The following is a 955,856-nucleotide window of genomic DNA, read 5'->3' as shown; positions in this document are numbered from 1 at the left end:
CACCTCTATTAGGGCCTCTTTACCTCTTTCTAGTCAGTTGCCTGTCCGTGCCCTTTGAATTAATATGGGAAGACATTCATACAGGATGAAATGGAGACAGTTGTTAAATCTGACATATTTTTTGAAACCTGGAGCTGGAAAGTAAGGAGATGGGAGGGTTTAAAATAATTATATCCATAGAGATTACTGTAAATCAAGTGATCTCGAGTCAAGTGAAGACAACCAACAAAAGCAAAGTCTTGGACAGAAATGGAAAACACCAGGCACATGTGCAGCCCCTCCTAATTCCCGCTTCCATGGCAGGCATTATTAACCCATCATGTCCCCTTTTCCTATTGGGACCAAAAATAACTTCAGAAATAATCTTATTACTCCCAACAGCCATTACCTGTTGATTAAGAACACTTGAAAAGGCATCCATTGGCCATCTGTAGTCTGTTATATTAAGAAACATATCTGGTGCCTTTTGCACAGGTGCCCACAGATGCAGTGTTGAGTTTATTACAAACTCTGAGATTAAGTTCCAGAATGGGGAGGCTACCACCACTGTGCAGGCCAGGCTCAAATCCTTTATATTTCCTCCTTTAAAACCATATTACATTTATATTGAGGGATTTTTTAAATTACCAGGGCCGATCCTTAGCAAAAAAAAAAAAAAAAAAAGGTAATAATAATAGGAAGAAGAGTGCTAGAAGAATTGGCCTTACTTTCCAACCTTCTCCATATTGTAGAACTCTTGAGAACTCTTAGGGCCCCTCTCTTGTCCTAGCTGAGTTAGCAAACTGAGGTGTTAGTTTAGAAGGTACGAGCTAAGAAAGGTAATAGGGCCAGACCTTCCAGAGACTAAATTATACCCATAAGTAATAGAAAAAGCTCTGAAACCCAAAACTGGCATTACTAAAGATGGGATTGCAGGAACCGTGGAGAAACCTCACCAACTTCCCTTATGTCAATCCTAATACCATGTCTGCCTTCACTCACCATCTTCTATCCCATCCCTATATTCTCCACCTGAGCAAAGATTCCCAGAGGCTGGCTTTCATCTTCAGATCCTCATATTCCATGGAGTTCTCTGGGTAAAGACCCACCCAGACTCCTCCTCACTGTCATTCAAACTTGTTATTTGTAGAGGATATTACACAGAAGAGGCTGCTTGATTGCTGGCCAGCCCCGGGCTCACAAACAATGTGTAATTAATAGACTTTTCTCTAGACTTACTGGAAGCATCAGCTCTATCCATGCAATGCAATGCACTGATGCCCAGTTCCATTTTCTCCTTGGGAATAAACTCCTTGTCACCTCCCTTCAGTTATCTACTTGGGACAATGGAGTACTCAAGAGGAGGTGTCTCTGAAGCACTGCTGTATATCCACAGTCCAGGGGCCCTAAGATGCTTAGGAGCTCTGCATCTGAAGAAGTATTAGCCTTTTAGCAGCAAGAAAGAAAAGAAGAGGGGGACAATTCTCTAAACTGTCCTGGAAAGTCTTTCCAAACCACAACCTTAACTGTCTGTTCAGAGGATTTGCATTACCCCCAAATTCTGTGCCAGCCATCTTGCAGGCAATCCAGTCCTTGGTCAGTCAGTTTGGGTTGGCAAATGGGGTGTAAAGGAAGAGAGAGACTAAGATCAATAGCAGGCCTTTGGAGATGGAGGGTATCAGCTGCTACTTTTGGCTTTGGCACATTGGGTCACTGCCTAGATAATTCTCTTGGTTTTATTCCCATCTTGGCCAATGGTTAAATGCTATTTGTTGAAAATAATTCTTTGAGACAGATTTCAGCTACCTCCCTTCCAGGTTTGATTTAACTTGGTTGTAACTGTCAATTTGTTATAGGTCTTACCTGTGTTTAAAAAGAAAAAAAAAAAGAAAGTGAATAAGAGAAAGAAAGAAAGAAAGGGAGAAAAGGAAGGAAGGAAACCATAAAGTCAAGTTAACAGTTTTGAGGTTTTGTGTTTTTTGTTTCGTTTTGTTTTCTCTGGAGCTACTTCAAGGGAGAAAATATAGAGAAGGAATTGATGGTGACAGAGCTGTACAGATAGAAATAAATAGAGAACAATTACATTAAAAAGGAAATAAAAATGCATGATTAACAACTAAGAATAAAACCCTATTTTTATGTTTCCTAAAGAAAATAGTTTATTCTACAGACCAAGTAGTTAGATACAGCATAAAGATTTCCGTAGAAAACAGAGAGTGGGGTTTTATAACACTGTTATTTTCTGTACATTGTGGTAAGTCCAGTTAATATGGTATTTCCCCCTTGGTGTGTTGTTGTTGTTGTTGGGGGGGGTGCTTCTTGCAGTTGTTGGGTGCAGTTGGGATAGCAGGGCGTGGGGAGGGCTTTTATTGGTTTTACCCAATGTTAAGGAGAGGTACCATGTTGCTCTGCTTTTCATGCTATGAGGTGTTTGTATTCACCAGTGTAGCACAGGGCTTTATATAGACTGCACTCAGGAGCACACCGCACAGGCCCATTTCCTAAACAGCTGCTACATGACCAGACAGGTAATTCCAATGTGCTTTGAGCAACAAAACAAACCAAGAAAACAAAAAACATAAAAGGTAAACAGCAGATGAATCAAAAGCCTCTGTATAATTTTTTCAAATTTTGCCAAATTGCTACCAATTATTTGCTTTTGAAGAGCAATATATTCATAGCCAAGAGAGGAGTGAGGTCCCCACCATAGGGACCTCGAATTCTCGACTCCAGGTAGCAGTTTGTTCAGTGATCTTGAACAAGTGATCAAATTGCCTCTACATTTTCCTCAGTTTCTCTAGCTGCAAAATGAGGATACTACTACTTACCTACCTCACAGTGGGAGGGCAGAGGATTGTGAGGCCCTGAGGTTTGAAATGGGCTGTGGCAATCTGTGAGGACCAAGTTCTGACATGAAGTTCCATGGTTATTTTTTCAACACATGGATCCATTGGCCTTTGAAGAAAGATAGGGAGTCCTGTTGATATTCCAAAGCATAAAGTTAGAGCCCTGGATTACTGCCCCCCTTAAGAGAGAGACTTGTATTGAGGAATACTTCACTTTTTAGGTAAGCCCCTCCCCCACCCCCTTATTCTGGCCTTTACTGGTTCAATGATTTGATTACAGGCCAGTTACTTCCTACAGAGTAAAAGTCAGTTTACTGTTGTCTATTGAAGACTTAGGGGCCATTTCCACCTTAGAGAGGAAGGGAGTCTCTAAGGTCTCCTCCTCCACAGACTCCTTACTTCTCACACTTCAGCTTCCACATCAAGTGTTCCACGAAAAAAAGAGACGGCATTCTGAGTGCAAACCAGTCGGGCTTCTTAAACTACACACCAGCAGTCAGTGAGGGGAACTTCGAACAATTACTGAGTTGCTTTCTTGGGTCTCTATAATCAATAACCCGTCTGCAGATATCTATCTATATAAAGATATTATATATAAATATAAATTTACATATATATGCACATGTATATATAGTTGTACATATATGTGTGTATATATATACTTAAATGTAATATTTACAAAATAAAACTGTGATCTCGTCTAGAGAAAATGTATTCATATTACAAACTGCTCTTCCATATTTATGTATCATATTATGCCTTTTTATTATTGTTATAATTATTATGGGTATTTCTAATTATTATGATGTTGAAATTGGGCACCTTCTGGAAGCTACCAAAAAATGACTCCATTGAAGTGCTTAAAATCTGTTCTCATGAGAATTCTACTGGCCTACTGTAAAAAAAAAATGAAAGAAAGAAAAAAAAAAAGAAAGAATCTAAACACCAAAAACTAAACACAATTCCAATCCTTTTTCTGTACCTCACGCGCATAAATTTGCTGCTCCTATTTTGGGTTTTATTATTTTTTCCTGTTTATGTGTTTTTATGGATCTAAGTTAAGTCTTTCAGCAATATAAAAATGTAAATAGTAAACTTTATTTATTAAGAATGTCATCTTTTTTAATTTATATTTACACAATTGTTCATCTAATTTATTTTTTCTATACGGTTTTAAATACTCAGACATATTTTGCTGTTCATGATATTTTTTATCCTATTCTCATGAATTTGTTTTTCCATACCGTTTTCTCTGGTCTCAATTACAGGTTGGATCTCACAAAAAATAATAATAATAATGTCAAAGACAGAAATATTTTGCCACTGTTGATTACTATACTTTAAAGTTCTATATTATGAAAATATATAATAGCTTGTATGCTTCAATGTGTGGTTGTGTGTTTTTTCTTTTCCTTGTTTTTATTTATTTATTTTTATGGTGCTAAGGATCGAACCCAGTGCCTCACCCATGCTAGGTGAGCGCTCTACCACTGAGCCACAATCCTAGCCCTAAGGTTGTGTGGTTTTTGTTTTGGAATTTTAAATGACTGTCATTCACACTCACATGTGCCTGTGCACACACACAGACTTATATGGGGGGAAAAATTCCAGTGCCTAGAATTAGAAAATCAATGATAGCATGAAGCTGAATCTAACATACATCCCAATCTTCCACGTAATTCCTGAAAAAGAATTTTACATTTAACATATGAAAAAATTGGAAAACATTCTTATATAAGAAAGTTCTACTTCTGGGGAGTTCACTTCTAGTTATACCTTGTATTTGAATTTTCTGCAGCAGCATATTTCAGTATATTCTTTATTTTTATTTTTTTTTAATTGAAATCTTAAATCACTCAGTTCTTCAAATGTGTCGGCAGTCCAAACTGAACTGGTTGCTGCTTTCTATCTGTTTAGTGTATCTCATTGCTCATTTTGTCATCACTAAGTAGCTACATGATCTTTGGAAAGTTATAAAATTGCTTTGGGATTTTGTTTTTTCATCTGTGAAATGGAAATTTAAAAAGTACCCATTTAATAAGGCTTTTACTAAAATTAAAACAAGATCAATATGTAAGGTGATTAGAATAATCCTGGGACAGATTGTGATAGCTCTTACTGTGACTATCATGAGACCCAAACTGCTTATAACAAGTATTAACAAGACATGAATTTTATTGATATCCTCTTTTAAAAGAATAAAAACAGGATGCACTAAAGCATCCAAGTCTTGGCACAGGTGTTTCTATGGTATGAATTTATTGTTAGGGTATATGGAGCTGTTGGCTAGCAGTACACCCTAAGCCAAGTCAAAATATCTATCTGCTGATTCTTGAAAATTTTTGAATTTTGCAGAAAGGCATTTTGGGAACATCAGTAAGAATCACATACAAGAGTGAGGTAAAGGAAGTTAAGAACTATCCACAATGCATTTTATCAAGTTTTTTAAACATAATTCACTGAAAGACATAAGGGAGGCCACCAGAAAAAAAATTGCTAAATTTTCAAGGTAACTAGTTATTTTCAGAGTAAGACAAGTGATAAAAAAAGAAAGCAGTTATGTAGTTCTCTTCAATTTACTATGAAGATCAAGACAAAAATTTATTGAACAGGTTCATGAAAAGAGATAAACTTTTTCCAAATAGAAAGATTAAGAGAGTATTAATAAGCTTTTTAACCTCCTTTGTTTAGTGTGTGGAGACAGAACATCACAGGCCAGAGAGCTTTCTCTCAGAAGATGTGAGCTCTTGGGTACAGTGTGTTCCCCTGCCCACCTCCCCCGCCACACACACACACACACACACACACACAGTAGGTTTGAGTTCCCTAATCTAATGGGAAAAAATATTCCTCTCTCACTTCAAAGAAGGCAGAAATGCTCAGCATTGAGCTACTTATAGTTATCACCTAAGTTTCAGAATGTGTCTAAACAAGGAAGATGTCATTAACATTTAAAAAGTGCAATGTAGGTATTCTAACAGGCTACACTGACCCCGACAAGTCTCCCCACTTTTCCACTTCAGTATGGCAACCAGAATCTAGGAAAAAAGCAGACTTTCAACCTTCAACCCAGGAACCTTGCTTTTTTGACTAGATGTTTAAAAACTCTAAAGGGATGAGGTTTGTACTACTGTACAAGGATAAGTAATCAAAGAACAAGTTCAGGGGCCCCTCGGCCCTGTGACCTTGAGCAAGTCACTCACCCTTGCTAAAGCAAGAGGAGTCGGCAGTGAGAAAAAGCAGGTGCAATGTGGAAGCAATGGGATGCATCATTCTTGGAAAAAAACAAAACAAAAAGGGCACCCTCAAGGAACTGAGAGACAAAAGGGAGAGGGCTGATGGGCTTAGATAGTTGAGAGGGTGATATGGCCCAAGAGGATGGAGAGGTTATCATGAGTCACACTAAGGACACCAAGGATTTCAGACTTTATCTTGACAGCAAGATGGAACTCTGGAATGGTGTTTAGAAATTTACAGAATCAGATCTGTGGTTGAGAGAGACCCCCACCCCCCACCCCGCCCCCGCCTTGGATGCAGTACAAAGGAGAAAGTTGAAGCAGTTCAGAGCAGATGCATATTAAGAGTTCAGAGGACATTATGTAGTCCAGGAAGGAAATGATGGCTGTTTAGATGAAAGTGGTAGCAGCGGGTGGGCAGAGGACATTTTCTGGTAATATGTGGTGAAGCTCTTAAGAGTCTCTACATTCTGCAATTCTAGAAACTTTCATACACCACTGCCTTACACTGATTTAGATTTTTTTTAAATTAACAGATATTGTTTTTAAGAAAAGTTCTACGTTGACAGAAAACAAACAAACAGAAAGTAGAGTCCCCACTAGTTTTCTTTTGATATAGTAAAATCTCAGATCAAGAAAACAGTCATTTTTGTGGACCAGCTTAGAAACTAAGATCAAGCCATCAGGCATGGAGATGTGTAAATTCAAGTGACGATGATGCCTCGGTGGTTTCATCAGGAGCTCTCAGTAGGAGAGAGGAAGACTTTGGGGAAGGGGTCACAATGTTGGTGTCAGGTGGGATCTGGGATCATAGCTACAGACATGCTGTGTTATCCTGAGCAGTATCCTACCTCTCTGACTCTCAGTAGCATCCTCTTTAAAATGGGGTTCAATGTCACCGTCTGAAACCTGACTGTCCTAGGGAAAGTATGTCATAATTTAAGTGCTATCAGGGTGCTTTTAGATAGTAGGTAATTGTTAGATACTAGTCCTGACCCTGTCCCCTCCCACTTCTCCAGCCCATCCTTGACTCCCACAGCAGGCTACACTCTGTAATAGCCATGGTGTGGAGGGGAGGAAATCCAGTATGCCCAGCTCAGTTTCTTAACATGTGCCTGGGGATAATATACATCACTATCACATCACCCATTCTGCAATCCGTTCAACTTGCCTCCGTGTCTGCGATACGGGACACATCATGGTTACAGGCCCAAGTTATGGAATTGGTCAAAATAGAATGAAGTCAAATCTTAAGAACTTTAAATCAGCACATTTTCATACTTTCTGACTTGTGCTTCAAAGGGCCAATAACAAAGATTGGGTGTGAGAGAGGTGCATCTTAAGATACATCTTAAAAGTTTCTCTATTAATTCTCACACAACACTATGATATGGGCATCCGGAGACGATCTTTGCAGGTGAGAGTCAGTGACTTTTTGTAGTGAGAGGACCTTGCAGCAAACTTGAACTTTTTGAGATTTAGACTCTACACTGATTCCTTCTTGTCATGTCTATTTTGAGTCTGTTTAAACTAAAAGCATGATTATTTAAATATTCCAAGAATGGGAATTGCTTCAACGTCACATCAGCACAGATTGACTGATAGTAGTTTTAATGCTCAGTTGAGAAGAACTTTGAGAATGCAGCCAGACTCTGGAAAAAAAGATAATGTGACCTCAGGCAATTCTCTGAATTTCAGTTTCCTTATCCATAGCCCCTTGTAATAAAATGAAAGCTATCTGTTTGGTCTCTATCCATAGTTTCTGATGTAGAGCTCCTAAATCCCCTGGAAATTCCTGGGTGATAGGAGCATCTTTTGTTCTAATGGTGTGACTCATAGTGGTCTCCTGGATATGAGCTCATCACCAGAAAAAACTAAGCTGTGATTAGAAGCTTGAAACTTTCATCCCCACATCCCATCTTTAGAGGAACTGAAGATGGAGCTAAAAATTGGCATGTCTGTGTGATAAAGCTTCCGTAAAAATTCCTACAAGATTGTAGGCTTGGTGAACACATGCAGGTGCCAAGAGGGTGGTGCACTTCAACTCCACCAAGACAGAAGTGTCTGCTCTTGGGAACCTTCTGGACCTTAATTTGTTTCTTCCACGGGATGTTCATTTATTTCCATCAAAATATTCTTTATGGTAAATTGGCAATAGCAATTAAACTGTTTCCTGGGTTCTGTTAACCACTCTAGCAAATTTTGCAACTTCAGAAGGCAATCATGGGAACCCCCAGTTTGCAGCCCAATTGGACAGAAGTTTGAGTAACATGGGGACTTGTGATCAGTGTCTGAATTAGGGGATAGTCTTTGGGGCCTGCCTGTGGAGTCTGTGCTAGCTTTAGTCAATGTTGGAATTAAACTGATTCATAGGACTTCCTGCTGGTGCTGGAGCATTGGATAGTGAGGGGGAAATCCCCATAAATCTGGTTGCAGAAGTGTTGAGTGTGAGCATGGAAGAAAAAATAGTTTTGTTTTTCCTGTATACCATCTATCATGGACATGGGAAAGAGAGCGCTAGTATAAATGTTATATTTGTCTTTTTGTATTTGGTATAACCTCTTTATATGTCCAATGAGGAGTTGAGGTTTGGGTTGGGGAAAGGGGATTCCCCAGAGATATATAAGAGCCCCAATTCTCCCTCCCTGGAGAGTACTCTCTCCCCTTGCGAGAATGACTCTTGCTGGAACACACACATCATCATCTTCACACCATCCTGTCTTCCTTGTACAATTTACCAATGTATTTAATCACTTGTACTAAGTAGAGTATTTTTGCCCGAACTTGACTTCCATGACTTGCTGAATTTTGGTTCTTTAAATGGCACTGATCTCCTCCAATACCTAGGAGAAAAGCAGACTTTGTGTACTTCTTTAGCTATCCTATCCTCTGTTGACCGCTAGATGTGGCAATCATCCCTTAAAATAGTTGTTAAACAGAAGCTGCAGTTACTCGACAGTCACTCTCTATGCATTCTTCAGGACTCATGTTAGGGGTATAAACGTGTATGTTTAAGTCTGTTCCATGAGTAAGAACATTGAGGTGCAGAGAGATAAAGTGCCTTACCCAAATTACACAGCAAATAAGTAGCAGAGACAGGATTTTCATCGGGGAATGGCAGATCTTCAAACCAATGTTTCCCAACGGCTCCCTGTGCTATCTTTTCTCCTTGCCATGATAAAATGAGGGGAAACGATTTGTTCCAGTGTTCCTGATGGCTAGAGAAAATCTCCTTTCTCTGGTCCTCAATCTTCCCTATCACTTCACAAAATGGTAGTAGAACGTTTGGGTTTCTAAAGATTCTTTTATCTCTGATGGTAGGTGTTCTGTGGTGGACAATCTGGAAGGTTGCAGACATGAAGGTAGAGTTTACTGAAGGTAAAGGGGGATTTTAACACATTCCAGTTCATTTGCTCTGTAGAAAGGGCAGTCAGGGTTGGTTTGTAGAAAGAAGAAACATTGCACAGGGCAAGGGGGAACGTTAAGTTGAAATTAAAATACCTATTCGGGAAATAAGTTTATTTCCAGCTCACCCAATTTTCATAAGTCTATCTTCCCCATTTCCTATTTCCCATATGCAAAACACAGAGAGGATAATTATTCCCAAAGAGAAACATGAAAAATTTCTTTAAGTCTTTTCCTAGTTAGAAAGGAGCTATGATATATTTAATGCTAAATATAAGTATACCCTAAGAGCTAGCAATTCCACTTCTATAAGTGCATGCTACTAAAATATACACATATGTTTACCAAAAGACATGTTCTAGAATATGCATAACCATATTCATGATAGCACAAACCTGGAAACTACTCAAATGCCCCCCCCAACAGTATGAAGTGGGGAGGCATTTGAGTATATCAAATACATTGACACACTATAACAAGGGCTAGGATGTAACTCAGTGGTATAGCACTTGCCTAGGATGTGTGAGGCCCTGGATTCAATTTCCATACTGTAAAAAATAGAGAAATAAAAGAATAAATGAACTACAACCTCATATAACAACATGAATTATCCCACAGAAATGACGCTGACTAAAAGAAACACAAAAAGGATAGACCATATAATCTCCACTTTCATGAAGTACAAAAATAAACAAAGTAGAATTAATAGTGCCAGGACAACTGAATATCCACACATATGATGTTTAGCCCCCATCTCATATCATATATGCAAATTAACTCAAAATAGATCACAAACTAAGTAAAAAAATAAAATCACAAAACTCTTAGAAGAAAACATAAGGGTAAATTTCCATGATCTCACGTTTGGCAATGAATCCTTAGATATGACACAAAAAAGAACAAGCCACTAAAGAAAAACTTAACTTAAACTTCAATAACATTAACAGAACATCACCAAGAAAATGGAGAAAATATTTGCACATCACGTATATTCTAAGGTTCTAAAATGTAGAATAAAGAACTTTTACAAAAAGACAAATAACCCTATTAAAAATGGACAGGGAACCTAGACAGATATTTTTTTTTCAAAGAGTAAAGCCAAAGGTTGGCTATTTATTAGTTTTACAAAATGGAAAATAACAAGTGTTGCTGGAGATGTGGAGGAATTGGAACCCTCATGCATTATTGGTGGGATGGTTCTTTTGTTCATCAAAAATTCAAATGTACGATTATCATATAACTCCAGGATTCTCAAAGACATACACCCCCAAAACAGATATTGAAAAAGTGCCTACACATACATATTTGAAGAAAGTTATTCATAATAGCTGAAATATAAATCAAACATCCAATAACAAGCTATGGTATTTTAAATCGTTTTGCTGACTTGAAAATAACTTAAGTTCTAATTTTTTGTGGCTGAAAGTAAGTGGAATCTCAGTCCTCTTTCCCAAACTGCTTAAAAAAATGTCTTCTTTCTATGGGGAATTTTTGCCTGGGACAAAACTTATATTGATACATGATACACATACAGAAAAGAATGTAAATTTCAAGTGCCTAATGAATTTTCGCAAGCTGAATAGAATTAAGTATACTTACATTGAGAAATAGGAAATTACTGGTACCCCAGAATCCTATTGTCCTTTCAGAGATTACCATTACCATCCCTCTAAAGGCCAACCCCTATCCAGATTCTAATGACATAAATGTTTTGTTTATTATTATTTTGCTAATTGCTCTAGTTTGAATATGGTCATCCGCTCTGAGAGTCATGGTGAAGTCTGACTTTTACCGTGATAGTGCTGCGGAGCAGAAGCAACGTGCACTGGTGCTATGAAAATACAAGCTGGTAGGGTCCTGCCTTATGTCACTGTCATTATGAACAAGCCACTTCACCTTTGAGCCTCATAATTCCTTGTGTAGGCACCAGGGATAGTGATGACCAGGAAGAAGATGGAAAAGCTGGTCTGGGACTCTTGTGGTCAAGCTGATTGGATTGAATTGAATCCATGATGGATTCCCAAGAGATGCCACGGGAAAGTGGTGCAGAAACAGTGAAGGGAATGAGGCTGGAACCCAGAGAACCTCATCCTAACCCAGACTGAGCCAGATGGTTCTTAATCCACTTTACCCAAGAATTGTCGGGTGTAATCATCACCTACCTGTAACAGTACATTCCAGTACAGTGTCTGCCTTTTCCTTCTCTGGTTTTCATATCTCTGTGAGGCTATCTCAGATGTAATCAAATCAATCAAGGATTCTCAAATCTATTTGCCACGTCATCCATTCTTTGAGTGCAATATTTATACGAAATGTCAACAAATCAAAAGAGATTCTCTAATCAAAGTAAGGAAGAGAACTCTCCTAGATAGTCTGCTTTAATTTTCTCTAACCAACCCAGGGTAGCCCCAGCAACAACTGTCTAGGGCTTTGGAGTTCCCAAGAGCGTGATGTCAAAGCAAAAGATCTGATCTGCTCTATTTTACAGAAAGGAAAATTGACAAAAGTTCATTCAGAATTTGAACTTGTTTTTTGCCCAGAGCCCACAAGTAGAGAACAGAGACATCACGGACCTACCTGCTTTGCTGCTTCCTGGTCTCTGAGTTCTCCCCACAGGAGTCTTGATGGGATGCAGAGTTCTATAAGGTCTTGGAAGCCTGGGTTCCAAGATACAATGGTGGTGGTCAGTAAAGGCAGCCAAGGACCCCAGTTTTGGGGGTGCTCCATTTTCTCTCTTCTTGACACTAGCCTAGCCGTGGTCCAGCCTGGGGTGGAGGGATGGTTATCCCCATAGTTCTTAGAGAGTATTCTCTGTGTAAGCATAGCTTTCATTTATCTCTTTAAATCCGTGGCACTCCAAAGAGAATTGCTCCCAGAGGTTGCAGGGAAGGGGACAGACTCCCTCAGACAACATCTTTGTAATTGAGACATTACGAATAATTTCTTTCCACATACACACCACAGTAAACACAACAGAATACATGTATCATTTACTCAATCATGTGTTGAACCGTTATTTCCTGAACATTACTGTAATGTAATGCGTTGGACTAAAAGCCCTGATACGAGTGGTGCCTGCTTCAGACATTGACAGCCACTGATGTCACAGAGTTTATCAACCATATTTAGAGACAAGCATGTAGCTCATGGCCGTGCAGCATGTGAAGGGTTGTAAACGGAGGAAGCCATCATCCCAGGGGAAAACAATACATGCTGCAGGCAGAGATAACATGCACAAAATCTGAAAAGGTGATGTAGGGTACGACTGTGTGGGAAAAAGCTCATGTTCAGACCAGTGGGATTTGGACTGGGGGGTGAAAAGGGACCTAGAAGCCACACTGGGGAAGAGAGATGGTAGAGAGTTGTACAGAGACAAAACCACCAAGAGCTTTGCAAATGTTTAATCTGGGTATCTTCATAAGATGACCCTGAGGCAAGACTCAAATACAAGCAGTTTATCAAGATGATGATCCAAGTACCTACCAGAAGCAGAGATGTCATGTGAAACTAGGATATGAATATAGCCAAAAAGAGGGTGCATTAGCAAACAGGTTACCACAGTGAGCAGCGGCAAATGAATCTTCCCAGGAGAGAGGCAAGTCAGTGGATAGTACACTTCTGAGATGCTAGGCAGCTAGAGGACTTGCCAATCTCTCCCATCAGTCACTGGTCAAGGAATTCCTCGGGGATTAATCTTCCAACAATCCCCTTTTCACACTGGTGGGCACAAAAGGTTCAGGCCACCTGGAAAAGCTCTCAGGCAAAGATGCTGATGCTGACTGGGATCAGGCCAGCAGATGTTATGGTGGCAAGAGATGTGCACAGAGAATGAATGGGATCTGCTCTGGCAGGCATGTGGTTAGACACTGTTCTGATTGTGATGCACCCACCTGGCAATTTTTAGGAAATAGAATATCATGAACAAATTTCAGTTTTGAGAGGATCCCACTGTGTGGACACAGGTTGCCAGGGAGAGCTAGGATTCACTGAAACCAAGTAGGGACCCGGAGTGGTGAAAGGCTGGGAGCCATCCAGGTGAAAAATGACCTGTTGTCCTGTAGCAGCAGCTGAAAAATGAAGTTGGAATCAAGAGAGTTACTGGAAGTGGTAGAATATTGTCAGTGATGAATTAGATATTGAGGGTGGAAAGAAAAAGAAGTGGGATAATTTAGTTAAAATGCACATACATGCAATTAATATTTTAGTGTTTAGGGACCACAGAGTAGCCAGAAAGACTGTGAGGAGTCCAATCCATTCCAATTCATTTTTTATAGGAAAAGAAAATTGTATGCAGAGATATATGTCACCGTAGACCTGGATAATCCATGAGTTTTTCTTACAGTTTATATCCACAGAGAATTGCCCACAGAATCCCCCATTTTATCTCCTACTAAAGAACTTTGTATCCACAGCATGATGCCCTTGAGTTCTATTGAAATTGGATTACACAGAAACTCTTAGGAGCCTTGGTGTTCTCAGTACAGTACACCAATCCACTCTTCTAGACTAGGGGTTCTCAAACATTAGCATGCATCAAAATTCCCTGGAAGATTTGTTAAGAACACTGATTACCAGGCCCCACTTCAGAGTTTCTGATTCATTGGTTCTGGTGTAGGGCCCAAGAATATGCATTTCTAAAAACTTTCCATGTGATATTGTTGCTGCTGATTGATGAAGAGGAGCCCACTTTGAAAACCACAAATGCAAATTCCTTCAAAAGTTGGTGTGTGCATGCATCTAATATGCTAGGTGATAGAGGTTCCCCAGTGAATAAGATAAACACCACATGGCCTCTGCCCTCAGGGAATTCCCTATCTGTGGAGATAGGAGAATGAGCACATATTTAAATTCCAATGTCAAAGACCAAGTCTGGGAAAGACCTCAGGGTAAGAATGTGATGCTCAAGTGGAGTTTTGAACATGCGTGGGAGTCAGGAAGACAAAGAAGAGAGAAGGGCGTGTTCTAGGCAGAGGGCATAGCTTAGACCAAGGTCTGCCGATGGATAATGCTCAGAAATACATTAACAGAACTATAAACTATTAGGTCTGCGCAGAAGATCACTTACATGTGGGTAATCACCAGAGATGGGGCTGGAGAAGAGCTTGGGAGGCAGCATGTAAGCTAAGCCTTGAAGAATAAGCATGTCCTCATTTCCCCTTCCTCCTTCAAGCGTCTGAAGAAGCATAGATAAACACAAATTTGTCTAGGAGGTGGGGTTCTCCCCTGGGGCTCTGGGACCAAGGGGAGGCTGGATTAGTGAGAAGTAGGGGGGGGTGCCCAAGTGAGGAATGACTTCGTGGTTCTGGGGCAGTAACTGAAACAGGAAGCAGCAGATGGATTACCCATCTAATCCATCCCTGTTGGTACCCCACTATAGCCCTGTCTGGGCTTTGCACGAAAAGAAGCAGTTCATTCTCCTTGATACCCTTGCACCATACGGAACACATTCCTTTTCTTGACTAAAAATATGTCAAGGTAATACAGACCATGTGTAGGAAAGGAGGTGACCAGATGTCCCATTTCCTACAATTCCTGAAGCACAGACATCAAGTGCATCCATCCATCCATTAATCTGTGTACACACACACACACACACACACACATCTTTCTATCAGCACAGACCAGGAAAGCAAGGTTTCCAAGGACCAACTTTAAAATCTCATTTCCATGGAGCTAAAGAGAGACCTTAGTTTCCAAACATTTAGTGCACCATCTCAGACCTAAGTACAAATCTTGATATTTCTCCTCCACTAGCAGAATGGCTTTTCCTGAAAGTTTTTACAAATATTTCTCTGTGTTGATATTTTAAAAATAGTTTCCACAAAGCTCTCTGCCAAATGCTTTCATCTCAAACATTTGCAGCTCTCCTGGAACTCAAGTTAACACATACAAAGCACCAGTTGTTAGGACTCCATTCACCTGTAAATTTAGGTTGTCTTCAGAGCCTAAAATCTGTAGGTAAGCTCACTTCTCCAAAAATATTGCTGTCCAAAGTCATAGCTTACATATTATGCCTATCTTGCTAGTCTTGTCTTTTGCTACCATCCTCATCTATTCTCTCCTCTTCCCTCACTTTAAGATCTTGCCTAGATTTAATGCAATTCCAATCAAATCTCAGTGACATTCCTTATAAAAATGGAAAGAGCAATCATGAAATTCATTTGGAAAAATAAGAGACCCAGAATAGCCAAAGCAATTTTGAGCAAGAGTGAAGCAGGAGGCATCACAATACCAGACTTATACTATACTACAGAGCTATAGTAACAAAACAGCATGGTATTGGCACCAAAACAGACATGTAGACCAATGGTACAGAATAAAGGACATAGAGACAAACCCACATAAATATAGTTATATCATTCGAGAAAAAGGAGTCAAAAACATACATTGGAGAAAAGATAGTCTCTTCAACAAATGGTGCTGGGAAAACTGGAAATCCATATGCAGCAAAATAAAATTAAACCTCTATCTCTCACCCTGCACAAAACTCAACTCAAAGTGGGTCAAGGACCTAGGAATTAGACCAGAGACTCTGCACCTACTAGAAAAAAAAAAGCAGGCTCAAATCTACATTATGTTGGCTTAGGACCTGACTTCCTTAACAAGACTTCTAAAGCACAAGAAGTAAAATAAAGAGTTAATAAATTGGATAGATTCAAACTAAAAATCTTCTTCTCAGAAAAATAAATGATTAATGAAGTGAAGAGAGAGCCTACTGAATGGGAGCAAATTTTTACCACACACATATCAGATAGAGCACTAATCTCCAGGATATATAAAGAACTGAAAATACTTAACACCAAAAAAACAAATAACTCAATCAATAAATGGGCTAAGAAAATGAGCAGACACTTCACAGATGAAGATACACAATCAATCAACAAATTTGTGAAAAAATGTTCAACATCTCTAGCAATTAGAGAAAGGCAAATTAAAACAACTCTAAGATTTCATCTCACTCCAGTCAGAATGGCAATTATCAAAAAAATCAAGCAATAATAAGTGCTGGTAAGGATGTGGGGGAAAAGGTACACTGATTCATTGCTAGTTGGATTGCAAAATTGTACAACTACTCTGTAAAGCAGTATGGATGTTCCTTAGAAAACTTGGAATGGGGGCTGGGGATGTGGCTCAAGCGGTAGCGCGCTCGCCTGGCATGCGTGCAGCCTGGGTTCGATTCTCAGCACCACATACAAACAAAGATGTTGTGTCCGCCGAAAACTGAAAAATAAATATTAAAAAATTCTCTCTCTCTCTCCATCTCTCACTCTCTCTTTAAAAAAAAAAGAAACGAAAACTTGGAATGGAACCACAATTTGATCCAGCTGTCCCACTCCTTCGTCTATACCAAAGGACTTAGTTAAATCAGCATTCTATAGTGATGCAGCCACCTCAATGTTTATAGCAGCTCAATTCACAATAGCTAAACTGTGGAAACAGCTGAGATGCCCTCCAATAGAAGAATGGATAAATAAGCTGTGGTATCAATTCTGGAATACTACTCAGCCTTAAAGTAGAATGAAATTATGACATTTATGGAGAATATCATGCTAAGTGAGGTAAGCCAATACTAAAAACCAAAGGCCAAATGTTTTCTCTAATAAATGGATGCTGATCCATAATGGAAGGGGGACCAGAGAAGGAAGAAACTTTGGATTGAGCAGGGTGGGGGTGGTGAGGGAAGGGAAGTGTGTCGACAGGAAGATGGTAGAATGATGTGGACATTATTACCCCTGTGTATGGATATGATTGCACAAATGGTGTAACTCTTCATCATGTATAACCAGAGAAATGAAAAAGTTGTGCTCCATTTGTATTAAAACATTAAATTAATTTTAAAAAGTAAAAAGAAAAGAAAACGATCCTGCCATGAGGATCTTCTTCAGTGACCCTAGTATGCCATGCTGTCTTGGTTCTGAGTTTGGATTCAGATTGCTCCCTCTACCTGGAAAAACCTCCCTACCCATGCAGAGCTCACTCAGTTCCGTTCTTCATTTTTCAGCTTAGAGAAGAAGCTCAATTACTTAACAGGCACAGTAATCCACGGAGACAGGTGTAATGATGTATAGTACTCTCATTTTACAAATGAGGAAGTTGAGGCAAGAGATTTTAAATAACTTTCCACATCACATGAAAAGCAAGGACATGAAATATGAATGCAAACTCAAGCAATGTGAACTCCCAAACATAAATATGCCCAATGACACTCCTCATGGCCTTCTCTGAGTTGGATCAAGTCTATCAGCCCTCTGGATCCCCATTGGTCCCCATTTCTTCCACAATTGCCTTAGGCATACTACAATAATTTTCTATTCGCTTCTATTCCTCAGAAACATGCAGACACTGCCACTTATTCAATTTGTATCCTCTGGCACACAGTAGGTCTTCTGTGATTATTTGAGGGAGATGTGAGTAAGTTTGGACTGAGTTAGATACCATCCCTCAGTACACGTGCAGATCTGATGAATGACATAAACTCTAGATTGTAGCAAAAGCAACGAAGAGAACAAAGTATGTCAGTACTTTGGAAATGTTGCCCACACAAAAATTATGTATTGAATACCAATTGCTACAGTTTAGAGGTGGTGTCTCCCAAAAGCTCATGTGCAAGGCAATGCAAGAAGGTTCAGAGGAGAAATGATTCGGTTGTAAGAGTCATAACCCAGTCAGTGAATTAATCCCCTGACAGGGATTAACTGAGTGGTAACTGAAGTGGTAGGGTGTGGCTGGAGGAAGTGGGAATTGGGGCGTGGCTTTGGGGTATATATATTTGTATCTGGCCAGTGGAGTCTCTCTCTCTCTCTCTCTCTCTCTCTCTCTCTCTCTGCTTCCTGATCATTATGTGAGTTGCTACCCTCTGCCACACTCTTCCTTCAAGAAGTTCTTCCTCACCTCGAGCCCAGAGGAATGGAGCCTGCTGTCTATGGATTAAGACCTCTGAAACTGTGAGCCTTCAAATCAACTTTTCCTCCTCTACAATTATTCTGGTTGGGTCCTTTAGTCACAGCAGCAAAATAGCTGACTAAAACACCAATCTTTCTCATTTTTCATTAAAGAAGGCAGTACCCCCCAACCTCCCCCCCAAAAAAAATTTATTGTGAAGATTTCCTGAGATGAACATTTGTTTGGAGACAGAAAATCTGATTTTAAAAAACAAACAATAATTCTAATAGTACATTCCAATTACCTATGTCTGGAAATAAAAAGTTAAATATGGAGGAGAGTTTGGTTGATAAAGCAGAAAGCTAGTGTATAAATTTTGGTGCTAGGTAGGGAGGTGGGATTGACAGAAGGATGCTTAAACACCTGAGAAGGCAGGGGTGCAATCAAGACTAGGACCCCCTCCCCAGGATGTCTGGTAAGTTTCACTGGAAATTGGGTGTTAGTCTTCCCAGGCCGTGATGAGGGGTAGCCAAGCCCCTCCTCCTCAGGTGAGGATGGGGTCTGCAACCGGAATCTCCAACTGACAGCAGGGAGGTGAGTGTGATGGTCTCCTCGATTGACCTGCCTTTCTTTTGACATCCCTGGGTTCTGAGTAAGAAGGTTTCGGGTTTCCAGTGAGTTGCAGAGCTGATAAGCAGCCAGGTTTCTAGGCTCAGGCTCCACTGTGAGACTGCATTCAGACAACTGACCTCCTGATCATCACCACTCTAGGCCAGTTAGAAAACCTCCAAAATTGAAAATACTAGCGTTTCTCTTTCTGGAACAGTTTTTCGATACTTCTCATCTGTCCTTCAGGGTAGAGTTCAGATATTACATTCTTAGAGTAGGCTGGTGTGTTGTTCAGCCTTGAGAGCTTGGTCTAGTGGCCCCTCTCTGAGACCGCATGACCCCTCTGCTTCTCCTCCACCAAAGCACTTGTCAGGCTGCTACAGTTGATCTTCTAGCCCCTCAAGACTGTAAGCAACACAAGTTGCTATCGCCACTGTATATGGTACAACATAGGTGTTGAATAAATGCTTAAGGAGTGAAGGAAGGAAGGAAAACTAATCATACTACATCAGTAGCACCCGAAACCCTACAGCAAGCATCAGCAGATTATAGCCCACAGGCCAAATCCAGTCTTCTGCCTATTTTTGTCAATAAAGTTTTCTTGGAACACAGACATGTTCGCTCTTTCACATACTATTTGTGCCTGCTTTCATGAAGAAGAGGTAGGTAACTATGACAGAAGCCATATGTCCCACAAAGCCTAAAAGATTTACCATGTGACCTGTTAAAGAAAAAAATTTGCTTGCCACTGCCCAATAAGACAACGCCCAATTTTTCAGGACATGTCCCTGCCTACCTGTCCAGATATCTGACAGATACTCCACCTACAATACCTATTTCAGCTGTGCTAAAATATTGGCAGTGCCAGAAAATTGCCCACACTCTGGTGCTCATCCAGCCCATCTCAGACTCCACTATAGATTTCAAAACTCTCTCTGACATATGTCATGATTGCTACATATGTGTAATGAAAATAAATATATATCTACATGTAAGTCTTTCTCCTCTACATCCTGAACTACTAAAAAGCATGGACAATCAATTTATTCAACACATATTTATTAAGTGCCCCAAATGTGTCAGGCTAGGTTTCAAGACTAGAGAGAAGAGTGGTCACCATGCATGTGGCACATGTAACCAAGGGAAATAGGGTTGTAAGGCCATTCTCCCTCTACACTGTGTCTCCACCGAACAACAGAGTGCCTGGAATATTATAGTCACCCAGCAAATGTGTTTGAATGAATGAATGGTCTCATAACCAGACTCATACTCTTTTTTTTTTTTTTTTTTTACATAATACACTAAACAGGGAAGTGAAATTAGGAATCAACTTGCTTCTATTTCCACCCTTGATAGGCATTGTATATAGAAAAGAAATAAAGGTTAAAAACATAGATTTGGGGACACGGGGTATAACTCAGAATGTTACCATGAGCATGGTTCTGAATTCTATCTCTAACAACAACAACAACAACAAAAACCAAGCAAAAAGAATATAGGTTTGGAAAGAAACAGCCTGCTTGGGTTTAAAGTATGCCAGTGGCCCTGATCACGCCCTCAAGCAAATTGCTTCCTTGTGTGACTCATTATATTTGTCTGTAAAGTGGGGATAAAAATGTCTACCGCAAAGAAACGTCACATTGATTAAATGAGCTAATGTTATAAAAGAGCTTAGACTAGAGTCTGGCCCATCGTGAGGCTTTATTAGTGTTGATGATCAGTATATTCATTGCCATTTTTATTGCTACCTAACCAAGACCTCGTGAAGTCTCGGGAGCCCCCTTGGTAAAGTGGGCACCCTATGGGCAATGCTGAGGGGATCCGACTAGAGACATCACTGAGAGGAACTCGTAACCTGTGAATTGCTCTCCAGATGTGAGCTGTGGTCTTGATGCCCTCCAGATGTGTGGGACAAGCCCTTGGTGACCATCTGTGAGGAGCGAACATCTGGAGGCCTGACATACCATCATCCCAGCCTCTGCCGCCCCGTCTCCCGCAACCCCTTCTCCCACCCAGCGGCAGCCTGCCAGTTCCGAGGTTGCAGTGTGAAGAATAACATTCTTCTGTTCTCCGTCCAGTGTGGAAATTCCATCTCTTTGCAGTTTCCATCATGTCAGAACTGCACTGAGGGTCCATTAAGGCTTCTTGTGGAAAGGGAGGAGGGTGTGGAGGGAGGGAAGGAATGGGAATCCCTTTTACTGGGCTTTTTACTAGTACTCTTAGATGAAATCTTTCCATCCAGTCACCAAAGTGCTTATTGGGTCATGGCTACTGCTAGAAGGTGATTTTTTAAAAATAGACCAACAGCGAAAGAATGCCTCATTGAAGCTAAGCACACATTCACGGCCTTTTTTTTTTTTTTTTTTCCTATTTGCTTTCCCAAACACAACAGTGTCTGGGTTAGTTCTCAAAGCACTTTTGGATTTTTAAGGCAGAAACTGCTTTGTAGGGAGTCCCCAGAAGTCAGTCAGTTCAGCACAACACACATTTATTTAGCATCCACTTTGTGCCAGGCACCATGCTGGCATGAGAGGCCTGGAGCTAAATGGAGTATTGCAAGGTCTTTGGAGATTTCACAGGCTCCGGGGGAGACGAGTCACAAAACCCAGAGCTTTCCAACATAGTGTGTTAAGACTACCATAGGAGTGATCCCTGATGATTGGGTGTATCAGAGGAGGGGCAGATAGGCAAACTCTAGGTAGCCTGGGCCCAGCACAGAACCCAGCACATAGTAGGTCCTCTATAAGAAAATCATGAATGAATAATAAATCCTGTCTCTTAGCATACAAAAAGGACTTCCTAAAGAAAACAGTACTGGATGATGGTTGAATATCTGTGCCAGGGTTCACAGATTGCAAAAGGAGACCACAGAATTGGGCCCAAAGGAAACTTACTGCAAGCATTTGGGGGAAATTGGCTCATGGGTTTCAAGCTGTAGGGGGAAGACTGAAGAAGACTTGAATGAATTAGAAAATCAGGCTGTTGCAGGGGCTGAGTAGCAAGAAGAGCTCAAAAATCTCATTGAGTTTTTACAACGCAATAAACTCTAGATGTTCCTTTCCTGCTTCTGTCTGCTCAAGGTGCAGGGTACTGGAAGTAAGGCCCCAGATGACCACACACAGGCCAGGTGGCTGGGTAGCAGAGGAATCACCTGTAGTGGGAGAACACAACACCATGACCATACCCAATGGAGCTGTGCAGAGATGGCTCTCCCCTCCCTCCAAAGACATCAGGGTGCTTGGGGGAAGGAGTCATTGTTGCTGAATAACTAGAAAAGAAATTAATACTGTCCACCACGGTAAGACAGAGGGTAAAAGATGCTAAGCGTGATTAGCATTAAGTGATTTGGGAAGCAGAATGAACAAAGGTGTAAAAGTCTCAAAAAACAAAGGGTAGACAGGGAATTCGAAGCAGATTCGGTGCTTGGGTATACGGCATAAGACAAAGGGTCTCAGGCGCAGGGTATGGAGAGAACACAGGATTCCTGCACTCGTTGCACCTGGAGTGAGTTGGGATAATAAAGCAGGAGGTGGAATCCAGTACCATTTTTACCTGTGTGGCTGCTGCCTGGAACACAGGGACGCTTTTGCTCAGCATAAAGGACTGCTGTGTGTTTTGCGACTGCTACATCCCACTGACACTGGGATATGCAAATTAAACAAGTTTGAATACTATTAAACCAATTATAGTGGTACTGAGTGAGCTCTGAGCTTAGCCCATCCCCAACTGAAAGTTTCACTTGAAGACTTAAAAGGAACAAGGGGAGAAAAGTTTCAACTGTGGCCCATGCCCCAAACCCCCAGTCAACTAAGGAAAACCACTACCCTTAAATCATCTTTTGTTCTGTTTTTCTTTTATGATTTTGTTTTTGGTGCAAGTCCTCAAGTCTTACGTAATAAAACATGAGGTTGGGTGAGAATCTCTTTCTCCCTGAAGTCAAGTTTTGTGGGAACCAATACTGATGTCAAGGGAATGCACAAGAAAGTAACTAAAGAAAGAAATGACAAACCACAAGCCTTTACTGAGCACTTACTATGTACCAGGCTCTATGCCAGAGTCTTTCTTATTTATTTATAATGTCTTCCCAGCACACTAGTTAAATAGATGAACCTGGTGATAACTTGTTTTTCTGGTGAACAAGTTGAATTCCAAATCTGTGAAGATCCCATGTTTCAGAAGCTAGTATTCGCACTCAAGTTTCACTTGAGTAAAACCACCTATTCCTCAGAATTACTCTACCCTTAATGATTCCTTCGGTAGGTATTTTTCCCTTGTCATATAACAGCCATCTCAACTTGAACACCTCTCTCAATTTGCACCTCTTTAGTGATGGAAAGTTCACCTCAGACTTGTCCACCACACCTATCCCTCTCCCAACAAGCCGTCCTTTATATGAGTCTCCCTGAGTGACCCTCATCTTGGGTCATCTCTGTTCTCTTGAGCCCCAACAAAGGAATCCATGCCTTCAGCTTCATGACTGATTGCAGTGTTTGAAGATGGAACCTGATCTTAGTATATTCCCAGTGTAAACTCCACAGGCTGAGTGGAAATTCTCTTGTAAATTATCTTGACCTATGGTTCTCAAACATGGCGCCCAACATAGCCATCCTAAGAAACACACAAAAATACAGATTCCCAAGTCTCTTCCAAGAGAATCTCAGTGGAAGCCCAGGAATCTGTGTTTTCCTCCAACCTTCTGGGTCCTTTTGATGTTTCATCCCAGTTCTCTAAATTATGGAAGATCAAGATTCTAACACGCAATGAAATTTGCCCAAGGCTACACAGCCAATCAATCATGTTTTTGTTTTGTTTTGGTTAGCTTTTCTGGTAAGGCAAACTTGCCTTGGTAATCGCTACAGATGGGCCCCCAAAGCACTTGCTTCTTGTTTTGCCCCAAGAAGGTCATTGACTGTGAAGTTGAATAGCTTGCAAGAGAAGAAACTACGTCATTTCTAATCGTAAAACCTAATGAACCACAAGCAGGCTGGTATTTGTGCTGCAAAACCACCACGAGAGGCTGGCCTGATTTGGCACTTGCGTTGATTCCTGAGGAGTGGTCAGGCTTTCTCCCTTTCCTTCCCTACCTGCCCAAAGTTCAGGAAAACGGATGGGCCTGGGGTTACCATGGGGTCAGGAATGCACTGGAGATCAAATCAGGGAATAACCCAGTCTCCCTTCTGCCACCAAGACTGTTGGTGGCTACTAAGTGGGGTGAGCACAGAGACAAGGGGCAATGTCACAACAAGCCTGGCACAGACTCTGCCATTGGAGAGTGCTCAACAAGTGGCATTGACTGCCCTTGTCATTGAAATCTCTTCTCCTATTATGAATCTCTGAGACCAGCCTCTCTGACCAAGGCGGAGAGTGTTTTACATTTGAATAGTTTTCCTCTTTCTGTAAGCAGTATCCAGTCCCCCAGCAGTGCTTCAAAAATCTCACAAGTGGGCCTCTTGGAAGACTCCAAAGGGAAATAAGTGGTCAGGCATTCAGGAGAGAGAAGGCCCCAGGACTGCTTGGACTTGGAGGTACTATGTGGACACGGATCCTTAGCCTGGCCTTCATTTTTTCATCAACAAAGTGCAGATCCTGAGCCCTGCTCTAGAGGAGGCAAGGAAGAATTGTTTTGAGACTACACCAGCACACGGTTTTTTTTTGGTGCTGGGGATTGAACTCAAGGGCACTCAGCCACTGAGCCACATCCCCAGCTCTATTTTGTATTTTATTTAGAGACAGGGTCTCACTGAGTTGTTTAGCATCTCGCTTTTGCTGAAGCTGACTTTGAACTCACCACCTTCCTGCCTCAGCCTCCTGAGCTGATGGGATTACAGGCGTGTGCCACTGCACCAGGCTCATCAGCACACATTTTGAGCGCCTACCATATGGTTCAATCTATTCTCACTCCTGGAAACATAAAACTTGGCCAGATTCAGGAGCTCGCATCTTTAGGGGGTGGGGGAGATGGGCATCAGATCCAATGAGCTGAGTAGAAATATCAAAGAAATATGGAGATTGGGAGAACCAAAGGAGGAACCCCTAACCTGAATTTGGGTAAGGTCAGAGTCACTTCCCTGGAAGTTTACAAAGCAAACTCCCTTCCAGGAGTTTGCTTTGTAAACAACAATGTCCTCTTAAAATCTATAGGAGTGTTTACCCACTCCTTTTCCAGTGCAGGCCACGGGAACTTGAAAATCCTAGAATACGAAAGCTGAAGGATTTCACAAAGAAGTTCAAGTCCAACCAACTTGTTTATGAAGACACAGTGAGGGCACTAGTGGGAAGAAACTGGTTCTGGAGAAACCCAGAGCTGGCTAGTGCCAGAGCTGGCTGTGTCCAGAATCCGAGTTCTTAACTACGCATTTGGTGTGCTTGCAACTAGCTGAACTGACCCCCTTCCCACCCTCCTAAATGTATGAGCACATACGTGCACATACACAAACACACACATACACAGACACACATGCCTGCTTGTCCAGCAGGGCACACCTGTGGTGCCTCACCCTCCCCTGCTGCCAACTCTTATAAAAACGGGAAAACAGAACAGCTTGGCTTTGGCTATAACGTGTACAAACACATGGAGCAAAGTTTCCAAAGACAGACAGACAGTGAACACCTTTCAGGGTCTGGCAGTTTTACGGGCAGAGGCCAATTAAAAGCACACCCCACACAAAGCCTGTGGGTTTTGTTTGGCCGTGGACTTCTCTGCGGGCCCCTCACATGCCGTACTGATGGCGCAAATTGCAAGGACCACCGTTCTTGAGGGATCCGGGCAACTGTGGTGCTGCTGGTGGTTCCTACCTGAGGGTTCCCTCCGTCGAGGTATCAAGCTCAATTTTATTGGGTGCTGGCTATAAAGTCCATTGAAAGGGTCCAGCACACAGAGGGAGTCCTATGCAGCTGATGCTTACAATCCCATGGAAGAGAATGACCTAGAGTTATGCAACAAAAGCAAGGAATCCAACTATGAGAGTCCAGAGGCAAAAATCACCTGCTGCTTCTGAGAGAGACAGAAGGCATCAGGAGCCATCGAATGACATTTATGCTGGATCTCCCAGCTGCAAAGCCATTCCTAGGAGAGGGGCACTACTTGCAGAGGCCTGAAGAAGATGTGTGAGAAGGCATTTCCAAGACTTCTGGATGCTGGAGACTGGGGCACTGGGTACAAGAATGACAACGTATAACATTTATATTATACTTGTTGCATGTTGGTATGGTTCTAAGTATCTGATACACATTGAGCCCTTTCATCCTTCTGTGGGGGACTGCTATTTCTCCCAAATGCCAGAGGGGAAAACTAAGGCCTGGAGAAGTTGCCATGCTCGGGCTGTTGGGCCATTAGTAACCAGTGGTTTGTTGACCACAACAGGTGACAGGGATTATCTCTAGGGAAGTGCGGGTGGAGTATTACAGAAGCAGTGGAAAGTCAGGGAACCCCAGTTCTCCAAGGCCTTCCATTGAAACCTCCATCCTCTCTAGACTGGCCAGGTGTGCAAAATCATTGTGCTGCTGTCAACCTCAAAGAGAGACAGTGAATAGAAAAAGGAGAAGGAAAAGGTAATCTTTGCACACACGTCATCATCTAAAAAAATCCTCAGGCCCATGACACGTATTTTCCCCAGTGTAGTGGGGGTTTGTGGGGAACTCAGAACTCAGAGAGGGTGAATGGCCTGCTCCAAGTCATACAGCCACTGACATCAGAGGCAAGATTAGAACCCAGAGCTCTCCAGCTCAAGATGAAACATAGTAGTAAAAATGGTGGTGTCAGGTGAGATCTGGAGTGGAACTTGGTTCTGTCACATACTAACTGCCTGAGACTAGAAAGTTTCTTAAGTTCTCTGAAGCTCACTTATTTTATCTATAAATGGGGGATGATAATTTCTACATCACAGAGTTGGGAGAAGCATATGAAATAATACTTATGTAAAAAGATCTGATAACCACTAAGAAATGAATTAAGTGATGATATCGATAAAGATAAGGATACTGATGATGAAGATGATGATGAGAGGAAGGGAGGGAGGGGTGATGGTGGTGAAGGAGAGGGAGGAGGAGGACTCGTTGCCTAAGTCCAGTGGTTCACTCTTTGGAATAACTGTGCGTGGTTACACACAAGTCCATGCATGGTTTCCACATAAAGCCAAATGATATTCTTGGCTCTCTGACTTTCCAGTTATTATACCTGCAAACCATGCCTCATCTATGCACTGCCCATTAAACCCATGTGATTCATCGTCCACTTCATGCCCCAGCTAGTTCTGCCCAGTCAAACACTCAAAGACAGTGGAAAAGAGAAAACCCAAGTCACCAGGCCAGTTAGTTAACAAGTCTTATTGAATCAACTTCCTGGACACCTCTCAGATGGAGCCTCACCTTGCAATGGCCCTAGCCCAGCCCTCCCATCTCCCTTCTAAAAACTCCTACAGTCTTCAACCTAGTCTCCAGTGTCTCTCTTCCTTCTATTTGCTAATTATGGAACAAAAAGTTCTCTCCAAAATGCTTATCTAGCTACATCACACCTCTCCTTTCAATGACCAATGTGATATCACTCTGACAGCCTCTTCATGTCGTAACCCACACACTTGCTCATTGTCCCTCAAACAGGACACACTCTTACTGATGTGCTGGTCTGTCTGCCCACAGGCCCTTTCTAGACTGCTGTACTTTCTTAATTCTCATACATCCTTCCACTGTGAAGGTTTTCCTGATGATGTTTGCCTTCCAATGACAGAATTCATGACACCTCCCATTATCATAGCTATCATAGATATTTACTGAGAACTTTTGTGGTAAAGCACCAGATGGCTTTATATGCATTATCTAATGTAATCTTCCCAGCAGTCTTTTGAAGGGGTGAATTTATCCCTTCCACAGATGAGGAGAGTGAGGTTCAAAGTACTTAAATTGATATGTGCTAACCTGAGCTTCCTAGCAAGACCCAGTTTCTCTCAGTGTCCAGCCCCTCCTCACTGTAAATAACATAGCCAATATTTAAACTCGGGTTGGCTTGACTCCAAAGTGTCTGATCAAATCACACTGTATTTAGTTAACCAAGTTCTGGGAGTTCCCTAAGGGCAGGAACTAAGTCTTCTTCACCTCAGTATCCCAAACCTGGAAATCAATACTCAGGTATTTGTTAGAAGTTAAACTTAGCTTTGGACTAAAGAGGAAGAAAGGGAGTGTTGCATCCATTTGCCTGGGAAAAAGTAAGTACAGGGCTCATGGTTTGGAATTCCTTTGTGTGCCCAAGTTTAGATTTCATTAATTCAAAAATCTTCCTTTATGAGCTACAGGATTTGGGGCAGGTAATTCAATTTGCCTAAATCTCGGTTTTTTTCAAGTTGTGATCACAACAGCACATGGCTGTTTTGCACATGGTTAAATGAGATAAGCATTGTAGAGCCACTGATATACTGAGGATTCCCTAAAGAGTAGTTATTGGCATTTGTCTCTGCAATGAAGCTTGCCTGGAGGAGATATTTCTTGACCATACAGGAGAAGGGATTGGGGTTGGGGATATAACTTGGTGGTAGAGCACTTACCCACCATGCATGAGGTCCTGGATTCAATCCCTGCACACACACACACACACACACGCACACACACGCACACACACACATACACGCACACAAACAAAGCTGAAGAAAAGGATTCATTTAAGGGTGACTTCTTGTGCACCTAGGGGTGCACACACAGCTCCTGAAGTTCACAACTTATTTACTTGATGGTGGAAACCACACTAGAAGTCCCATCCTTGCTAGCACCTTGGGACATGAGCTGCCCTGGTGTTTTCTGAGGCAGCAGAAAACAATGATGAACCAATGATCAGTCCTCATCCTGCATCGGCCAGGGCCCCAGACCTAGAAGCCTCATTTGCTCTTCAAGATTTTTCTTTCTTTTTCTGGGAAAACATTTTTTACAAGTATTGGTCTAACTCCCTTTGATGGCAGAATCCAAGCATGTGAGCATGTGTGTGTGCGCGCACACACACACACACACACATACACAGCTTCCTCTTCTTGAGAGCCCTATGGTGGATGGAAAGGGCAGGACTACAGTGCCAGGAAAAGGAAGCTGAAACCAGAAAGGGGTGTGGATGGAGAATGAGTGTGGACAACTGGATGGCAGATATTCTCAAGGACCACCTCTGTCTCTGAGAGCTTCGGGAAAAATCATACACTTCTTCTTGGACATCTTGCTGCTGCATTAAGATCCACATTATGACCATTTTTGTTTTAGTTAAATTTTTATATTACTTATGATTAATATCTCACAGAGCTGTCGGTCATTAATTCCTTCTCTTACTCCAAATTCTCTCGACTTTCCCAGATACATTCTCTTAGTTATCTCCCTTCGATTCGTAATATGGTGGATATTTTCTCTAGTAGGAGAAAGCAATCATCTACTGCATGCTATTAGATATTGGGTTGGACATATCCTAACCAAATATCTCGAGATGCACAACAATCCCGCCAGGAGCCGGACTACCAATGACCCCATTTTGTTGGTGAGGAAACTGTTAAGATGTCAAGCTCCTTACCTAAAATCAATAGCTGATAAACAGCAATGGAGTCAGATTCAAAATTAATCAGGCTCAGATCACCAGCATTTGGGGCAATTTAATTTTCTGCAACTATTGAGCTAAAATTTTCCTCAGGTTGAGCCAAGAAAATGGAAAGCTGTAGCAATGGATTGGCTCAGCAAAGGCCTGGGACCCAGGATTCAGGGAAAGATGTACATGAGAGGCACTCAGAACGGGCTTGTCACATGGCAAGTACTCAATGAATGGTGAATATTCCTTTTCATTTTCATTTTCTGGTAAAATGTTAGTTCCTCTTGGAACATACTATCTCTGGGAAGAGAGGAGACATCAACAACAAAGAAGGTGTTAAACTCCAGCTGTATTTTGTAGAAACATAAACCCAATAATAATAAGATGACTTAAAAGAGCACCCATAGCTTAGATGGTTGTAGATGAGGCAGCTCTGCAGGCACCTGAGTTGTCTGGAAGAATGAATCTCTGCTTTCTTTTCATTCAGATTCCTCATTTGCCTCTTGTGGATCAGATTACTACAGAAACAAACCTCAGCATAGAGATAGCGGATCTCATTTACACTTATTAACACTCAGCAGTAGACCGTTTGGACTGTTTGTATTTGACTGATATTCGGTATTCTTTCCTCCTCTGAATCTCCACAGTCTCTACTCTCCTAACAAGTGTCCTCGTGGGCTTATAATATACCTGATCCACATCTCATTTCCTCCAGCCAGGTGGCTCATCTGTGCTAATACCATAGCGTTGAGAATTCAAAATTCCTCCTTGTCCCTACTACCCTCCCAGGGAACACGTGGATGACAGCCCGATTGCCATTTAAAAGGAAATTTCAATTATGCCTCAATAAAGCAGTCTAAACATAAACAAATAAAAGGAAAGCCTAGTGTTAGAGCACCTCCCCCATGACCGCAGGGTCCATTCTGCCATCAGAATGGAAAATGACAGTGGTCACCCTCTCTTTGGGGCCTTCTCCCATCCATCTTCCACCCTGTAGCTGGAACGATTTTTCTTAAAGAGCAAGTGGGCTGTTTTACCCTTGTTAAAGTCCTTCAGTGGCTCCAGGTTACTTCAAGATAATGTCAAACTTCTTGTTCAAGACTAGATGCTCTGCTGAGCTCCTAGCTACTCCTCTTGCCGTTCCTACTTCAACCCGTGTCCTAAATGAAAGTGCTCCAAACCTTCAATGAGTTAGACTTTCTATTTTCTCTCAGCGTGGAGCCAATCCCATCCTTCCCAGCTTTGTCTGGCTTATTCCTCCCCTTCTCCTCGTTCTTGGGGCTTCGGTTTCACAGGAAGCGTTTCTCCGCATCCCACCAGTGGGTCTCATGACCCATCAAGGAGTTCAGAGAACCTCCATTCTTCCCTCTGGTACAGTCTGAAATCACCAGATTGCTTCTCTCTAATAACTACTAGACCCTATGTTCCCTGAGTGCCCAGAACTCCTCTGTCTTCAGTTACTTGTCCTATGCCCGGCACATAGTATCTACTCAATAAATATCTGTTTAGTGAATAAACAGAAGTCCTCCAAACACACTTCATTAGTAGTAAGAAACATCACCCAAGCAGAAAGAGAGACAATAGGAATTTTTAATGCACAGAAAGTCCTGCAGGGACTCTGGGCAGACAGGAAGAAGCAGAGGTCCTGCAAACTCAGTAACGTCCAGAAAAAAAAGAGAAAGAGAGAGAAGTCCTTAAAGACCCAAGCTTCCTCACTGCAACAATCCTTAGGGCTTCCTTCCTGATGCCGAAGAGGTCAAACTGTCTCTCCACAGGTCTCCTCCGGGGGTCCGTGGCAGGAAGGAAGCTGGGCACGGCAGGAAGGAGGAAGAAAAGGAAAGGCCGCTTGGTCTCCACCTGAAGGCTCCTGCCACCCGACTGACTTCCATCCATAAGAAAAGTTTTAAAAAGGAGAGACGTTTGATAGAGTCAAATAATATCTTAGAAAAAAATAAAAGATAGAGAAAATGAATAATTCCATTGGTTACAAAGTCCTCTGTCCACTATCCACAGGAGGAGCAGTTTGCTTTGGCCTTGCTGGCAAGCGTCATCTGCCAGGCCCATCCTCAGCTGTCCCCCAGCCCACCCAGGCCCCAGGATCCATCCACAAGAGTACTGCTCCCCCTAGGAGAGTCTCTGTGCTCGTGGAGGGCAGCACCCTCCCTCACCGGCCCTTGGACTCCCCGTACGTGTTTCGGGCCATGGACACCATCTTCTCCTCGCAAGTGATTTTGGTGTCCTTGAGGACGCTGTACCACACCATGCCCGCAGGCCGGACCTCCTCACTTCGGCAGAAAAGGTAGGGCACCGTGTCCACGCGGCTCTGGATGTAGGCGCTTCTCAGGAGGCTGGAGCAGTGGCTGCTCACCCTCTCCAGCCGCCGCAGGATCAGGTGGGCCTTCCTGAAAATTCAAGGAGAGAGCAACGGTTAAGGCAGAAGTCCAGAGCAGGGGCTGCGAGGCCTTTGCAGTGGCAAATAAAGGTCAACAGTCACACGAAGACATCTTGCCCTGAATTCCTAAGTGTGATATTTTAAACACCTATTAAAAATCACCTTACAACATACCCTCCTTGGTTTGCAAGCCTAAAAAATGAAAGTGGCATAACCTTTGAACCAGTACTTTCAGCTCAAGAATATGGGAACCACCCCTCCCCCCAGCAATGAGAAGGACACCAGTTTCAGGATTTTAGCCAAAGAGAAATTATTACATAAATGGCAAAACATCACGATAATAATAACTAAACTTTGTCATTTATCATGTGTTGGACACCGAGTCTGTACTTTACATGTGTTTTAAAGCTTGTATTTAACCTTTACATCAGTCCTGAATATCTGTTCTCTTTACTCCTATTTAATAGGAGAGGAGAAGTGACATTATTTGACCAAGGCCAAATGCCAAGGGGACAACTGGAGTTGGGCAATGGAATCTAGGCCTGAATCCATGTGCTCTTTCTCCAACTCTTTACTTTATTGCTTCTCTCATTCTCCCATCACTTTCTTGCAGTCACAAAATTTGGAAATCTTGCCCTCTGTGCTTCTCTCTCATCAGAAGCTAAAGAAATATAAATGTACCCAAATCATAGCTTCTCTGTGTTCCATTTTCCCCATCTCTAAAATATCGATGACAGTCTTACTCTTACAAATTGGCTGGGTGAGATTGCGTAGGAGAAGGGCCCCATGCTTGTGACTCAGCTTCCCTGGGGGCTACCGTTGTTATAAAGATGATTATAGATGGATGCCCCAGGATCAAGGACAGACTGAACGCTCATCTTAGCAAGAACCATTCTGTACTCTGGTGTCATCGTTAGGAACTTTATCTGGAACCCTTTATCATGCCCTAGAAAGAGGATCCACAAGATCTCCTGGCTGGTGGTCAAAGCAAGGAAGGATCTTTGAGATCACCTGGTTGAGGATTTCTCAATGGTGGCACTGGAAGGCCATTGTGTAGGAGCAATTATGTAGGATATTTAGTAGCGTACTGGGGCCTCACACGCCAGATAACACCAGCAGTCCCATGCCAGTCAGGAAAATGAAATCAGCTCCAGACGTTGCCAAATGTCTTTTGCAGGACGGCAAAATCCCCCCAGTTGGGGATCAATGACCTCCTCTCATTAAAATATGGGAACTGAGACTTAGAGAGGGAATGGAATGTCCTTTTCCAGGTCATACTACAAGTCAGCTCCACTGTCCAGGTGGGTGCCTCTCCTTCTCTGACTTCCAGCATCTTCAAGATGCCCGAGGATCTTGTGAGGCTAAAGGAGAGTCTCTCTCTCCTGCTGCCCTCTGTATGCCCTTCTGGGACCCCAGGAGGGAAGGAGTTTTACGACAACAGACCCCACAAATGGGAGACTGTGCTAGGCACCTGTGTGGTGGCTGAAAAAAGGGCTGGGCTTATGTGTTATGTTTCGTGGGCATGATTTATGAGGTGCCTTTCAAAAAGTCCTCTTTGTATAGTTCACCACTCGGGTGGAATATTTCCTGAGGTGCCAAGAATTCACCACTTCATAATCACACTCTATCCACATCCCCCCTCCTCTCGGGCAAGCACACCCTGCTCCCCCAGGAGGAGCTGAGGAGTTTGTTTCTCATCTCTCTTTGTTTGAGTTCCCACTCTGTTCTTGGAAATTTTACTGAACATCTCTAAACCTGCCTCTTTGAAAAACGGAGCTCCTGTGAAGTTAAAGGAGACAGTGTAATACCTACTCATTAACTGAGCATGTATTATACGGGAGAACTTCCATTTGGCAGGATTCAGAAAGACAGATGAGTGGAGACGACAGTATAGGAGACAAGAGTGTTGACTGGGAAAAAAAGTCACAGGAGGCTTCTGAAGACATGGGATTGGGGATGCTGAAGAAAACTTCCTAGTTGAAGGGGAAGTTGTGCTGAACCTCATAAATGAATAGGAGTTAGATAGAGAAAAGGTCAAAGACCTAGCAGGCAGCCCTGGCAAAGGCATAGAGCTAAGAGACTGCACAGAAGTTCTGAGACTCTGTGGCTGGGATACAGTGCACAAGCTGGGACCGCGTGCAAAATGGCAGGAGGAGGAGCCAGGCTGTTGGTGTTCCCTCACATGCCGATATTATCTCTGACCTAGCAGGTAGTGAGTGGCGCACCTTCAGTCTCAAGTTCAAATCCCAGCTCAGCCACTTGCCAGCTATGTGATATTGAGTGGACTGCTTCACCACTTGTGCCTCTGCAGCCTTGCCTTTTCTTTAAAATGGGAATAATAACTTCCCTTAGGGGTGTGGGTTACATTTTTCTCTCTGTGTTAGTAAAAAGCTGTTTATGCTGTTTTCATATCTATGAAAAGGGAATAGCATAGTACTCACCTCAGAGGGTTATGGAGAGGGTCAGACAAGTTAATAGATGTAAAACTCTTAAAAAATTGTCCCACGGTAAGCTCAGAAAAGCTTACATAGTAAGCACTTGAAATTATCATCCCCAGAGTCCTCACTACGTAGCACTCTTGTGTTACTGGGTGCTCTTTGTATACCAGGCATTGGGACAGAGATGAACTGGTTTATGCCTTATGTGTCTGAATAAGGCAGTGGCAGGAGCCTGGGTTGGAAAACAGGTGAGGTACCACTGGAGTATATGAGATGGATACCTAGTTATCAATTCAGGGTATCAGAAAAGTCTTCCCAAATAATATAAAGGCTCAGCTAGTTCTTCAATCATGAAAAAAATGTTTCAGATAGATAAAAATGCAGAGGAAATAGATCATTCCAATTTATACCAGAGAGAGCATAAACCATCAGTTGATAGAAATGGCTGGGGCAGTGAACAGGTAGGAGGCCATGAGCTTGGCAGAGATTAAACCATCCAGACCTTTCAGTGCTATGCTGAAGGATTTTGGATTTTCTCCTTTGGGCAGCAGGAAGCCATGGGCTGGCATTCACCAAAATAATCAACAAATACAACATGAGATTGGAAAGGGCATTCTTCCAACATGCTTTGCCTCCAAAGGCCTAGCCATTTCCTCAGAAAGAATTTTAGGGCGACTGGGTTTGTGGCTCAATGGTAGAGCACTTGCCTAGCATGTGTGAGGCACTGGGTTCGATTCTCAGCACACATATAAATAAATAAATAAAATAAAGATCCATCAACATCTAATTAAAAAAAAAACAAAACAGAATCTTGGAACACAGCTAGGCAGAGCCTCCTTTCATAAGGATGGGGAAACAGGTCTGGAATGAGAAAACTACTTGCCTCAAAGGAACACCTCAGTTTAATAACAGACAAATCTAGAACCACGGTTTCTGATTGCATAGAGTCAAGATGGAGTGTTTAGCTCTGGGGTCCCTAATTCAAGTCCTCACTCTCTAACTTAACAGCTAAGTAGATCATGAGCAAGTTCTCCAATGCCACTAACCAAGTTCCCACATCATTAAAATGTGTTATTAGCAAGATAACATGGGTAATAGATTAGCTCTAACTAAATGTTAGCCATGATTCAAAGAAGCATTGAGAGTAGGAAAGATACAGACTTTGCAGCCCAGTCTGTCACTTCTCCTCCTTGAGCCTCAGTTTCCTAACTTGTAAAACATAAATAGAGATATTTATTTTACAGGACTGTGAGGCTGTAATGGAACAATTATCAGAGGCATTCACAAGTACTGTAAACCAACATTTGCATTTTAGGAAGACAGGATGATTCAGAAGGGAAAGGTATGAAGAGATGGGCTGGAAATGCTCTAGGGTGGGAGAGGAGGAAGGGTGAGTGAGACCAAAGGCAAGAGTACTGGGCAATAAATCGTAGGGAGTGGAGACACATAAATCAAAGGCCAGGCATGCTTCAGGCTTTCCCTAGAGAGGAAATCATAGGTCAGAGTGACCACTTTTCTCAAATACCGGAAATGAAATCTTCCTCATTGGAATCAGGACTCAGGCCCACTGGGATAGGAGGCAAGAGGTGAAGAAGGGACACCATATATGAATTTATCATGTATTAGCAGGCAAGAATGAGACAGTGATGGCTTGTGGAGGAGTAAGGGGTTGGACCTGAGGCCACTTCTCCGGGAATTGTAGGACCTTTGACCCACCATTCTGTTCCCAGCATCATTACCCAATCAGCTGTTGACAGGGTTATCGGACAGAGACCTAACTTCTAAGGGTGCCCTGAAATGGAGAAAAGGAAGAGTTGGAGCACAGAAATGCTCCATTGGCTGCTTTTCCTCCTCTCTGCCTCCTGGAGTTGAGCTGAAATGTCTCTGTGTGAGCTGACCCTAAGCTTAATGAGAGTCAAGGGCATGACGTGGTTATGAAAATTTGGAACACAACCTCTCGATGTGGAGGGGTAGTCTAAAGGAAGTAATGACTTCATTCATGCTGTTCTGGCCAGGCCACAGCTGGAGAACCCCAGTCTCTTCTGGTAAGATGGACATTTACAAACTGTAGCTGGATCATGATGCTCAAGGGCGGACTCAAAAGCAAGCCTGCTAAGCAGGAATGGAGGAGAAGACTGGACATAGGCAAATGGTTATGTTGTTCTAACAGCTGAAGACACACAGGGAAAATCTGAGGGTCAGGGATGACGAGAGCTATAACTGAGCACACACTAGGTGGGTACCCAAGCAAGGTCATCTAAATCCAACCCTCACGATTCTATTGTGTACACTTTCTTCCTAGTCTTTAGCTGGTAAAAGTGAGCCTGTGGCTCGTCATGTGACTTGGCCAGAGTGACAGAGTGAAGAATAGGATCTCAAGTCCCTGCTGTAAGACGTTTCAGTGTTATTGACAAAAAACCACCCTAAAATTAACAGACATCAATTTTGGTTCAATATTATAACTTATAAAAAAACTGTTAAAACTAGAATCATCTAAATATAGAATGGATCCTTCAATATGGTGGTGGATTCCCTGTCACTGGAGGTGAGCAAGCAAGTATGTTTTAGAAAGGAGTTTTCTGGCAGTGGGAGTTGGAGTATGAGTCTCTTGTGCTGGTGTATGTGTGTGGGGGGGGCGGGGGAGTGCGGCGGTGGGGAGGGTCGGCACCAAAGCATGGAGTTATTGAGATGAGAGGGCCGTAGTTACTGGGATTCCATCCATACTTCAAAGTCATGCTGAAATTTCATCTTCAGGGAATCTTCCAGATCTTCCCAGTCAACGTAACTCATGCTTCCTCCTTTATTGCTGAAGCATTTTATTTCTGTTGAGAATCATAATGTATTATCTAGCTGTGTAGTCCTCTTAAGGTACAATGTATTATACTGAACAGGCAGCTGGTTTGACATCAGAAGACGAATTTTTTTTTGGATTTGGGTTTCAACTCTTAATAGCTGTGTAATCTCGAGCAATTTATATAACCCCCTGATTTTTTTTCCATTGCTTAATCTTCAAAATCTATTGTTCAGGAGATGAAATAATACTTAAATGACTGGTCCATAATAGCTGCTTCTTGGGCCATGTATGGTACTCTGGTATCTAGAACCTGGTTCCACCAGAAGGAGGATTAATACAGGTGAACTTGAACTGAGGACATTAATTTTCAAAATCCAGTAATTCTCTAGCAGGGGTTGATAAAGGGAATGAAATTGCACAAGAGCCTCACGTGGACCTAAGAAAATAATTAGGCAGGTGGACAAAAGGCTTATGCAAGTTTGTTGATAATAGTAAAGAAATGGAAAGAAATCCAGTTGGTTCTTAATAGAGAACTATACTAATATGTGATATAGTCACATAATACCCAAATAAAAGGTCCTTCAAAAGACAACACATTTCTATAGGGGAAAACACTTGACCAGTATATTGTTAAGTGCAAAAAGGCGCATAACAGAACATACCATATATATATATATATATATATATATATATATATATATATATATATATATATATTTAGTATATATATTTGCTAAACACAGTAGAGATCGTGGAGATGTAAGTGTGGTTATTGATAAAGATATTAGCACTAAGCTCCTATATGTATAATGTAAATATCCATGCCTATATCTATATCTATACCTGGAAAGGTATTGTACCCTGTTAACAATTTTATCTTTGAAATAGGGTTGGGATTATAAGGTTCAGATGTCAAACTTTACATTTTTCATTTTGTATAATTCTGTACCATTTATATGCTACATTTATATGCTAAATCATTTTGGAGTATAATAAAATAAATATATTTCCATTTTGAAAACATGAATATACCCATGTATATTTAAAGATGTTCTAATGAATTTATTTAATAAAGCCATGGTTTCATAGCTTCTCAGTGGTTTACAAGGATCATTTACCCAAATATCCTCAATAAAAAAAAAAAAAAATTAAGCTTCAGTCATCTCCCTTCTCAAGCAGAAGGCTCAGGGACTGCCTGTGGACATAGATCCTCAACATCAGATTTGAAATAGGATTTGTAATGTTACTAGTAAAAATATTTACATTTGAATTCCTCTCCTACTCATTGCATCATAAAAAAAAATCATGAGGCCTTTTTAAGAATTAATTTCTTGACTGACAGCAAGAATTACTGACTCAAAACCATTTCATTTGGAGCTGATATGGACTTCAAGATGATAACCAACCTTGCTATACTATCAGCAAGGAAATGGGTCTTTTTGACACTATTGTTCCAAGTAATAGTGTGTTTTGCTAGTATTTCTCTATTCCAAGATGCAAGAGATGTGATTGCTTTCACAAACCCACCATATGATCCAACAATCCTACTCCTTGGTGTTTATCCAAAAGAACTAAAAGAGCATACTATAGTGATACATGCATACTAATGTTTATAGCAGCACAATTCACAATAGTCAAGTTATAGAACCAGCCTAGGTGTGCCACAATAGATGAGATGAATGGATACAAAAATGTGGCATGCATACACTATGGAGTTTTATTCAGCCATAAAGAAGAATGAAATTATGTCATTTGCTGGTAAGTGGATGGAATGAGAACATTCTGCTAAGTAAAATAAGCCAGACTCCAAAAGTCAAGGGTCAAATATTTTCTCTTGTATGTGGCAGTTAGAGAAAAATAAGGAATTTTTTAAAAAGAGAACCTCATGAAAATACAAGGGAGAATAGCTGAGTAGAGGAAAGGGATTAAGGGGGAGGAAAGAGGATTGGGAAAGGAGAAAAACTGCAGAATGAAACTGACCAAATCATGCTATGTGCAAGTACAAATATATTACAATGTATTCCACTTTTATGTAGAACTATAGTGTACCAATTAAAATAATAAATTAATTGAAGTACAACAAAGTAGAGGAAGAGGTTTGGGGGAGAAAAGAGGGACGGGAAGGAGGTAGTGATGAGTATTAAACAGAGCAAATTATGTTAAATACATTTACAAAAATGTCACAGTGAACTCCACAATTATGGAAAATTATAATTTACCAATAAAAATGTACATGAAAATAATAGCCTTTTGAGAAAGAATATAATGAATGTGAATCTTCATTATACACAATCCATCCTGATTTCAGAAATGTTAAAATATGCAGAAAAAAATAAAGTCATCTGAGCCTAAATCTGTTCTTTTCCCAATATCTTAAAAATTGGAAGAGAACATTTGGTCTTCGGTGTTTGGGAATTAGCTTGTTTCATTTAGCATGATAGTCTCCAGTTCCATGTTTACTGGCAAATGCCATAATTTCATTCTTATTTATGGCTGAGTGTTCTCTTTGATATGTGTATGCTAGCACACAATAAGCAGGGTGGGGTAGGGGGCAGAATAGAAATTCTTTGGATTAGATAAAGGGAATGAAGAGAAAAGAGAGGGAGGGGAATAGCAAAGACAGTAGAATGAATAAAACATAACTTCCACACACCCAGTGAAACAAGAGTGGGATCCTAATTACAAAAAGTTATACTCCATCTATATATAATACATCAAAATACACTTTATTGCTATGTATATCTAAAAAGAACAAAAAATAAACAAAACACATTTTTTTAATTGGAAGAGAGTTAACCCAAGATATCTAAGGAAGAGATGAATGCAATCTTAGAAGTCCGTACAGTGATACCCCAAGTTGCTTATTTTCCCTAAGATTATAGCAATGGATGTGCCAACTCTTTTCAGATGGGAAAAATGCCTTGCCTTGCCATGTTGAGAAGGATTTCAGGCTGAACCATGCCTAGAATAATTTCTGTAATCTGTTAGCAATGTCTGCCATGGAAGCATACCATTCCTACTCTAGGATAGATCAGTTTCATTGAAACCAAATCTCTTCAAGCACTTGCTCTTTTCTCCCTACCCTATCATTTGGATCAAACATAACTGAAAATATAAAGAAGCCTAAGAGTGGTCAAGGATGCTCTGACCGGAGCAAATTCTGGTCCCTGGCCACCTATGAGCTCAGTTTTTCAAGTCTCCTAATAGGAACCTTATGGCTGGGACAGCTGGGTGTCAGCGGGCCTTCTTTGAGCAGCTGTTTGCAGTAACCTATAGTTGTCATGAGAACTAGGCTCTGGGGAACACTTCCCTGATAGATTTATTAGGCAGAGGTAAGAAATGCCCTTTTGTCACTAAATTTTATGGGGGGGGGGGGTGCGTATAACCCCAGATCCAGGGAGGAGTTCAAAACATTTTGGGATTTGGTGATTACATAGTCCAAGAGAATCCTAACAGAGTTCATCCCATATCTGCTTGCCCCTGGGAAAAGCTCTCCTCTCCCTAGCCAGCTTGGGTCCCTGAGAAACAAGACATACTGGACTGGTGGTGAAAAGACACTCTACACATATTGTATCCGTTTTCTGGTCTCCATGACCTTCAGGACTTTCTGGTTCCTTGGCTTCCCAGCTGGAAGGGACTTTGTAGGTAAGCCCTTTTATGTACAAATGAGGTCCAAAATAGGGATGGAATGTGTCCAAGGTCACACAGCAAGTAGGTGACAAAGCTCCCGGTCATGAACCCTAGGATCCTGGCTCCAGAGAAATGTCTTGCTCTCTCTCTCCTTTACACTTTGATGTTTTGTACACTTGGGAACCCTTGAGAGGCAGAGAAAATTTATTTAAATTTCTCCCCTTTTGAAAACCTTTACTCGGCTTCGGAGAGAAGAAACAAACTCCTGAACAGGACTCACAAAAGCCATTATGATTTGACCCTTGCTAAACTCTGCAGCCTTGTTTTTCATTTTTCCTTTCCCTCTCACCTTGAACTCTCTGCTCTAGAGATATTTATAGTTCCTGACTAAAGTATTTTCTCTTACCTTACCCTCTCTCATCTTTGCACTATTTGTTCCTTCCAATGAAAATACCCTCCCCCTTCCACCTGGAGGACTCCTGTTCTTTCTTTGATTCTATGCCTCACCCTCTCTTTCTTCTCCAGGCATTCTTCCCTGAGCTCCAGGTCTGGATGAGATCATCTAGCTATCCGCATCTAAAACCTTGTCACCCAGGTGTGTTTTCTGGACCAGTCACCTTGGCATCATCTAATAGCTTGTTTGAGATGCAGAATCTCAGGCCCATCCTGGACCACTAAGTTCATATGAATTTTAACAAATTCCTCAGGTTTTTCTCTTGCACATGAATATTTTAAAGGAATTGCTCTGAAATATCTTCCCATCCCCCTTTTAATAACATGCATCTTATGACACGTTCCCTCCAACTAGATGCTGAGCTGTGTACAAGGTATTATTTGACTTCTTCACTCTTCTATTTCCAGCCCCCAGCACAGGGCCTGGCACATAGCATGTTAAATGAATCAATAAATCAATTATTAAAGTGAGGTCTGTTCAAGTCTTTTAATATTTGCAAGGACACTGCATTGTTAGAATGTCAGAAAACCTTGAAGCTCGTGGAATTCAGTTGTTTCCAACTGCAATCAATTATAGAATCTTGAGTGGTGGGACAGATGTAGGGATCCTTGGTGTGGGGGTACAGCACACAGAAGGAGAGACCCAGGAGGTAGGATTCCAGGTCACCCACTCTAGCTTCTACCACAACCATTCTGTAATTATCTGTCCACTCACTGACAGATCGCTTTCATTGTTCAGTTATTTAGTAAGAACTTATTTAGTACCAACTTTCAAAAGTGAGTAGAACATCAAGGATCACTGTGCTTAACTTACAATGCAGTGGGAAGAGAGGTAATATGTAAGTAAATACATAAGCAAATATAAGACACAAAATCTGGTGATTCCAATGAAGAGAATTAAAACATGAGAGTGTAATAAAGGAAATAGGCTACATTTTAAGGAATTCTCTGAGGGGCTGGCCTTCTAAAACCTGTGGTTCTAGGTAAGATTGATCTAGGAAAAATAATTCCACTAATAATAATTTTTTAAAAAGAATTCTACTGCATCTCTTCACCCAGATCATCTTAGAGAAAGAAGACTGAAGGCCAGAAAGGCGCAGAGCCCAGGATTGCACAGTGAGTTTAATAGTAGGGCCAGGATAGATTAGGATGCAGTTCTTTTGATTCTTGTTGACATACCAGTAGGGGATGTTCATGCAATCAATGGGGGATGTTCCTGCAATCTCAGATCCCGTTTGGGAGACTAGAAAGACCAGAAAATGAGAAAGCTGGGTGACATGGATGGGGGTTGGTGGACAGTGGCTGAAGACTGGCTGAGTGGAGGCAAGCAGGTTATCACAGTCCCATCACTGAATGGGTTGTCCTGCCTCTGTGGGTGGCCAGGAGGCCTTTCTGAAAGATTTATGTTCTGGAGGATCATAAAGAATCCTAGCAGGTTGTAAAGGCAGAATCAGGAGTGGAGCTCTGGTTTAGCTTCCACCCAAAGTCCCCGAGTCCTGTGGGAAAGCCCAATAAAGTGGAGCACCTTTCCCAGTCCAGGGGCAAGATGGCAGCCAAGATGACTCATGAGTGGCTTTCATCTGGTGCTCAGGGCTTCTGCCTGCCAATCTACCTTCTTTTAGCTTTTATCTAAAGAACCTTCCTTTAATGTGAAAGGGAAAAATTTAAGGTTCAGGACCCAGCAGAACTGATAAGGCTGACCAAAGAAGAGATCCCTTTTATCCTTTGACCATGCTCTCAGCTCATCCCTTGAAGGCCTCAAATTCTCGGAAGTCATTGCAAGTGTTACAAGAGCTCAGGGTAAGAGTTTAAGGCAGGAGTGACCTCCATGCCAAACGCTGTGCAATTCTGGAAAGTTCATTGAACCCCATAAGACTTAAACTTCCTTATCCAAAAAATAGGAAGAATCTTCTACAGGGGCATTTTGAGTTTTTAAAGCCTGGAGTATTTCCGCAAGACATGCAGTTCTCTCCGATACTACCAGTGCTGCCCTGGCTGAGAATACTGTCCCATTTCCCGGGGCCTATCATCACAACAGCATTCAGGGCCTCTCTCTTGTCTTAACTCCTCTACTCCTTACTTCCAACTGAAGTCAGAGGATCTTTCTTCCTTGAAGATCTGATAATATCACCTCCCTGTGAAAAACACTTGAAAAGCTTGCCATTACCCAAGCTCCTTAACCCTATTTAAAGGGCATTCAGGATCTGGCCCCCACTGACCTCTGCCTTCTTATCTCTTACCACTCCTGCTGGCAGGCACTTTGCTGCAACTGTTCGGAAATTCTTCAGTTCCTCCAAACACAATGCTTACCAAAGGGTAGAAGGAGAAGGAGTTCTTCTGGCTTAGGCCAAAGGATCATAGGTGGTACTCAAGTTGATCACAGATGACATTAAATAACAATGAATCACGTTTGAAAAAGTGGTTAGATTACCTCCTTCTGTCTCTGCCTCTCTTTCAGAAGAAGAATAGTTCTGGAACTGTGTTTTTAACATTTCTCTTGTTGATCTCCCTTTTATAGGGGAAAATCTCATGCTCGATGGAATTGAACAACATTTTTGCTTTGTTCATTTTTTGTTGTTCTACTCTATTGACTGTTTAATTAATCGTTGATTTTCTATTAAGGGCAGATAGTGCTATTTTTCCCATTACAAGATGATTTGAATATATCCCAATGCATTTTCAGGAAGAAGTGAATCTTGCTGCCCCTTTTCCATCTCTAAAGATGACATGCCTATACCGATCATCACCTTTATTTATTTGATAAAGTTCGTTGTAAGTCTATGAGAAAAGGGTCCAGAAAAACCAATCAGAAGCAGGAAGCGCCTGCCCCTCTCCTCAGGCTCCTAAACCCATACCTGGGCCCCAGCTCATCCTCGCTCCTCCAGACGAAGTCACCAAACTTTTCATAGTGGGAGTTGTAGTGGTGCTGAACTCGGAACAGCATGGAGGCCGAGACCTCCATCAGCGTGTTGTAGGCCGTCTGCTGCTCCTTTCCGCTCGTGTACCCATTGTACAGATTGTAGATCTTGTCGGCTATCTCTGAGAGGAAAGAAGTACAGAAACAGATCACTGCACAGTGGGGAAAAGTGAGGCAAAGGCATGGCTCATAACAAGGAGGTCACAGTTGTGCAGGACTTCACTTGCATGGTCTCTGTGGACACAGACAAATCTTAAATCTGCCCTTTGTATGTCAATTGATTGCATTTGATTTCCTACCTAGTAACCAAAGATAATAATGGCTACTCTGGAGGTGCACTGGAAGAATTAAGTCAAAACTGAATGTGGGGCTTGCTGTATTTCACTGGTAGAGTGCTTGCCTAGTATGTATAAGGCCCTGGAGAAATAGAACAAAATGACTGTAAAACACTCAATACTCAAATACAAATTATTGATATGATTATTGCGCTCATGATTTAACAGAGAATTCCAAACAAATGCAGAGGTTTCAATAAATTGACTTGGTTCAACCCAGCATCCTCATTCTACCTCCCCTCTGTAATATTTCCAACACATTTCTGTAATCAGGTCTGATAGGCCCCTGTTCCAAAACCTTTTAAAGAAAATTCTGACTCTTCTGCTGGCCAAGCAGGGGCATTCCCACTCCTCCGCCATTTCTACTAGCCAGTGCAGTGTGAATTTGTCATGAGTACAAGGAACAGTTCTTTTCCTTTGAAGGCTCAGATCAAAATCTTGATGGGTTCCCAATCATTACTAATAATAGTTACCTGTAGGAGAATCTAGAGGACCTTAGGACCAGGAAAAAAGATTCACTTTATATTATTTTTCCCTCTAATTTTTATTCTTGTTTTATAATCATGTGTATATGTTATTTTAAAGTAATAATAAAAATGTTATTTTAAAATAACAATGATTAAAATAAGAAAATATCCCAAATCTCCTTGCTCTTGAGGTCAATTTCCTCTTGTCTGATAATACATGAAATACTTATTATCAAGTTTCTTATTAAGTCATGTCTCTCCATCCAGAATGTAAACTCCAAAAAGGTAGAAATCACATCTTCACAGCATTACTCACACCAGGGTTTTCGGGAAATATTTGCTCAACTTAAAGTGGGTGACCAGGACCCATGAGTTCCTGTTCCTTATTTTTATATATAACTTTGTTTTTATTTTTATTTTTTTATGTGGTGCTGAGGATCGAACCCAGGGCCTCATGTGTGCTAGGCAAGCGCTTTACCACTGAGCCACCACCCCAGCCCCCATATTCGTTATTTTTAATTTGCCGGTCTAGATGCAAAAACTGTATCAAAACATTTATATAGTGGATTTGATTGATGGGTTATATTTTTTAGGTGTTTTTGTCAAAATACCAGGAGCAGCAAAAAAGTTTAATCTTGGGCTGGGGTTGTGGCTCAGCGGTAGAGCACGTGCAAGGCGCTGGGTTCGATCCTCAGCACCATATAAAAATAAATAAATAAAATAAAGGTTAAAAAAAAGATGAAGTCATTGCCTTAAAAAAAAAAGTTTAATCTTTCATGCTAACTTAGACAGACAGTCACGGAGTAGCTCTATGATGAGGATTTGGAGGCTACCATTGAGTCAGAGGCCACAGTGTGCTGTGATCAGTTAATGATGTCTGCCAAGGCACAAAAAGGGTGAAATAGTGTTCTAAATGCCACTTATTTGCCAGCTCTAGCATAGACTTAAGTAGAAGAAAGTGATTGGCCCCTAAGAAGGCTAGACTAAAGGGCTCCGGCGCTCTAACACTCCTTACCTACTAGTCAGTTTTCCCACTGACAGAGATATTACTAGTCAATATCAATTTTTTCCTTCATACCCGTGATTAATTTAGTTCCATGTTCTTCCTGCTCCCTTAGTTCCTTTGGTTTCTTCTCTCTGTGCTAATATGTGTGCGCACACAGGCACACACAGTGCTCGTTAGTGACTGTTGGATGGAGAACTTAAGAGAGAGGAAATGTGTAACCTACTTGGAAAGTGAAGAGAAGGGTCACCTACCTTCTGCCTTGTTGTCATCCACCAGTGGACAGGCGGTTCTCAGGGTCACTGTGCTCAGCTCAGAGTGCCTCCCCCGTGTATCCACAGCATAGAGAGTGAACCTATATCACAGCAAGCAAAGAGAGTACAGGGCTCAGACTTCACAGAAGTGAAAGGAAGGAGCACAAAGTTATGGCACAGGACCAGTGGTACAAAGAACTCAGGGATGCTTACACTGTAAGGAAATGATATTTTTTTTAAAAGAAGGATAATTGTAAAACATTGATTGAGCATTGAATGCCTGCTGGGCACTTGGCACGTAGTCTCCTAATTTGCAATTAAGCAAGCCTAAAAGGCAGAGAATTATTGTCACTCAAATTATATCAAGGAGGATATGTGTAGCTTTCTGTGTTCTCATAGTCACTGGGGGACTGAATAGGGGTTTGAACTCAAGCAGACTGAGTCTAGGACGTGAGAAGTCAGCCCCATTGCGGCCCTCTTGGCTCTACACACACATTCATATGTTCATTCATTCACTATGAATGAATTAGTTTAGGTGCTAAGGTTATGAAGGTGAACAAGGGAGTTAAATTTCCTACTTGCTGAAGACTAATCAACACATAAACAAAAAAAAATCAGATAATGATAAATATGATAGAGAACAATACAGAATAATGTGAAAACGTGGAATGCACGTGCATTAGACATGTAATTCATGAAGGCCTTCTAGAAGAGGGAAAGTTAGAGCTGATGACTGAATACTGAGAAAGAATCAGCTTATGGGAGAAAGACCTGGCAGAAGATCGTGCAGTGCAGGAAGATCAATAAGTGCAAAGGCCCTGAGGAGAGGAGGAGCCCAGACTGTTGAAGGAATAGATAGCTGGAGTGGATAGAGAAAGTAAGGGCAGGTGGAAGGTCAGCGGGGACCTTGTATGTCATGAGAGGGAGCTGGGAGCTATTCTAGGTACAAAGCGTGTCCCTATGCTCCTGTGATGTCATCTGAAGCCCCATGCTGTGTTGGTGGTAGTGGGCATAACCCGTGCAGCCTTAGAATGGGGAAATGGTAAATGCACACCTGGTGGATTCAGGTCTAATCAAGAGCACAGAATTTTTTTAAAGCAGTCTCTGTCTACCTCCAGGGACACTCTGTGACTTTTCATATCTCCAGACTCTGAGTTCTGTGGTTTATACAAAGTTTAAGGAGGGAGCAGAGACTTTCCAGAGGAGGTAAGGTTTAGAGGAAAGGAAGTTGGAATAGAAGTATCTTCCATCCAATTGGTCTGTTCTTGTCATGTTATCCTTTGTTGCCAAGTTTCAAGGTGAAGAGTAGAGACAGTGATGTCCAGTGGGTAGAGGACTCCCTATATTAAGAAGACCCTAAACTCCTAGTGTTCCCATATTTTTGCCTCTTTCTTTAGTACCTCAACTGACTCATGCTATATAATGGGTATATCACTACAATCGCCAAGATTTAGAATGAGAGAGCACTGATTGTAGATATTAGGCACTTAATAACAATGAGTTTGTTGTATAAATTAACATGTGCTAAGATTTTAATATGCATTAAGCATTATCTAAATAGTCTTACCTACTTGCTCACAGCCAATTCCCTCAAGAAATCCTTCAAGATAGGCATTATTACTCTCTCTATTTCGTGCCTGAGTCTCTAAGAGGGAAAGCAGCTTGCCCAGAGTCACACAGTAATTCCTGGACTGGCATTTAAGCCTAGGCTTGACTGACTCCAATGCTCAGGCATCACACATGAATCAAAACTTGGAAAAAAAAAAGAGAGGTGTGACAGAGGAAGGAGCCTGGTCTTGGAGATCGTCATACTTGGGTTTATATTCCAGTTCTACTCCCTTACTCTGTGACCTTGGGGAAGCCACTTCACCTCTCTAAGCTCACTTCACCTCTCTGTACTGGGCATCTGTGATAGGCAGACTGGGATGTACCTCGCCAGTTTGGGGTGGACGGATGTGAAAAGTGAGCCTTTTCTGAAGTGAGTTATCATTGGTAAGCCATGCAGAAGCATTGGCAACAGGACCACAAAGAAACTCAGAGATATGAAAACATGTATTCTTGTACAAATTGTGTGATGAGTGGCAAAGTGAGGAGGTCAGAAGAGCACTGAGGAACATTGGGAAAGCATTTACCATCCACACAACAACTCATCTAGAAAGCTGCAGAGGCAGGATCCAAACCCTAGCCTGCATGCCCAGGGGTACTCCTCAGTCTGAGTATAGCTATCTCCCTCATTCCATTAGGCATGTGATAGGCAATCAGTAAAGATTCGTGTGAAAGAATGAACTCGAATGCACTGCATCTCACTTTTCAACGTTTCTCCATCAATCGAATGGGGAACATCTGACAGACAGTGCATGGCTGTCTCAAGGATTACGCAAGCCAGGTGTGAGGACAGGTCGTAATGGCCAATTCTTACACTCCTCACTTTCGTGCATGATTGTAATGCACGAAATTGAAAAAGTAAGGGCAGCAGAGGAAAGGAATCAGGGGGGATGGGGAGGGAAAGAGGAAGTACTGAGGAATGAAATATGCATTTCTGGATATGTCACACATACACTATTATGTGTAATTGCAATGCACTAATAAAAATATAAAAAATAAAGATCACACAATTTGTACAAGAATATATGTTTTTTAAAAAAATGTTTCATTAGAATCTGAAGAGAAAGAGATGCATTTCAAGGAACACATGGAAGGTTTGTAGTGAGTGAAATAAACAAATGGAGCCTCCAGGTGGAAGGCTTGGAATAATGTTTAACAGGGCTTTCCCTTTGGCCACTTATGTTTTGGGGGGTGCTTCTGCAATACATTTCCTCCACCAGAGGAACAGGGTCAACTCCCTGCTTCACAGAGAGCACAAATAGCAGCCTGCTGGTGCTAGAAGCAGTCTTACGTTTTTTAAGTTATAAAACCTGGGTATAATTCCTGTTTCTTCCTATTGCAGGCTGAGCATTCTTTGGGAAGTCACTTCACTTTCTCTGAGCCTGAGTCTCCCTACCTGTAAAACAGGTTGAAAGTATTCATATCTCACAAGTTGAGGATCAAGACTCAACGAGAGAGTCATCATCATAATAGGCCTGGTTCACTCTTTGTTCCTTAAAAAGTAGGTTCTGATTTTGTTACTGAAATAATCAAACATGTCAGTGGAAGCCTCAGGATGCAGGAGGCCACAGGCTGCCCTGCTTGGGGTGGGGGGCGAGCCGAAGAGGAAGATGTCAACCTCACAAGCTTGGGTCAAAAGTCACAAGGCCATACGCTTTCTGCCTGTCTCAGCTGTAATTGTAGAACTGCTCCAGACACATCTGAAAGCTGTTAGAGGATCAGGCTGGGCCTGGAGGGGCTCTCTGTGAGGGGGAGAAAGCTATGGTCCTTGATAATGAAGAAGTGGCTGGGAGAGAGAGATACAGAGGAGGAGGGAGGGAGAGGGAGGGAGGGAGGGAGGGAGGGAGAGAGAGAGAGAGAGAGAGAGAGAGAGAGAGAGAGAGAGAGAGAATCTTTGTGTTGCCCAGAGCATCAGGAAGGGTGTTGGCTACCTCTGTAAAGCACCCTCTCTGATAGGCAGTGATAATGTGAACTAACACTCCTGAGTCATCACCTAACTTTGAATCCTCATTTCGGGAGTGGAAAAAGCAAGGCCCAGAAGGGAAGGTGACCTGTACAGAGAGCCACTGCCAGTAAATTCAGAGGGAAGACACCAGCCTGCCTGGTCCCTCCTCCCGTGTTCCTGAACACGCTGCTATCATGCTTCTTGTGCAGCTGGTGACCTAGGTCCACATCTACTTATGGGAAGCTTTTATTATAAAAGAGGTGGCTCAAAGGGTCAAGTTGAATGGATGTTTTAGGAACATGAACCTCAAGGCCCAACCCATTACTATTCTTCACCCAACCTTGTTGCAGAGAAAAGAACACTGGCCTCAGAGGCTGAGAGTCTGAGTGTGAGCCCAAAGTCGGTGGAGTGAGATCTTAAGTACCTAAAGTAATACGGTCTTAAAACACTGAGAAACATAAAGGAGCAAGCAAATAAACAAAACACCGTGTGGGGAAGCCTTGGAATGGCTTCTCCGATGCATTTTCAGGGTGTCTTCATTCTCATTAGGACTTTGCCATCCCTTCTCAGCCTCACCATCCCCAGGACAAAGTCTATCATTCTCAAGAGAAACTCCTAACTCGGAGCCCCCATTACAGCTCCTGGATGTCCATCCATTCAACATATTCTTGAGCCCCAAATAATCTCTAGCTACAGGTCCAGGCTTGTCTGTCCATCTCTGCTCCCTGCTGTGTCCTTATGGGATGCATCCAATAGCCAAGACTCCAGAACACAGCTCCCACCTCTGCCTTGGCACAGGCTGCACCTGCTGTGTGGGCTGCTCTTTCCCTTCCTCAGTTGACCCCTCCACCTTGTCCCTGAAGCATCTTCAGACCTCATCTTCTTCGGGAAGCCTGTTTGGGCCCCTCTGAAGAGCTGCTTAGCCTTTCTCTTTCACAAGCTTCACCTACCATGTGGCTGGGTGAGTGCCCATTTGCTTCTCTCTTGCCCCTATGAGTCTGTGAGTGTCTACAGGACCAGAAGATGCCCATCTCTAAACACCTACACCAGGTGTACCAATGCTGAGCCAACACCAGCCAGAGTGAGTGACAGACTGAAGGGACAGCACAATTGTTTTGGCAGTTTCATTTCCCTTTTTCTGGAAATCAGATTTCTCATCTGTAAAATGAACCCAGGGTGATTACATTGAAGGGTTATCAGAGGGAAGGGGAATAGCAGAAAGGCTAAAGGTTTTAAATTGTGCTCCCCCCGTTTTTGGCTGTGTGGAGCTCTGTCTCACTTGACACACCTGTAACGGGGGATGACAATATGACAACCTACCAGGCAGGGTAGTTGTTGGGATGAAGGGAGACGTGGCATGGACGTGCTCAGCATGATGTCTGGCAATCAGTGAGCCACAGCCATGGGCATTATGATCATGGGCTGCCCTAGACACTGACTTCTCCCCCACTTGGAGCAAGTGGCCCTACTAGAGATCAGGGAGAGTGGCTGGAAAGGGACCGTTGCTGGTCCCATTCAAGACCCCCAGACCTCCTCGCGGCAGGGGTGAGAAAATGAAACCGAGAAGTTAATTGGCGGTGAGAGCTTCTCCCAGATCTGACAGGGGGTAAGAACAAGGACAGAACCCCAGAGGCCCACGTCAAGCCCAGGTCCCCGAGAGTACAGGAGAATGCGTTTGAAGTCTCCAGGCCAACGCCTGCTCTTCCCCAGCCGCCACATGATTTAGGCATTATGGGGAGGCACAAGTCTCCTTGCTGATTTGAAGGGAAACAGATGTTTCCAGGCCAGAGGCCCTGGTCTTGTAAAAGGCTCCTTCCCCCCACACAGCTTTGGCAAACAACTTCCCATTAGCTCACCCTCCACCTCCACCACCATCACCGCCCCCCCCCCCAAATCCCTGCTTTCCTAAAGCACAATGCAGCAGTCAGGGGTGGTGGGAGAACTGAGAAGTCCCAGTGCCAGCTCTGGGTCTGAGCAGCTGGATGTCCGGGGACATCTAACTAACAGTCCTTCTCTGAGTCTCTGACCCAAGATCACCTCTGAGGAACAGGTTAGTTCTTATAGTCTAGGGGTATTCTCCATTGGAGACTGTGGCCGAGAGTATGGGCTTCCAAACCAGACGGCTCTGGGTTTAATCTGGGCTGTACCAGCTACTGCACAAGTAGCAACTTAGCCACTAAGCCTCAGTTTCTGTGTCTAAAATATGAGGACAAAAGTTTCATCCAGTGGGATTCAATCTCCCCACTTGTATTTAAGCTTCTTGTAAACAAAATTGAGTAGCATCCCTTTTACCTGGTACTACCCACAGTACCCAGACAGTGTGCATCCATATTTAAGGCAGCAGGAATGTCTACAATCGGCCGTTGGTAGGAAAACTGCTAGACACCCTGTACTCCAAAGGCTCAGGTTTCCACTTCAGCTCTACCCAAGTGGTGGAAAGAGTATTCAGATTTTCATGACATGAGAGGCAGGGCCCACAGGGCCTTCAGGGCTTGCCACCCACTCCAAAACCTGATTACCTGAATTAAAATGTTGATTCCATAACCTATTGTCTTCATAACCCCAGGCATGTGAATTCACCTCTCGGTTCTTGTCCTTAAAGTGTGCATGATAGTATTACCTATCTCAAAGGGATGCTAGAGGCATAACATACTTAACACGGTGCTGGCATGTGGTAGGTGCTAAGTAAGTGTTAACTATGATTCAATGTGTGTATAGTTAAGTTATTCATCTCTCCTATAATGGATTTAACTCCCCCCAATTTTTTGATATTTCACCTTGAATGAGGAGTGAGCTCATGAGTGCTTTGACTAACTGAAACACAGTGAAAGAGATACTCTGTCACTTCCAAGTCGGGGTCTTACAAAGCAAGGCAGCTAGCTTCTACCTCGCTTGCTGAAAATTTCTGGCTCTGAATCCTGAGCCTCCGATAAGAAACCTGGGTATACTCTGGGGCTGCTGTGGTGTGAGGAAGCCAAGCCACGTGGAGAGGTCATGTGTAGGAGCTCCAGCAGGTCTGGTGCTGAGGCTCCTGACAGATTAATGCAGGAGACTTCAAATAGTTTCAATCCAAGGACTTGAGTCACCACAGGATTGAGTGCTTGCAGCTGAGGCTGCACACTTCAAGGAGCAAATGTAGTCCAACCTGCTGTGTCCAGTTTGAATTTTTGAAACACAGAATCCATAAGGAGAACAAAATTTGTTTGAAGCTGCTAAGTTTTGGGGTCATTTGCTATGTCATCAATAGTAACTGTAACAACTTCCAAGCATCCAGAGCAGGGTCAGCAAACCACAGCCCATGGGCCAAACCTGGCCTGCCGCCTGCTTTTGTAAATAAAGTTTAATGGAAAACAGCCACGCTTCCTTTTTGTTTGTTTTTAATGTATTTTCTGTGGCTGCTTTCACACTAGAGAGACTGTGACAGAGACCATGAGGTCCACAAAGCCTAACGTACTTACTTTCTGGTCCTCTGGAGGAAATTGTGCAGACCTTGATGTAGAGTTTTGGCAGTATTTGAGGCATTAGCTCTTTCTCACAATATTTCATTTGCTCTCAGGGTTAGAAATCATTTCCATCCTATCGATAGGCTTAAGAGTTCAGGTGACTGGTCCAAGGTCATAGCTCTTCCATGGTCACCTGATCGGATGTCATAACTGCCTGTTGGAAATCTAGACTTCAGTTTGGGTGCTGACATTGAATGATGAGCAGTGTCCCTGGGCAGGTCCTACTGAGCTCTTTTCTGGCCTGAGACATGAGGACACTGGCCAAGGTGATCTGCAGTGGCTGCCAGAACTCAGATATCCAGGTTCCTTCATTGGGAGCTGACTACCAGGCAAGATGTCTGTTTCCTTTAGTTCAGGAATATCAAAAGGAGCCTTGGGAATGAGTGGGCAAGGGATACTACAGGTTACTGCTCTGATCTACAAGTAGCCCACTCGCCCCCTAGCACCCCAAATTCACCTTCCTACCTGCCAACTTAGACTGACAAACTTATGATTTCTGCCAACATAAATATTTAATTCTAGTGCCCAGCATAGAGATATTGACTCAATTCTAGTTACATTTCTACTCCAAACAGCCCATCTGAAGAATGATTGGGAGGCTCTGGCTAGGACAGAGTTGAGGCAGTCTGTGGTTGTCCTCTAAGCACCAGCTTGCCCCACTGGCATGCCCTTCAACCCCTCCAGGGGCATGAGCTGGCAGGGAAGTGGGGAGCTGGCAAGGAGAGTTCTCGGGGAAAGCCAAATCTGGAGACCAATGTTGGTGCTGAGCTCAGACAGAGGTGACAGCAATCTACAATCAATTCAACGATCACTGCTTTACCAGCCCTAAACTCACTGCCATTTGCACAACTTCCCAAAATTCACAGTGCCATGAACACTCCAACTCTGAAATAAATCATTACAGAATCGCCATGTAAAATTAAATAGACATCAATTAATTTACAACTCATTCATGTTGAACGTGTTTCTAGTACCTGATGGAAGAGTGAATGAATATTTATTCCAGCACCTCCCCTGTGTGTTCCTCACCACGAATAAAACATCTCCTGAGCCAGACACTCTACTAAAGCAGTGGAGTATAAAAATAAAAAAGAAGAGTTCTTGCTTTCATGGGACTCACAGAACTGCAGACAGATGGGCAGGTGGATAAGAAATGGGATGCAGTAGCACAAAAGTTTTTAATAAAAATGCACTTGAGGCTATGTGTTTGCTTTAGATGTTTCCCTTCTTCCTTCTTCCAAAGCAGTGGACTAAATCTTGAAATAGGTGCTACCTGGATGGACTCTTCTTAGGTTGCAAACTGGGGTTGTCAGTTCTCTGCAGGACTCATTGTTTGCTCTTTTGAAAAAGTGGAGGCAATTCTTGCTCTCCCATCTGGAAATCCTTTGAGAAGTGAATAAGCCAGTGGATTTAGATAGACAAAACCCATGCAAATGGTCATTCATTCACTTTCAAATAACCTAACCCCTTTTAAAGAAAAATTCAGTCTAAAATTTAGGTTGGCTTTAGTAGTAGTCAATATCCTTGACCTTCATTTTTTTCCCCCTTCTTGGCCCTCTCCTCCTATGTTTTTTTCCAGGGGGTGGATCAAATAATAACACATAGTTGGATCAGCCATTGTTCTTAGTTGGAATATGTTCACTGCTTAATAGGTTGATTCAAAGCAAAGTATGCAGATTAACTTTATGGTCTCCAGATAAAGAATGAACCATGCACAGAATGTCCAATTATCCCCCTCCAACCTGTATTCCTTAGATCTTTGAAGCAAATTGTTGACGTATCCTATATCTTTATTGTATACTGGACCCACCTCTCAAAATCAGATAGAATTTTTAAACAACTTCAGTTATAGACACAATTTTGTGCCAAGCGTGGTGGCACAACGTTTGTAATCCCAGATATTCAGAAGGCTGAGGCAGAAGTTTTAAAAGTTTGAGGCCAAAGTGGGCAACTTAGCAGAACCCTGTCTCAAAATAAAATTTAAAAGACTGGGTATGTATCTCAGTGTTAGAGTACTTGCCTGGCATGTACTAGGCTCTGGTTCAGTACCAGAACTTGTTCTAATTATTGAAAAAAAACTGCAGAAAGGCATAATTTGAAAGTATGTTCAATTGCAAGACAGAGAACATGATTTGTGAAGAATATAAAGAGAGCCTAGAGAATGGGAGAAAATGTTGGCCACCTGCACCTCAGATAGAGAATTAATCTCCAGGGTATATAAAGAACCCAAAAAACTTAACACTAAAAAAAGAAATGTCCAAATTAATAAATGGACAAAGGAACAGACACTTCATAAAAGAAATATGATAGGTCAACAAATATATGAAAAACTGTTCAACATCTCTAGCAATTACAGAAATGCAAATTAAAATTACACTGAGATTTCATCTCACTCTAGTCAGAATGGCAATTATCAAGAATACAAGTAATAGTACATGTTGGCAAGGATGTAGGGGAAAAGGTACACTCATACATTGCTGGTGGGAGTGCAAATTGGAATAACCACTATGGAAAGCCACATGGAGATTCCTCAGAAAACTTGGAATGGAACCACCATTTGACCCAGCTATCCCAGTCCTTGGTATATACCCAAAGGACTTAAAATTAGCATACTATAGTGATGCAGCCACATCAATGTTTATAGCAGCTCAATTCACAATAGCTAAGTTATAGGAGCCAACGTAGGTGCCATTCAACAGATGAATGGATAAAGAAAATGTAGTAGATATACATAATGGAATATTACTTAGCCATAAAGAACAATGAAATTATGGCATTTGCCAGTAAATAGATGGAACTGGAGGCTATCATGCTAAGTGAAATAAGCCAGTCCCCAAAAAACAAAGGATGAGTGTTCTCTCTGGTATGTAATGCTAACACACAATAAGGGGGGAGGGAAGAATAGGAGTTCACTGGATTAGACAAAGGGGAATGAGAAAGGGAGGGAGTGGGAATAGGAATGAGAAGAGTGAACCAGACATAATTTCCTATGTTCATGTATGAATACATGACCAGTGTTGCTCAACATCATGTACAACCACAGGACTCGGAAGTTATACTCATGTATGTGTGATATGTCAAAATATATTCTACTGTCATGTATAATTAAAAAGACCAAAAAAAATGTTTAAAAATAAAATAAAAAAGAACATGATTTGTAGGTATTGCTTTGTCATTAACTGGCCATGTGGCCTTGATCAGATTATTTGGCCTTCTGTACCTATCTGTTGATAACCCCACAGGGATGCTGTGACAACCAAATAGTCACTTTGGATGTAAGTGTGTTAGAGATTCCACCCACATTTTTTGGGCAACTACTTATCCAGTGACAGTGCTGGCAGCTTTTGTTTGTCTTCTGTTCTCTTTACAATTACCTAAGAGGTGTGTGGGATTAAATCCATTTTACAAGGAGACGAGTGGAAATTTGAATTTACTTTTTCAAGGCTTCAAAGACAGTAGTAGTAGTTCTTCAGGACTCAGCATAGGTCCACTCACTCCAAGACCAGTGTTATTTCCAAATCAACAGAATTATTATTATTTTCTGCGTAAATCTGTAGAACATCAGGGTTTTATTTATAAGTATAGAACCTTATTAAGTTCCAATAGGAGTCCTTTTAGCAGACACAGTGGAAATAGTTTATAGAATGGTACACTAAAGAAATCAATCAGAATTATTATGCAGTCATTGGTCCAAACTAAGTCTTATGTCTCAGTTCAGAGGAGGTTAGAGTTTATTAGGAGGATGAACTACATGTCCCCAACTTTTGATAGAAGCAATATCACTGTTCTTCCCAACACTGATATTGTTCCTCCTCCATGTCTGATCCCAATGCCCTTTTTCTTTGATGGTGCCTTTGGACATCATATTTTGTCAGAGCCAAGCCCAGAGAAGGAGAGGCCAAGCAGAGACCACTGTCTTGGATTCGCCCTTGGATATTAAGCTAGCGAACACTGTAGACAGGGTAGTTCTTACAGATTTTAAGCTAAGCTCAGTCCCCACCTCAGAATCAAGCTCTGCTTTCCCACTGGTAGAGAGGTAGGAGTAGGGGGGGATGAAAAAGTCCTGTACTTCGAGTCTGAAGGACTAAGTCTGTAAGCTTTGTCTATATCCTGTTTCAATCATCTCTGAGAGCCTTAGTTTTCCCATCTATAAAATGGACTCAACAATATTTGTTTCACAAGGCTGAGGTAAGAGTGAAATAACATGGGTAACACCTAGATAGAGCTTGGTACAGTAAATGTTATCTTGATGATCTTGCTCAAGTGGGATAAGTGGTAACAGTGCTGTTTGAAGATCAAATCAAGCCAAATCATTTAAAGGTAATGGTCCTGGAGGGTGTTGGAAGCAATAAAAGCATTTTGTTTTATGGGATTTGATTAGAGCTCCAGCTGAGCCACTGGATGTGTAGGCAAGTTACACCATGTCTACAAGCCCGAGCTTCCCCGTCAGTTCCAAACCAACAACCATACCTACTTTCAATTGTAGTAAGTATGGAGACAAGAAAGTGCAACACCAGCTGAGCTAGGATCTTGACCCTGGGCTGCCTGACTCTAAAGCCCTAGTTTGGACTGTGATCAACACTGTGGCTTTATGTAAATCCTTCCCTCATGTATCTTGCTTTCTTTTCCTATTTAACAACACGTCACCAGATGTCCTCACTGGAGAATTCTACCAAATGTAAACACCAATTAGCACCAATCCTCCACAAACTCTTTCAAAAAATAATAGGGGGGAAACAGAAAACTAATTCAACGAGGCAAATTACCTTGATACTAAAGCCAGACAAAGACATCACGAGAAAACTACAGTCCAGTATCCCTTATAAATATAGACACAAAAGAAAATGCCAACTAAATTGAACAGTTGTAGAATGGACTATGCCCCATAATCAAGTAGAGTTTATTCCATGAAAGTGAGATTGGTTCTTTATATGAAAATAAACCCATGTACTCCACAATACTAATTAAATAAAGGATAGAAATTACATGGTCACTTCAATAAATACACAAAAAAACTTCAAGAAAACCAATACCCTTTCATAATAAAAGTACTCAACCATGAATAGAAAGGAACTTCCCCAATACAATAGAAAACATCTATGAAAAACTCACAACTAACATCAAACTTAACAGTAAAAGACAGAAATCTCCCCCTTAAGATCAGTAAGACAAGGATGTTAACTTTCACCATTTTCATTTAATATTGCACTGAAGCTTTTAGACAGGGCAATTATCAAGAAGAATAAATAAAAGACATCCAAATATGAAGGAATAATGTAAAACAATCTCTATTTGCAAACACATGACTTTTGTATAAAAAATGAAAAGGGAACCCCCCAAATTACAGATATTAAAAAAAATTAGTAAGATTGCAGGTTATAAGAGTAATATATAAAAATCAATTGTATTTCTACATAGAAACAATGAACAATAAAAAATGAAACTAGGAAATCATTCCATTTATAGTATCACCAAAAATAAATATAAATAAAACACTTAGAATATAGTCAACAAAAGAAAAACAAGACATGTACACTGAGAACTATTGAACACATTTGAAATAAATTAAAGAATGCTATTTAATGAAGATATCCTGTGCTTATGGACTAGAAGACATACTATTGCTCAAATGTAAATACTACCAAACTTATCTATAGATTTAACAAAAACTCTGTCAAAAATTTCCAGTGATTTTTTTTTTGGTATGTGTATAAGTTGAAAAGCTATTCCTAAAATTCTTATTGGAATGCAAGGTATACAGAATTTCCAAATTATCTTGAAAAAAAGAGGACTCACACACCCCATTTTCAAAACTCACTGCAGATCTATGGTAATCAAGATTTTCTGATATTTGTATTAGGATTGATATAGGCTAATGGAATAAAATTGGGAGTACAAAAATAACCCCATATATTTATATTCAATTGCTTTTTTAACCAGGGTGCCAAGACAATTAGATGGGAGAAATATTTCCAATAAATGGATTCATATGGGCAGCCATATGCAAAAAAGTGGATCCCTATTGCATACCTTATACAAAAATTAATTCAAAATGAACCAATGACCCATAAAAGTTAAAACTATAATATTCTTAGAAGAAGACAGAGAAAATATAACCCTAGATCAGGCATTGGTTTTCTTGGATACAACATCAAAAGCACAAGCAACCAAAAACATAGGCAAATTGAGTTCATCAAAATTAAAAATGTTTGTGTTTCAAAGAACACAGTAAGGAAAGTTAAAAGTCAATTCATAGAATAAAAGAAATTATTTGCAAATCTTATATCTGAAAAGGGTCTAATATCCATAATGTATAAAGAAGAATTATAGTCTAATATTATAAAATGAATAAAAAACTTAAAAATGTGAAAAATATTTTCATAGACATTTCCTAATAGAAGGCACTCAAGTGTCCAGTAACTACATGAAAATGTGTTCACTGTGATTAGTCATTAGGAAAATGCAAATAAAAACCACAACTAGATGTGAGTCCATTCGCACTAAGATGACTGTAATCAAAAAGACATAAAATTAAAAGTGTTAGAAAGGATGTGGAGAAATTGAAATTCTATGTATTGATGGTGGAAATCCAAAATGGTGCCATACCGGGAAACAGTTTGGCAGTTCTTGTCAGATAAACATGGAGTCACCATATTACCCAATAGTTTTTCTAGGTACATACCAAAGAGAATTGGAAACACATACCCATGGAAAAACTTGCATTCATATTTCCCTATCAGCATTTTTCATAACATTCAAAAAAGTAGAAAATGACCCAAATATCCATCAACTGATGAACAGATAAGCAAAAGGTGGTACATCCATATAATTGAATATTATTCAGCCATAAAAAGAAATGAAGTTTTTATTCAAGCTACAATTTCACTGAACCTTAAAAACATTATGTTAAATAAAAGAAAGCAGGCACAAAAGGCTTTTATATTGTATGATTCTATTTATGTGAAATGTCCACAATAGGCGAATTCCTATAGATAAGAATTAGATTAGAGTTGTCAGGGGCTAGAAGGAAGGGGTAATGGGAATGACTTTTAATGTTCTACAGAGTTGCTTTTTCGGGTGATGAAAATGTTCTGGAATTGGTTGTGATGGTTGTGCAACTTTATGAATATCTGAAAAACAAAATCCACTGACTTGTATACTTTGCAAAGGTGAATTTCATAGTATGTGAATTCAATCTAAAAATAAAAACTATTTAAAAATAAACAAAAATCAGTGGAGAAATTGAGGGTATTGCTCACCAGTAGAGCATGTGCTTAGCAAGGGCAAAGCTCTTTCAATCCCCCGCATCTGTAAGCACGTGCGCGCACAAGCATATGCGTGCGCAAACACACACACACACACACACACACACACACAAACATACACACACAGTGAAAGACTGGAGTCAGTCAGAAGGAGCCTGCCTGGATAATGGTGGCTTTGGCAGGAGTTTGGAAGCTGGTTCTATGTTTAGCTTTCTGATTTCTGAGTTTGAGCAAGCACCTCCGTCCCAACCCATGCCATATTTCTTCCTGTAACTAGAAAGCATTACTTAAAGAGAAAACAGGAAACCTTCAGTAAAACCTTAAGTGGATAGTGCAGCTTTGGTTTATTTGTAAAGGTAGGAGTCGGAGAACTGCAATGGAACTATTGCAGTCCCTTAGTATAGTACAGCCCTTAGGGGTAGGGACTTAAAAGAGAAGAAAGTTCTATGTTTAAATAACATCTCTGTTGCTTAAAGGCTGCCAGACACCGGGCAAGTACTTCACCTCCACCAGCCTTAGTTTTCTTGCCAAGGAGATAAGCACAGTCCCACCTGACTCACAGGGTTGTTTGAAGGGGGTCTTCCAAAGTAAGATACACTTATCCCAATTCTTGACAAATGGTAGCAGCTGCTCAGTATGTAGCAAGAATTACTATTCTTTCTTTTATGTTTTTATTAGTGAATTATAATTACATATAATAGAATTAATACCCTTAATGATTTCATCTGCATTTTCTATCTCTGGTACACAGAAACAAACAACTATTTTCAAGCTAGTAGGGCTTCACTTTGAACCTTAGACATGCTCGTAACTAACAACATTCACTTTTTTCTCCATCTGGAAACTTCCCTCCCCAGTTTCTTCCCTTATCTCCTTCAAAGCCATTTTGAGGCACAAGGTTTCCTTTTAAGATTTCAACCCCATTCCACATGCTATACTTCTAACACCATTTATCTAGCTCTCTTTTCAAAATATGTATGCTTTTCTGTATATTTATTTATTTGGTAAATCAATTAGTTTTATATCCCCACTTGAACTTGCAAATATTTATCTGTGTGTGTGTGTGTTTGTCTTTGTATACACAAATATTATCACTTCCAGTACAGTATTCAATAAATTACATGAGGTAGGATAGTCTAAGTTATGATATCTGGTAGCTTAGATGTATTAAGTACATTTCTGACTTATGATACTGATATTTTCAACTTTTGATGGTTTTTGAGGACAAAATGCCAATATAATTAAACAAGTTATCAATCAATCAATCAATCTCTCTATGCATCTATCCATTCATCTATGCACTTAGATTGTGGCCTTTCCTACATAAAACCTATCCATGGATTCTCAGCTCCTAGGATATAATTTCCTTCCCTTTTAGCTAGTCCATGTGATTCTTCCTATCCATGAAATGTCTTCTCAATCCCTCTCTTCCATGAGGACCCCATAGGCCAATGCATTGGAGCAGGGATAGTGCCAAGATGAAGGAGCTTCCACCTGTGTGGTCCTTAAGTGACTGGTAGAAAAGTTTCCTATCTGTACTGAATATGCTGAAAGAGAATTAAGTCTCTGCTACATTATGCACTAATATTTTGATGTTGTTAACTTTGGCCTATCCTGACTTATACATGATTCATTCACTCGTGGATGATAACAGGGAAAAACTGATTCAAGAACTATAGATCATGCAGCCGTGTATTTTGCACACATTTTAGTTCAGGCATCTTGTTAGGAACTTTATATGAACTGCCTCTGATCCTCCCTTTGTCCTACTAAATAATAGTTATTATCACCATTTTATAATTGAAGAAACTAAATCTGTGGTTTGGCATGATTTGCCCAAGCTCATCCATCCACTAATTAGCAAGCTAGGGTTTGAACTCCAATCTGTCTGATTCTAAAGACTACTTTCTTTCTGTTACAATAGGATGCCCTCATGGGACATTTTCAAGTACTACACCTCAGATGTATCACCTTTGGACTAATCAACTGCTTATAATGTCCTTAAAAGGCCTAACTAGCTTCAACACAGTCCCATAAGGTAGGTTTTATTATTGTCCTCTTTTTACAGATGAAGAAATGGGAGGTCAGAGAGGTTAAGTAATTTGCCTGTGTGTTCTGTCTAGAAAATGGCAGAGCTAGATTCAGTCCTAGGCAACCTCGTTTCAAAGCCAGATATTTTTTTTTTTTTTAAGCCAGGATTCTTAATCCTTGGCCCTTCCACATTTCATTTCTTCAGGAATTCCTGTCTTAATTCATGCTGTTTGATAATAATTCTGTATCCTTTTTGAAAAGGACAGAGAAAGGACAATTTCTTCCATGAGAGGGGTGGGTGTTGGAAAATGGCCAGAAATATACTTTGGTATAAAAAATGGCTAGAATAAAAGTTCAATGTGCTCTAAATTCGCTACTGATTCCCAGACTATTTGAGCCAATTAGTTCCTTTTAGGAGTGCAGTAGGTTTGGCTATAATACAGGGACAATAGGATAATATTCTCTTCTTAGGGTTAAAGGATAGTTCTATCTTTTCACATCATAATGGTTATACACCTCTAGGTCTGGTGATAATATGTATCAGGTTGGGTGAGTGTGGTAGACATGTATGTGAGGTGCTGACAGAATACATGGTGATGCATCTAGTTTTATACAGATTTTTTATGAGGATTACATTTTTGCTATCAACTAATTGTGAGATCTAGATATAATAATATTCTCTCCCTTAGACTGATTTCCCTCAATTGTTCAGGGCAAAATTGGATCCTTTTTCCAAGATTCAGCCTTGGAAGCCTGGGGAAAGCAGGATGCGGAGAAAGAAGACAAGAAGGAATCATAATTTTCAAACTCAATGACTTAGGAAGTCTGCTCCATCTGCCTGTGGAAGTGGCCATTTGTTCACCCCACAGTATTCTAGAAATCGACCTATACCCAAGGGTCATTGCTAACAGTTGCTATAAAAGCAGATGTTGTCTAGCAACCCTATGCACTGATAGACAAAAAGGGAGAAGGAATTTGAAGGAAATAGAAAAACCAGAGGCTGCCTATCAAGGAGTGCCCAGTTTCTATCTCTATCATATGTCTATGTATGTATACATCTAAATATATGTCCAATAAATTGGGAGATACGTGTGTGTGTGTGTGTGTGTGTGAGAGAGAGAGAGAGAGAGAGAGAGAGAGAGAGAGAGAGAGAGAGAAGGAGGGAGGGAGGATGATGATAAATCATCCTTGCCAATCATTGACTACAGGTTTTCTAATTTACTTCTTATAATCATAAGTAGTAGGCCATATTATCTATATTTCTCTGTATTAACAGATGAAGAAAGAGAGAGATTAAATAAGCCCTGAATCACACAAATGCTTGGTTCCAGGGCAGGGTTCAATTCCAGACCTTATCTGAAACCAAATTTGTGGTTTCGGGCTATGAAATTCCTATGCTAAACCCAAAGGCAGTTACAACCTTGCCAGCATAGGTGAGCCACATTCACATGAACAGACAGTGACTAAGACAGGTTAGGAAGCTAGACACTGTTAAAAGACTACTCAGAAAAAGTACACAGGGTTGGCAAAGCCTTTCCTGAGGTGAAATCTGGGAGTTGTTGCCCTCACTGATCTAGGAAGGGCAAAGCAACACCGTGTGAAGTTGGGCAATGCAAATCGTTGATGTAAAGATGGATTATTTGGTCCAGGCTGCCAATGAAACATTAAAGATGATGAAGCACAATGGGTTCCGAAATCTCGGTAGGATTCTCAATGGAGGTGGAACATGCAGGAGGATGGAAGCAGCTGAGGGAAGCCTCGTCTGTCATCCCTGGGTTCTAAAAGAAAATTCAAAGCACTCTTACAGCTGAGGAATTGCTAGCTCCAGGATACAGTCTGTCAAGTTGCACATTCAACCTCTTCATTTAACTAAGGCTCAGAGAGGCAATCAGTTTGTCCTAGATCACACAGTGAGCTCAAAGCAAATGCAAGATGGGATGCTATATGGTAAGGACTGACAGCAGTGCAAAGAGAGGGGTGGGTGGACATCTGCCTGAGATGCAGCAGAATGTAGGATTCAACCCTAGGTCTCCTTCATCCACCACCAGGGCCCTGTGCTCTTCACCATGCTATTACCTCTTTGTTTTAGCCAGCAGGTTTGATTGCTGTTTTGAACTCAGGCAACCCTTCACAGCCTTCATCTAATATCTCAGAGCCCCAGTCACCATCCGGCTTCCTTTGCCCTGTGAAGATAAGCCTCTCTGGTCGACTGGACACATCAGCCTTAGAAAACCTTGAGTTGCCAGAATGGAGGCAAAGGCTGGCCGGGCACGGTTGGGGCATCCGGCCCTGATAAGACCTTGCCACGGCTGGACAAGCTCTCAGGGACGTAAGGCTTTGCGTAAGCAGGAGATTAGAAGAATACATTATTAAAATATTTATTTTCTTACAGGTATTGATATAAAAAGGGGGGAAAGTTTCCCAGGAGAAAGATAAGACCCTGTTGGCCTTTCTGTGCCTTGGTTTTGAATATATGGTTGTTAGAGGAATTAAATTGGTACTAATAGTAAACAAGAATGATATAAACTGAGAGTGTCAGGTGAAGCAGCTACAATTTCAACTGGGTAACAAGTGCACCCAGGGATGGTGGTGGAAATTAAAGAACCAGCAATCAAATAAACCTTCTTTGCTCTGCAGATCGGACTAATACACATTCAGGACATTGCTTGTGTTTTTAGAGGAAAAGGAGGAGCAGAATGAGATAGATGAGGGGGACAGAGTTGCCTGCAAATGTACCATCAACTTTAATTTCTTTTAGGGGAAAAGGAAGAGTTCTGAAGCAAACATGACTAAGTATTGCCATGCGTTAATCCTGCACAGTGGCTCATGGTGGATTATCATGCTTTCCCCATATTTTCTGCTTTTCATTTTAGTTTTCATGATTAAAACAAACAAACACATCCCTGACACCTATCAATTTACACTTTGCAGAGCTTATTGCACAAATAACCTTGAAAGCAAGACAAAGCAGGGTTTATTACCCACATTTTGCATTCAGAGAATTTGATGCTTGAGGGGAGGGTGGCATGGGGGCTTTTAAATCAAGGACACGGACACGTAGTGGGAGAGTGATAGAGCTGGCACTTAATCAGTCACTGGTCCAGGGCTCCTTGTGCTGCATTCACCTTGACTTTGAAGACAAAACTTCCCCTTTTGCAAGAAAAAGTCTCTGTGAGATTTGCAATGGTCCAAGGACTAAGATGGCACCAAAGCACTTCTGATCTCCAGCTTCTTGGCCACCCACCTTCGCATTCACTGCCCAACAATGATCTTTGAAGTCATTGGCTCAGCAAATGTTTCCTGAAGTCTGGATATGGGGTTGGAACTTGGAGGCAGCTGGCTTTACAATTCGTGCCAGCCCCTTCTCTGTGTGACCCTCCTCACCTATTTCCTTTTCATAAGCCTAGTTCCTGTACCTTGTAGGGCTTCCTACCTTCCTCAGGCAGAACCTGAAGGAGAAGCTGAGGAGTGCAGTGCGGCTGTTAGGCATTCAAGGCATTGGCATTAAAAAAGACCCAGATATGGACTCTGTTCTGTACTTCAGCCCTCTGAGTTTTCCTCATCTGTATAATGATATAACAAGACTCTGAGGACAATAGCTTTTGTTTTCAGTTTTCTTTCCCTTACCCTTTCTTCTAGAACCATGGTATCTGTGTATCCACTGGAGAATCTTTTCTGCAATTCTCAATATGGTTTGGGTGGGACTGTTCATCCCATGTCCCTACCTTTCCCCACAGGAGTGGTGACATCATCCCAGCAAGGCCACTAAGATCTTCCCGACTTGTTTCCCACAGTTCTGTCCTATCTCTTGTCCATTCTCAGTATATCAGCTAGAATGATCCACCTCAAGAGTAAATCTCAGCAGCTGGCTCAAAACCCCTAACAGCTCTCAAGTTCATACTCCTTAAATAGCTTGGCCAAAAGTCTCTTTATGATTTGAGCTTTACCAACTTCTTTAGTCTCATCATCCAGATTGGTTCCCTTGCACCATGACACACTGAGCATGGTTTATATACCCACCAGGTTGCCTTGCTCTTCAGTTACTGAGCATATATGGCTTCCTCTCCCTGAAAAACCATTTCCCTCCTCTCCCTAGCCTCCTCTTACTGATCCTAATCATCCTTTCTAATTCAATTAAAATGTCATGTCATTCTTTGGGGCAGCTCTCACTGGGCAGAGAGGCATTCCCTCGTGTTCCATTGGGAGCTCCTCTGAGCTCTCATATCTCTGACCACATTTTATTGTGAGTTCTGTGGAAACAGGAACAATGTCTTGTTCATCTCTGGGTTCCAGGGATGTAGTACAGAACCTCACAGAGAAGTGGTCATTCAAAAACTAATGAAATAAATAAGCACCAATGCTAATAGAGAGGACGACGTCACATGTGAAGATACCCTCAGAGAATAAGCGTGCACTGATAATAGAGAAAGGCAGGAGGACGTCACTCCTAGCTGTGAGAAAACTTCCTTTTTCTCCCAAGCACTTTGTCCATTTATATTATAGGTCTATATGAAATTATAAAGTCAGTTCACGAATTTAAATTGGACTGTGGAATAGAGGTTTTTGCACACATCTGTCTTCTTTCTGAAGAAGTGAAAACGTTTGAGGCAAACACTGTCCCATTCTTCTGTCCCTTTTAGGACGTAGCAGGAGGTAATATAGTGCAGAGGGTCAGAGCATGGGCTCTGAGGTCAGGAAAGATCTGCTTTCAAATATTAGTTTTGTCACTTACTTCCTTAGTGACTTTGGCCAATTTATTGAACAACTGTGAGCCTTTATTTCCTTACCTCTAAACCAAGAAAAAAAATGTGCCTACCTCATAATTCTAGTTATGATTAGGTGTAACATATACAGCCATTTATTTATACATTATTTGTTATGAAATAAATATTGCATGAGAGTCTTCTGTATGTGAATAGTTAAGTAGACATAGATAAACAAAACAGATTCCATTTTTACCCCATGAATTGTTAAGTCTAACAGGGTACATACAGTAACACATGTGTAAATATATGTTGCAAAGTTTTACCATTACAGCAAAAGAAAGGGATAAAGTACATAATTTAGATTCTGAGTTCTGGGAATTCCATTCTGAGAAATCAACAAATTGGCAGAGAGCTGCCAAAGCCCTGTGGTGACTGAGAGCTCATGCTCTGGTACCGAGGAGGTTCATCAAATGGTAATGTGGCCTCTGGATCAGTCAATGATTAGGCAGTGGGCTCTGAAGCTAGCCTGAGTTCAAATCCTGGCTCTGTGACTGATCTGTGGCATGACCCTTGGCAATTTTTTTTTTTTTTTTACTTTTCAGGGCTTTGATTTTCTCAATTGTAAAATAGGGATATAGAATACTGTCCTCATTGAGAGGACTTGATAATTTATGGGAAGCAGTTAGGATGGTATCTGACATGTTGAAAGTACTTTTTTAAGTAGAAGCTACTCATATCACTGATTCTTTTATTTGAACTCCAGTGTTTACATGGGCATTTCAGGTTAAGAACTGGAGAAGAATAATGGGAAATTAGGGGAAGATGTTCAATAAAGAGGCAGGGACTCCGTTTGCCCCTCCTCTCTATAAATGGTGCAATCCTTGCCTAAAGAAGCAGCATATTTCATCATGCCAATGGTGTTCCAGAGTGACCTCTAGGGGTGTCCTCTTGGCTTCCCACTGGCTAGAGATTTGGACAAGGGTGTCACGATTCCTGGAGGACAGTCATGACTCCAAGAAAACATATTATTCAGAACTTCACAAAATTAAAGCAAAAACAAAGAAGAAAGTCTCAGGGGGCTATACTCCTGCTTTTTTAAAAAGGGATGTTTTTGTGGATTTAAGATCCATCAAGAAGCCAGCAGAAGAGCTGTTTGTTTATCCTGTAGTTTTTGAGTATCTTCCTTGCTCCTGTGCTCTCTATGTCCCTGCTACAGGACATAGACGTGATCCAGAAAGATCTATTTATTGGTTCTCAGTTACTGCACACCTTGGAAGAGAGATTTCTGGGGACAGGCCTGTGATAAGGGTGAAAGGAGTTGGATACAGCTGTGGGAGTCTGATATGCAGCTCACCCACCCACAGCCTCTCCACAAGCAAAGCAGCTCCTTTGCTTGTTTGAATCTGTGAATGTTTCCCAGAAAGAAATAGTAACTTCTCCTTTTTCTGGCAAGGGTGCCTGATGAAACTCCCTGAAAACCGGGCCTCTCCCTCCCCTTCAGGCTGGCCTCACACATGCTAATGCAAATCAGTCCTGACCCAGCCAGGGGTCTGCGGGAAGGCTGCCAGGAGCTTTAGAACAAACACGCAAAGAATGTTATTTCATTTCTGGCATCCTGGGGAAAGAGGGACAGCGAGAGGGAAGCTGGGCAGTGAAGGGGGTGGAGAGACAGGGAATTAATGTGAATGTGTACTGCAAGAAGGGCGAAGAAAACAGAAAGAGCAGGAGGAAGTTCGCGGGAATAAAGGGCCTACTAGGTGCCAGAAATTAACACGTGGGACATTTAAATTTGACATGGACATTTTGAAGTAGAATTCATTATTCTCACTTTTAGATGCAGGATAAAGGTTGGCCTTCAAAGTTGACAATTATTTCAACGGTCCCTCACTTACAAATTGGTAGAATCAGGATTGGAACCCAGACTTTTTAATTTCAAATCGTGAGCTGTGTCTTCTCTCTGAGGCACACCTTATTAGTAGTTGTCCTTTGATAGATTCCCAAAATATACTTGGAGCACAACAACCCCGTATCCTATGACTCAGATCATTTGTCTGTTCTTCTCCATCCTCTGCCACTGTTCTAATTCCAGATCATCTCTTATGGAATTGCTTTAAGATGGGCCTAACTCATGGCCCTACCCTAGTCTCTCCTACTCATATGTTCACCCCACCCCCAGATCTTTCTAAAATGCAAATGTGGTCTTCTAACTGGTGCTCAATACCCATCAAGGGTTCCTTAGCCTGCATTACAAAGTCTTATAAATCCTGCTTCTCCAGTTTCATATACTGTATATCTCAACTATTCTGTCACCCATGTTTTCTTTCAATTTATCACCTCCTTGCTTTCATTTCAACCACTCCTTCTGCCTGTGATAAAAAATAACTTCCCTAATTTTAAATGTTCAATGGTGACCTCTTCCAGAGTCAGCTCAAAGGCTCTTATTCAAGGGGTACCAGCTGTTAGAGATCACATCTTCCTCAAAACTGTCAAGCCTTCATTATGGGGCAAATTACTTTCTAACTCAAGGAGAATTAACTGCTTGCAAGTTTGTCCCTCACACTGGGCAAAGCCCTCTCCATCTGAGTCACAAGACTTCAAATTCCAACTTGACCAGTGCCTAAGAGAGAAATGCATAAGAATATACAGGTGTGGGCCCTACAGCCAATTTGTGATAGAATTGTAGTTCTGTCATTTACTATTAAGTGACCTTGGCAAGTCATATTTAGACTTTCTGCCTTAATTTCCTTAGCTATAAAATGGGAAATCATATTACCCATCATTGTGGATATATTGTTAAGAGTACTATATTGTTAAGATTCAAACAGTCAGTGGACGTAAAGATGTTAGCACAGTGCTGGCATGTAATAGAGTTCTATAAACAGTCCACAATGACAGTGATTGGCAGGTAGAGAACACACCATTACTATGTTCTTGGCTAATAGCTACAGTTGTTTACATGAAAGACTGACTCTGTCCATTCATCTTGTAATGCCTATTATTAATCTTTGGTGCTCACTGAATAAAACACCTACTAAGTGCCAAGGTATATGCTAGAAATTTACAGGTCTTATATTTGGATTTTATTTATAAAATCCAAATATAAGACCTGTATTTATACAGGTTTATATTTATACAGGATTATATTTATACAGGATTATATTTATACAGGATTATATTTATACAGGTCTTAAACTTGTCTTATATTTGGATCACTGGCAATATTAGTTCACTATGAGCTATATTAAGGATGGGTTCAAAGAACAGTAGAACCCATTTGTTATGTCAGATGTTTTGGAAAATTGATCCTTTCCCACATTGGTCACATCTCTTGTCCAAAGGACTCCTGGGAGATGTTCAACGAGAACAGAGAAGTGTGAGCAAGTACACAGAGGGTAGAGCATTAGACAAGCAAAAGTCCCCTGGTCATTCCAGATGAAGACCTATCAAAGAAAAATCTTATATATGTACTTGATATTATGCTGGAGACCCAGTTCCTTGGAACTTTGCATGTACCACTCTGCATTTGTTTCACACCAAAATTCTATCATAGGAGTAGCAATATCCCTACTTTACATATATAGAAATTATGACCCAGGGAAAATAAGTATCTTGTGCAGTCAGAAAGTCTGAGATTTAAATGAACCTAGGAAAGTGTGATTCAAAACCCCATGTTCTTAATCTCTCACATACTCAAGAGGATAAGGGGTGCATGTGCACTTGGATCTATCACAAGAAGCAGCAGGTGCATTATAGTGAACTTAAGAGCCCTGGTGCAGCCCAGCTCTGCCCCTGGCTGTCTGAGTGACCTGGGTGGGGATGCTGGTCCCTGCCCTGGGCTTCAATTCTCCAAAAAGACAGCTTTAAAGTCAGTGATCCTGTGGTCTCAAGTGCTACTAATCTGTGTAATTCAAATATAAAAGCAGAATGGGGTTGTTGGTGATGGAAGAGTCTGTCCTTGGGGAAAAGGAGAAAAGAGCTTAAAGAAAATGCTAGAAGTCTGGATTCTGTCTTGCCTCTGACTTTCTACACATCATTAATGGTGATCTAACACCTTCCCAGTGATGACCTCAAGATGGCTTGTAGTGACAGCCTCTTTCACAGATGGAGTGGGGAATAAGGGGTGGAGAGACAGCCCTCACTGTGTAGTGATGAGCCTGCAGCCAGGGTAATGGGAAAAGGGAAAGGTTAGGGCCCAGCCTCTAGTTTGTGCTATTGTTAGAATTCCAGATGCTAAGAGCAGGAAGGGACTTTTCTGTTGATCCCATCATAATGGTGAGGAAGCTGAGGTTCAAAAAGCAAAGCTCTTTGTAAACCCTAGGTGGATGCTCAACAAAGCTGGGCACAGAGTCTAGGTGGAGCTCATGACCCCACCACAGAAATCTCTCCCTATGCAGAGATATCTTTGTACCTTGTTCCTAACAAGGTGATGCTGAGATAGAAAGCAGCCTGCTGGAAAAGCCATGGATTGGGAGTTGGGGTTCCCAAGTTCTAATCCTGGCTCTACTTTGACTATGAAGCCTGCAGGTTTCTTAGGCTTCTTTCTATATATATACTGAGATCCAAAATAACAAACTGCAGATTAATTACTACCTTCCGAATTGGTTTATTTGCCCAATTGTAAATTGGTTGCTAATATGTATTAATTGGGAGATTTCACTAAAACATCTGGCTTAGAAGATTTGTCAATACAGGACCATCATTCTCACATAGTAAGGAGTAGCTGGAGCTAAATTCACCATGTTCGTAGCTCACCACTGGCCCCAGTTCTCCCTGTTATCAAGCATTTGGCCACACTGACCCGATGACATCACTACCAAACTCCTCCTTTCAAAGCCTGGCTGAACGCTTGCCTCATGTCCATGAGCATTCTGCTCTCCTCGGCACGGTGTTCTCACAGTTATCTGAGATCACCAGCCCACTAAGGGCCAGTGATAGAATGTTTCCTGACAGGGAGCTGAAATCCACCTCCCCTGTAGCTTTACAGTGCCCTGCAGCTCTCTGGGGTCAGAGTGAACACATCTGTGCCCTTTAACCCTGCACAACTCTGCAGAAGGCTAAAGACATTGGGCTCAGCCTCCCATGTCTTTTCTGTTTAACATGAATAAACAATCCCGGGCACTCAAATATTCTTTAGAGGCATTATTTCTAGGGCCTTTGGTGACCTGCTTCCTTTCCCCTGGGCATTGTTCAAATGCTTCATCTTTCTCTTACAAGTCCCTTGTTCTCTGTGGCCATGAAGCACATTACACTATTATCTCCCCTGAAGCTTTCCCATGCTCCTCATGGACCCATAATATTGTGGACAAGGTCCAGCCAAGGTCCCTGCTCTGTATTCAGCTCTCCTTCTTTCCCTTGACCTCCGTGTGCCAGTGACCCTCTCTGCTGTACCATGCTACCTCTTGTTTCTCAGCCAACCACAATCTGTCCTCTGCCTGAAACCCTCTTCACTCCACATGAGCTTCTGATGATACCATAAAATGAGTTTGGTGGCTTGAAACAACAAATATATTGCCTTATAGTTCTGGAGGCTAGATGTCTGAAATCAAGGGCCATCAGAGTCACGCTCCCTCAGAGGGCTCTCAGGGAGCATCCTTCCTAACCTCCTCCAGCTTCTGATGGGCCATCCTTGGCTTGGAATAGCATATCTAAAATCTCTGCCTCCCTCCTCACATGCACTCCTCTCTGTTGCCTTTCCTTTCCTCTTCTTAGACTGACACCAGTCATTGGATTTGGGGACTAACTTAATCCAGTAGGATCTCATCTTGATCCTTAAATCATTACATCTATAAACACTATTTCCAAGTAAGGTCATATTCTGAGCTTTCCCTATACATGAATGTTGAGGCAACACAATTCAACCCATGACAACCCCTCCTCAATTCTTTGAGAGGTTGTAGCAGAGAATCCCGAGGACAGGTTTGGAGCTCTTCCTTTGTATCTCCACAGCCCGAGGGCATTCCTATCAGAGCATGAGTTTGGCATCATATAATAGCCTGGTCCTTTCTGTTTCACTGCCATAGCTGTGAAATACTGTGGCTGCGGAGACTTTGCTGAGCTTGGCTATTTCTGTATCCCAAGTGCCTACCTTAGCATGAGGCACCTTGTAGATGGCCACTGTAATCAGTTGTGAAGAAAAGGAAAAGCTATTTCCAGATGTTTGCAGAACTGAGCTAAGACTATGCTACTCTACTTTGGCCCAGCACATTGCTCACTCAGGGACAGACTCATGGAATCCCAAATTATGAGGGCCCTACCCTTCCCTTTTTACCTGGACCCAGTGGCCTCCCAGATGCTCAGCTCAACCCAGCCTGTCCTCTACACCATGATCAGGATTGTCACCATAAAGCACAGGTACCCTGTCCCTCCCCAAAAGTCTCATCTAGCTCCTCATCGGCTGCAGAACAAAGTTAAGGCCTTTGCTTGGCATTCAAGGTCGAACTCTGCAGCACAGCCTCAGCTTACCATCCCCCTCCAAGTTCGAAGGAGCAGTCTGTGCCCTGTCCCCCTAAAACCCTGGCTGGTGTCCCATTCCTGGATGAAATCCTGATGCAGTTTGAGGAAAGAAACAGCCTGCTTGAGAGTCCCCAGCAGGTTTTAGGAGCCTCTCTGTCTGTCGGCTGAAAAACAGCGTTATTTTTCCTCTGCAAGTCTCTCTTGGCTTAAGATACATGGCTGTATTTGCTTCTGGCTTGAGCACAGCTTTTCCCCTCTCAGGGCCCTCAACTGCGCACTTTGGAGAGGTCAGTATGACCTGATGTTAAATGGATTTGAGCCGTTAGATTGCCCCCCTTAGTCTCATTCCCTGACCAATAGGACTGGCACCAAAGCCAGGGAAGTTTATATTCTACCCAAGTTTGGGGACATTAGAGTTCCCTGGATCCTGGTGACCTCTTGGATCCTTGGTCACACTCAGCTGGCTGCTCAGCTCAGAGCCTAAAATAGGCACAGACTCTTGTACTCAGGCTGGGTGTGAGGTGAGGGATATAAGGGTATAGGAAGGAAAGGAACAGGGGATGGAGGGAAAGAGATCCTAGGACTGAGCAAGATAGACACAGAAATGATAAGAGAACAAGAGGTATAGTCATGGAGAGAGCAAGGAGAAGAAAGGGACCCAGAAAGAAAAAATCCAAAAATAGACTGACACAGAATAGGAGGTAGCATTTATGAGAGAAAGGGAGAGAGAGAGAGAGAGAGAGAGAGAGAGAGAGAGAGAGAGAGAAGGCAAAAGAAAACAGAGAGAGCAAAAATAACAAAGAAAAATCAGACAGAGGCAATAAAAATGGACAAAACAAGAAAGCAGAGATGTTGAAAATATGGAGAGCAGTTTAGAAAGGAAGGAAGAAGGGAGGGAGAGATGGGGAAAAAGAGAAGGAATACAAAAATAAAGGAAGGCGGGAAGAATGGACAGAGTGGGGGACAGAAAGAGAAAAGAGGAATGAAAATTAAAAAACAAATAATTATGGTAAAATTTTACAGTGGGAAAGAAGTCAGAGAAGAGCAGGACAGGAACTGTGTCAGGCCCTCCTGGCCTCTTTCCCTGGTATGTCCTGGATCCACCTTGGGTGGTGGCTTCAGCTTACATTGGTTCAGAGGCTGCAGTGACCTAGGCACTGGTCAGCAGGGAAAGCTTCCTCACTGCATATCTCCTTTCTCAAAGGAGCTGGAAGTCCCCTCCAAGTTTGGCTGGTTTACATCTGGAATTTGAGCCAGGAAATCCACTGAACAGATGGGGTCACTGAAGCTAAGGGAGAGTATATAGCCATAAGCTGAATGAAATTCTTTCACCTGGCTTCAGACAATTAATTGCCTCACCAATTACCAGAGATGTGGTCTTTCTCCTTGCCTCCATCACTTCTTGAGATGCACAGCCTCTGAATTCTGAAAAGGTCCTTTGATATGGATCCTTTCAGTTCCTCTTTAACAAATGGAGAAACTGAGACCTCCCAAGTAGAAATCACTTGCCCAAAGACCAACAGCTATTCAGGACCCGTGGCAGATGACCCTGGGTCTTTCATCTCCCATCATCTGGGCAAGCACTTTTGAAAGACAGCCTGGAGGGCTCCCAATGAATTTCATGTTACTTCCAGTAAACTTTGTGCTGATTTTTGGCACAAAGAGAAGAAATGAAGAGGGTAGGATAGGAATGTAAATAAAGAGAAGCATTGGGATTTCATCTGATACATAATTATAGTATCTGTGGTAGTAGCCCTGGCTGCTTCAGCAGTGTGCTACTCAGGCTGCACCTGGAAAGGGATGTGGTCCATACCCCTTGGGCTTTAGGAATGGTATCTTTGGGCCAGTGACCTGAATTTCTTTTCAGAGATGTGGGAATCTAGAGACTAGGAAACAACAGCAGATGAAAGTTGGAGATCAACAGCTACTAAAAACAAACAAACAAACTAAAAAACAGCACTGTGAGTCTACGCTTATGGAGAAGTAGGTATATTCAAGATCAGAATTCAACTCTTCGCATAACACTGGGAGGGCTGGAGTCAAAGACAAAGTTTGGAATTTAGGGTAACCACTTAGCTTTTGGTGGGAGAACTGAAAATTTGTTTTGCATGTTTGTTCCAACCCATCTAGGCATAGGTCTTTATGTAAAAGATCTCTTTCCTACAGCTTCTACCTGCTGACTCCTGTCCCTTCAACATCCCTAATTCTTACCATAATATAGTGTGGTAAATTCCTGTTTAGGCATTGGCCATGAATTGGCTGGGTGCAAATATTGGCTTCTCCACCTATTAGCTTCATGACTCTGGTCAAGTTATCTAACCTCTCTGTTCCTTGGTAGACTTTAACTGTTGGATGATAGTAATAGCAACTGCTTGAGATTATTGTTTTGGGGACCAAATTACGTAAGATTTATGAGACAAAGAAAGAGAGGAGGAGGAAGAAGAAGAAGAAGAAGAGGAGAAAGATGTTATAGTTTAGATAGGAAGTATTTTTTAAAAGAACATGTGTGAGACAATGCAAGATTTTCAGAGGTGAAATGATTAGGTTATGAGAGGTATGCCCTCATCAATGGATTAGTCCACTGATATAAATTAACCGGAAAGTAACTGTAATCAGGTAGGGTATGGCTCGAGGAATTAGTCACTGAGGGTGTGCTTTTTCAATCTATATTTTGTCCCTGATGAATGAATATCTTTCTATGGTTCCTGGTACCATGTCCTGAGCTGCTTCATCTGCCATGCCCTTCCATCATGATGTTCTGCTCCACCTTGGGCCCAGAGCTATGGGCCCAAGTTGACAGTAGACTAAACTTCTTAAGCTGGGGGCCAAAATAAACTTTTCCTTCTCAACATTTTTTCCTCTCAGGTCTTTTGGTCACAATAATGAAAAATATGAATAAAACAGACATTGGTATTGAGAAGTGGTTTTTTACTGTGTCTAACCTGACTGTGTCGTTCTGAAGCTTTTGAAGGTGGTTTGCAGGAAAAGATGAATTTTGGGAAGTTTAGAGATGCAAGCTAGAAAAGCTTTAGTATGTTGTAAGTGGAGCTTAATGGGTGATTCTCGTGGGAGTTCAGAAGGCCAGAATGCTGATAGGACTATGGATGATAAAGACTAGGCTCATGAGGTTTCAGAGGAGGAGGACTATTGGAAATTGGACTAGCATGTTATTTTCTGGCAAGGAAGTAGGCTATATTTTCCCAAGTCTTGATACTTTTTGTGAGACTGAATTTAAAGATGATGTACTAGGTCATCTGGTGGAGGAAAGTTTAAGGCAGCACAGCATTCAGGCAGTGGTATGGATTTTGTAGCAACTTTTAACCAAGTTTACTGTGAAAACAAGAAGCAGAGAAGAGAGTGTAAAAATACGAAAAACTTACAAAATTTTGCCAAGAAAGTAAAAATAAAACTGGGGACAAGAATGATTTGGTTGTTGAAGACATTACAACCACTAAAGAGCTGCTAAGTACTTTACAAAGAGACAATAGGACAGATGGTTTGAGGGCATCTCAGGAATTGGCAAGACCATACCCATCTCAGTCTCAAGGATGTAAAAGAAAAAATTCCTTTGAAAGATACCCTTGTAGTGCCCTACTGCACAGGAGGGCCTAGGAAATTGTTTCACTGTGCTCAGTTGCCCAGGAGGCTTGGCTACTGCTCAAGATGGTAGCAGACATTAACATCAACCATATGGTGCTGGTTCTGCAGAACTGAAGGGTGCTGGAGTTAGGGGTAATGAAGATTTCCACCAAGATTTCACAGGGAGTCCTGGGAGAGCAGGCAAAGTGCAGCAGGGCTGAAGTACTTGCAGTCTTCACCTGAGAGTGTGATGCATGAAGATATGAGAAGGAGAATGTAGCTACAGAGGAGATCCCTGAGATTAAAAGATGCCAGTAATGTGAGATGTCTGCTGAGGAAAGCTGTAGAAATAGGGCAAAAATAAGCAGAAAAAGGGTATGGAACCACCATTTGACCCAGCTATTCCTCTCCTCAGACTATATCCAAAGGACCTAAAAACAGTATACTATAGGGACACAGCCACATCAATGTTTATAGCGGCACAATTCACAATAGCTAAACTGTGGAGCCAACCTAGATGTCCTTCAGTGGATGAATGGATAAAAAAAAAATGTGGCATATATACACAATGGAATTTTACTCAGCAGTAAAAAGAACAAAATTATGGCATTTGCAGGTGAATGGATGGCACTGAAGAAGATAGTGCTAAGTGAAGTCAGCCAATCCCCCAAAAACCAAATGCCAAATGTTTTCTCTGATATAATGATGTTGACTCATATAGTGAGGTAGGGAGGGGGAGCATGAGAGGAAATAGATGAATTCTAGATAGGGAAGAGGGGTGGGGGGGAGAAAGGGGGCAGGGGATTAGCAAGGATGGTGGAATGTGATGGACATCATTATACAATGTACATGTATGAAGACCTGAATTGGGTGACAACATACTTTATATACAAACAGAGATACAAAAATTGTGGTATATGTGTGAATTAAGAATTGTAATGGAAAAACAACAACAACAAAGTACATGTATAAAGGCATAAATTGGTGTGAACATACTTTATATACAGAGAGATGAAAAATTGTGCCCTTTATGTGTAATAAGAATTGTAATGGTTTCCACTGCTGTTGTGTAGTTAAAAAATAAAAATAAATAAAAAAATAAAAGAAAACAATTATTCAGAGTAGGAAAAAAAATAAGCGAAAAGAAAGACCCTGTGGGTAGGAATCAGCAAAGCCATGGGGGCAGAGTTATACAAGCCCTTTGGATAAAACATCAAATCATTGAACAAACATTTATTGTATTTATTGGATTCTTAACTGGTATCTCTGCACTCTATTAGGCATCAGGGATAGAGGAAGAGCAAGAAAGATGTAGATCCTGCTCTATGTTCTTTCAGTGAGAAAACCAAACAATAAACAAGTAAACAGATACTAAATAATTGCAACTTTGGTAAGCACCGTAGCTTTGACTGTCTATATGAGGCAACCGGGATGTATGGTAGAGAAAATTTTCAAGGAAGTTCTTTTTAGAAGGCGATATCTAATCACAGACTTGAAGGAAAACAAGAAATCAATAATGGGGAGAGCCAATGGAAGACCCTCAGAGAAAGGAAACAGTAGAGATAAAGAGCTTGAGGGAAGAAGAGACTGGCATATTCTAGCAAGAGTGCCTGGTGAATGATGAGTAAAGGGGCCAGAGTGAGAGATGAAGACCTAACTTGTTCTCCTACCAGAATGCTAAGAACATGATGTTGTCAACATTCCAGGTGTAATTGCTAAGGTAAAATATATACTTGCAAATAGTAATCACAGTGGTTATTCCTCCTCTTGCAAAACACCCACAATAAGCCAGGCAGTGCTTTGGTCTTTTGCTATGTTTCAGCTCATTGTATGTTCACAACCCATGAAATAGGAACTATTATAATGCCATCTTACATATGAAAAAATGAAAACACAGAGAGGTGACAAAACTTGCCCAAGGCTACACAGAGGGAAAGAACTAGAGCCAAGGTTAAAAAAAAAAAAAATCTGTGGCCAATTGAAAAGTCCTAATTTAAAAGTGGGAGTATGTGCATGTATGTGTGATGGTGGTGGTAATACTGGGAGTGTAGATTTGAAGAATTTATTCTTCTTTTTATTGCTATTCTTCAATAACATGGAGTGACTCTGATAATCCTTTACAGATGCTCAAATCCTGATGAAAATATCCAAGCATTTTCTCATCTATGATCTAGTTTAATCTTTGCAACAACCTTGGGAGGTATAATTATTTGTGTCCATTTGATGGATAAGACTACTTATTTCCATTTTACAAATAAGAAAAAACATGAGGCAAGAAGTTCCTTCTCCCAGGACCTGTAAGCTATAATCTGGGCCTGCTTGTCCCCATGTCTGGTCCTCTTCTGTGGTAAACAGTGTTGCCTGCAGTTAAAAATCCCTTTTCAACTCCAACCCTCAGCAGGTCCTTCTAACAACTCCACATGTGTGGGAGGCAGATGTGGACAGCACGTGAGTAGAGGGGAGGATGGACATCAGAGTCAGCTTGGCATGACTCTCAACTCTATCTCCTTTTCATGTGACTTTGGGCAAACAAATTACTCCTTTAAGTCCTGAGTGTTCCCATCTGTGATATGGGAATGATGAGAATCAGCTACCATTATTGTAGGGTTTGGGTGAGGATTAAATGAGACAGCACATGTATTTTGCATGGTTTCTGGTATAAATAAATTCTCAACAAAGTATTACAATACTATTTTCCAGAAAAATAAGGTGGCACACTTAGAATCAGAATCTTGGTTTGAACTCTCCATCCTTACCTTTGACAAGTCTTAGCACTGACTGACGTCAACCTTTCCTAACACAGATGTGAACATGAAGGCCAGAGGAGGGGAAAGAAGTGGCCCAAGGTATGGCTGAGAGTAGTCTGACACCTGACCTCAGCTTCATTGTTTGTTTTGTTTTGTTGCAATGCCCTGCCTTTTCCAGGGCCTTGGTTTTCCACTATTCCTCTAACCCCACTCACCCCTGCTAAGGAGTTTTCCTCTAAAGACTCTGTTCCCACCATGGATGTTGGCACTTGGCTGCAGTACCCAGGCTCCCTTGGCACTCCTTCCCTAGGATGAAGCCAGGGTGGGCTTGGTGCAAGCGTCTGGATGTGTGGGAATGCGTCCCCCACCCCAGGAATCAGGCCTGGCTGCTGCTGGTATGTTCGCTGAGGACTCTTTGGCAGCCATCCATGATTCGAGACAGGCAAGCCAGCCAAGACAAGACAGAGGCTAATTACCTTGGGTAATAGGAAATTGGACAGCAGCTACAAGAAGGGTGTCTAAGCCTCTAGCCAGGCAAGGACAGGGACCACAGATGCCCAGACTGGCCTCAGTCACTGGCACTGAATAGAAACTCCTGTTCAGGGTCATCCCTGGATTTCAGCACCCCAGGGGAAACAGGGGCTGGCTGCGCTCGCAGACCTTCAGGGTACCCACCCCCTCTCTCTGCTGTTCTTGTTTGTTTTCATTCAAAGCAAAACAAATGAAACAAACAAGGAAATTCAATTTAAATAGGGCACGGGTGCTGATGTTTCTGTTTTGTTACACCAGGGTGAGCTTAGGACAGAAAATCAGACTTGACTTTCACTCTTCCAATTGGTCTCACCCTGAGGCACTGTGTGAAATTACATGGATGAAGGGGCTGCAAAAGCAATTTGCCTTTCTAGATGGGTGGAGAGAGGGAATGGGGCTGGATGGGGGGCGGATTGGAAGAGAGAGAGAACGTAATTCAAGTGTGAAATGGAACAGAGACCGAGACGCACATACAGAAGCAGAAACTAAGAGGATAACAAATAGAAAAAAAGGAGTAAGGGCTGGGGTTGTAGTTCCATGGTAGACTGATTGCCTAGCTTGTGAGAGGCACTGAGTTCGATCCTCAGGACCACATAAAAATAAATAAAATAAAGTCATTATGTATGTGTGTGTGTGTGTGTGTGTGTGTGTGTATTTTGTTTGTTTGTTTGTCTTCTTTGTTTGAACCAAAAAGGCCATGTGAGGCAGTGGAATGAACATTTTTATATATATAAATTTTTATATATAAATTATTTTAAAATATATTAAGAAAAAAGAAAAAGAGAGAATGTCAGACGAAGATAGGACTCTGTAAAGAAATACTTTCCTGAAAAGGTTTTAAAAGATACAGAGATACAGAGAAACAGAGAGGCACAGGTGGGGCAAAACAAAAGTTAGAGAAATTGAAAAGACAGGAGCCCAGGAGGAGGATAAGGAGAGATGGAATGAGAGTAAGTCCCATGGTAAAAGTATGCAGAACTCTCAAGCTGTGGGGGATCTGGTGCATCTTCATTTTAAACATGCTGAATTGGCACAGCAAATACAATGATAGGAATGTTTAGCCCAAGGTTCCAGAGGCAGAAATGGTGGCAACAGGGTGTGAACCCAGGCTTCCTGGTGGAGAGCCGGGGGCTCCAGTCTCCTGACACCTGAATCTCTGTGGAAGCCTACATGGGGGGACTGCAATCAGGCTGTGTTCAACTAAGTTCTTTTTGAGCCTTCTCTCATCTGAATCCACTCTCTCTTCTTTCTTTCCAAAGGATTCTGGATGGTCGTTCCTTTGGGGGCTAGTGGGATTTCAAATTGCTTCATAGGGACAAGTTCCTCCAGGGTTGTTCTTGGAAGAAAAAGACATTGATAACCAAGGACTGAGTCAAGAAGAATAAAATGAGAAGAAAATTGTTAACATTCCTGCAGGCTTCCTCTGCGCCAGGCATTCTGGTAAAGCCTGTTCTTGTAGTTTCTCAACTCAATCCTCTTCTCCATAATTCTATGAAATAGAAGAGATCACCAACCTTCTTTTCCAAAGAAAGAAACTATCATGTGGAACAGTGTAAAAATGACTTGCCGGGGGTCAAGTTAGGAGTGTGTACAGGGCAGAATCAGGATCCACACCCAGCCCAGTCTGTCCCTCAAGTCTGTGCTCATTCCACTGCCTCACATGGCCTTTTTGGCTCAAACAGAAGAAAACAAATTTTGGTAAGGAAACTAGCAAGAAGAAAAGGAGAAACCCCAAGAAAGAACACCGGGAACTATCTTAAAACACAAGACCACGTTGGTCCGACATCATAGGAGGAGGGCCGCCAGTGGGATGAGAGAACATTCCGAATAACCCTCTGGCTCCTGGTCAGAGTGGCCCAGATCCCAGGGCCATTAACAAAACCAATCTCAAAAATAAATCAATGAATATATAAATAAATAAAATAAAGAAGTGTTCAGAGATAGGGAGGACACACTCATGACAAGCACATTTCCAGGACAGAGGAAGAATGTTCCCTACTTCAAGAGGTGAGTAGGAAAAGTGCCAGGCAGTGAGGAGAAGAAGGGGCACAGGAGTGTGTTCATCATATTTGGAGGATGGCAACTGATATGGCATCTCTTGTGTTAATTGCTTTTCTGCAGATCCATAAAACTTTCCATTGCTGTATATAACGGATCTCTAGACATTATCCAACACAAGTCCCCGACAGTGCCACCCAGAGATATGGTTACTCCTTCTGATGGGACTCTGACCCTTTCTGCTAACTACTCTCTCTCCCATCACTTGAAGAATGGATAGGGAGGAAGTTGAAATTAACAATCACCAAGGGCAACAACAGCAACAGGGGTAACAGCTGACGTTTCTTAGACTCCTTCCAGGAGCTCATCACTAAGCAGAAAGCCTTTGCACATTATCTCACTGGGGCCTCCTAGAGTCCCAGTGAGCCAGACACCATTTCATCTACTTCCCACAGGAGGAAGTGGAGACTCAGAAGTTGAGCACCTCATTCAGTAACTTGATAGCACACATCTGATAAAGGGGAAAGCATGGATTTCAACTCAGGTCTGTCTGCCTCTGGTCAGAGGAACCAGATAACAACCACCAAGAAATTCTGAAAATGCTATTTTCTTCATGGGATCAAAACTTTTAGAGTTGGAGAGGACCCTATGCCTCTTAATCTAGTCACAGTGGCAGGGCTTACTGGTCAGGATGTAAAATCTGAACTCAGTTCCACCAATCACTATGAGAACTGCAGTCATTCTTTGAGGCCTGAGGTACATTCTACCCCCACTGTGAAGTTTGTCTAGATGCTTCACAAAAGAGTTCTGACAGCACAGCACAGGGATTCCTGTCATAGAATTCACTGCTCCCAAGTGATTTAAGAGAAATCTTGAAGCCCAATGCCTCTGAGACACTCAGTGGCGGAGCCAGGGTCAGAAGGTCCAATTCCCAGCTTACAGTGATGTTCTTGAGTTTGGTGCACTAATTTGTTGAACGTTAGCAAAAAGCCTGAATATGTCAAACATTCAAAAGGGCAACATGTTTTTTGGAAAAGTCACAGTATTTTCATAAAGCAAGCAGAAATGGGAGATTCAATGTGCTTTAGAGGTAAGAGAGTTTCAGAGATTATGGAGAAGCTAATATTTATTGAGCATATACTTAGGATACTGTGCTAACCCCGATGTTTAATTAATGTTTAATTATCATTTAACTCTATAAACTAGGTTTTATTATTTCTGTTTTACAAAGGCAGAGCTTAGGTCATATAAGTAAAAGGACTAAAGTCAGACTTGAATACAATGTTTATGGCCTTTTACACTATCACTAGGTTCTAAGTTATCTAAGAATAGGACCTCTGGCTAATTTAACATTCATACCTAAAGTCCATAATGCAGTGCCAAGACATAAGAAACCCTCAGAAAATGTCTGTTATATAAGTAAATGAGGTATGATGAGTAAATAAAAATGTAAACAAAACAATTGCTAAATGAAAGAATGAATAAAATGAAGAAATATAAGTGAGGATAAATGGACACATGGGATGGATAGAGAAGGGAAAGAGGGAGGAAAGATGTGAGGGAGAGATAAATGGAAGATGGCAGAATGTTGGGTTGATGGATAGGTGAATGGGTGAGTGAATGAATCACTGAGTGATGAAATAAAAGAATAAATGAATAAGTTGGATAATTGATGAACAAGGCTTAGCTTCTTAACAAATGTAGCTTTCTAGGCTACTAAGGAGGTGGCCTATGGATCCATAATTAGGGTATATGAAGAGAGTCAGTCTCTAGAAAGCCATCCAGATGTAGCAATATTCATCAAAGTAGGAAACGATTGAAAAATTAGCCTCTTTTATTTTCTGAAATTAACAAATGAATCTGAGAATGACTTCATCTGCAAAGGTTTAAATGCAGTGACTTACGCATTGTACCATGGAGATGTAATGGTACAGATACTTCTGTGTGTGTGTGTGTGTGTGTGTGTGTGTGTGTACATATGTCTCGGATATATAATGTTTCTAAAGGGAAACAGCATGAAAGACAGAAAAGAGCAGTAGGCAGGGGTTTCCATCCAGCTCTCCTTGATAACTTGCTCTGTGATCTTGATTCCCCTCTGGGCTGCAGATTCTCTGTCAGTAGGATGAATAGTTTTGAATTTCTGCTTTCTTTACCTGGGCTCTTGAGCACACTGATTTTGTGACTCCCAGTGACCGTACTTCCCAAATGGACACTTCTAACCCTCAGAACCTCAAGGTACACACACAGGTTGTCTAATGAAACATTCGGCTGACCTGAAGAGCATAAGTGCTACCTTCCCTCCCAGGCTTGAAATCATCCTGCCATTACTCCCCACATACCCATCACATCTTACTTGTAGAGACCATCGGGCTCCAGGCACTTGAAGATGACCGAGTAGATGCTGACTTCAGGGACCTCTCCGTGGCTTCGACCAGCTGCTACACAAGATGTGCCCAGGCCAGAGAGTAAGTCATCAGCAAAACTCAGGAATTCTCCTGGAGGGAGACAAAAACAGATGAGCTCCCCAGCTCAGGCCTTGATGAGCCAACATTCATGCCCTGCTGTCCAAACCCACTGAAAGTCTGGATACTATCTTCAGGATGATTAGTGGGCAGAAAAAAAACAAAACACAAGATATGAAAATGTTACTGATTACTATCTAGCCTTGATGACTCTTCATTCAAATTTATGCCTGAGTTTTTATGCCTATAAAGTGGGAATGCTAATACCTACCTTTATAAGATTTTTTTCTTAGAAAATTATAAATTATAAAATTTTATAAGATTTTTCTTATAAAGCTTGTATTAAGCTTAAAATGAAGTAAATCAATATAATAAAATATAATAAAAATACACAAAAAGAAAACAAGGGGATTATGCTTCCTTTCTGCTAAAGTAACTATTTTGGCCTTGTCACTGTCATTAACCATTAATTTCTTCCTAACTCCTTAGACAAAGTCTTTCTTTTTTGGGATTGCATTTTTCTTATTTGCTTAACAAAAGGTTGGACTAATGAAAAAAGAGATTTTATATCACGTAGCTATTCTTATACACTGTTACAGCCTTCATGGAGAGTCATGCTGTGATGGACAGAGATGTAGACAGTCAAGGGCAAAGAGTCCTATGAGTGATTAGCAATAAAGGTCATGAGTATAGGAAAGGACAGTGGAAGAAGTATATGCTGTATATATACACACACATATGTATATATACAGCATATATATTTTGCTGTATAGCTTTGGGCAACAAAATTCTTGTTTTTGTGACTTAGTTTCCTCTTTTGTAAGATTAAGGTGCATTTTATGAGCCTTGAAAAAAATAAAGTAAAATAGCATGGTTAATTTATAAGGGCAAAATTAAGATAGAACGGGAAACACTATAGTACTGGTGATACATAGCAAAGATTTAGAGATAACTCAATGTTTAACAATGTAGAAACGGCTATATCAATTCAGTTATAGTTCAACGATGCAATGGGGTATTTTATGGCCATTAAAAATAATTTGTGAAAGAACATGAAGTTATATAAAAGGATACTCATGGCATATTATTAAGTTAAAAAAACAGGTTATAATATTACAGAATAATCTATTTTGTGGAAATTTTACATATATATGAATTTTAAAACAGAAGAAAGAAAATGTTGCAAATGCTTAATAGTTGCTCTGTCTGGAGGATGAGATAACAAGCACTTTTTAAATCTTATTTTTTGCTCTATCTCTACTTTTTAAATTAACTTCAATAAACATATATTGCTTTTCAAACAAGAAAAAGATATCAATAAAAATTACTTAAAAATAGATAACGTGAATGAACCAGACGAAATGGCCTCTAACTTTCCTTCCAATTCTAAAATGGGATGATTTAGGAGCAAAGTAGGCATGAGAGGTATTTTACAGTGCACAGTATAAAATAAAATGGGGCCTTCCAACTCTTATTTCTTTGTTCCTCATCATACCTTCTGTGGAGTTCTTTGGGCTTTGTATTTTCATACATTTCTAGTAATAATGCTGGTTCAATTATGTCCTCCCCGTTGGGGATTATAAACAAGCCAATGAAATGGAACTGTTATGGAACCACAATGTTGGTTAAGAACTTGAAAAGATTAGAACTCAGAAAAGACACGTGGGCGTTCTTGATCAAGAAGCTGGTTGAGCAGAATATACCTACAATTCCTATTGCTCTTTCAAAGAAAGGTTTCATTCTTAAAAAAGTGCAGTAAAAAAATAAAACAAAAACATTTTATTCTTCATATAAAAAGTGAGTCTTTTAACATTTGTTTAGTTGAATTGTTTGGATTGTCCTGGGATTCAGTCAAACTAACTCTTCTATAACATTTGTCCCTATAGTCTAATATAGCAGATCTGATGGGTAACTTTTTGCAAAGGATATGTACAGTTCATTGACTTGGCACCAGGATACTGTATTCAATGTCTTAATCAGAATTATGTCAGCAATATGCATTTTCAGCTGCAACTATAAGACAGACATGGGCTGAAATCTATTGCTACTATTTGTTGAAAGCCGGTAAGCCTCTCAAAGTCTCAGTTTTCCATGACAAGAAGTTAATATCTCTTTTGTGTGTTTTAAGTTTAGAAAGTAAAGCCAAGAATCTAGAAAGAAATAAAGATTTCTAGAACCAGAGGTTTTTCAGTAAAATGAAGAGGTAAATAAAACATATTTGTCATGACTTTTGGCATCCCTCATTTCATCTGCAAGCCTCTTATGGTCAATTTCTTCCATGGTTACAATCATAAACCAACAATATCGCCATTCCAACAGATACCAAAGCAGAGCAATGTATGTGATAAAAAAAAAAATTGAAAAGAGGGAAAAACATGGAATTATTCATTGGATGGAGTGAGGGTCTTGTTTCATTTGGTTTCCCAGGATTTCAAGTCTGGCTGCTTTTATTTGTTTTCTTTGAGCTTGGTTCCACGTCTGTCTGCTTTTCAATTTATTTCCAGATAGCCATTGAAAGAGTTGGCTCTTCATGAGGGAATTCAGTATGCTTGTGGCCAGGATTAATTAACTGCCTTAAAGCCAAAAGATGGCTGACATTCATTTTCAAATGGGCATAGCTTTCTAGATATTTCCATGAATTTCAGAATAATTTGGACCATGGATAAAACTCCCATAAACATGATCAGGTCAGTGAGAAAGTTCTAAACAGTTTTAATGTTCATAGGTTTAATTCAAGTGGAAAAGCTGGACAACTTGAAGTGTAACTATTCCTATCAAGGGTACTATAGGTGCATGTAAGTGTCCAGTTCTAGTTGGGACTAGATCTGTATAAAGATCTCAAGGAAAGTTCAAAGGAAAGGAACCTGTATTTAGTACAAACTTTTTTTTTTCTATTTAATCCTAACAACAACAAAACAAGTTACATGTTCTTATCCCCAAAGTAAAGATCAAGAGTATAAAATGAGGACGGGATAGAGCTGAGATTTGAACCCTTATTCTAACTCCAAAGCCTTACCTTTTCTTTTATACCATGCTGCCTCCTACAGAAAGTTTCAAAATGAGGGTGTTAAAAAGTGAGCTTCCTCAAAGCTATTCAATTTGCAATTGAATATACACCACTCTTAGTTCTATTGGCCTGAAGAATGAGACCATAAAACAAATGGTCCCTGACCTTCTACAGCTTGTAATCCAACAACAGGAAGGGTTGTTAAATACATGAACAGACTCATATGATAAATTGTAAGATTGCTTTTCTTGGCACTCTTTCAGAAGATTTAAATGCAATGTAAATGAAGACAGGTGAATGAAGTGACCCCTCAGTCCCCTTCCTCATCTCGTGGAGGGGATACTAAAAAGGTCTGTGAGCATCTCTGTGTTCAAATGCAAATCAGTGAGATTCAACCACAGTATGGTGGTTCTACAATGTACTATACTCCACATGTGGCCACAGTACAGTCTTATAAGTAGTAATTCAGGGCAGTGGCTAAGAACATGCACTCAGAATTCACACTGCCTAGGACTTAATCCTGGTACAATCCCACTTAGTGCTTGATTTGGACAAGTTCTTTAACCTTGTACATCTATTTTCTTATCTGCTAAAATTAATGGCATCTAATATAATTTTGTGAATATCATATAAAATATTGTATATAAACTATTAGCAAAATGCCTAACACAGTAAGGCCTCAAAAATGCTGTCATTATTGTTTTTGTTGTTATTCTTGTCATGGTAACAGAGATAAAGACTTAGACATTTTTTAATCCACACTTCGCCATTCATAGATGATAAAACTGAAGGTCAGAGAAAGAAAGTGGCATGACCACGGCCATACCCAGAGTGGGAGGTAGATATGGAACAAAAACTTGGTGTCTTCACTCCTATGGTCTAGGATCATTTATATCAGCCTGCCTGTGAGATATTTGGAGAATTAAAGGGCTTTCAAAGCTGCCAGAGGAGCCCTTTCTCTTCAATTTCTGGCCACTTTTTTCAGCATGAATGATATATATTTACTGGGCATTGACTATACACCAGGTACCATGTTGGGTCCATGGTTCCTTTCTGCCATCTTCTTAAATCTGGAATTCCTGAGAAAGATACAAATCTGAGAAGAAACAGAGGGATTCAGTAGGTTTCCAATATATAATATATTCTAACAGCAGTTTACCAATTAGAATATATATAACCCCAAAGGTAAGGATGAACACTAATGATAGAGGGGACTAGAGTGCGTCTCCTCTATTAACCTCCAACCAGATCAACTCTGACTTGATCTAGGTCATATGCTAATGGTCTGTGTTTTATTTAGTTTTAAAAGACTGTTTATAGAAACCTGTTTTAAAAGTTTCATGGCTAAATAGAGAAGAATGAAATTATGTCATTTGCAGGAAAATGGATGGATCTTGAGAACATTATGTTAAGCAAAATAAGCCAAACTCAGAAAGTCAAGGGTCATGTTTTCTCTCATGTGAGAAAGATAAAGAGAAAAAAAAATGGGGGAAAATGTGTAGGAGAAATCATGAAAATAGAAAGAACATAAAAGTAGAGTAGAGGAAAGGGACCAGGGAGGAGAGAGGAAGGAAGGGAAAGGGGAGATACTGGGGAATGATACTGATCAAATTATATTGTTTCATTGTGTGTATGTACGAATATGTAACGCTGAACTCCCACTACAGCATGTAACTATAATGCAACAATAAAATATGAAAAAAATTAAGGCTAAGCTAAAAATGTTTGAATTCTAAAACTATGCCACATCCCATTGTTGAAAAAGGGGATCAGGAATACTGCACCCTAATTTAAGGATTTACAGCTACTCAGGGGCCAGAGTCCAGAGCCAAATCCAGCTCTCATGCAACTGAGCTTCATGAGCCTTTCCTTGGCCTACTCTGCCTGGGACGCTTCCTGGGTACAATGCCATGTTCCCATTGGAGAACCCTCCATGAACCCAGGATGCTGCCCCCCCTTCACCCAAGCCTTACCAGGTCTCTAACAATCTTTTTTCTGTTTTCCATTCCTTGAAAACAGGGAGTTGGAAGTCGCTGTTCAGGAATGTGCCTGTTCCCCATTACAGCTCTTCTGGGGCTGTAACCCGAGTGGGCTGGGACCAGACCCCTACACATTTCTTTATCCCCTCAGACTCCAGCCCTACTCTCATTATGTTCCACAGAAGAGGTTAATCGTGATTCTGTTGCAGCTTCAGAAAGAAGCAACAAAGCACAGAGCAATTTTCCTAAAGGCTTCACCCCCCTCCTCAACTCTCCCTCTCCTTTCAGCACTTCCACAACCCTCTCTCTCCTTGTTTTCCCTCTTTTTCTCCCCTCACCCTCTTCCTTCTGATTGGGTTGAGGTCATAGTCAAAGCTGGCCACAAGAACAAATTGAAAACAGGTTGGGAGAAAAGCAGTAAGGAAATTCCAAAATGGAAGGGGGTATGCAGTGAGTTATTTAGCTCAGGTAGGGAGAAGGGTTCCAACTCAGGACTCTGTATTCTTCAGAAAACACCAAGGGAACTTAGTGACTGCTCTGAGGCTGGGCTCTCTGTAACTTGCACATACTCCAAATAGGTATTTACTATGCACCAGGAACTGCATAAACAATAACTGGGCATGACACCCAAGGAGAAGCAGGGCTTTCTGTGCACTTCCCCATCTTTCCTTCACTTGGGCAAATGTAGACATTCAGAGATTAAGGGCCTCACACCTAACACTTGCAATTAGCTCTTTCCTTCCAAAGCATAATGTTACTTAAATTAAAAAAAAAAAAAAAAAAAAAAAAAAAAAAAAAAAAAGACAGTATGTAATGATGCTCACCTTTAAGGTACAGATGTATGAGTTAGTGGAAAGACAGTTGGTTTGTGGGAAAGACGAGGCCTGGTTTTGAAGCCAGGCCCATCACTCACCAACTATGTATTTTATCTAGGGATGAGTGATTAAATGTGCAGAGTACTTCTTCATCTGAAAAGGACATGGTCATATCTATTTCAGAGAACCAGGTAAGGAATCAATAAGATGACATATATAGTATATCCTGTCCATAGATGGCTCACAAATGTCAGTGCTCCCCTGGCCCCTTCTACTTTACTTCCATCAAATCTCATCAATCTGTCTAGAGGCTACATTTTTATTTATCAAATTCATTTGCTTTTAGACACATTATATAACTTCTAACTCCCAAGAAACTTCCATTTATTTATTTATTTATTTATTTTGCAAAGGGAAGCAATTTTGGAAGAAAAGAAAAAAGAAGAGAGAATATAGAAATGTTTACTTGCCTCTTACTATGTGGTATGAACTCTGCTTGACATTTTTACCTACATTCAAAACAATCTATCTGGATTAAAGTTAAATACAACCAAATGGATCAGGTTAATTGTGCTTTTACAGGAGAGGAAATAAGGGTAAAAGAAGGTTTTAAATATCTTGCTTATAAAGATCCGCCTAGGAATGAAAAAGGCTAGAACCAGAACTTTGGGATACGAAGTTGGGCTTTTCCTACTACATGTTTGACTCCAGACTATGAGATGTTTAAGGTGGAAATTGTGTTTTGATCATACCTGAGTTACCAGAACCTCGCACAAGGCTGGCCATGCAGCTGTTTATAGAGTTCTGTAAAATTGAACTTAAGTGTTTGAATCCTGGATCCACTCCCAACCCCTCAACACCAATACTGGGCATTTGAAGTCTCTCTTGGGAGAGCCAGGCTGTTTCCTGCATGAAATGTTAGCAGTAAATGGGACTCTCGTGGCACTGGGAAGAAGAGATTGGCATGAAAACAAGAATTAAAAAAAAAAAAAGAAAGAAAAGAAAGAAAGAAAAACAGGCAAAAGGGGAATATCTACTAAAAATTCCCACGAGCCAGGTATTGTACTAAGGGACTTCTGGTTCATCTTCAAGTCCACACTCCAGTGGATACCACTGGGTTGACTTGCTGAAATGCCCCGATTCTTTCTGCCAACAACATGCCGGTGTTAGAATGGGTCATCAATTCTCCTCAATCTCAGTCTACATCATTTATGAGGCAAAGACCTCTTACATCCTTCTGAAATTGCCATGTGATGGTCAGAGATCCTATGACAGATGCCAAAAAGAAAGTGATGCAGGCTTGATCAATTAGGCTAACTCCTGGGACAGAGACTGAGTCATTGTGACATCATTTGAATCCGTGGAGCCAGTCATGTCTAAAACTTGATCTATCCTTGGATATTTTAGATACACAGGTCGGTGTTTTTCCTTTTCTGCAAAAGTAGTTTCCATTTTATTTCTGCTACTTGCAACCAGGAGTTCTATCAGACACAAATGATTTTTTTTTTATGATTGACATTTTGTAAATAAAAAAAAATCAAGTGTTCACAGATCTAAAGTCATTTTCCCAAGGTCTTACTTCGCATACTAAAATTCAAATCTAGATCTGTCAGACTCTAAAAATCTAAGCCTTCATATGATAAAAATATAGGATATTTGCACCTATGGTTCCAGTGTCTGGAGGGCTCACTTCTTCTCCGTACTAGATCCTTGCTTATATGCCCCTTCTTCAGAAAGGACTTATCGTATTCACCCTATCTAAAGGAACATCCATTGTCAAACTATGCCCCCTTTCCCTACTTTATTTCTTTTCACAAAATGTACTGCTATGTCTCATCTACTGATGAATTGCTGTGTTGTCTGCATCCTCTACTATTAGCCTTATGAGAAAACAATTTTGTTCACTTATAATAGGGCCTATACACATCAGGTTCTCCATAAATATCTGTCTAGTGAGTGACTGTCTATTGCATGTTGTAAACTGAGTTAATGGCTGGGAGCACAAAGATAAAGAAGAACATTTTAGTTTGAGCTCTCTCAAAAGCAGAGTCAATGACTTGGGTGCAAATAATTTATATGGAAGGTTATCCTAGGAAGCAGGCATGGGGGAAAGTGAAGAATGAGACAAAGAACAGAAAAAGTCAATATAAAGATGTACCATTTTTGTAAGCAATGAGAGCTTCATTTTGCAGGGATGTTTTAAAAAAAATTAGCTAAATGAGTCCCAGAATATTTTGCTGGAAATCAGGGAGATGAAGTGCTTATCCACCAGATTCAGATCCCCATTTGTTGATCCCCTACCCAGAGTGCTAATTTCCACATGCACTGTAGCTGTGCTTGCTAAGGGATCTTTCTGTGGGGCAAAAAATGCAAGTAAGCATTTGTGATCACTGGCAGCATAAGGTGAGCCTCAGTGTACACAGAATTGCAGTTGAAATGGACATGGACCAAGAGGATGTGGCATAACTCCACAGGCATCTGCTACGATGACTGGATGCCTCCCTTTGAGGAATTTGCAGAAGGAACAACTGCTATGTCTTCCTCACTGAGGTCTAGGACAAACTTGTTAGCCTCGCTGTTGAAATAGTTCACAAGAAGTTACTAGACACCCACCCACTAGGTGCCAGGGAAAGGATTACAATAGTGGACACTGCTCTCAACCACACAAACAAAGCCCTTTCCCTGTGGTGTTCACAGCTTAGCAAGGAAGAGGGAATTGCAAGGGTTGCTTTTACATGAGACCTACCAAGAAGTCCTGCAACTTATTATTAATACAGAATTTAATAACATTAGCTCCAGCATTAATATGCATTTGGCTAATAGAGCTTTCCTTTTCTACAGTTGGATTAATTTTTAGGGCCATAAAAGCCCTCGTCATCCCCACAGTCCCGAGGACAAATGATGCTAATGCATTTGGCTGGAGCGGGTATTGCTAACATGTGTGAGGAGAGTTGATTTGGGGACTGGACTGAGGAGGAGGAGAGAGGTGGAAAGAAAGCCAGGCTCCCTCTGGTCTTCTATCACTCTTTCATGGACAACAGGGCATGGTCGCTGCCTTAGAAGCACTTATCCATAGAGGATTTCTTTTCCTTTCTTTCCTTTTAAAATCACATTTCCAAATGGTATACTATTGTGAAGTGGAAAGAATCAACTCTACACAATGTGCTTCTCATCAGATTCTCAGTTCCTCAAACACTTCCAGCTTTCTCTGAGCTGAACACTTCATTCAACATCTCCTTCTCCGCGCAAAAAGGGAAAAACCATGAAGTTGCTGATGGTGGGTCCTAACAGTCCTTTGTCCACAAATGTGATTAAACAGCACAATCCAGTTTAGAGCTATTGTTCTCATTTTGTGAAGAAGAGATGCTTAGAGAGGAGGTAAGTTGCCCAATCACACAGCTACTCAATAGTGAATCGAGGACTTGAACCCAGGGTGAACCTTGTGTGCTTTGGTTTTTTTTTTTTTTCCCACCAAAAACACATAATCTTTTCCTTGATTTTTCTAAAGTGAGGATGGCAGTATCTACTCGACAAAGGGCTTATAAAGAGGGAATTAAATTAAGTCTGCAAAAATACTTCATAATCTGCAAAGCATAATGCATATATAAGGGAAATAGTTCACAGTTCAAAACAGTTCACATAGTTCAAAGTAAGAAGATAAAATGTCAAATGAATACCTCTGGAGTATGTGTGTGTGTCAATAGTCAGGCTGAAGAACAAACCATGGCAGACAAAGTGTGTTAATGACAACATTTACCCACCTGGAAATCCATCCTCCCATGATACAGAGGAATTCCAATGCCAGCAAGTTAACTCACTTCTCAGCTGGAGAAAGGAATTGGGTATTGAGGGTGCTCTTATGAGGAATTTATGGCTAATTTGCTGAGATTGAAGCTAATAAAATTCTTCTCTTCCCAGTTTTCTGAGAAGATGGCTTCCTCCCTTCCTTCAACTCAGCCAGAGTTCAACCTCTTAGAAACTCTGCACACTACCCCATCTAAAGCAAATCCATACCACCTCTTCAGCTATACCTCTTCATACAATTCTTCTATCACTAGTGACAGCTTGCAATGATCAAATTTGTCAGTTTATTTACCTCTTTTCATTTTATTACTAAAATATTAGTTCTGTGAATTCAGAAGGCTTGTCCACCTTGTTCATGATCTGCCCAGTATCTAGAGGAGTGTGGTGAACACAGTAATTATTCATTAAAAATCCACCAAATTGGACTGGGGTTGTAGCTCAGTGGTAGAGTGCTTTCCTAGCATGCATGAGGCACTGGGTTTGATCCTCAGCACCACATAAAAACAAGTAAATAAAATAAAGATATTGTGTCCATCTACAACTAAAAAAAAAAAAAAAAAAAAAATTAAATCCACTGAATGAACTGAGGGAGGGATGATGCTGGAAATAACAAATGACTTGGCCAAAACTTTTTGTAAAACATGTTGAGAAAACACATGCTCATTTAATTTTTGGCTCATACCTATTATCTTTCAAAAATCTTTTCTTTGCTACTCTTTGCCTCCATCCAGCAAGATTTAGGGTCCTTCAAGTGGGTTGCCAGAGTTTTACGCTCCTCTCTCCACCATAATTCTTAACTCATTGTCCTGTAATTACCTGTTGGCCATCTTTCCATGCAACCATGAATCTGGAGGATCTATGAAAAAGAACCTAGCCTGACCTATTCAACATCTGAGCTCTAGTGCCTAGACTTACGCAGAATGAGTGAGTCAGTGAACAAGCATGGCTTCCTTCCAGCTGGAAGAAAACCCATGGGGTGGGAGGTGGAGATGCTAGGGTTTCCTTGTGCATCAATCTTTGAGTAATTCCATGAGGCCCCTGGATCTTAAGTGAAAGGGCACTGATTAAAGACTCAAAGGATTGACCTGCTTTCCTGTAGGAATCAGTACGAATCAGTCCATCTCCTTCTGCCAAACCAAATGTCTACCATTGCGTGTTTATTAGGTTTTCTCTCAACCTTTACTTGATTTGGCCCCAGTGTTCAGTATTTTCCTCTTTATTTCTCTAGCACTTTGCTTCCTCATTTCCGGTGTCCCTGGGCTCTTTGTTTAGATGCAGATCCCGGCACCCTAGGAAATTCCCTTAATTGATATTTTTGCTTTTTTGAGGGGTGGGTACTGGGGATTGAACTCAGGGGTACTGGATCACTAGGCCACATCCCCAGCCCTATTTTGTATTTTATTTAGAGACAGGGTCTCACTGAGTTGCTTAACACCTCACTAAATTGCTGATTCTGGCTTTGAACTCACAATCTTCCTGCCTCAGCATCCAGAGCCATTGGGATTACAGGCATGCACCACCGCACCTGGCCATATTATTGCTTCTTGCTGTCTGCTCAACTCTCAGATTTCTACCTAGCCAAACCTCTTCTACACCCCTCAGCCATCCACACTGGCTACCTGTTAACCCTCTGACTCCTTTCAATTTGCAACAAGAAATGCCTTTATCTTTCTGCAGCCCCCTCCTTCTGTACAGTGTTGCACAAAAAGATGAAAGTACAAATTCTCACTTCACACAAGGGGAAACCGAAGCTCAAGAAAGAAATGCATCTACCTGAAGAGGCACTGGGACCAAATCAGGCATTTTCTAACTCCTGACCTTGGGTTTTAGCCACTATGCCATGTGTTCTTGTCTCCTCATTTAAACTGTGAGCTGACCCATGACTAGTACACCTTTACAGTCAGTCCTGTGGTGCCAAACCAGGAACCTGGCCATACTGAGCCATTTGCAAGTCTGCCAAGTTAGATAAATTTACTAAGACACTAACATCAAATTCCTTTGGAGAAGAAAAGGCAACATTGTGTTCTGCCTGGGTTTGAATCCTGATTTTGCTAAACCATTGTAAGCAACTATTAGACTTTAAGAGTGCCTTAATGTTGCTAATCCTCATTTTCAATGTCTGTAATATGGAGGTGAAAGGACCTGTCTCAATGAAATCACATTGAAGATTTATTTAGTGTGTGCAAGGAATTTAGCACAGTATGTTGTACGTGGTAAATACCAAGAATGTATTGTTTTTAATGCCGTTATGAAAAATACCAATTCATGAAATACTTCATGTGTGGTAAGGAGAAAGGGAAAACTCCACCAACCAGGAAAGTGAGTTATTCTTGTGTATTTAGCACTTCTTGTTCTTTTCCAATCAGAACTGCACAAACTGTATGCCCAGAGTTTTGAAAACTGCCAAGTGTCCAAAGCTTCCCTACCTTTTCTAAATATAAGCCTCAAAGCCTGTAGTGAGTAGATCACTCAGATACCTTCAATATAAAGGAATCTCTGTTTTTCTTCTTCTCCTCTAGAGTAGGAGAAGAACCAACTTTCAAACATAAATCTGATCACCACCCTCCAAAGACAGCCTCTGTAGACCCCCAGGGGGATTGAATGAGATCCTGAGTCCATTCTATTCTCTGAGCTTGCTTCCTCCTCACATATACATGTGTGCATGCACACACAACCGTACTGTCTCCTCCCAGGTCCATCCCAGGAGGCCATCAGCCTCCAGAAAGGAAGAGGAAAAGCCTGGGCAAAGATGAGTCAGGCTTTCTGGTTGTGCGAGCAGCATCATTTCACTGGGCTGAGGTGAATCACTGAGAAGGAGGTTGGACCTGGAAGGTGACAGAGAGAGAGATTTCTGTGTGTGTGTGTGTGTGTGTGTGTGTGTGTGTGTGTGTAAGAGAGAGAGAGAGAAGCACAGAGAGAGAGAGACAGAGAAAGGAGAACGTGAGTAAAAGAGGGGAAGAGAGAGAGAGGCAGAGCAAGAAATCAAACTACAGAAGAGTCCATAGTTGAAAAGAGAGGGTCAGGTACTCAAAGAAATGGAGATAGAAACAGACAGGAGAGACAGTGGCAGTGTGTGTGTGTGTGTGTGTGTGTGTGTGTGTGTGTGTCAGTGTGCGCGTGTATGCATCAAGGGTCACAGGTAGAGATAGAAACAGAGAGAAATGGAGACAGAAAGAGGCCAAGGCAGAAAGGAAGAAACCGAGGGAGGGAGGGACAGAGGCGGGAGGGAGGCCAGGAAGAAGAACCAGAGGAGCCTATGCTGACGATGGATGGCCCTGAGCATTTGACCAGGGCAACAGTGCGTGAGTGACCTCTCACCCTGACTCTCCCTGGGTCAAATGATCTGGAGGGAAAGGAGGGAAACTTAGGGGGTGACCACCGTTTTCATCGAATTCCTCTTATCCATCCCTCCTACCCACGTAGATATTTTTTTTCACTCTCTATTAAAATGACCCCTACCTATCCATTTATATTAAAATTTTCCTTTAAATAGAAAAGAGGAACAAAGTTCTCTCTTCAATCCACAATGAAAGCTATAAAAGGGTTTTTAAGCTTGGAAAACTTGGCTGGTCAGTTTTTCCTACTGTTTAATACCCGCCTTGGGTTACACTGAATGAGTAAACATGTTTTATTAGCTTCTATTTCATACCTAGCCCTGTGGTAAGTTTACAGCTTTACATACTACACACACGCACACACACACACACACACACACAATTTAATGTTATATACACATAAATACACATACAAGAGCGTATTTGTAAAAGTGTATTTGTGTGTGAACATAAATTATCCCTTGAATTTGAACAGCTCCTTCAGCTCTGGGAAGCACTCTCTTTCCTCACTTGATCCTCATGACGACCCTGAGGTCACAGGTAGGATTACTACTCTAGGTCACAGGTACCTATAATTAAGGCCAAGACTCCAGGGACCCAAAGATCTTCAAGGTCTTCAAGGTCTTCAAGGAGTCACAGCTTCTATCACAGCTCCTGTCTCTACAATCACACAGATTGATTTCCTGAGTGGAGGTAGTACAGTGCCCACTTTTTGGAACCCAAGGCCAAGGGGAGCCTGAGGCAACGTCATTTTCTGGGCTTCATTTTATAGACTGTGAAACGGAAGTTCAGAGAGTCACTATTAGCCTGTATGGTACTTCTGTGCAAATCATAAAAATGAAAAAGAAAAGTAGTACCCCTTCGTTAACGATGCTCCACATTGACACATAAGAAAAATATTTCTGAAAATTTTATTTGCTAGAACAAGAACACGTGATGAATGATTAATATGTGTCTCTGATATATACAATTAGAAGTTTTCAGATGCAAGAGCGTTGTGAATTACAACACCTGTGAAAGTGTACCTGCCCTTCCTGGGAGAAGTCTCAGCCAAGGTCAGGGCAGAAAGAATAGCAAGAAAGAGAGAGCAGGGAAGGCACCGTGAAGAGGTCCTGACCTGGATTTCTGAGATCTAAGAAGACAAACCATTTTGCCTGAAGAATTGAGAGAATAATCACTAATTATTTATTAAGATCTTATACTTTCTGACACTTATAGTAACCCTGTCAAGAATGGGATATATCTATAATTACTGCTTGTATCTCTGTCTTGTCTTCTCAATTAATAATAATAACAGTAATAATAGTACATGTGATTTAGCATTCAGTTTTAGGTACTATGCCTAGTTTCATGTATTTTGCCTCACTTCAGCTTCACAACAACTCTTAGGCCCAGTTTAACTATTTACGCAAATTCACAGATGATATACATCAAGATCCAGAGAGGTATTTAACTTGCCAAATGTTTTAAGGCAAATGGCAGAGCCAAGATATGAGTTTTATGAGAAAAGAGTGGAAGTTAGATATACTTTCACATACTAAACAAGTGATGGAAATGCATTACAATCTCAATAAACACTAGATCCTAGAACATCAAGTGAAATTCACTGTACAAGTGGAACATCAATATCCAAAAAGGGGAAATTATTTGCCTAAAGTCATATCATGTGAAACATCAACCAAGAATAAGAACAGATCTCTGACTTCATATTCCATGTGCTTTCCAGTATCCAATAGTCTATTTATTCCTTTAATCACATTAAAATTGATGATGAATGGAACCACCTAGACATATATCCATGGACTCTGCTCTTGAACAACTTCCCCCAGCACCCAGCTTGCCTCCCTGTTTCCACTAAGTTACCAATGGATATACACGGATAAGGATACTCATCACATTTAGTTTTTAAAACAACCATAAGTCTGCTAAGCACTGTCTTTGGAGTCCAACAGAACTGGGCTTCTTGCCTTTTATGTCCTCTTTGGTAAAACAGGAATAAAAAGTAATCCAAGTTTGATGGGATTCAATGTGATGTAACATGTCTAGCCAAGTGCTTTCTCTTGATGCATAAAATATGTTCCCAAAATAATGAGAAGTGGCTCTGGCTCAGGGGCACTCATGTTGGTCTAGTGTAGGTGTAGGTGAAACTTAAGTTCATCAACTCCTCACCATGGTCTGGAAGACTCGGGAAATCTAGGAGCTCACTACCACTCCAGCTACAGCTTCTTCAGCTCTTATTTTCTGATGACATGTCAATGACTGTGCCTGCTTGATGTTTCTTAAGCATACCCTGGGGCTTTTGTTACTGCCATGTCCTCAGCCTGGGGAAGTCTTCACCCAGCTAGACACATGGCTCAATTCTTCATATCATTCAGGTCTCTTTTCAACCTTTACCTTCTCAGAAAAGGATTCTCTGATCTTCTTAACTAAGAAAGCATCCCCCAAATTCTGTCTCATACCCTGGTTTAACTATCTTTTAGGTACATATTACTATTTGACATCATATTGCTCATACATTATTTTAACATCATCCCTACCCTCAATGGAACATTCACTTCATGATAGCAGCTTGTTACTGCCCTATCCTCGGTTTCTAGAATAGTGTTTAGTTCAGAGTAGGTATTCAGTAAGTAGTTATTGAATGATTAATGTGTAGCTCATCATGAAATCCTAAGAGGCTGATTCTGTTTCACACTTTTAAAAGGAATAAACCGAGGCCCAGGTTGCTGCAGAATCATCTCTAAAACCCTTCAGCTAGTAGGTGACCAAAGGGAGATCTACAATGAGAGCTTCCAGACTCAGATCTAAAGCCCTTTCTACTCCATCAGCTTCTATTGCCTGTTATTACTCCCAAATTCAAGTCTACACTGGGAAAGAGATGTTATCTGGGACTCTCTGTCTTAGGTGGGAAGCCACAGGAGTTGGAGGTGTGAGGAGTGATTTCTCCATGTTTTCTCCACCAAGGCACAGAACTTGCAAAAGCCTGGTGCACAAACAAAAGCCCTGGCCCTTATCTGGAAGTAGGCAGCTCATATCCATATGCTAGACCAGCCACAAGCAGCCACAAAAGGAAGGATTTGATATCGAGTTTGAAATGTGTGGGAGAGGACAGGAAGAGTATTGCTTTGGCCATCTCTAAGCTCCAGAGAGCCAGGAAGCAGAGGTCCAATTACCCTTCAGAGTCATTTCCGTTCTTTGAAGAGGGGATGACTTACTTCATGGCCCCAGGGTTTCCATTTGCCTACAAGTTATGGCCAAGTCCTGCAGGGGAGGAAGCAAGTCATTGACCCTTCAGTTCTCTGGAGAGGAAAGAAACCTGGGCTTGGACTTGGGCTGTACTCTGACTTACTTTTTACTTTGTGACTCACCTGCCCTCTCTGGACCTTGATTTTCCCATCTATTTAAAGAATTATTGGTCCTAGAGGAATTCTGGGGATTACCACCCATAGGCTGAGTATCGAGTTCCTTGTCATATGCCAGCTGCTGGGCCTGGTGCTATAAATACAGGATCTCTCTAATCCTCACAGAAGTGCCAAGAGGTTGGCATTATGATCCTCACTCTGTAGTTGAAGAAATGGAGGTGCAACAACAATGAGTATCTCCAAACTTGCACAGACAGTGAACACCAATTTTGGGAATAAAACATAAAGCTATTCATGTTTTTAATAATTTGTGCCCCTCAAATGCAGAGTTGAGATATTGTCACTGGGCATTTTTAAAGTCAGAGCTGGGCCCTTGGAGACTGTTGAAGTGATTCTTCTGTTTTCTAAATCTACATTCATAGAAGTACAATACACATAAGTAGAATGAGAAGGAAGCAGAGGAAGAAGAGGAGGAACAGGAAGAAGAGAAGTGGAAGAAAGTGGATGATTCCCATCATTCAGACCTGGAAAATGAATCTGAATGACTGACCCCTGTTGCACAGCAAATAAATTCCCCAGCTAATTCACAAATCCATGTCTGTTATTAAATTCTATAATCTGCCTTATAAAATACACTATTTTCAGTGAGTTGGTACAAGTATTAACTATGAATAAACAATACTATTTAGAAAATTTAGGAATTCCAGGGTAGACTTATCTTCCAAACTAAGGCTAACTTCTTGCTTCAAAAGTACCTCATGTGCCCTGACAACCTCCCCCCCAAAACATTTTCATTTGCAGAAACAGCAAAAGATCTTACAATTACAGCAAAAATTATCCATAGAAGTCAGGATAACTATCCAAGAGTTATAGGAGATTCTCATGATCTCAACTGAGAATTATTAACTTGTTATTTAAGATAAGTTTGACTTTGTCATTGCCAAGCCCATCAAAAAAAATTCAGAGACTATTTTTTTTTAATGACAATCATAAGAAGTGACAGAAGGCAGTGTGCTAGCAAAGGAAGATACAGAAAGTCGATTAAGAGCAGACACAAGGACACAAACTTGCTCTTGAGGTGATTTAAACACTCTGACATGGACATTTTGATCAGAAGGAAAGGGTAATGAAAGTGAGAAGAATAAGCCTGCCTATTGCTGAGAATACACCAAAACCACAGTCACTGGAAGCACTGACTCAGCTTCCTGCAATGGCCTGGTGTAAACAGGGAACAATGTGGCCTGGGGTGGGTTTGAACCCTCTGGAGCTTCCATCACTTCAGCTTTAACACAGATGTCCCCAACACCTTCCTTGGTGAATTATGAGCAGAGGCAATATGATAAAGATCCTAAGAGTCCATGGTCCAAAGTAGGCTCTAACTAATAGGGAGCTCTTGAAATTTTGACAATGATGGACATATATGAATCAAAAAGGCTTAAATGGAATGCACTTGATTTGGGTTAGGTAGATTGAGACATTTTTGTTTAACCAAGCATGTGACATCAGCTTCAAACGTTATTTCCTAAAGTCACAATTTGCCAAACCATGCAGTTCATGGACCTTAATTCAAAATTCTTACTTTGCTGTTTCAAAAGCCTTCCATAACAAGAACTAGCCCTTCACAAAGCAGAGAATCAGAGCTGAGTCCCATGAGGAAGATTCTTTCTGGGGCTATAGGTACATGGCATAACTTTTACAGACAGTGCTGGTAGAACTTTTGGTGAATTGAGAAAAGCCAAAATGTTAAAAAAAAAAACCAAACAGTCATACAGTGGCAAAGCTTACATGCTTAGAGTTGGACTAAGATCTGTCTTGCTCTATAATTCTATTGTGGATGTTTATTCCCCCATTTCATTGACAAATATTTCTAATGCGGGTTGTGCTGCCTAGTGAAAGGAAGAGAAAAAGTGAGTCACGATGGGAGAAGTATTAAGGGGCTCCTACTTCTGAGTAGCTTCTGTGTATGTTTTCATCTCTCACCAGATGGGAAAAATGTCTTTTTCTATTTAGTTATAGCCTTACCTCGTAGGTGCTATGTGAAATGTAACTAGATTGACTGGAAGGCAAGTGAATTGCTAAAACACAGTACTTTACTATTTGAGCCATAGATCATAACCAGCATGGATGAAAATGTTTCCATGGGAAAATGTGCTCAAAGTTCCCTTCTGTGCTGAGATGCCAGAAACACCTTTCCCTTGCAGGCTGCCACTGATTTCTGGGAGGCAGCATGGGGTAATGGAAAGAGGTCTGTATTTAGAACAAGATGACCTGAGTTCCAGTCCAGTTTTCCTGCTCTATGAGTTGAGTGGCCTTTAAAATCTCTGAGTCTCAGTTTCCTTATCTGTCAATAGGCATGAAAATTCCTATTATGTTGGGGGTCTGTGAACTGAAAAGAAAATATCAAGCAGAACTGCTTTGATAATTTTAAAGTTTCCTGTGCAACTTTTAAGAGTTGAGTTATGGTCCAGTTGACCAGAATAAGCCCCTCTACACATCTTCCATATGGAAACTTATATTTGCTTCTCAGGGTTACATGTAAAAAGTTCCCATTTTTCTCTGTAGAGATGTGCCTGCTTCTCTCTCTAAGCTGTCTTGGCATCTCTGATCTACAACTCATAAGCTACTAGAAACAGAGGACTAAAATAGAACAATAATTGGAACATATGTGGACAATATAGATTATGCTCCTTTTGGGGCTCTTCTGACAGATTTTCAGATTGAAGGATGAAAGGTGTGGCATGTGCAGCATGAGCCCAGGATCAGGAGAATTCCAAGGTCAGGATTAGAACTTCCTCATCTCTTCTCACCTTATCCAACCTGGGAGCTTCTGTATAACTACCTTCTTCCCTTTATGACCAGCGTAGCAAGTTAATAAATCAAGTATCCTATAAAAATGCTACTCATTTCTTATTCTAACACTGATCCCTGTATTTGAGGAATAAGGGTAACCCAGGACAATAGCTACCGGATAATTATTAAGGCAAGTCACCTATATTCTCAACAGTGGCAGAAGGATGTACTGAGAATTCCCATTGTGAGTTCTTATTCCTTTCTCACTCCAACCTAAACAAAGCTCTTACCATATTGGTTCTCTACTAAAGGTCCTCAGTGATTAACCCTTTTGGACTCAGAAAAGGGTTAAAGACTTTAGGATTGCCCTAGACAATGCAGTTCCACCACCATTCCAGACCCACTCTCTCCATAAAACATCCTCTCTGCCATATTCAGACACCAAACTTATGGCTTCATCCCTTTGAGCTTATTCTTGGGCTGTTGCCTCAACTTGGTAGGTTATTTTACCTCATCTTCTTCCCCCAAACAAAAGTGAGACCCTCCAGAGCCCTCTCTAGTCCTCTGCTCTAACCTACACATACTTCTATTATTTGGTGCTGATTTTTCTTTTTAATTTGTAGTTTTTGGTGCTAAGGATTGAACCTAGGGCCTTGTGCCTGTGAGGCAAGCATGGTACTGATTTCATTCACACAAAAAACACAGGTCCAGCATGACATATATGCTTTCAGCACACATACTACTTGCGCATGTGTGTGCCATGTCACAGAAACATCTATCAGCCCCTCTTTTCTATCTGTGATATGAAATACACAATATATATACCGTGATACACAGACCCAGAAGAACACCTTTGGCCGTTACCAAAATTGTCCATGTTATAACTCACACTATGGGGCTGAGTTATAACATGAGATAAAGTAAAATTTAATATCAGAAAAAAATAATCATTCAGTCATTGTGATCTTTCCTAGGCCTTCCTAATAGAATTTTTAAAGTCTTGGTGAGCTCAGTCTGATATCTGTATCATAGGTGTTCAGATCCAATTCTGGCCCCAAACAAGTGATTAGACAATGTCTGATGACACACAAATCAGTGGAATGGAATAGAGACCAAAAATAAATCCACTCATTTGAGATCATTTAATTTTGGGGAAAAAAATGCTAAGAATACACAATGGGGAAAAATAGTCTGTTCTATAAATAGGGAGCTGGGAGAACCAAATATTCACATCTGAAGATTGAAATTAAGCCCTAATTTCACAGCATATACAAAAGACAACTCAACATGGATTAAAGACATAAATATAAGGTCTGAAACTGTAAGACCACTGAAGGAAAACACGGGGAGGGGGGGTTCTATGATAGCCATTTGAATCTTTTTGATACAACACTCAAATATAAGTAACAAAAACAAATGGGGAAAATAGACAAATGAGTTGTATTAAACTAAAAAGCTTCTACATAACCAAAGGGCAGGGGAGGATCAACAGAGTGAATAAACAAACCTACGGAACTGGAGAGCATATTTATAAGTCTGATAAGGGGTTAGTATGCAAAATATATAAGGAACTCAAACCAGTAAGTAAACAAGTCAATTTTTAAAAAATTAGCAAAAGACCTGAATATACATCTCTCAAAAGAAGACATGTGCATGACCAAAGATTCATGAGAAATGCTCAAAATTGCTAATCAAGAGGGAAATTAATGTAGAAACCACTATCAGATGTCACACTGCACTGTTAGAATGGCTGTTATCCCAAAAGATCAGAAAAAGTTCTGAGAGAATATGCTAATTTCAGAATGATACTGTTGGTGGGAACATGAATTGGTACAGCTGTAATGGAAAACAGTATGAGGGTTCCTCAAAAAATTAAACATAGAACTACAAGCAATCCCACCAGTGCATTCAAATCCTAAGGATATGAAATTGGCATATCAAGGGGACATCTGCATGCTCATGTTTCTCACAACACTATTCCCAACAACCTTGACATGGAATCAATCTAAGTGTCCATCCATTGGTGAAAGAGAATATGTGGTACATATACATGATGGGATCCTCCTGAAACTTTAAGAGGAAGGAAATCCTGTAGTTGGCAATACAATGGATGAAACTGGAGGACTCTATGTTAAGTGGAATAAACCAGGCACCGAAGGACAGGGGCCACAAAATCTCATTTAAATGTAGACTCTAAAAATACAAACTTCATGGAAACAAGTCAAATGGTAGTTACCAGAGGTTGGAGTAGGGGGATAGTGGAGAGGTATTAGTCAAGGATACAAAATGTCAGCTAGTTTGAAGAATAATCTTGAGACATCTATTGTACATCACAATGCCTATAGTTAATATAAATATGTGTATACTTAGAAATTGTACAGAGTAGATTTCAAGTGTTCTCATCATACATACAAACACACACAAAGATAAATAGGAGAGGTATGCAAATGTCAAATAGTTGAATTTAGCCATTCCACAAGGTATATGTTTATCAAAATGCCACCTACCATAAATATACATAATTTTTATTTATTAATTAAAATAAAAAGAAAATATTTGATGAATGAATTAATTCAATAGTCAAGAAACAGAAGATTCTTTTTTTAAGGGGGAGAGAGAGAGAGAGAGAGAGAGAGAGAGAGAATTTTTTTAATATTTATTTTTTAGTTTTTTGGCGGACACAACATCTTTGTTTGTATGTTGTGCTGAGGATCGAACCCGGGCTGCACGCATGCCAGGCGAGTGCGCTGCCGCTTGAGCCACATCCCCAGCCCCAGAAGATTCTTTTCAATATGAGAACACTAAACTAAATAGGTTCCTCCCTAGCCTTCATCCTAACATCTAATTCTTCCCTTCATAGTCCTTATCATACTATGAATTGCCTACATGTCTGTCAGGTTAATATGCAACAGATCAATCTGACAGTCCCTCGGTAGTCAGGACCAGTTCTCTTTGTTCATTGAATACTCAGCACCTAGGACAGAGCATGGCATGCGACAGGCACTAAATACATAGTTATTAAATGAATGAATGCACAGATATTTTTATTTTATTTAAGAAAACAAAGAATCCTGCTGAGATGGAAAGTGAAATCAAGATGATTTTATTCAATAAGTACTACTAATGTGAGCAAGGAAACCTTCTTGCCCCCACCTCATCCCTTAGTCTGGGTTGAGGTACAGTTTAGGCTGCCATTGCTCTTTGGCTTCCCTTGCCATGGAAACCCTCATCACCAGGGTAGGTATTGCTGTGTCCTTGGCTGCTAACTATAGACCAACCTCCACAATAGAGCCACCTTTCACTTGCATTCATGTCCTAAATGTACAGCCATGGGTACTACAACAGCAATAGAGTGTCGCTGCACTTGAAACAGTTTATCTGTCATGTGGTCCAAAGTCCCGCTGCTTGTTGGTGCTCATAGATACTTCTCTTTCATTTGTCCTTGTTGCTCACTAAAATTTCTCCTTGTTTACATACCAGTGGAATAAACAGAATTGTGATTTTTAGTTTTGCAATTTATATTGGTAACTTCAGGTTCACTTGGCAGTTCTATCATATATCTGACAACTGCAGATTTCCCCTCTATCTGGGACCTACAGACATGATATGAAGCAGAGTGCCATGTGTAATATGTATGTGTGATATGTATGTGTGGTAGGGACATTGAGAACTTTAAATATACCGGAAAATGCTAGGAGGTAAATAACGGTACTTCAATGCAAACTGACTGAACTTAAGTTTCCAAAGCCAGAAAATCCAAGAGTTTCTTGGAAAAAAGTTTTCAATATGACAGTAGAGTGTATTTTGACATACATACTTGGAGTATAACTTATCCAATTAGGATGCCATTCTTGTGGTTGCACATGATGTGGAGTTATACTGGTCATGTATTCATATATGAGCATAGGAAAGTTCTGTCTGATTCATTCTACTGTCTTTCCTATTCCCATCCTCCCTCTCTTCCCTGCATATCTAAAAAGAACAAATTTTTAAAAAAAATTTTAAATATGGTTCAGGCTTTATGAAGATGTCCCCTGCAAAATAGTGGCTATCAGAGGACTCCATTGACTCTCTCAGGAACAGAAAAGTGGGGCAGATGCCACATGGGAAAAGAATCCTAATACATAATCAGGAAATCAAACTTCAGGACAAAGGTGTTGAACTAGGCTGGTTTTTTTTTTGTTTGTTTATTTGTTTGTTTGTTTTTCCACTGAGGATAAAACTGGAGCTCAGAGAGGTTTAGTAATTTGCACAAGGTCACTCTACTTTCTCACTTGGCCATATCAGAATTTGAAACTAGATCTATGACTCCAAATTCAGGATTGAAGTTATTATATAACAACTAGCTGTGACTTCTTTCTTTCTTTTAAGAAATCCATCTCTTTTTAATAATTTTTTAGTTGTAGATGGAATGCCTTTATTTTATTTATTTTTATGTAGTGCTGAGGATTGAACCCAGAGCCTCACACTCACGAGGCAAGTGCTCTACTAAGCTAGAACCCCAGTCCCACTAGCTGTGACTTCTAATATTCCTTCAAGTTTCTGGGCTTTGTGTCCTAACTCTGTGCTTACTGATGCTCAGAGTAAGAAATCTTCATGTTGACCTAAGAAAAATTATCTAAAGATAAATGTCATGGCAGGGCATGATAGTGCATACTTCTAATCCCAGCTATTTGGGAGGCTGAGGCAGGAGGATTTGAGTTCAAGGCCAGCCAGTGCAACTTAGAAGGAGCCTGTCTCAAATTTTGAAAAAAGGGCTGGAGATATAGCTCAGTAGTAGAGTGCTCCTGTGTTCAATCCTAGAACCTTAAAAAAAGATACTTCATGTTTTATTAATTATAAAATGAACACTTTTGCCTTAGGCTATGTCTGAAGTTGATGTGTCCTACAAGTGATAATGTTTTACAATGTCCATCAATCAGGCAGCCGGTGTCACCACCTGTGCCGGTGCCAACTTGGCTGTCGTTCTTACTGATATGACTGGATAAGTACAACCTTTGACACTTTAGGCCACAATTTACTAAAGAAATAATTGTGGAAGGAATATGAATCCTGATATTGTCAGACAATATTCACCAACGGGAACTAGAAGACCAGAAAAGCAACTTCATTAAAAACTGCATGAAAAATCCTAGAGATATTCATAGGATCTTCTTTTAAGGACTACAACAACATAAATAAATGGTGTACTGATACATGCTATATCATGGATGAACCTCTAGAATTAAGTGAAGGAAGTAAGTCACAAGAGACTGTGCATGATATGATTCCAATTATATGGAATGTCCCCAATACAATAATCTATAGAGATAGAAAGTGGTTTTGTGGGGTTGAAGAAATAGGAAGAGGGAAATAAGGAGTAACTGTTATCAGGTATGAGGTTTCTTGGGAGAGTGTTGAAAATGGAAAGTGGTAGGCTGGGCCTGGATGTTCATACCCATAATCCCAGTGATTTGGAGGCTGAGATGGGAAGAACCTGAGTTCCAGGCCAGGCTCAGCCACTTAGAGAGTGTGTCTTGAAATAAAAAATAAAAAGAATTGTGGATATAGCTCAGTGGTAAAGCACCCCTGGGCTTAACACTTAATATTCAGTAAAAATAAAAAGAAGAAAAAGGAGGAGGAGGAGGAGGAGGAGGAGGAGCAGAAGGGAAAGAAAAAAGGACTGTGGTTATAGTTACACAATTCTGTGGATGTGTATAAAAACTATTAAAGGAAACACTTGAAATGAGTGGATTCTATGGTGTGTAAATTACATCTCGATAAAGTCATTAAAAAAATGAGGGGGGAAAAATGCAGTATTGCCAGTTCTCTGTTTGCAGAAAGGATAATAGTAAAAAGAAAAGAAAAAACACAAAATTCAACTATCTTAAGTCAAAAAGAGATTCGAAAAAGGCAAATTCCAAATCTGAAGAAATTTTATGAATAACCGAACAGTCATTTTGCTTTATATCATAAGAGTGATGTATTATAAAATATAATCAGAATACGTGAGCTCTTTCAATAAATATAAAGTATAAATTTCGGTTGATAAGAAAACATTGGATTATAGTTCAGCTGGCAACATTTTCTTTGCTTTCTTATTGGCACCTAAAATAAAGTGGCTCTTAAAATGAACATCCTGATGTGATAAAATAGGATATGTAAGTCTAGTGAGGTGTGTCTAGTTTTTCTAGTCAGTGACTAGCTACAAAACACTGGGTATCTCTTTTGCCAGCTCCATTTCTAAGCTTTCATATCTCTATAATGGATTTATTTCTAAGGATCCTCTTGGCTCTGAGGTATTCTGGCTCTAGTTTGAATTTTTATTCATGTCTGATGGAAAAATTCACCATTCATTAGATCCTGCACCAGATCACAGTCATGAAAAAATAAGGAAAAGCTCACAGCTGTTTAAATTCATCTTCCACTGAAAGAAATAAGCTGGAAGAGAATTGCAAAATGATTTCTTGCCATTTTCCCCCCTAATTATATGTGGAGCTTCATTTCTTAATCCTCGCTGAGTCCTAGATCTCCAGAGACCTGAGGATGAATGGAATAACACATGAAGAAGGGAAACTCTGGGCCTGTGGTCAAAATTTGTTTGCCAACAGTTTGGCCACCAGCTTTTAGCCTCAGTGGGTTGTCCAGGACCAATGATCATCCAGCCTGTAGTCCCTCCTGATGGTCTGTGTGCAGGATATCTGCCAGGCTGTCTAAAGCCACTGGTCCTGAGGAGGGCACACCACAGATGTGATTTGCAGAAAGAGAAGAAGCAGAATGGAAGAAGAGAAGAGCTATTTCTAAGTCCCATCAGGGAAATGCATTTTTAAAGTAGATTTGGAAATTCCTTCCAGTTGCCAGACTTTATAAAACATGAGTTTTTGTCTAAAATGCAAAGACCCATATTTTTTTAGCAGTCTTCAAAATAAGTGAGAAATTGTTAATGCCTAAATGTTCAATGCTGGAGAAATTATCTGTAATATCTGGGATTATCATAGGATGAAACAGCTTATATGTATACACACTAAAATATCTACAAAAGGCAATATTCTGAGGAAAATCTTGAACTCCACATTGAATGAGAAAAATAGAACACACACACACACACACACACACACACACACACACCAACCATACTCTCAACAACATATGAAACAGGCCTTCACTGTAAAGGAAATATGCCCAAATCATGCCCATCTTAGGCTGTTACGGTTCTGAGTCATTTGTCCCAAGTCTCAATATGCCCATTCTATAGTAAATAAGGGATCTCCTTTCCCATCATGAAAATTAAATTTATGCCATTCTAAACACTTTTGTTGTTACAAAAGATAAAATATATTCATTACAGAAAATTCAGGGAAAATTTAAATCTGCCATACATCATATGGCAGATTTAAATATGAAAATATGGGAATATTTTGGAATATACTTATGCAGTCCTTTTTGCTTCAATAGATAACACACACACACCCATAAGAGAAGGGGGATCTTCATTATATAAGCCACTGTGAGTTCTACCAGTTCATAACTCTGCTATCTGAGAACCTACCCTGGCACACATACCACTAGACTCTTTGCATCATGAGTTTTCCTAGGAAACTTTATCCCTTTAATCACAGCTGATTAGATTTGATAGTGAAAATGACACAAGGTGGTCCCAAAATATTTTCTCCCCAGGGATTAGAGCTGAGGTGTTATGAAGACAGGGAGCAAGATGAAATACTAGATGATAGTAACTACACTGTCTAGTGTACCCTGCGAAAATAGAGGAAGAAGGAGACTGGGCTGATGGGATTCTAAAAGATCTAAAAAATAGTATATGTTGTCTCAACAACTCCCCACTTCCTCAGGCTTCTTGATTTATGAGATTCCCTTCAGTTCTCAAAAAAGACATCTATACCCTACAATTAGAAGTACTTTAATTAAGGTACCCCAAATTCTATTTTGTAACCAGCTTTCTTCAATAGTAATATTTAAATAATTTTCTTTTATTTCCTTTCTATCACTATCACAGACACTCTTTTATGAACAATTTTTCTCCAAAGAAGTCTTTTGATGTATATTGCTGATTTATCTTCAAGAAAGTTTTGCAAACTTAAATTAGCACCAACTCTGATAGTCTTATTAATATTATTTTATTTTTTGGTACTAGGGATTGAACTCAGGGACACTCGGTCACTGAGCCACATCCCCAGCCCTATTTTGTATTTTATTTAGAGACAGGGTCTCACTGAGTTGCTTAGTGCTTCACCATTGCTAAGGCTGGCTTTGAACTCATGATCCTCTTGCCCTTAGCCTCCTGAGTTGCTGGGATTATAGGCATGTGCCACCATGCCCAATATAACATTATTATTTATTTTTAATGATAAAAAAGGCTACATAAACTTTTCAAGTGGTTTATAAGATTATATAAGATCCATTGTCTATAAGATAATCTAATAAATCTCAACACTTTAATTGAACAAATTGTTTTAAAATCAGGTCATTTCATGTTGATATGTTTAATATTTTTGGTCAAAGATCATTGCAAGGGTGACAAGGAAAAAGTAAGTTTAATGTTAACTTTTAAAGCAATTTAGAAAAAGCTGAACAAAGTCAAATTATATATTCTGGGGAAAACAGATAACATTTTGGAAGTATGGAAGTATTAGTCCCATTCGTAAAGTATTGTTTTAAGGTTGTTATTTTTGGAATAATCTTGGTGTCCATTGTTTGACTAATCCAGTCCAAAAAAAGTTATATAGTGTCTGTGTTGACAGCACAGACTAATTTGACTATTAGCTTAATTGTATAAGCACCCTAAAGACCATCTGCAAGTATTTTTGATGAATAGAAAATATCAAAAGGAAATGAGAGGAGTCCTTGATAGCTTTAGATTTAAGGATTATAGTATAAAGTGGTCAGATTCACCTTGTTCTTGATCATGCCATAGTTTTTTTTTTTTTAAATTGCCACTTGACAAAAAGCTTAAAATTGATTATAAAACAAAAGTTCCACAAGGTAGAATAACTCACTGCTATTCCATCCACTATGTTTCTTAGTTGGACCAGTGATCCCTTACAGATTGTGTTCCCGTAAGATAATAGTCTTTTTTTTTTCCCTTATCCCCCTCTCCAGTGACCTCTCTAGAAAAAATTGTACTCATCCACAGATGGTCGACATTATCATGGAATTTTGTTTTCCTCTCATGTGAATTTGGAGCTGATAGAAGCTTCTCGGCAACTTACTGGGACCTGCTGACCAACTCACTGGCCCCAGAACTACCTGTGACGTCAGAATGATGCTTGTGAAGTTCCTGTTGGTGTCTTCTGCCGAGCCAGTGGACAAGCATTAATGAGAACATGGAGTTCAGGCCTTGTCCTTTCCCCTTGAAAATCTAACATGAGCTGAGAAAGATGACTAAAACCCACTAATGTGTATTAGGATGTGAGATAGTCCAACGGAGAAAACAGGGGTTGAGTTAGCAATGTTCAAATTCCCTGTAGAAGCTCTCGGGAAGAGGCTGCCAAAAGAATCTCATTTTCAGACCAAGGGATTTGCACTAAAGACTCTCCAAGGGCACTTCATGGCTGACATTCTAGTGTTTTATGATGAATCAACCCTGAAGTTTGCACTGAAATAGTCATACTAAGGAATATATAGTGTACGGGGAGAAGGAAGATATCTGAATGAAAAATGGAGAAGAAAGGAACAACCCCAAAGTCCTCTGTGTCTAATCAAGTGACTCACCTTGTGAGAAGATCTCTCAATCTACTGCCCCCCAAAGTTGTTCAGTATCAGAAATCTTTGACAAGGACACATGTCTTAGTTTTGAGAGTGGTGGGTCTTTCCCTAAAATGGTCCACCTTTATTTTTTTTTTCCCTTCCATTTTTATAAGTGATTTTCTATGTTTTCACATCTTAGAAAAAGAAGAAAGGATGACTTGGTCCTGCAACTTACACAGATTCCATGTACTTTTGACAATTCTATCACATTTCCAACAGTTCTATGTTTTTATTCACGGGTTATTTGGTCAACTGGTTCTTGGGGATATCAGAAGTTTATACTGGAACCCAGTAAGGGCAAGGAGACCTAAAAGACACCAAAGGTCACACTCTGAATTAGGTACTGGAGACCATCCCTGTAGACCACAGCAGCAAACAACAGCAATGTTCCAGGAGCCAAATCAATGGGAAACATGGCACAGAAGATGAACTGGGAGACATTTTTGTGGCTGTTTTAAGGACATAAAAAGCCATGAGGCATAAAAAGGCCTCAGAGGGATTCCCTCATCTTCCCAGCTGTGGAAACATTCTGCCTCGCTTATTTTGGAACCTGAGCCAGAAGACCCTTAGTGAGAGTGCCAGTGGCCTGCTCCTGGCCCCACTACCTGCTCCCTTCTCTGCCTTAGAAAACATGGATGGACCCTGTTGCTCCAGAGCCTCTGGGACAGTTCCTCCCGGCTTCCCAGCAATGTTCTTGGACTGCACTGGCAGCTCCTGGCTCCGAGTTAGGCCAAATGCCCTGATGCGCCAACTCTGAGCCGGGGATGCCAGACCTGGCATGGGGGGCCGCCTGCCTGGGGCCATGGGCTATCCTCAAGAAAACAGAGTCTGAAAGAGCCTGGGGCTCCAGCTCCTAGCTAAGGTGCGGTGCCACTGGTTTCTGTGATTACACAGGTCTTAAATACTTGTGCAAGTGCCCTAAAGATTTATATAGAAAGTGTTGCTCCCAAATTGAATGAAGTACGGACTGAAGTCTTCATGTGCACTCACTCTCCTATATGCAGTGTCTCAGTTGGGAATATCCCACTTCCTTTATATTACTTCAAAGCACTCAGTTTTCAAACATTTTCAAGGTGGTAAAATTCACCTTTGAAAATTCTTACGCATACATCTTACAGGAATGTACATGGGCAGAAGGGCATCAGATCACACCCACCCCACTCCATACTGTCAGCTGTTCCATTGTACAGCTTTCCATCCTGAGGTCTAGCCATGGATTACTTAAGCTCTGAGAGAAACTTATTCAAAACCTATACTTTAAGGAGTTTCATTTTAAAAATCATTTTTTTAAAAAAATCCAGTTTTACAATTACCAATTTTTAACAGAAAAAAAAGATTTTTAAGTCTAATCCCATATAATCAGTATTAGAAGGCATTCAACAAACATTTTCTGAATATAGGATGAAGGCCAAATGCTTTCTCTAGACAGCAGAAATGAAGAGATAGGTAACATACAAGTCTAGCACCAAAATAAACATTGCTGAGTGGCCTGGAGAAAATGATTGGCATCTCTCTGAGTCCCTGTTGATTTATAAGCTTATGAAGTAAAAAGTGCTATCCATGTGAGAGCTGATCATTTCTTTTCATGGAGGGTCTCTTCATTTTACATTAAAAGAAGCTGATTTCTAGAGTGGGAACCAATTTCTAGCCTCTTGACTTCTAGTAGACAGATTTGAGCATCCCTGACTGCAGGTATGCAGAGGTCAGCAAGGAGATACATGAGGACAATGACTTGAGAATTATCAGGTGACACCTGAATCTTCTCATCCAAATGTGAAAACTGAAGATATTGAGTCTTACAGAATGGCAGAAAAAGGCTCCAGAAGTAGGGTATTCAGAGCGCAGTGGAAATGACACTGTAAAATCAAATATACCCGTCTAGTATACAATGAGTTCCCATTATAAATGACAGTTATTTTATTTAACCCTCTCAACAAAGACCTAGATGAGGTAGAAATATCCCCATTTCAGAGATGGAGAAGCAGCAGAGCTGGACAGCTCAGCTACTTGGGGTCCTGTGCTACATACTTTCTGTTCCAGTTGAGTCATATATTGAGTTAGAGACAAAATTGGATCTGCATTTTGACCTAGGAGTAACTCTGAGAGGACTACAGGAGAAACACATTGACATTTCCTGAGCATATCCCATCTTGTCAGAATGAAACTCGGCTCTATGCATTTTGGAGCTCTACAGTAGAATGAGGAAGACAGACATGTAAGAGGCAAATAGCGTCTGTGGTGATAAGCCGTGTACCAGAGATATGTACAGAAACTTGTCTAATTACTATTACAGTCAGGTAATAGATACATTTTTTTTTTTTTTTTTTTTTAAATTTCCAACTCTCTGGTGAGGAAGATCCCAAGCAACCAGTCCCTCAGTCAGGCAACCAATACATGGACGGAGCAAAGCTGAAGTCTTGTCACCAACTCCAAAGCCCACATTCTTTGTACTTTCTCAAACTGCCCTCAGCTTCGATGCCAGTGTCTACAGGCGTGCCGGCTGGAGGAGGTATAAATAATATTATTTCATTTATGTTTTATTTATGTGGTGCTGTGATATTTATCTAGAAGCTTTCATCTGGGCGATGTGAAGTATTTTATAAACAGGTGCTTATTATTTTCTCTCCCTTCCATTCCTCCACCTGAGTCCTTGGGAACCAAAGAGGTTGCCAGAGACGGCCAAGGTCACAAGTGTGGACAGGTGTACAAGGGATGGTGGTTCCCCACATGTGGACACAGCTGTGTTTGGTGATAACAGCAATAATCTCTTCCACTTGTCTATCCCTCTGTTATTTGCTAACCGCTTTCATGTCCAACTTTCATTTGATCCTCACACCCGTCATGTGCAGTAGGCAGACAAGCATTAATTTACAGAGAAGAACATCGAGACTCAGAAAGGTCAATTAGCTTGTCTTAAGTCACATGGTCTGTCATGAAAGGAGTGGAGATTCCAACCCAGGTCTGCTGATTCATAGGAAAGCAGTGTTGTGGAGTGGTGGAAGCTGCCCTTTGGAATGGGCCTGACCTGAGTTTGAATTCTGTATCTCCTATGCAATGTACCTTCAGGGCTACAGAACTGAGACAACAGACTTGACCTCTGTGATCTCCTTTCCTCCTCCGTGGGGTGGGCAAATTAATCATTCCTAGTTTGCCACTAGATCTGTGAAAAAGCCACCTGAGAGTTGACTATAAAGTATAAAGAACTAACCACAGTGGCTGGAAGGTTGGGAGCTTTCAATAAATAGCAGCTACATCTAAGATCCCAACTGAGGCCTCTTTTTACTGCAGTAAGTATCTAGGAGGAAGATTTGGGGTTCAAATACACCTGAGAAGCTCTGTTTGGAGTCAGCTCACATGGCAAGTTTTCCCTGACTGCCACCCAAGGTGAGGTTCTATGCCCCACTCCCATTTAGGCTCTGGCTTCCACGTGCGGTGCCTTCTCAGGCGGCCTGCTGGCGGCAGCTCTGGGAGGTGTACCCTGCTCACGCACCCCCACAAACTCGGCCCACCTGTCTCTACTCTTTGCCTCTGGCGGTTACACTCTGCCTCAGAGAAGAGCAGCAAACCTGCGTCCTCAGGTGCTCCCCTCCCAGCTCCCCAACCCAGGATACAGCCAAAGAAAACCAAAGCATTCTGTTTGTTCTCTAAGCTGGAGCCAGGAGCGATTCCCGTAAGGCACTGCTGGGCTTAATGGGGCTGTGTCTGGGTCTTGCCTCAAAGCCAGGCTCTGGCAGAGTCAGGAGGCTGCTCTCCTGACTGGCTCCACCAGAGGCCGTGGCATTTGCTTAAGATGATTCAAAATCAGGGCCAAGGGGACAGGGATGGCAGAGGAGGTTTTGTTCTGGTTCTGTCTACACTGACTCACTGTGTGACTCTAAACTGCTCTTTTCCAGCTCTGGGCCCCAAGTGCCTCAGTCTCTCCACCTTAACCAAGTGACAGATGCTTCTAAATCAATAGTTCTTGCACAGGAGAGTCACCTGAGGATCAATCATTCAAAAACTGAATGCCTGAGTCACATTCCTATAAATTCTCTCATATTGGTCTGGTGTAGAGGTCCAGGCAATAGAACTTTTTAGAAACTTTCTAGTAGGCAGCCAGCATCTAGTTTCATGACTCTAAATAAATAAATGCTGAGATTCCCCCTATGAGTGCTGTCATTTAGCAAATTAATGAAAGAGGTGACCTAGTGTAAAGCAAAGGATTCTACAGTTTGTCTAACTCTATTGCTAACTAACTCTAGCTCACTAACTACTGCTAACTAGTTAACTCCAGCTAACTCTATTGCTTCACCGGACAGTTGGGAAAATCAAGGCAGAAAGGAAATGAGTGAATATAAAGTCACCTAATGAGTTGCCAGTGGTTTGTCAAGAACTTGGGTCTCCTGAATCCCATTGCATGTGACAAAACAAATGACAGGATTCCGAGGAAGAGGAAGAAGCTGAAAATAAAGAAAAGCAGAAGACAAAAAAAAAATGTTTTAAAAGGAAAAAAAGCGAAGGAAGTAAAAGAAAAGAATAGGAAAGAAGGGAAAAGAATGGGGTGGATCATACAGGAGGAAGAAAAAGAGGGATGGGAGCCAGGAGAGGGGCACGAGCGGCTCGGGTCGTTCCAGTGAGTCAGGGCAGCTCTGAGCCACTCTTGGCTGTACAGCCCGTATTCAGCAAATGCAACCGGGCCAGAGCTCCCATCCCAGCTGGGGCCCCAAGCCCAGGGCTGGAGCCTGCGTGGGGGCAGTCTGACTCACAGCTGGGGCTTCCTCACTCTGCTTCCAGACTCTTGCTCAATCCAGGCAGCAGGCAGGATGGATGCTCTTTTGCAAGGTGATGCTGCAGAGAGGTTCCTAAAACCTTGACCAAAAAATTCAGGCTAGGGATAAGGAACAACTGAAGGTGATCCTGTGTGCCTGCCATGGGTGAACATGTGGGTAAACTCCTCCAAAGACCTCCCCTTTTCTGCCTGCAGACCTTTGTTTAATGCCCACTTCTGCCTGAGTCCCTTCCCCAAGACACCCTGCCAGGCATAGAATTTGAGGCCTCCCACATCTGTCTCTGCAATGTGTCCACACTCACGGGTCTTCTGCATGCTTCTGACACTACCTGTAAGACCATTTACTTTCCCACAGGTGAGTAGGAGTTTCCTACCTCCTCATCCTTGCCACTGATATGTTCGCTATTCTGTCCAATTGAATACATAGACATCCTTTGCCTCATACAACCACACGGATCCCATGTGAAACATCCCTGTTTTATTTCCATTTCTTCTCATCAGTCTCCTCAGACCACCAAAGTCAAGAGTCATTCCCTCCTTCTACAATTCCACATCAAGGGCCCTATTCATCCCCTGTAACACTTAGCACTCTGGCCCCTTTATATCAGATGAAAAAGTTGGAGGTTCCTAAGCAACCAGATATATGTCTAGATGATGATTCTGGCTGTGGACTCAGGTAGACTTAGGTTTAGTCAAGATTCTGCCACCTGTTATCCATCTACTTGGAGGGACAGCTTCCTTGTCTGTAATACAAAGATGTAAGTTTTTTTGTTTTGTTTTGTTTTGTTTTTGTTGTTGCTGTTTGTTTGTTTGTTTGTTTGTTTGTTTTGCCTCCAAGGGTAGTTATGGGCACAACAGAGGTAATAAGTGAGGACTACCTAGAACACAGTAATGACTTTAAAGAAAATATCCTGCATTTGTCCTGACCTGGAGTGACCTTCAGAGGTATGGCTTATATTACTCAAGTGAAGCTCAGTCACCTTCTGAAAGTGGTGTGGACAAGGAGGAGATGCAGAAAGTTCAGAAGGAACCCTTCAAAGCTGTAGTTCAAGGATGCTGTTATGCCCTGAAGAAACAGAGGCTGGGCCATCTAGAGCAACTTCACATGCAAGGCCTCATTCCTTCCTCCTAAAAACCCTGTGAGACAGGCAGGGATTTCTGTTCTAAAAATATGGCAGAAGACCCTAGGTGAAGATGAAGGTTGGTGAGAACTCAGAGTCTCTTGACTTACAAGGTGCCTGGTCTGCTGTAAGGCTTTGTAGCCTGATGGGAAAAGAAGCAGTCTTGGCCCCCATGTGAACAAATAGTCTTGTGGCCACAGTGGAACCTGACTGTGTGCCTAAAGGAAGCCCCGTGTGCCCAGGGAAACCCTGTCTGCTCTGCCTTTTACAGGAAACCAGGATGTGAAGCCAGGAAAAAAAGGGGGCATTTAAAGGCCTCAGGGAGCCCTTTGGGAAACTAATTTGGTTTCATCATCACCAGGAGATTCTTATACAGGTGAATCTTGAACACTGGACATAGGATTACCTTTAGAGAGCATAAAAGCTCAATTTTCCCAGAACTTCTGGCTCAGTAGTTTGGGGGCCAGTCCAGGCATTTGCATTATAACATGCTCTCCCTGGTGATTCTGATGTAAATGGACCACACACTGCAAAACACTTCAGTGCATTGCTGGATTTAAATCAGCTCTCCTTCCTCCCAGCCCCGCCTGCATCTTTTACTGAGAACACAGAGTAAATCAACATGTGTATCCCCTTTCTTCTGCTATCACACATAATTTCCTCCTCTCCTGTTTCATATAGGCCCAAGACGAGGGGAGGGGTGTCCTTTAACCTCCATAAAACCAGTCCCTGCCATGGGTTCCAGAATCTTGAGTCTCCCCTTCCTGACTGCTTTGGGACTTTGTTCTCCAGTCACTCCATTTCCTTTCCTCCAGAATTGCTTCTCCCCCACTCCTCTCAATTTAGGGGATGTCCCTATCCTCATGGTCAGTAGTCTTGATTCAACTGTCAGTGCTTTATCTACTTTGCCCATACTGATTTTCCCTCCAGCAACCACACACACACATACACAAAAGTGGGTTCTATCTCTCAGCACCTATCCCCTGACTCCCATCCATCTGGTTTAGTCCTTGTTTCTCCCTAGAGTGCTCTAGTTCAAGAAGGCTGGGAAGTAGGGGGTAAGAAGTCAGGCTGGAAAGTGAGAGACTAGGACCTCCTGCTCTCACAAAATAGGGAGAACTCTGGACAATTAGAAAGAGGTAGAGAAAAGGAAGATGATGTCTCATCAAGTGTGCAGTCCTAACCCAAGTTATATAGTCAAAAGATTTTGAAATAAGTAAATATAGTCAGACTTTTCGGAGAAACAAAAGACATCCATCAGTATTTTGCTTCCTTTTCCCTGTAGCTCACAGAGGACAACGTGGGCACCCTGAACTCTCCTGACAACAAAGATTCTAAGGTTCTTCTGTCATGGGACATGAGAAAGTGGGGATGACTGAGAACAGTATTCTCATAGTTCAGTTCCTTCCCATACTTCAGATCTGACATCTAAAATGGGCACATTACTAGGGAATTAATGTTTTTGTTCATTTCATTTATTTCTTCTGGGGGAACTGGTGTGTGTGGGGGTATGCAGACAATAAATATTTTTCATTATTTTTTCTTTCTCTTTCCACAGTTTTTATTGGTACATTATAGTTGTACACATTGATGGAATTTGTTGTTCTGTATTCATACGTGCACAAAATATAAAAATATAACAAAAAAAAAACCCTTTTATTTAAAAGGAGACCATTTATTTGCAGTGAAATCTCATAGGAATGCCCAGCAGACAGAGGCAAGGCGTTCTGCTGCAACAGGATGTGAGTGGGCTCCAGTTCCTGTCCACTTCAACTTGCTTCCTCAGTGACTCCTGAGACACCTCAAAGTATCCCTAGGGTATAATAACCTGGGTTTGGAAACTGCTAATCTGGTCCAAACTCATTATTTTGAGATCCAGAGAAAGAAGAAACTTGCTGGGGCTTATATCTCAAACCACAGAAGAACTGGAATTTGAGCCCTTGATTTCTTGCTCCTCTGATCAGCAATTCTGCAGCTAGGTGACTCTGCTGTGTGTGCTGCACGTCAAACCAACCAGCACAGGGCTCAGGCAAAGATGAAGATCCCAAGGCCTGGCATCCTGAAACTTGGCTTCTCCTGGGACCAGGTTTGGGGCCAGCCACACAAGCTGCTATGAGCATGGTTGTGGTGGGTCCTATGTCTTCCTTTATACATCTATGACATTATGGTTGTCGTGAAGAGAATGGGGAAGGTCTCATCTGGGGAGGCCAGTGGGACTGAAGGTGCCAGGGCCTAGTACAGAAAAGATCATGCAGCATCAGAAGATGGGGCCAGGAGAGACAGAGTTGAAGACTCAGGAAGGAAGAGGAGGAGGAGGAGGAAGTAACTCCTCTTGAAAAACACCCTCCCCTCACCCCCTTTTTAAACATTTTGAGGGTTTGGGGAAAATTCTGTGAGTTTTGAGTTTGCAGACATGCCAGTGAAGAGGCCAGAAAGTCTACCTTTGCCTCTAAATCAAGACTGATCAATAACCCATCTGACCTCACTTCATTTTAGTTCCCAAATTAAAAATAAATAAAAAGATGCAACTTTAGATGTTTGTAGAGTTCACCTCAAAGTGGCCGCAGGTGAGGGAGTGAAGTCCAGAGAGCACTGGGGCAGTAGCCAGTGCTCGCTTTCCTTCCCCCTTTTCCTCCGAGCCTCAACTTCCCCCCATCTGTTATGTCACCATTACCCTCAGCATATACTTTCTGTGCAGCAACCGTCTGTCCAACACAGTGTTCAGCTTTGCAAAGAAGTAGAACATACATGTTAGAAAAATGTTCTGCTGCCAAATGCTTATAAAGCATGTAGCTCTGAAATGTGGTGGGAAGGGAGAATGCTGGCTTTGGAATCAGGAAGACTGAAGCCCAGGTCAGCTTTCCTCCAGTTTTTGCTCACGCTGGTATGACCTGGGCAAAGTGCTGATCTGAGTCTCCACTTTTCCACGCAGGAGGCAGGACAATAGCACTTACCTAGCCAGGTCCTGCACACATTGTCAGCACTTAGCAAAGGTTATAGCAGTTTTTCTCTCTCTCGGGAAATCTTAGGAAGTCAAATTTTGGGTGAGAGTTCTGTTTTTTTGGCTCTGATCCTGGGCAAAAATTAAAGTTTTAGGAAACTGCTATAGAAGTACAGGATATCTAGCTTCAAAGGGTCTTCAATTTGCTACAATTAGATGCACCTAGTATATATTTGCTAAAATGAGGGATGAATGAATGAACTAACTATTCATAATTGAAGTTCGGTATGCTCCTGACTGATTCACCTTTTAGTTCTTACAGTTTAACTCAGACCACTTTATTACCTTATCATTATACTAATCCTTTTATTTCACTTCATCTTAATGAACTTCTTAAGAAGGGTGGAAAAGTATGAAGTGATAGCAATAACACTAAAAATAATACCACAGAGACAATGTCATAAAAAACACACACACACATCACACTCACACACACCCCACGCCAGAAGGACTTGCTCTGGAGTTTGGTGTATTTGGGTCTAGTCCCACTATTTTCACAGATTTAAAAATATACCATGTAAAAAAATTCTTCTGTTGGGCTACATGATGTCAAACACATCCAGATTCAATTGTTTAATGCAAACAGAAAAAATTTTAAAAAATAACACAACCAGTGTAACTACACATCATTTACTACCACAAGAATGAGGAGTTATACTCCATGTATATGTGTCAAAAATACATTCTACTGTTATGTATAACTAAAAATAACAAATAAAAAATAATACTTCCTACATTTCTTAAAGTCTTTCAAATTCAATCATGGAAAATGGCTTGACTTAGTGTTGATAAGATTTTGATACCTCTGTAACATTTGTAGTTTCCCTTTTTCAAAAAAAAAGAGATATAGTACTTCTAAGGGGCAGGATGAAGATGAGGAGAGGGGAGGGGAAGGGACAGGGGAAAGGTTGGACAATGGATATTATCTAAATTATGATTAGATAGTTGCAAGAAGTTATGGTGTGCTCTTGTCCAGGAGCTAACAATATTGCACTATGCATTTTGAAAAGCTAGAAGAAAGGATTTTAAATGTGCTCACCATAAAGAAAAGAGAAATGTTTGAGAAGATAGATATTTCTCCTGGTTTAAACATTATACAAAGTACACATGTATTCCAACATTACATGGTTACCCGTTAGTATGTATAATTTTATGTTTTTATGATTAAGTAAAAAGAGAGAGCAAGCCTCTGGCTCAGAACTTTCCAGAGGTCACAATGTTTGTCTAGAATTTTATGAAATTATTTTGCTTTCACAGTATTGATTTTTAGAGTTATTTTCTATTTATGGAAAATAATCCTGGTTTTCCATTTACCGGTAGTGATAAATTTCCATTTTGAAATCATTGATTTTAACCAAAAATAAAGAAATAAAGAAATGAGTCAATTTCAGGAACAAATTAAGTTATAAAATCCTGGGTATGGTAAAATTGTGAAGGTGATGCTCAAAAAAAAAAAAAAAAAAAAATAGGAGAGACTTTAATTGATGATTTTCCATTGTCTCTCAAGGAAGGAGACAGATTATCTGTGCTCTCCAAGCCCTAAAACTGCCAGCTAGAACATTCTAATGGGGATCCAATGAGCTTCAGTTTGTCAGCACAGAACTTCTGGAAGACCAAAGTGATACCTGGGCATTCAGGAGCAGCTGTTGTCCTCCATCAACACCCCTAAGGAAGAAAAGCAAGCTTACAGACAACCTGAAAAGAGTAAAGTGCCCTTTAATGGTGGAGGCCAGAGAAAACAGCCCGCAGCTGCCCAGAGGCCACCCTAGCAAGAGGCCCTGTGATTTCTCTGAGCTCCCCCATTCTGAGCCTCTCTGCTCCCTAGCCAAGAAGACAGGCAAGGCCAGCTGCACAGGCCGGCCTACTTGCGCACAGCCGGCTTCTCTGAGCCAAAGTGAGTCAGGGGCCGGGACACAGGCCCCTTCTCCTGCACTGCCCTCAGCTCCCAGCCTGAAATAGAGCAGAGCATGAGGGTGAAACCAGGACAAGCCAAACCTGCAGAGAATGGGCTTAAGTGGGACAGAGCTGTCCTCCCCTCCTCCAACAGCTCAGTGCACTCCACCACTGGCCCCTGACCTCCAGGCCATTCCAGCTCACAGAAGACCTCAGCTGAAGCTGACCTCTGGGAACTATTGGGCAGTGCTCTGAAGTCCAGGAGGAGGAGGATGACGAGGAATTTGTTCTTGGCTCCAGAGGGGGAAGGGGAAAGAAAGGAAGATGGATTTCTTTGTGGATTTTACATTCATAGAACAATAAATGGGGTCAGCTGAATAGAAAAGAAGAGGAAAAGGAAAGGAAATCCTCAACCCAGTGTCTCTCAGCTGAGCATAGGGCTTCTGGGATGGACAGGCCTCAGTATGCAGGGCTATGAGGTGGGACTGATTATGATTCAGGAAAAACAGCAGCTCGGTTCATAGGCTGCTAGTTCTGAGATGCCCCTGTGTGAGTGAGGATATGGACCCATCATTTGGAGGCATCATAAACCCTGGCCTGGCCGCAACTGGTGGGGCAGAAAGTGTCTACATCCATCCACCTGATCACCTACTCAGTGGCACCATATTCAACACCTGCCATGTAGGTACCGGGGATGCAGTGGATGATGGTCCAGACACTGTCCCTGCCCTTCAGTTTCCAGCAGAAAAGATGAGAAATGGGAACAAATAAGTGAAATCTAGTACAAAGAGAGCCCTGAGTCAAGTGCTCAAGTCCCACTTCACCATAGCAAGAAGTTCCTGGGAGACACAGAGAAGTGTCTTCATGTTCTTGCTGGTGCCTGAGGCCGCTGAGAAGGAGGCTCCAAGGAGATTCCTAAGCCATCTGTTGTTATCACATTGGGCTTTCCTAAATTGCGTTTGAACAAGGGATTTATTGACATAGAAGGTGTGGGGAGAGGAAGTTGACAAAGACTCGACTGAATGATCACCCACAGTCCTTCCAGCTCCGGCTGTCCAGGATTGTGGGAATACAGATGCCCCTAAGTTTAACCAAGTAACTGGGTCATAAGCAAACATACTGCAACCATACACAGAAGTTGAAGTAATTTTCCACCCACTTTAATTAATTTTCTGTAAATACCTAGAAAGCTGAAGTTATGAACTTACAAGTATATAGGTATGCATGGATGGGGTAGGATGAGTAGGAGGGTAAAGTGGAGGAAGGATGTAGGGATGGGAATGGAAAAACAGTACAATGAATCGGACATAATTTTCGTATGTTCATATATGAATACGCAACCAGTGTATCTCTACATCATATACAACCACAAGAATGAGAAGTTATACTCCATGTTTGTATGATATGTCAAAATATATTCTACTATCATGTATAACTAAGAACTGGGAATGTGGCTCCCTGATTAAGTGCCTTGGGTTCAATCCCTCATACAAAAAAAAAAAGGGGTGGGGGGTGGGAGAATGTAAAAAGAAAAGAAAGAGTGCCAAGCACATGATAGGCTCCCTAATCCAGAACAGAACACTGGAAACATCTTCCTTTTCTCTGTATGTAATAAGTACTCAACAAATGAAATTTTTAAACCTATTACAAAGAAAGAAAGAAAGAAAAGTAGTATAAGTTGGAGGATCCTAGGTGTACCTTCACATTCCTATATAAATTGTGTAAAACAGGTTTCTCCACTGAAATGGTGGAAAGTATACATAAGAGAAAAAATAATAACATTTTAAATTTATGTAGGACATAATATTCTGCACACTTTGCTTAAAAAAATCTGCTAACATATTGGTGTGTATTTTCCATACTTTCATACACACACACACACACACACACACACACACATATACACACACACTACTTTCTGTGTCTTTGAGCCACTATAAATACCAAAGTTGAAATAGGCACAGTGATAATACAGACTAAAAGTAAAACATAACAAACAAGTAAACATACACTTACACACTTATTTTGTGCTTTGGCTTCTTAGTAGGTCTGAATTTGTATTTTCTTCAGGCAGTGTCCATGTTCCAAAGGAAGGAGTATACACTCTAGTATTTTCGTGTTTGCAGAAGCCTGGTTATTGAACTACAAGGTGAACAATCATGTTCACCTTGCTAATCAGTCTTTCTTTCACCTAATCAGTATCAGGAGTCTACTATGGGCCATGTCTTCTATCTGGGGGACTGAGATGAAGGGCAGAGTCCTTCTCACAGAACCCTCAGATTACTGTCAACACAGTTCCCAGGCCATGTTAGGTCCCATAGTCAGCTAGTGATGTGGTGGACGAGCTGGAGACCTTTGAATAAAATACCAATGCAAGGAGGGGCAACAGTAGCAGCTTCACCTTAGGAGGGCTTACAGATGTTTCAGAAACTAAGCAAAATATTTTATACTCAATGTCTCTGATTCTCTCTGTACCTCTGAAAGGTAATTATTTTCACCCTTTTTTCATGCACTGAAGGGAAAAACCAAAAAACATGATTCACCCAAGGTCACACATGCAGTGAGAGGTTGAGCAAGAATTTACCTAATAGGTTTCCCTTCTGCTCTTTGGACTAAGAAAGCTTATGGAAGGGCATAGACCATTTCTCAGAAGGATGAACCCACAGGGTAGCAGTGGCATTGCTGTGGCGCAGGAAGTTCAGCTCAGGGAAGCAAACCCAAGCAGTCCAGGAATATTAGGTCTGAGAAAGTTTTCTCTCTCCTCAGAAACTTCCAGGCTTGCTTTGGTCAACCAAGGGTTCTGGATGGGTTGTTCTCCCTCAGACTACCTGGCTCAATCTATATCTCAATTCCGATCCAAATTTGCCCTGCTCTGCTCTGCTCTGCCCTGCCAACGGGAGGAACCTGCCAGATCCCAGGTTAGCTTCGGTGTCACAAGACACTGGATATGGTGGGACACAGAAGAGTGAGCTCGGGCTAAAGCCAAGATATGCATCCTGCCGACTTGAGCTTATCTGAGCCTCCACTTCTCAGACGGAAAAAGATGATTATCGACTAGATGTGGAGACATGGTTGATGTCTAACAAATGCTTATTCTAATTCATTTCTTCATTAATTTAGTGAATATTTATTGTCTACTATGAACCAGTCACTCTTGTTGGTGCTTAGACGATATCAGTTGACAAGTCAAGTAATCCAGGGTTGCCTTTGTGCAGGTTCAATGCCCGGTAGAGGAAGAAGTTCTTACTCCACCTGCCTGATTTTCTTTCTTGCTGACCAGTGACAAAGTAACTGGCCTTCTGTGTGAGGCCCAAGCCTTGTGGTGCCAAGGGCGCCCGCCCCTCCTCTTCTCTCAAGTGTTAAATGTGGAAACTCCTCTCTGGTGCCCTTGTTCCACTGTAAATCCCTTGGGCTAACCTTTTCTCATTCTACAAGCCAATTCAGAGAATGAAGGCCTTGGAAATCTCATTAGACCAGATGAACATGAAAATCATCTACGAAGAGAGAATCTGACAAACACATGCTGTGCACATTCTATGCCAGGCCACTGTGGCTACGCTGAGAAGTAAGCTAGAGCACATGTCCAGTTTTTTAATTTTTTTTCCAGAACTTATTTGAAGGCAAATTCCACTCAGAATTGATTATGATCCATGTTCTTTCCCCCCCTTTTCTTTAACTCAATTAGCATATTTGTGTAAGTATATATCTCACTGCAGAAGTAAGAACTTTGATTACAGGGGTGTTGTCCATAAAGCCAAATGAGAACATTACAAATTATAAAGGTCTAGGTACTGCATTACCTTTCTGAAAATCCAAACAAAATTTGGAGTCTCAAACACGTCTGCTACTAAGGATTTTAAATAGGGGATTGAGGACCTGTAGTACTATTTCTCTTATTTTACAGATGAGGAAATAGCTATGGATAACCTAAAAAAAAAAAAAAAAAAAAAAAAAAAAAAAACTAATCAAAGGTTACATAGCTGGTAACAGAATCAGGATTTGAACCTAAAAAGTCTGACTTAAGAACCTGAACTCTTGGCCTCTATGCAATGCTGATTTCTTACTAAGCTATTATATATCAGGCAATTTATCATTCTTCATGTTCTTCTTTTCTCAGTTATTGGATCTGTTCTGTGGATAAAGGAACAACTGCTCAAAGCAATACATTTGCAGTCATACTGGTCATGGTTGCAGGACTGAGATGTGAACCCAGGGCTGCCTGGCTCTAGTACTCTAACTGAACCACATGACCACAGCCCAGTGAGTACTACAGTGTAATTATGTATAACTTAAATATTTCTTCTCCTTATATGCATCCTCTCTCTTGCCTCCTTGCAGTTCATTCTCCACATAACAGTTCAGATATACTGGTAAAATAAAAAGTCTCATTACATCACAATCCACTATCTCGCTAAATGAACAATTTTTTTTTAATCACTTTAATACCAGGTACATTTCTGGTCACTAAAGTGATGATGAATAAAACAGTCTTGTCCCCAAATTTCTATTTTATTTATCTATTCATTTATTTTTATATACTAATATATATACTAGATATTTATTTTAAGGACTAGGTTCATACTCCATTATATTTAAAATAAAATCCAAAAGCTTTACATCAGAGCCAGGGGAAACTGGATCTCCTCACCCTTTCTCCTCCTCTGTTCCTCTCCTTGCCTCTTCTTCTCTCCCATTCACAGGGAGTTTCAACAAGCTCATCATTTAGATCCTCGTTCCAGTTTTGCTCCAGCCTCAGACTTTAGCACATGAAAGTTCTCTTTTTCTGGACTCTCATTCCTTACCCATTTATTAGTTTTGTAATTCAGTTGATGTGTTCTCCCTCTACTAGGCTGCCAGCACTCAGTGCCGTCTATCCGAATGTCTCTGGGACCCGGGAGACATCCAACAAGTATTTGTTGAATAATGGAAGTGATAAGTATTATTTTAGAGACACAGAATTCAAGTATTTCATGTTTTGGGTCTGGAAGAAGGGCAGAAAAGGAAGACGGGAAAGCTTTGCAGAGAAAGTGAAAGTAATTCAAACTACAAATCATGACTGGTGTTTGCCAGAGGAAGGGAAAAGGAAGTACAGGAGCAGAGAACAATAGGCCTGTGTTGTTATGCTATAGGGTGAGCATGCAGGTGACTGTGTAAACCCCGGGTAGTTTGTAAAAATGAAACTGAGAAAAGATATTAGGAAAATCAGCCAGAGAAGCCATACATGTTAAAAAAACAACATAGATGTTAAAATGTTGATTTCCATGAGCATAAATCATCCAAAAACCCCCACCTGGATTCCCCTCTTGCCTTATATATCCTGATCTAATATACAAGGTGATGATGCGTTTGGTCACCTTTCAGTTTCTGTTCCCCTACTAAAGTTCTTGTGAACAATGGCTAGGACTTACTCATCTTTGTTTTCTCCATGCCTGTTATAGGGGTACTGGTAGAATTTCAAGAAATCTTTACTTATTGGAACAGAACTGAGGTCAAATAAAATATATTCACATGAAATAAGTTCTGGTTTTTTTTCTGTACAATGCCAATTACCATCTTCTCCTTCCTAAAGTCTAGCTGTATCCTTAGATTCCAGGTTGGAAAGTCATTCCAAATTTTTGAAACAAAGGAGACCACTGAAGAGAAAAAAACAGAAGCAGACAGTGATTTTGAGAAATACACAGACAAAATGAGACAGAAGAAACCCAGTCTTCTTTGTCAAAATCTGGAGGGGCCTGTTGGCATCCCCTATAAGCCCTAGGGAGAAACAGATAAAGATCCTGTCCTTATGGGTATCAAGCTGCATCCGTTACATACCACCACTAATTTAATTTGTACAGCACGAACAAAACCTGCCAAACTTCTATTGTCCAGACTACTTGAGAGGTATCCATAGAGGATAAGAAAGGAAAAGCCATGCCCTCTTTCTCAACAGGAGATGATCATATCTGTCCCTGTTTAATTCCATCAGCTTCCTCTCTCCCTCCCTTCCTCCCTCCCTCAATCCTTCCTCTCTCTTTCCTTCCCTCCCTCCCTCCCTTCCTTCCTTCCTTCTTCCCTTCCTTCCTCCTTCTTACATTTCATTAGAGGCTCTCTATTAGCTAAGAAAATTATAAAGTCTGAGAAGCTTTTTTCTCATCAGGCAAGTGGGAGGTAAAAACCAAAACCAAGGTGGCTGTCCTGGGTCATAAAGCTAGAGAAAAAGAGGTTAGATGAGGGTAGACCAAAGAGCATTGCAGATGATGGGAGAATCCCAACCAAGGTTCAACTTAGTATTTCTTAAAGTGGGTTAAAAATCATTCCTTTAGAGAAAAGCTGCACCATAGTCAAATACATCTAAAAAAACATTTCTTAACCAACTGTGAGATTCATAATGACCTTTAGCACAAAGTCACTGAATGAAGAAGCCCACTCACATTTGATTAGCCAACAATCATCTAAACTAACTGATCTGAGAACTCGTTTTATGTTCTGTGGCTCTTTCCATAAGACTGATAGTCTCCTGAGCAGACTTTGGAGATCAGCTCAAGGAGAGGAGAGTATGGTCTCTGCAAGCTAACGATATTCCAGGGAAAATGCAAAGCCTTTGCACGACCTTGAAGGTTAAAGGTTGAACGTTGAAGGTTGAAGGATGGGGAGGCACTGATTAAGCAGAAAGCTTGTGTGTACATTTAATGGCACATTCAACTAAATGTTCCTTCCAAGCCAGCATCCTTAGTGTTGAAGACACAGAACTGACCAAGGAAAGTATGGGCCTTGCCATCATGGCCTAAAGAATAAGGACAGATACAAGCATATATCACAGAGAGCTTCATCTGCCCAGGATGGCCAAGAAAATTACCTGGGGCTTGAACTTTATTTATTTATTTTTTTATTTTTTAAAGAGAGAGAGAGAGAGAATTTTAATATTTATTTATTTTTTTTTAGTTTTCAGCGGACACAACATCTTTGTTTGTATGTGGTGCTGAGGATCGAACCCGGGCCGCACGCATGCCAGGCGAGCGTGCTACCGCTTGAGTCACATCCATAGCCCCTGGGGCCTGAAATTTAATTAAAAATTTTTCCCAAAAGAAATAGAGTTACACGAACAGTGGTGTTCCTGCTGTCCTCCTGATACATCAGGCACGTGCCCACCTCTGGCCTTTGCATGTGCTCTTCTCTCTGCCAGGCAGACTCTTCCTCCAGGTCTCTCATCTTTTTCTAGTATCTGCACTCATGTTGCTATTTTATGACCATCTTATTTTAAATTGTGCAGGTCACCCCTTCTGTTTTCTTTTTTCATTTTTTCTGTATCATTTATCATCCTCTGAAAAAATATACATTTGGAAATTTAAAAAGCTGTCTCACTCTCCTTCTAGAGTCATCCCTTACAGCTATGTGGATGTTTTCCCTGTAACTCTGCAACCTCATGTTCCAGAATGTTGGCTCCATGACGGCAAAAAGCTTTGTTTCTTTGGTTCATCACCCCAGTGCCTGGTACACAGTTGTTGAAAGCTTTCAACAGATATTTGTTGAATAAATGAATTAATGAATGAATGAAAAGCATGGGAAGGTTCAAAAAATAAAGAAGGGAGGAAGAAAGCAAGCATCATCTGCCATAAACTCTTTCCAAAGCACATGGGTTATCAAAATAGTGCAAGGTGGATCTTTTGTCCATTTTATAGAAAACTGAAACTCAGAAAGTTAAAGTGACTTAACTCAGTGTCACGCAGCAAATAATTAGAGAATCCCGGATTCAAACCTAAGTCTGATTCTAATAGTTACAATGACTTAGGCTTGGTTAACTTTTAGTGATCTCAGGTGGCTCTTTGGGTTCTTATTCTTCACTTTAATGCACTTCTCCCTCGAACTAATCATGCAGTGTTCTGAGGTGGCCAAGAATACATGAAACTGATTGGCTTCTAGTCATGGGACTGATGAATAATGGCGTGGCAGCACTCAGGGCTGGGGATGACTCAGCAGACCAGAGCTGGGGAAAGAGCCCATCTCTCCCCACCCCAAACACCTCATTCATTCTCTGATGTCAGGCGCCTTGCTACCCCCATGCTGGGCCAGTTAATAGCTCACCCAATAAATGGGTGCGTAACAAAGTCTACTGCGAGGCCATCATCACTTGGTCAAGTTTGGCTAATGTCTGTTCTGGCCACATGATTAATACCAACTGGCTGTGGTCCCCTGCCTGGGGTCATTCAGAAATCTTTCACTCTTTGGCTGGGAGTCCACAGACTCAGTCTGTAGGCTGCCCTCTCTTGTTCCTTCTCATCCTTCTTTTCCTCTTTGCAAAGCACACGGATTACCAAAATACTGCAAGAGGGATCTTTTGTCCATTTTATAGAAAACTGAAGCTCAGAAAGTTAAAGTGACTTCATCCATTCTTTTCATAGTCATATATTCATCTAGTAATTCATTCATGAATTTATCTATTCCCTTGGTCACTTACTCAAGTAATTGTAATATATTAATTAACAATCTGTGTTCATTTATGAATGCACACATAGGTGTACTCATTTTCTTACTTAACCCTGGTCTGGTAAGGCACATTATGAGGGTTATTTGATTATGGAGAAATCACTTAACTTCTGTAAGCACCTTTTCCAACTGAAAGACAGAGTTGTGCTTAGATGGCACAAGTTTTCTAAGTTAGCTAGAACCAAAGTCCTCCTCCAACTCTGTATTTATTCCATGAGTTTATGAGGCATAAGACACAGCTCTGCTCTATAAGAGCTCATAAACTAGAGCTAGAAAACTCTTTTCACTATGATTCACATATTTTCCATCCCAATCTAGTACATACATGCATGTGTATATGACTGAAATACAAACTATGACATAATCCTTACCCTTGCTACATGTAATACAATCTAGTATATAATATGCTTTACATTCTTTAACATGTTGACCACGATGCAGTAAATTGAATTCACAGTCCACTAGTGGATTATCACTGGAAGCATGAAAACTGTGATCTAGAAGGTCTATAGAAAGACCTCTGGTCACTAGTACATATTACATAAGTTAGATAGTTAAAGACCATCTTATACTCTGCACTCTAATCTTGTGATTCAGAGGCATCTGCTGATGTAGGCTGCATCTGCTACATGCCCCTTGACTTTCTTTCCCTACAGTCGCTGTCCCTGCCTCCTTCCCCGGTGGATCAGCTTCCTGATGCTATTTCTTCCCTCCTGTCTTACCCCTCCAGTCTAGCCTCCAAATTGCAGTCAGCGGTCATTCAAAGATATAAATTTGATGAAAAGTCAGGAACATTCCTCGCTTGTCTATACTCTACAAAGTAAATAATTGTATCTGATTCCTTAGCTTTGTCTGGCCTTGATTCCTCCTCCAGGGTCATTTCTCACTAATTTCACTCTTAACAATTATGCTGAATCAATGTTCACTAGTCCTTGAATCTTCAATGTTCTTTCATATCTCTGGGCTTTTGATGATTTTTCTGCCTAAATTCCCATTTCACCCGATACTGAGCTCATTCAAGGACCAGTTCAATCACTTATTTTTCTATTCAACCCCCTATGCATCTACTTATTTTTTTTGCACTACCCTGAAATGTTTGTTTACTGGACAGTCTCCTCTGTATGAGGTCTAGAAATTTAAGGACAGTGTTCTTGAACATTTGCTCTTCCCTTGAACTCAGCATAGTGTTTGGCATACGTTAGGTACTTAGAAAACATTTTTAAAGGTGCATGATGTGATCTAGATGAATGAGATTTGATATGTTACCATCTATGGCAGCCATAAGAATGTACCTTGCAGAAATCCAATTACAGGGGGCTTAATTAACCAAAATCCCTCGTCTGGGTGCTCTGAATTTCATCTCTGATTTGTGTGGAAGCCATGTTTCCTTATAAGCTGATCCTGCACAATGACTAGACATGGTAAGGATACTGAGGTGGTTCTAGGAGATACAGGATCCTCCTTGGATGGTTCACTTCCCTGAGGACTCCATTAGACTGTGTGACAGTTGGAAATACTTCTGCACCTTTTTCCTCCCTATTCTTTCTCACTCAGGGTCACTCCCCACAGTCTGATGGTTCCCAGTCTTCACAGAAAACCCCTGTCTTCTCTCACAGAGAGACCCCTTTCCCTTACAACAATTCTTGGATGTGTTATCCCATCTCAGCATCTATTTCTTAGAAGATCCAAACTATCACATTATCCCTAATGCAACTTATGAAGGAACTGAGACTCAGAGAGGCCATGTGACTTGCACGCAGTTGATGAGACTGAGGTTCATTTGAGTGCTGGTCACTGTTTAACAAATGGCTCTCTAGGGGGAAAAAAAGGTGCTGATTTGTAGTATTGGCTGATTTCCAGAGTGTAAATACTTCCACCCTGGTCAAATTCACACAGCCAGTGAGAGTTCACTAAAAATGAAGTTGGGAAGAAAAAGTACATGGTTGATCTCAAGAGCCAGATGATCCCACACTCACACATCTCTTGCAAGGCTTCAAGCCTAGGTTCCTGTTCTGTGTGGCATCTTCTGACGGTTCTCCATAGTTTCACTGCAATCCTGAGCACTCTTCTCAGGAGAGACTCTGTTCTTTGTCAGGCCACTGAGCTGGAAACCTTGTGCATATGCCCCTCTGTGTCCCTAGAAACATAGGTTCCACTGGTAGGGAGCACTTACAGAAGACCTGTAACACCAAGGCCTTGGATGGCCCTTCTTAATGTGGTATGAAAGTCAGATTGAAGGAAAAAAAAAGTAGAAAACAGCAAGAACAGTAAGAGGTGGTTTACATAAGAGACATAAATTCAGGCATAGTGACATGCACCTGTAATCCCAGAGACTTGGGAGGCTGAAACAGAAGAACATCAAGTTCAAGGCCAGATTCAGCAATTTAGAGAGGCCTTAAGCAACTTAGCGAAACCATGACTTGAAATAAAAAATAAAAAGGGCTGAAGATGTAGCTCAGTGGTAAAGTGCTCCTGAGGACAATCTAGTGTGTGTGTGCTTGTGTGCGCACACACGCACACACACACACACACACACACACACACACACACACATATTAATAAATAAAAAGAAGAGTCATGATGTTAAAATGAAAGATTATAGTGTGATGACTGTTTCATAAAAGGAAATTGAGAAAAGAGAGAAGGAGGAAAGAAATGAAGGAAGGAAGGAAGGAAGGAAGGAAGGAAGGAAGGAAGGAAGGAAGGAAGGAAGGAAAAAAGCTACCAGTTATTAAAATGTTGTCATCTGCCAGGCATTATTCATTTCATTATTTTTTTTTCATTTCAAAACCCCTCCACCCAAATGCTAAGGTAAGAATTGTTATCTTTATGTTACACTTGGAAATTGAACTTCAGATATACTGGCTTTTGATGATGGTGCTGATGATAATGATGATGATGAAGAAAAAGGAGGAAGAGAAGGAGGAGGATGAGGAAAAGATGGCAAAAGTAGCTAAGGAGCACCAACTCTTTGCTACATACATGGGTAACATTATTACCCCACTTTAAAGATATGATTAAGTAATTTAAAAATGGTGGAGTCGCAGCTATTATCCAAACACTTACATTTTTTGACCTAAGTCTAACATTGTTCTAGGTGTTGCTTACAATTCAGATTAAGTCCCCAAATATGAGATACACCTTTTCCATTTCTTTGTTCCCAGATCAGAACAAAGATTAGGAAATGCACAATTTAAAAAGAAATAATTCTGAGATCCAGTTTTCAAATGTAAAGCCTGAGGACCCCTCCTTGTTGGGACCAAGACAGTTGGTATTTCAGTTCAATATTGTACAAGTGGATCAACCTAGAGTGAACTCATCCCAAGGAGGGGGTTTTGGAGATGTTAACTAGACTGAAGACCAAGAAAAGCTGGGGAGAAAATTAAATGTATTTGAGAACAAAGGCAGCCATTAACCTTCCCATCCTGGGAATCTGAGTCTGTAGCCAAATCTCAGCAGACAGAGCTGGATAATGCCAGCATAAATCCTGTTGTTGAATAAGAGACAGAATAAACAACAATATTTGAACACTGTGGCCTCCCAGCTTTTGCAGCCAGCCCTCCATCCTCAAGACATAGAACCGTGGTGCGGAGACTCCAGGCAATTATTTCGCCAAGCTGAGACTGGCCCCTCTCTGACCCAGGGCCAACTATTCAGTTCAGGCTTCCACTGAGGAAAGTTCATGCTTTTTAGGTGAAATGAGCTTGACCAAACTGAGTCAGGCGACCCTTCAGGGGTTGGGGGCTAGAGGGTCCCCTTCCCAAAGACGTCAATTGGGAGACAGCAATTAGGTAACAGTAAAGAGAGGAAAGGACCAGGACAAGGAGAATGGCACTTTCTAGTATTTCACAGAGACACTTTCTAGGCAAAGTGAAGCCTTTTTTGATTCTTACATCAAACTTCAATCAAAGTGATAGGGCCACCCCTGCTCCAGGAACAGTAGGAAGGGAAGCAAATGAGGGGTCCAGAGCCCTGGAGCTTGGTAACTGGTTATGACTTTGCACAAGCTCTTCTTCTTTGCACTTGAGTTCTAGTCATCCCTGGACAATTGTTTCTTCCCATTTCTCAAGATGGGTCAGGAAGGCAACAGACCAAATACTTAGGACTGAGAGTTAAGAGTCAGAGACTTGGTTCGCATCTCAGTGCTGTCACCAGCTAGCTGTGAACTCATGGCAAACCACTGCACATCTCCGAGCCTTGATTTACTCAAGAGAGTAACAAAGGGCCTACTGAACTAGAGCATTGTAAGTCCTCGAAGCAAAATGAATGCAAAATGCTTAGCATCGCTCCTGGTATGATATTAAGTATTTAATAAGTATTTGTTTTTTTGATTATCAAACATAATATAGCAGTAACACAATAAAGAATGTGATCGGATCCCAGCTTTTCTACCTATAAAATGACTAGAGAATCCCAAATCCCATTCCTTCCAACTTTGCTGTTATTTGAGGACCCATAACAGAGACTCAGTAATATGGAAAGGGAAGGTGGATTCCAGACCACATGATTGGAGAAAGAAATTCAGTTCTACTCAGTCTCTACTCACATTTACCCTCACCAGTTTGGCTCCCCTTTCTTCTGCTTTCTACCTATAGACACCTTGAGAAACTCAAGGAACAGGAGATTCATCTGGCTGTACCAGGAACTTAGAGAATCAGCATGTCAGCACCTAAATTGAGACCTGACATCAGACACAAAGGCCACAGCACAGAAGGTCTTGGGGAAAGGACCAGCAACTTTATAGCCCAAGGAGTCTCTTCGCCTTGACTGTATCTCCCTTCTGTTGGTTCTTGCTTAAGATTTTAAAAGCCTAAGGGATGCTTAGTTATTACCACACAGTAGGAAAGACAGGGGCTTTGAAGTCAGAGTGCTTGGTTTGAGTCTGGACTTTGAGTCTGTCTTGGGCAGGTGGCTTCACATTCTAGCTTTGGTTTCTTCGTCTCTAGTATGGAGCTGATAATCCTGTTTTGCAGAGTTTGTTTTATGAGTTTTCATTGAGATAATGGATACATAAGTATCCTGCACAACACATGTCCTAGATTTTCAAATAATGTCCCCCTTTCCTTATTAATATAAAAAGAACTACATTCTATATATTTACTTATCACTGTACCCTTCATTGTGTCAGTTTTACATTATATATCTCTATGCCCATTAGACATTATGCTTCGGAAGGTAGGCTTTAAGTCTCTTATCCCAGCAACCTGCATTGGTCTGGGTCAGGTTGGTTTCTCAGGAAAGTTTGCTGATCTGAATCTATTTCACTGAAAATCCTGTGATTCCAAGAAAGGAGTTTTATTTGAGTAGTTACATAATAAGCAAGCCTTGCTTGAGTCCTGTACCCTCCTGACCTGTACAGCCCTCTCTGGTAGGATAATCCTTCTTAGGATAAGATCACTCAAATTCCACCTCATTTTTAGAAGAAATATACTTTAAATATACACCTTCAGAGAGTTTGTTTCTTTGCAATACTTGCTGCATAGAGAGAGTCAAATGTGGACTATGAGCAACACATAGATGAAGACTAAATGTGAAGGGGAAGGCTGGATCACACCTCCCTGGAGAGGAGCTACAAGCTGCAGGGATTCTGGGAGATGTGGCTTGGTGCTCTTGCCCCGGTTGAGGCCCTAGGCTCAGCTCTGCCCCAGGCTGGTGGCTCACTCTCCCAGGGACACCATCATCCCCTGCTGTAGCCGCCAAGTCTGTGTGGCCTCCCCAAGAGCACCACCTGAAACCAGCTTGCTCTTTGCTATGATGGAGGTGGAAAGAGGAAAAGAGGCAAAGCTGAGCATTAGAACTGGACTCCAGTCTCCTTGGGTCTTCTCCTCACTCTCCTTTTATTCCCTGTCCCCTTTTGCACGGTTCACAACCTTCTTTTTCTTCTCTTTCCCACATCTGGATCCTCCCCCTTCTCTCTTATAGAAATACTACCTTCTGAGTGTTCTAGATGCATGTGGACAGTGTCACACTGGTGGGAGGGTTGACAGTATGTGCTGGTTGCATGGATGCCACTTAAGGTGTTGTATCATCTGTGGCTCAACATGGCATACGGCACATATGTCCTTATTGCTATGCTGGTGAGGAGGCAGCTATACTTACACATCTGCCAGTCTCTGCTGTTTATGTACCATGTGCCTTCTGGTGTACCTGTGGGGTGGTGTTAGGGCCCTGCATTGTCCTTGTTTCTCTGTATGTTCTGTGATGTTTATTGTATGTACCTGCACACTTTCTGTGTGTGCTTCATACACTGTACATGGATGGCTTGAGGTCCCTGAGGGTGAGGTGCTTACACATATGTTTACATATTTGTGTATCGTCTTCTTTACTATTTAGCTGGGTGAGGTGATATATTGTGTACAGTCATTTCTATACAAAAACAATATTCTATATCATGGAATGGACTGCATTTATGGTGTGGTTCTGCCACTTATGATGTAAGAAGAACCTCTTGATGCAGGCTGTATCTGCGTGGGGTCGGTTGTATTTGTTGTTTGCAAGTACAATGTGCACATTCTTTGTGTTTCCCTTTGCCTCCGTCTCTGTGAAATGTGTCTCAGTGTTTTCCCTGCCAGCTCTTCCTCCCCTTTCGGGTGCCCCAGCCCCAGCCTCCCTCCCTTCCTTCTCCTCCCTAAGCTGTGACCGCTCTCAGCTGACACCTCCGCTGCTCTGGCAAACCCAAGAACAGCCTGGAGAAAGGTCAGCTGGCCGCCTTCTCCCTGGGTCGGCCCAGATCTTTCCCCTCCTCTGTGAGGTGGTGTGGGAGCGCCCTCTGTTGGCTGCATGAACCACGAACGGTGCTAGAAACAAACAGCCTTCCTCTTCCCCTTCCTGATAGATAACCCCCAGGCCTCCATACTCTTTATAGAATGGAAAGACAGAGACTTCTATTTCTCCTTTGGAGATATAGGGTAGGGTCCTCATATAACTTTTTTTTTTTTACTCAAAATGACACAATTTTGACAATGAAATATATTTCTATTAAGAGCACTGAGATACTGAGTACACAGCAGCTGTGTCCAAAGCAGGTGAAGAAGGCTTTCCTGATCACCTATGCAAGTCACAGCCCCGTGGAAATGAGTCTGTAAAATGTGTGCTAGTCCTCACTAGTGAAAGAGCCAGCGGCTCTCACATTATATTCCAATGAGAATCACAAACCCACATTTACCTGATGACTTCATGCTCTCCTCCAGGGAATAATTTCCCAAGTCTCAATTTCCTCTTTGCAACAGGGACTCCAGGTTGACAGCCAAGGGTTTCAGGTCCAGGAAGAAGGAGGGGTCAACTGTGCAAGATGAGGACTGAAAAGATTCCAGTGGATTTAATAAAGGGGTCAAAGGCACCTTTCTGAGAAAAAGGACCAGACATAGAGGTACCCAGGACTTAAATGGTCCAAGTATGTGTTTCTTAGAGGGGAAAGTGTGCGTACAGCTGGTACACACACACACACACACACACACACACACACACACACCAGGAGGCAGAATGCTCAAAAACTAGTGTGGATAATATCCCTTGGATTTGGGGACAAGCACATTTACTGCTTCTGGACTTATAAAAGAAACAGAACCAAGGCAACATTTCATGCAATAACATCAGTTTTTCACTGCATTCTTTTTGCTTGTGATTAAAGAGGAGGCTCTGATAAGCAGTGTCTATTCCTGTAAACCCAGGATGACAGCGACAGGAAGACCAAAGGACCACTTGGTCCACTGGTCCAAAGAGTGTTTTCCAGAATATTATTTCTCATAAGTTATTTCAAGATACAGCTAAATTTGAAAGATGAAGGGTTAAATAAAGTTAAATAGATATCATTCCCACAGAGCAGCTCAGTGCCCTTGATGTATCTTATGAATTTCTGAAAAGTGGGAGACCGTATGCACTCTTTCACGAAAGACATGGACAACAGAAACATTTTCCCCTCCAGAATTCTCTGAGAGAAAAATCTGTATGAACATATGGGCAAAGCAAGATCTCAGGCAGCATAATTCAATTACTATCGAATCCCAATTACTACAAGAATCATGCTTTATGTTTTTGTTTTTGCTTTTGTGAATTTGTTTCAGCTTATCTCTTTGGACCCCAAACTAACCTGCATAGGCAGGTACTATGTTATTATGCTAAGTTAGAGATGAGAAAAGACTCTGGTCAATGACAGAGGAAAATGACACCAGATGTCTCTCTAAAACATAGACACTTCCACTTGGCTAACACAACTGAGCATGACTTTACAGAAAGTTTAAAATTTGTCCTCACTCAAAAGAGGTTCACATTGTTCTTAGAGAAAACTTTTTAAAGATACATATGAAAGGAGAGAGGAGTGTGGTACTTCAAAAAAATAGTGGATAATAGGTGTCCTCATACATCTGAGGTAAAAGAAGTCAGCAGGAATTTTCCAGAGGAAGTGGATTTAAGCTATGTTTTGAAGGACAGAGGAAGCTTAGTTAGATCAAGGGTCAGTAACTTTTTAGTGTAAAGCAACAGATAGTAGACATTTCCTGCTTTGGAAGCCATACAGTCCCTTGCAAATGTTCCACACTGTCATTGTAGCAAGAAGGCAGTCCTAGAGAATATGTAAATGAAGGACATGGCTGAATTTCAATAAGACTTTAGCTGCAAAACAGGCAGGCAGTACATGGGCCATAATTTTCCAACTCTGGAGTTAGAAGGAGGGGCAAGGGATGAGGCCTTCAGGAGCTAGTAGAATACCTTTTACAGAAATAGCTAAGGATACACTGAAGAACCAGAGCCAGGCCCCAGGCCTGCTCATAACTGCTCCTGTTTGGTCCCCCACACCACCTCAAGCCCACTTCAATTGTGTTCTAAGCCCTGAGGGCAAGCTTATTGCAGTTATGCAGAGAGAAGGCTGCCTGCATTTGAGATAAGCTGAATAAACAGCTCCTTGATCCCAGTGGAAGATGCCCTGAACATGTGCCGGGACTTTGTCTGTTGGGAAGGCTGAGAAAGACAACAAACCTACTTCCCTCTTGAAAAAGGGATTGGCTCTTTTTTTTTCCTTTCAGGAAGTCAAGGCTAATTCTAAAATGTTTGCCCATTTCCATAGATTGAACATGGACCACCTGTTCCTTTGCCGATAGCCAAGCCAATAAGTAGAAGCCCCTGTTTCGTCAGATGTAATATTTGAAAGCAACATCTCTGTTCTTTTATATTTAGGACAGACCTTACAATGTTAGTCCTTTGCAGATTAAATGTCAATAACTGCCCACTTGGTACAGGATCAAACCAAGTGCCACAGCCGAGCATTCAAGGGAAGGCACATCAGACCTCAGTCTAATTCCCTTCAGCATCCACTCCAGCTAAACTATACTCTGTGTCCCTATCCTTGTGTATGACTTACAAGTCCCGATCTTCAGACGTTCACATGTGTACCTAGAATGCCTTCTGTCTTCCTTTCACCCAAGTAGCATCATGTACTTCTACTCAGAATTCTGCCTGTTTGGCGAATATATCACTTTCTTACCTCTCAATTGCCACAACCTAGAAACTGTGCTTCTTAGGAGCAGTGTAGCTTTCCTTGAGGTTTTTCTTTTATTTTCTAAAATGAAATTTAGATGATTATAAAAATACAAATTTACTGCATGAAAGACAGAAGCATTCTAAAAACCTATAACAAGGAAAATAAAAATTCAGAAGGATAGCAAGATTCAAAAAAAAAAAAAAAAAGGATAATATGGCACAGTCTTTCAGGAAGTAGAGCTGCACTGGTGTGGCTGAGTAAAAGGTCCCAAGAGAGCAGTGAGTTTGGAGAGCTGGCAGGATCCAGACCACCTTAAAATCTGGAGGTTTCATAGAGTCAATTTATAGCTTGTCAGAGAAAAAGCAATGCATGGCATGCCCCAACTAAGTGCCTAGCTTCACACATAATAGGTAATCAATAAAAATTTGTCAAATTAATATAAAGCTGGTTTGAAGGTCTTAGCCTGAGAAAGCAACCCTAACTAGATTTCTTGATATTTATCCCTAAGGAAAAGGCCTTGTTCGCAAGAGTGTGCAAAAAGGCTCAGGTGGAATGGTTCCTGCAGTTGGTCTCAAAAACAGATTCCTTAACCATTTCCCCTTGAAACAGTGACTGGTGGCCTTCCATTTGGCTTGTGTTCCAAAGCTAGGTAGGAGAATTTGGATGTTTTCTCACCGTGAGTTGATGAGGGAAGTCAGAAGTATACATGATGGAGAATTATTCTACTTAAGTGTGACTCTGGCTGGGAGAAAAGCTCAGAGCACTGGAGCAAGGGAAGAGGAGAGGAGGGGAAGAAAATTCATAAGAGGCTCCCTTGTCCTCCCACCAACCTTCTCAACCTGGAAGCATTTTACAGCGAGCAGAATTATACAGTTCAATGAACCCTAAAGGTCTTTGGGCCTCACCCCTCCATTTACATTTGGGCCATTTGGCCCCACTTTGAACACTCCCCATTACAGGAAAACTCATCCTATGTCCAGGAGGCTGGTGTGAAAGGGTGTCCAGGTGCAAGTGTAGACAACGAAGAGAGGAAGCAGGACTAATCCCCTAAGACGCACTTACAATATGTCAGGTGCTGACTTGGCAAGCTACCTGCGGTGTTTCACATAACCCACATGACAACGTTGTGAACGGGGATTAATATCCCTATTTTACAGGTAAGGAAACGGGGGCTTGAGGATATTGAGTCATCGGACCTCCTTACAAATCTGTTCAGTAGTAAAGCTGGAATTCAAACTCACGATGCTCTACCACCCAGGCTCATGGTATTTTAGCCACAAAGAGCTTCCGATTAGACCAAGAAAAGGCAAGACGATTTGGGTAGCACCCACAGGGGGCTGGTAGAGGAGAGGATGATCTTGCGGGTTGATAGGGCCTCAGGGGGAGCGTGCAAGGGTGCCAGGCTAGGCCGGGAATGCAGGAAGTGCTTCAGGACAGGATTACCGCACACTGCCAAGGACAGCCCTTCCAGCTCATGTGTTGTCAGTTCTCTGTGTGCCTGTGCCCGTGCCTGCCCCACACTGAACATTTTGGGCATCCTCCCCTTCTCACTCTCCATCCCAAGTCTCAAACAAAAGAGGAAGAGAATAAGGCTCGGGGGATCAAGAGTGTCCTGGCTTGTTCCCATCGTCACATAAAGCAAGCCCCGCCTTGTATCTATTACCAGTTCTCCTTTGAAAACCATCAGAAAGCTCATCCCTTACTCCCTTTGCCTACAAAGCACTTTGATCCTGTCAACAATCATTGCCTTTTCTCTGGGGCAGGCACTAGGGATACAGAAACAATAACACCAACAAGAACAGCAAAAGTGTACAGAGGTCTGTGTGCCAGGAACTCTGTGCTAAGCACTTTATGTGCATTTGCTTACTTAATGTTAATGGCGACTTTGTGAGATAGATGCTGTTGCTATTCCCATTATTTTTAGGTGAGACCACTGAGGCTCAGACAAGTTCATCTAGAGTCATGCACTGTGAGGGATGGGACAAGAATTTGAAATCAGAACCCAAGTGCAGAACCACGAAGACTCTCAAGGAACTAATTCCCTGTCCTGGAAAAGAGAAAGGCACAACAGTGTGTTGGTGTGATCCAGGGTGATGAGCAATTAGTCTGCGACAACATGGAATCTGAGTTAAGAAAACAGAAAGAGGGAGTACTAAACCAGCAAAAAGCAATCATTTTATGCCAGGTAGTTATGTCAGTCATCTCATTTAATTCCATCTTTGAAAAATGTGGTATATGTACACAATGGAGTATTATTCAGCCATAAAAAAGAACAAAATTATGTCATTTGCAGGAAAATGGATGCAGCTTGAGAAAACTGTTTTAAATAAAATAAGTCAAGGGTTTTATGTTTTCTCTCACATGTGGAAACTAGAGAGGAAAAAGGAAAGAAAGATGTGTATTCAGGGGTGGAATCTCATGAAAACTGAAGGGAAACCAGTGGAGTAGAGGGAAGAGACCAGGAAGAGGAAGGAGGGGAGAGAAAGGGAAACCTGGGGAATTATATTTATCAAGTTATATTGTCACATCATGTGCATTTATGAATATGTAACAATGAATTTCACCATTTTATATAATCATAATGCACCAATAAAATATGGAAAAAAATCATTCTTTTTTTTTAACTTCATGGAGAAGGGACTAATATCCCATTTTACAGATGAGCCATTTAGACCAAAAAGACTGAGTCAAGTGGTCTAACTTACAAATCTGTGGGGGTTTTTGGTTTGTGTTTTGTTTTTTGGTACCAGGCATTGAACTCAGGGGTACTTTACCACTGAGTCATATCCCCAGCCCTTTTTAATTTCTAATTTGAGACAAGGTCCCAATAAGTTACTTTAGGGTCTCACTAAGTTACTAAGGCTGGCTTTGAACTTATGATCCTCCTGCCTCAGCCTTCCAAGTCACTTGGATTACAGGCAAATACCATCACCCCAGGCTAACTTATAAATCTAATAATTTGGGGGTTTGTAGGTAAAATTCCTAAAATAGTTGCAGACTGAGGTGGAGGCTCTTGGAGAGATATGCAAGGACATTTTAACAGAGAGATTACAATTTGCAGTGGCAGAGATAAAACTGAGTCAGGGGCAGGATCAGAGGATGTAAGAAGACAAGTTTGAAGAGAAGAGAAGCTATTAAGATTCTGGGGAACTTTATAAACCACACTATGAAATGAGGACTGTATTTAAAAGCTAAGAAACTCTGATGGGTTCTAGGATCTTCCCATTGGACATGAAAAGTAGATCAGAGAGGTAACAGCAGAGAGGACTACTTATTAGGAAAAGATGATAATAACCCAGGAAAGCAATGAAGATCACCGGGTCTAAGGCTAAGCTGAGTACATCCAGAGAAGACTGGACAAGCTTCAAAGGCACCATATTGAATTCCATTTCATTGATTGGGAAATTGAGGCTCAGAGATGTAAGTCCTTGTCATCGTTGAAACTGAAATCCAAACTCTGATCTGCTGAGTCTGAGGGTCCCTTCTGGAACTACTTGGATCCTTTCTTCTAGAATTCTTTCTTTCTCACTTCTTTGAAGGTGTGAGGACCTGCCGTGAGCTACTACATGTTTGAAGAACATTTTTTTAATTTTCACAATGATTACCAGGTAATTTTATGAGCTTTTATCATTTCATTTTGAAATTAGGAAACCAGAAACTCAGAAGAGTGGGAAAAGAGAGTTGAAAGTCATACTGACAGCAAGTAGCAGAGCCAGGATTTGAACCCAGGATGTCTGACTCCAAAGCCTGTGCTCTTTTTATTCTACCATGCCAATTCCTAAAACAATAATCTTGCTTCTTCTTCCCCAAGCCCTGCCCCCACCCACAAGCCCCAGCACATTTTATTTTTAAAAGTTGGGTTTTCAAATGGAAAAAATACTGAGGAAACATAGTATGTAATACATTCTTGGATAAAAGTTATTTTTGTCCACAGAACTTTCTCCTCTTTGGAAGAATCACAGAAGTTTCAGATCAGCAGAAAAGCAGCCTGGAAATTTCATGCTTTAATAAGTTCCAAATATTTTTGTATTATTATTTACTTATTTTTTTAGGAAGTAAATTCTATACTTGGAGAAAGGGGAAGCCAAGAAATGGTCACATTCACAGGTTTTTCCTCAATTTCAAGAAGTAAGGCACCTGGAAAAACTATATCCTCCAATTACTGAGTGGCTACTATGGGTCAGCTATACAAACCAGCTCGGTTAGTTGTCTCAACAATCCTAGGAGGGCAGTACTTCTTTATCCACCCCCCCCCACCCTTTGTTTGGGTGGTTAATGCCTAGAAACATGTGAAGAGTTGCTCAATTCACCCAGATGAAAATGGATGGAGATAAGATTCAAACCGAGGATCTGTCACCAAAGGTTTTCTCCTTGTAATGGCATCTACCAATGATTAGCTCAATGATTAGCTGAGCTCTGCTCTTCCTTTCTCTGTAACTTAATTTAGGAGAAGGTAGTAGATGCAACCATCACTAGGGTATAACATGACTAGCAAAGCAAACATCATCCCCCAACACACACGCAAAGCCTATGACTTTTTCTCCCACCATCTTGCTGTCTGGAATTCTAGTGTTCAACAGTTATCTTTATGCTGGGCATGGTGGTGCACACCTCTAATCCCAGCTACTCGGGAGGCTGAGGCAGGAGGATCACAAGTTTGAAGCCAGTCTCAGCATCTCAGCAAGACCCCTTCTCAAAATAAAATTAAAAAGGACTGGGATGTAGTTCAGTGATAAAAACAACAACAATAACAAATACTCCTAGAATCAATCCCCAATATGAAAAAAAAAAAAAGAATTTGTAAAGTCATCTTTAAAAAATGAAGAAATAGGAAAAATGCTAAAACTGCATGTTCCTGGGGGACTAGCTTTGGCTCTGTTGTGCCATATCTGTGGATTATGGACAAACCATTCTCCTCACTAGTCTCTCCATCTATGAAATAAGAAAATTAGAAGATAACCTGAGCCCTTCTTGATGTCACATTTTAGGAAGTTATCATTTCAGGGAAAACTCAGAGGGTAAGCTCAGTGCAGGACAGAAGAGGCAGAGGCATGGAGTGGGGGCAGAGGGAGCAAGAGCTTGAACAAAGAATAAATCTCTAATGGAGGGTGTCAGAGACAGTTCAGGAAGACAGCCCACTCTGTCTTCTTGTTGAGACCCTCAATAACAAGCTTTCCTCCAGATCAAGGACCCACAGCCCTGGGAAAACATCACCTGAGGGTTGAGTCAAATCTAGGCTGGGAACAGGGAGCAGAACACAGATAGGGACATATCTTCCAGTCACTCTGAAAGCCCTGTTTTAAAGCTGTTCTCTGATGTGGGGTAGATGAGTTGGTGGCACAGGACAGCCAGATGTAATAGCAGAACCAGCCTAGCCTTCCCTCTCTTTCCCTGGCTGCCATTTTCACATGAAAACCATAAAACATCCCAGAAATGGGAGGTGCGCTTAATGGGTTTTTTTGGCACCAAGAAATTAATCTTTTTTAAACCAAGAGGAATTTTTTTTTTTCCTAAAGATCTTTGGCAAACAGGAGCTAAATTGCTTCCAGGCCTCATGAAAGGTATTTTGTGCAAACGAGGTGTGATTTACACTTCCTTTAATTAGTCTGAACCCTGGAAAAAGAGAGAAATAATAGAAAACAAGAGTTATGTAGAAAACAAGTCCAAACAGCCCTAAAATAACAGTTTTGTAAAAGCATCAGTTGAGGGTGTTAGAAGGAGACCAACAACAAAAAAAAATCCTTCTAATTCTGGGAGTGGAGCAATTATAAGTGAATTGAAGTTTTGTTGGACTCCTTTCCCTGGGGATGGGGGTGGGGAGAAAGTTTGGCAGAAAGGAGCTTTAGTGTTCTCAGAGTGAGTTTCAAGTTCTGGTTGACCTTCCTTCCGTTAAGCCTCAGTCTTTTCTGAGGGCATTTGGGGTCTGGAGAGCTGGAGAGTCAGGGAAGGAAAAGGACAGCTCTGCTTGCAATAATGGGCATTTGACCATCAAGCCAGCTTCATGGCTGGGTGGCAGCACACAGCAGTTTAGAAGGAGCTTGGCCTCAGGAATCATAAGCCTGGGTTCAAATGTTGGCTATGCCATTTTGCAGCAGAGTGACTTTGGAAAATTCAGGTTTTCAATCTGTCCTCCTCCTCCCCCTCCCCCTCCCCCCCTCCTCCTCCATTTTCAATCTGTTATCACCCTCCTCCTCCTCCTCCTCCTCCTTCTTCATCTTCTTTTTTTTTTTTTTTTTGGTCCTGGGGATTGAACCTAGGGTCTTGTGCATGTGAAGCAAGCACTCCACCAACTGAGCTCTATCCCCAGCCCTACTCTTTTACTTCTTGAAGCTTTCTTTCACTAGCTGTCCTGTTCCCCAACTCTTCAAATTGTTCCCTCAGGTTACTCCTTCTTAATCTCTACCTATAGATTGTTGCTGGAGGGGCTGAAGGCTCAGTCTCCAGCCCATTTCACTCAGTCAGTTGACTTCATAAAGAATCTGTATGTTTTACCCATGATAATCCAACTCAAAATTATATTACCTGGGAGGTTCTGCTCCCTTAGTTCTGGTCCTCATATCTGTCTGTCTTGCTACATCTTTATGTGATGTTTCCAAGTACCCCAGTTTTAACATATCTAAAATGGAACTCAAGATCTTCAACCTTAAGCAACTCTACTTCCCAAGGCTTTCTTCTCAATGAAGAAGCATACTCATCCATGCAAATGTCATCTTTGATCCCCCCCAATTCTCCTTCTTCTTCTATATCTTGTACAATGTCAGATCCAGTTGATCTCATCTTTGCACTGGCATAATACATGATCTGAGCCAACCCTATCCCATTTCTGTGAAAAATGGGAAAGTGGAACAAGATAGTCTGTAAACCTGTCTTTGCTCTAACCCTGAAGGATGATGCAAATGTGAACATTTTAATTAACCCACCATTCTCTCCTTAATGGGCTCACTTATAATCTCCTACAATCTCTGGACACCTCCTCACTGTGGTCCCAGGAGTCTTTGGAGGAGTGTAAGTTTGGGGAGATAATATTGGACACAGCAAGAATGTCCTCTGTCTTCACTGACACCATTCCTCTGACCCTTCCTCGCCCTTGGGGAGAAAAGAAAGGAAAAAGAAACCCCCAAACAGCTACCTTTAGGGCAAAAGGGATGAAACAGCCACATCCACATTCTTTTCTTTCTATTTATTTATTTTAATACTGGAGGTTGAGCTCAAGGGTGCTCTACTACTGAATGACATTCTAAACCTTTTTCATTTTTTTTATTTTGAGACAGGGTCTCACTAAATACCAGCCTGATTTTGAACAAGTGATCCTCCTGCCTCAGTCTCCCAAGCTGCTGGCTTTATAGGCCGTCATGCCTGGTCCAAGCTCACACATTTGACACAAGTCATGAGAAAAATTTCTTTATTTCTGTGTGTGTGTTTGTGTGTATGTGTGTGTGTGTGTGTGCGCGCGCGCGCATATTGGGAATCAAACACAGGACCTTAAGCATCATGCTAAGTATATGTACTAGCACTGAGCTATACCTCTGACCCTCACAAAAACAATTTCATTGTGGTAAAGGTGAAGGGCCTAAAGTTTCATTAAATCTCTTGAGTACAGTGATAATTTCACTGTCCATCCATGAAGACTAATGAACCAGTGAACCTGAGCTCAAGTCTGCCTCTAACTGGCTGCAGGACCTAAGATCAGTCTCTTCCTATCCCCAGGGCTTGATACACTCATTAATCAATGAAGGGTTTCAGGTGGGTGGTTTACAAGGCAGCTCTAAGGTTTACAGGACTGTATTACAACCTGTACAGAGAATGACAGAAAGGTCCAAACAGTCTCCTTTGCAGCTTTCTGAGAAAATCATGCCTCCTTGCTATGACAAGAACATGAGTAATGACGGGCGAGAGTTATTGAGTGTCCTGACACCAGAAACAAAGAAAAAAATTGAGTATCATTCTTAATGCCACATGGATAATAAGTGATAATATGTGAGATTTCACATCTCTGACTGATTCCAAGCCTGTGTTGGACACTGCTCCTCATCTTTCTAGCCATTTTTGTGGTTTTTGCTATTGTTGAGTCTTTGTTTATTTGTTCATCCATTCATGCTACAAACATTCCCTGAGTGCTTTCTCTGTGCATGAAACTCTGTAAACACAAGTGAGCGTGACTAAAGATCCATCGGGAAGCTCACAGTTTAGCTCACGGTTTGATCAGGAGGTTTAGAAAAGTTATCTTTCTTCCAAAGCAACTCTGATCGTGTTTATGATCCTCTTCAAAAGGCTTCAAAGCCTCTCCTTTGCCTACAAGTCCAAATAGCTTAGCCTGTTTTCTAATCCCTCTGTGATCTGACCCGTGGCTCATATCCTATCAACCTCATTCATGCAACAGCATTCGTTAAGTGCTAACCACGTGCCAGACACTGTACTGGGGTCTAAGAATGCAACGTTGAGTGACAAAAGCTTAGTCCCTGATCTCTTGGATTTTACAGATATTAATCAAGTAAACAAACACAGAATTAGGCATTCCCTTAAACTTTCAGTGGCCCAGTCCCTCTAGATGCAGGGTCCTCCATTCCAGCAGATGCTTCCAGCCCAATAAGCATAACGTTCTCCTTAGACTAATCACCAGATAATCAGCTGACTTTGAACAATATGATTTGTCCTATTAATCAAGCAGAAATATCTATTTTTAAAGAGAAAAGGGTTTTTTTGATCCCATGAATAATTGTTTTAATTCCAAAATAGTTTTTCAACAGTAGCTCCTTGTCATTTATTATGGAATGTCATGCTCCCCGTCCCTAGAAGTCACTGTGCTTAAAGTTAATTGCTTATTGTCTATGACCTTTATTCAACTCTAAATTTCAAGAGGACAGAACTTTTGCCTATTCTTGTTCACCAGTGAATTCCCAACACTCTGTCCAATGCTTGGCCCACCGCAGACATTCAGTATGTGTGTTGGTTAGATTGAATCATCTTTAACTGCGTGGAACCTTAATTCAAAAGGAGACTGTGGTATAGACAAAGATTCCTACCTTTTTTAAAAATGGGGAAACAGAGCCTGAGAGGAGAAGCAACTTTTTCAAATACCACGGAGAAAATTGCTTAAGCAAAGCCAGAACTAAAGACAATTGGATGTCCTGAACTTCTGCTAATAGCATACCCACTCACAAACCTTGACACCAAAATGACCGGCGAGACATGGCCTCAAAAAAAGATGACAAAAACCAGTGCATAACCTGGGGGAGACACAGTCTCCCTAGATTTTACTACACAAGAATTTACCTCAGTGAGACTGAGTGGAATAGTCCAGCTACAAGGGTCCATATTCATGGGAGAAGCCCTTGCCTGCCCCCAAACAGGGCCTCGACGGAGGAAAAATATTCAATCACTCCCTCTAACCCAAACTCTCCAAAGTATCACTTCCTATTATGTCTCAATAACCAAATTGAACCCAACCACTTTCTCAAGATTAGATCTGTGAGCTCACAAAGGCTCAATCACTCAATTAAGAGGAGGGAAAATATGATCCTCTCCAAACAAAGCGAAATGTGACATAACCCAGTTGTTAGGATTATGTCTCACTCAGGAAGAAGCAGAGGATCTGGGAAAGAATGGGTGGGTCATTCATTACTGGGAATTTTCCAGGGAACTTGAATGGTGTAGCCCTCTAGATCTTGATGTTCCAGGGCCCAGAACAAGGCTAAAGGAAGGCCCTTGCTTTAGGAGGACCTTATATCAATGATGAACTTTATCCCCAAGCCCAGAAAAATCCAATAGGGAAATGTCAGCTTTAAAAACCTACTCTATTAGGCTAATGCAGGGTGCAAAAATTCTTCTTAATAAACAAGCTCTTTGTATCCACTGGGTATTAATATCGATATCGTTAAAGTGGGAGCTGATCAAAAACTGACCTGGATAACATCTAAAGTCTCTTCCATAAGTGATGCTTCTGGCTCAGTAAGAGAAAGTTTGGCATACCAGAAATAGGAAGGACTCTGATAGTCCTGGGTTCAAATCCCTTTCTTCCTTAGAAAAACAACTTTTCCTGATTAAGTACCAGTTTTCCATTTAAAATGGGAATAACAACCTCTAGTTCACAGAATCACTGTAAGGATTTGAGAAAGTACATTTGATATACTTAGCACAGTCGTCTGGCATACAGATGTATGCAGTAAGTGGTAGTGATTACTCCAAGAAGGTCTTAGGACTTTGACTAATTAATCAAGAATGTGACCTTTATGGATAAAATCTTAATAGAGACTTTGACTTTTGAAAGGAGCTATGTTCTCAAGTTTAAGATTCTGCCAACTCATCAGCAAATGCTCATCTACAAGAGGCCACCAATTTACACCTGGAGGAACCTGCTCTCCTAAGATGAACTGGCCATGTTTAAAGGCAACACTGTTCCGGAACATCCACATCTTAGGCTAGACCCATATGAAGGATCATTAAGAAAGACCTAGGTACTGGCTCAGTGTAGCCAGGGGTAACTTCTGTTGGTGACTGAGCCATATAATTACTTTTGGGCTATACATATTGACAACCCAGATTCAGTTTCCCCGTTTATATATTAGTGATAATGATATAAAATTTTAGGACTTGCTGAAAGGATTGATTGATATTACTTGAAATCCTTGCAGAGTAGCTGGTTGTCAACAAGAGCAGGCATCCTTAGTAGTTTGGTACCAATTATACCTCTTATTAGCTACATGTCCTTGCTTAAAGTGCCTTCCCTTTCTGACCTCATTTACATAACTGGAAGATGAATCCAAGGGTACCTCATACTATAGAACTTTGGTAAGCAATTGATGAGACAATGAATAACAAGAGTTTTTAAAAATTTTTTAGACATTGATTATGTCTTTATTTTCTTCATTTATTTATATGTGGTGCTGAGAATCGAACCCAGTGCCTCACATATACTAGGTAAATGCTTTACCACCAAGCCACAATCCCAGCCCAACAACAGGAGTTTTTAAAGCAGGAAATGTTATGGAAAGGCAGAAGGTGATCATTCCTATGCCTAGTATCTCCCTCTTATTCTTCTAGTATTAGAGTGATTGTACTTCCATGTAGACAAGAATGTGAAGCCTCCATTTCCATCTCTGCTCTGTAAAAAGGTTAACCATATTTTTCTACTTGTCATTTAGAGTGACCTGAGGGGAAAACTGGCCAGACTTTTGTCCTAGGTCCAGAGACTTACTACAAAACTGAAACCCCACCCAGAAACCTGAGTCAACTAAAGAATGAGGCACTGGGCATAAATCATGCCAAAAATATCCACCCTCTGCTTTCCAGGATCCCAAATGACATTGGTCATTGAAAACCCTTCCCTCTAACCCATAGGGAAAATTCAACTCTGCTTAAGATGAATGTAATGCCCCAATTTAGTCTTAAAACTCAAAAGATCCTTCCAGAACTGTGACCTTCTATTGAAAGACTTGCTTTTGTTTGATGGTATGTTGTAAAACACTTTAGCAGCAAACTTAAGGCTTGTAAAATAGGGCAGAGCTGGAAGCTGGAAGCTCAGTGATAGAGCATGTGCTTAGCATGTTTGAAGACATGTAAGTTCAATTCCTAGCACAGGGTGGTAAGGGGGCAAAATGACAGACTCAGGGATGTAAAGACTATTTATTCACCTAGCAGACACAGTGAGAAAAGAAGCAATTGACAAAGGTTCCCAGGGTTAGGAACAAAGATATCTCAGAACCTGGAATCTTAATGACTCCAAAGGTAAGAATTAGGAAAGACTCCATGGAGAAGTTAGAACTAGTTATTGCAATAGACTTTGACGTGATGGATTAAAACTAAATACTACTTGACCTTGGACATATTAATCTCTCAGAACAATAATGTCTTCATCAATAAAATGGGATGATAGACTTCATACTTCATGATTACTGAATATTATGCTAGAAAGTTTGATAAGTGGAAGTTTTCTTCTCCAACATCTATATACACTGATTTAAAAAAAAAAACACAAAATGTTAGGAACTTAAAGAAAAATGAAAAATCTTAAGTATATAGTTAATACTTCAGTGTTTTGAAAAATGATTGTATTATCCATTCACATGAGTGGCTGTCTCATGTCCTAGAGATATATATAAAGTAAGTAAAGAAAAAGAAATTATTCTTCTGAGATCTAGGAAATACAGATTTATAAGGGAATTTGATACAAACTGGTCCAACAACTTTGTCTTTTTCTTTCAAAGTAGGAAAACTTAAACTCACAGAATCAACTTGAGGAAGCCTGTGTAAAGGAAGGTTATATAGTTTATACTATTAATAGAAATGATCTCAACATGCCAGCATTGAGATCTTGCAATAGCAATAGTTTTGTGTAGTGTTTAATATCTCATGAAGATAACACTCCCCATTAAACCCTTCATCAACCAGGAAGGCACAGAAACAAGAAACCTTTTAATCATAGCTGAATACAATGGTTTTATTAAGAGAGGTAGGAGAAATGAAGGAGTGATAAAGGAACAACAGATGACAGTCAAAGAAGTGTTACTTCTAAATGTTCCAAACATACTGAATAGAGTTAATGGAAATTCAGTAAATAATTTTTGAACAAATGATGTCACAAAGACAACATGAAGTACAAACACTTAATATTGGGACTAGTTGTTTCACATGGATACAATGTTGAGAACTCCAGTGTCTCTCTCAGAGCTAACCTCTTTCCCTTTGGAGTATAAAAGATATCCAAAAGTTTACTCAGTTGAGGTTTTCTAATACCCTATTATAGAGAGAAGCAAGAATTGTTATCAGATCTCCCATGCCAGCCTTTTCTTCTTTACCTGAAATCCCTGAATCTACCAGGTGATATCCACACTGAAAACAGGGATTCTGCAGTGCTGTATGCTAAGTCAGGAAGGTGATGGCATCAGAGAGGAGCACTGGCTCTCCCAAACGGAGTCATATCACTCTCTCAAGAGGGGCAAGCTTTAGCCCACCCCTTTAGTTTGGTTTATTCCTCATTCTTATGTCGTACCCACTCTGCAAAGGTGGCTGTGCAGACTGTGGCTTTGGATCAGACACACCAGTCAGACTTCTTCCTTTATCCTGATGACTCCTAGATGGTGAGACAATCTTAACTTGCCTGATCTTCCACCCACTTATTCTCAGTAGGTCCTGGATGATTTGTAATCAAATTTTCATAGCTTCTCCTCAGAGACCTTTGAGGTTTACATACTCATTGTGGAGGTCACCAAAGGGGCAGCCTTTGTCAGGCGACAAAATGCTCCCATTAAATTCTGCCCCATGCGTAATCTACTGGCCTTACCTTTATATAACTAAGAGAGGTCATTCCCAAGAACTTTTCTAGACTAAAAGCTCAGCTCCAGGATAACTTGCTATCTTTACATTTCAAAAAATTTAAAGCCTTTTAATGGTATTTTCCCTGAAGAAGAAATTAGAGGAGAAGGAGAAGGAGGAGGAGGAGGAGAAGGGAGGAGAAAGGTGAAAGGGAAAGAAGAGGAAGACAACGAAGAGAAAAGTAGAGAAGAAGAGGAAAAACAAATTACTACATCCAAAAATATGAATCTCACAGTACAATTAACAAAAGAAGCCAGACACAACAGAAGGCAAATTATGTGACTTTTTGCATAAAGTTTGAAAAAAAGGCAAAAGTAGTCAATGTTAGCATTTGATGTCAACAAAGTGTTTCACCCTTGAGAAAAGGGTTGTGACTGAATGGAAGTCCAGGTGGGCTTTGTGATGTCTTGCTTCTTTATCTGGGTACTGGTTACATGGCTGTGTTAACTTCAAGAAAATGCATTAATCTGCACTTATGATTAGTGCACTTTTCTGCATGAACATTATATTCCTATAAAAATTTCAGAAGGTATTGCCACAAAGGAATGAAAGAGAAGAGACTGGCATAAGTGTTTAATAACCCTAGAGACTTAAAGTCATATAACATGAAACATGTAAAGGCCCCAGAAATAACTGGTTTAACTACATCATTTCACAGTTAGAAAAACTGAGGCCCATAGATAGAAATACCAAAATCACAAAGGGATTTAGGATCAGTATGATGTCTCTTTGGACTTCATGTGTTCCCTTCCTTCTTCACACGATATAGGGGAGATGTGGAGAAAGCCTAAAATGAGCCAGGCATCAGAAGGTCAAAAAATTCTACAGCGTAAAATTTTTCAGATGCTGATTAATGTTAATATCTGCCTTGCAAATGGCCTCAGTGCCTGGACAAGGCAGATGTGGCTGCACAAATGTGTTGCCCATGACACATGAGTTGAAAGACTGGGGTGGAGGCAGCTCTTGACTGAAGGAACAAAAGGAGAGTTTATCTGCTTGGAATGCAATGGTAATGAAGATTCCAAGGAGGTCATCCAGGGAGAAGCTGTGCCTGAACCCCAGAGAAGGCTGGGTGCATTTACTGACATTCCAAACATCTGTGCTTTTGCAAGGGAGATAAAAGGGAATCTGCTTCTCTGCCTCAAGGCATGATATATGGGCTTCTGAGGCACTGGGTGTGGGCTGCTGTTGAAGGCATGATGCAGGGTTTGATGGATGAAGGCTGAGGCAACTTACTAGGCCACACATTAATAAAAATTATCAAACTGTCCTGGATGGTGGAGTAGAATGCTAATGCCATTCCCATGGGGATGTCAAAGACAGAGAATGTCTGGAGGGAGCAAGTTGCTTTACATCTTCACTTTGATTCTACTTGTCCAAAATAAATCCTCTGTTCTTCTGCCAAGGCTGGTGAGGTGCACTCCATACTGAAACCACCATGATACCTCACCTGCCTCTAGCCATTTTTGACAGAGAATAAAGAGGTATATTCTAATCACAGCCTAAACCCATAAGCACCTCCCATAACTCTAAATTGGCTAAAGAATGGAGTCCAGATATCTTAACCTGGCCTTGGGCTTTCACTTGACCAAAACTCCATTCTCTCTCAGACTACCTTTCTCCAGGCACTTTTCATTTCCATCTCCATGTTTTCCAGGTTTATATTCTTCCCTCTGTCTGAATTTCTTTTCTTTTCTTTTTTTTTTTTTTTTTTTTTTTTGTTGTTGTTGTTCTCTACTATTGAAATGCTTTCCATCCTTCCAGGTAAAGGTGAAAAGGTGAAAGATTACTTTCTCCAGTTCCCCAGTTTCTATCAGTTCCACACCCCCAACCAATGCTTCTTCCAATAATTTATTTCAACTATTTAGTCGCATTTCCTTTTTGCCATGCTCTCCTCAAGACAGCTGTCCAAATAGTTAATGGTAGGTGAGAAACATTAGGAGGACAGAGTCTCACTGACACTCAATTCTGCTCTCACTTTGGGTTCAGCCAGTTGACCACACTCCTCGGATCTCATTTTCCTATCATACCTTGTCTGCCTATGCTATAGGCCTGGAACTCCCTGGAGAAGCTTAGCTGCTGCAGTATGACCAGATTGGAGCTTCCTACAGCATGACTCATCATGCACATGACAATCGGACACCTGCAGCCAAGGTATAAAACATGGTGACCTTTAGCCCCTGACCCAGAATATGACCCCAGTGGCTCAGAGCTCAGGTTTTCTCATGATTCCTTACTTGGAAACAACACCCAGGACTACCATTTCTATTGTGCCATCAACCAAAAGTATACAGCCTAAAAGTTCACTTATTTTTTATTGTACTCTTTTGTCCTTTATTTTTTTTAAAAATCACCCTTCAGGGAATCCTTGGAAACTATCAAGAGTACAGATAAAGAACATGGGCTTCTAAGTGAGAATGAGCTTCAAAACCCAGCTCTGTCATTTCATACCCTCAGTGTTCTCATCTATGAAATGAAAATGATAAGAACTACTTTTCAGAACAATTCTTTTATTTATGTATTTATTTATTTGTTTGTTTGTTGGTACTGGGGATTCAATCCAGGGCTACTTTACCACTGAGCTACATCTATTTTTTTTTTTTTTATTTTGAGACAGAATCTCACTAGATTGCTTAGGACCTCACTAAGTTGCTGAGGCTGGCCTTAAAATTGTGATCCTTCTGCCTCAGCCTCCCAAGTCACCATGCCTGACTTTTCGAAACAATTCTGATGATTATATAGCAACACCTGGTATATAACTCACCTCCTTCCCTTTCCCTGTAATTGCTTTATACTTCTAAAAATGCTTGAAGAATTCCTGGTATGAAATAAGTTGCTTGGGCTTTCTTTATTTCAAATACTTTTCTGCTTCCTAATTTGTAGTATGACTGGTTTCATGACCTTTTATAATAACAGTTTATAACTTGATATTGGGATATAACATGGAATAAGACAAGCAAGGTCTTCATTCATGTTGAGCTTCTCTCCTAGAGCAGGGGTCCCTTGTACAGTGTTGGGGGGAATGTATAATGGTATAGCCACTATGGAAATCAGTACAAATGTTCCTCAAAATTTTTTAAAAAAATTATTATAAGACTCAGTGATTCCACTTTGGGTTATAGATCCAAAAGAATTAAAATCACAATTTCAGGGATATCTATACCCCCATGCTCACTATATCATTATTCTCATTATCCAATTTCCATCAACAGATAAATGGATAAAGAAACTGTGGTGTGGGGCTGGGGATGTGACTCAAGCGGTAGTGCGCTTGCCTGGCATGCGTGCAGCCCGGGTTCGATCCTCAGCACCACATACAAAAAACAAAGATGTTGTATCCACTGATAACTAAAAAATAAATATTAAAATTCTCTCTCTCTCTCTCTCTCTCTCTCTCTCTCTCTCTCTCTCTCTCCTCTCTCTCACTCTCTCTTTAAAAAAAAAAAGAAAAGAAAAAGAAACTGTGGTGCATGCACACAACGTAATAGCATTTAGCCTTTGAAAATAAAAAGGAAATCCTGCCATTTGCAACAAAATAGATGAACCTATAGGGCATTATATAAGTTAAATTAGCCAGAAACATAAAAATAGTGAATAATTACAATTACATTAAGTATCTAAAATAGTCTAATCCAAAGAGACAGAGAATAGAAAGATGGTTTCCAGCCGCTGGGCAGATCAGAAAATGAAGAATTGCCTTTGAATGGGGTACAGACTTTCTGTTAGGCAGATGAATCAGTTCTAGTACTCTGCAGTAAAACATAGTACCTATGTTAACAATATGGAATCATGCACTTTAAAATATGTTACAAGGATATATGTCATATTAAGTGTTCTTCCAAAAACACATACAAACCAAAGGAAATTGGTGGAGATGAGAGGTATATTTAGTCTCAGTTGTGGAGATGGCAATATGGATGTTACATACATGTTCAAACACATCAAGAAGTATACATCAAATGTGTGCCATTTTGCATATCAGTTATGCCTCAGCAAAGCTAATTTTAAAAAAGAACAGGAAAATAAATAAATAAATAGGCAGATACATAAATAAATGTGCTAATTTCATAAAATGCTAAATGACATGAAGGTAGTAATATGGGAAATGTGGCAGAGAAGATCCTTATATTTGGGTAGTCAGGAAGGTCTGTCTGTGAGGATGAGAATGGGATTAACGCCAACATTATAAAAGAGCTATCAATCCTAACAACTGTGGAAGGGGAACAGTGAAGAATTCTAAGCAGAGGGAAGTAGATGCGAAGTAACCAGCTTAGTGTATAAGAGACTGAGAAAGTTGGTTAGCGTTGTTACTGCCCTCACATGTTAAGTTGGCCTGCACTTCCCAAAAGTCAACTCACAAAGAGAAAAAGGTTTGGTTATATTGGTCTTCTCTGGTAATAAAACGACCCATTGATATACTACTGATCCCCAAAATACCACATAACTCTGTCAGGCATTCTGCCCCTACTCTTTCCTGTGCTCTAGGAAGGTGTTCAGGCTGTCCTAGGGATCTCACCTCTTTCTAAATATAAGATAAATATCCCTTAAGATGGTTATATAAAGGAAATGCAATCTTGTTCAGCCTTTTAAATGATGTTCTCTTTCCCTGGAAGTAATTCTCAGCAGAACTCAGATTCCCACAAAGGATGCCTAAAGCCCAGGAGTCTAAAATAATCAGTGAATGAACTCAAAGCCATAGTCATCATGACCTGATTCTTTGGCATTTGAGTTGTCAGGGTTGAGAGCAGGAATCATTCCAAAATTCCTGATCTGTCTTCTAGGGTCTACAGGATTACATTCTGTAGGAATTCTGAATGACCTCCATCAACTCATTTAGTTTGTCTGAGCCATTTTCCTCATCTGTATGATGTGAGGGAGAGGTAAGGGGTGGGTGGGAGACATTGGGTAGAGGAGCATCTGAGATTGCTATGGTTCCATCCAGACTTTCTGTGATTCTAAAAGTCCTGTTGAAAAACTTGGAGTGAATTCCTCCTAGGGAACACTGGTGTGTTGGAAAGCTCCACTACATCACTGATGTCACCCATGCCTGAGGCTTTCAAATAGGTCAACAGTCTCCAAAGGTGAGTTGGAGGAAAACCTGGCAATTATAGATTAAAGGGCAATTACAACAGGACCCATAATTGTTCTCTTATAAGCCTGTCCTCATTGTTGGTTAATAACCAAATCCTCTATTTCCAGAGGACTCCACCCTCACCTTTCCCCACTGGGTTGGGTGAGGCTTCATCAGAACAAAGTAGTTGAATTTTCCCTGTGGAAGTTTGGGGTCAGGTGAGCACCACTCCTTGATCTCCTCTCAGATGGCTCCAGGGATGTCCCCAGAGTCTTTCCCTTGGGAGGCAGGACATCGTGACTCACGAAAAAGGACGCTAATTGCAAGAAGTGTATGAAGACTGGGAATAAGGTTGGTGGAAAAACCCAAGCCTTGCTGTTGCCAGCAGCAAAAGGTATGAGGAACCAACCCCGTGCTGGGACTCAGGAGACCCTACCTATGCGCTGGCCATAACTTAACTTACCAGGAGACTGAGGGGAAGTTCCTTGACTTCTGGGTTTCAGTCCCCTCATCTGAGGAGGTTGGCTTAACTAACGTGCAAGCATCTTGTGAATAGGACATTTTAGAATTCTAGACCTGTGGCTGAGAGGGCTACTTCATAGCCTCAGTTTCTTCTTTGGTGAAAATGAGGATAACGATAGTAACTCCATCATAGTGTTGTGAGGATTAAATGAGTTTAAGACAGCATTGTTACCTTATTCATTCAGGGCACTCATTTAATAGATATTCATCAGGTTATTCTTATAAATCAGACCCTGTGCTAGGAGAAGACGAATAATAAACATCTAGAGAATATCCTCAATACCTCACCAAGCTATCAGTTGTGTAGGATATGTAGAAAATATTCAAGAAATTAAAGCAATTCTAAAGAGCCATTTCTCTTCTTATTAAATAATTATTTCAAACTCATTGGCCCATGTTACGGACAAACATCAGGCACAAATACTCCAAGATATGGTGAGGATCTCATGGGAAGATCCTCTCTATACCTGGTCTAAATTAGAGATAACACATTCAAATATCTTACAGAGCAAAGCAGATCATGTACTTTGCATATATTAAATAATATGTAATATACCAATATATTTTAAAGTAGTGAGCTGGATGTCAGAAAATCTGGAAGAGGGGGGCTATGACAAACCATAGAGTTTACATGTATGCTCTAAAGTGAACAGTTCCTACCCAACTCCCCTGCCAACTGTGGCCATGTGGCAATGTGAGCCCAAGCCTGCCAGAACCTATTTTTCAGCAGAAGGCAGGGATTCACATTTACATATTAAAAACATCTAGATTTCCAATGATAGCAGTTTATTTAAATATTTCAAAATATTATGTAGCTACTGGTTTCCTCGAACTAGTTTAAGACCAATAGAAGATTAGAAAGGAAAGGGGATGGATTATTATTGAAAATCTACTATGTGTCAAGCATCCCACATATAACAGACATCGTTTCAATGGTCGTTCACAATAATGCTGAAAAGTACTGGTGTTTATTTTGGATTTTTTTCCCTGATGCTGTTCTCATATAAGGAAGTGTTTGGGGGAACACGGTGTAAGCAGATATGACTGGTAACCTGAGGAAGCTTAAGTACAGGGGCAAGACGAGAGACAGAATGCTAGGTGAGGAAGTCATCATAAAAGTATATGGGGTGGCGGCTCTTGGGGGGAGAAAAATAAGGACAGATTTTGAGATGAAATGGAGCAGTGATTAACATTTCTGGAAGTCAACCAATGAAGTCTAGGGTGAGAATTCTAGCTTTCTTAACCTCCCCATGTCAAGTAAAGTGGGGAAGGGTCAGCTGTACCCTGCCTTCACTTCTCTTGTGTCTTCCTCAGGCCATCTCTTTAATGTCTCTGCTCACTATCAGCCCATACCTCCAGGTGAGCAATGGAAACTGAGCCTTTGTCCTACAGATTTGCATCAACTAGTCACACAGAATAACTACAGGAGCTGTGATATTCCGTGGAAAAGCCCACTCCATCATTCTTGATCCCTGAATCTGGGGGTTTCTTCACTCTGGCTGTATTACTGCAGCAGTGAGCAGTGAAAAGGAGTGTGGATTAGAAGCAGAGGGAGCTGACTTTATATAGTACTAGGTTGAAGGAAAGTGTCAGGTACATTTCAAACCCTCTCAGTGCTCCCGACCCCAGTGATACAGAAGGCTGAAACAGGAGGATTACAAGTTTGAGACCAGCCTAAGCAACTTAGCAAGGCTCTAAGAAACCCTGTCTGAAAATAAAAAGTTAAAAAGGGCTGGGTCAGTGGCTCTGTGGTAAAGCACCACTGGGTTCAATCCCCAGTACCCCGCCCCCAAACCCTCTCATGTCTATACATACGATTGATGTTAGACTGTAAATCCTGCAAATTATTTTTAACCCAGTTTCTTAAGTTTATAAGAAAATGCCTTCATCATTAAAAAATAAATGTATCTTTCATTTATAATGAAGTATAGATTAAATAGTCAGGAGACACGAAATCAATTCTTGGCTGCTCACTTCTCAGAAGTTTGACCTTCATCTATGAACTTCACAAGCCTGACTCAACTCCCTCATCTGTAAATGAAGACAGTATTTCTCTTCTATAAGAATTAATTTTTGGATAAAATAAGGTCATAGATTTAAAGGTTGTTCAATTCATCCTTCATTGAGCAGTCGTGGAGATAAAACCTTCACTCTTTAGCAGGTCTTAAACAACTCTCCATAGTCTCACCTCTTCTATAGTGTCTTCTCTTTTAATCCCATCACTCAGAATTTACACTCCAGCCATACCATCATCTTATTCCCTAAGGCCACTAACTGGATGACTCTCCATTCCCATCCAACCCCAAACCTTTCTTTTATCTCAACTTCCTGCTCACAATTCAGGTCTTTATTGGATGCTTATCAAATGCCTACCACTGTAGGAGGCACTGGGGATAGAATGATTAAAAAAAAAATAACTACACCCTGAAGAAGGTAATATTGTGATAAGAAAAGCAAATGATGAATCCCTGCCCCCTGATCACCAAAGCTAAATATATTCAGTATGATTATAAACAGCACTAGCCAGGAGATGTATAAAATGCTAAAAGTTCACAAAGTCAAAGAGGGGGGCCAAAGTTTTAGATAAGTGACATTTAAGCTGAGACATGAGTTCATAGCTCAAAGTGGGAAAGAAAATCAGTGTCATGAAGAGTCAAACTAGGAGGGAAAGTAAGTGAAACAATGCATAAATTTATAGGTCATTTCAAGAAGTATCATTAATTAGAAGAGTTATAGAGGCTCTTAATTTTTAAATCAGGAGTATAATACTTATGAATTGTGATACCTATATATTGAATAAGTATTGATGTATGTGTTATGCCAGGGGTTATTGTATACACTAAATGTTATTAAATGTATATTTTAAATGGTAACTCTGTAATCTCAGCATTGGGGGAGGGGGGCTAAGGCAGGAGGAACTCAAGTTCAAAGCCAGCCTCAATAAAAGCAAGGTGCTAAGCAACTTAGTACCCATCCCCCCCCAAAAATGTTAATTCTGGCTTTAGAATTGAGAACTGAGAGGGAGAGAAAGTGTAATCTGAGGACTAATTAGAAGGTGATTTCAGAGATAAAAGGTGGTTTAGATAGACAATGGGAATAAAAAGAAAGAAGCAAATTCAAGAGCAAAATAACTTTGTTATGAATTGAATATAATGGTGAATAAAAGAAAAGAGTTGGAGACAGTGCTTGTCATTTCACTTTAAGAAACTGAGTTTACAGAGGCACTAGTTACACAGGGAGTAAATGAACAGTTGGGAAGGAGCAAACTTGTAGGGAGATGATAATAAGTATTATTTAAGATGTTTTGAGTTTGGATAGCTTACGAAACATCAAATAGCAGATGTCTATAAAGGTTAGTTGGATATGAGTAGGGAGCTTATCAAAATGAAGTGGAGACAAAAAGGAAAACTCTAAGAATAAGAAATATGCTGACCTTTCCTATGGAAGTGGATTTGGTAGCCCAGAGAATTTAAATTAAGAAAAGAAGATACAGAACCAAACCATATGGAGCCTTAAAATTTTAAAAATAGACAAGGGGCCTCAGCAAGAGAGACTGATTTGAAGTCATGGAGAAAAACAGAAAACCAGGTAAAGGTGATATAAAAAGAATTAAGAAAATCAAATGTTTTGGAAAATAACGGTCAACACTGTAGAATGTAAAAAAAAATCAAGTTTGTGACAAAAAAAATAGTCATTGGATTTAATGACATGGAGGTCACAGTTGCTCATGAAGAAAAATGTGTCAGAAAGCTGGTAGTAGCAGAAGACATAGTAGAATGAGAAGAAAGTTAAAAACTGGAGTCAGCCATCATAGACTGTTTTTTCAAAGTGTGTTTACAAAGAAGAGAATGGGGATTATTATCGTGAAAAATGAAGTATGTTGTTTGTTTCTTTGTTTTAAGAAGAAAAGTTGAACATACTTAAAGGATAGTAAAAGCAATCTGCTGAAGAATGATGTAAGCAGAGAATTTACATGTTGTTTCCAAAAAAAAAAAAATTAGGAAGTCATAAGAAACAGTGTAGTACAAGGACTAACTTTAGAGAGTAAAAAGGGCACCTCCTACATTATCTGAGAAGAAAAGGGGGGAAGTATGTAAAAAAAAAGCATACAGACTTACAGCTCTTATGGAAGTAAATTGAAGGACTCACTGTTAATATTTTCTCTATGGATGAAGGAAGGTAGGTTTAAAGCTGATGAAGAATATAAAAGACCAGGAGAAAGATTGCCAGAGAGCACACAGAGCCCAACTGACACTGGTAACTAATGATATACTGGCAACCTTATTCTATACTGTATGCCGTTCTCTAGCTGTTTGTCTATATTATCACATAAGATGGAGAACTGCATGCATTTAGGTAGGTGTTTACCAAGCAAGACAATTAAAACACAGGCAAAGGAGATCAGAAGGTTGGTGGGAACATTGGTTAAAATATGAACTTCAAACTCTACCGTGGATGGATTTGGTCTTCACAAAGTCTCTGTATGAAAGCTACCTGGCATAATTATTACTTGTCTAGTAGGAGATTCTGGTAGGTATGGAGGGGACTCTAGTTTTCCTTCACTTGGCATCTGTAATAGGTAGCTACTACCAAATATAGGAAGGGCAACAGATGCAAGCTGAGGGGTACTAAGACCAGAAGTGCAGTCTTTTCATCCAGGTGGGGACCGGCTGTCTTGAATATAAGGAGTTGAATCAGTAGGCTAATTTCTAATACCAGGATCTCAAACAGTTGCTTACTTCTCCTGAGTACATTTTATTGATACCACCAGACTGGGTTAGAAACCACTTTTCTATGTTCCTACAACATCTGAGTTATCTCAGAGTCTATTACACTATCCCAGAAATTTCTCCATACTTTTTTTTCTCTCTCTTGGTAGACAATAAGCTCCATGAAGGCAGGAATCAGGGCTCTTTTGTTACCATTCCATGTCCGGCATGAATTGAAGTACCTGAACCACAGCAAGAATTCCGTACACATTCATCGGGTGGATAAGTGTATTTGTGACTGGTAAAGAACTCTGTGAAATGGAAGGCAGACTGGGTGGCATGGGGAAATGATAGAATTAAGATTCTAAATACCTGTTCTATTTGGAGGCTCTTGACTCTTGACACCTCTCACCCAAGGAGAGGCTGAAGGAATAGAAATATTTTTTCTGAGACCTTCATATCAGTTTCAGATGTTTGCAGTCATGTCATTTTGTAGTTCACCCTATAAAACTTATTTCCTACCCACCCTCCCTCCTCTGCTCTTGTGGAGGGAATGGAGTCTAGTCTCTATTGATGTCACCTCCCTCAAGCTAGTCCAGGGCAAGCAGATAAGGTGAGAGCCCCTCTACTTTCACAGACAAAGAGCATGGTTCAGTTATGGCCACATGCCTTGAGAAGCCATGAGTGATTTCCACAGGATTTCATAAACACCTTCAATATAATTTCTCCATCATAGTCACATGTCCTCTCAGCTATTGGAGAAAAGGGGTCTTGCCACCTTCACCTTAAATTAGTACCCATGTGTAATCACCTCCATAACTGCTCTCCTAAATTCAAGAAGTTCTTCATTCTAAGTTTTAAAATGGAATGGTGTATGGGTTGTAACAGTGACAGGGAGGAGGGATGTAAATGTAAATGAGACATGTTAGTAAGGAAGGAAGAGGATGTGGGACATGGTTGGGAGTGGACAGAAATGTCCTCTGAACTTTTGGACATCCTTCTTGACCCAGATCCAAATCTCGATGAGCATCTCATCTCTGAGCCAACTTGGAGAGACAAAGACAAAAACGGTAGGCTGAGTCATGCGAAGAAAATGACATGGAGTGAAAATAGGAGATAGATAGATAAGAAGAGAAGGAGACACATAGAGAGAGAGAGAGAGAGAGAGAGAGAGAGAGAGAGAGAGAAAGAGAGGGGAGAGAGGAAAGAAAGAGCTAGAAAAGGATAGAGAAAGGAAGAAACAGAGACGAGAGTTGAGAGTTGGCAGGGGACAAGCCTGGTATCAATCAGCTGGGTGAGGCCCATCAGGCTCCCAGATGGCAGGGCAGAAAGGGACACTGGTGGACTCCAGATGTTGTGTCTTTTGTTAGGCGCGGTGGGGGAATAGCAGAAAGGGCCTGCTGCCTCAGTGGGAGCCAAAAGAGCCAGCTGGCCTTCCAGCCCTGAACTAAACCAGTGGAAGCTAAGAATCTCATGGTGAAAGAGAGAAGCCTTTGGGCTTTTTATTTTTATTTTTTAATTTTCAAATAGTTTTTTAAAAAGGCCCAGCAGAAGAGGCACATATAACCAAAAAATCTGCATAGGAATGTGGCAGGGACATACCCAGATGGGGAAGGCGGAGGGGGATTATGATAGTAGGTGAGACCCTTCCCCTTGTTTCTCACTATTCTCATCTTTACATCAAGGATGGTGGAATCAATGCCTTTGGTCCTTCTGCTCTGAGCTTCCGGGATTCTAGAATTTGGCATATGATATGATTCTCAGAAGTTGGCAAGGGATAAATTTGATAGTCTCTTCTCCCCACAAGATCACAACCCTCTAGTTGCTTTCCAGTGGCTAGATACCCAATTCTTCCCAGCCATTCAGATGTCTCTAGGTTTATTCTACCAGAATAAAATCATACCAGATATAATATGCACTGGTGGAAATACCCATTGGTGGGGAGAGCAATTCTACCTCTGGCTTTGCCCCCAATTCACCATGTATGAAACCTTTGGACAAGTTCCTGTCCTCTGAGTCTTTTTCTCCACAGGTCAAACAAGGGATTTGGATTCATTAAATCTGCTTGTGCCTCAGCCCCCCTTCTTACTCCCACCCTCCTGGGTCTACCCTGCCCAAGAGGCTGAAGCCCATGCCAATTGTCCTGATGAGGACATGTGGGAGAACCAAACGTCTGTTTTTAATATTGATGACAGATTAGCGTGCGGGAAATTCAGCCACCCCCCAAAACAAAACCCATTTCTGCTCAAAACAACTGGAACAGGAGGCTACTTATGCTTGGCTTTCCCAACAGTCCCAGAACCAACAGAGCAATGGTTTCTCTGAAGGAAACAAAGAGGGCGTCAAAACCAGGGGAAGGCAGGGCAGGACGGAGTGAGCATTTTAATAGTGGGAAAGGGTGTGGAACACATGGTAGCCATAAAGAGTGTGTGTGTGTGTGTGTGTGTGTTCATATGCACACATGGGAGAAAAAGAGAAAGAGAGATTCATGTATGTACCTATGTCTGTGCACACATGCACATGAGGCTCGTGAATAAGTAAATAATGCCAGCCCTGGACGTGGCTGTCAACAAAAATCAAGAGAGATCAAAGAAGAAAGCCCACATTCCTCTATTCTGGCCTCACCTGACCAAATGTGTGAGCAATCCTAGCTCTACGCTAAACAAATTTTAAAATTTGTTGTTTTCTTCCTGACATTTATTTTTCTCTTTCATTTTTTTTTAAATTTATGGAAATCGTAAAGAAACAATTAAAAATGTTAGTATGTTAGTTTCTATTATGTTCCTCAAAGAATGTGATAGTTGCTAGTTTCTTAGTTGCTTTTCTTTTCTTTTTTTTTTTTTTAGCCACTGAGCCACATTCCCAACCCTTTTTATTTTTTATGTTGAAACAGGGTCTCACTAGGTTCTTACAGCCTCCCTAAGTTGCTAAGACTAGCTTTGAACTTGTGATCCTCATGCCTTAGCCTCCCAAGCTGCTAGAATTACAGGTGAGCGCCACCACACCCAGCTATAGTTGATTCTTAAAATAGCTTTTGAAATTTGTGTCATTTTTCCCATTCCCACAAAAGGAAACTGAGACCAAGGAAAGATATCGACTGCTCTTATATCTTTCACTGAGAAGAGGTAGAAACTGAAACTAGAAGTTAGCTTAGGTTTTCCTTTTTGCAGTACTGTGGATTTAACCAATGACCTACACCCAGGCCTTTTTTTTTTTTTTTTATTTTGAGACAAAGCCTCACTAAATTGCTGGCCTCCAACTTTCAATTCTCCTGTCTCCATCTCCTGAGTTGTTGAGATTACAGATATGTGGCACTGTGCCCTGTAGAAGTTAGCTACTCCCAAATTTGTATTCCTTCATGAAGGCAATAGATGAGGTGAATGCTTCAGATATCCACCTCCAATCATCTATAGCACCGATTGGACAGGATACATTTTAGAAGGTTGACTATGCACTCAGCTAAGCTCTGGGACTACTTAAAATCCCATAAGACTACACAGTGCTCAGGGAGTTAATGTGAGAGTTGGAGAAAAGTTAAGACACTCAAATGCCTATCCATATACAAAATAATTCAGTGAACATTATACACCCATATATGACAGGTAGTGTGGAAAGTTCCCCAAAGACGGTTGCCCCACCAAGAGCTAATATGGAGAATGCACAATGAAAGTCAAGTCCTAGAAGGAAGTTAAAAGAACCTGCAAATTTGCAGACAGATATGTCATTGTTTTCAACCTTGTGAATGGCTGCAGGAAGAAGAAGGAGTCAAAGCTACATCAAGTGACCATAGGCCACATAACTAAAAAAGAAACAAGTTTTACCTTAGTTAAGAAAAGGAACTCTTGTGTTAGAGCACTGTCTCTTGGAGAATGAAGAATAAATCTTAGGTTTCCATTTCTGGACCACAAGGAACATCATGGACTAGATTTACTTACCCCACTGCCTGAAACATTAAGAAAAAAAAAAAAACACAACGCAGAGGAACATATATATGACAAGTTTTCAAAGAATTGGAAATCAGGCAACAAATGACAGGGATCCTGAAAGGTACAAAACAAGTCATGTGAGCCCTAAAACTTCCCTTTGCCTTTAGAAGGTTTCTAAGTCACAGTGCAGAGAGAGAGAGAAAGCCTGGCAAATTCTGAGCCTAAATTGAGAAGACAGAGTTCTGAGTCCAGGGAGAACAAAGGGACTAGAACTTGCAGGACAGAGTGATAAGAAGGAGAAGAGCTGCATAGAAAAATATGTGAAGAGAACTCTGGAGGATTTTCCTTCAGTATTCAGCACAGTACTTATTGATACATGGATATAAGAAAACTACCAATCCAAGAGGATTAGAAGGAACGGTGCCCAGTGCTTACACAAGGACCAGTGACAGTTCCTGTCACTATAAGCCATACTGGAAAAACCTCTTAATTCATGGGCTATTGTGTAAAATACATAGAAAGATCTCCCTTCAGTAATATGGAATAATTAACCTTTGACTGCACATTTCTCCAGTTCCACATAACAAATCTTAAAAGCAAGATCAAACTGCAAGGTAACTTACCTGTCTCCTAAAATGGGGTACAAAATTAGTTTTAGGAATTAAAAAGTATCTAGCATCCAATAAGGCAGAAATCACAATGTCTGACAGTCAGTCAGTTACCAGGCATGAGGATGTGGGGAAAAAGGCATACTCATATATTGCTGGTGGAATTGCAATTGGTATAGCAAATAAGGAGCAGTATGGAGATTCCTTGGAAAACTGGGAATGGAACCACCATTTGACATAGCTATCCCTCTCCCTTTTTTTAAAAAAATTCTGAAAAGAGAAGCATGCTATAGAGATGTAGAACATCTACATGTATAAACCCACCATCAGATAACTTTCATGTCTCTTGGTATCTGTGGTCTACAAGTATCTGCTATTATAAAGTAGCATTTTACCCAGTAGACACACACACACACACACACACACACACACACACACACACACACAGATACACGCTCACCCAATCACAGATACTGGCAAATCTCAACCACATAAAAATAAAAGTGCATGCAAATGAACACAAACACACATTCCTTAAACTTACACATGCACATGCTCTCATAGTCTTGAATAAACACACAAGCAATACATACATAGAGTCAAAAAGTAGAAAAAACTAAGGAAGCAAAACAGGTTGCCCAGTGATTGTTCCACGACTAGCTCCTCAGTGAACGTGACACCTCCTCCAGGCCACTCTACCCCTCTAGTCAACATCATCAAACAGGCCACATCCATCCCAATATCCCAACACTAGCCAATGTGGCTTCGTCCATCCTCTGTAACCTGTACCTTTATGACCTATTTCACACCCACAATCTCACTGTAGTAGTTTCTTCTCAATTTCAGAGAAAGCAAAGCAAAAATAGCTCAGAGATGAAAGTGAGAAAGATTGAAAAAACAAAAGGTGGAGAGCGACAAAAAGAAAAGGAAACATTAAAGAGAATTTCTTTCACTCATTCATTATTCATTCATTCAACAAATATTTGAATGCCAGAGTTGATGGTAGGTGTTGGGAATTCAACCTGGTTTAAAACAGACGAGTCATTTTTTCCTCCTTGTGCTTATATTCTAACTGGGCAATGAATAAAGCAAGAATACTTTTTAATTCTTTTAATAACCCAGTCATGGTTCAGGATTAAAACTGTGAACTTAAGGAGATATTACTAGATGGACAACCTTGAGTAAGTCTCAGTTTCTTGATCCTTAAAATGGGCACAATAAGCACCAAGCCTCTTAAAGTTGTGAGGACTTAGAGAGACACTGAACAAAATACTTAGTTCAGGTCCTGGCAGATAAGTACATGCTCAATTAAAGTTTTCTGGCTGGAAAAGAATAATTACGCAATGGAAGTTGCAAAAGAGAGCAGGAAATGTAAGCCTCCAATACAGATCACAGGTGAATGCTTAGTTTCTTGGCAGTGTCAGGAATTTAGAAGAACTCAGAGGAAACATTCTGAGTTACAAGCAAATATAGACTTCTGAAAAGCCATGTTTTGTAAATGTTCCTGCATACTCAGATCATTTCTAATTCTTGCTTTCCCAAAGTACAGTTCATGAAGACCCATCATATTATTCTTTGAATATCTTTGAATAATATATTTACAGACCAAAGTTTTCAAACATGAGACCTATAAGCCTTCCCCAAAAAAGAAAGGCCAAATCCTCTTCAAAATCAACTAGTCCTTTTCATATATGTTTTCGAAGGTCCTACTCAGGGAAACACTTTCCAATGACTACTTGCTATCTTACCTTGTTCAAAATCATACAAAACAAATCACTTATTGATGGGCACCAGAAAAATCAGCAAACAAGGAAATTTCTTAATGCTTTCCCAAGCCAAATCATACCAAGTCCCCAAAGACATTTGAAAATCAAGTTTCCCTTCTTTGTCATACTAGTCCAGTGAAATGGGAAGTCACATGCTTACCTGTGTAAAGGTCGGTGTCTGTGTATTCATCTACTTTCTTGTGCTGCAGAATATAGTCGGAGACCTTGGTCCCAATAGCTGGCTGAACATCCACCCACTCCAAGGAGACCACAGTGCTGGAGGGCTCCACTGTTGGGGACAGCCGCAGCCTACAGGAAATGACAGGAAAGGTCGCTTGTTTTCTAGCCAACATTAGCTGGGGTCCAAGAGTCGGCATGTGTCCAGATGAAGCAAAAGTTTCAGCTTAGATTCAGATCCTCATTCCATCCACCACCAAAACCTTGCCCTGCCCTAGACAGATTATTTCACTTCTCGAGGTCTCTGTTTTCTCATCCATGAAACGGGGATACAAAGAGCTGCATTTTAAGATCCACGTGGAATTTAACAAATTAATCCATGAATACTGTATTTGCTCAAAGAAAATGGATTAGTTTTCCATTTATTTAAACTATATTCTCAATGATGCTCATTTTCTAATAAATTAGCAGTGATTTCAAACATGGGAACTTTCAATCTTTCTGCCATTCCCTTCAATTCCACAATGTCTTAGTCAACTGTCCAATATCCTTAAGTCTCTCAAAAGGAGACTTAGTACTTAAAATTCTCTCAAAAAGAGCCTGAATCCTGGAATGAATCCTCTAGTAAAGCAATAAAAAAATGGCTGAAGGTTATAACTGGATTGATCCTTAGAGATAATAAAGTCTATAATTCCCTCATTTCACAAAATGGGGGAAATAAGGCCCCAAAAAGGGAAAATGGCTTGTACAAATTTACACAGCAAGTTGGAGACAGGATCATAATGGTGACCTTGCTCATCCCCAGCCCAGATTCTTTCTTTTTCACACCATCTCACACTATTTCTTCAAGGACTGTCTTGGAATAGGATTCTTCTCGTCCTGCAGAAGTGCATCATGGGACTCTGCTTCATGTTATGGGCTCCTACCGACTTCATTGTTTTTCACACAAATTCGTAATCATGCTCTTCCAATCAGGATGACCTTCTTCTGCTTCCCCAAGTGAAGTTCCTGTATCAGGGCCTTCACATACACCATTCCTTTTGCCTAAATGGTGATTCTTACTACCGGTTAACAGCCAGGTTGGCCCCTACTATAATTAAGGCCTCTTCAGAGAGGTTTTCCTGCCTATTCCTCCTCCTTTCCACTTAAAGTATACCCCCATTACTCTCCCTATGGACAACTCTTTGTGTTTTCTTATTTAAATTTCTAAATAAATCATATTTTCCTTTGGTATCTGTCTCCTTCACTCAAAATGCTCCCTCCACAAATGTACAGACTGTGCCTCTCTTGTCCATGGATGTGTTTTTTCCCCAGTACCCAGCACAAAGCAGGTATTCAAAATTAGATGAACAAATTAATAAAATGAAGTTCCTTAGGAGAGGTTCCACATTTTCTTAATCTCAGTAGCCCCAGTGCTCAAAATAGGAACTGACAAAACAGTAGTACTACAAAACAGTCATCCGTGGCCCAGCAAACCGCTGCTGAGTAGCTGAGTGAAGAAAGGAATTATGGTCTAAACAGCTTCATTTACAATAGCACACGCTGCTGGGTGTGGTGGTACATGCCTGTAATCTGACTGACTAGGGAAGTAGAGGCAGGAGGATCACAAGTTTGTGACTAGCCTCAGCAGCTTGTGAGGTCCTTAGCAACTCAGCAAGACTCTGTCTCAAAACTAAAGTAATAAAAATAAAAATGGGATGTAGCTCAGCCATAAAGTGTCCTCGGGTTCCGTATCCAGTACCAAAAAAAAAGGGAAAAAAAGAAATAACATGCACTTAGATATCAGCATCTACCCCTGTACCATGCCTCCATTCTGCCACAGGTCCCTTCTCTCCCAAGATCCCTGGAGACTTCAGGAATCTGTTAGGTATCTGGGAACAGAGCCAAGATATCCCAGGCTGTCTAGGTCAGAGTGAGTCCAGGAAAGGAGTGGCCAAAGGAAGAGGGGCCATACATACGTACACCGGCTGCGGAAGGGGGCTGCAGCTGGGGAGCCCACTGGCATCAAAGGCACTGAGGTCACACCTGCACCAGTCATCGATCACGTCCCCTTTCCCTGAGCACCAGTAGGAACTCATCAGTGCACTCTTGAAAGCCTGGAAGAAAGGATGACAGAAGAGATGATAATGACGATGGTGCAGAGACTAAGGTCAAGGTGCCCATGGCCGTGATGGCAGCTTCGGGGGATTCGGAGCACTCTTCCTAGGCACAGGACGCCATCTTTACTTAAATATCTAGTATTCTACCACAAGGTTCTCCCTTCCTAAGCAATTCCTTATCCAGGGGCCAGAATGATCATTGAGACACCATCCTAACAGGATCCACTGAGAGAACCTTCCCTGATCCTGAAACTCCATCTACATTAACTTATTCCCCCTTCACAGTAACCCCACATGAGAGATACCATGATCATTCCCACCAGACAAACTAGAACACTGAGGCACATAGAAAGTAAGTAACTTGTTTGAAGTTCTCAGCTAGTATGGGACAGAGCTTGGATCCTGCAAAGCAGTCTGACTCCAGGACTTGCCCTCTAAAATACCTTGCTCCAGTGCATCCCACCAAAGTCACTGCCTTGCTTCAAGCCCTACAGAAGCCTCCCACCGTCCTCAAGATTCAGTCTCAACTCCTTGCTCTCACCACTCTTCTGACCTTTTTTGACACAGTACTATCCACTCTCATGCAACCACTAACATTTCCACCAACAGTGAGTTTCTGTCTAAACAGGAGACAACAAACTGCGTCTATAAAGGGCCACAGAATAAATACGTTCAGCTTATGGCCAGGTGGTCTCTGCCACAGTTACTTAACCCTGCCTTTATAGCCTGACAATGATACAGACAATAATTTAAATAAACAGGCATAGTTGTGTTCCAATAAAATTTTAATTACAAAGATAAGCAGCAGGCCATTAGGGGTCTGATGGCCATGTTTTGCTGACCTTTGTTCTAAATGATGATAAATGTTCTATTTAATTGCAATATTCTTCACTGTCTTTTTTTTTTTTTTTAATATCCTGTCCTCTGCCAAGAATATTCCCCTTCTAGCACTCCAGCTCACTCTTTTGGTCTCAAATGAAACATCTCATTCTCTGGGAAACCCACCCTGACTTTCTTTCACTAGGTGAGGTGTATTTCCCAGGTATTCATAGGAATACAGAATCTGGGCATCACAGATATTGGCAAAGCAGTGTTTGGCCTCGTCATCCTAACAGTGGTATAGCTAGGACAATGAGAGGAAAGTCTTGGCATTGTCCACAGAAAGAAAGAGGACCAAAGCAGGTGAGTGAACCACAGTGCTCAACAGGTGGCAGGTGGCTGTTTGGCCACGGAGTGGCACGAGTCTTTGGATGGCTAGGCCCTGTCTGTCTCTCAAGAGTGTAGTGTGCTATGACCATCACAGCATAGAAAGCACACGCTGTCTAATTACAAATGCTCCTTGGCTTTCGATGAGATTATGGCCTGATAAACCCAACATAAGTTGCAAATGCACTTACCATGTCTAACCTACTGAACACCATAGCTTAGCCAGGCCTACCTTAAGCTTCTCAAAACATTTACCTTAGCCTACAGTTGGGCAGAAATATTTAACACAAAGCCTATTTTATAATACAGTGTTGAATATATCATGTGATTCACTGAATCCTATACTCAGAATCTGTGACAGCTCTCGTTAAAGCTCTTGTTAAAGAATTCCAGAGAACATGGATCTCCTTGCCAGGTGTGTGTTTTGCCAGTTCTTTGTACTTTCTTTCATTTTCTTCTGTATTTTTCACTTTTTGTGTCCTTTTTCAATGAAAGTTGTATTCTATCTATCGCTGAGGACACCTGATAACCCAGGTGTCACTTTTTCCATCTTGCAATATTCAGGAGACTCAAGTGCAGAATGTGGTCTGGGGTCTCCCTTCATAATTACCCAGGAGGCAGAACAAGAAGTACAATGCGTGTATCAAGAATGTTATTGTATAAGTTTCCTTCACATTTCTCCCAGAGGTTTTGACAAGAAGATTCCAAGTATTCAGACCACATGTTCTTATACATATCTCCTCCCGGGGATAAACACATTATCTAAGTTCACCTGAGAAAAGTATAGAACCCACAGAAATGAAAAAGAATTATAGTAAGTCTAATGACCATGTGGCACCCAGTTAGGCAGTTCGAAGTACTTTAAGTGAATTAAAAAAATATAATCTTCTTAACAGCAGTCCTGAGAGACAAATATGAGCCTCATTCACAGATGAGGAAAATAGGAATCAGAGTAGTGAAGCAATTTTCCCAAGATCACACAGCAAGAAAATGGTGGAAGCATCATACCAGACAAGATCTCTGTTTTTCCCAAGTACAGGTCTTTTCCATTCAACCATTCAGAGCACTGGGATTAAGTCAAGTAGGGTGGCCAGATTCAGTAAATAAAAAATATAGGGTACTCAATTAAATTCAAACTTTAGACATTTATTTTTGGTATAAGCATATTCCCTGAAATGTTTGCATATAAGTGTCTGAGACAGAGTTAAACACACAATAAGAACTCTGTTCCTACTATGTGCCAGAATCTATGCTGGGAACATAGTCCCTTCTCCTACCAGCACCAGAGGGAGATAGTCTCTTGAGGACAGAAACCAGATGGTATGGCATGAGGTTATGCTGAATGTCGGATATTTTCTCCCTCATTTGTAGGTTCCCCCTTAGTGAAACGAATGTGTATAACTGTGCAGAGCTTAAGATTCAGTAACATCTCCAGCCGGTGCTAAGGTCTTAATTACCATAATGGTGAAATCCAGGAAAAGTGACACAGATGGTAAGATTGCACTGGACTCCAGCAATGGAGAGAGAACATCCTGTCTTGTGTGTGTATGTGTTTTTGTTTTTGCGTGTGTGTGTGTATGTGTGTGTGTGTGCGTGCACGTGCGTGCACATGTTGTATGTGGTTTTTGTAATCAATAGGCGCTTGGGCTTGTGGAAAACAAAACAAAACAGGAAATCTCTCTGGACTTTGTGAATTTCACCATCCAGGCAGCTCTTGGGAAGAAATCCTGCCTGTGAGTCTCCACTGGCTCTTTCCCAGAACCCTGAGGAACAGAATGGGGACTGGTGCAATGGCCAGGCAAACCCTGGATAGAGCACAAACACGCTCTGATAAAAGGCTGACATCAAACAGGGAGCCCTTGCAAAGCTGCAGAAGCCAGCATTGTGTCAGTGCAGGATCACTCTTTCCTTACGTCTCAGCCCTTGCAACACTCTATCCACAGTCCAATTAGATCCCAAGGGAGGAGAATCGTAAAATGTTCCAACTTCACAAGACTGTCTGCAAATCATCTAATCTATCCACTTAGAGATGCAGATACAGTGGCCCAGAGAGGCTAGCTGGCTGGTTCAAGGTGATAGAGTCACTTTGTGATGAAACCACTCTATTCCTCCAGTTAATGCTCAAAAATCACCCTCTAAGGTGGGTTTCCTATCCCCGTTTACACATCAACACGAAGAAGGGAGGAACTTCATGAAAATCCATTGGAATCCTGGCACCCCTGACCTTCAAGGTCACAGTTAAATGCTAAAATTTCACCCCCAAAATACTTTTTCAGCTGCTCAGCTTTGAGTCATGTACTTGTGTGTGTGTGTGCGTGTATGCGTGTGTGTGTGTGTGTATGTTTTCTGAGAGGAAAACAGAACCTTTCATTGGGGGCATTTCATTGGGGGCATTATTGACTCCTGGTTTATGAGGAAGTAGAGGGACCTAAAAAATAAATCTACTATAATACAAGGGCTCCGTTTGCACGGTCATTGGTTTTCATAACAAAGGTTTACATTTCCAGAACTTGTAAATGCTTCCAACTTCTAGCTAATTAGTTAGCAAACCAAGTAGGTCAGGAGGAGAAAACAGCCACAAAAATGTTAAGCAATCAAAATAAAGTAGGATTTATTCCTGACTCTATTGTTATTTGAACTTGCATAAGTGATTCTACTTTCTAAGCCTTAATTTCCCCATTCTGCAAAATGAAGGGGCAGAAGATATATTTTTGAAGGCTTAATAAGTTCAATAAACATTCATTGAACTTCTTACTCCTGCCCATGTGCTGTCTAAAAGTAAAGAAAGGGAATGAACAAGACCCAGTGGCTAACTTCAAAGCACTTATGGTTTAATGGTAAAGACACACAAATAATTAAAATTACTATGGTTTGAATGCTATGAAGAAATACACACGAGAGACTGTGGGAATACAAAGGAAGGGGCCCCTCCAGCTCTAAAAATTATGACAAAGTCTTAGGAATCTTAAACTTTAAACATCCTGTATTTGATTAAGATATTTGGGGCCATCTACACAGGACATAACTAAGCCTGTGAATTAAATCCCATACTCCATACTTCCAATGACTGTATTTTTTTACATTAAAAATGAGTCTCATGTGCTGACACCAAGTCAGTTATTTTTGATATTGAGATGGATATGATCTGCAAGACTCCAAAAAGATGCCCTTAAGTGCTCACTCTAAGCCTCATGGACTTTGTTATCTCCACAGTACTAATAAGCTTGGTCATATGGCAGCCTGATCCATACCAAATAAGGAAGTGAAAGCCTTTCTAAAGACAAAATAATCTATTATCTTTTGATCCTCTGGCTCCATTCCAGGGCCCAACACAGTAACTAACGTGAAACATAAAGTCAGTCAATATTTGTTGAATTGAATTAAAAGTTCATATAGAATGCTGAACGAAACAAACCAATTTATAAATGCCCAAAGCTAAGATAACGTGTATATGTGGGTATGTCTGTGATGCTCTTGTTCCCCAAGACTATTTGTATCATCCATATTAATTTGGTGCCGCCAGTCAAAAATTGAAGGTTATCTCAGCTCCTCCTTCCTTCTCAAAACCAAACTTCCTTCCCTGAAACCCCTGCTATCTCTAGTGAAAGTTAATAATGCTTTTTCTACAGGAGATGTCCATCCCTCTAGACTGGACTTCCTGCTCCAATATTACCAACTCCAGAGCATCCTTTCACAGATTCCTAAATATCTGCTTCTTCCATTCTCTTGTTTGAACTTCTTCAAACTTTCCACTACTTTCCTCATTTGGTGTTTCTTCTCCCATCTGATCCCCACTGCTCCACTCTAAGATCCAGAATACTCCAACTTCTTAAACTAGTGCACTAACTTTTTCTTACCCACATGCATTTTTTTCCTGCTGTGCCTTTGGTCCAAAGTACCGTACTCCCACTTCTTCCTCCTTGCTGAACTCCAGGAAATATTCCCTGCCATCAGGACCTTGGTATATCTTGAGAGATTTTTTTTCTCTCTCCCTGGTTTCTCCTTTCACTCAATTTTTGCATCTTACACATTCCCTTGCAATTTTCTTGTTTGTGTCCTTCTCACTTATCAGACAGTGAACTCTTCTAGGTCAAGGTCAGATATATGAATCATCTCTGTGAACATATAATAGGTTCCAAAAATAGGTGTTAAGCTTCATAGATGTGGAACAGGATGCTGTGACAGAGATTAAACTTGTATTTTTATTGCTGTTGTACTCTTCTAGCAAGAGATGACAGAACCGTAATTGGTCACCATAAAAAGACCAAATTACATTGAAGGCATTGAAATGTGGTAAGGTGAATAATGAAAGTAGAATTCCTTTTGGAGACAACTGAGATTATTGCCTGGAGGAGTGTGGGTTGACAGCTTTTTTCCCAGGAAATGAATGAAGGTATAAAATAAGAAAGCTTCTATAGTCCTGAAGAGAGATGGGAGGTTGCTGCCCCTGACTTGTAGGAAAACTAATTGCTGAGCCCATATTGACAATATGTTTAGTAGATCAGGAGGGTGAGGACTGCTGAACATAAGAAGGATTGAAGAGGAATCCTAGCAGAATCTGCACAAAAGCATAAATACATGCTTCTAGCCACCCTGGAACTCTGGAATAGGATCTCCCCAGGTCATGTGCAATCGAAGCATCAACATACCCTCTCATAGCGACTGCAGGAGATTTCAATCATTCATTTCTCTGGTAGATATAGGAGATAAGAGAAAAAAGCTAGGAACAGAATAAAACATGTCCACGTCCTCTGGTATTGAGGAGACTAATTGGTCATCCTGTTAAAATCAATGACTGCATAATTAAGTAGCATGTGTAAAAACACACTGAGAGAAGTGAGTAGTGTTACTTAAACTTTAGTCTTCTTAATCCCAAACAAAGCCGGAAGGTAGGTATGGTGAGCGACCTCAATGACTATTTAAAGGAGGTTACAACTAATGATTATATAAAGGAGTACTGAACAAAAGGAAATAGAAACCTTCAACTACATACATGTCTAGAGGGCTTTGGTGTGAATACAGGCATTTTCATTGACATAGATCTCATAATGCCGTAGCATATCATTATACATTTGTCAAAATTCATAGAATGTACAGTGGCAAGAGAACTCAAAAATTAATCATGGATTTTGAATGGTAATGATATATCAACACTGGTTTATCAACTATCACAAATGCACTACTCTGGGGGGGATACTGAAAGGGGGTGAGGCTGTGGGTATACATGGGTAAGGCATATATTGAGATTTTCTATACTCTGCTCAATTGTGCTGGGAAAATCAAACTGTTTTTTAAAAAGTCAATTTTATGTCCTGCCAGATAACATCTCCACATATGCTGTGGATAGTTTGACAAATGAAGGAGTGAAATGAAGAGAATAGACAACTATTAATCCTTTCCTAATTATAGGTCTGTTGCTTCTCAACCTTTTGGTTAAAATGAAATGCAGTGTCTAGTTCTAGACCTGTGGTAGGGCATCTGCCTACTAGCTTCTGGAAACCTCTCAACAACCTGTGGATAAAGCAGCTCTCAACAACCCCAGTGAATCTTAAGACAGAACCAAATAAATGGTCCTAGAAGATACTGGGCCCAGATCACCTACAGCAAAGGGTCTAGTTGAAACACAGCTCCAAATCCCAATCTTTACCCCTGGCCTCCTTCAACCCATCTCTTAGTTTCAGTCTCAGTTCCCGCTTTCAGTGAAGAAGTACCAACTGGCAAAGACCCATTTCCTACATGAGAAATGTGCGACTCAATCTAAGGCTCTGTAAATCACAGAAACGACACCTAATTTCCACTGTCAGGATAAACTTCACTCTTCAAGCCATTGTCCCCTGAATGATGAGAGCCCAACAGAACAGCTCCTTAATCTAGGTGACAGAATAAGGTATTTAGAGCCAGCCAAACCCCCTTCCTGCAACACTTACCTCTGTTAATGAAAAAATATTAGAGAAATAAATATACATCCCACTGAGACACCTACATGGGGCTCTGTCAGCTGTCTGTTTCTCAAGATGTACAGAGGCAAGATGATAGGGTAGGTTAAATGATCCTCAGGCAAGAAGCTATTTTTCTTGTCAATTATTCCCATATTTCAGCTCTCATCATCTCATGTAGAGGATGAAGTATGAGGTTTTAAAGCGTTAAAAATAACACTGTGCATTTTTTTAAACATTTTTATATGCTAGACATAGAGTTCAGTGTTTGACATATAAGGACTCATTTAATTTGCACAGTCACACCATGAATTGGATACTCCTACTGTTCCCATTATGTAGCGGGTATGACTGAAGACCCAGGGAACTTGAGGCACTCTTTATCAGATAGTCTGTATTTAGTAGGGTTAAATTTAAACTCATGTTTCACAAATTCCAAAGTCTAAACATTTAACCCTCTGTTAAGTTGTTGGTTAGGTTGAATTGTCTCCTGGCAACTCTTTTTTTTTTTTTTTTTTTTTTTTTTTTGGTACCAGGGATTAAATCCAGGGGTCCTTAACCACTGAGCAATATCCCCAATCTTTTTTTTTTTTCTTGTTTCATTTAAAGACAGCATCTTACTAAGTTGCATAAGGCCTCACTAAGTTACTGAGGCTGCCTTTGAACTCACGATCTTCCTGCCTCAGTCTCTGAAGCCTCTGAATAAGAAGACTAAAGTTTAATTCATGTGTGAACCGCTGTACCTGGACTCCTTGCAACCCTTAAAATGTTGAAATTTAAAAATTTTGAGGCTCCTCCAATTGGGTAACTTGATGAATGTCACAAATCCAGAATGATTTGGAATTAGGATTCAAACTCATCTTGTTCAGAACACAATCTTCTTCTGTGTCTAGTCTTCTTTCCTAAATATTGAGGAAAGGTGGTAATTGAGGGGCATCACTTATTCTCAGGAGGGGAGGGTATGATTGGTATGGTTAGCTTTGCTCTGAGAACTCCCAAGTCTTTATTGGCCAGAACAACATTCCAAAACATGTTTCTAGGAATCTCTTAGTTCATTGAGACATTAATTGACTTTGAGTTAAATGAAATTGGAGTGGAGGGTGGAGGTTATTTCTGTGATCAGATATAGTTGGGAAAGACTACATTAAACAAAACTGCACAGATTATTCTATGTAAAACTTGAAAGCTGCTAACATGTTAGCAGTCAGTGGCAAGTCCTGAGAAGGTAAGTTATAAAATACAGCATTTGACAAACATACTTGTCCAAGGAGCTTTTTGACTTTGAGGTGGTTCTGACGACATCTGGGAGTGTGGAATTCTTCTTCAAGTTCTGCAAGTCTAGCTTCTAGGCCTACATAAAACCCTCTATCAGCCAGGAGCTGACCAGGAAAGAGAGCTCATCCCAGTTCTGTCAGTAAATATTCAGCCTTGGCCAAGTCAGTCTTCTCTGGCCCTCAAATACCTTGCATGTACAAAAACGGTACTAAACACTCTTCTTTCTGAGGGCTTTACCTTCTGGTATCACCATGAGTGTATGAACCATGTGAAGCTATGGTTTCCAAACTAGACCCTGGGCTGCCTTGACTATGTGAGCCCACCATGATTATGGTCACAGATTCTGCCACATCCTACTCAACTATAAATCATTTGGAGGCCTTTGTGCTGAAGCCAGGTCCCCCAAGTCTTTGGCCTTTATTTATCCCCCCACCTTTACTTCTTCCCACTGCCCATTTAGCATTCTATGCACCAGGCAGCAGCTTCTCACTTCTGCTAGATTTTTAGTGCTATTTCCTCTCCTTGGAACACCTTTCCCTCCCTCTGATAATTTTCTTCCATCATTAATCCATCAAGTCTCAGTTTAAAGACCACCTCTTCTGGGTAGCAAGTCTCTGACTTCCTAAAGCTGAAGCAGACACTTCCAGTTGTGATGCACCTTCTTCTATCTCTTCCTATAACAAAATTTATTGTACTGTGTTATACTTCCTCGTCTATTTAATTGCTTATCCATCTTTCCTAATAGACTGTGTACATGCTGAGTTTGGGGGCCCTGTTTTATTTACTATTCATTCTCTCATGCTTAATATAGTATCAGAGCTCAGTTGTTGATTAACCAATTGGTCTATCATAAATTAACTAATATCAAGAATCCTAATCCTTTATATCTCTCCCTATCACTTTCTCTTAGCTTAGAAAACTTCTCTGTCCAGCTTTGGGATAATTCTGTGCTCTTAATTTCTGCCTCATTCCTATTGATACCTCCTTCCCTCCTGCGAAGAGCCAGGAATTCTGAGATAAAGTTCTTGGCTTAAAAATCTTCCATACTCTCCAAAAGAATATGGAAGTATTTTCAAACTTTTTGTTATAAAATACCTTGAATAACAAGATACAAATGGAAAATTTCTCTAAACACATTTTTGTCTTAAATAATTATACAAATTATACATTTTACTCTATAATAGATGGGTTTTTAAATATAAACAACTTTTTTTTTCCCCACAAAATGACTCTCATGGAAAAGTCCCTGGGCCTTATTTCATCAATGACATGGAGTGCCTGCTAGTAATTCAGATTCCCAGGCTGAACTCACCCTCTAAATCACAATCTTAGGAGAGATATTTCAGGATCTGTGATTTCATAAATTCCTAGGAGATTCTTATATAATAAATATTAAGTTCAAGAATCTCTTATCTTTTTTATCCTATGGCTTTGGGTATAGATAGGTTGGTTTGTAATAGTGTATCACCCTGGGCTTGGATACTACAGTTTAAAAATTTAAACACCTACAGGATGTTAATAGCTACTTCCCAGGTATCAGAGTATATAGTTTGTGGTTAAATCTGAACTAAATATCCCAATTGCTTTGAACAAGGCTAGTTGGGCCACAGCTAATTAACTGATATAACCTAGGCCAATCATAAATTTTCTTGGTAATTTAGATTTACTTTCTCTTTGGTCTTTCTGAGGGTTTGAATTGATTTAGATATAAAACTGGACTTGGCTAGGCTAGCCATGATGTGTTTAGCTATGTACCTGGAAGCCAGAAAAGATAAAGGGGGGCAAAGAATGAGAAAAAAGGAGGGAAAGTGAGAGAAGCAGAGAGAGAAGCAGAGAGAGAAGGAGAGAGGGAGAGAGGAGAGAGAGAGAGAGAGAGAGAGAGAGAGAGAGAGAGAGAGAGAGAAAACAAGGCAGCCCAAGCACAGAGAGAAACAGTCTCCAGGATTATTGCTGAGAAGCAGTTTGTGCTCTCTCCTTGAGTTACATGAGAAATCATTACTTTATCAGTATATAACCTTTTTTTTGCTTAGAAAGTTGCAATGAGTTTCTGTTTCTTAGAATTAGAAGAGCTTTGATAAGTCTAAATAGTAGGCTTCTTAGCTTGACACAGGGCTCTTCACAGTGATGCCAATCTCCACAGCTTTATGTCCCACCACAATAATCTGGCCCCATTCTGCTTACCAGATATGTTGAACCACCACTAATCCTGGACCAGGCAGGTGACAAAATTTTATGCCACTGCCACTGTGTCTTCATACATGGATTCTCTTAGTCTGTGTTATGTTTCCTCTATCCTACTTCCAATCAAATTAAACTCATTCTTTAAGATTCACCACAACTGTAATCTCCAGAAACCCTCCCCTGATTTCCCAGAAGAACTGAAGACCCCCATTCACACTGGACAACACATTTGTAAGTGACCTCACAACAGTTTCTTGAATTGTCTATCTTCCCTTTCCCATGGAGTCTGAGTTCTTTACCTTACTGAATCAGAAATTCTTCGTACAAAGCATAATCTAAGGTAGGTGCTCAATAATTGCTTCTTGTATGAAAAGTATTGAATGGATGAATGGTAAAATCTGAGGAACAGATTATGCGATCCTAATAGACTGACTCAGTCATCAGAGCAATAGATTTCGCTTACGTTGTTCTAAACTATCTCCAGACCATTTGTCCTGCCTGTCACTGAACTGATAGCAATTGTGAAAGTGATGAATAGCAGACCAATTATGAGCAATAGGAAACATCAGTTATAACTCCAGGGAGAAGATGCAGCCATATCAGTAGCCTCATCCATCTAACTGTGAGTCATCTTCCCAAGGCATCTTGCCCTGTGACCTTGAATTGCCAAGGGCTTCTTAGCTTTGGACAAATCCAAGTTCTTCACAGGATGGCTCCTCCTCCCAGCTTGTCCCCTAAAAGGCGTTGCTCCTGGCTATTCACTCCTGGAAGGGAAAAACTGGATAGAACCCATGAATTTTCCCAAAGGGAAGTCCTTAGCCAAAGATCCCAACTCCACCCAATAGACAAGACCTGTCTTCTAAGGCCTTCTCTCCTTTGACAGATAGTAACTCCTCTCCCTTGTGGTGAGAACATCTGGAGATGAGAGGAGGATGGAAAGGTTTCATGTGGAGGATTTGTCCAAAACTGTGGAGTTTACATTGCTAAATGCTAGCTTAAGTTAATGGCAAGTTCCTGAGTGAAGAACTAGACAATTTCCCTTCTGTGGTCTTGGTGATCTCATTTTTCCAGTAATGTTCATGTTCCCTTAGGAAGCATCAGAGGGAAGAAGCCTCTCTGGCTGATGGGGCTTCCATGGATGAGGTTTTGAATGGAGGCAGGGAGAGACTATTGGGAGGATAGGAGAGGGTGTGCTTGGTCTAGACCTCTACTGAACTTGCCTTGGGCTTTGAAAGGGAAACTTGAAAATGTGGCTGGGGAAGTTATGCAAGGGAGGTTCATCAGAACCTTTCCATCATGGCAAATTAGAAGTCTAAATCACTTAACCCAGAACAAGATGCTACACATGCTGGAGGACCAGCAGAATACAGAGGTTAAGAGTGCGGCATTGGAACAAGACCCTAGGTGCAAACCCTAGTGTTATCACTATGCCACAAGTTAATTGTAGAGACTTCAGTTCTCTAAATGTTGAAGTATTTCACTTGCTGCATGTTAAATGGGAATATATTAATATCTACCTCAATAAGAACTGCTAGAAGTATCATTTGTAAAGTGTCTAAAATAATGTCAAATATATATATATATCCATACACATGCATATATTTGATGATTAAATGACTATCGACTAAGCCCTAAATGTGAATATTCTCTAGATGAAAGTAAATTAATAAATATATAACAATAAAAAGTAGTTAGGCATGTTTATTTATGTAAAAAGAGGGTCTAAACAAATCTACCCTCGTCTAGAACTATTGTATTCTTTTTAATATTTTCTATTGGGGGCAAAAAACTGTCATAGTAATCAACTCTCTGAGATACTATTTGCCTTTGGGGAAGTGTGACTTTCCTTGTCTCTGTGAACTGATTATCCATTTGTTTCTCAAATTGGTATATACCTGAAGGCAAGACAACCACTATTTATCTTATACCCACTCCATACTGGATACTTTAATCAGAAACAAGAGCAGAAGACAGGAGGACAAAAAGGAAAAGAAAATGAGGGGGGAAGGTAATGAGAGAAAAGGAAGAGGAAAGAAACCATAACTAATATTTATCAATTTTTAAATTACATAAGGCATTGCTAAATGCTTTACATGCATAATTTGCTTGAATAACAACTCTAGTGTTAAAGGGCATCATGATTCCCCTGGAGAGCCTGAGCAACTAAGTTATATCCCCCATAGTAGGCAGTCAGATGAGCACTTAAATCTCCATCCATTGGGTTTTGTACATCTCCTTATGTGATATCTAGAAGAACCCTATGAAGCAGGTCCTCTTGTTATTTCTATATTCCAGATAAGAAAAGAGAGCTCTAAGGCTGGGCTGTGGCTCAGTAGTAGAGTGCTCCCCTAGCACATGTGAGGCACTGGGTTCCATCCTCAGCACCACATAAAAATAAATAAAATAAAGGTATTGTGCCCAACTACAAATAAAAGAAAGAAAAAAAGAAAGAAAGAAAGAAGTATGTGTGTGTGTGTGTGTGTGTGTATGCACATACATTTTTAAATATATATATATATATATATTTTTAAAAGAGAGCTCTAATAGACTGTTGCATCTAATAAGTAAGATGAAATTAGATCTGGTTGATTCCAAAACCAAGATCTTATCTATGACATCTCACTAAATCCCCCCAAATTATTTCTACCTGAATATAACTAATACCCTCAATAAATAAAAAAGTAAATAAACTAATCTACAGTTGTACCTATATCTATGTATCTATATACATCTATCTTCTGCTCCATTCAAAATGGGTATCTGCATATTTGAGAAATAAGAACCAGGGAAACATTGTGGAGGAATGAGAAGAGCCCTATTAACATGTACCCTGACTCCCAAGAAGCCACCATGCTTCCATTTAGCGATGCTCCCTCTGATGTTTTTAAGAGAACCAATAACTATCCCCACCAATAAAAGATGTAGCTGGAGAGCAAGCTAAAGTTGAAGGAACCAAGTTCAAGTTCTTCTGAGAGTGGATACATGCTGCCTTAAAAGGGGTTAACAAGAGGGGTTTGAATGGCCTCAACAAAAGTTCTTCATTGAGTTTTCAGTTAAAAACTTCAAATAGATGTTGCAATAGAATCTAGCTTCCACGGGGCTGAAAAGTGACTAAAAGGTGAGAATGAAGTTTTACCAACAAGGAAAAATGAAAAAGATAACAGTGGCAGGAGGGGCTCTAGAATCTAAGAAATGCTGTTTGATGACAGAAGAGGCTTTTCAAAATGTGGGGAAAGGAGCCAATGATGATGGAAGCTGTATTATTTACATGCTGAGACCAAGGCATTAGAACCAGAAAAACAGAGGTTTATGTACTAGCTGCATAGCCCACAGGCTGCAAGACATTCCTTCTCCTGAGCTTTAGTCTCCTTTAGCCAAGAAGGAAAAAAAAAAAAAAAAAAAAAAAAGTTGTGCTTTGAATACCTACTATATGCACAACAATCAAGATAAAAGCTATTATGACCAAAGACAAATTCAAAAGTCTGAAATCTTAGGTTCTATTCTTAACTCTATAGGCAACTAAAGCAGTCTCTGTGTGTTCTAGTTTCTCTCTCAATACATCATATGTATGAATTAAGAAAGACTTAAATATACTAGAGTTATTTCAGGGGCTATAATCAGGATGATTGAGATAAGACCAGTCTACTAGTATTGTAACCCAAATTCCTCTTGAAAGTTAATTACCAATGCAATTAACTTTCAGGAAGTGATTATAAGGGCTCTGCCCTCATGAGTGGGATTGATACCTTCCCTAAAGGTTTTGACCTGGAAGGGAGTACTCTCTTTCCTTTCCATCCTTTCTACCATGTAAGGACACAGTGTTCCCCTCCAGATGTTACAGCAACAGCATTTACAAGACACCAATCCTGCTGGCACCTTGATCTTGGATTTCCCAGCCTCAAGGACCATAAGAAAATCAATTTGTTTTCTTTATAAATTGTCCAGTCTCAGACATTTTGGTGCAAACAGACTAAGACAGAGTCTAAATGAAGACTTAGACTCGTGTGATGAAAAACTGTTTAGGGAACCAGGAATGGTCAGCAGGTGAGAAGTAAAGTCCTACTGAGACCTAAAATGACTTCACATATCTGAAAGCCTATCATTTAGAACCAGGAAATAAGACGATCTTCTATTGAGCTTCTTTTTATGTCAAGCATTATTACTAAGCATCCTACATGGATTATCTGAGCTAATTTTCAAAACAATTCTATAAGCAGACATTACTAATGAAAAAACAAAAATTTAAAACAGAGAAGTGTGCAAAAATACCCAAAGGCACATAAATTTTGTGGCCAAGCTGATATTTGAATCCTCATTTCTCTGATTCCAGAACATATGCTTTGCCTAGTAAGTCAATAGCTAAGACTTGCTCATTAAAGTGTTGATGGATGGGACTAGAAAAAGGAAGAGAAGAAAATGTATAGGAAAATATTTTGACTCAACATTATGGTCCTCTTAATTAGGGAAGAAGCTGCTTAGGGTCATGGAGCAAGTCATTCCTATGAATATTCAAACACATGCCCTTATAGAGTAGAAAAGGATCAAACCTCAGGTAAGGGTATCACTTCTATGCTTTCCTTCATTATGGACATGTATGTGATCATAAAATAATTAAATGTAGAGAAAGAGGAGAAAGTAGAGTAAGAAGAAGCAAAGAAAGAAGAAAAGTCAATTAGGCGTTTGTCTAAGCATATACTATGCTCCAGGCATGCAACTGATCATGGTATCACCCAACTCATTTAATACAATAAGCTTAGAAATTAGGATATATTATTACCAACCTTATATCACATCTGAGAGAATTAAGGCTCAGAATCCCATTGCCAAAAGTCACATTGGAAAAAAATAACCAGGACTTGACAGATTTGACCAGCATCAGACAGAAAGAAACTCTTAATTACTAGAGGAGAGAGCATAAGTTCTCCTATATGATCATTTTGGTCTACAGGCCTATTAATTCTGGCTGTGCTGATTGTCAAGAAATGATAATAATCATAATCAAGTCCCATAAAACTTTTAGGCCTAGCGTGGTGTGGGGTGGCGCCTGCCTGTAATTCCAGTGGGTCAGGAGGCTGAGACAGGAGAATCACCAGTTCAAAGCAAGGCACTAAGCAACTCAGTGAGACCCTGTCTCTAAATAAAATACAAAATAGGGCTAGGGATGTGGCTCAGTGGTTGAGTACCCCTGAGTTCAACCCCAGGGCCCAAAACAAACAAACAAACAACAACAACAACAACAAACACCTTCTAGGCCTAACTATCAAGTTGCAAGAAATACAGAGCCAGAAGATCTTGCTAAATCACACAATGGGGATTCAATCACAATGAAAAAAATCCAGGCTCTTGGGGATTTTAGTGAAGAAACAACTCAAGTTTATCAAAGCAATATCCCAAGAAATAAAAAAAGGAGATGGAGGGAGGAACCTATAGATTAAGAGACCTACTTAACAGACAAATGTAACCTTTGAGTCTTATTTAGATGCCACTTGGAACAAACAAACTGGTACTAAAGACATAAGACAATATGGTAAACATGAATGGTGACTGAATGTTTAATACATAGAAATTATTGTTAATTTTGAAAAGTATCTTAGTAGTACAGAGGCTACTTTTTATGCCTAACATTTAGAGATATGGACTTCAACATTTACCTGTACAATTATATAATGTTTGAGGTATTTGTTCAAAATTACCACTGCAGAGGGGAAACGGATGAGAGCAAGAGATGCAGTCTTGCCATGAGTTGATCATTGATGAAAGTAGGTGATAGGAACAGAGAGTTTCATTATGCTGTTCTGTCTTCATCTATGCCATGCTTTTCTAAACAAAATTACTTTTAGAGTGGGTAGCAGATCCTGGGATTTAACAGTGTTCTCTAAAATGGTATATGCTGGAGATAAAGCTAAAACCAAAAGACATAAATGACCCATGAAGAAATGGCATTCCTTGTAGTCTTCCCCTCCTCTCAGGGTAGGAACTTACGGCAAGGAACCCTTCTGCTCTGTGGAATCGGGAACAGTCAGGCTCTGTTGACCAGAGAAGGCACCACACAGACTATTTGTGAAATGGTACAAACTTATGCTGTTCTCAGAGGCACATGCCTGATAAATGTGGAGAAAAATCTGGAATGAGTTATTTTTTTTCTTCTTCTTAGATTTGAGAGAAATACAGAAGAGAGTTGGATTGTTTGTGCATTCTCTGTGCCCTTCACATCACTGCTGACTGAAGTTGCCTAATGACCCAAGAAGAGGTCTCTGTGAACAGGGCTAAGCTCCAACACTGGTGGGGCCTGCAGCTCGCTCTGTTCCTGGAAGCCCAGCACTGCCCTGGCGGGGACAGTCACCACATGACACCCTCAGATAAATGATGGTGGTGGAATGAAAGACGGCGAGGAAAGGAAATCCAGACTTGGCTCTGATATTAGCTAGCCCTGTGTGGCTTCAAGGGATGGTTGCTTACACTCTCTGAGACTAAATTTCCTTATCATTAAAATGAAGGTAAATATTGCTAACTTCTTAGCACAGTTGAGAGGATTAACGGGGAGGGTGTATGTGTGAAAGCACCATGTTAGCATGCCAATGCAGGTTGGTGCCCTTTGCACTCTCTACATTTATTCTTATTTAAATATATTCATGGAATTTCTAGTATGTATCAGGTACTATGTTATAAGCTATTGGTACAATGCAGAGCAAAATTTGGTCCAGTCTCTGATCTCATGAGGATTACTCCCTAATATACTGGAAAATACTTTGACTCAATGTAAGGAAAAGTATTCTCTCAATGAGGGAAACAGGATGCTCAGGAGTCACCAAGCCAACCACTGGAACACTGGAAATGTCCACACACAAACTCTACAATCTCTTGCAAGGTGTGGAAGGAAGGACTCAAAAAACAGACTAGCATTGAACCAAATGGCTGCATAATCTCTTCTGTCCCTGAGGCCACTAAGTAACTTTCTCATAAGCACTGTAAAATAAAAAAGTAAAATAATCACAAAGCAAGATAATAAAAGGTAGAGGAAGTGACGCAGACATCAACCAAATAATTACAAAAAAAATAAAAAGCATATGTAGAAATTAGGATAACTGCTATAGAATCAAATTGAAGAGACTTGAAAAAATAAGTGAACAAAGAAACATACGGGAGGATTTATCAACTCGAGAAGGCTTGGCAATCTGATGAGTGTTTGCTTAGGGGAAAGAAGGAGGGAAAGGAGTGAAATGAATGCCAAGGATGGGGAACAGCCTGTGCAAAGACTCTTTGGCAGGATAAAACATAGCATTCCCAGAAACCGGGAAAAGATCACTATGGCTAAAGCAGAGAAACAAAGGAAGGAGTTCAAGGTAAGTTTTAAGAAATTAGAAGGGTTCTGCACAAGGTCTGAGAACATAGCTCACCAATAGTAAGTTTGCCTCACATATACGAGGCCCTGGATTTGGTCACTAGCACAGCAGAAAACAAATAGAATTTTTTAAAAGGGTTCAGTCCAAGCAGCCCCTTGTAAACCATGGTAAGAACCTTGGTCTTGATCCTAGGAGATCAGTTGAAAGCCTCTAACCGTTTTTAATTAGGAAAATGTTGTTGAGTATATTTTAGTTCTTAAAATATCACTTTGGTTTCAAGAAAGAGAATAGATTAGAAGGAACATGGGTCAATATTAGCCAGTTAGGAGGTATTCCAATAGCACAGGAAAGACTTGGATCAGACTGGGTAAAAGCAAACATATTTGAGAAATTCTTAAGACAAACCTATAGGATTTGTTAATGAATTATATGTTAGAAGAATGCATGCAGGCAGAGAGAAAAGACATGCATCAAGGATGAACCCCTGGTTTCAGGATTACAAAAACCGAGGTAGAAAACACTATCAAAAGAAAGGCCAGGGGGGCTGGGGATGTGGCTCAAGCGGTAGCGCGCTTGCCTGGCATGCTTGCGGCCCGGGTTCAATCCTCAGCACCACATACAAACAAAGATGTTGTATCCGCCGAAAACTAAAAGAAATAAACATTAAAAATTCTCTCTCTCTCTCTCTCTCTCTCTCTAAGGAAAAAAGAAAGAAAGAAAGAAAGAAAGGCCAGGCCATTCATGGCAAATGCAGTAGATTGGTCTATAAGGAATACAAATGATGAAAAGCCATTGCATTTCCACTGAGAATTAATAGGGATAAATCAATGCAGACAGCAGATGTAGTCTACTTTTTCAAGAAGTTTGGCTCTTAAGAAAAAAAGAACTACAAGTTGGGAAAGATAATGGAATGAAGTGATAGTGCTTTTAGTACACTTTAGGCCTCCATAAACTACACGTTATTTTAAAAGCTGAAGAGAAATTGTCAGCCACAGTAATATATACCTCTAAACTCAGTGATTTGGGAGGCTGAGGCAGGAGGATCACAAGTTCAAAGTCAGCCTCAGCAACTTAGCAAGCCATGAACAACTTGGCAAGACCCTGTGGCAAAAAAAAAGATATTAAGGGCTGAGGATGTGGCTTAGTGGTACAGTGACCCTGGATTCAAACCCCAGTAAACAACAACAGCAGCAGCTGAAGGGAAATAGCTAGTAGAAGAGAAAATACCAAAGAGAGGCAAAATGTAGGTATTCAGATTAAACCTTTGCTCTGCCAGTTCTTTCAGAACCTTGGGACAAATGATTTAACTTCTCGATGCCTCAGTGTTCACATTCTAGAAAAGAAAGGCAATAATGATCCTCATCATATGAAGTGGAGGAGAGGTTTAGTAAGATAAGCCTATGCAGTGCTTTAGCTGAGCTCATGGTACCATTGCAGAAGTACAAGGGAAAGACATTCTGCCTTTCTCTTTCTTCTTATGTTTTACATCTGAATTCAGTGTTCCATAAAAAACGCTCTACTCTTTGACATTGAAAAAATGTTTGCATTTGCTAAGACTGTATGTCTTGTATATCTTGATGAATCTGCTAGTTTTCTAGTCCCATGAAAGAGCCGTTTCCCAGTTTCACAAGTAGACAAGCCAAGTATTAAGTTCCTCTTTTGTAATTGACCATGAGTGTGTTGAGTAATATGCGGATTATTTCCCCCTACTTTTCTTTGATCTTCCCTGTTGCCAAGGATTGCCTGACAGTCTGATTCCTAGCCAGTGCACCTCCTTTTCAGAATGCACCAAGATGGAGAGGAAGGGTTCCACAATAGTAGAGAAGAATTAAGTTAGATTATAAGAAGTACTTGATTTTCTTAATCCCTATATTCCCTGAAGAAATTTCAAAATAGAAAGAATTGTGAACCATGGTTTTGGTTGGTGGTTCTCAAGCTCAGTGTACATCAAAATTACCCGAGGAGGTAAGAAAAGTGCAGATTACCAACTCTAACCCCCGAGAAACAGAAGGAGGAAAGCCAGGAAGATGCAGTTAACAAACACTGTCCTTATCTCACCCCAAGTGATGATTCTCTTTGAGATATTCTAAGATCCAGATATGTACTAAACACTTTCTTTTCAGTATTATTGATTGAACCTAGGAACTCAAATATGCTAGGCAAATACTCTACTATTGAGCTGCATCTGCATCCCTTTTGTTTATTTTGAGTCAGAGTCTTGTTCAGTTTCCCAGGCTGGCCTCAAACGTGTCATCCCCCTGCCTCAGCCTCCCAAATGGCTGGGAATCCAGGATTATGCCATCACACAAATGTGATTGATCTCTCTTATTTGGTTCTACTTATTTTTTATTCTATTTATTCTATTTATTTATTTATTTAATTTGGTACCTGGAATTGAACCCAGGGGCATTTAACCACTGAGCCACATCCCCAGCCCTTTTTTTAATGTTTCTTTTCTTTTTTTTTTTTGACAGGATCTTACTAAATTGTTGAAGTTGGCTTTGAACTTGCAATCCTTCTGCCTCAGCCTCCTGAGCTGCTGGGATTACTGGCATACACCACTACACCGGGCTTTATTTCTTTTTTCTCACCTTTTCATATTATTTACCAAAGTGATTTCTATTTTCTGTCTCTCACATATACTCCAGTAGAGACTAAATTTCCAGATGGTAGAGATGTATGCCTTCTTTGCTCCCTGAGGTATTCCAAATGCCCAACACAGTGCCTGGCCCTAAGAAACCCTTAATTAATATTTGTTAAAATTACTTGAACTGATTTTCCACTATCCCCAACTATCTCATATATGGACTTCTGCAGGAAACCCCCCTCCCAACTTAACTGGACCTCTTATTTTAGTAATTTAACATGCAAGTCAAGAACATTCAGAAAATTGCTGATGCCATGAATCTGTCTCTCAGAAGGAAAAAATTTACAAATAAATGCATAATTCTGCATAAATGTTTTGAGATTGGGGGTCCAAAGACCCCTTAAAGTCAAGGATATACAGACTTCAAATGAATAACTTTTGCCCTAAAACCATATTTAATCCCTGTCATGATTAGCCTAAATCCTACCTCTCTCCCTCACATATCTCTTAAATCTTACATCTTACTTCCTACATCTCTCCCTTGGCCCAAAATCTTGAAGGACTCTTTAGAGTTTATACAGTACACATCTCTCAATGCAGCATTCAAAGTTGCCCACAAAACAAGTGCGTTGGTATGCACCTGTAGTCCCCATTACTCGGAGTTTGAGGTGGGAGGATCACTTGAGGCTAGGAGTTCAAATCCAGACTAGATAACATGGGGAGACCCTGTCTCCTTGCTACACCAAAAAAAATATTGCCCACAACTTAACCATCTACCTATCATATTTCAAGTTTTCCTCTCCAAATATTTTAGATCTGTTGCAAAAGTAACTAAACTCCTAATTTTCTGACTCAGACATCTTGGGTTTGAATTCAGCTACCCTACATCTCACTAGCTGTGTGATTTTAGATATCATTTTCCTCTCTATAAGTCTCAAGTTTGTGTTTTTGTCTTTTAATAATAATAGTAACATAATAGTACATACTTCAATTAATGTAGGCTGACAAAAAAATGAGGGAATACATAGTATTACATACAAAGCAACTTTTAAAATTCTAGGAACTTAGTAATTGGTAAGTTTTGTTTTTCTCTCTGCTTGACAGATAATCTTTCCATTCTCCTTCTTTTCTTTTATGCCTTAGTCTAGAGGAAGGTTTGGCAAACTTTTTGTGAAAAGGGAAGAGAAATTTACAGCTTTCTCTGCCATCCTATTTTCTATGGATAGAACTCAACACTGTTGTTGTAGCAGGAAAGTAGTCATGGATATTATGTAAATGAATGTATATGGTGGTGTTTCATAATCATTAAAGAAGCAGTAGGTTGGATTTGGCCTATGGGTTCCAACTAGGTGAGGTTTGATTGCTCACATAAGTTAGTTCAAGAGTCTCTGGGCCTCACTCACCTGTTAAATTGGGGTAATAATAGTACTTCCTTCATAAAGTACTAAATGGTTAAATAATATAAAACATGTACCCTAGCACAGTTTAAATTATTTTTACTACTTTGTTAAATATTTTGTTATCATACTTAGTTTAAATACTTTACAGGTATTATTCACTTTATCAATAGTCTTTCCTCAGCTCTTCTACTATCCAATACCCACCTTCACTTCCCCAAGATATTTTCCAGATTCTCCCTTTCAGAGTTTTTTTTTTCTATTTGTCTTCTAACACTGTTGGAATGCTTCCTATAGTATCTGAAAATAAATCATGTATTAATGCAGCATATGTAAATAATTATAGCTGCTTATGTGGCTTCGGCCTCATTCAGTAGACTGTGAGCTCCTTGAAGACACAGTCTGTACCTTACTGTCCTCTGCATCACATTTCTTAGCAAAGTATCTGGCACCCACTAAGCACCTAATGCAAGGAGATGGTAATGACAGGCTATAACAATAGTGGTGGAAGCACAGTGATGATCCTGGCCATCACAGCCGTGGTCACAATTGAGATAACTGTGGTAGTAAAAGTGGTGGTGGTACACTGATGGCAGTGGTAATGGTGGTTGTCATGGATGTGGTGTTGGTATTGGTGGTAATAATTAGGGTGAGGGGGCTTGCTTGTTAATTTCTTTTCAAAGAGTATCATTTGGAATTCTCTTCTTACTTTGGGCCAAGTAATGGAAATGAAGGAAATAAATCTTTCTGGCAGAAGGAAAGGATCTGCAGGAAGACTGGGCAACCGCAACAAGACCAAAATTATACATGATTCTTCCTCGAGCATCTTAAGAACAAAAATGCTCAGAGGACTAAAAGTCAAGAGATTTAAGGATTAGGGTTAGGGATGTAGTTCAGTGGTACAACACTTGCCTAGCATGTGTGAAGCCCTGAGTTCAATACCAAGTACTAGAAAAAAAAATCCAAGGGCTAGAAAAGAATTGTCCAATTTTTAAGAGTATTTTGTTCTTCAAAATATTAGCAAATGGTCTCTTAATTTTTCTACATGAGACCATGGGGGACATTACCATTATCTATCTGAAAGATGAGGAAACTGAGTCTCAGAGGGACAAATCATATTTCTGAGGTCTTGCCTGTTTCAAATACAGATTTGGCTGTGTGACCTGGAGAGAGTCATTCCTCATCTCTGGGCCTTAGTTTTACAATCATAAAATAAAGAGGTTGACCTGCAAAATAAATAGGACAAGATTTTAATCTCTCTTTCTCGGCCAATAAGTGATTTATCATTGGAATGAAGTGAAAGATATGTATTCCTTTCTCCTGATAATACTATATTTAAGGTTGAAACTAGGTATTGTCAATAAATACTGGCAAGGATGTGAGGGAAAAAGTACATTCATACATTGTTGATGGGACTACAAATTAGTACAATCACTCTGGAAAGCAGTATGGCAATTTCTCAAAAGACTTGGAATAGAACTACCATATAACCTAGCTATCCCACTCTTCAGTATTTATATAAAAGAACTAAGATTAGCCTAGTTTAACAATATAGTCACCTCAATGTTTATAGCAGCAAAATTCACAATAGCTGAATGATGGAATCAGCCCAGATATCCATCAACAGATGAAGAGCTTAAGAAAATATGGTATATATACACAGCGGAGTTTTACTCAGCCATAAAGATGAATGGAAAGTATGGCATTTATCTGTAAATGGATAGAAATGAAGAATATCATGCTAAGTGAAATAAGCCAGACTCAGAAAATCAAGGGTCAAATGTATCATCTCAATATATGGAAAATAGAGTACAATAAGGAAAAGAAGGGCAGAGGAAATGGATACCATTAAGATAAAGAAAAGATCATTGGAGCAGAAGAAGGCGATTGAGAGGAAGGAAGGAGGGATGAGAAAGGGAAGGAAAGGTGGACTGAATTAAACAAAATCACATTATGTGCATATATAAATATACGACAGGGAGTTTCACCTTTATGTGTTGTGGAAACACCAATGAAGTATGTATAAATGGATGAGCAAGGGGAGGATCAATGGAATGGGTGGCAGAGGGGGATGTGAAAAGAGGGGGTAGGAATGGAGACTGAAATGGATTGGGTCAGATTCCATGCACACATGATTTTGTTGGGATAAACCAAGCTACGTATATAACTATAATGCTCTAATAAAAAAAGTAAAATAAGAAGGAGGCATTATCTCTGGATGAGAATAAATTGTAGGTGATGGGGTGCCTCTTTTAATCTCAAAATAACTCTTTCATATTCCATTTATAAGTTAGATCTGATCTTCTCACAGTGCCAAGGGGACCTTAGATGAAGTTAGCCTTATTTCTCATCATATAGATAAAGAAATAAAGACCAGATGTAGAAAGTGAAAGTATATTCAAGACCATATAACAATCAAGGGCAGAGCTGAGTTCAGATCCCTGGTGTTCTAATTCTCTAGTTCATACAGAAAACTGCTAAACCTGAAATGGAAAGGGATAGATACTATAAAGCTCACTTTGCAGAGAAGTAAAAGAAAGGACACATCCACGGTAAAAGGCAGAGAGCTATCTGGCTCTTCACTGAAACTCTCCTTTGTCTTCCCTGTATGGAGACTACTTCACCCACAGGCTAAATTAACAACCACACAAAGTCATGTACATTTAAGCACTAGTTTTGCTGAACCAAGTCTGTGGCTTTGGGCTGTATAAGGGCATTTAACAGGTGGAAGGAGGAGATTTATACATTAATCAAATTCTCCATCATAAAGACTTTTTCCCCCTGCTTTGCTTGTTCAAAACCACAGCACAAAATTTAATTAAGTGCTCCTTTCCAGCTGAGGCAAAAGGCACATCATCCTTTCCAATGTGTTCACTGGAATATACCCAAGGAGACCCCAGCCACCCAAGAAGTTAGTGTCCAATTGTTCCCAAGGCCATTCAGAGCACACCCTGGCCGTCATCCAGAATCAGGCTAGAAGCATCTCACAAACTTCAGGCAAGTCATATCCCTCTCTGTTGTTCCTTGACCACACTACAAAATGGGCCTCAAGAGTTTACCTAGTACCTTGCACATCTCAAGGAGTCAGGGCTCTCATATAAAATTTCCATTCTGCATTGGAAGATCTATGGGAGAAGAACAACCTTTTACTTGGGTGTAACCCCAACTGTGGCATGTTTTATCCATAGTGTGAGTTCCAGAAATGTTTATTAAGTAATAAATGCTCCTAAAATTGCTCTACTTTTGGGGCCAACCAATGGTTTCTTCCACACAAAATGCAGATCTTACTTTAAAATGTCATGTTCCTAGTACTTTAAGCATCAATGAAGTAATCAAGTACTACCAAGAAGAGGAGGTACCAGGGGAAGCAAAGAAACAGGAAAGTACAAATTTAGGTAAAATTTATTTTTATTTAATCTTAGATAATATTTGTCTGTTGCATGCTGGGCACCGTGCACTCATTATCTCATTTGATTCCTAAGAAGTAGGAATTATGATATTATGTTTTATATACATAGAAATTGAGGTTTGCAGATATCATTCAGCAGCACACAGTGAATAGGGGATTGAGGCAGGATTTCAATCCAAACCAGTGTAGCACAGAGCGTACAAGGTTTGCTTTAAATCTTGTACTTTCTACGAAGTTTCTTGTAGAAAACTTAGGAAAACTGGTTCTCCAGAGAGCAAAAGAAAGGCACAAGACGATGTCATTACTCAGTATCAGAGGCCAGGCCCATCAACTCCTGGTCAAATCCCTTTCCTCAGAGATGGCAAAGAAGTCTCCCTTTCTACATGGGATGTTCTCATGCTCTTCCTTCTTCCCCCAAACCAGCCTTCCACATTCATTTTATGCATTTGACCACAAGGACCCAGTTTAACTGCCACTTCCTCAGGGAAGCCTTCCCAGTCCACAAGGCCTTCTGTCACACTTTCAACCCATTGGCCTAAACATCTCCTTGTCATTTTGCACAATATGATTTTGCACTATATGACTTACTTATGTGATTATTTCATGACTATCTGTCTGCTCCACCAATCTGGCAACTCCATGAAGTTAAAGACTATGTAGGGGCTGGGGATGTAGCTCAGTGGTAGAATATTTGCATAGCATGCATAAGGCCCTGGGTTTGATCCCCAGCACTACAAACACAATAAAAATGAAGACCATGTCTATCTGTCATACTGTTCATTTTCCATAGCGTAACACAGTAGTTGGCATAGAGTGGATATCCAAAAATACTGAATTAATGAATGAATGACTAAAGCTTCCAGCTCTCCAGGTCTCCTGCAAGGAGAACAGTGACATCTAGTGACCGTTTTCACACTCTTTAGATTCTACAAATACTGCACTGGATTTCCAAAATAATGAACACCTATCTCAACAATGCCAAGCGAAGCTGGCATGAACTCCAGACTTAGGGAATTCTGATTCCTGAGCAAAAAGGAAAAGGACCCCTACTTTTCCTGCTGCCACACATGCGCCAAGAACACATTCCAAAAGTCTCATGACTTTGTTTGTATTGTGCCCCATTGCAGATAAGGAAAATTTGACCAAAAAGGCAGCCATGGGGACAAAGTCACAGAGCAGCAAATGGGAATATTCAAAGTATCATTCACAAAGTCCTTGATCCATAGCCACCAATGTGCTGTTTTTTCTCATCCAAACTGATACACTAACCAGAACACCTTGTTATTTGCTGAAAGCTGTGGCTCCCTCTTCCGGATATCCCTGTGTCCACTCTTATATTCCCACAACCTGTTGTCACCCTGCAGCATACTTGGTTCAGACTCAAGCACCTTGTTGTGTCATGCTCAGTCATAATTTATTCACTTGGTTAGCTAATAAGTGAGTTAGTTTTAACGTTCAACTCCTTAATAGACTTCTACAAATTGACCACCATAAAATCCAGCTAGGAACTTGACTACCTACATGTGACCTATGCCCTCTTGTGTCATTGTACTGGCTCCCTTGACTCAAGGTTATCATTTCCTATGTTCACAATTCCTTGCTTCCCTTTTAAAATGGTTATATTTTATATGCATTTATTCCTGAAAGGTAGTGTATTTGGTATATGTGTGCTTTAACTTTTAAAAGCAGATCCCATTCTGCTATATAAAATCTATCTTTGGGATTTATTTTATTCACATAACATTATGATTATTCATTTCACATTGACAGTTGTTACTGTCATTCATTAATTTTGGCTGCTTCAGTGTATTCTATCTAAATAACCCACACTATATTTAACTGCTCCAATGGTGATTCTAATAGAGGCTCCTTCTGCCACATAACTCTAATCCCATCAACTTCCTTCTAATAATGGGTCTTCATCATCTCATTGCTTTAAGAACAGGGCCCAAACTCCATGATCTGCTTTATAATATCCTAAATAATCATATCTCTTCTAATTGCCCTGGCCTCATTCCTGATTCTCCCTACATCTCTCGGTCTTAATTATGGGGAAATGATTTGGGTCTCTGCACAGACCTTGTTCTTCCTTAGGTCATCTATCTGATACTTTTCCCACTTCCTTGTTACCAACCTATTTCTGTCTTCTCTGAAGCCCTATCTGACCTTCAGCTACCCTTCAGCTCTTGGCTCTATGGGATGCTATGGAAGGGGCACATAATTCATGGAGTTCTATTGGACGCAATCAATCATCTGCCACCCTGACTTTCTTTCTTTTTTTTTTTTTTTGGAGGCCCCGTTTTTCTGGAAGCTGCTGTAGAAGGAAGAATGAGAACCAAGTAAGCGATGCTCTTATCCATGTTCCTCTTCCTCACTGAAGTAGAACCATCACTATTCCTGGTTTCATCAATTGGAGTTCCTGGAATATTGCATTTATAGAAAGTGTCCCATGAATATAAGTTTACAAACCAGTGAGCCAATTAATTCACATGATTCTTTAAAGTCCTAATAAATCCTATAAAAAAAGTGAGAGACACGAGGAAAAGAAGAGATATCATTTCATAGTTAGGCATGGAAGCTCTGAAGCAAACTAACTTTGAGTAAATCACTTAACATCTTTAAGGTTTCCTCAACTGTTATTATATAGACATGACATTAGGATTAACCCTACAGAACTTCCATATTTATAATTAAAAAGATGGCCACATGCCAGCAATTTTAAGCAAATATGCCCAATATTTTTAAGTAAGTCATAGAACTGGGATGCAATTTAGATGAGATAACCCAAGTATAGAATCGAAGCAGACACTGCTAGGTTTTCACCAAACCCACATCTACTTCTAGGCACACAGAATATATTTCTCTGTCTTCTTGCAGACTGGTGTGGACAATGTCTGAGCTGTGATCCATGGAACTGAAGTTGAAATGACATTTGCTACTTTCAGGCTTGGACCATTTAAACTTTTCATGAGCAGTGCTCCATATCCTTTCTCCTTTTACAGTGACCATGGAAACAATGGTTTGATAGAGTACAAGATGGAAAGGATTGGGTCCCTGTACTGCTTCTCAGAGTAAAGACACCCATCAATCAAAAATATCTATCAAGGACTCTGCACAAATAAAAACCTCTGTTGTATTGAAACACTAAGATTTAGAATATAAGGAATCAATAAATGCTGGTAATCACCATGATGCTGTTGTTGATGATGATGATGATGACAATCCCCATGGACAAAGAGTCCACAGGTAGGAGGGTTTCTCAGGTTTGACTTGGTGGCTGGGTCAGGGGAGCTCACCTCCTTTGTGCCATTGTCTTGAATGAGGGTGTAAAGTGGGACCACGTGGTTGATTTCCAGCAGCACTGGTGTGGGGCTCAGCTGCTCCTTGCCCGGCCGCCGGCAAAGGTGGCAGGTAGAAGGACAGCGGCCTTTCTCCTCACAGCGAATCTCCACACCTGAGATGAGCTGGTCATCAGACAGCATCTGTGCCGTCAGCAGACCTGAAAGGTAGGTGATGAAGGGCATGGACTTGAGCTCCTTCTTGCTGCCCAGTTCTGTGGTCTCTGGAGAGGCACAAAATAGGAAGAGGTAGAGGTGAACTTAGTATTATTTAAAAGGCCAGATTCTTGAACCCACAAAGAGCATGTCCTAAGGAGCTGATATTCATTGGAAATGAAAAAAAAGATGATAAAGTGATTTTTGCATGATGTCTTGAAAAGATCACTAGCCTGAGCGTTCAGAGATCAAAATGGTGTCTTTCTCCTGCCACGTATACACCTTTTACTCTCTCTAGTCCTCAATTTTTCCATGTTTCAAGTTGGTAAGTTGGGGTTAAGTGTTTTTCCAAGCAATTTGAAAGATACAAATACTCAAAGATATTTTCCCCAACCAGAAATTCCTTTCTGTCTACTGTCAACTTACACAAACTATACTCTTTCTTTACAATTTTTCTCCAGTTCTACATTTTCCTTGAAACTCAATATAATGAAAGAAACATAAGCTTTGGGTCAAGTCAATTTCAGTTTAAATCCCAGTTCTGCCTGATAACGCCTCCTCAACCTTCAAAAAGTGTCTTGAGTATTCAGGAGATTTTCATCATTGATTCTGTGAAATGGGTTTAATGACCCCAGTGGAATCAGTTGTGAGTGGCAGATGATATAGGAAGTGGTACTGCTTGGAAGAGACATCATTTCCCCTTTATTTCTGTGCTTACCTGTTCCCTTGTTCAAATTTCTTTTCCTGCACATTTCTTCATGTGCACCTTGAGATGTGATTTGTATGTGCTCCATGCTCTGCTTTGTCTTTCTTGACCTATACAACTAGTATTTCCTATCTCTCCTGCTTTTTTGCCTCTCCTGCTTTTCCTCTGTCTCAGTGAATCTTTTCTAGCCATTTATACTCCATTCCAATCTTATCCTCTTCGGGAAGACTTTCCTCATTGCCCTGACCCTCTTCTTTAAATAAATATTTTTACTTATGAGACCTTATTTTAAGTTCCTTTCCCATTTTCTCCTGCCTTTTCCAACGGTATTATCAACTCTTGGAGACTAGGGGTTATGTCACCCATTCCTTCCACCTCAGTGCCTAACACGAGTCTTGATGTACCTAAGACTCAGTTAAAGATGGATCTTATAAAACTTTGATTGGCTAAAACTATATTCATAACTCTATTCTAATGCCTCCAAAATTCTTAGAAATTCAAGAATTTCTAGGAAGCACCTGAGCAACTGCTTCCATAGGGCAAAAGGAAAACTGAGTAGTCAGGGCTGGAAACCTCATATCAGCTTCAAATAGAGAAATCCTGTTTTTATTTCTCTAAGACCAGCTTTCTATATAAGATTTCTTAAAAAGATGGGGTTCTAAGTTCTATCAAAAAAGCTTGAAGATATAAAGTGATCTGAATAACCCAGAGGGTTACATTTAAATCACAGACTGTATGAATGGTGTCCTCCAAGATGCACCATGCTCAATCTGAGTGCCAAAAAAGAGTGATCCTGTACTAAGATACAGAGCTTAATTCAGACAGCAGCTTCTACCAAGCCTGGTGAAATCAAGGTAAACCCTTATCTCAGTGGGCACAGGTCCTGGGCACTGAGAACTGAAAGTACAATGAGTTTTCTCCTGCTCCTGCTCTCAGCTTGCAGTGACATGCAGCTGATCTGGAAATGGGCTTGCCAATTAGAAATACAAATAAACGCAGCCTTCATTCATTACTCTCTGGGCCCTCTAGCCTGGGATCTGGGCTCCACCTTTTCTGTCTGGCTGTCAGCAAATGCTCATGAGCATCAGATCAAAGGCTCCAGGGGAGGAAGACAAGGCAAATTCCAGCTAACCAATCCTTTAGAGGGATTAAAGAAGGGTAGTTACTAAGATAAACAAAACAAGGCTGTGAAGAAGGCAGCCCAGCAGCTGGGGAGATGGAGACAGCCTTATACACAGGCATGTCAAAAGAAGATGATGATAACTTTTGAAACTGCAGGCCAGAGGAATAGCTTTTGGACAAGGGTGACTTCAAGCTTGGAAGGGAATAGTCATTTGGGGAGAAGATCAGGAAGGAGTCAGAGCTACAAGGATACTAGGAATCGGCCCACGCTGTGGTCTGCAGGTCAACAAAGTGCGGCCCATGGGGAAATTCATCCCACATTTGTTTTTGTAAATAAAGTTTTATTGGAACACAGCCATTCCCATTCATTAGTGTATTGTGTATGACCACAGTGGCAGAATGGAGTGGTTACAATAAAGAGTCTCTATGGCACACAAAGCTAAAATGTGTACTGTGTGAGCCTTTTCAGGAAAAGTTTGGCAACTGCTGCTCTAGTCCCAATTAATATATGGCAATATGATGGATCAGTTAAAAAGTAAAAACAATGGAAGCAAATAGGTTATTGATACACATGTATCGTGAATCTCCAAGAGTGGAAAAGTGGAGCCTCTTTTCTCCATATATAATATAATATATGTGTGTGTATGTATATATTTTGAGGGCTTGGGATGTAGTTCAGTGGTAGGGTTCTTGCTTAGTGTGCATAAGTCCCTGGGTTCGATTCCCCACACACAAATAATTGAAAGAACATATTTTTGAATATGACTATCTAGTACAAACCCTCCCACTTTAAGTAAGGAGAAAATGCATCCCAGAAAAGGAAAATTACTTTCCAAGGTCACACAGTGAGTAATCTTCTCAGCACATAACTGTGCAATTCTGATAACCAATGCATCACCTGAACTACTGTCATTTCATATTTCAACACAGAGGGTATAACCCTTATTGTACCATGCCATGTGCTTAATTGGGAAGAAATGTAACCTGTTGCTGGGAGTAAAAATTCTCTTGATCAAACAAACATTCATAGACATTGGATTAAAGATATAATTATCCATTTAACAATTATCCATTTGTAGACTTTTGCTATTCTTCTTTATAATTCTTCAGCCGTTTCAGTCCATCTTTCCTGTAAGTGGGAGTTAAAAGCCAAAAATTGTGGCTGAAAACTGTACCTACAATAGCAGCATAGAATTAATAGCCAAACTTCAGGGCTAATTTTGCAAAAAGAGGGAAATCATTGGGTCCAACTCTTTTTGCCAAATACTTGAGGAACTGGAGACCAAAAGAGAGAAAGGGGCTTACTCTAAGTCCCAAGAACATTTATTGATAAGATTCTTTTCCTAATGTTATGCTATGGCTAAGTTATGATTTAGATGAGAGTTATAGCAGGGATGCCCATTAACCATTCCATTACAATTGTGAAAGGTAATTGCTTCTGATCCAACCCCACCCTGTGGCTAAAGTTATCTTTTCAAAAGACAAGTCCTATAGTCCTAAACTTCCATGACATTATTTATACTTAGAGTAAAGATCAGAAGCCAAAAGGTGAGGCACAGACAATATAGGATTCTAGACAACACACTGTTTCTCCAGTCTGATCCCTTATCCTGCTCTACCTAGTTCTTCTGCCTTCAGCTATGATGACTTTTAAGTTCCTTGTATACACCTTATATCTTTTTCTCTATCCTGGAACAGACTTCTCTTGCATAATGCTTCCTTCCATCCCACCCTCAGCCCCTAACTTCTCTTGGCTAATTTCCACTCATCCTTCAGAACTTATTTCAAGTGCCAATTCTTCAGAAAAGTCTTCCATAAACTTCCCCCACTATCAAAGTGTGTTCCATTTTCACATGACAGATTCTCATAGCATCCTGATCTGTCATCAACTATTAATGTATCAAGAGTATAAACTCCATGAAGACAAAGATAGTATTAGTTTTGCTGTTTCCTACATCGGCCTTACCCAATTTCAAGAAAACAATAGGCTTAAAAACATTTTTTTTCAACAAAAGTCTGTGGAATATATGCTATGTTTACATACACTAATCACTATGCTACCTTATCAAAGCATCAATGAATCTAAAAGCCAGGATTTGGGAATTACAAGGATGACAACTAATCACGATTACAATCAAGATACAACCCAAGGTAAAATAAGCTTTTCCAATCCAAATGTCAACAGATGAAGGGCTGATCTTGTCTAGTTGTTCTGACCTCCTCTAGGCTTTCATTTAGACTCTTGCCATTGGGGAAAGGGGAGAGTTAGGTTAAACCAGGCTGCCTTTAACAGGCCAAGGATAAAGAGCATTTTCTGAAGAGACTTATCCTCTGTTCACATTTCCCATCCCTCTGAACAATGCGTCCAAAATAGGATCATGTCTGGTTTCAAGCCCGATTCAGTTCCAATGACACTACAACCCATTCATTTGAGAACCTGCCAAGTGAACTCTCTTTTTTCTCCTCCCAAATTCCTGCTGGGTATTATTTTGTTGCCACCAAAAAAAATTTAAAAAGCCTCAGTTGAAGTGACAACTCCTTGTTGGGAGGGCAGCCAGGGCTTTTCGGCAGGAGGTGATGGCACTGCTTGCCCTCATCCAGAAAACAAAACAAAGGCATCAGACGAAGGACTTCTGGGAGAGCCAAGGCTTCGCGGATGTTTGTTCAATATTCGGCAACAGTGCAGGGCGCTGCCTCTCCAGTCAGACAGGCTTGCTTTGGCAATAGGCTCGCACTTGAAGCATTTAAAGGCTCCACAGGGACCAGAGGGGCTCAAATTAGAAACGTTTAGGGAGGGGGGAAAGGGTGAGACTTTATATCATTAAAGAATGGCCTTTCTTACAGCAATGGCCTCCCAGGAATTACTGAAACGGGCTCATTTCTTAGGTGGAGTTACTGTCTGCTGTTGGAGGAAAGCAGTCACTCTGAGGTCTGACTCAAGGATCCTCACAAATATCCTTAACAAAGGGGAAACAGGCGGCTGAAACACCATCAGCGAGGCCTGTGTTGCTGTGTTGTGCAATCCGACTTCTCAGCCTCACAGATGAAAGTCCAGCGTCATCAGTGTGTCCTTTATAAATAACAGTACCAGCCGAAAAGAGTCACTGTGAGGATTAAATAGGGTGCCTGGCACAGGTTAAGCCCTCAATTAATATTAGTTGTTTTTGTTGTTGCTGTGGTTGTTATAATTATGTTGCTGTTATTGTAACAGGATGTTAAAATTGAAATTTCTATTGAGACACCATAAGGTAATAGAAGTAGAATCCCGAAGTCATGCCCCTAGATGCAGAACTTACAAAGGAGATGAATTCTAACTAGTTTCATAACTTTAGAAACCTCAGCCAGAACAAGGAAATAAAAAGAGATCAGAGTAAAAAGGAAGGATTTAGGGGATATTTTATTTGGAAAGAACTATTACCATGTTTAGAGTCAACAGCACCCCGGGCAGGATGTGGAATATGTTATCTTCTGACCTCAAGTTTTGTGACAAGGACCCTCATGAGTGACACTTGAAGAGCTTGTTTGTTGTTAGCAATTGAAAAGATAGCGGACTAGGGTCTACCTTTACCTGTCAAAAGTTCTGGTGGCCTGTGTTAAAAAGAACAGAAGGGGCTGGAAAGGTATTAGCACAAACTCCCAGAGATTTCCAGAAGAGAAATACTTGTTTCCCCTGGACCAGATGTGGAAATAGAGCTAGCCTGAAACTGTTTTGAATTCTGCCAAAGAAGAATTCTAACAGAGGGTGAAGTATCCCCACATTGGGTCTTCATAAAGTGAGCAGCCAGAGAAATAGGAGTTGGGGGATCCATAGCAACCAACCAGAGAAATTGCATGACCCAGGTCTTGGGAGAAGTCCCTAGTAAAGTGTATTTTATTGAAAAACCCTCTAAGAGAAATATATATTATTCATAGATTATTATGACTATTCTCAATTCCTACTATCAACTGAACCATTGATATCATCATTATCATGATGTCATATTTATAATTTTAGTTAATATGTTAACATTAACAAAATGTTAAATGAATATCTGTCTTGCCAAGTAAACTTTTAGTTTCAAAGAGAACAAGGACAATGGCCAGTTTTAATGAGCATCTGTATTCTTAGCACATAGTTCACTGTATAATATCACATACATAGGTAAGTATCTGAGTAAATTAATTAATACATGAATGTGTGAATATGACTCCTTTTCCCTTCAATTTTTCTATTTCTATAACATTTGTTAGATTCCAAATCCACTACTTGATCAATGAGTCCTTTCCGATTAAAAAAAAAAAAAATGGTTCTCCCTATACCTACTGTGCCCAGGCAATAACCCCAATCCTCACTCATTTCCATGGACTAATGGGTTTTCATGGGTGGAAGACTATTAAAGGTTGGGTGTGGTGGTGTACATCTATAGTTCCAGGAACTCCAGAGGTTCAGGAAGAAGAATCCCAAGTTCAAAGTCAGTCTAAGTAACTTAGTGATAGAGTACTTACCTAGTAAGAGTTTAGAAATCACCTGTTTGGAAATCCCCATCTAATGCTCCATTTACTACCAAATCATCCTCCAAGTTCTTCTTAAACACTTCTAAGCTAGGTGCGGTAGTGCACACCTATAATACCAGCAACATCAGGAGTCTAAGGAAGAGGATTGCAAGTTCAAGGCTAGTCTCAGCAACTTAGCAAGGCACTAAGAAACTTAATAAGGCTTTATCTCAAAATAAAAAATAAAAAGGGTTGGGGCTGTAGCTCAATGGTAAAGCACCCTTGGGTTCAGTCTCTCGTACAAAAACAAAAATCAAAACCTTCTAATAATGTGGAACTTTTTAGCCTTCCAATTCATTCTGTGAAAGCTCTGTTAAACTTAGACTGACTTCTCATCCAGGAATTGCATTTCTCATCCTAAGTATCAAACCCAAACCAAGACTTATGCCCTTTATGCTGTCTGCATGTCTTATCTGCAGTATGCAAGCCTGTCCACTACTTAGAGGTCATGCTAAGATTAACCAGCCAACTAGGTGAGTGAAATCCCTGTCACAGAAACCGTGGGGCATTCTGATAATGTGTATGTCTTATGTGCTATGAGTGTGCACATTTAGCAAACAGAAGTAACAATGGAGTTCCAAAATGAAGAGGGTAGGTTAACAAAACTGCCAAGAAAATGATCTGATATAACCTACTTAGCTTTTTCCCTAAATACACAATCAATAAGAACAATTATAAAAGAGGCAGCTATAACACAGTGGCTAACTTGAGTTTGAATTCCAGCTTTTTCACTTTCCAGCTGGAAGATCTTGGACCAGTTGCTTAACCTCCCCAAGGCTCCATTTTATCATTTGTAAAATGTCAATAACATGAGTACTTAAATCTTGGATTATTTAGGGATTAATGAGAAACAGAACTCAACGAAGAGTTTCCAGCTCTACAGTGTCAACAGCATCATCAAAGTTCTTTTGTTCTGGCTCTTGGACTTCATCCCACCATTATTCAATTCTTATGCATGTCTAAATCTATAAACCATCCCTTCAATCCTGGTTGGTGCTTCAACTAAGAGGAATTTCTCTTAAACCACCTGCTTTCTACCTATTCTGTAAACTGTGGCAGAATTTACCATTTCAAATCATACGGAAGTCATTACCCCTCTCCAAATATTACAAATATTACTTTACACAATATTATGTGTAAAGTAGAGATCTTAATTTCTCATTCAATGTTCTAAGACTCAAATGCTGTATTAGCTGATTTATACCTATGATCTCATATGGTCTTCATTATTACCCTACAAATTAGGAATTGTTGCCTCTAGTACCCATGAGGGAACTGGGGTTCAGAATGATAAATACCTGTCTTCAAGTGAAAGCAGTTACTCCTCTGAGGAAGGTCATACTCTCTGTGGGAGAAGAACGTCAGCCACTTCCCAGTAGCTCAGTAGTGGCTGATGTCTTGGCCAAAGTCAGAGACCAGTTAGCACTGAATCATAGTATTTATTTCTGCCTCCTGAGACAAGGTAGGCTGCGACCAGTAATGGGAGGCTGGGGGAAAAAACAAAAAGGCCATGTGTGATCTCCTGCTGCCCTCTAGTGCCCACTTCAGATGTTTGCTCTTGGGAAATTTGTTAGTTCTGATCCTTCCTACCAAAGAATAATTAGTGTGTGCAAAGCAACTTGCTGGGCACTGAGGACCACAGGAAAGATGGTAAAGGCTTATCTAGTCTACGAGAAAAAAAGAATTTAGAATGAGCCTTTGCAAAGAAGGCCTGAATATTCAGTTCCAGGCTTGGAGCTACTCCCTGGGACGGGGGTGAAAATATGAATTAAAACTCATTTCAATACTCGTGGTACTGAGTGTAGAGATTCCAGTTGGGAAGGAAAAGCCAAAGAGATGAAGGAGAGGCTGAAGATATATCAGAGAGAGAAGACAGTAGAGCAAGAAATTAAAGGAGGCAGAAAGAGGTGGCAGTGGAAAAGGAAAAGATACAATATGACTGTCAGATAGATATGAGTTTGAATTTCAGGTTCGGCCAAAACTGAACATGTGACCTCTAGGGTCTCTGTGTTTAGTTAAACAAGTTGAGCTCTGTAAAAGGGTACCAAGGCAAGAGGGCGAATAGGGATTGGATTCAGTCTCAGCTCTATTTGTCAAGTCTTTGCTCATTTAACTGAATAAAAGAGCAGGAGCACCTTTATCTAATCCATATAAAAGGCTAGCCACAAACCTGCATGTGACCGTGGACAAGTTAGTACACAAATACAAGTCTCTGTGTTTTTATGTATATAATAATAGTGATATCAGTGAAAACATAAAGTTAAGATAATTTAAGATAATTTGTACCTGTGCCAGACATTTAGTACACACACAAGAGATGTCAGTTCCTACTCTTACTTGTATTATTATAACAATATAGTTGCCTTTTTATGATGCAGTGGATAAGTGCTTGAAACAGGGAGAGAGTAGAAAGGAAACACATTTTCCAGCCTTCTAGTCTTTGCTACACATAAGATATTGCAGATCTCATTGAATCTGCTTTGGACTAGGAATATTATAATTTTTACAAGCATAATACAACTGAGAAAATAGAGGTTCTGGGAGGTGACATTCAGCCAAAGGCCATTAGTCATTCAGCATCTAATTCCAAAGCCTCTTTTCTGTTCAGTGGAGGTCAAAGCATCTGTCTTCTCTTCCCTGGGATCCAATTATTCCACTTTCCTAAGAACTCTGCTCAAAACTCACCCCCTCAAGGAAGGATTCAGATTTCATTTCCTCCCCAATTCCATTTTCTTCTTCCAGTCACATGTAGAATTCAAAGGAAAATGCCCAGAAGGGATCATTCTTAGACAGGCTTAGGGAACAAGAGGTCTCTGAGATGCTAATGTCCTGCTATGGATGAAAACTGCCAGATTGTGGTGTCTGAACATGACCTGGAGGTAGGAGAACAGGCCTTCAAGGTTGGTTGCCAAGTTAAAACATCCAAGAGGGTGTGCACCTTAATGGGGTCAGCTGGAGGCTTTGGTAAGAGAAGCCCTTAGGAAACAAAACTGTCACCCTCAGCCAGTGAGGTGGTGTACTGTGATCACTGAAACTGGGGTGTGGGGGGGAGTTGAGGCAAGAGGATTGCAAGTTCAAGGCCAGTCTCATCAACTTAGTGAAACCTTGTCTCAAAAATAAAATTAAAAAGTGCTGGGGATGTAGCTGTATGGGAGAGCACACCACCCTCTGACTGCTTTCATACTGGAATCACAGTCTCACTTTCATGCCTTTCTGTTTTTATCAAAATCCTAACAAGACGCAGGTTAAAAGTTCACCTTTAAAAATGTTCACAGGCATTTCATAACATGTTCAAAGGTGAGTTAATTCCTTTTTTAGCTCCCCTCTTTCCCATAGCTGTGCTGCTTGGGACAACAAGGACTAATGTGTCCATTCAACAAAAAGTAAAATTAAATTAAAACAAAGGGTCAAAACCCATCAGAAATTCCCTGTCTTAAAATTGTGGTAATCAGTAAAGTTAACATCAACAACTGCTACAATTTTACAGGAACACATTCCAGGCCAGATATTCTGCTACTTGTTTTACATGATCAAACTTGGTCTCAATAAACCAGAACATCAATGAAAAGTAGGTTTCATTAATGCTTTTTAAAGATAAGGAAGTGGAAGATCATAGGAGTGAAGTCAGGAGTCCAAAAAAGAGCTGGACTCCCACTCCCATCTGTACTATTTCTGACCACTTTTCCACTATATTAAGTTCTCTCCCACTCTGCTACATCACGAGAGATTCAGGTCTATGCAGTTATAAATTCTGGAATTTGAATAAACAATTCCTGTTACTTCTGCCCATTATATCATGGTGATCAGCAATAAAACTCTTGAAATATGAATCTATGGGCAATCAATACAGCATTGGTTGAAAAATTGTGATGCATCTAAATGGTGAGGTAGGTACTATGTACCAAAGAAAATAGAGAAACTTTTTATTATATATGACACACAGTAATTATAAATATAAATATAAAAAATATATAAATATATATACATGTATATATAAATAAAATAGAAAAAACAATGTGCAGAGAGTGTTTACAGTACATTCTTTTGTGTAAAAAAGAGGGGAGGAATACTATATATATATATATATATATATATATATATATATATATATACACACACATATAATATATATGTGTTTCCAGTTACTTTTTTTTTTTTGATACTGAGGATTTAATTCAGGGGCACTTTACAACTGAGCTACAATCCCCAGAACTTTAATTTTTTTTTAAATTTTCTGATAGGATCTCATTAAATTATTTTAGAGTCTTGCTAACATGCTAAGGCTGCCCTCATATTCATTGTCCTCCTGCCTCAGCTCCCTGAGTAGCTGGGATTATAGGTGTGAGCCATGGCCCTGAGCTTCTATATTGTTTTTCACTAAGAAATAATAAAAAGATTAACCAAACTAATAAAATGGTTACCTATAAGGGGAGCAAAAAAGAAAAGACCAAGGCCAGAGTTTTTCAGTATATCTTGCTGAGAGCCATAGCCAAGTAGGAATGACGCATGGCAATTTCCTTGTCAGCCTACCCGATGTTGCTTAGAGGGAGGACTCTCCATTGTGAAAATGGGCTTGCCTTGGACCCAGATCATTTGCAGTGACATTGCATGAATGTTTTAGTGTTTGGTTGAAAGGTGACCCTGCTCAGGGATTAGGGTGGATCCGGGTGAAGGGCGGTTCCAGGTTTAGGGTGGATCCTGCTGGAAATAGGGCATAATCCTGCTGCCTCAGGCACCCGCTCCTTGAGTTCCCGTTGAGTTCTTGCAGAGTTCTGAGAGAATTGGCGTGCGGAGCCTGGTGAAGGCAGTGTATTTTCCCAGAACGTGCGTGTAGAGTGCCAGTGAGAGTTCAAGAATAAAGAGTTGCTGTTTGAATCTACAAGGCTTTTGTGGTGGCTTGGTTATTTTGTGCCCAGACAGACTGCGGCATTTGGCGGCCCATGCGGGGAACGTCTGAAGCTTGGAGGTAAGTGAAATTGCTCGCCCCTGAGGGAAGGCGAGAGAATGGGTGACCATTTCAAAAAACAATGTTGCCGCAGTCTGGCTGGGCACAAATCACGAGCCACTCACATCTTTGTAGATTCAAACAGCAATTCTTTATTCCCGATCTCACACCGGCCTTCTACAAACACGTACTGGGGAAATCCACGTTCTCTGCCCAAATCCACACCTCCACTGGGCTTCTGTCTCCCAAAAATACTGTCTGAATCCCTAAGAACTCAAGAGGAACTCTGGCAGCAGGATACGCCCTATTCCCCCAGCAGGAATAATCTTCCTAAATAGGGAATGCCCTAAACTCGGATTATCCTAAACCAGGAACACCCTAAACATGGATCCACCCTGGTCCTTGAGCAAGGTCACCTTCCACTAAGCAACATGGGGGTACGCTGGCAAGGAAATTGTCATACCTACTTGGCTAATGGCTCCCAGTACAATGTGTTCTTGTTTTGATTTATTTTGTTTTTGTTTCAAGCTGCCTATCCCTAGAACTTTCTCAGGCAAACTGGGAAAAATGGTTAGCTCAAGGTTTGAAGTTTGTCGGCCCGGAGGAAGAGAAAATTGATGCAACGATTTTTTATTCCGTTTTTGTTTCATTCAGTTTCGGTTTTGTTTTGTGTTATCTTATTGGGTTGTGTTATCTTTATAGTAGATTAGAAATTAGTAAAAAACAAACCGAAAGAGTGTTAAGTAAATTGTTAGAGGTTCAGACCATGGAGAAAGACATTTTAGATCAAGCAAAAAAGAAGGTCTCTCGAGCTAGTCAGACAGAGGAAGAAAATTTGAAGGAAAAGGGTCTATTAAGAAAAAGGCTACAACAGGAGGCTGCTACTAACTCCGTTTTATCACCAGAGGGCGTAATTCAACCAAAAGCTCCACCTATGGAGACAGCTGAGTGGCCCTCAAACCCCATAGTTGATAAATGGGATCCTGAGACAGGACCTCAAAGATTAGCATGCCCTGTTCTTGAGCAGGCAGGAGGGCAACAAATTCACCGTGCTTTAGATTTCAAAACAGTGAAGCAGTTAAAGGAGGCTGTTGCAACCTATGGTCCCCAAACACCCTTCACGGTAAGCATGGTCGAATCCATTACCAACTTGGACATGACGCCAGCAGATTGGGCTAGCATGTGTAAATCTGTGCTAAATGGAGGACAATATTTGTTTTGGAAGTATGCCAATGAGGAATTTTGCACGGAGACAGCTAGGCGAAATGCAGCAGCCGGTTACCCTCAAAGAAATCTAGATATGTTGTTAGGAAAAGGACCTTATGAGGGTCAACAGCAACAAATTGAATATGATCCTGCTATATATGCACAAATTGCTGCAGATGCAGTTAGGGCATGGAAGACTTTACAAGGACATGGAGATTTACAAGGTCAGCTATCTAAGGTAATACAGACAGCTAATGAACCTTATGCTGAATTTGTAGATAGGCTTATTCAAACAGCTGTCAGAATTTGGGGGATACAGAACAAACAATGCCATTAATAAAACAACTGGCTTATGACCAAGCAAATCGTTGCTGCAGAGAGGTTATTAGACCATGGAAACATGAAGATTTAAACATATATATTAAATTATGTAGAGACATTAATGAACAAGGGCAAGTCTTGGCAGCTGCAGTAAAACAGGCTTTAGATGCCAGGCCAAAAACATGCTACAATTGTGAACAAACAGGACATTTTAAAAGGAATTGCCCCATAAGAAAAGGGTTTAACAAAACTAAGTATCAAAGGAATAGAATACTGGGTATTTGCCCACGATGCCATAGAGGGAGACATTGGGCTAATGAATGCTGTTCTCAAACCACCATAGAGGTACTCCCTTATCAAAAAACCGACAAGGACCAGGTATTTACCCATGATATCATGGAGAAAGGCATCAGGCTCCATTGCCAAAAAACAAACTGGGGGGCCCAATGCTCCGGGGCCCACAACCACAAATATACGGGGCAGTGGAGGAACCCAGCAACATCATCAGGGTAGTGCCCAGGACACATTGTCCATTAAATCCCTCATAAGACAAACCAGAGGGAGTGCAGGGTTGGACATCTGTGCCTCTGCCAGAGCAGTACTAACTCCAGAGATGGGAGTTCAAATCATTCCCACAGGAGTAAAAGGACCTCTTCCCCAAGGAACAGTAGGCTTATTATTGGGACGCAGTTCTTTTACACTAAAAGGACTTATGATAAGTCCTGGGGTAATTGATCCGGATTATGTAGGTGAAATAAAAACTATAGCTAGTTCTCCAAGAGGTATATCAGTAGCTTCACCAGGAGATAGAATAGCACAGTTGTTAATAATACCCAGCCTACATGATAAATTTTCCAGTCGTACTGTGGAAAGAGGTTCCAGGGGCTTAGGCTCCACAGGTGTAGATTGTGCTATGCTGTCTTTAAATTTAGATTCTCGCCCAATGCTAAAACTAAATATTCAAGGACATGAATTTAATGGGCTACTGGACACAGGTATTGACCTTAGAATCATATCTCGTCAAGAATGGCCAAAACATTGGTCATTACAACAAGAGACTCAAACGCTTCGAGGCCAAGGAGTGGTGACTAATCCCCATAGAAGGGCAATGGTATTAGATTGGAAGGATCCTGAAGGATGTGAAGGAACTATACAGCCATATGTATTGGATCATCTTCCTATAAATTTATGGGGACGAGATGTCCTAGATCAATTAGGTTTGACATGAACAAATAACATCAATCCTAATGCACCCACTACTAGGGCTAGACAAGGTTTTAGGAAAGAAAAAAGATTAGGAGAACAAGAACAAGGTATAGCAGCACCAATTCAAATAGATCAAGGAATAAATAGACATAGATTGGGTTTTCAGAAGGGGCCACTGAGACAATCAAAATTACTTGGAAATCAGAAAGACCAGTATGGGTTCCTCAGTGGCCCCTGACTAAAGAAAAGATACAAGTAGCCCATGATCTGGTCAAACAACAATTAGCGGAAGGACATATACAACCTTTCATATCTCCCCATAATACTCCTATTTTTGTCATCAAAAAGAAATCTGATAAATGGAGATTATTGCAAGATTTAAGAGCCATTAATAATGAGATGGTTATTATGGGACCTGCTCAATCAGGGATTCCCCAATTGTCTGCTTTGCCAAAAACCTGGAATGTTTTAGCTATAGATATTAAAGATTGTTTTTTTTTTTTTCAATTCCAATTCATCCCGAGGATAGTCCACGTTTTGCATTTACTATCCCTGCACTAAATCATGAAGGTCCTGATCAGAGATATGAATGGAAAGTACTCCCTCAAGGGATGGCTAACAGTCCACCTATGTGTCAAATCTATGTTAACAAAGCAATCCAGCCACTTAGAAATCAAAATCCTGAACTACAAATATTTCACTATATGGATGATGCATTATTAGCACATAAAGATAAAAACACATTGCTGGAATGTTATGCCACACTTACAAACTTATTAAAAAATTATAATCTACAGATAGCAATAGATAAAGTACAATTAAATTTTCCAATTAATTATTTAGGAGTTCTATTATCCTCAACCATGGTCCGTCCACCAAAAATTCAAATACGAGTAGATCAACTCAAATCACTTAACGACTTTCAAAAGTTATTGGGAGACATAAATTGGATAAGGCCTTGTCTAGGCATACCAACAGGAGAGTTGGGACCTTTATTTGATATCCTAAAAGGTCCATCAGATCCAAATTCACCCCGCATGTTAACTCCTAAAGCAAGAAAGGCATTAAAAATTATTGAAACATATATGGAAAATATGCATTTGGATAGAATTGATATAAGTTTGCCTTTATTATTTATTGTACTACCAACAAAAAATATTCCTACAGGAATATTTTGGCAAGAAGGTCCATTATTGTGGATACATTTATCTTATTCTCCTAACAATATTTTTACTAGGTATTCTGAGGCTGTAGGACAATTAATACTCAAAGGAATAAAAGCAGCCAAGGGAGTGTTTGGAGATTTCACCTGTGTAAAGCTACAAGGCCTTTACTATTGTCTTATGTGTTGTATGTCATGTGTGCACACTTCTGTTTTGTGTTGTATGTCTGTATGTGCGTATGTCCATATTTCACATATGAGGAGCGCTCATGAAAAAATGGATCCAAATTTTTTTTTTATTCACGTGATTTAAATGGTTTAATTTAAATTAGGTAAACAGCTGTTAAGGATTGTTTTTAAAGGTGGTTAACAGATCTGTTTGTTTACTTTCACCTTTCCTTTTCATTATATTTAATAATTCTATTCAGGATAATGTAAATTGTTCAGAAAATTGTTTTCTTAGTACCTGTTGGAATGTTACATAATTTCTTTTTAGCATCATTGCCAGAATTCCTATCTTCATCCCAGTGCCGGTGAAGACAAAGATAAAACCAAACTTCAGCTTCTATGATAGCTATCACAGTAAACTGTATAAACTGATGCATCAATGAATAATAACTCAACAAGTAATGCTCAATCAAGGAGTCGATTTACTTTGGGAGGAAATGGACATATTGATAGATTCCTCCGCTTTGAACTGCTTGCAGAACTTGCCTGGACTATGTATCACTTGTATGCATTGTGAACTATCTGTTGGTGCAGCGAATTGTGGTAGTGCTGGCGTATCTTTGCTGATGGTGTCACGGGTGATACAATTTTTCCAAAGGAGCCGTCAATTGGCTTGGTGTCATGGCATTTCTGTATCCTCCTCCCTTCTGTTAGTGATGGTCTAAAATTTGGGGGCCAACATTGCTTGTTGTTTACAGAGGTGAGGCAAAGAACCTCACCCCCCCCACACACTGGCACCAAGGCCAAATTTGGGGACCAACAGAGGTGAAGCAAAGAACCTCACCCCCCCCCCACTGGTGCATAGGCCTATACACAAGTAATTAATCAGAAGCAGAGAGATGCTGAGAGCCATAGCCAAGTAGGAATGATGCAAGGCAATTTCCTTGTCAGCCTACCCAATGTTGCTTAGAGGGAGGACTCTCCATTGTGGAAATGGGCTTGCCTTGGACCCAGGTCATTTGCAGTGACATTGCATGAATGTTTGAGAGTTTTGGTTGAAAGGTGACCCTGCTCAGGGATTAGGGCGGATCCGGGTTTAGGGTGGTTCCAGGTTTAGGGTGGATCCTGCTGGGAATAGGGCGTATCCTGCTGCCTCAGGCGCCCCGCTCCTTGAGTTCCCGTTGAGTTCTCACAGAGTTCTGAGAGAATTGGCGCGCGGAGCCCGGTGGAGGCAGTGTATTTTCCCAGAACATGTGTGTAGAGTGCCGGTGAGAGTTCGAGAATAAAGAGTTGCTGTTTGAATCTACAAGGCTTTTGTGGTGGCTTGGTTATTTTGTGCCCAGACAGACTGCGGCAATATCTTATTTTATAAGTTTTAGCTTTGTGTTTTACGTAAAACACAAAGTTTTGCATAATTTTTTAAAATCAAAAAAGACATAATTATTTCTACAAATTATATATGAAGTGAAAGAAATAGATCTGAATCTACCTTTAAGTATTGATAGAAATAAATGGAGAAAATAATAGTTTCAAGTGGCTTTAAAATGTAGTATTCAGGCCAGGTATGGTGTAATCTCAAAGGAAAGAAAGAGAGAAAGAAAAAGATAAAAAGGCAAAATAAAAAGAAGGAAAAGAAGAAGAAAGAAAATGAGAGAAAAATGTAGTGTTTGGAAATTTCACTCCCCAGTACCTCCCCTTTTCCAAATTATGATGTGTTCAGGAACGAATACCTCACAAATATCTCACAGTGACTTTCCAACTATTACATGTAATTATGATGCACCTAAAGTAATTTTAATGCAGTATTTGGGTGTTATATGCTTTGTAAAAAGTATTCAAAATAAAAGATGATCTGCAAGTAAGTCTTCAATTAGATTAATGTGGAACACTGTTATTTTGAAGCCACTATGTGTATATTGTGTGGTGTTGCAAACAAGCTTTTATTTTATTGTCTTTAAGATTTTCAACAATCCAGGTATAAAGTCAAAGAAGCTAAGAAAAAAATCTGTGAACTGAAATTTCAATTGGAAGTCAACATTTCACAACTCTGTCCCCGAAAAAGCCTAGAAAAAAATGACCTTACTACAGAAAACTAGTCCTAATGCTCAGACTCTGTTTCCACTGAAAGGAACAAAGTATTCTTTAATAAAAATTCCTGATTCAGTTCTGGAACAAAATGGTATAAAGCTAAACCCAGGATGTTTGCTGTACCAAAAAGCAGGGTCAAGACCAATGGGGTCATTTCAAAAGGGCACAGAAACCAACCTAAAGTAGCTTACATCAGCCTTACATGAAACAATATGAACACTAAAGAGAATAACGATTGCAAGAAATTGAAATTTATCAAATAAATTGCCATTAGTTCATAATATTACTCACACTAAAATCAACACCCAAAATAACTAAGTAAATTAAAAAGTCAACAAAACTCATTGGTCACTATTAGCGATTGCTTGGAGATAAGCATACTATTTTGAAAAGTGTAACAGAATCAATTATGAATCATATTTTTATTATATGAACTGAATTTCTGGGCAACTACATTTTTCCTTTTGGAAATATTGTAAATAATAAAGACAGGAAGAATGATAGAATTATAAAATCACTCTATTAAAATGTCTAATAAAATATTAGATCTAGACAACTATAATCAATAAATCCAAAACCATTAGGAGAAAGGCTAATGGGAAAATTTCTAATGGATAGATCACACTGATAGCAACTGAAACTGCTGATCATTTTGATCATGACTAAAAGTACAATGAGACATTAAATCCTGGTCTGATGCTATACGATTCAGGTGGTAGTTCTTAAATCCATGAATAGAATGAACTTATGAACTTGTACTGAGAAAAAATACATCTTTATTTTCAGTTTCCTATAATTGCAACTTAGCATTTTTAAATTATAAATGCAACTAAAAGAATATAGTAGCAATAAAATTTTCTATGACTTTGATAGAATTTTAAATATTTGTATCACTTTACACTTGTTACAAATATTTAAAATATTTATGTTCAACACTACTTAGAAATTCTGATGGATATCTCTCCACTACATCTTGTCATTCATAAAGGAGCACATATGTTGCTATATTTTTAATATTTTGATGACAGTATATTGATACAATTTCTTTCTGTTATTCTTGCTATGTATTTTCTTACATGCCCTCTGAAAACATTATTCAGAGAAGTGATTTTATCATTCCATAAAAGGATTCTAGAAACAAAAACTTCTAGGAACAAAAAATTCTCCAATTGATTCCCTAGGATAAAGGAATAAGTTAAACAACACCATGAGGAAACAATTGATTAAGTTTGCAATTTGGAAAATTCTAAAGGACAAATAAACCAATGTCTTCAACAAAAAATAGTACGGGCAAAATTAAAGGACATAATCATTACAGATTAGGAGACCAAGTACAATATATAGGCATCTTGGTCATTATTTAAACATACTGACTATAAAAAAGATATTTTAAAGCCAAATTTTTATATTCAAATTTTAAAATTTTGAATATGAACTTCTAGATAGGATAATAACATTGAGATTATGTTTAAAATAATTATCTGTTAAAGGTACATGCTGAGGTATTTATAGGAGGAATGCTATATCTTGGATTTGCTTTTAAATATCCCAGCAACAAAAAGCAAATTGGGGATAAGCAATAGCTGAGGTGAAAATAGGAAAATATTGACAAGAAGCATTACTGAGTAAGGGGCACACAGAGATTCACTATAACATTTTCTTTCTCAATGTGTATACTTAAGATTTGTTTAAAGAAATATTGAGACACCTTGCAGAAGGCTTATATAAAGTTGGTAAAGACCATTATTGATGGCTAGTAGAATAAGTGGGATGATGTGGGATGATTTCAAATTTCATATCATGTACTGTTTTGTTTCTTTTTTATAATTCATATTCACTTGTATTTTTAAATACTATTGTTTTAGAGCATTTTAGGGCTCATGGCAAAATTGAAATTCTCCATATACTCCGTATTCCTACACACACATAGCTTCTCTCATTATTGGTACTCTCGCCAGTATGGTCTATTTGATGAACCTGTATCATAATCGCTCAAAATCCACAGTTCACTTATCATTCTATAAGCACTATATATTTGGACAAATGTATAGTGACATGTATCCAAATGATAGTATCACACACAGTATTTTTACTGCCCTAAAAATCCTCTGTGCTCTACCTATTCCTTCCTTCCTCTTATCCCTAACCCTTGATAACCACTGATAAGATTTTTAACTTCAGAATGTTATACAATTGGAGTCATATGCAGATTAGCTTCTTTTGCTTAATATATATATTTATTTCATGTATTTTCATGACTTGAAAGTTATTTCTTTTTAGCACTCTATATGGTACACTTTCTGAATATTCCACAGTTTATTTATCAATTAGCCTACCAAAGGATATCTTGATAACTCCCAAGTTTTGACAATTATGAATAAAGTTGCAATTTAAATGTCCATGTGCAGACTTTTGTGTTGATATGTTTTTCACTTCCTTTGGTAGATATCAAAAAGTACAACTACTAAATCTCATGGCAAGAGCGTGTTTTTGCTTTGTAAGAAATTACCAAAATGTCTTCCAAAGTGGATGTTCCATTTGGTATCACCAGCAACAATAAATAAGGGTAACTGCTGATCTCTGTCTTGTCAGCTATTTGGTATTATCAGTGTTAAATTGCTAATAGGCATACAGAGGTCTTTTGTTTTAGTGGGTATTTCTCTGATAATGTGATGTGGAACATCTTTTTATATGTTTATGTGACAGCCATGCATTTTCTTCAGGGGGATGTTTATTGAGGTTCTGACACATTTTTTAATCAAGTTGTTTATTTTCTTATTGTTGAGTTTTAAGAGTTCCTTGTGTACTTTTACTGACAGTATTTATCAAATGTATCTTCTGCAAATATTTTCTCAAAGTCTGTGGCATGTCTTCTCATTATTTTGATATTGTCCTTTGCAGAGCAGAAGTTTTTAATTTTCATAAGATTCACCTTATAAACTATTACTTACATATTAGATTTTAAATTTTAAAATAGCATTAAAATTTTCCTATTTTTAGGAAAAATCAAAATAGAGCATTGGGCAAGCAATGATATAAAAAGAATATGTAGAATGGAGGTGAGAGTATTCCACAACTAACCCTCTGTCTGCAGTTGGACATTCTTACAATGTCAGCTGATGGACTGGTTAGTGGTAGTTATCAGTTAGTCAAGAAAACTTGACTAAACTACTAGACCCAAGAAGAACTGGGCCCTAGGAGCAAGGCTGAGAAGCAGGGCTTAAAAGAAATAAGGAACATGGAAATTATCCAGCAGCTTTCATTTAGCAGTGAATTGAATTGTGGTTGTGGACCCCACACTCTGTATGCTTTCAAGGCAAACCTTCAATCTACAGGGATGTATTAAACACCTGCTTAGCCAGTGTTCCATAACTGCTCCCCTTTTAATCAATCACACTAGTTCAAACCATTATAAACTGGGTCTGGTTAATGAATATAAATGTATATGATATTAAAATAAAGCTTCAGAATTCTGAATCAGTTGTTACCATTTCGGCTCAAGGAAATAAATCAAAAAAGAAAAAAAAAACTCCCTACACAAGGAAGTTTATGGAGTCTTATTTGTTCAAAGACGGGTTTGTCAACTTGACAAACACATAGCTGGTTTGATAGCTATGAAGGCCAGAGAAAAAAAATTTCAAATACTTTTCAACATTAGGTAAATAAAATATCAAAATTTATATTTATTGAAAAAGCACTTGTTATATTCCTAGCATTATCATAACTATGTATAAATGGATTACAATGATCTTCATAAATGGTTAATGTTATATAAATATAGCCAATATAATAATTACATTAAGATGGTAGATAAAGTTGTTTCTGTTCAGATTTTCTTCTATATATTTAATTTAAATTGAATTCAAACACCTAGGTTTAGGCTAGACTGAGAAGCATATAGGTATTAAATATGGCATATGGAGGTTAGAGTCAGTTTTAGCAAGAACTAGAACTAACTAACTAGATAGATACAAATAAAAAATAGAGAATAACAGAAGGAGAAACAGAAGTTAATGGAATGAAAGGAAGGTAAAAGGCAGGAAAAGAAGCCTTTAAAATCCCTCAATAATCCCACCTCTTGATATTCACTGCCTGTTACAACCTCCTGTACTTGAACAACTGGCTCCTGACCAATAGAATATGGCAACATGAAAAGAATGCTGCTTCTGTAACTGGCTTACAAAAAAATTGTGACTTCCATCTTGTTAGCAGACTCCCTCCTGCTGGATTTGATGAAACAAAATGAAACATGGAAAGGTTCATGTGATAAGGTACTGAGGGAAATCTCCAGACTATAGCCTGCAAAGAACTAGGCCCACAGTCCAACAACCCTTAAGGAACTGAATCTAGTCAACTACATGAGGGATCTGGAATTGTATTCTTTCCGGTTCCAGACCTCAGGTGAGATCTCAACCCGCTGCAATAACTTCATCACAGCTTTGGAAGACAAGGTAAATAAAGTAGAGGATCCAGTAAAACTATGCTTGGATTCTTGTTTCAATGAAACTGTGAGACAATATGTGAGTAATTATTTTAAGTGGAAACATTTTAGGGGATCATTTGATATATAGTGATAGACAAGTAGTAAAGATAGACATATATAATTTTATGTTATTTCATGAAAATTCTAGTAATTGTAAACTTCTAGACTCAGACAAATTTGGTTAGGAAGTAGTGAGAGTTTTAACCCTGAACAATTATCTCCCCTATATTCTGTAAGCAAAAAATTCCTCCTATCCTTCAAAATTCAGTTGCTAATGACAGAAGAAAAGGAGATATTTTGAGAATAATAATAATAATAGCAGCTAACATTTACAGAGCACTTATTCTTTACCAGTAAAACTTTAAACACTTTATATCTAATGTCACCTTATATTTACATTTTATGTTGTAAATAACTACTATTATCCGTATTTTGTAGAGGAGAAAAGTGAAGTACTGAGATGTTAAGTAAGTTGCCCAAGGTTACAAAGCTTTGTCAATTCCAACAAGTTATCTAGGCTTATGTTAGATCATCTTCTTATATATTCCCTAAAATAACTTTCTGGGGAAAATGGGGCTGATTCCAGAGCCCTTGCTCTTTCTAAACAATGGTGTACTTAAATGAGTAAATTTATTTTTAAAAAAATAATAAACGCAAAATAAACACTCCAACACTGTAGACCAAATGCTAAGTGTTTTACTTCTAATATCTCATTTTTTTCTCAAAATGTTGCCAGTTATCAATCCCTGTTTTAAAGAGAAAAGCACATAATGTTTGGTGGTGTTATCAGTAAAACTGTGTCTCCAAAAAGGTATGTTGAAAGTCTAACTCCCAGAACATCAGAAAGTGACCTTATTTGGGAATAAGTTGCCATAAATGTATTCAATAAAGAGGACATCAACTGGAGTGGCGCAGGCCCTTAATCCAATATAACTAGTGTTTCAAGTCAAGGAATGCCTGGGGCTACCAGAAAATGGAAGAAATAAGGAAGGATCTTTTTCTTTTTTGCTTCCTATATTTTTCAGTGATGCATTAGAATTACACAGAATAGTGGGATCTGTTGTTACGAATTTCATATATGCACATAATATAACAAGATAATTTGCTTAATATAATTGCAAAGATCTCATAAAGCCTACAGAGAGCATGGTCCTGCTTATACCTTTATTTCAAACATTTAGCCTCCAGGACTGTGAGAGAATAAATTTTTCTTATTTTAAACCACCTAGTTTGTGGTAGTTTGTTCCCACAGCCCTAGGAAACTGATACAGGTGATTTAAATGTTAAATGAAAACCCATTATATTAAAATGCTGAATAAAGAGTATTTAAAGGGCTCCACAAAGAGTATTTTAAAATGTCTCTGTGTAAGAGGACTGCTAATATTGTGTCAGTGTATGAAAAGCCACAGAATAAAAATGAGTACAGTTCCAGAGTGCTTATTTTACTTTGAAAAATAAAGAGATTTTATGTAAAGCATGGCAATTAATTCAATTGGTAAGTAGTTTAAATTTTTTTAAAAAACACAGTCAAATAAACACTTTTTTTGTAACAGAAAGAAATGATTTTTTTAAAGGCATGCTTGAGCTTTATCTTCAGACTTTCAGGAGCACATTCCACTATTCTCTGATGCTGCTGCTCAGAACATCTCAAATGAGAATCTTTTCCTTGACAGGATTATATCACATTGTCATAAGGGCTGCCACAAATTCCTTGACTTCTGAGCACTGACATTTCTTTTGAGTCTTATAAACAAACCTTAATAAAATAGAGAGATAGCACATGTCACAAACGTGGGTAATTTTGGCATGGTGGTTCATAGCCAACTGGACTAGATGTTTACTCTAGTTCTACCTCTTTCTGAGCCTTTGTTATCTCTTTTGTAACATGGAACTACTACTATCTACTTAAGGAACTGAAGGAATTAATTGTAACATGGATATCTATGTAGTGCCTGATATATTATGGTGCTCAAAACATGGCCAACACTTAATTGAGTGATCCCAGTGAGTCATTTTGCACTTAGAATAACTCCAGGACAGTCAGGCAATTTGATTTGCCTAAGGTCACATTTCTGAGTCTGCTTTACTTACTCAACAGATTTTATATGCTGGGCATTGTGCTAACAGATATGACTACAAACAGGCAATGTCCTTCAGGGAAGTTCATAACCCACAGGTAAAGATGACAGGCAAAAGAATAAAGACCAACCTGTATGTGGTTTGTGAAAAACGATCAGAGTTAGAAGCAGGTACATAGGAAAGTAGGAAGAGTAAATACCCCTCCCTCCTGTTCCCCGAGGTTCTCTCTGTATCCACCAGAGGCCAATTTTGACCAAAATCTGTTCCAGGCCTTTTAGTCTCCAATGGGGCTCCCTTCTCCATCTAGTTTTGACTCAATCTATTTTTACCCTGCCTGTTCAAACTCCATGCGGCCCTGAATTGCAAGTGCACTGTTGGTCTCAGGAGGTCATGAAGTATGTCAAGTGAACTTCCTGTTTTCCCAATATCTGAAATGCTAGGGATTATGGATCCAGCAGCCCTGAATGGGTAAGCCAATTACAATTTTTAAAAAACTTCCATTAATTGACGATCTAAATTCATCCTCATAGCAAATCTCACCTTCATTTACAGATAAAGAAATGGGGAGAATGGTTACACAAGATTAAGAAGTTGAGTTTTCAGGATTGGGTTGAACTCTTAGGTTCTGACAGGTAGTACCTGGTGGCCTTGTTATTTAAACAACTTGGCATCATTAATCTTCTCTCAAAGAGAAGTTCTGAGGATTAAATGAGCTATGGAGGTGAATAACTTAGTTGTCACCAGTCAGCAAGTATTGTCTGTAGTTTTATCATTGTGCACTGTCACATAGCAAAGCAGAACTTCAAAACCAGCACATACTACTTCAATACCCCTTCACTCTTAAACTGTACGGTATGGTCACCTTCAGGAGCAGGTAACTGGCTCCAAGCTATTTTAGGGATTGCAGGTCCTGGTCACCCAGTAGGCCAGATGAGCCTTTACCTGGTAAGACTTCACCACCCACCCAACTCCCCAAAGCCAGACTCGGGTTTGGGTTTCGGAGTAGCTTCAGTCTGCGAGGAGAGAAGCTGCAGTGTTTCCCCATATCTCTCTCTGCTGTCGGCCTCCCAGCTGAGTAGGAAAAACTCTTCTTACCAAGAGCAGCTTTTTGCTCAGATAATGTCTCTAGTAAAGGGTGTGTCACGAGCAAAAATAGAGAGCTTGAGGTAGGGAGTTGGGGTTCTGGGCTTGTCTTCCCTTGTGCCATTTCGCAGATGGGAAAGCTGAGGCTCCGAGGGCCTTTCTGTGAGGCGCTGAGGCATTCTTGGAAACTACCAACTGAAGTCAGTTTACAGAAGGAGCCGACACGGAGTCAAACCCGGAGCTCTGGATTGGTTTCCGTCTCCCTGAGTGAACAGACTCCTGTCCCGGGGGCCTCAATTTCTTCATGGGTCCAAAGGGGACAGGAAGGAAGCTGAATAAAACGATGTTAGCCCTACTGCGCCACAGGGCCCAGAGCGATCTGCCCTCTGGCCTACAAGCCCCAGCATGCCTCGGGGCGGGGAGGAGTGCCATGACGGACAGGCGGCTCTGCGAATTGGAGCCCGATAAGGGGGCGTGCGGTGGCGCGTGCGCAGTGGGCGGCGGGCGGGTGGGCTGGCGGTGGTGGACGCGTTGGAGCCGCGGGCGGTCAGGTAGGGGGCGGGAAGGAGGGCAGGGGACCAGGGACCGCAGCCGGCGTCGCAGGCGGTGTTTGAGCGGCTGGGCGGGGACCCACGCCCCAGTGGCAGGGTCTGGGGAACGGATCCGAGAAGCAGGACGGGGTGGGGGTGGGGCTGCGAGGGGCAGGCTCGGGAGGGATTGGGGCGAGAATCGCAGGAGATGCAGCTGGGGGAGGGGAGCGAGTGGTTCTTCGAAGATTCGCAGTCGCAGCGTCTTGGTCTCGGGAGGTATGAGGTAATGTGGGGGCCCCGAAGACAGACGGGTGCAGCATCTGGGTGATGGGAGGGAGTCTGAGGCCCCCAGAAGGATCTGGGTGCAGAATTTTAGAAACGTGAAGGAACTGGGGAGCCTTAATGAGATTCGAGGGAATGTAGGAGCGCTAGGCGTTTGCGGGGTAGGGGGCAAGGTCTAAGATCAGAGGAAGCGGGTCTAGGGCGATCCTTGCTAAAGAGAAAGGAATTTCCGGATTAGGGTCTGGGAGAGATCGAGGGGTGAGTTCCTGGGGGAAACTGTAAGAAGCAGGATCTATGGTGTAGCAGAAGACCTGGCTTAAGGTTTGAAAGCAGCACGTGAGGCAGGGTCAATGAAAGAAGGAGGAGTATGGTTTGCGGGCTGCACTGTTCCTGATGGAGTTGAGCGCTCAGATTGAAGGAGGGAGGAAATTTGAGGTGCAGGATTGGGGTGTTGAGCTGAGAAGAAAGGTTGGAGCCTACAGAGATTTGGAAACGGGGATTAAAGAATATGTCAGAGGGATTTAGGGCACATGAGTGAATAATTCATGAGGTTTGCAAGGTTGCAATGTACAGTGCAATAGGTTGAAATTCTATATTGTGAGTTGGGAACAGGATTTGGAGAGGATTGAATGCTGGGGTGGGGATGTTGTAACTGGGCTATAGAATTAAAGGCCTCTGGGGAGATTTGTGGGTTGGTATCTTAGGCTACTAAAGGAATTCTGAAGTCTCTCATGGGAAGTGGAGTTCTGGATAACCAAGGACCTTAAAAGTAACCTGTGAAACTATATGTGAGTGTATATGTATGAAGTTTTGCATAGTCATGGGTTGAGAAATAAAGTCATAAGTCTTCAGAGAATCTGAATGTGATATTCCCTGAAGGCGGGTGTGGGCAGAATCTTCCTCTATTGAGACCTCTTATCCTGAGACACTGAGACTCCATCTGACTACTACATTGCTGAAAGTGTTAAGACTTTGGGGAAGAAGAGTAGTCAAGGGTGAGGGGTGAAGCAGGGAAACTATCCTTCCCTTTCTCTGTTCCCCCAAGCAGTTATAGTAGATGTATGAGATCTCTAGGGAATTGAGTGGACCATTATCTCAATCTGTTAATCCCAAAAGGTCTATTCTAGTTTAAAGAGGCAGTGGCTCTGTGAATGAGGTTTTTTGGGCTGGGAGAGAAACAAAGGAAAAATCATGTATTGAAGAGCATTTAGCCCTATGCCATGTTATAAAGCAGTGTTTTTTAAATTTATTTTTATTGCTGCATTATTAAAGCAGTGATTTTTTACCAGGGTGATTTGGTTCCTCAGAGGCAATGTATGGAAACATTTTTTAGTTGACACAGTGGGATGGGGATACTATTGGCCTCTAGTGGTAGACACAAGAGATACTGTTAAACATCTTATAATGCATGGAATGGCCCCCACAAAGTAAGCATTATTTGGTCCAAACTATAGTCCTAAAATTGAGGAACCTTGTTCTGAAGTCAAATATTCTGGGTTCAAATATTGGCCCTATTTCTTCCTGACTTTGTGGTTTCGAATGACTTAAAGAGTAAAGGCACTCAGAGGTTTTCAGTAAAATGGGGTTAATGACAGGATTTATGCCATAAGATTTTTGTGAGGATTTAGTGAAGTAAATTAGGGTGCCCAGTGTCTTATACATGGTACTCCAAATTTATCAAGTTTTAGTTCTTATATGGACTTTCTTGCTTAGTTTTCATAACAACTCTTCTAAGTAATCTCTGCTGTACACAGTTTTACATATGAGGAAACTAAGGTTTAAGAAGTGACTTGTCCAGTGTCCATAGGTAGGAATAGCAGAGTTAAGCCATTCCTGTAACTTCGTATATTCCCTCTTTCCTTAGTCTTATTTTCTAAGCCCATTCTCCTTTATTGAAAAGGAGGATTGCTCAGTTAGTATCACTGAATATTAGGTTAAACTCTAAAGGTGGGTAAATCTCTCCAGATTAAGTAGGGAGGAACCCTGTACTTTGTTCTTGGTTTGCTGTTAGACCTGGACCTTGAATAGATAAAGAGAGGTACTTGAGGATAGCAAGGAAAAAGACTTGCAAGGGATTATACAATAAGGTTTGGAGGCCCTTGGCTTAAAAAAAAACACCTCACTGCAGGGCCTCAGGCGAAAATCATCTGTACTGTGAAGGAGGGTGACTACTGTTCTCAATGATCTCTTTTCGCTTCTTTCCTCTGGGAGAGAATAGTAATAGCATTGACTCTATCAGTTCCAAGACTAGCTACAGCATTGCCAAAGCCAGTTTAGAAACAAAGCTGGACTGGATCCGAGAGCCAAGACTTTGCTGGAATACCCACGCTCACCCCCAGCGAAAATATGTAACAAAAATTGAGTAAGCCTTGGAATCAGAAGCTAGAAGTACAACTGCTTTGCTGCTTATTTTCTATGTGACCTTGGTCAAGCACTTGTCAGCCTCAGTCTATTAAAAATACAAATAAAATGCTTAGTATGTGCATTATCTCAGTAAATCTGGCCAGCAATCTTGCTGATAATCTGTTATTCCTTATTTTGGTAAATTAGAAAACTAATAGGTTTAAATGACTTACTAGGCTACACACAAGTGGCTAAGCAGAGATGCAAGCCCAGATCCATCTCCTAAATTAGATTATACTAGTTTTATTAAAAGAGCCCTGTGCCTATGTCTGGAGAATGGTTAGAAGCAAACATTTACAAGCTATTTGTTGTTGTTGTTCTGGTACTGGGGATTAAACCCAGGAGTGTACTGTGCCACATCCCCAGCCCTTTTTATTGTTTGAGACAGGTTGTCACTAAATTGCCAAACTGGCCTTGAACTTGTGATTCTCCTGCCTCAGCCTCCCTAGTTGCTGAGTACAAGGCTCTTGAAGTGGACCATTTTCCATACACTGATGTGATCCTGCCTCTGTTTTTTCTGGGGTGGAACAATCAGATTTAAGTCATTCCTAGATGCATTTGCCAACCTTTCAGCCAGATTCTGCCTAGAGGTAATGGTAGTCTAGTCAGCTGGGGAAGTATAACACATCATTTGAGTCAATGTGGTTTTATGGCTGGGAGTTTACACATGAGTATTTGGGTCCCTGATCATCTCCTATTTAACTGGCTTTGAGATCTTGGACAGGTTACTTTTTTTTTGGAGCATTGTTTTCCTTACTTATAAAGAGGAATAAATAATAGTCTTTACATAGTTTTGAAAATAAGAGTTATGTACGAAAGGTACCTGAAGTTCAATAAATAGTTGTGTCACGAAAGATTGCAATTATAAAACAAAGTTAAAGCTGGAATGTTGTTTTCCCAGGTTTGAATGACCCTAATGTGGTCTTTGTCAGTATCATCCAAATTCCTATCACCAGATGTACTTTTCCCAGTGTCTGCTTCTTGATCCTTTAATCAAGGTGGGTGGGGTGACCTCATGATTAAATGAGCATGTATCATATGAAAAGAAAGAGTTGGATGGGTTCAGTTGAATTGGACCTTCCTCAGAAAAGGTTGTTGACTTTTCCCTTGTTTGTATTCTTTGAGTCAGATTGGCAGCATAGGTATTACCAAAATATTTGTAGAAGATGCAAGAGATCTTTTTTTTTCTTACTCCTGGGGATTGAACCCAGAGTCCCTGACCTATTACCCAAGCAAGGGATACTTTTTAACTCTGACAGTTTTTGAGAAAATCAGAAACAAAGGTCAGACTGTCTTTTTTTCCAGCAAACCCTATTGTTGATTTAACCTATCCTTGACTTGTTTAGCGAAAGCTTCTTTTTTCACAAACATATTTTAGAAATATCCTGGGATGTTACTTATGTGTCCCACACTGGTGCAACTTTGGGGACATTCCTGTGTCTCACTATAAGCCCCTATTTTTCAGTTTATTTTAGTTGTTTCCAGGTTCCGTGAATGCCCTGAGTAATCTAAATTTAATCAGAATTTTCTTCCACACAGATAATTAGGTGAATATCAGGTGGTAACTGTAGTCTTGCTAGTATATGACCATTGTGGCATGGAGATAATTATGGAATTGAATAGCATTGTGTTAAAGTGTATGAGGAATAAATATAATTTAGAAAGCTGACATAAAAGGAAATGTCATAAACTACAAAAAAAAAAGGAGTGTGTTCATAGTACAATATAGAATAGACTATGTCTTGTGAAAGGAAATATAGTATTTAGACATTGTCTAGTTTTTGGTTGAAAACTCTTGTTTCTTTTTTTCTAAAAAAAAAAGTATTTCCAACCTTGCATAGGTCTGCACTCAATTTAGGTGCTCAGAAAAATGTGTTGAATGAATTGCCTAGGGATCTCCAGTTTTGCGTGGTCTAAGCCTACAAGAGGCTGATAATGTATATAGGATACGGAGACCTCTAGACAACTACCACATGATAGACAACTCAAGCATTGGATGAACACTTGAAACCTTGGGTCATCTGACTTTTGATTGTATAATCAAGAAAAACAATCTCCAAGGCGGCTCAGAATTTTATTATTTAAATCATGTATCTGATGCCTTAGGTACAGTCTACCTATTGAAAAAGGCCTATTCATTTCTTCTTGTAGGCTGGGTGGTAGTGGCAGGCAGTTGCTGCTGCTTCTTTTGTCACTGCTACTAATAACAATAAAAGCTATTTTTTGCACAGTTAATTGTATGCCTGGCTTAGTACTGTACTAAGTGCTTCGCATACATAAATCTCATTTAATTTTTATGATAACCTTGTGAAGGAGGTACTATTCTAAAGCCCCTTTTCATGGATAAAAAACTAAAAAAAAAAAAAAAATAGAGAAGTTAAATAACTTATCCTAGTCTCTACAATAAGTTATTAGAGCTGGGATTCAAATCCAGAATGCCTGATTTTTTAGCCCACTTCCTTAATCTGTAATAATGCTTATTTTTAGCTTCTTCCTTTTAGTGCTAGTTCTGCCCTAAGATGTATGAGTTATTAATTTCCTTCTCCTCATCTCAGTTTCCTCATTTATGTTACTCTTTGAGATTACTACTAATTCTAGTATTTCATGTTTAGTCTATGCTAGGAGGAATGGAAGCAGTTTATTTTTTGGTCACAAGAAGATGTGAATTCATTTACCCATTAGTTTCTAGCCTGGATATCCAGCATTCTCAATCAAATCCCTCCAAAGCTGACCAGTCCTTTTATTAATCTTTGTGTCTTTACATTCCATGAAAGATTCTTCATCCTTTCAAAACTCTTTGTTAATACTAGTACTGGTTATTGTTAATGCTGTTTTGATTGTTATTAAATATATGGTAAATAGCATTCTTTTATTGCGTATCTACCAGTATCAGGTTAAGTACTTCATATGCAGTATTCCTAGTCATCACAGGAATCTTTTATGAACTACAAAAACAAGTCAAGAGGATAAATAACTTGCCACTGTCCCACAACTTGCAAATGACAGTGCTGTTATCCGGTTCTGTCTGACCTCCGGGGTTTGTGGTTTGTTTTGCTTCTTTTTTTTGTTTGTTTTGTTCTGTTTACTTTTTGCTTTTTCTATTTACTTCATGGACTGGGGAAAACCTAGTGGTGCCACATGATATTAGACTAGGCTGGGATATAAGTACAGAATTTTCCTAAGTCTTAAGAGCAGACATAGCTTAAGGGAAGTCTTCTCAGGAGCCAAAGAGATATGCTAATAAAAGTGTGAGATGTGCAGCATGAATAATTACATCAAGAGAGGGTAAGGGGTGGGGATAAGCTGAGGTTAGATCAAGCGACAGGTTAAGACTTTGTAAGGTTGTACAAAGTGCCTGCTAGGAAATGTGTTCAAAGGATTATGAAGGCATACAAGATCATAAAGAACATGGTAGGGTTTCATTCTGGTTGGCCACATGTTTTATAGCTGGCAGAAAATGGGCAGCATAAAGACTTGAGATGATAATTCCTTTTATAGTCTTCTCAGGGAAACTGATGTCAAATTGAGCTTCCATATAGTCCTTCTCAATTTTAATAGTAATGACCAGATGTGTCCATCTGGAGGAATGAGACTATATCTGCCTGTTTCTAAGTTCCATTTCAGGCTGAGAACTTTCTGAATGTTGTATTCCCAGGTCATGGTCATGTAGGAACAGCTGTCCAGACTTTTTCCAGATCTGAGGCCCTCCATACCTCCAGTGATGGTAACTTGTGTTTCCCTGGAAAAGCATGGCAGCTGCAGGGCAGGAATTTCTGACATCCTTAGAGATAGTAGATAGTTTAGATAATTTGGGGTATGGATGTGGGCATAGTAAATTCCTTTTTTAAAGGTGATGGCTTAGATAGGGAAGCAGAAAGCTTTTTAATTGAAGGAGGTGGTATGATATTCCAGAAAGCTAGGGGAAGAATTTGCTGGTACTTTTACAAGCTGGCAGACTTTTTAATTAGCTGATCTGCAGTGCCAGCTCTGGGAAGAACAGATGTCCCTGCACATTGTAAGGTAACATGCTCTGGATCCAAACCAAATGTTGCCCCCAGTCTGTTGTCCCAGATGACAGAAGAGAGAAGGAAGCTATCAGTTTAGCATTGAGATAGTTTGTATGAATCCTGACTTGAGGTTTCTATCCGTATTTGTAGGTTATTGTCCCCAGACCCATAGCATTTAAGAATTCGGCCTCCACAGATTCAGATATCCACATGTGGCCCCTTGGGCTCATGATGCAGTAATTTGTCATTTTGTTGAGCTATGGATTTGTGTCATAATAGGTTGTAAGGCTAATGTATGGGAGTGGGTCACTCAGCTAATCAATCTAACTTACTCTATAGCAGCTGAATCTCATACCTATATTATTGTTCCTTCTTTATTAAGAAGAAAATTATGTGTTATAAGGCAACATTTCCCAGCTCAGTCTAGAGGACACTTGTTAGTAAATGTTACATGACTATTTAAAAAACAAACAAAGGGGCTGGGGTTGTGGCTCAGTGGTAGAGCGCTTACTTTGCATGTGTGAGGCACTGGGTTTGATCCTCAGCACCACATAAAAATAAGTAAATAAATAAAGATATTTTGTCCATCTACAACTAAAAAAAATATTAAAAAAAAAAACAACGAAGAAAGCTTGGAAGTAATGCTGTGTTAAACACAAAAGTAAAAATGTCTACTCTGTAAGGTTCCACCATGTTTAAGCTGTATGATCTTGAGCTAGTTTTTCTGAACTTTAGCTTTCTTCTCTGTAAAATAGGATAATAAAAATACTGTGATTATGAGGATTAAATGAGATTAAGCATATGAAACTCCTGACATGGTATCTAACACATAGTAGGAACTAGATGAAATCTCTTACAGTACTAGGAATATCAAGAAAGTAGCACTGACCTTAGATAAATTGCGTATCTCCTGCTCTGTCAGATTGCATTTCAAAGCTAAGTTAAATATGATGGAAATTTGTTGTAATCTCTCAGTCTACATTGACTTCCCTTCTATGTGCCTGGAGAATGTTGATGAGGTAGGCAAAGATTTTTCTGAGCTGGCTTCACTATCCTTAAAATTAAACTAACTTGTCAGTGGCGGCTGCCTCCTCCTCCTCCTCCTCCTCCTCCTCCTCCTCCTCCTCCTCCTCCTCCTCCTCCCCCTCCCCCTCCCCCCCTCCTCCCTTGACAATTGACTATCTGCATGTCACAAGACTGCACAGGTGCAGCTGTAGGATTTGCATTTAAGAAAGGCTGTATTTATCCACATGCCTTACCTTGCTAGATATAGTCATTCTAATTTTGGGTATAAGCTGGTAGTGATATAAGGCTCCAGAGCACTGAGATTTCTTGAAGTCTGCTTCATGAGCATATATAGTATCAAAGAAGATGGGAGTGTTCATATTATGTACTGAGTAAAGCAGTGGGTATTCCAAACTAGAAATTATCTGTCTTGATAAGGAACTACTATTTTTAAAAAATATCTGGGCTTGACTATTTAGCCATCTTAGCTCATTGCTCTCCTCCCAGACCCCCTGCCCTGCCTCTTCTACCATAACCCACTGATTTTCAGATTTTACTGATTACCCTTCTGAATAGTGCTCAGATATATATTCTCTCCATTTCTACCTGGTCCTTAGTTCAGACTCCCTAATACCTCACCCAGGCTATTTAGCTATAGTTTCCAAACTAGTTTCTCTGATTTTTTATTTCTCTCACTTCATTCCAGCTTTTTTTGCTTCAATCTGCCCTTCAAAAGAAATTTCAAAAAGCACATATGGATTCTAAAGACCTTTTATAATTATTTTCCAAACTCTTTACTCTGTTTCTCCCATATGCTCCCATAATTTTAACCTAAGGTTGACAAAAAAGAAAACTTTAAGATTTTTCTGAAGCAAAGCCACATCTTACTGTTCAATGTCCTACATATATTATTTTTTATTCCTTACATTAACCTTGCAGTATTATTTCTATTTTACAGGTAAGGAAAATAAAACATGGAGAGGCTAGTGTTCTGTTTTCTTTCCAATACACAAAACTTCTTGTATCCTCCCCCACTTTATAACTTTAATAAAGGCTGTTGTGCCCTTTGCCTGGTGCCCCTTTCCACCTTCACATTTCTCTGCATTCTTCTGTGCCCATATCAAGTTCCATTTCCACTCAGAAAATTCTGTTTCCCTTCATTTTAGAAAGAATCCATCTTAACCACTGGCAAACTTAGTTATACATACCCTGAAAACCCCTGTGTTGAGTATAGTACATGATACCTAGTCTGAGAGGGTATGTAGGTGAGAAGTTGGAAAAGAGATGAATGGAAGATGTGTATTTTCTGGTCTGATGTTTTGAAGATCACCTAAAACTAATGAAGAGAGTGTTCTATTTCTCTGGATGATTCCTAGGTCCCCAAACATGACACAATACACTCTATGACATAATAAGACTTCCACAGTTTTTTGCTCAAGCCGTGTTCTTTGCCTAAAATATCTTGGTCTCTCATTGACTCATTGCTTTCATGACATTCCTTAGGAATGGTACTGCTGGGCAGCCTTCCCCAATTCCTTTAGGTAAATCCATCACTCCATGCACATAGACTATTTCATGGACCCTCCTGTCATATATTCCTTTTAATGTACATATTTTTTCTGTGCTTTTCTCCTAGTATAAATTATAAGTTGTGAACTTCACTTTTTATGAAGTTAATCACTAGCATTTATTACTAGTGTATTACATGCCAGTTTCTGTGCCAAGGGCATCTTGTTCATCATGTTATTTAACCCTTACAATAACTGCAAGGGAGACAGCATTGTGACATATTTTGCAGGCGAGTGTTGAAGAAGCTGCTTGGGGAGTTAGGTTACTTGTTGGATTCCTGCCCACTGTGTGAAGCTTTGGCTGCTTTGTTTCCCTATGTGTAGTCAACACCTGACACATGATAGACCTCAATAAAATATTTGTTAAATAAGTGAATGACTGACTGACTGTCGCTGTTCTCAATGTTTCTTAACTGGATTAATTTATATAAGCAATGGAAAATGAATAATGGTTTCTTTTTCTCTGTAGCAGGAGTCCAACTCTCTGCGGCATGAATGCTAAGCTGTTCAGTTCTGGGCTGTGCTAGCAGGATCCTTCAAAGAAGAGCAATGGCTTCAGCAGCAGCTTCTCACCTGAACCTGGATGCCCTCCGTGAAGTGCTAGAATGCCCCATCTGTATGGAGTCCTTCACAGAAGAGCAGCTACGGCCCAAGCTCTTGCACTGTGGCCATACCATCTGCCGCCAGTGTTTGGAAAAGCTACTAGCTAGTAGCATTAATGGGGTTCGCTGTCCCTTTTGCAGCAAGATTACCCGCATAACCAGCCTGACTCAGCTCACAGACAACCTGACAGTGCTGAAGATCATTGACACAGCTGGGCTCAGCGAGGCTGTGGGGCTGCTCATGTGCCGGTCCTGTGGGCGGCGGCTGCCCCGGCAGTTCTGTAGGAGCTGCAGTTTGGTGCTGTGTGAGCCCTGCCGGGAGGCAGACCACCAGCCTCCCAGCCACTGTACACTCCCTGTCAAAGAGGCAGCTGAGGAACGGCGGCGGGACTTTGGAGAAAAGTTGACACGTCTGCGGGAGCTTATGGGGGAGCTGCAGCGGCGGAAGGTAGCTTTGGAAGGTGTCTCCAAGGACCTTCAGGCAAGGTATAAAGCAGTCCTCCAGGAGTATGGGCATGAGGAACGCAGGGTCCAGGAGGAGTTGGCTCGCTCTCGGAAGTTCTTCACGGGCTCTTTGGCTGAAGTTGAGAAGTGTAATAGTCAAGTGGTAGAGGAGCAGAGTTACCTGCTTAACATTGCAGAGGTGCAGGCTGTGTCTCGCTGTGACTATTTTCTGGCCAAGATCAAGCAGGCTGATGTAGCCTTACTGGAGGAGACAGCTGATGAGGAGGAGCCAGAGCTCACTGCCAGCTTGCCCCGGGAGCTCACCCTGCAAGATGTGGAGCTCCTTAAGGTAGGTCATGTTGGCCCCCTCCAAATTGGGCAAGCTGTTAAGAAGCCCCGGACAGTTAACATGGAAGATTCCTGGGCCATGGAGGCTGCAGCCTCTGCTGCCTCTCCCTCTGTTACATTTAGAGAGATGGACATGAGCCCCGAGGAAGTGGTTGCCAGCCCCAGAGCCTCGCCTGCTAAACAGCGGAGTTCTGAGGCGGCCGCCAGTATCCAGCAGTGCCTCTTTCTGAAGAAGATGGGAGCCAAAGGCAGCACTCCAGGCATGTTCAATCTTCCAGTCAGTCTCTACGTGACCAGTCAAGGTGAGGTGCTGGTTGCTGACCGTGGCAACTACCGTATACAAGTCTTTACTCGCAAAGGTTTTTTGAAAGAGATACGCCGCAGCCCCAGTGGCATTGATAGCTTCGTGCTAAGCTTCCTTGGGGCTGATTTGCCCAATCTTACTCCTCTCTCTGTGGCCATGAACTGCCATGGTCTCATTGGTGTGACTGACAGCTATGACAACTCCCTCAAGGTATATACCTTGGATGGCCACTGCGTGGCCTGTCACAGGAGCCAGCTGAGTAAACCATGGGGCATCACAGCCTTGCCATCTGGCCAGTTTGTGGTAACTGATGTGGAAGGTGGAAAACTCTGGTGTTTTACTGTTGACCGAGGAGCAGGAGTGGTCAAATACAGCTGTCTCTGCAGTGCTGTGCGACCCAAGTTTGTCACCTGTGATGCTGAAGGCACCGTCTACTTCACCCAGGGCTTGGGCCTCAATCTGGAAAATAGGCAGAATGAGCACCACTTAGAGGGTGGTTTCTCCATCGGTTCAGTGGGTCCTGATGGGCAGCTGGGTCGCCAGATTAGCCATTTCTTCTCGGAGAATGAGGATTTCCGCTGCATTGCTGGCATGTGTGTGGATGCCCGTGGTGACCTCATCGTGGCTGATAGTAGTCGCAAGGAAATTCTCCATTTTCCTAAGGGTGGGGGCTATAGTGTCCTTATTCGAGAAGGGCTCACCTGTCCAGTGGGCATTGCCCTCACTCCTAAGGGACAGCTGTTGGTCTTGGACTGTTGGGATCATTGCATCAAGATCTACAGCTACCATCTAAGAAGATATTCCACCCCTTAGAGGATGAGAAATACCAGTCTTCTGCTCCCAGCCAATTTTCCTTCCCTTAGTCCTTCCTTGGTTGTTGGCAGTATTATAGAGTAGATTTGGCCTATGTACTGATTCCAGCAGGGTTGTTCTAGCATTTTAGAAGTTCTGTTTTTTAGTGTTTGTTATTCCCCTCTCCACACCATATCCTACCCCCTACCTAAATTTAGAGCTTTAACAGATGCATTTCCCCAAATAGAACACATGATGGTGTTAGCTCATGTTTGATTAGAAATTAGGCACTTCTAAGGCTTCAGTACATAGCCACTTTAGGCTTTTGCCCCTGTGTTTGAAATTTGCCCCCCTGCTTAAATCCTTGTTAATTTCTTTGGGCTTTGATGTCCTTCCGTGGTTCATTGTTTCCTTCCTATTATAATGTGCTTCATCTATGATACTTTCTCTTCAACTCTGGTTGCATTCTGGGTGCATGCTCCAGTTGGATCTGCTCCACATTTCAGTGACATTTCAGACATTGCATCCCTGTAGCATGATGTTCCAGGTTTGATCACCTTCACCAGTGCAAAAGCACATTCATCAAGTGCCACCAAGGGAGAGAGAACACAGTCTCTTAGGGGAAGCAGTACCTCTTGGCTGAGGAATTTGTGTCATCTTAGGTTGGTCTCCATTGCAGATGTGCCAGAGAATGGACTGACTCTAGTTGGTTGGTGTTGAAGACTTCAGCCTGAAAATTGCTTGCCTTTTAAAGGATTGGAATTACACCACAGCATAGGAAGATAGGAATAAGCAAAGAGAAATGTTTATGTAGTCTGCAAACTTAATAGCCTTTGGGGCTTTCTGGTTTCTTTTTTCTTTTTTTTTTTTCCCTCTTTCCACTGAACTGTGCTGAGTCGTATGAGAAACTGTACAACACAGGCCAGGGCCAATAAAGCAGGGAGGTGGACACATCCATTTTCATTACTAAAACAAACATCAAAACTGTTGGATAGTTACTCTGTATTTTTCTCCAGTGAGTGTATATTGTTTGGCTTCAGAATTTATTTCCATTCTTCTATCAGGCATTAAATAATTGATAACTTTCGTCATCACTGTTGTTCATGTCTTTTAATTAATTATGGGATTTGGGTACAAGGAAAGGGATGATTTGTGCTATGCTGATTTGACAGTTCTTTGAGATCACAGGAATCTACCCAGGTCAAAATTCAGCCAAAAGCATCATTATGTAAAGAGAATCCAAATCTCACTCCCATGTACATGGGAACCCACTGCCAAGGTGTCAGTCACAAACACCCTATTCAAAACTGAGCCTCCACCTTATTTCTTTAATTTCAGTTCAAAAACGGAAGAAAGTCTTATGCCTTTAAGATGACCAAAGGTGAGAGAATTTGTGATGAGATTCCACAAAAGATAGGGAAAGAGGTAAAGTGTTGTTGAACTAGTTTGTCTTTCACTTTTCACCTGGAGAAAGCCCCATGATGAAATTGCATCCAGTTTTCAAAGACTGTGTAATTAAGAGGAAATTGATTCAATTAAAAGTGCATCACAAGCAACTATTAGTTATTAGAGCCGTTTTATCTGTGGTGGCACCCAGCAGCAGGAGCTCTGTCTTTGCCATCAGTGGGGGACTTGCTGAGGCATTAACACTGGTGAGGCTTTTGCCACATGGTTTGTAGTAGAAAGATGCATATAACATTGTGGGCTGGCCTGAGGTAAACAAGACCAGCAATACTACAGCTGCCTATACTTTTGGAAGGAAGTGCTGTCACTTGATGGCATTCATCATCTACTTCAGTTGCCATCTCTCAATCACAATGATTCCTTGGCCCTCAAGTAAAGAGGGTATGTGCTGATTCAAAGTGCAGTCTGAATGTTTTTGTTTCTTCTTTGATGTGAATATTTTAGGCTGTGTGAAGTACAGTTAATTATCTGCCATGTTGACTAATTTGCAGAGTATGCCTCAGAAACTATTTTCTCAATTAGGTGGTTGTGGGTTTTATTTAATGCAGCAGTACCAAATAAAGTCTTTTGTGTCCCATAAAATAGATCAAAGAGCAGCTGCTCTGGTTGATGCAGGTTTGTGGAAATGGAGAATTGGCTACTTTCTCCTCTCCCCTGATCTCACCTGTGCTACTAATGCAAAACTCTTGGGAACCTACAGAATACTTTCTGAACACCATTGAACTACAGCAATGCTAATCTTCAGAAGTTCCATCTTATTGGCCATGTGGCCTTGGGCAAGTCACTTAACTTCCTCTTCTAGAAAATGAAAAAATGACCCCTGCCTCCTCCGGGAAAGGTGTGAGATAACAGATGTGCAAATGCATGGTTCAGTTCAACAAATGGTGGTTGTTATTAATTTCTTCAACTGAATTGCTCTAAATAATTCCTGGTGGCATGGGGCGGTCCAGCCACTCCAGTCAGTTATTTCCTTCATGCCTACCTTTTTGCTTTTCAATTTCTACTTGGTAACAAAAACCTTTTTCCAGTATACCCTCCCCCTACCCACACGTATCCAAGTAAATCTGTTCACCTGTTTCTTTCTACTAGTTGTTTTAGCTTTCTAATATTGTATGAATCACTGTGTTTGTATTATTTGTCTATATGTCTAATTAATGATAGTATCTAATTAATCTCTTGCTACTAGCACATATTATGGTGGCTTGTATATGGTGTTCCTCAGTTGTTTAATTCTTTCATTTATCTGCCTGACTTGTTGGCCGGTGTATACTGAGACTTCCTAGTGCAGCCCCCTTACATTGAATAATGAGGGAGTCTGAGAAAAGCCCTTTTAAAGGAATATAAAATAGTGGCAAACGATTGATTTACGTTGGTTGACCCCCTTCTTTCCTGTGTCATTCTGAATGATTTCACAGAATTTAAAATACTAGAACATTGATTTGTTCAATTTTTATTCGGTGCCTATAGTAGCCCATGCACCCTCATTTCTCATTGTTTTTCTTTCCTAAAATGTTGAAAAATGATGTTAATATATTTACTTTTTCATAAATTATTCTACTATCTTTCGTATTTGACTAAAGTATTTGAACTCTAGTGTTCTGTCACTCTGAACTTCTTCAAAAGCCAGGTGCAGAGACTGGGTCTGAATGATTGTAAGGGTCAACTGCAGTGCAGTCTGAGATAGTCTACAGAGGGGACACTCATTGTTCAAATCAAATAAACTTGGCTTGAGTTTTACATATTTCTGTGATTAAGGCAAGTAATGCTTAAGTAGTTGTATTTCTTATCTAGTATTAATTAATGGCCTCTTAAAAGTGGAGTGCTACCCGGCTCTATAGGAGGGAAAGAGAAGGCAGAGCCTGATGTGAGACTTAGATCTCTATCCTACATGTGACTGGGATGCTGATTTACTCTCAGGATGTGCAGCCCCTCAAGGGATCTTAGAACAAATTACAGATATGAAACAGCAGATGCTTGAATGAATTTTACTAGCAGGGCAGTATGAGGTAGAAAGCTGCTTAGCAAAATACACATTTTGACTCTAGACCTATGGCTTTATCTTGTCAATATCATTAATATTCATGGGTCCCTGTCTTATGTGCAAAGTCAGTGAGGCAGCTCCGAGACTGGCAATGCATTCTAGTGGGAGGACCACTGAAACTTGGGAGTTAGGCCTCTGTCTGAATCGCAGCTGTGCCTCTCTAACTAGCTAGCTGTGGGAACTTTAACCATTACCATGTCTCTGAGAAGCAGTTTCCTATCTATAAAATAAGAATATTGAACCAGATTACTAAAATCTCTTCTAGTTCTATGATTTTAATTGTTCACCAATATGAATTGTAGTTAAGTTTTCACCCAACTTTTTGCATATTTGTTATAACATTACTGTGTATACATAAGTAGGAAAAAACCTATACTTTGGAATCAACTCCACCTTGGTCCTCTACCTCTCTAAGTGTTGTGACTTTGTTTACTTATTAGGAATTGTTACCTTGCTGAGCTAGTTTTCTCATCTGGTAAAGGATATGACAATTTTTATTTATTTATTTATTTTATTTGCCAGTATTAGGACTTCAACCCAGGGTAGCTCTACCACTGAGTTACATTCCCAGCCTGTTTTGTTTGGGAGAAGATGGGGGTGTAAATTTTGTTTTTAATTTTGAAATAGTCTCTCTAAGTTGGAGATGCTGGCCTCAAACTTGGATCCTCCTGCATCAGTTTCCCAGGTAGCTGGGATTACAGTTGTGCACCACTCTACCTGCACAGTTTACATTTTAAAAGGTTGAAGATGTGAGAATTGAAAGATATTAGTAGGATAGTATATGTAAAAGTACCTAATTTAGAAAATGTGATTTCAATTTTAGAGGACAAAATCTTCCTATACTTCATGACCATCTGATATACATTCTTCAGGTAAATGCTGGGGGAGATCTCAGACCTATATTGGTGGGTGCCACAGCATGTCCAACACTGCCTGGCTTAATTAAAAAGCCCATTGGAAGAAGATTTGGATTGCTGGAGGGACAGAGGGAAATACAGAGTAACTATCCAACAAAGCTCATTCATAGCTATGTACCCTGCTAGGAAAACTACACATGAAACCTAAAGTCTAATTATTTGATAAGCAATTGAGAGGTAAATGGAATCAGAATTTTTAAGAGTATATACAAATGCATATCTATGTAAATATGTAAAGAGAAAAAAATATTTAAGCTTATAAATGTGTGTGTTTAGCTATTCACATAGATGGATAGCCTGAAAAGATTTTTTTCCTCTATGTTATAATATTAATTCAAGTAATTATAAAATAATGACAAAAATAAGTCACACATCTCATTGTTAGGTAGAATTAATAAATCATGGTGGTAGAAACTTGGATTTTAGAAGCAGGGGGTCCTGAATTAGGCCTACTCCCTTGACTTATTTTACCTCTGTGACCATTAAGTGCTTATACTTTCAACCTCAGTTTCTTCATTGGTAACAGGATTGTCTCACACTTCACTGCACTATTGTCAAGAGATGATACAAAACACTCTGCAGGCTACAAGGCATTTTTAAAATGAGTAAACATTTATCTGAAAGCCACCCTCATTTTTGAGATACAAGGAACACAAACCCAAAAGAAAATTATTTTGTGACTCAACTGAAATCCTCATTGAAAACATGAAGAATCTGTATAAGTTAAAAGCATGTATTCTCCTCTACAGGTAAAATCAGGATTTTCTAGTGATTTACCCAGTAATCTTGTTTATAACTAATGGCATTACATATTCACAGAAAAAAGTAATATCTGAGATTCTGGTTTTTTCTGATTAAACACATGTAAGCCATCTGTTTATTATTAGCAATGCTTATATGAGTAAAGGATGGAAAGATGAATCAGCTATAAATCTTATAAGTCAGATAGCTGTGGTCTGGCTGCAGAGATAAGATATGTAAACAAATAATACAAATACACTGAAGAATAAGATAAATGGTGCAAGATAAAAGTGGCATGACAGGTGTTTGAGCAAAGACTATTTCTAGCTGAGATGATCTGGTTGCTCAAGGGCCTTGAAAGTAAGGAGAACACCACGAATCAAGGTATAAGTTTAGATGAAAGAGTGAGAAATTTGTGCCCCAAGTTAAACCATACCAGTGAGGAATGTTACATTCAAAGGTCCAATGTCCATGACCTTTCTTATTAGTAATAATTCAAGTGGTTCTTTTTTCCTCCCCTAGGCCGTTGCCATTCCTGTTAGTAACTGTGACCCGTGAGACTCCATTCTTACAAAGAATGATAGGGCATGGATCAGATTCTCCTTGGAGTCCTAGAGGTAGAGGGCAAAGGTGCAGTTTGAAATGTATCCTCTCCTCAATTTCTAATATATCCAAATAGTAGGAGCCACTGATTGACACTGTCTCATAAGTCAATTTTCTGCCTTTTAAAAATCCCTAAATAAGCTAGGTGTGGCAGTGCACACCTGTAATTCCAGCTACTTGGGAGGCTGAGGCAGAAAGCCAGCCTTAGCAATTTAATAAGACCCTACCTCAAAATTAAAAAAGTGCTGGGGATGTAGCTTGGTGGTAGACAGTCCCTGGATTTAATTCCCAGGACTGTAATGATAAATTCCTGAAATAATATCAAATTGCTTCCCTTAAAAGTCTAATCCTGTAACATGTATAACTATATAAAATGAGTCTGACTCATTTTTTGATGTTTGCTGATAGTTTCCTTTTCTGCTGCTTGTCTGGACACAATGATATGAAGTACTTCCATCTTTGGTACTAGCTGGAAGTTAAAAGCACCTAAGTCACAGCCCCTGCATGGGAACCCTCACTCTAACCCTACCTCCAAACCACCAAATAGCCAAGCTGGTCTCCTTTACCTGCCCAAGTCATTTTGAACCAGAAAGTCTCATTATGTGAATAATAAACCTTAACCTACTTGATGTGAGAATAGCATCATCGGTGTCCACATCTGTATGATGCTTTCAGGGGTTTCACCCTGTCTCTGTAGGAGAACACAAGTGGAGTCTAGGAGATGACCACCACCACTAGAGGGCTTTCTGTTTTTCTTTGATTTGCTAACTGGTTCTGTTCCTGGCTTACATGTGTATTTGCTTGCTTGGTTTTTTTTTTCTCTGTCTGCTGACAAACTTGTGCTGTGAGCTGGGCTGGTTTGCTGCATTTGCTGAACCCTACAGATTCACTATTATAGATATGCTCGGCTAAGTTGGAAGTTTTGATAATTGGCATTTAAAGAAAGGAGAAAAGAAGCCCTGAGTCATGTGTCTTGGTTGAGACCTAAGTGTATCAAATTGAACTTGTGACTGGATTCCAGCAGAACTCTTACTGACACCAGGCTCACAGGAATGACCCTGAGCCTATGGGTTTTGGTTATTTGTCTCAATCAGGCATTACCCATTCTGTAGGACACTGATGGGGACTCCCAATGCCCTGGTGACTAATGTGGAAGAAGGTTATGTGGAATGCTCTGGCCCATACTCTTAAAAGCAGATGGCTCACCAGGACTTTAAAAAATGCCCTTGTAGCTGCTATTCTTTAAGCTGTGGTCAAATAAAGATCCTGATCCTCAGGGTTACAGGAAAAGAGTAGAGCCAAGGTGTTGGTTCAAACCTGAAGTAAGCCTAGAGTCTTTCAACTACATAAAGCAACTGTTGCCATGGGAGGAGACCCTGTTCCTGATGATGAGATCTGTGACTGGAGGAAGCAACATGTAAGAACAGACCAGCGAGGATGGACACACATACTAAATCACATATAGTAATTAAAAAAAAAAAAAAAAAAAACAACTTTGATATAGAGAGGAAGCAAAACAAAATTAAAAAACTGAACCAGGTCCAAAATTGGACTCAATTGGAAATCCGAAAGTTACTTTAAAACTTTACATGGCAACAGCAAAGGTAAAAGTTTGCTAATTGGTTTTTGCACCTCTACTACCTGGGTTCTGAATTAACATTTAACATCTGCCAATACTCACAAAGGTCAAACCTTTGTGGCCTTAATACTGGGGCTCAAATTCCAGTTACACCTGGGAATTTAAACTAAGTAGCCCTATCATCTTGGAGGAGTTACCGAGGACAGTTCAGGACATGTAAGGAAGACATATATATGCCTAATCTTAATCATCAGTACTATTACCTGACTAAATTCCCCACAGCCCCCGTTACACTAAATATCCCACAAAGGAAATGGATGTTTTGACCCAAGGAGTAATAAAAGTTTAATTAAATCTTTGTCACTTAACAATTGTCTTCCCAAAATGTACCTTCTCTTCTTCTTCTAGTTAAAATAGTTAATATGTGCTGGTTTAAATTAAAACAAGATCTTAAGGCTTGAATCCCATATACTACACCTACTTAGAGAAGAATTATTATCTACACTGCTTTGAAATTTAATGGCTCAATTTAGCCTATTCTTAAACCTAGAAATAAAGAATGGCATCTTGGTGGGTTGTTGCAATCTCAATGCTGAGATCCAACCTAATAGGTTATTTAGCTGAGTGCAATTTTACCCCTGACACTGTCAAGAAACCACATCCACAGTGTTAAAATAAGTCCAATATCTTGTAGGCCTTTTGGGTTCTAGAGATAACATATTCCTCGTTTATAAAATTCACTAAAACCCATACATACTATTACAAATTGGCTTACCTTGGTTGAGCTCCTGTGCAACAAAAGGCTCATTCATACTAAAGACTTTTGCAATCTCCTGTCATACATCTTGAAGTCTCAGGACCATACTTGATGGCTATAAGTTGTTCATGGACATCTGGTGCAAGAAACTGTTCCTCAGCCGTAAGCTGTAGGATATTAAACTGCAGTTGCTGGGCTGGGGCTGGGGCTCAGTGGTAGAGCGCTCGCCTAACATGTGAGGCCCTAGTTTCCATCCTCAGCACCACATAAAAATAAATAATAAAGGTATTGTGTCCAACTACAGCTATAAATAATTAATTAATTAAAAAAAAAAAACCTGCAGTTGCTGGCTGCATACTGGGCTTTCCTGGAAACAGGTTGGTTGTCATGCTCAAGGTTCTTCCATATCCAGCTGCCCATTTTGCGTTGGATCATGGAAACCACACCCAGAAATTTTAGTGTAGCTACTGAGACCTCTTTACTGTACCACAGAGCCAAGCTCAACATAACCATCTGTAGTAGAGGGTCCCCCACGATTCCTAGTACTTTGTAAATGGCATGGTACTGGTGAAAGTTGCCTGTTTCCAAGACCAATTGGATATCAGGGGTAGTTTCTTGGAGTCAAACAAGTTAACTGCAAATGGAGTTCAAACACTTCAGAGTTGGCATCACTGCCATCATATGTGATGGAGTTTGCTAGAAAGTTGCTAATGTTTAGCCCTTAATTGCAACATCCCTGGTAAGGAGCCAGGACTCAAGAGTAGCACAACTAGCCAAACATCATGTGGTCCTTTTAGCACAGGGTGCCCTAGCTAACAATCAGCCCCATCTGCATAATTCTATTGACTCTTGGACCATTGCCAATGATCTGCTCAGCTCTTCCTGCCAATGATAGCAAAAATAGTTCCCAATCCAAGATTGTCTCTTTGGGGACAAGAAGTCTGTGGGTTTTTTTCCTCAATGATACCTAAAATATAAATCAAGGTCAGCTCTGTACATACTAAATCCACACTAAGACATTCCTTGTTCCCTTCAATGTTTCAAACATTTGTGATAGTGACCAAGGCACTCATTTCACTTCTCCACATATATAGTGATGTGGTGGGCTTTTGTAAGGCACTTGATGGACTTTTCACCTTCCTTACCAGTCTCAGGCTTCTGGACCTCATAGAAAGGTCTAATGGCTTACTTAAACAAGTTCAAGTTGAAATCAATGAAATATGGGGCACATTTCAGCCATCAATCAAACATCGGTAGTGAATTGTAATAAAGATTCTGACTCCATCTTTGATATTAGATTGATAAAAGCCTTCAGACCTCACTATTCCTCCTTCCCCTTCAGTCTCACATCTGAGCAAGCTGATAAGAAAGCCTAGGAGCTGCCACCTTTGGTGCCAGAGGAAACTTTAAATCAGGCAAGGCCCAGAGAGCACTCTGGAACAAACTCTAACCTAACCCAAACCCTGCCCCACCACACACACACTATATAGAAACCAACCGAGTCTCCTTTCCCTGTTCTCTGAAGCCACTGTGGACCTATTTGGGAGCTCCCTCTAATGTTCCCAAAAAAATTCATCAGGGGTATGATACATTTTTAATATCCTCTTGATGTATATATAGTATTATTAGTCACAATATCTGAATCAAATATTGGTTGGGGGGCCTATCCTACTACTTAAGAGAGACAGCAGATATTTAGAGTTAAATGTTGAAAATAACTTCATAATATGATAAGTGAAAACAATACAAGTTATCTACTGTGTTAACAGCAAAGGGAGCAATCATGAATAAAGCCACGTTTTGTGAAATGGCATTTCATATTTAAACTTAAAAATAATAAATCAATAAATCTCTCAGGCCTCAGGATATGAAATTTGGAACATTTAATGATTATTTAAAAGTGTCAGAAATAAAGGTAAATGGGGAGTATCATGGTTCAAAGATGGAGAGGGCTTTTCTGTGCATATCACCTCACCTGATCCAGGGTCTAGGGAGAATAAACTTGCACCAATAGGTACACTGGAAAAAAGTCACATAAGAGTGGGGCACATATGCCCTGGACCTTTCATAGAAGGCTAACTTTTAACTAAATAAACCTGCAAGTAATTAAGTAAAACCCCTAAAATCATATAATTTTCTCTTCTGCTCTTGTGACAATGGCCACAGATACATTGATACAGAATTATTATGATACAGAATTATTCATTCCTGCCATTTAATATGTTCTAGAACTATTTTTCAATGCCTATAACATTTTACACAAGTAAAAGCTAGCCAAAACTGAGCAGAAGGTGTAGTCTTTCTGAATGCAATAAAGCATCTAAATAAAATGTCAGAAATGATACTGGTATGATGAGAGAAAACAGCTCCCCAAGGAAATAAAATGCAAAAGAGGAACTTAATTTCTATTCTGGAAGATACCGTCTTCTGTGATTTCAACTCCCTATGCATCTAGGTCCCAAACCAGAATTTTTCAGGTCAGACCTTTTTGTTCCCCCAGCAGTATAGATCTAGGTACCCATTTTGTATGAGCAGTTGTATATCCTTCGGGAACGGATTTAACATTTGTAAAGCTCAACTCAGCTCCACCATCCCTATGCTCCTCCTTTGCTCCATCTAAGGAACACCAGCATCCTCTTACTTAAGGCAGAAAGCTTGGGACCATCTCTAATCATTACTGTCATCTTTCACTTCCCCCTTCCATCATTCAGTCACAAAGTTCTCACCTGCTATAATCATTTCCAAAGGGTCCATTATGATTGAAGGTGTGGTCTTCAGAAGGTGCTGTGGGGAGGTGGTGAAACCTTAGGGAGATGGGGCCAAGTGGAACATCCTTAGGTCACGTTGGGGGGTGGGGGGTCACTGCTTTCTGAAGGCAGTTCTTCTGGGCCACCTTGGTAGTTTTCTCAAGAGGATTGCTATAAAAGCCCAAGTTTGGCCTCACCCAACTCTCTCTGGCTCCTAGTTCAAGGTGTGGCTGCTTGTCCCAATGTGAACTCCCACAATTGCTGAACACTGCCCTCACCAAAGACTAAACCTATGGGGTCTGCCTGATTTTAGACTTTGAACCTCCTAAACTGGGAGCTAAATAAACCTCTTCTTCATATGTTGCCTGTGTCGTGTATTTTGTTTTAGTGATGCAAAGCTGAATAATGCAGCATCATATTAGCAACTTAATATTTTTCACATCAAATTATATTTTGTTCATCCTCATAGCTACTAAATTATAAGCCACTGTTATTTTTCTCCTTGAAACATTGCTGTGGCTTCCTCACTGATCTTGACTCTAACATAGCATCCCACATATATTTTCTCTGATCCCCAGTCTACCTAACACTAGACAAAGTTAAATTTAAAAATGCAAATGCTAGCAATAATACATAAAACCTTTAAATGACCTTTAATTGCATCTACTAAAGTACAAATTCCTTAAATGGTCTACAAATCCTGGAGAGATTTGGTTTCTGCCTATCTTCCTAGATTTGTCTCATTGTTGTTTCTTATCCTCCTGAGACTCTGCTCCATTTACATTTTTTTGTTATATTGTGACTTTCCCATTACCTATCTAATACTCTCCAAGGCTTGAATGAGCTCTATGAAAGCAGAAAAGCATTTAAATTACTACTTCATCCACAGCATCTAACACAGGACCTGAAACAGTGGGCACTAAAATTGTTTTCTGAATAATGCCAGAGTAGATCAGTCAGCTTAGATCATATGTTCATACATACATACACACACATTCATATACACTTTGGGTAATAACTAGCGCCAGCCAGTTTTGTCATTTGCTCCTCCCACCAGCTGCCTCTCTGAATCACAAAGTCTAGCTGCAACAGAAAACAGGCTATGATTGAAAGGTGTGAGGAATAGTTGAGAATCTTCTCAACTATGAACTAATTGACAATCATGTTTGCTTCTGGATTCACCTGACCTTTTTCTTGGTGTAAAGTTACCACTGGAAGAGAAGACTCAAAAATATGCCTTCCAGGGGCTGGGGTTGTAGCTCTGTAGTGGAGTGCTTGCACATGTGAGTCACTGGGTTCAATCCTCAGCACCACATAAAAATGAGTAAACAAAAGAAAGGTATTATGTCCATCTACAACTAAAAAATTTTTTTTAAAATATACTTTCCATTGTGTGGGAGATATATATATCTCAATATAAGCTGTTACAAACACAAAAGAGATAGCTTTGGTCTATTGAATTACTTCTCAATGCACTTCCTTGGTGAGGAAGATGGAAGAGAGAGTCAATTTTATGTCAGGCTGAATCCTGCTACTAATTTATGCTTCCCTTTGAGCAAATGTTTTCTCCCTCCATTCCCTACATCTATATTGATAATTTTATTAAATTAAGGATCTTTCTAGTTGTAAATTTCAATTTTTCTTGTGCCCCAGACCTCAGGGAATTTCTGAGCCAAGATCTCCAAAAGGAACCTTCTATCTCCCTGAGCAGGTGTACAATGGTAGGGAATAGCGAGGACGATGCTGAGGACCACTATTTTATGGAGGACAGCTTTGGGTCTAGGCTGGTATATCAGATGGAGACAACCAAGGCCAGTTCCAACTCAGTGATTTATCAATGGTCAAGCCAATCCTGAAGATCTGGTTCAAAGTCTGTGCTCTAACCCAGAACATGTGTTTCTTGGAATCTGGGTCTAGATCCATGTCGACTTAAATCATGCTGACCTTCCCGTCTTTTGGTCACTCTCCTTGACTTGGTACGTCTTGGTTGCAGTGAGAAGAGAAATGCCTCTTAGTACACTCTCTGAAGTGCCTACCTATGGCTAAGTAGTAGTAAAATGTAAATGATTACAGGATGGGAACTAGAAAAGACAGAACAAAGAGAAGGCAAGAGATACCATCTCCCAGCTCTGTGGCTTTGGATTATATTTTATCCCTACCTAGCCCCAATCTTGGTTCCCTAGGCATAAAGATGCCAATTTTAGAGGGTCGCTTTAGGAATTAGATGAAATTACTTTATATACAAAGATATGAAAAATTGTGCTCTATATGTGTAATAAGAATTGTAATGCATTCCACTGTTGTGTATTTAAAAGAATAAAATCAATTTAAAAAAGAGAGAGAGAGAAGGGAAATTGCATGGTAAAGGAAGGAGACCCTCATTGTTATACAAAATTATATATAAGAGGAAGTGAGGGGAAAGGGGAAAAAAACAAGAGAGAGAAATGAATTACAGTAGATGGGGTAGAGAGAGAAGATGGGAGGAGAGGGGAGGGGAGGGGAGGGGGGATAGTAGAGGATAGGAAGGGCAGCAGAATACAACAGACTAGTATGGCAGTATGTAAAAAGTGGATGTGGAACTGATGTGAATCTGCAATATGTATACGGGGTAAAAATGGGAGTTCATAATCTGCTTAAATCAAATGTATGAAATATGATATGTCAAGAGCTTTGTAATGTTTTGAACAACTAATAATAAAAAAAAGAATAAAAAAATAAGAAATAGAAAAGCAAAAAAAAAAAAAAGAGAGAGATGTGGGGATTGAAGGGAGAGAGCAATGTACACTGAAAAAAAAAAAGAATGAGATGAAATTTTATATGTGAAGTGCCAATATACCTCCTGGAATATAGCTCTTGGCACAGGGCATCTGAACTGGAATTTGTAGACCATTTAAGGAATTTGTACTTTAGTAGAAGCAATTAATCGTTTAAAGGTTTTACGTATTATTTGCACCTCTGCTCCCCATCTGTCATCATGGGGAGGTGCAAAGCACATGGACTATGGGGCCGGACAGTCCTAGAATGGAATCCTGCCTCTGCCTATTATCAGAAACATGGCCTTAAGAAAATGAGTTTCCTTTTTGGAAGACAGAGCTTAGTCTAGGCTTTATAGGGTTACAGAGATGATATGTGATTAATTGACCCCTCACAGGAACTCAAACATGTGAGTCATCGTTGCCCTTTCCTCTGTCACCTCCTACACACACACACACACACACACACACACAGAACATACCCTACCTATTCTTCTTAAACATATAAACTTGGTATTCAGCTGCACAAACATACTCCCTGGGCCTTGCTGCTGGGCTCCAGATTATGCTATCCGATAATATTACTTTCTATTCCCACTTCCAGGTTCTGGCAGGGCAAATTCAAAAATGGGCAGATTAGACTGGGATGTGTGGCCAGTGGAGGACTAATGGAAAAAATACTAATATGAATAGTGATCATCATTGGTTTAATTATGTCTCACAGTGATAATAAATAATAATAATAATAATAACTAGCATTTCCTGAGCATTTATTATATGCCAGGAGCAGGGATAATGACTCTGGAAACATTGTTTCCTGCCATGGATTGAATGTGAGGTGTCCCCCAAAGCTCATGTGTGAGGCAATGCAAAAAGTTTTAGAGGAGAAATGATTGGCTTATAAAGCCTAATTCAATCAGTGAATTAATCCCCTGAAAGGGATTAACTGAGTGGTAACTGAAGACAGGTACAGTGTGGTTGGATGAGGTGGGTTCTGGAATCATGGCCTTGGGGTATAAATTTTATATCTGGTGAGCTGGAGTGTCTCTCTCTCTGCTTCCTGGTCATTATTCGAGACACTTCCCTCTGCCACACTTTTCCATCATGATGTTCAGCCTCACCTTGAGGCCCAAGGAATAGAAACAGCTGTCTATGGATTAAGACCTTTGAAACTGTGAGTCCCAAATAAACTTTTCTCCTCTACAATTTTTTTGGTTGAGTCTTTGGTCACAGAAGCAAAAAACTGACTAAAACATTCCCTTTAATTCTCCTAACAGTACTGCAAAAGAAGCATTTATGCTAATTTTAATGATAAAGAAATTGAGACTCAGAGAATCAAAATGGCTTGACCCAAGTCACACCTCTGGCAAATGGGACAAATGTCTCACAAACAACTTGATGTGTGTTGTTACTGATTGAGACTTAGGCCTTTAGTAAGGAGAGGGCACAAATGAGTACCAGTGACTCACTTGTGTTGAGCTCCTACAACAGACCAGTTAATCCAGCACAGGAGCTCGTGTTGTCTTCATAGCAACCTGTGAGGTCCTGAGGCTTTTACCAGCTGTTCCTCTGTACTTCCTGGACTGGGCCATTGTTTTTACTTAATTTGCATCTGGAGATTCAACCTTTCCTGTTTGTAACATTTCTCAGCAATGCACAGAGGCAATGGAAGTTTCTCTAATGATCTAGGAAACTTAGGCATGGGGACATTCAAAGTTCTATCAGAGAAGCCAGTAGCATTCCTCTGGACAACATGAGGGGATCTAGGTGCTACTGTTCCTAATTGGTTGAAGACTTCTCTGCATTCCTCAAGGGTGCCAGGCCTCCCTCCACATCCAGTTTTACATCTGAGACACCTTTGCCTGGAATGTCCTTCCTCTCCACCTCCCTCAAAGGCCAATGCCCACTTACTCTCTAGGGCTCTGCTTAGACATCTTTTCCTCCAGGCCATCTTAGCCACCCTAGATGGGCCAGGGGTCTGTGTCTCAGCCTTGCCCCTTCCTTTATCACCCACCATGTACGTAAGCACACCTTACTCTTTATTTGGTCACCACATTAGTAAAAGGATCCTTCTTAGGATCTGTGCCTGGGTTTTCCCATTTGAGCTTTTAAAGAGCAGGGACCCTGTCTTGCTTACTTGTCACTTAGCACTTCATACAGGGCCTGGCAGATATTAGGGGCTCAAAGCGCCACGACGGAATGATGGGGCAGTGAGAAAGTACCAAGAAATGCCACAAAGGGTGGAGGAAGAAAGGAAAGTGCCCTTGTGGTGGCATCTCAGAGGACTGCTGAGGAGGGAGGGCACTCTCGGGTTGGCTGAACCTACTGCGAGTGACCTGGGGAGGAGCAAACCTTCAATGTGTGTGTCTGTCTCTCTAGACCACTTTGCTCTCATGAAGGGGCTGAAGTCAGAGAGGCACCAAAAGCTGCACACTCACGTCCAGGGAAATCCCGCATTCTTAGTGCAAGACCTCCTGACAGAGAAGCATCCTACCTAAACCCTGCTCCCCGGTCCCTACACCTCATGCCTGAGACTGGAACTGGGTCAAGCAAAAGAGTATGTTTTGGCTCCAGTTTGAAGGAAATCAGGGTAACTAGTTTTCAAGTGTCGTCTCTTTTTGTTTTCCTTAAGGAGAAAGACAATGGGAACAGTCTTCAGTGTTTCAGGTGATGATGGTGATGATGATGATGATGATGATGAGTGTGTGTGTGTGTGTACACGTGTGCATGCTCTGTGCATGCATGCACATACACATGCATGTGCACAGACATGCACATATATCTCCTAAATAAGAAAACAGGCAGTCTGCCAACCAATGACTATCATCTGTGAGTGTGTGGTGGGGTAGGGGCAGAGGGGCTGGCAGTTGGGAGTCTGAATTTGTTCAAGTGTTTAGGAGGGTGAAGACAAAAATTACTTCTAGCTGTTATACTAAATTTCTTCCTTCTCAACTGCAATTTCTAATATTACAGAAACTGTCCTCAACTTTACCATCTGTAGAATAGCAACAAATAACCTAGACAGGAATAGAAAACATTTTACATATGACTCATCCCTTCTTATTCTCATCCCCATGACAGTCATCACTAAGCAATCGCACCATCCTTTTCCACAGCCTGGCCCTGGCTCAGAACATCTTTCAATGCAGACCTCTGGGTAATCACTACCATTTGCTCATAATGGTACAAAGAGAAGTGCACACCTGGCTTGGTGATTGTTGAGGCCTCTTCCAGCTCTGGCTTAGGGTTTGGTTTTACCTCATAATGCTTCCTCTGAGCTAAGATTTGGAAGCAAGCTGTGCAGAGGGGTATTGGTGAGTAAAGAGAATATTTCCACACCTGCCCAAGCTGTGATCTAAACTCCGAGTGTTAGCTTTCTTCACTTCTTTTAACTATGATAAGAGAAACAGAACAAGAGAGCAAATGGTTCCCTTGAGTTTGATGCCAATATCTAAAAAGTTCTCTGAGGCCACTGTGGTTTAGTTGGATGAACACCGACTTCATGATTAAAGCAGCCTGGGTTCAAATCCCTACTCTGCCAAGTTCCCTGGTGTGAACTCCGACAAGTCACCTCACCCTTCTGAGTCTTAGTTTCCTCAAGTGTGAAATGCAGATGCCAACACCCACCTTGCAGACTTGTTGTAAGGAGTAAATTGGATGAGATAATGTACACGAAAGTGCTTTGTGAGATGTGCTGCACCGAGCACATGCGAAGGATTATTATTCTTGGTGCGCACCAATAGGAAAAAGACTAGGGTGTTCCGTTCCAGATGGACTCAATCTAAACCGGGGAACAAATGCTTTTTTTGGTAATTTCATCTTGTGGAAATGGCAATCTCATGGGCCTATTTGTGTTTAATGAACCACATCCTGTATCGTCTTTTTGCATGGTTCTGAGAAGAAATAAGTTGGCTCTCTCCTCTGGCATGCTGCAGACTACAAAGTGTCCAGCTTGTATTTAACCTCCTCCAGTCTCCCTGTTTTCTCCAAGAAAAAGCTTACCCCAGAGCTAGACTGATCCTACAATTAGCTACCCACGAGCTAAAGTGAAAGGGGAAAGGAAAGGGAATGCATTCAACTCCCACCACCAGGCTGATCCCCAGGACTGTGTCCAGGTTGAGATTTTTAACCCTACATGTTGCAGTTAAGGAATCTGAGGCTCAGAGATGACTGTCTTAAGGTCATGCAACAAGGACATGGAGAGGCCAGGCTTATCGAGTCTAAAGTCAGGCCTCTCAGATCTTCATCAAAGTGCTTCTATACATGAGTAACCTTTATCAGTCTTTAAGTCAGAGAATGCTCCAGGGCTACAAAAAAAGCTATGAAAACTTTCAGTGCTCAATAAAACACAAATGCTGACATATAACATTTTATCTACAATAGTAAGACATGCGTGACCCTTCCAGGTGCATTCATTCATTCAATAAATATTACTACAGGGAATCTACATGCCAGGCACGAGCTAAGGATGATGATATAATGGTGAGACAAGAAGAATGGTCCCTGTCTTCATGAAGCTTCTAGTGAGGTAACAGAGATACACTCGAACTAATGAATGAATGAATGACACAAGGTTATGTGCAACACAGGCCAAGTTGTAGGACTGCAACTATCCCTTGTTCTAAAATCTGAAAGAAGGTTGGTACAACTGAAAAGCAGATAGCAGGGGGCACAGGAGGCTGAAGAGGTTGGGTAGGGACCAGTCAGACCTGACCGGGCCTTGAAGCCATAGGAAGGAATTTGGAAATTATCTTCAGGGCAGTGTCAAGGCACCCAGGCATGGTGACAGGCACTAAGGAAGAGCGCAGAAAGGTTCTCCATTTCAGACACAGTCTTCACAGTTAATCTGATGTGGCCACTTGACTGGGCTATGGAAGCTCAGATATTTGTTCAAATATTCTCCCAGGTGTGTCTGTGAGGGTGATTTTGGGTGAGATTAACATTTAAATGTAATCTCTGACTATGTAAGGCAGATTGCCCCTCCTTTATGAGGGTGGGCTTCCTACAGTTAAGTTTGAAGGCCCGAGCAGGACAATGAGGCTGACCCCTCCCACATGAAGAGGAATTCCTCCTTCCCGGCCTCTTGGGCTGGGAGAGTGCTCTTCCATGGCCTTCACACTCCAACTGAAACATCAGCTCTTCTGGAACCTCAGGCCTGCCAGGCTTCAGACTGCAACTGGCCAGGTCTTCTGGTTCTCAGGCCTTTGAACTCAAGACCTGAACTATGCTGTCAGTTCTCCTGGGCCTCCAACTTGTCTTTGATAGATCGTGGGACTTCTCAGACTTCATAATTGTGTAAGCAATTTATTATTATAAGTCTACACCTATACTGATTTACCTATTTCTCTCACTATTTCTGTGGGGCCCTAATACATGTCTTCAGAGCTGCTGTGTCCTTTGGATTGATGAGGACCATGAATGCTTCAGGAAGAACAGGTAGGGAGCTAACAGTGGAGTCCCCAGAAGCTGTGATGGTGACTTGGGATGTGGTGGCAGCCATGCGATGGAAAGAAGTGGGCAAATTCCAAAGGTATTTGGGCATTCCAACTGACTTGGGATGGAAATGGGGGGGAGTCAGAGAGAGGGAGGGTCTGAGAAGGATCTGAGGTTTCTGGTTCTGCTCTAGACAGACAATGGTGCTTTCACTGGGACATTAGAAAAGTGTTAGGCTGTGCGGGGTGGAGTTCGGGCAGGCAGGGGAGATGGTGGGATGACAAATGTCAGAGAACAGCTGGAAACTGGAGGTATAGAGGTCAGCTCTACAGGGGTGGCAATAGAGCATGATGGATTCTCACAGGGACAGCCCAGGAAGAGGGCCCTCTAGGACAGGCTTCCTGTAGATCAGCATTTACTGGATCCATAGAGGAGGATGAGCTTGCAGAAGAGACAGGCAGCAAAGGAGGGAGGTGGGAACCCAGGGAGCCTTGGTTCCACAGAAGTACAGAAGTGTCTAAGGCTAGAAGGGAGGCCACTCTCAAATGCTACCAAAAGGTCAAGCAAGATGGGAAGTAAAAACTGCCCCCAGGTTATTAAATCACTGGGGAAGTCAAGGAGCACCCTGCAGGTCTCAGATCCTGAGAACAAGTCCTTTCATGTCAGTTGCTGTCTTTGAAGCAAGTTCCCCCAGGGAAAGCTCCAGAGAGTACCCAGGCTCACATCTGCCCCTTGGCCACACCTGTCTGCACAAGAGGAGGTGACATTTGACAACATCTCTCCTTTCTTCTCTCCACACTACAACCCCCTAATCTGTCTTTCAAACAGCCAAAAACTCCTTTAAAAAAGCAGTCTAAGAATGTTTCACCTGACATTCAAAAGTGCATTGTAATTCAAATGGAAATGCAAAAACACATTCCCTCTCGGACAGTCTTGGAAAATTATGATAGAGATAAAACCCCTTTTAAAAGTGATGACAGGTATTTAACTGGGGGACATCTCTTTATCATGGATCCTCCCAATCAAAACTGAAGAGCAGTGCAAGCTTCACATGGAGAATGCCCTTTCCCAGGCCTGGCATGCTGTGCACTTGGAAAAGGAATGTTAACTGTGTAAATTCCTGCGCTTCTAGACTGTCTTTATCTCTCCATTACTCTTTCTGGGTTCTGATTTGCCTTTGTGTATCTCTCTCTATTTTTCATCTCTTCTTCACTCTCCTTGCCTGTCTCAGCCAGCCCCCCCCCCCCCGACACACACACACTATTCCTTCACATACACACACCTGTCACCTTACGGAGTCATTTTCTCCATGAAATAAGAGGCAACTAAACATTAAGAAACCTAATCATCTGATCATTTATGTACCCATCACTCTCCTCCCCAAGTAGAAAACTAAAGATGGCCAAAATCACAGATCCCTTTCAATACTTCTTGAGTCCAACTCCACAGTTCTCTCACTTCACAAGTGTAGTTAAATTCTCTGAGGCCTTCCTCACCCACCATGATTTAAAGCTCTTATATCAAGGTCACAGCTAGGCAGAGTATGATATTATCAAGCCAAAGCACAAAAAGGAGTCTGAATCAGGAGAAAGGTAACTTTCCAAAATATAGAACTATCAAGAGCCTAACAGCATACGGTGCAAGTCTTACCCTGGGGCAGGACGCTGGGAACTTCACGTGGTGCTTGGGGAGTGTCTTGGCAGGCTGAACAGCCTCCACGCTCCTCAGGGCTGGGACCTGGAGCATCCAGGGATGACTTCAGCCACTCTGCCTGCCTCCTGAGGCCCACGCTCTCCTGGATTAGGTCAGCTTCCACTTTATTGAGCTATCCAGTGCTCCAGTCCCCCCAGGACTAGTGGAAAGCCCAGGGTCTCCACCTAATAATAGAAAACTCCTCCTGCTTGCTTGAATCTTTCTAGTTATTCCCGGCATGCCTGAGATGCCCTATGGAATGAGCATCAGAAACCAGACGTCTATATTCTAACTTTTAATTTTTCTCTATTACAGAGAAGGAAATTCACAGATTATGGACCACCATACCCCCTTCTGTATCCAGAACAGATACCACAATGGATCTGAGCTCTTTCTCAAGGATCCAAATGACCTCCACCCAGTGGTCTAGACAAGCCACTCTTCAGTGAAAGCTCAGGCCAAAACATGATAAGGACTAGGTGTCCTACTGTGTATCAGCTCCTTCCCTCTTCCCAGTTGTCTACCAATGCGTTTTAAGAACCTGTAAGGTAAATGACGACCTGCTGAGAGAATGAAGTAGGCTGGTGATGAACGACTCGGTAGGTAAGATGTAAGAGCCTACATCTTACCTACTGAGAAGCCCAGCACCCACCAGGTGCACAGAGAGGAAATACTTGAGAAATGCTCAGTGAACCAAAGAACAAATGAATGATAAATATGAATTCTTCTTTCTCCTATAGAATGCACACTTAGAAGCCCTTAAGGGAATGAGAGGAAAATCTCTCATGGGACATACTTTAATCAGGCACATTCACCCATTTCCCTCGGCTTTCCAGTAGTTTCCATTGGCTCTCTCTGCATCATAATAGCAGCCAGGGGCCCATCATTAGTAAATCTGGAAATCTGGGACATTTGTTCCCAGTATTGAGGGATGCTGGGTCTATGGGGAAGGAAGCTCTGGGCTTGGGTTGGGATCCAACCTCCATCTCCCTCATTGATGAACCTGATGACAAGGAAAGCCCCTTCTCTTCTCTGAGCCCCAGGTCTCCCCTCTACGAAGGAAGTATATTACTTACATATAAAAATATGTCATGAGAAAACCCTTTATTCTGAAAATTAAAATGTACTAATAAAAAAATTTTCAAAAAAATGAAGGCATAAGCACTCTTGCCCTCTTTGATGTGGGGGCAGATGGAAGAATCACAGGAAGGCCATCTTTCAACTGTAGAAGGCCAAACAGATCTCTAAGATGATTTTCCATGCCCTATTTGGCCTGTTTTCCCCAGACCAACTCTTCCAAGGTTAGTGCTTCCAGTCAAAGAGAAACTACTGTTTAAGGTTCAGATTTCATGGATTTTAAAGAGACTTAGCATCCTTCTACCCCCCACTGTCTACTGAGTCGAAAAGACATTTGCAGAGACTGTCCCTTCCAGAGGCATATATAATTCACAGGGAGAAGAGAGGGCTGGGGTCATACATTATTAGAAAGGGCTGGGTCCAGAGCTAGGATCCTCAGCCAACGCTCATGATTTTTCTTTTAAGCTACCATTTTTCACACACCTACTCTGGGTCAGGCATTTTATCTGTGTCATCTCAGTTCATTCTCCCAAAAGCCATGCAAAGGAATTATCATTCCTCATTTCACACACGAGGAACATGAAATTAGAAGCTACTTTGCCCAAAGGTCATCTGGCAGGTATGGAAGAAGGGGGCTCAGACGTGAACCCCCAGCTGCCCCAGTTTGGCACCTCACTCCACTCTTCTTCCCAAAGCTCCAGAATTACCAGCTCCAACCTCACATTTCATCCTGGTCTGGGGTCCACTGTTTAGCAGATGTTTATGACACATAACTGATGAGTTGGGAGAGGAGGTACACTGATTGTCTCTGAGTCCAAAGGGTTCTTCCAGTTCTGCATTTCTCACCTCCTCACTTCCTAGCATCACTCTCAACAACAAAAAATAAAGACGAGTGCCTGATGTACCATCTAGGTGCTCATCACAGGTGAAGATGGAGAGGACAATGGTCAAGGTGGTTTTGAGGTATCCTTATACGCCTCTTGGGATTAATTACAGATCATGGAAGGAATAAAGGTGCTTTTGCAGTCTAGTAGACCAGAGAGGGAAAGCCACAACACCATGTGAACCCAGAACGTTTATGGCAAAGCCAGGCCATGAAGGAGGACCTCCAGCTACCATTTCAGCATTCTTCCCACTCCCTCTCCCATCTTACTTGTGACAATTCCATCTAGCCACTATATAAGAAATGGAATTTTCTAGAATGAGAAAGTCTAAGCCCTGGAAACAACCAAGGATGGAGATGGAGTGAAATTTAGCATAGAGAGTGTCCCAGGCCCTTCATGTTTGGCATGAAGCAAATTAGCTCCGTGGCCACTGTGAGCGAAGGTTTTTATAAACATAACCTAATTGTATTACTTCGAAGTCCTGAAGCTTATTGCCCTGCTTAATGATGTGTCACATTATTTATAGGGTAGCGCAATGAGACTTCTATTGATTTAATGCACTTCCTTAAAGACTGTCATTGTCACAGCCATAAAACCGAGCTATTCCCAGACAACTCAATTATGTCCCCTTGCCTATAAACCACCCGTGCCCCACACAGTTGCACACGGGCAGCAAGCAAGAGAGCAAGCTTGACTGGGGATGTGAAGCCCCCAAGGCGAAAGGGAAGGTTCTGGAGATGGCAAAGACAGGTGGACAAGGGCTTCATCCATTCAGGAATGTACAGAAGCCAAGAAGCTGTATAAAGGGGTCTGAATATCCTCCTGGGCAGATGAGTGGAATAGTGTGATTTGAAGTAAGTTTCCTGCTTTCTTACAGCCTTAATTTCCCCCATGCAAAACTGGAGTGCTGAACCCACTGGGACCTTTAAGGTCCCTTTAGTGCTCATATTCTGTGGTTTTGTGAGTTGAGACTGATTTAGTTCTTGGAAACAGGGTGGCTGATCCCCATGCAGAAGACGCAAGCATGAGGGTGTAGCATCGCTCCTCATTGTTTCCAATTAGCTGGTGCTAACAGTACTAATTACAACATGAAGCACTTCAGTATAGTCAGAAGAGGGAAAGGACCAGGGCTTCTGCAGCCAGCACGGGGGTTCTGGCACTGCCCCTACTTATTAGCTCTGCGTCCTTGGGCTCTTGACTTGCATGTCTGAGGTTCAAATTCTCACGTGTGAAATATGGAGGGATGAATGTATTGATCTGTTAAAACACATATATCCACATTTTCAATGTGTCTAATTTTCTCAAAATGCTATTCCAAAAATCACTCTCCCCTTTAATGCGGGAAGTGGACAAGAATAGCTAATTAGGGTGCCATTTCATAGGAAGGGAAAATTGAGCTGGGGAGGGGACAACGTCCACAAAGTGAATGGCAGAAACTAGTCTCCTGCTCCTGGTCTGGGGAGTTCCAGGTCTGATAAGAGTTGAAAATCTGAGGGAGAGAAGATCTGATGACCCTCCATGGAGAGAGACTTGAATGGGTCCTCCTGGATGTGGTCTCTTCCAGAGGACTCGGAGCCCCTCCTGGGTTCTCCCAAGAAGCCCGGAGAGAGGAAGGTGTCAAGGAGACTCCACGCCCATTCCCTGCTCTGAGACCCAGCCTTTGTTTGAAGGAGAAAGAAGGGTAACAGGGTCTGCAGAAGTCAGGACCGATGCAGCCCAGAACGTCAACTTGGCGCTTCAGAAAATGCCTGAACTTTAAGAATCCTGAAAACATCACCTACCTCTGCCCGTGGTGACAGTGACGCCCAGAGAGGGACAAGGACTTGCCTTACACACAGCTTCTACGTAGTAGAGCCAGGCTTTGGTCTCCCCAGTCATCTTCCCTCTGCACCAGGTCAGCTGCCCCCTCCAGTGAGCACTCCAGGCTTACCTTTCTGGTACTGGAGCCACAGCTGCTGCTGGACCTTCTTGCTGGGGAAGTGGATGATGCAGGTGAGCTCTGAGCCGTAGAGGGCCTCTGCGATGTAGTGGGAGCCGTAGTGCTGGATGAAGGACAGGAGCTCGTCCCGGGTGCTCTCTTTGGTCAGGATCTTGAGGACATTGGTGAAGCCTGCCGGGAAGGACAGCAATGGGTAGGCGGTCAGACTTCAGAGGAAGGTGGTCACAAATGACACAATGGCAGGGGCTCTTTCCATCTTGGATCTGGTGCCTTACTTCTGACCACAGTGGCAGCTTGCTGGCTGCATCCGTCCGAACATGCACATCATTCCCTCACATACATAGCTCTCTCTAGAGGGACACTACAGAAAAGGAGGGCCAAAACTCAGTCATCGACATGACCATAACTTTATTTATTCATTTATTTATTTGGTACCAGGTATGGATCCCAGGGCTCACTACGTTGCTAAGCAGAGACTCGCTAAGTTGCTGAGGCTGACTTTGAACTTGAGATCCTCCTGCCTCAGCCTCCCGAGTTGCTGGGATTGCAGAGATGCACCATGGTGCCAGGCCATAGTGGTGACTTTAATGTCACAATCAGAAAGTCAAATCTGATGTCTATTGACTGAGCAAAGAATTCGTACTAGGTACACCATTAGATGTATTTACCCTTTTAATCTAATTTAATCTTTGCCATAACATCATTATCCTTGATAACAGCCCCCATTGAGCAGATGAGCATGTCAAACCCCCGAGATTGTAAATGACTTGTCTTGATCCTCCAGCTAGAGGAGCTGGGTGCAAACCCACTTCTGTTTACTCTCCCAAGTGTATGCACCAAGTAAACTAGGGCCTGAACTGCCCACAGCTGGAGTTCTGCATCTGTATTCGCCCAGGCTCTGCATCTTCTCTGGCCACGGACCTGACCTCTGCTCTAGCTTCCCTTGCTACCTCTGCCCTGGCCTCCCGATGCAGTGGTGTCTTCTCTCTCCCTGTATTGCCACAGAGGTGCTCTATTTCTTAGTCCTTAGTCTTCAGCACCTGGCACAGGGCCTGCTCAGCAGTCACTCAGTAACAGCTGCTCTCCTTCCTCCTTCAACAGGCACGTGACCAAGCCACATGTCAGGGATGCTCAGCAATGGGAGGCTGATTAGTGAGAGCCCTTGCCACCTAGAGACTGGCTGAAACCCTTATTTTGAAACTTCTAGGGAAGTTTCAGAAAGGGGAATGTGGAACTAAGAAAATGATACCCCCAAACATGTTGCTTTGTAGTTCAAAGAGCACCCGGGGAGCCACCAAAGTAGGGACAGGTGTTCTCTGAACTTTCTTATAGACCTCAATGGCTGCATCCTCTGAAACTATTTGAATACTGCAAACTCCTTCTCCAGCTCCATCAACCCAGCGTCACTGGCACACATGGCGGGAAGGAGGCCAGAGTCGACACTGCACCCAAGACTAGGCAGACTTTGTCCCAGGCTCCTGTCTGTCCTTTGGGCTCTCTGATCCCCTGCCACTGCCAACTACCCTCCTCTAGAGTTCCTACATCTCCTGCTCACAGCCTTCCCGAGCTGCGCTCCCACCACGGGACCAAGCCCACTGACCTCATCTGGCATTCAGGTCACCTCCCAGCAGCCACAAACACGGGATTTTTGCACCAACCAGTTCACTTTTCTTATCGGTCCCAAGTGTGAGCTGGGATTTCCACCAGCCTTTTGTCCTCTGTGTACTCACTACCCCCAAACCTACCCCCTCACATACCCGAAGTCACCTCCTGCTTCCTCCCTAGGTCAGACCCATGCTCCGAGGCCCCAGAAGTCACCCCCCTCCAGGAAGCCTTTCCTCTTGGCCAGGAGCACCTCCTCCCAGCCCGAGCAACAGGCACCACCTGAGAGGCAGAAGCCTGCCTCACTGACCCCTGGCCCCGCACAGCCTGCTCCCTACACCCCTCCCCAACCAGGCACACGACACCCTTCCTGGAAGACAGCAAGCGCCCCAACCACAACCACTAAAAGAACAACGGATTCTGCACCACATCAAAGAGCAAGCGCCTCTCCAACACTGAAAATGAGCTTCAATTTGCCAACATTTTGATTTATAAGGGGGCTTCCAGGAGCATCGTTACTGATTAATTAAAGCAGGTACATCTTTGTAGTTCTATTAGGAACATCACAGTTATATTCACAAGTGCAAGGTGAGGGGGGATGGGGAAAACAGAAACAGGGCTCAAAGAATGGGCGCTTGATTAGAACAACCTCTCTCCATCAACCTGTTAACTCATATGACTGGGTAATTAATACAGCAGTATTAATAATGAGATAGTTTCTGTTAAGTAATAAATAACACCTTGGAGAAGCCTTGTGGATCTTTATCCAAGCAGACAAAGAGACACTCAAATCCCTGCTCTGCTCCTGGTTCTGCCACTTACTAGCTGTGCAACCTTGGGTTAAATACTTAACCTCTCTGACCTTCAGTTTCCTTAGCTGAAGAAAAATAGGATAAATTACGCTTTTCTTGTAGGACTGCTGTAAGTCACAAGACATGAAACACTATAAAGTGCTTGACAGATGTCAGCAATAATTACTATTTGTACTTCCAAGAGGGTGAAGTCCTCAAATTCCCAATTAAAAGAGTTCCGTTTTGCTGGTGAACAAAGTGATATTGAAAAAGGGAAAAAATTAAAAAAGATAAGAACTCATGGATAATTAGCAGGCACACAGACAAGAAGCCTGTGACAGTGTTACAAATAGGATCCAGGGGAGCACACCTGAGGCCAGCGCTCATCTTTCCTGAGTCCTTCATTTGTGTCTTATTTTTTGGTGTTCATTGATTTATTTTTTAATTCTCCCGTGAATCCCACAGATGAACAATGACCTCATTGCGTGTTAGTTTCCAGGGAGACTGCAATAAACAAGCCCCAGACCCTGCACCCAGGTCTCAGTTCCGTGGGGCAGACAGACGCGGTTCAGGGATGAATGGAGTCCTTGTGGGCACTCTGACACAGGGGATCAAGGACAGAGGATTCCTGGAGGTGTTGGGGGAAGGGGAGAGGGGAGCGGGCATCAGAGTACTTTAATCTGGGGTCCCCAGGGAAGGGGATCCAGGCAGAGGGAACAGCAAAGGCAAAATCACAGTCATGAAAAAAGATGTCTCAGTTTGAGAAGTTCAAGTTGCCCCTCTGCTGGAGCCAAGGGTCCACACAGATAAAGTGGGCGGTGCCTGTGGGTGGGGTGGGGTAGGGTGAGAGAGGGACAGGAAAAAAAATCAGCCCAGAGAGAGAAGCGCTGGTGCCAGAGGAGAACGTACAAGCCACAAGCCTCAAATACTTCCAGAACACGCACGAACAACTGTGAGTGTTGGTTATCCTCCTCCCTGTCCATCCTTCCACACCCACAGACACCCCTTCCTCCAGGAAGCCTCTCTGGCTTCCTGTGTCCCACAGCTGTCCTTTACTGTGTCGACCTGACTGCTGTGTGTCGATGGCATTGTCCATCTGCCCTCCCTGGCAGCCCCTTCGGCATCCCCAGGGCCAGCACAGGGCTTGGCACACCCGAGGTCCTTGGGAACATGTGTCGCATCACTCCAGGTCCCCTGGCTGCCCCGACAGTGCTCCTCACCTGCCGAGAGGGTGATGGTGCTGAGCTTCACCCTGTAGAGGTTGCTCCGGACACGCCACTGCTGCACCATGGGGTACCCCATGGCCTCATCGTACCTGATATCTCCTGGGGGGAGAAAGAAAATGCCACGTGAGCTTGGAATTCAGCTGCTTCGCACCCAGCGCCCACCCCCAAGCTCTGGGCTCGGTTTATGGTCACCTCTTCAGTGAGCAGAGACTTGGTCTTGAGTGGACTTTCATTTTATTGGGACCCACCTCCAGATCTTACTATTTTTCTCTCGCTCGAAAGTTCCTTTCCTCTCGTTTAAAGAGCGATCTCAGGTCAGCTCTACATCCCACATGACTCCACTGGCAATTTGCCCCGGGACACTAGACATCTCTGTGTGTCTCCGTTTCTCCTGTACCACTGCAGCTGTCTCTGCTGACCTTGTCTGTTGTGAAGACAGTGACCCAGGTGGAAGTCCTTTGGTAACCTAGATAGTCCCTTAGGGGAGACCAGGGCTCTGCCAACCTCAGCCTGTTCATTTCCTGCTATCCACTGGTGCTCTTGCACTAACTGTAACAGAGTTGAGCAGCTGCACAGAGGCCACTGGAAAAGCCTAACGCCTTTATTATCTGTGCCTTAATGTTGGTTGACTCCTGTGTAGACCACTGTGCCTTTTCTTTTCTGTTATTTGCAGAGGCACAAGAAGGCATGGAGACATAACAACAGTAATTGCTGACGTGCCCAGCATTTCTTTTTTAAAAATATTTTTTTAGTTTTAGGTGGACACAATATCTTTATTTTATATTTATGTGGTGCTGAGGATCGAACCCAGTGCCTCGTGCATGCTAGGTGAGCGCTCTACCACTGAGCCACAACCCCAGCCCCCAGCATTTCTTTTTTTAATGTATTTTTTCCCAGAATATAAAGAAGAGTTTTCTTTTTTTTTTTTTTTTTTTTTTGTACCAGGTATTGAACCCAGAGGCACTTATCTACTAAGTCACATCCCCAGCCCTTTTTAATATTTTATTTAGAAACAGGGTCTCGCTGAATTGCTTAGGGCCTCACTATGTTGCAGAGGCTGGCTTTGAACTCGAAATCCTCCTGCCTCAGCCTCCCAAGTTGCTGTGATTATAGGAGTGCAACTGTCCCTGGCTAGACCACCATTTCTTGACATGGACATGTACATTTCAAGGAAGAGTGAGATATGCTGGCTAAACAAACTAATTCCTCAGCACCTTTAATAGATGCATTTCATGCTCCATGAAGGCAGCATGCAAACTTCTTTGATCATGGGACTCCTTTCACACATAGGGGTTCTAGAACTGATGTTGCATAGAATTCATTTGGGAAATATAGGTACACATAAAGAAAGAGAAAACACAACAAAATATTAACAAATGGTTAACTTTTGGTAGTGGGTGCGTGCAAAATTCTTGCTTTCTGTCATATTCATTTCCAATTTTCTAAATTTTCTACCCTAAGCTTTGCAAACTCTTCTTTATAATCTGGGGAAAAAATGCATTAGAAAAGAAATGCTGGGCACGTCAGCAGTTTTTATTATTGTTGTTATGTCTCCATGCTTTCTTATGCCTCTGCAAATAACAGACACATTTCCTATCCTCTTCTCTTGTCCCCTGGTGAGGAGGCACTTAAAGAGATATCTGATATCAAGATTAAAATGAGAATCTCACTGGAACAAATGATTTCATCCTGGACATTACGACAGTATTAAAGTTGTCCATTATTGGCAACTTTTTCTTTCCTCCTTAGCCTTTTCAGGAATAATATAATTTTTTAGAGGCTTTCATTTTAAAGTAAAATATTCATGATGCCAAAGATATGTCCACTGGAGCAAGGTGGCTTGATTATCAATCTGTCCTCTGTTTATCTATTCTGCTGCTCCTGTCCTTCCTTTGCAGAGGCTGGGGAGAAAAGAAGAGTGGGAACGGGGGTGTGGAGGGGAGGACAGGGTTTCTGACTTAGGGCAGAGAAAACAGTTTGCACAAAAAGACTCAGACACCAGGCCAAGGTCATCGCTGCATCCCTTACTATCTCCCTAGTCCTTCCTCCATTTCTGGAATATTCTCCAACGGAATGTCAGCCTCCTGTGGCCAAGGCTGTGGTCTGTACTATTTTCACACCACCTGTAAAGTCTAGAACAGACTCTGGCACATAGAAGTCCCTCAGTCATTACATGTTGGCTGACGACTGACTGACAACACTTTCATTTCCATTCCTGATCATAAACCTATTCCAAGTTCTTACTTCTGGCTACCTTCTTCCTAATCTGCTCCAGGTCCTGGGGTCCTTGGGGTCCTTGGGGATAGGGATGGAATAAAGCTCTGGGGTGGGGGAGGAATCTTTCTTGGCCATTAAAAATAATAATAATAATAATAACAACCACAACCCTTGAACTTCAACTGTTCCTTTATTAGGAAACTGGCAAAGATCCCTGAGTCAAAACAATCTTAAAAGGATATGCCACTACCAGAGAGCCATAGCGGACCAAGCAGTTTAAGTGCATAAACTCCATCTCTCACCATAATCCTGAAATTTTTGTTTTAGCCCATTTTTTGGAAAGGGGAACTGAGACTCAAAGGGAGAAACTGATCAAGGACATACAATGGTCAAGGATTGTTCCGGGGGCCTTTCTGTTAGAACACAGTGCCTCCCCATGAACCAGGGAGAAGTCTACTCTCAGAGGTGGTAAACTGCCCACCACTGGGGGTATCCAGAGAGGGACAGTCCCCCAGCAGGGATATTGCGATGTGATTCCTCATAAGTAAGGGAGATTCACTTACTAAGTGAAGGTGGAATGTAAGTGGCAGTCCACGTTAGCTCAGAAATTCTATGATCTTAGCACAAATAAAATATGAAGGAAGGTATAGAAGTTTTTAGGCACATTTTACCAAGAACTTTTCCATCTGGGATTTCATTTGGTCTGGATCTGGGTCCCTCTTTGAAGTAGGACAGGTCAGAGAGGTGATATAAGATGGTGGATAAAGCAAGACTGGGCTCAACCCCGACATATGTGTAGACAGCCAGGTGGCCTTGGAGAACTTACACATGGGACAATGCACCAAAAGACCTGGGCCCTCAGCAGGCCCTGCCCCCAGGTGCATGTTCTCCTCCATCTATGCCTTTTACCTGACAGCTCAACAGAAGTTAGCCTAAGGTCTCCCAGAGCTTGCAAGTGATAGGGAGGATTCAAAACCCAAGTCAGCCACATTGCCGGGTCTTCCCTGGGGCCCAATTACCACCTACGTGAGAGAGCTCCTTTATCCACTGGGATGCCCACTCTCCTTAGGCAGTGGATGCCACCCAATTACTGTATCACAAAGGCCCAAATATCTTAGGAAAGCCCCCATCATATAAGCAGGAGAGGAAGACAAGAAGGAGTAGAAAGGCAATCTGTAATGATGCAAAAAATGGGAAGCCTCAGGAGAACTCACATAAGACATATTTCCAGTAAGCAGGGGGAGAGAGGTTTGGGTATGTGAGAGCTGCAGAATGGAGTGGAGTGGAAAGGACAAAGTACTTGGTGCTGTGGCATCAGGGTCTAGTCCTGGCCGTATGCTGTGTCACCTTCAGCTGGTCCTCGCCTTTCTGAGCCTACATTCCTTATCTAGCAAATGGGGAAATTACTCTCAATGGCTCTGGCTCATCTACAAAAACCAGTTGTGTGACTCCAGTGCTTTCAGGAGCCAGGAGTTCTTATTGGACAGTACACTGATTTCATGTTAGAAGGAACTAAAACTGAGCCCAGAAAACAAATACTGAAAGTAAAAGAAAACACAAATCAGAAAATTGTCAGAAGAGTGGAACAGGTTTTGATGGATACAGCGGCAAAGGCCTCAGTGAAAATGGTTGAAAGGTCGTTCCTATTCTCAGAGACGCGCCTGCCTATCCTTGAAGATTGCTCTGGCCCAGAGCCCATGGTCTCAGCAAAGCCCCCCCCCCCCATTCTACATTGCTTGCAGTGGAGCCCAAGAAATGGAGCCCACCCCATCCTCTTGAAGGAGAAGGTCTGGCTGGGTCCCTCATGGGTCTGCTGATACCACCTGGAGGCCAGGCGTGCGCTCAGGGAACCTGGGGAGGCTCTGGCACGTGTGTCTTACCAGTGAGCAGCTGGAGGTCCGGGAGGGGCTCGGAGAGGACCCCCCTGCACTGCTCCTCCACAGGTAGCGGGATCACCAACAGCCCGTCGGCCAGCTGGGGGAAGTCCTTGATGAAGTTGTTCTCCCTGTGGAGAGGAGCAGAGAGACCACCACGTTGAAGGAGCAAGTGGAGCCGCTGGGGGCTGCAGGGCCAGGGGGCAGGTGGCTGGTGGTCAGAAGCACTCATGCCTGGGTGGCTTCCTGTGACGCCTCTGGCTTCCAGAATCCCAGCTCAGAGGACACGGAGCTCATGACAGGGTTTAAATCCTGGCCCAACCACTGAGGGCCTGTGTGCCAGCAAGCTATTGTATCTCTTGGAACCTCGGTTTCCTTGTCGATAAAGTAGACCTAGATTTCAGGGCTGTTGTAGACACTTAATGGAATAAAGCTGCCCATTGCTGAAGACATTCTCTGGTGCTCTAGAAATTGCATAGTTGGCTGGTGACTGTCCTGTGCACATGCAATAACAAGGTTGACCAGGATGTGAGAGAACCAAGAAGAACATGGAGTGTTTGAAGACCAAGACTAGAGAAGGAAGGCTTGGAGAGGTAGACGTTGGTTAAGGTGGCAGGGTTCTGAGAGATATTCGACACATGGGGAAACTGAGGCTTGGAGAAGGGAGTGACTTGCTCATGGTAATCCGTGGGTTACTCAATCTCCAGTCTCCCGATTCCCAGGCTAATGCTCTTCCCCTGCCATAACCTCTTAGGAGCCTCCCTCCATCCCTGTCCTGAGGGTTAATCCCAGGAAACAGAAGTCAGACCCCTGGAGGAAGGAACCCTCAACAGAGGACAGGGGTGACAGAGCAGAACAGGGAGGCTCCATCCTGCTAGACAACAGACCTCCCTCAATCCCAACAGCCTGCTGAGAGAGTTGGGGAGCTTGCTGTTACTGGGGGTGTGCAAGCAGGCACCCTGATAACCAGTTGGCATGGACGGAATGAAGGGCATGTCCGCATTAAATCTAACTTGGGAGGTCACTTCATAGTCAGAGATGCTCCCAGTTAGAGACACTAATTATAATTTAGAGAGGGAGGGGGAGGGGGAGGAAAAGAACAAAAGGAGGAGGATGTTTACCACTTCATTTTGCCACCTGGAAGGGGCAACCTTGAAATGAAAATCAGAAAGACCGAACACGAAAACACGCGACACCAAAGCAGTGCCTTTGAAGCCCGGACCTCAGGCTGTTCAAAAGCAGCTGTAACAGTGTCAGGTGGCCTGGGTCACCTTCCTGTCTGTCCTACACATCTCCACTCCATGCTCCAGGCACCTTGGAGGCTCATCACCAAGTCATCCGTTTAGAGAACATGTTCTCCACGTCTGAGTCCAGAGGAGGTGACATTATGACCATCTGCAGCGTCACCAGCATCACCAGCACTATCTTTGTTACTGTCCTCTCTATTATTTACAGCATCCTTCTAATTTTCTAGGATTAAATCTAAAGTTTATCACTTAATCTTCACATGAACCCCCCCCCCCAAGGTGGGTATCATTATCTTTAAATTACAGGTGAGTGACAATGAGATTCTGAGTTAACAGGGATAGTTAATGGGGCTGGGGATGTGGCTCAAGCGGCAGCATGCTCGCCTGGCATGCATGCGGCCCGGGTTCGATCCTCAGCACCACATACAAACAAAGATGCTGTGCCTGCCGAAAAAAAAAAATAAATATTAAAAAATTCTCTCTCACTCTCTCTCTCTTAAAAAAAAAAAAAAAAACAGGGATAGTTAATAGAGATGTTTGAAAGGGTCCCCGATTTGAACCCAGTCTGGCTCCACCTGGGGCTGCTTGCCCAGGACATGATTATGCATCGTGGTGAGTTTCTAGGTCTACACCTGCCATTTAAGCAAGCTCTTGGTGGGCGGCATGTCTCTCTGTAGAACCAGTCTTGCTTATGCCTGTGGTTAGATGTGAACCTGGGTTCCACCGAGATGGTTGCTCATGGGTTTTTCTGCCAATCTGGGGGCATGGAAAGCAATGTGAATAGAAAAGACAGCCTTCCGGGTAAAGGAAGTGCCACCATGTGTCATGCAACAGCAGCCAGAGCTAAAGGGACCGAATTTCCTCGTGCCTCTCTTGCAATCTCCTCAGCTGTGTGGTGGGCTGGAGGGGTATTCCAGGCCCTCTCCAGTTAGGAAGCACCTGCTGAGCACGTACTCGGGGAGGAGCTGAGGGCTGGCTGCTACTGACACAGAGAGAGACTGGATTCATTTCTTGTCCTCCATATGTTCCCAGACTATCCAGAGAGACACAAATCAGCCATGCAGTACAGTCACTGGAGCCGACTATCAGGAATCTAGATGGGCTTGATGCTTCTGTGCAAAAGTCCCTTCCTTGTGAAACCCACACACTTGTTTTCTGGGTAGGAGAGACCAGGTGTTGGGAGGTGGTGATGGCTCTGGACCCAGGGCTTCCATTCTGCCCACACGGCTTCCTAGCTGAGTAACCTGGAGGAAAGGACCCCAAACTCAATGTTCTTGTCTGGAAAATGGGGATCAAAAAAGCTGCACAACCTGCCTAGTGGAGTAATCATGACTTTACTGAGCACCTATTATGCACCAGGTGCAGTTGTAAGTATTTTGCATTTAATCTTCACCCAATCCTATGAAGTAGATGCTGTGAAGATCCCCAGTTTAAGGATTAAAAATATGAAGCTGGGAAGTGGGAGGGCCCAGGTGGTCTGGCGCCAGAGTCCACATTCCTGCATCCTGCTCAGATGCAGGATGCTAAAAGTTCTCTCCACAGTAGATACAGGGTGTCCAAGCAGGAAGGGCATAGCACCCATGGGTGCACTGAGCCCAGTTAGGCTGCTGCTAAGAGAAGAGGCCTCAGGTTCATTGCAACCTGACTGCACCAGGGCTCTGTGCTCAATGTGACCTCATGGATCTTTATGTCAACATCATGAGCTGAGTGTGGTTATACTCCCCCATTTAAGCAACAGGGAAATGGAGGTTCTGCAAGATGAAGTTATTTTTGTGGATTCCCACGCTGAGTGGGTTTGGTAAGCACATTCTGAGGGCAAATCTACCCTTTTCACTTTCCCATCCAGGAGTCTCCATTTTCAATCTCCTATGGAAATCTCCTCTTTCTAAGTGCAGTGTAGGGAAGATAATACTGCCCTCCCTCCGATCACCTTCCTGTCCTCCAATTCCTCTGCTTTCTGGCCAAATCGTTTTTGTTCTATAAGAAAATGTGACCCCAAATGAACGGTGGAAGGAAGCACAGGAGACAGGGGCCTGGCCCTGGCGCCCCTTCTTGGATGAAGGTTTTCCCTCTGAGCTTCCAGGAAGCACATGAGGAGGGAGAAGATGGAAGGGAGGGAGTTACTGGCTAGTGCACACGGCTGGGAGGGAGAAAGGCAGAGGAGGATGAAGCCCTGAGTAACAGGACAGCTATTGCAGTCTCCCTGGCTCCTGGGTCCCTTGCTGGCCGCCTCAGTGATGCCTCGTCCTGCATGGCCTCTGCCAGCAGAGGGCGCCCAGGGCCTTCACATAAATCAGATCTTTGGGAGGCAAAATGTAGCTGGGAAAAGCAGCTGCTGGGAAAGTTCTGCTGAGTCCATGACCTCAGAAGGAAATGCCAACAGCAGCTTCAGAATCCACCCACTTGGGGAAGGTGGCCAGGGAGCTGGCAGGATGCTGGATTGAACTCAGGTGGTCAGAAACTGCCATCTTTCTCAAATCTCCTGTGCATGTATGTGTGTGTATAGTAGGGACTATTAGGAGACAAGGGGCCCAGTTCAAAAACCACTTCTTCCATGATGCCAGTCCAATTCTACCCAGTTTGAATAAGTCTTTCCTATCTCCTTTCTCTCTCGTTTGTGAATAGATTCCTGAAGTGGACTTAGGATCTGGTGGTAGAATGTGCCTGGGCTTAGATGTCATACAGACATGAAAACAAATTCTGGCTATAGTTGGGATCACTTCATTTCTATAAGCCTTTGTAACTTCATCTGCAAAAGGGTACTCCTTTAGTTTAAGAAGTCGGGAGAAGGATTTATATAAAGTTACTTTTAGTTAATGGCAGTTTCTTTTCTTGAATCCCATGAAGATTCTGAATCACTTAGAGGGTCTTGGAGAGTCCAGTACGGTGCCTGCCTCACAGCATTGGCCTCTGAGCATGTGCTGAAACATGTGTGGAGTTGAGGGGCCTCTACCTCCAACATCACTTGCACATCACCTGTAAGCAAGCAAATCCTACAGTCCAACAAGAACACACTCACCATGCCCAGCTTCCTTCTGATCAGCCATGTTTACAAGAACAAACAAGATGTGGCTGCCTTTCCCACCCTCCCCCACCCGTTCCCAGGCAATCCCTCTCTCCCTCCCCCTCTTAAGAATATGTGTGAGTATTCTGGATACATTAATATACAGCAACCAGCAAGCAAGAGCCATCACCCTCAGTTCTGGGGAAATTAGCATTTAAATTGAGGTATTTCTGAGAGGTAAATCACCCTGGATCAGCCAGACTGTCTGCAGCCTTCTCTTACTTGGGAGAAGCTGGGAGCCTGGGTCTGAGAGCTGTTCAGTGCTCAGGGCTCATTCTCCCTGCCTGTCTCTCTGGCTCTTCCCAGGCTGCCCAGAGCCTCCCAAATGGATCACCTCAAACTCATAATGCTGAGGAGGGCCTCTGCCTCACTTGGAAACTGTGCCCCATCCCTCATCTTCAACTGAACTGAGTCTTGTGCCAAGTGAGAGGTGTGACATTGGCTGAGATCTGGTGTCCTTCGTAAACAGGGCGTTGGGAGATCTGTATCCCACCTGGGCTCTGCCACCCTGGCTGTATGATCTGAGGTAGCCACCCACCTCCTCTGGAACGGAGTCGGGGGAGAGGGAGGAGCTAGTGCAGAATGTCTGTGTGAACCCTGGCTACGGGATGCAGAGCTCGGGTGCTGTCCTCTGGGTGCTGGGTCTTCAGGGTCTGGCAGTGACAATAAAAGGATGCTAACACTTGCTCCTGCAAGCCCACTCTGAAGCTGCGCCCTTCCAGGGGAGCCAGATCATAGTGGCTCTTAATTACAGATCTTAGTTGAAGGCATTCTTCCCTTCTCCTTCCATTCATCCAACCATCTTTCCTATCACGTGCCAGGCATTGGAAAGGAACAATCAAAAATCATGTGACTGTCCAGTCATTCACGTAATACGACACACACATGTGTACAAATGCTTACTACAGGTGTGCAAGGTTAATGATATTTTTGAAAATGTAAAAGCAATGCATTTGTCACTCCCCAGAAATCACATATGTCTATAACATGCTGAAGTAATCACGGTCAGCCCTTTGGCAGAAGAGCAGATTCCGGCCAGAAAAGAAGGGGCTCACTGCTTCGCACCTCAATGCTGCCTGTGCAGTATCTCCAGCCAGGCTGTGCTGAGGGTAAAGGTCCCCTTCTATATCAAAAGCCAGGCCTGGCCAACTCAGATATTGGTTTTACTTTACTATACAGACTGCACAGTGTGTTCCTCAGGGGAGTTCTCACCGGATAGGGAAACACATTAAAAAAACCCTTCTTTCTGCTACTAGTGGCTGCAAGAAATTGCTGCAGAGAAAGGTCAAGAGACTAAGAGTTCAATTGTAACATCCCAACAATCCCTCTTCTGGCCTTTTGGAAGTGAAAACACCTCCATTTACACACACCCAGAGAGGAAGTGAAGTCAACAAATGTTTAAGATACTAACAAGAGGGGGCGGGGGATCTTGGGGCAGGTGATCCAGGGCATTGAGGTTTGCTCCCCCAGAATCAGGGCATTTTCTGGGGATTTTATAAGCCCCTTCCTTCTGTAACCAATGAAAATTCACAGGAGAGTCAGCACTAGGTGAAGAAAAGGGCTTAAAGTCAGCACCTTAAGTTCTATATCCACAGCATAAAAGGGGTAAAGCTGTCAGGACTTGTTAGCACAGCACCCTGCTCCCCTGGAGACAGTGCAGGAGGTCAGCAGGTAACACCTAGTGACCTTGGACTTTGGTAGTGAGTTCTAACCCACTGCCCCTCTCAAAGACTACTTGCAACTCCTTATCACAATGGATACCAGTGCAAGGGCTCAAACAAGAAATCACATGGTGATTTCGGTACCACACGTGCAGCAAACACCTCCCCAAAGGAGTGGGGAGACAGCTTGACAAGAGAGAGACAGGCTGGTGGGGAGTTCAACTTCGAATGAACTAAATGTTTACTCGACATAGAAGGTTTTATATCCCTAATTGGAAAGTAGAAATACTTTTTTATTTTCTGTTAGTGGCATGAAAACTTGAGGGAATGTTCATGCTTGCCTGCTGCAGAAAATGAAGACGACAGTGTTTTGCATATTGAGTGGTAGCAAAAAAATATTTGAACCCTTGACTGTAAGCAAATGGTTATAGGTCAGAGTGGAAAAGTTTAAGGTTTACAGGAGAAGTTCAGAGACCAGAAGAGTACTGAGGGGGAGCACTTGATGGAGACCAGAAGTGAGCCTTGAAGGGTTAGGAGGCATTAGCCAGGGAGAGGGCAAGGAAAGGGGATGGGGGTAGGGTCCAGGCAGAAATAATAGCATGTGAAATGGTCAAAGGGGGGTGGGTTGGGGAATAGCATGCTCACATGGTACATTCTGGAAATTCAAAGAAACTAGGATGTAAGATGGCAAAGCACTGAGTGAAAATTAGGAATGGGTAAGGAAGGCTCAGCTCTTATGGGTCTTCTAAGTGATGCTGTAGAATGTGGGCTTTATTCTGAGGGCAAGGAGACCCACTGCAGGGTTTTCTGCAGGAATGTAATGCCATAAAATTGGAAAGCTCATCAGGCTACAGGCTGGAATATGAACTGGAAACAAACAAAAAGCAAGGCTGGAAGGAGGAAGGACTGTTATGAGCTTTTGCAGTAACCAGAAAAGAAATGAGGGAATCATTGCATAGCACAATACAGAGGAGAGGCCCAGATTTGAGAGGGACTCAGGAGGGAGAGCCTGCTGGTCTCCATCACCGACCACATGTGATAGGGAGTAGAAGGAATGGTGGGACCTATCAGGCAATTATGAATCCCCAAAGTCAAGCTCATGCCCCTGAGCTGACTCTAGCGGCATGTTTTTCCAGTCTTCCCCTGTCACTGAACACCACAACCCTCTACGCATGCCTTCGTGTGTTGACCATGGTCAAAAGACAGACCAGTTTGCACGGGTCCACCTCAGAAGTCCTCAATCAGTCTTCTTTGTGCCTCTACTAGCATCATCAGTCCATCTCTGTCTCACTGCTATCTGTGACACCTGCTGAAAGATGGTCAGATCTCAAGCCACAGTCTCTGCTGCCCTTGGCATTTCACACAAGCTCAGTCACCTCCAGGATGAAGGTCCTCTCAGCAGCCATTTCTTCTTTGGCACAAAGGACACAATGTGACTCCCACCTCCCGGGTAGTTTCAAGGATCATGGCTGCTAAGTCACTTCACTAGATGCACAATGACCCACCTGTACCGGGTTGTTCTCATCACAGCAATGCCCCCAGAAATGAGAAGCATCATCCTTCCAACTTTTATTTCTGATACCGGTAATTAAATCCGGGTCACATACATGCTAGGCGAGCACTCTGCCACTGAGCGCTATCCTCAGACTCTTTTGTTTTGTTTTGAGACAGGATCTCCCTAAGTTGACCAGGCTGCCTTCTGACTTGTTAGCCTCATGTCTCAGGCTCTCCAGCAGTTGGGGTTACAGGGGTGTGCTACCCTACCTGGCCACTACTGCCATTTGATGGGAGAAAAGACAGAGGCAGTCTTCTTTGGAAGCAATGTCTCTCCGCTTTCACAAAACTCAACTCTGGTCTGATCTCAAGATCACTCACTCTGCTGGGGATGACTGTGCTCTGCGTGTCTGCCTCCTGTGTCAGACCGTGGGGTTCTCTGTCACAGGGATCTACTTGGCTGGTTCTCCTCAGCGCCCTCCTCCCTCCTCAGTCTGACTCCAGGGTCTGGAACAGGCACCATGCATAATAGCCTTCTGCTCTGGTGGAGGCCACTGGCCCCTCTCATAGGTGCTCCTGCAACAGCCTGTTAACTATGCCCTCTGCGTTCAGCCTTGCCCTCCCCAAGTTTTACCATCATGTGAAGAGGAAGATTTTCTAAAAAGAAAGTCCTGAGCAAACGTGTCATTGGACCTCTGTGTTAGTGTTCAATTGCTGCCATAACAAATCACCATAAACCTGGTTGCTTAAAACAACATAAGCCTACTATCTTAGCGCTCTAGAGCCCTGTCAGTCAGAAGTCCACCAGGGACTTCTGCGCTAAAACCAAGGTGCTGGAAAGCCTGCGTTCTTTCTGGAGACTCTAGAGGAGAATCAAGTCCCTTGCAATCTCCTGCAGATTGAGGCTGCCCACATTCCTTGGCTCATGGTTTATTTCCTCCATGTTCAAGGCTAGTCAAGGCAAATCAAATCCTTCTCACATCACCCACTCTGACTTCATCCTCTGCCTCCATCTTCTACTTTAAGGACCCTGATGATTACGTCAGGACTGGGTGGACACTCCAGGAAAATCTCTCTCTAAATGAGCTGATTAGAAATCTTGTTCCACCTGCCCGTTTACTGCTTCCTTTGCCACATCAGGCGACCTATTCCCAGGTTTCAGGAATTAGGACATGGACATCTTGGGGCCACTGTGCCCACTCCACTATGGTTTCTTTCTCTTTCTCTTTCTCTCTCTCTTTTTCCTTCTTGCAGGAAGACTTTGTCACTGTTTGTCACTGCATTCCACGGTGCCTGTTCGGCCCTCCTGCTAGCATTTTTACCCTGAACTGTTGTTCCTGGTCACTGCCTGTCTTGGTCACGGGACCATGAGTGCATGAGGGCAAGGACCATATTGTTCTTCTTCACTGCTATACATTCAGCCCCAATGCAGTAGCTGATGCATGCACCAGGGGCTCCGTAAGTGCTTATTCAGTGAAGGAATGAACACCACTTGGCCAAATGGGAGTGTGGGGGAGGCAATCAATTCAGCAGTGCACATCAATCTCCTCCCATTGGGACTAGGTCATTACCTCAGTCATCTGAGCCTCCCTTCCCATCCCTTTCTTCTCTAGGTATCCAGCACACAGAACAACAAGGACTGTTTTTACAGCTAATATCAACTGATTGTTTACAATGTGCTAGACATTATTCCAAGGGCCTTTACACATATTATCTTATTTCACACTCACAATAATACTGAGTGATAAATATTCTCATATTTTTTTTTTTTTTTTAATGAAGGAGCAGGGACTTAAAAGAGGTCAAATGCAGAGAAGCTACAAGCTGGGTTTTGAACAGTGTTAACTCCATGGTCTTTGAGACTATGCAAAAATATGCTAGTGAGTGTTTAAATTTGCTCACAAATGAAAGGTTGACTTGTTGAAAATACCAGTGTGCTGGCTGCATGTCCCAGATGGAAGCCCACATTAATAACAGTAACTACTGGGTACGGAATGCACACCATGTGTTAGGTAATCTGCTGGCTTTGTTTCCAACCTTCTCAACAATCTTGTAAAGTGGATATTATTATCTCCATGATGGAGGTGAGCACATGGAGCTCAGAGAAGTGAGGTCACCCTCCTAGACTCATGTACAGTTGAATTGGGGCTGTCGCTTCACTCCACTCTCTCTCTCTCTCCAACCACGATCATCCCTGTCTTTCTTCCCTGCCCTGCCTTGATCTACACACAGGTATCATGAACGCACACAGGTACACACAGAGTTAAGCCTGGGCTAGCCCCTGCACATGCCTCCTCTCTCTAATGCAAAACTGCTTCCACCGGTAGCACCAAACTCACTTAAGCATTCCAGGCATGGCCGTTACTAACTCCTGCCCTGGTAATTGCGATCCCTGAAATTGAAAGAAATTGCAGGCTAGAGAAACATTATCTTCTCCTCAGCCACTGCACCCTCCATCTCCTTGCCTCTGTCAGCACCGGGATTCCTTGTCCTGTCATAACACTGGGAACAAGCCGAGTTGCTGTCATCACAGCCTCGGGAGCGTCTTCCCCAACTTTCCCCTCGAGTTGTCAAGGAAGGGAGTCAAAGGCCCTGATACCTTGATATGAAACTTTAGAGCTGGGGGTGGGGAAAGTTAGACATCAGCAGGCTCAACCTCTACACTTCTCCCACAAGGTTCCCTCATTATCTCTGGGTTTTAGATGCTATCAATGAGATTCAAATAGGAAATTCAGCCTTGCCCTAGATCACAGAGCCCAGATGCAGCTAGAGAGTCAAACCTAATGCCTGCTCCCCTACCCGGATCTGTAGGGTCTGGGGGAAGGCTTCCCTTATTCCAAGGGGCAGTGAGTAGAGCCTTGTCCTAGAGGTACACCTCCAGTAGAGCTGTCTCTCGCTCCATCTCCAGGCCTGGGTTACTTCCCACAATCCCTGAGGGGTCTGGCTGCATGTTTTATCAAGGTCAACGGCGGAAGTGTTCCTTTAAAAATGTTTCAATCCAGTTAGGATCTTCATATTCTTGAGTTCAGGGCATGTTCTGTTCCTAAGAAAACCTTACCTCATGCAAATGTTTCATCATACTCTCCCCAGGGGCAGGGCCCGGACTCAATTCACATGGGTCCCTAGAATATAGCATAGAAACACACACACACACAGTAGGTGCACAAAAGCACCTGCTGTCTAGTGATACCAGTGGCGGAATCTTAGGGCCTGTCTCCCTCTTTCCTCATGCACCTCAATTCTGCCCTGGATAGGCAGTCAGGGCACCCGAGTCCTGTGAAGCTGTGCCGCTCGCTTCTTATGTAGTCTGTAGCAAGTCATTTCCCCTCTCTGGTGATTTCTTAAGCACTGAGGTCGTTTCTTCAACTAATAATACAGGTACCCCAAAAGGCTCCAGCACACAGGGACCAAAGGAAATGGGGAGGCCTGTTCTCATGGGGCAACTTGTGTCTTCTCTGTCACCTCTTGAAGTCCTCCTGGCAGTCAGACACATTGCCTTCTGTGACTTTGGTTGGGCACAGCATTGCAACTTTCCTGGGCTTTTGTTTCCTCACCAGAAAAAATGGGAGTAATGATCATCCTTGCCTCACATACTTTTTGAAATGATAAAAAGTGTCTGTAAAGTGAATCGCTTAACATAAGGCCTGAGAAGAGCAGGCTCTCAGTAAACGATAGTTATTGCTGCTATAGAATGTACTACTCTATCAAATTTTTAATTTAACATCCTCAAAAGGCTTTTGATTAGCAAGAAGAAAAATTGAAACTTGAGAGACACATCCCCAGCCCTTTTTCTATATTTTATTTAGAGACAACTCACTGAGTTGCTTAGGGCCTTGCTTAAGTTGCTGAGGCTGGCTTTGAACTCATGACCCTCCTGCCTCAGCCTTCTGAGCTGCTGGGATTACAGGCCTATACCACCATGCCTGGCTCTTTTTTCTTTTTTGATGGTAACTTTGACTGTCTTTTAACCACACACGGACATTGCTGTCGTGTAAGTCTGTTTCCTGAATCTAACTCCTGAGACTGTGCCCTCTCTCTCCGTATCCAGCTCCTACAACATATTTGGCACACAGGAGGTGCTCAAAAATGTTTGTGCAATTGAACCTTTAATAGATTGGAGGGCAAATTAAAGGGAAGGCATATTTCAAAACTTCCAACTTAAAGCAGCACATAAGAAAAAAATCAAAGCCACATTTTAACTAACCCTGCAGCATCGATTCATTTGTAACTTCATTCCTGGTAATAGTTAGAAAGGGAGAACATTTTTATTTTTACGTTCGCGTTTAAAATTAAATCATAAAGTGGACTTTGGAAACAGAACACATGGCCCTTAGACAGCTGATTCTGCTATGAATTTGTGGCTGGGTCACATCTCTGAAAGTTTCCTTTTCCCTTTTGTCTTTTCCATTTTCCCTGGGGCACCTTGGAAGTCTTTCCGTACAGCCACCTCTAATGAGCTTTTGCAAAATGAGAAACCTGCTGTAGTAGAAGAAAATCTAATAGCAATTGCTTTCTTGTTCACTCTCTCTCCTCTTTCTCTTTCTTTTTTTTTTTTTTTATTAGTCATTAGCAATGGAGAAAGAAAACAGCCAAAGGCAGTAGAAAGGCAGCAATATTTGCACATGCTTTCTGCAAAGCTGTGCTAATGAGGAGCCCCGCCATCTCTCACATCCCTTCTCGCTCAATTCCAGCCCACATCAGTTACAGTCAGATCCCGAACGGAGATTGTGTGGACTTTAGCTGGTTTGCTTCATGGCCAGGGTGCAGTGTGTATATCGTTAGAGGACAGTTGAAAATTATTTTTAAGTGCTCCATAAATCCAATGTATGTCACAAGGAAAACAAAAAAACCAATTAATGAGCACCATTTCTGGTCTTCAATTCGACATAAAAATGTAATTGAATTCAGTTAGAAACACCAGTATCTGGTCTCCCAGCTTGTTAGCAACTGGTGATGCTGTCATATGCAATCACATGATTAGGCTGAGCCTCAGGTTTTTCTGTAATAACCTTCCCACACTCTCCATGAGAGGATCTTGAGCTGTACCTGTTACTAAGTGTGTGATACTGAGCAAGTTACTTGACTTCAGAAGCCTGCGGTACCTCATCTGTAACAGGAGGATCACAATAGAACCTACTTTTATAGGTTCAATTATGAGGATTAAAAGGGACAACAGATATAAACAGCCTGTGTGCACACTGGACTGTGTAGTTACTGTTACCACAGTTATATTTTTTTCCTGGGTAAGAAGGACTAAACTAAAGGTCAGTCTCTGCCTCTTACAACTTTGGACAGATTTCCATACCTTTCCAGCCCTCAGTGTCCTTATCAGTAGTAACTTATGGAAATAATGAGAAGATTCATTTCATAAAGCTCCTGACACATTGTAACATGTGCTCTTAAAAATGTTAATTTCTTATTTTTAAGTATTAATGGTAATGTGGTTTAGGGTTTTCAAAAATAATATGCAGTAAAAATCCAAAAGAATCACCAGGCCAGGTGGCCCATGCCTGTAATCCCAGCGGCTCGAGAGGCTGAGGCAGGAGGATTGTGAGTTCAAAGCCAGCCTGAGCACTGGCCAGGTACTAAGCAACTCAGTGAAACCCTGTCTCCAAATAAACATACAAAATAGGACTGAGGATGTGGCTCAGTGGTTGAGTGCCCCTGAGTTCTATCCTCAGTACAAAAAGAAAAAAAGTCCAAAGAATCAACATTAACAACAACAACAAAAATCTCCTGGAACTAAAAAGTGATTCTGACAAGATTGCAGGGTACAGGTTCCATACAAATTGCTGTCCTGTGTGCCAGTGAGGAACAATTGATATTTGAAATAAAAAACACAGAGCCATTTAAATTAGCACCCCAAACAATTACATACATGGGTATAAATCTAACAGAATACATACACCATCTACATGAATAATACTATACAATTCTGATAAAAAAAAATCAATGATCTAAATAAATGGAAAGAGAGTTCATGTTTGTGTTCAATATTGTTAAAATGTCAGTGCTTCACAACTTGATCTATAGATTCAATGAAATCCCAATCAAAATACCAATTGGGTATTTTGTAGAAGCAACAAACTCATTCCAAAGTTTAAATGAGAGGTAAAAGATCTAGAATATCCAACACAATATTGAAAAAGAAAGCAGTCAGAGGCCTGATATTACCTGACTTGAAGACTTATTAGAAAGCTAGAGTAATCAAGACAGTGTGGGACTGGTGGAATAACAGACAGATAGATCAATAAAAAGAATAAAAAAGCCCCCCAAATGGACCTACACAAAACTAGTCAACTAATCTATGACAAAGGAAGAAAGGCAATTTGGTGGAGAAAAACAGTCTTCTCAACAAATGGTGGAGGAAAATCAGACATTCATGTGCAAAAATGAAGCAAACCCAAAAGGAAAAGTAAAGAGACCAAAGACTAAGTGGTGATGTTATAGTTTTCACAAAAAATTAAACCAAATCACAGGCCTAAATGTAAAACCAATACCACTCACATCCTAGAAGATGTATGGGAGAAAATCTAACACCAATGGCATGATCCACACAAGAAAAAAAATGGTATGTTGAACCTTATTAAAATTAATTTTATTAAAATTAAAACTTCAGCTCTGTCAAAGGCACCATTAGAAGAAGACATGCCATAGACCGGCAGCATATGCAAAACATATATCCTGTAAAGGGACTCCTATCTAAAATGTACAATGAATACTTAAAACTCCAAATAAGAAAACAAACAACTCAGTTAAAAAGTGAGCAAAGGAGCTGAACATGTACCTCACTAAAGAAGATCAACAGATGGAAAATAAGCAGATGAATGTATTCACAGCATCACATGCCATTCTGGAATTGCAAATTAAGCAACGAAGGAACACTACTACACAACTACTAGAATTGCTACAACTCAAAATGCTAACAACACCAAATGTCGGCAAAAATGCAGAGAAACAGGACAAGTTTATGGCTGGTTCGTATGTGAAATAATACAGCCACTTTGGATGATAGACTGGCAATTTCTTACAAAGGTAACCAGTCTTACCACAAAGTTTAACTATTGTGCTCCTTAGTATTTATTCAAAGGTGTGAAAAAACATGTCAACACAAAACCCCGAAGATGAATGTTAATAGTTACCTTATTCAAACTTGCTAAAGCAATTGGAAGCAATCAATATGTCCTGTAATGGGTGACTGAATAAACAAACTATGGCATACCCATACGGTGAAATATTATTCACTGGGACTGGGGCTGTGGCTCAGCGGTAGACTGCTCACCTAGCATGTGCGAAGCCCTGGGTTCAATCCCCAGCACCACATAAAAATAAATAAATAAAATAAAGGTATTGTGTCAACTATAGCTTTAAAAAAAAGAGAAATATTATTCATCAATAAGAAGAAGCTTGCTATGTAGCCACAGAAGGACATGGAGGGACCTTAAATGAGTATTAATAAGAGAAAGGAGCCTGAATAAAAAAATCTTCAAAACTACATGAAATTCTGGAAAGTCCAAGCAGTAGTACCAGTGGAAGGATCAGTGGTTGCCAGGAGTTCAAGGAGAGGGAGGCAGGCAAGAACAAACGGGGCCCAGGGTATTTTAAGGGCAGTAGCAGCATTCTGTACAACCCTGGGATGGTGGATATAGGATGCATCTGCCAAAACTCAGTGTTGAACTGTGGACTTGATAACAGCTCATCAATTGCAACAATTACAGTAAAGAAGGATGTTCATATCAGGCAAAACTTAGGGAAGTAGTATATGGGGACTTTGTATTTAATGCTCAATTTTTCTATAAACATAAAACTGCTTCAAACACAAAGTCGGGAGTGAGGGTACATGCCTGTAATCCCAGTGGTTTGGGAGGCTAAGATGGGAGGATCTTCAGTTCAAAAGCCAGCCTCAGCAACGGCAAGGTGCTAAGCAATTCAGTGAGACCCTGTCTCTAAATAAAATATAAAATAGATCTGGGGAATGTGGATCAGTGGTTGAGTTTCCCTGAGTTCAATCCCTGGTACCCCCACACACAAATAAATAAAGTCTATTAACTAAAACAATAATTAGATGCCTAGTCCAGGTATTGTATTAAATCCTAGTGCTGTAGAGTAGGAGTTGACAAATGATAGCCCTCCAGTCAGTTTGACCCACACCTATTTTTACAAACAATGTTTTACTGGAGGACAACCCCACCCACTTATTTTCAAATTGCACTTGACAGCTTTATTTCACTGGCAGAGTCGAGTATAATGATGGAACCCGTATGGCTTGCAAAGCTGAAAATATTTACTAGGGAACTTTACAGAAAAAGTGTGCTGGTCCGTGATTACAGAATCCAGACTTCGGAAGCTGGGAAGTTGTTGAGTCCGATTACCTAATAAGTGCTGCAATCTTTGCAACCACATCATCCTGGAAGGAAGAGCTCCCTAGTCTTGCCTCTCCAGCCGGCATGAACTGTGGCACATTAACCTGACATTAGAAACCAGCCTCTCTTCCTCGGCTATCCCTTGAACCCACCAAGCCCATACTCTCTGATTTAGAAATAACAAGTCAGGGTGGAACTTAGGCATGTACTCATTACTCACAGTCGTCATCCTAAACTGCCCTTCTTGACCCAACACCCTCCTGCTTCGCAACTGCCTGGTTCTGACCTTACCCTTTATCCCCCTGCTCCCCAGCTCTTGCTGCTGATTTTAATTTCAGTGCCAGATGGAGTTGCTCCAGCTGTTAGCCTCCTTCCTTTGCTGCCATATAAACTGAAGTAGTGCGGCAGGCTAAATCATCACCTTCAAAGAGAGCCAGATCCTAATTCTTGGAACCTGTGTTAGCTTACGTTAGGGGTAAACTGTACACCTCCCCTGCAAACAAACAAATAAACAACAATAACAAACATCTCTTATGTTGACATCTTCACAGTCATTTCAGCTGATGTCTTCACTCTCCATCTCAGAATATGAGTGTATTGGAGGTAGGGTTTTAAAGAGGCAATCAAGTTAAAATAAGACCATCACTGTGGCCCTAATCCAATTTGGTATTTTTTTAAAAAGAGGAAATTTGGACACATGGATACCAGGAAGGTGCACACCTGGAAGAAAGACCACATGAGCACAAAGGGAGCAGGCACCATCTGCAAGCCCAGGAAAGAAGCCTCAGAAGAATCCAAACCTTCCGACACCTTGATCAGGGGACTTACAGTCTCCAGTGTTGCTGGAAAATTGCTGAAGATGCCGAGTCTGTAGCATCTTATGTAGCTGCCCCAGCTGACTTACATATCTTATATGGCAAAAGGGACTTGGAAGTGAAATGATCAGCTAGTCTAACCTCTCCATGCTCATTAAATTAAAGATCTTAAAGCAGGGAGATTATCCGGAATTATCTGACTGGTCCCTAAAGGCCAGTTCTACGTCTGTATGAGGGAAACAGATGGATATTTGTACATAGAAGGGATAGAAGATAATTAAAAGATGGAAAGAGAGTTCAGAGCACTGTGGCCACAAGCCAAGGATCATCAGCCTCAGGAAGAGACCAGCAATGGATTTTTCCTGGTTTCCTGCAGAAGGAAGTCCACCTAACACCTTGATTTCTCACCTCAAGACTCACTATAGCTGTGACATCTGGAACTGTGAGAGAATAAATACATGTTGTTTTAACCACATCGTTTGTAGTAATTTGTTACAGCAGACACTCAAAACTCATACATGCACTTTCTCAGATAAGTGCCAATTTTGGCTTAGTTTGTCTCAGACCCTTCTCCTCCATGGCCACCAGCTCTCAGGCAGGAGTTATACAGTTGCTCAACCTTTGTGCTGTCCACTTTGCTGATGGACTCAGGAGCACAGGCTTTGGCACAACCATGAATACGTTTGAATCCCAAACCATGCCAGTCTATGTGATCTTAAGCATATCATTTAACCCATCTAACTCTCAATTCCCTAATCAGTAAGTGGGCATGAAATTATGAACCTTCTAGACTGATAGTGAGGATCTTAAATAAGTAAAATGAAGAACACACTCTCTGGAATAAAGTAAGTTATTACTGTTCTCAATCAGTAATAGGAATAATTGCTATAATTAGTTGTTTGGGGTCATGCAGTCTAATCCTGCATCTAACAGATTTCCATTTCCCAGAGCCACTAAGAGAATTTGGAAGTCATGAGTAGGAGCTTAGCTTTGACACTGATTTAGTGAGTTTGTACACCTACTTCCCTCACAACCCATAATTATAGTCCTGCCATTGTTGCAAGAGATTGAATGACTGACTTAACTTCAGAGATGCGAAGCAACTGACCCAAGGTCACACAGCTAAGTGACAACCCTGATTTAAGTCCAGGTTTCTAGTGTTGTGTTCATTATGCCACAATTTTTCTCACCTGCTAGGGCTATCTCTCCAAATCCTCTGCCCAACACTAGAGTGCTTCCAGGCTATAGCCTATCGTGCTAAAATGGGCGAAGGTGTTTCCTGTCCATGTGGTCAGTACCCTCCCCTTCCCTCTTTGGGAACTCCTCCTTTCCCCAGGGCATCTTCTAGTGAGGAGCAGACGGGAGTACTCCAAGCAGGTGGTGGAAAGCCCCGAGTCTCTGTGCCCTTGTGTTGGAGAACGTGGCAACACACCTAACAGTCCTTCCTCCCCCCTGACCCCCAGAAACCAGGAAACCAGGGAATCCAGCACTTACCCAGAGTGCCTTCCCGCTCCCAGCAATCCAGACCATATGGTTAATTAGCTAAAATTTGCGACCACATCTGTGATGCTATTTCTCTTTTTGGCATGTGTGAAGTTAATTACTGAAACCGTGGGAAGCTCCTGGCCTTCTGGGAGCACGGTGCTCGCGGGGGGTCACAAAGTATGCCAACGGTTCAGGGGTGGGATAACGTGGACAGAGAAGTGGAGGGTCGGGAGGACCATCTGATCAGCTGATGGGGGGTCTTTCTGGGGTTTGCATCATTGTGAGTGGGCTGCAATGTCCACCTGTGGATGTGGGCCAGCATCCTTTAAGAAAAATCAACCTCCACGTGTGGTCCAGGTTGTCCTCGGATCACACACTGCCCTTCAGGTTCCATCCTCAGTGACTCCCAGCATGTCTGTCTCCCCAGCACATGCCTTGGTCTTCCCCGCACCCAAGGACCTAGACCATAGATACGCATCCAAAGAATGAACTCAGCCTTCTGAGCCTGCAGTTCCTCAGCTGTAGAATGGAGATGATAAACGTTATATCCACATTTCATTAAGGATCAGATAAAATACAGGCAGCACAATCACAGTCCCTGACATAATGAGAGGTGTTCAACGAGAATTTGTTGGATGGAGGAATGAATAAATGTATGCACGAATACGTAGCAGAATCGAATAGCAAGAGAATATCAGTCTGAGAGATCAAAGTCCAGTCCAGTTCTCCCTCCATGCCTCAGTTTCCTCATCTATAAAATGAGTCCAACAAAATAACCTTCTTTTTTGGGTTGTTGGAGGACTCAAATAAATAGCACTCTGACTTTTAGAAGACTGGCTGGAATGTAGTAAATAAGCATTCAATAAATATTGCTGTGGCTACCATTAGGAATAAAATGGGAAAACCTATTGCTGTTAAGGGAAAAGGCCTTGCCCAAAGAACAGCAGGTCGTGTATGTGCTGCATGACAAGAGAGACCGCTCCTCTCAGTCCAAACTGCTTCTTCCTGAGCAGCATTAACCTGCTGCCACGCCCAGAGAGTTCCAGGGCTCATGGCACAGACACTCGCCGGCTCTCAGAAGTTAGTGGCATGAAGGAGGAGATGGAAACCCCACTTTGGGGAATACCTAGGTTAATAAGTAAGATCCAGAGGTGCTTCCACTGATGGTGACAAGAGTCTGGTCCATTAGGAAGCTCCCTGGGCCTTCCTCATAGGGCTCTGCAGACTGTGCCAAGGCTGAGAGGGCAAAGGGAGACTGAAATTCATTCTTACTCACAAGTCAAGCTCCGTGCCCGTGTGGAGTGTGTCTCCTTTGCCTGATTCTCATGCAGGCACTGTATTGGAAGTCGTGGGCTTTGGGATTTCTCTGGGGTCTGTGGGCAGTTTTAGGACAGATCTTAAAGCTCCAGAACACTGGGGCAGGAATTTTTGTGACTCAAGGATCGGTGTTTGTTTTACTCGTCTCCATTCCTATATTGGCAGGCCAAGTGCCCACCCTAGTGGACACTCAAGCAGATACATATTGAATAAGTGAGTCATTGTAGCCTTAATCTGCCGCAAGACCCTCTCCTGTGGTGCTCAGGGGGTGCTGGAGTAACGTATGGCTGAGGTAGCTGGAGGAGATAAACAGGTAAGAAAACAATGACTTCCTCAACCTTCAGTCCCATTCAGCAACAGCAGCTAATGTACTGAATGGCACCATGTCGGGCAGAGTATTAAGAACTGTATATGCGTTCAATCTCCAAACAGGCTCAGCAAATTGTTTGCAATTTGCAGGTGAAGGTGGGCTCGCGGGCTGGCCTGGGGTAAGAGATCTGCCTGTGGTCAAGCAGCACTGATATTAAAACTCATCTTTGCTGCTCCATGGCTCTTCTCTCCTGGGTCACTGACTGGCAGGTGAGCTATCGGAGAGGTGTCACTCCCTCTGTCCACTTTGCTGTCTCACTCCCCTCGTTTAGTTCCCACCCCTTTCTTTCCTTCAGGTTTCTGCTTAATGTCACCTCCTCCAAGAAGCCTGCCTGATCACGTGATATGGAGCAGAGCTTTCCTATTCGCTAACCTGCTTTATTTTTCTTCATACCGCTTACTACCACCAGAAATGTATGTTGATTTCCTCTCAGCCTTCTCAGCATCCCCATCTCTGCTTGAGGGGGGCGAGGACTCTATCTGTCCCGTTAACTGCCATTTCACCAACATCTAGAATGGCACCTCACACACAAAAGTGCTTGCCCCGTGTTTAGGGATGCTGAGGGTGTGATGGAACCGCATCAGGTTGACATGTAAGTGTATGTATGCTTGATGTCTGATGTTTTCTTGGTCCAGGTTTCTTCTACAGTAAGAAAAGATACAGATGCCAGACCTGAGGTTTCCCTGAATACGTAGGAACAGCCATCAGGACAGAACCCAAATAGTGTTGACATCTGTGTATACATAGCTCTTCTACTTTGTCCAGGTATAGAAGCCTAGGTCATGGTCAAGGTCTTCTGCTTTGCCCAGCCTGGGATACACAGCCTATCTCAAAGCCCCAGTTTTACCACGCCCAGGAGGACAGCCACCATACTGACATATGCCAGCCCAGGTGGCATTTACTGTTCTGAACAGAGAAGGAGGAAGAAGTTTTCCTGGCGCCAATACTTGGGGGCCATATCATATTGGGTGATGAAAACACAGAACTTAGAGGCATTTGCTAGAATCAAGCAACCTAATGATTTTAAAGGCATTGTATGAAATACAAACCTAATGCCCATGTAAGGCCCTGACCTTAGAAGGTAAAAGACAGGCTGAGCAGCTCAGGTCAGAATGAGTGATGGGAACACAGGAGGATCTAGAGCACGGAAGAAGGGCACTAAGAAATCATCTTCGGGGGCAAATCACTAGTGTGTACAGATGGGCAGAGCCTCCGGGGTTCTTTTCTTTCCTCTTGGATTGTGCCTCAGAAAGAGGGAGGGCACTGAAGAAGAGTCTGCAGGGTGGGGAATCCTACTTCTACCAGGCAGAAGGAGGTGGGGGTGGCAGGGAACAGGCCTGGGTGACAGGCACCACTTGTGCCACCCTGATTAGCTGAGAAAATGCAAATCTGCACTTCCTTCCCCGCCGCAGCTAACAAGATAATGAATATTTTCATCAGCTGCAGAGAATACAAACATCTGTAGGAACACCAAACCTACTCTCGGAGGTTGGGGGAGGAGGGGAGGACGTGGAGGTGGGGGAGTACAGTTTCTCAGCAGTTTTAGGGAAGAGGAGTTGAACTGAGATGCTAGAAGGATGGCTAGGAGTCAGAAGCTCCATCTGGAGCCTCCTGTTCATGGCACTGTGGGGAATAGGTAACTGTCCACCACCCACTGCACTGTGGCTCATTCACATTTGGCAGCATAACCCAGATAAACTTCATTCATCACCCACAGCTCTATCCACCTGCACCTACATCCATCCCCTACCCATCCAGGTATCAGTTCACTAAACATTTAGTGAATCCTATTTGTACCAGGTATAAAATGAGGCTCTAGGGCGAGACAGGTAAGTAAGACAGCCGTTGGCCTGCCTCTTGTCCTCAGGAAACTCATTCATTCATACACTCTATTATTAACTGTCTATTCGAGTTCTGACTGTGTGCTGGTCCCTCATACTAGAGTTGAGGAGACAAGCACGGAACCTGGATCCCTACTGAAAGAGAGCTCTGAAAGAGAAGAGAGCAGAGGAGGATGGATAATCTAACTTTTGGGGGGAAAAAGATGTTCACAAAACATTCCCATTGGAGGCAACAGAAGACAAATTGGAGTATTTGAAGCAGGGGAATTAGAAGAGCATTCCAGGTAGAGGGAACAGCATGTTCAAGGTCAAGGAAGTGCAAGGAATTTGAGGGAGGTACAAGGAAGCAGGAGGGACTTGTGGCCCGGCAAGCAGCTGTTCAGAAATGGAAGATGGCAAGAAAGGTGAGGGCCAGGAGCAGTGACAGAGGATGTTTGAAACATGGGCCTTGTCCACTGAGCTAAAGTGGTTCGACTTGATTCTGGGCCCAGTGGGGATATATCAAGGCATTTTAAGCAAGGGAATAACTTGATCAGACTTGCATTTTAGAAAATCACTCTGGCTGCTACATGGAGAGTGGGTTAGAAATAAAGAGTAGTAAAGGGGCGGTTGAGGATTCCAGTTCAAGCCAGCCTGACCCTTGTGCCACACTCTAAAAGGCCCGGAGGGAAGATACTCTAGGCCCTGGCAGAGACCTGCAGAGGCAGACATATAACTTTACCATTTAACTGACTACAACTTTACAGGATAGGACTCAGTTTTTTGAGAGTCAGGGGCTACCAGTAATCTCTCCTTCTTGGAGTTTCAGTGAAGAAAGAAAATGATGTAATAATGTATGCCAAAATGACCTACAAGGTCTAGGGCACTGTAGGAATCTTAGTTATCAGTGATTTAATTGTAGCAGTAATATTAGATCTCATCATTACTTCATTCTGTCACTCCCACAGCAGCTATCCAGTAAGAGAAAAGGGTACAAAACTCAAGACTTAAGGCCCTGGCTTTGTCACTAACTATCTGTGAGCTGAGAAAGTTCCCTGGATCTTCATGCTTCAGTGTCTGCACCTCTGGCGTGGGGGTAATATTCTTATCTCGCCTATTGTGCAGGGCCCCTAGGAGAGCTAATATGAATGGCTGACATCCAAATCTGAAAACACATCAATCTTCAGCAACCTGAAGTGGAAAGCAGATGTGAGCTCAAATCCACCAAGCACCTTCCACGGGTTCCCTATTTTAGATGAGGGTTTGGCAAACAACCATTTGCAGGCCAAATCCAGCCCTCCACCTATTTTTGGTATACACTATGAGCTAAGAACGATTTTTTTAGATGCCTAACTGGTTATTAAAAAAAAAATCAGAAAATGAATAATATTTTACATGACAAGGGGGAAATTAAAGAGATTCAAAACTTATTATCTATAAATAAAGATTTACTGGAACACACCCACCACACACTAAGGGGATGGAGGAGGATGGATTCATTTACACATTGTCTGTGGCTGCTATCCCACCACAGCAGAATTGATTACTGTATTTACAACAAAGATCATACAATAGCATGATTCAAAATATTTAATATTTGGCTCTTTGTAAAAAAAGTTTGCTGAACCCCCACTTGAAATATCTTGGTTTATTTTGATTAATGCAATCCTACGGAATTGGGATTACTTCTCCCACCCATTCCACAGGTGATAAAACTGAGGCCCAGAGAAATTGAATCACTTGCTCAAAGTGCTGGAGAATGAAAACTGCCTTAACTTTATGACTATTTTAAACCCATACTCTTTTTATCTCATCCTGATGTTCAGGGAAGGGGCCTGGATTTCCATCCAAATCCAACACCTGGCTATGGGACTTAGGGTTCTGCACCTTTTGGAAACTCAAGGTTCTTTGCTTCTCTGCATTTTAGTTTCCTTATAGGTAAAGTGAAAGTGCTAAAACCCAGCTGTCAAGGTCATGGGCAGGACTTAAGGGCTCACTAGTGGAGAAAATGCCTTTCAGTGTCTGGCCCATAGTAGGTACTTAGTAAGCTCCACTCACTGGAGTTCTCCTTTCTACCACATGCAAAGCACTCTAGTAAGCTCTAGGGAGTGGAACCCTTTAGTGGAGCTCAAGAGCACAGTGCCAGTCAGAAGAGGCACAGGGAGAGGGAACCAGGAATGTACCTTTTACTAGGGTCCCTTGGGGGCTGAACACTGTTGGGTACATGCTGACAGAACCTCTCAATTTTTCCAGCATTTCTATTATATAAGGCATATGCCCTTAATTTCATGATAACAAAGCAGATCAAAAAAACTCAGGACTGGGCCAAGGTCATTACTGGAGCAGAAACTGTGCTCTATTCCCAGGTCCCTTTCAGATTGTGAAGGCTTGACCCAGGTGCCTGCAGCTGTCAACTCTCAGCCCCTTAGGGGCTGCATGGCCACAGAGTCACCTGACCCAGGTCCCTCCCCTGTCTGATGCAACGGGGCATTGTCGGGGACAGGGGGGTGAAGGTCTAGAGATCTCAGTCCATCTTTGGACAGTGCTGAAGGGTCACATCAGCCCAGAGTTCCCCAGAGGTCAGTGGAGGCCATCATCAAGCCTGTAGCAGCTTATGATGTGACTTCAGTCTGGGCCCTTCCGTGGTGTTACACCCAAAGCCACACTCTGATAAACATTCTGCCTGTTGAAATAAGACTCTGCACCTTTTGCAAACTCAACCTGCCACTATGGCTCCTAAGTGAAGGAGCTCACGTTTGAACCACATCATTTAGTTTTCAATTTTTACCTTTTTCTGTGCATAACTTCACAAGGAGCTAAAGTCTTCCATTCATTCACTTCTTTGAAAACTTTGTGGTTTCTGGGGTAATTGTCTTCCCACCTTTATGCCAATGCTGACACCTGGGTATTTTCTGCTTCTGTTATTTTAATTGGAAGCTGAAGGGGTATAAATTTTTTAAAATAATAATGGGTCTGGTGCCAGCATCCACCTGATCCTCAGTCCTTCTGGGAGGCCCTCACAATGCTTTGTATCTGCATTCAGCCCCACTGCTCTGGCTTTTCTCTCCCCTCTTCTCCCCTCATTTAATTCTGAATCATTCCTCTTTATCTATGAGTGAAGCAGTGTGAAATGCTGATGCCTCTACAGTATGCCTGCTAATGACAAATTTGAGGACTGAGACAGCATGGGTTTGAATTAGGGTAATTCAGCCCAAGAGGGTTCCTCCTGAGTGGAAGCCAAGTTCTACCTGAGAGCATCCTCTGATGTGCGAGAGCCACCTAATGAACCTTCCATGTTGAGAAAGCCCTGTTCTCCCTCCCTGTCCTGCACAGTCTACCAGAAACCTGCAGCTGAACTTACAGATGCCTGGTCCCTGAACCTGGACCAGCCAAGGTCCCAAAGTTATTCAAAGCCCCCTCCCACAACAGTGTTTGGAGTTAAATGAGGACCCCAGACAATGCCAAGTGCTGGCTCAGGACCTTAGTTAAACCACCACTTCAGGGATTTAAGCAAAAGCTGGCTTGCTTGACCTTTCTTAAGGTCATGTATATATGTATTCATGGATGTGCTTTTGTGTGTGCATGTGTAAGTGTGTGTGTGTGTGTGTGTGTGTGTGTGTGTGAGAGAGAGAGAGAGAGAGAGAGAGAGAGAGAGAGAGAACACCTGTGGGCCCAAGAGGGATAAAATGTGGCCCTGTGGATTGTCACCTCCTTGTCCTAGCTACAGGCCATTGTTTAGGCTATTCACCCCATTCTTGTGACGAGCACTTTAGATATGTTTTTATTTAACATTTAGTAGCCTCATTAGTAGGTAATATTAGCTTCCTTTTTGCTAAAATTGAAAGGAAAATTCAAGGCCACATAGGCTGTATCACCCCAACTCCTACCCACCACCCTATAGTTAAAACTGATTTCTGTGGAAAAATCCAGCAATATTTAAAAAAAAAAAAAAAAGATAGAAACTTAAAAATCAACTGAAGTTTCATCTGCTGATGACCACCTTCATATTTTATAAATTTCCTTCCAAATGTCCCTCTGTGCTTGCAGTCTCACATTATGTATAGAAAATTCTGGAAAAGGAATTGCAGCATATGCTAGTCTTTTTCTCACTGAACAGCATCCCCTAGGGATCTTTCTCTTCTAATTTGTAAAAATCAGCTGTATGTTTTTTTCTTGTCGCCACAGAATTCCATTATCTAGACTTATAATTCATTTAATCAATCCCCCATTGATAGACATTTAGATTGTTTCCAGCTTCTCACCATCATAAACCATGTTGTGGTAAGCATCTTTGTAAATACAGCTGTGCACATCTGACTGCTTAGGATAAATCCAGAAGTAAACCCTTCTGGGCAAGCGGTATGCACATTTAAATGTGGATACCCAATGCCACATGGCTTTAAGAAAGGTCAAGCCAGCTTTTGCTTAAATCCCTGAAGTGGTGGTTTAAGGTCCTGAGCCAGCCAGAGAGGAGGCACTTGGCATGGTCTGGGGTCCTCATTTAACTCCAAACACTGTTGTGGGAGGGGGCTTTGAATAACTTTGGGACCTTGGCTGGTCCAGGTTCAGGGACCAGGCATCTGTAAGTTCAACTACAGGTTTCTGGTAGACTGTGCAGGACAGGGAGGGAGAACAGGGCTTTCTCAACATGGAAGGTTCATTAGGCAGCTCTGCCACATCAGAGGATGCTCTCAGGTAGAACTTGGCTTCCACTCAGGAGGAACCCTCTTGGGCTGAATTACTCTAATTCAAATCCATGCTGTCTCAGTCCTCAAATTTGTCTTACACACACACACACACACACACACACACACACATCATATTCACACAGACACACATCTACACTACAAAAACACACATTCATACTTACATATATATAAACACTCACTTTCATATTCACATCCCCATAAACACGCACAGTCATACTCAAAAACCTTTAAAGATTCACTATCACTCTTGAATATACAAATATACAAACATTCATGCTCACTCCTATTCACACCACATGCACACAAACACACATTCATATTCACACACACATTTAGGCAATGTGTATATGTCACCAGACATACACTCACACACATATGTACCTACAAACACACACACACACAGTGGTGCAATGGTCAGGAAATGGAGAGGGGTAAGCCTGCAGAACTGACCTAGCAGGAGTGCCCCTCTCCCTGCCCACCAACCCACTCCCACCCTGTGTCCCCTCTGCACAGACTCTGGCTGCTCTTTGCTGGTTCCCAAAGCTCCTCTCCCTGTGAGGAGAGGGAGGGGTGGCTTGAAAGAGGAGAGGGAGAATGTTCCAGTTTAATTAAGCATGACGCCCAGAGACAGGCGGGGAGGATGCACTGGAAGACACATTCTGCTGAACTCAGAACCCCTGTTCTCTAGGCGTACGCAGATCTGACAAAACATTTCAAAGCAGAGGAGAACATTAGGAATGGAGGGAGCTGACAGCTCTTAATAGCACAGTAACAAGGAGACACGAATTCAGTGTAGGTCTGTGAGCTGAGCAGTTCCAGAGACAAAAGACACTGGGGGACTTCAAAGGCATGTTGGTAATGCAAGGGACTTGTTTCTGGTGCTGTCTGTCCCTCACACATCACATGCCAGGAACAGAAATCCCTGGAGAATTTTGCGCAGAAGCCCCCTCTGTGAGCAGGGGTACCTGCCTCATGGAGAGCCCTCTTGGGTGACAGTGACTTAGCCACCACAATGGAGTCAGGTGAGTATCTCTGGAAGGAAGGAAGAAAGGGAGGGAGAGTGGGAGGAAGGGAGGAGGAAAACCCTCCATTTCCTAATTGCATATCTACAGTGTAAAAGAACTCATTACTTCCATAAACAACCTGCACGATTGTTGATATTTCTAGTTCTCTTTTCAAGACAAAAGTTACTAAACATCTACTTTGTGCCAAACCCTAAGCACTGAAGATAAAAACGAAACAAAACAAAGCAGAAAAACAAAGACCCTGTCTTCAAGCGCTTAGCACATTAGCAGAGGAGTCAGATAAGTAAAAAGACAACTAAAATACATGGCACACTCCCATCTCCAGTGCTCTGTCTCCACTTTTGAATAAAATTCTGTCGCTCAAAAGGTCATTCCCCTGACTCTAATTTCTCCCCTCACCCTCACTCAGCCCACTGTACTAGTGATCGGTCACGTTTCTTCTACACGTCCTGCTTTACCATGGTTACTGATTATCTCCAATTTGCCAAACCCACTAGTCTCTCCATCTTCCTCTTAGGTGACTGGTGAGGAGCATGTGATGCAGATGACCCAACTCTCCTCACGAAGCATGGGAGACTCCATGATGTCTGACCCTCTCAGGTCTCTTCTCACCTCATAGCCACTCCTCCATCATGTTGGCTGGCTCTTTTTCTTGTTCCCATCTCCAAATCTCCTGCCTGGGCTCTTTCAATACTCATACTTCAGCTGGGAAATTGCTCTGTTCTGAATGTTTTTGTCCCTCTAAACCTCCCAGGTTGATATCCCAACCTCGACGTGATGTGATGGGATTAGGAGGTGGAGAATTTAGGAGGGCAGGAATCCCTTCATGAATGGGATAGGGGCCCTTATGGAAAAGATCTGAGAGAGAACCCTTGCGCCTTTCTAGAATCTGCCCTTGATGAGTCAGAGGTGAGCTCTCTCCAGACACCGACTCTGACTCCATCTTGGATTTCCCAGGACTCCAAGAAATAAATGTCTGTTGTTTATAACTACCCGGTTGATGACATTTTATTATAGCACTCCACATGGAAAAGGATGACAATTTCATCTAAAATGATTATTTTAAAATTCATCCATATTCTGGTGACTATCAAATGGGTAAATTGGAGATTCATCTGAGAGTTATATTTTTCCCATCAAGTAGATTTATGCTGGCCAGTTGGATACTCCTGTCTTTAGCTCTGAAGGAAGACACAGGCTGGGGATACAGATTTGGAAGACAGCATGCATGGGATGAGCTGGGAGTCTGTAACCCAGAGGGAAGGGATATAGGGAGAGAAGACATGAGTACTGAGCATAAGTCCCAGTAAAGCTGGAAGGTATCTAAAATGCAGAAAGAAAACCAGTAATGTACTGTACACAGAAGCCAGAGAAATTTTCAAGAGAGTGAACAACGGTGCTAAATAGAGAAGAGCTGAGATGAAGTGACACGCGTGTATTGGTTAGAACCAAGAACAGGTGCACTTTTGGCCTTGGAAGAGGCAGTGCCTGTGGGTGATAGGTGTAGAAGCCAGACTGTGGTGGGTGGACAAGAAAGTGGGAAGTGAGGAAATGGAGACCATTTGCATAGACTCCTCTTTCCAAAAGGCTGGCTGTGAATGGAGACATAAGGTAGGAGCTGAAGGCAAATCAAAGTTTGAGGAGGAATGAGATTGGAAAGATGAGCATATTTGTGGGATGAAGGGAGAGACTGGGAGAGAGGGACATATTTACGACAAAAGGGAGTAGGTTGCTGAAGACATCGGGCTACCTGAAAGATTCAAGGGCACAGCAGGAGCATTAGGCAGTGGAAGACATGCCCCGTCCCCGTCCCTGAGGCTGGAGTGGATGCAGGAGTGGGTGTGCACCTGGACACAGTGGGGGATGCTTGTAGTCATGTAGTCATGTCCTTCCTTGCCTGATGGCTTCATGAATTCATTTTTTCTTTGAAATAGGAGATAAGGGAAGGCTAAGGTTGTGCTGGGAACTTAAACAAGGACTCTGAAAGTTTAAAAAACAAAAAACACTGCAGGATTAGGAGACGGAGGGGACCCGCAAAAAAACTACTTTCAGAGGCTGGGGTTGTGGCTCAGAGGTAGAGTGCTCACCTACCATGCATGAGGCACTGGGTTCGATCCTCAGTACCACATAGAAATAAATGAATAAAATAAAGGTCCATCAACAACTAAAAAAAAAAAAAAAAAAAAAAAAAGAACAACTTTTAGTGTGGAGGATTTGACACTGGGGACAATGGTGCAAGTTGGTGCCAATCTTCAGTGTGATGGATATGCATTGTGCAACCTGAATAGAAGAGAGTTGATTTATTGATTCAGGCCTGGGCATCTATGCAAAACTAGTCTTTCCTTCACCTATACATTCTCCAGGATACGAATCACAGTAACAGCAGCTACCATTTGTTGTGTTACTGAAATAGCAGGTGCCTTATATACAGAATCTTTGATTCTCAAAGTCATGCTGAAAAACCACATGTCCCCCCCTTTTGCCTTGAGGACCCAGGCCCCAGAGGGGGGGTGTAATTTCCCCCAGGTACTGCCAGGCCTTGTGACTCCCCCTCCCTGCGCTCTTCCTCTCTACCTTCTCACCACCTTTGAGACTCACATCGACTCTCATTTTCCCTCTGAGCATTTGCTTCTTTGGGATAAACAACCTCTCCGTCTTGGCGCAGTTCCTTCTCCAGCCCTGTTTCCCGTCGTCCCCTCCCTCACCTGCCTTCCTCTCCAGTTTGTTCGCTTCCTGTTCTTGAACACAGGTACACTCACATGCGCTATTTCAAGTTGGTAATGAGCTCCCCATGGAAAAGTCAAGACTCCTCAGTAAAAAGCTCTTGAGAAGGACTCTGTAGGAGGCTTTCCCTAAGGGCCCCTTTATACTCTTCTATCTCGTTTTCTCCTTAAGCCAATTTGCCAACTAAGATGTCCTTCAAGGAAGTCAAGGGCGGCATTACATGGAGCTCCACCACCTCTCCAACCCTCCCTCCAAAGATGGACCCTCGTGTTCCGGAAAAACCAAACCACTTGCCATCTTATGTGTTTTCATCTCACTTTTTGTACTTTGTTTAATGCTGATCTCTCTGCCTAAAATGTTCATTCCTCTGTCCTTTCCTTTCAAGATTCAAATCAGGCAGCACTTCTTAGAAACCTTCCCAGGCAGCCTGGCTACATCAAGTTGAAGCCAGAATTAGACAGGCAGGCAGTACAGGTAGGTAAATCGAGTCAGGTCAGATCAAGGAGGCCGATTTTGAGCAAGTCTGGCAAGTTGGAGACTGTCCCCTGAGGGATTGAGATGTTAATTCCTTCAGAACCTTTCCTCCACACCTATCAAGAACCTGCCCCTGCTCCAACCTGTTGCCAAGGTAACCTGTCCCAGGAATTGCCCTTCCCTACAGGGAGCAATAAGGTTGTTAATGTGTCCTTCCTGCCCTTCCCCTTCAGCCCACCTGTTTCCCACCTTTGGGCCTCACCACCCAGCATTCCTGGGCCTGGTCAGGTACACAGGAAGGAGAAAGATAAGGGGGGGGGGAAGGCAGGAGAACAAAGGAAGCCTAGGACATATTAAAAAGGGCCGAACACCTCGCTTCTTGGGATACCAGGACACCAGCTATGACCCCTTAACCCTCCTGGGAGAAGTCTGTGTTGCCCCTTTTTAAATAAACCCTGCTTTAGATGCTTGCCGCAGCATGCTTTTCTAACATTATACTTCAACATGTGAAGAAGCAGGACTCGTCACCGATAACTGGCGGTATCATACTGACCCTTGTATTCCCTGCTTCTTCTATCATAATATAGAGCTAGCAGGGCATGATGATTAAGAGATTGGGTTAATAGGTTTGTCAGTCAGACTAGACATGTCCAGATACAGAGCACTTATTTTGTATATCACTCCAACTCTCAATATTTCTGGGTGCTCTGCTGTAGAATGGGTATAGCAACTATCTGCATCACAGGGCTGTTTCGACAAAGAAATGAGCTGCTCTATGTAAAAGCACATGACACAGTACTCAGCACATAGTTAGTGGTAGTTATTATTGCAAGACTGGTCAAAAGTACTATATTTTATTTATGTTGATATTCTCTGTTCAAACTCATGAACACCAAGAGGGTGTGGATAGCATTTGACTCATGGTCTCCTTGGACCACCTCACACAGAGACTGGCACACAGTGGAAGTTTATGAAGAAACAGTGGATAAATCTAAGTCATCTCAGTGTGTGGCATCCTTATAACCACATTATCTGAAATACTTATATAAATTTCATTATTTGGGGTTAAAGATGAGGGATAAGAAATTCTTTCTTCATTTCAGGGCCAGGTGGCCTCTCCAGGGACTGAATGGAAGATGAAGAGGTTTGTGGGTCAACTTCCAGGCTTAATGAAGAACCATGGACTATGGGGGGGCCATGGCAATTGGAATGTGGTTTAATTCATCTAGAAATGGTCAAAGTCAAGAGGCCAGGCAGCCAAGAGTATAGGCAGACAAGAAAACATGTAGGTGGCATGGAGTTTTGGGGACTAGCATCAGAGCTAATGTAAGAGTAAAAGAAATTGAAGTTAAAAAGTGAAGGACCAGGTATTGTTAAATTCCTCTGCTACACCCTGAGGCAGTTAAGACAACGCCCTACTAGGCTATTTTGCTGATTCATAGCCTAGAGCATGCAGGGCCTGAACCAATCAGTTTGAATGTGTACCTGCTTAGGAATAACCAATCACCCCTGCCCAATCTGTTCCCGCTAATAAATGTACAAATCATGTCTCAGATTTGTTGTTCAATTTTCCCGCGCCTCATGCTGATTTGTTCTGATGTATGCAAAGCCCCCGCCCTCCCCAAGAAGTGTACTTAAGCTCTGCTCAACCCCTGCTTGGGGCTCTTGGCTGCTCACCCTTCTTGAGTGGGCCGGGAGCCCCAGCGCGTTGGAATGGATCCCCAATAAACCCCCTTCTGCAATTGCATGAGTCAGTCTCTTGGTGGTCTCTTCCTCCGACGTTTCGCCAGACCCTTACATTTGGTGCGTTGGCCGGGAACTGCGCATCGCCGGACAGGGAGACCCCAACGGACTCCTTTTAGGGGGTAAATAAGTAAGGCGCCTCTTCTTCTTCTTCTTCCTCCTCTTCTTCTCCTTCTTCTCTTTCTTGTTTTTCCTTTGCGATCGCTCAGGGCTTGGTATTTGGCTCAGTGGAGTGCGTGAGCTCTCAGAGCTTTTCTGGTTTTTCGGTTTGGGTTGGCAGGGTGGCTGCCAGCGGAGAGCGTAAGTTCTCCCTGGTGGTGGTGGACAGACGTGTCCTGAAGCCACAGGCCACGTTCTCCAAGGGACGCCTTGGAGGACTCGGGGAGGGACGGAAGAGCCCTCATCTGGTAAAGGGACGGAAGTGCCCTTAGAGGGACGGAGGCGCCCTCGTCAGGTGTTCTGCTGCCAACCCGTCTGGCTTTGCCGGCTATTCTTTTTTTTTTTCAGGTTAAGTTGACTATCTGTCTTTAATTTTTGCTTCTGAACTTGTGTTAAACGTTTACTGTGTGTCTGTGTCACGTTTGTATTGTCTCTGTTTGAGCAACATCCAGTATGGGACAAAACCATACCACGCCTCTGTCCCTGACTCTTGAACATTGGACTGACGTCCATTCAAGGGCCCAAAATCTTTCTTTTTTCAGTGAAACACCAGACCTGGCAGACACTCTTGCACTTCAGAATGGCCCACCCTCGGAGTTAAATGGCCCCAAGGAGGGTCCTTCTACCTCCCTCTAATCTGCAAAGTCAGGGATATTGTCTTTCAGCCGGGACCGCGTGGCCATCCAGATCAACAGCCATATATTTTAATCTTGCAGGACCTCTGTGAATTTCCTCCCACGTGGGTGAAGCCTTTTCTTGTCCCAGCTCCCATTCCAACCCCCTCCCCCACGATCCAATCACTCAAACCTTCCGCTCCTCCCCCTGGTCCCTTCATTCTCCCTGAGTCACAGGACTCTTCTCCCCCTCCTTATCCTCTACCCATGCTCCCAAACCCCCAACCCATCCTAGATGACCCTCCCGCCGCTGACTCGGTTACCCCGCCACTAGAGGTAATTGGGTCAGACCCAAGCCCTCCCAGGGATTTCCCCGTGGCAGCGGCAATGGCAGCAGCGGCAGCAGCCCCTCCCCCACCGGAGGAACCTGAACCAGCTAAAGGAACCTGCAGGCGGCGGATAATGGAGAACTCGGAAGCCCTGGTGATGCTTCCTCTTCATCCCTATGGGCCCACGATAGATGATGGGCACGGGGGGAAAATGCAGGCTTACCAATACTGGCCTTTCTCCTCCTCAGATCTGTACAACTGGAAAAATAACAATCCCCCTTTTTCTGAGGACCCCAGCCGACTTACAGGTTTAGTCGAGTCGCTGATGTTCTCACACCAGCCCACTTGGGATGACTGCCAACAGCTTCTGGGGACTCTCTTCACAACAGAGGAATGGGAGAGAATCCTCTTGGAAGCCCGAAAGAATATTCTTGGACCAGATGGGAGACCAACTCAACTCCCTAACATCATAGAAGCTGGCTTCCCCTTAAACCGACCCAACTGGGACCCTAACACCTTTGAAGGTAGGGAGCATCTGTCCACTTATCGCCGGGCTCTTGTAGTGTGTTTTTGAGCGGCCGCTAGGCGGCCAACTAATTTGGCCAAGGTAAGAGAGATAATTCAGGGACCCAATGAATCTCCCTCCATGTTTCTGGAGAGAATTATGGAAGCATATAGGAGATACACTCCCTTTAATCCTCAGGCAGAGGACCAAAAGGCATCTGTTGCAATGGCTTTTATTGGGCAGGCTGCCCTAGATATTAAGAAAAAGTTACAATGTTTAGATGGACTACAAGATATGACCTTAAGAGATTTAGTCAGAGAGGCTGAGAAAATATATTATAAGAGAGAAACTGAGGAAGAGAAGGAACAGAGGAGGGAGAAGGAAAGGGAACGCAAGGAAGATGAGAGAAACATAAGGCAGACTAAAACATTGGCTAAGGTCCTGGTCACAGCCGCAGACAGGCCAGAAGTTAGAAAGCAGGGAGACAGGAAGGGATACCTGGGCCCACGCCAAAGGCTGTCCCTGGCCTCAGATCAATGTGCCTACTGTAAAAAAAAAAAGGACACTGGGCCAAAGAGGGCCCAAAAAGAGGCAATCACGTCAGCCCGCCATGCTGACTCTAGAAGATGATTAGGAAAGTCAGGGCTCGGATCCCCTCCCTGAGCTCAGGGTAACTTTTGAGGTGGAGGGGACCCCAGTGAACTTTGAAGTAGATACAGGAGCCGTATATTCAGCCCTCAAGGCCCCACTGGGCCCTCTATCTAATAAAAGATCCTTAGTTCAAGGGGCTAATGGCAGTAAATATCGGGCTTGGACAACAAAAAGGACTATGGACCTAGGAAGGGGAAAAGTTCACCACTCTTTCCTAGTAATCCCAGAATGCCCAGCCCCATTAATGGGCAGGGACCTACTCACCAAGCTCAGGGCTAAAATAACCTTTATCCCGATGGTCCCCAAGTGGAGTTTCTAAACCCTTCAGTAAAGACCCCCATAGTCACGGCTCTGACTATGTCAGTAGAAGATGAACATCAACTCTTCACGGCCCCTGGGACCGATCAAACAGGTAGACTACCCCAGAGATGGATAAAAGATTATCCTAATGCCTGGGCAGAAACTTCTGGGTTAGGTCTATCCATAAAACAACCTCCAGTAGTAGTAGAATTAAAAGCCTCTGCCTCTCCAATCAGTGTTAAACAATACCCTCTAAGCAAAGAAGCTAGGGATGGGATAAGACCCCATATTCAGAAATACCTGGCTCTTGGGGTCCTAAGGCCCTGTCAATCGGCCTGGAATACCCCCCTGTTACCAGTAAGAAAGCCAGGAATTGGGGACTACCGTCCTGTTCAAGACTTAAGAGAGATCAACAACAGAGTGCAGGACATTCACCCCACGGTGCCTAATCCATATAATTTGCTTAGCACTCTGAATCCGGAGCAGAAATGGCACACTGTGCTGGACTTAAAAGATGCTTTCTTCTGCTTGCCCCTGCATAAGGACAGTCAGTTGTTGTTTGCTTTCGAATGGATAGACCCAGAAATAGGAACATCTGGCCAACTAACCTGGACTAGACTCCCACAGGGGTTCGAAAACTCCCCCACTCTCTTTGATGAAGCTCTCCACAGGGACCTCAACGACTTCAGAACTGCACACCCCGAAGTCACCCTACTCCAATATGTGGATGATCTGCTGCTGGCAGCCAATACCAAGGAGAACTGTGAGTCTGGGACCCAAGCACTATTATCCGAGCTTGCTCAGCTCGGATACAGGGCTTCTGCCAAAAAGGCCCAAATTTGTCAACAAGAAGTAATCTTCCTGGGTTATTCACTTAGGGGTGGCAAACGATGGCTTACTGAACCCAGAAAACGAACTGTTGTGCAGATACCGCCCTCATCTGATAAGAGACAGCTCAGAGAGTTTCTTGGGACTGCCGGCTTTTGTAGGTTATGGATTCCTGGGTTTGTGTCTTTGGCTGCCCCTTTATACCCGCTGATAAAGGGGAATGCCCAATTCCAATGGACCCCTGAACACCAACAGGCTTTTGATAATATCAAAAAGGTGCTGCTATCCGCCCCAGCCTTAGCTCTCCCAGATGTAGAAAAACCCTTCACTCTCTACATCGAGGAAAAGAAAGGAATAGCACGGGGAATGCTCACTCAGACTTTGGGACCTTGGAAAAGGCTGGTAGCATACTTATCAAAAAAATTGGACCCAGTGGCTAGCGGGTGGCCCCATTGCCTAAGGGCTATAGCAGCGGCAGCCCTTCTAACAAAGGATGCTGATAAGTTAACACTGGGGCAGAAGCTAACCATCATAGCCCACCATGCCCTGGAGAGCATCATCCGTCAGCCTCCAGACAGGTGGCTATCAAACTCCAGAATAACCCATTACCAGAGCCTCTTGCTTGACAAGCACAGAATAACGCTGGGACCCCCTGCTCCACTCAACCCGGCTACACTGCTGCCAGAAGAATCATCAGGACCCGTCGCTCATGATTGTCAACACATACTGGCAGAGGAGACCAATGTACGATGAGACTTAAAGGATCAGCCACTGCTCCGCCCTGAGGTCATATGGTTTATGGATGGGAGCAGCTTCCTCCAAGACGGTAAGCGGCAGGCTGGAGCGGCAGTAGTTAGCAAAACTAATGTTATCTGGTCTTCTGGTCTTCCAGAAGGAACATCAGCTCAAAAAGCAGAGCTAATTGCCCTTACAAAAGCATTGGAGCTAGCATCAGGCAAAAGAGCCACCATATACACTGATAGCCACTATGCATTCGCCACTGCTCATGTGCATGGGGCTACTTACCAGCAAAGGGGGCTATTAACCTCCCCTGGGAAGGAAATAAAGAACAAAGATGAGATCCTCCACCTTCTCTCGGCAGTAAAAGGCCCTAAAGAACTAGCTATAGTGCACTGTCGGGGCACCAGAAGGGGAATGACCCCGTGGCAGTTGGAAACAGACGGGCAGATGAGGAAGCTAAGCTGGCAGCCCTAAACGGAGTGACCCTGTTAACTGTTTCCACGCCGGGGGAACAACAACCAGGAAACTTGGCTGCGCGGGAACATTCAGGCAACTTATGGCCTGGGGACATGGACACCGAACTCCCGGGATCCTACAGAGCCAAGTTCACAATTCCAAAAAGCCCAACTTTACATCAAAGATGTTCACCAGCTCACCCATTTAGGCTCAAAGAAGTTACAGGCACTCTTGAAGGACAAAAGAACAGAGCCAAGTTCACAATTCCAAAAAGCCCAACTTTACATCAAAGATGTTCACCAGCTCACCCATTTAGGCTCAAAGAAGTTACAGGCACTCTTGAAGGACAAAAGAAAGGACTTATTGTTGACTGGCTCACAAAAAAAAAAAAAAAAAAAAAAAAAAAAATAGCTGAGCAGGTGACCAGAGCTTGTCAAGTCTGCCAATTAGTTAATGCATACCCATCCAAGCTTCCTGTAGGAAAGCGCTTATGAGGGACCAGACCCGGACAGTTCTGGGAAGTGGACTTTACTGAAATCAAGCCAGTAAGGTATGGACTTAAGTATCTCCTAGTCTTTGTAGATACTTTTTCAGGATGGGTCAAAGCCTTCCCCACGAAGAAAGAAACTGCTCAGATGGTGGTCAAAAAGATTCTGGAAGACATCTTTCCAAGATTTGGACTGCCTAAGGTAATGGGCTCCGATAACAGACCTGCATTTGTGGCCCAGGTAAGTCAGGGATTGGCCAGGACCCTGGGGATAATTGGAAGTTACATTGTGCCTATAGACCCCAGAGCTCAGGACAGGTAGAAAGGATGAATAGAACCATCAAAGAGACCTTAACGAAATTAAGCTTGGAGACCGGCATAAAAGATTGGACTATGCTCCTACCTTATGCACTGTTTCGTGCAAGAAATACCCCCTCCATCTCTTTGTGTAACCTTACCCCCTATGAAATTCTCTATGGTGCCCCTCCTCCAATCAGGGACTTGACCCCAACCCTGAGACTTAACGATTCCTTTCACACCCCCTTGCTTAACAGACTTAAAGCCCTTGAACACACCCAGCGATACCTGTGGAAACAGTTGGCCACTGCTTATCAGCCCGGAGACAAGGGAACCCCACACCGATATCAAGTGGGAGACTTCGTCTTCGTGAGACGACATCAGGTGTCATCCCTGGAACCCCGCTGGAAAGGACCATACCAGGTGCTGCTTATAACGCCTACAGCGGTGAAAGTAGATGGGATCACTCCCTGGATCCATGCCTTCCATCTCAAGCCTGTGCCCTGTCCAGACTCCGGCTGGAAACTGGAACAGACTGGTAACCCTCTCAAGTTGTGTGTCCGTCGTGTGGGTAGGGCTATGGATTCTTCCCCTGACCACCTGCAGCCCTAATCCCCATCAGCCTGTTCAACAACACTGGCAGATTATAAATCCCACTGGACAAGTAGTATGGTCTATTTAACATATAGCCCCCCTATGGACTTGGTGGCTATCTCTCCATCCGGACATTTGTCAACTGGCCATAGGCCTCTCTGACTGGGACCTCCCTGACATAGAGGACCCCACACAGATCCCGTTTGACCCCAAGCCAGGGCAACATTCCCCACACCATATGTATCATGGATGTCATTGCCCCTATCATAGGTGTAGACTAGCCAGTCTTGATTATTATGTGTGCCCAGCTGATTTCCGAAGCCGCAAACAGGTCCGAATCTGTGGAGGGACCAATGACTTCAATTGCAAATCTTGGGGTTGTGAACAAACGGGAGCTGCATGGTGGAAACCAAACTCCCCAGACAGGATGATTCAGGTAGGGCGAAATGACACCTGGATACACCCTAGGAACTGTTTAACTAGCCGAGTGTCAAACACTCGCTGTGGAAAAAAATATTCTATGTAACCCCCTCAATATAACTTTCATCTCCAAAGCAAGGGGCTACCTCAGGACAACATGGCTTACAGGAAATAACTGGGGAATGCGGTTCTATGTTTATGGCCCCACTTATGACTTTGGTCTCTGGTTCACCAGACTTAAGCAGGAAGAAAATCCCACAATAGGGCCCAATCCCCTCAAGCCAGGAATTAAACCCCTCTTCTATCTCAATCCTCCAGGTTTCCGTCTTAGTCTACTTCCCCAGTCCGGAGTATAGCTGACTCCTCCTTCTGGGAATTAATTAAAGGAACCTTCGCGGTACTGAATTCCACACAGCCAGACCTCACCCAATCCTGCTGGCTATGCCTCTCTGCCGCGCCCCCTTATTATGAAGGAATAGCAGTTAATGGGACTTATGCTGTGAAGACGCAGAGTTCCACCTGTAGTTGGGGCAAAAATCCAAAGTTAACTCTCCCAGAAGTAACCAGGACAGGTTTATGTCTAGGGTCCCCACCCAAAAGTAAACAGCACATATGCACCCAGATAGGAGAAATCAATGTCATGCAGGGCTTTCTAGTCCCTGAGAAAGGAACCTGGTGGGCGTGTGACTCAGGATTAACTCCTTGCATTTCAGTCCAGGTGTTTGACAGCTCAGTAAATTATTGTGTGATGGTGCAAGTACTCCCCAGGGTGCTTTTTCATGATGCAGAATCATTTGAAGGTCTAGTAGGGGGACAAATAACCCGTTTCCACCAGGAACCAGTGTCCCTCACTCTAGCCATATTGTTGGGGATAGGAGCTGCTGCAGGAGTAGGTACGGGAGCAGCTGCTATGATCTGGGGGTCACAACAAATGGCCCAGTTAGAAACAGTGATAGATCAGGGCTTGAAAACATTAGAGACTTCTATCACAGCCTTGCAAGAATCTTTAACCTCTCTCTCTGAGGTTGTTTTGCAGAACAGGCGGGGGTTAGATCTTCTCTTTATGAGGGAAGGAGGCCTCTGTGTAGCACCAAGGGAAGAATGTTGTTTTTATACTGACCATACTGGAGTTGTAAAAGAATCTATGAGTAAATTAAGAAAATGCCTTGAAGAGCGCCAAAGAAAAAGGGAAACTCAACAAGGGTGGTTTGAGTCTTGGTTTGCCCAGTCCCCCTGGTTAACTACACTCCTATCAGCCCTAGCCAGACCCTTGATCATTCTTATGCTGTTACTGACTGTGGATCCCTGTGTGCTTAACCGCATAGTTTCTTTCCTCCAGGCACAGATAGGACAAGTGTAACTCATGGTAATCAGGCAGCAATATGCTCCACTGGCAGAAATGGAAAATGAGACCCCTCAATAATTATGATCTATCACTTTTAAGATTAAAAGTAGTTGGAAAAAGGAGTGGGGAATGTAAGAGTAAAAGAAATTGAAGTTAAAAAGTGAAGGACCAGGTATTGTTAAATTCCTCTGCTACACCCTGAGGCAGTTAAGACAACGCCCTACTAGGCTATTTTGCTGATTCATAGCCTAGAGCATGCAGGGCCTGAACCAATCAGTTTGAATGTGTACCTGCTTAGGAATAACCAATCACCCCTGCCCAATCTGTTCCCGCTAATAAATGTACAAATCATGTCTCAGATTTGTTGTTCAATTTTCCCGCGCCTCATGCTGATTTGTTCTGATGTATGCAAAGCCCCCGCCCTCCCCAAGAAGTGTACTTAAGCTCTGCTCAACCCCTGCTTGGGGCTCTTGGCTGCTCACCCTTCTTGAGTGGGCCGGGAGCCCCAGCGCGTTGGAATGGATCCCCAATAAACCCCCTTCTGCAATTGCATGAGTCAGTCTCTTGGTGGTCTCTTCCTCCGACGTTTCGCCAGACCCTTACACTAACATTCCACACATGCTTATGCACACACTTTTTTCTTGTTTATGGCTGACAGTTTAATGTGATAACTCTGGGGTCCATTCTAATTGTTTGGAAGCCATGCCATTGTACTTAGGCAATATACTAAAAATTCTCTTTCTCAGAAACACCAGGATCCTGTGTTCCTGGCAGGACCAGGAAGAGTGAAGAGAAATATATTTGGTGGATTGCAAACTCAAAGAGCAGACATCTTGTGGTTGCAATCTAAGTGCAAAGAAGCCAGGTAAAGGTCAAGCCCAGATAAAGTTCAGATCAGGTGAAGGCCAGCCAGGCAGCTCAGGCAGTGACTTAGCCATCTGAGTGCTACCATGTAAACTGCTCCTTAGGGGAACTGTGTCAGCCAGTGGCTCACTGTGGGTTGAAATGCTCAGCCCCATTTCCAGGAGTGTCCTCCTTCTGAACTACCATCTCTTCACCTGTCTTTTCCCTATGGCAGAGCTACGTGACTTGGCCCGCAGTCTCATCTCGGACATAATCACTAGGACCTTATTCCAGTCAAAGGAAGTTTATGAAGCCCTAGGCCAGAGCTCAGGGGATTTAGCTTTAGGTTAGCAGTTGGCACTCAAGTCTGTAGAGTACACACCCAATAGTATGCCCATTGTGTCTTTATGGATGTGTCTTTCCTGCAGGCCTCAAGCTTTCCTAGAAGCATCAGGACAAAAGAAAGGCAGTAAAGATAAAGGAGCAGAAGGGGAAAAAATTAAGCCTGCTTCTGGTTTTATGCTCTTCCTGGGAGCCAGTTTTGGACACTGGACCTCTGTCCCACTTTCCCATATAGCTGTCTTAACAGTCGGCCCAGCATGCCATGTTCTTTTGTTCCTTGATGCTTTCCCATTAGGAGAGACAGCTCTATCTGTCCATTTTTGCCCCATCTCTGTGGCCTTTAGCCTTTAGAACATACCTACTTCCCACTGTAAAGTCCTGAGTCCTGTCTGTGGGGGAGGGGGGTTCTGCATTACAATTCCCAACCTGATGCCATAGAGCTTTTCCCTTTCTGAAGTTCCTCTTCACAGTGTTTCCATTCCTACCAAGGTCTTGCCCCGGAGGTCTGTATGATCTAGTGAGGAGGTGCTATAGCTGAGCAGGGAGTTCACGAGGAAGCCAGAGCCACACAAAGGGTGATAGCTAATAACAGGGAAGGCAGGTGGGGCCACGCCTCCCTTGTAAGGGAGTATTTGACTCAATGGAAGACTTTGAAGAATTGCAATAGACACAGAATCTAAAATTCAGGTGAGGAAGATGGGAAGAGAAAACTTGCATTGAGCATATAACTCATGCCAAGCAATGTGAAATTACACATGTCCCATCATCCCTTGTCACTGGAGCCATTATCCCCATTTTTACACATGAGAAACTTAGAGAGGTCAAGAATCTTGCTTGATATCACCAAGCAAGTGAGAGGTGGGACATGGAATTGAATTTTCTCTATTGGATTGTAATGTGTCTTCCCTCCTACAGAACCATGTCTCCAGTCCAGACGGACAGATCGAAGACATCCCCATACTTTTAAGGGATGCACTGTCCCCAGACTAGCTCCACATCTTAGAACACCTTTCTTTCACAGTCTGAGAGGAAACTGCCTCCTCTGCTTGTCTGGATCCTTCCACCAAGAAGTTGTGGAATCATAGGATATTAAACCTGCATGGACATTGTGAAATCATAGGATATTAAAACTGTATGGACGTCAGTAATCTGATGCAGCAATATTTTAAAAGTTTCTTTCCTTTTTTTCATGGCAGAATCCAGATTTACTGTTCTTATACACAAAGCAGATATTGCTGTTCTACCAGAATCTCTCTGGGACTAAGTGGTTCCTGAGGCCTTTCTGACGAACACACACCCCTCCAAGAAACACGGTCTGACATACTTTGACCCTCTCATTTGATGAGGAGACTGGGAACCAGGGTCAAGAAGGAGTTTGCTCAAGGTTACTCAATGAACTTGAGGCAGAACAGACAGGAACATACATCTTCTGCTATTCTACATGGTGGCCAAGTTACAGACATCAGCAGGGAAGAGGAGGTACCCTGGGTCTGTCAGGTGGGCTGTTTGGGAGCACACTGGAGACAGAAGCTCCCTTTTGGCAAGGAATCATCAATACAGGTGGCCAAAACATTTCCTGAGAACCTTCTGTCATTCAAGGCACAAGGCTCAGAGCTTTGCTTGCATTATTCCACTTAATTCCCTCATCAGATTAGAATCCCATTATGCAGTTAAGGAAGGTGAGTCTGAATCCCCCAGCACTAGGTAATTCAGGTGGTAAACAGCTTCGGGAGGATTTGATCCCTGGCCATCTTTCTCTAGAGCCCAGCTCCCAGCCAGTCTGCCGTCCTGTCTTTCTAGGAGCAGGGATAATTCAGGGAAGGCTAGAAGCTCATTCATATTTGCCAGCACATGCTTCCCTCCCCTCCTGCCAATCTCTCAACCAACACTTTGCACCATCAGACACCTCATTTCCCTCACTGTGACCGTCAATATGCAGGGTCTTAGGTATAAACGCACGGCATCCCACCCCTCCCTCCAACAATCCCACGCACACACCCCGTGCACACACAGGCACGCGCTTATGCATAATGCATGACGGGCAGTCTCAAATCCTGCTAAATTGAGATTCAGCAGGCTGTTGGGGCTGGAGACACCTCAGTGCCTGCGTCATTAGCTGAGCTCTGAAAGCTATCATTACTGTAGCCACTATGGCTGAGTCACTGAGACCGTGAACAGGTAATAGAATTGCGAGGACACATAATAAAAGGGAATGGAATGGGACTCAGGCTGGAAAGGAGGACAATCTGTTTTCCAGTTCTGAAGGGTGATAGGTAAACAAGGGGCTCCAGGTTGCCGAGATGGTGGTTCCTCTGAGTCCCTCAGCAGAGAATAATAAACGGCCCAATTATAACCTCCACACTTGGAGGTTTCAAAGGAAAAGGAGAAAACAAAAATCGATGAGATTAATTTCATATGGACTCATTCTTTATGTTGGTTTTGCTCCAGCAGTTGGATGAGATACCCTATAGCCCTGCTCATCTTTCCCCACCCAGTGTCTTTACCCATGAGAGCAAAGGACAAAGAAAGAATGAAAAAAAATTAGGCCTTTAGGCATATTTGTTTCTTCCATCTCAAATATGTGTGTGTGGGGGGGGGGGCGGGGATGAGAGAAGGCCAGGGCTAGAAGAGGCTCTCAGATCTCATCTCTCATGGCACAGGGGAAGATTGGGTTTCTATCAACATCAGGCTTACTGGATTTTCCTATGAACGCAGTGTGCTCTGCAGAGTACCTCATTGAAGGGCGAGTGTGCATCAAGATCTGGTTCATGTTCTAAATGGACAGAGAGTGATAGGCATCTATCTAAGTAAGTACCTGGAGGAGCCGGGTAATTACAAAATGGAAAATGAGTTCTGCCTTTGGTCAGTTTCACAAGTCACCACTCTCTGACCTCCTGCCCCTCCATCACCGACGCATCAACTCCTCTCACATGATGGCCTTAGTTGTTTGACTGAGATAGCAGCAGTATTCCTCCGTTTGCACCCCTGTTCTGTGCCCCCATGTCCCAATAACCAAGGCCATGTTATATATAGATTCAAAGGAAATTAAAATAATAAATCACTGTAATGAGTGTTGGATCAGCATTCAAAGGTCAGCATTCCATGGGATTCAAATTCTAAGTGGCCTTTCCTACATCTCCTCTCCAGATATATCCATGCCCGTGTAAAAGGGGGTGTTAGGTAAGGCACACAGCAAGGGGACTGCTGCTAACTGGGCAAGGGATTCCCACCAGGTTAGATACTGAAAGCAGAATGTATTTGTCCTTTCAGTAATTCCCCTTGAGATTTACCGAGTCCCATTTTACAGCTGGAAAAGAAAAACAAGGCTCAGAGAGATGTAGTCACTTGTCCCAGGGAATAAAACCCTCGGATGGAGAAGCAGGATTGAAATCCAAGCTTGTCTGGGGATGAAACTTGTGCTTTCCCCTTACAAAGTTCCTCCTCTCAGAAGCTATTTCCACCTTTAGTTTCCTTTGAATCTATCTATGACATGGCCTTGGTTATCGGGACATAGGGGCACAGAACAGAGGTGCAACAGAGGAATATTGCTGCTATCTCAGTCAAATAACTAAGGCCATCATGTGAGAGGAGTTGATGGGTCTGTGATGGAGGGGCAGGAGGTCAGAGAGTGGTGACAGTGAAACTGACCAAAGGCAGAACTCCTCTTCCAAGGAGGTTAATGAGAGGTAATTCTGGAAATCACCATCCAGTGAGCCTGGTGTCAATATTTAGTAAAATAATTGGATGAATGTGCCCAGAGAAAATCTGTAAGCATCTAGGAGATAATGGAATAGTGAGCGATAAGGAACACTGGAGGTTCATGCAGAACAAATCATCCTGGACAACTTGATAGCTTTTCCTGACAAAATCATAAAATTAGAGGATGCAGGAGATTTAGTAAAGGTTGGGGATCTGAGCTCCAGCAAAATACTGAATAGCATTGCATGTGATGCCCAACTTGCCAAATTAATTCAAATTGCCTCTGAGTCAGGCTGCATGGTGTAGGTTGGTACAACTGAATCTGGTTGAAGAATAGAGCCATCAGGTGCTGATATATGGTACTGCTCCACGAGTCTAGGGCCAGAGACTTTCTCACCCCCATCTGTGGCTTGAAAAAGAGGGTCAGAAGGGCTTTTAGGATTCCAAGTCAGAAATGCAGACATCTGAATGGTGGGTGTGGGGGGATGCTCTTGGAACATTGTCTTCATCACCAACTCTCCTCATAATTTTACTTATAAGAACCTGTATGTCAGGGAGGGGGTGGCCTCCTGCATGTGGAAAGTGAAGGTACTTGGATTCTAACCCAGATATTAACTAATGTCTGGTGTCCTTTCTTCTAGGCCCAGTGATCTCAAACTCTGGTGTGTATTGGAATCATTGTGGACAGAATTAAAGTTGGAGCCAGGCGGGTGGGGGTAGAGTAGAAAGCATTGTTGAAGACATATCACTGGGTCCCACCCTCCAGAGCTTCTAACTCAGAATATCTGGCGTGGGCCCCGAGAATCTGCTTATACCAAGATCTCAGGTTATTAGTCTGGTGATCCCATGTTGAAGACCACTGCTTTATGGGAGCCCTACTCAGACATTGATTTGCATAAGACTCACATGAAGATCTTATTAAAACACAGGTTAGGATTTAGTGGATTTCTGGGGATTGAGGGATATTTCATTTCTGTTAAACTCCCAGGTGAGGTCCATGCTGTGGAATGCAACCACACCCTGAATACCAAACACCTGTGCCATAATGTTGGCAAGTGAGAAATCTAGAAACAGCACCACGATTCAAGAACTTACGCTGAAATCTAAACATAGAGGAAACAGATTTTAGGACAAAGAAAAGTAAGCTGTGGAAAGGATATAATTTGGGAGATCTGAGTTCAATATTTGGCCATGTCTTTATTATCTTTGTGATTGCAGTAATTCCTTTAGCCTCTTTAGCTGTCTGAGTGATTATTTGAAGGTGGACTTCTTTTTTAAAAGTCCACAGGGAAAATATCTGGGGGAGGTGCTTCTCAAAATACTGTGGTATCGCACAGCATTTCTTGGGTAGAGAGCCTTGAATAAAACCATTCCCAGGATGCTGTGCTAACTAGTTTCTCTCTCCTCTGATGACCAGCTATACCTCCAAGCAGAACATAGTGTTCCCCTACTTCTCAAAGTAGTCCCTGACTCAGCACCCATTTATAGCGACTTCATTTGCTCAGTGTTCTAGAGCAACTACACCATCAAACTTCAAAACAATGTCTACCCTGCTGCATTAAATACTTCACTATTTGTATGTGATTGATTGTCACCTGTCTGAAGTCCCTTAAGAGACCAGAAAGAGCCTAAATCTAAACTATTGATTGAATGAGCACAAATGGAAGGAGCAAACACTCCTGGCAGCTCCCTCTGAGGCCCCTGGGAAGCTCAAGAGAGAGAAACCAGGGGGGACAATTGTATACTATTAGGTACAGTCAGGATTAAGTGGTGAATTACTGTAGTGATTATCACACATTAAAAACTGATTACACTTTATATTTGATATTTAAAGATCTTGTAACAAGTAGAACTACAGAACTCCACCCGATACAACTTCATAATCTATCATTCCTTCCTGTAACCTTGATGGGTCCTCCCACTGTGATCTGCTGTGTCCCCTAAATGAGCTAAAAACAAAGCCACAGTAGGAGGTGGGACCCTTTGAGAGGTGTGTAGGTCATTAGGGCTGTGTCCTCTTGAATGGATCAACATCATTGTAAAAGGGCTCAATGGGCCAGTGCGATTCCCCTTTCCCCTTCTATTATCGGAGGACACAGCCTTCCTCTCCTCTAGAAGAGGCAGAAACAAGGTTCAGTCTTGAAGGCAGACCAGCCCTGCACCAAACACGGAGTCTTTCATTGCCCTGATCTTGGACTTCCCAGACTGCAGAACGGTGAACAACGACAACAACAGATCTGTTCTTTATAAATTACCCAGTGTCAAGTGTTTCACTACATCATCACAGGACACCTCTCTTCTCCTTCATCTACTTCTTCATTCATTCATTGCTTCACTAACCCATTCATAGGACCAATTCATTCATGCATTAACTACATAGATATTTATCATACAATCATGTATACATATATATATTAATTCATTGAGGAGTTAATTTCAATTCTCATTCACACATTCACTCATTCATTCATTCACTAAATAACCACAATCTTCACTGATTCTGTTGCCCAAGCTCTTAGCTGCTCCGCTTCATTCACTGTTAATATCATTGGTGACCTTAGTTTAGAGTAGCATTTCTTGGGAGCAATGTGGGAGAAATCAAATTAGAAAGGTATGATGAGCAATTGGAAAGTGAGAAAGTGGAGATGATACATTTCTATAAGCAGTTTGTCCGGTCACAGGAGGACACAGAAAGTTTTAATCAAAAGGGGCTTAAGACTGAGGGTCAGACAGGGCACTATAAGGATGTCATGAGTTTGGAAAAGCATATCTATCTTTGTAGGTTTCTTCTATGTTTCCATCCAGTTGTGCTCATTTCTGTGGTCCCCCCCATGACTGTAAACCATCTCATTTATGTCTATAAATACCAGGAATTAGCACTGGATCTTCCAGGACATGGTTGATCAAATAATACCAGGGAGATGAACTTCAAGGGCTCTAACATGGATTCACACATTATTCAGAGTTGCATTTTGCAGAAAGGAGGCAGGAGTAGGTCAGCTTAGTAGGGCTTCCTACCAAGAAGCTCATGAAGTTAAGTGAACTGAAAGTTGTCCTTCCCCTGGGTTCTGGAGGGTTGATGGTACAGACAGAGTGATTCTGATAACCAGAATAATATAGTAGGTCAACATTAATAAGATATAGATTCAAACACAGGAGAAGATGGAACTCAAGTATAAGCAAAGGGCAGGATCAAAGTTGAGGACAGGAGTAGGAAAGGAGGACTGAATTGATGGGAAACTGGCCACGGCAAACTCAGACCCAAGGGGCAAATGTCTCATGTCTATATCCTTCAGATATTTGCACAATTTTCCAACAATTAGCATTGGGCCAGGAGCCCCAGCAGAGAAAGCAATCTCACAGGTGTGGAGAAAATGAAAGTTTGAAGCTTCAGCAGGGTGAGTTTCAATAGAACTGTTATTAGTTGGTTATGCAAAAAGCTCATTTAGAAACTCATTGGGGCTTTCCAAAGTGTTGGGCAATTTTTTAATTACATACTTTCTGAATCTTCGGTGGGTTTCTTGATGCAGTGTGAGCATTAGGTCTATGAAAGCTGTTTAGAAGGGATGGCTTTCTGTTCACTTGTCATATGAGTCCAAGGCCTGCAGTTCAAGTCTTGCATATTGTTGGGGGAAAATAAAAAGGTACCTGGCAGGTGGTGAACTGGAGCAGATGCTTTGACATGTATTATTTTATATCACAACAACCAGAGGATCAGAAACCTCAAGTAGCCTACATAATGTTACACAGCTAGTTAGTGGTAGTTGTCAGTATCCAAATGCCAGGTGATATAAATCCAAGGTTGGTACTGTTTTCAGGGACCCCTGCTGGCTGGAACAATGGGTCTCTTTGTAAGAGAAGGGATTTCTCACTACCAGCTGCCAATCTATGATTTGGAGAAAGGAGGAAGGAGGGACCAGGAGGAGAAAGGGAGAGGAGAGAGAATCATCGCACACCAATTTCAGACTCAAAGATCACTCCCCAGCTGTCAGCTAAAGCCCACAATCACTGTGGAGTTTTATTAAGGAGCAAGAGTTGTAGAAGAGTAAAGTGACAGATTTAAAATTAACTTGCCAAACTCCCCATCAATATTATGACAGTCCCCAAGTACCAGTTCAGCGACCCAGTGCACCAACTTGACAATATTAACATAACTTTGTTGGAACAAAAGCTTCCCCTCTGACTTTTCAAGAGAAGCTAATTTTGGGGAGATAGGCATTCTCCTGCCTCTTTTTTGGCACCTCTGTGACAGGTCCCTTTGGGCCAATCCTACAGAGCATGTTTCATGAACCTCCATTATCCTTCTACTTCCCCTGGGGATTCCCTCCCACATGGGATGCTTCAGTCAGTCAGAGATGTGCTTCTCTTTAGGGATCTACCAAGTGAAGAAAGGTGAGGAAAGAGACTCTGCATCCCCGTCCCTTTCTGAGCAGTGACTTGAATTCTCTCTCACCTTTGTGTTTGCAACGAGGATCCACGAGGACCAACCCAAACAAATCAGCACTTAGAACAATGTGCTTTCTGTACCGGCTCTTATTGGCTTGCTAGTCTGTGCCCCGCTTTCCTTCCTCTATCAACCGAGTATTCACCCTTCACCCCTCAGCTTAGACATTGAGGAGCACCTGCCTGGAGTCTCAAAGATCATGCATATTGGCTCCCATGGCTCTCTGATTTCCACATGTCACCCTGTGTGGGTAACTTTACTAAATGTCACTGAATAAGCATCTTTCCTTTGTTAGATTAGGAACTCAATATGTAGAATCACTGTATAATCTGTCATCTAACCCAGGCAACTTTTGTCTGGGATAGTGATACACTGGAGACAACTCCAGGACAAGTGTCATAAATAAGGACTATCCTAGTTGAACTGAGATATACGATCACGTTATCAATAGGAGCACATACCGCTGCTGTCAAGTTCTCCTTTTATATCTTTGTCACCTGGCACAGATGTTAGCAGTTAGTCGGAACAGAATTTTGAACGGATGGATGCATGAATGACTGAATGAAATGGTTCCTTTTCTTATTTAAAAAAAAAAAAATCCTATAAGCAAACTCAGTGAAACTTCTTGGCCAGCCTACCTACCCCCGCCTTTCTCCCTCCGTTTCTTTCCTTCCTCTTTCCCTTTCCTTCTTTCCTGCCTTCTAACTTGTTAATTAACTTCTACACAAGCCCTGTTTATTTATTCATCCATTTGTTTGTTTTTATGGTGCTGGAGAATCAAACCCAGTGATATATGTAACAGCGGTGTAGGACTATGCAAGCACTATACCACTGTTTTATATATATATACACATATGGTGATTTCTGGTTCTTGGCATGCGGGTGATATAAAAGAGGAGCGAGATGAACTCACTAGGGTGTAAAGAGGAAAGGAGAGCCTGGGCCCTCAGTCTTATGGTCAGAGAGATGAGGAGCTCCCATCAAGGAGACTGAGGATGATCTCTCAGTGACATTAGAGGGGAACCCAGGGAGCAGCTTCACCTGTCTAAACGAATTCAGTCTGGACAACCTATGGCAACCTTTCTTTCATCAACATAGGCTTTGGGGTCAGTCACGTCTGCAGGGGTTCAAACTGCAGCCTATGTTGCTCTTCCTTCCAAGTCCCTCCCCATGGCTTCTTAAGCTCCCTCAGCCTCAAGGTCTTTGTATGCAGAATGGACGTAACATGACTTCTTGCACATAAACTCATCATGAGAATTAATAAAGACACAGCATGTAAGCACTTTGCAGAGTGCTGGGCCCATAGATATCTGCTTAATACATAGCAATTATTACCAGTACTAACATCATTAATATTATTAGGCAGTACTGAATTGTTCACTAAGACCAATTGGTGGTCTGTTACACATGCAGCATCCTGTGTTATCAGTTAACTTTAAGTTAGGCATATTTTCTTCACATTTTGCTTTCCTTTCCTTTCCTGACCCATGGACCCCTCAGCCTAACACACTGATACAAATGGAGCAGAGAGTGTCACCAGCCAAGTAAAGGAAATGAGCGGGGGAGGGGGGGTACTTGAGGGTAGGTCTGGAGCTGCACTTCCTAGGATCTAATGCTGGCTCCACCATTTCTAAAATGAATGCCATTGAGAAAAGTATTTAACCTCTCAGCACTTCAATGTCATCATATTTTAGAAATAACTGTGTATGCTGTATGCATGGGAGAGTAACCAGGGCCTTTGACCAAGTCGTAGGTTGTATAGATGAGAACCTGGGGATTCACTGCACTATTATCTACTTTTATAAATGATTGAAAATCTCCACAATCAAGTTCATATTTTAACATGTTCAAAAACAAATTTTCATTTCTTCTCCTCTTTGTTGGGCCTATTCTTCCTGTAGTCTTTCCTGACTCCAACCATGACACATCCATCTGTCCCATGATTCAAGTCCAAATTGGGGAGCCAATGTTGCCTTCCTGCTTCCTCCTCCTCATCAGTAAACTTGCCCTACCTTCAGAATACACCCCAGAATCTTCCCACCCATCAGCATGGTAACTCCTGCCAGCGTGTTTCAAAGCACCAATGTTGCACCTGGGTCACGGCAAAGGCTGAGGATTACTTCGATGCAGTCCCAGCCTTTTAAGACATAAGTCAGATCACAATCCCCTTTTACCTAAGCAACCCACTGGCTTCTCTCTCACTTTTTACTCAGAGAAAAATCCACAAATGATACAAATGGAGCACAAAGTGTCACCAACTGAATGATGTAAATGGGGGAAGGAATGGATAATTGAGGAGAGGTTTTGGAGCTGGACTGCCTAGGTTCCAATCCTGGTTCTACCATTTATAAGACAAATTACACTGAGGAAAGTATTTAACCTCTTAGCACTTTGATGTCATCATCTGTTAAAAATAATTATGCATGGGGGGTGGGTGTTAATAGTGTCTTTGACCAAGCTGCAGGTTGTAAGGAGGAATGGGTTTAGAAGACTCACCACTACTGTATTTACGTGATTCATAGAACCTATGCAAACTGCCCATGTTCTCCACCTCGATACCCACTGCTTCTTCATCTATAACCTTTTCTCCTATTTGCTCCCTCTTTTAATACATTCTATCCACTCAGGCTTCTTTTGTTCATGGAACATGCCCAAAAACCTCTGTACTTGCTGTGCCCTCTGCCTGGAAGCTGTTCCCCAGGTACCTGTATGGCTCACTGCCTCACTTGTTAAGATCTTTGTCAGAATGTCGCCTTATCAAAGGAGTCTTCCGTGTCCAGCCTGTATAACTCAGAGTCCCCTGTACAGCTCACTCCACTCACCTAAACTAAATCTAATCTTCTCCCTAGGTTTATCCACCTGACAGAGTATAGACTTACTTGTTCATTATCACCACACTAGAATATAACTCTTAAAGACAGGGTTTAAATACATTGTATTCCAACTTCCCTAAAACAGTGAGTAGCTTATAATAGGTTACTCACAAATTATTTTGACTGAAGTCACACGAGTACCTGGTGCAGGGTAAGTACTGAATGTGTGTTGTTGCTAATTGTTACTCTTTTAATTACTACTGCCACTTTTATTGGGACTAGGTTCCTAACAATTCAGCTGTCTCACAGTGCTCTGTAATCACCCTTATTTTCTGTATGTGGAGACAGAAACGGAGAAAGGTAAAATCACCCCTGTGATCCAAACAGCCCAAGAGTTGATGTCACTTGCCTAAAAAGCACAGGTCTTTCTGCCTCCTGGGAAGCCCTTTTATTCCACAGCAGGTGGTGTTCATCCGTGGGATCCTGCACCCCTGTATCTGAATGATGTCTGTAAACTTATTGTTTGTGGAAAGAGCTATCACTAAGTGGAGGAAAATTTAAGAAACAATATATTTTAGGTACTATTTGTGAAAGAAACAGGAGAAATATTTAATCTCATTTACTTGTATTTACATAAAGAAACAATGGAAAGACATCCAAGACACTAATAAAAGTAGGGATGGACAGAGAGGGACATACAGAAACAGAAATAAGTAGCACTCCTCATTGGATGTCTTTGGTATGGTTTTTAGTTTTTAATTTAATGCCTGTAAAAAATATCACTTAAAAATAAGCCTACCAAACTGTCACAGCCAAGAAGAGCCCATGGAGACAGACGCTGAGTGCGCGGTGGGGACCAGGTTGGTCTCAAGCCCCGAGACAACTTGGACAACTTGACTAAACTCCAGACAGCCTTCTTCCAGACTCCGGGTCCCGGAAGAATTCCCTTTTCTTAGAGCACTTACTTTAGAAATTTATAATTGTAAATTCTCTCTCTGCCCCTTTAACATGTAAACCTTTTTAAAATCTTCTGGCCAGTTTTACAACCCAGGACTATCTTTCTGAAGGACGTGGGCCATCTCCAAAATGTAATCATGCAGGCTCCGTGGAGGGTGGGACACAACTTGTGTGGGTGCCCGTTAGGAAGCACAGCTGGCTTAATAGCAGAGAAATATGCAAGGACAGGAGTAACTCCCTGGGGCGGGGCGGGGAGCAGGAAATGGCACCCACAGCTCAGCCTCCACTCCCACCCTCCAGGGCTCTTCCACATGTTCACCTAAGTGCTTAAAGCCCCCTGCACTTTGTTCCAATAGAACAGAGTTCAGACCTGTCTGCCGGATTGTAGTAGCTTTGAACAAGACTTCCTTACCCGTTTAACCTGGCCCAATGCAACTCTTGCTTTCAAAATTACTTGCTGATTCACAAAAAGGGATGTTAGGTGAAAAGTTAGAAAATCTTAACTGAGTATGGATTTTGGTTAACAATTAAGAATGAAAATTTGTTCATTTCCATATTAATATACCAGGAAAAATTGGGTGCAGAGTATATGGGAAATCACAGAGGACTAACTTTGTGGTTTTGAAAAACCAGCCTCTACCTCAGAGCAAAGCCTGTCCAAGGAAGGGACATCACCTTTGTCCTTGGAAAGACCCACAGAGCACTCCTAGGCACATTCCCACCCTGCTAAGTTGTTTATCTACAAATACCAGGAGAGATCTGCTGCACCAGGTGTCCCTGACTCAGTCAGGCTAGGTGGGGACCCATAGCAACCCCCAGCAGCCACCAATCAGCATGAGACAGGGAAATACCTGGGATGCCAGATGACCCTCCCAGTAGTTTATGGTGGTTGATAACATGTTGGGAAACCATGTATTTCAGCAGTACTCCCCTCTTGGCTTAAACCAATCAGTTCAAATGAATTCCCCTCTTGTAGTAACCAATCACCCCTACCCAACTTGTTCCCGCCAATGAATGTGCTAACCATGTTTTAGAGTTGTTATTTGATTTTCCCGCGGTGTGTGATGATTTGCTAAGAGATGCTATGATGTATGTGGGGGTCCCTGCCTTCTCCAAAGAATGTATAAAGCTTCTGCAAATCCTGGGCTCAGGGCCTCTCAGCATCACCAGTTGCTGTGTGCGCACGGAGGACCGAGCTAGCTCGCAATAAACACCTCTTTGCTGCTTACATCGATCTTGGGTCTCTGGTGGTCTTTGGGGGTCCCGAATTCGAGCATAACAGTTTATCTATAAATCTGGGACCATTTAAAATAAATAAGATTATTTAAAAAATAATCCTATCTGAACCTGGAGGACATGATGCTAAAAGGAATAAGCCAGACACAGGAAGATAGATATGCATGATCTCATACATGAACTCTAAAAGGTCCAATTTCTAGTAGACAGTAGAATGCTGGTTACCAGAAGTAGGGGGTGGAGTTGGGGGTTGGGCACTGAGGAGATGTTGGTCAAAGGCACAAAGTCTCAGGAAGGAAGAATTGCACAGATTGGTGACCACAGTTAATAATAATGAATTATTTTGTATATTTCAAAATTGCTTTAATAAAGGACCTTTTAATGTTCTCAACACAGTAAAATGGAATGTAAGGGGATAGATATGCTAATTAGCCTAACTGAACCATTTTATATATATAATAACATCACATTGTATCCCATAAATACGACTATTATTTGTCATCACAATAAAATCACATATATGTATAATTATATACACACACATATACATGTGTGTCTACACATACACACTCCTATGAAGCCAGAATTAAAAGATGCAGTCAGTATAGATAGACCAATCAAGGGAGTCCCGGATGTTGGAGAGGAGTTGAAATGCTAATGCTTTTAGAGCCCTTCCTCCACCCTAATCAAGATAACCTGTCCCAGCTCCAATGGTTGCTAAGGTAACCTATCCCAGGGATGGTACCTACAGAGAGTTGTTCATTATGCCTCCCTCCTGCCCAGATCACTCCAATTTGTCCCCTCCAGCCCATCTGCTTCCAACCTTTTGGCCATCCCACTGAGCATCTGTTGAGGGTCTAGTCACTTACTCAGGAAGGAGAGAGATAAGGGAAAGAGAACAGGAGAAGAAAGAAGCCTAGGACATATTAAAAAGGCAAAACACCCTCACTTCTTGGGATTCTAGGATACCAGCTCTGGCCCCCTTCTCCCTCCCTGTATGCTTCCTCAGTGTGCTTCCCTAATGTTATACCTCAACATGTGAGGGCACAGAACTCGACGTGGGTAACTGGTAACCAGTGGTATCATTATCTGGGTGGGGTATGGCAAAGCCATTCATTGTGATGCAGGGGCCATCCAAATGTCAGAAAGGCCCAGGTGAGCCAGGCTCTGGCACTAGCTCTGTGACTCCAGGCAAGTCTTCAGACCTCATTTGAGTCTGAGTTTTCTCATCTGTAAAACAACACTTGTAAATCTCCTTACATCATGCATTCTTAGTAGTGGCAGAAATTGTTCCTTGGTGGGCAAAACCATCTTAGACATTGGAAAGGCTCATATTCCTTAAAACCTTAAGCCTGCCCAACACAATTATATCCCATGGTGTTTCACTTCTCTCATTAGGGGGAGAATTCAACCTGAACTTAACTTTTCTTCATAGGAGTAAGGTGATATCCAAACACAAAGTTAAACAAGGACTCAGATGACACCAACAAGTAGCATACGTATTTTTTCCCCCTTCACACCAGTGGTAGACGCTGAGTTTTGTTCAGCTTGATCCCCAGAACCTGGCAAAGAATAAGCATTTGATGAATATTTAAGGGTTGGATCACAAGCCTGAGGAAGAAATTAATTGCAATTTAGTTGCATTTTAAGCTATGTTTCTACCTCCTTTGCAAACACAGATATAAAGTGAGCGAATGGCCTCTGGGCTCATATGTTGCTAGTGTATGGTCCTCATGGACTACTAAAAAAAATGGGAATTAATAGAAACTTAGGGAGGGTATTCTTTGAAGCAACTTTGGATCTCTGAACTAGGGCATAACAAGGAAGACAGATTCCTTCCTTGAGTTTCCTTCGTCCTACTCTAGAAAGCATGTAAAAGAAACTGAAGAAGATTCAAGGTTGCAGGGACCACTTGGGAAAACGGAAAGATGGTTGGATGCTTCAGTGTCACAAGGTATGCACTGAATTAACCAGCCCTGGGCTACCGAAAAGCCTGCAGCTTGTGCCTGTAATTAACTGTCCACTCAGATTCCACTGACAGTCTTATGTGACATAAAGATAAATGCTCATTTTGGACTCTTAAAAGCCACCTTTGAGGTGTTCACTAGATTATCATTCATAGTAATTATTCAGTGGTGATGTTACATAAAACCCCAGCCACTGCCCTTGGAGTTTTCTGTATTAATTTACATCCAATAAACTGTGATCATATCTTTCATTGGAATTGTCACTAAGTACATTTCTATTCAGGGCATCTCCCTGAGATGGAAATATTTCCCTAAAAATTAATTTTCTTCATACACATGCATAGGCTTATTAATGTGAGTTTAGAATAGACTTTTTCATTTCTCTGGAAGGAATTCAAAGAAAGGAATGCTGTTGAATTTGCATCTCACACAACCTCAAATGTGACAGAGTGCACACTACAACAGGGTATTTCTGGATAAGTGGTACCTTCCAGATCCTTGGATTTGTGTTAGGAAAATGTCACTAACCTTTGCACATGTCTTCACAAAGCATCTTAACCTGACTTTTCTCATTACCTCCTCTTGATAATTCTCCTGAAAGGCAGGTACTGTTATGTTCCCTGATTTAATGGTGAGTAGACCAAGGCTCAGGAAGCTTAGACTGTACAGTCTTAGAGCTAGTGATGGTCCTCTTACTTTGGTGCTTACATAGCCCTTCCTGAAAGTCCACCCGCCATTCCATCATGGTTGGCTTAGCTCCACAACACCACCCTCCCACTCTCTCTCCTTCTCTTTCTTTTTTTAATGCTGGGGATTGCACTCAAGGCCTTCTGTGTACTAAGTACACCTTCCACCCTTCAGTTACAACCCGGCCCCCAGCCTCCTCTTGATCCACTTGAAGTTCTTGTCTGTAGACCCTCTGCTAAAACTCTCCTGGAAAACTCTTCCACATAGCTAATTTCCTCATCTTCCAGGTCTCAATCCACACCTCTTCCAGGAGCTCCCCCCTGCTGCTCCTTTGTTCTGAGGTATGGAGTGCCTCCACTATCTTCCCTCAGACTGGGAGCTTTCTTCCATCTTGACCCATAGAAGATACAGAGTGAGTTTACTCAGTAAGTGGTTCATCTGCATAACAACAGAGCCTTTGACTGCCATCAAGGTGTTTGCATCCCCTGGGCTTAGTGGCTCAGTCCTTAACAGTTATCAACACAAACTTAACCAACAAAAGGGAAGAGTGGTAAAGCTACACCTGTAACCTCTGACCTCAAGTGCATTCCACACTTGAGTGTCATCTCAGGCCTTCTAGTAATTAATGCAACAATAATCAATGACTTCCAAGGTGAGATTTGTTCTTAGAGGAAGTTACGAATGTTGCCTTAGCTTGATGTGAATATAGTAAAATTTCAGTGGTGTGGACTCCATTAATTAAGGAGGCATGTTATTTGGTCAGGAGGTGGGCTGGCCTGTACCCTTGGAGTATTTATTTATAAAAGAGATTGCTAAGCACATTATTGTATTAGCAGTGTAAACAGGATCTTGGGGGGAAAAGGCAGAAGATACTTAAGAGAACAAACTGCCTGGAGTCACTTTAGAAGCACCCATTATGAGCAAACAATCACTATGCTAATTACAATTGCTCTGCTAATTACAATTACTGTGCTAATTACAATCTATCCTTATCTGTTCCCAGGTTCCCTATGGACTTTTCCTTCAGAGCGCTTAGACCAGCCTGAGTTACAGCCTGCTTTCAACATAATGAAATTGCACTTCTTTAAAAATTGTCTTCGCTTCAGATGTCTCAATGACTTGGGTAGGCATCCCCGCTCCTAGGAAAAAGGACAGCATCAGGCATTCTGAAGCCAGAAATTTTAAAACAAAAACCGAAAGGGGGAGGGGCTGGGAAGAGATGTGAAATGGACCTTGTTAACTTCTGTTGTCTTAGCACCTTTTGTGGGCTAGACAGGCATCTTGAAGTTAGTTGGAGAACCCTGAAAATATGTTATGTAAAATTTGTTTTTCTCGTGAAATGACCACATTGGGTATATTTAGATATGCAAACGTTAAGAATGAAACTTAGAATTAAGCCAGCTATTTTTCCTTCTTCTCTCACTATAAATAGAGGGAAAGATTAGAGAGGCCTTGTTTAAAAGTAGACTGCAATTCCCTGGTCTCCCCCACATATACACGCTCAAAATAAAAGGCGTCTTATGCTAGATTTTAACTTTACTACTTTTTTTTTTCCTGTCCCCAGTTAAACTAATGGATTGATGGTTCTAAGATTTTGATACCAGTGTTTAAGAATAATAGTTTCACTCTGGTCAATGTTCCCTCCCAATGGACTTTTCAGGAGTTTATGTCTTCTGCCTTTGACCTAAAATACTACACCCCAGCTCCCCATTGGTAAGTAGCTTTCTGCTGCCTCCAATCATGGCTGAAATCCCAGAATGGGCATGTAGACAGTGTTCAGATCCAAGCACCCAATGACAGTGTTGGACCACTGAGGACAGGAGCCTGTCTCTCATAAGTCCCCCGCCCCCTGACCATCGGCACTGATCTCTGAGCATCCTCATGCCCTAATGAGCAGAAAGATGAACTGTACAAAATACACCCAGGACCTATTGGATTGGAACAGGACTGTCTGTCCTGGCTGCTGAAAACAGAAATGTACTTTCTGCACTTGGTCATGTGGGAGAGGATTATGGGAAGGAGGCTCTTGTGGAACTTCATGGCTCTCTGGTGCCTCTGGCCTTGTGTCTTGGTTCCTGCTTTCAGACAGGAACATGGAGGAACAACAGGCCCTCTCCATTCTCAGCCATAATTTGGGCAGCTTTTTGTTTACACTGAGTATGAACTTTGATTTAGCACCTTGTTACTCAAAGTAGTCCTCAGACCTAGGAGGAGCTCATTTGAAAGGCAGAGGCTCAGGCCCTACCTGTGAGCTACTGAAGCAGAACTATATTTTAGCATGGTTCCTTGGTGACTAGTATGCACATTAGAGTTTGAGAAGTGCTGGTATAATTCATGTGTATTGAATTCTGACTAGAGGGAGGCCCATAAAAAATCCTACCTTTCGATAGGGTTTTCATGTATAATAATGAAGATGAACTATGATGTACTTTCTTGATCTTAGAAGATCATGTAGTTTGAGACCATACACATGTGCATGAGCTCACAGGTGGTCTAGAGACTGCAGAATGGTTCAGAGGGCAGGCCTTGAATCCTGGCTCCATTATTTACAAACTATGTAACTTCAGATGCCACACCTCACCTCTCTGAGATTGTTTCCTCATATAAAAAGTAGACTAGTGGGAAGAGGGGGGGAATAAAAGGAAAAATACTAGAGAATTAGATGGGTCCAATTACATTATATACATGTACCCATATGATAGACTGAATCCCACTATTATGTATAATTATAATCCACCAATAAAATTTTTAAAAATATAATAGTGATATGGAACACCAGTGCACTAAAAAACAAAAAAAAAAAGTATGATGGTATGTCTGCTCCGTCCACACACATATCACAGGAAAAAAATCTGCTTCTGCTCCTCAAAGACAGGCTTTAAAAAGGACAGAAAATATAGTTTTATAATGTCAACTATGCATAAAGGCGTCAGAACGTTGACCAGAGGAGTTGATAAGAGGATAGTGGGAAAGGGAAATCAGGAGGTGAGCAAGATGATATGCAGCCTGGTGCACAGAGATTCATCTTCATTCTGTCTGGATGAACTTTCTTTCCTCTTGGTCAGTGTTACCCCTATGCCAATCATTAAATATCTGTAATATCACCCTGAGGTGAGAGAGTCCCATACCACCAGAAGTTCTGGATCTGGGCCCAGGCTGGTTATTAGATTACACACAGTAGACATGACTACCACCACCCACAGTAGACACGACTACCACCCACCTAGCAACTTGTATGTCACTGAAGACCACTCAGACAGATATAGGGATGGCCCTATAAGACATAGGTGATGTACTACAGCAGAGAGATTGTTTTCCCTAATGCTGGGTTGAGCATCTTAGTGGGGAAGGAAACCCTGAAATCACATTCCCAGCAGAACCGCCTGCCTACAGACTCACAAAGCATGAGAACTGGTGCTTCTACCTCAAACCTGGCAGTTTCACTAAAACCCTGTTCACAAAAATGTCTGTTGTTTGGAGCATATTGAGAGTATGACTCTGGCTCCAGGCCAGAGATGAGTTTTTGAGGAATGGGATAAAAACATCTTCATCTACTGGGTGGCTTCTGGAAATGGGGGTGAGGGGGAAGAACGCAGTTGAAGGAGAGAAAATAATGTTTATTGATGACCTAATATAATTCTTGCTCATTAGTCTGTCAAATTTTTACCATAATCCTTTCAGGTTATATTGAAGTAAAATCCCAACTCAGAGTCGAGGATCTTATAATTCCATCAGTATAGAAGGATTTTAGGCCGTGGCAATCTCCAGGTAGATGATTCTGTAAGAACTGGTTCCTATTCCCAACTGGGACACAGCATAGAATGGTAGATGTGGTCATGAAAAGCTAACAGGTTCTAAATCCCACATCTGCCATTTTCTACAATACCATTCAAGGAAGAACATAAAGATGATTCTCCAGTTATCCCAGATATCCAAATACTAGAAGGACCAGGACTCTGCTATTCTGTAAGAGGCAAGTGTTATAATCAACTCAATTAACGCTTTCATGTCAAGTCATTGAGGCCTTGGAAATTGCTCTGAAGGCACAAACTAATTCACTGATTTATTTTTGTAAAGCCAAGTTGTTGCTGTTTACTTCATAATAAGTGTTGGAAAGATCATATGAGAAAACACCTAAACTATGTGGTATAAATGGTATAGGACATGACATAACACACACACACACACACACACACACACAGGCATGGTTCAAGAGGGAAAAGGCGAAACAGGATAAAAGGGAAAAAGGAAGATGCAGAATAGCATGTACCATCAACCATCTCTCAGGAAAGCACCAGAAAACCAAGGACCAGACAGCTTTGGAGACACTTAATCGGATCTCAGTCTCCTGAGATGGGGAACAAGTGCCACTAATGAAGACCAGCTTTCCTTGAATTCCTAAGGAGAGTCCTTCTGTCTTACCAAGCATGGGTTGTGGGCGCATAATCCTGAAATTCCACATCTTATCCAAAATTGTCCTCTTATACTATATAATGTGCACATCTGATAAACCAGACTAGATTGGAAAGTTCCTTTCTAGTAAACCTTGCAGGAACTCCTCATATTGTTTGGAGGTTAATCTTGAGGCCTGTGAACAATTGTCTGCGGCCAGCAGGACTGTCTTATTTTGATGAAGCTTTTGCAAAAGGTACCATTGTAATTTGCAAAGTCCCCATTCTTAAGCAATCTCTCCTCACTGCTGTTTCTGAGGCTCTGAGCTCAATAATAGTTCTTTATGGATGTTTATCTAAATCCAGGCAATCTATAACTTAGGTTGATCTTTCGTCTTTATAGAAATGAAGTGGGATGAATAAAGACAGAAAAGGGAAGAAATAACAAACAAACAAACAAACACCAAATATCACCAAGCTTTGAGGAGCTTATCTCACTCCAACAGTCCACTGATTCCCACACTGATCAAGAGCTGAGGAAAGGGGATTCTGATGGTGGGTCTTTATGACCAGTACTGTGCCCTGAAAGGGATTAGACACAGAAAGCCCGATATTATTTACTGGGTTTAGGGACAATTCAGACATGAGATCATTGACTCCTCACATTTTCCCAGAACTTGACATTTTAGCAAAGGCTTTTACATCCATGCATGTCCATTTGAACCTCATTCCTAGTCTTCTGAGCACCATCTAGTCTCTTAAAACATTCTGCATTGCCTCTCTGAGAATAAGTGTATTTTGGCTTTTTTTCTTTTTGATGAACTCTTTGTCCTTCTTTCTCTATCTATCACTTTAGATCTCTTCAACTAGTCCATCTTTCGTAGTGTCTCTACTCCTCCACTGGTTGCCATCTGCCTCCTTATGTCTTTCAAAGCTCTCTTCCTTGTTTTAAACTTTTCTCTGGGCTTGCTCTTCCTTCCTGTCACTCAGATTCTTCTTTAGTATCTCCCATCTTTTGTTTCTCTACCCTGCCTCTGCTTTGTCTCTCTGATTGCTTCTCTGGACACTCCTTCCCTGGGTCTATCTTTCTGCCTCTTTGTGTGCATCAGGCTTAGTGTTCACACATGGTGCGTGACCCCTGGCCTAGTCAGGGGTCCTAAACATCTCCACATGGGCATTGCTGTCAACACCCTGCAACCTGAAGAGGTGGCCTCCCACCTCTTGGCTTTTGCCTAGGATTGCTCCTTAGATATAACATTGGCATGCTCCTATAGCACCTGGGTTCTATCTCTGTACTAAAAGTAGGCATGCAACATGTGGCTGTCCTGGCCAGAAGCTAATATGGGATATAACGAAGTTGCAGACATTAGGGAATTGGGAACAAGGGGAGTTCTGATCTGGGAGTCAGGAACTCTTAACTTTTAGCCGCAGACAAGTCCCAAATCACTGTGAGCATGGGGCAAATAATGTATTTCTAGACTTCAGTTTCTCCTTCTACGCATCAAAGAGACAGGATTAAACTAATTGATCTTTAAGCATTTGTCTAGTTCAGAATTTTAAATTTAATTTTTTTTTAATAAAGCAGAAGTCCAGATTGCTTTTTCAGGGCATTTTGAGAGAGGAAATGAAAATACAGTCTTCTTTTGATATCAGTAATTGTTAGGTGTGGTCATCTGGAGAAGGTTGGGGGGTGGTGGGATGGGGGACAAAGCTGAGCTGTAGCTGTCACATGGAGACTCTGTAGCTGGTAGTGATTTGGAAATTCCAGGCCAGGCGGTTGTCAGGAAATGAGGCATATGGCAGGCCGGCTGGTGGCTGTGCCTTTTGGCTACTCTCGAGGGCTGGACCGGAGATTGCTTAGAAGAGGAAGGAAAGGAAGGAGGCGGTGGTGAGAAATGACAATTGCTTTTGATGCTGAAAAACTTGCAGGCCTTCTGGAATGTGGAGGACATTGAAGCTCCAGCCTCTCTCTCTGGGGCTCTGGAAGGGAAACTTGAAAGAAATCAATACAGACTCACTCCATGTGGCTTGCCTTCCCACAGTGAGAAGTCAGGTGACTTAGTATGTGGATCCAAGAGGTGACATGGTCTGGGGATGAAAAATCATTACAAAGGAAGCTTAACTGAGGCCAAGGATGAGAAATCTTGAATGGATTGGATAATTCCAACATAGAGGTAGTTTAAGAAGTTCCCCAAATCTTGAGGCTATCATGAGAAGAGAAAAGCCTGCTCTCTTCACTATTTCCCCCTCCATGAGCAGATCAGGGCAGACCCAGAGCCAGCTACCGAGGCAGCCCAAAGTTTAACAGTTGGGAACAATGAGCAGAGTGCTTAAAGCAGAATGAGGACCCTGATGGAGCTAAATTCCACCTGAGCCTGGCTAGGCACAATCAGGCCAGCCTTTAGGTTCCATGATCCTTATTACTGACCAGTCTGTTGGTAGTGGGAAGAGAAGTATTCTGGGAAATCAGGAGCCCTTAGACAATAGATCAGTCCAACAACGACTTGCTTTGTGATGGAGGTCCTCCCCTATATGTAAAATGAGAGTCAAAGATTCTGTGAAGTTCTTTCAAGATTTGGCAACTTAATACCCGTGAAAGACTTCCCCTTGAAGCATGCTAATCTTCACAAAATAGAACAGGAACTAGTACATTTGATCATTGATCACCTGGCAGTCATTCTGATAGTTGCCGTGAGAAATCAAATTACATCAACATGCAATGCACTTAACACAGTAGCTGGCATCTAATACAGTACCCCACTTAAAAAACGGGGCATTGGATAATGCTTTCCATGCAAGGGACTGAGATTTGAAGCAAAGTTTATCTGAAGGCCCATTTTCCTGACTCCCCTCCTGTTTACCCATATGCCTAGGCCTTTGAGAACTCCTTCCAGGGTAGGAAAATGCCCTTATAGCTCTCTTCCAAGAGACACTGTTCTTTACTCTCACTGCAAACTCCAACTCACATGCCATGTCCTCAGAGAAACTCTCTGTTCTTCCTCCTAATTCCTTTCAAAAGACTTCACATGGTAACTCTTGAGAAACCATGGGCATTCCTTAGAACACTGCTTCACAAATTAAATTTCACTATTATTTTTCAATTGTGCATGTCATCTTTCATGCTTGTCAATTCCTTTTCAAAGGGAAGGGATAATTTATTTGCTCTTTCTTTTGGATCCCAAACAACATTTTCTATCCATCATGATGCTCAAGGCAGAGTTTCACAGACTATTAAAATTATAGAAAACTGGCAGTGTAGAATCTCAGCATTGTGTACAATTCATCCAGACTATCCTTAAATTTCTTCCAAGCTTTTTCAAAAAAGTTTCCCTCAACCTTGGTTTGAGCATATGCATACTAGAAAGAAACTTTCTTGGAAATTGGAGGATCCAACTCTGCCAATCAATTGCTGTGTGGCTGCCAGTCACTTCTGTCACCCTTGAGTTCTCTCTCAGCCTTTCCCTTCTCTTGCAACCACTCACTGGACCTCACAATGATCTCTTCAAATCCCCTTTCTCTCCAATATTGTTTCTGTCATCCTATTTGATTAAAGCCACCAATGTGCTCTCACAATTTCCACAACACACATCCAAATTGACCCCCCATTTCCACTTTCTTCCATGCAATCTGTTTCCAAACTGCCACCACGAGGTTGAAAAATGCAACCCAGGCACCCTACTCCCTTCTTTAGTGAGTTAAGAGTTCTCTGACAGGTGTTAGAATAGATTTGGCTCAGGAGACACATATGCTCCACCCCTGTTTGGGCTCCAGCCCACCATTCATCTTACTTCCCTGCTCAACACAACTTGACTCTAATCTCCTGTAACCATCAAGTCTTTCCCTTCTTAGAATATTTGTCTCTGGTTGATACTTTCTCCAATGTTAACTGCCTCTCACCTTCTAGGTATTAGCTAACAGATTCTTCATCTGAACTGTAGACTCCAAAAGCCTACTCTTGCCATCTAAAAATCCAACAGTGGCATTCTCAACACTCAGCTGAAATTAAATTAGATCCCATTGTTAATGGCTTCCCTGAAGCCCTGTATCTTTACCTTATTAAGCAAATTAAATATATATACAAGATCCCTCTGTCAACTGTTCCTAAGTGCCAGGGGGTTCGAGGCCATTTACATCTAATTTTCCATTGAATTCCTCAATTACCATCATGGCACTTGGGACATCGTAGGTGCTCAGAGAGCCTGAGATGACCACAGAATGAACACTTTTAGGATTCATAGTTTGATTCTCATTCTCTAAAATGAGAGATGAGGTGGTATTCTGAATTCAAAGGTAAAAGCAAGGCTTTAGAGTCAGCCTTACATCCGAATGGATGACTTACATCACTGGATGGTGACAGTGGGAAAGTCACTCAGTCTCTCTGGCATTGACATTCCATTGTGACATGGAGATCCTAGTTGCCCAATAAAGATGCTAAAGTGCATTATCCTGCCTCTCTCATTTCTGAGAAGGGGGTCTTGGGAAATTACCTTAAATTTCTGATTCTCATCTGTGGTCAGGGGATGATAAAAGTCTCTGTCCCACAGGACCAGTGTGAGAATGACACAAGTAGATGATGGAAAAGGCTGGAATGCCCCAGGAATGTGCTGAATTAACTTTATTCGTCATCATCATCATCACCATCACCATCATCATTATTATCAATAGTAGCAATAGTGAAAAGCTTAAAATAGAGTAATTCTTAATAGGTGATAACCACATTACCACTCCTAGTGCAATGATACACTAATAATAATATGATGAGGAGGGAGACAGTTATGACCATAATAGTGATTTGTTACTAGTTCTGCCTTTTAAAAAATATGATTTCAAATGATTAGGAGGTAGCTTGATAATAATACCCTATTCCTTAATCATGCAAAACTGTCTAAACATATAGTTTTTGGTTTTAGAAATCCATTGTAATATACTTATTCTACCATCTTGCGGCTCTTCAGATTTTGAGGCATGGATAAATTCCATGAATGGCCCTGGTTTCTTTAGCTGTCCAAGGAGGCCTTTCGCCATTAACCTCCCTGTCCAATCTTCGCATAGCCTGTCAACAAGCTTGATTCCTCTCATTTGATGAGCATGCCTTTTGATTTTTAAATTTCCCATGCACCACCATGTTATTAATGGAGAAAAAGGTCTGTGACATATTCCTGGGGAAAAAAGCAATTTCTAAACAGCTTAATTGAGATTTGAGGTGTGTGCGAGCATGTATAAACAGACAAATAGGGAGAAAGGGAGGGGGGAGAGAGAGAAAGAGAGAAAGAAAGAGAGAAAGAGAGAGAGAGATGTTTGAAGAATGTTCAGGAAAATATTAATGCTGGGTATTTCTAGGGGATGAAATTTTTATTTTTCTATTTCATTAAATGTCTTTATTTTTTAATTGCCTGAATAGCATCCATAGGATACTTTTAATAGACTGAAAGATTAATTAAATTTAAAAAAATCCATTAACTATACCTACAGGATGATTTAAAATTCAATTTCAAATATGTGGATAGAGCTAGAAAAATGTGTAACAAGGAAGTGCTAGGTCCATGGAAAAGGAATCTCACAGAATGAATCTTGGTACCTCTGAGCACTCCTTGGGTGGGTATCAGTGATCTTAGAGAGTTGCTGGCCAGTACCACAAGTATCTGTTCCATCAGGCCCACACTTCCTCCCCCTGCCCAGCATCTGGGTCAATGACCAGCAATGTGCAAGTGTCCGTCCCATACCTAAAGGTCATCTGGAAGACTTGGCCTTGGTTCACATGCTGGGTCCGGTTGTTGTAGCCATGTAGCATCTCTCCAAAGAGGGTGTCGTTGAATTTGGAGTCAGGTTTGAGGCACTTGGGGCCCTCGCAGACATCTGAGAGCATTAGGCAGGATTTTCCATCGGGAGCCAGTTTGTACTCCTCCACACAACTGCATGATAAAACAGAGTCCAGAGTTAGCTCCACATCCTGGATGTCCCCATTGGAGGTGACCTAAAACAAAGGCCTCCTTTGCTTGAAAAACAGGTCAGAGTTTAGGATTGGAGACAGCTCTTCTGGCTGAAATCTATCTAGGGCACAGGTGTCTGGAGAGAAGCATATTAATCCTGCAAATTGGTAAATTCAAGGAAAGTCATTTGTGACATTTTGGAGGCGCCAAGGGGGATACCTGCATGCACATCCACGCACAAAGCAAATTTAAAAACGGTTTTCCATGAACACACAGACTTAAGAGAGCATGACAGACCAATTCACTGGGAATTATCAACTAGTTTCTCAAACAAGAATCTATTCCCAGTGTCTCTGTCAACAAAGGTTGAATACTGTAGCAAAAACAAGGTTTTTATTGCTCTTGGAGTACAGAGGTGACCTGTCCAGGACCATGGACAGCACACACTGCAGCGGCCAAGGTTTCTGTTCAATTATCAATGCTAGCAGCCTCTGTTGGTCTCTTGTCACCTTCCTGACAGCGCAGAAGGGCACTTGATATGCCTCTGAGGCCGAGATGGGTTCCTCTATGGACCAATCAGGCATCTGAATGAGGTACAGAAATAATATTTGCAAATTGGGAGTGTTTGCAATAGGTAAAGGATTTCTTAGAAAAGTATGGGGCAGTAGGGTGGGGATGAAGTCAAGGAAGACAAAGGTCTCAGCATCTGACAAATAAAACCAGAAATGTCTACATTTTCATGGTCTTGTGCTAGGCACAGGGAACAGGACACATATAAATTAATAAGAGACAAAAGAATACGCAACACACTTGAAAAATCCCATATAAATGTCATCTTTGCTCCTTGTGACCTTCGTGAATCTAATAAGTCATTTAACTTCCTTGTTCCACAGCTTCCTCATCTGTAATGTGGGATTGGCCCTCCCATCTTACTTAATTCAATAGAATGCCATGAGGTCACAAGATACACTGGCTACAAAAATATTAGATTGTACTTAACAAAATCATTACTACAGTGGAAGTAATAATGGTATTTCTAGTTATTGAGCAGTTCTACCCACTGGACAATGTGCAAATTTATTTCTTAAGCATGAAGAAGAATAAAATTCCTGCTATTCACACAATATGAGAACCCCCAAATGAAGAATATCACGCGGTGAGTGGCAAAGTTAGCATTCAAATTCAGACCTGTTTATCAGAAAAGAATATATATATATATATATATATATATATATATATATATATATATATATATATATATATATATATTTTACTCGTGTCTCCTTCAAATCCAGTGGTTTCTCTTTGCATAATTTGTCATGGTTAGATTTTTAAGTTTGAGTCTGTATGAAGCAGACTCTCTCTTATTTGTCTTTTTTCAAAGGATGGAATGAAGATCCATTTAATCTGACTGCAAAGAGATTTGGGAACTCATAGGATCAGGTAGAGGCTCTGGGAGGTGGTTTGGAAAGAAAGTATAAGGAAGTTGCTTGGACCAGTGGCTGATTGATACAAGAGTCATAGAATCAAACTGGAGGCAGAAAAAAGAAAGGTGAAACTGGGCGTGGACCTGTAATCTCAGTGACTCTGGAGGCTGAGGCAGGAGGACTGCAAGTTTGAAGTCAGCCACAGCAATTTAGCAAGACCCTGTCTCAAAATTCAAAATAAAAAGAACTGAAAATGTAGCTCAATGGTAAAATGTTCCTGGGTTAAACCCATAGTATCGAAATAGGGGGGGAGGGAAGGAGGGAGGAAGGGAGAGAGACAGGAGACAGAGAGGAGAGGAGAAGAGAAGAGAGAGAAAGGAAAAAAGAAATAGACAAGCAGAGCTGAAAGCATGACCCAAAACCACTTTAGTGAAAATCCAGGAACTTCTCATGCATGAAGCAAGCTGTCAATCTTTTCCTTGGCTTCCTCCTATGCCCCTGTGTACTACACTGATGCCCTGATTGTCTTTCTAATGTTTGCAAGTTCTTGCTCAAAGTAGAAGAAAAAGCCTCTTGGAAGGCAGCCCTGTCCTCAAGCCTTGGTAAAATCTATCCTTCCTTTTTGCTTCTGTAAATTCCTCTTACTACAGTTGCAGTGGAGAAGAATTGAATGCATATGAAAGTGTAGAACACATGTACATGCTCTATCAAATCTAGCTCCCTATCTATCTTAGGAGGCCCTCAGAAAATAGGAAGAAATCGTTTCCTGGGTAAAGTAGATAGAATTCTCTCTCTGTCTCTGTCTCTCTCTCCACATACCTATATACATGCATGCCTCTGCACATGTGAATAGATTATTGTTGTTAATGAGTAAACATTATCAAAGTCTATAGAATAAGATGTGGAAGTTCTTCACTTGTCACTCCACACATCCTGTCCCAGTGATCATCACTGTCATCTGTTTTGTATTCTTCCAGGACTTTTTTTCCAATGCATTTAAATACACATCCACAGCATAGACATTTAATAATAAACCCATCAAGAGAATTGCACTATGCATTGCTATGAGACATGCAATGACAACTAAGGCAATTTTTTTTGGAGATTCTTTTTGTCAAGTCTCTAACATATAGATCTGTTCTTTTAAAACGGCTATCTGGCACTGCACAGTATAAATGCAACATAATGCTTTTAACTAATTTTTATTGATGGGCACTTTGGCTATTTATAGCTATTTGTTATTACAAACAGTGCTATAATGAAAGTCTTTATACATATATCACTGTGCACATGTGTGTGTTTCTATAAGACAGATTCTTACAAGAGGAATTGCTGGGTCAATGTTTTATGAATTTTAAAATTTTGATAGATCTACTAAATTGCCATCTGTGGAGGCTCACCCAGTTTACAAGCCCATCATTGATGAATGAGAGGTCCGATCTTGCCACATCATTCATATGGATATTGCCACTCTGGGATGGGAAAATTAACTCATATTTTGTTTGGACTTGCATTTCCCTGATTACTGGTGAAGTCCAGCATGTTTTCATGTTATGGTCATTTAGGTTTCTCCTTCTGCAGGCTGTTTGTTCATGTGCTTTGACCATTTACTACTATGATATCTGTCTTTTCTTATTGGTTTGCATATGCTCTGCATATTTTCTGATTAGTTATTCTTCACTCTCCAATATGTACTAGAATCTTCTTCTAGTCTGTGCTTGTATTTTAATCTTGCTTTTGATGGCTTATAACTTCTATATTCTAGTCCTTTATTACTTCTGAATTTTATGCAATGTTTAGAAAGCTACAAGATGATAAAATATCTTTCTGTACATAATTCTAGAATTTTTATAATTTTTTGGTTTTGATTACTTAATATATATGGAATTTATTTTTGGGTGCTGTGAGAGTTGTTATTTTAACTGAAATATTTTTTAAATCAGGAAGACAATTACCTAAAAAGTTCATCTTTTTGCCAACTAATTTGAATGTAATTTTATCAGATTACTAAATCCCAATGTATAGCATGCATACGTGGCTGGGGATTTTCCTATTTCCTTACATATATATTCCTGAAATAATTCTCTATCTTTTAATTCCTCTAGCTTTATGACTTGTTTTGGATAGGATAAAGTAAGTCCTCTCTCCCTCATGAATGCTGATTTTCTATTTCAAACTTTTTAGAGTGCTCTTCCTTATTTTCCCCTTCAAATGAATTTTAGAATTAGCTCACCAAAGGCCAGGTAAAACCCTCATGAAAATTTGGAAGGTGGTGGATTAATTTTAGGTGGTAATGTATTGAAGTTGGGGGAAAGTTTTAGTCTTCAGTTAAGAATCATTCATATATATATGATTGGAGAGTCAGTCCTGTGCTGGGCACTGTTGAGGGCTATGCCAGAGACACTTTCTTGCATTCATTGCACTGTTCCTCTCCCTGGGTGCGCCCTGTAGACTAAGCTTTTCTTGCAATTGGCTGGAGAGGGAAAGAGAGACCTTCTGTATTTTTAGCAATGGAACCAGTACTGATGAGACTTAGCCCTTCCCCAACATCCTGCATTTTCCAGGCCCCTTTTCTTCTCTTGCTCTGGTCTACTTGGAGATCATGTGTTTCAAAGGCATATTACAGGATGAAGGCAGGTGGCTTCCATCACAGCACACCTTGCACGAATAAGAAACTAACTTCTGTGTACATGTTTCTCTTTGGGGCAGGGGGTCTTCTCCTGTTAGAGCTACAAAGCTTATCTCATCTTAACTATTATAGCTTCTTTATAAATTGAAGTCTTCTCATTCAGAAAAGAATTTATATCTCCATTTATCATTTTTAAAAAAATTTTGAAGTTTTAGACTTTTTGTCAGAAAGGTATGGCACATGTCTTATTCATAAACATTTATGGGAGGTACTACCCTCTAGAGGTTATAAGCATGTGTTTTAGATCCAGGTCAACAGAGTCTAAATCCTGATTCCATTACTTACAGGCTGTGTGTGACCTCAGACAGACTGCTTAGCTTCTCTGAACCTTGTTTGTTTATCTGTAAAGAAGTCCCACTTTAAAAACCATTGTGAGAATTAAAGGTGTCATGTTTGGAACATGGTGTGTCCCTGGAGAGTGAAAGCTTCTATTATTATACTTTATCACTTCAAGAATATGATCATATTTTCACTTATATTTTCTAGTTAGTGATTTGAGAAAATGAATTGATTTATGTCAGTTGATTTGGAATCCTACCAATACAATTAAGTCATTACTTCTAATGTGTCTCCCCAAATTTTCTAGAAGGATGAACACATATTTTCTCAGTTTGGGTTTTAGGATTAGAGAATAAATTAGAAAGCTGTCATTTTTTTTTTCTCTAGCTCAGTTTACCTAAGTTAGAGGTTATTGGTTCCTAGATGATTTGACAGGACCTGCCTATCAATCTCCAGGCTTGATGTCTTCTTCTCAGTTGTTGATACTTAGCTTTCTTGTCATTTATTTCCACTTTATTTGCCTACTTAGATTTTCTATATCATCATGACTCAAAATTGGCAATTTGTGTTTTCTAAGAACATAATATATTTCACCAAGACTTTCAAGTGTGTTGGCATAAAGTTGCACACAGCATTCTCATAAAATTTGTTTTATCTTCTGTGCTTCTATAGTTATGTCCCTAGCTCATTCCTGATGTGATTTTTAATCTCTCTTCTCTTCTCTCCCCTGTCTCTCTCTTTCTGCTTGAAGGAGTCTTTGTATTTTATTGATGGGACTCCCTTTCCCCTCCCTGTTCCAGTTCAATTCCTTCTTCTGCTTTCTTTATATTGTTTCATAATTCTTTCTCTGGCTTTTTAATTCAAATGCATCATTTGTTTATTTTCAATCTTTCTTGCTTCTTACAAAAAGCTGTGGCCTGTCTGACGGCTGCTTTTCCTACATCCCATGAGTTCGACATGCAGCTTTCCTGCTTCTCTTTATTTCTAAAGCGGTTTTCAGCCTGACTTTTTTTTTTTTTTCCATACCCAAGTGGAACTTAGAAGGTAGTTATTAAAAAAAATCCCAATAGATTTGTTCCCCCTTCATTGTTAATTCTTAATAAGAAAGTAGCATGTATGATTTCTGCTTTTGTGAATTTATTGAGATTTCATGCCCCTTTACTTAAGGGAGGAACAAGTGTCAATTTTGGAGCTAATTTAATCTGAATTTAAATAGAGGTTGTCCCACCTACCAGCTATGTGACCTTGGCCAAATCTCCTTCTTTCCTAGGAGTCAGTATTATCATCTATTAAATGAGGTAACTTCAAACCTCATTATACAGCAGATGTGGGAATTAGGGAGAACTTAAAGAACAAAACTGTGTAAAGACTGGGGATATAGTTCAGTCGGTAGAGTGCTTGCCTTGCATGCACAAGGCCCTGGGTTTGATCACCAGCACCACAAAAAAAGTAAAAAACAAACAAACAAACAAACAAAAAACTGTGTAGTGGCCAAGTAATGCACCAGCAATTGTGTAATTATTATTATTCATGCTATTATGAATTATCTGATTATTAGCCCAGTTATACTTTAGGGAGTATAAATTTTGTTTCCACTAGTTCTCAGATCCCAGTTTTTGGTTTCTCTCTAGACTTCATATTTATTTATTTATTTATTTTTGCTTCAAAGCAAAACTTTAGAACATAACTTGTTGTGTTTCCTTCATTGGAAAATAATACATCAGACAATGTACATTTATGCACACGGCATCATTATATGTATTGCATAAATTTTAAAAAGTGCATTACATACCCCCACACATACGATATATGCAATGCTCAGGCCCATGTTTAAGATTTCATGATCAAGTGGACATTTTGGGATTTGTTTCTTATTATAACCTCTAATAGATAGAATAATGTTCCCTAAGTGTCCATATCCTAATCCTCAAAAGACCCCAAAGGCCCACATATTAAAGGCTTGGACTCCAGCCCATGGCTTGACTGGGAGGTGGCAGAGATGGGGCCTAGTGGAAGGAAGTTAGGATATTTTGTCCTCTGTCCCTTTTGACCCCCCTTCTCTTTCCAGCCTCCATGAGGTGAGCAGCCTCCTCTGCCTCATATTCCCACATTCACACACTGGGTAGCCACAGGCCATGAGCAATAGGGACGAGGGACCATAAACTGAAACCTCTGAAATTATGAGAAAAAAATAAACCTTTCTCCTTATAAGAGTATTTGTCTCAGGCATTTTGTTATGGAAACAAAAACAACAAAAAACTAACAGACACATCTGCAAATGTGTAGCAAAAGAGACTGTGCAGATGTGACGGACTAAAGAATTTTGAGACTGGAAGATGATCCTGGGTTATCTGTGTGGACCCAATGTAACCCCCTGTGATCTTCATAAGAAGGAGACAAAAGGATCAAGGAATACAGGTAGTTTCTACCAGCTAAAAAAGAAAGCCAATTCTCCACTAAGGTCTCTAGCAGGAATGCAATCGTGCAAAGCCTAGATTCTAGGAATTCTGGCCTTTAGAATTGTAAAGAAATAGATCTGGGCTGTTTTGTGCCACTGAGTTTGTGGGGATGTCTGCAGGAAGGTTAGGACATGCACAGCTTTCTTAGGGAGCTCCTGCTCCCATTGAGGATAAGGAAACAGGTTTGGAAAAGCAGAGTGATCAGTCATCATGGTGCTGGGAATGAAACCGAGGAGTTCAAATCTCCACGTGTGTATGAGTGCATGTGAATGTATGTATGTATGTATGTGTGTGTGTGTGTGTGTGTGAGAGAGAGAGAGAGAGAGAGAGAGAGAGAGATCCTAACCTGGTCACACTGTATGCTCTCATGGTGATTTTCTTTTGCGTGGGGTGGAGAAGGATTATGGGTTTGCAGGAGAGGAAGGAGGAAGAGTTAAAAGGCCTGGTGTATGCGCAGTAAGACCCTTAGAGACAGAGTGGTAAAAACACAGGGACTCAGGAAGGCGAATGATCCTCTCTGAGTTTCGAAATATAAGCAAATCTCTCCCCCAAGCCACCTCGGGGCACAGGAAGATTTACGTGAAGGTCTGTTTAGTTGTTGGTTTCTGTTTTTGATTTTATTTTCATATGATGCCACATAATTATACAGCTCCTGCAGAACATTCTGTTGTCTGGGAGATTTTCTTACAGAAACTCTAAAGAGCGTAGGCTTGCCGGAAACGAGCCAAAATCCACAAGAAATTATATTTATACATATGCCAAAATGCAAAACATAGAATAAGTACCAAGACAGAAACTGGGCACTTTAGCTGAAGGCAACCAATGTGTCACCCTGACACACCCCTCACATGATGAGTAACACTGGGACTGTGCAGACGGTGGCATCAAGCCTTGTTATGTGTCTACCCAGGAGCACTTTTTCCTTAATCCTCACAGCAGGGCCTTCAGATGGATACTTCCATTCCAACATGGCCATGGAGGACCCTGAGGCCTGGGACATCCAATCTTCTTGACTAAGGTCACATAGGACCTGGGAAAATCCAGGATCTGGACTTGGACCTTCTTACTCCAAATCCACTGTTCTCTCCACTTCAACACAAATGACTTTCTCAAATCTCCTTGTTTTTCAAAGGAGGAAATTGGGACCCACAAAAAAAAAAAAAAAATGGCATTGTGTACAAACCCTCTGTGCAAAGAGCATTTTTATTTATTTGCTTATTCATCCGTTTCTCAATGGTCTATGGAACCAATAAAATGATTTAATGAAATCCACAGACTAGAAATTATTTTTTAAAAATAAGGAAGGGAATCAAATCCTAAACAAAAATAAGAACAGAGAAAAGGTACGGGTAAGAACAGCTCAAGGAGCTAGACAGACTTGAACGCAGGTGAGCGTCAGCCTGCGTACCCGTCATCAAGGTAAGAGAGGAGAAGGCTGCTCAGAGCTGACCCTGACACCTGACACCATGAGAAATCCCACCTGGGGTCATCAGGGCCAGGACCAGCAGCTGAGGCTCTCGATGGCATTAACCCCACTAACCAATGCCACCAGAGTCCTTCCCATGAAGGCTCCCTGGACTGTCCCCACATTAGCCCAAATGAAGCTCAGTAGAGCTGTTCTCTGTGAGGTCTTGGTTTCCAGGCTTCACCCGAGGATACACTGCGTTCCCAGGAAAGCCATTTTGGAGGTTCTATAAGCAAGGCTATTCTGTTGAAAAGGGGGAAGGACACAGGAGTCCATGAGGACTCTGGGCTAATGTATTCGCATATTTGATCTACTCTAAGAGCCACCCAAATGGTAAGAAACACTAGCATTTCATTTAACACTGTGGAAGAAAAGAAAGAAATCATAGAAAAGAAAGACTGCCAATTAAACTCCATCAAACCATTGACAATAAGATAATCCTCATTTCAGAGATGTTAAAATGCAGAAAATATGGCATCCTACAATCAAAGAAATTTGTTTCCCCACCCAGGACCTTGTCAGAGCCTTTACTATCCCCTGGTGTCCTGGGAACTTGCAGGAGGCAGTTACTGAGCGCAGACTCTCCCACATGGGCCTCGTCACTCAGCTTCTCTAGTTTTTATTTTTTACTTTAAAAAAATCTCTGGGTATGTTACAAAACCATGGGAATTATACCTAGCTGAAGAAAAGGTGGACATTATGTGTTTCTCTTGATTCTTTGTGAATAATTCTTACACGTGAGCTTTGGCCAATGTTTACACAGCAGAGAGCACAGGTTGTAATATTTGATGAGAATCCAGCCTAAAGGTATTCAGTGTGAACTATTAGAGGGAAAGTCCACATCCTCTAATCAAAAGTCAGAAGGGGGACAGCCCAGGCACTAGCTTAAAAAGGCTTTTAGGCAGAAACCACCAAAGAATGTTTGCCTGAAGAATGCTTTCCACCCTCTGCAACTGGATGCTGACTGTCAAAGTCAAAGTCATCGCCCCCATTCCACCAGACCAGACTTTGACAAGGACAGAAGTGGCTTCCAGTTATTTGTGGACATTAAATACCTGAATTCATCTCCTCCTAAAATCACATGAAAGGGACATTAAACAGGCTAATAAGGATGAGTTTAGACCACACATGCTCTTTGAGCTCGTATTTTGAATATATTTTCATGAGAATTAGGTCCTAAAGATACTTGGGATGTCCCCAGTTCCTACCCCAATTTTATTTGCTAACTGGTTTTGAGAACTTTGGGCCTCAGTTTCCTTCTCTAAGTCACTTGGGAGATATGGAAACTTTTAAAAAGTTGATGGAATTCTCTCCCTTACATAAGAATACGTGGGAAAATCTCTTAGCAGATGACATCAGGGAAAGGTGTAGACCCCCTGAAAACAAAACAGAAAATCAGAACTTTCTTTTTCTGAAGTAAGGATGACGGTATAATCCACTATGTCTTGTTTGGGTATTTTTTTTTTTTCTCTGTTTACTTTGGTTGCCAAGAAGCACAAAGTTAAATTTGCCTCATGTTGAGCAACTCTCAGACTCCTGAAACCATTTTCTCCCTTTCCTTTTCGCTCCTTACAAATGGCTCTGATCAGTCCTATCTTTATATTAACAGCTTTTTTAAAACCGTGCTGGATTTATGTGGATAAAATTAAGTTCTCTTGGCAGTGTGCACCGCAGACGTTGTAAACACACCCACACAAATGAAACCGACAAACTCGGTTGCTAGGTAACTTGTCAGGCTCTTCACAGAAGGTAATGCTTCTTCACCTACAAGATCCTTTCTAAATACTTCAGCTTAGTATCCAGTGACCTTCTCAACCTACTTCCAGTTGACCTGCTTCCGCCTACCATATTGGTACCTGTGAACATCCGTCAGGACCAAGTGAGGCTCAGCCACCTGCTCACAGTACCCTCTTTGCACATGGTGGGCTAGGACTTGATGATTCGTGGCCCTCTTAGCATCTCCTTAAAGGTCGGGCACAGAGTGGGTGCAACAAACCTTAGGTGGAGGAATTCAACCCTTAGAGTTTTGAAGAAGCCCTTAGGTAAATTAGTATGGAAAGATAATACAGACACACAGGTGACTAGGGCATTGCCCTGCTCCTGAGGAATTCACAGTGGGGCAGTACCAGTGAGTCAACCAGGTAATGGGGCAACCACAATGGAGAGTCAGAGGAGTGGTGGAGTAACCCTAGAGATTGGATGCTTTATCCATTTGGGGGGAACTTGGCTTGGTAAGGGGCTGATAATCAGGGCAGCTAGCAGAGGTCCAATCTTTGGGAAGTGTCAGAATTTCATTGGGATAAGTTAGAATATAGGGCAAAATATAAGCAGCCTCTTCTCTTTTAATAAGGCCCCCTGTGTAGAAATGAAAAAATATATATATATATAAACAAAAATAAGACAAAGAGAAAAATTATTTCCATACATATCCTAATCCCACTTGAGAAATGATGGGTATTGGTTCTTAGATTCAGGGTAGCTGCCCATCTCATGCTGATCCCGTGGGATCAGGGGAGGGGACTTTCTGAAGAAAGCGACACTTGTACCAAGGACAGAAGATGAAACAGGAGTCCAAGTTAAAGGTTCAGGGACACGTGAGTGGAGAGGGTATACAAGGGAAGGGAAGAGGAGACACAGAAAGTAGTGTCAGAACACAGAGGCTGAAGCTAAGAGGCTAACACAGGAAGAGGGATATAGTTGGAAATGCAGCTGGAAAGGGTGAATAGGAACCACTCCTTTGGCTCCATTATTTGAGCAACTTCATTAAACAGTTACTAATTGAGCACTTGCTATGTGCCAAACACTATTCTAGATACTGGAGATAAATTGGCAAGCCAGACATCAAATCCAGTAATTAAATAATTGAATGTGGTGGTTTTCCACCTGTTAGACTAACTACTACTATGGTTTACTGAGGGCTTAATTAAGTATGACAGCTCATTCTTGCTCAGGTTCACTTGATCTGCATAGTGGGGCTGTAGTCACTTCTGATGGTACATGAAAACACACATGCTCAAAGAAATTGAGTGAGTTGCCCAAGACCACATGACTAGATGTGTCCAGAGGCCAGCAACTGACATAAGATCTGTCTTGATTGGCACCCGAATCACTGGGTTTGAATAATTGACAGCCACCATTTACCAGCTGAGTGACCTTTGGCAAGTCACCATGTTTGGTTTTCTTAACTGTAAGATGAGAATCATAATAGCACCTCTCTTGAAGAATTATTATGACAATTAAATGAGTTAATGTGCACAAAGCACTTACTATAGTCATGACACATAAGAAGTGATTAGTAGGGCTGGGGTTGTGGCTCAGCGGTAGAGTGCTCACCTAGCATGTGCTAGACGCTGGGTTCCATCCTCAGCACCACATAAAAATAAATAAATAAGATAAAGGTATTGTGTCTAACTACAACTAAAAAAATATTTTAAAAAAGGAGTGCTTAGTAATCTGCTAGCTGCTATTATTTTTACTTATTTTTTGGTACTAGGGATTAAACCCAAAGTTGTTATTATTAACCCAGGTTGAAAACAGAATTATTAAACCTGTCCTTATTCAGAAAACTCTCAAGTTTACAGAGCTTTCCACAAGTTGGGAAGGTCTCCTTGAGTAAGTAAGGATTTGCTTTGTTTTCCCTGCTTAATTCAATAACTTCCCACTTCTCCCTCAACCAGCTCTCTCACAAGCACCTGCTAATAGCCTTCATTGTTTACAGTGTTTCAAACAAGTGTGGGTAACTTCTCATTTGCATCCTTAATAGACAATTTCCAAAAGCGTATTAAAACTGCAGTTGGTGTTTGGAGACCTGGGTTTCATTTCCTCTGTTGTCCAGTTTATCTGCATTGGATGGGTCCTAACAGCACACAACACACTCTGGCCCAAATCAATTCTTATTTAACACTTCCACAGACCTTCCATGGCAGAAAAGGTAAGAAAGTCCATTTCAGAGATCCAGAAACCAAAATGTTGAGGGCATGAGGTCCCTCAGCACGTGATGGGTGCCTGTCATTAGGATCATTCACTTGAGTTACTTTAGTGAACGAACATATATAGTGCTAACTTGATGCAGGGTGCTGTTCCAAAGCACTTTAAATATTTATGTAAATCATAATGTAAGCAATGTTTTTAGAGTTCATAACAACTCTATAGACAAGGGACTATTATTCTGGTGTTTTTAACAGATGAAGAAACTGAGGCCCAGAGCTAAGAGATGTCAAGTAACTTGTTCAAGGTCACACAATTAATAATGTGTTTCTCAGATGTGTTTCGTAGACCTTGAGCATGTTGCTTAGCTTTAATGGAATAATAAATGTTATGTATTTTGTACTGTTCATAGATATCATTATATTGAGGTAGTAGGTATTGAGGCAATTGAAGGTCAGGGGTCTTCAGTCCTAATGGGATTAAAATCTCAGCATTACCAAATCCAAGGTTCCCTATCGTGGGCTCTGGATGGAAGGTGATGATAGTTTCCCATGTCAAAATCCATTAGTGCTGCGGCTGCGGCTGTTCCTGTTGTTATTTTCCACAGAAGAACACCCTCCCGCCAAGGAGACCGAGAGGAAAATAACAATGATAAGGACCCAGCTGATTCTGTATGCAAGCCTGCAGATCCAAGTCCATGTATAATTTAGTCAACACTGCCCTGCAGTCACTTAGGCTGAGGAGAGACCGCCATAAATTCAGGTCCGCATAGGCTAATTTATTTCTTATTTATTTTACTGATACATATCTAGGACCTCCAGCGAGCTGCCCCAACACCTGCTTCAAGGCACCTGTAACCCTGAGCGTGACTGGGGCAGGAAAGGAGACCCTGTAATAAATACTAAACTCTGTGTACTAGAACTGGGCAAATTCAATCAGTTTTCTGGTAAACTGGGATAAAACTCACCTCCCTTTTCTGTGATAGATGGATTTCAGAGGTTGCTAAATCTCATATTCTGCTTTCCTACCACAATGACGAGAGCACTGAGAATCCTTCTCACACAAGCATACGACTGTTTTTCTGAGTCACAGAATGTCAAAGATAAGCAAATTTTCTAATGTGACGATATAACCAGAGAAAACATGAGAAGAACAAAATGCTGCTATTTTCTTGAGTGGTTACTGAGGACCAAACGCTTTGCTAAGTGATGTCTGGGGCGGAGGTAACTCTACTACACATAGAGAAAACAAGGTAAGTTGGAAGAAATGGGAGCCATAGTTGTGCAGTGATTTCTTTGCACAGACAGTTAAACTGTGGCCCAGAGACAGAAAGCAAGTTGCCTGATTCCACTCAGCAAGTTTAGTTCCAATGCGCTCCCTTTTTTTGTTCTCCTGCTACTTTTAATATTCAGTTTAAGGGACTGGGCATGTAGCTCAGTAGTAGCATGTGCCCGGTTTGTCCAAAGCCCTGAGTTTCATCCCCAGGACTGTGAAAATGAGAAACAACAACATCCTTATTTAAGTTCTTCCTGAGCCCCAAGCTATGCCACAAGCTTTGACTGCATTGTTTCCTAGGCACCAGCTGTCTGCGATTAATCGTCCTCACCTATGGGGCACTAGGGCCACAGATACTGATGCTGGACTCAAACTGCTGAGTTCCTTCAGAATCTAGGTTCAAACCTGGGTTAAACCTATGGATTTGCTTGTGCACCACACCTGATGTTTCCTTTGTGAACACCTTCTCGATCCTTGCTTTTCTCTCCACACAGCACTGCCCAGGACTGCAGGAGGGCATGCAGAAGGGGCAGGAGACCTCACATGGAAACTATTTTGACCCTGGATGAAAAGGGGGCAGGGGTTCTATTATTGCATGTATTAAGCCATTATTTACTTTTCCTCTGTCATTCTTCTCTTCAACAGGTGATACTCTTGCCTTTGACATCTTGGGCTGAAGCAGAATAGAAATGAGAGGCCATTTCCCTGAAGGTCAGCCCAGGCTGGAGAGGCAGCAGTTCCTGACCATTTTCCCACCCATACCCCATGGCCTTGTGGGAACACCTGGGCCTTGGGGACAGATAGACTCACCCGCAGAACATGAAGATGGTGCTGGAGGTGGCATCGTAGGGCAAAGGAAGAGTCTGCTGCAGGCACAGCTGCTCACAGCCACCGTTAAAGCCATCAGAGCAATCAATGCCTTTGGAGTGGTCGTAGCAGCCAGAGCCGTCCTTCATGGGCCTGAGCTCCTCTGGGCACTGCTCAGAAAGAGGGCAACAGGGTGGTTATGGCACAGTTGGTGGCTGGCCCCAATACTCCCTCCTCCCACCTTCTGAGAGCCTCGTGTGTCAGACACCAACAGAGACAGTTTGAAGTCTCATTTGGCCAATTAATAGCTAGGTGGCTTTGGGAAAAAAAAAACCCTTTACTTCTCTTGAACCTCAGCCTTCCTGCCTGTAAAAGAGGATGTTTGTGACTATCTCCTTCATAGTGTTGTGAGAATGGAGGGAGATAGTGTCTGCAAAGTGTTTGGAAAGTTATGGATACTGTTGGGTTGTCTTCAGTCTTGTTTGGATTGCTATCACCTGATACAGTCTGCTGCTAGCAAGGTCATTCATGGAAGCCGGCAGATATAATTTAAAGAGACCCTAAAAATATGAGCTTAAGTTCCAGCTTTTGTCCTTCTCACTGTGTGACCCTGGGCAAGTTACTACCCTCTGTGATTCTCAATGTCCTCATCTACTTAATGGGCCTAACACAACTATAGATTTTTAGTGTGGCTTAAATTCTGAACTTAGTTCAGAATTTCCAGCAAGGGTTGGTACTCACAAAATGAACGTGAGTTATCTTTGTGTCTTGAACTGATCTCTTCTCCGCCCTTGTCCCTTGAACTCTAAAGGAATCCTGGGAACAACCAGAAGCCTCCTAACTAGCCTGCTGGTCTCTAGCTTGGCCTCCTGAAATTTTCTTCCAAAGTGATATTTCTAAGTAGCATCCTTAGCTTAAATGAATATATGGATTTTTTTTTAAACTCAGATCTTCCTTAAACTAATAATGGGGTTCCTCGACAGAAATGTTCAGATGCTCTGCTCAGCCCTGTGCACATTCCTCCTCTGGTCTCTAAGCAAACCCCAAGAATTCCCACCTTCAGTGACCTCAGCTGTCACGTTCTCCTCAGTGTGTCTGGCACCTGCTAAGTGCTCTGGGAGTGGATGATCTGATACTGGGGACATCTGGCCCTTTATTTAGTTTTCCATCATTTGCTGAGGCTGAGCTCATCTTCTCCAGCGCAGTTGATGGAGAAGCAATAGGAGCACTCCTGCCTTCAGAAGAGTGAGGACCTAGGTTTTAATTTCATTCAACCTTCTGGCATTTCCTGTCCACAGAGATAAACACCCGGAGCCCAGCCCTCCTCATCCATCACTGGACATCACTGATTAAAATGCCCTCCCCCTGACTCCGGTCCAGCCAGCTCCCTAGCCCCCTCCCCAAGCCGTCCTTCTGAATGACATCAATAAATACGCACACATACACACACACGCACACACACACACACAAAATTAATTTCCAAAACCACCACAACAAAACACGAGGTCAGCCCTCTTGGAAATTAAATTTTGCCTAAGAAGAATTTGTAATTACGAATGCACAAGAGAGTTCTTGGAGACATTTGAGCATTTGAGACTGGCACCAGGAAGGGTGATGGAGAAAGTAGGTTATAAATGGCCTTTGTCAAGCTGCAGAAAGGTTATAAAACTGCTACGTTTTGTGCTTAAAAAGCAAAATCAATTTTCCATGTGAGTGAAGTGCTGTACATATTAATACAAGCTCAGAGGAGTCCCCTGCTTGTCTCTGAACATTCTGTCAGACAGAAGGGCACCTGGTCACAGGGTCATTTGGAGCCATTTGCTGGCACTGGGGGCTGGGTTCTGTCTGTCTGCAGAGACTCAGGGATGGGGACTGGACCATCTCACTGGGAAACAAGAGAGACCTGGGGTGGGGTAGTAGTCCCACTTCTTTCCATCTGCCGCTGATTCCCAACCACCTTGGTTTTTCAAATCCGTGCTCACTGCAACCCGCAAATTATCTGAGCACATGACCTGTTTTACTCATTCGGTCCTTATACAAATAAATGAGCCAGTGAAGTACACAGATAATGACTCCCCAAGATGCTTCCCTGTCTTAAGCCCTGGAACCTGGAAGCTGTGAGTACGTCTGTCTGTGGTAAAGGTTTTGAGATGTGATTAAGCTAAAGCTCAGGAGGAGAGTTTCCTGTATTTTACTGGCAGACCTAAATGCTATCATGTCTTTATAAGAGAAGCAGAACAAAATTACCCACATAGAGGGGAAGACAATGTGCACTTGGAGCAGAGATTGGCACGCCCGTGGCTATGAACCATAACTGTTGGAAGAAGCAAGGCTTAGATTCTCCTGTAGGGGCCCTAGGACCTGCTGACACCTTGATATAGGACTCCTGGCCTCCAGAACCGTGGAAGAATACATTTCTGTTGTCTTAAGCCATCCAGTTTGTGGTAATTTGCTACAGTAGCTTGAGGAAATAAATACAGCAGGTCCTGTCATTGTTCTCACTGAACAGATGAGGAAGCTGAGGGACTCACACACAGAGTGTGGCAGGGCAGGGCCTGGAAGGCTTGCAGTCTGTAGCTCTTTACTGCCTCCTGGGCAAGTCATTTCACTCACTGTTGCTTACTAAGCATATCAGTCTTAGAGAGCAGGGCAAGGCAGGTCTTGGAGCTGATCTGACCTCCAGGCTTTAACACTGAGGGTCAGAGAGCAGCAGCACACCACACAGAGTCCCTTAGCACAGGAGTGGAGGACACAGAGGCCAACTCCCCTTGTCTCAGCTCAGGGCTCTCCATGCTACTCACTACCCTTTAGGTTAAAGCATTTGACTGATGAAGACAAACTTGCAGAGCCCCTGTCTCTTTCCCCAAGATGATTTACAGCTGAGGAACTGAGATTCAGAAAGGGGAAGGGACTTGATTAATATCACACAGCAGATTAAAGGCAGAGCTAGAATTATACCTAAATTCGATCATGAACACAGGAGAGACTATCTGAGTAAGTGGAGCAGACGTATCATGACCCCCATAGGATCCTCCCTTCATCTGCCACAGGCTTCATGGCTTCATGCCCATGTCTTAGAAGGCAAGGGGGGCAGATGAGGTCCCCCTTTGCCACTATTTATTATGTGTACATTGTTTCAATTATTCCATTGCTCATCTTCTGTCTTCTCCACCAAAATGTAATATTTGTCATAGTATAGGCTACCTTTGGTTTGTCCTCAGCTGCCGCAATAGTAGGTACTTGCTATTTGTTGAATGAAACTGCAGAGTGCCAGACAGGGTATCTACGGATTCATGAAGGGTCTGCAGTAAAGGAAGCGGATCAGGGGAGAGAGGAGGCAGAGGAGGGAAAAGGTAGGTACTGAAGAATGAAATGTACCAAAGCGTGTTGTGTGTATGTATGAATATACAACTGCAAATCCCACAAACATGTATAATTAGGTGCCTATGAATAATGGGTCTGAATTCAAGCTGAATTATTAATTATTCAAACCAAATTCAAACTATTACAAGCTGTGTAACCTTTGGTCCATGACTTAAACTCTCCTAACTTTATATGATTGCTGTGTGGGGGTAAATGTGTCATAGCTAGCTGCAAAGAATGTCCCCAATGATTCCTGGTCACCCTCTTGTATAGGCCCCATCCCTCATGGCACTGTACCAGGGTTGGTGTATGTGACCGAAAACTGATGGTAGGAGAGATGCTGTGAGGTTTTGTAGTGGGAAACTGAGGCCTGCAGGTCTAATAACCAGAGAAGCCGGGCCTGTCAAAGACTCAGGTGCAGGTTTGGAGGTGAATTCTCCGGCCCATTCAAGCCTGCTGGGATGACCGCAGCCCCAGCCTACATCCTGATTGCCACCTTGCCAGGGCCACACAGCCTAGTTACTCTGACTCTCCAGAACTGCATGATGTAATAAATGTCTTTGTTTGTTTGTTTTAGGATGCTTGATTTAGGATAATCTGTCACACAGTAATGAATAATAATGTGAGACAAATGTTATCAAGTACCTAACCCAGTGATCAGCAAAGGGTGGCTGCAGTTCTGAGTTTGTAAGGGGCTTAGGATCTAGCTTAAGAGGTAAGAAGGGCACACATTTGGCAGACAAGAACTAGTTCTAGAGCAAATATTATAAAATATGGGACAATTTGGCTGGGAAAAGGAAAATTCTGGAAATGTGAGTGAATGGGGAATATCAGAGTGAGGAAATGTTAGTCATGGAAGCCTTCCTGGAAGAGATGTGATGGGAGAAGGGAGATGTCTAGGGTACTGACATCTCCAGAGGGGAGGCCTGAGGTCTCCCTCAGTCACCATCCCTTATTTGCCCTGTGACCTTGGACAATCCATGAACCTATTTGGGCTCCAGTTTCCTTTATCTATGTGGGGACACAGCTTGGAGATGACGACGTGGGCAGTGAAATCAGGACTGAATTCCACTGCAGGCTTCCTGGCTGCGCATCTGGGAAGGCTGGTTCACCTGGGAGAGAGCCCCCCACGTTCTCATCTCCAAAATGGGAAGGACAGTGCTCCCCCAGAGGCATTCTGGAGACTCTGTGAGATAACACTTCTGGTTTTCTGTGTCTGGCTTTGGACCTAGCACACCACAGGCACTTAATAAATGAAGGATAAATTAACAAATGACAAATAAATGAACCCAACCTTCCCAGAGAAACTTAATGGAAACCACTAGTTTATTATTTTTCTTTCTTATCTTCCCAAGTCCTTTATTGCACCACTTAGCAAATACTTAAACTGCACACCTACTCAGTGCCGAGCAGATGTTTTAGTTGGTATAAGGGTTGTAGTAAACAAGACAGCCAAGAAACTGCTCTCGTGGAGCTTAAACTCCAGAGAACAAATGATTAATAATAAAACAAGTAAAATGATTATTTCATAGAATAAAACAGTGCTCTGAAGAAAGAATAAAGTATAAGGTGATAAAAGGTTAATAAGGATGAGGCAAGGGAAGCATGAACTTAGGGTAGAAATAGGAAAGAAGACTTTATTTCCACTTTATTCTTCTTTTTCAAAAGTAGATTTCCTTATGGTACGTCTTTGTCTTTCTGTATAGATTTTAGAAAAATATTTTCTATATTGGTAAAAATCATGTGAGGTTTTGATAGGAATTGTCTTAAACTCTGATGTCAATATGAGAAATATGGGTATCTTTATGATGTTTGTCTTCCATTTCATGAATATATTATGTTTTTCCATTTATTTAGATTTTGTTTGGTTTTTTTCATTGGCATTTAATTTCAGCATACATGTTTTGCTAGATTCCTATTTAAGTATTTCATTGTGTTCTAGGGATTGCAAATGACATTGAATTTTAAATTTCAGTGTCTACATGTTCATTGCTAGGCTATAAGAATTATATATAATTATATAGAATAAATTATATTCTATAATTATACCCTTGTATCCCGAGACCTTGCTGAACTCTCTCATTTCTCTTGGAATTTTTTCCAAGGTCTCTTGAGATTTTAAATGTAAACAAGTATGTGATCTGTTTAATTTACTCCTTTCTAAGTTGAACCTTTTATTTCCTTTTTCTTGTGTTATTGCATTGGCTAAGACATTTACCATTATGTTCAATAATAATTATTATTATTCCTGATCTTTGAGAGAAATCATTGAATTTGTTACCATAAATATGTTAGTTGTAGGGTTTTTATTTTTATTTATTTATTTTAAGTATTTTTTTAGTTGTCAATGGACTTATTTTGTTTATTAATATTCCATGCTGAGAATCAAACCCAGTGCCTCAAACATTCAAGGCAAGCACTCTACCACTGAGCCAACAACCCTAGCCCCAGGGTTTTTATTGATGTTCTTTATCAATATGTGTAAGTTCTACTCTATTCCTATTTTTATAAAAGTTTTTTAAAAATAATTTTGGTTGTTGAATTTTGTTTATCAGTTGGTCTGATTCCATTATTTTTTTTTCTTGTTTTGCCCATAAATATATTGACAGATATTTCAAATTTTGGTCAAGTAGCTCGTCCCTGGAATAAAATCAAGTTAGCCATGGTAGACAGTTCTTTTTTTATGTCTTTTTAAATTCTATTTGCAAATAATTTGTTAAGGATTTTTGCAACCATATGCCTGAGGGTTATTGGTCTTACTCTATCATTTTCTGGTTTTTCACTGGGTTTGTCTTGTTTGGTATCAGTGTAATGCTATTACCAGTTTTGGGGAAAATACTTTTTAGAATCGGTGTTAATTTCTCTTTAAACACATGGTATACTTTTCCAGTAAAACTATTCAGGCTGAGATTTGAAGGTGTGGGAATATAAAAGTTACAAATTCAATTTTCTTATTGGAGCTGTTTAAATTATCTATTTCCTACTCATGAGGTTTTTAAGAAACTTGTCCACTTTATCTAAATTGTTAAACCTATTTGTGAAAAGTTATATACAGAATTCTCTTATTTTCTTTTTTTAAATATTTTTAACCTTTATTTATTTATTTTTATGTGGTGCTGAGGATCAAACCCAGTGCCTCACACGTGCTAGACAAGCGCTCGACCATTGAGCCACAACCCCAGCCCTCTTATTTTCCTTTTGACATCTTCAGGGGCTGTAGTGATATCATCACCTGTTTGATTTCAGATATTTTTAAATGGTGTTTTTCTCTCTTTTATATATAAGTCTTCCTAGATTTTTTTTCATTTTTTATTGATATTATCACAGAATCAGAATCTGGAGGGGTCTTTTTTGGGTCTTTAAAATTTATAATTATTAACTCATATTAATTGTGCCAATTAATAGGTTTCCCTGTGACATTTCCATATCTGCATATGTTATGCTTTGTTAGACTCCACCCTCCCATATCCTGTCTTGACCACCCTTTTCTCTCACTTCCTTTTGGTTCTCTTCCACTTCCCAATTAGTTTCCTCTTCTACTTTAAAATGCTCTTTTTTGCTTATTTCTATATTGAGAGAAAACATGCAGTTCAGGGCTCAGCTTATTTCCCTTAACTTTTATTTTCCTGCACATGACAAAATTTCATTCTTCTTCATGACCGAAAAATACTCCATTGTTTATAGAGATCATATTTCTTAATTCATTTATCTGTTGGCCAAAAGAATCAGCTTTTGTTTCAGTAATTTTTATGAATTATTTTTCTATTTTTCAATCACACTGATTTCCATACTTTGCTTCTTTGAATATATTTTGCTCTCCCTACTCTTGGTTCTTAAGAACTTAAATTATTGATTTTAGACTTCCTCTTTATTGATGCATGCATTTAGGAGACCACATTTCCTTTACAAATATGAAGCTGTAGAAACATTGACAGAAAAGGATGAATTAATGTGTGTACCACACATTATATATTTATTTTTTTTCATTCAGTTCAATTTTTTACTTCTCTTGACACTTTATCTTTAACTCTTGGGTTCTTTAGAATGCTGTTGTTTAGTTTTCAATAACTTAAAAGAGATTTTTCTGTTATCTCTGTTTTGGATTTCTGTCCCCACACTATTTATATGTTGAAATCTCACCCTCAAAATGGTATATTAATTTCATTGGGGACTTTTAGGAGGTGGTTAGATCATGGGGTGGAGCCCTCATGAATGGGATTAGTGTCCTTAGAAGGAAGAGAAGCTCCATCTCTATCCATGACATATAAAGACACAGGAAGAAGAAAATTTGTGGAGAGTGACATCACTAGAGAATCGAATCAACTAGAAATTGATCTCAGAATTCTGGCCTCTGGGAGTATAAGAGAAAAATGTCTATTATTTAAGCTACCTAGTCTGTGGCATTTTGATACAGCTGACAAAGACCCTCTCTGGTCTTGTTTTCTTATTAGAGCCTGTTGTGAATCTTGAGGGGTCTTTTTGGGGTCTTTAAAATTTGTATTAACTCATATTAATTGTGCCAATTAATAGTTTTCCCTGTGACATTTCCATATCTGTATATATTATGCTTTGTTAGACCCCATCCTCCCATATCCTGTCTTGACCCCCTAATCCCATTCATGAGGGCTCCACCCCATAAACATACTTTGTATGACATGAATTCTTTAAATGTAGTGAAACCTTTATTGTAGCCCCCGATATCATTTATCTTGCTATGTGTTCTGCAGGCTCTGGAGAATAATATGTAGTTTATTATTGTGCATAGTATTCTATAAATGTTAACTATATCTCTTGCATAACCATATTATTGAGTTCTATAATGTTACAAATTTTCCGTCTAGTTGTTTTATTAAATGTGAGAAAGAGAAACTAAAGTATTTAACCATAATTATGGATTTGTATATTTTTATTATCAGTCCCATTAGTTCACACATTTTTCACACATTTTTCTCCATTGTTTGATGCATAAATATTTATAATTATAATATCTTCTTGGTGGAAGACCTCTTGTTTTTTTTACTACATGTTGTTCCTCCCTAGTAATTTTATTTAAGGGTTACTTTATCTAATAATAATATAGTGACTCCTGCTTTTGTTTCATTTACATTATATGTATTTCTTCTATCAATTTACCTTCAATCTATATTATTATATGTGAAGAGAATTTCTTGTAGACAAATATAATTTGGCCATACTTTTTAATCTAGTCTTCCAACTTTTATTATTCCATGTGTGCTTTGATCATTTAATTTCATAAGATAAATGATATGTTAATGCTTATGTATGCCATTTTATATTGTCTTCTTGTTTCTATTTTTCAATTGTTTTCTTTTCCTTGCTTTTCTTGCAGCTTGCCTATACATTTGTTAGATTTCCAATTTGATGCATCTGTATTTTTTTAGTGTATCTCTTTGCATAGTTTTTAATGTGTATAAGATGCTCCAGTCTATTAATCATTTTTCCAATTGAAGTGATGTACAGTATCTATACCTCCCTTTATGCTTTATGTTTCTCTCTTTTCTTCCATGTGATGCAATTTTCTTCATTATTCCTCTACATGCATTTATGACCACATCAGACAGTGCTATCATTTATTTTTGCTTTAACCATCAATTGTAATGTAGAAAAATCAGGAGTGTAAGAAGGGTTTATTTATATACCCATATTTTTGCAATATTCTTCCTTTCTTCTCAGTGTTCTAAGATTTCTTAGTTTATAATTTTCTTTTTGTTTAGAGAACTTCCTATAAACATTCATTTAGAGAAAGAGTTCTAGCTATAAATTTTCTCAGTTTTTTTCTCTCTGATAATATCTTGATTTCATTTCCATTCCTAAAGGATATTTTCATTGAACATAAGATTCTTACTCAGCACTTGAAATATGTGCCACTTTTTCCTGGTCTCTCTGGTTTCTTGTGAGAATTCTTCTGTCATTAAATTTGTATTTTTTTCTATAGATAAGATATAATTTCAAGATTTTTTTTTCCTTGAAGAAATAAAGAAAATTGACTATTAAGTTTTGGTGTAAATTTCTTTGTTTTTATTCTGTCTGGAATTTGCTCAGTTTCTTGAATCTCCAGATTTTCCAAATTTGATGAGTTTTCAGTTATTATTTCTTTGAGCACCATTATTTTCTTCTGGGACTCCAATGACAAAAATGTGGTTTTATTTTATTTTATTTTTTTAATCAGTTTGACAGACCCTTCGGAAGGTATTCACTTTCCTTTTCAATTTACTTTTTCTTTGATATTCAGAATAGGTAATTTTGCTTATTCTTTTTTAAAGTTTAATGATTATATGTCCTCTGCAATCTGCTGTTGAACCTATCAACAGCATTTCTATCTCATTTACCGTATTTTTCAATTCTAGGATTTCCATTTGGTTCCCCTTTATAATTTCCATTTCTTTGCTGAGGCTTTCTGGTTTTTTAACGTTTGTTTCAAGAGTGCTCATGGTTGTTTGTTGAAGCATTTTTAAAAGATGGGTATTTTTTAATATCTTTGTCAGAGAATTCTATTATCTTTCATTTTGGTGTTGGAATCTATTGGTTGTCTTTTTCACTGAGTTTGAGATTTTGTCCTGGTTCTTGGTATGACAAATGATCATCAATGGAAAGGTGGACATTTGGGGTATTATGTTATTATGTTTTAACTTTGGATTTGTTTAAACTTTGTTTCATCTGGTTTCTTTTGACACTGGTCCAGCAGGAGAAGGGAGTTTGTCTCTGGCAAAAGCAGACAGAAGCCCGGGTTCTCCACTAAGCTCCCACGACCGCCCAGAGGGAAAGCTCCTCTGTGCTGCTGGATGGGGGTGGGAATCTGCTCCCCATATGACTTCAGTGATAGTTTCCTGGATGGCAGTGGTACATATGCCTTGTTACTGTCCCCCACTTGAACTCCACTAACACCACACAGATGGGAGATGGCCTCATTATTGCTGGTCAGTGGTGACTGTCCTCATTTCCTACCAATGGCAGCAAGAAGAAGGGGAAACGGACCTCCTCATTGTAGGTTAGGGGTGGACGTCATGTGATTGCCACTGACAGTGAGTGGCTCCAGGATGGAGGTTCTCCTTACTTTTGATGGAGATTAAAATTTAGACTCTCCACTTGACTTTTGCTGGCATGGCTGGGAGCAGGTCCACATTTGTTTCTTCCTGTGGGATCTGTCTGGAGCACAGCAGTTACTGTCTAAAATTTTGCCTTGTGAGGATGCCCTTTTCCCTGATACCTTGGCTAGAGAAAGCAGAGAAAGTATGCTTTGGGGATTTTTTTTTTCTTCACATGCCTATTGGCATTTCTGAGCTTCTGCCTCCTTCAGTTCCAAATCCAAGACATATAAGGCAAAGAGAAAGCTTAGTGCACGGACCACCTTGTCTTTCCTTGGGTCCCAATGTCCCTAGTGGGTCTGCTTCCTCTTCACCTTTCAAAACTGTATGTTTGTGTCATAGATAATGTGCAGGGGTTTGGGTTGTGTTTAGCCAGAGGAAGAGAAAAAAGATGTCTACTCCCCCATAGGCTGTTTTTGCACAGCCCTAAAGCTAAGAATGACTTTTACATTTTTTAAAAAAGGAAACAACATGAGACCAAAAAAAAAAAAAAAAAAAAAAGACCCATGTGACTTGAAAAGCCTGAAATATTTACTATATAGTCCTTTATACAAAAAAGCTGCTGACCCACGGCTCCAGCCCCAGGAAGGCATCTAGAGTTTATTCTAAGTGCAACTGGAGGGCTTTGGAGGGCTGTAGGCACAGGAATGAAGTGATTTGATTTGCTACTTTGAAGAGATTACCGAAGTTACTGAATTCAATTATCTCTAAGCATTTTCTTAGAGCTCATAAAAGGAGCCCGGGGAGGCAGGCTCTGTGAGACTGGGAGTGGGCAAGAGAAAGAGGGTGGGTCTGTCTAACAAGGACCCCATCCATTGGAAGGCTGCTCCTTTGCCGGGAGGCTTTTCGGTATGTAGGTGAGATAGCCAGGTCGAATCCAGGTCAGCTGGGATCCAGAGCATGAGAGCCCAGTTCTGCTCCATTTCAGAGGACACACGGGAAGACTCTGGGGCTAAGTCTTAAGTCCTGGCAGTTCTAGTGTGGAGAAAGAGGAGGGGGCCGGGGCACGCTCCCAGCTGTTCCACCCCAGTCTGGCCCCACCCTGCTCCCCTCAGCCTCCTCCTGAATCCCTGGCACCCACTCTTGCTGTTTCCAGGCCCAGTTCTTCATCATCACCAAGCCATTTGTTTCTGTTTATAATTATGCATTTTAATGTTCATTAATTATGGAATGCAAATTGCTCCGAGTGCAAAATTTGTAATGAGCTGTTCTGCCACCCCACCCCCAGGTCTAGAAGGTGGGCTGGCTGCTCCACGCAAGAGAAGGGAAAACAACAACTTACAAATCAGAAACCTTCTCCTGGGGCTTGAGTGAATCCAAAGGTAAGTCAGGCTGAGGGATTTCTTTGTGGTGCCAGAGGAGGGGTCCCGTCCTTCCTGGGGCCCAGGAGACCTCAGTGTGGCATCTTCTTTCCTTTTTGCAATCCCCAGAAGCAGGGTACAGTAATGGAAAGAGTTCTAGCTGGGACCAAGCCTCATACTGACCTTGAACTAGTCACATGGCTACTCTGAACCTCAGTTTCTTCATCTAGAAGGCAAAGAAATGAGGAAACCACTCTCACAGTGGATGTGGCAGGCAACTGGGGTGCTGAAGACAGTATGTCAGTTCCCAGCTGGCCCTAGATAAGTGCTGGGAAGAGCTCTCCGAGAGCCGAGTTCCAGTTCTGCGTGGACTTGTTGTCTAACTGGCTAGGTGTCTTCAGGATAGCACATGGAACCCTCTGAGTCTGTTTCCACCACTATGAACTGAAGACATGAGACAACAGGAGGTTGGAAAAGCTTTGCAGTGCTTGATTTTTGTTCAAGCCAACTATGAACTATGAAAAGGGGGAGAACCACTCTAAAGTATTTGAGAGAAAAAATGGAAAATTCCCTTGGAATTGACTGAACATGTTTTAAGATTTCATAAGGATGCTTCTGACCCTGCTGACCTATGGGAAAAGCTTGTTGTCCTCCAAGGGCTCAGCTAAGATTTGATTTCTTTGAGTTCCTTCACTTTGAGACTTAGAAGCAGCATAATCTCAGTGTACCTCGAAGGCATAGTGCCTCCGAAGATCGTGGTAAAGATTAAACGAGTGAGTGAGGCCAAATGCGTGTGAAAGGCTGAGCACACTGTCTGTCACACAGGACACACATAGCTGGAATAAGGTCTGGCCACTCGGTCCATGTGTGCCCTTGTGGCTCTGAGTCTCAGTTTGCACACTGATACCTTGGAGAAAGCAACTCTCTCCCCACTTGGCTTATGAGAGGACCAGCCAAGATCACATGTCCTGATAGAAATCTGAGCATGACGGGTACTCCCAACAGGTACCTGTGGTGGTCTCATACTTTCTTCAGAGAAGAATCACATTCTGGGAGAAATACAAGGGGTCCACATAAACAGAAAAGATCAGCAACATGTAGCAGTGTTTGTTCTTCTCAACAATTCTAAGATAGGACCTGTATCTACCTGACCACATTGCAGATGAGAAGCCAAAGCTCAGAGAGAGCAGGCGACTGCCAGAGATCACACAGCAAGTAAGAGGCAGATGCAGCCCGCCACGGAAGATCCCCTGATTGCACATGTGTGCTCTCTTCCCCTGATCCACATGGAGATTGCCTGTCTGTGGTGTCACTGTTATTTAGGCTGGTGAGTGCCACATTATGATTGTGAGATATTTTCGGAAAAAAACCCTCTGATGGATTACGAGGGACCCTGGAAGCATTAGGAACAGAGAGGTTATTCGTAACCAGCTTGGGTATACAGATCAGAAACAGCATCTTGGAAAGACGACGACGTAGGAAAAGCAGCAAATGAAGGAAATAAAATAGATATTTACTGAGCACCTACTATGGGTTGGTATTTACCCACAGACTATCTTTTTAAATCCCCACAAAACTCAGGGACACCTCTAAGATGGATCCGTTTTACAGGCAGGGCTATTGAAGATGACATGAGCTAAGCAAGGGTTGCTGAATTCTTCAAGTATGAACCATGGCTTTGATAACAGACTGAATGGGCTTGGTTCTCCTGGTCCCAGGGAACCTCTGGTGTGCTGCCTGGAATGTGAGTGAGAGGGAAGAGCCCTCCAGTCCCCAGCTCGCTGCCCCTCCTCGCTCAGCCTCAATCTGTCAGCAAGGCCCGCTAGTCCAGCTATTAATGCCGACATTGATTTGGACAACCAGGCCAGTAAGAGCCCATAATTACTGGGAGTTTTAATCAACGCAGGCCAATTCAGCTGCCGTTCAATTTGTGCTGGGCTTCGGCGCTGACAGGGAGGGAGGGACTGGGAGGGCAGGCAATAAAGACTACAGGGATCAATAGTCCTGGGCAATGTAGGACAGCAGCTGCAGCCACCACCAGGGGGCACCAGACCTCAGCGTGGAGAAGGCAGAGCCTGCTCTGGCTCCAACCATCAGGCTGCCTGTGTCTCTACCTCCACCTCCACCTGGAAACCCCTTAGGTATCGCCAAATAGCGCTTATCCTCCACACCATCCAACCTCAGCCCCTTTGTCCATGCTCTGCCCTCAGTCAGACCTCTCCAGTCTCCCTAAAAAAATCCTACATGTCCCCCTCTGTGGATCCCTTCCTGATTTCCCAAAGCAGAAGAATGCTGAGGAGACAGAAATGAAATGAAATCTAGGCCAGACGTCACCACTTCCTAGCTATGAGACTGTGGGTAAGTCATGCAACTTTCTGATTCTAATTGCTCCATTTTAAAATGGACTTGATAAATAACTGCCTCCTGGGGTTACACAGGAAAGATTCAGGGCCATCGTGGGAAAAAAAAATCCTCATATGCAATTTCCTTTTCAGTGTGTGTGTGTATTTGGTGCATGTGGTGTGTGTGTGTGTGTGTGTGTGTGTGTGTGTGTGCGCGCGTGTGCATGCAGTGCTGGGGATCCAACCAGGACCTCATGCATACATAAGCAAGTGCTCTGCCACCAAGCCACACCCTCAGTCCCAGGGCGTCCTTCCTTTTGCTGCACTGACTGGTCAGAAAGTGTCCTTCTTCCTCCTCCTCTCCCACACTACCTGGGAGGACTTGTGCTCACAGCCTGTCTCTCCACCAGTCCATGGTTATTTGAGAAGGATTGTGATACACACAGCTTCCTCTCTTCAGCCCAGGATGAGGTGCGAGTCAAGTGCGGCTTGTAGGTCAGGCAGGACTGGGCTTGAATCCCACCTGGGGCTGCCACTTACATGCATGGAATGCCAGCTAGTCCTTTCAATAACTTTTTTGAGCCTCAACTTTCTTGATGTAAAATGAGCCTAATTAGACCTACACAATTGCTATGAGGGGAAAAAAAATAAGGTATTTAATGTCCCTAGCATGTGCCTGGCACGCAGCAAAATCCCAACTGTTAACAAATGTTATTACGATGATTATCACTCTTAATATTTGATCTTGGTAAATATTTTTTTGGAATGTAGCAAAATGTCTGGATGCATTGCTTCGTTTTGGCTTGAGTTCCAGTGAAATACCAACCGGCCACTCTCCCTGCATGCCAGCCATCTGTGCAGCACTCAGTACACCCGCACTGAAGGAGGACAAGGGAAAGGCGTACTGTGGGCCAGCACTACACTGCATGTTACCCTAACACTCCCTTTTTCTTTTTTTTTGAACATTTATTCTTTAGGTGTAGATAGACACAACACAATGCCTTTATTTTTATGTGGTGCTGAGGATCAAACCCGGGTCCCGCCCTTGCTAGGCAAGCGCTCTACCGGTGAGCCACAATCCCAGCCCCCTAACACTCTCTTTCTAAAAGCCCACCATGACTTGCGAACTTGCTCTAGTACCCACTTTCTGCAGAAGTGGAAACTGCGTTTCTGAGATAGAAATGCCTTCCCCTTATTCCTCAGTTCGTGGTGAGTGGAGCGCGGGTGAAAATGTGATAGCTTCCGACCCCCCGCCAAAAAAAAAAAATAATAGAATCACCAACAGGAAGGACTAGGTGATTCCTAAGAGGTATATGGGTCATGAGTCAAGGTGGGTTATGATCAAGGATTTTGCTGAAAAAAAAAAACCTGAATTAAAAAAAAATGGACAAAAGACTCGAATATACATTTCTCCAAAGAAGCTATAAAAATGGCCAACAGAACATGAAAAGATGATCCACATCATCAAGCACTAGGAAATCACAAACCAGATCCATAATGAGATAGATCTTCCACCCATTAGGATAGCTACCACCAAAAAACTAAATAATAAGACATGTTGGGAAGGTTTGGAGAATTAAGACCCTGTGCGCTGTTCGTAGGGTTATAAAATGGTGCTATATAAAAAAGTATGGAGGTTTCTCAAAAAATTAAAAAAATAAAATGACCATATGATCCAGCAGTCCCACTTCAGGTTACATATCCAAAATAAATACAAGCAAAGTCTTGAAGAGACAGTTGTATATCGGTTGTTCAAATGGCAATTATTCATAGTAGCCAAAAGGTAGAAGTGGTCCAGGTATCCATGGATGGATGGATGAATGGGTTTTTAAAAATGTGGCATGTGCATACAATGGGATATATTAAGTCTTTAAAAAAATAAAATTTGACACATGCTACACAGTGGATGAAATCTTGAAGACGTGATGCTAAGCGAAAAGTCAGTCACGAGAACACAGACATTATGTGATTTCATTTTCATGAGGTACCTAGAGAGGACAAGCCCAGAGACAGAAATAAAAGAGGTTTCTGTGAGATAAGGGAAAGGTCAGTAGAGGGTTGTTATTCACGGGTGTAGAGTTTTGTTTTCCAAGATGAAGAGTTCGGGAGATGGGTGCACAAGGATGTGAAGGCAATGAATGCTACTGCTGTACACTTAAAAATGGTTACATGGTAAAATTCTCTATTATGTGTACTCATCATGTAAATTTTTTAAAAAAGTAGAAGGCTTGATGGTTCTGAATTTCAAGGAGAAGCCAGACCAACTGGGGGACTGGGTAAACCACAGAGACAGGCATGTCACGGTTCAATCAGCTTATGATCAAGAAGAGTGATGGCATGGCAGCCTGTCACTGGATGTGGAGTTGTGCACACAGCTGTTGGCTATGGTGGCTGGTTTTCTGAATAGGTCACTGCCTGCCCCTCTCTTTAGAGGAGCCTCAGGGCATTAGCATGGCTGCACTGGGCACAGCCCTATTCTCTGGTTCTCAGTCTTTCTGACTGTCCAGTGAGGAAAATGCAGCTGGTCTCTAAGGGTCTTTCCAGCCTGGCAACCAGGGTTCTCTGCAGGAGGCTGACAGTGACTCCCAGGACGTCGGGTGGTAGGCTGGGCCATCAGCACACCTGAGTTGGGAACCATGAAGCAGAGTGGTTCTAGGGATAGGGAGATGGGTGAGAACTTGGCCACAGCTTGCCCCTCAAATCCCTGGTCAGCCTTCTGGTGAGTGCCCAAACTACCTCTCCATCTGGAGCTCTCTTAGGCTCTGCAATGAGTGGGTGTTTAGTTCATCAAATGCCTGTTCAGTTGACTGTCCCCCAGCCTCATGAAGCAGCAGCCCTTGTCCTTAAGAAGTGTCTAGTCAGATGGGGACCCGGGGAGTAAGCACGTTCTTCCAGCTCTGGATGTTTTATATGGCAGAAATAGAGCCAAGGGCTGAGGGAGGGGAGGCCAGAAATGCTTTCCCAAGAAAATCTGCCAGGAGTCCTAAAAAATGTCTATTCAATAGCTGTCTGGCGATGATAATAAATAGCCTTTGTATAGCTCATTAATAAGAATAATAGCTAACACTTAATAGTGCTTACTGTGTGCCAGGCAGTGTTTTAAATATTTTGAATATTAACTCATAATGTGAACAGCGGCCTGGCAGTACAGGTATGGCTATCCTACTCATTTTACAGAGAAGGAAACCGAGGCACTGACCGTTTTGGTAACTTAAGGAGCCACACTGTGCTGACTTTCACAAGGGTATTTATGCTTGTAAAGGACTTCTACATCTCAGGTGACTGCAAGATAGAGATGTAGAACCTGTTTGAAAGAGGAGGTCCCTAAATACAGAGATGTAATGGGTCTTCTCAAGGTCACATGGTGAGTCCTGGGGGGTACAGCTGAGGCTCAGCTCAGTCTGCACCACTCCAGAGCTGGGCCAAAGGCCTTTCCACTGAGGAAGCCCTCTCTGCTGCCAAGGCGGGGGCTCTGACCACCTTCTAGCCAAACTGGGGAAGCTTGCAGTTTAAGGGTGCTGGTAGGGAATGGCTTCTACAGGGCACTGGGCACACATTACTAGCACACATTACTTTACTCAGTCTTCCCAACTATTCAGAGAAAGATGCCACTTCTTTAACCACTCATGGTGGGAAACTGAGGCATGGAGAACTCTCTTTAGGTTCACATTCTCAGTGTTTGGAGTCTTTAAAAATTTCAGAGACCTGTGTACTATTCTGTCTATGTGAGTGGCATAGAGCCAAGGGGATCTGGGCAAGGCATGCATGAGACAGACCTGTGCGCAAGGGGCCGCTTTGAGAAAATGACTTAGTGTGACTGACACTGAGCACTTATGAGGAAGGAATTCTAAGCACTGGATGGGCATTAACACGTTCTTTCCTTGTGGCCACCCTGGGTAGTATATGTCATTGTTGTGATCACTTAACAGATGGGGACTCTGAAGCCCAGTGAGGTTCATTAAGGTTTCCAAGGTCACACAAGCATGAGGTGTTAGAGTCAGGAAGTCACTGACCCCAGGTGTCTTTTCTTAACCCCTCAGCCAAACCTCCTCCTCAAACAATCATGTAAGGTAGTGTGATTTAGGAAAAAAAAAACTCCATTGCTTCTTTTATACTATCTCACAACTCAATTAACATAGAACACTTCTGTGACCTCTGGTCACCTGGAAGTACGTGGAGCTTTCTTTCCACTTGCAATCAACTCTCTGTTGGATTCTTCATAGGATACCAATGGGGTGTCTTTAATTTTGTTCAATTCAGACACCACTTTGAGATAGCACCAGATCCCACAGGTTGAGGGCTGAGTGCCACAAGACTGACGCCACCTCAGAGGTCAATTGCAAGCCCTGGGTTATTTTACCTGTGATCTGACCGACTGGCTAGAAATGGAGGTTCTCATGACACCTTCGTCAGATTGATTAATCTGCATGAGTAGCTCTCAAAACTCAGCAGAACACATCCACTGGCTTATTATAAAGGATGTACTTCTGAGTGCCAAGTGGAAGATACACACAGGGCAAGGTATGTGGGAAGGGACATGGAGCTGCTAAGTCCCCAGGTCTGTCCCCTTCAGGAACCTCCATACTGTCAACTATCCCTCAATTCCCTACACCAAGCCCTGTTAAGCTTTATGGAGGCTTCATTACATAGGCAATATTGATTAAATCATTGGCCATTGGAGATCGACTGAACCTTCAGTCCCTGTACCCTCTCCAGAGGATGGGAGGTGAGGCTAAAAGTCCTAATTCTCTAATTCTACCTTGGTCTTCTTTCTGACTTGCACCCTCCATGAAGCTACTTAGGGGCTGTCAATCACCAGTCAACATGACATACAAAAAGATGGAAAGTCCAAGGATTTTAGGACATATATGCTAGGAAAACAGGGAAGACCACCAAATGTATATTACAATAGAAATGATAAATTTTATACACACACATATACATATATATATATATATATATAGAGAGAGAGAGAGAGAGAGAGAGAGAGAGGCGCGCACGGGGGCGGGGGGCGCGGGGGCAGAAGAGAGAAAGCAACCATGGATATTTAAAACAATCTGTCCAATAAGACAAAGTCAGTGGCAGGGGCAGGATTTGAATCCAGACAGCCTGACTCCATAGGACTGTCCTTAGACACTACTGTACCTGGTAGCGAACTGCTTGTCCTGTGGTCAGACCAGGCCTGCACTGGGGCTGGAGACATGGTACCCTGTAGTCCTGCTGGGTTTCCTGGCAGGTTTCCCTTTCTTGTCCTTTGTAACTGAAAACTCAATTTGCAGCTCCAGGCTGCATCCTCATGCCGCACCTTCTCATTGATCGCCGGGACTCTTAGTGAGAAATGATTTTATAAGCTAGTTGGCTTTGAAAAGCATAGAGCAGCAGCCATTGAACATATGCTTCTGTGGGTATATATTTATTCAGCTTATGTTGAGTGTAATTTTGGATGGTTTGCATATTTTTTTTTTTTTTTTTTTTTTTGTCGCAGAGAGCAATTTAAAAGAAAGTAGAAAAAAAATCTCTATCCCTAAATGGAGAAAGTTGCCATATATGTTGGGCTCTCAGGGAATTGGAAAGGATGAGACTCCCCAAGACCAGCGTTCCAGGAATGGAGGTGGGTGGAAGGAAAGTCATAGGCACTGAGAATCAAGCATCAACTCAAGCCAATGGCAAGGCACCCCACCCAGGCACAGCCCTTGAAGGCCTCTCCATGAGTCTGTCTAATTCTGTGTTCTAGATACTATTTACTGAGTAATAAGTGCTGGCCACAATCATACTGAAATCCGGCCACCCCATGCTGAGGTGCAGCTGTACAAATGAGAACACTGATGTATCATTGACCAATGTCATCAGCTGCCGCAGCAGGAATCTCTATGGGAGTCCAGATCCAGAACTAGCGCAACCAAAGTTTCTGTCAACCTCCTGTAGTAGGCACTGGGGTCCTTGGATTGGAGTCCTGGCAATGACACTGCTGTTCTTATCTGAGGGACTGTGGGCAGGTCATTGCCCTTCCTGAGATAGGCTCCACACTCAAAATGCAGATGGCAAGACCATTTTGCTGAAGTGCTATGAATATTCAGAGATCCAAAGTTGCATTTAAAAGTCACTCAAGACATTTGTTCTCTCTCTCTCTCTCCCTTATTCCTTGACTCAAAGGTTCTCCCCTTACCCAGCATGAACTCAAGATGTAGCATTTTAAAAAGAGCCTCAGAAAAAGCCTGCAAGGTTTTAGACCAGCTGGAGGGGGGGAAATTATGTTTGTCTTGGTGCCAAAGACTCAAAGGAGAGAAGCAGCAGCCCAAACCAGAGTTTACACCAGAGGGAATTTGCATGAAGGGAGAAGTAGCCCCATGTGTGTAGAAAGAAGGCACCTGGTGAGTCCAGTGAGAGGGTCCTAAGAACCACCCAGTGGCTGAGCAAGCAGGTCTGAGCTCTTGCTGGTCAGTGCAGAGTTCGTCTCTGTAACTTAAGAGCCCAGAAGTGGGTCGGACAGCTAGTCAGTACTTCAGTGGTGAGCTCTGAATCCAGAATTTTAAAATGCAAATGAAACTGTAGATTGGCTTATAATCAATTTTGCCTTCAACGAAAGGCAAAGGTTAGTTTTACATATGTTGGTGAGATGCACTCTATGCTGGAGGATCCACCATCCACAGTCAGAATTAAGATAAAAGGATGTCTCTATGCCTCCATAGGTGATAAAACTATAATGAAAAGATAAAAGGTACACCATCAGCATAAAGGTCAGAATGGTGGCTACCTCTAGAGGAGAAAGGGGTTAAAAGAGAAAATGGGGATGCGGTGGGTGTGTTGGGGAGGGGTTCTGGAGCGTGGGCAACATTCTATCCTTGATTTGGGTGATGCTTTAATGGGTATTGCTTAATTAGTATTGATGAAACTGTAAATAATGTTTTATACATTTTTCTATATACATTGCATTTCACAATAAAATTGCTAAATAAGTATATCACATAGAAGAATACCTAGAGAAGATATCAAAATGTTGTTGTAGTGAGTGGAGGTGGTATGAGTGATAATTGTTCTTTCCTCTCTAAGTCTTCTAAACATTTTTTGCATGTGCTTATGTAAAAAGTTCATCATTCAAAGAGGTTAAGATTTTTAGTTGAAATGTTTTGTTACCTAAACAAGGCACCTAAACCAAAACAACACAAAGGTTGGTTCCACCACTCCTGCCTGAAATTTTTCCAGATGGAGAACTTCTTCTCCCTATGGTTTACAGTTCTCTGTAGCTGGGGGCATCATGTCTCATTGGCTCCAATGCAGGCTGGACTTCAGGGTCTTATGATCTATAGATGCAAGTACAGCTTTGACTTATGGACAGTTGGTTGAAAGAACAGAGCCTCAGGGAGAAACAAGTTCAACTCTGAAATTGTAGAAAGGGTTCAAGCTTAGCTAAGGATGCACTGAAGTAAAGTTATGTGGAAAAACACTTCAGTCTAGATTTTTGCCCATGATCATGGGCTTCTAAAAGAATCCTTGCCTTTCCATGATGGTGAAAACAGTTTCTGAAAACAAACAAACAAACAAAAGCCAGAAAGTGTCCTAACTCACCATAGCATCTTCTTAATCCAAAGAAAGAGACTTTGGGAAGGGTGATTATGAAACCAATTTAGGCTCATGCATGGTGGTCACATTGCACCCTGCCAACAACATTGTAAGGTACAAGGATCATTCACAGTTTATGGAAAAGATAGGAGCGTTTCAGATACATTCAACCATGTGTCCAGTATCACACAGCTTCCCCTTGAGAGGTATGGGACTTATACCCAACTCTGTACCATAGCCAAGACTGCTCTCTTCCACCAGACCATAGCTCTAATGAACTAGCCTGTCTCCCTCTAAAAATGCAGGTCACTCTGCTCAGGTAGTATCTTCTCAGGAGAAAGGCTACAAAGTGTCTGATGAAACCTTTCCAGTGTTTGCTACCTCCAGTGAAATGATCTGGGCTCATGGGTGAAGAGTTTTTGAGGCAGGGGTAATGGAGAATATATGGGAAAATGACTTTATTCGTGCAATTAATAATGATGATAATAGGATGATAATGCCAATTCTCATCCTCTTAGTCCCAAGCCTATGACAAAAGATGAAAGAATAATGATTAAAGTAAAAGAAAAATGCTATAATAGGTAGAAGAGAGCTCTAGCCTGGAATTTAGGATACTTCATTTCTATGTAACCACAGTTCTTGTACTCTTTGGTCTCAATTTGATTTAATTTATTTATTTGTATTTATAATGCTAGGGATCGAGCCCAGGACCTCCTGCATCTTGGACACATGAGCCCCTAGCAGTTCATCTTTATTTTTGACAAAAGGAAAATAATTATACATGGTTAAAATGAAGCTAGAGAGCCAGTTGTCTTTAAAGTGGAGGAGAACAAAGGGGAATGTTCTTTGAAAAGCATGTACAAAGATACGTTATGTTATATGCATATACCAGTATGCCACAAACTCACCATTCTGTATAATTAATATGCACCAATTAAAAAAATACATGTAGTTCTGACATGGAAAAGTGTCCCAAAGAAATAAACTGAATACTTTTTATGTATGCATTTTAAGCTTTCATATATGGATTCTTATTTATATTTACATATGGATAGGGGATAAATGTATAGGAGTTCTATATACAGACCAGCCATGGCATAATCACCTCTAAAGTAGGTGAGTTGTAGAGAAAAGGGACTTTAAAAAAACTCTTTATACCCATCTCAGCCACATTGTCTTTGTTTCATTGTACAGAGAACATTTGCGCGCGCACACACACACACACTCACACACACACACACACACACAAAAAAAAAAACCCACAAAGAGTAAATAAATAAAACCTAAGATAAAAGGAAACTAAAGACCAGATGGGAAATAAAGCTAAAGATAAAAGAAAACTAAAGACCATATGGGGAAAATACCTTATAAATATAAAAATTCTATTATTATAATTAAGAAGAATACAATCTTTCCAGTTTTTCATTTCAGAGCTACGGAAAAGTTGTTCAAATATCAACATTCTGGTGCCTCAGAATTCACAGAGCTCAGCAGAGACCAAGCACAGCCCAGAATAGCTCATGACCTCCTCCAGCCTGAAGGAGACCTAGGCCCACTGCCTCATTGACTCTTCTCTGCACCGCCCCTGCAGTTGGACTCTCTCCCACACGCATCTTGCACACTTCACTGGGCTCCACTCCCTAAAGTACCACTTTCATTTTATCACTCCTCTGCTTAAGGACCCTTGTGGCCAAACACCCTAGCCTGTCCTTGAACTGCAACCTGAAGGAAAAGCAGCACCCTAAACCAAGAAAATACTGGGAAATCAAGTGCAGCGCTCTGTCTCTCTCTCTCTCTCTCTCTCTCTCTCTCTTCTCTTTTTAAATTTCCTCCCCCATTTTTACCTAAATCCTGGAACACTAGAAACTTGTCCTTTCAGACTTTGGGGAATCTATTCTAAAGAAATAACTCAAAGCAGAGAAGATGCTCAGAGCAATGGGTGTATTCGTGAGCTTGGAAGCAATCAAAATATTCAGGAAGACAAGCAACCAATGGCATCTTCCTCTCCATGCAGTATTGGACAACCATTGCAAATGATATTCATGAAAAATTTGCCCTGGTTAAAGATAACAGTTCTAGGATTGGGCTGTTAGACCTACATTTCCTGCTCTAGATCTCAGTAACTGTGCAGACCTGAGTGAAGTCAGTTAGGTTGTTACCTGCTCAAGTCACAGGATGGCCCCCACCCTTCCAAAGTGATGGGTTTTCACCCGTTGCTTCCTGGTGTCGGGGAGAGGAGCACCAAATTGTAGGCTGGAAAAGGGTCCTGATCCTGCTACTGGGATAATAATGGGGCCCATCTTAGGTGCTCTGGAACACAGTGAGCACTTAAGCAATCTTAGTTCTCATCACTGTCACCATTACCACCATCCCTGCAGGAGATATCAGATTATAATAATAAATAGCAACCATGTTTCCTGCCTGTGCAGGGCCACACATGGGCCATTGAGTATGGATTACCTCCATTAGTCCTAAGAGCAGCTTTGTCAGGTAAGGATTGTTATCCCATTTTACTCAACAGGAATCTGAGGCTCAGAGGTCTTAAGTAACTTGTTCTAAGGTCATGTGGCCAGTGAGTGAGAGAGTGAGATTTTGACCAGGTTTCTCTGAAGCCAGAAATTATCCTCTCAAGCATTAGAATGACTTCCTGAAAGTAGGGGGTGATACCTTTCCAAAAGCAGAAAGGTGTTTGAGGCCTATGCATGAAACGTACAATTCAAATGTCAGTGGTCCGTCCAGAGATGCCCACAAAAGAGAGGAACAGGGATGGAGATCTCCCCTCCTGTCCATTTGCTTTTCCACCAACCAATGAGGTAAGCTCTGCCCTCTGCCCCATGTGCCCTTCCTGTGTTAGAACTAGGTCCTTCCAGCATTAGAACCACCATCTTCAGCGAATACTTACCATGAGATCGTGGATTCCAGAACTGAAAGGACCTGTTCAATGCTTTGGCCCCTCCCCAGGCTGCTCCCACTCGAGGTTCCAAGATGTGACTAGGTAGATGGTGCTGACTACCTGAATACTTAGTGTTTGCAGCCAAACAGGCAGCGGGACCAGCACTGTAGCCCCTATTTCCTGCCTTTAGTTTGGTGCTCCTTTTCCTCACACCAGGAATCAAAGGGTTAAAAGCCATCACTTCGGAAGGGTGGGGGGCTGTTCCCTGACTTTATCAGATAATGACTTCTACCCCATAAACCCGGCTGACCAGAAATACCATCAGACCCAGAAAGACCAGGTCCCAGAGAAATCAAATGACGGGAGAAAATAGACAAGCCTTCAAATGTCACGGGAAGAATAAAATATTTAATGTCATAAAAGGGTGCATAGGCTTTATGAGAAAGCCATACAAAATAATCTTGGACTCTCTTCCTGCCGGGCTTGAAGGGAAGAGGGCTCTGCTGGAAATCTCAAAGGAAAGATGCTGCGCATAGCCCCTTCTCTTTTCGTGCTCCCAAATTTGAGTCCTGTGTACAAGCACTGAATCAGCTGCCGTCTCAATTTATACCTGTTACTAATTTCCCTTTTCTAAAACCATTCTCTTTTAGCTTCCTCTGGATCTGTTGAATCCAAAGAAGGGAGAATGAATTCTGAACATTGAGGGTGGAAGGGTTGCTCCCTGACATGGGGACAGTCACTTTATCATTGGGGAACTACACTCAGCTTCTGAAACCGGTCATCTGATATGTTAAGAGATGGGCTTTAGAGTTCGATAGACCTGGCTTGAATTGCTGCACTGCCTTGACCTGGCTGGTTGGACTTGGGCAAGTTTCTCATGCTATTTGAGCCTGTTCTTCATGGATAACATGGGAGTTAATAATGACCGTGCTTGCCTTTATAAGGTGGCTGTGAGGATTCAGTGTGATGATATGTTTCAAGCACTTATTCCAGGGCTTGCAACATAATCAGCACTCCAGCATTCTCTGTAGGTATCTTCACCAGCTATACTGGACTGATATTATGTATGACATTCATTTATTTATTTATGGACAGCATTAGTATCAGTCCTGGAGAAGGAACACACAGAGATTCTCCATCTGTGGACCTGATAGACCGGAGGGCTCTCTGATGAGGACACAGGAGAGGGGATGCTCGGCAATTACAGTTTCCCAACTTAACAGTCTGAAACAGTCCCCCAAAAGATGCCTGTCTCCTGTCTTTTTTTAAAGACAAATATGTGAACATCATTCCTCCCATTTTGGATGCTGGCAAAATCCATCCTGGTTATACTCTAAATCCATCGCACCTGTGCTGCTAATCTGAAGGGACATGTCAGCCTTGAAAGTTCACTTCTGGAATGAAGGGACCACTGCCTGGGGGCCAAGACCCCACGGAGGCACAAGGAGGGCTGGTCACCCAGGCAGATGGGGTCCAGCCTCCCTTGGTCCTAGTGCCTGGGCAATGCTCCAAAGTGATTTCTCACTCTGCTAATTCTTCTTTCTTGTCTTCCCTGACCTCTTGAGTATTGCTCCCTTTAATTACAGCCCAACAGAGTCATTAAAAGGGAAAGAGGATAAGGAGCGAAGAAAAGCAGGCTTGCTCTCCCTTACTGAACCAGATTTCAATTCCTGCCTCCCTCTGAGCCGCGCCATGAGGAGCCTGACCTAAAATAAATGAAAATTCTTATCTTTATTCATCTTCACTTTAAAAAGGCAGCATTTTGTTCCTGTTGTTGCCTCTCAGCATCTCTGGGCCATCATGGATCCTGTGGTCCTTCCTAGCATCTAGAAGGCCAGATGGCTTTTTAGGTCAAAATAGAAGCAAAGAGATGAAGCACGGGAGGCAGGAATGTGAGTGGTGATTTGTAGGGATTGGGGAATGTGGGGCTAGTTTCAGACTAGTCTCGAATTCAGAGAAAAGCCTGGCAAATGACATTGGAGGCAGCTCTGAGAAGATAGCATCCCTCCCTAGGATCCAGGGAGGATGCAAATCTGTCTATCATCACCCTCCTGTCCAGCCTCCTACCCGCTGTGGTCCTCCACTGACCCCCGTTTCCTCCCAGTTTCATTTTCTCACATGTAAAGTGAAGGCCACAACAGTATTTAGCTCAGAGAATTACTCTGAGAACTAAACTGGTTAAAATAAGCAAAGGGCTTAGATCTGTGCCTACCACACAGTATGTGTGCTTGCTCTGATATTTTAGCACTTCTCTTTTCATCAACTGGATATAATCGTGCCAATCTAGGAGGGCATTCGTAAGTAATACATGGCCATGAAAGTAAGCCAGCGAGCACATAGTTGGTGTTGGTGTTAGTCATCATCACTACCACCTCCCTCCTTAATACTCACACAAATCCTCTTGTACAGTCTCACACACAGAAAAAGTGACTTGTTCAAGGTCATGCCAAGACCCTGCTAAAGTCAATCTCATCTTTTGGAGTAGCTTATAAACAAGATGGGGCTTTCATTTTTCTATCTCCTATTCCTTTCACAGTGCTGAATACAGGAGGGTTGCTAAACACATATTTGAATAAGATTCTGGGGCCTAAGGCTATCACCATTGAAAGGTGCTACTGGAAGGAAGGAGTCCACCTAGACTCCATCACTACTTCTCTGCATAAATCTGAGTGATTTCTAGTCCTTTGTTTTCCGGTTTATAATGAGAGAGGTCCTGGTCTGTATCATAGTATCTGCACAGTCCCTCTGTATTTGGGCAGCCCTTATCTGTGACTCAGTGCTATAGGTAAATGGGTACATAAGAGAGCCACAAATTCTTTGCAATTCTTCTCACTGACACATGAAATGCACTTTTCTCCCACTGAATGTGGGTTGACCTTGATGACTTTAAACAGAATGTCATGGAAATGACTCTTCAGGCTAGATGCTAATAGGCCTCCGCCTAGCCTCTTTGAACACTTGATCTTGAGATGGTTCCTTTGCAAGTCCAACCTCCAAGGCATGCATGAGAAATGGAGAGGCCCCATCCAGACACTCTAGTCAACAGCTCCAGCTAAGGCCAGCACAGCCTGTATCACCTGACTGTTTTTTATCACCTCTAGCACCAGAACCTGTGAAAGGTCCCTTTTGAAAATGTATTCTCCAGATCCACATAAACCATCTGTCATGGATCAGAGGCAAACCATCTGCACCCTTCCCAAATTCCTGACTCATGAAGTTGCAAGCAGAACAAAGCAGGTGTTCCAAGCCACTGAGTTTTGTGGTAATTTGTTATGCCACAATAGAATGTTGGGTAGGTGAGCTGTGGACTGGCAGTTCAAAGGAGCTGAGGAGGATGGATTTGAGAGCAGGATTGTCTGCACTGGGTGGATCCAAAGGCTTTCTTCCCATGTAGGGAAAACCAGGACACCAAAGGAAAAGGATGCTTCAGGCAGCAGAGGTTACTTAGACATGGAGGTGGATGTGTCCTCTAGGCAATGCCGTGATTAAGTGCTCACTGTTTTCTTTATTTTTGTCCTCTATCTTTATTAAAATTGTGAATGCTTATACAGAATAAATAGGCCTGTAGTACATTTAAAACTGTGTCTTGCTGATATCATTATGTTTGTCAGATTTATAACATTTCATTTTTCACTATTTAGGGTACTGAAAGGAAACTTGGGCTCCTATCCCTTTCTGATGCTTCATTCATTATGATATCCTCTATCCCTGGTCAAGAGGTGAGATTTCCCTGGAAATAACTGAAAATAAAAATTCTAGAATAATTCTTTTGGTAATACATATGTATCAGCCTCCCTCCTCATATTCTTTCATCCCACATTAGTATTGAATTACTATTATGAAAAATCACTACAAACATAAAGCAATATAAATTTGTTATCTTGCACTTCTCTGGTGTAGGGGTTCAATAAGGCTAGAGTCTGAGTGTCAAGAAGGCTGTGTTCCTTTCTGGAGGAGCGACGGGTGAGTCTGTGCCCCTTTTTCCAGCTTCGAGAGACCCCTCCAGAGACACACCTTAGCTTGCAAGCCCCTTGCTCACTCTTCACAGCCAGCAACATCACCTCACTCTGATGCACTCTTCTCCTCTCCCCTTCCACAATGAAGAACCCCCGTTATTACACAGGTTGCACCCTGATAATATAAGACAATCCCCTTCAAGGCCAGCTGATTAGTAACCTTGATTCTATATGCAAATTTAATTTCCCTTTTTGTCATTAAGTAAGGTGATGTAACATTCACAGTTTCTGAGAATTAGAATGTGACCCTCCTTGGGGAGGATATTATTCTACCCACTACACGCCTTATGACCGTTCCCAAATTGAGCCACGATATGCTAGGGGAACACATGGTCTCAGGGGAAGGTCACCAAAGCAGGACCAGAAAACCAAGCGAAGAAGTCAGATAGTTTATTTTGTGTTTCAGATGTCAAAGTTGACATAGAACGTAAAGTAATAATAATTTAAAAATAACAAAAGAATCTGTGATGGATTATAGAATCAGTCCCCCTCTCAGTCATGAAAGTAAAGACTATTTGAGTTGCGGGGAGAGAGGAGTGTTGAAAGTCAAATAAGGTAAACAAGTCTCCTTAAAAGGGATCCCATTCCCTACTCCCACCAGGCTAATTTCAGGTACGCTGAAAGGAGATGAAGGACTATAGAAAACCAGGTGGGTCTGAGCGGGGAGAGGGCAGGGCATCTGTGTCTTACTTGCCCAACAGCATCTGGTCAATGACAGGCATAGTCAAAAGCTCTTTCCAGGCAGGAAAACAGCTAACTGCAGATACCTTCAAGGCACATTTAAATCAACAGGGCTTCAGAGAGCCTTCCTGGGATCCTCAGGGTGGGTAGAAAAGCTGTTGGGTATCCCTCAGGTCCTCAGAAATGTGAGAAAGCTCCCCCATGGATAGAACCAGCTAGCTTAAATGATAGCATGGTAGAATGAAGAGTACCAAATAATATATGCTAAAATGGACTCCACACCTGTGAATCAGGTGGGAATGGAGAGGTCCTTACATATAACAGGAAAGACAGAGACTGATGGGTAAGGGCCAAAAGAAACAGTGGGTACCAGATTGAGAGGTGATGACCCAACACCCAACATCCTCCATTCACTTATGCCTTAGGGACATGTTAGGCCCCTTGATGACCTTAAACAGAATGTCATGCAAACGGCTCCTCAGGCTAGATGCTAAGAGGCATCTGCTGAGGCTCTCAAAACACTTGATCTTGGATGTAAATATTCAGGAAGAGGTTAGAGCTTGAAAACCAAAACTGAATAGAATTTAAGTTTCCATTACCAAATGGATGGAACTGAAAGGGAATGACATTCAGTTATAAATACATTACAGAAAATTGGTGCAGTTATGCCTCTAAATTTGTGTGGCTGCAAATATCACATATACGACGTACAACTATCAGTGATATGGTCATATCTCATTTAAAAATGGCACTTTTAAAATCTCAAGTTATCACCAGTTGTATTCTTTGATTTTGCAGAAAATCTGTAAGTTCAAGGATGGTCGTTCCTTTTTGAAATACTAAGAACCCCAGACTAAGGAGTCAAAGTTGAGTACATAGCTATCCAATGACCAAGTCAAGGCTTAAGCCCAATCCACTTCCACCAACCTTCTTTCCGTGGTTCTTGCCTCTCCTTTCAGCCAGCTCTCAAGTGGCCCTAGCTCTGAAATGTGACATGGAAGATGTGGTCCTGGTCCTCTCTCTTGCCACCTGGTGGTAAGACCTTGGAAGTCATTCTATTCTGGAGGGAACCTATAGTTCAGCTTTGTTATGACCATTGGCCATAGACACGCTTCGGAAACTCTATAAAGTGTTTTTAAAATATAAGCTAGGATGATTTTTATGCCAGATGGAGTTTCTTAGAGGGGAGGCTATGAGAAAAAAAAATTCTCTTTGCAGGCATAATGGAGTCTATAGAGAAATGAAAGAGATCTTAAATCTCAGGTGAAGGTGGGGATTATCCTGTCTATTCTACAGAGAAGAGCTGGCCTGACATCTACCAAACCCTAGAGTTGCAGTTTTCACATTACGGCCTTCATATAATGAAGGTCTCTGACAACCTCATCAGAATTTTGAATTTCCTCTTAATCTCCAGGGAATGAAGGTTCTTTCTATTTTTATTTTCCCAGTATGTATATGTATTAATGAGACAGAGAAAGTGAGAGACCTTCTATCTACACACACACACACACACACACACACACACACACACATACCCCTCTGCATTCTGAGGTTTCGTTCTTCTGGGATATCTCCCCTAAAGGAGAGACGCTTAAATATTTCAGGAAAGATAACTAATGCTGAGGAGGGAAGAGGCAGACAACTTAATCCTCTCCTAAAGGTCAGATTCCACTCATATTTTGGAGGTACCATGGCCTCAGGATACCCTTTGAAGTGTTGTCCACTTCCTGACCCTAAGACTTGGGCAAATCCTCCTTTCCCTCAGGAGCCCCACTTTTGCACACTGGAGAAGGAAGGCTTGGTATGCAACACCCTGAAGGAGATGTAGAGGAGGGCCTCCGCCCTACAACCCACCAGCTCCTTTTCCCGCGTTTCCTTGCCTTCCCCATCTCAAGGCCTGCACTCAAGTTGCAGCTGCTTCCTACCTGAAGCTCCCACGGTGACTCATCCAGAGATGAGTTTGGTCGGTACAGGGACGGGAGTGAGAATCAAGATGGCCCAATGACATGACCTATGACCGTAGTTGGAGGGACTGATTGTTCTGTAGGACTCATTGACTGGAGGAAGCCCAGCTGGAGACGATGGTGTGATGCTAAGGAAAGCAGAACTAAGACATGGAGCGGGACCCCAATGACGTTGTTTTTTTGCCCCTTGATCCAACTGGGCCTAAACTCCCACTTGGGAACCAGTATATTTTTCTCTTATACCTGAACTACTTTGTGTTGAGTTTCTGTCACTTACAATCCTAAGAATTCTAATTAGTAACATCATGAATTGCCCATCCTCCTCTGAAGACCTGTTGATCTTTGAGTCTAAAATAATTTCATTGTATAATATTCTCTTATCTAGAAGCTTCTTAGTGCTTTGGTCTCCTGGTCTCTATTTCCCCAGCTGGTATGAAGGTACTTAATAGACAACACTGGTGTACCGATTTTCCTTGGGTTTCATTCAGAAAGCTTAATCCAAAGCAGGGATTCCCATTCCTGACCCCATGCCTCCCCTCTTACTTTTCCTATTTACTGAAATGGGTAGTTTGGGGGTACTGAGCTGAGTCAACAGATTCCCTGCATTTTCCCTCTACTTATTGGGAGAGAGAAACTCTAGAGCCAATATGTGCTGTGAAGCATTATAGACAATATGAGAAATGTGGGTACAAAAACCAGTAATGATGCCAGAAAGAGCATCACCCCTTCTCCAGGGGAGAAGGGAAAGACTTCCTCTAAGAGATGGAGCTGGAAACATTCTCTGCTCCATGGGCCAGCACAGCAATTCTCTCTAAGCAGAAAGGACAAAGGACAACCTAAGCTAAGGCCATGAGGCATTCGGTGGGCAACATGTTCAAAGAACTACATCCAGGGCTGGGAGTGCAGCTCAGTGGTAGAGTGCTTGCCTAGCAAGTGCAAGACCCTGGGGTCCATGGCCAGCATTGTAAAAACAAACAAATGAACAGAAAACCCTATGCATAATCAGCTCCATTTGGCACTGGTGGAGAATGAAGTAACATAATGAGAGATGTGCCTGGAGGGGGTGGAAAGGGGCAAGACAAGGGGCACTGATATCAGGCCAGGACTGACCATGGGGCAAGGCTTTCCCAGTGTGTTTTCAAGACCTCTATCTTTTTTTCACATGTTAAAGATTCAGATTCTTGGGACCTAATCCCTTTAGGGCTGCAACCTGGAACATGAATTTTGAACAACTACCCTAGGCCATTTTAATAAAATTGTGAATCCTGTGTGCCCTTCTGTAGGGAAATCCCAACAGGGATTTCCCTTATCTTCCCTGGTACCCTTACTCATGCAAAAATGGCTGCATCCCTGTCTTGGCAGATGCAGCCATTTTTAGTCAACTCCTAAAGTAAGTTGACTCCTCTTTGTCTTTGTGATACTGGCGATTGAGCCCAGTGCGGCTCTACCACTGAGCTGCATCCCCAGACCTTGTTACATTTTATTTTAAATCAGAGTCTTGCTAAGTTGCTGAGGCTGACCTTCAACTTGCAATTTTTCCTCGGCCTCATGAGAATCTGGGGTTACAGGTGTGCACCCCTGTATTTATAATCTTAAGAATTCTAATTAGTAACATCTCCAGTTGCCCATCCACCTCTGAAGACCTATTGATCCCTAAGTCTAAAATAGTTCCATTATATCACCTCATAATCTAGAAGCTTCTCCGTGTACTGATCGTTGGATGTGTGATTTATCTTTTGAATCCACTTCCAATACCAACTTCCCAAGGCACCTATTACAAACCTTAGGTTTCAAATGAAATTTTCCCTTCTAGGCCACAGCAAATCACCTAGGTTTTATACTATTTATAGCTCAGTGATCCTCTCCCCTACCCCTGAGGTATTCACAGGGCTAAGGCATGCTCTATCTTACTCTCCAAATGACTATAAGCTTCCAGAAATCGGGGCCTCTCAAGGACCTATTATATGGTAGGTGCTTGAATCACAATACCCCAAATCATTATTCCAACAATTCAAAGAGGTAGGTTTAATGATCCCATTTTATAGATAATGAAACCAAGGAAGCCAAATGTGCCAGAGGCCATGGGGCAGGAACTTTGAGTGCTGTGATCCTCCCTGACAGCTTCCCCTCACAGGGAGCAACCTGAACAGGTAGCCTTGGTACCTGGGCAGGAACCATGTGCCTGGGCCAATGGGCACTCACCACGCATCCTGAAGAGTCCACCTGGCGGTCAGACACGCACTTGAAGTTGCGCGTGCAGCCCCCGTTGTTCCGAGAGCAGTCACGAACTGGCCCGAAGGAGGACAGCAGGTCATTGATGGTTTCAAAGTACGTGGACAGCATCGCTTCTTCCCTTGGAGAGAAAGGGGATGGTTAAACCCCGAAGACAACTACGTTTTGTATTCAGAAAAATAAATGTGAATTCATTCTACTGGATATCATCACTTATTTGGCTTATAATCAGGAAGATAATACAAATAAATATTTCAAAAGAAAGAATTAATAATAGGTGTACCATCATGGGGCATGGGACTGAAGTCCTATCATAATAAAGAGAAATGGATGTAGAACTTTGTTTCATGAATCCTCATAATTTTGAAAGATAGGTGTGAGATTTCCATTTTATCACTAGGTGAACTGTGGCTCAGAAAGGCCAAGTGTCTTGTTGAAGGCCACCCAGCTTGTGATGTGATAGAATTAAAGTTTATACCAAATTTTCTTCCGAGTCCAAAAAGAAAGCTCTTCCTACTTATACAACTCTGACCTTGATCATATTTGTTTTGCAAGTTCTAGAACTTCCTAGAATAACTCTACAAATGGGTGCATTTCTATTATTCTAACACCAGTATTCTAACCTGATATTCAATTTATAAAACTGAAGCTATGAAAAGCTGTGAGGCTTTTCCCAAGTCCCAGACTGCAGACATCAGAGCCAAGAAACACAGGAGTCTGGCCCTGGGGCCCAGATCAGATAGCTGTTTTTTTCCACCATTGCATAGAAGTCACACTGTCAAGATTGTCGGCAACAAGCTAGTGGAAAGGTCATGAGATTCAGGGAAACACAGGCTTTTCCCAAATGAGGTTCCCAAAAGATAAGAGTGGACTAGATACCATAAGCCACGGATCTGCCAAAATTCTGCAAGATAGAATTCTGTAAGTTGGATTCTACAACATAGGGATGCAGAAGAATGTTCCTGGTGCAATTTTCTGGAGAAAGGTCCTCAAAGAAGAGAATCCCTCACACGGGGGTATGCGGGATCCCCATAGCAACAGGGGATGTTAAAGGCACACCAAAGACTGTGGGAAGAGGCACCATTTCTTCCATGGTATATGGCTCATTGAGATGGTAGCCATGAAAGAAAGGTTATGCACATGCTGCAGGAAGATCCAAGGGTACTGCTAGTAATGTCTCTGGACCATCCTTCACAGCTTTTCTCATTCTAATTCTCTGCAGTCTTGGAGCTCTAGGTTTGGGTCTTGGGTCTTCTAACTCATGTCCTGCCTCTAATTTTATCCCCTTCGGTCCTATCTTTAATAATAACAATAACAACAACAACGTATTGTTGTTGTTGTTATTGTTATTATTATTTGCAGTTTTGGGGATTGAACCCAAGGCATTGAGCATGCTAGGCAAGTACTCAACCACTGAGCCTCATCCCAGTGCTTCTGTCCCATCTTTCCACTGACTGCCATTGAGCCTGATAAATCCCAGCTCTGATTAGACACTCCTCTCATCAGTGGCTCCCCAGTACTTGCAGAACTCAGCCTAAATGAGTTTCTTTGGCCTTAAGGAGTCTCTGTGATCTGGCCCCTGACCACCCATCCAGCTCAGTCCACCCCATCCTCACACTCTAGCCCCCGGCCACATGCCTCTTTCCATTTTTTGAATGCAGGGTATTGGGTCAGGTTCCCTGAAAGCAGACTATGAAAGGCAGTTAAGTGTTAAGCAACCTTTAGAGATGTATCTGTAAAGAGTTATCCTGTGGGGAGCTCTGGGGCTGGGGTGGCCCTTTATGGATGTACAGGATTAAGGCAAGGGATCCAGGGCTTTGCATGCCCACATTAGCCAGCCATTGGCTGAAGGCTACAATCTGGAAGCGGATATCCTTGGGTGAGGCGGTTCCTGTGGCTGAAGGCCATGCCCAGGGGAGACACACCTGCAGGCCAATAGCCACTGATCACCACAGCTGAGGGCAGGGCAAGTTGGCCCTGAAGAAGGATCTGGATCAGTCTATACGGCTTGAATACGGCTTATCCAAGATACTTGGGACCAGAAGCATTTCAGATTTGGGAATTTGGGGGATTTGGGTATATGTACATGGAGTTTCCCTGTTGAACATCCCTAATTAAAAATCTGAACTTCAAATGCAGCAGGAATGGAAATTTTGAGTGTCATTTTACCTTTACCTCTCTGAATCTTTAACTGCATTCTTCCTGTCTGGGATGCCCAGCTCTGAATTCTGAAAATGACCTTCCTAAATGACTGTTCCTATTTGTTCATTCTTCATTCACATAGTGCCCATGCTTATTGAGTGCTTACTACGGACAGGCGCTACTCTATCTACTGGGGATTCGGCAGTGACATTGGCAAGGTCCTTACTGCCCAGGGCTTATTGCTCCCTGGTTGGTACAGCCTTCTCTACCTTCCCCACTTGCATTAATTCCTTTTGCTTTGGAACATATTTTTTAAATCTCTTGTCTTATTGATTTCATAGATTGGCTTCATGGTCACCCAGAGAAACTGCAAGCTTTTTTAAGAAACAGGGCTAAAGATTTATTCATCCTTCTTCAGTCCCTTGCACAGGGAAGAACAAACACTAGACAGATATTTTCAAAAGAAAGAAAGAAAAGCAGAAGCCGCAGATGCAGTCTCCACAAGCAGGAGACTCTCCTCTCTGTCCCCATTCTGGGTTCTCATTTCTCATCCTTCAGGTTCAGGGCTACAGGGTGGAGACAGAGGAGAACAAGCAAGGGGAGCCACCAGATTGTCCCTTGTGAGGTGACAGGTGTGGGGGCTTCACAGTTCCTGAAACGAAGCTCGCAGGAGACTTGCCACTTTTGAATCATGGCAAGAGTTGAGGATGCTGGAAAGAGATTAAGGCTATGAAAATATTAACCACCCCAGAGGGAGAGGAAGCAACAGAGAGTGAGAGGGGGAGACGAGACGGGGGAGACGAGACACGGGAGAGACCATCTGAGAGAGTGAGAGAATAAGAAAAACTGCCAGACAGAAAGAAGAGCAAAGGAGAGGGAGAAACACATTTAGACATCCACAGGAAGACAAATAGGGGCAGAGGAACAGATGGACAGACAGGTGGGTGGGCAGACAGATGCACAGAGACACACATGTCGAGGACAGACACAGAGACTAAACCACAGGCAAATGGAGACAGAGAAGGCCCAGGAAAGGGTGCGGGGGAGGAGACAGGGGAGGGAAAGAGAGAACAGAGGAGTTAGAAGTGGAGACGGAAAGAGGAGAAAGCATCCAGCTAAACAGAACCCGGGCTTAAAGTAAGGAGGGGAGAGGGGAGGGGAGAGAAGTAGAAAGACTGAAAGTGCACAGAAAGACACAGGGAAAGAACCCACAGAGAGCCGCAGAGGCAGAGACTGAGAGAGAAACAGAGGGAAGAGAAAAATAAGCAAAGGATGCCGGCTTCCTGTGGAACCCCGAGACGGCTCAGGCAATACAAATAGGAGGTGGTGAGCTTTAGAAAGACCAGCTCTGCCTAAACCTCAGTTCCAGGCTGCATGTAAGCAGTGCCCCTTACAACACAAAGCCCCGGCACAGGGCTGTTTAGCCAGGGAAGTGACTGCCTGTCGGCGATGAAGAATCTGAAGATGACAGAGGAAAGGAACCAGGCTGCGCTGGATAAAGGCATTTTTCTCAACAAGGGCTCACTCTACCATCCCAGCCAGGGTGTGGTGTCTGTTAGATCTCACAGCTGCCCCGATAGTGGGGGGAGAGAGAGAGCAGCTCTGGGGACAGAGTCCAAGTGGACTGAGGGGTGTAGCATTGGTGCATCAGGGGACCTGGGAGAGATCCAGGCCTCCCCGGGAGTCAACTCATCACGAAGGTCATCTTCGCTCTGTATGATGGCCTGAGCACCTGCCATGTGCCAAGAACCGTGCTCAGCTCCTTTGCTGGGCAGTTTCCTTTGATTTCCATATAACAGCCCTGGGAGCTACACATTTCCCTTCCTATTGGGCAGCTAGGGAAAGCAGGTCTCAGGAGCGGCAAGGTCAGGCTTCTGGTCCTGAGCTTTCCTTATGCCACCATTAAGGGTCAGCAACTGTGTCTTGTGTCTTGGGAGGGTCAGAGTTCTCGTGATGGTACATCCAGTAGGAATCTGAGTCCAGTTCCTTTTTGTCTAGAGGAGGAAGGAAGGGAAGGGCAGAGCCTGTGTCCTTTGTGTAACCCTGGTGCCTGACTCCTGGCCTACGCATGTAACCCACAGTAGCCCCGTCCATGTTGGAATAAAAGGGGAAACACTGTGTATTCGTTTACTAGAAGCTTCATCACAGGCACCACACACTAGGTGCTTTCAAACAACAGAAACTTATTCTCTTACAATTATGGACGCTAGAAGTCCAAACCCAAGGGAAGAGTCCCAGAGCTATGGAGTCAGCTGACCATGGACTGAACTTCTGAAACCGAACCAAAATAAACCTTTTGTCCTCTACACTGTCCTTGTCAGGACTTTTGGTCACAGTGACAAAAAGCTGTGAGAGGAGAGGAAGACTTTGTGAGTGGGAGTAAGTGTCCTTATCAAAGAACTGGACAGAGGGAGTTTGTCCCTTTTGACCTTCTGCCTTCTGTGCGAGGACACAGTGTTCCCTTCCTTTGGAGGACGTGGTGCTCAAGGCACTATCTTGAAAGCAGAGATGACTACTCACCGCACAATGAACCTGCTGGTCCTCCCAGCCTCCAAAACAATGAGAAATAAATTTCTACTCATTATCAATTACTGAGCCTGTGTATTTTGTTATAGTAGCATAAAGAAACTAAGACAAACATCCTCCAGATTTAGGGCGGTGAAAACCTTGAAGCCGTTTTGGAGTTAGGACTTGAACCCAGGCATACTCAATTCCAGAGGCCTCATTCTTTCCCCCCTGTGTGAAATTTCTCCTGAACTTCAGACTTCTCATTTATAAAATAGGAACAATATCTGTCTTGCTGCCAAGCCTGCACATTATTTATTGCAGGAATACAATAACATGATACATAAAATGTGTTTTCCAAATTCTAAAACCCAATGCAATTTTATTCATTGTTCATTCATTCAATAAATATTTGATCCAGATACTGTTCTGAGCTGATTATTATTCTGTTTTTTTTTGGGGGGGGGGCGGGGTTCTCTCTACACCTGTTTCTGCACTTAAGTCCAAACTTTTTCTAAAATGTTTTCAGGCGTCTCTAGCTCTGACATCCTAATTCTTTTTTTTTTCCCTTCAAAATGAAGTCAGCCAGACCCCACCAGACCAGTTGAGGCTGCCATCCTCTCATTACCTGAGTGGCCAAGTGCAAATGCATCACCTGGGTTCCAGTTGGCCCGAGCCCCATGCAGGGTGAGCACTAGGCAGGGCAGCTGGGAACAGATGCTGACATGGCCTGCAGCTAATAAACACCAGGAAAGGTCTGTGTCGCTCATAGAGAGGTGTGAATGGATGACTCAGAGCAGAGACAGTGGCAAGCCCCCCACAGATGCACACTAATCATTCTCTGGTAACAACTGGCAACATTGTTTCCTGAGCTCCAAGGGAAGGAGGAAGGTGGAACAGACTCTTGGTAGAAATCAAATTTTCCTCCCACCCACTCCGCCTTGGGGTGTACCCTTCACAGCACCCAACCGCATGAGACACAGGGTACAATTGTAGATGAAAGGGCAGGTTGTCTGCAGTCAGATTGCCCTGGGGCAGAACCCCAGCTTCATTCACTGTGAGATTTAGGGGCAAGCCCCTTTAGACTCTGGCCTCCATATTCTCATCTGAAAAAAAGAAATATTAATGCAGCAAGTGCCAGCAACTAGTAATCATTGCTACCATTTGAGTGTCCCTCAAAGTTGCAAAACTATGCCTTAAGACTGTAAGAAGCATTAAAAGAGAATAAACTCATGGCATTTGCAGGTAAATGGGTAGAACTGGAGAATATCATGCTAAGCCAAGTAAGCCAATCCCCCCAAACAAAGGCTGACCGAACTTCTGAAACTGAACCAAAATAAACTTTTCCTCCTCTACACTGTCCTTGTCAGGCCTTTTGGTCACAGTGACAAAAAGCTGTGAGAGGAGCGGAAGACTTTGTGAGTGGGAGTAAGTGTCCTTATCAAAGAACTGGACAGACGGAGTTTGTCCCTTTTGTCCTTCTGCTGTGCGAGGACACAGGGTTCCCTTCCTTTGGAGGACGTGACTGTTCTCTCTGACAAGTGGATGCTGATCCATAATTGCGGGGGTCGGGAGGGCATGGGAAAAATGGAGGAACTTTGACGGGGTAAAGGAGAGGGAGAGGTGGGGAAAGAGCATGGGGGCAGGAAAGATGGTGGAATGAGAAGGACATCATTACCCTAGGTACCTGTAGGAACACACACATGGGTAAATAATGTATAAAAAATCATTAAGGGCAATAACAACAACAGAAATGCCCACTGCACATTCATATGTTAAGCAATGGTTTCAGCACCACATGTGTCAACCCACTTAGTCATCCCCCAAACAATGGTATAAATGACATGTTCACCCCCACTTAATAGGAAGAGAAACTGAGGCTGCATTTTGAGGATCAGGCCATTCTGAGATCAGATGAAAATAACATGGGTGCAGTATTATTATAGTGCCCAGAACATGGTGGCTGTTTATAAAGATTTAGTGAATGAAAGACTTTAGGGGAGGGAAATAGTGAGCGGCAAGGTAGATTCAGGCTTTTCTAAAATCAGAGCTATTCTGCAACGGTCACATGACCTTCCCATTATCACTGCTGACCTCTTCAAGAAGGCTAAGGATGGAGGGCCACTGCCTAGGAGGGAAGGCCACTACCTGGGATGGTCATAGAGAGGAGTCATGTTTTCAGGGGAGGCATGTATACTATCACCAGATACGAGAGTTACTATCTACTGAGAATATCTATTGAGGATTTATAAGAACACTTGACTTGATGTGGACTATCCCATTTAATTCTTGCCACAACTCTATGGGATCCTGTTGTTATTATTTATTTATTTTAAAAGTTGCAAGTCCTTACATGTAGGACCTACAGAGGTGAGAGGGCTAGCAGGGAGCCCCAGTGACAGAGCCAGGCTCACCCTGGCAGTGTCTAACTCTAGTTTCCTTGGCATCCTTCCTTCCTCTTTAAGATCCCTTCCCACCCTGGGGTTCTGGGGCTGGCGTTCCAGCTGACACTTTCTGGTCCCTTCCTCCAGCAATTATGGGTTGCTCTAATTCAGGTGGAGATGTGGACTGCTGTGCTGAGTGGTCTCATAGCTTCCTGCAAGCTGCTTGTGGCTTTGAGTAGCCTGCAACTTCCTGTATGCTGAGAGCCTTCCCCGTCATACCCCCCCAGCCCATGGGGCAGGCCGCAGCTGTTCACTGAATAGGGACAGGGCTAGAGGAAGAGGCGGAGGGGACCCGTGAGGCCGATCAGCTGTGTGGTCTTGGGAACAAAGGGAAAATGATTGTGAGGTCCATTGTCCATCTGTGAAATAGAGATGAGACTATTCAACTCGCAGGGTGTGGGTCACGATTCAGTGAGTTAAAAGTTATGAAAGCCCCTCATGCCCACCGGGCTCCAGTGGGACTCTCCATACAAGGGTGTCATGTTTTGGAAACGCATTTGTTCATTTACTAAATATTTGCTCAGCACTCACCATGTGGGTTGGAGGTCAGGTGTACAGAAAAGAGGAAAACAAGTGGGTTTTGTCTTCCTGGGGCTCACAGACAATTGACAGAACAGAGCCACTCAGCAAGGGCCTGCCTGGACAGCAATATGCATATTCTGAATCTGAGCCTATGCCTATGTCTCTATCAGGGTCTAGGTGTCTGTGTCCATGTCTTTGCTGATGTCGGTATCTAAGTCTATAGTTACAAACTGTGATAGCTGCACTAAAATCCAGAGCACTGTGGCAGCATATGGCAGAGGAGCCAATCTTACCCAGGGAGCTGGGGGTGGGGCTGGGAGGGGCAGGTTTCCCTGGACTGCATCAAGCCTGAAGCCAAACCAGCTTGTGGCCTGTGAGGTCCTACCACACCAGGGTTTCTCCAGGACTACTGAATGATATGTCTCCCGCCTCCACCTTACACACTGACCATGGTGTCCACTGGCCCTCCAAGGCCAGCATTCTCCTCTCTCTACTTGTTCTGACTACTCAGTAATGAAATTCTCCTCCTCACCCGCCTCCCTCCCTCCCTCCCGATTTGCAAGTCCCATCAGTATTTTTAAAAAGAAAAGGGGCGGAGGGCGGGGGAGGTTCAGTGACAAATGCTGAGGCTTGAAGATTATTTATTCATGAAATACCTACATGGAGAGCCCCTCACAATTCTTATCTCACAGTGAAGCTCATTAAGATGGGAAGCTCCCAGAGGTGGGAGGCGAGGTTCTCAGAAGAGGGTGCTCAGAAAGCTGGCTCTTTCCCTTCACTGGGAGTGTGTTCTGCTGCTCATGAGCCTGTGAGACCCTGGTGGGGGGTGGCAGAGGACATTTCCCTGAGACAGGAGAGACCACCATTAGAGAGTAGATGAGAGTGTCCCCACTAGCAGGGACAGCATCAGAGCCCAACTCGGGATTCATATTCCACATTGGTACAACGATGAGGTGGATCTCCAAGGGTCCTTCCAGCTCAAATCATCAATAACATTGTGTGGCTTTCCAAGAAGGCTGACAGTAGCTTTCAGTCTTTCAGTCATCAGTTGTCAATTTCAAAGATACAAATGGAGAGAGACAGAGAGAGAGGGAGATGGAGAGAACCATTTATTCCCATAGTTTTGCACCTGAGGAAACTAAGGGATTTACATAATTAGTAGGGAAATCATAAATAAATTCAAGCATGTTACTATGAAGAAGCCCTGGTTCAAATCCAAGCCCTGCCATTCATTAGCTCAGAGAACCTTAACAGCTCATTCCTCTCTGAGCCTCAGTTTCCTAGTGCACAAATCACTGGTGATAATACCTAATCTTAGGTAATCATAAGGATTACAGAAATAATAAGAGTTACATGAAGGTGGGGGATTTGTCCTACCTCACGCTTGCTGCAATCCGAAGTCTAAAGTGGTGTTTAGAACAATCACCAGATTTTTATTGGACAATGAATGAATGAATGAACGAACGAATGAGTGAATGAACAATAAAGTCTGAGAAACACTCCAAAGCACAAAGCCCCAAACAAAAACAGTACGCTGGCTCTTACTATTGTAGTGATGTTATCAAGGGCAGGCTTTTCATCAGTCCTGAAAATTGCTAAAACCCAAAGAAGGGAGCTCTTATGTGGTACCCAGGACTCTCTTGTCAATCTGTTGAAGCCTGAGGAACACATCTTAGAATTCTGCTTTTATATGCATAAAATCCAATGCAAAAGCACTATGGAAGAAATCATTCATTGGAATCTTTTTAAAAAGCTACTTGTAATATAATAATATAATAATATTCTTTATTGGTATTAAATAAAAAGATCTAGTAGCAGATATAATAATAAGAATAAATTCAAAGTAGTGATGAGCACAAACTATTTTTAAGACATCTTCAACAAATGAAATATGATCAAACTACATGTAATTTCTATTGGTGACAAAGTCACAGGAGCTGTTAACAACCATGTTTGTTGCTTGTGTCTGGAAGAAATGGTAAATTTCAATGGTAGCCTGGTCAAAGCAAAGGTGCACTACCTTCTCATGTAATTTTATGGACCCCCAGCATGCACTCCAGGTGCAGAGCTCCTGGGTAGACTGACACTTTGCTAGAAAAAGTTCTTCTCTGAATATGGGTCACTTTGTGAATATAGTCAGCAAATTGGGTCCAGATAGGAAGAGACAGGAAATTAAAATACAGCTATGATCACATCAAAATGATTGCATCTTAGAGGGGCACATGTGGTGTGGTGAAAGGAGAATAGACTTTGGCTTCAGAAAAATAAAATTAGAGTCCTTATAGGTTTGTCTTTGCATGAGTAACCTCTCCTTTGTGACCTTCTGTTTCCTCATCTCTAAACAGTCATTGTGAGGGTGACTGGAGAACTGCACCTTCTGCAAACAAGCACGCCCTTGTCCCTCCCCATCTCCCCTCTGTTCTTTCTGGATAAGAGCAGGTTTTTTTCTTTTTTCTTTTGCAGCCCCCCATATTTAGTGCTGCTGTGCATGGCAAGGTGGGGGTACATTTTGAATTTTTCAAGCACCTACTGGGTACCAGACCTTCTGCTAGATGCCCAGGGCTCAGAAGTGCTGAGACAAGGCCCCTGACCTCAGGAAAGACCCAGGAGAAGGCAGAGACAGCAGGTAAAGACTTAGGACAGATGCATGAAGATAGGTCAGGAGATTCCTAAGAGGAAGCCATGACCCTCCTATTGGGGTCTGAGAAGGCTTCCCAGAGGAGGAAGTGATATACGGATCTCAAAGGAAGATGGGAACAATGATGATGAGCAAAGGAGAAGGAAGGAAGAGGAGGGGTGCTGGAAAACAGCACAGACAGACAGAATGAGGAGCAGAGGGAGAAGGCGAAGGGCTGCAGAAACAGGCAGTGAGCCCATTGGGTGTGGCATGGGCAGAAGAGAAGGCTCTGTTGTGTGTGTTTTATGGATATTTTCTAGTTCAATCTGCAAGTTAGATCTTGTTGCCCTATTTTACAGATGAGAGGTCTGAGGCTAAGGGATGCAAAGCCTGTAGTCCTCTATGGAGAACCTGGAGGGATGGTTCCAATTACCTAGAGTGCAGGAAGATGCCTACTTCCTGGGAGTCAGGGACTGGCAAGTTTCCAAAGAAATATTTTAGAGGCAAGGCCTCCGAGCCGCAGCTCAGTGGAGCCTTAACAGGAATCCAACAGAATCTGGCTCTAAAGTCCACATTCTCCTCTAGAATATCACTTGTAGAATACCATGTTCTGAAATTCCACCCAGTGTCATATTTGGGAACTGAAAGATTTGAATTAAAAGCTAAGGACTTTGGCAATAGGAAGAGTGCTGTTTACCCCCACAGATGCAGCCAGCGCCCTCTTTTCCTTGCCTTGCATATTCCATTTCCTCCTCTGGGTCTCTAGGGAAACCTGGGTGAGAGTGAGCATTGAGGTAAGGTGTGGTGATTAGAGTGACTCTAGCCTGGTCTCCAGAGAGCTGTCTCTCAGCAGCCAGTCTGTGTTGGGCTCTCCTATCTGCCCCACCTGCATGTTGCCAGGGACCTCTGCTGCTGACTTCTGTCCAGGCCAGCCTGGCCTCTGCCACTTGAGGAGCAGGTAAGTCAGCTCCTGCCTCCTTCCCAAGGAACTGCTCAGTGGCCTGCAGTGAATCCTAGAACCCAAGACTTGCTGGCTATTGCTGAGCCTGGGGGAGACATTTCTGAAAAGTTCTGGGTGGCTGGAACAGTGGGGATGGGCAGCCACTAAGCTTTCCAACTCCATGAGCTTCTCCTTAGCCAGTACCTCTAAGATTTACTCTGCTGACAAATCCCCTCTGTCTTAGAAAACCTATCACCTCTTTCATCCATCCAAGCCTAATTAAATTCATCACATTCTCCAAGTCTCACTAAATCTTAAGTATTTTTTCATTATTGCTGATCATGGAACAATTCCCAAGATACTGAATTCCCCACCTGCATTGTCTCATGTAGTATTCACAGCAACCTTGTAAGGAAACCACCTGGAACTCTGCTACAAGGATGCAAAAATGAGGCCTGTGGAGGCGAAGAGATTCACTTGAGGTCACACAGCTCATCAAGATCCAAACCCAGCTTCATCTGAACTCAAAGCTGGGGGATTTCTAACTTCCATGCCATCTGAGTATCAATTTCAATGTTTTTAATGATGTAAAGGGTTCACAGCTCAACTCTACTGTAAGCCAGTAGAGAAAGAGAGAGAGTAAGTGTTGGAGCAAAGAAGGAAAGAGGAAGAAAAGGCAATGTAAAGAAGAGATAAATGGGGAAGGAGAGCCAGGTTTACATCGTATTTCTCTCACTAGACTCTCAGTATCTACAGGCAGAATCTCTGTACCTCAAGGGTTTCACACAATAACACTTACTAGGTGGTCATCCAATAATTCCAGCATGTTTATATGAATGGACAAATACATAAATAAATAATAAAAGCTCTTACTGAGGAATTAATGAAAGAAGGAAAAGCCCTGGCCCAACTTCCAGGTAAATTGGCCTTTAAAGGAATGAAGGTTTCAAGAGCTTCAGGCCATGTACCCTTGATGCCTCCCTTGGGGGAATGACAGTCTCACAGTCTGAGAGGAGATGAAAAGACAGACGTGAAGACTGATGTGGTTGCAGCAATGCACTGTGGATGAGTTCTGGAGATCTGCTGTACAAATAGTGCCTCTTGTTAATCATAGTGGATTGTGCACTTAAAAATTTATTTAGAGGATAGATGTCATGTTAAGTGTCCTTATGACAAAAATAAAACAAAAAAGTAAGAGGACACAAAGAACTCTGGAGGTGATGGATCTGCCCATTGATGGTACCATAGGTGTTCAAGGAAAGATGCAGCAAAGATCCAGAAAGCAAGAAGTCTGAAGTCTCACAGGAAATGTGTGCTAACAGAGGTGCCCATGGAGGGGATTTGGACAATCCTTTGCCAATCCCCAAATGCTTCGTCGCTGACCTGGATGAGAGCAGAACAGTAGAGATCGCCCTGGGTTGAGTCTGGACACTTGGATTCCAAATCATCTGGCCACTAGTTCATGGTGATTCTGAGCAAGCCCCTTCCATTCTCTGGGCCTTGGTTTCTTCGTGTGTGAAAAAAAGCGGGACTTACCACTTCCTCAGATTGCTTTCAAAGGGAGCTGCTTCAAATATCACTGAATCTCCCTGAGGTAGGAGGGTCAGGAGTCTATGTCACCCAGTAGCCTTAGTTCTGGTAGAGCCTGGAGGAAGTGTTCCAATCCCCTAGGCCGCAGAAAAAATGCCTGCTTCCTCCAGCTAGGAACTGGAAGATTTCCAAAGAGGTGTCCTGGAGGTGAGGCCTCCTTGTGGAAGCTGAGCCAGGCCTGTCTTGCCGGCACTCGCTCTTGATTCAGGCTGTGTGACTGCACACCTGTGTGGCTGCAGTCACCTTTGCATGGCGTTGACAGGTTATTTGTGGAGCACCTGCTACACATGAGGCATGGTTCTAGGTCTGTACAGGTATGTAGGGATGTTCTTTATCCTCAAAGAGCTGCAGACACCAAAATTAACTAATGGTGGGCCTCTTATTGATGGACTGCCAAATTAGCACCAGCAAGGACCCTGCTCACTATTTTAACTATCCCTCCATGTGTGCAGAACTGAATCATCTGTAAAGGGATGTCACACACATTTATTTTTTAAGGTTGTCAGCGTTGTCCCTGGTTCTGCTGTTTCCATTTGACAGATGAAGAAATGAAGACCCTACAGCAAGAATGGATGGCTTAAAATCAGACCCAGGATTTCTTGGGCAGTGTACATAGCCTGCAGTGACTGGTGACAGTGGGGTGTCAGAGAGTCTTGAGAAAAGAGGTCTACAATGTATCTTAGGGACAGACATAACAAGAGCAGTATCAGAAGAGGCTACCCAGAGAGCAGAGAAGACGTAGGCCCTACCCTTGCAAAGGGAGAGTAACAGAGAGACAAGGAACTGTGGAGAATGTACTCAGTCCTGCGAGTATGCAGGGAGAAGATGAAATTTCGAGTGTTGCTAGAACAAAGGAAAGACAGGTGGAAAGAGAACAACACTGAGGATTCCATGAGGGGAATCAGAGTTGGCTCTTGTGAGAGCCATTTGGTCTCTGACCCCAACTTCCTCATTTGTCAAATGGAGATTAAAGCACCTACCTCACCACTGGATATGGAAACAAAATGAGACACCATATGCATTGCCAGGCCCAGAGCAAAGTCTGACCAGTGTGAATTCCCTTCCACTGTGCTTCCCAGTCCATACTTATGTGGCTGCAGCCACCTTTGCATGGTGTTAACAGGTTAGAAGGAAGCTCAATTTCCCAAGAAACTCTAGCTTATGTAGAACACAAAGTGCCTATGCCTGCCTACAACAAATTACTTTATATAACAGAAATCACAGGCATGGAAGGGCTGTGTCTGGCCCATCAGCTACTTGCAAAGAAATTTAGTAGAGGATTGTGAGTTATGGTAATTAAACCCTAGTTGGTTAATTCATTTGCTGAATAAGTACTATTGCTATGTTGAAGCATCAGGGTTATCCACACAATTTAATGACTTTTTACATGGTGAAAAATCCCCTTTAATTGCTCACTGGTCATCAATGATTACAAGACTGTTAGGTATTCAATGCCTTAAATGATGAGTACTCATTTCTTTTGGAATAATGAAGTAATTATCCAATTATCCACCCACCCGTCCATCCATCCATCCATCCATCTATCTATTCATCCATCCATCTATCTATCCATCCATCATTAAGCACCTACTGTGTTTTGCCCATATTATGAGTTATCAGGGATACAGATAAGAATAAGCTATGCCTCTGTGCCCAGCGAATCCAACAATCTTCCAAAGTAGAGATTACTTTGGCAGAAAGACTATGAGAAATGTCTATGGGAGCTCAGAAAGAGGAGGAAGCATGGATTGAGAAATAATTCAATATCTTTATACATTTTAAATTTTAAATTGCATGCAAAAACAGTCTTATTCAAAGTAAATAAAGAATTCCATTATTTTGGAAGAATCAGCAGCAATGGCCCTGAGGGAGGAAGGAGAAAAGAAAAAAAATGGAGGAAGAAGAGGAGGAGAGGTACAGAGGATCCTGGACTGAAAACAGTCATTATATTTGAGTTAGCACCCTAAGCAACAAGGCAAAAGGCAAGCAAGACTGGATTGCAAAGCAAATGGGGTTGACGAAAGAAAAACCTGGGGTTAAACTAGTCTCCAAAAGCCTGCCTGTGTCTTAATTTGCAGCAATTTGATAAGAAGGTATTCGTTTTCATGAATCACGTAGGCAAATATTTTTGTCAAATGATAATTCTTAGTGCTGGCAGGGGTGCAGTAAAATGCTAGCTTCCTATTCCACTGGTGGGAATATAACTTGCCAAAATTTATGAGAAGCAGTCTTGCAAAATGTATCAAGGCTCCTGAAGTGTTCTTACATTTTGACCAAGTGATTATGGTAATAAATTATAAGGGGAAAAATAAGCAATGCAGGTGAAGATGCACCTACCAAGGTGTTCATCAGAGCCTTGTCTAAGATGGGGTTAAAAGTGGAAATGGTCTAAATATCCAACAGTGAGAAGACAGCTATTTCAATTCATTCAAATAGTAGAATGCTGTGTAAAAAAAAAATAAGTCATAATTTCCAAGTATAGCTAATTGTGTAGAAAAAGTTTGTGTTATTAGACTTTTTAAAGGCAAGAAAAAAATTCATTGACCCAAACACACTCTCAATATTTTTTTAAGAGAGACTTTAAGAGAGAGATGGCATTTAACTGGCATTGATATGTGGAGATGTGAATGAGGCCACAGTGAACAGCCCTATGTTAATTTATATAATATCTATGTCTCCTTCATCTGGGGATGGCACCCCATTTGGCTTTGTGAATTGCATATCCTTCTTCCCATGCACACATACACATTGAATACTGCAGTGTTGATTTATCAGTTAGGGTGTCTTATCTTCCTTTGCCTTACAGGTGAGCAAATGATCTGATGACTAGTTCAATCAGATTTTCTGAATCTATGTCCTCAACCTTCACAGTGACAACAAGATTGAGAATGCAGAAATCAATTGTTCTTGAACTCTCTGTATTCTTCTACCCTGTAGAAGATATTCAAGGCACCTCTTCCAGGTAAGTCTACTTTGGTGTGCTGACTCTAGTCACAGGCCAGGTATCAGAGGGCTTTAGGCAAGGCAACAGTATAAATAGGACGATGTCTCCAAACTGTTAAGAAAACACTTTGGAGCATCTGGGTTTGAAACAGCAAGTTCTGAGTTTTGTTGGCAGAAGGGTCAGGCAAAGGTCCTGGGTTTTATGGAGCAGTGTTGAGAGAGGATCCTGAGGTTTAGGGGGTCAGACCAGGAGGGATGCCTGTTATGGGCCATCTGAGGGAGACCAGAAGAAGGCAGAAGCCATGGAGACAGGGGCCCATCATCTTGCCTTTGTCTCCACCCCAGAGACATAGAGAAAGGATTAGGAGAGAGTAATAAGCAGCAAGCTCCCGGAGGTCAATGCTAATGGAGTCACTAGATGAACCCAATCTCTCAGCCAGATAGGCAGGCTTTATTGGAAGCCTTTGTCACTTACAAAATCAGGAACTGTGCTGCCTGGAGGCTGGAGGACATGAGAAAAGCAGTGGCCTTGGACTCTAAAAGTGGATTTAAGTCCCTGCTCTGCTGCTCCGTGGAAGTTTGGAGAGCCACTTCGTGTGCTAGTTTGCTCAGGCTGCAATAACAGTGCCACAGAGAAGCAGCTTAATCTTGGCTGTGACAAGCCAAGATCCAGGTGTCAGCAGGGTGGGTTTGTGTCAGAGGCCTCCCTCTGAGGCCTGTGGGTGGTCCCTGTCCGTCTGTCATTCCTCTGTGTGTTAATCTCCCCTTTTCAAAAGAATCCTGTCCATGCAGTGACTCTCCTGGCGCTTTGCCAGCTGTCCTTGGGGTCCCCTGGCTTGTAGACATGTCCCTCTGATCTTTGCCTTTCATTGTCATATTGTCCTGCCTTTATGTCTGTGTGTCTCCAAATTTCCCTTTTTTATAAGGATACAAATCATGTTAGATCAGGCCCTGCTCCAATGACCTTATCTAACCTAATTACCTCCTTAGAGACATGATCTCCAAGTCTAGCCACATACTGAGGTCCTGGAGGTTAGGACCAACATATGAATTCTGAGGGGACACAATTCAGACACAGCACTTCCCTTTTCTGGGTCTCAGTTTCCCTATTTTCAATAGAGCTCTGGGTTCATTCATGGCAAAGTGTATCCATTTATTCATCTGCTTATATATTTATCCAATCACTTATCAAATATTTCTCAAAAACACAACACTATCACTTAAGTAGTACCTTTAGGTTTAGGCTTGTACAGAAAGAAAATAAGAAAAATTAATTTTTACTTTTTATCAAAGGGGTGAGCTGGCTTTGAGTGGAACTGGTTAAGGTGGATAAGAGAGCCAAGGGTTCCCTGCTTTTGGGCTAATCCCCTAGTCTCCAAGTGAATATTAGGATGTGTACTTTCAGGTAGTAAAGAAGTCCTAGCCTCAGACCTACTGTCAGAGAGATCCATTAGTACTGGGAAAGATGCAATTATCTGCCCCAGGGCTGTCTACAGGTCTTATTCTAGACAAGGCTACTCTACCTGCTTGGTGGTTGGAAAAGAAAATGTAGGGAAGAAAGCAGAGGAGACAGTGTTGGTGTATGAAGTATTTCAGATACACATTGGGCCATCAACATGGGAGAACTGACCTCTCCTGAAATTTTTCCCCTATTTTGTGGGGAAAGGATTTGGCATTGCAAGAATAGGAAAAAAAAAATTAAAAGACATTAACTTAACATCTATTAGGTGAATAGATGAACCCAATCTATTGTTTTTGGTGTAAGAGCATCCTGACTCTCATTGTGTTTACATTCTAGTGGGTACAAATAGGCAGCAAACAAATGAACAAGAATTGAAGAGTTAGGAAGCTTAAGTGTTCACTAGTTGCTATGGTAGCAGGGTGGGGAGAGGGCTCAGGAGAGCTGCAGCGGAGTGGGCTGATTTAATAAGGTGGTCTGGGAGGGGCTCCTTGATAAGATCATCAAGGTGTAGGGTCATGGAGATAATCAAATGGGATAATGAACGTGGAGTGATTAGCACAGCATTTGACATAGAGCAAGTGCTCAGTAAATTGCTGCTGTTGACGTTGTTATTGTTAATTATGCTCTAAATTCTTTACTTGAATATGAGGACATTATGCCTAATTCATAAGGTTGCTGAATAGATTAAATTTGGAAAAGCACATAAATAAACTCACATGACAAATTCAATGATTATCAAGTGTCAGGTAGGCACTCTACTTTGGATGGCGGAGAAAGACCCCTGAGAAGATGGCTTTGGGCAGAGGCAAGGAGGAAGTTCTGGAAAAAACAAAACAAGGCCGGGGAAAGCAAGTTAGTTATAAGCAGAAGGAAAAATAGGTGCAAAGGCCCAGAAGCAGGACTGGGTTCTACCCGTCAATCTAGGGTCTTGGAGGTGATAGTACGGACTCTGGGCTATAGGTATAAAGCAAAGGCATTGACTGAGGGTTTTGCAAAAGGAGTGAAATACTCTGGTTTACATTATGAAGGCTAATTCTGAACACTATGTGTAGGTGACATATGTCAACTCCTTATGTGAAAAATGTAACTATTTATCCTTGACATAGCATGAGGTCAGCAGTAACATATATAAACTGTCAGACCCTCATTTTAAAATAAATGTATTCATCAAATGCCCTCTGTGTGTAGGCATGTCAGACATAGTAGTGCAGACAGAGGCTTTTGTGACATATTGTCCTTGGGGACCTTCAAATGGTCTTATTGTCACAGGGTAGACACTCAATAAATTGTTCTCATTTGATATATTATGATATTATATTATTCATATTTTATCTCTTGCCCCCAAAGTAACATATTATAACCCACCAGAGTCTCGTTCCAGAGGAAGAGAAGGCGGCCACAGAAAAACAAACAGAGGAGCAGACAATGCAAGAAGGAGCAGGAACAAGCCACTCTTCTCTCTCTCTCTCTCTCTCTGAATATGACTACTCCCCCCACCTATTTGGTGAACTCCTATTCATGTTCCAGGACCCAGCTCAATTATTACCTCCTCTTTGAAGCCAGAAGCTCTCCCTTCACCTACCCTCTCAGGCTGAACTGTCACCAGCCGGACCACCTCCTTGGTTCCCAGATCCGCCTGGGCCGGGGCATAGCCTACGACACAGGAGTATGCTCTCTGCTGACAACATTCATTCTTCTCATTTATTTGTGCATCCTCAGGGATCAGTACAGGGTCTGACATGTAGCTGGTGTAATAAATATTTGGGGAAGAAGGAAAGGAAGACAGGAAGAGAGGGAGGTAGGGAGGGAAGAAATCCAATTCTCTCCTCTTTTTCCAAATAATGCTGAGGCTCATTTCAACCAGCAAGTACTGAGTTTATTGATCAACATTTCTGAAATATTGAACCGAGTTTCTATTGACAGAAATAACTGGCAAGCAGGAATGGGGAGCGAGAAATGTGCTGACAGCCAGCAAATCACAGTCCTAGTATTAGAGTGCCTGTCTATGCCAAGGGGGACAATCATTAATTTCCTGTTCCTTCACAGTTACGTTTCTTGGATTGACTGACAAGTTCATCGGGCCCTTTATAAATAAACTCCCATCTTATTCCGTGTTTCTACTGCACCTGCCACCCAGATAATCGGCCGCCTGGGACTCACATAAACATTTCAAATTGCAGCAATAGCTCAACATGGTAGTTCAAGAAAATCTTCCGGTTACTGTATGTTGTAATCAAGAGAATCCACTTTGCCCAGGACTGTGGGCATCCGGATGCCATGAACAGAACCCAGGAGGATATCACTCATTGCCCCCCAAACATATTTAAATAAATGAATAGCACATAGGTATGAAATAGTCCGTTGGCACACAGACCTTGAAATTAAGTCCACTAACAAAGCTGTGCGATCTAAGTCACTCAATCTCTCTGAACTCCAGTTTTCTTCTTTGAAAAATGGCAACACATTAATGGCATTGCTGACAAAGGAAGAAAAGAGTTAGTAGAAGTTAACGTGTTTAACACTTTATAGAGAGGAAAGAAACTTCTACTATTATCTCGTGGGATCTCATAATGAGTTTCATGATTGCTTATGTGAAAGTCCCTTTATAGACAAGGAAACAGTGACACTAAGAAGAGATATGACCTATTTCAGGTTATAAGTTTCAGATCTGGGACATGAACCCAGCTGTGCCCAAGGCACACACAAAGGAAATGCATCATTAATCTTATCAGTGATTTTACTCCTATGCCTGGCCTCAAATTTCATTTGGTGCTAGAGGCCTCCGGGTTAGCACAGGAAGAATCTGGTTCTTAGCTTGTCTTCACATGGACTAAACAATTCCAGTTCATTTGCAGCCTCTGAGCCAGCAAAGCAAAATTCTTGGAACCCAAATATCTGGTACTGATGCATCTAATGTGTACATTGTTCAGTTTATTTGCTAACATAACAGTAGCCACAGGCACCTTGACATTTCCATTGGTATACAATTTCTCTTAAAGACTGTATTTTGAAAAGGTTTTGAGTAGTGCTGATTATGAACTCAGGCTGGAAATATTTTCTGTTGAAAGGTAATTAGCCATGTGGTGGAGCTTTGGGGCTGAAGCACAAGGTATTTTGCTTTTGTTTACTGGACAGACATTTGCTAAAAGCTTGGCAGTCTGGCTTGGTGGCATTCAGTCACCATAGCCCTTTTGTGACTTCTATTAGTGGGAAGATGATATTGATTAGATTATAATGCTTATCGAGTGCTTGCGCTGTGTCAAATAGTGAGCTAGGCACTCACCATGCTGACTTTAACACAACAGTGTGGAGTGGCAATTATGTGACCCTCACTTCATAGATGAGGAAATCAAGGCACAGAGCCATGCACAAAGTCTAACAGCATTCAAGTGAAGGATCTAGGATTTGGATATAGGCAAGCTCTCATGAATGTAGGTTCCTATGGGTCAAACAGAATCACTGTTACTTGATTAGCAACTGATCTATGAGGTGAGGTAGCTTTTGGTGGGTGACGGACACATGAAAATCCATTGTGCTCTAACACACATGGCTTCGACTTACAAGTTTTCAACTTCATGATAGTGCAAAAGTGATGCACATTCTATAAGAAGTTGTACTTTGAGTGCTAATCTCTTCCTAAGCTGATGATACATGGTACGATCCTCTCTCTTGGTGCTGGGTAGTAGCCACAGGATCTCCAGGGGAGACATCCAGAACTCTACAATGTACTGTGTTACTGAGCCAGGCAGCTTAATAGGTTAGATATATTAAATGCACTTCCCACTTATGGCATCTTCAGCTTCTGATGGGTTTATCAGAATGTAACCCCATCATAAGCTGAGGAACGTCAGTACTTTTCTTCCCACTTTTGTAAATGTTGACATTTTCCATGATAAAAGTTATATATATTGTTAAAGTACAGGCTCTGGAGCCAGACTGCCCCAGCTCTTAACTGTGAGGCAGATGATACAATACCAGTCTCCGTGTGGGGTTGCTCTGAGGCTAGAATGAATTATTGCTGACAAAGTATTCAGAACCGGTTGAATCAGAAGTATTTGAGGCATGTTGGGTATCAACTGTTGCAAAAGCTAAGAAGGAAAACCCTGTGGTGCCCGCAGTGTGTAGGAGCCTCCCAGCAGTTCTCCGTGGCAGCCCAGCTCCCCATGTTCCTCAGATTTATTTAAGAATTATTTAATCTACCTGCAATATAACCCTTTTTCAAAATATAAATGAGCCAGTCACATATTTATTACGAGCATATCACTTATTACTTTAGTAATAACCATACCTACTTAAAATCGTGTATACGATGATAATAAATTGAGAAATACTGCTGCCAGTCACTCTAGCTTTAATAAAAGGGCTGTATTCCAAGTCTTCACATATGATTCTTGATCCTGTTGAATATATTTTTCCAAGCAATTGTGTAGCAAAAGTCAGTTGAGGGCTGGGGATGTGACCCAGTGGTAGAGCATTTGCCTAGCATGCATGAGTCCCTGGTTCAAGCCCCCAGGACCACACTAAATAGATGAAATAAACTAAAAATTAACAAATTGAGAAAATAACCTTCATTTGGTAAGGAAGCCATGCCCAAGGAGACCCCATCTTTTCTGAGGGACTATGCAGGGTCATTGCTTCTGGCTCTCTACATGAGCATTTATGGTAATGGGGTCTGAGGGCTGGTGACCTGTTGATGTGGGGGAGGGAGTGTCATGTGGGAGGGGAGCTGGGAGCCTAAGAATTTTCTAGAAGCTGTAAGAATGAGTAAACACAAAAGAGAGAAGGCAGTTGAAACTGTCAGCTCCTGTTAGACCACCACCACACACACACACACAGTATCCAGCTCACTGAATTTTAATCTATTTTTGTATTAAAAATAATACCTCGCTATTGTGGTGAGGTATTCGGACAACACCAAAAAAAAAATGAAAAGAAAAACAAATCCACTAATCCCACTGCAAGGAGAGCTCTACAATTGTTTTTTGCTATCTGTGATCCAAGCATGAATGCTCTTTCCCAAGATAGCTTTAATGGCTCAAATGTCACTTGCTCAATGCCATGGGATGACCACCAGATAGGAACACTGTGTTGCCAGATTTAGCAAATAAAAATGCATGATACCTGATTAAATTAGAATTTTTAGGTAGACAATGATGAACTCCACTTACTTTGGTGTAAACCTTTTCCAAATATTGCGATTATCTACTATTTGCCTGAAATTTGCCTTTAACTGAGGGCTCTGTATTTTATCTGGCAAACCTACCTATGGTCCCTGTACCGTTCTCCCTTCTCCTCTAGCTCTCCCGGTCTCCTGTATCTGCAGAAGCAGTTCTCATTCCCTGGCACAAGCCACTCCTAATGACTAAAATAATTTATTTTATTATAGTTACTATTTACTTTCTTCTTCCCATTAGAAAATAAATTGTATAGGGGCATGGGATTTTTGTTCGTTAGTTTTACTCATTGAAGTATTTGCAGTCTCTATTAAGGGTATGTGCTTCTCTCTCCTTCTAACACACACTCACGTGCTATATAGAATATAGAATCATACTACGTGTGTATTTTTAGAATTTTTGTAATTTTTTTCCTTAAAAAGTATTCCAAGGACATTTCAGGACACTTTCCTTTTTTCTTTCAAACACAGGATTTTCGTGGCTATTTTATATTCTATTTCAAAGTTACTCTATTAAATTATCCAATCCCCTACCAGAGAACATATGGTAGTTTCGGCATTTTCTCAAGTATAATTAATGCCCTGATGGACAGCTTGGCAGAGTTGCAGGTGGGTCTGCTTCTGGGGATTCTGAAGCAGGTGGGATCTAGGTGCAGGTCTGGCTTCAACCTCTTCCTGGTTCAGTGACCTTGCAGAAATTATCACCTCCTCTGGCCTCAGTTCCCCTATTTGTAAAATGTGGGGCTAACGGAACCTGTCTCCTCGAGTTGCTTGGATCATGGCATGGGATGAACTCTACATAAGAGGCTGTGCTTGCTCCTGGTGCTTCTCCCAATCTCAACCCCTCTCCCTCGGGCTCTGCTCTCTTCCCTCCCCTCCTTACTAATTACTTCCATTTACCCAAACCCGTCCATTTCAAGCTGCCACAGCTTCATTCTCTTTAGGTCGATAATTCCCTTCTCTCCTCAAAGCACACCTTCAAATTAACTCCCGCTGCTTTTCCAACACCATGAGAGAGGTCAGTCCTTGACATTCTGCTCTGCCCCCCCACCATACCTCTGCTGAGTGTCCACATCTCTCCCATCAGTGCACACATGCCATACAGCAGCCGAACTGCTTGCCCTTCACTCCCTTTGTATCTGCAGAAAAGCAACCACCAACCTCCCCTGCTACCCTGCTAGGACTGACTGACCCAGAGGCTTCTTTGCCCTGCTCTGCTCAGATACAGGTCAGAAAAGAACTGGATAAGAAAGAAGAGAAAAGATGAAAAATCCAAACACTTGCCTTTCAGTTTCAGGACAGAAAACACATGGGCCTCCTTTCTGCCCCCGAATCTGGAATTTAGGAGGACTTTATTCTTTTTTTTTTTTTTTTAATTAGTATGTCTTAATTACCGACTAATGTGTTTTATTGTTGCCTATTTGTGCATGCAAAATAACATACTTTGTTCATACCCACCCCTCTGTTACCCTGTCTTACCTTCCACTTGTCCCTCTCACTGAACTTCTTTAATAATCTGAAGTTGGACTTTTATTCTTGTCCTTCAAAACCAAGTCACCAGGAGTTGGGGACTCAGGCCTGAAATCCCAGCTACCCTGGAGGCAGGCAGGAAAGTTGCAAAGCTTGAAGCCAATCTGGGCAATGAAGCAAGATTGTGACTCAAAATCAAAGTAAAAAGGGCTGGGGATGTAGCTCAGCGGCAGAGTGCTTGCCTAGAACATCCTTGAGGCCCTAGAGTTAATCCTCCCCCCCACAGAAGGGAGGGGAGGAAAAAGAAAAGTAAGTGGGTTCAACTTCCAGCACCAAAACAAAAAGGGGTGTTAAAAAAGTTAAATAGTAGCGACAAGTGAAAGCTAATTGATATTTGTTAGTGTCAAAGAATTGTGAATAGCTCTTTTCAAGAAGACAATGACTATGATTACAATAAAAAAGAAAACAAAGCCAAGAGGGAGCAATCACATTACAATAGGAACCCAGAACCCTGTTGAGAGTTTCCCCTGCACTGTCTGTAATTCTGACAACAATCCTGAGGATAGGTACAATACTGTCATTCTCATGTTTTAGGCCAGTAAACAGAAATTCAGACACTGCAGATGATTTGCCTTAGGTCTCAGTTAATCCGAGGGGGAGTGGGATTAGGATCCAGGGTCTGGTTGATACCCAAACCTCTAGTCCACAGCAGTTTCTAAGATCCAAAAGCAACTGGTTTTTCAAAAGTGTTCTTGGTCATGTTACAGATTTACTACGAAAGCATCTGTCCTCCCCAAGGCCCTGTGAGAGGGAGTATTTGGGCACAGTTTTCTGACACCAAACACATTCTAAAAGCAAACTTCACACATTCATTTTGTGAGAAATAGAAAGTTCGGTGGTCTATTTCCACAAAATAGTATTTAGCCTTAATTGAGACATAAGATCCAATCACTGCCATTTTACCTATGGCTCTTTCCTTAACCTGCCCCAATCTGAAAACTAGTCAATCAACAGACTGTAACCCCAAGCTCCTCCTATCAGAGCAAGGGCTGGTTGCCTTAGGGATAAAAGGTGGACTGCCTGCCAAGGTGCTTGCTTGCCAGACTTTTGTCCCATAGTACACTCTTCTGCAAAAGTTCAGTTTGTCTTGCTGAGCTACTTCCAAGCACCTGTTTGATTCCTTGCGCCAATTTGGTATTTCTAACAATCGATGCTTAGTAAGCACCTGAAATGAAGTTTTTGCAGGAGACCCCAGGAGCATTCCGTCCCTATTCTTAGGAGAATGGGCATAGATAGAATCAAGCCAGTGAGCAGCGCAGAGAGAGGAAAATTAGGTTTTCATCCTAAAAGGCTTTGGATGAAGTCTCCTGGTATCCTACAAAGATCCTAGTAATTTGGGCATAGTTTCCACAGATTTCCATGCATTAAACGGGACAGTAAATGAAGACTATATTGATTTTCTGCTCAGATCAATAAATAAGATAAATTGACCAGAAGAGCTAAGTAATGATCAGATTGAACTGAACATCAACATTTAATAAAAGCAGAGGGAGGAGAAACATATGTATCCGAAAAATTGATATGCCAATAGAACATGAGGGCAGCAGCTTGGTCTTTAGTAAAGATCTCTGCTTAAGGATTAATATTTCAGGTCTTTACAAAAAAAAAAAGTGGAATTAAGTTATTACATACAACAAAACTTCATTTAGTCAGATGTATTGCTGAGAAAACCAGTGGAGTTTTTTTAAAAAACTTTCAGATTTTTTTTGTTTTTTGTAGTTGTAGATGGACATCATGCCTTTATTTTATTTATTTTCATATGTGGTGCTAAGGATTGAACCCAGAGCCTCACACAGGCTAGGCAAGTGCTTTGCCACTGAGCCACAACCCCAGCCCCCACAGTGGAATTTTTTTTTTTTTTTTAAGAATGTCAATGAATTCAAATGCACAGATAGGGCCCAAAGAATGGTACATTGGGAGTCAGTAGAGCTGAGTTACTGTGTACTTGTTAAGGGCCTGAAATCATATGGTATGCCTATGTGTATCCCCCATGCCTAGCACAGAGCCTGGAATATACAGGCAGAATCTGAGAGTGAGTTGTGAGAAGGGCAGATCTGGAGCCACAGATTTGGGTACGGATAGTCAGTGCAGGAACTGATCCTAGGAAGCAGTTGGGGGGAGTGAGAAAGGAGACAAGAAAGGGAAGAAAGCAAACAGGGCTGTGTTCAGGCGTGTACTTCCAGGGCAACAGAGACTGGTAGGTGCATCCCAGAACCTTTCTACCCAGAGACAAGGAACCTGGGTGCTTTTCCACTCACCCCTTTTCCATCATTTTGTAAGGGATGTGCAAAAGACCATTGCCCACTTTGCCATCACCTCCCTGCCTCCGAAAAAACAGATAACCTCAAGAAGTGAGGCTCTCCTTTACAGCTCACTGAACTTGAAAACGACCTTTTACAAAGCCAAATGCAGGTGGGAGGGGCAGCAGCAGCAAGTAATAAGAACAGGCAAAGGACAGCAAGCTTGAGTGCTATGCACTGTGACCATGGTCAAGTCACAGTGCCTCTCTGGGCATTGATATCTATCTAACTTTAAATAGTGAGCTTTGAATCTTTATGTTCCCTCTCAGACAGAGTGTCAGTAGCTCTGAAAACCAGATGGTCACACACAGAACAGAGGATTAGAGGCCCTTCAGGAAACTGCTTCTCACAGAGATAACAAGGATCTATAATGAGCATGTTAGCGTTTGAGTGTGAGCTTTTCAAGCACTTGAACACACACATAAAGATGTATATGTGCAAGGTGAGCACCGAGGCCTTGTTTATGGAAGCAAACACTGCAAACAACCTAAATATCCCTCAATTAAGGCACAGCTGAATAAAATGTGGGTATTCACAGACTGGGAGGTTCTCGTGCAGTTAAAAGGAATGTACTGAATCTAACTGAATCTATCAACATGGGTAGAGCTCAAAAAATATTGCTGAGAGGAAAAGAAAAATCATGATGCAGAATGTTATATATATAGTATGACACCATTTAAGAAAACACGCACACATTGTAGCTTTCCTACAAGAAGTTTCCATATATGGAAAAATTATTTTTAAGGGACTGAACTAACAACAAAAAACTCATTTAAAGTTATTTTGGAAAGACCAGGAAAGATAAAAACCACATTTACATGAGTAGCTATTTTGGGGTAGGAAGAGCAGGGACAGGCACAGACCAGCAATGATGAACGTAGGTGGAGTAGTCAGAGTGATTTTAGCTTTAGTGATTCTGTTCTAATTTATAAAAGCAGGATTAATTCATCCATTAGAAGTAAATTTAAAAAAATGTCCAGTGCACAGTCTGGCGACACAGGAGAGAGTACTTGATAAAGTGAGAGAGTTTGGAAAATGGTCAGAAAAGACCAGTGAGTCTAGTAAATGACTTCTCTGTTAGCCTTTGCCTCCACCCCTCATTGCAAAATGGAGATGAGACACCAGCTGGACAAAGCTGAGAGCCAACAGAGTGACCTCAAGTGTCTTCTCTCTGGGGCATAAATTTGCATCCATTGACTGTGATCCCTGCCACCTTCAAAATAGGACACGGATATCCTGGATGTGTTTCTTCTACTCCAGTTGGGAAAAAAAAAAAAAATCATTCCTTTAAAGAGTTGAAAGTTGAGATTCTTGCCTCATCCCCCTGGGAATCAGGAGTCTCAGTATTTGCAAGGTTTTTTGATGTTTTCTTAAGTCTCATGGTGCCAGTCAGCTTTGGAACAGAGCAGTGGTCCCTCTGAATGTGGACATACCATGCTGCCTTGCTTGGTGGGCATCAGCGGGTTTTAAGGAGGGGCCACTCCACAATGGCAAGGGGTGGTGTCAAAATCAAGGCAACATGCTATATGCCCCATTTAGATCTGCTGGAGTGGAGACTCAGGTTTCCTGTTGTCCTCTGTGAGGGCAGACAATCTTCTCTCCCCACCTTCCTATGGCCACATCCAGTTTTATCTTCATGTCATTATTTCCACAAACACCTTGCAGATAACACATCTCCCTCCCCCCCACCCAATAAAAATAACAAGGGTAATGATTGTAATTATTACAATTTGTAGAGAGCCACATCAGGTACGAGGCACCAAGCCTGGTCCTCATTCACCACCCTGAGAACTAACCTTTCCATTTTATAGAAGAAGAGGCCAAGGCTCCGAGAGTGTGGGAGAATACGAACCTGGGACGCTTCCTCCTGGGGCAGGGGCTCTGTTCCTGAGGCCTGCTCCCTGCCTCTATCATGGTCATGACTTCTGAGAATCTGCACTGTCTGTGGTGCATGGTTTGTAGAAACAAATCATTTTCAAGAATTTTTCCCGTTGAGAGCAGTATTCCTAGAACTCAATCCTCAGAAACAGAAAGTTTTGAAATGAAAGTGCAAAGCAGAGAGGAAAAAATAGAAAGTATCTGAATAATCTGCACGACCCAGTCTTCAAGGCAGCAGAGAGGGAGGCGGACCAGGAGAGCGGACTGACATCAGCGGACCCAACAGGAGGGATGAGGAGCCCCTAGAGAGCCCCTGGCCTGCTCCGCACACCTGGCTCAGCCCGCTTCTCCCTGCTCTTCCCCCTCTACCTCCTCTAGTTCTCAGGTTCCACAGGAAATAAGTGGGAGTGGACAACAAACAGACTTTGCCAGGCAACCAGGAGCTGGTTCTTTTTTATAGGGCTTTTCTTGATGTTGTGATTATAGTTTTTTTCTTTTCTTTTTGTTTAATCCTACATTTATTCTAGATTTTCTATGGGGTAAGATGATTTACCACAATAAATAATTTCTTTATTTTCTTTTTTACTGGATTTCCTGAAAACAAAAATATAAATGTAAAGGAATTTGTCAAAAACCACCCATAGAAGGAATGACTTGGCTTTATTTTTGCCCAAGTTCTGACTGTAAAACCTGGTGCAGAATACTGTGTGTGTGTGTGTGTGTGTGTGTGTGTGTGTGTGTGTGTATCAGAGAGAGAGAGAGAGAGAGAGAGAGAGAGAAACTGCACTATTCTTAGGACAATTTCTACTTAAACTCAACTTATAAGACCATACAGATGTACATCAAACACACTCAGCGCAGGACCCAACTTGGATTCATCCGTGTCTTCCGGCATGCTTAATCTCATGACATGTGCCGAATAAGCCCTCAGAAAGTGGTTGTGGAACAAATGGATCAGCTGGGAAATCAGCACCCTGACCCTTAAGGCTTCTCTCATATGCCATCTCATTGAGGCCAGGGACGAGAACAGGAGAGCGCTAGTCCTGCTAAAGGGCATCATTTGCAGCAGAAAGACCTTGCAGGCAAAGAGACAGCATGCAAGAGGCCAGAAGGCCAGGGCAGCCCTGGAACTGGCAGGAATAAAAGGCTCCACAGCTATGTGGGTAACTGAAACCTGGCTGCTTTGATTATCTTCTCCTGGGGAGAAGGTCACCAAAGTAAGATCATATTTTCCCAGATCATTCTGAAGCTAAATGCTAGAGAAAAAAGTTTTCGGGGTCAAAGATGTTTGAGATATGCGGTGCTAATCAAAGTTGAGTAAGTTCCTTTATTTCAGAAATTTTTCACACAAGTGCTTGTCATAAATATGCAAAGTGGGGAAAATGAAGGGTGAATTTCCCACTTACGTGACCATAGAAACCATCCTTTCTGAGCAGCCCACAGGGCTACTGTTCCACAGGAAGCAGGCAGGACACTCCCACTGGCTGCTCAAAGTACAAGTCAGAGAAAAATAAAGAGCCCAGTGAAATCATTTCAGAGAATAATTAAAAACAATTTATCAAGGCAGAAAGCCCCCAGGCTTATTTTCTCTCTGACGCCTAGCTCATCTCTCAGGATAGACGATGGGGTCATATGGAGTCATGCCTACCTAACACCTATCTCTCTGTCTCTAAATTCTAAGGAGTTCTGAATTTCAAAATGCTTCCTGAATCTAACCCCTTCTCTCCAGTTCCACTGACGTCACCCTGGTACAGGCCTCTGTCATCCTGGGGGACTACCGTATCCTCCTACCTGCCCTGCTTCATTGGAGACCTCTTTGCTCCCTATAGTCCTATGATGATTAATTTAATGTTATTGAATTTATTAAAGTGCCAACCTTAAGGGATGCCCAGATAGCTGGTAAAACATTATTTCTGGGTGTGTCTATGAGGGTTTTTTTCCCAATCAATTGAGGGTCCTAACAGAATGGAATGATGGAAGGGTGAGTTTGCCCTCTGAACTGGGTCATCCATCTTATTCTGCCCTTGGACATCAGTGCTCCTAGTTCTCATGCCTTTGCATTTGGACTGGGACTTAAACCCCTGGCTCCTCTACTTCCCAGGCCTTTGGTCTCCAATTTGTGCAAGACTGGTGTGTCAAACTGGGAGGATAACCACGAGACGAATCCTGCATGATAAACTATCTTTCTCTCTCTCTCTCTCTCCCTGTGTATGTTCTATTGGTTCTGATTCTCTGGGGAACCCTGATTAACACAAGTCCATTCTCAACAGAGCAGCAGTGTTCCCTTTGAAACATCTGGTAGATAACGTGTTCCTTTTCTGTTCAGAGCCTTCCCATGGCCTCTCATTTCTATCAGGGTCCAAGGCAAATCTCTTCCCATGTTTCTGAAGAGCCCAGCAGGATCTGGCCACTGGTCACCTTTTGGACTACATCTCCTACTACTCTCCCTGGTCCTTCTCTGGAATACCAGGCATTTACTGCCCCAGGGGCACTGCCCTCTCTGCTTCTGTCCTTGAAATGACCTTCTCCAAATATCCACCTTTCCTAGTTCATTTCCTCCTCCTTCTCCATTTCCTCTGACTCTTCTTGGATTCTAAGTTCACTTATTCCTGCTTCTGGATATGGGGCATATTCTCTCCTCAGGTCTCAGGTTCCTTGTAAGAAGGATTACATGAGAGGGCACAGGGAAGGCGCTCCCCCAAAGGTGGTGTGGCCTAGCCACGAGACTACCGTGGACATTCATGTTCTTCCCTGCAGAGGCCTTGGCCCAAAGGAAGAGGCTTCTTCACCCAGACCATCAGGGAGGACTCCGGATGGTGTGTCCATAGGGGACTGGCACGAGGTGGTCAGGAAGGGGCCAGCTTTTTCTTGCCTCCAGGTTTCTGCCAGGACCACCTGTCACCCCATTTTGCACTGCTTTTGATCCCCCAAGTGCCTGGAAATTGTTTTAGTCTCAGATTACATGCAGATGGAAGTGGGCCTCAGCCTTCCACCACTGAGGACTTCTGTTGTGTGCCCGGGGCAAGCGGCCCTCTGCCACCCCAGCCAGCATAGAAGCTGCCTGTGAGTGCGGTTGCTCCCCCTCAGTTTGATGCCCATGGATGAGAACACAAGTAGGGACTCCTTGCTTCCGCTGAAGCTCGGTGCCCAGCACAGTGCTGCTATAAAGCAGATGCTGAATAGCTCTGGGGACTGTCTCTTTAAGACATGGGAGCAGCAGGGACAGAGGCTGTGTCCCTGGGTAGATACTCTCATCAGGCCCTCTGACAGTTTCTTCTTCACACGCCAACAGTCTGGTACAATCCCCATGAGGCATCCGAGCTGCGGACCCCATTCCGTCTGGTTGGGCTGATTCTACTCAAGAGGGGCTCAGACCTGGTCCTAGGAGTTAGATGGTCTGCTCCCCTATATTGGCTATGTCCCTCCCTTACTAGCTACGGGACCTTAGACAATCTACTTAAGCCTTATGGACCACAGTTTCCCTTCTGTAAAATAGGAATAATACGATGAGCTAACTCAGAAGGTAGTAATCACGAGGACTCAATGAATAAGTAGGAATCACCATAAACAGCATTTGGCACCGTTTAAGTGCGGTGGAAGTGTCAGCTATTGTTAACCTGGTATATGGTTCCCGGGTCTGTTTCACAGAATAAAAGCCTGGGCCACTTCCTCTTCACATGACAAACAGGATCACAAGACTAAACTCCAGGTTAGGGCTGTGTGAGGAACACCTCTCAGTCCTCCAGAGCTTCCGTCTGACTGTTCCACTTCATTTGTTGGCAAGTAAAAGGTCTGTGCTTGCAGCTCTTTGTGACAACAAAGCCTAAGCCAAATGTCCCTGGACACTCATACCCAACTTTCCTCCAAGCTCTATGAAATCCCTCTATGGTTCTCTCTTTTGCAAAGAGCCAGACCCTTCTTCTGAAACCCTTTGTGTCCCCTGCCTGGAGGTTCTCTTGCCACCTCCTCCATCCCCAGTGTCTTGACTATTTCAGGAAACTGAAAAGACCTCCTAGGGAGCTAATCTTGGCCTTCACTTGGAGAGTAGGGGGGCGAGGAGGCAGATTTTCCTGTACAGAAGAGCGTGTGTTCTTTTTGAATGTCCTAGCGGAAATAAATGTACAACCTATTGTAAGTGGCGAGGAGCCACCAGCAGGAGTTGGTGTGATACAAAAGGGGCATTTGTAACGGCACAAAACACTTAGCACTTTACCAAGACATGCACAGGATATAAAAAGAGACGAAGGGCCCGACGAATCCGCCAGGAAAGCAACGTGCCCTGAATGCAGGCCAGCCAATCACTGCGTTCCCAGCACAGACTTTATCCTCTCAAAGGTGCCACTGGCTTCTCTATGGAGTACAGAAGGGAGCACCTGAATGTAGGTGGGAAAGGCCAGGTGGGTCTTCTTCAGAACCTCCCACTCAGGCACTCACTCTTTCTTCCTAAGCACATGGCCCTCCCCTAATATTCCAGGTGCCCAGGGCAAGAGAACAAATAGAAACCTACCTATAATAAGAAAATCTCTGTATTCAAGCAATGAGACACTAATTAAATATGTTTTATCCTCCTAAACCGACAAATAGACCTTCATACCTGCCTGCAAGTGTAAGGCTTGAATCTCCTTGGAAGGGTGGAGGCCTAGAGGTTATCCCTAGTGCTCACCATGCTCATGGCACCCAGATAAAAGAGAATTTTCTATTAGATGATGATGATGATGATGATGATTTAGAGCAAAGGACCAAGGATTCCCCTGTTGTATTTTGACTGAAAGCAATTCAGAATCATGTATCCAAATAAGGAGCATGTGGGGGATGCTTCCTACCCCGGGTGCAAGCCTGGCTCTCTGTAGCTTTCTTTTGCCATTTTCTTCTTTCCATTTCTGGCCCTCACAGTCATGCAGAAGCAGGTCCCTGCTTTCCAGTGACCATCTGAGCTTCAGATTTCTACCAATGTCCAGGGAAAGGCCTTCTGGGTGCCAAGCTCTATGCTGAGAGGGGAGAGAATCAGGCCCTGCCCCACAGGAGCTCACAGGAGAACGGGGTGAAGGACACCAGGCCCCTATGACTACTAAATAACACACTTAAGATTGAAAACTGGTCTACAGCTTGTAGAACTGATACATCTGGGAAGCAAATCCCAGAAAGAGATCAGAGGAACATTTTTGTGTTAGGGAAACATTTTTTTTAAAGTATACCTCTTAATCAAATTATTTTATGTGGATCTGGATACAAGAACACCAGAAAGTAGAGTTGTTGTGGGCTGAACAGGCTAGGGAGGGGGCACGGAGATGCCTGCCCTCCAGACTCCTCCTCTCACCCCATTCCTATGCAATGACAGGTGTCTGGGACACCACATTTTTATCACTTGCTCTGGCCAACCTCTTCATGCGCACGAAGGAGTGTTTGCCTATGTGCACTGTGCCCTGTGGAGCTAGGACCTTGTTTCTTTTTGTGCCCTGGAACCAGGCACATTATGACCACTAGGGAGTAAGTAGAAATGGGTTGAAGGAGAGACAGGAGAGACCCTTCCCAGAATTGAAATATAGAGGGGCTTCTGTGAGATCACCAGTCCATTAATGGGATGCTTGAAACACTTCTCAGAAAAACAAGGTAAAAATATGGATGAGAAGTGCAGGAAAGACAGAAGCCAGATAGAAAGGAGAAGGGAGAAAAAAATAAGGGATACCTTGAAAGGACATATCATGAATATAGTAAATCTCAAAAACCTTGTGAAGCTTAGTTTTAGCATTTTTCTACTGTTTTCTATTTTGCATTTGTCCATTAATTGCTTAGTGATTTACGATAGCAATTGCTAACATTCGTTGAGCAATTACTATATAGTCTTTTCTAAGAAGGCTGCATGCATTTTCTCATCTTAATCTCTAAACCTCCTTCAGCTGGGATTATGATTCCATTTGTTTAAATAAAAATATTGGGACTAGAGAGGTTAAGGGACTTGTCCAAGATCACTCAGCTATGAAGAGGTAGCTGTGGATTAGAACCTAACCGCACTATCCATTTATTGAATGCATAAACAGAGAGGCGATGGATTCAGTGATGTGGAGGACAAGTTCCCTTTTCCTGTGGCCTTCAGTTTCGCAGCTGCTTAATGCATTTGCTGTGGTTTGAAGTGGCTCAGTCACTCCAATGAAACATCAAGAGGTGGGACTAGGTGGGACCTTAAAGAGGTGATTAAAGCTATGCCTGCAGGAAGGGATTCACTCATTTATGTGATTGAATAGATCATTGGACTCATGGTTATCTTGAAAGCGGGTCTGCTAAAAAAGCCACTTTGGCTAGGAATCTTGTATTCCTTGTCTCTAACCATGTACCCTGTGCCTCTTCAGGACTTAGCCCCTCAATCTTATACCAGAAATGTGAGGCAAAATAAACCTCTTTTCTTTATAATGCACCCAGTCTGTGGTATTTATCATGTTATTTGGCAATAGAAAATGGACTAAAATAGCATTTATCTTGCTTTAGCCAAAAAAGCCTGGAGCATGAGGTCACTGGTGCCCCTGGCTCTCCCTGGGGGCTGAGGAGCATCAATCTGCAGCCTGGGTCCCACAAGGGTACCAGAAAGGGAAGTGCAGCTACTCAGAAGAGTCTCTGAGCCAAGTTCCAACAAATGACACCTTGCCCAAATCCCAGACCAGGAAAGTCTCCCAACTTCTATTTCAGAAAGTGCTGTCTCTGCCTGGGAAATCAGGCCTGCTTCCATGGGCTCTCCTATCAGTGTTCAGCATGGTAAATGGGGGCCATATTTCACCCTAGAAGTGGTTGCACATTCAGGAGCAGAGTGTGATTAAGAAAGACAAATGGCGGATAATATCCGTTACCGACACCTGTACCGTGCACAGGGATCTATTTGGCAGAAAGGTGCTCTGTAAGAGCAAGATCATTACCATTTGAACTGAAAATAGGAATGTGGTGGAAGTGTGAAGAATGGGAAGGGTGGGAGGCAGAAGTACAGTGACAGGGACACACAGAGGTAATCGCTGCAGAAAAATCCTGTATCATCCCAGGTTGGTCCTAGGAGTGGTAGGCCTGGGTCCTAAGCCCCAGCTCTGCCTGTAACTGACTGAGAGGGCTGGGGCATGTCGTCCTCCTCCCCCGGTCTCAAATTCCCTCTCAATAAGATTCTGATAGCTCAGAGGTTTGGTCTTGCTCCCATGCTGCAAAATATAGTGGATTAATCCACTGAGTTACACCTCCCATAGTCTAATCTTTTCAACTCTTTTTATGATTTAGATATGAAGTATTCCCCGAAAGCTCATGTGTGAGAAAATGCAAGAAAGTTTAGAGGTGAAATGACTGGTTTTTGAGACTCTTAACCTAATCAGTGTATTCATCCCCTGAGAGGGATTAACTGGATAGTAACTATAGGCTGGTAGCATGTGGCTGGCTGGTCATTGGGGATGTACTCTTGGGGCATATATTTTGTCCCTGGTCTGCAGTGTTTCTCTCCTGGCTTCCTGGCACCAGGCTCCCAGCTGCTTTCCTCTGCCACGTACTTCTGCCATGATGTTCTGCGTCACCTCCGGCACAGAGCAATGATGTCAGCTGTCTAAGGACTGAGGCCTCTGGAACTGTGAGCCCCCAAACAAAATTTCTCCTCTACGTTATTCTTGTCAGGCCTTTTGGTCACAGAAACAAAAACACTGACTAAAACCCCTCTGAACTTCCTTACATTGCCTCACACATGAGCTTTTGGGGGAAGATCTCATACCCAAATCCTCCATACTTCTTCTCACAACCAGAAATATCATCAGACCATCTTTAGCCTGGGTAAAGGTTACGGCTTTCTTTCTTTTTTTTTCTTTTGGTTGTTTCTTTTCCCTAAGGTTTTCCTGGAGTGGGAGGAAAGCCATAACTTATGTGGCTTCAGAGGGAAGCTGAGATCAACAGGTATAAACAATAGAGAGAAGACAGAAAAAAGCAGGGTGAGGATCAGCAGGCACCGGGCACAGTCCTCAGTGTTCGGAGCCACCGTGTGTTGTTTGAGAGGCTGGATATATAGCCTGAAAACAACAGTATAGCAATATATGCAGCTCTACTATGGACATTGTATATTATAATATGACACAGACGTGTTAGAAGTAGATTCAAGAGACTCTGATGCAGCTACTTAAACATCTGAGATGTGCATCACCAGAGGACATATCCAAGGACCAGGCCTTGGAATAGAATCGAACTTAGGCATTGAAAGAACAACAAACAGGCCAGGGAAGGGAGGGGATACAGACGGTAGAAATGGTGGAGGAAGGCAACGGTTGGACAAGAGGGGGCCTTACAGGCAGTGGCCAAGACATCAGATTCGTGTCAAGTGAACTAGCAAAGCCAAGAGAGGGAGAATTTGGGTCGGAGGTGACATGATTTGATTTTTAATTTTAAAATGATAACCCCAGCTTTTGTGCTGAGGTGCAGAATAGTCTGTGGCAGAGATGGGTAAGAGGAGTAGAGACCAGCCATCTCCCAGGTCCAGAATGATAATAGCTTAGGCTAGATCAACCTGGGATGTGGATACATTTTATAACCATGGGTGCATTTTCAAGGTGGAGAAGAGAGGATTTGCTGATCATTCAAATGCAAATGTGAGAGAGAACTGGTCAAAGATGTTTTGGCCTGAGTACTAGGAAATGTGTTGGTGCCATTTCCAGCATGAGGCCAATTGTGGGAGGAAGATGTGGGGGGATAATGAGTTTAGTCTCAGACATGGTACATTTGAGATGCCCATTACCCATCTAAATGGAGGCTCTCTGAGGTTGGGGCCAGAGCTATTGGCATTTAAAACCCTGATGTTGAATGAAATCGCCGCAGGAGGGAGAGGTCTGAGATCACATCTGATGCCTTCTAACACTCGGAGGTCGGGAAGCAGGGGGCATCTAGCCCAGGAGGGTGAGCAAGAGCTGCCTGTGAGCCGCCAGCAAAACAGGAGGGAATGCTGCCTTTAAAGCCAAATAAAGAAAGTGTTTCTAGCAAGAAAGAGTGACCAGCTATGTTGCAGAAGATAAAGGGGCCCACAAAATTGCCATCGTAGTGGCTAAGCATACTCAACCTGCTTGGATGCCTCCCTGTTTCATGCTCACTCTAGATAAGGCACTTGAAGTCACTTATCCATTGCCACACAGCTGGTAGCAAGTGTATGACCTAAATGGAGAAACATTCTACAAAGTGCCTGCCCGGTTGGTTTTCTCCTTCACGCTCAAGGTCACGACCACTAAGGACAGAGAAACTGTCTCAGATCCGGGAAGACTCAGGACCTGTGATTGCCAAATGGAAATATAGTTATCTTAGATTGGATTCTGGAACGAAAAGAGGACAGTTATCGAAAAGTGGCCCAATGAGGAAAGGTCTAGAGTTCAGTCAATAGCCACACTGGCTTGTCAGTTTTGGCAAATTGTCATCATGGGACGGTAAGATGTACACAGTAGAAAATGAATGCGGTGTATATGGAGATTCTGTATCATCTCTGTAATTTTTCTATAACTCTGAAATTTGTTCAAAATGAAAACTTGCCTAGAAATAGTAATAATACCAGTAGTAGTGGTGGCAGCACCCAATGATGCCAATTGTGTGTCTAACTCCTAGTGTTCTAACTCCAAGAAGCTTCTCTCTTAGTGATGTTCAGGCACTGGTTTCTGCAGGTCACCATCCTAGACATGTGACATGTCTAAGCCTCTGCTTGCTTGCTTGCTTGCTTCCTTCTTTTTGTGTGTATGTAGCTGGGGATCAAATCCAGGCCTGACGCAGGCTATGCAAGTGTATTACCACTGAGATACCCCACTCTATGCCTTTTTATTTTATTTTTTTAAATTTTAAGACAGGGTCAGCTAATACCCATGCTGGTCACAAACATGTGATTCTCCTGCCGCAGCCTCCCCTAGTAGCTGGATTACAGGCCTACACCACCCCACTTAGCTTGCTTTCTGCATCACCTTCACGTATCTGCCAGCTGAGAGGCAGCGGGTACTGTGGATAGAGATGGCTTCAAATCCAAGCAAACATTAGCTGAGCCTCAGCTTCCCCCTTACCTAGACACGACTATACAGAAAACTTTCTGTCTCAAACATTTGGTGTCTTGCATTTGTAAGATGCAATGATAATAATAATAATAATAATAATAATAATAATAATAATAATAATAATTTCTCTTTTTTCTAGGCTTGGAGTGAGTCTCACTGGCAACTGAGAAAAGCAGAGCACTTGCACACAGTAGGTGCTCATTAAACATGAGGACTGCCTTTTTCCTTCTTAAGCGCTAAGAACTGGGAACTCACCCAGCCTCTTTCTTTCTGGCAAGAACCTTTCATGTTTAATTTATAGGCTGGTTTAGGTAGTTGCATTTTAAATAATTCATAGCCTTGCTGTTAATATTTGTAGTTGTTGAATTCCTTTAATAAAACATTTAGGGATTTCTTTCGCCCCAAAGTGTACTTCGCCCAGAGAATGATTTGTTTTGTGAATTCTAGGACTTGGCTGCCCTTTCTCTTCTTCTCTGTGTCTAATCCTGTCTGTTCTGTGGCAGAGGTGAGAGCTGCAAGCTTGGGTTTTGCTCCATCAAGATGTGCAGGTGAGATATCAATCACCTGTGGCTGGGGCTTGGGGCTGGTTTCATTTTACCAGGGGCTGTATGGCAGTTAAGGACACAGACTTCCACATTAGATCTGCATTTGAACTCATGGCTGCTATTTCCTTGTTGTGAGATCTCTTACAGGTAACATTTCTGAGCCTTTGGTTCCCCAGTGGGAGGAACACTCTGTTTACATTGCCTGATGTACTTTTGGATCTCTGCATTCTGCTTTTGTCCACTGAGCTTGCTTTTTCTAATCTTTCCTGCCTCAACCCTTACTTTGCATATCTGATCAGGCAAATATCTGTCCCTCGACACTCCCACCCCCACATATTGACTGTGTTTTCTTTTCACTGTGTTTTTGGTCATTTCCACAGAATTAGAAGCTCTTCTCTGGAGCCTATGAAATGCCCCTGGCTTTGTCATTTATTGGTACCCCTTGATTTAGAGGAAGGGAAAGAATGGCTTGGGCTTGCTGTGGTGTCTTCTTAAGGAAGGCTCCAGCTTGCTCTGGAAGATTCAGGAGACTCTGAAACCCAAGGCAAGCTTCACAGGTGCCAACTGTATTGTTCAAAGAATATACTTCCTTTTATAGCACTTATATTTCATTCTCTACTGCCAGAATGGAGACACATGCTGGGTTTCTGCATTCGTAATTGGGGAGGAACAGATGGGACAGACGCAGTTGGAAGTAATACCATCATTAAAATAATCTATACTGCTCGTAACTCTCAGGAGCATGCGAGAAGGTGAGTGGTGCCACGTGGACCAAGTGTGTTCAGAGCCACTCCTCATGGAAAGGATGGGGCCCCGGGCTTGAGTGGGATTCTGGACCTTCACGTTTCCTCATTGCTTTCCTCTGCGGGTGTATTTCTAGACTCGGGGCTCCAAACATGATCGGTGGCAATGTTTCCTTCGGTAAAGGAGAAGGGTGGGCATTCTGGACACAGAGAACAGAATGGGCAAAGGTGTGGAGGCTGAAAAACAGAGAATGCTCTTAGCTGATTGTAAGTGGAGCTGAGCTGGGGAATAGTTCTTACTAAGGAATATGGGCCAGGGAACAGGGCTGGAAGAAAGATTTGGGCCATAGTGCTGAGGTTCTTGAATACTGAGAGACAGGTTGAATCAGAGTTGCCATCAGGCCCAGTGAAGGCCCTTACCCACAACTCACTATGTGAACATGGGAAAGAAACTTCTTCCTGGGCCTGAATTCTTCACCCTACAATGGGAATCAAAGAGTAAAACCCCGTGGCTTGACCCCTGAACTTCAGCAGGACACATCTACCTTGTGAGACATTTTTTTCCCCCTTCTGGCCATGAAAGTCATCTTGAAGCTTACCTCAATCTCTGCTGTTTGATTGATAACCATCATCAGCATTCTGTCATCTCGAAAACAGCACAGCTATCCTTTACTGAGGGCCTGCTTTGCATTGAGCACTGGAAAGTGCTTTCTAGATGTACCTCGACCTTGGCCGTCATGGTCAGAAGCTATTGCACACATACCATTGCCCTTCTTCACTTCTGAGGCTCAGAGAGGTGTGAAAATGTGCTTTTGTCACCCAGCAGGGCCAAAGTCATGCCTGCCTTTTTCGGCCACACCCTCTTTCCACCTGGGCCACTGCTGGGGCAGCATTGGTGACGCCTAAAGGGAAGGCACTGTGGGGATGTTTAATGTTTGCTGGCTAAACTCACCCTCCCCACTGCACTGCCAGGTGGATCCTGGAGTTTCCATTGTATGGATAAGTCAACTAGGGCTCTGTAGAGAGGAATTACCTGCCCAAAGTCAGGAAACCAGCATGTGCTACAGCTGGGCTTTGGCCTCTGGCCTATCTGCTAGAAAACACTATATATAGGGCCTTAGAATATTATAGCCCTCAAATTCACAGATAGCCCAGGACCAGGTAGAGCTCCACAACTCCTTTCCCCAAAGTATGGAATGTTCTTTACAAACTATTTTCTCAGAGATGCCCTATTTTGCCAGCTTTTTAGACTTTTCTTTCCTGCCTTGGGGAGCAATATCCCTCAGACATGTCAATGACATTGATACAAGGGAATATCTGCACTGAATCTGCAACAAATCTACAGCAGTGGCCTTAGACATGCTAAAAAGACCAAGGGTTTCTCATGGCCGTGACCATATTTATTGGTGAATATCTGTTGGCTAGCACAGCAGCACACCAACACAGGATCTAGATACTGAATTCTTATTTATATATATATATATATATATATATATATATATATATATATATATACACACACATACACACACACACACACACACACATATTTGTTGTTTCCTTCTGAATCCTGACATAGAACTCCTAAATACCTTATGATTTTCTGAATGACAGAACCATCTTTTGTTCTAATGAGGTGATTCTTGGTGGACCCATGTTTCAGGATAGGGGTTAGTTACTAGAAAGATCATGATTAAAAGCTGGGAACTTTCAGTCCCACTCTCCATTATCCAGGAAAGAGAGGGGAGCTGGAAAGTTAGTAATTAATCATGCATTATGTGATAAGGATTCCATAAAAATCCCTAAACTATAGGGTTTGGAGAGTGTCTGGGTGCTGGACACTTTTATGTGCCAGGAGGGCAGCATGTCCCAACTCTGTGGCCTCAGAGGCTTCTGCGTTTGGATCCTTTGAAGACCTTGCCATTTGTGCCTTTGCTATTCATCTCTATCCTCTGTCATATCAATCCTATCCTATCATATCCTTTAGAATAAACCAGTCCATGCAAGTCAGTGTTTCCTTGCGTTGTGTGAGTCCTTCTAGAAAGTTACTGAATGTGAGTGGAGAATCTCCGACTCCCTAGCCAAATCAGGCAGAAATGTGGGAACCTGATGCTTATAACTGGTGTTTGAAATAAAGGTAGTTTTCCACCTTCACCTTAACCAATATCTTAAAGCTGAACTACTCTACTCCAGGTAGATGGTGTCAGAATTAGATTAATTATAAGTCAGCCAGCTGGTGCTTTGAGAGTTGGAGACAGGTTGGTGTGGAGGAAAACCACCCAAACACACGGCATCCAGGTACTTGTGAGAAGAGAAGCAGCGTTTCCCTTAGAAGGTAAACTTATTTCCACACACCGGGGTTCATGCTGTTGCACCCGGCCCCGGTGATGGCCCACCACCCCTGAAATGTGCTGAGCCACCAAAGCAAGATCTCTTCTCCTCTGAATGAAATGTGTGTGTCTGAGGTAGGAAGGCCGAGGGGAGTGGGGGAGGCAATGGGACTGCTTTATACAAATTAGCTCATAAATGTCTAGTTGCTAGACTGTAATTTTACTCTACCAGTGAGGAAATTAAGTTCAGAAAGGCTTTCATGACTTGCCCAGGATAAGTGCTAAATGATACATTTTGAATCCAGGCCTTTGGTCCGTCTCACATCAAAGCCTGGGCCCTTCTCCTGAGCCGCATGTCCTCCTAAACCAGGAAGGAGTCAACTTGGTCCTCCTGTTTCACCTGCATCCCCTCTTTTCCCAGCCATCCCAGACTTCATTAATTTAGGAAATGTCCTTCTTCCAGCATTCGGGTAAGAAAGTGCTAACTTCTCCACGGTGATCCTTTCCCCGCCATTATTTGGTCTTTGTCTTCTTGTGGGTGCCTGTGGATTATAACCACCTAGTCCCCTGGCGGCCCACAGTCCTCACCCATGCAGTTCCCTCTGCCTGCGATTCTCTGCCTCGCCCCCCTTTCTTCTTTAACTCTGTGCATCCCTTAGAGCTCAGATCAACTGGGACTTCCTCAGAGAAGCTGGCTGACCCTCTGCTTAGGCCCCCTGATCCCAATTAACTCTCATAACATTGCCCTACTTTCCTCCTGGCACATGGCTGGGTGTTTGCAAGTGTTGATTAATTGGCAAGTGGTTGGATTAATGCTGGTCTCACCCATTAAACCACGAGCTCTGAGAGTGCAGGGACCCGGGCTACTCAAATCCCAACTGAGCTCCGAGTTCCAAGTACAGGGGTTGGAACACAGTGGGTGCTTGTGATCAGTGTTTATTGGATTAATGAACGGATGCATGTTCCGATACTCCCAGTACCTCTGATACCACAGGCATGCAGGTTTCTGAAACTCCTGGGTTTGGAGACAATGGAATTTCCTAACTCCGGCTTTTAAGAGACACAGCCTCCTCTTTGCAGCTTGTTAGAAATGCAGAATTCCAGGCTCTATCCCAAACCTTTTGAATTTAAATCTTCAAATTTAATTTTTTTTTTAAAATTTAAATCAATACTCTGTATGCACATTCATGACTAATAAGGACAGCAGAGAGGAAAGAGTGTGGAAAGGCAAGGTGAGGTAGCTGGAGTTAATTAATAAATTAATCAGTTAATTGGTTAATTAAATCATTTTATAAAATTATTCGAGAGCTGATTATATACTTAGCCCTGGGTTAAGCCTGAGACTCTGGCATGAACATAGTCATGTGTTCCTTGCCCTGAATTGGTGCCTCATACTGTTGTGGATGGGCAGGGGGAGATCTTTTTGACCAGGACAGAAAGGGCTTCCTTAGGTGGTGACTGGCAATAAGGTACAGGGGCCAGCCTCATAGGCAATGGAATTTCCTCTCATGTGTCACTAGGCTTGAGACTGGAATATGGGGTTAGGAAGACTTGAGTCTTCTTGCCACAAGTTCTCCCCTGCATTTTGATGCCATCTTAAAAAACCTGCCTCAAATGAAGCTGAAAATCAGATAACATCCCAATCCCAGGGGCTTCTCCTGGTCTCCTTTGCTCTTTTCTTGTTTACATTTGACTCCGAATGTCAATCCTCCACCATCTTTGTGTTTGCCATGTTTCCTACCCACTTCTTCCCTTCCTAGCCTTCCTCCTGCGCCTCCATAATGTGGCCTATTATACAGAGAAATCATGTTTACAAAGACTGGGAAGTAACATGGAACAGACTTAGGTTAAGCAGGAAGCCCAGTCCAAAGCTGTAGGGACACGATTACAATCTTACAGCAATGATTCTGGATAGTTGAAAAAAAAAAATTAAAAGCAAATCTCAGAATGTATCAAACATTGTCTATATTTGTATGAGGCCTTAAAAACTGCATCCTTTTTAAATTTCTCTATTTCCCTCTTTTTTGTGAGTACAGATTTCTTTTATAGATGGGAAAAGAAATAAAACTCACATTTAAAACAAAACAGTTGCTGTTTATTCACTACCTATGTCATTTTGGGCAAGTCTGTGAACATCCCTGAATCTTGGTTTTCTCATCTCTGCAATAACAGCTGTACCTACTGCCAAGGGTTGTGCCCACCCAGTGTTGGGCTTAAGGCCTGGACTGAGATTTAAAGCTGAACTGGTTGCTGTTGTGTGGTGGGTAATCAGCTCCTAGCCTACTGCTCAGTACAGGTTGGATTAAAGAACAAGACAGATTCTATGGGATAGGGATGGTTGGTGGAGGGCTGGGAAGGTGGGGGACAGGCCTGGGAGTTCTGAGTTTGAAAATAAGTTTGTTCCTCATGTCTGTGTGAGCTTGGTAATTCCTTCCCATCTTCAGGCATTTGTTTCTCCAAATGCAGAAGGGGAACTCACCGTCCATGATCAATGGAGCTCCTGTTACATATCTAAAAGAATTTACACTGTGAATGCTCAACAACCCCAGATATGCTACTTGACAAAAGCTACAGCCTCTTCCAAATGTCTCTTAACCCTCTGAGGTTTGCTGACCTATGAATAAAGATCCATCTTTACCAAGATCAGAAAGTTTCATCCTTCTTAAAAGCTACAAGGCCCTTCCTCCCCGGGTGGCCTTACAACCATTCTGGGAGCTTCTAAGGTGGTGTCAATCACTTTTTTAAAATGCCACTTTTGCTAGCCATGAGGGTGTGTACCTGTAGTCCTAACTATTTAGAGAGCTAAAGCAGGATCATCGCTTGAATCCAAGAGTTGGAGACCAGCCTGAGTAACATAGTGTGACCATTTCAAAATCTGAAGAAAAAAATATATGTCATTGCTATATGTTAGGAATTTGACTGTGGTGGTTTACAGGTTTTGGCTGGCAAACACACTGCTTCTTTATCTTTGCAATTCATTTCTTAGAATGGACAAGTCTTGTTTCAAGGTTTGCCTTCTCTGCATTCTTCCCAACAACACCACTGGGGTAGTGTTGGGTCAGGTGCTCTTTAAAGTTGCTCTGGATTCTATCAGTTTCCTTTTCCCTGGGACATAAGAAATTTCTGTGGATGAAGGACCTTTTTACTGAACATGTGGATGTGTATTAGAAGCAGCCCCTTTCCCAGGTCCCCCAGTACCTCTGCCAGGCTCAGATGAGCTAGGGCAGCTGGTGATGCTGTCCAGGCAAGCTCTAAATAATTTTAATGGCTTCAAAGCTGAAGAATAGCTCTCCAGCTCCTGCAAGAAGTGACATTAACAGGATGATTTAAAGGGGAGAGCATGAAAGAGGAAGAGGGGAAGATGAATAGAAAATGAAGAATGGAAATAACCAGCTTTCAAGATCACTTAAAAAAAATCCTGGGTCAAGATCCTGCCTGTCTACTCCAAGTCCCTCTCATGTTACGGTGTCTTCATGATAGAGTAAGCAGACATGCTGGCTATGGCAAGCTCTTGACCATATACTGCCTCCTTTTATCCACTGCTGGGAAGTCAGCTCGTGAATACTGTGTGGTCTATTCAGTACTGCATGCCCATCTTCTAGAACAGTGCCAGGTCCTCTGTGCACATTCATTAAGTACCGGGAGAAATGGTAAAAGACACTCAGAACTAAAATCATTGCCCCCATTTAATAGATAAACATAATAAAGTCCTAGAGATTAAGTCACTTGTTCAAGGTCATGGAGCAGATCAGGATTCAGGTCTATTTGACCTCAAAACCCGTCTTATTTCAGACGAGGTGCCCACAAACAATACCCATCCCTCGGAGCTCCTTCCCTTCCTCTTCCATAGGAGGGGCCTCTGCTCAAGGGCCACTTCTTTCAGGATGTCTTCTCTGACCACTTACTTGGAATAGAAGAAAAATAAGTATATGAGGCTATTTATTGTTGTCATGTTTATAAAAATAAAAAAGTCATAACCTAAAGGTTCATTGTTGGCTGGTTGCTACACAGATCAGGATACATCCGTATTATGGAATACTAATCAGTGATAAAAACAGCATTGTAGATCCTGATATAACCCATAATCCTCCTGTCTTTTCACAAGTCAAAATCCCCTTCCCTGGAAGGGCTGCTTATTATCTACCCTGAGCTGTGCCTCAGAGCTTTATACCTTGAGTTATTATTGTTTATAAAGTACGCACCCATAACAAATTATGAGCTACTCAGGAATGGCCCTATGTCCAATTAATTTTATGTATTGCCAGAATGCCTGGCTCATAATTTGTTTTTAATAACCATTTTTTCAATAATGACTAGTTTATCCCTTAGAATAATAGATTCAGGGAACAATTTGGGAGTGCCTATCAACATTTTAAATAATTTTTTACCTTTTCATGTTATTGCATTGGGATTTAAAAATAAACAAAAATAAATGGTCAGAAAAATAAAAATGTGAGGCTGCTTATTGTTGCATTGTTTATAATAATTAAAAAATAGGATAACTTCAAAAGTGCATTGTTGGCTGGTGGCTAAGCAGATACAAGGCATATTAATGGAATATTAATATGCAGATACATGGAATATTAATCAGTTGCAAAAAAAGGTTATCATAGATTTGTATGAACTAACATGGACACATCTTTAAGACTTTGTATAAGCAGAAAGTGCAAGTTTCAAAAAACATTCAGTATCATCCTATTCTGGTTAAAATTTACCTATGTAAATGCATGTCAACAGTGCTGGAAGTAAGCATATTTAATTGCTAAGCAGAGGGTGCTTTTGGGGTGGGAAGTAGGTTTAGTGAGTGAAGAAGCCTTCTTTTTTTTTTTTTTTAACTCAAAACATACTTCTTAAAAAGAGGTGGTAGGGGCCAGGTATGGTGGCACAAGCCTGTATCTTAGCAGCTTGGGGAGGCTGAGACAGGAGGGTTGTGAGTTCAAAGCCAGCCTCGGCAATGTCAAAGTGCTAAGCAACTCAGTGAGACCCTGTCTCTAAATAAAATACAAAATAGGGCTGGGAATGTGGCTCAGTGGTCGAGTGCCCCTGAGTTTAATCCCTGGTACCAAAAAATAAAAGAGATGATTTGGGCCAGAGTGGTGCATGCCTCTAATCCCAGTGGTTTAGGAGGTGGAGGCAGGAGGATCAAGATCAAAGCCAGTCTCAGCAAAAGCAAGGCACTAAGTAACTCAAGTGAGACCTGTCTCTAAATAAAATATAAAATAGGGCTGGGGATGTGAGTCTGTGGTCGAGTGTTTCTGAGTTCAGCCTCTAGTACTTCCCCCCCACCCCCACAAAAAAGAGAGATTGTGGGGGATAGGGGTGTAGCTCAGAGGTAGAGTGCATGCTCATCATGATTGAGAACCTAGGATCCATCCCTAGGAAAAAAACAAAAAAGGAGGAGGAACAGGAGAAGGAAGACTTGCAACAACACACCCACAGGACAGAGATGGGAAGGGACTTTCTGAGGTAAAGGCACTGCAGGGTCTGCCACAGACTTTTGAGGCTCTTTGAATGTGCAACAAACCCTAAGAGGTAAGAATGGGCATCGCCACTCTAAGGAAAAGGACATGAAGGTTTGGACTCAAAGTTGGCTTAAATCTCCAGCTTGCCTTCTTCTTTGCAAAAGTGTAACAGTGAGATCTGGGGACCTGTGCAGAATGTCCCAACGGGACAGCCTCAGCTTGGAAGCTCTCTCCTGTGCTCTTCCCTTCTCTAATTGTGTCTCCCTCTGGTGGTCAACGCCTCACCACCCAAATGAGTCTTTAGAGGACAGGGACTTGCATTTGTACCTGTGCTCCCAGGTCTGGGCTGTTCACCCTTCTGGATGATCCGCGTAAGTCCATGATGAGAGTCACTCTTGACAGTTCAAGTCAGCACTTGCACATGTCATCTTGACCCCCTTGTCTTTAGAGATGGAGCTGTCTTTGCAAAAATCAGCCTTGAGAAAAGTGCTATCATCTCTGATTTTTGAGAAATGTTGAGTGATGGGTGCAGAATGGCAGGAAACCATTCTGTGATGTGACCCCATGTTCGTTAATCAGGCCTAGAGAGATGGATACCTGCTTTTACCCCTGGAATGGAGAGTCCTTCCAGACTTTTAATGGGGAGCTGATTTGCAGTGGGGGCGGGGAAATCTCAAAAGGAGCCAGAGGATGGAAATCACATATTCCACTTAGAATCCTTAAATCTCAGATTTGGGATGGAGTTTAGCAGAGGAGATTTAATTCAACTTCCCACCTGGGTGAGGGGCTCTTTGTAGCATCCCTGCAGAGCAGCCCAGGCCCTACTCAGGTGCCAGTGATCTTTTCACTGCATGTTGTTGACCAGGTCTCACTCACAGAAAGCACTTGTTGTCAGGGAGCAGGACCCCAAAGCTAAAGCCCTGGAAGCATCTCCTCTGAGGAGTGCATTGTTCTCAATAGGTTACCCTGAGCTGAGAAGGCGCTTACAACCCATATCCCATTTTACAGATGGGAAACATCAAGTCCAGCGAATGGAGGTTTTATTAAAATCCAAGACACTTGGTGTCAGATCAATGCTAAAAGAGTATACCCATGTTTGTATCCAGAATATAAAAGATAATAAATCATTTATTTTCTCCCAATCACCAAACATAAAACATTTTGTCAACTCTGCAGGGCTCACCACCACCACCATCACAACAGTAGTTATTCACTGAGTATCTTTCCTTGGGTGTTTTGAATTTAAAGACTACCTCCCAGGAACCTCCTAGGGGGCTGAGGAGTCTCCCAGTGAGAGAAGAAATGCCTCTCCACAGTCCTCTTCCAAACAGCTTTTTAATGGGACAGAAGATGCACTTCTTCCTCCCAGAACTTATCTGGAGTCTCAGAATAAGGGAAGAAAGTTGGGCAGCTCTCCCCAGGTTGAAAGGACTTGCAGATGTGTGTGCATGCACAACCAAACAGTTCCTGCCTCCTGTGACTCATTAAAGGAAGCCCCTGGCTCTGGCAACTGCCTTGTCCTTAGGCATTTCCTGTGGTCCCTGAGAGCTGCTTCCCTCCCTCCCTTCCTCAATCCCTCCTTCCCTCCCCCATCCTTCATTCCTTATTCCTTCCTGCCTCCTTTCCTTCTTCATATTGTAGGACGTAATGAATAATTAAGGAAGACCAAGTTTCCTGGTACTTGGCTTCTATTCCCTCCTCCCATCCAGAGGGACACACACACACACACACCCATGTATATATATTCAAGTGTCCAGAATTCCCCCATTGTCCACAGGGTAATATAGAAATTCCCCAGTCTAGAAATAAAATGTTTTATGATTTAAACACCATCCCATCCTACAAACCTACATGCCGAATTCTCCATCAGCTGCATCTGAAGTGGCAAATTGTGCACACCATCTGGGACCACCCTTGAGTCCTTTCTCAGGCAGTATCCCTGACCTAATGTTTTCTCCTGTCCTCTCAGGGAGGCCTGGGTAAAACACCACAATGTCCAAGAAAGCTGTGATGTCCCTGGGATTCTTGCTCTAAATGATCTTTCTCTCCTCAGAGTTCCTAGGACCACTTTTAAAATTCCCTTAAAACATGTATCGATCTCAGTAATGTATGCCCATCTCTTACTTGTGCCCTGCTCTAATGTAGAGGTTTCTTTTTGGTATATATTTCTCTCTGGTACCTTCTGCAGCCTGGGTAGCTTCCTCTGATCTTGTAGGAATCTTTGTTCTCTCCTTCTTGGTCCCTGCTCACATGTTATCAGATCCTATTTCAACATCTGGGTTGGCATACAACAAGTAATTTTGGCATAGTTATTATTATATTGATCAACTCTCATAATAATAAGCCTGACCATGCTGGCATTAATAATCTAAATATTTGATTACTGAGATATAGGTACTATCCTAATTGCTTTCCTTATATGCGTTGCTTTAATTAAATCTTTTACAGAACCATGAACTGGGGATGTTTCTTAATTCCCATTTTACAGGTGAGAAAATAGAGAAGTTAAATCAAGGTCACTCACAGAATGACAGCTGGGATTCTGATATCAGGCATAGCTGACTCCAAAATCCAGTCTCTTAATGACTTTATCAGAGAATAACCCAGAGACATTTAATTAGTTACATGCAGTTCACTATATATATATGAGAGAGAGGGCCATCAGGATATTATTTAGGAATAAAAGCAAAACTGGGACTTATAAAAACAGAACAAAAGCAAGAATAATTGAGCGAACAGCCTGCAAATGATGAATCCTGGTTTACAAGTTTTAGGTAAATTAATTAGCTGAAGTATAGCAAAGAGGTCAGTCTGGACAATCTATCCTTGAGCACGCTCAACAGGAGCCCCAGAGAAACTCATTTGCATTGTTTGTGTTCAGCATTTATCTGAGGAATATACATGTCAGGGCATCTCTGTCTCCTTCAATCAGCACCTCGCTTTTCTTAGGATAGTTTTCACCAACTCGCTCATCAGAACCTATCTCTAGGGCGCAAGGTTTCTTAGCTCCCAAAAGATTGATTTCTATCTTTAAAGGAAATAATGCATGAGGTGCCCTTAGCATGGGAACCAGTCACATGGTCATCCAGTGGTAGATGCAGAGCTATTATAAGTCTTCCAATCATGGGACCTCTTATGTTTATATATATCATTACTTACAGGAAGCGTGGTGTATTTTACATTCCTGGCTTTCGCTGGTGTTCATGTTCTTTCTTTAACTGGCTCTGATAACTCACTTGTATAACAAAACACTCATAAGTATTCATAGAGCCCACTGGATTGGACTGAATGGCTCCATCTATTAGAATTGTCTTGGCTGTGGTGAATGGACTATAGTTAGAACAGAAGTCTATACTGGATAGTCGTCCCCTGGACACCTGCAGGCTCCCAGAGAATAGTGCATGGGCTCAATCAGGCTCTCTACCCTCCCGTGGCCAAGGGAGTGCCTCTCCAAGCACAAGCACCTCAGGATGGGGCCAGGGATTTTTTTCTGCTGCATCTTTATTCTTCACATTGCATTTACCCCAGGACCAGGAACATTCTTGGAATAAGCAAGTGAGTGATTGAAAACCTTTTTGTGCTGTCCTGTTGCTACATCCAACTGGCTGTCAGCACCAGCAGTCCCCTGTAGGGTTTTCCTTTCTGGGTAACTATTCCAATTTAACTTTGGCTACAGTTCTCTCTGCACACTCTTGCAGGTGTGGGCAACAGCCCACCATATCTCCTCCTTGGTTTCAACTTGCTTAGGTTCATCATTTCCCATGATATTTCACAATCTACCTCAGTTTCCCTCCCTGTCACTGTCCTTGGCCTCCCAACTCCCTCTCACTTCCAAATAATGCTAAACTGGCTACCAGGTACAGAGTCCTCACTGTGAAGCAGAATGGCTTTGTGTGCAAAACCTCACTGGATCCTCAAAGTAGGTCCATGACAATCCATCTTACAGATGAAAAAACTGAGGATCAGAGAGGGGACATTAGAAGTCTATGAGAAAGAGCTGAAATGCAGACCCCACGGTGGCTGTCACTGAAGTCCAACAGTTTAATCATTACACAACAATTAACCTCCAATTGGAAACACTGATAATCAACCTTTTCAGATATTCGAACAAAATCACATATGCAAATTTGTTTACCACCTACCCTGGGACTCATATTTATTCCCTAAGTCTTCATGGTAACTGTTCTTCCTGCTCTAACATAAGCTTATAAGTACTTCCAGCTTCTGCAGCCCTTACTCAAGCCTACCACATGCAAGAGCGAAGGCTAGGCACTGCTTGAGTATAGTGTGTATGATCTGAGTCATACACTCCACGAGTTTACAGAAGAACAGAGAGCTGTGGGTGCAGAGAAAGAAGAAATAAACATATATTTAAAGAGTTGACTATAAAAATACCCTTGTGAAGGTGCAAAGGCACATGTCAGGAAAGGTAAAGAGACTGACATTTATGGAGTCGGCACTGTAAGCCCAACACGATATTAAGGGCATTAATAACAATGGTGGCCACTTTAAAGCATCTATTATGCACTGTGGGCTTTTCATATATTATCCATCATTCTCATAAGAAGTCAACAAAATAAGAATTCATATCTCTACTTTCAAAGTGGAGAAATTAAGACACAAAGAGGTGGAAAAAAATTACCTAAGTGTACACGGCCAGGAAGTGACAGAACCCAAATTAGAATCCAGGCCAGCCTGGGCCCATTTGTTACTCTCTTTCTGAAAGAAAAGACAGATTGCCTGAGACTCTGACAGTCCTCACCTAAGCCTCACCACCTTCCAATTGCGTCTACCAAATTATCCCCATTTACAGGCAAAGAAGAAGTGGCAGGACCTCAAGGTTGGCAAGGAACGGGGATCAAGAACGCTTGCTTGGGAGAAATAAGGTTGGCTTTGTGCAGATGTGCTGGATCTGGAAGGAGCAGAAGGATTTGGTGCTTAGACCCTGCAGAAGCATTTTTGAGAGAAAGGTTTTCATGAAGTCAGATACAGTGGTGCACACATGTATTCCCACTACCCAGAAGTCTGAGGCAGGAGGATCATAAATTCGTGGCCAGCCTCAGCAACTTCGTGAGACACTGTCTGAAAACAAAATAAAATAGGTTGGAAGTGTACCTCAGTGGGGGAGAATGTGCCCAGCATGCATGAGTCTCTGGGCTCAATCCCCAGTACTGCAAAAAGAAAAGAGAAGAAATAAAGGTCTTCATGAGCAGACAAAGGCCGAAGTGTAGCAGATGCTGGAAGACAACACCATTGGTTGGTATGGCTGTGGTCTTAGGCTGAAGGGCACAGAGCCAGAGTACTAAGCTAGGCCTGCTTATAATGCTTGACTTTGGTAGACTGTTTGCTTTTTATCAAGGGTGTTGACATTGTGGAGTCAACGCCACAGGGAGTCAACTCCAAGGAGAGACACTGAGACTATCTTCCCAAGAAGCCCAGTTCACTGGCTCCAACTACAAGACACATTTCCTTCCAGACGTTGCCTCTCTGCAGAATCTTGGAGTGATTTGTACCTCTCTCTCCCAAACCCAGTGAAATAAAGTTCACCACACCTTTGGGAGACAAAATGGCACTTGTTCCCCACTGTCTAATCTGAACAGCCCTTTGCTGACTAATTGAATTACTCCGGCCCACAAACTGATAGACAGCTGCTAAAAATGGTTATTGCATTATTAATTTGCTCCAGCAATTTCACATTAAACCTATACTGTTAATAATTTTTCCCCTTCTATTTCTTCCCTCTTAATTAGACTATTTAAAACTTTGAAGAAATAGTCTTCCTATGCTAAATGGAGGCATTGGGCAAATTACATTTTTGATTGAATACTTCTCTGATAGGCCAGCAAATGAGACTGTTGAGTTGTTAATTATTGTCAGAGTTCCACAAGACGCCTGCTAATGAGGCAGTCAATCTCAGCTGTCAGTCCACGAATATTAATGGTGGCTGGTGGGATATCTTGGGAAGGATACTTGCTGGAGATCCAGGGCATCCAGGTCTCTGACTATACATGGAAGGTCAGCGACTTCCCATTGTTAAAGCTAATGGGAACCTGTGATGGGTGTGGAAAGGAATAGATGAGCACTGGATGGAGCAGAGGGGAAGACAGCTAGAACAGTGGCGCCACTGGGCCCCTTGGGATGGCTGACATAGTGGATGTTCAGTACTTATCACTGCTAGGGAGGCTGTGGGTTTGCAAACTCTAGGTAGAGTATGAGTATCAAGGAGGTACCTGTTGAGCAGGCAGGAGAAGGTCTGCATCTATGACTACAGATCTGGGCTCAGCTTGACCCATCCCCATGCACCAAAGCCAGCTGATATCTGGACTTGAGCATTTAGTTCCTTTAGTCCTGATTTTAGCACTGGCCATGCTGTTATGAATTGAGAGACATGTCAGGTTTCATTCTGCAAGAATGGGGTGACAGAGAGGGGACGCGCTCTAGGATTGAGCATTAGTGAACTCTCTATATAATCTGGGACAAAGGGAAAGCTGAGTAGGAGAGCAGGGAAGGCAGAGAAATTGGATTTGAATGAATAAATATTTACTGAGCACTCTGTATGCATGATAAAGACTTAAATTCCCTGTGCAAACTCCCAAGGCAGACAGTATTTGGGAATTATCCTTGACCTTTACTTCTACTTCACAGCTGTCCATTCCCCCCTCCTCCATTAGACTGCTTCCTAAGATCACAGATTATCCTTCACCAATGCTTCAGGAACCCTACTCCCCCTCCCCCACTCCCAGACCTCTCCTCATTCTCTGGGTCACTACCTCTGAGTCACTACAGCGGTAATGCACTCACTACCTACTATCTAACTGTTCCTGGATCTACACTTTCCCACCCAGCGTCACCTCTGAGGCCTCTCTCCTCCTGCCCTCCTCAGCTCACTCTTCTTCAGACTCCCCCAGCCTTCCTCCCTCTCCTCTGAGCTTTTGTTTCACCATCTCTGAATCAGAACATCAGCCTGCTGTGATGTACCTCCCAAGGTTCTGGGCACCACAAGCCAGGTTCCTTCTCGAGCCTTTATCTGTGAGTTTCCTCATTCCAGATGATCTTCCATCCTTTTTGCCATCTGCCTATCCCTTTGATCCTGTGCATCTTATTATAATTTAGAACCGTGAGTGGGGATGGGGATGTTAGCTGGGCAAGCCTGCCGCATCCTAGCCACAGGTCTCCAAAGGGAAACTTTCTTCCCCCATCTTGGGAAAACGTAGGAGGGCAGATTGCTTACCTGGGCAGGGCAGCAGGCAACGGGATGGTGAATTCATAGAGGTTTTAAGGCTGATTCCTAGGGTTTGCTTTGTAACTTTGTAAAAGGGATATGATTAACGGGTGGGGGAGTGGAATTTAACTTCTGAAAATATAATCTTGCCTCTTTGGTAACTGATGAATTCCTAGGTACTACATACTGTTTTCGGGCACTAAGATTCCACGGGTAACAACCCAGAACCTTTGTTCACTGAGTGCGTATATTCTAATTCCAACCAAATAAGTCAGTCAACAAACAAAAATTGCATATAATGAAGAGTGATATGAAATCTCTCTTATGGGAAAGTGAAGTATAAGAGTGGAGACAGGACAAAGCATATGCGGGGTTGGGAAATGTCAGACAAATATCAAGAGGCAGGTTACAGCCCAGAGCTCTGTGGAGATGCACCATCAAGATGAAGGGGTGTGTTGGGTATGGTGGTGCATGCCTGTATTCCCAGTGGTTTGGGAGGCTGAGATAGGAGGATTGTGAGTTCAAAGCCAGCCTCAGCAAAAGCGAGGTGCTAAACAACTCAGTGAGACCCTGTCTCTAGATAAAATACAAAATAGGGCTGGGGATGTGGCTCAGGGCTTGAGTGCCCCTGAGTTTAATCCAAGTACCCACCCCCCCAAAAAAGATAAGGAGGTGTGAGGCGGGGTGGAGGGAAAGGGAGACCACTTGGGCACAAGTAACAGCAAACACAAGGGCCACAGAAGAATACTCACTTAGCAAATTGCAGGAAAAGAAATACTGCCAGTTTGACTCAGTTGGGAGAATGAGGTGAGTATCTGGAGAGGGGTCAAGGTAATGAGCTTGATTTGATGCCTTAGGCAGTGGGACATGCTGAAGTTTTAAGTGGTATCACGCCACAACCATAGGCAGGGGCTTTCAGAAGATCACCATCAGGCACCTCCTGCAGGAGAAATCATGCCGGAGCAAATGTACAGTGATGGAATAGATACAGTCACCACATTCTTAGAGTCACATCTGATGGTGAAGACAGACACATGGTCTGATAAAATATAAGGACAAGTAGACTGGTGGTGGGTCCCATGGGTGTGCTTTCCATTCTACTTGTTGGAGTGTGGATGGCAGAGTCGGAGCCCCACAGTGGAGTATCTGATGTCAGGTAGGCTCTGGGATGGGAGGAGGTAAAGCTGGCAGGAGCCTAGATCTCCAGGACCTCGTGGACCTGACAGAGAGCTGACTCCCTTGGAAGCTTTACCCAAGAGACAAATGTGCCTCCATCTCATATAGAAGCAGGAGTCTATTTGGGGCCGCTGTCCATGTATAGTAACTGAACCCTAAGGGTTAATTATGCTAGTAATATATTAGAATGAGTTTTAAATGGACATTCAGAAAGAGAGGAGCTCATTCCAGCTTCTTTAAGACAAATTGAGCTCCGCTTCTCCTTACCTGCTCCCCACGCCTCCTCGCCCAGTATTGCAGAGGTACATAAGACTGGCTTTCTCTGAGATCTCAGGATGCCTTTGTTTGTGCTTCCTCGCCCCCCTCTGGACCACTGCAGGCCGACAGAAGGAGCCAGGGCGAAGGTGAGCATGAGGCAGTCCCTTCCCGCAGAGAAGTCTGGAAATTCTGTCTCATGTTTATGAGACAGGCAAGCCAAGACAAGTTTGGATCGGAAACAAGAGCACTTAGGCAATTAAACCAGAGTATTCACTTCACAAGTGGGGAGGGAGGCAGAGAGGAAAACAGAACCTAACAAAATGGAGATGGCAGCCCTTTAGAAACTGTTACTTATTGGCAAGCATTGTTCTTGAATTTTATTAAGGAAAAAAGAAAAGACCAAAGAAGTTCAGCGTTCACTAAAATACCACCATTTAAACACAATAGGTGGACTATTCCAGTCATGCTTGACTGTGAGGGAAACACAGATGGTCTCACTGCTCTGGACAGTGGAGTCTTATGGCTGAATAATGTCTTCAGGCAGAAATAATGGTCACTCATTTAACAATGGGAACGATGGGTACATGCAGGGAACCACCTATCAGCCTTCTGAAGATGGTGTGGTCCTACAACCCTCTGGTGCATTCTGTAATTTATTTTTTTATTTTTGTGGCACTGGAGATTGAATTCAGGATTGCTTTACCACTGGAGCTGTATCCCCAACCCTTTTGATTCTTCATTTGGAAACAGGGTATCGTTATGTTACTTAGACTAGCCTCGAACTTGTGATCCTCCTGCCTCAGCCTCCAGAGTCACCAGATTGTAAGTGTGTACCTCCAAGCCTGGCAAGTGTTAGTCTTTTTGGAGGCATCAGTGGGAGGTCAAAGAGTAATTAGCAGAGTGGGTCAGGTTGGCCTGGGACACTTGAAGGTCAGGCAGCAGCTCCTTAAGAACCAGTCCAGTGGTACTTCAATATTTGAACGACCACAGAGTTTGCTATTGCATACCTCCTGGATATCTGCCCCACTTTCACAAATGAGAAGCCTTGATGCCTTGGATCAAAGAAGCCCTGGTTCTTTTCTCAACAGCTGCAAAGGTGCCAATATTCTGCAAGTTTCCTTCCAAGCCCCCTAAAGGGCCCTGGAGTACCCATCAGGAGCCATGCCAGCTGCAGTGAATGCACACAAAACACTTTGCAATTAACAGAGCTGATTGTGCCATTAAGAGAACCTTAGGAGGACTGCGATACCCCCAAGCAAGCCTCAGAGCATAATGAAGCTCGTCAGCCTGGTAAACACCTAAGTGATGGCCTTGGGGAAAAAAAATGGCTTCTGAATTCATTTAACCCCGCAGGCCAATGTATGGCACAGACAAATGATGGCTGTTCCATTATTTCGAGTTGACAGTTATAAGCACTCCTATCCACATATGGTGTCTGTTGGAAAAATAGGCTTCGTTTTTTAGAGTCAGGTTGTTAGTGTGCACATCCCAACTCTCTTCCTGTTTAGCTGTGCAAACATGGGGAAGTCGCTGATGTTCTCAGAGTGATATTCACCCCACCGGGATGTTAACAATGATTACATAGCATGAGCCATTAATGATAAATCCCCTGGTGATCTTCATGTCAGTGCTGGTTGAACATACACTTCTAGGTTTCACATTTTAAATGAACTAGATTCTGAACGGAATTCCTAGAAGGGCACTCCACCATTCAACATAGTAGGAATTTAAGGCTGATAAAGTCCAGTGCTTAAGAGCCTGAGTTTTGGACATCTCTACCAGAATCTGAATCTGATCCCTTCTGTTTACAATAGCTAACTTCTTTGACACTCACAGGCTCCATCTTTAACATGGAAATAATACTGGCTTCTTCTCAGAATGGTTGCACAGTTAAATAAATTCATGCATGGGCCTAGTAAATAGAAGACATTCAGTACGAGCAAGCTTTTTAAGGGACTCCCATCATTCCAGAAACATGCTCCCTTGTAGGTTACGAGTGGAAAGGGGAATGAGCCAGAGAACAACAAGGCTTCCTGGGGGGGAAGGTCTGAAGCACTTCTCTTGCTGTCTGGCCAAACCAGATTCAAATTCCATTTTCTCCCTTTATTTGCTGTGTCAGTTTCATTATCTGTAAGACAGGGAAATAACAACACTGCTTCTACTTGGGGGGTGTATATATGCTCTTTATTGCTTTGCACATTAACAACATGTGCATTTATTTAATGTGAGTTTGCTTGCCACGGAACAGGTGCTATGCTCATACTTCACAACTTCAACTCATTAGATTTAATCTTCATATCAACCCTTTGAGTTAACTACTATTATTATCCCCCTTTGACATTTAAGACATTGAGAAAGAAATGTTGGACAACCTCTATAAGGTCACATGGTTAGTGAACTTCAGATCTGGAATTTGATACCACTACATTCTAGCTTAGGTGGCAGTGTAGTTAGCCACTAAGCTGTGGAGCCACTGATATCCCCAACTGCCACAACCAGTGCCATCATCATTCACACTACCACACCAAATGCTACCACAACCATGACCACTGCTGCCACCACCCTTGTGGCCATTACAGTTGTAATGGCCATCACCACCCATTACACCCCCACTATAACCATCTGCCACTACCACCACAACTACTCCTACAACCCCATGTCCTGTCTGTTGTCTAGGTAGCACACACTTTACACACGTGGCCTCATTTTATTCTTATAACAACCGTATGGTATGGGTTATGCAATTTGCCCAAGGTCAAGTGCCAATGCTTGAGCTTGATTTAAGTCACTGGAACCCGGTCCTCAGCATTCTGTTAGACTTCTAAGACTGTAAAGCCACCCAGCCTGCCCCTAGGAATGCAACCCACGTTTTCCAAAAGTCACTTCTCTCTACCAGGAATTTGTAAGCTGTAAGGATTGGGTTGTCTGACAGCCTTTGAACACTGCAGTATCAATCTTGAAGGGTCCAATTTGAAGGGTGAATTCAGTGACTTTAGATAACAAATGAAGCCACATACATCTCCATCGTGTCCTCATTTAGCACAGCTCTGCCCAAGGCCTGGCACCTCGTTTATGTGTCTGGAAAAGAAGAATGATTAGCTAAGGTGGGTGGCAGAGTCTCATCTACCTCCTTAAGGGCTGGACAATGTTGGATGCAAGAACACAACGATGGGAGATGTCAGAATCCAGAGGCCTCAAATATGAGAGAAGGTTTGACCTTCATCATTTGGTTTATGTGTGTCCGATTTTTAATTTAGTTTAACTTTATAAACATAGGCTTAGTGTCTCGCAAGAGAATCTTGAGCTGAGAAAATTCTACCACAGCAACCTTGACTTTCCCCGGTATGCCTCTTCCACATTGAGCGAAGATAATGGTTGTAGAATGAAAATCAAGTCATTCTCTCTCCTCTGCATCCTTCTGTGGTTTCAAATTGACCTCAGAAGCAAGATGGGATTCCTGAACACAATTTAGTAGGCTCTTCATAGTTGACTCCTGGACCAGCCATCTCCTTTCCCCCATAACCTTCTTCACCCCAATCACCACTCCAGTCTTCTTTGATGACTTGCATGTCCAGGAACATGCTAGGTCTTGTTACTCCTTTCTCCAGAAAGCAAGCAGGATGATTCAAATCTGCTCATCTCTCAAACTCTCATTTACTAGCATTCTACTATCTCTCCACCAGGTCACCAACTTGGTATAATTACCATCTCCGAACTTACAGTACAAGTGGGTCATCTATAAGATTTATTGGTTGAATGAATAAATAAATGAGGATTTCCAAGGATCAAGAACAGTCTTACTTTTTGAGAGATGAGTAGAAAGAAACTCATTTGAAGTAGAAGACAAAAGTACAAATGGAATGAAAATGTAAAGAATTGATAATTCTTCACCTGATTCCCACTTGATTCCCAGTTATATCAGCGTTGCCTAGTTTTTCCTGGATTCCCAAAGCAATGTGCTGAACTCAGCTGCAAGATCAACATGGTGTCGCTTCTACCCTCCTAAAACTCACTGTCTAGCAGTAGAGACAGAACACAAAACAAGATGGTGGCACATCTGTCTGCTGTTTGAGGGCTTTTACAGTGAACCAAGCCCTTCTCATACACAATTTCTAATTTTTTCAACAGCCTAGGAGATAGACATCAATTCCACTTTTTACAGACGAGGAAACTAGAACACATGCAGGTTTGACACATAACTTTTCAATCAAGCATTGGAGTGGAGTGATAGAAAATGAAGTGACATTCCTTTACACCTGAGGTCTTGATGGTAATCTACACACAACTGTGCTGTAAAGACATTCACATGGTACTTCCTTCATGTGTAAGCACTTCTATGCATAGTACACCACTTGAGACCCTGAGAGGCCGAGCCACATATTTATGCACATAAGGACAGAATCCTGTTCCTGATATTGGGGGCTTTTCCTTGTCACTTTATAAATATGCCACCCAAAATCAGGCACCACCACCACCTCCAAACATGTACCTCCCTTTGTCCACTATAAATACTGTCATTTCCTTCTTGAGGAAGATAAGGGGTCCCCAGCTCTCAATTTGGATGCTGGCAGTTTTATAGGCCCCAGAAGTTCTCAACAACATGCCTGGTCCCAAAGCAGTGCTTATGCTGCTTGATTTCAGGCCTTTATCCATTCCTCCCCCTTCAGCTGGTATCTGAAAGGGCCCTAGAGAGCACAGCCTGCTCTTGGCTTTGTTTAAAGACAGCACATTGGCCCAAACCACAGCATATTATCAGGGCCTCAATATATTATGGCAATATTGTTTTCTTCAGACCTATAGCAATTCATTACTTTAAGTACACGGGGGGATAATTCCAGGGGAGAATTGATCATCTCTTGGACATATTTCTTGCTAATAGTAATAATAATAATAATAAAAAGGATATTCCCAGGAAGGGATTCCTTCTGCACTCTTTGGTTTCTTTAGGTTTGTTTCTTTAATTTAATTCAACAAGCATTTGCTTCCCTATGTGCCAAACACTGTGTTATAATCTGAAGAAACACAGACCAATATGAATAAATGGATGGCTCTCTATTAAACAATATAGAATCAATCATACTGAGAAAGATGTGCAGCACAGTAGCAAATGGCTTACTTAGACTTTGCTGGTGGGCCAGCCATGGGTTCAGCCCATGGCATGACATCCTTGGGCCAGTGACTTGATCTCATAGAGTCTCAATTTTCTCCCTCGTGTTAAGGAAGACAGTGTCTGAACCAGCACTGTGGCTTCAAGGGTGAAGCAGAAGCTCTGTGAAGGATGGGGAACGGCTAGCAAATAGTAAATAATGATTATTTTTAATAATAAAGATATTTTATTATTTTAGTCATTTAAAAAATTATTATTCTTACTCTTGGGCTATCACCAAGCTGTCACCTATAGAGGACAGGGACTTCATGCTTTTCCTGTAATCCCTCATGCCTCTATCTACCAAAAGGCTCATCACACATTTAATTTGCAATAAAGTTTAGTTGAGTATATTTTAGAAAGACTCAGGCAGAAATAAAATTATTCATGTCATTCTTCTTTATGTTTTTGTTCAAATTGGCCAAATTGAAAAAAAAAATCTTTTTGTTAATTTTTTTTTTTTTTTTTTTAAGATAGGGTCTTGCTGGGCTGCCCAGGCTGATTTCCAAATCTGGGGTTTAAGTGATCCTCCTGCCTCAGTCTCCCAAGTAGCGGGACTGCTGGCAGACACCACTGCACCTGGCTTTAGGCCCTGTTCTAAAGAGAAAGTGATGAATAGAACATCCCGCGCGGTCTCATCAAACTCACAGACCCCAGCTTCCTGGGGAAAGGAAGAAATAATGAAAAACAGTAGTCAGTTTTCATAATGATTCAGGGAGAAAAATGATAACAAATAGAAAAAATGATCCAGAAACTTGGTTCCTGCATACTGTTTAATGCTGTGTTGAACCCTGTTAGCCCTGTGAGGGCTCTGTGGTCCCTTCCCTGGGGGATTTCCCTAATCTGGAGTATTTATGATTCTTATCTAACCTTTTGTTGCTGTTTCCCCCCCAGCTCACCCCACCCTCCTCTTCTTCTTCTTTTAAATATCTTTCTTTTTTTGCAGCACTAGGGACTGAACACAGGGGTACTCTACCACTGAGCTACATCCCTCACCTCCATTTTTTTCCCATATTTTTTTTTTTATTCTTGCATTATAATGTACATACTGATGCATCCCACCCCATCTTATTTTTATGTTTTATTTTGAAATAGGGTTTCAGAAAGTTGCCAGGCTGGCCTTGAACTTGTGATCCTCCTGCCCCAGTTCTCTGAGTAGCTGGGATTATAAGGATGCACTGTTGAGTTTTGTAACCTTTTGATCTAGAATAAATTTATATAGAGAACACACATACACACACACACACACACACACACACACACAGAGAGAGAGAGAGAGAGAGAGAGAGAGAGAGAGAGAGAGAGAGAGAAATTCATCATGAAGAACTGCCTCACAGAATTATAGAAGCTGGCAAGTCCAAAACCTGCACAGCCAATGCCCAATTTTGAGTCCAAAATCTGACAGGCTGCTATAGAACCAGGAACCATGATGCCTTTAGTTTGAATGCAGCCAGGCAGGAGAATTTCCTGTGACTTGAGGGAGGGTCAGCTTTCTGTTAAGACTTTCAACTAATTTGATGAGACCCACCCATATTAGGGAGGGCACCCTCCTTAATATAGTTTTTGGATTTAATCTCATCTAAAATAATCCTTAGGGGAAACATCCAGAGAAATGCTTAATCAAATATCTGGGCACCCATGGTCCAGTCAAGTTAAATTTAACCATCACATCATAATACATTTACCCAAACCAAGCAATTAACATTGAACCACAGCTGTTAAGGTACATAGATCTTTACTTGCATGCTGACTGTCTTTTCATCAGAATAGTCTTTACATAGACCAAATGACATCAGAGTTAGGCACCAAGTTGGGACTGTTGACTGGATCTGCACTGCCAGACATTCAGTCACAGAATACGAACAGAGAATTAGAGCACTGACCTAGTAAATAAATCCTCAAATTCTTGTCCTGTTTTGGCTAGTAAAAGGCTCTGGGTCCTTGTACAAATTGTATCACTTTTATGATTCATCATTTTAAAAAATAACAAAAGCTAACTAGGTACTGGGTGTGGTGGCTCGGTACTGGGTGTGGTGGCTCATGCCTGGAATCCCAGTGGCTCCGGAAGCTGAGGCAGAAGGATCACAAGTTCAAAGTCAGCCTCAGCAATGATGAGGCTTGCTAAGGAAACTCAGTGAGACCCTGTCTCTAAATAAAATACGAAATAGGGCTGGCGATGTGCCTCAGTGGTTCAGTGCCCCTGAGTTCAATACTTGGTGCAAAAAAAAAAATAGATTATATATATATTCTAACTAGGTAAGCCCAAAGCATCCCTGCATGCAGTAAAATTCTAGGAATTTAAGGAGGACACACATCCTACATCATACACACACATCAACTCATTCTGGTCCTGCACTGTCCAGAAGAGGTGGCAATTTGGAGTAGTGTGACTACTGCCCAGGCACTCAGGACTTAGTACTGGTGGCTTCAGTTTAAGCCTGCCCTCCCCCCCACCATAGCTGATCACTCTTCCAGTCCCCTTTGTACTTCTACTGAACTCCTCTCTGTCTGATCGCTCATGCTGGGCCTTCTGCCTGATCTGTCTCTCTTCTCTAACTTCTGACTTTCCATCCTCTTTGGGGTGGGGAGCTCTTCATCCATCCTGCTAGCTTTCATGACCTGGTCCTTTGCCCTAGAGGTCTTGGATTCTTAAGTACGGGCCCTAGATGGCCCTCTGTGGTCTAAGCTACTGGACCTGTCTTACCTTCAGCTTTAAACTTGTGGTCTTACCACGATGCTTATTAAAGGAACATGTACCTGCAACGAAAGCCCTGCCTTCCTTGCACAGGCTGACGCACTGAGCCACTGCTCAGGAGCAGGTGTGCACACACGTGGCCCCAAAGGAACAGCTTGCCAGGGTTTCCCTAGGCAGGTGTCCTTTTTGCACCTAGTCAAGCTAGCCAGACACAAACGCTGTGACATTCAGAGAACACTTTCAGATGCTGTGCAGAGGGAGGAATATCGAAACAATTCGAGGCCATGTTCAGCCCAACACCAAGCAAGGGCTTCAAGGAGTGGCCAGGTTTTGGCCGACTTCAAAGATAACGAAGGCACATGAGTGTGCACAGGTCATGAACTGGACTTAGAACTTCCAAATAGCATTCATAACTCAAAACCTTTATGTCATAACTGTCTCTTCCCTATCCCACTGCACATTCTTTTTTAGATGGCACACCCTATAGGGATGTGGAATGTCATTTCCATAGCAGAGACAAAGCCAGAACTGCAACTAACGATGTTCTTGAGTTTCTTAACCATCTTCAACGTAAACCTACTGTGCGCCAGGTCCTGTCACCAAAAGTGATGGAATGAAGATAGAAAGATGAATCAGGCATGCTTCTTTAAACCATTGAGGAGCTCACAGAATCCAGGGAAGGGACAATGGAAGAAGTATTAATAAATAACACACAAATGCCGGACCTGAGGGAGAAGAGGGAAGTACCTGTGGGGAACCTATGATTATTGGGATCCAATCATCAGGGTCCATGTCTCCAGGAACTCAGATTCAGGAATAAAAAAGAGAGAGAGACATATTCATTCTTCTAGCACCTTCATTTCTGGCCTCCCCTACAAGACTGGGCCCCAACTGGCATGCTTATGTAAGAATGGCTACAGTTCAACTCATCTAAAGAAACCAGACTCAACTGTTATAAAATTGGATCTTGGTGATGGTTATACAACCTTGGAAATTTACCAAAACTCATTAAAATGCCCAACTTAAAGAGAGTGAGTGTTATTGTACATATATTATATCTCAAAAAGGCTCCTTTAAAGAAGATAGATTCATCTTCTGGATATACTCGAGATTGGACAGCTCTGAAAATCAAGAACATCGATGCTCCCCTAATTTCTTCACGATGAAATCCATACCTTCAGCTTGACATTTAAAACATTACAAGCAGCGAGGCTTAACTCTGAATAGCATTTTTTTTTTTTTTTTTGCTTTAAATGTGCTGGTCTCCCACATGGCCCGCAATCTCATTCCCTCCCTCTTTTCTCCTTCCTTCCTTCCTGCCCGCCTGCCTTCCTTCTTACTCTCTCCCTCCCTTCCCTCCTCTCTCCTTATTTCTGCTGAACACAAATTTATGAAGTCTCTTCTGATTTATTTTATTTGTTCAATATCATTCTTAATGCTGAATTCACAGCCCTGAGCAATACACACACACACACACACACACACACAGTTTTTTTTCCCCTGCATTTTCTTTGTGAATCCTTATCTCTCTTCAGCTCATCGTATCCCACTTCCTACAGAAATCCTTTTATGAGCATCCCAGCCCCCAGTGATGTCTCCCTTCCTCCAGGAGCGCCCCCCCCCCAAGTCTGCTTACTAATTCATGTGGAACCTTCAATGGGTAGCCGTCTTCTGGGAGATTCTGTGGACATTAAAAGTATCCTACTGCTAGAGGTTGTCTATCTATTTCCCCCACCTCCAACTTAAACCCCTGCTTCTTCTTTCAGTCTCTTTAAAAATTCTCTGATTATGATTATTGGTTTTCTGTAGCTAAAGGGCAAAATTAATAAATTCCTCAGCTGCACAACTTTCTTGAAATATAATAATAATGATTTTTGACTGTGAGTGCAGGGATGAAGGATGAAGAAGATAAAACAGAAACAGGGATGGCGAGTAAGGCTGTGTGTGTGTGTGTCTGTCTGTCTGTCTGTAAGGCAATCAGACCTGTCTATTCCGGGAGTGTTGCTCAATAAGGTCAGATATTTGAGCCTTGGAGAAAGGGAGGAAGATCTTCTGATCTCAAGTTCTTGAGGAGAAGGATACAGAGAAAGAAGAGAGCGAGGTAGAGGAGATGGGTAAGTAGCTCAGGCTCTCTGCAGGCTGGAAGATGAATATGCCACCTTATCTGCAAAGGCTTTTCCCAGACCCACTCCAAACTCCAGACCTGGAATTGGGACCATAGATCTCAATTAGCCTGAGTGATTTTTATCAAAAATCAAGATCATACTTAAATTTTGAGGTGAACAAAAAAAGAGGACAGAGTAATCCATTATGCATTAGGCCCCTGCAGGATATGGGAAGAGGTATGGGGAGAGGAGAGGACAATGCCAGTGGATATACACAAGCCGTTGCCATTTCTTTAAGGAAGACAATGTAATGTGTATTTGGAAGCCAGTGGGTGGACTCTAAGGGGCTTTGTAATGACATCGTTCTGTGTTTGAGCCCCTGAAACATCGCCAGCCAGATATGTGGCTGGGAAGCCACCTGATTTGTGGGGGACTGGATTTCTGACAGTGTGGGATAAGTTTCACCTTCGCTGCTCTCTCTTGTCTCTAGTTGATATTACAAGGAACACCTGGGATAATGAATATGGAAGTCTCATGGAGACATTTGAGTTAGGTGGCTGAGCTTGTTATTTCTTCTGGGAAGATCCTTCTGGCTTCCCAAAGGGACCACATTGCCAATCGCACGGAGCAATTAACGTGTAAACAACTTTGCTTTTCCATGTCAATGACTTTCTCTCTCTCTGCTTCTGTGTATTCCAGATCTCTAAACTCTCTCCTAAAAGAAGGGATGGGGGAGATACCGCACCTTTTGCTGTTCATAAAGAGATCTCCAAGATTCCTTTGGTTCAAAGTTGGCCAGCAGAGAAATAGTCTCATCCTCAAAGAATAAAATTTGGATGCAATGTTCTTATGTTCCTGTTCAGAACAAAGAATCTTTTCCCAGAAATCATCGGAGAGCAGGTTGCCAACCAGATGTCCTATCACTCTGAGTACTTTAGTGACGTTTTCTACAAGCAACAACCGTTTCATACATAATGACTAGGTGATCATCAAAATCAGGAAATTAGCACTGATACATTACCACCATGAAACCCACAGGTGCCGTTCAAGTTGGATGAAGTGTCCCAACAATGCTCTTTAGGGGAAAGTGTTCAGGTCAGAAGCATGTGTTTCCTTCACAGACATGACTTTTAGTCTTCTTAAGTTCAGACTGCGTCTTTCCCCGCTTTTTCCCATCTCCAGCACCATCTTTTAAAAAACAATTTGTGCTTTGGTGCTTTTTATGCCTCATGCATGTTTGGAGGAATGTCACCAAAACCAAACTTCTTTGTTAGGGCATCCTATCAGGTGGCATGTGACTTCAATATGATTAAATTTAAAAGTGGCGGTCACTTTATTCAAGCCATTTAGGTGTTGTCTACCAGTCCTTTTCTTCTGTAATTATTGTCTTTGTGGGGGAAGTGCTTCAGAATTATATAAATATTTCACTCCTTACCCAACTTTAGTGCTTTCATTCATTAATGCAAATTACTATTGAATGGTGACTTCTTATTTATTGACTGGGTCATAATGTTACTATAGTTATTTATTTCAATGCTTAACTTGCACCACATTTGGCCAGAGCTGACTCCTCTGTCCTTGAATATGACTCCATACTTATGACCTGCCTTCTGGCACAATGAGATGTTCCAGGACTACCTTTTACTTCCCTTGTCTTAGCTCTGTTAAACATTTGTTCTGGTTTAGGTATGAGGTGCTCCCCAAAAGTTCATGTGTGAGACAATTCAAGAATGTTCAGAGCTGAAATGATTAAATGAGGAGAGTTGTAACCTAATTAGTACATTAATCCACTGATATGGATTAACTAGCTGGTAACTGTGGGCAGGTATGATGTGGATGCAGGAGGCAGGTCACTGAGGCTATGTCTTTGGGGTATATATTTCATCCCTGGTTAGCAGAGTTCTCTCTACTTCCTAATTTCCAAATCCTGAACAGCCTTCCTCTGCACAACCTTCTGCCATAATGTTCTGCCTCACCTCTGACCCAGAGCAATGAAGTTGGTTATCTATGAACTGAGACTTCTGAAATTATGCACCAAATTAACTTTTCCTCCTCTAATTGCTCTTATAGGGACTTTTGGTCACAATGATGAAAAAGCTGACTAAAACACCATTTCTCCAACAACCTCTGATTCCTTTCAGTAGAAGTGGCATTTAGAAGCCACTATGTTTGCTTGTTGCTCTTGGATAAAGGGAGGCTTGGGCGAAGGCAGGTTGCAGCTCCTGGGCCTTATCTGTAGGCAGAGTTTTACTTACACTTGTGTGTGCATCTGTATGTGTGTGTGTGTGTGTGTGTGTGTGTGTGTGTGTGCATGCACCCGCTTATATGGAGGTGGGTAGGTGGAGGGAGAGAAGAGTGGGGGGAGAGAGAGAGAAAGAATATTTTGGTTTCTTTTTGTAGTATTTCTCAAAATGTATCCCAATAAACTGTTAACAAACACTCTGTGACAAAAAGAAATTCCAGTTTGGCAAACACTGGGCTTTTCTGAGGCTCTGTGTTTGGTGGTCATCCAAAGGGCTCTGGAATGTGCGACATCTATTTATGATAGGTCTGCCCCAGTGCCAAAATGATTTGTTGCTTCTGAGTGATGTAAACTGCTATATTTTTGAATTTTTTATTTGAATTCCCTACAACATTTATTTTTCGCTATTTAAAAATACACACTAAGGGCTGGGATTGTGGCTCGGCAGTAGAGCGCTCGCTTAGCACGGGCGGGACCCGGGTTCGATCCTCAGCACCATATAAAAATAAAGGCATTGTGTTGTGTCCATCTACACCTAAAAAATAAATATTTTTTAAAAAATACACACTAAAAGCCAGGCATGGTAACGTATGCCTGTAATCCAGGAACTCAGGAGGCTGAGGCGGGAGGATCATTAAGTTTGAGAGCAGCCTCATTGATTTAGTGAGAACCTCAGCAACTTATCAAGACCCTATCTCAAAATAAAAAATAAAAAAGACGGGGGATATAGCTCAGTAATAAAGTACCTCTGGATTGTTCAATCCCCAGTACAAAAAAAAAAAAAAAAGAAGAAAAAAAAATGCACTAGAGAAATACAGATATGGCTCCACGCCACACCCATACTTCATGAAATGCTGAGAGTGCATTCTCTTCTGAGGTAGAAAGAAGATGAGCTAAGACTGGAACGGAGTAGAAGGCAAAGCCTGGTGGACATTGATCAAAGGTTCTGGCTCTGCTAGAATGGGTCTTTGTGGATAGGAGTAGCTTGAGACTATGGTCATGAGTTTTATGGGTACAGAGTCAAGCCATGCACATTTCTAGAATGTGTGCACATTGTCCTGTCTGGGAGGAGAAGGGACTAGGACTACCTTCATGGCTTCTGGGCAGATGCTGTGAGGGTCCCAGAGGCTATGGAACCTTTGTTGCTTAGTGGTTAAAGGCACAGTCTTTGGAATCAGGTAGATTTGCGTCTGAATCTCCGTTTGCCTGCGAGAAGGCTGACTTTAGGTATAATAAAAGGACCTATCTTAAAATACTTTGAGGATTAGATACGGCAGCTGCACGAAGCACACTCAGCTCACTGCCTGGCATATGGCAAACGTTCAGTCAATGGTAGGGATTTTTTTTCTCTTTTCTTTTTTTGGTGGTGATTGTTATTTTAGCATCACTTGAGAGTTTGGATAGTCTCTCAGGGAGATCTATAAAAAAGTGTGCAAGGCAATCCAGAATGAAAGAGATTGCTCTAGAAAAAGGGGCCAAGAACTCTCAAACTTGTCACGATTTCTCTTTGGGGGCTAAATGATGATTTGCTGTATTGTTCACCCTTTGTCTTGTAGGGTGTTCTGCAGCATATCTAACCTCTGCCCACCGTGTGTCGGTAGCACTTCCCATTTTTCCAACCCACACATTTCCAGAAGTGGTCAATTGTCCCAGGAGCAGAACCCAGGAGCAAAACTGTCCCTGGTAAAGAATCACCATGATAAAGGAAGTGATTTCCAGTGAGCTGAGAAAAGAGAGGGATGCAGAAAGAAGGAAAATAACAAAACCCAATCATCCATTTAACAAATCTCCTAATACGTACACAGCTAGGATGAGATGACTAAGGTAAGATCATTATTGCTATTCTAAATTATTAGTATTTATTTTTAAATGTTGAAAAACTGAAAGAGAACGGACAGTACTGAAAGAGAAGTCCAAGATTGTCAGGGAAGTTGTTTTCTTTGACCACCCTCCCTTTTCCACCTCGTATGGCAGCATCACAGAATTCTTTTCCTTCTTTCTTTCTCCCCCGAAGTGACCATTGATCACTCCACGTGGAGTGTCTTTGCCCACTGCTTGGCCAATCATGCTGCCTAATTCCCTTTATCAGTGAGATTCCCAGCAAAGGGCACATGCACATATTATGCAACAGCAACAGACAATAGAAGCTTTTGGCTTCCTTTAAGCACAAGAAGTCTCCAGAGGTCCCAGTGCCCAAGTCCCAAACCCATGCAGAACTTAGAAACAATACAGTCAACAGAGAAAAAAAAAAAAAATGAGAAACAAGTTGAGATAGACAAGGCTCTGCTGCTCTGGATACCGCCATGGATGAGACTATCGCTCATCACAGTCCTCTCCAGCCATGAGGACCAATAACTTCCCATTCCCAGTTAAGCTGGTCAGGGTTCATTTCTTCAAGGAGTGCAAAGGGAGTCTGGTTTTTAGCACAAAGATAAAGGAGATGGAGGGAATATCAATAGAATCAGGGCCCTCAATAAAATGGCATGCATGAGATCATGGTTCAGGCAGAGAAATCCGTCACAGACACTACAAGGACCATACTCTAGCAATCAATGGGAGAGAGATGGTGTAGGTGAGGCCCAGCTGTTTATTTGATGGCAGAAGGTATGGGAGCCACCACAGCTGAGGTCAGTAAAAATTTGTGAGTGTGAAATTACCAGGAAGTTACTTGTGACCTCACTTTCTTCCTCTAAAAAAATTTCAGAAAACAAGCAAAGGCCACCTATAATGTTAAATCCATTGTATTAAAAAAAAAAAATCTCTCCAGAAAGAAAATATATTGAAACATACATCATGTGACTATTATTAAATTTACACTTCTTGCAACTTACCCCCAAATCTCGTAGTTTGGATCTACTGAACTGTTTAAAATAAAAATAAGATGCAAGCCTTTCATTAACTGCCTATAACGACACACCATATTTTAACTTCCTTTTAGTTTATTTGTAATAAAGAGGATTTGAGAATTGCATGAAATCTCCTAGTCATCACCACACCTGGGTGGATGATAAAGCATGGCAGATGTCTGTCTATTCTAGATCCGCCAAAGACATCAATAATCAATCCTGGCTTTTATTCTTATTGAGCTTACATACAACCTCAAAATTCTTCTCAACATTATGCTCCAGAGCATATAAGATGAGCCTGAAAGCGGCGATTATTTGCTATTGTTGACTGACTTAAAAGCCCTTGGGGGTTGTCCTTGTTTATTTCTTGGTGGAGAAGAGATGGCCTCCAGTATCTGGCAAGACTAAGGCCCTGGAGCAGCCTTGAGCATCTGGCACTCATTCTCCCATTAAGAAGAGGTGAGATGTGATGAGAGGCACAGGCTGTGAGGCCTTGTACTTTCTTCTTTGGCAATGACATGGGCAGTGTGACATGCAGGGTAATGAATTGCCCGCTTTGCAGAAATGAATAAGTTGTGGTCGGTGATGCAATGATCAATTTGCTCCATCACGTTAAGCTGCCCATTCATCATCCACACCTGCTGTCAGGAGCCCAGGGTTGCTGATATTGGCATCAAGCCTCTGCCTCAGCCGGCTGAGCAATAGCCTTTGGATTTGCCTCCCCAAGGCTCAAGGCTACCTTTGATTACAACTTCTGATGAGGGCCTGATTCTGGCTCAGCAACTGGTTATTCTGAAAACAAGGGAACTACGAGATGAACTGGGCCATTGACATGCAGTTTGTTAAAACAGGAAGGACGTTTTATGGGTACCCAGGTAGCCTGTTTTACTGTGCCACAGTGTGGCCTTGGGCCTGTCCCGTGTTATTTCTGTGCCTCAGTTTCTCCATTCTAAAAGGAAGCAGAGGAGGTGACTATCTCTCAGCTCTCCTTCTCTGGCCCCAGAGATCCTCCAAAAACATGTGACAGATAAGACAGTTTGTGATTTTAACTCCCCCATCCCCTAAGGCAAATGACAACATTTATTAACTACAATTGTTAGGCATCCCATGAGTCCATTCATTGATTTTTTGCAACTGAATAACACAAGGTGCAATTATCACAGTTTCCCAATGAGCAAACTGAGGCACAGCACGGTTCAGTGAGCTGCCCAAGGCCACAGAGAGATGTGGTGTTAGAGTTAGAATTGCATCTGCATCTGTTTGACTCCTAGACCCCTGACTCTTTCCAAGGGGAATTGTTTGGGATGAGAATTAGCCACTAAGACACTCTCACCAAGCTCATTTCCTAGGAGTGCTGCAGGAACCAGGTGCTGCCAAAGCCCCATGGCTGTTCAGAGAGAGGCAGGGAGGCCCAGAGGAGCTTGGGACAGAACACTCATTTTTGCACCCGAGTTTCCAGTTTGAATTTTCAAGTCCCTGGTTAGGACTTATGGAGAGGAGGCAGCTGTCCAACAAGAATGTCCACAGGCTTTTCAGTGTCCTCTGGGGTAGCTGCTGCCTGTGGCATATTTTATTCTTTGTTTGTTCTATTTTTTTTTTTTAACAGAATCTCTTTGGTGCCCTTATGGAGAATTGCCTACAAACCAGGCCCTGCACCCACCGGCTTCTCAGCACTGACTGATCCTTCGCCATTTAAGTCATATAGTAGCCTGATGAAGTTAGTTGTTCATATTCTTGGATGGGAAACTGATACTTGGTGAAGATACTTGCCCAAGGTCATTTAGCTTATTAATGGCAGAGTTTATTTTAACTTGGAGCCATCCATCATCTATCCATCAATTCTAGCAGAATGGAACTTGTCATGAAATGGGCTCAGAGCCAGGGATCCTTGTGGTTAATACACATTCACATTCGTGACTTGACCACTGTGATTTGGATATCACGTATTTCTTCCTAGGCTGCAATGTTCATATCTATGAATAACAGGGATCCTTCTAAAATAGCAAAGCACTCTCTCTTTCTCTTTTTCTCTCGTCTTTGGAACTAGGGATTGTCTAGGGCACTAGGGGTGGTTAACCACTGAGCTACATCCCCAGCCCTTTTTATGTTTTTTTTTCTTTTGAGACAGGGACTTGCTCAGTTGTTTAGGGCCTCGATGAATTACTGAGGCTGGCTTTGAACTTGCTATCCTCCTGCCTCAGCCTCCCAAGCTGCTGGGATTACAATCATTTGCCACCAAACTTGGCAACGGCGGCTTTTTTTTTTTTTATCTAATTCTTATTATGAGCTAGGACTTCACATGTTTCATTTCATTCCAATCCTTAAAACAATCCCATATCTATCAGTATCCCCATTACATGGGTTAGATAACTGAGGCTGAAAGGGAATATAACTTACCCCAGGTCACAGTCTTAGTGAATAGCAGAATTAAATTTTCTGACTTTAAAGTCCTCTCAGCTTCTTAATTACTGAGAAGGAATGCTTCTCAATATTTATCATGCAGATAAATCACTTAGGATCTTGTTAAAATGCCATTTCTAATTTAATTTGTCTAGATTAGGGCATGAGATTCTACATTTCAAATAAGCAGGGGATGCTAATGCTATTGGACTAAGGACCACAATTTGGGTACTTAGATTATAGAATCTGGATCAGGGGGTGGGAAACATTTTTTGCAATGAACTAGACTGTAAAATAGTTTAGGCTCAGCTGATCTCTGTTGCACCCATTCAACTTACCCTTAGTAGTGGGAGATCCGCCATTGAGAAGGTGTAAAAAGAGGAGGCGGTAGAACCTTTAGGAGGTGGGGCCTAGTGGAAGGAAGTTAGGTCACTGGGAATCACCCTTGAAGGGATGCCGGTTCCTTCTTCCCATACTCTTGTTCTCACCTGCCATGAGGTGAGCACCTCCTTTGCCATGTGCTTCTGCCATGTTTTCTTGCCATGTTTCCTCCTTTTATGTTGATTATTTCAGGCATTTGTCACAGTAAAGGAAAGTTTACACATCCCTGAATAGTCTCATGCAGTGTTTCTCAAAATGTGGTCCATGGATCAACCCACAAGCACCCCTTGACAACTTGTTAGAAGTACAGATTTAAAGGCCCCATATCACACCCACTAAATCAGAAAATCTGAAGGTGAACAAAAAAATCCATGGTTTATTAAGTCCTCCTGGTGACTGTTATATGTGCTACAGTATGAGAACAACTGGGAAAGTATTGATGTCTCTGAAATGTAAGCAAGACCTAGGGCCTCCCAGTTTGGGCAGAATGAGAAGGCAACACAAGACAGAATAAGGACTTGAGTTATGGTGTCAGAGGGGGCTGTTAAAATCCTGGTTCTTTCTCTGATTAGCTTTGTAGCTGTGGATAAGCAACTTAGCTTCAAGACAAGAACCATAGTTTCATCTGCAATCATTGAATGACAACATCATAAAAGTGTAAAATATCAACAAAGTGTCAGTGGTGAAAGAAATGAGGGGGTGCCTGCAGGACATCTGGTCCAGCCCTTGCTTCAGAGAAAGTGTCCATGAAGTAGGAGCTGCCGCTGTCTGAATGACGAGGATCAGATCTCTAAATGCTCATAGATGGGCTGGGGTGAACCATCACCTGGAAGGAACTGGAAGCTTGTGAGTTTGAAGTAAGATGTGATGGATGAGTCTCAATGTCACGAAAAGTATTGTTCACCATTGGCTTAGCTGTTAAAGGGTCCAGTCAAGAATCAATTCACCCTATGGCCACCAAGTAACAAATAGGTGTCTGTCATTATAATAAATCCTGATTTGAATCTTCTAGCTATATGTCAGCCTAGAAATGTACCATGCGGTAGAGGCCCGATTAGAGAGGGGAAAGCTCCAGCTTTGGGTCTGCAAAGACAAGTCTCCCACTGCTAAGACTTAACTGTGTGGTCATAGCAAATCACATCACCTTTCTGAGCTTCAATTTCCCCTCTATAAAGTGGGGACAGCATTGCATATCTTGTGGAGCTGTGAGAATTACAAACTTTGACAGTAAGTTTTCTCATTCTACTTTGCACCAGCCACTACTGCTGTGGATGAGATTTCCAGAAGAGAAAGTGACCATCCCTGTGCTAACAGAATTTTTTTTTTTTTTTTTTTTTTTTTTTTGAGAACTAAACAAGAAATCACAGTCAACTATAACACATGCTACAGTGGGCAAGGACAAGGGTCTCTTTCCAGAGAGGTGGATCTAGAAATTCTCAAGCTTTTTAAAAATTTCACTGCCTTTATGAGCATCCAGACCAACTGAATCAAAATTCTGGAAGCAGAATACACACACACACACACACACACACACACACACACACAGATACACACATATAGAATTTTTTAAATGCAATATTAGACTTACACAATAATTAAAATTGAATATAAATTGTTGCCACTTCTATTCCACATTATATTGGAGATTTTAGTCAGGCAAACTAGGCAAGATAAAGAAATAAAAGCATCCAGACTGGAAAAGCAATAAAATGATTTCTATTCATGGAAGAATTGATTTTGTACATGGAAAGTCATAATACACACACACATACACACACACACACACACACACACAACAGGAAATAATAATCAACTCTGCAAAGTTGCAGGATATGAGGTCAACATATGAACATTAATTTTTTTTCTGTACTAATAATGCATAACCTGAAAAAGAAATTAGAAGAATCCCAATTCCAATAGCATTCAAAAGAATGAAATACTTGGGCTGGGGATGTGGCTCAAGCGGTAGCACGCTCGCCTGGCATGAGTGCGGCCCGGGTTCGATCCTCAGCACCACATACAAAGATGTTGTGTTCGCCAAAACAAAAAAATAAATATTAAAAAATTCTCTCTTTAAAAATGAATTTAGCAAAGTAAGTGCAAGGCTTATACACTGAAAACTAGAAAATAATGCTAAAGAATAAATAAGTAAGTAAATAGAAAGTAAATAGAAAGACATCCTATGTTCATGGGTAAATGATTTAATATTGTTAAGATGGTAAGCTGCTCTACAGGCTCAATGCAATCCCTATAGAAATCCCAGCAGGATTGGTGAATTTTTATTTTTTTGTCTGAAATTAACAAATTCCCTCTCAAATTCATTTTAAGGTGAAAGGAACCCAGAATTATCAAATAAATATTTTAAAGGAACAAAGTTGGAGGACCCACACATCCTAATTTTTCTTCTGTTTTCTCTCTCCTTCCCTGTGTGTGTGTGTGTGTGTGTGTGTGTGTGTGTTTCTTAGCATATATCACATACTTTTAAAAAATTATTCTCACCGAATTTATTATTGAATTATAGTACATTTTCTTATGAATTTAATTTTAAAGCAATTGCATATGAAGTCAGAATGCCATGAAAATCAAGAAGCCATGAATTGATGGTGCAATGAAAAAGCCAGTTGTACAAACTACTTAGGCAATGTCTGTTGGGGCACAGGGAAAGGGGAGGCTATCATACACGATTTTATTCCGGACTATTTGAGAGCACGTTAAATATATGATTCCTCCTTATTCTTCAAAACTTCAGTGTGCATTTTCTAAAAACTATCACATTCTCTTTTGTAGCTACAACATAGTTATTGACACCCGGAGACATCATTGGCATAGCATTATTATAGAATTACAAATTTCTTCAAGTATTCCCCTGATGTTCTTTATAGAAAAGAGAAGCCCAAGCTCATGGGTTGCATTCAGTTGCCATGGTCTCTTGCAATCCTTTAATTTCAATAGCTCTTCAGTCTGCTTTGCTATGGTGACCTTGATATTCTTAAAGATGAAGGTCAGTTATTTTGTAGAATGCCCCTCCATCTGGATCTGTCCCAGGTCTCCTCATGATTAGATTCAGGTTGGTTCTGTATTTTTGGCAGGAGCACCTGCAAAGTTATGCTGTGTTCCTCTCAGTGTATGCTATCAGGAAGCAGATGGTCTTGATTTCTGATGTTAACTTGGTTGTTCATTAAGGTGGCATTGGTCAGGTTTTTCTGCTGTAAGGTTATTATTTTCCCTTCTTATTTAATAGATTACTTGTGAGGAGATAGAAATTTTAAGGCTTTGTGAATATTCTGCCACTTTTCAAAATTTCCACAAGTTCTAGCATGCATCTGGGTTTTTTTTTTCTTTTTTTAGTAGTAAGGATTGAACCCAGTGTTACCATTGAGATACATTCCCAGTCCTTTTCATTTTGAAACACCATCTTTGAGTTGCCAAGGCTGGCCTTGAACTTGCCATTCTCCTGTCTTAGCCTCCTGAGTTGCTGGAATTACAGGTATGTGCCACTGCATCTGGAATCATCTGGAGTTTTAAGAGCTCACAAATTATATGAATGTGGTCAGGGTAGAGAGCCACTCACCTAAACTAATCTAAAGCAGCAATAAGCTGGCCTTCTTGTGGAAGGGACATTTGAAAGGAGACCTAAAGAATGGGTAGGAGTAGCCCTGCTCCTTGGAAATTGATGGTGGTGAGGGAGCAGACATTCTGGGATCACAATGGCCTGGAGAAACACAGACTACCTAGAAATGGTCCAAGCCTAGCTGGCTGGCCCAGAATATAATGGAAAATTAGACAGGAGGAACCATGAAGGATGGGTCAAGTATGTAGACTTAATTCTATGGCAAGACCCCATAAAATAAGTTTCACTAGAGAAATTATATAATTGGATTTTGTAGTTGGACAGAATATATTCCCTCACCTCAAACAATTTCCTTGACCACCATGGGGGCATCAACTTGAGGGTGGCAATAGTGAAGGCAGGAAGCACAGTTAGGAGGGAGGGAGCTGAGAGCTGTGGCTAAGAGAAGAAATAGTGTCTGGGCAGTGGAGGTGGGGACCAAGGAATGCAGTGTACTGTGCAGATGCAGCAGAGCTGAGCTTAGAGAGCAAGTATAGCGGTGGGGGGGGGGGGAGTCAGTGCTGTGGGCAGGAGAGAGGGCATCTACATCAGACCTGAGGATCAGAGAAGGCTTCCTAGAGGTGGTGGCATGTTTGAAGCCCTGATAAAGAGCAGAAGGCAGCCAGATACAGAGGCAGATTGTTCTAGGCAGAAGGAACAAGAGGCCCCAGAAAAAGATGGAGCTCTCAGGAGAGATCATGCTGCAACAGCAGAGAGAAGATAAGGGCTCCGGGCACCACCTTGGGAAATGTGGGCTTTGTCTCCACGGTGAGACAAGGAGAGCAGCAGAAGGGCAAAAAGGTGGTTTGCAGTTAAGAGGAATCGATGCCAGCTGCATGCAGAAGATGACTCAGATGCAGGAAGAAAACCTAAAGCTGATTTGCCAGCATCATGGAGGAGATATCTGCAAGGGGTCCACGTGTACTGATGCTCAACGCATGGAAGCTATTAACATACACACAGTTAGGAAGACAGCCAGGCAGGCAGGCCCACTGAGGTCTTTGTAAACTCTAATTGGGGTCTTTTTTTGGGGGGGGAGGGGTAAACCCCCTAGAGAATAGGTTAAAAGAAGAAAAAAACCTTCCCATGCAGAAAAGAGGGAGGAAAAGAACCTGTTGGTTGGGGATGGGGAGAGGAGGGAAAGAGCAAGGGGTTCAGAATGAAGACAAATGGGCAGTGAGTTCCGGAGAATACATCCTTTCTCCGGAACACTTGCCTCTCCATCAGGGCCCAGCCAAGGCCTGTCAGGCGGGAGTGGCGCTTTTGTGCGTCCAGCCGCTGCGCTCCCGTTGTCATGGTGATAGGGCCATAAGTCATGTCTGCTGCTGCTGCACAGAAGCACCGTGATTTATGCCTGCCTGGCTGGGATTGTAAACTTTTTTTTTTTTTTTTTAATGTTCAAAATCCATCTCAGCAAGGGAGGGCAGGGTGTTTCCAGCTCAGTTTGGAGGAGGGGGTTGTTGTCAGACCTAGGCTGACTCCCTCCGGCGATGCTTCTCCATGCTGCACAGCTGGGGCTGCAGAACCAACACAGCCGGGCTCTGCACAGCTCCCCTCTGACTCCCCCAGAGGAGTTTCAAAAACCTGAGGTTGATGCTCACTCCTGAGCCCTGCCTGACTCCCTGGACCAATGCTTTGTCCTGTCTCCCCAGGCTACAGCTACGCAGCTCAGCTTTTCTCTTCATGCTTGAATTTCTGGCTTAATAGCCTGCACTGTGTCCCAACCCCTTTACAGCCAGGTCCCTAGGAGGCTGTGATGGAAAAGACAGGGGTCTGAAATCATTGGCTCTAAGCCTCGGTTTTCTCATCTGTTCAGTGGCGATAATATAGCTTCATCTAAGGCAGGGCTTCCTGAGCTTGGCACAGTCAACATTCGGGGTTGAGTAATTCTTCATCGGAGGAGGGCGGTCCTCTGTGCTGCAAGATACCTAGCAACATCCCTGGCTTCTACCTGCTAGATGCCAACAGCAGTCTCTAGGTTATGGCAACTGAAAACATTTCCAGTGGTTGCCCAATGTGTCATGGGGCCAGGGGAGGTCAAAATCATGTCCTTTAAAGCCCATTTTGTGGTGAAGAAAGTGAGTCTTATCCTTTGACCCATAGTTTTCTCAGCCTTTGTGGAAAACCAAAACACTCCCCTGAAGACCAGGCCCTTCTAGAATCTGTGGAAGCCTGGGCATCCCTGGCTGTTTCCCATCCTGCCTTCCAGAGACTGTCCACACTACTGGACTGGACACCATCATGGGTAAATCCATCCCTTGCATTTGTCACGTTCAAATCCAGGCGGCACCATTTCAATACAGTTCACTTGGTCTTGCTGTATGAAGGAGGCAGCAGGCAGGGCTGAGAGATGCCCTAAAGGGGTGGAGGGAGTCAGAGGTTTACTATGGAACTGGCTCTCAGCATCAGGAACACTACAGCCAGGAAGCCACTGAGGTGTGTGGCATGGCTTGCCCTGGATGGTTATGAACACTTTCACGTTCTCTTATTTCTTCTACTTTGTTTCTTAGTGTGATAAAGTACACATAACATACAGTGGTTCTAAGTGTATAGATCATTATGCAACCATTGTCCACCATCCATCTCTAGAAATCTTTTCATCTTGCAAAATGCAACACTGCCCCTCTTAAACAACAATTCCCATTTCCCCTCTCTCCAGTCCTTACACCACTGTTCTGCTTTCTGTTTCCATTACTTATACCTCTGAGTACCTCCTGTCAGTGGAATCATACAGTAATGGTCTTCTCATGCCTGGTTTATTTCATTTAGCATAAGGTTCTTTGGTTCCTCCATGTTATAGCCTATGTCAGAATGTCCTTACTTTTGGTAGGTAAATAATATTCCATTGTAGTTTTAGACCCTATTTTGTTCATCTGTTCATCCACTGACGGACAACTGAGTTGCTTCCACATTTGAACTATTGTGAATAACATTGCTCTGAATCTTGAATTTTTTTGGAAACATCTTTCAGTTGCACTCAAACAACTTAGTCATTAGCACTTACTGAATATTTAGCACATGCAAAGCCTCAGGAAGAAAGGGCAGAGGACACAAAGAACATGAGTCACAATCCCTTCTGAAAAAGCAAGAATTTAGAAGGGCCTAATAAGCGACTCCTACAACTGAATTAATATTCATGTTCACAACTGAATATAACAAGAATAATGGCCAATGTTTTTGTGCCAAACATAACCTGCATCGACTCACTTGATTCTCAACAGCAATCACACAAGGTAGCTAGAGTTATCTCTATTTTGCAAATGTGGAAATTGAAGCATCGCATGTTTCCTGTTACCCAGATAGTGAGTGGCAGAGATGGGATTTGCACCTGCTCTGGCGCTGCTAATGACTGAGCTCTGTCGGGCTATAGAGTTAGAAAAGGCTGGGTTGCTATGAAGTATTTCTTTTCTCTTACTACATTTTTCTCTTTGGCACTTCCTTATCCTTCCTTCTTTGCCAGTTCTAGGGGATCTTGGTTGTCTCCTCTCCCAGGACTTGCTTCCCCCAAGCATGGTTATCATCTCTACCTGCTACTCCCTGCCCCTCACCCTGTGAGGGTCCTGTGCCATTTGCAGAATCCAGGAGCTAAAATGTGGAGTTCAGCAGCCACTGTCCTGACTAAATAATCCAGCAGAAAAGAGGCCAATTCCCTACACTCCCCCAAAATACATGGGTGCTTTGAAAGAGGTCCTCTGGGAACCAAATAGCTTAACTCATATAACTTCTGGGCCACAGTAGGCTAATATGGGTTTACCAAAGTGTGTCTCTAGGAAGGTTGATTCTGAACCTGCTCCTATTGGAATAATGTTGAGGAGACTGTCGCATGTGGAGTTTATTTTTTAAAGATTCATGACATTCATTAGCATATTAGCAGCCCTAGGAAAGCTGCCACCAAGGAAAACAATATGGTCACTTCTCTTACAATAGGAATTCTCAAACTTTTAAACTTCAGGAACCCATCTTTTAAAAATTTTATTCCATTTACTTGTTCAAAAGCACTGTTTATTTGGAATCACTTTGAGATAATATAATCTGCTACCATACAATACAATAAACACTGTAAAACAGGAAATTTTGATGGTAGCGATATTTATGTGTAAAGGAATCAGGTGATACTAGGAGATAGCCCAGAAGTACTTGTTGACAATATTTGTGGGTAATATCAAAATATCTTCATGATCGTACCAAAATAACAATGTGAAATTAGTATCATCAAAATGTTCTCCATCCTTTCCCTGAGTCACTTACCATGCTTAGAACTGGCAATTACAATGAACACTTAGTTTCGATCTGTGACCTCCAGGAACACACAGATGACCAGGTAAGAAGAATGTGGTGGGGGTGGAGTACTCATCTATAATGAACTGCAATGCGATGCCCTGTCTCTAACTCATGAAGGAACATTCCAGCAATACAAACAAAGCAACAGTGGCTGGTGGATGGGAGGGAAGGAAGGGCACATTCACAAAGGGCTGCTCAGAGGAAGCAATGTTTCTGCAAGGCTGTGATGGAGGATGTGCAGCACCCCAGGTATGTATGGACTGTGAGGCCATGAGTCCATTTCAGGCACAGGGACAGCACCGTCAAAGGCAAGGAGGTAAGAACACTGTGTGGTGTTTTGAGCAAAGAACAAATGGGAACACGTTGGGAGATGAAATGACAGGGGGCGGAGTGGTGGCCAGACTGTGAGAGTGCTGACGTGTGCCAGCTGACCTGGTCCAACTTCCATTCTGAGCACTTGGGGGTGGGGAGGCTCTCAATGATCTCAAGCAGGGAACAAAGACTTTGTGTAGAGGTTGGCGTAGGCATGTTGGTGGGGTGAGCTGAGGACAGGGAGCAGTGAGGCTACTTAAGAAGGTCTCGGGAAGGGAGTGTCAGTGAACATGGAGAGGCACGGAGGGCCTTTTGAGGATGATTTGAAGGAAAGGCGGAAGAAAGAATGTGTGGTGTGTGCTGATGGCGTCCATGTGCTCCTTCAGGGACCCCCTCAGTTTGTCCTACCCCTGCCTTGGGAGGTGACTTCAGCATACTCTGGACCTGGCTTCCATTGGGTTCATTGCTCCCATTGAGTGAAGTTGGAACAATTTATTCCCCTGGTGCCTTTCCTGCAGGGTCACCATGAGCTGTCTGTGTCCCTTAACTAAATGCCACAGCACCATGGGATTCTCTCTCCGTGTTCTGGAAATTTCACCCTCGCCTTGATCCCGTGACACATGCCACAGGATCCTGCATATCCCATGCTGCTTTTCTAGAACTTTCTCCAAACTCTGTGAATAGCTCCCTTTGTAAACCCTCCCCGATTCCACATGTCACCTGTTTGCAGCTGGGATCTTCTTTGATAGCCATTTTCCTTTTGGGGTGATCAGAAAAAGAGTCACACTCGCTACACAGGATCATCCAATTGACCACTGAAATATCCAGATCATCACTCTGCCCAGACTGCACCCTGACGTGTGTTCTAGATGGGGTTTGGTCTTTATCCGGCAGAGTAAGATGCACTAAAGGAAATACGTGAATGGACTACATAGCCCAAGTGAACAGGTCCAACATCACAAAATGATGACTTTTCTTAGCTTATCTTGGTGGACACTGCCCCTCAGTTGCTGTTCACATAACTGAAAGCAGAGCCTCTTGAGGTGACATCAAAAGAGGGGTTTCTAGGAAACAGTGTGAGATCACAGCAGGCAACAGAGCAGGGGGCCAGGAGATACCTGCAAGCAGAGGGGGATTCTATCAACTTAGGGCCATCTGTGTGGTGACAAGGGCTGAAAAAAAAAATGCCTGAGGAGGCCCCACCCAGTCTGTGAGCTTATAAGCCCTCAAACATGCCTCAGAGGGAAATGCAAGTCAAGGTCCCTGGAATGTGGGTAGTTTGTTTAAAACTTAAATGAGAGTGTTTGGTTTTCCATACAAATGACAGGCTAGTGCCAGACAGTACCAAGGGAGCAGTTTCACAGGAGGTCTCAACTCTGCTTCATGCCAGAAATTTATTTCAGGAAATATGTTGGTACTAAGATGAGATCTTTCAAATATGCCCCCTGAGATAACGTCGATGGATGGATGGATGAGACTTGTGGATAGGACGGCTCCATTTCTAATGCATCCCCAACATCTCTGTCAGTATGACCATCTTTTCTTTTAGCAGCCAAAAATCTCTCTTCATTTGATAAGGGAATATAATCATCAAGTCATGGGATAAGAAATTGGGAGAACCCCTAACCACCACCCATTTCAGCGGTGGCAAATACCTGAGCCTTCACAACCCTCATCCAATACTGAAGGTAGGCATCATGAGTGGACCATGGCAGTTTACCCGTTTGAATCATCTAAAGCCTCAGAAATCTTCCCAACATAATATTTGCAACAGTCTGTATCTATTTATCTCAGTCGGCATATGAGATGCCTGACATCTGCCACCTCTAATTTAATCCAACCTGTATCTGTAAGACAGATAAATAAACAGGAACTCAGGGGGGATTTTGAAGGCCTGGCTTGGAGTAGATGTTTCTTCAATTCTTCCCTTGGCTATATCTGTACTTTATGACGCTGTCCCCTAATCACAGATGACTAAGCCAGGCATGGGCTTCTAAAACATGCCTGGGCAATAATAGTCCTTCCTGAGGATTTTTGCATTGCAATTCAAAGAAAAAAAGGACTCATCCTTGGTGATAAGTGGCCTGCCATATGTGGAGACTCAAGATTATTATAACCACTACCCTGGCAGGCCAGAGGGGGACAGGAAGGGAGGTTAAAACTGCCTAGGCATTAGAAGATGGATCAATTATGTGAATCTGAGAGTGGAAGGTCTCTGCCCAAGTGCCACACATCTCTGTCTTCAGGCCTCAGACCCTGGTATCCTGATGCCCAGCCCAGCATACTTTCCAAGACTCATACTTTCATCTCTCTCCCTCTTTTTAATCAAAAGATCTGCAGATCCGCCTCGGCATCAGAAGTATCATTTGAAAAGTGTTTAACTACTAATGCAGATATAACAAGTCGTTTCTCAGTTTCACTGTATCTGCAAAGCCTTCTATAATTCAACATCAAATATTTATTATTACATTTATTAAAGTTTTAATAATTTAGCATCTCTTGCATGTAAGATAGAAGCTTAGCTAACTGGTTCCCCTTTATCCAACCTGGGTCACTTCAATATTTATATTCCAAAGTCTCCATTTGAGTTTCATTTAGCAGAGGCTGTGTCTTGAGCCCTCCACCCGAGCTGACAGTTGGTGCGTGGCACAGCCTCCCCAGTGGCAAAGACTAACAGAAATCTGGTGCTGAACAGTGTTTGAAGAGATTTACTAAGCCTGGGCAGAAACTCATCCTAATAGACTTCACTTTTATTATGATCGCTAAACTAAAATGGGGAAAATATATATGTCTCCGGGCTCACTGGCTGAATGACAGGCAGCCAGAATCTAAGAGCAAGGTCCAAGCAGTAGGGAATGTGGTGGCCTCTTTAGTAGTGCTTATTAGAAGGGCCTTATTCTCCTAAAATAAGGGAGGTATATGGTAGTGCCGGGCACATTCTCATGCCCAAATTCCATGAATCCAGCTGTGGGTGCAAGGGTGGCTTCCCCTTTACACAGTCTCCCTCATTCCCCATGGATATTTCATATTTCACTTGCATAAAGAACACCCCCACTCAATGGACAAAATGGTCAACAGAGACTGGGATACAAAGCCCAAAACCCTACCTGCCACCCTAGTAGTCAGTATGTACTGAACACTCAGCCAACAGCCTGGGTTCAAATTCTAATCTTGCCACTTACTGTGTTCTGTTGTGCAAATACCTTAAATTTTGGTGCCTATTTTCCTCATTTGGAAATATCAGTAACTACTTCATTGAGTTGTTGTGAGGAGTCAGAATTCATACTTGTAAATCCGTAGACAGGGTAAGACACATATTAAGCACTTAATCAGTGCTAGTCATTATTGCTTATGAATATGGAACTAAGTGTTTAAATAAGTTATCTGGTTCTCAAAGACACTCAAAAATACAGCTGTAATTACCATTGCCATTTATAAGGAAGAGACTGAGAGTCAGAAATTTTAAGTACCTTGTTCAAGGTCCAATAGCAAGTGGTGGAGCTGGGATTTGAACCCAGGCAGTTTGACACCAGAGCCTTCTCTATTCTTTGCTCTAGGAACAGTTGAATCTCCTGTGTGTTAAGCAAGTAAGTGAATTACCTATTGCAATTCTCTTGTGCTTTGGGGAAAAGGATGTTTGTGTGAGTAAATGATGAGGAATGGGGAAATTGAAGGGGAAGCTTAATGGCTTGAAATTCTACTAGCAAGGGCTGAAGAAACCCACCCTGAATCAGCATCCTCAGTGGAAAGGAAAGTGTCCTAGGTTGCCTACTATGTACAAGCACATGTGTGCACCATCCACACAGCATTAACAAACCTGCAGAGGTTACAGGAAATGCAAAGACCAGATGTTGCGTTTTATTCACCTCCAATAGGAGGAAGGTATCATGACTATCACACAATATAAAAGCCATACCAAGGGCTTTCCCCCAGACTCTCCTGCCTTGATCGGTCCATCCAAAGCCATCTGTCCCCATGTAATTCATCAACTGTCTGACATCCATTCCCACCTAACTCACAAGTCCTATTGTCCTCTCTTTTAATTCTCCTATTGATATCTAATGTGATCCAGAAAAAGAAAGCAGACACCTTGTGTCTGTACTGCTTCTATACCATGAACTGTATCTTTTTATTGACTGGTCACACTGTGTTATATGGTTATTTCCTAATTTGAATTGCAATTCCTACTACTACTCAAACTTCCCACCATTTTTTTTTAATACCAGTTACCTGAAAGTCGCTGTGCCAGTTGTTGAGAGCCACAGCCAAAGGGGCCCCAGCAAACTTTCAGACTGCCAGCTAATGATTGGCTCACAGTGGCCCCAGCAACATCTAGCTGATTGGCTCCTCTGCGGTGAAGCTCATTGGGCTGTTTCCCTGTCCTTTCAGGCCACGGAGCTGCTCATTGGGGGACTTTTTGGCTCCGCCCATGCAACCCAGCCAATCGGCCTCAAGAGGAAGAGGATTGTGGGAGGTGTGGAGGCTGGTGGTTGGGGAGTGTGGCTTGTGGGAAGCCGGTGGTGACAGTTGGGCTCTGAGGGTTTTTGCCTGAGGAGCTGTTTTGTTTGGCGTGTGTGGTTCTAAAAATAAAGTTAGTTTCTTTTGACAAGTGGCTCCTGAATTGTGCCCAGCCAGACTGCGGCAGCCAGTCACTCTATATATGTTGTGTGATCCCAAGAAGCACCTCCACCTTCCAGGTTCTCACTTGGAAGCCCAGAGAATTGAACTGATTTGGCCCAGGTTGCTCATGTAACCGATTATGGAGCCAGGATTCACCTGTGGTCTGAATGACTCCAAAGCCCGTATCTTTCCTATTCCTCCCTCCCTTTCTGGACTTTATATTTCTAGAGCCTGGTACATCATCCATCACCCAGGCAAGTAAATACCTGGGGTGCATCTGTTGGGAATTCCACCTTAAGATGCATAGTCCATGTTTCTGGAAAACACATTGTTTCTGATAGGGGTTCTGTCTAGGCCCAAGGCATATTTCAGTATCTAGAGACCTCACCCAGAAGCATCTGCAGGGGACTCTTAGCCCTGAACAAAGTGTCCTCACATGCCTTTTATATGGTCCACAGCTAAGTAAAGGGAAAAAAGCACCAGGCATGTTGTAGCTCCTGCCCTTCTTTCCTTTCATCCTCTACCATGTATCCCACACTGCTACTCTGCAGCCAGATTAGACTGGAAGCTCCCTCCCTGGGCATGACCCTTCAAGGCCCTGTACCTTGCCCATGGAGAGGACATCTGTGAGTGCTTTTCTTATCAACACTTATTTGTTACCTTTTCTGATTTTTCCCTAGGGGACTATCCTATCTGTCATCTCAATCCACATAGTCAAGGGCTCCCTCAGCCTTGCTGGTTTCAAGGATGGGTTAATAACCCAGGTCTGGCTAACTAAAGATATTGGCCAATATCCCAAACCAATCCCTTTAGGCATTGGTTTGGGATATTGGCCAATATCCTAAAATAGACCAAAGGGAAGCATCATACCCTGGAGATGAGGGATGTGGACTCGAGCCTCAGGCTTTTCAGAATTCAAATCCTGGTGCTGCCACTTACTGGCTATGTGACCTTGAACAAGTTACATGACCTCTCTGGGCCTCACATATTCAGCAGGGCTAAAATTGGGTGAATATTAAGTGACCTCATCTGGAACAGTGTCACAGAAGGATGAACTATTATTGTGACTACACAGTGCCAGGACCTTTGCTTAATCCACTGGGCAAGAAGTCATCTCTTACCCTGGTGGTGCTAAACTCAGGTTGCAAGTCTGGGACAGAAGGTGAAAGTGTTCCTGGAAAGTTAATCAACCCAGAGAAAAACAAAATTCCTAAAAAGAGACAGAAATTTTGAGTCCCAGCAACATCTGGGAGCATATACATCCTACTATGTCAAAAGCTATTGCCACCCTGGAGTTGTGAAACCTTTATGTCATTTGTTTTCTGTTCAAGTCACGAGATTTATTTCTTGTTATGCTAACTTGTTATTTGTAGTCAAACTTTAGTGGACATTAGAATCATCTGAGACCTTGTTAAATCAGTTTGTTGGGCGAAACTCTGAAATACCTGATTCAGTGTGTGTATTAGTCTCATGTGGTTGCTGTAACAAATCACCACAAACAGGAGTTGACCCTAAAAACAACAGTAAGTCCCCAATCAGTATTACTGGGCAAAATGAAGACCATACTCTCTCTAGCATCCCTGGGGATTCTCTGAATTTTCCCCTGCCAGCTTCCCGTGGTGGCTACCATTCTTTGGTTGTAGTTGTGTGGCTCCAAGCTTTCACTCCATCTTGACTTCTCTGTGTACTTTATTAATAGGGCACTTGCCATGATATGGTATTTTGGGCCCATCCAGATAACTCAGGAAAATCAACCTATTTTAAGATTCTTAGTAACATCTGCAAAGAGTTCTCTTTTTTTTTTCCCCCAAATAATGTAACATTTACAAGTTCTAGGGTTTATAATCCAATACCTTTGGGGGTCCTTATCCATCTAGCATAGATGGAGTCTGTCAATTTGCATTTCTAACATGTTTCTATATCATGCTGATGCTGCTGGTCCTGGGATCACATTTTGACCAAACAATAACCTCCTAACTTCCTGTAGTCTTTGAAAATTTCACCCAAAGATTCTCTTCTCTGTGAGTACTTCCTTCTCCAAGTGAGTCTGATCACCTGTACCTTTGTGTCTTCCCTCTGCCTTGAAATCTCTCTCCATTCTCTTCAACTATCACAAGGTACATCTTTTTATTTGTGATTTTGTTTCATTTAATAAAAATAAGATCCTTGTCTTGTTTTTCTTCTAGATCTCCAGTACTTAGCCTGCCATATAATAGGTGTTCAATAAATTCTCAATGCTTAGACTGGAAAGGCCAAAAGAATAAGGAGACATTCTTAATTCTATTTAGAACTAATTCAATGTGCACACTATCACCAACTGAGCAATGCTGGCTTGCATCTGATATTCCATTATTCTTTTAACATTTCCGGAATTAACAGCATTTTACCATTTCATTTTCATTGATTTGAGATCACAGAAAAATCACTGAGAAGCTCCAAAAGCTGGGCTTTGTGGATGGTTATTATTCTAACTATAATAGCTATTCTCACATTTCTCTTACAAGAACCAGCTTCAGGTGAAATTGTGAAGAAGGCCTGGTGTGGAGCCATAAGTGTTGTTTGCCGTGCCGCTCTCTCCATGAGTGACTATTATCTCATCTCTCAAGTCAGTCTCTTGTTCCGTGCTCCTTGCTAAGCCTTGAGACTCCTGAAGGCAGGGGAGGGTCTTATTCATCTCTGTAATCCTATGGTCCTGGCTCAGTGCCTGGCACACAGGAGGAGCTCAGATAGAGTTTTCCAGAATTGAAAGGAATCTGTATGAAATTTAGCTAGGGTTTGCACCTCCGCGGCTATAGCTGGCATCATTAGTGTCTCCAACGCAAAAAATCCTCATTCCCAGCAGCTTCCTGCTGAAGGCTGGAGAAGAGGAGCCATCAGAGAAGAGTTCTCTTCTTTGGCCCCTCCTCTCCCACCTTAGACTCTACACAGTCAGATCGCAGGTGCAATTCATGGTTCATTTCCAATGTTCTCTCTCCTGAGAATAATCACCTAATTCCTCTGCCCAGAAACGTGTTCTTTCTATTCCAACCTCTCAAAGAACTCTATGTCTACCCTACATGTGACTCTTCATTCATTCCATAAACACATTCAATACACTTAAAGCCACAGACCTGGCATACTATGGTCATGTGTGTATATGTGTGGGTGTGCACAGGGATTAGTGCAAGCCCTCAATACCAAGATACTGTTGATTTGAAAATGCATCATTGACTGGATGCAGCCTTTCATCAAAGGGAAGAGAAAAAAATGAAAAAGAAAAAGAGAATAAAACATTCACTATGCTGCTGTACACCATACATACCTTGACAAGCACAATAACCAATGTCTCTGGAGTTGGCTATGTTCCAAATTCAGGACTTTACCTGTATCATGCCATTTGACCTTCACCTCTCTCTTGTAGGATTTAAATAATCTTTTATCTCCACAAACCTCCAGGGGAAACATAGGCATGGAAAAGTTCATGCATTGTATTGAGTGGTAGAGTGAGGATTTGAACCCGGGAGATTCAATTGGATTCCATCTTGTGACTTTAAGCAATGAACTTTATGTTTAATAAAAGTACAACATAGAGGAAAAAATGTGCAACTTGATGTAAGCATTAATAAAAATGTTCATGCAACCACTGAGAGAAAGTGGTCAATTGTCATCAGCATCACCAAAGTCCCCAGCTCCCAAAGGTATTCCCATCCTTTCTTTCTTCCCACCCAAACTTCAGTTTTTACTAATTATTAAGATTTGTTTAAAAATATATACATATATATATTATATGTAAAAAAGAAATTATATATATATATATATATATATATATATATATATGTATACATGCACATATTTTTTGTGACTAGACTTCATAATTCAGTATTATATTGTGAGATTTATCCATGGTGTACTGCATGGTAGCTGTGTTCCCTCATTTTCCTCATTAATGATATTCCATCATAGGATTATCTCCTAATTTATTTATCTATTTTTTTGTTGATGGATATTTGTGTTTTTTTTCTAGTTCCTTGGCAATACAATGAGTGCCTACTGTTAGTATTCTTTTTAGTATTATTTGAGGCACATATATACACATTTCTGCTAGGCATATTCTTAAGGGTGGAACCAAGGGGTGATAGGGTATGTGTATACTCTACATTAAATACGGCAATGCATATTGCTCAACAGGTTTTCATGGTGATCATACTAATTTCTATTCCTAGGGTAAGGATGTGAAAATTCCAGTTGCTTCAAATGCACACCAACATTTGTGATTATTAGTTGTGTTCAATTTAGCCACTGTGGAGGGTCACAGTCTATATAGTTGACAGTCCTGCCTCTGGCAGAGTGAGGTCTCCAGCTTTCTCAAGACTTTGTAAGAGATGTAAAATAAAAATATTGACTTTGATTTTTCCTCTGCAACCCTACTGGAATGCTCACCTGTCTCCCCTGGCCTGTGCTTTCCCACAGTCTTTCCTCTAATCTCTCTGTTGTAATTCCATGGCAGCATTTATTGGGTATCTATAATTATGATCTATTATTTATTAATTTATAACATATCTCCTGACTGGAACTTATTAATTCCTTGAACACCCACGATATGCTCGCCTGGGCAATGCCATGTCAAACAAGGTTTATTAGTGCAGCTTGCAAAACTCAATTTATCACAGCTCCTTTCAAATGGTGATGCATGCAATGTTTTATCCACCCTTGCAGAGCACAGGTCTAAGCCTGGCTTTGTCACCTACTAGAGAAAGCATCACTTGTGCCTCTGATTTACTCATTTATTTATTTTCAATTTTCAAAGTGAAAATAATAGACTCAACCAATGTAGCTGATATAAGCATGGGATGAGACAGTGTTTGTAACATATTTGGCATATAGGACATCTTGGGTGGAAGAAGCAAGGTACTGTTATCATCCTTATCCTAGAAAGGAAAGGAAGCTTAGGGACTTGAACTTGGCTGAGATCATGTTTCTCACGGGAGAGGTAGCATTCCCACCCAGCCATTTGCATCACCTCAGTGAGTGACCAGCATACGGTCTGACATCTGTCCTCTATCTTCCCTGAAATAGTGCAGGCAATGTCAACAGCATGGAACTCTGTGGACAGCTAGCAGAGACCTTCTTTCAGCTGATTTCAGGCAAGCTCATTAAGTCTCTTTGAGAATGGTCTTTCAACCAGATAGATGCTCCTTGTTCCAACTTTAAAATATGTGGTATAGAGAGACTTTAGCATAGGATTTCCTCAAGTTTTGTCAACTTCAATTATATAAAAAATGGAAATAATAATAATCTTCCATGAACCAATTAGTGTGTGCTGGTATACATGTGTAAAACTACCATAGTTCCTCAGTTATAGTAGTTATTGCTTTATTTTCTAAATGCTATGCCTTTTATTAATCTATTATTTTCCAAACAGCCACTTTTGGGAAATATTAAGAGATTGAAAAAGATGACCTCGTGAAAGGTGACAGGTGACAATAAATATACGGCAAAGTAGGAGAGCTGGGTCCTAGGAGCTCTCTATCAAGATGCTGTGGACATACTGATAGTGTCTTGATTCAGAATGACCCAGAGACAGCATGGAGTGGTGGTACTCCGGGGTGGTCATGTTGACTTTTACAAACCAATAATCTGTGTAAAAGGCAGATGTAGAAGAAAAACTGGAATCCATTTTTTGTAACATCAAAATTTCTGGAAGGTTTCCTTTAACCAAATTGGAAGAAGAAGAAGAAAAAAAAATCTCTAATAGAGAGCTCCAGAATAGTGGTAGGATCAGTCCTAAGACCATTGAGTTAATTAAATCAATAAGCATTTAGTAGTTGTCCAATTTGTACTAGGAACCAGAGATTAAAAAGCTAAATAAGTTATTTTCTTTAACCTTGAGAAGTGCATCACATAATGGGACAGAACGATGTGCCAACAAGTAATTAGAATACAGTAGAGTAAGTCTATAATGAAGTTTTCTACAAGGTACAAGACTTATAAGGAGGGATGAACCACCATCCTTTCATAAGAACAAAGAGATTTGACATCTGGACACTTAGATTAGCCCAAAGTCCATCCTCAGTACCAGAATCACAGTAGAGATCATCCCATTCTCCAAACTGATGCCTTCATGACTCTCCAAAATACTGCAAGTAATAACTTTTCACATGATACGCTCATTAAAAATCCCAAAGAGAGGGAAATAAATATTTTAGCCTTGCTTATATTTTATAAAATCCCAAAATGAGAGCCATAATGTCACAATATATGGCACTGAGGCCCAGCAGTGGAGGGTGCTTTTAGGAGTTTAGGAGCATGGTGTAGTTGACAGTATTCTTCACGTCCACCATCAGCTGACTCTACCACAGTCAGAGGTCACTCCTGCACAGGAGGTCCTGTGATCCTGAAACTGAGGAACGTCCCGGGCTCCAAGAAGTCCTTGGTACCGAGTCCTGGAGACGACTTCCCTACCTGACATCTGCAGGGTCTTCAGTGACGAGCACGTCTGTCTTGCAACTGGCCAGGGGATTGATGGACAGCTCCACGGGAGGAACCACAAAGCTTTTGCTCACAGGAAGCCAGAGGCCTTGGCCCAAGCTGAAAGTAGACCTGTAATGTAAGAGTTTCCATTGGGAACTCCCTGGGAAGCAGAGAGCAAAAAGAAAACAGGGGCCCCTCTTCCTATCCCTTCTAGGGCGTTTTCTCCTTTCTCCACCCAACTTGGACCCTCATATTCCTGAAGGCACAAACTTGAACGGTCATTTCTTGAATCAGTTTATCAGTTCACTCATGCATTGCTTTGCATTTCTACTTTTCTTTCCCTGGGTAAACAGTCAACTCTGAAAACAGGGACTGTTTCGGCTCTGGTTTCCCCCACAGTCTCTACACCCAGTAGGAGTTTCACAAGTGACCGCCCAGTCATCAGGAGCAGATTGGCCTACGGGCCAAGAGCATGGATTCAGAATCATTTCAAACCAATGTGTGATTCCCAGTCCTTCCATTTAATTTCCCCTATGTCTTTATCTGCTTAAATATTAAAGTTTTATATGAGATTTTTGTTTCACATGAGATTCTATGACTAATAGAACATTTTTTAAAACACTGGAATAGATAATCAGCAATATCTCCTCCAGTTCAGGTACCTGAAATCTATAAATCTAGATACAAGACAAATGGGAATTAGGTTCCCATAGCGATCTGGGCTGTGAAGGTACATTAGTGTTAGCAAGAGTTCCCCCTTACTCAGGGCAGCTCAGAGGTGCCCAGGATCGATAGTCCAAGGACACATGTCTATACTTCTTAAGAGCCCTTTCTGTATTCCCCACCATTGTAACACCCCAATAAGACTGTCAACTCACCTGAGAATCTTTTCAGGGGCTTGCTCCCCTGTCACCAGATCATAGCCCCTCTCAAGTGTCGTATAAGGCCAAGGTCTGTGGAAACCAGGGGAAAGGAAAAACAGTGGAGATCATATTAGTCAGTAGCAAGCAGAATTCATATCTGGACAACTGCTCAAATTCCACAGAGGTAATTATTGGACAAAGCTTCTATATTACTAAGGAGTGTCTCCATTTTACTGTAAGACTCGGCACCTATGTAAAAATTCATTTGCCCATATTTGATTTGTGTGTGTGTGTGTGTGTGTGTGTGTGTGTGTGTGTGTGTGATGCTAGGGATTGAACCCAGAGCCTTGTGCATGCAAGGCAAGCACTCTACCAACTGAGCTGTATCCCCAGCTCTCACTTGGCCATATCTGAGTGCATATGAGGAAACCCGATTCCTCTTCAGTCCATGTAAGAAAGCTTTCATTGATCACTTCTTGTTTAGAGGGGTTATTTAAATGTCAGCCTTTGTGCTCTAGAAGATTCATCAATCACGTACCTTTAATTCTAAAATGGGATTCAGTGGGAAAGTTGGATTTGCTTCCCACTGGGGTTTTCAGGAGGACATCTCTCATAGAGAAAGTATTCTCCCTTAGGGAGGTTTTGGGCACCCAGTAACACAACAGAGGAGGTAGGGAAGGTCTACCACTGCCCTATTCCCAATGTCCTGTGCCACTCACCCTTCACTCTGTCCCCAGTCACTACGCACACAGAGGTGTCTGTGAACAGGGTCGGGGGCATAGCCTTCATGACAGCTGCACTCTCCTGGAAGCAAACAGAAAGGAATCGTGAGAAATGCTGCCTCTCAAAATAGGCTTTACCCTGGTTCCTTGCTTTCCTGGAAAATAAAGTAAACTGATAGTTTCAGAAAAAGCCCGTAAAGAAAAGGGTGTTTTGGATCATGGACCACCATGGTTCATGAAAAATGTATCCATTTGTGCATTCATTTGTTCACTCACTCATTTATCCATTCAATAAGACCATCACCCATGCTGCCAAGTTCTCACTTAGCACTAGAGACACAGGGACCAAAGGTGCAACCGGTAGCTGAAGCCCCTCCCAACTTGATGAGGGAAACAGGAAGTGACCAGTGACCAGGCTCTACAAATGGAAGGGTCAGTTTCCAAATAATTAAATTATGATAATATGTATTTATTTAAAATATATATTTATTTAAGTATGTAAACAAAAATTGAATTCTCTCCACCTAAATGTGCAAGACTTGATCATCCATAAGCCCTGAGTCAAACACCACCTCCTCCTTCAAGAAACTGTCAACTTCCTCTTTAGGAAAAAATCAATTATTTGCCTGTGGTCTCCTGGTCTTATGTATTTTGTCTTGGTGTTTTATGTTAACAATTTTAGCTTGTTTCTATATCCCTTGGATCTGAAAATATCCCCTGGAGGCTCAAATGCTGAAGGCTTGTCCCTCATTGCAGCAGTGCTCAGAGGTAGAGCCTTCAGAGCAGAGTGATTCATAAATGATCCAGCATCATTGGATCAAACTATTGACAGATCCATAATTTTATTGGACTATGGAGTGGTGGTGCAAATTGGAGGACTTGGGGACTAGCTGAATGGAGTGGGTCCGTTGAGGCATGCCCTTGGGGAGTATATCTTGTCCTTGGCCCATTTCCCTTTCTCCTTCTTCCCGGCCACAAGAGGTGAGAAGCTTACTCCACCATGGCTTTCTACCATGTAGTCCCTCATAACAGGTCCAGAACAAAATGGGGTCAGCTGACCATTAACTGAAACATTTGAAACCAGGAGCCCAAATATATTTTAATTTCTTTAAATGGTTTTTCTCAGGTATTTTGTCACAGTGAAAAAAGCTGAGTCAAACAATTTTCCTCTCTACTCCTAGCCTCCCCTCCCACCTCCTCTCTTGTCCTCTTTCCTCCTTTCTCTTCTCATTCAATCTCTTTTTTTTCCCTTACATTCATCTACCCATTCACATTCCTCAACCCAGACCATGTCTGTATCTGGAGGCATGAATGCTTGCTGGCGTTCCACACTGAAACATATTCTCCTGTTGGCCAAGTTCATTTCAGTTGGCTAGTGCATATCCCATTTCCTAGTATATTTTTACAGTTTGGAATACTAAAAGAGTTTTCTGAAGCTCTCTGACCTGTCCTCTGTTAATAATTTCTGCTCCACTGTGTACTTCTCAAGGTGAGGGAAATCTTTTTTTTAAAATCATTTACTTATTGTCCCCCCTACCCCATCATATATTTGTGGAATGTTCACAGATGCTTTACCAAAAAAAAAATAGATTCTGTAAAAAAACATAAATAACTTTGGCAAATATTATACCCTTCCCTGGAGCCAGTGGAACATGATTCTCCACGAGGGTGATGCATACAGTTTTCCCCACCTCTTTTTACTTTGAGAGGGTTGCTGGTGGAACCACTCATAGGATCAACATTCTGTGGAACTCATCCTGGGAAGTGCTGGTAGGAACTGCAGTGGCTGGCTCAGCCTACTGTGCAGAGCAGAGTTGGTACTCAACAATGTAAGGTGAACAAGTAATTAATTGTCATGACTCTGGTCAATTTTTACTATTGCTGTCACACTGCCTTACTTCCTTTTCTTGGTGATTACCCACACATACACACAATTCACACATGGACAAAAACACACATGTACACACACATACACAAATGAACTCACAATCCTTCCATCCTGCAGTGATTCTGAGTGGCCCGACCCAAGAGTTTTCAAATTATGTCCATGGAAACATACTGTTGAAAATGGGGTATTTATGGACTTTTGAGTTTTCATTTTCCCTAGAGTTTCTTTTTCTCTTTATAATTAAAAAAAAAACATATAAACACTCTGATGGCGCATACCAAAATTAACGACAATAGAAAGCATCATCATGTTAATTCATCTGGTCGGGTAAACTTATTTTATGCAGGTCTCAGGAAAAAAAAGTCTCCCGTCATCTTTGTTTCATTGACAAGGATGTGGAGACTGAATCAGGTGCTAACAAGCTCACGTTACTTGCAATGACACAGCTTGTGTTTCAGGATTCTCTCAACCTTGTACAACTGAAACGAGTAACATACAAGATACTAGGTAATGCAGGTTCTACAACTATTACCAATAGCTCCTCGTTTTTTTTGTTGGTTCTTTGTAGTTATACATAACAGAATAATTCATTTTGATATAATCACACAAGCATGGAATACATCTTATTCTCGTTACAGTCCCATTCTTATGGAGGTACACGGTGGTGGGATTCATTATATTGTTTTCATATATGTACATGGGGAAACTACATCAGATCTAATTTCAAAATGTTGTATTCATCAAAAAAAACCTTCCTTTTTTCACTGATGCACTAGAAATGTAATGCAGTGGATCTTATATAAGGCATTCTAGTGTTAAAATAAAAAAAAACTCGCTTGTTTATGTATTGCAGTGCTGTTTAATCTTTTTACCCTCAGCACCTAGAAAGAATTCGGCAAGTAGCCTGGTTCATAAATAGCAGCTGAACTGAAATGGCAGTCGAACAGAATATGGAGTGAAGAAGGGGTGAGAGAGAGTCTTTGAAGTATTCATGACAAGATTGTTGAAAGACAGAAGGAGCGACAGACTGGAGTAATCTATGGTTCCTCTTCTCTGGGTACTTGGTGAACTGTGAGGGGGCTGGCCCCAGGCTAGAATATTCTCTATAACCCTGCCTCCACCCCAAAACCTGACTGAGGTCTTCTAAAGGTGGGAGTGCTGTAGGTGGGTGCAACCCCCTGGACAGACCATTCCTGAGCTAAGGGAAGTGGAGGGAAAGAGCTGAGGGCCTTGAATTTGGATGGGAGTGATTTACCAAGCAGGGTGGGGTGGGAGTCACTAACGATGTGTTAAAATTCGACCCGCCCCTTCATGAAATATTCACCACCTTAAACACGTCTAATATTAAAGATTAAAAGTCCTGGGATTTGTCCTCGAGACTCCCAGGACTGATTTATGATCTGCCCAAAGCCGCACGCCTCATGATTCATAATGGGAGACGTAAAATGGTTACTGTGGGCAACAGAACAGGAAGCCAGGCTCCGGTGGCAGGGAGGATGCTCCTTTGTCATAGAAAGGGCAGAGGCTGAGGTGCGTCTCTCTCCTCTCAGTGGCTCTGCAAGGTAAAGGCACAGCTCATTTTGGGGAACATTGGCGACAATAAAAAGTCTGTTTGGAAAAAGGTCCTGCTACATTTTTATTTTCCTCATTTCCTATGTGTGCTTACTAAACAACTTTTTCTTGACTAGGAATGGATCGTTAATTACTGTCATTCATTATTCAACAAATATGTATTTTTTTTTAAATGAGAAGTATCCACCCCAGGAATCCCCATAAGGCTGCCTGGAGAACAGGAAATAGGCAGAAGGGAAAGCCCGCCAAGTGCTGGGGACAGGTGACCGACTGGTGTTCAGTCTTCACATTCTCTCAGAAGTTGAGTGGCCTTGGGGAAGCTGCTTCACCTCTTTGGTTTTCTGTTTTCTCATATCAGAATGGAAATGATAGTAATGTCTCTATGTCACAGGACTGATGGAAGAAGAAATTATAATGGTGAAAAGTATATCTCACAGCTCCGGTAGACAATGAGTCCATGGTTAATAAATTAGTTTCCACCGCTTTTCCTTTAATTCCAAGATGGCCCCAGGGTTTTGGTGTATGTTCACATATTAACTCTAGGGACACAAGTAATTTCCTTCTCTATGGGCCTTAGTTTTCTCAGCTTCAAACCAAAAGTTTATATTAGATGTTCTTCATTTCTGAGCACACACCAAGAATCAGTTTTTTTGTATTGCCTTTCTGAATCCGTAATTTCTGTTCTCTGGACACAGTTTCAGCCACAGCTGAGATCATTCTTAGCAGTGGGCTGGGTGTCTCTGGCAAGATCTCCATCAATGCCACAGCTACTGGCTTTATTGACTCCCATTTCCTATTTTTATGACTCAGCTAATTCTCCACTATTTGCAACCAAGCATTTCCTGCTCTAAGATGCTCTAACAGTCAGAGATGAGGGTTATTAACCCCTTTCCTTGGTGACTCCTTTCTCTAGCTCTGTCTCTGCACCCCCAGGGCAGCCAGGCTGTCAAGGAACAGCTCTCCTGGTACCGCATGCCGACTGTGAACCCCTTTCACTACGGAAGATCCTTTACAGAAAGTGTTACAACCACCTGGTTCGCTATCTCATCCCAGCATCTGCTGCAATGCCTGGTACACAGCAGGCATTCCGTGAAACAAAAGCTAAATAAGTGAGAGCACATATTTTACAATAGTAATGCCTAATGCCAGGGAAATGATTTTTATTTGCCCTTTCCCTCACTAAACTAGAACTTCTTGATTGCAGAAACATTTTCTTAATCATCCTTATCTCAATGAAGAGTATAGTACCTGATGAAGAGTAGGCAACTCATTTGATGAATGGATGGATGGATGGACAAATTAGTTAATATGTAAATATACTATACTTGTCATGAACTCAGACTGAGTTCATTTAGAATAATGATGATGTTGCTAAGGACTCCAAGAAACTTCCATCCATGAAAGGTATTTGCTAGAAAATGTGGACTATAAACATAAGTGCTCACAAAATGTCTACCACAGAATTCTATTCTGTATTAGAGCAGAAAACGCCCTTCAAGGTCCTCTAGTTCATCTTTCATCTTTCTGGCTTTACTTTTCAGAAGGGAATATTAGAGTTAAGGGATTGAAGGGATTTGACCAAATCACTGGACTGGCTTCTGTCTCAGTCAGGATTAGAACCCAGGGCCTTTGGCCACCAGAACCAGTATTCCTTCTGTTGCATTGGTGATATTAATCCTCCGGTGTACTTTGAAGCCTTTCTAGCAAATTTCGCTCTTTGTGCTCCTATGACATTTCTAATCTTTCTATAATGAGAATATTACATTTCCAAGCAGGTACTATAAAAAAAAGTTAAATGGATTTAAAATATCCTTAAGCACATTAAAAACATACATTTATATGTGGTTAATAATGCAGACCTAAAAAAGTTTAATCTCTTCATTAAAGTGGTTTCCATAAGGGAATTCAATTAAGTGAATTTCTATCATGCTGGTTACTAAGACTCTGTATCTTCAGCTATACATGAACTGCGTTGGTCTTAAGATATTTACTCTTTCTGTCTCCTAGGTCCCATTTATTGAGTTCTCATTTTATGTTACGTGCACTGTCACTCTATAAACTCTTGGAGAAAAACAACAGAACTCCTTCATAATGGACAAGCTAGGCTCATCCTAAGCCACCTCCAAGTGGTCAGTGCCTCCCTGCTCACCATCTAAGGCCAATGTGATAAAATGGTTCAGATAGTGGATCCTTTTATCCTGGATTTAAATCCTGGATCTGCCCTCAGAGCCTGTACAAACTTGATCAAGCTGCTGCCTTTTCCTCTGGGCCCCTTTCTTTATCTGTAGTAAGGACGACATCATATATTGCTGGAAGGTTCAAGAGACATGTTTGAAAAGGCTCAGCATACTCTTTGGCACTTTTCTTGTTGCTGAAAAGGTAATGAATGGTGGTTTGATTTCTTATTATTGTTCTTGGGTTAGAGAGCCAGTTCAGCATCTTAGTTTAATGGAAAAAAAAGGTGCTTAGGTTGAAAGATTGTCTCAAAAATCCAAGTGTGATAGTTTTTCATTGCTGGGACCGAAATATTGACAAGAACAACTTAGAAGATGAAAAGTTTATTTTGGACTCCATGATTATAGAGGTCTGAGCCCACGCTCAGCTGACTCCATTGCTGTAGGCCCGATGTAAGGCAGAACATCATGGTGAAAGGGAGTGGCGTAAGAAAGATGCCCAGGTCATGGCAGCCAGGAAGCAGAGACAGCAAGGTGCCAGGGACAAAATATAACCCCCCAAGGCCTGTTCCCCAGTGATCTATTTCCTCCAACCACAATCTACCTGCCTACGGTTATCAGCCAGGAAAGCAGTTCAAATTATTAATCCATCAGTGGATTAATCCACTAACTAGGTTATAGTTCTCCCAGTCTAATCATTTCACATCTGAACATTCCTACATTAACAGGAGCTTTTGGGGGACACATCATATCCAAACCATAATACCAAGGAATGCCTTTTACAAAGCCAAAAGGACTTCGCTTTTTTTTTTTTTTTTTTAATCTGTAAATTCGGGGCATTTTAAGTGAGACCATCCCTAAGACTGTTCTCCACCCTTCCAGAATCACTAACATCTGCTGCCTGTGTCCATGGCACCTCCCGCTGAAGGAGGTGCAGGCAGACAAGGTGAGATAGGGGTCTGCTGCCTCCCCTGCTCCCCACAGCTCAGAGGTGCTCACAGCCTGTCTGAGAGAGTGCTGGATAGGTGCAAAGCCTCCTTCCCAAGCCCGCCTGGCTGGCTGGCTCCCCTCCTCCCAGCTGGTCATCCTTTTATGATTCCATTTTCACTTGCTTCCAACTCAGTCATCACTTATCATCACAGGCCAGACACAGAGCCTGCTGTTCATTTTCCCATTTACTCTTCTTGTCCCTGTGGCTTGCAAAGACATTTCTCTGGGCCTTCAGAACAATAAGCACAGCATCCTGGTCTGTTCTGACTCTGAATGGGCCATTCCGGGCCTCTCTGCCTATGTAATGCTAGAACCAGCTCAGGGCCAAGGCACACGGTGGGGAGGACATAACATTACTGAGGAAGCTTATTGCTCTCGGTGATGGAAGATACCTGACATACGTTATGGCAGGTCCCACTCCTGACAAGTGCTTACAAGAAGGTACAAATGCTCTCATTGTAAAATAAGGAAACTGAAACTCAAACTCAACTAATCCCTTGCCCACGGTCACAGAATGAGATCTAAAGCTCATGGTCATTTAGACCATTTACAAGTATCCGAGCAATAATCAGAATCACAAGGACAATAACAAGGAGATCTGCATTTAATTTGACCATTATTATGTGCTAAACATTGAGGGTTAGGAACAAAAGCAGGGACCTTGGATTTCCGTGCATTTAAATTCTCACCCTACTGCTTTTAAAGTTCCTCTAAAACTAAAGGTTACGTCTTGTTCTCCTCAATTTTCCCTGTTCAAATGTATAATTTTATGTGAGGACTGTCTTGAATTCATAATACCTATATAATATTGGGTGGTTGAATTGATTTTCGACTAGCACGGATAAGCCAAGGAATAGTGTTGTACTTTGAATCTGGAATGTCCTCCAAAGGCACATGTTGGAGTCTTGAACCCCAGCTTGTGTCAATATTGGGAAGAGACGGCAACTTCAGGGGGTAGGGTCTATTTGGTCATGATCTTTAAGGATTTATTTGGTCCCCCGTTCCTTGCTCTTTCCCACTCTCTGATTTTCTGCTGTTAAGAAGTGAGTAGCTCTGTTTCACTACAATTTCTCTATCCTGATGTTCTGCCTTACCATAGGCCACAGCAATGGGATAAGCTGACCGCGGACTGAAATCTTTGAAACTATTAGCCAAAATAAACGTATCTGTCTCTAAGTTGATTTTCTCAGGTATTTTGTCATAGCAGCAAAAAGCAGATGAACACAGAAAATTGGTGCTGAGAAGTGGAGTTGTTGCTGACTTTACTTTCAGAAGTGGTTCAGAAGCCTTTGGAACTGGTTTGTGAGAAAGAATTTGGAAATCTTTGGAAGATGCAGGATAGAGAAGCCCTAGAAGGTTGTAAGTGGAGGTTAGTGGACAAATCTGTTGTGAGCTCAGAAGACCAGAATGCTAATAGGAATGTGGAAAACAAAGACTTGTGCTCATGAGGTTTCAAATGGGAATGAGGACTTTACTGTGAACTGGCATAAAGGCAATACATGTTACATTCTGGCAAAGAACCTGTATATATTTTTTCCATTCCCTGAGCCTTTGTGTGAGCTTGGGTTTAAAGGTGATGGACTAATTAAACTAATGAAGGAAATTTCGAGGCAGCAGTTTTCAGGTGGTATCATGGGTATTACTGGCAGTGTTTAGCCAGACTTAGACTGAGAATTGGGAGCAAGACATTCACTGGAATATTTGAAAAGCTTGGCAATTTGACCAGAAATGTGTAAGTAAAAGTAGAGCCAAGGAGGGAGTGGTTGTTGAAAAGATTAGAGTCACTAAAATATAAAATAAAAACTGATAATTTGCACCAGGACAATATAAAAGATACCTTGCAGGCATCTCAGAAGTTAGCCAGACCTCACCTATCACCCATCACATGTGCAAAGACATAAAGTTTAAACTCCTTCCAAAAACTCTGCTTTAAGAAAAGAGTACCAGGGTACCCTGTTCCCATGGGGATACCAGGGGAATTATCTTCCAGGTTCCCTTTCACCATGTTCAGCCATCCAGGCACTTAGAGGCTGCTGCAGCCCTGTTCACAGGAACCTGGATATTGCTCCCAATGGCAGGAGACCTTAGCATCATCCATGCGGTGTTGGTTTTATAGGCTGGCAGAATGCAAGTATTATGGGGCCATGGAGACCTCCAGATTCCAAGGAAGGCTGGGGAGGTTAGGCAATGTGTGGCAGGGTCTGAGATCCTGAAGGCAGGCCTTGAAAGGGTGACATGTGAAGCCATCAGGATGAAGCCGAAATTGCCATAGAGACCCCAGGATGTTGGAGATGTCAAGAGCATGGAATGTCTGCCCAGGAAACCAGCAGGCAGCAAGCCGAGCCAGCCCAAGAACAGGCCATGTGGGCTGCAATGGGCACATCCATGGTATGGGCAGGGGCCACCTGTGCCCTTTGAAACTCACAGGTGCCCCAGGTGAGGGATAAGGAGCTACAGGATTTTACCCTCCTGGGTTCCATCCTTGTTTGGGTCCAATCCTATCTCGTATTCTCCTATTCCTTTCTCTTGGAGTTGGGATGTTTATTTTGCCTTTCCCACCTTTTCTTGTTGTAAGTGTGTTATTTTCTTTTTATTTCACAGGAGCTCACAACTAAGGGTTTGTCTTGAGTCATGGACTTTTGAGCAATGCTGGAACTGATGAGACTTTGAGGACTCTTGGGTAGGGACTAAATTCCTTTTTCACTGTTACATGGGCATGAGCCTTTGGGGGACAGAGGCAGAATATTACAATTTGAATCTGGAATGTCCCCCCAAAATTCTTGTGTTGGAGGTTTGGCTCCCTAGTGGTGGTACTATTGGGTGATGGGTCACTGCCTGTGTAACCTTGAAGAATTTACTTTCTCCCTAAATATGCTTCTCTCTCTCTCTCTCTCTCTCTCTCTCTCTCTCTCTCTCTCTCTCTCTCTCTCTCTCCCTGCTTTCCTCCCTCCTTCTCCTTCCCAGCTATTAAGTGAGTAACTCTTTCCACCATACCCTCTCTACCATGATGTTCTGCATCACCATACACTTATAAAAATGAAACCCACTAACCATGGACTGAAGCCTCTGAGACCAGGAGCTAAAATAAATGTTTCCTCCTCTAAGTTGATTTTCTCAGGTATTTTGTCACAGCAATGAAAAGCTGACTTTCATTGAAAGTCAATGAAAAAACTGACTTTCAAGGTAGCATCATAACTACAGCTCACTAAGCATCAACTACATGTTCATCTTATACAAATGGTTTCTGGTATTTATGACAACACTGGGAGGGAGATGTTACAGGCTACACTTTAAATAACATGAAGCTGAGACTTGGTGAGTGGAAGTTGTGCAAGGTTGTGATCAGAGGAATAAACATCCAAGCCCAGATCTGTTTGTCTACTCCCAAACTCTGTGTTAGCTCTTTAAGAGGACAAGTCTTAAGAGAGTGTGGAAGAGGGCACAAGAATGAGAGATAAGGGGATGCTAAAGGAAAACTTACTATCCCATATTAGATTGGATTATTGGTTCCTAGTATTAATTTCCCTGTAATAGTATTATGCATGAATATCTTTGCCACAGCTGACTGTGAAAAGTGAAATTTCTTTCCTACCCTTTGTCCTCAGGCTTAGTATGTTGACTGGCTTGGCCAATGAGATGGTGGAAAACATGATATGAAATGTTTGAAGTGTGCTTGTGCGGCTAGGCTGTCTGTCTCGTACTCTTGCCTCTAGTCATAAGAAAAATACCCACAAGGAATGGCTGATTCAGGGAGGATGAGCTGTGTGGATCATAACTGGATTCAGCCTAAGCTGAATCCTGCCTACTTCAGTCCACCCACAAGTGTGTCAAGGAGAAACAAAATGCTTAGAGTTGTGGACAGTATAAAGCTGTGCTCGCTATTCAGTATTATCAGAAAAGCAAAAGCTTGTGAGGTATCTCAAACATATATGTCATCATCTTTACAAGTCATGACACTACTTTCTTTCCAAACTTCAGAAACCGGGTCCTATTTTTATTATTATTTTTTACCTTCAGTATCTGAATTCTTCTATTCTACATTTCCTGTGTTACTCAGCACCCTTCCTTCCTGTGTCTCCTTACTGTCATTGCCCTGTTCAGGCCCTTGATATTGTCCGTGCACACTACTATAATATTATTGTCACTAATGACCCTATTTTCAGTCTCTCCCTCCATTTTACCTTCCCTGCTTTAACTTCTCCTGGATCTTCTGGTACAACCCCCCACTGCAGATCCAACTGCAGACCCTACAGAGCTTCTTGCAGCAGATCTGCCTTGATTCTACTCCTTGGCAAAAGCAGAGCCTGGGCATGTGAGGGATGAGGTCAATGAAAGAGAGATCAGAGGGTGAGAGGGAGTCAGAGGCAAGGAAAATTAAATGGGAAAAATGACGACTTAGTAAAGGAATGAGATAACGCAGGCAGTTTTGAATGTAATCAGAATCATCAAGGATTATATTTTATAACACTGATTCCTCTACAAATCATCTTACCTGTCTCTGCTTCAGTGTTCCCATATGTAAAATAAGTAGGTAGTATTCAGAAATCCCAAACACACTCTCAAACTTTGTTCAAGTTACGTCATGACCTTTCTTCTAAAGTGCTCTGTCTTGAAGTCAGCATCTCTCTGGGGAACAGGGTAGTTGCGGGAGGTTTGGGAGTTTAGGGAATAGAATTAGAATGAAATAACAAAGAGGGTGAAGCAGAGAAATAGGATTGAATTGAAGTAAAAAGAGCTCTCACTTAGAATTCCAGGAAGAGAAGAAGACTGTTTAGGCACCTACTTGGCCCAATATCCTGTGTACCCTGGGGCAGGACTCCTCCTCCTTTGACCCAGTTTCTCTGACAGCTAAGCCACCTTGCACGGGCTTCTGGTCTCCCTTACTTTTTACATTATCGGTGTGAGACATTTCAGCCTTGCCCTTCCCAAAACACTGGAGACAAAGCTGGATGCCCGCATCTTAGTGCCAGCCCTCCTTTGCCAGCTGTCAGCATGCTCCAAGAGCCCGAAGACAAACAAACATAGGCCAAAAGTTTCCAGAAGCACAGGCTGGTGATGGAGGCCAGGGTCCTTAATCAAGGCTATCTGAGGAACAAGTGGTGCTGGCTCAGCCCATGTGGAGTGGCACAGGCTGGGGAGAAGCAAATAGTCAGGTCATTTGAGGGCCCTGGTCTAGAGTTTCATCTAGAGTGACCCCCTCCACTGGATCCACTGCCTCTTTCTCTAATCTCCTCTACCTCTGAGCAAACCACTCATGTGGTTATCTATGCATTAATGTGTAGAAGATAAGCATATGGGGAGAATCCCCTCTCAAATTCATGGCTGATCAAGGATGAGTGGAGGGTAAAGAAAACCATCAAGAGGCTGGAAGGGACACAGAGCAGTCATGTCTGATCACCAGGAAGGATACTCCATGAGATACTCCATAAGGATGCTCAGAGCTGGGCCCACTGGGCGAGAAATTGCCCTCTCGCCACCATCTCCCTGCTTCCTCCCAGAACCCTGTATTCTGAGCTTCTCGGATGAACTGGAATGGATTGAGAGCCAAGGGACTGACCTGGAGGGGAAGAAGGACAGTAACCATTCTGAGAGGCTGAATCTTCAACTTGTTCATTACTGACCACACAGTTGGGATCAACCATTGCATCTCTGGTCCTCAGTTAACACTCATATAATGGGTGTTGCAAACCTAATGTATTAACCACAAGGACAGTAGATAACAAATTTAAACTACCCGCCATATTGCTGAACACATAAATGGTCTTCAGTCAGCAGAAGTGTTATTATTGCTCCTGCCACTGGCGCTGCTAGCATTGCTGCTCTTTGGCCTGGCTGGGTCTACCCAAGGCCATGTTTCCTCTCTGGTTTGGTGAGTTTCACTTCTTGGCTACAGCTCCCCTCCCAGGCTTCCTGCTCTACTACCTTCCTCCCTTTCTCCTCCTCATATGGATCTTCTCCCTGGGTCAGTCTAAAGATTTTACATCTTTAGTAAAGTTGTGATTCTCTGCATAATTGCTGTGTGCCTGGCTTGGGGAGATGGGAGCTGAAAGATGAATCCATCCCATTTCCTTCCTTCAAGCTGCTATCATGCAAGGAGGGTGACAGGGAGGAGAATACATTGCTGCTACAAGTTCTGATGTGAGCTGAAAGAGGAGTGTGTACAAAAGGCCATGGAACCAAAGGAAGGAGGGTGGAGCTCTGCCCCAGGGTCAGGATGCACACCAGGGGAGGGGGAGGACCCAAATAATAAGAGAGAACTGGGAAGATCATTAACTGCTGTTGAGGGCCACAGACAAGTCAAGATGGCACCTGGCACTTTGCCAGGAGGAGTGGTTTGAGAAGTAACGCCAGCGAGCCATTAAGATGATGGAGATTCCTTAATGACTGACTGCTGTATCTAGATGATGTTAATTAAGTTAAGCTGTGTGTAATTATTAAGATGATGAGGATTCCTTAATAACTAATTGATGTATGTAGATGACGTTAATTGAAACAAGCTGTGTATAATGAGTTAGGTATAAATACCTCTGCTGTCCTACAATAAAGCGGCTCCCACTGTTTCAACCTTCACAAGTTGCTTGTCACCCCCTGGTTATTTTGCCCAGCCAGACTGCGGCAAACTGCCAGTCAGTGCAAGAAGTTCTGCATTTATATTAGCTCATGTGATCCTCCAAATAACCCTATGAGGTGGGGGCCGTTGCCCCATCTTATACATGAGGAGACCAAGCCCAGAGTAGGTGAAGAACCTTGCAGGAAGTTAAGAGTGAAAGACCAGGACAGGAATCCAGCCAGCCTGGCTCTAGACACTGTGCTGCTGCCTTGGGCTACCATACCCCATGCCTTCCTCTCCTGGGGAAGTAAGATTTTCCATACAGAGGGAAGGAGTAGGGCAAAGGCAGGTCACAGAGTGAATGAGAAATGCAGGTCTCCTTCATGTCACTCAATCAGTAGGGCACCCTGGAGGCAGTCAGAAGATCTAATGATATTCTGGAATCCTGACCTGATCAGCAGTATGAGGAGGTAGCCCCTGGAATTCCTACATCCCCTCTACAAAAATTCCCAATAGCTGAATCCAAGTGATGGGAATGGACAGAGGCAGCTTAAGGCAGGTGAGACAGGCACTGAAGTCAGAATGGGCTGTGAACTCTGCATTCATCAACCAATAGCTTTGTGACTATAAAATATTCTCTCTCTGACCAAAATTCAGCTTCCTCATTTCCAAGTGAATTACCCCTGCCCTTTTCAGTGAACAATATGAAAAATGCTCAATTCCCCGTATGGGCTCCATAAATATTATTTGCTTTTGCTATGATGATTACTAGAAAGTCAGTTGCCTTAATGTTCCTTGCTGATCCCTTGGTTATAACTTGGCTAGGAAATGCTTGCTCAACATGATATGATCAATCTGCCTTTTCACCTTTATTCCAATGAACTACTCCATGTGCAAGTGCTAATATTGTCCCGAGTTCATAGATGAGGAAACTGAGTCTCACAGCCATTAAATGACTTGACCTCAGTTTGACAGCTAAAATATGGTCAGGATTTGAATCCAGAACTGTTAGACTCTGGAGCCAGTGATCCCCACTACTAACCATGCAAGAACAAAAGGGCTCAGCATGACCCACCTGGATGACCCTACGTGTCTACCCACCACACTTCTACTGGAGCTTAAGGGGAGGAAGATGAGAGGATGTGATGTGGTTGTCAAGGGCTTGGGACTCTGGAGCTCTGTGTTCATGCAAGGTGCTGGGTGGCCTTATGAAGCTGTTTCATCTCTCCGAGATTCATCCTTCTAGCATAAAACATAAGGAACATAAGTTCTGTCCTCTCCTATTCATGAGAATGCAAGAATAAAATATATATTTAAGCCATTTGGAACACATGATGATTTATAATGTAGCTGTTGCCTGCCTGAACAAAACCTGAAACAGCAAAGTGAAATATACAAAATAAATTAAGCCATGGGTAATTATTCATTTTGCAAATGGGTTCTTCACTCCAAAAGAGACTCATTGATGTTTTTTTTTTCCTTCCATGCATCAGTTATCTTTGGTAGTTTAAAATCAAATTGCATTTATAGAATTAAAGCTAAAAGACAAGTGATTTCCCTCGTCTGAATGCACAGAGTATAGTCTGAATGCACAGGGCCATAGCTGCGTGTTCTGTCCATGTCATTGATGCCATAAAACAAGACAGACCAGAGACCCAGGGTCAGAGAAAGGCGGGACCTCTCCTTTAACCAGTCAGGAATTGGGGGAAATGAGGTGCACTTGTGGTAGCAGGCAATGTCTGCTCTGGTTTCCAGAGAGGTCTCCTCCTCAGAACAACCTCGACTTCAGATGTAGGCAGATGGTCAGGGTCATAGCTAGCTTCCCCGAGAAACAAGAGCACTGTCATTTCCAGCCCCTTCCATCTGGAATATTATGCCACTTGACATAATGTGTCACTCCGCTGAACCCAGCTAATTTTCACTTTCTAATCTCACTCCTGATTTTATTCATATTCATGGCTTTGCTCCCCCTCACCTCCTTGCCCTTGATCTGTTTGATGATTCTCTCTCCCCTTCTAACGCTGGCTCTCCTTTTTCTTCTCCATCTTTGTGTTTAGTCAATGGCCGTCTCCCTCTTAGGTGTCTGCTTCTGTCATCGTCTCTCTCTCCCTGTGTGTGTCTCTCTTCCTGACTGTCTCTTTCTCCGTGTCTCTCTTTGATAGCTCTCTGCAGAGAAAACTCAGGTTTAGAGTCAGAGAGGCCCCAAGATCCACCTTAATTTCCTCATCCACAAGTAAGAGGCAAAAAGTCATCTTCTTCATGGGTAAATGTGAAGATTAACTAAGGCAGGGCCTGTAAAGCTGCTTACCACAAAGAATACGACCATTTCTTGTTAATCCCACCCACCCTCATTTTGTTTCTCTCTCTCCTTTTCCTTCTTTCCCTCTGACTACCCCATTCTCTCTCTCTCTGCCTCCCCAGCAACACGAGTCAGCCACACCCCAATCTGGGGCCTCAGCAGCCCCCACTTTCCGGCAATGATTTAATTGCAGAACAGCACGAGTTCCCATTACTAAGGCCACACATTCTTTTACAAGACATTTTCACAGTACATTTCCTGGTATATGATGGAGAATCATCATGAATCATTAAAATCAAGCAATGCATGTCCAAGGGGCCCGCACCAGGCCTCATCAGAGTCAGCCTTCGCTATTATGTCCGTTTCTGGCCATTGAGAGGTTGCGCCAGGCTGTTTGTGCCGTACAGAGCAAGGCTGCCTGACCTCGCTGACATGAATGGAGCATCTTAAATTCCTGGATTCCCTGTCCTGAAGGGGACTCCTGGTATGATGACAGAAGTCCATACCCTGCCCCCCACTGTCTGGTAGAAACTGAAACCCACCTAGTACAGTTTTCATAAAGAGACCATTCAACACTGTAACCACAGGCCGGGACAAGTGTGTGTGTACACACATGCACACACTGAATCAAAAGCAGCCTTTAGTTCAAACAGAGGAGAAAGGATAGTGTGGGGCAATGGGTGGGCCCCCTACCGATGGTATGAAATCACCAAAAAAGGTCTAGAGCTATGAGTAAGTGGTGTGTTTCAAGTGGCTTCCAGGAGGCCCCTTCTGCTAAGAAATCTGCCATAATGTCTGCCATTCCATCACGATTAAGTCTTTTGTGGGTTAAGCACTGCCAACACTGGGGGTTCTTTTTGCCCCTAATTTAATAATTCCCATTTCCTGAACACGAATATTTGCCATATAATTGTAGGAAGTACTTTATACAGGTGAACAATCATGACAATAATATAGCAAAAGTGAATATTTTTCCTCCTCATTATAAAGAGTAGGAAATTGAAGCTTGGGGGAAATTAAGTGATTTTCTCAACATAGTACCAAGAGTCAGGGGCGTAGTCAAGATTTTCATCCCAGTCTGCCTCTCCGACTTCAGCGCCTAGACTCTTTCCATCTTGCCCTGACTGCCTCTCCAAAACCAATAGAGGGCCCAACATTAACCCAGCCAGATGACCAGCAAGCGGTGGTGGCAGAGTCTCTCACAATCCCTCCCTGGTGACCAAGTCAATCTTGGGCTTAGTCAATGTTTGTGAAATAAGACATCTATGAAGCTTGGGCAGGGGATACTGCCATGCCCCAGGTGCTCTGCCCTGAAACATTTTTCAGGAATGAATGTCTATGCTCATATCCCTACAAGACAAGCCCCAAAGGGCACTGCCAGAAGCCGGCGCCCAAATGCCATGGCTCAAGCTGCAGCTGGAGGTGGGAGGTGCACATCCCAAGGATAGAATATTTTGCCTGCTTAGGGTGTCCTTAAGATGCAGGGGGAATTGAGCTTCAGCACAGAAGTCAGCTGACTTCTGCTCTGCCACTTACTAAGTTGCTGAGTGAACCTACTCTCTGGCCTCAGTCTCATTGAGGGTCCAAGAACAAAGCTGGACTAAGTGACCTGCAGGGCCCTGGAACTTTCTCTTCTATACACTCCCATTGTGCCACTGTAGGAGAGTTCTCAGGTGGAAGGTGGGAGAGGCAAGGGTCACGAACTGTTACTTTTCCCTCTCCAAATTCATGGGGTGCTCAGGGTCACACAAGTGCAGAGTTGCCACCAAATACAAGATCGCCACCTGAGACCGAGTGCCAAGCCTCCTTACCTGCCTCGCACCGGTCCCAGCTCTGCTTGACCTCATGGTCAAAAAAAGCTCTATTCAGCCTCTCACTTGTGTTACATGTCCGTTCCAGTGTTTCCCTTCTCCTCTCATCCTGGGTCCTCGGTGTCATCCTCTCCTGGGTTTTATCTTTAGACACGGGGTGAAAACTGGGTCTGGAGCTCACACACACAGACTCAGCAAATAAATTCCTTAATTCTGATGTCAAAGCATGAAATCAGTTTAGTAGAAGCTCCAGGGAGCAGACTAGCAGCTTCTTTAGCCCACTGTTTCCAATACCGAGTGCAACGCCTATCAAATAATTGGTGTTCAGTAAATAAAAGCAACATATGGCATGCAATACCTGGATTCTAGCCACTTCTCTCTACTGCCACTTCTGCCACTCTGATCCAAACAACTGTCGTCTGTGCCCTGATTATCTCTTTAGTCCCTGATACCTCCTCTGTCCCTATAGAGGTACCAGAGGAATCCTCTTAAGATGTAAGTTGGGGCTGGGACTGTAGCTCAGTGGTAGAGCACTTGCCTCCCATGTGTGAGGCACTGGGTTCTATCCCCAGCACCGCATAAAAATAAATAAATAAAGACACTGTGTCCATATGCAACCAAAAGTTATTCTAAAAAAATTTCTATATTAAAAAAAAAGATGTAAGTTAGATGATAACACTCCTTTACGAAGAGTCCTCCAGGGGTTCCTCATTTCATTCAGGGTGAGAACAAATGTTCTAAGGCTCACACATGGTCCTTGCTCTCTGGCCTCTCTCTCTCTGAGCCCATCTCATAATGGCCTCCTAGTACCTAGTATAGCCGCACATCTCCTCCTTGAGCATGCAAGGCACAATCCCCTCAGAGCTCTGCACCAGTTTCTCCTTTGGCCTGAACAATCCTTTCCCCACGTATCCACAAGGCGTGCCTTGCTCCCTCACCTTTCCATCTCACCCATCTCCACTAGTGGCTTCCATTCCCAGCCCTTCTCCACTTCCACAGTTCCCTCTTTCTGCAGCCTTAGCATAAGCATGCACAGAACACCCATCACCATTGTCTTCTAACATGAGATACCTTTTATATATCATGTTGTTATATATTCTTCACATTACGGTGCATGTTACTATATTTAACTCTCTGTCTGCCCCAGCCCCCGCTAGAATATGGCAGCAAAGGGCTTTATGGCTTATTCATTCTGTCAGAGCTTCATATCCTGCTTAAACCAGGTTCTTCATAAATACCAGTTGAATGTTAAATGAACATATTCACAAACCAGTTCTTACGATTATTCAAGTAGACTGTTGCAGCACAAAAATGATAATAGACAATATGTGAACTAGGAGCATGGCCATGTCTCAGTAAACTTTATTTATAATAAAACACCGGCTAGCTCGTGACTACAGTTTGCTGACCCCTGCACTGGAATGAAAATTCTGTTAGACCAGGCACTGGGAATACGTTGCTTCCTGGGCATCTCAGTACATCACCCAGAGTGTACCACAGCACTGTCACTATTTAGATATCTAGATTGAAATGACATTTATGCAAAATGAACTTCCATTCCACTCTGTCATAGCACTGCACTATTTGAACATGTTACAACAATGAAAATGCTCTGTACCTTGTTCTGCAAAATGACAGCCCCTAGCCACAGTGGCTACTGAGCACTACAAATTTGGTGCATATGACCGAGGAGCTGAATTTTAAACTGTATTTCATTTGAATTATCTTACTTTTTATTTTAAATGGCCACATATGGCTACTAGTAGCTAGTAGCTAGGATCAGACAGGAGCACTGCATTATGATCAGTCTTTTTGCTTCATTGTTCAGTTCTAGAGCCCCTATTATTCCACCCCCCAACCCCCAGCCCAAAGCATCTTTTGATTGCTAAGGTTCATGATAATTGTTCTTTTGTCTATAATCTTAGAATACTCATTTCATTCAGTCCATGTTTTTGCCAAAGCTACAATAATAGCTAATGTTTGTTGAGCTTTAGTTACCAGGCTAATGTGTCAATATGCTTTATCTACTTCAATTCTCATAATAACCATCCAACGATTGTTTACATTAATGCCATTGTTTAACTGTTGTGAAAAACAGAGGTGCAGGAGGGGTGGAAAATGTCTGAAGTGTGAAGACTGACTCCCCATCCATCTGAATCCAGAATATATATCACTGACCTCTACAACACAGTCATTAAGTATAGAAACTTGCGTTGGTCCCTGTGTGCATGTGCTGTCAAGTTCCAAGAGATCAGGATTCATTGGTTATTCTCACTCTGTGTCCTCCAAAGCCAGAGATGGACATAACAGTGGCTTTCAGGAAGGCTTTTAGTACCAGGATTTCAGAGCTGGAGAATATCCAGCAAAGAGCTAATGTAAAGACTCCCCTTCACTGAAAGTAGAGAAACTGAGGCCCAGAGAGAAAAAGTGACTTGTTAAAGATCAAACTATGAGTAAACAAAAAGCCAGGAAGTGAGGCTCATGGAATTTGTCTTCAAACCCAGTATTTCACCTTTTGTTCATGCATTCCAAAAATCACTATTAAACACTAAGTGTCTGCTAGTCAATGGGCTGAGTTTGGAGATAAAGCAGTTAATAATTCAGGCACACCCCTTATCTTTATATACCACATGATCCCTTAGATAGCTAGTAATTGATCACAGAGCCACACAAATATATAATAGCAAGTGGTAATTATGTTTGATAGAATATGATGGCAGTTAGGATAAACCCAGAAATTACACTTCTAAATTAAAATCTAGATTCCAACACTTTGGGAATGTCTTTGGGACAATCCATTGATTCTTTATAGTCTAATGTACTTATCCATAAAATGATGATAATATGTCATTCCATTAATCCTAAGATGCAAAACTTTCTACATTTAACATCCCTGACATTAGGACTCATCTAATAATTATTAATAAGCTGTGGTTACTATTGTAAATATCTTTTCTGTTAGCAGTGGAGAAAATATTAGTATGTACACATACAGACACCAATATATATATATATATATATATATATATATATATATATATATATATATATATATATATATGACTGTGTCTTGGTTTAATTAAGATATGATTATATCTACCTCATAGAGTTATTAAAAGACTAAATGACATAATATTTATGAAGTGTTTAGAAGAGTACTTAACACAAAACACTATATAAATGTGCATTACTATTATAAACTATAAAGGAAAAATAGAGAACTACTGTAGCATAAAACATGGGAGGGATAATTTAATCTGAAGGTCACTTCTTTGACAAAGTAATGTTTAAGTTGAGACATGAAGGATAAAAGGAGTTAACAAACTACAGAATGGGCTTATAAAAAGTAGGGGTGTGTGGAAGGCTCTATGCAGAAAGAATGGTACCTGCACAGACCCTGTCACACTGGCTACCAGAAATGACTCAGCACTACCAAGCATGCAGGACTTTATGGCAAGGCTTTATATCCTCAGAACAAACCCAGTTCCAAACCATGTTTTTACCATTGTCTTCTGTTTCCATATTTTTGTTTATTAAAAACCCATTCATTATATTTAGATGCTTCCTGGATTTACTTTTGAAATAGTAGGACATATGCCATTTTTAGAGGCCTAATATATTTTGAAACATACTTGTTGGATAAAAATTAAATGCAGTCCTTAATTTAAAAGTCTATGTATGGTGATAAAATCTGGTCTTCAAAGGGAGGTGAGCACCTTCCTCCCTGCCAGTGCCTGCAACTCAGAGATAATCATCAGAGATGTCTCAGGTTACCTTCTTCCTCTATGCAACTTTGCAATATGAGTTTTGAGATCTCTCAAAACCTCTTTCTTTCAAGTTCTGAGGCAAAGCTTGCCTTAACTTTCAGTGGGACTGACAAGCTCTCAGCAAGGAGAGGTTTTCATAGTCTATCTTCATATAGACAATTCTAACCTTCTTGTTCTTCTCGGTTTTTGAAAAGTTGCTTGCTGCTGCAGGCTCACTGAAATTTTATGACCTCATCTTTGGCATAGATTGTCCTTTGGTAAAAGACCTCAATCCTCTTCCACAACATAACATTTTATAATACATTTAAACCAAATATAGCAAAAGTTACCAAATGGAAATATATCAAATAGTTTCTCTATAATTCATAAATACTTTAATAGTTCCACCTCTCAGTTCTACTTTTCCCCTTGTCCCTAACTCAATTGAGTCCTTTTATTTTTCAAGTTAACTTATTCTGTAAATTATTTGTCCGAATGATTCATGCTTGCCTCAGAGAATTCTCTGCAAATACCTATCAAAGGGAGAAAGCCAGATGTCTTTTTATTCTTTAGTGCTAAGCAAGGACTCCTCAACACAGTACCTTTCCATTTTATCTGGGTTCAAATCTGGGAATGTCAATTGAATATATTGACATTGCCTCTTTATGAAAAAACGCAAACAATAGTAACTACCTAAAAGTGTTGTCACGAAGACCAAGGCAGTTACAAAAAGTCTCAGCGTGGTGCTCAGCACACAACAAACTGTATAATGAATTTAGATGATGTTATTGTCACTTTTGTATTTATGCACATCTTGATAGCTCATCAAAACTCCACAATACCTCTCTTACTTGTGATTTATATCTGTCCATTGTGTCATACTCTCATCTACCATTCAAAGATAATGAACCTGCATCAAGTGAATAGATACAATAAAAAAAATGGGCTTTCATAACTAATTTTATGAAAAGTAAGCAGAAAAACTTTGGTTTGTGGTTTCTATTTCAGGGGCTTTTGTCGGAAGTGGTTTTGAATGTTTGATTCCACTATTTTTCATGTTTGAATAACAAGGAATGGTGTCTATTGATTTTTACTTAGTTTAGATGGGTTTTGTTTCATCCAGGTTACATAGAGTTCAGGACACAGGAATGGTGAGCCAGAGAGCATGTCAGGTGGCACTTCCTTGGGGACTTCCCCAGTGGAGGCCCAGGGACTAGCAGTGTAATTAGACAAGGATTAGTTCCAAACTAAAAGTCAGAGCTTCCTTTATTGAGTCCACAAAAGGATATTGGTACCCCATTCAGGGTAGAAAGAGGCTGTGAGAAGAGAATTAACTGTCCTGGATCAGTCTCAATTTAGCCAACATACACGTTAGTTAGAATGTCCTTGGCAGAATGTCCTTCTGACTACCCATGGTACTGACACCAGAACTCTACTCCTAACCCTTGGATCAAACCATGACTTTTCAGCAATTAAAATTTCACATCCATTCACTTATGAAAAGGCATATGGATCAACGAATGGTTCCTTTTTGAGGTGTATATATAGCAATAAGCAAGATGAGCAAAGACCAAGACGGTTAACACATGCTTACATTCTATTCTGTCCTCTCAAGTCTGCCAGAAACATAACTACATCCCAGCTTATCTGACTGTATGTCTCACCTCACACAAGCCCAGTTCTGCATATCCGCTGTATTATTATCAATTTTACCATCTCCTTCAAAGCCAGGTCAGTCTCCATCTTTGTGAATTCCTGGACTTTATGGTTTCATAAAATCCTTTGTGTCCCTTTAAACTTTAACAACACGGGGCTCAGTCAGTAATAGAAACAATCTATAAACATTAGAAATACTTAGGACGGTAGGAGACAGCTATATGACATAACCACACACACTGTATTCTCATTTCATATCCTACTACAAATGAAAAGTGGCTGCTGAAGACATGAAAATAAAATGAAGATGATGGCTGAACATGACTGAAGTCCATATCAATTGTGGAAAGAAAATTCAATTTGCTATAAATACCGTTTATAAATTGTTTCAATCATACTTATACTCTAAGTTATTAGTGCTTAAAAGGTCATAGAAACATGAATTTTGAGCTGCAAAATATCTTGAGAATTATTTAAGCCTGTAATTTGTATCTTTGCCACTAATTTTCTGAGTGACACTGTGCAGTGTACTGAGACTTTGAGGCATTCCGTCTCATTAGATCAGATGAGACCATGTCTAGGGAACTTTCCTGCACTAAAAGTACATCACTCGGAGGAGAGAAGGAATCTGAAGTCCACAGGGTATAACATACTCAAGGTCAAAAGGCAAATGTGTAGAAAAGCTGGCAGTAAGATTGAGAGTTTGTGAATTTTTATTTTCATCATGCAAGTTTAAAAGTCACACAAGTACCAAATGAAAGGCCAGTGTATAAGAATGTCCACCTTACTGTGTCTCTACCACATGGTAGAGTTCCTACAGAGTAGAGACTATATCTTATTCTCTTCCCACATAATCTAATGTAGCTGCATGTTGCATATATCTCATTAAATAATAATGGAATTGATAACTGAAAACACAAATGACGAAATAACTGATTATTAAAATGAGTGTAAAAACTTTATATTGATGTCTCCCATATATTAGGCAAGGTACTGAAAAACAATAAGATTTTATTTTTTCCTGTTATAAATCAGATGGATTTAACAGGCATCTAGAGAATACTTCATTCAACAACAGCTGAATACATTTTCTTCTCAGGTGCTCATAGAAATCTTCTCAAGAATAGAACATACAGACCATACGTTAGGTCAGAAAGGAACTTTTAGCAAATACAAAAAATGGTAAAATTTCTTTCATTTATCTAATCATGATGGAATAAAACTAGAAATCAATACCCAAAACCCCACAGGAATCACATAAACATGTGGAGATTGAACAATATAATTTTGAATGATGAATGAGTGATTAAAGAAATCAAGAAATTTTAAAATCCTTAGATTTTATGATAGTGAAACCACATATCAGAATCTCTGAGACACTACAAAGATAGTTAGAAGAGAATAGTTTATACTTATGAATGACTATAAAAGAAAATCAGAAAGATCCCAAGTAAACAACCTAATGATACATCTGAAGGCCCCTGAAAAACAAGATCAAACTAATTCGAAAACCAGTAAAATGAAGAAAATATTTAAGATCTGAGCCAAAATCAATAAAACTGATAATAAAAAGACAACAGAAAGAATCAACGAAATGAAGTATTAGTTCTTTGAAAAAATAAATCATATCCATAAGCCCTTAGCCAAATTAACCAAAAGAGAGAAGACTCAGATTAATAAAATATGAAAAAGGAGAGACACCACAGACTTCATAGAAATCCAGAGGACTATTAGGAAATAGTTTGAAAACTTACACTACCTAGAAGAAATAGAGACATTCCTAGACACATATAACCTACCAAAATTGAATCAAGAGGGCACAGGGAATCTAAACAGACCAATAACTAACAATGTAATAGAAGCAGTGATAAAAAGCCTTTCAACAAAGAAAAGCCTAGGACCAGATGGATTCTCAGCTGAATTCTGCCAGACCTTTAAAAAAGAACTAAGAGCAATACTCCTCAAATTATTCTGTGAAATAGAAAGGGATGGAACACTTCCAAATCCATTCTATGAAGCCAGTATCACCCTCATAACAATACTAGATTAAGGACACATCAAGGAAAGAAAAGTATAGACCAAAATCCCTGATGAACTTAGATGCAAACATGCTTAATAAAATGTCAACAAATTATATTCAACAACATATTAAGAAGACTGTATATCCTGACCAAGTTGGTTTTTATCATAGGGCTACAAAGACGACTTAACACATACAAATCAATAAATGTAATTCATCACACAAATGAAGGCCTCTGATAAATTTAGCATCTGTTCATAGTAAAAAATACTGAAAAAATAAGAACATCATAAACACTATATATAGTCTCAACATCATAAAAAACTATATATGACAAACTCAAAGCCAACATTGTAGTGAATGCAAAAAAAAAAAAAAAAAAAAAAAACCTGAAATCAGTTTCTTTAAAATCTGAAACAAGACAAGGATGTCCACTCTTATCACTTCTATTTAGTATACTACTAGAAATTCCAGCAAGAGAAATTAGGCAATAGAATTCAATAAGAGTGATAAATATAGGAAAAGTAGTCAAATTATTATTTGCAGATGATATGATACCCTACTTAGAAGATCCAAAAAGTTCTATCAGAAGACTGTTAGAACTAGTAAACAAATTCAGCAAAGTAGCAGGTTACAAAGTCAACATACACAATCAAAAATTACTTATATACCAATAATGGATCTGCTAAAAAAATTCAGGGAAAAATGCCATTCACAATAACCTCCCCCCAAATAAAATACATATAAATAAATCTAACCAAGGAGGTGAAAGACCTCTACAATTAAAATTACAGAATTCTAAAAAAAAGAAACTGCAGAAGACATAAGGAAATGGAAAGACCTCCCATGTTCATGGATAGGTGGAATTAATATTGCTAACATGATCATACTACCAAATACAACATACCGATTTAATGCAATCCTTATCAAACTTCCAAGTACATTCTTGAAAGAATTAGAAAAAGCAGCTCCAAAATTCATTTGGAAAAATAAGAAATCCAAAATAGCCAAAGCCTAAGCCAAAAAAAAGCTATGCTGAAGGCATCAAACTATGTGGATCAAAGATACACAGAGCTTAGCATGATATCACATATGTTTAGAACTTTTACAGAGCTGTATCACAACAACAACTGACCTTTGAAAATGTCCTTGAGAATCAAAGCCTGATCGTTTGAACTATTTGGTGCTGCATTCTTTGGGACTACAGCAAGTCATCCTTGATTATTAACTTTCTGTGCTCAGAGAGGTGGAGAGTTAGAGGAGTCTATTCCAGAAAGAAGCATAACACCACTCTCTGATAACATGTTCAGTATCCCTTAATCCTTTCTTGGTCTCAGTCTTTGACTTGTTGGTTCACATCCCACCCAGTATTATGCTGGAAAATATTCAGTGACTGGCTTTCTGGAGAATGTAAACTCTCATTTTGTAGCATTTATCAATTTTGTTGGTGTAAATAATCTCATCATAGTCAATTTCCAAGCTACCAATCTGACACCACTGAACAAAGAGTTGGGAAGAGAGGCAAACAGTCAACTTTCATGAGACCATTCGAGTTGGCTCCAGCACACCATGGATCCAGTTCCATGGATCCAGTTTCATAGTCAGCCCTGCGGGTGGTACTAATCATGAAACTCCTAGAAAAGCACAATTGAGCTGGGCTCTGGCGCACAGCCAGGTAAACATGGTCAGGTTCATGGATGTGCCACAGTAATCATACATTGTTCAGCTATATCATCATTGCCCTGTCATTTGGGAAAAAATAATCCCTCTTACCAACACATCCAAAATATCATTAAGACATGATGACCAATGCTTTGACTCCATGATTCTGTCCAGCCCTACAGATTTGACCCATTGAAGGATGGTTTGAAATTTGCACTCTTAATGGAATGAAAGGCAATGGGGAAGGTGAAGCTGTTCCTTTGGGCAGTTACATATTTCCTCAGTTAGGAAGATATGCAGAGCAGTTTTCCTTTTTTAATGGCCAATATAGCCTTCCTGGTTCTTACCTTTTTATGAGCTCTCTTCATCTTACCTTGCCAATTTTACCCTATCCCACTCTCCCACTTCTTGCCTCCACTTCATGCCTAGCACATTTTCCAGATGCCAGCCTGACTACACTGCTGTTTCCTAGAATCAATGCAAACTTCCTTTCTCTCATTGTAAAATTAAGTTTCTTCTGCTATAGCATCCTCCTGTCCATACTCCCCATTCATTCTATGAAGCTAAGCTAAAAGGTCATCTCCATGACATATCTCCTGAAATCCCCATCTAGAGCACATCTCTCCCTGTTCTCCAGGCGAGAGGCCCTTTGTTCATGCATTTTTCTTGATTTATGCCACACCATGTTTTTTATAATAGCTGTATATGAGAAGATTCTTTTTATCCCTGTGAGAATGTAAAATCCATGCAGACAAGAACACTGTCCAATTTGTCTGTGATTTCCCATAGCACTTAACACAGAGACTTATGAGTTGTGGAATTAAGAAAATCTTGCTTGAATTGAATCTAACAAATTGAACTAAATTTTACAAAGTGGCCCTCAGTCAAGCCTCATGAAAATATATTCAGGGATCTTATGTTCCCATTTCCACTCTTACCTGTAGATAATCCCATCCATTTATGCCTTGAGTGATTTATAAGAGTAAGACACTTTGCTGGGCATTGAGGTGAGAAGGATATGGGGATAAATTAGATACAGTCCCCAGTCTTATGAGCTTACAGTCTAGCAGGGGAGACAAATTTTCAAACAATAATTCAAATTTTAATCTTGTTTTAAGTCAACATAGGATTCTAATGATTCTGTAGAGTCATCCATTCTACCAAAAGGAAATGAGAGGCAATTAAGTGAGTAGGATTAAGAGGGAAGATGATTAAAGAATGGAAAGTATTTTAGTTGGAGGGAGGAGCTTGTAGTTCTAGTCACAAGGGGAGACCTTGCCTGGCATTTGTGGGACACTGTGAGTAGGAGCAGAGGGGGAAATTACAAACAGGATGCTCTTCAGGACGTGACGTAAAGTAAGGATCAGACAAGAGTATCCTGGAGTTCAGATAACCCGCTGTTGGACAGTGCTGGTGACCCAATGTCTCAAGAGCTTGAAGATATTTGAGTTCTTGTGCAAGTAGATAAGGTGGGGGGGGTGAGGGTGGGCTAGAATGGTATATGTCATTGTTTTTAGAAGCAGAGAAATTGACTCTTTCCTTCCTATTTTCATGATTCTCTGCTCACCTATTACATATCAGGCATGATGCTGAGTTTTAAAGAAAGAGGGGTGAATGAGATACTCATCCCCCGACAGAATTTCCAGTCTGTGACAAAGCCAGACAAAGAATGATGACTCTTCAATGGGTCAAGAATGAGGACATATTGAAGAACAGAAGGCTATGACCACAGAAAGGTGAACCCTTCCATCAGGTCAGGGCCAGGGAGGGGATCAGGAAGGCCTGTGGGAGGAAGGGAGTTTGGATGAATGTGAAGGAAATAAAATGAAACTGTTGGTCTCCAAGGAGAAAAGCATTTCAAGTTGAGGAAAGAGCCTGTAAAGGGGTTGCAGGGAAAGAGGCCATAGTGCTTTCATGAACCTGCAGGTGCTCTGTGTCCTTAGAGCTTGGGGCACAGGGCAAACAGAGGAAGGAGATGAAGCATCAGAATTGAACATGGTTTTGTGAAGATGATTCAATCAACAAATCTAACATCTGAGCCTTTTGCTGAGCATGTAAATATGGGAGGACTGTTTTGGAAGAAGACTGTTAAAGGCATTGCTTTGCCACAAGGCTAGTCCATGAGCCAGATGCATCAGCACCAGCTGGCCACTCATTAGAACCACAGAATCTCGGGCCCCATTCATACATCCTTCTAGGGCTGCAGAAGCAATAGTTTAGAAGATGAGCTGAAATCCTGGCTCTGCCATCTGCCAGCTGTGACCTTGATCTTGTCACCTCTTTTCTTTGTACCTCAATTATCAACAAGAAAGCTGAGATGGTTGCAGAATGGATCCTCATGATACTTTCAATTCTTAGGGGTGTGTGTGTGTGTGTGGTAAATTCCAGAGGATATTGATGGAAGGGCTGATTATTTTCTAAACTGGCTAATACACACTCACTCCTTGGATGGTCCACTATTTAGAAGTGTGCCCCCAAGCCTGTGGCTAATGGAGAAGATCGTCAGAAATCAGAAGCATGCGTGAGAAGCAGATCATCTGGGAAGCCAGCCCTGCAAATACTCACCACTTGCCTGGTGTGGGCAGCTTAGAGGGAGGCATAGAAGATGCTCCTTTCAGTTCCCTTCCATCAATAATCTTGCTTCTTTTTTAATCAAAAGAAGAAAAAACCACACAGATGCTATTGAAATGCACATTTCTATCTTCAGCTAAGATCTCTTCTTCGATTTTGAGTTGTAGATCTGTAGTGAAAGTTCATATTTTTATGTGACTTTGGCTTCCATTTTGAATATAAGTTTAACTTTTTTGTGTACCACAGCAGGATTCCATAAGTCACCCTTGACATGGTTCCTAATTCTACATCTCCTTCCAGTTCCTCAATGTGGTCAATCCAGATATTTGTCACACATCCAGAACAACACAGCAAAGCTTGCTGCCTGGGCATTAGAAGTAGAACTCTCCACCCAAATGGCTCAAACCAGTGGGCAGACATAAGAACTCAGAGGCATCTTGCAGGCCTAGCACACTGGGCTCCCTGCTTTCCTACTACTTCCTTTAAATGGATCACTCAAATATTTGCCAGTGGATTTAAAGTGATCCACACTTTATTCTCCACTGTACAGTCAATGGAATCTCTCTCCGTCCCCCGTCCTTCTCTGACTCTTCATTCCTACCTTTTGTGACAGGAGATGGAGGGATGGCTCATTACAACCTCCCAGCTCAGAATCTGTAAGTAAAAAAAAATTTTGAACATATTTTCTGCTGTGGGGATTATTGAATTTGTGCTTTTATCTGAAGAATCAGGTGCTTCCCCAGACAGGGTTTTCCCAAGACCCTGGGAAGAACACAAAGTTGAGTTCCCAGAGCCAGAGCAATGCTCAATCAGGAATGAACTGAACAAAGGTCAGACAAAAGCCACAAGAAAACAAGTTTCCTATGTGTGGGACCCCCTGGCCATGAGCCAGACAGGCATCATTCCAGAAGTGTCTTGTGGATGGCACACTGTAAACACTCACAACAATGTCCCCTCCATTTCCTGTTAAGGCAGAGTTGCTAGACACTGGGGCTCCGGAACACCAATACAGCCAACGGCCCTCAAAACAAGTCAAATGCTCATCCTTTGTTTCTACATGACAGTAACCAGTCACCCTGACCTCATACCCAGGATTGAGCTCTTTATCCCCTTAACCCAACACTGATCATGCCACGGCATCCCTGGCTAGCAACATGATCTGCCCTACTGTTCAGAATGAACAATTTTCAATCATCACCCGGAGGCTGATTACGTTCTCATTCTCTTCTCCCATAGCTCCATGGCCCAGGCCACTACTCACTTTTGCCCAGGAGAGAGCACAGGATGTGTGAGCATGCTTGGTGTTGTCTCACCACGCTGCAGCCAGGGCGATGATGTTAAAATACAGGTCAGGTCCCCTGGCTCCTCTGCTCAGAATCTTCCAGGGACCTTCCATCTCACTCGTAGTACAATCCAAAGTTCACCTCACCCTATACAAGAGTCCGAATCTGCCCTCAGACCCACACCTTCTGTTCCTCAGATCACACCTCCTACTCCCCTCTTCTCCCACTTTCCTCCAGCCATCCTGAGCTTCCTGCCAGGGAAGAAACAATGACCCATTTGTGGGCTTCTGTCACTGACCCTTGCACTTTCCCCATGCAGAGAAAGCTCTCCCCCACATATTGGCATGGATTCCTCCGGTCTCGTCTTGAAGTGCCTGTTCAAATGTCACCTTCTCAGAGAAAGCTCCTCTGACCACTCTCTATAATGACAAATCCTGCTCCATCTCCAGCTTCCGGTTCCTTATGCCCTGCCCTCCAGCACCCCCCCCATGCCAGTGTATGTATATGCACTTGTTTACCTGCCTATTGTTGTTCTATCCAACAGAGCTTTCACAGGCATGGAAATGTTTCAAGTTTGTGTTTCAAGTAGGTAGCGCTCTTCACATGAGGCTATGGAACACTTGAAATCTGGCTAGTGTGACTGGGGATAAGAATACTTACCTTTATTAATTTCAATTAATTTAAAGTAAGTAGCTACATATGGCTTATGGCAATCATATTAGACCATGCAGAATTAGCGTCTCCTGCCACACACACTAGATCAAAAGCTTCATTAGGCAGAGATTTTTGCCTTTTTTGTCCACTTTTATGTTCTCATGGTTATTCAGGAAGTATCTATTGAATGATGGGTGAATGAATGAATGAATCGGAACTTTCCGTGTATCATATCATTTACTCAACAGTCTTGCTGGTTAATTTTTTTTTTTTGTACCAGGGATTGAAGCCAGGAGATCTAAACCACTGTGCTATATTCCCCGCCCTTTTATATTTTATTTTGGGACAGGGTCTCACCAAGTTGCTTTGGGCCTCGCTAAGTTGCTGAGGTTGGCTTTGAACTCACAATCCACCTGACAGATGTGTGCCCCCATGCCCAGCTTGTTGGTTGGGTTCTATTTTCATTTCCTGGTACTCAGAGATGTGCAGTATCTTGTTACAGAATACCCAGCTAGCAAGAGGTAGGCAGGATCTGAACTCAGGGGTGTCTCTGATGACATTCAGACCATTTGCCTTTCTGGACTTGAATGATGTGTTCTCTGTGGTCTTTTCTAACTCTGAGTTTCTGTGATTCTCTAAAATTTTTCTCCCTTACCAGGAAATGGAAGCATCTGGTTACAGCATGAACTGCATAGATGGGCCTTTATGTCAAGCCCCTGGTCAATGGCTCAGAATCCAGGCTTTCTTGGCAGAAAGGGCAGACCCACCTTCGGCCCATGCTCTCCCACTGGGTAACCCCAGCCCCGACTCCCACGGCTCACCAGTTTCTGGGTCGCAGAGCTGCTCACAGGCATCTGTTGTCCTTTGTCCACAGAGGTCCCTCACCCACGGGGAGGTGGCATTGATCTGGTAATACAGGGACAGCTTGGCCGGGTTTAGCCAGTCGGAGATGTCCAGGTAGCTGCCTTCGCTCACCACGAAGCTGCTCCCTAGGGGTGAACAGAGAAAGACAGCTACTTTCTCCTCAATTTTAGGGTCTTGCTGCTGATGCTGTAGGATCAGAGAGGTGCATACAAACCACCATTCCCCTGCCCCTGACACCAGATCTCACGAGTCTAAAGGCATTTACTGAGCATTTATATTGTGACAGTAAGGTGCCATAAGTCAACAGAGGCAGAGGTAAATCAGACACGAGAGAGAGAGTTCAGCCTAGGGGTTAAGAGTAGGTCCTGAGGACTGAGGGGGACGTGGGTTCAAGACCTGATCTGAACTAGCCATTAAAGTCTCTTGGTGCCTCTGGGACTTGGGGATTTCATCTGTAAATGGAAATATTAATGAGGCCCACCTCAGCTGTGAGAATGAAATTAATTAACGTGGATGAAGTGCTTAGCCAGCACCTGACTTGTTCTAGTGAAGGATGATTAAATGTTAAATTTCAGGAGGAATAAAACAGCTAACATCCCTGTCTTCCAGGCACTGCCTCTAGAATAGGGACCACAAATGCCCACAGGGGTTGGGTGAATGACATTTACGGGAGAGACTGGCTAAGTGTAAAAAAGGAAAATAACATCCAGGCCTCCTGTCCTAGTTGTGTCCTATGGATTTTGTTGTTGTTATTATTATTTTTTGTTGTTGTTGTTGTTTTCTGCTGAGAGACCTTCACCTATGCTGGACAACTGCTCTACCACTGAACAATACACCCAGCCTGATTTTTATTTTTTATTGTTATTTTTATTCTGAGAAAGTTAAAGTGATAGAGATAGGGACACAGAAACAGGAACAGATTTTTTTTTTTTTTAAGAGAGAGAGACAGAGCGAGAGAGAGAGAGAGAGAGAATTTTAATATTTATTTATTTTTTTTAGTTTTCGGCAGACACAACATCTTTGTTTGTATGTGGTGCTGAGGATCAAACCCGGGCCGCACGCATGCCAGGCGAGCGCGCAACCGCTTGAGCCACATCCCCAGCCCAAGGAACAGATTTTTTTTTTTTTTTTTTTTTTTAAAAAGTCTCAAAGGAAAAACTCTGCAGTCACACAGTGAAACTTTTGATTGGGGAAACAGTAGGGACAAGGTGGGGTTTAGATCAAAGGGACATTGCAATCTCTATCACAATGAAGCAGCTGTGAAGCAGCTCCAGCAGGCTCTAACCCTGTGGGACTAAAAGCCAGGGCATCAGATCAGATTACCTTCAGGAGAGGCTGAGGATTCAAGTTTTTATTGTGATAAATATTTTTACAATGATGACGCAAATCTGTTCCTGAAACATACACAGGCCAGAATTCTCTGTTTTTGTGATCTGTGTCCTGAAATGCCCCTCATGAATTCATATGATAGACCGTTAACATACATACACTTACACATGTATAGGCTAATATATTGCACATGCATGCATAATAATACATAAAATCATATGTGCACTCAAATATATTCCACACATATGCATCAGTGCACAAACACAGATGCATACATCATTTTGGGGGAGGCAAGAAACAGACGCCCATTCAGGGTGGCTGCAAATGGTTTGTAAATGGTGAATGCACATAGATATCAATAAAGAAAAGCAAAGGTTGAATTTCACAGGGTTAAAAAAAAAAATCTGACTGCAAACAGTACGAGGCTTCATAAAGCTGAACTGGAAGAGGGGTTCTGGATTCACGGCAGATCTAGGAACCCCCACTCCAGGAGACATTCAATTGTGTTTCACAATTAATATGACTTGGCTTCTCCCCTGTGTCTGCCTCTCTGTACTTCACTGTCAAGCCAAAAGTCTTCAGTGATGCAATTTGAATTCCCCACAGGAGGACTCAGTTAATAAGTATCAGATTGGTTTGACAGAGAGCTCTCTGTGACATCTTATCAGACTCTGGTAACTGACCTAAGCTGGTACTCAGTTTGGCTCAGGTGACCTGCTGTGGTCCAACATGTAATGGTCAGGGAGCGGTCTCAACTGTCTGCCGGAGCATCTAAGGCTGTGTGTGAAGAAGGTTCCCTGAAACAGGTAAGGGCAGAGCAGGCTGCGATGATCTTCTCTAACTCACATAAATATGATAATTTCTACTACCTAAAGAATGAGTTCCCAGGGAAAAGTTCAATTGACAACAGTATTTTTGGTGTGGATGGAAGAGGTGTCCACATAAATAGCAGGAGCAGACAGAATCAGGTGCTGAGATAAGGAAATGACCACCCTTGAATCTGGCCCTAAAATCCTTGGCAGCTAAAACAGGGGGGAAAAAAAAGGAAGGAGTCTGTTGGATTCCATATTTCACATTTCTGGCAAGTAAAGATATGCAAATCTATCTGCAAAGCCATATTTCCCCCACTGGAACTAAGCCCAAGCAGAAACATGTCACATGGGTCCTTGAGCAAGGCACCGAACATCAGTATCAACTACAGATTTTTCTTTTAAAAAGCACAGTCATGCTGTTTAAATGGATAATTCTTGTATTTATTCTCACTAAAGACTGAGGGATGGATATTGAATTGTGTCCCAGGGCTGAGTTTGGTTAATCCTGCTACTTCAGGAAAGCTACACAGTGCAGAGATAAAGAGAACAGTCAGCGAGATTGGAGTTCACATCCTCTTTCTGCTCCTTACTGGTTCTGTCAGCTTGTGCAAGAAAACAAGCCCTCAGTTACTACCTATGAAAAGCATGGATACCCACACCCTTCATGGAGTTAAGATCCAGATTCAATTAGACAAGTCATTTGTCTTAGGTCAGGATCACCAGAAAACAGATGCAAAGACAAAGACTGGCATGCAGGAAGCTTGGGGGGCACTCTTGTAAGGGAGTAAGCAAAGCAGGATTGAGCAGAGGGGGAAGTCAAACTTCTGGAAAGTCTCAACAAGTTCTAGTTGGTTCCATGGGCACTCTGGAACTGGGATGGTCCTTCTGAGTTGCTTCAAGTCAAGGCAGCCTTTGTACCTCTACCAGTCGTGGGCTGTGAGTTTTCCCTGGGGAACGAACATAACCTTGGATGAACTGTTCCCTTTCAATGAAGGACATTCCAGTAAGAACTCATCTGACAGTGGACAACCACCAACATTCCTGGTGGCTGGGGGAATGAGTAAGCCTTGGTGCTAACTGGAGACTGGGGTTCAGCATCACAATATCCACCCCTGTAAGTCCTGGGCACACTGTGAAATCTCACCTAACCAGAGACATGTTGATTATTATTTGGACTTCTTATAAACTTGGATTTTAAATAGAATATTAGTTATCAGGTATCAAACATGAGAAGTATGAGTTTCCTTGGAAGGAACTGGCTTGAAAGTAGGTAGTTCAGACTAGATGTGCCTCCTCCCCAATCCACAAACCTAGCCCCTAGTGAGATGGAATTTGGAAATTGAGCCTCTGGAGGTGATTAGGTCATGAGAGAGAAACTCTCATGGATGGGATTCATACACTCATAAAAGATAACCCAGAAAGCTCCCTTGCCCCTTTCACCTTGTGGGGACCCAGAAAAGATGATCGTTTATGAACCAGGTAGAAGATCAGTCTGCCAGCATCTTCATCTTGGACTTGCCAGCTCCAGACCTATGAAATATATGCTTTCTGTTGTTTATGAACACCCAATCGATGGCATTCTGATATAACAACATGAATGGACTAAATCAGCAGGTTACCTTCACTTCCCTACACAGAGATGTACAATTGGTCTAATGGCAGAGGGAAGCTATTGTCCTTGGAATGTCTTCTGTTCATCCCTGGGAATGTGTAACACAATCTGCTCACTTAATCCTCACAACAGCCTTGTAAGATAGGTATTTATCTATTTTCCAGAAGGATAACATGAAATTTGGGAAGAAATTGATCTGGCCAGATCTGCACAATTAGTAAATGGCAAAAGTGAAAACTGAAGCAAAACGGTTCAGCCTCCAGAGCTGGGACCTTCCGGTTATTCCAGGCTGTCCCGGGAAGCAGGGACTTTGGTTGAGTTGTTTTCTGTTCTCCTTTCACCACGCCTCCAGTAGTCTGCAAACTCTTTTAATGCATAGAGTATAGTGTTGGAGGACTTTTGTTTTCTCCCATAGACTGATTTCCTACAGGAAACAGGTTGTGATTCATTAGTCCTCATCAATTTGGCTCTTGGTAAAATGCCTGTAACATGCTGGGAGTTTAGTGAATGTCAAGTACATTAATGATATCAAAAATTCCTTGTTTGACTAAGTAAAATTTCTTCTCACTTCATGGTATTATGAAGTAGAAATGCTTCTGAATCCCCCCCCGCCTCCCCTGCCAAATTTAGTGTTTTTTCAACCTGTGAAGGCCAGAAAATAAGACTAGTCTTTTAGACTCTCCCAGTTCAAACTAAAACTTGAACTTCACTATGTTGGTTCCTGAGTTCTCATATACCCCATGGGCATGGAAATGGATAACTAAAGTACAGACTCAGGTAGAAGGGTTTCATGGAAGGAGCAAGGAGATACAGCAGGGGCATACCATACCAGATAATGCAAAGGAGAGACTTTGTATCAAATTAATGTGTTCATTTAACTAACACTGAGTAAACCCCTCCCTGTTTAGTAAACAGATGTAGAGACTGAGAAATGGGCTGAATTCATTGAGAATATTATGGACTCAATAAGGGTGATCAAATATATGCACAGATATGTATAATAAAAACTATAGTGGGTTGAGGACTTCCTGAAAAGGCTAGACATTGTCTTTGGACATAAGAAGAAGAAAAAAAACAGGAGCTGACAGAGGAAGCATTGAGAGGTGGCCTTTAAGTTAGACCCCGAAAGATGGGAAAGGGAACAACAAACCAGACAGAAGTCAAGGTAAAAGGAGCAAAGCATGACGAGCTATGTCCTCCACATTATATGGCAACCCATGTGATATTCACTCCATAAGGCCCAACTCCAGCCCAGGCTCATACTTTTCCTAACCCTTTTAATACTTAGGAGGAATCTCACTCAAACAGTAGCTTCACATTCCATGCTGCAGATTCATTCATTCATGCATTTGAGACACTATGCAAAATCAAGACCTGCACTGGGCTCTCATGAATAAAAGCTGACATTTGCTACCAAGTTCATAGACCAGAAAGGCATAGCAGACATGGAAACTCTAAGGCAAAGCCTGAGTATCCATTCCCCTCCCCCGTTTCTTATTCCATTTTATTGAAGGCAAATCCCACACTTTATTTAGCTCTATAATCAGCATGGTCCCTCGCGTGTAGTGGAGGCTCAGAAGATGCTGGGGGGGGTGGGGTGGAGAGAATGAGGCAGAAAGGAGCAATATTAAAGTCAAAGAGTATCAAGAAGCACTCTCTGAACAAAGTCTGGCATTTCTTGGGAATAAATACTCCCCAGCAAAGGAGTAAAATCCATTGGTCCATGTGCCTCATATTTCTTGAATTTTCTTCTGGACTTCTGTTTTATTTTCTTGGCTTCATGTTAAAAAATGCACTCCCATTACTGGGTGCTCTAAGATTCCTCTCTAAGATACTCATACAGATCCCCCCAGAGAGAAATGACTCTGAAATAAATCTCTGCCAAAAGCTCTCAACTTCAAAATGTCATGTTTCCTTATTTTTAAACACACACACACAACATAACACACATACACACACATACATATGCACACACACACAGGTTTTTTCTCCCACTGCCTTGTGGGAATATACATCATCTAATTAGCCAAATGGATTTTCAGTTCAGCCCAATCATTTCCTTATCTAGCATCTGAAGACCAGCCTTGCTCAGGGGACTGCACGGGCACGGAGGTCCTCATTAACTCTGATCTTCAATTACATTGATTATAAGCCTGCTTCTGTAATTGTGCAGCATAGATCAGGGGTGAGCTGGGGAGCTCAGGCCACTCTGTAATGTTCTTTGAAAAGCCAGAGGCACATCAGCCCCCAAAGAAACAGAAAGCTACAGATGAGAACTAAAAATACCACTGAAGGTGGTGTCACCAGATAAAAATTGCCTGGAGAGCCAGACAGCAGCTGCGAATCCCTTTCATTATACCTCGAATCATGAGACAGACCTCTGAGACCCACGGATGAACATTTCAAAAACAAGTCTCTGGTCACAGTGGTGAGTGGGTAGCCGACCAGTGAAAGATGGTCTTCCCAGTTGCGGTGCAGGGAATGTTTTGGCCAGAAGCATTCATTTGTCTTCCTCTGCTTTCTTTGGATATGAAATAATTAAAGATTCCACTTATTCTATTTGATCACCATGGTTTCTACCTGTTGAGGTCTTGGACCTGGGAGAAATGTCGGTCCTCGGAACAGGATGAAAAACCAAACTCTGACGAAAGAGAAATGAAGACCACCCCTGCTATCAGCCCAACAGATCCCCGAAGTGTGTGTTCACTAATGCCCTATTCCCCAGCCTATGGAGCCCAGAGTCAGGCTTGCCACCATTAACTGAAACTATTTAATGAATGTGTGATCAAACTGCAAAAACAGGAACTAAAATCAAGTCTGAGACAATCTGGATAGCTAGGAGCCATCAATCTCTGAGAGCATTATTACAGGGATCTCTGAGAGGATCATCAGCCAGTCAGCTCCCCTCATCTTCCCCTTCGTCCTCTCTTCCCTCCTGACATTCTATTGTCCATTTCCTGGGGTCAACTTCAACCTTTTCCTGTTCCTCTGTAAGGTCCCTACCTGTTATGGGCTGAGTCATGTTCCCCTCAAATGCATGTTGCGGTCCTAATGCTTATTGCCTCTGGAAGCGATGGTATTTGGAGACAGGCCCTTTGCTTCTTTAGGTAAATAAAAATTGAATGAGGTCATTCGGGTGAACCCTAACCCAATACGACCAGTGTCCTCCTTAGAAGAGATTAGACTATAGATGCACACAGAGGAAGAACCCTGTGAAGACACAGTGAGAGGCCACCGTCAACAAGTCAAAGAGAGAGGCCCCAGAAATAGCCAACCCGCTGATCCTTTGATCTTGAAATTTTAAGGTACTTTCCATGGCAGCATGGCAAATCAATATACTACTACCATCATATTTGACAACTATCTCTTCATTCTGCCATTTGCACACATTAATCTTTATTTTGTGCCAGGGATCCCTATGGATTACATTTCAGAATAAATTTTTCAAGTTTATAAAACAAAATGCACAGTGTTACTAAGGAAACCAACAAATAAACCCAGTTCTATATGTGAGCTGCTCAGGGGTTCATGGAGCTTAGAATAAAAGCCCTAGTCCAACCTGTGCTCTTTTAACCCATTCCTCAGATGCCCAGTGATATGTACAACCTGGTTCCAAATACTTCCGACATCACTGGAAGAGAGACGATGATGATACAGGATAAGAATAAGATGCACATGATAAGAGGGGGAAAGAAGCCAAGAAGACCCCAAGAAGTTCCAGTAGCTATTTTAAAGAGGTCAATCTCTTTCTTTTGCTTCATTTTACAAGAAATACAATTTTTTCAAGCACTGAAGAAGACAGAAACTTGGTTGAGATTGGAATCTTCTTCGATTCATCATACAACAGATCCGAATGTTATGATACTATAATAGTTACATATTTAATTTTACAAAATATCAGAAAACTGAGAGTTCTTTGGTCCCAGAATTGACTGTTTTATCATTCTCTAAGAAGCCTTTTAAAACATTTTTCACAAACCATGTCTCACCCATGAAATTGTAATGCTAGAGATATACTGTGTATCTGTTTATGTAGTATTGGTAGAGCTTACATATTATATTTTGGTGTACATAAAAAGAGTAAAATTATCTCACCCTGCACATGAGAATCCATTTTCACTCCATTTTTTGCAAGTGATCCTCAGCAAAGATGCCTGCTCGCTCCAGTCACACCCTCTTCTTTTAGAGATAAGAAAACTTGGGTTAAGGAAAGGGACCAAGGGGCTTAAGATCCCATTGGGATTAGGGAAGTGCAGTCATGCACACCATCAAGAGTCTTTGATCAAAGAAGAACCTCATATCCAATAGTGGTCCCTTGAGAGGTTAAGGGCTGAAAACCTCCTACCCCCAGTGACATTATAGCTGTCATAATGGGTTTGTGGTGATGGTGGTATAAACAAAGGGTGCTGCCAGTCATATGAAAGTGTGACATGCACAACTATGTATGGAATTTGTACTTGATAATGACAATGTTGCTGGTTTATGTATTTACTAGTATACATTTATCATTACTTAGGTTGTAGGCTTCTACCTATTAAAAATAACTTCACCAAAAAACACCATGGCCTATTACACCAGCAGCAGCTGCAGACAGCTCATCTTTACCAGTCTCTTCATTGCATCATTTTCTCTTGTGCTTGATTTGAGTTCGTGTTGCTTTGCTCATCATGGCCACGGGAGCGACAGATTATACCAGATGCATATACCACGTCGCCTGGGTGACAGACTGCACCATCTAGCTGGTGCAAGGACACGCTACAAGGTTCACAAAACTCACAGCACACCCCATCGTTATGCAATAAATGACCTAATGTATACACCTAGAATCTGGATTCTGTGACTTCCACCCTCCCAATGCTGTGAAGAGGTGAGATCAGTGATTGCCACTGGTTTTCCAAAGGTCACACAACTGAGAAATGTCAGGGCAGGAATAAAACCCAAGAGTTGTAACCTCTGGCTCAGGTTTGTTGCAGGATGTCACACTGACCACCAAGAGCAGATCCTGGGGAGCTAAGGGAGCGTCATGAGGCTAGGGCTTCCTCCCTGGGACAGGAAATGTTGACAACTTGAGAGGGCCAGGGTCTGGAAGAAACTTTTGACAGCACATCACCAGATATGACAGAGGAAGCGACGTGGAGGTGGCTTCTCCAGAAGCCACTGGGATTGTGGGTGTTCTATATTAGAAAAATAGCAGTTTTCAAATAAAGCTGTATCTGGTTCCTCCTCCTTCTGCCCAAATGGAGATGTCCCTGAAGTGCTAGGCCCAAATTTCCTCTGGGCAATAGCTCTGTTTCTGTCATTTTCTGATTTCCCCACCTCAGATCGTGATCAAAGTCTGGCTAGGAACAGATTGCCACAGAATTCTACATGCCTTTATAGATCCCTGCTCTTGCTTCAAAGTTGAGTTAGGGGTATTTGAGTCTGAACAAAGGATGTTTGAAGTTTTGACATTTTAAAAAAGTATTCCGTGCCCCCGCCCCCCCAGGGATACAACAATTTGGTACCAAGCTGAGTAACGGGAAAAGAACAAAGTCATGCAATGCTTCTCAGTTTTCTTTAACTTATGTAAATTTTTAAGGAAGAAATTTGGTTAAAGATGTAGAGAGTTATTTACTCTTCATTTAAGAATTTATTTTCTTTTAAAAAAAATTTTCTTCATCATGTCATTGGGAATGTATGCATCAAGCCCAATCTCAATGTTGGCTTTCTTTTTGATCTAGGATCAGTGTGTCTTGAATGAACATGGTAGACAGTTGCTCCCAAAACCCAAAGGTCCTTTAGCTTTGACTTTCTAATACTGAAAAATCACTTTCTCTCTGTCAGCTGCCCAAGTAAGACATGAACTGAGATGGGAGCTCAGATGGGAGCTTTGACAGGAGTCAAAGAAGGGCAGATTTAATCCTGGCCCAGTCACTACTTGCTGTGTGATCCTGGAACAATTCACTTAGTCTTGGCAAGCCTCCTCCATTTCCTTATCGGCACAATGGGAATTATATTCCTTCATAGAGTTTCTATGGCCATTAAATAAAATTTAAGTGAATTTCCTATGGACAGAACAGTGCTTGGCTAGGGTCTTTATGTTGTACTATTCTAGAGGACACGTTTTATGTAGAAAGCCATGCATTCTAGGTATAATTATATGTCTATTCATAAGTATAACACATTATTACTGCATATTCTGCAAACTGTATATGCAATTGGATATTGGCATGAGTTTTTTATATTATATTATATATACATATATATATATATACATATATATATATATATATATATATACACACATATGCATACATATGAGTACACACACATAAGCACAGATAGTTCCATTAACAACTGTATCCCACACAGACAATGCCTCCTGAAATTGTGCAACATGGTAGTCCTGCCAGAGACACAGGAAGACAATAGTTTAATTTTGAAAAAGTCACTTTGCTCTCCCCTACCCAGGTTACACTCATTTCCTCAAGGCTGGCTTAAAGCTTTTTCCAGTAGCATCTCTTGATGTTGACAATATCCTGGGGTACATTGGGTAGGGAAGGAATGGAGATGCGTTGCAAGCATGAGGGGCCCTAGAAGAATGCTTGGAATGTATTAGGTTGGGTACATTTGCAAAACTTGTGACTGAGATGTGGATGGCTGGCAGAAGGACCCACTGAAATGCTTGTGGTCTTTCGGATCTAGCAGTTTAATTACCTTCCCTGTCCTGTGCCTTCTTCTTTGGGTCTGTCCTTTCTTATGAGATGTGCTTCTCTCTGCCTTTCCTAAGAAATCTGCACTAACGTCAGGGGCTGTTTGGCAAAGACGACTCACAACTGCCAGTACTAAGAATAACCATATTAGCAATTCCTCCCCGGATCTGTTTTATTACTACACTGTGGGTTCAATGCCAACCGACCAAATTAGGCCCAGGCACCTGCCTGCTTTTGTCTCTCACTGTCAGTGTGAGTGTGCGTGTGCGTGTGTGTATGTGTGTGTTGCTTTTTCTTCAGATCTCTTGCCTTCTACTCTCTTCTTTTGTCTAGAAATGGCTTCAGTACAGAAAGTGCAGACCTTGAGGCTGGCCAACCTGGATCCAAAAGGTTCCCTTAAACTCACCATTTTAGTGACCCCTGGAACATGCTCAGTATTCTTTTCTCAGTTTCCTCATGTAGAAGAGGATGAAAAGTACTTGCCTTATAGCATTTGCACGAATATGAAATGTGACTGTGCATGTCTAACGCATTGAATGCACCTCTCAAATGAAAAATTTTATTGTTGCTACCACTGCTGCTGCTGCTGCTATTAATCTAATTGACCTTAGAAACACTGCCCATTTTATGGACAAGGAAATTAAGGCTGAAGGAGGCTAATGGTACATGTCCTAAAGCATACAGATAGAAGACTGATGATTCAAAACTAGAATGTGGTCTGCTCATCCAAAGCTTGGTAATGCCAGACCATTTCCCATTCCTCTCACTTCAAGGAACACCTGTTCACAGTACTAGTATATTTTATTGTTGGGGTGGGGGGTGGCTTCTGTCAACATTCACCTTTGGTTATTTCTCTAAGTGCCAAGCTTCCCGTGGTAGCTGCTGAAACATAAATCACACCATATTGAGGGGGAGAGAGAAAAGTGGCAGGGGAGGGTGACATAATATTGTAATTCAATATTTAATATCTCCAAAGACATATAATACATCCTCATGACATTTCCAGGAGATATTTTTCTGGAAACTGGACAATAATTCAAATTAATGCTAAGCCTAAATCTAATTGTTTTATGATGTTACAAAGGACTACATGGGGCAAAGCTTCCAAAAATCAGAGGTTTCAACAGTTATGTTGATGGAACAGATTTCATTGTCTGGCACGGATGTGAACAGCTGCCTAAGTATATAATATTGGTACCAGGAGCAAGGTAATAAAGGAGAGCTGTAGCTCAGGTACACCAAAGCAGTCTCATCAATCACCCTTCAGCTGCCAAACCCTATTATGAATTCTGGGAAAGGTAAGGAGAGTTGCCATCATTTCCATGTCACAAAGAAGCATCCTGCACAAGTTCCACACAAACCTTAAAATAGAATCCACAAGTCCACACTTCTGGTACCCTTCTTCATCTACCATCACTTTACTTCTCAGCAGCCTGGTTTTGACTTTGACTCCCGAATGTAGGAACTCCTACAATTGACACGTGTCCAGTGCGCATCACTTACATGCTAGGTCTGGCTAAAAGGGTGGGGAATAAGACAGACATGGCACTTGGCCATCAAGAGTGCATAATGTAAGAGTGGTAAACAATCACATGCACCAACACTTACACAACTGAAAGTATGAACAAGTGCAGCAAACAAAACAATGGGCTTCCTGGCGGGGTGGTATACGTGTGTGTATGCACACACATGTGATGTTGTAATAGAAAAGGGAGGGTGGAAGTGTTAAAGAAATTATGTTTCCTCTAAAGGGGAAAAAATATGTGAAGTGTCCAAGATAGAAAATCATTGAGTTCTGTTTCCAGTTGGAACTAACAGTCTAACAAAGGATGATCGCTAAACTGAGGGACATGCAGGACGTCTGGTACATATTTATGCTTTTGCTTTCAAACTTAATTGTCCTTTCTGGGGTGCTGAGTATCTGAAAGAGCACAGTTACATAGCCAAACTATGAATTTGTGACTCGAAATTAACCCCTACGGTGCACAATCACATTTATACAACAGGAATGGGCAATAGCAGAAGACATAGAAAAGACCAACCGAAGTTCACTGTTTCACTTTTGCAAAGAATCAGTCAATGGCCATTGCTTTTGTTGTTAAAATCATTTAGACAATGAAGCCCTGCTGTATTTGAGAGAGAGAGAAAGAGAGAGTCCAGTGTGGTGTTGAAGGGCAAAAATACCGAGTAAGGCAGCCAGCATTTGTGTTCTGGCCCTGCAACTAACGAGCCAAGTGATAACACTCTAGTTAAATGGGCTTTCCTTCCTCCACTATAAAAATGTGCATAATGATCTCATAGGAACGTAGGAGGTAATATATGTAAATTAAATTTCCGTTGTTTCGAATTACTCACTTTTAATGTAAATTAGGTAATACATGTAAAGTGCTTAAAACACTACCTGACACATAATAAATGCTTAATAAATGTTAGTATTCTTACACTATTACTACCTACATGTATTTGATCATCCTGTTGTGAAATAAAAGAGAACGCTGCCTTGTTCAAATATAGTTTGGCAAAAAACAAATACAATAACCAAGACTCCCATTTAAGCAACATATTAGCTTTGGATATAGTTGCACAAACAAAAACCCATTCTGTGACTCATTTCTACTTTCCTAATTGCCTGCTCCTGCTCTGGACCTCAGCCAGGAGTCAGTCTTTAGCCGCGCCATGGATACGCATGCATCAGATTGTGTATGCGCATAAACAAGAACACACAGCTCCTGTGGCCTCTGAGGACTGCAAAGAAATGGCATTAAAAGTGAATGATTTGAAACAACTGAAATTTAATTAAAAACAAAATTAAAAGTTGTTCCAAGCCTGGCGCTGCAGCCAGCAAGACTCAGAGGAAATTAGTAAGTGCTACTAATAGCTGGATCCAATTCACAAGCCTCTACGAGGAGACAGCCCGAGCAAAGAAGATGCATACCTTTTAGATGAAACAATTAAAGATCACTTCTGAGAAATAATCACAGACGGTATCCCAGGGCAAAAAGGACCATTAGTTGCTGGTGTGTTTCTTTTGGACTTGCTCATTTCCATTATGGGAAAGTGCTCTGAGAGTTCCCAATAGTATCTTCTATGGCAAAAGAGAAGGACCGCGATTTTGAAAATCAGATTTAAACAAGTGTGAAGTGGGGAGAATTTCTTTTAAAAAATACTTGCCACTCACTGCCTAAAATTCGGCTTTACTGTTTTACTTATTATTTAAAATTTCAAATACTCAAGTACAACTCATTTTTCTCAAGTAACGGACCTCATGAGGTCAACTGTCAGCTGGGGGCTGAGCACCAGGATGGCTGAGCGTGCAGGTTTTTGGAGCACTGTGAAGGGGGCCATCCCGGAGGGTGGGTGGGTGGGGTGGCAACACACAGTGGGGCTGATTCTAAGGCAATGTTCCAAGGCGGGTAAAAGAGGTCTGTCTCTGACTCTCAGGAAAGCCTGGAGGTAAAAGCAGCAGCAGCAAAAATTGTCAGGAAGCTGGGTACTGTGGCACATGCCTGTAAACCCAGTGATTTGGGAGGCTGAGTTGGGAGGATCTCAAGTTTGAGATCTTAGCAAGACCCTAAGCAATTTAGTGAGAACCTGTCTCAAAAGAATAAAAATAAAATAAAAGGGACTGGGGATGTAGCTCACTGATAAAGTACCCCAGGGGATTAATACCCAGTACAAATAACTACAGCAAGGAAAAAACTGCCAGGGAGCAGGAAGATATAGAAAAGAATCTTGAGAGGAATTCCACCAAGGCACATCCACATCCAGCTCAACTCTGCAACCCGCCTTGCTCAGGATGCCCAACCACACTGACCTTGTCCTAGCTTCCAAGTCACTCAAGTGGCTTTGAATCTACTGCTCCCTCTGCCTGGGACACACTTTCCTTCGCCCTCGGGTCTTGGTTTAAATGCCATCTCCTCAGAGAGCTCCTCCCTGTCCACCACAGTTGAGCAGGACATCCCAATTCTCTTCTTCGATTTTTTCTACACAGTCACTCAACAAATACCACTGTTACTTTGCTATTCTGCAGATTTGCTTTGGTGTCTCTCTCTTGTGAATGAGAGCACCATGAAGGCAAGACTAGTCTATCCTTCACAGCACAACATCTCTGCTGCTCCATGACATGCAAGGGGCATAAAGTAAATGCTGGTCCCATGTGTGAAAAGGTTCTGTAAAGACTGAATAAGGCATTGTAGGTAAGTAGCACACTGACTGCCACATCAGAGGTACACGATGACTTTTACCTGCTACTCTTACAATTAATTAATATTATTTTATTTGGATTCTAGCTCTGAACATGCTCCTTAGAGGGCAGAAGGATGGGGACTGAAAGGGACTAGAGGGCTCCAAATGCTAACATGGTGTCTTCACCTTGAGTGTGGAAAACCCAGTTCCCTTGTTACCTATGTGGATCTCACTGGGGTGTGAGGATGGGAAGGGGTGAGGTCACGTGCTGCTCAGAGCTGATGCAGCAAGTAACTTGGGACAGGGGAAAAGCTGAAGCTAAATACTTTCTGCCTAGACCAGTCTCTTCCCATCCTCAGATGAGTTCTTTGTGGAAGAGGGGGAATCTTTTTAAGCTCAACCCATTCTTTTAGGCTCAGCTCATCCTCTATTTTTTTCCCCAGACTTTTGTGAGCTCTACCTTAGTGAGAATAATCTCCACCTTCCACCTTGATCTTGGATAGAGCTTTGGGAATACGGCTACTTGAGTTTACTGGCCTTAAGATTGGTTTTGAAGAATCTACCTCATTGCCAAATCAAATGACCTGATTTTGAGTGTGGAAATAAAATTACAATAGGATCCATAATCACAGTAATAAGATTAAATGTCTCAGACTTATTCTATGAGTTTTTTTTTTTAAATGGGGAATGGATCTGCATATGCTGAGTTCCCACTCTATGTTGGATACTATGACACAATGTGGAGGCTACAGAGGTGGAAGAAAGAGTCCCTGCCTGAAAGCAGCACATGGCTCAGTCAGGAAATCGCTGGGCAGAACGTTATGCAGGAACATCTTCAGCCTTGGGATGACAACTCAACAGGGAACTCTGGGAGCACAGCGCAAGGACACTCACCTCCTCTGCAAAGCCAGAAAACATTTCCTGCAAATGTCCACACCTGAGCTGAGTGCCGAAGCACTAGAACACAGCAGCCAGGAAGAGTGGAAGGACTGGGGATTTATGCAAAGGGAAACAAATCTTTGTAAAGGAGCAAAGGAGAATCTAGACCCTAAGGAAATGGCCATTACGTGTGGGCTGCGTGTGAGATGCCTGAAGTGGGGAATGAGTAAAGATAAGGCTAAAAATAGTTTCCAGCTTTAATAGTCTATAATTTAGAAAATTGCCAAACCGGCTCCTTGGCAATATGCCCAATGTGGGGCCTCACCTCTGTGCCCACACTCCCTTCTGAAGTAGTAGAAGCTGCCATTTTAAATTGATTCCATATTTCAAACATGACACTAGTTCCCATTCCCAGGATTCTGGGCCTCCTTGCTGGCCTCTGTGACTGAGGTGAGTCCCCAGCCCAGCACATTAATGCTGCACTTGAGTCTTAGCAAGAAACAGCCGCCCCCAGGAGCTTTGCAATCTCAGGTCACACCAGCACTTGTGTGGGTGCTGCAGATAATCCCTTTCTGCATCTTCCACGCTGGCCCCAGTTCTGTGGTGAGACATCACCCAAGATATTACCAAGACCATTCAAGCCTTCAGCAAAGTGGCCTGCAGAGACCTGGCAAATTAATTTTGCTGAGAGCACAGTGACATCTCTTATGAATAATTTTCATCCAGGCAGGATTTGTAAAGGTCCTAATATGGTACCATCTTCAGAGTTATTTACATACCTTTTTTTTTTTTCCTTTTTGTTTCTGTCTTTTCCCTACAAATGTAGCCAAGAGGTAAACATCTGATTCTTGATCTCATATCAGGAAGCTGGCGCATGAGCTGAATCAGAATAATAGCAATTACGTGTGCGTGTCTACCATGGGCCAGGCCCTTGCAGTTAGCAACCATTTAATGTGGGGGGCGCTCTCGCTGAATGACTGACATTCTCTTTTCTGTGATCGGAAGAGCCTCTGTGGGTCACTTTCGTAGTGACCTCGATATTGTCCCATCCTTGAAGTAGTCGAAAGTGTCTTCAGGCGTAGGCGTGCCTTCCTGCAGCCCCAGCATTGCTCTCACCTGTCCTTGTAACCCTGCCCCTCCTGACCCTTTTAGGATGGAATTTCTCATGATGAGGGTCACTTCTGAACAAACACGCCAGCTGTCTCTCGCCAGCCTCTCATGACTTTCCGCGCTCTCCCATTTGGGGAGCTTGAGGCCGAGAGCGAAGGAGCTGTCCTGAAGCTTGATTTAAAGGTAAAGTGTGGGTCTGTGTTTTATTTGGTATCACAGGAAATTCACACGGGTGACCTTAAGTTCAGCTGCCCACGCTGGTCGGGGGCGGCAATTTAATCCTCACAATAACAGACTGATTGATAGTGCATCCATCTTCTCATGTTTCAGAGGAGGAAGGAGGAGTTAGGTTTTGAAGCCATGGGCTCTGGGGTTGGTGTGCATGCTCTCAAACCCATACTCCACAGCACTGTATAAGGGAGAGGGCCGCCCAGTCAGTTGGGTTTCTTGAATCAATATCTGTGTTCCCCAGCCCGTGGGGGATCCTAGGAGGCAAATGACATCTCACCTGTGACTCTCAGCTCTCTGGGTCTCTAGCTGCAATCAGTTGCTTGTTCTAACTGCAATTATTTTTGCAGTTCCAGCTCTGAAGAAACTCCCTTATCTTCTTTCTTACTTCTGATGTCCTTGTTGAAACATTATCATGGGGGACTAAGCATAGCAGACTCCTCCTAGAGCCACTTGCCTTAATCTCTGGCAACCCCAAACTGCCTTTCACACCGTGGTCAGTCAGTTCACATATCCTGTGAAACTGGGGTTTTTCACAGAAAGAAGACATTTCCCTGTCCTTGGGAGCCTTCAAGTATTATTGGCAGGGCTAATGTTTACTGGATATTGGATATATGCCAAGCAGGATGACCCATAGAGGTGATTCCCTGTGATTGTCCCTGTTTCACAGATGAACCACACAGAGGCTTAGAGAGGTTAAATAACTAGCTCAAGCCTGCATAGATGGAAATATTCAGAATCAAGTATTAGGCAGACAAAGTGTGAGTGTAGCCCAGACTTAACCAAATTAGACATTGGGTAAGTAATTGTAAATGTACTGAGTGCAAAAAGGAAAGTACAGACCATTTAACAGAGAAAACCCACAGACAAGGAGAGGGAGGACGAGGAAGATAAGGATGCTGGCAAAAGATAACAGTGCCAGGCACTTTCTGTTTGCCAAAACATTCCACCCAATACAGACATCTCACTTAATTCTCACAACTCTATAGATGAAGAAATAATCTGTAAGGGTCGAGTGGCATTGGTACCGTCAAACAGTTATGAACATATATAGCTAGCATCTGAACCCAGATGTGGACAGCCTATAACGTGAATCCCAAATTAACAAATTGCATCGTCTTTGGCGAAAACAACTATGGCTCCTATACACCTTGGTTTAAAATCCCTCAGTGGGTTCATGATACTTGATTGCTTCCAGGATAAAAATGCAACACAGAGGACCCTGCTCTTTATTGTTGGTCTTCCCACTAGTCCCATTCATGATCTCATGGGATTCTGGGTGTCTGGACACTACTTGGTCCTGCCAGACCTTTGTTCATGCTGTTCTTGCCTGGAAGGATGCCTTGTCCTTATTCTCTCCCATCTCCAACAGAAGTGCAGACTCGACTCCCAATCCCTGTCCATCTAGTTTGCTCAAATGGGAACAGGCCCAAGCAAACTGCACCCGGCCCCCCCAACCCCTGAAGCTTCTCCCAGACCTTCCTACTAGAGAACACTTCAGGCTTCCTTGGCAACCCTGCTGACTCTTGTCTATGTGCCGTACATTTCAGATCATGATTGGCCATCTACTGTAATCTTTTGCTCTACAGGTCTCCTATCACTTTAAGGAGCAGGAGCAAAGCCTTGGAGGACATGGTTAGCATTAACTGACGATTAATTTTTGGCTATTTTCATGACATCCTCTATCCATCCTCACCACCATCCTAGGAAGCAGGGACTTACTGCTTTTCATTTATAGATAGTATGTTTGGTGGCTCAGAGAAGTGAGGTGACTTGCCCAAGATACATGGCTAGTAAATGGAAGAGTGCAGATTTGAACCTGAGCTTTTTAGATTCAAAAATCTCATGTTCTTCTCCCACCTCACCCACCTTGAACATCTCCCATAATGGGTGTCCTGGTCTTATGCAGAGAGATACTTGGCAAATGCAGTCTGAAGTCTGAATGTATGGACTTACTGACAATATTCAATTCTGAGCACAGGAGGCAGAAACAGGAGGTTCAGGGGTGGGTTTTGCCTCAGGAACAACTGTGGCTCAGGACAAGATGCCCAGGCCATTCATTAGCAGAGATTCATAAATTTGCCAACAGCTTCTGGAAACCCCAAGGCTGAGCAGCTGCAGATATATTTGGCTTAGATAATCCAGAGGGGCAGAGTAGGGAGGCAAGAAAAATAGCAACGCTTTGGTGGGTCCCAGGGCTGGGGGGATGCATAGGTTTTAATTATTCCTCCCATCTCATCTCATCATTTCCCCTCTGAATACAATGCATTCTCCCCTTTCCACGCGCTTGCTGGCATCTAAGATGTTCAAGGTCCCCTGGCATCTGGAGCCAAGAGCTAGAGATAGGGATGAATCTTCCCCACCACAGCCTGGCTTCCCACCTCTTTCTTTTTCATCCAGACAGCCTTGGGAGCCTGCAGTCCCTGCAGAAGCTTGGCTGTGATCCTTCTAAGCTTTCTTCAAATGGCAACTTGTGGGCTGTGGAAAGTTTGCTCAGCTGCCTCTGTTCCCAGCATTCTTGCCCAGGGCTGTCTGGCTGCAGACTGGACCAAGCCAGTCTGAGGGGAGAGGACTGGGGACACTAGCATGATGGCTGCAGAGAAACCTGGGAGTTCTCCCCACCTCATCGGATAAAGGATGGGGGACCTTCTTGAAATGACACAATGATCATACATATTCACGGGGTACAATGCGATGTTTCAGCACAGGTAGACGATGTGCAATGATCAAAACAGGAGGATGAGCATATCCTTCACCTCAAATATTTATTATTACATTGTGCTGGGAACACTCAAAATCTTTTAGCTATCTTGAAAAACATTAGAGATTATTGTTAATTATAGTCACCCTAGAGTGCTATAGAGGATTTCATTATTCTATCTAGCTGGGCTTTTTTATTTTATGACCCTTCCCCATCCTCTTGCCCTCTACCCTTCCCAGACTCTGGCAACCACCATCCACTTCCATGAGATCAAAACTGATTTTAGCTTCACATGGGTAAGACTAGGGGTTTTGGTCTTTCTGTGTCTGGCTTATTTCACATAGCATAACATCCTATAGGCATGTAAACAGAGTATTTCTCCTGCTTTTAGAATGTTAGGGTAGGAAAATGTTAAACATCATCTTGTTCCCCTCCTGCAATTTTAAAATGAAGAAATTCAGGCCGGATCAAAATCATGGCCAAGTGATGGTGAGCCAGAACCTAATCTCAATCATTGAATATATTTTTCTACCATACTTTGTGGTTGCTCCTTTGAAATATTTCTACTCAAATTGTTCCAGTCTGTGTGACCACCATGGGGGTGGTCACATAATCTCCCTGGGCTCACATGACCTTTACATTTTCATATATCCCTTAAACTGAAGATAACAACTGGATCTACTTCATGAGTGACGGGATTAAATGAGTTAATACCTTGCATAGGACTTAGTGCAGCACCTGGCACTTAGCAACGTTTCTGGAGTGTTTCCAATTAGCAGTGCTGTTATTGCAACCATTAGGAGGATTCTACAACAGTGTCTATATAGATGAAGACAAATGGCCATACCCCTCTCTGGGAAGCCTATTGCTAGACACTACCCATCTCCAGGCAAGCATCCATGGCTCTGAGACTCAGTTCTAAGAGCGCCTGCTCAGGATGTCCTCCTCTGGGGGCCCCTCCTCATCTCCAGCTTGCGCACATGGCTGCCCCTCATCTGTCTCCATAGCCTCCAGCACAGTGCCATTATGAATCCTGCCCTGCTATCTTTTATCTTTTATTTGCTTGTTGGTCCCACTGCCACTAAACTGGGGAGGGGGGCAAAGGTTGTATTTCATCTATACCTGTAACCCTCTTACTTGAGAATGTCACAGAGAAGGTGATCAGCAAATATTCATGTTAGTCAGTTTTCTGTTGCTGTGACAAAACGCTGGAGAAAATCAACTTAGAGGAGGACAGGCTTATCTGGGCTCACAGTTTCAGACATTTCAGTGCAGAGTTGCTCGGCCCCATTACTGTGGGCTATGTGAGGGACATCATGGTGGGGAGCAGCACATACACAGCACAGTTGCTACCTCCTGGTGGCTGGGAAGCAGAGAGAAGAGAGAGAGAGAGAAAGGGACTGGCAACAGGATATAGTGTCTAAGAGCCTGCCTTCAAGGACCCACTGCCTTCAAATAGGTCCCACCTTCTACAGTCTCCATCACCTCTCAACAGTCAGTTATAAATCCATCAATGTATCAATTCATTGGGACGGAGTCCTCCTGATCTAATCACTCCCCAAAGGCGGAACATCTGAACACTGCTGCAGTGGGGACCAAGCCTTCAACGCATGAGCCTTTGGCGGACATTCCAGATCCAAACCATGACAGAAAGCTGGGAGGAAGAAGGCAGAGAGGGGAGGAAGGAGGCAGAGAGGGGAGGAAATGGTGCTATGAATAGATTTTTCAGTATTTAGCTTCATCCACTGCCACCCCTTTCAACCCTTCATTTGCCTTTTTAAATAAAGCAATGAATGAATAGTGAGTGAAAGGTACCCCATCCTCATCATCATGCCTACTCTCCCAGTTGGCAGAGTCCGCTCCAATGGGTCAGCCCACTAATGCTCTTTTGAGGCAAGGAGGAACAGCACTGAGGAAACAGGCTCAGGGGGGTGTCTGAATATATCCAAGGGAACAAAACTGGCAAGCAGCAGAACTGGGTCTAGAACCCCTGTCTTCTAGATCACAAGTCAGTGCCCTTAACCTCTCTTCCACGTCCCCTTCTCTCTCCCATGCACTGCTTCAATGCCCCAATCCTATGCCACTTTGCAAACACCAGCCTCACAATGCTGGGACATCTCAGACTACAGACATAAGCTCCATCTCATCAAAGCCCCCACCCTGAATTCCCTCCTCCTAGTCCAAGAATCAGAGTGGCCTTCTGCTCCCAACAACAGAATGCGATTATTAATTAGATAAAACTGAGTTTCACTATCCCTTGCAGGAACCCTCTGCACCCCGTTCTTGGGAACATATTTCTGGACTCAATCTGCTATCAAAACACAGAAATTAGTCTCCAATTTTGGACGTCAAACTCAGTTATCTCTTTTGTTAAGGAGGGAAATTAGGAACCATTCATTCTGGTTGGAAGCCAAGCTAACATCTTAGCACAGAGTGTTATTAAAACATTCCAGTCCCATTGACTGTTGTGATCTCTTTAAAAGCTTGAACATGTTCTGCTGCTTAGAATGGATTTTCTGGGTTTGTTCCACCCTGGGCCCATTTCCACATTTAACCTGGGTATCAGTTACAATTTAAGGAAGAAATGGTTTGAAGCACGTTTTTGGTTTTTTTTTTTTTTTTTTCTTCCATGGTTTTGTGGATTTAGGATTTCCTAATGAAGAGGTTTGGAAAAAAACAGAGTCCACTCTAGTGGGTATCCACAGCTCTTAGCACCAGCTCCAGCCCATTCTGAGCAAGTTGCCCATTAAGGACAAGAAGAAAGAGAAGGGAAAAAGTTTTCACAGTTTATAATTATATCACCACTTTCATTACAGATCTCATTTTAATTCTGACGGAAACCCAGCCTTGCCTTCTCCCTGTACTCTCTCACGTATAGTTATTAAGTCTGGGTTGGAGTTCAACCTATTCTTCCTGGTTTCAGCATATTAATATGGTTTATTGGTATTTCATTGCCACCTCCCCCATGGGTGCTCTGAATCTCAGCTCAATTTATATTTTTCCTCTCTTCCTGGGCTCTGGGTAAAGCTTGTTTCATTTTGGTGTTGAGGGAAGGAATGTAAGTTTGATTGGAGTTTCTTATCTTTGGGGGTCAGAGCAGAGACCTTGGGGAGGGAAGTCAATCATCAAAAAGGGTCAGCCTCACGTCCCTGGCAGTGCCACTCTCCGGGACGCATATTTTCAGGCCACCTGGGTGCACCTGCCAGGCCTTCCTCCCGTCATCCTTTCATAGGCACAATTTTTTATATGTCAACGGAGTCAGAACTTCAATTAGTCATCACAATAGGTCAGAACATGAATAGGCCGTGGCCCTCGACTTTGAGGAGATTTAAGCCTATACAACATATCGCTTCCTTTTTTTTTTTTTTTCCATCTGGCAAATGCTTTTAGGGGAGCACCTGCTCTGTTTTCAGACAGGGTCCTAGGTGCTAAATCCAACCTAAAAATAAATGAATATGATCTCCAGGTTTATGAAGCTTCCAACCCAGAGGGAGAGATCAACATTAATGAGGTCAGTATGGAGCCATAAATAGAAATAAGTAAGATGGGGTAATATCAGGGTTCAAGAGGGAATAATTAGTAAAGGATCAACAGAAACTAGGATTTAATAAAGTGAGGTCAATCACCAATGATTCCATGGGACAAAGTGGGGAGATGAAGAAAGTGTTTAGGAAGAGAGAGAAATATGTGCAAAGGCACTGAGGCAGAAGGCAGCCGAGACTATTTAAGGAAACAGTATGAACAGTAGTGGGAGGTGAGACCTGAGAGATGGGTAAAGATTGGACCTCTAAGGACCATGTCAAGAAGTATAGTCTTTGTAACAAACTTCAAAGGAAGACATTGAACACTTTTATGGAAAAGTGTCACTTATTGAGATTTTGTTTCATTTTAAACCATCATTCTATTTTCAGGATGGAAAAAAGACAGAGGGAGGTTAGACTTGATGTAGGAGGCCAGCTCTTTGGCTAAGGCAGTTGTTTCAATGACACATGCATGACAGTAAGTTAGTGGAGAGAGACTGTGAGGTCATTTGAAAGGTAAAAATAGAGTTGACTGTAATAATCATGGAAAAGGAGATCACTTATCTCTGGGAGATGCACTGAGGATGGTTTTATGGAAAAAAAAATAGAAACTTAAGTCAAGGCTTAGAGAGGGGTGGGATTACAATAAATGGTAATGAAGAGGGGGTGATTCTGGTGGAGAATAATGCATTAGCAAAGTTACAGAAAGCAGCAGATAGGAGGCAAGCCAGTCCACCTACCCAAACAGCATCAACTGTGTGCAAATGAGATGAGGGAGAAAAGGCAGAGGCCGTATTTTAAGCACCTCGACCAATTAACATGTTCCATGATGTTCAAGGATCTGCAGTCAACACCAAACATTGTGAAACAAAGCCTGGGATGATTCCAGAGAGCAGGATGTCCAAGGAGCTACTCTTAAAAATAAATTGGTTGGCAGTTTGTGGCTCAGCAGCCACTTTCAGTGTGGTGTAATTTTTCCCTTCTAAGAATTGAAAATACTCCCTCCCATGTATTCAAATCACGGCAAACTAGCTCTACACCTTCTGATGAGCCTCACTCCTCATTAAAGGCACAAAGCCACACATTAGCTTACTCTCCTGGGTTGAAAGACATGAAGTATGGTTGGAAGCAAATAAATGTAGACAAGATTCATTGTAAACAAATTTGTGTTCACAAACAGATACACGTGTGGCATATTAATGAACTAGCCATCCTAATGTGCAGGCACCCATACTTGATGGTTTCCTAGGCTCAGAAAGAGTCCTCAGACAGACTTCAAATAACTCAGTTACAGGGAACAGAGAAGACTTGAACACCATCTCACTTCGCCCAAAAAGAGGAGGATGACAGTTTAAACTGACCTGAATAAAAACGCATTTTGCAGGCTGGGGTGTGGCTCAGAGGTAGAGCACCTGCCTAGTATGCCTGAGGTACTGGGTTCTATCCTCACCACCACATAAAAACAAAGATATTGTGTCCACCTATAACTCAAAAAACAAATTTAAAAAAGAATTAAAAATAAAAACGCATTTTGCAACACGCAATTTTATGCAATAATCATATCAATATAAAATCATAGTTTTAGGTATATGTGTTTGTATTTAGCCACAAAAAAAAAATTCAAGGGACATTCCTGTCCTTTTCCCATTTCTAAGTCTTACCCTATTTTCTGAAGCTAGGAAAGAAATGGGTGATGATCAGGAACGAGGCAGTAAAAGAATAAACAAACATATTCTGAAAGTCCTAAAAATTTAAGTGGTTTTAAAATTTCGATTCTGATATAATGGCTCCAAAACAAAATATCATGTACTCCATCCAAAAGCACTCCTTCTATTCTATGGCTTCACACAAGGTGGTCATCTATCCTCTGGAGGTTCTCGATGACGGGGAACTCATTACCTTGCAATGACCCCCTTCCAGTATTAAGAAAATATTATCACAACTGCTAACATTTATGTGATTTATTGAGCCATTACTAGGTCTTAGGTACTGAGCTAAAAGCTTTATGAGCATTATTTCACTTATTCTGCACAATAAGTCTATGAGATAAGTATTGCTATTATCGCCAATTTATAGATAATGAAACCAAAGCTTAGAACATTTAAGTAACACAAAGTCAATAGTAGAAGAAGACATTTCCAGACCAAGGCTCCATCAACTGCCATCCCTCACTATCCTTATCCCCCACATAGCTGTAGTTTTGCTTTCTGAGGCTTCCTAGAGTGAGCCTCTTCCTTTTTCAAGACAAATAATAATTATCATTTTCTCTTCTCTGGAAGCTTGGAGCATGGCAAAACACTGGGTTAGAATTTCATAGACTTTAAGCATTTACGGCCTCACCTCTGTGTGTTAACCCAGTCAAAACACTTAACATCTCCGAGTCCCTTGTTTTTAAAATTTATTTTTAACTGACACAAAAAAATTACAAATTGATGTTATACCACGTGACATTTTTATATATTTATTGTGTAATGTTCACACAAGGGTAAACATATCTGTCTTCTCATTTACCATTTTTGTGGTAAAAATGTTTTAAATCCTTTCTTTTAGCTTTTTTGAAACATACGGTATACTATCATTGTCTATAGTCACCCATTTGCACCTTAGAATATCAGAGTTTATTTCTCTTATTTAACGATAACTTAGTATCCATTGGCCAATCTTTTCACCTCCTTCCTTTTCCCCATTTTCCTCAGACTCTGGAAACCAGTATTCTACTCTTAACTTTATTCATTCATTTATTTGGGGTGTTGGGGTTTAGATCCAGAGCCTCACTCATGCCAGGAAATTTTCCAATTACTGAGTCACATCCCCAGTCCTTAACTTATTTTTTAAAGTATTTATGATTAATTTTTTTTTAAAACTTGATATTGGACATTGAACCCAGGAGCACTTTACTACTGAGCTTCATCCCCAGTCCTTTTATTTCATGTTTATTAAGAAACAGTATCTCACTAAGTTGCTGAGGCTGGTCTCAAACTTGTGATTCTTTTGTCTCAGCCACCCAAGTCACTGGGATTAGAAGAATGTGCCACCATATCTGGCTACCCTTGACCTCTCAAGATCAATTTGTTGTTGTTTATTTTACTTATTTGTTTGTTTGTTTGTTTGTTTATTTTTGGTATCAGAGACTGAACTCAGACACTCAACCACTGAGCCTCATCTCTAGTCCTTATATTTATTTATTTTAAATTTTGAGACAGGGTCTTGCTAAGTTGTTAAGGCTAGCTTTGAACTTGTGATCTTCCTGCCTCAACTTCCCCAACCTCTGGGATTATAGGTGTGCACCATCACACCTGGCTAAAATCAACTCATTTAAGATTCAACATATGAGTGAAATCATTTGTCTTTATATCCCTGGTTTACTTTATTTAACATAATGACCTGCAGTTCTATCCATGTAACAACAGAAGCTCACAGGCCTTCATCCATTTTTTTTGGCTGAATAGTATTCCATTGTGTATCTATTCCACATTTTCTTTTTCCCCTCATAAGTTGATGGACATTTAGGTAGTTTCCATTTTTTGACCATTGAAAATAGTGCTGCAATAAACATGAGAGTACAGATGTCTCTTTGACCTTCTAACTTAATTTCCTTTGTGTATATAGTTGTTAGTGGGATTTTTGAGTCATGTAGGAGTTCCATTTTTAATTTTTTTGATAAACCTCCACACTTTTCCCCATAATGACTCTACGAATTCATGTTCTCACACACAGTGTGTAGAGGTAATCTCTTCTCCACATGTCTCAGTAGAGCAGCACTTTCATCTTGACTTACATTGGGATCTTCGGAGAATATAATAACTAACATCTTAGCTAAGATAGGCTTTTCATAATAACTAATACTACCTGCCTGGCAATTTTGATGAGGCCCAGAATTAATATGTCATAAAACCTTAAGGATAGGCAATTCACATTGTATAAAGTCTACGGGCAATCATTGGATTTACGCTACCAGGGAGCTCTAATAATAGGGTGTTGATAAAGTAAAAGATCAAGAATACCAGAAACCCTTACCAAAGAGCCTTATAAGGGTTCCAAAGGATTGTAAAGAGTGATCACATGTTCTATGGAATGAAGGTAAGACATAAATATAGACATCTTTCTCAAAGTTCTGTTAGGGACCACCTAGAATTCTTGTGAAGAATATTCATACTTGGGCTCTACCCTCAGAATTTGATTAACTAGTTCTGGGGATTATCAGCCAGATGCAGACAAATTTATAGATCAGAACTAGAGAAACAATGATAATTTCAGTAAGTGTATTGGAGATGCATTTCCTGTCTTCAGTGTGTACTTAGCAGTGCAAACAGCCACTGGTGGCCATGAGGAAGCCCAGAGAAAAGAAGGGGTGAGATTTGCCAAGAGTTGGAAGGGGACTGTGTCAGTATGTACTGCTCTTGCCAGCTGGGCTCTGGACAAGTGCTATGTCATATTGACCTTTTCCCTATAATGGGCAGTAAGCATCAAGTATAATCATGCAGTAACACAAGGTCAGAATTCATTTTCCTCCCTGAGATGGGACACATTACTCAGCCCCATCTAGTGCTTCAGCACCACGGACAGCGCAATGCGTGTGTTTGGCTAAGAGCACATCAGCGAGGCATGGAGCTTCTGGGGGAGAGTGAGAAAGAATGGGAGCTGCCATGGTGATGGCCCTTGAGAGATCTGGGCCCAACAGGAGATCCTCCCACGTGACACAAATTCATGCTGCTTTCATGCTGACAGATCTCATTATAGTATTTTTTTTAAAAAACTTGGTAGTGGTCTTAGAGGTTGTATGATTTGGAGTGCATTAATATACCACCTTAGCTTTCTCTCTGATCCCCCTATGTACCACCCTTGTGTCTCCAGGAATCAGAGCTAGAAACCTCACTAGTCCATTCAACAAAAGATTGTTCTTTTCTATATCCTTCCCTACCCTCAGAGAAGAATGGATTCTATTCCTTTTCAAGTTCCAGTTCCCTTATCTGTCAAATGGGCAAAACAAAGAGGAATCTGGAGCACTATTCAGGGAGTGAGATGAACAATGCATATAGTTTCTACCATAGGTATCACTGGGGTCATGTAGGAAAGTGGAGTTGCCTGGAACTATAGGACAGCCGTCCACCTTACTGCCAGTAATGGCTACTTTCAGGTTTCCTGCTGGGTTCCAGAAGACTGAGGATTTCATGTGTCCTTGTGTAGGACTGGCACTGCCATCTGGAGGGGGGCACATTCCTGTTCCATTCACCTGAGAACAGCTAAAGGCATCTATTTAGGCTGTTTAGTCTGCTGCAACTTCTTGCCATACCATGCCTCTGCTTCTAAAGTCTCTTTCTCTATGAACTGTTTTAAGAATACAAGTAATGCCACTTGTCATGTATTGAGCAATCACAAAGGTTTACATACTCGGCTAGACACTTAGTATGCATTATGTCAATCATTAGTCTCAAAATAATCCCCATCTGATAGATGAGAAAAGTGAGATTCTTGGAAATCACTTGGCTCTCCTATGTTTCACTGTAGATAAACAATGGGACTGAGATGCAAACCCACCCAGTCTCACTTCAGAGGATACGCTGCTACCCAAGACATTACATCATGTAGGGGCTGGGATGGGCAAGGCCTTCCAATGCTGCCCGCCATGCTTACACTCTGGAACTTGTAGGCTCCATGCTTATTTCTATTTCTCTTTTGTATTAACTGTATTTTCTTATTTTCTATATTCTTGATCCTTTGGTATCTGAGCTTTCCAGACTGGTGAGAGACAGTCCTCCTGAGGTTAACCACATCTTACAGATAACAAAAGACGTGCTCAGGAGTATGCCTTTCTTATCAGATTAACCAATACAGAGCCCTGACTCCATGCATCTTCCTTTTCTGCCTCATACACCCTGGAGATAATATTTCTCTTTCCTAATCACTGTTGGGTTCTGGTACAGGATACCCTGTTCTTAAACCCCATAGCCTACCAAATTTCAAACTAGCTAACCCTAAACCTCTCTATCTTCTCACAATAATTACAATACACACTCTTGCCCATTCTTCTCTCTTGCTCCCTTGACCCCCTGATATATCCTAGTATCTGGCTGAGGCCCTGCATCATGTACTGTACATCTGTACCTAGAATCTGTGAGTAGATAAACTTAGTGTTTCACAAGTTATTTCTGTATCTGTGTCTTCCCTTATTGGATTGAAACAAATCCCAGATACATTTAAAAACCTCTTTGCTTCCTATTCATTTTCTACCTGCATTTTCTTCCAGGGTCCCCTTTTGTTAGAAATCTAGTAGAAGAATCCCATAATACTGTTAATAATTCTGCTTTAATTCAGGCCACATCACATTCAGGTCACATATGTTTACTGAATGTCCATCATGGACCAGGCACTGTGATTGTCACTGGAGATAACATTCCTCCCAAATGACTCAGCTGCTACTCTCATGGAGATCCCAGTCTAGAAGCAGATACAGACAAGCCCACGGCAGTTACATAGTAGCCCATCGGGGACAGAGGTCAGAATAGGGCATCATCAGGACACTGAGAAGGGGCATCATTTAATTCACCACATTTTGGTCCTTCCATGCCATCAAGATCATATGCAGATTTCTTAGGTGCCCCTTTGATTTTGCTATTTCCCAGCTGCATCCTATAAATATGGGAAAGAAATGGGAGTTGTAGTGTTCACAAAACCCTTATAAGTATTTTTAATATTATTTCCATCTTTTAGATGCAGAGACAGAGGCTAAGAGAAGGTAAATCACGAGCCTTCAGAAGTGGCAGACTATAGGAAAAAATATTGGAATTCACACTTGTATCATTCATAGCCTGTGCTCTTAAACATTTAACTATTTGACCATAACCTTGAGATAGGTAATCATCTAAGGGCCTCCACTTCTAACTGTATGCAAATAAATAGCTAAAATTTGAATATCCCTAAGGCCTAATATTGAACAGTTATTGAGTAGTGATTTATGAGGGACATCAGGTCGGGGACATGCCTACCATTATTGCTAAAATTTTCCTACTATTCCTTCAGACTTAGTTTTTGTCATTCCTGCTTACCCAGCCCCATTTCCCAGCCAGGCTCAGGTTCTGGCAATTCTTCCAGCCCCAAGTTCTGTGAATCTACTTGCCTACTTGCTCCTGTAAATTTTGTTTCCTGCGCCTCCTCTGTCATCCCTCTGTTGTCTCTCATACACATTTACTTGTCACTGGGACACATATGATTTCAGAGGGACCAACCAGAAGATTTGTACAGCTGGGCGTGGTGATGCATGCCTGTAATCCCAGTGGCTCAGGAGGCTGAGGCAGAAGGATCACAAATTCAAAGCCAGCTTCAGCAACTTAGCAAGGCCTTAAACAACTTAGCAAGACCCTGTCTCAAATAAAATATAAAACAGGGCTAGGGATTGTGGTCCAGTGGTTAAGTGTCCCTGAGTTCAATCCCTGATTAAAAAAAATAAAAAAAAACGTATATATAAGTCTGAAAATCAAGTGAGTATAGACAAAATGAGAGATATAGAGCTTATCTATAGTCCAAGTGAGATTTAGCAGAGTCTCATTCACTATGGTGAAGTGGGAACAGTCAGAGACTGCATTAATAGAAGTATGGGTATTTCTGAGAAAGGAGTAAAAGTTCCACTTTGCTCTGATCAGCTCAAATTAAAGGAAAGGAGTTAAGTTTGAATATCATAACTTAAAACATGGATAAAATTGAGTTGCTTTGAGATAAGGCTGACAAATAGAAGTAAAGGATCTCAAAAACATTCCTGGTATGTTCAATGAAAAAGGTTTAAAAACTTAACAAGCTAATAGAAGTCAGAGTGTTGGTCACCTCTGGAGAGCATTAATGGGTAGGGAGCATGTGGGCAGCTTCTGAGGTGCTAAAAGTCTTCTTTTGGTTTGAGCTGGGCCTTTATGTTAAAGGTCCTTATTACAAAAATAGGAGAGAGGAAACCTTCAGAGGTGATGGCTATGATCATGGCATTATCTATGGTGATGGTTTCACAGGTATACATTTATCTTCCAACTAATCAAGAAGTACACTTTCAAAAAGTGTGAAAGATTAAAAAAACTAAAAATTCATTATCATGCATAGCTCTGATGCCCTTCACGAGATTATTTCTACTAAACTTCAATACATTTCAAGATAGTCATGCCAAGTGAGGACAGAGGTTCAGGGAAACAGGCGCCAACCTCCCAAGCTGAAGGATGTAAACTGAAACGACTTTTCTGGAGGGCACTTTAGCAATAGATATCAAACACCTTAATCAGTTTCTTGGACCATGCTTTGCTAATGACTGCAGTGACTACAGTGTCTCATTAATTCAATTTAATTGGGCAAAGAATAAATGGTAGAATGTAAGATACTTGTAAAGTACGTTAACAGGGAATGAGATATGAATATTCTCCTGGACATTCAGGAAGTTCCAGTAAAACTCAAACCATCTTCCCTGTCATATGCATTTAATTAGCAAATACCCTTTGGGGGGTGTTTTAAAATTGGAATAGGATCCACAAAAATAATAAGAAGCAGTAGGTTCTCTGAAGTAGCTCCATCCTCCCGCATTCACATTTGAATTCTTCCTATAGTTAACAAACCTTATCCCTGTATGTAGAATGAAAGCCATCTTTCATTTAATTCTAATAATCCAGGACATTAAATGATAAGGGACTCTTCCAAAGCCTTTGGTTGCTTCATTTTTCCTGTACTGCCTATCATTCTGAGGTTGGGCCATGTGTAGAGACCAGCCAAAGATGCGAGGTGCCAGGTAACAGTGGGGCACCTGTGAAGCAGGGCTCTTACCGTCTGCAATGAAGTGTTCAGGTACATGCAGAGTCACTTTCACAGTGAGTGGACAGGACATCTGGCTGCCACACACCATAGCCAGGATGCAGGAGCTCACCGCAATCAGTGTCAGGGCTGTCTTGTTCATTGGACTCTTCAGTAAACCTGGTGACACAAACACACATAATTCCATGAGGTGAGAAAATGGGGACAACATGGCGTTTGAGAATCCTATTATTTACAGAATGGGAAAACCCTCATCTTTTTCAACCTTTGCATATCCTTATTTGGTCTTGGTTTAATTCCTTTGACAAATGGGTTTATGATTTCTTTGGGGGAACAATACAAGAAACAAGCTCTCTGAAAATTGATGCTAGTCTCACTCATTCCTCTCCAATTTGGTTGGCCATTCTTTTTTTTTTTTTTTTTTTTGTGGTGCCAGGGATAGAACCCAGGGCCTCAGGCATTCTAGACACATGCTTTACCTCTAAGCTACATTCCCAGACCTTTTAAAAAATATTTTCTTTAGAGACAGGGTCTTGCTGAATTGCTCAGGGCCTCCCTAAGCTACTGAGGCTGGCTTTGAACTTGTGAACCTCCTGCATTAGCCTCAGCCTCTCGAGCAGCTAGGATTACAGACATGTACCACCAAGCCTGGCAGCCATTTCTTTTTAAGATTGATTTATTTAAATATAACAATAATAAACCCATTAAACATTAATATAAAGAACATATATTTTCTAAATCAAAACTGAAAAGCACGGCAACATCTTACATTTTTTATAGCTCTTTTCAATATCTTTCTTAATATAAGGAAGCTAGATTTTCACCCCCTTCCCCCATAGCCATTCTTGATAATCATGAGATGATACCAAACTCTCCACTCTCTCTAGAAACAAGTGGGATGGCATTGTGTTGATGAATTTAGCAGGGCCAATGGGATGAGTGTGTGCCTTGGTGTTGGAAAAATGCTAGGCTTACAGTTAGGCTTTAGTCCTGTCAGGCTGTGTGATCTGCTTCACTTTCCAAACCTCAGTTAGATGAGGCCCCTCACAGGACTCCAGAGATGACCACTTGACATAATGTGCTTAATGTCTGTCCTCTGAAAGGGTCTCACAGATAGCCATTCAATAGCATTTTCTGAGCACCTACTTTGTGAGATGCATATAGAGCAAAATAAGAATAGCCCCTGTTCTTCAGGAATTTCTAGGTTAGAGAAAAAGCAAGCATATGCACAGCTAATTGGCTTCCAAGAAAAATTGTGTAAGACCTAGACAAGAGGGTTGAGTGTGGGGAGGCAAATTTTACATGGGAAAATTAAAGACAATTTAATGGATGCAAAAAGATCTGAGTCCCAGTTTGTTTCTCAAGCTTTGGACTTTGCTCTTGACATATGTTTTCAAGGGTTTGATTACCAGCTTTAGAACAATACCTCCAAAATTTCTGTTACCTGCTGAGCTTTTCTTTTGAGTAAACTTCTCTCCCTGAACCTCCTGACTTTCTTTGGACTTCACACAAACATGTCAAATTTAATCCACTCAACACAGGGCTCATTATTTTCTCATTAAAGCCCCTTCCTCTTCCTGAGCTCCTCAATGTACTGAAAGCATCTCAGAAGGTCATACACGTAGATGTCATCATTCAGACTTCTGTTTTCCTCCTTTATAGAAATGAAAGTCACCCAGCCCTATTTATTCCATGTCATTGGCATTTTCACATCCTGTCCCCTTCTCTCCTAGTGTCTGTGTGCTTGCAGGATGAGGGAGGTGTGGGCATATCTGGCCACTGCACTCCCGCTGAAACCCCTTGAGCTGTTTTACAGTGGCTGGTCACAGGAAATGATCTGTGCTCATTAGCCTGGCATCTGCAGCCTTTCATGATGACTCCTACGTTCATACCTCCTCTGCAGTCTCCTGCCTGGTCGAGGTGTCGGCAGGGCTGGATTGGTGCAATGCCCTCACAGTCAGCCTTTCCATCAGGTTAATACTGGTGTAGGTCTTGTTTCTTTGGATAAAGCTCTGCTCATTTCCTTGTCTCCCTCCCCAACACTATTTGAGGTTCATCATAAATGTAAATCCTTCATTGATTGTGTTTCCCTGAATATCTTATTCCAAACTCTAGAATCTAGTGTATAGATCGTGAGAAAAAGCACCATGTCCTTTGCTTGTCATTTTGTCCCAGTGCCTCACCCAGTGTCTGGCACGTGGTAGAATCTCACTAAATGCATGATCACTTCCAGGAATGTTAGTGACGGCATGACGCAGACCAAAAGAAATGCCAAACTAACATGGCCACGCTAATGGGTTCCAATGGAAGAAGAGCCTCTATAACAGCGCACACAGAGATTGCTTTATGGATGTTATTTTTCTGAATAAACAGTGAGCAGCTTGAAGAAAGAGATTGCATCTTCTCTGTCTTTGGCCTCTCATGCACAGCTTGCTGCCTGGAACCTAGAAGTTGCTTAGTTTAAGAATAGGATCCTTTCTTTATTCCCAGTCCTAAGATAACATACAGTGTTGTAGGAACTATTCACACATTTGCCGTTGTTACAGTTAAATAATAAGAATCAGTTAAATAATAAGATGGTTCTAGTGTCAGAAGATGGGAAATCCCTAAAACCTAAAATGACCACAGGGGAAAAAAAGCAACAAGTTTTATCTTTTATTTGAGCACCATAAGAGGCTGTTTCAGACCCAGATAATAAAAACAGTTTAGTAATATAAACAAGCTAACATCTATATTTTCTACTAGAAAGAAGGCAGACTAGCTTCAGTTGGTGTCGTGCATAGATCTCATCTTAAAATGTCAACATATTATTACTCCAAGCCTGATTACATAACAAATCTCTCTGAAACAACTGATACAAGTTTCTACTTGAGATTCTGTGGACCCTACTCTGGGGGGAAGGAATATCTGAGGACAAGTCCTGCAAGGACAGATTCTTGGGAAACGGGTCCAGAAGACCCGTTTCTTGGTTCTAATTCTTGGTGTGATAGGGAGTAGGAGGTTCTTGGCACTGAAGAATGAATGCCCTGGCCAGACAGGCATGGAAAAGCACCCTATGCACCCCCCAAGAAAGCATTTCTCATCCTTGGACCCTATAGCCACAGAAATGTATATGGCCAAGACATTCCTTTTACTAATTAACTATTAGACTATTAGAAATACCACCTAGGCTCCATGGGCTGACTCCTGGGAGGATGGCTGAGGAGTAGGAGTGGGATTGCTCCTACTCCCTTGCTAGGCCCTGGCTGAACCAATGGTATCACCTAGGTCACCAGTAATCCATGGTCTTTAGGAGTCAATGTGGGAGGTGAAGTCTCCTTAGCTAATCTAGATTTGGTTTTTCACTGAGAAAATAGGAATAAAATGACTTATCCCTTGAAAGTGTTGGAAGAACTGAATGAGACAGTAAGCTTCAAAGGGTTAGCATGGTTTCTGTCATATAGTGAGCAATATTTTCCTAACCATATATCGTTATCTGTCTCATCAATGGGGGCAAAATACAGGTAATAATATATAACAATTATCATATTATTAATATGATACTTCCTGATTATCATATTAGGAACTGAATTATTCTTTACAAGAACAGAAAACAAAAGGAGAAGATGGTGAAGGAGGGAAACATGAAGAGGGAGAAAGTGAGAAGGAGAATAAGAATGGACAGCATCCTGGGGCAGTCACTTACTCAGAGAAGGTCTGAATCACCACAGTTTTCTCTGAAGTCCAGGAGGAAGAAAGCACACTGGCCAAGCTTGCTCTAAGGCCAGCTGCCCATGGAGCAGTCGCTGGGGTTTGGGGAGTTGCCATGGCAACTGGAAACTTCACAGTGGGACTCAAACAAGGTGACTTCTTAAGAGTTGCTGGTCCATGGGACTGAACATTAGCACTTAGCTCCAGTGAGTTAGAGGGTAGCAAGCTAGAAAATATATATATCCCATAATGCCTACCCCGTCCCCATGCCAACGCTGCAAAGCACTCACATTGCAAGAAGTAGGAAAGGGAACCTCCATTTGGGGATTGCTCACCACGATCCATCCATCACTTCCCATCAATCTTTTAGAAATATTTTTTAGTTGTCAGTGGACCTTTATTTATTTATATGCAGTGCTAAGAATCAAACCCAGTGCCTCTCACATGCCAGGCAAGTGCTCCACCACTGAGCCACAACCCCAGCCCCCAGCCCATTAATTTTTATTGAACATCAACTCTTCCTGGGCACTACCCTAGGCATGAGGTAAATGATAATGAACACAACAGCCAATGTTTTTGACGCTTACATGGGGGGTGGGCATCAACTCATTTCATTCTCAGGGCAAATTGTTGCCACTGTCTCCATTTTACAGAGAAGTACAGGACAATGAAATGACTTAGCTAAGGTCACTCAATTCGTATGTGTCAGAGACTGAATTAGAACCAGTCCTGTTCTGTCCTTTCCCTGTATCACACTACTGCCCCCTTTATCACAGCACAAGGGTTCCAGGATGAAACCTATGTGACACTGGTCAATTGATCCAACTCTTATAAGTCAAAATGTCTCCATGAGAAAACGGAAAAAGCAATCTTCATTCAGGACTAATGTGAGGCTGGAAAAGATCACAGATGTAATTAGTTAAAAAAAAAAAAAAACAGTAAATAAAAGTTCCAGCCACAACATGGGTCTCCTCAGATGGCCATGGTCATAGTTCCCTTTGGTTCACATCCCCGTTCACAGTCACCTCCCTGTCACTTGCAGGGAACGAGCCGGGCTGTAGGAGTATACAATCCTACAGGGGACATTGATTGTTGAGGCTGGAGAAAGCTAATAATCTAATTTTCCTTTCATTTCCCCTCTCATACCCTTCAACTCCTCTCATGGTAGGAGAGGATGGCATGAAATGCATGGCTTGAGAAATTCGACTGGAAATAACTTGGCATTGTTGGTCCACACACTGCCTATAATTTGGGGTTTGATTGATTCTTGGTTTGGAAATGCCAGGTTGAGAGAAGAAAATCAAATTTAAGTTAAATTTGAAATTGAATCAATCACTTCTTACAATGAAGAAAATAGATCTAACCCCATCAGACCATTGTGCGTGGAAAACTTAAAGCTGCTACACTCCCATTGATTCCTTCCTCCTGATATTCCCAAGGGCTGAAAGACTAGGTCCGATGTTGAGAAGCAATTATTTTATTTAAATGGCATACGGCACCGCGGTGAAGGGTGTAGATTCTAGGCACTCAGGATGGTGGAGGACACAGGAGGTAGAAAGATCACTTAGAAGAGTCTCAACTTTGCTTCTAGACATGGGAATTTCAATGCAAACTGTCCCTTTAATAGCTATCTAACTTTCGGCAGCCTACAGTGTTTAAATCTCTGAACCTCAGTTTTTAAATCTACGATGTGGCAATGATAATGTCTAACGAGTAAAGAAGCTGTTTGAATTACTCGGGACATACTAAATACAGCACAAAGCACTGAGCCTGACATAGACCTTGGGCCCTGTAAGCTCTCAGTATCTGCCCTTTTCTCTTGCTTTCTCAAAACCTCACTGCCTATCACTTGGCATCTACGTGGGCATCGCAGAACCTTTTACTCATGCTGGGATTCTGGCTTTTACACTTGGCTGCTGACCCCTGTGGACAAGTCACCTTATGCCTCCAAGTCTCAATGTCCTTATCTGGAGTTAATTCATTCAAACATAGTTATTTAATATGCACCCACTATATGCCAGACCTTATATTGAGTGTCCTCCTATTATTTCCCATGCCTATAGGATGCTTGAATATAGTAGGTGCTCAGTGGACATCTTTTCAATGAACGAGTAAAAGCCCAAATGTTTCCCTTTCTACCAAGAGATGTCAGTAGTGGAATATGGTTGTTTTTCTACTAGCCAAATGTATTCACTCACTTTTTTTCTGGTAAGCATTGGTACCTGTCTAGTCAAAAATAATTTTAAAAAGCCTCTATTGAGGCTCCAATCTGCTTGCACATCAGGGTGACCATGGCAGATCTCTGGAGTGCCTCATTAACCTTGCTGAGTGCCTCATGGGATTCCTGCAACACCTGAGCTCCAGAAACTCTGTGCCTCTTTGCTGTATTTCTGGAAACCAAAATTGGGACACCTTGTCTGACAAGTGCAGGTGTCATGCTAGAGGCAGGAAGAAAGAATATTTGAAACTGGAGTTTTCTTATAAACTCTAGAGTGTGGTCCTTATATCCTCAGCCTGTTTCTGATGCATGAATTCTCCACAAACTTCAGGGGGGTGTCTCCATATAGGGCACCTTTCCTTCTTCCTCCCCTCTTAGATCCATGGCTCCCCCAAACCCCTATCTCTGAATTGAACTAGCTGTTTTTGCTCTTTTTCCTTGGCCTTCGCCCATCCATGGTATCCTTTAAATGATACATAGTTCCCCACATTTCACATCCTTCATAGGTTTATTCTCTAAGATCTGGTTATGTGCTCATCCAGCCCTTGTTTGAGTACTTCCAGAGAGAGCAAACTTAACCCTTACCAAGCAGCAATCCAAATCTCAGCTTAATGTCTAAATAATTCTTGAATCTTACTCTATGAGCCAACTTTTGCTGTTCAGGTTAAATAGGATGCATCTGATACCCCCTCTTTAGGGCAGTTATTTTCGTCAGTTAGAATGGCAATTTGGTTGCCTTTTACTTTCTGTCCTCCAAACCACATATTGCTAATTTTCATTCATTTTTCTAAAGTTACATTTTTCAATCTCTTTACAATACAGTATAAAGATTGACTTCTCGGGGTGGAAGGGGAGAGAAGGTACTGGAGAATGAGACTGATAAAATTATATTATGTGCATGTATCAATATAGCAAAATGAGCCTACTATAATTAATTATAATGCACCAATGAAAAGTAAATAAAATCTGAAAAAATGTCATCATTGTCATCATCATCCACAAAAACTTATGTGCCAGATAATATAAGTAAAATTTTTCATTTTACCTGTATTTATCATTTCATCTTCACAGAAACTTCAAGAGATAGTTTCCTTTTACTACCTACATTTTGCATGGGATACAATTGAGACTGTCACTTGCCAAAGGCCATAGCATTCAAAGGTAAGGGAGCTAAATGGGAAACCCATTGACCAGTGTGTCCAAGCTGATAACCATTCCCTCCAGGATCTCTGTCAACCTGCTAGATGTAGCCTGTGGGACCATGGGTGGACTCAGGTGGCCTCATTGTCCCCTCTGATGCTGACTGCAGTTCTTCAAAGGAACCTTTCTGCATCACAATAAGGAATTTTAAAAGGCTAATAAAAGTAAGCTAGAGGGCGGGGGGAAGAAGAAGCAGCTAGGCTGTTAACTCCTCTTCCTATAGCCCCTGAACATACCTGTCCTCACTGTGTTCCTTGAGGCCAACCATCATCTGTAAGGCCACAGGGGGACACCATTGGTGGCTCTGCTCCATACACAAGAAATGTTTCTATAGCTCAGCCTTGGATTGTGGCATCCTATTGAAGTTAAAGCCACTGGAGCAGACACAGGGGTTGTAGACAGTTGGGTATTTGAGTGTCTCCATGGCAGTTTAGGAGATATGTCTGCAAAGTCAGTGGTAACCCAAGGTGGTGACAAGAGGTTGACAAGGGTGTGGGTCATGAAGATGCAATGATGGTACCAGTTTCTTTTAATTCTTCTTGGTTTATAAATTGCTCTCAAATATCTCACTGTCTTTTTACCAAAACTCTATGTTCTTATTCTCAGTAGACAAATGAAGAATCAGAGACTTTATGGTGAATGCACATTCAAACACTGAGGAATTACTGGGCCAAAAATCATAAGGGCAAGCACTCTGTCCATGATGCTGTGCTATAAGTGTTTGACCCAGGTCTCGTGGGCTGAGTGTAAAGGTAGGATTATGGCATTTGCCAGCAAATGGATGGATCTGGAGACTATCATGCTACATGAAATAAGCCAGTTCCCAAAGCCAAAGGTCAAATGTTTTCTCTGATATGTGAAAGCTAATCCACAATAAGGAGAATGGTGATGGGAAGAACAGAAGTGCAATAGATTAGACAATGGGGAATAGAGGGAAGGGAGGGGGGTAAGAAAAGGAAACACAGTGGAATAAAAAAAAAGAAAGAAAGAATCTGTGCCCCTGCTTCCTGTTCCATTCCTCTCCAAATATATCCAAATGCCTCAAAGAGCTGGTGTAGTAATTTCCACATAATAAGATGTATCATGAAAAGAAAATTCTTCCATATTAAAAAAAATGAGCTAGCATACTGCATTCTGCATTTCCTCTTAAAGTGCCAGAGTGTATATTTGGTATTAAATCCCCAAAAAGGTTTGCATTAAATTCTCCTGAATTTAACTTCTTTCCCAAAATATCAATATAATTGCAGAAACATCCTTGTATGGAACAAATCAGGGAAATAATGAGTAGATTAATTATATATACAAAGATTGCTGTAATATTAGCAGATATTATTAATGAACTGTTGCTGGCTCTGTGATTACATGTGCATCATTCTATGTGAACTTCTTAAGAACCTGCAAAGGCAGGTGTTGTTACCTCCATTTCAAGACTTAATGGGTTATAGGGAAATAATGGAGAAAAGTTTCGCTGTCAGTCTTGTCTGATTCCAATGTCTATATGCCTCTGATTTCCAAGAAGAAAATAGAGTTTCAAATTCACAGGAAAATATGTGCAAAGAAGGGAAAGAAGCAGATACAAGAGGCCAGTTCAGGAGGTTAAAGACTATTCCACTTATATTTAGCAGGCTGATGGAATGCATTAGGGAAAGGAAAAAGATGCCGTACTCAATAGGTGAAATTGCAGTGTGCAGATGAGAAACAGTAGAGAGGATGATCCGAAAGATTTCTCAAGTTCTAGAAAAGCTCAGAAATAAATGGGAAAGAGGGAAGGAAGGAAAAGTGGCAGATGGGTTTCAGATTCACAAGTGATCATCAGCTGGTATTAACTTACAAAAATTTACTTTTAAAGACATTGGTGGCTGATTCCTGTGTTAGCCCTCTCAGAGTATGGGCTATCTAGATGTATCCCCATTTCAGGCCACTTCAGTGATAGAATAGAGAGAGGCAAAGAAGAGCTTAGGCCCAGCAGTGCTACCCAGACAGAGCAAATGTGTAGTCACTTTCCCTTGCTACTGTAAAAGATAAGGCCCAGTTATCATCACTCAGTTCCATCAAAGGCACCTTTCTAGCTCCTTTGTTTTAAGAATTTGCTGAAGAAGTCCCTGTCCTGTTCCCCTAGGTGATCTCAATGGACCTTGGTCCACAGTTTGTTAGAGCAGGAGCAGGAAAATAATTTTTGCTGTGAATTCAGTATTTACTACACCTGTTGTTGGATGCTTTACCTGCAGAATCTTTCATTTTTTACCAGCCCACTGTAAGCTCTAGGCAATTCTGCCCTTATTTGAAGTTCAGGGAAATGGAAGTTCAGAGTATTTGACGGATTTGTGTGGAGTCTCTGAACCAGTAAGGACAGAGATGGAATATGAACCAAGACCTGCTGACCTCCAATCTCAGCATTCCTGCCACACATCCACAGCTTACTCTGACCCCGTGGATTGGTGGTGACTGGGGGTGACCACACTGTTTTTAAAATCAGGGGGTTTCCTCAAGTCTCTGCACTCCCTCTTACTCACCCCTTTCTCCCAATACTCAGACCATACCAAAGAGCTAACGGAAAACAGGGTTTTGCCTGATCATCCATAAACCCTCTGCTATAGTTGTATTTGCCTGTCTTTTCCCTTGTTACTGGCCACATGCATTCTCTATCCCATATGTTGTCCTTCCTGCTTTTCTCAGCATGTCTAATGTATATAGCTTTTGAAGAGAATTCCTATCTCCTGGAAGTTGACCTCATCACTGTAACTCATAGGAACCCAGTAGTTTCCCTAACTGTTCCCTAAGATGTCATCTGTTCTAATTTGAATCACAGGATCTCAGAATAACAGGGAACTCCAAGGACTCTGACCTCAATGTGTTACACAAGGCAGTAATTCCCTACAAAGCTCCCCCACGTCCCTTCAGCCTGAACCTGAACATCTCTGAAACTTATAGAGCTTGTCAACTCAAAAGAAAACACATTTAACCAATGATCATGATGGTAAATAATGATAATGACATCTTTTCCAAAGCACTTGGTATGTATGACACATTGCTTTAAATAATTTACAGATATTAATTTACTTGATCCATTGTAAAGCTTTGCTAGCTTCTCATTTTACAAATGATAAAACTGAATTTAGCTTAAGACTAGAGAACTATTGAGACCCTAAGCCAGGATTCAAATCCAGATCTGGGTATCAAATCTCTTAACAGTATCACTGGTAACCTTCGGTGGGAGAACTCTCAATGTGGAATGGAAATCTCCTACAACTCTAACCAGGTGAACACATTCCTGCCCTCAACAGTTCCACAAACAGGTCACCACTCTCCAAGGTAGCTCTTTGGTTCTGAAGTTGGAAAACAGGTTCCCCATCCTTCTTTTTTGCCAACAGATCTGTCATCTGTGTCTCAAACAAAGGAAGCAACCATGGAGCCAGGAAAAACAGAGATGGAGGAGCCCCTTCAGATCAGTTGGTCTAACCCCTTGTGCTAAAGGTTAGGAGGAGGGAGAACACCCTTGACCACAGCAGAACTAGAGCATGTGGGTCCCAGCTCCCATAACAATGTCCCCTGATACACCTCTGAGGAGTCATGGTCAACTTTTCTTACCTTAACCAATGTCTCCTGGAACAAAGACAGTATATTTAACAACTTTCTCATTCCCTGTGGCACTGGAAATGAGCATCCCACAGATAACTGGATGTTAGATTAATCCAATTAGTATATTTTGGTTACTACCAACACATGGTCAAGATGAACCAAACCCAAATATTTTCCCAAAAGGACCTTCACCGACTGGTACATAGTAGATCATACTAATGGAAAGAATACAGTCTTTGGAGTTAGAGAAACTAAGGTTTGAATCCCAGTCTGGTTAGTTTTCTGGTTGACTTTCACCAGGTCCCCTTTTTCTCATCTGTTAAACAGGAAGGACATCTACTCCATAGGGCCATTAGAAGGATGAAATAGAAATATACACCTGAAAGAGGCAGCTCAGTGGATAGATTTCTTCTTCTCCTTCTCTTATTCCTCCTTCTTTTCTTTCTTTATCATCACCATGATCATCATTAAATGTAAGACCAATAAATATAATCCCTGACCTTTGTATCCAAGAGCCCACCTGCATAAACTCAGAAAGGGTCGGAGTGGATAAAAGACCATGTGACCTAGGGATGGTGAGTTTAAGGCAAGAGAAAGTCCAAACACATGCAGAGCACCTATACTGTGCTAATCCTCGCCTAGTTCCTTCTTACCCATTGTTGTACAGCAACCCTTGGATCCTCACTTTATGGATCAGGAAACTTGAGCTCAAGGAAGAAAAGTGTTTTTCTTGGTCAGCTGTAGAGCTGGTCCATGCTGCTCAGATCTAGGAGCTGCTCTAAACAAGATACAGACAAGAAGTCTAAGTTCTGAAGAAGGCAATCAAGATTGGACCAGAGATCATGTCAGGAGAGGACACCGGATGAAGGATCTGAAGTATTTCACCCTAAAATTTGAAAGTCTCAGCCAGAAGGGCCTAGACATGAAAAAACATTCAAACATAGAATAAGACAAGGGAAGCAGACATCCTACAGGGCCGTCCACTGTGAACCAAGCAGGGAGGGGTGTGCAGGTACTTCACTTGCATTATTTCACTTGCTCTCTAAAATAATCCTCAGAGGTCAATTCCATATCCCCGTGTTATAAATGAGGAAAATGAAGCTCAGGGGGTCAGAAATTTGCTATAAGTTACACAAACAGGCACCAGGATTCACACCAGGGCTGTTCAGCCCTGGGACAGCCTGGCTCTTCTTAGCTGTTGCTGGGCTTGTTTGCCAACAAGGTCACTTGCAGGTAAAAGAAACTGTTTAGAAGCATCAGGTTAGGCAGCTGGCTCCAAGCCTCTTACTCCACGCATATACCCTGTCTTTCTGGCAAAGGAAAGCACCAGGGCCCAGTGGGGGACAGATCACTCTGTCCCTTCCCAGGGGTTCATCAGAACAGCACCTGGAGTCTTCATTAGAATGAACATGCCCGTCTTCAAGTTAGGAGCATATCTTCTGGTTTCTCAACCTATTCCCTCCTCTTCAGACCACTAACATTTCCACAAAAGCACGTCTGCATTGTGTTTAAACAGCCATCTGGAGATAAACAGCTTTGCCTTTAGACCTTTGAGGAGGGAATATAAAAGGATAAAAGAAGAAAAAAAAAAAGAGAGAGAGGAAAAAAATGTTCTGCAAGGCATTTCTGCCCAAGCACATTTTCACACAGAGGCCGCTACCCATTTCAGGCTGACATTCTGGACCTAAACCTTTCACGTCTGCTGGTTTCAATATGCCACCTCCAAAAAAGCAATAGTTGTCTTAGCCCAGGGGACATTCTAGACCCACTTTCTGTTGCATTTTTAGTGTCAAGGAAGTGCCTGAGGGCTGTGCAAAGAGCTCTATTCTGTGAGTCCGGAGCCCAACTTTTAATACAGGCTCTGCCATTCCTCGCTGTGTCTTTGAACTAATGCCTTACACTTGCAGGACTTCTCTCTCTCTCTCTCTCCATTCATAACAGAAGGAAATGCATTCATTCAATCAATACTTGTTGTGGGCCCACTTTGTGCTGAACTCTGAGCTATAAGCTAAGGATATAGAGAATAAATCCATCAAGGGTTTCAATGCCCAGCGGGGTAGTAAGCCCCTGAACAGAGAGGTGGCAGAGGTCAGAGCAGAGGAGTAAACCTGAACCCAGGTTTGAGGATCATAGAATTACTGCCAAGAGCTGAGGCTGGTAACATACATGACACTTGGCTGGTGGAGAACAAAGGACATGCAGTTTAGCAGAGGGTACAGCAGGGCTTGCAGGTAAACCGGGGGAGTAGGGATATTAGATATTAGGTACAGGAAGTGCACCGTGGGCAGTAGTAGCCAGAGAGCTGGGAGGAAGAGATCACAAAAGAAGTCATGGTCCACCACAAGGAGAGTGGACTTTCTCCTAGATGATGTCTCCAGTCCTTGCAGGCAAGCTGTCCCACCAGTGTGCAAAACCCAAACACATATTCATGTATTCACTTTGTCAACCAAAATGTGGTTAATTAATGACTAAGCGGCTGCAATGCATTGGGTGCTGGACATACAGCAGGGGCTTCATAATCCCAAAGGGTGAACAATCAAATATATCAGGATCTAAGATCCCTGAGACAAAGGACAGGTTCTACAGCTACCTCTGGGAGGGGAAACAAGGGCACTTGGAATAGAAGGAGGGGCCTTACTCTGCAAAGACAGGAAGTCACTCTTCAAGTATATGGATGTGAACAAGCCTATGTCACCCAAAATGAAAAGAAGATTTGGTTTGGAGAAAAGGAAACAGGGAGAAAGGAGAGAAGCATGTGGCTTCTAAAAGATTTCCAGTGGTCTTTGCCTCCAGGTATTGAAGTTCTTGTATAGAATTACAACCCGCTGGTGACTTGTTTCTCTCAAGCAGAATTCAGCAGAAGCTGTGAGATGTCACCGCCTATACTGGGTTCCAGTTACGCACACACTGTCATTGACTGTCTCACTTTCTTGTTCTGGTCAAGCCAGATGCCATGCTGTAGGCTCACCATGGAGGGGCCCACAGGGCAAGGAGCTGAGGGTGGCCTTTGGCTAACAGCCCTCAAGGAAACTCATCTTGCCAACAATCATATAAGTAAGCTGGCAAGCACATCCTTCCTCAGTTGAGCATTGAAATGGCTGTAGCTCTGGTGGACAACTTTATGGAAGCCCTGTGAGAAGTGTTCTTGAGCCAGAGGACCAGTTGGGTAGTATCCAAATTCCTGACCATAAAACCTGTGAGATAATTAAATGCTTGTTGTTTAAAACTGCTAGATTTAGGGTCAATTATTAGATGGCAATACATGGCTAATACCAGGATCTACTTAAGCCCTTAATAGGAGGCTGAAAAGTTTCTGTTCTAAGCTGGAGACTAACATACCTTCAAGTTCAGAAGAGACCCTCCATAATTAAAAAAAAAAAAAATTTCCCCAAGTTCAGGATCTGAGTTGAACCATGGGCAAGTCACAGGATTTGTAAAGGAGCTAGGTGGAGTCCTTGGAGGAGCATAGTCAGGAAGGCCAAGAGGAGGTGTAAATATCCTGGACTGGGATAAACGCTTGGTGGTTTTGCTGAAGTCGTTACAACCTGTAAGATCTGAGAGGAGGCAGCCCCTGAAAACTGCTAGACAAAATCAGGGCTGGCTTCACAGAGGAGGAAGTGACTGAGCCGCTTTCTTTTATCACTACAAAGTAGTGTCTGAAAGATTCTGTGTTCACACATCAAGCCTGGAAGCCAAGTGGCTGAAATAGAAGGCCCATAAGGTCCGTCATCAGAGAAATTGTGTTTGAAATGCAGCTCAATAATTTCTTAACACTGTGAATTTAGAAAGTCATAAAGAGAAAGAGCTCAGAACATGGCCCCTAGAGTCCCGCAGGGCTAGGATCAAGCACCAGCACCGTGCGTTACTGGTTGAGGATGTTGCTACACGTAATCTTATCTTTCAAAGCGTCCTTGTCCTCATTTGTAAAACAGAAATAATTAAAATACCCACTTCACAAGATTACTTGATTTAAACCAAGAAGTTGTTAGCACAGTGGCTGATAATAAGAAAGCTTGATAAGTGTCAGCTAATAAAGCCGGGAAAGTTACTTAACTTCTTTATGACTCTACGCATGCACAGTCTCCAGTACATTGCTCAAGATATTTTGAGTGACTGCAAGCTACTCTACTTGCTATCACTATTTACTGGCAGATAATAAATGTTCATTGTTCTAAGTAGAGACCCTGGATCCTGCAAATTTCCACAGTTCCTCCCAGCCATGGGACTGTTCAGTAATGATGTATCCAAGTCACACACTTTGTGCACTTATAAAAACAGTTCCTCCATACTGTCCCTAGGGGCTCTCATTTCCGTGTCCAGGGATGGAGGGGCACAGTACAGTAGGAACTGAGGCATCATTAAGGTAGAGATGGCAGGGAAAAGGTAGTGGTGGTTCCCTAAGTAACTATAATTCAGGTGCTACACACACCTGGAGCTTCCTACATGTGCTGTTAAATTTATGGGAGAGCAATAATAGTAACAACATTAGCGCATATTTATTTATAAAATGCCCACACCTGAACAGACTTAAGAGCTCAAATAGAAACCCTACTAAATTTTATAGAAATCTATGTATATGTGTGACGATGCGAATGTATGAATAAGTGTATAAGAAGAGATAAGGATGTAGGTGTGCTTAGAGTAGAAGTAACAACAGCCCTGGGAACCATAACTATGAGTTTCCTCTTCCATTTCAATTGTCAAGCAAGACCAGCATCATTAGCAAGACTGCTGCCTTCTTGGTTTTCCTCTCGTCAGCAGCTCACAGAGTGGAAAATACGATCGCAAAAGTCAGCTGAGTTCAAATTCCCAGATTTACCAGTTTCTGGCAACAGAACCTTGAACTGGTCGTTTTTGTTTTTTGTTTTTGCAATATCAGGTTCTTCAAAGGATAAAATGTGCATAATCATACTTTGATCCTACAATGGATGATAGACGCTACCTCCATCCTTCCTTCCTTCCACAAAGTGCAAAGCACAGAATATAACAAATTGCATCTTTTTTCTTTCTTTTTTTTAACAGACTAACCACCCAACTGACTAGTTGCAAAGTTTATTTAGCAAAGTTGCATAACCAGGTAGAGAGGAGTATAGAATTTTCCCTTCCAACATGTGACTCTGTGTTTCTTAAGGACACAGTCCCTGCCTTACTTTCTCTGAGAAACTGCTACTGGGTATCAGTTAAATTAATATTTTGTTAACGAATAAATTGATAAATGGACGAATAAATGAGTGAGTGAATGGAGAGTGCCCTGAACCAATTACTTTTTTACAGAGAGAGGGAACAGGTTTCATGGGCTCTTCTGAAAGGAAGGGAAATAAAATTCAGTCATTATCTCCTTGGTGCAGAGAATGAGGTGAGCAAGAGTTCCAGCAGAAATATCACTTTGTCTCATAATAATAATAATAATAATAAAAGAGCAGTAACCATGTTTAAGTACTTACTCTGTCCTGAGAACTGGACAAAGTGCCTTGCATGGAACACTCTCTTATCATCTCTGCTACAACTCTGATGGAGTTATGGTTACCATAGTCATTTTATAGAGGATAAAATTAAGTCTACATAAATGAAATATCATATGAATGATCACTCAACTAATAAAAATTGAACCCGAGATGTCTGACCCTAAGGCACAGCCTCTGAACTCCCACAACACCACGTTCCAGGGGACAGACTTCTGACCCATGAGAGAAGAACTCCACGTAGAGCAGAACTTAAGCCAGACACTTTGCCGCGCACAGGAAGCTAAATGGAAACACTGGAGACCTCATCCTCATGAAGTTTCCCGTCTGCGGTGGGTAGGAGTTCATGGCCATGACTATCTTGTGTAGTCTGATCAATGTCAGAATAGAGAACAGGGTGGTACAGGTGATTCCACCAGAAGCATCTCTTAGAACAGGGCACTTAAGCCCAGTCCTGATGGTGGGAAGGAAAAACATCCCAAGTGTCAGAATGAATGCAATGAAAAAGGTGATGGTTGGCAGGAGATGAAGCGGGTACATGAGACCCTTGGAGGCTTAGCCACACAATAGGGGAAACCCTGAAGAGAACTGAGAAAGAAGGCAGCATGGGGAGGCCATGCTCACTCTGCCTGCTGTGGGACAGTGGCACCACTGTCAGAATGACGGCGATGAGAAAGGAGGCATGAATTAATCATGGGGATGGGAGATATCATCAAACGCAGGGCACATTTGGAGACAGAGACGTTGAGCTTTTGAAGAATCCTATCTTCTAGGAAGTGGAAAGGTGAGAGGGTGAATGGTGTGTTGACATCTGTCCCCAAAGTCCTAGGTGGCATTCTTTAGCAGACCATCTCATTGTCATAGTGAAATGCAGATTACTGCACACAATGTCTGATAGGATACCAAGTCCTTCTTATTCCAGAGCTGAAGGCCATGATACCTGCTCTCCAGTCTGTTTTGATTACCCATTTATTATTCAAATGGTTTATTTATTCTTTAATTAACAAATATTTACTACTTCCCAAATTTCCTGTAAGGATTAAACCTGTGAGATAGTAAGGACACGGGGACAAACCCAAGATCAATTCCAATCTCTATTCAACCATGAGATTGGGGCAATGCTTTGTTAGAACTGACTCAGATTAGCTCACAAGAGCCGATCTTTCAACTCTTAGGGATATGTGAGTGGTGGTTGTAACTTAGGGCACTGAAATTGGATGTGGTAGAATGTCCACGATGTCCATGGAAGAAGGTTCATGTCCATGGAAATTAAAAAATGCTACAGATCAAATGCTTTTGGTTTGTCAATGTGTTTATTTTCCAGCATGCCCCTGGGTTGGATCATGGGGCTAACTGTATGATGGGTCCTCTTCCAAGGAAGGCAGGAATTTATGTACAGAAACCCAGGTCAGAGTTATAAACCATACACAAATGTCTTTTCAAGAACTCCAAAAATTTCAGGGACAGAGTGTAGACATTGGAGTCAGCCAGACCTGGGTTTGTATCCTGCTGCTAGCACTCACTGATGATCCAGGTTGGGTAATTTACTTTTCCATTCTGATCCTCATTTTCTTGCCTTTAAAATAGAGATAATGTATATATCATGATGTTTGTAAGTGCTTTGGAGAGGCCCTGGCACTTAGAAAGCACTCAATAAATGATACCTATAGTTATGATGCTCCCTTTTTCCCCTATTATTTTCTGGTCTATTCTCTCATCTCATTTTATTCTTGATTATCGTTAGTAGCATCTGGTCTTCACTTCCACACTACCTGGAACAAGGATCTCTCATCTCTCAATGCAATACATCCTATCTGTAGTCAGCTCTGGGTATAAGGAAGATTGTTTTTCAAAACTAGTAAATGGATAATTTCTAATAGTCTTCATTTATTTACTAAGGTGCTATGTGAATATTTCTTACCTGTACATTGTTAGTGGAGATGTTCAAGGTCACAGAACAAAACAATTAATAATGCAATACAAATTATGCATATTGTCCTGATGAGGTTAAACAGAGGATAGCTCTGGAGCCACAAGAACAGGGTTAAGACTGATATAGTAGTGCAGGTTTGAAATCCTAGTTACCTTAAGAGGCCAAGACAAAAGGAATGCAAGTTCAAGGTCAGCCTTGGAGACTTAGAGACATCCTATCTCAAAAAAAAAAGCTGTTCTTTAAGGGAATAGGACTATAACTTTTTTGTTTGTAGGTTTCACTTGCCAATAAACACAATGCTTTTGGTTCAATCCCTAATACAAGGAAGAAAAAAAAAAAAGATGATGATGACAAGGATTGAAATTCCAGTTGACATTTACTAGCTGTGTGACTTCAGGCAACATATGTCACCTCTCTCTTCCCTAGTGTCCTCATTCGTATATTTATACTTGTAGGTTTTTTTTTTAAGAGAGAGAGAGAGAGAGAGAGAGAGAGAGAATTTTAATATTTATTTTTTAGTTTTCGGCAGACACAACATCTTTGTTTGTATGTGATACTGAGGATCGAACCCAGGCCGCACGCATGCCAGGCGAGCGCGCTACCGCTTGGCCACATCCCCAGCCCACTACTTGTAGGTTTTTTATCAGAGATGAAATCAATTGATGTATCCTTCCTGATTAGAATATTATCAAAAAATAAAAACTAAAATTATTTCACAATACAGAGGAGGTAATATTGTCCCTGAGTGTCCTTCCATGCCTCATGGTAAGTTGTAGAGATATAAAAATGAATACAAAACAGGACTGCATATATCAGTCATGTATGGCAAAATACAATAGTGGCATGTGCCATTGTTAAAAGCAGGAAGCCATGGCTCAGAACTCTAAGCATCTGCTTCAAGGAGGCAAACGTAATTTGGACAGGTGAGTCATTAAGGGCCAAAACTCAGGGTCACTGCAGCTCACCAGATTAGCCTCCTTCATCTGTTTCTTCACCTGGAAAATGAGAAAAATATCTTGACCTGCCTCAGAGGTGTTTGTGGGGAATATGTGAAATAACATATGTAATGTATTTGAAAGAGAGTCTTGAATGTGGCAAATGTTCAACAAATCATTGACCTGAGAATGCATAAAGGTGAGTTCTATGGAGGACTCAGAGGACCCCAATGCATGGCAGGGTGGGGTGGGAACAGCCCATTTTTATACTGACTACTTTTCTCCACTGCACCTTCCCCTTTACAAAGCATGAATTCTTGCCTACTCAAATTCAGCCCAATTCTAGTTCCAGGTCTTTTATGAAAATGCAGCCTCACCCCTACATCAGTTATGCTGATTTGTAGTTTCATTTTATTATTTCAAGCATTTGCATTGGCTCCTCAGGGAGAGGACATCTGCGTGAGTCCAGGTGCTGTGTTGGCACACAGATGACCTAGATGCATGTACAGTGTCCCTTGGTATTTGGGAGGAAGTGGGCAGATCCAGAAGTTGCTGGGAGGCTGCGGACTCTGTATTAGGAGTGTGCATTATGTGATTTGTTGTATAAATTGTTAATACTGGTCCAGGCTATGGCTTGTTTACATTTTTTGATTAAGGAAATAAATACTGTCACCTTTGATCTTTCAATGGGAGAGTGAAGATGATGAAAAGGCTCCCAATTCATAGTTCACCCAAGATTCTCTTATCCCCTGTTCAGAGAGAAGAAAAGGAGAAAAAGGGGAGTTGGGAGAAAAGAGGGAAGGAAGAGACGAGACGTGATATTGGAGACCTCTCTGCGCCAAAGAGTGCAATAGTATCTTTACCCACGTGATTTTATTTAAACCTCATTAAAAACTTGTCTGTATGTCTACAGAGCAAGATGGGGGCGGGGCATCAGGGAAACCTTATTATCCTCCAAGGCCATCCAGCTTGTAAGAGGCAGAGCTGGGATTTTAAGATGGGTTTTAGTTTGCAGGATGAGTCCTCCCCTGTGCAGCACACGGAATTCACTCCAGTGAGAAGCATGTCCACCTGGGGCCAATTCCAGCAGGACTAGACCTATCATGAGGCTGCTGAGTTGCCTGGCCTGCCCCCAATGCATACTCATGAATTCACCTTCATGCCAGCCTTCCCCATCTAGACACTATTAGAGTATCTTTTCACTTTGGACCAGAATAGCAATCTCTAGACAGCTGCCCTTAAACCACTCACAATGCTTAGTATCCGAAGAGGTTTTCATCCAACAGCACCTCAGCCTTATTCAGTAGATATTGCTTTGCATTGCTCTGTGGACCAGACTCTCCTGAAGGCCTTGCCAATAATACAGAATAGTATCAGGGCCCCACGTAAGACCTACTAAATAAGAGTCTCTGGGGGTGAGGCCAAGAAACACAATTTTAAAATAAGTTATTTTTTCTAGAATTGTTAACTATTATTCCTGTAGATGGAGAGTCAGAGAAAGGTTCTTAAAGAATAACACACGGATAAGCTATGCATTCAGTGAAATCGGTGCTCAATCCCCAGCCATGTTAGTGGGTACCCATGGATACTACTGCCATCAAGAGTGATGGTGATGGTGTGTGTACACGTGTGTGTTCACATGTGCATGTATGAGTGTGTGCTCTTCTGGCACCATAAAGAAATAAATAAGTTGTATTTCTTTATAATTAACTCTATAAATGTTATTTATGTATAGTACAAGCAATATCATTTCTATTTCTCATAATAATAGATTAATTAGGCATGTAGATAATACTGGAGACTTTTTCCTTATTCCTAAACGCCATCAATTTTCAGGAAGACCAGGGATTCAAAATAGTTTTGAGGGGCTAGCCTTGGCTCCAAACCATTTTTGCTATTACGGTGCCTCAGGCACACTAGGGTAGAAGTTAAATAGGATGCCACGTGCCAGCCTCAGAAGCTAACTAATCCTTTTGTATTTTCTTACTTCAAGGGCATTTCAGATTATGCACAATTTTTATGGAACAGCCTTGGAACACCACATTAATTTATGCAGATTTTCATTATGTACTTACTATGTCAAGCAAACCTCTAATTCAAATATATCGAATAGTAAAGTGTTAACTATGGCTATTCTTAGAAATAACTACAGTTTATAACTTTGTCACCCTTAAGGTACATCTCTTCAAATATTAAAAAAAAAAAAAAAAAAGAAAAGAAAATTGTGGGCCTCATCTGGGCACCTGGACATGTGGGATAGTACTATAACATTTTGGTCTACTATAAAGTAAATCTTCTTTTGTGGGCTAGCCTGGGAACTTTGCCACTGTGAATACTGAAATCACCACACATATGCCAAAAGATCTTACAAATAGATTGCTCGCAACACAGTTGGGCTCCTAGGGGCTATCACACAATCTTGCTAAGGTTGTTGGGGATTCATAGAACCACAAGAGCTGGGCCAAAGCAGAGCTAGCTGAGAACTATAAATACCCTGCCAAGTGACCCTAACAAGCTCTCTCTCCTGTGCACTGGGGCTGCTCCAACAGCTTTCTCTCTTGGATACATGAAAGCAGTTGAAAGGATTGTTTTCCCGAGAGCTTTTTGGCTGCCCTGAGCGTGTCAAGGGACTTTGCTGTTTCTAATTATCTCCCTTTATGTTCAGGCCGAGACTTGTTAATACAATAAACCAGCGTTTCCAGGACACGCTCACAACGCAGAAACATCTCAAGGTGTTTTACAAGCAGGAGATCATGTTAAATCAAATCAAATACCAATTAAAGATTAACAGCAGTGTTAGAGGCTGTTATCATGGTCCAGCCTGGGCCTCTGGGATGGCCCGTGTTTCCTCCAAGCTGCTGCAGTTCAGCTTCTGCCCAGACTGCTATTTTGGGATCTACCAGTCATTGCTAGCCTTTACCTAAACCTTGGGGTTCCAGAATACCCATGCTGGAAATACGTTAAAGGTCAATGCAGAAGATCCCTATTGTTTCAGATGAGGAAGCTGAGTTCTAGATGGGAATAGAAAAGACAGTAGAATGAATCAGGCATAACTTTCCTATACGCATATGAATACCTGACCAGTATAACTCCACATCATGTTCAACCACAAGAATGGAATCAAAATTATAATGGGTTGCACCTCATGCATGAATAATATGTCAAAATATACCCTACTATCATGTATATCTAAAAAACAATAAAAAATATAGATGGAAGGGGTATCAGTCCATATCAGCCCCCTCCCCAAATCCAAGATCTTTGAGATGTTCAAAGAGGACCCCATCTGGGCATGCAGCCTCCTCTGGGTTTGTTTTTGTTTTTGTTTTTGTTTCTGAGCCTCTGAACCTTTTGTCTGCTATTTTCTTGTAATGGGTTAAACTGTGGCCTTCAATAGATATGGCCACTTGGAACCTCAGATTGTAACCTTGTTTGGAAAAGGAGTCTTTCTAGCTGTATTTAAGTTCAGCATCTCCAGATGAGATCATCCTAGATTAAGGACAGTCCCTAAATCCAATGACTGGTATCCTTGTGAGATGAAGACGGGAAGGTCTGAGGCAGAGGGGAGGCTAGAGATGATGAGCTAGGCTTGTCATGACACACCTATAGGAGAAGGAGAGCCAAGCGTGGCCCGCAGCCACCAAGCCAGAGTGGAGCCATGGAACAGATTCTCCTCCCACCCAGCTGCCAGAAAAACTCCACTCTGTTGATGCCTTGATTTTGAACTTCTGGGCTCTATACCTTGAACAAATTTGTTATTTTAAGCCGTCAAGTTTATGGTCCTTTCTACCTCTTTTCTTTCAAGCCTTGGCACTAGTATTGCAACTGACCTAAGTGTAAGCCTTTCCAACTGGACCCTCAAATAGGGTTTACCCCAACCTCTTTGATGTCCTGAAGTATAAAGACCCTAATCAAGTTCATCAAGCTCATCTCAGCATCTGTAACTCATTATGTAAGCTACGCACCTCTCTCTCCTACCTGATTTGGAGACATCTAGAGCATGGGCCATGTAGATTCAGTTCTGGGACCCAGAACCAATCATACCTTTGGCCTACACAGGTATTTATAAATCTCTATTGAACGAACATGAGCCGAAATGAATGACTTACTCCTTGTTCTCTTCCTTCCTTTGTAATTATAGAACCCCATACCCTTGTGTGTCCATGCCCATCCATTCACCTTCCTTCCCCTAACTTAAAGTCCATTAAAATATAAGCTCAGAGATTTTCAGGCCTGTATATGAGGCATAATAGCATGTCAAAGCTTAAAGCATTAATTTTGGGGATCACACATACCTAGATGAATGCCCTGATTCTGTCACTTTCTAGCAAGTAACTTAACCTCTTTGAACTTCAGAGTTCTCTTCTTTCACATATAGATAAAAAATTAAATGAGGTAACATTAGTAATCAGGATAATAACTCCTTCTAGAGACACCATCATTCCCATTTCACAGATTTAGACCTTGATTCCAAGAGGAATTGTTGAGTGTGGTGTGGATGGTAAGTGCCATTGCAGGACTTGAATTTAGGCCTCAAGAACATGCTCTTGAACACTGCATTGTATACCATCCCAGGTCTCTCCACAGCTTCAATAGGACTTCCCCAAAACAATTTGCTGAGTGATAAAAAGTCATTTTATTGTTTTCAAAAATGGAGCCTTTTAGAGGAAAGAAACAAGGGGAGAGAGGAGGGGAAAGAAAGAGGAAATACTGGGGAATAATATTGTTCAAATTATATTGTTATATTGCGTGCATTTATGGATATGTAACAATGAATCCCACCATTATGAATAATTGTAATGCACCAATGAAAATACAGGAGAAAAAAAAAAACAATGAAGCCTTTTCAGAATAGCACACATCATTGAATTTATCTTGTTCAGACTTCAGGCTCCTTGGGAGGCCGCTAAATCCGCATCTAATACAGACTCCTCGAGTCGCAGCTGGTTTGAGACACTGTGAATCGTAATGCTGGGAGTATGAAAACAAATGCCTTCTGCCCAAACCATCATCTTTCAATTACAGATCAGTCTCTGCATTGGGAAGTGCTTTCTTTCGGAGGCAAACATTTTGCTGTCTGGTGCTAGTTGGAATTGAGAAGACATTGAAAGGGGACACAGGAGGAGCAAAATACGGGGGAGGAATGAGACAGGGGAGAGGGGAAAGAGAAAGACAATGAAATCATTTTGAATACACACTTTGATCTCATCTAGTTCAAGGCCCTTTAGAGCCTCATTCCAGAGGCCCTGAACTCATGGATCTGCAGATTGTCATTCAAGGAGTTTTATGGGGGCTTCTTCGAGTTCTAAATATGGTGACACAATACTTTTTTTTTTTTTTTCAAAGCAGTGGATGAAACTAAGTAACAGGGAATTTAGGTGGCTTCACTAATAAGTCTTAGCATGGTACTAGTAGAACAAGGAAGACAAGACGCACTTCCAATTCAGCGCTCTGTGGCGCACAGTGGGTTGGGTATCTAAAAAGCTTTTTCTTCTCCCCCAAAATAGAGGCATGGACAAAGACAGTTTTTCAGGTAAGGCAAACAAATCTAAATGTGAAAGAGGGAAAATGAGGGGAAGAAGGGAAAGAGAGGTGGAGGGAGACCAAGAAGTCATCTGTAAAGAGCCCAGGAGGGATGGAGAACATGAAGACAGAGGCAGAGACGGTGTCAAACACATAAAAAACAGGGAATTCAAAGAAATAGAGTACACACAGCCAAGAACTAGATGCAAAGAAGACAAGAGAGGGCTAGGCAGTGTTTCTCTGATGGAAATGCTTTTGCACACCCCTGTTTTTGTGCATGAAGTGCTGCTTATTTGTCTGGGTCCTGAGGCTTCTTAGAGCCAGGCCTGGCTGACCTTTCTCACCTCTCGCTCAGCACAGCCTTCCACTTCCAGGGTGACTTCTTACTGGATTGTCTTTCCAGCCACTCCCAGATATCGCCTGATTTATTTTATGTACTATTCATCTCTTTCAGGAAATCCTTATTTCTCCTCCTTCTACTGCCTACTCCTCAATCCAGGCAAGATTGAGAGACCCCCTTCCCCACAAAATATATATATATATATATATATTTTTTTTTTTTTTTTTGTCACAATGGGCTATAAATCTCTGTGTTCATGTCACTTGCCTTCTCAAACAGACTTTAAATTTCCAGGTCCAGGAATTGAGTTTAATTTATTTTACATCTCTAGCACCTACTATGGGGTAAGGAAAAGAATATGCATTCAGGGCATTACTGATGAATACATGACAGATGAATGAATGAATGAATGAATGGATGGATGGATGGATGAACCAACAGAGTTGCTCCTCTCAGAGGAGTGAAAAATGATGTCTACTACCACTTGGGGGCGCTCTTGGGTAACTCCAGAGAGGGCCTTGGGGGAGCAGAGAATTTTTCTCTGCTACCAACACTTCAGCAAACAGAGAAGGTAAGAATAATACTAAACTCAAGAGATCCTTCCAGACTCCACCAGGCAAAGCTGAGAATTGAATAAAGCCTGCCCTAGCGGATTAAAGACTGAAATGAACTAGTTAGCTCTGTATCATCCTCACAGAGAGCCTCAGTTCACTCCATTCATACATGTCTAGGTGAGGGTGATTATTATCCCTGGGCCTCACCTGCTGAGAGCGGAAGAGTGAGTAAGTAATAAAGCAGTCTAATCTAATTGGGTGGGAGAAGGACCTTGGTAATACAGGCAATGAGACTACTTGGAATTCCAATCCTAATTGCCCATATTTATTGCAAACCTCCTAAGGCAAACACATTTCCAGGCACTAGCAATACAGGTCTGAGCAAGTCACCAGCCCTGGTTTCCCGCTCTCTAAAGGGACAAGTAGAGACCTACAGGTCTAAGGAAGAGGTAAGGACTCCATGATACACGAGATCTAAGTCACATGACACCATGGTGACATTTGGTCTTGGAGAGGAGAGAGAAAGCTTCAGAAAGGTGATGACATTAATTCCAACCAATCCTACAAGGACATTTAGGTTTTATTAGACAGAACTAGGTTGACAAAGCACTTTGGGTTGACAGAATGGCCTAGAGGAAATTAGCAGGTCAAGATGGCGGACTGTGTTTGTGACAATGTAAACAGAAGGATGGAAGTTCAGGCTGAAGAGCCAGGTTTGGCTAACACCAAAAGGGCCATGGCACTCAGCAGTGTGAGTATCAATGGAGGGAGGGGGAATGCTGCAGCTGCAGGAGCCATATCAGCAGCTACTTGAAGACAAAGAGTGCCCAAGACTATGCCAAGAACTACCTCCACAATGCTGCACTGGACCCTACAAATTACACACTCACAAGCATGCATATATGTGTGTGTGTAGTTACATACAAATGTCTGTCTATCGATATGTCATTTTATTTTCCATTTCATCAGTGAAGACTGTGAAGTACACATTCAAGGTTAAATAACCTATCCAAGGTAAGTAAGTAGGGGACCCAGGATCCACACCCAGGTCTGCATATTTCCAAGGCAACACATAAATGCTATGATACACCTCACCCAATGTCAGGCTAAGAAGCTGAGAATTTATGGTGAGGGCCACGAGAGCCCCATCAAAGGTATCTGAGGGAGTGACACGGCCTAACAGGTGTTTTCAGCAGATGACTCCAGAGTCACTCCCACCCGACAGCCGCAAGCGGTTCCTGCTTTTCTGTTTCTAATGAAGCCCCTTCTGGGGTACCCAGGGGTGGACATGGTCCATTTGCAGCAGTCTTCAGGTCTCCCAAAGGAGCACATGAGGAGCCAAGCTCCTCTGACAAACACTGCAGCCTCCCCTGGCCCCAGGGAGTGATTTATCAGCGCAGCGTCAGCGCCTCTGCCCAGCAGTCTGTGATGCAAGGCTGCAGGCCCAGGCTGGGTTTTTAATTAGCTGAGAGAGGGAAGAGTCAAGCCCTCTCAGATGGAAGAAGGAGCGACACCAAGAAGGCTCATAAATCTAGAACCAAGGACCCATCAGCAATGGTGAGAGGGAGGAGGGGGCTGCAAGGCAGGGGCTGGGGGAGGGGCAGACTGTCTGGTGCTTTTCCACGGGCTCCCTAGCTTCCTGGCCCATATACCATGGGGGAGATCCAGACCACCTCTTAGACAAAAATTCCTACGAAGCAACTTTTTTTCTAGCTTGACTATACGACTAAGGAGTGTCGCTACATCTTCACCTCTGGGCTACTGTCCCATTTGAGGCAAAAATTACAACAGAAAGGCTTGTAGACCTTGGAGTTCAGTGGGAGCCTAAATCCTGATTCCATGACGCTTGTTAAAACTATAACTCAAGCAAATTGCTTTTCTTCTTTGTTCCTCAGTTTCCTCATTAATAAAGTCAGGATAAGATCTCATACTGCAAGGGTAAAGGGGGAAGACCCAGGCAGCATGTTCAACCCATCATAGATACATACTCAAGGATGGCTATTTTGAAAATTCCTTTTCCTCTCTGTGGATCTCAGTTTCCCCGTAGAAAAAATGCAAAGTTGTGCACCTGACATATAAGCGCTTTTCTAGCCCTGCTCTTCTACAAGATATTTTTAGCTGGTTATGAGAAGACTTGGATGTGGGGAGAAACAATGTTATTTCCATATCTAAATCTAGGCTGTAGCTTAATTAGGAAGGAGGCTGAGGATTTACTCCTTTCTAGAGTCCAGAAGGCAGGGCTGGGGCTGACAGAGGATGAAACCTTGAGGTACGTATATTCATGCAAGAATAAGCAAAATAATTCTAAGAGTCAGATCTATTGGCTGCATCAAGAATGAGTGAGCTTCCCATCACTAGAGGAATGCATGTAAAACTGGTACAGTAATCTGAAGGGACTGTCCTGACCATCATTAGGGATCTGGAGTTTTTTTTCTCTAATGTCCTACCAGCCCTGGGAATATCATGGCATGGTGTTTAGGAATATTGTTCACTGACTATACAGCTTCCAGTTCAATTCTCACAATAACCCAAAGAGGTAAGGGATGTTAACCACCACATTAAAGATGAGAAACCCAAGATAGAGAGAGCTGGTCACTTGCTGAAAGTTCTACCCCAGATCATAGGAGGCAAAGACAGGAGCATCATGAGCTCAACTCCAAATCCCTCTCCTGCGCCACACACCCAGCCTCCCATCTCTGATTCTACACCTGATCTCAGCCATGGTCTGCTTCCTATTGATCTCAGATGTTCCTTCCTTCCTCCCCAGCCCCTCGCTCTCTCCCCTGCTTGTTCTCCCACATGTATTTACGCTGGGCTGCCTGGTAACAAACGGCTCGTTACCATGCGGAGGGCGACAGCCGGGCGATTAGTGAAATTTGTTACCCGTGCGTCTCTGAACAAAATTAAATTAAAAGTGCTGCTTCGCTGTCAAGATAAGGGCCAAGCTGCTGAGATAATTTTTCACTCTCAAACACTCAATTACCCAGTGAGGCTGGATCAGATACAATCAAAGGGGGGAAAAAGAAGAAAAAGAAAGAAAGAAATAGAGGCAGGACCTCCAGGAACAGATGTAAGAGTTTCTTATCTCTCTCTCTGGCCAAGGATGTTAAAGAGGCTGTTGCCATGGTGATGGGGTTGGACCACATGAGGCAGGTAGGTGGGTGTGGCCTCTGACTACATCCTGTAACAAAGATGCTCTATCCATCCCCACTGCCCCTGCCTCAGCCCAGATGATATCATTTTTCACCTAAATTATGACAATAGCCTTTTAACTGGTCTCTCACACCACTCCTGTTCAGGTGACTTTTCTACCACACAAAGCTGAAAACATCACTTCTTAGGTGAAACCCTTTGATGGCCTCTTATTGTCTTCATGACAAATCCAAACCACTCAGCCAGTGTCATCTTAAGCTCTGTGTCCCACAAACTTTATAAGCTCACTCTCTTCCTTCCTGTATGCAACAGGAATTTTTTGAGAGCTAACAAAGGGATGGGAATTCTGCTCCATCTCACTCTATTTGCATGGTCCCCCTGGTCTGGAAGAATCTTCTTCCTTCTTCCCCTGAACAAGGCTATCTTGTTCTTCACGACTCAGTCAGATATCCCATGCTCTGACAACTGTGCCGCAGGTGTTCTTCGATTGTGCCAGCACAGGATTCACTATTGCTCTCTACAATAGCTGTTTTGCACATTTCATCCCCCCATCCCTGACACAGATACACACACACACACACACACCAGATGGTAAGGTCTACAAGGGCAGAAACTATGCTTCATTTATCTCTGTCCCCAAGAGCCCATGGAGCAGGATTTCAGTATGAGTATTGTGAACAGAAATTACTTTGATCTTAAATGCCAGAAGGCCTACTAAAGGTCTCTCCTGGAGACCAGAAGAGCCTGTCTTCTCATTGTTTCAAGTTCTCCATTATTTATTTAGGCATTTGTTTCCATTTTTTTCTCCTCTGGGAAGCCCTTCTTGATTTACAGACTCTAGGTATCTAAAAGCCCTTACTTCATGCCTCTTCAGCTATCAACACCTAGTTCCTATCACATTATCTTAGTTTTGTTTTTAAAAGGTACATTGCAATTACAAGCACAGAATTGTAGAGCCAAGAAGGACACTATTGAATTATGACCTATTTTACTAGAGAGAAACTGAGGCCACAGAATTTGACTGATCTAATATCCTCTGTTATTTCTGGTACTCCCTATAACTTGTAAAAAACTCAAGGGCAGAGACCACTAGTCTTACTCATCTTTGGTGTAATGCCATAAGGCAGTGATTCTTAACCAGAGCTTCACCGGGAGAAGTTAAAGGAAAGGAGGAAGAGGAGGAGGAAAAGGAAGGAAAACAGAAAGGGTAAGAAGAAGAAAAGATGCCCAGGCTCCATCCAATCCAATGAAATAAAACTCCGGATTAAACTTACAAAGTAGATATTTGTTAGATAAGCCAATATTGGTATTAAAATAGATAAGCCAAGCATGTTTACTATGTGCATAGGTTTGGGTACCATGCTAAAGGGTGAAGGAATGCCCATTACTTAAAACAGCATGCTTCAAGGATGGCTTACAAGACCAGTCTCATGGACCAGGGCCCTTTCCACCTGGATATTCACTTGTGATGTTTCTTCTTCTTTTTAAAAAATGTTTCTCTCATTAGGTAAAGAAGAAATATGTTCATGTCTCCCAGGATCCCAAAACCAGACGTGCAATGGTTTCAATGAATAATGAAAGAGGGCGAATTCATATTTTTCAAGATTTCAAATCAATCTAAATGACCTTTGGGTTCATTTGACCTAGTGCTGAGACACAATCCCCTCTTGTATGAAGTGAATCAGCCAGAATTCTGCTACTGTTTTATCACTATGTTCCAGAAACCATGCTAAATGATTTACTTGTATTGTTTTATTTCAATCTTGAAACCACTCTTAGAAGGAGCAACTGCAAGGGAAGCCATTACATAGCTGAGGAAAGCAAGGGCCAATAAGTCAGAGCGAACGCCCGGCGTTGGCACCGCCAGGACTCATAACTAAGTAAGGCTGGCTCCAAAGACCACATCCTTCTCGTCTCTACAATTCTAATCACAATGTATACTGTACACTGGACACCCTACAGCAGATCCACCCACTTCAAATCCCTTTTGGGAAAAGGCATGATATAAATAATAAACAGAAGGATAAATACATGCACGCATAACATATTGTGATTCATCCACACATCTCTTTTTAAATGAATTGTTCTGTTTGTCCTCAGATGTAATCACTGTGGTTTGTAAATTCTCCCCCACTTAAAAAAAATCATTCTTTGTTATTATCTGGCTGCACAATATTCTAACAAGTTGATGCGTCATAATTCACTTAGCCCTTCCCCTGTTGTTGGACATCTGGGCTCGTTCTAATTTTTCAGTATTAGAGATTATGCAACAGTGAGTATTTTCAGGTTCAAAGCTTCATGAAAAATCTGTAATGTCATCGAAAAAAATATGGTGACACAACAGGAGTGAAAACGTGGGTGTCAATTGCAATTACAATGTTTTGGGAAAGAGGATGTATATAAATAGGATGGGAAGACAGGGAACACTCATTGGTCTAGAAGGTTATTGTTTGTTTCTATTTTTTAAATTTTCCTTTAGTAGTGTTATTCTATTATTTTACTTGGTATAAAAAAATAGTAAAAGCAAAGAGTACCATCATCAGTGTGTTTGAAACATCTCTCCCCTGCAGATGTTCTGAGAGCATAGAGGTATATTTAAGAGTCAGTGATCTTGATTTCTTCTACAGACAGAGCCTAGGAGGGAGCTGCTTAAGGCTGAAGCCATGGCTTATTAACCCACAACATTCCAGAAAAACACACTGTTCCAGAAATGTACAACGTGCATTAAATGAATAAAAGCAAAGATTTCAGAGCTTGAAGAGGCCTCAGAAGTCATTTATTCAAACACTATCCCCCATTCTATGGCTAGAGAGCCAAGGGGTCTTGCTCAAGATTCTTCAGCATGTTATTGCCCAAGCCAGAGTTGACCCCAATCTTTCGAAAGTCTCCTCCAATTAGGAGAGCTGGATGGTCAGCAGATTTGCTCAATGAGAACCAGGAAGTATCAGTCCTTCACCAGTCCAACACAGGAAGGGTCTGGCTGAGTGACTTAGGCTAATGCACAGTATTATGCATGTTGAGTATGTTGTGTTGTTAGTCACAAATCTATCCTGGATCCATATGTCCTGCAGCCTCTAAGCTGCTATCATGATAAATTGTCCTGGGCTCTGGCATCTGTTTTCTTCACATACAGCACTTGATTTGACTGTGCCCAAGATGTTGACAGAAGGACATTTTCAACCAAGAATCCATTACTGAAGGGCAAACTCTCAGCCTCTTTAGTCTGTCTGCACTCTCCTAGGACAGTCTCCTACTCCTTTCTTTTACCCTCCTATAGTGGGCAGAGTTCTAAAAGAGTCCCCAAGTGTCCCAGCTCTGTCTACACTGTATATTTCCCTTTCATGAAAGTGAGAAGAATTGAGAATATGATATTGTTCAATGATTACATTATACAACAACAGTGAAGATATTTTTCAGATGTAAAAAAAAAAAAAATCAGTTGATTGAGTTCATCACAAAAGAATTTATTCTGGGCGGCCCTGGCCAAAGCAAGTGAGCCCTGATAGACACGGGGATTTGAAGTAGCAGAGTCAACATGTCATGCCACCCTACCTGTCTTGAGCTATATCGTGGACTACTTATGGGGGGAAGTCATGTCACGGGGCTTGAGAGTGGCCTCTAAGAGCTCAGAGTGGAGCCTGCTAGCAGGAAAACAGACATATCCCTTACATATGTGCAAGGAAACGGTTTCTGCTAAGAACTAAATGAGCTTGGGGGAGGACCCTGCGTCCCATCTGAGACTGCAACCCTCACTGACAACTTGGCTTCAGCCTCTTAAGACCTTGAGGAGAAAACTCAGTTATGCCACGACTGGACTTTGGACTTACAGCCCAGATTTGGTTGGCAAATATCTCCACTTGGATAGCTCAAAGACACCTCAAGGCAGCAGCTCTAAGACTCTGGTCATTCCTTCCTCTACTAAAAACCTCCTCATGCTGCCTTCCCCAGCTCCTGTGCTGGAGACCCATACTCATCTTTAGCAGTCCTCAGTGGCTTATCTTCTTACAGCCAATCAGGCACTGCGCTCGGCTACTTGCACTTGAAGCATATTCCTGATCTCCACCCATCCCGTGCTCACCCAGAGTCTCATGCAACCTCCTATCTGTTCTCCATGCCTCTAGTCTCTCCTTGTGACTCCTTCTCTACTATGCAAAATGTGACCTTCCTGAAACAGATGAAACAGGAAACAAAGACATGGATGAGCCTCTGTTTATCACTGGGCCACTTTTAATTTGTCCTTCTTAATATTGGTTCTTTGAAGATTCATTTCAGGATACCCCCTTTGTTCGATTAATTCCTCCTTTTACTAGAGGCATTTCTCAGTTTAGAATGATATACTTGTGGGGCTGGGGTTGTAGCTCAGTGGTAGAGCACTTGCCTCGCAAGCATGTGGCCCTGGGTTTGATTCTCAGCACCACATAAAAATAAATAAAAATAAATATATTTTAAAAAAAGAATGATATACTCGTGTGTGGGCTTGTTTGTGAAATACTCTCTTCCTTTCCTATTGCCCTGGTATGATATCAGCCAGCTTCTCAAGGGCAGCCACATTATTAGTCTATTTCCTGGCCTTTGGAGCAATAGAAGTATCCACATTAGTTGGTGGAATAGATGAACGAATGTGGCAGGAAAAGCCTTTCTCCATCTGCCTCAGCTTCCCCCTTCCCAGCCTTTTGCTCACCATCTCTCTCCACATCTTACACTCATAACCCGTGATACTGTGTAATCACAAAATCCCTATAAGTTGAGATTGTCACCAAAAGTTTTGAGAGGAAGGATCTGAGAGTTGGGAAGGTAAACTAACTTGCCTCAATCACCCAAACCAAGAGCCAGGAATAAATGAGGTCACACAGGCACCCCGCACAGCTCCTAGCATGCAGTGGGCACGCCTGGCCTGCAGTTTTTCTCTTTGTCTGGGAATTTTTGCAAGGATAAGAAAATCCTGGCCATCCCACAGGACTGGGGAGAGCAGGGGTGACAGAATGTTCTTGCTTGGGGCTGGGAGTAGAGAGTCATAATCTCTCACTCTGAGGAACAGGAGGGGAAATCCTGCTGAGCCTAGTTGAAAAACAAGAAAGCGAGAGACTGATTATTCCTTCTCGCTGGTGTAAGCAACTAAAAACGACATGTTTGCTTTATTGTCTTTGGTCTCCCATTTGATTCCTGACAGCCTTCTCCCTCCCCTCCATGCAAGGTTGGCAGGTGCTCAGTCGGTTGGCATCGCAAAGGAGCGGGAAGAACTGAGAACAATTTAAACAATATTTCAGGGACCGTCAGGCCTTGGAAAGGGGTTTTTTGAAGTTGGCTGGCTCTCTCCCTGCATTCAAGGAACCCTCATTTGCTGAGACTGCTTGATGTTTCTGCAGGTTTGGGTAGAGGTGGTCCAGAAGGGACCTTTAAGAGAAAGAAAGTCAGTATCCATTTCCTCTGAGGTTTGAGGGAAGGGAGAGAAGAGAGACATCAGAAAGAAGTTTTTAAAGCCCCTAACAATTTCTGAATACATAATTTTCTCTTCTTTGTCTCATTAAATAGGGCCAAACGCTGGCGTAGATCAAAGCTAGGTTTCTGCATTTTACTGCTCTTTCAGTAAAAGGAATTCAAATTCCCAGTCTCATCTGAGAGGGGAATTAGAATTTTCCAGTAGCCTGTGCTAGCTACTGGAACCCTCTGGAGTAAGGTTTCAGATGACTGCAAATCACAGACAGCCAGCTACCAGGACCAGAGCTCTGATGGGAAGGATGGAGAAGAAAACTAAGGTTCTCTTAGGGAACCACTCTGGGGTGTCGTGACAAGTGTTTGGAGTCAACAGGAATGCAGTTCAAACCTCTGCCCTACAACTCTTTTCTACCTGTTATGGTTTAGATAGGTTTTGTGACCTTGAAGAAATCATTCTGCCCAGTTCCAGTTTCATTTTTTAGACTAGGAAGACAAGGACAATAGCTGATTTTGTAGGGAGATTAGAGAGTGTACAATGGATCTGGCACAAAAGTGACATTCAATAAATGGTTTCTATCAGCCGTTTAATTATTATTCAAGTTCCTAGCTTGGGTAAAAGATGATATACTTGATAGGAATGCAGAGCCAGAAGAACAGGGATGCACTATTGACTATGTCAAACTATAAAAGGGTGGTTTTAACCCTGGCTGCAAATTAGAATATGGGAAGGATTTTATACCAAGAAGCAGCCTCCTTGCCCAGATATTCTCATGTAATGAGTCTGAGGAAAATGCACTGTAGTTTTTTAAAGCTTTCCAGATATTCTCACATAATGAGTCTGAGTAAAGTACAGTGTAGTGTTTTTTTTTTTTTTTTTTTTTTTTTTTAAGCTTTCTAGCTAATTCTGAGGTTCATTTAGGCTAAAGAACTACCTAGCCCCGACAGTCCTTCCTCCGTACAGAGGAGGATGCCTTTCCTGCTCCTGGCTCTGATCTGATCCCAGTTCCCCAAGTGGCTGGCTTCTCCAGATGATCTTGTCATCTTCTGCTTCTGAAAACGGACTCTCTACCAGGGGCCTTGAACTTCGTGGTTTGCTTTGTCTCCCCCCTGCCCACCACATACCTTATGCATAATCCTCCAAGGAATATTCTGGATTGCTTGGACTATTTGTAGAGAATAGTTGTAGAATCCTAATCAGAGGCTAAATTCTTACTTTAAAAAAAATTTTTTTTTTTTGAGTTATAGATGGACACAATACCTTATTTATTTTTATGCGGAGCTGAGGATCAGACCCAATGCCTCACACATGCCAGGCAGGTGCTCTACCACTGAGCTACAGCCCAGCCCAAATTCTTATGTCTTACCAACAATTCTCCCCAGCAGTGTGCCAATAATTGTTTCACAAATGGCTTTCTGAGGGAGAGGTGGACATTTCCATCTTGTACATTTACCAATTTCCCTGGTGCAAATACCTCCACCATGACTGATCACATGCTACCAATGTGAGATCACTTGTTGTAGAGTTGGGAAGCAATGGCCATGCTTGGCTCCCACATACTGGGCTGGGCTGCCTTTTTCCTATGTTTTTCTACTTGTTATTGTTTATATATGAGGTGTCCTCTAAAAGCTTGAGACAGTGCAAGAATTTTCAGATGTGAAGTGATTAGGAGAGTTGTGACCTAAGCAGTGAATTAAACCACTGATATGGGTTAACTGGGTGGTGACAGTAGCCAGGTAGGGTGTGGCTGGAAGAGGTGGGTCACTGGTGGCATGCCTCTGGAGTGCATATTTTGTCTCTGTTGAGTGGAGCTCTCTGCTTCCTGATTGCCAGGTCCTGAGCTGCTTTTCTCCTCCATCCACTTCTGGAAACATTATGTTCTATCTCAGGCCCAGAGCTATGGAGTTGGCTGACCATGGACTGAGACCTCTGAAATGACAAGCCAAAATAAACTTTCCTCCTCTACATTGTTCTTTTCTGACCATCTGGTCACAGCAATAAGAAAAGCTAACACCCTGACCAAATACAAGGAACCCCACTGCTGGGGGTGCTCTGGGAGGCTGGTCCCATAGATGCAACCTCTGTCCTTTGTAGTGACTAACTTCTCAGTGCTGATGCTGGTGGGTGCTGACCATTCCTATTCCTGTTGTCAACTGCTCCCAGGCTGCCCCCACTCTAGGAGGGGTGACAGAACAGGCACTAGGAAGTTCACAAAGGTCTGATCAGGCTTCCAGCACAAACACAGGAATTTTCCTCCTTGGTACTGAGTTGCCAAGTATATACCTATGCTGGGCACATAATATGCACATCAGGATTTATCTCATTTATCCTTATAATGGGCTGACCAGATTGTGAAACCCAACTAGAATTCAAAGCCCAGTTCCTTTTATCTCATCGTGGAAACAGATAAATGAACCCTCAAGTTTCTATTTCCTCATCTGTAAAATGGAGATTCAAATAATCCCTTATCATGGTGTTATTGAAAAATCACATGAGACGATGTATTTAAAAGGTATAGACCAGTATAGAGAGAATTCAACGACACAGAAGTGGTCTCTTTGGTTCTTTTCCCCTTTCTCCCTCCCTGCTGTGCCCATTTCTGTCATGGACTCTCAGAATGGTGTTATTGAGAAGGACTTAGCGTCAGGTTCCACCTGGCTGTTTCACAGATAGGAAACGGATGTTGAAAGCTGTGCTTGTCACGTCATAACCAAACCAGAGTGTACCCAAGATTACAACCCAAGTCTCTAGACTTCCAGAACTTGTGTGATCCTCTCTTGGGTGGCTCTTTCTCCCTCTGTCCCTCATTCCCTTCTTTCTTTGCAGGCGCATGTGGCACTCACCCATTCTGGCTCTACCCTGCCTAACTTACCCCTCTTTCCCTGTGCCCATGACCACAACCTTGGATATCCAATAAAGCCACCCCATGAGGTCCCATTATGTTCACAGTGGGGCCTCTAGCACATCGTCTGGAGCCCACAGTCATGTTGTCTCAGTGGGGATCCCCACTGTGTAGGGAAAAGCTGCTCAACTTGTTGCTGTGTTTCTGAAACCACGTCCTCCCTGATGACCTTGGGCTTGTCTTCCAGGTCATCTGATGAGAAAGGATTTGGTGACTGATTAAATACAGATTGAGCTGTCTGCAGTGTTTCTTCTTTTCTGAGAAGCAGGTCCTAAGGGTGTGCCCTGCAGGCAGGCAAAGGGCAGCCAGGAGATGAGCCTGTGAGAAAGTTTATCCTTGGCCAAGAAGCAGAGGACATGGAAAGAAAAAGCTATATCACAATGTTCCCAAGGAGTCAGGACCCCCAAAAGCCATGTTCACCGTGAAAATGTGAGTTCTTTTTCTTTTCTACTAGCAAAACCAGTTTGTGGGCCGTGCTAGGAGGAGGCCATGAGCTGTGTGTGAATTGCACACGGATACATGGTGCCAACTCACTGTACTCTTGGCTGGCACCATGGCTAAGTGCGCTTTGCATACATTCCTCATTTAGTCCCCTCAATGTCTTAATGGGGAATAGAAAGGCCATTACTAGACTTGTCCTGCTTTCACCAGGAGAAACTGAGGCCCAAGGAAAGCATGTGGCCATAGGTCATGCCACTAGAAAATGTCAGAGCAAGGATTTAAACCCCTGCCTGCTGATCCCAAAGTCTTTGTACAACCTAGAAGGACCATTGTTTTCTGAAAGTATTTGTCTGCATAACTTCAAACTTGTGGAATTGCTGCAAGAACAAGAAAAGTACAAAGAGTAACTGTATGATCTTTTGTCCTGCTTCACCTCGTGAATATTTTGCCTATTTGATTTTGTCCTTTAAGGAAATAAGACCTTGACGAAAATGCTTCCCTTCTCTAAGCCTTGGTTTCCGTGTGTACACCATGGAAGAGTCGATGGATTATCTGTAGGACTGAAGAAACCCTGTGATTGGATAAGCCCCTTTTCTCAGAAGTAGGCAACTTTGTCAATTCTCAAGGCATGGCTACCCACCCTTTCCAACCTTATCCCCTGTCATTCAAACAGCCACACACTTGGGGATAACCTCCCCAGGTATGGCCTCTCCCCATCTCCAGTGCACTACTATGTACCCTCAGCACTCCCACCTTGGCAGGTACTGTTCTGCAGAACTCTCAGCTTATATTTCAGAGCCATCTCCAAACATCAATCTCTGGCCTCCTCTGCAGTAGATACAGCTAGAACTTTCCCTCACATGTCCTTTTCCACTAAAATTGGACTAAATTGTGTGTGTGTGTGTGTGTGTGTCTGTGTGTGTGTAAGAGAAGAGGCACGGGAGAGGAGGGAGACAATTCATAAAGAAATTATTCACATATTCATATGTCTTCACATAAAGTTTTGCTTAAAATGCAAGAGTTTTTATCTCAAAAGAAAATCCTAGTTTCAACTGCCAAACTTCAAAAAAAATTAAGTAAAAATGAAAAATTAAGCAAAACCAGTGACATTTGTGCCCCAGTTCTCTCTACCAAGGAACTCATCATCAAGATTTAGTGGAAGTGCATGGGAACGGGAATCAGAATACCTGAATCTTTAGAACTGTCCGGGCAACTTTTAGATAAGATGAAAAGAGCAAGGTCCAGAGAGGGAGGGAGAATTCCCTAAGGCCACACAGCAGCAGGCCAGAGCTGGGATGGGAGGCCCGTGCTGGGTGCTCACACTGCAAAAACAACCTCAAAGCTGTAGCTGCTCTATCTCCTGCTCCATATTGTGCCTGGGGCTGGACCCACCATCTGCACATCTCATCTGAACCTAGTGATACTCTAGCTGGCCCTTATCAGTATCACTTCTGTGTGAGCTACATCATCAACCCCTGGGATATTATAATCACCTTGAGCCCAGCATCATGCTTGCCAAGGTTTTTTATCCCACAAATACAGGTGAACTGGAGTGGGCTTCAGTCTTGATGATGTGACATAAACATCCTTCTGTGACTCATAGGAAAACTGAGGACATGAGAGGGCACAGGCCCCCAGGGGCCACTAGACTAGTTAACAGTGAGGTATAGACTTAAGAACACACCTCCCGACTTCTGAGGCCTGCATTCTTTGTGCTATGCAGTGCCATCTACCCAAGTAACCTATCTTATCAGTCAGCTCATTAGTTAACTCTGCAGAATACCATCAGAATGAACAAATCTGAAACAAGTGTTAGCCTGGATGGTTACTTACGTGACCAGATGCAAAACTGCTTGATAAAATAGGCTCTTTAGGCAGCATATTCAATATGATATGAATTTGGACTCATTTCACAAAGCAATATGAAATTTCAAGCATGCTTCCTGGACCAGGTGTGGGCTACCTATATAGGTAGGGGGTTTAGGGCCAGAGTCAGCTAACTATGACCTATAGGTAAAGTCTGGATACAGGAAACAAAGATACAGGAAACAAAGATACACTGATGTGTGTTCATTCATATTGTTGTCCACGGTGGCACTCAGGGTATAGTAGCTGTAAGGTTCCAGAGGAGACTGGCCTGCAGAACAGAGAAGATTTACTAACTGGCTATTTACAGAAAATATCGCTGATCCCTTATTTAGGAAATTACACCAATACCCACATCTTGGTCCCTTAGCCTCTGTTTCTCAGTCTTTGTCTCCCCTCCATCATCCCTAACTTGCCATGGTGATTACTGCAGTTCTCTGCCTTGAAATGAAGTTCTACCTGGACACACCAAACACCTTCACAAATAATCCCATTTCTCTTACCTTTTCAAAGTACCTGAGGCATAGGAAAGTCATGGGTGCTCCCAGAGAATATCATAAACCTTGTTTTTTTTTTTTTTTAATAGATCCTATGGGTGAAAATGAGATTTCAGCCGATTTCAGCCAGAATACTTTAAAGGGAAGAGGAAAATGAAATGAAATAAATATTTATTGAACATCTTTGAGTAAGTTCTAGAACTTTCTTTATCTACATTTTCTTACTCTGAGATCAGAGTTGATAACTGTATTTTATACAGAAGGAAAAACCAAGAGGTTAAAAGCCCATTTAAAGCCAGGTAGAGGGGATGAGTAAAGGTCAGAACTCACAGCCATGTCTGGATTAATGGATCACTAGTTCTCTCATGGTACATGCTAATAAAGAGCCATGTACAAAAACCTATCCGCCATCATTAGCCCTGGTGTATTCTTTTCTGCCATGGAGCCTTTTTACATCTCTCTCAGTGACAGAGGTTCCACTGATGTTCCAAGAATCATGGCAGAGTAGAGTTTTCAATATCAGGCCTCAGGTCCACAACCAGACATGCCCCTCAGTGGTGGCCTTGCAGTGGACAAATGAGAACCTCCATGGTGTTCACCAGGAGCAGGAAGGAGAAGAGGAGAGGAGTCCCTTTTCCACCAAGTGGGAATGGAGAGAGAGAAAACAAGAGGGGCAGACAGGAAAGCAGCCTCCGCCTGAGCACTATAATCATCCGACATTCTTCCAGATGTGTCTTTCATTTTCTCATCATTCATTCATTCAAAAATAGTAACCCATTCTTATATTTGGTGTCGGGGATAGAAATTTGAGCACAGTCTGTCTGTTCTCATCAAATTTCCAGTTCAGTGGAGGACACAAACTTAACCCAGAGAACATATCAGTAAATGTCAACTTTCCGTAGTGATAAAGTTTACAAAGGGAAAACATCACAGAATCTGGAATGGAATGGAACAGGGAAAGTAAGTGAGGTATGGGATGACTTTACAGAAGATGCCATTTAAGTAGAGATCTCAGTGAGTGGGGGGCCAGTCAAAGAACAGGAGAGAGTTCTAGGAGGGAGCGTTTGCAAAGATTCTGGCAGGAGCCCGGGGGGCAGATACTGGGTGCAGGAGTAGAGAGGGCCCTGGGTGGAGAGCCAGAGCAAAACCAGGTGCACCTGAGTGTGTGGTAAGGAGCTCACATTGCATCCTAAATGTAAAGGATGGTACTGAAACTTCTAACATGATCCCTACATAAGCTTTTAAAAAGTAATCATTCTGGCTGCAGGATGAAGAATGAGATGTAATACTGCAAGTGAGATCATTGTTAAAGGGTGTTGGGCAGTTTTGAAGCACAGGATCCTGGTGGCAAGGACTAGAGTGGCAGCAGAAGAGAGAATTTGTCCACAGGAGTCAGAGTTATAAAGGAGGTCATGGTGATTTTGTTTAACCTTCACAATTACTCTGTAAGGGTAATTAGAAGTATGAATGTTGAGACTGTTGGCTCATGTCAGGAATTGGCAAATCCCTGTCTGAGATCTTGGTTACTTTCTAGTCTCAACTCTATCAGGGCACCTTCCCATATTAGCTATCATTCTTCCATCTCTCTTTGCACAAAGCAGGGGTAACCAAAGTGCTCAGTTCCACTCGTCATACTTTGCCTTCAAGGTCTTCCACCATCTTCCCCAACACTATGAAGCCCAGTGCAGGGTGCCTGGCAATAACCTAACCAGTGTTGACTGAGTTGCTCTTGAGCATCCTCTCAAACCTCTATTTAGAGATTGAGAAAGTGAGACAGTCAAGGTCACACAGAAAGACGGAGGCATATTTAGGTCTAGAAGTCACTGTTCCTATCACTCTCGGATAACCCCAGAGACCTACATTCCTTCTGAGCACTTCAAAGATGGCAGCAATCCAATAAATGCCTTGGCCATGGCTACATGCTTTGAGATTAAGAATGACAGCTCAGATCCTACATTTCAGATAGAACTAAAGAGGGCCCAGTGAATTGATATGGAGTCCCAAAATGCTATGGAATGATCATTCTCAATGCCTTCCTGGTGTTTCTATCCCTTTCTTCCCCACCTCCTTGCATTTCACATCTCATCTCTCCGGTGGCCCAGTGGTTGACTTGCATGGCTCTCGGCAGACCACAGGAAACTGCTGACTCACCACATTTGCTAAGGAGCTTAGATGGCAGCAGCAGAGGTGGGGAGAGGATGGGTGATAGGGGTCTACACAGGCCTGCAGGTATAAAGAAGAGGAACACAATCGGCATAGCTAATAGGATGACAAAAACCATGTTGTTGAGACACTCTCTCCAAAACAGAGAGTAGGCATTGGGCCTGGGGAGAGGCAAACAGGATGCAAAGGGAGCTAGAGCTGGAAGCCAGGTGCATTTCAAGAGTGGGGGATTCTCACGGATGTACAGCCAGTCCCCATTGACACATAAGTGAGAAGGAACCTCAGAGACCAAATGTGACCAGCTCCCACCCTTCCACTCTCCATGTTTCAGAGAAGAAAACAGAGGCCTGGATAAGAGTGAGACTAAACTAAATTTGAACAGTGAGGTGGTGGCAGATTTGAGACCCTTCCCCCTACACAGAGTTGATCCATTGGTCCTTCCTCAGTGGATTAGCTCTGCCAAAACTTATTCTCTCCACGCCTAATTTCCCCCTGAAATGCTTTATGGATGGCAAATAATTCTACGCCTCAGAACAACCTCTTCAAGTATCTAGGGTCACAGCCCCTTCATGGAGGACCAGGAAGTCTGCAGGACTGGACATTGCATTCTGAGTTCACTTGGCTGGGACAGAGGCTTTGCCGGGGACCAAATTCACTATCTGTGCTCCACAAAATATCAGAGTAGCAGCAGTCGCAGCAGCAAGACCCATGCCTTGACAACACCAAGGGCAATGTCAAGAATGGAACACCAAGGACAATGTCAAGTGCCTGGGATCCTGCACAAGGGTAAGGTAGTCACGCCAGGGAATCTAAACATGAAATGCCTTCATTCTCTCTCAGTTCCCTTCCTCCTTATATCCCTTTTCTTCCTATTTCTATATGATAAAAGCTCTAAAAAAAAAAAAAAAAACAGGGTTTTACAGTTGTCTCTTGGTTTGTGTCCCTAGTGCTTAGACAAATGGTTGGTGTCGAACAAATAGTTGTAGTGTATATGGGAGGAGGAAGGAGGAAGGAAAGACACCAGGAAATATCTGGAGAAAAGGAGGAAGAATATGAGAAAATAAGAGAAGATGATAAAAAGAAATAGAAATCACAAGAAAAGATGGGAATGAAGAGAAGAGGCAGTGATAGAGGATGGAAAGAAGAGGAGAGAAAGGAGAGAAAATAGAAAAGAAATAAATCAAGCAAGCAAGTAAGCAAAACCCCGAGGATACTGAGCAGGAAGAGAAATAAGTGGCAGAAATGAGAGGTGGAGGAAGACAGCTGTGCCATTAGTGGAAAATAAGTGGAAGAGAGAGATGAAGTAAGCGGATTGGCATTCCCCTGGCAGCAGGGCCAGCGAGGGGACAGGGAGGGTGTCACAGCCCTGTCGCCTGTCCTCACTATCCTGAACACAGTCTGGCCGTCTGGAGTGGCCAGAGGCACCAGGCCAAACCGTTTATCTCCCGTCCTGGGGCTTGCTTTTGCTTTTCTTTTTTAAGTTTAACTCCGATTTATGGGGGCCACCCTCAGTGATGGATGTTTTTCCAATTAGCTGTAAATAGCCCAGTCCTGCGGAGGAGACCCACCGACTTCCCCAGCCCTCATCCTGGCTGCCGGACTGGGGGAGGGAGAAGACAGGTCAAGAATCATCGATCACCGACTTCTAAATCTCCAATGCAGCAAATTCCAGAAAGCTAAGGAGCGGGCAGGAGTGAGCCGCAGGCCCCATTATTCTAATGGCTGCAGAGGCTGCAAGCCCTTCCCAGGGGATGTGGAGATGGAAACACTCCCCACACAGGATCCTTTTAGTGAAGGTGTCACGGATAGGGAGACAGGGATAGTAACAATGAGAACTGAACTGACATTAATAATGTCTACCTCATTTTGCCCCAGCCTACACAGGCACCATGATACATTTTCATAAAACTTAATCAAAATCCATCTTCCCAACTCCATAAGATAGTTGTAAAAGCCCACTTTACAGATGAGAAAACTGAGCCCAAAGAGGCTATGTGATCTATGCTCTTTGAACATCTCTGGTGAATGGGTAAAGGGCATGAAGGAAGGTTGGTGGGGGTGATTTCTCTTCCCCTTTCCTGCCTCAGGTACTCCAGTCTTGCTTAGCTGCCTTCCTTTCAGTAGTAGTCAGAGCCCATAGATGGCCCCATCACTGGCATGGAGAACATGTTTGCATTCCCAGAGTCTCTTCCAAACATGCAATCTCACACTTGTTGATTTCCTATTCTTATAAAACGCTAGGAGATGAAGAACTGGATTCACATTCACAAATGATTGCCTGAAATATGCTATGTTTTCATATATAGCATGTTGAATCAGAGAACTATGGACCTTGAGTACAAAGGATAGTCCTTTATGGAGCACTGCTCCAGCAATTTGACATCACCTGAATTTGACTATCATCATGAAAAATAATGCATCGATACTGATTTTTTTTTTTTCTGTGCTTGGGATTCAAATCAGGGCCTCACACTGAACTACACCTCAGCCTATCCCAGGTTATATCTGTCAAAGACACTGTCTATAAACCCATTTAAAGTCTTGTTTATAAGGACCACCTTGAGGTCTTTCTCCCTGGTCAACATCATGTAAATGGAATTTCAAGAATAAATGCCCATCTCTCTCCCATAGACTCTGTACATTTTACTTATGAGTAAATTTCCCTTTACGTTTTTGCTTCTAGGGATCTCTGAGTTAAGTCAGCAGTTCTTAAGAACTATACAACATGGTAGACACGGGGTACCTGGAATTAATACAACCTGAATTTCAGTAATTATTCTTCTTCCTGTTTTTCTTTCAATATGATTTGTTATTTCATTTCATGTGTTGAATTTTTAAGAACTGCATAAATAAAAAAAAAATCCCAAGACCTTTGATAGATGATGTAGGATAAATAAATAAAATAAAGAAGATAGATGATGTAGGATAAATAAATAAAATAAAGAAGAGAGCAGGAAAAACAAAGGTCAATAGTCTGGTCAGGGTAGTAGATACCAAGCTCCATGTTAATCAGAATGGAGAAAATTTAGGTTTGTCACTGATCACAAAATCTGCTTCCACAAACTCCGGTTCTGGAACCTTCCCAAGGACTCTGTTACCTTTGCTGCGACGGCGACTGCGGTACTGCTCTGTGTAGAACGTCAGTTGTGTTTCATCGTCTGCTTCTGAACCTGAAGTCCCCTTGGTTCTCCCAAAGCTGATCCCCCCTGCAAGGAAGCACAACCCACCAGTCAGCCTCACAGACATCCAGAAGCCTGTTAAATCCCTCAACCATCTCACACATGGGCAGCCCCATCCCCAGACTTCTCTTCCTAAATCCCCAGGAGTCAGCATGATTAATGGGAAGGAGTCCAGGGTCTGCAGTGAGGCGGAGCCAGGGTTCCAACCACTGCTAGGCATCTTCCAGGCTGTGTGACCTTGAAGAGACACCTCACCTTTCAGGGCTTTCTCTCAAACAAGAGCAACACTGTTAACCTTGTGAGGTTGCTCTTCAGATTAAAGGAGACAGAATATGTAAAATACCAGTCTACAGTGGGCCCTGAATCATGGAGAGCTGCTGTTGCTTTGCATGTGGAGCCTACCTCTAAAAAAATACACTCCAGGCAACAACTTAATTTCACACACATTTCAATCAAGGGCTTACTATATGCCAGGCCCAGAGCCAGACACTGGAGACACTGATAAATGGGACTCAGTCCTGGTGAGCCAGGGAATCATAAGCTAGTCAGACGGACAAATGGGATCCTTAGGAGCCTTAAACCTAATTCATGGCTTATGTTTACCACACAATGAGACACTAGGAATATGGAGGAGAGCAATTCATTTCAACATGAAGGACCTGGGAAGGTTTTATGGAGGAGTGAAGATTTAAGTCAGGGCTTAAAGGATGGATGGGGCATCAGTGGTAGAAAAAGGAGTTCCAAGGGGAAGTAATTGTGGAGCATCCCCGAGGATGGAGCCCATGGGCAGCTGGAGGCAACAGCAGGTCTAGTGCTGGCTGTTAGGAACATGCTGGAGCCACACCTTGGCCATCCTTGAGTGCCAAGTTGAGGAGAAAGTGGGGGTGTGATTTTTATATTGGGTGTCAAAGAAGGTTTCAGAGAACGAGTGTGAGTTGATGAGGCCTGTGAACCAGCAGAAATGCTGTGGGGGTGCACAAGCCTAGGTAGGTGCCAGGCAGGGGGAGCAATGGGGAGGCTCAGTGATCCTGCAGGTGAAAGATGAGGGCTTTGGTGAGGGTGTGTACAGGGAGGATGAGGAGGAGGATGAGGTTGGGTGTGGGAGGTGCTTCAGAGACAAGCACAGGGCACTGTGCAGGGAAAAAGGGTGATATATTCCTATACTGTGGACAGTTGACCACCTAGAATGAAAAAAGAAAGGCTGGAAGGAATTAATATTAAATAATTCTGATGCTAGGAATATGGATAATTATCATCTTTACTTTGAGTATTTTAAATTGTTTTTTTTTTTTTTTTAAAGGATGAGATATGGAAAGAGAGGGATTAAAAGATGGGCAAACTCTTTACCTTAAGGAGAAAGCAAAGATGAGTGTGCTCCTGAAAAGATTGGGGGTGAGTGGGTGGGCAAGAGAGAATGGTTCGATTTTGAGGACTCTCTAATGGATGATGTTTTGGACATCTAAATAATAGGCTGTCTCTAGTAGGAGACTCAAGAATCCAGTAAAAGTGGTTATCCTGGGTGGAGAATTGAGTGGCTGAAGAGTGGGGATAGAAGGAGGCTACTTTCCCATGTAAATCCTTTGTATCTTTGAGTCAAGAACTATGCCAACCCATTATCTACTTGAAAGTCCCACCTGAGGAAAAGAAAAGCATAGATTAGAGGAAAATGTTATTCAATTCACGAAAGAATTTACTATGTAATTTCCTCTGGTAGGGATTTGAAATGGCATTCAGTGTACAGAAATTCCACTTGCAAACACATTTTCTGCAATACTGTTATTGCAATTCATTCATTCCAGCAATGCTGTAATGCAATCTACTCTCTACCTAGAAGATTTGTGTACAAGATGTCATGCAATCCCCATCATGATATTCTCATAAGGGAGATGTAATTAACAAACTAGATAATAAAGAAAACATAAAAGAACATGCTGGGAAGTTAACTTGCCAAAAGTCACACCCCTGATAAGTGGGAGAATCAGGATTTAGGGCTAATTTGTCTTACTCCATCTGAATTGTGTTTCTCTAGTACATAAATTACTTTCCTTGGAAGAACTCAAGCAAAAGCCTTGGGAAAGCAGGAGTCCTTCAAATGTCAAGGTACCTAGTTCTGTGTTATAAGCCTTGCTTACATTATCCAAACTCATTATCAGTAAGAGGGAGGTATCAGTTTTTTCATCCGGATAGTGGACACAACAAGATTTGGGAAAGGAAAGTAATTTTTCAATAATGAATGAAGCTGGATTTTGAAAACAAGGAGGACTGATGGCTAAGTTCAAATTTTGAATCTCTTGCTCTGGTACCTCTTGGTTTAATGCTCCATAAAATGGAAAGATGAGTTACCATCCCCCTGACACCTCCCTCAGATAGCAAACAAATACGGAAATCCAAGGACAAAAACAGCTGTTCTTTATGCACACCTGGTCATAAAGCTGGTCATAAACAGCTGGTCTTATGCACACCTCCACCATCTCCTACAAATAAAGGGGGAAAAGGGGGAAGGAAATAAAAGAAAAAAAATGTGCATGAAGGGGTGGTGCTGGAAGAGGAAGGAAGATTTTTGTTTACCTGTGCATAATTCTCAGCCAAGGGGAAAATAAAGGTGTCTGATCAAGCACTTCCTTGTTTATAGGAAGCATTTGTCATTCTTCCTGCTGCTCTCTGAGCAGGAGAGCAAGAGGGAGGGGTCTGTGGCTGTAGAAGTCCATCCAGACCCTTTTCCACTGTCCCTTAATAGCCACTCCCAGATTTTTAAATATTCTAGCTAAATCCTCCCTCTATACCTTCCCTGGGTCCTACATCCTTTTAACCTTTCCTCCTTTGGTAAACAAATGATCCATGTTTTAGTCAGCTTTTATGCTATGACAAAACGAACTGACAAAAACAATTTTAGAGGAGGGAAAGTTTATTTCAGGCTCATGGTTTCAGAGTCTCAGTCCATAGATGGCCAACTCCATTGCTCTGGGCTACTGCTGAGGAAGAGCATCGTGGTGGAAGAGTGTGGTGGAGGAAAGCAGCTCAGGACATGGCACCAGGAAGCAGAGAGACTCCTTCACTGTAGGCAAAGCGAAGCCCCCAATGACCCACCCCCTGCAGCCACACCCCACCTGCCTACAGTTACCAACTACTTAATCCCTCTCAGGGGATTGATGCACTGATTGGGTTTAGGACTCTCATAACCCAATCACTTCACCTCTAAATTTTCTTCCATTGTCTCATATGTGAGCTTTTGGGGGACACCTCATATCTAAACCATAACAACCTACCATGCCTTTCCGACAGTTAACAAATGTGGCATATAGGATTCAGACAGTTATTTCCCTTCTGGGACAGTCTAGTGTGGGTGTCAAAAAGGTCACCAGGCAATTCCAATAAGAACAGCTAACACTAGCACAGCACTGTCTCCCTTCCAGGCGCTGTTCTAAACCCTGGAAGTACTCTGACTTGTCTTCATAAGAACCCTCCGGGGTAGGACATTCCTTTCATTTCCATTGGAATGGATGAGAAAATAAAGTTGTAGGGAAATGAGGAGATTCACACAGCTGTAAGAAGCAGAAGCATAATTCAAACTTTGCCACTGGAAGCAGAGTCTACTCCATCTCTGTGCTAGTATATGATAAAAATATGAGTGAACAGCTCATTTAATGTCCATAGTCATCCCCAAAAGGGTGGTATTATCAACCTTGTTTTACAGACCAATAACTGTTTCACAAAGGTGATGTGAGGGAGTAAATGGCCAAGCTAAAGTAACAATTGGGTCTGTTACTTGCACTGTCTTATAGCTAATATGAGACAGCTGGAAGAGAAAGTTGTGTGTGTGTGTGTGTGTGTGTGTGTGTGTGCACGCGCACGCGCGTGTTCCTGTATGTGTGTTTGTGTGTGTGTGTGTGATGTCATGTATCCATGTGTGCACACAAATGCCTGATGAGTTAATCACTAAGGACTAGCCAGTCTATTTCCTGATTCCATTTCAAGGACATACATTCCCCTTCTTCCTGTTCTTCCCCCAAGTTTTGCAATGGTGTTTATTATAGCAGCTCCGATTAAGTTCAGAAGGATCCTAGTGATCCCTCCATCCTTCCACATGTCCAAGCACGCAGACACTGTCCAATGTAGCTACCCCAATGACTCCCCTTCAGGTCAACCCTCTATTCCCACACCTGCTCACCCCCTTCACCTTCCTGTTAAGTATTCAGGGATCATTTTCAGAGGGGAAACTGAGGCTGAGAGAGAATGCCTCTAGAACAGCTGGCTCAGAAGAAATATAATGCAAGTCACATTTGTGTTTCAAATGTTCTAGTAGCCACATTAGATGGGTGGGGCAGATACATTTTCACAATATTTTTCACTCAATGTATGTAAACCATCATCATGTTATTATTAAATAACATAAAATGATTTTATATTTTTCATGAGTCTTCAAAACCCACTTACATCACATCTCAATCCAGACAGTCCACATTTCATGTACCCCACTCCCGAAGGCACAGTTCTGGAGGCATTTATTCAACAGATCTCTGAGTATAACTGACTCCAGGATCTGGGCACAGGAGAGAGAGGAATAAGCTATGGTACCAAGGAAAGTGTTAATTTTTAAAAAAATAAAAAGAGAGACTTGGATGAAAGCTGATGTAGCTAGAATTCTATTAAACAACACTGTTCCAGTGTCCCAGCTCTCCAGGCTCTTAGAGACTTATTTCTTGGTTTCAATGTTAGTTTAATCCATGAACAATTAGAGATAATGTCCTTTGTTAGAAAGAAATTAGGCTACCAGAATCAGACATGAGTTCTAATGCTACATCTCACTTATTAGCTATGTGTCCTTGGACACAGCACCTAATCTCTCTGAACTTATTTTTAAAACAATAAATCTTGAGTTTACACTGTCATTATGAGGAAAATGATATTCTGTACGTGAACAAAGATCAAGAAAGTGAGACTAGAGGGACTTTCCTTACTTAACGAGTTTAATGGGAGGGAAGGGAATACTGCTGGGTAACCGTGGTCACCCCTACACTCTGGTTCAGAAAGGAAGGTGGCAGCCACCCAAGGCATATGGACTCTAAGTGCCCATATAATCTGCAGAGGCCATAGGCCAATCACAGACTGACTTGGAGATGATTCTGATGGCTGGTGAAGAGGCCCCCCATCCCCCGTTAGCATTTTAATATAAAATTGATGATTTAGTGCACTAAAATGCAGCCATGAATTATACAGGCCTGCTCTAGTATTTTCTCTTAGGGGCTGAGAGAAAGTAGGAATGGTCGGAGACTGGCAAGAGAAAGGAGGAGGCAATCTGTTTGCTGGAACTAGTGGATTCTCTGGCCTTACTCCTTGAGCCACTAGTTCCTTTGTCCTCAATGATCTCAGAGCCATTAAGAATATGGTAATGGAGTGTGTTGGGGATTGATTTGAAGCTGGTTGAGTTTTGTACCTTTGTGATAATGTCAGGGTGTGTCCTGGTGTTGGCTAGAATTAAAAAGTAATAAATAAAAAATGAAATATAAATAAAAAAATATGGCATAGCACACACCACAGCCTGGTAAGAACAACTCTGGCCACTTCACATGTAATACCCCATTTAGACCTCAGAAGACGTCTAAGAAGTAAGAATCATACTCATTTGACTGAAAGACAAACCACTATTTGGAATATCAATATTGCTTATCTAAGATCACACAAATCACAAATGGTAGAACCCATGTTGGAACCCAGCTTTCATTAAGTTAAAAAACCCTGTTCTTTTATTTTTCTTTCTTTCTTTCTTTCTTTCTAAATGTTTATTTAGTTGGACACAATAATTTTATTTTATTTATTTATTTTTATGTGGTGCTGAGGATAGAACCCAGGGCCTCGCATGTGCTAGGTGAGCGCTCTACCACTGAGCCACAACCCTAGACCCAACAATCCTGTTCTTAAAAAAAAAAAAAAGAAAAGAAAAGAAAAAAAAAGAAAAGATGCTCGATATCATTATCTGTAGGGAAAGGAAAATCAAAACCATAGATATGAAGTCATATCCACCATGTTGGCCATTAGGTAAATAATACAAAAAACAGAGGTTGGTGAAAATGTAGTAAAATTGGAACCATCATAATTATTGGTGGGAATAAAAATTGAGAGAGCCACTGCGAAAAATGATTTGGTGATTCCTTAAAACAGAATTACCAGATGACCTAGGATTTCCATTTCTAGGCATATGCCCCAAATAACTAAAGATAGTGTATTCAAACAAAATGTGTTCATGGATGTTCATAGCAGCACTAATCACAAAGCTAAAAGGTAGTAACTAGTGCCCATCAGACAATGGGAGGATACACAAAATACGGCATCCCACATGGAATTATCCAGCCACAAAAGAAATGCAAACTCATGGCACCATGTTGATGAACTCACCAACATTTTGCAAAGTGAAAGAAGCTAGATATAATTGGAATCATACCACATCTGGCCTTTTATATCAAACATTTAGAAAAGGTAAATCCATAGAGACGGAAAGCAGACTGGTGGTTGCCAGGGTTGGGAAGAGGGAGGAGAGGACTAGGGAGTGACTGTTAATGAGTACAGGTTTCTTTTTGGGGTGATGGAAATGTCTTGGAACTAGACAGAGGTGATGGCTACACAACCTTGCAAATGTGCTAAGTGCCAATGAATTATACACTTTAAAATGATTAATGGTTAATTTTATGTGATGTGAATTTCAGCTCAAAAGAACATTAAAAAAAAAAGAGGCTCTCTTTGCAGCTTCACTAGACTGATCAGAGTTCTGCAGAGTGGGGGAGGTGAAAGCTATGAGGGAAAGGAAGAGGGACAGTTGGGACATAGGGTGAAGGTATTGCAGAGCTGCTTTGAAAGGAGCCGAAAGTTCAGACTTGCAGGGCCCTAGCACACTATTTCAGGATGTAGAGGGTAATCATTCAGTCATCTCAGACCCAGGGTTCGCCTCAGAAAATTATAGTAATATCAGCCATCCGTCTATTCATGCAATACCTATTACCTAAGTGCTCACTCTATCAAACACTGTTCAAGGCACTGAGGATGAAGTGACTAAAACAGACAAAAAACTCCTGAATTCTTTAAGTTTTCTTTCTGGTAGTGAGGAATGTAAGATATTGTAGGCATAATATTCTGGGGCTTAGCAAAGCCTTCTCTATGGGAATTTCATATGACAATTTTGCTGGTAGAGACACTTGGAGGTATTTAGAAGTTTTCCACAAATCACATGGATACCTGGGTAGCATTCTAGGAATCTGACCCCCAATTTGCTCTAGGAAAAATCAGGGCATCCAGAAAACTTGAAAGTGATATGGCTTCTGCAGAGCCCCGAACAAGAGGTTGCATGGTCTTTCCTGGGCTTCTAAGAGTTAACTTGCTGCTCTTCTTTGCAAATCTACCTTCTCTGCTTGGGCTGCCCTGCCCATGGATCTGCTTCACCAGCCTCTGGTTGGCCCAGTCCTTCCACACTGCACCTCCTGCTCTTGCTATCATGATGGATGGTGGTGACATGGTAAATTATTCAAGCTCCGTGTCTTCCTCAAGCTGGTGACAGCGATATTGCATTTTTAGATTGCCCAGAACTGCACCAGATAAAGAAATATATGGCTCAGGAATGCAAAATCCCATCTGACCCCCCAACCATCCAGGGAATACAGATGGTGCCAGTTATGGGAAAGGGATAGAACCAGGTTACAACTTCCCATATCCCCTAAACCACACAACGCCAAAGGCTCTCAGCTCTAGGGCTAAACCACAGATATGTATTCACCTCTTGGAGGTATTTTGATCACAATTATTACCTGTCATGGAGCACCTGCTATATAGTCCAGGCACTTTATACAGAGGATACTACATATAGTCTTGTACAAACCAAACACAGGATGAGGGTAGTGGATGTCATTACCTGTGGTCACACAGCTGGGTAAGTAACAAGATCTGGATTCAATCTCTGACTTGTTTGAACCCCCAGGGAAAAAGGTTCCTGCAGCATTTCTGGAATTAACAGTTAATTTGTAGAATTGGTCTTTATGGTGAAAAATTCTTATTATAAAAATATAATTAAACATGATTATTATGATTTCAGAAAAAAATGGAAATAATCTACAGGTCCTTTTATACAAGATTTTAAAAAATGATGCCATGTTTCTGAAATAGACTTTCATGAGACCATTAAATACAGGGATAAAAATCTATATTTATTGACAAGTAAAATTTTCCATGATACATCATTGTTGACTCAAAAAGTATATAGAGAAGAATACAAAGAGGGATCTACTTGGATAAGCCTCTGTTCACTTGATGATATTTGGTGTAAATTCCACTGCATGCATAATAAAGTATTTATATTTTTAATTTGAAAAGAAACAAAGTCATCCTGAGATATTATTATGCAAGATTCTAAACCAAGTGTAAAAATACCTATCATATAACTCTAAGTATAAAACAATCCTATTATGTTTTTCAAATATATACACACCAAAGAGATTGTAGGAGATATGCTGAAGTATTAAAATGGTTTTTCTTTGGATGATAAGATTTGGAGTATTTAATTTTTTTCTGTTATTCAACTGTATTTTATAAATTTCCTCCAGTGAATTCTAGTGCTTGCTAATAAAAAGACAATAAAATTATGTGAATTTAAAAGATAAAATGTTTTTATTGCTGCAGTTTAAACCCATTCCTTATATGACCTTTAGTGTGATACAGTCACCCCAGGGTGAGATTGTCCCATCCTCCAAGAAGGGAGACACCCAATTTATCCACGATGGGGGAGAAGCTCTCCCAGGCGAATTCCCTATTTTGTGAACGTGAAGCTCCATCTTTTGGAATAAGCCCCTGCTCCTGTGGGAGGCTGTATTTTCCAAAGAGGGCTATAACACAGTCTGCCATTCCATACTCCCTTCTGCCATGTGAGCTTTGTCACTGTCCCCTCATTTCCCCGCCCTTGAATCTGTGATGGCCTTAGGGATGAGCCTATTATCCACAGAACACTGTGGAAGTGACTGAGACCTCTGAGGCTAGGCCTAGCAGGTAATGCAGCTCCCACCTGGCTCTCTTAAAACTCTGGCTCTCTGAACACTCCTGCACCATATTTTGAGAGTCACAGATGTGTGCAGAGACCATGAGTAAGTGTCAACATTCCCTAGGTGATCCAAGCCTCCAAGACAGCCAAGCCATTCCCAATAGCCAAATGTGGCAGAAGCTTCTAACTGATCCCAACCCGTGGTCATCTGAGTCCCCAGAGTTTCCCAGATGAGACCCAGTCATTGTGGAGCTGAGATAATTCATCTCTCTTTTATCTTTTATGAATTCCTGGCTGCTAAAATCCAGGACCTAATAAAATGGCAGTTTTAAGGCACCAAGTATGGGATTATGTAGGCAATCAGAACACTGCCCTTATCCAGTCCCATAAAAAGGTACAGACTCCTTCTAAGCTATCACCATATGGCAGGCCTAGGCAATGGAAAGAAGAACTGGGTGTCCAGAGACCCAAGTCCTAAGTCTGTCCTGTTACTAAAATGACATATGCAAAAGATATTAACATCCAGCAAGTACGCAGAGCAGTTAACAACTTTATTTCTTTCCCAAAGATAGCAACTCATTTGACTCTCATGATGCCTGGAGAAGACAGGTATCGTTATTTGAAAGATGAAAACGCTGAGGATGAGACACTACAAATGGCTTGCTTGCTCAAGGTCACATAGACCATAAATGGAAAAGCAGAGAGAGAATGCAAAGGGAGGTCTAGAAGGTAAATGTGGGTGTAAGGGCAGATTTGAGACGTTAAAATTGGTCTGGAATCACATTCCCTATAATTTCCACCCCACAGATTCTATGTGGCTGTTCCTTGACCCAGTATGATAGTCCTTCAGTTGTCCGAAGGATATTCACATGCCTGTCCATAATCTTTCCATCCAAGCTAAATATTCCCATCAATTCTTCTAGTTATTATTTTATTATATAGTTAAAAAGCTACGCATTGTGGGTTATAAAATAATTTATAAACAAAAAAATCACAAATAAAAAATAATAGTTAAGCCAAATACTATTATTTCCAACTGACTTACTTGAGGATTTTAGTCAGGCATAAGTCCTTATAAATATGTCATTATCTCGTAGTGAGTATACACTGTGTTTAGTTTAAAAAAAAAAACTATGCATAAGCTAATTCATTTATTTTTTCCAGAAATATATATATATATATTAAGACCTAATTACATGCCTCTCACTTTTTTATTATTATTCCATTATTTCTTTCTATTGTATATATACACACATATGTGAATTTATGCACACACATCTAGATCTATATACATACATTCATATCTTCATTTATATACTATCTATATCCATATTCCCAAAACATCAATAGTGATTTTCTCTGAATACTAAGATTTTCTTCTTTTTGATTTTTTATTCCCCCATTTTATGAAAATGAACATAGATTGCTCGAGAAACTAAAATAAAGCTAAATACAATGTCATCAATATTACCTCATTAAGTATTCACTTCCAATACCATTTAATGTCTTCAAATATTCCACTGTATCAATATGATCATTTATTTAGCCAGTTCCCTATTGTTTATAAATTTTACATTGTTTTCAAATTTTACTATATCACATCACACATTCTTATAGATTTTTTTTTTTTTTTTGTAGTGCTGGGATTTTCTGTAGTGTCTTACACATGCTAGGCAAGTGCATTACCACTGAATTACATTCTCAGCTCTAGAAAAATCTTTATTCACATCCTTGTGCATCCCGGTGTAGAGTTTTCTTAAAAGTAAAGAGTAAATCACTGGGTCAAAGAGGATCTTCAGACTTACGGGTTTTGCTCTGTGTTGTCAAGTTATCTACCGGGAAGGATGTAGCGATTTCATCCTGATCAGCTACATAGGAGAGCCGTAAGTTCACTATACCCTCTATAGCACTAGGTATTACATCATTATTTTTAAATCCTAGTGATCTTGATTTGCACCCCACATTTCAAATTAATTTTGTCATATTCTTTTCAACATACTCCAATGGCTCAAGTTGTTTCTAAGTTTTGAGGTCCAGAACCAGGTGTTCACAGTTCATCTGAGATCTCACCTGCACCGAGCAGAAAGAGACGATCAACTCCCTCTTCCTGAACATGAGACTTAGAGTTGTGCAGCCCAGAACTGCTGCAGCTTTCCTGGAAGCTGCCTTGTATTCAATCTGCTCATGGTTCTTTGTTCACATGCACTGCAAATAAAGCTGGTCTTGGCCATCATGTATTTGTAAAATTGATTTTTCTCAACCAAAGTACAGAACATTTTGTACTATCAAATTGTATCTGTATATTTCAGCCCTTTCTTCTCGTCTCTCAAGATACATTTCATCCTAATCCTCTGATCTCGTGTTTTCACTGTTCCCTCATTGCATGTCCTCTGTGAACTGGATAAACATGAAAAGGAGCAGGAGGTAAGAAAAGGAATTAAAGTTACTAGGTACCTGTTAAATGTCAAGCAACCAGACAAGAAATTTATGTGTGTTAAAATCAATTAGTAGGGGCTGGGGTTGTAGCTCAGCAATAAGAGTGCTCGCCTAGCACTTGTGAGTCCCTGGGTTCAATCCTCAGCACCACATAAAAATAAATAAAACAAAGGTATTGTGTCCAACTACAACCAAAAAATAAATAATATTTAAAAAATCAGTTAGTACAGATAATAGTATAAATAAGTTGATGTGGTCATCCCCATTTTAAGTATCAGGAAATTAACGTTCTTAGGGAGCATGTGTCTTCATCAAGGCCACACAGACAGTAAGGAGGAGGAATGGGTTGGGAAGATTAATGGGGTCCTTACTACTGCCAGTATCCCATGGCAGGTCTTCCATTACCTAAGACATTGACATCAGTGTTGGAGAAAGCCATATGGAGAATAGACCTTGACAGCTGATGGCTAGAGAACTATCCACAGGTTAATAGCAGCCCATTAACTGTTCCCTTTCTGTAATAAATAAAAATGGATCATCTGACCATACTATCAAGCAGTCTAGAATTTTTTTCCTTTGGATTCAAACATACATTGTTCATTCAATAAGTATCTGTTGAAAGCCTATAATACCAAGAACTGGATATGGAGTTCAGAGAAGAGCAGAAATACCCTCTGGCATCAGGAGTTGACACTGAATTGGGGAGAAAGAATATTAAGATAAACACAGAGATGACTATGTTCATGAGATGCTTGGAAAATATCTTCATGTCCAAATATCCTGTGTCTGCAGTTTCTCCCTAATATGCAGGGCAACAAAACATTACAAGTAGATATGCAGTTCGCCTAGCATTATTCTTAGTGTACTCATGATAAAGATCCTGTATGATCCTGGTTTCCCTTCCAACACACCCACCATGAATATTTGACCGACTGACTTCATTGTTTGTGAGAATCAAAATCATGTTTCCAAATGCTTTAGCACCTGTTTGTAAGCAGAATAAGATTGGTCTTTCAGAATTTTAGAAGCTCCTCTGCCTGCCTTGATTCCTTCAAGATCACAACCAACTCTGTGGTTCTGAAAACATATCCTCAAATCATTTTAGCACCTGGGAAAGTAATTTGCTTGCACCTGGAGACAGAAGTTGAGGCAGACACTTGAAAGCAAATACTACCTCCTCTGTATGTATGGTCGACTCCATTCCTTATGAAACATCTTTATTCTCCCCTTCTGGTTTTCAGGGTTTTTTTTCCCTCCCCTTAGATCTAAGTGACAGATCTGACAGATTCAGAATGAATTTAGTTCTCTACTTTCATCTGGTAATAAGATTTCAGTTGTTTCATGCAATGGGACAATCATTTTCTTGTTCTTATTGTTCCAAAAGCAATTTTAGAAGCTTGTTTTATTTTTGTTCGTTTTCTTTCAAATTTGCCCACTCTGCATTGACAAATTTGAAGTCTCAGCCTTTCCAGGAGTAATCTCATAAGTTTGGGCTAAACTGTTATGCACATTGGCCTTTTCCCCCATCTTTTAGTTTTCTGTACAAATGATTTTCTCCTTCTGTGTTTTTCCAATGCCCTTCCTCTTATAGCTATGTGTGATTATTTGTTCAGCTTTTCAAGCTTTCAGGGTCTTCCTGTCTGTAATACATCTACTTCATTTTAGAGTCTCTGAACATAGGATTAGAAAGAGCTATGCTCTGCTATTAAAATATTATGTGCATATGTGTTCATAAAATTTTGGTTACAATTTTTTCATATTTTGAAATAGAAATGTTAGTTCTTGTTTTACTAATATCCAGTGCTGGCAAGGGTTTTATGAAATGATCATTTTCCTAAATTGCTGCAAGCAGTGCAAATTTGTACAGCCCTTTTGGGAAGCAATTTGGCAATATAAAAAGTCTTAAAAAAAATGTCCATCTCTTTTGAACCACTTCTGGGAATTCACCCTAAGGAAACCATCCTAAATATAGGCAAGGCTTTATGCACCATTAAACTCATTGTAATATTATGTATAAATATTAGAAAATGGAAAAGAGCCTGAATGTCCAACTTGATGGGAAGAGTGAATGATGTTAGAATATCACACAGGTTTTGATGTTGATAAAATATTATAGAAAATATGCTGCAATCCCACTTTTTAAAAAGGAGGATAGAAAAATGCAAATTCTATATTAATAAATTGTTAATATCAAATAGATATGAGGATCTGCCTATATTATAAATAAGATGGTAATAATACTACCCTCTTACAGATAACAATAAATTCTGGACAAAATACGTCATACTATTAACTAATGGTTCTGAAAATAAAATAAGAGCAGGCATATTTTGGAAAGAAATTGAAAATTGGAGGAAGGAGCCAGCATAAAATGAATTTCCCATTTTCAAAGTTTTCCCTTAAGGTTAAGACATACTTAGGCATGGCTCAGGCAATCAAAGCACCAAAGAAATTTGACTGTCATTTTGAATGGTTGACTCAATGGATGGGTCTCAGATCTCAAAAGTTACTGGAAAGTGAGAGAAAAATCAAGAAAAAGAGGGCTCCTAGAAGGGAAATCTACAATCTGTAGGTAATCTCTGCCTCATCTCCACTGACCTCTGATCATACCTACAGACTCCAATAAACTCCATTGAAGATGATAAAAAACCTTCCCATCACAGTAAAGACAGAGCCTAACCAAGTTAACTTTCTTAAAAAAACAAAATGTCACCATTTCATAGAGGATTATAACAAAATCCAAAAGTCTCCATTCAATAAATACACAATGTCCAAAATTCAATCTGAAATTACTCTACATATGGTGAGCCAGGAAAATTGTATTTATTTGCAAGGGAAAAGATAGTCAGCAAAGGCCAACTGTAAGATGGTCTAGATGCTGGAATTATCACATAGGCATGCTATCACTACAACTGTGACCAGTTAGGTAAATGATGGTGTAATGAATAAAATTGAAAAACTCATACATGCACAAAACAAAGGGAGGTTTTAGTATTGAGAAACAACAAACAAATAAATAAATAATCACCATATAGGCTTAATAGAATGAAGAAAATCATGGTCTTGAAGAGAGATTATTAGAAATCTGAAGAAGAGAAAGAAGAAAGGTCACAAAAATTAATGACTAAGTCACCCATGGGACAATATCAAAATTTCTAAAAACAGAAAACTGAAGTCTTAAAAACAAACACAATAAACAGTGAAACAGTAAAAAACAAAAAAAGGAATAATGGTTGCATTTATCAAATTTAGTGTAATTCACAAGGCTCAGGAAACAGTAAACAAGGTGGATATCAAGAAGGAAAAAGTAGAGTAGACGAAGGGATTGGGGAGGAGGAAAGAGGGATGGGAAAAAGGAAGAAGAGTGGAATGAATCTGACTGAACTTTTGCACGTGATTCATGAAGGCAAAGAGTAAACTATAAATGAATTGAAGAGAGATCAATGGAGTGGAAAGAAGGTGGAGTGGGAAATGCTGGGGCCTGATTTTGAGGCAGCTTGTATTGCATAGTTTTGTAATAATGTCTGGGTGTATCCTGGTGTTCTGTATAACACAAAATAATAATATATTTTTTAAAAATCCCTCAAATTGAAGGGAAGGAATAAAACCATAGTTGCTTGTAGTGGGTATAAAAAATAATTCACAAAAATAATCACAAGGAATCTGAAAAACAACTATTAGAATCAGTGATTTTAGTATGTTTAAAAAATAAAATGTAAATATGCAAAAAGCTAATTGCACACATACTGGCAGCAAACAACTGGAAAATGAAATTTCAAAAGCAATTCCACTTACAATAGTGCAAAAAAAAAAAAAACCACTCTGAAATACTTAATGATGTGTTTAACAAAAGACATGTGTGTGGTCTCTTCAATGAAAACAGAACACTGCCCAAAGAATTTAAAGAAAATCTAAATAAATGGAGAGAAATAGTAGGCTTGTGGATTGAGAAGACTGTATTTTTTAAACTGTCATCCCTCCCAAATTTATCTCTAGATTGTATGCAATCCTAGTTATAATCCCAGCAGGCATATTCTTAGTAGAAATTAGTGAGATGATTCTAAAACTTATTTAGGAATTCAAATGACTCAAAAATAGCAAAGCTCCTTTAAAATATAATAATCAAGACTTACCATACAGTTCTAATAACCAAGAAAATGTGGTATAGGCTAAAGTATAGACACACAGAACAAAGAAACAAAACAGAAAGATCAGAAATAGATATAATTTAATTTTTTTATAAAATTGCCAAAGGAAAGTCTTTTTGAACATATGGTGCCGGAACAACTGGAGAGTCATATGATAAAGGAAATGAATATAGATAGCCCTTAGTTCATAACATTCATACATATTAACTTCAAATGGATCACAGAACTGAATGTAAAAGCTAAAACTGTAAACCTTCTAAAAGAAAACAAAAGAGAAAATTCTTTCTGACATTATAATGGACGAAGGTCTTAGGAAACTAAATGTATGAACCATAAAAGCAAAAGCATAAAATTTGTTTTTTTTATGAATAAAAACTTTTGCTCTTCAAAAGGCAAAACTAACAAAGGGAAAGACAATCCACAAAACAGAGGAAAATATTTGTAATACATATATATGAAAAGGGCTTGAATCTAGAATATATGAATACTCCATCTAACTCTATCATAAGTAGATAAACAAGCTAACTACAAAGTCTGCAAAAGTCCTGAAGAAATAACTCAAAAGTATAAATTATTGTAAGTACATGAGCAGATCCTCAACCTCTACAGTTATTAGGAAAATACAAATTAAACCCCAGTGAGATGCCACTCTACAACCATTAGTATGGCAACATTTAAAATCAAATTGGCCTTACCAATTCTGACAAAGATTTGGAACAAGTAACACTCGTACATATTGCTGATGACAATGAGCGTCCTGCATCTACCTTGAAAAATTAAAAAAAAAAAACACTGTTTTCTGAAAAAGTTAAACTTATAGTAACAACCACATGACCCAGATAAGACAGCCATATTATCTACACCAGAGAAATAAAAATATATGTCCACACTTATAAATAAGTGTTCACAGTGCTTTTATTCACAGCAAAGAAAGAAAGAAAAAAAACTAGAATCAATTATAATGTCCATCAACAGGTGAACAAAGGAAATAGAACACTTCCATATAATGAAAACCATTTAGCATTAAAAAGAAACTATTAATATGTACAATGATCTGGGTGGATCTCAAAATCACTATGCTGAAAGAAAGACAACAGACACAAAGGAGTATATAGTATAAGACTCTATTCATGTAAGAGAAAGGCAAATCCAGTCTCCAGTGACACAAAGCCCATCTGTGGTTGCAAGAATGTTGTGGGTAGAAAGATCACATGGCAAAAGGTCAGAAAGATTCTTTGGGGGAATGTTCCCTGATATATACACAACTATCTTCCCAAACTCACTGAATTGCAAACTGTAAGTTGATATAGTTTATTGTGTGTAGTTTGCTGTATATAAATTGCACTTAATAAGTTTATTGTGTGTACTTTGCTGTATATAAATTGTACTTAATAAAATTGATTTCTTTTTGAGATATTGGGGATTGAACCCAGGGGCTCCATAACACTGAGCTACATCCGCCAGCCCTTTTCATTTTTTATTTTGAGACAGGGTCTTGGTAAGTTGCCCGTGCTGGACTCAAACTTGTGATGCTCTTACCTTAGCCTCCCTAGTTTCTAGGATTACAGGTGTATACCTCTGCACCAAGCTGAAAATTGGTTTTTAAATTGCACATATAGAAGAATATTTTTTAAAACTTTGTAAAAATTGTAACATCAATGTTGATGGTATTTAGATGATGAAATCATAGGAATTTTTACTTTTCTGCTTGCACTCTGGGGCTCTTAACAAACTTTCCATAATGAACATAAGAAAACTATGGCATATATCAGATTAAGAACAACATTGTGTTACTGGTTAAATATAACTAAAATTTATTCTTTAAGACAACTTGTTACTGAATAACCCTCTTCTTGGTGGTCATACTTAAGAAATGGAAAAAACAAAGTAGAGGAAATCTCAGGTGGATGAGTGGCCTCACTTCTCTGCATTTCAGGCATGAAATTGGGACAGAGACAATTCAATAATTCATCACAAATTGTGTTTTTAGCGGAATAATTCTTCCTCTAGCTATCTAGATAACTGAGGCTTTCATTGATACACTACATTAGTTCTGAATTAATCTGTTTATTTAACATTCATCATATATATCCATCATGGAGTAGAAAAAATGATTGGATTTGGAGTGAGAATGACTTTGGAGTGAGAATATCTGAGTTTGTGTTTTGGTTCTCTAATTCTGTATTTCCCTGGTCATGCTAGATTTCTGATCCTAAGGTCAGAAAAGTCCATGCGGCTTACCTAGTTCTTCAGGGTAGAGTTGAGATAGACTTCTTGAATTGTGACTGGTTTGACTCCCCAAAGACAACAATGTTGGAGAGGTCACGTGGAGGAAAACTGAGTCCACAGTCCCAGGGGCTCAGCTCCAAGCCAACAGCTAGCATCAGATAGCAGCCATGTGAGTGGGCCATTTTGGATGTTCAACCCTGTTGAGCTTTTCATACCTTCAAATGATTATAGCCCCATCCGATGTGTGACTGCAACCACACAAGAGACCCCAAGTAAGAAGCACCCAAATTCCTGATCCACAAAATTGTGAGAAAAGAAAAAGGTGGTTGTTGTTATCCACAAAATTATCAAGTAATTTGCTACATAGTAATATTCACCATTAATATTGACCTTTGGTGAGCTGCTTGACCTCCTTAAAATTGAAGTCTCACATCTTTAAAATGGGAATAGTATGAAATGGATACTGCTGTTCATGGTTTAAATGAGATTACACATTGAATGTTGAAAACTTTGTGCCATTGAGAAAACATTTGGAGTTTTATTTTATTCCTACTTTTGGGTTGTTGTTCACACAATACATGTGTTGGTGAATACCTACTAAATGTTAAACCTGTGCAAGAGGCTGAGGTATGCCTATTAGTAAGATATATTCCTTCCCACCAAGGGATGCACATTTGGGTGGAGGAAGTCAGCAACACACCAGGTGTCAGAGTAAAGGATGAGAAGGACACACATGTAGATAAGTAAGGAAGCTGTGGGGTCACATGGCAGGGGGTTGTTCACACCTCTAGGAGTGTAAGAGAGAATGGTGAGGACAGATTCAATGTGCCTGGATTGGGATGAGAGTAGAGAAGATAATCACGTGAGAAACAAAATCAGGCTTAGTGCTGCACTCAGAAGCTGAAAGAAGAGAGAACACATGGATTTCCATGAAGAAGGCAGGGGTTTCTAAGATGCTTTTAAGACTTGATGTCACTATAGGGTCTCACTCATGTGCATTATTCCGTCTATGCAAGAATAATCAAACAAGTAAGCAAACAAAGACAAGTGCTCAAGATAAATGGATTCAGATAATTACTAACTGAAAAAAACAAGCTTTGGAAGATCAAGGCAGGAGACGAAGCTAAGGTATAGGGTTTCATTAAAAAAAAAAAAAAAAATCTCTCATTTTGCACTGGGCCAGTATAGAAGAATTGCAATGCTGGGAGGCAAGAGAGGGAGCTTGGCTCCAAAATCTTTGCAAGATTCATTTTTCAAAGCAGCTCAAGCTGCACAGGAATTTGCTTGCCTTCCATGGCTTGTTGGCTGTCCTGTGGCTAACAGAATTGTTTCTGGATTTCCAGGTGACAATAATTATCTTAAAAAGTGTGCATGAGTGTTGAGGGGAGGTTCTTGGCATCAGCAAAAGAGCATTTTTTCCCATTCGCCATCTAATTAAGTCCATATAACAATTCCATAACATAAGCAAAAGATCATAGAACTGACATGTGAAGCCATGTGTCCAGGAGATGACAGCAAAGAGCTAAATTAAGATCAGCTTGTGGTCTTCACACCCAGAGCTGTGCCCTATACTTCTGTGGACAGTATGGTAACTTAATGCTTGGCAATGGTGACTGGTGGTGATAACAGCGATGTTTTCAAAAAGCAATCGAGGTCTCAGGCAGGTGGAAAAGAGAGAGAAGAGGCATATGTTGGGGATGGAGGACCTCAGTTTCCCCCTAGGTAGAAAAGGTTCATTATTCTCTGTGGCAGATTTATGAAAAGCTCTATTCAAATGCTAAATTTAATTAGCTCAGATCCAAGTGAAAGGGACCAAATTCAATTTGCTATTTGCACTTATTCTTTCTTGGACAAGTTTGGGATTTTAAACAGCTTTGGGAGAGAGTGTGGGGGGGGGCAAGTTAAAAAGCAAGGAAAAAATCAAAGAGGAAAACAAAGAGTTCTAATACCCAGAGTCGTATCAATAATGCTATTTTAATAAAGAGTGAGATGTTATGGTTTAGATGAGGTGTCCCCCGAAAAGTTCATGCCCATCTCATAAGGCAAAATACATTTAGTGCATTTCAAGAGTCCCCATAGTTAACAGTTTCAGCATTGTCAAAAATCCAGGTTTGTTTGGGGGATGGGAACAGATCTCCCCATAAGGTCTCAAAATAACATATGTAAGGGCTTTTCCCCTTGCTCAGCTCTTGGTGTGGTCCCTGGCACACAGTAAGTGCTAACAATTGCTAACCAGGAGGAATAAAGCAAGAGCACTTCTCACCAGCACCTCCCGTGGTGCTGCAGATGTTCTCCAATGTAATCCTGTTTGCTGAGTTATTAGCGGTTAATCCCAAACAGAAATATCCCCCATGTGCGAGGGACTGCTTCTCTTCTCCCCGAGCTACCACCCCACCCCCACCCTTGCTTCATTTCCATTCTGGTAGAAAACAGCATCTTTTCAAAGCAGTTGTTATACTCCATCTTTCTTCAGACATGGTAGTCAATCCCAGGGTCACCTTCACAAGCCTCTGGGTGTGAGATCCTACCCAGAGGACCCAGGATCTCATAACAGTGGAAAGAAATGCAGATGAGATACCTTTGTAAAATTTCTGTTGTCTAAAAAACACAATTATCAACCTTTACCCATGCCCTGCAAGTGTAAAAGTGCCAGCTAACTCCATTACTGCTTAAAAAGATTCACAGGTCAGTGTTATGAAAAGAACTATTAATTAAGCTTAGAATTCTTGGGTCTTCATCAGTGTTGTCATATGGCTTCAGGAATGTCATTTAACTTCCCCATTTTCTCTCCTGATAGAAGAATTCTATAGGCCCCATATAGACTGTAAGTGATCATCCAGTTCAGATAAGATACCATCACCAAGTAGGTACTCCTGCTCATCTCCCTTAAGCAGGTTACTGTGCCAGTCTCTCCACCCCAGGTCTCAGTCCTGACCTTAACTCTAATGGTAGTCACTGCTGTCCCCTTTGTCTCCTAGAGAACTGTCAGTCTATACCCACATCCCATTTCTCTACTTGAGAGCACATCCTTAAGTTTGATCTTTTCCCATCAGCTCCACAGCTGCAACCTTAGATTAAGCTTTCATCCTCCCTCCGACGATGACATGAGCTCTTTGCCATTCTCCATCTTTCTATTTTAACATTCCCAAGGTGTGTTCTACACACATTAGCTAGAGAGGTCATATTATCAATATAAATCAGAGCCATTCCTTCTATTTGAAAGTCTCCAATGGCTGTCCATCAATCTTAGGACAGTGCTCCAAATTCCCCCACTGGATCCTAATCATGTAGCCCCAGGCTAATGTTCTAGCCTGTCTCCTCCTGCTAGCTCACAGTGCCCCACACACCCAGGCTCTCTTTCTGGTCATCCAATACACTAACCTTGATCAGGGTCATAATTCTGCTCTCTTCCTGCCTGCAATGTGCTTTTCCTACTTTACCCAGATCTTTGCACACGTTTCACCTCCTCGGAGAAGCCTCCACGGACCACCTGCATCTGCTGCCCTATCACTCTCTACTCACTTCTCCTACTTTAATTTTCTCTGTAGCACTTATGACTCTGAGAGGAAGTCATATCCTCATCAGTTACCTCTCTTACACTAGACTAGAAACTTTGGAGGCTCAGGACCCCTTCCTATCATCACTACCCTCTCTATTTAGACCAGTGCCTGATATATAATAAGTACTCAATAAATATTTATTGAATGCATGAATAGATACTGCTCATGAAAAAAGCAGAAACGTTCAGAACTGGATGGTTGAAGGGAAAATTATAAATCATCTGCTCAGGCAGCCAGATCAACCAAAGGAGGAGAGGATTTACATGGAAGTGTGTAAATCTCCTTCAAACACATACTTTTCAGAAACTCACCTATTTGGCTTTTTGAGGAACTCTAAGAAAGGAAAGGAAGAGAAGGAATGAATTTCATTTTACTGGGCATGATGTATTATTTCCCAACTGCTCTGACGTGCCAAGGAATTGGCTCCACGCTTAAGGAATGGGAAGCCCAAGACTTGTGTGGCCAGGATGGGAAGGCCCCTATTAAGGATGAAATGTGCTTTCCCACATGTGCTCGAAGGGGTAAATGGACTGGGCAGTGGCCCACAGAGGCCCCTGCCCCCTCCCCACTCTCTCATCTGCTGGTCCCTGAATTTTTCACTCCACAGTTAATACCATAGCATACACTTACGTGTGCTAGAATGACAAGTGACTGGGTCCTAGCTTTTGGACCTGCTTCTTTCTTACTATTTGGGCTTGATCAAATTACTTAACCTCTCTGGTCTTTTCAAAAGTATTTAATTTTTTAATATATAATATGAAAAACAGAGACACTAATCCCTACATTTTCAGCTTTCTTCTGTGGTAGAAATTGTCTGGAGAGTGACAAAAATTCGAAGTTCATACTGTGGTGTTGAATAATTACCCTACATTTCATAGAAAGTTTTTGAGGTCTGACTTTAGAAGCTCTCCTCTAGGTAGATTTTTCCAGATAGAGATGAACAGATAAAATAGCGCTAGAACATGAAAAGGTAATTCCTACACTCTGCACAGCTATTATTTTATATTAAAGGAAATGATACATATTCAGAGATTATGTAATTGTGAAACACAGAAGAATTACAAAATATTTTGGCTCTTGTTGAGTCGGGGAGAGACACAAGACTCAGGAGCGGAAGAAGGTGGTGGTTCATATGGAAACTTTATCCTACCTCTCTGTGAATGACTGAAACTCCACCTTCCCACACACGTTCTGAGAACTTCCCGTAAAGTGAGTCATCGTATTCTGAGGCCAAGTCTTTGTCCAACATCTAGTGCTTGCCCAGTTTGTGGACTTAAACCAGTGACTGCAGGAGAGCCGGGGATTCTTATGGACGGCTAGAACCCCACCCAAGTGTTTGTGGTAATGTCTCCTCCAGGCCTTCCTCAGAGGGACTTGTGGCTATTTGAATGATTATACACTAGGGTAAGGGGAATATCCACACACTTCAAAGTCAGTTGAATGTAAGTTGACATTGGTACCCAGGGACCCAAGGAATACGTACGAGTGGAGGATATGTGGGAAGCCATGTAACAGAATGGAGTCTTGACCTAGGCAGCAGAGGGATGGTCGTTTCCCAAGTCCCCAAAGGCACCTTGCCATGAACATGCTGAACAGTTGGAAGAGTGCCGCAGTCTGGCTGGGCACAATTCAGGAGCCACTTGTCAAAAGAAACTAACTTTATTTTTAGAACCACACAAGATAAACAAAACAGCTCCTCAGGAAAAAAACCCTCAGAGCCCAACTGCCACCACCAGCTTCCCACAAGCCACACACCCCAACAACCTCTTCCTCCCACAATCCTCCTGCTCTTGAGGCCGATTGGCTGGGTCGCATGGGCGGAGCCAAAAAAGTCCCCCAATGAGCAGCTCCGTGGTCTGAAAGGGCAGGGAAACAGCCCAATGAGCATCACCACAGAGGAGCCAATCAGCTAGATGTTGCTGGGGCCGCTGTGAGCCAATCATCAGCTGGCAGTCTGAAAGTTTGCTGGGACCCCTTCAGCTGTGGCTCTCAACAGAAGAGTACTCCTCTCATGGTTTCCTTAGATTCTGTGATAAAAACATCCTCATGAGGAAGGCAAATGTAGGCATTTCCATCAGTAGCCAAGAGAGGAAACCAAAACTAGCCCTTCATCTTGAGGGCAATGGAAGTGATTGGCTTACTCTTGAAGACTTTATGGATACAGGAGCTGTAGTCTTCTTCATATCTATATTTAATTTACCAGTCTGGTCCCTTCAAAATTCAGAGTTTCTCTTTACTTTGTAAGGGATGCAATAGCTCGTCATACACTCCTGAACCCTGAAATCTTCACTGATGTGAACCCCCCAATTCTTCATAGGCTCTATCTTATACTTTCTGCAGCACCTATCTCACCAAACCCTTGAACCTGATTTCAAGGGGAGAGAATGAGTCACCAAAAATCAAACAAGTTGTATGTCAATTCCAGCTGTTAGATGCAGTATCCCTGCTATAGGCAATTAATATAGCCTCCACATGGGGTATCGATGTGTCCACTGATCTGGAAAATAAATTTTTTCCATCTCTGGATGGAAGGCCGATCAAAGCCAGTTTTTACTCACATGGGGTGGGCACTACTATGCATTTATAGTTTTGCCCCTAGGCTATTTCAAATGTCCTATTCTTTGTCATCACATGGCCTGGAGGGACACAGACTACCTGGACACTTTACAGAATGTCACATTGGTTAGGTCAGCTAAACAAAAAAGTGAAAGTGTGCTCAAGGGTTTGGTAAGATAAGTACTCCAGAGGGTACAAGATAAATCCTATGAAGAATCGGGGGCTCACCACATCAGTGAAGAATTTAGGATTCATTAGCCTATGGCATGTAATCACATCCCCTTTAAATAAGAGAAAAATATTCTGCATCTTTCAGTTCACACCTGAAGGAGGAATGCAGAATGTGTGTGGGGTTCTTTGGGTTCTGAAGACAGCAAATGACGCATTTGGGAACATTGCCCTGACCCACTTTCTAAGTTTCATGGAAGGCTGCTAGCTCTGAATGGATCATAGAGTAGGAGAAGGCTCTGCAGTAGTTAGGTCATGATACAACAGTCTCCATTTGCACCATTAGACTCAGTGACGCCTGTGTGAGTTCTTGGTGGCCATCAGTACTACGTGGAGTTTACAGCAAGTGCCAGATAGTAGACTCACAAACATAGACCCCCACCATTTTGAAGTATAGTCATATCATTTGGATCAGAGATCTACTCATTTGGCATAGTGGAGTGCTACTGGATCTTATCAAGAGCAAATATAGCCATGACCCAGCAGATAACATGGGCTGGTTCCGTCAGACCCAGCATATGTCATCCATCCTATGATCAGAGTGAGAGTCTCATCAAAAGAGGAAAATAGCACTTTCAGGATCAAATCCAAGCAAGGTCAGAGAGCATAAATAAACTGTACAGATGGCCCAGGTCCCTTGTCTTCCACCAGATAGCACTAGCACCTTATATTCATCTTGTACTTGTGGCCACATGGAAGCAAGAGAGGAAAAGCCAAGATTTTACAGAGGGATATCGGGTCTATATGTGGATTCAAGCATTCAAGTCAAAAACAGACACTGTTGCACAACTAACTCAACTGCCAGGGGTCATCTACTTTGTGGGGAAAAAGAAGAGATTCAACGTAAGGCATATGTGGATGCACAACTGTATTGGCTGGCCAGAGGCCGCGACAGGGAAAGACAGTAAGATCCTCCCCCTTGCTTGTTCATCAACAAATAATTAAAAACAAACAAACAACAACAACAAAAAAAAACTCATGCTGCAAAGACAACAGATGGCCCCAGTTGTGGTTGTCATTGGTGGTGGGTTTATCGAGGCAGCGGCAGAGGCTACTCTGGAACTTCCCCCTTCAATTCAGACAGGTGCTACAACTCAAGGGTCTACACACATCTTGTCCCAGTTCCCTGGAGCCTGCTCACAGAGCTTGCAAATATTACTCTTTTAAGTTGACTTTGATCATCCACAAAGGACAGAACAGCACACATAAAACATCAGGAACCAGGTGAATAGCACAGAGCTCCAAAAGAAGCTGAAATTGTTGACCTACAGCATCCCTGAGGCCTGGAGATTCCATGAGAGCAAGTCAAGGATGGGTACGTTTTCTGAATGCCATGGCTCGCTCTCTAGTCTTGCCACAGAATCAACTGGGAGCTGTTAAAACACATATTACCAGGCTTAGCTTGGAGGGTCAGGGTCTGAGAAGTGACATTCTATCAAGTTCTCAGAAGACGTTGATGCTGTGTGTTCAGGAGCTCTCTTGGACGGTCACTGGCCTAGAGCAATGAGGACTGAAAGACAGACCCTGTGGGTACCAAGCTTCACCATCCATGGCCTCAGCAACCAGCTTCAATGAGGGAGCCATAGGCGTTACACTTAAGTGACTGGGCTTTGGAGTTTGACACATCTGGGTTCCAATCCAAGCTTTGCCACTGATCAGCTCTCTAGCATTTGGCAAGTATACCTTCCCTTATGAGTCCCAAAGTTCTCACCTTTTAAGGGGGATAGTAATAATAATACCTGCTTTACCAGGACATTATGAGAATTTACTTAGATGATATATTGAAAAATGGCATGCTGCACGGTGGGGAATAAACCTTTGGTAAATAAGAACATAATAACAGATGATACTAGTGTATCTAAACATAAGTGACTGTATTTCTACCGGCTCTAGCCCTTATTCTTCAACTCATGTGTTAATCTTGTGGGACTCAGAGAGGAGAAAACATTAGGAAGCAAGCAGTCAAGAGAGTAATTGGAGCTGTAGGGATGCCCTCCCTATCCTCCTCTCCCAGGTCCTCTTCTCCAAGGTCAGCTCATTTAAACTTGGATTTGGATTTCCCTGTGCATCAGTTTCACACCTTTCTTACCCACAGTACCAAATATGAGTGAAAACCCATAGTCTTCCTCCATCTGCATCACATGCCCATCTGTGCTCTCTTAGGCCAGTGTCATGACAGTGGTGAGCACAGGGCCAGCTCATCACACACCCGCACAATACTGTCAAATTGTACTGAATTGATATGAATTAAGAGGATGTGATTTGGTGTCCTGCCTCTGGGTCCATACATGATCTTTGATGAGTCACTCTCTTTTTATAGGCCTCAGTTTCTCACTTATAACAAAGGATATTTCTGAGGCTTCTGCCATTTGAGGTTACAGTTTGGGTGTAAGTGGATTGAACTTAGCATTGGGAGTCACTGAGGCAGGTATGGAGTTCCCAGGTCTGCCACTAGTTCGTGGTCAAGAAGCCGCTTCCCCTCTTCCTGCCTCAGTTTTTTATCTGGATCATGAAATGGTTTCTACAAACCTACCTCCCACTCCATAGTCCTGAATTTCCTGATACTTTATTTTGGGCCTCTTGAGGATTCAAGGTCAAGGCCTTTAAACACTATCTCCTAGTCCCAGAGAAAGGACGTGTTCCCTTCTATCCCAAAGTTCCCGTCTAGCCTCTGGGATCTTGCTAGATGAAATCTCTCATAACAACTCACAGCAATAATGATCATTAATATTGTATGTAATCATTAAAATAAGTACCATCATATGACTCTCATCTCAGATGGTATTTTTTAGCTCAGAGTCTGCTGATGCTTCCCCAAGACAAATGAAGGCCTTGAGGGACTGCTTTTTGAGTCCTCATATAAATCTTCCCTGTATGCATTTTAAAACCTAAAGAGAAATGGCATAAGGTAGTAAAAACAGCACTGGATCTGGCTTTAAGAAGCTGTGACTTCAATGCCAAGTTCCTCTGCTTTCCAGCCGTGAGAACTTACACAAGTGACTCAACCCCTCAGAGCCTCAGTCTACTCATCTGTGAATGTTTCTCTGCTGATCTCACAGGGTTATTGCAAAGATCACCTAAGATAATGGATATGAAAATGTGTTGTAAACTGTTAAGCTCTCTACAAACACAAGGCATTGCCATTACGGTAATAAAAAGCAAATGGCACATGAATATTTCACAAGCATGGACTGGGACAGATTATTTGTAAAGTATTCCCAACTAATGGGGTTTCACAAGAACACACTCCCTTTTCTTATTATGAACTTCTTAATAATCTCTTTCCAAATCTTATCTTCATACTCCTTCTGTCTCCCCCGTCATTTCTCTTTAATATCTCCTCTCTCACATAGCAATTTATTATTGAACTCTGGGTGGCATTTGGGGAGATGGTTAGAAAAACACACACACATGCATATTTTGTATGGAGACAAGCAAAATGAAGCCGGGGGGCCTGGATCCTAAGCCACCATACTAAAAATTATACATCTTCCCTGTGGGTCTGTCAGAGTTTCTCATATTAGCAACTCTTATAGTCTGAAATTAGTTTTAACAACCCCATCCCTATATGCAGCCTCAAATTTGTTCACATGTGGCATTAACGTGGAGAGGAAGCAGATTAAACATGCTTGGATGCTTTGTTTTCTTTTTTCTTTTTTTTTTTTTTTCATCTTAAAAAAAAAATAAAAGTTTTACAAAGCCTTTTGGAGTCTCTCTTGGCTAAAAAGGAAATCCTTTTGCCATTAACTGCTCCTGCAGAGAAAGCCTGCTAGCTGCAAGATCATGATGAGGGTAAGCATTAATTAAATCTAACTGTGAGAGAATAATTATGCACACATATCCGTCAGGGCAAGTTGTCACTATCCAGTAACAAAGTTGGATACAAACTCCATCAGCAGAACTGTCAGGCGGCTGTTAAAAGGATATAAATGTGTCCCAAAAGGATCATTTCATTTAGGGGGGGAAAAATTGGATTGCAAAGGATTAATGAGGCGAGGGGGTTTGTGTTTTCAATTGAATGTAAAATGCAAACGGAGTAAGTTGTGATATCATCATTTAACCTTAATGTTTAGCTACATTTGGATTTCCAACACGTGGTAGGGGCAATTAGACTTTGTACATCAAACCAACATTTTTCATCATGGAATGAGATTAAAGGTTATTATTTTTTTCAAGTTGAATTGCACCAAAGTTTACAACAAAATCATAAAACCTCATTTACACAGATGGCATATTCTTAATAATAATTTAGGCAAGAAAATGAATAAAAATCCCACCAGGGTTATTAGGGTATTCAGTGAAAGATTCTTCTCTGTTGCTGCCTCGTTTCTGCTGAATTTCAGTTTAAGCTCTGAGGCCCATGTGTATGCAGAGACCCCACAAAGGTAATACAAACAAGACTTGGAGCCAGGCACTGCAGATAGCACAGCTGAAAGATAGGAGAGAGGATGGGACACTGGAAGGAGATGATCCACCTTTACATCCAAGCCCTGTCCCCCTACAAGCGCGGGCAACTTACTTCATGTTCCAGAATATCAACTTCTTTGACACAATAAGGGTTAGAAGAAGGTGTGACAGAATAACATGCATGAAAGCACCTGGAACCATAACTGGCAAAAAATCGGGGACCAATCATGGCTGTTGCTTCCTATTAGCTGTATGTCCCCAAGTAGGAAACAGAATAAGAACAAAACACTACACTAGCCTCAGAATTGTTTCCTTCCCTGATTTCATCTTTGCTGAAGGAATCAAGAGAGTGTTGATTTCTAGCCATGGCAAAGGAGTAGGAATCCCAACTGGTTTCACTGTAGTTTTGGTGGACGACCGACACAGGTCAACAACAAAGTCATTTACTTTCAAGCACTTACACAACTTAACCATTGTACTTGAATGCCTGAATGGCCGACTTCCTGTTTTTCCATCTATATCTTGAGCCCCGTATGGATGAGGACCTCTAGTATGTCTGATCTTCCTGTTAGTCCCAGGACCCAGCATGGTGCCTAACACTTGGTAGGCACTCAGTTGAATGAATGAATGGAAGCCATCTTGGAGACTCAGGGCAGAAACATCAGTTTAGGTAGACACACCAGGAGGGAAGAGAATCCAAGAAATGAGAATAAACTACAACAGCCGCAGTGGAGCCTCCTCCTATGACAGACATGGTTTCAGAGCCTGACTTGTGTGATCGTGCTGGGACCACAGAAGCTGCTTTTAGTACAACTGAGATCAGAATCTATCATAGATCCTGGGCATTCTGGGGCACTGTAACCTTTGCAAATGCCTAACCTTGAATTTTCAAGATCTTGTGGAGTTCTTACTTTTTAAATTCATTTTTAATTAGTACATAAAAACAAATCTGTACATACTAAATGGAGTACCATGTATTTTTTTATACATGTACACATTGCATGATGTTTAAACCAGTTTGAACATATTTATCTCCTCCAAAACTTATCATATCTACGTGGCAAAACTTTTAAAGTCCTTTCTTAAGCTTGGTGAAATGCGTGAAAATAATTGTTACTTGTAGTCTCCCTACTGTGCAAAAGCACATCAGAACTTCTTGCTTCTATTTAATTGTAACTGATTTACCCATAGAATAATCTGTCCCCATCCTTCCATTTCCTCTACTTTCCCAGCCCCTGATAACCACCACTCTGGTCTCAACTTCTGAGATAAATTCTTCAGAGTCCACACATGAGTGAGATCATGTGGTCCTTGTCTTTCTGTGCCTGGCTTATTTCACTTAACATAGTAATCTCCATTTCCTCTGATACTGCTGTAAATGACAGGATTGTGGAGTTACTTCTACCCAGTCCCGCCTGAAAACAAAAAGACAACATTGAGACCCTTCTCTATCTTAGAATCTGTGAAGGTTCCTACTGATATTTCAACGCTCCATTGCAGGGGACACATGACCTGTCTCAGCCAGCTCTTTGGCAAGGTAACAGGGCTGAGGCAGATGTAGGAGCCGGTCAGGTGTTAGAGGGTTCTCTGCAAGTCTCTACAGCTAGATCATACATAAGCAATATGGAGGAGAGGAGAAAATGACATCCCGACAAAATGATGGCTCCCCTGGCTTGTAGCAGAAATATGAGGAATGGGGACTGAAAGAAAATGTCACCACTTTGCCTCAAAAGGAACTGTTTTTTCCAGAAGCGTTGGCCTTAACCACAACCTCCCTGTACCTTCCTTCCCTCCTCAAAGAAAGAAAATGAAGATAAAATGAAATCAGTGTACATAGATTGCTTCTCCCTACACCCACCTCTGATTTGGAATAAATGTCTTTAAGGGATAAAAGTCAAACTATACTTAGTCATAAGTGTGGCAAGGAGTTATCATTTAAAAAAAAAAAAAAGATAAAATTTCAGGAAACTGGGCCAAAGCCAGAAAATTGAGATCATAAGATGTCAAGATCCATAAAGAGAATTTCTCACTTCTTAAAAAAAATCTTTAACTTTGGATCCTCTGGGGTAGAATTTTATATATGTTCATTGGATCGTGTTTTCAATGGCATTTTCTTTATTGCTATTATTTTGTCTACTCAATCTAATAGATTTTGTAAAATCGTCTCTCACTTTGTCTATGTATTAATTAACATTGTATTTCTATCATTTTTATCTATATATTTTGAAGCTGTGTTGTTAGTGGGTATAAGTACAATTTTTATTTCTCTCCTGATGAACAGTTGCTTTGACTCTGTATTCCTGAGGATTACTTTTGTTTGTTTCTTCTTGCTGATGTAAAGCTTATTTTGCCCTGAATGTATATTTCCCTGAAGTCTTCATTTGATTAGTATTGTCTAGTGTGTATCTTTCTTTTCCCTTCACTGCAAGCTTTGTGTCTTTATGTTTTAGGAGACTCTTAGGTAAACAGCATATAACTGGATTTTGTGTAATATAATGTACTCTGAATGTTAATATGCAAACTATATTTATTGTGTTTTCTGGCACTTTGAGGTTATTCCTATTACCTCATCCTTCCTCTTTCCAGGCTCATGGGTCCTCTTTATTTAATCCACCCCACTCCACCCTCTTCCACCTAGCACTACCAGGACATGAGCTTCCAAACTCACAGCCTGACTTTGCATCTCTTCAGTCTTTATACCTAAGTGCTTCCTTTCTTCATTTTTGATATGATTACTTAACATAAAGACTCAGTACAATAATTTGATATGATTTCAACACACCTCTCTCAGCAAGAGCTAGGTCATCCAGATATAAACTAAGACTCTTCAGATCTATAAATACCATTAATCAAATAAACTTCACAGACATCTATAGAACATGCCAGCTATCAACAACCAAATTCACTTTCTTCTCAGCTGCTCATGGAAACTTTTCCAAAATGGACCACATTTTAGACCACACAAAGCAAATTTTAGCAAATACCAAAAAAAAAATCAATACAGTTTCTTGCATTTTTAAAAGATGCATTTTGACCAACATTTTTTGTGTGTGTGTGCATGCATATGTGCATATGGACCAGAAATAAGGCTCTTGTCAACTTTGTGTAACATGATAATTTAAAGTTTACTATCCTCCCTCCCACTTTCTTTCCATATAGAAGCTTTTGTTATATCTATGAGTGTGTGCATGAGATTGTTATATGTGTGTGTGTGTGTGTATGTATGTATATATATATATATATATATATATATGTGTGTGTGTGTGTGTGTGTGTGTGTGTGTATACACATACATATATGTTCATATTTATTTTGAGTTGGGACTTTTCCCCCAAATAGTGAGACCTAATATAGAAATATCAATTAGGACCCTGGTAAAACAAGCAACAATTCCACCACCCCTTTCCCTAAGCCCCTATTTGGGGCACAGCTTGAAAGCTGTTTACATCTTAGACCCTCCGCACCATGGCCTCAGTATGTTCAACCCTGTTTACTGCAGGCACGGGGAAATGCAAAGCCTCTCTGTAATCTATGCAATTCACCCATTTGGTTATAGATGAATTAGATGACAGCAGCCGATTTCTAACTACAAGCTTCATCAGAATCACCCAACAGTCAATCTGCACGTAGGCAATATGGTCTACATGATGATACATGTCCAAATGGCATGAAAAGAGGATGTCTTGTAGGTTTGGGTAGTTGAATTTCATTCCTGGGTCTGCTAGTTTCTCTGCGTGACAGTGACAAGTTTTCCCCATCTTTTCCACATCCACAGGAGTTTGGATCAGATAACCTTGAGATCCATTTCCACCTCTGATGGACTAAGAGACTTGCTTTTACCACCAGAATAAAACAGAAAGGATGATGTGTACCCTCTGAGCTTAATCCTCGAAAGACTTTGCAGCTCCTGCTCTTGCTATTTCTGGAACCCTCAGTATGTGAACTGGCCTGGGACCATCAGCAGACCACAGCTGCAGGACTGAGGTCAGCTGAGTCTGCCCCACCCCGATGAGATCTAGCTAAGCCAAGCCCAAATGCTCCACTTGAGTTAGGTGTTAAAGAAATGGCTGCTGTTTTAAGTCACTAAGTTTCAGGGTGTTTTATTATTTAGCAACACCATTCTGATGGAAGACATAATCTAGAATTGTGCCTTCAGGCTTCACTGGGACCTGGTCCAGAGCCTTCTGTGAAGGCCACTTGTGGTTGCCTCTCCACTCGGTCAGGGCAGACAGAATTGACTGAGAGCTCCCTGATATATTTCAGACGGACAAGGGAAACCACCTGGAGGAGACATACACTTTCAGGAAGGCAAACTTCTCTCAAAGACACATCAGGGAAGATTTATGGAGGCAGCGTGTGCTCTGACTTCAGATGAGCTCTCCTACGTCTCAGTCTAACACAACCTGGGGATCACTAGGTTGTTAGTGGCAAGGCGCCTGGCTGCACATTTTGGGAGGGTGGTCCCTGATCACAGATGCATGTCATTCCCTGTGAAGGGGTCAGGGCTCCGGAGACAGAGCATGGCTAATCTGCAGCAAGCTTTAAAATATCATTGCCATCAGCACTTGAGCACATCCTCACACCATCTCTGGAAACGGAGAATGGCAGATATTACCACATCCCCAGGTGCCACAGATGGAATCCTGAGGACTGTAATGAGTCTTCCTGAGGGTTCACTGCACTTAAGACAGAGCTGGGTTTCCAACTAGGTTTTTTGACTCCAAATTCTAGACATTTCTCCAGATACCACTGTTTCCCAGTCTGATTTATAATCAAAGGCTATTTGATTTGGAGGAGATGTGTGGAAATTATCTAACCCATCACCTTTGCTTTCCAAATTAACAACAACAAAGATTTATTAGGTACTTACTATGTTCAGTGCAGCCTGCTGAGCCCTTTACATACATTACCTCTAATCCTCCCAGCCTCCCTATGAGAATGATTGTATGATGTGCACATCAGGTAATGGAGATTTAGTGCAAAAGTCATTTTACAAAGTTAAGCAAGTCAGCTCCAGGGCTGGGATATGAATCCACATCTCTCTGACTCCAGAAACAGAATGTTGCCACAAAGCCTCTGAGATGGGGACACTGAGGCCTGGCAAGTTCAAGGTCTTGTCCAAGATCATGCAGCCAGGTTGATTGGCTGTCCATTAATTCATCAAATATTAATTGAGCATCTGCTATATTGTCAGGAACTGGGCTAGTCGGTGGGAACACAGAACAGGCGGGACCTAGTTGCTGCACTTGAGATTCATTAAGGGTAAAGATGTGAAGTGGCCATAAATTACTCTTAATAAAAGGTAATAAAGGATAAATGGCTCAAGGAAGACAGGAAGGAGCTTATCAAAGCTTGGAGGAAATCTTCATGAAGAATGTGGCTTTAAGGTTTTGTTTGTTTGCTTTAAGAAGGAGCAAGTTTTGAATATTAGAAGTGGAGAAAAAGAGGAAGACTCAGTTGGTGAAGCAGCACCAGGTAGTTTTTTTCAGTCAGTTATGTAGCTGCTGTGACTAAAAGACCCAACCCGAGCAACTGTAGAGGACAAAAAGTTTGAGGGTTCACATTTTTAGAGGTCTTAGTCCCTAGAAGGCTGATTCTGTTTCTGAGGGCTCGAGGTGAGGCTAAACATCATGGTGGAAGAGTGTGGCAGAGGGAAGCAGCTCACTTGATGATCAGGAAGCAGAAAGAAAGCCCCCCTCCAGATACAGAATATATACCCCATAGCCACGCCCCCAAGGAATCGATTCCTCCAGCCACACACCACCTGCCTCCAGTTACCAGTCAGTTAATCCCACCAGGGACCAATTCATTGATTAGCTTCGGGCTAGAATCTCATCATTTCTTCTGCAAACCTTCTTGCATTGTCTCACATATGAGCTTTTGGAGGAGACACCTCATATCCAAACCATAACAGTGGTGAAAAGAGGGATCATTTCATCCAGACCTGGGGCTAGTCTCCAGGCAACTGATGTCTATCTAGTCCTCCTTTGAATGCCTGTAATTACTGCATGGTTTATGTTAGAACTTCATTTCCATGATGCAACATCAACTTTCTTTGTCAAAAGGGGCAGTGTCTCAATGAAGCCTTTTCAAATTTTTTCCCAAATAAAAGTCCTATGCATACAAGGCTGCTGCAGGGGCTAAAAGATCAGGAGCACTAAGACTGGACCCAAGAAACAAGGACAGATCCTGGGGCTGCCCGTTCAATATTTAAACAGAGCAACAACCCATTAAGGCAACTAATTTAAAGTCATTAATGTTTCTGACTATTTTCTTCCAACTAAGTGAATAATTTATAGCCAGTTACTAATAAAAAAGAAGAAAAAAATATGTATTAGCATAAGCCTGCGTCCTAGGGACAGTGCTCCACAATAGAAGAACACACGGGAGTTTATCTATTAGGATGAATAAAGGAGACAGAATCGGCCCCTCCTCCCAGTGTTGGGGCAGGGGACAGCTGGCAAGATGAGAACAAATTTCAGGGCCTGGTCCTGAAGAAGGAGCTGATGCCATCTCGCCTCACATATTCCTCCAGATATCCCCATAATGCTCTGCAGAGTTTCACCCACAAGCAGGTTTGCATGTTTTCCTTCTTCTACCAGCAATGTCTTCCCACCCTCTCTCCCTAGTTAAATCCAATGTGGTAGTCAAGGATTACCTCCTCTATGCGGTTTTCTTTAATTACTCTTCTGGTTTCGTAAACACCTCAAGCAGGCCCACACCACCTCCGTGTACTCGTTGTGTAATGAATATCTAATCCCCTGCTTCCTTCAATAAATGATTAAATGGGGGAGGGCAGAGAGATGGGTGGCACAACCTATACCTGTGTGGCATTCCAAAAAATTTGGTTGAAGGCTTTAAAAAAAAAAAATGCCTAGAGCCATCGGGGGTTCCTGAGGACAGGAATGGCTCCTTGAGGCCACAGAGAGCCTGAAAGGCGCAGGAACAGGAGATGGCCTCACCTTACGAAAACCTGAGCTCTTACACACTCTTATAGCAGTGCTGATGACACAGAAAACAAACCAGTGCAAGGGGAACTATACACACTGACTTCTAGTTATGAGAATAAACTGATATCATTTCACAGCTCCAAGATCTCATCCAGGATAGCTTAAGAGTAGAACTCAAGTCATCCGAGAATTTCAAGGTGGGCTTTGAATTCAGAGTTGCATAATATACCAGTTGGTTAACCTTGGACAAGCCACACTTAAACAGTACAAGCTTGAGTTTTCTCCTTTGTTGAAAGACTGTGATTATAGTACTCATATTATGAAGCTATCGGGAGCTTTTAAATGAGATGATATACAGCTGAATGCCTAGAACATACTAAATGACCACAGATGGTATAGGTCACTCTGCATCTCATTTACCTTCAGCATTCCATGACTCTCTTAACTAAATCCTCCTATCCATCTATCCATCTACCCATTCACCCATCTACCCAAATACCTACCCATCCAGCCAGGCTTCCAGCCAGCCATTTCTTGTATCATTCAGCCAATTAATGTCCTATTCCAGTTCTTCGTTAGGCACAGGGGCTACAGACAGCACAAACCACTGTTCTTTCCATCATGGAACTGTGAGAGTTGAAGGAAGTGTCAGATACGTGCACCTGTACTTAGGATGGATGGCAGTAAGGTTTGTGATGATGAACAGCCCTGGGACTGTGAGTGCACAGAAAGAAGGGTGGTGCATTCACCTGGGGTAAGGGCTGAGGAGGTGCTTCACAGAGAAGACTCTGAAGTTGGATTGAGAAAATGAGTAGCAATTTTCTGCCTGCAATTTTCTGCCGAAGGGGTGAGTCTTTCAAGAAAAACATGATCAGTATTCAGAAAGCAAGACATATTGAGGGACGGAAAATATGGCCCAGGAGGTTGGAGAATATGGTAGTGTGGAAGTGGGAGGTACACACAGGTAGGGTGGAGCCCAGTCTAGGAAGGAGACTTATATAGCAGACAAGGCCTTTTTTTTTTTTTTTTTTTTTTTTTTTTTGGTATCAGGATGTGAACTCAGGGGCACTGAGTTCACCAGCACTGAGCCACATCCCCAGCCCTATTTTGTATTTTATTTAGAGACAGGGTCTCACTGAGTTGCTTAGTGCCTTGCCATTGCTGAGGCTGGCTTTGAACTCATGATCCTCCTGCCTCAGCCTCCGGAGCCACTGGGATTACAGGCATGCGCCACCACGCCTGGCTCAGGCCAACTTCTTAATCTGTCCTATTAAATAATGTGCTTTTCATCTTAAAGATTTTAGAGTACATGCATCTGCATGGGGTAATAATATTGACTAAAATAAGAGTAATAATCATAGCAAAAAGAATAGAAAGTAATTGAACACCTGTGTGCCCTTTGTCTGGTCTGTACTGAGACCTTTACAGGCGTTGGCTTGTTTGGTCCTACGGAAACCCTTTAAAGAAGGTTCCGCTGCCCTCCCCTTATTCATCAGCTTATTCCTAGTTCTCCTTCCTGGGTCAGGAAGTTATCTGAAGACTCGCACAAATGTTAAATCAGTTAACTGACATATAGTAGAGCACAATTGAAACTGAATTACACATGTTCACATTATAAATCGAGTGGCACATATTTGTTTTTATAAAGATGGAAACAGGAATTGAGACCTGATCACCCAGTGCCTTCTCAGAAGCACAGCTGGAGACCCTTCAGAGTCTCCACGTCAAGAGTGAAAAAGCCCACTGCCGTGCAGGTGACAGAATATAAGGAAAGTGCTGCAGGCAGGGCAGTGACAGAGGCAGGTTTAGAGTGTTTTCCAAACATCACTCTAGCTGTCAGGGTGGATGATGGATTTGTGGACCACAAGGCTGCTGCAGGAATCTGGATCAGGGAGAACAAAACCTCCTCCAAAGCAGCCACCGTGGCCCAGGAAGGAGGGGATGGACGTGTGGGGATCTGGGTCCCGAGGGACAGGATCTTGATGTCACTGATAATCCTGGCTCGTCTTCATGGAGGACTGACTGTGTGCCAGGTGCTGGGTTGAGCATCTGTCAGGTATTATTCTGCACCCACATGTGAGGTTGACACTTTACAGAAGAGGAAACTGAAGCTGTGTCCAGCACTTCTTAATTTGCTTAAGATCATTCGGTTTGCCAATGACAGAGTTAAATTCCAAATACAGAGTCCTGTTTCTGAACAGCACTACCTAAAATGCAGGAAACTCAAGAAGTTCCTCTGCACACTCCAAGAAATCCTCCCCTGCCTTATTTGAATGCCGACACCTCTTTCTCACGGCCTTTGAGGCCACCAGGGAGTGGCTACTTATTAACAGCTGCCTCATAAAAATCTTGTCACAAACATGGAGCCAGCAATTAGGTCCTCCGCTAGCCTTCCACTGTCTGATGAAGGATGATGTACTTCAGCATCCCTAGACCTCTCAGGAGGAAGCCACAGTCATGAAAACACATTGGAGTTGCTCTCAGCCATGTGCTCAATTCCAGGACACCGGTTCTCAGCCACCCACTCCATCTGCTGGAAAACCGCTGGGCAACACGGAGTGGGCGTGGAGCCTAATGAAGCAAGAGAGGCCAGGTGCTCCCACTCTGGGCCAGAAGGCCCACAGCCACCTCAGTGGCAGGGTGAGGGGAGAGACAATGAAAGACTCAGGATTCGGACCATCATATTTGAGATTTTTGGCGGTCAGAGAAGGGTAATGGAGCATGTCTAAAATTGTGTTTCTGAGGATACTTCTGTTCTGCAAGATGTTAATAAATGTTCCAGGGGGAAAAGCAGAATCTGTGCACAAGATGGTATCACAGACACTGGGTTAAACAAAGCAGCCCAGCTCTCTGTACTGCAGCCCACTGTCTTTAATAGATGAAAAGACATTTAGAAAGCTCCAAGAGGAAGAGGGAGTGAGCAGAATTTCCAAAAATTTGCTTTGACTCATGCATTTCTGTGCAAGGAAATCTTTATTTTTTTAAAAAAAATATATATATTTTTATTTGTAGATGGACACAAGTCTTTATTTTATTTATTTATTTTTATGTGGTGCTGAGGATCGAACCCAGTGCCTCATGTGTGTGAGGCAAGTGTTTTACCACTGAGCTACAACCCCAGTACCCCAAGGAAATCTTGATAAACAAGTTTGGAAGTGCAGGGCTGATGTATACTCTCCGCACCCCTTTCCCACAAAATCCTTCCTGATGGTGGCAGCAAACTTGCAAGCACAATGCTATTGAGCTGTTTTGGTAATGGCTTTGACAGCACGCCCTTGAGCACAGTTGATGTGCTACTTGTCAGGAAGGATGTCTATGGGGAAAGTGGGGTCTGCTGGAGGTCAGTACCAGGAGGCTTTGGTTCAGCACGGATCCCTCTTACACCATCAATTTGAAAGTTATAAAACTGAGCCACTTTCTGATGCCTATACACTCACTTAGTCAATAAATATTATTAAACCCTGCCTGCCTATGCATGAAGGTTTATAAATTTGAGGCATATCTTTGAGAGAGGAACACATATAAACAAGAAAAGAAATAAATTTTAAACTAAACTACTACTTGGAGGAAGCAAAAGAAAAAAAAAATTCTAAAGAATTATGTAAAAGATCCTAGCAAGTTTGGTACCCAAAGGAGCAGAACTTTTGATTGGCTGGTCACCGGAGATGGTGCTGAGGAGCTGACTCTGAGCCCAGGGGTGAAAGGTGAGAAGGGGCCAGACAGGAGGAGGATGAGTAGTAAAGGGGGTTGTGTAGAAAGAGACATGGCAAGAAAAAGGACTAGTAAGTTCTCAGCCTCTAAAGAAGGGAACCCTTAGCTCCGTTCAAGAAACAGGAAGGAAAACAAGAAACATGTTTGGCTGAAGCACAAGAAAATGCAGAGCAGGTGATGTTAGGGAAGACAGTCTAGCCAGCTTCAGATCACACAGGGTTGACAAGGTGTGGTGCAGGCTGTGTCCCAGAGTTTGGATTGCATTCTTAGGCAAATAGGAAACTATTAAAGCAGGAGAGTGATATTATATGATTGATATTTCTAAAAAGTTACTCTATCTACTTTGAGGAAACTGAATTTTTAAAAAAGGGTATAATTGAAAGGAGGAGGTAAGAAATGACAGTGGTCAGAATTTGACACACATTGAGGATATTCAAATGGATTCCTTCATGCATTCATTCTCTGAGGACCCATCAAACTTGTAAATTAAAACAGCATGCTATCCAATCACAATCTAGGTCAAGGAGATGTATACTAATAATCTTACTCTGAAATTCTGCTCTAACCGGGTGACAGAGAGAGAGGGATTTCCAAGCGAAGGCAAAGATTATGCAAAAGAAAAACTAAAAAACACAAAAGACTTGTATGAGGCATTGTTTATAATGATGACATATTAAAACCTCCCATGTGTCTAATTGTAGAGGCTGCTTAAGAAAATCATGGTGCATGAAATGGATATTTTAAAATAATTCAGTGACATAAAGATGTTTAAGGTGTGATACTAACACATAAGGAAGTGAGAGCTTATTGACTTGAAGTCAAGAGTATTTATGGGGTATACAACTAGGGGAATGTGGGAGGGGGATTCTTGGTGGATGTTGAAGGAATAAAGATAGATAGGGAAGACAGTAAAATTTTGAGTGTCCCTGAATGTTCAATGTAGGGAAAAAAATTCACAATAGCATTTATTCAGTTCTTGATGCAGGCTTCCTGGAGATTCTCAGGTGATCTACATTTGTCATTTCTTCAGCTCCTCCTAGCAATCTTCTAATATAAGGATTATATTTTGTGCATTGGGAAACTGAGGCTCAGAGAGGGCTGATAACTCTATCTAAGCCATGCAAGTGGAAACTGATGGGGTTGGGATTAGCACTCAGACATTTCTGACTTCAAGGCAACTGCTATTTAGCACATGAGTTCCAAAAATGAATTTCATCGTTTTCAATGTGTGGCCTCAGCTTAACATGCAGATCTTGGGTTTTCACAGCATTCACGATCGCACAGGAGTGAGACATAGACATGCTTTCAACAAACAGCAATCATCTCCCATGTGTCAGACACTGATTTAGGCGCAGAAATGCAAACACCACCCAAGCAATAAGACAATCCCTGCCTTCTGCCCAGCTAAAAGAGCTAGACGGAAGCAAATTACAATATGCAAAAATGAATCCAGTGATTAACACATGTATAAAGGAAAACTAGGACAACCCAGTGGGAATCGTGACTTCCACACGATACCTTAGTGGAAATGAATGCCTTAGGTTTGACTTAGAAAGACAGATAGGATTTCACTTGTGTGGAATTTGATGGTTAAGCTAAAAGGTTTAGAACGCACTCTGATGGGTCTTTCCTGGATCTACCACACTTATGAGGCTGTCTGTCCCCTTGGGCAGGTTACTATATCTCTTTCTGTCTCAGTGAGATGATCTATAAAATGAGAATTGTCATCGTACCTGCCTCACATGGTCACTCTGACAATCAAACAAAATCAGATGCATATTGCTGCCTAAAATAAATACAGTGTGAGTAAATAAATTATTTATAGGGGTCAGATAGGTGACTTCATGCAGAGACAGTGGCACGAGGAGAGACACAGAGAGAGGTCAGAGCTCATGGATTTAGAAGAGACAGCGATTAAAACTCTGTGGGGCTTTGGATGTCACGTTCCTCAGCCTGAATGCTTCTGAAGGTGCTAGGCGGCCACAGAAGCCAAGGAGAAGAGCTGAGTTATTGGAAACTGAAAAGTGAGAGGCAAGAAGAAGCACAACCAGATGCAGACTGAAAAGAAAGACCAGGCTTGGACATCAGGCCAGGCCAAGAGCGTTCCTCCCATACACAAGTCACACAGATGGCCAGGAAGATGATGAGGTAGCAGAGGGAAAGAGAAGAGCGAAGATCAATAGGAGGGGCAGAAGGAAAATGTCTACTCTTTATGAAATGTTGGGCCCTGTTCTAAGATATTGCAAGGACCCCACGAAACACTCTACTTGGGGAAGTAGAGTAACAGCCTAGGTGACATACTAGCAGAACAAAAATTTGACTTCAATTCTTTATAGTTCAGAATACTCATACTTTTGATCACTGTATTACTTCCTTTCCTATAGACTGGACTCGACTTCCTGTTCTTGGGGGCCTATGTTCCTGACCTCCAGTCAAGGGTCTTTTCACTCTTAGTTCTCCAGATTGACACAATTTAAAAGACCATCTACTGTTTGCAGGTCCTGGTGCTAGAAGATTAGATTGTTGCTAATCTTCTTAATTCCTCTAGAATTTAAAGGACCCATTCCCATTCACAGATGAGGAAGCTGGGGTTCCCAGAAGTGAGCTCTGCCCCCAGGGGCACAGATCTACTGTCTCCCAGAGGATTTATAAGGGACAAAGTGCAACAGGGTTCTATGAGCAATGCAAGTCTTTCCAGCATCTCTGGGACCCTAGGACAGCCTGCTGTCTTCCTGGCAAGAGATGCCAGGAGAGCCTACCTCGAGACTTGCTCCTCCGCTTCCGTTTCCCTGCCGAGGCGCTGCGCGGGGCTGGCTGCAGCTGACTGATCTCGATGGGCGTGTTAGCGCGGAAACTCTCCTTGAACTTCTGCATCAGGGACTCCACTGTCTCCTGCGTCGCCTCAGCTGCTGATACAGGGTGGCAATGGGCTGAGATTAGGGCTTGGTCCACCCTTAGCCCCTGGAGGACTGGGCTTGGCCACCTTGAGTCTCAAAACTCCCTCCCTGACCCAGTGGAGATACAGAACCATACACCATGGGCATAAGCTCAGATGTAACGTCAGCTTTATTGAACACCTACTATTTTACAAGTGCTGCCCTGTGCCCTTGGATACTGTGGTAACAATTTAGATACAATCCACATTTCAGGTAATTCATTCTTTGGTAGCATACAAATCCCAGCAATCCTAACTCTGCAACACTTATGTGATAGGAGAGTTAAGAACTCTAGAGCATCTGACTCCAAGCTTTCTGAAGAGAGCAATATCTAAACAGAGATCTTAAGGATGAGTGCAAATTAGCAAAGGCAGATCAGGATGGAGGTGGGGAAATCTGGAAAGTGAGTGTCCAGGGCAGAAGAAGCATGTGTGATAATCTGGAGCCAGAAGGAACATGATTCTTGAGCAACAGAAAGGACCTCAGTGTAGGTGCAATGGAGCTTGCACGGGTAGATGGTAAGAAACAGCTGGAGGGAGATGGACACCTTATAAACCACATTTGGAATCTGGATGTTATCTCAATGGCAAAATATTGTTACTGAAGGGCTTTAAATAGGAAGTTCATGGGAAATTGAGCCTCTTTGTTAACAAATTATTAATTTGACTGTGAAGAATGCAAATGGAGGCAAGAGAGATGACCAGCATTGAGACTTTTGCAGTAGCCAGTCAGAGGCAATGGTGCCTGAACCAGGGCAGTGGTAGCAAAGGTCACTCAACGTCCAAGGAGATAAAACTCCAGTACTGTGGATATGTAGATCACTTAGCACCATATCCCGATTATACAGAGCTTATACTGAGGTCTTCAAATGAGCTGTGTGACTTGCTCCAAGCCAGCGAGTGATGCAGTCACACCTTAAGATCTCTAGTCTGACATTCCCTTTACAAACAACACCTTCCAATGATTTGCTAGCAGGATTTCCACAAAGTTTCAAAATGACTGGTTAGAAAGTTCCAGCAAATGAAGAAAGTGAGGTCAGAAAGGCAGAGAGAAAAAGGCAGAAGATAAAAGGAAAGGGGGAAAACCCAACAAGGGTTGAGAAGGAAGGAGAAAGACAACATGAAAGGCAAGGAGGGGAGACCAGAAAGAAGACCGGGGGGCTGCTACATGGCCCCCATGCCTTTGTTCTGAGACATTCCCAAAGACAGCCTTGACTTTGAAATCTTCAAACTCAGCCCTCCCTCCGTCTCTCTCTCCGGAGGCGAGGGAATTTCTTCGGCTACCTTCTGTCTGAGACCAGGAGACGGCAGGTGCCAAAAACTTTCTTTGAAGAGGTTTCATCAGATTGGACAAAGAAGGTTCCTGAACATCCCAGCACCCACAGCTAAGGTGCCCCTGTTTCCTCCAGATATCCTCCCAGTTTAGACAGGTATGTCTGCAGGGTTGGTGCCACTCAGGGGGCAGATTGGGGAGAGTAGGTTCTGTGAGAAGCCTCATCCTCAGGGACACAAGGGATAATCTTTGGTGTCTAGGGAAAAGACAACAGGCAACAGAATAAGCTGCGTGGTGACATTCTAGCTCCCTCACTGCCCCTGCTCCCCTCTCCAAGGATACTTCCCTTAGGTCCTACTTAATGTGGTACAATAAGACTCCAAACGTGGGCTCCTTACTCAAGCCTGCAGTGGAGACCCCTCCAAAAGAGGCTAGAGTAAAGTTCTAAGAAGCAACGTCAGGCCCAATTTGATTCCTTAAACCCAGAGAGAAGAGTGACTTACCCAGAATTGAAAGAGGTAAGATAAGCCATTGTAAAAAAAAAAAATCCAGAACAAGTAATGGACTGTCTGAGATTCTCAAATAGAGGGACTCCCCTAGGTTTGTCAGTATTCATTCCTTCACTCATCTCCCCACTTATTTATCTCTTCATTCAACAGCATTTACAGAAAAACCATCTCGAGCCTCTGGTGAGAACAAGAGGAATCCCTCTTGTTACAACCACACACTGTAGACTGGTTGGCTGAACAAAACATCATGGACTGGTGGCTTCAACAGCAAATTCTTATTTTTGTAGGGTCTTAAGGAGGTAAGTGAAATTGAGTGAGGTCATAAGGAAGGGCAATAATCTGATTGGACTGAAGAGAGAGACACCTCTTTCTCTCTCCCTCTACTCCACCATATGAGGACGCAAAGAGGAGGTGACAGTCTGCAAGCCAGGAGGAAAACCCTCACCAAAACCTCACCCTGCTGGACTTGGACTTTTAGCCTCCAGAACTGTGTGAAAACCATTGCTTATGCCACCCCGTCCACTGTATTTTATTATGTAGTCCAGTCAGACTAAACCACAATCTAAAAAAGACTTTGACCTTGTCTAGGAAATAATGGAAATGTGCTTCATGGAAGTGGCCATGTGACTAGGGTCTGAAGAGTATGCATCATCAAGTGGGAGGAAGTGTTGGATGTTGGGGAGGTGGAGTGAGGACCGAAAAAGAGACGGAACAGTCTAAATGAAGACCTTTTAGGGAGAAGGACTGTGGAAAGGGTTGTAACCAGTCTTTGGTACTGAATTACTGACTGCAAGTGGCATGAGATAACCCAGGAGAAGAAACAGGAAGCCGAACCCTAACCCTTACTCCTTGGACCTTGTGAAGGGTGGACCATGCCCAAGGTTTTAGAGGGGCAGGAGCAGATTTGCATGAAGGGAAGATTTCTCCAGCAAAAGAGAGAAGAATTCACTGGGAAAGAAGAGGAATGAAAATGAGAAGACCAACGAGGAAGAAAACACAGCAGCACCAGAGCCCAAGGATGAGACAATGGCTGCCTGGAGTAGTGCAGACACCGTAAAGATGGAGATGTAGGTGGAGTAGTAGAGGGAATAGAGGCAGAAGCAGTAGAATAGTAGAGACTGAGAAGTGGGCAACAATGAGAGTGATATTGTAGGTAAAACACCCTCAGGTTGTGGAGGCAGACTGAAGGGGGCAGACATGGGGTGGGGAACGTGAGTTTGACTCCTGGTCTTCGGGCTTTTCACAGCTGCAGAACGATGGTCTCCTCAACAAGAGCAAGGACCCTGTAAAAGTCTACATTTGATAGGCATGAACAAGCTTGGTTTCAGGTATGGAAACTTAGGGGTCTCTTCGAAACATCTAAGTGGCAGTGTGGAGTAGAGACTTGAGTTCTTTGGGTCCCACGCTTGCAAGAGAGAGCCCACCTCTAGGGAGACTCCATGCATGCATCCCTTCGAAGAGGTAAGAGGAATTATCTGTAATAGTTAAGAACATGAGCTTCTGGCACAGTGCAGGCAACAGAATGCATACACACCCCTATCTGTGCTCGTTGCTCTTCATTGGCACCCCTGATCCACCATGATCCCCAGGTGCATTCTTCCCATCTGTCCCAGTGGCAGATCCCTAGGGGCAGTATCGCCTAGCTCCATGTTATCTGGCTGCAAGGTGGGTTTGGCCAGTAGGATGCTCTGGCTAAAGATGGGAAGGGAGAATGTGGAGTATCTCTTCCCTCACTCCATTCCTGTTTCCATACCATATCTGATAGAGACAAGGACCCTGGGTAATCAGATCTTCTGCCAGGGGTCCCTTTTCCACAGTTCCAAATCTCACACCAATAAAACCACTTTCCGCTCCCTGCCCCTTCAGTTCCAGCAGCTAATAGTGGCTTCCTGTCCTGTCCTGTCCCTGGTACCTTGATTTCCACACGTTGACTCTCCTTCCTCTTCCTAGACCTCCACAGTTGATTCATTGAATTCTCATAAAATCTTTTTCTTTGGGGATGCTTCTTTGTCTAGACAGAAAATGACTGATACACTATGCCCTCTCTGTTCTTCCTATCTGTGAAATCCAGCAGTTTCTAAAGGTCAGTGTGTCCTGTCCTGTTATTTCTACGTTCTTTCCCTTAAGCTGATATAGATTTGAATGGCTGGGGAAGAGGAATGACACATGGAGAGAGAAGGTTTGCTCCCCTGAGCTTCAAGGGTTTCTGATCCCAACTGTAGCAAATCCTATCCATCTGTTTGGCTGCTTTTGTCTTGGCAACAATGCCAAGAGCCCAGGCAGGCTGCGGGGGCCAGTGCTAGTGTGTATCTCTCCCCGCTCCAATTTCGTCCTGCACGCCGCCCTCTTCACAGCACCCCTCCAGCCCCCATTCTGCAGCTCTATCAATATCAATCCATCAAGTTGTTCAAATAAGCCTTATTACCTCCTGGTACCCACCAAGCTCTGCCTCCCCAGAGCGGCAAAATGCTCACCATGGCCCGGATGAATGCAACAGATGGTGCTTGATTTGAGCATCGCGGCAGGCCGAGGAAAGGGAGGGAGACGAGGGGAATGCTGCCTCTTTCTAATTGACATATGAGAGATTGTCGAGCTTAATGGGAGTGAACCACCCGGGTCTAAGGGGAGAAGCCCTGGTGCCCAGGCCACGCTGGAAAGAGAGAGGAGAAGAGAGCAGGAGAGAGAGGGAAGAGGAGAAGAAAACAGAGTGGAGGGCAGAATTATGCTCAATAATCAATGATGGGGGCAAAGAGGATGATAAGGGAGAACAGAGAACGGAGGGTGTGGAAAGGACAGATGTGAGAGAAAGAGGAAAGAAGAAAGAGAAAGAGAAAAAGCCAAAGAGAAGACAGAATAGAGGGCTGAGCCATTGTCCCTTTGCAAAGGCAGAAGGGCCTTGTTGGTTTCCGGAGACCAGGCAAGCCTCGGCCTCTTCCTCTACCGTGCAGAGCAGGCCTGCATGTTTGTCTGCACTGATTCTTGACAACTGTATACTCAAACTGTTATGCACTGCTCTCTCCTCCCAACAGCACCCAGGATGTTCCACAACTGAAATATGTATAGGTTTGAGTTCAAGTTTTGATAGCACTTTATCACCTCTTTAATTTTTTCAGACACATTCAATCTGTGTTAGAAGAAAAATTCACAATTCTTGAGCGACAACTCTTTGCCAGGAAAGGAGCCTGGCATTTCCTTATGCTTTCTCATTTATTCCTCCTAACAGCCCTGAAAGGGAAGGATCATTAATTCCTATTTTAAGATGAGCACTAAAACTCAGAGAGGTTAAATGCTTTTCCAGGGTCACACAGCCTAGAAATAGCAGAACTGAGATTTGGACTCAGGTTACAGTAACTGAAGCTCCAGCTCCATTCATTTCACCCTTTAGGTCCTGCCTCTGGTCTGCTTGGTAAGTGGACATTGGGTTTGGATGCCACTTCTTCAGGCCTGGAAAGTGACTCTGATAGCCCGTTCCAATTTAGATCATCTTGGCAAGGGAGTCCCAGGCAATTTGGTCCTGGCTGGAACCAGTGAGTCCCACTGGTTAGAGACTGGTCTCCAGTGCCAGAGGCGCCTTCCCCAAGACTGTCCAGTATGGGAGTCCCAAGCTCAGCTCATATCTCATGCTGTCACTTCTCTCTCATTATAGAATGATGCTCAGAGAACAAGGAGCTGGTGGTCACTGACCATGTTGACCGGTACAAGTGGGAAAGCCCACTCAAGTTCATTCCCATCTCTGCAGCTGTGTGGCCCTGAGTGACTGCTTTCATTTTTGCAATTCTAGTTTCCTCCTCTGTAAATGTCTGCAGGATTGCTAAGTTAATTGGACTCAGGTATGTACAGAGTCTAATAGAGCTTCTATAACGCAGCGATAGCTAAGAAGGAGTATGCATGGCCACTTATTACCCCTTCAGCTCAATGACATATCACTTCACTTCTCCCTTGCTTTATTCATTCTGAAAGTTGTTGGCATTATAAAATGGCCATTTTGGAAATTCTCTTCAAGACTACACCTTTATTCAGATGTAAATAAAAGGCAACCAGAGAGAGTCATGGATAAAGACAGCAACTGACCAAGGCCCAAAGCTCCTGTCTCCTGTTTACACGACTCTTTCATGTTCCCCAAATTTTTGTTGAATGCATTTAATCTCAGACCTTGCGATGATTGATTTTATGTGTCAAGTTGGCTAGGACACTATATCCAGATGTGTAATCCAACATTATTTTAGAAGTAGCTGTGAGGGTATTGCTTAGATGATATTGACATTTAAATGAGTAGACTTTGAGTAAAGCAAATCTCTCTCCAAAATTTTGGATAAGCCCCAGACAATCAGTTGATGGACTTGATAGAAGACTGACTTCTCAGAGCAGGAGGGAACAGTCCCCTTCCGACTTGTACCACAACATCAACTCTCCCCTCCCCCTCTCCAGCCTGCTGGCCCACCCTGCAGATTTTGGACTTACAGCCTCAACAATCACATGAACGACTTGCTTAAGATAAATTTCTCAACAAGGAGAGAGAAAGATACAGACATAGAATACACACAACCAACAGGAAGTGTGTATGTCTACTAATACTGATTGGTTGGTGTCTTCTGGCTTTGGACTGGGTTCATTCAAATGCCAGGATTGGGGGAAAGGTCATAGAAGACACCTCAGCTAGAAAAATCCCACACAAAAGCGAAGAACCTTCAAGTTTTCAAGTTGGGCACGTTCAGTCACTGACCCAATATCCCATCTCATGCAAGAGTCACCTCTTGGTGAAAAGGTGGAGGGTGAGGGGAGGAAAGAAAGAAGGAGGGAAGAAAGGAGGGAAGGAAAGAAGGAAAAAAACAGGCAGTGTTCCTCAGCCAGATAATAAGCCCATCTCACAACTAGAACAAATTCAAAACCCATGTATACATTTTTAAAAATGGCTGCCTCTTCCCAACTCTCAGGGATAAAAAATTGATGGACAGAATTTTCTCACTTTTTAGTTTTCTCTCCCATCCATTTTCCTAAACCTTTGGTGCCTGGTACAGCTTATCTTCAAGCAAGTGCCTGCAGACAAGACAAATGGACAAACAGCAACAAATACAAATTGGAAAGCCAGGGAAGAGCCTTTTCTTATACCCAAGATCTTGGGCCTATCAGTTAATACTGTAGACTTACAGGATGGTCATGATCTCAACTTGGAGAACTGCACCACATTTGAGTGATGGAAGTAAACTCAGTGATAGTTTCCTCTGTTCTGTTAACAACACAAAATCTTCCAGGTTCATGGAGCTGGTTCCATGCTCCCTAGCCAGAACACACAGAGTCTCCAAGAATCCTTCCAGCCCCAACATCTTGTAGTTCTAAATGTGAATGAATGTGCTTTTACCAAGATGGATGTAACAGTTACAGGAATCACACTCCTCAGTTTGCAAAGCACTTCCACTTCCCTTAACTAATGTCACCCTAGAGAACTGAACTACCATTGTGTAGAGGCCAGAGAGGTAAAGGACATTCCAATGGTTGAATGGAGTCAATACCACAGTCCAAGGAAGATAGAACTGTGAATTCTGGTTCTCAGATTTCAATCCTAACTATTTCTGGCTCCAGTAGCATCCAGGATTTCCATTACCAGTCTTCTTCAGCTATTCCTGGTCATGGTTCTCTCTGGATCTTGCCATAACCCAGAACCTGAACAGAGCTCTAACATATAGAAATGCAGCTTCTGCCATGGTCTTCTGTCTGTTCTCATACTTCCTCTGTCATGCTCATCAGATTTTGGCTTTGAACTCAGAGAGATCATTAGGTCCTGACTGCAGGCATTTTGTGCAAAACACTTGGGAAGATATGAACTTGTTGCTAAGATCCAGCACCATCATTTGGTGTGAGGGGAATTCATTTTTCTGAAAGGTCATTGGCAGAAAGGGGAAAATCCCACTCTCTTGCCCTTACTCCCTTCTTCGCCAGAAATTTAACCTCCTCCTGGTTTCACTTCTTCCCCCGGAGAGTCAGCTTGATCTGTTACCAGAGTTCACCTAAATATATTATTCCAATTTGCCAAAAGCATTTCATTAGCCAGATAATCCCAGTAACAATAATGACATTTATCAATAATGGTTTACTATGTGATAAGAAATGTTTTAAGATAAACACAGCCATCATTTAATGTAATCCTCATAAGACATGGGATGCACATCCTCATTTCTTCCTCCATCCTGAACCCATATCTTCACTCATTTTCACTGTCCCTTGGCTTAGGCTTGGCTGTGTCATGGCCAGTGGTACATGGATGGAGGTCAGCATGTGCTAGTTCTGAGCCTGGGCTTCAAGAGGTGCCACCCATTTCTGCTGACACATTTACACCTACCACTACCAAGGGGAACTTGTCACAATTAATATGTTGGTCTAGGAGGACGAATAGTGAACCACAGATTCACATCTCTGCAGCACAGATCTGATGCCCTAATACCTACAACCTGGGTCCCTGACACCAGCCAACATGTAGATGACAAGTAAACCCAGTGAGATGAGTGTAATGTTCCATCTAATCCTCAGACACAGGACTAATCAGTATTATTTTTGGATGCCCCTGAGCTTTTGTGGCAATTTGTTATATAGCATGGTTGTCACAATGACTGACAGATACATAAGTTTTCAAGATACACATCATTATCTCCATCTTTCAAATGGGTAAGACCCACAGAGGTTAATTAAGTTTTCAAGGGTCATACATAGCCTATAAATGACAGAGCTTCAAATATTACTTAATGGCTTGTTCTAAAGTAGGGCCAATAAATATGGTTTGATGAATGACTTCCACCTTGGAGAGGATGGGAGGAACCATTCCTCTGTCAGCCAACTTCCCCTTAGATCATATTAATAATCACTGTGAGAATGACCCCAGAAACACAACCATCTGAAATGGAGTAGTCTCTCTTCGGTGACTTGAAGTTCAACAACACATTCATTAGCAGGCTTCAGAGTTGGGCTATGCTTATTCAATCGATGGACAGATGTTTCAGGGTATCTATGGTGGGCACTCAATGCAGGGTACAAGATATGCAATCTAACATGAGTACAAAACTCACCCATGACAGGGTCAGGAGGAGATAATGAGAGAACAGAATATGTAATTTGTTCAACTCTTGTGTGCGTGTGTACGGGGGTGAGTGGTACTAGTGCCTTGTGTATGCTAGGTAAGTATTCTACCACTGAGCCACACACCCAACTTATACTGTTCTCACTACCCAACTGGCAGATTTTTCATCCATTTTCCTTTAAACTAATCTTCCCAATGCAATAGGGGAGTTATAAATTTAAGCACATGTAAGTCAACTACAGCAAATGGCAAAGATTTTGGAGTGAAATTAATGCAGCCACATATAAATACATCCTATTTCTGAATATTAAACTCTTAAAATAGACTGACTAAATATATAGACAATAATGAATTGAGGCTGAGTTGGCGTTACTATAAAGCTTGGGATTTTCCATTTAATGACTTATAATTTCAATTTCCCTTTTTTTCCAAGACAGTAAGAGCAAACTTGCTTTATTATTCGTAATTATATGCCACCACCACACAAAATCCCAAGCAGAAAGCTAGAGAATAAAATCGGTTGTTTAGCACAGAATCCTGAAGTGAAAACTCAGAAGATTTAGAGGCAGAAGAAAATGATATCAGTTCTAAGTCACTTGCTCTGTGTCTCTGGACATTTCACCAACCTCTCTGAGCCTCAGAAAAGAAAGCATATTGTGAAATCTATGTGTCAAAGCATTTGGTAAGCTGGGTCACTACCAAAGTTTGAAATATTGCCAGTTCACTACTGTTAGTAAATCATGGAATTCTGAATTCTGCTTCTTACATCCTTAAGATTTTTGAAGTGAAATTAATGCAGCCATATTATATCCTTAAATAGATAATGTACATATGAAGGGGTGAGATAAGGCAATGAAGGTAAAAGATGGTGCAAAATTATTTTATTATCATAGACACCAAGATCCAAAGCCTGACTCTGTCTGTTAACATCTGCTCACCCTTGAATACAGCACCATATCCTCTCTGAGCCTCAGTTTTCATTTTCTAAATGCCAATGAGGATACCTATAAAAAAATTAAATAAGACCAAAAGTGATGCAAATTTCTCATATTTGTTGAGTGCTTATACTAGATACTGTTACCTTTATGCCACTCATCACAAGCCTGGGAAGTGGGTGACATTACCATCATCATTATGGGGACAGAAGCAGGCCTGGAGCCCCAAACTGGAGCCCAAACCTGTTTTCCTTCTATAGTCTTAACTACTATGGAAATTGTAAAACAGAAGGCAGAGAAGGAACATGGAGTGTTGGGGCTGTCCCAGACACCTATGTGGGGCTACCATGTGGTGTGGGCCTCATATGTCTCTCCTCAATTGTTTTCATCCCATAGCTAGATAATCCTGAATTATTATTTTTTCTCTCCTTATTTAGCCCTAGTTAAAACTGACTCAGCTAAGTACTCTGGATGCCTCCTTTCTTCTCTGTCCCTTTCCCAGGAAGCAGCCAAAAAAACTGAGCTACAGCAGCAGAGAGGACTGGAAATCATGTCTTCACTGGAGCAGAACAAATTCCTCCTCTGATGTTTTTTGGTGAAATAATACAGATCCATCCTGGAGAGCCGTTTGCACAGGGAGGCTGCATGCACGGGCGAATAGGTCTTGAGGAATGCTCTCATTTTGCTAGATGTGCACAATGAGGTAGAGCAATGTGATAAAAGAAAGAGCCAGAGAGGAGGAGAGATGTAACAGCTGAGATAGAACTCCAAACTGAGCTTGTCTCATGGCCACCTGGGAGATCCTGATAACTCTTGAAGGGAGCTCACACTCCAATGGCTTTTTTGATAAGGGGGATTCCAGGGTCATAAACACCATGATCCATTTGTCTCCTCTGAGTGTTCCTCCTCTTCCTTTATCTCTTGCCAGTCCCCTCCTGATTTAAATCTACAGAAGTCAGACCTCACGTGCCTGGGTTAGAGGTAGGCATCCAAGCAGGTTCGAAGGCTTTTTCAATAATGTAGGTTTTATAAGCACAAGTCAGTTGGACATTTTTCTCTCTACTTCTTATTTTTCTTTCAGTAATTTGGGCATCAGAAAAAGCTCAATATATGCTCACAATTAGGTGACCAGTGAGAAAATAACCCATATTCCTAGGTAATGCTCATAGAAACATAAAATTTAGAACCAAGAAGGACACAGCCCTGCTCTTTGTTGTTCAGAACATTCCAAGAAAATTATATTGAGATAGTGTCACATTAAGACTATGATTAGCCCAGTAGAGCAGGTCCAAATACGAGAAACTAGTCTGACATGGAAGCTTGTAATAGTATCAAGAGGAACAATAAAACTCTGTTAGGGAGTAGAAATTAGCTGACTTCAATTATTTGAAAGACCACAGTTCTGCTATGACTTCTAACACTAATGCCTCACATTTGTATTGCTGTAGCTGATTCCCAGGATCCACACTGCAGACACTATACAGTTTGACTTGCTCTTATGCAAAATGTTTGAGACCAGAAATATTTCAGATTTTGGAGGGTTTTTCTTCTTTGTTTGTTTGTTTTTTAATGTTTGTATGGACTTTCCTGGTTGAACATCCTCAATCTAAAAATCTAAGATCTGAAAGGCTACAAAATCCCAAACTTTTCAAGTATCCTGTTGAGGCGCAAACATTTCAAATTTTAAAATATTAAGGATTTCAGATTTTGGAATGAGGGATGTTCAATCTGTATGTGTTATAATTATGAGAGCTAATATTTTTGAGTGATTATACTGGGTCAGACATCTGCTAAAGAATATTATAGATACAATTTCATGTCACTTCTATGTCATTGCACAGGAAAAGAAAGAAAAACTTTTTATAGCTCTCTTTTAAAGAAGGAAAACTGATCCTGAGAGATTAAGGATCTTGACTAAGACAGGGTTTTTCAACCTTGGCATACTGACATTTGGGCCTGGAAATTTCTTTGTTGTGGAGAATTATCATGACAAAGAGTTATTGTGCATTGTAGGAAGTCCAGCAGTATCCCTGGTCTCTACTCAGTTCACCCTAGCAGTTCCCTCCCCAAGCAGTGATGACCAAAAGTGTCTCCACATGCCCCTGGAGCAGCAAAATCACCCCTTGAGCTGAGATCCAATGGAGTAATTACCTATGTGGTGAGGGGGAAGTTTGAGATTCAAACTCAGATCTATTTGGTGGACCAGGACCTTTAACTTAAGAATAAAAATAGTAATAACTGTAATCGCCATATGGGTCCTTTCATGAATCTACTGCCTAACAATAAAAAGAAGATCTTACAAAGGCATTAAGTCCCCTGAAATTAGCAGTAATCAGGCAGAGATCCCATATTGCAAAATAACATAGAAGAGATTCAAACATTTGATAAAAAGCAGGTCAGACCACAATGAACATCATCCTGTGAATTTCAAAGTTGACGCTCTTATTTTTTTATTCTCCTCCAGTAGCCACAGTGTAGTCATTAAAGTAATTTTATAATTATAGAGAAAGGAAAAAAAATCTTAATTTGAAAAGTCTTCTCCTGAGCAGAAGCCTAGAAAGTTCACCTTGTTTTTACGTGGACAGGATGGGAAGGTGCCTTTCCAACCCCCTTTCTCCTCCCCTCCCACACACACCTAGACACAATCCATCTGGTCCAGGCCCTGGGCTCAGGAACAACCAATCCATTATCTAGTTCCAGGCAGGAGTAAGCTGAGATGTGATGGCAAGTCCCCAGTTAAGCAGCACATGGGCAAGTCTCCACTGACTTGGGATATGTTAATGATGCCCCAGAAATAAAGACCTGGGTGGGAGGGAAGCCCACAGCCTTGCACCCGGCTCTTTCCACCAGCAAAGCATCTACCCTGGGGTCATATTTTAAAGAAGAGGAAAATAGAGGAGAGACAGGCACATCTCTAACAAATGGAGACTAGCAGGAAAACCAAACCAAAACAAACCCCCCAAAACCACATGGATCCAAGTCAGTAGGAAACCTGTGGGAAGGAAGTCAATCGTCCCTGTGGCATTTTACCTCAAAAAAATCCTGAAAATGCAAAGTATCATTACAAGTCCAAGTTAAATTAAAGTCACACTGAGTGGGTCTGGACACCAAAAGGAGTTCTTCCATAAACTGAGGATTTAAGCACTGAAATAAAATAAATGACAAGACGACAAGGTAGAGTTTCAGTCTAGAAAGGCTAGTGAAATCTCCTGTCTAAGAGATTCCATTTACAGTCACCTGCAAAATACAGGCACTAAAGCAACCCGAAGGTTTGAGTGTGGTGTGTGAAAGAAGATGTAAAGTTTTCCTAGGTGGCATATAGGAAGGTGCAGAAATGCAAAGTCAGATTCAATCCAAAAGCTGATTGAATGTGGCCGGAGTCCTTGGAATGCTACTGCTATTGATGAGATGAAGGAAGGGTGTGGCCCACTACAAAGGGGCTTCAATGCCAAGCTAAGCATTTGTATTTCAACCTGTATGACAGGGTTATATGAGCACATATTGATAAGAAAAGTTGGACTGTCTGAGATTTACTTTTAAAAGATCAATATGACTGTCACTGAAAGAGAGATTCAGGGAAAAGAATAGGTAATGATAATAATGAAAAAAAAAAGAATTGAACTATATTGAGCCACTCAGCGTGTGTCAGGAACTGTACTAGGCAATTTTACCTAAATTTTCCAATTTAATACTCACAACAACCATAGGAGGTAAATACTTCAATAATTTCTTTTTCACAGAAGAAGAAATTAAGCCTGAAATTCAAATTGTGCTCCAGGTCTCAATATTAATTATTAATGAAGTCAATATAGTAATCCAGTTCCAATTCTAGTGACAATTCAAGGAGGTTTTATAAATTCAGACTAGCAAAAAAAGCACAAATCAACTATGGCAATATCAAGAGAAGTAGAAAATAGAATATCTGTTTGAATATGTATGTATGTATGTATGTATGTATGTATGTATGTATATGTCATATATATATGAGTTTTCATGGACAGAAGTTACAGGATCTAGATATGAATTAGAGGAGACAGAAAGAATTTAAAAAGTAACATGGTTGTACTCCTAGGAATGATATATAACCATAAGCTTTAGGGATGACTATACCCCAATATATACAGAAGTTGCCTGAATGTGTCCTTCTTCAATTACAGAAGGACAACATGTCAGTGATATTTTTCTTGCCTTGATAGCTTTATTATAAAACTAAATCAAAACATTCACTGCAGAAAAGAAAAAAGCCAAGTCACAACATGAGGAATTTCCTATATCAATTTCAGGTGAGAGGAAGGCAGAGATCATTAGGTGAGACCCCACCCCAGATTTTGTGTTGTGGGCAAGACAGAGGATTTTGCAGACAACCATGGAAGGCACTGGATGATTGAGCAGGGAGTTCATGCAGGACTGAACTTGAAACAGGCAAACACAAGCAATGCAAATAATTCCTCACCTGTTCAATGAGCTGATCATGAATTTCTCTCTGGCTTAGACCCACTAGGTAAGCCCAGTGCTGGCCATCAGACACTGGATGTCTAATGTTCATCCTCTGGCACATCAGACACTTTGCTCCCTCTGATATTTACTACTCACCCTCAGCAAGTCTGAATCCCTTTTGCATTCTTCTCTCTTCTGATGTGCCTGACCCTCCCTACCTCATCCTCTCTCTTCTAAGCACTCTTTCACTTCCAAGCTAATTGTCTCCACCGATGTGTGCAAACAAACCATTTATGGAAAATGCCATGGAATGTTAATTTCATTTGGAATGGGGTAATTGCAAAAAGCACTTCCATTTTTTTTATTATATAGAATGAATAAGTATTGTATTAATAGTGCCATTTCCAATTATGACCACAATTGCAGGCCTGTCATCTTCTAACTGTGGGTTATTTTTCTTGGCACATTTTTTTCTGAAGTCTTCCTTTTAAATCCCCACCCCATACCATTCCTTGCATCATTGTAATTAAGATAATGCAGAATAATTATAAATATATATCGGAAGCTCAAATAACAGCATAGACTATCCAATGAGTGCTACGTGCTTATTGCAATTTCTTCAGCAAAAGAGAAAAAATGTTGGAGTCACCACTAAGGGATGAGAATGAGGCTGGAAAAGTCAGCAAGGAGCTGAGCAGAGCAGTGAAGAAAACTTGGCCAGAGTCTATATCCATGATACTTGGATATTGGATTGGAGAAAAAAATGTATTGATCATCTACCATCTGATTTTTCTCATCAAGGTGACTCCATGTTGTTTTGTTCTGAGATGAGGTCTCGCTAGGTTGCCCACGCTGATCTTGAACTTGAGGACTCAAGTGATCATCCTCTTAGCTTCCCAAATAGTTAGACCACAGATCTATCCCACCATGCCTGGCTTGAAGTTTGTTTCTTAATACCAGTTTACAGATGAAGAAACTGAGAGGTTTAAGAGGCTAAGGAAGCTGACCAAAGTGAAGACCTGGAAAGGGCAAGCTGAGATTTCATCCTTCATTCTTCTACTAGCTAATTTTTATAATTAAAAACCACTGCAGAAAACCAAAACCAAAACGAAGAGTTCATTCATACGTCTATGGGTCAAGTGGGGCTCAGATTACCCAAGAAAGTTTCAGCTAGACTTCAAGTGGCAAATTGAGTTCAGCTCTATTTCATGTGTCTCTCATCTGCTTTGGGCCAACAGTCTCTATGGGGTATATATGAGAAGACAATAAAAAGGACACTACTGTGCCTACCAATATCAAATGTTCCTTGTGCAACACCCACTAATATCTCAGTGGCCAAAGCAAAGTTTCATGGCCAATCTGAACATCAGTGGGAAGTGTGCCTTGCCAATGGTGGTTGAGGGTGAGTGCATATTTGCTGAAAAATATTAAAAAATAAATTATTGCTCTAATTCCTACTATACCGTGGACACCATACCACTGAAGGCCTAATTCCTAGAGTGCAGGGCTCAGGTCAAAGGTTGGTAAGGATGGTGACACAGAGGCAGTATTGAGTCATGTGATTTGGAACAAGAAAGTTTGTAAAAAAAAAAAAAATCTGTTTAAAGAGCAATAATACTAGTCCTTCCTAAGAAAGCTGTTGGAGGATGACTGAGATGCTACAGCAGAGTTCTAAAAAAGCATAATGCTTCTTTGTATGCTCCTGTTTTATTGCTTTGTTCTACTTTGATATTTTTCTTCATTAAACATTAATAACATTTATTTGATTATTTTCCCCTAAATCTATCCAAATGTAAACTAAATGAATAAAAAGACTATCCATTTCATTAACTGTTGCATTACCAATGCTGACAGCATCAACTGGCATGGAGCAGGCACTCAATAAGGATTTTTTAATAAATGAAATGAAAGATGTGGAAAATCCAGCTTATAAATATCCTGAACATGTAACATAAAAAACTCCACCTATGCCGAGCTGGGTACTGTCTTGACTCTGAAGAGGGGATATTTTTGAGAGGTACAGTGGGATGATGACGGTCATGGGTGGTGGTATGATGTTAGTAGTAAAGATAATGGAAATGATAAAGTATATACATTAAAGAGATTACTAGACTTGGAATCAAAAGGACTGATGACATCTTTCCGGCTGTGCAGCTTTGGCAGTTTTTGAACTTCTGCAATTCTCAGAAATCTTATTTATATAATCAGCTTAAGTATATACACTTCACCCAAATACCTCAAGTCTCTGAGATAATATGTTAATGTCTGACACAAAATACACAGCAACCCAGGACGATGGTGATGATGATGGTGGAGATAATGGTGGTGGTGAGGACCAGCCTTCTCTTATTTCTTATTTAGAAAACTGTATATTAAAAATAACTCTTGTAAAACCAGGCAGGATGCACAGGGGATTTCTTGGGAAATAGCATCACTGTACTACCTACCTCTTCCTTTCTGGAGGGAATGTGAAAGGGGCCTTCTCTCTTGGCAAGTGTAGTGGGAAGGCTCTCTTAGGTCTACTTGGAGACCTTGTATTACCCGATGTTGATTAAGCAGAGTCAAAGGAATTTTTTAAGTTTTTATGTGGGGCAATATTAGAAACTAATACTATAGTGCTACTCAAAAAATTTAAATGGTGGTAGGAAACACTGCATCCCCAGGACCATTCTTGAACAGAATACCAGTTGCAGCTTTCCAATACAATATTTGTAACACCGATTACTTTCTTAGATAGTGATTTTCTACCTGAGCCAGAGCTTTTGTTTTTAATTTAATAGACTCATCATGACATATCTAGATGAAAATTACTTAGCAGGGAAATGGCAGAATTCGCTTCAGTCTGCATCTCTTGGGTCATTCTCCCTATCATGAGACAATTGGTGTGTATAATTTATGATTCTAAATAACAATTTTATTTTCTTTGGCTAAAACTTGGATTGATCATTAACTAGTCTGATTTTTTTTCTCCCATTAGATTAAATATTTTTGCTCTTTGTTCCCATTTTGTCATAGTCTCCTGCTTCTGTAACACATATTTGCAATGATATGTGATGGCTACCAGTTGAAAATGAGTTCTATGTGGACAAAAATCCATGTTTGTAAAATTTACTACTGTTCGTCCAGTGACCAGCAGAGTGCCAGGCACAGAGCAGGCATTCACTGTGTCTAATGAATGAATCAATGGATGGATTATCCATTACTTTTACCCTGAGTTTCAAAGCACTTGATCTTCTTAAGTGATTTTTTTGATCAGTACCCAATTGGTTCAATACATAAAGATCTGTCTTAAAATATATTTCCAACTTAAAAACCTTTTCCACTAGGTTTTTAAAATCAGTTATAGAAGCACCAAATTTTGGAGGTATATGAAACTTTCAAAACTCTAGTTTACTGATGGGGAAATTGAGTCCCAGAGAGAGTGCACCACAGCTAAAGCAGGGTCAGGAGGAGAAGGCAGGTGGGTCGTCTTCCACCTGCAAGCCCTGTGCTCTTTTTGCTGCGCTCAGCTGACTGAAGAACCCTTTGGCCTGCGTAACTTATTGTTTTATGGATTCACACTCCAGGGCATCACCTGGAGAGACTGTCACTGGGTGTAAATGAAAAGTGAAGAGAAGCCCGGAGGAAGCTTCTGCTCTGGCATTAATGAACAAGCAGCAGAATCCCAGCCTAATGTTGCATGAAGTTTGGGGAAAGATCAATAACCATCAAATCAAAACAGATCTGCAGCCTCCTAGTCTACCTAGACACCTACCACCCCTCCCCTCCAGGCAGCCAGCGGGTCCTGAACTGTGTTATTCCTGGCTGGATTCGAGGCTGTTAATGAAACATCTTTATGAGGTATGGGCCTGAGCAAGAGCTCTGAGCACAGGCACAGAGCTTCCGGGTTCTCCACAGGACCCCTGGCCTTAGTAAAACCATCCAGGCAGGTGCCCTACTCCTGCTGTGAACTCCCTTGGAGCTTCACCTGTACCATCCAGCTTCCGATTCTCAACAGGTGTGCTGGAGGACAAATGGCTTTGGCCAATGTTAATTAAACACCTTCCTTATGTTGGCACCTTGCTGAGTGCCAATATTGTCAGCATTCATGTCCTAGGATAACCTGAAGAGGTGAATAATTTCTTACTATGTCCATTTAACAGATGAAGAAAGTGCATCTCAGGAAAGTGAACTCCCCCAAGGTGACATGGCTGGCAGAGAGAAAGTGAAGTATTTGAACCCAGTCTGACTTCACAGCCTGCACTTAAATCACTAGACTTCACAACCACATTGCTCACATGGGCCACATGCTAGTTTGGGGAGGTCATGGCTACTTCTCAAAATACCTTTTTTCCCCCATATTATTTATTGGTGCATTAATATTCTACATAATGGTGGGATTTGTTATTACATATGGAATATGCAAATAATATAACAATAAAGTTTGGCCAATATCATTCCCCAGTGTTTCCCTTTTCTCTCCCTTCCCCCCTCCCCCCAATCCCATGCCTTTTCTCTACTCTCTACTGATCTCTCGTCAATTTTCATGAAATCCTTCCCACCTTGCTTTTCCTTTTTCCTTCCTAGTTTCCATATATGAAAGAAAACATTTGACCCTTGACCTTCTATGTCTGTCTTATTTAACTTAACATAATGTTCTCAAGTTCCAATCATTTTCCTGGAATTTCATTTTTATTTATCACTAAATAAAATTACATTGTGTAAATATACCCCCCTTTTTTTATGCACTCCTCTGTTGTTGGCCACCTAGACTGGTTCCATAGTTTGGCTAATGTGAATGGTGCTGATATAAACATGGGTATGCGAGTATCGATAAAGTATAATGATTTACTTCTTTAATATAAATACTAAAGACTGGCATAACTATCTCATATGGTAGTTATATGCCTAGACTTTTGAGGAACCTCCATACTTTTTTTCCAGCATAACTGAACTAATTCACAATCTCACCAACAGTATAAAAAACTGGGGAATTTTTTCATATATTTGTTGACCATTTGTACATCTTTTTAATTCAATTGAATTTATTTATTTTTGGTACTGGGGATTGAACCAGGGTGCTCAACCACTGAGCCACATCCCCAGACATTTATATATATATATATATATATATATATATATATATATATATATATATATATATATTTTTTTTTTTTTTAAGAGACAGGGTCTCACTAAGTTGTTAGAGCCTCACTAAGTCCCTAAGGCTGGCTTTGAACTGGTAATCCTCCTGCCTCAGCCTCCAGATCTCCTGGGATTACAGGTGTGCACCATTGCACCCATCTGGTTTGTACTTCTTTTGAGAAGTGTCTGTTTAATTCATTTGTCCATTTATTAATTGGGTCTCCTGGGTTTTTTTTCTTTTTTGGTGTTTTTTGTTCTTTATATATTCTAGATATTAATGCTCTGTCAAAAAAGTAAACTATCAAAGATTTTCTCCCATTCTGGAGGTTCTCTCTTCACGTTCTTAATTGCTTCCTTTTCTATGCAGAAACTTTTTAACTTGATGCTGTCCCATTTATTAATTCTCAGCATTATTTCCTAAGTCAAAATGTTTCCTTTACACTGCCCTGTCCATTCTTTACCTCTCTAGTCACATGCAATTTACACTCACGAAGGCTGAGTAAGTACACTATTGAACTTGGGATTTTAGTACATGGCAATCAATACTTACCTTCAGTCTCTACAAGGTCAGTATTGCTATATTTGCCTAGGAGATGAACAAACACAGCTGGAGGGAGATGTCAGTCTTCTTGGAGGTCACTTGGTCAGCAAGGGGCAAAGTTGAGATTCTGTACAAGCCCTAGGCTCCTTTCATAGTGTTCCTGTGTCACCCTGCCTGATTGTCCCATCTTGAAGTGATTCCCATAAGTTTCAACCAATATATTTTCCTGCTCCTGCCATCATGTAATGCCAAATGAAAGTTCTATAATCAGTTCACATTAATAAATAATCGCTTGTGCCATGAGAATCCAGCTTCCCCAGAGTGAGAAACAACAGTGTTCATTGTGCATCCCCCACAAGCTCTCAGCATAGTATTTGCGCACTATAGATATTTGAAATTCTAGTGCCAAAACATCATACCTTTTGTTCATACCTTTGAGTTGCTGGGCAAGTCATTTCATTATTCTTAAATTCTTCTTCCCAAGTCTATCAAAATGGAAAAACAACATGTCCCCATAAAATTCATCTAAGATTCAATATAAAAACAGATGCAAAATGTCTAGTATAATGTCTAAAATGTCAGGTCCAGTAAAAGAAGATAAAATAAAATGATCATAGGAACATCAGCACTTGAAGAAACACACTGATTATCTAAGGTTTTCAAACCTCTGCAACATATTCATGAAGTGAAAAGTATTTCTAGGATGAAATAGGGAACAAATAAACATGCTTATTAGCCCTTATAACAAACAGTTCTTAATTTACTCAGTTAACTGGATTCTCAATGCATAGGCATTGAGTCTTCTCTGTAAAATTAATAATGATGATGCTGATAATAATATCCAGCATCTGCATAACATTCTGCAGATTTAGAGTATGTTCATTTAGTGACAGGGGAATGGAAAGAGAGAAGCCAAAAATAAAGATGCAGATGTGGAGTCTGCATCAAGTCAAGTCATGAGGAAGAACCCTGGCTCTGGCCCACTGGGGTCATTTCCCACTCGACAAATCCTTTGGTTCCACTATCTCGCTCCTCTCTAGTCTCACCATGTCTTACCCACCCTCCTCATCATAGTCAATCTGATCTATCAAAAATGCAAATGGAACCAGACTCCATGGCACAGGTCTATAATCCCAGTGGCTGGGGAAGCTGAGACAGGAGGAATGCAAGTTCAAAGCCAGTCTCAGCGAAAGTGAGGTGCTAAGCAACCTAGTGAGACTCTGTATCTAAATATAATACCAAATAGCTCTGCCCCTTCCCTGTACCAAAAAAAAAAAAAAAAAATGCAAATGAAGTCATCTCTCTGAAGACTTTTAGTGGCCATCACTAAAAGTCTAATGCCACTGTCTAATGCTTGTACAGAGCCCATGGCCTGCAAGAAGACCCTTCTAACCTGGTGGTTAATAGCTTTCTCACCACTTGCATCTATCCCTCCCTTTGTGAGCCACACCAGGGCAAACCTGGCTTCTCACCCTCTTATCCCTTAGGTCTCCCAACCCGACTCCTCTAGCTAAAGGCTCCATGTCCTTCAGATCTCCAGTCAGCTTTTTGCTACTTAGAAAAGTTTCTTGATGTCCCTCTGGACTCGGGGATCCCTCTGTTGAATGACCTAAATAGCAACACCTAAATCTCCCTCATGACAAGTGCTTACTGCCCAGTATCTTCTCCAGACTGGGCACTCCTCCAGAATCACAAACACAGCCATGTAGGAACCCAGCAAGGGGCCAGGAACCTCCGATCACCTTTGACTGCTTCCTCAAAGGTGAACTGACAACAGCCAATCCGCCTGGCACCTCAGGCTTTGTACACACCAACAACATAGCAGTGGTTTTAAATCCCCACTCACTGCCCACATAGTAGTGATATTTGTTTTGAATTTAAATATATAAAGATGACATAAAAAGGCAAAACCAAACTAGGCCAAAAGACAACTAGAATTTTTGAAGGATAAGACTAACTGCGAAAAATTATCATCTGGACAATAAAAAAATCCCCAAATTCTTGTCACAAGAAATATACTATTTATATCTGTCTCTATCTTGGTCATCATTCTGTCTGTTTATCTGACATTCTATCTATCTATCTATCTATCTATCTGGTATTGATCACACTAAAATACTTTTCCTCCAATCATCTTTCCTTAATTGCTAAATTCTTGTGCATTTAAGAAGAAATAAAATCCATATAATTCTAAGCCATGTTCAATCAAATCACTCAGACATTATTTAGCAATTACATTTGAATGGCCAGGACATTCTGCAGTGATCTGAATAGATTCCCTAACACTTCTTCTCTTACTGTAACCACTTTTCCTGAACATAATGCCATGCTAAGAAATAAGGAGTAAAATAAAAACGCTGAAAATATTGTGAGTGAATGAATTCATCAACTGAGAAATGACATTCTAGGAATTTGATACGTTGACTGGAAACACTTCTGTTTCTTGAACCCAAGAGTTGAGTGATCAAGAAAACCAATTGTGAATCGGAAAAAGATCATCCACACAATAAATATTAAGCACCTTTTATATACACCAAAGATACTGACCTGATTTTTAATGACATTATATTCTAGAAAGGGAGAGAGAATGCCTAGTAATGACCCGACTGAGTAAGACAATTTATGACTCATAAATTGAATCTAAGTTGCAGTTTAAACAACAATGTTTAAAGAATGACAGGTATCTTTTTCAGTAGGGGAAGGTAATGGGCTCTAAGAGATTAGCAATGTTTCTGCTGAGAAAAGAAGATCAGGCTGGTACCTGACTCAGGCTTTAGCCTAAGAGCTATGTTTTATAGGTACAAGGAGGGTAAGAACTGATCCATATCTTAGAAAGATTATCTAGGTGGCCTGGAGGAGAAAGGGCATTGTAACAGGATGGCCACTAATGGTGGACATTAATAAGTCAGCTTCTTGCAGACTCAGTTTCTTCATCTCTGAAGGGTCACAGGCTTCCGGTGTTACAGTCCTTGGGAAGAGCTAAGAGGGCAATGGGAGGAGCTCCGAGGATGATGGGCAGTGCTGAGGCAGGGGGAAAGAGCGAAGAGGATGGGGAAGGGCTAAGTAGACAATGAGGTGTTGGAAGGGCTAAGAAAATGGTGAGTATGGTAACGCTTCCCAAACGAACGTCAAATTACTGGGAACAGAATTCACTGTATTATTCTCTTCACTTCACAAGGAAACATATAATGTGATAGACACACTGTGGTCACAATCTCTTGAGGGCAACTTGATGCAATATGGAAGTCCTTCACTCATAGTCGGAGTCCTATGTTTTAAGAAAAATGCTTTGTGTAGAACAGTTGTGGATAATCCTTACTGATTTCTAGACACTCATGCCCCAAAATTCATCCTTGGATCTCAAGTTAGGAATTTCAAGTCTGGTAGAAGCATCCAGTCCTAAAACCAATAGCACCTTCCTCACTTGCTGGACTGAAAATGATACTAAAAATAAGCAATGATGGCGGAAAGTGATGGACATTATTATCCAAAGTACATGTATGAAGACACAAATTGGTGTGAATATACTTTGCATACAACCAGAGATATGAAAAAAAATGTGCTCTATATGTGTAATACGAATTGTAATGCATTCCGCGGTCCTATATAAATAAAAAAAAATTAATTAAGAAAATAAGCACGTTCTATTTCTACCCAGCAGAACAAAGGTTGCATGAAGCAATGCTAATGTAATGTACTATAATATTTTTAATTCTCTCCTACTCTATTGCTCTCTCTTTTATTTTATTGCAATTTGTGTTTTCATGATTTTAAATGTGGGCTATGACTCATAAATTGAATCTAAGTTGCAGTTTAAACAAAGGTGTTTAAAGAATGACAGGCATCTTTTTCAGTTTTGCCTGTTCGCTGGTTAATTACTAGTGTGATCTTGGACAGTGCACATCCTCCCTAAGCCTCAATTTCCTCTGCTGTAAGATGGGGACAATTATGCCTCCTTGGAGAGTTGAAGGAATTAAAGCAATACCTTGGGAAATCTCAACAGAGCGCTTGGCACGGAATAGGTGTTCAATAAACGGTAGTGATTATAAATAGAGGCTGCTAATGGGGGAATTAGAGCAGAGTTAAATCTTTCTAGCCTGAGGGAAAATAAAAAGGAAGAAGGGAAAAAAAAAATTCCCATTCATTTTCTACCCAGGGGGTCTTTCTGTCTTCCAAATGTAGCTGTTTGCTGTGGGGAGGGGAACTTGGTCCAAATGCTTCTGTTTGCTGTGACAGGATTTATAAATAAGTAAAATGCTTTATCAAACATTTATGGTTGTGTGTGAGAATCAGAAAAAAAAAATTAAAAAAAAAAAGAAAGAAAGGCATGTGGGCTGGGGGTTTATTTATAGTGTCTCCCTGTTTTTCCCTCTTCAGCCACAATTTCACAGCTTAGCTTTCATTTGCTTATGATTGTTCTTGGATAAACTTTACTTCTAAGCAGAGGGTATTAATTATTAAAACACAGACCAGAAAAAAAAAATAAAACTCAGCCCACGCTGTTCCCCCAAACAATGACAGGATGATGTAGCAGAAGGAAGCTACCAGAAAGAAGAGCTGAGAATTGCCAACACATGCTTTCAAACAGAGCCCAGCCTTGGCAAAACCCATGTTAACAAACATTTCCATGGGTGCCTACAAGGTGCAGCCTAGAAGCTGTGCCTGACACGGTGCAGGGCAAGAACCAGTCCATAGCTTCTAATTCCTCTCCTAGTGGAGGGAGGGAGCCCCCAGCACAAGGAGGGAGGAGTCACATAAACAGCAAACCCTAGGACAGAGTTGCCTCTGAACAAAGTTGTCCTTTGTAAGAGTCAATTTGGCCTGAGGAAGGAGAGCAGCATTGACATCAGGCTGTCTTGGGGTTGATCCTCTGCTCCAGTGTGTCCTGGCTGTGGGATCTTGAGCATGTCCCTCATCTTATTTTTGACACAGGTGTAATAATGGTCTCCTGGCAAAGGTTACTGTGGGCATTAACTATCAAAGTTCATGTGAAATGCTACACATGTTGTCATTAAGTCTTAAGTACTTAATAGTAAGAAGACAGGGTATGACACACAATAAGGGCTAAATAAATCTCTGGCTCTGTTTCCTTTGCTGCAGAGTTTTAATTGGATTACAAATTGTACCCACCTTTGAACCCCTCCAACTACACTGTGTCTGTGTATCACTGACATTTTCTCTTCTCCCTTAGGTGTGCCCTCCTCATGTGACCCCTGCCTTGGTCTGCCTCCAAATAGATCTATTATTTACTCATTTATTAATATTGATCCATCACCTGCTATGTGACAATCCTGGTGCAGGCAGTGGGATTCAGTGAAGGAGGGGGACATATTCCCTACCTGCATGAAGCTTTCCTTATCATGAGAGAAAGATGAGACTAAGCCTATCAATAAAGTCTCATGTCAGATGCTAAAGAATAAACAAGAAGAATAAAGCAGAGAGGAGAAACAAAAATTTCTGGGGGAGGTGGGTACTACTTAAAACAGGGAGGTGAGCAGGCCTTATGGAAGAAGTAACACCCATGCAGAGAACAGAACAGGTCACTAAGCAGACAGATGGGTATTGAAGGGAAGAGTGTCTCAATAGAGAAGCAGCCAGCACAATTCTGTAAGACAGGAACATGCTTACTCAGCCCATCTCTGACTTTGACCTTCAGGAAAGAAGGAAGAAGCAAGGTGACTTGACTTGGCAAAACAGCCTTGCTTTTCCCACACACTAATGCGAGCATCAAGTACCTTGCCAAGTGACATGTACCCAGTATCCACGCTGGATTGTGCAAACACATTTACCAAGAGACAGAAGCCCAGCTGTGTGCTCTGCTCCTGCTCCATGTGAAGAGGGAGTATTGCTCTGGGCTGGGCTTGAAGGGATCAGGGGTAGCACCATCAGCGCCAACTAAATCACCCTGAGCTACTGAGCTTTATAAGGACGAGCGTATCATTCATGAGCATAGACTTTGTGCTGAAGTCCACTGGGCAAATAACTGGGAGGTGACAAGCAACTTGAAGGTTGAAGCGGGAATTGCTTTATTGTTGGGAAAACTCAGCGGGAACTGAGCAGGAACTCAAGGTAGCGGGCACCCAAGGTAGCAGGAGCCGCTTTATTGCAAAACAGCAGAGGTATATATACCTAACTGACTACACACAGCTTGACTCAATTAGCATCATCCAGTTACGGCAATCAGCCAATAAGGAATCTCCACCAACTTAAAGGCTTGGAGGTGTTGCTTCACAAACCACTCCTCCTGGCAAACTGCCAGGCGCCATCTTGACTTGATCTGCAGTCCCCAACAACTTTGAAATAATTTCTGATGACTTTTGGGATTTTGCAGGAGGAATCTGAACTAAAAAAGGAAAGAACCGGGGCATCAGCCTCCTTGGCCCAATTAACTAAAATGACCATGAATATGTAATATCTGATAAAGAGCAAGCCAGAGGTTTGTGTTGTGTCATGTCCAGAACAGCAGTTCCAGAGAAAGCCTGCCTGCCTGGGCCCTCAGCTAACTGTGTGACTTGCTTAAATTCTCTGTGCATGGATTTCATTTATAAAACAGGAATAATAAGAGTACTTATCTCCAAGAGTAGGTACCAGGGAAAAATGTGTTAACTTGAGTAAATCTTTAACCCAGAGCCTAGCTCGTAATAAACTTCCATAAACATTAGCATTTGGGAAACTGAATTATATATGTATTGAAAAATTGGTATCATTGAACACTACACAGCAATAGAATAAATTATCAGTACCTGCAATAATACAGAGTTTTGCAGATAACATGCAGAATGAAAAGAAGCCAAACAAAAAGAGAGCACATCTCTATGATCTGCATAGACAAAAATCAGGAAATACCTGCAGATGGTAAGGGAAGTCAGGGGAATGCTTGCCACTACAGGGTGGATATTGACCAGAAAGGTACAGAAAGGAAACTTCAGAGTTTTATTGCAGGGCTGCCTGGTAGTACTCTCTGCAACAATGACGTTGTCCATATTCTGGGCTGTGGGATTCCCCAGACTCTATACAATACGATAGGCATATGTGGCTGTTGGGTCCTTTAAATATGTCTGGTGTAACCAAGGAACTTGGCTTTTAAGCTTAAATAATTTTAATTAGTTTAAATAGCCACACTTGGCTCATGGACACTGTATTGGGAGGCACAGGTATCTCAGTCTAGAGGGTGGTTTCATAATATATATATTATACACTTAAAAGTAGTTCAATTAATATGAAATTTATATAACTTCACAATATACAGGGCTACCATTCAAAAGTTAGCTAGGATCAGCTTCCTTATATCAAAGAAAACATTCAGCATTTGTTTTTTTTGGGGGGGGATTGGCTAACTTCATTTAGCATTATCTTCTCTGACTCCATCCATTTATCTGCAAATGCCATGATTTTATTCAATTTTATTGCTGAGTAATATTCCATTGTGTATATATGCTATGTATTTTTTTTTATCCATTCATCTATTGAAGGGCATCTAGGTTGGTTCCACAGTTTAGCTATTATGAATTGTGCTGTTATAAACATTGATGTGGCTGTGTCCCTGTAGTATGCTATTTTTAAGTCCTTTGGGTATAGACCAAGGAGAGGGATAGCTGGGTCAAATGGCGGTTCCATTCCCAATTTTCAAAGAAATCTCCACACATATTGGCTGGGAGGAATAGAAGAACTCTAGATAGGACAGAAGAGTGGAAGGGGAAGGGAGTGGACAAGGGGTAATTAATGATGGTGGAATGTGATGATCATTATTATCCAAAGTACATGTATGAAGACACGAATTGGTATAAATATACTTTGTATATAACCAGAGATATGAAAAATTGTGCTCTAATGTGTAATAAGGATTGCAATGCATTCTGCTGTCATTATATATATATAATGACTATATATATAAAGTTAGCTAGGAGTATTAATTTACTTGCATTGCCTCATATGTTCCTCATGAATTTGGGATAATGTAGGGAGAAGCATCTCTACAGTCTCCATAACTGTGACTCCACTACAGCTCAGAGAGTAGGGCATGATTTGTAAGTGGCCACCTAGTGGGAATGACAGTGGGTGGTGAATCCATTCAGGTTCTTCTCCAGAGTGCAAAGAAGGCAATGAAAAATGACCAGCTGAGATAATGTCATTCAGCAATTCAATCACTGGAAACATCTTTTGAGAACCTGCTAAGTGACAGGTGCTGTTTTGGGTTCTTTAATGGACCAGTGGACAGAGGGAAGGCTCTGCCTTCCATGGAACTTGCACTGAGAATCTTTGCTCATTTCATTCTCTGGCCACGTCTTCAGAATCCCTGATATGAGGTGACTTGACCATGTGACAGATGGGTGAAAGCAGATTCAATTATGCATCTTCAGTTATCTATGAGTGATCAAATAGTCTAGGCTCAAATCCAGTTTATTCTCTGAACCACCAGTCCACCTGCTCTTCTAGCCATAACTCTGTCCTTTATAAGGTAAGAGAAGGGATGAAAGAAGCTATCCTGGAAAAAAGTAACTAAAAGAACAGCAAGCAGGATTATCAGCAATAAAGATTCTCCCTACATCATGGTAAAGGACTGATTGCCCACAATAAATAGCAACCCCATACCTCCTTCACATAGCAGATCAAAATCCAAAAACTGTAAAAATAAATGAAATCAATCATTCTAGATTCTGAATGGGAGATTTTAGCACAACTGTCTTAGAAACAACAATAGTAATCACAAAAAAACAAGGGGGGGAAATCTAGATAAAGAAATTAGGTCAATAAAATTAACAGATAGTGTCTAATGGCTACACATGAACTCTTTTGTCCAATAATTAGAAAGCACATGCTATTTCTCAAGCACACAGTAACCATTTACAAAAAATAGCCATGCCCCAGGCTACAAATCAAGCCAAACAAATAACAGAGAATTTAATAGTATCACATCATATTCTCTGACAAAATACAATAAAATTAGTGTCAGTAATAAAAAGCTTTTTAAAAGTATGCATAGAGGTATGCATAGAAATGTTAACAAAAATGCCTGAAGTAAATACTTGTTCAGAGAAAAATATAAAGACATTTGAAAATTATTTTGAATTAAATAGCAATACATACACCACATAGCACAACTTGACATCTAAAGATAAAGCAAGACTTATAAGAAAGTTATAACACTTAATGTATGTGTTGGTAAGAAAGAAAGAAAGATTAAAAATTAATAAATTAGGGATTTAATTGAAGAAGTTCAAAAAGGAATGACAGACTTATAATATAATAATACAGGAAGAAAAATATTTAAGATTTAATGATAAAAAAGAAATAATAAAGAGTATCAACAAATCAGGAATTAATTTTTAAAATACTAATAAAATAAACACAAGACTAAGAAGATTAAGAGATGAGCCCCTGTCCCCAATCCATTAAACCTATAACTGAAAGTAGAAGAGAATAGGATTTAATATGTGTTTTGGTATGCCTGTATTTGTAAACACACACGCGGGCAAGCATACAAACATGCTCACAGGTACTCATCACACACACACACACACACACACACACACACACACACAATACCTGCTACCTATTAAAATAAATAACATTAAACACACAAGATATTATTTCCAAAAATATGACAGCTTGGACAAAAATCAGTGATTCTAAAGAAAACTAACCAATACTAAAATTGACTTATGAAGAAATAGATAAATGAAATAGCCATATAAACAACTAAATTGGCAGCCAAAAATTACTACATAAGAACAGACAAACAAAAAATATCAAGTCCAGAGAGATTTAAGCAAAATTTCTAACAAACTTTGTTAGAGAGTCCCTATTTCACAAAATAGTTACACATACATATTGTTATAAATAATAGCATGTTAACCTAAGAGAGACAGCTGTATGAATCCCATGTTTAACATAGCTAGGGTTGTGTTGATATTGAAATTTGATACAGATGCTAGAAAGTATAAGGATCGTTTACTGAATAATAGATGCTATAATGATAAGCTTCACAGTCAGGTTAAAAGAGAAAAAACACCATCTCACATGATACAGAAAGAGAAATTAATAAAATTTAATGTTGATCTTAACTTTTTTTTCTATTTTAAATTTTGATATTTATTGGTAAGAATATTTTAGTGAATATTTACTTAGACTTACATTGTAAAAATATCAGTATTAATTTTCTCTCATATTTCCCTATAAGATAAATTCCACACATGTATAATTTTATCAGAATGGACTCTACTATCATTTACAACTAAAAAAAATCCAACAAAATAAATAAATAAGTAAAATAGTTTTTAAATGTAAACACCATAGGGACAGAATAAAAATTTTTTTTGCTAGCAAAAGTTTATTAACCTTTAATATTTGGTAATCTACCAAAAAACCTACATAAATGCTATACATAATAACAGAATTTTAGAAGTATCCCCTTTAAAATAAGATACAAGAAAACAATATGCTGTCATAATTCTAATTCAACACTGAAGGGAAAACCCAGCACCTATGTACTTTAGGACAAGATAATTCAAATGCAAGCTGTACAGATTTGATAAATGACAGTGAAACATCACATGAATTTTTTTCACATGAAAATCAAGGAAAATATAGAGTGGCAAAAAAATAATATTTTCTAGGTTTGATTCAAGATCAATGAAAAACAAGTATTTGTACACACAAGAAACCAACAATTAAGAAATGTAATAAATGTGGAAAGATGAGATTTGTGATTATAACTGAAGTGGCAATGCTCCTAGGAATTAGATGTAATAAAAACACAGTGATATGTGCATAAATAAAATATTAAAATTCTACTCAGACATAAAAGAAGGCCTAAATAAGGAAATGTATTATTTCACGGATGAGAAATCTGTGTTTTGTGAATTCTGCAAATTAATTGGTAAATTCAATGTAATGACAATATCAACCACAGCAAGGCTGTAAGAATTTACCATAAAATTCACATAGAAGGCTAAATAAAGAAGACTAGCCAAGATATTTAAATAAAAAGAACAATGACAATTTCTACCCTGTATGATACCAACACATTATAAAAATAAAATAATTAATTAAAAGCAGCATATCAGTAGAATAGAAATCAATAAATAGCCAAGTGGAAAGAAAGCAAGAACTCAGAAACTGACTTTTGCATGCACCTAGATTATGGCACTATAAATTGGTGGAGTGTTGGTGAATCCTAAGTAGTAGACTGGTAGCTATCCATGAGAGAAATTAAGGACAATTAAATATTCGTGACACCATCCACACACAAATTCCATGATTGAAGACCCAAATGTGACAAGCGACTGCTTAAGAATTTAAAAGGAAATACGAGAACATCATTAACACATTAGGATAGTGAAGGTTTCTTCAGTCATCCACAAAAATCATAAATTAGAAGTGAAAAAAATAGAATTTTGCAGCATTAAAATGAAAATATCAAAATTGGGAAATGATTCTCTTCATGAAATTATAATGTAAGTTGTGGATTGGAAGAAGATATTTTCAATTGACAAAGACCTATTTATTTTTTTTAAATAATCATTATCAATATTATAAAGAATCTTTACCAATTAAAAAACAAATAAGGAAAATAACCCATCAAAAAATATGTGCAAAAGATATAATCAGAAAAAGAAAATGTAATATAAGAAAAGATGTTTAACCTCATTAGTAATCACTGACATGCAAATTAAATCAGCATTAAAGTTAAAATTTCATGTGCTACAGATTGGCAAAATATAAATTGTCTGATATGTGTTGTCAAGAATTTGAAAAAGTAAGAGCTTTTATAGCATGCTGGTAAGAATGATAAGATATAAAACTTAAAATCACAGAACAATTCTAGATATAATCATGGCTACAAAGTAAAATTAAAAACATTCAAACAGGACATGACACCAGCCTTAATGTAGTAAGGAATAAAATTGGTCAAGTTCAAAGCCATCCTCAGCAACTTAAGGAAGCCCTAAGCAACTTAGTGAGACCCTGTCTCAAAATAAAATATTAAAAAGGGCTGGGGATGTGGCTCAGTGGTTAAGCACCCCTGGGTACCAATCCCCAGTTCCAAAAAAAAAGTGACAATGATTAGCTACATAAGTTAACATTTTATATGTAAAAAGATCTGATGTATACCACAAAATAGTTAAATCTGTTCCAATTTGGGGACTAGGTAAGAGTATGGGAGTATAGTGTATTAGTTTTGCTTATTTTATTGCATGGTTACAGCAATTCATAATTCAAACTAAAACAAATTTTACAAGGATTTTTTTTAAGGATATGATTGAAGAGAAAGAACAATAGATACAAGGATGTGAAGACAAAAACACAGAAAAGATCAGCACTCAGAGTGAACATCTATAAACTTCATGCCCTTCCTAGCTCTTCAGCTTCCAGTTACCTTCTGAGCATCCCAGCACATTGCCCAAAGAGAGAAATCTGGTCGTTAAAGCCAGAGGGCCAAGATTTTTAAATAACCACCTGGCCAGAGAACATAGCAGTCCTGATGCTGGTTCCTGAAGACAATGCTCCTCCTTTTGTGCTCCTTGTTAGGTATTGGATAATGTCCTCAACCATGTCATCTAAGAAATTAAAGTGAATTGAGCAGGTCCAATGATAAAAACAGTACCTATGTGGGCCAAAGCACTGTACCAAGCAGTTTATGCTTTTATAACTTACAACTAACCTTTGGGTGTTATTATCCCATTTCATGGATAGGAAGTTCAGGGAACAAGAGTCAGATACTTTGTACCAACCCCACAGCTTATGAAAAGAGAAATCTGAAAGAATAGGCAGTCTGGCTTTCCACTACCCTGCATTAATGTCACCCTAGCAAAGCCAGTTCCACAAAGGTAGCTTCATGAGCTCCAAGGCAAGAGATCCAGATAAGCAGCCATCTGATGGTCTGAGTTTTTCAGCAATTACAATCTTGGAAGAGCTAATCCAGGGCTCATCGCTCTTGCTTACAGCTGGATACTTAGATTTTTGGCAAGGCTATGGATCCTCTTCCCAAGAAACTGAAGATACCCAACATTCTTAAAAATGTTTTCAGGCAGAAACTCAAACATAAGACCAACATTAAAAAAAAAAAAAAAATCCTGCTCTAGAGAGCAGTGAACCAATGGCACTTTGTCAGTTACTGGTCCTCAGATCTGCATTTTCACCCCCGGGCTTCCTTCATCTGGGAGGCTGCAAATGACAAGTCAGAGAGAACACAACCACCACTCATGTGTATTGTCATAAGTCCTGTCATCACCACATGCAACCACTTCCTGCTCTCCCAGTTCCGTGGTGTCCTCTGAATCCTCTAAGATCCTCAAGCAGCACCTTTCAGAACAGACCTCTGGACTCATCACGCCAACGCTCCACACCCTCTGATGTCTTCAAACCACTCCTGGAGCGAAACTCCAGCTCCTCAGGGTCACCTCAAAGGCTCTCTGTGATCCCACCATCTCCAATCTCACCATCTAAAATGTTCCCTGTTTCAAACTCAACTCCATCCCCATGTCCCTTGCTGTTGGGACCTGCCTCAAAGCCATGGCAGGTATGGTCTCTAAAAGAGCAACGCCAAATGCCAAATTCCTTTCTCTCTCTCTCTCTCTCTCTCTCTCTCTCTCTCACTTCCCATGTCCTTTCCTCCATCACAGCACATGCATTCAAGTTTCTATAAAGGATTCCTTTGATGAATGTCCAGTGCTCCTAGGAGAATGGATGCTCTATGAGGACAGGGACGTGTCTAGTTTGAGGATTGCTCTGTCCCTACATCTGGAATGTACCTGACAGGGGCCAGATACTCAAGAGTCTGTCAGTGAACCAAACAAAAAGAGGAAGGGCAAAGGGAAGTTAGTTGGTCTTATGATACTGACCCCTGGACACTGCTGTAGACAGACCTGTGTGCTCAAACTTGACAGCCACCAAGCGCTCAGCCACAAGAGAAGACATGTCTCCAACATGAAGGGCCAGCATAGACCAAAACCAGCAGCAATTTTCCCAACACCTCCCACTAACTGGCAGGCAGAGGAGGGACAAGCTTGACCTGCAAGGAACAAAATCAAGGAGGCAATGTGCCGCGGTCACTGCTGGCAAGATAGAATGGGGGCTCGGGGCTTGTCCAGCCTGGCACTAGCACCCTTACTCCCCAGATCTAATTAGCAAGGACACAGAAAAGGAGCAGGCTGGGGGTTGAAGCACCAAGCCACTGGCTCCCTGCATATGTAGGGCAGAGGGGTGGCCCCCTTTGGTTTCACAGAGCAGCCACATCTGGGGATGTGACACAGTGTTGCAGCCAGGGTGCTCCTGAGCCCACCACCTACAGACAAGGCTGGGTCGGCAGGAGGCTGACCACTCAGGATTTGGACCAAGCTGCCTCCAGCCTCTTCTATCCCCTTCTTCCTTCTCTTTTCCTCCTTTGTTTTCAAACAGGATAGAGGAGGGAGTCCTGTCCTTAGTAACACAATGACTTATATGTGCACAGTCCCTTACTGTCTTCCTTGTACACAATAAACTCATTGCTTATGTATTCAACCAATATGGATTGAGGGCGTACGTGTGAAGAGACCTAAAATTCCAGGTCTCATGGAGCTTATGCTCTTCTTCAGGAGGGATAAGAGTATGTGTTTATACAACATAGGTATATAAACCATATGTAAATACACATACTATGTCTCTGTATGTACATATTGTATATAAAATCCATACAAATTATATATACGTGTGTGTGTGTATGACCCAACTCATTGTCATTTCTGTCTTCCATATGGTAGAACAGTCTCCAAGAGGTAAAATGAATCATTTTGGATGAGCCACTCTCCTTAACAGTAAACTTGTCATTTATAATAATAGGAAAGGGATCACCATTATTCTCTTTGGGTCCTAAAAGGAAACCCCTCTTCTTCCACTTGTCAGTGGTTTCCCTATCTTGCATTTCTCTCAGGTCTTGTATCCCCCCATCCTGTCCTCAGTATAGGCAAGTGCACATGGGGACATCAGGGCACCCCTACTCTGCCTACAGCCATCCAAGGGACAGAGGCACAGTTCTTCTGCCTCTCTCTCTCTCTCTCCCCCACTCTCTCCTTCCTTCTCTTCCTTCCTTCCTTTTCTCTTTTTCCTTCTTTTCCCTCCTTCCCTCCCCACTCTTTCTTTCTTTCTCCTGCTTTGCAGTGCTGGGAACCAACCCAGGGATTTGTGCCTGCTAAGCAGCCCTCTGCCTCTGAGCCACACCCCCAGCCCTTTCTTCCTCACTCTTAGGGCCCCAAGCCCAGGTTTCCCTTCGGGCCCACTGCAGATCTGCCGTTGACCTGTAGGTCTGTTGAAAAATCTGTGTTTAGGGACTTGTCTAACCCCTTGCCTTTGTTTTGCCCTCTCTTTCCCTTAGACATTCCCTTCTTTACCCTCCAGTTTAAGGATATAGGATGGCAGACCTGGATTTCCCTCAGAAAACACCAGGTCTTGTTAGCACCGGGGAAACTGAGGTCCAGGTCAGGGTGCCTAATTCAAATGGCAGATCTGCAGCGGAGCTTTCAATAAAACCCAGGGAGGTGCATGTCCTGATCAATACTGAGGTGCCCTCTCCTGGAACACACTCCCTCCGCTGTTCTCACCTGGATCCCAGCAGTGAGTGGTCTTCAGCGGATCTTTTGCTCCTTGTCCTAATTCTCATCTAAGGTTAAGCTGCCAACTTAATGACCTTTCTGGGAAGAAAAATAACTGAGTGTGGGCTGGGGTTACAGCTCAGTTGGTAGAGTACTTGCCTTGCATGCACAAGGTCCTGGGTTCAATCCCTAGCTCTAATAATAATAATAAAAGAGCGTGGCACTACTTAGTTAACATTTCCAGTGGCTCCCCAGTGCCTTCCTGATGAAGGATCCAGTCTTCCTCTCCAGTCTGCCATTACTGCACATGTCCCCTGTTTCAGTCACTCTCAACTTCTCTTAGTTCCTAGAATGTGCCAGTTTGTCTCTGTTGCCTCGGAGCCTTTGCATATCCCCTCTTCCAGCCCCTGGGGGAAATGATGAACTTCTCATCTTCAGAACTCAGCTCTCACATCACTTTCAATGGGAAGTCTTCCCTGCCATTCTTGGCACATTCCAGGGCCATCTCCTGTGTGCTCCTGGGACACCTGTTTCTATCTTTATTCTAGCACCCTCATGGCAACAATGTATCGATTGCTTACTATGCACTAACCTTGTTCTAACCTCTTACATGGAACATCTTATTTAACATTCAGTAATTGATAAGCTGAGCGTGCTCTTATAACTGTTTCAGAGATGGGGAAAATAAGGCCCCGAGTAGCCACTTTGCCCCAGATCAGAGCTGGTAAATGTCAGAGCTGAGAGTCTACTTTGCCCACACTATCAAACCCTTGTTCTGTGGCTGTGACTGCGCATTTACCTGACTCTGATACACAGCCACGAACTTGTCTAGGGTACAAATCCCCCCAGAGCCCTGTACTTACAGCTGGGACCTGGTTCACGGAGCGTTCACTTTGTAATTTACCATTGAATAAATGAGACCCTCCTGTTCTTTGCTTTGTTCCCCACAGCATGCTGCAGAGCAGCTGGGTCAGTAGCTAGGAGACAGGCATAGACTCTGGAGTCAGACACAAGTCCCTGTCCTCCCTCTGTCACATCTTCGTTTTTGAAACAGTTACTCTCTCTGAGATCCTATTTGTCCTGGTCTGTAAAATGGGGCTTAGGATGACAACATCATAGCATTAAAGAAAGGAATCCATGAAAAGTGCACAGCAGAGTTTCTGAGCCCAGAGTGCAGGCTCTCAGTGTTTGCCATGAAGGCCATTACCCTTCTGCCTGTTCCTTCTCTTGCCAGTTCCTCCCCCTCCCTGCTCACCTTAATCAAGAGGAATTCCCTCTGCAAGACTCACATGGGGTCTGTGGAGACTGAGAGGGGAGCACAATTGAGTTGGCCCACTGAGCCCAGAGCCCTCCTTCCCCCTCCAGGTTGCCACCTTCCAGCTGTGAAATGGAGTCCCTGCTTGGCTGGGCCCCAGAGCTGTCAGGGGGCTGCCAATTTCACAGTTCACAAGGCTGCTGTTCCCCCCCTGATTAATGGGGTGCCAGCAGCCATGGGTAGGGCCGTGACACCAGTCACACGGGGCTCTCTCCCCTTTGCCCATACTTCCCAAGGAAGGGAGAGCGAGCCAGCCTCATGCATATTTATGTCAGGAGAGAAATGATTTTATACCGCATGCCTTCCAAAAAAATAAATAAGATTTCACCCAGGTCCTGTGCCTTTCCCTCAGTGAACTCAGCATGCTTCAGGGAAAACACACACACGCACAGAATAATGAGAAACTGAAAACACTTAAACACCATTGATCTGAGCAGGGCATCCTCACACCAAGAGTGACCCAAGAGAAACAGGCAATATTAAACCCTGGAGCTTGGACAGGGTTGTTTTGAAATTAATCCAGTTCTAACCTGCAACCCCTCGGGGATTAGAACAGATGGGTCCAAATGCAGCTGGGCACTCGAGGCCTGCCCCATCCAACCTTCTAAGTCACTGCTTTGGTTGATGCCATCCCAGTACTGGGCCATGGGGTGTGATTCATCCCTTAGAACACAATTGTTATTTCTTCACTGCAAAAGCAACTGGAGTCACTCACTATGGTATCCTCCCTACTGGGGCTAGAAGAAAAGTCTTCATCTCAGGTAGACTGAGCTCCTCAGCCCACCTGACATAATCTCTGCAAAATGCCTTCAGCTTTCTGTGCCTCAGCATTTCCACCTTTTGTGAAATAACTCTCTGCCAGGCTCCTGTGTGTTTGAGCCCCACAGGGTTATCAAATGGGCTGAGCTTATCTTTGCAAAAGTCACTTCTTTTGTTCTTCACCTTCTGCTTTGGCTGGATATTGTGTATCTTTCTGACTCCACCTTAAACCTTCCTCCTTCAGAGAGGCCTCCTTGAATGCTCCAGTAGAGGCCAAGTAACCCCCTGAGAAGTCAGTATGATTATCTCCCAGCTGCTCTGTATGAATGACCCTAGTAACTCTGTGCTGCCTTGGTTCTGGCCTCCAGTCTCAGGCCCGATGCCCCCATCAGAGGTTAATGTCTCCCAGAGCAAGTGGCAGGCCAGCCATTACCACTGCTCTGTCTCAGCATTTGGTCAATGAGTGAATGAATGAACAAACTGATGAGTAGTTGTGCGAATTAAATAAAGCAGCATACAAAGCGCCTAATCTATTTGCAGAGGACTCTCAGCACACTAAAATAAGTAACATTAATTGAGCCTTTTCTTTGTAATAAGTACTCTTCAAAGCATTGTGACATGCATTAACTCATTTGTCTTCAACAGCTTGGGAATGCACCCTCTTATTTTCCCCATCTAGAGATGAGGACAGTGAGAGATGGGACGGAGACAGGGATGTTTATTAACTTGCTTACACTTGGGATAGTGAGCACCAGTAAATTTCAGGAGTGAACTGGGGCAGCCTGGGTTCAGAGCCCATATTCCTAACTAACACCCGACAGAAGGACCTTATTCCATCACTTTGCCTGCCCGCTTAATCTTTCATGGACTTAATTTTCCTCCTTGAAGCCTCCCTCCAACATGCAGTCTTTCTGATTCACCAGCCCCACCCATTTGCTTATGAAAACCCACACCCCCCTTCCCCAAACCCATGCATGGACAATTGGGTTACAAAGCTGAGCACTTGCTATCAGAAGATTCTGTGCCACCCTCTGGCTCCATTAAAGAGGGAGGCATCTTCACCTCCGAGGATGTGGGGAGACAGTACAGAAACTGCTTTCTCCTCCAAGGTCTTGCTGGGAGACTCCCAGACCTCGGGCCTAACCCTGGCACTCAAGAGCAACTTCTTTCTTAGATTTCATCTTCTTCCTGAGATACACAAGTCAAGAGCCTGCAGAGGGAGAGGCAGCAGGAAGGAGAAGGGCAGTTTGGGTCCCAGGCAGGCTGAAGGCAGAGCTCACTGGAGTGAGTGCCCTCTCTGCATACCACCGCTTTGTCTTCCCTGAAAGAGAGCCCAGGGTACAGCAGGCCTTTACTGCCAAGGACACAGCTGGAGCTTCACCCAGCCAAAGCAGGCAGCCTGTCTGTCGGCTGGGCGAGGCCGCTTCCTGGGGTGATGAACAGCGCCAATCAGGCGTACTTAACATAATTATAATGAAGTGGATGCATCTGGTCTCTGAAGGCTTCATTCACCAGGGAAATCAGGAGGAAGTGATATCTCTCTCTGCCAACCTCCTTAGGACACTTATAGGAATAGTCCTGGAGCCAGGAGGCTATGGACATAGGCTGGAGACTGCCCTCTGCCACTTACTAGCCGGCACTGAATACTCATTTCTGAAGCCCTTTCACCCCTTGACATCCTTTCTGTGCAAGGAAGTGTGAGTAGATAAGGGTTTACATGAAAGAAAGTCTTCCTCTCTTCTTCCCTGGGTTTCCTAATAACCTCTCCTACATACGCACACCATTAGCCATGCCTGCCGGGCACATGGTACTGACTTGTGGCTCAGCTTCCATTGATCTCAATCCACATGCAGATCAACAGTCCCAGGATTCTGGTAAAAGAGAAGGAAACTGAAGAGTGTAGGTTCACACCTGCAAGGGTCCAAGCTGCTCACTATACAGGTGGGAAGGCATCTTTATGGCCCAGGAAAGGGATATGATTTCTGCAAGATTATTGATATTTATGGAGTGTGGCCCCTGCACCAGACTATTCATATATTATTGCATTTAATCCTGAAAACACCTGGAGAGTCTGACTATATTATTAAGCCAGTTTTACAGATGAAAAGTCTAAGACTAACAGGTTAGTTAACTATCCAAACTCAAGGCCCTATGCAGGACAGTGTTCACACCCACATCTGCCCCAGTCCACACCCATCATCCTACTCCTGACCATTCCTAGAAAGTCCTACCGTTATGACTGTGCTTTGGTTTATAAACTAGTGGGTCTTTAAACATGTTGGTAAGCTGAAAGTTGGTAAAATTCCCCTTTTTATATGCACTAGTGGAGTGCTAGATATTGAAAGGAATCCTGTGGTGAATGCTTTTGTAAAATAAAGAGGCATTTAGGAAAAGAATCTGCCATTCTCTGATTTATCTCTTTGCTAAGCTGAGCCTTTCAGGAACCAGATTCTTTTGAAGCAAGGCACAGTGGCCCTGCTCTGAGCAGATGGGCTCCTCACTGTTCTGGACAGGACAGGATGCTTTGAGGGTCTGTCACACCCACAGCCACCTGCTTTAGTAAAAAAGGAGCTGCAGGTGCCTCATAATCCAGAGGGTTCCTTGCAGGGTGCCCCAAGACTCCACCATGAAGGAAAAGCTCAGGGGATCTTGGCCAATGCCTGAGCAGAGGTGGCTGCTTCAGATTAGCATGTGGGTGACGATATGTGAAACTTCCCATTAGGACAGTCAATATTAAATGACAAACTCTCTCATGGGGTGTTTGAATAGGAGACCTAAGAAAAGACTCAGACAGGCAGAGCTTGTCTCCCGAGGAACGGAGATGAGCCAAATGCAGAAGCTGTGAAGAAGCCAAGGACTCACCTAGGTGAGGAGGCAAAGAGAGATTCTTTTCAGACAGATTTGAAAGAAGCGCAGAGAAAAAGAGACACATGCTAAATTCAGTAGAGCTACTTGAGACAGAAACAATGTGTCAATTCTTGTTTGATCTGAGCAAGGGCTTGTTCTCCATGAAGCCTGAGACTGTTTTGTGATCAGGCTTCTCCCACACACAGTAGGGCTAACACAGTGTCAGTAAAATGTCAGCACTTCAAGGTCATGCAGACCTGCGTGTGAATCCTGCTTCTGACAGGTGTGTAATCCTGGGCGAGTTGTCTACACGCCTTCTGCTCTGTCCTCATCTGAAAAAGGAGGTAATAAGGGGTACCTACTCTGTCAAGATTTTTTTTTCTTTCTTTATTTCCTTCTTTCTTTCTTTTTTTAAGGATTTAGGGTGTCAGTATTTATCAAGTGCTGATCTCAGAGCTTGGTCCATACAGAGGAACTAATATTACTCCAGTTGCAACTAAAAATAAACCTCCATTAGCTGAACTAAGTAACCAATTCTTTGAATCCTAAAAAAGCTGAATTAAGACACTTCAGGCCAGTCATTCATTGATTCACTTACTCAATTCGTCCACTCACTCAATTATTTACTTGTTGTCTATTCTGTGCCAGGGAATGTTCTAAACAAGAAGCATAACATTGAGCAAAATAGATAGAATCCCTAAGGAGAGACAGATGACAGACACACATTTGTGGATAACGGGTCAAATGGTTGCCAAGACTAAGAAGGAAAAGAAAGAAGGGTTATGGAGAAGAGAGAAAGCAGTGTGTGTGTGTGTGTGTGTGTGTGTGTGTGTGTGTCAGAGAGAGAGGGGGGAAGAGATGCACACAGCGCACACATTCTGGAAACAAATTCCTATAGATAATGGGAAGATGATAACAAAGTGACAGTGCAGAGTAGCTGCCATCTACACTATGATATGCTGCAGTCTTCCAAAAGCTTCACCTCCGTAGTTGTTTGATATTTCCACATTCTTGTGAAACTGACATCTTCATTTTACTATTGTGATAACTAAGCCTTGGAACAGGACTTCTCACCCCCGCCACCTGCAGTGCTGCCCAGGGAAGAAGCTGCCTCTCCCTCCACTTCTGTGTCCTGTCTGCGAGGTTGACCCAAACAGCGTGGTCCTGGCCACATTACCCAGATGCTATGGTCTTTAGAGTGCATTCCACACATGAGGAAGCATGTGTGTTTAAGGTTCCATAGTTTTAAAATGCGGAGAAGAAAAGGCACTCAATAAAGGCCTGCCTTGGAAATGTCAAGGAGCGACGATCTACGGGCTGCCCCTGTAAGAGCACCCACAGTTTTTCAGTTCCATAGGAGCAAGTACCTGGGGTGGGAGGGTTATCTACTAGCATGTAGGTTGGTGGCCTCTCCAGCCATGTTGGGAGTGCAGAACTGCACCTGCCTAAGTGAGAATCAGTAGGTGCCCTCTACCCCGGAGCCCAGAGCCAGAGCTGGCCCTCCAGGATCACCTGGCTTTCAAAAAACCAGCATCTTTTCTTGTCCTGAACCAGAGACAGTGGGGCAGAAGGGCCTGTCCACCCTACATCCTGACTTCTCAGAGAGGAGACTCCCACCTTCTGGGGCAATGTCTTACAGGAGGAGAATAACACAAGAAGGTCCCAGGCCATAAAGAAGGGAAAGAATGGCAGTGATACATCCAGGGAAGAGGGTGAGCAGACCTAGTTATGGAGAGCTGCTGTCCATCTGCCTCTTCTCTAGCAAGCAAACTAATCTCTTCTAGTCAGGGTGATATCCATTCATTCACTCACTCATCCATTCATTCACTCATCCATTCATTCACTCATCCATTCATTCACTCATCCATTCATTCACTCATTCATGCATTTTAAATATATTTAATAGTCTCCTTCAACCTGTCAGGATCAAGGCCCAGGACAGGAATAGAAAAATCACCCATTTAGGAGAACCAGGTTGAAATATTAAGGTGGCATGGCCTAGAAAGTTAGAAAAGTCTGTGTTAGAGCCACCGTGACCTCTGTCCCCACACATCCAGGTTAACTTACTGTGTAACCTTAAGTAAATATGTCCCTCTCTCTGGGCCTCAAAGCTTTTTTCCTCAAATATACATACAATGAACACTTTAGAAAAAAAAAGAAAACAGGAAGGAAGGACATACCGTAAGAGCTTCCCCTTAATGATTCAAAGGTGCTCAATAAAGGTCTGCCTTGGAAATGTCATGGAGCCATGTTTTCTTTAAACTGAAAGAGAGTCCAGCAGAAAAGAAAAATGCGTTTTGGAGGAGAGGAGACAGTCTCCCAGGCATTGGGGCCTTGCTCCAGTTTCCACGTGTTGTGCATTGGACAGGTGAACCTGGACTTGCTGACTACTTTCTCCTCTGCTGCCAAACTTCTCAAAGGTCTCTGGGCCTCTGTTCTGCCAGAGACAGTTTCTGTCTAGCTAGAAACACAAAAACCAAGGAGTTGGAGAGAAGGGGGAGTACAGTCCTTTCCTGCTGCCACTAGAGTGTCTCTGCCCTTGTGCCAATGGGGAGTGGCAAAGTCCCCCTGTCCAGCAGGGCCTAGATCTCCTAAGCCCTCCCACTCCTGCAGGCCACCGTGGAAGGTGCTCCACCGCTTCCCACTGCTCAGACCCAGCAGCCTTAAGGGCCATCTCAGTTTCTCCCTGCTCTGAGACAAGTCCAGAGTTCAGGAGCTCTCAGGGGTCAGTTACGAAAGTGGACCTGCAGGCGCTCAGGATGAACCGGAGAGAGCAGCGCTTCCAAGGGAGGTGCCACCACTCAGCTTCTGCCCATGCTGAAAGACACAGAAAGAAGCTCGGGGTTCCTGGATCTTCCAGTCAACAAGTAGAGGAGAAAGGCAGATTTTGATGTGAGATTTTGTGATTTATAAATATTGACAACTTAATTCAAATGTTTAAAATATGTCCCATGTGCAAACAAACAAAAACCCAACTAGACCCAAAGGCTGAATTCTACCCATGAGATTCCAGGGTGCAACCTCTATCCTCTGGTCTCTTCATTCTGGTCTCTCCCTTCTTGATACCAAGATCATATTTAAATCCTTCCTCCTCATTTTGGCCCAAATTTCTTACCGTATTTGTAAAAAATCAATCAATTCTACCAACAGTCTTCACTCACTAAAAGTGAAAGTCAATGCCCTAGCCTCCCAGGCTCTATTAGTCCTTCTTTCCTGTGACCTAATTTATTTTACTGCTCTCTCTCTCTGATGCTGCTGCTTCCTAGTCCTTAAATGCTCAATACAATGATACCACAGTGCCTTTGCCCTTGCTATCTCTCTGTCTCAAAGCTCTTTCCTCACATATCCAAATGATTTACTTCTTCTGAACCATATTCCATGGTTCAGTCCTCAAATGCCCTACTCATCAGTATGACATTTTTTTTGCAGACCCTAGGTCCTTTTTTTATTTCATTTATCCCACTTTATAATAATCATCATTGAATATTGTATATTATTTCAACATTGTTCATTTCTTTATAGTCTTTCTGCATTAGAAAGTTTGCACTATAGAAACAGATACGCATGTATTTTCTATTTGTGCTAAATAGTTCCCGAATGCTTTATCATCGGTGTGCTAAATAGTTTCCAACACACATTAGGTGCTTTACTGCTGTGTGTGGATTTAATGAATGAAGAAGTGTTTTCTTATTGAACAAGTGTGTATGGAGACACACTTGAAAAGGCAGGCTGAGCTAAATACATATCAAGAACTTTAAAACATTCAGACCATTTGACACCATAATTCCACTCCTGGGAATATACCCTGAGGATATAATACAGGATAGTGAAAAACAAATTTAAACCCAAATATGGTTTTTGCTGTTGAATACAAAATAGCGAAGAAAGAAAATGTGCATCAATAAATAAAATATGAGGCAGTCATAAGACAGAATCTTAAACATATTGAAGTACTTATAATATTAAATCAAAAAGCATGATAAAAACCAATTAACAGGTAAGAGAAAAGATGGGAAAATAATAAAAAGTTACTAAGGTTGATAGGCATTCTGGGAAAAAATGTTAATGCTTTTCTTTATTTTTAAGTTTCCCACAGTGAGCATATGTAACTTGTATTTTTAGAAAATATTAGGAAAAATCAGGACTGACCAGAATTGGGGGTGATGGTGTTCGTCCACTCCATTCCCAAGGTGGGGAGGCAGGTGCTCCCTGGGAGGAGCCCTGAGGAGGAGCTGCCCTGGATTCCGACAGTCAGCCTCCCTGGGTGGTTCCCAGCCCTTTCAGGGGAGGCCAAGACAGGTACAAAGTCCCCTGACTGCTGGGAAATTGCTCCAGCTCTGATCAATCAGGGAACATTCTCTTCAGCCTCTGGCATTTATCAAACCTCCTTTACCCTCATCTGTCACTGTGCGGTGGGGCTGCCTTGCTGGGCACAGTCTAATCAAGTCAGTATGCCCCGAGGGTCCCCAGAGATAAAGAGGAGGGGGGCTCAGAGGGAGCAGGGAGAAAAGGGAGCTGGGATGAAGGGAAGAGGATCCCCAAGGAGGAGGAGGGAAGAGCAAATGTTCAGAGAACACTCGTTTGTTTTGCTATCGTGGCAATTAATGCTGGGAAGTGACATTTTAAGGGGCTCTGGTGACAGCTTTGGTGACATTCCTGTTTGTGATTCCATGACAAATCTCTGTCTATATCTTATTTTAGAGAGCGTGGAGACAGCTTGGAGGTCGGCTGCCTGAGATGCCAAGCTCCTATCTGTTTGAGGCAGGGCTTCTCTGTTGCCTGAGCCTGGGCATTTAGACCCAGGGTCAAGGTCAGGAGGAGGAGCCAATGAAAAAAGGCAGAAAAGCCTCTGAGGCAGGGTCTGGTCTCAGATGACCTTGTTCATCTGAGATTCACTGAAGCAAAAATGGACACCGTGTCATGCTACATGCAGTACTTGCTTTGCCCATCAGTTGGGGAAGAAAAAAGGAAAAAAAGATAATTCAAATCTGAGAACCCTCCAGGCTGGTTCTTTCTAAGGACTCTATTTTGAAGCACCTATCTTGCCTCCTTTCTTTCCTAATAAACCCTAAGACGAAAATGGAATGGAAACAGATTATACTGCAATTTCACAATCTGAGAAATAGAAGGGATTACTTAAATGGTGTCTAATCTCCAATCCAGCTACTCCAGCCTTGATAAATGGCTACAAAGTTTGGTTTGCATATTTCTAAAGAGAAGGCCATTAAGATCTTTAAGATTCCAGCGGGACGGGGAGAGCAGGATAGATGTAACAAGTTGTTTGCCAAATGAGAGGATACTTCAGGCATAAAATCAGTGTAGGAAACAAAGAGAAAGGTGAATCTAACCTCTAATTGGGGACATAAGGACAACTTCCCCATCAAATTCTGTGGGTCATAGGTGAGTGACTCAATTTCCCCAAACGTAAGCTAAGTTCCTTGTCTCCCCAAAGGCTTCACAGACAGAGTTTGCATTGAAGAAGACATTCTATAAATGTTTAGAGAGATATAAGATAAAGCCTCCAGTGCCTCTAAACTGTGAGCTCTAGGGGAAGACCAGTTATTATTTTGCTTTGCATATCTACATTAAACACATAATAGGTGCTTGTAAACATTGTTAAGTAAATGAATGGACTTACGAATGGATGAGTGAGCAGTGAGAGAGAAGGGTATCCACGGAGAAGACACAGGGAGCAAATGCCAGCCTGTCTCTCTCAATGGATGGCCATTGACTGCGGAGATGGCTGATGAGGGAGACAGGGGGCACAGTCACCAGCCTGTGGGACGTTCTGCAATGCAGAACTCAGAAGGTGCTTGGAAGGAGGAGAGCGGAGTGGCAGTTTAGTATTTGAATGCCAGGCCACTCTGGTGTTGAGAAAGTCATTTCCAATCTTCCCTTCTCTGTATGCTGGAGATTCTCTTTCAGAACCATCTCACTGAACCAGCTTGATGCTCTGGTTCCAGCACTTCCACCCATTTGTCCTTCCAGTAGCCCCCGAGGGTGACCCTGGCAGTGTGCCCTTTAGGGAAGGATGTCCCAGGCTCTCTGACAACCTCCACCAGGGCTGCAGGACAGCTGGGAAGAGGGTGTGTCTTAAGAAGGGTGGTGCTGCCTACATGGGGATCAGAGGACAAGGGACATTTGGGGGGTAAGAATTGAGTCCCTTAGATAATAAGATAAAGGAGGCTACACGTGTCCCTCAGGAGGGCACATTGAGCCGTTTCAAGATAAAATGCAGAGATGACAGGACCAAGGGAGTTGGGGTTGGGCAAAAGTCACTGATGGGCTGGCCACGGGAATGGCAGGGTGAGACACAAAGCCCTGTAAGGGCCCTGCCTGCCTCTGTAACCATGCCAGCTTCTTCTACCAGCCCTTTACTCTGAGGCCTATCTTCTCCTTAAGATGTCCAGGCACGGAGCTCTGCCAGTGGCCAGGATCTGTCCCCACCATGGGTCTCCTAGCACTCTATTAACCTTTCTGAGGGGGAAGATTTAAGGCTCGGGTTATGTTCCACTCACATACTGTGAAATCAATCCAGTGGTTCACACCAGCCTCCGAAATGCAACAGAAAGATAATAGAAGACTTCAGAGCAGACCACATGCAATAAGGAAACGTACTCTTGCTTAACTTCCTGTTGAGGCACTACAGATACATATATCACACACATACGGGGGGGGGGGGCGGATACAGTGTGAAACATTCCTTATTTGTGGCTGCTGTTTTTCAACATTTTGGACAAACAGCTCTAAAAGACCTAGCTGGCCGGCATCTATGCCCATGTCCTCCCTTTCCTGCTCAATTGGCAGGATTGATGCATGTTGTGTTATCTCCGGACCAGGCTTGGATCAGGATACTAGACAAAGCCAGGTTCCAATTGTGGCTCCATTACTCATAGCTATACACTTTGAGATAATTTCTAACTTTGGATGAGTACCTCTTCTTTATCAGATGTATGGGAGGGTCCTACAAATTCTTAATTTGAAAATACTAAACAAGATATATCCAGGGTAAACAAAGAAAAGAAGTTCAGAGAGAAGTTACCAGCCAATGGAATGATGCTAAAACATTCCTCTATGTGCTCCTCCATTACCCATTTCTCCTATGCAATGTATATTTATTAATGCCCATCAGGTGTCTCTATCATGTATGGAATAGAGACTCATTGGTTGATCTCATGGAAATCTCAGCCTAGTAAGAAAATTAAATTTTCTAATAAATAAGTCCAAACATTAAAAAGCACAACTAAAGAAACACATAAGATAGTTGACAGCAGACAAAAGAGAAGAATTCACATAGAGACAACAGCTTTGTCTGAGGAGGTGACCCTCAGGCTGAGATCAGAATGATGGGGAGTCAGCCATGCCATGACAGATTGGAGAAGGAAAGAGAGGGACTTCTCCAGGCCAAGTTAACTTGGGCATATGCAAAGGGCCTGTGGTGGAAGGAGCTTAGCAAATTCAAAGAACTGAGAGGAGGCCGCTGTGGTTGGAGAGTAGGAAATAAGAGTCAAGAGTAAGAAGAGCTCTGGGATGGCTTTCAGCTTGGAGTGTTTTGACCACAGCCATTGTAACAGCAGCTGCTGAGTGGAGATGGGTGAGGAGAGGAGGCAAGGAAGAGCAACACCCATTAGTAATGTGAGGGTGAGGTGACATGTTAGTGGGGACACCAGCAAGACCGCTGTGGCTTGACGAGGAAAGGGGAGTGGGGGTTGAGAGCCTCTGTGTGAAGAAGCAGGAACACCAAGGTAAGGCCTTAAAGGAGGGGCTGAGCAAGAAAGAGTTCTGAAAACTCAGAAAGCACTATACAAAGGTGGCATTTACCTGGCGGTCCCAGAAGTGTCAGAAAGTGAGTTAAAAACAGCCTCTTGGTTTCTCACATCCTCGGGATCTACTGACACCCAACCCGAGTTCCCTGCACTGAGTGAGTGAGTGCCCCCCTTCCCCACCCGCTCAGCAAGTACCCCCTTTATCCTGAGCCCAGATAAGGTTCAACCTGCTGCTCCTATGTCAGAAAGACGGTGGCACCTTCCCCTCCATCCCTGTGGGCCACCGATGACATTGGATGCTTTTCTCTTTCCTTCCTCCATCCTTGGTCCTGAGTGGAGTTAAGAAAGTAGAGGGAAACCTTCCTTCTGCATCACTTCACCAAAACAATCATTATGCACGGTAGCCAAGAAGGCTGATTTTTGACCGACAAAAGGAATTTGAACCAATGTTATTTTATTTTAATTTTTTTTAAGAGAGAGAGAGAGAGAGAGAGAGAGAGAGAGAGAGAGAGAGAGAGAGAGAGAGAACTTTTTTAATGTTTATTTTAGTTCTCGGCGGACACAACATCTTTGTATGTGGTGATGAGGATTGAACCCGGGCCGCACGCACGCCAGGCGAGCGCGCTACCGCCTGAACCACATCCCCAGCCCGAACCCATGTTATTTTAAATTAAGATTTTTTTTAAAAAAGAAAAAACTGCACAAATGAATTAATAGCAACTATATGAGTAAGAACAGAAGGGTCCACAAAACTGTATGTGTAGTGGATGTGGATGGGGTGTGGGCTACTGAGGTGCCTCTGTGTGGGGGAGGAAGGTGTAGATTCCTTTGAGAGTGTAGGAATATATTTTAAAAATGAGTAAACATGGTAATACTCACCAACATCACACCTGGGTGTCCCTCTTTGAGCCCTGATTGTGCTTTTAGAAACATATCTATCCTACAGAAATATTCTCACACAGGAACAATGTATCTAGCTAGCTTCCTAGCTAGCTCTATGTGCAAAGATGCCCTGAACTTGTTTTAGATGCAGAAAATTAAGATAATGGTCAATAACTAGGGATCATAAAGTCAGCTTTGGTATGCTGGATGGTTCACATTATGGGATCCTGTACAGCCACCAAAGAAATAAGGTAGGTACGCGTGGGTGATTAGGAAATGTACTGTTCAAACATAGTTTAGTAAAATATCAGAGAGGTGCAGATATATGTGGGTGAGATGACCTCATTAGGACAAACCTGAAGGCAGACACATGTATACCATGTATATGTGTAATATACATACATGCTGGAAGAATGTAATTTAAACTTATCAAGGGTCAGTCTTTGGGTCCTAGCATGGAATGAGACAGACACAGGTAGAACTTTTAGATGTTCCCTTGTATAACTCAGACTTCTTTTTTTTTTTTTAATTTCTCTTTCTTTCCCTCCTTTTTCCTTACTACTCTTTCTGCCTTCCATTATAAACAGCATGCATTTCTTTCCTAATAATAAAACATAATTATAAAAACCCAACATCCATTCATCCATTTTTTATCCCATTCCTCGGTAAAATGACAAAGTTGTTCTTTTAATTTCCTCATGCATCCATGCATACTACTCAGGGAAGGGAAACATAAATTTAAGGAGGGATAAAGAGAATTGGAATTAGCATGCACTGAGCTTCTGTGATGTGTCAGACATAGTGCTGAGCACTCATGCATTTACACAGGTAAGTTCTCAGCAACTGGCTCAGGTGACATCAGGGTGACATTCAAAACTCCTGAGAACTTCTAAGTTGCAGGCTCTAACCAGCCAGAAAAGATGCCAGCCATGGTGCTGAGTAGCATCTTAAAGCCACCCAGAGGCCAGATAGTGGGAAGCTCAGGAGAGCCTTGGGGAGCTCTGTCTGCCGTGCAGACAGCAGGAGGGAACAGGAGGGCTCAGGGCACTGAACTACTACCCCACTGGCATCAGAGTGAATTTCCATATTTAACAAAAGATGCGGCCATGATGGTGTGTATCAGCTGAACACCAGCCTTGCTCAGCACAATACCCTCCGGCCCTGGAACTCTAGGCAGTTGTCACTTTGTAATGAAACTTTCTCCCTCCAGTCTCCACTGTGTATCCTCTATTATCTGCAAGTCTGAGCTGAAAAGCAGGTTGATAGGACTCAAGCAGGATGAAGCAGCTTGAATCTCAAAGCAAATTCTAAGTATGAAATGTGCAGTGAGGTTGACCCTCGGTGATACAATTTCAAAGCTGTGGGATCATTTTTTTTTCAATCATATTATGTTTTAGATGTGGTGTCCCCCAAAAGCTCATGTGTGAGACAATGCTAGATGGTTTGGAGGAGAAAATATTGGCTTATAGCCTTAACCTAATCAGTGAATTAACCCCTGATGGGAATAACTGAGTGGTAACTGGACATAGGTGGGGTGTGGCTCGAGGAAGTGGTTCATTGGGGCGTGGCTGTGGTGTATATATTTTGTAGCTGGAGAGTGGATTCTCTCTTTCTCTGCTTGCTGATCACCATGTGAACTGCTACCTTCTGCCATGTTGTTCCTGCCTCACCTGGAGCCCCGTGGAACGAAGCTGCTATCTATGGAAGGAGACCTCAGAAACCAAGAGCCCCTAATAAACCTTTCCCCCTATACAGTTGTTCTGATTGGGTCTTTTAGTCACAGCAGCGACAAAGCTGACTAAAACAATTTCAGGTCATTTTTTTTTTAATTATACATATTTATGGGTTACAGTGTGTTGGTTTGATACAGGTATCACATAGACATATATACATATACAATGTATAATGATAAATCATGGTGATCTACACTTCCGTCTTCTTACCCATGTATTTCTTTGTGCTGGTGCTATGGTTTGGATCCGAATGTCCTCCACAGTTCGTGTGTTGGAAGCATGGTACCTGTGCAGCAAGGTGCAGAGGTGGGTTGCTTAGATAATGATTAGATCATATGAGCTCTGACCTCATCAGTGGATTGATACATTAATCAGTGGATTGACACACTGATGGCTGAATGAACTACTGGGAAGTAGGACCTGGGTGATAGAGGCAGGTCACTTGGGGTGTGCCCTGGAAGGCTTACCTTCCTCCAGCCCCTTCCTCTCTGCTTCCTCACCATGAGCTGAGCAGCTTTCTTCCACCACATTCTGCAGCCATGATGTTCTTCTGTGGAGTCAGCTGACCAGGGACTGAACCTCTGAAACCGGGAGCCAAAATAAACCTTTCCCCCACTAAAGCTGTTCTTGTCGGGTATTTGGGTCCCAGTGATGAAAAGCTGACTAGCGCAGTTGGGAATCTTTGAATTCTTCTTGTTCTTTATAAAGCATATAATAAATTCTGGTGAACTACAGTCATCCTGCTGTGGGGTAGAACAATAGTCCCCATTGCTCCTATTTAATTGTATTTTGGTATTTATTTTATATGGCGGCCCAGAATCTGCTCACACTCTGCAGCTCTGTGGCTATGCCCAGGCCACCCCATAAAGGAGAGAGCCTCAAGATTCCCTCCTGGGGGCCACCTGAGGACACAGAGCACACACCTGATCTGAGCGGTCACTGTCATATCCCATGTTGTGGGAGAGCCACTAGCAGCCACCCCCGACAGGGCGACCAGTTTCCCATCTAGAGTCAAAAAGCCTGTCCTGCACTTCCGGGTTCCTCCCCGGATGCTCTTACTGGAGCCCACTCAAAGGACTGTGGAAAGGATCGTTTGGGTGAGATGAAAACAGGGGAGATGAAGAGGCACAGACACAGAGTGGTTTAGAAGGGGGTCGAGGTCACAGAGCCTTGAACCAAGGAGTAGAATTCCAGTCTGAATTCCTCACACTCCCCCCTGGCTGCCTATTCTCCTGCACCCACCCCTCATTTCTCTTTCAATAACTTCTGCTTGGACTCTCTCAATACTAGTGTTGAGAGAGAATGAGAGTCTGACTTTGCCATTGTTCGGAAAGTGTTCTCCTTAAAGGAAACACAAGAGGAAGAGCCATCCTTACGCCATCCTGGGAGAGCAGATAGGAAAGTGTGCAGACTCCAGGGCATCCCATCAAGGAGAGGAGGCCGAGAGCCTCTTCCCCACTTCCCAGGAGCTAGTCTGCACATTCCTGGGATCCAGCACAATCCTGTCCTCTGTGCTGCCCTTATCCCAACCCCCATCACTGAGGTTACAGAGAGAGTTTGCAGGAAGCTGAAATGGAAAGGTGTATTCTATTTAAGAAGCACAGGTCTGGGCCACACATGGTGGTGCATGCCTGTAATCCCAGTGACTCCGAAGACTAAAGCAGGAGGATCACAAGTTTGAAGGTAGCCTCAGCAACTTAGTGAGGCCTGCTTTTGAAATAAAAGATAAAAAGGGCTGGGGACGTGGTTCAGTGGTTCCGTGCCTCTGGGATCAGTCCCTGGTACCCCCATCCCCGCCAAAAAAAAAAAAAAAAAGTACAGGTCTTGGGAGGCACCAACCCCCAATGAAACTGGTCATCACCCTGATGCTGCACAGCCCATTCTGACCATGCATGGTAGACACCTGTCTAGAATAAGCATTCTTTCTGGCCAGAAGTCTGGGGAGTGGCCCCATGGGTCTGGGTTCCTGGGTTAGCTCTGCCACATATTCACTGAATGGCATGGAGAGAGCTGTGGCCTCTCTTCAAGCTTTGGCTCCAATTCCCTGGCCTCCTCCCCACAGTGCATCTCCCAGGAGCGGGGGTCACATATTACTCCTTTGGGGAAGAAGTTCTATTTCCTCATCTCTGTCTCAGGTCTGCTCTGGTGTGTGGCACAGTGTAACCACTTTGGAGACTCATGGTATGAATGACAGGAACAGCACAGCACATGGAACCTCAGCTGCGTACTCCGTACTCAACATGCGTCATCTCACTTAAGCTTCCTGACTGCAGTGCCAGGCAGAATATTAGTATCCCACTTTTTAATGAGAGAAGAGGGTGACCTGCCCAAGGTCACAGAGCTGTAATGTTGACTGGGAAACTCCACCTCTGTACTGTTCTGTCTCCTTGGCTTTTCTGCCTCTTGAGTGCAGACTCTATCACTGTGTTTCCTCCTCACTTGGGAAACTAAGGCAGGTAGTGGAAGAGGAAGGAAGGAGGGGGAAGGAGGACACTCAAACAAGAGAACAGTTAGTGACTTACTTTCCCCATCTGCCTCTTCATTCTGGAGTTCTGCTCTTCTCCATTTGAAGGTGGAGTGTGTGTGTGTGTGGGGGGGGGCGGGATGGGAAAGTAGAAGGCATGAAAATTTGCCTGTGCTAGATGCATCTTGGTATCTTCCTTTGGTGGTGGTCAGTGATCCTTCAGGAGTTTTCATCTTCAACCCTTCTGCTTTCTTCCAAGTTCTGGTCATTGCTATTAATGGCCTTTGCTGACACTTTAGTTTCTAGCATCTCTAGACTCAGGACAGTAAGATTGCTTGAAACCTGGGGCTGAGCACTCTGGACCCTGACGGGGTCAACTCTCTGATCAGTTCTTTCAATCATCCATCAACAGCTATTTTTAGAGTGTCTACTACTAAATGTCAGTCACTGTGCTGGATATTGCTGAAACAAAGATTGGGGATCGTGTATTTGCTCTGGAAGATCTCCAAAGATAGTCTAGGAGGCAGAAAGAGAAACTGGCTATTATTGTATAGTGTGGTAAGTTCAAAGTCAATAGAAGCAGAACACCGACAGAAGCATCACTAGAAGCATAAGATCTGGCAGAGGGAGGTAAAGGTTCCCATGGCAGCTGGAATTTGAAGAGACACTGGACAGGATTGTTGTAACTGGGTTAAACAGAATCTCAGAAGTGCAACTGAGACTTAGGGCCTGTGGTCTACAGAAGCCATTCTTGGGAGTTTGGCACTACTATTTGGGTTAGGTATTTTTCATATAGTTCGTATGTAATTTACATTAGGTACTCAGTGAGGAAAGTAGGGCTCAGGAGGTCGAATTCCCATTCTCCTAAGATCACATTGTAAGTAAAGGAGGTAGGATTTCAACCAGGGTCCATATGACTCCAAAATCTATGCTCTCGTCCACTGCAAGAGTCAACATCCTACCTGAATTTACTGGTTTCATAAACATCTCTCTGTTTTTTATGTAGCCCACACTGCTCCTATTTGCACATGCAGTCTCACGGAAACATGAGCCTGAGAGAGAACCCTAGGAGCAAAAAGAAGAATGCAGAGTCCAGAGATCCAGGGCTGGGACCAAGCAAAGAGGGTGCCTCTAGGCTCACAAGAGAAGGGGATCAGTGTTTCAGTGGCGTATCCAGGCCAAACCTTTAACTCGTCACCATCACTAGCTTCATAAAGATGATGAATTTAAAAAAAAAAAAAAAAAAAAAAAGGCAACCTTTGCTTTGGTAGCATTTCTCTAAAAGAAAATATCCCGGCTCCACCTGTAAACAAGTTGGAGCCAGAGATGCTTATAAAAACACATCCTGTGCTTGTGCCCAAATGATCATCGGTCCCTTAACAGGACAAAGGAAATGGGTCTTTGCTACATGTTTAATAAAGAGTGAGCAGTGTTAGTCTTTACAAGGTCCAACAGGAGCCAGAAACAACTGCACAAAACAAAGGTGACCTCAGGCTGCATCAGCAGGAGCTGATATCTGGCGAGAGGGAGGTCTAAGTCTGATTTTTGCTCAGGATCCAGTGTTCCCCCCTGGATGAGAAAAAATGTCAGCTCAGGCCCTAGGCTCCCGGATCAGAAAACTGAGGCTTTCCATTTAGAGGATGGTGGCCAGGAGGAAATGTCGCAAAGCATTTCACATGAGACAGAAGAAGAAGCTGGGGATGCTCACTGACATTGATTTACAGAAGTTACACGGTGCCTTTTCTGTTGTCACAGTTTCCAAGAGCTTCCCTGGAGAAGGAAGATCAGATTCTCTTTCTTTATGGTCAGGCAGGATCAAGGACATAGACTGCAAGTCCTACATGGGAGGCCTTCCCATAGTGATGTCCAGAAACAGGATGAACTCTTCCTTGAATAGTAAGGCTGTCAAGGGAGGTATCTGGAAACCCTGGGGAGTACAAGACTGCATGCTCTGTCATGCCACTCAAACTTCCACTCTAGGAACAATGACATCCTTTTTTCCCTTATTATTGAATGGACCAAAGAAGACAAAATGATAATCTAACAGAGGTGGATCATAAATACAAAATGATTTATTCCAGAGGACACAACCCCTCTCCCCAAAACCCATCTCCTGAATCTCTTCCCAATCGCCAAAATGTCCCCTGAAGAATGGACTCACCTTTCTTCTCAAAGTCTACCTTTTCTTCGCCTGGCCGTCCCAAGCTGTCCAAGGTGTGGGTCACCTGGCTGCCAAACTCATCCTCCCGGGAGACGTGGTTGGCCCGCCGGGGCGGGTCCTCCTCCTCCTCATAGTCGTAGTCATCCAGGATGGGGGTCTCCCGGATGGGCACTCCGATGACAGAATTGTGGGCCTGCAGCCGGGAGGAGCGGAAGCTCTCCCGGGCCTGGGGACCCAGGAGCACTGACGGGATGTAGTGGATCTCATGAGTGGCTTCTGTGCTTGCGCTCTTCTGGGGGATGCGGCGGCGCTTCTGCCAGCGCCTCTGGGCGTACAGGGCCACCGTGAACACCAGCAGCAGCAGCAGCAGTGCGATGAGGCCACCCTGGTGCAGGAAGGAAGAACAAGCAGATGGGTTACGGCTCTTTGGGGATTTTCCCATCCTTCACCCTGGGTCAAGATCCTTGTGTTGGGTTCATAGAACTAGAGAGACATTGCCTCCCAACCTGGCTTTTCACCACAGAACTGTGACCTCGGGCAAACTGCTTGACTCCTCGGAGCCTTGCTTTTCAAGGTATAATGGATAAATAAAAGTCCTTGCTCTTCTTGCTTCACTAGGTTGGCATGAGGAGGAAATGAGATGGAAAATGGCCATGTCAGAGCAATCCAGCTTCCTGAATGTTGGGAAATCAAGACTGTGAGCCTGGACTCTGCCTCCCGACAGCCAAGTGACCCCAGGACAGTTGTCAATGCTCTCTCAGCCTTGTTTTCCTATCTCTACAATGAGTTCACCGAGGGCTCGAGAGACAGTAGCCACTCCTACATCCTGCTACAAATACAAGAGAGCATTATTCAGTCAAGCAGAATTTCTACATCGTCTATATTTTCTTCATCTTCAGAAACACTGGTCTTTGAATCTGATTCTCAAGAAGGGACCTGGGACAAAGTAGGTGCTCAATATGTATTTGCTGAATGAATGAGTAGATGGATGAATGGATTAAAGTGTACCTTTGTGGGCTTCCTTGAATCAGAAGCTTAAGGTAAACAAACTGAAGTTTATCTTTAACATATGCAACTCTTTAAATACTTGGGCCTGCATAATAGACATTAATTTGAAAAAAAAGCTAATGTATGCATAGCCATATTTTTCATGATCCATAAGATTCATGAAGAAACCTGGTCTGTGTGTTCCTTCAGGGCAGGGATATTTCTAAGATAGATCTGTATCAGGCACCTGCCAGGGGCTTGAAGTGGAAAGTCTGCCTTCTCCTGACCCCATACCTCCTCTGTACCAGAAGCATATCTGTGGATGGGTTGGTCCTCCTTGCTTTTCTTTTATTTCTACACATTATGTGGTGTTTCATGTTGGGAAGCTCGGGGCCCACTTTGTTGAGTCCTGGCTATAGTAAACCCTAGACTCAGGAAGGGGATACCTACTTATGTGCAAGAGGGGGCAAGGCTCTGAAATTCAGAGGGTGAGAAGCAGAGCTAGTCTTTATTTTGATGTGTTTATTTTGTTTTTTTTAACCTGAAGTCTTTACACTTAGGACTCTGAGTGATCAGTTTGTTCTCTTGAACATGATTGGAGACAAAGACAATTCCTGATAACTACATATACTGTATGTCACAAAGAAGTGACACGTTCACCCTGAATTCATTATCTTGCAGGTAAGGGGGTGACTGCTGTTGATTGATATCCATTATGGCCAAGAAGAAGCCTATTCACTAAAATGGTCCAACCATCCTCTGATTACCCAGATCCTGGCAAACTATTGTGCTCTTTTTGCAAGTGTTGACTAAGCTAGAATTCAGCACCTCTACTGAAGGTGGGGAGTGGGAGAGGGTAATAAGCTGAAAGGTGGTCAGGTAAGGTGGACAGCACTAGACCAGGGCCCCTTGACTATTTCAAGATCCCAAGGGAGGTTTGAGTGTCAGAACTTAAAAGCCAATAATGCAAATTAAACAAAGCCAAGTATATGTATGTATCTATGTGTATCTCTCTGTGTGTATAATTTATCAAATATATGTAAAATGTTGGAGTCCAAAACTTCCTTGGAGAGGGAGGCGAGATGTGAGCCAATGGCTGTAGGTTACTTATTAGTGCCCAGCACAGGGTAAACACAAGATGTAGGAAAAATTTTCAATCACTGTCCCCATGAGGTTGCTGTGCAGAACAAATCTGAAAACAGCTGAAGAATTCCTTACAAACTGAAGAGTGCTGTGCATAACAGAGGACCTCAAAAGAGCCATGTGGCTGCCTCTGTCCTACTGGGACATTTCACCCAAGGAAAGCAGATGGGTGGCTCAATAGCAAGAATAGATTGCATTCAGGAAACACCTGCACGGGCCCTGGCTGTTGTCCTGGCCCTTGTATCTATCTACTCCCACTTCACCAGCCTCCTTTGCCAGGGCAAGTAAATGGAAAAGCAGGAGCAATCCATCAGGGATCAGCAGGCCAGGGTGCCCAGCCTCTGAGCATCCTGCAGGAGTGAACGCAGTCCCTGGTGATGCAGAAGATGCTGCAGGAAAGGAGGGTGCTCAGGAGGGAGGAAAGAACATAGGGGAAAGGATTTGAGTCTTCAGAAAGCAAGTGAAGAGAAGGCCAAAGCTCCAGGGGTGGCAAGCTGAGGATCTGCTGGCCTCAAGGACAACCTGATGCCAAATCCAATTTGGGCTGTGCTCGCTCTAGGGATGCCCAAGACAAATAAGGCCAAAGAAATAGCTCAAAATCCCCGGAAACAAAAGTGCCAATCTGTTAGTTAGAATTTGTTTCTGTGAGACTGTAAGCTGCACAGGTGTGGGTGTGATTCATTTTCTCTTCTCCTTATGGAGCTGGGAATTTCACTAGGCTGTCAGGCAGGGATTGGGGAAGAGACAGAAGAGGGGAAGCGTTATGGCCCCCATCTTTTCTGGGGTCTTCCTTCTGCAATCTCCCTAAGCAAGATCAGCCTGCTCCTGTTCAGTTACTGACAGTGAGTCTCAGATTCCCCAGGCAAAGGCCAGGCCAGGAAAAGTCAAGGGCAGAGTGGTGCAGCAGGGAAACACGAGTCTGGGGGCACGCGAGCCCCTGCCTCCCTGTTGCTCTTCCCTTTGACAAGTTACAATATATTACCTCCTTGTGCTCTCTTTAACATGAGGCTGGTCTCAATGAGGGGAGCTATGCTAAGGACTGGAAAAGACAAGAGAAGCTCTGGATGAAGGGTTTGGCGCCACAAATATCAGCCTCACACCTTCAGCTTCCCTAGGCCTTTATTCCAAACTAAAATCTTTACTCCATCCCTAGGCTTAAACCTATTTCCTGCCTCCCCAGGGCCCTCCAAGCCATAAGCAGACTCCCTGGCCCAGCACCTGAGGTCTCACGCTACCTGGATCCTTGCTTCCTCCTTATGCCTCAGCTCCCCATAAGTCTCACGTGTCCTTGTCACACCCTGAGGTATGACACACCGAGGGAAGAGCCTTCCCCAAAGTAGGATCCCCCATGGTCTGTGCTTACTGCTTGCTCTCTCAATCCAGAATTTTCTCCTTTACTCCCTGTAGTGGGTTGAACGGTGGCACCCAAAGGTCACATCCTCCTGCAATCTCAGAAGGTCACCTTATTTGGAAACAGGGTCTCTGCAGATATAGTTATATTAGGCCGTACAGGACTAGTCTGGGCCGTAAATCCAATGACCCGTGGCGTGATGATGGAGACAGACACTGGGGGGATACGTCTGTAAGTCAAGGGATCATCGCAAGCTTCCCCTCAGAGCACCAGAAGGAGCCAACTCTGGCTGACATATTGGTTTTGAACTTCTGGCCCCTGAGATGTGAGAGAATACATTTCCTTAGTCTCAAGCCACCCAGTGTGTGGCAATTAGTTATGGCTCCCCAGGAAGCTGACCTGCTCAGCTCATCTGCTCCCCCCCCCCCCGCCCCCAGCCTTCGAAGCACAGAAATCAATTCCTCAGGGAGCATCTTTGCCTCTTCAGGTCAGGGTGACCCCCAGAGTTATTAGTGATCTGGCTGCTCTGCTGAGGTCTTCTCATCTGGTGGGCCATTTCCCACTTCAGGTCCTGAGCTGACATTCACCAGAGCTTGAAATCCAAAAGGTGCTAAACAAACCACCAGAAGCCTAAAATTTTGACCAGACTGGCTAGAGGGAGGCAAAACACACGTCTTCAAACTGGTTCTCACCCCCGCATCCACAGGGCTCCCGATCAAAGCTTGGAAGGCCCCTTTTTGCTGTTCAGTCTTCTCCTGTATGCTAGTAACTGCGGCCGGCTTGCTTACACACACAATATCAAAAACGGAAAAATTATAGAGAGTTGAAAAAAAATAAAAGCACCCTGAAACCACCCCGCCCAGTTGGCCTTCTGAAAAGTCAAACTTAGAATGCCATTCAGCCTGGCCTCATTTTCATCTATTTTTCATGTTAAAATATCCAGGCACGGGAGAAGGAGCCAGAGAAAGGAAAGAAAGGGACAATGTGGGGAATGCTTTATTTGACAATGTGTCATTCGGAAACTGATTATTTCTGTCTCCGGCCTTTTTAATATTCCCTCACAACGGCCAAGCCGCAAGGGGATTTGGTATTCTAAGACTGGATTTATAATACTCTGTTCAGCAGTGATAAGAACACGGGCCTTTAATCCTCAGAGCTGTGTACATGCATATTCTCCCAAGTAATGTCCTTCCCTTCCTGCCACTTGTTTCTGGTCCTTGGCAGACAGCCCCACGATAGCTGTGGACTGGGGATCCATGGGGTATTCTATCTGGCGATTTGCCGAGTGATAAAGATGGTAGGGAAGGGGCCTGGGTCTCCAAGTCGTCTGTGAAGTTTCCTCCAGGTCTCAGGTCTAGGTTTCTTAGAAAATAAACCAAATCCTAAGTATTACAAAAAAGGAAACTGAGGCTCAGAAAATACAAGTGTTTTGTCCAAAATCACAGAATATCCTACAAAGATTTTGGAGGCAAGAATATGCAGCCAGGACCCTCCAAAGTTGCTAAGAAACATGTGAATCATGACAATTTGGCCTATAGAATAGCTTCTTCTATGGGCTTCTATTTCTCTCCATGGCTGTCCCATGTCCCAGATTTCAAAGCCTTTCATCGTGATAATTCAAAAACATGCTGAATGATCTCCTAGGCTTTATTTCCCCTCCCCCATGAATGTCAGTCCATCCCCCCTACCATAACTGGAGCACAGCTAGAGACAGACCCCTCCCTACAGAGTCCTGCATCTTACAGCTCCGGGTCTTGTCAAGCAGGCCTCCTTGGTGTACAACCTAGTCTCAAATGTAAGCTTCTGATATGCACTCAAGGATTCAGAGATTTTTTTTTCAAGCAATATGATAGCAAAACCAGATGTTTACCTAGGAAAAAGTACATTGAACAGGGGCAGGAAATGCTATTGGCATCTAGTGGGTAGAGAGAAGGGAAACTATCAATGTCCTAGAAACACAGGAAAGTCATGTATGACAAAGAATTACTAGCACTAAAGACCAGAGTGCAATGAATGGAGAATCTTTGATCCAAAGAAAGAGACCTGAAGCTAGGGCAGTGGAGGTGTGGAGTCAGCTAACAAGGTAGATAAAAGACATATACAAAGGATGGAAAGACTTGTGTTTGATTAGCAGGGAGGGGGAGGATGAAGGAGATACCAAGGATGACACTGAGGTCTGGATTCTCTCACTGGATTAGGAAGGAACCTTTCTATGAGTTAATTTTTTTTCCTGGATAATACCCCAATGGGTTATGCAAGATCCCAGTGCTTAATTGAATGAAGAAATATGTTTACATGCCTAAATAATTAATTTAAAAGGGAGACAAATCTAAAATTACAGATAAGGATATGTATGCATATGCATGTATACGTGTATGTACATATTCACATTTGCCAAAGTATTCCCACACCTATCTTTATGTGTCTACAATTGCTATACTTCATACATTTCTTTGCCCCCAGACAGACATTGGGTGACCTATTTAAGAAGGTCCCTTGAAGAAAAATAAAACAGATTTTTATTTTAAACAAGTCATCTGCTTATAATGTATGTATTAGAGACATTGTTTTATTCTCCGGGATACTGCCAAAGGAATAAATTAAAAACACAGTGTGGTTCTCTGGAATATATCCATCCCCCACCCACACCTCTCCAGCTCAACTATCCTTAGTCATCTGTAGACCAGTTCAGAAACGAAGCCAGATCCTACGAAAGCACTCTAAATCCTACAGAAATTTATCAAGTGGACAGCTAATGAGCACATAGTATCAGTGTGTGCCCAAGAGTCAGTAAGACATGGCTTTGGTCATGACTGTACTATATTTTAGTTTTTGGTTTTGAGGTAGTTAGTTACTTGAGATTCCTCAGTTTTCTCATCTGTTAATTGTGTTTAACACCTAATTGAGAACGTTTAGGGAGAATTGAATGAGATGGCATTATTAAATGCTGTTAGCATAATGCTTTGCAATTAGTGGGGTTCAGAAAATATTAGCATCCTTCCCCAAAGGGAAAACAGTTAGATGCACTGTAGGGTGAAGCCCCTTCCACCACAGCATGAGACATTCCCAGCTTTATTCCTGTTATAGGTTCCAAGATGTGAGATTGTGACCTTGTCCCTTTCCTTCTTTGTGGCAAGTAGGTGAAATTGGATGGTTTCCAACTTGTTCCAGCCCTAACATCTTCGATTAGAAAGACAAAGGTGAACCTGAAAGTGTTTGGGGGAACAGATGAGATACATGTGGCTATGGCCTCCTGCCTGACACTGCAGGTGTGGATGCTTGTTCTAAAGTTAGCCACTCTGCTTCTGTGTTTTTGATCACCCAGCTCTCTCTGCCTGAAACGCCCTTCTCCCGCTTCTTTGTCTAGTCCTTTAAGCCTCAGCTTCATAAGTTCTCTGAAATCTGCCTTCTCTGGCTGGGTTAAGTGCCCACCTGTTAGGTCGCTCTGTGACTCATGCTTCATCTGCCAGAGCCCGCGGCACAGCATAAGGAACTCAACTATCCCCCGGGTCACCTCAGGGTCCCTTGAGGGTTTTCTGAATCAGCTTTGTTTTCCCAGGACCTAGCTCAGGGTCTGACACCAAGTAGGCCTCATTATGCGTTTATTCTATTTCTAAATTGAGGAACGATAAAGAAAATAATGGTTATTTATTTCTGCATGAATGTGAATGGCACATGGTAACTAGTAGATCCTCAATTACTTGTTGAAGGAAAGAATGAATGAATCCATTATAAATGCCTCTCTGAGGGGAGGTGATTGAAACACACTTGCCTCTGTCTGGCAGTCCTCCATCTGTACGTAATAGAGAGCTGAAGATAATTCTCAGGGGCCATTTAGCTCCAATCAGTATCCCACTCCATATCCTCAGGTGGCCTCTCAAATTCCATCTCCAACCCCACTCTGATGATGGATAGAGGGAGAGGGTGGGAGAGAGTATCTTGAAGAGATTGATTTTCTTCCTATTCTTTAGTTATGGAGATAAACAGATGAGCTGGGTGATCAGAGTAGTTTTGCCCTCACTCATGGGTTTGCTCATTGACAAGGGTCAAGGGCATACTTGGAAGCAAGCTGACCCAAGCTCAAAGTCTTACTCTGCCACCTGCCAATGATGCAGCCTTGGAACACCCTGGCTGTGAAGCTCAGTTTTCACACCACTGACGTGGGAATAACACCATTCGCCAAAAAGGGTTGTTGTGGGAATTAGCTAAAATGGCATAGACTCACATGTCCCTTGACCAAGAGGAAACACTGAACTCACAATATTCTTTGGCTTAACTGTTACTACCATTATTGTTACATCCTGACCCTGTGCCAGTCCTTCTGCCTGGGTGTAGGAATATACAGATATGCCCTTGAAGAGCATGCAGTCCATTTGGGGAAATAGATAAGTAGGCAGATAATTACTGTAATGCACAGTTTGATAAGCTCTATGCCAGAGGGAAACAGTAAGGAGCAAAGATTTTCTCACAGCTTCCAAGTGCAAATCATAGAGGAAGTGGGAATAAAAAGACTTCCTTGCAATTCCAATTAAAGGTAAATTAGAGAGGGGAGGCCTCCCCTCCAATCAAGTACACTCATAACCGAGATGCACAACGAAAGCATGGGGTAACCAACTAAACAGCATGGTGGCTGGTGGATGAAGAACCTGCATGTCACTTGCCAGCTGCAGGACCTCAGTCGATTCAATGTCCAGAGCCTGGGTCTTTTGATCTGAGAGTGGAGGGTAACAGTCTCCACTGGGTGATGTATCCTGAGAATTAAAAAAAAATGAATGCACAAAAGAAATGAACACACCAGCACTCGCTGAAAGCCGGTTTAAGCCTGGGTGGAGCTCAGAGGAAGAGCAAGCAAGAGGTCCAGAGTTCCATCCCCAGCACCATAGGATAGGCACAAACAACAGTTTAAAGACTTCTGGCTTAGGAAAAATAACCGCAAGAAGAAATTGGAAAACATCAATCTGCCTTGCCCTCTTATTAATGAAGGAAGTCAGCAGAGAGCTCACAGGTGGCCATAGCAGCCAAATAAGCTAGGCATTCTTCATTTAACAGATGAGGAATATGAGCCTCCAGAAGGTAACTCTGTCCAAGGTTGCAAAGTCACTCAGTGCCAGGGCACACATTTGGTTCCAGAACCCAAAGTCCATCTGCTGCAAGTGGCTGTGACCGGCCTTAAATGCCCCCTGTGTCTGCAGAGTGGGTGGTATATGGAAACTGCATCCATGGTTCAGGGCATGGCTCCCTGGGACAGGAAGAGATCCAGTACCCTGCCAATAATAGCTTTCTGATGGGAAGGATAGCTGAGACTGGGACGTTGGAGGCTTCCAAGACTGTGATTAATATTTAGCACATGCAAAGTAAGTTTCACACGGGCAAGAAGCTTGCTGTTGGCACAAGTCAGTCTGATGCTGGCTTCTTTAGAAGTCATAGGTAAAGAAAAGAAGATTTGGGGACAGCAGCAAGGCAAGGCTAGACCTGTCACTAAGATAGCCCCATCAGTGAAATCTGCCCTTTTGGCTCCTGTGGATAAGGGCCCTCCACTTTTTTGTCTCCATCGCAGGACTTCCACGAGCATCCTCACTTTAACTCTCTTCGTGGCACTCACCTGCTCTGCCATTACATTACACATTAATGTGTTACCTTTGTTTACTGCCTTAATGGAATGGGATTTCTGTTAGTAATAGACATAATGAATGTTACTCTATCTTCAGTACCAAGAACATTACTTAGTGTGTTGTTAGTATTTAATAAATATTGAAGCCGCTTAGGGAAAAACGCTGAGTCTGAATCACTCTGAATCCTGCCCTCATCCTGCAGTATAGGGTTGTAAGAAGGAATAATACTTAGTGAATGAAGAAATTATTATTGTTGTTCCCTCTTAGTTCCTGGGGAAGGGGTACTAATCACAGGGGCAGCTTGAAGGCAAATGGCTGGTTACTTCTCTCTGCTGTTGGGATAAAGGGAAAAATTTGGACTGCATCCAAGCTTGATCAAACATTTATTTATTTATTTATAAATCCTCTGAGACTCTAAGCCAGAACGTAAAGGGGTAAAGGGAGGTCAGATCCAAGAATTCACCCACAAAAGGCAAGTGGATAGCTATATCTATTTGCTAATACTGTTCATATATATATCAGGATGGAACTAATGAAATTTTAAGTGAAAGGGAGCATTCATGAGGTAGCTCAAAGGGCACTGAATTTGGGTGTAAATCCTGTCTGATTAGCTGCACAGTCCCAGGCCATTCACTTTACCTCACTGAGCCTTACTATGTCTTCCTTGTTCCTCCATCTTTAAAAGGATCCTGATGACAGTTCTCTTTATGTAAGGGCCCCACTGAGAATCATGTTTATAAAAGACCCGCATATGTCGCAGGGTGATTTATACATATCAGTGTTCAATAGAGTAAGTGTCATAAAAGAGAGAGAAGAATCCAAACACCACCAGTAACTCTAGCAGAGACGAAGATCACAAAAAGCAAAGCTGCATATCCAGAGGATTTCCAATATTTCTGATACTTTCATCATCTATCCATCAAGCTTCTTCAAAACCTATTACAAGTCACACAATAGGAGTCTCTTAGAAGCACTGTTTTGCTGCCATTTTCCAGCATTGGTGATGGAGCTGCCAATTGTCTTGAAGGCATGTTGCGATGGCCTCAGGATCTCCCCCACTGGGACTGATCAGGAACACCCCAGGAAAGTTAGTTACAGGGGCAGAGAGTCAAGCACGGGAAGCCAGGCAATGAGAAGGGAAAAGAGAGCAGACTCAACAGGAGGCTGTCTTGTGCAATAACAGGAGCAGGCAGCAAAAACTGGCCAGGGTCCTTGCTGTGCCCCCCAGGGCGGACTAGGCAAGATTCACCCTTTCCTCTCCACTTTCCTGCTCCATGCCTCCTAGGTTTGTAAGAATATGGACTTCAGTATTTCCTGAGTCCTCCAAATTAACAGAGAACTGCCCATCCACCTACTGCCTTACTCTTAAGAACATTCACCACTGAGTTCTCCTCCACCCTTGCCAACAGGTCAGGCAACCCCCGGAAAGCCAGCAGGCCAAGCTCTCTCCTGATTCACTGAAAATCCCAATTATAACACTGATGGCTGCCCCCTTCACACCCCTCCGCCATGAGTGCTGAACATCTCAAAATCTGTTCCATCAGACCTTGCTGTCACACACTGACTGCCCCAAGGCAGATCTACAACCCCTCTCCTCCCCACCCCAGATTCCACATCTAAAGCTATCCAAGTCCCTTCCTTTAGCAGTCAGAGCTCAGCTCTCTAGATTGACAAGTGTCTATAGCTCAAGTCCAGGGTAAACTACAAGGACCCAGAGCCCTAGCACACTGTAACCCAATGGAATCAGTGATAGCTTCCCCAAGCCAAGAATACAGCCAATCCAAGAGGGCATATCATTTCAGAGGCTATCAGAGCCTCAGGTAGAAGCACAAAGTCGGGGTGAGCCCGGAACTGTCTAAACTGCCGGTGAACTGGATGTGGATGAAGTTAATCTCATAGCTACAGGATCAAATGCCAGGTCACAGAGTCACCTTCTACTCATACTGTTGAGGGGCCTGGGCCCACTGAAGTACAACTAACCCGGGCTTGGGGATCCTACAGAACCCTGTGCATTATGAATCAACCAAAATGTTCTGGAGGAATAGATAGAGGCAGGACAGGGACTTCCCTGTAGAAAAATCCCTATTCCTAAACCTCCCATTGATCCTGGGCCTCCAAGGGAAATGGAGTATATTAATTTATTAGGGTTGCTTTAAAAATCGCCACAAAGTAGATGGCTTCAAACAAGACATATTTATTCTCTCATAGTTCAGTTGATCAGAAGGCAGAATGAAGGAACCAGCAGGGATGGGCTTCCTCCAGGGACTCAAGGGTAAAACCCCCTCCTTGCTTCTTCCAGCTGCTTGTGGCTCCTGGAATTCCTTGGCTATGACTACACCATTCCCTTCTCCGAGCCCACCTTCACATCAGGCTCTTCTCGCTGTGTCTCTCTGCACTCCCTCTTCTTCATCCTCCTCTTCCACAGACCCCACCACTGGGTTTGGGCCTGCCTTAAGCACAGGATGATTTCATCTTAAAATCTGATTACATACATAAATACCCGATTTCCAAAGAAGGTTATATTTAAAGGGTCAGGATGGACATGAGTTTGGAGGGGACACTATTCAACCCCCTTTGCTAAGGAATGATATTGAGGTCCTTATTTAGATCTGAGCATCTCTGAAGTAATCCCCAGTAAGTAAACTGAGGACATTCAGCCAGAAAAGAAAATGACCAAGATGGGAACTTGGGAATTTGGCCTCTTTCCTGCCCCTGGTGGCTATGCTGAAGAGAGGAGCAGGGGGTGTATCCATTGTGGGAAGGCAGAAGCAGTGACCATGCAGAGGAATTGCACAGAGATGGCTTCAGACTGGAAGTCACCTAAAATAGACAAAGCTCCTTCCTGTAATAGCAAACTCATTCACTCTTTAAGACAAAGTCACAGCTTGCATATCATTTCCTTGGCTTTTCCAGAGAGAGCTGATCATTCCCAGACTTGCCTGACCCTGAAGACTTCCTGGGCTTTAGCTATCCTGCAGAATCATATCTCCAGGAGGTCTTAATCCAAGTCATCGGCTAAATCCAAGGACTGGTATCTGTACATATTAGGAGGAGAGGGTGCAGAGAGGCATAGGGGAAGCTGGGGTCAGAGATTACAATGGTGCTGTCACAAGCCAACCTGATAGTGCTGGCCTAGCACTGCCAAATCATGGTTGAAGTCCAGCAGGAGTTCACATCCTAGCCATGGCACTGTCTCGGTTTCTGATCACAGGAAGGTGGACTGTTTCTCTGTACCTCATTTTCCTCATCTGTGCCAGACATTACAAGCTGTAGCATCTGCTGAAGGATTACATGAGGCATTTTGCAGAGTGACCAACAAAATGGAAATTCTTGCTAAGAGTCAACCATGACTATAACCAAGGGCACGGCCTCTCTAATAGTCCTCACCCCACTCCTTGGCACATATTTACCTACGCGTGTGCCTCCTCTGCTTGGCTTTTCTCCCCTTCTTATTATATCTGTCAGTATAGCTTCCCAAAGCTCAGACTCTGAATCTGCTAAATCTGAATTCAAATCCTAACACACTCTTGTAGCTGTGTGGTCTCTTCCAGGTTTCTTTATTCTGTGTCTAGAAAATGGGGATGACAAACAAATCAATCTCATGAGTTTGTACAAATAAAGCCATCAATATATTGATCTGCATAGATTTCAAACCCAAATGGTAATGCATGTGAAATGTTGGGGAGACAGAAAAAGAAGTAGCTCCCTATCACTGGATAAGTCCAAGTCGCCAAGAATTTAGGGGGACTTTGTAAAGGGGCAGATAGAGTCAGGGAGATCAGAAAGGGTGGTAAATGGAAAAGGGCAGTGGAAAGGAAAATAGTTGGAGGAGGAGGGAGTAGAAGGAGGGGAGGAGAGAGGAAAGGGGCTTCTTATTTAAAGATTCCAGTACTGGTTTAATTCCATTTCTCAGTCCATTATGTACATGAGAATCTCTTTATTTTGGTCACAGGCTTCTGTCTTGTACCCTGTCCAGACTGTGAGGATGCCTACTGAGGCTAGATGTCAGAGGGATGCCAACTGAGCACATCTTCCCTCTGATATCAATGTCTTTAAGAGCCCTTCCCTGGAAACCAACCTGGAAAGGGGATAGGAGGTCTCTGGAGACATAGAACTGAAGTAAGATCTTCACCCTGCCTCTTCATGGGGCTGTACAACAAAGTCACAAAAGCCATCCGAGATAAGTCTTGTTATAAGAGTAACAGCAAAGGGCAAGTGTCTATTCCCAATGCCTCTGGGAGCCTTGCTTTACCCATCCTGGTAATGGGCATCATGGTGTTAACTTATTGCACTATTTTGAGGATTAAGTGAAAGTGTGCACTTACACACTCTGAGCAGGGTTAGAAGGAAATGCTTCTTCCCCGGCCTCTGAATTTGATCAGGACTAGTTTCCCAAAACATTCTCTCCTGCCCATCCCCTTGCTCCCCCGACTGAGGCAGAGTAGATTTGGAAGGAGGTCTTAGTGCCCACATCTAGGTCCCTTCACTCCCCACCTTCATGGTGCGAAGGAGTCAAGAGTATTTCAGAAGCATCCTTCTGTTCTACCTCTGCCATCCCTTCTGTTTCATGGGGACCATTTCCACTGGACAGAGTGCCAGGCCCTCTCAGGGTGGGAAGCACCCATTTTTGCCACCTCCTCCAAACTAACCTTTCTCATAAATCAATACAAAATGTTAATCACATCTGCTTTTCTCCTTGTTTACTCCTTGGATACTATGGGACTTTCACAACCCCGTGCCCATTACTTGTGTCCATAGAAGGTTCTCAGTGAATTGTTACTATTTTATACTCACCTGGAAACCCTATTGTCTATCCTTCCTTTGTAGAGAACTGTTTATTTCTCTTCTTTTTCCTTTTTTTTTTTTTTCTTGGAACAAGCATTTACCTTGCTTTCCTTCTTGATCCATACAGTTCCAAAATTTCTCTCTAATGCAAGTAAGTGTGGACTTTTCCCTCCCTTCTTCTTCCTCACTTAGTGTGCTTGGTACTCCATGGGCCCTTTCAATCTGTTACTCTTTTCTTTAGCTCAGTGATGGATACTGGCATTATCCTCGTCCCACTTTCTGTGCCTGGATTTTCGAGCTCCAGCCTTTGCTATCAATAATGGGATTGATAATTTTCAAAGCCTTTTCACAGGCTTCATCTTGTTTGATTCTTCCAACTACTCTGGGGGTCAGGTAAGGGAAGTTGTACTTTGCCACTTGACTGATGAGGAAAGAAGGGTATGGGAGGTTGAATGACCTGCCCAAAATCTCCAAAGAGGCAAAGAACTCCCTGGATCCAGGGCTTCATGTCCTTCTAAGAGGCAGAGAGCAGCTGGGAGCTTCTGCTGATGATACTAGGTTGAGGCTGCTAATGGGGAGGAGGCTGTGTCCAGTTCCTCTGGAGCACTGGGTCCTAGCTCAAAAACAAGATATCGAGGAAAATTGCTGGACTTAAACCAGCATCAGGCCCAGTGAAAGCCAGAACGTGGGAACTTAATACTTTTAATGAGATTTTGGGCAGGTCATTCAACCTCCCATACCCTTCTTTCCTCATCAATCAAGTGGCAAAATACAACTTCCCTTACCTGACTCCCAGAGTAGTTGGAAGACTCAAACAAGATGAAGCCCATGAAGAGGCTTTGAAAATTATCAATGCTATTTACACATAAATAGGTGTGTGTGCTCACATACACAATATTAAAACATGCTCTCAAACTACTGCTATGCTACAAAGACTGAAGGCTGATTAACACATTTCTGCTCATCCTTCACCATCCAGTCGAAATGTCTTGCTTTTATTTATTTGACTCAGATCCTGCAATAAAATTGATTTGATAGATTTAAACAGAAAAGGAAAGAGTCAAACAAACAAACAAAAAGGGGCAGAGAGGCATCTGCTGTGAGTGGCGGGCACTAAGACTGAGCAAAGAAGGCAACAGCAGTTTGTGTTTTCCATCTATTTTTACTCTGGATTATTGAAGCTCATTCAGGGTAACTGTGGGTATAATGACCTAACTCGGTAAATTTCTGTTTCTGTAATTTTTGTCAGCCATAAATTTTATATGCGTGTGTGTATGTTCATGCAAATTAAATGCACAATTGATAGGACTCTTCTATTATAAAATGCTGTTTATATCTGTATTATGAACTGGAGATGCCTAAAAGACACTATCTGGACCAGTGACTCCCACTAAAAATGTTAATACACCATATCTTCTGTGCAACAGGATGGAGTTTGGGGAGTGTGTTGTATGCAAAGGCTGGGCAGCAGGAAGGGCAAGTTAGAGGAGAAGGTAAAGACTATGTAACCAGGCAGAGGGCAAGAGCCAGAGCCAACCCCTCTACACCACACACCAGAAAAGACAGCAGTAGTACCCAGCTGCCTGCCTCCAGCCTGAGAAGGAAGCCGTAGGCAGGCACAGATTGTGTTTGGGTTGGAGGGTAAAACTAATAACTCAGTGGAGAAATATAGACGTGCTTGGCATTCAGACCATCTCTTCATGATCCCCTCTCTTTTTGCTCCTCCATGCCCCTCCAGCGCCAGCTAATCCCTCCCAAACCAGCCACGTGCCTCATACCCCTCACACCATGCTGAGCAGATGCTCAACTATGTGGGGAAACCCAGTGGAGGCAGACACACTCATCTTTCTAAACTAAAATCCCTCTTTCCAAATGTCAGAAATCCATGGGAACACAGGTGAGCTGACGTTGTTAGGATTATGGGTGCTTTTGAACACTTCCCTTTGAAAATGTTTAATTAGCAACCCATTTCTGAATAAAATCATAAAAAGAAATTAGCTGTTCCAGTTCAAATGAAGGTTGAGAGTCCGAAATTCTAGAGCTCCATGGAGCAGACTAGAAACATAATAACCTCTGGTTTAGCAAGGAGGAACACCAGGACTAAATGAGGGTAAGGCCTTTGTCTTGGACCCTGGGATCTGGCTCCTTGGTGGTCAGTTCAGAAAACTGTTTACTGATGATTCATGTATTACTGATTTCCAGGGTTTGGGGTAAGAAATTAGTGTGTACTGTTTTGCAGTGTATTAGAAGAAAAAGTGCTAGATCCCATTTCAAACCTATTGCATGTCATTCATTGGCAATGACAAATCATATTTAGTTAAATAAATCAGTCCTCACTGGAAAACTACAAGGTTGCTGTTAATATACCTATTTTGCAGGTGAGAAAACAAAGAGGCTAAACAATTTGTTCCAGGTTACAATATTAATTTGTACCAAATCCATTATTAGAAATCAGGCCTGTAAGAGTCACTAGAAAAATCTGACTGTTTCTCCTGCTCTCCAGAAAAGTCTCCTCCCATTTAAAAGTGTATGACTATCCACAAACAATATAAAACAAAACAATAATGTTTCCACAGCACTAGGGTTTTAAAGGCTGTTCCTCCTAGTACCACATTGGAGCTACCCTGCATTCCATGGCTGGACTACATTTCATGGCTGAGGGGTTCAGATGTTTGTCTTACACATAAATTTAAGCAAACTCCCAAAATCTCACAATCAAGATAGTTAATATCTCAATGCAATATTGTTTAAAGAATCATAATTAATGCATTATTGAGCTTTGAAGCAACCCTTTAAATTCTAGGTTCACTAGGAGTGAGGCACTCATTACTTTACCCTAGCCTGATCTTGAGTGTGAAAATAGGGAGAAGATGTATTTTTGTACCGGTTTTACAGATAAGGAAAGCAAATCTCAGAGACAATCAATAACACTTCCAGGAAACTAAGGCAGGTTTTGAGGATTTGAACTCAGAGGACTTGAACTTGTTTTAATCTAGCTGTAGGCCTCTCGACTCCAGGGAATGTAGAGATATACACGTGATGAGGCTGTATGAAGAGATGTCCCACTGGGTATACTGGAATACTGAGGATCAGCCACCAAATAAGTTGTCCAAAAACCTGGGGCTACTGTGCAGCGAAACTTGGAAATAAACAATTCAGATGGAATTCCATATCCCATACCACCTCCCACCATTACCAACATGTGAGCATTACCAGGTTCTGAGTAAGATGCCAAACTCTGAGGTGCTGAATGAGACCATGGACAGCCACAGTCTTGCAGAAGTATTAATGGGGCTCTGTGGTTACTGCCACCCTGGGGAGGTCACAGAGTCTTCAGTCCTGGGCTGGAGAAAGAAAGGCTGGAAAGACTCTGGCACTGGGTGGGCACTGAGAAAAACTCCACACTATTGGTTGGTTGGAAACTTGTCCAAAAAAAAAAATGTGTGTGAAAAAATGTCATCACAGCATAGGAGAAGGAGCTTGGGGTTGGACATGGGATCCCGGGGCTGGCCCTGACACACAGGTCTCACTCTGCACCAGACTACAATCTCCACGAGGGTAGAAGTGTCATGTATGGAGTAATTCCCAGTTCTAGTTCCTGAAACAGGGCCTGGCTCATAATAGTTGCTCAATAATGGGTGAATTTCGCAAGTCAATGGAGTGTGAGGAGCCCTAGTTTCCAAATCTGACTCCCAGTTCTAGCACTGATTTTATTATAAGAGTGTCACTTTTTGCCTCAGTTTCCTCCCCTATAAACAAAATAGGGATAGTTGATATCTTGCTTTTAGGTACTCACCATTGATGCCCAGTGGTCACAGATTATAAAATACAGAACAATGGGGGATTCACAGAGCAGTTAAGACAACCATTTGGCTGGTATCTTCTGTCTGCCAGCCCCACCCTACCCATTTTGTCTGCCTTCTTAAAACAAGTTTATGAAGTAATCCTATTATTAGTATTAGTATTAGTATTAGTATTATTTCTAAAAATAGGCAGATTATGCCTCAGAGAGATTGGATTATTTGCTGAAGGTCTTTAGGGGAAAGGATAGTCAATGAACTCAATAGCTCTCAAAGTTGAATTCCACTCTCCTCACTCTTAACTCTCTTTGGACTGTTGCACCCATCTACAACTGGGGAGCTACAGAAAATCTGAAAATTTGGGTGCCTCCTCTCCACCATTTCCAAGAGACTGCTACTCTCAGGTTAGCCCAGCTCCCAGGAGACTCAAAGCTGTGTTTCCCCCAAAGAAGCCTGGTATAGGGGCTGCATTGGCTACGGAAAGATGGTTGTAGTAATGCTACAGGGTGAAATCTCACTGTCTCACAGAGCTACAGCTACACCTTGGCTCCCCGGAAGGAGGGGAAAGACTTTTATTGATAATGATGCCCCCACTCATTTTGGGATACAGGAAGGGAGGAAGGGAGAAGCAGATCTAGAGACTCAAGCTTCCCCATGCTCTGGGAAGTGTTTCCACTGGTTCCCAAGGATTCCCGCAGAACCACAGATTCCCTCTGAAGATTCTCCTGATGGGGCATCACAGATGTAGGTGACAGAGACAGAATCCAAACCCAGGTCAGCTTCACCCGGAACGGGGTGGCGGGGGGAGCTGATAAGTTACATTATCAAGTTCTTGTTCTTCTCAAAGCCTCACCTTCCTCACCTCTAGAGGAGGTTGAATTGGATGACTTTCAAGGGCCTCCCAGTGCTAACGTGTTACAAGTGTGCCTTGATCAATCCAAAGTCAGCCCCGATGCCTCGAGCTCACAAACTCATTGCTTCTTGGTGGTAGAGAAATCTAGAAAGAACTCTGGGAGACACTCGCTGATTTACATCTAGGGACTAACCGAATAACTTAAGAGAATGAACTTTCTTCTCTGATTCTCAGTTTAGTCATCAGGGTAACAGGGATGTCAGTAACCACCTCCGAGGACTGTTGTAAAAGTTAAAGAAGCTGATAAATATATAACGTTTCCTGGTACTAAGTGGTAACTTAAAGTCATTAACTATTATCCTTGGAGTTGCCAAGTTGCCTCCCTCGCAAGTAGAAATACACAAAAAGGAAAAATAAAAACATGCTCTGTTTACATTCAAATTTAAAATTATTTCAGTCTTTTCCAGCTGAAAGATATTCCATTACACCCAAGTATGAATCCGACAAGGAATTCTTCATAAAACCTTAGATAACATCAATCGGTCAATGGGGCCACTGAAGCCTTGCTTTTTCCAAGATCACACAGAAAAAATAGCAACCCTCCGATTCCTGAAACTCAAGCTCATCTTGTTAGGGGACAGACCAATGCAAATGGTGAGAACATGAGGTTCAGAGAATAATTCTATAAAATGGACCCACATATTGACTCCCATATGCTTTCTTTTCCAAGAAGCAATTTACCTGAAGCCTGGCCTGGCCTAAGTAAACAGGCTATGCCATATTCTCAGCAAACCATCTGTTATTTGCAGGACAAAATAATGTTGATAAGAGGAACCCACGTTACCCAAAAGGGGAATACTTTCGTGACCCTTTTCCTAGACCAGATCCTGAAACTCAGGGAGATAAGGATAATTCCTCCTAACCATGAAATTTGTAAGAATTTATGGTTAAGAATCCAATTAGAATTTGTCAGCGTGGGCCAAGGTGACCTAGAGTTGTCCTGGCAGTGGGGAATTGAAAGTCGGATGTCACCTTGCTATCAGTCAAAACTCAAGAAGTGGACCTGGGTGGGACTCTCTGAAAACTTCCCTGGGATCTCCAGTAAATCTGGAGTGCAGGAAAGGCACATTGTCCCTCTCTTCTCTGAGAGGATGCACTTTCTCCCTTGAGAGTGTCCCCTTTTCCTTTGCCTATCCCTTTTATAAACCCACGCCCATTACTCTGAATGACATGTCCGGAAATCTTTCTGATTTGATCATAAGAACTGGAGTTCAAAGGCGGGGTCTTCGCATTGCCTCAGCTTCCTGGTGGGCCCCAGTTCTGTAACATTCTTTTCTCTACTTAGGTAACCAACAATCCTTGTCACCTTGGCAGACAGCATTACTGCAGGCAGCCCCAAGTCCCTGCACTTAAAGCAACCAGTGTTTCTCAGGCAAGGCACTTGGGGCACAGAGATGGATAAGAAGAGGCCCCTCCTCCCCAGGAGGTTAAAATTCATGGAAGGGAGCAGAAGGAGGCTGTGAAACCTGTTCACAGGTTTCCCTAATAAGATCCTTCCTTGCTCCTTTGTTCCCTCTCTCTGTAAAAGGCCCAGGGAAGCAGACAGATGTTGGCAACATCTGGGCCACTGTTGTTGGGCAGCAAGTGGCTCTGGGCTGCCACTAGAGAAAAGAAGCTGTTAGTGTTAGGAAGAATAATAAAGAGCTAACATTTGCATAGGGCCTCCTCCTGTTTCCAGACTCATTCCCCCCTCCATCCCATCCCCCACTTATTAGCATAAGCAATGCAGACAGAAGCTCCCTAATAGCAAAGGAGAACCATTTTCCTGTCTCACAAAAGTGATGCTTCCAGCTCCAAATCACAGAGCTCCCAGGGGAACTAAGGGACAAGCGGTCATATGGGTGGTGCTCAGGATTTTGCACAACTGAGTGTAAAGATAAATGCAGACCTTTCTCCAAAGTTGAAGAAAGCTTTGGGTACACACTGGCTACTAGGTACAGAGTCATGGTATGCTGGCCTCTTCTTTAATTCTTACAGGCTCGGCATTACTTTCATCTTCTTTTTATGGATGCACAAGTTGAGACTCAGGGAGTTTAAATAATCTATCACGGGAACACTGGTGAGTAAAATGAACTACTGGTCAACTGGGTGGTCCAGTGACCTGGGAAGGATTGAAACACCAGGTTCCTTGTACTATTCTCCCCACAGACTGTGTGGCACACTGATTAGTGGCACCACCAGGAGTTCAATCCCTAAATCAGTCAACTCTGGATAGGACCCTGTGCCTGAAGATAGAGGAGGACAAGGGAAGTCCTAAAGGAGGAGGAACAAAGCTTTAAATCTGCGTTCTTCCCAGACAAAAAAAAAAAGACCTTACAGCCTGAAGCAATGGCGTCACCTGGTTATGTGGGCAAGTTCCCAGAAGATGAGGTTGGTATATCTAGAGCAGAGTGAGGGAAAGAAGAGGAAAAAGGCACAAGCCATGGATATACTGCGGAGCCAGACAGCAGAGGGCTGAGAGGCCAGGAGGACAAGAATTAAACAGAGTGGTTGCAAATTCAGAACAGACCCTAGAGCTGCCCCCAGACACACCCTGCTGACTTGCCCAGGACAGATAAATCAGCAGGGCTCTCTGGGAGTCACTCCAGGGGCCTTTCTTCAGTTCTTCCAGTTGGGGGCCAGTTCTTCCTCTCTGATATGGATTTTAGATGGGTTTCTTGAATTTACCAGTCTATCCTCCATTTTGAGGATGAGGATCTGGAGCCCAACAAAAGGAAGTGATTTGCCCAAACTCCTGCATCACCCTAGGGCTCCACTGAGGATCCAGCCTGGGCTTTCTGCCTTCCTATAGTATATTATTCTCTCCGCCTTGTTTTCCATACAATTACCATGACAATTCTCCAGCATGATGCCCACACTCTCTCCCTGACTCTGGAGTCCCTTGGCAGTTCTCCTTTCCATCTAGCTGTTTTGGACTTCCTCTTTGTCTACCCTAAAAGAGCCACTACAGATGAGAGGGACGAAAGGACAGTTCTCTCTATGCCATCTGCCTTTTCCAAGCCTAAGGCCATTCAAAGCCAGTGGGACCATCAGCTCTGACATGAGCGGAGACAAATAAACAAAACTCCACCAAGGCGAATTTGTCCTTTTGATGCTTTTCAGAGTTGACACCGTTGCTCCTCAGAGTGTGCAGGATTCATGAGTTGCTTCTAATGGATTAGTTTGGCTATGCTAGGAGGGACGTTGACATCTGCGCTCCTATGATCTGGGGGTACCTTCTAAAGGAGCCATCGTGTTTCATTGGAGCTGGAGGTCATTTTGACATTTGTATCCCTGCAAACAGTGAGCATCTCCTGAAGGGGGAGGCCAGAACACAACTAACTGCTCAGCACATAAATGAGGACAGGAACTGGCTGTAATAAAAGAGACAATAGGGAGTGGTAGAAACTGGTAAATCAGAGGCCATGTGATCTTCCTACAGGGCTATCTGCTACTGAAATCCAGCTGACTGTTACCAATGAAGAGGGTGGAGGAACTGTAAACAGGACATGCAAAAGTCCCACACATGCAAACACACACCCACAATCTTTGTTTTCATATGAAACTGACTCTCAAGTTTGGTTACCATTTTTTTTTTTTTTTAAACTGGGTGGCCCAATTATGGGCAGAGACTCATCGGTGGCCTAGATACGGTCTTGGGATCCCAGTTTACCATCTCTGTTCTATAGGGTCCAATTAGTTTCATTTAACTTGGAGCTAACTTTGACATTCACATTACTATAAATCCTCTTAGAGCGTGTTTCCCATTTGGAATGGTTCCCCTGGACTTAGCCGACATCCTGCTAAGCATTCCTATAGATCGCTGGACTGAAAATTGGCAAGTTTCCACCTAGAGGCTGTAACCTATAAATATATCTCAAACTTCCATTCCTTTTACACTCTGCTGGTGGATATAATTGAGTTTCTCCCTGTACCAAATGAGCTCCAAGTCTTTAGTACTCGATGTGCTTAATGGAGGAAACTCGGGAGGAGGCTGGAAAAGCAAGAATAACATGGAAACGGAACAGGGATATGCTGGTTGGAAGTATCATAAAGGTTTTATCGCCTCTTGTTAGAAGGCAAAAGCGTAAGTAATGTTATCATCTTGCCCTCTGCGTAATAAATGTTTTATGGTACCCTGTCTGGCTACATATATATAGGTAGCCTTGGAGACATGGTTGAGGGCCCAGTCACTGCGGGGAGTCAATTCTAAAAGGAGACAGGAACACCTAAGGATGATTGGAGTTGATGCTCAGTTGGAAAGTCTGCTCTCTCAGGACGTAACTAGAAGGCTGCCCTAAGGGAGCCCCGCAATCCACATTATGTGGTCCCCGTTGGTGTGCGGAGCCTGCCAAGTACTGCTGGCACTGCCCAGAGCAAAAGCAGGTTTCAGAATCCCCCAGGGTACTTAGCACTCTGCATTCCCTTCTGGATGGTTCTGCGGGGGGGGGGGGGGGGGGGGGGGGGGGGGGGGGATTCTGCACTAATCCCAGGCTTCTATTTTGCTTGTTGATTCATTCTTTCATTTATTCATTCATTCAATAAATACTGAATGATCCATCGTCATCATCACCGTCCCCATCAACGTCATCACCATAATCACCACTGTAATTTATTTAGAGCCTTCAATTTTTCAGGCAGCCTGCATTTGTGCAGATAATTGCCAACAATTCTTTCAAGAAATCTGTGAGGGCATTATTGCTATTCCCTTCTCCTAATAATGAAACCAAGGCTCAGCAAGATCATGTGATATGGCCAAAGTCACACTTCTAAGAGGTGGCAGAGCTGGGGTGTGAGACTAGGTTGTATGACTCCTGAGCTTGTGCTGTGCCTAATATTCACTGTTATATGTCAGAAAGTAATTCTTTGATTCTCATAACTGAGAGCAGATCAAATTATCCTTATTTTACTGAGGGGAAATAGAGTCTCAGATGGGTTAATCGACATGCCAGAGGCCACATGGCCAGTAAGAGGTTTTTTACTCCAAGGCCAGAAATGCTTAAAATAGAATATCATACCCATGTCTATGATTCCTTCAGTGATAATGGCAACTGTTATAATCCCAGAGGTTATCAATTATTGATGGCTCACTATGTGAGGCCTTGATAAGCCCTTCGTTAGAATTCACCCATTTCATTATCACCAAACTATAAAGTCAGTTCAACTGTCCCCATAGTGAAGAAAAACCGAGCTCCAAAAATTAACCAAAGCTTGCCCAAAGTACAACCTATAAATGGCAGAACGAGCATTTATACCCGGGTTTATCTGACCTTTATTCTTAACCAAAATTCTTAACCCCCCCTCTGGTGAGCAAGGAAGACCTCTTGAAGGATGATGACACTGACTCAGAGCAGCTGTGCTGCCAAATACATGGAGGTGGCTCCCAGGACACAGTCTCCCTTTCTGCTTTGGTAACAGATCTGGTTTTATTTGAACTGGCACCGCCCAGCTGACAACTGCATCCCAGGGGACCACATTCTGGCCAATGAGATACAGGTGCAAGTGTGAGCAGGGGCTTTCCAAAAAGTCCCGTAAAAGAGACTGCGTCATCCGAAAGCATCCCTCACTCTCTTTCCCTTTCTCTCCCTTCCTTTTATTTGGGACTTGAACATGCAATTGATTTTCCTGCAGTCCTAAGGTGAAGCTGGCATATCAGACCTGCTTTTCTTATCGTCAGACTGGTTTTCTATGAGAGAAAAATCAATTTCACTTTTTAAAGCATTATGATTTTGGCTTTTACAGTGATATGCAGCTGCACCTAATGTTAATGAATGCAGATCTGCCCTCAAGTAGCTCATAGTCCTTTAGGAGAGATGGATGTGCAGCAAGCTGATAATTGTGATGCAAGCAGAAGGTGGCTATAGCTTGAGCACGTGAGGAAAGAGTTCCATTCATCCTACTGTGGCCTCCACTGGTAATGGTCCTGATAGCAAAATCCACAGGCCAGGGCGTGCTCTCTGTGTAATGGCAATGGATAAGCTGCCCATTATGAAAGGCGAATACATCCATTTCAATTAGATGTGCCCAGTGCTAGGATTGTAACCAATTAATCCTGCCCATCTGAAGGCTGATTAGTTGGAATATTTGGGTGAATGGATAATAACAGGCTAATAAGCCTGCTATCAGAATGCCACCGCACGTCTTTTTTGACACAATATTTCAGATGCATTTGCAGCATCTGTGACTAATCTTCAAGTGGCGGGAGGCCCAGTTTGCAGAGTGGCAGAGGGACAGGGCTCAGGGCCTTTGGTGTCTCAGCAGATGGAGCCTGCTCCTTCTAGTCCTCAGCTTCTGTGCTGGGACACAGGTGGCCAAGCAGCTTCCACGAGCAGTCACTCTGCTTTCAGAAGATGGAGACCCCGTTGCAGCCTAGAAGAGTGAACATAGGGCTGGGAGAACAGAGGTCTCAGCTACGATTTCAGTCCACCTGAATGGACTGGGTGATGTCAGCAAGACCCTCTCCTCTGTGCTATTCAATTCCTCATTTGTGTATCTCCCAGGAATCTTCAATGAGCCTTCCTTTTGCCTCTCCGCATTAACACACGTTCCCCCAGCCTTGTACATTCTCCCCCACCACCCTCTGCCCAGGTAACTTCTTTGTATTCTTTAGGTCTCTTCTGCCTTCGGAAAATCTTCAGCCACTCCTTATCCAGGCCTCTGTGTTACCCAGTCTTTGCTTCCTAAATTCTAGTAAATATTGCACAAATATTTAGGAGCCCACCTCCCCATTCAATTCTAAGCTCCCTCATGACAAAGGTCACAATTAATTAGTTGCTTGCAGCTGCACCCATGATGCCTGGCATAATGCATAGCAAAGAAAAGACAAAATAAAAATATGTTTGCTGCAACCTTATTCTGCCCATTCCACTGAATTGAGCAAGAGGAAAATGGAATTCAAGACTGAAAAAAAAAAATCACTTTGCAAACCTCTCAATTGATATACAAATGTGAGGAATTAGAAGTAATGAAAAAGACCTTGAAGGTACAGAAAGAAAGCATTTCAATTCTTCTAAGAGATTCACACTTGCTCAATGTGTCACCAATAATTACTCTGGCTTTTCCTTTCCCCATTTGTTGTAATTAAGATGTAGTGTTTTCATTAGAGGAGAAACCAAGGCCTAGGGCAACAGCAGTCAGGCAGGGTGCAGATCCTGGCACCAAGGAACACCAGTTGTGTGGCCCAGGACAAGTCACGCAGCCCCCTTGCTGTCCAGCTCACAGGTTGTTGTGAGTATCAAACAGAATTAATGTGTGTAAAATGGCTTATAATCTGTAAAATGCTATGGAGGTGCCAGTTCAATAGCTTCCTGCCAGCATCTTTCCTGAACAGACATCAGCCTTTTGATCTGTAGATTCTGGGGAAGAGGACAAGAAGGTGCCAGATACATTACTTCACCTATCTCACGAAAATATCGACTGAAAATCTCGCATGCTCTAGAAACCAGGGAATAAAAGGTGAATAAAGTATGCCCTTCCTTCAAAGTCCTTCCATTCTGACAGTCAGGCGGTGAGGTGGGCAGGCAGGGGAACAAATGATTGCTACATGACAAGGTTCCCTGCAGAGCTGCGAGCTGGCATGGAAGGAGAATGGACACTGGCTATGGAGTAACTGACCTGACTGGACCCTGAAGCAACATCTGGAATAGGAAAAGGTGCATGGATCCTGTCTTGTGAGAAATTCTGAATCAGAAAACAACCAGGCCCAATTTACCAACTGAAAGAACATTCTAGAAAGAGGCAGGGAGGCAAAAGCACTGATAAGGCAGGCCATGACAGGAGGCTAGTGGAGAAAAGAATTCTGTAAAGAAGAATGAGGAAAAACTATTGTAATGAAATAGGAGAGAAAAATAAAAGGGAATCAGGCAGGAATGTTAATTGAAAAAGCAAGGGGAGAATGTCTAATAAGAAACTTGTAAAGATAAAGACAGGAAAAGCAAGGATGAATGGCTCGCCTCCTTATCTCGAAGCCTTTTGAGGCCATCCACTGCCTGCACCATTTATCACTCGGGCTGCCCTCCTGGCTGTAGGACAGAAACCTGCCCAGGGTGACTGCCTGTCACTGATGAAGACAGAGGAGCAGAGGGACATGGGTTCTGTTTTTGAATTTTTAAAAATGTATTTATATATTTTTAAGCTGACATAAAATCGTACACATGTATGGGGTACCATAAGACATTTCCATACATGTACACTTTGTGTAGTATTCAAACCAAGGTGAACATATCTATCTCCTCAAACATTTATCATTTCTTTTTTGGTGAAAACATTCAAAACCCTTTCTTCTAGATTTCCTGAAATACACAGTATACTATCATTATCTTTAGCTATCCTACTGTGCAACGGAACAGCAGAACTGATTTCTCTATGGAACTATAACTGAGTGCCTGAAGACAAACCTTCCCCCGTCCATCCCTCCCAAGACATGGACTCTGATTCTGGCTCTGTTACATCCTCAAGGAGGGGTAGCCTTTCTGCTCTGAGATCCCGCCTTAGTAATAAGGGGGTCACTACACCTGCCTCACAGGTGAGAGGGTTTCAGGGATGGATCATTATTCCCTGATATAGTCCTGGCGTAAAGCTGGGCTTTTCATATATGCAGAAGCAGAAAACACATGCTCCCAACCGGGGCCAGCAGCCCCTTCCTCCAAAATGAGGCAGAAATGCAATTGGAAGGCAGTGAACCACACCTTTATGGGGTGGATCCTGAGACCTGGCTGTGCAACCTTCCTAGAAATACCTCCCCCTGTCCCCCGCCCGCACCCCGCCTCATTTTGGAAGGAGAAGCAGAGGAAGAAGGCTATGTTCTCTCCTTCTTGTGGAAGTCTCAGGCACCTGGCATGCTGCTGTAGGGTACAGTAGGCATTGGTAAGAATAATCTGTGTTGTGTGACAACCTTTTTATTCATGTAAAGCATGACTCATGAGATCTTTTAATACAGTGTCTCATTTGTACCTCTCAGAGACCCCTGCCCTGTGACCTTACAAATCTCAGCATCCAACAGAGAAGGAAAATGAGGCCCACGGGGCCTCAGGTGGATCCACTGATGCTGTTCATCACCATACGTGTCGGTTGTGCCAAGAGCTGGTGGAAGAGTATGATGCAGTCTCTGACCTCAAGGGTTTCCCTGTCCTGCAGTTCAACAGACAGGATGAGGCCACCTAACAACATCAAGATAAGCATCATTACGAGAGTAAGCTGGAGCCACGCCCATTCTTAGGGCATCGCACATTTCAAACATTAGGGAAAAGGCCATGAGAGACTAAGCTGAAATCAGAAATCAGAACTGAGTCATAAACAATGAACACAAGCCACTCTGGCTTAACTAGAGTCAATTAAAAAGCAGAGTGAGTGTTCCAGGCAGAGGCAGTAGTGTGGGTAATAGTGCCTTTAACGTCACGGGGCACCGAACATGCTACAAGAAGTTCACACTGTCTAATGGAGAGGCTAGAGGAGGGGCAGAAGACAGAGAGTTGCATGTTTGCATCATAGCGATTCTTAGAAATGAGGCTGTGGAGCTAGGTTAATCCTTGAGGGAATGGGAGCCCTGGGAACGTTGCAAACACAGATGTGTGTACAGCAGGGGCTGTCATCTCAGCCTTTCTCCAGGACTGCTGAACACGGACAAGAACAGGTCTACGGTGATTGTACTCTCTAAGGACAAGAGCAAAGTCTGTGCAGTTTCTGCAGAGTTTATACAATCATGTATTTGATCTAAAAGCAGAAAGGTGGTGTGAAGTACAAACCTCAGACAGCCCAGGAGAAGATAAAGATGCATAAAGGATAGTACTAAGGCTCTGTATTTAACTCCAAGGCCAGCAGCTTCCACACTGTCTCTGAACCACCCCACGTGGTACACCCTAGACTTCACTGAAGCTACATGGACGATGGGGCTCACTGCTGATAGGGAGGTTTTGGGCTCTCCACTCTCCAGGACTCAATTTCCCCACAGGTACCCTGGGAAGATCCAACCAGTTGTTCTTTTTGGTTGCATCCACCTCTGGACTATGATGAATCTTCCTTTCCACTGTCTATTTAAAACATGTGTTCTCATGTCCAACTTCTAGAAGTTAACATTTGTGGGAAAAAGAAAGCACACAGCTGAAGTTTGACAACCCCTAACCACTGAAGTCCTAGCAAATTCCTCAAGAGATACTTGGAGAAAAGAAGAAGAAAGGAAAAAAAAAAAAAAACAATAAAATGCAAAAGGAGGCAAAAGGGAGGAAAAGAAAGCATGAGCGGTGAGTCTGTTCTCCTGTCTTAGATCCTAAAGTCACAGAGACCACAGGCAGCTTCTTCCTGTCCTTTCCATTTCCTCTCACCTCTGCCTGCCTGCAACCTGTCCTCTTTCCTTCCTCGACCGAGCGCTTGAAATGGAAGGCTTTAGTTTTTCACTCTGCTTCTCCTTTCACCGATTGTCCAAACTGGAAAGCCTCTAAGATCATTTGCCCAGAGGTTTTCAAACTTTATTTTGTAGCAGAACCCATTGTCCAAATAAAATTTTAATACTCAAGGCCAATACACAAAAAAAATGTAAAAGGATAGTCTCTCTAAGAGGGAGGGCAAAACAGAAGAGGGCAAAACATTCGGCATGTTTTGCCTCTTTATCCTCCACCATCGCCCCCTTGGCCCTGAAACACGGCCACAAATCCCTAGAGTTCCAAGGAGCATGACTTAAAAACCACAGACCTTTCTCTCTCTCTCTCTCCCTCTCTCTCTCTCTCTCTCTCTCTCTCTCTCTCTCTCTCTCTCTCTCTTTCTCTCTCTCTCTCTCTTTCTTATTTATTTATTTACTTTTAATTTTAAAGATGGAGAGAATAAAGCCAGATGGACAAAATGGCAATTACTCAGATTGCACAACTGGAAGACAGCTGAGCTGGAACCCAAATCCAGGTCCCTGGACTCCCAGGACAACATGAGCATCTCTTGTCCTGTGCCGTCTTTGTCCCAGCCTGTTGGGACTTTGGACTTAGGGGCTCTCAAGGTGGTGTTCTTCCCAGAGAATCTCACTGCCTCCTCACTAACCACCCTCACTCAGTGCCAATACTGTTTTTGAAAACGGATGGATCAGCAGATCCATTGCTGCTGCCCCCGCAGGGACATCTGAGTCAAGAAGGCTTCCTATGAACTCCCCCTTCCCCAAGCACCACACCTCACACACACACATGCCCAGCGTATTCCTGGCCTTCAGTGATGGAGACATGGAAACCAGCAGGGCCAGCGATGAAATGCAAGTCAGAAGACCAGGTCTACATGCTAATCCCATTCTTTTCCACCTAGTTGATCTTGTCTGTCACAATTGCATTGCCCTTTGAGGTTCCTCCCATGAGAAAATGGAGACAGAAGGCTTGATCACTTGTAAAGTACTTCATACATACAAGGAATGATTCTATTTGATAAAATTTTCATCATGTCTTCTCGGGCAGGACATTTTCATTAGTTAACACTTAAAATTTCCATTGCTCTATTAATTTATCAATGGATTGCTTTTGTAAAAATTGTTTCTCACCATTATTTGATCCTGCCTTCTTCCCAAGCTGTTCACTCACTCACTCACTCATTCATTCATTCAAAAAAACACTCAGGGAGTGCCTGATATATGTCAGACTTGACTCAGATGTCCTCACAGAACTCAAAGTCTCAGGAGAGGCACAGACACTGTCAATCATATAGACAGTGCCACAGAGGGAGGACATAGAAGGAGGACCACTCCCCAGCATTGGGGTGGGGGGACCACTAAAGGCTTCCCAGGAGGAAGCAATATCTCACTTACTACCTGAAAGTGGAGTTGAATGAACCAGGAGAAGTGAGTAGGCAAGGAGAAGACAGAGGAAAACAATGAGTTACCCAGATGAAGGGAAGAGAAGGTAGAAAGAGGATGAAGTGAGTAGGGAGTAATCAGAGATGAGGTTGAGTCAAGAATAAGTGTGTGTGTGTGGGGGGGGGGGTCAGAGCATGAGGATTCTGGGGGTGAAGCTAAATGTGGGAAATATCACTTATTTTAAAATAAGGGAGCTACCTTATTTTATAGAGAAGATTGAGGAAAATAGAGACAAAGTGACTTGTCCAAGATCATAAACTGAAAGCAATAGAGACAGAATGTCAATCAGAGCCCTGTCCCCTGCCTGGAACCCTGCTTCTCTGCTTCTCCAGATATCGGCAAGGCTTGCTCACCTCACTTGTGACTCCAAGCAAAGGCTACTTTCTCAGAGAAGTGCTCCCTGGTCATCTTTTAAAAAACAACCACCTGTCATTCTCTATCCATAATTTTACTTCATTTTCCCCCATGATACCATTAGAAACCTGATAATATAATATGTCATATAAATTTATGTTTTTGCGCATCATCTTTTTCTCTGATAAAAACATAAGATCCATGAGGATAAGGATTGGGTCCCATTTGCACTGTATCTCTGGTGATTATTAAGGTGCCTGGCATGGGGAAGGAACTTAATAAGAGTTCAATGAATATATGAATGAGTGAATGAAAGAATCCAATCCACATACAGTCTTTGCTATGATAATGTGATATTATGTTCCTGTGAGTGATGGGGAGCCTCTGGCCCCTTAGTTATTATTAGGAGATCAACATGATGGGATTTAGCTTTAGAATATCCATGCAAGTAGCAGTGTGGAGAATAAATCAGAGAAAAGCAAATCCGGAGGCCAGGAGAACAGGGAAGAAGAGGCAGCAGCACTGATTTTTGCCAGAAAAGATGATGGTCTGAAAGACGTAGTGGTAACAGAATGGAGAAAAAAATTTCCCAAAGGATCGAATGCCCCAGGCAGACCATCAGTCCAAGTTGGGGGCCCATGAAGAGATGAGGTCAATCCCAAGAAGGCAGAACTATTCTCATTTCTGAATATTAGACAAGAAAATGGCTTGAATAGCCTCTCAAATTAAATTCCTTCAGAACAGTCTTTGATAAAATTATATTCTCTAGAGGATGGAGGATGTGTCTTTGGAAAAGGAAAAAAGGTTTGTGCATTGTCTAATGATGATGGGGATGAATGTCTAAATCATATGGAAGCCAAAGCCAGGCTCACTTGATAGTCAGGCAAATTTCTCTGGGAGGATGGAGCTAGATACCTAAGGGACTACAGGCGCTACCTGGCCAACTACTTCTCCCTTCCCACTCTGTGCACTTACATACTGTCTGTGGCTAGACCCTATCTGTGGCTCAAAGGTGGCAGTTTTCATCTCAGCAAAGCCTGAATAGAAATCATGAAAATGCTGTAAATACCTAAATTAATTGCATTCATTCAATCACTATTCATTCGTTTAGTCAACCAATTCACTGGAAAGTAATTCAACTAGTACTGTTACATATCCTCAGTGTGCCAGATGCAGCACTGCCATCAAGGACAGAACAAGGATCAGGACAGAGACAGTCTCTGTCCACACAGTGCAAATGGCCCAGGATTACCCAGATATGCAAGGCTTTTTTAAAAAAATGAAATCATCACTACATTGTTAGAGTCTTTTATATTTGCCAGGGACTAGATATGTCTTGTATCATTTAATCAGCAACTCTATGAGGCTGTTATCATCACTCTCATCTGTCAAATAAGGAAGCTGAGGCTCAGCAAAGTTTAGGAATTTGCAGAGATACAGCCTGCAATGTGGAAGCATGGATTAAACCTGTGTCAGGGTTTTGCTAAAGCCCTTTCTTGCTCCTCTAAAGTCTTTTGTCTTTGCAGGCATTGGGGTCGGAAGTCAGACAGGCATGGAAGGACTCCCAGCATGAATAGGGCTCTATGAAGCACATACAACAGTGCCTGATTCCCAGCAAATGCAATATGACGTGAGCTGCCATTGCTGCTGCTATTATCAATTAAACATGTGACTTCACTTCTGAGTCCCAGCACTCTCCCCTGTGAAATGGGAACACAAATGCATCGTGGACTTTTGATGAGACTTTTGATTTGTCTAATGATGACATTTGATGAGAATGATGAAGATAGAGTCCAGCTTGCAGCCTGGCACCCTGGGTGGTCACTGGCAGCTGCATCAGAGCCCCAGACCATATCATGATAGACGGACACTCATGCACCCCTGGAGGGTAAACATCTTCCTGGTCACAGGGGAAGCCCCTTGATGAGGTTTTCCTTTTTTCCCTACCTGAATCTATTGATTCAAAGGGCCAGGGCAGTGGAAACGCAGTGAAGTGTTGAGTCATGAGACCAAGAATAGCAATGCCTCTGAGATGCCCGTGGCAATCAGGGCCCCAGGCTAGGGACTGTTTCAGAAACTCTTCCTTGTCCATCTCCAAGGCTGTCTCCCTCCTGCTGACAGGCTCCCTGAGGCTAGAGAAAGAGCTGGTATAGCAGGCATCCAGCCACTCCAGTACAGTTGGACACTGCCACCAAAGGGGAAAGAATATCTCCATGTAGTTAGGGTGCACTGTGGCAGCTCCTGCGTCCATCTCTGCCTGTCTTCTGCATTCTTATTCTCATCACACCTCCAAAAAATGCCATGGGAACCTTCTCCATTGAAAAACAAGGAAATGGAAGCTAGGGAATTCCAGCAACAGTTACTGCTCTATCCCTCTAACTAGGCAATTTCCGATGGCTGTCACTGTGGCCATAAAAGGGGAACCAAGACACGATGGAGGGGAGATGCTGGGTCTGTGATGACATTCTGTCCTAGAATGAAGCTGGGGTCAGTCTCAGGGACACTGATGTTGGAAATGCAGGTACCTGAGTGGTTCCTGTGCCTTCTGTCCCCCATCCCCAACCAGCCACACACCCAGGGTTCTTAGCTGCCTAACAGCTTCACATGCCCCTCTGAGTCTACAGCTCATGCCTGCCCACCTCACCTGCCCGAGCAGCCTCCTGACATGCTCAGGGAGCATGGAACTGTTGAGTCTAATGGAGGTTGGGGCTGAGGGTTCCAGGGCTGGCTTTGTTTCTCCACCTCTTTGAGTCTAAGATTCCCCCTGCCAAATGGGTGTATTAATAGTGACTTCAGAAGAACAGTGTGAGGAATAAATGACAAAAGGCCCTGAAGCATGTAGTAGATGAGTGGCAGTAGTTCAGGATGTGGAGCAATAACAGTAAAGGCAATCATTTATTAAACAGTCACTGTGCCAAACCTGTTCTAAACACTAAAATAGTGATCAATATTCTGAAGTAGCACTTTCTTTTATTATTTATATAATAATATTACATATATTACATATATATTACACATATTTTTATTATTTATATAATATATATAATATAATATATATAATATATAATATATATAATATAATATATATAATATTATTTATATAATATACATTATATATATACATATATAATATTTTATATATATATATATATATAATATTACATACATATATATATATGGTGCCACATCTTTGAAGGGACTACAGTAACGAAGCCCAGTGCTTCCTTGGCCATTTGGTTTGACCGACAGAGCATCTGTGAAGGGTACATCCAGGGTAAGAAGATGGGGAGGATCAAAATGGGAATCAATTATGGTACCTATCTTGGTTAGAGAGCTTAGTGACAACTGAAGCAAGAAAACAAGTGCATTGCTGAGTACTATGACCTAAAGCAGGAACATTTAATTCATGTGCCATTGTAATAAATACATGGGGTTATCCAGGCATGGTGGCAGGCGCCTGTAATCCCAATGATTGGAAAGCCTGAGGTGGGAGAAACACAAGTTCAAGGCCAACCTGGGTAACTTATGGAGACTATCAGCACTTAAAAACTGCAAATGTAGCACCCCTGGGAAACACCTCTGGGTTCGATCACCAGTGCCAAAATAAATAAACAGTAAATACATAAATACACATATAAGTTGTATATGCATATGTGCACATATATAATTGACCTAAAGTTTTCATACACACAAAAAATTGCTGTGACTACAATGGATCTATGCCAAAATGTTCTGTTCTCTTCTGGTCTATTCTACTCTATTCCGGTACATTCTGTTCCATTCTCTTTGGTTCTGTATCACTTTCTATTCTTTTCTATTAGAATTCCTTTGTTCTGGTCTCTTCTGTCCCTTTTCATCATATTCTGTTCTTATTATATAGTTCATTCCATTCTATTTTGTCATTTTCTATTTCTCTTAAAAATACTTGCTGTGAGCCACTAAATATTTCATAAGTGATAAAATGGGTTTGACCCATCTTCTAAAATCTACTGATTTAAAGAAGCTGGCTTTGGTTCCTCATGGCCAAGAAATTAAATCTTAACTATCTTAAAAGTATCTTAAATGTAAATAGTGAAAGTTACTCTGGTTGAAGAGGGATGGGGAACCAGAACTCTTTGGTTCCATTCCAGACCCCTAAAAATTGGTAAAGACTCTTTATGGCTGATATTAGATATAAAGAGTCACATTTCTGGGGAAAACGTATTTCAGAGAAAGGATGGGAGAGTTTTAAAATTTTTAATTCCTAAAGTTCATTTGGGCCCACTAGGTATCAGACCCAGGCGAGGATGGAGACATAGCAGGAAATGAGAGGATCTATACCCCTACTGAGGTTATACTGGATATCTACCATGTACTAAAGCCCCTCCTTACACATAGTACCACATTAAACCCCCAGACCCCTTGAAAGACTGCATCTCACTGATAAAGCAAGAGATTCAGAAGTAGCCTAAAGTTATATATGAATAATGTTAGAGCTGAGATTTAACCAGGTTGTTCAAGCCCCAAATACCTTATAGGTGGGAACATCTGAGAAAGACAGACTTTGGAAGCATATATCTAGAGATATCCACTTATCCAAGGAACAGCAATTTGGTCTGAGTTAAAAGGGGATTGCAGGATTGGCTCCTGGATACCTGGGCATCTGCAGCTGGTACAGTTCTAGAAATATCGCTCTGCAGGGGAGCAGAGGCTAAAGGGACCTACTAGTAGTTGTTGAGTTGTACATGCACCACACATGGGGGCCACTCACTCAGTCATAAAACCTGTCACTTGTTAAGCACAAAGAATTCCATCTTCAAGATAAAACAGCTGAGGCTCCGTGAGGTTAAAACACTCACCAATGTCAATGAAAGAGCTTAGACTTGAACTTGTGTTTCTTCACAAAGCCTATGGCCATCCCACCAAATCGTGGTGTCCCTTGATTTAAGAGATAACAGTAGAATATCTTGACTGCCCCAAAATAGCATGGAAAATGGAGAAGCAGGAAATGAGGAGAAGAAGAAGTTGAAGGAGAAATAAAGAAAGAAGAAGAGAAACAATTGCTACTCTTTTTCTCATGATTACAATCATCATTCCCTCACTACTATTATAACTTTCATTCTCTTACTTTCTAAGTGAGCTTCACATTCTATATCATATTTGATCTTTGCAAGAAGCCTGGGAAAGATGGAGGATACATAACTTTCCATGCTTTTAAGAGATAAGTAGACTAAAGTTCAGAAAGGTTAAGATAGGAACAAATAGTTAAAAACATGGAATGGAATCCAATCCAAAAGATGCTTAGGTTAAAGAAAGAAGACTTTCCACAATATTTTCTGAGATGTTTTATAACACCACCCAGGGTAAGAAAACATTTTTTTCAGTGGGACTCTGTACACAGACCCTGATCCCCACCCCCATCCACATGCATGCACACCAGGAGTAAATGAAAAAAAAGTGTGTCCTTACTTTTTATAATGTATTCTGATATCCTCTGTTTCATTCCATTCCATTCTCTTTCACTGCAGAAAATGGTGATCCTGATTCATTAAATGAATTTAATATCTCACTAATGACTTACAGACTGCATTGGGGAAGGAGGCAATTGTCCTTAGGGCAGATTGAAAACCAGTTTAAAGGATCCAAAGGACTCCAACATAGAAGAAAAAACAGACTCAGCTCCACCACTAGAGATGGAAGAACTGCGACCAGGGGGTGGAAACTGCATGATCACAAATTTTAGGTCAATGTGAACAGGACTTTCTCAATAGGTAAAACTGTCCAAAAATAGAAAGATAATGTTGGTAAGTAGTGAGCTCTCTAGCACCAGAGCCATGCAAGCTTAAGCATGAAGATCTCCTGACAGGGATGTGGTAGATGCAATTGAAGGTGACCTCTAAGCTTCTTTCTAGGCCAGTAACACAATTTAATGTCTTTTTTCTCTGCATGACAGCAATCATCACAGAAAAATTTTGGCTTTGATGTCAGAGTCAGAGGACATAGAGGAAATAGAGAGAGCCCAGATTTTGGTTCCACTGGTAAGCTTGGGAAATGATTTACACCCTTCATTCTCAAAAAAAAAAAAAAAAAAAAATGAGAAATGAGGAGTAAAACAGCAAAGGAATCAAGGCATTAAAGAAAAAGACATCAGAGAAAAGACAAGATTTGTTCTAATGTTGTCACTGTGGGACAGGGCTAGCCTCATTCCCCTTAGCTGTACAAGTAGGGATACAGCCAGACAGCTCGCTCCAAGGACTATTTCAGTTCTCAGGTGCCTAGGTATATCTTGTTGCCTTATTCCTGGGTCCCTTTGTCACTATTCAGGATGCCAGCTCAGCAGCTGAGGAAGGTAAGAGAAAGAATGGAGAGTGGCTCAGGCTCTCCTAAAGGAGGAACAATCATGGCCCACCCCACGGACATGTGCTGACTTAGAGAGTCTCATCCCATCAAAGGCTTGGGTCGTGGAGTTCAATTCATTAATTTTGGTATAGGAGAGAGGCTGACAGGCCTGGTGCTGACATGAATAATGATGGATCACCAGGAGAGGGCCCAGCAAAATCTGCAGTTTAATCAGACCCAGAGAGTCTCTGTGGGCATTAATGTAGGCCAAGTGCTTTCCAGCCAATCAGACCCCATTTCAATTTAATGTTGCAAATTGTTACTACGCAGCTAAGCCTCTCAATGCACAACTCAGACTCAAACTGGGTTACTCCTCTGTTCCCCTTTTCTTCTCATTTGGCAGCACCTGCCTGGTCATTGTGTGACAGGCTACAGCAAGGGAGGTGGGAAGAGTGGTGGACACAGGGTTTTGCAAGGGAGTGGGCACTTCTGCTCCATCACTTAGCATTTACGTTGCTGAAGCCCAAGTTTGGCCTGCTCCTAGGGGCCTGCTGTTCTGCTGTAGTCTGAAGGATGAAACCAAGTCTTTATCACTAAACTTCTTTCACCTTACCCCCACCCACTTCCCCAAGCATCTTGGCTTTATCCTCCACAACTCACTTGCTCTCATAAGAAGGCAGTGCCATGTCCTTGTATCTTGAAGTCTCTGTGCTTACATATGTTGTTCCCTCGGCCTGGAATATCTGTCTTTGCCCCTCTCTGTTCTCCACCTCACCTGCACTTTCATCCTTTAGTCTAGAGGCAGTGTCGATCCCCCAAAAAGATACACACCAAATCAGTAGACCCTTGAAGGATTGGAATTTTCTAATGCATTCCTTGCTTATTGTAGTTATTTAGTAAAGGTAAAAAAAATGAATGAATGAATGTGTAACTTTGGACAAGATATTTTACGTTTCTGACCCTATGTTTACTTAGGTCTAAAGTAATAATAGTAGCTCCCACATAGATATTATTGTGGGCACTCATGGAGGAGTGTCTTTCCAATTGTTCCATTTCCCAGTGCCTATTAGAGCCTTCTTTGGGTAAAATCATCAGTGTTCAGTTCTTGTTCTTGCAATCCTCCCCTCCGGGGTCCTATACCTCAGTCTTCTTCTATGTAAAATGTGTAAACTGAATCATACAGGGTTGGGAAGACTTAAAGCATAAATTCATTCATCTGTTTTCAGTATGCATGTCAGATGTCATCTACTAATATAATGAATGTGACAGTGACTTTCATAAATGGAGGCACAGAGTAGGTGCTCAATGAAGGCTTTTTGCCTTTCCTTATATTCCCTTCTACTTTCTGTCCTTCCTTTCCCTGCCTTTTCCTTTCTTATTAGTCCTTAATATCTTCCCTTCTCCCCAGTATATGACTGTGGAATTCTTGTGGGCTCTGTAGAAGAAAATCCAGCACAGTTTAGCCCTTACCCCTGATGACTCTGCCTCAACTTTGAAGCCATCTACCCTTTCATCCTTCAACAGAGCACATGAATGCAGAGCAGCGCACTGGTTCCACCCTTGCCGATTGTTGGGTGATGGGATTTGAGCTCCTTTGAGCAATGCACCATGTGAACAGAGGTGAGAGGGCTATTGTTAATAAAGGAATTGGGAATCCTCGCTATTCCTCTAAAACCCCATCATGAAAACCATGTGTCACTGTTTCACTCTACCCCCTGGTTGACAAGTGCCAGGTCAAGGGAAGGTCTGAAGTCACATGGTTTCTGCTCCAAACTTCACCTCTTGGTAATGTATTTCAAATCCTCTGGCATATGCATTAAATGCCTCCAGAATTTGTTAGAAAGTAGATATAACAAGGATCGGCACTATGTCAGATGTTAGGAAAATGGTGATGTCATTGAGAAGAGTCAGAAGGTCAGATATAGTGATTTCTTCAGGGGGTCTTTGAATTGAAAGTCACCAAGGTGAAGGCACTGAAAGGTCCAGAGAGTGACTGACCTTTCTAGGGATAGGTACGTGAAATATCATAGTTCTCCACCATTAACTAACTAATTGAGGCCTTGGGTCACCCACTGATCCCCAAACTTTACTGTTCTCTTCTGTGAAGTTACCCTAATCAGTTCAACAAATAATACTAGGTACCTACCAGGTACCTTCTAGGCATGGAGCCATGTACAGATAAGAGACAGATAACATATAGCTTAAAATGAATGGAGAGACTGGTTTTGAAATGTAGAGTGAGCTACAGAAATACCCCATAGATCTTTTGATTACTTGGGTGTATTCATGTGCATATGTGTTTACATATCTATGTGTGTATGCACGTGTGTATCCTTCTAGACATTAAGTGGGACAGTGAGGACAATGTGATTATTAAATGCTTCTGACACAAATGAATTGAGAATCCAGTATGAGTGAGACATTATTACAGGCACTGCAGAGAGAAGAGTAAACATAACCAATTCCCTGCTTTGATGTAGCTTACATTGTAGTGATAACAAAGTCACATTTGAGGGCACAGGAGAAAAACCCTGTATATCTTCACTCAGTTTTGGAGGCATAATTATAGATAGACCTTTGGCCTCAAGTAGAAACCAAGACACTTTGAGACTATTTGGCAGCAGAAATTAGGGCAAACCATAGGCGGGACAATGTGATGATTCAGCACCTGGGACAGCTCCAAAGCTATTCAGGGCTGGGGTAACTGATCTACTCAATTCAATTCCAGCTTCATAGCCTCAGAGCACTTGAAGTGTGTATGGAGAACCTGGTTCCACCTTTTTGGCTGTACCTGCATTCTTCGGGAGTTGTTTTCCCCTGCTTGAACATTTTGGACTGTAAAGTCTGAAAGGGAAAGTAGTGCCACATCACTTTTTCTAAAACGCCTCTCAGGACTCTCCTCATTCCCACCTTCGCTTCCTATCTCTTCTACCATCTGTAGCCCTAAACTGTGTATTTGACTGGAAATGTATCCCTGCAGGCACCTGTGGTGGAGTGAAATTGGTTAGGATTTCATGCTCCCATCCAATTTCAGCTAGCAGCAGGCAGGGAGGGGAAATGTTCAGTTATGGGAAGCCCCGTATTTTTTTTTTTTCTGCTTTTCTCAAAACAAAGTTTAGGAAGTAGGGTTTTTGTTTTTGTTTTTTCCTACCCTGGGGAACTTTGTCCCTTGAATTATTTTATCAAAGACTGTCATGATATCTTTCAGGGAGTGACCTTAAAAATATTTTTTTTTCTTCAGGTAAGAAACATCATACTCTTTCATTTAAAAAAAATATTATTTGAACATTTTTAATGGCATTATTCTGGTAGCCTCCAACATCTAGGAATCAGAAAACCACATAAACAAGACAGTGAACTGGAACCTAGGAATTCTCCGAGTGTCATCCAGAGTAGAACTTAGAATTCATATCATTAAAAGGGATCAGCAACTTGCTTTCCCCATGGCTATGCAGAGCCATAGAATATATTATTCAAACATCAGAATAGAAAAAATTCTACAGTCACCAATTCCATCTCCTACCTAACACTCAGTATCTCTACCCCATATGGTGGTTGACAGTTTTTGTTTGTCTTGCCTCCTTTTAGCCTTTCTTTCTTCTTTCATAAAAACCTCATATTCCTTGGAAAAACTAAGTGAAGCCTCCTTCTACACTCACTTTCCACATGGTTTGGATCTGGCTGGCCTGAATGTAGATTCAGGGATGGATGCCCAATGCAGGGTCAACCAAATGAAACATAGTGGTGACTTGTTTAGGATCTGTGATAGTCAGAAAAGGACTCCAAAAGATACCCATATCTTTATCCCCCAGAATTCTGAATTCAGTGTTTGTGTGGCAAGAGATAATTAAGATTTCAAATAGAACTGAGGTTGTTAATTCTCTAACATCATTAGGGAAAATTGCCCTGGGTTATTCAGATTGAACACAAGGGCCTTATAAATGGAAGACACAGAAGGGGAAGTCAGAGGAATAGAGTGGGGGAAGGGACCAACCCCTCTTGTTGGCTTTGTAGCTGGAAGAAGAAAGATGCAAGCCAAACAAAGTGGCTGGTCTCCACAAGCTGGAGAGGAAAAAGAAGCAGATCCACCTCTAGAGTCTCCAGAGGGTACACAGTCCTGCCAACACTCCAATTGGAACCCAGTGAGACTGGTTCTGAATTCTGGAATTGCTGAACTGTAAGATAATGTGTGTGTGTGTGTGTGTGTGTGTGTGTGTGATGTTAAACCACAAAATCTGTGATGAACAACAAAAATTTAATAAATAATGGCTACATGAACAAATGACAGTTTGCCCAGGCACTTAGAGAAGATAATGCTAAGTGAAGTTAGCCAATCCCAAAAGACCTAATGCCAAATGTTTTCTCTGATATAAGGAGGCTGATTCATCATGGGGTAGGGAGGTGGAGCATGGGAGGAACAGACGAACCCTGATAGGGCAGAGGGGTTGGAGGGGAAGGGAGGGGGCATGAAGTTAGAAATGATGGTGGAATGTGATGGACATTATTATCCAAAGCATTTGTATGAAGACACGAATTGGTGTGAATATACTTTGTATACAACCAAAGCTATGAAAAATTGCACTCTATATGTGTAAGAAGAATTATAATGCATTCCTCTGTCGTATATAAATTTTAAAAAACAAAGAAAGAAATAACAACAAATTAGGTTTGGTCCCACTCTAAAGGGACTTGTAGACACTTGAGAGGTAACAGTAATTTTTACTAAATCAAGAGGGAGATTATTTCTTTTTCCTAATAGTAGCCAGTACACACCACCACATGCTAAGACATGTGACTTTACAATATGTCCACCATGTTTTTTTCCTGTACTGAAAACTCTCTCCTTCCTGCACCAAATATCATGGGGGACCATGTATGTCCATGGCAATGACCATGTATGCCTAGTCTCTGGTAATCTTCATTCTCACTTTTTTTCTGTTTCTCATCTCATTAATTTGGTCATTTGTTGCTAAAAATATTTTCTGCACTACAAAAACTGAAAGGTGGCAAAAGAAAAAAAAATAAGAAGCACTCTTTTTGTCTCTCTCTCTCTCTCTCTCTCTCTCTCTCTCTCTCTGGGGATCCTAAAGTATACAGTAATCTTATGTCCAGGGAAGAGTTTGATGAAGAAGGAAATCTATCCAGAATTTACCAGTGAAGAAATATACAGACTCCTGATGACTTTGCAGAGACAATTTTATCTAACAATTTGTGTTATTTAGTCAGTTTCTCCATCACCATGACCAATAGCCCAGACAAGAACAGCACAGAAGAGGAAAAGTTTCTTTTGGCTCACAGTTCTAGAGGTTCAGTCCCTGGTTGGACAACGCAGTGCTGGGCCCAAGGTGAGGCAGCAAATCATGGTGGAAGGGTGTGGAGAAGGAAAGCAGCTCAGGAGATGGCAATTGTGTCCTGGTGGCTTTTCTTACCCAAAGGCACACCTCCAGTGACCCACTTTCTCCAGCCACACCCTACCTACAGTTACCACTCAGCCCATGTCAATGGATTAATCTATTGATTAGGTTACAATTTTTCATAATCTAATTGTTTCACCTCTCAACATTCTTGCACTGTTCCATACATGTGTTTTGGGGGGACACCTCATATCTAAACCACAACACCATTCCTGAAACTAAAGTGGCCTTAGATACTTAAGTTCTTTGAGCAATAAAATATCTTGTTTATCCTTTAACCAGTTTGAGTTTGATTTATATTATTTGCATATTTTTTTAAATCCTGATAAACACAGACTTGGTGGAATAAACAGCACTTCTTGAAATATCCTATTCCAGTTTTGAATACTTTTGTTATTGTTCCTTTTGAAAACAGAGCTGGAATCACATACCATGTGGCTTCTAGCCATTGATTTCCATGTCCTGAGGCCACACCAGACAAGTTTAACTCCCACTTCCCTTTGAGAGAGATTCAGGTTTTGAAGAAGTAATCCCCCCCAAGATCCACAAATCTTCTCTTCTCCAGCCTAAATCCTCCTACTTATTTTTCAGAATTGTGGTAATATGGTTTTACACTCTTTCACTACCCTGTGGTTAATCTTCCCTGGACACACTTGATTCTGATTGTATTTTTCTTAAAGATAACATTACAAATGAGCACAATATTCCAAGAAATGACGAATCAGATCAGAATCTCCCTGTTCCCAATGGGGATGTACTGATGAAATCTAAATTGAAAAAAAATGTTTGGGGGAATCCAGATAATACTGTTCCTTCACTTTTCTCTCTGCCCAATAAACCCACATGTGTTTTTCTTCATGCTCCTGAGTTATTTATTTGCCCCTGCATCCACCTTTACCCAGTGCTTAGGAATTATATTTTGAAGTGCATCCAGGTCTTTAAAGTTCAACTTGTCAAATTTCATTGCTCAGAAGGACAGGTGGTGAGTAAAACAGGATTTCCACTTAGGCCAAGCGAGGTTTAGACCCTGGCTTCACCGCAAATGACAGCATGACTTTGGCAACGGAATAAGTCATCCAACTCTGAACTTCCTCGTGGTAAAATAATAATGGTACCTTCCTGATACCATGCTTTAGAAATAAATGATTTACAGAAAGTGCTGGCATACAGCCTGTCATAGACTAAGCTCTCAAATATGGTATCTATTATTCTATTCAGTTAAACAAACAAACAAAAAGAGGTCAGAGTTTTCAGTCTCAGGAGAGTCCACTTCCACATATGCAAGTAGAAAAGTCAGTGCAGGGAGAGGGATGAAGACAAAGAGAGAGGAGGGAGGTGAAAACGTGATTAGCCTTCCCCATATCCAGGTTTACATTCTAAACCACAGATAAGTGCTCCTAAAAAAACAGGATATCCAAACTTCCTAAATCCTGGAAGTGTGAAGCTTAAGAAAGTAAGAGCTGGTAGGCAGAAAGCATAAATATTTCCTTAAACAAATGAGATAATGGGAAAAGAAGGTGTATCTACATTGTGTAGGTGCAGGCAAGTGTGTAAACTGGTCAAGCCTGCCCCAAACTATGGGTACCTAGGGTGGATCATTGGGAGTGAACATATCAGCTCAGCTTATTTAGTTACTAGAGGAAATCTCAAGGCAGAAGTGGATGGTTCCTTTAGTTGTAAGGAAAAGATCAGCATGGAGCAAGACAGCCATATCCAACTACTCCATTTTGTCTGAGATTTCATCTTAAAATATACCTAGTTGTGGAAGGGGGGGAAAGACTTAATTAGAAAAGAAGGTATATCTACATTGTTGCTAGCTCAGAACCACGACTCCAGGAAGTGGAAGGTCATTGGTGAAATGGAAACTAGCCTCTTTCCCTTATAAGTATAAGGTTCAGAGAGTGAAAGTGTGTTTCTTTGTTTCAACTAGCCAATCTGTTTCAGAGCCACAGCTAGAAGTAAAGGTCATCTTTTCCTCTCTCTGGGCCTACACACCTTAATCAAAGAGACCACAAAGAAGTGCATTTTGAATTTGTCTTTTTCCAGAAACATTTCAGAAGTCAGAAATTTGAGTGTAAATTCATACATTCTTCAAGTTATGATGGGATTGCAATTCAATAATCTCATCAGAGATTGAAAATATGTATCATAGAGTTATCAAAGAATTTAATAAATCTGGCCTACTGAACATCCCAGCCTAACAATATATCATGCTGTCGAATATACGTTATTTACCCTCATGTGTGTAGGTGACAGGGGTACCACTTTGCTGTCACTGCTCAGCATCCCAAGAGAACACTACATATCACTAGCCCTGGAAAAGATTAAAATTAAATATTTATGGTACAGTGTTTATTGAATGAGTAGCCCTTTTGTACTGTCACAAAGTAGAACAATTCCAAGTTGAACACCAGAAGTTGGGGACTATCTGTCATTTATTTGGGAAATGGTTTCAGTAATCACTGGGAATGAGGCAGGTAAATGAGACAGAGAAAGGAAGGTGGGCAATAAGAGAGAGTATATTAAGCCAGATTTGGTTGTGGGCAAGAAGAGATGTATCCAATTAGGGGACTCTGAGAAACAACAGCCCCAGAGTTACCCTGCTGGAGTGGCAAGGGAGATGCAGCACACGTTAACCAACTGCCAGCAATCAATAGCTAAGGGTTTCCCTTGAAGGTCCAAGGATTCCTTGGCACTCTGGCCTGCCCCATGCATGAGCAGAGGGGTACTGAGCTGCCAGAGAAAGCTGTCATCCAGAGAGTCCATTCACTGGCAAGTGGAAGTCAGGTCAGCATTCACGGAAAGATTGGTGCTAAGGGGACATTGGCTGGACACCAACAGGGTTGTTACAAAGCCCAAATGGTAATGAGACAATCTTTGAATGGGCCTAATTCTACCAACCAGTGATCAATCAGCCCACCAACCAATTAAGAAACAATTACTGATACTGGGTTGGCATTCGAAGATGTTAAAAATGCAGAGAGAACATTTCATTGCTGGATTGTAATAGTGATGCATGTAGTCACATTTTTTTTCAAAATCAGAAATGATTCTAGGCACAATGGGCAGAAATCTCCTATTTGAATGGATAAGGGATTTCTTATATGCTCAAGTTCTTGCAAGCTTGCATGCTTATTCTGCCTACAATGCTTTCTGTCAACCTCAATCCTTCAAGGCTCATCTCTAAGGCCACTTCTTCCTTGAGATTTGCTCTAGTTACTAAATGAACTGAGCTGATATGTTCACTCCCAATGACCCACCCCAGATACCCATAGGTTGGGGCAGGCTTGACCAGTTTACACACTTGCCTGCACTTCCTCATCATTAAGCTTCCAGTGAACCATGGTTCATTACCAAGATCAAATGGGTCCCCACTAAGGATTCAAGCTGCTCTAAATGATTATTCCACGTCAAGGGCATAGCCACACACACACACACACACACACACACACACACAAAGAGAAAAAGAGACAGAGAGAGAGACTGACTATTAGATTAAGAGACATCTTCTTCTTTACCACCTTCCACAACTAGATATATTTTAGTATATCTCAGACAAAGTGGAATAATTAAGTATGGCTGCCTTGCTCCATGCTGATCCTTTAGTTGTAAAGATAACTAAAGGAACCATCCCCAGCACAAGAGTGATGGCTGCTGAAAGTGTTAGGATGGTGCCAATTAGGACATCCCTGTGTGGGGACAAGGACAGAAAGCCTGCTGAGCATCATCAGCCCTCTTCTCCTAGATGCCTATCCTTATGAGGCAGATGCACCTAGAAAAGAGGTTGATATCAGCAAGTATGAACTTTTATTTTCCTTCTTTTTTCTTCTTCCTATTTTTGTTTTTGTTTTGCTTTGTTTTTTTAAATCCCCTTTCTCTATTACAGTGATAAATTGCTGTAGGCATAATCAACTAATGAATGCTAAAATTAGTGAGAAAAACTTTAAGAAGAAACGGGATATTTACAGAGCCTCAAAATAAATCTCCAAATATTTACTAATGACTGTGATGGTTTTAACAAATGTCCACAAACTCTTTGACATTCCTCCTTCCAGTAGGTGGATACTAATCTCCCTTTCTTTGAATGTATGCTGCGTTTAGTAACTTATTTCTAAATCAAAGAGTATGGAAGGAGAAGTGCATTTTGAATTTGTCTTTTTCCAGCAACGGTAGTAGAGAAAACCGGCAGATACCACCTGAAAAAAAACAATCATTTGAACATTATCACTCTTAAGTCATGCTGACACCATGTCCCTCCTGTTATGTTAGGAGAGTGGCCCTTCACCTTGGTGGAAATCTTCCTCCAAGTCTATACCCAGGTTAACGATCAGAAAACAGGACAAACACAAATTGAGGGACATCTGACTAAATATTGACCAGTATGCTTGGAAGGTGTCATGGTGATAATAAACAAGGTAAGACTGAGAAGGAGGAAAGCAAGGAGACATGAGAACTAAATGCAATATGGCATCCTGGTTGAAATCCTGGGTCAATAAAAGGATGTCAATGGAAAAACTGGGGAAAGAGGAATAGGATCTTTAGTTAATAATGTTCTGCTAATGGTGACCTCTTGGTTTTAACAAATTTTCCATGGTTATGAAAAATGCTACTAATAGGGGAAGATGGACAAAAGATATATGGAAATTTTCCGTACTCTCCTTGAAAATCTATAAATCTAAAATCATTATGAAATAAAAAGCTAAACACATAAACCAACACAGTTTCTCCTCTCAATGATACAGGAAGCCTTAAGACACCAGAGGTGGCTGCTACCTTCAGCTCAGCACTAACTCTGGGGATGTCTTTTGTCCAGGGCATAATTCTTCCTTGGGTTACATGGCACAGAGACAGCCCATAGCATGTATATATATGGAGGGTGGAAATAGGAGTTCTCCGGCCTATTACCTAATAGTTCTCCTATTACCTAAGGCACAGCTTTGAGTTCATAGTTTGAGATTCTGTTACCCCAGCTACTCCAAACTTCCAGCCACAGTAGATCCACTTTGATGTGTTACATATTTCCTGTCCACATAGTGTTTCACTTGACGAAAAGTTTCTGCTGTAAAATGTTGAAATCCACTGGGATATCATATCATTTATACGGCTCCCTTCTAAACTTGGTTTTGCCAACACCCCCACCCAGCTGTCTCTGATTTAACTAAGAATGACTTAAACACTGCCCCCCACTCATCCCTCTCTAGTCATGAGCCTTTCATGGGTGAGAGCCAGGGCTGTTTGCCTGTGTTGATAGGTCCTCATCCTCTTTTGCAGCAAAGTAGTCAATATTGGATTATCAGGGTTGGACAGAATGCTAAGAGTCTAATAACCTCTTAGAAAGTGAGTGGGTATGAGCCAGATTTCTGGCCCCAGGATCTTACCATTCTCATCTACCAGAAAAAAGATCTTGACTAAGAGGCAGAAATTTTAAACTACTGATTGACATCCAAGCCTACAATAGTGAAGGCCTGAATCCATTCCTCCAAGAAGCTCCCCTGGATCTCTCCAGCTGGAACTGACTTTTCCTCCATTGTCTTTGGTTTGGACTCTGACACAGCCCTACCTTTCATTCCCTGCATATTTGACTCAGCACCCATAACCAAGGTAAGGAAACCTTCATAATGGAATGAGAATGAAGTGCTTAAAAAAAAAAAAAAAATTAGGGCATCCCTGTGTGGGGGACAGGGAGGACTTGTGCATATGGGAGGGATCAGGAAAGCTGAAAAGGTGAATTAAAAAGTTCTAAGTCCCATCTCCTTATTTCAAAGGGTTCAAACTAGGCTGGTCAGATCTATATTTGAATTTCCAGCTCTACCAGTTCCTACAGTATGGTCTTAGTGGAGATGTTCCATGCCTCTGGGACCTCAATATCACGTTGGCCACTCTGGTTAATGCTATTGACAGGTCTGTAGACCAGATGACAATTCTAAAGGTCTAACATAGTGCTTGACACACAGTGGGGTGTGGGAGGACTGTTCGAGCAATAGTAGTTGGATAAATAAGTAAACTGTAACCTCTCTCAGCTTCAGCTTCATTATCTGAAAAACAGCAACACAAATACCCACCCTGCATTGCGGTGGTGAATTAAATAGCAGCGCACAGACAGCATTCAGTGGGATGCCTGGTACATTGCAATGGCTCAATAAATGTTTGTTTCTCTTCTAGGCTTTTCCCATCAGGTATTCTCTCCGATGAGGACACTAACTTAAGCACTTCTCCCAGCCATGTACTTCATTATGGAGGCCAAATTAAGAATCCAAGGTGCTTACATTTAAGAAAGAGTAAAAGATGCTAGACCAGGAAGTACTGCATGGGGTGTAATGTATTCACAGTAGCTCTGCTAAGAAAACAACCAGGCCCCCAATGGAGAAACTAAAGCACCACCATTAGCATAACAGGTGTCTTTGCTGCAAGAATGACATTTTGAAGACAAATCCCCCCAAGGTATTCCCCAAATGCAGAAATACATATTAAATTACACTTAATACCACTTTCCCCCTCTAGATCTGTGCTTGGAGGGGACACATCACCCCACAAAGAGAGGAAGATTTTTATAGAAATGGCTGGAATCCAGATCTGCTTTCCTGCTCCAGGACCCAAAGGGAAAATGTCAACAATGGTGTTTCAGGGAAGGAACCATGGGCTTGTTTTGTTTGCTTGAAGAACATCTAGCTGAGAGAGAAAAGGGTGGGACAGGATGCATAGAACCCCCTGGGAACCAAGGGGACAAAGCATGGGCTGATTGATGTCATAGATTATTTTAATGCAAACAGTATTTAAACAGTGTATTTAAACATCATTCTGAATTATAGGGGAGGAGACTGAGGTTTAGAAAATTTGAGTGATTTCCCAAGGTCACATAGCTAATGACTGGGCTTAGAGTTGGACCCAGGGTATTCTGACCCTAGTCTTATATTTTTCCCTTTTGTCTACCTCCTAACGGCCTTCACTTTGCGGGCACATGTTCTGTGATACACATTGTGCCATCCATTTCATAGAATCATCTCACTGAATCTTCATCCCCATTTGTAGTAGTTTTTCTATTTTACAGAAAAGAAAGCCACGCCTCAAATAAAACTAAAAACTTCCCCAAAGTCAGATAGAAGATGATAGGAAATTTGGGATTTAAACCCACAACCATCCATTTTTTTTTTTTTTTTGATCCTTGATGTTAAAATACTTTCCTGTGTGAATTTGAAGAAGTGAATTTCTGTATCTTCCAGCAAGTGGCTTTTCTCATTGTTAAAATATTTGTTTTGCAGGACATAGTGGCATGTGCTTGTAATCCTAACAGCTTGGGAGACTAAGATGGGAGGATCATGATTTGTAGCTCAGTGTTTAAGCACTCCTAGGTTCAGTCCCTGGTACTAAAAAAAAAAAAAAAAAATTATTATGGTAAGAACAACTAACATGATTCTTTACAGACCCCTAGACATAGGAACAGTATGTACCACAGCTCCCTGGAACTTGCTCATCTAGTTCAACTGCAACTTTATGCCTGATGTTTGTTAACTGCTTACTCCCCCACCCACCCCAACACTTAGCAACCACCACTCCACTCTCTGATTCTATGAATTTAAGACACCTCCAGCAATTGGAATTATGAAGTATTTGACTTTTTGTGACAATGAGAGACTCAGAGATCACATTGAAGGTGTCTGTGCCTCTAGTGTGCCATGATACTATGAGCATCAGCTGTCCCCAGTGGCCACTGTCACTGGTGTTTCCTCACTGGCCACCACCTGGCCTCCCTAGACTCTCAGCTCTCCCCAGGGGATGCCCAGATATCTGGTGTGAAGATGTTTGGCTTTTCCATGGAGTAGAGGTGTAACACTGGACATGCTGGTTGTTGCTCAACTTTTATCTTTATTAAATGAGACTAATAATAATCATAAAAGCTACCGTACAATTTCCAAGAGTGATTTTTGAGGGTTAAATGCATAGTAAGTGAGTAAACACTATCTTGAAACTGACAATGCATTTGCAGATATTAGTGAGCATTATTATTATCATTGATCATAACAAAATAAATGAATTCTTAGAGGGTGATTATTTTGTCACCATAGAGTCAGTTCTTGAACATAAACAGTTCTCATTGATGCACTCATGAAAGTCTCGATTCTTTTACAAGAAAAGATCCTTTCTTTTCTTCAAAATTCCTTTTTAATTTTTACTTAATTTTCTTTGAGGGGGGGGGCACTAGGTATTGAACCCAGAGGTGCTTTACCACCAAGCTTTACTCCCTGACTCTTTTATTTTTATTTTGAGATGGGGGTCTTGCTAAATTGCTAGGAACTTTGCTAAGCTGCTGAGGATGGCCTCAAACAATCCCCCTACCTCAGCCTCCAGGTCACTAGGATTCCAAGTGTGTATCCTAGTACCTAGTCCTCACTCAGATTTTAACTGATACTTTCAAATGGATGTGGACAACATTTTATCAAGAAGGCAGGGAAATGTCATAATAGCATAAGAGCTAAAGGCATTGACCAGGGCCTCCCGCACCCTGGGTACAAGCCTCACCTCCATCACTTCCGGCAGAGAAGTTTTCCCCTCAAAGCCTCAGTCCGCTCACATATTAAAGGTAGTTGATAACTTCCTTTTCTTTGAACTATTGTGGTGACTATATAAGGTAAGAGTGATAAAAAGACCCTGGAGACTATAATACCAGAATGAGGGGACCACGTATCTGAGCATACAGGAGTGGAACAAGGAGAGGGCTCAGGTGTCCCTTTTCAATGCCACTTCCTCTGGTGCTTCCTGCTCTAATATAGACCTTTTCACATAGTGTTAAAGGGTAAAAAAAATGCATTTGCTTAAAATCCATCTGCTTTTTATAACTTCCAGAGACCAAAATCTGCACAGGCAGCAGTTTTTTGCTGCTCCTAATTAATTCCTAAACAAAGAACGTTCTGGCAGCAGCACAGTTTATGAAGCCAGTTGACCTCCTGGTGCAGAAACGATGACACAGATGTTGTTGCTGCTTCGCAAACTCGTTTTTCACTTTGTGCCACTTGGTCAGGCCAGGCATAGCTCCACCTTTCCAGGAACCAGAGATGGTCCCCAGGGTGGCTCCAAGACCCCAACTGTCACCTCCCATGAACACTGGCCTTCTAAAAGTAGGAGTCTAGTAACAGCAGCCTGGGGTAGAGCAGATCAGAAAAAAACATCCACTTGGTCTTGGGTTGATCTGAGAGACTCTCCAGTTGAGGAATCTCCAATCAGTGGGGTACCTGGGAGGTCACTCACAATAACCATCACAGTCACCAAGAACGGAGAATCTATTGGATGCCAGGTACTATTCTGGGCAAGAAGCTGGGGTTACCTCATGCCATTCAATGCAATCATTGAAGGTATGAAATACTGTCCTAAATTTAAGGTAAAAGAAACAGGATATCCAAGCTATAAAGAGGACTCAAAATTCGACCACTGTTTGTGTCATACGTCCCACAGGTGAGGTACCACGCGCTTCCCTCAAGTCTCATCATAGAGAGTTTATTCTACCACTGTAAAGTTTTGACAGATTTGACACCTCTCTCCAGGCCATAAGAGGAGTAAGTAGAAGAACAGACTAAATAAGGAGTGGGCTCCCCCTCTGTTATTGTTCTTCCAGGCTGACTAGTTTTAATTGATATGCTAGTGGGGACAGCATGGGCTCAAGACCCAGAATCCAAGTCTTGTGTGGGCATGTGATCTCAGGCAGTCTCAGTGTCCTCAGCCATAAAATGGGTATATTCTTACGTATACCATCTGTGAATTATCATTAACAGGCAGAGTTTTGTAAAAATGTAATGAAGTCTTAAGTGACAAAGACCACACCGGCATATACTAGAGAATTATGGTAGTCACTAGAGGGAAGATGTTATTTATGATCAGCTCTGCTCCCTCTCATCTCTGATTCTGCATGCAGTGCTACAATGCCATGAAGAGGGTCACAAACGTAACAAGTGGCAGGATCAGCCAGTCATCTGGCTCCCAATCCATTCATCTAACAGTTTATTCCATGTCAGCACCCTCTGTCTTCTAAAGCCCTCTCTTCTCTCTGTTCCCTTTTTGGTTTATGATCATCTTCTTTCTTCTTACCAAATTTTGCTTTTCTTCTGGGGAAAAGAACATAGTTCCTTGCTATATTTATCTGTTTAGGGCGCCATGACAGAATAACACATACCGTATGGCTTTATTTCCTCACAATTCCAGGAGATCAAGGCACTAACAGGGTTGGTTTCTGGGGCCCTCTCTTTGTGGCTTACAGAGAGTCGTCTTGTGTCTTCACTGGCCTTTCCTGTTTGCAGGCATCACTGGGTCTCTTCTTATAAAGACACCAGGAGGCCCAGACCAGAGGGACCTCATTTAACCAGAAAGGCCTCCTCCAAGGCTCTACCTCCAAAAGCAGTCACACTAGGGGAAAGGCTTCGATATATGAATTTAAGGGAGCACAATTCCGTTTATAGCATCTGCTATTGTGAATCTCAAAATGAAGGTGACACAAATTTCACCTTGGGTCTTCCAATGCTTGTCTACATGACTTCAGGCAAATGTTCTACATTGGCCTCACCTATGCATGCTCAACAGGGACATAGGGGCTTCTCATTCTGGTATTGACTGTTTTGGTTTAATCATGAGGTGTCCTCCAAAAGCTCATGTGCGAGACAATGTAAGAAATTTCTGAGCTGAAAGACTAGATTTTGAATGCTGCAACCTAATCATCAGACTAATCCACTAATATGGATTAACTGGGTGGTAACTGGGCAGGTGGGGACTGGGGTGTGACTTTGGGGTTTATATTTTGTCTCTGGTGAATAGAACTCTCTGATTCCTGGCCCTCATGATCTGAATAGCTCTCCTCCACTGTACACTGCCGCCATGATGTTGTGTCTCACCTTGGGCCCAAAGCAATGGAGTCAGGTGACCATGGACCAAACCTCTGATACCATGGGCCAAAATAAACTTTTCCTCTTGTGCATTGTTCTTTTCAGGTATGGTGTTCACAATGAAACAAAAAGTAACTAAAACACTGACCAACTGTGTGACACTTAGTGAGACGGAGGTTCTGTCTCCTCTGCTATAAAACAACACTATAAAGAGCACACACTTGGTAGAGATTTTAATGAGGACCACATTCTATTAATGTCAATTGGTCAGGTATGTTTGGACTTGAAGAAGAGCTACAATTTACTGGAGAAAGTTCCAGTTATCAGAAACCCAGTTAACACTTCCTATGGAAGTTCCCTTTGCTCACAGTGACTTTTGCCAGAAGAGATACCACTGTCAGCTCTATTTCACATGGCTCAGGCAGGACAAAAACACTAGCCCAAGATCACACTATTAGGAAGGGACTGACAGACCCCAGTCCAGCAGGATCTCTTGTCCTCTCACCAGGCTGCAGCAATCGCTGCAATGGCCCATCCTAGTCCTGCGGGAGAGACTTCTTCACCTGAGACCATCTGCAATGAGAAAGGGGTGGGTGAAGCCCCCATCTCCCCCTGGATAGCCTGTAGGGGCTCCGTGCTGGTCTAAACAAAGCCTCTGGCACAGTCATCAACATATTTCACTCCCTATTAAGGAAAGCCAAGACAGGGCAGGCCTCTGGACACTTCATTAGGGGAGCATCAGGACATATCAGGACAGTAATAAAACAGCAACTGAAGAAGTGGCCATGGGGAAAAGCCCAGAGCTGCTCTTGCTGATGCCTTCAAAGAATTTTAGAGAAGGAGGACTGGGGACTAGAGAGACGAGGACAGGGGTAGACGAGGTAGGGCTTCTTTGTAGGAGGTTTGCTGTCAGCGAGGCAGACACAGGGTCTGGATCCCATCTCCATCTCTCCACACAGAGGGTGATGTAGGCAAGACCACTTAACTTGATGTGTCTCAGTGTATAGATCTGTAAGGTAGAGATGCCTGGCAGGTTTTTGTGAGAAAGAATAATTTTGGAGGTGAGCAAGTGAAGACTCTGGCTTTCCTACTACCGTCTCAATGAGTTAGAGGTTAAGATTCTCTACCTTTGCAGATTCCCCAGACCCAGCACTGATATTCAGATCTGGCTTTCCTGGGGCAGAGACCAGGAAACTGCCTTTTAAACAAACACATCCAGCTAGTCCTTTTCAGCGGTGGTGGCAGGTTTAATTTATTCGTTTTTGTAAAATGCAAAAAATGAGATATGATTGACAGGTAAAAAGTTGTACGTGTTTTAATGTATACGACTTGATGAAAAAGGAACCCTGTGCACACTGTTAGTGCAGATGTAAATTGGCACAGCCATTATGGAAAGCAGTAGGGAGACGTCTCAAAAGTTAAAAATGGAACTACTGCGTGAACCTGCAAATCCAACCCAGGTAATTCTCATATAGGAAGAATGTTTTGTCCCACACCGAGCAAAACACTGACAACAAAACAATACCATTTAATAAAATATTATTAGGCAATTAAAAAAATACAATGCACAATGACTGGGCAAGGACTTTAGAATCAAGACACCTGGTCCCTGACATTATGTTGCTGATGTTGGATGAAATGTTGACCATCTATGGACTTCCATTTCCTCCCAGGTGTTATGGGCAAACTACCCTAAAGAACTGTTTTAAGAATTTAGTAAGATAATCCCCATGTTCTCCGGCATATAGTAAATGCTCAGCTTTATGTCTCTGATAGATTGATTTCCACCTGGCCCTTGAAAGAAAATTGAAATAATCTTACAATTTTGGAAACCCAGAGGTGGAAACCCAGGGGTTCAAAATTTTTCTACTCCAATTCCAACCTTGCATTTTGTTTAATCAAACAATTTATAGGGGGCAGAACATAATTAGTGGCTTTAAATGTTCCCATACAAGTAAGCACTGCAATCACGATAAATCATCTCTGACATATGCCCAGTTCCTCCAAGTGACAGATGACAAACAAAAGCAGGACAAGGTCCTCCCTCACAGGCAGAATCATTGAGTTAATGGAAGAATTATTGCTTCTGAAATCCACTCCAGTCCTATTGAGGGGAATGTTCCAATTTATCAAAGCCAAATGAACATTAATTGCAGCAGTCTGGTAAGTTTTCCAGCCGCTATGACCTTCATTGAATTTTAATCCAAAACAGATAAGATTTCCTTCCACACAAGAGGAAACAACACAATTAGCTCAAAATGACAGCTAGATTATGGAGCCGGCACGCACGTACAGCACACGCACGTACAGCACACTCACATTCACACTCAAGCATACCCCGGCAAAAGCACTGCTTCTACTTGACTTGAGATCCAACACAAAAGAGGTGGGCAGGGGACAGGTAAATAAACACAACCACAACCTGCCCCACCCTCCCCTCCTTCATTCAGGAGAGAGATTTTAGAGGCGGAAGCCAAGATGGAGAAGGTGGCAGGCTGTAATAGAGACAGAATCTCAGTTAACTGCTGTAATTAATGTTATGTCTCATTGGGGAGAGATTAGGAAAAAACAGAGAAGAAAGGAAGAAAAAACAAGTATTATTTTGCTATTAAAGACGCCCTTGAGCTGGGGAACATTAGCAGCAGAAGTTTGATTTGGGTAATTGTTTGACTGTATCGGTGGATTAGCAGACAGGATGATTACCACAATGAAGTGAAATATAGTCTTGCTGAACTTAAAACACCGTGTACAGCTCCCCCGGCTTGCAGGAATAGAGGGAGAGGCTGAGTGTGGTTCAGATCCCGAGGAGGGTAGGCAAGGAGTGTAACAGAGACCACACACATATATGCACTCTCTGCCAGGGGTCCCCATGGGAAGGCCAGCTGTCATTCACCTGCCACATGACACCATCAGCCATTACTGGAGACCCGGATACAATATGTTGTGGTTGTATTCATTTTCCCCTCTAATATGAAGAGGTTGGATGAAATGACTTTTAAAAGAAACTCGTTCTTAAAATAAAGTCAGGGATTTCTGCTTTCACGTCTTCTAAATATTCATGGCCAGGTAGAATGAGCTGCCTGCCTTCTCCCACAGGCCAGGGTTAGGCCTGCCTCAGTCACACAGAGGCAGGTAATTGGCAATTATGGAGATGGGCCCCTGGAAGGTCCTTACGCACCCTGCCCTGTAAGAAAGGCGGTATTAGGGAGCAGAGAGATCATTTGGAATCAGAAAAAATAGGCTTAATTCTGGGCTCAGATGCTGGCTGTGTGATTTCTTTTCTTTATACTGGGGAATGTACCCCAGGGTGCTTAACCACTGAGCCACATCTCCAGCCTTTTTGATTTTTTATTTTGAGACAGGGTTTCACTAAGTTGCTTAGGGCCTCCCTAAATTGCTGAAACTGGCCTTGATCTTGCAATCCTCTTGCCTCAGCCTCCAAAGTCACTGGGATTACTGGTGTGTGCCACCATGCCAAGCTGGCTGTTTGATCTTAGAACAGAGGTGTCTTAACCTCCCAGGTCTCAGTTTTATCACTGGAGTAGCAATATCGGGCTGGGGTTGTGCCTCAGTTGTGCCTAGCATGCATGAGGTACTGGGTTCTATCCTCAGCACCACATAAAAATAAAATAAAGATATTGTGTCCACCTAAATATATATATATATATATATATATATATATATATATATATATATATATGTGTGTGTGTGTGTGTGTGTGTGTGTGTGTGTGTGTATGTGTGTGTGTTGTGTATTTATATATTTACATATATATAAAATTGAAAAAAATGAGTAGCAGTATCAATTGCAATAGCAAATGCTTATCAATACCACATCTATATACACTACACCCATGTTACATCTTTTTTTATTCTAATTTGTTATATATAACAGAAGAATATGATTCAATTCATATTAACAAATAGAGCACACATCAAAAAGATAGTGTACCACGATCAAGTGGGGTTCATCCCAGGGATGCAAGGTTGGTTCAACATACAGAAATCAATAAATGTAATTCATCACATCAATAGACTTAAAGATAAGAGTCATATGATCATCTCAATAGATGCAGAAAAAGCATTTGACAAAATACAACATCCCTTCATGTTCAAAACACTAGAAAACCTAGGGATAACAGGTACTTATCCCAACACTGTAAAAACTATCTATGCTAAGCCCCAGGCCAACATCATTCTAAATGGAAAAAAAAATGAAAGCATTCCCTCTAAAAACTGGAACAAGAAAGACGTGATGTTCTTTTTCACCACTTCTATTTAACATCATTCTTGAAACACTAGCCAGAGCAATTAGAAAGAAAAAATAAATTAAAGGGATACTAATAGGAAAAGAAGAAGTCAAAATAGTACTATTTGCTGACGTGATTCTATACCTAGAAGACCCAAAAAATTCCACCAGAAAACTTCTGGAACTAACAAATGAATTCAGCAAAGTAGCAGGATATAAAGTCAACACCTATAAATCAAAGGCATTTCGTATACCAGTGACAAATCCTCTGAAAGAGAAATGAGGAAAACTACCCCATTTATAATAGCCTCAAAAAATAAGGTAACGTCTTTTTAATTGTAGAAATTATAATTACATAGTGGAGGAAACTTGAAGCACAGAGATTTTTAAGCCACTTAAAAGGTCACACTGCACCTAAAGTGGTGCTCGCCTGATGCTAACCTAAGCAGCTCCTTCCAGAGTAGACACTAGCTTTTGTTTTTAGCCTTTTTATTTTGGAATACTTACAGACTCGGGAAGTTGCAAGGTTAAGCAAGGCTCCTGGATGCTCTTTGCTCAGTCTCTCCCAGGGTTAACATACACAGCCATGATAAAATAATCAAAATCAGGAAGCCGCCAATGAGATAGCACAATGACCCAAACCACAGGCCCTTACATGAATTTAACTAGATTTCCCACTCACGTCCTCTCTTTGGTTCAGAATCTAACCAAGAACGTGATGTTTTGTTGTCATACCTCCCTCGGCTCCCCCAACCTGGGACATCTGTTCAGTTCTTCCTATCTTTTATAACCTTATCACTTTTGAAGAGTGCTTGTCAATTATTTTTTAGAATGCCCCTCGCTGGATTTGCTGGATGGTTTCTCATAATGAGAATGGCCACGTTTTTGGCCAGAGTACCATTGAAGTGGAGCGGTGCCCTTCCCAGCTCATTCATGATGCTGACATGTCTTGTTAGGTGGCACTGCCCTTGCCCACTTTGTTGGGGTGGTGTTGGGGGGCTGAAGAGTGGAACCTAGAAAGACCAGTCCACACGGTCATCCTGGGAAATTGTGGATGTGACCTTATTTGAAGAAATAAGATTGTCCTAAACATAATGAAGGACCTTGCAAAAAGGAAGCATCCTGAGTTGTTGAGGTGAGCCCTCAATCAGTGACACGGGTGCCTAAAACAAAGACCAGACAATGGATCAGAAGACGATGTGAGCACAGAGGCTGTGGTTGGAATTATTTATAGAAGGAGAGCTCCCTTAAGGTGGAAGAGAGGGCTGGGGATGTGGCTCAAGCGGTAGCGTGCTCGCCTGGAATGCGTGCGGCCCGGGTTTGATCCTCAGCACCACATACAAACAAACAAAGATGTTGTGCCCGCCGATAACTAAAAAATAAATATTAAAAAGTTCTCTCTCTCTCCCCCCCTCACCCTCTCTCACTCTCTCTTTAAAAAAAAAAAAAAAAGGTGGAAGAGAGAAGAAGCATCTTCCCTTGGTGCTCCCTGGAGGGAGCTGACCTCCAACACCTCCATTTCACACTCGTGGCCTCCAAAACCAGGAGACACTGTGACCCTTTGTGCTAGCACCCCAGGAAATGGTATCAGCCAGATTTCTCCATAGCAAAGTCTCTATGTTTCTTTTGTAACTCACAAATACCCAGGGCAGTGGTACTTTGAGACTCTGAAAATATCCTATTTCTTTCCAAAGTTTCTCTCATTAATTTTGGTACACATCGGTGGATCTTGTCAGTAGTAATTATTACAGTGGTGATTGCCTAATGGTGACTCTCTGTTTTCCTCTTTCCTTTTACATTTATTAATTGGAAATTCCACTGTAAAGAAGAACTATCTCTTCTACCCCATTTATTTAGTTAGTTGATTATTTTAACAGTACTTTAGAGTCGATATTCTTAATAACTTCTGCCCAACGTAGCTCGAAGGATGTTTGTGAAGGCCAAGCATGACAACAAATTAGAAAAAAAAAAAATGTTAAGGCAAAAAAGAAGAAAGGGACCTTTACTGAGTGCTATAATCAGATACTTTATGAGCCTTTTATTTTTTGTTTTATACCTCAGCCCTGTGAATGTGGTCTCCATAATCTCACTTACATTTCAGTAGAAAGTTAAAAAAAAAAAAACAGGGAGGTTTAGTTCTGCACCTGAGGATAAACAGCAATAAGGGGAAGAGCCATCAATTGAAGCCACAGTTGTCTGCCTCCAGGACCATACTATTTTCATCAAATCAAGCTGATTTTTAAACACAGGGAAGAAGGGAGCAAATTAGGAAATTAGTAGAAAAGGGAAGTATAAGCTCCAAGATATCCAAAACAAAGCGTATCACCCATTTATGCTGTGGGCTGTCTCAAGGTTGTGGGGAAGAGCCCAACCAGCTGAACACCTCAACATATGTGCACCCTTTTCTTTCTGTGTTGCTCTCAGAATACCACGTGAAGGACCCAGGTCCTTGCAGGAAATAAAATGTAGAAGCAGCAACTGGAGTGGACAGGTTGGTGGTGACCATTAAGAAGACTCTCCCCTCAACTCTCCTGTCAACCCACCCCTCCCCAACTTACTCCTCTGCATGGACCTCCCTGTCCCTCCCTTCCTCCAGGCCTGGGCATGGCAGCTCCTGCACTTTGCCCTCTGTCTCCTCTTTCAGGATCCACTGTGCTGGGGAAGCCTCTGCCGGCCTCTGACTTCCTCCCTGCCTCCACTCACCCAGGCCCTGTCCTCCACCGGGGCCACAGGCTCTGCTCTTTCTTGGCTTTGAGCTCCAAGTCACTCTTGCTCTAGTTTCTCTGTCCCTGCTGGCTTCTCTCAATGTGTGTTATTCTCTTTGTTCTTCTCGTATCTCTGCTGCTCTTTTCTAACTCCTCGGCTTGTTCCTGCCAATTTCCCTTTATTTCTCTCTCACACACGGTTTGTGGCTCTCCTTTCTCTTAGTTTCCTTTTATTCCTTTTATTCTGTTTCTGGTAGTTTCTATTTACTGGGTAGGGAATATCTTCTCAGTAAACCCGGGCTGACGTTTCCTCTTCCTCTCTGGGCTCCTCTCTGGCCCCCTCTGTCTGCTGTATGCAGAATTTCTGCTACACACATTTTCATCCCGCATCCGGCTTTGGCTAGAAGGTTCCATAGAACTCGCGTTGGGCCCCTTTCACAAGCTGCCTCTTGCTGTCTCCAGGATGTCCTTGTCAAACTTTTCTGGCTGGTCTGCATCGCAGGCCCAGCCTAATGGGGCAGGAATGGAGAACACCCACTCTCCAAGCTTATGGGGCTGGTGTACACTCCGATATTTGCAAATGTTGATGTGCACGTCCCCGTAGGGGCGGCGTCTTGCCTCCCCCCCTGTCATTGGCTCTGGTTTTCTCCATGTGATATGTCTTGGCCAATAGAATGCGAGGCGCCCACATCTTAGCATCAGCTAGATTTCCACATTTTCCTAGATTTCAGCCAGCTCTCTTGCTCATTTCCTCTGTCATGAAAAACAAACGTCTCAAATAAGACTCTCCTTCAGCCAAAATTTGCAACCAGAGGACATGCTGAGTGAGCCACAGCCACTGGGGCTGCCGATGTGTATAGTACTCGGGGTCCAAAAAAAGGTAAAAGCTGGCTGATCTAGAAGAGTTGGACTCTGTGAGGCTTAACATGCTTTCACCTCCGATATCTCAACCATATTCTAGGTTTCTATTGCTTTTGGGGAAATTTTGCCAAAAACTTTCATGTGCATTATCTCAGTGTGATGTAATGATTTCAATTTTATTTCCATTTTGTAAATGATCAAACATGAAGCTTGTCACCAGTATGTGGTAGAATCTAAGCTTGAACTCAGGCCTTCTGATACCAAATCCTGTGCTTACTCCACCTCCGTAGGCATGTTCCTAAATGCTGATCAAGACAAGCTGCATTTCCTGCAGATAGAAGCCATGGCTTATCCTCTCACTTTGCCCACAAGCCTGGCTAAAGCCCCAGCTGGCTTTGACTGAATCTCTGTTGGTGAAGAAAGTCAGGCCCAAGCTACAAGGTTCAGGTGATATAAATGTTTAAAAATTAATAAAAAGTATATTCATAGCGGTATGGAAATTCCTTAGAAAACTTGGAAGCAGATACCATTTGACCCACCTAACCAACTCCTCAGTCTATACCCGAAGGAAAAAAAAACAGCATACGCTCAACTCATAGTAGCTAAACTGTGAAACCAACCTAGATGCCCTTCAGTAGAGAAATGGATAAAGAAACTGTGGTATATATATATACACAATGGAGTATTACTCAGCTTTAAAAGAGAATAAAATCATGGCATTTGTAGGTAAATGGATGGAGTTGGAGAATATCATTCTAAGTGAAGTAAGCCAATCCCAAAAATCCAAAGGCCAGATGTTTTCTGTTATATGTGGATGCTGATCCATAATGGTGTGTATGTGGGGGGGGGAGCATGGGAGGAAGGAGAAACTTTGGATTGGGCAAAGAGGAGGGAGGGGAAGGGAGGGGAATGGGGGAGAAAAGATGGTGGAATTAGATGGACATCATTACCCTAGATACATGTATGAAGACACGAATGGTGTGACTGTACTTTGTGTACAACCAAAGAAATGAAAAATTGTTATCCATTTGTGTACTATGAATTGAAATGTACTCTGCTGTCATGAATAACTAATTATAACAAATAAATAAATTAATTTAAAGGAATAAATTAAAAAGTATATTCGTGATTTTAAAGCATTTCTCTTTCTGAAAAGCAGAAGGGAATGGGATTCACAGATACGGGCCGCTTATGTGAAAAGATATTCACGGTAATTACGTTATCAAGCTTCAGCATGTCTCCACAATGGATATAATCTTGATCTTAACTGGCAGATGGGGACAGTGAGGTTGAGAAAGGCATATGATTTATATAAGGTCACAGAGCACATCAGTAGCAGAGCAGAACTCCAAGTCCAAGCATAGATACTTGTATTATGGGCATCGCCTGGTCTTTCCACCACCAGAATTTTGCCACCTTTCCATTTAAAAGAATTTCTCTTAAGATCCATTTCCCTGCTACTGAAAGCTTGGTTTCTCGTTTCCTCCTTGTCCTGAGCATCCTTAAATAGTATCATTTATACACAACACAGTACTTGCACTAATTGTTATCATTTGAATTGAATTCTTCTAAATAAACAAACAAAAGTTTGAATTCTAATCCCCATGTATTAGTCAGAGTTCTCTAGAGGAACAGAATCAATAGGAAGTATGATTATAAAAAGGGGACTTATTAGATTAGTTTACACCACCAGAAGTTGAACAGTCCACAATGGCTGTCTGCAGTCTGGAGACCCGGAGGAACCAGTAGCTGCGCAATCCAAGATGCTGAAGCCTAAGAACTAGAGGGATCAAGGAATCTACTCCAGTCTGAGACCAAAGGCTTCTGGAAACTCCCTGGAGAATCACTGGCAGATAAAGGAGCCAGAGTCTGAGACCCTCAGGTGATCACTGCAACAATCAAGAAAGCGTTAAAAAAGAACTGAGCTTGCCTCTGCTGCTGCTTTCTTGTTTTTCCAATTTTTATTCCATCCAAGCCTCCAATCTATTGAATGGAGCAGCCCACACTTAGGGAGGGTCTTCTTTTCAGTTAGCAAATCTGCCAATCATTCCTAGACACACCCTCATTTACACACCAGAAGCCTCTTAGCCTCAGGCATCTCTTATTCCAATCAAGTTGACAATTAAAATTAAGCATTACACCCCAGTATCTCAGAACATGGGTTTATTTGGAGATAAGAGTTTAGCAGAGGGAATCAAGTTATGACGAAGTCATTAGGGTAGGCCCCAATCCAATGTGACCAGTGTCCTTGGAGAAAGGAGAGAATTCAGGCACCAAGACAGATACCCACACAGACACCAGCACAAGCAGAATGTCAAGGGAAGAGTGGATTTAACCTGTCACAAGCCAAGGAATGACCAGAAGCCAGGAGACAGGCCAAGAATAGAGCCTCCCTGCCTGCCTCCAGAGGGCCCAGGATTCTGCTCAGATGTGGAACTTGGTCTAGAAGCTTCTGGAACGGTGAGGTAATACGTTTCTGTTGCTCAAGTGCTCCACTTGTGGCATTTTGTTACAGAGGCCCTGGGAGGTGCATGACCTTACAAATGGCAGAGTTGTGATCTATACAAAGCCAGGACAAGGTGGCAGCCCAATACTTATCACTCCCACCCCCTGCCCTTGTGGCATGGACCCATTAGAGATGCAAAGGTGGAAACAGAGAACACATGCTCCAGTCCCTCCGCAAGCAAGTCAGCCATGGAGCCCGACCATGAACCGTGGGACACACTGAGGGCACAGTGTGACAGGTCAGGGTCAGTCACATTCTGTGTCTGTCTTACCAAGGGTGGAAGAGGAGGAATAATGACATCCACTGAACTGAGATTGCTGCAGGACTGGACAGGTGTTGAGTATTAGATCACTATCCAAGCCCTGGAACAGTCCTGCTTAGCTATTATTTTAAGATTCTCCAATATTTTGATTCATTTCTCATACATTTTTCTAATCTGTTATTTCTTCAAACATGTGACCCTCCACAATATGTCAGGTCTCCTCCAGAACCTCCAGAACCATTTGTTCAGAAAACGAGTCTTTTATTAATGCAACTTAAAATATATGAGCACTTTTGGCAGTCGGATTCCATAGTTCCCTGTTCTGAGCTGTGGCTGATTTTTTTTTAAAGAAGCTTATTTTCCCCAACTTTTTTTTCCTTGCAGATAGAATGTTCACTGTTAGATTTAGTGGGCTGATAGACCATTACATGACTGACTGGCTGAACCAATGAACGAGGGAATGAATGGCGTGCTGAGAGTGAACACATGCACTCATGGGCAAATGATCTAAACCCATCTTTCACAGGGAGCGTTATTAAGTATTATCCCAACATCTTACAGATCCTTCAAACAAAGCTACTGATTGAAACTGGTAATAATAATTTCATAGATTTATGTGGCAGTTTATAATCCTCAAAGTATTTTTCTATATATTATTATATCACAGAATTATAGATCATCTAAATTTGAAGGAGCTACAATAGATACCTAATTTAACTATTATTCCTCTCCAAATCCCAATGAATAGGCTTCCAGCCTTTCCTTACGTACCCTGAGGACAAGGAGCTCACTACTCCCTCACTTGGGCCACTCCACGGCTGGAAAGTTCATGCACTGAAAGGTTTGTCCTGCCGTGGATGGGATTTTGGTCCCTTTACAGTTTTCTTTCACTGGTGCCTGATAGTACAAATCTGCAGCATTTCCTACGGGACACACCTTTTGAAAGAAAAGTGCCCTCGGAAATCTTTTCTTCTACATCAAACCAAACATTTCCTTTCATCCCCTTCTAAAAACATTTTGCCACACAAAAAAGTCCAAAGATAAAAAAAAAAAAGTCATGATGAAAGATATTGATCTTAAGCAGTTTCTATAATAATTTCTGCAGGCTTCTTTATGACAAGACATACCATATCAAAATGATACCATTGTTTAAAAGGGGGGAGCAAAGGGGAACATAAAGCCATATGACTCACCTCTGAACCAAAAGTAAAAACCATTTTTTTAGTTATCAATGGATCTTTATTTTTATTTATTTGTATGCAGTGCTGAGAATAGAACCCAGTGCCTCACACATGCTAGGCAAGCACACTCCTGCTGAGTCACGACCCCAGCTCAGATAACTATTTTTGTTGAAATAAACTTTGATGAATGCAAAAGTAAAATGTATTTCTGTGTGCCAACATAGCAATGATAACAACAAAAAACAAAAATGAAGACAACACTTATATGTAAAGAAGAAGCAAGAAATTCTCATATTTGCTAGGATTCTTTGCATTTAATTTCAAAGCTGCCTGAAGCAGGTAAACTCCTCCCACTTTCTAAGCAAGAAACTCAAGTGGCACTCTCCTGACTGTTCAAGAGGGCATATGCATGTGCATCCACATATCAGGGGGAACATTTGGACTTTGGTTTTGGGGGTTTGGCTTATTTCACTGAGAATGACTGTCTCCAGTTCCATCCATTTACCAGAAATGCCATAATTTCATTCTTCTTTATGGATGAGTAATATCCCATTATATATATATATATATCTACCTTATTTTCTTAATCCATTCATCTGTTGAAGGGCACCTAGGTTGGTTCCATAGATTAGCTATTGTGAATTGAGCTGCTATAAACATTGATGTGGCTGTGTCCCTGTAGTTCGCTGATTTTAAGTCCTTTGGTATATACTGAGGAGTGGGATAACTGGGTCAAATAGTGATTCCATTCTAAGTTTGGTGGAGGGGAGGAAAGAACAGAAGTTCATTGGATCAGACAAAGGTGCACGAAGGGACGGGAGCGGGGCTTAGACTAGGAAAGACAGCAGAATAAATCAGACATAATTTTCCTATGTTCACGTATGAATACAAAACCAGTGAAACTCCACTCATGTACAATTGCAAGAATGGGATCCTAATTAGAATAAATTATACTCCATGTATGCATAATATGTCAAAATATACTTTACTGTCATGTATATCTAAAAAGAACAACCGTATCAAAAAGAATGTATATGTGGATCTCAAACCAAGTTTGCAGAGAGTGAGTGACCCTGATGATTTGTGCAGATGAACAAGGCCCAGGATTCAAGTCAAGAGGTTCCTCTGACTCTCCACGACTGCTTTTGGGTTTCTTTACTCCTATCTAGAAACTGCTGGAATGAACAACCCCTCTCTCCCTACCTGACAAGTTTCAAAAATCTAACAAGTGTTTTGAGTATCCAAGTGAATACTCCATAAATAGTGAGAATGATAGATCCTCACTACAGCTAACATTTTTTTCCTCCACATTATAGCCAACATTTTTTTAATATGTATTTTTTAGGTGTAGATGGACACAACACAATGCCTTTATTTTTATGTGGTGCTAAGGATTGAACCCAGGTCCCGCCCGTGCTAGGCGAGCGCTCTACTACTGAGCCACAATCCCAGCCCTATAGCCAACATTTTAATAACTGCTTTTTGAATACTCACTGGATGTCAGGCACTATACCATGCAGGTTCATGCCCAAGAACACAGACTCTCAATTTGGACAGACAAGAGAGAGAAACCCAGCTTTATCCTTACTGGTGATGTCAACAAGCAAACAGCAAATCCTCACTAACTCCTATGTTCCCCATCTGTAAATGAGGGACGATAACAATGTCTGTCTTATAGAGGTATGAGAAAAATTAAACAGAAGTAACTGTGTCTGGCCTGTAGAAAGGTTTCAATAATAACAGTCATTATTTTTATTGTCCAGGGCACTTGTGAGTGTGACCTCATGAAATACTTAGGAAAAAAAAATCTCTAAGAAGTGGGGAATATTATTCTAGTTTTGTAAATGATGGAGGTGATTCAGCCAAATACATAAAGCTAACAACAGAGACATTGTCCAATCTTGGAGTTGGCTTCTAAGCTATAAATCCGCTTAATATAACCATGGATTTTATACCAAGGGGAGTCTTTGCAATTCACATGTGAAAGTTTTTAATGTAAGTTAGCCAGAGAGAAGAGAAATGGGGTTCTGCCGCACAGCTTAAGGACAGAGGTTAGCCTTTGCTGAATGAAAGAATGGTTTGAACATTTAACCTTTGTGTGATCAAGGTCACACAGCTACTTTATTAACATTTCAGGTTTTTCATCTAAGGAAGAGTATCCACCTTAAGGTCTATTGTGAGGATTAAATGTGATAATGCATGTAAAACAAAATTTGGAACATCGCCTAGCATGTAGTAAATAGGCAAAATAAATGTCAGGTATTAGGACTGTTTCTCTACATCAGACAGCAATACAGCAGCAAAAATAAGACTGCACCCTAAGTCTTCTTACTCCTAGATTGGAGTCTTTTACAAGTAATATTAATAGCCATATTTGTGGTACACTCACGGTTCCTGCATTCCTACACCCGAGAACTGATTTCGGCGTTCCAACAAACAAGGGCTGGACACTGGCCCCAAAACTCGAACAAAAGGTAGTAATAACAAGCAGGAAAGGAAATTTAAAAAGCTTCATCATGGAAGACAGATTCCAGGGTTTCAGAAAAAAAAAAACAACATACCTACTTCCCAGTATATCTACACTGAATATACTTTCCTTCCTGTTTTGTTGTTATTGTTGTTGTTTGTTTGTTTTGCTTTTTCTGTTTGGATTTGGAGTGGCTGGACCTGGTTGGTTGGAACCCTTGGAATCAGGCCTCATGCTAGGACTTCAGTAACAACTACGTGCCCTGATGGATACTAGTTACTATTTATTCTATAGTTTACTAGTTACTATATATCCTACTCATTCCAATAAGGTTGTGAGATTGGTATGGTTAATCTTGTTTTGTAGATCTGGGAACTCAGAGATGTTAAGGAACTCACTCAAAATACAACTAACAGGAAGCAGATAATAAGAGAAGCTGGATTCTGAGCCAGCTCAGCTAAATTCCAAACCTTTGCTTTCTTCTCTGCATCCTGCTTCCTGAACAGCTGAAGAGGAAATGCAACTGCTCAGAGTAGCTGGGCTGGGGATTTGGGGGACGACAGTCTACCCTCTTCTTTTGGCCTAGATTCACTGAGCACCTTTTTGCATCACCCTTTGGGATGTTAATAGTCAGGTGATACAACCCTCCAGGACAGGGAGATACTCAATTCAGGACTTAATAAGCCTAAGGACCATGCTGGTTCCACTTAGGCACGCATGGATTACAGCATGTTCTAGAGAGTGGGATCTGATTTCCCTGCATGGGCAGAGAGAATGTTTGTGCTGAGAAAAGGAGACAGAGCTCATAGACCTGAGCAGCCAGACTCCTTTAAGATATGTCGAGATATTTGGGTCTTCTCATGTACTAATTCCAATATTAACCAAAAAATGAAAAATAATGGGTCATCCAATAGCCACCTAACATGCATGACTTTGGCATCATAAAAGCCTGGCCCCAGAACCGCATTTTTGCTAGCCACATACTCATAGAGAGTCAACGATCTGCTGAGTCTCAAATATCTCTCCTGTGAAACCGGGAGACATATTTCTTTTCCGTGAAAGGAGAAGACATAGTCTGCCATCTTGAATGCCATTTTCAATGGTTACTGAGGGAGGAAAAAACAAACACTCTATTCTCTCTGAACTGTTTGTGGCCAGACCTACAAGGTCAGAGCCCGAGCCACAAAGAGTCCTGGTGATTTCTTAATCCCTGTTGACTGAGGAATTGCAGAAAAGTCCTTAACTGTACTGGACCTTGGTTTGGCCTTCTGTAAAATGGAAGAGTATAATAAATCAGAAAATATCAAACTTTTCACCTGAAATGCTCCTAATAACAGAAGCAAATGTTCTCACATGCTAACCTTCTCTGATTCAAGGACTTGGTATATATCCTAGGTATTAGTACAAACCCTCAACTTACAGATGACAGAAACAATGGGCAATACTTAACTCAAGATGATCCAGAGAGGAAAGTGGCAGATTAGCACTTCCTGCTAAGGCTCACAATCTCCAGAGTCTGCAATAATAACCATCCATTTCTCTACCTCTACGTGGTGGGCAGCATTCTCAGAGGCTGGTCCCACCTCTGAGCAGCTGGTCTTCATCCACATACCTCCTTCAACAGCCCTTTGGATTCAGTGTGCCCTGCACATGACTGTCCCTAGTGGGAGCAGAAGAGAGCCAGAGCATGGATCCCTAAATGACGGAAAGGACTAAAGGATGATAGCCTGGCGCTGGGGAAGGTCTGGTATGAGCCTATGTCCATATTCCCTATTCTGCCAGTCAAATCCTGGATTACAGGGAATTTCGATGGCATCTAGGTCATAGTGCGTCATCCTTTTCAAGCTGAACTCACGGAACACTATTCTGGGAAGACAATCTGACTTAGTGAAACTAAGGCCTGAAGGCAGAAAATGGACATTCATGACTCATTTATAATTGAGATAATATGATATAAGCTACTGGGTTATGAGAAGAATGTATGTAAGCAGATGCTGTGCCAAAAACCAGAAAATGTCTAATAAATATCAATCAAAACCCTGCATCTCACTGTCAAAAGAAGAAGAGCAGCCACAATCCTCAACCTTCCTCAACATCAGTTAGTGTCCGTGCTGCCCAAGGAACTCAGCAAATACCCTGAGATGGTGTTTACAAATTTGCACCCCAAAGTTAGCATACAGGCACCCACTTGTCTTGGCATGTGGCTGCATCATTTGCTAAATATATATGTGGAAAAGTCTATCACACTCATTCCATGAATAACACAAAGGCCTTGATTTGTTCTTCCACGTGATAAGCATGCGTTAGGTCCAAAATTAACGTTGCTATCTGGCTGGGGTATGTGTGTGTTTTTCCAAAAAGAGAAAATTTCCAAGTTCTACTTCAGTCCTAATCAGAATGCTTAATGAACTGTGTTGGTTAAAAAGAAACAAGTAAAAGAGACCAAAACTAAAAGTCTGAACCATGGTACAGGCTCAATAAATACAGACTCTTGAGTGCAAGGAAGAATTGAAGGGGTGGGAGACGGTACTTAGGCCAATCACTTCATCCCTGTGAGCTGCAAATTCTCAGTCATAGGTTGGGGATACTGTTGTTCTACCCTCATGTACCTGGTGGAGCCATGCTAAAGGAGAAATGGAGAAAATAATGCAAGAGTGGCTTTGAGGATCATAACATGAGGGGGACGGCAGGTATTGCCATCGTTAGATCTTATCCTGAGCTCATAAGACCTTGTGCTTTCTGCAAATTGTAATTATTTGCTTATTTTCTATGGACCACACAAGCCATTAATTACAGCTTTCTTTTAAAGAAACCAGTAATACATATCTTTCAGACCACCACTTAGTGATTCCACCCCAATAGCCTTTTGAATGAGCCAACAGAAGCAGAGCATTCTGCACCCATAACTTCATTTATACTGTGGAGGTGACAGGCCAGACATCGTGCGTTTTGGGCCAAAGTATAATGAGATCATTGTGCCCCTAAATGGGCTCCATAAATGTGCCCCCTTGTGGTACTTGATAAACACTTAAGAAATTCTTGAGTGAAACCAGGGTGAGTGGGGACATCAGATTTTGTAGCCAGAATCAAAGGGGTTTGAATGCTCAAGAGAAACTGACTCCCTCTCTCTCTCGCTATGTCACCTTGGGTAAGTCTCCTTCCCCTCTGCTGCCACACGCACAACTGTATCATGAGGCTAATGGAGGGGCCTCTGAAGAGGGCTGCATTGGCTGCAGACAACCCATCTCCAGGAGCCACTGTGTAGTTGTGAAGTTTAAAGCCCCTGACACCTCAGGGCACTTGGGAACCACAGCCCGTTCCTATTTTATTCCAATTTTGTTTGTTCAGTCATTCTTGGAAAGGCCAACTGCATTTTGGAGCATTGAACCTCAGCCCTCAGCAAAGCAGGCCAAGCACGTGACAGATGTTAAACAGCTATTCCCAGAGATGTCAGCCAAAAGGCCAAGGAGTTGGAGACCCTTTATTTTCTTCTCTGAAGCACAATTAGTTTGTCACAGCTGACAGATGATGGATGGGGACGCATCATTCCAGGTGATGCCACAGAATCCATCTGCCCTGCTGTTTATCAGCCTAACCTCTTGCACTGGGCCACTTCTTTCCCTCCATCTGCTGACACTTTCCTGCCTCCCTGCGACTCTTCTCTTTTCTGTCCCTTCCCCACCCCCCATCACATCCCCGCTCACTCACCATGACGGAAATATGGAGGATGTGCATCTGCTCCTCGACAATCTCCGAGGGTTCCTGGAGCGTGGGGGCAGTGGCCCGGGCCAGCTGCCCAGAGCTGCTCATGGAGACGTGGAAGTACAAGGTGCCATTCTCCAGCCACTGCTGTCTCCAGTGCACCAGCGAGATGTCCGCAGCCGTACCAGACATCTCTGCAAGACAAGACCCAAGGCATAGGGTGAGCTGCATGTCTGATTTTGGTGCTCTTGGGGTAGGGGTTCAGGGGGAGGAGCCAAACATAGTCAGGAGCTCAGGATCCACCGATTTATGCCAAAATGCTTTCCTTACATTGAAACTGTGAGCCAGGGATCATCACTTCTATTTATAGATGGCAAAACAGTGGTCAAGATCTGTTCCAAGTAAGAGAGAGGAATTTGGACCCGTATGTCTGTTGCAATATTTTTTTTTTTTTGACACCATGAATGAAAAGGTAATTCTTTTTACTTCAAAGTACAATGAAACTATACAAAAGTGTGAAAGTTCTCCATTCTTCTGAGGCTATACAGGTAGGAGGAAATGCAGGAGATCTGTGAGAGGAATAGAGTTGACATGCAATTCTTGACAAGCTGAGCTGGAGGTTTCATGGAAGAAGCTTAGAGTTGGAGAGACCCAAGAGAACAGCCAACTCTCAGGGTCATCCTGCTTGGAAAGGAGCTTGGCCAGTGAGTTGTTCTGAGCCTGTTTCTTCTGCATTGATGAAAGTGGCTCCATTTTCTGTAATGTATACACTGCACTCCCAAGCAAAGGAGTGTAGGCACAAAAGGTTCCGTGTCTTAAAAATACTTGAAAAGCCATACACCAAGGTCTGAAAAATACAAGTTAGAACTTTCTAATAGATTGTTAAATCAGGTCTCCTGACCTGAAATCCTAACTCTTATCTCTATACTGTTCTCCCGCTCTGTAATTTTTTTTAAATTGTCATTTGAATAGTATTGATTAGTATTCTGTCATGCCAACATCAGTCTCTTTTTAGGGAAGAAGGGGAATGGCACCCAAGCACCAACAAAGCTACTGCACTGGGATCATGTAACCTTGTTCCAGTGCCTTCTACTAAAGGCATGCATCCATGGAAGTGTCCCAGAAGGGCAGGCCTATCTGTGCATCTTGTGAATAAAGTGGAAGGGTGGTGGGGCTCTTGGAGAAATGCCAGGTCTGTACCAAGCAAGAGTTACTCTGGGAGACAAGGTGCCTTAAGAGCTTCCATCAGTAGACAAGTAGACACACACACACACACACACACACACACATACACACACACACACTCACTCAACAAGGACTGCTGGGCAGAACAAGTTAGAACTTTTCCTTACCCAATCATCTCATCATGTATGGTGACCTTGAAATGAAAAGAATCACCTTGAAGAGATGAGGAGACGATATCTACTCACCAAAGTCTATTGTAGTGTCTGTGTCCATTCCCAACAGAGTAACTCCTTGAGGTTTGTAATAAAAGGCCCTTAGGGGAAGAATGTCTGGCACTTAATAAGTGCTAAGAAAAAGTTAGCTATGAATTTTTAAGTTAGCTATCGATTTATCATCTCCATCATTATTATTAATAGGAACAGGATCTAATTCCCCCTTCCGTTACTCTGAAAAAAAAAAAAAAAAAAAAAAAAAACTAGAGACATTCTTGACTGCTTGCCGTCTCTCCCAAGAGGAAATCCTTCAAAATCCATCCACCCTTCTTAGCTCCTCTGCTTCAGCCACCTGGGCCAAGATGACACCCTTCCTTTCCTGAAAGGGCTTCCTGTCTTGGCTCTTTCCTTCCCTGCTTGCCCCTTCTGTCTGTTCTCAACCAGAAGCCAGGGGCATCTTGCCACAGCATAAGTCATCTCGTACCACTAACCTCTCCACTCGAAATCCTCCATGGGCCTCCCATCTGACTCCAATGAAAGACAAAATGGCCAGAACACGGGAAGTTATTAGCCGAGAGCCCATATACTTGGCATTCCCTTAGTGCCTGAAGGATTAAACAGGGCTGGAGATAATCACAAAAATTCATCATCTCTTAGACCCATGAGCCTCACAAGGGCCCTGAGTTCACTGCGGTGCCCAGGTGGAGGAACCAGCTGGGTCTTTCCCCAGCACCTTCTCTCCCTCCCTGGCTGAGGTGATAGGCTCCCCACCATCCATCTGCCAGCCTCAATGCCCAAGGCATGGGCAGTACCTTCTATGGCAGCCCACCAGCTAGGCCACAGGAAGGTGAAGACGCGGTAAATGGCCTTGCTCAGCACCTCACTCATTTTTCTCAGAGTGCCACAAAGCCCAGAAGCAGATGGATGCTGACAGTTGCCACTAGAAATAGTGGTGTTAAACTCAGTAGCTCAGGAAGGAGGGTTCAGCCGCTGGCTGGACAGGCACTGAATGTGCTAAGAGTCCCTGGAATGACACCTAAAGAAAGCCCCAAGGCAGGCCACAGCTGGCCGACAGAGCTTCCTATAGAAGGAAGCTATATATATATATATTTCCACCAGGAAGGCTGGTGGGAATCCAAGCTCCTTTCTCCTGTGCCTGCATCCCACTGCAAAAGCAGCTTCCCATTCCCATGATTCCATATTCAGAATAGAAAACAGAGGGTGGTGGTGTTCGTGACTCGTGCAAGGTGGATTTGTGCTCAGCTGGACCCCGTGGGTTTCCAGTCACCGCAATCTCTCCTCTGCCAGTCGTTCTTGTATTGTCTCCTTTTCCTTGACTAAATTAGCCCACGAACCAAAACTAGATTGAGCTCTTTGTTTGCTACAGCGCTGAGTGCACAGTCAGCAGACAGTAAACGTCAAATGATAATAACAGTGTGTGAAACACAGTAAATATTGAATCACAGAGAATGGCTCTGGACTCGCTCTATTACAAAGAAAAGAAACCATTGTTGGGGTGGGAGGGAGCACAAGAACTCAAAGAGAAAACTGATTTAGTGGAAACCAGAGGCCTTGGCCATTCATTCATTGGTTCAGGCATTTAGTTAATCATTCCATAAACTTTATCAAGAACTGACTCAACCCCAGGCCACTGAGTAGCTCAGAGTATGGAGTTAGACGAAACATAACCCTAGCCTTCAGGGAGCTCATGGTCCTTCAGCAATAGAAATTCTACCCAGGCTGCTGTCCACACACACATGTACCCTCTTCAAGTCTGGCCTATCTCCTCCTGCAGCCTCTATCACATTGCTGCACCCTTGCAGATCTTACAACTCTTCCCCAAACACACCACTTCCCTATTGTGTCAGGGCACACAAACCTTTTGTCCAACCTTTCTGGAACTCTCCTCTCAGAACTCACAAGTTGCTGCTTCTCAGCACTTGTCTCTCAGTCCCAATGACACATGCTCAGAAAGTCTGTGCCTGACCAACATGCTCCTCTCTGAGCTCATCTGATCTCTGTGATACTCCTTTTATAAAAAACTGTCTACAGCACTTATCATGATTAGAGATTTATTTTATGTATTCACTTGAACATTTGTTTACTGTCTTTCCAGAAGTTCAGGGAACTTGCTTGTGTTAATTCCTTCAAATTCTAGAGCTCATTGAAAAGTGCTTAGACACATAATAAGTGCTCAATAAATAATGACTGAATTGCCATAATATAAGTGCATATGTGTATATACACATACACATACTCTCACTTATCCATAATAAGGTGGTCATAAAAACAGAATACAAAGAGTTGAGTCTCATCAAAGAATCAAAGAATAAGTAAAGATCTGATGAGAATTCAAAGGTGGGATGGGACCCTCTTAGCTTGCAGATGAAGGACTACTCCCCAGACACAATGCACGGGATTGCAAAGGACTGGTGTTCCTCAGAGGAGAGAAGGAGATAGAGATTGGCTGGGTATCTCAGGAGCATGAAGCTGCACACACACCTTAGGATGCAGCAGAAAGTTGGGCTGGAATTGTAGTCCACACACTGAAGTAAGCGCTTTGAATGCTATATTAGAGTATGTATTTTATTCAGCGTGCAGCAGGGAACCAGTGGAGTCCACTTGATCAGAAAGCCAGTCCTGTGTCCATTAAAAACAGGTCAAAGAAATAGTAGCATGACCAAAGCCAGCTCTTGAAATTCCCTGCTGATTGATTTTCCAATTGCATTTTTCCTTTTTTCTTCCCCTAGTCCTTCCATATAAACATTTCATTGAAGTCTTCAAGTCATATTACAATCAAACTTAGAGCAAAAGGGGGACTAAACGCATTTGGTCGGGAACCAAGACGATTCCCATAAAGGCAGATTATGCTGACATGATGAATATAAAATGAAACAGCAGATATTAAAGTGGGAGAATTGGTGCACCATGCCTTCCGGCGGTAGGCTGACTCCAGTGCTGGCCTCCCCCTCCCCCCCTGCAGAGCTCGGGTTTATATTGGAATCATAAAGAAACACGGGGATTGCCTTTTCACCTTTCTCTGTTCTCCCCGCATGGGCTGCAGCTCTTGAAATATTCAACAGGCTCAAATCCCCTCAACCATCCTGCAAAAGCCAAGAGAGAGGATCAGCCCTCATCAGTAATTCTGGGTAGACTGCCATCCTGCCTCGGATGCCTTTCAGCCTCCTGGAAAAGAAACGAAAACTCCCGAAGGCATGTTGTGCTTTTAATTGGCTTATTCTTCCGAATCTATGGCACTCATTGTATTTTTATTTAATTCCTGAAGGTCATTATGAAAATAAGCAGCTCTTCTGATCACCAGCCATCTTGGTAACATCTCCCCAGTGGCTAACTAACAGGCCTTCTGATTCCACGGTACCAGCTGACCCTCCAGCCAATTATTTGCAGAAACTCAGAGAGAACTAACTTTCAATGAGTTCTTAAATGGTCTTTGCCTTGAGGGGGGAAGCAGACATCACAGGAGACAGCAGAGAAGAACCCACTGCCTAGGTGGAGTTGGGAAAGGTAGTGACGGTGACTTCCACCATCGTTGCCACTAGCTGTTCCAGCACTCCTGGGTGATCACCATGCAGCAGGACCTGCTGAGAAGGTATGGGACATAATCGCAGAAACATGTCCTCTTTCTGTTCTCTACAATGGTTAATTAATGCAAACCTTTGTCATTTATCTCGTGGGCTATAGCAAATGATTCTGTGCTAGTTGGAGGACTCATCTGAAAAGCAAAGAGAACATTCAATAACATCACTAAGAAGTATTTAATGAAGGGACCACTGACAAGGGCTTGAGCACGGTTCAAGAGGACCAATCTCAGGCATGAAGCAACCCAAGGTTGGCCACAGCAAGGTATTTTCACAAGGTTGTGGGGGTTAGTGGTGGTGATTAAACCCTAAAAGTGCCACAGCTGTAGGAAAGAGCTACGACGTTGCTGTCGGGTGGCACCTGTAGTCTTCGGTGGAAGGTGGAATAACCCAGCCATTGCAAATGCAGGGAGGCGCTGTCCAATGCCCCAGCCTCACTCCTCTCCCACTGCCAATTCCTGCAGGCATCTCATAGGAGTCAACCTTAGTGGGACACCCAGGGGTGCTTAATTGAAGCAAACAGACAGGTCAGCCTTCCAGAGTGTACAACAAGGTGGACATGGGCGTAAATCAGATCTCGAAGGGCAAAATGAGGCTATTCAGCAGGCCCTTTAACTAATACCTTCCTTTTTTTCTCCTACCATCCTCAAATGGCCATCAGGATGAAATTTCTAACTAATAACCCTGACCTTGTCACTTTTTTTTGCTCAAAACTCCTCCTGTGGTTTCTAATGTCTGTTGGAATAAAATCTAATTTCATGAGCCTGGCATAGCAGGTCCCTTGTGACCTGGCACAGGAGGCATTGTTCCCCATTCTTACCTCTTTTCACTCTTTTCCTTGAACTTATATGTTAATTCTCATTAGATAGTTCTGTAATGTACCACACATGCAGATGTGTTTCAACTTACAAACCCATCATCTTATAAACCCATGAACATATTAGGGCTGGGGATGTAGCTCAAAGATAGAGCACTTGCCTCACCTGCATAAGGCCATGGGTTCCATCCCCAGTGACACACACACACACACACACACACACACACACACACACACAGTTGAACATATTTTCAGTCGAAAGTGAATATAACACACCTAATTTGCCGACTGCCATAAATCAGCCAAGCCTACATGAACTATGCTCAGAACACTTATATTAGTCTGCAGTCCTGCAAAATCCCTAACACAGGCCTATTTTGTAATAAATTGTTGAACAGCTCATGTAATTTATCAAATAATTACTAAAAGTGAAAAGCAGAATGATCATATGGTTACTCAAAGGACAGTTGCTATAGAATGCATATCACTTCCCCACTATCACAAAGTTGAAAAATCCTAAGTCAAACCATTGAAAATCAGAGACCATCTGTACTCTGCTATTTCCTAATTCACTTTCTTTGAAGATGCTTTTTCTGAGTCTCTAAAAGCTCTCCCCACTCAACCCTGTGCCCTGCTCTGGAAGCCTTCCATGATCCCTATGAGCTAAGCACTCCTCTGTGCTTCCAAAAGGAGGAAATACCTCTTGCTGAAAAACAGCACGTGCTCTGGAGACCAACTGTTTGAATTTGGATCCCAGCTCCCCTTGGTTCAATCTATTGTGTCTCTGGACAAGATCTTAACTTCTTTGTGCCTCAGTTTCCCCCATCTTCCAAATGAGGATAATAACAGTACCTGACATTGGACTTACTTTTAGAATCCGATGCAATAATATAAAAAAAATAGCTCTTGGCATGTTCTGGATAGTTAAAAGCACTACCCAGAAACATTTGTTGTGTATTACTTCATATGTGCAGTCATAGTATGCTGTTTCACCATTTTGATAGATAATAAATGATCTCATTACACAGCTAACCTCTCTCATTGGATGCTGGTGCAGGAATATGTCCGAGTGGTTTGTGCAGTGTGGAGCCTGGCACAGTGGCTGAACACAGAGTAGAGGCTCCATAAATGTTTTGCAAATTGAACTGAGCCGTCTCTATATCTGAATTCTGATGGGTATTCACAGAGGAAAGAGAGAAGAGATGGCAACTCAGGACATCAGTGGTGGCGTGATTCCCATATAGCAACTCCATAGAAATGTATCTAGCATCTGGCTCAAGTTTAGGCACCTTGGAGAATGCAAATGAAGAGAAGGATAATTTTAACTTTCAAAGAGCTTACATTGTCATGGAGTGAGAGGGAAGAAGTTTATATAGAAAATAGGCAATCTTAGGATTTTGTTTAAGTATGTGTATAGACAGCTGGAAAGAATATACCAGAACATTAAGAACGGTACTTTTTAAATGATAGGATCAGAGGTGATTTTAATGATGTGGTGATTCATTTTTCTTTGTATTTTCTATATTGAATATGAATTATCTCTGTAACCTATGCAAATATTATACTCCCTTTAAAAGTCCGGTTAGTCAAACATTTTCTGAGATGTGGCATTGAAGGGCTCTGTCCTCAGGAGCTCAGTCCAAGAGGCTGAGCAGAGGCATGCTATAAATAGCTTTAAATTGAAGTAAGAAGCTTAGAGGAGAGGAGATGACTTTTTCCGTCATGGAGGAGTCTTAAAAAGGGGGCAGAGTTCAACAAATATCTATGAGACAGAAGGCCCTTCAGGTGCAGCAATGGTGTGAATGCAATGAGGCAAGAGGGTTGCACATGTGCAAAGGGCTACAGTGGGGAGAAGGCAGCAGGAACCATAGAGGTGTGTCACTGTGGAGGAAGCAGACAGAGGCTTGCATATCAAGTCCCTAAAGAAAGGAAAGGGGGCTGTCAAGTCTTGCCCATGGACTATCTTCTAGTAGGACTGAAAGTGCCAGGTCCCACTTGGAGTTCCTTGGTGCAATCAGACCAAGCCCTGGTTCAGAGGTTAATGAAGCTGTTTATATGTCATAAATAAAAACGACAGGGTAGAAGAGTTAATGGGCGGATGGATGGTGAATGTATCCCAATTGTTCTGACCTCCTCGGAGAGCTTGGGTTAGTGAAAAGAAGACTGCATTTCGAGTCAGAAATGCAGACTTGGGTGCTCCCTTTATACCAACTGATTGAGGACAAATCACAGAGCCTCCATAATTCTCTTTATTGTAAAACGAGGGTCACAATCTGTCCTACTTACATCACATCTAATGTAGAGTTGGGAAAAAGTAAGGCCATACATAGCAACGTGCTTGCAAATCTGCAAGGTTCTGCAGTTAGTCCAGAAAGCAAATGCAGTCATTACCCTCGGCTTCAAAATATATTTCTCACAAATTACTGATGCATTGTCTAAAATGTGCCAGACACAGTGCTAGGCCCTGGGGATCAACTAGATGAAGAGATCTGCTTGGTTGCTGCCCTCCCAGACTTTGTGATCTGGTCTACAGCAGCACATCCCCTTGCTTCTTTCAGTTTGCTTGTTCATCTACCTATTTAATCATTCATTCTGAGCAAAGGGCTATGTCTATCTCGGTCACTGGTGTTCTCAGTACTTCTCATGTGGTAGGTGTAGGGTAAACATTTGTTTAATAAATGCAACATGCAATGCATGTTTCCCAAGTTTGTTGTCTTCAAGAAAAGCACAGTCAAGGAGAGCAAAAAACAAAAGTGATCAACAAAGGTGACCATTGTGTGGTAGTGGCCACCGAAGAGGATGTGTGAGGTCACCCAATGCTTCTCGTGGATTAGGGGTTTGGAAAGAGCAGGGAAGTATTGTCTATTGTGAATATTTCATAATCATAAGAATTCCTGATGTCGGGCAGGTGAAATGCCTGCAGGATGATGGCAATGGTGTGCTGGCTTAGGAGGTGGCCCGGGAGGATAGAAGGTGAAGAGGTGGTGAGGGCTGTGTCACAGCCAAGGCCCTGAAGCAGTAGCTGGAGAAGGATATCCCAGGAGGACCTCAGACTCCCCCTCCCACCCCAGCTGTCAGCGCTTATCTCTGCCTGAGCCTCCAATCTGCCCATTTCCACCTCCTTTGGGAACTGTATCTTTTATACAAAATTGTTTTCCTAAGCCATTCAGTGGAGATAAATAATACAGTTATACCCAGTTAAATAAGGGAGGGGAAGAGAAGAATTAAGAGATATTGGCAAGGGAGAAAAGCATATCGTTTCAGATTAGATTTGGAAATAGATGGAGGGTTGATGGAATTGATTCTCATTACTCCTAGTTATATTCTCCAGAACCATTCCCTCCTCCTTGCTGAAATTTTTTTGGTTCTTACATTGGTTCTTTCTTTGTCATTTAACTTCCTTATACTCTATTATTTTCTTCCTCTCTCTCTCTCTCTCTCTCTCTCTCTCTCTCTCTCTCTCTCTTGTTCTCTTTCTATCTCAACAATTAATTTTTCTCCTCCTCCCCCCCTTCCCTGTCCCACAATAATGCAAACTAATGCAGAGAGAGGATGTCCAAGGAAATATTTGCCAAAACTCCCTTAGGCGTTGAGCTAGGGACGTTCATTCATTTTCTTATTTGATCTTCATGGGAAACCCACATAGGCCAGGTAGATATTAGAATATCCACTTTTCAGTGGAGAATAACTCGACTTGCCAAAGTCTTCCACCTAGTGAGTAGCAGAACACAAATTCAAGATCTGATTTCTTGATTCCAAATTCAGCATGCTCTTTGCTGTCCCACCTGAGATGAGAAATGGAGCTTGTATGTTTGAATAAACAGATGGAGGGTTTGTATTCACCCTGGAGGTGTGACACAATAATCACCATGACAGACACCCTTCTGCATTGCTCCTAGGTTCTATTTATATATTTTGGTATTATAAAGCCACTCACTGGGGTTATGTATTGCTTCTTCTGTTTTTAAGATGCAAACATCTGAGAAAGAGGTACAGGATACATTCTGTCCTACAATGAGAGAGAGCTTAAGATATTTTTGATCCTTTCTACGTTTTCTGGGTTGACCTTTAACAAGTCAAGTTTACCTCTCTCGGAGCTTCCCTTGACTCATATGGAAAAATGGGAATCACAGAACCAATCTCTTAGGAATGTCGTGAGAATCTGAAGGAGCCTAGAACAGCATTCAGCATATGGATACTCCCTGTCAGCTGTCGATCTTCTCATCACTCTTCCATCTCACCACTGTCAAGGAAAGAAGACTGAGGTTGTTTTGAGAGCATGGGGGTGTATGTGACAGTACTAAATATGAAGAGAAAGGAGGCAGCGGGCATGGAGATAACTTCCCACTTCATTCGCAAACAGCCTCTGAGCCTGTTCCACTTGGACCACTTGGACTCTCTACCCCTTTTCAGTCATCTCTATAGCAATGACCTGCAATCATGGAGAAGCACAACAGAAATAGAGCGTAAAGAGTTGGATAGCAGCGATCTCATGTGCTTGTTTTATTGATTGGGAAAATAAGGACCAGAGAGGTACACAAATTGCCTTAAGTCACATAGCCGAATAATTCAGGGCTTTTCTTGTCCCGTTGTAAGAGACAAAGATTCACAAGGGGCAGAGCAGAGAACAGAGGCAGAAGGTCCTTGACTCCTAAAAGTGACTTAAGCAGCTTGGGGGTGGAGGTATGATAAAATTCTCTCATAATGCCAGGTTTCTCGGGCTTTCCTGAACATGCTGCCTAGAAGCCTCCTTTGTCTCCTTACTGAGTCTTGACTTGTCAATCCCCAACCCAGGGGGCTCCGCTTCTGCATGCCACATGTGTGGATTCAGACGTGACAGGTAATAAAGTGTGATGAGTCAGGGGAGCGCAGCACCGTGTAGTCAGAAGTAAGGGAGGAAAAATGAGCCTTGGAGAAACCAGTACCCAAACAGAGAGCAAGACAGTGATCAGACCCGATGCCCACTCCACTAGCTGGCTGCAGAGTGGAGGGACAGGCTGGACTTCCTGGGATGATTCCACCCTGGTGTCAGAGTCTGGCCTAAACCCAATGCCTAACGAAAGCCACGCCACCGTCCACTGGCCCCAAGGAGCACCCCTGCCACCCAGTCTTTTTTCATACTGTGCCACCTGCCTGGAATACCCTGATTTCCTCTTTTGCCTTCATGGATGTTACCCATCCTTCAAACTCAGTTAAAGTGGCCTCTCTGAAGAATGCAGCCCAATAGGCCCTCTCCCTCCTCTGAGCCCGAAACTCCCTGGCAGGTGTCTACTCCCTTCCCAGTCACTAGTCTCACTCACCCCGCCTCCCCCATTCTTAATGGCTTTGCTAGATGATTAGATTATTTGGGGTCAGGAATCACTCTTATCTCCTGTCTTCCCCTCAGTAGCTCAGCACTTTCTGCAACAGTGGGAGATTGATGAATATGGACTGATACAAGATTAAAACAGGAGCCCAAGTAAAAAGGGGGCAGCAAGGTGAGACCCAGGATTGAAATACTGAGATAGAGAGGGCAGGAGAAATAGACTGAGACTCAGAAGTAGGAAGCACCAGGTAAGAATTCCTCAGCCTAAGAATGTAGGGCTCTACCTGCCCCTGTGTTCATGCCACCACTACGGTTCAGCTCGGCATGGCATCTATCAAAGCAGCATGGTCTGGATCAAGTGGCCTGGGCCACAGCCAACCATGACCAGTGGGCACTCCTGCGTGGTCTTCTTCCCTGTTTCTCTCACTATTTTATTTATTTATTTATTTTTTTGCCTGTCTGCCTCTGAATCCTAATCCTCTGAACTCAGCTGTAAGTAGATGATATGAACAGTCAATGACTCTTCTACCCTTACCTAAAAACCAGTGTCACGTGACATTGCAGATGCTCCATTGATATGTGAGTTTATTTCTCCTCCCCTTGACTCAGAGCTGGCTGCATGACTTTTTTTTTTTTTGACCAGTGGGGCAATACCTAGGGTGACATCCAGAGTCTTGAAAAATCAGTTGCATATTAGGGCTTCCCCACTCTTGGAAGTGCCACAACTGTCCTGTGAAGGAGCCACTAGAGAGTGAAAAAAATGTCACCCATTTACATTCTGCCCCAGACAAAGCCTGCTGCTAACCACCAGATCTATGAGCGCATGCATCGAGGGTCTTCAGCTTCCAGAGTACATGCCAGTGGATTGCAGACATAGGACAGAGCCCACAAAAATCAGACCATTAGAAGAACCATCCAGTAAAACCCAGCCTAAGTCACCAGCCCTTATTAAATATGAGCAAAAACAATTGCCTTAAGCCACTAAGTCTGGGGTTTATGTTAGCCATAGCTAACTGCTGTCTCCTGCTTGGTGAGCTGCTGCTCTCCTCAAGGCTGGGTCTGGTGTCCCTGCCCCACTTCTTTCCGCTGCTCTGCTTATCGCACTATGTGGGAATCATTGCTTTACTTATTTCACACCCCACCTACCTTCTGCTCCCCAAGTCTCCGAGCTCCTTCAAACTAAAAGCCTCATCACCCTGCTTGCCTGCCTCTGCCCCACACCCGGCTCAGAGTCAGTGCTCACTGGGCCTGTGCAGCACAGAACAAACAGATATTGAAGATCTCCCCAGGCACCATCCTACCATATTTCCCTCAGCCCCTCCTCCTCCTAATCAAAGTCTCTGTGGCCCTGATTTGAGGGACTGAGTGGTTATTGATTGGCTCCAACTGCACTGCTTCGGGAGAATAATCTGCCTCTATATTCCTTAAATAAGCTCTGTGCCTGTTCGGTGTGTTCATAGCAGCCTTGATTGTAATTCAGCCGCTACTCCATTACCCTTATTTATAACGGCGGCGCTGGAGCACAGAGCCCCGGGCGTCAGCGGAATGATTACAGGACCCTTTTGACTTGCAATTCCACACCATTCAGTTCAATTTAGGTTGGCCACAGATGGTGCCCTGTGGCAGGGAAGGGCCGATTAGAAGATGCCAGGCTGAGGGTGGGGTGGAGGAAACAGGGATCTACCTTCTGGAATTTCTCACTGCATCAGAAGGGGAGGAAAAAATACTTCCAATGGTTCACCACTCCTTCTGACCAGGAGAGAGTGCCTGTCCTTGACAATCATGCCCTTCTCCAGGGGCCCCAGGCACCAGGAGTCCTGGGACCTTGCTGGGCCACCTCTTTATTCAGTCTGAATGCCAGATACCCCTCCCCCTGGTGACGTCATGGAATATTGTTTCCATTTTACCAGGGTAGCGAGGGGAGAAATCAAATTCCATTCTTGTCTTCACTCTGTAACCTTAGGTGGGACATTTCTATCTCTGGCTCTGGGTCTTCTCCTCTTCCAGAAAGGGGGACTGACCCCTCTCCTGAGTCCTCTCTAAGAAGTAAAGGAAGAAATTCATGAAAAAGAGCATTAAATACAATATTCTCTGTGCAAAAGTGGAGGTTATGATTAATGTCAGTCAACCTGATGGAAGATGTCTAGAAAATGGAATCCAAGTGGTTCAACAGGAAAGGCTGAAAGTCCCTCTGGATTTTGAATACCCATGTTCCCCAGTCCAGTGAAGGGCCAGAGCTTAGTGTCAGAAGGAGCCACCTGTGTGGTCACCTCTGTCCCTTGTTTTAGTTGAGAAACCTTCCACTTAACATCTCAAAGCCCCACTTTCATTATGTAAACTCAGGAAAATAATATCATTACTGGAGTGTGGGCCAGGAAATCAGGAAGTGGTTCTTATTTATCTTTATAATCAGTGCCTAGAAAAGTGCCTGGCATGATGTAAAAAATAACAGAATGCCTGGTACTGGTTTAGTGCTTAAAGGGTTCCCAGCTGTGTGTACATCTTCTCTTCCATTCTCCCAACATTGCCATCAGTTACAGGTAACAATCAATTCACAAGTACCTAGCGTTGAGGTATGCGTCAACACAAGGATGGGCACTAGTCTGTGTTCAGTCAGGTCTGCAGCAGTTAATGTTGCTCGAACCACCACGAACTTCAGTGCTACACAAATAAATTGCTTTTGCTCCAGTTAATAGAGACGTTTGGGATCACTAGCTCGAAAGCACCCAGGCTTGTCTTTGATTGTAAGTTCCTGGAGAATAAGAATCACATCTGTTGAACGTCCTCTTTGGAGAACTATGGTTACAATCTGGAATGCTCTCAGGGTGTCCAATTAGGAATCGTGAGTCTGAGTTGTCACATCTCCACTGGCCCCACGCACCTTGTTCTTCTACTTCCAGAACCATGGAAACTCCAAACTTGTGTCAGTAAACATTTCTAGAAGCACTTCACTGCTCCAGATCCTTTGCTGGCAGCTTTCACATATCATTTCCTTGAGTCTCCATTTCTCACTTAGAATCAAGAAGATTGAAACTTACAGAGGAAAGGGGGCTTGTCCCAGATTACAGAGCCAATCAAGAGCAGGGTTGGCGAGACTCCAGGCTCTTGACTTCAAGGACAGACTCTGCATTCAACCTGCTAGATTCTGAGTAGCCTCCTTGCTCTGCCGCTGACTTGAGGTGTCAGCTGAGAAAGGAACCTTCCTCCATGAACCTCACTTTTCTCACCTATAAAATGGAAGCAGTTGTAGTAGCTGCTGAGGCTGTTTAGAATATTTACTAGAAAAGATTGGTAGCGGGAAAGATGCTTTGATCTCATTCTCCATCTTTATAGAGACCGTGTTATGCAATCAGAGAACAGAGTGAAGTCTGTCACCTGATTTAGTTTACATGATGAATCTCCATACACGCATCTCAGCTGTACCATTTTTCTAAGAATGACAACTGGGAGAAGAGGGGTTCACCCCCTCAATGTCCCTTGGATTCATTACATCTATTCCATTATAGCCATTTTATCTTTTCAGCAAATTTCTCTTTAACGACCACTTATATGGTGGTATAGTTCCTACAGCCATGACCATCATCCCATTTCCTGTCCACAGTGAATACATTAGAAGGCACCATCCTGCCTGAAGCTGGGAGGAATACCCTTGCAATGGGCAGGTGTGATTATCGTAGAGGGAACCAGGCTGTTTTCTGGTGTTGACAGTGAGAACCAAGTTTGATAAATCATCTCTAGAAAGAATAAAAGGGGCTGGGTACAGTGGGACACACCTGTAATCCTAGCAGCTCAGGAGGCTGAGGCAGGAGGTTTGCATGTTCAAAGCCAATCTCAGCAACTTAGCGAGACCCTGTCTCAAAATAAAGTATAAAAAGGGGGTGGGGATGTGTCCCAGTGTTTAAGAGCCCCTGGGTTCAATTCATAGTACCAAAAAATAATAATAATAAATAAATAAAAGGGCGATCAGGCCTGGTGAGTTACAGGTACACCAGAAGTCATGTTTGCACAAGCTAAAAATATCTTGAAAGTTGCTCAACCAGGTAAGTACACACATTTATAAGTCTGTTCTCATAGATGCATGTTTTTCATGAATCTTTGCATCTGTCCACTGCCAGAAAAGATTTCAGTCTCCTTAAAGATGACCATCAGGGTGCTCACACGTGTGGTTGTTTTCTCACACACAGGCACACACACACACACACGCAAGTTGATGTGTTCAAATATGAAAACAGACACCAATGCTACAGCATCTGAAGTTTTTCACATGTACATTGTGCAAAACTGTTCCCTCCTTTTTCTGGCATCATCACCTGACACACATGAACAGGTATCCACAGGCAGATTTGCACATATGTGAACAAAGCAACCTGAAGAACCTGTGGAGCCCTCCCACCTACACTCTCACATCGTACGTGCAGTTAGTTCAGCCTCATACCTATTCTGTTATCCATCCTCTGTCATGCATGCTCAATCATGAATATGTGGACTAACGTGCACACTGGCTTATTTCACATGCCTGAATACAGCCACATTCACGGGCAGACATACACATGGGTACTCAGGCATTCACGTACGTACTGCTGTGGGTACATTTAACCTAAGGACATACCCAAGTTTCCATTTGTGTCCTCAAATAAGCAGGCACATAACTGGCATTGGGGAATGTCCTTCTGAGCCCCTGGACTATCTCTGGATCTCTTCCCCTGGAGGCCTTGTTTTGCACTCAAGGAGAAAGTCCAAATCCACTCCTACAGTTTCCTGAAAGCCTATTTCTTCTTTTCTAGTATGACTGACAGGCCATCGTGGAGCAAAGAAGAGCAGAACAGCCCTGTTCCCCAGCTGTCCATCCACTTAATCCTTTCTGATTTTGTTATGGGAAAAAAAAAAAAATTCCACTGATTTGCTATTTCATCCCCTCGGCCTGATGTCCTTGAAAGAGACAGACTGACATGAGGCAGAAAAAGGCCCGCTGATGCCAAGCCCCAGGCAGTCCGGAGACATTCCCATGGGGCTCTGGGTTCCACATACTAAGCAGGAAGCCAGAGCCAGTGTCCTGGATGTCAGATCGTGAAAAACCAGAGTGGACATAATGCAGTGGTTCTCCTCACACCCTTCCAAGGTCAGGCGCTACGCCCAGCATAATGGAATCCATTGCATCATCAGAACACTTTCAAGAAAGCCACAGGCAAGCCCATTTTACAGAAAAGGAACTGAGATTCCCAGAGTGAAGACATTAGTCTAAGGCACTGACTGTATTAGAAGGGAGCAGGAATGGAGATCCAAACTCAGGTCTGCTTGCCTCAAAGTACCTTCAGTACTCATCGGAATCTGGCAGGAGGCTGACCAGTCACGTGTTCCTGCCTGGACTCTGGAATCCTCCTGTTTCAAGTGCATTTTCAGGAGTTTAGCTTCCTAGATGAGCACCAGTGCACTTCAGAGGCATTTCCCCAGCCTATGAGGACATGCGGAACTGGATGAGGAGATAAGAAGGACAGATACTTCAGGGAACAAAAGGAGGAAAGGAAAATGGGCCAAAGAAGTGAGAAGAGAATTTCAAGAGAAGTACAGTGCATCTTTCTTTTTTCCTAACAATATGCACTGAGCTCTTCATTGTAGGAGATGCTGGCAGTGCTGTGGAAACAGGGCAGGATTTGCATTCACCTAGACTGTTGGGGCCAATGCTTGTTTTTTTTTTTTTTTTTTTAAATACCTTTTTTCCCCCAGTGCCTGTCTTATGGTGTGTTTAAAGCATGACAAAATTTAAAATAATATGTTTTCCAAATAAGTGAAGGAGAGGTTAAAAAAAAAAAAAGACCTCCAACATGCCCTGTCCCTTGCCATAAGTCTGATCACAACAATGAGCATCAATTATCCAAGACTTTTATGTTCATTTTTCATAGGATCTTCACAATTACCTATATTTGCCCATTATATATTCATGTGCACATATGTGTATACATATACATACTTGGCTCAGGGGTCAGCATTCCGACCTCCTGAGCCTTCCTCCTGTTTTTCTGGCTAACGACAGTCCTCTTACTACCCTTCCTGATAATGCCACTTTTGCTATCTGCTTTAACTAATTCCCATGAGACTGGTCACTTAGTGTTAAGACTCCAGAGATGGATGGACCCTGAGAGATCATCTAGAGACAGCAAAACTGATCGGAAGTGGTGGTGGCTTGGTCAATGACTCCTCTGATCCTGAGATCAACCCACTTTTTAGAATGTGCTTTGTAGCCAACCAAGCAATTTTGAGATTGAGAAATCCTCACTCCGAAGTTGCTAATCCAGAAGGCAGAAAGGCAGATGCCTCTGAGCTCTCCAAGTGCTGAAGAGAGGGTGATCCTTCCATCTCTGGAGCTTCGGGATTAGCAAAGCCATTCTACCTGTGAGCCAACTGAGGCCTGGGGAGGGGGAGGAATTTGCCTAAGTGGGCAGCCCTCTCAAAGGAAATCCAGTCTCCTTTCCCACATTATCCATCCCACTCCGAACAGCAGTGGAAGAACTAAGAGTAAAGGTGTGGGAGACAAGTGTGGATGTCAGGTCAATGGGGGACCCAGAAGTGCCACTTTGTGCTCCAGGGTCTTGGACTTCTGCTGACTTCCTGGGCACATGACTTATGAGACACACATGGGACCCAGAGTTCAGAAGGGCCCCACACTTAGTTTATGACTCCTCTACTGCCATCGTGAAGTTGTTGACAAGTGGCCCCACATTTTCATTCTGTACCAGGCCCTGCAATTTGCACAGTTAGACACTTTCCCTTCCTGAGCCTCAGCTCCTTCACCTTTGAAACATGGTTAGTGAGGGAGCGACTTGTGTAGCCAATACAGTCTTAACCTTGCCACCTCTTCCTTGGCACTTGTCCTTCTAGTACAGCTGGCCCTTCATATCCATAGGTTCTCCATCCAGACTTAACCAGTGGGGAAAATTGTACATGCCCCAATTTTTTTTTTCCTTGTCATTATTCTCTAAGCAGTACGGGACATTTTCATTGTTTGGTATTAGAAGTAATCTAGAGATGATTTAAAATATTGATGATGATGGACTAAGTTATATGCAAATACTATGCCATTTTATATAAGGGATGAGAACAGCTTCAGATATTGGCATCACAGGGGGTCTTGGAACCCATGGATTCTGAGGGATGACTGTCTAGGCCAGTAGAGTTTTCTCCTGCAGGTACCTATAGTCTCTGCCCAAAGGATATCCCAGCCTCCATGAAGGGCAGACCAGAAATAACAGAAAGCTCTAATGCCCTTTACTTACCCCCTTCTAACCAGGAGTACTTTTTGGTCCATGACACATGGGAGGAGGAGTATCAGAGCCCCAGTTTGAGATAATCCTGTGGCATGTTGTATACTATGAAGTCCTCATTGTCCATTGCAGTCCCCTGTTCATTATACACGCTTACTGGCTCTCCTCCCTGCCTGCCTGTCTCCCCATAGGTTTTCTAGGATCACCTCTCAGATAATTATTTGCACTCATCTCCTCCTCCCAGGGTCTGCTTCTGGAGAGCCCAATTTAAGACAGGGCTGCTCAAGCTTAATTGAGATAATGCATGTGAAGTACTTAAGACAGCATCAGGCATAGATACAAGTCCTCAATAAATGGTAGACTTAGAAAAAAAAAGGAAGAAGAAAGAAAGAAAATAGCTGCTTTACGAGAAGACATGAGGAAGACAACAGAACGCCTATAATTGATTTCTAAATTTATCCTCCTAATGAAATCATCTCCGGCAGACCCTGCTCATGACCAGTCAGGAATGATTTCCAGAGCCCAGTTTCCCACAAGAGGCAGATGCCAGTCATTCTGGCTCCTGGAACACAGCCCAAACTGAAAGCTCAGGGTATTTATTGTCATCTACTTTCTTCCTGACCTTTGCAGCAAGACGAGAGCACGCCCCATGCAGAATCTCAGTCTCAGCCTTGGGCATCTCATGCACACCTTTGTTTTACAAAAGCAGAAGTGGAGGGAGAGAGATAAGCTCAAAATCACTCAGTGCATAAGAACAAGTTCAGAAAAGGAAATCAGAAGGTCTGCCACCTATTCTCCTAATACATATCATTATTTGTTGATTTATTGGTTGTTGTGCTTTGGATGTGAGGTGTTCCCCAAAAGCTTGTGTGTGAGACAATGCAAGAAGGTTCAGAGGAGAAATGGCGAGGTTATGAGACTCTTAACCCAATCAATGAATTAATCCCTTGACAGGATTAACTGAGTGGTAACTGAAGGCAGGTGAGGTGTGGCTGGAGGAAGCAGGTCTTTGTGGGTGTGCCTTCAGGGTATATATATGTTTTGTACCTGTGGAGTGGATTCTCTCTCTCTACTTTCTAATCATCATGTGAGCCATTTCCCTCCCCTACATTCTTCTACCATGATATTCGGCTTCACCTCAAGCCCTGAGGAATGGAGCCAGCTGTCTACGGACTGACATCTCTGAAACCATGAACCACCGGATAAAGGTTTCCTTCTCTAAGATTGTTCTTGTCAGGTCTTTTAGTGACAGAACAAAAAAAAAAAAAAAAACCTGACTAAAACATTCATTGTTATTTTTAATGACCCTACCCCACACACAGACTGTAGGTCATAAGCCCCACCGAAGCAGGTGTTTTGCCCATTTTGTTAACTGCTGGGTCCCCTAGAGCCAAGAACAATGCCTGATAAAATAATAAGGGCTCATGAATTTATTAAGTGAACAAATGTTCTTTTCAGGACACTCATATCTCTGCTGAAGCTTTTCTTAGCCTGACTTGAGAGAATAATTCCAAAGAGCCTGAGAGTTCACCCCATTATGACCAGAAAGCACAGCTAAGGTGGAGGTCGGGAGCCACATCACCAAGGTCTACCCCAGCTCCACTCGTTAGTCCCTAAAAAGCCGTGGGGGCAGTTACCATCCCTCTGTGTCCCCATCTTTACATCCAGCTGACCCTGTGTAAAAGGAGGTGTCCTAGGTAGCACATTAATCCCAGCGTACACAGTTTATACACATCAGCTATTACTAAGGTGGTGAGAAAAGCCCTTGCTGCTACTATATAAAGAACATTTTTTCCCCCAAAGTGTGGGAAAATACAGAAATGCAGAGAGAACGACTACAATGAGGCCATTTTCATCAAAATCATAAATAGAGAATCACAAAATGAGGAAGTCACATGCTGTCCCCTTTCTTTCAGCCCTTTTGTTAGCCAGGAGGAGGAAGTACCTGTTAGGTGCTGCCATGTCTTTACCAATGCCCAGAAAGCAGGCCTGGGGCGCAAACCCCACGCGGGCTGTTAGCCTCAGCAGGCTGGGATGGAATGGTACTGTTTTGCTTTCACAGTACTTATTTTTAAAGTGGTCTTCCCAGTTTAGTAAGCAGTGTTGGTTTTCCATGTGTCATTATGATATTCGAATTTCCATTTATAATACGTATACTATTTTAGGGGAAAAAAAAGAGAAAAAAAAATTAAAGCCAAGATAAAGAAAGCACAGCTATGGTCAAAATGGTAAGTATGACCCTGGAGGTCTGGGACTTGCCAGTCTAGTCTCGATTCATAAGTCCCCTTTCTGTTCATCCCTTGTGTTAATCACAAGGGACAAGGACTCGGGGTCCAGGGCTCCACATCAGTCCTGCCATTCACTTCTGTTCTGTGACATGGAACAAGCTCATCTCCACCCTGGGCTTTGGTTTTCCTTACTTCTAAAATGAAGGGATCACGAGTTGAAGGCTTTTCCACTTTTGAAATGTGTGGAATCCACTTAAGATGCCAGTAGAAACTGTAAAAAAAACCAACGGGAACAGTAGCGAGGCCACGTGGCCTCTGCCTGTCTCGGCGACGTCTGACTGCCAGATGAAAGTTTGCAAACTCCAGAGGCTGCTGGCCCCCGTTTGTTTATCAGCATGGTTTCTTTTCTTATATCCCTTCCCCTCTCCCCGCCTAACTCTGGACAAAGGAAATGAAGCCAGAACCCATATTTAGAAGCCTCACTCAGAGCACACAGGGTGTTCTCACCTGACACAGGTGGCAAGCTCGACCTCACCCCACTGTGTCCCCTGTGCTATGTTTGGATGAAAAGAGCCTTGGAGAGGACACATGAGTGGTTAAGACAGATTCTCGGGAAAATGGAAACCTGGGCTTTGGCTCTGACCTGGCTCTTCACTTTGGATTTTCTCATATTTACTGACCTTGACCTCCAAAGCAGTCTGTGCAGGGCGGTCTCAAGAGTCCGGGAGGAGTCAGAAAAGGTCCCTGCCTTCCTCTACGAGGCCTGAGGGTAGCCAAGTGGACATTCAGGTCACCAAATGCACCATAATACAGCACAGGAAGGGCAGCTCCGGAAGCCTGCGCTTAACAGGGAATACTCGGAAGCAGACCGGTCGTACTGCTTTAAGAGGTAACCAGGGAAGTCCCCAGAACAGGTCATGTCTGTGTGGGGCCAGGAAGAAGGGAGAGGTGCTTGCCAGGTGGAGATGGGACATGCTTTCTGGGCAAATGTTGAGAATGTGCAAGTCACTGGGTATCACTGATTCACAGCTGAGAGCCACTGTCTTTTGGTGACTGAATGAAGACACCAAACTTCTCTAAGCCAGGATTCTTGAACGCTACCCAGTCCCAACAGGTGTTGGACACTTAGGATGAACTCAGGATGAAACACACAATCCTCCTGTAAATAGATGGCTCAGAGCAAAGGGATCGAGTTACTCCGAGGAGCAGGACTCCATTGTCTGAAGGCAAGTTGGCACAGGAGGGAGAAGGCCTTGACAACAAAACCCAACAAGACCTATGCAACTTCAGCCTTCTACATTTTTTTTCCTGAATCTTTTTTTGTTTTGTGCTCTGACACTTTGGTCCCTGCTTCCTAGGCTCTCTTCCTGCCCCTCTCTTCCCCCCCCCATCCCCTCCTTTTCATAAACAAAACAAAAGCACTGTGTATGCTTCCCTTGCTAACAGACAGAGGCATTTAACAGATTTCTAATGCACTGCTAGACGAGTCTCTAAGGCTCCAATCCCCAAGGACACCTCGCTGAAAAGGACAGAGACATCTGTGGTTACCGGGGCTTTAGATTTGATTGTTTTCATAAAACACTGCTAACAACATGTCTGTTTCACTTACAGGTAGACACACACAGAGTTAACATACTGGTCCAGACCCTGGACATTTAAATGCAGTGATATGCAGATGGGAATCTAGTTCATTCTGAAAAAATAGTATCCCAGGAGGCCCAGGGTCTGCATCTGCTTTGAAGATTCAGGGTTCACAGTGTCAGGGTATAAGTAGCCAAACGGGAGCAGCACTTCCAACTCCCCAAACCCATTTCAGATCTCTTTTTGCCAACATCTAAGTAAAGCCGACCAATTTACAAAATCTAAGTCAAGCATTGGAGGGTCCTGTGACTGCCTTCTTTGCCGCCTAGGTTTTCTTAATGTATCTCTCCACTCACATCTCATCGGAGTAATGCTACTTAATGACTAGCTCCTTCAAAACACATTCATGACACTTTTTCAGTCCTTATTCCAATCCACCTCAGTGTCTTCCATCCAAATCCCTTGGACTTGGAGGTCCAGCCTTAGTGGAACCACAGGCAATCTCACCTAGCTAAGTGACCTCAAGTCCTCCAAAATGTCTTTAGAACATTAAAACGTTATACAAGGTCATGTTCTTCCCTTTTCTCTTACTTCCAGGGATGAAGACAGTAATGTTTAAAAAAATCCTTACATAAATCAGCACTGTGCTGCCTATTTCCCAGTTTCCCTTAAGAATAACAACCCTGAGGCATTGTCTGGGAACTTCGATAAGCTGTCAAACCATGAGGACATATTTCTTTGCCAGCCAAGCCTGATCACCAGCCTGTGCTGCTGATGGGCAGATGAAGAGTGTGGGGCTCTGGAGCCAGCCTGGATTACGACCCCAGCTGGACCTCGCTAGATGTGTGAGCTTAGACAAATCACTTCAAGTCCCCAAGGCTCAGTTTCCACATCTATAAAAAAGGAATAATGGTGTATTCTTAGGCGGGGTTGCTGTGATTTGTGTACAATCTGCCATAGTTTTCAGAAAATGTTCATTTCCTCTCCCTTTCTTCAAAACATTGCACATTTTTTTTTGAACATTTTCTGAAATAATGCCTGGGAAATAGTTTTGGGGGGACCCAAAACTTTTAATGATGCTAAGTATCATTTGTTTAAATTCAGCACCTCATGGAGTGAGGAGCACTGCTGGTACCTCGCCCCACTCTGTCTCCTTAGCTTCATCTTGGCCTGGAGGTTTTCTTAAAGTGAGAGTGCTCCTTACTAGGCAATGAAAAGAAAGCCAGCTACTAAAAGGAAGTCCACTACTTGGACCTAGAAGAACTTCAGAGAGTAAACCTCCAGGCTTGAAGGTCCAGGATGTCCTGGTTACACGGTGTGGCAGATGGCAGTCACGACAAGCAATGGATGCTCTTCCAAGTAATGCAAGGAGCAATCGTATGGGCCTTCACAGCACCAAGAGGTAGATATTCACATCAATCCCATCTTCTGCTGTTATGGTTGGGATGTGAGGTGTCCCCCAAAAGCTCACATGTGAGACAATACCAGATGGTTCAGAGGAGAAACGATTGGGTTGTGAGAGTCTCAACCCAGTGAATTAATCCCCTGATAGGGATTAACTGGTAACTGAAGTAGTAGAATGTGGTGGAAGGAGGTAGGGATTGAGGGTGTGGCTTTGTGGTATGTATTTGTAACTGGAAAGTGGAGACCTCTCTCTCTGCTTTCTTACCATCATGTGAGCTGCTTCTCTCTTCCACACTTTTCCATCACGAGGTGCAGCCTCACCTTGAACCCTGAGGAATGGAGCCTGATGTCTGTGGATTGAGACCTCTGAAACCGGGAGCCCCCAAATAGACTTTTTCTACTCTATAGTTGTGCCAGTTGGGTCTTTTAGTCAGAGCAGCAAAAAAGCTAACTAAAACATCTGCATTGAGTTAAAAAAAAAAAAAAAAAAAGCTGAAGTGCTCAAAGATTTGACAAATGGTAGAACTGTGCACACCTTAGACTGAGCTCTCCAGCCCATGCAATTAACTATGCCCCTGTGTATTGTGTGATACATGTTGGCTCCAATGCGCAGCACCTTCTGGTGAATCAGTTGCCCTCCCTGTGCCTGGGTATCTCATCCATAACCAAGGGGAATCAAATCTAACCTGCAGGACAGGGGGAACGAGAGGAGGGAGGGAGAGAAGAAAAAAGGAAGCAAGAAAGGGGAATTGTAAAGTGACCCTCCCTACTGGCCTTTCTGTACTCCAGCCCTCACAATTGGTGGCTCATGAAACAGTGCAAAGAGTGGTCATGGAGGTGCCCAGGGCTGGGCTCTGCCCAAGAAGAATACGGGATGGTGCTCCCCCTGCTGGTTGCCCTGTGTCTTAGGACGGCGCTGCTCAGAAGGGTGTTCCTGCCTCTGTGGAATGGCTGCAACCCTCTGACTCCCCGACATTGGAGCACTGCCAGCACCTTCAGATTTCCCCATGGACACTGTAAGGAGAATAAACAGTGAGATTGAGCCTTGCGGGTCTTGGAGTGATTTGTCCAAGCTCAATGTAGGGAGAAGGATAAGCACTGTAGGGCAGAATACCTCCCAGATGCACATGTGGGCCTGGGGATCATTTTGTCCCTGAGAGACAGGAGAGAGCAGAAGTTGTCCCAAGAAAGATGGGGGGGGGGGATAAATGAATGAAGATTGGGAGGGTAGACTCTGGGTATAACTGGGCCCCAGGTGTATAAATGGAGAGCCCCCTGGGTCTGTTCAGTTCTCTCCTTCTCTTTTCTCTTCATCTCTTCCCATTTCCTCCCTATTCCTCCCCTTCCCCCTTTTCCTCCTCTGTTACATCTTTCTCTGACACACACACAAACACACACACATACATACACACATACCACACATAACACACACACACATATACACATACACACACACACATTCACATACACAAGAATCCCTACTTTCCCAGTACAGTGAAATAAGACATTTGGAAGTTTTGTTTTTTAATGATAATGAAATCACCTGGTACCTAGATGGTCTTTCAGAGCCTGTAAGGCCTCCCCATATATCTGCCTCCAGACACACTCTTCGCCTGCACACCATAATACTAAGTGGTTGCCTGTGGACTCCTTGAATGCAAGGATCAAAAGGCAACTAAGGGGTGACTCCATCCAGCCATTATTTGATGCCTGAAATAATGCCTGGGAAATATCAGGCATGGGGTACACATTTGATGAGTTCATAAGTTAATGAGCGTATTCTGACTTCATTTTACAGGTGGGAAAAATGGGGATCCAAGAGAACTAAGTCTCCTGCCCAGGATCACAGAATCGACTAATAGCAGAACCAAGATTTTCACTCCCGTTTCCTGATGCTCAATTCATTCTCCAATCCCCTTCACGCCCCTTGCTATCAGGATCTCAGGATTATTAAGCCTGGGCTTTGCCCCCCCCCCCAGCACTGTAAGTGTCCTCACAAGCCTGCAGATGCTCTTGGGAGAAGCAGCACTTCTATCCATTGCCAGCTAACGACACCACAGCCAAGACGGGCTTATCAGACCCTCAGCCTTGGGAGAACTCATGAGAGGATTCCCTAGGGCTCAGTCCTTGCACAGAAAGCAACCCTCCCCGGCCACAGCACGGAGGTCCAGACTCACTGTGAAACAGGCTGAGTGCCAGCCCTTATCTGTCTGTTCCAGAAAGGGGATGTGACCTAGTGCAGAGCTGGAGAAATGGGATGGGTGAGGTGGTCATACTCCTTGTTAGAGGTGCTGGGAGCTCAGCAAGGACACCAAATCCAAGGAGCTAGACAGCATCAGTCCTTTTCTCTTTGACTTCATCCTCTTTTCTTTGGTATCACAGTGAAATGCAGAAGGAGGGATGGGCTATACTGCAAGGCTGTTGCATACCCATTAGTAAGATAAGGGAGCACAGAGACAAATGCATACTCTCTGGAGCCAAATCCCACCCCTGCCACCCACTAATCAGTGTACCTTTGGAAAGTTGCACATATTCTCTGCCTCAGTTTCCCCATCTGTAAAACAGGAAAATGTCTATACCACTGGTTTTTTAGAGGGTTAGGTGTGTTACTATGTGCAAAGCACTTAAACTTTGCCAAGCACAAACTTCTCCATTCTATAAATGTCAGCTCTTGCTGGTATCATTGTGCATCTGAATCCAACATGACCACAGCACTTTTCTGGTTTAGGTTGCTCCAAAGTTCTGGGGGATCCCATCTGGGTTTGCTCTGCTCTTTCCTCTTGGCTGGAGGAGGAGGATACCTGTGAGCATCACCAGATGCTAAGGAGCCTCTGGTACTGGGGATTCCAGGAACACATTGTCAGAGCTAATTTAATTGTGTGGTGCCTTTGAGCAATGAGTCACCCCATCTCCGTTTGCCCAGCGTGGGGCTCTCCTAGGCAGACTCCAGGTATCATCGAGCTAACAAAACCATTGATGATGCTCCTGGAGGGACTGGAGAGTGAACACATCCAATGTCCTCATTTTGTGATAGAAAACCCACTCAGGTGCTCATGCTGGGTGATGGCCTGAGTGCTGTGTCTGAGTCCTCCACTGCTGCTTCTCCCACTGGTGCTGCCCTGCAAAAGGCCCCGTGTTGCAGAGGTTCTGAGGCCTTATTGTCATAAAGCACTTTGTGAAAATAAAGTGTTCCAGAAGGACCACGCCTGGCACTGGCACGGCTGCCCCTCTGTTCAGGAGAAGGGGGGCAGTGGGGACTTGAGTAGTCACTGTGGGAGGAAAATTAAGGCACATTTGTTTTATACAGGGCACCATTTAGAAAATTGCTTCTTCCGAAGACTCCTGGGAAAAATCCCTTCTCTTCCAAGGGGCGAACCATTTGCTCCAAAAGAACCATTTATTCTGATGAGATTGAAGTAATCATTAAGGGCTGTGCTCCTCTCTGGACATGCTTTTTTATTAAATATGTAGCGAGGCCCCATAATGAGATGCTTTATGCAGATGTACAGTTCCACCTTCCACATGTTAGTCTAAGACATGGTGAGTTTTCACCTGTATTTTGATCCAGTTCTTTTGCCAGCAGCACCATGGGGCACAAAGCACAGCAGGTGAAAATAAGAAGGAAGCCATGATTCGGCCACGGTATAACTGCACGATCTCAAGCAAATTATCTTTCTTTAATCTCTTATAAAATGGGAACAACGATTTCATTCTGGTCAACTTCATGGGTGTTCTAAAGAGCAAACGAGATGTCTGAGTTCACTCACTGCCTCTGGGTCCCTTTTCACACATCAGGAAATTGAGGCTGTGAGATCTAGATGTGGAGGTGGGAGTGCCCCAAAACCACAAGACATGTTAGTGGAAGACACAGGCTGCCAACTGCCAGCCCCAGCAGTTTTCTCCCTCACGGCGGGTTCCATTCAGCAACATTAGCACTGACTCGTTGGAAGTCGATTCAAGTCAACGTTGAATTAAATAAACTTCACAGTCTTCTTGCCTCGGCCACAAAATGGACACAGCGATAATACCTATTTCACAGGGCAATGGGGAAGGCCAAATTAAACAACCCACCTTATCAGCAGTAAGAGATGCATTGATTTTAGAGAACATCAAGGGTTATTTCCCTCATTTAACTACAGAGGAAACTGGGATGTAGTCCTACAACAAGGACCACTGGGTTGCTTGCTGAAACACAGATCTCCAGGTCGCACACTGATTGGACCCAAATAGGAAACGTGACAGGGACCAAGGAATCTGCATTTGAATCAGTTTCCACCTGCGGGACTTGATGCAGAGGTGGACTTGGAAAAACACCACCTGAAAGTCTTGCCTGACTCTCTGAGGAAAGATGAAAAGAGTTAACCACAGGCCAGGCCCTTTCCAGACAGGACCCTATTTGCCTCTTGGAATTCCACTGAAGGGCAAGAATTGTCACATTATATTATCTCAACAAATTAGGAAACAGGCTGAAGAAGACTGAGCCACTTGCTGGAGTTCACAGCGTCGGGTAGCTCTGGGTTTCCTATGCCAGGGTGTTCTAACTTTGAAGTCACGTTGACTGCATAATATTGCTTGGCCCCTCCTTCGTGACCAGAGTCACTGTCTTTGGCCTACTTTTAAGGCACTCCGGGGAACATTCCCAGACTCTGGACAGCTCCTCAGATGTGCTACTTGCCCCTTTCTAGACTCTTTGATTTCCTTCCCACCAGTCTGAACAAGGAGTCAGAATGTCTCTCTCCCACCTCAAGCTCCCATAACTGCCACTCAAACCTCCTCATGCAGCATGTCCCAGCAGAAAGAGCAGCATCCCATCTCCTCTTTGCATCCCTGCCTGAGACTGCAGGGATCAAAGGAAGCCTTGGAATTGAAGGGGAGGCCCGCAGAGGCGGCTGAGGTGCTGGGCAGCCTGATGTTTTAGCCTGTTGCTTGCTCAGGCTCATTCCAGATGCATAAAGTGCATTCCTCCTCTTCCCCTCTGGCCGGCAAGGGCACACACTGTGCTCTGCCTGTTTCTTTCACTTCCTGTTGCCTAATGCAAACCAAAAGCAAAGTACTAATTCCAGTGGTGACAGGCACAGAAGCTTCAATCCATGGGAAGATGACTTCCCTAGGAATTAGGCACTCTGGGTGTTAGCTCAAGTTCTGTAACTTTGGGAAGTGACATCCCCTCACTGGATCTCAGTTTTATTACCTGTGAAATGGTGATCATCAAACAACAAGGTCCAGCACTTCGAACAGTGCCTGGCATACAGCGGGTGCCCAGTGAATACGTATGGAGTGAATGGAAGAATCGGTGATATTATGCAGAAAATTATGCAGTGCCTTCCTTAGAGCAGTTCTGGGTCAAGAGCAGATGTGCAACAAAATATTCTTGCCTCTGTGAACATCATAAATGTCTCTGAATGCAGGTGTCAGCCCCAAATCATAAGATCCCTCTTTGGTCTTTCCAGCCCTATAAACAACCCAGTCCAAAATTTTACAGATGTCCAGCCAATGTTTTGTGATCCACTCCTGCAATTCTTGCTAAACAACTAGATAATCTGACGAATTGATTCAGGTCAAGTATAAGTAGCTGCTAGTGAATAATTCAGAAGAAGGAAACCAAACCATAGATACCATCTTCAACTCATTATCATGAATCTTCAGTTCTTAAGAGGAATGGTCACTACTGAGGCAAGGTTAGGGGATGTTTGGAACAGGAATAGAAAAGAGTCTGTGATTCATCTTAAATCAGATATGTGACCACCTTTCCTTCCAGGCAGGGTTCTGATGCCCTAGAATAGGATTTCTCAACATGGAGAAACATCACCGTTTTGAGCAGGGTAATTCTTTCTGAGGGGAGTTGTCCTGTGCATTGTAGGATATTGAGCAGTATCATGGGCCTCTACCTACTAGATGCAATTGGCATTATCCCCCAGTCCATCCAAAAATGTCTCCTAATTTAATCAAATGTCCCCTGGGGGCAAAATCACTTCCTTTTAAAAGTCATAAATTAATCAATTCCATAATACAGAGCTAAACTTCTAGGTTTCTGAGTAAGACACAGTATCTAGCTCATACTGCTCCAGGCTGAGCGTTTTATCCCCTCTGTCTGGAATCTTCTCTCCTCCCAACTATTTCTCACCTCACCACCCGCCAAGCTTGTGTTGGTCCTGCCAACTCCAGGGTCACCTCCTTTTCCATGTCTTCTAGAGCCTCCTAAAAACAGATGGGAGAGAGACCCCTCTTCTGTTTGGCAGTGAGGTACTTACTTCTCTATCACACCATGGCTATCTCTCTGCGCCCTGGAACTAAACCTTGCACTCATGGAGGGCAGCGTCTCCGCCTTATTCACGTTTAAATCCCCACATGCCAACATCAAGCCTTAAGAGAAACAAGTAAATGCAGGAACAGAATGCTAATACTTAATGACTGCCTACTACGTGTCAGTCCCGGAGATAGTATCCTATCTCAGCACGTCCTTAGGTCAATGTTGCCTATTATCAGCCCATGTTTCTAGAGAGAAATTGGCTCCCTGAGAGCAGAGATAACTCACCCAGTATAACATGGGCAGCAAATGGCACAACTGGGCATATGATCTTAGGACAGTCTGGCTCCCATTCTGCCAGTCTGACCTGCTGCCTTTCCACTCACATACTGGCCTGTCTTGCTTCTTATAACAGCTGATTATAGAGTCTGCCATAAGCCCTTGGGCCCTAGAGTTCATCCTTCCAACTGTGGACAGAAAAGCAGCAGGCAGGAGAGAATGAGCAGTGTTGAGTTGTGTGCCGGGCCCCCCCCACACACACAAGTGGGGCTCCAGCTAGCAGCCTAAGATTCAGGGCAATGGGAGGTTTCCCCCTACAGCAGCACGAACCAAAGCAGAGGACTGTGGGCACTTTCAACACTCTCTACGGTCTCTGGTGGCATTATTACACTCCTTCCACCTATCCAGTAATAGGGACCTTTGGGGGCTGGAATAAGAACAATGATTTTTTGTTTTTCCTTCTACTCTCCTAGAGTCAAGGCTGGAATTTAATAATGGTTAAAAAAAAAAAAATTCCAATTCCAATTCCTCCACTCTTCAGATTTTTTTTTTTTTAATTTAGTTTTAGCACTGATGTTTGATTGACAGTCCTGAAGGCTGAAGTGCATCCATTCGCACAACAGGTCTGATGCAGAGATAGTGAGTCTTTATACACACATACACACACACAAACACTCATACACAAAACTCCCTTCAAAAGCACCATTTATTTTATAAAAAAATAAATAAAATAAAGAAAATTGGCTGCATTAAACTGATCTGGACATAGTCTGTTTGCCCCACCTCTGACCCCCTGAAGCCTCATTCTCAAATGCAAATTGGCATTCTAGACAATTCATCAAGACCTTCCCTCTCAACCCCCACCACCACCACCATCAGATTCTACCTGCTTTGACTCAGTGTCTGGAATCGACTTCTTGACTCTGGCTCATCCCAGATACAATCTCTTCAGGGAACCTAGGATCTTAGTTTCCAAAATTGCTTGTGACTTTGCCAAGCTAAGGAACTCCCAACGTTTGTGATGAGGGGCTCCATTCTAGCCCCACCCTGCATGATGCTGTTAATTTCCTGCTTTCATCTTGAAACACCTATGCTGGAGGGTTGGGTGGGAGGTGAGAGAGGTGGGTGAGAAAGAATTTAGCAATCACAAAAAAAATCTTTAGGATGAGAGGTCATCTATACTTCCATTGTGAAATGTATCCGGGATTGAGTTTAATTATTTCCTTCATGGGAGCAGATTGCAGATATTCTAAATTGTCTTTCTTCCTTTATATAAATTTTGCTTTCAGTCTGTGCGTTAGCAAGGTAACTACTAAGACATGCCATTGTAGATAAGGAAACAAACACTCAGAACAAAAGTGAGTTGCATCTACATCTATTTGACTAAATTCAACCAACCCACAAATATTTACTGAGCACCTAACTATCAGTTCAGTGCCTGGCTGGGCTCTGGGAACACAATGGAAAATATGACAGACATGGTCACGAGTCCTCCCTACCTGGGAGAAGGAGGTGTCAAACAGCCCTTATAGCACACGATGTCATGTGAGGAAATGATGATGTGGGAGCCAAGGAGGACCCCCAAGCCAGCTATGGTCATGGAAGCTCACAGGAAAATGACATCTGTGTTGGTGGCCACAGGAGGAGTAGGGTTTTCCTAGGTAAGGGGAAGGAAAAAATTGTTCCAGTTAGAGGGAACCAGGCGGGGGCGGGGCGGGGGACTAATAAGAAAATAACAGATAGAAACATGGATCCTTCAAAGACCTAGGAAAAACATCAGCATGGCTGGTACACAGATTTGGGGGAGGGACAGAGCACAGCAAGTCTCATAGCTACAGAGTTGTCAGGGGGCTGCTAGGGAGTCTAAGGCAAGGGATGGATGTGTTGCAGGAGCACTGAACTTGGGGGACAGGGGTTAAGATGCTGCTGGAAGAGCTGGTGGCGGGAGACTGTGGAATCCCCAGTGTAACTTATTTATTAGTAAAATAGGCAGACAAGAGACGCCAGCTGACATGGAGATTTTGGGCGGTGAGCCCTGAGGGAGAGGCTGATGACAGGCCTGCCTCCTACCCGTCCAGCACCCAATCTAGTTCCCCCTTCAAGATAGCACAAGACTATTGCATGTTAGCCCTGGGCTTGAGGGGCAGGTCCCCACCTCTCACCTCTGCCTCCAACCAGAGGCCCACAGCGGCATGCTCCTCTGGCTCCTGGGTGGCTATGGCCTCTGCAGGCACCCTCCCTGCTGGCCACTGGAGCAGTCAGTCCTGTGGGTCCTGGGTCTGAGTTGGGTAGACCCAGCCTGACCGTGTGATAAAGGAGCTGAGCACATGGCTCTGGAGCCCAGGTCTCCTTCCTGGAGTCACAGTCTCTTCCTGCTCTCTTCCCTTCCCACCAGACTCAGTAAGGGTGATGAGTGTCTCACCACTCCCCCCACCAATTACCTGTTGCATGTTCTCATGGAGACTGATAAGGAAGTAATTAGGATGGACATGCAGGATTACAGGAAGGGAAAAATGTTCTGTTGCCAAGATAATGCTGCTTTCCTCCGCCTTCCTCCCCAACACATGACTGGAGCAGGATCAGGGATAGTTTAGAGATGAGGAGGCTGGAAAAGGGGGTGGTGGTGAGTGAAGGTAGAGGAAGGGAGTGGAGATGCGCATTTCAAATAGGCCCTTAATAACCTTCCAATTCAGGAGTCCCAAACTCAAAGCTTTCCGATTCCAAGCAGGTCCTATAAATGTGTGGAGCAGAACTGATGGGAAAACAGCAGCACAGGCCCGATGACAAATGGCACCTGACACTCCGCCTTGGGGACTTACCCTGAAGGAGGGGCGGGGTAACCACTTTGCTTTCAGAAGAGACAACAGGGCCCCACCAGCACCCGGCCCAGCAGGAAGGAAGCCCAGGTTTGGCAGCTCTTCTGATTTTTTCCAGAGAAGCTGGAAATCCAGCTGTTGTGTGAAATTTCTCATTTCCCCTTCATTTTGGAAACTTATATGATTTAAAAAATAAAATACTATATGAGCCAAACAAAATGATATCTACACACCAGATGTGGCCTGTGGGCAGCCAGTTTGATATGTCTAATTTTAGTTCAATGTTTCCCTTGTAGATGCGGAGACTCAGTGTGTCTGTGGAGGCAAAGAGAACTTGCTCAAGGTCACAGAACAAGTTAATGGTGGAGCCCAGACTCAAATAAGCTTTCATTCCCATACTCCCATTTTTTTTTTTTTTTACTAAAACCTGGAAGCTGATCGCAGATCATAGGAATAAAACAGGCATGCAAACAATACCAATGAGAGCAGTAGAGATATTAGATTGCCCAGAGAAAATTCTGCAGCAGAGAATGAAGAAATCACTTCCAATGGAGGCGTGGGGGAAGGGAGAAGAGCAGCCAAAGACCTAACCCAAAAGGTACTGCGCCTTTTTGGGTTTCCATACAAAAATCCTAGAGCACTCACCTTTGCATTGGGGAATTAGGCTGGGGATATGGGCACAGTGACAACCCTGGTAACAGCTGGTAGCTTGGAGCAGGGGGAAGCAGATCTGTAGGTGAATAAGAGGGCTGAAATGTTCCAAGTGCCAAGGTAAAGCATCTCCGAGAAACTGGGGTGGACCAGGGAAAGGGAGTGTTGATAGTGATAGGGAAGCCATCAAAAACGAAATAACACTTGAGATGGAGTTAGTGACAAGGGTAAATAGTTCACCAGTGGCTGAGACAATGGATATAAGTTAAACCTTCAAGGCACACATTGACATCACCTTAATTACTTCCTTATCAGTCTCCGGGAGGACACACAGCAGGACCTACAGGTCATGGACCCCAGGCAGTAGGAACAGACATACAAAGGTCCTGAGATAGAAATGCACGGGAATGTATACAGCTGAGAAGCACACGTTAATTAGATAGTTCATGTTCCAGAAGGTAGCCATGAAGGCGGGGCTGCAGAGGGGAGTTGAATCCACATCGGAGAAAGTCATATATTTTGCCAAGCATCCAAGTGTACATGTATTTGGTAGTGCACTGGCAGCTGCTGGAAGAGTGCCATCTAGGTACAGAGATGGTGGCACTCTCTGATGTTGTATCTGGGGAAGATCCACCTGGCAGCACACATTGAGTGAATTGGAAGATGAAGAAACTGACACTGAGGTCCCTTGAGAGGCTGCTAAGATCTCAGTCATCATGATTCAGTGAGTATTTGTTGAACAAGTATCACATTCCAGGAATTATCCTAGAAGCCGGGACCCAGTGATGAATAAAGCAATCATTCAACATATTTACTACACACCTAGAATGTGCAGTTCTATACCTCACACCTGCACGCCAATCATCTTTGTGGGTAGGGATTTGTTCTCATTCATTTTGGAGCCAAACACAGAATTTGATATACAGTAAGTGCTCAATAACTGTTTGCTCCCCCCAAAATGAATAGGCCTAAATGCAAAGCTGATGGACCAAGGTTAGGGAATTTCAGTAAGGTCCAGAGACAAAAATCAGAGAGAAGAGGCTGTGGGTTGGGAGGTCTCTTACTTAGACTAGGATTCTGGGTTTCGGTTCCAAGTCTTTGTAATTGTTCCGTAACCCGGAGCAGTTCCTTTCCCCAGCCATGAGGTCATTTTCTGCATGGGCATGATCAAGGAACTCAGGCTAGTATCTGAAGGTCATGTACAAAATTGGAAAACCTGATCAGATGGGATATGTTGGGATAGAGGAAGAAAGTATAGAATGTACAGGATCCCGGGGCTCAACAGACAGAGTGTCTAGAAGATGAAAGGGAGGGAAGCCAGGTTTGAGAACTTTGGGGAGTACTCTGAATATCTGCCAATATCTAGAATCACTTCTCTGCTATGCCCTGCCCCTTGAAAGACCTCAGGCTAAATAGCCACTGGTATTCCCCACCACGTTCATTAATATAAATACTGAGTTCATTGCTGTTCTCTGGATATTCCATACACTAAGACAGAGCATTTTCCTGATGACTATGAACTAACCCCTCACCACCCCTGTATCTGGCAGCAATTGCTGAGTGGCCCCATTTTTCATCCCCGGGAAATGGGCACAGCAAGGGGTTGAAGTTTGACAGGGTCATTCATCCAGGCTGAGGCTGATTCTGGACGGAAATGTGGAACCCGGATCCAGGCATTTACCACCTGCCCCTTGAGCGAGCCAGCAGAGAGTCATAGCATGAATGGACTAAGCAAAGGATCACTTTTGGAAGCAAGCAATGACAAATCCATTACAGTTGGTGATCAGGGCCATTATCGTAGACAGAGAAAAGAATGGATGCCCTGTGGAGATTGAAAGGCAAAAGGAAGGTGAATTGAAGGCCTGGTGTCATCCCAAAGAGTCTGACCTTTATAGCAGAAACCCAGCCCTCCCCTGGGGTCAGAGAAGGGAAAGGTGACTCCCCGCTAGAGAAGGCTTCCAGGGGCAGCTGTTCTACCTTCTCCAGGCTCTGCATTTTATTTATCCCACTCCCTGCTTCCAATCCAAGTTCTTTTTTTTTCCTTCTTGAAAGTTTTTTTTTTAGTTTTTTTTTTATTAATTTTTATTGTTGGTTGTTTAAAACATTACATAGTTCTTGATATATCATATTTCACACTTTGATTCAAGTGGGATATGAACTCCCATTTTTACCCCATATACAGATTGCAGAATCACTTCAGTTGCACAACCATTGATTTACATATTGCCATACTAGTGTCTGTTGTATTCTGCTGCCTTTCCTATCCTCTGCTATCCCCCCTCCCCCGCTCCCCTCTTCTCTCTCTACCCCCTCTACTGTAATTCATTTATCCCCCTTATATTTTTTTCCCTTTCCCCTCACTTCCTCTTGTATGTAATTTTGTATACCCCTGAGGGTCTCCTTCCGATTCCATGCAATTTCCCTTCTCTCTCCCTTTCCCTCCCACCTCTCATCCCTGTTTAATGTTAATCTTCTTCTTATGCTCTTCGTCCCTACTCTGTTCTTGGTTACTCTCCTTATATCAAATAAGACATTTGGCATTTGTTTTTAAGGGATTGGCTAGCTTCACTTAGCATAATCTGCTCTAATGCCATCTATTTCCCTGAAAATTCTATGATTTTGTCATTTTTTAATGCAGAGTAATACTCCATTGTGTATAAATGCCACATTTTTTTTTATCCATTCGTCTATCGAAGGGCATCTAGGTTGGTTCCACAGTCTCACTATTGTGAATTGTGCTGCTATGAACATGGATGTAGCAGTGTCCACATGCATTTTCTAGTCTTTCAAATAATTGAAACAGGATTTACAAATCATAGGAATGTGGTAGACACGACTCACTGTCTCTTGTCCATTCTGCACTACTCATGTAGGGATCAGCCCTTGGCCAGGCTGTAAGCACAAGAGAGCATTCATCATGCCTCAAGCTACTCAATACTCCTGTGAGAGCCAGCAGAAAGAGGTGGAGGGAAGGGAAGGCCCCTTCCCTTGAAGGACAAGACAAAGTTCATTTTTTTAGACATGCTACTCAGGGCGTCTGTGGCTGCTAGGAGTGGATGAAGTACAGGTGGTTTTGGAAGGAGCGAGGAGAACCAGGAGGAAATGTTGAGAGACAACTCTTTTATTTTGGATCAACCAAATGACACAACAGGGGGAGCATGCAGGGAGGAGGAAAAGAGGCTGCATGTACTTCTTTCCCCAAGATCCTTGGCAAGAGGTTCAAGCTCTCAGGATTTCATATAAAGTGTCTGCATTCTGTGGCTGCTGAGGTCAGAAATGCAGGGCCCAGAAAAGCCAGGAGATTGTGAGGATAATAGCTACCATTTATTGTTTACTATGTTCCAGGAATTGGGCTCAACACTGAAATAATAATGAACCTGACCACCATTTGTAAGCACCCACTGTCCTTGGAGATTGTGCTTAGAATTTCTCATGAACTCTCTCTTTTTATTCTCATCCTGCCCTATGAAGTGGGAACTGTTACTACTCTTATTTCCAACAAAAGAAACTAGGGCTCCAAGAGGCTAAGCACTTGAAGCCAGGTCACCAGTAACGGGTAGAGCAGGGACTAAAGACCAGGTCTTTGCAACTCCACAGTCCTTGCTCCTAATGGCTACACATCCATCCACTTGCTTCTTTGTGCCCACAGCTCCATCATTATCCAAGTAATAAACTGGCATGGTCAGAATCCCTGAAGGAGAGACTACTCAGTGTATCCTGGCTCTTCCCACTATCCCTTCCCACCAAGTGGCTCTAGGCAACTCCAGAAAAGGAATGATTCTGAGACCCGCCCTCCTGTTCATTTTTATACACTTTAGTCTAAAGCTTTAAGAAACCCAATGGACATGGTAGAAAAATCTGCTCAACTGAGACACAGTGAAGGAGATCTTAGCCCAATGTTGAGGATGGATGGGAAAAAAATGTTCTTCATGATGAGCTCCTTTCCATAGCCTCTCTAGGTTGGTTCCTGTGGGATACCGTGGACATTACTGGTGACTTCAATGCCAAGAACAGAAGAGAAGAGCAAAGGCAGGAGGCCTTGGGGTGTAGGCATGAGAGGAACCAGTAGCTGACACGCCCCATCCTGACTTCAACAGTGCAGCTGGTTCATCGGTGTGAAGCACTGAGCCCAGCCCAAGGACTTTCCTCCTTCCTTCTCCTCACCGCCTACACCATCCTCTCTGCCGGCCTCCATGAAGACATGTGGGGAGACAGGACACAGCAGAGACGGCTCATCCTACCTCGGCAACTGAAAACACAATCCTCTCCTTTCAGCAATAATGAAATCTGCCAGGCTTACTGGGCGATTTCCATCTTCCCTTGGAGTTAGTTGCAACTAAGAAAAGGAATGCTGGCTAAAGAGATAAAAATGGAAGATGGTTCAACTGAAAGACTTCCCAAAATGAAGGGGACATCTCTTCCTCTCGAACTTTTTGAATCCTTCCCATGGCTAGAATTTGGATGCAATGGATGGAGCTGGGACAGCCATGTTAGTCTGTGGAGTGAACTGGGAACACAGGCAATGCACAGCAGAGAGGCAGAAGAGAAGGACCCTCGGTCCCTACACAGTGACCTACGGCACTGAACACTCGAAGGAGAAACAGACATCTATCTTGCAGATGCCACAAAAATGCTGCATCTTCTTTCATTCACAGAGGAATCAACACTGACACAGGAAGAGAAATTTAGGTAGTGGGGATGCTCAGTGTCTTGCTTGCAGGAGTCACATCTGCTCTCTTGTATTATTTTTTTTTTTTAAGAGCATGATTTAATAAAAAGAAGAAGAGCTTTGGAGACAGGAATTGCAGGAGGTTTCTACTGCTGACTAGACAGCTAGTGGACTGAGCCCCATGTTCTCATTCGCTAAAGGGGGCTGTGAGGATTAAATGAGGTCAGCTGTGCCCTCATGGAGAAAGAACTGTCTGTCTTGTCCACTGCAGCATCTACCCATCAATGCCAGTAAAAATAGTATCTAAATACTAGATAAAAAAACGAATGAATAAATAGGAAGTGTGTACCGTGAGCGTGGCCCATTGTGTGTGCTCTTGGAGCATTATTAATTACTAACACAGTTCTGATACAACTTCTCCGTTGGAACCTTTGGCCCTGATGGGAGCTTTTGAAGATGAAAACAAATGCCTATCAAATATATTTTTTTTAAAGTCTGTGAGTTTAATTTCTGAACTCCATTGCAAAGACGCAGTGGAGGGAGGGTCTCTTCTCCCTTTTAAAGGTGGAAGGCAGAAAGATAATTACCTTCCTCTTTCCATAGCCTTCTTAGTCCCTTCCCTTCCTTTCTCCATTTACACCCATTTAATTTTCACACATATTCTAAGATGCTAATTTTCAGACTTCACTGGGCAGATTCCCCAGCTTCTGTTTGAAAGAAAAATAACCCCTAAACTAGAAAACATAAGGCCTATCTCAGGGGATAGACTTCTACCACAGAGATCCTGACTTAACAAAAAGGGGACAAAAAGAAACATAAATAAATAAATGTTTTTCTGTTATTTTGGGATTGAAAACGTTTTTAGAAAACGACTTTGGGATCATAATAATAGTAAATAACTTCATCAGCAATCTACCCTGTCGAGCTCTGTGATAGATGTGTTACCATCCTTTATCTCAGAACCTTTGAAACAAGCCCACAAAGTGTACAGGATTAGCTATTTAACAAATGAGAAAACAGAAGCTTAAGGGCTTAAGCCACTTGTCTGAAGCCATAGTTGATGCCAGTTCACACACAAATGTGCACACAAACTTATAAGAGCACTGTCCAAACTAATCCAAAGGTGGATGCTTCTCCCATGACCATCAACCAATGAGCACTTAACATATAGCTATGCAAGGGAATATCAATCAGTCTTAAAAGCAGAGAAGTGATCAGTGCTATGAAATGCACAAACTTTGAAAACATCAGGCTAAATGAAAGAAGCCAGCCTCAAAACACTAGGTAGTCTGCAATCCTTTTTCATCATCTGTCCCTGTGGTGGATTTATGGTTATTTAAGCCAGGGGAGGGGTCAGGAGGTAGGGCAGCAAAACAGAGTGGGGTTTATTTTTGAGGTGATAAAATGTTCTGAAATTGGCGAAAGTTGCATGTAACCACGAATGCATTAAAATATATTGCACTGTGCACTCTCAATAAGTGAATCATATAGCATGTGGATTAATTATATTTCAATAAAGCTTTTTTTTTTTTTTAAGCTGATGCCTGAACCCTTGTCTACAATGCCCCCAGCTCCTGCTTAATCTACCGCATCCTCTGGTGGCACGCACCGCCTCATTGAATTCTCAGGATGGTTCTCGGAGGTGTGATGACCATTCTCATTTCATATATGAGGAAATTGAAGGCCAGAGGAAAAAAAAAGATAATGTGTTTGCTTGTGAATGGAAAATTTAATTTACAGAGAAGAAAATTCATTTTTCTCAACATCTCCATATATCAGGAACCCACCCAGGTTCATTACAAACAGAGAATAAGGCAGCTGCAATGAACCCTAAAATGATCTACTGTTTTTCAATTTGCCCCCCAAACACCATCATCTAGTGAGGCTCACAAAGGTGCTGTGGGGTCATTGCAGGGGTTTCGGAGAAGTTCAATTAAAGTGATGTTTAAATTTAGATACTGAAGTCCACATAGGACTTCCATGGAAAATACTATTAAGATACTCTGGAAGCTACTGATCTTGTCCAACTTGCCCATTTTAAACACAAATAACTGAAGGGAGAGAGGAACAAGGTTTCTTGGAGTCACATGGTGCTCTTGGTGTCCCATGCCAGTGCCGGCAGGGAGCCAGTGGTCGGCCCTTCCATATCACACAGGCCTCCTCATCCAGATTCACAGCCTGGTGCAGGAAGACTAGTTTGGAAGATTTGGTTCCACTCCCCAACTCAAGCTCCATTCCAGAGTTCAGCAAGCCCTCTCTATCAAGGGCCAGATGATAAACATTCTTGGCTTTGCAGGCAGTCCGGGCTCTGTAGCAATTAACCTGGCCGTTGTAATGAGAAAGCAGCCAGAAGCCACACATACACACGGGGCACGGCTGGTTCTAATAAAAGGAGTGAGGTCCAGATTTGGCCTGAGAGCCATAACTGGAGGTCTCCTGTTCCGAGCAGATCCCTGTCAGTCACTTCTCTCTGCAGGCCGTGAAAGGAACATGGCAAGGCAAGTGGTCCCCCTCAGTGGCCGTGTGGCGTGCAGCACCATGAAGTCAGGAAGATCTGCTTCTGGTGCAGGCCTCCTCCACCCACTGATTCCCGAGCCTGGCTGACTTAGCCACCTTTTTGAGACTGTGCTTTATGGGTTACATGGGAAGAAACATATTCTCCCTCAGAACTGTGAGGATTACAGGAGAACTGGCCAGGGCTTCCTCTGGTGGTGGGGAGAACAACGGTGATACACAAAGCTAGACCTACTCAAAACTTTCCCCTCTCATCATGTGCCCCTTTCTGCCTGCCTCCAGCCTCCTGGAGAGATTCCCTTTACACACCAAGCTTGCCCCGGACTTGGTGGCTTTACCTGCATCACTGTTTCTTCTCGGAATGCTTTTTTTCTTCAGACCTTCCTGTGGTTCCTTCTTGTCATTTGCCACTTCCTGGAAGTTGTTCTGAAGACTCTGTCTAAAACAGCGACTCCCACCCATCCTGCCCCCAAGCACTCCATTGCATTACTCTGCTTAATTGTCTTCATAGACCTTATTGCTAGGTTAAATTTCATCACTTATGTATTTAAATGTTTATTGTCTGTTGTTTTTCCCCCTAAGATGCAAAAAAAATCTTACTGGATCTTTCAGGTTTCCTAGAACCTGGTGTGGTTCCTGGAACATGGCAGGCACTTAATAAATATTTGGGGGAAAAAATTGAAGAGATGAAAAATGAAGGAAAATGTTACAATTTTACGAATTTTCTTCTCCAGCTTAAGCTCCTGTATTTGTACTGGACTTTAACCTCATACAAACACCCCATGTAAGGAGGTCAATATAATTATGTATCATCGCTCAATTAGGTACAGGTTTACTTGGAGCATAACAGTTTTGTGTTTCCAATTTGCTAGACCTCTAAAGACACTGATGCCAAAAGCTGTCACTGCATCTGATATGGAAAACTGAGGCTCACAAAAAGAGAATAGACCTTCTCATAGTCTTGTTATTTACTGAATGATAATCTGTTAAGTTATAAAATCCTAGAGCTATAAGGTCCCTTACATATCAGCTCATCTAACAATATACATGGAGATCTCAAAGCAAGAAGGAAAGAGGGATTTGCCCAAGATCACAGAGCACCTCAGTTGCAGATTTAAGACTGTAACCCATTCTATTTGTACCCAGGGGTGAAATCTCACCATTCTCCTTTCATGCTGTTCTTTGGAGAAAAACAGAAAAGAAAGAAAAGCAAAGGAAATTATTCCAAGCACACATTTAGCAATGCTCATAAATCCTGACAATATTAACAACACACGACAGCTTCATTGAGCAAATTGGCAGCGAGTGTAGGCAGCTTAAGGAGGCAGGAGGTCTGGAATGGAAAAAAAAAAAAACAGAGAGAGAGAGAGAGAGAGAGAGAGAGAGAGGGACTACCAGGCATGCAAAAATTTCCCATTCTGCTCTTTTCTAAGTCTGTTTATAAAACAAGGAGGTGCTAGGGCATGGTGAGAGTCTGAGGGAGGTGTGTGCAAAAAGTGTGTGTGTTCGTGTGTGTGCGCGCACACACACACACACACACACACACTCACCCCACACACATGAATGCTGGTGCACAGCTCCCAGGAGACTAGATGGGGAATCATCCATTCCTAAAATGTCACTCATCCTTTACACAAATTAACCTCCATCCCCCTCGTGCCAGATTAACTTGCTCTTTGTTTCCTTGACATCCAGCTGGGGGAGAGCTCTGAAGAATTAAAGCAAGTTCTTCAAGAGGTGAAAAGGGGAAATCAGGGCTTCTGGGACCTGGAAACCTGGAGAATCAGCACTTGCTGCACTGCTTCCCCCCAGTGAAAAAGGAAGCTTGTCTGGGTCTCTGCCTTCTCCTATCTGCAGGAGGGAGCCCATCTTGGCCTCCAGATTCTGGTAAGCAATGATTGCATCTCATATATACTCTTGCCTGGTATGTGTCCAGTGATCTGCAAGCAACATAGCAACTCCCAACAACTCCCCGCCATTGAGGTTCCAGTCAGCCTAGATCTTCTACAATGTTCCTGGCCTCCCTGAGGTGTTTGATACTCCACTTGGTTAAAAGGGCCACCACAGTACTCCTCCCACTTCTCAGATGGTTCCAGGCTACTGGGAAGTGTCAGATCCCTGTGAGTCTGTGCCTTCCAAGGGGCCACGTCATACCACTCTCCCAGAACTAGAAGCATTAGCCATCATGAAAGGTTCTGTCATAAAGAGTAAATTTTAAAAGAAATGTAAACACTATTAGATCCACGCTCCAAAGTGTGTATCTCCCATTTTTCCCTTCAGCTGTGTATCTGTTTGCTGTCACAGTCTGTATGAATAAATAAGCTATCTAGCATTATTTCGGGAAAGATGAACAATATAAAAAAATTATAAATAAGCACAAATAATGCTAACATTGAATTAATGAAGCTGCGTTTTTAAAATACACATATGCAAATCATATTAAATGGAAAGGAATGACACATACCCCTAAGGCATCTCTGCATTGAGGCAAAAAATTACCATGAAACGGGGAGCTCCTACTTTACAGAAGAGTCCAGGGAGGCCAAATGGAGAGGAAAGCAGCCATCTGTTAGATGGATTATCCAAGGGATTAAAATTACTTCATTGTTCACAGGGGAATGACCTGTGACTTCTGCGTTGCAGAGATCCAAATTCGGGGCCATTAAGGCCCATCCCAACAATCTTTGAAAAGTTAGAATGGGGAGCCATGAAAAGAGTGGTCACTTTCATTTCTTCATTACTACCACGTGCTACAAAGGACCATTACGTGAGGGGTCAGGCCTGGCACTGCACTGAGTGGTTTGCAAGTAACTCTTGTAACAAGTTCTTGAAGTGACAACAGTCATCCCTCTTTTTAAGATGGACATATTGAAGATTTGCGGGAAAAAGGCACTTTTCTGGAGTGAAACAGCTCTTAGGTATATTCTGTGCATTTGTATAAGCCCAACACGTATACTGTTCACTGTTGATGCTCCCTTTTAATGATGCAGTTATCACACAATGAGGAGCCATGGGAGGAAAAGTGAGGAACTTCTCTTCAAATATCCAATAAACAGACACTGTCCAAGTGAAACACTAGGGCACACTGAGTGAACCCACCATCAAGGGGAGAAACAGGATACCCACTAGTACCAAACCTAATACCCAAGGTGTTAGGTATTAGGGGTGGGGTAATGTGCAGGGTAGGTTGCCATGACCCTGGGCAAATCAACCTGATGGGTATAATAAATAGGCTCATCTTCTGTGATGCAGCTAAATGAGGCAGCAGATGTTATCATGCTTTGCCTTGTGGGAAATGTTCCCCCAAATCTATATTCTGTGAGTTGGTCGGAATCTACTTTTGTTTTTATATTACAAAATAAATAGGGAGTCAGTGAAAATCTATGTATCTATCATTGATCTATCTATAATTCCACAATGTTTAATATTTCCTCATCAGCCTTTCACCCTCAAAGACTACCTGGACAGAAGAGGATTAAGGAAGATTGCCATTTTAGACATGAGAAGGGGAGAATGCAGGTCCTCTGTGCAACATCACACTATATTTTTAAATTAATTTTAGTATTTTACATACTATTAAAGAGGTCATAAATCTCTTTTATGATCACCCTTCAGTTACCCTGATCCAATCCCACACTCAAAATGACCTCAATGGATGTGTCTTTCAATTTTTGAATCCCCAAATACACACACCCTCTTATCCTTTATTATCTAGATCCACACTCCAGAACTCTTGCCTACATCTGTAAGAATTCTTTATCCCAAAACTCTTATTTATCAGTTTATCCATCAATTCACCTATTCTCCCATTTTCAAAACTTTTCAAAATGTCCTATTTTGAGCTAACACACATCAGACAAGGTCCTATCCCTAAGGAATTTAGCCACTAATTGAAATGAAAAATTCCAAAAAATGATGATAAACATAGTTTGAGACATAGGAATAAGTGTTCAACACATTACATGGAGGAAGATAAATTTTTCCTTGTATAATTCCAGAAAAAATGATTAGAGGAATTGAGGCAGACCTCAGGGCACTGCTCTCATTTACTAGGTATACAATATGTGCCAGGTACTACACTAGACAATTTTAATTTTACTACTTTACATACTATTGACAAGGTCATAAATCTCTTATGTGAAATAAATACAGGGGAAGGTATTTCTGCCAATCCCCATCACTGCTACTAATCTTCCAACCTTTAGCTCTTGAATGGTTTGGTAAGATGTTTTCAGACTGGGCCACAGAAACTAAACAACATGCCTGTTCCTAGGAATTCTCCTTTCTACCCCTCCTGACCTCACACCTTGGTCAGTAAATTCAATCATTCAGCTTTGGTTTTCCTTTCTCATCAACCACATGAGTTTATGTAGCTGTCCATGGAACAGCCAGACCCCACAACAGAGACTGTCAAAGGGGGTTGTAGACCCGTTTGGACCACCAGCTGCTACTTCACACCAGCCTTCTCTCTGAATAAGAAAAGGTAATGCGTATGGAAAGATTCAGTGATTCATGGGATTCTGACTATAACACCGTCCACCCCACCACCACCACCCATTTTCTCTTAAGAACTGGCAGCAGTATTTCCCACTTTGAAAATGAGGAAACTGATGTTCATGGGGGATGACGACTTATTTGGTTCCAGTCATTCAACTTTTAAGTGGCAAGGCAAGGGTAGGAATCCAAATGAACCTTCTTCCACAATAAGCGCTCTTTCCACTACACCACACCACTCTGAGCTGAGATAGGAGGGGCGCAGAGGATCTACATTGTTGAGACAGGAGAAAGCAAGGATCCCCTGTTCCATTTCAGGAGGTGTCCTGACATCAAAACACACACACACACAGATACACACACACACACACACACACACACACACACACACACACAATCTGCTTTTGCCACACCTTCGATGTCATCAGACCAGCTGCCCTAACAACTGCTGGAGAGGCAGCTGCTTCTCTCACCGACCTTGTATTGCAAAGAACACAGAAGAGAAATACCAGGCCTTTTCCTGGGGAAACCTTCCCGTTAAGAAGCAAGAGCCCAACAGCTTCCTTGAGACCCATTTTTCATGCGATTAATGTCAGGCCTCCCATGTTTCCTAATGAAACCTGACACTAACTGAGAAAAATGGATACATTAATATTGAGTTCATTAGTAAATAGATTACCCAAATGTTTGGGGTGAGGGGAGGAGGAAGGTGAAGGGAGAAAGAGAAAGGGGACGAGAGGCACACATACCACTCAGCTATTCTGACAGGAGCCTCTCTGAGGACCACATGCTGATCAAATATTTATGGATTTTAATGCACCAATCTGTTAAGTCGGGAAATATTCTCTTTCACCAAAAAATATTTTAAGAAGAGGCCCACCTGATGCTGTAGCATTTTATATAGATGGAAACAGAGGTCTGCAGAGGAAAAGACGTGGCTCACGGCATAACCTCGGTGGCCTGGATATGAAACACAAATGGCTGTGACATCACATCCCCCTTCCCACAAACCCCTCCATGCCAAGGGAAAGAGGGATGGACAGAAGTACCCTGGTGGGAACAGGGGTTATAGAAGAAGAATGTTCTGTGTGCCCGGCTCATTTCCTCCAGCCCAATGGCCATGGCTCTCCACCATGCTAAGCTTCATGGGGGGAATGCAGTCAAACTGGCAGCAACAAAAGCCAAAAGATCAGAAGAGTCTGGCTCTGTCCCTTCCTTGTGGTGTCCCCTTGGTCCACTGTCCTGGCTTCCTAAAAGGTGATGCCAAGGGTAGTCTTAGCCCATCTCACAGAATTCCTGCCACCATGCTCAAATGATGTCATGGGAAGGGAAAATCTTGATATAAACTGCCCATGAAAGGCATGATGTTGCTGTTTTTCTAAGCTCTCTATTCCTTTATATGCATGCGATGAGGCACAAAATAAGAGCAAGGAGACAAAGACCCTAGTCCTACCTCTACCACTGTGTGACCTTGGACAAGTCTTTCTGACCTGTTCAGCCTCAGCATGCCCAACAGAAACATGGTCCAGCTGTACCCTTACTAGATCACCCTTCCAGAGTTTGCATGGCTATGTCAGCCCTGGTGAGACTTCAGCTCCAACATAGTGCTGGCTCCCCCAGGATGCCAAGATTAATCCATGATTACAGGGTCAGAGTGGAGACACATGGAGGCTCAGGTGCTCTCTCAGAACTATTGTAGCTCTTACATCTTGTGTCCCTTAAAGTCCTTGTGCAAGGAAATCTTGTGTCACGCTTGGAGGAGAAAACAACTTCATAAAAGTGAAGATGGAAAGAAAGAAGGAAATAGTCCAGGTAGAAATGGACCCCAGAGAAAGTAGATGCTCATGAATCAAATAGTTTCTTTTCTGGTCGCTGCCTTTCACTCTGTCATGGGTACTTTATTCGCTGAGATAGGAATGATCTGCCAAAACATTTTTACACACAAGAGACAGAGATACACAGACAGATGGTGAGAGACAGAGGCAGACACAGCCTCTAAGCTGGAAGCAGAAACTTCCCTGTCTTCATGAGCAGGAGGTTACGAAAACAAAAAGAAGACAAAAAAGGAAATTGGAAAATAATCAAGCAAAAGACAATGCCATATTCAAAGTAGGTTCTTTGTATTCCAAACAGCAGTGACATTTCCTTAAACAGCAAGGCAAATCCGCTTATAGGGGCCTTTCATGTGGGCCTCTTGCCACCAAATTTATTAGCAGAGAGAGAAATGCATGAAAAAGAAGTCATCAAGTGCACAGAAGGATACAAAGCAGGAAGGGAAGGGAAAAAAATGCATTCTGTTACCCAAATCTTCTAATGTGACTCACTAGCTCTATTGTGACAAAGGGAGGGGTCTCTGAGGAGTTCATTTCACATCTCATCCATCCTCAGAGTAATAGGAAAATCCCCCCTTGTTTCTGCAAAATATCAGCACACACTATGTGCCACACACACTCGATTCCATTAGAGGTAATGGAATAAGATTGTCCCAGAAGCTGTTTTCAATTGCTTGAGTGCATTCTTCATTTAGGGAAACAAGAATATATGAGCTGTCTGACTCAAGTTGAAATGTGGACTCAAGTTTGCAGCGATAGCCAGGGATGGCTAGGTGGAGTCCTGCTCAAATATCACCTCTCCCTGTGGTTGAAGAAATAATATCACCTATGGTTGAAGAAATGATATTTAGCGTCGCCATTTTATGTCACGTCACAAAGCAGCATAGGTCTATTCATTACTGCTGCTAAACGACTCTAGTCCCTGAATGGTCTCCTCCCACAAGGGTATCCCCATTCTGCGAAAAGGACAATTCAGCGCTAAGCCTGAAAAACACACACACACTGAAGTGCCAGATGGTCAGGAGTTTTTATCTTCCTTTCTTCCACTTCTATCTGCCCAGTTGCTGGCAAGTCACTTTACCTCACTGGAACTCAGTTTTATTAGCTGAAAAAAAAAATCAACAAAACCAATCCATGTTTGTTGGAATGATTTGATCTATGTGCCTCAGATAGTGAGCCGCCCTTTGGAAACCGTATAGAAAGTGGGAAATGCTAATTAGCAGTGAGTTGGAAACTCTCAGAGTGAAAACCCTCCCTGGGTGACAGGCCACCATTGTCAGCGCCAGGAAGAGGGCTTCAGGGACCTGGAGTTCACTTCCCAGTGCTGACTTGATTTACCAGGAACATTTGGTCATTCATTCCTTCTGGCTGTGTCCCTGCTTCCTCACCTACAGAGTAAAGGAGGATGGGCTGAATATTTATTTTAACAATTTGAAAACTGTGTTTTTAGAACAGAGTCTTTTTTTTTTTTTTTTACCCCAAAACATCTTTATATAGAAGTAAAACCTACATAACAAATGAGAGTGGGTATGGAATGGTCCGTGGGAGTCAGGAGGCCTGTATACACCTGTGCTCCATCCACCTTCAGCAGCATCTTCTCTGGAAAATGTAGGGAACTGTGGAGCAGAGGGAGAAAAAGCAGTGCCTGATGACATCAAGATCCCGTGAAATGATGTCAAAACCCCAGGCCGGAAGGGCTTAGGAATTTCAGGAGCAAAGTGTGTTGGACAGCTCCTTCCTGGCTTCCTGTGCAAAGCTGGGCAAGGGGCATTGTTCTCTGCTTCTCACCCTCATCATAGAAAAAAAAACCAAAGCAAGGAGGGGTGATGAGAGAGGCGATGCTTCAAGAAACAAAAGGTAGCCCCGCAGGAGTCCTGTCTAGTTTCATTCAAAGGGAAATATCTTGACTATGTTTGTTTGCTTCCTTACACAAACTTGATTGGGGGAGCACACAAATAAAAATTTATTCTCTCCCAATTCTGGAACCTGGAACTTCATCCATTTGGGCCAAAATCAGCTTATTGGCAGGGCCCCACACCCTCTGAGAGGCTCTACAGGAGGATCCATTCCTGGCCTCTTCCAGTTTGGGCTGGTTGCTGGCTTTCCTTGGCCTGACTCTGCCTCTCAGATCCTATTTACTCCTCTTCTTCTGTCTTCACTCAAATCCTCCTCTGCCTCCCTTTCATCAGGATGCTTGTGATTATTTTAGGACTGAGTTAATTCAGATAAGACAAAATGATCTCCCCATCTCAATAATGTGAACTTACAGTCACACCTGCAAAGACTGTTTCCCACCCCCCTCCCATATATGGTATCATCCTCAGGTTCAGGAATTAGGGTGTGGATGTCTTTTGGAGTCATTATTCAGCCCAACCATACTGTTGTTCCTTGTTTAGCATCACAGAACAAACCTTCCTTAAGGATGCAGACAGGTCCACCTAACATTTAACTAGTGAAATGATTTCACACTCGACAGACACAGAGGAATCTCCAGGACCCTTTGTCAAGCTGAACTACACTCTGCTCCCAAATTCACTTGTACCAAGTCTTCTCATCCTGAAGAAAAAGCTTGGGAAAAAACCTCATCCACGACTCTTTCTCTGGTCACCACAGTACCTGAACTTGCTTTTCCTAAGACAGACTTGCAAACACCATTAGCTGAAATGGAATGTCAGTGGCAAGAAGCAAGGATGGGTAATGTTCATGCAGAAATCTCTAATACTTGTGTCTAACACTTGACACAAGCAACACAAACACCCTATGAGATAGATGCTAATATTTTAAACCCCATTCACAAAGGAGAATACTGAGACTTAATGAGGTTAAATAACTTGCCCAAGGCTACCAAGAAGTGGAGGAAACACTCTAACTCCACCCACATGTATGGGTCCAGGATCCAGCCCTCAACACAGTCCGTACCATCTGTTCTCCCCCACATTACCTTCCTTCTTAGCCCTTTCTACCACACATTATATAGTCCTGCAACAACTTTATATTTCCTACTAGAATATGAATTTCTCAAAGGCTGAGACTTTTCCATTCTTGTACCTTTCCTCCACTTGGCATAAACCCTGGTCCCACAAATAAATGAACAATTAAGTGAGTTAAAAAGATAAAGGAGAAAGAGATTAAGGAAGGCAGGCAGAAAGACAGGAGGAAAAAAAGTATAGGGAAAGAATAGGAAAAGATGCAGGAAGAAGGGACTTAATCAACTCAGAAAATGCTACCCAGGGCATCTCGGTCTTAGACATCTTAGAAGTTCCTGAAGCGGGAAATCACCTCCCAAGGTGGTCTCATCCTTAGTTCCAGTAGAGAAACTGAGAAATAGAGGAGAGGGAGGGAGGGAGACAGGGAGGGAGGGAAGGGGAGAGAGAGAGAGAGAGAGAGAGAGAGAGAGAGAGAGAGAGAGAGAGAGAGAGGAGAAATGAGATTGTGGAAGAAAACCCCATCCCCAAAGGCAACATTAACAGGAGAAAATTACAGCATACACCACGGCACAGCTAATAAGACTTCAAAGCGCTGCATGTATGGAAGTGAATCCTGCAGGCAGGTTTGAGAGCTGAAGGGGGACACCATGCAGGAGGCTGATGAAGGCAAAGGCAGTGCAGAAATTTGCTAATCCAAAATGAGCCCAGAACCCTGGAGACCCAGCCCCTTCCCAGCTTCACTTATTCCAAAAGGCAGTCAGCCACATTAACTTTCAGTACCGCATCTGGATTCTCAGTATACATTTGGATTCTGGAAACAGCAGTGCCTGGGGTGGCCACATTCGTGTGTGTACACATGTAACCTGTGCATAGTGACACAGTCCCAAGCAACCCTGCTCCCTGCATAGGAAGCTGTACTTCCTCTGTGCAATCCATCCTCCTGCTTCATGGTGATTGATTTTGTTTTCATTTCTTCATCCCTGTGCCTAAAGCTAAAGAAAGAATGAACACAGCTTTCATCTCTGGACCTAAGAATAATGAGAAGGGTGAGGTAAGAGGAATGCGAGGAGGAACAGCCTGGGTGGAGATCCTGTGAGCAATACCAGCGGGAAGCTGCCCACCCATCACTCATTTTTCCTAAGGGCCTGGATATATATATTTTTAATCTAAACATAAATTAGTTTTATTTATTTACTTATTTTCTCTAGAATGTGGATATCCACAGTGACACAGCAACTTGCACAAGAGCAAGGGACCTTTTTGGCCTGAGGCAGGTGGAGGCTAAATGGAGATCCAGGACCATGTGGGAGCTAAGGTTAGAGGTAGGTGGGTTCACTGTGGTAAAAGAGGCTGTTTTTGAAACTGTGCTTTCCACAGAGACAGGAGCCCAGGAGGTGACTTCCTGGAGCCACCTGTGGTCCAATGAGTCCTCCACCCCTCAAGAATAGCTCTTGGTACTCACTCACCTGTATTTTGCATTCATTCTTTCATTCATTCGACCGTATACATTGAGTACCTAATATGTGTCAGACAAAGATGAGGTTCTGGTGTTCAGTAGACATACATTTATGACATGGAAACATCAGCAAGTCTGAATGATAAACACAGCTGCTTTTGGAGAGCTTTCAACATGCCTTGTACAATTCCAAGTGCTTCCAATGTAAATCATTTAATCGTCACAAAATCCCTACTATAACCTGTAGGTAATAGATGAGGAGACTGTCACCAGGAGAGATCAGGAACTTGCCCAAGATCACACAGCTGGTAAAAGGCACAGTCCAGTTGTCAAACCCAGTTCTTCCTCAACGGCCACCTGGTTCTTACTCAAAACCCAAGACAAAACAAAAACAAATATATGGTTACAACTGGAAGGGCCACAGGTAAAATGAGCTTGGTGCAATGGTAGAGAATAACAGAGGCAGAGGGTTCCTTCAGACCTGGAGGTCAGGGAGGGCTAGGCTACTCTGAGGAGGTAACATATTAAAGGAGGGGTCTAATGAGAAGAAGCTGGCCTTGTGAGAACCAGTGGAAAATCTTGTTTCAAGAAAATACCTACACTTCCCTGATCCATCTTCTTTTACTCCTCACATTCTGTTTCTCATCTACCCCATCCCTTTATTCCTGCTCCTTTACCTCAATTCTGCCGTTTCCTCTTTCGCCTCATACCTCTCTTTTCTCATTAGCTGGTTCATTCTGTTATTCTGGTTTTCTCATGACTCCCATTCTGGCCTACATTTTAATCTTCATTAAAATGAAGCAAACTAAGGGCCAAAGGAAGGGAAGAAGAAAAGGAAATGATGACGCCAGGCATTTTCTAAATGTTTCCTTGACTAACTGCCTTGGGACACTTAGGAATGTTATCAATCTGCCCAAAGCTGCAAGATCCACAGAGACTACTGTCAGACTCATTTGATCTTAGTCCTTGTCCAGGACTCCATGCTGTTCCACCAGGGCTTTGGCTACTTTTAAAAAGAACTTGAAGATCTCAAGTCAAGAAAAGACACAGGAAACAAAGAAACAGAATATAGTCACGGTGGCGGTGGCCTTTACAAATTTCTCAGGTAGATTTTAGATCTGTGCATCCTACTGAACCCTGAACTTGACCACCCATCTAGACAGCATTTGTCCAACCAACCAACTAAACTCCTGATGAATTTACCTGTGCTCAAACTCTGTAATCCTATTATCTTTATCCAACACAGTTTGCCCAATTCTTTCATTTTGCAGACATGAAAAATGATACCAAATCAAGGATAGAATTTAGGTTCTCTTGTACATCATTAGGCAAAAATAGGCAATTAAACATGGGGAAAAAAATCACTCTGCCCTCATGTGATTTTTCTCCTTCATCTCCTTTTTCCTGCCAATTCTGCACATGAATCTGCCCTGGGTTATCTCTTTTCTCAAGGTAATTAATATGATACATGATTATTAAAATCATGTAAACTTCAGCTCAAATCCTATCGCTGCTAACCTTGACAAGTTTACTTAACTTCTCTGAGCTGAAATTTCATTGTCTGTAGAATGGGAACACCAAAGCCTATATGTTTAGGTTTGCAATGAGAATTGAATAGATGTATCTACTAATTATTATATATTAAGTGGATATATATCTCCCTATAACCATTCGGTTTTTTTTATATATATATATATAAAACACTTGACAATGTGTGCATTCCCTTTGACTCCTGGGGAAAATGAAATGTATGGTAACTGACTAGATGACATGAACATATGCAGTTAATCATGACTAAGTTGGTCAGGACTTAAACTACTCTGCCTACCATCTCAAGGGTATCCTGCTGCTTCAGATACTTGAGATAGGTACCTGATACATGGTACTTAAGGTAGGATCACATGGTACATCTGACACCCAAGGTCATCCAAGGGACTTGTGTAAAACCAAGGGACTTTGGGGTGGAAACTGGAAAATATAAAGTGGCTGAGGTCAAGGAGAAAATGCCAAAGCTAGATTTCTCCAAACTAATGAATGGGTTGACAGATGAGAAGCAATCTCCACACTACCAAGCAGGCTTTGTGGAGAGATGTTTTTTTTTTTTTGTTTTGTAAATACAGTGTTCTTACACAAATGGCTCTCCACAATGACCAAAGCACTCCCTGGTTCATTATTTCATTTGCTCACACTATCACTAGAAGGTTGCACCATAACTCAGGAGTCCGTTCTTTGCTCAGTGTACTATAATAGACACTCTGCTAAGTCTCCCTGTAATGGCACAGCAGCTTTGTGTGTAGATCTTATCATTACCCCATTTGATAAATGAGAAAACTGTGGTTCAAACAGTTTAAGAATTTGCCCTGAATTACGCTGCTAGCTAGAAAGGACCTCTGCTTCATCTAGTATCATTCTCTGTTCCAACTGCTCCCAACTCTTTGTTCTTTACATATAAATATAAAGCAGATATCTTTTGGTAGACATCAGAAATAGGCAATAAATTAAAAAAGCAAGAATATGACCACACAAAGACAGAAGTAGACTCTCAAGGGCAGAGAAGGTGTGAATTGTTAAAAAAGAACCAGAGGGGGGACCTGAGCTCACACGTCTTGTTGTGCGGAGTTCCCAGCACAGGATGACAAGGGTACATGTGCTAAAGGGCAGAGAAGGCCTAGGGACCCGGGTGTTATGTCCAGCTCTCTGAAGACAAAAATGGCATATTAATTTAGATTCCAAAGCCCTGTGCATGCTGCTTTGTTGGAATTTAGAGGAAATGAAAAAATTCTAACCAGAGAGTCTATTGCCAGATCAAAAGATTACGCTAAACTGACTCTCATTGTTTTTAATGTTTTCAACCAACATGGTACCAAGCTTAAAATCAGAGAGGAGAATAGTCTATTTGTAAGTAAGTAGGTAGTTAATTGGGGAGGCCTGTTGAGCCGGGGCCTGGGAGTTCAAGTCAACCCTGATCCCAAGGTAGGGAAGATTGAGCAATTGGGCCAAGAGAAAAATGAGCCAGGGATTCAAGGCAATTTGCCAGGTAGGTCAGCATAAAATTCACTGCTCTTATTTAAGACACGAGACAAATGAGGACCCAAACAAGATACTGCGGATTGGCTACCCTTTTCTTTAAAACCTGCGGCTATTTATTTCAATTTTCCTTCTTAGCCTTCAAGTGCATGATGCCAGGTATGTTGAGCAGTGTCAAGTACATGCTTGATTCTCGAAATATGTTCCATGTAACCCCATGTGAATAAGAAATTAGTCAGAAACGTGGTGTTCTATGGCCATAAATAAGCATAGAAAATGCTGAGCTAAGCCAAGATAAATGGGTCTATTTGTTCTAAGGCTACCCAGAGTCTATTTATTTGATATTCTGACTTTACTATGAATCTCCAGTACGTGTGCTTATGTGTTTATTTGGGTACGGTCATTTTTCTGCACTTTATTCTGGGCTAGAGTTCGGAAAATTCTGGTTTAAACTACTTCAGTCAACTTTACAATGAGAAAAAGGAAAGGCAAAGAGATATATTTAAGCTTTTATTTTACAAGTGCCAAACACTCTGTGTAAAGCCAAGGGCTTCATTGCCATACCATTAGGTTGGAGTATTTCATTAATAGCTGATCTCCTAATTCATGTTTTATGATCCTGTCAGCACACAGAGGCATTTGTCTTTGTCCAAAAAGAAAGTGTGTGCAGCTTCTCATGGTGTGACTCGCCTCCCTTTGCCCCATTAACTTGGAAAAGAGGAATCGCTGGAAAAGGTGGACGAAAGTCAAAACAATTGAGTTGTCTTTTTATGGATTTATCGCGTGGCAACTGGTGCCATCCAGGGAGCTAGGCGAGGGCAGTGAAGCATGTCAGGAAGCCCATTGATCATCAGGCACCAGGGTCAGAAAGGATTTTATCTTCTGTCCTCAAACTCCAACAGCAAAATCGTGTGCACGTGCAGCAGATGGGAGACTGGGGGTGGGCGAAGAGTCAGTACTCACTGGCCCCTCCATGGAGGATCTCCAAGGTCAAAATAGGGTAAAAGGACATGTTCATCCATGCCTGGCTGAGACACGACTGAGTCCCAACTGTTCACCTATTGAACAGAAAAAAAGTGAGGGCCAGACAGCCTATAAGGCTGGCCTCCCCGTTTAGGGCAAATTACGTTTAGGTCACACTTACTACTGGGGATTTACATGGGTTAACTTCTGTAGAACCAGACAAATTAGACATGGTCCCCGTCTTCAGGAGTCCACTGTTCCACAGTGGAAAGATAAATAAGGGCCTTGTTCATGCCACAGAGGGGGGGAAACTCAGAAGGAATATTTAAATGGAATGGTTCACAGGTCAAGGGACCAGTAAGGCTCTAAAAATCGCTGCTGGTTATTCCAGAGGGAATACCCCAGGGATAGAGCTTAATCCCCCTCCTTCAGTGTAGACTATACCAAGTGACTCACTTCTCATGAGGAGAGTCTTTTAGTGGAATAATCTAATAGACAACTTGTAGCCCAGAGATCAAGACGGATGTCAGTAGTGGTGGTCAGGTTGATGCCATATATTCCCAAGGTGATGCTCTGCCAGTGGCATATCACCTCTGTGGTATCTTTCCCTAAAGAGAACATGGACTCAGTCTAATCATGAGAAAACAATAGATCCATCTGAATTGAGGAGTAGCCTACAAAATACTTGAACTCTGCTTTTCTCAACTATTAACATAATTTTTTTAAAAGTGGAAAAACTAAGAAAATTTCACATCAGAGGACACCAAAGAGACATGAGGACTAAAAACTGCATGGATTGCATCCTGGGAAAAAAAAAAGAACAGTTGGTGAAAATAAGTAAAATCTGAATACATCTATGGTTAACAGCTACCCCCTCAAAAAAATTCTGATTTCTCCATTTTGACATATGCATCATTGTACTGTGTGATGGTGACATTAGGGAATTCTTGTTAAAGGGCATACAGAAAATCTTTGCATTAGTCAGCCTTTCACTACTATCACAAAATTCCTGAGGCAGGTTACTTTATACATAAAAGAGGTTGTTTTATTTTGCTTTTTAGCCTACAGGCTTGGCAGATGGAAGTTGTAACAGTATGAAAAGCTCTGGCGAAGGACTTCCTTGACTGCATTACATCCTGGTGGGAGTCACATCTCTGTTTGTGTGATCTCTCTCCCTCTCCTTGTAAATTTACCAAGATCCAATCATGGGGCATCACTCTAATAACCTAATCTAATCAAATGTAACAACTACCCAATGGTTCCATTTCTAAACATTGTAATCAGATTAGATTTCTACTCTCTCCATACCATTAATTAATTTATTTTTTTAAAGAGAGAAAGAGAGAGAGAGAGAGAGAGAGAGAGAGAGAGAGAGAGAATTTTTAATATTTTTTTATTTTTTAGTTATCGGCAGACACAACATCTTTGTTTGTATGTGGTGCTGAGGATCGAACCCGGGCCGCACGCATGCCAGGTGAGTGCGCTACCGCTTGAGCCACATCCCCAGCCCACCATTAATTTATTATGTTTCATTGTCCTATATAGAGGAAACCTTTGAAAATTATAAAATTTTGCTAAGACATCCATAAAATTGGTCTATTTAAGTTATTTAAGGATAATGGCACACAATGGGTTAACATAAGAATCTGAGAATAAACTTCTGCATGAGGTCAGGGGAACAGAACACATTCAAACTGTAGTGCTGTATTACCTGTGTATATTTTCTATAAATCTTTATTCCAAAACTAAGAGTCTTTTTTTTTTTTTTTTTTTTTTAAGTCACAGTGCTTCCAAAGCGTTTTGAGAAATTAATTATTCCTGTAAGGTAGTCCGGAGGAGAGAGGAATGAAAACCAAACAAAGACACGGCCGTCAGAGGGAAACATGTGCTCAGAATAATAGAGAAGGTGTTGCTAGCACTTTGTGTATTGGATATGGTGGCAGAGCATGCTGAGCAGAAGGGAATGAGGTTGGGAAAGAGAGACACTAGTCCTGGAATCTTAGAGGCCAGCAAAGGCGTTAGAGCCCACCTAAGTAGTCAGGGCGGAGCAAGCCTGTCAGCTGGGAGCAGAGTGTCTAGACTTCAGATGCACTGGCAAAGACAAGCAGCCAGTCAGGTCCGTTAATGAAGAAACTAAGTGGGAAAGCAGCAAGCCACACCACAGTTCTGCCCCCTGCAGAGTTGGCTCCAACAGGACTTCCATGTGGGCAGTAGATAGGGAGGGTGGAGCGGTTTTATGAAGTTTGACTTGCAAACAGGAAGACAGAGCCTGTTTGTTCTCCTTGTACACCGAATGTCCACCCTGCCTGCCACTTGTTCTGCCAGGAACAAGAAAGAATATTTGTGGAAAGATAAAGACAAGTGGGTACAACTGAGAAATACAGAAACAAAAGACTTAAGATAAACCCATGAGCTGGGCGCAACGGTGCATGCCTGTAATCCTAGTGGCTTGGGAGGCTGAGGCAGGAGGATTGCAAGCTCAAAGCCAGCCTCAGCAACTAACTGAGGTCCTAAGAAACTCAATGAGACCCTGTCTCTAAATTAAAAAAAAAAAAAAATACAAAAAAGGGCTGGGGATGATGCTCAGTGGTTAAGCACCTCTGGGTTCAATCCTAGGTACCAAAAAGGAAAAAAAAAAAAAAAACATGATGGCAAATGATCAAAAGATATAAAAAGGTAATAGGACTTAGGGAAACCAATCATGGCAATGCCCATTCACAAACCTTAATATCTACCCCATGTCTCAGAGTGAAGTCCAAACCCCTAATCCTGACACTTAAGTTGTACTATACCATCATTTCCGTAAATTACTTTTTAATTTTTTGCAGTAGTGGGGATTGGGCCCAGGGAAACTCTACCACTGATCTACACCTCCAGTCATTTTTATTTTTTTATTTTGAGACAGGGTCTTGCTAAGTTGCTCAGACTAGCCTTGAACTTGGGATTCTCTTGCCTCAGCTTCCCGACTTGGTGGAATTTTAGGTATGTGCACCACCGTGCTCAGCTGTAAATCATTTTTAAGCTTCACTTTCTGTTTTGTGGCATTTTATCCCCCTACTCTAAAAAATTATATAAAACAAGGCAAAGCTAAATTCCTGATTCTTGCACCAACTCAAAAACTGGGCTCTCAGGCTGAGCTGCCTTTACCAAGAAAAAAAATCTTACTCCATTGTTCAATATTTCATGCACATATCCCTGTCCACATGAAGCCTTCCCTGACTACACAGAGAGTACAAACTGTTCTTCCCTTCAAGTTTCCATCAATTTCAATTTTCTCCAGATAAGAGACAAAAAAAAAAAAAAAAAAAAAAAAAAAAGCCTTCACCTTCACAGCCTCATATAAATGTGGCCAAGTGATTCATTTTTGGCTAATGTGTCGTAAGATGAGATCTTTGGAAGCGCTTCTAAGAACAACTAGCTCTAATGAAGGGAAGAGCCCACAAGAGATCCGCTTTCTGCCTGCTCCCCTTCATGGCTGCTGGGGTTGCTATAACCATCTGGAAGACTCAAAGAGCGGTCCAGGACCACCAGGGAGGTTCCAGTCCAGCACACTGACCTCTTGAGCTGCGAAGTTACCTATCTCCAAGTTTTATGTCACAGGAAGTAATTGGATGTCCTCACTGTCTAAACCCCTAGGACACAGATTGAAGTAGATTAAGGAAGATCCTGGTAAATGTCTTTTTAATTGAATTGGAAGTCAGGTTTTCCTAAAATTTTGTCCATTTTGGATAGGAGCACCTAACCTTCTCAAGGTATGGTCGTCAGAGAGAAACAACCCATTGAAATCAGAGTATATGCCTCCAGCCCTGCACTGCAGAGAACACAGGTCTGGCCTCAGAAAACAATTACTCTCTCATGCGAATTTCCAATCTAGTCCAAGAAAAACTATCCAAGTTTAAGTCGTGATCTCCTTATGACTGCAACTACCTTTAAATGTCAGCACTGACTTTCACGCACTTCCCCTCGGAGGAATTATTAGTTTAATGGGGAAAAAGGGGTATCATTTGCATCCCAGGACACTTGATAAGTAAAATATCCACCCATCTGGAACCTCCCACACATTAACTACAGGAAGATCAAATAAAATATTTTCTTCACATTTTAGAGTCCAAAAATCAAAGCTAATGGGAGAATCAACAACTAGTCAGCAGTTATGAGCTAGGATGCATAGGGATGCAGGTACCAGGAGGTAGGAGATAGAGGTGGACAAGGAGAGGGAGAAGAGTCAACTACAGTAGTCTCCCATTACTATGGTTTCACTTTCTGCAGTTTCAATTACCTTCAAGCAAATATGATCTGAAAATTTTACATGAAAAAGTCCAGAAATAAAAAAATTCATAAGGCTTAAATTGTGTTCTATTCTGAGTAGCACGATGATATGTCACCATCCTGTTCCATCCCATCTAGGATACGAACTTTCCTTGACTAGTGTATCCATAATGTATATACTACCCGCCTGTTAGTCATTTAGTAAACATCTCAGTTATCAAGTCAACTGTTGTGGCATTGTAGTGCTTGTCTTCAAGCAAGACTTATTTTACTTAAATTTTTTTTTACATTCATAATGTTGCATAACCATCAAGACCATCTATTTCCAAAACCTAAGCACAAAAGTATGTATAAGAAAAATATGGTATATTATAACATTTGGTACTATAAACAGTTTCAGGAATCCATGAAGGGTCTTGGAATTTATACCAAGGACTACTGTTCTGAACTGGAAATATTATCCCAATTGCTTTATTTCTAGTAATTCTTTTAGTTTTTACACTGAAATTAGGATTTAAGGGTTAATATACCCATTTTATTGAAATGAAGCTCAGAGAAATTAAGCCAATTGTTCAAAATGGCATCACTAAGCCAAAAGGTGAAAGCAAATCTGAGTATCTTTTGACAGATGAACAGATAAACAAAATGGTATCTATGTTCAATGGAGTATCACTCAGCTATAAAAAAGGAATTAAGTTCTAAAACATGCCTCACTCAACATGAACAAGGCGTGAAAACTGATGCTAAATGTAAGAAGCCAGACACAAAAAGAACAGACTGAATGATTTCACTTGAAATACCCACAGTAGGCAAATTCATAGAGATAGACGTAGATTGCAGTGTTACCAGGCTTTGGGGATGTGTATGGAATGGGGAGTTACTTAATGGCTGCAGTTTCTGTTTGGGTGATTAAAAAGTTTGGGAAATAGATGGCTGAGATGGTTGTATGACATTGTGAATGCAATTAATGCCACTAAGTAGTACATTAAAAAACGATTAAAATGGCAAATTTTATGTTATACATATTTTACCATTATAAAAATATTACATCACTAATAAATGTTTTGACAGCAATTTCAGACTCATCTCTGACTCCAAAGTTCATAATCTTCCTAGCAAATCATCAATAAATCCAACAAAGATTTAATTTAGTGCTGTCCAAACAAACTTTGGGCAATAGTGGAAATGTTCTACATCTACACAGTCCAGTGTTTTATGCAGTAGCATGTATGCTTATTTAGAGTTTAAATGTGACAAATATGCCTGAACAACAGAAAATCTAATTTTATTTAATTTTAGTTTAAATAATAGCCACATACTGTGCAGCACAGGTCAAGCTGAAGAGTTGGATCACAGATGCCCAATGACACAATTTTGCAAAAGGATGACAGCCTGGCACCTGAAAAGACTTTCAAGTTCCGACTTCAGCATCAAAATATGTGGACCCAAAGCTCCAAAGACCAGCAGCAGAGCCTCCAGCCTTTCTCCTTGATTTGGTTCACCTTGACCTCCACCCATCACTCAGAGCCGACCTAATCATGTCATCTGCTTTCTGAAAACCCCACTAACTAGGAACTTCAAATGCATGTTGCTAAATGAAAGAAGCCACTCTGAAAAGGGTACATATTCTATGACTTCAAATATACGACATTCTGGAAAAGGTAAAACTGTGCACACAGTGAAAAGAGCAGTAGTTGCCAGGGGTAATCAGCAAGGCATGAGCAAGACAGAGCATGGAGGATTCTTAGGACAGTGAAACTGCTCTGTCTGAATAACCATGGCGGGTGCATGTCACCCCACATTTGTCAAAACTCACAGAATGTGCAACACCAAGAGTGAACCCTAATGTCATCCATGGACTTAGGGTAAAAAGATTGTAGGCTCATTGATGATAACAAAGTCACTACCTGATGCAGGAATGAGGATAGTGAGTGGGGAAGATGCTGGGGGCAGGGGGAGGCATGGGGTGCACAGAACTCTCTGTACTTCCTGCTCAACTTTGCTATAAACCTAAAACTGCTTTTAAAAGAAAAGTGAGATATGTGTGTGTGTGTGTGTGTGTGTGTGTGTATGTGTGTGTGTATAAAAACAATATATACATATATTGTTTTTTTGTTTTTTTTTTTAAACTCACCATCCTGTGGTTCAGAAGGTCCCTCACCATCTGGTCCCTAACTGTGTTCATGTCTCCTTTCTCATTGCTTCTTTGTCCCATTCCTGACATGAGCCTGACATGAGCTAGCTCCCTAAAATGCCCAAGCTATTTTGCAGCACAGAGGCTTGGCCTATGCCAGGCCCTCCATACTGTCCACTCCTCACCCTTCTCCTACAGCTGCGCGGCAGATTCCTTCATATCTTTCAAAATGCAAATCCCACTTTTTGAATATTTTCTTGAACCATGAGAACTGAGTGAACTGTGGCTTCCTTCGCGTACCCATGCACTGAATAATTATCAGAGCTTTTATTATTTTGTTACTGATCTATCTCTTCAAATAAGCTCTGAGTTGTTTCAGGATAGGTTTTATTCCTCTCCATCAGACCTTGCATGATCTGGCCCCAGACAATCTCTTAGGTGCCTATGACTCTTCCCTCTTTTCCTACCCATCTGCAACATCTGCCCACTCATGGTCACAGAACCCACATCCTGGCTCCTCACGGCTGCAGTTTCTAAAACATGTCTTCCTCCACCTGTCCCCAGTGAATTCAAACTCATCTCAGCTAAAACCTTACCTCTTAGGGAAGTCTTCCCTGAATTTCCAGCCAAAAATAAATGCCCTGGTTGTGTGTTCTCAAAATACTTGATGCCTTTTTCCTTTAAGGCATTTACTAAAAATGTGTCTAAATAATTATTTATGAAACAATTTGTCTTATTTTTATTTCTTACTTTGGGCTTGAAGCTTCTTATCCTATTTTTTTCCTCCTTATAGTTTTATCCGTGCTTCCTGCCAAATCAGAAGGTCCCGGTATATATTTGTAGAACACATGAAATAATTTTTCTTTCAACCAGGGTCCAGGTGAGTACTTAAGTTAGTGTTAAAATGACTGCATGGATTTTATCTCCAGGGCCTGGGATGGTTCCTGACACAAAATGAGTGGTTTGCACATTCAGTATCTATTGAATGGGAAAAATAAATGAAAGGCCAGGAATCTTTGAACCACTCAGCACCTTCATGGTGGGGACTATTCAGCTTCACATGGAGAGTCTGAGACTGAAGAAGTTGTTGTAATTGAAGATAAAAATAATAAATTATGATAATAACAGTTGTTTTCATTTACCAAGTAGGTTTCAAGCATGCTTTCTCACCTTCTGTCTGCAGTGTGGTGTGGTGGATAATACAAAGCCACTTCTGGAAATGGTCAGTAGGCTTCTGAGCGAGAACGTGGCACATCCCACAGAACACAGTGAGCTAGTGACCAACCAGACCCAGCTGCTGGCCTCCAGGCAAAGACACAGAGTGGGAGCAGAGGCTGCCAGGACAGAGAATCAAAAGAAGTGCTCACGATTCCCGTGGACCAGAGCCGGATGGAGAGAGAGAGAGAGAATGGACACTGATTACAATCTAAAGGGGATTCTTGGGCTGAAAGAGAGTTGATTGGATTCTGCTGTGATGCCAGAGTCTGTCAGCAATCAAACACCCTCTGGCTACCTCGGAGCAGCTGGAATTGGAAAATTGGAGGCAGAGGCTGGCCTGCAGCTGGAGAATATGCGGGGGGACTGGGGAGCAGCTCGGCTTCAGGCTATAGCCAAAGTGGTTAGATGGCATACCTGTCCCTTCTCAGCACAGCTGAAGGAAAATGCTTCCCCAAAGGACCAAAAGCAGGAAAGCAAACAACAAGAGAAGGCAGGTGACAGAGAAAAATGGGATGACCTCTGACAACTAGAGGGTGTGTAAATGGCTTCAAATCATCGCTACTTACATTATCATTAGTTCCTCTCCCCAACCCCACTGCAATCATGGCTATTATGTTCATTTTGTAGATGCACACATCTAGGTTGGTAGGGAGGAAATGTCTTTCTCAAAGTTACAAGGTAGAGCTAAGACAGGAATTCCAAGTCTGCCTGATTCTCCAGGTACTTTTGTAATCCAAAGCAAGAGTCTCCAACATAAAAAGCAAGGTCTTAAAATACCAAAAGGGGCTAGATTTCCCTAGAGAGATGGATATGGATCTAGATTCTTCTAGGACACCTAATATGTGCCAGTAGGTACACCATATTGACTGTTACACGTAACCTAAGAGTTAGGATTATTATCCTACTTCGATAACAATGAAAATGAGGTGGAATATTGGAGGTGACCTCATTTACTGCAAGCGCCAGAGCCCCCAGTTAAAACGTTCTTTAGGTTTCACTCTGTGAATCTGGGAAGCAAATGCAAGGCAGGAATGTAGCTCCTTTATTCTCTCTCAAGCAATGTAACAGGAAGGGCTCTATGATTAAACAGTGGTACCACAGCTGTTCAGTCTGACTTCTAATTTCAGTGGGCTTCTGTATAAAATATGATTGCTTAAAATGTGAAAAGAAAATTCAAGCATGTCAAAAGTGGTTGGGTCAGGGGCAATTACAGAAAAAAAAAATGAAGGTAAAAAAGAATAAAAGCCCTCTCTCCATTTCACCAAGAAATAGAGATGAAACCTATGCTGCAGGGCTGAATGACCCATTGGGCACAGTGTCCAGGGCCCACAGTACTTTAGGGACAATAAAAATATTTTAATTTTTCTTAAAACCTGAAGCAAATAAAAAATGGAGTTTTAGGCCAAAGAAAGTGTTCTAATGTATAGCATTAATATAGTCATCTTTGTACCAATACTACTGAAAAATATTTTAAATAATAATAAAAGATTCTAGAATGTTTTCCTGGAGGAAGGGCCCACAAAAGCAAAAGTCAGGAGGTTGGTGGAAGTCACATGAGATACCACGTTCTGGTTTGGAGATTATCGCCTTGGCCTTGAATGCTGAGCTAAAACAAGCTAATGAGGATTCATAGACTGGAGGAAAAATTCCCAGCTGTCTTCTGATGAACCCTTGCGCAGATTTCCCATGGGCACAGGAGGTTCTAAGTACTACCAAGAGAACTGGATGAAAGGAACGTTTCTTCATTTGCTTTTCTAAGAAGAGAAGACTAATTTAAAGTTACCCTTAGCATTATCATTTTCTCCATCTCAAGAACCATGCTGATGGGTGCTTGGGACCATGCTTGGGACCACAGGAGATTGAAACCAGTATTTAGTATCTGGTTAAACAGGTCTTTGAGACCTAAGCCAAATCTTGTCTATTTTAGCTACTGGCTTTAATGTTGCTTTTTTTTTTTTTTTTAGTTATCAATGAAACTTTAATTAATTTACTTATCTTTATGTGGAGCTGAGGATCAAACCCAGTGTCTTACACATGCTAGGCAAGTTCTCTACCACTGACTGAGCCACAACCACATCCCTAATGTTGCTTTTAGAGAGGAAAAATATATCTATAAATGTTGGCTCTCCCAAAATTGTTGTCAAGTATTTCCTATAATATAGTCCTTTTGGAAATTTGAGCACCTCACCCCTTGGAGGGATGGATAGAGTACTTGAATGGAGATGAGCAAACACAGACTTTCGTAGCAATTCAGTCAAAAAGTGTCTATGACCTGGGCACGTCATTCCCCTTTGGGGGCTTTAGTTTTCCCTAGCTAAAAAAAAAAAAAAAAAAAAAAAAAAAGGAGAGAAATTGGCATGCATGAGGTCAAAGTTTCCTTTAATATTGAATACATGGGGTATTATGGATGGTCCTATCACCCACCTCCTTGTATTAAAAGCATTATTAATTTGAGGAGCTATCGTATTTGTATTTGGTATTTAAGAAGCATTTTCCTCATTTTCTTAAAAACCGGGATATGTCTATGAGTACCTACACAGGAAATAATATTAATGAAAGTGTTCAGAGAGGAAAAAAAGCAAAAGTCGAATGAGTCAGGTTATAAACACACACTCACCCACACCCCATATATAAACACGTTCCGCACACACACTCACCCACGTTCCCAAGGCCACAGAGCCAATCGGGGCACTGCCAGGTTTAAGCCCTGGGAACAGTATGGGGTAGAGGAATGGCTATATCCCCTGCATGAATTGTCACATTACAAATACCTTGGTTTTAGAGTTTCAAAGTCTGCTTTAGGGCAGGGAAGAAGAATAAATCCCATTTCCTTCCCAATCATTTGAAGGAGAAAGGGGCTGACATTAAACTGGGGGCAATTGTCTTTTTCAGCCACCCTGGGCACCACTTCTAATCACAAACTGGTAGACCACCAGCCTCTCGTGGCACCTACATGCAGTGAGGAAATTATCATGTAATTTATGACAGTCAGCGCCTGAAAGTGACTTTCTCAGCATCTGTTCCCTAGGAGTCCCAAGAGCAGAGAAACGAAGAGAGCTCACGGGGCTACTGGAGAAATATCATTTCCTCCACTTGCATCCAACTGTTCAATAGCCTCTCTCCAAACTCTTCAGGCAGATCTCTTTCCTCTGCTTTCCTCATCCTGTCTTACCTCATCCCGTCCCTGCTGTTTGAGGTTCCACCCATCCATCAAACTCTCCTTCATAAATCCCACCTTGTTGCAAGAGCCTGCACAACGGAACTCTCCTCCCTCAACCCACTCCAGGAATGTCAGTCTCCATCATCTGTGAATTGGGGGTAAGTTAAGCATCATTTAAATTCAACTGAAACAAAATTACTTATGGGTAAATCCTGGTTGGCTTGTCATGTCGCTCAGAGCCCTTTTCTCAGTGTAACGCAAGACATAGATGCAATTAAAAAAAATTGATAAATGTAAATAGGTTCAAATTTGTATTCTGGACCATCCCATTCCCATTTTGTACTTCCTGATGTTGTACTCTTGGTTCACTTTTTTTTTTTCACACCTCTGAGCTTCAGATTTATCATCTGTAAAATGGAAAGAAAGCACTTAAACCCTAATGGGCTGCTGTGAGGATCAAAGAAAAAATTCCAGTAGTGATATAAAACACAAATGCAAGTAATGTGGTTTTTTTTTGCTTTTTTATCACTCCAAAAGAAAAATTGACATGTTATAGAAAATCATGATTAAAAGTGATGCTTTTCTTTTTTTCTTCCTTTTTTTTTTATCAAAAAAGGCAAACACTTCCTCAAGATTTATCTATTGTATGTTAAGTGCTCATCCAACTATGAAGTTCAAGATGAAGCCAAGCATCTTCTATGTACCCATTTAGGTTCCAGCATTCAGGAGAATGCCACTGAATATGAGGAAAAGAACTGACCTTGGTGCCTTATCACCCACTCTGTGGAATCATAACTGTCTTAACAGCTGTGAGTTCTTGTGTGAAGTATGGGGAGTCCTGACCAGCAGGCAGGGCAGTGTGAATATGTGGTCAGTATATGTGAATTTGTTGCATGAATATTTAACAGGAAATCTGAATACCACCATGCAGATTTATTCTGAGTAGTCTAATGATGACACATCATCAAGTTGAAGAAAGAACACAAGAAGTTTAATCCTAAACTATCAGAGGCAGGGGAAGGAGTAGAACAGAGATCACAGATCTCCTGTGACTTGGCCACTCTCTCTTGGTGTCAGCACATCTTAGTGACATTTCTTCTCTGAGCCTCAGTTCCTCTGAAAGTTGGGAAGAGATGTACAATGACTGCATAAGCAAGAACAACTTGATAAAGAAAAAAATAGAAGCAAGAGTTAAGAAGTTAAATTTTGAAATAATTAAAATGTACAAACTGGGTCAAACTTTAAGATCTTGATAAATTATATGTGATTACATTTTGCAGAAATTGTTGTGCAGGATGGAGAGAAGAGTAAATATTACTTCGAAAATGATAAAGCCTAAGTACGTGTCTGTAGAAAGTGAAATATATTGTTGTATTGGTAATAATATTCCATACATTAAAAGTTGGCAAAAATTAAAAAAAAAAATGGTGGGCAGCAGCTTTGATCAGCAGGAAGAAAACAAGGAATAAGAGAAAGTAGATACAAACCCATTGGCTTTGACTGACTATTAAATGTGAAGGAGCAGAAATCAAAGAACATCTTCAGGAGTCTTTGATATTTGGGGCAAGTGGGTAGCTCTCCAGAACTCAGAGGATCCTGGATTTCACCCTGAGGTTAGGATAATCTGGGTTTCACTCCTTCATACGTCTCTCAAAAATTTGCTGTTTGGCTGTGTGCAAGGCAGACCTACTAGAAGAGCAGGACAGCCACAATCCTTGTTAAGAGCTTACAATCTAGGTGGTAAGACAGACAATTAAACAGGAATGAGAACTGTGTTAGTCATTTTTCACCACTGTGACAAAAGAGCTGAAAAGAACAATTTTAGAGGAGGAAAAGTTCATTTGGGGCTCTGGGTTTCATTGGTCTCAGTCCATAGATGGCTGCATCCATTTCTCTGAGCTGGAGGCGAGGCAAAAGATCATGGCATAAGCGGGTGATTGAGAAAGGCAGCTCAGGGCAAGATAATCAGGAAGCATAAAAAGCTCTCACTCACCAGGGACAAAATATGTACCCCCAAAGTATGCCCCCAATGACCCCCCTTCCCCAGCTACACCCTACCAGCCTACAGTAACCTCCCGGTTAATCCCTAATCAGGATGGTTAAAACTCAATCATTTCGGAGGCTGGGATTGTGGCTCAGTGATAGAACACTTGCCTAGCATGTGTGAGGCACTGGGTTCAATCCCCAGCACCACATATAAATAAATAAATAAATGAACGAATAAATAAATAAATGTCCATCCACAACTAAAAAAAAAAAAAAAAAAAAACCTCAATCATTTCACCTCTAAACTTGCTTGCATTGTCTCACCCCAGAGCTTTTAGGGGACACCTAGTATCTAAACCACGGCAGGAATGAAGTATAATGTAGAAATCAGGAAAAACTCGAGGGAATATGGAGATCTAAGACCGAAGGTTCTAATGTAGCTAGTAGTCCAGTGAGGATTTGTAAATTATAGAATGTGAGAATTCAAGGATGAACAGAACATAGCCATGCAAAGACGAGTGGGAGCTACCCAGATACTTCCTCACGGAGTTTCAGTCTGGGGGAGAGAGTGCTGAGCACACAGGCATTCCAACACAGTGTTTCATGAGCTTGTTCAGATAACCAGGATCAAGTGAGGTCCCTTTCTTTGTTGAGTCCAGGGTGGGCCTGGCATGGTCCAAGGAATACTAGACCTTGGCTTTACTGATGGCCCTCATGTGACCATGGATAAGTCCCTCTCCCTCTCTGCCCTCAGTTTTCCCATCTACAAAAATGGGGGGGGCGTATTTTAGATAACCATACATAGACATTTCTCCTCTGAAAAGTCTTTGCTTTAGAATGACTTAGCATTTTTCAGAATCTCCTCTATACTTCTCAGAGAAACACACGTTTTTTCCCCTTTTGCATTATGACCCTATATATGGAATGGGTGACATTATTTATTTCTCATATCCTCAGGACTTAAATCCCTGAATTATTCTAAATCGTGCCAAGCCCTGACATCACAAATAAATTCTCAATCCCGGGGGTTTGGAGATAAATGGGGGCTGCCATTCCTGTGACCTCCATCGGGGGTTGGGCTCCAACTCTCTACCCAAGGAAAATGTTGTACCAAGTCAGGCTGGAGGGGGAAGGAGAACATAAAAGAAAAAGATGAAAAGGAAAGACACATAAATCTGGGCATGTGCACAATGATGAACGAAGTAGCTTTGCCCTGAATATGAGCAGAAGACCCCCAGCAGATCAAGGGGATTTAATGAGGGACCCTTTGCTTATTATTCTCAAAAGGAAATAAAGTTCAGCCTAAGTGGGAGGCATAGATGGTTCCCATGCCTGGCACCCTGGAGGCTCCACTTCATTGTAACCTGTGTGACTTGGGCCAATCATTTCATTGCCTCTGAGACTTAATTTCCTCAGCTCTCAAGTGAAGACCCCATTACCTCCTTGGGAAATTCCTGAAAGAATGAAAATGTGAGGAAATGCCTAGCACACACGCACAGCACGTAGAGCACTGAATGAAGAGTAGACTCTGCCAAACCAGGTGGGGGCTCTGTGGAAGGCTCAGTTCACTGAGCCAGAGACCTCAATCTGGGGCACTTCCCAGTCCCTAAACAGGGAAGGGACATCACAAGTCTGATGTAAAGTGTGCAGGGCCTGGTGTCTAGCTGTTGGGTGTGAATTTTAACTTCACCAATTTCTAAGACTTCTCTAACCTCTTTGAGTCTCAGGCTCTTCATCTCTAAAAAAAACTAATGCCTATTTATGATTGCATGGGAATTTACCCAAAACACTGCCTATAAAGTGGTTAACATGAAGCTTGGCTCATACCGTGTGCACCATGAGCAATGGCTGCTAAGATTCATGACCTCACTGGTTTCTGCCATGACTCATGAGTCCTACCCCATGCTTGTTACCTCTGCTTACTCTGCCCTGTCCCCAAAGTATTTTCTGGGTTTCCCATGCCCTAGCAGGCTGACCTGGTATGTCACCCAGGTTCTTTTGCCTTCCAGATGGGTTCTGCAGAGGACAGCCACCAGCAGGAGATCAGTAGACAGTGGAGGATAGAGAGGAGGGGGTATTTGTAATCCTCACCCGACCCTGCTGACCTGCGGTATCAATGGTGGATGGGCATTCCTGACGGTCGGTCCCTGGAACAGGCCCCTCTTGCTGGTATCACTGTTCCCGCTCCTGAGCTTCAGGGTGGCAAAAGCTTCCCCGTGTAATAAGGACAGAGTCTGACTCCTTCTTCTGATGTGTGACTACAGACAGCTTTGAAGTCTCGCTGCTTCTCTCCCCACTGTGCCCCTTACCTGGGCAAGCGGATAAGAAAGCTGAGATGCTTCCTCCTCTTGGCACTGGCTGCCAGTTCAAACCACGCAAGTGCTGCAAGCCCCTTCCTGCGCCTGGGGACTCCCACCCATCCCATCCCACCCCACCCCACTCCCCCTGGCACCACAATAAACACCCAGACCTCATCCTTTCTGTTGGTTTCTTGAGTCAATCAGACCTGCATGAGAGGCCCTTCCTACTCTCCCAATGACTCAAATTTTCTAAGTAATAACCCTTGCTGCACCCTCCTCGTGCATGTAGCACCAATAACCGAACCAAAACCAAGTTTAGCATTCCTCTTGCTTTTGCAGGGTGACCCAAACCTCCCCCATGCTGGCCTACACTGCCTCATTACCTCTGATTGTCTCCCCCAGTCCTGCACATACCCATCCTCAACTCTCTCTACAGGTCTCGCGTCTGAGTCTGCATTTTTCAGAAACAGCCATCTGTTTCCTGCCAGGACGCTGACTGATGTAACACGGCAGGTCTGTGTGCAATGTTCGTTCATCAAGCATGTGTTAATCACCTACTGGTACAAGTTACACGGGATCGGAGGGGTGTGAGTATTGGAGGATAGCTTTATTGTAAAAGAAATCAGTACTTTACGTGCATGATCTTATGTCATTCTCTCTACAGTCTTGCAAAATTGGCATCATCAGTCCCATTCTATAAGTAAACCAAAAAACAGAAGAAATAAGAAAATTGTTCAAGGTCAGCTTGTTCGTGGAAGAAGGGACATGAGAATCCTGGATGGGTTCTACTCCACCCCACTTCTTTGTAAGACATGGACTCTGGCATTTACAAAATGGAGTAGATCACATACGGGATATGCAGAGCATGCTGCAAAAGATCAGCAGAAAGAGAGAGAGGCCATTCTTGGTTATAACTGATGGACTGAGAGAAAGCAGCCTTGACTAAAAGTCTGGGTAGGATTTGCTAATCGAGAGATGAGGGAGAGAGGAAAGGGGACAAGGTTATATAAAGAGGGTCTGTCAGCAGGGTGGAGGACACAACATGGAGACGTGGGGCAGCCAGGTTGAGTCCTGGGATGGGAGACCTCGCATGTCATCAGCCATCAGTCCATATTTAACATAGCCATGCCTCTTGCAGCCATGACGTTTCTCCTAACCTACTAGGATGGCTAGTGTGTAGTGTTTCTTTGTGCAGTCCTGTTTTCCTCATCTATAAAAGGTGGGCTGTTTTGTTTCATACCCACCTGCTTAAACATGGATTAAATCCATTAGCAGCATGACAGTTAGTCATGGATCCTGAAAGTTAGCACTTTCCGGCTCGTCTTCACAGCTAACTGACATCTGGCCTTACTGCACACCTCCACTCACCCTTAAGCCACCTGACTCAAAACATGGCCCATATATACAGATGCTTCTCCACTTATGAGAGGGCTACATCCCAAGAAACCCATCATCAGTTCAAGAGTATTTTAAGTGAAATATGCATGGAATGCACCTGGCTTACACAAACATTGTAACTTAACAAGATGGTACACCACAGTGACTGAGCGACTGACTGAGAGCTGTGGTTTACTGCCACTGCCCAGCATTTTGAGAAAGTGTCTCACTGCATGCTGCTAACATGAGACCATCTCCACTCCCTCTTTAAATTTCCACAGTACCCACTACAGGGTAATAGATCCAATCAATATTTTCAGAAGAGGAAGTTCATATAGTTCAGCTTCCTTCTCCAATAACTTAGACAATCAAGAACCAGAAGGGTAGTGACTGGTCCAAGATCTTGCCAAAGCAGATTAATGGTTCCCTCTGAGCATCAACCCCAATACGCATTCACTCTCTGTCCCTCAGGGTTTGTCTCTCAGGCATTGCCAGGCCATTTGTCACCACAGATGTAAAGTTAAAAGAAGGAATGGGCCAGGTGGGTCTTTCCGTGAGCAAAGACAAATATGAACCTTTGGAAATTGCCTGAATTCTCTGACAAGTTCAATCAAGTATGCAATAAAAGGCAGGCAAGATTTACTTAGTTTTCCCAAACACTGTTGATGAGATACCTCTCCCAAGACAAACAGCTGGGGGATGGGGTGCAAATGTTGTTGCAAATTAGGAGGCAGCTGAGCCTCAGGAAATAAGGGTCTGACAGCTTCAAAACAGAGAAGGTGCTGGTTGAGCAATCCTGGGAAAAGCATCCTTGACTAGTGGGAGTAGCTGTGCTTAAACATGAGTGACCAAGTGCATCAGGAACTCTGAGCCTCTACCCTGCACCATCAAAGACCTTGTAAGTGGCACAAAAAATAAGAAACCAGGCGTTGATATTTTCTTAGTCCATTTGGACTGCTGGAACAAAATACCTTAGACTGGGTGATTTATTTCTGATCACAGTTCTGGAAGCTCAGAAGTCTAAGGTCAAGGTGTTTGGCAAAGGCTCACTCTAACCTCACAGATGGCACCTTCTCCCTGGGTCCATGAATAGTGAAAAGGGAAGGGCAAATAAGCTCTCTTAGGTCCTTTTAACAAAAACATTAATCCCATTCATAAGGACTCCACAATTCATCTATTCATCCTCTTCATTTCCCAAGGTTTCCATCTCTTAATACCACCACATTGGGGATTAGGTTTCACAAATGAATTTGGGTGGGAAAACACAAACATCCAAGCCATAGCACTGTCCTCTGCCTACCTTTGTCTCAACACTGCTCCTGCATCAGTTAGCATTAGTTAAAGTATGCCTCTGTGACAATTCCCAAACCTCAGGAGCTTAGAAAATAACGATTCATTCACACTATATGTTCATGCCAGATTGGCAGGGGGTCTCAACTCATAACAGCCTCTACAAGACCCAGGTGGATGGGGCAGCCCTCAGTGTAACATTGCCAGATTCCATGTGGGAGGACAGAAGAGAGTTCTGGAAAGTCCTCACCAGCAGGTCGGTACTCTGGGCCACCAGTGGCATTTACCACTTCCACTCAACTCAGTTACGTGAGCCATCCGATGAAAAACAGGCCAGGAAGTCCAAATCTAGCAGCCCAGAAAGAAGAGGAATCTGAAATATTCGACAAAATATCACTAAGAGTTTGGCCAACACACCGCCTCAGGAAAGTCTGCCATGTTCTGATGATGGGGGGCGGCCAAGCAAGCATCTGAGCTCAGGTGAGAGGAGAAGCAGCTTATACCTGTCTGTGAAGAGACCCTGTCTGGGAGCTTGGAGGTTTCTGAGGCAGGCTCTCCCCTTCCTGCTGTGTGTAGGTGATGCTCTCTGAGCTCCTTCCCAGCTCTTTCTAAACAGCAGATTCACCTTTGCAGAATGTGACAAGTTAACAAAGCATTCTGTTTGCTCTGCGCTCCTGACGCATTACATAACTGAGCCCCGTTCTGCAGTTATCCAAGGCCTCTGCTCATTTCCCCTTGAACACTCCTTGAGGGCAGAGGCCTTGTCGTACTCGTTTTACAAAACCTAGCACAGCTCCTTACCTACCAGAGTCACCCACCACATGTTTATTTAATAAGCGAACAGATTAAACTTTACAAAACCGGTGACTTCCAGGAGTCAGCCCAGGCAGCTCAGTAGATGTCTTAATTAAAATACACAGTGATGACACTGATGATGTCAATGACTGGCAGATGATATTAATGGTAAATATTAATATTAAAAAATACATAGGAACATTTTCTAGGTTACAGATCTTTTTATCTGTATTTTCCAGTGTGATGTTCCCATCAACTCAGTTCTCAATACTACAACAGTTCTCAGCGTGGGAAGCACGGCAGAGATTAGCACCCCCATTTTAAAGACGAGAAAATTGAGGCCCCAAGAAAGAATGGGATTTTCTTCAAGATCACACAGCTAGTCAATGTGAATCTGGGATAAAAATGTAAGTCTTCTCACTCCTAGACAATGATCAAAACCCTCTTCCTTACTCCTCCTATAATGCAGGAACAAGCCCTTACTATCATATGTGGACCCAAGGTTTCCCTGCATCTTCCCACTTAGATTCCAGGCCATGCTCATGACCTTGGCCTTGGTGCCTGAGTTCCCTGTACCTACTAGAACCACCACTTTGCCATCCTGGTTTGTCAACTCCAGCACTCTCAGAACACCTGCTCTGAGCCACAAATAGCATCCACTTCTTCCTCCTCAGTGAGTTCTCTAATTAGTAAGGATGTTTTCTGGGCAGAATGGCGGTGGCTGTCTTCCGTGGACTCACTACTTCTCCATTTTATGTGCTGTTTCACAGCAACAACAATAAACACAAGAAATGACAACAAACACCAGCACGGTATTGTCTGGATTTCTGAGAGAGTCCCTGTGAGAGCAAGGCCACCCATTTCACAGATGAGGACTGAAAGATCTGTGATGACCGCGTTGGAGAAAGGCTGTATGGTGCAGGTGGAGCACATCAGCCAGGAGAGGGCCTGGGTTCTCCTGCAGGCTCTGCTGCATATTACTGCTGCAGCCTTTTGCTAGCACCGATGCCTCTGGTCTCACATTTGTTCTCTGTAAAGTAGGGATATTTTCACAAATCTCTTAGGGTCACTGTAGAGATCAATATGAGCATAGGTGATGGTTTTGCAGATGTGCCTGTTCCTGATAAGCAGTGAGCACATGAATTCCACGTTTCTGTTGACCTTTCCACTGGATGGTGAGCTCCCAAAGGCTGAGGTGCTCTCTGCGTGTCCACAGCTGATTCCAGATTCTAAGACGGAGCCTGGGTTATGGCTGATGCTTTACAAATTCTGTAACTATCGTGCAAATTGAAGGAAATATTTAATTTATCTGTAAAACCACTGAGGCTCTTCTTTCTCAGATATATTGAACTTGGCTAGCTCTCACCCAGTGTTATTTTCGGCCTCACTTAGTATCCCAGAACCTTGAAGAAAGAGGGACTTTAGGTCAGACCTCCATCCATCGCAACAGTTACCTCTGCGGTGCCCTCTCTCACTTCCATACAATGAGCTCCATATGATATTTTCCTCTACAGAATGTAGTCTGTGCTGTTTTAAGAATTTCCATTTGTACTTCTTCAGTTTCTTGCTTATGAATAGAATACCAGTCCTGGGTCCTAACCTGACCACAAGAAAAGTGAGGGTGAATAGAAAATGACTTTACTGTAGATAATGATCTGGAAGTAGCCAAGGCATAAGAACTTACTAGGAATACAGGATTCACAAAGCTAGTGTAATGTTTATGTAGCAATTCTTCCTTGACCTTAGAAAAGTACAACAGTTGAGAGATTTGAGTTCTAGAATTCTTATCAGATAAGGAAACATTACAAAGGTGTGCACACACACACATACATTTATAATTGAATCTTACATTCGATATAAACTAAAGGAGGCACCATTAAAATATATATATATATATACACACACACACACACACACACACACACACACACACACACACATACATATGAGCAGGAAAGGTTGTAGTATTGAGAACTGTTGAAGGAAACTCCCAAACTTATATCTGGTGCTTGAAGAGGTTTGGCATGTGACTGTACCTTCCATCTCCTTTCTTCATGTGGATAACTTAAGTTTTGCAGATATCACTATGGTAAGGGCACAAGGGGTGGAGACAGTATCCTAACCCAATAGGATACTGTCTTCTTTTTCTATCTCCATAGAAATGCCTTCCCATCTGGGGGACCAGAATAACAACTGTCATGCACTGTTTAAGAGAATTGATCTGAAAAACTCATATATAAAAATAACATACAATTTTAAAATGTGGGTTTATAAATATAAATCCCATTATCACAAATCCACAGTTGGCCAAGTCCCCGTTGACAAAGGATTACCGTGCATTTAACACAGCGGGAAGAATAATCATTTGTAGGCTTAAGAAATGCCCTGAACCTTGATTGCAGGTGTCAGCACAGAATAGTTCTGCCTGAACTCAGGTCAAGTAAAATGGGGCCATTTCATATAAATCATCATTTACTTAAGGGAAACTAAAGTGCTGTTAATGAAGACAGAAAATTTTACAAAAATGCGAGATAATACTTGCCAACAAAAAGTACGAGCCTGCCTGGATTAATAAACTCTCTAAGTGTTACTTCCCGCCATGGCTATTTGTTAAAAATGGAAGAGTGCTATTCAAATACAGAGTCCTTCTACTTGTGCTTAATAATATTATTTTATTTTTTCGAGGCACTAGTGATCCTGATTGCTCTTAGAACCTTTTGGGAAAAGAGTCTCTAGGTAATGTGATTATAATGATTCATTATATTTGTGTAGGATTTTGTAGCTTAGGAAGCACTTTCTCATCCATTATTAACATTATCATTATTATTAATAATAGCTACCACTTATTGTGTGCTTTTCAGGGGGCTAGACACTCTTCAGTGAACAGTAAACACAGAATCTCTAATCTTTACAATAATCCTGCCAGGAAATTATAACAGGTAGGAAACCTAGGCTCATTGAGGTCAAATAACCTACATGAGATCACATAGCTCTGCCTTCTGACCCTGAGACCCAGGCTATTGTCATCAAACTACTGCATTCCAGATGACCCTAAAATGTTTCCAATTATCTGTTGTTCTTCTCAACCCAACACTCTCTAAAGGTAGGAAATAGATGCTGTTTCAGGTTGTGACCTCTCTCCCAAGCAGAGAGGTTAGGTATTTAGTCACTTAGTTCTAGAGCCCAGAACACTTTGGCCCTTGGTGAATATTTCCAAAACCATGAGTGAACAAATGACTTCACAAGTGAACTCATACATCCCTTCTGAGGCATGTTAACAAGCAGGGATGTGGAAGCTACCTGAACAGAAGCAAACTCAGAAAGACAAGAATCACATATTTTCTCTCATATGAGGACTCTCAGGGGAATAAAGACAACATGAAAGTAGAGGCTGCTAGAGAAGGAGAGGGAGATCTGCAGAGGGGAGAGGAGAGGGAATAGCAGTAGTGAGGCGTGGAAATGATCAAGGTATGTTCTGTGCACGTACAAATGCCTCACAATTAAACCAATGATTCTGCACAATTAATGTGCATTAATTAAAAAAAAAGAATAGAAGGCAGAGCAACTTCCCCAAGGCCACACAGCACTTTAGTACTAGAGAGGGGACCCCTGTCCCATCTGATTTCCTGTCTTGTTGGTATCCACAAACCCAGGCTGCCTTCTTATGGCATCAAAAACATGTATATTGGCTGTGTCGACAAGCCATGAGCAGGAGCTACCAGCTGGGCCTTATTCCAGGTGTAGTCCCGCCTTCTTCCATTCCCCAGCCCTCTAGCAGTCCAGCTTACAGGCCTATTGATAATGGTGCTTGCAAAAGTAGAGGCTGCTCCCTGGGAGTAGATGAGGGCGGGGAGCATAGTAGATGGAAAGCTGACAATTCAGGCAGCCAAATTCAATTTGAGGGAATTTGGTTCAGTGCTTTCCATTAGCAACTCTAAGAAAAAATATAATTCCCAGGACTAAAGAAGGAAAAGGGGGGGAAAAACACAACTTTTCATCATGAGCAGTCAATGCAAAGCAAATCAATCATACTCTTTCTCTCTGGCCCTGCAATGGCTCGGTGAACACCAAAGCACAGGGTGTCTGAGCCGTTGTGAAGTCCTGAGGTTGGGAGGTTGGCACAATGTGAGAGAGAAGAATAAGGACAAAAAATAGCTGACCCCAAAAGGTTATCCACATTCCAGTTATGTTTAATCATTTGAAGAATACTGACAGGTTAGAAAGCAATTCATCTACATGCAGATGTTTGATACTTGCCAAAACCTTTTAGAGCAAGTACAACTAGAATTCCTATTTTATAAGTGAAAAACTAGATCAGAGTCTTTAAGTAACATATTCAAGACCATACTGTGATTTTCAGGATTTGAACCCAGTTCCCTTTAGCACCAGAGGCCAAACTCTTCAGTTCTACATTATCAAATGTCCCCCAAAGACTTGGAAAGCCAAGATAAGCCCACCTGGATGATGCCCTGCACAATAGGAAGTCTTCTATTTCAATTCAAGCTCATCTCATCCTACAAACTAAAAGGTCCTCTGTATTTTTAATATGGTAACATCACTCCCTACCTCACCTCCCTCATCCAAGCAAAAGTTGAACAAAAATAGCAATGCCTTAAATTCCTTTAGTGCTATTCCTGTAAAAGTCCTCTCACCTGCCAAAAGCCAGTTGGGGAATAGTGTTTCCAAGGAAGGTTTCCAAGAAAGTTAAAAATGTGAACTCAGGATCTGGACAACTTGAGCTTGAATCCCGGCTTTGCCCTGAATAGCTGAGTGACCTTGAGCAAGTCTTAGAACCTCCTCTCATAGGGTTGGGGTAAGGATTAGTAAGATAATACCTGAGGCCCTTAGACAGTATCTGGAGGATGGGAAGCATTTTTATAGAACTTTGTTATTACCTTGTAGATGTCAAAGCACTGATGCGGTCTCAGTGGATATGAAATGCTAAATTGGGGAGGCCCCTGCAGAGTCACACAACCCAATTTTCTTAATCTTTAGAGGAGAAAACTGAGGCTCAGAGAGAGGCAGCCCCACCCCCACTTTGCACACCAGCTCATTCAGAGCCAGCAACACGTCCCCTGGGCCCACACAGGGGTCCTTTGCTGCCTTTGCCCACCTTCTCAGCATCTTGCATTCCCACCGGGCTGTTCATCTAAAAAGAGCTTGCTTCTCTGAGAAGTAGGAGGCTGGTCTTGACTGAGCAGAGTTCTTAGGGAATCCCTAATGCTACTTGGCAAAATAGCTACTGACATTTCCAGTATCTTGTTAAGCATCCTCAATCCAGAAGCTGCACAAGGCCAAACTGCAGTCCCCAGGGCCAGTGTGGGCACATTAATGTCCAGTCAGTACAATGACTCAAGAGCTGATTATGTCCCTGGTGAATTAGCTCTATTCCTGGCTCTTCCTCTCTCTTTCAGATGCCCCTTGGTCATTTCATGGCTCATTGACTCTTACCCCAGAGGGTAAGGAGTGAAGTGGGGAGCCTGAGCTGCTCATCAGTCAATGATACTAGTTAGCAAGTCTTACCAAGGCTTTCCAATGTTGGCTAAATTTGCAACCTGGCTTCATTTGTATGGACATTTGAGAGTTAAGGGCTGTCTCCACAGTCACACACTAGGATCCTGGATTTTGAAGGTTCAAATACTAGCTTTAGTACTTGTTAGCTCTATGCATTTAGGCTACTCACTAAGCTTCAGTCTCTTCATCTCTAACCTGGAAAAAGTAATGATGTTTACTTCAAAAGGTTGCAATTATTAAATGAGATGACAGATATAAAATATTAGGCATAATTCCTAGCATACAGGAGGTATCAAGTGAATGGTGCTAACTTGATTTTATCTATTATTCATAGATAAATAATTTGTTAAAATAATTTGGAGCAAACGTCTGCTCCAGATCCTCGGGTTTTGCCACCCAATATTTCTTCACTGTTAACCCCCTGCTCATTTGGCTGCAAGGAGGAATCTATTGCAAATTCATCAAGCAGGTTCTTGTTTGCAATCACACTGAAGGAAGAAACATAAAATGGAAAATCAGATTTGGAACTAGAATATTTTGCACGTGATTACCATGGTTATAAATCTTCTTAGTCATGGCATTAAGTCTGGTAAGTCACAAAACTTCTCTGAGACTCACTTTCTTCATTCTTTATTGATGGTTATGGTACTCCCCAATTTGCCACATGCTTGTGAATGTGGGGAAGGTGGTATACATATTTTCTTGTTGTCATTATCATTACTATTCTAATTGTTAGTGGAGGAACATTAATCATTACTAAAAGGTAAATATAAGCCATGCATTTTAAAGTTTACCAAATTGTATGCCCAAACTAAAAAGTTGGCATTAATCATTTCATTTACAAATGCAGAAATTATATACATAATTATTATGTAAGTTACATATACATACATAAATATTATATAAATTATAAATATATAATTGCTGCATTTGTGTATATATATATGTGTGTGTATATATGCATAGATATTCTGCTTTGTGTATATATTTGCATTTATGTAGCTTTTTTTGAGATTCTCATCTGCTACAACTTCATAAGTCTGTGGCCTGCATTGATTGCATTCCCTTGGGTCCTCTTATGAACTTTTACATCTTAGTATTTATTATTTGAGTACATGTTTATGTCCATGAGGTACTCAACCAAAGATGGGGTAATCTTCATTTTGGCATCCTTGGCACCTCACATGGTAACTTGGTATGTAATAAATATCAATGAACTGTTTTCCGCTGCAGTGAAAAACTCTCAGGTTCACCTAAGGAGTGCAGACCAGTTAAAATGGCCTCTCAAGTGTCAGGCGCACCCATTCAGAAAGCCTTCTTTGGTTGAGGAAATGTGATTACAGAGATGCTGAGAGTATCAAGAGTTCTAAAAAGGAATGCAGGTGGGAAATCAGACAGCAGACTGGGACACTTTCCTGCCTTCATAATGAGGGAGAAAGGAAATTAATGATGACTCCAAGGTGGCAAAGATCCTGAACTCATCTTTGATAATCTGTCTTTTGTCAGAAAGGGAAAAAAAGAAAAGGGAAGAAATGTGGACAATTAGGAAGTAATTAAGACCTCACAGAAGCCGCTATGACAGCAAGCAGTTAAGGGAATACTCAGCAATTGAGGGAAAACACAAATCAGCAGGTTGGACAGCGTGTATCCTAAGGTGTTCCAGGAGGGAGCTAATATAGCTAGTGAAGCTCTCACAATTATTTCTGAGAAGTCTCGGAAGAACAGCAGCAGAACATACACTTAAATTTTTTAAAACATCAAATGTCATATTGATCTTTTAGACAGAAGAGAAAAATACTTAAAATAGAGCTTTAAGAACTCGGAGAGGGCAAAAGTGCTTCCAACAGGTATGTGACAGGCATTTCCAAGTACAGCAACCCATTCAATCACCCACTGATTCTTCCCATTTTCCAGACCAGGAAGCAGGTCCCAGGACAGGTCAGCAAATCGTCCAAGGGGAGCCACTAATCATCGCTCCTGCTGGGACTGAATGCCAGTCTCTGCCTCATGCTGGCAGGGTACATGTCTTACCATTTTTATTGTTCTTCTACAACAAGGGTTATTACAAATTGGATACAACCCAAGAAAACAAAGGAAGTAGAGGTTGCATCCGGCTGGGGTTACAAAAAAGAAAAAAAAAAAAAAAAGAAGGAAAAAAAAAAAAAGGCACAGATCACAGCCCACAAACATGATAGTTTTTCAATAGAAGAACAAAGGCAGTGGATGAAAAGATCACAAGATGACTTAATCTGGACAACAATAACTCAAAACCGTTGCTCACCAAATTAATTCAAATGGACTGGGAGAGGCTGTATAGCTGTGAGACTTGGAAATGAACTCAAAGGCAGTAAACAAAGGATAATGATAGAAATCATTTAAACACAAGAGAAGGTTCCAGGTCTGGTAGAGTTCAAAGGCCCTCGCTGTGTTGTTTTATTAATCCTTTCTAATTGGCAACACAGCAGGACCAGACCAAGGCACTGGGCAAGTAGAGTCTTGAATGAAACTGCATTTTCAGGCCTGGGGTTAACGGAAGCCGCCCTGTGTGGATGTGGACAGGGCCCAGCCTCCTTGCTCACCTTGAGCACCTGCTACAGGTAAAGAAGAGCTATGGGCAGTATGTGCAGGAGGAATGAGTCAGTCTGGACAGGAGCCTGACCGTGTGGACAAACTAAATATAGCAATCTAGAATGGAAGGCTCCTCATGACAGTCCCCATCCTGCCCTTTCTAATGAACTGAGGCAGCAGGCCCATCTTTAGGATCAATCCTGCCTCCTGTGAATCTCCCTGATCCCAAGTCCTTACAGAGAGTACCTCTAAGATCCGTGATTCATTCTGATACGGCTAGACCAAACTCCCTCCCATCATGAGGTGGTTGATGCAGCCAGTGTCCCTGAGCATCACTGTGTGCCATGCACATGTTAGATCCTAAAGACAGAGATGGACAAGGTGGAGTCCTTGCCCTGCCCTATCTGCAGGAAGGTGTCTGAGACACTGTTTCCATAGAATATTCATTGAATTTAACCTTGCTTGAATTTATGCTTACAAGATTGTCATCTTTCAGAGAGGTTTAGATATATGGTGACAAGGGTCACAGTTGATAAATGTCAAAGCTGATGTTTAAGACTGTGACTCTGACATGAAAGCTTGTGTTTCCTGCACTCAACTACACAAGTTCATCAAAGTCTTCCACAACTGATATTGGGTCCACCAGTACCCAACCATAGGCCAAGGAAAGCAAGAGCCTTCATAAGACTGAGCATTTTTCCATGCCAGGTATTTTGTTTAACACACGATCCCATGTACTCTTCATAAATCCTATTAAAGAGTTATCATTAACCCCATACTGCACAGGAGGTTCAAATTCAAGTTTACAGACTTTATGAAACCCAAATCATGTAGTGAGGATGTGTATTAGTTTTCTATTGCTGCTATAACAAATTGCTACAAACAGTGGCATAAAATAATGCATTTTTTTTAATCACACAGTTCTGAAGGTCAAAATTCAATATGGGTTTTACTGGACCAAAATGAAGACGTCAACAGGGCCGCCTTCCTTTCTGGAAGAAAAGGAAAGGGGAAAATCCATTTCTTTACCTCTTCCATTTCCTAGAGTTTCATTCTTCAGCACCTGGTGCCTCCCCAGTGTTAAAACATACAGAATAGCATCTTCAATCTCTGTGCCTCTGTCTTCACACATCCTTACCTGAGTCTAATGCCACTGCCTGACTCTTATAAGGACCTTTGTGACTGTAATCCAGGATAATCATTCTATCCCAAGATCCTTAACTTAATCACATCTGCAAAGCCCTTTTCAACAAATTCCACAGACTATTTATAGGTTACTGGATTAGGTTGTGGACATCTTGAGGGTGGCATTATTCAGCCTAATAAAGCATGTAGAAGTATGCTTAACTAATAAGTCCAGTTTCTTAAAGAAGACACTGAGGCTCACAGAGGCAAAGGGAGTGTCTAAGTGCTAAAGTGAGAATCTGAACTCAATCTGGTATAACTTCCAAATCTGCTCCCCCCTTACCATGGTACATAGCTTCTGGGAAAATGTCACAGATAAAGCATTTGGCACATTCATATGAATAATAGAAAAAATCAAGATGAAATGTTATTAGGGGAGACTTCAAGACCAAGTTGGTGATTCTCTGGTTTTTGTAGGAAATGTTTGTAGATGATTTTCTACCTTGCCTCTTAGGAAATACCAAGAAATATGTATTGGGGGATTAGCTGAATTCTGATGAGTGTGGCTAAAGATGAAATTCTCATCTCTGCACCCAGACACAGTGGGGAAAAGTCTGGGCTAGGAGTGGGTTTGTCCCAGATTTTCTAAGTCCAGCCATAATTAGGTTATGTCACATCTCTGGGATCAGTTTCTTCACTTGAATATAGGGCCTGTCTTCATGGGTGGACAAATGAAATACCATCCGTGTTGGCACATAGTATGGCCTCCAGCACATAGCAGGAGCTCAAGAAATCCTTGGCATTTTGATTTACTCGCCTTTGTCCTGACTCAAGATTAAGAGAAAGCAGCAGCAGCATCTGAGGTTTGTTTGAAAAAAGACCAATAGTTGTGCAACTCATCTTTCAGAAACCAGCCACTCCCTCCTCATGCCTTGCTCAAGGCTCAGCCAAAGGTTTAGAGACAACAAGGCAGATAAAGGAGAAGGGAAGCAGGCAAAGGAAGGGAAATGCAGCCATCCATCAGACAGAGAGGATCAAGACAATGCATTATTCAGGGAGTTTGGTAGTGGGCCTCTGCTAGGGATGGGCAAGGGAGCTGGGAGGTCTTTAAACTCCCAGGGACTTGGCTGATATCCAAGCAAGGCCAGATGCCACAGCCCCTATTAGTCAGCTGTTTGCCAGTCCCTGACAATCCACTGGGAACTTTGCAAGAAACCCAGGGCTCTGAATAGGGCAAGAGGTTAATCAAGCCACCTCCCTGTTCTGGGAAAGTATTTTCTAAAACCCTGTTTTAGAAACCATGTGAGCACTCAACTGCAGGAAACCAGGCACGGAAGGCACCTGGGGCAGGACCTGCCTCACCTGTAAACAGAATCGCTAATGGCTTGCAGAGGGTGGTTTGAAGGGCGATGGACAGTGTCCTAGACCCTCAAAAATCCCCATCTACTTGTCGCCACATCTAAAATTCCACATGACTCTCTCTTTGAGTGTAAATTGGTATAGCCTTTTTGGAGGGCAATTCAGCAATATCTATGCAAATTGAAAATATCCATGTTTTTTGACCTAGTAATACTACCTCTGGATATCTCACCTACAGAAATAAACACAGCAGAAATACATGTGCACACACACACACACACACACACACACACATACACACATAGTTGCCATATATATGCAATATATATATATATATCTATATATATATATATATATATATATATCTCATGCTACAGTGGGCTTTCATATATATATATATGAAAGCCCACTGTAGCATGTTTTAACACAATGAAAGATTAGGAACAACATAAATGTACATCAATAGGGATCTACCAACAGGACACAACTAATAGTAATAATACAACAGAATAAGGTCATTAAAAATAATGAGATAGATCCAAATGCGCTGATAATAAAAGACTTCCAGTCATTTTTTAAGTGAAAAAATGCACACATACAAATTTCAGAATAACAAAGCAATGATCCTAGATATGGGGAAAACGAGAGGTACATATTGGTGCCATGCACACGTGTGGTATAAATCCATGGGGAGAAGACACACCCAATAGTTAACAGATGATACCTGAAAAGGGCAGAAGTGAGATGGGAGACACCAACAGAAGAGGCACGTTTTGCTTGGTATAATTTTATTGTTGCTATATTTTTTAAATACAGAATGGTTTTACAAAGTGTTGATATGATTTAGAAGAGTATAAATTAAACCATGAAATCTATTTTCACATATGAGATCAGGAAGCAGCTGGCAGATGGGTTTGAGTCCTTCATTTCCCAGGTAGGGAGAGCAGAGGAAGACAGGTGGGATCCGTCCTTGGCTACAAAGCAGGTTCCGAAAGCAAGGACTTCAAGTTCTGGGTCTTTGGGTATCCATGTCATTAAGACAAATTTCCACTGGACAGCAGGGGAACTTCCCCATCTAGCTTCAGACCCTTTCTGGAGACGCTGTGCTGTAGTGGTCAGGGTCAGGAGGCCACCCTTGCCACTGGCTGGTCTGAGGCCTCAGCCAACCCATTTTCCCCCACTGAGTTTCTGATTTCTTATTTTCAGTGTGGGGACAACATCATCTCCCTCATGGGGATATTATGAGCATCAAATATTAATTCCCTTCCTTCCTTTTAAGTAATACTCATCCCCTGCCCCATTTCCTGAGAGGAATGCCAGTTTGGGGAAAAGTTTTGTGTGCCTCCAAATTATTGGTTTCCAATTTCTGCTCTTTCACTCACCTGGTAGCACTTGTGAAACTCTGAAAAACATTCTCCACAGTTTACCCTCGTCAGATTTCTCAGATGTCTTTAGGCTCCTCCTACTCAGGAGGATGAAGTAGATGTACATATCTTTGGCCATCAGGACCAGAATTCAACGTGGTCCCCCATCACTGGGGTCTTCAGTGAAGGGGTCAGCAGAGGAAGGGGAATGTGAGGCAAGATGTTCCTTAGATAAAAAAGGGCTCGCTGCAGACAAGAAGATTCACTAACCTGCCTCCCACTGACCAGGTGAAAAGTGGACCCAAGTTCATGTAGAGGAGGCATCCTTGACAAAATGAGGTGGTGGTGATTGGCTGGCTCCAAAAATCTCTCCCCAACCAGTCTGCCTTTCATGCCTGGAATTCCACCATTAATCCTTCCAGTTAAGCCTTTGAAGGCCTCTGTTAGCATGTAAATGTTTCTCTAGGGAGGAATGATAAAATTTAATTCAAGTGAACCAACATTTACTGACAGTAGTTTCAAACCAGGCACTTGTGAGGCTTTGCGGGGTGCCCAAAGATGGATAAGATACTTCCCTGTCCTCCAGGAGCTTAGAGCTCCTCGGTAGCAGCAAGATGTGTGCCAAATAACTGAAAACAAGGGAGAAAAACTCAGAAGTGAAATAACATAAAAAGATAGCTCCTTCATTGTTCTCTCCTCTGTATGTTTTATCAAGAACTGGATTACAGTACTGTCACCTTGAGAGGCTTCCATTGAAATGGATGAAATTTTCATACCTCATTTGGAATATAACAGATAGCCAGGGATGTTTTCTGAGTGAACAAGAAGGAATGGCATGGTGTTTTGAAAAAGCTGTTTCACAAAGATCCATCCAGCCCTGCTATGGAAGATGGATAAAGAGGGGACAGGCTAGAGGCCAGAAGGGAAGATGGGAAGCTAACCAGAAAGGCTTGAGAGAGCAAGAAAGGACAGACTGTGAGAGTACGTGGCAGAAGAAGGTGGGCTCTGGAAAAGAAGAGGGGAGCCATCCATATTTTTATTCAACAGCATTATTTATGCTGGGATCTCAAAATATATCAGAAGGGGTCTACTCCTCTTAAAGTCACAGTTGAGTGTGTGGGCCACTTAATAATCTAACATCATAAAAACAAACGTATGAAATAAAAAGCACGATTAATACTCTGGAGGAGAAGGTCACAGGACCCTGAAGAAACAGTGAGATTTGCTCTAGCTGGGGGTGGGACTACTGGGAATGAGACATTTGATCTGGGACTAAAGGGTACATAAGAATGAATTAGACAGAACAGGGGTGAAGTTCAGTAGTATAGCCTCTGGTGAGGATGCACAAGTCCCAGGGGTTCAATCCCTAGCAAAGAAAGAAAGAAAGAGAGAGACAGAGAGAGAAAGAGAAAGAGAGAGAAAGAAAATGAGAAACCACTTCATCCCACAAGGATGACTATAATTGCAAAGATAATAACCAGTGTTGATGAGGATGAGGAGAGATGGGAACTCTCATGCTCTGCTAGTGGGAAGTAAAGATGGTACAGTCACTTTGAAAAACCATTTGCCAGTTCCTCCAAAAGTTCAGTACAGAATTGCCATAGTACCAAGAAATTCCAATTCTAGGCATATTCCCAAGAACAATAAAAATAAATGTCATGCAAAATTTGTGCACAAATGTCCATAGAGGCATTATTCATATTAATTGAAAAGTGGATGGAAGCAATTCAATGTCCTTCAACAGATGCATGCATAAATAAATGTGGTATATCCATGCCATGGAATATTATTTGGCAATAATGAGGAAAAAAACACCAATATATGCTATAGCGTGGATGAACTCTAACACATTTCTAAATGTAAGAAATAGATCCAAAAGACCACATATTGAAGGATTGCATTTAGATAAAATGTCCAAAACAGGCCAATGTACACAGAAAATAAATTAGTGGCTATGGCAGGGGTGGAAGGGGAGTGAACAGTTATGGTGTTTCTTTTTAGGTGATAAAATAATCTGGAATTAGACAGTGGTGATAATTATAATTACACAAAATGTGCTGAACTGATTATGAAAAAGAGTGAGTGCTCTGGCATATGAACTTTATCTCAATAATGTTTTTTTAAATAGTGAACAAGACAAAGAGGGTAAATATAAAAGTAGTGCTCTGGTCAGACAGAAGAGAACCTATAACCAAAAGGAGAGTAGAGATGAGATTCTGAAGGAGTACTGAGGTCAAGGTCAATGTGGCTGGAGTGTTGGGAACAAGGGAGCACCACAGCACATCAGGCCAGAAAGGTAGTCAGGGACTGATCATGTCTATCTGTTCAGAACCATGTGGTACTGATGGGGTCTGTGTGCAGGGGAATAACACCATTACATTCTTGGCCTGTTTGTGCAGCATGAAATGAAGGGAGTCAAGAAGGGCTGACCAGTTGGCAAATGTCCAAGCAAGCTGGAAGGTCAAGAAAGGGCAATGAGGGAGCATACATGGAGGGAATAGAATATGAGATTTGAGGAGTAGATAAACAGGAAGACTCTGAGTTCCCTAACCAGAAAGCATCATGGGTTTAGGGAAACTCAGAGACATTCACTTAGTATCTACTACATGCCAGGGAGCTGAACAATGCATTTTATATCTATATTCCTTTTAACACTTACACAAATAAATGAGACAGTTTTATTATCCTCACTGTTGAAAGAAACAGGCTCAGAGGGGCTGAGTAGCTTGCCCAAATGCAGAGACGGTAAGTGGTAGCCAAGGGATTTAATCCAGGTTCCTTGATAACAACCTTCTCTGAATCTTTGTTCTCCCTTATAATGCTTGTAGGCAAGGGATGGCAAATGAGTGTCAAGACACACCCAACTCCAATCCATGAGTAGTGAATTCCTGGAGCACTTAGCTGGAATGAGTTCTGAGTCCAAGCCCAGTCCAGCAGGAAAATAGGTCATGATTGATCAAATGCCATGGGCTCAGAGAGAGGTAGCAGTGGGTACAGTGACCTTTATGTCCATTCATTCCAGCCTATGAGCTCAAAGGAAGAAGATGCAACACCTGGCTAAAGGGATTGCACGTGGCCACCTGGCAACCATCAAAACACACCACTTGCATGAAACCCTTATGCTGAGCTGGGATGGCAGAAACCAGGGTGCCTACTAGATCAAGGGCCAGGAAACCCTGTAAAGGCTCAGACAGTGAATACATTAAGCTTTGGGGGCCAATCTCCGTCATAAAAGTCAATATGGTATGAAAGCAGCCACAGAAAATATGTAAACAAATAAGCATGGCTGTGTTCTAATAACTCTGTTTATAAACTCTGAAACTGGAAATTCCATGTCGATTTTATTTGCCTTGAAATTTCTTTCCTTCTTCTTTTTTTTTTTTTTTTCTTTTTTAAAGATAGGATCACCTTAAGTTTCTGAACCTGGCCTCCAAATTGAAATCCTCATGCCTCAGCCTTCTGAGTAGCTAGGATTATAGGAATGTACCACTACACTTGGCGTCTTTCTTCTTTTGAACTTTCCAAATATCTGAAAATGTAAAAAACATTCTTTGCCTATAGTTCATAGAAAAACAGGCAATGGGCTACATTTGTCCTGCAGGCCATAGTTTGCTGACCCATTATATATATATACACACACACACACATACACACACACACACACACACACACACACACACATAACTATTAATTAATTTTATCTATTTTTGATTTCCTTATAAATGGAGATGTGTGTATGTAGATTTTATATATATCTGTATTCCATTTATAAGGAAGTCAAGAATAGATAAAATTCATTAATAGTTACATATATCAGACCAGTGACTGCCTAGGGGTAGATGAATCTTTCTGAGGTGATGGAAATGGTCATAGTTCCATTTTTCAAAACTCATTCAAAAGTGCACTTAATAGCTGTGCATTCCACTGCATGTAAGTTTAAGCTCAATGGTAAAATTATGATTTTGAACTGAAACCACACCCAGGGCAAAGGATGGCTGCCTGAAGGAGGTGTCACTTGAATGAGCCTTGAAAAATGACTTGAGCCTCTAAGGAATGTCAGGGTGGGTATTGGAGGGGAGAAAGGGTAAAATTCAATCAGGGCTCAAATGTGAACAACAAAATGGGAAGAACATTCTATTTCACAAGAAGCAAGGGAAGTACACCCTCATCCACATGCCTTATTCTCCAAAAGCTCCAGCTTAGAAATAATTGCCTCACACAATAATTGGGAGATGCAGCCTGGGAGCCTGCACAAGTGGAGCCGGGTGCAATTTGGGGAGATTTGTTACGCTCAGCTCCCTTCTATCAATTCCAGAGGCTCAGATGTTCCTGACCTGTTGCTGGGTATATTGTGAAAACGGCTTTTATTTACTGCACTTCCATTAAAAGATGAAATCCACGAACAGGGGCTCACAGGCCAGAAAATCACCGTTTACGTCTCCACTTATCTCTCGGCAGCGGCCGAGAACTCGCCTCCATGGCGCCTGGGATCTGGCTTCAGCACTGCCCGGGGACAGCCACAGAGCAGCTCAAATATGGACAGTGGGATGGAGCTGCTGGGCAGGTCTGGGCGAGTGAGGATAGTAGTAAATAGCACAGGGTTATGCTGGATGGCAAAAGAAAGGGCTGTGGATACACAGCTGGGTTTTAGGCAGAACACCAGACACATTGGAAAGTCTGGGGACCAGGAGGGGGTGGTAGATTGGAAGTGCTAGAATGGGCCGATGATCCCAAGGCAAGACACAAAGCAAAACCCAAGGCAATCGCCACCTGAGTGAGTCCCTGGTCCTTTCCCAACATCCAAGCCTAATCTAGTTGGAAGATCTCTGCTCAAATGCCAGTTTTGCAGTCTCAGATGACTTGAGATATGATATTACTCCCTTTCCATCTCTGAGCCTTGCTCTCCCATCTGTGAAAGGGAGTTAAACTAAGCAATTAGCTTCAACTCCAAAGTTCTTTCAATGCCATCTTGCTCTCTTGACGAGCAACTTGGAGGAAGTCACTTCCTCTGGGTCATGGTCTCCTTGCTATCCACGGAAAGTTAAATGTAACAATTTCTAAAGACCCTCCCAGATTTGGGGTTCCATACTCTCACGTGCTCAGAACATGTGCAGCATTCTTCTCACCGTTTTGTCAGATCGCACCTTGAGGTTACAATAGCATCCACATCATTCCTCGAATCTCCACTCCAATTCTTAACAAAGAGGAAGAATGGGTGGATGGGTATGGATGAAGGGGAACAAAGGAGGAGGGGTGGGTGGCAGATGGACAGATCAGTGGCAGGATGATTATATGGAAAAATAGATGAAGGAGAATTCAAAATATTGGAGAACAGAGAAATGGAAGGATGGACACCCATCCACAAGCAATGCCTCAACACCCCCTTGTCCATCACAGTTCAGTCCCAATATACTGAGTACCCATTATGCTAAACTTCACTATATATATATATATATATTCTCAGAATTTCTGAAGCTTTCTGGAGCCTTCACTTCAGGAAACAGACCATAGCATTCTTTTTATTTCAGAGCAAGTGAATGGAATTACAAGCACACATCATGCCTATTAATATGCTGGCTGTGGAAAGAACATAAGGGAATATGTGATCCCTTTCACCCATTGAGAAGAATAAGTCAGATCCAGGAAACCATGCAGTGCAAAAATTGAAACAATTTAAAGGAAAGTTTTTTTCTAGAGTATGTGGTCCAGACCAAAAAAAAAAAAAAACTGAATAAGGAGTTTGACTCAGAGCCATTAATGTGAATGGGGGATGTAGGGAGACTATATGGAAACAGTTTACCAGAAAAGAGCTTTAAAGGATGGGTTGGAGATAAGCATGGAAGACAGTTGTGGGGGGGGAGGGATAGGAGGAGGATGGGGGGCCCTTGACAAATGCTTGATGAGGACCATGGAATGTCCTCATCAAGGTTGTGGGTTGTCCGGATGAACCAAGCATGCACAGACCTGTAGCCTTCCACCTGCCCTCAGGAAAGACAGAGGGCAAAGTGAGTAGAAGAGAGAAGAGAGAATAAAAATGGAAAAGTGGTGAAGAGGGAGGGGGAAGAAAAGAGAGAGAAATAGAGATCAAAGAACAGAGATTGGCCGAGGGAATCCTTCACACCCAGAAGTTATAATCCCTGGAAGGAAGGAAGGAAGGAAGGGAGGAAGGGAGGGAGGGAGGGAGGGAGGAAGGAAGGAAGGAAGGAAGGAAGGAAGGAAGGAAGGAAGGAAGGAAGGAAGGACGGCGCTGTGGCTGAATTCCCCATGGCAGCAGAGAAGGCCCAGGCAGCTTTGTAGCCAGCCCTGGTTGGGGGCCAGAGGAAGTTGATAATGGATGAAGGAGGCAAGGTGTCTTGCCCAGAGTGCTCAGTGCTAGGGCAAATGGGGCACCGGGAACCCCCATCATTTTCTCCACTGCCAGCCCTCAGTTGCTAAGGTTACCTTCTCAACGGCCTAATTAGAGAAGCTGTCACTCTTTGACAGAGATGAGGAGAAAAGGAGAGAGAAAAATGAAAGCAGACATTTCACACTCGTAGGCAAGACAAAAAAATAACAAAGGCAGTCCCACCATCATAGAAACTCAGTCTGTAGTCAAAGGAGACTGTGTCTTTGCCAGACCACCCTCTGTCACCAGCTTGGAGAGTGCTGGAAGTCGGCTACTCTCATGTAGCAGGGGGGGAGGGGGGGTGCCTGCAGACAGCCTCCAGGAAGGAAGCAGGGTGTAGGACGCATGAGTCAGAATGAAGGGGATGTGCACCCATTCTGCTGCCTTGGTCTGGCAAATCTGGGTACCCCATAATATGGTGTTCTTAGGCAGCAAGAGATACTGTAACAGAACCCACCATTGCAGGGGCCCATCACGAGTCCAAAATGAACCAGAAGTTGCTTTCAGGTTGTACTTCTGGGCCAGAGAGCTGAGAAAGAGATGGCAGGTGGGGTGGGGCAGGAAAGCAGCAAGGACAGGAAGTGAATGCTGCAGATCCCGAATGAACGTCTCCCCTTCTGATGGCAGAGAGCTGGCAGCTCCAGGATGCTAGTTCTCAGCTCCTCCACCACCACGGGTACCACTGAACCATCCTGAAAGGGAAACACATGCACTGCACTGCAGCACCCCCCTTTGCTAAGCTCTTCCTTTCCCCTCCCCGCCACACCTCCTCTTGCCTGGTTAAAACTATTTCCTCCCAAGGAGAAAGGAGGAGAACATGTTGGGCTGTGTGCAGGACAGTTCTTTTACATTAATGCCATTATTTAATGGAAGAATCAGAAAGGCACTAGTTCAGGGGTAACCAAGCTCAGGCCTCCATCCAACCTCTGCCAATGACTCACTGTGTGACCGTGCTCAGGTCTTTTGACCTCTCTGAGCCTTGCAGTGCACATCCTGTTGACCTCCTGGGGTTGGATATGGATTAAACTGGAGAACTTAAAACTTCTCCTGCCCAAGAAATTGGGAAACTTTGGGACTTGGATTTAAGTCCTAGTCAGCAATTCATCTCCAGTCTCTAGCAGAGGATCTAGTACACAGAAGTCACTCAATAAATGCTCACTGAACTGGAAACTGTATTATGTATTGATTTCTTCTTCATTCTACAAACATCTTTGGTTTTTTGCACATAATAAAAATCAGATCCCTGTCTTCACTGAGCTTCCAGAGGATAGTGTAAAAGATAAACATCAAATAGACATAAATATATAACTAAAACATCTGATGAAGGGCAACCAATATCAGGAGTTTCTATATAAAATAGAGAGACCAATTCTGACCTGAGAAGTCAGGGAAGGCTTCTCAGACAGAATGACATTTTACTTGAAATCTGAAAAATTAGGAGTCATCCAAGCCAAAGAAAGGAGAAGCAAGAGCTTTCTAAGCAAAGCTTGTGCAAAGGTCCATGGGCAGAAGCAGGTTTGTTACATGAAAGGCTCTAAAAGGAGACCAACAGACATGAAAAAGCAGAGAATAACAGGGGAAATGGCAGGATTTCAGGCCAGAGACCTAAACAGATCCTGAACCAAAAGGCCATCATCTTTTCTAGCATCATTTCCCTAAGGCAAAGCTCTTTCTTTCTGGAGGAGATGCTGAGCTCTGACTTCTAGGCACAGGTTGAGGCATGCACAGTAGGTCACAATAAGGTCATCATCCTTATGGGAAAAAGTCAAAGATTGTCTAGAAATGAGATGCTTTGTGTTGCTGCAAAAGCCAATGCGTAAAAGATCATATGGCTCAGTGGCATCTAACCATACTTCATGCAGCTCAAGATTCGCATCAGGGAGTCAAAAAGAAGTCTGTAAGGAAGGGTTTGCCCACAGCCCCAGTCACTCCAATTCTATGTTCTTCTGGTTTTGAGAGTAGGATCCCAAATCTTTTCCATACATTTCCTTTCCTTAAGTAAACAGAGTGGTTCCTCCCAATCCAGCTGATCTGGCCTAGAATGCAGATGGTTTGCTTGAGACTCACAGAGCATGGGACGCATACCCAAGCTTAGAAACCAGAGCTTTTCCTCCATAGCCCAAGACTGCCTGGGCTGGGAGCTCTCTGCAGCTCCATGGTAACTGAGCCCTTCATCCCTGGTCTTCTGCCTTGTCTCCCCAGCCTTTCCCCAAGTCTCAGGGGGACTAAAAACCTAGCTGCCTACCTTCCTCTCCATATCCTCCCAAAGAGCTCACAGGCTCTCTGCCCTCATAAATCTGACATCAGTTACCCATCATTGACCATAAAATAATGTATTGAAAGTGCAAAGAAACAAGTGTAGATATTATGCCAGGAGCTGGAACTCAAGTCAAACAATAACAAGATAAATTCTTAACTGTATCCTACTGTGCTGCTCCAGCAGTATGTGTATACCTCTCTCTCCCACCCAGGCGAGGATTAAAGGAATCTTTTGCAATTTTCCCTGCTTCAGAAAGCACCTGTGAATCTCCTGTTTCTACATCACTCTTCCCTTTGCTCACAATCTAAAAGCAATTTAATTTCCTATATGAAAGAAGCAGGAAAGGAGGCTGGCAATGTGGGGGGGGAGGGGAAGAGGCTTTGGGATTTTTTTTTCTTTCAGCTTGCTCACTGACTACAAAGCTGTTTCCAACAGTAGCAGAAGTCACTCCCATGGCACTTGAAGGAGATGGGAACACACAAGCCTAATTGCATTATACTGCAGTTTGACCAAGCGATCACTAACTTTATTACAGAGAAAGAAAATAAAAATGACAGAGACAAATTTAACTCATCCCTTTCCTTACTTACATGCTGGACTCAGGCCACGAGCCAGAGAGCAAAGGATATTGTGGGGAATGCTCATGAGTCATTAAGGAAATTATTTCTGTGTTCTGCAACCTCCCCAGGGGAGTAGAAGTAGGGTATATGCACCTCTGCTCCCTAAGTCCAGCCACCCGTCACTCTTCCCAATGGCCTACTGTGACTTGCCACCATGGGGTGGCCAGGAGCAGTATAAGAATCTACTTATTTGTTCACTCATTCATTCATTCATTTTGTAGACACGTACTGAGTACCAACTGTGAACCAAGCACAATTGTGAGAAGCACAATGGTATATACCATGTTAAACGAAATGGACAAGGTCTCTGTCCCCAAAGAGCTTGGTCTAGAGGGACTCAGGGACAATATATATGTATACACAAGTGCTCAAATGCAAATGGAATGGCAGGACATTTTGAGAAAGACTGTGGAAGAAGAAGGTGAACGTGGACATTGATTAAGGTTGAAAGGCTGGGGAAGACCTCTGGGGGGGCCCCTGGCAAGCCATTCAAAAACACTATAGGGGAAGGGGGAGGTAGGCATGGCCAAATGGGCAGTGACTCTGAACCAGGCTGTACCTTGGCATCACCTAAATCACCTTGGGGGATCACTCACACACACACAAGCACACACACACACACACACACACACACAACAGAACAGTGCTTGGCCCACCCCTCAGTTATTCTGATTTGATTGTCTCAGGTCCTAACTTTATTTTTTATTAAAAATCTTTATTTGCATTTTTTTGAAGAGTTTTAGATTGACAGAGAAATTGCTGGAAAAGTACAGGGAATTCCCACATTCCTCCACCCCCTACCACAACAAATTCCTCCATTACTTACATCTTCATTATTGTGGCACATTCATTACAACTGATGAGCCATGTCTATAGCTTATGAACTTAAGTCCATAGCTGACATCTGGGTCCAACCTCTGTTATATATGTTCTGTGGGTTGGTGACAAGTGTATGAGAAGAGCTGTCCATCATCACTGTATCACCTGGAGCACCTTCCCTTCTCCACAGTCTTTGGTGCTCTGCTTGGCCATCCTTCCCTCACCCCTTAACCCAACCCAACCCAACCCCTGATTTCAACTGATCATTTTCTTGTCTCTTATAGGTTTTCCTTTTCCAGAATGTCATAGAATTGAAATCATATTACGGCCTTTTCAGATTGGTTTCCTTCACTTGGAAATATGCTTGGCGGGTTCATCCACATCTTTCTTGTAGCTTGGTAGCGCACATATTTTTGCTATTGACAAATGTTCCATTGTCAGGATGTGCTACAATTTGTTTATCCATTTACCTATTCCCTGACAGACATCTCATTTCCTTCTGGGTTCCAACAATTATGAGAAAAGCTGCTACAAACATTCCTATGTAAGTTTTTGCAAGGACATAAGTTCTCAATTTATTTGGGTAAATACCAAAGAATACAATTGCTGGATCATATGGCAAAAGCATGCTGATTTTTATAAGAAACTGCCAAACTAGTTATACTGTTTTAATTGGCTTAAGGGGAATCCCAGGTCCTGGCATTGTTCAAAGCTTCCCAAGTATTCTAATGTACAGCTAAGATGGAATGCCATGTAGGCCTTGATTAGGGACCGTGTATTTCATTATAAGCACAATGGGAAGTCATCATGAATTTAGGCAGAGGCATAATGATGCACCTGTTTATAAAGCTATTCTGGTAGCCTAGGAGAATGGGTTGGGAAGGGCTGGATGGGAAGTAGGAGCAAGAGTCTGAGAGACCAATTAGGAGACGATTGAACTACAGGTCAGAGATGACAGTAACAGGTACCAGGGTAAAGATGGAAGAGAAATGGATGGATTCAAAAGGAGGAAAATCAATATGTTTGATTACAGGTTAAAAGTGGAAATGGGGGGGAAACAAAGGAAGAAATTCAAGGATGACAAGAGTTATTTCCAGTTCTCTTCCAGAAGCAAATTGGAAGTCCGCCCTGCAGACAGGCACAGGTTACTCACCTATTTTCTTTCCTTGCCTTCTCCTTTTCCTTCTCCTCCTGGCTTTGCTGCTTTTGTTTGTTTATTTTGCTTTTTAAATAAGAACTCCTCTTGATTCAATAACGATTGCTATCTTAAAGGACAACTAGACTTTTACACCCTTCGTTAACATCTGTCATTATGGTCAAAGGCAATCTCCTCTGATCACATCAGAGGACACCACACGTGATATTTTAGGGATATATTGACTTGGCTCAGATGCCTTTAATTGTCTGTCACAACGTATGGTTAAAATCTTATTTTTTGAAGAAAGCTTTTTTTTTTCATATCTGTTCTGTGATGGTTGAAATTTTGGAAGAGATGCTTTCTTAAGGGAATTTATCAGTCTTGCAACATTTCTTCTGAAATTATCCAGAAGGTGTATTAATGCCCTTAGGGGTGGGGGGGACGCTTTTAAAAAGAGCTGATGATGAATAACACAAGAACAGCTGAAAAGGTTACAGCAGAGGAGCCCACCAGAGTCACAAAATAAAGCTTTGAATGTTCAGCAAAACAGGAACAACATACTCAGGCCCTGTCTATCGGACCCTCACAAACCCATCTCAACATCGAAAGCCAAGGTCAAAGTCAAATTTGTAGAACACAGACTACGCAGCCACTGAGCCCTCTCAGGTCACTCAGGACACTTGGAATCACATCTGATAACAGAGGTTGGCCAAGAAGCTCTCCCAGTCTGGAAGGTGGAAGCCCTGATATTAGGAAGAGGCTAGCACCGCACCCTGCACAACCCTGCCCACCTTAGCCCACGAGTGCCTTCCTCTTTTCTCTCCTTTCCTGCAAATACCACCCTGGAGTGACTGGCTCTGGGGAGAGGGGACCTGTCCTGAGCTTGCAGTTGCAGCCATGCTCCTCAAGAAGGGGTTTGGGTGGGTTCTAGAACACCAGAGATTGTAAGGGGACTGACAGGGAATGGAAGACCTGAGCAGAGAGGAGGAAAGACTGAGAGAGGGACACACAGGTGTACACAGAGAGAGCAGAAGGAAGAGAGAAGGAAGACGACATTAAAAGTAAAGAGAGAGAGAGAGAGAGAGAGAGAGAGAGAGAGAGAGAGAGAGTCCCTGACAGAGACAGAGAGCAAAGATCTGGGAATGAGGAGGAAACTGAGGAAGAAAAGAGGAGAATGAGAGGAGGAGGGGAGGAAAGAGGGCAAGATACATTCCATTCTCATGCCATCCCCTTCACAAGGGAATTTGCAATTCTTTCTCGAAGAAACACTTATAAATCTTCTACCAAACATCCATGGAAGCTCAAACCTGTGCACTCATGTCAGACAGCTCCATCTGTACCTGTCTCCCAGAGAATAGGAGCTCCCAGGGCCCCTCTTCCTGAGGCCACACTGCCAACGTGGGCTGGGCATGGGGTGTGAGGGAGGAGGGGGGGAAGGCAAGCTATGGTTGAGAAGTGACCTGTCAGGGGCCTGGAATTCCCTGGTAAGCGCGAGTCATCGCCGACTTCCTGGCCTACAAAATATCCTAGGCTTTGCAAATGAATTCTTATGATGCAACATTTTTATCAACAATATTTGTATGTTCAAAAAATTAAATTGCTTTGCACTCCTTCCTTAAAACTGGATCTTTGGGGTATATTCATACATTCCTGTTGGGACTGTAAATTAGTGCAACCACTCTGAAAAGCAGTATGGAGATTCCTCAGAAAACTCAGAAAGAAACCACCATTTGGTCCAGTTATCCCACTCCTTGTATATATTCAAAGGACATAAAATCAGCACACTACAGTTACACACAGCCACATCAATGTTTATAGCATCTCACCTCACAATAGCTATGGAACCAACCTAGGGGCCCTTCAGTGGATGAATGGATAAAGAAAATGTGGTATATATACACAATAGAATATTATGCAGCCATAAATAAGATTGATTTTATGAATTTTGCTGGAAAATGGATGGATCTGGAGAATATCATGCCAGATGAAATAAGCCAATACCAAAAAAACCAAAGGCTAAATGTTCTCTCTGATACAGAGGAGGTGGGAATAGAAGTCCATTGTATTAGAAAAAGACGAATGAAGGGAAGGGAGAGGGGATGGGAATAGGAACACAGTAGAATAAATCAGACATAACTTTCCTATGTCCCTATATCAATACACCACCAGTGAAATGCCACATTATGTACAACCACAAGAATACTCCATGTGTGTATATATACATCAAAAAACACTCTACTGACATGTAAATCTTTAAAAAATAAAAAAAAATAAAGCTTTTGGGAATTGTAAGTTACATAATTGCTTGCCACAAAGTCCACTGTACCAACACTTGCTGGCATCTAATCAAAAATAGGCCCTGTTGTAGGTAATAAGGAACAGAAAAGAGAAGACTCCTTCCACTCCATCAGAGATCTCATATTTGGTACCATCCAATACAATATTCTGAAATAGTGGGCATAGTCTGTGCTGTCCAGTGTGGTAGCGAATGGCCATATTTGACTATTATTGAAACATAAATTAGGTAAAATTTAAAATTTAGTTTCTCCGTTCCCTAGGTAAATTTCAGCTGCTCCATACCCACAAAAGGTTAGCAGCTACCATTTTGAACTATGCAGGCAGAGAATGAAATAAGAGAAGAACATTAATATTTCTACATAAAGGAGGCATCCTTAGAAAGCGATCGTTAACATTTCCTGAATAAAGTTGTTCAAAGCTGAATGAAGGCAGAAAAGAAGGAGGAATAGAGGTTTCTATGGAGAAAGTAGATTGTAAAAGGATGGATGTGTTTCCACCACAGACATACAGGTGGGCCAGGCATCCTGATACAGGACACCCTGTGAATAAAGTCATTGATTGGAAAAGATAGCTTATTCTCTGGGAACAGTAAGAAGCCCAGTTTGACTGAAATGTAGGCAGAAGAACTGTGTGAGAGAGGCATAATAAGGTGGATTTGATGTTTATGTGGTGGACTTAGATGTTAGGGAATTTGCTCTCCATCCTGTAAGCAGTGGGGTTCCACTGAGGAGTCCAAGCAAGAGAGAAAGAACCTGTTGGAAGGATTCTTTAGGCAGCACATAAAGTATCTATGTGGAGGAAGATGCCAGAACAGGGCTGCAGGAGACCGGGAGAGAGGTGATACATCATGAAGAGGGCAGGAAAATGAGGAAGGAGTAGCCACTATTTGGACTACACTATGGAGAGCTGCATGAGATCCTTATTTTGCCCAAAATAAGAATGGCATCTAAAAGTGGGACTATCATTGTAGAAGGCAGATCCCTGAAATCATTTCCTGAGCCAATATCCTTGCAGAGGAAAAAAATCATCCAAGAAAGATAAGTGTTTTCACAATCATCTGTCACTCCATTAGCCTACACTGCAGGAGTCCTTCCCCCAATGCCAACGCTATTCATTGTGTCCCCTTGCTTATGAGGACCCCAGGGCAAGGTCCCTAAGAATTGGGTAAAAGAAAGGAAGCAGACAAAAGAACAAAATAAGGAGAGAAGAGGTCTTTAAAAAACATGTGCAGGGGAAGTTACAACACATTCCCAGTCATTCCTGCCAGAGGAGGTTTTATGGGGCGAGACGTCCCCAAAATGGGTTTTGAATTATACTCTGCACCTCATAAAGCATAGCACTCTTGGCAGCCTGCTCCCACATGCTGCCCTCTCATTACCTGGCCAGCCCTCCCCAGTAGGTAGGCATGCCAGGAAACCCATTGGAGGTGAAAGAACACAGAGATGGTATTCTGGATCTGCAGTCAGAAGCCTCTCCAGTCCTCTGACTTCAGGCAAGGTGGTACCTCTTCTAGGCTTTGGCCTCTCTATAGGCAATGAGAGCCTGGTATGGATGAGGCCAGGGAGTCCCGAGAGTTCTAAGATGGGACCACCAGGTACATTGATGTGTGGCTAGAGCTGTGTACAACTGTACCCTGGTATGGGAGGGGATGGGAGGACGGAGGGGGAAATCACCGCTCACGTGGTCATAGACAGAAAAGATTCTTTGAAAATGTTTAATTATTTTTAAAAGAATATTGAAAATTTACCTCTGAACAAAGAGGTATGTGGATTATTCCCCGGGCTCAGTATGATCTGGGAATTTAATAGCAAGTTTATCGTGCAGCAAATTCCACACTAGGACACTTCAGTACTCCACAGTGTCCTCGGGTGTCCACCAGGGAAAGCATCCCTAAGAAAGCAACCCCAAAGCCAAAGGACATCAGCAGCAATCACTGTGGAGTCCTCCGAGGAGCCATAGACTCTGAGTCGATGACTTACACTCCTGAGTCTTCTCCTGGGTTCTAGTTCCTACTTTTAAAATCAGTTTTGGGCAAAATAATAGCTAGAGGCTCAAATACTAAACTGCTGTGACCTAATGCCAACCTGAAACTCATATGTATTTCAAAATCTGGCCTTCTATCCACTGACTGCCAGGTGAGCCTATGTGTTATGCCATCTTTCTACAGCATCCTGGGGCCCCAAAGCCATAAGAGTGGGCATTACTGAGAGGTTTCCTTACAAGTACTCAAAGGACCTTGCCAACAATTGAGCTGCATTTTTATAGGGAACCAGTTTTCTTCCCCAAACCTGTTTATGCTTACTGTGTTTCTTATAATTTTAGAGTTTAATGAAATAAGGTCCAAGTTAAAAATTTATGTGCATCCATAAAGCTAAGTTGATTTTACTGTTTTTTTTTTTTTTAAAGTCACTTAAATATTGTTAGTGAGTTAGGTCAGGTGTGACAACTATAAAAATTTAGAAAGGAATCATAAAACTCTATAATCTGTTGGCAAGCATCTATAAGTCCTCAGTCTCCTTTAATGAAACCAACATTGGAGATCATATTTGGTGCATTATGAGCATGGTTTATGCAAGAAAGATCACATAGGACTCCAATCAGCTGACCTGGACTCAAAGAAAGAGGCCTTGGGCCTATATCCAAAAGTTGGCAAATGTATGCACTCTTACGTATTTTAAGTTAAAATGCAATGTTTAAGGTGCATCTATTATTTTTTATGATTCTATGCTTTAATAGACTTTCTACTAACTGACTAACTGCCAATCCAAATAGCCTCAGAAATAAGGGTTGCTAAGGTTAGCAACTCTGCCTAAACCCAGGTAGCCCTCCCCAGAATTGTCTGTCTACCCACTCATGTGAGAAGTTTAAGAAAGGAGGAAAAAAAGAACTGCTTTGTCAATCATGTCAAATACCATGCCAGGAAGAAAAAGATACCCACCCCCGACTCGTGGAATAAATGTTCCTTTCTATCACCTCTCTTGCTCAAAGTTCAGTTTCTTTTTTTTTGTTTCTCCAGACAAAATTGTCATATCCCCTCTTCTTGTGCCCTCCTCTGTCTCCATTTCATATATACATGGATATATGAATGTGAATATATGTTCGCATACATACATGGGCATGTGAATATATGTACATGTAGACGTGTGTGTGCATGTGTGTGTGTGTGCACGTGTGTGTGTGTGTGTGTGTGTGTGTGTAAATCAAGCAAGAGAGAGTAAAGAAGGTCTTTGAGACCTAGAGGAAATTTGCAAGTAGATTCTTAGGCCTAGCAATGTTGGAACAGCCTACTGACCTACTATTCAAACATGCCTTTGTAAAGCATTAATTAATTAAGGTTAATTAATTAAGGTCTAATATTAAATGCAAGATGGCCAGTGAGCTTTCTCCAATCATGCAACCTCTGTAAAGCATGAGAGAAACATTAACACTCTTCTTTCCAATATACTGTATGTGGAGAATAAATATCAATAAAGTGGTTTGGGCTTAGTTCTGTGCTCATAAAACATTTTTTAAAAGCTGTAGAATATCTTGTTCAAAGAAAATTAGAGCCCATGTGTTACAGACAGATTTTAACATGGAGCATCTCTTAGGTTGAAATACAGAGCAACAAACACTCCCCTGATCTCTGACAGAACCCAGTTTTAAAAGCCAATGTTCCAATCAGAAGAAAATTCCATCCACATCCCTGAGCGACCTGCAAAAAACTTGGTAGAGTGACTTCCTCTGTGTTACTGCAGCAAAAGTGGTTATTTGGGCACATGTATGTGCACAATCCCCAGAATCCCAGAATTCCTTATGACCAACTCTGAGGAATAAGTTCAAGTGGAGGAGAGATCTTCCCGTTGTCCTTCACAATTCCTGAATTGCATTTGTTCCAAGCTTGTATTCCTTTTGTAAAAATTAAAAATTAAGGTTAGAAATTTAATAAACATGCTCACACTAGTTACTGGAGCTACAGATATTAAAAAGAAATGATGTTCAACTTAAGAAACATACAGACTAGTAAGAAAGACAGGCAATTAAATGATCGTATTTCTTTGAAAATATAAACTGTGCTGAATACACAGATGCCTGGGAAATAACCGTTCTTGAGTGAGCCAGGAAAGTGATTCTAAAAGCAATAAAGGGACACAGAAGTTGCATCTGAAAAGATGGTAGTTATGAGGCAAGAAGGATACCTTAAAAAATACACACACACACACACACACACACACACACACAGTAAATGAAATCTGATAATTAAGTGGGCACAATTTGAATTTTAGTGGACCATCCATCCCTCTGTGCTTGGGTTGGTCAATGTTCTGCACAACATTATTGTGTGAGTGATGAATTAGATGGCACATGAGTGGTTTTGTATTTTAACTTCCATAGTTACATGCTTACTTTTACAGGCTGTCTTCCATTTATAGCATTATTCTGGTCTTCCTTCATGACAGTGATATAAAATTTCCTTTCCAAAACAAATATATCTAATTTCATTTACCAGGTGACCTTGTATAATAGACTTGATCTTTCCAAATGGCCATTTCTTCATCTGTAATATGGGATACAAACAATACTCATGGAAAGGAGCTTTGCAAATCAAAATGTACAATGTTATTATCCCAATAGACTGTGAACTCCTTGCATTTCTGGGCCCTTGGAACCCAGCACAGGGTATGGGATGGAGGAACCACAGAATCGGGACTGCACGGACTAAGAGACCAGGGTTTACAAGTGAATTGGTTCAGTCTAGGGAATGTCAATAAAATTCATCACCAATACTAACTCTCATTGACTAGTAGTGACCGATAAGGCCTTGCATTGAGAAGGACTCTAAGGCTTCAGTTAAGTGACTGTCATGGATACAGAAGTAATGAGTGGCAGAAGGACCACACATATTTTCTGTTCATCATTCATACATTCTTTCTTTCTTTCAACAAATATTTATTAAGTATCTACTATATGGTGGGCATGGGCCCAGGCATCTGGAATTCCAGCAGCAATTTCTTGGAGTATTTTATGTGGTCCAATCTTTCCCAACTTCCTGAAGGACAATAGGCTATTAGAACATTTCCTTAATCTTAAGTGAGACCCCTGGAAGAGGGGATTGTCATTTTTTTTTTAAGTCACAGAAAGAAGGCACTTACCTCCAAAACTAGCACGGTTCTGTAGTTACCAGGCTTGCAAAACCTGTTTGGCTTTCTAAGGTTTGCAGCAGCCATTTCTGAGTGCCTAGCCCTCCCACCTGCTATCCCTTGTGGGGAAGAGAGACCTTCTGTTCCCTGTCTGGAGGCAGGGAGCCAGGTGAATGGGGGCCACTCCCTAGAGGCATCTGGGTTTTGGAGAGATGTTTTAAAGAGGCTACGAGAACAAAGAGAACAGAGAAGAGGAGGGAGAGACAGTAGGAGGCCCACTGTACGCAGACAGGTAATTGGTTATTTTTGAGCTGAGCGGTCAGCTTCTCTAGTCTCCCTCCCTGGGGGAGGCCAAAGAGAAAGAAATTGAAGAAGATTCCCTAACAAATTAGTGTGAGACTGGACTTGAAAACCCCAGTCACACCTGGGTTCAGAGATGAGGGTTTGATCTTCAGAGGCTCCAGGAAGGATGCCGAGTGGGAAAGAAGGAAGTGGACTGTATCTAGCTGCAGTTCCAGCCTCAGAAGTAACCCCAGGAGAACCTGCTGAGCCCAGAGAGCTGGGAAGCCACTCATAAACCACTTGGCTTCCTCTCATCACATTAGAAATGGGACAGCCCAGAAAATCAGCTTGACCATAACACCCAGCGGAAATGGCACCAAATCCCAGCGCTCAAGCTCCAGCCCTCCCCGCCATGTTCCTCTGATCCCGGGTTCCATGAGGTCCTTTTCCACAGGACTTCCTTTGGCTTGTTTTAGACTCTGTCCAACTGCAAGGAAGGTGAGGCAAGGGCTGGTTCTGGGGATTGGGAAACAGGCCTTTTTACTTTTGTTTCTTTAACCGACACGTGGTAGCATTTACTAAAAACCAGGTGATTCTTGAAAAACTTCGTGAACTCGAGCCACTGGAATCCTCCTCTTAATCTCCCCAGGGAAACACCTGATGAGGCAGACTCCCTCTCAGGTGGTATTCACAAACTGGCATCCTCATTCCTGCCCCTTTTCTCAGATCGTGTGTACTCAGCACCTATATGTGTGATGTGTCCTAACTACAGAGCTCAAGCAGACAGTTAAAGGCTTTGAAACCAATGGACTAGAAAGCTATGGGAGGGAGGCGTACAGGGTGCCACTCTTTGGTCTGGGAAGACTTCTTAAAGGAGATAAGATTCACTTTTTGTGGGCAAGAGAAAAAGATGAAAAATGATTTCACAGAGGGAGGCGAATTATTGAGAAATCTGTAGACCCTAAAAAGGAATTAGGATTTTTATCCTAAGATCAATGAGAAGCAATTGAAGGTTTTAAACAGGGAAGTAGTGAGATCTAATTTGTTTTTTGGAAAAGATTACTTGGCACTATATGGAGCAGGGATTTTCAAGCTTTTCCTATGAAGGACAATTAGTAAATATTTGAGTTTTGCAGGACTGAGACGCTGTGGCTACCACTGGACCCTGCCACTACAGAACATCGGCAGCCAGAGCAACACAGAAACAAATGACTGTGGCCATGTTCCAGTAATCTTTATTTATGGGCACTGACATCTGAGTTCCATATAATTATCACTTTTCACGAGGTATTATTCCTCTTCTGATTTTTTTCTACTTTTTTTTTTTTTTTTTTTAATTAACAAGCATAAGGCCCTAACAAAAACAGGCAGGGGGCCAGGTGCAGTGGCTCATGACTATAATCCCAGAAGATTTGGAGGCTGAGGTAGGAGGATCATGAGTTCAAAGCCAGCTGCAGCAACTTAGTGAGGCCCTAAGCAATTCAATGAGATCCTGTCTTTAGATAAAATACATAAAAGGGCTGGTGATATGGCTCAATGGTTCAGTGCCCCTGGGTTCAATCTCCCATACCAAAAAAAAAAAAAAGAAAGAAAGAAAAAGAAAAACAGGTAGAGGGCTGGATTTGGCCCGTGGACTGTACACTGCATAGAACAAAGAAAGGAAAGGGGATGGGCAAGCCGAGGGAGATCAGCTGGGAAGGACGGTGCCTTGGCAGTGAGAATTTCGAGAAGTGGATTTTGAGTCACTTCAGAAGTAAAACCAAGAGTTGAATGGCCAAAAGAAAGAGGCAAGGGAAAGGAAGGAATATGCCCCTTTAGCTTGAAAAGCTGATTTGATAACAGTGTGATTTCCCAAGATGAGGAGATGTAGACATACAAGGTGTAGGGCCAACCGAACACCAGTGAGGTGCTCCCAGATGGGAGGCAGAGACAAACTACAGCACTCCCCCAGTGTTTCCAAATCAAACACAGGATGCTCAGTGAATGAACTTCAGATAACTAGTGAGGCATCTTCAGCATAAATATGTCCCAGGGTCTCCATGGGACATGCTTGTACTAAACAACTATTCACTGTTTATCTGAAATTCAAGTGTAACTGGGCATCCTATATTTTTATTTACTAAATATGGCAATCATACTGGGCTGGTGGAATAGGCATTCAGAAAATAAATATTGTAACCCAGCCTGAGGGGAGGCCCTAGAGGAGGAAGCAGCTTAATTGAGTCTCTGAGTTGGTCTGATGTATCAAGAGATGGAAAGTGATCTAAGGAGATAGAACACATATTCATTCTGGGGTCAGAAATGTGCAAGCCACATGTTGCCCTCCGGAATCTGTAAGTCACCAGTGAGCTTAGGCTGTCAAATGGGAAGAGGAATATCAGGAGGTGAGGCTGAAGAGGTGGGCACAGGGTCCCCTCACAGAGGTCCTCCAGGAACATGCCAAGGATTCAGGACACTTAAAGCACAGGTTCCCCAGCCCCACCCCAGGTGCATTGGCAATTCTGGCCTTGAGAACCTGGGCTCTAAGGGGATGCCGAAAAGAAGCTAACTTTAGGAAAGACTGAGCTAAATCAAGAACCTTTTCTTTCTACAAATCCCAGGAGCCAAGGAAGTTGTTCCTGGCTCCGCCAAGTATTGAAAAGAGTAATTCAGGTAATTGGAGCAAAGTCAAAGGCAGCATCCAGGAAGCCTACAGCCTCCCACAGGGACTCCCTGCAGAGAAGCTCTGTCCATCTGGAGGGTGGAAGATCCAGGATGTTGGTCAAAGGACCATCCCCCGGTTAGGAGTAGTCACCCTGCCCTCCTTTGTCACCTGGCTGTCACTCAGTGCTATCAGCTCTGGGCAAGTAGACCAGACGTCTCCTTGTGCCTTTCCTTATCTCCCCGCCCCCTTTCCTCTTCCACCCACAGCCACCACTGAAATGATTCCCCCAAATGCAGCTATTACTGTGACTGGAAATCTCTTTTCTGCTGATTCTGCTAATGGAAATGTTCCTTCCCTTTTCGGCTGCTTGCAGAACCACTCGTGACTTCCCTGGGTGCCTGAGAGTAAGGCTTTGTCAGGCAACCGCCACAAGAAGGGAAAGCAATCCACCCGCCTGCCACCCCCTACACCCACCTGCCTTAGACTCAGTCTCTAAGTGCTTCTCTGTCCAAACTGTCCTCAGACGACCCTGGAGTTCTCTGCTCCCTCCCTCCCCAGAACCAGATGAGATCAATGAATGGTCAACTTCATCATTTTGTGCCTTGCTGAGGAGGGAAGATGGGGGAAAGGAGAGGCATAGACCAAGCACATTGGAGTAGGAAGTGGGGGAGGGAGGGAATTCACACTCATTATTTATTCATACCTCCACCTCCTTCCAAAAAAAGGACTCCAGGTGGCAAAGAGGCATAGAACGCAAACTGTGTGCCAGACACTGCACTAGGTGCTTTACACACAACTATTTCCACAAGGATCGTGCGCCTTAGGGCACAAAAAAAAATGTGCACACCTCTGGGCACTGATGAAAATGTGGTTTATAGAGAGCTTTCCAAAATTAATTACAGAGCAACCCAGAAAAGTGATGACTGGGTTTTCTTCACTTTGTTGATGAGAAAACACAGGCTCAGAGAAGTGATGTACGAAGTCTAAGGTTAAAAAGGAGTCCATGGAGGACTTGATTCCAGAGTTTTGTGCCCTTAGACCTGGCACGTTCGACTCCAGTACACCGCCGCTTAGTCAGAGGGCCTGAACTAGCAATTAGATTTTGTTTTCGATTAGCTGTGAGAACTTGGAAAAGGCACTTCTGTTTGCTAAATAAGTGAGGGGGTTGAGTCGGATCTCAAAGGCATTACATTATCTAGTTCTAATATTCTAGATGAAGATGTGCTATTTATTTGGATCCTTACAGCAACACACACACACACACACACACACACACACACACACATACACACACACACACACACACCTCTACAGTAATTTTTACATATACATCCCATTTTCGAGATAGAAACAAAAAAAAAATTATACAGTGCTATTAGAGAGCACTAAAATTTAAATCAAATTCCTACTTGGGGCTGGGCAGAGACAGGCTGAGAACATGCACGTAGCCAAACAGGGGCTGCTTCTCCGACAACAGACAGCCTTCCCATTACTAGAAAGAAAATTGAGCTTACATAAATTCCTGGAAGCACCAGATCTCAGGTTCCTCAGTATACTATACATAGCATAAGGTGGGAAATCCTTGAGGGTTGGGAGGAAGGAAGGGTAAGGGAAGGAGACAGAAAGAATGCAGGAGAGAGGAAGGGCAGGAAGGCAGTGGGAGGAAGGGAGAAGGGGGGAGGCAAGGAGGAAGGCAAGGGAGGAGGAAACCCAGAAGCACAGGAGGAATTTGCTTGTCAAGCAGGTCTGGGACAAGGCCTGGTGCCCTCTCTGCAGAGCAGCAAGGAGCGGGCAAAGGGGCTGGCAGCTGGAGAGTCAGCTCCTGGCAACAGAGAAAGAAGGTCCTGGGTCCCGAGGGCTTGTGAGGCTGTCACACCTGAAGTTCCTGAATCTAAGAAAGATCTACAACTTCCTGGTAATGAGACAAGGAAGAGATAGGACAGAAAAGAGGTTGTTAAGGGACAAAAACTCATGAGCACCTCTAGTTCTGTGCAGCACACAAGGCAGAGAGAACACGTCTACAGAACCAGGCAGACCTGGGTTTAGACGGAACTTAGCCGCGTGATAGCTTTGCCATAAGGTGTGTTTCTTAACTCCTCTGAGCTCCAGAGCTCACCTACTACTTAAGATGAACCATGTTTGTCATTTAGAATTCCATAATGGTCTTTACACTGGCAGTGGGACCAAGGCCCAGAAGGTTCAATGCTGGAGCGAAGACATCAGGAACAAAGTGGGTTACTTTACATTGTGCCGGATTTTCACTTCTGCCATCCTGGTCACCTAAGCTGACCTTCCTCTAAGGTGGAGGGAAGACAGACTGGAGTAGGAAGCAGAAGATCTGGGATCTGGCATCTGCTCCATCACTGAGTTTTCACAGTGACCTTGACTTTCCCATCTTTAGAAACAAGTGATTTGCTTAGATATCGTGCTAAATTCTTTCCACTTCTGATATTTGATAATCCCAGAACCATGGTGTATCATCTCCCTAACTATTCAATGCCTCTGTCTGCTGTGGTGCACGGGTTCTCATCCTGTAGGCTTTTAAGCTACTCAAGGTGAGGTCTTCCCTAAACGCAGCACTCTCCCCTCTAATCAAATGTTCTCATTACCATCCTACCAACACCACAGATGATCAGCAGACAGAAGAAAGTAGAGGAAATGGCAATTAGAGTTCAGAAGAGGGACCGTTCCATGGACGAGGTGGCAGTAAGCTCATTTTTAATGAAAAAGTGGGACTTCAACACCTAAGATCTCCTGTACATTATGACTTGCCAAACACAGGGTGAGACACTGCAGCTGCAGACACAATGGAGGTATGTCTGCTGCTCATGAGGTTCACAGGCAAACCTGGCAGGTAGGGGAGGAGACCCACAACTATGAAAGTTGCTGGTCTACTCCAAGCCACCATCCTCTCTCACCTGCACTGCTCTCCACTGTACTCAGAACCAAAGTCCAAAATCTGACTGTTGTCCATATATCCCTGGGTGACTCAGCTCCTGCCCTCCCTTGGCACACTCTACTTTTGCCCCACCAGCCTCCTGCAGTGCCTTAAGCAATCCCAGGGTGCTCCTGAGTAAGGCCTTACTGCAGTCCATCTCTGCCTGGAACATTCCTTTGCTAGATAATATTTTTGGCTAACTGCTTCATCTGTCTAGTTGTTGTTCCAATCTCCCATTTTCAATAAGCTCCTGTTGCTCTACTCTGGTAAATATTAAAACCAGTCTCCTCACCTGTGAACTCCTGGCTCTCTTTTCCTTTTTTTTTTTTTTTTTTTTTTTTTGCTTTTTTGTTTTGTTTTTCAGAATGTATTATCTTCTCACATGCTATGCAATTTACTTATTATGTTTATTGCTATTGTCCTCAAACAGTAACACACAAATATGAGCCCCCAGGTACACACAGGGATAGAAGCTCTCTCATGCAAGAGTGCCTGGTATTTGGTCCTCTGCTATATCCTTAGCACCAGTACAATGTTGGAACAGCACAGGTGCTCAATGGTCCCAATTCTATAATGATCTTTAAACTGACAGTGGGACCAAGGCCCAGAGTGTTCAATGTTGGAGCGAAGACATAGGAAAGACCTCAAAGACATGAGAATTTAGTTTTGAAAGATGAGAAGAAATTTTCCCACAGGGGAGGCAGAAACTGAATGAGAAGGAAGGGTTCTTAGAGTAGGGCAGTCTGCAGATTGTACTCATGGAACTTGTACTACAGTAGGGAGCTTGAACTTTACCCTAAGAACAATAAGGAACCGTCAGTGTTTTAAAAGAAGATAACCATTATCAGATTTGGGCTTTTAATGAAATCACTCTCTCTGCAAGTACAGAGGCTGGATTAAAGAGGATAAGGCTAGAAGCAGCCAGACCAGGGAGTTCAGTGTTGGAACTGTGGTGGACAGAACTGCTGAGCCAGACAGGGGGTGTGGAAACACGGATCTCCAGTGGTTCCCTCACATGGTTAAAACCCTAATGCTTGGTAACATACAACATCCTTGTCAAATTTCAACTCCCAGACTGCACTGCTTGTATATTCTATGCTGTACAGAAGCTGCAAATATTCCAGTCTTGATTCTTACATTGAGTGGACAACACCTACCCCTTTTTCATTCAAAAGGGAGGTCTTCCTGGGGGCTACGTCCAAAAGAACTACAGTCAGCAGGGACAAGCTAGTGAAAGCAGAGAGCAAGCACTAGATAACAGAGCAGGCCCTGCTGCCTGCCTCCTTCTGGGCGGAAAGGCTGTGGCACTAGGCAGGGAAGCCAGCTCTCTTGCTTATAGTTAATCTTCTGTTGCCACTAGCTGGTCAGTGTGAGAACTTGGGAAAGCATCAGCTTTGTAACGGAAGCATCTCCCTAATGCAGCTCCACTCCAAGGTTAAACCCAACTCTTCTTTTCCTTTCCTAGAAGAGACTTCTTCCACCTACCTGGGCAGGAGAACAAATTCAATCCTTAAGGAGATTTTTCTCCTTAGAGGTCTTTTTTTTTTTTTTTTTTTTTTTTGGCAAGAGGAGGAGATCCTGGGCTTAGGAAAACCCAGTACTACTGTGAGAGGTCCTGCATTGTAAGGGGAAAAGTGGAATTGAAGGCTGTTAGCTCTAAGTGTGAGCTGTGGGCACTCTTGTAGGTTCCTGTCCTTGTCTGAACTTCAATGTCACTACACATAGTGGAAACAGTGAATTTGATGCTGAGAGTGTGTGCTGCTTGAAGCCTGTCAAAGTGAACTGCTGCAGTAACAGTTTCCAGATGTCACCCAGGAGGCCACGGTCAGTCTCCATCCTTCCACCTCCAGCACAGATGCTCCCACTGTCAGATGACACACAGGGCCTAGAACACCACACAAAGAAGGAGGCTTTGCCTGCCAGAGTCCTGGTCAAACCTCCTGCCCCACTTGCTGCAAACGAGAATCATAGAACATATCTGTGACCCCCGAGGGCTCAGCGCAGGAAAACAATCAACTTCTGGGTCACAACAAAGCTTGCATAGCTTCTGCTGTCTCGCTGGGGTCACTGACCCCCAACACCCCCAGAAACAGCAAATCTGGTAGGCATGGCCTGAGCCCAAGCCTCTCTGACAACTGAACGAATTCCTCCCTTCTCCCTGCCCCATTTCTCCCTCAGTGACAAAGAACTTGCTGAGAGCAGACTATGCATTTCTCTCTGCCCTAAGTATTAAATAGGTTTAATCAGCATTGAGCTTGCAAGAGGTAGGGTAGGGCACAGAGTAAGGAAAGTGAATGGAAGAGGGAAGAAGACTCAGATCAGAGTTCTCTAAATACCTCAACTCCAATCCAAGACCCTCATTTCCAATGTCCCAGAAATGTGGAGCAGGTGGAGCAATGTCCCAGATGGAATCTTGAAATCTGAGTGTTCCCTGAATAACTCATTTAATGATAAGAAACCTGGTGTCCTAATGAGGAAACTGCATACATCATTTTAAGCCTAGCTTTGTTTTCATCCCAGAATCTCTCACACACAGCAGAGAACACTGGAAGTGATGTTAATAAATATTCTGTGGTCAGAAATCTCTACAGACCTTGCTACTATTTGTAACCCCCTTTCCTCCCTCTGAAAGAAAGGTATTAACCTTCAGAATCAAACCAGAAACCAAAAAGGGCAAACAGTCCAAATTCTCCCAAGGCTTGGGTCCCTCCTTCAAGTGCCTGTCAAAGAGCTGCTAGTCTCCTCTTGAACACTCTATTTGGATCTTACCACAATGCAGGTCAGCATGCGGGGTTGCTGGACAGCTCCATGGGACACACCCTCTTGTAGTACTCAGCTCCACTCTGCACCTTTGGAACATTTTTTAAAATTCAGATCCTCCACAAAACACGGATTGTTCCTTGTGTGTGGACATCTGCAGCAAGTTTCTCCAGCCCTTTGTGGATTGCTTTTCTTTAGCCAAACTCCCTTTTCCCTGTATCGCTTCTGGGAAAGTGCCGGCCCCTCGCTCCCCCTGGAGGTTTTTCTCTGAGTATCCATTTTAATCTGTATTCTAAGGAACCTCTGCTGGACCCCAGCTCGGAGTTCCAGACTACATCTTTGTCTTCCACCCAGGCCAATCAGCTCCTTGAGAACAGCATCCTTTTGGAACAGACCACCAGGATACTGGAGGACCTGCCCAGGTGGGTGCATTTAAAGATATACTCCTGGGTGGCTTTTCCTTCTGCAGACTCCCTTCCCCCAATACAGAGCACACTCTTCTCCTGTAGGGTTTACATAGTAAAGAAAATCACTAAGAAATGTTGACAATGAGTAGTTGTTCGATGTTATCGCTTTTTCCCCTTTTTGCTGAATCAAGGCATGTGGTAAACTGCCTGGCCTGGCCACTATCAAGCACAGGAAAAAGGATGACATTTCCCTACCTGTGGGCATGAAAGCTAAATCCACAAGCAGACTCTGGGGCTGCCTGGGGGTAAATGAGGACTGAGAGGCGTGCAGGTTCACCTCAGAAGCCCTGCGCTGGCAGTTGCTCCTATTCAAAGCCTTTCCTTTCAATCTATCCTCCCAACACCCCCATGCACAGGGAAACACACAGTAAGAAGCAAGAGGAGCTAGTCAGAGTCACGGTGTAGGTCAGAGCACTTCAAGTTCACAGGATCTTTACACCAAAGGATTATTTTAGGGCTCATCTACCCACTCATTTTATAGCACAAAAAATTAAAGCTCTGGGGGATAAATGACTTGTTCAAGGTCACAGTGAGCCAGGGTGGAGATTTCCAGATCCTAACCAACCTTACGTTCCCAAGCCACATTTAGCATTCAGCATTTGAAATATTCTATTAAATCCTTCAACACCTACCCAGGTTTTTTCTGGTCCAGAAAATGTCCCAAATCTTCTGCAAGTTTATGGAGATGTCTTTCTTCCCTGATGTTCACAGAATGTATGGTCTTTATCACTCATGGGCACCACTGAGAAGAATGCCCTTTGACATCTTATGAGTCATGAACTTTAAGCTGCCAGGGTCACTGGAGGTCATTTAACTCATGTCTCACTTTCAAACGCTCATACTTCTGCCCACCAATGTGACTGAAATTCATATGTAGAAAGGTCCTTGTCTTGTTAATAGCTATTCTGCTTATCTGCCTGGTGTCATACCCTCATAGTGTGTAGGATCAGAATACCAGGTTGGCATTTACCAAGGAGGTAAGTCTCAAACAGACTGGGATTCCAGTTCTAGATATACCATGTACTCTCAGTGTGACTTTGGACAAGATACTTGACCTCTAAGAAAGCTTCCTCATCTGTCAACTGGGAATAACTGTAGTGCCCACTCTATGCATTTTGTGTGACTTAATAATACACAGCAAGAGTTAAACTCTGAGCAATACATTAAAGATTCAATAACTACTTGCTATTCTCAATCACTTTCAGGGAAATTCACTTTGTCAATGTCATTGACTTATAATCAGATTCTAAAAAAGAGAACCAAGCTCAGAAACTTGGGGGATCTTTCACATCTGAGGGAAACTTCCATCTACACAAAGCAGGTGGGAACTTGATGGAGAGAGTAGAAATATGAAAAGGAACAGAATTGAAGAAAAGTCCTTTTCCATTGAGAGGTTACCAATAACAGAGCCAATCACTCAAATAAAAAAGGCAAAACGCAGTGAGGCACGGCCAGGTAGGAAGGTGACTTTGGAGAATGGGGAGGGTAGGCAGTGTGTGCAGAATTACTTTGAGGCTCACAAACTGAATTTGGGGTAAAATGGAAAATCTACCTTTTGGTTGTTTTCACCCCACCACCACCAACACCACTTTAACAACAGAAATGTTTTACCAACAGTAACTCTGGACCCAGGACCCAAAGCCTGTCAGGAAGCCTTTGGCAGACACCATCACCCCCTAGTGGTGACTCAACACTCCCCACTACTGGCAGGGTTTGGCCCCAACTTTATACACCTAGCTGTGGCACCTGGTCATCTCCAAATTCCCTGAACAGACAAACTAGTAGAGAAAGTCTTGCCTAACTCACCAGAGACAATCACTGGGCAGGAAGTTTAAAAGGTCTGAAGATGGGATGGGGTTGCCTTGGGACCTCAAAAAGAAATGACCATGAATAACTCATATGTCATTCCCTGTTACCACCACCACAACCCTCACTGCCAGCCAGTCTGGCCCTCCAAGAGCTCATTGTGCACTCCGTGTTTACATGCAAACAGTCGAAGACCAACACAAATAAAAAGCCCACGTCTCCCTACACAGCTCCTGCTATACCCTGCCATCTGGTGACTACCTCGCTAGCCAAATCCCTGTCGGAGAACTTGAGCTGCCATCCAGGGCGCTTGGGGGAGGAGGAGGTAGGAACCCAATCCTAGCATGCATCCAAAGGGCTCAGTGCTGCCAAAGAAGAGAGCACCTGGCCACTCTGTGGGGCAGGCAGTCCCCAGCCACAAGGCTCAGCAATTGTGCGTCAGAGAGAGCAGAAGGCTGTAAGTGAAGGACTCAGGGGGACTCTCAAGCTGACACATGGATCCTAGTGGATTCAAGATCGATGTGATTCTGCAATCTTTTTAATGTTTTGAATAACCAATAAAAAATAAAATTAAAAAAAAAAAGACTTCCAGTTCCTCACTCAGTTTGCCTCAGAGTCCCAAGCATTCATCCCCTTGAAAGCAAAAGTTTAAAATGGCAAGGATTGCTAGTTCCAGGAATTCTGGGGCATCTATGGCTGGCTGGACTTGGTCCTCCACATCTTTGAGGAACTGGAATGCTCTGGGGTTCTCACTGCCAAGTCAGGGCACTCAAGGGCGGATTCCCTTCCCCCTCCTTTGAATGGCCATTTAGGAGCTGAGTTCTCACCATACCTCAGACTAGAAAGATTTGGAGGATTGGAAGTGTCGCAAAGGGTTATCTTTTATGTCAGTGGCAGGACTTCCCCACCACCACCCCTCACGCCACCCTCCCCACACCCTCAGCCAGTCCAGGAAACAGGAGCTGTGAGACGAATTGTTTTTAGCTCAGTGCCTAAAGAATTCACCCCCACTCTCATCCACTTCCATGGACATGGACAGCCCCATAGGTGCACGTGGGAAGGGGTACTGGTGTGTGTGTGTGTGTGTGTGTGTGTGTGTCCGCGCGCATGTCTGAGTGTGTGTGTGTGTGTGTTGTATGCCTTGCAAGTCAGACGCGCCTCCGTGGGAAGTCCCCAGGGAACCTGTAAGAAGCTTTCCTGCTTTGCCTCCCAGAAAGCTCTGCACTCTCAGGTTACAGCCAGCCAGGAGAGCCTAGGGCGGCCCCAACCCGGATGATCAAGCCCAGACCAGGAGAGAGCCTGGCACTCGCTCAAATCCCCATAGGCAGCCTGCATAAAGGGGAACAGAATTGGGGTGTCACAAAATATATTTTTAAATATCAGGGTTCCCAGGAGAGTTAAGTCTAGTACATAGATTACTCTGTAGGGCTTCTCCGGAGAGCAAGGAGTTAACCCCGGAGGCTCAAACAGGGAACCTAAGGGCGCTGACCACCAAGGGCGGTCACCCCCGAGTTGCCAGAGCCCAAGGACCCCTGGAAGAGAGGTCGGGAGCCTGGCTAGCCCCCGGCGCCTGTAAGGCGCTGTTGTTGGCCAGCTCAGACAACCAATCGGGCCCCGCGCCCCCAAGAGGGGAGGGGAGAGCCAGCGAGCAGCAAGCGCGGGAGAGCTAAGGGGGAACAACATTTTTGTAAACGCTCTCCGAGATAATTAAGCTATCAATTACCCGGGTGGGAAATCAGACGCGCTTCCCACAGCTCCACGGAAGGGCCGACTCCTCCGGGATTCGCGCCGGGAATCAGCAGGCAGCAAAGCTGCTGGCGAACTTTCTGATTAACTTTTCCGTTTGAGCCCCCCTACACCCACCCTTTCCTTTCCCCTCCCTTTTCTTGCTGTTAAGTTATTATTATTAGCCGGGGGATTGAGCTGGGAGGACAAACCTACTCTCTGCCAGGAGAGTAGAAAACCAAAGCGATAACGAGGGTAGAGAGCCAATCTAAAAGTGGAGACCTTGGAATCAGAATCCCAGTCCTCGGAAATCACTCAATCGATTCCAGCCCCATTTCACGGAAGGTCAAAACTAAGACTCAGAGAGGAGAAGCGACTTAGCCAAGGTCATCCAGCCCATACAGAAGATGAGCTTTTGCGGGCTTGGTCATTATAAATGGAGCTACTCCGCTGTGATTCTCGAGAATATCTCTCTGGAAGGGCTGAACCCATAACTCCAAGGCGAGAGCGAGCTGGTGGTAGCCGTGGGCGGCCAGTGACCCTGGCTGGAGGAGCAGTGGGAGGGTTGATCGCGAACTGTTTTCAGAGAGGGGGCAGACCGAGACTCTAGTCAGTGTACACTCATCGATTTGAGTCTCTGGCATCCGGGATGGATGGGGCACAGTTCAATGTATGGACTGAGAGGCAAAGGGACAGGTCCCCACTGCGGGAGCACTGGCACGCCCCCGGGCTCCCGTCGCGCTCTCTCCAGGACCTCCTGCACCACACTCCTTTCCAACCACCTGTGCGCCCTCCGGGGGCCCTCAGGTTGCCCTTTGCCAACCCCACTCGGGGCAGCCAGGGTGGGGATCCCCAGGGCGCCCCCACTTGTCTGGCCTCACTTAGGGGTCCAGGGTTCCTTGGGATCCCGCGTGTGCCGGCGTCTAGTCTTACCCAGGGTGAAGAAGGGCAGCTCGGTGTTGTCCAGGTCATCTTGCACTGCGATGCGCCCCGGCAGCTCGTTACGCACAAAGAGCAGGAGGCGCGACTCGGCGGCTGTGCCGGCAGAGCCCGCGGAGCCGGGGGACGCGGCAGCCGCGGCGGCGGCGGCGGCGGCGGCGGCGGCTCCGGCCCCGGTCCCAGCCCCGGCCCCGGCCCCGGCCGCGGCCCCAGAGCGGGCGCCGCTCCAGCCGATGTCGCTCTCCCGCAGGGCGGGCAGCGTGGACACCGTGACTGTCTTGAGCCGGCATGGGCTGTCGGGCTCCCGCGAGGCGGCGGCGGTGGCGCCGGCCAGCAGCGGCGGCGGCAGCAGAAGCACAAACAGCAGCAGCAGTGGCGGCGGCAGTGGCGGCGGCCCCGGGTGGAAGCCGAGCCTCGGCCGCCCCCGGAGCGCCAAGCCGGGGCCAGGGCTACGCCGGGCGCCGGCGGCGGCCATGGCGGGAGGGGCTGCGGTGCTGCAGGCGGTGGCGGTGGCGAAGGAGGAAGAAGAGGAGGCAGCGGCGGAGACGGAGACCGCGGACGCCAAAGCGAACCAGGACGCCCGAGCTGAGGAGCCGACAGAGCCGCTAGCCAGCAGCCCCCAGCTCCGGGCTCCGCCTCCCGATCGGCCCTGGACCGCCCCCCCGCGCCGCCTCCCCGGGCCCCGCCGCCCGCCCGTCTTCCCTGGCTCCCCCGGCAGACCCCGAGCGTTTCGGAGGCTCCGCCCGGCCTCGTGCAAGTCCCAGACGCTCCCTCCCCTTTCCCAGGATCCCCCAATGCCGTCCTCACAACGTTCTTTAGCCCCAACACTCCTCTCCAAAATTCTACCACTTAAGGACCCACTCGCGTCCCCTCTAACCTCCTTAGCTCAACCCAGCTTTCCTAGCTTCACCCCACCCCTCGCTCAAGCCAGAGACTGCACCTGGGGGCGCGCCTCAGCCCAGCCCTGCTCAAGGCCCCGCCTCCCCGGGGGTACAGCGAGCCCCTGAAAGGCTAAGACATAACTTTGACTCCCCTTAGGCCCAAGGACAAGTCCGGTCTTTAGTCCCTTACCTTTTTGTAGTCCCTAAAATAACTTCCTGTGGTCTTAGAACCCCCTTCCCACCCACTTGCCTGCAACTCACGCATTCATCCTTCCATTGCCAAGACCACAGCTCACCCCTCAAGGAGGCCTCCCTGGTGGTTTCACTAATGGCTAGTAGAATGAGAGAGACTTGGAACTCCACTGTCTTTAACACCACACTGCCCTGGCCAACTCCAGCAGGACTGCTCTGGCCCCCTAGCTGCTACCCTGCTAAGCAGCCCACATATGCACTTTTATTTTGGATCTTTACTCCCAGTTTGGAGCAGCTCTAGTTGGCTGCTTTTGCTCTGTGTGTGAAATTCCTGAAAAGGGCACTGGGTAGAGATCCATTATATAGTTGACTCTTGGCTCACCGTGGCTTGGAGGTCCTCTGCCCACTTCCCAGGGGAAGGGGCTGCTCACCAATTCTTCATTTCTAGTCTGAGATTCAAGTTGGGCTGTAAATTTAGGACCTCAAATAGAGCACCCTTTGGCCTTGGGCTGATTCTGTCTCTGTTCAAGCCCTCCAGGAGGGGTCATCTCAGTAAGGATCCAGAGCTTATGTATGCCCCATCTTCTCTCCCCTACTTTTCTTCATCTTGCCACTCTCTGTTCTCTCTTTCATCTTTCCACTCCTTTTCTTCTTCCTCATCTTGACTTTAATCTTATAAATGTTTCCTCCCTGTAATTTCTGAGCCATTTCCCACATGGGTCTGGCTTGCCCATCTGCAACTTTTGTGCAGTCTCTGTGCATTAAACGTTCTCCTAGCTGTTCCCTTTCCTCTCCCTTTTACTATCTGTAACCCTTCATATGAATTGCTCTTTGCCTCTCCTATCACATTTTTTTTTGCCTTTGTATAACTTTGGATAAAGGCAGAGTACTGAAAATAAGGGGGTATCTGTTTTGTGACTTTAGACTTCATAATAATGTTTACTAAGCATCCTTAAAGTGCTAGACATGTATATATGTTAGCGTTCATACATAGCCATAATCCAATGAGATGGGTATTATGATTTCCATTGCCCATACAAGGAAACTGAGATCAGAAGGTCAGGGAAGTGAAAGGACTTTCCAAGGTCACACAACTAAGGAGCTCAAGAACTCAGATTTGAATTACAGACTTCAAAGCCTTGTCTATTTCCATTAAATCCCACTGTCCTCAGTGACCTTGGAAAAACCCACCCATCAAAGATGCTGTAAATGGCTAAACTGCATGAGCAGAGTTGGGTCTGTTATCTCTCTGAGCTTTGTAAGGTATATGATTCTCCTGTCTCAGTTTACTAATTTGTGAACCCAAAGGATGGAGAAGGGGAGGGAATCTGGCCTTTCAAGTCCTCTGATTCTAAACTGTCTCCTGCCTCTCTGATGCCTGCTCCAGTTCATTTACTCCTCCAAAATATGTCACCCTGCCTCCCTCAGTCTCTCCTTTGTACCCTTACAATCCGCCACTATCCTCTGCAATGGGGCTTTCTGATTCTCTATGGCCCTTTCTTCAAATATGCTGACATAGTCCATTTATAGAAGTGCACACCAGGAAAAAAGGGCTCCGTTATGTAAGGCAGAGTCTGTGCAAGTCCTTCATGGACCTCTGGTACAAAGGCCTGTCCAATGAGACCAAAACTTTCATTCATTCATTCACTAGCAAACATCCTACCAGGCTCTATATGGGGGTGCAGAGATGGGCAAACACAGCTACTGCCATTACTGATCTGATAATGATGAGAAAGGAGTGCAGACATGAGTCACATGAAAAAATTTATTTCAGGTATCAGGCAGGCAGGTGGACATGTATTTCTTCTATGAGGTATGTTGTGAGTTCTGCTCAGAGAAATCAAAGAAAGCTTATCAGAGGTGGTGGCATTAGAGCTGAGCCATAAAGAAATAAGAGCATGGGAGTGGGAATTCAGGCTAAAGCTAGCATTTGGCACTTTTTCCAATTGTTTACCATCTGAACAAATCATTTTCTTACATTGCAGGGGGTGTCCATTCTCTGGGGTACAGCCCACTTCTCATGAAGAAGATAAAATTTCTAGATAGCTTATCAGTCTCCATTACTGTTAGGGGTTGGGCACATGATACAGACTTCACCAGTCAGATTCATTTATCTCAGATGTCAAGACAGAAACTGGAACCAGATAGAATCCATCTGGGGCCAAAGTTGCAACATTGGAGGTAGTGACATCTAAGTTTCTTTGCTGCTGGAATTGGTTCTGCATGCTCAGAGTCCTGTGTCATTGGTGCCAACCATGTGAATTTCCCTGTTAATACCTGGTTGTGATTGCAACAATATCTTCACCAGTCCAGTTATGTGCTGTGATTTTGAGTGGTGCTCTTCATTTCTGGTACTTTAAACCAAGATCCAGTATCCTTCTGGTGATTCTATGTAATCTAAGCTCACTTTACTGAATTCTGTTCCTGCTTAAATTATTCAGCATTGGTTTCTGTTGCTTGCTACTAAGACACCTGTCTGAGAACACAGAAGGTGAAAACAGATGGAGGGCCAAGAGGGTAAATTTGATGATGGGAAATGGAGAATGTATAGTGAGGGAGAGAGGGAGTAAATGAAGACAGTACGGAAAGACAGACAAGGAGTGCCACTTTTATGTAGTAGGTGGTGCCAACTCTGGAATGACCACAGGAAAAGAACTCATATTTCTGAACACATGCTCTGTGATTTCAGAACTTTATGTAATATATCAATGAATGATAACAATTCCTGCCTTATGGTGGATGTGAGGCTTCAGAAATCTCTTATAACCCCCTTAAGCAAAGCACTTAAAAGATAGGAGATGGATGTGTTAGTTTTCTGTTGCTGTGACAAACTACCTGAGAAAAATCAAACTGAAGGAGGAGTCATTCTGGCTCATGTTTTCAGTTAATGGTTGCTGGTCTTCATTGCTTTTATGCCTTTGGGAAGGCAGAACATCAATGGCAGGGAGCTTGTTGTGGAGCCAAGCTGTTTACTTCATGTTGGTCAAGAATCAAAGAAAGACCCATTTGTGTAACAAAGCCCTTCCCGAAGTCCATTTAACCTATGAATCCGTCAATGGATTAAACCATTCATGAAGTCAAATCCTTCATGATCCAGTCACTGCCCAAGAATACCACCTCAGAACACTGTTGCATTAATAACCAAGCCTTCAACGTGTGAGCCATTAAGGGACAATTGATATCCAAGCCACAACAGTATTCAGTAAATCCTAACTATTACTCTGATACATAATGCCAGTAGTAGCTGGGGTAGGACTTGTTGTCTCATTTGGTAGATGTGAAATCAGAGGCTCAGGGAAGCTAACATACTTGACTTTGACCATGTGGTGACCAAGAGATGGAACACAAGAAAATCTGACTCCTGAATTCCTGTTCTGTCTGCCTAGCTCTCTGCACCCCTCTCCAATATGCTGTAACAGTCCTCACTCTCAAAGGCCCAGTCCTGTGGCCAACAGCCCCTACCCTTCTCCCCCTCTGGCCCATTCTCCCCTTTTCCCTTCCTTACTTTGTTGAATTGCAATTCATTATAGATATAATGAGCTACATTCTATTGTTTATTACATTTATTCTTCTTTAGGGCCCACTATACCTCCATTTCTGACTACATTGATATGAAATTCCTCTTCATTCTTTCTTCTTCCCAATCTCCCCAGAAAAATGTTTCCTCTTGCTTTACCTTTTGTATTTCATATTTGCCTTCCTAGGTAGTTTTGTGATATTTTTCTCTTTCCCTTTTTTTCAGTCTCATCCATAATCTATTCTGTTTTACTAAATCCTTTCATCCATTCATACCATGTGAATGAGGCAAACTGGTGTCTAGTGTCATTGGAAAAGCAGGGGCTGGCAATTTTGCTATTTACCTACAGGGTCAGGTCACTTAATAGCATGTGTAGACCTTTAGTTTTCTCATTTGTGAAATGGGGAGAGTAGTACCCACTTCTCAGGGTCATTATGGGAATTAAATGAGACCAGGCGTATGAAACTGTCTAGCACCTATGAGATTCTCATTAGTGTTGTAAGTAAATCCAATCATCTTATGGTATCTCCCTGCTGGTTTCTCCTCCAGCCTCTTGTTACACAATCCTGGCCACCATTGCACTCTGAAAGGCATACTGATCTCTCTTCTGCTCCTGGAGTATTTTAAGCACTTCCCAACGTCCCAGAGCTCCGCCCTTCTGCCTGCAGAGCTCCTCCACCCTCAGCATGCTCTCCGTCTCCCCATACATACAGTACAGCTCATAGCACTTTCCCTATGATGACCCCCTCCACCAGTCTGTAATCCCCTTTCTGCCCTCCCCCTTTATGTCCTTTCATCCCTCCTTTCAACTATTTAATGGCACTTATTCCATATTTTACTAATTATCCATTTATTAGTGTATTGTCTGGATATATTTTCCCCACTAGAGCAAGAGCTGTAAGATTTCAAAGGCCAAATATCAATGTCTGCCCACCAGCCAGTAGGTAACCGACAACTCAGGATAGAAATGCAAAGTAAGCATTTTTCCAAGGAATGATCACATGTTGATTGAGGTTTAACTCTGAGACGGGCCCTGTAATGGGTATTAGCCATCCTTCCACAGAAGATAAAAGAGACCTTCCTTTTTAATTCTACAATAAAACATCCCTCCTACTCTCCCTCTCTTCCTTCATGCTTCCTTCCTTCTTCTTTGTATTTTCCCCCTCCTTCCTTCCCAGCTTTACAGGATTCAAGCAATTTTAACAGCCCTTCCTCCTTCAGCCTCAAGATGATCACAAGCACACAAATAAGCCATGGTTCAGGACAGGAGAGCGCTATCCTGGGCTCCATCTTGACTCCATCTGAGCTCAACCTCCCATCCATCCTCTTTGTGCCCAGGGATCTCCGCCATTTGTTTTCTGTGGTTTCAATCACTGCCTTCTCTGTAACTCACACCGTCTTTTTAATCCTGCTTTGCTCTCCCCAGCACGTGGACTCCATTCATCACTCAGCACATCCAGTTACCTCTCCTTCCCTTCAGCACCTCAGCCCCCCCCCCCCCCCCCCCCCCCCCCCCCCCCCCCCCCCCCCCGGCGTCCCACACACTCTCTCTCTTGGCCTCCCCTCTGCCAACTCCTCAGCATCTTGACCTTTGCTGAGCCCAGCTCCATCAGCTGGAATAGGATCAGTGACAAGATTATGGTCAATCTTTACCTTTTATTGTGGCTGGATCCAAAATAGATCACTATAAATATACCTATCGCTGCTATCTTAGACTCAGAAACTTCTCCTGGTGATAAAAGTTCAAATTTCTTCTTTTCTCTATTGCTTATAAGTTGGCTGACTTTTTTTTTTTTTTTTTTGGTAAGACTCCTAACCTCTCTTAGCTTCAGGTAATAGGAAGGTTGAATGAGCCAGCTGTATGAATAGATGCACCCAGTGCTGTCTGGCACATAGTAGGTCATCTGTAATAGTGAAAAGGAGCTCATTTCCAGCAGCTTATAGCTATTTATTTGGTCCTTCTGTGACCTCTGCCTGGTTACTTTCGTCTCCATGTCTCATTTCCATTCCCAGAACATTTCCACTAGGTCTCATTTACGGCAAACTTCTGCCATTGTCTCTAACTTCTCTTTCGTGAAAAATGGAAGAATATTTTAATCACCGTTGTCGTTCTTCATTTCCTCTTGCATCTGTTTGACTGATTTCTGCTTCAATTCAGTACTTCTCTGACTCTTTCCCTTAACAATTCTCAAATTTATTATCTTTTTTTTTTTTTTCTCTCCAGCTCATACCTCTCACTACCTCCCGCTTTCCCTGTCCTCGGTCCTCTAAATCAACCCCTTCTTGTTCTGTGATTTACTACAGTCCTTTCATATCCTTCTTCAGTCGAAATCCTCCCGATGCTCCTTGAGAGCCTCTCTTTCCTCATTCATCCTTTGCATTTCCAAATCCGCTCATCCTTAATTCATCCCCATCATTCATTTGCAAGCACCCAAGTCTCCATACCTCTTTGCCTACTTAATCATTTAATCTACCCTTGTTTCCTTCCTCCTTGGTTACACTGGTCATCTTTCATCATTAACACATTTTAACGGGTGACGCTCTTTTGGATCTCTTCTTACAAATCTTAATACTGGTGCATTTTGAGCATCCTGTTTCTGGGTCCCGTTGACTCCTCCTTTCTGAAATCTATTCCTTCTGGGACCCTGCTTTAGTAAAGATTTTTTTAAATCGGTCTTCAGTATCTGCTTTGTATTTATTCATACTGAACCGCTAACCTGGTACATTCGAATGCATACAGCTGATGAAAAGTGCAAGCTTTATTCTCTGCTCCTGAGCACGGGGCCATTGTCTTCCTGCAGCACATTATTTTATTATTATATTTTGAACTGGCGAAGGCTGTCTCAGTGCGGGGCTGTGATTTCCAAACATTTACTGGATGCCTACTATGTGTTAGGCACAAACCACACTTTTTTTTTTTCTTTTTTAGTTCTCACAGCTAGTCTGTGAAGTTGGGATTTTAAATCTCTGATTTATATTTGAAACATCAAGGACACAGAAAATGTAGGGCCTAAAATATGCTGAGTGTTTTAATTGGATAAAGTCCTTCCAACTTTGGGGTGGGATGGGGTAGAGATGTAATAGTGTATGTGTTAAGGGTTTCCCACCTTTCAAATAATGATGATGGCAACTGCTTTTGTAGGAGTGCTATTTAATATCTGTCTTCCCTGCTTAAATTATGGTTTCAATCAATACAAGAATCCTATCATTTTTGTTCCCTGCTTGTTACTTGGTATGTCTTAGGCCACCAATGATGATGGCTGCATAGGTAAATGAATGCATGCCCACAGGTCAAAAGCACAAATTCTTGCCCAAGGAAACACTGGTTTTGAATTTCAACTCTGCCATTTAATAACTGTGTGACTTCGAACAGAGTTTCAAGAGAACAGATGTCTTTGAACAGTCTGCGTCTTTAAATTTTGTGGATGTGTGTTGTTGTTTATTATTGTTTTTAGTTTTTACATAATATCATTTAGCAATGCTCAGAGCCAGGCCAACCAGGATTCAAAGCCCAACTTTCCCACACCCTAGTTTTCATGCCTTAGACAAGTTATCTCCCTAAATATTACTTCTTTGTCTATAACACTGAAGGGTACTCTGTCTTCAGGGCAGGTGCTAGTTTGGCTGATGATGTGAGGTGGAGCCCCCCAAGACAGTCTGATTTTAAAGCCTCTGCATATGTCACACTTGGGGGGGGGTGTCTCATTTTCCTGACTTCCAATGCAAAAACTTATTTTACTGTCCCTTCCATTCTCTTCAAGAACTTTGTGTAAACCTAACTCCCAGGCCCATGCCAGAATGTGTTCAGAGAGGCAGAGGCTACGCCCTTCTCCTGACCCATTTTGCCAGCTCGATTTGAAGGCCGTTATATGATAATCCGCAGACTCAGCAAGACTGGGTCTCAGCAGGTTCCCTGTGTCCTGAAGGTACAGCTTCACTCCATCTCTTTAAGAGGCTTTCTGTGAAATCCAGAGAAAATTAGGGGAACTCAGAGCTGGGGCACTGTATTTATTTATTTATTTATTTTTTAACTGAGGCTTTGGTCTTCAGAGAAATAAAACATGGGTGGGGAGGGGGAACTGAACTCAAAAGAACCTGCCTTTCCCCTTCCCCATTTTCCTCCTCCCCTCCCCTTCATGGAATATTGCGGAACACTACTTTCCAGGCCTGGGGAATACCAGGCAATATTATTTCCCAGGTGAGACTTACAATGGTCCTTGTACCATTTCCTGTCTAATCCAAGAGTTTACTGTCTAATCCAAGGATAGACAAACGCAGATAATCCAGAATGAATATCTGATTGAAAGGTTTCCTGGGTGTTGGTTTTTGCGGTGCTGTGCTGGGAACCAGAGCCTCCAGGATGCTCTGGGCAAGTGCTGTACCACTGAGCTACTTCCTTCGTCTCTAAAGGACATGCTTCCATGAAACCCAAGTAAGAGAGGAATGAGGGTCAAGGTGCATGTTGATTTGAAGAGTGACAACTGGTTAGAAACCTAGCAGGATGACTAGGAGTTATTATTTGCAGAGGGAGCTGGAGGGAATTCTGGGCCAATGAAGCCACAGCACAAAAGGCCACAGGAGGGACAGGCAGATTCTGGGAGCCAGACATTTGAAGTCAGTCTGGATACAGAGTTGACCAAGAAGACCAGGAAAGAATGAAACGAGCCTCAGAAATTAGTGTGACTTAAATTATTCAGGCCTATGTAGGCTCTGGTAAGGAGTTTAGATTTAATTCTAATTTAAGTAGAAAGCCACAGGCAATTCTAAGGAAGGGGATGGCATAGTCAGATATGCATTTTTAAAATGGTACTTTGGCTTTAGGTAGAGAATGGATTTGCATAGAGCGAGAGAGGACAGAGGAGTCTTGCAGCGAGCCTGTCTGGGCTGTCCCAGGTGGACCACTGCAGGATGCACAGTGTGTGTCCCCCCGCCCCCAAACCTTGGCACGAGGCCTACAGCTTGCTTATGGGAGAGTGGGGAATGCAAAGTCTCTGCTGAGAATGGCTTCTACCTCTCTGGCTCCCACCAAGAGAATGTGCTGATTTATATCTTCCCTGTTGAAACTACTACTTATTGATTCAAATTTTGTATTCTGGGGAAGCCATGTGGAGCAGTTTTCACGAAAATTCTCCAAACATACGAAGGTATCTCCATCTTTCTCCTTTCCAAAGAATGTCTGCTTCTGCTTGTTGCCTCTACTATTCCCTAACTGGATGTTAAAGTGAAAAACAAAACAAAATCCAACTATTAACCATTTTTATTCACACACACTTCTTTTCACCTATAGCAAGAAGGAGCACGGATGGAGGACAAGCTCATAGATTCCAGTATCAGACTCCTTATTTAAATTCAGATTTTGACTGTGATATTTTGCTGTGTGCTCTGGGGGAAATTACTTGGTCTCTCTGAATTTTGGTTTCTTGATCTGAGAGTAACAAGAGTACCTCATTATGAAATTGAATGAAGAGAGTAGCAGTATAGAGAGTAAAATCATAGAGTACAGTATCTAGTCTATACCATTAATCGGTATACTTTTTTTTTTTTTACTGATAAATGCCTGTTATTATCAATATCCTTGAACTCCTTAGTCAAAAGCAACAGTAATGAAATCAAAGTTGCTGCAGGCTTGGTATAAATTGACTTGGCTTAAGGTATTAACTCTGCCATGATGTCATGTATAAAGTGTAAAGTGTTTAATCACTGACCTGATTCTACATCTGGAAAAGGGGGAGAATCATAACTAGCTCATACAGTTACTGCAAAAAAAAAAAAAAAAAAAAAAATCTCTAACTAATAAGAGAGACTGTCCAGCACCAAGATCTGTGCACTTGGCAAATGCTATTTCCCCTTTCTGTGCTTTAACATCATTCCCTTAATGCCTAAGGCTGGGTTCAGCCCTCTCTTTCCTTTGCTCTTAGCACCTTGCTCTTACCTAGAGCAGAAAATGCATCTCATCTTGTTGCATTAAAAGTATTTTCTTGTCTGTCTTCAGCATTAGACTAAGCTGCTTGATGTGCCAGGTACTCTCCCAAGCTGTTTGCAAACATAGCATGTCTCATTCATCAGAGGAACCCTGGGAAGGGGGTAACAATCATCTCCCTTCATACGGATTCAGAAATGAGGCCGGGAGAGACTGAGTCCCTGGGTCAGGTGGCAGGTCTGGCACAGAGCAGGTGCTCACTCACTCTTCCTTGTGGACGCACTGCCGAAGGCTTCCTAAGAGAGTCTTCTTATGACTCTCTCCCCCAAAGAGCTCACTGATTCACATCATTTCCATGTCGATATTTTCTCCATCACGGCTGCTTCCCTGATGGATGATAGGCTTCCATTCAAAATGTACACTTTATAAGAAAAGGAATTTTTTTTTTTTTGCCTCTTGTTCACTGGGGTGTACCCTGCTCTTAGGAGAGCCCCTGAGGTGCTCGGGAGTTATTTGTGGAATAAATGAATAAATGCAAGCATTTATTAATTGCTGAATTTATTTTATAACTTAAAAGGGCTTATGTCGAGCCATACGTTCCTATATGCTTCTGAAAGTTAGTGGCGTATTAAATGGGACGTGGGCCAGCAGATGAAGAAGACTTAAGAGACCAAGAGAAGATCTCCTTTTGCTCTGCACTGTCTCCTGGACTCCAGAGAGCATCTCTTCTCTCTCAGCAGCTGGCCAGCAGCTGGAAAAAGCCCCTCTCCTTGGAAGGCAGGAGGGATTCTTGCAGCAGGAGACAGGACAGGGAAGAAGGAGGGAGCTGCACAGGAAAGAGATATACTGCAGTTGTGGCATTAAAGCCTGGGGCTTGAGATGCCCACTAAGATTCACTGGAAAAAAATAATACTTGAAAAAAAGTGTAATGCCTGGTATTTATCACCTCAGCCTACTGGTGCTTCATTCTGCCTGACATCCATGGAGATTCTTAGTATCTAATATATTGTCTAACATCCATCCTGCCCATGTACTATGCACCTTTTTTGTTTGTTTGTTTGTTTGTTTGTTTGTTTTGTTTTGTTTTGCTTTTAGCTTTAGTTCTTTCCTATTATTCTTTAATTAATTTTGCTGTGTTAGGTTCTGTGTATCCCATTAGCATGATACACAAGTCCAAGTCCCCAAACAGATTGACCCTGTCACTGTTTCTCTGTCTGTAAACTATGCCTCCAACAAAATAAATGTCCTTACTCCTTCAAGCCCATACTCCACGTTCCCTGTCCTGGGAATGTCTGGATGTCTGGATCCTTTCTTTCTGACTAGTTTGCTGCACACACATACTGTAGCAATCTTCAGGGCCATTTCTGATTCTCATAGTTTATACATAATATTTTTGTCTTCACATGTCCTTATGCCTTGTGTAAATTATTTATTAAATTGAATATTTTCTACTACATATACCATTTGCAATCAAAGGCAGTGATGCTTTAGATTTTTTTGTCCAGGAATTATTCACCCTCTTCCTCCTTTCCCTCCTCAAAGCTTACAGATGTTGCTGGGTGCAGTGGTGCATACCTATAATCCCAGTGGCTCCGCAGGCTGAGGCAGGAAGATCGTGAGTTCAAAGCCAGTTTCAGCAACTTAGCAAGGCCCTAAATAACTCAGCAAGACCCTGTCTCTAAATAAAATATTTTAAAAGGGCTGAGGATGTGGCTCAATGGTTAAGTCCCCCTGGGTTCAATCCCCAGTACCAAAACAAAACAAAACAAAAAACATCTCATGATATTGAGCATGACCATGTGATGCACAACAGCCAGTGGATACTGGCATCCGGGATGTGGCCATGGCTTATGGAGTTGGTCCTCCTCTTTGTACAACCACTACTGCCCGGAGATAAACATATTCCTTAGCTTTCTGGTCCACATAGGGTTAGAGGTATGAGCTCAGACCAGACCTACCCAGCAATTTGGAGGTCAGCCTAGCCATGCCTGCCTAAACCAGGTCACCAGAAACTCTTTGGAGAAGAATAAATGATTGTACTTTAAGCCACTGAGTTTCAGGGAGGTTTATTACAGTGGTGATAGCTGACTGATACAAAGCCTTAACTCCTATCCCATGCTCCGAGTTTCTTGAAGTTCATGGCAGTCTGCCTGATCTCATTATACTCAAGCAAAGTTCGAAGGCACATTTCTAATGTATATTTCTTGAGCAGATGAACAGATGAATAAATGAATGATTAAAGAGCTCCAGAGAGAGAGAGATTCAGGACCCAGGGAGACCAATGCACTCATTAGTTCAATGAGAATTTATTGAATACTTATTTCATGTCAGGCATTGTGCTAGTGGGAGGATATTCTGTAGTAAACAGACTGGACTTGGCTTCTAGATGCTCCATGGTGACTAGGGGAAAGCTTGAGAACCGGGGATTCATAATGCAGTCCATGTGCAAACTCTGATTATCCTTGAATCACATGCGAGGGCACCAAAGTAATCAGAGGAGTGATAATGGATAGAAAAGCTCAAAAAGATCCCTCTCTCGCTGCAGATTCCCATTATCTCAGGTTAAGAGCAAGTCCCAGGCAGATGGGAGGCATTTGCATCCATTTGAAGAAAATGAGTTAGTAGAAGTTGCCCAAGGGGTAAAATAAAAATCTACAGGGATAGGGTTTCGTTGGTCATTTTCTGATTGCTGAATGACACCTTTGTCCCCTTCCAATATTGCAGAGAGGTTATCGGCATGCTGAGTTGGAATGTCATTATCATCTGTAAATCACAATCCTGGATTCGTGACATCCAGATCCGACAGTGTGACCTCAATGTCCATCAGGACACTGTCTGAACCTTGATAAAATTCACTATCTGTCTTTTTTTCTGAAAGTTTTTCATGTCTATTTACCATTTCTGTCACACTCTCCAGCTTATCCCACCTACTCACTCCAAAGGTATGGCTAAGGCCACTTGTGGCCACTGCCTTCTATTTTCCCAGAAAGAGCTCCAGGAACCAAGAGCATGGTGCTGAAGTTCCTAAACCATGGGGAAAACATCAATGGAGCCGAGATTGAAGAGCAGCCTCCCTGGCCCTGGATACAGGCCAATGGGGAGTAAAAGTCATTTAGCATTGCATTGATGCCACCTAGGATTTTTGTTTGTGTCTGTGCTTTGAAAGAGCAGATGACTAGGACAAATGGACCATCAGGGAGAAATGGTGACTTTTTTTTCAGGGCTCAGAGTTCAATACTCCAAAAGGAGCACATGATTTCTTCCCCCCCAAAAAAACTAGCAACTTTCAGCTCCAAAGAATAAGTTGGGACATTTTGCTCCCTTTAAAAATACTGCCTTGAAATTTGAACAGACCCTAATGAGGAAAGCAGCCATATGGAAATAAACTTTTAGGTCAGGAAAGACAAATATCAACAGGGATCTATTTTCTAATCACTATGCAACTTAAAGGTGGCACCACATGTACAGCACTTTGCACAATGCTTAGCATATGGTAGCAACAAAATAATATATAATAGTGCTATTTATTGAGTACTTATAATATGCCAAGTAGTGTGCTAAATGCTGTGGAAGCCCCTTCTTAATTAGCCCTTTCAACAACTCTAAAAGCTGGGAGTTGTATGCATTGGTATTTGTATATGGGAAAGCTAATGTTCAGAAGGATAAAATGAAATTCCTTGTCTGAAGTCTTCCATCTGGTACCCAGTAGCCAGAGTAAGTCCCGTGTAGTCTCACTTCAGGGCTTTTGGTTATAACCTCTATTCTGCATTCTCAGAGTTAAGATGAAACTTCATAATGAAAGCTAGCAACATCATCACGTCATCCCTTTTGAAAATTATAATTATAATCATGAGATGCCATAACAAGAATTATTAGGTGCCTCACTTCATGAGGGCAGGTTTCTGGAATATTATTACTAAAAAAGAAATCATTGACTGAAATGGGAAGATTTAAGAATAAGTGTAGCCTTTGCTGCCAAACTGTGAGAGATGGGTAAAAAGGACAGGAAAGATTTTTAGGCTCCAAAAGCCTTGGTTCTGACTTCATCCCTTGGTAGCCCAGGTCAGGTCCTTCCTGAGTCAATTGGAAAACGGAGTGAGGTAGATTGTGTTGTGGCCTCAGTTCCTCCCCTCTCTCATGTGTCTGTAACTTCTGCCATGTGACTTTGCAGATTCTCTCACTGGGGAGGTGGAGTCTATTTCCCTTGCCGTCAGTCAAGTCCTGTCCATGTGACTTGTCCTGTCCATGTGACCTTCAACAGAATGAGGTAAAATGGTGATGGGCCAGTTTTGAGTCCTGTGAATTTCTACTTACTGCTTTGTGCTTCTGTTGTCTGGACCAACTTATTGGTCCCAGGACAACGAGGACATGTGAAGCCAAATATTTCCCAGTTCACATGTCCCTCTAAGAGCCTAGTCCATCCTAGAGCTGAATCCCAGCTGACTGACAGAACCACAGATAAGCCCAGCCCAGATCAGTAGAACTCCAACCAAGTCTCTGACACCTGAGCTCTCATTATTGATAATTAGTATTTTAAAAGGCACTTCATAGGGGCTGGGGATGTGGCTCAGTTGGAAGAGTGTTTGCTTTGTATGCACAAGGCCCTGGGTTCAATCCCCAGTACCACATCCCCATACACAAGACACTTCCTTTTAGGGTAATTTTTCACACAGTAACACGGAACTGCCACAGAACATTATCATGCACATGCCCAGGGAGGGGTACATTGCAGCTGTTCTTCTTCCCATCTCTCTAATCAGTCAGGAAAGGCCCAGTTCAGCCCAGTGAAAAGTCACAAACCTACGTGATGAGCACCCATTCCAAGGTGGAGGAAGTAAGCTCAAGGATACCCTTTGTCACCGCCATTTATCAAGCCCACTTTGGCTCCTTGCTGAGGATAGGGAAGTCAGAGCCAGAATACGTTCCTCCTGCACCAGGATCACGCAGCTCCCCCCTCGACGCATGGGTGGCCGGCAGCCTCGAGCAAGTTTTCCCAGCGATTATTTTCATTGCCACAATTGGTTATTTCTATGTCAAAGTCACTTCCTCTCTTTGCTACAGATTTTTCATTTCCGTAAAAATGACAGTGTCTGATTTAGCTCTCAGAAAAGGATAGGGAGGTTGGGCAGGGGTGGAAATATGGAGGAGAAAGGCAAGGGAGGAAAGGAACAAAATTACTCACCAAAGTGGGCTTTACAATTAGGAAGCACTAATGAAATTCAAAATAACAACAATAATTATGTTTCCACCGCCGAAGCCTTGTGTTATTCAACATGAATATTCATTCTCATGTTATCTTCCTAAGGGGTAAAACTGAGGGAAGCAGAGTGTGCACACAGTGTGGCTTTGGCCGTGTGTGTTTTTCCCCTGCTCTGCTTCTATTTTTAACCACACAAGACAGGCCCTGGTTTGAGACTGTCTGCATTCCAATATTTTTTGCAACTGTGATTTGTGTCTCTCTGGGTGTCCGCGCACAACACCTTATGTGGGAGATGCTTAAAACATCAATAAGAAGTAAGTTAGGAAGAAGTATGTGTGCATGGGAGGGGCTGAAACATCTCTTTATAGCTGCTAAATGGTCACAGGTGGAATATCACTTTGACGTAGAGCTCGGCAGCTTGGAATGTGTACAAGGGAATCCAATGCATCTTTTATCAATGGGCTGGAAGATTAGGAGGTTATTGCTAAGTTATCAATAGAGGAGTGCAATTTGCTGTATGAAGTGGTCTTCAATTGGCTCCTAAGCTCAGAAGCTACGTGTGTTCAACAACAGACTGTTCAATGCACTGTGGTTGTAGGTATAGTGTATGAGTCTGCAAAGGCTGCCATAACAAAATTCACATGTCAGGTGATTTAAACATCAGAAATTATTATCCTACAGTTCTAGAAGCTAGAAGTCCAAGATGGGGGTGCCATTTGAGTTAGTGTCTGGTGAGGACTCTCTCCTTGGACCACAGATGGCCACTTTCTGTATTCTCATGTAATCTTTCCTTTGTGCATATTCTGGGAGGAGGAGGAGAGAATGGGAAGAGAGAGGGTGAAAGGGGAAGAAGGAGATATAGAGGAAGAGAGATATACCCCCTCCTTTTTTTTTTTTAAGCATCACAAGTCCTAGTGCTCAGTTCTTATGAACTCATTTGACCTTAATTGCTTCCTAAAGTCTCTATCTCCAAATATAGTGACATTGGAGGTTAGGGCTTGAATACATGAATTTTGTTTATAGCATAAAATCAACTGTCTCTACAGGCTCTTGTGAAAATGGCATGATTCCCTTTGTTACCAAGGAGGGAAGAAAGGCTCACATCACCCAGCTATGATGCCATCATTGGCCTATATTTCAGGGCTGAGTGTCAGAATGTCAGTATTGATAACACCACTCCAGAGGAGGGAGAGAGGAGGGGAGTGAGACAGGAATCGCATCCTTCAACAAATCTGATGGAGACCATTGGGCCCAGGGACTGTAAGCCATGGGGTTTCCCTTCCCAGGTCTCCAAAAAAGCAAATTTGCCTCTGTCAGCCATCAGACAGGGAGCCTTGGGAAACTGCTGAGTGCTGGTGCATCCTGGGAAAAGGAGGGGGCTCCTAGGTCAGTACATGATGGGGGTGGGAGAAAGCAGAATAACATGGCAAATGTTGATATATTAGGACCTCCTGAAACATAGCTCTGATGACATCACCCACAACATTGCTCGAAAACTGCCAGTGGCTTTTTGGTGCCTTTATAACAGTGGTGCAAAATTCTTAACATGGAATGCAGGGCTCTGCTTGCTGTGGTTTCAAGTAAATCTTCCAGCTTTGGGGTGTGGTGACAGTCATTCCTGACATTTAGGGAGTCCTTTGGAAAAGATCTTCTTCTGAGCCCTTTATTCATATGAACTCATTTAATTTTGATGATAACTCCTACAGGTAGGAGCCACTCTCCTAATCATCATGGGGCTCATGGAGGTTAGTGGACTCAGTTGGTTGACTCACATAGTACTGAACAGTGGAGCTGGAATTCAAACCCCACAGCTCCAACTCCAGCACGATGCTCACAGATATTCCACCACATGCTATCTTCATGTACTTCATATGGGAGAATCTCTGGTCTTCTCCCAAACATGTCCTGTATTTTCTGGTCCTGGAGTCGTCAACCTAACCCCAATTACATCCATTCTTTAGATTCCAATTCTTGTCTATGTTCAAGGCCAAAATCAAAGATATCTCCTCCAAGAAAACATCCTGTAAGGGTATTTCATGATTCAGATCCCACCTATCACTTCGTATTTTCTTCCCTAGTGGAGATTGCCATTTGGGGGGCTGGAAGACAATGAATGTGTCTAGAATGGAATGTGTCACATCAGCTCAGAGACACAGCACAGAAGCTCTCCTATGGCCGTGAGCTCCTCATGGGACCCATTTGCCAGCATAGCTCCAATTCCCTGGGACAGTGCTCTGCACTTAGTGCTCTCAGCTTGGATTGGACCTACTGCTAAGAACTAAGAACTAAAACCAGCGAATCAAATAAGAGAGAAACCTATTTATCTCTCACATAAAACAAATCCAGAAATGTCTAGCTCAGGACTGTTCTAGCAATCCCATGGTGCTCATGGATCCAGACCGCTTCCACATTTAAGTTTCAGAGCGTGGCTGTGGGCTTCACAAACCAAAATGGCTGTATGAGTTCCATCCATCAAATGCATGAGCTAAGTAGCCGATAGAGTAAAGAAGACTTTATAGAAGCCCAACATAGCACTTCTGTTTATATCCCACCGTCTGGCTTTAGTTACAGTCATTTTGAAGGGCAAAGGAACTGGGGATGATTTTAGCCATTCAGTTAGGTATGACCTTCCAGGTAAAAATGAGAATCTTGTTCTAGTCTAGATATAAGGTGTCTCCCAAAAGATCCTGTGTCAATGGAGGAGGCACAATGATTAGATTAGGAGAGCCATAACCTAATCAGTGGATGAATCCATTTGACATATTAATAATTTGAAATGACTGCTGGACTGTAACTGTAGGCAGGTGGGGTGGTTGGAGAAGGTGGGTCACTGCACTTAGGGATTATATCTTGTCCCTTGGCTCTTCTCTCTCTCTCTCTCTCTCTCTCCTCTCTCTCCTCTCTCTCTCTCTCTCTCTCTCCTCTCTCTTCTCTCTCTCTCTCTCTCTCTCTCTCTCTCTCTCTCTCTCTCTCTCTCTCTCTCTCTCTCTCTCTCTTCCTGGCTACATGAGATGAGCTGTTCTTCTCTGCTAAGCCCTTCTGCCATGTTGCTCTACCTCACCTTGGGTCCAGACAAAGAGTCAGAGGACCATGGACTGAGACTTCTGAAACCATGAGTCAACATAAACTCTTTCCTTTCTAAGTTGTCCTCGATGGGTATTTTGGTGACAGTGATAAAAAGCAGTTATTAAAGAAGAAAGGATAAGTAGAACCTAAGGTGGTGGGAAACATCTGGTCATCTCACCACACTGGATCCCCAGCAAATGCTCACTTCAGCAACCGTTTTTTGAAACTCTTTCTGTGTCAGTACTGTATAAAACAGTAAAGACATAGAATTAAGGAAGCCAAGGTCCCTGCTTGCTAAGAGTTTATACTTCACTTAAGAAGATGAATAAAACGTTACCTACCAAAAGTTTGTGGTGGAGTCTACATAGGGCGAGTACAAGGTGCAACAGAAACCCTAAATGGTATGGACCAGTTAGTTGCTGAAGGAATGAGTGAATTATTTGAATATAAAATAGTCCTCCTTCAGTTCCATCCTAGACGGCAGAAAGGAGCAAGGGGAGACACGCTGGAGTGAGAGAATGCAGATTTGTAGGAAAGAACAGAGTCACACCTACCAGACTCCAAATGTAGCTCTGCAGCTGGTTATATCTTGGATGAATTCTTTAATGTCTCCCAAATTTAATTTCTGCAAAATTAAATTAGATTGACCATGAGAGAAACCTGGCATAGCACACAGTAGGTGATCAGCAAATGTTCGATTTTTCACTGGAGACCAGAGAGAAGCATCTCCACGCCTTGCACCTGGATCCCTTTGCCTGTGCCCTTCAACACCAGGCAGAGCCCTCCAGCTCCCACACTTAGAGTCATTTGTGGGTGAAACTTAGATTGAATTTGATTTTTTTTCCCCTTGAGTTGACATAAAGGGGTCTGTCCCTTAATTACTAGTCATTGCCCTTCACACACAAAAAAATGGTAACCCGCTCAGCCCATCAAAGCCTGCCCTTTGAAATGCTGAACTAGACAGTGAACAGAAAGTATCTGCCAAAAGGCTTCTTTTCTCCCAGAGATAAAAGCAACATGAAATGCATGTAAGTCCTGCGCCCTTGTTAATTAATCAGGATTCGCATTAAAAGCTTAAACGCCTTTGAAGCAGGAAGCGCAGGGAACCAGGACCTCTTTTCTGTTTTGCAGAGGGGAGATGGGTGGACAGGCCAGCCCAAAGAGGTCTCTGTAGGGGACTGGACCACAAGTTAGTCCGTTGCCTTCCAGGACTGATGTAACAGGCGGGGGACAATTGCTAAAAGTGTGGACCACCACATTTGTCTAGGTCCCACCTATCGATCAAAGAAAAACACAGGGCTCTGAACTGCCAAAGCCTCTGACACAGCCTTCTTCCTAACATTTGTTTGTGTAATAGGAGTTTATAAGAACAGCAGTTCATTCACATAACACATGTTTACTTGCTTCTGCTACATTCAGGTGGGGACAAAATAGTGAAGAAGACACAGTTCCTGCCTTCTGAATTATCTGGCACAGTGAACCCCACACGGGAGTGACTTTGTACCCCAGGAGACAAGGTACAAGTGCTACCATGTTCTGACTTACATTAATGTTGAAAGCCAGGAGAAGACAAAGGGTGTAATCTAATCTGAGGGATGGCTCGGGTCACGGCCAGAATTATAGAACTGAGGCAGAGTCACTGAAGGATTTTAAAGCAGAAAGTGACAAGATAGAAATCTGTATTTAGGTGGAAGTAAAAAGATCATCTGTACCTTGGCAGTCAGATGGGGAAAATCAGATGAGTTCTAAATCAAATAACTGTGATAAAAATTACATGTAAAAGCAGCATTGACACAGGTTGGTAGCCATTTAGCAGGCTAGGAAAAAGCAATCACCTTAAGGGTCAAAAGGAAGAAGGGACAGCGATGCTGGGCCAATTCGTGCAGGTGATAAGAGGCAGAGGGGATGGGGTGAGAGCTGAAGGTGAGATGGCAGCGCTCAGCATCAGGTGCAAAGCTGCCCAACACAAGGCAAAGCCGGAAATGGAAAACACCCAAAGAAAGAGCTGCTTAGAACATTCTGCAAACCCCAAACCTGTTTTCAGCCTGTAAGGGTCACAATGGACATCACCTTTTCTGGAAATTTCTCTGTGCATTCTTCCGTCTAAAGATTGGAATTGTTTTTCTATTGTCCCATTAAATGCTAATATTCATGTAACCAAAAGACATGAATTGCTGGCCATGGGTATACCCATTATTTAGCACAATCCTAGCAAGTAGAAAGTGCTACTATGTGCTGACTTACTTCAAAGTTGAAAACCATGAGAAGACAAACAGGGTGTAATCCAATCTGAGGGATGGCTCAGGGTCAGGGCCAGAGTTGTGGAATCAAGATTGCAGACTTCAGAAGGGGCGGGAGTCCTATTTATTTGGTGCCATCTGAATATGCTGCAGGCCTGGCATAGGTCATGAAGTTTGGGGCTATGCTAATACAGTGTGATTCCAGATATGGAAGAAAGTAATTCCTTCTGGAGAGAGGAGCCCTGGCAGGCTCTGTGAGGGAAGTAGCATTTCGTTCTGGCTTTGATGGGCAGACAGGCTTTGGTGTTGTGATCTCTTGCCTCTGTTCTCTCAACCTGGGCATATGTTGATCTGTCAACGTTTTCTCTCCACCAGGGCACAGGTGCAGCTTAATGTGCAGAGTGTCACCTAGGTTACATCCCACAGAGGACACCTATTATGTGCAGTTACAGGCTGAGATCTCCAGGCAAATGCATTCAAAGCACAAAACACCTACAGCACATTCAACACAGTGCACATTATGTATTCATGATCATGAATAGTGTATGTTTGTGCAGATCCATAAAAACTTGCGTTTTGTTCAGGGGCTTAACTTCTCCAACTCCCACAACTAAAACCTCACTTCTGTATTAACAATAATATGAGGTAGTGAGAAAGACAGTGTTGTGGTCTCATTGCGGATGAGAATGTAGGAGCACAGAGAGGTTAAGCAAGTTATCCAGGGTCACAGCTATTGTCATGTAATCAGAGATGGAGCCTCTTAGTCGCCAATTAATGGATTCCTTCCTGCCCCGAATAGAGAACTCTCTACATTGTGAGAAAATATGTTCCAATGTGTTGAGGAAAACAGTTGCCACTAACTCAGTTTCCTATGAAATGTTTAGAGGAATCTTGAAATAAAACCATTTGATACATGAATTATATTGACTCAGGAGTTTTATACTCCTGATTGACCTGATGAATTTGTTTCTTCAATTATCTTGAGATTCTTATATCTTACTAATATGTTTGGATGAATTTTATAATTAAATGAATGATTGATAATGACATGAATTTCTGGTCATCTAAATTTTTTAAAAGTTATTTACTTACCCAGCTTATCTTAAAACTGACTGAAGTTAAGTCACTGAGGAGCTCAACTCTCTAGGGAAACTACTGCTTCCCCGAATTTGCACAATAGACAAGATAATCATGAGGCTCAGTACTCTGGCTAAAGGTAACACATAAATGCATACTCCACCCTCACTAGTTACACCCCAAAATCCTTACAAACCCTTTACACTCACATGTTTGCTTTCTCTTTGCCCACCCCCTCCAATCTCTTTCTTTCTCCCTTTATTTCTCTTTCTTTCTTGCTTCCTTGCTTTTTCCCCCCATCTACATCTCTCTTAAGACCGTTTCCTCTCTGTAATGGTTTACATAAAGCCACTGGTAATGCATCCTCACTAATTCTAAATTAGAAAAAAAAAAAAAAAGAAAGAAAAGCAGAGCTGCCTTGAGTTAGGCACAAATCCATTTATGAGGTCCGAGGTCTTTTAGCGAGTCTGTCTTGAAGCATTTGTAGAAAAAAGAGCCTTTTATGATGCTTGCGATGTCTCTATCTCTCCTCTCGCTCTCTTAATGTGCACATGCAGACACACACACACACACACACACACACACACAGAGAGAGAGAGAGAGAGAGAGAGAGAGAGAGAGAGAGAGGCTTGCGAGGACAGAGGCTGTTCCTACGCAAACTTTGCTGAAGCAGTGTTCTCCCACAGATAAATCACTTCCTTCCCGAGGAAGCAAATACCTTTGCCGCATGGCTAGAGTGGGCGGGAGGAATCTTCCTCCTGAAATACTTGCCCTGTCAATCATGTATCCCAAAACAAGGAGAGCGGTTTTGAATATTGAGCAGCCAGGAGGGCTGCCCACGCCGGACATGGGCACCAAGGCCCTTTACTCAAGGTGACTCCCTTTATCAGCTCTGGCACTGTCTGATGAACCAGTGTCAGGAAACAGATCTGATGACAGCAAGGCTTCTATGATCTCCCTAAAGAGCAAAGCAGGCATGAGCTTCGCAGAGTTAAAAGCCAAACTAAACAGAAGCCCAAGACAGGTGAATTCCAGCCAGGAGATCCCAGGGGGGGCGCCTCCCTCCTCCCACGTGACTCTACGGGGGAAAAACCACACACACACACATACTCTGACAGGTTGCAAATACACCAACGCTGGTTATGTGCTTCCCCTATTGCACAAAGGAAGGAAGCACATAAATGGGTTAATTAGCTCCTATGCAGAATTTAATTAGAGTATCTTTGTTCACTCGGGCTTCAGCCAGAATCTCAATTATCGATTCCTGTTTCCAGGATTTTTGAGCATGGATGCAGGTTTTCATTTGGGGAGGTCCCACTGGAAGTGTAGGATGTCTTTTGCCTTCCACATGGATGTGGCAGAAAATTTTAACATGAAATATTGATTATTTGAAAGTCATCCCGTTATCACAGGGAGCAATGACTCATTATAACATGGAAAGGTATTCCCTATCCCAAGCTCCTCCCCTTGAATGTATACAATGATGAGTTAGCTTTTAAAAAGTCCAGAATGAATTCAGGGCTTGGAATTCAGACATTTTCTTCCCATAAGATTAAGCATTGATAAGTGACCTTGGTCATGTAGTAAGCCCTTTAACCAGCCATCCTGTGTGGTAGGTATTCTTATTATCAGCAAAGTCAGTTCTACAGAAAGATATATTTTTTTTAATTCTATCATAGAAAGTACTTTGTGTAGAGCTATTTTAATTAAATAACAGAAAGCAAACTTATACAAAAGGAGAAATAATGATCAGTTTGGAGAAAGGGCAGGTTTCTGAGGAAACTAAGGCTAGACTTCACAGAGAACAGAAGCTGGGAACTGTTACAACACCAGGACTTTCCAGGGCCCACACTCATTTTTCTGCTGTTTTCAGTGCCTGCTTTCTTCTTCATTCTGCATGGTGCCACCTTCCAAGTTCCTGGTCCACAGGGGAGAAGCACATGCTTACAGATTCTGAGCTTTATTGCTTATAGTCCAAGAGAGACTGGTCCAATAGTTGTTCTAATATAATCAGAAAGGCCCAAATTAAAAAATGATGTTGCAAATGATGGTGATGATGATGATGATGATGGTGGTGGTGGTGGTGGTGGTGGTGGTGATGGTGATGTTGTGATGGATAGCCCTATTGATTTGTATTTCCACAACCTGGAACGGGCCCCTGCAGCCTCCACCCTTCGCCTATAAGAACAACTGTTTTTCAAAGTACAAGGACTACCAGAGTCTTCAAATCTTACTGAACCAGTCAGAAGCTTCCCTGGGCTTTTTACAGGTATGTAAGAGCTTTTCAGACTTTGATATTTGCCACAGTATCAAGGTGAGGTGAGAACTGCACTGTTATCAGGCAAGGTGAGTGCTGAGCTATTATTCTTTTTTAACATATGAGGAAACGGAGCTCAGAAAGCTGACATTTTTTACCCAATGTTACACTGCTAGCAAGTGGCAGAGCTCTTAGTCAATGTCTCTTTGTACAAGCAAATCAAAATTCAAAATACATCTTTTTGTCCCCATCACCCTACATTGGAGAATCAAAGTCAGTGTACCTAATTTGAAGATTAGGAGCCAGATCTCCTGGCTTAAGGTCTCCCACAAAGCATTTCTCTATACTCCTAAGGGGTCTGAAACACACACTATTTTATCAGCTTAGGCATCCCATAGCTTCATCTTCTTCCTAGAATCATTTCTCTTTGGCATTGGGCACATACAATTTTCTTTTCTTTTTTTAAAATTTTCTACTTTAGTTTCTTATTTCCTCTGTCAAGTTCAGATTCTGAAAGAGTGGCCAGTGTTGTAGATGTCAAAGCTTTGAACATGGCAGATTTCCCATAAAGGAGCCATGAATTCTTTGCCCCTTCCTTGCCTTCTTTAAGAGTATTTCCACACTCAACCAACTATCAATCACTGTCACCAATTACTATATGCAGGCAGTCACTCTAGGTTCACACTGAGCTAGGCACTGCTCTCGACAGGGGCTCCTACAGCACATTTCCAGGGAAATTAGAACAGATCTCTTGGGTGAATGGTGGCCTACAAATCACGAATATGTAGTTTAACCAGCTGTGAAGCATCTTGTACTAGAAGTTGGTTTTAATTTTGCATTTAGAACAAAAAAGAACCATGTTGAATTTAAAGGACAACTTCTTGATAACCCAGAAGAAAAGTACTGGCATGAGACATTCAATGGGAAATGCTACTTCTGTGTCCCTAGACAACCCCTGTTAGCTCTGGTAGCATCCTCCAAAAGGGCCCCCTAATCATCCTCACCTTCTGGTACTCTACTCATTTAAAAGTTCCCCCTCCACCATGGATAGTGATAACCTGTGTAAAAAACAGGACATTCCAGAAAAGAGTATGTGCATTGTGAGGCTAAGTCATAAAAGGCATTGTGGCTACCACACTGGTCTCTCTTGGAATGGTTGCTTAGGATCAAGCCAGCTGTCATTTCGTGAAGACATTCATGCAGCAAAGGAAGAGGCCAGAATGGGGAGCAGCCAAGGCCTCCTAGAAACAGCTGGCAACAACTTTGGGGTATTTAAAGAGCTATCATGGATGCGAATTCTCAGCCCCACTTCACATGACTATAGTCACAGCTGATATTTGACTGCAACTGCATGGGCGATTTTGAGCTACCACCGCTCTGCTTAGCTGCTATAAATTCCTGATCCTCAGAAACTGTGAGCTAATAGGTATTTATTGTTGTTTCAATCCATTAAATCCTGGGCCAATTTGTTATGCAACAGGAGATGACTAATACAGCTTTAAAATCCTGTGTTTTCCTATCCTACCTTAGAAAAGCTGCATGTGTGGAAACCCTGATGATGATAACACATTTGTGCTATGTGCCAGGGAGCCCTATGCCCTGGCTACAGCAGACCTGAACAGGGAGCCAGGTGTAGACACATTTGTCTAGGCTCACTGATTCCTCTTTCAGGAGTTTGTGTTAGGGTGTCTGAAAGGCAGTCAGTTACTGACTGGGTGCTGTTGGAAAAGCAACGGAGAGTTAAAGGTTGTTCAGCCACCATGATCCAAGGATAAGCAGAAGGTGGTGGACATCTCTGCCTGAGGCAGAATAACAGATGCAGAGAAAAAAGAAAAAGAGAGAGAAATAAATAAAGATGGAAAGGTAGCACTGAATCCCCTCAATACCTTTTTCTTCTTAGGAGATGTTAAGGCAACTCCAGCTGATCAGTTTCCAGGAAATTCCAGATCCCATGGTCTAAACCAATCTAAATAGCACCTCGAACGAAGGGTTCTGACTTCAAAAGTGGCATTAAACAACCCTTCCAGATGTTTGGATATTTACCTGGAAGAAGGAAAATTCTGGACTTGACTCAAGAGGTGATGATTCTAGGAGGTAATAATATACTTATCTTGCCATCCCTTCATCTTCAAGCTTAAGAGTGACTCAGAGAGTGACTTGCACGCGGTACCATTGTGATTTAAAGAGGTAATACTCTCTGCCTAGCACCAAATAGGGACAGAGCTAAGGAAACAACATTGTCTCTAGACAGACGTTCAACCCTTTCCACTTGAGAACAGGAGAGCTTCACAAAGCTTTTGGGGTGACCATTCCCCTCTAAACTCCATCATTTGCCATAACGGATGACTGCACAGTGGTCTTCAATATACATCTCCATGTTGTGTGTTGATAACCCTATCTCAGAAGAGAGGGCACTTCCTTGAGGGGCCTTGAATTGGCTTTCATATTGAATTGGCATTGAGATTGAGCCCTCTGTGTGCACTGCAGCCCAGGTATGAGCTTTTAATGTCCCTAAAATAGTGATGCTAAGTACACAGATTATGTTTGAGCTCCTGGGCTGGAAAGAACTCACAAAAAGGAATCTTAACATGTGAAAGTGGTGAGAACATCTTTTGCTTTTCATTGTGAGAGGATCTCCTAATGTATGGTACATATGCCCTTGAGAAAATGAGGTCTGTGAGGTGCTCAAGACCAGAGAAAGTCAGATTAGGAAAAGGCAGGGGAGGATGAGTGTGACTTTAGAAGTGTGAAAGTGGTGAGTATCAGATGTGCTTCCCACAGGTGGAGAAGACAGGTGCAAGGTAAGCCTAGCAGACCAGAGACTGGGAGAGGTACCGCTCCTGTGTCAATTTACAAAGGGACCCTGGAGTTGTTTCTGTCGTGAATACAAAATGACATCCCCTGCAGGGAATGTTTCGGGCTTCCATAAGCAGCCCATGCCTGTATGATTTTATGGTAGAAATTCTCCATAATGGTGAGGGATTTCTACTTACAGGGAGTTTTCAAATGAGCTGCAATGATGTGTCTTCAATAAAAGAAGAAATGAAACATCAGAGACATTTAAAAATGGTCTTAGAACGTGTAGCTATCTTCTTCTTTTATTGTCTCTGGGGAATACTGGCTCCTTTGTTTTGTGATTCTCTTTATCAGCAGAGAGGAGTTGAAGTTTGGGGGGCTTGACCCTGTTCACCATTCCATCCTCCATTTTCACCCCCTCGCCCCACTGCTTCCAAATCTACATTCTAGCCATGCTCAGCAAAGGCTATTTCCTGGAAGCATCATCCATTCCCATCTCAAACCTTGTGCACCTGACATCCCATCAACCTTGGCCACTCCCCAGGGCCTGTCTTTACCTGGCTCACTTTTCAACCTGTTTTAGAGCTCAGTTGAGATGCCGTATCTCTGCAAAGCTTCTCACATTCCCTTCCACTCCTGATTCCACCCCCAAATTCTCCAGTGGGGATCCACACGGATACCCATCCTGTTCTTTTGAATGCACAACAGCTTTGAATGCACACTCTCTCTCTTTCTCTGTAGGACAAGGTCCTGCCTTACACTCCATTTGATTAAGCTTCAGTTTCAGCTTGACCATCAGGCACAACCAAGTTAGACTTTATGGAAACGTCAGTGATGTGAGGAAGCCACATGCACAAAAATCTCTTTCCTAACCAGGATGGAATAAAATGATCCAACATTTAATTCAGAGAAGGAGGAAGTTGTAGTGTCCAGCACCCAAGGAGATGGTGTGAGCTGCCTAGGGCGTATGTCTTTGGTCAAGGGAGCAGTATGGGGTCTGCTGGCACATTCCCACACCATGATTCAGGTGTACAAGCCCCGCTCTTTGTGAGCCACTATAAATACGTTCCTTTCACCAATTCATTTTCTGCATAAATTACCTGATGGTGGTGTTGATTTTCAGCTAAGAACAGTGACTGAGGCAGTATGCTCTCTTTTGTGCTCTGACAGCCTGTGAACACCCCTCATTCATTCCACAGTGTGAGTTCTTCTATCTGATTGTCTTCCTGTTTTACCACCAATTTCCTGGGGCCTGGGAGCAAGTATGCGTTCTTCCTAAGTGCATCCCAGTTTCTTTTGTGATGCGTGGTGAACTAAATATTTGCTGATTAAATAAATACACAAAGGAAGATTTCTCCAAGAGCCTTTTTACTATTCTCGGATTGAGGAGGTCTCCTCATTCAGAATGAGATAACCCCAGAGGGTTAGCAGGATGGATCAGTTCGCAGCAGAATTGGGTGTACAGTTACCCTGATCAGCCAGAAATAAAACGGAGAAGCTTGGATGGAAAGAAGGGAGACAAGCTTACAGCCAGGCAAGTTCAGTATCAGGGACTTCTGCCAGACCGAAGAGGTGCAGGGAGACCACGGACAGGAGACAAGGTCAGAAACAGGTCTCTGGATGCAGTGCCAGGTGGAAGGAAAGGTGAGCAAGCACCTGCCGGGTGTTGAATCCATGGTGAAGTGCAAAGGCCTTGAGAAGGAGAGTCTGAACCCAGGCCCGGAAGGGAAAAAAAAAAAAAAAAAAACCTAGGGAGACTGGGGGCAGTGAAGTGTCCACGGCATGGAGAGTCTACACTGCCAAGAAACGCTTCCTGGCTCTCACCTGGCCACTACTCATATTTTAATCAGCTCGGTTCTAATATCCTACCACAAACACTTCTTGGTTTTGATCATTCACTGGGATGCCAGAGACCCCTGCTGTTTCTGTCCAAGGACTTATGGTGTTAGTATAATTATCTGCTTGCATACCTGTCTAATTACATGAGTAATCACTGAAAACAGTAATAGTTGCCATTTTCCACATATAAACACTGTATGTACATATTTTATTCAATCCTCCTAACCCCTCTGTAACAAAGGTACCATTATTATCCTTACTTTTCAGATGGGGAAAGCAAGAATCAGAGTGGTCAAGTGACTAACCTAAGATTGCACAGTTAGGAAGTGGGAAAGAAGAGATAGGAAGTGAAATCTGCCTGATTTCTGCACCTGTGCTCTTAAACTCTAGGTTATAGTAACTTAAGGTCATATCCCAGAAAAGTAAATGAACTCAAGTTTTCTTATGCTTACTGAAGTTCAAGAAGCCATGTGAGGATCTAAGATTGAGGGGGAGAATAAGGACTTATCTGGGGGACACAGGGGGTGATTCCAGAGAAGTTGTCTTGCTTTAGGAGAACTGTCTAGGAAGATGAGGCTGGACCAAGGGGTGGGATTTGGAGGAGGAAGGGGATGCTAATAACTCTCTCTAGGTGGGCCAAATACCAGAGATCAGGGAAAATGTCTTCTGCACAGAGAGTCTGCGAGGCTGTTAATTAATGTCCTGTGAGTCTGGACGAGCTGCGCCATCCAAGCCAGCGGAGCTTGTACAGTCTTGCTGCTCCACTTACTCGACATATCTAGACGTTAGATGCTTCAAGGGGAAAATGCCTCTGATCTGCATTGGCTCCAATCCCAAACGGCTGAGATTTATGGGCAGGCCCATGGGAGGAGAGTTGAGAATGAATGGCTTTAGGCTCAATTTCAGCTTCTCCACTTGGAGCCCAGCCCCCCTTTTCTGACTTTCCAGCTGACAGGTAAAAGTATGGAATTTTGGGTCTGGTTGTGTTCTCTGGGGTCCCCTGAAACCTGGGTTCCCAAATGTAGCTGGTTCTCATAATTATCTGGAGCATCTCAAACAAAGTACATTATGAATCCCACTGAAGACCCCAGCAGCCTGGGCATCGAAGTTTGAATAACATCTGGAGGAATGCAGATGATCAACTGAGTGGAGGGATCCCTGATTTAATCTAACAGAATGATAGTCACATTTTACAGAGAGCAAGGAAAGAAGAGGGGCAAGCAGGAAAAAAAAAATGTGGTTAAAACCCTGGATTCTCCGTGTGCTTGCTTCATGATTCATGGAGAGTAACAGCATCTCCTGTTTAAAAACATGCTCATGCTGGGTGTTCTGGCTCAAGTCTGTAATCCCAGTGACTCCCATGCTGAGGCAGAAAGATTGCAAGTTCAAAAACATCCTCAGCAACTAAGTGAGGCCCTAACCAACTTAAGGAGAGCCTGTCTCAGAATAAAATATAAAAAAGAGAAGAACTGGGGATATGGATCAGTGATTAAGTGCCCTGGGTTCAACCATTCCTGGTGCAAAAGAAAAAAACAGTCACACCAGTTTATTTCAAAGCACTCTAATGAGATGGAAATGTCATCATCTGGGTGTTGTGGTGCATACCTGAAATCCTAGTGGCTGGGGAGGCTGAGGCAGAATTGTGAGTTGAAAGCCAGCCTCAGCAATAGTGAGGTGCTAAGCAACTCAGTGAGGCTCTGTCTCTAAATAAAATACAAAATAGGGATGGAGATGTGGCTCAGTGGTCAAGTGTCCCTGAGTTCAATCCTTTATGCCCCCCCCTTTGGCTAAAAATTATTTTTTTAAAAAGATGGAAATGTCAAGTTACACAGTTTCTGATTCATAAATGTTTGCTCTTGTTAACTAGTGGTGAAGAAACAGATAAATAGACCACTAGGATAAATGATTTTGATCATGATCATCACTGATGCTCACCATTCTTTCCGCCACACCTGGTAAAGGAACCATTTCTCAGATCACAAGAAACGCCCCCATAGTCTCAATACAGATGGACTCCCTTACCCTGATATTGACGTTCTGAGTTCTTCTCTTCTGTTGTCAGGTCAGCCTGCAAGGACTTAAATAGAACCCATGCTTGATATACCATCAAAGTCCCTGTGGAGTGGAGCTTCTGAGAGAACAGACCCATCCCATTGTCTAGGGACCCAGAGGCAAAGATGGCAAGGACTGACTGACCCCAGGCCTGGACTAGGCATCCCAACCTCACGCTGCTTGGGTTCCTCCCTGGAAGAGACCAAAAACAGAGTGCTGGCCCTTGTGGGTGTGCAGCCCTGGATTTCTTTGCATTTACATGCGAATGCAGATGCTTTCTGTCTTGCTGACCTGCAGGTGTGTGTGCACATCCACGACAACCAGTAGACAAACCCACCACACTGAGGTTGGGTAGGAGAAAAGACAGCAGGTCTTAGATATCTCTGGTGATAAGTATGCAACATGTGTTTGTGAAATGGGTGAACAAATAGATGAGCGAATGAGCAGAAAAATGACTGAGCAAACTAATAAACATGTGAAATGTCTCAAGTCGAAGTCAGGGGAAATGCCTCTAAATCCAAAGTCAAGGGCCAACAAATCCAGGAATATTGGTTCCTTCATTTCACATGGCATAATTCTGAAGGTCCTACAGATGTTGTTAGACTTGGGTGATGATCACAGCACAAGCTCCTTGGCCTTTCTAAGGAACAATTTCTTTGTTAACAAACTGGAGGTGGTCATCGATTCCCACTTAAGATTGTGGTAAACCAATGCTGCAGGAAAAAAAAAAGATCGGGATGCAGATTAAATAAATAGGTATGTCCTGTGCCAAGCACAGGGCCTGCCACAGGGGAATTTCTTCCTCCCTCCCTCTCTCCCTCCCTTCTTTCTTCCACCCTGTTCTCTCCTATCCCTTCCCCCTCTCTCTTTTTCTTATTTCTTCCCTCCCTCTATATTTCCTCCTTAGTCCCCAAAGGAGGATAGGGATGTGTTGCTTTTCTAAATGCTTCACTAGAAAAGTTAGCACAGTTGCCCAGGGCTGGGGTGGTGCCTGGGAAGGTCAGATAGGAAGACGTTCTAGATGGGTTTGGGCAGGTTTTCTAAAATTCAAGATGTTTAAGAAGTTAACTAACACAATTAACTCCTTCCAAGAGTCAGTGTGTTGCAGTGGAGGAAATAAAAGATGAGCAAAATAGATTCAGCATTCCGTCCACATCCTTTCAGTTTTGTGAACAAGGCCTATGGATCCATCCTTTCTAGTCCTCAGTTTTCCTATTTGTCATATGAGAGGATTGGATTAGATGAGGACCCCAAAGACCCTACCATGCAAGAAAAGGATAGAAATAGTCTGTATGCTGGAGGGGGCAGTTGAGGAAAGGAGGGACCTTAGAGAGTCACAGTCAGTCTCCAGATTTGAAGTGTTAGAACATCCTTAAAGAGTACCTTCTCTTATTAGGCAGAATGATAATTATGATAACAAAGAAAACTACCATTTGTTACCATTTGTTAATCGTGACTCAATTCCAGAACATGCTCTAAATGCTTCCTGTGCCACATCGGGAATGCTTCTTGCAAAACCTGGGGTTGATGCTGCTACCATCATTTCCATTTTACAAGTTGCAAGTGTCTTACAAGGTGGGGGGAAAGGTGGATGTGAATTCAGCCTATGTAATTCCATGGCCTGGGTTCTTAACAGTTACCACGCCCATTATCTCTGAGTCCAATTACCAGCAGATACTAATGGCACTGCTGCCACCACACAACTACTACAAGGACTAATGGTGGTGATGCAGCACAACCTTCGATGTAGACATTTTGTGTTTCTATCATAAGCTTCCCTGTTATTTCCCAGCACCATAGAAGGAAGAAAGTCAGTTGGGGTTATTTTAATTCTGCAGATTGAGAAAATGAGATGCTGGGAGTTATTTGTTGTGCAAGAACACACTTAGTAAGTGACAAAGAAAATACTAGGATTCCAAATGGAGCCCTTTCTCCTAATGTGACGTCCAAGTATTCTCAGATTATAGTATAACTACACCTCTCTGAAGGGGGTGGACTGGGGTATGGGACAGTCCAGCTGTTTACCACATTTCTTAAGGGAATTGTGTGTGCACTGGGTGCCGGGGCTGGCCTCCCTGCTCAGCATCCCCTGCCTTCAGCTGCTCCGTTCTGCATGCCTGCTGGAAGGTGCCCTGGCGCCAGACCAGAGAGCAGCCCTTGCGTAGATCAAGCTCTCTAACCCACATGCACTCAGCACTCAGCAGAGAGAGCTCAGATGTCATTAATCACTGTTCTGTTTCCATGAAGTGCCGTCATCCCATGTCCCAGGCAAAGGCAGACAGGCCCCGGGGAGACACTCTAGAAACCAAAGCCAAAGCATACGCCCTGGAATCAGACAGTGAAGAAGGGGCGGAGGTTACTGGGGTGTCAGAAGGAGAGTAAAATGTTTAGCACTCCTGTTGGGAAACAGCTTTGCTTAGAGACCTGTCAGGCAACCGGAACCTTAGCCTCCAGGAGCAGCTCACCCAGAATTAAATCCTGATGCCCTCTGTTGGTGTTTTCCAGTAATGGAAAGATTTGGGAGATTTAGAAAGGAGACAACAATTTGTGAGGCACAGACATAAACCCCGTAAGCCCCAATGAATCCCCTAATTACATAGGTGCACAAATTCACAGGAACCACATTTTTATTCTCATAGTCTGCAAAATAGAATCATAGACTTGAAGGGATCTTATAAACATCGGAGTCTTGTCCCTTCTATTTGTCCAAATGAGGAAATAGAGGCTGTCAGAAGAAAAGTAATTTCCTCAAGGCAAAAACCGGTAGCCTCTCTAACGGCATAGTACATTGAACACTTACTATATGTTGGTGAGTTGCCAAGCTCTTTACACTCGCCATCACATCTAATCCTTACTGCAGCCTCATTTAGCAGGCAATGGTTCTCTTCCATTTACGGAGGAGGAAAAAGAGGTACAGAGAACTCATATAAGATACCCAAAGTTAGCAAACTCCTCCGTGGCAGGTCTAAGATGCTAACCCAAGTGAGCTCAGCACCAGATTTCTGAAAACTTCTAACTTTGTTAGAGAGCTTCACCTTGAACCTGGATCTCTCACCTCCAGTCCTGTAACCTTTATAAATATTGTGTAAAATGGAGAGGTTTGGTCTTTCACAGTCCACAAGGAGATAATTTTAGGCTTCTGTCCTGGATATCACTGTGGAATATAAGGTTTGTACCAATAAATAATATCCTATTTTTTTCTACCTGTGTTTAGAACCAATTTAGAGATAGACATAGGATTTAAACACACACACACACACACACACACACACACACACAGACCAAAAACAAAAACAAAAACAAAACAGGTGTCACTTTTGTTATTGATAAATCTCTCAGATTATGAGAATTCAGGGCTATGCCCAGGTGAACCTGCCTATAGTTCATTTCTGAATAAATTAAGCTCACCTGCCCAGTCATGGGTATAGTGAATAATCAGAGGCCTCTACTCTCAGAGAAAGAATTCATCTGACTAGGCTTAGTGCATGGGAAATAGCCAGAACGCACCTGTCCTATAGGAAAGCCAATCAAACAAGGGTACAGACTGGACCCTGCATGCTCCTTTATTTGGGTCAAACTCACCAGTCAGGTAAGTTACCTCTTCTGGGATGGAACCAGAAAAAAAGAGGACTATTATTAGGCTCATGGAAGTGCCTCCAAATTGTAATAGGAGAAGTTTTTTGAATGCAGGTGGTTCAGGGGTCCACTCATTCTCAGTATATTAGGTTCCTCTTTGCATTTTCTGTAAAGTGTGCCTAGCAAGTTAAAGCCGTAATTGGGAGTATGCAGAACAATTAGGTTCCTAAAGAGAGTGATTTTCAAGTGCTGTTTTATAACTAGCATGTGATATGCTAATCATCAATGAATATTTTTCTATTTCTATCAGCACATCCCATGGGTACCTGATTGAATTCCCAAACATGTACTTCCAGAGTGTAGATTGGCCTTTTCTTAATTAATACAAATGACAGGCCTGGCTCAATGTAAATGAATTCGGGAGTTGACTTATGCAAGCTATGTCCTGACACAAAGGACAGCTTGAGTTCTAAGCCCAACTTTTGCCTGCTATGAATTCTCTGAAAAGCCTCCTTTTGGGTGGTGACTTGTCAGACCCATGTCTTGTCATAAGTTGGAGGAAAATCAATCCCTCTATTTGGGAGTTGGACTTAATCTGAAGGCAATGGTCTTGTCACATTTAATTATTTCACACTCCATTCACCAGGCCATGAAAGTGTCAATTTCGCCTGTGGGATAATGGGACCAGGGAAGAAAAACCGGCCCAAGTGTGGAAAACAATGAGTTATGGTTAACAACAACAGCAACCTTTAGAAATTAAGAAAGAAAGTTTCCCCAGTGAGAGAGGAGAAGAGGATTGAAAGATATAGATCTGAGAATTGATTTTCTCTTAATTTTACTCATAAAAATATAAGAATTCTAGAAAATATGTGTAGAAAGGGACCTTACAGCTTATTACCCAACTACACTAGCTTATTGATACCATGGCTAAGGCATCTCTGAGGGTTTAAAAATAATAATAATAATGACCATTATTTATTCAGTATTGATTATGTGTCAGTCATATTTTCAAGCCAGATGGTGGTAGAACAGGCCAGAAACAGGGTTTTCCAACTACTCTCATTTTTTATAATTCTAAATTAATTGAGGACCAAGTAGGAAAAGACTATTGATGTTTTATTTTATCTCCCTCCAATTCAAAGAAGGACAAAGTTCAATGGCGTTATTTGTTGAACTCCAGCACGGACCGTGGGTGTTTGACTCTGGTGTAGACTGTAACATGAGATCTCCTTCCACAGAATCAATACTGATATATCCTTTATTAAAGGATAACTGTTGGGAAATAGAAAGTTCATAACATGGTACAATATCTTTGTTCATGTAAGGCTATGACATGAATACAAAATTTCCAAATCTTGGTATTTTCAGCCAGTTGGGTTGGTGGGGGAGTGGGGATTGAGGTCCTTAGACGATAGAATCGAAGGTCTCAGAAAATCATAATTTGTTCCCAGTGGGTAGATGCTAAAGACAAGAAAGGAAAGGGACAATTTCTACACAAAACAAAGGAGTTAATGTAAGTGTGTGTCTCCATTACAATCTGTGATTCCCTCTCCTTGGAGTGCGGGAAGCAAGATTGATCTGGTATTAAAGGGAGCTGGTTCAGACAGATATGGCTTTGCCATTCATCTGTGCCACTTAGTCACTGCGCAATTTAGGCAGGTGACTCAATCTCTTGTCATATACTAGTAATGTATAAAACTGTGATATTTTCATCATGTTTAGTATTAAGCTCATTGTCATTAATTACCACCATGTTGGGCACCGATCACCCTTGTCTATTTCTAAAACATTTTCATTATCCCAAGCAGAAACTCTGTTCCCACTAAGCAATAGCCTTCCGTTCTCCCTGCCCTCCAGGCCCTGCTCAACTTTAATCTACTTTCTGTCGCTATGAATTTTCTTTTCTTCTATTTAAGTGGGATCATACGATATTCGACCTTTTGAATGTGGCTTATTTCACTTAGCAAAATGTTTTTAGTATTCACCTGCATCGCAACACATATCAGAAATTTCTTTGTTGAAGACTAAATAATTTCCATTCCAAATATAGAGTGCATTTTGTGGATCCATTTATCTGTTGATGAAGACAGGTCACTTCCACATTTTAGCTCTTGTGAATGGTGCTGTGATGAATTCTGGTGTATAAGAATCTGACTTGTTGTTGCCATGTCTGGGGTATATGCTGTAGGAGCAGAATTATTGGGTGATGTGCCACTATGTGCTAACCTTTTGTAGGAGTCACCTATCTGCACCATTTTATATCCCCATTAGCAATATAGGAGACCATCATTTCCCGACATTCTTACCAATCCTTGTTTTTCTTTTTCTTTTAAAATGTAGCCATTCTAGTAGATGCAATGATGTCTTCTTGTGGTTTTAATATGCATTACTCTAATGAAGAAATAGTGTCTTTGAATCTTTGTATCCTCATTTGCAGAATGTTCAAAGTAGTGCTTATCTTGTGGGTTTTCTGTGTAGAGTGAATAAAATTGGAACGTTAAAATCTAATGAAGAGAAGAGGATGGCTCTTTTGCAGTTGGAGGTGATGATGCTTTTGTCCATTGAGATTGCTTCTTCATTTTAGAATAGGCTTCCTTCCTACATGTCCAGCTGTTTAAATAATATCCATCCTCCTGTTGGTTCACATGGGAGTAAAGAAAGACACATTTACAGTTAGAAGAGTGATCATGGAATCCATGCTTTGTCTGAAAGAGCAAAACATCAGTTTTATCTAATATTTATTTTTCCTCATCTTTTTTTGTCATCACAAAGAACCTTTATACAGGGTTATAATACCATGCATATCTATTTAATAGGGCCACTTTAAAAAAAAAAGTCTCCCTCCATCTTTTAGAACATTTTATTTGACCTCTATATTACATGAAGGATTTAGTTATATTTCCTCCAGCTCTTATATATTGAAGCAAGCTATGAGCAAAACCAAATGGATGCCACCTGTAGCAAGATGGGGATCCGCCCCCCCCCGCCCCCCAGAGCTGCCTATGGGTGCTTTAAACTATAAGGTGCTAAGATTCACAAGAAGAAAGCTTTCTGGATAAGAATTTGAGTACAAATATCTCTGAAATTGAGACAGTGGTTCCTTATGAACCTACTTCTCTTCTTCCCTCTGCTTAAATTATCAATGAGAAATTAGTTAACGTATTTGAGTATTTAGATCAGTATGTGTTACAGGTTAGAGATGGAGGTGTTAGTTCTTACACAATTGCAGAATTCCTCATGGGGTATAGGTTTTTTATAGTTTTGGAGATACTGAAATTTGGGAGGGGAAACTGTTGTCTAATACTCAGTTGTAATGGGATAATATTTTGCATTTTTAACATGTCCTTACTTGGCCTTGCCTGAAATGCTGTATGTCTCTCCTGGACCAGGAGCAGGGAAATTCCACTCCCACTTCTCAGGGAAACACCATTCTAGTAGAGTGTAAGGAATTCAGGTCTGGATCTTTGAATTTAAGAGTCCTATTTTGGAAACCATACTTTTACCATAATTTAAAATAAAAGAATTTTGAATTTCAGAATTCTGCATGTTAAAAACAAACAAACCAAAAAACTCAAAATTTGCCTGGTGAACAGATGAATGATAAATTTCTTGCTGCCATAATGCCAAAGAACACCATAGGGTAACCACAATGGCATGTTTTTGGGGAAAAAAAAATTGTTTTGAAAAAATTCACAAGGGAAAGTTGAAATCTTGACCATAGTGACACCTTCACGAAACATTGGTACCATATTTGATTAGGAAAATTTATTGATTAGTTTTGGGAATACATATTGTCTCTTATCCCAAATACCCTAATAATTTGTTTGAACATTCTTTAGGGTACTTAGTTGTTTTATAAATTTTGTTATATTAATTTTCACATATGATTTCACTTCTTAATCTCTAGGACCCTGGAAAACAAGAATTGTAGTTTATGAGTATGTTAACAGCAGAATGAAAATTTCATGGTGCAGATGAATCACATTAGTTAAGGGTACTAATGAAAACTTAAATTTCTGGTTCCCGCCTGCAGAGATTCTGAGGCAGTAGATTCCTAATGGCTTCCAGGAATCTATCTTATGGGAATTTCTCCCGATTGATTCTAATACAACCTGAAGGCCACGTTTATGGAAATGCTTCTTTGCATCATTGAAAATTGTGTCTTATATGCAAAACAAATGCAGAAAATGAGTACTGAATTAATGCAAGAATAGAATAAGGGAGTGACAAACTTCAAGGGTTATATCCCCTTTGGAGAATTTTTTTTAATAAAAATTTTAATCTCAAGGAATTCTTAGAAATAAGTCAGAAGGGAAATAGAAGCTCATTGGTTGAGTGCCTCTCACTAATGCCAAGAGCTTTATAATAATCCTACCAGGTCACTTGTTCTTGAGGAACTGAGGCTTACAGGGCCAATCCTTGCTCAAGGTCAAGGAGCAGAGCCAGGCTTCATACCTTGGTTGTTACAGTTTTAAAGTCTGCTGTTTAATTCCTTCATGCCACTCAGGGTACAGGACTCACACACCAAGATCCAGAAATGACCTCTCTTAGTGGTAATAAAAAAGGAATTTGTCTTAATTTACCACCTGAAAAATAAGAGGGAAGATACTTAAATAGGGTGTGTAATGAGAATCAATCAGTGGAGGTTTGGAATGGGCAGAAGAGAAGAGTGGCATCTAATCATGCCACTGTTATTATGGACAATAATAAGATCATCAACACCGATTAATAACTTGATTCATGAAGCATTGACCATCAGCTCTGATTACTATTATTGACAATTAATAAGGAGAAGACATGAGGTTAATGAGAGTTCTTCCTGGCTTCAAGTCTTTACTGAGTAGAATTTATAGCAAATGTAACTGGATTTGGATTTGTTGTGTGTTTGTGTGTTTCTTTATCTTTCCCTTGAAATTCCCAAAGGCCCATTTGGGATAATGCAGTAAATGAGTCAGTCTATAAAAATGCATTTTAAAGCCCACAGAGCTGGCCTCTGTAATACATGGTAGCTGAGACAGTAGTTTATACAGGAAATGACAGCTACTTTTTGAATTTAGGGGAAGGTATTTGAGAGGAGGATAACCCTTATAAGTGTGAGCCTAGGAGTCAGTAAACATCAGAGAGAGCTCTGGTTTACTACATGACCAGGCGGTAAGTTTAGCTAAGTTGTGGCACTTCCATGGTCTGATCTGCAAAACAAGGTTGTTTTCAAGGCCAAATGATGTGATATCTGTGAAAGTCCTCTTGACCTTTAGCTCAATTGGCAAAAGTGGTCAGAAAGAGAAAGCAAAGAATTGGAATCTGAGACATGTATACAAATTGCCTGCTTTATTAAAACATATATAATTAATGAATTGTAAAATCAGAGGAATGATCTAGATCCAAGATTTGAAACTTGCTGTTCTAGAACGATGTCAATCTCACTTGAAAAGTCTGGCCACTGAGCTAAGACATCCTCTAGGGCTCATGTTTCCTGTCTGGGAACTTATTATCTGCTCAGCAGAAACTCCCCTCTCCTTCCCAGAGCAGCAGAAATTCAAATACCTTGATAACTTACTTACTTACTGGAAGTTTGTTATTGCATACAAATTGACCAAAGGAATAGTCCAAGTTTATATTTTGATCATTTCTAAACTCAGCACCTATAGTAGTATAACCCCATTCAGAATTTTGGACAATTAGGATAATTATTAGATACCTGCACAGCAAATGCAAGAATAGCCATAAATTTTCATTTTTCCCTGGATCCATACCCTTTGCAAAACAACTTGACTCTCCTGTTTCCTCAAGAGAAGGAGTCTCCTATCTGTGAAACTGGTCTTGGACTTACATTGGCCAGGAGGGTATGGTGGGATAATAACGCACCATTTCTGTTCTGTGTTTAGGTCTCAGGGGTACTTCTGCTCAATTCTTTGTGACTGTAGCCATTGCCCCAAGACTCTGATTTATGGAGGAGAGTACAGCTGAGGCCATATGAGAGCAATTTATATGGCAGACTGTGGGTACCTAAGAAAGGCAAAGCTAGATGAGAAGAACTATTCTGCAGATATATAAACTCAACAACAATAATAACAATGTGTGTTCCTTAGGTTTTTATATTTGTTGTACTTAGTTAGGCAGCAGTGGCAAACTTATATAAATACACAATAAGATTTTCATGTATAAGTTGAGTCATTATAAAAGAAGAAATAAAAATAAACAAATTCACCTATCATGAGTTTATTGATAACCATACTTGCCCAATATCTAATTGTAGTGATTTTAAAAGAAAAGTTTAAATGTGGTAAAATATCATGTTAGTATTCAATCACTGAAACAAAATTCTTGAGATAATCACCTTATAGGCATAAACTGCTTATCTTGGACAATTAGGATAATTATCTAAATTATCCTAATTGTTGTGGAGGTTGCAGTCAAGAATTTGCCTTATGTCTCAGAAGACTTTGGGCTTGAACTTTTGGACAATGATGGAACTGTAAAGACTATGTGGGCTCTTGGAGATGAACCAAATGTATTTTGTGTTGCCAGATGGACATGAGCTTTTGGGGTTCATGGTCAGAATGTTATGGTTTGGATATAAGATGTCTCCCCAAAGCTAACGTTAATGTAGGAATGTTCAGAGGTAACATGGTTATGAGGGCTGTAGCCTAATCAGTGGATTAATCCACTTGACAGATTAATCATTTGAAGGGATTACTGTTTGTGGTGGTGACTGTGGACAAGTGGGGTGTGGCTAGAGGAAGTAGGTCCCTGGAAGACTTCCCTTACGGATTAGATCTTGTTCCCCTGAATCCTTCCTCTCTCTCTCTGCTTCCTGGCTACCAAGAACTGATCGGCTTTCCTGTACTCTGCCTTTCACTATGATACTCTGCCTCACTTCAGGCCCAGAACAAGGGAGTCGGTGATCCATGGACTAAACCTCTGCAACTATGGTCAAAATAAGCTTGTCCCCCTCTAATTGGTTCCTATCTAGGTTTGTTAGCCACAGCAATGAAAAGCTAACACATCTCCCAACAGTGCCACCTTGGGACTTAATCCTTAACTCAAGGACCTTGCAGGGATGTTGCAGACATGAACGAGAGCAAATATCTAATTATAGTTCTGTTGTTTGTAGCAGAAGAAATCTTGACCATCTGTAAAGTTGAATGTAACAAGACATGAAATGACCTATTTTTCTCATCAATTCATGAAAAACAATAACAAACCCCTTTTTCTTAAGCACCTGCTCTGTGTCCTGTGTTTGGATAAGTGCTGGGATGGAAAGTCAATGAAGGCATTCCTGACATTTCATCTTGAGTGAATTATTCTCTGGAAATTTGCTTTCAAATATCCCCCAAAGTCAGACCATCTGAAGCTGGTCTCAGTGACCAGTACCAATGGATCACACTTTTTTTGTTTTCACTCAGCTCTCCTTCACCTTTAGCAATCAATTTTCTTATTTGAAAAGCAAAAGGCTGAGACTAAGGTCTTGTTCATCTTAGTATTAATTGAAAAGAGTGAGTTTCCTCATCTTTTTTCCCCCAATAGAAATAAGAGGGCAATAACGAGGGATTGAAATGATTTAACTCAGAGCAGTGGAATCCTACTGGTGAAAGTTTGCACACTGGATTTCATCTATGATTCGTGAAGAGCTTGAAAGAAATCAGTGCTTCCTAATTAAAAGACAAAAGCAGACGAACTGAAAAATGAGCGAATTTTCTTAGACTCATTAGAGAACTAAGGCCACAGGGCAGAACAAACCCTGAAACCTAGAGAAACAGCACCATCCAGAGAGACAGAACTTACCTGCTAAGTACCAGGAGCAAAAGTGACTGGAACCTTTCATTTGTAGAAGCACAGAAATGAAAATTTTAAAGAATTTCTGATGGCTGAGTATGAGCTAGCGTGGAAGTGAGAAAATACCTGGAGACCTCAGTCCTATGGAGTCTACCATACATAGATTTTTTTCCTCCAGGAAGCCCACCAGGATTCTACGTTGAAGACCTTTGGATCTCTGGAAGATGGATGGAAAGGGAAGAACAGTTACTATGAAATCCTCCCAGAGTCTGTCCATAGCAAAGCCAATAAACATTTTTCAGAACTTTACCCATTTGGCGAAGGACATTTCTATTATTTTAGACTGTCTTGCATTCCTGTTTAACCTGAGCAAGGCTTGGAAGCATAATCAATAGGGATCTGAGATTCAAGGAAGTTGATTGGTAATGCTTTAGCCAGCATAGGGAGTAGGCAGTGGGTGGAAGCACCATACTGAATCCCACAAATGTGTACAATTATCATGTGTGAGTTACAAATAATTTTTAAAAAGTTATAGTACTTGGAAAGAACCTGTGAAAGTTAAAGCACGGAGAGAGCCTCATTAAAATACAGATTTAGTGAGAATTTTACAGCTCAAAGATTGAACCTTGATGTATGCAAATTAAAAAAAATAATTTAGGAGTTCAGAGAATCTCAGGATAGAATGCATTAAGTGACAAAAGAATCTAACTGTATTACAAATATACGAAATGATCTCATTGGAAAAGGTGGCGAGAAAAAGGTGATGACCTAAGTAATTTTGGAAATGATTGGCATCCCTAAGAATAAATGCAAAAGAAACTGTGCCTAAGTGCCATACATTAGTGGGGAAAGTTGTTTTTCAAGGAGATACAGGTTTATAATTCTGAAACCATACACACACACACTTGCACACACACACACACACACACATATACATACACACGTGTTGAACTGAACAATTAATTAAATGGATGGTAAATAAGAAGAGCCATGTTTCTCAGTCTTAGAGGGGAAAGTTATAGTTAAACAAGAAATGAATCTAGAATGATCCATGTTGTAATGAACTAGAATTGGATGCATCAACTTGAACTCATGCTTCGTTTAATATTGATACAGATGGTTACATATAGAAAAAATTTATGAGTGTGTGCATATCCACAGGTTAATATAGGCACATAGTTCCTTGCTCTTCCAGCTGAGAGGTTTTATAAGCAATGACACTCTAGAAGTCAGTAGTAACAACCACACCTAGTACCTATATCTTGATTAATACCATTCTTCAATAAAAGCGACCAGAGCTACTTGGAGACATGTCTGATTTTAAGACTGGAATAAAAAATACATAAGGTAAGTCTAGAGCATCTCACAGTGCCAGAAAGCAAGACACTGTTTACAAAAACCATATGTGGCAGGAAAGGTGATACGTCAAAGGAACCTAGGAGGCAACTGTGAGAGCTCCCAATGGCCAATGCTGGAACAATTTAATCAGTGCAAGAAAGTTTACGTAATATCAGATTAAATTCAAGGTATAAAACAAATATCCATATTTATTTAAGTCAACGAGGGAGTAGATAAATAAATGGGGAACACAGACACATATCCCATGCAGAAAAATTGAAAATAATTTATGAAGGCAGAGCCCACCTCCTTCCACTCTTTAAATGTTGATTGTGCAGGCTGACATCTTTCTAAATATTCCAGTTTTAAAAGAAGAAAAAATAGTGAGTTTATAGTGGAGAGATCTACAGATCACCCTGTCTTGTCTGTGGGATCTCTATGGACATTATCAGTGATATCATGTTAATAGTATCTACCTGGATAAGAGGTGATGAGGATGACACATTGCCTCTCTGATCTTCCCTCTCAAAACCCACAATCCCAGTCTAATTGTGAGAAATACATCAGACAAATCCCAATTGAGGGATATCCTACCAAATACCTGATTAGTGCCCCCTTAAAACTGTCGAGATAATAAAAAACAAGGGAAGTCTGAGAAGATGTCTCAGAGAATAGAAACCCACAGAGACCTGATGAAAAAAGGTGAGGTAAGAAGCTGAAGTAAAAAGGATGTTCATAAAAACTAAGAAATTGTGACTATATATGGATGTTAATTAATAACACTGTATTAATGTGAATTCATTAATTATGACATACCAATGTAATCATAGAGCAACTTGGGTATGGGTTATAAGAGAGACTCTGAACCATCTTTACAGTTTTTCTGTAAATCTAGAAGTATTCTAAAATTGAAAACATTTATTAAAAATATTGGGCACTGCAGTCAGCTTGGTGAGAAGAATATTTTTAGGCAAGAAATTGAAGAAAATCAGCATAGTGTGGTAGATACTGGGCTTGGGAGCTAAATAGACCTGGGTTCCAAGGTCAGCTCTGGTATTTCCTGGCTACATGCTGCTAAGCATCTCATTTATCTGGTTTCCTTATATGTTACATGGGTATCCTGTAATGGTTACAGTTAGATTTTGAAAGGGACATGGCGCATAGTAGGTGCTGCGTGGCTGGAACTGCTATTGTCATTATGACTCAATTCTGGGTTTGATGCTGTCCATGCTGATTATCAACATGCACAGGAGTAACCATTGAATTTAGGTGGTCCTTCCATGTAGTCAACCCAGATCCATCCTGCTGTCATTCAAACCTATCTACTCTTGGGGAGACAGAAAGCAGATGTTCTCCTTTTCCTGAACAGATGCCACATATTTAGTCAGATTTCTCTGTAGGCCTGGCACTTCTTTTCTACCTTTTGTGTGCATGTAAACAGTTCCTTTTATCATTACAATTGAAGGGGTTTTGTGGCTGAAATGTTTATTATGCATGTTACAAGTAAGTGTTGATTATTTTTCCATTTTGCCAAAACCATAGATATTCATTACAGAATTTTGGTAACATGCTAATTATCAAAAAAAGGAAATAAAACCACTTACAATGTTATTGGTCATATGATTTTATCACTTGCTTTAAAAACCTAGCATACATTATAGACAAGTGATTATGCTTGTGTCCCTAAGTATTATTATACAAATAATCTTTTATTGCTGCATAATATCACACATACAACAACTGCACAGTAGCTTAATGGCTCAATTGTCTACTTTAGGGTGTTTTGGGAACGAATTTTATTTACTTATTTTTTATATTATGATTTGTGATAAATGTTCTTGTACACAAGAAGGAATCTGGTGAATTTCCTTAGATTTCCATGAGCTTATAGCTAGTGCTGTTCTTAGACCAGGAAATGTGAGAGGAAGGGGTGGGAGACTCTAGGGAGTTCAGAATTAATACAAGAGTGATTCAGAATAAAATAAAACAAAACTTAAATTTATACTAGACTGAACAGCAAGCCTCACTTAATGTCTAGACTCTTATTCAAGGGGCACAAATCCTACCCCACTGCCTTGGATCTACAGAGGCAGGTGCCCTCCAAAGCTAGATAACCTTGGCTGTAAACCTCAGTTCTTCCACACGTTAGCTACTTGAATCCTGGCTCTTTCCCCTCATTGTATTCATCAGTAAAATGGGGGCAGTCTTGTGAGAACTAAAGGACATAATGCATGTAAAGCCCCTGGCACCTAACAAAGGCTAATAAATAATGGATTATCATCCACTTGAGTGATGTCAAAATTTTTTCAGAGCACACAGCAAGAGTTTTTTTTTTTTTTTTTTTTTTTTTTTTTACCCCCCTGAACTTTGGTCCATTTATAATATTAAGGCAATTTTTTTTCCTTCTGAGAAAAGCAAAAGGACAATTTTCTCCTATTCTTTTCCTCACCCTTATTGCCCCTGGCCCTTCTAAGACTCCTATGACCACAAAGTCGCTTCCATTATAATCAGGCCTGGGAAGAATATCTCCTTCCAACAAACATGGTTTTAATTCATTAGGCTCCTCTGATACCTAGTGTCCAAAATGCTTCCTGTGGTATTTCCTTAGCCAATACATAGGTAAGAAAGAAAGAGCATTTATATGTGGGGTATACATTCCCCTCCTGTTTTTTTTTCCCCCTTTCTTTCATTTATCTTTTAAGCTTCCCAGTTTTAGACAGTTTCAATTTTACACCAGAAGGGGCCTGCAGAAAAGGACCAAAGCTGTGTAGCCAGGCACATCAAGGCTCCAATCAATGGCTCTGCTGCTGCTGGCTTTGTGATCTTGGGCAAGTTAATCCATCTCTCTGAGCCTCATTTTCTCCTGTGCACAATGTGGATAATGACCAAGGGCTGGTAATGATTTAATGCCTAATATGAAATGCAGAATCTGGTGCCTGTGGCACATAGTAACGTTTCCCCACTTGTGAGATCTTTTACTTAACCCCACCTTTCTGTATGCACCTCTGTTAAATTACCCTAGGAGAGGGAGCAAATTATCCATCAGTGTATACTTTTGTTGTGCCTTCAGAGTACTTTCATTATAAAAGCTGCCTAAAAAAACCTACCTGATTTATTTTTTTTCCAACTAGATTCATTCCTTATTCATTTACTCATCTTGTGCCAGGAATTATTCTGGGCACTAGGAATGCCTAAACAAATAAGATAGTCTTTGTCTCCTGGAAGCTCACAGACCAGTATGGGAGACACATGAGTAAACACCAAATTACTAACAAAGGATTGGTGTTATGGTAGAGGGATACAGGAGGGTTCAGCAAGCATTGACTGGGGCTACCTAGTGAAGTCTCATCTGGGAGGGCAACCAGGCAGGGGGGCAGCTGAGCTGAACTTGAAGAGCCAGGAGGAATTAGGTTCATTTAAAGTCAAATTGTTTAATCTTTATGGCAACTCTAAAAAATTTCTGAGTATTTCTGTTTTACAAATCTGGAAGCTGAGGTTTTAATAGATCGAGTTATCCAAGAACACACAGAAGCGTGCGGACCCAGGGAAGCCCAAGGGAACAGGGCACAGGCATTATTGGTCTTTCCCCGACCCTAGTGCTTCCTCTTCAAGGCTGGGAACGTATCCTTAGCCATGTAAGCACAGGTACAGGATGGAATGGCAGCCTGCTGAAAGGGGACCCTGTGGCCCACGAGCCAGCCTCCTTCAGCACCCGACCCCTCCTTTTTCCTTGGACAGGCAGGGGTTTTAGAGAAGTCTGGGACTCAGCTCTGCTGAGCCAAGCCCCAGATGCGGGTTGCAGGAGCCTCAGTCACCTCCCACTCATCATTCTTTCTTCCAGGGACAGAGTTATGGCCCCTGGGAGAGATCTGTTCCACCAGAGTAGTCAGTTACTAATGAGCTTCACACTGTTTCTCCGCCCTCAGCTCCCCAGACATCCTTCCAGTCCCAATCTCCTAGGTCACCTTTACCTGGCAGCTAGAGACCCACCATTGTGTGTGTGTGTGTTTGGGGGCATGCTCAGTCTAGAGGCTGGAACATGTCCTACATCCCCTGGGCATCCACTGCATGGGAGCCAACCACACAGGAGAGGGCTTCATCCTCTTGAACCATGGCCAAGGACAGATGAGCCTGGCCTCTGTACCTTAGGCCTGGTGTTTCTCTCCCTTCTGGGGAAAAGCCAAGTTCCTGATGGCCCACCAAGCTCTGGTTGTTCATTGCCAGAAACCCAGGCCCATCTGCTGAGTCTGTGCCTATCACATGGATGATTGCAGAATATCATATGGATTCCAATGGGAAACATTAATATCATAATAGCTGCCACTTTCTGGGAACTCGCTAAGACACCTCTTATATACCTTATTTGCATTACTTCATGTGCTGCTCCCCAGGACCCATGAGGTAGATATGAGTACTTTCTCCATGTTACAATGAGGAAATGAAAGCTCATAGGATCAATTTGACCACTATCCACTATTAAAAGGGACAGAGCCAGGATTTCCCTTGGCAGCTGGAATTCAGAGCCTCTGGCCCTAAGTACCAGCATGCTATTTGCTGTGGGGCACTGGACTCAGTGCTCCACATGGATTGTGACAGTGACTCTTCCCAACCAGCTTCTGAATATGCACTGCTATTGTGCCTCTCTTACAGATGAGGAAACTGAGATTCAAAGAAATTAAGAAATTTATAGGTCACACAGGAAGCAAGGAGCAGATCTGGGCTTAAAGTTCACCCTTCTAGGTATCATGTTTCACGGTTGGTCTTGGGTTGAATAGTGCCCCCAACTTCATGTACAGTGGTCTCTCTTATCCACAGTTTCATTTACTCTAGTTTGGTTACTCAGTGTTAACTGCAACCCCAAAATATTGAATTAAAAATTCCAGAAGTAAACAATGCGGTTTTAAATAGCTTACCCTTCTGAGTAGCAGTGATAAAATCTGGTACTGCCCCACTGTCTCCTGCAGAGACATGAAGCATCCCTTTGTCCAGAGTATCCACACTGTGTACACAACCTGCCCATTAGGTGCTCAGTAGCCCTCTACAATATCATATCAACTCCCACTTTATCATAGAACCCGTGTTCAAGTAAGCCTGATGTAGTGGCAGCCCGAGTCACCATGCCTACGTCATTTACCTCTCTTCATATCATTGCCTAGGCATCGTACCATGTCACATAAGCACAAGAAACTAACTATAATACAATATGATATTTTGAGACAGAGATCACATTTACATAAATTTTCATAGCATATTGTTAGTAATGTTTATTTTATTAATCTTTGTCAATCTTTGATAGTGCCTAATAAATTAAAAGTTCTCTCTCTCTCTCTCTCTCTATATATATATATATATATATTTAGAGAGAGAGAGAGAGACATAACAAAAAAATATATAGAATTTTGTACCATCCATGGTACAAAATTTTGTACCACCCACTGGGGTCTTAGAACATATCCTTCATGGATGAGGGGGACTACAATACATCTAGAACCTTAGAATGTGATCTTATTTGTCAATAGGGCTTTTGCAGATGCAATTAAGTTAAGATGAGGTCATACTAGGTTAGGGTACATCCTAAGTCCAATAACTGGTGTCTTTATAGAAGTGCAAAGAGAGATTGACTCCGGTACAGGGACACAAGCACATGCAGAAGCAAGATGGCCTGTGGAAACAGGTGAAAGTTGGAGTGCTAAAGCGATAGGCCAAGGAATGCAAGGATGGCTGGCAACCACCAGTGGAGGAAGAGGCAGGGAAAGACATTTCTCTAGACACTGTGGAGGGAGCACAGCCCTGCCAACAATCTGACCTAAGGCTTCTGGCTTCCAGACCTGTGAGATGATAAGTTCATATGTTTAAGGCACAGTGCATGTTAACTTGTCATGGCACCCCTGGGAGACTAATATACCACCTGAAGGCCATGTTATGTCCTGAGTACAGGACACTCAGCATGATGCTCCCTTCAAGTTCCTTTTGGCTCTAAGAAATATGATTCCATGATTCTTAATTAAACCAAAGGAGGGTCCTAGAACTCCTGAGGTGAATGATTAAGGAAAGCCGTAACTGTCAAAGGGATCTAGCAGCATGGATACCTCCAACGTGATGTTGGGTCCTCTGGAGCAAGGGAAACAGGCTACAGTTTTCTAAAAAGAGGGCTTTGGAAGAATCATTTATCTCTTGGCTTCACTGTTCATAACTATAAAATAAAAATAATTACACTTTTATTTATTTTGCAATGGTGAAGATTGAATAAGGTACTGGGTCTACTTTACCTGCTATATGAAAAAGCAAAATATGTACATTAGGCCTTCACATGCATTTCTTGGGATGTCCTTTGAAAGTGATAGGATATTTAGAAAGATGTTGCCAATAGAAGAGGGGCTGAGGCTATTTGGGGGTGGAAAGTGAGGAGTCCAGGATGCTTCAATGGGCCCTACAGGGGGATATTTGCACAGTAGACCTTTGTGTGGGGGGAATGATGCTGAGCAAGATTCAGCAGGTCAGTCTAGCACATTTGCTGGCCCACCACTATGTCCTGGACCCTGGGCTAGGTGCCGTGAAAAGGAGAAAAACCCCAGAAACTGAATGCCAGGTTGGGGTTGCTTGCTCGGCAGTGGAGTTTAGCTGTACCTTTCTATATATAGATTCCATCTTTGTCAAGCAAGAGGACTTGCTTGACAGGGCACTGGTTTTTCATTTCTGAAAAGCCACTCATCCATAGAGCTTGGGTTTGGAGGGGAAAGGGGAGGAGGAGATCTGGCTTCTTTCTTCAACTCTGAGCAGATGGGATCAGAACAGGGCCTTTCCACATCCCCAGCCAAGCTGCCCAGGCCTTGGCAGCTGTCCCAGGACGCAGACAATGGGGTCTGATGGCAGCTCCTTGGGCCTGGCTTTTTCTGGGCAGGAGGCATCTCCTGGGGCAGGCTGAACCATTTCTTCAGACTCGGAAAGAGATGTGGGGAGAGGGAAGGCAGGACCACAGTGAGGCAGCTCCTCACAGCTTCCCTTGGAAAACTAGGACACAGCTTGTGGGAGCCCAGCCCAGATGGCTTTGCCATCTGACCCTTCTTCCTACTTAGCCAGAACCATTGTGTAGGAAGACAGGGAGACCTGGCTGGAGAGCACAGGTCTGCTTGGTGCTGAAAAGAGAGGCCACTGCATAGGCTAAGTGGTGAGGGGTAAGGGAGGAGGGTCAGGCTACTGGATGGTGTGGGAGGAGGGTATCTGGTGTTTCCCTATGTGAGCAGAATTGGGGGAGATCGGCAAGAGCAGTTCACCTCTGAGCACACTTAACATAGCAAAGGCTGAGCATTAGGTGAGCAGAGTGCCTCTGCCCACACATCTTAGATACCGTCTTGAAGAAAGGAAGGAATCAGATTCTGAAGGAGCTGTCTACAGTAGTAGATCCCAGACTCCTGCCTTTGGACAGCTGAATTTTGCAACTACCCAGGGAGGATCACTGAATGACAATCCCTCCATCCATATCCTGCTGACTTCACATTGCAAACCACGCCATTACTCCCTTCAAGTCCTGAGCTCCTTCCCTTCCTAAGCAGATGAATTACCCTGTTCTTTATTGAAATTACATCCATCTGGCACAATCTCCCTCAATTTCCTTCTTCTCTATCTGAAAATATGCTGATCTTCAGCCTAGCAGATTTTAAGCTCCTCAGGGGCAGGGGCTCTGTTTCATGCCCATGTCCCCATCATCTGACCTAAAAACAGGAGGGAAAGAGAAGAAGGGAAGCGTGGGGGAGGGGAAGTAAAAGGGAGAGGGAGATGTAGCAAATTAATAGACACACAGAAAATTAGAGGCACTACTAAGGCATAGAGACCTCCTGTTATATGCTAGGCACAGGGCTATAGGTGTGCCAAACACTTTTAAGAGGGGAAAAGCAGCAGAGGGTGGTGGTGAATGTCACTGATCCTAGAGACTTGGGAGACCAGGGCAGGAGGATCATATTCAAAGATAGACGAGGCAACTTAGCAAGACCCTCAAAATAAAAAATAAACAAATTAGAAGGGCTGGAGGTGTAGCTCAATGGTAGAGCACCCCTAGGTTCAATCCCCAGTATGGCAAAAAAAAAAAAAAAAAAAGGAAAGCAAACGAAAAGCAAACACACACATCATTGGATTTACTGTTTATATTACTAAGGGCCATAAAGGCTGGTTACCACTTACAAAACTAATATACGAACATAGATAATTTTCCCTTTCCCTATCGTACCCTGTTTGCAGCCACATACACATTAGTAAATATCAATAATTATGTTAGTTTTTATCCTACTTGGTTTTCTGTATGTTTGTACAAACATAACCTTATTTTCCTTTTATTTCTTAGGGGAAAAAAACCAAATTCCTGCTATACCTGTTTACTGTGCATTAGTCTTTTTAACCGACATCCTTTTTGGTCCATACACAGATCTAACTCATTCTTCTAAAACTAAACAACTCTCCGTGGAATAGATACATCTGAATTATTCTAGTATTGACAGACATGCAGGTTGGTTTGGACTTTGTTTTATGCTATGATAAACAATTATCTAATAAAGATATTGGATCACATATTCATGCATGTACTGGTACTTTTATCTCTATGCTGGATTCCTTCAAGTAGGATTGCTATACTAAATGGATACAATTTTTAAATTTTATTAGATACTTCCAGTTTAATTTCTAAAAATGCTGCAGTAATATATATTCTCACTGGCAATATAAGAGAGTTTTATTTTCCTACACCCTCATCCGTAACTAGATGAAATCAATCTTTAGTTTTCATGCATCAGATGGGTGAAAATGTTATTTCATTGTTGTTTTGATTTTATTTCCCTAACAACTAGGGAAGCTTAATCCCACTATAGGGCTTGGATCGACCATTAGGATTTTTCTCTTTTGATATTTTTCTGTTCATATTCTTTCCCCTCCTCTGCTGTCCTTTTTCTGCCCTTCCACGGATATTCCATTCTATCTTATTAATTTGTGAGTGCTTATTGTTTATCATGCATTATACATAACATGCATATGTTATTTAATTTAGTCTTTAGAATGAGGATTCCCAATATGTACAAAGAGTGCTCAAGAGCCATAAAAAATGTAGAGGGGGCAACTGAGTGATATCTACCAATTTGGAGACAAAACCGTGTCATTTGACACTTGCCAGATACTATGCACTACTGGAGCATTTATGATTCATTAGTTTCTTCTTAGTCTCAACATCAGATCACATTGCCTTCCTTTCAGTGATGTATATATATATGTGATACTGGGATTTAGCAGTCAGTGTACTAAAACATTAAGCACCATGTTGTTAAGGTTTAGATATGAGGTGCCCCCGAAAGCTCATGTGTAAAAAAATGCAAGAGGGTTTAGAGGTGAAATGATTGAGTTATGTGAGCCTTAACCTAAATCGATGCATTAATCCCCTGATAGGGTTTAAGTGGGTGGTAACTGTAGGCAGGTAGGATGCATTTGGATGTGGTGGGCACTGGGGGTGTGTCTTTGAAGTGTACATTTTGTCCGTGGTGAGGGGAGTCTCTCTCTGCTTCCTGATACCAGGCTCCCAGCTGCTTTCTTCCACCACACATTTCTGCCAGGATGTTCTGCCTCATCTTGGACTCAGAGCAATGGAGACAGTTGTCTGTGGACCGAGACCTCTGAAACTGTGAGTCCCCAAATAAAATTTTCCTCCTCTAAAATTGTTCTTGTCAGGTCTTTTGGTCACGGCAGAGAAAAAAAAAAACTGACTAAAACATATGTCAGGGTCAATGTGGATCAGAAAATGGGAATGCAGTGTCCACTCTTATTCCAAGTTTTGAGAAAGTGTAGTGTCCACAGGTGTGCTTAGTATGGGATTGATTGCTGAGATATAAGTAGGAAATGATAATATTACCTATTTACAAGTTTTATAACAAAGCACTGATTATTAAACCATTTGAACATCATACTCAATGGAACTGTTAGGTATTTCCTTTGGCCTAGGGGCACTGTGAAAAAAGTGACTGAGACACTAAAGATGTTGAAATGTAGATTAGCTGGGGGTGTCTGCTTTGGAACATCCCAGGAGTTGGGTGCTGGCATGTCTACCCTGGATCCTTTTTACAAACATAGAAACTCAGGTTCAGAGATATTAAGATGACTTGTGCAAGATCAGAGAGTTAGAAAATAACAGAATTAGAATTTGAACATAACTCCCCCTTGCTCATACACTGAGATTTTTCTTGCTACAGAAATCTGATATGACTCATTCAGTGATCCAAATCTTTAATATTCCTGGAGCCTCAGAGGAAGGTGACCCTCCTTTCTGAATTACCCTTCGATCTCCCCATTGATTAGCCCTTCTCTCTCTCATATCTTCCATCTCTTCCCCTCCACCGTAGAAGGCTCTAGCCAATGAAAAAATGTTCAATTCTTATCTTATAAAAAGTAGGGGAAAACACCCTTGACTTTGATAATCCTTTAAGCCATTTTGCTGCTATAGTACCCTCCTTTTGGCCATAAAGTCACCCATAGTCTGCTGTCACCTGCCCTTCCTCACTTACCATTCTGACTTCACCACTCCTTGTAATCCAACCTCCTACAATCTGCTGAAACAGTATTTATCATGGCTAGAAAATTATTTTCTGATTACAGATGTCAAGGATTTTACAAATACCCATCCAATTTGTCCATGTGTATATTAGAATTGCATACACTAGGTTCTCAATTCATGCTTGGACATAATTTGTGGTACTGGTCTGCATCCAGTTCTTTCTTCAGTTCCAGGCCCGTGTTTATCACTACCTGCCGTGTGAGCATCCTTAACTGAATAAAGTCCTGAAAGAATGTCTGGGTAGATCAGCTTTGCTGGCAGCCCATGAATTCCACATGCCCAAGGACAGCCAATGATACATTTCCAGTCTAAACCTGAAGGCCCAATAAACAGGAGAGCTAGTTTCTGAATGCAGGAGAAGAGCATGGTCCCAGCTTAAGCCTAGAGCGACTGGCCCTCTTACCTTACCTTCCATTCATGCCTGCGAGGGACTTACATCTGCCCACCCATATTGATGAGGGTGACCTTTCCTCAGTCTGAAGATTCAAAGGCCAAGCTTTTCAAAAATACCCTCACAAGTATACTCCAAAATACTATTTTACCAGGCAAATTAACATATAAAATTGAACATCCCTGTAGCCAAATTAACATATAAAATTAAACACCACATCCCCACCTTGTCCTTTTTTTTTTTGCCTTTTTTTCTTTTTTTGACTTAAGAAAGACAGAAAAACTTTAAATCTCCAGAACTAGGTTTGAGTAATTTCTTACACAGCCTTGAACAAGTAATTAAACCTTGCTGATACTCAATTTGTTCACCTCTAAAATGAAATTATAATAGTAAACAATGATAACAAATCCATTTAATGGCTATTATAAGGATAAAATGAGGTATCTTATGGAAATTATCTGAAATAGGGCTTGGCCCTTGGTATTCCAAACCTTAAGATAATGGTAGCTCTGTTAGGATTACTGCCAAGAACTTTACCATCATCATCACCATCACCATCATCACCATTACCATCATTGCCATCTTTTTCACAAACAGACCTGCCTTCCTTTTACCTGTTGAGATAAAATGGGCTTTAATGAAAAAAGTCATGAGTTTGGAGTCAGAAATACTTGTATCCAAAACGCAACCAAATACTCTACAACCTCAAGCAAGTAATTTCACGTCTCCGCACCCTCCCTGATGAAAGGGGAATTTATCAGTCACCCCTAGGTAGTCTCCAATGATATAATAGGTGAGAAGACATTTTATAAATTACATACTGTGGCACAAGTATTAATTCTATATTATGGTTTAGTCTTAGGTCCATGGGGTTATATTGACATAGGAGAAAAGTTCAAAGTCATTCTTTTCTTTTTTGTCCTGGGGATTGAACCCAAGGGCAGTTAACCACTGAGCTGCATCCCTATTCCTTTTTATTTTTATTTTGAGAGAGGGTCTTGCTAAGTTGCTTAGCGTCTCACTAAGTTGCTGAGGTCAGCTATTGAACTTGTGAGCCTCCTGTCTCAAACTCCTGAGCTGCTGGGCTTACATGTAAGCATCACAGTATCCAGCTTCAAAGTCATTCTTTTTATCCAGACTCTGACCCTCTTGTGCACATCAAAGGTACAGTGGCTAATCTTGCTCAAACTGGTCAGAGTGCATACATCAAGAATTCTTTTCTCTGTTTTGCATTTATTCTGGGCTCCAAATTCACACTGAACCCCTGGCAAGGCGAGAGAGTCAGCCCCATTGGCATCTTTTCCTAACACCACATGCTGACTATTTGACTGATAAGGTTTTTGAACAAGGTGAGAATACTTTCCAAGTACCTCCATATCTTAAAGGAAAATTCTCCTGCAACTTTTCAGACACTTAATCTGTGATTAAATATTAACATTCCCAACCAGCAGAGTTTTCATTGGAAAGTGTGAAATATTACAAGATCCTCTCGAGTTTGTCTATTCATGCAACTTCCTGAAGCCAGTGGCAGATCAGGGACTCTGATTAGAAAATACAAAGGACATTAGAAAGAGAAGAAGCAGAGGAGGAAGCTGGGGGAGGGTAAGGAGAAATAATACCCTGAGGCAGACAGACCCTCTGACAGCTGTAAGGGCTGGCTGGAAGCTGCTCTTCTTTATTGCATTCTGATTGGTAGATACATCATGATATTCCCAGATACCCAATGTGCCCCCGGAGATTTATTTACATGATTCACAAAACAGGGGAACTGAAATGCAACTGTCAGGAGGATATTATAACCAGAATCTCTTTTTAATGCAAAATCTTTAACTTGCCAACTTATCCATCTCCAGAAAAAGATTTTCCTGTCCAAATCCCCTGCATCAGAACTTGGTGAAATGTACAGGGCAGAGGAAGGAGTTCGCTTTAACCGATAGCATTCACCGTTTTTTTACGGTGTTATTCGTCTAAGTGACAAAGCCAGAAGGCAAACCTATACTTCTTTCTGACTTTTTATTGCTTTTCATCCCAGTGGGAACCAGCAGACGGGGAGGAAAGAAAAAAAAAATTCTTTGAATGCTGAAATGTGCTTAAGATTTTTTTTTTTTTTTTTTCCAGAAGGAAGGAGAAAAAAAATGGCCAACAAATACGAATCAAGTTTGTTACAGTCTGGAGAAAAATGTTGTTGAAGTTTGGCTTCTGCAGATCCTTTATGACTTCTGTGGATCCAGCTAGAGATGTAGGAGAGAAGTGGGAGAAAAGTAAGAAACTACTGTGAATTGCATTTGGATGAGAATCAGCGAGTTTAGCATACAGAATTTATAGCCTGCCTTATAAAGTGGTGAGATCCCCATCACCAGAGGTAGTCTAGTATATGTCTAATGGCCACTTCATGTAGGGGTCACAGAGAGAATTTAAATATTGGGGAGAAGATAAGGTAGATGCCTCTGAAAGCCTTTTTAAGGCCTGAGAAAGGATGATTCTTTAAGATTAATTATCAGGAAAGGCCTTTGCTCGTGGGATTACAGGAATCTCATCTGTGTTCTATTCAAATGAATCTGAATTCTGGTCACTTTACTGATACATTTCTGTTTTAGTCAGCTGTTTTTTTGCTGCTGTGACTGAAAGACCTGACCAGCCCAATGGTAGAGGAGGAAAAGTGTATTTGAGAGCTCAAGGGGTCAGAGGTTTTAGGCTGTAGAAGTCCAGCACCATGCTCAGGGATCCAGGCGAGGCTGACCATCATGGGGAAGAGTGTGGCTCACACAACATTCAGGGTCAGAGAGAGAGCTCTACTCACCAAATATAAATATATACCCCAAAGCCACGCCCCCAGTGCCCCACTTCCTCCAGCCACACCCCACTACCTTCGAATACCACTCAATTAATCCCATAAGGCGAGTTGAATTCCCTGATTGGGTTAAGAATCTCATAAGCCAATAATTTCTTCTCTGAACATTCTTGCATTGTCTCACACTGAGCTTTTGGGGGACACCTCACAGAGACATAACATTCTGTCTCTGATCCCCAAAAGCTCGCACTCATCTGACAATGCCAAATACACATGGTCCATTCCTAAGAGTTCCCACAGTCTCAAGAGTTCCGAGATTGTTCAAAGTGCCTTTCTTAGCCTGTTGACTCAGAGGCCCGGAGACAGTTACAGTGCTGGCTTGGGTGATGGATCCAGATGACCAAGGGGAGACTGGACTATTATTCCACAACGGAGGTAAGGAAGCTTACTCCTGGAATGCAGGAGATCCCTTAGGGCATTTCTTTATATTACCTTGTTGTGTTATTGGCAACCTCAGCACTTCTAGACACACCCTCATTGACACACCCAGAAGCCTTTTAATCTTCACATCTCTTGATCCAATCAAGTTGACAATTCAAATTGACCATTCTAGTATCCTGTTTCATAATGGGGGGGGGGGAGGTTGTGATATTCATATCAGCTACAACCACAGTCATAATAGGTAGTTTATATTTAGTGTTGACTATGTGCCAATCACTGTGTTAAGTGCTTTTAAAGCATCGTCTTCACCTGTCAGAATAATCCTGTATGAGAGAAACTGTAATTCTTCCTCCCAACTTCAAAGAACGAAAATTCAGACAAGCTGAGTAATAACACTAGGACCTTTTAATAGAGGGAAGCTTATAGCCCAAGAAATTAAATCACAAATCTAAAGCCTCAGAGTATATTTACAGCAGAATGCCCAGGAAGAAGGGGATTTGTAGTTCAAAATCTGGGATCCTTAAGTATTTAGTATTAGCATGTGTTCATTACTATACTAGGCACATTATCTCATTTCATCTTACAGTGACTCTGGAGGAATGATATTATTTTTGTCTCTTCTTTACAAATAAGAAAACTTAAGATCAGAGAGGTTCATAGAAAAGTGGAGGTGAGACTCAACATTTTTTGGTTGATTTTCCTTTTAGCACAAAGAGATACTATAACATGTCTCAAGAAAATCATGTAACATCTTTTAGCCCTGGTTTTCGCCTTTGAAAAAGAAATGGTATTTAAAATATTCTGGTTTGCCAATAGTCCAGGATTGTAGACAACCCAAGAATACAGAAAAAGTCCTTTGTGAATTAAGTGATGAGTCCCTAATGTTTATAGGACTCTGGGTCCCCATGCTTTTTACTGTTTTTCATGTCTCTTAAAGCAGCAGTTGGAGGCTAGGTCCTGGAGGCTTGGAAGATAAAGAAATGTTTTTCAAGTGTGTGACACAGTGAGTTCTGCACCTGTAAGCAGATGGGAGAAGATTCTGGCCTCCTGGTCTGGCAATGGAATCTTGGAAAGTAGAAAAGGACAGAGGAAATGTCCTTTGAGTGATCTTGACCTTATGGGACACAGCCTACCAATTCACTATGTGGGTTCTCTCTCATTCAAGTGAGGGAGCCTCCCTGGCCTTATTGCACCAAAACTGTGGTTGTAGGGAAGCTGCTCTAAATCCCTTGCCTGGAAGGCATTTCCACTCTGGGCTTCTGCCCTTAGGCCTCTTTCATATCCTTCCATGATGGATAGATGTAATCTGTCCACTAAGGGTTCTGAAGATACCCCCTCTATCCTCTCTGGTTATCTAAAGTTGTTTCTAAACCAATTCAATGTTACATTATTTTTTCCCCCCTAGAAATATGGAGTCTTTGGAGAAGAAAGCCAAGTGCTTGAGTTTTTCAAGCACTTGCAGCATTCTATAGCTCAAGAGCCCTTCACCAAGAGGGCAGAGGACCTAGGATTTGACTCCCAACTCTCCCCAAAATGCTACTTTTATTTAACAATCCTGCTTCTACTAGGAAAATAGAAATACAGTAGAAGTGCATACCAGAGAGAAGCACGGAGTGCTGCAGAGCATAGAGCAGCCAATCCTTCTGGAGTGAAGGCGTGCAGATGTGGGGGCTTTCAGGAACAGTTTCGATGATGCTGAGTCTTGAAGTATGAGTCAAAGTTAGAGGAAATGGGAACAGTGGGTTGAAAGAGAGAGGGGCAGGGAGAAGGCCTGGTGCAGTCAGGGATGCAACACCATCAAGGGTGGCTGGATCACAGGATTCTGAGAAAGTGCTGACAAGATCTAGAAGGGTCTTGCCTTCCAAGCTAAGGAGAGTGACTTAATCCTAGTAGCCTGGGGAGGTATGTTAATCAAAGGTTCATCTCTGTGACCAAAATATCTGACGAGAACAACTTAGAGGAGATGTTTCTTTTTGAGCTCACAATTTCAGAGGTTAAGTCCATGGTATGGACCATTGCTCTGTGGAAAGTCATGGCCTCATGTCGAAACCATAATATTCTATCTACCCTTGGCCCCCAAAAGCTCATGCTCCTCTCATAAAGCAAAATGCATTTAGTCCATCTCTGAGAGTTCTCCTAATCTTAACAGTTTCAGCATTGCCTAAAACTCCCAAATCTGCCCCGAGACTCAAGGCAAACTCTTGGCTGTGAGCCCCTGTAAAGATCAAAAGCAAGTTGCATGTATCCAATATATAATGGCACAGAGTAAACATTTCCATTACAAAAGGGAGACATAGGGCACAGATAAAATGGATGGGAACAAGATAGGACCGAAACCCAGCTGGGCAGATACTAGGTCCTATAGCTCCACTTTGGGCATGTAGGGCACATAGTAAGTGAGATGTGGTCTCCAAGGGCTTCAGCTGCTCTGCCCCTACAGCCTTTCAAATTGCAGCCACATGGCCTCTCTCTTAGGCTCACATTGTGCACAGCTGGCAGCTTTTCTTGGCAGACTTTCCAAGTTACTGGTATCTAATTAATCCTAAGGTTCTCCACAGCAGCTTCAGATTTCTCCTCACAGTTTCATGTATAACCATCTCATGGGCATTCTGCAGTGATTCCAACCCTGTGACACTCTGCCTGGCCTTCTCACACCTTCTCTGAAATCTTGGTGGAAGTCTTTATGACCCCCTAACTCCAGCATCTTGCATTCCTTCAGACCCAGCACCACGTGTTCAATGCCAAGATCTGCTTCCGGTTCTAGCAGTAGTGAAGGACTCTTGGACTATGGCTGCAGTGGCCTTTGAGTGCCTAGGCAGGTGAGCATAGTAGCACAAATCCTGGAGAAAGAGATTTCTAGACACCCTTGTGAAAGCATGGTTCCCCTAGGGTCTCTTCACAGAGGAATTTTTATTTTTACATATTTGAGCCTGTCATGGGTATGGTCTTGTTGATTTCCTGAGATGCCCCCAAGGCATCTTTCCTATGGTCTCTTTGCAAAGTATTTAGCTTCTCTTTGATGGCGGTAATCTCTTCAGCATCCACAACTTCCTTGTCCTTAATTTTATCTGTTTCTTCTCTACACAAACTGAAAGCTTTTCAATTTTTGACTCTCTGTATTTTTCTTTCAGTTCTCACAGTAAACCTGGCTAAGCGCTGCCAGCAATACTCACCATACTGTGTGGATACAGAACTGCCTTGAAATTTCCTCCACAAATTAATCAGTTCATCACCTTTAAATTCAAATTCACCGAAAGTCTCAGGACATGGACAAAATTAGGCAACTTCCTTACCAGAATTTAACGTAAATGGCCTTTATTTTGATTCCCAATAGGTTCCTAATTCCTCTCTGAAACTTCATGAGCACAGTCTTTACTATCTACATTTTCATCACATTCTGGTATTCTGAGTTCCCGTAAGAATCAACCATTATGCTCTACTTACAAAATTCAAAGGATTCTCCATCCAACATCTCCAAACTTTTCCAAACTCTTCCCATTAACCAGTTCTAAAAGCTTCTAAGCCACAAAATAGTTAGTTACAACAATGACCCCACTTCTTGTTACCAATTTCTGTCACTCAGCTTTTTATTGTTGTGACTAAAATATCCCAAAGCAGCAACTTAGAAGAAGTAAAGTTTATTTTGAGCTCCAATGTTTCAGAAGTTCAGTCCACGGTTGGCCCACTCCATTGCTCTGTGCCTGGGGTGAGGCAGAGGATCATGGTGGAAGGGTGTGGCAGAGGAAAGCTGCTCAGCTCATGACCTACTTTCTCTAGCCACACTGTACCTACCCATACTTACCATCCAGTAAAATAGTTCTTTCTAATGATTAATCCATCAAATGGGTCAACTACTGATTATAGTTCTCATCGTCTCATCACTTCTGCTCTTAACATTTCTGCACTGACACATGAGCTTTTTTGGCAGGTACACTTCATATCCGAATCGTACCAGAAATCATCAGAGACTGTCAACCTGTCAGGGTGAAGCAAGGTAGAGGAAGGTGATCCCAAAGGGGCCACTTTGGTTGCAATTTGAAGAACAGATGGAAGAAGGCAGTGCCAACCAAGACCAGCCAGGACACTGGTGCATGAGTCCAGCAGGAGAGAAGTGAGGCTTCATCTAAGAAAGGAATGGTAAACAAGAGGGACAATAATTTTAGGGTATAATTTGCTTCTTTTGTCTCCACCTTCCCTCATGTATAAAATGTGGCAATAACTATGGTCAAGGCTCCCATATTTTTAAAATTAATTTTTCATTTTACACTTCTTTCTCCATAGACCCCCAACATGTCAAAAGGTATGCCTAATAAGCTACTTTTATAAAGGATAATTAGCTTTCCAATAAGTACCAATTTTAGTTGATATAATTCCCACCAAAAGCAATTAAACTCTACTTTTATTGGGGAAATATATGATTCCCGTTAGCATTTTTGAAATATTGGATAGAGTTCATGGACTGCCATTATATCTCCTGGGCACTCCTTGCCAGGGAGTGTGAAGCAGAGTTTGGGAAGCACTAGATGTATTCATCCATAAGGTTCACCTCTGCAATGTGTTAAGTCTAAGAAATCATTCTCTTTGGTAAGTACTGTGTAAGTTGTAAATCACTCCATTACTCTGAGAGATTGTTGGAGTTCATTATGATTATGTAGATTCTCCCAAAATATTAGACTTCTGACACATGAGATAGGAAGGTGGGACCTATATCATTTAACATACCAGAAACTAGAGGCTCAAAGAGGTTGACTGATTAGCAGGGAAACACCATCGAATCAGCAGCAAAAGCAAGAATTTCTTCCCCTGCTTGGCTCCCTTGGGCATCTGCTCATTTTAAAGATTGAAGCTATACTCTTTCCATCTTCCAATATTCCCATTAGTGGAAAGGGACCCATTCCTTGGTACAAGGGAAAAAGGCATCAAATAGTGGTGCAAAAAAAGGGGATCAGAATTCACAAATGGGTTGGGCAGTAGAGGAGGTTGCCCAGCACTCAGTCCCAGAGGGAAGGGCTAAATGATGAGGAGTTGGCAGATGCTGGTAGAGCAAATCATGGACTGTTAACAGAAAGTGTTTTGAGGTCACTCAATTCAGACGAAGCTGAGGACAAGATTGTAAAGCCAGTAAGTGACTGTAGTGAAATTAAAGTCCTATATTACTCTGAAGTGGTTATGGAAGGAACAGATGGATTCTGAGCTTTAATGTCAAGGTTACTAACTATGATAGGTTTGAACTGAAACAAAGCATATGTGACCTAGTAGGTTTCACATGGTCCCATTCATATATTAAAGAAAAAACAACTCTGACTCTTTCATTTTCTGTAAGTTGGGGTAGAAATAGCTTCTATCTTATCCTATCCTTGAAGAAATTAAAAGATTTTAATGTTCAGAGCTGTGCCAGGCATGTAGTATGTGCCCTGAAAGAACTTGTCCTGTATGTGAATGTTTTCGCACCTGTGACTACTAGGAGTAAACAGTGGCCACCTGTGAGGAGGAAGTGGCAGGAGGAAGCTTAAGCAGGACATCTTTCCATAATTGGTTTTGCATTTTATTTTGCATTTTTATAGTTTATTCTCATTTATTTAGCAAGACATATTCATTATAGTAAAAAAAAAACAACATTTTTTTCTGACTCTGGTAACATAACAAATAGTTCTGAAAATGTAAAATAAACATCTGATATATTTGCACTCACTCTTCAGTCAACGTATACCATTCTGTGTTTATTTTGTGCCAGGCCCTGTTCTATGAATTGGAAACAAAATGATAAACAAAACAGACAACTTTGATTTCTTATGAACGTTGGAGACATGTGAATAAACAAGTAGAATATTCACTGTGTTAGATGATGGCATGTTCTGCAGGGAGAAATAAAGTCAAAATAGGCATAGGAAGGACAATAGGGAGCAGGGGTTGAAGGTCAAGAACAGCCCTGCAGAGATTAGACATCAGAGTATAGGATGACCTTGGCGGGGGAGGGGGGGGAGGGTGAGGGGTGTGTCCTTGTTTGAGGGAAGAGCATTATAGTCATTAATTCATTTAATTCTCTTAACAATCCTCGCTGTAACCCTGGTAGGCAGGTATTACTATTGTCTCCATTTACACATACTAAATGGCCTCAGAGCTGGTAAAGTGGCCCAGCCAGTGAATGGCAGAACAGGGACTCAACCCAGGGCTCTTCCTAAAGTGTTTGTGGTTCTCTTTCCCCAAACCTATCTCCAGAAAAAGGTTTGTAGCTGAGCTGGGGGCAGTTTGGGGTGGCGTGATGCCCCCTCAGAGTTGTGGGTCTGGTGTCACGGGTCCTCTGGCCCTGCCTTGGCACTGCCCTACAGTACTGGGAGGGGACACTGTGTGTGTCCCTGTCACCTCTCTTTCTCCCTCCTCCTTTTCCTTTCTGGCATTTCTTGTCCTGAGCCTTGGCAAAACACAGATGGCATGGGCACAACGTAGCAACCCATTTCAAACACTCACATAAGCTTTCTCTCCAGTCTCCGCTCACCCATTGTCCCCCCTGACACAGCCATGCTCGAGTGGAGGGAAGCATAGTATTGTAGCCAGGGCCAGGAATTCAGAGACAAAAGCCAGGTCTCCTGGCACCTGTGTGAACATGCTCAACTCTCTCTGTGCCTCAACTTCTGCTTTTACCTAGCTTAACTTGAAGATCAAAGGGAAAAAAAATAACTTCATTAGCAATCATGTGATACAGATATTCAGTTGATGCTAGATGGGCTGATATATGCTCTGTCTGTAGGAGATCTAAACCGAGGCTTTAGTTCTGGACTATAAAGATAGCATGAACAATAAAAGCAAGATCCCATTTAGAGATCAGAATGCCCAGACTGTAATGCTATCATTTTGTATTCTAAAGCAAAATCCAATGATGCATGGTGAAAGAGAAAACAATAAATATTTTATTTTGTAACTTTATAGAAAAACTCAACAAATGTTGTTGCACATACACGGTTCCATGCCCACCCCACTCTCTTTGGTCAGGAAACACTGATTATCACTGGGATTCATTCATAGCTCTAGTCTTCCTTCAGTAATGCACAGAGGCAGGATGGTTAGAACAAGTGTCATGATACCAAAGTAAATGCAAGTGACCCAATGCATGGGTCACTCTGTACCACCATTGTTTTTGGTCAGTGTCCCCAGTAAGATTATAAGCTCTCTGAAGTAGAGGTCATTCTGTCTTCTTTACTTTTGAATACCAAACTTACCAGTTTATGGCACAGAGAAAGTGATAGTAACATTAGGAAACAATTATAAATAACTCTCATCTATTGGTTTCTTCCCGTATAGTAGATTCTGGGCTAAGCACTTGATATGGTAATCACTTAATTGTCACAATAAGGGCAGGGATGTTTCAGAAGGTATCCTGCCCAGAGATGATACAGGTGCTCTGGGGTGTCAGACATTAATTCTTTAGTGTCCAGAGGCCCATCCCATCCCAGGGAAGGAGGATCGGGTATTAAGATGTGTATCTGTGAGTGAGTGCGAGTGTGTTTGTGTGTGTATGCATGCAGCTGCTGTTTACCAAAATAAACACAATTATATATCAAAATATTTTAACCAGCATAGCTATGTTTAATGCAATCATCCAATTTATTGTCCAAACGGGGACATATGGAATGGCAAGAGGGCACTATTAATGAGTACTAAATCAGTGATTCAGAATCAGTGAATCTGAATCTTTGGCATGTGTCAGGCTCACTTTAGAGCATTTGTTAAAACAAAAGTTGCCAAGCCCTCCCCCAGAATTTCTGTTTCAGTAGGCCTTGGGAGGGGAATGAGAATTTGCATTTCTGGCAAGTAACCAGGTAAAGTCTTAAAAAGAATCAGAGTAAAAAATATATAAGGAGAAATAACTACAGAGTCCAGAAAAAAAAAGTGACCTAATTTCTAATTTTGTGCTTTGCCTTCTTAGATTTCCTGACTTTGAGTTTTCAAGTGGTCATTATGGTGCATTTCCCTTGATGGAAGGTTATATATATCAGTAGTTCTCAAATTTTATTTCTTGTTATATTTGTTCTAGAAAACGAAGATAAGTGATCCCCAGGAGAAAAAAAAAAGAAGAATAAGAAAAAACAAAAGAATTAAAGAAAAAAAAAAACCTTCTGTGTGTAGAAAACATTTCTTGCTTAAAGGTGCTGAGAAGGTCTGCATAAAGACATTTGCATAATTGAAAATTCTGTCTTATTTCTTCTGTGCACTTTTATCCCTAGAGCACTCTCATTTTCATTTCATGGAACTAGACTTCCCTGGCACCCAATTTGGAAAATGACTGTGGAGATGAAAGGGTTTTGGAAATGTAAATAGCTATTTAGATCACAAAAGCATTAACATTTGAATGATATCTTTGTAGTTTGTAATGCACTTGAAAATTTATAGAATAATTTGATTATCTCACAAACCTGGGAACCTGACCAAGAAAGAATAATGGGTATGAAATCCAAGGCTCATTGAAGTTGTCTAAGATCATTTCCAGAGTAACAGAAGCATGATTTGGAAGATAAACTTTCTGACACCCTGGCAACCAGAATCAAAATAGCAAGGTATTAGAAATTTTAAGACGAAACAACAGTCCAAGAGGAGATGTATACATTCATGTGGCAGAAAAAGAGCATCTTAAGAAAGTAAGTCCCATCTCAGCCAAGAGAACATATAAAATATTCATCTGAAACAAATAAGATAATGAAAAGAAGGAAAATACATCTCTTCTCAGACAGAACCCCATGGGGGCCAGGATGTAGGTTCTGGCCAGATTTTTTTTTTTTTAATCTTTTATTTGTTTTTGAAGGTATTTTGACATAGCATACATACATAGTGGCCAGACAATGTTTGAATGCTATTCTGAAGTTAGTTGGGAAACAGACACTGATATTTCCTTCAGTTGCCTAGAACCTGACCCAGTCATTGTGCCTTCATTCACTTGAGCTCAGTGTGGGGTTCTGTCTGCCACCACAGCAGCAGGTCTTTTGGTGCCATTTCTTATCACATTTATGTGGACACCAGCTTGCACCAGTAGATAGCTTGAGTTGTCTCACTTACCCTACAGTGTTCTTTGGTTGCTGCTGCTGAATACATGCCTTTGGGTGCCCCCTTGGCCCTTGATTTCCTCAGGAAGGAAAGGGTGGGGCTACAGGATAGCATAAAAGGGAACATTTCAAAAGAGGAAAAAGCAGGTAGGTTACATGACTGCCTCTTATTTGTTCTAGACTCTTAATGCTTGGCAGGATCGCTCAATGTCATCCCACCTCTCCTATTTTAGAGATGGGAAATCTGAGGCTCAAAGAAGAAAAATAACTTTCACTGAATCAGAAACACGTAGAAGGCTCAGTCGCCCTCTGGATGACACCCAAATTCTGCTCCAAGTATTTATGGCTGATTCTTTTAAAAGGGAATTCTCAAGATTTTAAAGAAAAGTTAAAGGACAGAAAAGAAAATGAAAAAGGAAGGAAGGAAGGAAAGGAAGGAAGGGTAGATGAAGGAGTAGAAGTCAGGGCGCTTTGGGACCTATACCCCCTTCACCAGGCACACACACTTCAACCCAAGTAGTTTCTGTTTTATACAGTGTGTTTTGCTTGAGATTTTTTTGGTCAGAGTGTTCTGTTCCCCCAAAGAAATCTGAAACTAGTTGTTCCAGAGGAATTCGTAGAAAAATCATTCTCCATTTCTTTGCAGGATGGGATGTATTCCATGTGAGCACGGGTAGAAGTGACCCTGGTTTTCCAAGCTGGTCACTGGGATGGTAGAATCTCTCATTCATTCATCCACATTTGAGGCATGGAATATATACCAGTGGAAGACATAGTTAAAACGTTGGGTTCTGGGATGCTTACGGTCTTACACACCTGGTGATATTTTCTTTGACTCCACCACAGGTAACCATCTTTTCCAAGAGAAGAGTCATTTTTGAGCTTAGAAAGGGCTCCTCCATCTTTGACCTCTGGTAGGCAGAACATCTGGGGCAGAAGGAGGAGGCATACTGTTGTGGTTTGGATATGAGGCATACCCCCCAAATCCTCTGTTAACATAGGAGGTGAAAGGATTAGATATGAGAGCCATAACTTAATCATAATTTTTTAATATGTATTTTTTTTAGTTGTAGGTGGACACAATACCTTTATTATTTTGTGTTTATGTGGTGCTAAGCATCAAACCCAGTGCCTCTCCTGTGCCAGGTGAGCGCTCTACCACTGATCCCCAGCCCCAGCCCCTAATCATATTTTAATTTGAATGGACAAATGGGTGGTAACTATGGACAGGTGGGGCATGGCTGAAGGAAGTTAGGTTACTGCGGGTGTGCCCTTAGAGATCTTATCTTGTCCCCCAGTTCCCCTCTGCCCCCTGATTCCTAGCCACTGTGAATTGACTAGCTTCCTGCTGCTGTGTCCTTCCCCCATGATGCTTAGCTTCACTTCAGGCCCAGGGCAATGGAGTCAGTTGACCATAGACTAAACCTCTGAAATCATGAGCCAAAATAAGCTTATCCTCCACTAAGTTGTTCTTGTTGGGTATTTTGGTCACAGTGATGAAGAGCTGAGTAACTCACATATTATGCCCATTTCCCCAAAGAGGAGCTCTTAGTTACATGGCAGGAAGATGTGGAATCAAGTCCTCTATCTCATCTGGGAAGTTCTGTCTGATTCTAGAGCTTAGCACAGTTTCTGGAATATATAGCTAACTGAATGAATTATATATCAACATTGTTGATGATAATGACCGTTAATATATCAATTAGGATTCTCCAGAGACACAGAACCAGTAGAATATCTCTATATGCCCATCTATTCATCTGTATATCAATTAATCACCACCATCGTCTATTTCCTGTAGACTATCTATCTATCTACTATTTATCTATCTATCTATCTTCCTATCAATCTAGCTATCTTCCTATCAATCTATCTATCCATCTTCCTATCTATTTAACCAACTATTAAGAAAAGAATGAGAAAAGGAATTAGGAGGGATTCAAATCATGAACATTATGGTAAAGAATTCAGAGTGTGAGTATCTGGGAGTGATGGGCAGTTTGAAAAGGGGCTTCCATTATTTTCCTTATGTTGAAAACATGATTTGTGAGGCTTTACAAATCCAGTGAACATAATATTCTCTCTCCAACCCACCCTGCCCTTTGCATAAGTAATGGATTCTGACTGTTACATACCTGTACCAAAGCACTTAGCACCAATTTTCTCAACTGATCATTAAGTCCACCCCCACCTGAGGCAGGAAAGGATCACAGCTGGCTTAATCATCTGGGCCATATACAATGCACCTCCCTCTGGCTTTTGCATGGGGTGGGGGTCAAGAGGAGAAGGCAAGGGACCTCCCCAAGGATATTGAGCTAGATGATGTGAAAGCCAGGGCAGATTCTGGGTTGTTTACATCAGGGCTTTTATTTCCTAGAGACACTTGGCCATGTCTGGAAACATTTTCATTTGTTACAATGGGGGAAGAGCTCCTGGCACCTGAGAGGTAGAGGCTGAGGATCCTGCTGAGCCTGTTTCAAGGCCCAGCACAGGTCCCTACAACAAAGACTTACCAAACTCAAGCTGTCCCATCTTGGTGAGGCTGAAAAGCCTTGCTGTTCACTATGCTGAGATGAAGCTCACATTGAATGGAGCCCGGCAAACCATTTCTTCTCCCCGGTTTGATCATATATGAGGTGTAGACTGGGTCTGATGGAGAATGATGAGAGATGCTGCTCCAAGCTCACTGGTGGAAGTCGCCCTGAGCAAGGTTCCATAGCAGCCAATACCTTAATCAGGAGAAACACTGTGCTCCTGATGGGGTGAATATTGTGGTCATCACACATGAACTCAATAAATAGGTGCAAGCTGCCTGTTCCTGATCAGGTACTATGCTAAGAATTGGGGATTCCATAGTTAATGAGGCATGATCCTTGTCTCTCAGCACATAGATGAACAAATAAATCCTCAAATGTTGAGGATCCAGTGCTTGGGAACCCGCCTCCAGGCTCAAGTGAATTCACTTCCCACATCTTCCTATTCAACCTCACACTAGTTGGTGGAGCTTAGGCAAATAACCTCTCTAAATTGCAGTTTTTCTCTTCTGTTAAATGAGGAGGATAACAATGTGTACCTCCAAGAATTGTTTTGATGACTGAATGAGAAAATTAACACAGAGGATTTAGCATAGTGCTGGGAACGGCAAAGAGAAACACTAGTAGCAATAGCAGTTATTACACACCAGAACCTCAGCTAAGTGGCCTGAGATAAGTTCTTCTGCATTTCTGAGTCTTAGTCAAAGGAAGGGATTGGATTAGTTCCTCTGACTTTGGGACTCCTGAGTCAATCAGGGTCTTCTTCTGGAACCTGGCCATTCCTTCTACCCTGTGCTCATGTAGTTCAGACCCTCATATCAGCCACAGCCAAGGCAAGGCAGGGCTGGCTGGATCCCTGTGTTTCAACAAAACAAAGGTGATGACAAATCTCTGGTGGCCCAGCTTTCTGGGCTGCCCCTGGCTGTCCCTGGCTGCTCTGAATACATATCAGTGCCAGCCTGCAGTGATCATGAACAAAGCCATTAGAGGGAAGGATGGTAGTGTTTTTATTTTTAACCAAATGACTCATTCACCCTCCGGCTGTGAGCTGTGGAAGGCACAGGAAGGGAGCAGGAAATGTTAGAAGTGGAAGTTCAGGACACTTTCACCCCATTGGGAACCGACTGCAGGGGATGCTGCATGGTCTAGCACAGCAGCTTAATTCCGTCTGGGGAAAAAAAGTGTTTAATCCACAGAAGCCGTTTCATGGCTTTAAGGGCTAGCAGGGAGGAGGACTATCACATAGCCACCAAGTGACAGTAGCACAGTTAGAACCCTGGCTAGGGGCAAGGGGAGATGTTAATTTTAACATTAGGCGTGATTGGGGGCTGGGAAAATTCTGGATCTTGGTTTCCAAATGTTGGCTTAGATCAGGAGCTGTTAAGTTGCGTTCTGCAATGTCATAGATGCTCCCTGGATCCCCCTGTGTAGTTCCAATTCTCTTGCCTACTTCATCTGGAGTGCTTCTGCTTGTATCTCTTTCACTTATTAAAATCTCAAGAGTTAACATAATTATTGGGTCCTTATTAGGTACCAGTCATTGCACTAAACACTCAATAGGTGTGAAGTCATTTAGCTTCATAACAACCTTATGAAATATTTACAATTACTATTGCAATTTTACACTTTATGAAACAGGCTTCAAGCCAAGGTAAATCATTTGCCCTAAGTCACAAGGCTAATAAGCAGCTTTGCCAGAACCAGAAATCAGACCTGTCTGTCTATAAAGTCCATTTTCTTAACCACGATGCTGCTTGGCTCCTCCTGCTGGGTTTCCATGTAAGCTTTCATTTTCAAAAAGTGTTCCATGGTTATTTTAGAAGAAATAAAATAAAAGTTGGAAAATGACTGATTAGAGGTTCTGAATTCCCTCCTTCCCAGCTCAAAATTTCCAACTTTTATGATTTACAGAAGGGAGACCACAGAGGCTATGTTACTGAGGTTGATGGTGGGGGGCAACTGGCAGATTCTGGGATAATAATAGTAGCTAATATTTGAACATTTAATAGGCCAGGGGTTCTCTAAATCCTTCATACATGTTAACTCATTTAATCCTTGCACCAGCCTTCTGCAGAGTGTTACTGTAATTCCCATTTCTAGATAAAGAAACAGTACACCGAGGTGATAATTCATCCAAGGTCGCATAAGTAGAAGGTAACAGGCCAGATTCCAGAGCCAGGGCTCTTTGCTGCTATGCTCTGTTGGATGCTTTAGTCTAGGAGAAAACCACTCTCCTTAACATCGGCATTTATTTTCCAACATCGCACCAATGCAAATTTATGTAAATAGATCTGTGGATCAGCTGCCGCCCTGGCATTGGTGCCAGCTTCTCCTCAGGGACATCAATGCAACAAAATTTGGCCATTGTCACTGATTTGAGCTTTCATAGCGGTGGACATTTCAATAATTCTCCACATTTGTCAGGCTTGGAAGAAATAAATGTACGTTATATTGCTGTGTCTCTACATAGTGCAATTTTGTATCTTCTTAGCTAGAGATATTTTATCATCCTTCCTACCTGGAGAAGGGAAGGGGGCTTGCTTAGGCTCTCACTGGGGTTTGTTGGCTTGGGTTGTTTGTCTAGGTCTCCTTATCTCCACTGGTTTTCCCTAACGGCATTATGCTGCTTTCTTTACTGGATGAGGACAAGCTAATGTCTAGTTTGCTACACAGAAAGAAAAGGAAAGAAAACAGCATCACCTGTTTTCTTTGTTAACATAGGCATCCACAGTAGAAGAAGAGCATTCCAATAAAGGAGAGAGAGACTAGGATTCATGGAGTAGCTGCTCTGACAGGCAGGGTATCCTAGACGATGGATAGTCTGACCATGTAATTTATCATCTGCATGGCACTCTTTTAAGAACAGAAGGGATTACACAGCTATGAACTGAGACCATCCTGGGGAAGTGAGGATGTGTGGTTGCCCTTGCTGAAAAGGGAACATGCATTTTATATTCACCCTATTCCTGTAATGTAGGTGACTTTCATTCTGTGATGAACCTCAGAAAGGGCCACATAGCAAAGGCAGGGCTGAGCTGTCTGATTCCACAACCCTGGGTTAAAGCAGACATCAGAGATGTGGACTCTTGACACTCCAGTCACACACAGCTGACCCTAGAGGTGCTTGGTTGTCAAGCCTTTCTTCTCCCCATCATGCTCCCAGCCATATAGTCCTTGGCCTTGGGAGCTTGGGTGGGGTGTGATGACAGTGCTTCCCCAGCAGAGGGCAGTGTTGCCATGCCAGCCAAGGCGGAGGGCTACAGGAACCAGGAAGAAGGCCGGGGCTAAGCAGGCCCGGTGGCCCGTGCAGCATCCCTAAAACAGCCAGCCTCCCAGGGCTGTCTCCATGCCAGCTGCTTCCCTGGCTCCCATTCCCTTAATGCTCACAGTGGATAAACCTGTTGTCCCGCTCACCTGTCTGTTGGCTCCCTTGATACAACACCTGAACAAATTCAAGAGCTTTCTGCCACCTGGGGTACCAAGAGACCCGGGGAGAGTTTCCAGATTGGAAACAGGAACGGTTGCCATTTTCTTGTTTGCTCAGAATTACTTCAGGGCTGGGAGCGCTGTTGACATATGTGTTACCACTTAATCTTTCATAAGAAATCCTTTTCATGGGGGAGCTGAGTCCTGGATCTATGCCAGCTTAGATAATTACATTCCCCCAGAAGACTGAAGCAGTAAAAGCTGCATTCTTTTCCCAGTAAGAGTTAGGAGTTTCAAAGATGCAGGTTAGGCCTCGGGGAGGGGCTGGGCCAGGTGCCAAAATGGTCCACAGGCGAGGAAGGACCAGGGTTTGACAGGGAAAAGTAAACCTCAAAGTGTCACCAAGTATCACTTTTTTTCCCCCCTTTGCCCTCATACAGAGTGAGATTCATTTGTAGTTTTTGTCTGTAACTAGGCATTCAATTTTTGCTCTTTTAAAAAAGATACCTGATTTACAGGGGGTGTGAAACAAAGCAGAAAATGATAAGAGGACGGGAAAAAAATAACAATTCAGATGGAAAAAAGGGAAAGGAAAAAAAAATCCTTTTAACAATTTCTCTCATCCAAAGTGGTTGGGACAGCATTTTTATATTAAGTTCAGCGTTTTTGTCAGGAGGGGTTGAAAGTGCCCTGTGATCCTCAGCTAAGAATTGCTGGTGATTTTATATCCTCCTGCTGGTGTAGATCTTAATCAACCAGAAAACCTCAAAATGACAAACAAACAAAAGACAGCTTTGCTCTCTGAGGTTCATTAGCTCAGGCCAAGGTTGAGAAGCATCGGGAGGAGAGAGGCTAGCTGGAAGAAGACAAACTCCAGAAGTCACTTTGTGGGTAATGCTGCCCGCCGGCCATCCCCCAGTCTGCTCTGTTCTTCTTCCAGTAGCCAGAGGGCTGGTGACTACTCAGTGGTGACGGGAGCTGAGGCTGATGATGCAGTCGATGGGGCAGTCGGGAGGAAAGGGCTTGCTGGTGTGCTGGCTCATGCAGAGGTCAAAGTTTCCTGCCTCTGTTTTCAAGGACACCTGTTGGTATTATGATGATCACAGAAAATCCAGGCCAAGCTCTATATCCCTTTACCTAACTAAACTCTTTGTGCCCATTTCTGATAGATTTCTCTGCGCAACACTTCAGCAGCTTGTTACTACCTATAGTACCAAGTCCTATATCCTTAGCTTGACATCCAAGGTGCTTCATGATTTGTCTTTCATGCTTCTATTAGCGTCTTGTGCCTCTCCAATCCCTGTTTCCCAGCCCTACTGAGCTCCCATCACTCCTCAGCCTCTTCTGTGTATCATTGTTTTTTTTCTCATCTCCTTGTATAAGCTCATGGGGTTCCTTTGGTCTAGAGGAACTTGTCTAAATTCTCTCTACTGATCATTCATCATGTAAAAGACCACTTTCTCTTGAGCCATTTATTTTTACACTTCACACCTCAGCCCCAAATGGAAGCGAATCTTCCTTGCTTGTGAACGTCTATGAAGCTTTGCATGCAACACATATTTTGTATTGCCATAATATTTAGCATTTGGAAGCTCATCCCTTTTTCTCCCTCTCCTGTGGGCGCTTTGTGAGTATAGGAAATCATCTTCATTCTACACACAGTTTAATCCAATGCTTTTTGTACAGAAAGTTTTAAATGGCAATTTTCTGAACAGATTAATGAATACTTTTAAGAATCTACGACTGAAGGAGTGAATCAAAGTTTCATAGATGCATGAATAAATGACTTTGTGCATGGATGAATAAATGAATTCCTGTACTTATGCATTTAAATATATCTTGGGAGGCCACTATGCAAATTAATCCAGGAATAGATGAATGCTTGCATGAATAAATGAATAAAAACATACATGCATGAATCTGTGAATGAATGACCAAAAGTTTGGATTTCTGATTCTTTGGATCATCTCTCACAGAGAAGTTGGCTAAGATACTGCTGTACAGTACCAGTGGATTATCCTTTCACCAAAATTTCTCGAGTACAAAGTAAATTTCTTGAGTGCTAATTAAGAATCTTGAATACATTCATATCAAACAAATCAGTTTTCTTCCTTTATAGGCCCTTTAGGATAGATTGGTCCACCTTTGTATCTAAACTTTGAAATTGGACATTGATTTTACAATTAACTTTAGGAGGCTTCTCAAACTGTCTTTTCCTTGACTTCATCTTAATCTTTTGTCTTGACTAGGCTTCCTGTTCAGTTATCATCTCTTGGTTTGAGCATCTGCTAGTTTCTTTTTAGAGTGGTCTCTGACAATCCCAAGCCATGGCCTCCCGTCCCCATGAGGGGATGATATTGTGATTGTATTTGTAAAATGTTCTCTAGTTGCTATTTCTCTGGGAAGATAATACATGATCAGTTCTCATGTGTAACACCTAATGGCCAAAGTCTATGGGTTTTACTCTAATCCACAGTAGAGATTATCTGCACTCTAAGTCCTTGGTACAGGATTTGATTGTGCTTCCAATCAGCCCTTCTCAGAGGCTCACTTACAATACCTGATGTCTGATAGAGAGTTTAATAGACATGCTAACTATTCATTCATCTCTAGTCTTTATTGAAAAGTAAATACCTGATTCACAGTATCTAAGCCCATGGCCTAAATACTTTCCCTGAGTTATGACTTAACATTTTGCTTTTTGCCCTTGTGGATGGTCAATAGGAAAACTGCCAGTAGGAAAAAAAAAAAAGTATGTATGTGTTTTTCTGAAACTGTGATAGAAAACGGGATCTGCTGTGTAGCTTAATAGACTTAATATGAAAGAATTCCTAAAATTAAATAATAGGCCATCCTGTGAAGTAAGGGGCGTGTGGGTCATCTACCTTAATGATGCCCATGTCCTAATGTGAGGATATAGTGCAGTCAATGATCCATAGGGACCATGTGTTGCATAAGTAATACCAGGGTGGGATTTAGGCCTAAGACCAGGCCTGGGTTAAAAGCCCTAGAACCTTGTCACCCAGAATGGAAAGGCATAGATAACAAATGTATACTTAGTAAGATTTCAAAGAACATTCTTGAATAGAGATCAGCAAACTATGTATAGCCCATGTACTGGTTGCCTGTGTTATAAGTAAACACAGTGACACAATATTGGAACCACAGAACTGTTCATTTATTTTTGTATTATCCATTGCTATTTTCCCACTATAGTCATAGAGTTGAATAGTCGGTGTGGTGATCTTGTGACCCACAAATCAATCCATTCTCTATAAAAAAGGGTTTTGAGTCAGACTTAAAGGACTTGAGTTTTAATCCAAAGTTTATGTTTAAAAGTCCCTGTACCATGGGAGACTTAGTGTCCTCAGCAGTAAAATGGTAATAGTAATTCCATCTTTGTTATAGGTTTCTGCAAGATTGAGTAAGAAATGTGGAAATAACTAGAGCGATGCCATCAAAAGCCACCAAGACTTGGGCACTGTGCTTGTTCCACATGAGCCTTGGGGACCAGAACAGGAGGAATTTACTCTGGACCTAGAAACAGACTCCAGTTCCAAACAGTTCCAAACACTGTGTAACTCTGTGACCAATAGAGCCATCCTCAGATTTCATTCTATAAGCCCTGGCTTAGAGGAAGACCACTTTCCTTCCAGAAAGAAAGGGGCAGGGAGGGGGGAGAGAGGTTTCTGTTCCAGGCTTCTTATTGCACAGAAACTAGACAGAGATAATCTTAGGTGGGAAAGGCACGATGAATTTCTTCCAGGGCCTCATATGTCAGGTATGATTTTAATTTCAGATAAAGTCCAAACCAGATAAGAATCCTGTAGCTAGTGGGAGCAGATCTCCTGGCTGCTGCATTTGTTCAAGGCCAGCATGCTCCTCCCTTTCCAGCCCAGGCTCTAAGCTTGGGGAGACTTTGTTGTCCCCCCCCCATTCCCTCTGTCCTCCTGTTCACTGATGAAAATCACCACTTGAGACCCAAGTTTTCTGTAGTCACTGAGTTAAGCCATTCTTCTTGATCTCTTCATCCCCAGGGCCAGTTGATGGCAGGGACTGGAGTTGCTCAGCCTAGTATCCCCAGTGCCTACAACAAGTACGTCGGTCTCACTCAGATCGTTCACATGGAGCCAGTCCCTCCCTCTAAGCAAATGCAGAGGACAGGACCACAGTATCCAGCACACAGCACACACTCAGCAAGTTCAGTGCATTTCAAATTGAACAAAATTGTATTGAGTCTTCTGTGGACGAGGATGAAGCTGTTGCTGATGATGCTGAAGGCTGTGACAATAAGAGGGAAAGGGGTGGTACAGGTGGTGGAATGACAGGGGTTATGATTAAGAGATCAAGATGAACTTCTGAAAAATATACTGAAATATAACAAGCCAG

General features: G+C 42.4%; 2 protein-coding genes and 1 non-coding gene across 8 annotated transcripts; 2 read left to right on the top strand and 1 right to left on the bottom strand.

Annotated features, from left to right (window-relative positions):
- Window positions 1-31,407: 31,407 nt before the first annotated feature.
- Astn2 (astrotactin 2) lies at window positions 31,408-879,012 on the bottom strand. Of its 5 annotated transcripts, none has more exons than XM_076845613.2 (24): window positions 878,532-879,012; window positions 760,419-760,606; window positions 689,142-689,526; window positions 682,129-682,131; window positions 633,582-633,731; window positions 591,501-591,608; window positions 546,525-546,671; window positions 514,623-514,790; window positions 482,923-483,007; window positions 482,219-482,293; window positions 481,332-481,469; window positions 388,416-388,566; window positions 354,991-355,157; window positions 340,453-340,641; window positions 273,320-273,444; window positions 269,217-269,321; window positions 265,595-265,774; window positions 203,392-203,657; window positions 174,625-174,758; window positions 172,646-172,794; window positions 84,904-85,045; window positions 46,188-46,288; window positions 44,067-44,250; window positions 31,669-31,906 (listed from the first exon to the last, which is right to left on the bottom strand). In XM_076845613.2, exons 1-24 carry the CDS (start codon window positions 879,010-879,012, stop codon window positions 31,669-31,671), a joined length of 4,059 nt encoding a protein of 1,352 aa, XP_076701728.1. The 5 variants fall into 5 exon arrangements, with proteins under 5 accessions (XP_076701730.1, XP_076701732.1, XP_076701728.1 ...); XM_076845612.2 differs by having other exon boundaries at window positions 481,332-481,457; XM_076845614.2 differs by lacking the exons at window positions 633,582-633,731; window positions 682,129-682,131.
- Window positions 229,191-242,067, top strand: Trim32 (tripartite motif containing 32). 2 transcript variants are annotated; one of them, XM_076845619.1, is made up of 2 exons: window positions 229,191-229,242; window positions 238,959-242,067. In XM_076845619.1, exon 2 carries the CDS (start codon window positions 238,982-238,984, stop codon window positions 240,995-240,997), a length of 2,016 nt encoding a protein of 671 aa, XP_076701734.1. In that variant the 5' UTR covers window positions 229,191-229,242; window positions 238,959-238,981; the 3' UTR covers window positions 240,998-242,067. The 2 variants fall into 2 exon arrangements, with proteins under 2 accessions (XP_076701734.1, XP_076701733.1); XM_076845618.1 differs by having other exon boundaries at window positions 229,194-229,242; window positions 238,956-242,067.
- A 14,591-nt stretch (window positions 879,013-893,603) lies between the features above and the next one.
- Window positions 893,604-893,681, top strand: Trnat-ugu (transfer RNA threonine (anticodon UGU)). The gene has a single exon. It is a non-coding gene; the product is annotated as a tRNA-Thr (tRNA).
- Window positions 893,682-955,856: the final 62,175 nt, after the last annotated feature.

This window comes from Callospermophilus lateralis, chromosome 2 (assembly GCF_048772815.1).
Source record: "Callospermophilus lateralis isolate mCalLat2 chromosome 2, mCalLat2.hap1, whole genome shotgun sequence".
NCBI classification, from domain to species: domain Eukaryota; kingdom Metazoa; phylum Chordata; class Mammalia; order Rodentia; family Sciuridae; genus Callospermophilus; species Callospermophilus lateralis.
The sequence above is the reverse complement of the archived record's forward strand: the minus strand, read 5'-3'. Positions and strand labels throughout refer to the sequence as shown.

What these genes read in the sequence shown, in the direction of transcription:
- Astn2 (XM_076845613.2), bottom strand. Translation starts at nt 879,012, where the DNA reads ATGGCCGCCGCCGGCGCCCGGCGTAGCCCTGGCCCCGGCTTGGCGCTC. An exon ending in GGACCTCCAGCTGCTCACTG is followed by an intron (nt 269,322 to 273,319) that starts GTAAGACACACG and finishes TTCTCCCCCCAG; the next exon opens with GAGATATCAGGTACGATGAG. An exon ending in AGCCCCCTTCCGCAGCCGGT is followed by an intron (nt 172,795 to 174,624) that starts GTACGTATGTAT and finishes CATTTCCTGTAG; the next exon opens with GCTGCGGCTGTCCCCAACAG.
- Trim32 (XM_076845619.1), top strand. Translation starts at nt 238,982, where the DNA reads ATGCTAAGCTGTTCAGTTCTGGGCTGTGCTAGCAGGATCCTTCAAAGA.